Source organism: Gopherus flavomarginatus, chromosome 8, assembly GCF_025201925.1.
Source record: "Gopherus flavomarginatus isolate rGopFla2 chromosome 8, rGopFla2.mat.asm, whole genome shotgun sequence".
In the NCBI taxonomy this organism is placed as follows: Eukaryota; Metazoa; Chordata; order Testudines; family Testudinidae; genus Gopherus; species Gopherus flavomarginatus.
Genome location: NC_066624.1, coordinates 59991413 through 61144845, shown reverse-complemented (window position 1 = coordinate 61144845; position 1153433 = coordinate 59991413). Strand labels below are relative to the sequence as shown.

General features: G+C 46.1%; 6 protein-coding genes and 1 long non-coding RNA gene across 34 annotated transcripts; 5 read left to right on the top strand and 2 right to left on the bottom strand.

The window, feature by feature from the left end:
* Positions 1-223017: 223017 nt before the first annotated feature.
* On the bottom strand, positions 223018-674170 carry EPHB1 (EPH receptor B1). 6 transcript variants are annotated; one of them, XR_007775966.1, is made up of 17 exons: positions 674087-674170; positions 494040-494104; positions 473971-474652; positions 328161-328316; positions 317039-317374; positions 302562-302743; positions 299540-299702; positions 294503-294611; positions 292053-292117; positions 269204-269326; positions 267389-267636; positions 264988-265203; positions 255600-255749; positions 252769-252962; positions 250530-250685; positions 248638-249996; positions 223018-223429 (listed from the first exon to the last, which is right to left on the bottom strand). XR_007775966.1 is itself a non-coding variant. In XM_050965380.1 (16 exons), exons 1-16 carry the CDS (start codon positions 578311-578313, stop codon positions 249888-249890), a joined length of 3027 nt encoding a protein of 1008 aa, XP_050821337.1. In that variant the 5' UTR covers positions 578314-578569; the 3' UTR covers positions 247304-249887. The 6 variants fall into 6 exon arrangements, 1 of the variants encoding a protein (XP_050821337.1); XR_007775962.1 differs by lacking the exon at positions 674087-674170 and adding an exon at positions 578241-578569; XR_007775965.1 differs by lacking the exon at positions 674087-674170 and adding an exon at positions 578241-578569 and having other exon boundaries at positions 302619-302743.
* Positions 659822-740382, top strand: KY (kyphoscoliosis peptidase). 5 transcript variants are annotated; one of them, XM_050965446.1, is made up of 15 exons: positions 659822-659925; positions 696559-696668; positions 697051-697101; positions 698737-698790; positions 709119-709181; positions 712264-712326; positions 715210-715284; positions 715959-716000; positions 716815-716871; positions 719401-719483; positions 720966-721074; positions 725530-725647; positions 733763-733951; positions 735548-735738; positions 738871-740382. In XM_050965446.1, exons 2-15 carry the CDS (start codon positions 696578-696580, stop codon positions 739770-739772), a joined length of 2088 nt encoding a protein of 695 aa, XP_050821403.1. In that variant the 5' UTR covers positions 659822-659925; positions 696559-696577; the 3' UTR covers positions 739773-740382. The 5 variants fall into 5 exon arrangements, with proteins under 5 accessions (XP_050821403.1, XP_050821406.1, XP_050821404.1 ...); XM_050965447.1 differs by lacking the exon at positions 659822-659925 and adding an exon at positions 673001-673043; XM_050965449.1 differs by lacking the exon at positions 709119-709181.
* A 5012-nt stretch (positions 740383-745394) lies between these two features.
* CEP63 (centrosomal protein 63) lies at positions 745395-786933 on the bottom strand. Of its 17 annotated transcripts, none has more exons than XM_050965416.1 (16): positions 786849-786933; positions 779433-779561; positions 778253-778321; positions 773615-773795; positions 771527-771622; positions 767522-767644; positions 766250-766363; positions 763754-763990; positions 763290-763435; positions 762273-762407; positions 761591-761705; positions 755598-755795; positions 752022-752108; positions 749443-749648; positions 748194-748512; positions 745395-745944 (listed from the first exon to the last, which is right to left on the bottom strand). In XM_050965416.1, exons 2-16 carry the CDS (start codon positions 779468-779470, stop codon positions 745786-745788), a joined length of 2223 nt encoding a protein of 740 aa, XP_050821373.1. In that variant the 5' UTR covers positions 779471-779561; positions 786849-786933; the 3' UTR covers positions 745395-745785. The 17 variants fall into 17 exon arrangements, with proteins under 17 accessions (XP_050821373.1, XP_050821388.1, XP_050821384.1 ...); XM_050965431.1 differs by lacking the exon at positions 786849-786933 and adding an exon at positions 786732-786842 and having other exon boundaries at positions 773615-773810; positions 778249-778411; positions 779433-779638; XM_050965427.1 differs by lacking the exon at positions 786849-786933 and adding an exon at positions 786732-786842 and having other exon boundaries at positions 773615-773792; positions 778253-778411; positions 779433-779638.
* ANAPC13 (anaphase promoting complex subunit 13) lies at positions 786907-794083 on the top strand. 2 transcript variants are annotated; one of them, XM_050965745.1, is made up of 3 exons: positions 786907-786981; positions 788365-788490; positions 791909-794083. In XM_050965745.1, exons 2-3 carry the CDS (start codon positions 788392-788394, stop codon positions 792032-792034), a joined length of 225 nt encoding a protein of 74 aa, XP_050821702.1. In that variant the 5' UTR covers positions 786907-786981; positions 788365-788391; the 3' UTR covers positions 792035-794083. The 2 variants fall into 2 exon arrangements, with proteins under 2 accessions (XP_050821702.1, XP_050821701.1); XM_050965744.1 differs by lacking the exon at positions 786907-786981 and adding an exon at positions 786989-787103.
* Positions 794084-872949: 78866 nt separating this feature from the next.
* Positions 872950-889413, top strand: AMOTL2 (angiomotin like 2). 2 transcript variants are annotated; one of them, XM_050965414.1, is made up of 10 exons: positions 872950-873075; positions 875999-876831; positions 880041-880305; positions 882637-882781; positions 883291-883383; positions 884279-884574; positions 884923-885215; positions 885512-885723; positions 886077-886253; positions 887344-889413. In XM_050965414.1, exons 2-10 carry the CDS (start codon positions 876083-876085, stop codon positions 887400-887402), a joined length of 2289 nt encoding a protein of 762 aa, XP_050821371.1. In that variant the 5' UTR covers positions 872950-873075; positions 875999-876082; the 3' UTR covers positions 887403-889413. The 2 variants fall into 2 exon arrangements, with proteins under 2 accessions (XP_050821371.1, XP_050821370.1); XM_050965413.1 differs by having other exon boundaries at positions 872951-873075; positions 886074-886253.
* A 28140-nt stretch (positions 889414-917553) lies between these two features.
* LOC127057108 (uncharacterized) lies at positions 917554-925613 on the top strand. Its single transcript, XR_007776015.1, has 4 exons — positions 917554-918497; positions 919027-919268; positions 919811-919899; positions 925367-925613. It is a non-coding gene; the product is annotated as an uncharacterized LOC127057108 (long non-coding RNA).
* A 78969-nt stretch (positions 925614-1004582) lies between these two features.
* On the top strand, positions 1004583-1151112 carry RYK (receptor like tyrosine kinase). Its single transcript, XM_050965488.1, has 15 exons — positions 1004583-1004893; positions 1048959-1049080; positions 1051349-1051448; positions 1053149-1053283; positions 1054698-1054754; positions 1059398-1059542; positions 1065413-1065513; positions 1071570-1071695; positions 1080087-1080173; positions 1121664-1121733; positions 1125430-1125562; positions 1133075-1133184; positions 1142836-1142995; positions 1149312-1149448; positions 1150077-1151112. Exons 1-15 carry the CDS (start codon positions 1004632-1004634, stop codon positions 1150186-1150188), a joined length of 1857 nt encoding a protein of 618 aa, XP_050821445.1. The 5' UTR covers positions 1004583-1004631; the 3' UTR covers positions 1150189-1151112.
* The last annotated feature ends 2321 nt before the right edge of the window (positions 1151113-1153433 follow it).

Genomic DNA, 1153433 nt, shown 5'->3' with positions numbered 1-1153433 from the left:
AGTCAGACAGGAAGTCCATAGAGGGAGTAGAACCCAGGTCTGTCAGAGCTAGTGCTCTATCCCACAGACCAGCCATTCTCTCTCTGCTGCATGTTGATAGATGGGAGCAAAACCAAGGCGGCCAGTTCTCTGAGATGCCAACAAATGGTCCCAGGATGGATGTCATGGCTGATAGCATAAAGGCAGCACAGAGGTTAGGATGGATGGAGAATGAGAGTCAGATGAGAGGAGCTCATTTAACTCTCAAGGAGTGGCAGGTTCTGCCCCATACTAGAAGCACTTGGAGGAGAGGAAAGTGATCAGGAACAGTCAACATGGATTCACCAAGGGCAAATCATGCCTGAACAACCTGATTGCCTTTTATGATGAAATAACTGGCTCTGTGCATATGGGGAAAGAAGCAGACGTGATATATCTTGACTTTAGCAAAGCTTTTGATAAAGTCTTCCAGAGTATTCTTGCCAGTAAATTTAAAAAGTATGGCTTGGATGAATGGACTATAAGGTGGATAGAAAGCTGCCTAGATTGTCAGGTACTGATCAATAGGTAGTGATCAATGGCTCGATGCCTAGTTAGCAGCTGGTATCAAGCAGGGGACCCCAGGTCCTGGGTCTGGTTTTGTTCAACATCTTTATTAATGATCTGTATGATGGGATGGATTGCATTCTTAGCTGGGGGGAGAGGTAGATATGCTGGAGGGTAGAGATAGGGTCCAGAGTGACCTAGACAAATTGGAGGATTGGGCCAAAAGAAATCTGATGAGGTTCAACAAGAACAAGTGCAGAGTCATGCATTTAGGACAGAAGAATCCCATGCACTGCTACAGGTTGAGGGCCAACTCGCTAAGCAGCAGTTCTGCAGAAAAGGACCTGGGGATTACAGTGGATGATAAATTGAATATGAGTCAGCAGTGTGCCCTTTTTGACAAGAAGGCTAAAGGCATATTGGGCTGCATTAGTAGGAGCACTGCCAGCAGATCAAGGGAAGTGATTGTTCCCCTTTATTTGGCACCGGTGAAGCCAAATCTGGAATATTGAATCCAGTTTTGCCCTCCCCTACCCCCCTGCAAAAGGATGTGGACAATTGGAGAGAGTCCAGCAGAGGGCAACAAAAATGGTCAGGGGGCTGGGGCATATGACTTACGAGGAGAGGCTGAGGGAACTGGGGTTATTTAATCTACAGAAGAGAAGAGCGAGGGGAGATTTGATAGCCGCCTTCAACTATCTGAAGGGGGGTTCCAAAGAGGGTGGAGCTCAGTTATTCTCAGTGTTGGCAGATGACAGAACAAGGAGCAATGGTCTCAAGTTGCAGTTGGAGAGGTCTAGGTTGGATATTAGGAAACACTATTTCACAAGGAGGGTGGTGAATCACTGGAATGCGTTACCTAGGGAAATGGTGGAATCTCCATCTGTAGAGGTTTTTAAGGCCCAGCTTGGCAAAGCCCTGGCTGGGATGATTTTGTTGGTATTGGTCCTGCTTTGAGCAGGGGGTTGGACTAGATGACCTCCTGAGGTCTCTTCCAACCCTAATCTTCTATGATTCGATGATTCCAAGCTTGGTGAACTGCAAAAAAGTGATAGAAAGTAATCTAGATTTTTCTACAATTGTTTCAATTGTTGTATTGAAGAGTTAGTAACAAAGAATATACATTAAAATCTTAAACTTAACCAGTGTTAGGTTTGTGTCTTGATACAAGATGTGAGAACATGTTAGTATTAGAGCTGAGTGGGTCCAATATTTTAAAATCATCTTTATTTTATTGGAATTAGATACAGCACTAATTTCTAAGTTATCTGCAAAAAAAAAACAAACCCTGGAGTTTTTAGGTGCCTAAGTAGTCTTTGGAATCACGGTTAAAGTCCCCCCACCACACACACCTGAAATGGTGCCCCTGGCCTATAAGCCCATGCAGGGGAACACAGGAGCATGGGGGCCCTTTGCTGCTCTGTGGGGGTGGATGGGGAGTGGACAGGTAGGGACACTGAACAGGTAAATCCCATGTGCCACCTCTCTTGTGCCAGCCAGCAGGAGGAAGGAAGCTATGCCAGAATAGGTAGGGGTGCCAGCTCTGAGAACATGACCTTAGCCTGTTCAACCCGACAGCCAGCAGTGCATACTGAGCACCCTCACAAATTTCCCAGCACAGCTCCTCAAACAAGGCATAGTCCTAGGAATCCTCAGAACAGGACTGGCTAAGCTTATTGTCCCCTGGAGCAGGTAGAAGCAGGGACCTGACTGTAACCCCGAGTCACACAATTCACTGCTTGTTCTGCTTCTGGCAGTTCCAGCTGCAGTTCTAGTGAGAAGGAAAACCAGAGCCAATCAGATTGTTTTTTGTGTGGAAATTTTTGAATTTTCATCACAACATTGAAATCCAAATATCTGCACTCTGAATTACCAATATGGTCCTTCATGGGAGTTTTATGTTCAGGTTTCTCATGTTCCTGTTCTCCTCTATTGACTGGGTTTCCGGGTTGGACTACATCTCCCATGATGCACCATGTTTCTCCTCTCTCAGCTTGAGGGTGCTGTGCATCATGGGAGATAAGTCTGGCTGAGGAGCCCAACCCGTAGAGGAGAAGAGAGGCATGAGGCACCCAAATAATATTTCAGACTTGAGATATTTCCATTGTGGAGCACAAAGATTTTTCATTGAAGAAAAATATGTTTTGTTTTGTTTTTTTGTAGAAAGACTCTTTTGCAAAAAGAAGTCATTTAATTGAAAATCCAATTTTCTGTCAAAAAAGAGTGTTGGCAGAACATTTTCAACCAGCCCTAGGAAAAAGCCCATAGGTGTTTTTTGAAAGACATTATTAGGGTGCTATCTCCAGTTTTCAGGCATTCCTGGTTCTTCAATTTAAATAGTGTGCAGAATTTTAAACTGATGTTAACTCTTTCCCTTCTAGGCTTTTTATAAACAGGGCATTGTTACAAACCACTGTATGAGACTTGTCTGCCTGTAGTGAATGACAAGCAAAGCCGAATGAGCGCTATCACTCAGGATGGACAAAGAATGAAGAGAGGATAGGATAAATAAGTAAAGCATCCACTGATCCATTCAAATGGGCACATTTATAGGAAACACAGATTTAGTCTGCAAATACTAGCATATTTTTTATAGCAACCATGCAGGATACTATGCGATTTAAAAATGAAAAAGTGAGAACTTGACTTTTCCAAGATTTTACATCTGCTTTAGTCACTAATAGTCATTGATTTTTGCAAGCACAAGTTAAAAAAAAAAAAAAAGAAGAATCCAAGCCAGTTCTTTACTAAATAACCGTTTCCTACAAGCTTGGATGTAATGCTCCAGTGACTGCTGATTCTATACCTGTCCAGGACCATTGTTACTGGTAGCTAAAGCAGAGCGAAAAAACCTTCCCACCAATGAATCTGGGGACCTATAGGCCTTTTTGCCCAGTTTGCAAACACACTGATCCCCTCCCCCACTCCATGTTCCCAGCAGTTATCAGCAAGAGACAACTGGTAATATTCCATACGTTTTCACAGTATTTTTTCATAAAAGTATTACAACAGGTATAAACACTTAATTTCTGTTAAAGCAACAATGATAGTGATTTCCTGGTTGAAACTCCAAAGTGCCAATGCACGTACAGTTTTGTTGCGGGTTAGGTATTGAATGGGGATCAGGTATTGACTGGCAGTGTATAATGGATTGCAGGCCTGAAATGATTATAGATGTGCAAAGAAGGTGGTTATTTGTGTACTATTTACAATTAATCTTATCAGCCATTCCCATTTAATTTATTACCAGCCCTTGATGGGCAACAATAGACATAGGAGCAACATATCAGATTACAACATGGTCCATCTCCTCCACCATCCAGTCTGTGCCAATAGCTGGCAGAAAAAGGAACAGCAGTTCAATGATTAGAGTATCAGTCAGAGATTTAGGAACTATCAAGGTCAGTTCCTTGCTCTGCCAGATTTCCTGTGTGCCCATGGATACGTCATTTAACCTCTCTGTATCTCAGCTCCCCATCCGTACAATGGGGATAACAGCACTTCCCTACTTTGCAGGGATGTTGTGAGGATAAATACATTGAAGACTGTGAGATGACCCGAAACAAAGGTCGTAAAGTCCAGATAGTACCAAAGTGAGAAGGTGACAACATCCTTCCTCTAACGCACTGCCCAGCTGTTGCTTCCGGACTGCAGCAGCTGATTATGTTTTACCTTTACCCATGCAGCCTGAGTACCCTTGTAGTGCCGCCTACCCGATGTAATCACCATGTCAACACCAATGTTCAGAAGTGTTACCCTTTCTGAATCCTCCTAAACTCTTGGACTAACTAAAATCTTGTGGCAGTGAATCCCACAGGTGAATTATAGAAGAAAGTACTGTGTTGAATTTGCAGCCATTTAATTACATTACATCACTTGTCCCTCTGGTTCTTGTATCGTGGGCCTGTGTAAGCATGTGGAGTCACCCCTGAGGCACCTCCTGCTGGTCATCTCAGGGAATTAGCTCTTTCAGCCTCCAGAGCGCCCTCTGTGGACCAATATCCCACTTGTCACTGGCCCCGTGTCCCTCTCGGATCCCGGTGCCCTTTACTCTGGGGCTGCCCCCTGGCAATACCCCCAGCAGTCTTTATGAGTCTCCCTTCTTTGGGGAACCCCCAATCCTCTAATCCCCACCTTTCCTCAGTCTGGGCTACTGCCAGTCAAAACTAAGCCCCTACTCCCGGAGGCAGACAGCAGTGTAAAAGCCACTCATCATAGGCAAGAGGGTTCAGATCAGCTGCCTTCCTCTGCCTCCCAGTACCTCTATGGGCCTTGGACCAGGCCCTGCAGCCTGGGGAGTCGCCAGCCTGGAGCTCCCCTGCTCCTCTGGCCTTTCTCCAGCCCTGCTTCACTCCCAGTACCCTTTCTGCAGACAGCCAGGCCCTGCTCTCTCCTAGCCTGGAGAGAGACTCCTTTTTGGGCCTCTGGCTCACAGCCTTCTTATAAGGGCCAGCTGGGCCCTCATTAAGCCAGCCACAGCTGTGGCTACTTTCCAATCAGCCCAGCCTTTCCCCTGCCATAGCCTTCTGCCAGGGTCTTCCGGGCAGGAGCGGGAGACCACTCCGCTACAGCCTGAAAGAGTTATTTACGAGGAAAGCATCAAGGAGCTAAATATGGCATTTTCAGTGGAGCCTAGGGGAATTTAGGGCCATGCCTGACCCCATGAAATTCCCAACTGAAATATGCATAGCTTGGCTAAGTAAAGGCTAAGGGAGATTTGATCATTATCTATAATGTTGAAAGAATTTAGTGCCAAGCATAAGGAGGAATTGGCTAAGGCAGGGATCAGCAGAAGGACGTGTAATTAAGATTAATGGTATGAAATTAAGCTAAGGAAAATTTACAATGAATATCTAAGAATTCTGCATGGTGATATCTATTAGTCTGTGGAATGGTCTCTCTCAAGGGAAATGGCTAGAATCCTATAATTGACTGACTTACTTGAATCATACAGGCAGGAATGTTTGGCAACCTATTCTAGGCATGTTCTAGAGGATATCTTAGGAAGTTCACATCTGCAAGAACACACAACTGAAGCCTAGTCCCCTGGTATTAAATGTATCCACTCGGGGAAGAAAAGCATATAGGTACAGTCAACACCAGCTGATATAGCTGGAAACTCAGACACTGAATACGCCTCGTGAGCTTTCATGTATGATCTTCAGTCCGAGAACTATTGCATGAACTATTCAGAAAATTATTGTCCAGGATGAGTGAATTTGAGAAAAGCCTAAACTATTTGTGGGCATTTTACCAACAGAAAAAGAGGCCAAAATCACTGGCTAATTTATTCGCTACCCTTGATACCTCAGCTCTATTCCAGAATGTACTGTAGGGCAGAGAACAATCCAACACTCATAGTGATAGAGCATGATGTGGTCACTTGCAGGTCTTTGCCATGATTACAGTGGTTCTATGTGTCCTAGCAATTCTGCTCTGTAGAGAGAATCCACAAGAGGCAGGAGATGATACCTGAGAAGCCAAAAGCAAACTGAGAGCAGCTGAAGATCTGGGCCAAATTATTTGATACTGATCCTTGAATCCATGGGGATTACAGATGTGCCCTGAACTACAATAATAGGAGATCCCTGACCATATCCCCTAAACAAAGGCTTATGAGATGTCAGAAGCACAGCTGGGTGGGAAAGAGTTTTTCCATCCCACAAGCATAGTTGAGATCTAAAAAAAATCCCATCCCAAATTGAGACAAAATGTCAAAATTTCAAAGATTTTCACAAACCAAAAAAGTGTGTGTGTGGAGGGAGGGGGGGAATGGGATCCGGGCAGCTGTAACATTGTGTTTGATAATTTCATACTGGGATGAAAACTTGAAATATTAACATTTGATGTTATACTGCATCCGCCTGTGTTGCCACAGTGCCCCATGCGCTAGGGCAGGCTTCCTTGCCGTACTACATTTCCCATTGTGCACTTGCAATCATGTGACTTCCATGAAGCCCCATGTGGCTTGGTCAGAGGGAGACCATGGCATATTATAAAAAATGTACCCTCGCTAAGGCATCCAGCCCACAGAGGTGAATGGGAGCACAAAGCACCCAAACTAGAACGACCACAAGTCATATATAATTTAATTCGAACAAACTCAAAATGAAACATTTTGTTCAGTTTAACAAACCAGGACATTTAGATTTGACCCAAAATGAGAGGTAATTTTGATTTTCTTGATGGACAAGCAAAACAATGTCAGTCAATCAGAAACTGAAGTAACTGCATTTTCTGTCAAAAAAGAAAAAAAAAGAAAAAGAATTTGATGACAAATTCCAAGCGGCTCCAGAACTCAACTGACAAAAGACCCTGTTCACACATTCCAAACTGCACATCATAAAAAGTCTACATCCACTTCCTTTACCCTGAGTCCATTATGATAAAGAGCCTTTCAGAGGTGTGAAACACCCTGCAAGCATTCAACAAAAATCCATGCAGTGTGCTGGTTCATTAACATAGGAAGCAGCATTCACCATGCCAGAGAAGACCATTGGTCTCCTCTCAAGCCTGGAATGCTGCCTCTGGATGTGCACAGTGCCCAGGGCTGCCGGGGGGGGGGCGGGCAGCAAGTGGGGCAATTTGCCCCGGGCTCCGGGCCCTGCAGGGGTCCCCATAAAAATATAATATTCAATAGTTTTGTAACTTTTTTTTTATGGAAGCGGCCCCTGAAATTGCTTTGCCCCAGGCCCTCTGAATCCCCTGGGTGGCCCTGACAGTGTCATACGCTTCAAAGGACAGCAAAAAATAATGAAACATCTTAATGCATCTAGCCAATTAAATGCTGTAAATTGGGCGGCAACGATTCCATCCTGACTCCTTCAGCCAGCAGCTTCTGACCTGAAGCTTGAGAATTGATTAGCTTTCATGTCATAAAATTATCCTATCCTTTATAGAATCAAATGTTAGCATATGACTTTGTGATCTCCCGCGGCGTGACGTTTGCAGGCTTAAACATACAGTGGAGATTGCAGGGGGAGGGGCAATATTACTGTGTCTCAGGTATAATACTTTCTGAAAGAGAAAATGCAGTGTAGGGTTTCCAAGAGCAAGTCATACTGCCCTGGTTTGCTTTACACACTATAAATCTTACTGGCATGTGGTGTAAACATTAAAAGAATAATTAAAAAAGATAAAAATAAAGTGAAGAGCTGTGTGGTGCCAGTGTCGTTCTTCATTTTCAATCACTTGGCCTTTACGCTGATGCAGTGGAGAGGAAGAGACTTCAGGCCTGACCTAAATGCCTTTCACTCAATTAATAATACGGCTGTCAGCACAACGACTAAAGGAAACTCGTCAGATTTTCTTCAAACCAGCAAAGGCTAGGGTGTGGTTTAACCTTTGTCATACTGTCCCTGTCCCTGACACGCCTACCTCCCAAAAGCACACTTTCACTCTGAGCCAAGCCCCCAGGGCCAAAGAGACTGCATCACCCCTGAACTGATTGATATATAATTCCTCAGTTTCTTGCAGTGCAGGGTAGCCTCCCAATCAGGGCCGACTCCAGGCACCAGCAAAGGAAGCAGGTGCTTGGGGTGGCCAATATAAAGGGGGGGGCATTCAGTCCGTTATTGGGGCAGCACAGCTGAGTCTTTGGCGGGAATCTGGCGGCAGGTCCCTCAGTCCCACTCTTCCTCTTTCAGCTGCTGCCGAAGTGCCGCCGAAGAGGAAGAGAAAGAGTGAAGGACCCGCCGCCAAATTGCTGCCCAAGAATGGAGCGGTGCGATTGAGCTCCCGCCAAAGTGCCACCTATCAGTTTTGTTGGGGTTTTTTTCGCCGCTTGGGGTGGCAGAAAACCTGGAGTCGGCCCTGCTCTCAATTTGTCATCTCTATCTCTTCTACCTGCCCCTCGCCCTGAATCACAGGTTGGTGTGCTCACTAGAAGCCAGAGGGAATCACAGCAACAACAGAAGCGCCTGGGAGAGGGATTTCAGTAGAGGCCAGGGGGTGTTACTAGGTTTATGGACACAGTGCATGGTGGTAGGAGGAGTCAGGCATTAATAGTCCAATGCCAATGTACTATGGGCCTGACTTAGAGTTGCCAACTTTCTAATTGCACAAAACCAAACACCCTTGCCCTGTTCCCTGCCTGCCCCTTCTCCGAGGCCACACATCTGTCCCACTCCTTCTATGAGGCCCCGGTCCCCACTCACTCCATCCCCCCTGCCTCCGTCGCTTGCTCTCCCCCACCCTCTCACTCACTTTCCCCAGGCTGGGGCAGGGGCATAGGCACCGACTCTGTGGGTGCTCTGGGGCTGGGGCACTCATGGGGAAAAAGCTGCTTTCACCCCCCCACCCCACCTCCTCCTCCTCCTCCCCTGAGCACACCATGTCCCTGCTCCTCTGCCTACTTCCCAGAGTTTCCCGCCCTGCTGATGCCCAACAGCTGTTTGACAGCATTAGCACGCTCTGGGAGGGATGGGGAGGAGCAGGAATGTGGCACACTCAGGGGAAGAGGAGGAGAAGAGGCAGGGCCAGGGCAGGAATTTGGAGAAGGAATTGGAATATTGGCAGGGAGGGGGTGGAGTTGGGGCGGGGACTTTGGGGAAGGGATTGGAATGGAGTCAGGGCATGGATGGGAAGAGATGGGGCAGGGACTGGGCCTCCTGGAAGGGGTAGAATGGAGGTGGGGCCAGGGGCAGAGTGGGGGTTGAGCACCCACGTGAAAGAGGGGAAGTCAGCGCCTATGGACAGGTGGTTGGGGTGTGGGAGAGAGTGTGGTCTCTGACTGGAGGTGTGGGCTCTGGGATGGGGCCAGGGATTAGGGGTTTTGGGTGCAGGAGGACACTCAGGGCTGGGGCAGGGGGTTGGGTTGCTGGAGGGTGTTTGGAGTTTGGGTGTGTCAAAAACCGAATGCCTGGCAACCCTAGTCACACAACCTATAGAATAAGGTTAAGTAGTTTATTCTATTTAGAGACAGATGGCTGCTCAGCTGGTAACTATTCATTTATAGTGTGATACAAACTGAGGCCCTGATCTTGCAAAGAGCTCTTGGTGGGCTCACAGATCTTTCTGCACAGAGCTCAAGGCAGGATCAAGGCTTGATTCTGAAAGGGGCCGAGCATACACCGAAGTGAATGGAGGTAGGGAGTAGACCCTTAGTAAGGAAATTCTAATTAGATTGATGCTGTCCCTTTAACACTCACTAACATGCCTTTTTGCACAATAGCATAAAAGAGAGGGTCAGTGTCCCCTCTTGATGCCCTGAAGAGAGGGACACCTCCCCCTCCCCACCACTGAAAAGAGAAGGATTTAAAACAGAGGGGGAGGAAGACTGCATGGGGCATTCACACTACTCTCAGCCCCTATGGGGATGGGACAGGGAGCAATGTAGTGAGGGGGATGAGGATGTAGGGGGATTGGGATGGGGAGGGATGCAGTGATGGGGATGCAAGACTGGTGGGAGGAGTTGCCCAGAGTCTGGGGCTGCTGGGGCAGCAGCAGACTCAGGAAGACTGTCCCAGGCTGGGGTGGGGAGCGGTGCTGCCTGGGTGGAGGCCGTGCTGGGGTGGTGTTGCTGGGATGGGCCCGCCCCCAACTCTCCAAAGTGGCCAGGCTGGACTGGGCGCTGGGTTCATCTCATTCTCCTCCGCTCCCCTCCAGCAGCCCCATTCGCAGCACATGGGAAACAGGGAAATATACCTCGAACTCCTGGGTGCCAACGATGGGATGACAGACTGCAGTTCGCTGAAGGGCACATGCCACAGCTCGAGCCCAGCCACAGGAAGAGTGTGAGGAGGAGAAGAGAGCCAGCAGCAGTGGGAGAGGCACGTGCCTGGACCCAGCCAATGGGAACTGCGCCTGCAGGTAGGGGGCAGGGCAGCATGCAGACCGCCCTGGCCACCCCTATGTCTAGGAGCTGGACATGCTGGCTGCTCCCTGGGAGCCACGTGGCATGGAGACTAGCAGGGAGCCTCCCAGCCCCACCGAGCAGAGCTGCCAAGTGGACAGTCAACAGCCCAGTCAGCGATGCTGACCAGAACCACCAGAATCCCTTTTCGACCGGGTGTTCTGGCTGAAAACTGGACACCTGGTCACCCTAGCCTGACTCAAAACCTGCTAAGTCACTGGAAAGACTCTCATCAACTTCAATGGGCTTTGGATCAAGGTCATAACAAAAGACACCTCCACAGATGCAATGGGCAGAGGTACCTGAGAAGGGGATCCATCAGTATAAGTGGCAGAGGGCTTCTGGCAGAACATTCTCCATGAAAGGTCTTCAGCTTTGGAATTCACTTCTCCACCCCAATTCCTTGTGATTCACTGGCGCCTGCATTTGTGACACTTCCCAGGGACACTGCAAAACCCAGGCATTTGGAATAGAGGTGGCTTGAAGGTTTGACAGCCTGGAGATGGAGTATGTCTGATCCAGGGACTTTACTATCATGATCATGACAGCAAAGACCTAGCCAGAATTTAACTCAGCTATGGCCCAGGACAGCCCAAGCGAGGGATGAGACCATGGTTAAAAGATGGTTAAATGCCATCTACACCATGAGCCAGAACTGTGTTTGGACTGTACTGAGGCTTCTATACAACCATACTGTAAACAGGCCTCCACAAACAATTAGTTTGGGGTTCTAATATGGATGTGAACTGCCCTTATTCATCTCACAAGGCTATTAGCTTTGAAGCCTAACGCTTTAAGTTCCAATGATAAAATGGGAATGTCGGCAGAACCTGGAATTGCAGCAATATCTGGAATGCACTCCTACAGCTTCTCATCTTCAGGCTGAGCCCTGCTCCATTACAGCTGTAGCCAGCATTTTGTGCACCAGAGAAGGAAGGACTGATGTTTGACCTCACTAGTGTAGAAGGTCAGTGCCCAGGTCTGCTACCTCTTGTAGCCTGAGAAAGAGAATAAATCAAAATGCGTTCCAAGCAGACAGTTTGTGTAACATGTCCCTGGCATACTATTGGAGGTAATCTTCCATTGAGTCCATGGGGGGCATTTCTAGGCCTGAGTATTTCGAGTGGCAGATGGGAAGAAATAATTTTCCAACTCTGCTGAAGTGTAATTTGTGCGTTCTATCCATTTAATAAGTGTATAATGTTAACAGCCCTCTACACTGTGACCATACACAGTGCATTCTGCCAATGCTGCACCTGTAGCTGTCACTGTTACATGATGCTTTAGGCACAGGGCCACAATGGAGCTCTTCCGTGCAGCGTCAACTCTACCTCATTCCATGATAGGATTGTCCATGGCAACAAGGCCTTGGGAAGGGCAATTAGATGCTCCAACTATGCCAGTTTAATGAAGTAACTTGGGAAGAAAAACTGTCTTAAGACTGACACAGCAAATCAATCTGCCTGTGGTACTTACATGGCTCCCATCCGTGTAGTCTGTGAGCGCCTTACAAGCTTTAAGGCAGTGGTCCCCAAACCTTTGTTTTGGCCCAGCCTCATTTTAATGAATTATTTTCTACTGGGACCCCAGACGGCATGTAGGACACCATTCTGAAGAGCAAAATGGCATCCTGCCCACAGTCTGACTTTACACGCATGGTTTCTGTGAGGTCACACCACATGGGGGATACCATTTTGCTCTACAAAATGACATCCTCCACACAGCATGACCAGTACGTATAGTGCGTGCGACGTCATGCTGTGTGGAGCAAAGTGGTGTCCCCATCCACTAGTGATTGCTGCAACCTCGTCAGCTGATACCATGACCCAAGGTGGAGTTGTGACCCACAGTTGGGGAACTGCTGCTTTAAGGTTTTCATCCTCACAACACGCATCAGATGTAGGGCATCGTTGTTAGCCCCGCGTCATCAATGGTGAACTCAGGCCCAGAGAGGCTCAGGGTTCATCTACACAGCAAAAAGTGAGCCTCGGAGCCAGGTCAACCAACTCAGGAACATGGGGCTAAAAGTAGCAGGGTAGACAGTCCGGCCCAGAGTCCATGCTCCAGCCTAAATGTCTACACTATGGTTTTTAGCCCCACAAGCCCAAGACAGTTGACCCAGGCTCTGAGACTTGCTGCCCTGGGTTTGGGTTTTTTTTGCTGTGTAGATTGGGGTGGGCAAACTATGGCTTGCGGGCCATATCTGTCCCGCCAGGCATTTTAATCTAGCCCTCAAGCTCCTGCTGGCTGGGAAGCAGGGTCGAGGGCTGCTCTATGCGGGTCCTGGAAGCAGTGGTGTGGCCACACTCCGGTGCTTCACCTGGGGAGCAGGGTCGGAGGCTGCTCCACGCGGCTCCCAGAAGCAGCAGCATGGACCCCACTCCAGCTCCTACGCAGGGGCAGACAGGAGGCTCCACTCTGCATGCTGCCCTGCCTCAAGCACCGCCCCTGCAGCTCCCATTGGCCAGGAACCTGCGGACAGGGCAGTGCTCAGAGCCACCTGGCCACATCTCTATGTAGGAGCCAGAGGGAGGACATGCCGCTGCCTCTAGGAGCTGCCTGAGGTAAGGGCCACCTGGAGCCTGCACCCCTGAGCCTCTCTCCATGCCCCAACCCTCCGCTCCAGCCCTGATCCCCCTCTCACCCTCCGAACTCCTTAATCCCCACTTGGAGAACCCTCCTGCACCCCAAGCCCCTCATCCCCAGCCCCACCCCAGAGCCTGCACCCCCAGCTGGAGCCTTCACCCTCCCTGCACCCCACTACCCCGTTCCAGCCTGGAGCACCGTCCTGCACCCTGAACTCCTCATTTTTGACTCTACCTCGGAGTCTGCACCCCCAAGCAGAGCTCTAACCCCCTCCCGCACCCCCACCCCAATTTTATGAGCATTCATGGCTCACCAAATATCTATTCCCAGATGTGGCCCCCGGGCCAAAAAGTTTTCCGACCCCTGGTGTAGATGTACACTGAGTGACTTGCCTACTTTGCAGGGTCCTAGAGACCAGGCTTCATCCCGAGCCCAAACGTCTACACCACAGTTAAATAGCCCATTACTCAGAAGCGCCATGGGCCCAAGTCAGCTGGCATGGGGTTTTAAACTGCAGAGGCAATGTGTGAAGAGGCATGCCAGGTAACATGCCCCACCCACCTCCAGATTTGTGGCTTGGCTTGTACTACTGAGCATGCTTACATGGACTGGGCCTGCTCAGTAACACTGCTGAATCCGGCTGCCCTCACCCTCCACACACACACTAGTGGCAGGCACCATTTGTCTCTGCCTAGAGCCCCACCCAAGGCCAGGGTCCTATTATGCTAGGCACTGCACATACATATAGTAAGAGGCAGTAATTTCCAGAGATGCTTACAATCTAAATAGATAAGAGAGACAACAGGAGGGGAAAGAGAGGTACAAAACAACTTGCTCAAGGTCAACACACCAGTAAGTGGTGAGTTAGGAATAGCACCTACGTCACCTTGCAGCAAGGCCACTGGAAGCCAACTGGAATATTCTGAGTGAGTGACCTGGCACTGCAGATAGCCTTCGGAGCAAAGCACCACATTTGGTTACGCTGCCTGCAAAATGGGCTGCTTTTTCTGAAAAGTTACTCAGATACTGAACTTTGTGTCTCCTCTTCTGGAGAACAAATTTCCAGTCACTAACAGAAAAGAATTTAAAAGAGAGCAAAACAGAGGCTGAGTGGAGGGCATGCAAAGAAAGGACAGAAGGGGGAAGAAAACAAAGAGGAAAGGAGCAGGCAGGTGTGCACTTGAGACACAGACCTGACTGATCCTGTCTCGCCTGGAAACTTGTTTCTTTTGACATCCCCAATTAGTGCATGGCTGGCTGGCTATTCAACCAGCAGGGATCTTGTCTCTATGGACAGCTGGGAACAGTGGAAGGAGTATTTAATTCTCCTGCATGGCTGGCAAAAGGCTGCCCTGGCTGAAGGGTTTGGCTAGCAGCCTGGGGCCATATTTAACCTTGTCACATGATTAGACAAGGGAAAGTGACAGGCATCTTGGCTGGAGTCATCACAGACTTCCTGGATCCCAGCAGGCTCTTGTTTCCCTTCTCTTGTTTTCTTTGGTGGTTTGCAGGTGGTCCTGCTCAGAAAGAGTACAAAGACACCTGGGTTTGAATAGCAAAGTATCTGCAACAGACTTCATTCAAGGCAGGATTTACTTGAACAGCTCAGTGGGCTGAGTTGAATTTTTGTAATGTGACTTTGCACCTCCTGTGACTGCTACAGATGAAACGTTTCCCTTAAAGCTTGCACTAATGCCCAGCAGGCAAGGGGCTACTGCCCACCCCCTCAAGTCTTGTGAAGAAGCAGAAGTGGATTTATGCAGCCAGCTTGACTAGTGCAGAACCTAAAATACAATGCTGAACTTCATTCTGCGAGGGGTGTCTGTCATGGGTGTGTCACACTCCACAGTCATCCATTTCTCCATGCCCTGTAGCTGCATTGCACTTCATGCAATTCAAGGAGAGAGAATTCCAAAACACAGCTCCTAAATCCTGCATTGCTCCTCTGCTGTAGGCATCTCAGGGTATGTCTACATCTACAATTTTGCAGCGCTGGTTGTTACAGCTGTATTAGTACAGCTGTATAGGGCCAGCGCTGCAGAGTGGCCACACTTACAGCAACCAGCGCTGCAAGTGGTGTTAGATGTGGCCACACTGCAGCACTGTTGGGCGGCTTCAAGGGGGGTTCGGGGAATGCGAGAGCAAACCGGGGAAGGAGACCAGCTTCGCCGCGGTTTGCTCTCGCGTTCCCCGAACCCCCCTGCAAACCGCAGGGAAGGAGACCTGCTTGCTCGGGGGTTCGGGGAACGCGAGAGCAAACCGGGGAAGGAGACCAGCTTCGCCGCGGTTTGCTCTCGCGTTCCCCGAACCACCCTGCAAACCGCAGGGAAGGAGACCTGCTTGCTCGGGGTTCGGGGAACGCGAGAGCAAACCAGGGAAGGAGACCAGCTTGATTACCAGAGGCTTCCTCAGGTATGCTGGGATACCTGCTTATTCCACGGAGGTCAAGAAAAGCGCTGGTGAGTGTCTACACTTGATTACCAGCGCTGGATCACCAGCGCTGGATCCTCTACACCCGAGACAAAACGGGAGTACGGCCAGCGCTGCAAACAGGGAGTTGCAGCGCTGGTGATGCCCTGCAGATGTGTACACCTCCTAAGTTGCAGCACTGTAACCCCCTCACCAGCGCTGCAACTTTGTGATGTAGACAAGCCCTCAGGGCTTGTAAATCCTCTTTTCAGGTCAGCCAGCAGAGAACGACATAACAACACTTGAGCAGGTCTAACACTGGCCTTCAGAGGGCAGTGGTACCTACATGCCACATTACAAGTTCTTTCTCTGAGATAATCCAAGTATTTTACCCACCTTTATGTGGGAGTCTCAAATAGCATCACTGTAAGACCAAGATGAATTCAAATTGCAGAAACTGGACAGTGGGCACCTACTCTGGAATAGGGACAAAAGAAAAGAGAAAGAGAGAAACAAACAGAAGCACAGAGGAAGGGAGTGAGGGAAGCAAGTGAGACAGAGGGGATAATTAAAGCAATAAATGTAACCTCTTACCACTTGTTTCCTCCTTCACACTAAGCCCCATATAGCTCTGCAGCAATAAATATCCATTGCACTAAGGAGATGATGAAAGTTTAAACAAGTAAAATGCCAGGAATTCCCGAATGGAGAAATGCACTGCACCCCTTTGCTGAGCAGGGCTTTCTGGCTCTTCCTCATCACTACCACCATATCTGTGCTGTGTGAGTACACAGCCTCCATTGTGTGATTTTCACACTTTGCCCTCTTCACTCAGTCCGTTAACACCTCTTTTTAATTAGTGATACACGGGCTTTCTCTCACTGAGTGTTTGCTTTTCCTTCAGCCACCCTCTGCAGTGGGAATTCGGGGGTGGGGAATCTTTACAAATGGAAAGGACATGTGATTACCCTACCCTTTTCAAGGATGCCTCCAAAATTAGCAAACCCAGGCCACTCCAGTGATAATTTTTCAGTGTCCACAGCCCATCAAAGAGCTGATGCAATATGAAAATGTCACAAGGAGCAAATCTTGCTCCCCTGCCTGGAAACATAATCAAGCCCTATCCTCTCCTCTGCAAACACTGTGGCTGCTCATCTCTCCCTGCTCCCTCTCATCTTCCATTGCCCTTGTAGCTTTCATCCAGGACTAAGGCAAGAAACAAAGAGATAGTTGTCTTACTGTTGTGGTAGGATGTCAGGACTGGGGATGGCAGCCAAATGCATTATCTAATTAAATCTTTTTAATTATCTCTACCAACTCCAGGTTTCAGTGGATGTTAATCACACAAGGCTGCACCTGTGGAGGCTTTAACCATTGGCCAGCCAGTCTGGGAGAAAAGGAAAGGAAAATTATTCTGGCCAAGGTGCAGTTAAGCCTGTAGATACCTGTCAATACCCTCAGCGGAACAGTTTCCTTTAAAACACAAGTGGAAGCCAAATGAGTCAAAGTGAAGATTACACTTAAAATAAATAAGCAAACAAAACATTAGATGGAATGGTAAGTCAGAGTTTCCTTATCTCTTCCTTCCTGTCCCAGTCACCCACCAACTCCTGCATATTATGTACCTTCATGCAACCTAGGAAGGAAAGCGGATTTTGTAAAATAGCATCACTGGATCTTTAATGTCTGTGCTACATAGAGTGTAGGAGAGGTTACTCACCTTCCTCGGTCACTGAATTTTTTGAGATGTGTCCCCCCAGGCGTGCTCCGCTTCAGATGTGCTTACACCCCAGGCACCTTTGATTAGAGATTTTTGGTAGTAGTGCCCATTTGGCCCATAAATGCACCCTTGCTCCTCCTTGTACACCACACTGAGGATATATAGGGCTGCATGGGCAAACTTGCCTCAGTTTCTTCTCCACTGCAAAGTCCTGCAAGGAAACTGAAGCAGAGGGGACAAAGAGCAAGTAGTGGAGCACCCACAGGGACACACACCTTGAAGAATTGCAGTTACCGCAAAGCTAGGTGAGCAACCTCTCCTTCAAGTAGTGGCCCTATGGGTACTCCACTTCAGGTGATGTCCAAGCAGTTTCTTTGACAGGAGGAGGGACCTTTGGTGCCAGGTCCAATACTGAAGACACGACTGCATTCTCAAGGGCAACATCTGATCTAGAAGAATGAACACCTATGTAGTGCTTGGAGAATTTATGTACTGAAGACCAAGTTGCCACCCTGCAGATCTCAACTATGGGGACATTTTTGAATAATGCCCTAGAGGTAGAAAAAGACCTTGTGGAACGGGCTGATACCCTAGGAGGAGGTTGTAAATCAGCAAATTCACAGTGTGACAGATCCAAATCAGTGGGCTTCAGGAGTCTGGTAGAGGGCAAATATACTGGTCACTGGATGAGTAGTTCTCTGCTCCCTGAGTGACCAGAGCAGGGGCTGCACTAGAGTAATCAGTAACCTGCTAGAACCAATTAAGGCTGATTAGAACACCTGCAGCCAATCAAGGCAGGCTAATCAGGGCACTTGGGTTTAAAAAGGAGCTCACTCCAGTCAGGGAGGAGAGAGGAGGAAATGTGTGTGAGGAGCTGGGAGCAAGAGGCACAAGGAGCTGAGAATGAGAGGGTGTACTGCTGGAGGACTAAAGAGTAAAGCATTATCAGACACCAGGAGGAAGGTCCTGTGGTGAGGATAAAGAAGGTGTTTGGAGGAGGTCATGGGGAAGTAGCCCTGGGAGGTGTAGCTGTCATGCAGCTGTTACAGGAGGCACTATAGACAGCTGCAATCCACAGGGCCCTGGGCTGGAACCCGGAGTAGAAGGTGGGCCCCGGTTCCTCGCAAACCTCCCAACTCCTGATCAGACTAGGAGAAGTTGACCCAGACTGTGGGGAAGATCACTGAGGTGAGCAAATCTGCCAATAAGCGCAGGACCCACCAAGGTAGAGGAGGAACTTTGTCACAATTGGTGTTAGAAGTGGGATCTGGTGTGCACAGCATGGCAGAAGAAGGACGATGATTTAAAAAAAAAAAAAAGGTAGAAGGTTTATTTTTTTTTCCACCACAATGGATGACTTAGTACAGGCATTGATACAAGCTACAGCAGCCAGCAGGAGGCTACCTGTGTCCAGGCAGCCACCCAACAGGAGACAGTGCGGCTGCAGCAAGAGACTAATCGCCTGCTGATGGACCAGGCTTCTCAAGACCGAGCTATGTTGCGTGAACTGGTAAACCAGATAAAGACCCTTACAGAGCTGAACCGCATCCATGATGGGACACAGATCATATGGGCCAGCCATTGGCTACAGAAAATGACGCAGGAGGATGATGTAGAAGCATACCTCCTGACCTTTGAGAGGACAGCCCTACGGAAGGCCTGGCCTCGAGATCAGTGGTCTGGCATCCTTGCCCCATTCCTGTGTGGGGAGGCCCAGAAGGCCTACTATGATCTGCCTGAAGAGGCTGCAATAGACTACCCCCAGCTGAAAGCCTAGATCCTGGCCAGATGTGGGGTAATGACCGCAGTGCGGTCCCAGCGGCATCATGAGTGGAGGCACCAGGAAAATAAAACCCCGCGGTCCCAACTGTATGACCTCATCCATTTCGCACGAAAGTGGTTGCGAACGGAGTCACGGAGTCCAGAAGAGATACTAGAGTTTCTGGTCATCGACCGATACATGAGGGGACTTCCACCAGACCTTCATGCCTGGGTAAGTCAGAACGAACCCTCCACCTATGATGAGGCTGTTGCACTGGTAGAGAGGCAAAAGACATCTAGGGAGCTGACCCGACCAGTTAAGGAAGAGGCACCCTGGGTTAAACTAGCAGCACCAAGCCCTAGAGCTCGGGTGACTGGGCAACCAGGAGATCACAGGTGGAAAAAGAGAGGGGCTGAAGGCCCACTAGAAGCCACAAAGAGTCGGAGCACTGAGAGAGAAGAGGATCGTGATATTAGACTGCCCAAACCAAGAGATAGGGGAATGCCTAGGGCTCCATACAGATGTTATGCCTGCGGGGAGTGGGGACATATAGCTGCACAGTGTCCCAATGCTGAGGAGCCGATGCAGTGTAACCTGGGGAACTGGGCAGACCCATGCTCCCTAATCCACCTTGTGGAGGTCTCACTAACCCCGCATTTGTACACCAGACCAGTAAAGCTAAATGGGTTAGAGACCACGGCACTGGTTGATTCGGGGAGTGCTATCACGCTTGTCTCGGGGAAGCTCGTGAAGTGTAGTCAGTTGCTACTGGTTGTATGGGGATAACATGTGTCCATGGGACAGTTCGTTATTACCCCACCATCCCAGTAAAAATCGAGATTCAGGATAACACTACTGAGGTAGCAGCAGGTGTAGTCCCTAAACTCTCATACCCGGTGCTCATAGGGAAGGACTTCCCAGGGTTTGGAGACTTACTCCCAGTAGGAGGATTGGAGAAAGAGGGGAACCCTGAAGTTAGTGAGGCATCCACAGTAGACTGTCAACCCCCGGTCTTCTCTGAAATATCCCCAAATTTATTTTCCATACCCAGACAGAGTAAAAAATCAAAAAGGGAAAGGAGGGCAGCTAAGGCCTTGGGAACCCGAATACTGACTCAAAGCCAGAGGGTCGCTCTCGTAGGCAGGCGGACCTGAGCAGCTGAAAAGGAGGCCACCCAGGAGGGAGAAGCACCTGAGTCTCACCCCGACCCTAAGGCTTCTGACCCAGTAGAGGCAACAGAGACTGGGCCCCTAGTTTTTGGGCAGATTAGCCTCGGGAGAGGAATTTTTGGATGAGACCAGGCTGAAGACCCAAGGTATGACAACGTTAGGAAGGAGGTGACTGAAATAGATGGGGTCCCCGTGGAAGGGAAAACCCAGGGACCAGGACCCTACTTCATAATGAAGAAGAATCTCTTATACCGGGTTGCACCAGTACAGGGGCAGAAGGTACAGCAGATCCTAATACCTCAAAAACACCAGAACGCTGTATTAAATCTTGCTCATAATCATCTTTTTGGGGGGCATTTGGGGGTAGAGAAGACCCTGGCAAGAATTCTACGATGGTTCTTCTAGCCCAGAGTACATGAAGAAGTGCGGAGGTACTGTGCGTCCTGCCCGGAGTGTCAGCTGCACGGTCCCCGTCCCCACCTGAGGGCACCTTTAGTACCCCTTCCCATCATAGAGGATCCATTTGAGCGAATAGCCATGGACCTAGTGGGACCCCTGGAGAAGATGGCTCGGGGCCACCAATATATACTTGTTGTTTTGGACTATGTTACTCGCTACCCAGAAGCCGTCCCCCTGCGGAACACAGCCTCTAAAACGATAGCCAAAGAGCTGGTGGGGATCTTTGCCTGAGTGGGGCTACCAAAGGAGATATTAGCAGACCAAGGAACCCCATTTATGTCAAAGCTAATGAAGGACCTCTGTACGCTGTTTCATATACATACCCTGAGAACAACAGTTTGCCATCTGCAGACTGATGGGTTGGTAGAAAGGTTTAACCGAACCCTCAAGGCTATGATACGGAAGGTGGTAAGTCGGGATGGGAATGATTGGGACATCCTACTACCCTATCTTATGTTTGCTATCCAAGAGGTACGTCAGGCCTCAACTGGGTTTTTCTACTTCGAGTTATTATACGGGTGACACCCCTATGGCATACTAGATATCGCCAAAGAGATCTGGGAAGAGAAACCCAATGAGGGGAGAAATATAATAGAACATGTAATACAGATGCGAGACCAGATAGCCTGGGTCACCCCTATTGTACGAGAACATTTGGAAAAGGCACAAGAGGCCCAGAGAACCCTTTACAATCGCCAAGCAAAAGTCCGAGAGTTCCAACCAGGGAATCGGGTGATGGTGTTGGTACCCACGGCAGAAAGCAAGCTTCTGACCCAATGGCAGGGGCCCTATGAGGTGGTTGAACCTGTGGGAGAAGTAACCTACAAGGTACAGCAGCCAGGATGCCGAAAACAAAAACAGATTTATCACATCAACCTTCTGAAACCCTGGCATGCACAAGAGGCATGCATAACTGTCCGAAAAGACCTAACCCAGGAAAACAAGCCTTCCAAACAGGTGAGAGTGTCTCCCAATTTAACACCAGACCAGAAGAATGAAGTGTCTGAGATGATCTTCCGGAACCAAGATGTGTTCTCGACAAAACCAGGTCGAACAACCGAGGCATATCACCACATCGTCACGAACCCTGGGGCCAGAATAACAATGAGGCCCTATTGGGTACCAGCAGCCAAAAGGGAGGAAATAAAAGCAGAAGTAAAAAAAAAGCTGGAGTTAGGGATCATCGAAGAATCCCAGTCTGTGGTCCAGCCCAGTTGTGCTAGTGCCAAAACTTGATGGCACCACAAGGTTTTGCAACCACTTCCGGCGATTAAACAAAGTATCCCAGTTCGACACATGCCCCATACCTCGCATAGATGAGCTAGTGAACCGTCTGGGTAATGCCCGGTACTGGACTACCCTAGACTTGACAAAAGGATACTGGCAGATTCCCCTAGCGGAAGACTCAAAGGAAAAAACTGCATTCTCTACACCAGAGGGTCTTTTCCAATATACTGTCCTCCATTTTGGACTACACGGGGCCCCGGCTACTTTCCAGCTCCTCATGGACAAGCTATTACACCCGCATACCAGTTATGCTGCTGCCTACTTGGACGATAGAACTTAAGAACATAAGAATAGCCGTACCACGTCAAACCAAAGGTCCATCTAGCCCAGTATCTGTCTACCGACAGTGGCCAATGCCAGGTGCCATTCATGTGGTCATTCATACCCCAGACTGGGAAACCCACCTAGAAAAGGTGGAGGCAGTCCTTGATACCTTCAGGCTAGCTGGTCTTATAGCAAACCCTGCCAAGTGCACTGTGGGGTTTACCGAGGCCAAATATCTTGACTACATTGTGGGAAAAAGTCTGGTAAAACCCCAAGTGAACAAATTGGAAGCCATCCAAAATTGGCCAAAAGCAGGTCGCAAGAAACAAGTCCGGGCATTCCTAGGTGTAGTGGGGTATTACCGATGATTTATTCCCCACTTTGCCACAAGGGCAAGCCCCCTGACAGACCTAGTAAAAGCCCGTGGACCTGATCTGGTAAGATGGTCTAACGCAGCAGAGGAAGCATTCACAGACCTAAGGACTGCCCTCTGCAGTAACCCTGTACTGATAGCCCCTGATTTCACCAAGGAATTTATCCTGCAGACAGATGCATCGGAAGTAGGGTTGGGGGCCGTTCTATCACAGATGGTCGGAGAGGAGGAACACTCGATTCTCTACCTCAGTAGGAAACTCCTTCCAAGGGAACAAAAATATGCAGTGGTGGAGAGAGAGTGCCTTGCCGTAAAATGGGCCATGGAAGCATTGCACTACTACTTGCTCGGGTGCAGATTTGTCCTTGTGAAAGACCATGGCCCTCATCAATGGATGCAGCAGAACAAGGAGAAGAATACAAGGGTGACCAGGTGGTTCTTATCCCTCCAACCTTTCCAGTTCCATGTGCAACACAGAGCAGGGAGCCGTCACGGCAATGCTGATGGCTTGTCACGTGTGCACTGTGCGGCATCCCAAGCTGCCCAACCCCTTGGTATTGAGCAGGGGGGAGGGGTATGTGACAGACCCAGACCAGTGGGGTACAGGAGTCTGGTAGAGGGCAAATATACTGGTCACTGAATAAGTAGTTTTCTGTTCCCTGAGTGACCAGAGCAGGGGCTGCACTAGAGTAATCAGTAACCTGCTAGAACCAATTAAGGCAGACAGGCTGATTAGAACACCTGCAGCCAATCAAGGCAGGCTAATCAGGGCACTTGGGTTTAAAAAGGAGCTCACTCCAGTCAGGGAGGGGAGAGCCAGAGGAGAGGAAGTGCGTGTGAGGAGCTGGGAGCAAGAGGCACAAGGAGCTGAGAGTGAGAGGGTGTGCTGCTGGAGGACTAAAGAGTACAAGCATTATCAGACACCAGGAGGAAGGTCCTGTGGTGAGGATAAAGAAGGTGTTTGGAGGAGGCCATGGGGAAGTAGCCCAGGGAGGTGTAGCTGTCATGCAGCTGTTACAGGAGGGACTATAAACAGCTGCAATCCACAGGCCCTGGGCTGGAACCTGGAGTAGAGGGCAGGCCCGGGTTCCCTCCAAACCTCCCAACTCCTGATCAGACACAGGAGAAGTTGACCCAGACTGTGGGGAAGATCACTGAGGTGAGCATATCTGCCAATAAGCGCAGGACCCACCAAGGTAGAGGAGGAACTTTGTCACAATAGCAAGAAATAATATATTTAGGAACCCACCCAAAGACTCTCCAGGTGGAGATTATGGACCCTTTTGACCTATCAACAATTGACACTAACAGTCTTGGACATTTTTTGAAAGATCTGTTTCTATCCAAATAAGAGGCTTGCACCTTCCTGAATCTAGGGTATGGAAGGCAGCATCTTCGCTGATCTGATGTGGGTTTTGAGAAGAAAATTAGGAGATAGACTCATAGACTCTAGGACTGGAAGGGACCTCGAGAGGTCATCGAGTCCAGTCCCCTGCCCTCATGGCAGGACCAAATAAATGGATGGATGACTTGGATACAGTTGGAGTAGCCAGATAACAGTCTTCAAATATGTGAAGGACTGTTATAAAGAGGATGATGATCAGTTTTTCTCCATGTCCTATGAAGGTAGGACAAGAAGTAATGGTCTTAATCTGCAGCAAGGGAAATTTAGGTTAGACATTATGAAAAATGTTCTACCTATAAGGGTAGTTAAGCTCTAGAATAGGCTTCCAATGGAGGGTGTGGAATCCTTATCAATGGAGATTTTTAATATCAGGCTGGACAAATACCTGTTAAGGATGGTCTATGGGGCTGAACTGGATGACTTCTTGTGGTCCCTTCCAGCCACATTTCAATGATTCTATGATGCTATGATGAGAATTTGTCCTTGAAACATCTTATAAAGGGAAGGTCTGCCAATGAAGCTGCCAATTCCCCACCTCTGAGCAGAAGTGATGGCTACCAAAATGGCTATTTTCATGGGCTGGTAAAGAAGGGAACACATGGTCGTGTGTTTGAAAGGGAGTTTCATAAGACATTTGAATACAGAATTGAAATCGCATACAGGGGTAGTGGGTTCTCTAATCTAAAGGAAAAGGTTCCCAAACCCCTTAATGAATCTTGCAATGGTGGAATGAGCAAACACTGAGAATCCCTCTTCCAGGGAATGAATGAAAGGATGTTATAGTTGCCAAGTGAACTCTGATGGAACTCATATATAATCCTGACTTTTTTAATTCCAGCAGATAATTAAGGACAGCAGGGAGTGAAGAATGAATGGATGAAAGACATCACTGGTCACATCAGCTGTGATTTTTTTCCCCATTTCTACACATAAGTATTTTATGTAGAACTTTTTTTACCATTTAATAACACCTGTTGTACATCTGCAGAATAGGAAGGCTCTATTCCCATGAACCATCAAGTAGCCTAGCCTTCAGGCAAATAATTCCCAGGTTAGGATGAAGACTCTGATTGGCATCTTGAAAGAGAAGGTTGTAAATGGATGGAAGACTCTGCATTGGACAAACAGCAAGGCAAATCAGGTAAAGGTACAAAATCTTTCTGGGCCATGTTGGAATTTTTAATATGATCTTGGACTTGTCTTGCTTAATTTTGTTTACCATCTTCATAATCTGGGGCACTGGAGGAAATGCATACAGAAAGCCCCTCATCCCTGGAATGAGGAAAGCATCTCAGAGTGAGAGAGGGCCTTGCAAGCACATCATTTGCACTTACTGTTGGTTAATGTCCAAAGAGATCCACTTCTGGAAATCCTCAAGACAGAAGAATGTGATTGAGATTTTGAGAGTCCAACTCCCATTCATAGTCCTGGGAGAAGTGTAAGTTGCCAAACTTAGGATGCAATTGACTCTGCACCAGATCTATAGCCTCATTGCTTTGGCACAAAGAGAAGGGAACCTGGACCCCTCCTCCCTCTACTAGTTGATGTAGAACATGAAGGCTATCTTGTCTATCATAATCATTATGGCAGGAAGTGGGTATAGGCATTCCTGACTGCCCTCAGCTCCAGGAGGTTGATGTATAACTGTGCTTCTTGGACAGACCATTTGATCTGAATGATGTGAATCCCTAAATGTGCCCCCTCCAAACCACCAGAGATGCCTCTGATTATGGTGATGGTTGGGGAGGGCTGGATGAATGAAACACCTTCACAGATGCTGTTGGGGTCTCTCCACCAATTGGGAGAGTCTCATACTTGACAAGGAACTAACACCAGTTTGTCCAGCTTGTGTTTGTTTTGTATATAAACCATCCTGAGTCAGCTCTGGAAACATCAAAGACGTAACTGATCATCAGAGCCTTGGGCGCATAGGACCTGGTAACAAGCGAGTGTTGAGAGAAGACAGAATCAGTCAGTGTTACACTCGGCTGATGTGGCAACTCGTGGTGTTAGATGCCATTAAGTGGTCGAGGGACATCTACATAGAACACATCATCAGGCATTGGTAATACCAGGAGGGATGAGCTGGTGTACCGATGAGAAGCACAGTCAGGAAAGTAACTGAAATAGTTTCCTCATGGATTGTATTTTCGAAATGGACAACCAACCTAATTCTCAATTACTGACGGACAATCTCCACTCATTGATATATTTTTCTTTCCACATCCAAATCTCTGTACAACTTTTCATGAGTGATGTAGCCGAATATTTGGATTCTAATACCTAAACTGTATTGTTAAATCTATTCACTTAAATTTGGATTATTGCTGATTATGTACTCTATGTATCATACGACTTTTAAAAACAAACTTTGTATTTGTGGATAATCTAAGCACTATACCCAGATGTACAGACATTCTTTTCTCAACCTATGTATTGTATTATATACTTTTTTAACATTAGCTTTAATAAAATGTTTATGGGCACATTCATATGTCAGTGGTATCTTTTCTGGTGTCTGCCCGCTGATCTTGGTCCAATAGTACCTCAGGGCAACTCAAGCAGAGGGTATCTTTGAAGAAAATCCAGGAGCTTATGCTGTAACTCTCTGACCTCTTCCAAGGGATCTGGAAGAAGACTGCAATGCATTTCATTAAGATTTGATTTGACTGAAATCATCAGCCAGAGAAAGTAGAGGGGGCATAACCACCTCAGCCAGAGAAGATGAGGATATAATTGTTTGCAGAGTAGACTCCTCATCTGTTTTGGCCTCCTGTTCTTCAGAAGATTCCTGCACTTGAAGTAATGGAGAAGGAACAGATGGAGCAGGAGAATGTCTCCTTCTGTGGTCCCCCTGAGAAAGACAAGGGTCTCATGAGATTTGCTGTTGATTTGCAGCCCAAGGATCCCAGAATGGCCGCCGAGGGGCCCATAAGGTATGGGATGTGGCATTCAGTGGTGTTTGAACCAGAGCAGAGTGGTACAGGTTAGTCTCGGATGTAACTCCTCCATCCTCCCAAAAGCATCATGAGGGAAGTCCCTTGGTTAGTAAATAGGGGAATTCTGCACTGGGACTTGGGAAGTTGGGAGTCAGAAGAGAATCTCTCCTCATCTAAAAGAGGAGCTCTGCCACTCTCAGAGTGTTCTGTAGAATCGAATGGTACCAGGGAAAGGTCCAATCTCGGTGACTGTGTCACTCTCAGTACTGACAGCCATTCAGTACCCACTAGCAGGGGAGACTCTGGCTCATCTGAAATGAATAAGTCCCTGGAGTATCTGAATTCTTCTGGTATTAGGTGGGCTTGAGATGGCACAGGGCAAGGTTCTGATGATTGCTGCCATGGGTGTAGGATGCTCTGGTAAATCTTGACTGACAGAAGTCAACAGTACTGGCAAAGATGACTTGGGATGAACTGAAATGATGAGAAGCGTGGCATCCCCCCAGTACGCAGGATGTCTTGGTGGTAGGCTCAGTTATGGAGGGTACCAAAAGAGTTGTGGGTACCACCTTTTGAGAAGTGGAGTGCTTAGACTCCTTTCCTGCGGTGTCCTGCTTCTGCGGTACAGAGGGTCTCAGCACCAAGGCATGTTTGGTACCTTTAGTCTTAGAGGAGCCTGGAGCCCTAGATGCCAGGTCAACACTAATGAAGCTTGGAAACTCACTGGTACCAGAACAGGATGTGAGGTCTCTTACTTTGAGGAGACTGAGGCTCTCTCGAAGCAGACTCTTAATGAGGAGAATGAATCATCTTTCTATGTGTCTTCACTGAGATCTCTGAGGATTTCTCCCAAGTGGATCCGGTTGATGGAACACTATACTCACTCAGAGGCTGGTCTCCTGGCCTGGATTGGAGGCCGGTTGGAGTGAATGCTCCATCCAAATAGTACACGTCATACAATTCATTTTATTGATATGGGAAGGATGAAGTGCTGAGCCAGCCATTTCTGGATTTGAACCTATGGGCCCAGGGAGATTATATATTTTAAACCTGAAGTTTAGAACTCTAAAGCATAACTACTTTAGAAACTGTGACTCAACCTAAATAAATTCTCCAAAACTAGGCACAGGTACCAGTCCACACAATTACCAACAGATTAAAATGATTTTGGAGTTGTCAGGCAAGCAGTTTTAAAGATATTATAAGCCATAAACCAAGATAGGAACATTTCCCAGAAATGAAAAACACCCAATTTATTTCTCTCTCTAAAGATACAAGTGGAGAGAAAAAGACCTAAATACTTACATGGGATAAGCAGTTAAAATTGGATACAGTAGATGAGCAAGCTCAATTATGGTCCATTTTTTAAAGTTCTATTCTATATAGGTTCTTATCCCACTCTCATCACTGTAGTATCTGAGCACCTTCCAGTCGTGCATTAAGCAACATGACTAACATCTGTCATGTGTGGTTCATTCTCTCTCCCATCCTCTCGCCAATAGAAGAATTGTGTGTGCAGTGTAATGGGTTTTTTTGGATGGGATTTTGTTTTGAGGGATCATTTTTAGCTGATTTTGTTTGTTGGCCAAATTTAGTATGGTACTTTACTTAATTTAGAAGGGGGGAAATGTTCCTCTCTCATTTTTTAGAAGGAATTGTGACACAACTATCATTTGTCTCTCTCACCGCCCTAGGTTGGACCAATAAAAGATATTTCCTCACTCACCTTGTCTCTCTAATATCCTGGTACTGACTCAGCTCCAACAATACTGCATACTCACTTTGAATGTGTTATTTTGGTTTAGGACAAAGTTCTCTTTTGCTTTCACAAGTGAAAGAGTGAATGCTCCATCCAAATAGTACACTTCATACAATTCATTTATTGTGAAATAGTGAAGAGAATTTTTAAAAATTTATACTGTAAGAAATTGTTAAAACAACTTGTAACAATTTGTTTTTATTAGATCTGGATGACTATCACAAAAAAAAATAAAAAAATCTTTACTTGAATAAAAATGTGACTTTATCGTGTCCTTTGTTTGAATATTCTGCCAGACAAGTTTACTGCCAGGAAGGTTTGTTGAAACAGCAAATATGAAGTGAATGTGAGAGAATATTCTCAGAAAGCAAATTATGATAAATATTTGTACCACTTCTTCGTTAAACTCATCCAACCAGAGAACAGAACAAATGACATTTTGAACAATCAAAACCTAATAATACTGCTCAACTGTCAGATACCAAGCTCTTGTAATGAATTACTCACCGTTCATTTACAGACCATGAATTGTTTGCAGAAATCATTTATATAATAATTTTCATAGATTCCTAGTTTCCAAGGCCAGAAGGGACCATTGTGATCATCTAGTCGGACTTGCTGTATAACATAGGACATAGAATTTCCCCAAAATAATTGCTAGAGCAGCTCTTTTAGAAAAATATCAAATCTTCAAATAACAAATACATTGTAGAAAACTGTAAACTGTTTGAGCACAATTCATGAAGAGAAATAGAAGCTAAATTTGTACGATCTATTAAATGATAGGAATTATTCTCTCAGCTCTAATTTTAGATCTTTGTGCTCTACAGGTTGAAAGAGAGCGCGAGCTTGAAGCCACCATGATATTAAATATATTGTTTATTGATTGGCAGCTAGGGGGTATCATGGATTCAACACAAACTTTCTCCTCCCTAAAGACCAGAAATTGTGAATCCATGATGTTTCTGATGTTCATTGTACCAAAAGTCTCTGTAGGGTTTACCAGGAGACTGGGCCAGTCCATTTTGTGTGCACAGAGGACATTTCAGGCTGAAACACTCTCGTGGAAAAGTGGCAGCTCCAACTGGGAGCTGCCACAGGCTCACGGAAATGCATGTTGGGAGTTGGCCATCAAAACTGGGAACCTTCCTCCAAACAAAGCCTGGCTGCTGTTAGTTCTCTGACTGCAGAGAGACTGCCATCTGGCCATTTTACAGCATCCTTAATCTCTCTAAAAGTGAAACCCAACTGATTCTAAAGAGCAGACATTTTTTAGTTTCCATTAATGACAACAATAAAGTTATCATCTATGAATGAAATGGAAGATACCGTCCCCAAAGTTAACGCAGCCAGAATTCCATCTGAAAGCTTCAACACAGGCATCTTTTAGGATCTGCACTAATTGGAGCATCACACCTAAGGCCCATGCAGTATGAGCATTTGTGTCAACCCAATCTAGCCAGCCAGTCAAACCGGGTTTAGAGCTACTCTGCATTGCTAGAGTGGCATAAATCCATAAGAGTGTACCAGTGAAATCTGTCCCAGGGCTCAGTGACTTCAGATGAGTGAGACGGAGGTATCAAGAGAATGCTATATTCCAGTAAGACAGATGATTTCCAAAGAGGAATCGACAATTCGGCTGTGAATAAGGAGAGATGTATCTTTTAGTAAATGGACATTGAAAAGGGCAAGTTTTAGTGAGGACAAATGAGTAGAAAAGGGATTCACTGAGAGAGGGATGGAAATCAAGCTGCCTGAATTTTCATATCTAAAGGAAGGGAATTTGTATGAGAGACAGAGTTTTAGGCAGAGATTTCCACAGAGATCTACAGGTGTTAGGTGTTCAACTCCCATTAGAAAGCAGGGTAATTCGGATGCCTACTTCTCTTAGGCTTCTTTGAACATCTAAACCTTATTTATTTCTTAAATGCTGTATAGAAAGAAGCTCAGTTTAGTAGTTTTAGAATTTGGCCATAGGGATACAAGCATAGGAATAAACAAATAGGTATAAAGAGAAGAGACCATGTCAAAGGGTTTGGAGAACAAGCAGTTGTTGACAGAAATTGAGATGAACAAGACAAGGAGCTCATAAAGAGCATAAATCAGTTATAGGAAAGTGATGGCCATAAGAGTTTGACCAGAATAAGAAGAAAGCATCTCTGTGAAAATACCGTGGCATCATCAGAATCTTCCTGTTTAATATGACAGAACTGTGGTGTCAAAAGGGAGGAGGAAAGGTTAGGAGAATCTCAGAAGATACAGACATCTGAGGGTGGAGAAAGAGATAGCTGGCTATATGAATGGGTTCAAACCCAGGGTGTCTAATAGCTCTTACACACATCATGCAGAAAATTAAACATTGATGAGTCACAGACATATTACTTTGAAGGGGAAGAGATTATAACTCTGAAGGTGTGAGAAGAAGCAAAGGCTAGCAAGCTGTGTCATGGAAAAGGAAGGGGGAAATCAAAAATGCAGAAAAGCTGTGAATGAGTTTTAATAGTTTATCTTAGCGATGTAGGAAGAACAACATCCACATGAAAAAAAGGGTGCACATTCTTTCATCTCATCTATAAGCCAAAGATCCCTTCCATTCTCCTGGTGGAACCGGGATCTGCAAAACCAAGGGGCATGATCTAACCATCATGTGACGCACAGAGTAGATTCAACAGATTCAGTAGATCTAACTCAGCTCTGATGGAATTGCACTGGCTTCAAAAGTGTTATAACAAGGGATGCCTTTGGCCTGATGGGTCCAGCTGGGAGGTGGCATCCTGTGGAACTCATATCAGATTTAAACAGCTAACTAGCACCAAATCAGACCAGATTCCAGTCTCAGAGGCACTATGAGATACCATAACAAAGAACTAGCCAGACAAATGATAGGACTGGTCAGAATTTTTTTTAATTACAATTTTTGATGAAAACAGTAAATCTTTAATTTTCATTGATATTTTCCATGGGAAATTTCATAGTTTTGGCTAAAAATTGAAATCAAAGTTTTGGACTGAAAATGGGAGCAGTAATTCACAGTCTCACTCTTTAGTGAGGGGAAACTGAACAACGTGGAGTCCTTGGCCATAGATCATTATTGGAAATGTAGTCCAGCGGGGGAATACCTAACCACAGAGGCAAATGGGGACATGAAGCGTAAAGTACAACTCCGATTGTCAGCCAAAACCTTTTGGTTTTCATCTAAAATACTTTGATGGAGGAACAAAATTTTCTGCAGCAAGCAGACATGTCTCATGACAGAAAATTATTTTGTTGACAACCCAAATTTCCATCAAAACGCAGTTTCAGTGAAAATTTTTTGACAAGCATAGATAGATAGATTAGATAGATTAGATTATAACTCCAGAGCAACACCTCTATAGCCATTGGTATTCCTCCAGATTTAGATCTGTGTAATAGACATTAAATGTGTCTCCTCTTGTCTCTTTCAATGATCACCTCCTTTCTCCCCTACCTTATGCTTCATATGACCCCCATATCTGACCCAACCAACAAACTAAGAAACCCACTTTTTCAGTCTTATAATCTTGCATCTATATCTTGAAGAACACAATAAATATACCCTTCCAAACAGCAACCACACAGCCAGGATCTTACATTAAACACCAAGTGCTTGGTATAATGTTACCTCGGAGGAAATTATTAAAAGGATCAGGCTAATTTTGTAACTCACACCTGGGCTGCAAATGTGATGGAGCTTGCAATAATCTTTAATGAAATATTACATTGTTTAAAGAGTTCCCAGTGAAATTTGCCCTTAATTGATTTCTGATCTGTGAAAAAACACTGCAGAGAAAGAGATGAGCTATTAGTCAGGCTCCCGTTTTAACACCCCTGGGAGTATTTTCTTTCCTTTGTTTCTTTTCCCCACAGATATTCCATGTGAAGCTGGAGAAAGCAGCCTGGAAGATATTGCACAACTGGTAAATAGCACTGGTGTAAAATATCCAATACCAAACAGTGATGTATTGTCCATATGCTTCCAATCTGTTTTGTAAATGGTCCTGCACATGTACAGTACGTGAAATGTCCTCTCCTGACAGCAAAATTCAGGAATTATAGTACCCAAGTATGCAGTTGGAGAAAAAATGTGTAGACAGATATAACACAGGCATCACATGGCTCAACAACAGAACATTAGGAGCTCTAGAATTTGTTGATGACATAATTCTTCTAAACAATGTAATATTTCATTAAAGATTATTGCAAGTTGCATCATATTTGCAGCCCAGATATGAATTACAAAATTAGACTGATCATTTTAATAATATCTAAGTGAGAGTTCAACCCACATGCAAGCAAAAACTGTCCAGAATTACATAACAGATGAGGTTAATTAATCAATTATGAAAAAAAATAAATCTAATATGAAACGCAGAAATTTGCAATTCAAGCATTACACTATAAAGCAAAGGAATACAAGATGAATTCACCTACCTTGGCAGGAGTGGAGCAACTGAGTGGAGCTTTCCAGAAGGAAATAATGTCACAAATTAGCATGGTTGAAGTTGCATTTGCCAGCTTACACAAAACTGGATTGTCAAAAATCTACAACTTAAAAACCAAACCTCAAATCTTCAGCTCAAATGTTATTTCTGCCTTAACACAGAGATATAAACACTGTAAATATGCCAAAGATACAGACAGATGTATAAATGCCTTTGAAAGCAAATGCTAGGTATTAAATATAATAAATATATAGCAAACGGCAAGAGACCAACTACCCCTTATCGCCAAAGCAGTACCTGGGATGTGTGGTGTCCTGTATCATGCAATTCTGTACACACTTACACCACGTCAATTAGAGTGTTAAGACAATGGAGCGCCTGCAGTTTCATGCAGTGACACTCAGATCAGACTCTGGCCCCTATGGGAATTCCGAGGAATTTCCACCTTTGAAAAACACAGGTTGATGGGGAAGCACAAGTGAGGGATTGGGTGTTTCAGCCTCTGTTGGAGGAAAGCTTTTCATCCCAGTTCAATAATGATGTGTCTGAACAACACTCATCTGTTATGGCTGAATGACACTCACCGCAGCTGAGTGCTGATAAGCCTGAACACCACTATTTGACATGGGTCCTTAGCTCCCAGTAGAGCCACTGAGATTTCAGCATCAGACATGGAGTTAGAATGCACTTTGGAGACAGAGTCCTTTGGGGGTGCTCACGTAGCTGAAAGCTGAATTTGGTATTTAGCAGCTAGAAGTATTCTGAATCATTCCACCAGCATCCGGAGCAGAATAGAAATATCTTGACTAAACCTCTTTCTGGAAACCATCAATACATGGGGCTTTCGTTGCCTGCACTGATCTGGTTGCTTTCTTCACCTCGTCTCCCTGAAAGGGGTCAGCCCCTGTCATGCTGAGTTTTGGGAAGTTTGGATAACCATCTCAAGAACTGTGACCTTGAGGGCTGAGTGAAGGAGTGACCAGCAGAGCTCTCCACAAATGTGTTTAATTATAAAATGATCTGTGTAGATTCTTCGGATTGAGGACATAGATTTCTTGAGGGCTGGTCCAAAACTGTGGAATGAACTCCCACAGGAAATACCATTAACAACCTCATCACCTTCAGTTTGAAGTGCAAGGTGCATTCCTTCAACCTGGTTTTCCTTAAAGCTGTGATACTCAGACTGAGACTCGGGAGCCGCAAGTGACTCTTTAATGCGTATCCTGCGGCTCTTTGCAGCACATGGTATTAAATCACTGTGTGATTTAATTATTAACCAGTCTAAGTTATTAACCAATCAGGATGCTTTTATTTTGTTATTAACCAATTGTAGAATACTTGGTCAGTCACTTTGCTGTGAAAATAATATATACAGTAAATGAAACAATGAATTCACATTACTGTGGCTCCTTTGGGTAATGCTGATCGCCAGTTTGGCTCCTGAACCAATGAGGTCTGAGTATCACTGCCTTAATATAAACACACAGCTGTACATACAATATATTAAAGAACAAAAACAAAAAAAACCTCACCGAAACAAACTATCGCACTCGCCACACATTTTTCCTGTTAGGGAGAGGATGAGAGAAAGAACAAACCACACGACAGATGTTAGTCATATCACTTAATTCATGACTGAAGGGAGCTCAGATACCATAAGGATGATGGTGATAAAAAAGGCTGTAGAGAACAGCATAATATAATAGCACCTAGCTCTTATCTAGCTCTTTTCATCTGTAGATCTCAAAGTGCTTTATAAAGGAAGGCAGTATCATTATCCCCATGTTATAGATGGGGAAACTGAGGCACGGGGCTGTGATTTGACTTGCCCAAGGTCACCTCACCAAGCCAGCCGCAGAGCTAGGAAAAAAATCCCATGTCTCCAGAGCGTCAGTTCAGTGGTACATCCACTACATCACACTGCACCCCTGGGATATGGACATATGTTTGTCTATTTTAAAATGTTTCTGCTAGGGTTTTTCTGGTCTGATTCCCTTGGGTATAGTATTTTGGTGTACTGCATCTAATTGAGTTTTCTACCTTGGAGGTTTGGAGCATCATTAATTTGCCATCAGCTTTCTTCGGTTTGTTGGGTTTGTTTTAATACAGTTTATCCAACCTCTTCTCCCTTTTATTTGTTGGGTGTGTTCTAAAAGCTTGATTTGCTCTATCAGATAACAGCCACCTTTTGGTTTTGCCTTGAGAAAGTGGTGTGGAAAAATGAACTGCCTTCTGATAAAGGTTTTCAGGATCCCCATTTGAGGGACAGCATATATTCTTCTCTAGAGTGGTGGGGAAAACATCAGCTTGGCTTTTTGTTTTACAGAGCACTATTCTAGATAGCTTCCCAATTATAGTATAGCTTTATAGTATGATAGTCCGCTCTGTACAGGCTTATGTCTAGGAACATAAAGAAGATGACTTTCAGGAAGTGGTTGTCGAGAGAAGTCAGCATATGTTGAAGAAGGAATAAAACCTGGCTGTTGCACTGTCTGGCTTTCTCTCCTTTCATGCCTGAACGCAGATATAGGTGGTGAATAACATAACACGATGTTCCAAATCTAGGGCTTCTTTTGGTGGGGCTGGGATTCTGGTTGTCACATGTTCTTCCTAGCCTAATTCAAGTTATTTTAAATATATGATCACGTTTCATGCCTCTGTTTTTCTGGTATGTGGCTCAGCTCGATTTTCACAATGTGATATATGTTCAGATGAAGCAGTGAACCCTCTTCTGTAGCAGCTGTGCAGGTGGAAATAAAGGGCCTTTGGTTCATGGAAGAAGAGTAGGTGATAAACTCAGGGACCTGGTTGATACACCTGCACATAATCAGACTTCAAAGACCAGCTCCACTGCTGGTGTGATTCAACATAGTTCCAATGGAGCTACACCAATTTACATCCACTGAGACTCAAAGTTATGTGTAAACTATTCCTCAGCATGTACCAGCTGGTGAATTTTCCTACATTTTCACTGCCAAAAGTTGGTGCCTTGATTTGGAAAGCACTCCATGACACTTGGGCATAACAGATGCTGCATTGAAGTAAACTCTTTCTATGTCAGATACTTTTCCAAACAGTTTGAGAGAACCACATTCAGTTACTGAGCCATGGAGTGAGGACTAAATTTTAAAAGCTTATATCCCCTGCACACACGCACACACACAAGCTCTCAAGATCAACGGACTAAATCTTATTTTTTTTTTGTCTTGATAAAGCCTCCTAAAAGCCTTTTTGGACTAACTTGTTCTTCTGTAATGATCTCTGAGCCAGTTCTAAAGGAGTTGGAGCAAAGTCAATCAGTCAGAGAGGCTACTCTGTGTCCCTTTTCAACCTCCACCCACACTCCATTTGTATTTATTTTTTCATTTTTTTTTATTTTCTATAAGCAGAGTCATTAATCTTCCTCACATACACATAGCTCTGACAGCTGGGGTCATGACACCCCCAGTGCCTCTGAAGGAGACTCTCCATAGTCTTTAAAAAAGGGAAAAACCCTTCATAGCTCACCAGCTACAGGGATTTGATTAGAAGGCCAGAGCGGGTGAGGTCATGTGAACAGGAGATGATGGGGAAAGGAAGAGAGGGGAAAATGCCACAATTCCCATAAGAAACTCCAAGACCCACTGAAAAGGTCAACATGCTTTTGAATCTCTGCACTGCTCTCTGATACAAAAATATACTCAGCCTGTGGTAGAGATACTTGATAAAGAGGCTAATGAAGTGGAAATATTGCTGCAAGAACAGAATAGGCCGCTCATCCTGGCATCCCATGATGCTCCATTGGGTTGCTATGGAGATTTGGAAGAGGGTTTTTTTGTTGTTTTGGAGGGCCTTCTCCCTTCCCACTAACCTTGACCTTTTGCAGGTTTTTTTTTTATACTTGATAAGGAATTCCATTTCTTCTTATCTGGTCATGGCTGGCTGGCTGGCTGGCACCGATGTGCAGGGGGGTCGTCAGCTTGTCTCAGAGCATGTAGATTCAGCAAGGATAAGAGAAAGAAAATACAGAGAGGATAGTTAATTAAGGCTGATATTGCAAAGGACATTGTTTGCCGAATAATGAATTCCATATGCTTCAGAAACACAAGTGCAATTAAAGGTGTGAAAGACAGAGAGAAATGAAGAGCAGAGGGGAATGATGAGAAATATGTGCTGGATCCTATGTGATGGTCCAAGAGGCCCTAACGGGCCCTCCAGAACTACAGGTTCAAATGAAAAAGATGCATCTTGCATTATAACAATAAATTACTTCTTATCAAAAGGACATAGGTGTGTGTTGCTTTGGTCCCTCAGGTGAAGGTTACCAGTGGAATTCAGCTAATAGAAAAGTGACAAAGAGTCCTGTGGCACCTTATAGACTAACAGAAGGTGCCACAGGACTCTTTGTCGCTTTTTACAGATCCAGACTAACACGGCTATCCCTCTGATACTTGACAGCTAATAGAAAGTGATTTAGGAGAAATTCTGTGAAGGTTGAAGCCAGTTTGCGTTGGGTGACACCTTGTACAAGATGAATATGGAGTCAATCGGACAGGTTGGAAGTGGTTATTGCTGCATAAAAGATAACAAAAGTTAATTTTCAAGTAACTGTAAGGAATGAAGAAGTACCTAGATACTCCGCACAGCTCGATTCCCCCCACAACAGGCTTCATCCAATCCTAGAGCCAAACTAAACCCAAACCTTTTCAGAAGCAAACTGGATAATGACCCTCCATCTCTCTTATCCCACACTGCCCCCTGGTCCTTCCCACTATCTCCCTCAGCATTCCTTGGCTGCTGTGATAGGTCTGCTGAGAGCAGGTTTGGTGGACTCCTACGCCCTCTCCAGCATCAGAATTTCCTTTTCAGGAGGTGAGCAGGGAGAGGGAGGATTCCTTTGCCCCCAGACAGCTTACTGTTCTGGAAGGTTCTCCCTCTTTACTAGGATGGAAGAGTATTGCTTCTTGCAGTACATTTGGGGCCATAAGCATCATAGTGACTATTACCTTTTAAAGGGGCAGATCAGCAACATCTAGAAGATGGCAGGATAGTGTGTTGGGGGAGCCAACCTCCTGATCACCCTTGAACGCCTCAATGTGAAAACAGGTGAATGGTCCACTTGATTGTGTTCTGAAGAGGAGGTCTCAGCACTGGAGGGGAAAACTGCCTCCAGGCCTTTCTTAAAAATGAACACATCTCAAATAGCAAGAGCGAGAAGGACAGATTCCCCATTGCTCTATGCCATGTGTAGCGATAGCAAATCACAATGGTAGCCTAAAGACATCCACTTTGCACGTGCTTTAAATGATGACACAAAATGTAGGGTCATGGAAAACTAATCCCTGGATAGATGGACTCTGGTCTTTTGCATTTCTCCCATCTCCAATAATTTAGGTGTCACACCCAAGGTTCTCTGTGGTTAATGTCAGTCAGATTTGGCTTTGGGCTTGCTTGCCGATACCTTTGTATTGCAGTAGATACAATAAACTGCTGGATTGCTTTAGGATAGATAGTTGAGTTTTGAGCTTTAATGGGAGTTTTTTCACTGAATTTAATGTCAACAAAATTAGGCCAATGCAGAACACTTTGGAAAATCCCATTCTAAGTTGTTGGAGGGTTTATAAATAGCTCATGCAGATTAGGGTAGGTACAGTTGGGACAGGATAAGGAAATGATGAGGTTTTATGACAGTTTTGGCAAATGAAAGGCACAGGTAGCGGTTAGGGAATAATTATAGGAGGGAAAAGATACAGGTTGTTCTGGTTTACAACTAGCAAATGGCCAACTGTTGGGTTCAACCACTAAAGGGGTTCTGGTGGGAGGTAGTACAGCTCTAAGGTGCATTACCTGCATCTGGGTCTCCATCAGGGCTGCCACTGAGCAGTTGCAGAGTGACTCAGCCAGTGGACAGCATTGCCAGTATGTAAGAGAGACAGTGGACCAGCAGCCGTCTGTGCAGGGATACCCCCTTTTTGTGCTTGTTCTGCAGGGCCAGTAAGGGACCCTGCCTCCAAAATCCATCACCTGCCAAACCCCTCTCTAATAAAAATAGCTCATAAACACGTTCTCTGCCTGGTTTCTCACAAATTCAGAGGCAGTCCGGCTCCAGATTCATTAACATTCCCCACCCCGTACACAACATTTACCTACCTGAAATCTAACCCTCATGTGCCAACGAAGTCCATGGAGCAGCACAAGTGATTTGCAGGGAAGGAATTGCTGCCTACTTTCCCAGGGCAAGATCCTGACATCACTCCTGGCACTAGGTAGCATCTCCTTACACCTCTAGCCCTGTGGCGACCAAGGTGGCTATTGCAGAGTAAGTCAAGATGTCAGAATCTGTCCTGTTTGTGACATGGGCTACATGTGTGTGATGGATCTGACTTTCCACAGATTCTGGGAACAGAGCATCATGGTTCAGGGGTTGAATGGCCTAGTGGCAGGTAGATGGTTTGATGCCCTGGGAGGGAGAGGTTGGGGACAAAGCAATGGAGAAAGAAGCAATAACCCCATGAGTCCAGATGCTGAACTAGTGTAAAGCAGCTCAGCTCCAAAGGGACTATGCTGATTAGTTTAAATTATGCTTGCTCTGCTGCCATACCTCTTCCATAAAGGTACTCCGCGATAGGGAGTCTGCACCCTGAAATTTAGCATTAGTCTCTCCTTAGACTTTCACACACTAAGATTTTGGGAGTGGGAACTTGGCCTGTCTGTGTCTGAAAAACATCTAGCCCAATGGGGCCCTGCTTCTGGTTGCAGCCACTGGGCCCTATTGTAATACATGAAATAATGACAATAATAAAATCCTACCCACCTCCAAAATTAGCTCTATGCATATCTGTGCTCCCCTAATAGAAATGGTGCACAGCTTCCTTAAGTTCTTGCTCACTCATAGAAATCCTCCCTGCCCCTCAGTCACTAACAGGTTGCTACATCTCATCTTCGAGTGCTAGGGAAAAAAAATTCATAAAAGATTTATTGAAACAAATTTCTTTTTCAGCTGAGAGTGCTGTTGATCTGATCGCCTTTTCATTTGGTCTCTCTCGCTCCTCCTGAGCTTACAATCTGAACAATTGCCTGGGCTTGTTTCACCATTCCCAGCCCGCCAAAACATTTTCAATAAAAAAAAATCCATCTCCTTCTGCTCAAGGCTGCATTGTCTTCAGATCCTTGGAGATCAGATGGCTGTTCTCCCGTTTATCACTTCAGCCACACGTGTCGTGATTGCAAACACCCTGATAACGCTCTTGTTAGTCTCTCACCAGTGAAATAATAAAGGATAGATAACATTTCTAGCAGTGATACTCTTGCTGTCATCCTACACTGAGATAACAAGGAGCAGACAGCCCACACACCTGTCTTGTTTTAATAAGGATCTTGTCACCGCAGATACAAGTGAGATAAATTCTCTAAAATAATATCCTTGTTCATGTCACTTTGCTCAGGTTAGGTAAGAGATAGTGCCATTCCTTTTTTACTCTACCCTCCACTTAGAATATGATTTCTATCATCCACATCACTGGTGAGCTATGTGTAAGATATTTTAAAGGGCGGGCTGAGTGCTGCAATAACCTTTGTATTGATCACTCTAATGAAATAACATTTTTCAGCTTAAGATTTCCAACCAGCACCCAATGAGAAAATGGATGTGTGCACAAGTGCATCTTCTTGCACAGGTGAGATAACCTCTAAACTTGTGATGTAAGGTCACCCATCGCACCTTGCACCGACAAAAGTCACCGATACTTTTGGTGTTGCAATGTATCCCATAACAATCAAAGCCAATGAGATCAGTTGTTTCCTATTACAGTAATGTGCATACAATACAATTTTCTGAAGGCAAAACATTTCTATTGTTTATCTCCTGAGAGGTCAACTATACAGAGTGGTAGAGCAGTGTCAGCCAATCAGATTGCAACTCTGAGGGATTAGAGTGAAGCAGTACAGGTGGTGAGCCATGCAGACACTCACCATTACTCCTCTGAAGCCCTAGTTAAAAAAAACATTCACTGGTGCCATATGATTTAGTTGGGAATTGGTCCTGCTTTGAGCAGGGGTTTGGACTAGATGACCTCCTGAGGTCCCTTCCAACCCTGATATTCTATGATTCTATGATCTTTTCTATACAGCTTCAACTCCCAGGAGCCCAGGGGGAAGCCTGTGGGGGGTGAAGCTCCTGGTCATGGTGGATCTAGGAGGGGACATGAGGAGTCAGAATGGGTATGAAGACCAAGGCTTCCGTAAGAACGGCCTCAGCCTCACTCATACTTGATCAGGTATCCCACAGTCTATTCCACAGGGGGCCCATTCCACCCCACACCCAATGGGATGGTTCCTGGGACACCTGGGTGGTGCACCTGACAAGGATCTCTTCTTCCAGAGCCCCCACCCATTGGTCTGGCTGCAGGAGTTGATCCAGTCACCATTTGGAGTCTGTGTTTATCAGTGGTTACCACTAGAAGCGGTCAACATATTTTTTGTTAAACTGTTTTTTCAGTGAAAAATGTTTTTTAAACCAGAAGGTGATTTTTTTCCAGTAATTTTTTTGTGTTTTTATAATTATTCCCAGAAAACCCACAAAAAATTTATTTCTCCTCAAAAAAATTTATTTTTAGAAAAATTATGAAAAAATTGGTTTCTCTTCAAAAGAATGAAAAAAATGTTCACATGAACTTAAAAAAAACCCATAAATATTTTTTTTAAAAAAGAAATCCTGTGGAAAAAACTGGCACTTTTTAACCATCTGTATAACTATAATGTGGTGTGTCTGACTTGGTAGGATTTCCCTATGTTTAGAACAGGAATGTTCTCCAGTATCTCAGATATAGCAGCTGCTAAATGCTTATTTTTTAATGGAGACCACTTTCCAATGGCTTCCCATTTCTGTGAATGTTAAGATTTATTTTCCCTGGAGGTAAATATTAAATTTGGCTTTTGCTTCTTTTACCTCTCCAGTTAATAGATCTTGATTTTCCCCTCAACAAAAGCTAGTATCTGCCTATTATTATATTAACCTTTATAAAGGAGATAACAGCTGTTTTTCCTTTAACAGGATAATGCACCAATTAGATAACAAAGAAAGATTTTTGTATGATAATGTTTTCTCAACACCAACATCCCTGCTGAAAAACTTAACACAAATGAAGGAAAATGCACTTTAGCATTTGTGGGGCTGCCCATCTTTTATAATAGATTCATAGATTCATAGACTCTAGGACTGGAAGGGACCTCAAGAGATTATCGAGTCCAGTCCCCTGCCCTCATGGCAGTACCAAATACTGTCTATACCATCCCTGATAGACATTTATCTAACCTACTCTTAAATATCTCCAGAGATGGAGATTCCACAGCCTCCCTAGGCAATTTATTCCAGTGTTTAACCACTCTGACAGTTAGGAACTTTTTCCTAATGTCCAACCTAAACCTTCTGTCATAAACAGATAAGAAAAGTTAATAGCACAGAAGTACTTTATATCTCTTTAACTATAAAGGGTTAACAAGTTCAGTAAGCCCGGCTGTCACCTGACCACAGGACCAATCAGGAGAAAGGATACTTTCAAATCTTGAGGGAGGGAAGTTTTTGTGCTGTGCTGTTAGCGTTTGGTTGTTGTTCACTCTGGGGGCTCAGAGGGATCAGATGTGCAACCAGGTTTCTCTCCAATCTCCCTGATACAGTTTCTTATAGATCCAGAATAGTGAGTACGAGGTAGATAAAGCGAGTTAGGCTTATGGTTGTTTTCTTTATTTGCAAATGTGTATTTGGTTGGAAGGAGTTCAAATGTGCATTTGGCTGAAAGGAGTTCAAACTGGTATTTTGCTGAAAAGATTTTAATTTGTACTTGTATACTTAGGCTGGGAGAGTATTCCCAGTGTCTATAGCTGAAAGACCCTGTACCTATTCCATTTTTTTTAAATTTACAAAGATAATTTTTACCGTTTTTCTCTCTTTAATTAAAAGTTTCTTGTTTAAGAACCTGATTGGTTTTTTATTCTGGTGAGACCCCAGGGGACTGGGTCTGGATTCACCAGGGAATTGGTGGGGAGAAAGGAGGGAAGAGGGAGAGAGAGGCTGATTTCTCTCTGTGCCAGGATTATTTTCTCTCAGGAAGAGTCTGGGAGGGGGAAAGAGAAGGAGGGAGGAAGGTGAATTGTCCTCTCTGTTTTGTGTTAAGATTCAAGGAGTTTGAATCACAGTGATCTTCCAGGGTAACCCAGGGAGGGGAAGCCTGGGAGAGGCAACAGTGAGGGAAAGGGTTTACTTTCCTTGTGTTAAGATCCAGAGGGTCTGGGTCTTGGGGTTCCCCGGGCAAGGTTTTGGGGGGATCAGAGTGTACCAGGCACTGGAATTCCTGGTTGGTGGCAGCGCCACAGATTCTAAGCTGATAATTAAGCTTAGAGGAATTCATGCTGGTACCCCATCTTTTGGACGCTAAGGTTCAGAGTGGGGATTATACCATGACACCTTCCTTGCTGCAGTTTAAACCCAGTGCTTCTTGTTCTATCTTTAGAGGCTAAGGTGAACAAGTTTTCTCCTTCCTCCTTATGACACCATTTTAGATACCTGAAAACTACTATCATGTCCCCTCTCAGTCTTCTCTTTTCCAAACTAAACAAACCCAATTCTTTCAGCCTTGCTTCATAGGTCATGTTCTCAAGACCTTTAATTATTCTTGTTGCTCTTCTCTGGGTCCCCTCCAATTTCTCCACATCTTTCTTGAAATGCGGTGCTCAGAACTGGACACAATACTCAAGTTGAGGCCTAACCAGCGCAGAGTAGAGTGGAAGAATGACTTCTTTCGTCTTGCTCACAACACACCTGTTAATGCATCCCAGAATCATGTTTGCTTTTTCTGAAACAGCATCACACTGTTGACTCATATTTAGCTTATGGTCCACTATAACCCCTTGGTCCCTTTCTGCCATACTCCTTCCTAGATAGTCTCTTCCCATTCTGTATGTGTGAAACTGATTGTTCCTTCCTAAGTGGAGCACTTTGCATTTGTCTTTGTTAAACTTCATCCTGTTTATCTCAGACCATTTCTCCAATTTTTCCAGATCATTTTGAATTATGACCCTATCCTCCAAAGCAGTTCCCAGTTTGGTATCATCTGCAAACTTAATAAGCGTACTTTCTATGCCAATATGTAAGTCATTGATGAAGATATTGAACAGAGCCGGTACCCAAACAGACCCCTGCAGAACCCCACTTGTTATACCTTTCCAGCAGGATTGAGAACCATTAATAATTACTCTCTGAATACGATTATCCAGCCAGTTATGCACACACCTTATAGTAGCCCCATCTAAGTTGTATTTGCCTAGTTTATTGATAAGAATATCATGCAAGATCGTATCAAATGCCTCACTAAAGCCTAGGTATACCACATCCACCACTTCTTCCTGATCCACAAGACTTGTTATCCTATCAAAGAAAGTTATCAGATTTGTTTGACATGGTTTGTTCTTTACAAATCCATGCTGGCTATTCCCTATCACCTCACCACCTTCCAAGTGTTTGCAGATGATTTCCTTAATTACTTGCTCCATTATCTTCCCTGGCACGGAAGTTAAATTAACTGGTTTGTAGTTTCCTGGGTTGTTTTTATTTCCCTTTTTATAGATGGGCAATATATTTGCCGTTTTCCAGTCTTCTGGAATCTCTCCTGTCTCCCATGATTTTCCAAAGATAATAGCTAGAGGCTCAGATACCTCCTCTGTTAGCTCCTTGAGTACCAGGATGCATTTCATCAGGCCCTGGTGACTTGCAGGCATCTAACTTTTCTAAGTGATTTTTAACTTGTTATTTTTTTATTTTATTTTCTAAACCTACCCCCTTCCCATTAGCATTCACTAAGTTAGGCATAAATTATATTTTTCTAAGCCCTGGTCTACACTTTGAGTTTAGGTCTACCAAAGAACCAGAGGGGCAAATGGCCACTCCAGGTCAGAGCCCCAGACATGCCGCTTCTACGATGAGCTGCATGCCATTCTAGAGGGTGCCCCTACAACTACCCCACCCCTGTGCTTCCCTCCTCCCCCGCCTCTCCTGGGCTACCTTCACAGTTATCCCCCCATTTGTGTGACGAATTAATAAAGAATGCATGAATTTGAAACAACAATGACTTTATTGCCTCTACAAGCGGAGATCAAAGGTGGGATTGGAGGGCAATTGGCTTACAGGGAAGTAGAGTGAACCAAGGGGGCAGGTTTTCATCAAGGAGAAATAAACAGAACTTTCACACCGTAGCCTGGCCAGTCATGAAACTGGTTTTCAAAACTGCTCTGATGAACAGAGTGCCCTGCTGTGCTCTTCTAACTGCCCTCATGTCTGGCTGCACGTAATTAGCAGCCAGGCGATTTGCCTTCAACCTCCCACCCCACCATAAACGTCTCCCCCTTACTCTCACAGATATGGTGGAGCACACAGCAAGCAGTAATAACAATGGGAATATTGGTTTCACTGAGGTCTAACCGAGTCAGTAAACTGCGCCAACGAGCTTTTAAATATCCAGAGGCACATTCTACCACCATTATGGACTTGCTCAGCCTATAGTTGAACTGCTTCTTACTAATGTCCAGGCTTCATGAGCCATGGGAGCAAGGGGTAGGCTGGGGTAGGTGCGACCATGCAGTGCTGCTGATTAGAAGAGCAGCCTGAGGCAGAAGCCTCCAGTTTGCATGATATTCCAGGCAAGACTGAATCTCCATTAGATTAAACTTAAAGAAGAGAATGACCTGGAGTCATTCCCATTTTTGTCTAGGCACCCCTGACTGACCTCCCTGAGGCCAGCCAGGAGCACCCATATCTGCCCAGGCGCCCCAGACCAACCTAACTGAGGTCTGCTGACAACGACGGCTAGCAGTCATATTGTACAGTCTGCAAGGCAAGGCAAGGCAAGGGGATGCTACTTTGCAGCACTGCAGTACCACGTCTGCAAGCACCATTCAGGAGACATATGGTGACAGTGAGCTGAGCAGGCTCCATGATTGTCATGGTATGTCGTCTGCACGGGTAACCCAGGAAAAAAGGCGAGAAATGATTTTTTGCTGTTGCTTTCATGGCTGGAGAGGAGGGAGGAGGGCCTGATGACATGTACCCAGAACTACCTGCAACAATGTTTTTGCCCCATCAGGCATTGGGAGCTCAACCCAGAATTCCAATGGGCGGCGGAGACTGCGGGAACTGTGGGATAGCTACCACAGTGCAACGCTCCGAAAGTCGACGCTAGCCTTGGTACTGTGGACGCACACCACCAACTTAATGCACTTAGTGGGGACACACACAATTGACTGTATCAAATCAATTTCTAAAAAATCAACTTCTATTAAACCGACCTAATTTCATAGTGCAGACATACTCTAAGATAGCTATTGGGACCATTGCAAAAAATTCTCTGCAGTTTTCCAAAAATAATTTAAAAAATTGTGGGAAACTCTCTAAACATGATTCAACACATGCATGATACAAGTTTATAACAGAGAGGAATACAGCTGTTCTTCATTGCATGCAATAGCTGGGTAAGAGAGATACAGGTGACGTGCCACTTTTGGAGACCATATCAATTCAGATCTGATTTTTTTCCCAAGTTGTTTCTTGGGGAAACATATTCATATTTGATGAATTCAAGTCCTGTTGCAGCACCTGAGCTCCAACCCAGAAATATCATTGCAATGAAGCTCTAGGAAAGGGGACATAAAAGCCAGCCTAACTATTGGAGGTTAGAAGGAAACTTTCCTTGGGAACAGCTTATCCCATAACTGACTACTGCAGAGGCATCTTCCTCTGAAGCACCTAATACTGGTCACCATCAGAAGCTAGATCGGAGATTCTCAAACTTTTGTACTGGTGACCCCTTTCACATAGCAAGCCTCTGAATAAGACCCCCCCCTTATCAATTAAAATACTTTTAAATATATTTAACACAATTATAAACGCTGGCGGCAAAGCAGGGTTTAGCATGGAGGCTGACAGCTCGCAACCCCCCATGTAAGAGCCTCACAACCCCCTGAGGGGTCCTGACCCCCAGTTTGAGAACCCCTGGACTAGAAACTGGGCTAGATGGACCTCAGTTCTGATGCAGTTTGGCAATTCCCATGATCGTCAAGGAGCAGTTATTTGACCAACGTCCCTTTCACACACCTCTAGTAACTGACAAGGAGTAAGTTAAAGATCCCATGGCAACACAACAACCACCCAATGGCTATTCCAGATATCCTGATGAATATATCCCCTCAATAAAAACAAATGCTTAATTTCAAGGCTCTGTGAAATATGGCTAAGCATACAATGGCTGTTGCATTTTCCTACACAGTCACTAAGCTACCAATATTTAACTCATTGCTTTGTTTGTAAAGCACTTTGAGATACAGCACATTGGCTATTAAAGCCACAACATAAAATCTAATTCCTCTATATTGTAAAGCTCCAAGGCTCCTTTTAATATGATATACACTCCCTCCCCCCATCTAGACTGTAACTGTGCTTCTTTCTCATGAAAATGCTGTCCATAGACTCTAGCCAGACTTCCTAAAACAGAGCAAAATATATATTACCCATATAGTTGTCACAGTTTCATTAATCTGGTACTCTGAGCATGTCTGCCTGCCTGGGGCAAGTTGTTGGCCTTGGGTAGCAGCTGGGAGCTAGAGAGGATGATTTGAGAGAAAGTGTTAAGAAGAAACGAGTGAATTAGAAGGACATGGAGGCAGAGGGAAGGGACAAAAAGCAGAAAATAAAAGTCATGAGTTAGATTTTCAGCTGGTGTAAATCAGCATCACCCCACTAAGGCCAACAAAGAGAAGTTGTTTTGCATCAGATCAAGATCTGGCCCTTAATATTCTTCTGTTTCCCAGTGCTCATTTCCAAAGGCTTTTTGGCTTTCTAACAAAAAATAAACTAAAGCCATAATATGCAATAAAGTGACAATATGCCAGAGTAAGTTCCACAGTGGGACCAATCTCTGGGATTTTTAAAAAACAGCAAAACAATACAGAGCTACAAAACACGGACAGCATCCAAAACCAATAATAAAACACAGTCTTGTGCCTACCACTGGTAGCATCTGCCAGTGTCAAGAGGCATAAAATTCCACTGTACAGGCCCTTGAAAGAGAAGACCCTGACTCCTATCTTCTCACGATATCATGGTGGTAGTGGGCCAATTAGCTAGTGTTGCCACTTCTGCAACACAAAAACACTCTTGTCAGATCTCTCTACTCAAGGGAGGATCCAAAAGGCTAATTTAAGAAGGCTTCCGCTTCCCTCTACTACCCTTCTATCTTTCTTTAGCCTGGTGAGAGTCTTCCTGCTCCTGGCAGGCCTCTCAGCTACCCAAAGAGGGACTGCAGAGTTCCATCCCCCCATCTCCCTTACTCCTTGTTCTTTCCCCTCTTATCTATGCTTCTTTCCTTTATAGAAACCCCCAGCTCCTTCCCAGCTGAGTTTCATCTTGAATTAGGCCTACTACACCCTGTAGTTGCCACTAGGAGCCCTAACTGAGGTCTCCAGTTGCCCCTATCCCGTTTAGTGCCAGTGTAGGGTATACACCCCATCATAAGGTTTTTATACAGTTTCCATCTCCACAGTACCTGTGTGCTTTCCATCTGTGCATTAAGCAACATGATTTACATCTGACACATATATGCTCTTTCATCCTTTAGGAATAGATGCTTACTTTTCTCCTGGCAGGAGGCTAGCAGTAAAGTGAACTATGATTTGTAGTAGAACCGGAGTTATTTAATATATTTGTTCATTTTCTCTCTGGAAGAGAATGTTAATATTAAGATGCCAACATCTGTGGATTTAAGTTAGTTAAGACTAGTTAGAACTTCACAGGCCCTCTCAGAGATCCAGAAAAGCCTAGGCCACTTCCAGCTTTTCAGGCCCCTAGCCATAATAAAAATAAAAAATGATGACACATGAAAACAAAATAAGACACCAAAAAAGAGTGAGACATAATTTGAATATTTTTTTATTTAACAAATGCTTTTCTAGCCTTTTCCTGTGCAAATGCACTAATTATTGAGGAAAAATCTAGCTTTCATGCAATGTCAGTTGATATTAAGCATGGTGAGTCCATTCAAACACTCTTGTCCCAAGACAAAAGGATGACATATATATATAGTAAACCCAGACATGGATACAGATAGAGAGATAATGTCCAAAAATTTCAAACGTGTGTCCTCACGAAACTCACTGTACAAGATTGCCATCACAAATTTTCATCTTGAATCTGGGCCTATAGACTACGAAAGCCTATGATGATGCCCAAACTACAAAGAAAGGGCTCAGCCAACCAACCAGTCACCTCTTTTAGCTACCATATAATAAGATAATAATGAGGAATTCTCACACATATGTAATTGCTTAGTCAACTAGACATAAAACTATAAAGACACTAAAATGTAACAATTCTCTACCTTTTAATGCTCACTGAATCCAGCACCAGCCACTAGTAGTGGTTTGTTTATATAATCAGCTGATCTGAGAGACACGTTTATCATGGTCTAATCTTGTGCCATCAGAACTGACATATTTTTATTAATATTTATGAACATTTTTAACTCTTTAATATGACAAAATCTATATCAGTTAAAAAAATATGTCTCTAACCAAATCACATCTCTTATTTGCTTAAATCTGAAGCTCTAAGCTGAGAAAGTGTGCCACATTTTGGTCTGACAGGGATGCACATAAAAACAAGTTGTGAAATTTATCAAATGCCAAAAAGTTAACAAGTGTCTAAATTTGAGGCCCCCTTTGAGCTTAAGGGCCAGGCCATATGGCCCGCCACCACCCCCCGCTCCCGATTGGCCCTGGAGCTTCAGAAGGACCTAACAAAGCTTCATGAAGGAGCAACATGATGGCAGATGAAATGCAACATAAACAAAAGTATGATATGCTCAGTTCTGCCAATCCAAAGGCCTAAAAAAGGATGAACTGGGCCTCAAAAAATCATGATATTGGCTTAAAAACACATGAGATTTTTAAAATAAAATAATAATAATAAACAACTTTGGGTTCTTTTCAGTCTTCTGGTTTCTCAGTCTGTAGGCCACACTCAGGTCACATTTTCAGTCTCTTCTCCTCAACCATGAGAACTGTAATGGAAGCTAAGAGTCTCAAATAATCACATGACTCCAGGAGCTCTGGGGTTAAGCTAAACAGCAAGTATCACAAAATTTACAATACAATAGTGAGAGCTGACAACACTGTAAGTTAAAAGGAATAATCTGAAATATTCATACACTTTGATAGGTTCTCAGTCAACTCAAATTATCTGTAGCCATTTGGGAAAAAAGACCTAAGTATGAGTATGAGTAGTTTAATGAAGAAAAGCAAACAAAAACATATTAAGGGTATAGAGAATCATACTGAAAATGTGCTGTGCTCCATATTACTGGTACCTCATCTTGAGTAGTTAGTTCAGTTAATCTTAAAATGGATTAAATAGAAATAGACCAAAGTCTGGGGGCCATTAGATGGCAGCAGCAGCCACTGGAGGACCAGAGCAGTCTCAGAGCTACTTCTTTAGAAGAGGAAACGGACAGGGCTACTTTCAAAAATCATAGAATCATAGAATATCAGGGTTGGAAGGGACTTCAGGAGGTCATCTAGTCTAACTCCCTGCTCAACGCAGGACCAATCCCCAACTAAATCATCCCAGCCAGGGCTTTGTCAAGCCTGACCTTGAAAACCTCTAAGGAAGGAGATTTCACCACCTCCCTAGGTAACCTATTCCAGTGCTTCACCACCCTCCTACTGAAAAATTTTTTCCTAATATCCAACCTAAATCTCCCACACTGCAACTTGAGACCATTACTCCTTGTTCTGTCATCTGCCATCACTGAGAAAAGTCTAGATGCATCCTCTTTGGAACCCCCTTTCAGGTAGTTGAAAGCAGCTATGAAATCCCCGCTCAGTCTTCTCTTCTGCAGGCTAAACAATCTCAGTTCCCTCAGCCTCTCCACATAAGTCATGTGCTTCAGTCACCTAATCATTTTTGTTGCCCTCTGCTGGACTCTTTTGAATTTTTCCACATCCTTCTTGTAGTGTGGGACCCAAAACTTGACACAGCACTCCAGATGGGGCCTCACCAATGCCAAATAGAGGGGAATGATCATGTCCCTCCATCTGCTGGCTATGCTCCTGCTTATACAGCCCAAAATGCTGTTAGCTTTCTTGGCAACAAGGGCACACTAGACTCATATCCAGCTTCTCATCCACTGTAACTCCTAGGTCCTTTTCTGCAGAACTGCTGCCTAGTCACTCAGTCCCTGGTCTGTAGCAATGCATGGGATTCTTCTGTCCTAAGTGCAGGACTCTGCACTTGTCCTTGTCGAACCTCATCAGATTTTTTTTGGCCCAATCCTCTAATTTGTCTAGGTCCCTCTGTATTCTATCCTTACCCTCCAGCATATCTACCACTCCTCCCAGTTTAGTGTCATCTGCAAACTTGCTAAGGGTGCAGTCCACGCCATCCTCCAGATCATTAATGAAGATATTGAACAAAAGCAGCCCCAGAACCGACCCTTGGAGCACTCCGCTTGATACCAGCTGCCAACTAGACATGGAGCCATTGATGACTGCCCACTGAGCCCGATGATCTAGCCAGCTTTCTATCCCCCTTATAGTCCATGTATTTATCTAGTTCTTTTTTATAGTCTTGGCCTTCACAGCATCCTCTGGCAAGGAGTTCCACAGACTGACTGTGTGCTGTGTGAAGAAGTACTTCCTTTTGTTTGTTTTTTTAAAAATGGGCACTGCATTAGCCTTTTTCCAGTCATCCGGGACCTCCTCCGATCTCCATGAGTTTTCAAAGATAATGGCCAATGGCTCTGCAATCAGATCCGCTAACTCCTTTAGCACCCTCGGATGCAGTGCATCTGATCCCATGGACTTGTGCTAGTCCAGCTTTTCTAAATAGACTTGAACCACTTCTTTCTCCACAGAGGGCTGGTCATCTCCTCCCCATGCTGTACTGCCCAGTGCAGTAGTCTGGGAGCTGACCTTGTTCGTGAAGACAGGTAAAAAAAGCATTGAGTACATCAGCTTTTTCCACATCCTCTGTCACTAGGTTACTCTTAACATCTCTTGCGAGCTGCAACTCCAAGTGTGATTTGGCCTTCCTGATTTCACTCCTGCATGCCTGAGCAATATTTTTATACTCCTCTCTGGTCATGTGTCCAATCTTCCACTTCTTGTAAGCTTCCAAGCTTCCACTTCTTGTAAAATACTTTCTCTCTCTCTCCCAGCATCACTGTAGCACCTTCCCTGTCCCCTTCTCCACCACGCTGCTCTGGATTTAAAGAGACAGTACACATATGATCATCCATGGATGGACATCCAGTGCTGCCCATTCCCCAGGCTTTAAATAGCGCACAGCCTGTTCAATCACTACGAAAAGCACTGGATCCTCTAATCTAATTGCATCTTCCTCTGATAGAATTAGCACCTTTCCTTGATTTAAAAGCCATTGTATTTACTCTGGAGGATTTTCAAAGAGTTATGTCTATACATTAGTACATAAACCCTGCAAATCAGATTGAATAGATGTAGGAACCCTGATCTAGGTCTGCTGGAAAGTTTTTGTTGAAATGCTTTTACCATAGAAAATATACTTTTTCATCAAAATGGAGAATTCTGAGAGAAAACTTTTTTTACTAATATTTTGGGGTTTCTGTAAAAAAGAATGAAAACCTGAAAAAACATTGGATTTGGGTTGTTTTTTGGGGGAAGGGTGAGAAAGGAAAGTATGAAAACCAAAACAACCTTTGAAGAAGATTTTCAGTGAAAACGATGAAAACTTTTTTGTTTTCATCAAAATTTATAATGGGAACTAAAAACATTTCTCAAACAACTCTCCCTTAATAGCCCCTTTCAGTTTTACTTCACATACAGTAAAAGGGACTGAGCTCTCTTCTAATCTAAGAAGATAAGCCAGGATATTACAGGTTTTGTTGCCCTCTTTACACATCTTCACCTTCATTTCCCATGCACATGTGCTGTCCTCCACAGTTACCCCTGATCTCAAGATACCATGCTTTCCATTTTGAAGTGGTGATGCTCTGTGAAAACAGTAGTGTATATTAGAATATACCGCATTGCCAAGGAGCTCCAGTGTTGGACCAGGACCCCACTGTGTTAGGTACTGTGCAAACATAGAACAAAAGGACAGTCCCTGCTCAGGAAGATTTACAATCTAAGTATAGGACAAGTGACAACAGATGGATACAGACAAGACGGTGTTACCCAGGGTTCTTTCAACCCAAAGCTCTTGGTAACTTTACTCTGTGCGAGGAAGTGTCAGGAAATAAATCAGGGGAGACATGGCCTTCCGACCAATAGATGGCTGACACAAACAGGACAACACAAGAGTGCTTTCACTTAAAGCTAAACTTTACTTAGTCTCAAGCACTTACACACGTTTGCAACAGATTAGTAAAACACCCCCAACCCTTGATAATTACCAAAGCTGAGTGTGGCTTTCGAGTGATACAGTGACAGCCCGTCTGCCACTGGGGAACACAAGATGCATCCAGAGGGAGAGGTCAGTCCTGAAACAAGTCCCACCTGTCTCAAGCTTTTTCCTCTTATTTATACATTAGTAATTGAAGAAACCTTGTTAAGTAAGCAGTTTTAATGATCGAGCAAGAGGCTCCTTCTGATTATTGATTAACCAGGTGTTGGTCTTTCCAGAGCTTGCAGCCATGACACCTCAATAGACATTCCTGGGGCGTATCCTACTCTTTTAAAACGCATGTATCAGTAACTTCAACCCAATTCTTATCAGGAAGGATGCGGGGTCAAGCTGCCCTTTCAATGGCACCCTAAACCCCCCCTCACCTCCTGCCTTGGTCAGGCTGAGATTTGCTTTTAACAGCTTGCTGACTAGGCTGTCTTTAACAACAAGCCATAGTGGTTTCAGGCACTTTACTGGTTTGCCAAAGTATCCCCATACAATGGGGGAGTACAAGGAAACAGTGACACATTTATCAGTATGATAGGCTGTTCTCTCAGCCCATCAGCATTTTCACTATTGCCAAGTTTTTTGGACGCATCATGGCACGGCAGAGTTTTGATAGAGGATAACGAGGTAGCTTTGCATATTTTTCTGGGGAGTGCTTCCTGTGTGTGAGGGGCAGCAGGGGACAAAGCAGAAAGGAGCTAGTTTGAAAATGTAATAAGTGAGGAAAGGAGGCTGGCATCATGGACCAATTGGGAGTCGTTATCTTGATAGTGAATGAGCGATGATAGGTGGGGTGGAGATAGTCCATAAAGGGCCTTGAAAGTGACAATAACTGGTTTATGTTTGACGTGCAGGATGTAGGATGGAATTTGAGGAAAGGAACTCCAGATAGCAGTTGTAAACAGTGTAATCAAAGAACCTAGAGATGAAAGAGAAGATGGGGAGGTAGCTGGAGAGACGACTGGGACTGAAGGTGTTTGGGGTTTTTTTCAGATGGAAGAGACTGAAGCATGTTTGTATTGTGAGGGGAAAGAGCCAGAGGGAAGTGAGAGGTTAAGGAGAAGAGTAAGGGAGGGTTCAAGGTAAATCAGGAGATCCATGGGGGTCACCGGGGCAAATGGAGGGATCAAAGGAGGAGCGCAGATGAGAAAATAGAGGTACTAACTATAGCTAGAAGGAGAAGAGGAAGAGAAGTTAGAGAAGAAGTCAAACAAGGTATATTAAGTAGAAGGGAACCCAACAGTAGAAAGGAAGGTAGAGCCCTCATAAAAGGTAAAAAAAAATGGGGTGGTAAGTGATGGAATCCACAATAAGATGATCGTCTGGTTACAGGACTATACTAGACTTCAGAGGAGCAGGTTCAGTTGCCAATTCTACTAAAGAACGTATGTGAGACCGTGGCAACTCACTTCATCTATAAATTGAGATGTTGCTTCCTTCCCCCATCTTGTCTGTCTTGTTCATTTAGACTGCAAGAAATCTGGAGCAGGGACTGTCTCTCGCTATAAGTTTGTACAGCATCTAGAACAATCAGATCCCGATCTCAGCTGGGGCCTCCAGGTGCCACTAGAAGAAGAATGTATAAAAAGGCTCTATGAAGCAGGGACATCTGTAAATAGAGTATATTTACATCCTAATCCAGGTTTTCTCTATTTCTCTCATTTTTCCTTTAATTGGTCCCATTCCCCTCTCCTAACTTTATTCTCATCCCAGCAAAGCAGGGCTATTGTGTAAATAAAACATGTAAAACACATTTCAATATGGCAACTATCTGTGTCGGCATTGACATTTGCATTTTACAGCCCTTTAAATAACCGCCACAAGGGAACGGCAAAGAGTTATGACAGCTTTCAGGAGTTCAGCTCTGACTCTCTCATCTGCTTTTCCTTTGCCACAGACATCTGCTGGGAGCACACAGCAGCTGATTTTCCAAGAGATCCAGGAATGACATTGCTTCCTCTAGATTATGGAAAAATTTAATTAGACTCTTGTAAAGGACTTTGACTCTTACAGGAGATTATATTTTCCTTCAAATCGTCCCTTTTATAAACAACATTCTTCTACTCTGAGTGGCTACACATGCATCAGAGAAGAACATTCTCCTTTTCACTTTGTTTCTTATTGAATTCACTTCCCGGGCTAATATTAAGGCCTTTTCTTTGTCTGGGAATTTTAGAATCTCATTATCAATGCCTTTGATGGTTTATTATCAAAAAGTTTTGGGAGAGAGCTATGAATCAAGTTTCAAGTCCTCTATTGTGAAGATCTACTTCTGTGTGAAAGCATATCACTTCTCTGCACTTAGCTTTATTCTAGCTCTGTCCTCCACATATTTATATTTATGCGGTTTCTGAGCAATGTCTTCTTGACTGATTTGAGCTTGAGATGCAGATTCTCTGGCCCAATGTTCAGCTGGTGTAGGTTCCTGTGCCTCCACTGAAATGAATGAGGCTACACTCAGTTATACCAATGGAGGATCTGGCCCTCAGTCTTTACTGTCCCCAGTCTAGAACTCTGCTTGATGCCCTCCACCTCAGTTCTGAGCCCATTGGCTGATTTATACACAGAAGTCATTTGCAAGGAGAATTGTGTTTTTCTACATAGTTTTTAGAATTTTTTCTCTTGCAGCTTCCAGGTTTCCCATGCAGGCCTTTCCTCTCTCTGACTGTGACTTAAGGCAGATTACAAGAGACCAGTTCCACAACCAAACAGTTGCTGAATCCTGATCAAAGTAATTCATTTGGCCTCAGCTTTTCCTTCAAGTTTGTTTGCCTAGGGGATCCAGGATTGAATGGGATTTGGACCCTCCAACTCCTATTGGCTCCTTTGAAAATCTAACCTTAAATTAATCTTGGCTGCAGATTTCTGGTCCCAGCAAGTCGAGATTGCTGCTGTTTTGGGTCACATGACCTCAGCTAAAGTGCATTAATTGCGACTTGTAACACTGGATGCAGGACTTATCTCAGTTCTGGATCTATGCCAGCCATGCCAAGTTGTATGGCTCTTATAGAGAACAAATTCGGAGGAGACTGTGAGGGGTTTGGTCACGGAGACCCCCTTGAGGCTGTCACCTGTTGTGCTGGAATTACCGCTGAGCCTGTTTTCCACTGCCAGCTTCGGATCCCAAAACCCTGCTGCAATGTTGAGCCAGACATGCTAGTCTGCTGCAGCACAGACCCAGGTCTGGTCCACACCTCTAAAGCTGCAGACTTTAACCAAAAACTGCTCAGCAAGTCACCTATCTCCAGCACCCAGACACCCAGCTCCCAATTGGATCCAAAGCACAAATAAATCCATTTTATTCTGTATAAAGCTTATACAGGGTAAATTCATAAATAGTCCGCCCTCTATAACCCTGAGAGATATGCACAGCTGTTTGCTCCCCCCAGATATTAATCACTTACTCTGGGTTAATTGATAAATAAAAGTGATTTTATTAAGTATAAAAAGTAGAATTTAAGTGGTTTCAAGTAATAAAGTAAGTTACCAAGAAAAATAAAACAAAATACACAAGTCTAAGCCTAATGCATTTAAGAAACTGAATACAGGTAAATCTCACCCTCAGAGATGGTCCAATAAGTTTCTTTCACAGATGAGGCGCCTTCTTAATCTGGGTCCAATCCTTTCCCCTGTTACAGTTCTTGTTAGTTCCAGCTCAGGTGGTAACTACGGGATTTCTCATAATTGCAGCCCTCTTTGTTCTGTTCCATCCCATTTTATGGCTTTGGCTCAAGGTGAGAATCTTTTGTCTCTCTGGGTTCCCACTCCTCCTTCTAAGTGGAAAAGTACCAGGTTTAAGATGGATTCCAGTACCAGGTGACATGATCACATGTCACTGTAAGACCTCATTCTCCATTCTTTCAGGGCTGGTCTGCACGTACCCAGGAAGGTTTGTGAGTAAACAGAGTATTTAATCAATTGTCCTAGTTAATGGGAGCCATCAAGATTCTAAACCACCATTAATGGCCCACACTTTGCATATTTACAATAGGACTTCAGAGTAATACTTTATATTTCTAGTGTCAGATAAAAGAATGATACTTTCAGACAAATAGGATGAACACACTCAGTAGATTATAAGATATGTAATGATACCTTACAAGAGAACTTTTGCATAAAGCATATTCCGGTTACATTATATTTACACTCATAAGCATATTTCCATAAACATATTGAGTGCAACGTCTCACCCTCCTCATGAACTTTTCAAAAAATGCTGGAAACCATATGCTTTGTGATTGCTCTCTCTTTACTTATGTGTTTGGTTGCTCACTCTTGTACCAGTCCACAGGGGCCCCTTGTACTAAATCTCTTTGCTTATTTAAAACACAGCAGCCTGAACTCAACCACACTTTGCCACCTGAGACCAGAGACCTGGAGTCCTTGACTTATTAAAAAGCGAGATGCAATTAGAGCCAGCACGGACTGCCTCCTTCTCTTCCATTCAGTGCCCATGTCTGAAGCTCTCTTTCCTTTGTGAGCTCTAATGCGTGTTTAATGTGCATCTTAATTATTTGATTACAATGGCATAATTATATAATTGTAATGTATTGTGCAGGCTGGCTAGAAAGAGACTGGAGATGCTCATTGAGTGACGTTGGGTAAACAGAACAACAACATCAAGAAAAAGAATAAATATAATGAGATGATAATTTGGGAATGTTTAAGGAAATGGGCACTTTGGAAAATGAAACTGGCTGGGTTCCCCTCCCCTTCTTTCTTACCATCAGTGTGAATTTTTTCTCTTATTGCTAGAAAGAGAAAGAGGCTATCCTGTGCTAGATCATTCTGAGTAAAGATGGGCAACATGCAAACATTCTCGCACCTGAGACAACATAACCAGAGTATTTGCTGGTAACAGTACCTTCCATGTGCCTCAGTGCACTGACTATTGTCTCTGGAATTTAAATAAAGTATGGACTAATATGTTAGGATAAGTCCTGAGGGACTCATGACAGAGGTTAGTCACATTGCTTACTGCACAGCCAGAAAGTATTTAGATTCTATGGTGATGAAAGTGGTATAAGAACCTATATAGAATAAAATACCCAATGAAGTCAATGGAAGTCTGTCATTGATAGCACCCCTGTATTCACACCCTGCACATTATTGTAATAATCTTTGTGCAAAATATACCTCATGAGGTATCATTTAAAAACCTACAACATGCTGATCATCAATGTTCTTGCGTAATGTATGTACGAAATGCTTATTAAGCATTATGGACATAAACTGAAATTACGACTAAAATCTGTTTACCAGAAAAGTCTGAGGAATGGGTCAACTGATTTCTCAAAGTCAAAGGACAAGAGGACGCCTCCAGCAAGGTGCCATCGAAGTTGATGGGCAATCACCTGGCAAGTGACCATTCTTTGGCACCAAAGGGGGGCAGGAACAGATCGAACTGCACTTTAGCAAACAACAACATGGAACCTCTTTCACCATGACATGTCCTCACAGCTCAAAAGAACTTTATCTAGGGATAACTTTCAAAAATGCATTTTAAATAGTGATTGGACTGCAAAAATGAGGGGCAAAAACATCCCAGGCTATTTCTCCCTCTCTCTGTTTCATGTAAGAAGACAAAGGAAACAACCCACTTATTTGGGGGGAGGACCCTGATCTGAGAGTTTGGTCAGCAATGTTGCTGGGAACCTGTGATGAGGATTTTACCTTGAACCAAGTCTAGCTTATTTCATTTTAGCTACTAGAAAGCGTGTTATCTTTATTTCTTTTGTAACCATTTCTGACTTTAATACTTGTACTCACTTCAAATCTCAGAGGGGTAGCCGTGTTAGTATGGATCTATAAAAGCAGCAAGGAATCCTGTGGTACCTTATAGACTAACAGAGCAACACATCAGTCTGTTAGTCTATAAGGTGCCACAGGAATCCTTGCTGCTTTCACTTCAAATCTCTCTCTTTGTAGTTAAATAAACTTATTTTATTTTTTAATCAAAACTAATCCAGTGCTGTATTTAAACTGAACTGTTTGAGTAACTCCAGTTAAAATAGCAAACTGTTGCATATTGACCACTTACAGAGGCAACAAACCTCTAATACCTGAACTGCCCAGGAGCAGGCTGGTCAGGGCAGGACACACATTTGGGGGGAAATTTGGGACTGGGAGTGTGCTGGGGTCACTCTGCAGGTAGTAGCTAAGGTTGGTGAAAGCCAGAGTGTGACTGGTGTGTTGCTGACAAGCAGCTGACGTTGGAGCTGTCAGATCAGGGCTGAAGCTATACACCGACACTCAGGGTGGGACCTGTCTGTTGTTTGGCTGTTTGTGAGCAGCCCAGGTTGGGGTGCTACAACAGCAAAGTATTGTGAGGCACCCAGGATCATGGGGCAAGTGGTGACACAACCTCTCACTGGTCTGGATCACATCCTGGAATGTGACAGAGTCTTTCTAACTTACTTAAAAGGTATGGATCAAATCAATAGCATCCAAAATAGGGATACACACTTTCTGAGAGTTAGCACCAGAGAAAAGGAGTTTGTATGCTAGACAAATGCAGGATCTAATGCAACAGTAGCATATAAATTCCCATGAGTGTGTCATATTTATAAATTACACCTTTATACACAACTGTGATGAGACTTCTGGCTTTTGTCTTCTTGAACTCTTGCTAAAATACTTTAGAAAACATTTGCTGAATTTTGCAGGAGTCTCACTGACAGTGTCTGACCCATTTTCATAGAGCTATGTAAACCCCCTGATCTTTCAAAATATGAATGACACCAGGGCCAGCTTTAGGCCGATTCACCCAATTCCCAAAACCGGGCCCCACGCCTAAGATGGCCCTGCGCCAGCGCCTTTTTCATTTTTACTCACCCGGCAGCGCTCCGGGTCTTCAGCGACATTTCGGCAGCGGGCCCTTCACTCGCTCCGGGTATTCGGCAGTATTTCAGCGGTAGGTCCTTAAGTGCCACTGAAGACCCAGAGTGAATGAAGGACCTGCTACCGAAGTGCCGCCGAAGATCCAGAGCGCTGCCAGGTAAGAATGAATCTGGCCCTGCACTTGCTAAAGCCATCCCTGAATGTCACAGCTACTAATACTGTAATTCCTCTAACACTAATAAACTGCACAAATGTAATTAAAAACTACTATATATCTGTCAGCTACTCTAATATGATTAGTCAAGGCGCAAGCTTGTAATCCGAAAGTGGACTCTTGGCTACATAACACCAGTAAAATCAGCCTTTCACAACTGTGTTGACTAAGCACAGTTCATGCACGGTACCTTGTTACATTCATGTAAAAACTTGATTTATCGATATTTGAATTCTCTCCAAACTGTAGTTCTGACCTGATTTTGACCGTAGGCTCCTGATGCTGAATGCCCTATGCCATCTATGTACATTTACAGCAGCCTAGTAACCTGTTTGGAAAAGTGAATTTTTGTCGCTCAGGAAATTCTGGAACTTTGCAATTATTTTCTATTTTGAACTGAAATGAAAAGTCAAAATATCAAAAAAAATTCATGGAATGAAAAATCTGAAGAGTTTCAGACTGGAAGTGATGTAATGAAATATTCCAACATTTTCAGCTGGAAGGAAAAATCAGTGCAATGAATCAACATTTCAAAATCAAATGTTGTTTTTGTGTTAAAAATGACATCTTAAGTCACAATGAAATGAAAACAGTCATTACATTTCTAAATGTCAATTCAAAATGAAAAATTGCTGCAGCAGGCTTTGCTTGTCCAGTAGCACCACCTATGTCCAGGTGTGGGACTGTAGAGGGTTCTTTCCCTCAATTTTCCTAATATGCCATCAACAATTTCAACAAGGCTTTATGTAGGGAACCCACCATCCCTTCTAAGGGGTCTAGTTTATTAACCAAAGACACAATGGGACTAAAGCAAGCCCTTACCCACAATGTCTTAGCTGAGAGACAGAGTCAGTCTTACTTCATCTGTTCCCACATGCTTCCACTGTTCCCCTCCATCCAGACCCTTTACCAATAGGGTTCTTTTGACTTGGGTGCCTTCCTTGGAGTCTGGGGAGAAGTTTTCCCGAGCACCAATAGTCCTCAGTGATCTGACACTGGCAATTCTTATCCAGGGCAGTACATAGTTCCTGGCCAAGCAGGCTTCCTGTCACTGTTTGGGGAATCCCTGTGCTGGGACCAGGCCTTCCTGGAGGCCTGCTGACTGTAGCTCTCCCCTTAAGAATTGCACCTTCCTAGCAGCACACATTCCAGACTGCTTACTCTGATGAGCTCTCCTGGAGCCTGAGAGTATGTCTACGCTACAGTCTAAATGCAAGTTTAATGGGACATGAGTTTGAAAGCCCAAGGCTTGAGCATCTACACCCATTGGTGACCTTAGTTTAAGAATGTCTGAGCCCAGGCCCCACACTGGAGCACCAGTGTCCACAATACAGTTTGCAAACCCATCCAACCCAACCATATCCCAGATTTCCTAGCTCTCTCCCAGCCCTTGGTGTGGGAAAACTTGCCTTCTGTTCTACATATCACAGGGAACTGTCCCAGCCTGCCAACAAATCCTGCTGAGCCATCATTTGAGCCTGCACACTACCAGCAACAGGAATCAGCAACACAGAGGAGTCACCATTTGAAGAACTTCTCTTGCTTGGGCTTTCAAGTGTTTCAGGAAATGGGCAGAGCTTCGGTGAGATGCTGGTGGACATTTTGGCAGCATTTTCTGACCTATCAAAGGCACTGGATGGACCTAATGACTGAGCAGGAAGAGGAGGATGACGATGATACAGATATAAAAGACTCAAACTGGGTGATGTTGCTTATGACTCTTGGTATAGCTGCCAATGCCCCCTACATAGACCAGCATTTCTAGAGCAGGGCCACAGGCACAGATTGGTGGAATCACATCATGATGGGGACCTGGGTTATCTGCAGTGGGTCCAGAACTTTCCCATGAAGAAAGCTACATTTCTGGAGCTTTGTGAGCAGCTTGCCCTGACCATCCAGTGTCATGATACATGCATGAGGGTAGCCATATCCATCCAGAACTAGGTTGCTATAACCATTTTGAAACTGGCTACCCCAGACTGCTAAAGGTTCATTGCTAACCAGTTTGGTGTTGGAAAGTCAACTGTGGTAAAGTAGTGACGGAGGTTTCTCAGGTGATAGGCGTGTGATTTACCAAAAGGTGGTGGGAATAAACAATATTCCTGAAGTCACTGCTGGGTTTGAGAGAATGGAGTTTCCAAACTGTGCCAGGGCCATTGATGGAACTTGTGTGCCCCTAGTTTGTCCTCCTCAGGGAGCAAATGAATACCACAAAGTGCACTGCTCCATTATTATGCAGCCCTTTGTGGACCACAGATGCTGATTTATGGACGCTCACGTGGGCTGCATTGGAAAGGTTCATGATGCAAGGTTTTTCAGCCAGTTGGGAATCTACCTTCACGGACAGGCTGGAACACTATTCCCACCAAATGACACTGGAGTCACTCTCCCCTCTCATATCCTGGGGGATCCTGCATACGTCTTTTGCCTTGGCTTATGAAACTGTATTCTGATCTCAGCAGGCATGGCAAAAGAAGGTTTAATTACGCTCTCAGCCTGTGTTGAATGGCAGCTGAATGTGTGTTTGGCAGATTGAAATCCTTCTGGCACTGTCAGCAGACCTGTTTGGATTCCCATGTCATCAGTGTTGTCCAGATTAGTGTGGCTTGCTGTACCCTTCGTGGTCTTTGTGAAGACAAAGCTAAGCCATTTGCCCCTGAATGGACTTATGATAGTAAAGGATTGCAGAACCAGTACATGAAACCAAAACCTGCTTTGAGCGTTTTTGTACAGCAAGGTTTACAGTAAATGAGGTACTATTACATCATGCAATGAAATGGGGCAGGGATACTGTCACTACACCCAATGGCAGGTATAAATTTTCATTAATTTTATTATGGATGACATGATTGTTAATGTAATGGGTGGGAGGCAGGGTGACTGTGCATTGACATTATTGACTGATGTACACAGAGGTATTTGAGAAATTGTGTTTGGACACACTTTGTCTTTTGTGCCTTAACCTGTGTTTATCTTTATTATTCAAAACACACATCATAGGATGTGATGCAGGGATGTCAACAAGCTTTCTAAATAAAACAAAAGCTTTTATTTGTATTGCAAAAATAATAATATGAAAGCATTGCCAGGGAGGCCAGCTGCCATTAGAATATGGAAGCAAGAATACATCAGCATCACAACCAGTAATAAAACCAAGTGCATAAACCAAACACTGAACAGTGCAAACACTGCTATCAAAATAAAATCAAACAAAAAAACCCCTAATTTTGGGTCTCCCCTGGCACATTCTCCTTTCTCTTTCTTGTGTGCATTTAGCATGCACTTGTCACCACTGCATGGGTGTGGAAGCGGGAAATGGACTGCAAAGGGGGAGGGATCTACACAGAGATATGGGTGCATGCAGTGGGGAAGGGAGCAACAAACTGGGGAAGTATGCCATGGGAAAGGGTCAGAGTGGGATGGAAGCACACTGGGGTAGATTTGCCCTGTCCAGCTGCAGTTAATTCCGGTGACATAAGCCACCCAAACATGGAATCGTCCAAAGTGTTCCTGGTCTGCAGCACATGGTACCATGGGGGGACTCGGGCAATGGTGAAGGCACAACAGGGTCATGCATTCTCATGGTTATTAACCAAAACAGACATTCAAGGAGGTCTTTCTGCCAGGTTCTTTCCGCCTCCCTCACTAGATATTCCTGTTCCAGGAACTGCAATGCAACTCTATGCTCTCACGCTGCAATTCTGGCCTCAAGCACTGCAGCCCACCCGTGCCTTTCTGCTTGCTTCTCTCTTTGGTATTGCACCAGCTTGTTGCCCCTACCCGGAACATCAGCCAAAAGTTCACCATGGAAACCCTTCCTCTTGGACCATTCTGTAAAAGTATGAAGACCCAGGCTTCTGCTAGGGTGTGTGTGAGCAACAATGGCCAGCAAAGTTAGAGGCAGAGGTGATGCGTGGGGGGGGGTATGTGGGTCACATGCCCTCCCCTGATTTGCTACTTGACTTGTACTGAGCATGCTCACATGGACTGAGCATGCTCAATAAGACTGCTGAAGCCAGCTGCCCTCACTCTGCCTCCCCACTATCATCAGACACAGGTCATCTCTGGAGAGGTGCCTGCAAGCAACCATAAAATAGAATGGGATTATCTCAGTGACTCATAAATGGTTCAATGTGTGAGCACAAAAAAAAAATCCTACTGGAATCTCAAGGACAAAAAAAATAATATTTTGTAAAACTGAACTTCCATATATTGTGTGAGAAAAGTTACAGATCCCAGAAGTTCCATGGACACAACCAGGTTAATTGCAGGATTCGTCTTCCATATGGCAGAATAGGGGAATGGTGAAAGCAATAGTGTGACTATGGTTGGATCTGAAAGTCTCTTATCCAGTGCAGAGCAGAGGGGGTAGCCATGTGAATGGATATGATACCCCTAGGATGAGCCTGGATTGGGTGATCATCTGTGATGTGTCCAACAGTTTGCACCATGCCACAGTAGCAGTTCAGGGATTCCCTCACTTTCCATCTGAGTTAATATGTACATCTATTCGGCACTGGTGAGGCCACACCATGACTATTGTGGCCAGTTTTGGTCCCCCCACTACAGAAGGGATGTGGATAAATTAGAAAGAGTCCAGCGGAGGGCAAAGAAAATGATTAGGGGGCTGAGGCATATGACTTATGAGGAGAGGCTGAGGGAACTGGGCTTATTTAGTCTGCAGAAGAGAAGAGTGAGGGGGGATTTGATAGCAACCTTCAACTACCTGAAGGGGGATTCCAAAGAGAATGGAGTTTGGCTGTTCTCAGTATTGGCAGATGATGGAGCAATGGTCTCAAGTTGCAATGGGGGACATCTAGGTTGGATATAAGGAAACACTATTTCACCAGGAGTGTGGTGAAGCACTGGAATGGGTTACTTAGGGAGGTGGTGGAATCTCCATCCTTAGAGGTTTTTAAGACCCGGGTTGACAAAGCGCTGGCTGGTGTGATTTAATTGGTGATGGTCCTGCTTTGAGCAGGGCATTGTACTAGATGACCTCCTGAGGTCTCTTCCAACCCTGATATTCTATGATTCTATTATCTTCCTACTGTTCCACTCTACTCCAAAGCCTCAGTGTAACTTTTGGGAAGCAGTATGACCAAAATATACCACAGACAGAGAAATCTACGAATTAGATCCCTCTGACCCCTGCCAAATATCATCGCTTCATTAGCCTCCTAACAACATCTGCCAAAATCAATATTCCCAGGGATATTGAAAGGCTTTCATCCCCTCCTGGACACTAGAGAGTGAAGAACTCCTTCTGCAGTATAAGGCAAATATACAACTGGATACGGCAAAAGCCTTGCTCCATTCAGTGGACGTGGCAAAAAGTCAAAGATGATGCGACACTGTGGAGGCCCTTGATTTCACAAAGTCAAGCTGAAAGGCCTGACATCTCCTCTGTGCCTTTGGTGGAGCAGCACTTGCAGCCCGCATTTGCAGGTGAGCCCAGATGCCATAGCCAGGCAACTAATTGCCAACTCAAAACTCCCAGTCAACAAAGTAGCAGGTGCAAAGTCCATAAAGAACTCTATAATGCCCTCAAACTATGCCAACCATTTCCCCAATTTTCTGTACCTACTCAGTGGTTTAGGTGGACACAGGCATCACCCAAATCCAACCTGCAAAAAGCAGCATATCTTGATGGTGCATTCCCAGATTTCCTAAAGCATTTGGGCCAAAGGCAAAATGTAACTGCTTTTTCAGAAACAGCTCTTCCTCAGGGAGAATGTCAAAAGGAAGGAAAGCAGCCAAAACTACAGTTAATCTCAAACCAGGAAAAGAGGCACCCAACATGAAAACCTATCAACCTGCAGTGCTTCCTAGTGGCTGCCATAAGCTTCTGGAGTGGCTTCTACTTTGCAGAATGAAACCATTGCTGGAGGAACTGATCCCCAAGAACAAGCTGGCTTCAGACTAGGCAGAAACTGTTGTGACCTAGTCTTTGCATTGAACTTAAAACAGCAACAGTGTTTTTTAACAATCTTAGTTGCGCATACAATACAGTGTGGCAGAAAGGACTTCTACTGAAACTTGCAGTAGCCATGCTCTGTTGCCCTACAATTAGGCTCCTTGCTGAAATGCTGAGCAATGGCAGATTCATCATTAATTGCAGTGAAAAGAATGCAGGTAGAGTGGTAAGTTAAAAATCACAATTTTGTTTAAAAATTGCAGCCCACCTTGGGCTTTGGGGAAAGGGAGGTGGCTGTAGTGTACCACATATGCATTCTCTGTCATTGCAGGCACTCCACATCTTGGAGAACATAAAAATTCTTGTAGTTTCTGAATGGCAAAGTGATTTTAATTCCAAGCTTCTGGTGGCAAGCCAGCCATGTGTGCCACTGAAGTATTCAAACATATGGTGACTGAACAGTACATTTGCAAGTGAAGTGGGTTAGTCAGCTACCAAGGTGGCCCTGGAAAATATACTCTTCCTCTTAATGTGACTACCTAGCCAGAGTTTGTGCTACGTAAAAAATTTGCAGCTATCAGCACCTGGGATTGGGACCAAATTCACGGGGAGCGGGAGGGGGAAATCAACAGAATGCTGTGTTAGTGTCCGCGTGGATTACTGCCTCCCCACAGCTTCCAATCCAGCCTTTTACAACTGCATGCAAATATACACATGCTGATACAGATATGCAAAGTATTCCACAGCCACACCACAACTCCTGGCACGTTTCTGGACTGCGTACAAACCCCAAACTCTATTTTGGACAAATGATTTTGTTAGCCATGGACTACATTTGTAAATGGACTACATTTCAACCTTCCTCCCCGGACAGTTCACTGCTTACAGGCAGCTTGTTGCACTGTTGGATTGGTGCGGAGCAGCATACCAATAGGGAAATATAATGTTCTTATTTTTAACACCCTGGCACATCTTAGCAAGAATGTGAAGGATTCCAGTAAAACTTCATTTTTAAATGCTGGTTTCACTGTTTGTGCTTCCTGGTCTCTATTTTTAATTCCACGGTGTGTGTGTGCTGGAGTGGAAAGGATTGGGAAATGCTGAGGTGCTGGTGTGTGATCTGCCATTAGTGGGTACTCACTGCTGCCCGCAGCTCATAACAACTTTTGCATTCGCTCATAATCCCTCCCATTCCTATATTAATTAAAACAAACATGAAGCCAGAAACGTACTAGGTTCCAGGGCAAGTTCTCTTTTGTTTCTACTGCCAGTTCTGTGGCAGGCTGCTCTTTGGGAGATGGGGGGAGAGGGAGACAGCATCAAAAAAGCTTCCCTGACCAAGGACCCAGGATGTGCTGCATCTGTCCCGGTGGCAAAGCCTCCCCGGGGAGCAGTTGCAGGACCACAGGCATTTTACTAGCTTGATCTGGCGTCTATGGGCTCCCCTGCAGTCCTAAACTGGATTCAGGGGTCAGGAGGTCATCATTCCAGCTGACCAGACCACTGTGAAGTGCTAGTGGCTCCATGGTTGGTGCAGTACACAGCACTCACTTAAACTCCTTGTAGCAGGGCAGCATGACAGTATGTTCCCAGAGGTGTGCTTCTCATCTCTGGCTTTCCAGTTGTCAGTCTGGAGCCACTTAATCCACTCCCCAGTGCTGCCAGTTTCTTCACTCTCTCCTGGTATGCGTGGTCATTCCTGGTTCTCTTACTGAAATTTAACTTTTTGTTCATCTCAAAAAACTAATTTATCAACATCTGGCTGTGCTTCTGAGACCATGAAGCAGCACTCATGGCAACAGTCTATCACTGGCCAGTGGCCACCCAGAGAAATGCAAGAGAAGGTTCATTGCATTTGCAGCTCAGCAACCAGAATAAAATGGAAGGGTCCAATGCCAAGCTGCTGTACTTGGACAAGGAGGAGCTTGCTTCCATTTCCTGGGAATCAACTGGATACTCTTGGGATAGAGAGGACAAAGAATACCAGCCAATTGTGGGATAATGGTGGCAAACTTTCATTGCTTAAGACTGGGGGGCCCAGGCCCAAATTGCAAAATGATGGAGGTTGGGCCCAAGTCCCAGCAGGACTTAGGTGTGTAGAAGGAAGAGGGGTTTGGGTGCAAGCCTGAGTTTGAGCCTGGGTTTCCACTGTAGTGCAAACATATCCTGAAAGAGATCATCACCACCATCCACTGCAGCCTGCACAGCTTCTACTCCCCTCTCTTGCTCAGCTTCCTCTTCCTGTTTAGGTAGCTCAGCCTTAGGGGAGGGCAGGGCCTCTTTGATTACATCCCAAGTTGTCCCAACCATAGGCCAGCCTGTCTTTTAAAGGGGTAGTACACTCCTTCACAATTTCATGTTGACTTTTCCTGCTGGAAAAACAAATTCTTCACCAGAATTGACATTTTCCCACTAAAAGCTGGGGGGTTGATTAAAGTATTTTTTAGCAGGAAAACTTGCCACACTACAAATGTGACTCAGTTGTAATGACTGTGCAAGGGGCAATGCAGCTGCCCCCAAATTAATACAGATTCCCAAACATATAACAAATACATTTGAAGCACTGGCAGCAGTCGCCACTCAAAAATATGTCTTATGCTGCTGCTGTCCTAACGACATGCTAGCGAGACCACACAGATGTTGTTTATTTGGAACTAGATGCCCTCAGCCCTATTTTCCCAGCAGCCCTCCTCCAGCACCCATGCATACCACTTCTAAATTTGTGTCTCAGCTATTAGCATGCAGATATATTTGTGTTTGGGAGTTTTTAGGACATTGTGCATAGGCTTTTCTAATTCTTCAGAGAGGCAGAGCAGACGTACATTCAGTAGACACTCCATAAAAACAATGTAACGCCTTTTGCTCTTCTGTGACTGCACCACTTCTTGCTTGCCGAAGAGCAATATATATTAATAATGTAAAAGTGACAATTCTGATCGGTATCAAATTTGCTGAGCTGTGGAGCGTGCCATTCATTTCACCCCCATGTACCCCACACCACCACATTTTATGAGGGTGACATACAGACCCAGGGAAGAAATCCAGCATCCCCAATCAAGTGGAAATGTGCTTCAGCCACCCTGACGTACTGTGCCAGGATGCAAGGGGGATTGCTGTGGGGAAGCTGCTCTGCTGGGTCTAAATAATGAGGAGGGCCCTCCATACACTTCCCACACCCAAGTAATTGCACTCAGGAGATATTACCAGCAGTTGGCCAGGGCTCTGCAGCAAAACACTGCCTCTGCTGGCAGAGTTTGGAAGATGCTCTCCTATGGGTAACGCATCAGGAGAATCATCCCCATGACCTCAGCAGCCCTATGCTATCTTGTGTTCAAATGTGACAGATTTAGATTTAAAATTACATCACCATTCCAGCATATAAACCTGACCTGCTAACTGACTGGACCATTCTGTGAATCAGGCTGTCCTGGCAGGCACAGATATTTTTCCCCCTCTAAATGTAACCTTGCTAAGCAATCCTGAAGAATTGCTTGTCACTGGGAGAAGAGGAGTTCTCAGAGTCAATTTGCAGGGTTGCAGTAAGACAATGACTATAATCAAATCTCATGCTCCAGGGCTTTTGGGGAGGGAGGGGGGTCACAAAAGAATTCTTCACATCCTTGAGTCATGTAGCTAGGTCTGTCTACATTTTAAGTGTTAACCAAGCCTTAGAAGGAAAACAGGAAAAACTCAAGACTGCAAGAAGCTTTTCCAAGAGAGGATAAAACTGTATCAGCAGAACTTGATTTGCCATCTCCTACAACGAACACCATGTAGTCTCAATTATTCCAACCAACTTTTTCAGGCACCTTTCCCCTTGTTTGTATGGTAGGCCTTAGTCTGTTAGAGGCCTGATACAAAGCCCATTGAATTCAACAGAAAGACTCCCACTGAATTTAACAGCTTTAGATCAGGCACTAAGGGTTTTAAATATATGAGCTCCAGGAACTTGGTCAAGGGAAAACTAGACTGGAATCTTTCCCATCCTGGGGGCAAAGAGAAGAGGTCCTGCTCCCTCTCTTCCGCACCCTGCAATCAAGGGCAGGATTTGGCGTATTCTGTCCCTTTAAGTCAGGGGTTCATACACTGGGGGTTGGGACCCTTCTGGGGGTTGCGAGGCTCTTACATGGGGGATCACAAACTGTCAGCCTCCACCCCAAACCCTGCTTTGCCTTCAGCATTTATAATAGTGTTAAATATACTAAAAAGTGTTTTTAATTGATAAGGGGGAAGGTCACACTCAGAAGCTTGCTATATGAAAGGGGTCACCATTACAAAAGTTTGAGAATCACTGCTTTAAATCAACCACATTAGTTTGTAGCTCCTCCCCTGAATAGAAAGCTATGACTATAGGAAAAGAGCAGTATTAGTTACATGGGAAGGTAAGTAGGAGGCTCTCTCTTCTACAGAGATTCAAGGGTACAAGTGTGGGTGGGCTGGAGTGTTGTTTATGGGTGTGTGAGTAAGATGGTGAAGTATGAAGGCTGAGATTTGACATGTTGACTTTTAGCTTCACACCGTTTGTGCCTGGGCGCTCAACATTCCACCTCTGAGAAGATTCTACATCACAGCCACCCTGTCTCTTAACACAGTCACTTCTGTTCACCTCAGTCCTGAAACATGGACCAAGGGCAATTGATTAATGGATTTTAAGGCCAGAAAAGGATCATTATGATCATCTAGCCTGACCTCCAGCATAACCCAGGTCAGAGATCCTCACTCAGTAATTGCTGCATCAAGCCCATAACTTCTGGTTGAGTGCCAGCATCTCGTTCAGAAAACCATCCAATTCTGATTTGAAGACTTCAAGTGCCAGAGAACTTACCACATCCCTTGGTAAGTTGTTCCCTACTGTTAAAATATGCACGTTATTTCCAGTTTGAAATTGTTTAACTTCTCCTTCCAGCCATTGGATCTTTGTCATGCCTTTAGCTAATAGATCAGTGGTTTTCAACCTTTTTTTCATTTGCAGACCCCTAAAAAGAATTCAAATGGAGGCGTAGACACCTCTGAAATCTTAGATATTGTGGAAGACAGGGTGAAAACGACTGTTCTATGGTAGTGGCAACCTTTTGCAGACCACTTAGACACAGTCCATGGGCCCCAGTGAAAAACCACAGTGCTAGATTAAAGAGCCCTCTCCTATCAGAAATCTTCTCCCCGTTTATGTACCATGTTCAAGCCATCCCTTAACCATCTCCTGGATACAACCAATAGATTGATCTTCTTAAGGGACTTCCTTGGTAACGAACAGTCCATGCTTTGATCATTCTCTCTCTCTTACCTATTCCCTCTGCCTCCTCTCTCTTTAAATGCAAGATGAACCTTTTGGCATCTGAAACACAGTCAACTTACAGGTGAATAATTGAAAAAAAATCAATTTCCTATAGACGACTAGCTTTCCATGAAAGCATTAAATATCAATTATACAAGAAGCCATGTAGTGTTTTAATTATAGCCATGAAAAATTACCTCATTAATCAAGTTTCTAATCAGCTTTTTCCTTGTAATAAGGAAGCAACTGTTATTTTATTGATTAACTCTTAGCAAGCCACCAAGCTAAATCAATCTTATATTTTTCTGCATAATAATATTTTAGAATGGAAGATTTTTCTCTAAGAGGACTCGCCAGAGTGTGAAATCATTATCCCACTGTTGTTTTCTAACAGTGATGCTGCTTCCTTTTTGGACTTGATCATAGTTACCTGAAAATGAGCATCCTCCCTTAAGTCACATGATCCCAAACCCAGGGTCCTGACAAGAGGCCTTTCCATCTTTCAAAGCAATGATTTAGGATATCAGCTCAGTTTCAGAAGGAGTTTTCTAGGATACTCATCCTGGATACCTATGAAGCCAGTTACTTAGTTGTTATTATCTCTAACTTCCTCCCCTAGTTCAGAGTTCACTTGCAAATATTCCAGCTCAGCCCATAACATCTTGCTGAAGACTCAAGACTCTTCTTCATTTGTGTAAGTTGTCTCAGATCACATCCTCAGTACAGATGGAGCTGCCTTCTGTTCTGTGTGAAAACATATGCTGACCATTCAAAAACTGGAATCTGAATGGGTTTTGCAGGCATATGGTGGCACATACATTTATGACATCAGATAGTAGTTATACTCTGAAAGGAAAGAGCAATTAAACCCAGGATTTAATCCTAAATCACCAGGACTCCATAAAAAAAAAGTCATAATGAATGTTTCTACTTTTAACGTAACACCATGAAGCCTTACAATATTCTCAGGATAGGGTTACCAAATGTACTTGGACCTCCAAAACTGAAGTGCAGGTTCAGGGATCAGGAGCAAACATCTCACTTGAAGGAATGTGCAAGGAAGGGTCTTAGATGTTAGGGTTTGGATTTTGCCCTTCTCTAATCTGAGCAAGCAGAACCTTTGTGAAAGTAGCCTTGGCCAGAATCAAATCTACAACTTTCCTAATGACTGCTAGGAGCTCCAGTTTGTGGTGTGTGATTATTATTATTAATTGTATAAATATAAAATTATTATTCTTAATAGCAGCCACAATTTTAAAAATTCCTAAATCCATGAAGTCAAGTCCACCATGGCTTCTGAACCCCAACTTTATGTACACCAGGCCCTGACCTACAGCTGCCACAACAAGTCATTCTTTTGTGAATCCAGCAGAGCAGGCCCTCCTCCCTCTGCTGTTGTGAGGGGTGAGTGTGCCTCCACCCAGTATATCAGCACCCTGCTGCCTGGGTCACATTGCACTATGTGGACCATACTACCTTGGTTGTGAGTAGAACTGGTTGGGAATTTTTCAATAAAATATTTTTTCATCAGAAAATTCTAATTCATCATTCATTCATCTCCAAGGCCAGAAGGGATCATTGTGATCATCTAGTCAGACCTCTGTGTAATGCAGGCCAAAACTATTTCAGAAAAACATCCGGTCCTGATTTTAATATGGTCAGTGATGGAGACTCCACTATAAATCTCGCTAAATTGTTCCAATGGTTAATTACCATCACTGTTAATAAATTATACCTTATTCTCAGTCTAAATTTGTCTAGCTTCATCTTCCAGCTATTGGTTCATGTTCTACCTTTCTCTGCTAGACTGAAGAGCCCATTACTAAATATTTGTTCCCCATATAGGCGTTGTGGCAAAGCTCCGACCTTGTCCCTGTGGGTCCCATGCTTCCAGGTGGTTTATGCTAGCCTCAGAGGCTCACTGCAACCCTCCACATAGCCCTTCTCTCTTTAGGGGCAGGGTTACAGTTTCATCATAAGCCAGCAAGGAGGTTGGTGAGAGAACTCCCACAGTCTCTGTTGTCCCTACGGGGCTATTCCAGAAGAGTTTAGCCTCCTGTCCTGACAAGAGCCTGTCTTCCTCTCCCAGGTGTTTCTGTAGTGTTGGGTTGGGGGGAAACTCAGACCCACCCTCTACTCCAGGTTCTGGCCCAGGGACCCTTATGGTAGCAGCTGTTAGCAGCTAACCTTTCACTGCCAGAGTTGCTACACTTCCCTGGGCCATTCCCCACAGCTCGCTCTCTCGCGCTCTCTCTCAACGTGTTCTTCACCCTTACCTTAGGGCTCCCTTTGCAGTGGCTGGAAAGTGTCTTCATTACCCAGCCCTGCAGCCACACTTCCTCTGCTCTGACTTCCTGGCTCTCTTTGGCCTGATCGGAGTGAACCCTTTTATAGTATCAAAGGGGCCTTAATTAGAGTTAGGTGTTCATATTAGATTAATAGCCTCACCTAACTCTTTGCAGGTTAATTGGAGTCAGGTGTTCTTATTAGCCTAATGGCTTCAACTGACTCTTTGCAGGCTAATTGGAGTCAAATATCCACCCTAGCCTGGAGCGGCTGCTGCTCTGGTCAGTCAGGGAACAGACCCCTGCTTCTCCAGTAGATCGGCCTTCAACGACTCTCCTATGTCCCTCTGGCCTGGAGAGAGAAGTGGGAGGCTGCTGCTACGCTCTGGGCCTTTAGTGCTGCTGCTGCTGCTGCTCCTGCTCCAGCTACTCCCCTGGCTGGGCCAGATAATCCCTCTCCCCTTCTCTGCTACCTGGCTTCTGGATCACGCCCCTCCTACACCCCTGTGGTTGCTGTTCCTGCAGCAGCCCTTTGGGGAGGGGCCTGCTGGCCCGCTCTGCAGAGGAGGAGAGTGAAGGACCCCAGCCCTTGCTACTATTGCTGTGGACACTACCACCACCACCTGAGGGGGTCCTTCCTGCTTGGCCACCCGACCGCCTGTTAAAGCTGCTGTTGCTGCCTGGGAGCTGCTAGAGCCTTGAGGAGGAGGAGGTAGAAGGGGACCATCTGCTGCTGGGGAGCACGCAGCAGCTCTGCAGACCACCGTGGAGGGGTCTGGTCTTCAAGGACTGAGTAACTCTCAGCCTGTATTCTTGTGGTGGGGGCCTTGACTGTGTTTGTGGGGGTGTGATGTGGATCCTGCCCCGGTCCATCTGTGTGTCCCCCTGCCCCCACCACTACCATCGCTGCCCCTCCACCACCCCCAGTGGACACTTACCATCTGCCTCAGCTCCTGCCTCAAGCACTCAGCTGCTTGTTTGGCTTTCCATGCCCTGTTTCCACCATTTGGGCCTGAAGCAGCAGCCAGCAAACATTGACTTTTTGCAAGCACATGTGGGTGCATGTGCCTCCCCCCTTGGACTGAACCCCCCCCCTTCTCTGCAGCAGTTTCTCCCTTTCCCCTTGCAGCCCTTTCCTTCTCCCCACCACTTTGCCCCAGCCCCTCAGCAGCTTCAGTTTGTTTTCCTGCCCCACCCTTTTCTCTTTGCAGTTTTGTTTGCCCCAGCCTCTGAAGGTAGCCCCTTGGTTTCCCTGTGCCACCTCCATCCTGGTCGTTCCCCTCCACCCCCCCCATAGTCCCCCTGCCCTAACTGGCCCTTTGCTCCGTGCGCTCATGCCTCCTCCCATGCGCTTGTGCCCCTCCCATTTTACTTGGCCCGTGTATCACTGCACCCCCCTCATGCTATTATAACCCCCACCCCCGAGTGCAACTAGAGGAGCCCGAATCCCATCCTGAGTCGGTGACTGAACTCCCCCCACACGCACCCAGTCCTTGCCTTCATGGGCCACCCCATCCAGCCCCCCCCTCCAGTGCCCTCCTCCCCTGCCTGCAGCCTAGCTGGGAGGAGTGGTCAATCTGTTTCCCATTTCCCCTTCCCCCCCACCCGGTGTCTGTCCTCCCTCTCTGTTCATTATGGTGGAGGATAATTCGGGTGGGACCTCTCAGGCAGCCCCCACTATCCCTCCTCCACTTGCCCCCCATCATCCCCTGTGGCTTCCACCTCAACTGCCACTGCCAAACCACCTGCTGTCACCCCCACTGGGGCACTGGCAATGGCGGACAATGGAGTGAACTCCACTGCTGCCACGTCCCTTGCACCGTCTGATTCTGGGGGAGCCCCCCCAGCCGGCAGGAAAGGCCAAGGAAAAAAGAAGTGTAAGGGCCCTGCCAAAAAGGCTAGGCCCTCCATGGCAGGGACTGCCCCCTCTACCACTGTCCCGCCACTGGCCGGGGAGTCTCTCCCCTTTGCTTCCTCCACCAGCACTGCGGATGCCCCTCTCTCTGCCTCCAGGGCATACGCCCGTGTGGTGGCATCCCCTCCCTCACCTGCTGCTATGTCATCTCTCCTGGCCACCATCTCTGCTACCATCTCTGGCAGCTGGGGCCCCTTTCCCACCTTGATCAGGAAACACACTGTCCGTTGCCTCCTAGTGCCCCCTCGCCCCACATGGAGACCTTCGTGCAGGTGTTGGCGAGGGTAGTGGGGCCCATGACCATCGTGATGGCCTCCAAAATGTACGGGAAGGTCGTCTTCTTCCTGGCATCAGAGGCTGCTGCCCAGGAGGCAGTGAAGAAGGGCCTGGCGGTGGGGGGCATGTTTATCCCTCTGGAGCCAATGGAGGACCTGGGTGTCCAGATAGTTCTGACCTCCGTTCCTCCGCTCCTCCCTAATGCCGCCCTGTTACCCGCTGTCATAAACAGATAGTTAAGAGTTAATGGAACAGAAGTACTTCATATCTCTTTTGCCTGGAAAGGGTTAACAAGATCAGTGAGCCTGGCTGTCACCTGAACAGAGGACCAATCAGAGGACAGGATACTTTCAAATCTTGAGGGAGGAAAGTCTTTGTGTGTACTGTTAGTGTCTGGTTGTTGTTCACTCTGGGGGCTCAGAGGGACCAGACGTACAACCAGGTTTCTCTCCAATCTCTCCAATACAGGCTCTTATAAGTTCAGAATAGTGAGTACTAGGTAGATAAAGCGAGTTAGGCTTATGGTTGTTTTCTTTATTTGCAAATATGTATTTGGTTGGAAGGAGTTCAAATGTGTATTTGGCTGGAAGGATTTTAATTTGTACTTGTATACTTAGGCTGGGAGGGTATTCCCAGTGTCTATAGCTGAAAGACCCTGTACCTATTCCATTTTAAATTTACAAAGATCCTTTTTACTGTTTTTTCTTTCTTTCATTAAAAGCTTTTCTTGTTTAAGAACCTGATTGTTTTTTTATTCTGGTGAGAACCCAGGGGACTGGGTCTGGATCCACCAGGGAATTGGTGGGGAGAAAGGAGGGAAGGGGGAGAGAAAGGTTAATTTTCTCTCTGTGTTAGGATTACTTTCTCTCTCAGGGAGAATCTGGGAGGGGGAGAAAGAAGGAGGGGGGAAGGTAAATTTTCCTCTCTGTTTAAAGATTCAAGGGGTTTGAATCACAGTGATCTTCCAGGGTAACCCAGGGAGGGGAAGCATGGGAGAGGCAACGGTGAGGGAAAGGGCTTACTTTCCTTGGGTTAAGATCCAGAGGGACTGGGTCTTGGGGGTCCCCGGGCAAGCTTTCGGGGGGGACCAGAGTGTACCAGGCACTGGAATTCCTGGTTGGTGGCAGCGCTACAGGTTCTAAGCTGGTAATTGAGCTTAGAGAAATTCATGCTGGTACCCCATCTTTTGGATGCTAAGGTTCAGAGTGGGGAATTATACCTTGACACCCGCCCTCTCTGCCCTGGGGAAACTGATCTCTGTTGTCAGCCCTTTCCCGCTGGGCTGCAAAGACCCCACCCTCCGGCACATCCTCTTGTTCCACTGGCAGGTGAAGCTTCAACTGCCGCCAGCAGCACCTGACAGAAAGGCGCTCGAGGGGTCCTTTCTAGTCCCTTACCAGGGGGCCTGTTACCGGGTGCATTACTCTATGGGGGAAGCCCAGTGCTACCTCTGCCAGACAATGGGACACGTCCGGAGGGACCGCCCCTTGGCCCAGCACGGAGGAGCATCCAGGACCCCCAAGCCCCAGCATGGCGCTGGCCCAATCAGCGCCGGTGCCCCTGGCTGCCCGGCACCCAGAGCCACCCCTCCTCCTCCCCAGTCCACCACTGCTCCCACTCCGGTGCTGGGGGCACCTCCCACAGCGTGCCCAGATGACTGCGAGAGGCCTGCCCCCGCTGCATGTAGTCTGGTGGGGCCTATGGAGAAGGGTGCGGCAGGATTACCGCCGGGCATGGGAGAGGGCTCACCCCAGGGCGAACCTTCCCTCCCTCATGCAGCCCCACCACTAGCTCCCTGAGCTCCAGTTCCACCGCCCCGCGCCCCGGCCTGCCCCCTGTCCACCAGCCCACAGATGATGTCATGGAGGGCTGGGTCCAAGTACAGGGGAAATGGGGCAAGCAGAAGGCTCGAGCACTACTCCTTCCATCTGATGCAGAGGCCCTCCAAAAGAGCAGGAAGAGGGCAACCGACACCGAGCCTTCTGCCTTGCCCCCGGGTGTATCCCATCTGCTAAAGCCGACTGGGGATGATATGGCAGCAATGGAGGGTAGCACTGCTCCTCCTCCGGAGTCCCTCCCTGAGGGAATCCCCACACAAAACCCCTCCTACCCTCTTGCCACCTGACCTCTCTGCATGCCCCGAGGTGAGACTCCCTTTGGGCGCCGGTGAGGAGGTCCCCCGGAGCGGTGGGTAGTGATTTCCCCTCCATCTTTGAGAAGATCAAGGCCCTGGGTCTGACTCCAGTCACCCAAGGGGAGGATGACCCTCTGCCAGCGGGCCTCGATCTGGGCGACCTCACCCTGGCCCCCCCTTCCCCATGCTCTCTCCCCCTAACTGCTGCTTCTGCTCCCACCGCTGAGGAACCCCTGGACTCTTCCACCAGCCCAGCCATGGATGGCCCCCCACTAATGGCTGCTGAGCTTATTGAGGCAACAGCCAGTGCCATGCGGCCGGGACCTGGGTCATCAGGAACATCCCTCGTTGATGTGGGGCAGCCGACCTCCTTCCTGGGGACGGGCCCCACTGCTGCTTCTCCACTTATCGATGCTGTGACCACAACACTCGCCTTGCAGTGTGAGCCCAGTATTGTCGAGGGCTCCCTTTCCACTCCACAGACCCGTGAGCCTGACCAAGAGGTGCCATCCCCGGTAGCTTGGCTGCCAGGGCCCCTCGTTCCAATTCTGTCCCTCTCTCCAACTCTGCTCCTAACCCCTGCCCTGCCCTGGATGCCGACCCCAGCTCTCTCCTCTCCCCCTCCCGTGCTGCTTTTGCCACCTTGGGACTGTCTCCTTCTCCTTCCCGGAGGATGACCCCCAGGGAGCAGACTTTGTGTTCCCCTGTCCAGACCCCCTAGGGGCTGCTATTTTCCCTCTGCCACCCCACACTAAGCCGGAGTCTGAGGCAGGCTGCGTGGCGCTGGCACATTGGGTGCCATGCCAGGGGTCCATCCCCTGTCTGCCCGTCTCAGTAGGCCCCACTAGAGGACGTCCAGGGGCCTGTAACCCTGCCCTCCGATAGGCAGCAAGAGGAGCTGCAAGAGTTTCTCCAGGATGCTCGTGGGTTCTGGAACAATGTGCAGCTCACTCTCCAGCTCTGGGGGGACTTTTATCAAATCCGCCGGGCCGTAAGGGCCATTCTGTGGGAGGGTAAAGGGACCGGGAGGCAGGCTGCTTTCGCCTACCAGTGGGCCCGCAGCTTCCATGACTCCTTGCTCACCTAAGGGGTAGGTCACAGTTTGCTGTGCAGCCCAACAGGGGCCATGAACGTCCCTGCTGGTGAGGATCCCCCCCAACCCTCCCCATGGCACCTATCATCTTCGCAACATTAAACATCCAGGGCTGTAGGATGGTTCTCCGCAGGTGCCAGGTGCTCTCCTTCCTTCAGGACTGGGGTTACTCTGTGGTTTTCCTGCAGGATACTCATACGGTTCCAGTCGCCAAAGCAAGTTGGCGGCTGGAGTGGAGGGATGGGATCTATTTTAGCCGCCTTACCACCACTTCGGCTGGGGTGGCCAACCCACCTGACATCAGAACTGGACACACTATTCCAGCAGCGGCCACACCAATGCCAAATACGGAGGTAAAAAGCCTCTCTACTCCTACTCAAGATTCCCATTTATGCATCCCAGGACCATATTAGCCCTTTAGGCCACAGCGTCACATAGGGAGCTCATGTTTGACTGATTATCCACTATGACTTCCAAATCTTTTTAAGAACCACTGCTTCCCAGGATAAAGTTCCCGACCCATAAGTAAGTCCTACATTCTTTGTTCCTAGATGTACACATTTACATTTAGCTATATTAGAAGACATATTGTTTACTTGTGCCTAGCTTACCAAGCAATCCAAATCTCCCCTGACCTACAGTCTGAAGTGCTGGGGGGTCGCTGAGGCTGTGCTGGGCCGCCTGCTGCACCTCTGGGTCTGCATGGAGGGGCTAATGGTCAACCTCGTCAACATTTAAGCTCCAACATCGGGCCCAGAGCAGCTGCATTTCTATCAGCAGGCATCCACCTTCCTTGGCTCCCTGGATCCTCGCGAGTGGCTGGTCCCGGCCAGGAACTTTAACACTACCCTCGAGGAGCGGGACCACTTGGAGACGGAGCAGTGCCTGGCTGCTGCAGATGTCCTCCGGGAGATTGTCAACCATCACTCCCTGGTGGACGTCTGGTGCGACCACCACCCGGACGACATCTCGACGTTCACCTTCGTCCAGGTGGAGGCCCATCGGTCGCGCCATTCCCAGTTAGACCACATTTACTTCTCATGCTGCCACCTTTCATGGGCCCACTCCTCCAGCATCAGGCTAGCCCTGTTCTCAGACCACCACCTAGCAACTGTGTTGGCCTCTCTCTGAGCAGAGAGGCCGGGGCTGACCTATTGGCACTTTAATAACAGCTTGTTGGAGGATGTGGGGTTCATGGCATCCTTCCTGGAGTTCTGGCTGGCCTGGTGAGGGCAAAGACATGCCTTACCCTCGGCGTGGCGGTGGTAGGACCTGGGGAAGGTGCACGCCTGGCTCTTCTGCCACGACTACACCCGGGGCGCCAGCTGACGGAAAGATGTGAAGATAGAGCAATTGGAATAGGACGTCTTAGAGCTGGAGAGGCATCTGGCTTCCAGCCCTGAGGATCCATCCCTCTGCAGAGCATGTCAGGAGAAGCGGGAAGAGCTCCGGGCCCTCGAGGACCATCAGGACTGGGGTCCCTTTGTTCGATCCCACATCTGCCTCTTTCGAGAGATGGATCGTGGCTTCTGCTTCTTCGACACCCTGGAGAAAAAGGGGGGGCCAAGAAGCACATCACCTGCCTTCTGATGGAGGATGGCACCCCCTCACGGATCCAGCAGAGATGTGCGGGAGGGCCAGGGTCTTCTACGCAGGCCTTTTCTTCCCAGATTTAACCAATTCTAATGCTTGCAGAATGCTCTGGGACAGACTCCCAATGGTCAGTGGGGGTGACCGAGATAGGCTAGAGCTACCTCTCACTCTGGCCAAGTTCTAGGAAGCCCTCTGTCACATGCCCACCAATAAATCTCCAGGCATGGACGGGCTGACCGTGGAGTTCTACCACGTGTTCTGAGACGTCTTCGGCCCAGACTTAGTCACCATCTGGGCTGAGTCCTTGCAGAGCACAGTCCTCCCTCTTTAATGCAGGCGAGCCATGCTCGCCTTATTGCCGAAGAAGAGGGACCTCCACGACTTATGGAATTGGCATCCCATCTCGCTCCTCAGCATGGACTGCAAAATCGTAGCTGAGGCCATCTCGCTGTGGTGGGGTCCATGCTGTCGGACATGGTCCATCCAGACCAGACCTACACTGTCCAGGGATGTACCATCTTTGAGAATCTCTATTTGGTCAGGGATCTCTTGGAGCTTGGGTGTAGGGATGGTTTGTAATTCGCCCTTCTGTCCCTGGACCAGGAGAAGGCGTTTGACAGGGTGGACCATGAGTATCTCCTGGGCACTCTGCGAGCGTTTGGCTTGGGATCCGAGTTTGTGAGTTATCTCCAGGTGCTGTATGTCTCTGTGGAGTGTCTGGTCAGGCTCAACTAGACCCTGGCCGAGCCGGTCAGCTTCGGGCAGGGAGTATGGCAGGGATACCCCTTCTTGAGCCAGCTGTACGCTCTGATGATCAAGCCCTTCCTCTGTCTCCTCCACTGGAGGCTGAGGGGTTGGTGTTGCAGGAGCCGGAGCTGCAGCTGGTCTTGTCAGCATACGCCAATGACGTGCTCCTCGTGGTCCAGGACCCAGGTGACTTGGTGTGGGTGAAGGCTTGCCAGGATGTCTACTCGGCGGCCTCCTCCACCTGGGTCAACTAGGTCAAGAACTCTGGCCTGGTGGTCGGGGACGGGTGGCAGGCGAGCGCCCTCCCACCCGTGCTTCGGGCCATCTCGTGAAGCCTGGATCAGCTGCTCTATCTTGGCATTTACCTTTCTGCCATGCATCCGTCTCCACCAGAGAACTGGCACGGTTTAGAGGACAGGGTGATAGAGTGGCTCCAGAGATGGACAGGACTGCTCCGGTGTCTCTCCCTTCGAGGAAGGGCAGTGATGCTCAATCAGCTAGTCCTGTCCATGCTCTCGCACCAGCTCAACACCCTGGTCCAGGCTCCAGATTTCCTGACCAACCTCCAGAAGTCAGTTCTGGAATTCTTTTGGCCAGGACTGCACTGGGTCTCTGCAGGGATCCTCTACCTATCCCTGGAGGAGGGAGGACAGGGCCCAAAGTGCCTCTGCATTCAGGTCCATGTCTTCCACCTCCAGGCCCTGTAGAGGCTCCTTTATGGTGCAGTTAGTCTGGCGTGGAGCATACTGGCACACACCTTCCTCCGCTGCCTCTGAGGGCTGCAATACAACTGGCAGCTCCCTTATCTCCACTGGAATAGTCTTCCGCAAGACCTCTCTGGGCTGCCAGTCTTCTACCAGGACCTCCTCCTGACCTGGAAACTGGTTTCAGCCACCAGGTCCATGGTGGCTGCCAAGGGGGCAGATCTCCTTGTGGAGCACTGCTACACAACTCCAGCTCCATGGACAGGTGGTGGAGTCCCCCTTGGTGTGCCAGAGGTTGGTCCTGGCAGAAGTCACCAGAGTCGGAGACCTCCTGGACTACAACTGGAGAGACTGGCTGGATCCCCTGATGCTTGCTCAGCTCATGGGGCTCTCTAGACCTTGTATTCCCCAGCACGTACTTCAGGAGGTGAGGGCCGCTTTACCGCCCACTGCTCGGGTCTTCCTTGACCAGGTCCTGAGAGAGAGCACACACACACCCACCCTCCACCCCAGGCCTTCCTGACCTTTTCATCAGGCCCCTGCCCCGTGGACATACCAGGCCTCCCCACCCCTTTATCATGAGCTGGCTGCACAAGTTACAGCCAGTCTGGTTCCAGATCGCACCACGAAAACATTTTTATACACTCAAGCTCCACTCCCTTCATGTGCTCACCCTTGCGTCCCACCGCAACACTAAGTGGAGGGACCTTCTGCCACCTCTGGAGGGTGAGGAGCCCTGGTTGGCCTGCCTATATTCCACTCTGGTCCCGAGGCCCACTGGGGATGTCAACTGGCGGATCCTTCACGGAGCTGTGAGTACGGGTGTGTACTTGGCACGGTTCACTCCCCTCCCGGACACCTGCCCTTTTTACGGTGTGAGGGAGACCCTTTCACTCATATCTGGGATGCGCAGGTTGCAGCCCCTATTCCGGCTCCTCTTGGATATATTATGATGTTATTGGTTGCATTTTTCCCCTCACCTGTTCATCTATGCGCTCCCCATCCACGTCCCCACAAAGTTGTGGGATCACCTTGTCAACCTCCCCCTAGCCCTGGACAAAATGGCCATCCACAAAACCAGGGAGAGGAGGTTGGCTGATGGGGTTTCCTGTGACTGTGGGGCCTATTTCTGCTTCTCCATCCATTCACACATCCGGGCAGAGTTCCTCTGGGAAGCGTCCACTGGCTCCCTTGAAGCCTTTGAGAAGCAGTGGACACTGTCGGGGTTCTCTGCTGGGTGTCCCCATCAGGTTCCCTTCATTCCGCCCTGTGACCTCACTCCCATTCCTTATCTCATTAGTTGTCCCCTGTTGTGTAGTTGTCCCCTGTGATTATTTGGTATCCTGGAGCTGTGGATCCTCCCTTCCTGGAAACCAGGTGGACTACTCTGCTGTACCCAACTGGCCTGGGTCTATCACAGTACTTATAGACTGGAATCCCTTAACCTTCTCTTTGTGACACTAAATAGATTGAGCTCCTTGAGTCTATCACTATAAGGCAGGTTTCCTAATCTTTTAATCATTCTCAGGGCTCTTCTCTGAGCCCTCTCCAATTTACTAACATCCTTCTTCAATTGTTGACATCAGAACTGGACACACTATTCCAGCAGCGGCCACACCAATGCCAAATACAGAGGTAAAAAGCCTCTCTACTCCTACTCAAGATTCCCATTTATGCATCCCAGGACCATATTAGCCCTTTAGGCCACAGCGTCACATAGGGAGCTCATGTTTGACTGATTATCCACTATGACTTCCAAATCTTTTTAAGAACCACTGCTTCCCAGGATAAAGTTCCCGACCCATAAGTAAGTCCTACATTCTTTGTTCCTAGATGTACACATTTACATTTAGCTATATTAGAAGATATATTGTTTACTTGTGCCTAGCTTACCAAGCAATCCAGATCGCTCTGTATAAGTCCTCCTCATTACTTTTTATATCAGTTGTTGTGCATTTGCAAATTTCATCAGTGACAATTTTATGTTTTCTTCTAGGTCAATCCAGGGTTCTCAAGTCAGGATGGAATTTATGGTCAAAACAAGAAAAGCCAATTACCCAGTGGGTAATAATTTGGAGTAAGGACTTGAACCCAGGTCACCCATGACTCAGAGGAGTGGCCTAACCACCAGACTATTGGCTAATATAGAATGGGTTACTCTCTCCTTCTCTCTTTTTCCTGGGCGGGTCCTGCAAGGGATAAGGAAGGCATTCCCTCCACACAATGTATTCTGGGGTGGGGATTTTTATCTCCTTCTTCTAAAGCATCTGGGATGGTCACAGCAAAAGATGGGACATAGGATGGGATGAGGCAGGGCTCTGACATAGCACTGAGCATTTTTCTCTCTCTCTCAGGTGCTTTGCTGTGCTGGTTCTTGCTCACATGCTCAGAGTCTAACTAATGGTTATATGTGGGGGCAGGAAGGAATTTTTCCCCGAATCAGACTGGCACGAACTTGGGGTTGGGGCACCTTCTTCTACAGCATCTAAGTGCATGTCATTTGCCAGGACTATCAAGGTCTCTCTCATTTAATCATTTGCCTGCCATTGTGTGAGCCTTCGACACTTGTGAGCCTCAGTCCCTCTTATTCTCCACCTTCGCACATAACAGTCTAGTCTCCTAGGGGCTGTAATATTTTGGTCTCATTTCAGTTGTTGGGTTTAGTATGCAGAAGCTGGTATGAGTGGCCTGTGAGATAGAGGAGGTCAGACCAAATGATCTGGTGGTCCCTTCTGATCTTAAACGCTATGATTCACAGCACATTCAGGCATGCTGTTGCTGGGGATGCCAGCTTCCAGCTGAGATGTAGAACCAAGGTTCTGACCCCTCGCTGTTAAAAATCCACTGACACTTTTTGTAAGAACAAGATGTTAAACAGACTGGTTTCTGCAAACTTCCCACTGGGTTGAGCTGGATAAACCTCACTGAACATTACTAATTAATTATATTTACAGCAGCATCTAAATGTCCCACTCATCACTACGGCTCCATCACACTAGGCACAAGACATACCAAGACTCCAGCGTTCTACCTCAAAGACCTACCAGTCTACCTTTGGAATTGTCAATACTAGAAAATGTGGTTGCTTTAACTCAATGGTCCCCAAAATTTTTCGTCTGGCAGACACCAGATGACGAGCCATGGTGGACTGTGGCGGTGGACGAGCATCCACCGAAATGCCGCCGAGAAGTGGCAACGTCAATAGGCATCGCCGTTGAAATACCACCGACAAGCAGCGTCATCCAGAGGTGTTGCCGCTGAAAATCAGCGGCATTTTGGCGGCGACGCCTCTGGATGACACTGCTTGTCGGAGGCATTTTGGCAGATGCTCGTCCTCCGGCCAATACACGGGCACACTTAGACGCCCCGGCGGGTGCCATGGTGCCCCCAGGCACCACGTTGGTGACCCCTGCTTTAACTAGTAAAAAACCATAGTGTAGCCACAATTGTAATGGTGTAGTTAAAGCAACCAAACTCTCTAGTGTTAACATGCCCAAATGTGCACTGGAAGGTCTTTGAGGCAGCTTCCTCTGGTTTGGGAAATGAAATAAGGTATACTGATATATAGATAGATAGATAGATAGATATAGCTATATACACACACACATATATACACACATGTAACATTACCCCTTAGCTGGCACAGTTGCAAAGGAATGTCATTTCCAGTATATACCAAACCTTTGAGTTCATAAGGAAGGAAGGAAGGTGATGGTGTTCCAATTATAACAAAATGTTCAAAACCACATTTTTACAGTTCCCCTCTGGATCATTTTACATATCAGCTGTGTCAAGCCTTGTCACCTTTTTGGCAAAGCAGCCCATCTGTTTTGCATCAACACTCCTAAAAATTCAAATGGGAGCTTCATCCACATGAAATTTAGAAGACTGAAATTTGCAAAAAATGTATACTTTCACTTCAGAACGAAGTGGGTTCCCCTTGTCACTTACAAACAGTTCTGGTTTTGAGCCAGAATCCACAAAATGCCACAGGGATTTTTTGCTCAAAATGGGATTGTGTTCATTCATGTGAAATAAAACATGACACTCTCACATAGCAAGGGTTCAAATAATGTTGCAAATATTTTTCATGGCCCTAAAAGTGGGTTTTATCTGCCCCCCACCCCACGGAACTACTGTCCAGCCCTGGCTGATGCTTACAAACACTCTTTAGGTGTGCGGCCTGGACCCTGGCTCAGAAGAGAGAATTAAACGAAAATAAAGACAATAGCCAAGAACTAAAGAGAAGAATGGTGGAGTGAGGAGGGAAGCACAGACTGTAGTTGCAAACTCTGCCAAGCATCAATCAGAGCTGGATAAAAGGAAAGCAACAAGCTCACTTAAAGTGTCAATTCAGTGAGAGCTAGTTGATTGATTCTCCACAAAGGCAATTATTTATTCATAAATAAAACAAAAAAGGGTGATTATTCAAAGATGTGTTGTGTGCAGAGAGACCAGTAGCAAAGAGCCTGCCCAGGGAGGGCTGTCTGACTCTCCCTCCCTCATCAGCTCCTTTTTTCCCCCATAACCTCTAAATGGGAAAAAAGGCATCAGGAAAAGCAGAGCCTTTGTATTTTTGGTAGAAGGCCTTTTCCTGAGTTCGAGCAGCAATTCCAGACTCAGCAACACCCACCCACCCACCCATGCACACCCCTAAAAAAATGGATCCTCCATAACCAGGATGCACAGTCTCCCAAACTGGAATGGCCTGACATACTATCTACAGTACATATTATAGTAGGAAGATGGTCTGAAACATAAATCTTTGTATCAGAGGCCTGGTCTGAGGCCTGAGGCCTGGGCTGAAGTAGTGGTCAAAGCTTTGCTGACATAAAGCAAAGATGTTTTGATCGAACCAACATGTAAAAGGTGATGGGTGGTAGCTGGGTTTGCCAACCCTCTACGATTGACCTGGAGTCTCCAGGAATAAAAGTTTTTTTTTTAATTATAGATTATGTCATGTGATGAAATCTCCAAGAATACATCCAATCAAAATTGGCAACTCTTGTGGTAGCTAGCCACATCAGGGGGTAATATATAACTTGTTTGTACTGGGATATAAAGAGGTATCTCTCAGGGAGGGTCGGGGTCTGGCCGAGAGGAAAATCAAAAGTCCCACTGTTAATGGAGTCAGTCCATTGTCATGAACATACATATAGTAGTGTACCTGTAACCATTGAGCCAGGGCGTTAGTACTGTGCTTCGTCAAAAATAAACTTGACTGAGTTCCTTCACTGAAAACCAGGTCTGTGGATTTATTGGCCAGTTTGATCAGCGCCTGCTGTAGGGGCAATCTGGCTAGAGTCAGTACAGCCCACAGAGAGAACACCAAACACACACACACGCAGTCAAACATCTAATGACACATCTATGACTCTCACTGCAGTATCAGAGCACTTCATAGTCTTTAATGCAATGAACCTCACAAAAATCGATGAATCTATGAATTCCTCCTCATGAAACAGTGCAGTCCTATTATCCCTAATTTACAGATGGGAAACTGAAGCACAGAGAGACTACACTGGAGCTGAAGGCATAATCTCCAGATCAAGTAGATATACCCATGCTAGCTCTGATTGAGCTAGTACACTAAATATAACCATGTAGCGACAGCTATGCAAGCAGTGGGATAGGCTGCCTCGAGTACAATCCCATCTAAAACCCTAGGTTCACACTTGGGGCGGCTGCCCCTCCTGCTGCCCTCAGTTACACAGCTATTTTTAACATCCTACCTTGAACACATCTAACGCATGTATGTCTACCCAAGCTGGAAATTACACCTCCAGCTCCACCCTAAATGATTGTCCATGGTCACACAGAAACCTGTAACGGATCAGTGAATTAAACCTATATCCTGGGAAATTTCCCAAAATCTGGGAATTTTTGAGTAAAATTTTTCAACTTGGGAAATTGGGAATTTTCATTCAAAACCTAAATAATCTTGGGAAAATTTCATAAAAAGTAAAAGAGTTTCCAAATCTCAAAAATCCTGGGAAGTTTTCATAAAAAGTAAAATATTTGCACTTCTTTTAAATTTTCCTCAAAATGCATTCTTCCATTGGTGAATATTTGTCACATGATTTTCATAATCGGGCTTTGCTGCTCTCCTGTTGGTGGTGCTTCAGCATACTATATCATGACAGCACAAGCGAAGTGACAAGTGCGCACATGCGCTCACAACAAACCAACCTCAGCAACAGCTCGCTGGTGGGTAATGAGGAGATGGTTATCAAATTTATCTTCTAGGTAAGGTTTTTTCCAATAATTAAATATACTGCAATACGGATTATGATGAGTTTCTTGATCTGTCATTAAATCTTTAAAATTTTGTCTTTTGGGCTTGCAGTTGCACAGAGAATGTGGATCAGAACATTCGGCTGTTCATAAATTTGTAACAGCACCTTCCTCCAGGAAAATATTAAATATCTTCGCCTACTGTGTTAGGTAATAATATATAATATGTTCCCTTCTTTGATTTAAATATAAATTGAAATATACATTATACTAATTATCACATTTCATTATTTCAGAGATCTCTTTCTATTTTTTATCTAATGTAAAAAATGAATAAAGAGACCGGTAAGGCTGGTGAGAAGAGGAAGAGGACTGCAGGAGTAGACAAAGATCCATCCACATCGAAACGAAAACAACGGAATAGTACCCCTGACAGAGTAAAACTCAGAGATTATAATAATAAGAAAAATTATATAAAAGTGTTATCTGTTCTTTCTGTTTGCTTTTTTATCTTATTTTATAATCATATGTTTACTTTTTATTTTTCAAAGTAACTTTGATGTACAGTACACTGCAGGGCACATGCTGTACTTATTAATACTTTTGTATTAATACTTCAGTGAAATTTGTGTAAAATACACTGTTTTCTATAATTTCAATCCTACTCTTCATGTGTTAAATATTTTATTTACTGTATAAGTAACAAGTGTAAAATTGAAAAACATATCTATATGCATAAATGTGAAATATCTTGAATGAATAAGAATAATTTGGATATAATATATATTATATAGTTATTAAAAACACACATATTATGTTCCCTTGAGATTTAAAATAAAAAACTTTATCTGGGAATTTTTCACCAGATCTGGGAAATTTTTAGCGCTAGGTTGGGAAAAGTTGGCATCACGATAAGGAAGCACTGATTCAGTCCCGGCCTTTGGGGGACACAGAAGCAGCCTGCACATGTCATAAAAAACTGAGGACAGATGTTCTGTATTGCTGACCTCAGGCAGTTGGAAATCATGAGTGAAACCCCCAAAAAAGTCAAGAAATTGGTTTTAAAATGATATTTTAAAAATAATGCTTATTTTTATTAGCCTTCCATCTTTTGCATCTTCATGGGTCACATCTTCCAGCATTTCCATGCATCCAGGAGGGCTAGAAATGTGCATTTAAAAAAAGAAATGACAGCTGATTCCTGTGACTCTAAGGCCCAGGACTCTAAGAAAACGTCAAAGTTTGCAAGACTCACAATAAAATTGCAAGAGGTTGACAATGCTGGGCTCTTCTGGCCAGGGATCCTCTGACCAGAAGCCTTCATTTCCCCCAGCACATTTGAGACTGTTTATTGCAACCACTTGTGCTGCTGTTTAAGGGTTGGATTGCACCCTTAGATGCAGCCCTAAGCAGCTGCACCAACCCAGGAGTAGGTCTGGGCAGCCCCTGTGCCTCAGAGATGCCCCTCTGTGTCCCAATGTCTTCCCTGAGGGAACTAAATTACTGCAGTCTTTGAAAGTTTACCGTTTAATCATGCCCACCTCGCTCTCTCCCCAACACCACCTGGCCAGCTGCTCCTGCTAGCAAGTGCTGCAGAGGGCAGAGCCAAGGGTCCACAACCCCCTTCGCTTCACCTCCCACTTGTTGGCAGACGGCAGTGTCTGCAGAACAGGGGCTGTGTTCTACCCTGGACCTCAGAGTCAGGAAGGCCTTACTCCAGTGAACAAGTGAGGCCTACTCTCCTGGTTGGCTGAGGAAGACAAGGGCCTAGTGTAGGCCTCACAGCCTGGGTGGGATGCATTCACATGCTTGAGGATGAACACCTGGCACGACAGCCAAGCATACATCTTCTAGGTTGCTTTGTGGTTGCCTAGCACTGCACCACCAGTATGAACTCGGGCTAGGGTTGCCAGCTTTCTACTCACACAAAATCAACCACCCTTTCCCCCTCCCCACCCCACCCCCCCGTCGTGCTTTCTCCCCAACCTCACTCACTCATTTTCACCAGGCTGGCTCAGGCAGTTGGGGTGTGGGAGGGGGTGAGGGCTAATGGGTGGGGCCAGAAATGAGTTTAGGGTGCGGGAGTGGGCTCAGGGGTGGAGCCAAGAGGTTTGGAGTATGGGAGAGGGCTCTGGGCTGAGGCAGGAGGTTGGGGTGTGGGAGGAGGTATGGGCTCTTGGCTGGGGTTGTGGGTTCTGGGATGGGGCCAGGGACGAGGGATTTAGGGTGCAGAAGTGTGCTCTGGGCTGGGGCTGAAGGGTGCAGGCTCTGGGCAGCACTTACCTGAAGCAACTCCTGGAAGCAGCTGCATGTCCCTCCCTTTAGCTCCTCCATGGAGGCATGACCAGGCGGCTCTGTGTGCTGCCCCATCTGTAGGCATTGCACCCACTGGCTGCATTTCCCAGCCAATGGGAGCTGCAGGGATGGCGCTTGGGACAGAGGCAGTGTGCGGAGCCCCCTAGCTTCCCCGATGTGCTGGAACTGGAGGGGGGACACACTGCTGCTTCGGGGAGCCATGCAGAGCCACAGCAGGCAGGGACCCCTACCTTGGCCCCACTGCCCCACCGACCGGACTTTTTAACAGCCTGGTCAGCGGTGCTGAACGGAGCCACCACGATCCCTTTTTGACTTGGCACTCTGGTCCAAAGCTGAACACCTGGCAACCCTACCTCGGGCAGATATATTATTGCTAAACTCAACTAAACCCTAATATACAGTAGCCAGATTCACTATAAACTTGTCTCTCACATTTAAACCTACTTCACTTAACCACATCCTGATCTCCCTGCCAGGTACTCAGCACTTCATGCCTCACCAGCTGGGACTTGCTAGAACAGAGCCCTAACGCTTCATTCATTCAAGAATACGCTGGGGCCCGGGCCTGCCCCAGCAGCAATGAAGGGCTTAACCCACTGACTCTTGTACACGCTCACCTCACAGCCTGTGGCTATGTTGTGTTTTATTGATGTTAACTCTGGGACACCAGAGCCCATCTTACAAACCTTTTGATTTAAAGATTTAACAGGTTTAAATATTAAAGAGTGAATAAATAATAAATAGAATGAAAAATATTATGTATTGCTAAATGAAGACATCCCTTACAAGAATAGAAGTGGCAGGAGAAGCCAGGTCTCTGTGCTGTAAAGAACAACTGCCCAGGAGATGCATTAATAGAGAAAATGTGTATGTTCTCACATCTCTCACCTAGGACAGCACGATGGCAGTTCCCATTGGTGTTCCCTATGCACTGATAGCTGTAGGCTAGGACCCAGTTTACTCTGGGACTTGGGAATTCTGTTGCCCTCTGCCACAAACAGACCCATTTCACTCATCCTTTTGTGATTTATATTTAGGCTTGCAGACTTATAGTTTTATTATTATTATTATTATTATTTTGCAATTTGGACAGACAAAATAAAATGCTTAAAAAATTGATATTGATTTATATTTTCACATGTGCAGGAATTTATGGATGGGTCAAACAATCATTATTTAACAACAGTAGATATTCAGATTTTAAAAGTTAAAGCTTGACAACTGTTAAAAAACCAATTGTGTATTGTGATGTTATGTTGACAAAGTAAAACTCCTTAAATCAAACTCCAGTAAGTTTCAAACAGCATTTTTTTCCTAGCTGGAAATTTCAATCAGTTGTGATGGAAAATTTTTTTTTTAGGTTTCTGACATGTATCGGTATAAATCTGATCCTTCCAAGTCTATATATATTATAATAAGGAGTTCCACATCCCTCGCAACAAGAGGCAAGGGGGTTGGCATGGAGACTGTTAGAGAGATGGACAGATTAGTCATTATTATTTGTATTGCTGTAGGGTGACCTTGGGCAAGTCACATCACCACTCTATGTCTCAGTTTTCCCATCTGTAACATGGGGTTAATGGTACTGACCTTCTGTGTAAAGTGCTTTGAGATCTATGGATGAAAAGTACTAGAAAAGTTCTAGGTATGATTTATTAATTATTAGTGCTCACATCGCAATAGGCACTGATGTAACCCATGCTGGTAGAATGTCTGTCTTTGTTCCCCTTGAGTTTCTGCTCCCCATACAAGAGACATGAGTTTTCTACAGCTGCTAGCTAAGGGACTGAGCTCTTTAGCACAAACATTAGAGATTCATGGATTTTGCTCTGCAGTTCTCCCGGGTTCAAACGCTGCTGGGGACCCAAGTGGGGTCAGTCACAAATCAAAAGAGGACAGACCAGTCCCTATTAAAAGGGCAGCAGGCTCGTTGAGTAGTGTTTCATACAAACTACATTCTTTTCTTAAAGACTGCTCTCCTTGCCTCCCCATGCAGTGCAGGAAGAGGAGAGCAGAGACTTCTGCCAAGGAGGTACCAGCAGAGACCAAAGGAGCTCTCTAATAAAGCAGAGGTCTGTCTGTAAAGAGGGTCACCTTGACACATGCCATGCTGGCCTAAGGTGGCTGGAAAAAACCTCTCTAAAATTGCACACTTGATGAGGCAGAGAGACAATGGACTCACTTCACATGTTGTGTCAGGAGATAACTCCCTCCAGACCTTGCTCTCCCCACTCCCCTTACTCTGTAATCATTGATTTTACACATGTTGTGACGTGGTGAGAAGCTGACCCAGGGTTTGCACTCAGTGTGGCCCAAGAGATGCCTAGCTGGCAGATGAGGGCATGAGGCATTCACACAACTCCCACTTATGGAAGTCAGCAGAGCAGGGCCAATTTATACCAGCTGGGGAATTGGCTCAATATTATTTGTGAAGGGAAATGGTCAGGGCAGGCATTATGTTATGCTCCTGTGACAGTATCTGCTTTCTTCAAGTCAGAGGCTGGAATTTTTAACATAGCCCAAGGGAGTTAGGCACCCAGATGCCACTGAATTCAATGGGAGTGAGGGCCTAATCCCCTTAGGCATCTGAAGATCCCAGGCTTACCCTTTGGTTCCTATATCTTCTACCTCCGTACCACTGCAGAGTAGCAACTCCAGCCTCCTGTGTGCCCACTGCCATTGCACAGCAAGTCTCATGTTATTTGCCTTTCCAAAAGGGAACAGAGAGAATGACCTCCTCTAAAACATCAGCCAGTATTTTCCCCCAGAATAAAAGTCAAATAAAATGTAGATGCAATTTTAAAGTGCAGCACAGAAAGGAGAGAATAAACAGTTTGGAACTGTAGTGCCTTGGAGAATCTCTCTGGAAACAACTCTAAATTATTTCACAAACTTTAGATACAGATTAATTGCCCATTATCTCCAACAATTTCTCTGACAATTTAGGGGATGATGCAAAGAGCAAACTGCTGTAATATTCATGTTGACATTTCCCCAAAATGCCTCCATTCCCAATAAAGCTGTTGCCTTCTGAATATGGAAACTTTGCTTGGAGGCCTTGTTTAACTGCAAAGTATTATTATGAGGAGAGATGAGGCAATAGCAACACCTCTATTAAGATGGCCTAACACTTTTTATTACACACACGACACATTCTCAGTTTGCATGGATACTGTCTGTTAACATACTGCCTAAAAGGCCTTAAAAGACAGAGTTTGCTATAGTAACTGTAATTAGAGTGGGTCATAAAAATAGGACTCCTCCCCACCCCAGAAAATTTCAATGAATGTGAGTGGGGGCGGGGGGAATCCTTGTGTCTGAATTTTGCATGGGAAATTCCAGTTTTTCAGGGGAAATTCAAACAACAAAATATTGTGGCTGAAACCTGTAATATTTAGATTCTAGAATGCTGCCACAGTGCCTCATGCGAGTTGTAGTTGGGTGCCTCATGCTCCTCTAGGCCCGGCTTTCATAAAGGGAAACAAAGACATGAGGCAACAGAACTCTAGCTCCCACAATGCACTGAGGAAGGATATACAATTCAAAATACTTTGGTTTTCAAATTAAATATTTTGGTTTTCAGGGATTCCATTTTTGAGGGAAAAAATTCTCTTTTTGTGTAACTTTTTTATTAGTCAAATCCCCAACCTTCCATGAACAGTTAAAATGGAAAATTTTTGAACAGCCCCCATTAAGGCACAGGGGACGGAAATCTCTACTGCAATGCATTGGCTTTGCTATGCATATCACAAAACAGCAAATTCATTTGAGTTGTATGTCTGCTTCAAATGGGGTTGGTGAATGTCCAACATCTCTAGATTGCACCCTCTCTTATTCTGTTGAGTGAAAGCAAAGGCCAAGGTCACCCCACATCCCCTGCCCCCTTCACCTTGTGCTAAAACCGGAAAGAATCGCTATGGAGTAACCCCTCTAGTGATCCAACAGGGACAGGGCTTACCATCCCACCCTAGAAGAGACTGTGGGTCCCACTGAGCAACCTTTGGAGCTTTGTGCCTCAGCACTTGCTCTGGCCCCTGGTTAGTCCCTCTCACACTTGGAACTGCCCTACCAAAGACACCCCTGGCCCACAGCTGGCCCTGGGTTCCCAGAGGGGGAGTTCCCTGGACAAAAATACAGTGCCAAAGGGGATTATTTTATCCCAGGGATCTTGTTGGGTTGCAAACCTCCAGGTTTGGCCGGGAGTTTCCTGGAATTGGGATCTACTATCTCCTGGAGGCTACTGAAGCCAAACCAGGAGATTTTAAGCCGTTAAAAGTCCGGCGGCACAGCAAGGCGAAGGCAGGCTCTGTGCCTGCCCTGGCTCCATGCCACTCCCAGAAGTGGCGCACATATTCCTGCGGCCTCTGGGGGAGGAAGCCGGGGGGGGGGGCTCTGTGCCCTGCCTCCGCCCCCAGCGCTGACTCCACAGCTCTCATTGGCTCCAACCCAGTGCTCCAGCCCTGAGCCTCTTCCTGCACCCAAACTCCCTCCCAGAGCCTGCATCCTGCACTCCCTCCTGCACCCCAGCCCCAGGGCCAGCGCTTCCATTTAGGCAGACTAGGCAATCGCCTAGGGTGCCAGGATTATTGGAGGGCAGCGTTTTGCCGGAGGGGGTGGCAGGCGGCTCCGGTGGACCTACCGCAGTCATGCCTGTGGAGGGTCCCCTGGTCCGCAGCTCTGGTGGAGCTGCCGCAGTCATGCCTGTGGACGGTCAGCTACTCGCACGGCTCCGGTGGACCTCCCGCAGCCACAACTGCGGCAGCTCCAGCGGAGCCGCGGGACTAGTGCACGGGGAGGTGAAACTGCTGTGCGCCTAGGGCGCTAAAACCCCTAGCGCCGGTCCTGCCCAACCCCTGCCCCAGCCCTGAGCCCCCTCCGAGCCCACACTCCCTCCTGTTCCCCCACCTTGTGAAAGTGAGTGAGGGTGGGGGAGAGTGAGTGATGGAGGAAGGGGGGAATGGAATGAACAGGGTGGGGCCTCATAGAAGGGGCGAGGCAGGAGTGTTTGGGTTCATGTGATTAGTTGCCAACCCTACCAGAGGGCTGGGAAAGGAACTATGTGTGTCCTCCCCTGCCTCTCTCACTCCTGCCCTCTATTCCTCCCACCCCTCCATGTCTCATCCTGTAACCTCAGTACAGCCCCTGGACTCCAGCGGGGCCTCCATGGGCTAGATGAAGCATGCCACAGAGGTAGCTAATGCCCCCTTCATCCCAAGAGAGATCAGGGCATGGAGTGTGACGAACTAATAATTCTGCTTAGCTTCCAGATGCTAAGAAATTCAACACCTTTCATTGGTGACAGCACCATCTGGATTAAGTCAGGTCTGGGTGACACAGGAACCATCAAGATAACACCAGTCCAGTTGGTGACAATAATCACCCTTCAACAAGACCAGGTTCTTTCAGCTTCACAGAACAAATCAGATTGTTAGTTCTCTACCAGTGCTGGATGAAAATTTTCTATTGAGACTGACGGACTGCTACCACAATGCCTTGTGGGAATTGTTTGGGTGCCTCATGCCCTCATCTGACAGCCAGGCATCTCCCATGATGCACTGTGGCTGGGGCCTGATGAACCACAGTGACTCAGCAAGAGGGGAGAACATGGTACATCAAGGCACAATGAGCCCAACCTCTAGTGAAGAAAGGGGCATGAGGCAGCTGCACTACAACTTCATGAGGCAGGATAGCAGCATTTCCAACTTGACCTTTTTTGATTTAGTTGAAATTTTTTGAAGTTTGGCCAAAAAAATATAGTTTCCTTTTTCATCAAAAAGTGAACTTTTCTGTGGAAAAGCTTTCCAGAGTCTGACCAGATCTGTTCTCTATTCTAAGCTTTAAAAAGTGAATCAGTGTCCATATTGAAGAAACAAGTTTCAGATGTAACCAGGATATCTAGGTCTCACAAATGACAGCAGCCACTTGACTATAGAGGGCCCAATCCAACGCCAGTTGGAGTCAGGGCAAGAGACTCTTCTCTGGGAGTGGGAGTGTATCCAAAAAGGGACCACTTAAGCCACTCCCTCCAGTGAAAGAGCCCCACACAAAATGGGTCTGGGCAGATCTAACATGCAAGAATAGCAGCTTAGTCATTAACACTGTAGACAGAGGTCATTGAAAAATAAGAGAACCATGGCAAAGCATTTACAGCAGTTAGAGTGGGAAATGCTGCAAAAATGAGCACCATCTTTTTCTGGTTTCAATGCTATGGTTTGGGTGGAAGAAGAGCTGTGCAAAACAAAGATCTGAGGTGGAGAGTTAGATTTTTGGGATTTCTCCAAAGTCAAGATTTTTTAAAGTGATTTTGAGTGCCACAAGGCTTGGGAGCCCAATTTGAGAATAGAGTTTTGAAAGGGGAGAAGAAGAGGGTATTCAGCAGTGTCTGAAAACCGAGTGCCTTTAAAGTGTCTAAGGTGAGTAACCAAACTTACTAGTCACTCTTTGACAATCTTGGCCCAAACTTTGGAGCGAAATCCTGTCCCCCACTGAGGTCAATGGGACTTGGACATGGCTCCAGTTATAAGAGGGACATGGGGTTGCACTGCTGACAGTTTTAATCTTAAAAAAACACATTGAGAATATTCCACCTTTGCTCAGCTTTTCAGACAACCAGTCCAGCAATCAATTGTTTTTCTTCACTGCTGCTGGAGAAAACCTGATTCTGACAGATTTATATTTAGCCTTGCTTTAGTTTTTTGTTGTTTGTTTTGTTTTAAAAAAAAAAAAAGGATTTCTGTTTACCTTTTGAGTAGAACTCCAAGTTCATCCAGGGAGGCAGCCACTGAACCATGGAAAACAATGAAAAGTAAAGGACGTACTAAGAAAATCCATGGTGTCTGTAATACCTCAATTAAGAGAACGTAGTTACTGAGGCTTGAAGTATCTTGAGACCCCAAGCCATCAATTCCAACAACAGAAAGGGCTGCTAGTGGAGCTGTGAGAGAATCTTGGCTTTTTGGTTCATGAGATGTGAATAGATCCACCCCAGACAAAACATGTAATTTTGTTACTCTGAATTTTGTTGAAATCCACCAATTTGTCTTTGTCATTTCTATCCTATTGTGAGACTCTTTTGCTGGCAAAACTTCCTTTCAAATTATCCCCCAAAGGTTTCCTTTTTACCACCCCCCTCGCCACACCCTCCAACGCTGGTGGAAAGGTCAAAGCCATCTGTTTCACTTTCACGTGCAAAAGGATTTGCGCAGACCCATGTGCTCATAGCTGTAGCAACAAAGGGGGATGGGGCAGAGGTGTTAGAGCAGTTCTGAATTTCAGTGAGTAAGACAGACAATGTCATTAGCAAGGTCACCCATCACCTGGAAAGTGTTTCCCCTTGAGGCTACTGGAACACTTACTCTAGCTAGCTGGTGTGCGCTAATGGGGATTAGGTGGGATAATTGCAGCTCAGGGGGGCGCTCTGGCGTCATGTACCTTTTAGCACTCGTTCTTTTCTCAGGGAGCAAAGAAACGAAATCATAAAGGGCTGCACTGGAATTTGAAAGTTTTTTGTTTCAGGCTCCAGCCCTCTCCTGCACCTTCCACAAGTACCATCACAAGCACTTCCAGGTCACTGATTAATATCTCACATCCCTGGTGTGAACTGGCTTTTTAGGGAGACAGGAAGCTGTAGGGAGGTGCTACTTTAATCTGTGAAACCTTGGAAAAGTGACTGTAATCCCCCAGGCAGTGTCACTCTAAGAAGCAGCTAAAAGCACAGCTTTCTCCTTAACCACCATAATTAAAGTCCCTGTGATTTCATCCACAGACATGCAGGCGGGTTCATTTTCATAAATGGAGCAATGGATATCTGAACACATCTCCCCAGGCTATCTGAGCGTGGTCATTATGAACAACTGGATGGAGAAACCAGTGCACTCCCTCACCACCCTCAGTTTCTCTGTGTATACAGGATCACAGTAGCCAGTGATATAAGAGACCAATATCATCAAGTCCCTTCTGCTGACGACAGGAGGGAGCCTCTAAATCAAGAGGATTGTTAAAACTGATCATTTGGATATGATCAAGTGTTGGGCAGTAGAGGATATATGTAGGGATGTCTTCCTGCCTAAACATCTGGCAGATGTTCACATCACACAGCTGGCAGAATCCACCAATGAATGCACAGCCCAGCCAGGTTCTTCCACAACAAAGGCTTGAACCAAGACCTTTCATCTAAGGCAGTGAGTGAGCTAAAGAAAATGCTCTCAGGGGTCAACCTGTGCTATGGCTCAGAAAAGAGTTTTAAAACAACATGGGACAGGATCCCACACCTTCCATGGCAGGTCTCATGGGACAGGAAACCTCAGCAAGACTCCCACTATGGAGTGTCTCCTACCTGTAGGGCAGTAGGGTTTGCTCCCTGTGGAGCAGGTCAAGTGATTACCCCCAATTGTTATGAATCGTGGGCAGGTAGCAAGAGGCCAGGCTCACCCATGCAGAGACATTATCCCAGCTGGAAGTGTCTGACACCCACAGCTTGTGTCTCCTGCCCATCTGTCAGCAGCAGGAGGGATGCTTTAAAAGGACCAGCCAGGAAGTTGTTACGATCTGTTGAAAAAGTCTTTTGGCTTCTAGGGGCCAGGTTCTCAGCTCGTGTTAATCACCGCATGCCACTGACAACAAGGTGTCACCAGCTGAGAACCTGACCCTAATGATCCCCTTTAAAAATCTTCCTTGCTGTCTGAGAAAGGTGAACAAAATGCAGGCACAGATTGTAACCAAACAAACAGCAGGTATTGACATCAACAGAAGCACAGACTAACATGCATTTCTCCAGCCAAGGAGTAGGGGAGAAGGCATGGAGTTCCACTCCCCCATGCCCCAGCTACCAGAGAGTGGCTGTTATATATTCCCTGATTTTCCTGGGCTTTCTTTATTGCTCCTCCCTCTTTTAGGGGATATCAAAGCAAGGAGTCAGCTCCTGGCCGGCTAGAATTCATCTGGGGCCATCGCACCCTGACTTTGCATGTTCCCTCTAATGACCCTTTCAGCACCTCCAAGACTGTGCTGGCATCCATCAGCTCCAGCTGAACCAATTCAGAGCCAGACTGAGCCCTCCTTTTCTCCCACGGCATAGTCCCCTTTGCCAAGAGAAGTCTCACTTGAAACCAACGGATTTCGGTGCAGAGCAATGTGCTGCTCCACCTGACTGAGCAGGACAGAACCCAGCCCTCAGTAACACAATCCAGCATGTTTAACGGTCAGCGGTGTAGAACTAACTCAAGGAATCCTACACGGTCTCATTGCACAATCTGTTGATGACAACACTCAGGGCTGGGCTGTATACAGAGCTAACGATGGAAGACAAATTGAAATAGGACCCTCTTCTACGTTTCTTCTTTCTCATTCTCTCCCTTTCTTCCACTCTTATCCCCCTTGTGACTCTACATGGAAGGGCCAGACAGCTCTGCTGAAAGATGTCACCCAAATATTAATTCACTAGCTTTTCAGAATGGATGCTTGGCCTTTCAACTAGTCCCTTCCAAAGGCCAATACAATTAATAGCAGTGCATTCACTCCCTCCCACTCCCGCAGTAGTCAGCTATTTGCCTGGTCATTACAGAGGGCCTCGGTCCCTTTGAATTCACCACCTTATCAATAGTGCATTAATGGTCCATGCTGCTTTCCTCTCCACAGTACTCTTTAGTGGTTATTACACTAACTAAAGCACATCTACAATTAAATTAGGTGCTTAAAAAACAGACTTCCTTGAATTGCCTGCCCTGCTGCAGAGACTGGGCTTCAGGCCAGCTTATATGCAAGTTTTGTTTTCTCAAAGCACTATAGAGGGAGACTGTGGAAAGAGGGAGTTTCTTGAGGTGCCTATAGCCTCTCAAGGACTTTTCCAGCAACCCTCATCTGTCATTCATCTCCCTCCCTCTCTGACTCTTAGCTAACAGTTGTTCACACCTGACTGCACCACTCTTTGAAGTAGCTGACCCACTGATTTAAACAAAGCCATATTGGCAGTTCAGGTCAGGCCAGAACTTCTTTACAGCACTCTGTCAAATTACCCACTAACATAACAGTGGACTTTGTTTTATATTTCCTAGCCTTGATCACAATAGTCTCAGATGTGCATGTCGTCTGTTGAAAGGGCTGGTTTCCACTAGTAATCTCAGCTGTTTTCTAACTCTGTGTCTGGTCCCTGGATGAGTGGTAACCTTCTGCAGAACAAAGAATGTCTCAGCAGGGAGGGAAACATGCTTGGAAACACCACAAGAGGGGCATTTCCAGAACACACAATCCAACTCAGCCCTTTAAAAGGGTTTACCCAGGATGCTTCTGGATCCTGAAGCCACAGAAATGACAGTGAGGAAAACTGTCTATTTGAGTGTATTCTGGGTAGCAATAGTACTTGATTTCCACTATGAACTGTATTCTGCTGGGACAACAAGAAAACCATGTCATAAACAGATAGCTAAGGGTTAATGTTCTTTTACCTGTAAAGGGGTAACACCAGTAACCTGAAACACCTGACTAGAGGACCAATCAGGAAACAAGACTTTTTCAAATCTGGGTGGAGGGAAGTTTGTGTGTGAGTTCTTTGTTCTTTGTCTTGTGTCTGACCCTCTCGGCTCTGAGAGTGATCTTTCCGTCTCCTGGCTTTCTAATCTCTGTTTCCAAGCTGTAAGTACAAGAATAGTAAGACAATAATAGGTTTATATTGTTTTCTTTTGTATTTACATGTGTGTAGTTGCTGGAATGTTTAAATTGTATTCTTTTTTGGATAAGGCTGTTTATTCATTTTTTTCTTTTAAGCAAATGACCCTGTATTTGTCACCTTAATACAGAGAGACCATTTTTATGTATTTTTCTTTCTTTTATAAAGCTTTCTTTTTAAGACCTGTTGGAGTTTTTCTTTAGTGGGGACTCCAGGGAATTGAGTCTGCAGCTCACCAGGGAATTGGTGGGAGGAAGAAGTCAGGGGGAAAATCTCTTTGTGTTAGATTCACTAAGCCTGACTTTGCATACCCTCTGGGTAAGGGGGAAGGGAGATTAGCTATCTCGGTACTTGTGTTTTCCAGGACTGGAAACAGGGAGAGTGGAGTCCCTCTATTTAGATTCACGGAGCTTGCTTCTGTATATCTCTCCAGGAACCCAGGGAGGGAACACCTGGAGGGGAGGAGGGAGAAGGGAAATGGTTTATTCCCCTTTGTTGTGAGACTCAAGGAATCTGAGTCTGGGGGTCCCCCAGGGGAGGTTTTGGGGAGACCACAGTGCACCAGGCACTGTATAGATTCCTGGCTGGTGGCAGCTTTACCAGGTCCAAGCTGGTAACTAACCTTGGAGGTTTTCATGCTAACACCCATATTTTGGACGCTAAGGTCCAGATCTGCTAGGCAGACCCCAGGAGGCAACAGAGCCAGCAGTTCAGAAAATAAACACCAGAGGGCACCCCAACACAAGAAAACAGGAACCATGCCTTCCAATACAAAAATGGGGGCCGAAGAACAAATCAAAGAAGCAGAACACAGGCGACAACTGGAAAAAAGACAAACAGAGGTGGAGCTGAAAGAAAAGGAAGAAAACATCAAAATGGCAGCCTACAAAAGAGAACAAGCAGCCAAAGAGGCGGCCCACAAAAGAAAACTAGAAGAAGAGGTGGCCCACAGAAGGAAACAAGAAGAAGAAGAAGAGGTGGCCCACAGAAGGAAACAAGAAGAAGAAGAGGCAGCCTACAGAAGACAGATAGAACTCCAGAGGGAGACCCACCAACAGGCCATGGAATTAGAAAAGGCTAAGCAACATGCTCCAGCCAATCCTAACAACCCTTCACCAATTATGGTTCCACATCCCAAGAAATTTCCCACCTACAAGGCAGGTGATGACACTGAGGCCTTCTTGGAACATTTTGAAAGAGCCTGTCTTGGGTACAGCATCCCTGAAGACCAGTACATGGTAGAATTGAGGCCACAGCTCAGTGGACCTTTAGCAGAGGTGGCGGCTGAAATGCCTAAGGAGAAAATGAATGACTATAAACTTTTTCAAACCAAGGCCAGATACAGAATGGGGATAACCCCGGATCATGCCCGTCGGTGTTTCAGAACCCAAAAGTGGAAACCAGATGTGTCATTTCCCAAACACGCTTACTACGTTGGGAAAAATTATGAGGCCTGGATATCAGGAAACAATGTTAAATCCATAGACGAACTGCACCTCCTCATACAAATGGAGCAGTTCTTGGATGGTGTTCCTGAGGACATAACACGGTACATACAAGATGGAAAACCCAAAAATCTCACCGAGGCGGGGGAGATTGGAGCCAGATGGATGGAAGTGGCAGAAAGCAAGAAAGCTACTGTCAAGGGGAGCGAATACCCCAGAGGGCACACCGACAATAAACCCTACAACCAAGGGCAACCAAAGATCCCACCTACAACCCAAGTAAAGCCACAGACGCCCTATTCTTCTACCTCACCAGTCTCCAGTAACTCACCTCGACCCAGTGACCAGTCAGCTGGAAGATGCTTCAAGTGTAATGAACTGGGACGTATCAAGGCCAACTGCCCAAAGACCGCCAACCGACTGCAGTTCATTACACCACTATCACCCAAAAGATCTCCAGGCCCAGATGCCTCTCAAATACCCTTCGAGCAAAGGGAAATTTTGAGAGTGGGCGGAAAGAAGGTTACTGCGTGGAGAGACACGGGGGCACAAGTGTCAGCTATCCACCAATCCTTCGTAGACCCCAAATTCATCAACCCAAAGGCCCAAGTGACAATTTACCCCTTCATGTCACAAGCTGTAGACTTGCCTACAGCTAAACTGCCTGTCCAGTACAAAGGCTGGTCAGGAATGTGGACTTTTGCAGTCTATGACAATTATTCCATCCCCATGCTACTGGGGGAAGACTTGGCCAACCAGGTGAAGCGGGCCAAGAGAGTGGGAATGGTTACACATAGCCAAACTAGGCAAGCTTCCAGACCCATTCCTGTTCCTGAGCTGTCCACAGACACCCCGTCTGTGTTACCAGAGACCCAGACAGAGGTGGTGGACCCAGATTCCATGCCAACCACTGAAACAGCCACAGCACCTCCAGTCCCAGGCCCGGAACTGGAACAGCAACCAGCACCAGCAATTGCAACCACATCTTCAAACTCAACGCCAGAGAGCGCAAGCGAGCCAGAACTGGCAGAAGCAACAGACAGCCATACCCAAAAGGCTCAGCCAGAGCCTGAAATACCTCAGGTGCACCAGCGGAGAGCGGTTCACCAGCAACGGAAACAACCCCATCACCTACATCGCTTCCAGAGGGACCAAGTCCAAGTCCCCAGTCTGAGGAAGAACTGGTGAACCCAGCCTCAAGGAAATAGTTCCAGACTGAGCAGGAAGCAGATGACAGTCTGCAGAAAGCTTGGGCGGTGGCACGGAGCACCCCACCGCCTCTCAGCTCTTCTAATCGATCCCGGTTTGTTATAGACCAAGGACTTTTATACAAGGAGATTCTTTCTGGTGGACACCGGGAAGAATGGCAGCTGCAAAAACAGTTGGTGGTTCCAACTAAGTACCGGGGGAAGCTCTTAAGCTTAGCCCATGATCATCCCAGTGGCCATGCTGGGGTGAACAGAACCAAGGACCAGTTGGGGAAGTCCTTCCACTGGAAGGGGATGGGCAAGGACGTTGCCAAGTATGTCCGGTCTTGTGAGGTATGCCAAAGAGTGGGAAAACCCCAAGACCAGGTCAAGGCCCCTCTCCAGCCACTCCTCATAATTAAGGTCCCATTTCAGCGAGAAGCTGTGGACATTCTGGGTCCTTTCCCAAAAAAGACGCCCAGAGGAAAGCAGTACGTACTGACTTTAGTGGACTTTGCTACCCGATGGCCAGAAGCAGTAGCTCTAGGCAACACCAGGGCTAACGCTGTGTGTCAGGCCCTAACAGACATTTTTGCCAGGGTAGGTTGGCCCTCTGACATCCTTACAGATTCAGGATCTAATTTCCTGGCAGGGACCATGAAAGAACTGTGGGAAACTCATGGGGTGAACCACTTGGTTGCCACCCCATACCACCATCAAACCAATGGCCTGGTGGAAAGGTTTAATGGAACTTTGGGGGACACGATACGTAAATTTGTCAACGAACACTCCAATAATTGGGACCTAGTGTTGCAGCAGTTGCTGTTTGCCTACAGGGCTCTACCACATCCCAGTTTAGGGTTTTCACCATTTGAGCTTGTGTATGGCCACGAGGTTAAGGGGCCATTACAGTTGGTGAAGCAGCAATGGGAGGGGTTTGCCCCTTCTCCAGGAACTAACATTCTGGACTTTGTAAGCAACCTACAAAGCACCCTCCGACACTCTTTAGCTTTTGCTAAAGAAAACCTAAAGGATGCTCAGGAAGAGCAAAAGGCCTGGTATGACAAACATACCAGAGAATGTTCCTTCAAGGTAGGAGACCAGGTTATGGTCTTGAAGGCGCAACAGGTCCATAAGATGGAAGCATCATGGGAAGGGCCATTCATGGTCCAAGAGCGCCTGGGAACTGTGAACTACCTCATAGCATTTCCCAATTCCTCACTAAAGCCCAGAGTGTATCATGTTAATTCTCTCAAGCCTTTCTATTCCAGAGACTTACAGGTTTGTCAGTTTACAGTCCAGGGAGATGATGCTGAGTGGCCTGAAGGTGTCTACTACGAAGGGAAAAAAGATGGTGGCGTGGAAGAGGTGAACCTCTCAACCACCCTGGAACGTCTGCAGCGGCGACAAATCAAGGAGCTGTGCACTAGCTTCGCCCCATTGTTCTCAGCCACCCCAAGTTGGACTGAACGGGCATACCACTCCATTGACACAGGTAATGCTCATCCCATTAGAACCCCACCCTACCGGGTGTCTCCTCATGCCCAAGCTGCTATAGAACGGGAGATCCAGAACATGCTACAGATGGGTATAATCCGCACATCTACCAGTGCATGGGCATCTCCAGTGGTTCTGGTACCCAAACCAGATGGGGAAATATGCTTTTGCGTGGACTACCATAAGCTAAATGCGGTAACTTGTCCGGACAACTATCCAATGCCACGCACCGATGAGCTATTGGAGAAGTTGGGACGTGTCCAGTTCATCTCTACAATAGACTTAACCAAGGGGTACTGGCAAGTACCGCTAAATGAATCTGCCAAGGAAAGGTCAGCATTCGTCACCCATGCGGGGGTGTATGAATTTAATGTCCTTCCTTTCGGGCTGTGAAATGCACCCGCCACCTTCCAGAGGCTGGTAGATGGTCTATTAGCAGGACTGGGAGAATATGCAGTTGCCTACCTCGATGATGTGGCCATTTTTTCAGACTCCTGGCCCGAACACCTACTACACCTGGAAAAGGTCTTTGAGCGCATCAGGCAGGCCGGACTAACTGTTAAGGCCAAAAAGTGTCAAATAGGCCAAAACAGAGTAACTTACCTGGGACACCAGGTGGGTCGAGGAACCATAAACCCCCTACAGGCCAAGGTGGATGCTATCCAAGAGTGGCCTGTCCCAAGGTCAAAGAAACAGGTCCAATCCTTCTTAGGCTTGGCCGGGTACTACAGGCGATTTGTACCACACTACAGCCAAATCGCTGCCCCACTGACCGACCTGACCAAAAAGACCCAGCCAAATGCAGTTAAATGGATTGATGAGTGTCAAAAGGCCTTTACCCAACTTAAGGCAACGCTCATGTCTGACCCTGTGCTCAGGGCCCCGGACTTTGACAAGCCATTCCTAGTAACCACGGATGCATCTGAGCGTGGTATAGGAGCAGTTCTCATGCAGGAAGCAACGGATCACAACTTCCATCCTGTCGTGTTTCTACGCCCATATGTTTGGGGACGGCGGTTCCAGCTACAAACTGACCATGCTGTGCTAAAGTGGCTTCATACTGCCAAGGGGAACAACAAGAGACTTCTTCGTTGGAGTTTAGCTCTCCAAGTTTTTGATTTTGAAATTCAGCACATCTCAGGAGCTTCTAACAAAGTAGCTGATGCACTCTCCCACGAGAGTTTCCCAGAATCCAGTAGTTAAAAAGTGTTCTTAAAATGTAAAAGTCTGTTAGTTATATACTTAGTGGTATATGTAAAGATGCATGTGTTGTATTAATCTGTTTATTTTAAAGTTCTAGGCGGAAATCGCCGCCAGTGAGGTTCCCCACTGTCTGCAAACCAAAAGACAGTTTTCCTAGGATAGCACAAAGCAGACATCACTACACAGCTATGAATGATCACTGCCTCTCGAATCATCACATTCCCTCAACAAAGGAGGCTACAACCCACTGCATAAAATACAGGAATTAAAATAAATTCACAACTAGATACTAGCGCAAACCAAAACCTCAACTCCCAAATCCCTTAGGCTTGGGGAAAATTCAGATCTGGATCCAGTTCTGAACTGTGTGGCTGACCCCCAGCCTCTATAATGGGCCACACCAAACCCCAGTGCTAGAAAAATCCCCCTCACCCATAGCAACTTGTAGAGGGGTCCACTCACTTCTCATGAGTGCCCCCATATCAAAGCATGTGCCAGCACACTATCTATCTCAGTCTGTGGTGGGTCTTTCATGACTCAGTCCTCCAGCCAAGTCACACACAGTCTGTACATGAAATAAATAAATAAATAATCTTTCAGGGAAACTGTCCAACAGGGGGCCTATCCCAGTACCTCTCAGTTGGCCTTTCTCTCAGCCCTTGTGGGCTCTCTGAAATTGTCTGCTCTTCAAGGAATCCCAGCCTTCTTGCAAGGTCATGTCCCCCAGGGCTCCCTCCCTAGAGACTCTTTGCCTCTCTGGGCCTTTCTGGCCCCCAACTCCTCAGCTGGGCCACTAAAACAGATCAGTGCTCCCTCTGGGGTGTGCCAGAGTCCAGACCACTTTCCCAATGGCTGGGGGAGTACCCAGGCCCACCCTCTACACCATGCCTATGCCCATAGATAGCAGCCATCAACCATGTCCCTTTAACTAAGCTATGGCACTGCTACAGTTCCCTGGGCCACTTCCCAATGGCCCCAGCACAATCTTCACCCTTAACTCAGGGCCTGAGCCTGGTTGAATCCCAGTTTGGTACTTCTTCACGTTCCCCAGGGCCTCTGCCAGCACTGCTCTGTCCAAGGTCCTGTAGTTCCTTTGACAAGCCAGGCATACCATCCACACTCCTCCAACTCTAGCAAGGAACTGAACTCTGCTCTGGCCCTGCAACTCTTCTTATACTAGCTGGCTGGGCCCTGATTGGCTGCTCCATGCAGCCTCAAAGATTGCCTGCTTCCCACCAGGGCTGGCTCCAGGCACCGACAGAGGAAGCACATGCCTGGGGCGGCACATGCTAAGGGGCGGCATTCTGTCCATTCTTCGAGCGGCTTCGGCACGTCGGGTGGCAGTCCAAGCATTTTTTATTTTATTTTTTTGCTAGGGGTGGCAGCCACAAAGCCATTCTAGGCAGCCTGGAGGACCTCTCTACTGCCCTTTTCTGGGGCAGAGTGTGGCAGAGCCACAAGGCCTTCAGCAGGGAACCTCAGGGCCTGGTCAACCTCATCACAAGGATTAACACATGGGTCCATGGGCCCCAGCCAATTTGGGGGCCCCAGACGTGTAGAAGTGGGGAGGAACACCTGCCTTGGCTCCTCCTCTTTCCTCCAGGGCGCTGCCACCCATGTTCCGGCCCCCTAATGGGCACTGCCCAGGGCAGGTGGAGAGTCCAGGGCTCCCCACAGTGGCCCAGGCTCCCTGGGTTGCTCTTAGGGACCTCAGGAGGGAAAGGAAGAGTAGAGGATGGGGCCTTGTGGTGAGGGGGGGCTCAGGCCCACCTCAGTGCCCCACCGGCAAGAGGCTGGCACTGCTAGCAGGGATCACCTTATCAGCTCCCACTCTGCAAAGCGCAGCCCCTGCTGCTGCCACCACTTCACACCAGCCCAAGGCTACACCCATGTGTGAGGGGGCCATGCCCCACCCGTTCTGGTACCCCTGGGCCTCCTGGGTGTGGGGGGCCCAAATGTTCTTTGTGCCCAGGACCCCAATAAATCTTAATCTGCCTCTGCGCCTCGCAGCTGAACCTTGGAAAAGAGCTAGCTGCAAACATGAGCCTGGATGCACAAAAGAAGTTCAGCACCTAAGCAGAGGCAATGTAGGGGAGGGGTGTCATGTGACCCCCAGATTTGCTTCTTGGCTTGTGCTGAGCATGCTCACACAGACAGGGCATGCTCAGTAACACTGCTGAAGATGGATACTCATTCTGCCCTCCCTCCTCACTATCAGCTGGCATGGATCATCTCTCCACCTAAGTTCCTGTTTTAGCCACCTACATCCCTCCAATGCACATAACTGTTGTTGAACCTTGTAGGTGCCTAAATACACCCAGAAGCTAGGTTTTTGCAGTAAAATTTCCCTAAGTGCTTATGTTTCTGCCGTTGCACATGCACTCTGATGCGTCCCTCTAGGCACCCAGTTCCCACCTAAACCCCAGAGATACTCACAAACCAGGGGCAGACAGGTGTTTATCCGTCTAAGTCGAGTGCGGGGCCCCATGTGATAGGCATGCTCGGAGGGCACCTACCAGATCAGGCCCCTTCAGATGAGTTCATACAAAACAGCTGGGAGGAAGCCCATCTCTTAGTTAGGGGATTCCTCTGGGATATGGGAGCCCCTGCCTCCTTGATCTGAAGGGGAGAAGAAATTTGAACAGGGATCTGCCACCTCTCTGGTGAGTGCTTCAACCACTGAGCTACAGGATCAGCTGCTGTGGGGTGCCCTCAGTCTCCTCTGTTGAAGCTGATGCAGGCCAGATAAATAATTATAGCATTATAGAAGCAAGGGAATTGGCTTCTGGCCTTCCACCTTCTGGGCAAGGGTGCTAATCATCAGACGCTAGTGCCTGCTCTCTCTCGCTCTGGTCCGAATGAGGAGCATGAGAGAGATTACACAAGAGAATGACTCTAGCCTGCTGATGCAAGCACTCTCCAAGGTGCGTACCCTAAGCACTGGGCTACAGTGAGGGAGGAGGTCATCCTCTTTCTTCCCTCCCCACACCCCATCCTCCAGCTTCTTGCTAAAATGATGCCTAAGGCCAAGAGAGGGTTCAAAGAGCTGAGATTCACTAGCAGAGATAGGTGCCTATCCCACTGGCTAGCTTAGGCTTCCCCCTGCCTAGCGTGCTGGCTGTGTGCGGTGCATTTGAAGGCATCTCTCTCTCCCCATGCATTGTACAGTAGCTTAGGAGCCTCACTCAGTGAATTGCAGTGATGCCAAGTCGCACAATGTCTAACCCCTTTTGCGCACTTAGACCGCTGAGCTGAGGGTCCCTCTTTGCTTCAAATGGTTGAGGATTTTCTCTTGCTCCTTAAAACCTAATTCTGCCATGATGCCCACACAACCCTTCTGAATGGCCGGGTAGCTGGTGGGCTGTGATCACGGCTTATAGCAGTACTCACACCTCACTGGGACCACGCGCTTCCCCCACCATTACAGTATAAACTCTTGGGGTGGGGGAATGTTTTATTTGTGTGTGTACAGCGCCTTACACCAGTGGCCCTGATTCCAGATTGGGGACCTGCAGGCACTGTCACAATATAAATGATTCATATTTCTGTACAGAAAATAAAATAGTCACTAAAACTCAGGCATGTTTTCAATCTACCCATACCTGCACTGGACAGTGCAGCCTCACTTTACTAACAGAGCACCATCAGAGTCTCAGTCCAGGAGTCCAAGTCCTATGAGAAGAAGGATGGGCCACTGGTTAGGGCAAACTCAAAAGAGCCAGGATCAGTTCCTTGCTCTGCCACAAACTTCCTGGGGGGCCTTGGGCAAGTCAATTAGCCTCTCTATGCCTTGGTTCCATACCTAGAGATTGGGGCAAGCAGTACTTCCCTATGTGTTATGAGGATAAAATATATTAAAGATTGTGAAGGCCTCAGATACTACACTGGTTCAGGCCAGAGAAGTACCTAAAATAGATCTGAGTTTCACCCAGATTGTTCCTAGAAAAACACATTAACAACAAAGGAGACAATCACCATGAGCATTCGTTGATAGCAAAGGATTTTTTTTTCAATCTCAGCATCACATGACAATATTAATTAAATGCATTTCTGACCTGCTGGGCTTCTTTAAATATTTGCAGTTCTCCACAGTGCTGTTTGGTGAATGAAATGAAATTAATGAGCTCATTAGACTGTGCCTTAATCTTTCAGATATAAGCCTGGATCACCGTTCTAGTCGCCACCCTTGCAGTTTAACTCAATGCATTCTGCACCAGGAAGCAAGGGAAAACCATTGAGATTATCAGTTATCAGGGCAGCTAGACAAGAAGGGAAATCTGGGGACAACCTTCTCCAACCTTCCGTAGTGTCCCAGGGGCAGCTAGCCCTTTAAGGGCATTTTGGGTTCAGCCTCACCTGTGACCAGTGTAACCCTTCTGCCAGGCATTGTCAGCAGCAACAAGGGCCGGATTCAAAGGTCTAAGGGGCCCTTCTTAAAATTAACCAAATCCCACCAATACAAACTCCCACCCAGAATTTCTGGGGTCACTGAAACATTTTTTCTGGGACCTCTTAGTAGACAATACTCCCCAACTCTCAAGCACCATGTCTGCATATGAAATAAGGAAAACTGTACTGGGGAAAAGAGAACATAGCATTATCTTGGGAAAACACGGCAACAATCCGTCTATGAAATGATAAATAACTTCGGCAGCCATCCAAGTCCATTAACTCATTTCCCCACCCACCGGTGTGAATGTTCCACAGGAAAAAATGTCCCTTTCAATGTCCTTTACTGCTTCCCCCTCCACTGCACCCCACATGCAGGAACAAGATCTGCTGAGAGAATATCAGGGCAGCCTGAATTCAGTTATGGGTGAGACTCAAATGGCTGGGAGCGCTGTGAGGTGCTCCAGACAGAGAGGTCAGGGTAGAGATGATTTTCCAGTATTCTGAGAGAGCCTGGGAGAAAGATTATGCCAGAATAACCACTTGGTATATGCAATAAGTGAAATAAATATTGTTTTATTTATAGACGGATGGAGGAGGCAAAGTAAGGTATTATGAGATTAAGTTGAAAGGACCGTGCTGTGTGGCCCACAAAATGCTAAGAATCTGCTTAGATTAAATCTAAAACCCTAACATGCCTCCAGGGAGAAGGAGCTAAAAACTTGACACTCTTCATTCCCTTGCATGAAGGGCCAGCTGGCCCTTGTTGGTTATGTGGTTTGCTTTGGAGACAAAGTCCCTGCATATTGAGTGCAGAAGACCTGAGGTGAGGAGGGCCACTGCCCAGCCATGGACTGATGGCGGTACACATGGTCACCCACAATTACCCTGGATGCACCAGATCAGTAATAATGCTGTGAAGCTCCTAGATACCTGAAATAAAGATGTACAGTAGGTCTGGGATATTCAGCGCTACCAATCTCCGCAGTCTAAGTGCGGTTGCTGCTGTTATTCTTGGATTTGTTTGAAGACTCCTACATGTTAACTAAAACACCTCCCACTAGCTACTTCCCACTAACTCTGTGAATTGGTATCAAAATAGACAGCGCTGCAAGGCAAGCACTAAAATACACCTAAATCTTCTTAGGACTCATAAATGCATGGTTCAAGTGTTGGGCACCTGGATTCATTAGGGGTGATCTTACACTATAGCAACCTCATTGTCTTCAGTGACTGAAGATCAATGAATGAATTGCATTGGTGCAGAGCAGAAGGGAATAAGTCCCGTCATTCAGACATAACTTTGAGGGGATGCAATTTATGCTGCCTGATCAGCAGTTTGCACCATGGTCAGAAAGAGTAGAAAAAGCAGGAAGGGAAACTATTATCTTCATCACAATAGAGTCTCAATTCCGCAGTCTGGATCAAGTGCTGGCCCTTAACATCAGCAAAGGTAGACACACAATCTGTGATACCGTTTGAAACAAAGAGCAACATGGGAGTGGGATAACAGAGGGAAGAGGAGGAAGAAGAAAAGGTGGTCACATTGATTAGTGAATGCACACAGCGGTGTTACCTGACATGCCATGTACTTACCCATGGCCAGCTGGTTTTTTTTTGAAGGCATCATCCCGGAGTTGGGTTTGAGGAGGGATTTGAAGAAGGAGCATAGCAGATTTACGGATCAATTCATGGAAAGTGTTCCATGTATAAGGGCAGCATGGAAGAGGATGTCGACATCTGTGGGGGAAGCAGACAAGTGGGTATTCAAGGCATTAGTCGTGGGTGACACAATAAGACATTTCTTAATGTAATGACAAAATTCTTGATCTCCAGTAAGAGTGACTTCTACATTGTCTGTAAATCAAACTGATGTGTGGCATGCTCAGCTGATGGCACACGTGGGACAGGTGACCATGTCCCCGGCACATGAGCATTAGAGTTTGTATTTGAGAAGAAAGAGGCCAGTTTTGAGAGGGAATGCACAGATGCAGTTACCTGTTTCAAAGGAAGGACCTACTATTCGTGTGCAATGGTAGTGTTTATAACAAGGACCCTCCATTAGTTGAGACAGAATTCAGTGGTCTCACATCTTCATTTCCTCTCCTAGTTCTGCATAATCATCAGATTTTTCATATTCCTCCTACTGAGGGTAAGACAGAATTTAGTGCTGGAATTAGGAAAGCTTATGCTACACCCTATGGTGCAAGTCTGGTTCGCCATACAACATATTTTGGTCTCAACAGCAATTTAATTGAATAATATATATGTTAACTCACATATGAACCAACTCCCCAGCTGGTGTAAATCAGAATAGTTTCAATGGAGCTAAATTAATTTACAGCAGCTGAGAATCTGACCCACAGGTATCTAAATGCATGGGTTTGTGACATGCAGACTTTTGTGTGTAGGAGTTTAAATGTGTGTGGATGTGCACATGTGATCACATGGATGTTTCAGTCTTTGTGAGTATCCCCATCAGCAGTCATTGTTATGGGTGTGCACTGCAAACCACTTTTAATGCACACACACAGCATTTAAACATCTAATATGAATGAATCTGCTGTATAAGCACAAACTCATGTACATCTGTCTGCAGGCAACTCCAAACATACGCATAAACACGCTCCTGAATGAATGTATGTTTAGGTGTCTTCTTGTGCAGGGATGTGTATGTGTGTTTGTAGGTATCTGCCGAGATGGGTGTTTGTGCTAGTGCAAAAGATGCATTCATATTTATTGTATAAAAAAGCTGAATGCCAGAGGCGGATTGCTAATGGTTCAGAATATGTTCTTATAAACGCTGCTGAGTTTTCAATGTGCATTTATGTTTTATCTATGCTGTTTACCAATACGTTCAATAAATCATTATTCTTTATCTGATATGCTGCTTGCTCTGCATTCTAAGCGAAGCTTACAGTTAGCAGGGAATGGTACAGGAGGGGAATACTAATGGAATAATAAATGAAGCAGCTGTGTCTAGTGAGACTGCTGTTCTGCCATGGGATTCTCATGACATCACAAACCAGGAGCAAAGCTTAGATCACTAGGGGGATCCCTACGCTGGACAGAACAGGCTAGTGTTATGAAGCTTCTTCTTTTATTAATAACATCATCCTTAAGATGATGAGACATTACAAAACAAATCACACAGCCTCTCCTGCACTGGCTTGCCCCCCGAAATCCCCACCAATCCACAGACAAAGGGTGCCCCCAGAAATTTTTCACAGGGGATGCACACCTGAAGCACTCACTTTACTTTAGCAGGGCATCTACACGGACACATTTTTATCTCACACTTAGCAGCAAAATAGGCAATTAAAACACTAAAATGTCAATGAGTGGTGCTGCAACCCCCCAAATACCACTCATCTTGGGGTCCTCTCAAAGGGAGGGGCAAACTGCCCCTTTCCCCACACACATAACACCCCAGGCAGCCCTGAACCCCCCACACCTGAGTTGCATCCCTGCCAACTGTATGTGCTATGCATAATGTGCATCTGACTGTGGGCATCGCTGCCACAGGCAGTACCACCCTGTGCTCTTCCACGTCCACTGGGTCTCAGCCAGGGCCTACTGAGCTGTGCCTCTCAATGAGGAGGCAAAAGTTTTGGCCTCTCTGGGCTGGAATTTGTCCTGATTCCAGCTGGTGGCCTAGCCTTACTGGGGCAAGCCTCTCATAGAAACCTGGAAAGGTAAAGGTGCTATTTGGACAAGTACAACTTAGTGCTGCAGACAACCCAGGACAAGCCACATCTCCGGCTATGTCTCTAGTACCACATATGGCAGTGTAAGTTATGTCGCAAAGGGGTGTGATGATGCCACCCCCTCAAGTGACGTAAGAATACCGAGCTAAGCACCGGTGTGCACAGCGCTATGTCGATGGGAGAGCTTCTTTTGACAGCATAGCTGCCACCGCTTATTGGGGAGGATTAATTAAATCGACGGGATTGCTCTCTCCCATCATCTTAGAGCAGCTACACTAGAAATCTTACAGTGATGCAGCTGTGCCATTTTAAGTTCTCTAGTGTAGCCACAGCCTCTGTTTCTAGCAGCTCCCCTGACTGTACTGAAGTTATGCCCTGGTCTAGCGACACAAGTGAGTGGCCACCGCTGGCTGTACTGGGACAAATATTCAGCGCACACAAGTCCTCAGTGTGAGAGCAGGCAGCCCTTCAGGAATTGTTCAGTACGTTAAAGATTTCTAAGAATACGGGTGTGTCTACACTATAATTAGACATTCCCAGCTGGCCCGTGCCAGCTGACTCGGGCTTACGGGGCTCAGATTAAGGAGCTGTTTAATTGCAGTGTAGTTGTCGGGTCTCAGGCCTCAGCCTGAGCACTGGGACCCTCCCACAGCGCAGTGTCAAAGATCCTGGGCTCCAGTCCTAGCCTGAATGTCTACACTGCAATTAAACAGTCACTTAGCCTGAGCCCAAGTCAACTGGCATGGGCCAGCCATGGGTGTCTAACTGTAGTGTAGACATACTCTACAGGAATGGGTTGGGCTATATCCCCAGTGATTGTTGGCTCTTTGCATTTCTGTGACCAATGTCTTTCCCTGTAGAGTAACAACATACTCTAGTGGCTAGGGCACTAAACTGGGACCCATTCTTGGCTCTGCTGCTAACCTACAGTGTGACCTTGGGCAAGTGACTGTTTCCTCTCCCATCTCCGTGTCTGTCTTCTCTGCTTAGACTGTAAGATCTCCAGGCGAGAGACTGTCTTTTTACCAAGTATGTTTACAGTGCCTAGCACAACTGGGACCTGACCTTGTCTGAAGCCTTAACACACTAATGAAAATGATCCGCAAAGAAAATTTGACAGCTCCAGCTCACCCCAGTTCTAACTAGGGATCAAGCAGCAAAGAGATCCTGTAGAAAGGCTTATGTCTTTCATCTCCACACTCTGGCACCCCAAAGGCACTAGGAATGAAATCCTGGCCCCACTGAATTAAAAGGGAGTTGTGACACCGATTTCAATGGATTCCACCCCAAGACTCAGTCTGAGTGCTGAAGGCTTAGCAGCACTGGATGGATATTTTTTGGCTGGGGTGAGGGGTTGGGGGAGAGAGTAGGAATCAAGTCACATGAAAATCAGCAACAGCATATCTTAAAGCCTGCTACAAGGAAGTGTGACATCCAATTTCTTGGGAAGGGGAGGCAGAACGGTAATTAAATTTTCTGATCTTGTTAGCCAATTTCTCCAATCACTGCCCCAGAACTGGAGAACGGGAAAGGAGAGGGGACACGCTTGCGTCATAAATGCTTGTGAGGGAAATTAGGTTTTCACGGATTATTGGGTTAGTTCCACTTCTCCCACTTTTTAATTTATTTGTCTGCATGTTTCGTGGAGCTGAAAGGCCGAGAATCCCCCCCCCCTTTTTCTAATTAAATCTGTAGTTTTAGAAGATGAAAACTTGGGGAGGTAGGGGAGGTAGAAGGGGGAGAGTGTTGCAATCAGAGGATGACAGTCAAACTCCAGTTTTATTTCCTGTCTTTCCTAACTTTCTTGTTGTGTCCTCTTCAAAACAGAAGGATTCTAACACAATTTCTGGTTCGAATTCTTACCAAATAATCTCTGGACATTTTTACTAAGAAATACCCACTCACTTGTTTTAAATAAAAAAAAACAGAATTTACTTACAGATTGCTGTCTCTTCCTTGGTTTTTATTAAATTTCCCTTTATAGTTCAAGAGAAATCAAACCAAGAATTAATGTTACAGGCCCTCCAGGGTCTAGCTCAACTGGCAGTAATGTCGCCAGTCTTTCTGATTTCCTTTGAAATACAAAACAGTGACCAAAGCGAACATTACCGCACCTTATAGGTAAATTATCTGCATGATTGCTCATAGACTAACCAGTGAGTGTTCTCTCAGGAACAGTGTCCAGGGCCCGTTCTGTTGAAGACCTCTGAATTTTAGATAGAAAGAGAACCTGACTGTAGTACAAGAAGTGCCTGGAATCATGGATTTTTTTTTTATGAGAGACTTGGAAAGTATGGTAGGGGGATTGTTGCACGGTGACCAATGGGCAAAGGCCTCTGGAAACCTAACAAAATATGATCAGAAACATACCTTAGGAAAAACAAAAAGCAACATGGCTCATGAATAAAGGAGCTGTAGTAGGAACGCTATTGTCCCACTCAACCATGCACTCTAAAATATACCATAGCTCCAAAACAGAGGCGAGGGAAATTGTTAAAGCGACAGAACACTCACTGTACACATGTGAAGTAGCAGGACTAATACCCATGTTCTCCAGGCTGCTCTCTTGGGGAGCAGATACTTCCTAATCAAGGGATGTAGCAAATTCTCCCCAACTTGGGAGTCCTTAAATCCAGACTAGAATGTTGTTCTAAAAAATATGCTCTAGTGCAACCACAAGGTATTGGGGGTAAATGCAGGAATCACTGAGGGTAATTCTGTGGCCTGTCTTATCCAGGAGACCAGGTCAGATGGTCACACTAGTACTTTTGCCTTTAAAACCTATGGAGATTAATACTTATGGCTGTCAAACGATTAAAAAAAAGTAATTGTGATTCATTGCAGTTTTAATTTCACTGTTAAACAATAATAGAATACCATTTAAAATTTATTATAAATATTTTGGATGTTTTTCTTCATTTTCAAATGTATTGATTTTCATTACAATTCAGAATACAAGTATTGTGTGCCCACTTTATATTATTTTTATTACAAATATTTGCACTGTAAAAAAACAAATATTGCCATGCAAATGCCTGTTCTCACTTTCCGGTGACACTGTAAATAACTAGCAGGCAGCAGTATCTCCCTTAAATGTATACAAATGTGTTCATCTTAGCGATTGTTTCAATAAGAAGTAGGACTAAGTGGACTTGTAGGCTCTAAAATTTTACATTGTTTTATTTTTCAGTGCAGTTCTGTAAAAAAATTCTACATTTGTAAGTTGCAGTTTGACAATAAAGAGATTGCACAACATTACTCATATGAGGTGAACTGAAAAATACTGTTTTTGTTTCTTTTTTACAGTGCAAATATTTGTAATAAAAAATAAGATAAGATGAGCACTGTGCACTTTGTATTCTGTGTTGTAATTCAAATCATTATATTTGAAAATGTAGGAAAACATCCAAAAATATTTATAATAAGTTTAAGTTGGTATTCTATTATTGTTTAACAGTGCAATTAAAACTGCTATTAATTGCGAGTAATTTTTTAAATCAAGTTAATTTGTTTTGAATTAATCATTTGAGTTAACTGCGATAAATTGAGAGCCCTATTAATACTATAATGGAGGCACCGTGCCTTAAAGGATGCCACAGAGATACAGTGTATTGGGAAAGACCTTGGTATGGAGGGGTTTAACTCCTGTAAATACAAATTCATACAATGAGGATAGTCTATAGCTCCAGCCAGTCTGATCTCAGTATATGGGCAATCCCTAAGGTTAACTGGGCTGATGTTAATTTTAATAGTCACAACTGTTTGAACATAGAAACATAGGAATTGCCAAAGTAGATCTGAGCCATGGCCCATTTACCCAGTCTCCTGTCTTTGCCAGTGGCCAGCACCAGATGCTTCAGAGGAAGGTATAAGAACCCAGCAGTGGACAGATGGGGCATAAGGTCTCAATCTGGTCTTTAAGAGTTAGAGATTGGTTTAGACCCTGAAGCAGGAGGCTTAACAGCCATCCCAGAATTTATGTTAGCATTAATTAGTACATGTTCAAATGCCCGGCATGCTTCTGTATCACGCTGTGCCTGCTAGGATCTCAAAGCACTTTACAAAGGAAAGTGAGTGTTATTATGCCCACTGTACAGATAGGGAAGCTGACATATGGAGCCAAGTTCAGACTCGGAGACTTTAAGAGGGAGGAGTCTGCATACAGGAGGTCTGAATTTGACCAATAAAGAGGTAAAGGGACTTGCCCAAGATTACAACAGAAGAGAATCCATGTCTTCTCACTGCTTATCCACCACTTGAACATAGTATCACCAGGCTGGCACTATCTCAAAGTGAACTAACTGCAGAATAAGCACTCTCTTGCCTTCACCCATAAGAAGGCCTCCACCATCACATCTGGCAGTGCTTTTGGAGACGCAAACTTTGAAAAGACAAAGGCGAGAATCAAGGGTTATTGCTAGATTATATTTGGGCCCCTTGGCTCTCAATTTAAACCTGCTGGTGATCTGGCTGTGGTACTGGACTAACCACTTTCAGATTCATCTCAAAGACAAGAGTCAATCTAAGTCACCTTCTTTTCTGAACAAAGCAAACAGACACCAAACAGGCTATGGTAAACAAGATTCCTTTTTCACATGGCAGCTGAAATCTCTCAGAATATTGGACTTTCTATAATGGAGCAGAGGAATTGCAAAATAACTGTGGTTATTTCAGTTCTTTGCCCCAGAATGCAGGTTACAGAACAATACCTATGGAAACCATGAAGTGTCATTTAATCTCCAGGAGCTGGTAATTACCATGCAATTTCTATTATTGTACAGGAGGAATCTGTGAAATGGTTAACCTTGTTGCACAGAAATGTTCCTCCTTAAATAGCTCTGGGAGATTTCTGCTGTTTTGACATGCATTTTGGTTCACTGTACAGGAAGTATCGTCATTAAGAGATCTATTGTTGTAGCAGATATGGGTCTATAGTTGCATTTTCTCTTCTGATGAAGTAGGTTACTTTGCTGTTTTTATTCATAGGCTTTTCTCTGATTCTTATTACTGCACAACTTGAATGCCTCTAAAAGGTAATGAGAATTAAGTCTCAAAATTCCCAGTGAAGTAGGGAAGTAATATTATCCCCATTTCACAAAGGGAAAAACTAAGGCATGCAGAGGTTAAGAGACTCAGAGTGGCCCAAGCTCACACAGGAAGTTTGTGTCAGAGCCAGGGACAGAACTAGATGTCCTGGCTCTAACAGCAGATGCTCTCAGTTATGGAGGACATTGTAGAGAAGGCAAAAATCTTCAAAGCACTGCCCTCCGCTTATCAGCATCACCTCAGTCTTCCTCGTGCAGCTTCAGCCAGCTGCTCTTCCTCCAGGTTCTAGGCACTGAAACAGCTGGAGCTGATGTTTGCTGTAGAGAATACGAGTGTTGTCCTCCTGCTTCCAGCACTTCAGTCCACCGCCAGGGGAACTACACAGTGAATAAAAGTGCCATTTGGTGAAGGATTTCAAGATTTCAACATCTGGCTTTGCTCTGAATCAGAGAAAACCCTGAAAATTTGAAATTGTCCAGGCAGGAAAATTCCCCCCCAACATTTCATTTTGAATTCAGGGAACCATTTAGTTTAAACAAAGTCATTTTATTTCACTTTGTTTATAATTTGTATTATAATGTATCATATATATTTATTAAAAAATCATAAAGTTGTTTCAAAATGAAAAATTGAAATGTTGAGTTCCAAAAATGACAAAATAGATAGTCAGATTACCATACACACACCCAATTTTCTTCCAAAACAAAATTCTGGCAAAATCAACCTGATTTCAAGAAGCATTTTGATTTTGACAAAACTGCCTCGTCTGACAGAATGTGGTTCTGCTGAAATTCTTCTGCCTGGCTCTGAGCACCAGCTCTCCCATCAGCTTGTCCTTTGCATATCCACTATACCATAAAACTGCTTTTGTCAATGGCTAGGGAAAATCACATCTCTCTCGAGTTCTTATATTTCCTGTCTCCAACATCCTTTTAACAGCCCGGCCTGCATCCTCAGCTTCAGAAATCCCTCCCTGTCACCATTTTTCTAAGTGGATTGGCTAAAAAGCAAGTGATTTATAAAGGAAAAACAAGTGGAGGCAGTTCTAATTAATTGGGCATAACTGTTACATCTGTACTAGCACATGATGGAAAACATAGGGCAATGATGTTTATACATAGCTGTAGCACAGTTTAAAATTCCTGCCACCTCTGCGTGAAACCGGGAAGAAATCAACATATATTTCCCATATGTTGGCCATATAGATACAGATGTACATACATTATGATCTAGTAATAGCATTTGTTTTAGAAGGAACCAAGCGCGTGTATGTACCAAAACTATCTTGTCACCTCTTGTGGTTGTAACCACTGATCTTCCAGTTCTCTGCTCCTCGCCCTTTGTGGCTCATTCCTTGCTGTGCTCGCTCAGGGCTCTCACAGAGTTACCTTGAGTGATCAGCCCCCAGGGGTGAGCACCCACGGTATCCTAGCCTAGGTGTAAGTAGCCACGCTGCAAAGCTCTGCCTGGATTAGAGGCCTCACTGATATTGTACTCATCCATGTATGTCACTATGGTTTCCGGGGGCACACACCATGGTTCTTAGTACTGCAGTGAGCTGAGACGCTCTATGGTTCTTCCCCAGTAACTTGTGGGAGAAATGGTCAGTCGCCCTGGGCACCCAGGGAATTGTGGGAAGACATTGGAGGACTATCAGCCACGCAAGCGATGTAGCCTGCATCCTCACTGCAAAGTGGGTAGGCACCATCCTGAGTGAAAGCCTCCTTCAGGGTTTAGCCTATAGTCCCAGACAAGTCAGCTAACCCAGGACGAAAGCACCACTGAGTTTGGGTGAGAGGGTTCTGTTTTGTGTGTGGACAGGAGCCAGGTTAGGGCGCCTTCCTGAGGAAGAGCCTGAGTTAACTCTCCAGTGAAGACAGGCTGTAGTGATGCCAAACTGGGCAGAGCCACTGGAGTCTGCACCCGCCCCCCAGAGGTCAAAGCACAGGACAGGAAGTATAAAAGCCCAACCCCAGGGCTCAGAAGGAGCCTGGCCCCTGGAGAAGCCAGACACTGGTGGCTTGGCTCCCGCTGGGGAGACTCCTGCAGCCTGTGATCGACCTGAGGACTGGCCATACCAGTCAAGGCCTGACACCGACCAGACCCCAGAGAATCTGGTAAGCCTACCTGTAAGAAGCGACCCAGAGGAGCTGCCAAGCCTACGGCTCGCTGAGTACCCTGAGGAGCCCATGGTGCTGGATCCCGTGGAGGACACCAACCAGTCGCAGATACGGCTAGACGGGGAGGAAGGAAGTCGCCTGAGGGCAGCCGACCCTAGTCTGGCTGCAGCACACCCAGAGCAGATGTCAGTGTGTTGCGGCCAGGATCCCCACTGACACAGCAGCAGGCCACCTGCCGCTGTTAGGGCCCTGGGCTGGGACACAACGGAGTGGGCGGGCCTGTTACCCTCTGCCACCCTACTCATGGGTGGCAGTCTCCCCCTCACCCCGAAGCTCAGGACCAGGAGCCTGGGCTTTGTTCTTGAACTATTTGCTCAGCCTCTGCCTGAGGACCTGAGCCCTTAATTGTTTGTTTGTTGCCCTGCCCTGACCCAAGGTCTGGGCCTGTGATTGAACTCTTTGCTCATCCCGTCTGAGGCCTTGACTGTTTCCTGCCCCACCAGGCCAACTCCCCGACTCACCGGACCTAAGGATTGGGACCAGGGCCGGCTTTAGGAAGTGCGGGGCCCAATTCGAACATTTTTGGCGGGGCCCTGGCAGGGATGACTTAAAAAAAAAAGTGGAAAAAAAAAAAGCCTCTCATTTCTTTCATGTATTATTTACTTTCCATAACTATATAAATAATAAAATTATAAATTATGTACATTGCATCATATATGCTGTTGATTGGTTATTAATGACTGCTGTTTCACATGTGTGGGTCCCAGCTGCTCCTTGCCCACTTCATTGAAGCAGGTGTGCAGGGTTACTGTCCTGGAACTGCAGGGCAGCAGTGGACATGGGGCTGGCTGGAGGCAGGGCAAGGGATGCGGGGTTGGTTGGAGATAGGGGGTGTGTGGGGTGGGCTGGCTTCAGGCAGGGCTGCGGGGGGATGCAGCAGGGGTTGGCAGGGCTGGAGACAGAGGCAGAGACTGGCTGGCTTTAGGCAGAGGGGTGCAGCAGGGGTTGGCTGGAGACCGGGCAGGATGTGCAGGGCTGGTGCGGGCAGCAGTGTGGGGGAGGCTGGCTGGCTTTGGGCAGGGCCACGGTGTGTGGCAGGGGTTGACTGGAGATACGGCAGGGGGTTTGACAGGGATTGGCTGTGGGCACGGGGTGCAGAGCTGGCTGCAGGCAGGGGGAGCGGGGCTGGTGTGGGCAAGGCAGAGGGTGCAGCAGAGGCAGCTGGAGCCCCAGCCCTTTAAATAGCTCCCAAGCTCCCTGCTATCCCAGGGCTTTGGGGGCTATTTAAAGGGCCCGGGGCTCCCCAGCTTCTGCCCTGCCCTGGACCTTTTAAATAGCCGCGGGAGCCCTGGGGAATGCATGGGGGTGGCGGGGCTCTGGCGGATATTTAAAGGACCGGGGTGGCAGAGGCAGGCAGCCGGAGCCCTGACCCTTTAAATAGCCCCCAGAGCCCCTCACTACCCCAAGGCTCTGGAGGCTATTTAAGGGCCCGGAGCTCCAGCCGAGAGACCGGGGCCTCGGGGCTTGCCGCGTTCCGGCCGGAGCTCCAGCCAGGGCCTCGGGGCTTGCCGCGCTCCGGCCGGGGCTCCAGCCGGGGCCTCGAGGCTTGCCGCGCTCCCACCTGCACTTCGCTCAAGGGAGTGGGACCACGGAAGACCCCTGAGCAGATCGCAGCCAGGGACCCGGAGTAAGTTTAAAAAAAAAATGTCTAAGGTGCGAGGCCCTCTTAGGCGCGGGGCCTGATTCCTGGGAATCGGGCGAATCGGCCTAAAGCCGGCCCTGATTGAGGCAGCCTGGCGCCCAGCCGCCCCAGAGAGGGGCGACCTCCAACCGAATCCGTTTACACAGGCGCTGAGATGCTGATCTGGGATCTCTCCTGGATCGCACTTCTATTCACTAATGTTTGGCTCAGGGTTGGCCGAGCTGTGCCGAGCACTGGATTCAGGGACAGGCAGCTCTAAGCCACCTTCTGGTCCCCCAGCTCTTTGGCTGCTTAAGCTACGCCAACCAGAATGGCTCACTAGGTTCCAGTCCAACAGTTTTATATGGCTGGAGCACAGCATGCTGTAGCAAGCCCCCATCTTGCCCTTGCCCTGCCTGTGTACAGGGCCGGTGCAACCATTTAGGCGGACTAGGCGGTTGCCTAGGGCGCTGAGATTTGGGGGCGCCAAAAAGCGCCCCCAAATGTTTTTTAAATGGTTGAGCAGCCGCTGCTGCTGGGACAGAGAGGGAGTCTGAGCTGCCGGCGGCAGCCGGCAGCACAGGGGGTCCCCTGGGTCAGGGTGCCGCCGCAGCAGCCCAGGGGGTCCCCCGGGTCAGGACGCCGTTGCTGGCAGCCCAGGGGGTCCCCCGGGTCAGTGCACCAGCAGGGCCGCCCAGAGAGGGGGGCAAGAGGGGCAATTAGCCCCAGGCCCCGCAGGGGCCTCCACGAGAGTTTTTCGAGGCCCCTGGAGTGGGGTCCTTCATTCACTCCGGGAGCCCAGGAAAACTCTCGCGGGACCTGGCCCCCTGGAGCTTCTTCTACTCGCGATCCTCGCTGGCGGCGAGTCCTTCCGCTCTGGGGTGGAAGGACCCCCCGCCGGTGAATTACTGCCGAAGAGGGACCTGCTGCCGACATGCAGCCTGGTCTTCGGCGGTAATTCAGCGGCGGGGGGCCCTTCCACTCTGGGACCAGTCGCTGAAGTGCTCTGGAGACCCGCGGCGGGGGCCCTCCGCCACAGAATTACTGCTGAAGACCCGGCTGCACTTCGGCAGCTGGTCCCGCTTTGGCGGCAATTCAGCAATGGAGGGGCCCCGCAGCGGGTCTCCGGGGCACTTCGGCGGCGGGTCCTGGAGCGGAAGGGCCCCCGCCACTGAATTACTGCCAAAGCGGGGGCCCCCCGCCGCCGAACACCCCAGGCCCCCGGAATCCTCTGGGATGCCCTGGCGCGCCTCTGGCAACCCAGGGAGGTCCCCTGGGTCAGCACGCCGCTGCCGGTGTAACGAAGTGAGAACCCCATGGACCAGGCAGCAGCAATTCCTGAGCAGGCGCACAGATGGTTATGTTACGCGGCAGAAACTGCACCTAGTTGCAAAATGGGAGAGTTGCTCAAAGTGTTGTCACACCGGCAGCCGCCAGCCCAGGGGTTCCACTGTGCAGTCCTGCTTGGAGAGGATGCGGAGCAGAGGTGAGCTGGGGTGGGGAGGTACCGCAGGGCTCCTCAGGCCAGGGGGTGGGGAGCTGCCACGGGGGCGGGCGGCACACTTCAGGGCGGCCGGGGGGGGTGGCGGGCTGGGGCTGCTGCAGGGCTGTGGAGGCGCAAGGTGGAAGTTTCGACTAGGGCGCGAAATTTCCTTGCACCAGCCCTGCCTGTGTACACACCTACACCTGGAGAGCCAATGGAGAGCAGGAGACATACAGCTGGCTACAAGTCCCCCAAGCATTCTCCTACAGCAGGGCAACACCACACTTACCTGTTAGGGCAACAGTACATCACCAGAGTGATACAAAGGGATCAGAGACTTCTGCAAAGTACTACATCTCTCCCTCCCCCAGCAGCAATGGGAGAGGAAGCAGAGAGCAACATTATTCATGGGCTGCTAAGCTGTACACTGCCCCCTACACCGGGCTTGTGACAAAGCCACCAAGTAGCCCTTAGCAACTCATATGTCTCTCTGACCATGTTAAAACCATCTTGTCCACAGTGCTTCGAATGCCCCCGTGGCCATGATAACCAAGCACCACACAACTCACGAGAGGCATGGTACCAATATTATCTCCATTTTACAGAGGGGAAATGGAGGTACAGAGAAGCTAAGGAACTTGCCCAGAGTCACACAGGGAATTGAACCCCAGGTCTCTGAAGTTTGCACACTAGCCACTGGACACTCCTTCCTCTCCATGGAAAGATGAATGGGGATGGATTGCAGACTTGAACCATGACCCTGAAATTTAAAGAAATTGGACTCGAATTTAGTGAATGCAAAAGCTGATCCTGTGTATAGAAAGCTGGATTTCACATAGCAGGGGCCCCTCCTTTGTGAGACACTGCGATCTCACAGCTGCGATGGGAGCCAGGGGGTGGTGTGCTGCAGAACAGGAGAGGAAAAAAATAAAAGTCTCATTCTTGTCCAGAAAAAAAAAGTGTTTGTTCTGCTTTCAGCAACATTGTAGCCAGGAGAATGGGTCCCTGGAGAGCAACAGATCACACAATGCAGGTGTCTGGTTTTAGGAAGGGAAAACAGGCCAGTTTTCCTAACCGTGTGTGCCAGAAGCTCTGTAATTGAAGTTCATCTTGACCTCTCGTACTGGCCTGCTCTTTGGGAGGAAACAGAAAGGCTGGACATAATCGGAACAAGTTCATAATTAAAAACTGTTTAGCTTTTATGAGTTCCCAGTTCACAGAGCTGGGGTGGGAGAAGTTGTTTTCATTTTACCTCATTATGTCTGGAGCAATGAAACCATAATGAATCATTGGAGTTTGCCAGGGCCTGTTGCTGGCTGAACAAAGAGGGCGTCAGATATGTGAACAAACATGCCAGAGTACATAGAAATGGGTTTGGGTTTGCTGGCACGGATTAGCTGCCATGAGTCTGCAGTTGGGGGACAAGGGCTGTCAGGGGTAATTACACTCTGAAGAGATGGAGTGACTGTCAGCACTGAATACTAGATCTAGACAGACACTGCCTATAGCTCCACCACATTGTGCTACGTACCCAGCATTTTCCTTTAGTACATTCCTACTGAAATTTCACGGCTCTCTTTCCTTGGAGCTTGGGGGCTACTGAGAATGATGGACTGGCCCTGGTTAATACCTAGCACGGTATACCCACCCGCTTCCAGCCACACATGCTACAAGGACTGAGGAAACAGTGACACAACAGTTCATATATTTACCTGGAGAAAAGCTACCTCTACAATTTGCACAGCCTGCACCAAATTGCAGTTCTCTTCTTCTCTAGTAGGGTGAGGGAGCCGGGAGTCTAATCCAGCAAAACTGGCAAAGACCCTGGAACACAATCCTTGCAGCAGAACTTTCTTGTCCTTGTACTACTCCACCACTGAGTTCTTTGATCTAGCTCCCACCCACTCCTTCTATTTATAAACTCTTCCCCTTCCCATTGAGTTTCTATTGGTTCCACTGTCAGACAGAGACTCTGGGTGTGTCCTGCCAGGCTGCTTGCCCACAAGGGAAATCACCCAGTTATCTTCAAACAGCTAATGAACATGCCCAGTGCTCACCATACTCACTTTCTGAATGATTCTGGCCCATTCAGCAGAGTCATTCCACCAAGCTCCAGCAAGTCTGTGGAGTAGCGTTGTGACCTGTCCAGGTTTTCCCAGGATCATCCCTTTTTTGAGGTAGGAAAATCTGTCCAGAAAAATCTGCTAACTATCAAGTTTTATAGGCTCAGAATCACCCAAGATATCCTGAGATTTTTGTACCTCACCGGTAGCAACACTACTGCAGGCCAGAGTCCTCCAAAACACAAACAAGAGCTAAGTATCCTCTCCCCTGTGTCTTCCTTTATTTACACCACTAAATGCTTCAATGCATGCATGTAGGTTACACTTGCACGGTCAGGATGTGGTGCAACTGCAGTACCACAACCCTTTGTGTATATCGCTGTTCCCAACATGCTGCTAAAACAACGCATTGGGGAGGGGGTGACATGTTTGCATGGGATTTTCATTTTTTATCTGTCTCGTTTCCAGCAATGGCCTGAAACATGCAGTAAGTGTCCATTCAATACAGCAGCTGGGGAGGCATCATCTGCCAAGAATGGAATGAAAACATCACTATGCAGAGAACTCCAGCCCTTGATCCCATGGAGAAATAAGGTTATGCTGTAATGATTATTCATCAACAGTCTGACACTAAGGATCAAGATGTTACATTCTCATCCCTAGCAAGCTCTTTTCTGGTTTTGAACCCAACACCACAAGGCTGGTTTTTAATCACTAGAGCTAAAGCAACTCTACTAGCACAGGCAGCAGATCAGCCATAGATGGGGTCATGTGAACACTTTACCAGTCTGCCACACTAGAAACATTCTTGCTCTTATTTTGCACATAACTGGCATTTAACTGTATTGCTTTGGTTGCCCATAAGGGGTTCTAATGGGTACTAACAAGGAGATGCTCTCAGACCCCTCTCTGACTTACACAATGTGTCCTGAAGCTGCGGAGTCTAAATATGCAAACCCTGAGACTGTCTCTGGGAGAGAAACTGCTCTCTCAGAGTCTTCCTTTGCTGGGCAGGGTTTCAGTAAATGCAGATGCTCAGGGATCAAGATGAAGCAGTAGCTGCTCCAAAAATTAGGCATGTAGGGTGGCATTCACAAGTGTCTAGCTCCCAGGAATTAGGCACCTAAATAACTGTGAAACCCACCCTGGGAGACCTATTGAGGCAAAACTCCGAAGAGTAAAGAATAGATTCTTCTATTGTTACTTACATTAAGTAATACCTTATTCCATGACCTGTTCCATTGAACTCAATGGGCTACTTACAAAGTAAGGTACTACTCAGTATGAGGTAGAAAGGTAGAATTTGGCCCAAAGAAACCAGAATTGGGTCCATAATGGTCTCAAGCCAAACATAGATTTGATTAGAGAGCTAGCATGCCATATATCATTTCCATAGTTTTCCACAATAGTTATGCAGACAGCAGATATATGAAATATTCCCTTGTAAAATTGTGTGGCTTGAGATTTATAAAACTTTTTTTAATCTATCCTGGATCTGTCCTTATTCTGCAAAGCTTGTGGAACTATATGCATTTTCACAACACTAACGTTTTGAGAAGGTGCAGTGACTTTTCAATTTAACTCTTCTTTAGGGACATCAGCCCACAGGTCTAGAATGCCAATCTGATGTCCCAATGAATAATATACATAGTATTAGACGGGGGTGGGGGTATGCGGAGTTTCTCTGCAGCCTGGAAAATACTGATGGTGGGTCCAAAGCAGACAGTGGCAAAGCAATAACACGTTTTCATAGAAAGGAGCAGGGGGAAGCCCAAAGATGATAAAAAGAACACCTGCACACTGATTATGGGATGAAAAAAATATATACGATGGCAAAGATTTGCATTGGCTTCAGGAGCTCCTGCTGCACTAAAGCAAGGCAGAGAATTTACAGCGAATTAATGAAACTAATTTTCTGACTGGAATCATCTTCTGTGAAATATCGAGTCTTTACCCATTAAATAAATTATCTGTGTCTTCCAAGACATTAAGAACGCATTGTAAATTACAGCCCTTCATAAATAATTTGTTACTGCCTGGGTTTAAATATAGAGAGAGAAAAGAGAAGGAAAGGTGAGGAAAAAAGAATGAGAGAATTGAACAACAAAGAGACAGAGGGAATGTAAGAACAAAGAGGGAAAAAGAGAGTGCAACAGAGAGAGAAAGAGAGAAAAGTGGGCAAGCAAAGAAAAACAGGAAGGAAGGAGGGAGTGATGGGATGGAAATGAAGAGAGAAGACAATACCATTGTGTCTCCTTTTGGGTCAGTGCTACTTACTGCTGGCCAAACACTGCAGGGAATGGCTAGGTGTATTTAAATAATATGATGGCTTTTACAAATAAATTCACTTCATCTGAGTTTGGGGTTGCTGTGTGGGACGATTCTCTCTGATGGGGATAGGGGCAGGGAAGTAAATATGGAAACCGCAAATTGTAATGGGAAAGTGGAGAGTATTGGCTGAAAAGGAATGTTGAATTTGCAAAAGAGGTTCTTCACACCAGACACTTCATTACAGGAGCTAGGTCCATCCAGTCAGGGATTGAAACACACCATGTGCTCATGTGTCTAACAAACTAACCAGCACAGCTCAAATTTCAGACCTTGCCCCCTTGCAACAAATTGCTCAAGCAAGATCTACAGACCAGGCCTGAGCCAGTGAGAAGCTGTATATAATGAATACATTGAAGAAAATCAGCAACGTGTCAGTTCACAGATGGCAGTGAAGGTGAAAAATTGGTTCCTTCTCGGTGCATTCCAGCTGACCTCTGCTGTGTCTCTAAACTGGAGCAGAAGCAGTGGTGATGACTGTCACACGGAAATCCAGCATTATGAGACTGGAAGAATGCCCCTTTATACAAAGGAAGTGACCCACCAATGCAGGCTGTGTTCCATGTTCCAGCATGATTCCTGAATGCAAAGGACCCAGGATATCAGTGCTGGGCAGCTGGAATTGGAGTCAACTCTTGCTCACTCCTTACTAAGGGAAGGATAGCAAGGCACTAGTTAGCAAAGTCAGTTGCACTCCGCCATGGTTTCCGAAATACTGGCCAGAACATTATGCATTTTAGTGTGGCTGGAAGAGTTCTTTCCTCAGTAGAGCAGCTGACAATTTCCAGAAGCTGGGCTCCCAAATGTTCTTGCCTCTAGTCACCAGCCAGGAGAGGCAAGGATCAGAGTCACAAGTGGTGACTCAGATTTTCTGCAATGCTTCTAGGATTGCTTGTTGTTTACATGGGCCAGATTCTCTTAAGAAAATGGTGTCATGTCCCTCGGCCTAAGCTTGGTGAGAAGCCATCCCTTGTATAGGACCTTCTCAGGGAAGCAGCTCCTTGCCACGAGGGATTCTGGAGAGAAGCGAGTGCATTCCAGGTCAAGAAAGCAATTTATGAATTAGAATCATGTAGCAAGGCATGGCTTAGCAGCCTTTATGGTGTTGGAGAAGTAAGTTTACTGACTTCATTTAGAAGAGGGAGTGTAGATGTGTGGACTCACCCCCAAGGTGCCTCCTGCTGGTGACTTCAGGGAATTAGCTCATTCCTAGCCTGGAGCACCCTCTGCAGGCCAGTGATCCACCTGTCCGCTGCTGGCCCCCCATGTCCCTCCCTGGACCCCAGTGCCGCTTTAACTGGGTCTCCCCCCCTCCCAGGACCCAGCTCTCACCCCACTACCCCTCTTTGCCTCAGTCGTGGCTACTGCCAATCTCTGTTTAGCCCCCATGCCCTGGGGCAGACTGCAGTGTATCAGCCGATCATCACAGGCAACAAGGGGTTTGGACTGGCTGCCTTTACCCACCCTCCAGCTGCTCCTCTGCAAGCCCAGTACCTAGGAGGCCTAGAACCAGCTCTGCAGCAACTCCTAGGGCTTCCCAGCTCCTGAGGCCTTTCCCCAGCACTGCCTTCCTCTAGGTCCCCTAGGTGAGTTCCCAAGCAGCCAGGCCTGTCTCCCTCTCCAGTCAGAGAGAGACTGCTCACTCTTCGCTTCCCTGGCCTTCTTATTAGGCCCTGTGGCTCAGTTTGGGGCATGGCCCCAGCTGCAGCCACTTCCCCAATCAGCCCAGCCTAAAGACTGCTTTCTCCAGCTCCAGCCCCTTCCCAGGGCTGTTTTTAACCCCTTCAGGGCAGGAGCAGAGGTCCACCCTGCTACAGGGGGATGAGTTAGAAAGAATTGCTGTGCCAAAGTCTATCTCTGTCTGCTTGTGTTTTATGCCACTGAAACTTGAGATTTTGTTCTTATTGCTTCTTCTCCACAGGTTGTCTGAGAATCACAGAGATCTGTGGGAAATGATGGGACACGCAGAATTGATGGCAGTGCTCAGTGACTTGCTGTAGCATCTCATGATCTTGTCTAGTTTTTGTCCTCCGGGTTCAATAGCGCTTTCCTTTAGGAGAGTTTTGGGGATGGCCCATGATGACAGCTTCTTCCCGCCTGGAAACTGGGAGTACTCTGATCTCAGACTGAGTGAGTCAGTGGGTCCGAGCAGCAAAGAAGGGTTATTCTTGTGTTCCTGTCAATCTGAGTCCAGATCTAATGTCAAGTATCAGAGGGGTAGCTGTGTTAGTCTGGATCTGTAAAAGCAGCAAAGAATCCTGTGGCACCTTATAGACTAACAGACGTTTTGGAGCATGAGCTTTCGTGGGTGAATACCCACTTCTTCAGATGCATGTGAAGAAGTGGGTATACACCCACGAAAGCTCATGCTCCAAAACGTCTGTTAGTCTATAAGGTGCCACAGGATTCTTTGCTGCTTTTACAGATCTAATGTGTGACTAGTGGTGTGTGGCAGCCCAAACATTCTGTCAGAGTTCTCGCAGGGACACTGGAGATAGACTTCAAACCATCACATCAGAGCCATTGTCAGAATGTGTACTGAAGCCTCCTAAGACAATAAATCACTATTTCAAACACACCTCAGACCCTGTATGGAATCTCTGCTGGGTTGGAGGTCTATAGATCAGCAGGATATCCATCCTGCTGTTGTCTCTGGACTCACAGTTTAAGTGGATGCAGTTGAGCAATTTTACTTTTAGGGAGTTTACTTGCATTTGGCATTGGCTGGGAATAGAATGGCTGCTCCCTCTCCATATGGAACTTCTCTGAGTGTGGGATCTGAAGGTTAGCACATAGCATGGAGGGATGAGATGACTGAACAGTGATACCAGTTTGTATACTAGCCAGTTCGAAAACAGACAGGCTAAATTCTTTAGCGCAAAAGTGCACTGCTTAATGCAAACATGCTTGAACATATAGGGAGAGTTCACACACATTTATACAGTTTTCACAGTGCTTACTGCTTTTCTGCAACCTAGAGTCTCCTTTAGACTTAAATGTGTGTGTCACTTATGGGCAGTACAGCAGGTCTAAGCAACCTTTGGCATTGTTCTCCACAGTCTACACACTCCCGAGTCTACCTGGTTTAAAGCTGGAAACCAGCTTCCCCAGCTACTTTCATCTCCCATGGGACTACCATAAAGATGCTTTTACCCTCATACCAACCTACAGCCAATTAGACTTAAAGGGTGGTAAAAGTCCTAGCAACTCTAATGGGTTCAGAGTTAGGTTAACATGTAGTGCTATTGAGAATCCCTCTCCAAAAGGTGTCTCTTGTGGCTATACCTCTCTAGGAGCAGTCTAAGGGCATTCAGCAGAGCTCCAATTCAGGAAGACTGCCTCTAAAGGTTTCTCCTCCTTCCCACAGAAAGGAGCCCACAACAGCCAGCGCTTGTCCCTAACCAGAAGGAGATATCACTCCAATTTCAGTTTGGGAGATATCACGCCCACTTTCCATCTCTAATTTCTATGGTTTTTGGTGTCCTCATAAGTTACCTCAGGATTCTAGACATTTCATTTTCCAGCAAACTATCAGATATGCTCAGTATTCGGACAGAAACTGGAATTTCTATAAACTTATGAAGTAGCAAGTCCAACCAAGCGTGAAGTAGATTTCTCTTCTCCTTCACAGCTTCATTGGCTCCTATTTTGTGTCAAGATGGTGACAAGGGCCAGCATGAGGGGAGAGGCTGAGAATTCTCCTGTCAGCCAGTTGCTTGCATGCAGTTCCATTGCATAATTACCTCCTTGGAGCTGGCAGTCTGAGGGTCCGATCACTGAGTATCAATCCAATATGTTGTCTCACAGCAGGTGCACAGCTCCCCAATTATGTTGCAAGAGGATTTGGATACAGAGATTTATGCTCCATGTTTTTGTGCTTTCAAAAAGTCTGTACAAGAAAAGTTAGCTGCTGGTAAAATCCATCCATCTGTGACATTATTTATCCACTTTGCAAGGGCTGTTTATTTTGTTTCAGGCTGGAAACTAGGCTGGGATCATGGCTTAATTGTATGGTTTGTTGAATTAATTGTTCCTTTTGATGCCTTTCTCCCAGAAAGCCCAGAGAAACAAGAGACTTTGTCTAAACTGCTGGGGAGGGGAAAGGCTAGCAAAGGAAAAAATGCACTTGTAACTGTAAATGCCTTTGCAAAAGAGCGTGTGCTGCAGTGTTACACACCATAGGGAAAATATGCAAATCAGTTTAAGGTTAGGGATTGGAATTGGTGGTGGTGGTTGTTGTTTTACAGTTTGAGACAATGTGAGAAATATATCTGTGCTATAATTGCTGCTCTGATCATTAACCCGGATGCAGAGTGTGATTTACTTCCCCCTCTCACCCCCCGCAGACCTGATGAGTAACGTATCTATTGACGCAGAAGGAATAAAGAGCAACAGAAGCTGTTTGAGAGTACGGTAATGAAAGTTGCCATGAGCGACCAGCCAGAACTCCAAATAGACATAGAATCCAGTTCATGTGTGTGCTCCAAGGTCCTTTGTTCCTGCTTTTCCACATGGTCAGCTGGTTAGCCCCATAACTCATAACCCCAAAGGGGTTATCCCAGTAACAGTCAAATTAATACCTTGTTTGTTAGCAAAGCAATAGGAAATCAAAATCATATGTGGTCTAAGGACTGCAGGATAATGGCCTGGCTAGATAGGTTAAAGTCTTTGCACTACAATGAGTTAGGTAAAGCCTATACTCATGCCCCAGCATTCAGAGGGTCTTCATCAGACTGACAGGTTCTGCCTCTCATCTTAGCACCACAGTGTCACAGATGGAGTGGTTGGGACAGTCACAGGAGCACAAGTGACTTAGGCACCTATCATCAATGGGATCTGGTCATCTCAATCCCTTTGCTTCCTTTGAGAACCCAGCCAGAGACGCTTTCTGTAATGGAAACTTCTCGTCTCTCCCATCTTGGCTGGTGACATCTCAGTTGGACTGCTGGGCCACACTGATATTTCAAGAAAGCATCCTGTATCATCTAGGACTTGTAATCAAGCATGGCATGGAGGAGGAACTGGAGTTGGTAAAATTTTTCAACTGAAAAATTTTCCTGCCAAAAATATTTTTTTAGGGGGTAGAGAAATGTCATTTGTGACTATATTCTGTCAATCTGTTGACAAGGAATTGCTAAACAAAACAAAGCTAAAATCTTCTGTTTTGTTTCCAATCTAGATTTTGGCTTTGTTTCTGTGGAGAACATTGTGTTTTATTATTTTAGGTCTGAGGGACATAAAAGCAGTTGGGTGGAAATGGGAGAGTGGTTTGAAACCTCAGGAATCTGGGAGGGCCCACTGGGTTACTAAGAGCCACCCAACATGACTCAGGAGCACTGAATACATATTCCAAAGTCAGCAGTGGGAGGAAAACTGTGCTGCTCCAGACTGGCTGAAGTCGCCACACAGTCTGACTCCAGAGATGGGGCCATCAGGGATGACAGTGGTCGAGGCTGCTGAGAGTGGGGCAGTGAGACCAATGGGGGAACATTGGACTCTGGCTTATGAAAAGGAATCCTGAACTGGGCTGTGAAATAAGATGTCTAGGGCTTGAAAAGGACAATGGGCATTTCCAGATGATCAGTGCCGGAGTTCATTCATAGGTTTCACTGTAAATAATAAAGTACAAGTTGGTTAATTCAGTGTGGTATAGAGGGATTTCTCGGCAGCCCTTCTGAGAACACATTCCATGCTTATTCAGGGACCACCACTCCTGGGGACAAGTGCCTTGCAAGAAGGGAACAGAAGGAGGGCTGCCGTTAGGAACAGTTTCCAAGTGGGAAGCTTGGTGGTGGCTGCTGGGTAACCTGGACCTGGTCGTAGCCAACCCAGCATTGTGACTGTTTCATTTTTCAAAAGACAATTTTTTTTCAAAATGTTTGATTCTCCCCTCCCTTTCTCCTCCATTTTCGCTGCAGAATGCAACAGAATGAACGATATCTATGTTTGTTTTAGGAGGTTCCATTGTTTTCTTTTTTCTCCCAGTTTCCCCTCAGTAACTTTTTAAACCTTTCTCAGATTTGAAAAAGATGCAGAATGGAAGAAGGAAAATGGAAACTGTGACTTTGCAGCTTTGTAACTTTTCCACAATTAAAAATATTCTGAACAGGAAAAAGGAAAAAAAGGGGGAAGAGGGAAGTAAAAAGTTACAAGTGGTGGGGAAAAACACTTAGAAAATTTTTTTTAAAAGTGCAAATAAGTGGATTTTCCCACTTCATGTCCCTTTTACCCCCTTCCTCCCCCCAGTCTAGAAATGGGTAAAAAAAATGTTTAAAACTTTTAACTGGAAAGAAGGTGGGATGGGGTGGGAGAATAAAAGAGTGATAGAAGGGGGGACTGGGTCTCTTTTTGGTGAAATTAAGGGGGTTTTTTTTAGTGAAGCTAAAATGTTTATTTAATTTTGAAAACTGTTGCTTCAATTTTTTCCCCCACAAAGAAAGATTTTAGCAAAATGGAAACAGTTCACTTTCTGTCCAAACTTTTGGAGGAGGGGAGGGATAGTTCAGTGGTTTGAGCATTGGCTTGCTAAACCTAGGGTGTGAGTTCAATCCCTGAGGAGGCCACTTAAGGATCTGAGGCAAAAATCAGTACTTGGTCCTGCTAGTGAAGGCAGGGGGCTGGGCTGGGCTAGGCTGGGCTGGGCTGGACTGGACTCAATGACCTTTCAAGGTCCCTTCCAGTTCTAGGAGACAGGTATATCTCCAATTATCTATCTATCTAAAACCACCTTCACAGACAGGGGTGAAAGTAGAAATACAGGCTGGGTTGGGACCAGCTCTGCCCCCAGCAGGGGTCAGAGCCAGGGCACTTACAGGTACAGAGCAACAGCTGTGGGCTCCAGCAGCAGTTTAAAGGGCCCAAGGTTCAGCTACTGTCCTGGGACCTTTAAACCACTGCCATTGACCCCAGCTGCTGCTACCCCAGGGCTCCAGCAGCTATTTAAAGGGCCTAGGGCAGTAGAGAAATCTTCAAGCCAGTTTCCTCACCTTGTTTTCCTCAACCAAAACAAGGATAAAACACCTTTAAAACATGCTGGGTCCAATCCTGCTCCCTCAACCCCTACACTGAGTAGTACCTCACTCCATGAGCTGTCCTTGACCTCAGTGAGACTATCTACATAATCAAGCCTACTCAGCATGAGAATTGGACCTCAGATAGATATACTGTCATTGCCAAACTGATCATACTCTTAGGGCATCCACTGTAGACTACAGGAGAAGCTAGAAGGTAGCCCCCTGCTACAGCTAACCATGCAAGGAATCTGGGGATGCATGGAGCTGAGGCCTTGGCAAGTTTGCTGGGAGAGTTTCCAGAGTCAGTCCTTCCTGGCCTTATCCCATTCAGCGGTAAGGAGTGAGCTGTCAGCACTAGCAAGTCATTTCAATCAACAGATTCCTCTCTCCGGACACAGACCCATTCTTTGCTGAGGAGGAATGAAGACTGCCCATATCTGTCTCTCTTGCATTGTGGCTTTTCTCCCTCATAAAGCTGTCTAGCCAAATCTACCAGAGGAGTGGAAGAAAGCAATGTCAGGGGTAATACAATAACATAATCAGGGTATGGGGGAGGGTATGCGCCTGTCTGGCTGTGGTACCCGATCACCTCCACCATGGTGACAATCTCTATAGCTGAGCCTGAATTTGATTCTCTTCTTCGCGCCCACCCTTCCAACTGCCCCATGCCCATCATGGGGCCTGACGCGAAACAGAAGCCGCATATGGTTGTTGAGCAGTTGGTTTTCATGTGATGGGGCATGGCTACAATGGTGCAAGTGATGCACGCCCCAGGGCCTATGAGTTTATGGGAGCCAAACCAGCAGATGCCACTCTGGCTCGGGCACCGTTGTGATTATGCCACACTTCGCCTATAGGCAGACCAGGCAGCTGCCTCCCCAGGCACTGCGAAGAGCCTGAAGCACCACCCAGCTGGGATGTGGGGAAGTGTTCCTATCCCTTCCCCACCTTCTCCCTGCCCAGTCATGGGAAAGATCCCAGCCACAGCTCAGTCATTCAGCACTCAGGGCTGCTTTTGGTAGCATCATGAGTGCTCCCAGGCCTCAGTCACAAGTGCAGCAACCCACCTGGCTCCAGATCGCCACCCAGGCTACATCCACCACTCCACACCTGGCGCACATGGGCCCTGTTGGCAAGGCAACCCATAGCTCATCTGGAAAGGTGCGGGGGGGTGGACTGAGGGTGCAGGCTAGGATGGGCTGGGGATGAGGAGTGCAGGGGCTAGGCAGGGGTGCCTGGATCCCACTGTGGTTGAGCTGAGTGGCTTCAGAGGGAGGGTTGATGGGGCAGATGGGGAGAAGGTCCCCAGATCCAGAGGGGAGGAGGTGGCCAGGGAAGGGTAGATGGGGAACAGGTCCTTGGCCACAGGGGTGGAGTATGCCGGGGAAGATTGCAGGGGGCAGATGGAGAGCAGGTCCCCAACCCTGGGGATGGAGAAGGCTGGGGGAATGTTGCAGGGGTGGATGAGGAACAGATATTCTGTCCCCAGGGTTATAGGAGGTCAGGGGAGGATTTCGGGGAGCAATAGGGCACATGTCCCGGACCCTGGGGGGTGTAAGATGAGAAAGTCTGGAGAAGGTTGAGGGGAGTGGGGTGGATGGAGGGTTGTCCCTGATCAGAATTAAACTGTTTACTCTGTTAGAATGTGTTTCTCCTAATTAGGCTGTGTTTATTGTTGCACTCTCTCACCGATGCAACATTTTGACAACGGAAAACCATTGGCAACCCGGTCTGATCTGCCAATTTAAATGGATTCATGGAGTGACCTCGAAGTAGCTGGAGCACCAGTGAACAGTGTGTGTATCTCAGCAGTACCTAAACATGGTACATTTGTAGGTGAGAGCTGGCCTTTTACCTAGGTCCGGGAGCAATTCTATGATATGGAAGCAGACAGACCATAAATGCCAGTTTTAGGGCTTGTCTACTCAAACTGATAGTTTGCAGGAAGCTGAAGTGTGAATCTACCCGTCCGATGTGCATTAAAAAACAGTCCACTAATGTGCATGGAGCTAGTCTGGTTTCAAACAGGACTAGATCAAAGCGCTCCAGCAAACGGCTAATGCATTCTCAAGAGTGGCCTGTAGAGTTGTGAAAACACTTTTTTGCATTTGGTGCCCAGTCATGTGACTGGTGACTTCAAAGCAAATGCTGTTTGTGCTCAAACTGCACATTTTTCCATGAACAAAGGTACAAAGATTAGGGGTTTGATTCCCCATTGCATTTCTCCCTTCTTATAGTGGTATCACTCCATTCATTCAGTTCCAGTAAAGTTGCACCAGCTTGAAACTGGAGTAATACAACAGTGGCCGAACCCATTGGGCTTTATGACTAACTCCATATGTGCTTTGGATGTGCCTTGCTATTTAAAGTTTGACATATAAAAGCTGAGTGTTTTATGTTGATACAACGTGTGTATTTATTACTAGTGTGGGACAGCTCATAAGTGCTGTTGTGCAAATTTTCAATTACATACAATTTACTGGTAAAATGTTAGTTAGGTTTAAATTTGAATAGGGTGCTTCATCACACAAAAGCTAGATTTTAGAGACCATCTCATGCGTGACAGAATTACCAGCTTAAGATCATTTCTGTGTGGCTACTGCAGTATAAAAATTAGCACTACACATGTAGATAGCCTGCCTGTTGTGCTTGCGTATTTATGGAGAAGATGGATAGGTTCTGATGTTCCAAGATGGTAAAGGTAGGCATCATTTTAGAGTTTGGATCAGGAATTGAGGCCTTAACCTATTCTTGCCTCAGAGTTCTCAGGGGACTTGCTACTCCCTTGACAGGAGATCATACACAACCTGTAGGTGCCAGCTAGCAGGTCAAGGGCTGAGGCTTGCCAACCAGTCAGACCTCTGTGAGGCAACATGACTTCACACCTCTGCCAGGAGAGCACTGGGAAACAGTCGCCCTCAGAAAGGCACACTGACTACTAGAGATCCCTGTCAGCCCCCTGGAGGAGAACAAATGAGAAATCTGTGACAGCCTTTCAGCCACTCCACTTCCCTCCCAGGACCTGAAGAAGAGCTCTGTCTACAGGAGTGAAAGTAACATTCAATACTTAGTGGTACAGAGGCCAGCTCCAGCCCCTAGAAGGGGCAGGACCTCGGGTAGAAGTGGTGGGGGTCAGCGTCCCCCAGCCAGCCCATCTGAGCTGACTAGACCATGCCGCCCAGGCCTCCAGCAGCGATTTAAAGTGCCCGGGGCAGCCAGAGCCCTGGGCCCTTCTAAATTGCCAGCCCCAGGGCAGCTGCTCCTTTTGCCTCCCCCTGCCCCCTGGCAACAGCCTAGGGGGGTGTAAAAGGGGCAGTTATGTTAAAGCAGGGTCCTTTGCCGCGGCAGTGCTTTACATCTTTATGGCACCTCTTGCTCCACAGCACACACAGCTGGAGTCTGGTCAGTGATTGCAGTTATAAAATTATTTAATGGGGGGCAATATGCCCTTGTCATAGGTAACATATCCTTTGCCAGGTGGCGACTAAGAGCTAATTAAGAAGATAAAATTGGTGAAGCACACAGAAACTTTATGAGCACTAGTTAATACAGACAAATATAACTGAAATAATATAAAATCAATAAACATAAGTATAACAATAAGATAAGTACAGTAAAGTGGTTTCCTGCATTGTTCGTACTTACAATCTTACATTATAGCAGTAATCTCACTTAATGGTGAGAGTAATTGCCATTGGAACAACTTACAAAGAGTCACGTAGATTCTCTATCACTGACCACTTTAAAATCAAGGTTGGATGTTTTTCTAAAAGATCTGCTCTGGGAATCATTTTGGGACAGTTCTCTGGCCTGTGTTGTACAGGAAGTCATAGTAGATGATCAATCTACAAATCTATGAATTGTGCACACTTATAACCTAATGGAGACCATTAGAAACGAAGATAGAAAGAAAAGTAGGTGGAGATCACCCTGAGAGGAAGGCACTGGGCCAGGCTTCCTACGCATGTGTGACAGGCCAATTTCCCCATTTAATAACTGGATTGGAGGTGGAGGCAGACAGACAGCAGCCAGCCCTGCCCCAGAGAGAAGCCCAGCAGGCAGGAGCTGGGAAACAGCTGTCACAGTTGATCAGCACTGCATGAGACTGGCCTACATTCTCCACTGGACAACACAAAGGGAGAAAACCAGGAATGGGGGCTCTGGTAACCTGAGCAGGACAGGTAACCTGAGCAGGACAGGTAACCTGAGCTGCAGACAGGAAGACCCCATGGAGCCCCTGCTGCAGGGACAGAGAAGGCCCCACTATTAACTACCAGAGCCCAGAGGACCCTGTCTCAACCCCCTATCACCCTGCTGTTTGGGTTACTTTTTGCACACTTTTCTTTCTTATTTGTAAAGACAATAAGCAGAGCCCTGAAGAGAGGGACAGAAAACTAACCTGGGTGTGGCCAACTGACTAGGGCCACCAGCATACACCCTGTCATCCCCCAGTGTCCCAACACCAGGTTGGGTAAACACATCTTTTACACACCTTTTCCTGTTCCACCCATTCACATCCAGGACCATATCTGAGAAGGTTTCAGCCCCTGCCCAAGTATGGTTGTGGAGCCTACCTAGGCAGCCATCTCTCATAGAGGGCAGCCATAGATGTTGGGATTCAGCACAGAATCCACTGTGCCAGCCTTGCCTTTGGCAGACTGCCTCGTCGGGTGTTCAACAACCACAACATCAGAACACACACTAGACTTTTAGTTTGCAAAATGGTGGTAATCCCAGCTCTCATCTAAAGCTGTGAGACTTGGGTGACCTACAGACAACACCTGAAAACCTGGAACACCAGCACCAGCACTTTCTCTGGAAGATCCTCAACATAAAGTGCGAGGATCACCACACTAATGTCAGTGTCCTCACGGAGGCCAACATCTTCAGTGTTGAGGCTCTGATTATTCAGCCCCAGTTGAGGTGGAGCAGGCACTGTGTGCCATGCCTGATGCACACTTGCCAAAACAATTGCTGTACATCCAACTCACCAAAGGAGAAAGCAAATGGGGAGGCCAAAAGAAACACTTCAAAAACATCCTCAAGATAAACATCAAGAGATGTGGCATCGATACCACACAATGGGAGACAGTAGCCCCGGACAGGGCTAACTGGCGAAGACTTGTCAGAGAAGGAATAATTGCTTTGGAGGAAAATTGCCTTGCCCTAGCTGCAGAAAAATGGCAGAAAAGAAAGAGGGAGATGACTGTTATGCAGAAATCGTGGCTCAATCCTGCTTTCCAACACCTGCAATGTCTCCCAGTGAGCCTGTGACTCAAGGATTGGACTCCTCAGTCACCAAAGGTTCCATAAAAAATAAAACCTGCGGATGAGACATTCCCTGACCCTGAGGGATCACCGATGACGATGTGTGGTATTCCAGCTACCCATAGTTAAACTTCCCATCACTGACACAAGCCCTTTGCATCAATATATCAGGCACATTAATGTGGTTATCTCTATAGCTACCATATTGCAAAAATACTCTAAGATGCTACCATAGGTTCATGTGTGGATTTCCTATTTGTCACTTAGCACATTGCTAAACTATCACAAGATACATATTGCTGAATTTTATAAACTTAGGTCAAACACATAATACTCACGCTGGCTTATGCCAACTGCCAACTTTTACTGGGCCTCAATCAATGCCCTTTAACACTTAATGCTTAAGACATATAGTCACGCCTATTTTAATATGTATATTTGGTTCTTCTATTTGCTGTTACAGCTTCAGTAGCATCCACCATTATTTCTATACACACACTTAGCAAATAGATTATATTTACCTCAAAACATATGCCTTCAAGATCAGGTCAGGGGTCAATGGTCAACACAGCACAGCAAGGAGCAGGGCAGCAGGAGTGGGGAATGCAGCCAATGCTACACTGACCCCATGGCCAGGGAGCAGCCAGAGATGGATTGCCAGCACGGGGCATGAGGAATGAGAAGCTCCCACCAGGCCAAGTCTCCAGGACAAACTGTGGCAGCAGCCCTGACACAGCGTTGTCAGAGTAGTGTGGGGTTCAGATTGGGTCAGATCTGAAAACAAACCTCTCAGATTCACAAGGAGGTTCAGGTAGGCTGTGATCTACTTGAGTTTGGGTTGAGCTTTGAAACTGGGCCTGAGCCAGCCTCCGTCGTGCAGGGCAACCAAATGCAGCTTTTGCCCCAGTTGCTGCTCTATCGGGGCATTGAAGCCCCTACACCACCAGAGGAAGATTGCCCTGAATGAGAGGGCTGAGGTTTGGGGCAAGCAGCATGCCCCAAGGATCCCAGGGTGCCAGGTACCACAGGCAGCGCGGGTGGGGGTGGGGGAGGGTGGCAGAGAAGGTACTCAATTTAGCCTTGAAGATGCACAGCAGGGCAGCTGTGGTGGTATGGTGTCCCTGCTCCACCTGGTCACCCCTTTCCCACTCAACCCAGTTCCAGCCCCCACCTCCAAGCACCCCTCTCCCCAGTGCCAGACCTCACAATATTTCCATTGTGGGCACACTAGCTTCCCCCTCTAAACCCCCATCAGTTCCACCACCCCTGTATCCCACACTCCCTTGCCCAGCCCCCAGAACAGATGCATACAGCAGGTATTGGGACGTCCAAAGGAATGAGGCAAACCCATTACATCATTTTCCTTTCTGGTCACGTCACTACATTGCTGTCATTCTGCAACGCATGGCTCCGGTTGTTTTAGTCTGTAGATTGCAGCCTTGCTGGTTCAGTCCCAAGCTGGTTTTGCCCTGATTCAAGATCTGTGCAGGCTGTGCCAGCATACAGCTCCAGGCAGGATGATGGCAGAGGGATGCCAGTGCACGTCTCCTCTCACTCTGGCCTGCTGGCTCTTGTCCTGGCCATCAGGTATCTGCACTGAAAAGCATTGCCAGGCGTGGGTGCCCACATCAGTCCACACATTCCACATGTTTCTGGGGGGGTTAGCTGGACAGCTTCCTTAGGTGGTGTCTCACCCTCCAACCCAGAAAGCCAGGGTTCAGGTGAGCAGCTCCTAACAGGCAACTTCCCCTGCCCTTGTGGTGCAAAGGGGCCAGAAAGCCACCACAGCTTGCCTGTTATAGGGAAATCTCTGAGGTGCCTGGCTGCATGTGACCCCCAGGTAGTTGTGCCTGGCAAAAGAGGACATGGAAGGAGTTCAGCTGTGCCATGACAGTGCCTAGTTATGGGACCAGCCCCCAGAGCTGTAGTACCCGGGCACAGTCTTAGAGAATCTCCTGACATGTGCCAAGCAGTACTGGGGCCAACCCAGAGGAACAAACAAATGCGGTATAAATGCCTGGTCAACACCTCTTGAGTTCTGCACTAAGTGGAGCTCAGCCAGATTCAGTATTCAGGCCCCAGGGTGCAGTGGGAGATGAGCACGGAATCTAGTGTTCTGAGTGGGGCAAATCTGCGGTTTTGATTTGGTTCTCGCACTCTTAATGCTGCCCTTTGGCGTGTTTCCTGTGCTTCGATGTGCATATCTAATGGGAAAGGCGAGCCCGCTTGGGCTATTGGTTTTGTTGCTCATTTGTTGATTTTTTAATAGAACATAACTAGCCGTTGGCAGGCTGCAGTTAAATACAAGGCAGGTTTAGATTGCCGTGAATGAATTCATAGATTCCAAGACAAGAAGGAGCCATTCTGATCATCTAATCTGACCTCCTGCATAAACACAAGCCATAGAACTTCATCATAGTGATTCCTGCGTGTGGCCCAACAACTAGCGAGTGTCTTTTAGCGAGAGTTGTGGCTTGGAAGTCAACACAAAGGGCTAGATCTTTCGCTGGTGCAAATCGGTCTGGGACCACTGCCAGATGATTGATGCTAGCTGAAGAGCTGGCCCTTTCAAGTGTTTGTCAAGCAGTATGGGTGCTGGGGCAGCAGCAGCAATCCCAAATCCCTCCTGGACCAACAGACCCTAAAGGTATGTTTACACTGTGATAAAACACCCGCAGCATGACCATGGCTGGCCCAGGTAACTTGGTTCAGGCTCTGGGGCTAAAAAATGCAGCGTAGACACTTGGGCTCAGGCAGGAGCCTGGGCTCTGAGACCCCACAAGCGGGGAGGGTCACAGATCCCGGGCACCAGTCCAAGCCTGAACATCTACACTGCTATTTATAGCCCTGCAACCTGAGCCCCGCGAGCCCAAGTCAACTGACTCAGGCTTTGAGTCTCTGTGCTGTGGGGTTTTTATTGCAGCATAGACATGCCTTGTGAGAGCAAGAAGGCAGGGCAACAGCATAAAGAAACAGCTCAGAGGGAGAAGACTGTCACAGGATTGTTTGTTTTAATCAAACTTTTCTGTTTCTTAGAGCAAAACACAATTTCTTCCAAAAACCATAAATCTGGGAGAAACAACAACGGAAGAATTGAGCTCTGATTTCTGTTCTTCATTGAAAAATGTAACAATTTTCATGAGAAATTTTGGAAAAAAAAAAAGAATATTTTCCAAAATTTCCCACCAAAAAGAAAGAAAGAAAGAAAGAAAACAGTTGGCCTTTTACAGTCAGCTCTGTCCCTCACCAGTGTAGGCCCCTCCTGAAACCTGACCAAGTTCCACTCATCTTACTTCAGCGAGGACCTCCCAGTATTTCTGCAGTGGAGATTTTTGCACTCTGACTCTCTCTTCCAATCCATTCCTCCCTTCCAGACCACTTTTTTGTGCCACAACTCCATGCCCAACCATGTAAATGCTGCATCCTGGTGAGCAGAGTAAATTCAACATCTTCACTGGTTTCTGATTAAACCCGATGAAGGAAGGACAGGATTAGGCCAGATGCTGAATAGATAGTCTGTACAAATCACTTCCACTCTTTGTCTCTTTAGTACAGCTGCTCTGCATAAAACCTAAGGTGCGTGGCTAAGCAGGGAGCAGGGAAGGTGAGACCAAACCTGTCTTTGCAGGAGCACAGGGGAGTTTGATTTGAACCTCAGCTGTAATTGAATTATCATGATCTAAAGACCACCTTTCCCATTCAGCATCGTGGCTGAGAAGTGAGTGCTAGCATTTTGCTTGCCAGCTATGATGGGAGTGGGCAAAGGACAGAAAAGGGGGGGGCAGGGGAGGAGGCTTATCAAACAGCTGTGTCCGTTATACCCCATTAAATGTGTTTTCTTTTTCCTGGGTTGTCAGAGTTCAGGAGGAAGATGGTGTCATTTGACCCCCTGAACTACTGGCGACCAGTCACCTCTGAGCTCACTTGCTGGCATGAGCACTGCTTGCAGAGGCAGCAGAATGAGGGGAACTGGCAAAGACAAATCCTGACTGAAGCTAGGCTAATGTCACAGGGGACATGGTGTTTGTTATTTTCCATTTCTTTTTAATCTGTGGCAGCAGTTTTCCAAGTTAAGCACAGGGTTCTGCTGGCTTTTCCAGAGGACTGAAAGCCAACATGGCTACCTTTGGTTTATTCCTTTCTTGTGTCATTGATGATGTCAGCAGGATTATGCCCAAGTCTTCTGGTTTAGCACTCTGCTGCTGTTGCCGGCACACCATGCTCTCTTATGATGATGGGGCCACAACCAGCACTACTGCATCCAGAATCACAAGGAAGTCAGAGAGGGATTCTCATGGCCTATGTAGAGCAATGACACATAGCACAGCATATACTACCAGGCAGAGCTGCTTTTACTGGTTTTCTTGTGCCTGCAGGCTCCTTGGCAGCTAATCTCATTCCCAGTGCACAGTGTCTAACTCCAGAGATCAATCGCTGTCTGTAGGCACTGGTTGGAATTGGTGTGAACTAACAGAAGAGAGTGATGTAATAGAAAAGGCAGTTGTGGGTAAGTTGCAGGTAACAGCGGGTGAAACTCAGAATATCTAGAGAGTCATTTCCATTCAGATATTTGACAAAAGTATGAACGCTTACTCAAAAATTATCAGAGAGGCAAAGTATCCTAGAAAGTTACTGAACTAGTTGCCAGGAGACATGGGTACTATTCCCTCCTCTGACTCTGACCTGCTGTGTGACCTTGGGCAAGTCATGTCACCTTTTTGTACTTCAGTTTCCCCTCCCTCCCTCTGGATGCCCTGACTATTGAGACTATAAGTTCTTTAGGGCAGGATCTGTCTCTTACAAGATGTATCTTCATCCCTAAAACAATGGGGCCCTGCTCTCAGCTGGGACCTCAAAGCCCTACCCTTATATAAATAATAATGTAAATTATCAGGATCTGCCATCCCACACGAATCCCCCTGCCCCAAACAGGCCTCAGTTCACTCTATCTGCTGTCAAGTATCAGAGGGGTAGCCATGTTAGTCTGGATCTGTAAAAACCGACAAAGAGTCCTGTGGCACATTATAGACTAACAGACGTATTGGAGCATAAGCTTTTGTGGGTGAATACCCACTTCGTTAGATGAAGTTGTTGTGTTATCTTTTTTGGGAGGGTCCAGCTAACCTGCTACTTTCCTCCAGCCTTATTTATATTTGAAATGTGCACAGGACTCTGAGAGTGCAATGAGGTATTGAGGTATTCTGAGGGAGCCATTGGAATAGTAGTCCCTGTATATTCCATAGCTCCTGTTAATGTGACCATTCCAGAGCTGTGGGCACCTGCAAAGGTTCCTGTGCTGATAGGGCCATAGAAATGGATTAGATTATGACCCGAGTGGGTCTGACTGGGGTAATGGGCTATTGCCACTAGAAAGCAATTCCTGGTTAGACTGGTGAAGTGGGAGCCGTCTCGCCACCTCCCTCACCTCCTCCAAGAGTTGTTCTTGACAGAAAGAAGGAACACTGGATGATAGGAGAGCATAGGAGTCAAAAGGCCAAGCTGGGAGGGAGATATAGGGACTTTAACCAGACTTTTCTGAACCTTCACAAAAGGTTCGGTGCTTGGATTCCATGGGAGAACGGGCAAATTTGGAGCTAGAGGAAGATTTCCTCTTTTAAGCATGCTGGCTGTGGGCAGAGCACTGGGCAATGCGGAGAGCCTGGCTCTGAAGGAGAGAGAGGATATATCGCAGTCCCTGGGCCACACACCTGGCCCGACCAGTTCAATAAAATGTCATAAAAGCAGAGAAATTTCACGATAAACACAAATAGATCAATAGCATTAGAGCTGCTCTTAATAGCTGCCTCAGGCTTTTCATCCAAAATGTCCAGTAGTGAGTAATTAATGACCGAGCCAAGTAATTACTTTCTTGATTTTTCTCAAAACTAGAATTCACGGAAAGAACTTTGAGCATTCCTTGTGCTACACAGCAAATTAATTCAGTAAGTGCTGATATTACAAGTTCAGGCTGCCTTTTAAAAACACCACCATTCAAAATGAGTTAAGATTGCATCTCCCTGGCTCACTAGTGTAACCCTTTACCGCCTTCATGGCTCCCTAAAGGAGAAACCACAGCCATGTTGTTCTAGGTGCTGGATACACATATAGTAAGAGGCCATCTTTGTCTCAAAAAGCTCACGGTCTAAGGAAGAGGAAGAGGAGGACAAATCAGTGAGGTGAGGAGTAGAAAGAAGGAAATGGAAGGGGAGGGCAGGAGGTACAGTGTTATGGCAGAGAGGATGACAAGAAGGGAGGGAAGATAGGATGGACGGGAGAGTCGTCGTTCTGTTCCCAAGAAAGTCTTGTCCACTGTGACAAGTCTGCCATGTCTGGGGGCTACTCCCAGCACCAGTCCAGAGCTCTAGGAGTGGGGAAGGGGGGCAAGTATCCAAGCTATTTTCAACCTTTCTCTTTGTTGCCTTTGATTTCTGTAATGTTATTGGCTGGCATGAGGCTGGAGCTTGCTAGCTCTCCCACTGCTCTGCTCTCTCTCTGTATCTACTGACATACACAGGACCCCCAGGCACAGCTCTGAAATGACTGGCATGACCACACCTGGTTACGATCCAGGGAGTAACACAGCTGGTATGTGGCAGAAAAGACCATTTGCATCACGCCTGCGAGGAAAGCAAACTTTTTGCTCTTTATCTATTTGTGGTACTGGTCTGATCTCCCATCACTACAGTATCTGGGTACCTCACAATCTTTAATGCATCTGCCCAACCCCAGCAGGGCAGAGTTCTTCTCCCCATTGCACAGATAGGGAACTGACTCAATGATTTGCCCCACATTGCACAGGGAGTGGGTGGAGCGGCAAGAAACATGGGTTTCCCAAGACCTAGGCTAGTGCCCATCCTTTCTCACTGCCTCCAAGTTGTTTGGGACACTGTCCTTTCGACCCACCCCAGATTTCATTCAGCCACAGCAGGAGGTAGTTCTAAATAGCTGCATGCTCCGGTCTGTGCGTGCATGTAAGAAAGATAGTAAAAGTCAATAAGCAAATAACTGAAGTAATCTTTCCGTCCTCACCAGTAATGAATTATTTGTCTCCCTGCCCCCAGGAGCATGGCACGGTAAATCTGACACAGACCTCTCATATGCATTTTTAATCCTTTCCACACAGTGCAGAGCAACGAGTGACAACAAACCCTTCCAGCAAAGGAATCACCATGGTTCTTTTACCCCTTCCTATTATCATATTTTTAATTGGCTGGAAACATCCCTGGCTATGTCAAGACAAATCCCGTTAAGTCAGTACTTCAGCTTGGAGCCGAGAAGCCAGGCCCAGTGAGACAAAAGCAGAGGAAATTCATTTGAAAAAGGAGTTTACCCAGAGTGGAAACCCAGCGTGTGAGTGTTGGTGAGTAATGAATGTCTGAATATTTGCTTGGTACATTTCCATTGTGCTTTCTGTTGCAGGAGCTCTGAGAAAAGTGACGTGCAACCATTGCTGAGGCTTGAATGCAGAGCGAATGATTAAGAGGTGCGCATGGAGATGAATCTGCTGACTTGGTCAGACAGAATGCCAGGGAAGACCAGAATGATTGCAGTAGAAAAGATATACGAAGAAAATAAGGTGGCCATAGTCCATCTGGAAGTTCAGAGGCCAGCAGACAGAACCAGAAGTATGGAGAACAAACAACCAGCACTACAGAGAAATCAATTCTAAGAACATCAGCAGCAGGAGGCCAGGGGAGAGTTGGTGTGTTGGGTAGGACAACAGGGAGCACTACAGGATAAGGAGACGGTAGAGAAACTACAAAGTGAGACTGTACAAACTGGACCCACATTATTAAGCATTAGGGCTGGTCAAACATTTCCTGCTGTAACTTTTTTCAGTGGAAAATGGCATTTTGAGAACATGGCATTTCCTGAACATTTGGGGGTTTTGTAAACAATAAAGTTTAATTTTTTGATGATGAAAATGTGATTGCTCCCCCCAGTTTGGGGATTCTGATTAAAAAAAATCAAAAAATTTCTAAGAAAAATGTCAGTAAAAAAAGTCATTTTGATTGACATTTTGCATGGGTGAAAAAGTAATTTCTCACCCAGTTCTTGTAAGCATTTACACAGGGATAGCTCAGTGATTTGAGCTTTGGCCTGCTAAATCCAGGGTTGTGAGCTCAATCCTTGAGGAGGGGCCATTTAGGGACCTAGGGTAAAAATGTGTCTGGGGATTGGTCCTGCTTTGAGCAGCGGGTTGGACTAGATGACCTTCTGAGATCCCTTCCAACCTTATGATTCTATGAAGTCACCCCCTTGAGGCTAGCAATGCACAATCCAGCCTTGACTTCCTTCCCTCAGCCTTCACTTTAGAGCTTGAGCAGGAAATCCCTGCTCACTCTTGCAGGGAGGGAAGCTGAGGCATTGTCAGAGGTAGAGGCAAGGTATTTCAGCATGTGGTCAGCTTTAAGCAGCTGGGGAATCCCACTGAAGTGCCTAGGCAAGGCTATTGCTCCCACTCTGGTGGATGGGGACTGAGTGAGTCTTGGCTCTGTCTCCACCCCCTCAACATATCAGCCAGCACAGCTGAGCAGTGCTGAGGCTCCAACTCGCTGCCTGGATGGAGCAGGCTGGAAGCCTGGACCCAGTTCTGTCTCTCAGAGTCACAATTTCTTGCCTCCCTTCCAGGAGGGGTGGAAGCTCCCTGAGAATGGTGGGGGGAACAGAGAGATAAGCAGGGGAGGTACTGAGATGAAGCACATCCCAGGGGTTTTCTTCCAGCCCCTCTGGCTCCCACTCCCTGCTCCTGAGCCCAATCCCAGGCCGACACTGCAGCCTTTCTGGGCCCCACTCTCACCTCTGGCCTCCATCTACCCAAATTTACATGGGGATGGAGCCCCCACACTCTTTCCACTGCAGGACCACTAGCTGTCATAGTATAATTCCCAAATCTGTACCTTAGCGTCCAGGATATGGGTACTAGCATAAAGTCCTCTAAGCTTAATTACCAGCTTAGATTCTGTAGCGCTGCCACCAATCAGGAATTCCAGGACCTGATACCCTCTGGTCCCCCCAAACCCTTCCCTGGGGACCCCCAAGACCCAGATTCCTTGAGTTTCACAACAAAGGGGAATGAACCATTTCCATTCCCCCTCTCTTCTTCCCCGGAGAGAGATACAGAGATAAACGCAGAGAGCAGGTTTTTCTTCCCTCCTCCCTTTTCTTTCTCCCACCAATTCCCTGGTGAGTGCAGACTCCCTTCCCTGGAGTCTTACAAAAGATAACCAAAAAAATCACTTAGATTCTAAAAAGGAGGAAAACTTTAATAAAGAAGGAAAAACATAAAAATTGTCTCTGTAATTTAGATGGTAAATATACAGGGTTTTTTATAGCTTATAGACAATAGAAAGAAGCTTTCTCCAGCAGAAACACAATTTAAGCTACTTCCAGCAAGTACACATCTGCAAATAAGAAAAACAAGTTAAAAGACTATATCCGCCTTTTTACTTACTAACTATTCTGAATAGATAAGAGACTGTAGCAGGGAGATTGGCAGAAACCTGGTTGCACCTCTAGTCCTGTCCAGGACCCAGAGAGAACAACGCACAAACTCAAAACCCACAAACAAAGGCTTCCCTCCACCTAGATTTGAAAGTATCTTGTTTTCTGATTGGTCCTCTGGTCAGGTGTTTGGGTCCCTGTTTGTTAACCCTTTACAGGTAAGAGAGACATTAACCCTTAATTATCTGTTTATGACACTAGCCTCTCCTGGCCCTGTGGCCTGCTGTGGGCTGGTTCTTATTTCAACCCAGCCTCACAACTGTAGTCTGATGGGGTGACAGTTCCTCAACTCACCTTTCCTATAACATGCCCTGTGAACTAAAACTGCCCTATTCCTGAGGCCTGGAAGTGAAATCTGGAGCTCCGGCAAGCCAACCCCATTCAGGCTAAGAAGAAGTAAAGCACTGGGAGACATTTAAACAGAAGAAATATCTAGCACTGCCCAGAGTTTTGTATGTCGTTACTGGGGTTACTCGGTACCCCAAGCACTTGAGTGCCAGTAGCGTGCCCAGCATACCATGTCTCAGAGGCAAGAACTGGAGGTCCTGCAGCAGCTAGACCCTGCCCCGCTAGCCCTGTTGGGTCCCAGTGACCACTCAGACACATGGCTCAGGGAGAGGTTTGTATTGGGGCTGGCAGGAAAGGGGAAGAAGGCCTCACAAAGCCTACGGACAGAGACTAAGTGAGCAACAGGTTTCTGTTTGGGTCCCTGGAGCAGTCCAGTCAAGAGCCAGGGCTCTGCAGGGTGACTGCTGTGGTGCCTGCTCCAGGCCACTCTCTGTCCCAGCAAATAAGCCTTTGAGGGTTCCCAAGCCAAGCTCCGTTAGTGTCTCTCATTGGGGATCCCTCCACTGTTTCTGTGCCCAACTGCACCTGCTCCTCCAGAAGTCCCACACAGACCTCCCCCAGCTGGAGCATCCAGCAGTCACAGCAGCTCTGTGCACAGTTCCCCCATTCCTGGGGCTTCTTTCCAGCTCCCTGCTGCTCTGCACCTCTCGCTCCCAAACCAGAGCCCAGCCATCTCCACTCAGGACTTTCCCCCTTACCTGGCCAGGGGCAGGGAGTGCGATGCAAAGGGGACTGATGGGAAATGTAGTCCCTGCTTAGCCAAGAGAAAGGGACTGTATAGTGAGGAGGGGGTTCATGGCTGCTGTAGTGACCTGCTATGCAGATCCATCACGCCTCTTTCTAAGCATCTTGGTTTACTAATGAATCAGTTATTTCAATCTAAAGTGAAAGGAGCGGGGAAGAAAGGAGGGCTTAGAATTAGTGTTGACACTTAGCCTTAATTATGGAGTCCTGAGGACCATTGCCTTATTCATAAGCCACAGAAGCAAATGACTTAAGCTATCAAAATCCTGGTTTCATTCATGTAGTTCTACTTACTTAAAGGGGGGAGAAAGAAACCAAAATACAGAAAGGCTATGATAAAAATAGGAAGAATTACCTCTAAGCAAAATTTTCCATAGGGTTCTGTATGCCAGATACTTTAAATCGAGAAAAGGAATTTTTTTTCATGAGAAAACATGTCATCTAGCATTATCTAGTATAAAATAAAGACTAGGTAAATCTGAGATGTACAGGATTCATGTTAACTTACGCACCAGTTGTTTTTAGCAATGGCCTTGGATTGTTCTGTTTTCCTAGGGGAGAAGAGATGCCAATTGTTTACACTGACCTTTTTCTATCATGTTAACTTCTACACCCTTTTATTGAGATAGGCAGCCCATCTGCTTCTCATAAAAATGCTGTACCACTAAAGCTACACACAGTAATGTAGATGTGAAAACACTGACCATCCATATTCTGGAACTAGAAGAGATAATGTAACCATGTGGCAATGAACACAATACAAGAACCAGAGTAGGACAGAACCTTCTACTAGTTCCATCTCACGCCAGTATTGGCAGGAGAGAGCTGTAAAATAAAAACTACATTTTCACAATGTCTTAAGCATTTAAGTCCAGATTATTAATGTTTCTAATTATGGTTGGGTGACATTTTTGGACTGAAACTTTTATTCAGTGAAAATGCAGATTTGGTGACATCAAAATATTTAAGCATTTCAAGAATTCATATAGATTTTGCTGAATTATTTTGTTTGGAAAAACCTGGGGAAAAATTATGAAAAAATTGAAACATTTCCTTTGGATATTTTCAGAATGAGACGTTTCAGTTTTTCAAATTCAGAACAACTTTTTGTTTATAAATTTCTGTTAAAAATAAAATTTTAAATGTTAAAAAATGTTCAAAATTGAAACAAAATGTTTAGTTTGACCTGAGAGAAAATGTTTTTGACATTTGATTCACTGAAAATGTTGAAAAATTTGTTTTTTGGTTCAATCCAAAATAATTCTCCTCCACCTCCAATTTTCTGGAATTGCCAGTGAATCTCTAGTTCTAATACTACTGTTTAGAGGACTAAGGAGGCATAAGTAGAGATCAGTGTTTTTTTGAAATCCAAAATAACACAAAATAAAACAAAAAAAAGAAAATATAAAATGAAGCACTGCTCAGATTTGGCTCAACCACTCCACTATCATGACTGAGGACTGGCCTACATTAGGGGGTTAGGTCGAATTTAGCCGCATTCGGTCAATTTAAAAATGATTGCGTCCACATAACCAACCCCCTTCCGTCGACCTAAAGGGCTCTTAAAATTAACCTCTGCTACTCCCCTTGTGGAGTCAAATTTGGGGTAGTGTGGATGCAAATTGATGGTATTGGCCTCTGGGAGCTAACCCAGAGTGCTCCATTGTGACCGCTCTGGATAGCACTTTGAACTTCGATGCACTAGCCAGGTCACAGGAAAAGCCCCGGGAACATTTGAATTTCCTTTCCTGTTTGGTCAATGTGGCGAACTCAGCAGCACAGGTGACCATGAAGTCCCCCCAGAATCGCAAATGAGCTCCAGCATGGACCAAAAGGGAGATACAGGATCTGATTGCTGTATGGGGAGAAGCGTCTATGCAGATTGAATTCTGATCAAAAAGGAAAGAATGCATGGTTTCAAAACAATAGTTACTTCATTTCGAAAGGAGGAGGATGGTTGGCTTACAGGGAATTAAAATCAACAAAGGGGATGGGTTTGCATCAAGGAAAAACACATACAACTGTCACACCGAAGCCTGGCCAGTCATAAAACAGGTTTTCAAAGCCTCTCTGATGTGCAGCATGCCTTGCTGTGCTCTTCTAATCTCCCTGGTGTCTGGCTGCTCAAAATCGGACGCCAGGCCATTTGCCTCAACCTCCCACCCCGCCATAAACATCTTCCCCTTACTCTCGCAGATATTATGGAACACACAGCAAGCAGCAATAACAATGGGAATGTTGGTTGCGCTGAGGTCTGACCTAGTCAGCAAACAGCACCAGCGAGCTTTTAAACATCCAAAGACACATTCTACCACCATTCTGCACCTGCTCAGCCTATAGTTGAACTGCTCCTTACTATTGTCCAAACTGCTTGTGTAATGCTTCATGAGCCATGGGAGCAAGGGGTAGACTTGGTCCCCAAGGATAACTATTGGCATTTCAACATCCCCAAAGGTGATTTTCTGGTCTGGAAAGTAAGCCCCTTCTTGCAGTTGCTCTAACAGCCCAGAGTTCCTAAATATGCAAGCGTCATGCACCTTTCCCGGCAATCCCATGTTGATGTCAGTGAAACATCCCTTGTGATCCACCAGTGCTTGAAGCACCATTGAGAAGTACCCCTTGCGGTTTATGTACTGGTTGGCAAGGTGGTCCAGTGCCAAGATGGGGATATGCATTCCGTCTATCACCCCACCATAGTTAGAGAGCCCCATTGCAGCAAAGCCATCCAGTATGACCTGCACATTTCCCATAGTCACTACCATTGATAACAGAACGTCAGTGATTACATTGGCTACTTGATCACAGCAGCCCCCACAGTAGACTCGCCCACTCCAAATTGATTCCAGACTGACCAGTAGCAGTCAAGTGATGTAAGCTATTGCCTCTCACTTCTCAACTGTCAGGACAGCTCTCATCTTGGTATTCCTGAGCTTCAGGGTGGGGGAAAGCAACTCACAGAGTTCCAGGAAAGCGGCCTTACGCATGCGAAAGTTTTGCAGCCACTGTGAATCATCCCATACCTGCAACACTATGCAGTCCCACCAGTCTGTACCTGTTTGCCTGGCCCAGAATCAGCATTCCACTGTATCAACCAGCCCCACTGCCGCCATGATGTCCCAGTTGCCACAGCCCATGCTTTCAGGAATGTCTCCGTCCATATCCTCATGAAAATCCTCCTCGTGCTGGCATCTCTTAGCCCAGTTCTGCATATACTCCAGGACTGTGCACAAGGTGTCTACAATGCTCACAACAGCAGCGGTGATGGTGAGCAGAGTGGGCTCCATGCTTACTGTGCTATGATGTCTGCACAGGTAACCCAGGAAAAAAGGTGCAAAACAATTGTCTGCCGTTGCTATCATGTAGGGAGGGGTGACTGATGATATGAACCCAAAACCACCCATGACAATGTTTTTACCCCATCAGGCATTGGGAGCTTAACCCAGCATTCCAATGGGCAGCAGAGACTGTGGGAACTGTGGGATAGCTACCCACAGTGTACCGCTCCATAAGTCAATGCTAGCCATGGTATGGAGGACATACTCCACTGACTTAATGCGCTTAGTGGGGACATACACAATCGATTGTATAAAATCGATTTCTAAAAATCGACTTCTATAAAATTGACCTAATTTCGTAGTGTAGACATACCCTGAGTGGAAGTGGGCCAAACTTGAGTGTGTGCCTTGCAAGCTGGTGCATGGGATTGCAGTGCTACTGATGAAGGACCAGCATGAGGAATTGGGCCCCATCCTGGAGGACAAGCTCTGTTACTGCAGACTATCTCTACAATGCCCACCCCCTCTGGCACTCCCCTCTTCACCAGGCCAGGGCAGGCTTGCTCTGCAGTGCACTCCCAACGCCAGGGGCAGGATCCAACCCCCCACTCCTTAGAGGGGGATAAAACAAAATGACAAAAAAGACAAAATGAGACGAGCTGTGATGGGGCTGAAGCTGAAGACTGCATTAGCAAGAAGTGCTACTGGTCAAGACTGATATGCCAGCAAAGCAGAGGGCAACACTACTGAAATTAAGGGGTCTGTCTAATGCACAATGTATTTCCCTTGCAGTGTATAAGGTGAACGCACACTCTACTACCACAACGTTTGCAAGCGGTTAGAGATTAGCAAGAGGATCCAGTAACACAAAATGAAGTGGGAAACGTACCTTTTACAACCCTCTGACTTTATTGCTTCTGCCAATTGCATTGGACATTTTCATATCCCACATGCTTCCATTTCTGGTACCAATTATAGCTCAAAACAGGGAGGAGAGGACTGCATGGGGAAAGGTGTGTTTTTTTAGTGCTGTTGAAAAGTGCTGGGCTGACAGCTCTGGAGAAGGAAAGTCTGCATTGACAGTAGGGGAGAGCACAGGAATCAGTGCCAGTTTGCCAATGTTACCTAGATCATTCCCTAGAGAAGCCAGCTCTAGGAGTGAGGCCAGCTCCATTTCTGCACCCACCAAGAACTCAGTGTCTCTGCTGACCATACCCACAAAGGTAACAAGGCCAAACCTGAGCTCATGGAGTCATGTGATTATGTGAGATTCTTAGTTTTCACTGAAAAGAAAATAAGTTTCTGGACATCTTGGTGGCAGAGAAAATCTTTAAAAAGTGACCCCTAAAGGTTCAAAAACCAGAAAGCCAAGAAAAAGAACCCAAAATTCCATATGCATTAAAAATCACATTTTTCAAGCCAATACTAAGATTTTTAAATGTTTGCGATGGTAATACTGCAAATCTGTGAATGTGACTTTGAAATTCACTTCTCATGAACATCTTCGCCGCTAATATCTCACTGCTTGAATATTCATGGACAGTGACCAGAGAAGGCATGGGAATATGACCCGAGCAAATTCATTGAACCATTCAGACAAATGTCCTCGTGACAGGGTTTAGTCACCCAGGTCTGAAAAAGGCTGAGCAATTGGGAGGGGAGCATTTGTTTAAACCTGGTGTTTAAACATAAGAACAGCAATATTGTATGCCCTGAATATTTAAACATAAACATTCCTGCATCACCAAAGCAGAGCCCCTGGATGCAACACGGAGTGAGATACGGAACCTGTAAGGCCATTTTAGATTGTTAGTGTTATTGTTTATTTGTGTTGCAACTGTGCATAGGGGAATCAGAGACCATGACCTCGTTGTGCTAGGTGCTGTACAAACACAGAACAAAAAGACAGCCCAGTATAATCAATAGCCAAAGCAAAAGCCAGATGGGGTAACACAAGGGAACAATGAAAATTCTGGTCAGCATGAAAAGCAGTGCTCACAGGACCCCAGCTGGATGCCAGTTGTTTGGCACATTTCTGAGGCCTGTGTGTTTGGAGAGAGATTTTTTAAATGATTCCCAACTCCCCATATGAGGTTTATTTCCAGAATCCTGCACAAGCCTTTAGAATTGGAGGAAGAGGGTGTTATAATCCAATAAGGGTTGGTGTTAAATTTAAATGGAGGGAGAGGGTCTCCCTCAAAATATAGCCTCAGAAAACCCTGCCCTCCCCTCCACACACACACACACACCTCTAGCCCACCTCCCTTGGAAGGTCTCACCTTTCAAAAGTCCCTCGTTTTGGGGGCATTGTTTTAATCTCACCTCCATTCCACATTCCTCACTTCTCCTGTTGAAGATTATTTAAATCAGACAAAGAAAAACGAGGTTATAGAGAGAGTCAGTGACACTAAATGGAAAGATTCTGATGCATTTTAAGTACCCTGCACAAATAATTTTTGATTGTCACTTGTTTCAAGCCTTCATAAAGTCTTAGAGTCCTGCAGTTGAACCTTGGCAGGTTCAGAGTTATAGGAAGTATAGCCTCAGTAAGGTTCCCCCCAATTCTCTGTGCCTGGGAGAAGCATTGCTTTGTTCAGATGGCTACAGTCACAACTGAATGTCCTCTAATCCTTGGCTCTATCCCTGTGTCCTTTACAGAGGACTCCTTAATGGATGGGCTTGCTCAGACTGCTTGCTTTATATCTCTGTAGCTCACTGAGCAGAGCCCAGAGCATGGGCGGTGTGTGACCTGCTGGCTGGAGGAGGCTAGCCCCCAGACCTGCCCATTCTGCCCAAGGACCCGCATGTCCCCATCACCAGACCCAGACTCTCCCCCACTGTAGCCATCAGCTCCTGCCCTAGGCTAGCTTCCCCCTCACCGAGCCCCGGAGCGCCAGGAGGACTGGTGGTGCGGCCCCAGCATCCCCAGCCCCGGAGCGCTGGGAGTGTGGGCTGCACGGCCCCAGCCCAAGCCAGGGCCATCACATAGGGGGAGCTGCAGAGGGGGACCTGGGGGTGGAGCATGGGTGGGGCCATGCCTGCCTGTCTGGGGAGGAAGAGCTTCCTCCTGCCTATGATACCCACCACCTACAGTCCAGAGACAGCACGATTTAGATTTTCGTGCTTGATCTACAGCTTGGGTGGGCAGAAATGTAAACAAGGAAGAACTAGACAATGGTGGAGCAAGAGCATTTGCTTCCTGTGCTTTGGAGCCTCTGTATTCTACACAGGTAATATTTCAAGTTGTCATTATTCATCCCAGACCTTCCTCCCTGAGTGGGCTTCCTTTTGCAAGGAGAAGGGCCAGTGAGATGATTCTCCTTCCTGTGCCGTCTGGAGGCTAGAGAGTCTCCAAAAGCTAGGGCCAGATACTCAGCTGCTGACACTGATGGAGTGACACTGATTTGCACCAGCTGAGGATCTAATCTGTACAACTCCCTCCAGGGGATGAAGCAGAGACCAGGAAAAACTTCTGACCTTAGAGGATGTTAAGAGAGATAGAATGGGAAAGAGGCAAGAAAGCATTAAAGACAAAAAGAACCGTGCTAGGATTCAGCCAACCGGTTCTTACTCCTCAGCTCCTCGCACGTCCCCGTGTTTCATGTAAACAGAGAGAGGAAGCTGAGGGGGAAAACAACAGTTAACAATTAACGTTCCTGATGAATTAATTGCCCATTTTATGTTGGGAAAAGATGTTAGAAATTCATCACTGTTTAGCTTGGAATGTGAAGCTGGCACTTGTTCCAGACATCTCCTCCCCTCTGCCTAAGCGCAGGGATAATTAATACATTATGGGGAAGAACACTGGCTGCCATGCAGCAAAAGAGATCTGTTTCGCTTTGCTTTATTTACCCTCCCCAAAGAGACATTTGAAACATATCGTGTAATAAATGGTTCTTGGATGGAAGGGGACGCATTGTTCTTTTGCCATGGAAACATGTTCCATCAGTGGGGCCAGCCAGTACTTAGCAAGCCCGAATACCTCAATCATCAGCTCTCACAAGATCCTCCATGGCAGGGTGGCCTCCCAAGACCCTGCTTCACAATATCCCCTTTGCAAATCAGCACTGGAAATAGGGCAGGGCAAAACGGCTCATATAAAATGAGAACCATCCTGTTCTTAGCCCTTTGGCCATGGGAAATCAAAGCTCATCATTTACATCATTCTGATGCATTGGGACAAAGATCCCCCTTCCCTGGGTCACAACCCTCTGAGTTCTAACTACCTCGAGAGCCTTTCCTCATTCACTCTCCTCAGGAACAACTTACCAAGGGGTGTGGTGGATTCTTCACCACTGACTTTTTTTAAATCAAAATTGGATATTTTTGTAAAAGCTCTGTTCTAGGAATTATTTTGGGGAAGTTCTATGACCTGTGCTATGCAGGAGGTCAGACTAGATGATCTCAATGGTCCCTTCTGGCCTTGGAGACTATGACCACGAGCACCCAGACCTGAAGAGCATACACTGGAGGTCGCTGGTTTGACAAGCTTGGCCATCATGAGAGTGGGTTCCCCTAACTCTCGTGTTAAGGACTGGAGCCAGACAGCTGTCTTGAACTCCCTCAGAACGGGAAGCCAGAAAGCAAACATGATGTCTGTCTTTTTGTGTATCTGAGAAACATACAAGAGTATCGGAGAGCAGGGTGGCACAGTGAATAGAGCGGTGGACCTATGTTCTAGCCATGGATCTGCAAGTCACTTCCCTTCTTTGTGCCTGTCTTCCTTATCTCTTTAGATTACAAGTTCAATGGTAGAGACCGTCTCTCTTGGTTTGCACAGGCAGGGTTGATATGAACTGAGACCTCCAGGTGCTACTGTGATATCAGTAATAATAATTGGTACCCATTACTTTTGATGGTATTCTTGCAGAACAAATCTTACCATTAGCAAGTAACTCCAGAAAGCCAGATGACTGTCAGCTAGGTTTTCATTTCAAAGCATAAAATCTTTGTTTCAAAATGTTTTCATATCATCCAAAATTTTGCAAGTATGTCTGTAGTTCTGTACCACCTGGGGGGACCCTCATCTCTGTCCCCTAAGCTCTCATTGTCCTTGGTTTCTATAGCAAAAACATTTCTTCTTCTTTCTACTCAATTCCAAATGTCTTCAACATGAAGGAGCCGTCAGCTTTATGCTTCTGTGGAGTGCCTCACATTTCACAAGATTTGTTGGGACAATGGCTGAAGAAGACCAAAGACACACTATGACGTGCCTCCATGATGTGTCTCCCTTACAGTATATCAACCTGGATTCCAGTTGATTCATTTCCTTTAAAAAGTTTTACTCAACTCCCTCTTTAAAGGCTCTTTCAAAGGAACATTTGGCATCATTACAACATTTCCTGTTGTAACTAGAGGTGGCAGAAAAATGCAGATGTTCTGCAAATTTTATTTTTAAAAATGTCCTACCTTTTCTTGTCAACATTTGGAATTTTCTAAAACTGCGGACTGCTCCACAAAGTGGGTAAAGAACTTTTTCACGAAAAATATTTGGCAAAAAATGCTTGTTGAAATGTCAGATACTTGCAACTAGGTCTAATTGCAACAAATTAGGTTTTGAATTTGTGCTTGCACCAGAGGGAGAAAGGGATGTCACACACTATGTATCCATCTTGTGTTTTCACAAGGTTGCCTATCACCGTGGTAGCTAAGTGCCTCACATGACTAATAATAATGCTAAGCTGTCATATAGTACTTTTCATCAGTAGATCTCAAGATGCTTGACAAAGGAAACCACAGCTATCCCCATTTCACAGATGGGGAAACTGAGGCATGGAGAGGTGAAGTGGCTTGCCCAAGATCACCCAGCAGGCTAGTGTCAGATCAGGGTATAGAATCCAGTTCTCCAGAGGATCTATGCTCTAGGCCACACCACCTCCCCCCAAACAGAGGACCAGCTTATGCCTTCAGTACTCACTGTTAAACTCTTATGGGTAGCTGCTTAGGCATTAACTGATGATTAGCTTCCACCCCCACAATCTTGATGTCTCTAGGTGGGTGGGCAGAGCTGGCCCCCACCAGCTTTCCCACAGAGCATCTCCTCCAGCAGAGTTTGTTGATTCACTTCCCCCGCCTGTGCATCATGTTCTGAGTCCCCAGGGAGAGGTTACATTTCATTTAGAATAATAAAAACGCCCTATTCTGACACAAAGGGAGAGGTTTATGCATTGCTCATTTTCTTCCTCCCAGCATTAACACAAACCAAACAATCTCCTTTCTTCCCCTGTACATTTCTCCTCCAGGCTTTTCTTTTTTTCCTTTCTTTTCCATTTCCACTACCTCCAGCAGAAGGCCCTTGGAGGCGCTAACAACTTCAAAGATACCAGGTCCAATGTGCAACAAGTGATAAAAACCTACACAGCATGTGTTGGGTAAATTAATATACCCTCCAGAGCTGTGGACTCCTCAGTCCCAGCAGCACTATAATAAGCTGTTATTCTGAGGGAAGGGGGTGAAGAGGAAGGGGAGCTGTATTTAATGTGTGCAAATTGACTGGCATGCAAATTGCCACTAAGTTAAAAATAACACTTTGCACAAGGAGCCCATATTTTAAAGAGCTTGTTTATTCATAAGTGTAATTTCTATTATCAGTTCTCTTGGTTTTCATTGTGTGAAGTGCTCACTTTTAGAGAAGTTTGGTTCACGCAGGTTCTGGGGCTAACAGAGCCCACACCGCTAGCATGGAAGTCACCCTGTCATGCCACCAGCTTTTCTTTCCCTCTTCTGTTTTTTCAAGATTCTCAAACAAAGGTCACCTCTTGCTCCACAGATGAGATGCGCTGAGACTCTGCAGTGCTTCGAGAACAATGAACGGTATTCCCAAAGGCTGGAAGACACTAGTACGTCTAACACTACACCAAGTCTCTGAGCCTGAGTGAGCTGACCTGGGCCAGCCGCAGATGTGCTGTAGGTCTTTTATTGCAATGCAGTCTGTGGTTGGCCCAGAGCTGCAGTGCATCTTTTCGCTGTAGTTATGAATGACCACAAACCCAAATTGCCCCTAAGAGCCAGTGCCAGGCCCATCTCTTTACCCTAGTTTAGTAATAATTATGATGAAAATAAAGAGGGGAATAGCCTTCACACATGAGGAGACCACTAATCTGGATTGATATACTGTTGCTAGGTGCTCATCTGGATTGATATACTGTTGCTAGGTAAAAAATCCACTGCTATCTACATACTACACAGACCACAGTGAGAGATTATGCCATACTCTATCAAAGAAACTGAGGAACACCTGATCAGCATCCTATACAGCAAACAGGAAAACATAAAAAAAGAGCTCTCCAACCTGGAGACTCTCATTAATAACCAAACTTCCATACAAATGGATTTCACTAAAATAAGACAGGAGATCTACATTACTCACTTCATCTCTCTACAAAGGAAAAAGGACATGGGGCCACAACCTTGGTACCCCTAACCCACCCAGCAATATCGTCAATCTATCCAACTACACACTCTGCCCAGAAGAAAAGTCTGTCCTATCTCGGGGACTCTCTTTCTACCCTGCCACCCCCACCAACATGATACAGTTCTGTGGTGATCTGGAAGCCTACTTTCGATCCATTGTCTACAGCCAAGCACTGAGGTACAACTGCATCTGCTCTAACCCCTCAAACAGAGACAAACACCTACAAAATCTCCACCAAGCATTCTCAAAACTACAATACCCACACGAGGAAATAAGGAAACAGATCAACAGAGCCAGACGTGTACCCAGAAGCCTCCTACTGCAAGACAAACCCAAGAAAGAAAACAACAGGACTCCACTGGCCATCACATACAGTCCCCAGCTAAAACCCCTCCAATGCATCATCAGGGATCTACAACCCATCCTGGACAATGATCCCACACTTTCACAGGCCTTGGGTGGCAGGCCAGTCCTCGTTCACAGACAACCTGCCAACCTGAAACATATTCTCACCAGTAACTGCACACCGCACCATAGTAACTGTAGCTCAGGAACTAATCCATGCAACAAACCTCATTGCCAACTCTGCCCACATATCTACATCAGCGACACCATCACAGGACCTAACCAGATCAGCCACACCATCACCAGTTCATTCACCTGCACGTCCACCAATGTAATACACTCCATCATATGCCAGCAATGCCCCTCTGCTATGTACATCGGCCAAACTGGACAGTCTCTGCGGAAAAGGATAAATGGACACAAATCAGACATTAGGAATGGCAATATACAAAAACCTGTAGGAGAACACTTCAACTTCCCTGGAGACATCATAGCAGACATTAAGGTGGCCATCCTGCAGCAAAAAAACTTCAGGACCAGACTTTCAAAGAGAAACTGCTGAGCTTCAGTTCATCTGCAAATTTGACGCTATCAGCTCAGGATTAAACAAAGATTGTGAATGGCTTGCCAATTACAAAACCAGTTTCTCCTCCCTTGGTTTTCACACCTCAACTTCTAGAACAGGGCCTCATCCTCCCTGATTGAACTAACCTCGCTATCTCTAGCTTGCTTGCATATATATATATATGTATATACACACCTGCCCCTGGAAATTTCCACTACATGCATCTGACGAAGTGGGTACTCACCCACGAAAGCTCATGCTCCAAAATGTCTGTTAGTCTATAAGGTGCCACAGGATTCTTTGCTGCTTTTGCAGATCCAGACTAACACAGCTACCCCTCTGATACTAGGTGCTCAGACACCGTAGTGTTAACTATGGCATAAATATCTAGCTAGGCCAATACTGCAAAACGATCTTTGGTCATAGGACCATGCCTCAGCCAATTGGATTATCTTTGCAAATCCAAAGCTGTAATAGGAATAGAAAAGCACCGTGGAACTGGGTTCTTTTAAATGAAAGACACTTTATAACTGAATGGTATCATTATATCTAGACACGATTATAGCTGCAATAAATTCTATTGGCTGTTATGTACTTCAGAGGATAGAGGCTTTCTACATGTACTGTATTTTACTACTGACGCTCCTTGCTTACAGCATGAATTGGAAAGGGAGATGGTGGGATAACATGCTTTAGATCAGGCAGGGGGTGCTTCTTTCTAGCTCATATCTACCCACCAACAAATGATACTTATCTGGCACCCATTACTGTGAGTGCCGTTGTCACGGACTCACAGGTCATGCCCACTCTTGGCCCCATACGGTCCCTGGGGGGGAACCCCCTTCAGTGTGACAACCCTTCTCAGAGTGACTCTCAGCCAGAGTAAAATAGGAGGGTTTATTGAGCATCTGAATACAGCATAGAAAACTCTCAGGGCCCTCAAGCCTGGCCTCCTTCAGCACAGTACATCTAAGTCTTTCCTGCATCCAGGTAGGCTCTGCCTGCTCTCTCTCTCCAGTCCCAAACCCCCAGCTGGGCATCCAACATCACCTGACTCCAAGCCCTGCCTCTGTCCAGGTAAACAGGGTCGCCTGGGCCTCCTCTCCTCTCATCAATCCTTTGTTCCTGACTGGCTGGAACCAACTGGTCAGGTCACCAGGGTCCTCTCACCACAGTCCATTGTCCTCCCACTGGCCAGAACCCACTGTGACTCTTGAGCTGGGCCTCCCAGTCACCAGGTCATCAGTCACTGGGTTATCCATTTTCCAGACCATTGGCGGGGTCCCAGGTTCTGTCACTGGTCCTCTGTAACAACAAACTCCACCTCCCATCACCTCATTAAACCAGTAACACTTAGGGAAACTGCATCCCACCCCCTCTGCATGCAAACCATTGAAAAAAAACCAAGAAAGAAACAAGAAAATCCTCCATTCCATCACATCTCTCCCTCTTCAAGTCTGAACTGAGCTGGGTCACTTAGCCAGTGACCTAGGGAATTTCAAGGCCACTGCCCCGTGATACAGTATCAGCTATAACATTGGCATTCCCCCTCACATGGACCACCTCCATGTCATAACCCTGGAGGAGCAGACTCCATCTCAGGAGCTTGGCATTAGCCCCTTTCATTTGGTGCAGCCACGTTGGGGCAAATGGTCAGTGTACAAAGTGAGGCGCCGCTCAAATAGATATGGCTGCAGCTTTTTAAGGGCCCACAGCATGGCCAGGCATTCTTTCTCTATGGCTGCATCGTGCTGCTCTTGGAGCAGCAGCTTCTTGATAAGGTACACAATGGGCTGTCTCTCCCTCTTAGCATCAGTTTGCATCAGCACCGCACCCAGGCTTCAGTGAACACCAGGAAGGGTTTGTTAAAATCCAGGTTTACCAGCACTGGACTTTGGATGAGTGCCCCCTTCAGTGCACAGAAAGCCCTTTGGCACTGCGTGGTCCAGACCACCGTGTCCGGCTTTCCCTTCCTACAGAGCTCCATGAGGGGAGCTGCCATGGAGCTAAAGTGTGGCACAAACCAACTGTAGTATCCCATCATCCCAATGAAAGCCTGGAGCTGATTCTTAGTCTGGGGAGCGAGTCAATCGTTGATTGCCTCCACTTTGGCTGGCTCTGGCTTTAGGTGGCTGGTCCCCACCTTGTGGCCCAAGTATGACACCTCTGCCATCCCCACATTGCACTTTCCAGCTTTTTTATAGTTAGTCCTGCATCATGGAGGCAACCCAGCACCCTCTTCACCTGGGACACACATTCCTTCCAGGTCTGGCTAAAGACATAGATATTGTCAATATACACTAGAGCAAAGGCCTCCATCCCCCTTAGTAACTGATCCATCAGGCTCTGGAAGGTGGCAAGTGCCCCCTTGAGGCCAAAAGGCATCATCAGGAACTTGAAGAACCCTATTGAGGTGGTGAAGGTAGACTTCGTCCTGGCCTCTAGATCCAAAGGCACCTGCCAGTAGACTTTGATGAAATCCATAGTAGTGAGGTACCAGGTGCCCCACAACTTGTCTACGATCTCATCGGTCCTACACATAGGGTAAGCATCGGACATGGTTATGGCATTGAGCTTCTGATAGTCCACACAGAATTGGTTTGACTCATCCTTCTTGGGGACCAGCACCACGGGAGAGGCCCATGGGCTGGAGGATGGCTGGATCACCCCTAAAGCCAGCATGTCTCCGACCTATCTCTCCAGGTTCTGGGCTGTTTTCCCAGTGACCCCAAATGGTGAATACCTGATGGGAAGGTTGGCTCCTTTCTGCACCTGGTGAACAGTCCAGTTATTGAGCCGAGGCTGGTTGGAGAACAGCTGCTGGTATGAATGCAGCACTACTCTGATCTCAGCTTGCTGGGTAGAGGTTAGCTGGTCTGAGAGAGGAATTGATTCCAGCGAGGGGTCAGCCCCTGCCTCAGGGAGGAATCCCACCAGGGGATCCTCTCCCTTCTCCTCCCACTGCCCACACACAGCCAGCACCAACTTCTCCCTGTCACAGTATTGCTTTATTATATTGACACTGTGTGCCCGAATGGACAGTTCCACTACATAGTTCACCTCATTTACCTGTCTAATGACCTTGAAGGGGCCGACCCAGGCAGCTTTCAGCTTGTTCTTCCTCATGGGCATGAGAAGCATCACCTGGTTCCCAGTAGCACAGGAACGGGCATGTGCTGAGCGGTTATACCAGACCTTCTGCTTCTTTTGTGCCCTGGCTAGGTTTCCCTTGGCCAAGCCCATGAGCTCTGTGAGCTTTCCCTGGAAGGCCAGTATATACTCCACCAGTGATTCTCCATCACGAGAGGCCTTCTCCTCCCACTTGTCCCTCATCGGTCCAGGGGTCCTCTCACTCTCCTCCCATATAGCAACTCGAAAGGGGAAGACCCTGTGGATTCCAGGGGCACTTCCCTGTATGCAAACAGCAGGTGGGGAAAATACTTTTCCCAGTCCTGTGGGTGCTTGTCCATAAATATTTTCAGCATCAACTTTAGGGTCCCATTGAACCTCTCCACCAGTCCATTGGACTGAGGGTGTTATGCCAAGGCCCAGGTGTGTCGGACCCCACACTTCTCCCACAAGCACTGAAGCAGGGTTGACATAAAGTTGGACTCCTGGTCAGTAAGGATCTCCTTGGGGAGCCCCACTCTGCTGAAAATGGTGAGCAGCACATCTGCCACAGTGTCTACCTTGATAGAGGAGAAGGCTACTGCCTCAGGGTAGCACATAGCAAAATCTATCACCACCAGAATGTATTTCTTCCCCAACCGGGTCGCCCTGCTGAGGGGTCCCACTATGTCCAAAGCCACCTTCTGGAAAGGATCCTCTATGATGGGCAAAAGTCTCAGAGTTGCTTTACACTTATCCCGGGCCTTCCCCACCCTCTGGCAGGAGTCACAGGACATGCAATACTGTTGGACAGCGTCAAAGACCCCGCGCCAGTAAAATTTCTGCAGCAGCCTCTGCCTGGTGCACCAGATGCTCATTAGTGAGCCTCACCATCCTCAGCCCTCTCTTTCTGCCAGGGCCCTCTTACAGAGCTGGTTATAGGCCCATTTCCTCACTGGTTCCTTCAATTCCCTCATTTTATCACTGGCAGCAACAAGCTGCAAAGCACTTGTGTTCGCAACCAACTGTCTACAGGGTGCATCCACAAACCATCCACTCTTACCAGGTTGTCATGGACTCTTAGGTCATGCCCACTTTTGGCCCCGTATGGTCCCTGGGAAGGAACCCCTTTCACTGTGACAGCCCTTCTCGGAGGTCCAATCTCTCTTAGGAGGTAAAGTCCCTCTGCCTCCTGGAACCACATCTCTCTGAGCCTTAGCACACCTGTCTCTTGCTGTGGGCCCCTGCAGAGAGTCCACTCGCTCTGGAGCCCTGGGGTCTCCACTCCCAGAGGGAATAATGCAACCCTGATCTCTAGACCGGAGTGACTCTCAGCTAGTGTAAAACAGGAGGGTTTATTGAGCATCTGAACACGGCATAGGAAACTCTCAGGGCCCTCAGGCCTACCTCCCTCAGCACAGTACGTATAAGTCTCTCCTGCATCCAGGTGGGCTCTGCCTGCTCTCTCTCTCCAGCCCTGAGCCCTCATGCTTTCCAGCTGGGCATCTGATATCACCTGCCCACAAGCCCTGCCTCTGTTCCTTTTCTTCTGTCCAGGTAAACAGGGATACCTGGGCCTCCTCTCCTCTCATTCGTCCTTTGTTCCTTACTGGCTGGAACCAGCTGGTCAGGTCACCGCAGTCCTCTTTCCGCAGCCCATTGTACTCCCACTGGCCAGAATCAGATGTGACTCCGAGCTGGGCCTCCCAGTCACCAGGTCACCAGTCCCTGGCCATTGGCCGGGGTCCCAAGTTCCATCACTGGTCCTCTGTAACAACAAACTCGCTCTCCTATCACCTCGATAAACCAGTAACACCCAGGGAAACTAAGTCCCACCTCCTCTGCATGCAAAGCACTGAAAAAACTAAGAAAATCCCCCACTCTGTCACATCCTTAAAAATCCTTAATGTCTTTATTCTCACAGCAGCCCATGGGGTAGGTCACTGCTATTATCCCTAACTAGGGCACAGAAAGACTAAGGATATGTTCACACTGAAGCTGGGAGTGCACTTCCTAACATTGCTAGATAAACAGCTTAGCTTTGCCTGAAATAGAGAGCTAAGCTGTGTCTACACTACCCCACTGTCAGGGGGTTGGGAAAAAACCCACATCCTGAGAAATGTAAGTTTCACAGGCATAAATGGTAGCGTACACAGTGCTATGTCAGCGGGAGAGCTCTCTTTTGTTGGCATAGAGTGGCTGCACGAGTGATTTTACACCAGCACAGCTGCAGAGGTGGCTTGAGCTAGCCACCCAAGTACATACCCGGGGGATCCCCAGCTACATTGCTATTTTTAACACACTAGCTTGAGTGAACATGTCTGTCCATCCATGTTGGGAAGAACGCTCCCAGCTGCAGTGTAGATCCACTCTAGGCAACTTGCCCAAAGTTACATATGAAGTCTATGCAGAACAGGGACTTTTGCTTCTCTACAGTGGAGAGGGGACAATAGAGGAGATTGGCTGGAAGCAAGAAAGGTACCAAAAAAGTAGATAAATTGCATAATCTATGGCACGTTTGTTCCTCATGACAAACTCTACCTTATTTGTGGCAAACCAGAACCTGCTCTGAGCTGTGCCAATTGGATGCTGTCCAAGATCTACAAGGGAGCATTCTGGGGTTCCATTATTTGATCACCCAGCTACCAGCACATTCCTGCATCCTCCTGCTCAAAAGAAGAGATTTTTATTGCTTGACTAGTTAATTCTCTCTCTTGGAAAAGTCTTGCTCCTGTCCTATGTGTGATAAGAGCTGTAAAATTCATATGGAGACTAAAGAAGTCTAATTACAGCAATTAGCATTACTAATTTTATTTCAGCTATAATCTTAAATCAGCATACAAACAGATATTCACACTATCAATCACTGGGTTCCACGTTTAATGGAGAAAAGGGGAAAATGAGCCTGCATTGGTCTGGCTGGTAGGCAGGGCTGGGCTAATAACTCCCCTTTGGCCTCTGGAGTCATGATTTCAAACCAAAGCCTCACAAGTGCAACAAGTTGTGTCTGCTCAGCTAGTTCCAAGAAGATTAGACATTCTCCCCTCTGTTTGGAGCAACTGGCAATTCCTGTTTGAAAGAGGTCCAGCATTAGAAGACCAGGATATTCCACAATGGGAGTGAGATGCTGTGACATTACACCCCATATTCTTTACGAAATATGCTTTTGATATGGATATGTTTTGTGCAAGATGGGTCACGTGATGTATCATCGAAAAGGTTATGATTTATTTAATGTGATTATCCAATTTGTATGCATATATCATTTCTGTATCTAAAGTTAGGAATATGGACTATGTAACAATTACAACTTTGTGTGTATTGCAAAGACACCCACCAAAAAACAGCCCATCAGATTTGATGGGCTATTAGGAAGAAACAACGAGATTGTGAAGATACTAATCTCACTACTTCCTGAGAGGAGTCCTGGGACATAACTGTGACACTACTAAGTCAGATGGTCTTGTCACCTGATACTAAACATTATCTTGGACTTCTTGTAACTTTCCACTAAAAGGAGAGGGGGGTTAAGTTTGGGAAACAAAAGATTCCCAACATATGTAAATCTTATTTAAGGGTGGGGAGGAAGGCAAACATGATTCTCCAGGAAGAAGGAACTGCTGAAAGAATCTGAAGGGACACAGGAACTAAACTGAAGGGAAAGGCAGGGGTGAGTCCAGAGACAGGGTCCAGACTGTAAGAAGAAATAACTGGAATTATGAGCTACAGAAATTCTGCATCCTGCCTAATTCAACATTTAGGGTTAGAGATTACATTATGTAACCTGGTTCTTTAGTGAATCAAGCTTAGTTTGCGTTTCGTTTTATTTGCTCAGTAATCTGCTTTGTTCTGTTTGCTATCCCTTATAATAACTTATACATCTGTGTTTTATAGTTAATCAAATTTGTTTTGTTTATTAGTAAAGCCCAGTTTGTGCAATTTCTAACTGGGGAGGGTGGGCAAGAAGCTGTGCATCTCTCTCTTCACATTGAGGAAGAGGGCAAATTTTTATGAGCTTGCGCTGTACAGATTTTTCTACACAGCGCAAGACGATATACCTTTGGGTTTATCTCTCAAAAGTGGTGTGCACGTGACTGCTGAGTGAGTTATCTCACAAAGTCTGTGTCTGCAGCTGGGTGTGGCCCTACCTGTGTGTGTCTTGCTGCAAGGGGACAGAGAGCCTAATTCAGCAAAACAGGGGGCAGGAATCCAGGCTGGTGGAGCAGGAGAAGCTCAGTTAAACCCAGTACATCAGGTGGCATTGCGGATGGGGGGCATCCAACCCATCACAGATGTATTGCTGGCTGTGTGGGCACCCTGGACTCAACTAGCAGGCGTTATAGCAAGTCATGAGTGAGGTAGATCTGTGGAGAGCAGGGAGAGCATGCAGAAAGCATCTTTATGCTATGCCTGGTCTGAAGTAGTCTTATTTTCATGAGCCCTCAATTCAACAAAAAAGTCTGAGCAAGATAAGCCATGAAGAAGAAGAAATGAGAAGAGAAAAGAATGCAAAACACTAGGGCAGCTGCTACTCACAGAGCCATGATGGACAACCATGTATAGGATCCACTTCCCCATGCTTGCCTGCTTAGTAGAGATTCTAGGTCTGGTCTTGTAAGAGGGGTGAAGATGCTGACTACTCTGCTATCTCACACTATTCCTCTTAATAGGCAAGAAAAGAAGAGAGGTTAATACTAGTCTGGAACAGACCAGATGTTCAGCCTTCCATTCAGATGATAAAAAAACAACATTAAAATGGCCAGGGTGTTTGATGGCATCAGATTCCAGGGGAAGATGGGGATAAATGAGGATAGAGCTAACGCAATCCAGGCTCAAAGGTCAGACATGACATGATGAGAAGATAATGTATCAACCAGATTTGTAAGCAGGTATTGACTGTTCCATTTTCTTATTGTTGATGAGTCTTATTGCTGAGGTGTCCCTTCGTCTTACTGTTGGGGCTGAAGGGCAGTGGATAGATTGTCTGAAATAATGCTGGTTCAAGCCTGTTGGCAATGAGTTTTTCACCAATAATAACAATGGCTAAACAGTATTAGTTGTCTTGAAGCTCAGTGAAGATGTGGCATTCTAAAGCAGGGGTTCTCAATACTTTCATAGTGTTGACCACATCTAAACAGATTCTCTTGTTGACCACTTCCCTTTGCATCTAAGATCACATTCCTCTGTTCTCGCTCATGATCACAGAACATTCCTGTGGAAGTTCCAGCAATGGTTGTGTCACCCTGGCTGGAGTGGCTCACGACCGTGAGGGCAGACCTCAGGGCGGACTGTCAGAAAGTAGGGCAGACACCCCCAGCAAGTGGCGTGTTCTATAATTAGCTTTCACCCACCCAGTAACAAATGTGAACTCCTGGATCACTGTAACAGTCTCACCATGGAGTCACAAGACTGTCCCCTTGGGCTCTCCAGTCTATCTTGTCACCCAGGCTAGCTGGACTTAGTGATAAATGGTCCTTTACACCAAAAATTGCAAAATGTTCAGGTTGCTTCCAGTCTCAAGAGACCAGTCACTTACCTCAGATTAATTGGTACCCTAGACCTCACACCAGAGACAACGCCTGTAGTCAACCCTGTAATAAACTATCGGAAGGTGTATAAAGCAGGAAAAAGAAGTGAGCGTTATTTACAGGTTAAAGCAAGCAAACATATACACACCAATGAGCTGCCATATATGGTCCCTAAAGGTGAAAGAGATGTAGCAATCTATCCATTCAAAATGTCTTTCAAGGGGGACCCAGACTGGCCCTGGGGACCTTTGCTTTAGTTTTATGTTGTCTCCGGCCCTGGGAGAGTTCAAACAGCAAAGAGATAAAAAATGTTCTTGTGATCCTGTTTAACCTTTTACATTTGGCCTTCCAGTCCACAAGACAAGCTCCTTTGCACATAGTGTTTCCAAGGTGTAACAGGGCCATTCACCAATCCTTTGTATTGTGATGTTCCTTAATGCCCTGTTTGATAGGCCTTCTGAATAGGTGGGGATGACGATTCCCGTGCCCGGGTTCACAAGTTCAGAGCAAACATTTTCAAAGTTATAAAGCAAAACTTGCATATTTCCTTGCAGCATGGAATACAGACATTACAAACGGGACTAATGCATGCAGCAATGTACAAGCATTTCAAAGAGTCTAAACACTAAATATATTCTTATAAAAGACTAATACCTATTTTGAACAAAACTAACATACAGGTGAGTTGGTTTGGTTCCCAGCTATGAGTTTGTCAGTTCTTAACTAACACCTGCAGCCTTGGCTAGAGCTTGCACTTGGTTTACCAGCGTCCCAGGCTGATCTGGAGCAGCAATATTAAGAAAGAGTTTAGGCTAGACAGTCCAACCCTTACTCATGCTGATGAGCACATACTAAACACAAGTTGTCCCGCTGACTTCAGATGGAAGGACCTAGTCAGTGTACTTTAGAGGTCATCTATTGCAGTTTGATAGCTGGATACAAGGATACACTGGCACTGTTTGACCAGCCAGCTCTCTGCAGACCACTAGCAACAGCTCTGAGGATATCAGTTGTCCATGGACCACCGTTTAAACACTACTGGTCTCTCCTAGATTTACTGAACTTCAGACTTTTTCTGTTGGCTAAACCCTGCTTTCTTACCTAGCACATAGTCAGGCAAAAGTTCCAAGCCAAGCAAAGACTGAGGACTCTCAACCTGTTGAATATTTCTTTTTCATGCTAATAGTCCCATTGACTACAATGGGGTTACTGACAAGAGTTCAGATTTACAGGGTCGGACCTTGAGTAAGGATGGCAGGATTAGGTCTTATACATTGCACTTCGCAGCTAGCAAGTTGTGCTATGTGGTTTGAGATTTTCCTCCTTTCTCTTGCTCTAAAACTTCAGCTAGTGTCACTAGAACAATATGCAAATATTCCACAACAAACAGAACAAATTGGAATGCCACACAGACATAATGCCAAAGGTAAAAATCTCCTGTTTCCCTTTAATGAATCCAACTCTTTGTTCCCACAAGAAAGTAGGATGCTTTGAAGGAAGCAGTGAAAGTTTGACACTGTTGCAAGGAAGATAGGACCCTCTCTGTGAAATAGATATTGTCCAGCACACTCAGCTCAGTTTGGTAATCTAGGGCATTGGAGGTGGTTATTTTCATAAGCGGGAGCACACCCTCCCTCCCGCCCAGGGCTGAGCAGCAGGCCCTGGAAATTAGGAGCCTTCACAGCTCAGAGCATAAGGATATGCTCTGTGAAATTCTCATTTTACAATGCAGCAGCAGCAGGCAGTGCTGTCACACAATTGCTGGAGCAAACCCCGACACCTCCATGCCAGCCATTAACTGACCTGGGTGGTTTATTAACTTCCGCATCCTCTTCCTATACTGGAGCGATTAACTCCAGTTCAATACAGTGGTTCTTAAAAGCTGTAGAGGGGAAACAAAATGCATTACCAGTGCTATCACTGGTAGAGGCTTTTTAGGCAAATGCAAGTAAACCCCAAAATCCAGGTAAGACCCAGACAGCCACACTCCTTTTCTTTCCTCACATTGCAAACAAACAAACTGAAAAGAGCAAAATGCTTCTAAGGCTGGTATTTTATTTCTTGCATAATGATTTTGTTTGAGCCACATGCCCAGGCCTTCTGAGTAAACAGTGTCTGTGCTCCCAGGGCCTCTGCACGCTGCACTTGATTGTATGTGCCACATGGCAGGGCTTGGGCACAACAGACGCCTGGCTTGCTCAGATTAGGTGGGAAAGCCAAGCTGTTCAATATGCTGAGATGGCCCAGACATTTCCCACAGAGATTCCCTTTTAGATCTGCATGAATGGAGATCAGGCATCCTGGCAGGAGGGAAGGATGGAGAGGCAACATGTAAATAATGCTGACGAGTTAAACAAGGCTCAATCTGAATATTACCAACGAGGGCCCCAATCCTACAAACTGATCCATGAGACCATGTTTCTGAGAACCCTCCCTGAGAATTTCATAGGACTGGTGGGAGGAACAACACACAGGCCCTGACCCTGAGCCCAGGTCACTTCTCCTTCCCTGGCCCACTCCCTCCCCCCATACAGATCCCAGGACATATCCTTATCTAGTGCAGGGAAAGGGAGCTGACTTCCCTGTCCGTTCAGAGCAGGCAGATACATGCATGAAACCCACCATCTTGGCCAACACTACACTTTGAACCAGGGACCTCAAAAGCTAAATGCAGGAGTCTCTACAGCTTAAACTAGAAAATCAACCTCTCAAACCAAGCAGTACAACAGATTCACATCTTCTATGCATTGGTCACAGAGGGGCTAGGTAATATACCCTGACCAGTGAGTTACACATGCAGGATCATCTCCTCTGTGCAAGAGTTTAAGGGGTACAATCAATCCCAGTAGAATTATTTAGCCTGCAAAGGAGGAGAGTAAGAAGGGAGTTAACTGAAATATAAAACTCAGACAGGATTGCAGTGAAAGCCTAGCCAGTGTTTTGTGTTACTCTGCCCTACAATTTAATGTGTAAACAAAAGGTGCTTGGTCAAAATAGGAGGCCATAAATTAGAAACAAATAAAATAAAAACACACTCTAACACTGCCCAGTCGCCTCTGGAATCCACTGTCACAAGTGAGACACACACCAGCATAACAGGCGTTTTAAAGGACTGGATAATTTTATGAGCATTAATAACATTTGCAGCTATGCAAGCAAATAAAATTTTACAGGAGCAATCAAACTTCATGCTTCACTGTGAAAGCTGATTACCGGTGAGCGTGGGGAAGGAATTTACACTCTGGGGTTGCAGCACTGCACAACTAGCCAATTGTAGTAGTGGGGATTTTTATTGTTGTTGCTATTATTTTTCTCCTTCTAAAGATGAGCTATTGGCCACTACCAGAGACCCTGATCTTGTAACATAGAAGTCAACAGGAGTTTTGACATTAGCTTTATTAGGTCTAATGATTGACTATAGAGATTTCATACTGGAATAAATCTGTACAGAACTTTGTTCTAATCTAGCACGAGAATCACCATGTGTATGTCTACACTTAAAATGCTACAGCGGCATAGCTGCGCCACCACAGTGCTTCAGTGTGAACACTACCTACACCCACGGGGGGGTTGTCCCACTGGCATAGGTAATCCACCTCCCTGAGAAACGGCAGAATTTTTCTGTCAACCTAGCACTGTCTACACCATGGCTTAGGTTGAGTTAACTATGCCACTTAGGGGTGTCGATTTTTCAACCCCTGAGAGATGTAGTTATGCTGACCTAATTTTCAAGTATAGACCAGGTTCGTGCTGAACCCAGACTTTGTTTGTAGAATCATGAGTTCCATATTCAGTCTCTGTCCTTTACTTCCAGATCATATGTACTGACTTGACAAGTGAGAAAATAGCTCTTTGTTGGATTTTTTTAATCTCATGGCCACAACGCAAATGCACCCTGCTATCTAAAAGTCAAGCAAGGTTCCTAACCAATTTGAAGCTACCTAACAGTTTATGTATACTTCAAGGGGAAGATGAGAGCCCATCTAAGTATTTCTGATGCTTGGTCCTGAAGGGCACTAACACCACAGTAACTAATGAGTTAACCCAACAATATACAAACTGCTCTGGAAAACTGTTCAGCAAAAAAAGGTTTTGTTCCTACGTCTACACCTCCAGTAGAGAGAATTCACATACAGTGCAGGCCGCTGGGGAGCAGGTTCAAGGAACCACCAAACACAGCAGAAGAGCTACAATGACCCCATTGTTTCAAAGTAACCAGCATACGGGTTTACAAATCAGAATGCAAAGGGAAGAAAGGGATTTACGTATCTTGCCAGACCCTGGGTGGGAGAACACAAAAGGAGCTATGAGGCTTGAAATCAAGCAGCAGAGACTCTTTCCAAGAGCAACTACTACCCAATAAAGCCAACGCTAATGTACAAACAAAAAGCTGGACTAGGTTAGCTCTTTGCTCAGGTCTTTTCATGGCTTCACTGTGGTTAGAGCCACAGCTGTGTCTAGTATCTCCCAGGGTCTGAAGCCTGAATACAAACCCCAGACCATAGACGCAGGAACTGGGGGTGCGGACGATGCTGTAGCATCCGCAGGTTTTACACGGGACTCTGCTCCTGGTCCTGTGCTTGGAGCTCCGCATCCACCCCTTGCTGCGGCCCCAGCCTCAGCCCCCTTACCATGGTCCCCCTCTCCCAGAGCCATGGTCCTGCTCCCAGCTCCAGCTCTGGGGGGTAGTGGGGCTCACGGACAGGGATAAGGGGGGATGCAGCACCCCCACTCTAAAAAGTGTTCCAGCACCACTGCCCCAGACCTTTCCCATCCGTTCATCCACCAAATTTTACAGCCACACCTATCACCATGGAACTGAATGCCTTAGAAATCAAAATCACCCTAGTGAGTGGTTTTCACTGAGGCCTGAACTGCGGCTATTTCCCTTTCTGTCCACCTGACACCTCTTCACTGACCTCTTCACTGGTCAAGTGGGCCAGGACCTAGCGTACCCACTGGGGCATAACCAGGGGGCTCTTTGGGGATTTCTTGACTCCAATTTTCCCCCAGCCCCATCTCTCTCAGAAGGCAGCTAGGCCCTTTGCTTAGTTCTTGCTGACATGAACAGCATTAGTGGGGGAAACGTTAATCAGCACTAAAATGCTCTGACATTTCATTTGGCTCTTTCCCATATTTGTGTTTCTCATGCCTTCAACTCCACACATTTTCACCCAGTAACTATAACCAAAATTGTTCAGCTCAAAGGACCAGATCCTCAGCTAGTCTAAACTGTGTGTTGCAATGACTGCAATGAAACTGCGCTGATTTACACCAGCCAGGGATTTGACCCATTAACTCCAATGGAGCGATGCCAGTTTACACCAGCTACGGAGCTTGTTCCTCATCTCAATGCCCGGAAGATAATTCTTCTTCACATATGTGCCTGGTCTCCATGTCTGTGATGCTAGGACTCCTGATAGAATAATAAGTTTTTTTGATAATGTACCCCTCGCAAAAGAACTCTGGGTGCTGAACAACCACTCTGGGAACAATTTCCTCTTCATTAATAAGAGGACAGGAGGAAAGAAAAAGTAAAGGGACTAGGTTTTCCAATGCCCCTTTTCTGAAAATGCAGCTGTATTGTAAGAGGAAAGGCTGCTCCCTTCCCCCAACCCCCACATAATATCATGCTTGGAGATCCACTTTGGAACACGTTGCAGCAATACCGTAAACTGCAGCTGAGAACCTCATGGAATTTCAGTCCATTTTTTTCTACTGACCCTCCCCAGTTGAAGTCTGTCTTCAGAAATGGGGAGGCTTTTTGCCTGGAACATTCCACTGAGGCACAGTATGTCCCAGTGAAGCTGTAACTCTCCATGTCAGGAGAGGAAAGTGCCTCATTTGTAGTCATCAGGAAATAAGGGGGCGGGGGAAAGCACGGGAGCGGCAAGACTGTCCACTGGTTAGGAAACTAACCTAGGTTTTAAGAGACCTGGTTCACATCCCTGCTTTGTTTCCTGTGTGACCTTAGGCAAGACCCTTAGTCTCTCTAGCCCAGATCCTCACAGGTACATATGTACCTAACTCTCATTGACTGTAGTGGGAGTTAAGCACCTATATACCTTTGAGGATCTGTGCCTCTGTACCTTAGTTCCCCACCTACAAAACAGAGAGAAAGATAGTCCTGCAATGCAGCAGATTTTAAGGGTTTGCAACAGTCAACATAAAACTGAAGCATAACAATTGTGTTACCAGATTTGCCCATTACTTTGGGGTATGCTCATTTATTAGGATTACTCTTCTGGGGAGCGTGGTGGTTCTGTAATTCTATCAATGTACTACTTGTGTTCTCATACGGAGCTCTACTTCTCCTGCTGCAAGTTCCCTCCCAATGGAGCTACCCTGCAGGTTCCCCAGGGCTGGGTTCTTCCAGCCCCAGAATCAGATGAACCCCCCCCCACACACATTAACAGAGTATGTCTGAGAGGACCAGGTTAATCAGCACTTCCCTTATATGTCTCTGGACTCAGTAGGGTGGGTCGAGCAGCATTTCCAAGCTGTCACCCTCATAGGCCCTTGGATGCAGGAAGATGCATTGAACAGCACCTCCAAGATGTCACCCTCATATGCCATGGGCACCGCACCGGAATAGAGTACGCCTGAGCAGGCTGGGTCAAGCAGCACTTTCAATCTGTCACCCTCATATGTCCCAGGTTTAGCATGTCCCTATCCCCACTTTCACATTACAATTGTTCTGGTAGTAACCCACTTGATGAGCAAACGTCTCAGGATTTTTGGGTGCTACAGGGATCTTTAGCTTAGGTACAAGGAGCGTTGCTTCAGAGCAAATGGGGAAGCCAAAAAACACTCACAGGGGGAGGGGGGGGGGAGAGAGAGAGAGAGAGAAGCAAACAGCTTAACCATGACAGTTATTTATTGCCAGATAATAACCATAGGGGAGCCAAACAAACAAAACAGTTATAATAGTAAATCTAACTTAAATTTGATTATAAAAGTCAGGTTTAGAGAACTATAACTGATCACACAAGTCAGGGTCAGAAGGCTACACCTAGAGAGAGAGAAAGAGAAAGAGAGAGGGAGAGCTGGGTTCTCACCAGTCTGTGAAGCTTGAATCAATTGGGGTTCCCGGATAGTGGTGGTAGCTGGGGGTACAGAGCGCTGCAAACAGGCAGAGCCCCCAGCACGATCAGTCAGGAGAAGATGAAGTCCCAATGGAAATGATTCAGATTTTGGATCCAGGCATCAGGGCACTTACTTGAGCATGAGTAGGGGTTTTTGTAGGGAAAGAACAATGGTTCAAGAGAGAACACTAGATTTGTTTATGTGTAAACTGATGGCTCAAGGGAGTACACTAAAGTTGTTTTGTTCAGGCTAGACAATAGAAACCGATCATTCCTGGCTATGGGCAGTGTTCCTTGGAGGGAGCTCACAATGCAGTTAGGGAATGTAACTATTTTGGATACCAATAAAGGATTTATTATTAGAATTGGTCCGATAACTACTGAGTTGGGTGTGTGCAGATGTGAGTTCATTAACATCTGGAGCAGAGATCCACCATCATGCAGTGCTTCCCTTCTTCTCTGGTCCCAGAGTTCCATATGGTTCTTGCCTTGGAATCTCAATTCTGTATGTTAATGGAGATGCCTCCCTGTCCCATCTTCAATGCAGATAAGGCTAGGGGAGTTTCCTTAATTCTGTCACCCTTGTACCAGGGTTTAGGAGTGTCTCCCACTGTCTTTTCATTCCTTTTTGTATATCTGTCTTCTGATCAGTTTCAGTTCAAGCAGAGGCTATGTGGGGGGTGTCTTTCATGAGTCAGACAGGCTGGGTACTGTATCCTCATTCCCCAAGAACACAGGTAACATTTGTAAGATCAAGATGGGGCATCTAGACTGTTTTGAGTTAGAAAACAAAAAGGGGTGGAGGTTCTATCAACTCTCCTGCTCTGGGAGCCTGAGCTCTAAGGGTTTAATCCCTAGCCCAATGACTTCAGCGACTGTCATCAACTATCTTTGGAGCAGGTCCCAAACAGCTGTTGGGTCTAAGTTTTGATAAGTGAGAAGCTAGGTTCCCACGAAAAAGCATCAGCAGATAATGACCATAGCATGCAATTCTCTCCTTGGTATTCATTCAGGGTAGGATCTGACAGACAGGGTGACTATCAACCTTTATGTCTACCCACTGAGAAGTAAAGATGACCACCTGTGATATTTTTCTATTTCAGCATGGGGCTGCCACATTCCTTTTAATAAACTTAGGGGCATTTTTCCTGGAGTCCATCACACACAGGGTCCTTTCTGCAGTTCGGTTCCTGGGGACTCAGAGAAACAGAATCATAAATAATAAAAGCTAATCAAGGAGGATGGTGCTATTTCCTGATGGTTAAAATCTCCGACTTTTCTGGGAAATAATTGTACGCATAAAAAAAGAAACTATTCCTCCTCCAAAATATTTCATAATTATGTGTCATAAAAATAATTAGGTTATGGTGAATTAGTACAAATGTTTACAACAAAATTGCCATGCAAAACATTATGGGTAATAATATGCTAATTGCTGTAGAAGCAAAAGCTGATTATGTTTCAGCAATATTAAAAGTTGCCAAGTCGGTGCTTCTATCCCAATCTTAATATCTTTCCATGGTATCTAGGGACATGAGGAATAGACTGTGACAAGGGAAGGAGGCAGGAAGTAGATGGACCCAGTAGATCAAGATAGCAGAGAGAGTTTACCAGTCCTAGGGCTGTCATTATCACAGCCTTTCATGTTATGTGGTGATGCAGCATTGCATCATGTTGTAGCGAAGGGACACTGCAAGAGAAAGATAATGGGGACTGTCTGTTACGTCCATGGCAAACACACAGAGAAATTAGAGAAAAACATAAAAAGTGCTCTGGCAGGAAGTTTGCAGTGTAACAGACAGAGACAAAGCAGGCTGCACCTTAAGAGAGACACACAACTCACTCCCACTCCACTTTACTCTAGGCTGGCTGGGTCACATGCTTCCCTATGGTCTCACAGCCTGCATGCAGGACCAAGAAACCCCATAGGAATTAAAGTGATAGTGTTACAGTTTTAACACAGTTTTCAAAGCGCCACAATATCATTCTAGATTTGTATATGGTGCCCATCATCATGGTATCTGACTAGGAAAGGTGTTTCTGTCTCCAAGTAGGCCTATAGCCAGGCAAACAACGGTGAGCAAGTGTGGTGGGGCTGGCATTTCACTGGTATTCCCCCCTCTTCCCATTCCTATCAATGCTACCATTTAGATTTGGTCACTAGACACACTGGAGTGATGTATAAACATCAACTAGAAATGAGAAATCCAGGGCTCAGCCTGTGAGGAACCTGAAATGGCAGGCGCAGGGTTTCTAGAACTCCTGTGCCACCCTTCGTCAGCTTTGGACCCTAACCCCCCTTGCATGATTCTGGGTCCAAAATTCAGTGCTCATGCTCTCTGCACTGCATCCAAATAGCCTCCTGTGAAAACTCCATTATTATTATGCAAAGGCCCCACAGAAATCAGAGTGGGGTTTAAGACAGAGTCTCTCCTCTCTCCAGTGAAGACTGGAGGGAAAGTGGGAAAGACTGGAGGGAAAGGGAAAGTGGAAACCTTTGAAATCAGTTTGTTCTGTGGTAATACAGCATCCAGCTGATCCATGCCCAAGGCGCCTAGACACAGCAGTAATGCAAATGAGACCAGGTCCCATTCTGCTAGGCACTGCAGAAGCACAGAGTTAGAGACAGTCCCTGCTCTGAAGCACTTACCTCTAAACAGACAAGACAGCCAAAGAATGAAGGGAAACTAAGGCACAGAAAGGGATGGTGACTTACAAGTCAGAGCAGAGTTGGGATTAGAACCCAGGTCTCCTTTGAGGCTATGGGCTGCTCGAGCCACTTGCACTGCCTCTGCAAGCAGCCTTTATCATCTCACTGAACTGCGCTTTGACTGAGAAGCGACATGTTCTGTATAAGTGTTGCCATTGTTTCCGTGCAATCTCAATTAGACATAAGGAGAAGCCAGATCGCTCTGCCATTTCTAAAGAAAGCAAACCCAAATCTTTTCAGTTCTGCCAAGGAACAAGCGGGCGGGGGCGGGGTGGTGATGAATTACATGTTCTTATTAAATAGTTCAGAGAGCCGAATTTCTCTCTCATTTCCCTCTCTCCTCTGGGCTTGGTGCCTCCAGCATTCACCATGATCAGTATCTCAGCTTCTCCATGATGGGACCTATAAGTCAGGCCTCAAGCGTTCTCACTCATCAAGCAATTAAAACATGCACTGGAAGAGACAGCGATGCTGTCATCTCCTTCCAGAAGTCCCCATGCTGTTCGTGCAGCAACTCCGGCTTCCCAGCTCAGGGCAGCTTGGATTTCTTGCTACAGTTGAGAGCATGATTTCAAGTCTGCTCTTGAAGTCTGATAAGCAGAGATCCACCTCTGCTTTGCAGCCAGCATTTCGCTTGTGAGCATGAAGGCGGGTGTTAGTTAGGGTGTAGAAATGTCATCCAAGAGCACAAATGCAGTACACCACCTACGTACTTTGGGCTGAAGTCTTAGGGACGTGCCACCCTGGAAGCATAAAGAGTAAAAACAACCCCCAGGCAAAACATTCTCAGCACAGAGGGCCTACTTGGCCAGCATAGAGCCAGTGCAGGCATTCTGCACCCATCCTGCACCCAACATAGAGGTAGATCATGGACATGGCCAAAGCACACTGCACTCCAGCTATTCTCTGCTTCCCAGTGCCCACAGGGGGCTATGAGATCAGCTGTACTCATTTGCAGTAGCCCTGGGGCTGCTCTATCTTACACCAGAGGCTGTGCTGGCCCCTGTACAGAAACACAGTGCACAGGAGTTGACAGACATCTTAAAGCATGACACCTTTCAGAGCACAGGAAAAATAACTGGAAATTAAGCCCGATCTGTCTACTCTAGCTGACACCATGAATACCCCCCCCACCATGTTTTATTTTTTAAACTTAAAGGGCCAGCTCCTCAGCTACTGCAAAGTGGCTCAGCGCCACTAACATCAATGGAATTGAAATTGAAGAGCTCTGGCCTGCCATGCTGCTGACAGGTGCTTTGTAAGAGTCTCCTCTAGGATCCCGCTGATACACCCCATCGACCGTGATTTGCAGCACAGCTTGCAAGCCCAGGCCTAGCCTGCCCTCAATCATTGCCTTGGCTCCTCAGCTTGAAGCTGCAAACCCCTTTAGTTCGCCCCAGCAAGGGCAACAGATGGCCGGGTGTCTTTCTCTAACACGCTCTAGGGATGAGGTTGTGTTCTTGGACAGGGGAGCCTGAGTTTAGAGCCAGTCTCACACTCTAACACTCACTGTGCTACTGAATCTGCCCTTTGGCTTAAGCATTGTCTTTCTGATACCCAGGAGCTAGAGCTGCACACGAGAACAAGCCATGGCGTGAAATCCCCCTTCCACAGAGGCAGCCTGTCTTGCCCTTCCAGGAACAAAACACACCTAAAGCTGGGAGAGTTGAGGCCCTTAGAGAGGCAGTGTCAGCTGCCCCAGCAGAGCGCTCGCCCCTGCAGCAAGCCAGCCAGGGAGGAAAATGGAATGGAAAATGGAGCAAAGAGGAAAATGGAATATTTGGTTAGCGTTCTGACAAGCCATGAATCAAAAGCAAGTGAAATTGTTCCAGGGCCCCTAGGCCTGTCAGTTGACACCTCCCATTGGGTAAGCCGGAAGCCGTGGGATACAGCAGGCCGCTGACTTTCAGCGCACGCCGCCATACTACACTGTGTGAGGGGATGAATGTTTAAGTTGTGCCATCTCCTTGCTGCTGGCCCGGATGGGGACAGGTTATTTTCTTTCCTGGCCAGAAGATACTGACTGAATGCAAACGTTCCTAATGGATTTCTCCAAGCTGTCGTGTTAGCTGAGTCCCCGTTCCTTCCACCAGGCACTCCCCACTCCTCCCCAGCAATGTATCAATTCTCCTGGTCTGAGCTGCTCTTCATTGTTATCAAAGGAGCAGCGGTGCTGAAAATAAACATGACTGAGACCAGCCTTCCCATGGATAATCCTAAAGTGTGTGTGGGGAGGTGACTCCTCTGGGAGCCCCTGGCAGACTTTTACCACCATTATTCCATCAAGTATGGGGAGGGATGTCTGAGGCCCAACCTGGACACCCCCACCCATACAATGCATGAAGGATGGGGGAAGCACCCCTGATCCAAGGCCCATTCAGATTAATGGGAGTGTCTCCACTGACTGCAGCAGATGCTGTATCAGGCTAGCCCTAATGACGGCCACAACCTTCAGTCATTGTTACTCTGGTTTTCAAAGTAGATGCCTTGTAGGATGAATCTGAGTTGAGATCATCTTGTCCTTTCTGTACTTGGCCAGAGGCTTTTCCTTCTCTCTACTTCTTCTTTCAGAGTCACTCTTCCTCACTGTTCCAGGGCTGTGCTGGCTTGAGATGAGACTGACACAGTGAGCTTCATGGGGGGAGATTCCTTATCGTGAATCAGGTGTGATGGGGGTCTGCTGTGGCTGCTCACTCGTGACACAGAGCTTACCATCTAATAGCCTCGCAGCTGTGATGGTGGGAGCCACTCAAGCCAGCCACTGCCTATAGGACATGCTTCACGAGAAGCCCTCATCTCTGCATCATGTCTCTTTGGTCCAGAGCTGGGACTGGCTCATCTTCATGGCAAGCCATCAGGCTCACCAATTGTCTCAGGCATTTCCATGGGGGGCCACAGCGGAGAAACTGGGATGGTTGAGGTGGCGCATTGTTACTTGTGGTTGGGTTTTTACATGTTGCCTAGGCTCTTTATGCTATCAATGGACAAGAGTGTGAAGTGGCTTTTGGGTGGAGATTTCTCTTTGGGTTGTTCATTTAGGCCGGCTTTTTAAAGTTCCTTTTGGGTGCCCTGATTTCTGGGGATCTAAACTGAGACCCTGCAGCTCCCCTTGGCTTCAAGTGGAGTTGTGGAGGCTCAATACTTCTTAAGCTGCACACCCTCAATCCAAGGCCACTTAAGAGAATCTTTTGGCCTGAATATAGACAGAGGTCTTTAATAAATCCAAATAAATCACTGCACGTACCTGGCCTCTTATGGGCCATATACGCCAGACATCATGTGTCTAATTATTCAGTCTCTTCCTCTGGTGGTATTCAAAATTTCAGACTCTTCTGACCTTTTATTTTCAGTGGGTGGCAAGATATTTTCCCACAGGTTGGAATATCTTCAGGGTCCTTAAATGGTGCCTTGCACTGAAGTCACACCACAGATCACTATGGGAGAGGAATACTTTAGGGAAGACTCTAGCTAAGGGAGGATTGGCTCTCCCCTTATATCCTGCTCAAAGATTAGACTTGCTCAGGAATTTTTCAATGAGACATTTTTCCATTAGAAAATGCCAATTCATTGAAATGAAACTTTTTCCACATTTTCAAAAAAAATGTTGAAAAAAAAGTTTTGAAATTGTCAGAATGTTTCAACCTCTTTAAATGAAAAATTCTGGTGTCCTGGATCAAAATGACCTTTTGTTCTGAAATGGTCAAAAAAAATTCAAAACATTTGAATGCTAAGAAAATGGAAATGTTTGAAGTGAGATGCTTTAACAGACCTGATCCAATTTTTTTCAGAATGTGGAATTTGAGATATTGACTTTTTTCTCTTGATTTATCATGGGAAAAATTTTCAGTCTCAAAAGTTTCCCACCCAGCACTTCTAAGACCGTCTAAGTCCCCCGTCTCCCACACAGTTCACCTTGGACCTGATCCAGAGCCCATTATGGTCTTTCCCTTCACTTCAGTAGATGTTGTATCAAGCTTAATCTATTCTCTAAAGTCCCTCCCAAGTTTGCAAATATTGAATGAAAACAGCGAGGAGCAGCCCGCCCATGGAGGTATTTTTCTTTTCTTTTCCTTCTATTTTTTTTAAACAAAGGCTTGTTACAGACATTAATTCCAGGCCTAACAGTTTTGTGGATAATGAGATGCTTTGCTGTGAAGAGACTCGACAAACGGTTCAAAGCCTGGCCTTTCTCCCTCTTTGCTTTGCAGTGTTAAAAGTTTTGTTGTACGGATCTGCCACACTGGTGTGCTACCATCTGCTGCTCCTTCCCCCGCCCCCCTTCATTATGCACCAAGTAATTCTGGTTAGCTCCCGGCAGAAAGTTAAGACAGAAGTAAACGGGTATGTGAAAACAAAGTGGGACTCTCTCCATCCTAATTAGCGGCAGGTTGAGAAGTGCAGAGGAGTGGGTCAAAGGTTGTTTCCCAGAAGGCTTTGCTCAGGCTTCCAAAACACCCATTTAATTCAAGCAGCTCAGTGGGCAAAGGCAGACTAGAGCAATCAATTACACTCCCTGGATTTCCCGAATGAAGGTTTTAATAATGCAACTCTTAGAGAAAGATTACTGCAGGAGCTCTTTATTCTGCCACCTCGAAGCATAAGGAAGTGGAGTATGCTCAGGTACCAACGTCACAACCGCTCCCACTTTGGGATTCTGCATTAGGAAGCAATTGGGGGGGGGTGTAAAAGAAATATATTACAGCAAGTTTTAACAAGCCAGAAACCCCCAAATATTCAGTGGTTCTCTTCGTACAGTGATTACTTCCCTCTGTGCACTGCAGGACTCCTTCTGCTGCTGCAGGTCAGAAGGAACTTTTAAAAGATTGCCTGATTTCTAGGTATTCCCAGGCAATCCAAGCTTTACATCGGACTAGCGTTCACTTCTCTCAGGCAAGAATTTCAACTCTTCTTTGAACTCTGATTTACTGTGCCATCCCCTCCTACCTCAGGAAGCGCCAAAGCATCATTTCAATCTGGACAAATATTTCCTCCTTGTCCCGCAAAGTTATTCAGAATATCTCTCCTCCTCTCACATACATCCCTTTCAACTGCCCCACAGAACAGTGACCCTAACTCCACCCAAGCTTTGCACAGCATTCACTCAACAGCCTTCATCTTTTGAACACAGCAACAGTGGAGGCGATTCCATTGGAATCCCTAAGACACTTCGCTCCTTCCTTCCAAAAGGCTCGGGAGAAGAGGAGCAGGTAGGAACCTGGAAAGGGAAGCCACAGACACCATTTATCTCTCTCCAAGAAGGTCTGAGAGGCTTCAATCGTGCTTCTGAAAGGCCCAAGAGAAGAGCAGAAAGTGCTGTGGGAATTTTCCATCCCACACTCTGCAGGTCCAGGGGATAGAGTCCGGGAACTCTGAGGACGCATGCACTCTCTCTGGATCTGTAGCAGGAAGGAAGCCAGGAAGGAGGGGGCAGGGAAGGGTCTAGGCAGGAAAGGCACAGGCAAACAGAGTAGCTGTAAAGATAACACTGTTTTCCTTAATATTCTAATAAAGTTCCTTGTTCAGTGTTAGAAGAAATTATACGTGACTCTGTCCCATTGTGACATGACAGAATCTGGGGCATGGGCATCCAAAGCAATGGAGTACTCTTTCCCCAGCCCCTGAAAACCGGCGGAGGGTCCTGGACCCATTCTGAAGATCTTCTTCCAAAAGAGGAAGGGGAAAGTTTAGGCTACTGGTTCTGCAGGCAAGGCGGGAGAAGGGTGTCTCTGAGTACATGCAGACTGCACTCTCCAAGTACCAGCATTCCTTCCTGCTTCATCAGTCTCCAGGCCCTGAACCAATATGACCATTCCCCAGGGTGCCATGTGGCCTCATGGTGCTTGCTTCCATGGCACTGGTTCTTTGGAACAACAGAGTTGAGCTCCGGGCAGAAAATAATCCAGAGGCAGTTGTGTTAATCAGGAGACAGAAGTACCTCCCGATCAGAAGCAGGGTCCATTGTTGGACCTGTGCTGAGAATCTCAAAACTGAAGAATGGGAAATTCAATTCTCCTGTTACACAGGAATGGGGAGACCCTTCTGAGATAGAATCAACAGGCCTGATTCTCCATTGCCTCGTGTAGTCACTTCTAGCACTAGCGGGCTCCTTCACATCAAGCTTTGGTAGAGCAGGCTGAGGAATGCTAAGATTAATGAACATAGGCAATAAATCCTTTCTCCCAGTCCAGGAGAAGCAGGTCTCCTAAAATCAGGCATGTTCTGATGGCAGAACTGTTGGAGGAAGCCATAAATACCACCCACTCAAGCTAGAAGGATCTCCCTTCTGCAGAGAGCTGTGATGCACAATGAATGAGGATCCTCTGCCATCCTCGTCTCTCTCCCCACCCACGCTGGCCCACGGGCGCCACCCATTCACCTTCTGCAGTGATTAAAGTTTCATCAGTGTGGCGTGGGAAGATAAATGGCTTTTATTGGGATCGCTGATCAGCATGTGGAACATCAAACAAAAAGCAAATCGATATTGCAGCCTTTCCCCATGGTTTTATTTCCTCCCCCCCCTTTTAATTTTGTTGTGAGCCAGGGCTCTCAGTGGGTTATGTTGCCTTGATAAATCGACAGATCCCCATTAACCTGCAGCCTGTGGGCACCAGCTGAGTTGTTTTTTTTTAATTCTCCCTCTCTCAATATTTGATGAGGGTAATTTCAAAGACTTGTTTAGTATGATCTCCACATAAGGAGTCCTTCGGAGTGTTTATCACGTTCCAGATATAATTACATTCAAATCCTGAGACACTGTTGCTAGGGTTACTGCTGCTTGCAGTTGCTCCAGCTTTTGTGTATTCACAGTTCCAGCTCCCCCTACCCCACACACCCTGCCCTTTTGCTGTGCTCCTTTCAACGTTAGGGGCTGGGTCATGATTAAAATTCCACTTCAAGATCTCTTTAGTGAAGGAGACGGGCACATTCCTGCCATGGCAGAGAGCAGCAGGCCATGGCATAGAGCAGCAGGCCACGGCAGAGACCACTGCTGGACACCCCCAGCAATGCCGTTCAGTGAAGATGACGGGTAGGACAATAACGCTGCTATGGCAGGTTTGGGGAGGCAGGGAAGACAGGGCAGATTACTGCAGCTAAAGGCTCCAGGGACTTAGAAACTCCATGGATGGAATAACAACAAGGTCTTTCCTTCACCCCTGGAACCCCAAGTCAGAATGAAGCGTACAGAGCGGGAGACAAAATGCTACCTCAGAGATCGCAGAGCTGCATTTATAAACAGAGGCCACGGCACAGCCCATGGGAGTAGGTGCAGAGCCAGGAACAACCCGCTGGTCTCCTACCAGACTCACCCCATGACATTCCTGTGCCTCACCCCAATTGTTCATAAAATGAGACTGATCAGAATCTCATTGCGCTAGATGCTGTACATACACATAGCAAGAGACAGAGCCTGCCTCGAAGATCCTGCAAGCAAGTTATTATTCCTGTTTCATGAGGTAAGTGGGCTGAAACCCTCAGACATTGAAGGTCTTATAAACCCATTGAGTCAACAGGAGGCTGAATATTCTTCAGTACGGACCAAGTACTGAGTGACCTGCCCAAGGTTTCAGAGGAGATTGGTAGCAGAGCCAGGAATGTTTTAACCACAAGACCAACTTTCCTCCCCTCTAAATAAAACACTTTGAGATCTATAAGTGGAATAGACTGATATTAGGTTAAATACTGCCCCACAAACAGCCCCAAGAAAAGGCAATGCACACTGCTCTGAAGCTGGGAGATGCAAAGCTAAGGGCAGCCATCCATTTTTCATTCTATCCTTTGGTGGGCTCTTAGAGGGAAAAAATTAAATGGTACAACATTTAGGAGAGAATTTCAGTTTTAGCACTGCATTTCCTCACCGGTGGTGGCAAATGCTATTTTATCCATCAGGTGTGGGAATGGAATTGAATTGCCTTCATTCTACTTCAAATTTTAAATAAGACCCACCATAAAATAGGCAGCATTATCGCTAATCCCCAGGGTCAAGCTCGAAATGAGCTTACAAACCATGCAGCAGTCACTGTGGGAAGAACAATTATTGTAACAAAAAAGCAAACAAACAAACCCAAGCATGGCTCCTCAGGTTACACAGAGAGTGAACATGATCGTTGTCAATTCACAATAGAAAAATCACTGCATGAAGGGATGGTAAAATCCTTACAAATATCCCAGTAAAGAAGCTACCTGCCACAGTCAATGTTCTGGCAAATGAGTTCAGATTGAGTCTGTTGTTTATCCCCTAAATTAGTTCTAAATTAGTTTGCAGATGTGATTAATGGGCATTCTGTTTGGACAGGAAGCAGCAGCATTCATTGCAAGTGTGCCTGGGGACAGCTCTTTTGGTCAAGGATTTGCACTACATTAAAATGCATCTGACACAAAATGTAAATTATTTCCCATTTGATAAATTCCAAAGGGCGTCTCCTGTTACCCTGGAATGTCATCATGGGGGATAGTAAATAACTATGAGGATATCAGGACCAGGACATGGGTCGTCAGACCTAGTGGTCACAGTGGGAAGGGTCATGCCTACTGGTCAGAGCTAAGAGTCCAAGCCAGGGGTCAAAGCTGAAATCAGGAATGAAGGAAGAGTCAGGTCTGGTGCAACAACTAGTCAGGAAGTCTCTCATTTGCTCAGACAACTTCTTCTGCCACCTTCTGGATGAAACAGTGTGGTCGGGCCAATCGGTGGGGCCAGTCGTCATCATCCCCAGTGAGGAGTCTTGTGGCCCGGCCTCTGGCAGGGGACAGAGTCAACGGTGCTGAAACCTTTATAGAAGTGGGGGGCCAAGGTCAAAGTGGTATAGGAATTAACCTACTACTAAAATATCCACAGAGTACAACTGTCAGCTAAATAACCAACATACAAAATGTAGCCACATTATAGTATTTAAGGTATAATTATAGTACTAACAAAAAAAATAAGATAACTAGAGTTTGAAACATTGTTGGAGTGGGTGGGTGAGAAGTCATTTCTAGCCTATTCTGGTCCTGAACTCACAAGCTCAGCAGCAGGTGCCTGTGTAGGGGCTTAGCACCCTCTTCATCCTCTCCCCTGGAACCTGGCCCCAGGGAGTGTGGGGCCTGCTCCATCCCCTAGGCTTTGTGCTGTGGCAGCAGCCATGTGTGGCACTGCATCAGAGGGCTCTCTCCCCTGAGACACTGGCCAGGCTCTGCAGCTGCTGACGCCCCTACAGTCAGGTTCCCTGGTGACTCAGTGCACAATGCCTCCTTAGGACTTAACCCCTTCCTGCCCACACTGCAGCCGGGGTACAGGAGGTGGCTGAGTTATGTTGGTGGCCAGCACCAGGAGCCTGGCATTAGCTGCCTTTTGGTGCTGTGCAAGCAGGAAGGGAGTGGCTGCTAGCCACAGAGGGAGATGGCAGGGAAGGGATGAGCTCTGCAAAGACCAGGGTCTGGTTATTCTTTCTCCCCTTCTGCCCGCTTCAGCTGGCAGCAGCTCCCATTTCCTCCTGCCCTCACAGTGCCAAAAGGCTGCGGCTGGCCATGTTCTGCTGTGAACCCTCCCTGGCAGAAATCTGAGGTGGGAATGTCCCATGTGCCCTACCCTATGTGTCACCTCTGATCATGTTTTTCCGACAGCACATATATTTCTTGTGTTAAAAAGTGTGTGGGGAAGGCATGGCCCCTGGTCCCTCTCCTCCGGTTCCAGAACCAGTGGTCAGAATTCTGCTAGCTCCTCACTTCCAGTAGTTCTGGGTGAGTTGTCCAGTGGCAGCCAGGGCGGGCAGGCTGCTTGGAGACCCCTGGCCTTGGGTTTGAGCTCTCTGGATCCTTACATGGAATAGGTCACTGTTATCAAGCAGTCTGGAACTCATGGTTAGCTGGATGCAAGCTAAGATGCATTTTAATACAGTCATATGCAGTGAATTCTTTATGCCTAGCTGTAGGCCAGACCGGGGGGACTGTACTCTTAGAAGCAGCTATACCAAGCCCTACTTTGGGGTCTTTGTAGTTAACCAACTGAACATGAGCTCCATGTGTGATGCTGTGGAGAGAAGAGCTAACATGATCCCTGGGTGCATAGAGAGATGAATATGCATCTGTGATGGGATGTTAGATGGGATGGGATCTGAGTTACTACAGAGAATTTTTTCCTGCATGCTGGCTGGTGAGTCTTGTCCACATGCTCCGGGTTTACATGATCACCATATTTGGGGTCAGGAAGGAATTTTCCTCCAGGGAAGATTGGCAGAGGCCCTGAAGGTTTTTTGCCTTCCTCTGCAGCAAGGGGCACGGTTCACTGGAGCATTCTCTGCACCTTGAGGTCTTCAAACCACGATCTGAGGACTTCAGTAACTCAGACATAAGTTAGGGGTTTGTTACAGGAGTGCGTGGGTGAGAGTCTGTGTCCTTCATTGTGCAGGAGGTCAGATTAGATGACCATAATGATCCCTTCTGACCTTAAGTCTATGAATCTATGAATGACTATAGAGAAGAAGGGAGATTATATTACCTCTGCACATGGACTGATGAGACCGCAGCTAGGATCAGTGCCCAGTGTTAGAAAGGATGTCAAAAATTTAGCAAAGGTTGAGATAAGAGGCAAAAGATGATCTGTGGCTGGAACACAGGCCTTACAGTGAGCACCTACAGGAGCTCAATCTATTTCAATTTTTGAAAAGAAGGTTAAAAGACAGCTGAAAACATGCACAAGTCTTGTGCAAAAACCTAGTGCAGCTGTGCAACAATTGTTCATTACAGCCAACAGCTCTGGCTAAAACTGACTGCCTCCTACTGTCTTTCAGCTAGAGCATGTTCACTGCACAGCAGAAAGGGGCTACTATATTCTGGATCTGGAAGTTAAGAGATTGAAACATGAGAGATACAAGAGATGATGAAATTTAAGGGCCAGATCCTCAGCTGGTGTAGGCTGACTTAGTTCCATTGACTTCATTAGAGCTAGACCTATTTCTTTCATGTGAAGTCGAGTGACCATAAGACTTTTAGGATTTCCAACAAAGAGGATGAAGACATCAGGGACGATTTTCTTAGTAGTGTGAAGAAAATTGGCTTCTGGTTTTGCTTCAAAGTGTGATGATATGATGGATTCTGTTTATCGACTGAAAAGTGGGAATGAAACAGAAAAGCTTGGCTGATAATTCAATTTATAACAAGGGACTGGATCTGACATTTAGCTCCTCTGTTTGCAAAGTGCTTGACATTCATTATTGTAGAGGAATTGCAGATAGGCTGAGACCTTCTTTTCTTCTGGAAAGCATGTGTACTGCTGAAGGCAACCTGTTGCCTGAGCTTTTAGCTTGTTTCATGAGAGGATAAAGTAGGAGCAACCTTGTATGTAACGTAGCCGTGCATGACTTTGTAGACCTGGGTTCTAATCCCAGCACTGCTATAAATCACCATCTCTGTTTCCTATTTGTGCTGTGCTATGCAGTGTTGTTGGTCCGTGCATGTTAGAGAGATAAGATGGGGGAGGCAATACCTTTTATTGGACCAGTTTCTGGTGTGGAGAGACAAGCTTTTGAGTATCCCCTATTTGTGTTGTTTATTTAGATTATAAGGGCTTCAAGAGAGGGAATGTCTCTTACTACGTGTTTTCACAGTGTCCAGTGAAATATACCCCTCATCTCACCTTGAGGTGCTAGGGCCATAAAAATAATGAAGTCTAGTACATGTTCCTCTCTCTGAAACCTCCGTGGTAAGGAGAGATGGTGTGGTGTTCACCTGGGGAAGAGGGAGGGGGAGTGGGGCAGGTCAGTTTCTTGGGCCTTCGGTTGGGCAAAACACCTGGAGCCTTAAGCAGCTGGTCCTGGGGATGATCTAAGAGACCTTTGAATCATAGGGAGTAATAAAAAATGTCTGGCAGGCTAGGGGAGAAGGAATTATGGACATGAAGTAACTAGGCACCTGGAAGAACCACTGCAGTGGGGCTGGGCCCAGGAGATACCTGCTGACTGTAACACCTGTCCGGGGTGCGGCTGGGCAGTAACATGGCGTGGAACTGAAAGACTGGAGAAGCAAAACTGGTGAGCTGCGTCAGGCCAACTTCTGAGAGAAAAGAGCCTCCCAGGGGTCTGCCACAGAGCCAAGGAGCCCAGCAGCTGCAGTGGAAAGTGAGCGAGTGGAGGAGAGGCTGAGAAGATGCTTCCCCAGAGCCAATGTGCATAAGGAAGAATCTTTCCCCACAGCCAGGTTAACTCATAATTGCCTACTGCAAGATTCCTGCACTCTCCTCAGAAGCAGAGGATGCCGGCCAGTTAGAGACAGGATCCTGGACTAGACGCTGCTCAGGTCAAACCTGATCTGGCAATTCCTGTTCTTACAGTTGACTGTTCCTTACATACCTCCCAGGACAAAATTGCTCTGCGTGGCTCCAAAGCTTCTTTCTCCCCACAGTCGAAGCTAGCACCTCCCCCACCAGGTCTTCCAAGACAGCTGTGAGGTTTGGCTCAGTGTTTGTCACGTGCTTTGAGATTGCAAGTGGAAGGGCAGAGTATAGCTATTATTTACTGTAGAGGCAGCAGCATAGCGAAATCTCCCCCTTTCATTCAAGAATCAAGCAAATGACTGGGTAAGCACCCCAGATAACCCTCTGTGTTGCCAATAAGCTCAGGCTCTGACACCAGTCAGGGGCTGCCAGTGTGCTGTCCTGCAGGCTGGGCTGTCCAAAGGAGTCCAAGGAAGTTAGCTGCATTTCAGTAGGGTTGGATGCCTAGCTGCCATAGGCACTTCGAGCGTTCCAGTCTAAGAGCTCAGCTCTAGGGCCTGTCAACAAGCTTTTCTAGCTGCTCTTACCTGTCCTGGGCAAAGGTATCAAGGGAGTTGCTACAGGCCTGCCTTGTCAGAAGCACAGGGCCCAGTAGATAGGGCACTAGACTCAAGAGGACCAGGGCTCTAGTCCCAGCTCTGCCAAGGGTTTTCTGGGTGACCTTGGGCAAGTCACTTTGCCACTCTGTGCCTCAGTTTCCCCATTTGTAAAAAGAGGAGAATGCCAGTGACCTCTTGCAGCATGGGCAGCTACCTCCCATGCACCCCATTGTGGCCAAAGGCCTCTTTCCAGGGCCCTTTCAGAACTCACAGCTCAAAAGTTCCTTACCAGGGGACCTCTAGGCCCCAAGCAGTTCAGAGTCTCTCCCCTGATTAACTCAAAATAAGCACTAAACAAACTCACAGGCTTCATCCCAGCCGGCCTTTATAGTCTTTCCAATGCTTAGGCAGGGCCTCTGCTAGCCTCCCTGCCTGGAGTGCTATTTCCCACTCTCTTCGGCTTTGTTTCCCTGCTGACTAGTGTTGCCATGTGTCTGTTTTTCAACCAGACCATCCAGTCATAAAGGGACCCTGGCAGCTCCAGTCAGCACCACTGACCGGGCCGTTAAAAGTCCAGCTGGCAGCACAGCAGGACTAAAGCAGGGACCCTGCCTGCCTTGGCTCCGAGCATCTCCTGGAAGCAGAGGCATGTCTTCTCTCTTGCTCCTATGCGTAGGGGCAGCCAGGGGACTCTGCATGCCATCCTCACCCCAAGTGCCGGATCCGCAGCTCCCAATGGCTGGGAACCATGGCCAATGGGAGCTGGGGGCAGTACCTGCAGATGGAGCAGCACGCAGAACTGCCTGGCTGCACCTCTGTGTAGGAACCAGAGGGAGGCCATGCTGCTGCTTCTGGGAGCTGCCTGAGGTAAGTGCTCTTACCCCCTGCCCCAGCCCTAATCCCCCTCCCACTCTCTGAACCCCTCAGTCCCAGCCCGAAGCACCTTTCTAGGCCCCAAACCCCTCATCCCCAGCCCCAGCCCAGAGCCCGCACCCCCAGCCAGAGCCCTAACACCCTCCCGCACCCCAACCCCCTGAGCCAGCCTGATGAAAATGATCAAGTGAGTGAGGGTGGAGAGACCGAGTAACAGAGGGAGGTGGAGTGAGTGAGGGCAGGGCCTCAGAGAAGAGGGGACAGGGGACAGGGCAACAGTATTTGGTTTTGTGTGGGTAGAAAGTTGGCAATTCTATTGCTGACTCAGGCCAGGGCCCAGCAGGTGCCTTCTTGCTCACTGCACTTTCCTGGCCCCCTTTCTTTCCTTTACTGCAACTTCCTGCTCTTTTTATGATTCTGGGAGCACCTCATTCAACCCAACTGTGGCTCATCCTCTAATCAGGGGTGGCTTAGCCCCAAGGCCTCCAGCCCATAGGTAAGCCACCCTGGTACACTCCTTTATGAAATGCTTTGCGATTCACAGGAGAACAGCACTAGAGAAGAGCAGGCTATTATTACTGTCACTAAGTCCCAGACCACGTGGAGTTCTGTAGAGTGAAGGCAGCAGCACAGTGTTAAAGGCTGCAATGGCTTCGTTATTAAAATATCCAGCCTGCCCTTTCCAGGAGGAGATAATGTACAGTCCATTATTTCCCTGCTGTCTGGATGGTATCATTGCAGTAAATACATTATCCTTCCCATGTTCTTATAAATGACAGTCAACCTCCTATTTTATATTATGCTTCCAGCAACAATGCACAGAAGTACCTTGCCATTGTTTTGACAGCATCATACATTTCATAACTCAGTTTGGCTGCATAATGAAACTGCACCGTCTCAAAGAGGAGGAGTGGACTCAGCCTCGGGGAAGGGACCAGGGGATAGGGCCCCCAACAGACAGTCTGTGAGGCCTGAGAGGAAGAACAGCTGAAGTTTGCATTATCATTGAATGTGAGGTTTGGGAAAGGTGCCATGTCACTGGCCTCCAGTGTTTCACCACAGAACAGGTCCAGGAGCATCCCGGCCCTGCTGGGGAGATCCAGAGAGATCATTCCTAGGGGTGAGAAAGCAGTTCACACTCCACTATCAGCTATTATTTACAGTGTGACCTCAACTACCTCAGGCCCCATTGTGCTATTCCCTGGGAACAGACTGTTTAAAACATCTAAGTGGCTTAGGAACACAAACCTCCTTGAAAATAATGACTTGTGCTCCTACCTCACCCACCCTGGAAAAACAAATAGGGGGAGATTTTTAAAGATGCTCAAAGATGGCTCACACTCAAGTCAGTGGTAACTGATTCCTTGACTTCAATGGGAACAGTGTTCGGACAACACTGTGGGCATCTGAAAATCCCCACCCCTGTGAATGATGGTCCTTGGTCCAAAAAGCTCTCACGCTACAAGACAAGATGGAACCAGTGGGTGGAACAAGTGAGTGGGAAGTGGGGAGTTGGGGTAACAATAATAAGGGATTTTAGCATCAGCAGTACTAGTTACAATTCACCACCTGCTTAGCTGCTATTGGACGGCACTTTTCTGCATGCATTGCAGCAGGGATGAGTTCATGGATTCTGCTAAGAATAGTAATTGTGACAGTGTTTTTCTTTTGGTGAGGGGGGTGAGGGTGGTATTTCTGCATGTGGGTGTGATGTGGACAGCTATCCTAGGGGGAGCTGTTCTGAGACCACCAAATTCATATTTCACCTCGACTGACAGCTGGTAACACTTTTACTCATCAACATTAAGAACACAGCCTATCTGGAACATAAGAAGAAGCCAACAGAGTGCACCAAAATGAGACTTTGACATGTAAAAACCAAGATACAGAGAGAAAGTAGATGCTGTGCAAATGATTACTGGACTAAGCTCTATGGAGAGATACAGACAGCCTCAGATACAGGAAACCTTGAAGTCATGTACAACGGCCTAAAGAAAGCTCTAGGCCCCACTGTCAACAAGGTTGCCCATCTCAAATTGCACAGCAGTGAAATCATTAAGATAAAAGCCAGCAGTTGTCTCACTGGGTTGAACACTATTCAGAGCTATACACACAAGAAAGAAACATCTCCAGCAGATCACTGAACCAATTACCAACTCTGCAGGTCATGTCAGAGCTAGATGTGGAGCCCACTAAAGAAGAGCTAAGCAAGGCCATTGATTTGCTATCAAGTGGCAAGGCTCCTGGAAAAGATGGCATCCCAGTGGAAATCCTCAACTGCGGGAAAGACAGCCTATTCCCGTATCTTCAACAGCTGCTACTTAAATGCTGGAAAGAGGGTGAAGTATCACAAGAGATGTGTGAAGCAAACATCATCACTTTGTGTAAAAATAAAGGCGAAAAGTGTGACAACAACAAATTCAGGGGTATCTCGCTACTAAAAGTAGCAGGAAATTTTTTGTGAAAGTCATCTTAGTGTGCCTACAACAGCTGGCAAATCATATCTACCCCAAATCACCGTGCAGATTCAGAGCTGGAAGATCAACTATAGACATATTTTCTCTGCAACAGCTCCAAGAAAAGTGCATAGAGCAAAATCAACCATTGTACATCGCCTTTATGGACATAAGCAAAGCATTTGACACAATCAGCAGAACAGGTCTATTTGCAATACTAGAAAAGATAGGATGCCCACCAACCCTAAGAATTATCCATTCATTCCATGACAACATGAGAGCAACTATCCAGTTTGATGGGTCCACTTCAGAAAGCTTTGAGATGAAAAGTGGAGTGAAGCAAGGATGTGTTCTTGCCTCTACACTCAACACCAAATGGCAAGATAAAGTTACCAGCACAGAGGTTCTTCAAAGGACAAATTTACCAAGTGTGACAGCCCTGCTCAAGCAAAGACTGGACCATCTAAATAGCTTGGAAGACAGATGCATACCCAAGGACATGCTTGGGAGGGGTGGCGGGGATGACCAGAACAACAGGACATCCCAAGCTTCACTATAAACACACATGCAAGTGTGATATGAAGGAATTTGGAATTGCTCTTGACCAACTGGAAACCTTGGCAAGTGACCATAACAAGTGGCGCCATCATCTCCATCAAAGTCTGTGACAGAAGCTGGCTCATACAGCTTGGAGAGAAAAGAGCCTGCAGGAAGCAAGTGGCTCCCAACCAAGATACATAAAATGTATTAACTGCCAAAGATCATGCAAATCTCAGATTGGACTATTCAGTCACATGAGATATTGCAAACCATCTACATCATAGGCTGCAGTGCCCACCGCCTCTCGCAGACAAAAAGATGCCAACAGTTTGTGGGAGAAGCTGTTTGGCCTCTCCCTCATTTCTAATGGACTTTTTCTCTTGTCTGTGCATTACTTAGATTGTTCCACCTCTGAATGCCATGGGTGTGTGGCTTTGAACTGAGGTGTTCTGAGAATATCTTGCCATACAAACAACATTTCCCCTTATTCACACTTGTCACTTGCAAGGCCAGATTCTATGGAGGTTCTGTCTACACTCAAATCACCTCTAAGGATATATCATGGATGTAGAGACCAAAACAACAGCAAAAGGTGAAAACATGATTGTCACCATGTCATCTCTACTACATTAATCCATCAGAGCTAATATTTATTGTTAACAGAACTGTTTATTATTATTTATTGGTATAACAGCAGTACCTAGAGGCTCCAGTCACAGTCAAGGTCTCATTGTGCTAGGGCTGTACACCCAGTAAGAAGCAGTACCTATCCCAAGGACGTTACAATCTAGTTAGACAAGACAGCTAAAGAATGGGAGGGGAAATGGAGGTACAAAGCAATGAAGTGACTAGCCCAAGAGCATATGGCTGTTAAGTGGCAAAGCTGAGTGTGATGGGTTCGACCACAGAAACCCCCTTGGGGCTGCCAACTGATGTGCCAAGACTACTTCTGCCCCCTGCTTTCCCTGCCAGCTTGGGACTCCAGCATCTCTCTTGTTGAGACAGACATGCCAGTCTGCTCCAACACAGACCCAGGGTCTGAACCACATGCCCCAAAGCTGCAGACTTAACTGAAAGCAACTTAAGAAGTGCTCCTGTCTCCAGCACTCAGATATCCAAGTCCTAATGGAATCCAAACCCCAAATAAATCCTTTTTACCCTGTACAAAACTTATACAGAGTAAACTCATAAATTGTTCACCCTCTATAACACTGATACAGAGATATGCACAGCTGTACATACTCTGTGTCAATTAATAAGTAAACAGTTATTTTATTAAACACAGAAAGTAGGATTTAAGTGGTTCCAAGTAGTAACAGACAGAACAAGGTGAATTACTAAGTACAATAAAATAAAACACACAAGCCTAAGTCTAGTACAGTAAGAAAACTGAATACAGACAAAACCTCACCCTGAGTGGTATTCCAGTAAGCTTCCTTTTACAGACTAGTCTCCTTCCAGTCTTGGTTCAGCAATCACTCACACCCCCTGTAGTTACTGACCTTTGGTCCAGTTTCTTTTAGACATCCTTGGAGGTGGAGATGCTATCTCTTGAGCCAGCTGAAGACCAAATGGAGGGGTCTCCCAGAGGTTTAAATAGACTTTCTCTTGTAGGTGGAGACACTCCTCCTCTTTCTTATGCAAAGTCCAGCTCCAAGATGGAGTTTTGGAGTCACATGGGCAAGTCACATGTCCATGCATGACTCAGTTTTTACAGGCAGCAGCCATTGCTTACATGCTACCCTGAAAGTCCTCATGTAGACTTCTTATGTGGATTGGAGCCTTCCAAGATTTATTGTCCTTTAAGTGTTTCTTGACTGGGCACTTAATTTGCACATTCCTTTCTCAAGAAGCTGACCAAATGCTGTACTAAGGCTACTTAGAAATCAAGCAAGTACACAGCCAATATTCATAACTTCAAATACAACGACGCATGCATACAAACAGGATGAATAGATTCAGTAGATCATGACCTTTACAGAGATATGTTACGCCATATGTAGCATAAAACATATTCCAGTTCTGTCATATATATACATTCATACACATATTTCCATAAAGCCTTAAGGGGCGCACTGTCACACTGGGATCAGAACACCAGGGATTTGATGCTCCTTTGTGCTATAACTCAGCAATCCAGATGCATCGCCTCTTCACTTAATTGCATTACAATCCTGGTCTACCAATTCCATTTTTTTTATTAAAGAAAAATATATTTAAAGCTTTTCTCCTCAAATTATGGTTCACCTGAGTAGATAATTAAAAGTCTATAAAGGAGATACATTTTTATGTGTAATTACGCCTACTTTTGCTGCTTCACAAATATTTGCAAAACAGCTCACAATTTTTATTCTGTCAGTGCAATAATTGCTGCTTGTCATGGCTATCTGTACAGGTGCCTCTTATCTAATGGGAGTGCCCTCTTGCCAGCAGCTTTGATGACAGTGTTGCAGAGAAGTGCCAGAACGGTTCTGACACTGACAATGCTCTGTCCAGAGACTAGGCAGCTGCTCTTAGACTCTGCAAAGGAAATGAGCCCTTGGTTTGATCTGGGGCAGGAGGGTTAGTTTTTTGGCCTCTCACAGTCTCTCTCAGAATGGAATGTTCTATTTCATGCCAGAGTTGACAGCAATGCCCGCATAAATAGAATGAGATTATTCAGGAACAGAAGAAACTGACTGGGTAGGTATCTGTGTCAGTGTGGGTCGTGGTCATGCTATGAGTAAATTACCCAAGACATTTTTTCATGGAGGGAAGGGCTTGATTTCATCCTAATTTATTACGAGGGATAGCTCAGTGGTTTGAGCACTGGCCTACTAAACCTAGGGTTATAAATTCAATCCTTAAGGGGGCCGCTTAGGGATCTGGAGCAAAATCAGTACTTGGTCCTGCTACTGAAGGAGGAGGCTGGACTCAATGACCTTTCAGGGTCCCTTCCAGTTCTATGAGATAGGTATATCTCCCTATATTATTAATTAATTATTTGTATTATAGTAGCTTCTAGAGGCCCCAGTCAAAGATCAGGGTCCAATTGTGCTAGGAGGTGCTGCACAGCCAATTCCCTGCTCCCAAGAGCTCAAAATCAAGGATTCTGAGAAGATGCATCAGGCGGAAGAAACAGACCAAAGGGTGGGTTGGGCAGATGGGAGGACAATGTCTAGTTTTCATTACCAGGTGTGGATAGTTTTCTTGCTTGCAGCTAAAAATAAAAGGCATGTCTAAAAATATGACTGTAAGTACAGTAGTGCGGTATGTTCCTCTCCTCTCCTGCGAGCACCCACAGATTCGGTCTTCGCATAAGAGATGGATGGAAAGCAGAATGTGCTGCTCACAGGAAAGTGCTTCATGGCCGAGGGGAAACAGGCTTTGACCTCACAAATGGCCTATCGCTGCAGTGAAGTAACAGCACAAACAAAATGGTAGAAATGCCTCTGAGTGACATAGGCCCATCAAAGCACAAAGGCCAGGCTAGTTTGGAATGTGAACATTTACGCACCACTGTAGTGCCACTGTGCAGTCTTCTCAGCCCCTTTCTTGGAAAGACTAGACTGAGGTGTGCTTACATGCCATATCGTTGGCAGGGCTTGGAGCACTACCTATTAAGAAGTACCACCTCTGTGGTGCCCCCTTGTGGCCCAACAGAGCACTAGTGGTCACATCATTGATATGAACTGTGACCATATAGATCACCGTTGCAACCAGGGTCCTATGGTTGCACCAGGTCTTGTGCAGAGGAGGTCAAGTGAGGTGTCTATGGAAAGGTTGTAGTTTTCTGGTTATGATTATGCTGTCTATATGTGTGTATCATTTTTGTATTTGAAGTTATGAATATTGGCTATGTACTTGTATCTCAATGTGTTTGATTCTAAGTAGTCTCAGTGAAGCATTTGATCAACTTCTTGAGAAAGGACTATTCTCAGTAAGTGCTCAGTCAAGAAATACTTAACTGACAATGGACTTTGAGAGACACCAATCCACATCTGAGCTTTCCTGGGAATGGTCAAACTAATATGTAAACAATGGTTTCGGCCTGCAAAAAGCTGAATCATTCATGGATATGTGACTTGCCCAGGTAGCTACAAACTCCATCTTGTTGCTGTGATTTTGCACAGGAGAACAAAGGGGTTTCTGCCCACAAGAGAAAGAATATAAAAGGCCCTGGAAATCCCTCCATTTTGTCTTCAGCTGGCTCAAGAGATAGCCTCTCCACCCCCAAGAGATGCCTGAAAGAAACTGGCTAAAAGAATCGTAACTACGGGGGTGTGAGTGATTGCTGGACCCAGACTAGGAAGGAGTCCAGTCTGTGAAACAAGCTTATTGGGACATCTCTGAAGGTGAGATTCACCTATATTCAGTTTCCTACTGTATTAGGCTTAGATGTGCGTGTTTTGTTTTACTTTGCTTGGTAACTTACTTTATTCTGTCTGTTATTGCTTGGAACCACTTAAATCCTACTTTCTATATTTAATAAAATAACTTTTGCTTATTAATTAATCCAGAGTAAGTTATTAATACTTGGGGGAGCAAACAGCTGTGCATATCTCTTTATCAGAGGGCGGACAATTTGTAAGTTTACCCTGCATAAGCTTTATGCAGAGTAAAACGGATTTATTTGGGGTTTGGATTCCATTGGGACGTGGGTGTCTGGGTGCTGGAGACAGGAGCACTTCTAAGATGTTTTCAGTTAAGTCTGCAGCTTTGGGGCACATGATTCAGTCCCTGGGTCTGTGTTGGAGCAGACAGACATGTCTAGCTCAATAAGACAGGGTTCTGGAGGCCCAGCTTAGCAAAGAAAACAGGCTCAGAGGTAATCTCAGCACATCAGGTGACAGTCCCAAAGAGGTCCCTGTGACCGAACCCGTCACGTTGTCACAAGGTCTGTCATGGTCAGTTGCTGCCTTTCACAGCATCCAGTGTCACGGTGCTTTAGCCCTCCAACTAAGGCTTGCTTGAGTCCTGCCCCGTCTAGGGGTTAAAGTCCAAAGGCACAGGCATGCTACAAACTCGAAAGCAAGGTCATCCAAGGAGACCTTGGTAGCACCCCATCCTTCTACTCAGGCTTGTCTTCACACAGCTTTGGGTTCATTTCTCTGGGCCTGCTTGTACCATCCATTCTGACACTCATCCAGGCAGGCAGCTGTCTCAGACTCCTGCCTGAAACCAGGCTTCCCTCGCCAAGGGAGAAGCAGAGCTCTGCTCCTGTTCCTGCACAGCCACAAACTAAGCTAGGCCTTCTCCTTTTAAACTCCACACCTGACATCAGCGGGGTGGGGCCATTTAGAGCCACAGGCCCTCATTAACTACCTTCTTTTGGTGTGGGGCCTGTCTGCCCCCTCACAATAAGGTTGTCTGACACTTCCCACTATAAGACCCTGTTTTCTGTTGATTATAACTTTGCCAGACTTTAACTGATGGCACTGAAATTTTTCGCGCTGTGTGTCTGCCTCATTTAAGGCCATATATAGATTCCTGCTTAATGCATAGGCTGCAACTTATAAGGCTTCTGGGTACGTGAGCACGTATTCAAGCAATGTCCATACCTGAGTGAGTAGCCACAGCTCCAATACATCTTGCTCATCTTGGGGTTCCTCCCACTGGCAGCCCTGCACAGCCCTGGGTACAGCATGAGCCCTCTGGAATGCTTTCTGATTTGGAGCATCTTCTCTGCCTTACACATTGGTAGCTAACTTAGTACTCTGGAAGAGTGCCAGGTTGACAGCTTCCATTCAGTCAGGGGCATCATTGCAGAGATTGATAGGCTGGTGGCTAATTAATACCAGTTGGCCAAAGGCCTGTGTCCCCTAGGAACTGGACTGAAACCATCAAGTCATTTGACATGGGGCACTAAATACCTTTCAGCTACCAAGCCTCAGCCACTCCCAGACTAGGCTAGATTTTCACCAGCTACTCAGAGATGAAATGGTCCAAATGCTGTGTTCAGTGGAAAGCCATTCATTGTCCACAGTGCTCCATTCACATGGCTGGTTGAGCTGCATATTAGGCCAGCTTCAGCCACGTCTTAAAAAGGTTTTAGAGTTACAGGTCAGATGCAAGATGTTCAGAAACTAGGTGTTAGAGGCAGGGAAGAGAAAGGAGGGCCTCGTGGTTCAGGCAGTTGAATGCTACACAGGAGATATGGCTTCTGTCTCTGCCTCTGACACAACGTTGGTGGTTTGTCCTGGGTGTACATGCTGGGCAAGACACTGACAGCAACAGTCTCACAGGTAGTCACTGGGTGTTCGTGTTCTGGATACTGTTTGAGACACATAGGTGCCAATACACAGAATAGCTTCACACTCAGGGCTGCACCTGAAGTCCATAGGAGCTATGCTTTGAATGTAGGAAGTGCTATTTAATGTTAAATCACGTTCTAGGCATTTCAAATTGGGCACCCAAAATTAGGGGATACTTTTAACCTTAGTCTCTCCGTGCCTCAGTCCTCCATGTGCACAAAGGGGAATAAAATACATCTCCTCTCTCACAGGGGTGTTGGAAAGTAAATTCATTAATGTTCATAAGAAGCTAAGATACCATGATTAGAGCAGCACAGAAAGGCCCAGGAGGAAATTAATAACTCCGTATTCAGGGAAGCGTTGTGAAGGTGTGCAGTATATAAGGCATGGGGTTACACATTGAATGCTGAGGATAAAAAGAAATGTTGAAGAGCTGCTCATTCAGAGCATGCTGTCTGTATTGTGCATTGACTGAGGCAGGGATCCGGAGGAGAAAATACCATGTGTTCATGTAATTAAAGACGCTATCACAATGCAGACACACAAGAAAGCCCAATTAAGAGTGCACAGGCATTTCCTAACTTTGCAGTGCTTGACTTCACAATCTTACCATTCTATTCATGTAGTTCCTTTGAACATATCGCACTGCCTAGAGCGAGCGAGGGACTGTCTGAGGCACTTGTACCATCTGCAGTTTTGCCAACCCAAAACATTCAAAAATCATAAGCCAGGCCCCCAGAATCATGATTGGCCCCATTTTTGTATTAAAGCCTAAATAATGGTTTGTGAGCTGCCTTCTGACTGTTGACCTCCCCATGCCTGGTCAGGACAGTTAGATTTGTCACATTCTAGTGACAAACACGATTCTAGCCATTGCATCACAGTGTCAATGAACTTTGTGCCCTAGCTCCGCCCCCACCACCATCAGTACTGCACCCACAGCCCCACATCTGTGTCTGTTGTGTCCCCATGTCCAGACGTCACATCTTGTCCAACCCCACAATAATTCTGAGCCACCACCCTGCTCCATCTCTGCTCCTCTGCAGCACTGGAGGTTTGGCACCTCACCACCCCAGTCCTGGGAGGGGGGCAGCTCCAAGGGGGGTTCTGCTAGCCCCCTTCCAGCTCTGCCTGCCCCCTGCTGTACAAACAGAGCAGAAAGGAGGAGCAGGGAGCAGACTGACCCAGCATTGGGTAGGAGGGAGGAGATTGACCCATGACACATGGGGGGAAGCAGGAGGCTGACTAACCATTGCTCACAGGAGAGAGGAGCAGGGACAAACTAGCCCACTATGCAAAGGAGGAGGGAGCAGGTACAGACTAACCCATTGCACATGGGAGGGAGGAATAGGGGTCAGACTAACCCATTATGCACAGGTGTCAACCACAACCTCCCCTACCAGGGGGCTTCTGCCTTCTGTTATTGGCTGCTCTGCCCCAAGAAGTGAGTAGGTGGGGAAGGTAGCCAATCAGCAGGCTGTGCCTGGGCCAGGCTGGCCATAGGGTGCGGACTGGTGCCAGCATCCTGGCTTAGTTCCTGTGACTGGTAGATCCAGCAAGGTCCAGAGCCACTGCCTAGTACTGAACACCTCTCAGCAGGCAGGGACCTGCACTCCATTGAACCCAGAACAGAGGGTCATGGGGGGGTGACCTGCACTCCGTTGAACCCAGAACAGAGGGGCCATGATGGGGCAATCTGCACCCTACTGAGCCCAGAGCAGAGGGATTATGGGGGGGGAGCAACCAGCACCACACTGAGCCCAGAGCAGTGCAGCCATCGGGTGGGGTTGTCAACCAGCACCTCAGTGAGCCCAGAGCACAGGGGCCAGGGAGGATGGGAGGTGATTGCTGCAGAGGCAGCACAGAGGGGGGAAGTCACCCGTAGTTTGCAACACCCCTTGCTCCCCACTCCTCAGCAGTAGAGCGGGTGGGAGCAGTCCAGGAGCAGGTTTCCTGGGTATGGCATAATTAACATGGTAATTCAAAAGCAGCTGAGAGCAATGTGTTTTCCCTCCTTAAATCAAAGCAGAAGTGTCCCTCGTTCCCTGCTCCCATCCCCTGTTCATCTGGTGATATTCTGTTACCATACATCTCTAAAGCGCCGGGAGACATCCTGTCATAAGAAGATGCTTTATAAGTTGAAGCTGTTGCTGTTTTTTTTTCTTCTACTGTTTAATGCCAAGAGGTCTTTGCATGGTATATATTATGGGAAATTCATTCATAGAGATGGGCAAATATCAGCATTGCCAGCCTCCAGCATCAGTATGAGAGAGAGAATAATTGGATCAAGGTGTTCCACCTGAGGCAGTGAAATAAGACCCTTGGGTTTTGATGTTCCTGCATAGTTGTTGACTATGGGGCAGCAGCACAGGAGCAGGTCACCTGGGTATCCTTTAATTAATATGGTAATTGAAAACCAGCTAAAAGCAATTGAGTGGATATAAATCCTACCTCTGCCCAAATCCCTTTAGATAGCGAGAGGAATCTCAGAACGCTACAGAATATTCTGACCGGAGTCACAAACACCTCCGAATTATAAACAATGTCTCCATTCTAGCTTCATCCACCATCTCCATTCTAGCTTCATCCGCTGTGCAGTTGCAATGCAATGGATACAATGCAGTTCTGCAGGTTAGATACTCCATTGATGGGAGCCATATATGAACCTAGAAAGATAGAAAATGCTCTTCCTCTCACAGATTAATTAATGACCTCCCTGCCAAATTCAAGTTAACCTGATCAGACTTCAAAGCCCAGTTCTGGAAATCCCAGTTTCTAATTGGTTGACGACTCAGCCCAGTTCGGTGTATTATTAACAGGTTACACTGTAGTTCGTGACCTCAGGGAAATTTGGAATACTGTAATTTGCTAGGCACACCTAGGTACAATTCAGGAGAAGACATACATTTGTAGCACCTCACTACGTGCACCACAATACAACCTCCTACACCATAGTGCCTGGTGTGCAAATGGGAGATGTTTTAAGACTGAATGTAATATCGATCTCTTTCTACCTCCCCAACCCCAGCCCCCGCAAACTTAGCACAACAGGCACCGAGGCATCAGTGCAGCCCAGATGTCTTATCTGCTAGGAACGAAAGCACTTTTAATTGTTGATGGGACACCTCAAAGAACACAAGCAGATGCTTCCATTTCACACAGACTGGCACATATCTTTGTAATTCAATGATATTGTTCTAATTATAATTTAGTTGATAGCCCTACTGGACAGGTCATTTGTTTTTACGTGTGACATGAGTAGGGAAGTGAGGTGGGGGGAGGGGGGTAGAAGATTTGACTTTGAATGTATCATTCTTCCATCCATAATCTGCTCATTTCTTTTCAACATCAGTGTCCTTAGAGCTGCCCTCTTCTTTCTCAAATGCAAAGGAGCTGGTCAGAGGCCAGGAGGGGTTGAGCAGGGCCAGACTTAGGGAAAATGGCACTTGGGACAAACTTGTATTTTGGCTCTCCTGGCCCCTGCTGCTTCCCTGGGCACCTCACTCATCCTTCCTGGCCCCTGCTGGCTCCCTGGGCTCCCCCACTGCCCCCCATCATCCTAGAGCCCCGCTGACTTCCCCCCCTCATTGCCCTGAGTTCCGTTCTGTGGTCTTGCACCCCAGGCCTACCATGCTCCTTGACTTTTGACGACTGCGACCCCCTGACCATGGCACCCTAGGTGGTTGCCCATGTCGCCCACCTGTAAGTTCAGCCCTGGGGTTGAGTCTAAAACAGCAGGGGAAGTGAGGATGGGTGTTCTACCAAGTTGCCTCAACCCCCATGTATTCCTCTTTTGAACCAACTCTGCTTGTCCATGAAGAGGAAAGTCCTTGCGAAAGCCCCCTCTCTAACTAGACTTGTCCTGTGTGTAGGAATTCCATGGACAGAAGTGTAAAAAAATGAGCCCCAGAAGTAGCTTGAGGTCAGCTTGTCCTGCTGATATCGGTATGCCACATGCATGCTGTCTGACACACACCTCTCTCTGCCTGAGAACCACATGCTCTCACAAAAGTGCTGTTGCAGTGACACCATAAGCATGTTCTCCAGTCATTGCTTGGATGTTAAAAACATTCAAATCAAACTCCCCTCCTTCTAAATAATGTCATGTGAAGGCTCCCACAGTTACTGGTTTCTCTGAAAGGAATCCATACTTTATCTTTTATTTTTAAAAGAGAAGTGTGAAAATGCTCTGTTACAGGGAAATATATCCCCTGCATCCAGCTTGATTAAAGGACATTGTGATTTTTAATATGGCAAAATCTAACTGTATACTTCAAGGAAGAAAGAGTGCAGGCCATATATACAGGATGAAGGACTTTATTCTAGGAAGAGTTTTTGAAAAAAATTGGGGATTGTGGTGGATATCATAATCAGCTATTAGCAAGCTCCCAGTATGACACTATGATCAAAAAATCTACTGCAATCCTGGGATGCATAAACACGGGAATCTCAAGAAGTTATTTTACCTCTATATTTGGCTCTGGTGTGACTACTGCTGGACCCAGTTGTGGTGCTCACCCTTCAAGAAGATTGTTGATAAATTGAGAGGGTTCAGAGATGAGTCACGAGAATGATTAAAGGATTAGAAAACACGCTTTACAGTGATAGCCTCAAGGAGCTTGTCTATTTAGCTTAGCAAAGAGAAGGTTAAGAGGTGACTTGATTACAATCTATAAAGTAGCTACATGGGGATCATATATTTAATAATGGGCTCTTCAGTCTAGCAGACAAGGGTCTAACACAACCCAAAGGCTGGAAGTTGAAGCTTGACAAATTTGGACTGGAAATAAGGAGAAGATTTTTTAAGTGAGGGTAATTAACCATTGGAACAGCTTACCAAGGGTCATGATGGATTCTCCATCAGTGACAATACCTCACTTAGCAGCTCTTACAAGATCCTCCATGGCAGGGTGGCCTACAAAGACCCTGTTTCACTGAATTCCCTTGGGGGAACCAGCCTTATACAACAAAAATGGCCCTGTGTTCTTCTTAGCCCTTTGGCCATGGCAAATCAAAGCTCATCCTTCCCATCATTCTGATGCATTAGGGCAAGAATCTCCCTTCCTTGGGCCATAATCCTCTGAGTTCTAACCACCTCGAGAGCCTTTCCTCAACCACTCTCCTCAGGAACAACTTACCAAAGGATGTGGTTGGAGTCTTCAGCACTGACAATTTTTAAATCAGCATTGGATGTTTCTCCAAGAGATCTGCTCTAGTTCAAATTTGAGTTAATTCAAGGCAGTTCTCTGGCCTGTGTTGTACAGGGGGTCATACTAGATGATCACAGTGGTCCCTTCTGGCCTTGGAATCTATGAATCTGTGACTAATCAGTAGCCTGGGTTAATGCACTAGTGCAGTGGCACATAACCTGGGTCTCTTTGGGTTCCTGCAGCAGCTTTCAGGGTGCGAGTGGTGCTCCTCTCACTGTACAGTGGATGAATAGCCCTGTGGTTAAGGCTCTGGGCTCGAATTCGGGAGATCTGGATCCTGTGACCTTTAGAAAAACAAGGGCAGGCTCTCTTTGCCTCATCTGTTTAAAAGGTGGGGACCTACCCCACAGGGGTGTTGCAAGGATCAGTTCAGTAATGACTGGGAAATGTTCAGATGCAGTGTAGATGTGAGCCATTTAAATACTTAGCGTGAAAGCCAGTGACTATCAGCATATTACCCATGAAGAGCCTCATCCAATGTCCATGGGAGTCTATTGACTTTGGTGGGCTGGGCCCAAAATGCAAGGCAGGGCTTGGACAGCAGGCATAGAAGATGCTGCTGGCTGCTTTCCTTACACTGAGGTAGAAAAACAAACACCAGGCTCCTGCTGGGACCTGAGCAGAAAAAAGAAAGGTGAGAACCCCATCCCCTCAAACAGACATACATGGCCATTGGCCAGCAGCTAGGAAGGGCAATAAGAGGTTTAAACTTCCCCCAGCCAAGAGTGGCAGTGAGAGATACTCACAAAACAATCACTTTGTAATATCTTGCCATTGAGATGCAATGTCTGTATGCGTGTTACAACCATGCTTTGTCACAGCTCGGCACCATCACCTATTGTATCATGATCTCACAAACGCTGCCAGGCAATGCCAAGAGAACATGCCTTACTTAGTTTGTTTCTCTCTGACTTCATTCAGTGATGCTCTCCAGCTCTTCAAAGTTGAGGCCCATTGCAAGAAAAAGACAAACGACAGCGTAGGTCCTCTGCTTAGTGGGGAAAGAGAACTAATAACTGATGACATCCAGAACATTGAGGTGTTTAATGCCTATTTTGCTTCAGTCTGCACTAAAAGGTTAATGGTGACCAGATACTTAGCACAATCAATATTAACAACAAGGGGAAAGGAACACAAGCTGAAATAGAAAAAGAACAAATTAAAGAATACTTAGATAAGTTGGATGTATTCACGCCTGCAGGGGCTGATGATATTCATCGTAGTTCACTTAAAGAACTAGCCAAAGCAATCTTAGAATAGTTAGCAATTATCTTTGAGAACTCATAGAGGACATATGAGGTCCCAGAGCACTAGAGAAAGGCAAACATATTACCTATCTTTAAAAAGGGGAACAAAGAGAAACCAGGGATTTATAGACTAGTCAGACCAACTTTGATATCTGGAAACATACTTGGACAAATTATTAAACAATCAATTTTTTAGCACCTAGAGGAAATAGGGTTATAAAGAATAGCCAACATGAATTTGTCAAGTACAAATCATGCCAAACCCAACTAATTTCCTTCTTTGACAGGGTTACGGGCCTAGTGGATTGGGGGAAGCAGTAGATGTGATATCTCTTAGTTTTAGTTAGGCTTGGGATATAGTCCCACATGACATTCTTTTGCGCAAACTAGGGAAATGTGGTCTAGATGAAATTACTGTAAGGTGGGTTCACAACTGTGGAGAGACCGTTCTCAAAGACAATGAGGAGTCCAGTGGCACCTTAAAGACTAACAGAATTATTTGGGCATAAACTTTTGTGGGTAAAAAACCCACTTCTTCAGATGCATGGAGTGAAAATTACAGATACGGGCATAAATATACTGACACATGAAGAGAAGGGAGTTACCTTACAAGTGGAGAACCAGCGTTGACAGGGCCAATTCAGTCAGGGTGGATGTGGTCCACTCCCAATAATTGATGAGGAGGTGTCAATACCAAGAGAGGGAAAATTGCTTTTGTAGTGAGCCAGCCACTCCCAGTCCCTACTCAAGCCCAAATTAATGGTGTTAAGTTTGCAAATGAATTTTAGCTCTGCAGTTTCTCTTTGAAGTCTGTTTTTGATGTTTTGTAAAAGGATGGCTACTTTTAATTCTGTTATTGAATGCCCAGGGAGATTGAAGTGTTATTCTACTGGCTTTTGTATATTACCATTTCTGATGTCTGATTTGTGTCCATTTATTCTTTTATGTACAGACCGTCTGGTCAGGCCAATGTACATGGCAGAGGGGCATTGCTGCCACATGATAGCATATATCACATTAGGAGATGTGCAGGTAGATCTGTGTGGACTCCTCCTGACGGTCAAAATGACAGATTGGACTTCTACACAGAGTGCTTCCGCAGATGTGCACAGGCTGATATGGTGAACAAACAGCATCACTTGCCCCATAACCTCAGCTATACAGACTGCAACACCATCCACAGCCTCAGAAACAACTCTGACATTATAATCAAATGGGCTGACAAAGAAGGTGGTGTAGTCATCATGAACAGATTGGATTATGAACAGGAGGCTGCCAGGCAACTCTCCAACACCACATTCTACAGGCCACTATCCTCTGATCCCACTGAGGAGTACCAAATGAAACTACACCATCTGCTCAAGAAACTCCCTGCTATAGCACAGGGACAAATCTACACAGACACACCCCTAGAGTCCCAACCAAGGGTATTCCATCTGCTACCCAAGATCCATAAACCTGGAAATCCTGGACACTCCATCATCTCAGGCACTGGCACTCTTACAGCAGGATTTCCTGGCTTTTTGGACTTTCTCCTCAGACCCTATGCTACCAGCACTCTAGCTATCTTCAAGACAACACTGACTTCCTGAGGAAACTACAATGCATTGGTGATCTTCCTGAAAACATCATTCCTGGCCATCATGAATGTAGAAGCTCTTTACACCAATATTCCACATGAGGACAAACAACAAGCTGTCAGGAACCATATCCCTGACGAGGCCACAGCACACCTGGTGCCTGAGCTTTGTGCTCACCCACAAGCATTTCAGATTTGGGGATAATTTATACCTTCAAGTCAGTGGCACTGCTATGGGTACCCACGTGGCCCCACAGCATGCCAACATTTTTATGGCTGACTTAGAACAACACTTCTTCAGCTCTTGTCCCCTAGCACCCCTCCCCTACTTGCACTACATTGATGACATCTTCATAATATGGACGCACAGGAAGAAGGCCCTTGAAGAATTCCACCATGATTTCAACAATTTCCACCCCACCATCAAACTCAGCCTGGACCAGTCCACACAAGAGATCCACTTACTCAACACTACAGTGCAAATAAGTGATAGTCACATAAACACCACCCTATATCGGAAACCTACTGACCTCTATACTTACCTACATGCCTCCAGCTTCCACCTAAGACACATCACACAATCCATTGTCTACAACCAAACCCTAAGATAAAACCATATTTGCTCCAATCCCTCAGACAGAGACAAACACTTTCAAGATTTTTATCAAGTATTCTTAAAACTACAATACCCACCTAGAGAAGTGAGGAAACAGATTGACAGAGCAAGGTGGATACCCAGAAGTCACCTACTACAGGACAGGCTCAACAAGGAAAATAATAGAACATCATTGGCCATCATGTACAGCCCCCAGCTAAAACCTTTTCAGCACATCATCAACGATCTGCCACCTATCCTGGAAAACAAGCCTTCACTTTCACAGACCTTGGGAGGTGGGCCAGTCCTTCCTTACAGACAGCCCCCCCGACCTGAAGCAAATACTCACCAGCAACTACACACCACACCACAGAAACACTAACCCAGGAAACAATCCCTGTAACAAACCCCGTTGCCTACTCTGTCCCCATATTTACTGTAGCGACACCATCAGAGGACCCAGCCACATCAGCCACACCATCAGGGGCTCATTCACCTGCACATCTACTAATGTGATATATGCCATCATGTGTCAGCAATGCCCCTCTGCCATGTACATTGGCCAAATTGGACAGTCTGTACATAAAAGAATAAATGGACACAAATCAGACATCAGAAATGGTAATATACAAAAGCAAGTAGAAGAACACTTCAGTCTCCCTGGATATTCAATAACAGATGTAAGAGTAGCCATTTTTCACAAAAAAACTTCAAAAACAGACTTCAAAGAGAAACTGTGGAGCTACAATTCATTTGCAAACAGCACCATTAATTTGGGCTTGAATAAGGACTGGAAGTGGCTGGCTCACTACAAAAGCAATTTTCCCTCTTGGTATTGACACCCCTTCATCAGTTATTGGGAGTGGACCACATCTACCCTGACTGAATTGGTCTTGTTGACACTGGTTCTCCACTTGTAAGGTAACTCCCTTCTCTTCATGTGCCAGTATATTTACGTCTGTATTTGTAATTTTCACTCCGTGCAACTGAAGAAGTGGGGTTTTTTACCCATGAAAGCTTGTGTCCAAATAAATCTGTTAGTCTTTAAGGTGCCACTGAACTCCTCGTTTTTGTGGATACAGACTAACACAGTTACCCCTCTGATACTTTGTACTCAAAGAGTAGTTATCAATGGTTTGTTGTTAAACTCCCATAGGGTCAGTCCTGAATCTGGTTCTAATCAATATTTTCATTAATAACTCGGATAATGGAATGGAGCATTTGCTTCTAAAATCTGCAGATGACACCAACTTGGGAAGAGTTGCAAGTACTTTGGAGGACAAAACTAGACTTCAAAACAACCTTGATAAACAGGAGAATTGTTCTGAAATCAACAAGATGAAATTCAATAAAGACAAGTTTAAAGTACTTCACTTAGGAAGTAAAAATCAAATGCACAACTACAAAATGGGGAATAATTGGCTAGGTGGTGGAACTGCTTGAAAGGCATCTGGGGTTAGAATGGCTCACAAACTGAATATGACTAAGCAGTGTGATGCAGTTGTGCACAAAACTAATATCTTTCTGGGGTCTGTTAATAGGTTTGTCATATCTAACACATGGGAGGTAATTGTCCTGTTGTACTGGACAGTTGCCCTGATGATGTCTCTGCAGGAGTACTGTGTTCAGTTCTGGGTGCCACGCTTTAGGAAAGATGTGGACAAATTGGAGAGAGCCCAGAGAAGAGCAACAAAAATGATCAAAGGTTAAGAATACCTGACCTGTGAGGAAAGGTTAAAAATACTGGGCATGTTTAGCCTTGAGAAAAGACTGAATGGGGAACCAATAACATTCTTCAAATATGTTAAAGCATTGGGCTGAAGGTAGGGCAGCTAGTTGTAGACATATTCTGCAACAAAGGAGATTTAGGTTAGATATTTGGAAAAGCTTTCAAAGGTAGTTAAGTTCTGGAATAGGCTTCCCAGGGAGATTATAGAATCCTCATCATTGGAGATTTTTAGGAACAGGTTAGACAAACACCTGTCAGTGGTGATCTAGGTTTATTTGACCTCTTGAGGTCCCTTCCAGCCCTACATTTCATGGTGTTATGATTTCTAATCTCTTATTTTTAAAGTACTAGGATTAAATTCTGGAGCACTTTATAAATGAAATAGGTTTGATAGTCCAGCGTCCAAATATATTTTTAATTACAGATAGTAACATACACTGCAAAAGTCAGCACGATTGGAAACCTCTGCTGAGAGAGGTCTTAAACCAATATTAGAATAGTCAGGCATGGGCAGCACCACAGGTGTAGGGTGTCTTTGCAGGGCAGAAGCTAAATGTGGAATGTCAGGCGATTTTGTAGGTCATGCAGCACAAAAAATCATCCTCAAATGAAGATTGCTGCCAATGTCTTGTTTTATAAATAGCTACTTCAAAACGAATGCACCAAAATCTGTAGCAATGGAGTGATGTTATTTCAGATCATTTGGGATTTAATGTGGATTTAAACCATTGGATTTAATGTGTAACTGTTTTATGAGTTCTTAAAGCGGCAGCATTTTTCCAGAGCTGCATTTGCCAAGGAATATAGTAGACTTAATATCTTAAGTACAAATGTGAAAGATTGTAAAGCAGTAAAATATTATTGATGGCAAGAGCCCATGTACAAATGAAAGATTCATACCATTCCTAATTAGCTATGAAATATAACGTGCTCAGCTAGATCTTCTGAGGGCTGTACTGTTCTTGTGTTGTCAGAGCCAATATTTGGCACCTACCAAGTCCTGAGGGTCTTCATCATGGTTCATGATTTCAGGCAGCTGGAGAACTGTTCATTCAAAGTGTTGTCAACTGCAAGGTATTACAGATATTAGCTGCTCTGAAGGTGTGCACCATGGTCCAGGCAGAATGGAGTGCACGTCTGTAGCAAAGGAGGCTACTGGAACTTGGAGATAGCTGTCCCATCTCCCTATCACCAATGTTGTTTGCAAGCAGGGCAAATCTCACCTTGCTCACTGGCTTGTCCCAAATTCTGTTCATTATTTTACAGATACCTCTGGGACTGATTTTCCAGTTCTGCACTGAAGCCAGTGGAGGGACACTGGTTCCAATCTACTGTAACAGTGCAGAGAACCATACTTAGCATCTTTACTGTACACTTAAGGTCAGATCCTCAGCTACTGGGCAGTATACACCCAATAGGGATTTGGTGCTTAACTAGCTTTATTCACAAGGTTTTATTTGGCATCTTCCTGGCCTGATTGTCCCCCCCTTTCTGGTATAAATCAGGAGTGATTCAGTGAAACCCATTGAGTTACACTGGTATCAGGAGCCAGGCATATTGAAATTTCTTGGCCCATCTGGTGAGAAATGGAAAGCATCACTCTGCTGCTAGCTTTTCAAATCTGATAACCATGATGCAAAGATTTGTCATTCTGAGCCTCCTGACTGGTCTGGGGTTTGACAGCTGTATATATTTGTGTTCAGAGGAGCTAGAAAGCTTTTTGGATGCTGTGTGGCTGCAGTACATGACACTGCACTAGAGCAGGGAGGTAAAGAGGGAGACAGTTTTGAATAATTATCTAAAAGTAATTAAAAAAATCAGACCCCGAGCTGGTGTGAATCAGCCAGAGCTTCGGGAAAGTGAGTGGGCCAGAGCCCTAGCTGGTGTGAATTGGCCATAGTTCCTGGGAAGTCAGCAGGCCAGATCCCAATTTGTGTAGCTTCAGTGAAGCCATGCAGATTGATACCAGCTGAGGCTCTAACCCAGCATATCCTAGAAACCCTAGACAGGCACTACCAGAAAACAGGGCAGGGGAAGTTTAAATCTAGGAACCAATTGTCAGGGGAGCTGTATGTATTTTGGCGCCTCAAGCACGGCAGTCAAGCAGCTTTCGGCAGCATGCCTGTGGGAGGTCCGCTGGTACCGCGGATTTGGCGGCTTGCCTGCGGGAGGTCCTCCGGTCCTGCGCCTTCAGCGTACCCGCCGCCGAATTGCCACCTAAGCGGCAGGACCAGCGGACCTCTCGCAGGCAAGCCACCAAAGGCAGCCTGACTGCCGCCCTCACGGCGACCGGTGGGCCACCTCCCATGGCTTGCCGACCTGGGCACGTGCTTGATGCGCCGGTGCCTGGAGCCGCCCCTGCCAATTGTGCTCTGCTAATTGACTCAGACACGTTTTATTAATGCTCCAGCAACACTGCACAGCTGCCCTGAACTATACAGCAAGCTTCAGAGTCCCATGAAGGCCATCAAGCTGTCAGTGGCTGTCATGAGGACCTCTACTCACTGCACAGTAGTGCCTCCTCCTGGCTGCTCTGGGGATTCGCTCTTTCAGCCTGACACCCTCTTCTTGCAGTTGCTTGGCCCATCATCTCACTCTCTCCCTCTGCAGCCTCTCTGCTGCTCCTCAAGAGCTGCAGCACCTCATCATCCAGCCAAGTCACAAGAGACTTCCCCTTCCAGGGTAATATCAACGTCTTCCTTACCATCCCAGGCAGACCTTAAGTCCACTGCCCTGGCTGGGCCACTCATTAGTGGGTAGAGAGCATGGTCCCAGATAGCCTCCAAGCTCACTGCCTAGATTGTGCTTCTCCTTCAGTGGCTGATAAGGGAATCCAGGCTTGCCCCCTACTCTGGGTTCCAGTCCAGGGCCCTATCTCTAGCAGCAAAGGTCTGGGCAATCACAAACTTTCCTGCCACTCCTGTGGACTACTTCCTATATTGCCTATCCCAGGTTCACATTCTCCACGCTTCTAGCCAACCCCTTTCCTATAGGTCTGTTAGACTCACCTTTCCCTTTGGGTCCAAATCCCTTTCTCTCCCTTGTCCCAGGGACAGTGGCTGCAGCCCTCTTCCCTAGAGACCCTTTTTGCTAGCAACAGCCTGGTTTGATAGAAGCTTCCCCCTCTTCCTGCACAAGTGAGCTTCCCTTAATTAGGGTTTTTCTCTCAGCCTAAATATCCCCTGGTTTGCAGCTTAATTGGTTGATTGGCCCATCTGGCCTACATTATCCCCTTCAGGGCGAGTGTGGGGAGCACACCTCATCACAATGGCATTCTTGCAAATTCTGTTAAAGACAAACCACTTTCTGAAGCTGGAGCTCAGGTTGTAAATGTCTTTTGGTTACTCAGAGGGAAAAATCAACAAATGAACACTGTAGATGGTTTTTATTTTCCCCTAAAAAACAAATAAATGGGAAAAGTTGGACAGTCAAAGAGAAGGCTACATTTCAAGAGAGAAATCCAAAAATCAAAAGTTTGGGAATATACAATTAAGACATTATTAGGAGTGTTAATTATGATAATATAGGATTCAGGCCTGTATATTTGCCTGAGATGGGATTTGGGGTATTGTTTATCCATTTGATTTTTGAAGGAGAAAGTAGTTAAGGACATTGAGGTCAATGGTAATTGGGACAAATTACAACATGATTTTACAAAAGGTAGATCGTGCCAAACCAACCTGATCTCCTTCTTTGAGAAGGTAACAGATTTTTTTAGACAAAGGAAATGCAGCTGATCTAATTTACCTCGATTTCAGTAAGGCATTTGATACGGTTCCACATGAGGAATTATTAGCTACATTGGAAAAGATGGGGATCAACATGAAAATTGAAAGGTGGATAAGGAACTAGTTAAAGGGGAGACTACAACGAGTCGTACTGAAAGGTGAACTGTCAGGCTGGAGAAAGGTTACTAGTGGAGACCCTCAGGGATCGGTTTTGGGACCAATCTTATTTAATCTTTTTATTACTGACTTTGGCACAAAACATGAGAATGTGCTAATAAAGTTTGTGGATGACACAAAGCTGGAAGGTATTGCCAATACATAGAAGGACCGGGATATCATACAGGAAGAGCTGGATCATCTCATAAACTGGAGTAATAGTAATAGGATGAAATTTAATAGTGAAAAGTGCAAGGCCATGCATTTAGGGATTAATAACAAGAATTTTGGTTATAAACTGGGGACACATCAGTTGGAAGTAACAGAGGAGGAGAAGGACCTCGAAGTATTGGCTGATCACAGAATGACTATGAGCCGCCAATGTGATATGGCCGTGAAAAAAGCTAATGTGGTGTTGGGATGCATTAGGCAAGGTATTTCCAGTAGAGATAAGGAGGTGTTAGTACTGTTATACAAGGCACTGGTGAGACTTCATCTGGAATACTGCGTGCAGTTCTGGTCTCCCATGTTGAAGAAGGATGAATTGAAACTGGAACAGATTCATAGATTCATAGACTCTAGGACTGGAAGGGACCTCGAGAGGTCATCGAGTCCAGTCCCCTGCCCTCAAAGATGTAGAGAAGGGAGTCAAGGATGATCTGAGAAATGGAAAACCTGTCTTATGAAAGTAGACTCAAAAAGCTTGGCTTGTTTAGCCTAACCAAAAGAAGGCTGAGGGGAGATATGATTGCTCTCTACAAATATATCAGATGAATAAATACCAGGGAGGGAGAGGAATTATTTAAGCTCAGTACCAATGTGGACACAAGTACAAAGGGATATAAACTGGCCATAAGGAAGTTTAGCTTTGAAATTAGACAAAGGTTTCTAACCATCAGAGGAGTGAAGTTCTGGAACAGCCTCCTAAGGGAAGTAGTGGGGGCAAAAGACATATCTGGCTTCAAGACTAAGCTTGATAAGCTTATGGAGGGGATGGTATAATGCGATTGATCTTTGACTATTAGTGGTAAATATACCCAATGGCTTGTGATGGGATGTTAGATGGAGTGGGATCTGAGTTACTACAGAGAATTCTTTCCTGGGTGTCTGGCTGGTGAGTCTTGCCCACATGCTCAGGGTTTAGATGATTGCCATATTTGGGGTCGGGAAGGAATTTTCTTCCAGGGAAGACTGGCAAAAACTCTGGGGTTTTTTCGCCTTCCTCTGCAGCGTGGGGCAGGGGGCACTTGCTGGAAGATTCTCTGCATCTTGAAGTCTTTAAACCATGATTTGAGGACTTCAATGGCTCAGACACAGGTCTGATACAGGAGTGGGTGGGTGAAATTCTGTAGCCTGCGTTGTGTGGGAGGTCAGACTAGATGATCATAATGGTCCCTTCTGATCTTAAAGTCTATGATTCTATGATACACTTATATCCTTACTAATATGTGTGAACACTGTGTGTTGCTTCTGCCTAGCCAGATGGGTTTGTTAGTATAATGGGAACAGATAAGAACAGCTACAGTGTTACTGGGCATGGTGGGAATGTAATATATGAGTGCACACTTGAAAACTGCCTTGACTCCTATCTCAAGGCAAGGTCAAGCAACCAGTTGGGATGGACAGGGAGAATTGTGGGGAAGGTATGAGAAGCACTAAGAGGGCAAAGAAATGCCTGTTCCCGACCGTAGCACCACTTCACTCCTTACCCCTCCCATGGGATACAAAGCCCCCAGTCTCACAACACTCAAAATGGACCATGACCATAAATTGTAAGAGGTGGGACCAAGGGCGTGTACTGCAGGTATAATTATGCCTGCTAAGGAGTGGGTGAACGGAGCACTGGGAACAGGCTCTGCTGTGTTGGAGCTATGGATATGCTTGCTTGAAACTAACCCCAATAAACATTGCCTGCACTTCGGTCTTCTGGCCTTCTGCTTTCTGTCTGTGTGACAAGAACTAGGGAAGGAGGTGAAGGGAATATCCCCTAACAGACACAACATTATTAAACTGGATCATGCAGTCAAGGACACACAAACAACCCTAACTCTGCCCTCAATCTGCCACTGTCCTTCCAACCCCTTTGCACTTTGTATATATGATGGAAATATTTTCATTACGGACTCTGGGGTTTGAGGGAAGGCCCACGGAAGTCTACTGAAAGATTTGCAGAGAGCCTTGTAGTAACCTTTAACTAGAGCTGGGTGAAGAATTTGTGTTTAAATTTGGCCAGCAAACCAAAAAAAAAGAATCTGAAAAAATATTTCATTTCCAAAAATGTTCAGAAATTGTCAGGCAATTGGAAAAGTTCATTTGGGGTCATAAAAGCTTCTTCATTCCAGTCAGCTCCAGAAAACATAGATACATGCATGTGTGAGTTGTCTCCCACACTTTATAACCTTTAGCCAGTGTCAGAGCACTGGCCTGCATTGTGGGAGACCCACTTCTGAATCCCAGCACTGGAGCAGGGACTTGAACAAAGATCTCCCCCATCCCAGGTGAGCAGACTATAGGTTATTCTGTGATTGGCTGCTCTCAATCTCACCTATTGAAGCTGCTCCACTTTGTACAAATACTTAAATATTCATTGGACCAAACAAGTTGACAATGGTTGCCACAGTCACTGGTTGAACGTCAAGGCGCAAGAAGCCTCTCTGATTCAATGCAGTCAAAAGAAGCACATAGAGGCTCTAATGTTTGAACCTATTCTCAAACTCACCCTCCGTACTGCCAAAAAGACTAAGGGCTTGTTTGTAAGGAGAGTTAGTACACTGTGGAACTTCTAATGTGCAGTAGCAGTGTCCACATGGCCCGTTAGCAGGTGGCAGGTGGGTGCACTGCAGACTTCCATTCCACCTTGCCACATACTAACTCTCTGCATAGGCAAGCCTTAAAAGTGACATTTTCTAAAGTATACACTGTTGACTTAAATCTGCTCCCATTGACGTCAATGGTGAATGACCAGTAACATCACCGAGAGCAGAGTCTGGCCAATGCTGAGTGCTTCTGAAAATCCCAACCAAATGCAAAAAGGAAATACATTTTTTACTGCCATTTATTTATTTCTTGGAGATTTAATTATGAGTAAAGCAAAATGAATAACTTATAATGATGAATTTCTCCACTATTTTTACAGTATTTAACCAGTTCTAAGTCGAAGATAAATACCAGTTAGAAATCAAGTCTATGGAAGGGGAAGGAAAAGTGATCAGGCGTATTTCATCATTTTTATTGAGTGCAATTTTCTCTTTAGTACAATATTCTCTGAAAGTTACATTACAAACTCTGACAATTTAAACACAATCAACGAATCAGGGGAAAAAATTACAACTGGGCAAAATCTTGTACAGACATCTCATTGACTATGTACAGGACAGGGCATCTGCTGGCCGGCACAGTGCATGTTGATGAGGTGAGGGCTCTCATCACCTCTGCTCATCAGAACAGAGCAAGACCTTGGCATGACAGCCTGACTTTGCTGTGGAGAGGTCAGCATTCATCCTGCGGTCATGGTGGCAGGGTGCTTTGCCAGAGGAAATGGAGGAGGGCAGTACAGTGGTGAGCATTACTGTCCTGTCTTCATTTCCTTTTGAGATAAATTATTGATGTATTCCCCCTAAAAAAGAAAAGAGGAAGAACAAAATAAGAAAAAATGAGTTCATTTTAATGCAAAAAAACAGCATCCAAATTCTTCACATCACTTGCGCTTCGGCAGCATAAGAGAGAGCAGCAAAGCACAGCTAAGAGATGGCATGCCCTACCTTAATTGGGTATATTGTTGGCACTAGAAGATATAATTTTGTAGGCTACAGTGATCTACAGAAGGCTCCCTGGGCTTCCGGCTTTAACATCACATATAGCACCATGCAGATGTTTAGTGAAAATATGTGCTGACTCCTTAGGAGTAAGTATCCTGGAAAATTCCAACCAGAATGCATGATCATTCCTGACATCTGTCCATAGTCATCATGACAGCTAGTCAGGCATTTCCTGCTGATAAAAGATTTTGGCAAGAATTGAAATTGTCTGTAGGAAAAATATTGATTTTGTGAAAAATGTTCAATTTGCCATTGTAAAAATTGGAATAAAATAGTTCCTTTCAAGATGAACAGATTTGGATCAAAACATTTAAGTTAGTTGAATGAAATCAAAATGTGTCAACTCTGGCTAGCATTAAACTGTGTCAGCCTGAGCTACTGCAGTCCCTCATTGGTGGTGTAATTTGAGTGCCCACTGACCTTATTCTACCCAATGGGCTGTGCTTCCTGGCTGGAGTACATCTCCCAAGATGCACCACAGTCTTCACATTGGCTGATCGGCACACTGATTCAGGGATGTTTCATGATCATGAGGCATCACGGGAAATGTAGTCTAGTCAGGAGTCTAGCCCATAAGGAAGAATAGGGGCATGAAGCACCTTAACTATAACTCCCATGAAGCACCATGGTGGCTCAGGGGGACACAATTTATCAACATTTCTGTGGTTTTTATCAAAAACAGAAAATCCAGAAAAAAATTGTAGCAACCCCCCCCTTTTTCTTTTTTACAAAAATAATACATTTGTTTTCAGCACCATTTTTCACATAGAAAACCCCCATGTTTGAAAGAGTTCTAGCAAATCATCAGTCACACTTACGGTATAAGAAAGTCCTGGTCCCAAAGGGCTCTGACAGCCCAATAGACAAGATGAAATAGGTGGATGAGACAAAGACACAAGCAGGCAGGCAGGGAGGCAGGATGGAGAGACAGTAAAAAGTGGACATCATAAGTAATTCATAAGTGTAATAGGTAGAAGCAGAAGTCACAGGAACTTCATCTCGCCAGCTGCCTAGCCATTCTCCAGTGGCAGTTTTCTGTAGGCATTACAGCACAGGGGAATTTTAAGGTGGAGCTTGGATAAAATGGTGACTTTGTGGGTTTGGATGGGGAGTTTTTCCCGGTGTATGTAAGGGTGACCAGGAGAAAGTGTGGAGATGCTCATGGGGAAAGCTGACAAGCAGGTAATGCAGGTGGAGCAAAGACCAGAGTCAATCTTGGGGTAAGATAATAGAATGCATAGATAGGGTGGGAGTTGGACCATCAAGGACTTCAAATTGTATAATTGTAGAAATGTAGGGTTGGAAGGGACCTTGAGAGATCATCTAATCTACACTCCTCCACACACCTCCATGCTGAGGCAGGCTTAAGTATACCTAGGCCATTCCTGACAGCTAACCTGCTCTTGAAAACTTCCAGTGACAGGGATTCCACAACCTCCTGAGGTAACCTGTTCCAATGCTTAACTATCCTTATGGTTAGAAAGTTTTCCCGAATCTCTAACCTAACTCTCCTTTGCCGCACGTTAAGCCCATTATTTCTTGTCCTTCTCTCTGTGGACATGGAGAACAACTGATCACCATCCTCTTTACAACAACCTTTAACATATTTGAAGACTGTTATCAGATCTCCTCTCAGCCTTATCTTCTCTCAGCTAGACAACTCCGGTTCTTTCAACCTTTCCTCAAAGGTCATTGTTTTCTAACTCTCTTATTTTTGTTGCTCTCCTCTGGACTCTGATTTGTTCACATCTTTCTTAAACTATGGCATCCCAAACTGAGCACAGTACTCCACCTGAAGCCTCCCCAGTTGCTTTTTTTGCAGTGGCTGCACATTATTGGCTCATGTTCAATTTGTGATCCCCTATTATCCCCAGATCCTTTTCGGCAGTACTGTTGCCTAGCCAGCTATTTCCCATTTTGTAGTTGTGCATTTGATTTTTCCTTCCTAAATGTACTTTATTGAATTTTGTCTTACTGATTTCAAACCAATTCTCCAGTTTATCAAGCTCAAGAGCTTGCAACTCCTCCAAGTTTGGTGTCATCCACAAATCTTATAAACATACTCTCCTCTCCACTCCATCAGCCAAGTCATTAATGAAAATAGGACCAGGACTGACCCCTGCAGGACCCCACTAGCTATGTCCTCCCAATTTGGTCCTAGATGATCATATATCTCTATAGCAAAGGAAACAACCTTTTACCACTTTCCTCCACGTTAGAAAATCTTGCAGCAGATTACTTTACTATTTACTTGCAGCAGATTCTGTTACTATTCTTTAGATACTTCCTTTTCTTCCCAAAGAAGCAATACAGCTTTGCCTGGATTCTCCTCCCCTTCCCCTCTGGTTTTTATGCTAGACAGGGGTAATTACCCCTGGCCTTCCCATCTGTGCTTGAGATTAGCGTCAGCTCTTGGCAGTTAGCTGAAATCTGTGCCCCAGGCAGTGGAGTTAGTAACAGGAGAATTGACACCCCTATTGCTCTAACGCCAGCATGAGCCATAACTTTAATAAAACGAGGTTTGCTTAATGCTGCACTGGTAATAAGCTTTGTCCAAATGCTGCCTCTTTTCCCTCTGCCTTTCTTGCACACTGCACGGCTCAATCAGTGTGTATTCTGGCATAAGAACCAAACAATTTCCTTCTCCCCACTCCTTTTCAGACCCTTGCTGAGGCTTCCAGCTCTAAATAAGAAATACTGTCAGCAGAGCCAAGCCAGGCTTTTCTCAATGAGCAGCTTCACTGGCAGGTGTTTAGTGGGGCTAGAGGTGCATTTGCCATGAGTGTAGCAGATAACCAGGTTCTGGTTCTGCCCCGCTTTGAAGTTCAGGGGTGTTTGGATCTAGGCTTTTGCTCTGAACCCGTCATCATTACGCAGTCATGGCAGAAGCACTGGACAAACACCCAGCACGCACCAAACAATATAGAAACAAGACACTACAAGGACTGCCATTGGGGTTAATGGTCTCTCTGGTTTTGACTTCACTGCCACAGAAAAGTGTGTTTTTAACCGCAGGGTAACTAAGGTTCATAAGCTATCCTGAGGTAAAATACACTGAAGGGCTGACACTTTAGTTCTACCATGAGGTAAATTCACCAAGATCAATCCCTAGAGGGGGGATAGGGCTGTTTACCTGGCCATTTACCTCATGATAAAACTAAAGTGCCTGTTGTCTATCAAGTTTTTACTGGCAGTTGCCCTGAAGTAAAAAAAGTCACTTTATTAAGCAGTGACGACAAGGCTTCTGTCCTGGCTGTAGCCAGGAGTTGAATGCAGAGCATAGGCCTGAGACTAAGTTGAAGATACTTGTGCTGTAGAGAGCTCAATTCCAGAGAAAGCTCCTCCTAAGGGGCACAGAACTACAAATCCTATACAGGTCTCTGCTCTGTAAGAAGTCCCTACTATCGGTCACCAGTAAGGACAGAAACAAGACTTCTATTACCAACAGCATAAGCCTCTACCAACTGAGGTAGAGGAACAGATCTGCTAGCTTGTAGCAGAAGGCACTTTTTCTCTAAGTGGGCCAGTCAGTAAAGGGAGAGATGGTCTCCACACATCTAGCCAGCATGGGGCAAGTAGAAAACCCAACATGGCAGCAGGACTGTACCTCACCCATCCCTTGCCTCCAGCAGGCATGCTCTAAGTGGGAGATGGATTATGTACTTAAGAGGCGAAAAAAAATTTGGGGCAGGTTAATTTGAAAAAAATAGAGGATGTTGGACACCACTTTGAAAGAATGAAAGACTAAGTACTAGGGGGATCCTTCCATGGGCAGAGGTCGAGTTAGATGGTCAAAGTTGCATGGTAACTTAATTTCTCAGCAGGACACTTCTGAATGCTAAAAACTAAACACATACTCTGGGCGTTTCAAAGGAGCTAGATGTTCAGTTTTCACTGAAAGTCACTGTGGTTTGGGTGCATGGCTCCTGACCAGGTCTTTGGAAGCATCAGTCATCAACATGGCTCCCCTTACCCAGAACTGCTGATTTGAACAAGACAAAAACTAGCTGTGATGATTGCTCAGATCAACCAGCTGCTGCTAGGCTGTCTCCCTGATGGGCCAGCTCTGCCCAGAGAGCCAGGTTGCAGGAGATAAGGGGGTGGGAACAGGGGGTAGAGAGAGTGCCATGGGCAGTGAGTGGAGTTGTGGTGATCATGCTGAGGGATCCAGTCATAGATTTGTTTGGCATGGCCATGGATAACACTCTTGGGATCAGAATTCTATGCCCGTTTTAATTGACCTCTGGCTATAGCCGCTTGAAAAAAAGAATCTGTGCTGGACAGTTGTGACTACCTAGAATGTACTTTGGGCATAGCCCCAAAGAGGAGAAGAAACAGAATGGGATTTCTGTGCCCATTTGGAATAGGCATTTGGTTCAACTTCCAGGGCTAGGAGAAGAGGAAGCTGAATAGGATTCTGAGACCCACATTCACTGGAATCTGGGCATGAGAACCTGAGATAGATTTCTGAGCAGATTAAGTATGGATTCCAGGTACAGAGGAAGATAATCCCAAAATGGACACTAGCCCGCAACACCCTCCCACCCCCCGCAATGGACCACATTTGCACCCTTAAGGAGAATGGGAAGCTAAATGAGACTTCTGTGCTCACCACAGAGACTGCCTCTCTTCAAGTGAAAAATGGCATTTTTCATGAAAAAGACTAGGAGGATTCCAGCAAAAAAGAGAGCAGTGCTGGGAGCACCTCCTACTCACGCTGTAACCAATAAGTGCAGCATGGAAGCAAAATCCCATTATTTAGCCACTTCAGGGGGGCACAGAAGCTTTTAATATCCAATTTCACCTTGGAAACATAAAGCCGCCACATTAAATAACAAAGCAATTGACCGCTGAGTAGCCTTGTTTGGCTACCAATAACTGGGGACCTTCAGCATAATTATACTAGGGCTTCTGTACTACTATCCTAACTTACTGATGCTTTTGAAACTAATTCCAGCTGTGTCTGACATTTTGCTCCTATTAAAATTCATCATCATACTGAATAAAAATCATTTTAGCCCACCTAGGTAGTAATGAAACTTTTATTTAGTAATGTAGAGTTCAGCAGAAAAAAGGGGAGGAAGCAGAGGTGAGAAAAGAAGAGTTGGGAGAGAGAAACTGAGATTAGCTCAAAAGATAATTTATATGGAAGAAAATATATATTCGTGTATTTCTTACACCAGGGTCCATTTTCAATGCCACGCTCAGATGTTAGGCCTCATGGCTCACATTAACATTAATGGGTGTAGGAAGTCTAAATTGCTGAAGAACTCTGCACTGAAAATGCATCCCAGTTATGTTTTACAAAAGGCATTACATGCCAAATATATCAGTTAAAATGTCACTTAACTGGCAGGGTCTCCCCGGGTCAGAATCTCTGTAGGGGTAAATCAGCATGGTTGCCTTGAAGTTAGTGGGGTGACAGTGATATACTGCAGCTTCAGATTTAGCCATATAAGATTAAACAATATATGTAAAAGACAGACCGCTCTTCAAGGAGAGGAAGAATGTTCTTGTGGTTTAAACCATTGCAGAGCTGTCTTTTCTTCTCAGCCCTGCCACACACTCAGTGTGTGGCCTTTGGCAAAATATTTAGGTTCAGATCCTCAAAGATCTTGAGGATCTGGGTCTTAATGTTTCCATCCCATGTCTGTAAAATGAGCATAACAATCTTGCCTTTGCCTGCCTTGTTTGTTCACACGGCAGGTGCTACAAGGCAGAGAGGGTCTCCCATTATGTGTCTGTACAGTGCCTAGCAGAATGAGAGAGAGAAAATAAAGCACAGATGACAGATGTTAGTCATGCCTGCTAGAAGACTGCTAGAAGGTGCTGAGATGTTATGTTGAGGAGTGAGGTAAAAGCTATAGACTATAATAACAAGGCGCTGAGCTCAACCTATAAGCATTACTGTAATATAAATAGTAATAACTAGGATACACTCATGAGGAAGAAGAGGCACTATACCTGGCAAAGTGCTATTGATATTGATAGAGACAAGCTGGGTGAGGTCGTATCTTCCATTGAACCAACTTCTGCTGCTGGAAGAGAGACGCTTTTGAGCATCACAGAGCTTGTAGAAAGATTGTCCTTTCCACCAGCAGAAGTTGGTCATATAAAAGACATTACCTCACCCACCTTGCCTCTCTGGGACCAACGTGCCCACAACAACACTGCAAACAACGTTTGTGTTGGTATCAATTGTATAATAATGCATCATTCATTATTTTGGGAGCAAACTGCATTCTCCCTCTTAAGGGCCATAAAAACTAGGTTGCTTTGCAGAATTATTAATTATAAATATAGTGACACTTCACAGCTGCATGAAACACATTTGATCAAGTATAACACATGTAACACATTTGACCAGTGCAAAGAAAAGATGTCTATTATTCCTGCAAGAGTTACAGGGGGAAAATGAATAGGAAACACAGGCAGCCCAAAAGCAAGCAGGAGCATACATCAGGGAAGAAATATAGAAGAACATAGAAAGGGATCCCCGGTTTGTGATGAGAGAAGTGAGGAAAGAAAGAGGGCAAAGCAATCACTGTTTCTTTAACGGTTCTCACAAGCTCTCCCCGGGGATCAGCCCTTATAAATGCCATCTCCCTGGGGAATCCCAATTGTCAATGAAGTGCAGTTTCACACTTAACAGGGAGGATAATTTGACAGCCACAATTAATGCAAATGGTGCTTTGATTCCCTGAAGGGAGGCCAGCCAGTAGTTAAGAGTTAAAACATGCTTTCTCTGTGTTAACACCGCTCCCCTGCCAGGTGTATGAGACAGAAAGCTTGTTAATTTCCAAAGGCATTAAAGAGAAAGAGTGAGTGGGAAGCCTGCACAAAGTATAAGGAGTCAATGAGGTGCATGGAAGACAGGTGAAAAGGAAAGAGCTTGTAAGGATTCAGTCTGCTGTTTCCACTGACTTGGCTATAGCAGGGCCCTGATCCTGGATGGTGCTGGACATCCAGGGAGAAGTGTTCATTTTCATTAGGGTGTTCTGCAGTTCTTCCTACGTATCTACACACTCCTTTGGCTAATCTAGACCACTCCAAGAGCAGGATAAGAGTAAAGCCTGTTAATATACTCAGGCTCCCAAATCATGCTTCTCTGAACTAGGCAAATCTCATTTAACACTTTTGCAAAGATGAGCCCCTTACAGACATTTTATGGCTCTATACAATGTGAAAATCCTGCTTAGTATCCACGTATATGTGCTGAGTTGTCCTGGAATCAATAATAAATATCACACTTTGCATTGGTATAGGGCATTGCACCTGAGGATCTCAAAGTGCTTTACAGACAAAAATGAATTCAGTCTTGCAATACCCCTGTGAGATAGGAGAGTATTACATTCCCTGTCCTGAGGCTGGGGAAATTGGGCTGGAGGAAGGTGATGTGACTTGCCCAAAGTCACAAAGGATGTCCATTGCAAAGCTGGGAAAAGGCAGCAAGGAGATAGATTTCATGAACGCAGGTAGTCATGTCCCCTCTTTTCTGTCTCATCTGAAAGGTGGCACCACCAGAAGACCAATGCCTCTTTACCCAACCATTGGGCGAAGGAATGGTTTAGTTTTAACCTTGCTTGTGGCTCCTTCCATTCTCCTTTTGGGGTCAGTGGTCTTGGAGGGCCTGGATGGAAGAGTCTTCCCTAGCCCTTGTGCAGGAGGCATAAGGGAGGAGAAGCCCCCCCATAACCCTTCCCCACCCAGGCAATCCAGGCCTTCAGTGTTGTGATCCATATTGTCCCATTTGGGTTTTCCCTATTTAATACAAAATAAATAATAAACAGATAAGTAATTAAATAAGAGACCAGTGCTCTTTGCACTGAATAAAATCCAACCCAATTAAGAAACGACCGTAGGAGAAATTGTGTATTTAATGATCAACTCTTTGACAACAGGAGCTGGGCTCTCCCAACTCTTCAAACTAATACAATCTCTGGGCCACAGAGGTGAAATCAGGATTAAGTGATTCTGAAATCCAAAGTGTGTTGGGTGGGCTCATTTCTAAATTGTTCAGGGGAAGGAACTAGGAATCCTGTGAAAATGTCTTAGCAAATTGGTGAATGGGGAAAGAACTGACTTGTGCAGGTTGCAAGCCCACATGTCTATGGTTGGCTCTAGAGAGCTCCAGTCTGCTTTTCAGATATGAAACTCCCCAGGCATCTTGCTCCTCAAATATAATACTTGGCATGGTCTGTATTTCATGCTGTCAGTCCCACTCAGTACTAATTAGCATTGATAATTGCACTGATGTAAACCATCATTTTCATGCCTTCTCTCCCCACCTTCAAAACAAGAGTTCAATTGCCTAATGAGACCCTTGAGGATAATCACCAAGATGGAGGGACAAATTCATCCTTAGTGTAACTGAATTGACTTCAATGAAGTAACTCCAGGGATGAAAATGCCCTAAGGAAAGCAAAGATTGTGGGCAAGTGTGTGTGAGAGAAAGACAACTGAAATGGAGACAGACGAGAATGGAAAGTTATGGTGATGAGAGGTAGTGTGTCCTAGTGGATAACGTACAGTACTAGGAGTCAGGAGACCTGGCTTTTGTTCCCACCTCTGCTATGGAGCTGCTGTGTGTCCCCGTGCATGGCACATCACCTGTTTGTGCCACTGTCTTCTCTTCCATCTGCTGTCTTTAAATCCTTCATGGCAGGCGGGGACTGTCCCTCACTATGTGCTCATACAGCATGTTGCAAAGTGGGGCATCAGGTCTGGCCGTTAGGCACTGCTGTAATGCTGATAATAATACAGAGACATCAGAACCAAACAGAAGGAAGAACACGAAGAAGGCACCAGGTCAGTGAGAGGGGAAGGGGAGGCAAACAAAGAACTACTTTTATGCGGCAATGGGCAAATAACAAAGTAGGAAACCTAGCAAATGCAATACCTTTGATGGGGTTAAAGCCAATAGAGAAGGAATTCCTTTGACCTGCTATTCTGCTACTGGACTTTAACCATCATGTGTAAGGAGCTAGATAACTTGATATCAGAGTGAAATTCCATTTCCTAAGCAAGTCACTGCTGGTCACATCTAAACTGCTTCATCAATGAGCCAAGGAACTACTCTGACCTGGGCTGGCAATGAAGTTCAGGCAGTATGCTCATGCAGTCATGGCTCTGCGACTATTCAGCTATTAAGTGACACTCTGCACAGTAAAGCATTATAGTATTTTTCCTGGGATAAAGGATCCTTGGATGGGAATAAACATGGATGCTCTGTCTTCTGCTCTCCCTCTTTGTTCTCTGGCTTCCTCCATCCTCTCTTCCCTCTTCTGCTGCCTTCTAAAAATGGGATGGTTGAGTGGTGAGGTTGTAAGGACAGAAGGAGCTGTTCTTCCTCTTCCTGCTCCATGAAGATGCAGCTGGCCTATGACCTTTGTTGGGTGGTGGTTTTGTGACGTCATGTCCAGTGACATGATGAAGCCAGAGGTGCTCACCAGTAAATCAGTCTCACCTCCCCTTGCTGCAGCACAGAGAGAAGAGGAAAGGTAGCCGCAATGTTTCTCAGGGGGTGTTTGCCAGGAGAGCACAGAAGGAATGACAACTGCCGCATTCAGAGCAGTGAGTAGCTGAAAGTGCTGTTGGTGTCGAGGGCGGTGTGCATTCCTAGGTACCTTGTTTGAGAGCTGCATGTGTGGGCTGGTTGAGAAGTTGGGGCAGTGAGCCAGTGCTGAGAATGAGGGGGATGGAAGTGATAAATGCCAATGCTGAGTGAACACTCTAGACAGCTAGCAGAGGATTTCCATGGGAATTCCCCAGGAAGCTCTTAGAAGAAGCCGCTGAAGCGTGCAGGCCAGGCACTGTGAAGTCCTATCAAACTCTCTGAAGAAAGTACACAGCATAACTGGAATACAGCGTGGATCCAAAGGTGAGCTGATGCACAAGGTGTGTAGTGTTGCTATTGCTGAATGAAAACCAGGAGAACTACATTTACATGAAGTGCAAGTCCATCTGCTTTCTGGAAGAAAACTTACCAGGACCTAACCAGCAGATCAGATCAATGGGAGAAAGCAAGAAAGCAAAACTATTAAGCATCAAAGGATAAATCATCAGAACCATCACAAGTTGGACACAATGGCTGGAATGCTTCTGCAGAAGCAAGTATATAGATAGACAAATATGGTGAATAGAATGAGTAACACTAAAAGCTAGAGAACACCAACTGTGAAGTGTTTCTACTCACCAACAACCTACTCATCAACAACCATATTCTGCACTTGAGAAGGAGTCAGATGAGGAGCATACTGACAAAAGGAAAAGAACACGGGGTAGCCCAACTGATAACCTCAATGAAATAAGTAAAGTGGAGTCACCAGCAAGACAAAGGAGACAAGTAATCCTGATTGGTGACTCCATGATGAGGGAGGGGTAGCTCAGTGGTTTGAGCATTGACCTGTTGTATGCTCAATCCTTGAGGGGGCTATTTAGGGATCTGGGGCAAAAATCTGTACTTGGTCCTGCTGTGAAGGTAGGGGACTGGACTTGATGACCTTTCAAGGTCTCTTCCAGCTCTATTTTTTGGGGGAGGGATAGCTCAGTTGTTTGAGCATTGGCCTGCTAAACCTAGGGTTGTGAGTTCAATCCTTGAGGGGGCCATTTAGGGATCTGGAGCAAAAATCTGTCTAGGGATTGGTCCTGCCCTGAGCAGGGGGTTGGACTAGACAACCTTCTGAGGTCCCTTCCAATCCTGATATTCTATGATAATCTGAGCTGAGATACTGAAGGGTATAAATTCTGACACACTTCCTGGGTAGCACCTTACTGGCCAAGTTGTGCCAGTGAAATCAAGCAGCTATTTGTGGAGTAAGTCACTACTCACTGTGCATAACAGTGGTAGAAGATGGTCCTTAGTGCATTTCACAGGTACATAAGTAGGACTACTGAAATCAAATTAAGAAAGGGAATTTAGGCCAAATATTGGGAAAGCCTTTTATTTATTAATCGTTAGCTATTATAGCATGAGGTTGCAAATTAGACTGGCATGGGAAATAATAACAAGCTCAACTCCTATTAGACAGACCACAAAAAAATGTACTGCACCAATATCAGAACTGAATGGGCCTGATTCTCCTTTCCCTTATATAGATGTCAGTCTAGAGTAACTCTACTGAAGTCATTAGCATTGTACCAGTGTAAAACTGGTGGGAAACTAGCGTCAACCCCAAAGTCTCCTTTTCTCCCCACTCCTGTCACCTTCTTCCATCATCTCTTCCTCTCTCTTTTTCCTCTTTCCAACCTTCATCCTCTTCCCACTTTCCTTAATAGAGTTGGTTAAAATGCTTTTGGAGGCTTCCAATTTGTTTTTTATTAAAGTTCATCTCTTGCTTCCAGTTGCTGGACCTAGCATGCACCTTCACGCACAAAACGCGTGGCTGGAATGGCACTTCCACCTGGTCAGAGCAGGACTGTAAAAGTAGCTCACTCTGCACAGAAGCATAGGAAGATGTAAAGTTAAACACCTGATCAGAGTTCAAGCATCTCAGGTTGTTTTCACATGGGTTGGCACACTTTCATGACAAATCTGCCATAAGAAAAACTTCTTTCAGCCCTGTTTTCGCGTAGAACCTGCCATTATGCTCTATTAGTAGTCATATTTCAGTAGCACCTAGAGGCTCCACTGGGCTATATAAACACATAATGAGAGACCTTCCATTCTCAAATCTGCCTGCTGCAGGGTTCTTAGGCTTTCCGCCAAACCGTAGTACCAGCCACTGTCAAAAACAGGGTTTTGGACTGTATGGATTTGGGTCAGCTCCAATCTGGCAATTTCTATGGCCCTAAATTCAAAGACCTCACAGTCTAAATGCACAATGAGTGGGATGGCAAATAGGCCACAGAGAGGTAAAGAGACTTGCCTAAGGTCAGACAGAATTTCAGTGGAAACTCTGCGATTAGAACTGAGGACATCCACTGGATCCACCCCACGGGCTCATGTTACTCTGTGAATGCAGCAAGTATTTATATATGGGGTATCTATCTGCTACCCAGAATCACCTTGGAAGTTTCTAATACTAAGTTCGTTCTCTTTCTCTCTCTCTCTCTCTCTCTCTCATCCAGGGGAATCTTATTTTGAATTTCACAAGAGGGTCTCCTTGAACTTAAAATAATTTGGAAGGCTCCCAAGTTATAATTAGATCATCATCCATCGTGGCAGGCTCTGATATAAGAGCTGCCAAATCAGATTATGACATGTAAATTGAATAACCTTCTGTAGATCACCTTACTCAATCAGAACTTTGAAGAAGCAAATATAGAACACCTGCTTTAAGTGCAAGAGGCAGATTTAAAACTCTGATCAGAATGGTAAGTCTTTAAATGATAAATTAATCACATATAACCCAAATACAGAGAAATGAAGGCGGGTGAGGAGGAGGAAGTACAAAGAGTTAGAATTTGTTTGGCAGTGTTTGAAAATCTGTTGTGGGGTTTGGAAATCCATTTCTCAAGTTGGAAACCTATTGAATTTTTTAAAGTTAAATTCAATGTTTAAAAATAATGACTTCTAAATGAACATATTGTGTTTCAAATTTATTAGCAGCTTTTCTAGATCAGAAGAAAGAGATGTAAGAAATGCAAATGTGTATACCCTAGTTGTAAATCAGCAACAATGATCATGGTAATTCACTAAAAAATGCTGTAAATGAAGCCTGAGTATTTATTCTGCTCCAGATTCCCTGCCTCTGCCAGCTGGAATACTCTTGCAGCATCCCAATCAGCAGGAGACACCAGGTTCTCTTCTAAATCATCATGTCCCAGATTGCCCCAAGGTCTCTTGGGAAGTCTATTTGTATGCACCTTGTAATAGTGGGGTCTGGGCAGCTTTTGTAACAACACATATGCAAAAAGAATTCCTATGAACCCTTAGTTTAAACTAATTGCACCCACAGAGAAATATTAAATATCTTGGATGGAATTTTCCAAAGTGTTTGTGTTGGCCTAACTCGGCTCCCACTGAAGCTAATGGGAGTTAGGGGGAAGCCATTCCACATGTTGTCAGAAAATAAGGACTCTGACATTTACTTTTACTCCATTCTGGTTCTTTCTACCTTCTCTTCACTTGGAAGGGTCTGTGGTCTAGGAGATAGGGCACTGTGTTGGGAGTCAGGAGACCTAACCTCTGCCACTGACCAGCTGGTTGGTCTTAGGCATCTTACTTCACCTCTCTGTACCTCAGTTATTCCATCTGTAGAAGGGGATAATGAGATGTACCCTTCTTTATACAGTGTGCTGAGATCTCTGGATGAAAATTGCTGCCTACAAGGTAAGGATTATTATTTGTGGCAGAATAAACCTCTCACTATGCTACATCAGTAATCATCAGTTACTAAACTACCTCGAATTGTGAGGTCACCGAATCCTTTGTGCTCCTAGACTGGATATCAATAAACGTGATTACTCTCTCAGTGAGCACAAAGCCAAAAAGAAAAATCAGGAAGTACAACACAGATCTCGAGTCATTACCCACAGAGAGAGAGTGGAGATCTTCAAAGTGCAAAATAACCTACCAATGATTTTCTTGGGGGGAAAATGAATACATTAAAACTCCCCAAAGCTGACAGGCTTAGAAATAATGATCCGAGTTTGCTCTTATTTAAAAACCGGCTTCCTGCTGCTTTCACTGCAATCCTTGTTTTAACTTTCAGCAACATTTACAATTAAATATACATAAGTGCTTTCAAAGAGCCGTTAATTTGAAGGTCATTAACAGTGCAAAATATATTTCCTTTATTTATAAAAAGCCACATAATAATGCTATTAATCTGTCCTCTCTCCCTACTTCTAATGGTGTTATTGTCTCTAATATGAGAGCGATTGACTTTACCTTGGCTTCCAGCTACACTGCAACCCATTTTAATTACTGCTATCAGAAAGCAGTCTAACACTCATGTGCCTTGATTTTCCACAGATGGCGTTTTATAAAGAGAGTGATGAATTCCAGAGAAAAAGGAAACATCTGAGTTTGACTTTGTTGGGCACCAACAAAATAGAGTTATACTTCAGGCCCAGGAGTGATCAACATAATAATCTAGGCTGAGCATCACAGCACAGGCAAGAGAATGTCACCCAGTGTTTTCTCCATGAAGCCCATGTCCTGTGCCATGTTTTGTAGAAGGACATGCAGTCTTGCGTCAAAGATCCCAATGATGCAAGAGCATCTTCCACTCCAGAGGCTGCAGGTTTCGGATGATACAGTCTCAACAATGAGTGTGATGTAGTGCATTTCTCATACACACACCAGCTCCTTCCCCCACCCCCATACCCGCACTCTTGTCTCTGTCACAAAAATCCGAGCTTTCCACACCTCCAACTGCTTCTTGAGCGGGCAGCGAGGGCTTTATACTGCTCAGTGGAATTGTAAACAGCCATTTAACAAACACCACACCATCTGTCCACAGCTGTAAGGGAGATTTAAGCACCTCTCCAAGCCACTCACAGCAAGTTTTATGCCCCTACTCCCACCCCAATCACAAAGCTATCAGCTTGGGGACCCCAGGAGGCCTTCAGTCACTGAATGTCTTCTTCACATCCTAGATCTCAGTCTCTCATGGCCTACCTCCCTCAGCTCTGCCCCCTCTCCCCTACCCACAGCTCTTTGCTTTACGAGATAAATTACTTGAAGTACAGCCTGTCAGCAGTCTCCTAGCAAATCCACTATATGCAAAAAAAAAAAAAAAAAAAAAAAAAAAAAAGATGATGACTAGGCTGAGATTTTGTGGTTGCCATAGAAATGTAGAAATGAAACTGACAATTGAAAAGCATTTCACAGAGTAAAAGGACATGATTTGAGAGTGCGAGAGAACAAGATAGATTCAGTCAAAGAAAATAAAGAGTGAAGCAAGATAGACAAATAGATTGATCAGTAGATAGACATAAGAAATAAACAGGGAGTGAGAAAGATAGACTCACTGCCAGAAAAATGCCAGCCTGTGAAATGGACAGACTTGGCAGCATGGAGAACAGAGAGGGAAAGGAATTAAACAGTGATGCACTCAGATAGCAAGACTCAGAATTAGGGATGTAATACGTGCTGGGCTTAACAAGTCACAAGTAGGAAGGGAACATTCATAGGGAGGGCCTGGATGGGACTGGTCTGCTATCTAAACCTGGTTCCCAGCCCTAGAGTCCACGCCAACCTCCCTAGTTCTATGCTCCCCTCCATCTTTCCAGGTACCACCCTCCCTCCACTTCCATCTCTCCAAGTCCATTCCTGAAGTCAGTGGGAGCTGCAATGGATGATAAGCACCTCTCAGGGCTTGTAGTGGGACATATAAAAAAATCTGATGGTAGAACTGCCAAAGTCATGTGCCCCTGAGAGAAAATGGCAGTACGCTGGTGCCCTTTTACAATGCCATGCTGCCCTCTTGCAAAGCTGCCTGGCCTCACAAGAGAGAACAAAAAAGACATTGATTGCTAAACTGGCTGTCAAAAAGCACATCCCTCAGTGTTACTGGAGGCATCTGCCATTTTAAAAGAAATTGTTTGGGATGGCAAGGGCCATAATCAAATGTCACATCTGGGCAAAGAGAGACCAAGACGGACTGAAGAGACAGCTTGGCAGACTCGTAGTGAGCCTGGTGACAAACAACTCAGAATTAATTTGCGCTAGGGACAGACATATCCAACTTCAGATCTTCCTCTGCCCTGTGAGATGTGACAATGTTGCCTGTTGCCATTTCCAAGGGTGCCAGGTGGGCAAAGCCCTCCCTCCAGAGGCATCAGAACTGGAAGAAGAAAAGATCATAAGCCACACACTCTGGATGCAACTCCTGCCCTGGAATGAAGCAGGAGAGGTGCTATCTCTTAGCTGGCAGGAAGAAGAGATGTCAATAATCTGCCTTGGCATGACTCTAGGAAAGCCCTGATGGCTGAACAAAGTGTAAAAGCAGCAGCATGAAGCGGCCAGCCTAAGGATCCAACAAAAATCAGGACAATTTGGTTCTGATCGATACATTTATCTTCTCCTACACTAGAATCCACAGGTCAGGAAAGAAATGGATGGATTGCAATGCCCACCTGGCAGGCTACCTGGCTACAGGCTTTCACACCTAACACTCTCCTCGTAAAAGGCTCAGTGCTGCACCACCGCTTCTAAAGACTCCATAATCTTATTGACAAAAGAGATGCCTTGGACAATCTGAGTGCAGGAAAGGGGTGCCAATCCTCCCGGGTTGTCCTGGAGTCTCCAGGAAATTAAAATCAATCTCTAATTAAAGATTATGTCAGGTGATGAAACCTCCAGGAACACGTCCAACCAAAACCCTAGTGCAAGGGCAGAACCTCCTTCCTTAAAATAGGACAAATACACAGGCAGGAACAAAACTGTCCTACTCCCACACACCAGATTGACTTGGTCAGAGCAGACACCGCTGGGGCCTTACAAGGCCACAAGGGAGAGCAGAATAACTTGAAGAAATAGAGGAATTGTGAAAGGGAGGAATCTGCAGGGCCCACCCCACTTTGTTTCCTACAGCCAGGAGAAGGGAGGCTGGCCATGCTGGAGGCTTCCCACACCATGGACTCTAGCAGCCTGTCTGAGGCAGAGTTTGGAGCTGGCAATAGCAGATTTCCAGCAAGCTGGGAAAGCCACTCCCTTCATTCCCCAGAGGAGATCTGTTGTTTGGCTGCTTCAAAGCAGATGGATGCATTACTCCTTTGCTGCTGGGGCAAGTAAGAGGCCTTGTGGGACATTATTGCTGATGGGCGGTGTGATGGGGCCTGTGCACTCTACCCTGATGGGGAAGGGGCAAGAGTGGCCTGTGTGGGTGGTGGGAAGGAGGCCTTTAAAAAGGAGGAAGCTGCTGTCTGCAAAGCAGGAAGGACTTCGGAGCTGGAACTAGCTGGAGGGATTCCTGCAACAGCAGGGAGAACTTCCTTATTGGAGACCACCAGCCCTATGGGGCATGTAGTGAACTCCCAGCTGAGCCTGATTTAGCTGCCCAGCCAGAATGACTCTTGTAAAACCACTCTGCAAGCACCCCCAAAGTGAGAGGGTATTGCTGGCTATTTCTCTTTTGGGTTGGCTCCAAGAAAGCTTTATTTTCAGACACACTGGAATGTTTGTTTCCCTTTTCAGTCCGCACTGGGAAGGAAATATAAGGCAGCCCAGAAAGGGCAGAGCCCACTGCAAGAACTAAGAGATGGGGATCAGAGTTGGGTCCACCCAGTATTAACTGTGGCTCCATCCAGGTGGGAGAAACATCTAAGAGGGATTGTTTACAGGCAGGCCTTAGCTGTTCTTCCCATCCTCCCTGGGTCCAGAGGAGGGCATGGAAAGGAGCAGGTGGGCTGTAAAGCTGCAGGTATTGCAGCGAGGACAGGCTGAGACTGTTCAGTGAGAACACTATGCTTTCCAAAGGGAGCAGCACTGAGCTGCCTTCAGCAGGTAGAGGGAAAACACAGGGAGCCATGGTTCAGCTTTGTGCCCATTTCAGACACCATGAGTGCAAAATGGACATGGCTACCCAGAAGCTGTATTCCTGTGTATGGGAAACAGGGCCTTAGAATGGAGCCCTGGAAATCTGGAGGTCACTCTTCCAGCTGGCCAAACCCATTCAGAAATGCAAGTCTGAAGCACTGATGTTTGAATTTCACAGGAGAAAACTCCTTGTATCTCACATGGCGGTGACATTCCATTTCTTGTGAACATGGTCATGAGCTGTTCGTTAAGACAATGGGAGAGAAAGACACTTTGAGACAGAAAACTGGGAGGAAGAATAAGGAAATGAATTCTGGGGTGATGTTATAATCTGAAATTCTTCTTAGAAGGGAGTGACCAAAGATTTTATTATGTGGTCAGTCAACAGTCATGCTGGCTCAACTCAAGAGGTAGGAGAGTTCTCAATTAACACATTCTCTTGTCCACCCAAGAAAAGTCCCATCCAACTGGCCCTAACTGGGTTTTATTCCTGAAAGTACAGCCTGCCCACGTCAATACTGCAGGGGAAGTCAGCACGGTGCCCAGCCAGATAATCTTGGAGGTCATGTCTTTTGAAGGTGATGCTTCTAGAAATAATTTAAAATCACACAATAGTCCTCCTTGCACAGCTGGTCAATCTTATCTTTGCAAAGGACCCTTGGAGACATTGCTACTCACATCCTCAAGTCACCTTTAACCTTTGATCTCTATGTAATGAATCATGTGGGGCCTTCTCTTTGAAAAACAGACAATTGACAGAAGAAGGGCAGGTCACACTTCACTTGTAGAGACAGCTTCAGATTAATGCAGAGGAACAGGAAGAATGTAGTTATGATTTCACTTACACAGCCAGAAATGTAGCTCCACATCTATTGCCATGCACCTAGGTGCCTTATGTTTAGAAAACTAATAACAACATCCCAAGCTTCTATCTTTAAGGCCTACAGCAAACCTGCCCTTTCACTTCTTTCCATAAGATCTCCACTTCTTCAACATTAAGCTAAAGCAAACCTTGTACAAAGCCTTGACTCAATAGGCAAGTATTACATTGTGCCTGGCAGCTCATTAAACTCAGCATCCTGGAACGAGCTACTTCCAGGGACGTGGGCCCTGCACTGAAAATGCTCTGCTGTCCGTGGTGGAGAGTGTAACCTTAGGGGTCAATGGTGACAGCAACTCTGGAGAGCAGAACTCTTGCGATGAGAAACCAGGGGAAGGAATAAAGCCCCTCACTCACACTGGAGTTTGCACAATCCATTGTAGGACTTTTTTTCTTGAGAGTGGGAGTGAGAGTGTGTGTGTCTCAGAGAGAGAGAGACACACAGGAGTTTAAGGGAAATGTTCCACAAAACTTGCAAACAGGGGCTATTACATTTTATTCATTTTTAGAGCTGGACATAAATGCTAATTATTTCTTGCTGGAAAGTATTGGGGGCCAGGGAATCCTGTGGAAATTTTGGGAGGGAGGAGTCAGGGAAGCCAGAAATTTTGGGAGGGAAGGGTCTTTTATTTTCAGTTTTCTATTGAAAAGTCAGAAAATTTCTATCACCACTAAAATTTTTCAACTATATAAACAAATGTTTTGAAGGAAGAATTTCAACCAGCCCCACTCATTTTACCATAAATCCTCTAATCATTCATTTCTAGAAAGCAGCTTTTAAATATGCATAGGTGCAACATTTTGAGTCATTTGCCATGGAACGCAATGACATTATTTAGGTCTGGGAAGACTGCTGCTTTGGTGCTTCTCTCCCACTAAGATGAGGGACCAAAGCCGCTCAAGAAAACCTAGAGAAAGGTTCTGGGCAAACATTGATCACTCTGTTGATGGGATGGTGGGCTATTAGAAAGATATTTTATCCCTGGCTGCTGAGGTAACTTTACCCTCACAGGCCACCAAGTCTGAAAGACGACTTGCAACAGACTAATCAAGAGGGAGATGCTTAAAGAGCTGCTGGTAGAAGTCCCAATCTGAGAATTTTAAAATCCTTATGCTCTGACATGGAGAGGTGTCGCTGAGTCTCCCATAGCATCTGCAAAGTCACAAAACAGCAGAACTGCTTCAGGTTGTGGATAGCCCGATTAATCCCAGCTGCCTCCACTTAGATATGTAGTCCAGTTTTTCACTTTTGTGAGGAGTTTGCTTGTTCCACTGCAATACAAATGGCTGGAATTCAGACAGCATTTGCAGCATCTGTCAGTTTAGGTCAATGTCCTGAGAGCACCAGCACAGAGACTCCCGTTTGAGGTTTAGCCAGTGTTGCTCAAGTTCTGTAAATGGTGGGGATGCTTCTGGCCACTGCCTGTGTATCTGAGCCTTGTCTCTGCTGGCTGGTAAAGACTGGTGATGACACAGTAACAACGGTCAATGCTGAGAGTAGGATTCCAGGTGTTCCCAAGGAGGCTTCTACTTAAGTTATCATCTTGCTAATGACCACTGGACCACTTGCATACCAGTACCAAATCTCCAGTATTTGAGGGTAAGACTATGGAGAAGGTGGTCGTGAATATTTGCAGTCTTCAGATCTCTTTGACCCTGGTCATTGTTGGTTTAGACCTCGGTGTAGGAGAGAAACTGTACTGCTTTTGTTGGTGGATGATTTCCCCCTGAATAATGATAAAGACAATGTATCCATGTGAATTTTATTACACCTCTCCGTGGCTTTTCGTACAGCTGCTCATGAGAGGTTGTTGACTGGATGAAGGTTCTTAGCAGAAGAATAATAATTTTGTAGCAGTTTTGAACTTTTTAATACAGAAGAACCTTGAAGATAATGATGAGCAGCTGTTTATCCACCCTAACTGTCTCTCAGACTGAGTATAGCTGGGCCCTGCTCTGTCCCCACTACTGTCCACTGTGTGTACGAGGCCACCAGGAGGGTTAAGAAGAAGTCCTGGTCTACAGCATCTGCAGTATTCCATTATAGCTGATGCTTTTGGTGCAGTGAAATGATGACCCAGTCTTTGCAGGGGAGATTGGGATTTGGATGAGGACTTGATGACTGAAGGTCAGTCCAGAAAAAGACAGAGATAATATTAGTTGAGTTTGGGGCAGCATCCAGAAGAATTGACAAGAATTATATCAGCACCAATAATTGGTGGCATGCAGCCATTACTTCACAGTCACATTTGTGACTTAGAGGTCTCATTAGACTCAAGGCTACTTCTGGATGCTCTAGTAGCAGCTGTTCCTAGGAGCAGGTTTACTATTTGTCCTTGCAAGGTGAGTGGACACTTTTTATTCAGATGTGGCCCTTGTTGTGCTGATCCATACCTCTTTCACCTTGGGATTCAAATACTGAAATGTACTGTCCTGGGTGGGGGATGTACCTTGAGGCCACTCAGAAGATAAAACTCATCCAGAATGTGACAGCACTTGTATGAAGTGGAGCTTTTAGTTGGGAGCACATAGGTGCATTGTGGGTTGCTGGGAGGAGTTTAGGTTGTTGGTTTTGCCCTTTAGAGGCCTAAGTGATTTGGAAGCTGGTTGCCTCTTTCATGATGCTGCTGCTCAACAGCTGACATCAGCAGATGTGCTCAATCAGCAGATCCCTCCATATGGAAGAGGGGAAGGCATTCTCTGAAAGATCCGCTCAACTGGGACATGCTCGCTGCCTTGGACCTGCTGGGGTCAGATTTGTTGACTTTCTGGACACACCACAAAGCTTGCCTTTCTTCTCAGGCTTCTTGGGAGAGGATGGGGGAGAACTGGATGGGGTTAATTACTGGTATGGTATCATGGTATGTAGTTTTGGAAGCAGGTCTGATCAGGATTGCGGAGGATGTTGCAGTGGGTTTAAACAGTCTCCTGTGACTTTCTCAATACTGTAAATTCCCAGCCTTGGAAAAGGGCACCCAGAGCATCAGATGGGTGCTTCTATTAGCTACTCTTATACAAAGCTATATAAATAAAGCATTGTTCTCAGACGAAATATCCCACTCTACACAAATGGCAGGACTGAAGCTCCTTGTGACCAGATATTTCCCACACTTTCATCTGCAATTTAACACTTTCCTGTTGTAGAAATCAGGGGATTGGTCCTGCTTGGAGTAGCGGGTTGGACTAGATGACCTCCTGAGTTCCCTTCCAACCCTAATAGTCTATGATTCTAACACTGCCCATGCCTACTCCCTGGTCTATGCAAGTTGGAAGAGACAGAGGGGGACCAGGGTCTGTTCCATGGGAAAAAGGAGAGAATAAAACTCTAAATCATCATATCTAGCACTTTTCATTAGTCTATCTCAAAATGCTTTATAAAGTAGGTCAGTGTCATTATCCCCATTGTTCAGATGGGGAAACTGAGGCATGGAGGGGGGAAGTGACATGTCCAAGGTCACCCGGCAGGCCAGTGGCAGAGCCAGGAATAGCACTCATGTCTCCTGAGTCCCAATACAGAGCTCTAGCCACTGGGCCAGAGAGTTAAATTAAACAATAGGAAGATGGTTAATGGATCCTGCGAAAGATACATAGCTAACAAATCTTTACATCTGGGAATCTATGGTACCAGTGGAAGCTGCTGGGTGCACAGCGCTTAGGAAAATGACTTACATTTATGTACATGAAAGTAGAAGTCTCAGTTAGGAGATATTTTGGAAGAGCTTGACCCTTGTTCTCCTTTATGTTTTTATAGCTTTCAGCACACTGCCAGTGCTCAGTGAGTAGTCAAGACCAGTAACATAGGTTTTGCTTCCAGTGACAGAGAATATGAGAGGTGGGGAGGGGAACAAAGGTAATTTGTCACTGGAAATAATCAGAGTTAAACAGCATGGCTTCCTAGAACAACTAAATTACTTAGGAAGCAGAAGGGTCAATTTTATTCTCAGCCAGATGGGTTCAGAGGCCATGGACTTCAATGGCCAGATTTGGACCCGTTGATTTCACGTTAAGAAGGGTTGTAGCTCAGTTCTGTTCTTGCACTACATATAAACCACAGAGACTAGGCAAAGCAAGGCTAGAGGGACAACTTCCTATCCAGAGCATTCCCACCCAGTATAATAAGCAGCAGCAAGGTAGTCATAAATGCAGTTTTTTCTTATTTGATCAGTTTCACTGTCATGCTGCTTTATACCTTTAGTTTTCTTATAATAAAAGAGAAATAATAAAAACACAAAGGATCCCTTACCAATTGTGAATAGAAATGTAGTGACACAGTGTATTAGTATGCAGAATGCATGTTTCATATACATGTTGTATTTGGTGTGACAACATGCTTGAATACAGATTTCAGTGGTGAGTATTCCGAACGGTATTAATGCTTGGCTATCAGACAGGCCTTGGAACAGTCCCTTCTGCTGTCAGACAAGGGGAGTTTTTCTTTGCCTGTTTCTCTGGGGGAAACTCTACGAGTTGAAACAAGATCATTTTTGCATTTGTTAGTATCTATTCCTCATTTGAGCTTTGTGACACTTTCCTAACTCAAGCAAAAACTGCCGATGTAAAGAATATCCAGATGCCAGGGTCCACTTTCCACTGAAATCTGCTGGGAGGCCTATAACTCCTTTGTCTTTGCCCTTGCACATTGGGTATCCTGTTCTCCCCTCTCCACAACTCTTTAGGAAGTGATAGATGTCAGCTCTCCCATCTCACAACTCTGAGCAGCCACAGACCTCCCAATCCATGACGAGGTGTTCTTGGATATTGGATATTGGACATCTTGCAAGAATAGGGTAGTAACTAAAGAGAACTCCCACTACTCCTGCATTCAGCTCTGGAGGAAAGGAACAAACCAGAAGGCCAGGTGTCCTAAAGATAGTGCAAATACTTCTGAAGTGTCTCTAGGTCCCATCACCCAGTGTGCTGGTGCGAACAGGAAGGTACTTGTCACACTGTTTCAGGATGCTGGGCAGCCAACCTCATGCCCCATAGAAAACCTTTCCAGTGATTGGGGGTGCAGTGGTCACAGGAGATGGCCCATATGAAACTTCAGTGTGGGGAAAGAAGACATCTGGTGCCCCTGAAAGAGCACAGAGGAGAGGTACAGGCCACCAGGCAGGATGACTTTTGCTTAGAATATATATCCAGTGATAGAACTACCTTTACTCCACCTCCAATATTAAACCCAGACTGAAGACCAGCTCCAGTGGTGTTTGGCTGTATAAGTGCATCTATGCAGTATGTGGAAGAGAGTAGAACTGTACAATTTCCAGAAATTTTTAAAGTAGGGAACAAACACATTTGTTTCTGCTTTTTTTCCTCCAGAAAAAAAACCCAGAAATTTGTGGAAAACTTCAATATCTGCAGTAGTTACATGCTTATCAAAATGAAATTTTATTTGCTTCTTTAAGAATGAGAAATGTAATGTGTATAATTTAGTTAGCGCATAAAAAGTACTGTTGGCATATTTATGAACTAAGTATAAAGTCTTTAGTTTTGATTCAGAGAATAATGACGAATACACCTAGTATTAGGGAGGGAGCTGCAACTGCACGCTAAGGTACTTAGGTGTATTTTTTGCCTATTGTTGAAAATAGAAAACATTAATACTATTATAAACATAATGGGAGGTTATATCCTTTGGGCTCAGACATAGTACATATATAGACCTGACCCGTCATTATTGTGCAGGAACAGAAGAAACTCATGTTTCTAGAGAAAAAGCTTGGAAAATGAATGTCCCTATAATGTAATTAACAGAGAAGAATATTAAGGACCAACAGTAAATTCAGCTATATATCAAACTTTCTGGTGGCGGAGTTACTATACTCTTTAACAGTGCATTATCATTATATATACAGTAAGTGCTGTAATTGTGGACAAACCTAGCCATCCTATGAACCAGTATAACTTAAACAGTTACTAATGTACTCTTGGAAATGATAGCACAGCTCAAGTTTTTCCTTCTTTCCTTCTTCTTTCACTATTCATTTTGAGAGAAAATATTTCATGTAACAGTTTCTTTTAAATGGTTCCCCAAACTGTTAATTTTTCCATACTGGGCCTCATAAAAAATGGAAAAAAATCTGTTTTTTCCAAAAGTTTCTATTTTTCCCCCCAGATCATCACATCTCTGCATGGTCACAATGATGGATGTGAACTAGTGAGCCACCAAATCATAGATGTGAGATACTGAGCCACTGAAATTCCTTAAGGAGATGAATCTTAGGCACTCATATGCCAGGCTTGGCAGCAACTCAGCTAATTCTGGTCGGACGCTAGGCAGGCTCTTTCAAACGACTGATCAGACCTCTGTGTTTGGAAGAGTGGGCCATGAAATCTATTCCCTATGCCATGAATACACTTTGTTGACAGTTGTGATTTCTGTAATAATGTGGTAATGGAGCATGATAAATCACACAAAATGAGCTAAGTAAAGTCCTTACTAAGAGTTCATTCTTTTTATAAACTCTTTACATATTCCAGAGAGAGGCTAGACTGTCCACTCTTGCAACGTTTTATGTAAACACTGACATACTTCGAGTAATTTTAACTAGACAGATCAAATTTGCAAAGAGACTGACAGATGAACAACAAATCAAACACTGGAAAACATTCAGTGGAGATGCCTCAGTGAAGTGAGCAAAAAGATACAATAGGGAAGGATAGATGGACACAGAGGCACGCAAAACATATGGACCTACCTCTGAAGCCATGAAACCTAAGTGAGTAATTTAATAGCAAAATCTTTAGGTCCACATGATGGAAAAAAAAGTTCTCCATAGCCATCTTTTGCAGATCACAGAGATGCTGGAGGACTAACCGGTCTATTTTCCAGAGTGTCTCTCTCCATCTTCTTTTCCTGTTGCCTCTGCAGTCAACAATCCCGTAACAAACACTGTGCATCTCATAATAATCCCATATGAAACCCATGCAGTATCCAACCTGACTGTTCCTTTGCTTCTTCCTCCAAGTTTGCAAAAACATTGAGAGTTGGGTTTGCTTTATTTTTTTCTTATTTCTCTTTAAACATTCCAGGTGCAATTGATCCAGACAGAAAGCAAAGCCAGTCACTGGTCCCTTCCCCCACACCAGCAGTTCCACTGGAGGTTATGAATTTACCGTCCATTCCACTTGGGTTGGTTTGTTTTCTCTGTTATGGAGAAGCAGTGAATCCACAGTAAGTTGACAAAGTATACATACAAATGTGCGCGCGTGCACATGGGAACACCTTTTTCTTTTTCCATTATGTTTTTTTTTCCTTTTTGCAAAAAAGTGCAAGCAAAAGAAAAACAAGGTTTTCTATTGAAGGTACATCTCTTCTTCAATATGAAGACATTAACTGGATTTATTTGGATCCCCCATGCAGTGGTCAGTGAAGTCCTTTGGTACTTGACAGAACAACATCTTGATATTACAGTAGGTAGCTGTGGATACTTTTGAAGACACTTCCACATAGATCATAAGTAGAAAGGGAATGGGGTGTGGGAGAGAGGGTCAGGTAGGGGAGCAAAAGAAGAAAAGAAAAGGAATGTCGTTGTGAAGATGGTTTCTCTGGGTTGGAAACTCAATTCTTGCACCTCTCCCCACCCCACTGGCCCCTTGTTTCTTATCAGTTTTGACTACTGCTCACTGGTGGTAGGATTGGAGTCTATTTTTTTCCCAACACACATTGGTTTGTCTTCATTGTCTTTTAAATATATGATTTGTACACATTTATATTTATTTATATGCTGTTTCCCCTGGCATTGGTAAATGTGCTTCTGTTAGTGAGAAACGGAAGCTGCCGGTTAGAAACGAGTCCCATGTGTTCTTTGTCTGCAGCTGCTACAGTTCTCAGATGATAATTCAACTCTTCCATATTTTTCACTGCTTTATCAGTCTGTTCCTCCCATTCCACTTCTGACCCTTCATTGCTTCCCCTCCCTTTCCCATCCCCATAAAATGAGAGACGTCATGCCATCGAGGTTGGAGACTGACTCATCTGTACTCTCATAGACTGGACACTGTTCAGAATCTTCTTCTGGTGTCCGGCCAAAGTCACCCCTATTCTCAGGAGATCTCTGTAAAAAAACAACAGGTAGTTCAGTTTATATGTCTTAATTTTACACTCTTTAACATGTTTCAGGGTATTTGTCCCAGAGACATCTTATTTTGTCCTTTAGTGTCACTGATGAGATAGGAGAGAAAAGCAGAATAAAAGATGTCCTGTCTCTAAATCTAAAACAATGGACTTGTATTTGCAAGCTCATAAGCAATCATGTATTGGACAGACCAAAAACCAACCTGGATATTTGCCTCAAACTCAAACCGAACCTATCTGAAGTTCAAAAAAGTTGGTTGATTTGAAGTTATTTATTTTTTCCATTTCCTGGTGTGTATTTTTCCTGGAAGAGAAAGTAGTAAACTACCACAAGAAAGGCAATTATCATATTACTTCTGACCCTGTCTCAACCAAGAAGCACTGACAATCTCAAGAGAAAGCCAGTCTTTTGGAGTCAGATCTTCCTCCCACAGAAGTCAATGGAAGTCTTTCCAATGACTTCAGTGGGAGCTGAGTAAGAGTTTAGGTGAGTACATTGTATGTGCCACTTACTCTGAGGTCATCTGGGCAACAAGCTGGAGGGAGGTGAAGCCAGCAGTCAGGAAGTTGTCTCTGTACTGGCTCATTTTAATGGCGCTTAACCAATCTTCTACTGAGGTAAAGGCAGTGAAATCTGGGATGGAGCGGTCTAACAGTGGCTGAGAAGGCCTGAAACACAACAGAAAGGAGCCTAGGTCAAGCTGGACTGGAAACACAAGCCAACAGATGCTGTAGATCAAAAACAAGGGTGAAACCAGCCAGCTAGAGATGGGGTCATGCTGGGTTGCCAGTACTTTACCTAGTGTATAATCAGTGAAGCATTGCCAGTCTGTGACTGAGAAGTACATTTATTTTGTGCTTATTAAAAATACACCTATCCCAGTCCCCCTACCTCCACATATAAATAAAATCCATCTATTTTGGATTGCTGCCAAAAATCTTAAATCCCTCCAACATTTCCTGAACTCTCAGTCTCTCACTATACCCTCCCACACCCCTTGCTGCTACCCCCAAAATACCTGGGAAGACAGAGAGACCTTGAATCTGAGCTGAAAGGCACTGCAGATAGTGTCTGACTTACTGTGGCTAATGGATTGTAGAACATGTGCAGGATGGGTGGACTGCTAACAACATAACTCTTTCTAAGTGTGGTCTGGACAGGTCCTTTGCAGATGGTTTGGAAGGCCAAGGTCTTTATATGGAGTTGAAAGTGGTCCTGGAGATGGTAACTTATGACAGAGGCAGAATTTGTGAAGGTTTGTGGCACATGGGCACAAACATCTGTTTTCATGAGGTAATGGAACACAGCCTCTTCAGCAAGGAGGCAGAAGTGTACCTGGGAACGCTGAGTCACTATACCATCCTATCCTATCCTATGCATATTGCCCCTGCATACTGCACACTCAGTCTTCACTAACATCTGCACAGCCATTTGATTCTACATTGGCTATTTGATTCTATCTTGCTCATGTCTTTTATTATTCACTGTTTAGGATTATTTTCATGCACAGACATTATACATCTGAAAGTTTGTTGAACTCCTTGTACACCACCACTATTTGCATGGGTATTTGGTACATGGGCACTATCCATTATTTGTCTTTCATTATTCTCCTGTTTAAAAAGTTTCAATATCCAATTAAAGGGCAGAAACAATACCATGTGACTTTCACCATCAATCACATGCCACGAATAACCAATAGCAAAGAGTCCATCCATGAACAACAACAATTGTTCATTGTGGTATGTGGCTGATGGCTATTTAAAGTGGATACATATGCACAAATCTTGATTGGGTCATGAATGATTTGTCAACAAAAAAGAAAAGCAAAATTAATTGGGTAATTGATAGCCTAGCAACAACTCAACCAGATCTATGACCCTACATCAGGGGTGGGCAAACTTTTTGGCCTAAGGCCAAGTCTGGGTGGACAAACTGCATGAAGGGCCATGAATGTAGGGCTGGGACAGCGGGTTGGGGTGCGGAAGGGAGTGCATGGTGTGGGAGGGAATGTGGTGTGCTGGAAGGGACTCAGGGCTAGGAGTTGGGGCAGAGGAGGCATGCAGGGTGCAGCGGGGGCTCAAGGCAGGGAGTTGGGTTGCAGGAGGGGTGTGAGGTATGGCAGGGGACTCGGGGCAGGGTGAAGGAGGGGCGTGGGGTGTGGCGGGGGTTGGGGTGCAGGCAGGAGGTTCAGGGCAGGGAGTTGGGGTGCAGAAGGAGTACAAGGTGCAGGCAGGGGGCTCAGGGCAGGGAGTTGGGTGCGGGGTGTCAGAGGGGGCTCAGGGCAGGGGATTGGGGTATAGTAGGGGGCTCAGGACAGGGAGTTGGGGTGAGGGTGCAGGAGAGGTTCCGGCCTGGCACCGCTTACCTGGAGCAGCTCCAGGGGGGCAGCAGTGCGCACAGGGGCCAAGGCAGGTGGTTCCCCAGTCCTGGCCAACAGGAGCTTCGAGGGAGGTACCCACAGGCAAAAGCAGTGTGCGGAGCCCTCTGCCCCCCTCCCCCAGAGGCCGCAGGGATTGGTGCCGGATGCTTCCTGGAACAGAGTGGGGCCCACGGCACCACAGGGGTGGCAATCCCAGGGACCGGATCCAAAACCCTGAGGGGATGGACCCAGCCCACGGGCTGCAGTTTGCTCACCCCTGCCCCACATCCACGGCTTGGAACATTAAGAGATGAGTTTGCAAAACCTAACCATTGACTCTCCCAGAACTTCCCACTGCACATATAGTATCAGGGCACTTTGAGACTCACACAGCGGTGATGGTAGCCACAGTTTTGAGGCTTGCCGGGTTGCGGATCATTTTATCTAGGGTGTTGACTATCTCAGTGAAGCGAGGGCGGGTGTTGCGGTCTTTCTGCCAGCAGTCTAGCATGAGCTGGTGCAGCGCAGCTGGGCAGTCCATAGGAGGGGGAAGACGGTAATCTTGCTCAATTGCATTGATTACCTGCAGGGAGAAGGAGCATGAAACCATCAGGTAAATAGAGGAACAAAGCTCAGAACAGTCATCAAAGTTAAAAAATCAAACCCAACCCATACCTCCATCAAAGCAACATCCACCCTGGAAAAAATCAACCTTTCCACTGGCCAAAAGATTCACACTAAAGATAAGAGTTCCCAAATTCACTGTGTCAGATTCACTGCTGGCATAAATGGCTGTATCTCTGCTGACTTCAGTGATGCAGCAGAGGCTTTACAAGAGGGATGATCTGACCCAATACCAGAGCAAAGAGCTTTGTGTTCTAAAAGCAAGGTTTTCAGAGAAAGATGGCCTCTGCAGTACACTGGTGCACCTGTGACAGCAATCAACACAGCTGCCTGCACTAGCACAGATACAGGCATCTAAGCACTGAAGGGAAACTACTAAAGTAATCACTTTGCCACCGCTGCCCTCTCCTTTCTCCGAAGCAGAATCCTTGCCACCAGCTACCATGTTCTCCCCGTTAATGATGTGGTTGTGGGAAAGCGGTGTGATCACAGGCAAAAGGAGCCGAGGCGGTGTTGCTGGCTCAGATGGAACCAAGGCACTCAGAGGTTAATTTGAGCTCTAATGAGTCAAGGGTATTGTAGTCCCTCTCTGTGGAGAGCTGCCACTCTCATTATCTCTGCGGATCAAACTGGAGTACAGTAGCTGAACTACCAAGTCTCTCTCCCTGGGTTATAAACCCTCTGAACATTTTCAAAGGCCTTCCGGCTTCCTGAAGTCCAATTATCAGCCTACTGGTTTTTCTTCCCAATTTCCCATCTTAAAACCTTTCATTCATCAGCCTTTTTCATCTTTAAAACCATCCACTGCTGCACAGGTTGGGAGGCTGGGGCTGGAGTAGCTGTGAGCTAACACCTCACAGCAAGAGCTTCTGCACTACTCTCTGCAGTGACTTCCGGAGAGGGACTGCTGCCAAATCTAAAGCGATATTTGTGGTGTGTGTGTCCAGGTGAGCCCCTCATATACTCAAGACTAAGGGCCTGTCATGGTCTTGTGTCACCAAAAGACCCAGAGAGAGATGGAGCCAGGTCTTTCTCTTCCCAAATATATAGGAGAGAATGAAAAACGAGCCCCTCACCCCTGTTCTGTGGCTGTCATACAGTGGGAGGGAGAGGAGTCTCTTATTCCCCATCGTCTGGCGCCCCCAAATGGAAAGGGCTGGGAGGGGTGAGGGAGTAGGCCAGTATCAAGCTGGGGGGCTCAGCACCAGGCAAGCCCAAGTGCGTGGATGTGCCAAATGTGCCTTGGATCCAAATCCAGATGGTCTGAAATCCAAGCACTGAGGCCTGTGTCTGGTTCTGCTCTCAGGCAGGTAGTGCTCTTACACACAGGGAAGGCTAAATTGGGGAGGACTGGTAAGGGAGTGTTTTGGCTGCTGAAGCAGTGGTAGTGCCAGTGAAAATGTGGCCACTCATCCCTCTCCACCTCCTCAACCACTCGCCTCCTCTGCTTGTCTCTTAACCCCATCCTCTTGCCCCGTTCTTTTCCTCTTGCCTCTCCTTCCCATTCTCTCTCTCTTTCACTCACCCTATTCTATCTCCCTACTTCCCCATCACCCCATTCTGCCTCCCCACACCCCCACTTTCTATCTCCTTCTCTTCCTTCACCCTTGAGCCTCTGTCCCGAGGGTGCCAGAATGGGAGGGGGCAGGGGGCCATGGCCCCACCACTTTTTACAGCTGTAAGGATGAACAGTGGGGAGAGGGGTCTTGGGGGGAAGAGGCTGTGTGAAGGCGAGGGCTCAGGGAGAACAGGGGATGTGGGGGAGGGAGGAAGGGACGGCCCAGGGGTGGGGCCAAAGTTTGGGTGCTGGTGCCCAACCCCCAGTGTTAGGAAGCTTCTGCTGTCCTTGCGCCATCTCCATAACCCATATTTTCTCCCCATCATCCCCTTTCTCAGGCTTAACGTACACTGTGTTGCAAAGAAACAGAGACTGTTAAAACTCACTATGGTTGGGAACGGACTGGGGTAGGCTCGCTGCTGGCTAGCAGCCATGATAAATATGTTTGAGCCACCTGTCCCAGCCCTGACTTCCTTATTTGCAATAATGAAATCCCATTGCAGGGCACTGACTGAGCTTGGAGGCCCATTCTTTCTATCTTCACACAGCCTCCTGTACCCCCTGCTTTCCTTCTCACACAACCCCGGGTCGGGCACTGAGGCTGAAGAGGGGCAGCAGGTCAGTGCTGGGAGGAATAGCCTGTTCTCTTCACGCCCCTAGTGTCTCACCTGAATCTCAGTGGAAGCAGAAGTCTTTGATATCACAATGGGTTACTGCAGACCAGCTCAACTTTTAAAGTTTAGACACACACACACACACACACACACACACACACACACACACACTGGTGTGAACCCACCCCAGGAGGCCCTGGAGACCAAAAGACTCCTGGTTTTCCATGATATACGGCTATCCTATTCCCATGGTGACTTCTGCTGGAACAGTCTTGGAGTGTAGTGGCCGTCAGCATTCCTACACCGTTCTTTGCAGTGATTCCTGCTGGGAGAGGCTGGGCGGGGTGGGGAGTTAGAATAGCAGCACTTGGTTCTTCCCCTTGGAGACTGATCCACACATAGAGACAGTGCCCAGAACACTCACATCTTGGTTGGACATGTCCCAGTACGGCCTCTCTCCAAAGGACATCACTTCCCACATGACAATGCCGTAACTCCAGACATCACTGGCAGAGGTGAACTTGCGGTAGGCAATGGCCTCGGGGGCTGTCCACCTCACCGGGATCTTCCCACCCTGAAGAAGAAGGACAAGCAGTTCAATTGTATGCCCTGGACTGTCTATCACCCCATGGGACAAAAGTACTTAGGAATTACCCAGACCTGCCGCCAGCCTTCTCCCTTAGGTGCTAAGTAGCTGTTCACACCTCTAGATGCAGCACAACAATTAAATGTACAAAGCAGAAGAGGAATAAAAATACCTACAACACAAACAAGCTGTCCAATCAGGTGTACTGAGAATTAAAAATTCTGCATCCAAAACAGATCAACACAAATCATAACCCCATGTCATGGCCATTGACCCTTCCCCCTGCTCCTAAGTCAAAGGACTGAGACAACAGATGAGCTTTGTAGCATGTCCACACAGCTAACATATCCAGCCTTTGGTGGACCTAAGCAGGGAAAACGTTCCAGAGTAGAGGGGCTTTTCAGTTGCCACCAGCTCCCCTCTCATCTAGAGCAAGGAAACCACAGCTTGAGAGCCTTCACTTGCTACAACTGTGGAAGTAGGGCAAAAGGGAGAGAGGCAGACTCTGAAATAACTCTGTCCCAAACCACTGAGGACAATATAGGTCAAACCCAACGCTCCTAACTGGGAGCCATGGCAAGCCTTGAAGCACTGCTGTAATGCACTCGCCGCATGACATCCTGCTCTGTAAGGACACCACACCATTGAGCACCAACCTCGGCTTCCAAATGGACCCAAAATGGATCCTGATTACATTACATTGCCTTGAATCAGGAACTGAAGGGCACTGTACATAACATCTTACCTACTATCTAGTAGAGCTAGCGTTGGGGTGAGAGACCACCTGGATCTAAGTTTAGACAATAAAAGCACAGATACAGCACCTCCCCATTTCCCTAATGCTGATGAATATACCCAGCTGAAGAGATCTTCAGCAGCAATGGTTCAGAAGCAACACCCAGCCAGGTCTCAGCTATGCAAAGCTGGGACCTCCTCCTTCATTAAATAATGGCTACCTACCTATCTTGCATTCAGCAACATAAACCAGATTGCCATTTACTAATACCCTAAGTTTCACTACAAGGCAAAGCCTTGCACAACACCCAGTGCTCAGATTTATCTTATCATTCCTGCCTTGCCTACCCTGATCACAACAACATTAATCTACATGCCTGAACCCCAGTAACCAATTCCACCTCCTAAATCTGTCTGTAACCCCCAGTAGATGTCAACATTACTCCACTCCCTTAAACTCTCTGTCATTTTAAGATGGTCCTCAAAAGGATGAAGATGCTGCAGCAGGGTGCCCAACTAAGGATCTGCAGGGCAAGCTGGCAAAAGGTTGTCTGAAGGAAAATCTAATGCCCACCCAAAATACAATATCAAATCCCCCAACTGCTATTACAACTATTCTTCAGAAACACCCCCTTGCTACCGCTGCTACTGAGGACAAGTCAATGCACACAAAGGGGAGAGAGCGGGAAAGGGAGAGGAAACTATATTTATGGAGGAAAACTATTAAAGAAAAAAATGACATCAAGGGCACGTAGATGAAAAGACATGTAAATACCTGAAGAAGAGCTTTGTGTAGCTTGAAAACTTGTCTCTCTCACCCACAGAAGTTGATCCAATAAAAGATATCACCCACTTTTGTCCCTCTAATAAAACTATTTCTTAAATAGAAATGTAGGTGAATAAGGATGAAATAGGCCACTTATTTAGTAACATGTCAAAAGGATTCCTCTAATTTGTCCCTACATTTTCCTTTTCCTTTAGCTGTATGAGTTACTTCTCTACTCTTTTACTATGGTTTTATAATCCAGCGGGTCTAGTCTCACAATAACATTATCTTGAATTTATATAGTATCTTTTTCATCCCAAAAGATAACCATGTGCTTTATGATACAGCTAACCAGCTGAGATATCTTTTATAAACATGCATCACATCATCCACCCCTGAAATGCACTCGCCTAACGAATAAACTGTCCCATAGCACGTAATAACGTTGCATGTATCCTCGTAGGACAGGAGGGGAAGAATTAGATCCAGTGCAGTAGAAAGAATTTGAGATCCAATGCAAGTGCATGAGCTGGCATTTGGCTAGGATGGCAGGGTTATCACCCCAGAGATCACAAAGAGCACTAGGAGATCGATCAGGACTTCCATTTTCAATCTCATCCAGAAGATGTCAATTTCAGCAGCATGCTGCCTCATGCTACGGTGCTAGGCATTACTTTAGAAAAGACTCAGGACCTCATTCATTTCTCAGTGAAGTTGATTGAGTTATGTTGGTGTAAGTGAGATCAGAACCAAACAATCAGCATCAAGGATACATCTCAGGAGTTACTAATGGCATTCCCTTCCAAGCTGCTCGTGAAAGGTCTCTCATACAATTGCTGAGCCAGCCTGACCCTGTAACTTAGCTCATGGCACCTGAAAGCATCATAACACAGGGTGGTCTGGCTGCAGGCCTTGTAGCTGAGATTCCAAACCATGTGTGTAGGCAGGGGCAGCTCTAGCTTTTTTGCCGCCCCAAACACGGCCGTCAGGTGGCTTTCGGCTGCATGCCTGCGGCAGGTCCCTGGTGCCGCGGATTCAGTGGCTTGCCTGTAGGAGGTCTGCCAGTCCCGTGGCTTCGGCATACCCACCGAGAAGTTGCCACCGAATCCGCGGGACTGGCAGACCTCCTGCAGGCACACCGCCAAAGGCTGCCTGACTGCCGCCCTCACAGGGACCAGCAGGGCACTCCCTGCAGCTTGCTGCTCGAGGCACGCACTTGGAGCGCTGGTTCCTGGAGCCGCCACTGTGTGTAGGGTCCTACTAAATTCACGGTCCATTTTGGTAAATTTTACGGTCATAGGATTTATAAAATCTTAAATTTCATGGATTGTAAATGTGGAGGTCCTGACCCAAAAGGAGGTCCAGGGGTTCACAATATTGCCACTCTTCTTTCTGTGACACTGCTGGTTTCTCCGGATTCACACTGGCATAGGTGAGTTTCTAACTTTTGGATAAACTGTTGTTGTCACGTCAGGTTTTTCATGTGAAAAACGTGGCACGGACTGTGAAATCTGGTCTCCTCTGTGAAATCTGGCTATTTTAGGGGGTTGTGGTATTGCCACTTACTTCTGTGCTGCCTTCAGAGCTGGGTGGCCGGATAGCAGCGGCTGCTGGCTGGAAGCCCAGCTCTAAAGGCAGCACCGCTGCTAGCAGCAGCACAGAAGTGAGGGTGGCACAGTATGGCATTGGAACCATTACTTCTGTGCCACCAGAGGAGGTTGGTCTGACCTGGCCCCGGCAGTGGCCCGTGCAGGAAAAGAGAAAGGCCTGTCCCTCCACAGTATGGCCGGGACTAGTAGCTGGAGCCCAGTGCATGGTAGGAGCCCCTGGCCAGGGTGCCCCGAATCTTGCCCCTCTCCAGAGCTGGGATGCAAAAAAGCCTTGGGCTGCCTATGAGAGGGTGACTACAGCACTCTCCCCAACCATAGTGCCATGGGCAGTCACCTATATCACCCACTCGTAAGGCCAGCCCATCTGCCCCCCCCAAAAGTGACAACACCCCCATGTCCTGCCACCCTCACTTCTGGACTGCTGCTGGTAGTGGCAGTGCCTTCAGAGCTGGGTGCACAGCCAGCACTCACTGCTATCTGGCCACCCAGCTCTGAAGGCAGCTCAGAAGTAAGTGTGGCAATACCACAACCCCCTAAAATAGCCAGATTTCATGGGGGAGATCAGATTTCACAGGCTGTGCTGAGTTTTTCACATGAATTTGGTAGGACCCTACCTATGTGACAACAGTTTATCTGAAAGATAGAAACTCACCTATGCCAGTGTGAATCCAGAGAAACTGCAGTAAAATTAATTGAATTACTCCATGTTTGCACTTGTACAACTGAAGTCAAACCCCGGCCCTCCTCCATTCACAAGCAACAGGTAAGAATGAAGTACTTGCCATACTTATTCCTTTCCCACTCCAGTGAGGCTAAAGCCATGAAGGGGACGTGCCCTATGACAGCTTTAGGGTGGGGAAATTTATGTTAATCGAGTGCTACCATATATGGCAAATGCACCTAAACGATGGGAGCACAGATTGCTCTGGCCTTTAGCATTGCTGGCATTTTGTTGACTGACTCCTTCAATGAAAGGGTTAACTCATCCGGCAAACCTGCACTAGGAATACTATGTTAGATGCTTCCATGAATGCTAATGAATGTGTACTCGGGTGTTTAAAAGGACTCTGCATTTCCCACAGAGAACCTGTAGGTGCTCTGGTCTCCCGAAGCCTGAAAGCAGACGTCAAAGGCTGGCAGCAACAGCTGCCTCCTTGCTCCTCCTTGCATGTAAAGTAGAAACCTCAGCCTTCAGAGTTCTACCCTGAGTGACACTTCTACACCCTGGGCTGCTTTGCATCACGAAGCACGTATGCTTCCCTGTCTTCAGGCCCCTTTCCTGGGGACAGTGGCAGGGAAGGGGTGAGGGATGAGAGCAGATGCCCTTGGTGCAGAGATGACAGCTTGCCATGAATAGCACTTGCACCAGCTGAGGGTTAGCAGGTATTTTCATCACTCGGTTTTAAATTAAAAACATGATGTAGGGGCAATGCCGGTTTCATTTAGTTGATGTTCACTCCACATATTGAAATACATCTCTCTGAGCTGCTATGGCAAAGAAAGGGAAGGGAATCATTCCTGCTGCTGGGATGATCAACCGGGATCTAGTCCCAACCAGCAGCCGCGGATATAGGAAATTGCTTGTCACATCAGCATCATTTCCACGGCAAAGCACTTTGGTGTCACAACTAGGACATTACGAGTTAAACTCTTCGCTGGTGTAAATCCACACAGCTCCCTTGTCTTCAGTGGGACTGTGGCAATTTATGCCAGCTGAGAATTTGGCACTCCAACTTCATCTGGGGTGCTGTAAAAGAACAGAGGGATTCTCAAAGTAACAAAAGATCCCGGTTTCGTATAAACGATCATTAGCCATAAAGAACAAAGGAAAGAAAGCCACAGGGATGTGGGACTGACGCTCCACTACCTTCCATCGTGTGTCATCATTTACCCCAGTGCAAAGTGGGCATAAAGGGCTATCAAATCTGGATGGTAGCACTGCACTCCCACTTTGCGCAGGCCTAATAAACACATCAATCACAAGGCACTGGATACTCAGACTCACACTTCTTCATGTTCAGCTACCCTACAGACTGCTCCGTGTCATTCTAGCCACATTTCCAAATTCAGACACCTGTGGACTAAGAAGCAAGAGAAATTTCAGTGCAAAGGGTAATTGTTTTTTTCCAGAAAGTTATTGGCCCCTGAGAGAAGGCTCTCATAATGGCAGTGAATCCTACTTCAATTAGATCATCATTATTGCAACTGTGATTTATAGAGAACAGATTTCCCCTATATATGGGATTTACCATAGAGGCCTTCAGGTCTCTATGCAAAAGATATAGAATGTTGTAGACCAGGGTCTCTTTCCCCTTCAGTGTACATCTGAATAACTCCCATTAAACGTCTATTATGCTCAACCACTAAGGGGAAGCTACACCCAAATCTTATCACTCCTAGTCTCAGAAAATCATTTCAACTATTGCAATAAAATGACCAGAAGAGGTCAAAGCTGCTCCAGGGAAGGATCCCTCCTTTTTCCTGCTGCTGATTTGAACCTATGAGGTTGTGTTAAAAAATCCCATGGGAAAGGTCCTAAACCATCCTGTTTAGAATAGCTCATTTTCATGGGGAAGGAGGTTTAGAACCCTGATTCTTATCAACACATGAAAACAGAATCTCCATTTCTTAAGCATTCATCTACCTTTGGTTATTTTCCACCAGACAATACAATGCAAGATCCTCATCTGATTTAAAGTGTCCCAGCTCCATGGAGAATCTGCCCCATAATTCTGCTTGTGACATCATTTCTTGTTACCTTGGCAAGAATTACGATGTCACATTCAGAGGGTTACAACTTCAGTGGGGAATAAGCAGCAGGAGCATATGAACTGTTGGAGAACAACAATCACATTTCCATGTAAATGACTCCAGTAATAGTTAAAATAATGGGGGAGGTAGGGAAAAGGCAGAATATGTCTGGTATTTACTCTGGGCTGTATCATTTCAGAAATTGTTTCGCACTAATGTTTTCCATAGCCGTCCATGAAGTGTCAGGTGCTCTTTAAAGACGGATGGCAAAAATACTAGTTAAATAACTACAAACTGAGAAAGTGACTGCCAGCTTGTTTTTCCAACCTTTTCCCCAGAGCCTAAAACCTGCTGTGGGAGGCAGTGATGTAATTGCAGACAGAGCATCATTTCCCGGCTGCTGGGAAGGCCTAGTATGGCATAAATTAAATATAAACACAGATGAGAGAATCCATTTTATCTCGAAAGGTGGGAAAGGCCACTTCAAGCCTTTCCCCAGCAGCTAGTGCCGGGCATGTTATCTCAGATGACATTGTTTGACTTAATATGCCACAATCCGTGCTCCTTACTAGGCAGCATTGCCATTTAAGTCAAGAGCAGCAAGATCGGACCCTGGCCCAGACCCAAAGCCTCTGTGAATTGGCTTAGTTCCATTGACATCAATGGGCCACATTCCCAGCTATCTCTGTTTCCCACATTTGGTGTCTCTCCTTATTGTATTTACTTCTATTTGATCACATCCAAAAGGTGCTCATCTCACAAGTGCATGCTGCCACAAATTACATTACACACTATAATTCAGATTCCATGCAGTGGGCCAACCCTCTGGCCCAGTATAACAACAATCCCTCTACCCAGCAGGCATTTCCTCATAGCTCATAAAGACTTGATTTGTGTCCCTATGCAAAAGGGGGTGGGGGGCTCTTTGCAGCATGGCCAGAAAGTTCACAAATCCAGGCTCTGATGCAACCAGGGGAGGTGTGGATTTCAGTGCCAAGAGGCCTTCACAGAGATCACTACATCCTCAGCTCCCTCCTGATTGAATTGAGGGAGCTCCGCTGATCATAATGGCAGCCACGTGAGAAAGGTGGGCTCTTTGAGAGCCACTCCCCAAACCAGTTCAGGCTTCAAAGGTCAAAACTGTCCCTCTGAATTCTACAGCAGCTCCCTAGCCACAAGGAGGTTCAATTCATAGGTTAGTTCCATGCTGGCGCTGAGGAACAACCCGGCACACTGAACAGTCTGAACAGAGACTTGACAAGAAGACAAAGGAGAAATTGTTCAGTTTAGAGTGCTTTTGTCACAGGTCAAGCCTGCATACGTATTTTGTTACTGATTTGAAATCTCAGTGGTTTGGACCAAACCCGTAAGTTCACTGCTCAGGCAAACTCCTTCTGAAGTCGCTTTAATCCTTTATTTTAAAAAATCTTTATATTTTACATTGTACAAAAACAACACGGAGTCCGGTGGCACCTTAAAGACTGATAGATTTATTTGGGCATAAGCTTTCGTGGGTAAAAAGTCCACTTCTTCAGATGCATGGAGTGAAAATTACAAATTACTCCCTTCTCCTCATGTGTCAGTATATTTATGCCTGCATCTGTAATTTTTCACTCCATGTATCTGAAGTGGGGTTTTTACCCATGAAAGCTTATGCCCAAATAAATCTGTCAGTCTCTAAGGTGCCACCAGACTCCTCGTTGTTTTTGTGGATACAGACTAACACAGCTACCCCTCTGATATTTTAAATTGTACTTATTGAGCAACATAGACGTGGCCTGCTTTGTTGCTGATCTACAATCCTCAATCCCTTTATTACTGCTGCCAATAAAAACTGTGTTCCCCTTGTTTTCACTCTCCAAGGCATGTGCGGATCATATTATTACTACTATGGTTTATAAAGGGTTAATAAATGATTAATCAATTCTTACAGATTGTGGTACAGTCCAACAGGTTGCTCGTAACCATGTTTTATAACCAGCTGTTACAGCAACTAATGAGGCACTTATAACCATCTATACATGACTCATGTCTGTAGTATATTATGACATCTATCAATCATTTATTAACCCTTTGTGGGTATTTATAAACTGAATCTTAGCATAACATGTGGTTTATTTATTTCATTCACTCCAAATATGACAATCACCCAAGTATCTTCTTATTCCCCACCCCAACCCCCACATTTCTGACAGAATCCGACAGTATCCAGAGGTCAAGTTCCTGATGGCAGAATGATTCCAAAAGAATGTTCTAGAGGAGACCAGGGTTCTGTTATCTTCCCAACTGCAGGCACCAAGTGGAGAGTGCTAGGCTACCGCAAGTGAACGAGGAGACAATGGGGGAGTAGGGGAGAACTGGGATTACCTACAAATGAGTTAATTAAGCAAGAGAACAGTGACTGGGGAATACTGGAGCTTGGATTAGATTTGTCTCTTTAATTAATGCCTGGAACAATTTCCGGCAGAGAAAGATAGCTCAGGATTAGTACTACAGGTACTGCAGCTGTACTTAAAACACCTCCTATATGCATTCAGTCTTCCTTGTGCTTCCCCTTCTGCACCTCTTCCCAGATCCCCACTGTTCACCCCCTTCCCTGCCCATTTAATGGAAGAGAGAGAAATTCTCATTTGAAAAGTAGCCAAGAGCACAGAAAAACTGAGAGGGAGGGGACAAGAGAGAAAAAACAATGAGAAGGAATAGGAAAGGGAAGGGGAGAAAAAGAGAAAGAAAGGATGATGACGAAAGGAGCACCACAGAGAGAAGGCAGGGAGAGGTACAAAAAGAAAGAAAACAGTTGTCCTTTCAAAGCATGAGAGAAACAAATCACAGGATGCTTTAATGTCATTTGAAGGGCAAGTGGCGAGAAAGGGCCAGATTTACAAGTGTGTTTGAGATGATGATGGGCACCAAACTCACCCACACACTTTGGAAAATGCCACTGAGTTCCTATCTGCATCCTTAGGCACCTAAATATCTTTGCAAATGCAGCCCAAAGAAGCTATTGCCGATTAACACTGGAATCTACAATCCCACCATTCCATCAGCCTGAGTTCTGATGTTGTTCTGCAACGGGCCTACAGCCCTAAATTCCACAGCAGGGTTGTGACTGGGATTTATAAAGACCAGGGCAAGAAATAGAAGAGCCCCCAAGGATCTCCCACTTGCCCACCAAGCTGCTCCTATTTACTTCCCCCTTTCGGTGGGACCTGAGCAACTCACTGCCCTTTGTAACCCTCCCCACAGGATCCAGCTGTAATGAACTGCCCCTGAAGTGGGAAAGGCCCCAGGAAGCAATGCGATTTTGTGGAAGGAAAGTGAGATCGGGAAAGAGGGAGCATGCAGCAGGGCAGAAGGTACATACCAAGGAGCTGGTATAGGTTGGGTCAGAGGTATCATCTTGCAGATAGCGTGAGAGGCCAAAGTCAGACACTTTGCACACCAAGTTACTATTGACCAGGATGTTTCTGGCAGCAAGGTCCCGGTGCACGTAGTTCATCTCTGCAAGGTACTTCATTCCCGAAGCAATTCCCCTGAGCATCCCCACCAGTTGGATGACTGTGAACTGCCCGTCGTTTTGCTGCGGTCATAAAGCAGGTGCCATAATTAGAATGATCCAGCTATTCCTGGGGTAACAGATAACTCCATTATCCAAACAAACCTGTGACTCTGGGCCAATCAGTTCCCCTATGTAGTGAGACTGTAAGCTGCTTGGGGCAGGGACTATCACTAGGTGCATGTACAGCACCTAGCGCTATGGGACTTGAGCATGGCTGAGGCCTCCAGACATTACTGTGATATGAACAACAACCATTGAGCTCCCATTTAGCACATTTTCAGCCTGACAGTCCAGTTTCTGTTGTGTTTGGTGTTATGATAATCAGGTGGTGGTGGTTGTTTGGTGTGGGTTTTTTTTAACTAATTTAGGAAAAAGTCATCTCAAAAAATCTGTGTCTAGCTCCATTGTCTCTTAAAATTTAAAAACCCTTCTGGGAATCTTTTTATTTTTCAGGCCATTTTTTTTTCTCTCTTTTCAATTCTTGCCTCCCCTGACCCCCACCAAAAAAGTGTTAGATTCTGGGCAACCCACATTATGGAACAAGAGAAAGCAAATCAGGCTTCCCTAGGCCTTCCCACGGACACAGGGCTCAGGGGGAGGGAAAGACCATTCAAATTCAGGACTCTCCATAGAGAACATAAAGGTCAATGTTCCCAGAAGACGGAAGTCAGAGTCTATCATGTGGAAAATGTGGCCATCTTATTAGAGGGCACCTCCTCCCTCTCCCTTTTTGGGGCCTCTATGAGGATGATGCCAACAGCAGAGAGCAATCTGTCAGTTCTGGAAAGCATAGGGACTGCAATTGTTCCAGGCACCTGCATGGGGGTGCAAGGCATCTCTCAACAGTGTCTCCCTCCCGACTCTTTGTGCATGCACACAAGGGTCAGTCTGTCTCTGGGGCCCTCAAGTATTTCGCTACTTTGGTCTGGCCCCCATGGAGGGACACTGATGACCTACTTTGCTATCTTTCCAAGCAGCTGATGCACCAATTAGCGATGCTATTTTTACATCAAGACTGAAATTAGACATATAAATTACCTGCTTCTGAGCACTGGAGAGAAGGTGGCATTAACAGGATTTGGATGCTCAGTTCCCATTAATCATTCTTCCAACTCCCTTTGAAAATCTCAGCCTAAATGTTTACCCTTCCCTTCTCCTCTCCTTCCCTCTTCTTTTCCTGTCTCTCCTTCCCTGGCTTCTTTTCCCTCCCTCTCTCCTGCACCTCCTTCCCCTACCTCTCAACCTCTAGAGAGGTGTGCACCAGAGTTCTGGGTCAGATTGCCTTTGAGCTGCCTCCAGACCCCTAGGACACACCACCTAAGATGCCAGTACAAAGAACAATGGATGGTTTCCCTGCTGCGTGAGGATTAATACTGTTGCTGCAGCTGCTTCCTCCAGATGATCTCAGATCCCATAATGAGATGAACACTGTTCACGAAAGAGCAGTGTTTGGAGTCACACAGTGGACCTCTTGTCATGGATGCTCCATGATGCTACAAGTTGATGCTAAAAATACTCAAAGCTGGCTTCAAATATGTAGTGAGAAAATAAAAGGGCATTTCTTTAATTCTGGTCATGCCCCCGCCCCCCCTTCCCTCCAGTTCTAGACCACTTCAAATAGCTGCCCATGCCTCAGTGATTCAGAAGTTCTCAGTTTTGATCTAACATTACCAGTCCCTGCAAAGCCTCTCCTGCTTCCTATACTTGCCTCCCTTCACCTCACCTACCTAGCATGATGATCAGGTCCCCAGGCAGTAGCAAAGTACTTTTATTTGGGGTGGTTCCTGATGGGAGTGGAATCCCCAGCCCTCAGAGTTATGGTAATCTTTTCATTCAAAAACTGGCCTTTCCCCTCATGGATTTCTTCATTTCCCCTTCTGTAGTAGTGGGCACAGCAACCCCTTCCTCTTGTTGAGGCCTCTGGAGGAGATTTTCAGATTGAGGATCATAAGCCTCACTGAAAGACAACAGGATTCATGCTCCGAAATCCCTTAGGCATGTTTGAGAATCTTGCCCTCTCTCGATATTGTTTCTTAGGTCAGTTATTAGGGTTCCCCCTGGAGGTCACGTCCTCCATGAGCCCAGCTGCTAGAGGTTTGACCTCAATGGATCTTCTACAACACAGCATGACTCAATTCCAATGAACGTGACTCCATTCCAGTGCTATTGTAGATGAGCAGCCAATGAGGCCATCATGCTTCCTTACCCTCAGAAAGGAGTCCAGAGCTCCATTCTCCATAAACTCTGTGATGATCATGACTGGCCGGCTTTTGGTCACCACTCCTTCCAGCCGAATGATATTTGGGTGGTCAAACTGTCCCATGATGCTGGCCTCACTCAGGAAATCCCTACGCTGTTTCTCAGAGTAGCCAGCCTTTAATGTCTTAATGGCCACATAGATTTCCTTCTTGCTCGGCAGTTTCAGACGTCCTTTATACACTTCTCCAAACTCCCCTGCAATTGCAAGAATATCAGTTGCAACCACTTCCTCCTTCTCCACCACAACAAAGCATGGTAAAGAACAGCAGCATCATATAGCTGCCAAGGCTCCAATCTGATTGGATGAAATATATGCACACTTAAATAGTGTCCTCTTAATACTATTTGTCATCCTCCTCTTAAAGGGGCAGTGTCAAAAGCATCCACTCCTCTGCTACTAAGAATATTCCTGAGCCTACAAACTGCTCTACCTGGATACAACCCTGCGTCCCCATGCAACTCTTCCAGTGTTAATGGAGCTTTGTGTGGATGCCATGGTTCATCTGTGCAAAAGAACACGCAGGATCAGAGCCTAAGATATCGGTAAAACAAAAGGATTCCTAAATCTAAAATGTTATAATTGACACTGTTTCTTTTTTGCATTTCACTTCTCTTGGAATGTGAAAGTAAGTGGGTCAGTTTCACTTTTTAGAGTCAAGTTTAACGTCCTGTTTTACATGGACGTTAGTGGGACAATGCTGTTTTTTCATAGGGGTTTCAGTTCTACAGGGGAAAGTTTGCATCCAAAATAATGGGGTTTATTTGAAATAGATCCATATCTATCTTATCATTAGGGTTGGTGGAGAAGTCTTCGTCAACATTATTTTTTGTCAGAAAATTGGATTTTCACATTTTTTGTTTCCTTGGAAAGTGTCTGCTGTCTTTGATAATTTCTGATTTTGCATCAGAAATTAAAAAAAAAATACCTTAAAACAGAAACTTTTCAGCTGTTGAAAACTGAAGCCTTTTCAGTTTGGGTTTCTTTGAATGATGAGCCAAAATTTTCCATGCAAAAATCTCCAGTTTACCAAACATCTCAAGTTATGATGTTCTATAACCTCTTGACCCTGTCATGCCTTTTCTTTTTAACGATATATAAATTTTAGGCCTCAAACTAATTGATAGTATCCCTTAAAGTTCTCCAATCCCCAGATGTAAAACTACCTAGCTTGAATGTATTATAGAGCAAATAACGGGTAGCCTAAATTATAGATCTCTTGTGCAGAAGCTAATGACACCTACAGATCACTAGAATGGTTCATGTTTAAGTCAGATTTGCAGCTGCTTTGCATTGACAGAGCAGCATAAAGCAGTGAGATTAACCTGACCTCAAATTTGAAACAATCAATTGGTTCTTTGAATCTTCCTCACAACTTCTCACTTTCTCTATTATTATTCTACTGGCATAAAACAGTAATTTAACAATACTACTACAAATTCTTCAGGTGATAGACAGAGAGCGAGAGAGAGGTCCAACTTTCTCGTTATTTCCTGAAAGTTAAACCAAGAGGTCAAAGAAGCACTAAGATCAATGAATTAGTAAGTTAACCAAACCCTCCCAAACCTCAGAAGAGTATTCAGAACTCAGGCTGTAGGCCAAAGTGTGAACCTTTTTTTATTTTAACTGAATGAGTTAGTTAGTCTGTTCTGAGCTATGAGTGGATGTAAAATGAAAGGGAGGAAGAGAAAGGAAGATGCAGGAGTTGTGGAGAGGGTGGAAGGGGGGGTTGGGAAAGACACCCAATGGTGAAATGAGACACACCTGCTCCAATGACTTCTTCAATCTTCACGAAGGAGACATCAATCTCCTTGGCAAACTCACGGACAGCCTCGTTGGGGTCCTCATAAGTGAAGGGGTCAATGTAGATCTTCATCCCTGGAGAGCCTTATCATGAGAGAGAGAGGAGGGACAGCAAAAGGGAGAAAAAAACAGTTGGTATTTAGGGAAAGGGCTTTGGGAGCATCTTGCACCTCTCTGATACCTTCTCACTTCTCTGCAGGTTAATTACAATGTTATTTTTCTTAGCTCTTCTACTCCACTCTCTCTCACTCTCATTCTCCATCCTTCCAGCCCCAGTCCCACTCATCTGCTCTTATTGTTCTGTCCTTCACTTCTCTCCATTATCTTCCCTCTTACACCTCTCCTGGTAAGTGGAACGTATTACTTATAAATTAACAGATTGAGACCCGTCCACACATAGCACACGGGAACCTGCAGCGTGGCAATTACTTATTTATTGAAGTCATATCAAATGCATTAGCAGTAGAGTCAATGTAGAATTGCAGGTTGAGATCAATATTTATCAATCTGACACCTTTTGGAGGTGTTTTTAAGACAAGCGGAGATTCTCACCAAATAGCACAACTTCAGGATCTGGGGGCTGTAAGATGAACATCAAATACCGGGAGACTTGCGCTAAAATCAGGAGAGTTGGTAACACTGCCAGCACCGTGTTTTTCTGAATGCTGCAGCTATCATTCTAGGAGGTAAAGTCACGCCAAGAGGGTTTTCATTTGGTCCAGACAACCTAAAGCCACAGCTTCTTGAGTTAACCTCCTAGCTATAAGTGTTTTTCCCCAAGTGCTCTCCTGCTTATCTAGCACATTCAGCTCCCAGCAATGAAGTTACAAAACTACAATTAGCTGGTTTTATGGTAAGGAAAGTGGCAATTTTATGATGCTTCCTGCATAATTTGAGAAATATTTATTTACCCAAAAAGGTCTTTGAAAGTTTTGTTGCTGCTACTAAATTGACAGAGTGTAGCAATTATCATCAAAAACCTGAATGGCCTGATAAAAGATGAGTTACGAGCCTCCATAACCAATAGTCAGGCACTAGTTTTGCCTACTAAAAAGCATTCCAAGAGGATGTTCCTCAAGTCAGGGCTGCCCAGGCTCAGCCAGGACTGTGGAATTTCTGTGGCACTCTAGACAGATGAGGAATCTGCCTTTGGGCGTCAAATCAGACTCAGATCTTGTTACCGTACTTGTTAAAATTAAAAACAAAATCCTCATGTCCAGGAATGCAAATGCTGTTAATGGGAGCTACTCAAGTGGCATTTCTTCTCATCTGGTGCACATTAGGCAGTGGAAAAAATGAGTCCAGCAAATGCTATTAAAATACCATAATAAAAACGGTGCTTTTTAGAATTAAACCCTCCACAGCTGGATAAGGGAAGCAGGTAGCACTACCTTCAACACAGATAATAGACATTATTTGCAGCTACTCTCCTCTAATTACACTGCTCTACAGCCAAAATGCTTCTGAAATAAATGTAGTCCAACTTTACTAATTCTGGGTCACTGAGAATGAAAATGATGCTTAAAATTGTTGATTGGCTCGAGTTTTCAAGATATGCTATTGGGTCAGTATATACGACCCTTGACTTGGGAATGGCGGAGGATAAGTGAGTTATAAAGGGAAGGGATCTCAATTTAAACCAGAAATGACTAAAATACATCTTTGACTGGATCTATGAATAAATCTATGACTGGGTTTGGACAGTACTAGCTTTTTAGGCAAAACAATGAACGATGCAATCTGAAGCTGGTATTGCATCATACATTATATGAATTGCATCATGTTATTCCTAGAAGTCATGGATGATGCAATCATAATGAAGCTTACATCACTCTGCTGAACAAATTGCCCTATATCAGCTCTAGAAATCATATAGTGTTGTGCTCTCTTCTTTGTCAGTGTTTGATTTTGCAAAGGGACACATTTCTGTTTAGCCAAAGTGAGCAGAGATGCCTCGTACTTGTGTGAACATGCAGATAACTTCTGCTATGTTTGTGGTGAAGTGACTTTTGCATCACAAAAGCGCAGTATAACCACTATGGTTAAGAAAGCCTATTATCTTTATTTTGGCTGCCAAATTGGAGATCAGGACAAGAGGTGGGCCCCACACATATGCTGCAACACTTGTGCAACAAATCTTCGCCAGTGGTTGAACAGGAAAAGGAAATCTATGCCTTTTGCAGTGCCAGTGATTTGGAGAGAGCCAACAGATCATACCAGCAATTGTTACTTGTGCATGGTGCCTCCAGTTGGGAAAGGTGTGTCAAAGAAGAAAAAGTGGACTGTGCATTATCCAAACATTCCATCAGCCATACGCCCAGTACCCCACGGAGAAGGACTGCCGGTTCCTGATGCACCAGAATCATTCTCACTTGAGTCAGACGAGGAAGAGGAAGAAGATGAAACTTCTGGTCCTGAACCATCAATGTCACAGGACCCACATTTTCTCCCATCCTCCTCCTCTGAACCACACCTCATAACACAAGGTGAACTGAATGACTTTGTTAGGGATTTGGAACTACCCAAGAGTAAGGCAGAGCTGTTGGGCTCCAGACTACAGCAGTGGAATCTCCTGGCAGGCTATCAGGGCAAATGGAGCCCATCAATGCTTGCAGACTATTGCTGGACAGTGACAAGAGATGCTCCATTTAATGAATACAAGAGACAAGCCAAGAAGCGCCAAGTAGACACTGAATAGGACTAAACTATGTACATAATAGTTTTTGCCTTCTGTTTCCTAATAAATTTTATTTATATAACCCTTTTGCTGATTTTTAAAGTGTTACATAAACAGGACAGGTGAAATATCATGTAAAGCAACCATAAACACATGAAAAGACCTAGGTTTACAATTTATGATTAAAACTCTACTATCTACACAATATACATAGACATAAAATGTAAAAACTTAAATATCTTACAAACAGTAGCCAATCAGTTGTTTTAATTGTCATATTTGAATTCGCACATCAAAATACATAATAAATATCACATTTTATCTCTGAAGCAGACAACCTCTCAAAAATTGTATACCAATGTTACACACACTCGTATGGGGCACGTTATGGTTAAACCTACATGGTATGCCCCACACCAGTAACACCACCATTCTGGAATTCTTCTTGACCCGAGCTCCTGGGGAAGGAGGGCACCAACTAGGGAAATACCATACCACTGACCTGCTTTCTGCCCTTCAGCAAGTCACTTCCCCACTCTGTGGTTCTCTTCTCCCTCCCATCTTTGTCGGTTGTGTCTATTTAGACTGTAAGATCACTGGGGTAGAGACTGTTTCCTATGATGTGTCTGCACAGTGCCTAACACAACTCAGCCTTGATTCTAGTTGAGGCCTCTACCTCTGGAAATATCATTAGGAACATAGAGAGGTGAAAGTTCACTGACCCATACTCTGGTGGCATATTTTCTTGATTTTTCTCTCCCTCATTCTTTTTCTTTCCTTCCACCTCCTTTAATTCACTCCATGCCCATCTTCTCCTTTCATTCTCCTCTCTGTTCCATTTCTAGTCCATTCTGTTTTCTCTCTGCCTCTCATTCTTTGAAATTATCACACTTTTCCCCCAGCTCCACAGTTTCTCTTCCCAGGTCCTGTTAGCAGCAGGAGTGGATGTCTTTAATTGGCAAAGAGGTTTGCACATGATGTAGTTGGTAATCCCAGCTAGCTAGTGCTGGAATAACTGGGTTCTTATAACTGTCTCCCAGGAATGGCGACACATCCATTGGAAAAAACAATACTGTCCCTTTTCATTCCAGCCAGCAGCAGCCAGGTCTCCATTCATTTCCTTTCTTTTTTATTGTCACTCCCCAGCCCTGTTCTCCTGCTGAGCCCCTTCAATTTGTTATCCCTCAGCCAGGGGCGGCTCTAGGCACCAGCGCACCAAGCATGAGCCTGGGGTGGCAAGCCACGGGGGGAGGCCTGCTGGTCGCCATGAAGGTGGCAGTCAGGCTGCCTTCGGCGACATGCCTGTGTGAGGTCCGCCGGTCGTGCGGTTTTGGTGGCAATTTGGCGGCGAGTACACTGAAAGTGTGTGACCAGTGGACCTCCCGCAGGCATGCCGCCGAATCTGACCCAGCCAAGTTGGAAGCATTACTAAGCTAGTCACTGCTGGGGGCTGATATAAGGAGAGGTGGTTTGGTTTTCCAGTCTGGGCACAGACTTTGCCATCAAGAGATGATCCCTTTGGACCTTACAATCTATCAACTGAGCAGAGACCCCATGTCAGTGAGGATTTCCAGATGACCATGTCTGGGGTGAGCAGAGAGGGAAAAGTCTCTCCACCCCACTCCATTGGTTTGACCTGTTTTCCCTCGAAGGTTTACGCTACAGGTCAAACCACTATTTTGATATTTATTTTAATTGCTTAGTTCATTGTTCCCATTATTATTAGTATTTATTACTATTATTTGTATCTTTAGGAGCCCCACTCAAGGATCAGGATCCCACGGTGTTAGGTACTGCACAGAAGCTTTTCTAAAGCTGACATCTGAACAATTCGCCTGTTGTCATGTTCTTGTCATGTGACAGACTGTACTTTGGGAATCTGAATGAGTTCATTGCTCCTTTATGATGCCAGTGAGCCACTCTGAATTAGCAATGAAATCCAAGTATCTGAGCAAAGAGTTTATCAGATGTTGCCTGTCAATTATGGAGTGATTGTGAAAAAACAGTTGATGGAAGAATGAGCTCATGATTCTGGTGTCTGAGATTCAAGAAGGATATCAGATGAGCTCCTTGTTTCTAGCAGGGCCAGTTTGGGCAGAAATGCCACATTCCCAATGCTGATGATGAAAACTGCAATGAAGCCATCTGTACATCTCCCACTTCATAAATCCCTTTACAGCTCAGTCTCATACACTTTAACGGCCCCATAAATTTTTTTACAAGAGCAGCTGATGCTCCTGCCAGGATTACAAAGGGATTTACAGGATCATAACCAAGACTGAGTTAGTGATCAAAAAATCTTGTCTCCCTTGCTCTTTCACCATAGAGGGCATGCAGGGCCTCAGCGCAGATTGGGAGAAGGAGCAGCAGCCTGTGGATCCAATGCCACCAGGTTGTTTGCCAGGATGGGAGAGGCACCGAGGAGGGCAAGGCTGCTGGAGGCCTAACTCAATGTGGAGCAGCACAGCCTGCTCCAGTATCAAGGCTTTTCTGAAGCTGAATATCAGGGATACCTCTCACAACACGCCCATGTGCCCCTCTGCCACAACTACACCTCTCAGGAAACCCTTACTCATTCCTTGGCCTCTTCTCACTTGGACTATTGCAACCCCCTCTTCAGCCACCTTCTCACACAGGCAAAGAACTGAGACCACACCCTCCTCCACACTGTATTCCCATTTATTACAGGATCCAGTTCATAACAGCCATATGGCCTTTAAACCATCACTTGCCCCAGCCTAGCATATGCACCTTTTCTCTGTCGATTCCTCTCCCCAATCCCCCCACTCTGTAGGCACTAGGGCCCAGCTCCACAAAGGCATGTAGGCTTCTCACTTCCATTGCTCTCAATGGACCTTTGTGGATCTGGGCTGAACTTCCCCTCTCCCCTTTCACCAAGTCTTGCTGCTGCTGGTGGTGGTGTGCCAGCCTACTCCTCTGCAGCATCTGACATGTGCAATAACTATACTCCAGTGCACCTATGCATTCACTCTTCCTCTGTATTTATTATTACCAACGAGACAGACACTATTCTGATGTATATAGTACCGTAGCTGTGCATGGAGGTAATAGGACAAGCCCATGCATCTTGGCATCTACAGTTTCAAGGTCTGATCCTACTTTGAAATAAATGAAACCCCCCATTGACATTAATGGGAGCAGGACTGGCCCTAAATTAGACAACAAATGCTGACAAGGGACCAGGACAGGCTGTGGTAGGGAAGGCTGGTGGAGAAATAATCAACTCTCACAATCAGGGGAAAGTGCTGTTCCTTGGGAAGCTTGGTAGGAGGCTGGCGGGAAACCAGAGTTCCATTGTCTGAAAAATGTTGAGGTTTTGGAATTTGTTTTAGGTCTCATGCAAAGTGAAAACCAAAACACTTTGGAATTTTTCCAAAAAAAGAGAGACAAGATGAGCCAGTTTCCTGATCTGGAGCAGGAACTGGAACCTGGTTTGCCCAAATCCCAGGTGAGTGCTCAAACCACTGAGCTCTTGGCTATTCTGGGGGCAGTCATGTTCTCTAATTTTGACCAGAAATTCCACCCTGGATCTAAGAAACCTTCCAGATAAAAGTTTCATCGAAACTGATACGTTTCTGCAAGAAGTTGCAGTTTAGGTGAAAAAAGGTTTTGTTGAATAATTCCCGACCAGCTCTATTCAGTAACAATTCTTGCAGAGAGCGAATGATTTAAGTTTACTAGCTTTGTAGGCCTCTTTCTGGTAAATTGCAGTAGGGGATTATTAGAGAATATTTACATTTGTTCAGTTTTATGCAAATTACCCCTGATAGATTTGAGGGAAGATGCGTGCTTTAAAGAGGGATGTGGAGATGGTGGGTGATTGGCACACAAGAGTGTGTATGGTATATCCAAGCATAAGAGGGAGCATGAAAGAAAGCGTGAAGATCAGAGTATTCATTTCTCTCTCCGTCTGCTCATGTTTAGCTCTGTTGCTGTATTATTCAACTGTGGAAAGGATCCTGAGAGATAGTGAGTATGAAAGATGCTACACAAATACCATTGCACTATATTGTAGTTTCTTAAGACGTCAGTGGGTTTTTAAAATACAGAGCAGCCAAATTACAGAGCATGACAGATAGCATAAAGTAGATGGGGCAAGGCTGGCCAATTTACACCGAAAGGTATGGAGGAAATTTATCCTATCACTGCACCCACCGCCAGTTTTAAAGAAGACAATTTCCACTATATGGGTAAAAATCTCTCTGCATTACCTCGCTCTGGGGAGGAGCACAGAGTGGGTGCTCCGGAATATAGCTGATAGGGTGAAAAACACGGGATGGCGCAGAAGGGGAGTAAGGAGGCCAGAGGATTCATGGACAATGAAAGACAAGCATCTTTTTAAAGTGAATATACTGTGTCCCAGCAGACATGGGAGCAGAGATTTCCAAAGCCACCTAAGGAATCTAAATGCCCACATTAATGGAATGAGGGCATCCAAATCTTCCATGGGGGGAGCGGGTTGATCATCTCAGTCTGCAGGACCTTAGCCAGCCATCACTATGAGGAATAAGACTGGGAGTTTCAAAAGGGCTGTGTGCTGGGAGTTTAATCTCTGGAGTGAATGGGAGCAGAGGTAGGCCAACATAGAGGTCTGTTGATAATCCCACTGGTAATACTTCCCTTTCCCTCTTGCTATTGCCCGGATACCTGTCTCAGCTGTATCCGGTTATTAACAACCTTATTAGAGCATGGCAAATGAGTCAGTATTTTGATAACAAAGCCAAACGCTCATTTCTGTAACCGTTAGTAGTTTCATGTTCTACCTGCATGTGAATTCCTTCCTGTGTGTAACCTAGACATCCGTGGGATTGCAAGGGGCATACCTTGGAGCAGACTTTAACTGATTGAATTGCTACGGTTCTAACCTATATAGCACCACTCATACTTAGGTCATCTCCAAGTACTTTGCAGCACAGGGACACAGACCAAGCATGGGAAATTACAGCCCAAAAGGTGATTTTTTCAGAAAATGCTGATCATGTCCAAATCAAAGCTTATTATTAAACTGTTTTACAACTTTATGCATCATCCACTACTAATGGAACTCTATTACTGATCGGGTGTGTGATTACAGATATAAAATCCATTTCACTGATACTTATAATATCCATTTATGGCAATACCTCTCTGATTACACAGACATTCATGCCCAGATACAACAGAGAAACATATGGTCCATATACTACTTACAGGAACACGTGTTCACCACTCTACAACAATAATGAGCCAACAGAACAACTGCCAGGAATCTGTATCTGTGAAAGAAGATGCAGTAGAGAATCTGGCCCTGCTTGAGAAATCTGCCCCAGTACAGGGTTGTACAGAAAAAATAGCTACTTTGGTCTGCCTGCCATTACCTCTCCCTGACCAAGATGGGCAGGACATAGGAAGCTATCAATCCCCCACCTCTGCCTGATTAACGGGAGGTGAAAGAAAACCACAAACCCTTCCGCTCTCACTGCACTTCTTGGGGGAACACAGAGGGAGAAGGAGCTACATAGAGCCCCTCCCAGGAGCCAGGAGGAGTGCTGGCAAGATCAAGAAGCAAAAGAGATGGACTAAGCTTACTATTATTTCCTAGGAGACTCATAGACTTTAAGGTCAGAAGGGACCATCATGATAATGTAGTCAGACTACCTGGACATCTCAGGCCACAGAACCTTGCCCACTCACTCCTGCAATAGACCCCTAACCTCTAGCTGAGTTACTGTAGTCCTCACATCATGGTTTAAAGACTTTAAATTACAAAGAATTCACCATTTAATCTAGTTTAAACCTGCAAGTGACCCATGCTGCAGAGGAAGGTGAAAACCCCCCAGGGTCTCTGCTAATCTGACCTGGGGAAAAATTCCTTCCTGATGCCAAATATGGTGATCAGTGAGACCCTGAGCATGTGGGCGAGACCCACCAGGCAGGCACTGGGGAAAGGTTTCAGAGTAGCAGCCGTGTTTGTCTGTATCCGCAAAACGAACAGAGTATTTGTGGCACCTTAGAGACTAACAAATTTATTTTTAGCATAAGCTTTTGTGGGCTACAGCCCACTTCCTCGGATGCATGCAGTGGAAAATACAGTAGGAAGATATATACATACTGTGACAAAGTTCCTCCTCTACCTTAGTGGGTCCTGCGCTTATTGGCGGATTTGTTCACCTCAGTGATCTTCCCCTGTTGTGGAACCCACAGTCTGGGTCAACTCCTCCTGTGTCTGATCAGGAGTTGGGAGGTTTGGGGGGAACCTGGGCCCACCTTCTACTCCGGGTTCCAGCTCAGGGCCCTGTGGATCTCAGCTGTCTATTGCACCTCCTGTACCAGCTGCATGACAGCTACAACTCCCTAGGCTACTTCCCCATGGCCTCCTCCAAACACCTTCTTTATCTTCACCACAAGACCTTCCTCCTGGTGTCTGATAACGCTTGTCTTCCTCAATCCTCCAGCTGTACACTCTCTCACTCTCAGCTCCTTGCCTTCTTGCTCCCAGCTCCTCTCACACGCTCCTTCTCCTCTGGCTCCTCCCTGTCTGACTGGAGTGAGCTCCTTTTTAAACCCAGGTGCCCTGATTAGCCTGCCTTGATTGGCTGCAGGTGTTCTAATTAAAGTAGCTATCTCTACTGCCTTCTAGAAAGATCTTAATTGGCCCCAGGTGCCTTGATTAACCTGGAGCAACTGCCATTTGGTTACCAGGGTCCTAGGGATTTGTTTAGCCTGGGGCTAACATACCTGTTTCTCAGTACTGTAGCCATCTGGCCTTGCCCCATCACAATACACAGAGAACATGAAACAATGGGTGTTACCATACACACTTTCATGAGAGCGATCAGTTAAGGTGAGCTATTACCAGTAGGAGAGAAAAAAACTTTTTGTAGTGGTAATCAAAATGGTCCATTTGCAGCAGTTGACAAGAAGGTGTGAGAAACTGTGTGTGTGGGGGGGCGGAAATAAACATGGGAAAATGGTTTTACTTTGTGTAATGACCTACCCACTCCCAGTCTTTATTCAAGTCTAATTTAATGGTGTCTATTTTGCAAATTAATTCCAATTCAGCAGTCTCTCGTTGGGCTCTGTTTTTGAAGTTTTTTTGTTGTAATATTGCGACTTTTAGGTCTGTAATCGAGTGACCAGGGAGACTGAAGTGTTCTCCGACTGGTTTTTGAATGTTATAATTCTTGAAGTCTGATTTCTGTCCATTTATTCTTTTATGTAGAGACTGTCCGGTTTGGCCAATGTACATGGCAGAGGGGCATTGCTGCCACATGATGGCATATATCACACTGGTAGATGTGCAGGTGAATGAGCCTCTGGTAGTGTGGCTGATGTGATTAGGTCCTATGACAGTGTCCCCTGAATAGATATGTGGACAGAGTTGGCAACGGGCTTTGTTGCAAGGACAGGTTCCTGGGTTAGTGTTTTTGTTGTGTGGTCAGTGGTTGCTGGTGAGTATTTGCTTCAGGTCGGCGGGCTGTCTATAAGCAAGGACTGGCCTGTCTCCCAAGATCTGTGAGAGTGAGGGATCATCCTTCAGGATAGGTTGTAGATCTTTGATGATGCACTGGAGAGGTTTTAGTTGGGGGCTGAAGGTGATGACTAGTGGTGTTCTGTTACTTTCTTTGTTGGGTCTGTCCTGTAGTAGGTGATTTCTGGGTACTCTTCTGGCTCTGTTAATCTGTTTCTTCACTTCAGCAGGTGGGTATTGTAGTTGTAAGAACACTTGATAGAGATCTTGTAGGTGTTTGTCTCTGTCTGTGGGGTTGGAGAAATGCGATGGTATCTTAGAGCTTGGCTGTAGACAATGGATCATGTGGTGTGGTCTGGATGAAAGCTGGAGGCATGCAGGTAAGAATAGCAGTCAGTAGGTTTCTGGTATAGGGTGGTGTTTATGTGACCATTGCTTATTAGCCCTGTAATGTCCAGGAAGTGGATCTCTTGTGTGGCCTGGTCCAGGCTGAGGTTGATGGTGGGGTGGAAATTGTTGAAATCATGGTGGAATTCCTCAAGGGCTTCTTTTCCATGAGTCTAGATGATGAAGATGTCATCAATGTAGCACAAGTAGAGCAGGGGTGTTAGGGGACGAAAGCTGAGGAAGCATTGTTCTAAATCAGCCACAAAGATGTTGGCATACTGTGGTGCCATGTGGGTACCCATAGCAGTGCCGCTGACTTGAAGGTATACATTGTCCCCAAATATGAAATAGTTATGGGTGAGGACAAAGTCACAAAGTTCTGCCACCAGGTTTGCCGTGACATTATCGGGGATACTGTTCCTGATGGCTTGTAGTCCCTCTTTGTATGGAATGTTGGTGTAGAGGGCTTCTACATCCATAGTGGCCAGCATGGTGTTTTCAGGAAGATCATCAATGGATTGTAGTTTCCTCAGGAAGTCAGTGGTGTCTCGAAGATAGCTGGTAGTGCTGGAAGCATAGGGCCTGAGGAGGGAGTCTACATAGCCAGACAATCCTGCTGTCAGGGTGCCAATGCCTGAGATGATGAGGCATCCAGGATTTCCAGGTTTATGGATCTTGGGTAGCTGACAGAATATCCCTGCTCGGGATTCTAAGGATGTGTCTGTGTGGATTTGCTCTTGTGCTTTTTCAGGAAGTTTCTTGAGCCGATGGTGTAGTTTCTTTTGGTAACCCTCAGTGGGATCAGAAGGTAATGGCTTGTACAATGTGGTTTTGGAAAGCTGCTTAGCAGTCACTTGTTCATATTCTGACCTATTCATGATGACGACAGCACCTCCTTTGTCAGCCTTTTTGATTATGATGTCAGAGTTGTTTCTGAGGCTGTGGATAGCACTGTGTTCTGTACGGGTGAGGCTATGGGGCAAGTGATGCTGCTTTTCCACTGTAGAAAGAATCTCTGTAGTAACTCAGAGCTCTTCCCATCTACTGTCCATCACTGGCCATTGGGGATTTTTGCTACTGTCAGTCGCTGATGGGCCACATGCCACTACGGGCAGTCTCATCATACCATGCTCTCCATAAATTTATCAGACTTAGTCTCAGAATTCCCCATAATCTCTCAGAATGAATGAGAAACTAGCTTCTCCTCCTACTTCTTCCATGAAGGACGGGCTTGTGATTAAGGTACTGGGCTGGGACTGAGGAGATCTGGGTTTCATTCCCAGCTCTGTCACAAACTCCCTGTGTGTCCCTGGGTATTTAAATCACGTGCTCATTCTGAGCTTCACTTCCTCATCTGCGAAATGGGGACAACAACACTTCCTGCCCTCCTGGGTGTATTTGGGGGACATACTCACTAATCTTTCTGAGATGCTCAGTTACTATGATGATGGTGAATACATGATACACAAGCTCCGCAAAGCCATACTCCCCTTGATTTCTGGGTGCTGCACCAGATTGCTTCAGCAAAAAGAAAACTGCAAGCTACATCATTTTCAGCATGGACTATTCAGTGCTGATGTGGAAGAGAAACTAAGTCCTCTTGCTTTGGATAGGAGGGCCATGTCTCTTTGATAACCAGAATCAGGGATTCCCACACATATGCATGTAACTACATATACAAATTATACAAATTCTGCCTGTTGCAATGATGCAGGCATGCATGTACACCAATGGTCCCCAATGCAGTGCCTGCAGGTGCCATGGTGCCTGCTGGGACATTTATGTATGCCCGCCTAGTGTCCAGCAGGGGAGAGAAGCTGCGGCCCTGGGCCTGATAGGGACAGATAACTGAGGCTACAGGCACGGTATTCTCTGTTCCTGGCAGGCGCGGGGACCACCTACTGCCCAGCAGGGGAGAGAAGCCCCGGTCCCGCATCTGCTGGGACAGAGAACTCTGGGGCTGTAGGCTGCGGGCGCTGGTGTTTTCGGTCCCAGGCAGGTGCGGGGCTGTGGCTTAAGCTGGAGACAAGCTGCGGCCCTGCACCTGCCAGGGACAGAGAACTCCAGGGCTCCAGGCTGCAGGCGACACTGTTCTCTGTCCCCGGCAGGCATGGGGCCTGCCTAGTGCCCAGCAGGGGAGAGAAGCCGGGGCCCCGTGCCTGCTGAGGATAGAGTACTCCGGAGTTGCAGGCGCCGGTGTTCTCTGTCCTCATGGCTTCTCTCCAGGTTCTCTCTGCACTGCCCAGAACTGCCGTCAAAAAACCCTCCAACTCTGCCGTCTCAAGAATGTATGGAATGCCGCCCCGTAGTATGTGCTGCCCCAGGCACGTGCTTGCTCCACTGATGCCTGGAGCCAGCCCTGTATGAGTATTCTACTGCACTGATATTGCTGTTTTCTTATGCTTTGCGATTTATTATTCTTTTAACATGAGTCTATGAGTGGTTCAAATAAAATATAATGTACGTATTATTTCAACGCAGAGTGGGAAGAATACTATTGTTTTATTGAAAATAAAGGGAAATGTGTTTGCTTATTGTGCATGGGTGCTGTTGCAGTGCCAAAAAAACATGTTGAATGCCATTTCCAAACTAATCATGGCTCTTTTGACATTAGCCATCCACTTAAATCTGAGTTGAGAAAGAAGAAAATTAATTAGCTCAAATCAAATCTATCTGCCCAGCAATCTGTTTTCACTAGATAAGTGGTAAAGTTTAAAGGTGCTACTATTGCTTCCTTTAAAATTGCTCATCTGCTCGCAAAGAAGAAAAAACCCTTTCAAGATGGTGAATCGTTGAAGGTGCCATATTTGACTGGTGCTGATTGCCTGTTTCAAGGATTTCCTAATAAGGGAGAGATTTTGTCGGCAATATAAGACTTGCAGTTATCAGACAACACAGTTACGAGGAGGACACATGCAATTGCAAGCAACATGCAAACTCAGCTAAAGGATGACTTGGAAATATGTGACTGTTGGCAATTATGGGGAGGATAGTATATAGTGACTTCACCCTTAAAAAAGAGTTACTAAAAGTATTGCCGATGAAAGGGCGAACAAAGGGTGAGCACATCTATAATTTATTCAAATCATACGCAACATCAGTTAGTATGCCATTACACCACTGATGGGGCACAAGCAATGATGGACAGCGCCAATGGATTCATTGCACTCTGTAAGAAGAATGAATCCTTTCCAAACTTTATGTCTTAACACTGCATTATCCACCAAGAAGCTTTCTGCATCAAAGTTCTTTCTTTTCAACACATCATGAATGTCGTAATTAAAATAATTAACTCTATTCGACAAAACCTTTGCAACACCGACTTTTTAAAGGCCCTGCTGGAAGCTGTTGACAATAAACAATCTGATCTTATCTTGCACACAGAAGTACGATGGCTGAGCAAAGCTAAAGTTCTTGCACATCTTTTAAGCCTAATTGAAGAGATCAAAGAATTTCTGAAGTCCACAAATCAGAACTTCGAGGAACCAGAAGACTCCAGCTGGCTAATGGACTTGGCTTTTCTTACCGACATTACTGACAAACTGAACATTTTAAATCTTGAGTTCCAGGGAAAAGACAAACATGTGAATCAAATGATAGGTTCTGTAAAATCATTCAAAGCAAAACTGATCTTGTGGATATCACGTATGAAGACGAAGTCTCTCGTACATTTCCCAAGTATGAAGAAAATGGTATGTGACACTGATTTTAACCCGTCACCATTTGTTATCCACATTCAAACACTTCTGGAACAATTTGAAAAGAGATTTCACCATCATTGCACCTGCAGTTGCCTTTCTTGTGAATCCTTTTACTAGCCAAATAGAGGTAACAGAAATGGCTACATCAATTGAGAGTCTCATTCAAGTAGAACAGAAGACGTGGAACTAGAGATTTTGGACCTTCAAAATGATATTGTTCTAAAACCCTGCGCAACAGATGAAAACTTTTGGAATCTGGTTGACTGAAAAAGGTTTCCTGCCTTAAAAAAATGTAGTATACAAAATAAAATCCTTTTTCGGTTCCACTTATCTAGGTGAAGTTCTCTTTTCAACAATGAACATCATAAAATCAAAATACAAATCTCGGCTTACAGATGCCCATCTTGACAATTGCTTACGAATGGGAATATCATCCTACTCTCCCAAATACAAAAAATTGATTAAAGAAATGCAGTGCCAAAAATCACACTGACTTTATTAGAAAAACCATGAGAATTAATGATACCTATTTTCCATTAAGTGCTGACAAAGGCGTATGATTAACCTGTGCTTAACTTTTTTCATATTTGTTTGCTTGTTTACTGAAATCCAGATACAAGTAACAATACATATAATATTTTAATTAACCATAACTGGCTATCTGTGTTAAAGTCAGAGTAATAAATATATTTGGACCAGCAGTTAAACAATGTTTTACTTTTTTAAAATAAATAAGATGAAAACAGTTTATGATATTTATTTTGTAAAAACACCTTAATTTTTCTGAGAAGTAGATAAAAAAGAGCAAATTCATATGGTAAGATGAAAGAGTATTTGCCAAATAATTTAATTAATACCTTTTACATGTAAAATTACCTTTTTTATCTTATGGATTCATATATTATGTAATATTAAATATCATTTTTTTGTATTATTTAATGTACAAATACAAAATAAGCCTTGAAAAATTGTTGGTGCCCGCCACACTCTTCTGAAAACATGAATGTGCTACTGGCCACAAAAAGGTTGGGGACCACTGATGTACACAAACATGCATCAAAGGAAAAATCTCCCTTCTAGAGTAATCCACAAAGGCCTGTTGTGCACAGAAGATGTTTCACCATGTCTATCAGGTGTAGAGCTGAGCAAAATGTTTGGATGAAACATTTTTTCATCTCAAAATTCAGGTTTGGTTTGGCTGAAACTTTTTGCAAATTCATCAAATAGTTTTGATTGAACACCTCCCCTCCCCTCACAAACAAAAAAAAAATTAGAAAAGCTCAAAAAGTTTCGTTTGACATTTTTGAACTGAAACGTTTCAATTTTTTGAACCAAAATCACTTTTCAGTTCAACCTGTACTTCAGTTTTAAAATGGTAAAAAAAACTCAGGCATGAAACAGCATTTCATTCACCAGGAAACTAAATATTTTCGACTTTTTTGGTTCACTGAAACATTACAACATTCTTCATTTTGGATTGATCTGAAATGAGGTTTCTAAAAATGATTTTTTTGTTTGGCCACTGAAAATCAGATGATAGCACAGTTCTAGTCAAGCATCCCTTTCCCCAGGATCCCACGTCAGACCCTGCCTTGGCTACTCCCCACCCACCACCCACCCAAAGTGGCTCTAACATGAACAGCTGGGCTGGGTGAAGGGAGACTCTAATTGCTGTTCAGTTAAATGAGTGCATTATTTGTTCCAGTTGATGCACTTGTTACTGCATTAGCTGCTCTCCACAAATTTCCCACCTGTTTTCCTTTAGTGTGTGCAATAATAGCATTAGCGTTAGTCGTCTCTCTAACCTTGGCAGTCTCCCTGGCAATCCAAGAGCCTGTTTTCCACTCTTCACAGCAGAGCTTTCAGGTGCAGAACTCACAACACATGGGTTTTATTTGTAATCATTCTGGTGCATCAAGAATTACCTCCTTCAAGGAGGTTGGCAATATTTGCAAACAGATAGGAAAAAAGCCAATTGGCAATGTGACCCCAAGATCACAAATTGCAGGTGGAGCTGCAGAAAGGTTCCTGCAACAAATCCCTTTTCTATCTTTCCTAAGGACTGGTTCAAGAGGGTGTATGCTAGTATTCTTTTGAAATCCTAGTTTGGGCAGGGCTGTCCTGCCTCTTCCAAAGACATCTATTCTCTTACTGCAATATTTTTGCGTTGCTTCATGTGAGCTGTTTCCAGCGATGGAGACAAGTGCTCAGCACCGGGAACAAGTCAGAGTACAGGCTGCAAAGAACACTAGTGACTTGGTGGACAAGGCACTAGCTGGTAGGCTTTCAACAAACCCTTTCTTCCAAGTAGAGATATGCAGCAGAAGAGACTAAAATGGGGACAAAGAAGTGACAGAGGGAAGAGAGAACCCTTGTATTTTATTGGAGTCCAGTAATATTTAGAGAACTGTACAAAACATTTGCTTAAAGATTTGCTGGTCTCAAAGATTACAAGATCATCAAGATTGCAAGGGTTTTCAGTGAGGAGCTAAGAAGATCAAAATCCAGCTAAAATATTTTTTAGTTTTAAGTGGACTTTCTCTGCCCTGACTGACTGGCTCCTTGCTCCAACCCTCCCGCTTCCTCCTCACAGTCTCTCAGCTCAATTTAGCATCACTCCACACCTACCTGCTCATAGCCTCCTTCAGCCCCTCTTCTCACCTACTCCACATCCTCAATCCCTTTGTCTCACCTATCTTTCCATTCAGCTAAGCTCCACCCTCTGAAAAAAATCATGGGACTAACTAGAACTCTCTAGTATCAGAGGGGTAGCCATGTTAGTCTGGATCTGTAAAAAGTGACAAAGTCCTGTGGCACCTTATAGACCAACAGGCGTATTGGAGCATAAGCTTTCGTGAGCAAATACCCACTTCGTCAGACACATGCGGTGCAAATTTCCAGAGGCAGGTATAAATATGCAGGCAAGAATCAGTCTAGAGATAACGTGGTTAGTTTAATCAGGGAGGATGAGGCCCTCTTCTAGCAGTTGTGTTTGTACAGTGCCTAGAACAATGGACCCCGGATCTTAGTCAGCTCTCAGGCACCGCCATAATAATCACGATTAACAATAAAAGCCATGACATTGTAACCTAACTTCCTAAACAGGGATACTATTTAACTCAATTTCAGGGATCTGTACGCTTGGACTCCAAACGAGCAGCAAAAGAATTCCTCAGTCAAAATATATAGAAACTTTTTCAAGAGAATGACACAAATATCTGGCAAATTCTTACTCGAAGGAGTAGATTTATCCACATGAATAAGACCTGTATGCAAAAGAAGCTGCATATCCCAGGTAAAACCATTCTCTAGCTTCCCTGATTCCACAGTATTCCACCACCTCCTCTCCCAGGCATCTCTGTTTTGGCTCTGGGTGTTGCTCGGGTATATTATGTAGGCATATGATACAGGACAACATTTAGCCATGCACTGTTGTTGTAGCCAGGTTGTTCCCACAAAATTAGAGAGACAATGTGGGTGAGGGAATATCTTTTATTGCATCAACTTCTGTCCAATAAAAGACTTTCCCTCACCCAGCTCGTCTCCCTAACATTTAAACATGGCAAGGACAGGGAGTTCTGGTTGAGGTAGGAAAAACAGAAGCAGGGGTCAGCAGCTCCTTCCTCTATAGATATTAGTTGCAGTCACCTGCATTTGAGATGACAATCAGAAGGGCAGCATTCACACTCATTTTGCAGGGGGATGCATGATTACACAGTGCAAGGTGACAGAGAAACAGGTCCTATCGTTTTGAAAACTATTAGTCCGATATTCCAAAGCTTGGCTTGATGTTTAGGCCTCAGCATGACCAAGAATCCCCGATGGGTTTGGGGTTTACAGCTTCAGTAGTTTTTGGAATCCATGGCGGTCAACTATTTGGGTGGCACCTTCCCAAACCAGAGCAAGCAAATTGGACACGCTGTTTAGCGTGACTCATCAGCCCTCAGTAGTATTCTGGCTGGAGCAAAGTCTGCGAACAAGGAGTCTGTTCACTACCTAGTAACTTGGAGGCATAACAATATACCTAAACATTTCTAGATTGTAGCTCTTATTTTCTGGTTTTGCATGCTTTTCTTTAATCTCTTTCTGTTGGTATCTATATTTTTTGTATTCCCTCTGTTTTCTTTATCAAAAAAAAATACAACCTCTCCCCCACCCCAGAAATTCCATACAAAAATGACTAAAAGAACTTTAGGGTTACAAAGTGAACTACTCAGAGTCAGGAAATGCAACATGCAACCTTAACTCTGCCCCTGTGCATCTGCATTCCTGTAGTCCAATTACATGCCTCATGCTATTTCTCAAATAACATAATCTATTCATTACAATTATAATTATTCCCATTTGTTCTACACCTTGGGTCCTTTTTAAAGAAAATGAATGCACCTGGGAGGTTTCTGTGGTAGACTGTAATTTGGATTTCAGCTAGTCCCGATTTTGTATCTCATTTCCTACTCTGCTGCTTTCTTGCCATATTCTGCTTTATGTGGGTACTGAGGCTGTCTGTAATCTGCGAAGCCCTAACGAGAAGTGTGTGTTTGTGAGAGCAGGCCTGCACAACTCATAAAGCAGCGAGGGCCACATTACTCCAAAGAAAATAGCTGAGGGCCGAAACTCCCAGGCCCCGCGGAAACACCCCCCATGCCCCAGGACCTCCCAGCCTGTGGAAACACCCCGCCCCAGCACTGTCCAGCCCTGCAGAAACAAACTTTCCTTCCCCAGCGCCGCCCCACCAAGACAGCTGTGGGCCAAAAAGGAAGGTTGGGTGTGGGGAGGTGATACTTGATTTTAAATCAACCAGGGGCTCCCAGCTGAAGAGGTGGCTGGGAGCTGTCAGGGGCAAATTAAAGGGTCCGGGGCTCTGGCAGCTGGGGGAAACCCAGAGCTTTGCAGGGCTGGGGCAGGGATTCAAAGGGCCCAGAGTGAGCCCTTTAAATCCCAGCCCCAGCCCATCCGCTGGAACCGCGGCCGGGATTCAAAGGGCTCTGGGCTACCTGCAGCCGCGGAGAGCCCTGAGCCCTTTAAATCTCAGCCACGGCCGGGAATCTCTGCGGGCAGCCCAGAGCCCTTTGAATCCCTGCCGCCGCTGAGATTTAAAGAGCTCTGGGCTCCCTGCTGCTGCGGGCAGCTTAGAGCCTTTTGAATCTCTGCTGCGGCTGAGATTTAAAGGGCTCAGGGCTCCCCGCCGCTGCGGGCAGCCCAGAGCCTTTTGAAACCCGGCTGTGGCTGAGATTTAAAGGGCTCTGGGCTGCCCGCGGTTGTGGGCAGCCCAGAGCCCTATGAATCCCTGCCGTGGCAGAGATTTAAAGAGCTCTGGGCTCCCCACTGCTGTGGGCAGCTCAGAGCCTTTTGAATCCAGGCCACGGCTGGGATTTAAAGGGCTCTGGGCTCCTTGCAGCTGCAGACAGCCCAGAGCCCTTTGATTCCCCGCTGCGGGCCGCACAGTGAGCCTCGGCCCACGGGCTGTATGCTGTGCAGGCCTGGTGTAGAGACATTCCTTGAAGCACTTGGGAACTGCAGAATTCAACTCGTTGCATCTGGTTCCATGCATGGCTAGAGCGTGTGAAGTCTGTGGATGGCAGTTACTGGCTGGGGCTGCTGCTTTACTCATTTATCATCTTTTCCCATGCAGGTTACAAAGGCCCATTTGCTGTTTTATCAAGAGCAGAGTTCATGCACTGGAAGAGTATCTGAGTATGAGCTATATTTTCTGCACACAACCAATGCTTAGATTTTATTCAGACTTGTGGATCTACAGACCTTCAAGGGAGCTTTAAAAAAGCTAACCCCTTCGGAAAAACAGAACTTCCTCTTGACTTTCAGGTTCTTGTATTTGTTTACCAACCAGATCAGGAGCATCGAGTCAAGAAGCCTTTCCAGTTATTTGCAACATAGTCTCCTGTTGCCCAGTACGAGATAGAAGCACCACCCTCTTATTGAGCATAAGACTAGTGAAGCTGACAGAAGAGCTGCCACCCCATGGTCTGCATGAAAGATGCTAAAAGGCTTTTTTAGATTCCAGCAAATATTTTCTGTTCAGGCCCTAGGTTAACTCCAACAAACTTTTTAAATATCCATGTAAGGAGGAAACCAGGAGGAGCCCCAGTTAGATGAGGCTGTTGATTTCCTCTAATGCTTCTGCAACAGGTTTTCTTCCTGGCTCCTCTATCCTGGCTACTCCATCCATTCTACTGACCATCTCTGGAGAAAGTCCCACCCACATACATAGACTCCCTCATATTTGTATTGTCCTGCCTCTGTTCTGCTTTGCTCCCTGTCTGCTTCCCCTGCTGTCAACTCACAGCAGCTCTCAATTCCTCTGCTCCACTCCTTAAACCTCCGTCTCCTTCCCTGCCCTTCCTCTGCTGCTCATGGTCTCCTGGGTTTCTTCTAAGACAACATAGACAATCTGCAGCTGCAGGTCTCCTTTGCCACTCGTTCTCTCCCTCCCTGAATCCTCACCGCCTCCACCTGGCTTTCTGAGATTTCCCACTGTCTGGCCCAGGCCCCCATCTTCTTTCCCTCTTCCCAGAGTCCTTCTTCTCTGATTTGAGTATGAGGCTGACTCCCCTGCCCTGAATTCAGCTACTTCTCTCCCTTCAGACCACTCTTATCACACCCACTCACATAGCTGAGCCTTACAGCCTTCTCCCCTCGTTCGTGACCCCTACACCCCCTGCCTGGCTCATGGGCCCTCCCTCTACAGGCTCTTTCTTCCAAGGGGTAGCTCCAGGCCCCAGCACGCCAAGTGCGTGCTTGGGCGGCATGCCGCGGGGGGTGCGGGAGGGCAGCAGGCAGGCAGCCTTTGGTGGCATGCCTGCGGAGGGTCCGCTGGTCTCGCGGCTTTGGTGGAGCCGCGGGACCAGTGGACCCTCCGCAGGCACGCCTGTGGGAGGTCCACCGGAGCCAAGGGACCGGTGACCGGTGACCGGCAGAGCGCTCCCCGCCGCATGCCACCGTGCTTGGGGTGGCAAAATTTCTAGAGCCGCCCCTGTTTCTTCCCAGGGCTTTCTGACCTCTCCATGCTCTTGGTTTTTAGCATTGCTTGAGGAGGCACCTGCACTGTCACTGCCCTCCCTCTCCGCTCCCCACTTTGTCTGTCTTATTCTTGCCCTAGATGCTCTCCTTTGAGCCCATGGGTTAAGCCATCTGTCTGCTCTCTTGACTTTGACATTCATTTCCGGATCAGCCTTGCACCTTTGCTGTCTCCTTGGTACCGCCTTATGGATGCCTGACAGACTGCTCCAGCTCAACATATCTAAACTTCAGGTTATCAGGTCACTCAGGCCCCCCACCGCACCCCCTCTTATCTATCCATTTGAAACTCTACCATCCCCTATAACACCCTGACTTGAAACACAAAGGCCAGTTTCTGTATTGCAAATCTGTTCAAAAACCATGAGTCAGGCCCCCCAAAATCCAAAGTTTACCTTAAAATTGTAAGACTAAAACAATGACAAAGGTTGGGTTCTTTTTACTGGTCTCCTGATCTCTGAGCCTCTAAGATGCACTTGTCACATTTTCAAGATTTTATTGCAGAAATGAGGGCTAGAAACTTAATTTTTTTAAAAAAGAAAGCTGAGAATCTCACTTAATCACCTTCCTCCAGCATTTGGAGCTTTAAAAGAACCCAAATATTGGGAAAGAGATGATAAAAATTGCAAGAGTCAGCCACACTGCATATTTTTCTCTCCTCCTCCCATCATGTTGAGACTCTGATCACTATACCATCTCTAAGATCTGCCCTTTCCCCTCAAGCCCTGCTACAATAAATCCTGATCCATGTCTTACTCAATTTGTGTCTTGTTAGTTTGTGTCTTGCAACCTCCTTTACTTTGGATTGTCTGTAATTAGCTCCAGTATAGCAAAAACTACACTGGGTGACTTTTTTTGGGGGGGCGGGGGGGTGAATAATTTATTTGCTGAAAAATGCAGTTTTGAGCTGACCCCAAACAAAATTTTGGAGGGTTTCTGTTTTAATGAGAAAAACTGAAAAATTGTTGTTTCGGGTAGACCTGAAATGAAATTTCTTTTCAGACTGCTCAGTTCAGCCACCAAACCATAAAGCCAATTATTTGTCCAGCACTAGCTCTCCTGCTAAGATCAGCATCCTTTCCCAGTGTGCTGATCACATCTGCTCTCTTTAGATCCCTTCACTAGCTTCCTCTCTCCCTCAACTTCCAACTCCTTCTCCTCACCTTCAGAGGCATGCAATGCTTCTACCTCACTCATTCCACTCTATAGCCGATGTCGTCTTCTCTCCTTTAGTACTGCATCTTACTGCACAATAGCCTTTGCCCTCTCTCCACCAAACTGCCTCGCTCTCCTTCTTCAAGCCCATGAATGTGTGCTGAGTTCCACTGATCTTATAATTATAAATTCTTTGCTATTGTCCTGTGTATCATCTTCATCTGAGTCAGGCTGCACTGAGAAGTTTATCTTTTGATGTGATTTCTAAAGCTACACAGACACTTGCAGCTCTCTTATAAAAAATTATTAGCGTATAGGAAACACACACGTTACAACTTTCTTTCTTCAACACAAACCTGCTGTACCATTTTTCTCTCCACTCACCTCGGCCAGTGCTGTAGTGTTGTAATTTATCACTGTACACGGCCTCTTTGCTGTAAGCCCGCTTCCTAGGGAAAGGGGAGACAAATTGTTCAGGTAATGTATAAGTGGCTCACTCTTACCCAGACCACTCAGAGCATCTCTGAAAAAGAGTGTGACAATGAATTTACTTGCACTGGCATGGGAAAATGACGCCTATTACACACGCACTAACACATATCTACATCGAGATGATATAGCTGTGCACATTCACATGCAGAAATATCAATAGAGAGACATCCACACGTGCAGCTGTCTACCCATATGTCTGTATGTCAGAGATTTGAAACAGTGAGTGTCCACAGGAGAAGGAAGAGACAGTGACCCAGCATAAACTGTAGCTCTGGAGCCTATTTTTTGTGAACGGAGCAGAAAAGGGTAGGAGACAATAAAACTGGGACCATGTCTGCAAAAATATTGTTGAAGTAAATTCTCTGATTAGACTCCTTTCAATATGTTGCTGTCTCCGTGGCTCATGTTCACTTCAATGAAACGTGCTTACCCTCTGTTTCACGTCTAACTTCTCATTGTGTTTGCAAAAAAACTCACTGAAAAATGTATCACACACTGAGAACTGTCTGGTGTTATATTTGCCTGTGGCAGCGCTGCCTTGGGAATCTCTAGTACAATACTCGCATCATGGTCATTTGTAAATTGCTTTGTGCTAGGTGTCCCCAGCTCATTCAGCTGCCTTCTCCTGGCAAACTTTAATGGGAGCTGGAAGTCTCACATCTCTTGCCCTTCGGTACTGCAAGGATACTTCATCCTTCTCCCCCTCACGTGCCTTCCTTGCACATGCTGTTTACTTTGTACTTCCCACCACCACCAAATCTCAGTGCAGTTCCTGTTACACCTGTATGGCATGGCACATCCAACCAAAAGGAATGGTGAAGGGTTCCCTCCCCAGGCAGTCTGGCCGCTGCTTCTCTCCAGACTGGCCAGCAGGAGGCACTGCAGCCAATGGCCCTGTGACATTATTGACATGAACTGTGAATGTATAGATTATCGTTCAGGGTCCTATGGTTGCACCAGGGCTTGTACAGAGGAGGTCAAGTGGGGTGTTTGTGGAAATGTAGTTTGCTGGGTATGATTGTGCTATCTGTATGCGTGTATCATTTTTGTATTTGAAGTTGTGAGTATTTGCTATGTATTTGTATTTCAATGTGTTTGATTCTAAGTAGCCTCAGTGAAGCATTTGGTCAGCTTCTTGAGAAAGGACTTTTCTCAGTAAGTGCTCAGTCAATAAACCCTTAAGTGACCACGGACTTTGGGAGATGCCAGTCCACATCTGAGCTTTCCTGGCAACATTCAAACTAACATGTAAACAATAGGATCGGCCTGCAAAAAGCTGAATCATTCATAGACATGTGACTTGCCCAGGTGGCTACAAGCTCTATCTTGTTGTTGTGACTTTGCACAGAAGAACAAAGGGGTTTCCACCCACATGAGAGAAAATATAAAAGGCCTTGGAAGCCTCTCCATTTTGTCTTCAGCTGGCTCAAGAGATGGCCTCTCTACCCCAAAGAGATACCTGAAAGAAACTGGAACAAAGGACAGTAACTATGAGGGTGTGTGTGATTGCTGAACTCAGACTAAGAAGGAGTCTAGTCTGTGAAAGAAGCTTATTGGAACATTTCTGAGGGTGAGATTTAATCTGTAATCAGTTTCTTTATGTATTAGGGTTAGACTTGCAAGTTTTGTTTTATTTTGCTTGGTAACTTACTTTGTTCTGTCTGTTATTACTTGGAACCATTTAAATCCTACTTTTTGTACTTAATAAACTCACTTTTGCTTATTATTGAACCCAGAGTTAATGACTAACACCTGGGGGAGCAAACAGCTGTGCATATCTCTCTATCAGTGTTATGGAGGGCGGACAATGTGTGAATTTACATGGAGACAGGAGCACTTCTTAAGCTGTTTTCAGTTAAGCTTTGGGGAGTGTGGTTCAGACCCTGTGTTTGTGTTGGAGCAGACTGGCATGTCTGGCTCGACAAGGCAGGGTTCTGGACGCCCAAACTGGCAGAGAAAACAAGCTCAGAGGTAGTCTCAGCACACCAGGTGACAGTCCCAAGGTGGTCTCTGTAACCGAACCAGCACTTCTCAAGCTGTTTTCAGTTAAGTCTGCAGCTGTTTGGAGACGTGGTTCAGACCTGGGTCTGTGTTTGCAGCAGACAAGCGTGTCTGGCTCAACAAGACAGGGTACTGAAGTCCCAAGCTGACAGAGAAAATGGGCTCAGAGGTAGTCTCAGCACATCAGGTGGCAGTCCCAAGGGGGTTTCTATGACAGAACCCATGACAGGCCCCTCTTTGAAGGCCCTGTCACTGAATCGGAGGCACAGCCACTGCATGCCAGGAAGACTCTTCCTTCTGATCACAAAGGAAAAGCTAAAGACTGTGGGTGAAAATGGTACCTGCTGCAGACGATTGAAATAGCCACCAGCGAGACAATGAAGACCACACCGGCTGCTGCAGACCCTGCGATCAAAGGCAACTGCTCCCTCAGCTCCGACTTGTAGTCATCTGCAAGGGAGAAAGGCATCTTATGCTCTCTCCTACCCAAGAAAGAGCCAAGAACAAACCTCTCCAGGCCAGCTTCTGCTGCCCTTTGGCTGAAAAGTCCCTTACTGCCCAAGTTGGCTTCAATGGAGTAAGGCACTACTCGCTGGGAATAAAGGTGGCAGAATGAGACTGAGGCACCAGATATATTACTCTTCCCACCTCTTGGGCAAGGCCAACCACTTATGGGTTGGGAGCATCACCATAGGCTCGGAAACAGCAGGCGGATGAGACAGTCCCGGGCTTGCATAGCCCTGATGTGGATTGTCACACATGACTCGCATGTGTTTGGGGTTAAAAAATAGAACAGAGAGGTTGGCAGGTTGAGCGAATGTGATGGATTTCTGAACTTTGTGAAAAGTTGAAAACCTCCACCTTTTCCTCAGGTCTGGGTCTGGCAGCCGTGGCACCACGTTAGATTATCATGCTACAGGGCTTTGTTTCAGTGCTCTACAGTACACTGACTCACACAAGGTACCTGCTGAGCACCTGCCACAGCAGATCACAACAGACTTCCTGGTGACTGAGCACTGGGACTGGGGGGAATGTGGGATGGGAGTGGGAAGGGGGTAACTGCACAACCCTCGGCTTTGCACAAGCATCATATGTTACTAAGAGGGAGCTAATCATGAGGAAGACGGAAGGCGTTTTAGAGCCATAAGCATGAGCAGGGGGAGTATTTAGCAATTACGGCTGCGATTTTCAAAGAGAGGTAGGGCTGGGAGCTGGAAATCCCAGCCATCATTTACCCCATAGCTGTGGTTCCCACAATGTGACAGCTTATATGGATTCCCTATTCCCTGCCCTTCCCCTAGACCATCCTGAGGGCGTCAACATGCTGGGAACTAGGAAAAAAAAAGAGTAATTATGAGGAGAACTCTAGCTTCACTGGCTCCTTATATCTACAGAGCTCGGGTGACCATCTTACAAAGAAAGCTTTAGCTGCAACAGCTCTTCAGCTCCATAGAACACAGGGAAGTAGCTGCAGCAACTGAGAAAGTTGATTTCCCAGGTCACACATGAGAAAACACACTTTCTGCTGTTGTGTTCTGTTCATTTGAACAGATCCTTTTGTTACAAAAATGTGACCAAGACACAAACACCGAACTTGCAGCAGCGAAGGAGTTAAAACCAGGAAGGGAGATATGAAAATCCAGAACCTTACAACAGGAGTTCATCCCAAGGAACTGGTTCTCGTTTACATTAAGGCCATTTCAACTGCATGGATGCCTACTTTAAGCCTGTTACACTGTTGGAGCAGTGTACAGGGGCCGTAGAGTAAACAAGAATCAGCCTCTAACTCTTTTTTTTAAGTCTATTTAACAATGACCACCTGGCTAATGTAGATGGTGTAGTTTACCGGATAAGGACACGGCACTGTGACTCAGGACACTTGGGTTCTGATCTGGACTCTGCTGGTGCCCTGCTGCATGACCATCCCATCTTTGTGCTTCTGTTTCCCCTCCCTGCCTTTGTCTGTCTTGTCTATATAAATGAAAAACTACTTAGAGCCAGGGTTGTCTCTCGTCATGTCTGTAGAGCAACTAGCACAACAGGGCCCCACTCACCGTTCCTATTGCAATACATATAGTAATAATTCATTTTCTAGAGAGTAAGACCTGATAACTTGCGCTGGAAGCAGAAACCAAGAGGTTAAAGTAAAAGTCTTTCAAAGGGAAGTATTTAGCACTCCTTTTATCTTCAGTTTTTCTTTTTCACAGTTAGTTGCTAGTAACAAGATTTATCTCCTGCGTGCTACTTAAATCCTGAGAAAGTCTTATTTAACGATCAGTGGTTATTTAATAATCTACAATATCCATTCTTATTAAATTTCAATAAATTGCTTATTGGAGGCAGAGTTTTCTCCTTCCTTCACTAATCCTGAATATTCAAGACATTCATTTTTTGCTTGCATCCTTTCAGTCATTCTGTGTTTTTCCTTTTCCTCATGATGTTAGATGTTTGCCTGACAGAAAAAATACACAAAAGAACCTGCTGAAGCTTAGCTTCTTAAATATGAGAAGGCAAAATAACTTTTCAGAGAGGAAGACTAGTTCTGTGGTCAAGGCATTTCATCAACACTCTAGCAATGTAGGTTCAATTCCTGACTCTCTCAGAACCTCACTGTTTGACCTTGGACAAGTCATTGAATTGCTCTGAATAAATCTCTAACTGTCTCTTCCTGTGTGCCTGCTCTGATATTGTTTGGGGCCCTTAGGTTGCTATAGTAATATAAATAATTAACATTTGCCACAGACAATCACACACATTTTTGTGCTCCTGGGCAACAGTCATAGTGCCATATTTTTCTTTTAATGGCTTCTGCGTCTTTGGGCTGTCTTTTTCTATATATTTGTGTACAAGACTGAACACAATGGGGTCCTGACTGGATCTCCTGCTGCCACCCCAATACAAATTAATATTAATAGGTGAGGATTTTTGTACAGTGCTTACCCAGATTACCCAGCTGCCATTACATTTCAGTGATAGTGGGTTCCTAACTCCCTTAAGCCCCCTTGAAAATCCTAGCTGCTGCTAATCCATTTGTACCCACAATTAAGCACGTGTATTATCCTGCTGGTATATAAATATCTAGCTTGATTCAAACATGTGCAATCTGCATGGGCACATATGGCACTTTGTTGGACGTGCAATATAAAGGCATAGATTTGGAGAAGAGGCTGGTGATCTTTTGCATCTGTGGCACGTTCAGTTCAGTTTATTCCTTTTTTCACTATGACAAAGTCCAAAATAACAGAGCCAAAGGAGAAAGGAAAGACACAGGCTAGGAAGTGACAGAGCTATAGAGTTTCTTCCCTAGCTATAGGCCTCAATTTTAATCCACTTGTGTTCATAGGAGAAAACCTCACATACATGTTTATATCAGACTACTGATCATGTGGTTTCTTGGGAGCAATCTAGGTAACTCGCGTCCATCATGTGATGTCTTGGAAGTTCACAAACAGTAGTAGTAATAGCTATTACAAGCCCAATCCTGAGCTGGCGTAAATCAGCAGAGCTCTGTTGTTTTCAGTGGGGGCTACTCACATGCTTAAATATTTTGCTGGATCAGAGGCAGAATGCTCAGCACCTTGCAGGATTGAGCCTGTGGCATGTTACTCTGGAGGAGGTACAAATGGGCTGGAAATCAGAGCAAACAGACTGCCTTTGGGAGATTTCTGAACTTACGGCTTTTGGACATGTTAGACTACCACAAGAAAAGTCTTTCTTTGCCAATTTCAGCACTTCCCTGAAGGAATGGGGAGTGTTGTGAGAATGAAAAATAATCCCTCCACCTTATGATTTTTTTAAGGTAACCAGCAATTTTTCATGCTAACAAACAAGTTGGAACCAGAGGAATTGATCCAAATATACTTGGCAGTTGTGTAACTTTGGAGAAAGAACTAGACCAGGGTGTGAACTCTGAATTGGACCTTTTGGTATAATGTACTGAACTGAGGAAAGGACCCTGAACACCTCCATTCACTGCTTGGTCTGATTCCTGGACCCATCTGCCCCGAAGAGATTTAGATCAGGTTTTAAATGCTCTGAGATCTGGGGAACGTTTCATGTCACTTCTTAGTTGATTTGAAGCAGTTTGTTCATCTCTTGGAGTGACTTACCAAATATACAACTAATAAACTGTTATACAGAGTAGGAGAGAGCACATACAGAAAGAATAACTTCTTTCTAATCTCCTTATTTTTAGTCTGTTCTTTGCATCTTTTATGGTTGTTACTCAGAGAAGTGCCATACAAATGATTAAAGAACTGGGGGATTGATTTACAGGAGGGAAGAGTCAAAGAGCTAAATGTGTAGAGCTCGTGAAATGAGAGCTAGGGAGCAGACGATGGAGGGACATAATCTATAAGAATCTAGAGGGAGTAAATGCCACAGACGAAGTGGAAAGATTTAGGGCCAAAGAAGGAGAGGCTGGAAGTAGTGGGATGAAACTGAAACACTGGGGCTGAATATTGGGAAAATCTGTCCTGTGAGTGAGGCTTGTTAGAGTGTGAAATAGTCTCTCAAAGAAAAGAGCGGACACTACATTGAGTGAGTGGTTAAAAAAATGCCTGGACCAAGGGTGTGTCTATGCTGCTGTTCAAGGGGTGATTGCAGGTCGGGTAGACATACCACGATAACTTTACTCTTGCCAGCATGCTAACAATAGCAGTGTAGAGATGGTGGTGCCAGCTCTAGCAATGTGAGTAGCTCCCCAGCGGCTGCGTGCAGCCCATGCTGAAGCTCCCTCTGCCACATATACACTGGTATTTTCAGCCATGCTAGCGTGGGTGTGTCTAACTGAGCTGCAGTTGCACCTCAGATTGCAGCTTAGACCTCCCCAGTGAGTGGAGAGCGGAGTGTAGGCAACAACCCTGACTTGACCAGGAGAAGGACTAGAGCAGCTGGCCTGACAATTCTCTTCCATCCTTCATTTCTATGGGCATGTGATTCCAAGGCACTCAGATCACATCCCCACCCCCACCTCTGTGCGTACCCCCATACAGCACACGCACTCTAGCGTGACATATTTCCCAGCTCAGCCAGAACAGGCTCTTGGCAAGCTCTCCTGAGGTGAGTGAGAGGTGCGGGGTCAGGAAAGGGTAAAGGTTCAGGTCCTCCCCTGGCTGGCATGCAAATAATCCAAGCCACATACAGATGCAGGAAATGCAGTTAAATGGTGGAGGAGAAAACAGAGATAAGAGATTTAAAACAGATTACTCCTCCAGCTGGCAATTAATCAAACATCACTATAAATCACCTGGCTCTTGCCACATTGCCCCTCTGGGAGCTGGGGTTTGGAGAGACAGGTTTATGTAATCCAATTACAACTTGAGCTGCAAGTGAGGCTTCTCTCTCTCTCTCACCCCCTCCTTTTGCCACACACTTACCATCTGTCAGTGTTTGGAAGCACATTTTCCCGCTGTATTTCCCATAGCCAGCCACTGTCCGGGCTCGCACCTGCACCACATACACCATGCCTGGCCTCAGCCCCTCAATCCTGGCTGTGTTGGTCTGACTCTTGGCCATAGACGAATTGTACTCATTGTGGTCCTGCAGAGAGGAGTAAAGAAAGGCTGATGTCAATCAACACGAGGGGATGCGATGGTTCCAGAGCAATAGTAGTCCCACCCAATGGCCGCCCCAAGGTTCTACTCAGGCATGAGGCTTCTCCACTGGTGGAATGGGAATATTGGGGTTAAAGCGTTACTGCTCCAATCACTCCACTCCAAGCATTCTGCACTGAAAATATAGAGCACTGAAGGAAGATGATCATGGCCATATTGTCATTCATGAAATGCGTGCCTTAAATTACTATATATATGTCCATATATACAGTGCGGTGGTTAGAAACATTGCACACGGGTGTCACACTGCCAACCTGCCATGGCTGCTTTGAGAGAACACTTGCAGGTACAAGCTGTATCAACCAGAGGTGGCAGATCTAGACAATGAGGTGACCTTTGCTTCCTCTCTCAATGCTATTGCAGCACACACACCCCTGCTTACAATCTGACCTTAGTATGGTTCTTTACATGGGCCAATAATCTGTCCTCAGAGCCAGGGCCAGCCTTTGGGGTGGGTCATCTGGGCCCCTGCCCAGGGCAGCCCACCAAAGAGGGTGTTGTGAGCAGGGTTTGGATTCCCACCTAACCTGACATGGCAGGTAGGTAGGCGGGTGAGCAGTAACACTGGAGAGGGGGCGGGGGGAGAGACCCGAGCTGCAGGGGGCAGTTGGATGACCTCAAGATCAGGGGTGACCCTCATCCCCCCTGTTCCACATGTGCAGCTGCTGCTGTTCCTGCCTCCCACCTCCTCCCGCCTCTGCCCTTCCTTGTCCTCCCAGGAGCCAACCCTGGCCACTCCAGACTGGGAGAACCTTCCTGTTTGCTGGGGGTGGGGTGCATGGGGCAGAGGAACAGCAGACCAGTGGGAGAGCAAGCAGCAATGCAGGCTGCTTTCTGCATCCAAGTGGGTCAGTTTCCCACATGGGTGCAGGAGGGGGATGCAGGGATTAGGGGTACAGGAGGTAGGAGTGAAGCGGGCACAGTGCAGGGATTAGGGGCACAGGAGAGAGGTGCAAGGGTTGGGGTGAAAGTGCACGGTGCAGGGATTAGGGGCACAGAAGGGGAATGCAGGGGTTGGGGTGAGGAGGCCCACATGGCGCAGGGGTTAGGGGTGCAGGAGGGAGGTGCAGGGATTGGGATGAAGGAGGCACAGTGCAGGGATTAGGGGTACAGGAGAGAGGTGCAGGGGATAGGAGTGAAGGGGGTACAGTGCAGGTATTAGGGGCACAGGAGGGGAATGCAGGGGTTGGGGTGAGGGGGCCCACATGGTGCAGGGGTTAGGGGTGCAGGAGGGAGGTGCAGGGATTAGGGGTGCAGGAGAGAGGTGCAGGGATTGGGATGAAGGAGGCACAGTGCAGGGATTAGGGGTACAGGAGAGAGGTGCAGGGGATAGGCGTGAAGGGGGTACAGTACAGGGATTAGGGGCACAGGAGGGGAATGCAGGGGTTGGGGTGAGGGGGACCACATGGTGCAGGGGTTAGGGGTGCAGGAGGGAGGTGCAGGGATTAGGGATGAAGGTGGCACAGTGCAGGGTTTTAGGGGGGAAGGGAGGATGGGGGACCAGGGGCAATGGGGGGCACCATGTCCATGGAGCCCAGCCCCAGGGGTACCAAAATGTAAATTCACCCAGGGTGCCATTTTCCCTAAGGCCGGCCCTGCCCAGAACAACAGTCTGTGGGTTAAATGACACAACTGCCTCCTGCAACAGGCTTTTCCTCTGAGAGATCAGGAAAGACTCTCTGCAGAAGTGAGTAAGGAAAGCAAACATATCAGTTATGGGGACGAAGGCAAGTCTTTCCTTCTCCCCTCCCCACATCTTGTCCTGTTAGATTGCAAGGTCATTGGGGCGTATGTGCATGCACAGCACCTAGCACAACAGGGCCCTGGTCTCAGCTGAGGTCTCGAAGCACTACCACACTACAAACACGAATGCGTTTGTTGGTGCAGTGAGCACTGTTTGTCACCCAGGAGACACAGATTCAAATCTTAGATCAAGTCACTAAGGGAAGGTCGGTATGGCCTGTCTTCTCCTAGCCCTGCTTGTCCATGTGACAGCAGGGGTGCACAGGTCAGCACTTTAGCCGGGGAAGCTGCAGAGCAGAAAGGAAATATGGAGGCCGAACCGTGTGGGGTTGGAATAGCAGGTATGGAGTGGGATTCAGCCAAGGAATAAGCCCCTTGAAGTGGATGGCCGGAGCTGGTGTTGAAGCACTCTATGCCTGGCCCTAACAAGGGTATTGCACTCTATTTTGCACTCATTTTGCACTCAAAGGGGTATTGCTACCTCCCTTTAAAATCACACAGAACATGCACTTGGACTTGGCTCTTCTATGGACATGTCCTCCCGTCCAGCACACTGGGCTTTGTTCAGACTCTCGGGTCATGTTGTAATTCAAGTTAATTCACTGCTTGACCTATGCTGCACCTAGACGAGAAACAAGACGTTTCTGTCCTGGAACAAATGCTGGTCGTGTGTCTGGATTAGCATTTACGATTGTCTTACCGAATTTGAGTTAGTTCACATTCAATTAACTCAACATGACCCAAAACTCTAGTCTAGGCAAAGACGGCAGCAGTGTCACTTATGCCCCCTCGTACCCACACCTCGCACCCAATTTACCTGCCAGGGCTGGGTGTTACCTCTCATGATCACACTTTGTTGAGTTATCCCAGGACCTAATCATAACTCCACTGTGGTCAATGGGTCTTTCCACTGACTTCAGTGAGTGGTGGCTCAGGCCCATAATTAACAATCCACAACAAGGGAAAAAATACAGAAGTGTTTTAGAGCCTTGAGTGTCCGTCCCCACCCCAGCCTTCTTCCCCTGCTTTCATTCAGGCTTACGGTGGCTGGTCGTGAGCCCACAGTGCTGCTGATCTCGGGGTGGCAGATCCGGCTCACCTTCTCATAGTAACGGATCTCATAGTCCAGGATGATGCCGTTGGGCTGCTCTGGCTGAGGCCACGACAGCGTGATGCTCCTCATGGTGGCACTTACCTGGTGCATGATGGGAACTGTGGAAGGAGCTGTGGAGAAAGGAGGAAATGGGAAATAGAAGAGAAGTGAAAGTTAACTCATGGGCAGGGGGAATAACATGATCTGAAGAGAGGGTGAAAATAAAATGTCAGAGAGCCATCCTGGGGGGTGAGGAGGAAAAGAAGAGAACGGAAAAAAAGGAGCAAAGGGCAAGAGGTTGGAAGGAAGGAGAATGAGATATTATACAGCATAATAAGAGCATAAGAACAAGAGAATGGCCTTACAAGTCAGACCAATTGTCCATCTAGCTCAGTATCCTGTCTGTGACAATGGGGCCAGTGCCAGATGCTTCCGAAGGAATGAACAGAACAGGGCAATTTCAAGTGATCCACCCCCTTCATCCAGTCCCAGCTTCTGGAAGGTTAACTCTGTTCTGTGTGAAGAAGTACTTGCTAATCTGTGCTTTAAACAGGCTGCCTATTCATTAATACAACTCATTGCACTAAGACCACATATTTAAAGGGACCAAGAGAAAATGCTTTCAATGTTGTAGAAACCAAATAACACAGAGAATCCAACCTTAAAGAATAGAATATAAAGAAAGAGGCATATGTAATGCAGCTGTAGCAGAGGGGGATAAATAGGTGTATAAAGCAGAATCAGATGGAGAGAGAAAGGCAGATTCAGCATATGGGTAACCAAGAGTTATGATGATGGTTTATTGTTTGTTGAAGGCCAGCGATGCACTTGGTGCAGCAGAGAAAATAAAGGAGAGACCTCAGTCCCTGCTCCATGGGTAATCAAAATCAATCTCTAACAATAATGGAATTGATCTAATCAATCTAGACAATGCTAGAAGACAGACTGACGTATGAAAAGAGAAAGAAACGGAGAACAATATACAAACAAAAAAGGCCATTGATCAAGATTTTCCCTCTACCCTATTTCAGATAGCAGAGCGCTCCCAGCAGGTCCAGCTGCTCTTTGGGCCCAGTTCTGTGAGTCTGAAACATCGTAACACCTTCTTGCAGTAACTGGAGTTCCAATCACTGAGGATGCCAGGATCAGGCCCTCACATTGAGATGTACTGTCATTATTTTAACAGCGAGCTCCCACAAAAATGCACCCATTTGCCTGTCATTGGCTCCACACCCTGGTGTGTAGGGGCTGCTTGCAGGAGGAGTGGTGTGTATGGTTCCCCAGGAAATATTTTGTAAATACCTGTCATCTGGGTCAGTTTGGCCCGTTACAGACGCAAGCCATTTGCTCTTCATCCATGTCTTAAAAAGTCCCAAACACAAGTCCTCTCTGGGAGGGGTGAGTGAGCAGTGTCAGGTGTGTGTGTGCGCATGTGCTGAATTCCACTGGAGACAGAGAACTCACTCCACCCCTACCTTTGCCGTGTTAGCAAGAGGCTTCCATGTTTATTTGCTATTATTGCAACAATATGCGTGAAATGAGAGCAGTGCGTCAATAAAACTGGTTGAATATTTAAACTGCTAATTATTTTTAATTAGAGATTTCGAATTCTGAGCGCTCAGTCTAACCAAGAACAGTCAACAACTCATCAGCGAGTAAAGCAGTGAATTCAGAGGACGTTTCCCAGGGGTGAACAAAACACAGCTCTCCCATTACATTAACTGTGACAGAGGTTAAAGCTACCCAGTCTAAACCTCTGTCAGGTTGCCTCTTGTCTGATACTTGGATTATAAATTGTTTGCACTGGGCTGTCTTTTCTTCAGAGTCTGTACAGCACCTGGCACAGTGGGGTTCTGGGCCATGACTAAGGCTCCCAGGTGCTATTGCAATACAAATAAATTATTACAACAATAAACTTTGATAGGACAATATTTTCACTTAACTATGTATCCAGGCTGCTACGTCCCCCAGTAAGGTTCCAGGACAGGGCTCACTGACCACCCAGAGTATGGGCATAGTTTGGGGGAGGGGGCTAGGGGGTACTGTCCCCCAAACAGGGACAGCCTTATGAGTGGGCATCGTGGGCAACCATCCATGGTGCCGTGGCCAGGAGGCGAGGTTCAGTGCATTTAATTTAATGCACCAGGACAGGCTCCTGCCAGCAGGGGAACTGGCTTCAGTGTGTGTGAGATGTGCCATGTTGTGTGTGTGTGTGTATACTCAGAAACACGTCACTGAGTCTCAGACACACATGTCACTGGGTCAGCCCCTCTCAGACTCCCAGCATTTCATATGCCCTCACAGACAGGGACAGGGACACACAAACACGGGCACATGCGTGTAGACACACACACAGCTCTACTCACTCAGCTTGTTCTGGCATGACAAGCTACACCCACATAACCAAAGGGAAACAGAGCCCTCAGGGTAGGGTGACCAGATGTATAGGGACAGTCCCAATTTTTGGGTCTTTTTCTTATATAGGCTCCTACTACTCCACACGCCCTGTCCCAATTTTTCACACTTGCCGTCTGGTCACCCTACTTCAGGGTCCTTGTTCGAGACCTGAACAAACATCGCAGGGCAGGTGCCCAGCCCCATGGGCCAGCGGTATCCCCACTGCAGGCCCAGCACTGCAAGCCTCAGGTATGCGTGGAATTCCCCTCCCATACCCCCCCTGCCAGGCTGGCACGGCCCCTGCAAATATAGAAGTCACACTGTGTCTCTGTCCCAGAGGAAAACCTCAGAAGCTTTAGCACTTACAGAAGGTAATAGGAACCACAGCTCTGTTAGTCTATGGAGCAGACATCAAACTGAATCAAACCGAGTTGGTTTGTGGGTTCAGGGCATGTTAACAATCACCTCTGTCCCTTTACAACTGGCTCAGGGCTTGCCCTATTAGCTTGGCTGAAGTTACAAAAGGAAAAGGAGGAAAGGCCAACCCTAATGTCAAACAGAAGAAAGAAGCAGATCTCATTAATCCTGAGCCAGCCAAGCAGGATGCAGAATAATCCTCTCAGAGATTCAGGGTCTCAACACTGCTCTCCACTTGAAGTTCAAAGTTAGCCTTTGCTGGGCTATGCAAAGCAAGATGGGCATGATCCAGGAAGAGCGTTTCTGCAGCTAAAATGGCGGGTGATGTGCTGGAAGGCACTTGAAGAGTTAATACTAGGCCTCACCATTCTCTGAAGCAGAGCTAACTGCCTGTCTCATGTCTACATAATTACAACAACACTTCCGTCTGTAGCCGCATAGACCTCTTTGTACTCCTTGCTCCTACCTGCCTCACAGAGAGACACCCTCATCTTTCAGTTCAACCCCTTGGCCACATTCCAAAGTTACTCCTTTGCACTAGCTCAGATTCCCTTGTGCTCCGACTCCCATAGCGCTCCTTACTTCTCCCGGACAGAGCTCTAAGTCTGTCTAACCTGGGGTAACTTGCATGCCAAAGAACTGGTAGAAGGTGGAAGATGGTCTATGTGAAAGTAGGATGACTTTACTGTACATCTTCCTACACTCTCTTCAGGTTCCTTGCCTTGCAAATTACTCCGAACTAGGCTAGTATAGATGTTGTTGGAAGGGCCATACCAGCGGGTTGCTCTATGGGAGTGTACTTGGTGCAAGGGTTTGTTTACACATCACCTCTGAATCTGGCCCTGTGAATCCAAGGGAACCTCAAGGCCAGATTGTGAGTGTGACGTTGCACTCTATATGTTTATGGAAATATGCTTATAAGTGTAAATATAACACAACTGGAAAATGCTTTATGTTGGATATGCCATGTAACATATCTTTGCAAAGGTTATGATCTACTGAATATATTCATCCTATTAGTATGCATGTATCGTTTTTATATCTGAAGTTATGAGCATTGGCTCTATGCTTATATTTGAAGTGTTTGCTCTAGGAAACACATAAGGAAGGTTTAGCCAACATATTGCGAAGGATCTATTCAAGTAATTGGAAGTACTTAACTAACAATGGACTTGGGAGACACCAATCCACATCTGAGCTTTCCTGGGAACATTCAAACTAACATTGGAAATAATGGCGTCGGCCTGCAAAAAGTAGAATCATTCATGGACATGTGACTTTCCCAGGTGGCTACAAACTCCATCTTGTTGCTGTGATTTTGCACAGAAGAACAAAGAGGTTTCTGCCCACAAGAGAGAGAATATAAAAGGCCCTGGAAGCCTTTCCATTTTGTCTTCAAGAGGTAGCCTCTCCACCCCAAAGAGATGCCTGAAAGAAACTGGAACAAAGGACTGTTACTGTGGAGGTGTGAGTGATTGCTAGACCCAGGCCATAAACTACAACGTTGGTCTGAAAAGGATTGTATCTGAGATAACATCTAGGGTGAGAAGTTAGTATTTGTAACTAGATTCTTAGTGTATTAAATTAGCCTTGCATATTTTGATTTATTTTAGTTAGTAACGTACCTTGTTCTGTCTGTTATACGGAGTAAACCAGATTTATTTGGGGTTTTAATCCCACTGGGAGCTGGGTGTCTGGGTGCTGGAGACAGGAGCACTTTTTAAGCTGTTTTCAGTTAAGTCTGCAGCTTTAGGGGCGTGGTTCAGACCCTGGGTCTGTGTTGTGGCAGGCTTGTGTGTCTGGCTCAACAAGGCAGGTTTCTGGAGGGCCAGACTGGCAGAGAAAACGGGCTCAGAGGTAGTCTCAGCACATCAGGTGGCAGTCCCAAGGGAGTCTCTGTGACCAAACTCGCCCTGGTGAGCAGTTCCAGTGAAGTCAGTGGATCTGTGTGAGTAACTGCATGGCCCTAGCCAAGCGGTACATCTGAAGGGAGGCTAAGTTAGCAAAACATGCACAACAAGAGGATGGGAAGAAAGTGCAAATTACATTAACTCTCTTCGTCACTCAGCCTCACCGCTGGATTCGGCTCCCCATATTCATTCTCCAAACATTCTGAATTCCCTGATGGTGAATCTGCACGTCACTCAGGCAACACAACATGCATTTCATAAAACAAGTTAATTTCCTATCTGGTCCTCTGGGGATATCAAAGCCTCATGTGCCCTAGCGCGCTGAAACATGTGGGGAGGGCTCGGGAGAGGATAATCTTCAGAGTCCAAATGCAGAGCTCCCCACTCCCTCATCCTTGGGGAGCTGGGGTGCCGGCAGCTTCATTGACAAGGAGAAACATTCCCATTCCTATAAATCATCAGTGACCTCAGCACTAACCAAGCAGCAGCACAGGGAGTAATTTGCCAAACAGCTCTCAGAGCTCACCAGCACTTGAATTATCATCTAGAGGTGTACGGCTTGGTATGCCAACCTCCTCCCTCAGCTGGGCCCCTTGGATGTTGGTGAATCCTGCTTGGCCGGGGAAGAGATTATTTTTTTCTCCTGGTGGAATGTTTCACTCTGGTAGGGATGTCTCTGTTCAAAACAGATGAGGATATACTAATTCTGGGAGCATCACCTGCTGAGCAAATAAATAGCTGCATATTGATTCTGCCCATCCCTCAGATGAGAGGCAATATTTGTCTGTCAGGTATCACATAGCTTCAGAGACACTGCAGGTAGGATCTTCAATATTACACCCCTCTCTCCTTGTTTATGCAAGGAGTAACATCCCATATTAATCATGGGACTTTGGAAATTGAAGGCCACTTGATTACCTAACATGAAATACATTGGCACTCATTTGTGGAAGTAGATGTACCATACTCTCCTTTACAGAGAAGCTGAATGTAGTCTATGCTCCACCCCGATGGACAGATTGGGGTTCCAAAGCCCTTGCAAAATGCACCCTACCTGCCAAGCCTTCTGTTCTACCTCTGCCCTGGACAGATACTGCCGTCTGTGGAACAGACCTAATGGGCTTCTGCGTTAATCACCTGGGGAAAACAGTGGGTGTTGCTGCTTTTTCCACTTCCATGAACACAGGCCATTCCACAGATGACCCAGTATGATAACTGTGGTCTGACTCCAGCCGCTGACATCAGTTCCCTAACCCATCTCCCCTCCCTAAAGCACATTGGTACATAATATTATCCATATGACTCTCGCAAATTAACACAGAGCACCAGTTTGCTTACAAACAAATGAGCTGATTAAAAGAAGTATCCTTATTGTATAGCAGGTTACACATATTTGTAACCCCCTACAAAAGAGCTATGGAGCAGCATAATGATTTCTTAGCAGTGTCTATGATGTGAGCTTTATGCCTTCTTTCTTTTCCTTCTGAGGGTTGTGTCTATACACACAGTGCAATCTCTATTTGCTCCGAACATCAGACCTTCCAAAAAATGCTTTCTGCAAAATACATGTGCAAATCTATCATACCACATAGGCCAGGTTCTTTATTCCAGCTGAGTCCCACTGTGTGCAATGTGGGGTGAGGGGCAGCAGGGGGTACGTCTTCACTACCCGCCGTATCGGCGGGTAGCAATCGATTGCTCGGGGATCGATATATCGCGTCTCATCTAGATGCGATATATCGATCCCCGAACGCACTTATATCGATTCCGTAACTCCACCAACCCGAACGGAGTTGCGGAATCTACAGGGGGAGCCGTGGACATCGATCCCGTGCCGTGAGGATGGTGAGTAATTCGATCAGATTTTTAAAATCTAAGATCGATTTTCCCCTGTAGTGTAGACTAGCCCAGGGACTCACAACTCTGATTCTTTGCCTGGCTCCGCCTAAATCCCAGTGCAAGTTAAAGCAACCTGGGGGCTCCTCTAACCTGCACCAACTGGAAACAATCTCCAAAAAACTGTCTGACAGCTGACAACAGTTGGAACCCACATACCCCTCCCATCCTCATCAAGCCCCCTAACACCAAGGCTGGAGTGGTGCCTTAGGGGCCAGTGACATCAGCTTTATGTTAGCTGAAAGCTCCCCCGTACAGGACACTGGCCTCCTTGCCAGGGCCGGCGCTTCCATTTAGGAGACCGCCTAGACACTAGGATTTGGGGGGGCGGCATTTTGCCACCCTCGGCGGCAATTCTGCAGCGGGGGGTCCTTCCGCGCTCCGGGTCTTCGGCGGCAATTCTGCGGCGGGTCCTTCACTCGCTCCGGGACCCGCCGCCAAAGTGTCCTGAAGACTGATAGCCGCGGAAGGACCCCCCCACCTCAGAATTGCCGCTAACGACTGGAAGCGCGGAAGGACCTCTGCCTAGGGCGCCAAAAGCCCTGGCATCGCTCCTGCCCATTGCACTACCAGTGTGATTTCAAAGGGCCAGAAATGTAGAGCATATCTGGTCCTAAATAGCCATACATATCCATTTCTACAAAAAAATCTACATGAAGGGAATGTGAACGCTGCATGCTTAATACACCCAAGTCAGGCAATGGCGGTGTGACTCTTTGCATATGCCCTCCCTTTCCTGTGAACCCACATAGGCTGGGACACAACTTGGGAACCCAAGTTTGCATGCACAGCTTAAACACCCATGCTGGAAACACCAGCTCTATCCATGTGCCCTTCTGCATTTTTAAGAGACCATAAAAACAAGCCACGTCAGATTGCCACATTGCACCCCCCATACACAGAATGTAACACCAGCTATAAAACACTTATCCTACAGATGGAAAATATATGTTCTTGCTGCATGGATGAGTGAGTTTAGCCCCTTATTTTATGCTCTTCTTCCTTCTCTTGGGCTCTGAAGCTGGTGCCTCTTAGGGAATTCACTGAATTGCAGACACCCGGCTCTGGGAAGCTGTCAGTGTCTTTCCCTTCCAGCAGGAGATGTTTATGGTCCAGCACTGCCTTTGTTTACCCAGCACATTTAATCCTTCATTTTTTATCTTTCCACATCCGCTCAGAGAAGATGTTAATTTTCTGAAATTAAACACTTAGCTTGATTGCTGTTTTGTTAATTGCCGCATTCGCAACCCCCCTTGGTGCTCCTGCCTGTTTAACATGGAGAATGCTGTGAAAATGATCAGCACCAAATTGGTGCGCAGGTGGATGGATGTCAGCTCCTAAGCTGCTCCATGCTTACTTGTTCCCATGCAGCGACCAGCCTTGATCCAGCCAAGCAGAAGCACTGGACCATGCTAGAGAAGGGCAAATCTTTCAACAGCCATGACAGGTGCAAGGTTATAGAAAGAAGCAGGAGAACTGTTCTCCCCTTTTACTTGTTTTGGGATGCATTTGGATGTGGGGGACTGAGAGTGTAGATTAGAGGCCAAGAAGGTGTGATGCAAGCTTCCCTGAAGCTTGCCAATACTCCATATGATTGACTGCTCCTTGCTATTCTAGGCTCAGTCCTCTCTTAGGCAGTGGCTGCAAAATGTGCCAGACTCCTTGGTGAGTTTCTAATGTTCAGAAATAGCTATTCGGGTTAGAATGACCTCACAAAACTTATTTCACTTGTTACCTGCAATCAATTTGAGGCTAGGCCAGCAGGATCTTAGGCTGTAAGAAGAGAGATTACTGGCAAGACAAAGGAAACCTGGATGCCATTATCCACGCCCCTTCTGAGCATGGAATTCCATAAGAATGTGCACACTTTGTAGAAATTCCTGGAAGTGGGGTTAGATAGAGGTCTGGCAGGTCCTTGCTCTGGTGATAGGCTGAAGCACTCAAGGGCAGGGTTTTCAAAAGAGCTCAGCATGGGCCTTGCTCTGCTCTCACTCAGGTGAATGGCAAAACACTCAGCAACTTCAACAGCAGCAGAGGTAGGCCAGTGCTAGGCCCTTTTGAATGTTCTACCTGAATCAATCTAGTTTGGAAAGCGGAAAGCTTTGGGGAGAGAGGAGTCTTCTTTCAGGGCATACCAAAACCAGGTCTTGGAGAACTGTTTGAACTAAGCCACACCAGGAAATCAGGTAGACATTCCTGGACATTGAAAAATATCATGACATAAAGACTGTAGTTAAACACCTAGGAGATCCTTCCCCACTGCCCCCCAGGTAGGACATCAGCACATTAGGATCTTTCACTCCCAGATGCACTGGTAGAAACCAAATCATTTAGGAGCAATGGAGCGTTACTTGAACATGCAGCCATATTTCAGGCTGGCGATGAGATCCACAGCTTTATGAGGGTAACTCTTTTTCACATGCTGATCACCATATTTGGGGATGGGAAGCAATTTCCCCCCAGGGTGCAGTAGCAGGGACCAGGCAGAAGTTGCCTTTCCTGCAAGCACCAGGGCTGGGTCAGCAAGCCCCCTTCCTAATAGTGCATCAGGCATGTACTGCCCCTTCTGCCCTCTCTGTGTGCAGTGCTCTCCTGGGGGGAGGTGGTGCTGCAGAGCCCCTCCTCTGGGCTGTGCCTAAATGCCACTCTTGAGCCTGAATTGCATAGACGTGTGAGCAGACTGGATGTCTGAGTGACATCTACCCGAGTGACTAGCGCACAAGCCACATTATGTAATATGGAAACTCATTCCCCCCCATGACTGCCCAGTGTGGAGGAAAGAGAGACATGGTTCATGCAAGTCTGACAGTCGGTGCCCAGCTCCCAGAGTCAGAAGAAGAGCCATTATGTCAAAGAGAGCAAGAGTACTCTTTGCAAAAGTGTCTGTGTGACTTAGGAACTTAAGTCCCACTGAAAACCCAGAAGACTTGAGGCCCCTAAGTCATGGTTGTGCTTCTAAAAAAATTACCCTCACTTGCTTCCCTGTACCCACATTTAAATTCAGGTTCTGGAATCAATTATTTCTCTGAGACGTGGAACTTATCCCAGGGAATGGAAGAGCAAAACACGAAACCCACTTCAGCCTCCTTGCTGAGAGACGGCAGCAGAAAATTTAATAACAAAGTACTCTAATTTGCTCTCCCTTGCACTCTGGCAGCCCTATTAGTTTCAATGAGGTTGGCTAGGCAGGTGTAACTCAAGGCAGATTTTGGGTCAGAACGGAAATGTCTAGGAAATTCTCTCTCATTCTTATTCTTTTTCTCTTTTTCCTCTCTTCTTTTTCCCCATTCCCCTCTGGTCTCTTTTTCCTTCTCTCCTTTTAATTGTCCTGCCTTTTCTCCTTTCTTTTTTTCTCTTTCTGCTAGGTTGGTCTGTTTAGCTCCTTCAGCTCTCCCTCTGTTGCAGCAAGTGCTATGGTTTGGGGCTGTCATCGGATATCTCCCTCTTGTGAGGATTAGAAGAATCACAAAGGAAAAGAGTCAAGACCGTAGACAACAAGCACCGTGGGCCCTCAGAAACATTCAAGAAACTTGAGAATGAGGCTCTGCATGAATAAGTATTCGAGAAGATAGACAATGTGCGGCTGAATATTTGGATGGGAGATGGATGGACAGAAGGACAGATGGGTGGATAGTGATTATAGGAGAAAGAGGGGATAGATGATGGAAAGATATACTTATGGGTGAATGGGCAGATAGATGGTTCAGATAAATGTACAGATCTGGATTTCTTATGGACTGGGGAAAGGGATTCAATTTGTTTCTATTAGAAAGATTTAATTGGTCTCGCTGAAGTGAATTGATAACATACTAGACAAATCCACAGCATAACATTTCTTCTGTCATTTCCCCACATTTGGAGTCCATTTCCTTCTGTCTCCTATGCACAGTTTTAAGAGAACCATATGCAGCTTTTGAAAACAGACATTTTCATTGACAGTTTGCAGACATAACTGACTATAATAACATAGCTTTCAATATTTTCTGTCTAGGCAATAATACATCCAGTTTAGGAGTACGCTGTGCTCTTAGGTCAGTAACAAAAAAAGGACTCACTAAAATAAAATGTTAACCAACACTGACTGATCTGCTACAGAAGCTGCGCAATCATCCTGCTTGTGCATTCCCATTAACCTCTTTTTATCCATCCCCCCTACTCAGCACTCCAGTCTCAGCCTGCTTAAACAATTCCTGAATGTTAAAACCTCCTGTGTGGCAGCCAAATATTTATTTCATGTTTGTGGTCCCTCAGATATTGATACCACCTAATGCATCGAAACCTAATGCATTTCAATTAGGTCAGTACGCAGGCCTTCCCAATACAGTAGACATATTTCCATGTTAATATACAGGCTCTGCATGAGAAATAGAGAGAGAAGGAGAAAGAGATGGATGAATAATAGAGTGAGTGACAGGCAGAGACAAAAGAACTATATGAAAGCATAGCTGGAAAAATAACAAAGGCAAGGAGGAAAAGTTCCAGCCGCGAGGGATGGATGGACAAATCAGTGTTTGGACTATGTGAGTCTTGGACAACAGAGTTCAGTGGTGTCCAGCTTGCTTACATCAGGGCTAACATTGGCCCCTCTAGTAGCCTGACCTTGAGCATGGATGGATGAGCAGATGGTCAGGTGGGTGAACTGCAGAATGGATGGAGGGGAAGGCAGGAATAATAGCTAAAAGGCCAAGATACAAGCAGCAGGTTTGACTGCACATGGTTAAAGAGAGAGAAGTGACAGCCAGGCACAAACATAACATGACAGTCTGACAGAATTGTTATTCCCAGGAGCTGGGATACTAAAATATTTACGCCAGGTTTCTGCCTTGCATGCTCCCAGGAGAGAGCAGCTAACAAAGGCTGCCCGTGTTACACGTTCAATACAAAGCAGAAATTACCATCGCCTTTCTGTTCCCAAACCAAACAGATTTCCATCACCGTTGTCTAGTGTTTCCTTCCTTGCACTTAAAGTCAGGGTCACCAACTGGTGGCTGCCCCTCCCCCACCTTCCTTCAGCCCCCCCATACAGTACATACACACTGCACAGACTGGCCATCTGGCCACCTCAGCTCTTCTATATCAGTTCTTTTCCTCACCAGCCAGGCAGTTTGCAGCCAAGAGTCCTCTGTTAAAAACCAATGCCTGGTTCTAACATGAGGAGGGAGAGATGAAAAAAGTCAAAAAGGAGGAAAAGACAGGGGCGGCTCCAGGCACTAGTGCACCAACCACGTGCCTGGGGCAGCAACCCATGGGGGGCAGCCTGCCGGTCGCTGGGAAAGCGGCACTCAGGCTGCCTTCAGTGGCGGACCTGCGGGAGGTCCGCCGGTCCCGCGGTTTTGATGGCAATTCAGCGGCAGGTACACCGAAGACGAGGGACCGACAGACCTCTCACAGGCTGCCGCCGAATCCGCAGGACCGGAGACCTCCCACAGGCATGCCGCTGAAGGCTGCCTGACTGCCGTGCTTGGGGTGGCAAAATGCATTAAAGCTACCCTTGGGAAGAGAGGGCAAGAAGGAGAAGGAAAAACTAGATTAATTGCAAAGGAAGGAAAGAGAAAAAGCAGAGTGGCATCAGAAAAGGAGCAGAGAGGAAAAGAGAAAGAAACAAGAGGAGGAGCAAGTGAAGGGACTGTACATTGTGCTTCCCTCCTGATTTTAGCACAGGGATCACTGCCACATGTAGAAATCCACTCCACAGAACTGCTTCGACTTCATCCACTTTAGTGATATTGGTCATGGTGCCCCATGCCCACACCAGCATGAGCTGGGCACTTCTGGACATGACCTCATTGGAAGAGTGGGGTTTTAATGCCGGTTTCACTCCAGTGTCTGTACCAGCCCCAGAAAACCCCTCCAGTGGACGCTAGTGCAAAGCAGCCACCAGGTCCCTTCCACCTAGTGGCCTGCAAGGTTTCAGCACTGTCCAAAACATGGAGGAATCTGTGCAGGAAATGGAATGGTCAATGCAGCTATGGGATACACTGACTGAGTACATCCCTCCATCAGCAGTGCCCCACTGGAGCCCTGACTGCAACTTTCATCTGCTTCTACCTTAGCAGAAACCCTGAGAGCTGGGGAAAGGTTGTTCCCTTACCTTACTTCCATGCGGGGCTTGAAAGCCCCCTGGACTGCAGGGCCCTGGATAGCACACTGCATTTTAAAGTACACCTCCCTGCATGAGCAAGCATGAACCAACCCCTGGGTGCTTCTTACTGCACTGTTGGCATTGGCTCTGAAGCTGAGCTCTTGCTTCAGTCCCAAATCCACTGTACCTAGTTGTGACACCGCTAATGCAATTCAAGCATTCCATCTTAGTGGGCCCCATTTACTCAACACCTTGCAGCAGGGAAGTCAAACTCCCTCTGTAGAGAAGGCTGAATTCTGGGTGTATTTCTGGCCTTTTGGTGAAGATATAACTGTAGGAATCCATACTCCACTCAGTGCCCAGTGGGGCTCCCACCATCAGTAGCAGGTTTGCACCAAGATCAGGAAAGAGTCTGCCCTTTATGTAGGATTGAACGTTCAGTCGTCAGCGTGGTTCATTATTTGCTCCATGAGTTATGGTCCACTCAGCATCACCCAATGTGAAAATCTGCTCCTCTTGTGTCTGTCTATGCTACAGCTGGGAGCATGCCTCCCAGACACACGCTAGGTCCACTCAAGTATGTGCAATAAAAATAAGAGTGTGGCCATTGTGGCATTGACAGTGGCTCAGGCTAGCCACTCGAGGTCAGAGCCAGGTGGACCTGCACTCGAGTAGCTAGACCTTGCGACAATGTTCACACTGCTACATTTAGCAAACTAGGCTGGCCAGAGCTAGCGTGCGTCTGTCTATCCAGACTGGGAGGCACATTGCCAGTTGCAGTGTAGACATACTTCTTAGGGGCTAGCGCTACTTATTCCCCTTATTTCTCTTCCTTCTCCATTTTCCTTACTCCGCTGCCCGCCTTCCTCTTTTTGTGCCTCTCCTTTCTGCCCTCCGCATTTCCATCCCTGAAGCAAGTCCCAGTTTTCAACCACCTCCCCATTCCACCCACTAAAATGATCAGCAAGGAAACATTGAGAGGGTCATCATTAGACTTCAGATCCCAATGGTAAGTGGGGAGAGTACACTTCTGTCAGGCTGTCTGCAGACCAAAGGCTGGTCTACACTAGGAACTTACACCGGCATACCTGTGTCTCTCAGGGGTGGGAAAAATTCACACCCTGAGAAACATAGCTAGGCTGACCTAACCGCCGGTTTAGACAGTGCTAGGTCAATGCTGCCACGTTTCAAGTGTAGACAAGCCGTCCAGCAGACATGACCGCATTGGTGACACCTAGAACACTTAGGAAGATTTTCTTCACAACAAGGGCTAGAAATGTCCTTTGTTGTTGTAGTAAGAGGCTAGATCCTGCAGAATCTGACTGTGCCATGCAGATCATGGGTGGGTGCTAAACACCAAAGCCCAGACACTGCCTTACATCTAGGTGGGCCTGCACTGATATTTAAAGAATTCTTAAATATGACTTGCAGATGGATATTGTGTGGTATGTTTATGCATGTGTGTGTGTGTATACACGTTAGGTGTGTGGGCATATGCCCGAGTACGTATACATATATGCATGTGAGTGTATATACAGGGTGTGTGTGTTTACACATCTTATATTTATTCTCTTGCATTTCAGTTAATATCTGTAATGCTGTAATACGGGGTTTCACACTCCTAGAATTTTCCATTAGAAGAACCCAGGCCTAGTTTTCCTTTTCCCCGTTAACAACCCCCCACATGGCATATGGTATGTGCACATTGTCTCTATGGAACTCACCAGCTTGGTTTGTGGTGATGTTCACCGAAACATGCTGCGGGGGGAAGGGGCTCTTGCCAGAGACACCATTAACAGCCTGGATCTCGAAGGTGTACGGCATGTGGGCCCAGAGGCTGCTGATGAAGACCCGGGTCTCTGTCAGGCCCAGTTGCCTGGGTACAAACTCCACATTGTCATCGCAGCGGGAGCAGCTGCGGCGGTCAGGCCGGCACTTCTTACAGACGATGTCGTAGGTCACGTCATCACGCCCGCCTGTCTCCCGGGGTGGGTGCCACTCTAGGATAATGGACGTCTCATTGACAATGGAGATAACATTGCGGGGCCCTGACGGGACACCTGTTGAAAAGCAAGTCAGTTGATAAGGTTCCTGTCAGGACAGGACACAACATTGAGCTTTACTGTATACTGATTGGGGAACCAGGATTGGGGAACATGGTAAGATCATAGGGGGCTGATTCAAAGTTCACTGGAGTCAATGAGACTCTTTTCACTGACTTCAAAAGGCTTTGGATTAGGCCCATAATAAGGAAAATGCAGCCTTCAAACTGAAAGGTGAAGAAACAGGGCATTATAATCCCTTTCAACAGGCCAGAAATGTGCTGTTAGACAAGTGTACTGCTTTCTTGGTACAAGCTTCCTGAGGCTGATAAGGGAATCCAGTAATTGTAGCCATTCACTTCTGGGCTTTCCCAATGCTGTTCAGAGCTCAACCCCAACCTCATGGGTCCACCCAGCTCCACTGGGAACAGAGAAATTCAGTCACAATGTTTCATTCAGTCCCACGCTTTCACAGATTACTGCTTTAGTGGCACACCATCTGCCGGGGTTGGTACCAATCTCTTTACAATGGGAGGTAGGATCCAGACTTAAGGTTTATATCATCTTGAACTCTCTCACACTCTTCATCCTCTAGAAATCAGGCAGGTATCACCTTCCAATAGACAACAAATGTAGGACACACAGTACATTGTAAAATAGGTCCTTCACCTACTAGAGGAAGGCTAGATCCTTGGTGTGGATGCTAAACTAGGGTGCCAGTAACCTGGGTTCAAATTCCTGCTCTGCTACAGCATACCCCTGTGATCTAGGGCAAATTGCTTAATCTTCTGCCCATTAGCTCCCCACCCATAAAAGAGGGGTAAAGTACTGCTGTACCTCATGTGGTGTTGTGTGAATAAACACATTGACAAACATTAGGTGCTCAGCTGCTACAGTAATGATGGCCATATAAGTACAATAGCTAGATTATCATAGTTGGAGAAATGTGTTGTAGATGGAACTGCTGTAAAAGGGACACATAATGGGTGACTGAAAAAAGTCAGAAATGACAAGTAGTTATTCATGTGTCAAGTTGATAGGGTGGGTATTTTGTGGGGTCCTGCAAGGGTCTCTTCTGCATTCAGTACTATTCAATGTCTTATTAACTAGGTGGATATTGGAATGGAGAGTATATTTATCAGATCTGCGGACAACACTGAGCTGGGAGTGATCGCAAATGCTTTGGAGGAGAGGAATTAAATATAGCAACGTTGGCATACATTGTAGGAATGAAGAATGTGAGATTAAATATGCACAAATACAGAGAGATTCATGTAGGACAGTGTAATCAAATGCACAAATATATAATTGGGGACTGCTGACCAGACAGCTGTGCCATGGAGAAAGATCTGGGAGTTAGCAGGGAGGCTAAATGGAATGAGTCAACACTGTGAGGCTGCTGCAGAGAAAGCAAACAGAACAGTAGGTTACATTAAACAAGAGAGGTAATTATTCTGCTCCACTCAGCACTAGGGGAGCTCCAACTGGCCCCTGCATTCAGATTTGAGCACCGCATTTTAAAAAAGACAGAGACACAATGGAAGGAGTTCAGAGGAGAAAAATAACAATGATAAACGGTTTGACCTACATGGTAAAGTGGCAGGAGCTGAGCACACTCAGTCTTGAGGAAAGAAGTCTGCGGGGAGGCATGCTCACTGTCAACATGTATGCTGAGGAATGTTATTAACAGGAGATGGGCCAATTACTCTCATTAGTCATCAAGGACAGAACAAGGGGGGATGGCATAGGCTGCAGCAGGTTAAATATTAGAGAAATGATGTAAGTACAAGAACAATTCAGTGATCAAATGAGCAGCCAAGAAGGCTGTGGGCTTAATATCATTGGACGGTTCACGAACAAACCAACACTACCATGATGATGGAGAGAGACTTTCCCACCCAAATGATTCCCTATTTCTTCAGCCCTGAATACCCTGCATCCCCCATGAATGGACCTAGCTATGATCTGAAACTGGAGGAATAACTCCCTGGCTCCATTAGCTTGGAACAGATTTACTTATCAAGAATCAGAGCCGAATCTTGTCAACACTATTACACACATTTTCTGAGCAAAGAAAGCTGCCCAGTGACGGAAGTCAAATGGCACCAAAGGATGCAGGCATGTTCCTAGTAAGATTTATGTAGATTAGGCACCTAACTAACTAATGATGTCTCTGGGAGATAGGTGCCTAATCTGCAGAGCTGTTTTTCAAAATCCCACTAGGCATCTATCTGCAGACGCCTAAATACCTTTAAAATCCTGGCTCTCTGTGCCTAACTCCCCTGTCTGTACAGGGCAGTAATGGTACTTCTCTATCTCACAGGGGAGTTATGTGGATAAACACACTTGACTGTGAGGGCTCAGATACTGCAGTGATGGAACCAAAGCAGAACCTTGAGCAGATGGATTGTGCAAGTAAGCCATTTCTAAAGTACAATCACAAAATGAGCTGTCAAGGCCAGTTAGTTCCCTTTGGACAGCTCTTCTGTGGAACACTGCAACTTGCCCACTGGAAACAGGGAGTATTAACTAGATCTGGGCTTCCCGTAAGCTCTCTCTGAGAGAGTAAATCCAAACAATTTAACAGAGGCTGTCACCCTCACCAACCTACCTCTCCTCAAACCCTTGAGGGGGTGTCAGATGTTCTTCCCCACTCCTGTCACCCCATTTCTCTACCCTCTCCCTCTTCCCGCCTTAATCACATTGGGACAGGCACTCAGGGAGTCTCTCTGACCTATTGCCAAGGTTACAGCAGATGAAAATATTTTATTGAAATGGCTAGAAAAATGCTGTCCTTAAAAAACCCTATTTTGTTTAACTTTTCCTTCAGCGGAGTAAATGTATTTTCCAGGAATTTCCTAGCAATGAGGCTTGCCTGTGTGCTGAGTGGAAAGGACTTGCATGAACTTTCGAGGTGTGGCAGCAGAGTGACCGCGCTAACGTAATACAGCAATGTATTACAAGGTAGCTAGAGTTAGCTAATGTGATTTTGGAGATGACATAATTGGACAACAGGGGGAGAAGAAGGAATGAGCAGTTGGAATGAAACTGGAAAGGTGAGCTATCTTGAATAATCAGGATAACAATCTGGTGGATACCATGATAAGCAGTTAATTACTCACAAAAGCCAATATCTTTAGCAAGAATCTTAATGAAAGAGCTCTGCCCATATATTAAAGAGACAATACCTTTAAAAACTATACTTTAAATGAATTTAGAGGCTCCAATCCAGCAAAGCACTTCTCTTTAAGCATGTGAGCAGCCCAGTTTACTATGTAGGCACATGCTTCAGTGCCTTGCTGGATAGGGGTCAACGTGCTGCTGAACTTTGCAGGAGCAACAGCTTCTGAGACTTAGACTTCATCCTCAGCCTTCCATTGGTTTCAAGAGGCTGTGGCTCAGGTGCTTAAGTCCTTTATTTACGGACAGAAGAGGTCTGGCACAGACAGTGGCAGATTCCTCATGTGCTCTACCAATGTGTTGCAAGGCTGAACTGAAGGGGTGGCACACAGTAGCACTGGTAACAGACTAACCTTGACTTGGTAGCCCCAGTGTTCTGACCTGGTTTAGAGTTAAAATAGGTTATGCCCAGTTAGATGGCACTATCCATTTACTCCACTGCCTCCTGCTATAGGGCCAGATTTTCCTCTAGTGTAACAGCATAGCTCCACCAACTGCAGTGGCACCAGCCCAGCTAAGAATCTGGCCCATCATCTTTAAGGGAGCAGGGAGTTCCATGTCTGCATGTTCAGTCCTTGGCCTGCTAGCCGAGATCTCCAAAGAAGGTGCCAGTTGAACAGAAATAAAGGGAATAAGTTAATTACTTGGAAAAAGTATTACTTTGCGTTATTTGTAATAGCCTGTTAAAGATTTGAAAATACACATTTCCTTCTCAAATACATTCCAAAAAGCATGTCTGTTAGCAAACCTCTGATATTTTATGCTCATGGGCCTGATCCAGTCTTTTAATTGTAAGCTATTCAAGGCAGGGATTGTGTCCTCTTTGTGTTTGTCCAGCACCCCGCACAATCGAGCCCGAGCTCTGAGTGTGGCTTTTGGACACTACCATCATGTAAATATTAATAATAATGATCCTGCTCGCATTAAACGTCAATGGGACAAATTGATACACTAAAGATTAATAAGTCACCATGAGCAGACGGCATTCACCCATGAGTTCTGAAGGAACTCAGATATGAAATTGCAGAACTACTAATTGTGGGATGTAACCTATCACCTAAATCAGCCTCTGTATCACATGACTGGAGGATAGCTAATGTAACACCGATTATTTTAAAAGGCTTCAGAGGTGATCCTGGCAATTACAGGCTGGTAAACCTAATTTCAGTACCAGGCAAATTGGTTGAAACTAGGTTAAAGGACAGAATTATCAGACACATAGATAAACACAAAATGTTGTGGAAGAGTTAACACAGCTTTTGCAAAAGGAAATCATGACTCACTAATAACCTATTAGAATTCTTTGAGGGAGTCAACAAGCATATGGAGAAAGGTGTTCAAAAGCATATGGAGAAAGGTGTTCAAGTGGATAGTGCACTTGGACTTGCAGAAAGCCTTTGACAGGGTCCCTCATCAAAGGCTGATTACCGAAGTAAGCACTCATGGGATAAGAGGGAAGGTCCTCTCAGAGATCAGTAACTGGTTAAAAGACTGGAAACAAAGGGTAGGAATAAACGATGAGTTTTCTTAATGGGCAGAGGTAAATAGTGGGGCCTGTTCTGTTCATTCTCGCTGAAAAATCTGGTGTTGGCCACAGTCAGAAGACAGATACTGGGTTAAATGGACCATTGGTCTGATCCAGTGTGGCCGTTCTTAAAGCTCCTGTTGACTTGCAAAGGTGTCAGATCAGGCCCATATTCCACAACTTAAAGAGAGCCTAGTCAGTTTGTTTTGAAATTCTTTCCTAAGTTTTAAGTTGTTCCCAGCAGGGATGTAACATCCCATTGCAGCTCAAAGCAAATTCTCAAGTTTGAGGTTTAAAAGGCCCCTGAAAAAAATGTGATTTTTAGATGAGATTCTGATAACAACAAACTTGTATAGTGCTGAGGTAGTAGTGCCTGGGAAATTAACGACAGGGGGTTATTTTACCAGGAGGATTTTCTAGCAAACTGCTTTTCTCACTTTCCTAGACCTTTATTTACTGGGCAATCTTGCACAATGCCTGCATTATGCTGAGCTGTAACTAATGTTGTCAGCTCCTCACTCTCCTTGGCATGAAATAAAATGCCACTGATAATAATTTGAAAATAGTAAAAAGAAATAGAGGAAACCAACATAAAGATGATAAGTAGAACAATTCAGGTCTAGCAGATGATGCGGAAAGGTTCATATGGTTAGAAATGTAATAAGGTATGTATTTGCGCACACGTCTTTCAAAACTGTAATTCGCAGACAGCACTTTTGTAAGATATAACTATGTTTTCACCTCCTCTACAGTTGCCCCCACCCACCTTCTTCATTTAAAAAGTCAGAATTAGTGATTTCAGAATTACACATTAACATTTTTTTACATTTACCTTGGTTAAGTTAAGCAGTTGTCCTCTCTCCCAGTTCTTTGCCTTGTCCCCTCCCCACACACCCAATCTTTCCCACTGCAGTAGATACTTTGAAAGAGTACTCAGGCTGAAAAGTAGTGATTAAATAAATAATCATCATTCTGGTACCTAGGGGCCCCAATGTGGCAGGTGTGGTAACAACAAATGTAGTCCCTTCCTGGAGCATCAATGAGTCCCGAAGAGTGGAGCACCTCTAACTCCCCAATTTTTCCTCCCTCCTCTGTCACTCTGGGGCCCATCTGGAGAGTTGGGACCAATGGGCTCAGGGGGTTTTGTGTGCCATCTCTCTTCCTGCAACTGGAGGCCGAGCCATCATAGCCTGGTCCCTTCCTCCTAAACTCTGTTCCTGTCCAACCTCCGCACCCATGTCTGAGTGGTCCCAGCCACATGCTGGATAGCCTGGACCTGCAGTTGGCTGCCCTGGCATGTCAGTCAGTCTCCCAGCCAGGTAAGTCCTCTCTGTCCTCCACACAGGATGTCTGTGCTCAGATCCCTCTGTTAAACAGATATTTGGTGTCTTGGGAGGTCTCTCTCTTCTCTGGAGTCTCCTGATCGGCTCCCTGCTCAGGGTAATCAGGAAAACATGTTTCTTTGTTAGTTTCCTTAGTTGTTGCTTCTGGGATAGTGTCTCTGGGAACTGCCCCCAAACTGCCTTTATAGAAGAGGCAGTAATGAGTAGCCATCATGAAGGGAGAGAGATTAGGGTTCACGCGCCTTCCTCTCTTTCTCTTCTGCAATCCATGGGGGCAGGGAGCTCTGGCTTGAAGAGTTAGAGTGGGAGTGGGGGGAGGATATGGTGAGAAGCCCAAATAGGAAGGCTCATTGGGGTACAGAGAGCTGGTGTCAACATATGACAGACTGATAGGGCTGGTCCCAGAAGCTCACAAGCTCTCTGCCAGCTTGCTTCTGCCAGTGTCAGAAGAATATAAGAATGGCCACACTGGGTCAGACGAATGGTCCATCAGCCCAGTATCCTGTCTCTGACAGCAGCAAAGAGTTCCTGTGGCACCTTATAGACTAACAGACGTATTGGAGCATGAGCTTTCGTAGGTGAATACCCACTTCTGCATCCGACGAAGTGGGTATTCACCCACGAAAGCTCATGCTCCAATACATCTGTTAGTCTATAAGGTGCCACAGGACTTGTTGCTGCTTTTACAGATCCAGACTAACACGGCTACCCCTCTGATACTGTCTCTGACAGTGGCCTGTGCCAGATGCTTCAAAGGAATGAACAGAACAGGGTAATTTCAAGTGATCCATCCCCTGTCATCCAGCACCAGCTTCTGGTAGGGTTGAGGGACACTCAGACTACAGGGTTGAAATCTAAATCTCAGAAGCTGTCGCTCCTGCAAAGTTCAGCAGCACGTTGACCCCTATCCAGCAAAGCACCAAAGCATGTGCCTACATAGTAAACTGGGCTGCTCACATGCTTAAAGAGAAGTGCTTTGCTGGATTGGAGCCTCTAAATTCATTTAAAGTATAGTTTTAAAGATAATGTCCCTTTAATATATGGGTAGAGTTCTTTCATTAAGATTCCTGCTAAAGATATTGGCTTTTGTGAGTAACTAACTGCTTATCATGGTATCCATCAGATTGTTATCCTGATTATTCAAGATAGCTCACCTTTCCAGTTTCATTCCTACTGCTCATTCCCTCTTCTCCCCCTTTCACTTGTCGACTTTCTCAAAGAATCCTAATAGATTGGTGAGGCATGATTTCCCTTTACAAAAATCATGTTAACTCTTCGCCAGCATACCATATTTATCTATATGTCTGATATTGTTCTCCATTATAGCTTCAACCCATTTGTCTGATATTGAAATTAGTTTTGCCAGCCTGTAATTGCCAGAATCTCTTCTGGTGCATTTTAAAATAGTTAGCTATTCTTCAATCATCTTGTACAGAGGTTGATTTGAATCACAGAAGATTAGAGTTGGAAGAGACCTCAGGAGGTCATCTAGTCTGACCCCCTGCTCAAAGCAGGACCAACCCCAACTAAATGATAGTATACCACAGTTAGCAGTTCTGCAATTTCACATTGAAATTCCTTGAGAACTCTTGAGTGAATACTATCTGGTCCTGGTGACTTATTATCATTTAATTTACCTGTTTATTCCAAAACATCCTTTATTGATACCTCAATCTGGGACAGTTTCTCAGATTTATCACCTAAAAGGAACGTTTCAGCTGTGGGGATCTCCTCCACGTCCTCTGCAGTGAAGATTGATACCAAAAATGTATTCAGCTTAATTTCTTTAGCATTTCAGCAAGGGCCTTGTCTTCCTTGAGTGCTCCTTGAGCACTTTCTTTGTCACCCACTGCCTGAGACAGAGAAGCCCATTAAGTTGCAGGTTCAGATGGGTGGAGCACAAACAAACTGGATTAATTTTACTGGGTAAATTAAGTGACATACAAAAAGTGAATAAATAGCAAAGTGAGGAGGAAGTTAGGTCTGAAACATCCTTTCAGTTTCAATAATCCAAAGTGCCATTAATACAAAATCAGGAAAAGGGCACACAGACCCTCAGCTGGGGTCATTTGGCATAACTCCCTAGAAGTCATATAGACAAATCTTCACCGAAGACAATAGATCTTCACCAACTTATAGCATCTGATGGTCTGGCCCTTGATTTTAATCTGAACAGTACCCCTTTCACTAATGAACGTGAGTTAAAAGAAAAACTAAAATAAACAAAGTGCAGGAAAGCTACGTACAACTGCAAAGGATTATCTATGAGGAGATAACAATGGGTGTGTATTTCCAAGGTATTACACCAGCAAACACAAGCATCTACAGATACACTATATTATTTACTTCTATGATATGTAACCACTCTGAAACAGAACAGCTGGTACCTCAAATGAGAACATTTTAAAATTAAGCCTTAATTAGAACAAATAAAAATTTACCAGTGGACTTTTTTATACAGTACTTTTCTCATGTTGCATACTGTAAATCAGCTATGGAACAGGATGAAATAAAAATAGATTTATTTACAATTGTTCTATATGCCTAGCACTTCCTCTGCCACTGACAGCTAGAGTGATCAAGCAAAATATAGAAATTAATCTCTTATTTCAGATGCATACTTTTAGATCTTCCTTAGCCGTGCAGTATATAAGCAAATACAAGCAATACTGCTGGATTCTGTATGGTTATGCAGAACACACACACACACGCTGGGTGCACAGGGAAGCACAAGGATGAACATTAGTTACATCCAATCTCTTTTTTCAAGACATACCGACGTCCAGGATAAACCCACAAAGCAACTGTGCAATTGTTCTTGAAAAATGTATTTTTATGACAATAAACCTCACATTGCACAAACACAGACCAATTGAAAATTCACTTTTATTAAAGAGCACCAGCCTAGAAATAGAATTCAGTGCTCGTGCTGCACTTATTAAATAATAAAATACAAGATGCTAGGGAAGAGGAAAAGCAGGGGCAGCAAGAAATTCCCAGTTTTCACATCTCAATTATTTTTAATGGCAAAAACAATTGTTTTGCAATATAGTCCCTGTGACCTTTCGCTCCACTTGGAAGGAAAGCAAGTCCAGGCCAGGGCTTGTAAATCTCCAAGGCACAGCCACCATCTTGCTTGAGCGATCTCCAGAGCAGAAGCCAAGGGTCTCTGCAGCTTGGGCTAAAGAACCCAGCTCTCCAGCTAAGATCTGAAATGGACTCACATTCTCTGCTGATCAGGCACAGAGGGAGACATGTAACACTGACCAGTGGGTCACACAAGGACATGGTTTTTAAAACTTTTTGGGGAGGAAGTAGAAGGGGGCCTTTGCACACCTTGTCTGCTAATTTGCTCGTTTTTAGGATCCTGGCTAAGGCCTATTACACCCTTATTGCAGGGAGTTTGACCAGAAGTTAAGTTTGACACTAGATTGTCTTTTTGTGCTGTGCAGGTACAGCACCTAGCACAGTGAGGTCTAGTCCACAGCTGGGACTCCTGGGCACTATGCTAATACAAATAAATAATATTCATAAGAATGATACACTTTCAAATACACAGACGCACACAGCAGGTGTTGACTAGCAATGGGCTCTTTCTATATCAAGCTGATTTTTATGGAGCGATAGACTTAAGATAGCTTCTGCCGTCTTATTTACAGTAGACAGCCAAGGAAGACAATTCATTTCAAGCAAAGCAACACAGAATACCAATGCTTAACATACTCCTTGGCCCTGTAAAAGAACATTCCATCAACAAGACTACAAACAAGACAGCAGTGGTAGATAACCTCCAATTCTAATTTATCCCGGGGATTATCTGCCTCCAACTGCAGACATTGCCGCTAAGAAATATACATTTCTGAGAGATCTTCCAGTTTGCACTGATTGATATCTGGGTTGTGGAACTAGGACATTATTGAGAATGTGGTGTACCCTAAACTGCTATCAGAAGAACATGTTACTAGCAAAGAAGCAGAAGTTGATGCACAATCACCTGCTCGTGCCAGTCTAGTGATAAAAGGATTAGTATTGATGTTATGGCACTAGGCACATTTCCATTTCAACAGAAGAAGATGGTGTCATATCATGTGGTAACAGATGGCTCCTGAACACTGTTCATATGGCCTTTGGATGTCTAAAATCTTCAGCAGGTGGGCTCTCCCACCCCTATGGGAATACAGTGAAGATGCATCTCAGAGCTGCAGTTAGAAAACTCTGCAGTCTATCCCTCACTGACTCATCCTGTAGTGTGCAGACTGAAGGGCAGATCCTAGCTGATGTAAATTAACATAGCTCAGTGATTTAATGCAGCAGCATCTGCTGAGTACCTGACCCTGAGCCTTCATAATTAAACCACCTTTCCTCCTGTGGCCTCTGTCTAATGCAGGGGTAGGCAACCTATGGCATATGTGCTGAAGGCGGCACGTGAGCTGATTTTCAGTGGCACTCACACTGCCTGGGTCCTGGCCACTGGCCCAGGGGGCTCTGCATTTTAATTTAATTTTAAATTAGGCTTCTTAAACATTTTAAAAACTTTATTTACTTTATATACAACAATAGTTTAGTTATATATTATAGACTTAGAGAAAGAGACCTTCTAAAAATATTAAAATGTATGACTGGCATGCAAAACCTTAAATTAGAGTGAATAAATGAAAACTCGGCACAGCACTTCTGAAAGGTTGCCGACCCCTGGTCTAATGATACACTGCAGCTCTCTATTCCCCATCTGTATAATTGGGACACTGTTACTTACTGGTGCAGGCAGCCTCTGGTGGGTCAAAATCAGCACGATAGTAGCCATTGCGGCAGGTGCAGATGGGAGAGGCCTCCGATGTAGAGCGACTGTTGGTGGGACACTGGGCACAGGTCCCCACACCCTGGTTGGCCTTAAACATCCCTGCTGGACAAGCTGGAACAGAAAGAGGAGAGAAGGAAACAGGTGAATGCTGAGCTCTGCAGTCTAAAAGGTGCACCAGAGATGTTGACCTCTGAACCCTCTTCTTCACCCACAGGAGGTGAGTCCTGATTTTATTATAAAGCTAAGACAGCAATGACAACAAAAGAGAGTTTGTGTTATTACAGTCACAAAGGGCAGCCTGAATGCAGGGAGCTGGCTAGAAACAAGAATGGAGCAGAGCGGCTCTCCTTAGCCACCAAGTAGATGGTTTAGAAGTGCAACCTTGCAGGAGACAGGTCAGAAGTTAGTCTGCTGGAGGAAAGCTCCTGTAGAAGGGAGGAGAGAGACTCATCGCAGCTCCCAGGAGGGCACCTGGGCAATGAGACCTACAGGAGAACCTGAGCAAGGGGGAAGGGCACTGTTTACACATAGAACTTAGAGTCAGCTGTTGTGTATAAGTAACTTAGTCCCTGAAGAAAGGGACTGAAATCTTGTGGCTACTGAGAGTTTGTTCATGCACTGGCCGGTGAGTTGGTCGACTGGCTTACACCCTCATTGGAGATCTCTCTCATCCATGTAGAAAGCCCATATAATACACTGGGGCTCCGACCACTGACAGCTGTGATTCCCAGCCAGTTCAGCTGATGAAGCAGATCCGTAGCTTGTGTGCCCACAGCCACTCCCCTTCTTCAGATGAGGTAGTCCTCTCAGAAGCATGCCCTCTGACTGACTGCAGTTTCATCACAGAGCGAAATGCCAAGCAGACATGATGGCACCTCCTGGAACCATCTCTCACTCTTACTCACCGCAGCAGAGACAAACAGGGAGAACTTTGTTTCTATTTGGAAACATATCTTCTCTGACTTGTCTCAATCCTACTTCCGACCATGCAGAATACAAGAAGCGTCAAAAAAGCAAAAACTTACTAGCTAGATGCTAAAAGCAGAAAAGCAAGTTCAAGGGATATATTAGCCATGATGCCTTCTTCAGGCTGTTGAGAAAACAATAAACAATAAAATTAGGTCGATACCCTTATTCTAGTGGTTTTCCCAGGAGTTTGAAGACAACAGTGTGTGTATAATGTCATTTTCTGGGCATGAAGTGGCTTTTATTCCATTCTGTTTGAGTTTTTATATTGCCCCCATCAGTATATCATCAGTACACCAGTATTTTTGCATTTGCAGCGTTTTAGGTATGTTGGTCTCAGGATACTGGAAAGACCAGGTGGGTGAGGTGCTCTCTGTTATTGGACCACCTTCTGTTGGTAAAAGAGACAAGCCTTTGACCTACACAGAGCTGAAGAAGAGCTCTGTGTGGCTCAAGAGCTTGTCTCTTATCTTGATTCTTTGGTGGCCTGTGATAAGTCAGTGGTTTCAGTCCAGTCTCTGTTCCCTGAGTGTCCCTATGACAAAAACCATCACCACCAGTTAGTGCTGTAGACATGCCAGCATATTCTCTAGGCAAAAGTGATCAATTCCATTAGGATTTTTGCTAATGCTACATGAATTCTCTCAGGATGCTACTTCCATCAATGAATGCAGGAAGATGCTAATGGAGAACAATTAAAAATGGGCTGAGAGAGCTGTGAGTGGGTCGAGGCAAGGAGAGTTATTAGTCCTAATGAGTTGTGTAGGTTGGGTTGGTACATTCATTGCTCTCATTCCTGTTTGAGTATAAGATAGGCATATTACAGACATCTAAATAGACTGATCCAGTACACAAAGAAGAAACTTAACAAACATTGGACTGAAAGGGAATTGCATTGATCAGTCCGACTCATGGTCTGTCAGGTTCCTTCCCCACTCTGAACTCTAGGGTACAGATGTGGGGACCCACATGAAAGCCACCTAAGCTTATTTTTACCAGCTTAGGTTAAAACCTGGTACTCTGCCACCACCAAGTGATTTAACAAGAAACAGGGAAAGGACCACTTGAAGTTCCTCTTCCTCCAAAATATCCCCCCAAGCCCTTACACTCCCTTTCCCGGGGAAGCTTGAGAATAATATTTTAACCAATTGGTTACAAAGTGATCAAAGACCCAAACCCCTGGATCTTTGGACAATGGAAATATCAGTCAGGTTCTTAAAAGAAGGATTTTATTAAAAAGAAAAGGTAAAAATCATCTCTATAAAATCAGGATGGAAAATAACTTTGCAGGGTAATCAGATTCAAAGAGCCCAGAGGAACCTCCTCTAGCCTTAGGTTCAAAGTTACAGCAAAATAGGGATAAACCTCCCTCTAGTAAAGGAACTTTTACAAGTTGAGAAAAGCAAAGATAAACTAACACATCTTGCCTGGCTGTTACTTACAAGTTTGAAATATGAGAGGCTGGTTCAGAAAGACTTGGAGAGCATGGATTGATGTCTTAGGTTAGTCCCAAGAGCGAACAACACCAAAACAAAGAGCACAAACAAAAGCCTCCCCCACCCCCAAGGTTTGAAAGTATCTTGTCCCCTTATTGGTCCTTTGGGTCAGGTGTCAGCCAGGTTACCTGAGCTTCTTAACCCTTTACAGGTAAAAGGATTTTGGTGTCTCTGGCCAGGAGGGATTTTATAGTATAGTACACACGGTTGTTACCCTTCCCTTTATAGTTCTGACCTGGGCACTGGACAATAATTGATGTGTAACGGTACAGGGTTTTCACAGTTGCACAGTTCCCTGCGTTCTAGATGTTAATGTCTAATTTCCATAATATCTGTATGGTGTTTTCTCAATAACCACATGGTGATTAGACAAGCAGAGTGAAGAAGATGGCAGAATCACTGCATGGGTATATTTCAACACCTGTACTTTGAATATGTAAGTCTTTTAAATCTGACTACTATAGTTCCTCTGCTCTGATTGGCTCCTGTCCTCTGAATTTTCAAGCTGAGTGACAGCAATCAAGATTGCCTCAGATTCCCAATTTGTAGAGATGGAGGTAGGGGCGGGCAGGAGAAATGGGAAGGAAAGGATAGGGGAAATGAATATAGCCAAAAGAATGTTTTCCCTTTTGACTGTTTTTAAGTGTAGCTTTTAGCAGATCAAGCAGCTCATTCAGGTTTTTGTAGATTTTTTCTACTTCAAACTTTAATATTTAATTTAAAATGTCAGTATAATAAGAATAACAACATAAGCCTCCTCCCTGTTATGTCACTACTAACCATCACCTGGGCTAATAAACTTCTTGTCCTTTGGCTTCAGCGTTTATTCAGTCAGTCTGCAGTAATTAATTCATAAACAGAGAGCACCCTCCAGATATCATTATAATAAGACTTTAATCTCTGGCAGGGTGAGGTTTCATTAATCAACAGGCTCTCTCCGGTCTGTGATTATATATCAAGTATAAACGAAATGACAATGATGGGTTTGATCAAATGAATACCAGGACCTATATCCTCAGCTGTTGTAAAGTATGATAGCTCCATGGACTTCAAGTCGAGGATCTGACTCTGGATGGGATATACCCCATAAGCGAATTAGTCCCCTTCCTGCATGAAGAGATCCAAATTAGCTCTTGGAGGAAATGTACAGTGTCTCTCAAACAATAGTCTTAAGAGGCTTCAAGCTACAATGGCAAGAGACTCAGCTATAGGATACAAAATTCACAGGTCAGAAATTTTGCTGTGTATCCTATTTAGACAGAGGCTAATTTCTACTCTGTGGAAATTTCACTTTGTACTGTGTGTTGACCTTCACTCAAGGTGACCTACAAGTATTACTCTTCCATAATATACTAGTCTGCAAAAGTGGAAACACCTTGCATTTCCTTGAGTTCTTGCAAAAAAAACCACTCTCCTTTTAGGTGACCTTGGTAGCATAGCTTTATAGCTAAAATTTCCAGCCAGCTATTGGGCCCAGAGCTTTGCAAGTGGATGCATTTTAAAAACTATCTGATTTTAGTGTATTTTCCTGATATTTATTTTAAACCTGGTGCCTTATAATCTAGTCTGTTAATAAATCTTTAATACTAAGAGATCAAGTAACTACAGTAGCTGGTTGTATAACCTGTTCCGTCTGCCAAGACCTTTTCAAAGGCGTCCTGTTTGTTCAAAGGCTGTCAGAGTCTAGGGTGACCAGATGGTAAGTGTGAAAAATCAGGATGGGAGTGGGGGGTAATAGGCACCTATTTAAGACAAAGCCCCGAATATCGGGACTGTCCCTATAAAATCGGGACATCTGGTCACCCTATCGGAGTCTAAGAGTTCCTTGGGAGAATGCTTGGGGTTCTCTCACTGTTGCTCTCTCTGCTTTTCTGTCCTTGAGTTGCTGTATCCCTCCCTGTAAATCCCGCCTTCCTTTTTTTAAGTAACTTTGGGTTGACGGATGGGTGCTCATTCAGCCTTGACATCCCTGAAACTCACTAAACACAAATGATTTCTACACAACTTCAGGACAGAGACGTGAATGACTGTTTTTGCATATATATTGAAGGCAACGGATCCTTATCAAATCTACCTGAAGAATATAACACATGTGCCTTGGATTGTCCAGGGTATCCAACCCTTTGGGAAGTATGAAATATGGTCAGTGGGAGGTTTCTTGAAGCATCCCTAACTGGCCTGAAACATTTAAGCAAAGAAGGAAGTAAAGCAATAAGCAGTGGAACATTCTCCACTTTGCTTGATATGGGAAAGCTACGAGCTAATAGGGCAGGGTCCCCCCGGGGAACCCCACTCCTGCTGTGCTCACATGCTCAATGTGGAGCAGAGAAGACTGAACATAGGTATTGCAGGAAAGGTCTCAGTGTTGCATTCCTAAACACATGCATAACAGATGGCCCAAAAATAAAGGAGGAGAAATAAAAAGGAAAGCAGATGGCCTTTCAGAAGAGAAGAAAAGGGAACAAGGAGGGACTTAGCAGTGCAGGGGGGAAGGGGAATCCAGGTTTGCTGGTTGCACAGAGACAGGAAGAGCAGAGCCAATGAGGAAGAAGGAACTGGATCACCAGAGCTATGAAGGGGATGGGAATGAGAAACAGAAAGAAAGAGAGAGAAAACGAAGCCATGAAGAGAGATGCTGCTGGGCACAACCTGAAGCACCCCAATATTACCACCCTCCTCACGGGTTCATTCATGACTCAGAGGGTGCTCACTACCCTCATGACATTTCATGCCTGATGGATAGCCAGTAACTGTGGCTGCTCCCACCCAAGCCTCCATGGCTAATGGCTTGCCTCCCTCCTCACCAGCTGAGTCTTCCCACAAACGTTACTAGGAAACCCAAGAGCTCCTGGACTCTGGCCACACAGATATACAGTTCTGACCTTTGGAGCATTTCTTCCAGGTGTAAAACTGAGCACACCAAGGGCCTGATCCAAAGCCCTTTGAAGTCAGTGAGAGTCTTTCCACCAACTTTCCACCAGCTTGACTTGGCTCTGGATCAAGCCCTTTATGCACAGTGAGCCAACAGTGAGGCCAAGCTTATGAGTCCGCATAGGCCTTTGGAATCTCTCTGTGATTCGAAGGAGGGAAAAGTGTTTAACAGCAGAGCTCATAGTAGGAACTAGAACCATCTTCTGTGACAAAAAGAGCTATTGGGCTAAATTAGTCTCTTCAGGGGAAAGAGAGGCCCCTGCGTGGTCTGCCTAGAAGTACCTGGCAACACCTTGCCTAGCTTTACTCTTAAACAAAGGAGGTAAAAGCATCCAGTGGAGTCCTTCACATACCCAGCGTGTCACCCACGCAAAATCCATTGCATCTTGTAGGATTACTTTGCAAAGAAACATATTAAGTGTCTCATAAACAGTGCAGTGATTGAGATAATGGAAAGTGCCTCTTATCCCTTGCCCGCTGCATCAGGATATGAGGCATCTCTGAGAAGCCAAGAAAAGGAAATTAATAAGAGCAAACAGGAGTAACCAATTTTATGCAATTTCCTTGGGAGATAGTGGACCATCTTATCTTTATTTGAGCCCTTTAGCCTGTCAGACAAAACTCACAAATGCCTCTTGCTCTCACAGTATTTCCAGATATTAAAAGAAGATAGAAACGAACATATCCAAACATTTTATGATTTTATTATTTGCAGACTAGGGTTTACAGAGCAATGTAGACACACCCACAGAGGCCCAGGCTTTTAGATCCAGAGGTCAAGAGTTCAAAACCTGCAGGTGATCTGTCCAGAGATATAAAAACACATTTGTGAATCATCTGCAGCTTCTATACCTGGCTAAGAATAGAGATTAAAATCCTGCATAAAGCTGCAGATGTGCTATTGACCATGTGGCACATGTGATCTGTTAACATCACTCTGAATATGAAGTTGGAGAGAGTGAGTTCTGCCAGGGGATGGGATAGAGGAGCTCCAGGAGGGACACCTGGACACATCCAGAATTCAGGAGGAACCTCAGGCTGATATTGAGACATGGTTTTGAGTGAGCACTAAAGCCAAACCCCAGACAGCAGGTGAGTCTGGCCATTAAGCACACTCCACCCATTCACACTCAGGAAGGCAGCTGGAAGAGGTTCCTTCCTAATTCTGCTTTCCCAATGGCATGCACTCTGGCTACCCTGTGTAAGGCACTTGGTGTACTTGGACTGGCTTCAGGTGGTTTGGATGATGCCCACTAGGCAGGGCCGGCTCCAGGCACCAGTGTAGGAAGCAGGTGCTTGGGGCGGTCAATTCAAAGGGGCGGCACTCCATCCGGTATTGGGGTGGCACGTCCAGGTCTTAAGTGGCAATTCGGAGGCGGGTCCCTCATTCCCTCTCTTCCTCTTTGAGCTGCCACCAAATTGCTGCCGAAAAGGGAGGACCCACCGCTGAAGTGCCGCAGCTCATCTTTTTTTTTTCCGCTCTTGTGGGGAGAGAAAAGCTAGAGCCGGCCCTACCACTAGATACTCAGTTTGGATTACTGCCTATAAGACAAAAGTATCCTGGAGAATCAATATAAACAAAGAGACAGTGTGAGCCACTCTGATTAGATAACCAGGAGTTGCCAGATGTTGCAGACACTAGCCATTTGATGGCAATTCAATGAAGGAACATGCAAGAGGAGTAATGAAAGCAACTACTTTGCATAAAACTGCTATTAGCTCACTGTAGATGGGCATTTGTGAGCAACAAAGAATCATATGGCAGCCAAAGTCTTAATCCTGTCCCCTCAGCCTCCGGAATGTTCTTCACTAGTTTTATTGGGTTATTTTTGCTGACTTTCTAATGACAGGATTAAAGCGCTACACAGTAGCTAAAACAGTAACAAATGGCTAGGATCCCTCAAGAAACACTGTAAGAGCTGAAGAGGATATTCCAGCCAATCAATTTTTTAATTGGTCAGATTGTTCCAAGGCCCACCTTCCCAGTCTCTGCTGATACAATTTCCAAAACCATAGAGATTTGAAAAACACACTAACTCAATACTATGGTCAATCACGGGATGACTATGAGCCACCTATGTGGTATGGCTGTGAAAAAGGCTAATGCAACCCTATAATGCATTAGGTGAGGTATTTCCAGTAGAGACAGGGAAGTGTTACTATTGTTGCACAAAAGGCAGAGATGAGACCTCATCTGGAATACTGTGTAATTCTGGCCTCCCATGGTTAAGAAAGATTAATTCAAACTGGACAAAGTGCAGAGAAGGGCTACTCAGATGATGCGAGGAATGGAGAACAAGACTTATAAAGGGAAAACTTAAGGAGTTTGGCTTGTTTAGCCTAATCAAAGGAAGGCTGAGGGGAGAGATGATTGCCCTCTATAAATATATCAGAGATACAGTAACTCCTCACTTAACATTGTAGTTATATTCCTGAAAAATGTGACTTTAAGCAAAATGATGTTAAGCGAATCCAATTTCCCCATAAGAATTAATGTAAATGAGGGGGTTAGGTTCCAGGGGAAAAAAATTCAGCAGACAAAAAAGACTATATTATATTTACATTAATTCTTATGGGGAAATTGGATTCGCTTAACATCATTTCGCTTAAAGTCGCATTTTTCAGGTACATAACTACAATGTTAAGTTAGGAGTTACTGTATCTCCGATATATTTAAGAGACATATATGATGTGTGTGTACACACACACACACACACACATATACACAAACACAGTATAAGTTTTAAACAAAAAAATTAATACTGGTACACAGTGATGATGATTGTGAAGCTTGGTTGAGACGGAGGAGTCAGAGAGTGGGATATTTCCCAGAGAATGCCTTACTGCTAAATGATGAACAAGCAATTGGCTGAGCACTCAAGGGTTAACTCTCACACTCTACAAGAAAGCAGGAATGGAGGGAGGGGAGACAGCATCGCAGAGTGTGTGTGTGTGAGAGAGAGAGAGAGAGAGAGAGAGAGAGATGCGCATTTCCCATTTAGGTACGCTGACTTTATCCTTAAGTACACTGCCTTGTTAATTAGATCAGCTTGCTGAGATCGCAGCTGCTGCCAGCAAGCTCCCTCTGTCCTGAGACCTGTTGTGTGTCCTTCCCTGCTCTTTGGAAGATGGGGTAAGTGGGGTGCAGGAGCAGGGGGGAGGGGGACATGCTGATATTAACCGTTCTCTTCCTCCCCTCCTCCCCGCACAGCAAGCAGGAGTCTCGGGGAGCATCTCCAAGGCAGAAGGCAGGAGCAGAACATGGCAGTAGGGGGAGGGACACATGAACTGCCGGCAATTGCTAACCTACTGGGCAGCTGCTGCACAGGGAACTTAGGGGAGAGGGGAGCTGATGGGGGGCTGCCAGGCCACCCTGGTTCCAAGCCCCCACCAGCTAGCTCCAATGGGCTGGTCTTCCTGCAAGCAGTAGACAAAGCAGGCGGCTGCCAAATGACATTAGAAGGGAGCACTGAGCAACTTTAAATGAGCATGTTCCCTAATTGATCAGCAACGTAACAATAAAACAACTTTAAACAGGATGACTTTAAGTGAAGAGATACTGTATAAACATCAGGGAGGGAGAGGAGTTATTTAAGTTAAAGGCCAATGTTGGCACAAGAACAAATGGGTATAAACTTGCCGTCAACAAGTTTAGGCTCGAAATTAAATGAAGATTTCTAACCATCAGAGGAGTGAAGTTCTGAAACAGCCTTCCAAGGGGAGCAGTTGGGGCAGAAAACCAAACTTGTTTCAGTGCAAAACCTACAGATGCAAAACCTGTAGACAGATCTCCAGTGCCACGAAGATCAACACTGCTCATAATATACCTTTCAAGATTCCTGGATCCCACACATGCCCATCACAACAAGTGGTGTACCTTATCCAGTGTACCTTATCCAATGCCCCAATAACAACTCTGTGGGTGAAGTGGGACAGTCACTACACTCTGGAGTGAACTCACACAGAAAAATGATAACAGACAAAAACACCATATCACCTCTGGGTGAGCATTTGTTACAAAGTGAGCATTCTATATATGACCTCTCAGTCCTCATCTTCAAAGGAAACCTGCATGACACCTTCAAAAGTGAAGCCTCGGTGCTTAAATTCATAATTTTGCTAGACACTAAGAGTCATAGATTGAAAAAAAGACACTGGATTTATGGCTTATTACAACAATCTATAACCCACTCACCCCACCAGCTTTTTTCCTCTCCTTTCCCTGATATGACTGGAGAAGTATTAACAGGCCACTTCACCTTGAATGGTCCACTGAAATATGTGTGCTAACTACTTCTGCTAAATAATCCATTCCACCTTGTATTTAGCTCTGACAGTTTCCGTACCTTTCCCAGACCTGAAGAAGACTTCTGCGTAGCTTGAAAGCTTGACTTTCCCACTTACAGAAGCTGGTTCACTAAAAGATTTTACCTCACTTGCTTGTTTCTCTACCTTGTTTCAAGACTGACTTTGATATGTTTATTGAGGGGATGGTCAGATGGCATTGCCTACAAAGGCATATAACCCCTCCATGACTGCTATTAGCAAATATCTCCAACAGTCAGCAATGAGACACTCACTCTAAGTTACTACAGATAATTGTTTCCCAGGTGTCTGGCTGGTGGGTCTCAACCTCATGTTCAGGATCTAACTGATCACCATGTTTGGAGTCAGAAAAGAATCTTCCCTTGGGGAAACCTTGGGGGGGGGTGTCACCTTCCTCTGCAGCATGGGGCATGGGTCACTTGCTGCTCTGAACTAGAGTAAATGGTGGATTCTCTGAAACTTGAAGTCTTCAAACCATGATTTGAAGACTTCAGTAACTCAGTCAGAGGTTTGGGGTCTATTACGGGAGTGGAGTGGGTGAAGTTCTGTAGCCTGCGATGTGCAGGAGGTCAGACTAGGTGATCATAATGGTCCCTTTTGGCATTAATGGCTAAGAGAACTCAAAGATCACTCACAAGGAATTAGCATTTATGTGTTTGTTCTAAACATGATGTTTTCTGCATCAAATACAAAGCTATTAAATGTAGCATCCAAAAAAGTCACATATATCAAAGGTATTTGCAGAAGAAATATTAATACACACTGAATATCTATATGGGTGTAGACACATTAGCTGCTGTGATTTCAAAATACCTCACACTCTTACTGGCCTAGCACTTGCACAGGAAAGCATCAACAAACATCAAAGTGTGAGTGAATGTGGTGTGAAGGATTCAGTGGGTGACAATCTTCCTTCTGAAACAGTACAGGACTAGTTCCCCAACCTATTATTAGGGGGACTGTGCTGCTGAACGACACAGATTACACCTGAAGTGTCAAACTGAGGTCCTGGCCACTTGTGGTTATTATAGACACCAACGGATTTATTTTGTTAAAAAAAGAATAGGGTGCTACTCCTAATGTCCTGGGAAAATTCCAACTTAGATACAGTATAGTGGAACCCCATTAACTCAGACATTTGATCACTTCTTTCCCTTCCCACAAAAAAGTGGTGTGAGCTCCGTCAAAGTTCAGGGCAACTGCACCAGTATGCTCCCTACATGGTCCAGCAAGGGAGATTTTCTGCTCCTCAGCCCTTGCCTCTCTTGGACAGAGGCACACATCTCACTCCCTCCTGACTGGGGTATTTCCAGGCTGCACAGATCCCTGCCTAAACTCTGAATCCCCAGCAAAGTCAGACTGCCTCAGTGGGCCTGCTTTGCTTTGCTTTTCTCCTCCGAGACGGCAAACAGCATCATTGCCACAGTTAAGTTACCACTCAGCTCTTTCTAATCAAGCACATTTATTCTCAAGAAAACCACTACAGAGAAAACACATTACAAACAATAACAGAACCTACATGCATGCCGATAAGCTTACCAGAGATCGCCTCCTAACTCCAACAAGGGCTCTGGCTGGTGAACACTGCTTCCAGCTCCACCCAGGGGCTTTCCTATCATTACCAGTTCATAACGCCTTTTGCTTAGAACCAGAACGCAGCCAGTCCTTCCAACTCTTCCCAGAAGGGACTGGGGCCCCCTGTGGACAGGAAGTTCTGTTCATTCACTGGAATCGACAGGGGGAGCCGCAGACACCGATACCGCGCGGTGAGGACAGGTGAGTAATCCGATCTTAGATATTCAACTTCAGCTACGTTATTCACATAGCTGAAGTTGCGTATCTAAGATCGATTTCCCCCCGTAGTGTACACCAGCCCTCAGTCTCTCTCGGAGGGAAGGACCAGCCGCCAAAGTGCAGCTGCCGCCGATCACAATCGCAGCTTTTTTTTTCCCCTGCCACTTAAGGCGGCAAAAACTCTGGAGCTGACCCTGCCCATTGCTCTTAGACCCTTAGTTCCCCTTCCCCCATAGATTTACATACAATCCCTGACCCACAATGAGACATAAACTTAATTCAGTAAGGTTTTCCCAGGATATTGCAGGAAATTGCCCAATCTATCACAAGCCCAATTCTCAACAAAGCTGTGATAGCAAAGTGCTGAAGCGAACAATTGTTAAAGCTCAATTACCTATCAAAACTATACCCCAGTTTGTGTGCAAGTATGCTGACAAGTATTTGCATGAAAAGTTAAAGTGTTATGAAAATTTAGAACTGTTCAAGAACCCAAAGAGGTGCCAGGCGCTTTGGAGGACAAACAGAAAGACAAGGTTCCCATCTGAAAGAGCTTGCAATCTCATTTTAGATGGGTACAAGGGAGCTAGGGAGAAGGACCAGATAGTTATATTAATGAGATAGGGGCATCTTTTTAGGCATATGGACATCTTGGTGGTTCATTTAAGAGGTATTGTTTATTTTAACCATAATTAAACTAAACAACATTTGTCAAAATAAATGAACAAAGTGCCTTTGTAATCCGGTGGTTTCTTTCATTACTGAACTTGATCATTTACAAATGTCTGTAATCTGCAAAGCATCTCTTAGTTGTTCTTGTTATTACAAATTAACATTTTTCTATTGTAATTATGTTCTCTCTGCCTAAATCCCCCTGTAATTCCCCTTCACTTCCCGTCCTAAATTGTTTTGTATTGTTGCTGGGTGCACTCAGAGCCCTTAGTCCCAACATCTACAGAAGTCCCTATTCTCTCACTCTAGCAGCTGTGATAAACTCCCAAGGCGGATGAGTGGCTGGCTGCCTTTGGGGGTTGGGGGTTGGGAGACAGGTAAGGGGGTCTTTATATATCCCTGGTCTATAGAACTGCACAGGGGGATTGTGAGACTTGAATGGAAGGTGCTAAAGAAGTGGAGAGTTGCAAGAGAACAGTAATAGTGATACAATGTTTCTTTTGATTTAGAGGCTGCTGTGTGAATGTTTATCTGCGTGGAAAACGCAAGATAACTCCATGCATTATGGGTTTTAATAATATCTCAAGTCAATAATGAGTCCAAGTTCAGTTTGGATCCTAACTGCCAAGCTATAAAATGACTCCTAAGTGCCCAAGAATGTCCTATGTGCAGTGAGGCAATATGCATATCTTTATAAGAATTAATTGAGTGTTTATTATTTATGAAGCATGAGATTAGTGATGGGCTTAGCTATTCATTTCCCTGCTTTAAACTGCCTAGGTTGGATAAACAATGAGACATGTAACCGAGGCTGTCACTTAGCAACCTTAACTTTTTTGGCAGCTTTGGTTGGTTTTCGTTGGTGTTGTTGGGTTTGTTTTGTTGGGTTTGATGTGTGGTTGTTTTGTTTTGATTTGGAGTTTCCCACTTTTTAAAGCCATTCATGTTTTCCATTGCATAGGTAGATGAAGATACAGGCCCTGACCCCCAGCTGCAACCCAGGGGACAGAGCCTCAGCTTGGGTCAATTGTATTAGCTCCATTAGCTCCATTACCAAGAACTGCACAGTGCACTTCAGGGATGGTGTATGCATTGCCTTTATGCTGCTTTTGTTCTCCGCTGACCCTGGGGCTGCTGGGCTCCTATTGTAAGCTACAGCAGGCCGCAGACTGGTATATTAACTTAAAATGTCTTTTTTATAGAGAAATTCCTATAGTATTTTCCTAAAAGAAAAAAGAAATAGCATCATCTGGACGTCCTGAGCTAGATGCCAATAGGATGCCATTTCTAATGGTTCTTGGAAAGTGCAAAGTTACTGAGAAGAGGGATTCCATGGAACCTTTATTCCCCCAGCACCTGACACAGTGTGCATGGTTGTTACACAGGTACATCAGACAGGCATTCATTCTGAATATGGGTGTTAAGGGTCAGGGACCCATTGGGCTGGACACTGGATACATCTCCAATGGAACGGCGGTTCTTTCCCCAAAGGGCTTGCTGTCTAAGTATTGGGGAAAGACAAGCAAGAAATTAGGTGAAAACATGCTAAAAACCATAGCACATTAAGTGTCAGACTCAAGATCAGAATGTAGTTCACCTAGCTTCACTTTCAATGTCTAACCCCCTCCAGTGGCTCCAAACCACTTTCCTCAGCCTCTGTTCCATAGGTACCCACCTGATTAAAAAGGTAGCTGCTAATAATGATTTGTATTTACATACTTCTTATTCACCTCTCAACTGTAAAGGGCTTTACAGAGCACTTGTAGCCTGGTTTGACAGCTGGCCTAACTCACAGAGACTGGAAGCAATCGGCATGAGAGAACCCATAGGCAGCTGGTCAAGACCTGGGTTGCCCACATGAATGAGCACACTCCTAGGCAGTGGGAGAAGTTCCTACTCCAAATCTGGCAGAGCAGGGAATTTAAAAACAGGTCTCCCCTGTCCCAGATGAGTGCCTTAGCCACTGGACTACTGGCTATCCTGAGGCAGGCATCTGTTGGTCTCTGTGACTGTCTTCACGAGAAATGGCTGACCTGGCCTGAGCACCTAAACTGCAGGAAAGGGCTCACAGCTGTGAATACCAATCAGAGACAGGCACAAAAGTCCCATGTGGATCTGGGCTCTAAGCCCCGCCCCTTTCCTCGGCATTTCATTCCTGGCTAATTTAGGCAACTTGTTGCTGGCTCAGCTTGCTGGCTTCTGTGAATCCTTTTCTTAGGCACTTATTCTCTCCACAATGCATGGCGATTCCAGGTGTCCAGCTCAGGGCCTGTGAATCCCACTGGGTGCCCAGGAGTTAGGTGTTGCAATGCTGAGCACAGCAATGCCTAAGTTCCCTTTGTGAATCTAGCCCTTAGGCACTCTTGAAAATCCTACCCTAAAGTTATTTGAGCCCCAAGTGTCCCACTGATAAAATCAGGCTTATGGGAGATGCAATGTTATGTTGTACAACACTCAGCACAACGGGTCCTGGGTTCATGACTAGGGCTCCTTGATGCTACTGCTATGCCCGTTAATAACTACAATATGACGTCTTACTAAATAAGAGTTACGAAGCACAGAGATTCACCAGTGCTCTTTGGTGGGAAAGGCTGGCCTACCACTCAGCACCTATGCACATTTCCCCTATCCAAGTGGGCCTTTTGGAGGGGAACATAGGCAGAAGAGTCAATGTATGCAATCCCAAAGTTTCTTTTCACTCTCTGAAAGTAGCCCAGAATGCTTTGGATGGTGACAATGAAAATACTCAGCCTCTCCATGCTTTATTTCTCCACAATCAGCTTTGATGACCCAGAATTATGTCTGGTTTTCAGCTAATTGCAATTTCTGAACTTTAATTCATGCAAGAGGCCGTTTGCAAGGGCAGGCATGGTAACACTCTCCGAATCTATTGGTTTCTGATTTTGTGCTGTAACGTGATATTATTTGGGAGCTGGAGGGACACGAAGAAGCACCAGGCACTTCAATGACATTTCCAGACAGAGATGTTAAAAAGTCTTTCGATGTCAAAAGTACATAATTTATTCCATGTTTTTGGAGCACATTCTAGTTGCCAGGAAGCCATAACCATGAAGATTTGGAAGCGGGAGCATTTTTTCCTCCCTTTTCAGAGGGACAAAAGTCAGCCTGCATTCTCTGTGCCAAACCGCCCCCATGCAGACTTGGTCCTACAACCCTGCTCCTAAAACTCCAAAAATACAGGCATCAGCTCCCTCAATGTGCTCATGCACAGATACAGTGTGCAACGTGATCTCCTTGGAAACACCCATTAAGAACACAATTAGGGTTGGAACTCTTACATAAATGAAGCAGGGAAGGAATGGGGCTGAAATGCCCCAAAACAGAAATCATTAATAAACATCTTTGAATACAACCTCTCCTCGCTTTGGCCCAATGAATATTTCATTGTTTATATAAAAGGGAACAGCACCATTAAGAGAAGCTGAGTCTGTAGCCCAGTGGTCGGAGCACTCATCTGAAATGTAGGAGACCCAGATTCAAGTCCTTGTTAGTCAGGCAGAATAAAGACTTGAACCCAGGTCTCCCTGAGCCCCAGTGAGTGCTGTGGGTTAGTGGTTATTCTACGGTGTGACGTATGTGCTCTCTCTTCCCCCAGTTACTCAGGAAAATTTTCAAAAGATCTTGGGTTCATCTTGATGCAGAATGGGAAAAAAAAATTAAATCTTAGAAAAAAACGTCATGTGATGGAAATCATAGAATCATAGCATTAGAAGGGTCTGCAAGGGTCATCTAGTCTAACCCCCTGCCAAGATGCAGGATTTGTTGGGTCTGACCCATCCAAGACAGGTGATTATCCAGCCTTCTTTGGAAAACCTCCAGTGAAGGAGCTTCCACAACCTCCCTAGGTGTCTGTTCCATTGCCCTACTGTTCTTACAGTTAGGAAGTTTTTCCTGAGATTTAATCTAAATCTGCTATGCTGTAGTTTGACCCCATTGCCTCTTGTCCTGCCCTCTGTGGCAAGAGAGAACACATCTCTATCTTTTTAATGGCAGCCTTTCAAGTATCTGAAGACCATTCTCATGTCTGCCCCCCCACCCCATCTCCTCTTTTCCAAACTAAACACCCAGTTCCTTCAGCCTTTGCTCATATGGCTCACATTCCATCCCTTTGATCATCTTTGTCACTCGCACCTGGATCCTTTCCAATTTCTCCACATCCTTTCTATACATTGGTGACTAAAATTGGACACAGTACTCCAGCTGAGGCCTAGTAGACTAGAGTAGAGCAGTAAAATCACCTCCTGTGACTTGCATGCTATGCTCTGTTAATGCAACCTAAAATTGCATTTACTGTTTTTGGAACAGCATCTCATTGCTGACTCATGTTGAGGTTGTGATCCACCACAACTCCCAGATCCTCCTCCCAGTGCTGCTGCCAAGCCAATTTTTCCCCCATTCTGTATTTGTACATTTGGTTTTTCTTCCCAAAGTGTAGCACCTTACATTTGTCCTTGTTGAATTTCATTTTGTTGTCTGTTGCCCAGTTCTCCAATTTATCAAGATCCCTGTCCATCTCTATTAGTCACTGTACACATATAATTTAGAGCTCTCTTCTAACCTACAGAGCCCCAAAAGCCATATTCCCCCAAGGCCATCTCCAGAGGAACTGCCATTAAAGTGCATTACGTGGAGAAGGTATTTGTGCCAGGGAGCCAAACTTTTGATTTTTCAAAATAAATCCTCCTGATAACTTCAACAGCTTTACTTTTTAATTACTCTCCTAGGGAAGCTTTGCTGAAAAAGAGACATCACCCTGTCTATATTAACTTGCTCTGAAGTTCTCCAGGGATATGGAGGTGGCATTTTTCTTATCAAATTTGAAAATAGAAGCTTGCTGCAAAAATTTACAAAACTCCAGCTGGTAATTCCCTACTCCCTTCTCCTGGCCCTAGCCCATGCCCCCTGCTGTAATTTTCTTTATTTGAAAGAAATAAAGTCTCTGGCATTTTATAATTTCCATGGATCTAATATCCCCACAGCACCAGTGTTAACCATGTTTGCTTTGGCTCTCTGAATGCTGCAGGAAGAATAACCACATTTGACAGGGTCCCACAAAACACATTTCCCCTCTTCAAATGTGATGAGCTTTATAGAGATGTCATCTTTTTAATATTCTTATTGTTTTGGCTGGCCCCACAGACACAGCCTGCCCCCTCTGTGGGCCCACAAACAACATTAAGATGAAATGAGTGCACTAATGCATGAGACATGCTTTATTGCAGTTCTATCAACAGTCATCTTCTTCATCCTTCTCCTTTCCTTTGACCTTCCTATAGCTGCCTTCTGTTTCTACTTCCTGGGCTTGGAAACTTGCCATATATGTATAGGGAAAGTCAAATTCTGCTAGTGTGTGTCTGTAGGCATGCATGCAGGGGACAGGCATAGTTTTGCACAGTAGGTTTAAGTTTGCACAACAGGTAAGAGCTGACACATACGGATAAGTACGGGTTGCGTGCAACTATTAGAAATGCATGAACTGTTCCTAGTGATTAGTTTATTCTGCTCATTTTGCTCTTCATGAGCTGTTCACAAACACAGTCTGATTTTTACAAGCCTGTTTGCTATTTGTAATTGTCAGGGTGAAACGGTAACTCCCCCTGTGCAGGTGGGTGCAAGGCACTGCTTGCTCCCCTGAGCAGGCTATCTGTATTGCACGCAGCAGTGCAGAGAGACAGCAGCTTGTGTACAGGCAGGTGGACAGCAGCAAGGAAGGGACAGAGCGTTCATTCTACATCCCTGCCCCCAAAGTGCCGGCCAGTACAGCTAAGCTCCAACAGAGGGCGACACAATCTGTAGCCGCTACAGGGCCGATGTAGGTTACTCCTCTTGTGGAACAAGGGGAACCAGGGACCCACTTGTGACAATCAGGCCCTTGATCTGCTCCTGGAGCAGACCACTATACGCTGCCACCTTTCTTGGTGTTTGTGGCAAAGGCACAACTGAGCTCTCAATCCACACGACTGCTGGATCCATGTGTCTTAATCAGTCAGAAGCACACTCAGTTGAGTCAGAAAAAGCTACAGTCCACACAGAAGCTTTTCTGCCATCACCACCAGGGTCTACATTCCAGACCCAGCACACAGCCTCCCTGTAGTATTAAAAGTGCCTTCTGGGCCATGCTGCATGGTGCCGGTCCACAAACGGCCACACTAGCAGTGCCTTATGCCTCAAACAGTTCCATTGACACAGTTGGAAATACTCAAAGAGTAAGGTGCTGCCCAGCATGGGCAAGGGATCAGAAGCTGGGTCAAAGCATCACTGGAAAAGTGTGTTAATTTCTTGTATTCACCATTCAATTTTAGCTGTTGTCGTCCTGTGGCTGGTCAGCATAGTCATATATTGTCACATGGTATTGTTTCTGTCCCTTGATTGGATGTAACAGAGGTGTAACAAGATGCTGGGACTTTAGTTCTCTCAGGGAAAGAGTAGGAGTAGTTTGTAGAGCTGGGCCAAAAGGACTAGGGAACTGTTCGGACATAATACTGGGCCAGATCCCATGCAGGTGTAAATCAGCATGGCTCCATTGAAATTGACAGGACAGGTCCCCACAAGTGTAAATTGACATGGCTCTATTGAAATAGACACTATGTGAGCATCACCATCCTGCTTTCTCCAGTCAGCAGCAGTGTGACAGATCTCAGTTGGCTCAGGGCCTGGCCCACACCCCTCCCCCACAGGTCTGTCCTTCTGCAGTGTGAACAAAGCCTTGCTCTATTGGTAACAGCCGGCCCCCAGCACACACAATGAACAAGAGAGGAGAGAGAAAAGGTCTGCCCAAAAGAAACCCAAGGTCCTGCACAGACTCCAGGGGACAGGCTACTAACATAAGTACCCTGAGATATGACTCTGTCCTCGCAACCTGCTACTGCTTCTGCTGACCAGAATAGAGCAAGGCACACACATATCCATCCACAATGGCTGACAGCAGGATAATGATGGTCACCCGGTGCCAGTTACTGCCAAGGGGAAGGAGACAGAGGAATCAGTTGTCAGATCTCTTCTTCCTTTTTTAGTAATGTCACCTCTCAGGAACAACCGGCAGAGCTGCGGCCACCAACCAGTGAACACTCCTGCCTTCAGTCACCCGGACAACAGCTAGAAAGTCATTCCCTCTGCTGTGTGGTACCTCTTTCAGATCCATGAGTGCCCTGCCTGCCATACCCACAAGGTCTCATGTGCTCATTACAATCTCTGTGGCTCAAGCACATTGTGTAGTGACTGTACATATAGAAACTCAAATTCTCTTCCAGTGCAAATGAGTGAAATGCCACTGATGTCAGTCAGGGCTGCACTTTTACCCCCGCAGAGAATTTGGCCTTAGGATGTTGTCAGGTATCCCACAGTTTGGCCGGTAGCCTGGGATCTGTGAGACTCAGGTTTAAGTCCCTGATCCACCAGAGATTTCCTGTATGATCCAGGGTAATTCATTTAGCCTTTCTCTGCCTTCGTTTCCCCATCTGTACAATGGGTACATAGCCTTGCCCTGCTGCACAGGGTGTTGTGAGGATAAATCCATTAAGACTGTGAGGTGCTCAGACCCTACAATGGGGCGGGAGGACACAGACACGTGACAAGCAACAATAAATACAAGGTTCAGGGTGGAATGCAAGAGGATCTAAGAGTCAGAAGAAATTGAAGATTGGGAAGATGGAGAGTTTGGTACAAAACTTCTTGGAGCACATGCAGTAAATGTCATCAGGATGTCTGCAGGCCAGAACCTTTCAAGGTCCTGAGAAATTCAGAAATGTTACAGCGATAACTAATGGTGTAGTGGGGAAGTTACCCCGCTCCGGTAGAAAAAGGCTATGCTGATTGGAGAAGCAGCCACAGCTGGGGCTATGCCCCAATCGGGCCACACCTGGCCCTGTTATAAGGGTTCATGGAGGAGCTGGGTCAGTCTCTCTCTAGCTGTGGAGAGAGAAGGATCTTGCTGTCTGTGAATAGGGTATCTGGTGCAGAGCAGTGCTGGGGAAGGGAAAGAGGAGGTGGGGAGCTCCAGCCTGGCAACTCCTCAGGCTCAGGCCTTGATAAAAGCTGATGTGGGTACTGGGGCTGGGAGGTGCAGCCTGGGGTTAGGCAGAGGCAGTAGCCACTGAGGCAAAGTGGGTGTAGAGGGTTGGGGGTTCCCCTGGGAGGGGAGACCCAGAGTATGGGAGTACTGCTGGGGCAGAACCCTGAGGTAAAGGGCTACTGGAGTCTGGGAGGGACATGGGGCCTGAGGCAGGCAAGTCACCAGCCACCAGCAGGCACTCCAAGTGCTGGACGAGCTAATTCCCAACTGACCAGCAGGAGGCGCTGCGGCACTGAGTCTTCGCTCTGCTACATGTGGATTAAATACACTTTGTAGCTATGACGCAGATTTCATCACCCCCAAATGCAGACTTGCAGGCTTATTAGTTCTGACCCAATATATACAAAGATCATTTCCTCCCTGACACTGCCATGCAGCTATCATTGGGCACCAGCAACATTGCACTGTGCTTTTATCCAGAAACAGAGAGAATAATTTTTCCAACACACACCATGGTGGAAATCTTAGGTCCAGAGTATGCCTATGACTATGACCAGAAGACAAGGCCTAACAAAAATATCCTTCTAAAAAGCACAAGAGCTTCTTTTGTGACCATGAGTGGGCAGGGCCTCTGTTTTACACCTCATCTGAGCAATGGCACCTGTGGCATCACATTGCCCACTTAACAACTTGCTGGAGCATTTTTCATTCCTGACTCAGAAGGAAGAGTGCTTCTTAAATTGCCACCACCACTTTACCTTCAGCAACTGGGCTTTCCTTACCAGCCTTCACCTAGAGCCTGACCCATGGCCACTGGAAGTCCTTCCATTATGCTCCTTAAGTTGCATTTTCCAGGTCTGATTCTGATTTTGTTTACACAAGTGTAACTCCATTGACCCCTCTGAACAACTCCTAGTTATCCTTATTGAGGTTACCATCTCTCTCTTCTATTCTCCACTATTCCCAATCTCTTTGTTGTCCCTTTTATCCCTTCCATTGACACCTGTCCCTTCCTCCTAACTCATTTTTATTTGGCTGTCTATACTATGGGGCCTATGCCAGTACCATACCAAAGTACAAACTCTATCTCCCCCAGACATAAGACAGGCCAGATTGTGTCAGACCAATGGTTCATCTAGCCCAGTATCTTGTCTTCCAACAGTGACCTCTGCCAGAAGAAAAGAACAGGGCAATTATCGATTGGATGAATCAATCCCAGCTTCTGGCAGTCAGAGGTTTAGGGACACCTTGAACACGGGGTTGTATCCCTGACCATCTTGGCTAATAGCCTATCCTTCAGGAACTTACCTAATTCATGTTTGAACCTAGTTATACTTTTGCTTTTGGATTTATGTAGTGTCATTATGATATTTAATGTCTTACTATCTATCCATTGCCTAAAGGTTCCTAACATTGTTAGCTTTTTTGACTGCCACTGCACATTGAGCAGATGTCTTCAGAGAACTATCCATGATGACTCCAAGATCTTTCTTTAGTGGTAACAGCTAATTTAGATGACATCGTATTGCATGTATAGTTGGGATTATGTTTTTCAATGTGCATTATTTCTGCACTTATCAACATTGAATTTCATTTGCTGTTTTGTCACCCAGACACTCCCTTTAGTGAGATCTTTGTAAATCTTCATAGTCAACTTTGGATTTAACTATTTTAAGTAATTTTGCATTGTCTGCAAATTTTGCTTCCTCACCATTCATTCCCTTTTCCACATCATTTATGAATATGTTGAACAGCACAGGTCACTGTACAGATCCATCAGAAACCCCACTATTTACTTTTCTCCATTATGAAAACTCATCATTTATTCCTACTATTGGTTTCCTGTCTTTTACCCAGTTACCGATCCATGAGAGGACCTTCCCTTTTATTCCATGACAGCTTACTTTGCTGAAGAGCCTTTGGTGAGGGACCTTGTCAAAGGCTTTCTGAAAATTCAAGTGCACTATATATACACTGAAGCACCCTCATCCATACGCTTGTTGATCCCCTCAAAGAATTCTAATAGATTGGTGAGGCATGATTTCCCTTTACAAAAGCCATGTTAACTCTTCCCCAATATATCGTATTTATCTATGTCTGATAATTCTGTTCTTTACTATTGTTTCAACCAATTTGCCTGGTGCTGAAATTAACTTTACCAGGATCGCCTCTGGAGCTTTTTTTTTTTTTTTTTAAAATAGGCATTAGCTATTATCTAGCCATCTGGTACAGAGGCTGATTTAAGGAACAGGTTACATACCATATTTAGTAGATCTGCAATTTCATATTTCACATTCCTTCAGCACTCTTGGGTGAATACCATCCGGTCCTGGCAACTTATTACAGTTTATTTTATCAATTTGGTCCACAACCTTATCTATTAACACCTCCATGTGGAACAGTTCTTTAGATTTGTCACGTTAAAAAGAATGCCATGAGTGTGAGTCTCTCTCCTACATCTTCTTGAAGTGAAGACCAATGCAAAGAATTCTTTTAGCTTTTGTGCAACAGCCTTGTCTTCTTTGAGTGCTCTGTTAGCACCTCGAATGTCTAGTGGCCCCATTAACTGTTTGGCTGGCTTCCTGTTTCTGATGTACTTTTTAAAAAAAATGGCTAGTTTGTGTGTTTTGCTAGTTGCTCTTCAAATTCCTTCTTGGCCTGCCTGGATTTGCCAGAATTTATGCTCTTTTCTATTTTCCTTAAGATTTGACTTCCAATCTTTAAAGTATGCTTTGTAGCCTCTAAATGCCTCTTTTATTCTGTTTCTCCATGGTGCCTTTTTTTTTCTTCTTTAATTTGGAGGTATGCATTTAGTTTTAGCCTCTGTTATGGTGGTTTAAATAGTCTTTGTTCCGTTTGCAGGCATTTTACCCTTGCCACTGTATCTTTTAATTTCTGTTGAAGTAGAGTCCTCATTTTTGTGGGGTTCCCACTGTGGTGGGTTTCTTTGGCCTTTTCCCCCCTACAGTGATGTTAAATTTAATTCCTTTTGGTAGCTGCTACCAAGTGGTTAAGCTATGTGCACCTCTTGGATCAGCTCCTCTGCTTCATTTTTAACTAAATGAAGAATTGCCTCTCCCCTCATGGGTCTCAGGACAAGCTGCTTTAAGAAGCAGGCATTTATAATGTCTAGAAATTTTATCCCTGCATGCCTTCCTGAAGGGACATATACCCAGTCATCATGAAGATAGTTGAAATCCCTCATTATTATTATGTTTTCTGCCTTTGCAGCCTCTCTAATCTCTGAGCATTTCACAATCACTGTCACCATCCTGTTCAGGTGATTGCTAGCATATTCCTGCTGCTATATTCTTATTGTTCAAGCATGGAATTTCTATCCATAGAGATCCTATGATACAGTTTGATTCAGTTAAGATTTTTTATTTATTTGACTCTATGCTTTCTTTCATATGAAGTGCCACTCCCCCACCAGCATGACCTACTCTTTCATTCCCATATATTTTGTACCCTGGTATTACCATCTTCCACTGATTATCCTCATTCCACCAAGCTTCCATAATGCCTATTATATCCTCTTTTAATGCCAGGCACTGTAGTGCATCCATTTTAGTATTTAGACTTCTAGCATTTGTATATAACTGCTCGTACATTTTGTCAATATTCAGTTGCTTTCTTTCTTGTGCCATATATTTAAATGGGACTCTTGTGTTTGATTGTTCCTCACTAGCTTCTACCTGTACTTTAGCAGCTTCTTTCCTATCCTCTTTACTAGGATACAGAGTTTGTTCTTTAATAAATTTGTCCCTAAGGGATGTCTCTCTCTGAACTGTGTGCTCCTCCACACCTGTCAGCTTTCCCCCAGCCCTTAGCTTAAAAAATCCACTTCAACCTTTAATTTTAAATACCAACAGTTTGGTTCCATTTGGATTTAAGTGGAGTCCATCCCTCCTGTATCAGCTCCTCTCCCATAGGTTCCTCAGTTCCTAATAAGCCTAAAACACTCTTCTCTATTCCATCTCATCCACGCATTGAGACTCTGCACTTCTGCCTGTCTACCTGGCCCTGCACATGGAACTGGAAGCATTTCAGAGAATGCTACCATGGAGGTCCTGGACTTCAATCTCTTACCTTGCAGCCTAAAGCCTGCAGAACCTCTCTCCTACTTTTCCCTCTGTCATTGGTACCTACATGTGCCATGACCACTGGCTCCTCCCCAGTGATGCACATACATCTATCTAGATATCTTGTGAAATCCACAACTTTTGCACGCAGCAGGAATTCATCATGCAGTTCTTCTAGTCATCACAACCCAACTATCTATATTTCTAGTAACTGAATCACCCATTACTTCTGCCTAGCTCTTACTAATAAGTGGTGGAGCCCTGCCCTGGAGGGGTATCCTCAGTGTGAGATGATACCATGACGACATCTGGAAGGAAGGTGCAACTATGGGATCGTTTCCTTCTACTCCAGCTTGATGCACTCCTGCTCCTTGACATACAGGAGCTGTCAAATTGGAAGGGGACCGCTCTACAATGTCCCTAAATCTCCTCTATGTACCTCTGTCTCCTTCTCAGGGCCGGCTCCAGGCACCAGCTTATCAAGCAGGTGCTTGGGGAAGCAACTTTGGAGAGGAGCGGTATTTTCAGATATTTGGCGGCAATTCGGAGGAGGGTCCCTCACTCCTGCTCGGAGCAAAGGACCTCCTGCTGAATTGCCGCAGATCGCGATCACGGGTTTTTTTTTTGGGTGCTTGGGGCAGCAAAACCCCTGGAGCTGGCCCTGCTCCTTCTGCTGCTCCAGCTCAGCCACTCTGACCTCCAGAACCCATACTGTGTCTGAGAGGGCCAGGAGTGCACTGGATGCATGCAAATGCCACTGCCCACAAGGCAGGTAATCATGCATGCTGCATTTAGTGCAATAACTTGTATAGCCCCTGCCCTGCTGCTGGACTTCTGCTGCACTAATTTTGCTTTTGCAGAATTTATTATTTGAGGGGTGGGAAGAGATGTTATTGGCCAGTTTAGAGTATGTTTGTTAAGTGTATGTGCCTGTCACACTCCCTCACAAACCTCCCGTTTGCCAGCTACACCACCAGAAGTCCTCTTCCATCAACACAGCTTCAGCTACACTGGGGCTTTTGTTGGCATAGCTGTCAGCTTTTTGCACACCCCGAGTGACTTAGCTCTGCTGGAATAAATGTTAAGTGGATTCCAGGCCTTTATCTCCTTCTCAGGGTTAGTCTGCTGAGCCTGAACTTCCAGTTCACCTCTGGACTCTGTGGGCAGCCTCTTAGATTTCCCCTTGCTCTCTAATTAAACACAATGAGTCATGCTACACACTGGCCAGTCCTGCCTGTGCATTCAGTAACAATTAGGCAGCTATTGTTACATGACATAATGTTCCAGGAAGACTTTTCTTTGTGGTCTCCTCCTCCTCCAAGAGAGAAATCATTACCCCCTGCCCTCTCAGCCCTGCCCTTCCCCCTTACCCCCCACGCCCAAGGGTTGACACGCTGTGCTGCGGATCAACCCCTGTAGGGCAGAGGTAATGCTCTCCATGTCATTTAGTGCAGCCACGGAGGTAGGTAAATCACAGTGGAGGGATGTGAGGGACCGCCCTTCTGCAACAAAACAGTGCAGGAAGGCAAGACAGTGAAGACAAAACCATCCATCTCCCAGCACAGCCATACCTGTGATTAGAGTAAAAGCCTCCTATGACAGTGCCTAGACAGCCCGTTTCTTAACGCTGGTACTCATGATGAAAATGACATTGGCAAGGATTTGTATATGATCAAACCCTTTACAGTTCTGTACCTAGTCACTTTTGTTATGTGACCACTTCCACCGTCTTCCAAACTCTCGTGATCTTCAAGAGTTCAAGATGTTTGTCTCTCCACCAAACCGGTTTATCAAAATACTATAATATTGAAGAGTTGACCTTATATGGACTTCTTTCCCCCGGCCTTACCCTACCTACAAATACTCCTGCTGTGAACTATTGAGCTGACATTTGAGCTGGTTGGAAAATGGGAGTTTTTCTGCAGAAAATTGATTTTTCATTAAAAAACTGAAAACATTCATTTTTAAGTGACCAAAAATTGGAGCTTGTTGAACAAAAACTGAAAATGTTGAGATAAAAGCTGGGGGAAAAAAATAGGTTTTCAATTTTCCAACAAAAAAGAAAATTGTGAAGTGACGATGACTTTCTGCAAAATTTCATTTAGTCAATAACCCAATTTTTGGCTGAAAAAAAGTTTCAAACAGACAATTTCTGACCAGCCCTTTTTACGGTGTATTTTAGTTCCTATGCACTTTTTACTTTGACTTTGCTGTTGCATGTTGCAGATTATAATAAGGCTAAGAAGTTTGTGTGGACTTCTTGTGGATAAAAGACACTAGAAGGAAAATAAACACCCCCACAAAATTGCATTCTATACAGCAATGACACACAGGCGACATTAAGATTACACCACTAAGCACTTCAGTGGAAAATGGGATTTTCAAAGGAGCGTAAATGTACCCATAACCTATTCATTCTCAATGGGTACCTAACCCCTTTAGGTTCTTTCAGCTATCACAGCTGCAAGGATCAGGCACAACTGCAGGCCTGTGCAAGGACTACCCCTCCTCTGCCTCCATCCTTGGCATGCATGGAGGGGGCAGAAAGGAAGTGGGGGCAGGGCTGTGCCCCTTATGCATCAGCAGAGCTGGTCAGCCATACAGTGTGAGGGGGAGAGCAAACTGCACCCCACAAAGGGGTGTGGAAATGGGTACACAGCAGCTGTACCCCTGGGAGCGCTAGGAGGTATTCTTCATCCCTGAGGCCTGCTACAGGTGGTGCCTACGTGGGCTCCCCATCCCGCATGCTGGAGAAAATCAGAACATATTCACTGCAACACATAAAACCCTCTGTGATGGCAGCCTAGCACTTGGCCACTCAGCCTTCCTGCACTCTCTTTGCACCAGTCTATAATCCTGGGTCCATAGAAATGTGTGGCAAACTTGAAGCACATACCATAGACATTACAGAGGCCAGCAGGAAGCTGCCTATTTATCCTGGCTGTGCTCTGGTGGGCAGGGATAGCATTGTAATCCTGTCTAGTTTTTTGGTTTTAACCAGTCTGAATGTTTGCATTGCGAGGCTTGTGTTACATCTTGATGTCAGCTCTGCGAATTACAGCTTCCGGGGCCATCCCGTCTTTGTGAATTATGAATATATATATATATATATAGTGGCAAACCCCAAGAAAAAAAAAAAACCCTTTGTTGTCTCAACAGGGCCACCATACCTAGCCTGCACACCAGGGCCAGCTTAACAAGTGTGGAGCCCGGTTTGTATTCACCCAGCAGCGCTCCGGGTATTTGGTGGCAATTTAGCAGCGGGTCCTTCACTCGCTCCGGGTCTTCTGCAGCACTCAGGGACCTGCTGCCAAAATGCTGCCGAAGACCCCCGGAGCGCCACTGGGTGAGTAAAAGTTAAAAAGGCGCTGGTGTGGGACCCTCTTAGGCGCCGGCGCGAGGCCCTCTTAGGCGTGGGGCTCGATTCGGGGGAATTGGGCGAATCGGCCTAAAGCCGGCCCTGCTGCACACCGGTAATGGTGAGAACAAAATGCACTGGAATCACATTACTGACATGGCCACGGCTGAAAAGGGGTCCCTGCAGCCAGCTGTATCACTCACACCTCTTCCTAGAGCTCCAGGGAAGTGAAAGAGCCTGCAACAGCTGTCACATGAATACAGACTCTCCCAGGCAATGGTTGTGATTTCCCTATCTTCAAAGGGCTGCGGACGGCTGCATTTGCCTGGGCCTCTTTCATCTCTCTCATTATTTTTCTGAGAGAACAGCAGAAATGGGAGTGGGCACTGATTGGCTAAGATTTAATTGGAACTCTGGGAAGCACTTCTGATTCCTCACAATTACCTTCCCTCTCTTCCCCCTCCCCCTTTTTTTAAATTTATACTTTAACGATTTGATTCCCTTTTATTTCAGGCCAACTGTTTCCTCCTCCCCAGAGTCTCTCAATGCTAGCACGACAGCACCACGCGCTGCAGGCAGCTGGGAATGATAACAGGCCTCAGCTGTTAGGCCTTAGTTGGTGTTACAGCTCAAAGTGAGAGCTCCACAAACTAATTCAGAAACATTTCACTTCAGATAGTTATTTCCACACCCTAACAGGGACAGATGGGTCATTGGTCATTGTGCTTTGGATTCCTGGCTCGACCAATAAGGCAGGGAGGGAAAAAACGAACATACACAAGGTTCAGTGACTGTATCAGAGGCACTTGCTAGGTTTGTGATACACACAAGCGTGTTGCACAATCGGGTCAGGCTTGGGTCCAGGAGGTAAGCTGCTTATTTTTTTGGTGAGCAGGCAGCTATCAGCTTCTGATATCCCTAAGCAAGGCCCCTCCCCTTGTAAAATATTTCTGGGCTTGCCTTTGAGAGCCTCACTTGCCAAAGACGTGCTTAGAAGGGGAAACTATTCTGGCATATGCCACTTAAGACTCTTGGGGTACGCCCACACTGCAAGGGAAGCTGCGACCGACATGGGTACACAGACCCATGCTGGCTTTAATTAGCGTAGATGTGGTGGCATGAGCTTCAACACAGGCTAGCATCCTGAGTATGTTCCCAGGCTCCCACTGGGCTCGTCCTGGAGAGGCTAGCCCATGACACCATATCTACACTACTATTACTATCTGTGCTAGCTGGAGTAAAGCTTGCAGGGATACACCTAGCCATGCTACAATCACAGCTTCACTTGCAGTGTAGAAGTACCCTTATAGCTTTCCCTTCTGAGTCCTGCCACAAGTGGGGACACCTGCTTTTTAGAGAAGTGGTAGATATGAAAGCTATGGCCTGTCCCAAGAGTCTTTCTGAATGCCAATTTCCAACGATCAGCTCTGTGTCCAGTCCCTGAAATGCCTAATCAAGGCCATGACCAGCTCCAATTTTCCAGCCAGAATTGAAATCTTTACTGCTACTATACAGCTTTCCATGCCTCATTAGCCTCAACAAGACCTGAGGTTGTAAGAAAAGCCGCCAAATCTGCCTTCATATTTTTCATGCTCCTGCTTAGCTGGTGTGGCAGAGCTGGGAACTCTGAACAAAGAGGGGAAACTTCTGATGTTAAGAGTCTCTAATTCCTTATTCTTATGTTTCCATAGAGTGAAACCTACACCAAAAACTGCTTCAAAACATTCCTGAACATAGCGGGGGAGGGAGGGGTGGCAGGGTTGTGAAAGTACATTGGATTTAAATGGTGCTAGGGTCTCACTGCTTCTCATGGAAAATGTCCAAGAGTGCATGGCAATTTCCAGGTGCATTCCACAGCTACTGGCAAAAAGCGACACAGCCTGCCTCGTTCTCTGCGCAATAAACTTAAGATGCCATGCACAGCAGCCAGCGCACTCACTGCCTTGCACTTATTCCAGCACACACAATCCATATTTGACAACTACACCGCAATGGCGGCCAGCTTTAAGCCTCACCCCACCACTGTCTGTTCTACCCTGCTCCGCAGAGCCCCGCCTCCCAAAATGGAGAAGGACCTGTGGTCATTGCTGTCCCACCCACATCCTAAGTAATGCAGGGTAACAACTGGCCCTGTTTTACTAGCTGGGCAGTAACAGTGAGATGAAGTAACTAGACCACACCCTTTTTCCATTCAGCACACTCTCATTGTCTAACATAGTCAGCTAATGGAGTACAGATCAGTGCATACCCTGGAACTAACAGCAGGTACCAAGACCTCCCCTCCTGCAGAGTCATGGAGTGCTGGTGAGGAAACACTTCGTTCTGCAAATTTCTTGCACCTCTCTTTGCACTGACTTTAGTGGGAGTTTGTCTGAGTGGAACCCAAGTAAAATGCTCAGAATTTGGCACACTCCATTTCCATGGGCTCTTTAGGGCCAAGGCCATGCCTGATTTTGTTTATGCACAGCACACGATGGGCAACACCAGACACTAACAACAAGAGTTGCGGCCTGCTGGTCAGTAGCATAGACTCTCCAAAAATGAAGCTCTCAGCTTGTGATCGAGAAGGTATTTGAAAAGGGCACATCTTAGTGATGGAGGGGTTTCTTCTTTCCTAGCCAGCTCCTTGGTAACAGAAAGCTGTAACAAACCTCTAGGAGGTATTGACACTCTATTATACTACATGGGGAGCTAATCCCTCTTAAATCATCAGGGCTCATTTGATTTTCCAAATGCTCAGTTTCCATCATAATGAAGCATTCACATTAAATAATAGCTGCACCCAGGCTTGGAGAGTAAGGGTATGTCCACACTACCTGCCAGATTGGTGGGCAGCGATCGATCCAGAGGGGAATCAATTTATTGTGTCTAGTCTAGACGAGATAAATCGACCCCCAAGCCCTCTCCCATCGACTCTTGTACGCCAGCTCGGTGAAAGGCGCAGGCAGAGTTGACGAGAGCGGCAGCAGTCTACTCGCCACAGTGAAGATTAGGGTGACAGATGTCCCGATTTTATAGGGACAGTCCCGATTTTTGGGCCTTTTTCTTATATAGGCTCCTATTACCCCCCACCCAGTGTCCTGATTTTTCACACTTGCTGTCTGGTCACCCTAGAAGACACCAAGGTAAGTCGATCTAAGTAAGTTGACTTCAGCTACGTTATTCACGTAGCTGAAGTTGTGTAACTTAGATTGACACCCCCTCCCCCGCCCCCAAGTGTAGACCAGGGCTAAGGATTGTTCCTGCAACATTATTCCTTTTAGAAACAAAGTGCTTCCCTCCAGATCCTGACACTCACTCACAAGCCCATCTAGAGCCAGTGTGTGAGGCCTCATGAAACCTCAGAGAGATAAGCAAGGGTCCTTCCCTCTCCCTCCTGCATAGCTGAGCAAGGGCCCTTCACAATAATATCTCCTGTGCTGCTCACTGTGCATCCCTGGTTGCCTGAATTTTCCATAGTTACATTCCATCATGTGTTATGTTCACAACATACACAGAAATTAGATAAAAACATAAATACTCCTTCTGTAAGGTTATAATGTCACATTACTCTTATTCTTAGAATCCAGAAAGACAACACATAGTAACCCAGTAACCAAAAACAGAAAGAGACAAAGCAGGCTGTTCCCCAAGGCAGTGAGGCACAATTCATCCCATCACATTCTAGGCTGTTTTTTCACTCTGATTGTCAGCTTCCCTGCAGAGCCCTCCAACTTGCAAGCAAGACCAGAAAACCCCTTACAAAATTACTCATAGACTCATAGGTCAGAAGGGACCAATATGATCATCTAGTCTGACCTCCTGCACAAAGCAGGCCACAGAACCCCACCCATCCAATCTTATAACAACCCCTAACCCAGGACCGAGTTATTGAAATCCTCAAAATTGGTTTGAAGACTTCAAGCTGCAGAGAATCCACCAGCAAGCGACCCGTGCCCCACGCTGCAGGGGAAGGTGAAAAACCTCCAGGGCCCCTGCCAATCCGCCCTGGAGGAAAATTCCTTCCCGACCCCAAATATGGCGATCAGCTAAACCCTGAACATGTGGGCAAGACTCACCAGCCAGCACCCAAGAAGGAATTCTCTGCAGTAACTCAGTTCCCATCCCATCCAACATCTCCCCGCAGACCATTGAGAAGACCTATCTGGTGGTAATCCAAGATCAATTGCCCAAATTAACGATCCTATCATAACATCCCCTCCATATACTTATCAAGCTTTGTCTTAAAGCCAGAAAAGTCTTTTGCCCCTACTACTTCCCTCGGAAGGCTGTTCCAGAACTTCACTCCCCTAATGGTTAGAAACCTTCGTCTAATTTCAAGTCTAAACTTCCTAATATCCAGTTTATACCCATTCGTCCTCGTGCCTACATTAGTACTAAACTTAAATAATTCCTCTCCCTCCCTAACGTTAACCCCCCTGATATATTTATATAGAGCAAGCATATCCCCCCGCAGCCTTCTTTTGGCCAGGCTAAACAAGCCAAGCTCTTTGAGTCTCCTTTCATAAGGCAGTTTTTCCATTCCTCGGATCATCCTCGTAGCCCGTCTCTGAACCTGTTCCAGTTTGAATTCATCCTTCTTGAACACGGGACACCAGAACTGCACACAGTATTCCAGATGGGGTCTCACCAACGCCTTATATAACGGTACTAACACCTCCTTATCCTTGCAGGATATACCCCGCCTGATGCATCCCAAAATCGCATTTGCTTTTTTAACAGCCGTATCACATTGGCGACTCATAGTCATCCTATCATCAACCAGTACCCCAAGGTCCTTCTCCTCCTCCGTCGCTTCCAACTGATGCGCCCCCAACGTATATCCAAAATTCTTATTATTAATTCCTAAGTGCATGACCTTGCACTTTTCACTATTGTATTTCATCCTATTTCTATTACTCCAGTTTACAAGGTGGTTCAGATCTTCCTGAATAGTATCCCTGTCCTTCTCCGTGTTAGCAATACCCCCCAGCTTTGTGTCATCCGCAAACTTTATTAGCACATTTCCGTTCTTTGTGCCAAGGTCAGTAATAAAAAGGTTAAATAAGATCGGTCCCAAAACTGATCCTTGAGGGACTCCACTAGTGACCTCCTTCCAGCCTGACAGTTCACCTTTCAATACGACCCACTGGAGTCTCCCCTTTAACCAGTTCCTTATCCACCTTACAACTTTCATATTCATCCCCATCTTTTCCAATTTAACTAACAGTTCCCCATGCGAAACCGTGTCGAACGCCTTACTGAAATCAAGGTAAATTATATCTACCGCATTTCCTTTATCTAAGTAATCCGTCACCTTCTCAAAGAAGGAGATCAGATTGGTTTGACATGATCTACCTTTAGTAAATCCGTGTTGCAATTCGTCCCAATTACCATTGACCTCTATGTCCTTAACTACTTTCTCCCTTAAAATTTTTTCCAAGACCTTACATACTACAGACGTCAAGCTAACAGGCCTATAATTACCCGGATCACTTTTATTCCCTTTCTTAAAAATAGGAACTACATTAGCAATCCTCCAGTCATACGGCACAACCCCCGAGTTTATCGATTGCTTAAAAATTCTCGCTAACGGGCTCGCAATTTCACGCACCAGTTCCTTTAATATCCTCAGATGGAGATTGTCCGGGCCCTCCGACTTCGTCCCATTGAGCTGTTCAAGTACGGCCTCTACCTCAGTTGCGGTAATATCCACTTCCATATCCACATTCCCGTTTATCATCCCTCCATCATCGCTAGATTCCTCACTAGTCTTATTAAAAACTGAGGCAAAGTACTTGTTTAGATGTTGGGCCATGCCTAGGTTATCCTTAACCTCCATTCCATCCTCAGTGTATAGCGGCCCCACTTCTTATTTCTTTGTTTTCTTCTTATTTATGTGGCTGTAGAACCTTTTACTATTGGTTTTGATTCCCTTTGCAAGGTCCAGTTCAATGCGGTTTTTAGCCTTCCTCACTTTATCCCTACATGTTCTGACCTCACCAAGGTAGCTTTCCTTATTGATCCTGCCTTTCTTCCACTCCCTGTAAGCTTTCTGCTTTTGTCTAATCCCCTCTCTGACGTCCTTCAATTCCAACACAGTTTTCAATATACCACAATATGCATATGTAACTCACTGGTGAGCACGTGTTACAGGTCCCCTTCTGTGCTTGATCTGCAGAGAATGTGAGTTTGTTTCAGCCCTCACTAGAGAACCTGGCTCTGTAGTTCAAGTGGCAGCAGCTCATACTTTTAGCTCTGAAGGTGCAATCCCTGGTATGTTGGCCAAGATGGCAGCTATCACACATGCATCAAATCTCACATGCGTTGTGAGGGAAAAGATAAAACCAAGCATTAATTAATTTCTCCAAGTGTGTGTTTTTTGTTTTTTTTAAAAAAAAAAAAAAAAAAAAAAACACAGTGGACCTGCTTTTCCATTGACTTGCATCTTGGGTAGTCGTTTACACCTGCACAAAGGAAGTGCAAAATGGGTATGAAATACTACCACTGGGATCTGACAGCATTTTACACCTTCACTCTTCAATACATGGTGCAGGGCAATGGAGAACAAGGCTCAATGGGTTTTGTTCCATTTTGGTAACTGACAGTCAGTCACTGAGGCCTAACATATGTGGTTCTATTGGATGCCTGCCACCTGGAACCTACAGCAGCCAATCAGCTATCTCTTGTTCCATATACCCACTTACAGATGCATTATAAGATGCTCTAGTTTATTTCATAGAAAACTTGCTATCCCAAACATATAACTTAGCACTACATCCGTGTACTCTGTGATTCACACTATTTTGGGTTATGTTGATTACCAGGAGCTATTTCCACTGGAAAGTTTGGAACTGCGAGCTATTGCTATATAATTGCAAACAGTGCTGGTCTCATGGAATCTTGTTTCCATATTTCAGCAACATATACACAAATGCATAAGATAAACATGAGCTTCTGAGCATCTGGGTTTGTATCCTAGAGGCTATACAGTTTGCATTTATGTGAGATGTATGAAGAGAGGAGGGCCCTTGCTTTTGGTAACGCAGTGAGTTAATTATACCAGTCGTTCACCTCTAGAGAAATAGGTTCAAATCTGCCTTGGGATACAAGGGAATTAAGGGCCTCTCAGCCTGGTCCACAATGGTTTCTTCATGTTAAAAAACAATGTAAAATTAACATGATTTTCCTATTTTGTCCCATTGTATAGTATGTGAAATGAATTTTTCTGGAAAGTCTTTGGCAGAGATGTCAAAAGAGCCTAAGGGAGTTGGGTGACCAAGGCAATTAAAGTCCCTGGGATTTGGGCACCTTCATTCTCTTTAGCTGCTTTTGTAAATTCCATCCTTTACCAACTAACATTTTGTTTCCCTGTGACAGACACAGACCTTCATATGACTAAAAATCTATTGAATGCAAGGTGCCCTTACAATGTGTGAGACAAAAAATGACTAGTGTGACTGCAGCTTTAAAGTTGTGAGATCAAGAACTCAGAGGTAGAGAATTCCAGTAAGTAAGGGTACTCTGACAATGCTGACTCAGCCATGCTGCAAATCCTGCAGATTTGATCAGCTACAGTACTAAAAACATGTCAGATGCCAAGGCCTACGTTAAACAAGGAAAGGGCTGCTAAAGAAATGCTGTGCATTTCCCACATGGCCAAGTTAATGTCAGAGTAATGTTGGCCTTTGGAATCACCTGCCCTTTGAGGACTTAAGCTCATGGCTTTAATGTTGCAGGTTTGATATTTGGGAGATGGGGAATGGGCACGTTTAAGGAAGAGGGCGGGGCTAGGGTGAAAACTCTGGTTCTGATGAGCTGCACAGTTTACAATTTGTAAGCCCCTGGCTTTGCGTCATTTTAGGACACTGCATCTCACTGTGCTGTACATTTATTTTGACAACTGCAGTCTAAGTAATTAATGATAATGCTTCCATAGAGCACTGGCCAAAGAGCTGTACTGTAATTTGCAAGAACCAGGATGTCTTTGAATCAATAGGAAAGCATTTATGGCCTGTCTCCTACAATGTTCTGAGGACCCTCAACTCCCACTGACTTCAATGGGAGTTAAAGGTGCTACATTTTACGTTCACAGAATACACACAGAGAAGTTAGATAAATACATACATATTCTTGCTGGAAGGTTGCTATGTAACACTACTTTATTTCTTACAATTCAAAATAACAACACACAGGAACCAAATAGAGAGAGAAAGCAGGCTGTTCCCTAAAAGAGAGGCACAACTTACCCCACCTTACTTGAGGATGTCTGTTAGGCCCAGATCTCACGCTTTCCTATAGAGCCTCTGGTTCAGCAAGCAGAATCACGAAAGCCCCCTGGTATAATAAACTACATTTTTAACAGAGGTTTGTATGCACAACACTAAGCACCTTGCAGGATTGGGCACTCAACCAGCTGCACACACATACTAAGTGTCTATTAGTTCAGGAATCAGATTTTTAAACACGGGCCTCCCATTGTAATTTCCTGGAGCAATTCATTATGGGCACAAGTGAAGTCATGGTGACATCTATGTGAATGCACCCACAACCCAGGCAGCTGGAAATCTAAATGCCTCAACCCTGTGCCCAGAGAAAAAACAGGAGCAAATCCATGTCACATGAAATACTGATTGCAAGCTGGGTTGACGTGTGTACCTGTAGACTTCAGGGCAGTTCAGTACTGTGCATGCTCAGTATGCAGTTTTCAAATCTTCCTAATTTTGTGAAACCCAAGCAATATCTTTCAGAACAAGCAAAGGCAAAACTCATTAAGAACTGCTTCAAATTTCAAACATCAGCCACTTTTGCTGGAGCCCTGTTTAAGGGGCATTTAGATTTTTTTTTTTTTAACTGAAGAGAAACATTTTTTCCCACACTCTCCCATAACTCAAAGGTGACTTAAAAGAAGTTGCCCAAGCGCCACACACAAATTCTCCTCCATACAGAGACCAAGCATGGAAAATAAAATGTCACCTCTGGAAAGTGAAAGGTTTAGAAAGCTGTGGGTGTTTGGATATGGAGGTGGGGTTCAGTGAAAATGACATTGCAAACATAATTCTAGTGGCATTAAGTTATTTGCTCCTTTTATTGATTTATTTTATTAGGTCACCAAGCACAAGAGCACTTACATCTGTGGGACAAGGTTGTAATATAGACTCTGACATAATTAGATGGCCGTAAGCTGCCCTACGTTGACCTGACCATGTAGTGTAGACCAGGCCTGAGACACTTTCCACGTCTCAAGACAATGACTGGACCTGCCACTTTAAGACACTGAAAATGGGCCCAAAAAAAGAAAATCCGAACTAGTGACAATGGAGAGTAAAATGATCACGAAGGAATTGCCATGAATAGAAAAGCATTGCAATTAGCTTTGAAATCAGCTACAGTGAGACTCTGGTAGACTTGTTAAGAAGAAAATTCCATATATGGGGTCCGTGAACAGAGCAAACTCTATCCCTGGCTCAAACCAGATTGTTCGACAGCAGAGTCTTAGAGCGCCTTATCAATATAAGTCCTGCTTACCTGAGAAGCCTGGATATTCCTGATGCTCATGTCGCCAATTTTACATGGACTGATCTTACAAACATTTGTGAAATGCACAAATTAAACATTCTGGTCTTTGCTTTATTTTTTTATGCCTGGAGGAATTTTGAAGCTGTAAGTAGGAAACCTGCCCCAGATCTGTTTGCAGGGGGGGAGAGAGAGAGGGAGATTATCTGCATCCAAAACCTGCTGCCCATCACACTGAGAGCTTGGGAAGATTATGCTGCTGGGTCTGCCAACTCAGTAGAAACAGGAAAACTAATTTTGTCCTCAAATACATTCAATCAAAAATCATTTCTCAAGGTCATTTTAGCAAAACTGCACATGCTGCTTTTCTTCAGCTTCTTTTTTCTTTTAGAAAAAAATGTTGCCTAGTCTCACTCTGCTACCCCTTCAACACCTGAACAGTAAATGGAAAACACACACTGCAAGACCAGCATGCAGTGAGACCCATAATAAGACCACTGGAATAACTATCAAATCAAAGGTGTAACCTAGAGAGGCATGGACTGTTGTCTATTCCAGGATGGCTCAGCTTCCCAGTGCCAGTTCTTCACTTCAATAGCAAGCTACTTTTAAATTGGTAAAATTCAAACCTATAATTCTCCACCACATTCAACCAGATGGCGGTAGGAACACCTAGCTACACTACAACCCCCTGTAGTACCTACAATACAACCTCCACTGTGCCTATCAGCAGTGGGCCTATGTGACAGGTTCCATCACAGAGATCCCCTTGGGACTGTCACCTGACATGTTGAGATTACCTCTGAGCCTCCCTGCCAACTTGGGACTCCAGAATCCTGCCTTGTTGAGCCAGACATGCTAGCTTGCTGCAACACAGACCCAGGTCTGGTCCATGCCCCCAAAGCTGCAGACTTTAATCAAAAACTGCTCAGCAGGTTGCCTCTCTCTAGCACCCAGCTCCCAGTGGGATCCAAACCCCAAATAAATCCATTTTACTCTGGGTAAACTCATAAATTGTCCCCCCTCTATAACACTGATAGAGAGACACGCACAGCTGTTTGCTCCCCCAGGTATTAATCACTTACTCTGAGTTTGTCAACAAACAAAAGTGATTTTATTAAGAATAAAAAGTAGGATTTAAGTGGTTTCAAGTAATAGACAGAACAAAGTAAGTTACCAAGCAAAACAAAACAAAACACAAGTCTAAGCCTAACACATTTAAGAAACTGAATACAGTTAAATCTCACCCTCAGAAATGTGCCAATAAGCTTCTTTCACAGACTAGATTCCTTAGTCTGGGCCAAATCCTTTCCTCCGGTGCAGTTCTTGTTAGCTCCAGCTCAGGTGGTAACTAGGGGATTTCTCATGACTAGCAGCCTCTTTGTTCTGTTCCACTCCCTTTTATAGCTTTGGCACAAGGCCGGAATCCTTTGTCTCTCTGGGTTCCCACCCTTCCTTCTAAATGGAAAAGCACCAGGTTTAAGAGGGATTCCAGTACTAGGTGACATGGCCACATGTCCTGTGAGACCCCAAGCCTCCATTCTTTCTGGTCTGACTCACATGAACACAGGAAGGCTTACAAGTAAACAGAGTCATTTACAACTAATTTGGAGAATCCCACCCTGGGGCAGGCTGCACTTTGAATAATTACAATAGGACTTTTGGGCAAGGGTTCCTAAACTTGGTTTATGGCTTGTTCAGGGTAAGCCCTGGTGGGCCACAAGATGCTTTGTTTACCTGAGCATCCACAAGTACGGCCGCTCGCAGCTCCCAGTGGCCGTGGTTCGCCGTTCCCGGCCAATGGGAGCTGCGGGAAGCGGCACGGACCAGGCCACCGCTTCCCACAGTTCCCATTGGCTGGGAACGGCAAATCGCGGCCACTGGGAGCTCGGAGCTGCCATACCTGCGGACACTCAGGTAAACAGAGTGTCTTGCGGCCCACCAGGGGCTTACCTTGAGCAAGCCACGAACCAAGTTTGGATACCCTGCTTTAGAGTAATACTTCCTAGTTCTAGCTTCAGATACAAGAGTGATACATTCATACAAATAGGATGAACATTCATTAGATTATAAACTTTGTAATGCTACCTTACAAGAATAAAGCATATTCCAGTTACATTATATTCACATTCATAAGCATATTTCCATAAATATATGAAGTGCAACTTCACAGGCTACATCGACAGGGAATTATACCTCCAGTTTTCCCTACTGTAGAGAAGGCCCAAGAGAACTAGCAAACTAAGGGATGCACTGATATAGACTTTATTAGCCTATAATGTTCACCTGGTACCATTGCAAGGTGCTTTAGGAATGGAGTTTTGCGCTCTTTCATCTTCATGCTGGGAGTTTAGCTCTGTCCCCAGGGAAAGAAGCATCAGAAATAGAAAGTAAAGTATTTTGGGGAAGGAAGAGGACTGCAACTTTTTTTTTTTTTTAAAGCATCCAGTTTCACAGATTAAATACTAGATAATTCAGTGCATTTCTGCAAGCTGTCTTGTGGCAAAATAAATGGCAGTTGCCCAGCAACAGCAGTGATTGGCATCTGGTTTTGCTAGCTGTTCTAATACTGCCCAAGTTTATTAATCTGAGTCAACAAAGGAAAGACGATGAAGTTCTCGGAAATGATTTGAAAATATTTAACCTTCTTATAATCTATTCATTTAAAAAAAATATGTTTAGTCCTTTTAGCCTGGCAGCACAATAATGATCTTCCAAATCACTGTGCCTGAGATTGGTTACACCACGTCCTTCAAGAATGGAGCACATGTGAGGAATGATTTACCTTTTGCCCTTACAAATTGACTGGGACTAGGTTTCCCACAGCTACATTGAACTAACAAGCTGCAAACTTTCAAGTAGGAGGGAAGCTGCCCGCTGTCACCCAGGATACGTATGCAGTATAGCCAATGCTTGCAATTTTATCATGAGTCTTGCGATACTGTACTTGTGTTCTTCTCCAAGTTCCAGCTTCTGGAGTCAGGTGATTAGGTGTGAATCTCAGATTTTTTGTGTTTGTTTTGTTTCTAAATAAGTTTCTCTCTCAAGTTTGTAGAGAAAATCTTTAAAATGTGACTCAAGTGAAGAGGTGACCTAAGGATTCAAAATCCAGAAGACCAAAAAAAAAAACTCCAAATGTATTATTTTAAAAATGAAAATCTCATTATTTTTACACCAATTATTTTTGTGACCCGACTCATGATCTTTGAACTCTCGAGGTTGGCAATACTGTGCATGTGCAATGTGGTGTCTGTTGGGGAGGAGGTTGTGGGAGAGAGAAATGAAGAAAAGATCTGGAAAAACCAGGGCAATAAAAGTTGCGGGGGGGGGGGGGAGGGGGAGGTGTTGAGAGAAAGGAATTGTCCCACATGGAGCACAACAGTGGAGAAAAGGGTAACTTATGCTCCTATATTTGGAAAAACAACGGGGGAATCTGGTGGTACCTTAAAGACTAACAGATTTATTTGGGCATAAGCTTCCGTGGGTAAAAAACTCACTTCTCTATGCATCTGAAGAAGTAGGTTTTTTACCCACGGAAGCTTATGCCCAAATAAATCTGTTAGTCTTTAAGGTGCCACCAGATTCCCCCGCTGTTTTTGTGGACAAACGAATATGGCTACCCCTCTGATACTATATCCCAAGATGTTAGCAGCTCCCCAAGAGAAAGACCACTGATAAGCTCCAACTAGGTCCATGTGCAACTGTATCCAGAAGGTGCCCTCTCAAGGAACAGGGTGGGACCTTTGGGAAAGTAGAGGGCAATTGACATGGCCAGAGCATCAGCCCAATACAGAGATGCTCCTGCAGCACAAAGTCAAAGGGAAGCAAAGAGTATCATCACAGGCAGATTTAGAACATGAGCTACCAGGCTTTATGGAAGATGCTGTTGCATTCCTGCCTTATTCAAGGTTCTGTGCCATAGGGCTGTTGCTTCCTCACCCCCCTTCACATCAGCTGCTTCTTAATGCGCCCGCCCTGATCTTCTGCATTTTGTATTCTATACTGTGGGGATCATTGATTGGTGACATCTCTGCGGAGGGGCAGCAAGCTCCTTAGCTCTCACCAGCCACTCATTCAGAGCACTGCTGGCAGCAGGCCCAGATGGGAAGTGGCACTGCCCTCCAGCCTGCCTGTTGGGAACCTACTTTGCTAGAGATCACAGTCAGTGAGGCAGCGATTGCTAACTCCACCCTAGGCTCCCCAGTGACCAGGATTTCCACAGCACTTAGTCCTTGCACATTTTGCCATCTTTTGTCTTAATTTCCTTCATTCACAACTTCTCCCTCCCCACTGCCCTCAGTGGACAGATGACAAGTAGTTCAGTTCAGCATCTGCCTGCTGACCACTGTGTAGTGCTGTTTGACTAAAGCATGGCTGATAGTACCATCTTTCCATTGCTCCTTGGGCCATGTGAAGGCTTCCTTCTATTAAACTAACCCACTGTGTAGAAAAGATAGGAAGTACAGCAAGAGATCACCCTGTCTTAACCAAGAGATTGTCAATGTCTGAAATGCAAACGTGTCCTACAAAAAGTGGAAACAATGTCAAATTACAAAGGACAAATATTAATAACCTAGGTTTGTATGAACAAAATTAGAAAGGCTAAGGCACAAAATGAGATTAAATTAACTAGAAGCATAAAGGATAACAAGAAAGCATTCTACAAATACCTTAGACGCAAGAGGAAGACCAAGGACAGGGTAGGCCCATTAGTCACGGGGGGATAGGGGGTGGGGGTGGGGGTGGGTGGGAACAATAACAGAAAATGTGGAAATGGCAGAGCTGCTAAATGACTTTTGTTTCAATTTTCACCAAAAGACTAGTAGTGATTGGACGTTAAACATAGTGAATGCCAGTAAGAATGAGGTAGGATCAGAGGCTAAAACAGGGAAAGAACAAGTTAAAAATTACTTAGGGTTTGACTACACTGGAGAGTTGCAGCGCTGGTGGTGGCTTTATAGCGCTGCAACTCACTCACCGTCCACACTTGCAAGGCACATACAGCGCTGTATCTTCCTGGCTGCAGCGTTGACTGTACTCCACCTCGGTCAGGGGAATAACGACTGTAGGGCTGGTGATGCAGTGCTGCTCCACCAGTGTGGCCACCAAAAGTGCTGTTATTGGCCTCCAGAGGTATCCCAGAATGCCTGTTCAGCCACTCTGCTCAAACTCTACTGCCCTGCCCTCATGTGACCCGCCCTTTAAATGCCCTGGGAATTTTAAAAATCCCCTTCCTGTTTGCTCAGCCAGATGTGGAGTGCAATCAGTGAATCTTTCCAGGTGACCATGCCTCTATGTGCCAAACAAGCCCCAGCACAGAGCAATGGCGAGTTGCTGGACCTCAGTGTTTTGGGGGGAAGCTCATAGACTTTAAGGTCAGAAGGGACCATTATGATCCTCTAGTCTGACCTCCTGCACAAAGCAGGCCACAGAACCCTACCCATCCACTTCTATAACAAACCCCTAACCTATGTCTGAGTTATTGAAGTCTTCAAATTGTGGTTTGAAGACCTCAAGCTGCAGAGAATCCTCCAGCAAGTGACCCATGCTGCAGAGGAAGGCGAAAAACCTCTAGGGCCTCTGCCAATCTGCCCCGGAGGAAAATTCCTTCCCGACCCCAAATATGGTGATCAGCTAAACCCTGAGCATGTGGGCAAAACTCACCAACCAGCACTCAGGAAAGAATTCTCTGCAGTAACTCAGATCCCATCCCATATAACATCCCATCACAGACCACTGGGCATACTTACCTGCTGATAATCAAAGATCAATTGCCAAAATTAGGCTATCCCATCATACCATCCCTTCCATAAACTTATCAAGCTTAATCTTAAAGCCAGATATGTCTTTTGCCCCCACTACTCCCCTTGGAAGGCTGTTCCAGAACTTCACCCCTCTAATGGTTAGAAACCTTCGTCTAATTTCAAGTCTAAACTTCCTAGTGTCCAGTTTAAACCCATTTGTTCTTGTGTCCACATTGGTACTAAGCTTAAATAATTCCTCTCCCTCCCTAATATTAATTGCTCTGATATATTTATAAAGAGCAATCATATCCCCCCTCAACCTTCTTTTGGTTAGGCTAAACAAGCCAGGCTCTTTGAGTCTCCTTTCATAGGACAGGTTTTCCATTCCTCGGATCATCCTAGTAGCCCGTTTCTGAATCTGTTCAGTTTGAATTCATCCTTCTTAAACATGGGAGACCAGAACTGCACACAGTATTCCAGATGAGGTCTCACCAGTGCCTTGTATAAAGGTGCTAACACTCCTTATCTTTGCTGGAAATACCTCGCCTGATGCATCCTAAAACTGCATTAGCTTTTTTATTGGCCATATCACATTGGCGGCTCATAGTCATCCTGTGATCAACCAATACTCCAAGGTCCTTCTCCTCCTCTGTTACTTCGAACTGATGTGTCCCCAATTTATAACTAAAATTCTTATTATTAATCCCTAAATGCATGACCTTGCACTTTTCACTATTAAATTTCATCCTATTACTATTACTCCAGTTTACAAGGTCATCCAGCTCTTCCTGTATGATATCCCGGTCCTTCTCTGTGTTAGCAATACCTCCTAGCTTTGTGTCATCTGCAAACTTTATTAGCACATTCCCACTTTTTGTGCCAAGATCAGTAATAAAAAGATTAAATAAGATTGGTCCCAAAACCGATCCCTGAGGAACTCCACTAGTAACCTCCTTCCAGCCTGACAGTTCACCCTTCAGTACAACCCGTTGTAGTCTCCTCTTTAAGCAGTTCCTTATCCACCTTTCAATTTTCATATTGATCCCTATCTTTTCCAATTTAACTAATAATTCCCCATGTGGAACCATGTCAAATGCCTTACTGAAATTGAGGTAAATTAGATCTACTGCATTTCCTTTATCTAAATAATCTGTTACCTTCTCAAAGATCAGTCCCAGCTGAGCTCCAGCCATAGGAATTACAATATCTATGAGCAGATATCAAGGGCCATGCTGGAAAGGAGCCATGACCGGGACGTGCTGCAGTGCAGGGTTAAAGTGAAGGAATTGCGGAGTGCCTATTGCAAAGCCCATGAGGGAAACCACTGCTTCGGTGCTGCCCCCATGACCTGCTGTTTTTACAAAGAGCTGGAAGCGATACTTGGGGGTGACTCTCGCCAATCTGAGGACCACGATGGACACTTCAGAGCGGAGGGGGAGGAGGAAACCGAGAGTGAGGGTACTGGGGTGGGGGGGAGACACCCTGGAGTCCCTGGAGGCATGCAGCCAGGAGCTCTTCTCAAGCCAGGAGGAAGGTAGCCAATTGCAGCAGCCTGTACTTGGTGGAGGACAAATAGAGGAGTGGGTTCCCGGTAAGCGGCTTTTATTTTCAGGATGGAAATGTTTCGGGAGAGGAGGGAGGGTTAGGGCTGCATGCATGCCTAGATGTGGAATAGCGTGGGCAATGCGCTTGTGCAAGTTTATTGGGAGAGCCACTGTGGTCCTTATCCCAGTCAGGCTAACATGTCCACACCACTGTGCCGCGAAGGGTGGGGGGGGACCATTGAAAAACACAGGCAAGCTGCATAGGGGCCAGGGCAGAATCCGCATTGCTGTAGAAGACCCTCCCGCTCTTCCCAGGTGACCCGCAGCAGCGAGATATCTTCCAGGATCAACTCCTGTGGAAAATGTTGGGAGAATGTTCAGTGTAGGAGCCCCCTGCAGCTGTTTGCTTTCCCCAACTCACAGAAATCCCAAGGACAGTATAGCCCTGAAGCAATCAGTCCCCCTTACTCACCATTTCAGGGCTTCTGTGGGTTATGTGCACTGTCTTTGGTATGGGAAAATTATCCTATTGTGAAGACTGTAAACTCCTTCACTGTGTGGGAATAACTGTCTGATATAAACCATGCTGCCTCGGTTAAGTGTTGCCTTTTTTGCCTTTCCACAAGCAACCTTGAGATCTCAGCTGCCTGTTATCAACAGCTCAAAGACTCCAAAACCTCCGGAAGAAGCTGTGAAAAAGCAAAGAAGACATGCTGCAAGCAGTTATGGATCACTCTGTCACAGAGAATCAAAAAGTGCAGGACTAGAGGGAAAGGGAAAGCAGGATCCGCCAGAAAAACACAGTGGCCTGGAAGAAAAGCACAAAGCAGCTGATAAGCATCCTGGCGTGCCAAGCGGACTCTATCCAGGCGCTCGTAACCATGCAGGCAGAGCACTACCGTGCTGCCCCCCCCCCCGCCGTCCCAAAGCTCTTTCCCTTGTGCCCCAATGTCAGCTCCAAACCCCCTTCCTCAGCATCCAGGTTCTTACCTCCACCAGCTGCCTCCAACACCTGCACGTTCACCAACCAGCCCTAAGAACTACGACCCTTACCCTCTGCACTCAACCCCATCACCATGCAATATAGGTATCCTGAAGTGCAGCAGTCATTGCACAGCACTCCAGACAGGACATATTCAAACCTGTGACTGTACAGTTCCCCACCCCACACCCTGCCCTTTTAGGTTCCCAAAATGTTGTGTGTCTGTCAATAAAGTTATTTTCTTTTCAATAAATGAATTCTTGGCTTTGAAAACAGTCTTTATTATTGCAGAAAGTCAAAGATACCTTAGCCCAGGAAAGAAACAGGCACTGCAAATCAGCTTAGGAAAAACAGATTCCTACTAACATTATAACCACTGCACTTCACTCCCGTGCAAGGCACCAAACATTACTGATGGTTTTCAGCCTCAAATTCCTCCCTCAAGGCATCCCTAATCCTTGCAGCCCTGTGCTGAGCCTCTAGTAGTCCTGCTCTCTGGCTGTGCAAATTCAGCCTCTAAGCGTTGAACCTCAGAGGTCCATGCCAGATTGAATCTTTCACCCTTCCCTTCACAAATATTATGGAGGGTACAGCACGTGGATATAACCGTGGGGATGCTGCTTTCCCCCAAGTCTAGCTTCCCATACAGAGAGAGCCAGCGCCCCTTTAAACGGCCAAAAGCACACTCCACAGTCATTCGGCACCAGCTCAGCCTGTAGTTGAACAGGTCCTTGCTCCTGTCAAGCTTCCCTGTATATGGTTTCATGAGCCAAGGCATTAACCGGTAAGCGGGGTCTCCAAGGATCACAATGGGCATTTCGACATCCCCTACTGTGATGTTCTGGTCTAGGAAAAAAGTCCCCGCCTGCAGCTTCCTGAACAGGCCAGTGTTCTGAAAGATGCGTGCATCATGCATCTTTCCAGGCCAGCCTGTGTTAATGTCAATGAAACCCCCACGGTGATCCACAAGCGCCTGGAGAACCATAGAGAAATACCCCTTCCGATTAACGTACTTGGTTGCTAGGTGGGGTGGTGCCAGAATTGGAATATGCGTCCCATCGATCGCCCCTCCACAGTTAGGGAAACCCATTTGTGCAAACCCATCCAGAATGTCCTGCACGTTCCCCAGAATCACGGTTCTTCTTAGCAGGATGCGATTAATGGCCCTGCAAACTTGCATCAACATGATTCCAATGGTCGACTTGCCCACTCCAAACTGGTTCCCGACTAATCGGTAGCTGTCTGGAGTTGCCAGCTTCCAGATTGCAATAGCCACTCGCTTCTCCACTGGCAGGGCAGTTCTCAATCTCATGTCCTTGTGCTGCAGGGTGGGGACGAGCTCCTCACACAGTCCCATGAAAGTGGCTTTTCTCATCCAAAAGTTCTGCAGCCACTGCTCGTCATCCCAGACTTTCATGACGATGTGATCCCACCACTCAGTGTTTGTTTCCCGAGCCCAAATGTGGCGTTCCACGGTGATAAGCATTTCCGTGAATGCCAGAAGCAATTTAGTGTCATACGCGTCAGGCAACTCGCTATCATCGGACTCCTCATCACTTTGGATCTTAAGGAATAGCTCTACTGCCAAACGTGATGTGCTGGCGAGACTCGTCAGCATACTCCTCAGCAGTTCGGGCTCCATTTCCCATAGAAATCACGCTGCACAGAAACTGTTGAGAGAGTCAAGATGGTGCCAAACGTGGATGGAAAAACAGGGATTGCTGGGATGTGAAGCGATGCATCACGGAGCGTTGGGACAGGAAGCAGAATGACCCGCACCCTCTGCCCCCTTCCCACAACCCACAGCGCCAAAATGGGATGAGGTGCTCTGTGGGATAGCTGCCCATAATGCACCACTCCCAACACCACTGCAAATGTGGCCACACTGCAGCGCTGGTAGCTGTTAGTGTGGCCACACTCCAGCACTTTCCCTACACAACTGTACGAAGACAGCTTTAACTCCCAGCGCTGCACACCTGCAAGTATAGCCAACCCCCTAGACAATATTCATTAAGGCCTGATGAAATGCATCCTAGAATACTCAAGGAACTGACTGAGGAGATATCTGAGCCATTAGTGATTATCTTTGAAAAGTCTTGGAAGATGGGAGAGATTCCAGAGGACTGGGAAAGGGCAAATATAGTGTCAATCTATAAAAAGGGAAATAAAGACAACTCGGGGAATTACAGGCCAGTCAGCTTAACTTCAGTACCCGTAAAGATAATGGAGCAAATTAAAACAATCAATTTGCAAACATCTAGAATATAATAAGGTGATAAGTAACAGTCAGCATGGATTTGTCAAGAACAAATCATGTCAAATCAACCTAATAGCTTTCTTTGACAGGGTAACAAGCCTTGTGGACAGGGGAGCAGTATTGGCTGTGGTAATCTTGACTTTAGTAAGGCTTTTAATACTGCTTCACATGACCTTCTCATAAACAAACTAGGGAAATACAAGCTAGATAGAGCTACTATAAGGTGGGTGCATAACTCATTGAAAAACCATTCCCAGAGAGAAGTTATCAGTGGTTCACTGTCAGGCTGGAAGGGTATATTGAATGGGATCCCACAAGGATCAGTTCTGGGTCTAGTTCTGTTCAATATCTTCATCAATGATTCAGATAATGGCACAAAGAGTCCACTTATAAAGTTTGTAGATAACAAGCTGGGAGAGGTGGCAACCTGTATTCTTTCTAAGCTGCGCAGTCGGGCACCCGCCCAGGAGTGATTCAAGTGCCACACACTTGATTAGCAGAGCCCTGTACATCCGGCAGCATCTGTACAGGTGCCCCTCCCCCACTGCTGCTGCTTTGCAGCCACGTTGCTCCTGCAGCTGCTCCTGTGACCCTCCTGCTGGCTGTGCAAAAGGGGGGGAGAGTGCAATGCTGATGTCAGCATGTCCCCCTTCCCCCATCCCTGTACCTTATCTCCACAGAGCAGGGAAGAGGGGACAGAGTTCAAGACTCACAGCAGCTCTGAGGTCTGAATAAACCTTCCCAGCCTTCCAGATGGTGAGTGAGTGCCTGAAAGAGACAGCACACGGTCTCTTGGAGACTTCCCCAGAAGAAACTCCCCCTTCCCCCCCTTAGTCTTTCACACTCACCTCCCAACACATGCTTGTATTATTGTTACCTCTTGGTACTTCCTGCAGTGCACATATATTCTCTTTAATTTTAACTGCATTACATCATTTTTATTTCTCTTACACTTAAATTTAATTCTTTTGAATAGTGAGTTCTAAAGTGCCTAACTTGTCCTGGCTCAAGTAATTATCCCTATGGCAACATTTAAAAAAATATATATTATATCTACGTTTTTTGTTTCAACTGGTGACGCACAACACATTACCTTGGTGCACATAACATTTATTTTGCACATGGATGGAAAAAAAAATAGAGAACATTGCTTGCAAGTGCTTTGCAGGATAGGATTAAACTTCAAAATGAACTGGAGAAATGGTCTGAAGTAAACAGAATAAAATTCCATGAGGACAAGTGCAAAGTACTCCACCAAGGAAGGAACAATCAGTTGCATACATACAAAATGGGAAATGACTGCCTAGGGAGGAGTATAGTGGAATGGGCTTTGGGGGTCACAATGGCTCACAAGCTAAATATGAGTCAACAGTGTAATACTGTTGGGAAAAAAGTGAACATCCTTCTGGGATGTATTAGCAGGAGTGTTGTAAGCAAAACATGAGAAGTAATTCTTCCACTCTACTCTGCACTGATTAGGTCTCAACTGGAATATTGTGTCCAGTTCTGGGCACCACATTTCGGGAAAGATGTCGACAAATTGGAGAAAGTCCAGAGAAGAGCAACAAAAATGATTAAAGGTCTAGAAAGCATGACCTATGAGGGAAGATTGAAAAAAATGAGTTTGTTTAGTCTGGAGAAGAGAAGACTGAGAGGGGACATGATAACAGTTTTAAAATGCATAACAGGTTGTTACAAAGAGGAGGGAAGTTCATTGTTTGTTAACCTCTGAGGATAGGACAAGAAGCAATGGGCTTAAATTGCAGCAGGGGCAGTTCGGGATGGATATTAGGAAAAAATTTCTAAACTGCCAGGGTGGTTAAGCACTGGAACAAATTGCCCAGGGACATTGTGAAATCTTTGTCATTGGAAGTTTTTAAGAGCAGGGTTGACAGACAATAATATTTGATAATATTTTTAGATAATATTTAGTTCTGCACTGGACTAGATGACCTCTCAAGGTCCTTTGCAGTTCTACACGTCTATGATCACACCATTGCCAGATCATCAACTGGTGTAAATCAACACAGGGCCTTTACTTCAGTGTCTCAAAAACAGATAAGGATTAAACTCCAACTTTTTCTCTCAAACTCTCGAATTTTCAATGTTAGCAGCAACCAGTGGATTGGGTTTCATGGAAGGACGGATGAGCAGATAAGGAACAAGCACTGTTGACTCAATTGCTGTGAAAATACCTCCTTTGGAAGCTAGTGGGCTCTCTTGATCCCATTCTTTTTTGGTGCTTGGAGACCCATGGTTCAGCTCACTGCTTGTGATCTCTGTGATCATCTCAGATGGAGAGTCTCTGTCATGGGATGTACAGAGACAGGGCACAGGAGTCATCAGAACCATGCATGCAGAGTGTAGCTGAGTGGGCAATGCCTGCCTCCCCCCAACATCATCACCCTTAAGGTGATCACTTGCAATTCCGAACACAGTTCTCAATACACCACATAAAATCCAAGCACCATCTTCACCCCAATACAGGGGAGGTCGTATGACAGCAGTGGTCAATGAGAATATGATCTAGCCTATGTCTACACCAGTGGTCCCCAAACTATGGGGTGTGCCCCCCTAAAGCACCACAGAGGAACATTCAGGGAGGTGCAGCAGGACCAAAGCCAACCTCCATAGGGGATGGGGAGAGAGCACAATCCAGCCTAGCTCTGCCACCAGCTCCTCTCCAGCCTCAGCTCTGCTCTACCTCCCCCCACCCCCGAGCTATGCCCCAGCCGCGACCCCAGCCAGAGCCACAGCTCTGGCGTTGGCCTATAACTCCTGGTTTTCAGCTGTGGTTCCTGGTTTCCAGTCCCAGACTCTGGCTACAGCACCCTTACCGGTCCTAGTCCTGGTCCCAGTCCCGCTCTGCCCTCATTCCCTCTCCGCCCCCAGGCCAGCTCTGCCTCTAGCCCCAACTCCTCCCTCAACCTCAGTTCTGCCTCCAACTCCGCCTTCAGCCCCACTTCCTCTACTAAGGAGCGGGGCGCAGACCTATTCCACTGCTGGTGAGGCAGGGGTTCAACTGGAAAAATCTGGGCACCACTGCTCTACTCTGAGCTAGAGGTGTCATTCCCCTGCTCGTGTACATGTACGTGCACTAGCTTGCATCAAGATAGAAAGAGTATAAACAGCAGTGTAGCCACAGTAGCATTGAGGTACTAGTTTCAGGTAGCAATACAAACACACTGGTTTCAGGCAGCTGAGTATTCAGCACAGCTCAGCTGCCCCTCTATGCTCTCTCGCATGCTACTGCAGCTCCCCTGCTGTTTACACTGGCACTAGGCCAACAAGAGTTACATGTGCAGGGGAATCATACCCCTAGCTCATAGTTAAAGACAAGATTATGGCACCGAGGTCATGGATTCCATGATTTTCAGAGACCTCAGTGACATTTTCTATACCAGGGGCAGTGGACTGGAGCTGTCAGCCAGCAGAGGCTCTGGACTCCGAGCTGTTGTTGGCAGCCCCTGGAGCAGCTGCTGTGAGAGGGCGGTGCTGGATCCTCCCCCTTCTGAGGTGGGGTTTGGGTTCTCATCATCCTCCCTGCTTGGGCTTCAGTCCTCCTCCCATCAGCCAGATTTTGTCACCATTATTTTTAGTAAAAGTTAGGGACAGGTCACAGTCTTCCTGAATTTTTGTTAATTGCCCGTGACCTGTCCCTGACTTTTACGAAAAATAACCGTGATATAATCTTAACCTTACTCATAGTGTAGATGTAGCCTTACAGAGACAAACACCAAAAGCAAATGCTCCTGTGTGATGTCTAAGAATGTTTCCCCATGAGAGACATGATGGTAGAAGTAAATTTTTATTGCACAAACTTCTGTTGAGGAGAGAGACAAGTCAAGAGACAAGCTTTCGAGTTTACACAGAGCTTTTCTTCAGATTTCTCCAACAGAAGTCAGTCCAATAACAGATACTACCTCACCCACCTTGTCTCTCTAATAACCTGGGACCAACATAGCTACAACAACACTGCATACAAGGCTTCTCATGTCAGTTTTGCTGTATTAGTGCAGGGATAGCCGCTGACTTTTGTTTTTGCCGGTGGGTGCTTTTGAAGAGGTATGTGTGTTGGGCGGTGCACTCTGCCAGTTTTGGGAGGAGGCTATTTTCAGCATATTTATACACTTCTTTCATATTCTAGTTATTGAATGTGTCTATCATTGGTATCTTTACTATTTTAATAATGATTGAATTGTTATGAACTATGTAATTACATTATCATGAATTACAGTATATTAAAATCATTGCAAGCTTTCTGCACTATGTCCCAGTTTAAAGACCTTACGTCTCACTGTAGCTTTCTGGATTAAACTATCAGCAATCTTACTTACATCTAGGTTCCCTGGTATTGTTTTGATACGTTAAGGACAGCTAGTCTGTCCCATTGATAACTAGAGATAATTTGCACGTCTTCTGAAGCTGGAGAATGAGTTCAGGATGATACCGGCATTGTAAGAAAGAATATTATGAATTTGCAGTATTCTGGAAACTACAGTTCAAATAAGTGTTGGTCACATAACACCACCCTATACCAGAAACCTACTGACCACTACACTTACCTACATGCCTCCAGATTCCATCCAGGACACATCACATGATCCATTGTCTACAGCTAAGCCCTAAGATACAACCACATTTGTTCCAATCCCTCAGACAGAGACAAACACTTACAAGATTTTTATCAAGCATTCTTAAAACTACAATATCCACCTGCTGAAGTGAGGAAACAGTTGACAAAGCGAGACGGGTACCCAGAAGTCACCTACTACAGGACAGGCCCAACAAGGAAAATAACAGAACACCACTGGCCATCACATACAGCCTCCAGTTAAAACCTCTCCAGCACATCATCAATGATCTACCTATCCTAGAAAATGATCCCTCACTCACAGACCTTGGGAGGCAGGCCAATCCTCGCTTACAGACAGCCCCCGCAACCTGAAACAAATACTCACCAGCAACTACACACCACACCACAGAAACACTAACCCAGGAACCAAATCCCTGTAACAAACCCCATTACCTACTCAGTCCCCATATCTACTCTAGTGACACCATCAGAGGACCCAATCACATCAGTCACACCATCAGGGGCTCATTCACCTGCACATTTACTAATGTGATATATGCCATCATGTGCTAGCAATGCCCCTCTGCCATGTACATTGGCCAAACCGGATAGTCTCTACGTAAAAGAATAAATGGACACAAATAAGACATCAGGAATGGTAACATACAAAGGCCAGAATGGCCCTGGGTATTCAACAACAGATTTAAAAGTAGGCATCCTTCAACAAAAAAAAAAAACTTCAAAAACAGACTTCAAAGAAAAACTGCAGAGCTACAACTCATTTGCAAACTTAACACCATTAATTTGGGCTTGAATAAGAACTGGGAGTGGCTGGCTCACTACAAAAGCAATTTTCCCTTTCTTAGTATTGACACCTCCTCATCAATTATTGGGAGTGGACCACATCCACCCTGACTGAATTGGCCTTGTCGACACTGGTTCTCCACTTGTAAGGTAACTCCCTTCTCTTCATGTGCCAATATATTTATGCCTGTATCTGTAATTTTCACTCCATGCATCTGAAGAAGTGGGGTTTTTTAGCCACAAAAGCTTATGCCCAAATAAATCTGTCAGTCTCTAAGGTGCCACCAGACTCCTCATTGTTTTTGTGGATACAGACTAACACAGCTACCCCTCTGATACTAGACACTTCAGAGGGAATGAATAGAAGAGGGCAGTTACAGAGTGATCCATTCCTGTTGCTCAGTTCCAGCATCCGACAGTCAGAGTAAAGTTTAAGGGCATCCTGAGCATGAGGTTGTGTCCCTGACCAACTTGGCTAACAGCCATTGACAGACCTGTCCTCCATCTAATTTTTTAATCTAGTTATAGTTATACATTTGGCCTTCACAACATCCCCTGGCAACAAGTTCCATAGGTTGACTGTGCGTTGTATGAAGTAGTGCTTCCTTTTGTTTAGTTTATACCTGCTGTCTACTAATTTCATCAGGTAACCCCTGTTCTTTGTGTTATATGATGGGATAAATAACACTCCCCTCGTCATTTTCTCCACATAATTCATGATTTGATAGAAATTTATCATACCACCCTTAGTCCTCTCTTTTCTAAACTGAGCAGTCCAAGTCTTTTTACTCTCTCCTCATACGAAAGCTATTCCATACCCCTAATAATTTTTTTGTCCTTTTCTGTCTCTATTCCGTTATAGATTTTTTGAGATGGGGTGACCAGAACTGCATGCAGTGTAGTATACCATGGATTTATATAGTGGCATTATGATCTTTTCTGCCTTATTATCAGTCTCTTTTCCAATGAATCCTAACATGGTTAGCTTTTTTGACTGCCGCCGCACACTGAGCAGATGTTTTCAGAGAACTATCCACAATGACTCCAAGATCTCTTTCTTGAGTAGTAACAGCTAATTTAGACCCCATCATGTTGTATGTATAGTTGGGCCTATTTTTTCTAATGTGCATTATTTGCATTTAGTAACACTGAATTTCAGCTACCATTTTGTTGCCTAGTGACTCCTCTTAGTGAGATCCTTTTGTAACTCTTCACAGTCAGCTTTGGACTTAACAAACTGCAGTAATTTTGTATCGTCTTCAAATTTTGCCACCTCACTATTCATACACTTTTCCAATAATTTTTGAATATGCTGAACAGCACATGTCCCTGTACAGATCCTTTGAAGATGCCACTATTTACCTCTCTCCATTATGAAAACTCATAATTTAGTCCTACCCTTTGTTTCCTGTCTTTAACCAGTTACTGATCCATGAGAGGACCTTCCCTTTTATCCCACGACTGCTTACTTTGCTGAAGAGCCTTTGGTGTTGGATATTGTCAAAGAACATAAGAACAAAAGAATGGTCGTACTGGATCAGACCAAAGGTCCATCTAGCCCAGTATCCTGTCTTCTGAGAGTGACCAATGCCAGGTGCAGCAGAGGGAATGAACAGAACAGATCATCATCAAGTGATCCATCTTCCGTCACCCGTTCCCAGCTTCTGGGAAACAGAGGCTTGGGACACCATCCCCGTCCATCTTAATAGCCACTGATGGATCTATCCTCCATGAATTTATCTAGTTTTTTTTTTTGAACCCTGTTATAGTCTTGGCCTTCACAACATCCTCTGGCAAGGAGTTTCACATGTTGACTGTGTGTTATGTGAAGAAATACTTCCTTTTATTTGTTTTAAATCTGCTGCCTATTAATTTCACTTGGTGACCCCTAGTTCTTGTGTTATGAGAAGGAGTAAATAACACCTCCTTATTTACTTTCTCCACATCAGTTATGATTTTATAGACCTCAATCATACCCCCCCTTAGTCCTCTCTTTTCCAAGCTGAAAAATCCCAGTCTTATTAAGCTCTCCTCATATAGAAGCTGTTCCATACCCCCAATCCTTTTTGTTGCCCTTTTCTGAACCTTTTCCAATATATCTTTTTTGAGATGGGGCAACCACATCTGCACACAGTATTCAATGCATACCATTGATTTATATAGAGGCAATGTGATATTTTCTGTCTTATTATCTATCCCTTTCTTAATGATTCCCAACATTCTGTTCACTTTTTTGACTGCTGCTGCACATTGAGTGGATGTTTTCAGAGAACTATCCACAATGACTCCAAGATCTCTTTCTTGAGTGGTAACAGCTAATTTAGACCCCATCATTTTATATTTATAGTTGGGATTATGTTTTCCAATGTGCATTACTTTACATTTATCAACATTGTATTTCATCTGCCATTTTGTTGCCCAGTTAGTTTTGAGATATCCTTTTGTAGCTCTTTGCAGTGTTCCTGGGACTTAACTATCTTGAGTAGTTTTGTATCATCTGCAAATTTTGCTACTTCACTGTTTACCCCTTTTTCCAGATCATTTATGAATATGTTAAATCAGACTGGTCCCAGTACAGACCCCTGGGGGATACTGCTATTTACCTCTCTCCATTCTGAGAACTGACCATTTATTCCTACCCTTTGTTTCCTATCTTTTAACCAGTTACAAATCTATGGAGGAACCTTCTCTCTTATCCCATGGCTGCTTACTTTGTTTAAGGAGCCTTTGATGTGGGACCTTGTCAAAGGCTTTCTGAAAATCTAAATATACTATATTCACTGGATCCCTCTTGTCCACATGCTTGTTGACCCTCTCAAACAATTCTAGTAGATTGGTGAGACATAATTTCCCTTTACAAAAAGCATGTCAATTATTTCATAACAAATTATGTTAATCTACATGCCTGATAATTTTGTTCTTTGCTATGGTTTTAACCAGTTTGCCCAGTACTGAAGTCAGGCTTACTGGCCTGTAATTACCAGGTCACCTCTGGAGCCCTTTTTTAAAAATTGGCATCACATTAGGTATTGTGACAAAGCTCTGTCCTTGTCTCCATGGGTCCCACATTTCCTGGCAGATCTCGCTCATTGTGACCCTCCACGTAGCCCTTCTCTCTCTAGAGGCAAGGGTCACACTCTACTGAGCCATTTTCATCATAAGCCAGTGAGGGAGGTGAGAAGTTATCCTCCCTTGCACAGTCTCTGTTGTCTCTCAGTCTCATGATTAATCAGGAGGGACAAAGAGGGGAACCCAGGCCTGCCCTCTACTCTGGGCTCCAGCCCAGGGACCCTAATAGTATCAGCTATGGTAGCTGACCTTTTAGAAACAGGACACGTACAATACCCTGGGCTACTTCCCCACAGCAGCCCTCACTTCCTCAAGCTCCACTTCACCCTTACCTCAAGGCCTCCTTCCTTGTGCCTGATATGGTGTGTGCTGCTCAGTCTCTCCAACAGCACAACTTCCTCCCACAACTCCTGACATGCACATCTATCTGACTAACTGGGAGGTTTTTAACTAGTTTCAGCCAGCCCCTGATTGGCTGCAGGTATCCCAATCAACCTAGCTGTTTCCACTGCTTTCTGGAAGGATCATAATTGGCCCCAGGTGTCTTAATTAACCTGGATCAACTGCCATTTGGTTACCATGCTAACAGGGATTTGTTTAGCCTGGGGCTAACATACCTGTTTCTCACTACTTTCCTATAGCCATCTGGCCTTGCCCTGTCACACTATCCTCCAGTCATCTGATACAGAAGTGGATTTAAATTATAGGTTACAAACTACAGTTAGTAGTTCTGCAATTTTACATTTGAGTTCCTTCAGAACTCTTGGGTGAATACCATATGGTCCTAGTGACTTAGTACTGTTTAGTTTATCAATTTGTTCCAAAACCTCCTGTAATGACACCTCAATTTGGGACAGATCCACAGATTTGTCACTGAAAAAGAATGGTTCAGATTTGGGAATCTCCCTCACATCCTCAATTGTGAAGACCGATGCAAAGAATTCATCTAGTTTCTCTGCAATGATCCTTGAGCGCTCCTTTAGCATTTCAAACTTTCCACTGGTTGTTTAGCAGGCTTCCTGCTTCTGACGTACTTTAAAAAAAAATTGCTATTACTTTTAGATTCTTTGGCTATCTGTTTTTAAATTCTTTTTTGGCCTTCCTTATTATATTTTTACACTTCATTTGCCAGAGTTTATGCTCCTTTCTATTTTCCTCACCAGGATTTAACTTCTACTTTTTTTTGGTTCTCTTATTATGTTTTTTAATTTGGGGTATACATTTAAGTTGAGCCTCTATTATGGTGTCTTTAAAAAGATTCCATGCCGCTTGCAGGGATTTTACTTTTGATGTTGTACCTTTTAATTTCTGTTTAACTAACCTCTTCATTTTTGTGTAGCTCCCCTTTCTGAAATTAAGTGCTATAATGCTGGGCCACTGTGGTGTTTTCCCCACCACAGGGATATTACATTTAATTATATTATGGTCACTATTGCCTAGGATGACCAGACAGCAAGTGTGAAAAATCAGGACGGGGGTGGGCAGTAATAGGAGATTATATAAGAAAAAGACCCCAAAATGGGGACTGTCCCTATAAAATCGGGACATCTGGTCACCCTACTATTACCAAGCAGTCCAGCTATATTCACCTCTTGGACCTGATCCTGCGCTCCCCTTAGAACTATATCAAGAATGGCTTCTTCTCTTGGGGGTTCCAGGACTAGGTGCTCCAAAAAACAGTCATTTAAGGTGTCAAGAAACTTTATCTCTGCATCCCATCCTGAGATATAGGGATAGTTGAAATCCCGCATTATTAATGAGTTTTTTTTTATTTTAATAGCCTCTCTAATCTCCCTGATCATTTCACAGTCACTATCACCATCTTGGTTAGGTGGTCGGTAATATAGCCCTACTGCTATATTCTTATTTTTAGAGCATGGAATTGCTATCCATAGAGATTCTCTGGTACAGTTTGGTTCATTTCAGATTTTTTCTTTCATTTGATTCTACGCTTTTTTTTACATATAGTGCCATTCCGCCACCAGAACGACCGGTTCTGTCCTTCCAATATATTTTGTATATTTTGTGTCCCATTGATTATCCTCATGGCATCAAATTTCTGTGATGCCTATTATATCCATATCCTCATTTAATACTAGGATCTCTAGTTCACCCATCTTATTATTTAGACTTCTAGTATATAAGCACTTTAAAATCGTGTCACTTTTTAGCAGTCTCCCATTACATGATGTAATTAAATGATACTTTTTTTCATTTGACTGTTTCTCATCAGATCCTATCTGTATTTTATCACCTTCCATACTCTCCTCCTTACTAGGACATAGAGGATCTCTATTAATAGATCCTCCCCCAAGGGATGTCTCTGTCTGAACCACATGCTCCTCTGTATCTGTTTGCTTTCCCCCAGCCCTTAGTTTCAAATCTGCTATACGACCTTTTTAATTTTAAGTGACAGCAATCTAATTCCATTTTGGTTTAAGTGGAGCCCATCCGTACTGCATAGGCTCCCCTTTCCCAAAAGTTTCCCCAGTTCCTAATAAATCTAAACCCCTCCTCCTTACACCATCGTCTTATCCATGCATTGAGACCCTGCAGTTCTGCATGTCTAACTGGCCCTGCACAGAACGCTACCATGGAAGTCCTGGACTTAAATCTCTTACCTAGCATGCTAAATTTGGCCTCCAGGACCTCTCTCCTATCCTTCCCTATGTCATTGGTACCTGCATGTATCACGACCACCGACTCCTCCCCAGCACTACACATAAGTCTATCTAGATGTCTTGAGAGAGTCGCAACCTTCACACCAGGCAGACAAGTCACCATGTGGTTCTCCCAGTCATCGCAAACCCAGCTATCTATGTTTCTAATGATTAAATAGCCTATAACTAATACCTGTCTCTTCCTAATATCTGGAGTTCCCTCCCCCAGGGAGGTATCCTCAGTGCGAGAGGATATCACAACATCAGCTGAAGGAGGGTCCCAACTATGGGATCATTTCCCTCTGTTCCAGTTAGATGCTCTCCTTCCCTGAGGCTTTCATCCTGCTCAACAGCACAGAGGCTGTCAGACTGGGGGTGGGACTATTCTACTGTGTCTCAGAAAGTCTCATCTATGTACGTCTCCATCTCCCATAGATCCTCGAGTTCAGCCACCCTGGTCTCCAAAGCCTGTACATGGTTTCTGAGGGCCAGGAGCTCCTTGCACTGAACGCATACAAATGTCACCTGCCCATAGAGCAGGTAATCATACATACTGCATTGGGTGCAATAAACTGGGTAGCCCCCACTCTGTTGCTGGACTTCTGCCTGCATTCTCTTTTTACTCCTGCAGCTCATTTCGTGGTTGTTGTGTTGTTTTTATCAGGGAGTGATTTTTGGCTTAATTTTTAAAAAGTTTAAGAAATGATAAGTGTATGCAGCACCCCCTCCCCCCCACACACTCCCTCTGTAAACTCCCTTGCAAAACTGCCCTGTTAGTCATTCCTGTTCGCTAGCTCCTCCGGTCACTTAGGAGCTGGCTTTTAAAGTCCTGGTTTTCCTGGGTAGCCCTGCCCCCTGGTTAAGGCTTTCTGAAAGTCCAAGTGCACTATATCCACTGGACACCCTTCTCCACATGCTTGTTGATTCCCTCAAAGAATCCTAATAGATTGGTGAGGCATGATTTCCTTTTTATAAAAGCCACATTAACTCTTCCTCAACATTACTGTGTTCATCTAAGTGGCTGGTAATTCTGTTTTTACTATAGTTTCATCCTATTTGCCTGGTACTGAACTTAGGCTTGCCATCCTGTAATTGCCAGGATCACCCCTGGAGCGTTGTTTTTTTTAAAGTAGGCATTACATTAGCTGTCCTTCAGTCACCTATCACAGAGGCTGATTTAAGCGATAGGCTACTTACCACAGTTAGTAGTTCTGCAATTTCATATCTGAGTTCCTTCAGAACTCTTGGGAAAATGCCATATGGTCCTGCTGACTTATTACTGTTTAATTTATCAATGTGTTCCAAAGCTTCCTTAAGGGTATGTCTATACTACCCACATTTCAACACAGCCGTGGCAGCACTGTGACAAGGGCCATGTAGACATGTTTTATCCCCGGAGGAGAGCTCTCCCAGCAGTAAAAAAAAACAACACCCTGAATGAGCGGTAGCAGCTTTTTCGCCGGGAGCATGCCTCCTGGCAATACAATACTGTCTATACTGGTGTTTTGCAGCACTAAAACTTTTGTCACTCGGTGGGGTGTTTTTTCACACCCTTGAACGACAAAAGTTTTAGCACTCAAAGTGGCAGTGTAGACACAGTCTTAATGACACTTCAATCTGGGACAGATCCTCAGATTTGTCACCTAAAAAGAATGGCTCAGGTGTGCAAATCTCCCTAACATCATCTGCAGTGAAGAGTGATGCAACAAATTCATTTAGCTTCTCTGCAATGGCCTTATCATCCTTGAATGCTCCTTTAGCACTTCAATCATCCAACTAACCCACTGATTGTTTGGCTGGTTTCCTGCTCGACACATTTAAACATTCTTTTGCTGTTAGTGTTTGTTTCTTTTGCTATTTGTTCTTCAAATTCTTTTTTGGTCTGCCTAATTATACTTTTACACTTGATTTAGCAGAGTTTATGCTCCTTTCTATCTTCCTCAGTAGGATTTGACTTTCAGTTTTTACAGGATGCCTTTTTGCCTTTAACCACTAATTTTATTCTTTTGTTTAGCCATAAAGACATTTTTCTTGTCCTCTGTCACAGGGCGCACCACTCACCACTGGTCTGGCGATTCCTTCTGGTCACTCTGGGGATTAGCTCTTGAGGTCAATGCCCCCCTTCCACAGTTTGCATGTAGTTGCTCTGTCTCTCTCTTTCTGTTCTGCAGTCCTTCTCTGTCTCCAGGAACTGCAGCATCTTCTTCGTGATTCAGCCTTCCAGACGGGTCACTCAGTGTTCCCCCCTTCCAGGGTAGCAAATTCCCTTCTTCCTAGCAGTCCTATGCAGTATCCCCTCTCATTGCCCCCTGGTGCCACTCGCTCAGTGGCTGGTAAGGGAACCCAGGCCCGCCCTCTACACTGGGTTCCAGCCCAAAGACCACATGCAGCCAAGGCCTGTACTGTCCTAATCCTTCCTGCTGTTTCCCTAGGCTTCTTCCTAGGTAACTGGGTCCCCTTTCTCTTTGGGTTTGCCAGCCCATTCTCCCTCCTCTCAGAGAGTGACTTCTGCTTCCTGCCGTCCTGTGCCTTTCCCAGCAGCCCCATTTACTGTTCACAATTCCTGGGCTTTATACAGGCCTCCCTGGTTCCTGCATTGCTGAACCAGCTTCCAATTAGTTCCTTGCTCCCTGGCTCCTCTTCCAGGTTATTTTTACAAATTTATTTGGGGGTACACATTTAGTTTGAGCCTCTATTATGGCGTTTTAAAAAAGTTTCCATGCAGCATGCAGGCATTTCTCTCTTGTGACCATTCCTTTTAATTTCCATGTAACTAACTTCCTCATTTTTGTGTAGTGCCCCTTTTAGAAGTTAAATGCTGCTAAGACGAGCTTCTTTGATATTCCCGCCACTCCCCCAAAGATGTTAAACATAATTACATTATGGTTGCTGTTACCAAGCCATTCAGCTATATTCACCTCTTGGATCAGATCCTGTGCTCCACTTAGGACTAAATCAAGAATTGTCTATCCCCTTGTGCATTCCAGGAAGAGCTGCTCAAAGAAGCAGTCATTCATGGTGTCTAGAAATTTTATCTCTGCAGCCAGTCTTGTGGCAATACCCATTGCAGCACATATTGTTTGAAGTACAGCATACAGTAGAGTTACATACAAACACTGTCTGAAAGACAGAAAATAGAATAGAGATCATAGCCATAACATGCATCCAACTCAATCAGAGACAAATCCATCATAGGCACAAGGTGCTCATGCTCCACAACACAAAGCATAACAACAAAACACAGCAGGAAATGCACAGTCCCAGTGTGTCAGACTGTCAGTGGTCAATCCCACATGACAATTGTCCCACAGGAGCTGTGACTCCCTCTTGAATCTGATAACAACTGCTTCCTCAGATGCGGAAAGTTACCCAGATCATGTTTAAATTGTGTACTTTGGCTTCTTTTTTTCCAGAGGTGGTGTGGCAGGTGTGGGATTCGGCCCTGCCCACTTTGTGTTTTTTGAAGGCCGCACCATCTTGCACACCCCTTGCCCCTCCATCCCTTGCAGGGGAAGGGCTTTCACCCACTGGGGCAGAAAGCACCCTTCCACACCTGCAGGATGGGGCTCCAGGGGAGGAAGTCCCTGCCAGAGGTCCTCCCCTAATGTTTGGCCAGAAGGAGGTAGGGTTCAGTCCTGTTTATCTGGGTTCCTATCTGGCCCTCATCCCCACCCTCTCTGAGCACCTCACACAGCCTTGTGTACAGGGACTCTCTCTGTTTTATGGCTGGGGAACGAAGGCACAACCTAGATTAAATGTCTTGGCCAAGCTCACACAGGGATTTTATGGCAGAGCTAGGAATAGAAACCCTGAGTCCCTGTCCAGTGCCCTGGTCACTAGACCATCCTTCCTAATCCCAGATGGCAGAGTAGGCCACAGAACAGAGTCCCAGACCTACAGCATCACCAGCATCCTCCTCTCCAGCAACTCCCTGACTGTGGCTGCCCCAGGACTCCCAGAGATGGATGGAGAGAGGGCTCTCTGGAGATGATCCAAAGGCTGGGGCTGAAATATCTATGGGGCTAAAGGGAGCATCATGTGTATCCCTTGTAGCTCATCTATTCCTGTTCCCAGTCCACCCAGCCTCTGCCCTCTCCGCCAAGAGGGCCCGGCATTCAAAGAGCCCCATTCCCAGGGTCAGGAGGAGATCTCTACAGGGAGGGGACCATCTGCACCCACAGCTGAGGTGGACAAAGTGTGAGAAGTTGCATATCAGATATGCCCATGAGTCAGACCCCAGAGTGTGAGAAGAACAGAAGGGAAAAGGCTAGAAAAGGGAGAGAGAAAGCATGAAGGGAAAGAGTTACAGTGAGAAAAATAGTGCAAAGGGCATGAAAACTGCTCTAGAAAGGAAATGAGGGGAAAGTGCAAAGATGGGGACAGGACAGATGGGGTGGAAAGGTGGGGAGAGAAGGGAGTGGAACTGCAGACAGAAACACCCCTCCAGGGAGCCCTGCTATGACTTCCTTCTCGCTCCTTCAGCCTGACCCCTGGTAGGTATTGACAAGCAGTCTAGTGACAAGTCCTTGCTGCGCAAGGGGCTGGTGGACGGAGGCGATCAGCATTCCAGCTGTGGCCCAGGCTGAGCTGTTAGCCCTTCGATGAAGGATGAGGGTCACCTAACTGACTGCTGAAGAGCAGAGAGGGGAAGAGGCCAGGCAGATGCAGGTGGAATACCGTCATTAGCCACACCCCTGCCTGAATCACATGGATCCTCCCCTTTCACCAGCTTTTGCATTTGAGCCTCATCTTCTTCCCCTCTCCCGTCCATTTTCACCTCCAGTTATTCTTCCTTCCCTTTCCCGTGAGAGGCAGCCCAGGTTCCTGGACCAAGGGCCAGCATCTTCTGGGACCCAATCCTGCCAGCCTGGGCTCACCTGCATTTGCCCCGTTGTAGCCAATAGGTTTCCTCGTGTGAGTCGGAGCTGCAGAATGAGGTGTCTGCTGAGATTTGCTCCTGGTAGTCCTCTAGCCCTGGAGGTAAAGTGGGGAATGACACTGCTCTGCTTCATAGAGGCGTATTGAGCCTTCATGAGCCCTTGCAGGTTCAATGCCTTGGAGGTCTCAAGCCCTAAGTGCTATTTCCTTGTGTGCTGTTCTCTTCCAGTCACCCTTCTGCTCCATGCTTTTCTTTCTCCTTTCACCCACATGGCTCAAATACCCTCTCCTGTCACTACTCCTCTTTCTCTGTAGCTTTGCCATTCCTCCTGCAGGCACATACACACAGGTCTGCAGCGCACACTCACACACAGAGACACACACACGTGTGCACGCACATGCCCAAACGTACATACCAAGGGCCATGCATTCCTCTTTCACATCCAAGTGTGCAGAGGGGAACAAAATAACCAAAGGCCACCGGGGGTTTTGGCATGCAGCCCTCGGCTCCTGTTCTCCCCCTTCTATGAAGGGGCAGTTGACATATGATGCAAGCAGGAGCTGGGGCTGTAAAAGCCAGGAGCCAGATATCTGCAGCAAACACCGGCTTCACTCTCACAGATCCTCAGCCAGAGGTGCAGTGGCTCTTTCTCTGCACGTATTAGCAGCCACGATCCCCAGTGGTTCCGAATCAGCACCTGGAATCTGTCACACACACACCCACCTCCAATGGAGGTCCAAGGGCACAGAGAAGACACAGATGCTATCTATGTTAAGCAAAATGGACAGATCTGTTATTTTTACACTGAACGTTTCCTGCACAGGAAAGGGAATAGGCCAGATGCAGCAGGCCGCTCTCCAACTTCTCTGCTCACTCCTCAGTCATGATGCATGTAGATCTATGGGCGTAAAGGGCTATCTTGCAGAGCCAGCTAGGTCCTGGGCCCCTTCTCCAGACTGAGCAACATGCTGCATGTTCTGGTTGGTAAAGCAGAATTACAGTCCCAACATGTGCCCTCACCGGGGGATAACGGTCTGCGTTAAAAGCTCATCAGCTAATGAGATCACAGCTCACCTGCCACAAAATATTTTCAAAATGGCAACAATGCACTGGTTAGATTTGAGCCACTGGTGAGATTTGAATCACTGTCAGGGACATCGAGCAGGTTTAAAGTTCATCTCACTCTCTCTCAGCCCCACCCTTTCACCCCTCCCAGCCCCTAAAATGAGTTCTAACTCCAGAGACTTTCCCCTCGCACCATATGTGGACGCAGAACTAGGCCAGCTAATCCAGGAAGAACATTTGGAAATGATTCAAAGAGCAGCAGCAGCAGCAGATTAAACAGCATGACTTAATCCATCCTGGCTCCCCTTCAGGTGCAGCTTCCTGCGTGACAAGATATAGGGTATGGAGAAGATTGATTCGCCTGTGAAAAGGCAAGTAAATAGATGGCAGTGTTTAATCCAATAATCCTGATGCTTCTCCCTTCATCACCCACACAATAAAGAAAATACTGTGTCACTGCAGCATCCTGGCCCATTTAAATCTTTTCTGTATATTATTAAAAAGCTGGGGCTGAGGCGAGATGGAGTGGAAGGCGATAAATCAATCTCGGGCCTGTGATTAAAAACAATTTAGGGGAAAAAAAGGCCTAAGAACGCCAGCCAGGCAATTGGCTAAGGGTGAGTCATAGCAGTGTGCCATTAGCAAGGCACTTGAACATGAATGACATCATAAACATAGCTGTCAGGATACAGCCTCCAGGATCCTTGACTGAGTGCCTTTGTCCACCCCTATTTCCTTTTTAGAGCAATCAGGAGCCCGTTTAAAATAGCAAAGGGACGCCTCAGGGCAGTCGCTGTGCTGGCAGCTATGTTCTGTGGCTGGCTGAAGATATCTGGGGCAAAAGCTTGGCTTCACTGCCCGCAGTGGGAATTTTGCTGTCGCCTTCAGCGGAGCCGGGATTTCCCCCCAAGAACAGGCAGTGTTGGCACAATAGGTATGGAGAGCTTCTTTCTCAAATCACCAGCCTAATCAAACACCTTGGTTATTATTATTGTTATGGTGGCAGCCCTAGGAGTCCTAGCCATGGATCAGGCCCCCACTATGCTAGGTGCTGTACAGACAGAGCTAAATGATATTCCCTGCCCCACATCTAATATAATCCAGTGGGATTTTACTGTATGGGACCTACTCCATACATTTTCTTCTGTGCGTTTTGCAGGTACAGGTGTGTGGCAAAGAGGCTGAGGGCACGCTCACCTTTTCCTATTCAGCCTGCTTGATATAGGTGCACACCCACCCACACACCCCTGTATGCCATATGTGCAGAAATCTACCTGTGCGCACACATACACACACTGTGAGAGGGGCTGAGATGACAGATTAAATAAAAAAAGACTTGCTAGGTGTTAACTGAACTGGTGTACTACAGGAGTCACCCAAGACATTGCAACATCCTTATTGCAAAATGTGGCTCTCTCAGACTGTTGTTTTTGTTTGTTTTTTCCCCCATAGATTCCAAGGCCAGAAGGACCCGTTATGATCATCTGGTCTGATCTCCTGTATGACACAGGCCAGAGAACAGCCCCAAAATAATTCCTAGAGTAGATCTGTTAGAAAAACAACATATCCAGTCTTGATTTAAAAGTTGTCACTGGTGAAGAATCCACCATGACACTTGGGAAATTGTTCCAGTGGTTAATTACCCTCTCTGTTAAAAATGTAGGTCTTATTTCTAGTCTGATTTTGTCTAGCTTCAACGTCCAGTCACTGGATCATGTTAGACTTTCCTCTGCTAGACTGAAGAGCCTGCTCTGTCAGACCTTTTCATAAGGGATGACAATACAGTTAACGGGAAGCAAAAGTTTTATTCTGTACTGGGCAAAGAAAAAAAAACAAATATAAGCTAAAGGCTTTATACCTGACTATGAAATCCCATCATGCCTAGCTCCCTTAAAGTAACAGTAACACAGGTAGAGCTTGAATTGATAAACCAGAAGCAAGGTTCTATTCATGCACAAGACCCCTCCTCTAGTGGCAAAAACGTAACTTTGTTTGATGCGTAACTGAAATGAAATATAAAAAGGACTGAACCTGGCTGCCTCCTGAATATAACATAACTCCCGCTCTGTGCCTTTAGGCACCAGACCATATTTGAGGCCTCCATCCCCATAGTCAACCAAAGTTCCCCTCCCCTCCTTTTGGGTGCCCTGTGCCCATGAATCCAGTGGGCATAAGGGGCTATCCTCATCTACTTTTCTTTATGCTCTGCATCATCTTGCTTTTCATAGCTGCTGTCACCTGTTACAGAGCCAGGAATGCAAGCAGCAAAGCACTGAAAGATCCACCACTAAAGCCAGTCTGGAACAGCATCCGTAGTACACAGTATCACTCCTGGGTCTCAACCACACCATTCTCCCAACCAGGGGAACAAAAAACAACTTCGCCTCGAATGCTTGAGAACTTGGACCAACATGTAAAACTCCTGAATGCAAGCCATCGGGAAATGAAAATCAGATCCCAGCACAGAACCAGCACTCTGCCTCACTCCAATGAAATATGAAATGTGCAAACCTCACTAATATACAGAATGAGCTGCAGTGGAAAATGGGAGAGACAGCCCCGTGCAAACAGAGAGAAATGACTATGCAACCAGTGTGACGGAGGACAGAAGGAAACAAGGAGACATTCTTTTTATTCCAGTTTCCCAGATACAGGGGAACACAACAGAGATATCTCCTCAGATTATCAGAAACTATCAAAGCCTTCCCATGAAAAAGCAATGAGGAAAAACTGTGCCTAATTCTGGGGAGAAGAGAGAGATGGCAGGGCTGGCATCTCGCTTTGGGACAGCTTGATGCCAAATCAGATATGGACAATAATGAGAAATAAACAGGAGATCAAACTCCAAAAATTCTGTGAAGCCCATTTCTGAGCAGACTGTACCTACCTCTGGCAGATAACTATGGAGTTGATCTCTTTCTTTTTATGTGCTGCTAATACTTATATAGCTTGTCATGTCAATACAGCGTTAGTGAACTGAAAAATTAAGCTGTGTGAAGACTTAGGAAGTGCTGCAGTGACACCTTTAATTCTTCTGTGAGCCTTGTTGGGAGGAGTGATAGCTAATAAAATCCGTGTTTCAGTTTTTACCAAAGTGTTCTCTCTCTTTTCCTTGAGATCGAGAATTATGGGGCAAAATTTTCTCAAACACCTAAGTGACTAAGTCCCATTTTCAAAAGTGGGTTAGGCACTGAGAGGCATAAATCTTATTGAAAGACAGTGGGGGCTGGGTTCCTAAATCAGTTAGGCACTGTGGCAAATGTTACCCATGATCTGATGGAGGGCACATTCTTGACCCAGACACAGCCATTTTGTGTGCTCAGGTGGCGCAGTGATCAAAGCCTTGTTGGGTGGGATGGGGTGTTTCATGCCCCCGCCTAGGATTTTTTATTATTATTATTATTATTTTACAACAGCTGAGCAACAAGGAAAACTTGGGAATAAAAGGATTCCTGTTTCTCGCTCTCATTTTCACTACAGCTCATGGGAGTACAATCCAACACCCATTATATTCCCATGGAAGTTGAATAAGGATTGAGAACAGCACTGGCTTTTCTAGCCTTTCTTTCTCCTACAAAGATTTTATTTTCTATTCCAGCCTCTCTTGATTGTATCAGCTTTCATCCTTCTGTTTCTCTCTCTCTCTCTCTCTGTTTTTATGGCCCTCATTTAGGTAGGATTTCATTGTTCCTAGCGCTATCGTTAAGCTATTTATTTAATTCTTGTCCTAGTGCTGGACATCCCTGGTATCTGCTTCCAGGAAATGTGTTTGTCCATTTTAGCCAGAGAAATACCATGAACACCACAATGTTCTATTGAGTGACAAACAATGAGGTCAAGTGGTGATTCCATTTTCTGCAAACTCGTGGGTTTTGTCTAGCTTTGGCAGAATGCAATTTTTATTTGTAAGTCATTTTGATGACTAATATCCACATTTATTTTTAAGCTTTTTTTATTTTTATCGATTTAAATTTTCACATTTGCACAAAATTACGGGGCAGGGGTTCAGACAATTATTTACCAACAGTAGATGTTGAGATTCAAAAAATGAACATTTTTCAACTGTTAAAATACAAATTGTCACCATCATGTCAAAATATACAAAGTAAAAAACTTTAAATCACACTAATAAGCTCTCAAGCAGCATTTTTCTTACTTTGCCTATCTGTAAATTTTGAGAAATTACGGATGGAAATATTTTTGTTGGGTTCTGGGTGTTTGATGAAACTGACATTTACCAACATTTACCAATAAAAATCTAATCCTTCCAAGCCTAGTTTTATCACTAACAGAGTTCATGTAACATGCCTGCTGTGTGTAAGTTCATCCTGATCCTACTCGGCATTTCAAGTGGAGAGTGTCATTGAAATGGCTTTTACGCAGGGGTCAGCAGAACAGAAAATCCAAGGATCCAGCCAGTGGGGGTGCAGCTCCTTTGCTTTTCTAGTTGCAAATTTCTCTCTTGACTTGCTTAAACTGGCACCTGAAAATGTGGCCTGCTCTAATTTGCTAAGCAGTCCTGCCTCCTGTCTTTCTCTGTCCATGTGTCATGTTCCCCACCCCTTTAGCACCCCAGACAAACTCTCTGCCCAGTTGCTGTGGGGATGGGCAGATCAGAGCAGGAGTGCGGTGGCAAACAAGGGCACAGTGCTCTACACAAATTTGTGCATATCACTTCCAAGTCTTTGTCCCCTGAGCAGGGCCGGCTCCAGCTTTTTTGCCGCCCCAAGCGGCAAAGTGGCAAAAAAAAAAAAGATAAAGCCGATTGGCGGCACTTCGGCAACAGCTCAATCGCGCTGCTCCATTCTTTGGCGGCAATTTGGTGGCGGGTCCTTCGCTCCTTCTCTTCCTCTTCGGTGGCACTTCAGCGGCAGCTCAAAGAGGAAAAGAGGGACTGAGGGACCCGCTGCCGAATTGCTGTCAAAGACCTGGACATGCTGCCCCTTTCCATTGGTTGCCCCAAGCTCCTGCTTCCTTCGCTGGTGCCTGGAGCTGGCCCGGCCCTTGAGTATTTGGTAATCATGGTAAATTTCAGCAAAGCTTTCTCTCCTCTAGGTTAGAAAGCAGATGGGTAGCCAGCTAGCATGGAGATTTATTTCCCTCTGTTGGGTTCCCCTGTGGCCTCTAGGGGCTTGTCTTCACTGCAAAGTTAATTCAAGTTATCACTTGAGTGTCCTAAATCAAGTCCCATCCACAGACAAAACCCCTTAGCAGGCATGTGGCCTATGCTTTTAACTCAAGTAGGATGGCTGGAGAGGGGATATAGACTGAAATTCGAGTAACTTATCAGCTGCTAACATGATCCCTTTATAGTGTGAACACAGGCTAGTGCCACTCAAGTACCTCTTGTCCTCCAATTCTTCCCCACAATTGCCCCCATGTGCCCTGAAAAGACAGACATGTTCTCCCACAAGTTCATGGAAAAGACTTTATAGCGTTCAAGGCCCAGTGTGGATACACAACTCATGTGTTATTGGTATTTCACAGTATTGCCATTCTTACTCGAGTGAGACTAAATCAGGTGAAATAACTTGAATTAACACTGTACTGAAGATATACCTAAAGGGTTTATTCACTGTGGGTGAAATCCAGGCCTGTACAAGTCCTAGACATTACAGCAGGCCATAACATTTTAATTGTGTCAAGTTTGATTAAATTCCACTATGACAAAAAATTGGAAAAAGTTTCAAAAATATCAAATGAAAAGTTTATATTTATCATTTCAAAACGACTTTTTGATTTGAAATTTATTTTATATAAAAAAAATAAAAACAAAAAGGGTCGCTCTTTAAATGACAAGTTTCAAATTTATCAAAACAAAACATTTCCATTGATCCAAAACAACTTTCTTTTCCATAATTTCATTCCATTAAAAAAATTCAAAATGTTGGCTTTTCACCTGATTTGGCATATACGTTCTTTGTTTGCTTGCTTTTTTTCTTTAATTTCAACATTTTTCATGGGCTGGAAAAACTATTTTCTGATCAGCTCCACTAGGCACCACTTAAGTGACCATTCCTGAATCCCTAGGGTTGATGATTGCGTTATGAAGTAGAGAACAGACAGGGCTTGCTTGTAATGAATATAGAAAGGATTCTTTTCTCTGGCCACTGGACAGGACAGATGGATAACAGCTCCCAGTCCCTGCCCCAAAGTGGTTACAGTCTAAAGGACAACAGAAAACAAACAGTACCAAACAAGAGTCCTATCCTGAGAGAGCGATGGAGTCCAATATAAACAGGGGGACTCCATTGGCCCATTTGTAATTTTTTTTAAAGGATTCATTTGCAACCAGACTCCTTGTTGTTTTTGTGGATACAGACTAACACGGCTACCCCTGATACTTGCAACTTGTGTGTGACATGATCCTACAGGAATATTTCTCCCTTAACATCTTCAGATTTTCACCAAGTGGTCTAAGGAAGTTTTTAGCAGCTCATAAACGTTATTGTTAATTAGTTTACTTGTTCCGTGGTAGCACTCAGGAGCCTGAGTCAGGACTGGGACCTCGTTATGTTAGATGCAGTATAAACACATGGAATGGCCTGGGCCCTGACATTAGGTGTGTTGAGACCATGTGGTGATTTGGCCCATTTGGTTATTTATTTATTCATTTGGACATATCAAACTGGACCTCTGGGTTTTCAATAGGATAGTACCATACAGCATTCATGTACCATATATAACATAGCAACCCCCCCCCCCCACACACACACACCAATGTGTCTAGCTATATAACCCACTTCTAAGCAATCATATACAAAGCAAAACACCCACCTCCTCTGAGGGCTGGTCTACACTACGGGGGAAAATCGATCTTAGATACGCAACTTCAGCTATGTGAATAACGTAGCTGAAGTCGAAGTATCTAAGACCGAATTACTCACCGTCCTCATGGCACAGGATCAATGTCCGCGGCTCCCCCTGTCGATTCCACAACTCCGTTCGGGTTGGTGGAGTTACGGAATCAATATAAGCGCGTTCGGGGATCGGTATATCGCGTCTAGATGAGAAGCGATATATCGATCCTCGAGCAATCGATTGCTACCCACCGATACGGTGGGTAGTGAAGACATACCCTAACTCTCCCCACTCCCATCACTAACCTCGCAACCTTTCCCCACAGGCTTTGCAGCTAGACCAAATCAAGGTGGTTTGGATCAGGACATCACTGAGTTTTAACTTTGGGGGCCCAATGGTGCAATCCTGGGCTAGCACCACTGGACAAATGGCATGAATAGGTGCTGACCCCCCAAAGGACCAGCCCCCTGGGCTGTTACAGCGAAGGTACTAGTCAGTATCATCAGTAGGCAGGATGAGTTCCTGCAGAAGCTATCCCTTGTCCAGAACATCACTCTAGATAGAAATGCTGTGGTCTAACCTCTTCTGTGAGCCGAGAGGAGCCAAGAGGAATTAAAGTGGAGTAGCGAAGATGCTTATGGCCACATTTCCAGGCTGCTCCTGGCTATAGGGTTCTATCCTATGTTTTGGGGAGGTGAAACAGGCATTCTAGAAGGTTCATGCTGGAGGAGGCGAACAGCAGCTATGAAAAGGTTGCTTTTCACGAAAAGCCAGTTGGCAGAGACACAGAAAACAGCTGGGCTCTGGATTTTTCCCCAGAGTGTGACTGTTGAGACTATGCTAGCTCATGGACAAGTGGGATTGCATTGATTCTAATGCCAGAAGGGACCACTGAGCTCCTCTCCAGTATTTCTCAACCTTTTTGTGCTGGAAACCCTCTTTGGACTTAAAAAAAAAAAAAATTGTGAACCCCCTACTCAGACTTGGAAAATTAGAGGGTCCCCTAACTTAAATATCATTAAGTAAATGAGAAATAATACTCAGGACTAGCATTAGGGGGTGGTGAGCAGGGTAATTGCCCAGGACTCCATAAAGCTAAGTTACATGCTTCAGCCCCAGGTGGCAGGGCTCGGGCTTTGGCTTGGGCTTCAGCCACAAGCAGCAGGGCAATTGTTCTACTTGCTACTGCCTAACACTGGCCCTGTACTTGCGATCTCCCTAAACCCATCCTGTGACCCCTCCCAGGTTGTGAAACACTAGTCTGACCTATGGTATAACACAGGCCATAGGACTTCCCTGAAATACTTTGTATCTCCTTTGTCTCATTTCATTCTGGCAGCGAACATAGGGTGAGTGAGCTCAGAGAGACTAGACTTTTGTCTGACTGTAATGATTCATCTACCTACTTAGACACTATCCATAAATCGGTCTCTGCTCACTGGCTTATTACACAATTTCCAAATCAATCTACATTGCCTATCTCCATCAGTCAGTCCATCTGTATCTCTTCACTTCAGTGCTGAGACTGTATGCTGTGACTATGCATCTGTATACTGAACGTGTGTGCTCTGTGACTATTAATCGTTAGCTCTATGCATGCCTATCTGCTGCTTCCATCTTTCAGTTTACTGACTGTATCCACAGCTATTGGTATGCAGGGCTGGAGTAGTTATGTGGGTCTCAGGATATTAGAGAGACAAAGTGAGTGAGGTGATATCTCTTACTAGACCAACTTCTGTTGGTGAGAGAGACAAGATTTTGAGCTACACAGAGCTCTTCTTCAGGTCTGGGAAATTTAATCAGTGTCACAGCTAAATACAAGGTGGAACAGATTGCTTAGCATAAGTAGTTAACACATATTTCAAGGGGTCATTCAAGGTGAAGTGTCCCATTAACACCCTTCCAGTCATAGGAAAGAAAGGGGGGGGAGGAAGCAGCTGGAGTTGTTGATAGTGGGTAGAAGATTGTAATGTGCCATAATTCCAGTATCTTTGTTCAGTCCATGGTTTTTAATGTCTAGCAAACCTATGAATTTAAGCTCCTCGACTCCTCTTTTGAAAGTTGTGCAGGTTTCCTTTGTGGATGAGGGATGAGCGGTCAGACACAGGATGATCACTTTGTGAGAAGTGTTCCCCCACAAGTGATATGGTGATAGGGTGTTTAAGGGTAAGTCTACACTGGAAACTTCAAAGCGCTGCCATGGAAACACTCTCGCAGCAGCGCTTTGAAGTGAGTGTGGTCCTGCCTGAGCGCTGGGAGAGACCTGGTAAAACACCTCCACGAGGGGATTAGCTCCAAGCGCTGGGAGTGCGGCTCCCAGCGCTAGGAGCCTGTCTACACTAGCGCGTTAAAGCACTCAGACTTGCTGTGCTCAGGGGGGTGATTTTTCACAACCCTGAGCCAGCACGTTAGAGTGATATAAAATGTAAGTGGAGACAAGCCCTTAGTCTTTTATCATTTTGCTGCAAGACAGTAATGATTGTCTGGTTTTCCCCACATAGTTGTTTTGGGGGCATACAGTGCCCTGGATGAGGTACACCCCATGTTGTGATAGGCATGTGTAGGACTGATGGATCTTGAAAGGGGTGTTGTGTAGATCATTGTAGCAATGGAGATACGTCTGCAGGTTTTGCATCTGTTCTTATGGCAGGGTCTGGTGACACTTCGAGTTGGTGTGTCCTGATCTGTGGGGAGCTTGCTTCTGATGATGAGCTTGGATAAATGGTTTGTTTGTTTGTTTGTTTTGTTTTTTTGGAAGGCCAGAAAAGATTCCTTTCAGGATAGGTTCCCTACTGACTATGGGTTGTAGTTTTTTGATGAGACCCCATATGGGTTCCAGAGTGGTGTGGTAGGTGACAGCTAGGGGAGTGTGGTCTGAAGAGGTTTTATTTCTGTAGTGAAGCAGGTTCTCTCAGGGTATTTGGGTGGCCTATTCCATGATGTGATCTACTTCTCTGGTGCAAACACAACGATGAGTCCTTAGGGCACCTTAGAGACTAACCAATTTATTTTGGCATAAGCTTTCGTGGGCTATAACCCACTTCATCAGATACATGGAGTGGAAAATACAGAGGCAGGTATAAAGACACATCACATGAAAACATGAGAGTTGCCTTACCAACTGGAAGGTGAGTGCTAACCAGGGGCGGCTCTAGGCCCCAGCATGCCAAGTGCGTGCTTGGGGCAGCAAGCAGTGGGGGGCACTCTGCCAGCGCCGCGGGGGCAGCAGGCAGGCTGCCTCCGGCGGTTTGCCTGTGGAGGGTCTGCTGGTCCCATGGCTTCGAAGTCGCGGGACCAGCAGACCCTCCGCAGGCAAACTGCCTGCCTGCCGTGCTTGGGGCAGCAAAATCCCTAGAGCCGCCCCTGGTGCTAACGAGCCAATTCAGTTAAGGTGGAAGTGGCCTATTCTCAACAGTTGACAAAAAGGGGTGAATACCCAGGGAGGGAAAATCACTTTTGTAGTGCTAAAGAGGCCAATGCAATCAAGGTGGCCCATTTCAAACAGTAGACAAGAAGGTGTGAGTATCAGCAAAGGGAAATTACTTTTTGTCGTGACCCATCCACTCCCAGTCCTTGTTTGGTGAAAGCAGTTTTGAGTTTCCCAGGCCTGAGGACAAGCTCTGTGTCAGCTCAAAAGCTGGTCTCGCTCCTCAACAGAAGTTGGCCCTCACCCACCTTGTCTCTCCATATCTATTTGACTGAGATTGGCTCTTCCATACAGGTACAAAGTCAGTCTCATAAAGCGGCAAAAGCACAAGGGCAACAAAATGTTTAGTGACACATTAACTAAGGGTGACGTTCACACCTAAAGCCCAAGTATCCATAGGGGAGAAGGAAGGAGCAGCTGGGAGATGAAATCCAGCCCTGCAATTTAGGGCTAGGATGTGGGACTACTCTATAGCTACCGCCTCCTCGGCCCTGGCCCCCCCCAGCTGCTACTCCAACCTAAGAGCTGGAATAAAGGCTGAAGCCCCTCCAGTCATGGTTGCACAAGTTACTTGGGCCAACAGATCAATGTAAATGCAGATCCTCTGGCCCTTTCATTCAGGGAAATTAATGGGCCAGGTCACATCCAGCTCCTACAGCGCAGATGAGCAAGTGGGGAGGTTCCTTGCTACCTTTATTCCCTTGTACACCAGATCAAGGCAGGTCTTGCCCAAATTGTGGCCATCCCTTGGCCAAATCACTCATTTCAGAAATTTCCAAGCTTGTGAAAACTGGGGATTGCAATGGATCCTTTGTTTCGGTCTGAAGAGCAGATGCCTATATGGGTGAAGCCTGTAGAGTCTCATTAGTTCTCTCTCATGACTGGAAACCCACGGAGAATCACCATATCTTGCAAAGGATCACATGAGCAAACAAACGCAATCAAACCAATCACAAAACACCCTGTGTTAATTCCCTTACAACTGCTGTAGACATGACTTGCGACGTTTCAGAGCCTGCTAGTGAATGCCCTGAGGTACCACAGTCTCAGGAGCAGGAGACCCCACCACAGCACTCGTCTACTGAATCCTTCCCCAGAAGTGGGGTGAGACCACAAGGCACTTTTGACCACTGGCAGGCATTTGGATGAGTGCAGTGCAAATTAATGAAGTTCTGCTAGGAGGGATAATGATAATGACAGCACACCAATCTTGCTTCTCTGAATTACCATCAACCAACTTAGCCTGCCTATAGCAGCCCATATTGCCCCGTATAGCTGGTTTTAATCTTTGACAGTACTAGTGTTATTCCTATTCCAATCTACTGTATGAGTGTCTAACTCTGGCTCCATCCCTATCTAGCTCACTGGGTCCCACTCTATATCCTTTCATTTTTTAGTCTGGTCCCCAGTGGTTGCTATTTATGCTGGTGCATAACATAGCAGCTTGAAAAACCCCATGCCACAGATGTAAAAGGCAGAACAGATGCAGAATGGGAAGGCTTCTGTAGCTAATGGCACAGCCGCACATCGGAATGCAAGGTTGGGAAGCCATCAGTGCCACCTCTTTGACTAGCAAGATGCATATGTCACCGTGTCTGAGGTGCCCACAGATCATCTGCTCCCCACCCAACCTGCAGCACCCTGAACACAGCTACAGCTCTTGTCAAGGCTGATTCCCCACTCTGGCACTTTGGAGTGCAGAAAGTGGGGGCCTGCAAGGATTTTAAAAATTCATATTGGCCACTCCAGGCTGGTATTAAACTCCCAAGGTCACAGCTTCTCTCTGCCCTTGGATGGGTAGATGTTGTCACCACCCAAGTGCAAACCTCCTCCCCACCCCCCCCTTTTGAGAACCCAGGAAGGAACACTTGGGAATTCCTTCCTGTGGGGTACCCTCAAGCCCTTTCACACTCCTTCTCGGGAAAAGCTGAGAAGAAAACGAAGGAACTCAGCTGTTGCCACCAGCTGATTAAACAACATGTGCACAAACCTCTTAAGGCCACAAAAATCAAATCTTGTTCTTAAAAAAGGTAAATTTTATTCAATCCAAAAAGAAAGGAAATACATTTGGAACTTAGGCTTTTTGCCTAAGATCTTAAAAGAAACAATTACAAAAATTAAGCATCAAGATAGCTCTCTTGAGATTCAGCTTAAAGGTTACAAGCAAAGCAAAACCATCTGGGGTTAGCACAGAGGAGTCCACAAGCCTTACAAAATAAAAGAAATAAACTTAATTGCATCTTTCTAGACATTTCTGTTCTACTTACATACCTGGGTTTCAGAGAAGTAGGTTCGAGGTATGAATTGATGCTTTTTCATACCTGGTTTTAAAGTTACTTACAGCATTGCTGCTCTGTGTCTCTGCTCTCCGGAGAACAACAAAAAACAGACAAAGGGGAAGTTTTTTCCCAATTTTAAAAAGTTCTAGGCCTCCCATTGTCTCTTTTGGTCAGGTGCCCACTCCCTTCCTTTAACCTGTGGGCTTGCTAACCCTTTACAGGTCAAGCAAGTAGAGAACAGCTACTAAGAGGAATTTTATGGCTAACCGGCTGGCTGTGTCCATAAAAGGAAGCTACCTGCCTACCTCCCTCCCACTTCATTTATCACAGCTCTTCTGCCCATTATTAATTAGCGAACGTCTGGAGAGGTGGGGGACACTCGGAATTCATCCCTTTTTGCTGCTGTGGCAAAGATGGGGCTTGAGGCCTTTCCCCTCTCTGTGGAATCAGCTACACACAAACGTGGACCCATTTAATTGAAGCAGTTTAGCTAAACCAGGACAAATCCCCAGGCGGACTCTCTCTTATTTTGATTTAACAGTGGCTTATTTCAGTTCAGCTTAAACCTCTCCCTAATGGACTTAAAACTAAACCAGAAGAAGCCTGGTTTAAAACCAAAGAAATGTCCAGACAGCCTTCTGAAGTGGTTTAATTAAATTGTTTTAAAAATCACTCTGCCTACCAGTAAGCACTGTTTCTCTGGGGGAAATCTCCTTAGCTTAGCTCTTCTCTTGTGGTGTGGAGGTGTTTTGGGGCTTGCCCTATACACCCTCATCGAGATCTCTCCATCTCCCCATGATCGCCAACCTCCCCACGTCCCCATTTCTGTCACTCATCTCACTATCTGACTCCAGTGTCCTTGTGTCCCCCCTCTCTGACTCTTTGTGTCCCTATGGGCGCACACAGACACACACACAGCTACTCACCAAGTTGCACCAGTTTAACTCAGGACGTGATTCTGAACTGATTTTGTTAAACAACTGCAACTTGATTCATGGACACTCTTTACCAGATGAAGAGTATTTTGAATAACTTTAGCATAACTCAGTTTGGAATCAACTTGCACTAAGCCAACGTACATTCTTAACCCAATGGAAGGCTGTCCATACTAAGAGGGTTGCACTGATTTCACTATATCCGTGTCTAAACCAATTCAGTTAAATCGATACACAAACCATTTGCAAACAACGCCTTCGTTTCCTGTCCCCACCCCAGGAGCCTTTGCTTCCCGTATCTTTGTGCCTAATTATACTCATTGTCCTCATGCATCTCCCCAATTGTCCCTGGGCACGTAAACCCATACTTATGCCCTCGGACAAAAGGACTTTATTTCCAGAGGAGCTGGGCACCTACAGCTGGCACTAAAATTAATGTGAGCTGAGGTTGCTCGGCACAGCTGAAAATCTGGCCATCTATTTAGGTGCCTAAATAAGGGTTTGTCTGACTTTAGGCACCCAAGTTTGACAGTCTGGGCCATAGGCATTGCCGTACCAATTACATCAATAGATCTTCTAATCCTGTATCCTGTCTCCAACAGTGTCCAGCACCAGACATCGCTTCAGAGGAAGGTGCAAGAAGCCCCACAACAGACAGTTATGATGTAACCTGCCCAAAGAGGAGGTTTCTTCTTGATCCCAGGGTTGGGTGGTGCTCTGAAGCATGACAGTTTATATTCTGATTATTTCTATCCTGTGTAATGCAGCTGTGGATGTTGGTCAGGCCTGAGCTCTGGGGGCTGGATTTAAAAATCCTGGGCAGCCCAGTCAGACTGGGAGATATGACAAGGAAAAAGGAAGGCTGGTCCAAGAGATGGGGAACCACCCTGGGACTGAGCAGCCACGGGTTCAATTCAGTGCTCTGCCCCAGATTCTATGAGTGACTAAGTTACTTAGTCTCTCTATCCTTCCTTTCCCCATCTGTAAAATGGGGGTAATCACTGCCTGGGTAAAGCCAGTAAGGAGTGTGACATACTCAGACAGAATGGCAGTGAGGGCCACGTAAAAGCCTTAGACAAACGTATGGGTGTTTCTTTGTGATCCCTGGGGCACCTACCCTGCCCAGGCAGCTGCCTTACAGATGGAATGCTTTGTATTTAAAATGCAGTCCTAGTTTGAAAATAACTATGTAAAGCCAGGCATCGTGTTCTCAGCAGATCTGCTCCCTGTGTGCATTCACATCTGCTAACTACAGTCAAAAAACATGAGGTTTGATTAATTTTTACTGCTGTCAGCTTTGCAGAACCAGCACTGCACAGCTCTGGAAGAGGGAGCTGGAGTCCATTCTGCCTTCCAGATCATCCACTGACCAATTAACTAGCTTGCTTTGGCAGGCTCACCTATGTTACCCAATCTTCAAATTCTTCCCCTAGTAATATATTTATGCCTGGCTGGAAGCACAACGGTTGCAGAGGTGCAACTGAGGAGATAATGTACTACAGTGGGGTGTCACTGGCATAGTTAAGAGCAGCATTTGACCCACCTAAGCTTTATTACTGATGAGGATGCACAAGCCTGAAAGGACACAGATTTCTAGTCTGATCCAAGGCTGAGTTTGCAAGACTGGCAGCTAGGAGAAAACATCTTTTTACTTGTAAATTGAGCAAATTTGAAATCCCTGACACACAATAGATGCGGGACAGTCACAATACTCTTTATGCAAAGTCACTTTACAGGGTAGACATGCATTTTAATACACTCTGTTGGCAGTAATAAAATGAGGTGAAGCTGCAAGTTTAGGATTTGATCTGGAAAGCCTTTTGTGCACAGGACTCTCAATGAACAGAAGTAGGAATATGGCATACAACATGATTAGGATCCAAATAACAGAGCACTGCTTTGACATTAGCCACTGTGATCCTCGACATTGACTGTGTTATAAGAAGAGAGTGCTCTGTACATAACAGGGGAGCTGAGCCATATAATTCCACTCCCTTGGGGAAGTAGTTTCCTCAACTAGAAGGTTAAAGATGGGTAAACACCGTGGAAAGCAGACCTTTAACTATGCGCTTGTCTGCACAGGGAAACTGATTAGGACAGTTATTGTGGAATAGCTCCTCATGTGGACAATCTATTGTGGAATAAAAGTAATTATTCCAGAATAATTAGTGTGCTCACAAAGTACACTTTTAAATAAAGTCATTTTTATTCTAGAATAGAGTGTTCGATTTCAGAAGAGCTATTGAAAAATAGCTTATTCTGATCAATTTCCCCATATGGACATGCCCTACAAGCACCACCTCTCTTGCTTCTTGTAAAGATTTGGACGAGGAGTTGGGACTTCCAAGGCTCCTAGCTAGGTGGGACCAGTCACCTGCATAGCAACAAAGTAATATGGCCCAGAACTGTCACATGCAACCCAACTGATGAGAAGCTACTAACAAAGAAACACAGAACTTCAAGCAAAAATTAATCTGTTACTAAGGTGACTAATGTTGCCAATCTACATACTAAAGAAATGCTAACACTCATGTGGGCCTTTTATCAGATGGAGATGTTAAATTTGTTAAGAGCAATGCAGAAAAGGCAGAAACATTTAATAAATATTTTTGTTCTGTATTTGGAAAGCAGCAGGGTGATGTACTTGAATCACATGAGGATGATGAAGTACTTTCCAGTCCATTAGTAACTAAGGAGGATGTAATACAACAACTACTATGGATAAATATTTTAAAATCAGCAGGTCCAGACACATTGCACCCAAGAGCCCCAAAAGAGTTGGCTGAGAAATCTCTGGCCTGCTGATGTTAATTTTTTAATAAATCTTGGAATACTGGAGAAAGTCCAGAAGACTGAAAGAGTGTTAATGTTGTGTGCCAATATTTTAAAAGAGCAAGTGGGATGACCCAAGTAACTATAGGCAGGTTAGCCTGACGTCGTAGCTGTAACAGACTTTTGTAAGGCATTTGACTTAATATTGCATGACATTCTGATTTAAAAATTAGCACTATACACAGGGGTCGGCAACCTTTCAGAAGTGCTGTGCCGAGTCTTCATTTATTCACTCTAATTTAAGGTTTCGCATGCCGGTAATACTTTTTAATGTTTTTAGAAGGTCTCTTTCTACAAGTCTGTCATAAACAGATAAGAAAAGTTAATAGCACAGAAGTACTTTATATCTCTTTGAATGTAAAGGGTTAACAAGTTCAGTAAGCCTGGCTGTCACCTGACCAGAGGACCAATCAGAGGACAGGATACTTTCAAATCTTGAGGGAGGGAAGTTTTTGTGCTGTGCTGTTAGTTTTGGTTGTTGTTCACTCTGGGGGCTCAGAGTGACCAGACGTGCAACGAGGTTTCTCTCCAATCTCCCTGATACAGGCTCTTATAAGTTCAAAATAGTGAGTACTAGATAGATAAAGCGAGTTAGGCTTATGTTTGTTTTCTTTATTTGCAAATGTGCATTTGGCTGAAAGGAGTTCAAATTTGTATTTTTGCTGAAAGGATTTTAATTTGTACTTGTATACTTAGGCTGGGAGGGTGTTCCCAGTGTCTATAGCTGAAAGACCCTGTACCTATTCCATTTTTTTAAAATTTACAAAGATAATTTTTACTGTTTTTTCTTTCTTTAATTAAAAGCTTTTCTTGTTTAAGAACCTGATTGTTTTTTTATTCTGGTGAGACCCCAGGGGACTGGGTCTGGATTCACCAGGGAATTGGTGGGGAGAAAGGAGGGAAGAGGGAGAGAGAGGCTGATTTCTCTCTGTGCCAGGATTACTTTCTCTCAGGAAGAGTCTGGGAGGGGGAAAGAGAAGGAGGGAGGAAGGTGAATTGTCCTCTCTGTTTTGTGATTCAAGGAGTTTGAATCACAGTGATCTTCCAGGATAACCCAGGGAGGGGAAGTCTGGGAGAGGCAATGGTGAGGGAAAGGGTTTACTTTCCTTGTGTTAAGATCCAGAGGGTCTGGGTCTTGGGGGTCCCCGGGCCAGTTTTTTGGGGGACCAGAGTGTACCAGGCACTGGAATTCCTGGTTGGTGGCAGCGCTACAGGTTCTAAGCTGGTAATTGAGCTTAGAGGAATTCATGCTGGTACCCCATCTTTTGGACGCTAAGGTTCAGAGTGGGGAATTGTACCATGACAAAGTCAGTAATATATAACTAAACTATTGTTGTATGTAAAGTAAATAAGGTTTTTAAAATGTTTAAGAAGCTTCATTTAAATTAAATTAAAATGGAGAGTCCCCCGGACTGGTGGCCAGGACCCGGGCAGTGTGAGTGTCACTGAAAATCAGCTCACGTGCCGCCTTCGGCACGTGTGCCATGGGTTGCCTACCTCTGCTATACAGTTTCAACAGAGCACACATTAAATGGATTCAGAACTGGCTAACTGACAGATCTCAAGAAATAACTGTCAGTGGGGAATCAGCACTGAATAAGGGGTGTTTCATAATTTGTGGAGGACAAAAAGAGTGGTAAATAATTGTGAGAAGTGGGCAATCACATAGAGTGACGTGAATTACTTGTTAAGCTGGCTCATTCAAACAAAATATGTTTTCATACAGCCAAAGGCAAGGTCATACCACTAGGAACAAGGAATGCAAACCATGTCTGCAGAATGCGGGGCTGTGTCCTGGAAAGCAGAGAGGCTGAAAAGGAGCTAGGGGTCACAGTGGACAAGTAACTCAACACAAGCTCCCGCTATAACACCGCAGCAAAACGAGTTAATGCAGTCCTTGGCTTTATGACCAGGGAGGCGATTTTACATTTATATATGGCATCAGAGAGACCAGTACTGGAATACTGTATACTGTTCTGGTGTCCACATTTTAAAAAGGATGTCGAAAAACTGGAGAGGGTGAAGAAAAGATCCACAAAAACGACTCAAGAGCTGAAGCTAATGCCCTACAGTGAGAGACTTAAAGAGCTCAATCTGTTTATTTTATCAAAAGACGATTGAGAGGTGACTTGATTACAGTGTGTAAGTACCTTCACCAGGAGAAAATACCAGGCTCTAAAGGGCCCTTTAATCAAGTGGAGAAAGGCAGAACAAGAATCAGTGACTGGAAGGTGAAGCCTGACAAATTCAAAATTAGAAATAAGGCTCAGATTTTTAACAAGAAGGGTTATTAACTGATGGAAGAATCCACCAGTGGGAGTAGTAGATTCTCTGTCTCCCGATGTCTTCAAATCAAGACTGGATGCCTTTTTGGAAAAGTTTTTTTTAGCCAAGCACAAGCTATGGAGCTCAGTACATTAGTAATGGTGAAATTCTATGGCCTGGGTTATACAGGAGGTCAGAATAGATGATCTAATGGTCTGTTCTGGCCTCAAAATCTATAAAGCTAGCCTAGGGATACTGAATGAAATGGCATGTGCTCCCACATTCTGTGTCTTTTACCATTGATACACTAAGCATTTATGGATGAATTTATTTAGTATGAAAGTAAGTTACCTACAAAGAATTCCCCAATATCTTGGGAAAATAGTTCCCTCCTCCCCCAATATCTGCTTAAATTCCCGACTTAATGGGGGTACACTGCTACTCTGATATAATGTGGCCCGATATAACACAAATTTGGATATAACGCGTTAAAGCAGTGCTCTAGGGGGACAGGGCTGGGCACTCTGGCGGATCTAGGCAAGTTCAATATAACACGGTTTCACCTATAACACGGTAAGATTTTTTGGCTCCCAAGCACAGCATTATATCAAGGTAGAGGCGTATCAGTACTAATAACCATCTACCATCTGAGGTCCTTGGTTCAGGAGCAACCTTCTCTGCATTTGATCCTCTAAAGGTTTTTGACCTTCTCCTGCCATTTGGGTTTCAGAGAACAGCACTGGGGATATGCACAAGTGAGCAAAAAGGAACCTGCTAAACCCAGGTGACAGGGAGAGGGCGAAGAAGGTGATAGTGAAGTATTTAAAGACGGTCAAGAGTTCTCTATTTGGCTTTTGCTTTGCAACCAATAAACTCCCCTTTAGGATTTAAAGAAAACTCTATGCAGGTGGCGGATTGATTCTGGCTCTAAAATTCAATCTCTTTACTCAACCTGGGTAACAGGCAGATGTCAGGGGGTCAGAGCCACCCTTCCTTTCTTTATGACTAAATGGAAGGGGAGGCCCAAAAATGTTTTACTTTTGGAACACGGGTTCCCAGTATGGAAAGTGCTGTAAAATCATCCTCAGTTGGCTGTGCAGGGGTCTCACAGCACAACGAGCCAGTCACCACGAGTATGTCTACACTTAAAACGCTACAAGCAGCACACTCATCACAGTTCTCCTGTCCCTCTGTAGGAAATCCACCTCCTCAAGAGGTGGTAGGTTACCATAGCTACGTCACTCAGGAGTGGGGAGTTTTCATACCCCTGAGTGAGGTAGCTGTGCCAATTGAAGTTTTCAGTGTAGACCAGCCAACCTAAGAAAAGTTTTTGTTTTGATATCTAAAATGACTGTCTTTCTGTTCTGTGTTTGTACTGTGCCTAGCTCAATGGGTTTCTGGTGCAGGACTGAGGGCTTGTCTACAGGGCACACTGAGGAATGTTAATCTAAATTAAGAGAACATGTACATTAAAAGTATATTAGTGTAACTGCATTAAACCCCTGTGTGGACACTCTCATTCAGAACTAAAGTGGCCTTAAAGGTAATTTCAATGAACTTTCCTTAGAGACCTCAAGTTACAAGCCCTAAGACTCCTAGGCACTATAATCATACGAATAAAATAACAATAATCAGACAAAGTAATCCAAAAAAGTAACCTGAAAATGCCATGTTTGCAATGGAGTAAAAAGCACTCTCTCTTTCTAACAGGAATTAATAAAGCATCCTTTTTTTTTGTTTTTTGTTTTTGCTAGTCCTGTTTGCTCACTCCCCTTCCATTTAGAAGACATCAAATGCTTGTTAATGATGTCAGAGGAGGAGTGTAGTTAGCACTGGTACTGTAAAGAAAGGTTCCGTTGGAAGTGATGCCACAGGAAATATTCTGTCTGGCTAAAGAGCCATCCCTGAGTTTACAATACCTGCCGACATCTGTACAAACACACACACAGACACACCCAGGTACACAAAGATAGACGAGCACAGACCCTCCCACACAAAAATACACGCAGGCCCATGAATACTCTCAAATGCAGTGAATGGATGTAGACTCACTCTCACATAGTACATATGCTCTAGATACTGACACAGACGGAAGTGCCTCGGGGCAGGGGGCACACAGAAATACGTCCTGACAATTCCACGCCCATCATCAGCCACAAAAACACAGATACATGCACACAGGTGTCTGCATTTTTAGCACTCAGCAGCTCCAGTCTGAATACCAGGGCCTGATGGGGGAAGGTACCACACCCACCCACAGGCTGACATGGTCCCCGCCTCAAAAAGCTGACGGTCTAATTTCAAACAGGATGCTACAAATGAGTGCGATGAACAAGAGGTGGGGACAGAAGAGGAAGGGAGTGGGAGGGAACAGGAGTAAGTTCACATGGTGGCAAAGGATAGCTATAGACTCTGGATCCTGCAAGGTGCTGCATGCTCTGGCCCCATCCAGAGAAGAACTGAAGCACCTGTTTAAGGTTCATCATTTGAGTTGTTGCATTAGGGTATGTCTCCTGCGCAGCTGGGAGCCAGCCTGAAACCCAGGCAGACAGATTGATGCAAGAGAGGCTCAAGGGAGCACACCAAAATTAGCAGTGTGGACGCTGTGGCTCAGGCTGCACCTTAGGCTCTCAAGCCCACTTGACACTCTAGTTAGGTGCTACGTCCCTCTGAGGTCCTGGAACTTCGTGCACAGTGTTAAGCACATGCTTACGTGCTCTCCTGTATCTGGCCAGAGAGCTCAGCATCTTGTGGAATTGAGCCCTCCATGCACACACTGATGGTTTCACATCCTTTAAAGGTTTTTTTTAAATATGTAATTAATAAATATCAGACATGTCTGTATCAATACACAGAGTCATAGCGTCATAGACTTTAAGGTCAGAAGGGACCATTATGATCATCTAGTTTGACCTCCTGCACAACGCAGGCCACAGAATCTCATCTACCCACTCCAGTAGTAAACCCCTAACCTATATCTGAGTTATTGAAGTCCTCAAATCATGGTTTAAAGACTTCAAGGTGCAGAGAATCCTCCAGCAAGTGACCCATGCCCCACGCTGCAGAGGAAGGTGGAAAACCCCCAGGGCCTCTGCCAACCTGCCCCGGAGGAAAATTCTTTCTTGACCGCAAATATAGCAATCAGCTAAACCCTGAGCAGGTGGGCAAGGCTCACCAGCCAGACACCCAGGAAAGAATTCTCTTTAGTAATTCAGATCCCACCTCATCTAGCATCCCATATCTCCCTCTCCACTTGGCCATCAATAGACATACGGTTTCCTGTAAGTGTCACAAGAGAAGTAAATCCAGATGAACACTCAGAAGTAGGAGAGGGAAGTGGCTTTCCCGGCTAGCTAGGGCAGGGATTTGCATGCCTATGGGGTGACGTGGAAGAGGGTGTGAAGACAGCTGTGAGAAAAGCAGATGAATGGGTGACAAAGAGGTTCCAGCAAGGCTGGAGTCTCGTCTTGGATAAAGACCTGTAGAATTGGACTTAAATCACTAAGGACTGAAATGCAATAGCTGATTTTAATGCTATTGTGTTGCTGAGAATTTTGAAAGCAAAATTAATTTACCAAGGCTGGAAATAGTCATTCAGTGTATATTCGCTCTCCCATATATTTATACCCGCCATAAAGGCCCACTATCTGTAATTAATTATAATTAAATTAATTAATTTATAAAGAGAGCTCCCCCATGAATATTAATAATGGAAGAATGGAATAATTATTGTTCCATGAAGCAAAGTGGAGGGGTTGTTGGGGGGGAAGGCGGGGTTTGAAAGTGAATGTTGAGTTAATGAGAGATCAGAGAGTTTGAATGACTACTATCACTTTATTATTTATTTACATGCACATCCCATACTGCCACCTCTCTAGCAGCCTGGTATAGAGATACTATCATGTCATCTAAAGCTGTGCTGGGTCAGATGATAAAATCCCCTGCAGCAGATTATGCTACAGCTCACCCTATCAGCACTGGTGCTGAAAAACAAGTGATATCCTAATATACATCAAGCCTCTGTCTCTCATTTTCTCAGTGGCAAAACCTCCAACACCTATCTCAAGTGAGCCCACAGGTGCTGGATGGCTGCTCCTCAATAGTGATGCTACAGACCACTCTTAGTGTGATTGGTGGAAATAGCACCTTCACAGTGTGGCACTCTGCAGTGTAAGCACCCCTGGCTCCTGTATATCACTTTTCAACCAGTCTATTTCAAAGAGCTTTATGCAAGAGGTCAGTACTGTTATCCCCATTTTACAGATAGGGAAATTGAGGCACAGAGAGGCAAGGTGATTTGCTTAAGGTCACCCAGCAGCTGAGCTGGGACTAGAATGGCAAGCCAAAGTTCTATCCTTTAGGCTGCACTGCTTTCTTCTGCCCTGCTGGTACATCTGGATTTGAGTGCATTCCTGAGTGGTGCTGTGACCTTGTGGGGGTTAGGCCTAGGCCAGCTAGTGTGGAGACCTGAGTTCCAATCCTGGATTTGTCTCTGACCTTTGGCATAATCTACAGCAAGTAGGTCAGTCTCTGTTTATCTACCTGTAAAATGGGATAATAATAATTATCTCCCTCACAGGGATGCTGTGAGCCCTAACTAAATGGTATTTGAAAAATACTACTGTGCAAGTGCAGAGTATTATGAAATGCAGCCAGTGGAAGAAGTGGGAATTATAATCCAGGAACTCTTGGCTTCCAAAGCAGGGCAGTTGTGTCTAGGGAAGCATCCCATCCTCCAGGGAGAATTTCACACTATCCCAGACTTCTTAGTAATGTCTGCCAAGCCTGTAGACTGCTTACACACATTTAGATTCAGGCAGCACATTTCACTGCACGTCCAGTGTCCCAGGCATTTATCAAACTCATCCACAGAGTCAACTGCACCTACGTGGCCCCCTGCATTCAAAGATTTAGGTCAAGCACCAACATCTAATAGAGAATCTTGCATCAGCATGAAAATCTTCCACAACCTCTGAACTAATTTTCTTCCAACACAGCTTATTCCTTTCGATCTTACTGAGATCTGCAAATGCACCATGTTCGGGAAAAAAAAAACATGGTTTAGCCATTGCTGAGTTACTTATGCATGTCTCACTGCTTGATTAGAGCATGAAAAGGCCCATCTCTGGCCACGTCTACACTACAGCATAAAATCGAAATTATTAAAACCGGTTTTATAAAACTGGTTTTATAAAATCGATATTACGCGTCCACACTAGGGCACATTAATTCGGTGGTGTGCGTCCATGGTCCTAGGCTACCATCGATTTCCGGAGTGGTGCACTCTGGGTAGCTCAGTAAAAGAATGAGACCACTAACTTCGATTTCCGTCCACACTAACCCTAAATCAATATAGTAATATTGATTTTAGGGTTACTCCTCTCGTTCGGGAGGAGTACAGAAATCGATTTGAAGAGCCCTTAAAATCGATTTAAAGTGCCTTGTAGTGTGGACGGGTACAGTGTTAAATCGATTTAACGCTGTTTAAATCGATTTAAAGCTGCAGTGTGGACCAGGCCTCTGTTTGGTAATGCAAGTTGTGCATGCACAGTTGCATGGACCACTTCTGATAACAGTGCGCTTGGTGTCTTCAGTTCTTCTGTCAATACTTAAGTCTTACAGACAACAAACTCTTCTAAAATGTAGCCAATATAAGGCATATTTTTAATCTCAGGGGATATGAATAAAGTGCTCCAATTCCACTCTTGGGGTTTATGTCTTCAGCAAAACCTGCAGACAAAAAAAAAGCCGTATTTCATGCAATTGGGTGCAATTTATTCTCTCTCTGCTACTTCTATAGATGAACATCATTTTTATATATTTTGTATAATTTGTCTCTTTATTAATAACACCTCCTATTCTACCCTAAGCAGCTAAGTGGCACTTGCCTGGAGTCCAGTTGCATTGATTTCCCATGCTCCTGTGAAGAAGCTATTATCAGCCCTAATCTCACGAACTGTTAGGAGCCAGAAAAGCCTGGGAACACAAAGAAGCAATTTCTGAAACTTTCATCTTCCTTTTTCAGTTCTTTTTTTCTGCTGTTGTTTGTTCTCACCTTCCCCACACTCTCTTTTTTTAAAACCTGATTTTATTTTCAGATGACCATTATTTTATCGTGTTCAGGAGAACTTTGGTTTCCTCCATCCTTCTTACTGGGACAGATTGATTTTTATCTGCCAGTAACTCATATTTGATATAAAGTAACATTCCTGTGAAGAGAGAGAGAAGAATTAAATGAACCCTTGGCCCTTTAAACTCAGCTATAAGACAGACAGTGGTCCACATCCAAGTTAAAGCCCAAAGTTCACTTCCCCTGATGTTAGCAATATTAGGAACCCCCGGTGCAGCTGAGCCACCAACTTCTTCTCAGGACAGGTCTAACTGCCTTAGTGCTTAAAACACTAGCAGCCTATCTGTACTGATGCTCCCCAGCACTGCTTATACATCTGGAGCTTTTTTATCTGCCAGTAACTCATATTTGATATCTGGAAATTTTTGCAAAAATATAAGAATGGCCATACCAGGTCAGACCAGTGGTCCATCTAGCCCAGTATCCTGTCTTCCAACAGTGGATGGTGCCAGGCACTTCAGAGGGAATGAACAGAACAGGGCAGGGCAATTATTGAATGATCCATCCACTGTTATCCTGTCCCAGCTTCCAGCAGTCAGAGGTTTAGGGACACTGTGACCATGAGGCTGCATCCCTGACTTGGCTAATATCTTTTGATGAACCTGTCCTCCATGAACTTCTCATTCTTTTTTGAACATAGTTATTCTTTTGGCCTTCACAACATCCCCTGGCAATGATATCCACAGATTGACTGTGTGTTATGTGAAGAAATACTTCCTTTTGTTTGTTCCAAACCTGCTGCCTATTAATTTCATCAGGTGACCTCTGGCTCTCGTGTTATGTGAAGGGATAAATAACATTTCCTTTTTCATGCCAGTATTTAGTCTTAGATGGAGTTTACCACCAGCTTTGGGCTGCATTCCAGCAACTCGACTCCAAGAAGACCCGGTACCGGTGGTAAAACTAGTGATAAACTCCATCTAAGGCTAAATACTGGCATGAGACCAATAGTCAACATGTACCATAAGGGAAAGTTGAAAACTTCCTTTTTCACTTGCTCTACACCATTCATGATTTTATAGACCTCTATCATATCCCTCCCTTAGTCGTCTCTTTTCCGAGCTGAACAGTTCTTGCCTTTTTAATCTCTCCTCAAACGTAAACTGTTCCATATCCCTAATCATTTATGTTGTCCTTCTCTGTACTTTTACTAATTCTCATATAACTTTTTTGAGTTAGGGTGACTAGAAATACACACAGTATTCAAGGTGTGGGGATACTATGATTTTATATAGTAGCATTATGATATTTTATGTCTTATTATATTTCCCTTTCCTAATGGTTCATAACATTCCATTAGCTGTTTTGGCCACTGATGCACACTGAGCAGATGTTTTCAGTGAACTATGCATGACAACTCCAAGATCTTTTTCTTGAGTGGTAACAGCTAATTTAGATGTCATCATTTTGTATGTATAGTTGGATTACGTTCTCCAACGTACATTACTTTGCATTTATCAACATTGGATTTCATTTGCTATTTTCTTGCCAGGTCACCCAGTTTTGTGAGATCCGTTTGTAATTCTTCCCAATCAGCTTTGGACTTATCTTGAATAATTTTGTATCATCTGCAAACTGTGCCACCTCACTGTCTATTCCTTTTTCTAGATCATTAATGAATATATTGAACAGCACTAGTCCCAGTACAGATCCTATTTACCTCTCTCTACTGTGAAAATTGGCTATTTATTCCTATCTTTTGTTCCTTGTATCTTAATCAGTTACTGATCCATGCGAGGACCTAGTTCTCCCTAGTGGAGACAAGGCCTGACCTGCTCACTGTTGAAAGATTAGGGAGAAGGGAACAAGTGGGGCACAGAGGATGTTTTCTCCATAGAACTAAGGAGCTTCCTCACTTTATTACTGTTCTTATACATTATTCGCATTGCAGCAACACCTATAGGCCTCAGTCATGAATACGAACTCCCCCTACGTGAGGTGCTAGACAAACAGAGATCATCTCTTCCCCAAAGAGCTTACAAAAGACAACAGATTGATGCAACAGACAGACAGCGGAAGCACAAGGAAACCACATGGCAGGCAGTGCCTCAGGGCACAGGCTGTCTGGCCAGTATCTGTTTTTTTTGGAAGCATCACACGAGGGAAGTTTTAAGGTAGGACAATGAGATGACTTTGCGCATGTTTAGGGAGAGCACCTCACATGTAAGTGCATCAGCTGTACCTAGATCACTTATGCTGACCATTTCTTTTGATTTAGTCTGATGTGTGGTCCATTGTATAGTGCACTAGAGATCTGGCATTCCATTGCAGTCTTCGCTGCTGATCTGCTGGGAACAGAACTCAAGTCTCCCGAGTTCCAATCCAGGACAAGCAAGTCCAATTGCCACACCCCACTGTGTGTGTCTTCAGGGCAGGGACTGTCTCAGACAGATAGCTACTGTAGTGTCTGTGATATTTAGCAGTAGGAGGTGGCAAGTAATTTGCCTGTGGAGAAGACAGCATCAGGCTTTGCCTTCTCTCCTTGTTCAGAGTTCTCCCTTTCTCTCTGCATGGATATTTATTAACGGAGAGTCCTACACAGTGCATGTGCAATTCAATTTGGAGCATTTTTTCAGGTTAGCCCTCCCTGATTTATTACACCAATATGGCTAATGGCTGAATACTTCGCAAGCAGGTGCAAGCCATTCTGTGCCTGCTCCACCTGGAAAGCTCCTGCTGCTACAGGGTTTTCCCCTGGCATCTGACCCCTTCCCCCAGCCCAAGAGTTAGAAGCTGCTCTAGCAGCCAAAGCCTTTTAAGGAAGAAGAAGAAGCAGAAAAAGTACTACAAAGCGCATAGCCCAGTGTCTATAAAGAGAAGAGTTTTAACCAGTTCTTTCAGGAAAAGTTGCCTTAGCAGAAGCCCCAATATAAGACTGTACTTCCAGAGCCTATAGCCAGACTTTAGCATTTGCAGGAAGCTGAACAGGTCTCTATTAAGCTGAGCAAAGCTCTACTCTCAGAGTGATTCCTGGACATTTTCTCAAATTCAGACTCACTTTTCAATTCAGCAGTGTTTTCACCCCCTCCCCCCATCCCGTTTGTTCACTTCACCACAACTATCTAGGCACTAATAAATCTAGTTGCTGTTTGCCATGGAATTGCTCAAGTCCTTTTTTATAAAATTCCAGTCATCTAATCAAAAAGGAGAAACACAACCATGTGACTGAGACAACCAGTCATGCACAGCAGATAATGAATAGTCAAAAGACCATCTGAATGAATAGTTCACGGACATAGGCGTCAATATGTTTGCACAGACTGTTCACCTCTCTGTGGTACTAATCTGGCCTCCATGGCTGTGTATCTGAGCTCCTCACAGTCATTAACTTAGCTATCTACACAATACCCCAGTGAGGGAGGGCAGTGCTGTTATCGCCATTGTACAGATGACAACTGAGGCACAGAGAGATTAGGTGATTTGCCCACGGTCACACAGGAAGGCTGTGGCAGAGCTAGGACTTAAACCCAGGTCTCATCACTGGACCATCCATCTCTCACCCTGCAGCAGTGAATTATGGCTAGCCTTGTAAAAATCAAAGGGTGAAATCCTGACCTCCAATAGAGTCAAGGGGAGTTTTGTCATGGACCTTGATGGAACCAGGATCCCATTCAAACCTTTGCAAGCACAATTCATAAACAGAAAAAAGGAGGAAATGCATCAGGTCACTGGCTTGCTTTGAACAATTTGCCCAGCTCTAATACAGCTGAATACTTGCAGTGCTGGATCTGCACAACTGGATATTATGTGCAGTCATCCTAACCTTTAACACATTCAGAAACGTGGCCCTTCTCCTTGTCTCTCAGAACCAGTTTTTAAGACCGTGTGAGGGAAACAGAGAGAAGGATATGAAAAGCCAGAGGGAGATAACGAAAAGACAACCAGAAAGGGTAAGACAGAGGAACATAAGGCAGGAAGAAAGAGAGAAGCCGGAGGTTTCTCTATGTTAACAGATGATTCTTCCGTTTTAATTAGAACAATACATGTCATCTTTTTTTTGTCCTCTGTCCCTGTCCTTCTAAAGGCTGCAGTTGCATCACCCTGACAGTGAATTAAGTGGTTGCACAGGATTTCATGCCAGGTGAGAAAAATTTCAGTGCTAACTTTGCTGACTCACAGTGATCTTTTCCCATTAAGTTGTTGGCTGAGTCTCCACCTTACTAACTTCTTTTTATAATTATGCTAATGTAAAAGTTTCATGAAGCAGCCAGGGAATTCTTCCTTTAGCTCTTATGTCATTTGGAAGCTTCTTTCAAAGTCTTGTCCAGAAAGGGAAACTAAATGGGACGGGAAGCTTCTGATTTAGGAATATTTAGTTGATGACATAACAGTGCATGGCAAAAAGGCTTTATGGGATGTCAGAGATGATGATAAAGAGGCTTGAATGAGAATTCTTTACAGTGAGAGTCTAGTGTGGGGGCACATAGATAGGTAACTCCTGACACCTGTTCTCAGGGATTTTCATTTGAATCTTGAGATGTCCTATTGTCTAGATGCAAAGCAGGAACTAACCCAGGGGCTTTGGGTCAGTAACCTGTTGTTAGGTAATGTGCTAGATGTGCACCTAGGCCACATTCTGGCTGCCCAGAAACAGAAGTGGTGGGAGGAGCAGAGTGTCAATGAACAGCCAGATCATTTTTCAGCCGTCTCCCTCGCTGCACCATTGATGGCATCACGGGTAGGGGTGTGAACTTAAAACAGTGGGACAATGCAATTCAGATAAACAGACACAGGTTCAGAAACATATCTTAGCACTATTCAAAATTCCTGGGCCTGCCAAACTGGGCTGCAAAAGTTATTCACACTGACTTCCATTACTTCCTGGTTCCAGTTAGGCCAGGAAGGAAATACCTTGAGAAAATGTTTTCTTATGACACTTTGGCTCCACTACCACACGGACATAGGAAACAAAGAGAAACATGAGAATGGAAAATACCAAATGATATCCAAACATTTCCAGACTTGCAAAATATTGTGGTTCAGGTTACAAATGAGTTACGGATGCAGGTTCAAGCTGGCTCTTATTTTATCTGAGAGGTTTGCTTGTCCCTAATTAAGAGTAGGTTAAAAGGCAGGAAGAGAGCCTCGATGTAATGAGCAGAAAAGGATAAATGCCATGCAAACATCATGGTTGTGGGAAGTTTGACATCACGCTTTCTTGGATCCCACTGGAGACTAGGAAGAACAGATCAGTCCCTTTTCCTAGAAGTCTCTGTCCTCATCTGTAACCCTAGTTCTGCTCTATAGGTGCACTGGCTGAAGCACCATGGTGGCCATCACATGAATGGTAGGTGAGCAAGTTTCAGACACCATGAAAAAAAGAGCCAGGTCCATCAGACAACTGTGTTGTCCACAAGAATTCCATGTGAGAGCCAACAATGCTCTGATACTGGTGCTGTCATCCAGACAAAGGCATGGGCCTGTGAGGAGAGCTGGAATGACTAGTGAAAGGCTCAGGGTAGGGCCGTTCTGAAGGCCATCTAGAGCTCAGTGTTCTACGGCATGGCAAAGTGCACATAGAAGGAGGACAATGGTGTGTCTAATTCACTCTCTTCACCCTTTACCGTTCTCAGAAAGTTGATCTTCTCAGGAAGACTCCATTGTTATTTAAAGAGTGTACCAGAGCAAGTGGTACGCCTAGAGGGAGGGATGTGATGCCTAGTCTGTATCCCCAGAACCCCCACCAGCTCTACTATGGTAGGTGCTTCTCCCCACCATGGTCCTGGGAGCTCACAGTGGGTACTACTCCTCCCTGCACTGCCTCTTTTCCCTGACTGAGCTCTTCCACGTGCTCTGGACAGCCCATCCCAGCTGCCTGACCAGTCCCAGCAGGAAATTCTTGGCAGAGGGCCTATGTCTACGTTTGGGGTGGCTATTTATATTTATATTGCTGGCTCATTACGACTGGGCATTGCAGCAAAATAAGTGGGGAGTTACTGGTTGTGTTGGAGACAGTTTGAACCTTTGTTCCCTTGATCATCCTTGATTATCCTCAATCAGCATTGTGATCCCCCTCCCCATCTGTGATTAACGAGGGGGTAGAGCTGACCTAGGAGGGAAGGCTTTAAAAGCCAGAGGCTAAGCGACCTAGGGACCGCAAACAGGGGAGTTTGAGAGAGGGAGTTTGTAGGAGGGAGTCTTAATATAATTGTTATGGTTAAGAAGGGCCGCATCGCCAGCACCAACACTGCCCCTGTCTCCTACAATAGCGCCTTTATCCAGACAGACAACCTAACCATTGATGCCTCTACCTAGATCCTGGTTTGGATTTGCAGAGACTGTGGCCTGCATTTCCCACTCACAGAAAGCCAGGCTGGGCCGACCATCCAGTGTGTCTCAGGCAGCAGGAGGGAGAGCTATAGGAGGAGGTGGCTAGGCTGAGGAGCATCCGTGCACACAAGGAATTCATTGACAGTATTCATATGGAGACTTCCAAGGTTGAGGAAGCTATCCAGCTAGAGAGGACTGCTGTCATGCCACAGGGGGAGGAGGATAAGGCTCTGGTACAGGGAGAACACTGGCTGCTGGTTACTTCTGGCAGCAGGCAGTGCTCCACCCCTACTCCCAACCCACCCCCCAGAGTGATGGAGAACCGTTATGCTGTCCGGGCAACGAGTGATGAGGAATCACCCCCAAAGGTTGAAGAGGAGAAGCCATATACCCCCAAGGCTGGGAGGATCACAGTCACCACTCCCAGGAGGCATCCAGGGAGGTATGCTCCCTGCCAGAGGCCCGTATTCGAGATGTTACAAAGGGACTGTCAAGGATCATCTGGCCCTCTGACTACTACCCCATGCTACTCATCCATGTGGACACTAATGATACTGCAAGGTATGACCCTCAGCAGATCAGAAGTGACCACAGGGCTCTGTGAGTAAGGGTGAGGGAGCTGGGAGCACAGGTGGTGTTCTCTTCGATCCTTCTGCTCAAGGGTAGGGTCCTCGGCAGAGACAGATGCATTCTGGAGGTGAATGCCTGGCTGTGAGGATGGTGTCGCCAGGAGGGCTTTGGCTTCCTTGACCATGGGATGCTGTTCCAGGAAGAAGGACTGCTAAACAGAGATGAGGTCCACCTGTCGAGGAAGGGGAAGAGCATATTTGGCTACAGACTGGCTAACCTAGTGAGGAGGGCTTTAAACTAGGTTAAACAGGGGCAGGTGACCAAAACCCAGAGTTAAATAAAAAACATGGAGACCTGTGAGAAGAGTCGGAATCTGGGGGGAGCATGGCCTGTTATAGCAGAAATAAGAGAGGGACAAGACAGAACTGGGCGGGGGGAAAGGAATCAAACCAGTATCTTAGATGTCTGTATACTAATGCGAGAAGTATGGGGAATAAGCAGGAAGAACCCAAAATGCTAGTACATATGCACAACTATGACATAGTTGGCATCATGGAGACTTGGTGGGATAATACACAAGACTGGAATATTGGTATAGAAGGATACAGGAAGGACTGGCAGGGAAAAAAGGGAGGAAGTGTTGCCTTATATATTAAAAATATACACACTAGGACTGAGATTGAGATAGAAATAAGAGACAGACTTGTTGAAAGTCTCTGGGTAAGGATAAAAGGGATTAAAAACAAGGGTAGTATCATGGTAGGAGTCTACTACAGACCAGCAAACCAGGAAGAAGTGGTAGATGAGGCTTTTTTTAAACACTAACAAAATCATCCAACACACAGGACTTGGTGGTGATGGAGGACTTCAACTACCAAGACATCTGTTGGGAAAATAACACAGCAGGGCACAGATTATCCAACCAGTTCTTGGAATGTATTGGAGACAATTTTTTATTTCAGAAGGTGGAGAAAGCTACTAGTGGGGAGGCTGTTCTAGATTTGATTTTGACAAATAGGGAGGAACTGGTTGAGAATTTGAAAGTGGAAGGCACCTTGGGTGAAAGTGATCATGAAATGGTAGAGTTCATGATTCTAAGGAATGATAGGAGGGAGAACAGCACAATAAAGACAACGGATTTCAGGAAGGCAGACTTTAGCAAACTCAGGGAGCTGGTAGGTAAAATCCCATGGGAAGCAAGTCTATGGTGAAAAAAAATTGAAGACAGTTGGCAGTTTTTCAAAGAGACATTATTAAGGGCATAAGAGCAAATTCTCCCACTTTGTAGGAAAGATAGGGAAGTATGGCAAGGGGCCACGCTGGCTTAACCAAGAGATCTTCAATGATGTAAAACTCAAAAAAGAGTCCTACAAAAAGTGGAAACTAGGTCAAATTACAAAGGATGAATATAAACAAATAACACAAGTACGTAGGGACAAAATTAGAAAAGCCAAGGCACAAAACAAGATCAAATTAGCTAGGGACATAAAAGGAAACAAGAAAACATTCTACAAATATGTTAGAAGCAAGAGGAAGACCAAGGACGGAGTAGGCCTGTTACTCAATGAGGAGGGAAAGACAATAATAGAAAATATGGAAATGGCAGAGGTGCTTAACGACTTCTTTGTTTGGGTTTTCATCAAGAAGGTTGGTGGCAATTAAATGTCTAACATAGTTTGAATGCCAGTGAAAATGAGCTAGGGTCAGAGTTTAAAATAGGGAAAGAACAAATCAAAAATTACTTGGACAAGTTTGATGTCTTCAAATCACCAGGGCCTGATGAAATGCATCCTAGAATACTCAAGGAGCTGACTGAGGAGATATCTGAGCCATTAGCAATTATCTTTGAAAAGTCATGGAAGACAGGAGACATTCCAGAAGACTGGAAAAGGGTTCATCTATAAAAAGGGAAATAAGGACAACCAGGGGAATTACAGACCAGTCAGCTTAACTTCTGTACCCGAAAAGATAAAGAAGCAAATAATTAAGCAATCAATTTGCAAACACTTAGAAGATAATAAGGTGATAAATAACAGTCAGCATGGATTTGTCAACAACAAATCATGTCAAACCAACCTGATAGCTTTCTTTGACAGGGTAACAAGCCTGGTGGATAGGGGAGAAGTGGTAGATGTGGTATATCTTGACTTTAGTAAGACTTTTGATACTGTCTCGCATGACCATCTCATAAACAAACTAGGGAAATACAACCTAGATAGAGCTACTATAAGGTGAGTGTATAATTGGTTGGAAAATTGTTCCCAGAGAGTAATCATCAGTGGTTTACAATCATGCTGGAAGGTCATAACAAGTGGGGTCCCGCAGGGATCAGTTCTGGGTCCGGTTCTGTTCAATATCTTCATCAATGATTTAGATAATGGTATAGAGAGTCCACTGATAAAGTTTGCAGATGATACTAAGCTGGGAGGGGTTGCAGGTGCTTTGGAGGATAGAATTAAAATTCAACATGATCTGGACAAACTGGAGAAAGGGTCTGAAGTAAATAGGATGAAATTCAGTAAGGACAAATGCAAAGTACTCCACTTAGAAGGAAACAGTTGCACACATACAAAATGGGAAATAACTGCCTAGGAAGGAGTACTACAGAAAGGGATTTGGGGGTCATAGTAGATCACAAGCTAAATATGAGCCAACAATGTAACGCTGTTGCAAAAAAAGCAAACATCATTCTGGGATGTATTAGCAGGAGTGTTGTAAGCAAGACACAAGAAGTAATTCTTTGTTCTACTCTGCGCTGATTAGGCCTCAGCTAGAGTATTGCACCCAGTTATGGGCACCACATTTCAGGAAAGATGTGGACAAATTGGAGAAAGTCCAGAGAAGAGCAACAAAAATGATTAAGGGTCTAGGAAACATGACCAATGAGGGAAAATTGAAAAAAAATGGGTTTGTTTAGTCTGGAGAAGAGAAGACCGAGAGGTGACATGATAACAGTTTTCAAGTACATAAAAGGCTGTTACAAGAAGGAGGGAGAAAAATTGTTCTTCTTAACCTCTGAGGATAGGAAAAGCAATAGGCTTTAATTGCAGCAAGGGCGGTTTAGGTTGGACATCAGGAAAAACTTCCCAACTGTCAGGGTGGTTAAGCACTGCAATAAATTGCCTAGGGAAGTGGTGGAATCTTCTCATCTTTCGGGATTTTTAAGAGCAGGTTGGACAAACACCTGTCAGGGATGATCTAAATAATACTTAGTCCTGCCTTGAGTGTAGGGGACTGGACTAGATGACCTATCGAGGTCCCTTCCAGTTCTATCATTCTATGATTTTATTATTAACTCTGACTTTAAAAAATACACTTTGGCTTTTCCTCCTCTACCAGCTTTGACACGAGGCCCTGATTATGCATCTGTCACATCACCACCCTTCTCCTCAGTGGAGACAGTCAGTCCTCCCCCGCCCACCACCCAGGAACATCTCGCTTGCTCGCACCTGCGAGAAATGTCACAATATCTAGACCGCACATGCCTCTCTCCTTCAGAGTCTGCTGGGAGCAGCCCCTCCCTCTCTCTTTGCTAGCTGCTCAACTGGCTCACAGTCAGCCATTCTTACACTCCCTTCCTCTCCTTTGGGGTCCCTCCTTGTCAATCTCACCACCCGCTTTCTCCCCCCCCCAGCACCTCTTCTTCTCCCATTCTCCTTCCCCAAGGCTCCCCCTCCGTTTCTCCATGCCACACTCACCATGAAGCCAGCAGTGGGAGGATTTAAAGCTGCCTCTCATCAGAGGAGTAGCAGGTGCACCTCTCCTTCCTGACCCCAGGTTCTCTGTCGTAGCTCCCCACTCTGCCCCCGCAAGCTTAGGCAGCACCCTGGGAGCTTGCTGCTCCTCTAGCTGCTGGGAGAGGAACCAGTTCTCCCTCCATCAATGTTTTTTAAAAGATACTTCCACCTTGCTGCAGGACAAGCAGGATGCCCGGCTGAGTGGAGCTGCGGCCCGGGAGCCAGGAGCTGAGGGAAAATCGCTGCTCTTGTAGCTATTCAGAGAACAAATCAAGTTCCGGTGTTCCGAGAGAGCCCCATAGTCAAAGGAGAGCCCACCCATTCAGTGGAGATGAAATGGCTGCCAAATCCATCTGAACGTGATTTAACGGTCTCTGCTCTCTTCACAAGATGTTTTGTAACAGCAGAGAGAACAGAGCAGGCATCTTACTCTACTGCTGTAAGGTAGCATCCACGCAAAAGGTTAAAGGAGAAAGAGGCTTAAGTGAAACCAAAAAAACAGGATTCCTATCTCCGAGGTGTTCCAATTCGGGGAAACTGGGGGAAAGCAACACGGTAAGATAATGTAATGTGGCTCATGTCAATATAAATGCCATCTCATTGTTTCAGACGCCACTGTTAGCTTTTGAAACAATTTGCAGACAGTAGTGAAAACACAATGGGAAGGGTCACTGTAATGAAGAATGGCTCAGTGTACATTTTCAAGCAATACTCATTTTAAGCATGCAAGGGAGCATTTACATACCAAATAAAGGATTCATAGGTGTGTATTGATGTTACTGGTGCCATGGGGAACAGGCTGTTTTGGAAGGTCGCTGCAAGTGGCAAACAGCAGCAGCAAATTTACAAAGAAAAAAGCAGGGAAAGTTTTGCTGGGGCTTGTAACTGCAAACTGATCAATTGCTCCTTATTCATTGACAACAGTTGTGCCTTCCTTGCTGCACTTGATATTTTGTGAACAATTTTTGGGAACAGCCTTTTGTGAATGGCATTAAAGATCTAACAGTGCATCTGTGATTCAGAACAAACAACATACCTGCCCTATGTGCAAGGGCTGGGAGATGCCTTATCTGGATATTTCCAGTTATGATCAATCCATCTCTGGTAAAGAGGCTTGGGCAGCAAACATCCAGCTCTGCTTGGCACAGTGTATAGCTCAAAACTTAAACCTTTGCCTGCATGCCCAGTTAGCACTGCAAAATATTATCTTCTCTCTTATTAGCACCTGCTGCACATAAGATAAAACCATATGAGATTGTGGGGATTTACTGTATGTAGGCAGCTCTGGAAGCATTTCTTAGCTGTGAAACATGATTTGCACTTTGTGCTCTCTAAGAATAAGTTATATTAAATAACAACAACATGTGATTAAGAGCTTGTGAGCGAATTAAATATGGAGGCAGCGTGTTTATGATAACTATGGGCCTCATTCTGCCATCCACCCTTGCACCCAGCTGTTCTTATTCACACACACAGTCTCCTTGGGTTCCACAGATTTGCACAAGTGAGTAAGTGCTCCCTAACCTGGGTAAGGATGGCAGAATCAGGGTCTCTGTTTGTCAGATAAGATTTGTCTTCTTCTATCCTACTTTTTCATTTTAATCCTTAATTAGTCCTCTTTTGTGTTCTGTGTCCTCGGTTGGCACAGTCGGTTGTGGTTGCCTTTGGTTGTCTTTGTAAAATGTAATGCAAAGAAAATGAAAATAAAACAAAGGAAACATTTTCAAAGTGATTTCAAAGTTAGATGTATCCTTTGGTAGAGGAAGCAGAGGCAGTGGGCCTTTCAATAGATCTTGCAAATCAAAGTAAGTTTAAATGTGCCTAGGAACATTGTCTGTGCGCTTCCATGCTTAAATAGGTGACCCTGGGAGGAATTTAGAAATGTACGGCTCCCCCTTTACACTGATGTATCCAGAGGAAATATGTAAGCTGCATCAGAAAAGACCCCTGAAAATATCTTTAGCACAGATGGCATCCTCCCTGCATGTCCATAGCCAGAACGTATGCAGTGTTGTTGTAGCCCTGTTGGTCCCGCAGGCTCTCCACTCCTCTCCCATACAACATCCCACAGCAGGAAATGTGTTGGGGGTCAGGCCATGTTATTCCTGTACCCTGGAGATTCCCCAGCTGCCACAATAACCACAGGGTCATTGTAGTTAGGACAGCACCACGATTTTGGAGCAGCAGCACAGTGATGGATTCAGGCCCATGTGTCTAGGTCTCTCCCGCCTAGGGAGGAAAACCCCCACCAAAAAGGAAAACGGGGGAAGCCCCTTGAAGATGCCAGATGGGGGAGTGGGCCTACTGCCTGGCCCTAAAGATGCTGGGGAAGGATGGGGAGCAGGCCACTGCCTGGGCCTCCCCCAAAAATGCCAAGAAAACCACAGCAGGTGGGGAGCACATATAGTGGAGTGACGGAGGTCAGGTGCTGGAGACCTGGTGAAGGGCCCCAGAGATTCAGATACACATGTGTCCAGCTGGGCCCCAAAACGTCGCAGGCCTCACCCATTCAAAATGACCCAGAGTTCACATATAGTCCTACAACAGCTGGAGGCCTGACTCCACGAAGTAGCTTCTTTCTTTGTGCCATGCTATGGTTCTCTGCTATTTTCAGACTCATGTTCCACTGCAAGGAGACACATCATGGTACCCGGTTTGCTTCCCTATTATTTCATTCCGCATGAGTTAAAAAGCGTTTCCCTATGGCACTCATTAAGGCATAGAGTCGAATGATGTTATTTGCTCATACAGCGGCATCCAACAGTGTCACACTGTGCCATCACATTTTACAGGCTACTCCTTCATGTGGATTAAAACACATTTTATCAGGGCAAACTGGATTCAAACAGTTGCAGATTCATCCAAACACCCCGTGTTACAACACATCCCATTGTGCTACATTATAAGCAACCACATTCTGCTGCAACACGGCCAACACTTGCATTTCGACATGTCCTGTTGCAGTGCGTTCCTTCAAGTCGAAACACACTGCATACTCTTGCGGCAAATCCCATCAGATTGCATAGGGATACATCCTATAAGCTGCAGGTGGGACACGCTTATCTGATGCCATTTCATATTGTGTTGCATCTTATTCCACTATGTTGTCATTTGTTACACTTCGTCCTATTGCAAGTGTTACACGGCGAGACACATTATCTAATAAAACTACATTCAGACGTTTATCAACTGTTTCTTTTCCCCCCGATGCGACTGTCACATTGTGCCTGGGAGCAAATACATAAGAAATAAAAAATTATATCAAAAATTAATTGATGAATATCAATCAAGAGTAAAAGGCTCAAACCCACAATCAATTATGAAAGAAGGTGCATCCCATCGTCACCCCTTCAGACAATAGAACCAGACATCAAAAGACTGATAGATTTAAGGTAGAAACTCTAGTCTCTATCCCCTTCTGAAAACACATATTTCCAAGAGTCCCATGCAATTATTCTTTATTTTACAGTAGGGATGAGAGATGGCAGCTAAGAATGGGGCCCTGTTGTGCTAAGTGCTGTACAAAAAAAGAGTAAGAGACATTGGTAGTCTCTGGGTATGTCTACACTACGCGGTTATTCTGATTTTACAGAAACCAGTTTTTGGAAACATTGTATAAAGTTGAGTGCACGCGGCCACACTAAGCACATTAATTCGATGGTGTGCGTCCATGTACTGAGGCTAGCGTCGATTTCCGGAGCATTGCACTGTGGGTAGCTATCCTATAGTTCCTGCAGTCTCCCCCGCCCATTAGAAGTCTGGGTTGAGATCCCAATGCATGATGGGACAAAAACAGTGTCCAGGTGATTCTAGGTAAATGTCGTCAGTCAATCCTCCCTGCAACGGCAGACAATCATTTCACGCCCTTTTCCCTGGATTGCCCGGGCAGACGCCATAGCATGGCAACCATGGAGCCCGTTCAGCCTTCTTTCACTCTCACCGTACGTGTACTGGATGTTGCTAGCAGATGCAGTACAGCAGCGCTACACAGCAGCATCCTCTTGCCGTTTGCAACTTAGCAAAGACGGTTACCAGCCCTACTGTACTGTCTGCTGCTTTGCAAGTTGACAATGATGGTTACCAGTTATGCTGTACTGTCTGCTGCTGTCATGGGTGCTTCTGGCTGGCCTCAGTGAGGTCGGCCAGGGGCACATGGACAAAAATGGGAATGACTCCCAAGGTCATTCTCTTCTTTAAGTTTTGTTTAAAGGGAGAGTGAGTCCTGCCAAGACTATCAGGCAAGCCTACTAAAGAACCAGAGAGGCAAACAGCCGCTCTGGGTCAGAGCCCCAGACATCCTGCAGAAATGATGAGCTGCATGCCATTCTAGGGGGTGCCCCTGCAACAATGCCACCTGTTGCTTCCCTCCCCCCGCCACCCCTCCTGGGCTACCTTGGCAGTTATCCCCTCATTTGTGGGATGAAGTAATAAAGAATGCATGAATCTGAAACAACACTGACTTTATTGCCTCTGCAAGTAGAGATCAAAGGGGGGAGGGGAGGGCAGCCTCTAGTTGCTATGATATTCCAGGCAGGACTGAATCTCCATTAGACAAAGCTTAAAGAAGACAATGACCTGGGAGTCATTCCCATTTTTGCCCAGGCACCTGCAGCCAACCTCACCAAGGCCAGCCAGGAGCGCTCACAGGATGACAATGACGGATATCAGCCATCCTGTACTGTCTGCCATCCACAAGGGAAGGGAAAGGAAGTGGATGCTGCTGTGTAGCGTTGCAGTACCGCGTCTGCCAGCAGCATCCAGTAGACATACGTTGACATTGAAAAAAGTCGAGAAAGGATTTTTTCCCCTTTGCTTTCATGGGGGGGTGGGGTGCGACGACATATATCCTGAATCACCTGCAACAATGTTTTTGACCCTTCAGGCTTTGGAAGCTCAGCCAAGAATTCAAATGGTTTTCGGAGACTGCGGGAACTGTGGGATAGCTACAGTCATCAGTTGTCCCTCCCTCTTTGAGTGTCCATTTCATTCTTTGGCTTTCTGGTATGCATTTCTCAACTCCTTAAGTTTCAGCACTGTGTTGAGTCCCTGTTGTGTCCTCTGTCCATCATGGCCTTGGAGATTTTTTTCAAATGTTTTGGCATTTTGTCTATTGGAATAGAGTTCTGATAGAACAGATTCATCTCCCCATACAAAGATCAGATTCAGTATCTCCCGTATGGTCCATGCTGGAGCTCTTTTTTGATTCTGGGACTGCATGGTCACCTGTGCTGATTAGCGCTCCACGCTGGGCAAACAGGAAATGAAATTCAAAAGTTCACAGGGCTTTTCCTGTTGACCTGGCCAGTGCATCTGAGTTCAGACTGCTGTCCAGAACAGTCACAATGGTGCACTGTGGGATAGATCCCTGAGGCCAATACCATCAAATTGCGGCCACGCTAACCCTAATTCGAAATGGCAATATCAATTTCAGCGCTACTCCCCTCGTCAGGGAGGAGTACAGATATCGATATTAAGAGCCCTTTATATAGAAATAAAGGGCTTCGTTGTGTGGACGGGTGCAGCGTTAATTCGGTTTAACGCTGCTAAATTTGAAATAAACTCATAGTGTAGACCAGGCCTCTGTCTCACAGAGTTTATAATCTCAACAAAACAGGAGTGGGAAGGATACCAGGACCTCTAAGGGTATGTTTACACTGCAATAAGATATCTGCAGGTGGCCATGCCAGCTCACTCAACCTCATGGGGGTCAGACTAAGCAGCTGTTTAACTCCGGTGTAGATGTTCAGCTCAGGCTGCAGCGTGAGCTCTGCGAATTGGGATCCCACAGCCCAGTCTCCAGCCCAAGCCCAAACATCTACACCACAATCAAACAGTCCCTTGGCCAGAGTCAGCTGGCACAAGTAAGGTTGCCAACCCTCCAGGATTTTCCAGGAGTCTCCAGGAATTTAAGATGAACCTTTAATTAAAGATTATGTCATGTGATGAAACCTCCAGGAATACCTACAACCAAAATTTGAAACCCAAGGCACAGGCCAGCCATGAGTGTCTAATTGCACTGTAGACATACTGTAAAGCTACAGGTGCTATTCTCCTGCTCATGTGCACATACTCACACTAATGTCTGTCGAGCTAGCGTAAGTATAATTAGCACTTTAGACAGTAGCAGAGGCCTGGCTGAGTACAGTCCCACCAGTTTTAAGCAGCTCAGCCAGGCCTCCACTGCCACTCCCTGTGATACTGTGAATACACTTGCATTGTAGACACAGCCTAAGGCATGAAGTGACTGGCCCGAGGTCACCCCTCAGGCCAGCCCACTGGATCATAGTGCCTGAGAACTTTGCTAATTAATATTTACAAATAGCAAATGTTACATATACAAGCACAACTGTGATTTTATGGCATCCTCCCCATGTGTGTTTGGATTGGAACTGCAGATGCTCAGCAATTTTGAAAATCAAGCCCCCTTTTTAGGGGCCTCTCTATGGATTTCACAGAATCATAGAATATCAGGGTTGAAAGGGATCTCAGGAGGTCCTCTAGTCCAACTCCCGCTCAAAGCAGGACTTATCACTAGACAGATTTTTGCCTTCGCCCTCTAAAAGGCCCCTCAAGGATTTAACACACAACCCTGGGTTTAGCAGGGCAATGCTCAAACCACTGAGCTATCCTTCCCCACCAATTTCAATGTCTTAGTGTTAGGCACCAGCATTTGAACATTTCTCCGTTTTTATTTTGTGATGGCCAGGACCTAAATTATGCCTTGGACATGAGGGCATTCTCCTTGCTAAAGTCTGAGGAATTTTCTACCATGGCTTCACAGTCTTCCTCCTTCCTGAAGTTACTATTTAATCACAAAAGAGATCATTTCATTAAATTGCTGTGTTCATGTTTCTCCTCAGCACATCCTCTGAGAAACAAAACATTGTGAGTGAAAAATGACTCCTTTTAAAATACTGTGAGCCAATCCCAAAGTATTACTCAGTTTGTCATCATCAGAATGTGATACAAACTGGGTAATGGCTAATATTTTATGGAGTCAGTGCTAATTGTGTCTGGAAAAGTAGAAGTAGAAACTTCAGGAATTTGCCCTAATTTAATAGTTAGTTAGTTAGTTAGTTAGCTAGTTTCTTTCTTTCTTTCTGTGATTCTCTGTGCCTTGTCCTGATCAGTTCCTTTCACTCTTTCTTTGATTACATACACCTACCTTTTAGGGATACAACAACTGTGCCTTCTGTTGCAAAATCAATACATTTGCTGTATGGGTTACAGAGTAAGCAATTCATTCCCTCTGTCTCATCTGCTTCAGGCCATTTCACTCCACTTCTAAAAATTCCCTTAAGTGCATTCCCATCCTCACCTCTCCAATAGTTTTTATTGTGACTAATGTTAGCCTTATATTTCTTACCTTTCCCTCCCACTCCCCGAGATGCTTTTGTCCTGGAGCAGACAAAGGGTATTTTTTCACACAATGCACCCAGTGGCACCTTATAGACTAACAGACGTTTTGGAGCATGATCTTTCGTGGGTGAATATGAAGTGGTTGCATCTGACGAAGTGGGTATTCATCCACGAAAGCTCATGCTCCAAAACGTCTGCTAGTCTATAAGGTGCCACAGGACTCTCTGCTGCTTTTACAGATCCAGACTAACACGGCTACCCCTCTGATACTTTTCACACAATGTCTTTCATTGTATTTAATCATGTTTGTGCAGCATGTTCCAGGCTCCTTTAGCACCATGTAATAATCTCCTGGAGTGTTTCTCTTGCAGAGGTGAGGCAGAAGGAAATTAACCTGCACACTTGGTTAACTGATGTGTGTGAAGGGCAAGGTGAGCTGGATGCCACCACCAATGCTAGTGCAATATGAGCCCCATTGCCAGTCCACCCCCACTAATGCACCAGATCCTTAGAATCCAAATCTGGATGCTCTTACTCCGACAAAACTTCCTTGGACAGCAATGAAAGCAAAGACATGGTAAGAACTCTAGGTTTTCTCTCTCTACTCTATGACTGCTCTAGAGCAGGGGTGGGCAAACTTTTTGGCCTGAAGGCCAGCCACATCTGGGTGTGGAAATTACATGCAGGGCCATGAATGTAGGGCTGGAACAGGGGGTTGGGGTGCGGGAGGCAGGGCCAGCTTTAGGAATTGCAGGGCCCAATTCGAATATTTTTGGTGGGGCCCCAGCAGGGATGACTTAAAAAAAAAATGTAAAAAAAAGCCTTTCATTTCTTAGCACCCAGTTCCCTATAAAAAGTTCTGATTTAAGGGATGTGCCACAGTATGTATTTTTTGTACCAATAGGGTTACCATACGTCCATATTTTCCTCCCGGATGGCGATTTAAGAACCAAAAAGCCTGACATGTCCAGGAAAATACGGATGTATGTTAACCCTACCTAAAGTTCTTTTTTAAAAAGATGGGCCTGAACTAGAAATGAGCTCCGTTTCACATGTGTGGCTCCCCGCCGCTCCCTGGGGGTGTGCTAGGTGACCAGATGTCCGAATTTTATAGGGACAGTCCTGATTTTTGGGTCTTTTTCTTATATAGAATATTATTACCCCCTACCCCCGTCCCAATTTTTAACACTTGCTGTCTGGTCACCCTAGGGTGTGCACATGTGTGGGACCCAGCTGCTCCCTTCCCCTCTCATTGAAGCAGGTGTGCAGGGTTACTGCCCTGGGAACTGCAGGCACCAGTGGACATGGGGCTGGCTGGAGGCAGAGCAGGGGCTGATGAGACAGGGGCTGGTGCGGGGCTGGAGGCAGGGCAGGGGGTGCGGGGCTGGCTGGAGACAGGGACTGGTGTGGGGCTGGAGGCAGGGCAGGGGGTGCGGGGCTGGCTGGAGACAGGGACTGGTGTGGGGCTGGAGGCAGGGCAGGGGTGCAGGGCTGGCTGCAGGCAGAGGCTGATGCGGGCCGGGTAGGGAGTGCGGGGCTGGCTGGAGACGGGCTGGCTGTGGGCAGGGGGTGCAGGGCTGGCTGCAGACAGGAACTGGTGTGGGCAGGACAGGGGGTGCGGGACTGGTGCGGGCAGGGGGTGCAGGTACAGGGAGTACAGTCCACCCTGTATGGTGAGTGCCCGCTCCTCCTCCCTCTCCCACCAGGGTAGCAGCAGCAGCCCAAGGCTCGGGGGCTATTTAAAGGACCGGGTGGCAGAGGCAGCTGGAGCCTCCCCCCCACTACTCCAGGGCTCTGGGGGCTATTTAAAGGGCCTGGGGCTCCCCTGCTTCTACCGACCCAGCCCTTTAAATAGCCGAGGGATCCCTGGGGAAGGGTGGGGCTCCAGCGGCTATTTAAAGGGCTGGGGCGGTAGAAGCAACAGGAGCCCTGAACTTTTTAAATATACCCCAGAGCCCCGCAGCCCTACCCCAGGGCTCCAGCAGTGGGGCTCTGGTGGCAATTTAAAGGGCCTGGGGCTCCAGGCCCTGCTGGGAGCCCCAGACCCTTTAAATTGCCCCCTGGGAAAGCCAGGCCATCCCGGTACAGCGCACCGGCTCTTGCCAGTACGTCGTACTGGGGCTTGGGTGCGGGGCCCTCTTAGGGGCAGGGCCAGATTCAGGGGAATTGGTTGAATTGGCCTAAAGCCAGCCCTGGCAGGAGAAAATGCGGGGTGTAGGAGGGGGTGCAGTGTGCAGGAAGGGGCTCAGGACAAGGGGTTGGGCGCTCAGGGCAGGGGGTTGGGGTGGAGGAGGGTACGGCAGAGGGCTCAGGGCAGGGGGCTGGGGTGAAGGGAGAGATGGGAGTGCAGGAGAGGGTTCAGGAGGGGTACGGGGTGTGGCAGGGGGCTCAGGACAGAGGGTTGGGGTGCAGGAGGGGTGCGGGGTGTAGCAGGGGGCTCAAGGCAGGGAGTTGGAGTGCAGGTACAGGAGGGGTTCAGTGTGCGGACTCTGGCCTGGCACTGCTTACCTTGAGCGGTTCCAGGGTGGCAATGGTGCACAGCAAGGCTAAAGCAGGCTCCCTGCCTGCCCTGGCCCTGCACTGCTCCCGGAAGAGGCGGGCACCACGTCCCTGCAGCCCCTGGGTAGGTGTAGGGGAGCAGAGGGCTCCATATACTGCCCTCACCTGCAGGTACCTCCCCCGAAGCTCCCATTGGCCAGGGTTCCCCGTTCCCTGCCAATGGGAGCTGTAGGGGGTGGTGTCTGCACGCGAGGGCAGCGCGTGGAGCTCTCTGCCCCATGCCACTCCCCGGCGCCACAGGGACATGGTGCTGGCCCCTTCCAGGAGCAGCATGGGGCCAGGGCAGGCAGGGAGCCTGCCTTAGCCCCGCTGCACCACGGCGCTGGCAATCCCGCAGGCCGGATCCAAAGCCCTGACAGGCCAGATCCAGCCGTGGGCCGTAGTTTGCCAGTCCCTGTTCTAGAGTGTCACCAACTCTTGCCATGTTATCATGAGTCTCACAAAATTTGGTGTTTTCCTTAAAGCCCCAGCTCCTGGAGTGAAGTGATTATCTGAGAGGCACAGCTGTTGCTTAAGAAAAATATAGTACATTTCAGCACTTCTGGTTGAAAGAAAAGCTTGAAAATGTGACCCAAGTGTATGCTAAAGGCATAGAAAGCAGAATGCAGGCAAAAAGAACATTAGATTGGTTTGATTTTTTAAATCTTATGATTTTTCAGCCAACTTCATGATTTTGCGTCCCGACTCTTGCTTGTTGGACAGCCAAGGCTGGCAATGCCGCTTTCACTACCATATCAGCTACATCACACATAATGAGCTCAGCATTAGACTGTGATATTTATACTGAGGCCTGAGCCTGGGGTGGGTCTGAGCTGCAGCACCCAGGGCAGCATCAGGAGAGACTGTGACCTAATCCTTCTCAGACTCCACAGTATGCATGGTTGTGGGGTGCAAACTCAGCACAATCTATTATGGTGGTTTACATGGCTCCCCCTGGACAGTGGGCTAGCTGGGGAAGGAAGGCATGAGTAGCCCAGGTTCTGGTAGGGTTGCCAGGTGTTCACTTTTTGACTGGAACGCCCAGTCAAAAGGGGATCCTGGTGGCTCTGGTCAGCAGCACTCACTAGGCCCATAAAAGTCCGGTCAGTGGCACAGCAGGGCTAAGGCAGGCTCTCTGCCTGCCCTGGCTTCGCACAGCTCCTGGAAGTGGCTGGCATGTCTCGGTCCTAGGTGCAGGAGCAGCTATGGGGGCACCCCCTGCCCGCCCCTGCACCTAGGAGCCGGACATGCCGGACACTTCCGGAAGCTGCACGGAGTCAGAGCAGGAAGGGAGACTGCCTTAGCTCCGCTGTGCCACCAACTGAGAGCCACTTGAGGTAAGCGCTGCGCAGAGTTTGCCCTCCAAACCCGCTCCAACACCTCAACCCCATGCCTCAGGTTGGAATCCCCTTCTCCACCCTAACTCCCTCCCAGATCCCACACTCCTCACTCTCTTCTGTACCCCAACCTCCTGCCCCAGCCCTGAGCCCCTTCCTGCACTCAAACTCCCTCAAAGAGCCCACACCCCTCTCGCATCCCAACCCTCTGCCTCAGCCCTGAGCCCCCTCCTGCAGACCAAACCGCTCATCCCTGGTCCCACCCCAGAGCCCACACCCCCAGCCGAAGCTTGCACCCCCTCCTATACCCCAATCCCTTCCCCCAGCCCTGAGCTCCTTTCCGCACTCTGAACCCCTCTGCCCTACTCTGAGCCCCCTCCTGCACCCCAAATTCCTCATCCCCATCCCTACCCAGGTCCACCCCCCAGTCGGAGCTCACTCCCACCCTCCCATACTCCAAACCCGTCCCCTGGCCCTGAGCTCCTTTTCGCACTCCGAACCCCTCAGTCCCAGCCCAGACGCCCCTCCTGCACCCCAAACTCTTCATCACCGGCCCCTCAAGAGTCCGCACCATCAGCCACAGTCTTCATCCCCTCCCACACCCAACCTCCTGTCCCAGCCCTAAGCCCGCTGCCGCACCCTGAATCCCTCATTTTTGGCCCCACTCCAGAAACAGCAACCCCAGCCAGAGCCCTCATCTCCTCCCACACCCCTGCCGCCTACCCCAGCCCAGTGAAAGTGAGTGAGGGTGGGGGAGAATGAGCAATGGAGGGATGGGGGATGGAATGAGTGGGGGGCAGGGCCTCAGAGAAGGGGCGGGACCAGGGGTGGGGCAAGGGTGTGCCGTTTTGTGCGATTAGAAAGTTGGCAAAATTAGGCTCTGGGCCTTCTGGAGTGACTGGCTTTTCTTCAGGCTACACAGTAGGTGGGGAGAGACAGCTTTCTTTGCACCTCCTATCTCACCCAGCCTCACAGAGCTGATGACAATCTGCCCACTCCATTGTACATCTGCACAGATTTTAAGGCTACAAAAGGAGCACTATGATTATCTAATCAGGCCTACAGTGTGTAGGAAAGCTACTGCATGGCCCGTAATCATATGTTGCCAAAAGCTTTGGCAGAGCAATAAGATCACCACTGATGGACAAAAATGAAACATCCAGCCAGACCACCTTCAGGACCTGGCTAGAGATCAGTCAGAGCAGCACTCGATCTGCAGAAAGGCTAGTCCCTTTGGGATGATGACAACCTCAGGCCTGGTCTACACTACGCATTTAAATCGATTTTAGCAGCGTTAAACCGATTTAACGCTGCACCTGTCCACACAACGAGGCCCTTTATATCGATATAAAGGGCTCTTTAAACCGGTTTCTATACTCCTTCCCGAAGAGAAGAGTAGTGCTGAAATCAGTATTACCATATCGGATTAGGGTTAGTGTGGCTGCAAATCGACGGTATTGGCCTCCGGGCGGTATCCCACAGTGCACCATTGTGACTGCTCTGGACAGCAATCCGAACTCGGATGAACTGGCCAAGTAAACAGGAAAAGCCCAGCGAACTTTTGAATTTCATTTCCTGTTTGCCCAGTGTGGAGCTCTGATCAGCACGAGTGGCGATGCAGTCCTAAATCCAAAAAGAGCTCCAGCATGGGCCGTACAGGAGATACTGGATCTGATCGCTGTACGGGGAGACAAATCTGTTCTGTCACAGCTCCATTACAGAAGACGAAATGAGAAAGCATTTAAAAAAATCTCCAGGCTATGATAGACAGAGGCCACAGCACAGTGCTGTGTGACAAGCGTAACGGAAAACTACAGAATCAAATGGACGCTCATGGAGGGAGGAAGAGGGTTCTGAGGACTCCAGCTATCCCACAGTCCCTGCAGTCTCCGAAAAGCATTTGCATTCTTGGCTGAGCTTCCAATCCCTGTAGGGTCAAACACATTATCCGGGGTGTTTATGTCGTCAATTTACTCTCCCTCCCCCCGTGAAAGAAAAGGGAAAAAAAATCGTTTCTTGACTTTTTTATATGTTACCCTATGTCTACTGCATGCTGCTGGTAGACGCGGTGCTGCGGCAATGAATAGCAGCATCCTCTCCCCTCCCCTCCCCGGTGGCAGATGGTACAATATGACTGCTATCCATCGTCAACATCAGCCCGTGAGTGCTCCTGGCTGGCCTCAGGTGAGGTTGGCTGGGGGCGCCTGGGTAAAAATAGGAATGACTACTGGTCATTCCCGGTAGATGGTACAGAACGGCTGGTAACCGTCCTAATCATAGCAACTGGGGGCTGAGTTCCATCAACCCCCCCCTTTCATGTCTAAAGAAAAGATTCTGTACTGCCTGGACTATCATAGCAGCGGGATGCTGGGCTCCTCTCCCCCTCACTGTTTAATGTCCTGCCTGGACTATCATAGCAGCTGGAGACTGCCTCCCCCTCATTTTATCTCACTAAAAAGTCAATGTTTTTTATTCCTGCATTCTTTATTACTTCATCACACAAATGGGGGACACTGCCACGGTAGCCCAGAAAGGTTAGGGGAGAAGGGTGGGGTTGTTGCAGGGGCACCCCCCGTGAATGGGAAGCATCTCAACATTTCTGCGGGATCTGACACGGAGTGGCTGTGCTCTCTGATTCTCTGATACACTGGTTCTCTAGTACACTTGCCTCATATTTTAGGCAGGACTGACTCTGTTTTTAGATAAATCATAAAGGAGGGATTGATTCGGGGAGTCATTCCCATTTTTGTCTTTGAGCCCCCGGCCGACCTCAGCTAAGGCCAGCCAGGAGCACCCATGACAGCAGCAGATGGTACAGAACGACTTATAACAGTCATCTCATCGCCAATTTACAATGGCACAGCAGACGGTACAGAACGACTGGTAACCATCTTTGCTACCTTGCAATGGCAAATGAATGCTGCTGTGTAGCACTGCAGTACCGCCTCTGTCAGCAGAATCCAGTACACATACGGTGACAGTGACAAAAAGCAAAATGGGCTCCATGGTTGCCATGCTATGGAGTCTGCCAGGGCAATCCAGGGAAAAAGGGTGCGAAATGATTGTCTGCCGTTGCTTTCACGGAGGAAGGAATGAGTGATGACATTTACCCAGAATCACCCGCGATACTGCTTTTGCACCATCATGCACTGGGATCTCAACCCAGAATTCCAATGGGCGGGGGAGACTGCGGGAACTATGGGATAGCTATGGGATAGCTACCCACAGTGCAATGCTCTGGAAATCGACGTTAGCCTCGGTACATGGTCACACATCACCGAATTAATGTGCTTAGTGTGGCCGTGTGCCCTCGACTTTATACAATCTGTTTTACAAAACCGGTTTATGTAAAATCGGAATAATCCCGTAGTGTAGACATACCCTCAGAAAGAACCATACAGACCCAATCGTCCTTTGAGAGAGGGCAATGACTAAACCCCATTAATTTCATCAGCTGAAGACCGGGACCCTTTCTTAGCCCATCAGGTAGCTGGAAAGCTGGCTTTTATTCTCTCAAAAATGTTTTATGATATACAGGGTGACCATTTTCATATAAGACTAAAAATGCCTTTAATAATCCCTCTCAAGCAGTCAGACAGGAGGGAACATAAGAACGGCCATACTGGGTCATACCAAAGACCCATCTAGCCCAGTATCCTGTCTTCCGACAGTGGCCAATGCCAGGTGCTACAGAGGGAATGAGCAGAACAGGTCATCATCAAGTGATCCGTCCTGTGTCGTCCTTTCTGGCAAACAGAGGCTATGGACACCACCCCTGCCCATCCTAATAGCCATTGATGGACTATCCTCCATGAATTTATCTAGTAATTTTTTGAACTCTGTTACAATCTTGGCCTTCACAACTTCCTCTGGCAAGGAGTTCCACAGGTTGACTGTGCGTTGTGTGAAAAAACACTTCCTTTAGTTTGTTTTAAAACTGCTGCCTATTAATTTCATTTGGTTCTTATGTTATGAGAAGTAAATAAAACTTCCTTATTTACTTTATAGACTCATAGACTCATAGACTCATAGGTCAGAAGGGACCAATCTGATCATCTAGTCTGACCTCCTGCACAAGGCAGGCCACAGAACCCCACCCATCCAATTTTATAACAACCCCTATCCCAGGACCGAGTTATTGAAATCCTCAAAAATGGTTTGAAGACCTCAAGCTGCAGAGACACCACCAGCAAGCGACCCGTGCCCCACGCTGCAGGGGAAGGCGAAAAACCTGCAGGGCACCTGCCAATCCGCCCTGGAGGAAAATTCCTTCCCGACCCCAAATATGGCGATCAGCTAAACCCTGAGCATGTGGGCAAGAGTCACCAGCTAGCACCCAAGAAGGAATTCTCCGCAGCAACTCAGTACCCATCGCATGCAACATCTCCCCGCAGACCATTGAGCAGACCTGTCTGGTGGTAATTCAAGATCAATTGCCCAAATTAACGATCCTATCATAACATCCCCTCCATATACTTATCAAGCTTTGTCTTAAAGCCAGGAAAGTCTTTTGCCCCTACTACTTCCCTCGGAAGGCTATTCCAGAACTTCACTCCCCTAATGGTCAGAAACCTTCGTCTAATTTCAAGTCTAAACTTCCTAATATCCAGTTTATACCCATTTGTCCTCGTGGCTACATTAGTACTAAACTTAAATAATTCCTCTCCCTCCCTAACGTTAACCCCCTTGATATATTTATATAGGGCGAGCATATCCCCCCTCAGCCTTCTTTTGGCCAGGCTAAACAAGCCAAGCTCTTTGAGTCTCCTTTCATAAGGCAGTTTTTCCATTCCTCGGATCATCCTCGTAGCCCGTCTCTGAACCTGTTCCAGTTTGAATTCATCCTTCTTGAACATGGGACACCAGAACTGCACACAGTATTCCAGATGGGGTCTCACCAACGCCGTATACAACGGTACTAACACATCCTTATCCTTGCAGGAAATACCCCGCCTGATGCATCCCAAAATCGCATTTGCTTTTTTAACAGCCGTATCACATTGGCGACTCATAGTCATCCTGCTATCAACCAGTACCCCAAGGTCCTTCTCTTCCTCCGTCGCTTCCAACTGATGCGTCCCCAACGTATATCCAAAATTCTTATTATTAATTCCTAAATGCATGACCTTGCACTTTTCACTATTGTATTTCATCCTATTTCTATTACTCCAGTTTACAAGGTGGTTCAGATCTTCCTGAATAGTATCCCTGTCCTTCTCCGTGTTAGCAATACCCCCCAGCTTCGTGTCATCCGCAAACTTTATTAGCACATTCCCGCTCTTTGTGCCAAGGTCAGTAATAAAAAGGTTAAATAAGATCGGTCCCAAAACCGATCCTTGAGGGACTCCACTGGTGACCTCCTTCCAGTCCGACAGTTCACCTTTCAATACGACCCTCTGGAGTCTCCCCTTTAACCAGTTCCTTATCCACCTTACAACTTTCATATTCACTCCCAGCTTTTCCAATTTAACTAACAGCTCTGTGTGCGGAACCGTGTCGAACGCCTTACTGAAATCTAGGTAAATTATATCTACCACATTTCCTTTATCTAAGTAATCCGTCACCTTCTCAAAGAAGGAGATCAGATTGGTTTGGCACGATCTACCTTTAGTAAATCCGTGTTGCAATTCGTCACAATTCCCATTGACCTCTATGTCCTTAACTACTTTCTCCCTTAAAATTTTTTCGAAGACCTTACATACTACAGACGTCAAGCTAACAGGCCTATAATTACCCGGATCACTCTTATTCCCTTTCTTAAAAATAGGAACTACATTAGCAATCCTCCAGTCATACGGCACAACCCCCGAGTTTATCGATTGCTTAAAAATTCTCGCTAACGGGCTCGCAATTTCACGCGCCAGTTCCTTTAATATCCTCGGGTGGAGATTGTCCGGGCCCTCCGACTTTGTCCCATCGAGCTGTTCAAGTACGGCCTCTACCTCAGTTGCAGTAATATCCACTTCCATATCCACATTCCCGTTTATCATCCCTCCATCATCGCAAGGTTCCTCACTAGTCTTATTAAAAACCGAGGCAAAGTACTTGTTTAGATGTTGGGCCATGCCTAGGTTATCCTTAACCTCCATTCCATCCTCAGTGTATAGCGGCCCCACTTCTTCTTTCTTTGTTTTCTTCTTATTTATGTGGCTGTAGAACCTTTTACTATTGGTTTTGATTCCCTTTGCATGTTCCAGTTCAATGCGGCTTTTAGCCTTCCTCACTTTATCCCTACATGTTCTGACCTCAGCAAGGTAGCTTTCTTTACTGATCCTGCCTTCCTTCCACTCCCTGTAAGCTTTCTGCTTTTGTCTAATCCCCTCTCTGAGTTGCTTGCTCATCCAGTTTGGCCTACAACTCCTGCCCATGGTTCTTTTCCCCTTTCTCGGGATGCAAGCTTCTGACAGTCTCCGCAGCTGTGACTTAAAGAAATTCCAGGCCTCCTCCACATTTAAATCCACTAATTCCTCCATCCAGTCCACTTCCCTAACTAATTTCCTTAACTCTTTAAAATTAGCCCTGGAGAAGTCAAAAACCCTAATCGCAGATCTACATTTGTTTATCCTTCCATCTAGTTTGAACTGAATCAGCTCATGATCACTCGAACCAAGGTTGTCCCCTACCACCATTTCTTCTACGAGGTCCTCACTGCTCACCAACACCAAGTCTAAAATGGCATCCCCTCTTGTAGGTGCTTCAACTACTTGATGAAGAAATCCATCCGCTATCACATCCAGAAAAATCTGACCCCTATTATTCGTGCAAGTACTCGTCCTCCAGTCTATATCCAGGAAGTTGAAGTCCCCCATAATCACACATTTCCCCTTTGTGTTTACTTCATTAAAGACATTAAAGAGGTCTCTATCCATATCCCAATCCGATCCCGGCGGTCTGTAGCACACCCCAAGCACTATCTCAGGGGAAGCTCTAGTTGCTTTTTTACCCAGCGTGATTTTTGCCCAGACGGACTCTGTCTTATCCATTCCATCGCATCTTATTTCGCTACATTTAATTTCATCATTGATGTACAAGGCTACTCCCCCCACTTTCTCCATACCTGTCATGATTTTATAGACCTGTATTATATCCCCCCTTAGTCATATCTTTTCCAAGCTGAAAAATCCCAGTCTTATTATTCTCTCCTCATACAGAAGCCGTTCCATACTCCCAATCATTTTTGTTGTCCTTTTCTGAACCTTTTCCAATTCCAAAATATCTTTTTTGAGATGGGGTGACCAGATCTGCACACAGTATTCAAGATGTGGGTGTACCATGGATTTATATAGACGCAATATGATATTTTCTGTATTATTATCTATCTCTTTCTTAATGATTCCCAACATTCTGTTAGCTTTTTTGACTGCCACTGCACATTGAGTGGATGTTTTTGCAGAACTATCCACAATAACTCCAAGATCTCTTTCTTGAGCGGTAACAGATAATTTAGACCCCATCATTTTATATATATAGTTGGGATTACGTTTTCCAATGTGCATTACTTTGCATTCATCAACTCTGAATTTCATCTGCCACTTTGTTGCCCAGTCACCCAATTTTGAGAGATCCTTTTGTAGCTCTTTGCAGTCTGCCTGGGACTTAACTATCTTGAGTAGATATGTATCATCTGCAAATTTTGGCACCTCACTTTTTACCACTTTTTCCAGATCATTTATGAATATGTTGAATAGGATTGGTCTCAAAATAGGCCCCTGGCTGACATCATCTCTCCATTCTGAAAATTGACCATTTATTCCTACCCTTTGTTTCCTATTTTTTAACCAGTCATCAATCCATGAGAGGACCCTCCCTCTTAACCCATGACAGCTTACTTTGGTTAGGTGAGGGACTTGTCAAAGGCTTTCTGAAAATCTAGGTATACTATATCCACTGGATACACTCTGTCCACATGCTTGTTAACCCCCTCAAAAAATTCTAGTAGATTGGTGAGGCATGATTTCCCTTTACAAAAAGCATGTGGACTCTTCCCCAAGAAATTATGTTCATCTATGTGTTTGACAATTTTGTTCTTTACTATAGTTTCAATCAGTTTTCCCGATACTGAAGTCAGAATTACAGGCCTGTAAATGCTGGGATCACCTCTGGAACCCTTTTTAAAAATTGGCATGACATTAGCTATCCTCCAGTCATCTGGTACAGAAGCTGATTTAATTATAGGTTACAGACTACAGTTAGTAGTTCTGCAATTTCACATGTGAGTTCCTTCAGAACTGTTGAGTGAATACTATCTAGTCCTGGTGACTTATTACCATTTAATCCAGCAATTTGTTCCAAAACCTCCTCTAATGACACCTAAATCTGGGACAGTTCCTCAGATTTGTCACCTAAAAAGAATGGCTCAGGTTTGGGAAACTCCCTTACATCCTCAGCTGTGAAGACTGATTCAAAAAATTCATTTAATTTCTCCACAATGGCCTTATCATCCTTGAGTGCTCCTGAGTGATCTTGATGGTTCAGTGGCCCCATTGGTTATTTAGCAGGCTTCCTGCTTCTGATGTACTAATTATATTTTTAGAAGTCACTTGCCAGAGTTTATGCTCCTTTCTATTTTCTCACTAGGATTTAACTTCCACTTTTTAAAGGATGCTTTTTTGTCTCTCACTGCTTCTTTTATTTTGTTCTTTTGCCACAGTGGCACTTTTTGACTCACCTACTCTGTTTTTTAATTTGTGGTATACATTTAAGTTGAACCTCCTATTATGGTGTCTTTAAAAAGTTTCCAGTCAGCTTGCATGGATTTCACTTTTGGCACTGTACCTTTTAATTTCTGTTTAACTAACTGCCTCATTTTTGTGTAGTTCCCCTTCTGAAATTAAATGCCACAGTGTTGGATTGCTGTGGTATTTTCCCTGCCACAGGGATATTAAATTTAATTACATTATGGTCACTATGACCAACTGGTTCAACTATATTCACCTCTTGAACCAGATCCTGTGCTCCACTTAGGACTAAATCAAGAATTGCTTCTCCTTTTGTGGGTTCCAGGATCAGCTGCTCCAAGAAGCAGTCATTTAAGGTGTCAAGAAACTTTATCTCTGCATCCCATTCCGAAGCAACATATATTCAGTCAATATGGGGATAGTTGAAATCTCCCAGTATTATTGAGTTTTTTATTTTAATAGCCTCTCTAATCTCCTTGAGCATTTCATAGTCACTATCACCATCCTGGTCAGTGGTCCGCAATATATCCCTACTGCTATATTCTTATAATTAGAGCATGGAATTTCTGCCCATAGAGATTCTATGGTACAGTTTTATTCATTTAAGATTTTTACTTCATTTGATTTTACTCTTTCTGTCACATATAGTGCCACTCCCCCACCAGCATAACCTGTTCTGTCCTTCCAACATATTTTGTACCCTGGTATTACTGTGATCCACTGATTATCCTCATTCCACCAAGTTTCTGTAATGCCTATTATATCAATATCTCATTTAATACGAGGCACCCTAGTTCACCCATCTTATTATTTAGACTTCTAGCATTTGTATATAAGCACTTAAAATATTCTCACTTTTTAGCAGTCTGTCATTATATGATGTAATTGAATGGGATTATTTTTCATTTGACTGTTTCTCATATAATCCTACCTGTATTTTATCATCTTCCATCCTCTCCTCCTTAATAGGACATAGTGAATCTTGATTAATATATCCTCCCCCAAGGGATCTCTCTGTCCGAATCACATGCTCTTCCGCACTTGTGGTCCTAGCAGGTCTCATCTATGTACCTCTCTGTCTCCAGTTCAGCCACTCAGGTCTCTAAGAGCCAGGAGCTCCTTGCACACACATGCCACCTGCCTATAGGGCAGGTAATCATACATGGTGCATTGGGAGCACTAAACTGGATAGCCCCCACTCTGTTGATGGACTTCCGCCTGCATTCTCTTTTTACTCCTGCAGTTCTTTCCTTTGTTGATATTTTGTTTTTATCAGAGAGTGTTTTTGGCCTTAAGTTTAAAGAATGTTACACATATCTAGCCCCCTTCCTCCCACTCCCATCCAAACTCCCTTCAAAACTCCTGTTAGCCGCTCCTGTTCACTACAATACAATAATCTGTCAACGGCCAGTCATCAGACAGCTCCCATCAAGGGTGTATACATCGAACTCCCTCTCAGCCAAGCAGCCAGTGGTGATGCCGTCATTTAGATGGGCAAGTCCAGCTGCAGGATATAAAACCTGGCTGCCTCCTGTTTACTGCTGAAATTACAAATGTATCATGCTCAGAAAGGCATTGGAAAGCCAAAATGAAGCTTTAAACATGTTTAAAATAGGCACAAGAGATTCAGCCATGACCTCCAACATGGAATCCTTTCGAATGAGGAGAAAATCTAGGCAGCTGCTTTAGAAAGTTTAAAGGTTCCATCTCTCCATTGGATTTGATGTAACTGCAATAACGCTAATAAAATGGGAGGTTTTGCTTCAATTATGGTCTGTGACCACATCACAAAAATAAACATCTCTGCTTCAGCTCATCATTGATCTGTCTGCTATAGCAGATACCGTTAGCCAAGCACCAACTTGCATCCCCATAATGTTATTGCTTTAATACAGCCAGGGGGAAAAGTTGATGCATTTGTACAAAGCTGCAGATAGGCTGGATGAGTGAAGAAATGTTGATCAAACTCTAATTAGCAGCCTAGAATGGCCCTGCCTCTCTAGACAAGCAGAAGAGCACTGAATAAAACCTAACAATTCTTGCTGGTAGATCTCAAAGTACAGTCAGTATCATTAGCTCTACCTTATGGGTGCAGAAACTAAGGCACAGAGAGAGGAAGAGACTTGGCCAGGACTACACAGTACATCAGTGGCAGAATAGGGGATGGAACCCAGGTTTCTTGAGTTTCAACCCAGCATTCTAGCCTCTTCTCAGGGGTTCTGAGCTGCCAGCAAGTACAGAAAAAGGCACAGTAGCTGCAACAGTGCTTCTCCACTGACCAAGCATCTTTCTTCACAGGGGTTCTTTCCCAGAGCCGGTTGAGCTGGATTCAGGGGAGCTTTGGCCTCCAGAGAGGTGCGAAGCACCCCTAATTGAAGGATGAATCAGGCCTGGCATTTACAGTAAAAAATACACATCAATGAAAGTAAGAACCCCACCCCAAGATTGCAATTGTCATGTTTTGTTAATTGCTATTTCATGCTAATATGTTATTGACCTATAAGTCACTACTTACCTCTTTGCAAGGGAATATATTTAAGTAAGTGCATTGCTTTAATATTGATATTGACTAAGTTTATTATGGAACTTGTATAAACAAAATAAATGTCAAACAACCGTGATATTGAAATATTAAAACAAATCAGATCATGACCCTTTGGTCGCATAGTATAAGCCACTGCAATCTCCTGGCATTCATTGTTTAAGCCTATTAAAGAGAGGTCAGGAACAATTTTTGCTATTGGAGGCATGTTTGATCCTGGATTTTTCTTGAAAAATGTCCCAGTCCTTTCAAGTATGTCGGAAAAGGAATTGTCGCTATTTACAGGAGAGAAAGAGACTGAAAATACTGTGGGATGATGGCCTTGCAGATTCATTTGCTATGTTCACATAGAGAAAATACATTATAGCTATTATTTCTATTGTGCCACAGGTGTGGCATGGTGCCAGAATGCTATAGGCATAACATAGTCCTATTATGCCACAGCCATGGTGCTACACTGACATGGATCAATAGCCCAGTGATATTAAGGCCCCTACACTTTTAGCAAACCCATGAAGGTTGGCCAGGGCTCATTTAACCCTCTGTCCTAACCATCCCGCACTCAACAACTAACTCGTCCCATGAGTAAGTCACTGCAGGATGTTGCCCCTCGTATGAACCCCGTCACCCGCAGTATTAGACAAAGCAGCAAAGAATCCTGTGGCACCTTATAGACTAACAGACGTTTTGGAGCATGAGCTTTTGTGGGTGAATACCCACTTCTTCAGATGCATGTGGTGGAAATTTCCAGGGGCAGGTATATATATGCTAGCAAGCAAGCTAGAGATAACGAGGTCAGTTCAATCAGGGAGGATGAGGCCCTGTTCTAGCAGTTGAGGTGTGAAAACCAAGAGAGGAGAAACTGGTTCTGCAGTTGGCAAGCCATTCACAGTCTTTGTTCAATCCTGAGCTGATGGTGTCAAATTTGCAGATGAACTGAAGCTCAGCAGTTTCTCTTTGAAGTCTGGTCCTGAAGTTTTTTTGCTGCAGGATGGCCACCTTAAGGTCTGCAATAGTGTGGCCAGGGAGGTTGAAGTGCTCTCCTACAGGTTTTTGTATATTGCCATTCCTAATGTCTGATTTGTGTCCATTTATCCTTTTCCATAGAGACTGTCCAGTTTGGCCGATGTACATAGCAGAGGGGCATTGCTGGCATATGATGGCGTATATTACATTGGTGGATGTGCAGGTGAATGAACCAGTGATGGTGTGGCTGACCTGATTAGGTCCTGTGATGGTGTCGCTGGTGTAGATATGTGGGCAGAGTTGGCATCGAGGTTTGTTGCATGGATTGGTTCCTGAGCTAGAGTTATTATGGTGCGGTGTGCAGTTACTGGTGAGAATATGTTTCAGGTTGGCAGGTTGTCTGTGGGCAAGGATTGGCCTGCCACCCAAGGCCTGTGAAAGTGTGGGATCATTGTCCAGGATGGGTTGTAGATCCTTGATGATGCGTTGGAGGGGTTTTAGCTGGGGGCTGTATGTGATGGCCAGTGGAGTCCTGTTGGTTTCTTTCTTGGGTTTGTCTTGCAGTAGGAGGCTTCTAGGTACACGTCTGGCTCTGTTGATCTGTTTCCTTATTTCCTCGTGCGGGTATTGTAGTTTTGAGAATGCTTGGTGGAGATTTTGTAGGTGTTGGTCTCTGTCTGAGGGGTTAGAGCAGATGCGGTTGTACCTCAGTGCTTGGCTGTAGACAATGGATCGTGTGATGTGTCCGGGATGGAAGCTGGAGGCATGAAGGTAGGCATAGCGGTCGGTAGGTTTTCGATATAGGGTGGTGTTAATGTGACCATCACTTATTTGCACCGTGGTGTCAAGAAAGTGGACCTCCCGTGTAGATTGGTCCAGGCTGAGGTTGATGGTGGGGTGGAAGCTGTTGAAATCGTGGTGGAATTTTTCCAGAGTCTCCTTCCCATGGGTCCAGATGATGAAGATGTCATCAATGTAGCGTAGGTAGAGAAGGGGCATGAGTGGACGAGAGCTGAGGAAGCATTGTTCCAGGTCGGCCATAAAGATATTGGTATATTGTGGGGCCATGCAGGTGCCCATAGCAGTGCCACTGATCTGGAGATATATATTGCCATTAAATTTGAAATAGTTGTGTGTAAGTATAAAGGCACAGAGCTCAGCAGCCAGTTGTGCTGTGGCATCGTCAGGGATAGTGTTCCTGACAGCTTGTATTCCATCTGTGTGTGGGATGTTTGTGTAGAGAGCCTCTACATCCATGGTGGCTAGGATGGTGTTTTCTGGGAGGTGACCAATGCATTGTAGTTTCCTCAGGAAATCAGTGGTGTCACGGAGATAGCTGGGAGTGCTGGTGGCATAGGGTCTGAGTAGAGAGTCCATATATCCAGACAGTCCTTCGGTGAGAGTGCCAATGCCCGAGATGATGGGGTGTCCAGGATTTCCGGGTTTGTGGATCTTGGGTAGTAGATAGAATAACCCTGGTCGGGGCTCTAGGGATATGTTGATTTCTTCTGGTATTAGTGTAGGGAGTGTCCTGAGTAGATGCTGTAGTTTCTTAGTGTATTACTCAGTGGGATCTGAGGGAAGTGGCCTGTAGAATTTGGTATTGGAGAGTTGTCTGGCGGCCTCCTTTTGGTAGTCAGACCTGTTCATGATGACAACGGCACCTCCTTTATCAGCCTCTTTGATGATCATGTCAGGGTGGTTTCTGAGGCTGTGGATGGCATTGCGTTCTGCATGACTTAGGTTGTGAGGCAAGCGATGTTGTTGTTCCACGATTTCTGCCTGTGCACGCCAGCGGAAGCATTCAATGTATAGGTCCAGACTGTCATTTCGACCCTCAGGAGGAGTCCATGTGGAGTTCTTCTTCTTGTGCTGTTGGTGGGAGGGCACCCGTGTATCAGTGCACTGTTCAGTGTTGTCTTGGAAGTATTCTTTGAGTCGGAGACGGCGAAAGTAGGCTTCCAGATCGCCACAGAACTGTATCATGTTGGTGGGGGTGGCAGGGCAGAAAGAGAGTCCCCGAGATAGGACAGACTTTTCTTCTGGGCTGAGGGTGTAGTTGGATAGATTGACAATATTGCTGGGTGGGTTAGGGGTACCACGGTTGTGGCCCCATGTGGCAGGTAGGAGTTAGACAAGGCATCAAAAGTTCCCCAAGCACGTGAACTACCACAGAAAGTTTCCAATATTGACTGTTGGCTCGGTAGAACAAAGTCAACAGTTTTGAAACAGTTCTATTCCTCCACTTTTAAATAAGCTCATGAAAAGTCCCCTGGAAAAATCAATGTGGCCTCTTTTTACGGCGAGAATCAATGTGACACTCAAAAGTTCTCATTAAAAAAGAAAAAAAAAACTGACAGTATCCTTTTAGGATAAGCAGCACACAGGGAAAAGCACCACCACATTTCATGACTTTCAGGACATCTTCTCACCTCTCACAGACCCACAATAAAAATATATGGAATAAATAAATATCTACGTTGAGAATATTTCCCCTGCACAGTCTTTCCATTGATGTTATTAGGTCACAGCTGATTGACACACTTACTGTTAATGGAACAAATATCATGTCTCCTTCTCTTTTGCGTCAAACACCTGCTCTTTGAATTCATTTGCTTCCATGGGTGTATGACTGGGGGCATTTTCTCTTTGAGTTTAGTGACCTGAAAGACTGTTTTCTCACTACATTATTTTTCATCTGTTTTTACCCTCTGCTCAAATGATGGCTTAAAAAAATAGAGGAAGGGAAATGAGGGTCTGCATAAGATCACATGCGAACCTTGCTCCCAGTGCTCAAGACCCCAGCACTACGATAAGAGCTGCAGCCTGGAGGAACATTATGATGATAACACAGCCTTGAGTTTGCACACAGAGCTACAGGGAAATCCCTAGGGAGGGCCTAGGACTTGGAGAACCCTCCAACCAGTGGCAGATGAAGTGCAGCTTCCACTGATATCTCTGTCTCTGAATGCTGGATGCCAGAGGGTTCAGTGCCACCACTTAGACCCACGGGTCCATCATGTGTTGAGATTTAACATGGTACCTGTGGAACACCACAATATGACATCATGAAACAGCAGCGACCCTTCCAAGGTGAGAAAACACTATTCCAAACCCTCTAGAGGGGATAGTGGGTAGATAGAGCTTGAGCCCAGACCACCACCACTAGCCCCTTTCCTCTCCTTTCCCTGAAGGCACTTGCCTTCCCAGTTTGTTGTCATATAAATGACTACACACCAAGCGGCACAGGATGTTGCAGAACGGCCCTGTCTGCTACTTCCTGAACTCCCTTTCTAGTGTGCCAGGAAGTAGGGGATCTGGAAATGAAGCTCTCCCCTCTCCCCCATCACAGTACTACCAGGTCTCTGCCTGCTCTAAATCTTTCAAGCTGTGCTCCATGAATCTGAAGAGGAAGGGACACGGCCTGAATTCACTGGAGCAACGTTTTGGCTAATAATGTCTAATTAAGGCCTCCATTAAAACCCATCGTACTCATTAGAAAACATTTTTAACAAGGTTTTTCTGGACATTTTCCTTGTGAAATTATTGCAAGTGTTAATGGATGTCTTCATTAAGATGTCATTTAAGAAAAATTACATTTTTTTAAGTACAGTGATTCAAAGCCATCTACTCCCTAAAGCTCACTGAAGCACAGCTATCAGTAAACCTGGGCTGCCTGTTCCACCCAGTGGTGGAAACGGGCAAAGATCAAAAGACAATAGTTACAGCCTCTGGGACAAAGGAGACTGTTGTGATGGGGTCTTGTAGTTACAACTGTAAAGCTAAAATATTTGAGGCCAGCAGGGATGGTTGCCATGTTTAAATATAGAACAGCAAATATATGAAGCCAGTGATGAACGGGAATTAAGCTCATATGTTGTACTAATCACAAGGGCTAGACTGCAATGACCACGCCAGGAAAACCATTTAGTATTGACAGAGAATAAGAATGATGGCAAAAAGCTTTTATTGTTTTGAGATTATAAAGAAGAGCAGGGCAATCCAATTTTAAATGATCAGGAAAGCTTCCATGTTGGGTTCTTTTGATCTATGCCCTTGGATTCGCACTTGTTTAACCAAGATCAAGTGTTAAATGGATCTAGTTAAACCAGCACAAACTTCTATGCCCGCTCTTAACTCAGCTGAACTCTCACTCAGATCACTGTAGCATAAGTTGGCAATGAAAACAAAATAGATAAGTCAAGTTTAAATTGAAGTAAGAGCATAAACAGTGAGTTTTGCGCCAGTTTAAATAAACTGATTAACACCCCCCTTTAGGCCTCGTCTACATGGAAGAGTGGCACCAGTTTGAGTTAGGTTGGATTTTTAAACAAGTTTAGTTAAACAAATAAAAAGCTGTAAGTGGGCTTACTTACAATTCTTATTTCAGTCTAAAAGTGGCTTATTGACATTTAGCCTAAACCAATTTGACTTAAACTACAGTGAAAAAAGCCACTCTTCAGATGACAGTAGCATGTCCGCCCAGGGGCTTCCATCAGGTTAATGACATTGGTTTAAATTCACACCTTAATTTAAACCAGGGTAACTTTCTTGTATAGACAAGATCTTAATTCAACTGGAACAACTCTGTGTACTGTCCAGGCATTTCCTTTGAACCCCACACTCTGCATCTCCATGGTTCCTGAGAGCCTGGGATGAATGCACTTGAGGGTCCAATCCAAAGCCCATTAAAGTCAATGGAAAAACTCCCATTCATTTAAGTGGGCTTTGGATCAGGCCCTAAAAACACCATAAGGGTAGAGAACTAGCAGCATTGTTGAATTTCATTCTCCCTGGGCTTTACACCAGCTTGCCTAATTGCAGAGTTTGTTACATCAGTCCAAAGCAATAGCTCATGTTATGTCAGTGAGCAGCATGGCTGTGGGCTCTGCCACTCGAGCCAGTTTGGTTCCTGGCTTGCACCAGGAAATGATTTTAATGTAGCTGTCAGTGGAAAATCACTGCACAGCCTTGAGCTGAGTTGGAACCATTTCAGAAGACCCTTGCATTGTAACCGGCGGGTGTTTAACCCACCCAGTGAAAGGTGAGGGAGGGGAGTTGGTACATAAACCCCCCCCAGGACTGATAGGAGAACAGATCCCTAAATATTTGGTGAGCGTGATAATAGTGGTGTCAGCTTCCAACTGGCTGTGGGGGTGTTGCTTATAGCGCTACAGGTGTGTGCCTGGCACTCAATGCACTCCAAGCTGGAGTGAAACACAGGTGCCTGAAGCTAGAGATTCTGCAGCACAGTGCCACGCTTGCAGAGCTGGCTGCTCCCTAGCTAGCAGGCAATCCCATGGAAGGACGACTCTTCAGTATTTTTCCACCCGTGCAATTGTTTGCTCTTTAATTCTTAGAGACCAGGCAGGGCTGCATTCAGCTATTCAGATGCAAATTGCCCACAAAATGCTCTTTGCAAAAGCAGACCATGAGCATGAATCAATTCTGTCTCTCAGCTTTTCTCAACATCCCTATTTTTCTCAAATTTCTCTCTCCTTCTCTGTGGGTCCCTTCTTCCTGCCTTCCCAAGCTCTCTGTTAAGACTACACCTCTCGCTCTCCAGCATTTCCTACTGCCATCCCTTCCCCTCCAACTCTTCCTCTTGCTTTCTCTTTTCTCCTGCTTTCTGCATGTCTTAACACCCCCCCCCTTTTTTCTCTTGCTCTTTGCCTCACTCTGTCTCTTTCTATTCCTCTGAGCACTATCCTGAAGGCAATGGGAATTTTCAGGAGTTCCAAATCGGGTTCTTAACTTCTTTGTGCTTCTAGGTTCCTAAAGGTGGGTGGGTTTCATGTCTGATGCAGAGAACAGTATTATTACTCTCTATATACTGGGTTTGTCAGAGCTGAGCAGGTGCTTTCCTCCAGGGCACTCAGTGAAGCAACCTGTTGGCGCTATAGCAAGGTTTTCTGCATGTCTCTGCTAGACAAAGGGTTCCTCTATGTGACACCAACTGCACGGGATTAGTAAACATAGCAAGAGAACAGAAGGGTTTGTCAACACCAGGGTCTCTGCAGCAGGGCTGCCCAGAGGATTGAGGGGGCCTGGGGCAAAGCAATTTCGGGGGCCCCTTCCATAAAAAAAAGTTGCAATACTATAGAATACTATATTCTTGGGGGGCCCTGTGGGGCCCGGGGCAAATTGCCCCACTTCCCCCCCCCCCACACACCTCCCCTCTGGGCGGCCCTGCTCTGCAGTAGGCCCAGAGGACATTACAAAAGATGAAAAGCACCTAGAGAAATATCACAGAAAGACAGCTCAGGCCTCTGCTACCCAAAAATGCTGCACCGGGTTAACTGAAAGTCACTTTTTAATCTCTTGATTTAAACTCAGGCAAAAGGTTGTGTGGACACTCTTAAACCAGAGTTAATTCATTTTATCTTAAATTGACTTCTAAGCAAAACTGAAACATGCATAGATTAAACTGAAATCAGAATGTTCACACCACCTTTTGCATTGGTTCAGAATCCTACCCTAAGTTAAACAGGTACAACTCTGCATGTAGGCAAAGCCTCAAAACCATTCAGCTGCTTTCTCCTTCGGGACCCTCTGCCCACTGCTTCCCTGGCCCTTCCAGGCATCTAGCACTTGGAAGCTGCTCTCAGCAGTTCCTCCTTCGCAAAGCCATCAGAGAATCCCCAGTATTCATCCTGGATGCCAGATAGAACAGCAGCAGCAGCAAAAAAACAGGGATCAGTGAAAATGATACACTTCCCAGTCCCTATAATAGAGACAATCACAGAATGGAGCCATTGAGAGAGGAAGAGAGACAGAAAGGGAGATGGGCAGTGGGAGTCTCTCACAAACACTTTCTTTTTACCTCTACCTCCGCCCCCCTCCTCGCCCCCCACCCCCACACTTTTTATGGTGGAAAGTTTAAAAGAAAAGAAAAAAACCTCCTTTCACTTTGGTAGGACCTTTGTCACTTGTTTTGTCAAAACAACCCACTCCCACTCCTTTGGAAGAAAGACCTCTACTTTTAAAGGCTGATTGATTTGCATGGAAGCTAAATTCCTTCCAGCGCCCCTCTTTCTTTTTCCCCTCTCCCTCTTTTCTCGCTCTAATTAGCAATTGCTTTTCCTGTATGGCGGTTCACAAAACCAGAGAGAGAAAGGGAAAGCAGGGAGCTGCGTGAAAGATAGAGGCAGATGGTGTCTTCTTAAGCTTTTCTGTGTGATGGAGCCACCCTGTTGGCAAACAGCGTACAATGTGTCTAAAGATCACAGTGCAGAGAGATGGCAGAGGGACTCTGGTGTGCTACCCGCCATTCACAGAGCAGCAAGTGGGGAAGATGAAAGGAGGTGGTGGGAGGGAATTGAGGGAGAGAACGGTTGTTGGGTCAGTGAAGGAGCCTGGCGCTGGAGATGCTTCCCAGCTGCCATGCAGGAAGTGGGCCACCAGTATGAAAATCAGAGACCACCTCTCTGGGAAGAGTCACACAGGTCCTGGTTGGTTAAAACATTTTGCCTCTTTAGGGTAAGAACTTTACTTATCCAGTAAGTTCACCAGTTGCTACTGTTCACCATCCGAGGTGCGCAACAATGGTGATGTGAGCTAGACAGAAAACAAGCAGGAGTGCCGGGGTTTATAATAGAGCGGGCAGCTGCTCACCCCTAGGTCCTGTAGGTAACCAGACTGCAGGAAGACAAACACTTGCTGACTGCCGGGGCCAGGAGAGCAGCACCCAGCAAAAGGCAAGAAGCAGAGTCAGTGTGGGTCAAAGCCCAGGGAGAAGCATCTAGTCCCAGGGTCCAAGACCCCAGCACCAATGTGGATAAGTAGAGAAACAGGCACAAGCACCGAGAAGGACCAGAGCAACCCCCCTCTTGTCAGCATGGGTTTGGTTTCCTAGTGTGAAGGCACTGTGACTGCTGCCCTTGTCTGTCCTCTCCTTCATGCCATTGTCTCCATCATTGCCACCTCTTCTCTCTTCCCCCATTATCCCCTTGGGCCTGCTCCTCTCCACTCCCCACAGCATGTCCCTATGGCTGCTTGTGCCCCGGAGCATTCTTTAAAGCTGCTTCTTGTTGCTTTCATTTACACTCTTTGGATGCCCGTGCTACACAAGCAGTGCTAGGGGAAGCATTCAACAGTCTGTTGAGAACCACTGTGCTCACCTAGCCACCCTGGGTTACAGCCAAGGGCTGTGTATGGTGGGCTAACAAGGAATGTGTTGGAATTGTAAGCTATTACTTTAAGGGTGAAGGAGGTAGAGCAGAGGGCTCTGTAGGGAAGCGTATGGTCAGAGTCTGTTTGAAAAAAGCCAGCCTAGAGCAAGTGGAGTGAGTTGTGCCATGCTGCCTTTGGGAGCAGCCTGGTTTGTCTCACTCTGTTTTTGGGTACTGTGTGTTATCATCCTGGATTCTAAGAATCAAAGTAGCGTTATGTTGCAGCCTTCAAGCTAGAATATTTTATGGGTGTAGTGAACATAACAACCACCAGAACCACTATTCTGTACCACTTGTTCTTCTTTATAGAGGCACTGGCATCTTTTGTGGCTATTTGCACTGCTGCACAGAGGCAATGGAAATAGAGGATATTCAAGCCCACATAAAATGGAAAAAGAACGACAAATACATAGCTAGAAAGATCAAAACCAAGGAGTCAAGGCCTGCTTCTCAGAATGAGCAATATTTTGACTGGAAACTCTTGATGTTTCCCTCCTTTGAACGTTGGCAAATTATTCTAGTGATAATTACAGAATGTCCATATTTATTTCAAAAGAACCAGCAAACCGTGACTTTATAAATCTCACACAGTACTATTGTTTCCATATGTCTGTGATCTATAAATACAGGAAATCAGTAATTATCACCGAGGCCTGTCTTTCGAATGGGAAAGATACACCGTGAATAGGAATGGGGCCATTCTTTCATTAAAATTCCACCCGCGGAAACCATCTCCCCTATTATCCCTTTCATGAATCTGGCCCGGAGAGTGAAACAGTGACAAGCAGGAGGGAAAGACAAATGCAAAAGGGAGACAAAGAAAGCAAAAAGAGGTAAACAACACACACAAGAAAAGGCACTAGGGGAGAGAAAAGACTAATAGAAGAAGACAGATAAGAAAGGGAGAGACTACAGCCCACAACCAGGACTTTAAAAGGGGGCAAGGAAAGAAGACCCCACCACAGTAATTAATATTCAACCAATGTCTCCAAATCAGCCCTTTGAAATCAATGGAGGTGGGGTCCACAGGGGTGCTTGCCTGTAACAGCTTTGAATAATAGACCTATACAGACACCATAATAAGAAAAGAAAGAGAGAGAGCATGGTGAGTGGAGAAAGGAATGGCTTGTCATCAGGGAGGATGACGGGGGAAGCAGACACAGGCCATGAGGCGTGTTCATCACCAGCCAGCATTGGGCTAGACTGCACGGTGGCCCACCTCATGCACACAGGAGACATCAGTGGTAGAGAGTAGGACCCCAGGTTGAGTACAGACCTCTGGGGGGGCACTAGTCCAATTCTCAGCTCAGCCAAAAATGTGGCACATTTCCAGTCACAAGCCTGTTTATTGAGACCCAGTTGAAAGGTGCCTGGTAAAGTCTTCACGCACATCCAAGCAGAGAAGCTCTCTGTCCAGGGGGGAAGGAAGGGCTAGGCTGTGATCCAAAGGATGGGCACTGTTAGCAGAAGAGACAAAAACATGATTTTCATAACAGCTGATTGTTTGGCTAACGTTTCTCACTTTGGTGCAGCAACTGGCATGACTTTGAACAGCCTACTTCACAGCCGCGAGCTTTTGGCCTGCCCAACATTGATGGCGAAGGAGGGAGGAAGAGTTTTTCAAGGCGCCACTCCTATATTTATTCTTTGAAGGTGTTCCTTATGGCTCATAGGTAGCAAAATCTGCAAAATGGCTGTCCGCACAGAACTGGAGACAATCACTCTGTTTTAAACCTGGGGAAGCAATGACAGGGACCCGTGAGATAAGAGTTTTAATCCCGAGGCAGAGGAATGTAACTGAGTATGAAAGGGGAATTAAAAATGAAACAGACAACAGCCACGGACCTGAGAACCAGAGAGCAGCTGTGATCAAGGTCATTGAGAGGAGAATGGGAGGCTGTGATACAATCACTGAATTAGGCTCCAGGTTTTTCCTACTTGTTTCAGAGCGACTCAGTGGGTTTAAACAGTATGTATTGTTCGACTCTGGGGATTCAGGTTTGTGTCTGGCTTAACCCTTTTTGGGCTGGATCCGGCTCTGGCTGAAGTCAGCAGGAACCAGTGCATTGACATGAATGGGGACTGGCACAGCTCTCGCTGCTGATTATCAGTGGAAGGGTGATGTGGCGATAGCGTCCCATGGAGTGCGCCAGCAGGAGTCGGGGAAGGAGCAACATATCAGGTCTAGTCCTAGCTAGTGCCATCAGTCTCTCATTTTCAGGAGCACTGAAGTTGCCAGGGGGCAGGTAATACAAGCTTCAGGGCACAGTGAGGGAACCCTATCCATCCAGCCTATCCTCTGCTAGCACAATGCATATTACCTATGTGATAGACATTAGCTATGGAGAGTGCATAATGCCATGAGCACAGCTCATGGAGTGGTGTACTGAATCCCTGCAGTCTCAGCTCAGCCCTGGGGCTCCCTGGGAGCAGAACTCCTATCAGATGCGATAGGCAGGAGTTCCTTCTCACAGGTTGCCCAGGCCTATGGACTCAAGGCAGGTTGGCTCTGTTACCTTAATAAGCAAGAATGACGTTCTAACTTTCCAAAGATGTGTTCCAAGATGCCTGATGGAGAGGAATGGACTCCCTCCTCTCTAGTCCCACCGCAGGCAGAGAGATCCAGTGGGTCCCACAAAGTCTGTGCCTCTGCTGGCACAGAAACTGGGTGTGTGCTATGAGCTCCCAGGTCAGAACAGGTCTGCAGGAAGTCCAGATGGACCAGCTCCCAGGTCACCATGTTTGTGCCTAAGGTCAGGTCTGGTCCCAAATCCTGAGAGGGGCCTAGTCAGACAGAAAGGGTTCTCCTGTGTGTCATGCACAATGGGAAAGCATCAGAGGGTCACTTTCTTCTAGCACTGAACAAGGAACTTTATTGTCATAAGAAAAACAGTACACTCCCCACAATGAGGGTGCCTCTCCCTGCCTCACAGCAGAGCTCCTGCAGCTCCTTCCTCAGCCCCTTCCTGCCAGCGTTCCTGCTACTGACTAAAAGAGACAGTGCATGTGCCCTGACACTGCTAAGCAGCCATGGAGTCAGTTAGGAGACTGGAAGGTTTGGGGCTGCTCCACTCTTCATAATTGCCCTTGGTTACTGTTTGCTGTGCGTGGTGGAACAGAGCCTGTGCTTGTATGCAACAGCAGTTCTGTCACCCTGAGTCACAGCGGAAGGAGGAGTATAAACCCAAGCCCGGAGCGGGGTTTTTGTTTCACACAAATCGCCAGACTGCCCCCACCCCCAAAATGGGAGCTAAGGGAGTAAACGGATGTGTACTTCTATAGAAACACTGAAAGCATCCAGCCTTCAGCAGGAAACATTCTGACTCACACTCCCCCTGGAGTGAGAAAGGTATTAGAAAAAGACTCTCCTGTTCTGGCTTGTGAAAGGACCACTGGCATGTATGCTTTAAAAAAGGCCCAGGGGGGCCCCCTCCTCTAGAGCAGGGAAACCATAGTGTTGCCTTCATGGGCAGACTGGAATCGGGCCATTCTGTTTGATCCCAGCTTCCCCAATTTTTAAATTGACTAGCCCCAGTGATTTACATTTCTAGCAGTGCTGGGCAGCTAAATCTGTGTGCTATTCTGGGTGACTCTGGCTACAGCACATCTTCCACAAGTTCTTAACTGCATTACAGCAGGAATTCACCAAGAGAAAAATCAACAGACCCTCTCTCTGCCTTGGGAAACGCAAAATAAAAATTCAGTACAGAGCTCCTTTGGTCTTTATACAGCTCCACTCAGCTTATCAAATGCAGGGTACCTCAGGATAACCCTGTTGCAAAGGTCAGAATGGTATGGAAGGAGCATTTACTGTACCTTGTGGTCTGTGTGAGATGCTAACTACAATGATATTCTCTCAGCAACACAGAACTCTTGCTGTTATAGACTGCCCAGACTACAAGGGAATCATGTCCAGAACCACGTAAAAGCTGCACTTCTGGGATTGTGAAACTGGGCAAAGAATTCACTGGGTACTGTAGAATTATTCCCCAAAGTCTTAGGTTTAATGTCTTTAAAATTATTTTTTTCCCTGCAAAGACCTTCTAAAAGTGAACCCAGTATAAACGGACACCATGTTATCTGCTTAAGTCTGCACAGGGCCTGAAACAACAGCTCAGAGAGAATTATTGAACTGACCATTGATTCCAATGAAGTGTTAACTCTGAAACCTAATTATGACAATCTAAATACTAACATGGCTAACTATTGCATTCACGTTAGCAGAAACATCCAGGTAATGTACTTTTCCCACGATCCCAAATTACATCCCATGTCTGTCCACGTGCCATAGAATTGTAGGATTCAAAGGGACCTCGAGAAGTCATCTATTCCAGTCCCCTGCACTCATTGCAGTACTAAGTATTATCTAGACCATCCCTGACAGGTCTTTGTCTAACCTGCTCTTAAAAACCTACAATGATGGAGATTCCACAATCTCCCTAGGCAATTTATTCCAGTGCTTAACCACCGTCGCAGTTAGGACATTTTTCCTAAGGACCAACCTAAACTGGCATTGCTGCAGTTTAAGCCCATTGCTTCTTGCCCTATCCTCAGAGGTAAACGAGAACAATTTACCTCCCTCCTCCTTGTAACAGCCTTTTATGTACTTGAAAACAGTTATCATGTCCCCTCTCAGTCTTCTTTTCTCCAGACTAAACAAACCCATTTTTTTCAATCTTCCCTCATAGGTCATGTTTTCTAGACCTTTAATCATTTTTGTTGCTCTTCTCTGGACATTCTACAAGTTGTCCACATCTTTCCTGAAAGGTAGCACCCAGAACTGTACACAATACTCCAGCTGAGACCTAATCAATGTGAAGTAGAGCGGAAGAATTACTTCTTGTGTCTTGCTTATAACACTCCTGCTAGTACATCACAGAATCATGTTTGTCTTTTTTGCAACAATGTTACACTGTTGACTCATATTTAGCTTGTGATCTACTATGACCCCCAAATCCCTTTCCGCAGTACTCCTTCCTAGGCAGTCATTTCCCATTTTGTCTGTGTGCAACTATGTGGAGTACTTTGCATTTGTCCTTACTGAATTTCATCCATTTACTTCAGACCATTTCTCCAGTTTGTCCAGATCATATTGAATTATAATCTTATCCTCCAAAGCACTTCCAACCCCTCCCAGATTGGTGTCATCTGCAAACTTTATAAGTGGATTCTCTATACCATTATCAAAATCATTGATGAAGATATTGAATAGAACTGGACCCAGAACTGATCTCTGCATTACCCCACTCAATATGCCCTTCCAGCATAACTGTGAATCACTGATAGCTCAGCAAACCATTCCCAGTGAGTAGTTATGCACCCACCTTATATTAGCTCCATCTAGGTTGTATTTCCCTAGTTTGTTTATGAGAAGGTCATGCGAGACAATATCAAAAGCCTTCATGAAGTCAAGATATACCATATCTACTACTTCCACCCTATCCATAAGGCTTGTTACCCTGTCAAAGAAAGCTATTAGGTTGGTTTGACATGATTTGTTCATGACAAACCCATGCTGACTCTTACTTATCATCTTATTATCTTCTAGGTGTTCACAAATTGATTGCTTTAATTATTTGCTCCATTATCTTTCTGGGTACTGAACTTAAACTGACTGATCTATAATTACCCTCAGCTGTGCTGTACACAGCTACCAAACCTTCCCACTTCTTTCCTGACCTCTCCAATGCACCAGCCTTGACCATACAAAACTCTGCAGGACATTGACAACAGAGAATTATGACGCAGACTAAAATCAATGGAATTCAATACCAAGCTGAATAACGCAAGGGATACCGCACTGAGTATATTATTCATGTTCAGTTCAATAAGAACCTGGAGGTTTTTAATTGACTGGAAGCCTCAGTGGAACCTCCACTCCACTGCAAAGGCACATTGCAAGCACTAGGGAGCGCTATCACAGAGTTTAGGCCCACTCTGCTAGAGAACATGGGCCTGGATCAAGAGTTGCATTTTTTTCATGCTGTATGCCAGTTGTCCATGGGGAACCTATACTAGTCCCTCTACAGCTTGGGATTTCGGACCAGTGCCGCATACTGCACAGCTTGGAAGGAAAGGCTGTGCAGGTGCCTGCCTGCCAAAGCGACACATTACCAAATGAAGTGAAAGCAGAAATCTCCCAGGTGGCCTGCAAGACAAAATCTAAAATAGCCACTAAAATAAATAAATAACCAACCCCACTCCTGTTTTCATCCCAGTGCCACAATGGTAATGACCCAGATCGCACTGACCCGAAAACACACCTCTAATCTCCCAGGGACTGGCAATCCCCCTGATGAAGATTGTGCTGTCTGTGCCTTTCACTTGGGGGCTCTGAGCGAATGGCTAAGTGCTGATAAAAGCTGGTATTAATGGCTCTCTAAGTGCCCCCTGAGCTCGGCTGTCAGCATGAAGCAGCTCTGGTCTAATAGCCCCACGATATCCGCAGCTTTTGTTCTGGGGTGAGGATGAGCGGAGGGGAGGATGGGGAGAGGGACTTAAACAATACAAGCCTATTTCTTCATTGCAGTGGAATTAGGCCCATTTTCTCAGCCTTAACATCCTAGGAATTTTTAGTGACAATTCCCCCATGATTATTAAGTGGCTCATCTCAGCAGCTCAGGTTGACGAAGGCTTTGCACAGATGTCAGAATCCACGGCCCTCCTGGGAGTTTGCAAGGAGGAGAATTCACTGGATATGCAGACGGTTCTGCTGCGTGCAATGGGCTCGATTCTGCTCTCAGTTACACCAGTGTGTATCAGGAACAACTCTGTGGAACTCAGTGGAGCACCCTGATCTAAAACCAGCACATAAGACAGACCAGCATCATAGGGTTGCCAAGTGTCTGAGTTTTATGGCAAATCTCAGTGATAGTTGATGCTTTCCTGAAAGCCCCAGCTCCTGGCATCCTGTGATAACATTAGAACCCAGCTTTCATATCAAACCAGAGCACGTTTCTAGCCCTTAGGGTTGCACAAAACCCATGACCCTTAAAGACTCAAAACCCAGAAAGCAAATAAAAAGACCCAGGGGTTATTATTTTAAAATCCCATGATTTTTAAGCCAATCTCATGATCTGGGGAGGGACGAGGGGTGAGGCTGACTCATGATTTTGACCACTTGAGGTGGTCAAGCTCTTTAACACTGCTGAGGTCAGCAACACTAGAGGCATGACATCGACCACTATGTATCTGGGCTTGACCAATCAGTGAGAAATAAACCAGGATATGTGGAAGTTATACTACACACCTCATACTAAAGGCTTGATGCTTTCAGTTACTATGAATTATTTGTATTACAGCAGCACCTAGGAGCCCCTGTCACAGACAAGGACCCCACTGTGGTAGATGCTGAACAAAATACAGTTCACCTAGGGCAGGATCATCATCTGCCCTTAGAACAGTGTGCCAGGACGTAAGGAACGCAAGACATCCCCTTCGCGCCCTGCACTGACTGCCCACAACAGCTGCAGCACCAGGAGAGCAGCTTTCGCGAGGCAGCCAGTTCCCTCCCTTTCCCCCAACATGCCAGCCAGGGAAGCTGAACTGCTGCAGAGAGAGAAGCAAGTCACACTTGTCTATACCAATAGACATATCTTGTAATTTAACACAGCTGCATTACCCCAGGGGCAGTCCAGGAAACTAACTATAACTCTGAGAGTTACCAATCACTCCCTGGTTGGTTGCCCTCTCCCTGGGTCCAAAGGGTAAGTAATATGCAACTGGTCTATAGCAGAGAAGTCCAATATATGCTTATAATGCAAGTTACATTGCAATCTACCCTATTTGGGTGTCCAAGAAATCGGGTCCATTACTATGCAGTCTAAAAATTATTCAGTAAGTACATCAGCAAAAGCATGTCAGGGCTGACTGGACAAAAGTAGCCTTCAAGCAGGGCAAATGTATCATGGGCTGGACCAGATCCTCCGCTGATGTCAATCAGAAGTGTTGCACTGAACTACAAGGGGCGACGTCCATTTACACCAGCAGAGGATCGGGAGAGGAGCAGGGGAACAAAGGAGTGAGCTGTAACTCTCAGAGTCACAATTAGTTCCCAGCCTTGCCCCTGGGACAGGGCAGCTCAATTAAATTCTGTGTTCTTCTGGCTTCCTCTGGAGGGCCATCTTCAAGGAGATGCAGACTCAATTCACACATACCATTCATTGGCTAAAGCAGCTGAACAGGAAATTATCCATGGCTTGGGAACCCTGGTATTGTCCATCTGCTATGGATGTGTCACACCGCGGTCCCTACCAGCAGAGTGCGTCTACATGACCCACACTATGCCATCTGCTCCGATTTGCCTTGAGTCCTGATGAAACAAAACAATTTAAAGAAACAGACATGGTATATGGTGTAGAGGAGCTGCTAAGACCCTGAAGTCCAACCTGAGACCAGATTGTAATAGTAAGCAGTCAGTGTTCTAAGAGAGCACCCGTTCAATAGAACGCCTGAGTTTGTTTCTGTCTTTTATTTCCCTTTCTACAAATCTTGATTTTTCTGCTCCCCCGCTGACATTTGGGATGGTTCGTTGGTCACTGAAGTGGGGGGTTTGGAGAACTACTTGGGGGGTGCCTAACCACTAAGCTCAAGAATCATTCTCACTCTCTCCCTGTGGCTCAATGACTCTTTTATTATTTATTGACTGAGGGAACCCCCACATTAGAATTTCTCTCAGGCCAGGGCACATCAGAATATCTCCCAGGTCAGGGCACTCTCCTGCAAGGAGTGAGACTCCTGCTCAAATTCTTTCGCTCCTCTGGCAGAGGGAGATTTGAACCTGGGTTTTCCACAACCCTGGGAGCTCTCTAACCACTGGACCAAAAGTTATAAGGCAGCTGCTGCAACCACCTCCTGTTCAATTCTGAATGGGGCCCGATCTGGTAGACATGCTCAGAACATGCCTACCAGATCAGGCCTTGCAAGCAAGATGGGTGGAGGAATGCTGGACTTCCGGATCACACTGGGGCATAAGCAGGAGATAGGTGTCGAGTGAGCAAAGTGAGGCAGCATTGAACCCACTCAAAGTTAGAAACCTAGGCGTGTCTTCACATACAATGTACGCTAATACGCATAATTAATCCACCTCCCCAAGTGGTGGTAGCTGTGTTGATATGGCGCTGTCTACACAAGGGGTTAGGTCAGTACAACTATGTCGATTTCACATCCCTGAGCAACATAATATGTTGATATAGGTCTGTACTGTAGACCTGGCCTTAGGCACTGAGTGAATTTTACCCAGATAATAAAGATGCTGAGAGGGTTTAGGCTCCTACAGGGTAAGGCAACAGCCACGTTGAGTGTCTGTGGATTGCAAACGTGCTTAAATCTTGGGTTAAGGCACCTAAGTCCCTTTGTGGATTTGGGCCTTGGTGTCTCTAGGCTCCAGTTCCTCACATGTAAAACAGGACACTAGCATTTCCCTGCCTCACAGGGGTACTGCGAGCTTCGCCACATTAAAGACTGCGAGGTGCACAGATGCCATGTTGTGGGTGCCAGAGAAGTATTATATATAAGATAGTTAGTTTCATAGTTGTGCTGAACTAATCATCACAGGCACAAATGGAAAAGATAAAGGGAAACCAATATTCGACATCTAGGTGGTTCTTAGTATCGCTAATCTCTTTCAATTAGAGTCTTCATAGCGGTTTGCGAGTAGTAACAGGAGTTACAATGTTTTGCAATGGAAATCTTATTCTCATGCTGACCATGTTCCTTTAACCAACTGGACAAATTGAGCTTGTATATTTAATCCATTGCTCCACACTAAAAAGAGGATTATGCATGGAACAGCGTACATAACTCTAGGTTCACAGAGATGCTAGCCAACCATGCAAACACAGCAAAACTAAAGCATTTTGGGAGAAGTCCCATAGCACTTTACATGGGCAGTATCTCTTCCTGGAGTTCTGAACATACATATTCCTAGAAGCTACCGAGTAGAACTGAGCAAAGAAATTCCCCCCTCACCTCACCATCAATTTAAAACAAAATTATACACATATATGGAAAATCACATTATTTCTTTTTTCAGATCAAACTTTTGCCAAAACGAGAGGTTACTTTTTACAAGTAGAAGAATATCATTTTTCCATGAAAAGAAGTTTTTTTGTTTACAAAAATGGCAAATTTCTAACCAGTCATTTTTTTAAAAGTGTTTCCCCCAGAAGGTGCATCTAAATTCTTTTCACTAAGAAAAACAATTGATGTTCTACATCAATGAGGACAACATTTTGCTCTGAATCAAATCTGTGATCCATGTGTACAGTCACTGTATTTTTTTCACAACTCTACTACTAAGGGCAGTAAAGAAGCTGCTTCCAGGGACTCAATATTCTGAGTCATTCAGAACACCTCCCTGTTTCTTAAGTGAGCATCCTGAGTAAATGTCACAAAGATACCACAAAGATGGATGAGATGCAAGAACATGGACAGACAGACACAAAAATGTAGAGTGTGACCTGGAATATATCTTTACTGTAAGCACTACATCTTCCAATCTTCCCCTTTTCAAAACACAGTTAAATCTTCTATGAAAATTATGCCTTCTTAACACCTCAACCCTTTTCCTTTGATCTGGAGATCTTAAAAACTGTGCCCAAAGGTACAGAATCATATTTACTTTCAGACTGTTTCCACTTGTACTAAAATATATAAGATAACTGCCTCCCTTTTGATAGACTGGAAAGCAGTTTTTTCATGCTGAAAAAATGCACTTTTGCCTAGATGAAAAACTATGAGAGAACCAAGCCTGGTTATATTTTCTGTACCTTTTTAGGATATATGGAATCACAGCTCTTTTAAAATAGGAAGAATTAATCGAGGAAAACAGCTACAACTACAGATACATGCACACGACTCCCTACACTGCTTGAGTCCCAGCTTTGTCCTCCTTGTTTACCCAAGACCACACTCTGGCTGGACCTCTATTCAGCTCATAGAGTCATCTAGTGGCTGAATAATCTACTGCAAGTAAACACACCATTACATACCCAGTACTGCCAACCCCAAAAGTTCAAAAATCATGTCAGCCTTGGCCCTCCTGCCATAAGAGTGGCTCAGAAAGAAGAAGAGTATTTTTTAAAAGATTTTGTCATGGGTTTTGACCTGGCTTTCAATGTTGAACTCTCTCTGCCTCTGCCCCCCCTTGTCCCCCCCACCCCTGAGTGTGTCTGACTATTACAGTGTCACCCATTCTCCCAGTGTTTGCAGAGCAGGAATTCTGCAGGGGCTCGGACTGCTGCCTGATGGCATGGGCCTTCCACCTTCTCCCCAGCCCTCAACATTCCAATTCATTAACTCTGTGACCCCCCACCCTATATCTGCCATTCCCCCAGCCCAACAATTAATTATGCACCACTCCAGGCCCCACATCACATTTTTCTCCGCAGATACACATCTGTCCCTTGTCATTCATCACCTCTCTGCTCCTTCTGCAGGTCCAGGGCTTCTTCTCCCTTCTTAGACTGACCCATTGCTCACAAGAGGGGAGAGCAGAGGAACTGCTGGGCTCTTTCTGCTCTCTGTTCCCTCTTCCCCTCCTATGGAATTCTCCTTCCTCCACTACTTAAAAACTCCTTGGCTACTAGGGTGGGGACGGAGCGTTCTGCCTGCCTTCTTCAGCAGCTCTGATTGTCTGTTCTTCTCCAGGAAGGTGAAAAAGTGGGGAAGGCAGCCAATCAGAGCAGGCTATCCCTTGGAGAGGTCCAAAAATCATGCAAGTGCTGGAGCTTTTAGTATCATTATACAACTAGCACCAGTGATTTCTCACAATGAAATCCCGAGAGTTGGCAATCCTGCATACAGAACATTGAACAGTCCTCAACATCTTCATTAAACACAGCCACAGTCCTCAGAGGCCAAGGTTACACAATTTCTATGCAGAATCTGGATGAGCTTGGTGCATTTCCTGACGGTGCATGTTGTTGGCCTACAACAGGGCGTTGACTGCAGCTTCAAGCCAGTCATGGCTGGCTTTAGCATAAAACAAAGAGATTTAATGTAAACATCTGAATTTCTAGGCTTGAAGGTGTCAGGGTTCCCCAAAGGCCAACACGTGAAAATCCTCCTCTCTCAGCATCCTGAAATGAATTGCTATAAATAACAGTGTAATTTGGGAGGGAAGAATATGAGTAAATCTACAGAAAAAACAGAGTACAATTTTGGAAATATTAATAAAAACCTCAAAAAGAAGACATCAAAAAAAAACAAGCAAGATTTTTGTATTTCTAAAACCAGCCCCGCAGAGGACTCCAGCGGGCGGTATCAAATTGACAGCCTGGATGGCAGAACCCAAAAAAAAGAGAAAAGTTCCAATTAGCAGGAAGAATCAGAGTGCTGTTCCCAAAGTTTCACTTAAATCAGAACCAATCAAGGATTGTTCTGGTTCCTGCAGCTTCACTCAGGAAATAATGAGAGAGATGAAAGAGGCCCAGCCAGCTAATGCAGTCCTGCATAGCCCTTTGAAGCTGGGAAATCACAAACATCACTTCGGAGATTTTCTGTTCATGCGGCAGCTGTTGCACAGGCTTCTTCAAGAGAACGATCTGCTGCTTGATTTCCTTTAGTGCAGCCCCTGCCTGAGCACTAACAAACGATCACCACTCACACGTGCAATGTGTTTTATAACAACAACAAGATGGAGCAATTTGAAGGAAAACCATCAAGTAGGTAGGCATTAAATCTGGCCTGCCTTAACAGTCTGGATCTAAACTGTTATCCATTCTAAATCCTTCATTCTTACTTCATGGGAGAGAATTAAGAAAACAAATGATAGCTGCTATTTTTTGGTCAAACACATCCCGCCAGTCCCACAGGATTTGTAGCAGGATTTTCACCAAAAGACTTTGTTCCCACGATTGTGCTGGCATCACTGATGCTGATGGACAAACAAGGGAGTAAAATCCAAAGGGAGGGGTGCAGATCTGTGCTGACTGATTAAAAGACCATTGCAGTTGACAGGCATCTTTCCAGAGACTCTCTGGGCTTGGGTGCTAATCCCAGAAGCACCCAGGAATGAAACTGGTTTGCCAAATGGAAACTGGTGAATATGGAGAGTGCAAATAACTTTGGTAGCTCTCACAAAAGGTATTAAAAACAGAATAAAAATAAATGCTATTTTTAAAGCCCCTATACAGCTTTAAAATGAAAAGATAAAAATAGCCAACATTCTATTTTGTAGCTGGAATTTTTCTCACTGAATGTCTTGTTCTCAGGTTTTTGTCCACTTTGGAAAAGACTCCATTGAACACCTTCCATGCTCTGGAATAACACATACCCAGGACAGAACTCTGCTAGAAACACAGCATCACTGATTTCAGGTCAGCCGAAGTACACACCTAGAGAAGGGAAAGGCAGTCTTGCACTCGCCATGCACCTAAAGATTCCAAAGGAGTTTGGAGCATTCCACTCAACTACCTAGGTAAACTCTAGATTAAAAACTGATGGTTCTCTGCCTTAGTGAGGGAGGGAGAAAGATATAAGCCAAATTTATTGGATGTCTAGCAGGCTTTTCACTCAATCTCACCTTGTCACATTGCTACCAAGGACTGCACACATATCTAGAATCACCAGTTACGTGTTTCAGACCCCAAAACACTCGTTCATGTGCAAAGGCATTAGCTCACACATTTACACAAACAAAAGCTCCTCCTCAAAACACTGGGGTGAACAAAAGCTGGTCTCACAATTGTTAGAGGAAAGAGAACAAACAAGGGTAAGAACACGATTGACTTGAACTCCACGTCAGATTTAGCTGACAGGGCCCTGAATGCATTTTCCCACTAGATGCTCTCCCAGGACACTACAGTCTCATGCCTGCCCTGAGGTTAGTTAACACTCCTGCATTGTTGGGGTTATTTATGCACTGCATGCCCAGCTGGTCTATAAATGTGCTACATTCATTTTCAACAATTTCATACGGGGTAGGGTGGGAGGGAGAGTCCTGTGATGGCATTTGCCATCTCAGTCAGTTGCAGGCCAATGACCTTAGACCTCCTGATGCCAAGCATGGGCAGAGTTGGGATGGGCAAAGTGGTATCTACTTCACAATGCTCAGATCCCCTGACAATCCCTGAGGGCAGCACTGAAGCCCCTCAATGGTAGAATGGGTGCTGGCCAACCTCAGCTGGCTTTGGGGCATCTGCTTTGTTAGCAAAGCAAAGCATCATGAAACAATACCTAAGCTGAGCAGAGTCTTACCTTTGCAGGCCACATTGTTCTCAGCCTCATAGCCAGCCTTGCAAGTGCAGCGGCCGATGGGAACCATCCACTCCCCATCGCCATTGCAGTACAGCTTAATGGGCACGTCCACCTCCTCAGCATTGGGAATGCAGGTGCCACGTGCAATCACCAGAGAGGTGCTCTCAGCCCCAGTCATGGTCTCTGGGAAGATGGCGAAGTTCTGCACCACGCTCGGACACTTCTTGAAGAAGACCCTGACCGAAAGCAGTGACATGCAAGCACCATAGTCCTGGAAGGCAAGGTAAAAGCCATTGCGGGTGAGGGGTCCGAAGCTCCTCACCTCGGTGTTTACCTTCATCAACCGGCCCCCAAAGTCCACCTGGGAGAAGCTCTCATCAGCAGCAATTGTGTCCACTTTGAGGTAGGGCGCCTCCGTCCAGAAGGCCGACTTCTTGGTGGCAATGATAGAGTCCATCTCATAGTAGTACAGGTTGAAGGTTTCCTTGCAGGAGCCAGGGACATTGGGAAGGCTGCTGCAGTCCCGCACAGTGAAGCGCATCTCGGTGTAGATGCGGTGAGCCCCCCGTCTGTTTATGAACGTGGTGAGGAGCCAGTTGTTCTGATTGGGTTCGAAGACGTTGCACACCTGGTAAGTGCGGATGGTGTTCAGGTTCTCATCATAGCCACTGACTTCTTCCCACTGGACAGAATTAACACAGGAGAGGAAACAGGCAATGAGAAGGGTGCAGCGAAACGGGCACAGAGATGACACTTTTACCTATTGGCCCATTAATCACTGCCGCATGCGGGAGTTAGTGACATAGAGGGTCAGTGTATTTGGCTTTTGCCTCTGGAAAGGTGAGAGAAAATCATGATTAGGGCTCAGGATTTATGGAATCAGCAAATACAAAGCAAAACCACCAGTTCAAAAGCAGAGGAAGAGAAACTGCCCCAGCTACACACACACACACACACACACGCTCAGGTACAGTAACGTTTTTCACATTCATAATAAAAAATAATACTAACTGCACTTTTAATCAGTAGATCTCAAAGCGTTTACAAAGGAGGAGGTCAGTGTCATTATCCCCATTTTACAGATGGGGAAACTGAGGCACACTGAGGTGCTCTGACGTTTCCAAGGTCACCTAGCAGGTCAATGGCAGAGATGGGAATAGCACCCAAACTGCCTGAATCCCGGGCCAGTGCTCTAACCACTGACTCTCATTGTCTCCTATTCACTTCTTGTCCCCATTCTCATCCCCATGCCTCTTCCCAACACTTCAAGATGGTGCAATACTGCATCATCTCATCATTTTGAGACATTGTCACAATGACTGGCAAAGCTTATGAGCAATTTTAACCAGGGAAGGGCAGAGTTATGTGGACGAAGCTTCCAGAAATCTTGCTTGCACTATGTCTCTGAGCCAGGAGTTTTCAGACTGACGACAACTTACTGGTGGGTGGCATGGTGCTGCTCTCTTCCTCATTTCCAGCTGCTAAATTGTACAAAGACATAGCCAAAGACCATACATAAAATGCCTTTTCCATGTGAGTGATTGCTGTCATTGCCACAGGGATGTTACAGGCACATAAATGGGAGGAAAGATGATCCATATACACTCATGAGTGGAAGGGAAAATGGTACATAAGAATATTTCTCTATTTAGATGTAGTCAGCATGTGACTCTGAAAAAGTGTGAGACATCATGCTCTAGGCGGTGCTATCAGATTCTCACTTTCATGAGTAACAAAATCAGCAAAACGGAGACTGAGAAACAGCATCAGTGTAAAACTGCATATGATTTCAAGTAAGGGGCAGCAGCTAACTGTAAATAGCTGTGATGACATGAGAGTCCTACAGACAGATTCATAACCGTATAATCCATTCATTTTAACTAGTCTGTGTTTACAGTCTCTTTGTTAGTAACAGCATTATTCAGGCAGCAGTCTTTATGAGCTATGGTGGATGTGATGCATAATTCCTAGGAGATCCAGTGTTATATGTCTATGTATGGCAAACTTCTTGTGTGTACAATGTAAAATGCTTGAGGGTCCTTATATGTGCTGATGTTAACACACTGACAGGGAAGCAGGAAGTTATAAAACAATATGCTGCCTCTTTGCAACATCAGAATGTTACCACAGATTTTGTTCCCTTGTGCTTCCTTTTAAACAGTCTGATAAATATTTTCTTCCATATTTCCACTAATAAATTGTAGTTCTGGTGTAAGATCTGGAGTACCAGTGTATTCATACAAGATTCTTGTAAGAATACACACATCCGCTGGGCACTTTGGATAATTTTACCCCAGTTCAAACTGTGCTCAAGCTTATAAGAGCAAACAGGATCACAGCTGAAGGTGGCCTGGCTGCATTCTGACTAACTGTTGTTAACCAAACAAGCAACAGGTGGTGGCAAACAACCCCACCTGATTGTGTCTTCTCTCCCGGCATCCTATTCCCGAATATGCCATGAAAGCTGTACAAAGACATTACTTCTCTGCATTCAACAAGATGTCATTTTGACAGAACCCAGTGTCCTCTTGTTATCATTACAGAACACAGCTGAAGGGTACTTGACGTCATTCTGGCTTACTGGTTCGGTAGGTTTATCATTCCATTTTTGGGCTTTGCATGATGGACCAGAATCCAATTAATTTCAGATAATTGTCTGTCTATCTTTTAGGAGTTACCTGGCCATGAAGCATCAGCTCCAGGAGTTTTTCTGACCTATGCAAACTCCCTGAGAAACATCCAGTCCTTCCAGTTTGTCATCACCTACACGCTCGTATGTCACTGCCTGCTTGGTCTGCATGTTAGTCATAGGCCTGTACCAACAGCCTTTCATTCTAGATGCCAAGCTCTGGTTCTAACTCCATTTCCATAGATGACTCCCTACCACACCACTTCCCAGGTTTCTTGGATTCTGAGCAACGCCGCAAAATTCAAATGTGGATTGTGACCTCCCCACAAAGTTCATGGATTTTCGCTAGCCCCAAGGATATTGACTGCAAAAGCAGCTACGAGAGAGCAGGCTAAATACGCCCAGTGCCAGCAATGATCACTCAGACACGCTGCAGGGGCAGGAGCCCACAAGTAAATCCCAAGAGCAGCCTACCATAGGAGGATCTAGGCAACTACAGTTGGGACACACCTCACTGTAACTCTCTCAGGAGCGCTTCCTATTCCAGCATTCCCTCCGCTAGTGAGCTGTCTGTGTGAGGAAGGGAGAGTGGCTGGGAGGTGCAGGGAGAGTGGGGCTGCCAGTGTATTGGGGTGAGGCAGAGAAAACGGGGTGGGTTAGGCCATCTTAAAACTAGCCAAGAGGCAAGATACCAGACTGAGAATCGATCATAGGGAAAAGTTCAAATCAAGGTGTGGGGAGCAGTGGGATCTAGTTGGGACGGATATGCAAGGGCTGCAGATGGATTCTGCAAGGTCTGGGGAAGGGTGTAGAGCAGGTATGTGTAGGGGAGAGGCCTAAAGTAAAGTAAATGTGCAGGGGTTAATTCAAAAGAGAAAATGAGTTCCCTTCACACATTCCTTGGCCTTGATGATAAGCAAGCTTCCCTCCCCTCGCACAGCCACACAGGGGCTGCTCACAACTACTGGGCTCTGGGAAGACTAACTGCTAAGGAGCTGGATGATGCATGGGTCGGGAGTGGGGGGAGGGTGAACGTGACCCTGTCTCCTCCCACCCCTCCAAGTAGCAGCTGCAGTAGAGATTATGAGGCACATTCTCTCAGGTGCTCTTCCTAGTTTAGGTCAGTTCTGCACTGCCCCTATGCAGAGTCATATGCCCTTAGATTGCAAGCTCTTTGGAGCAGCAGGACCCTGTCTCAGCATCTCTGGAAAGGTCTCAGCACATGTTTTAAGCACTGCAGCAATACTAAAGATAAGGATGAGAAAACCACATTCAGGGATCGTTCCACTTGGAATCGGCGCTATTTTCCCAACCCTCAGAAAGCTGAGTCTGGGCTTAGCTCCGCTCCTCAGTGGAAAGCGAAAGAGGCAAGTGGTGAATCAGGGAATGGGGTCTGGGCGGCAGAACCGGGCGTGTGAGAGAATATGAGTCTGCAGAGCACCACGGCGCATGTAGGGAGAGGTGGTCTCTGCAAATTCAGGTGCAGGAAAGAACTTGCTTCTCACATGCAGCCACACGTGCTGCGGAATTTGCTTCTCCAATAGAGCCCCATGTATGAGGTCCAGACCATTGCTGGATCCCATTGACATGAATGGCATCCTGTTCACACTGCTGTCTGGGCTTTGCAGAAGGAGGGAGCAGGTATCTGCGACACAGGCCACACGGTTTAGAAACTCTACCTGGAAGAGGCTCCAGCAGTTCATTGGGCCCACCCTTCCCCTCTGCTCTGCCAGGCCTGTGAGTAGGCACCAAGCAGCACTAGCTCCTGCCTGGGGAGTATCTCTGCGGCCTTTGTAACAGCTGTGTCTGTTGTTGCCACTATAACAGCCACAAATTCATTGTTTCAACAAGATCCCTTTAAATAATTCAGGGCACTGGGGATTAAGTCAGTGCTCTTCCCTGTCTCTGCTGAGCTTTAAAACCCTTCCAGCTGGGAGACCTAAAGAGAGTATAATGGACTGTTCCACCTCCTGGCTCCCCTCCCTGGGCCCTCCTTCTCCCCATTCCAGGAGCCAACTCAACAACAACAACAGCACACAGCAAAGAAAAAAATGGGAAAAGAGCTTGGCTGGTAACCATAGCAGCAAGAGCCGTGCTATTCAGCTGTCATTATCCCGATGGCTCACACATGTGATTATCCAAAGCTGTCAGCTGAATGCAGTCTGTCATTCTTGCCCTGAATGGATCCTGTAGAAACAAGTCAAGGGAGTGGCTAGCGGCTGTTTCTGTGCACTGGAGGCGCTCTTCACAGCACCTTGGTGCCAACATATGCCAGCAAGCTTATTCTAGAGGGATCACGTCGCGTCTGGGGATTTCCCACTTTGAAAATCACTCCATCCTTTGTGCTGCAGGCACCACAACCTATGCTACCAGGGACTCAGGGAGAGTTTTGCAAATTTGGCCCTTATATTTTAGTGGGGATACGTACATGCCTCATGAGCTGAAACATCCTGGCAGCTCCTGCCAGTAGAAATATATTCACCTTCTGGTGTAAAATACAGGTATGGTACTTGTGCCACGTTATCATGTAATGCTGCAAATAACTTGTGGCCATGCATAAAACATCTAAAGAAAAGCTAGAGTAAGGCAGATCTATATTGTACCCATAGTATATCTACACTAGTCTGTCTACCTACAGAAAAATCCTGCTCCATTCAGCTACCTCTTAAACACAACGGGCCAGACCCTCAGCTGGTATAAATCAAAGCAGCCCAAGGCAACAGACTTCAACTTACATCAGCTGAGGATCCGGCCTAAAAATGATAATCATAGATACATTATATAGCTGCTTTGCATAGTAATACCTGCACTGTAGTTTTAAGCCTGTGACAACCTTGTTTCTTATACAACCTGTGTAAAGCCAGTCTTAAGGGCATGTCCAGGAATGAAGACTTGCAGCTAATCGAGTTCATGTGTGCGGCTCTGGTAGTGAGAGTTCGTGGAGTTCTAGGGAAGAGCTGTCGCCAGGCCAGCATCAGAGAACACCAGCGTGATGCAGGGAGAGTAACTCACTTGGTTTGCATGGAAAGGAGGCACAAACAATCCCTGGAGACAGGAAGGAGGAAGAGATGGCAAGAGCTGTTTGGAAGCAGCAGCGAGAGCTTGGGAGCATGAAGAAGGAGCAGGAAAGCGAGGGTTGGGCAGAGCGATGGGCATTCACATCTTAATCTTAGCCATTAGAGATGGAAAGAAACATAAAAAGTCATCCAGTGAATGCATGTCGGTTCCTAGCAGGGAGGAAGCGGTGTGGACAATGGAACTGAAAAGAACTTTTGGGAGAAGAGTTGAGAGTTGGCCAAGCAAATGACTCTGATCTACATACTGCTCTGCTTACCCCTGTGCCACCCAAATGAAACATCCACATCAATGGGCAGCATTTGGCAATATATGTTCTCTGCTCTCTCCACCCTGGCCCCAGCTCTGTTTTCTCTCTCTTCTCTACCCGTCTGTCTATCAGTACCTATATCCCATCTGTCTAGATCAGAAGTTCTCAAACTGGGGGGCAGGCCTCCATGTGGGGGAGGGAGGCCGGAATGTATGTGGGAGGGGCATGAGAAGCTTTAAGAAGGGTGGGGGGAGTCTTACTGTGTCCATTTTACACACAGCAATGAATAACTAGCAAAGCTCATTCCTCCAGACGTATCAGGCCCTCAGATGGTGCTGTGCATTTTGACACATTTCTGTTAAGTCTGCATAGCATTATACAAAACTGTTGCCATCTATATGTTAACCTGTCAGCTACGACACAGTGTGCACATTTAACTGTGAGCCTGGACCAGAGTCACCATTTTGCTTTTGCTCTTATTACAATGGATCATTGGCTCATTTGTGCAACAGGAAAAAAAGCTCAAGTGAAAAACCAAGAAACCGAAACTTATTCAAGTGAAGCACCACCACCGGATGTATAAGTTAATGTATTTGTGCGGTAGGGTGTACACTACTACAGACTCAAAGAAGGAGGAAGCAATGTAATAAATTTGAGAACCACTGGTCTAGTTATCTGGTCTGTTTACTCTCTTTGTCAATTCTCTCTTCTCTATAGCCTCTGTCTGTGTATTGTATCTGTAAGTCTATGGATATGCTTGTCTCTCTATATATGTCATTTTTACCTATCCACTTGTTCTGTCTTTTGTCTGCATGCAAGTATCTGTTTACCATCTACTTAGTTATCTGTCTATATATCTCCTGTCAGTCCATCTGCAGGATTTCAATAACAAACTCTGTTTCATGTCAATAACTTCTTTCCAGTGTTGAGTTGTGCAGGGAAGTTTTGTACAGAGAAGGCAGATCAGGCACTTCTATTAACCCTGTCACAAAAAACAAAGAAAAGAGATATTCCATGGAACCAAAAAGGTGACAAATTAAAAAAGATACAAGGAAACAGCATTTCACACAATGTCAGTTCACCTCTGCAATTCACTGCCACAAAGATAGGTGAGAATCCAGGAGCTTAGCAGGATCCAAAAAGAGGTTTGAACCTCAAATGGCTAAAAACAACATCCAGAGCTAAAACAAATATTAAAAACAAACTCAGGAGTTTTAGAAGGGACATCAGTCTCTATGCTCTGAAGTATACACCAGCCCCTCACGAATGGTGTTAGAAGAAACTTTCCCTGAAGGCAGGTTATTCTCTAATTGCCCTTTGCAGGGTTCTTGCACCTTCCTTTGAAGCAGCTGGTGCTGATCACTGTTGGAGACAGGACATTGGATGACATGCAGGGGGCTGGAACAATTTTTACAGTGTGTGCGCAGGGGTTGAGTGCCATTGAACCAAATTGTAAATCCCATATATGATGGAAACCACTTCAAGCCCAGGGCTGCAGCACCTATGATGACATGGATCTCGGATCTGACCCAGTCTGGCTGCTCCTATGTTCCTGCATCATTTGCCACCCCCACACTCTCTACATTCTTCACCAGCTTTCTTCTGTCTTTTCCAAATACAGAAGGGGCTCAACAGTGTGTGACATGGCTTTGTTAAAGGTGCCAGGTGATGCCCTGCAAGCCTGAAACCCGGAGGTTTAAAGCACACCCCCCACACTCTCCACTGGGCTTAAAGATCCAAGGGAACCACTTTTAAAGGATAACCAGACACCCAAGCTGTGTGTGTCCCACTGGGCTGGTGCTGTGAGAAACATATCAGCAATGCCTCTTCTAGCCATACCAGCTCATGCTCCTTGCCTTTCCTCTTGATTCTCAGCTGGATAGGATAATCGGGAGCCACTTTTGATCCAACTGATCCTTAGCATAGCTGTGAGATAGGGCTGCTTGAATTTGCATTTGCTGTTGAACTTCTTTTTAGATAGAACATTGGGTTCTGACTAAATGCATGTCTTCATGGAAAGTACCTACTTTCCTTGAACGTTTTCATTTTTCCATTTGCAAGCCAAAAATCTGAAAACCAGATGTGATTCTGGTTGGCCAGAATATATTTCTTTTCTACAGGTTTTAGCCATACAATTTAGATTTTCATCCAAAAAGTTTGTTTTCGGTTACCTAACATTGAAAAATTTTGGTTTGGGGGGTTTTAATGAAAACAAAAAAAAAATATTCAATTTTTGTCAAGATTATCTGGCGAAAACCAAACCATTTTCCAACCAATTCCACTGAAGTCATGGGCAAAACTCTCATTGACTTCAAAGGGACAATAATTTCACCCATAGATCTTAGCGGCCCGTCTGTGAGAAAGAGCTGTAGCTGCATGCATGAGTTATGAGGTCATAAGTCGATATAGTTTACAATATTCTGGATAACTCTTATCTGGATACATTTTATTACTGCTGTGCAGATGTCCAGCACCTGGACTGGCCAGGAAATTGCACAAACCTGCTTTAGGCATATTTATTGAGAGCTGTTTAGTTGAACAAAAGACTAAGATTGAGTTGTTACAAGAGAATGCTTAAAGAATATTGCTTAAATGTTCAAGTAGGCATGGGAAGAGGAGGAGAGGCTGTTTAGCATAGACTAGCATCCAAATTGGATTGACCATTTCACCACTCTGGTCTGGTTTTGAGGGAATATACGGATGTTACCTCTCTGTATGACAGTGAGAACTTTATTGGAATACTGGAGCCAGTTTTGGTGTGCACACTTCAAAAAGAATGATGAAAAATTCAAAGGGCTTCAGCAAGGCACTACACAAATAATTGAAGGCCTGGAAAAATACCTTACAGTGAAAGACTAAAGATGCTCTCTCTAGTTATTTTGTCAAAGGAAAGGTTATAATAGTAACTTGAGCTCTGTCTACAAGTACTTCATAGTAAAGGGCTCTTTGATCTAGGATAGGGAGGCATAACACAAGCCGACACTTAGATGTTGAAGCTAGACGAATTCAGACTAGAAATAAGGCAAAAATGTTTAATAGGGAAGGTAGTTAACCACTGGAACAATTTACCTCTTGAGGTGGTTGATTCTCCATCACTGGGAGTCGAAGTAGCATAAGATCTCTTTCTAAAAGACAGGCTCTAGCTCAAGCAGAAACTATGGGCTCAATGCAAAAATTATTGGGTGAAGTTCTGTGGCCTCTTTCATGCTTGAGGTCAGATTAGATCATCATAAGGGGCCCTTATGGCCTTGGAGTCTATGAATTTGAGACATTATGAACTTGAGTCTCCTATGGATCAGGCTGCCTCTAGCCCAAGAAAAAGGATTTGTTCTGCCATGCTGCCTTTCATAATGCACATTTTGCACCTGCCTCCTGAGGGCTTCCAAGTACCTGCTTATGAGGGGTGATTACCAGCTACCTTTCATTTGCTATTCCTGTCAGCATTTTGGTAATTTGTCAATACTGGCTATGGGGGTTGGATTTTCACAAGCACTCAGCTCCTGAATAGGAACGAGGACAAGATGCTCACAAGAGCCCACACTGAGTGCCTCTCACAAAAATCAAAGTCAGGGCTCTTGTTTTGATGCCTCAATAGGAGCTGAGCAGTTTTGAAAGTCTGGGCCTGGGCGCTGGAGGCCTCAGAAAAAATTTACGCTGACTCCAGGGAGGGCAAAATAAGAAGCAGATAGTGATTAGGATGCAAGATCACAGGTTAGAGGATTGTGAAGTTCTAGTGCGGACCACTGTGGCAGGAGGAAGGCTGCAGGAACCCAAATGGTAACCACACTTATGTATGACTCCTGCCTACTTAAGTAGTCTTAGCAGCTAGCTGTAAAACACAACTAGATTCAGTTGGGACTGAAAACTTTCACCAAGATAAAACATAACTATGTGAAGTATATTGGATTTTTCACTATTGCAATGATCTGTCCTCATATATTTTCATTGCTTTAATGTAGACATCCATCTCATCATCCATCCACTGGCCTACCTCTGTACCTCCTCTGTTGTAGTATCTAGCTCACCGTAACCCTCTAGCTATCAATCTGTTATACCCATCTATTAAACTGAAGCGAGTTTTCCTAACTGATTTCTCCCTCCTCCCACCCTCCACTGCCGCCTTTCTGTCCCTGTCTTTGTCTATCACTTTCTCTGTCAGGGGAATGTGAGTCAGGTTATTTTATGCTTCCATTCCTCAAAGACTGGTATTGTATAAGAAAGATGTTTTAAGTGCCTCAGGGTGTTTTGTTCCTCATTACTTCATAAAAGTGACATTAATAGCCAGGGAAGAGCACTGCTGAGTGCAATTATGGATGATGTTCCAGGTATGAAAGCTGTTTTGAGCCTGCTAATGTTTCGTAATTACAAGTCTTTCGGTAGAGAGTGAAAGAGAGAGAGGATGGAGAACAGTGACTTAACTGAGTGGTTTACCTGGAAGGAGGAAAAAGGGGGAAGGGAGTTCAGAGACTTGTCTGTATCTGGAAAATCTTTCTGAAGCCTGGGGGCCAGCTCGAGGACAAGATCTCTCTGAAGGATTACGTCTGTGTGGCTGAGATACAATTCTGTGTATCAAGTCAAATGCATACAGCCAACTGTGCCATAGACCGAGTCCTCTTTCCATGGGCATCCAAGTGGAAATCAGGCAGGAAGAAGCCACTGCATGGCAATCATAGGAGACAGAACAGAATTCACTTGATGTAGCACCCTGTTTGAGTGGCAGTGCCAGCAAGTCCCATGTAAAGTTCTAAGAGCCATTATTAAGAAGCTGTGGCCCTGCACACAGTAATTATATAGGGCTGGGACCCAATTCTCTCTTACTGGCTTTGTACTATTGTAACTCCATTGTCTCCTGACTTACACTGATGTAAGCAGATCAGGTCCACTGTCCTTGCCCCAAAGCAATACGATTAGTTTAGAGACAGCATAATAGCCATTAGGAGATCAGCAATAGCTCATTCATGTTGGTTAGAACACTAAGGTTATATCTTCAACTCTTTCAATCAAATGCCACAGAAACCCAGCCCTGGGCAGCAGGAACCAGATTTTATTTCTCCTCTGGAGGAACAGACATACTCTAGGTTACAGAAGACCAGTCAGTTGACAGGAAGATATTTGCTCAATGGCTGCTAAGGACACTGCAGAAAACAGGCAGGACAGAAGATTATCTGACGGAGGCTAGTATCAATCAATGCTGCTTTCACTAGTGCTGGTAAGAGAGGCCATTAAAATTAGAAGGTTTCTTAGAAGAGAAGTAAACCACTGGGGTAGGGGACAAGTGTGTGTCTCCATTCCCTTAAGTGGGAGGTAGGAAAGAAAACATCCCCCTCCACAATGATCCCCCTATCTATCATGGTTTTGGACCCTGGAAGTGGGGTGACATGCTGCTCTTACAACATGCTATACTGGAAGGATCTCTGATGAGGAGCAGAGGACTCATTCTTTGCCCATGGACCTGGACCTGTAAACATATGATGTTGCCTATGAAGTTTGTAGAGGAGATATGCAGGCCTTGTGTGTTTTTCCATAAGCTGCTGTTAGAATGGAGATATTAATACATTCTCTCTCTCCCCCACACCTACATACCTCCATCCACTCTTGTCTGGGTGAGCCCTTATATTTTGTCAAGAGAGAATGCTCAGGTGCCTGATAAAAGACTCTGCTAGACAGTCAGGCAGCTGAGAGATCACAGGCTCAGATAGAAAGATCAAGGCAGAGGGAAAAACTTTACATGACCCACAATTAGCCACTGATGAAGTATGAACAGGGGTAAAAGGACCCTTATCTCCCTTGGTGAAATCTTGTAATGGTGTCTGCGGCTAGTTTACATCATATCTGTCTTTTGTAACATTAAGGCAGAACAAGTAGGTCAAATGTTTTACAAACTGGGCTCTGGTTTTATGTGGCTCCATTTTTAAGTTTCCCCCACACCCTAGCCCAATTTTCAGAGCTGTTGAATGCCCAGCGCTCCACATGAAGTCACAACATCTGACATCTAGTTGCCAAAAATGATGAGCCACTACTGATATGATGCTTCCATGCCAGTAACAACAGTAGTGGCTGCTTGCGCATCCTTTCTTAGGGCTGAGTCAACAATACTGGTCTGAAGCATCTTTTTAGGAAAACGTTATCTTCTATGCATCTGCTACAAGAGAGAACAAGACAACATCTACCATGGATATCACAACGGCATCCACTTTGCTCCTATGGACAGGATAGGAGCTCTGACCTTGTTTGCTGAGGTTTGGTGGGGCTGCTGGACAATCTCACTCAGCTCTGATGATGTCCTCTGTGGCTGGGTGCAGGGGTATAAGTTTTCTAGACTGAACTGAAATACTTCAGCTTTTAGTGCCCAGCCCACTTAATTCCTGGTGCTTCTCCTTCCTGGGGCGATCATGTGGTCAAGAAGATCTAGTAATGGTACCACCCTCCTATTCTCTCAGGTGTGTTCAGGAAAAAGAACTTCTCCCTATTTTCTCCTGTAAGATTTTGGGCATGGAATCAGACAGTTGTCCATCATCCCAGCAACAGGGCAGTAGTTCTATGTTTTTCTCCTTGTTTTCACTTTTGACTTCCTGGGAACCTTTGGGCTAGAACAGGGGTGGGCAATTTTTTTGGCCCAAGGGCCACATCTGGGTATGGAAATTGTATGGTGGGCCATGAATGCTCACAAAATTGAGGGTTGGGGTGCGGTAGGGGGTGAGGGCTCTGGCCAGAGGTGTGTGCTCTGGGGTAGGGTCAAAAATGAGGAGTTCAGAGTATGGGAGGGGACTCGAGGCAGGGGGTTGGGATGCGGGGGGGTGGGGTGAGGGCTCTGGCTGGGGTGCGGGCTCTGGGGTGGGGCTGGGGATGAAGGGTTGGGGGTGCAGGAGAGTGCTCTGGGCTGTGACTGAAGGGTTTGAAGGGCAGGAGGGGGATCAGGCCTGGGGCAGGGGCATGGGACGGAGGCAGGGTGGGAGGCTCCGGGAGTACGTACCTCAAGCAGCTCCCAGAAGAAGTGGCATGTCATCTCTCTGACTCCCACACAAAGGGGTAGCCAGGTGGCTCTGTGCGCTGCCCTGTCCATAGGCACCGCCCCTGCAGCTCTCATTGGCCACAGGTCCAGGCCAATGGGAGCTGTGGGAACAGTGCTTGGGGCAGGGACAGCATGCAGAGCCCCCTGGTTGCCTCTGTGCATAGGAGCCAGATGGGGGACATGACGCTGCTTCTGGGAGTTACGTGGAGCCATGGCAGGCGCAGAGCAGGACAAACCCTGGACACTGCTCCCCAGCGGGAGTTCAAGGGCTGGATTAAAATGTCTGAAGGGCTGGATGCGGCCCCCGGGCTGTAGTTTTCCCAACCCTGGGCTAGAAGAAAGTGAGAAAACATCCTCTCTTTTTTATTTAAAGCTCTCTCCTCACTACCACGGCCTGCTCTACTAATTGGGCCTATAAGTTTACCCTAACTGTGAGTTCAACTGTAAAAAGTGAGTGACAGTTTATAAAACAGGCCAAAATTACCTATAAAAATGATGAGAAAAAGGTGTACACGGGAAACAATGAGACTGAATTAGACCCAACAAAAAGCCTTGCTGATAACTCAAGGATGATGTTAAGATCATGTCTGGTAAACATGAGTGTGGGACTAGAAATCAATGGACAAAAAGTGAACAAAATAAGAAGGGAATGGGCTAATCTGCCTGTTGCTCCCTTTTGGTGTTCTTAAAGAGAGAAGGCTGGGGCAAGGGAGAGAAATTAGCAGAAGCAGTCAACAACTGCTGGCTGGGTTGGACGAACAGCTGAAGAGGCTACTGCTTCCCTGACTGACCAAAAGATGAGAATACAGCTCCACCATTATGGCAGCTGTCAACCCAACCATCTGCTGGGAGAACCGTGACCTCTGTGGTGTTGGTTGTCCTGACCAGACTGGGCCAGAGAGGGGTCCAAATGACACTGCCATTTTCACCAGCTTAATTCCAGCCACCAGCTAGGATGTGAGAGTGTCACTCCCTCTATCCCATGTGACCTTTTCTTTTCCACCTGACTGCTTCCTCTCCCCCCACTCCTCCCCTACTTTTCCTTCTGTCTAAGAGGAATTTGGCTTAACCAAACAAAACTGTCTTTTCTGCGACACTGATGGTTGCCTGTTACCTGACAGCCAACTAAAAGCAATTTCCTAAGCAGCCTAATGTGCGTACAAGCCTGCCAGGTTTGAAGGGAGAGGAGGCACTGATAAAACCACATCCTATGCTTTTCCAGTACTGAAGTTTCAAGTAAGAAGTAACAGCAGAGACAGAAGCTGGATTTTCTCCCTTTGCTGATCTTTTCCCCCTCTTCTGCATGTTTGTCTTCTAGGGAACAGGATTGGACTTAACAAAAACAGCAACAACTCTCACCCATTTCAATGCACTTATTCTTTTCCCCCAGATAGACAGTTATTACCTACTAAGACACTGCTAAATAAAGGGGGTTTGTTCAAAAAACTCTCCACCCCAAGGGAAAGAGAAAAAGGGATGCTGCTAAGTGACCGTCTTACTTCATACTTTACATTACAAATGTTTTTTTCTTCCTTACTGTTTCCTATCTTTCATAGAATCATAAAATATTAGGGTTGGAAGAGACCTCAGGTTATTAATGGCTCCCAATCCTGCTGGAAAAGTATAACAAGTGGGGTTCCGCAGGGGTCTGTTTTGGGACCGGCTCTGTTCAATATCTTCATCAACGACTTAGATGTTGGCATAGAAAGTACATTTATTAAGTTTGCAGACGATACCAAACTGGAAGGGATTGCAACTGCTTTGGAGGACAGGGTCAAAATTCAAAATGATCTGGACAAATTGGAGAAATGGTCTGAGGTAAACCGGATGAAGTTCAATAAAGACAAATGCAAAGTGCTCCACTTAGGAAGGAACAATCAGTTTCACACATACAGAATGGGAAGAGACTGTCTAGGAAGGAGTATGGCAGAAAGAGATCTAGGGGTCATAATGGACCACAAGCTAAATATGAGTCAACAGTGTGATACTGTTGCAAGAAAAGCAAACGTGATTCTGGGATGCATTAACAGGTGTGTTGTAAACAAGACACGAGAAGTCATTCTTCCTCTCTACTCTGCACTGGTTAGGCCTCAACTGGAGTATTGTGTCCAGTTCTGGGCACCGCATTTCAAGAAAGTTGTGAATAAATTGGAGAGGGTCCAGAGAAGAGCAACAAGAATGATTAAAGGTCTTGAGAACATGACCTATGAAGGAAGGCTGAAAGAATTGGGTTTATTTAGTTTGGAAAAGAGAAGACTGAGAGGGGACATGATAGCAGTTTTCAGGTATCTAAAAGGGTGTCATCAGGAGGAGGGAGAAAACTTGTTCACCTTAGCCTCTAATGATAGAACAAGAAGCAATGGGCTTAAACTGCAGCAAGGGAGATTTAGATTGGACATTAGGAAAAAGTTCCTAACTGTCAGGGTAGTTTAACACTGGAATAAATTGTCTAGAGAGGTTGTGGAATCTCCATCTCTGGAGATATTTAAGAGTAGGTTAGATAAATATCTATCAGGGATGGTCTAGACAGTATTTGGTCCTGCCATGAGGGCAGGGGACTGGACTCGATGACCTTTCGAGGTCCCTTCCAGTCCTAGAGTCTATGAATCTATGAATCTAGTCCAACCCTCTGCTCAAAGCAGGACTAACACCAACTAAATCATCCCAGCCAGGGCTTCGTCAAGTCAAGCCTTAAAAACCTCTAAGGAAGGAGATTCCACCACCTCCCTAGGTAACCCATTCCAGTGCTTCACCACCCTCCTAGTGAAACAATGTTTCCTAATATCCAACCTAGACCTCCCCCATTGCAACTTGAGACCATTGCTTCTTGTTCTGACATCTGCTATCACTGAGTACAGTCTAGATCCAACCTCTTTGGAACCCCCCTTCAGGTAGTTGAAGGCTGCTATCAAATCCCCCCTCACTCTTCTCTTCTGCAGACTAAATAAGCCCAGTTCCCTCAGCCTCACCTCATAAGTCATGTGTCCCAGCCCCCTAATCATTTCCATTGCCAACCGCAGGACTCTTTCCAATTTGTCCACATCCCTTCTGTAGTGGGGGCCCAAAACTGGATGCAATACTCCAGGTATGGCCTCACCAATGCCAAATAGAGGGGAATAATCACTTCCCTCGATCTGCTAGCAATGCTCCTATTAATACAGCCCAATATGCCATTGGCCTTCTTGGCAACAAGAGCACACTGCTGACTCATATCCAGCTTCTTGTCCACTGTAATCCCCAGATCCTTTTCTGAAGAATTGCTGCGTAGCCAGTTAGTCTCCAGCCTGTAGCAGTCATGGGATTCTTTCATCCTAAGTGCAGGACTCTGCGCTTGTCCTTGTTGAACCTCATCGGATTTCTTTTGGCCCAATCCTCCAATTTGTCTAGGTCTCTCTGGACCCTATCCCTATCCTTCAGCATATCTACCTCTCCCCACCATCTTAGTGTCATCTGAGAACTTGCTGAGGGTGCAATTCATCCTATCATCCAGATAATTAATAAAGATGTTGAACAAAATTGGCCCCAGGACCAACCCCTGGGGCACTCCGCTTGATACCAGCTGCTAACTAGACATTGAGCCATTGATCACTACCCATTGAGCCCAACAATCTAGTCAGCTTTCTATCCACCTTCATACAAGGTTAAAAAGGAGTTTAATGGTCTCTTTGCCTTGGTATAAAACAAGCTGAGGTCTCTCTCTACTAAACCCTGTTTAAAATGTTTTGATGTTGATGGTGACATGGTAGGTGAACGCTTTTGGCTCTTTGGGTCCAGATATTCCATCTAAATTAACACAACAAGCCTTAGCCCCGGAAGACTGAGACACCCGGTTCTGAAGTATCTGACAAGGAAACCTGGGAGGCAAAGAAAGAAACAACACTTCTATTTCTTTCCCCCCAAAAAGGAGCTGTCAAGTTTAGTTGCTCCTTGTGGTTTGTTCTCCTGCAAGGCCTTTCTGCGGTTAAGGACTTCTGGAACGGTTAATGCTTTGGTCTTCTAGCCAGAGCTGCTGGTCCCTCACTGCTACTTTCAGCAGAGTCAGGTTTCTCTTTCACTGGATGTGAGCTTGCAGGGAATCCCACACTTCCTTTGCCTCTGATCAAGAGTGTGAGGCTCCAGGGATGCATGGAATAGATCTGGGTAAAACCCACACATAAGAGGTGAGGTTTTAGGGTATGTCTACACTGCACACTCACTTATGGCAGCATGTAGAGTACTTACAATGCACGCATCCCCCAGCCCAAGTATTAATAGCAGTACAGACTGTGAGGCACTGCTTAGGTGAGTAAAGAAACACCAGAACCATATGGTATATACCCTACATAGCTCTCTACACGCCCAAGCAGTGCATCCCCTATTTACACTGATAGTTTTAGCAGTGTAGCGTCCCCTTACCAGAGCCTTTCACTGCTGGGTGTAGCTATACACTGCAGTGGGGACACAGCTTGCTTTTCACAGTGGCACATAGCTACGCATACCCCATACCCCACCTGCCAGTGTAGACAAGGCTTAAGGGTGAACAAACCCCCACTCAGATTATATAACTGTATAACGCCTGGCACAACGAGCCCTTCTCCTTGATCGGGCACCCTAGAGCTACTGCAATACAAACAGGCTCTTGCTTGGGAGGACCTAGACCTACAACCAGAGTCAACAGATTTCTCTCTGCTGCCTTAAACAGCAAGGAAGGCTGGAGACCCAAGCAGAATCTATGGATCTGAGAGAAAGCCTTGTGCATAAAGTCAACAACTGGACACATGATTTTGTTCATGCAAATCCTGCATTTGCTCAGGCAAACCTGCCAGTGCATGCTCAGATTAGCAGCCATGTTGAGGAGCCTTTCAAAACCTTGCCTACATGTAACTACAGAGTGACCAACCCATGCTGAAAAGTATCCCTGCACCAAAGGGTCTACTTATTATTCCTTCCTTGGCAAGTCACCCATATGAAAATGCAGACTCAGATACAAAGGTCTACATGCTTTGCATATACATAAATTAAGGTGAACCGCGTCTTGTGCTAACCAGAGTTATCTATTCAGGAAAAAAAAAAAAGACTGCAATTGCCAGCCTTAAGGAGGTCAAAAAGGGTGATTCAGCTGTCCAAAAAAAAATTCAAGCCAATCATGAAACAGATAATTAAATTGGTTTGCCTTCTAGTTTTCTCCTTTATGGAGGAGGACATCCCCTACACACTGGTGGTGAGGAATGATTTCAGATAGACAAACCCAGCCCGGGACATACACCCAAATAGGCAGTCTTCTTCTTTCTATGGGAGGGTACCTTGTGCCCTTCTCCTAACCAGAGATGGGGAAGCTGTTGTTCTCTCCCAGCACTATCCAACTCCCATTGTGTCCTCTAGTACCTCCCTCCCCAGGCTCCTGCTCCATCTCAGTCTCCTACCCAATATCCCCCTCCCCCTGTCGCCATTTCATCACCTCTTCTACAATCTGCTGCCCCCTAATATCCTCCTTCCCTTTCCCCTCACTCTCCCCCCATTCCCCTGTCTCCAACACATTCTTCATTCCTTCTCCCCAGTTTTCCAGCACCCCCCCCACACACACACACACTTTCCCCAGTTTATGAGTCAACATTCCCTCTCCTAGAAAAACAAGTTCTAATGCTCACGAGTTGTATATGAGCCAGGGCTGAGTACACAACGGTTACTGCTGTGCAATTTTCTACATAGTTAATATACCAACAGACTCTGACTCATTGCATTGCAAAATGTTTTGGAATGCCAGGGCTATGGGCGGAAGGTGGTACCGTACAGAAATCAAAACCCATCTCTTCCACTCTGCAGCTGTTTCTGAAAGCCAGCCCCTTCCCAGCAGCATGCTGTGCCTCATCAGAATGTGAGTTGAGTGGAGGCTGATGCCATCTGAGAGTGAGTAGGCAAAAGAGCCATGCACAGAGTGAATTTACAGCAGAGGGGATAGATCATTGACTGGAAAGATGACAAGTAGTTCCTAACCTGCCCCTGTTGTGCATGTCATGGCTAGGGATTTGTGGTGGGTTTGAAACAGGAGAGGGAGAGTAGGTGGAATGACTTTCTACTGGAGAGTCAGGTTCAGAGAATGGCTTTGCCCAGCCGTCCAAGTATAATTTAACTCTTGCCATATCACACTGAAGTGCCCACTCAATGTTCCTGCTTTTGGAAGGGAGGCTGGTGGTTCACAGATCAGACACTGCTGGGATACAGAAGTACAATTGGCTGCATATATTAAATGAAATGTTAAATTTGGGTTATTCATAGATGCTAAGACTAGAAAGTGTCGCTGTGATTTAGGCTATGTCTACACTAGCACTTTTGTAGGCAAAACTTTTGCCCATCAGGGGTGTGAAAAAACACATCCCTGACTAACATAAGTTTCATCGACAAAAGCACCATTGTGGACAGCTTTCCCACCAACACAGCTACTGCTGCGTCATTTCAAGGTGGTTTAATTATGCCAGCAGGAGAGCTCTCTCCCATACAGTGGCTACACAGAAGATCTTACAGCAGCTCAGCTGCAGCAGCACAGCTGTAAGATCCGTAGTATAGACCAGGGGCGGCTCCAGGCCCCAGCACGCCAAGCGCATGCTTGAGGCAGCATGCCGCGGGGGGTGCTCTGCCAGTCGCTGAGAGGGCGGCAGGCAGCTCTGGTGGACCTCCCGCAGGTGTGCCTGCGGAGGGTCAGCTGGTCCCGCCGTCCACTGGTCCTGTGGCTTTGGTGGATCTCCCACAGGCACGCCTGCAGGAGGTTCACCGGAGTTGCCTGCCGCCCTCCCGGCGACCGGCAGAGCGCCCTCCGTGGCATGCCGCCCTGTTTGGGGCGGCGAAATGTCTAGAGCAGTCCCTGGTATAGACAAAGCATTAATCTGACATCCTGCATAACACAGGCTATAGAACTCCCCCCCAAACACCTCCTGTGTGTGTAAAGATGGTGGTGAGTATTTTTGCTGATGCTGTTTGGTGAGTAATTTTGTCGTGGGTGAAAGGCAGTCTTCACCACATAGAAAGGACTCAGGAGTTTTTAAAATCAGCATTTCTTGAAAATAACTGTGAGGCCTGCAAGACCTAATAAACATGCAAAGAGCCAGCAATTTGACACATCCACTTACCCCTGAAGGAGGGTTTGCAGTCCATCCCAGCTCAGCTGTAGCCGTTCGGGTATCCATCAAGGTTTCTGAGGAGCACACACAAGAGGATCAAAACAAAATGAGTTACTAGGGACTCCAGATAACAGACTGAAATTACAGACACACTGCAAATGTATTTGGTATCTGATTCAGCACTCTCTGTGGCTTTGATGGTGCAGGATCAGGTCCTGGGAGCTCTTCCAAAATAAAGCAGTGGATCCCCTGTTACACTGAACAATTTCTGAAGCCCACATTCTTAATGCAATCTACGCCAGCAGTGAGACTCTCCTGTTTCTCTAGCAAGACTCCCATAGAAATCAATTGGATTTATTTCAGCATAAAGCCTCAAGACCCTGGCCTACAAAGTGAGTGAGTCACAAGTTCCCCCTTAGACTACAAGGATGCATGTGAATCTGCATTGTGACAGCCCTGAAACAGGAAAATAATGTTACCCATAAAAATGGTTGTGTGGAGTTGTAAAAAGGTACCTATATTAAGGCCTGGATAAAAAGCACTAACTCCTAGCTGCAGATTTCATTTTGCTCCTTGAATTGTTACAAAACAGGACAAGTCCAGGGATGGGGAAAGTGAAGGGAGGGGGTCTCGACTTCAGTGACAAATACAATCTCTGCTCCCAGTGATCAAGAGATTGAGCGTGGCCAGTTCTGCAGTCCTGGTGTGAAGTCGCTGACAGCTGGGTGCTTTGATCAACAGCACTGGATGTCCTGTTTTATGGACTGGCAGCTGTTCCATGTACCGAGTTTTTGCATACATTCATTATCCCCGTCACGGGTGTAGGGAGTCAGATCAATGAATAATAAGTAATATCAATGCAGTAGGATTTCTGGTTTGGTTTTTGGGGGGAGGATTATTGCAAAACATTAAGATGCAATACAGCTAATATTTTCCCTGCCCTCCTTTTATAAGAAAAAAAACTACAACATATACAGACAGATGGGGAAAATCTTCCAGGTTTTATTTATTTGTTTTCAGTAAGGCAGACACAGAGATTAATTTGCTTGGCTCCTACATTTCTACCAAATGGGAAAGAAATTTGTCACTCATGTCTGGTCTAGCTGACTGTCTGTCCATCCTCAATCCTATAAATGTTGGTGTTTTCCTTTACAGCCCAGATATCACCTGGGTGCCTAAAAAGGCAGCACTTTTGTCCCAAGAAAGTTACTACTTCAATGTAGTAGGAAAGTGAGGAAATGAATGCTGGGAAGATAAACAGCTGGGAAATAAAATCAGTACAGCTAAAAGAATATAGTAAATGCTGCCAAACTGTTGTGTTTAACTCCTCCATCAATGTTCCAGAAATCACAAGTGAGAAATGAGGAACCCCTATTAGTCTTTCCACCCATCCTTTGCCACCACTCAGGGACATAGGGCTAGAGGACTTCTACCAGGACCCTCCACTCAGTTTCTCTTGATTAATGTTCTACATTCTTTCTTTAATCAGCAGCATTGGCTAGAAGCATTTGACATGGCTCCTTCAGAGACTGAAATGAGGTTTAGCAGTGGAGATGAGGCATTCCACCTCTATTTAGAGTATAAACAGGGTTCAAAAGTTAGTGGGGAAAATCTAAAATTCTCACCAGTATTAGGACTCTCCTTGTAACTATTGCTCTAAGATATTTACATAGCCCTTCACCACAGTATCTGCATGCTTCACACTCTTCGAGTCTTGTTCCTCACAACCACCTGTGAGGTAGGACAGTGCTATTATCCTGACTTCACCGGTGAGGAACTGAGCACAGAGAGGCTAAATGACTTAACCAGGCCACACAGGCAGTCTGTGGAAGAGCAGGGAATAACCTGGGTCTCCTACTAGCGACCTAAACACTGGCCCATCCTTGCTGTCCCTGTGGGAGTATGACATTGGCTGTGGCCCTGCCACTCCCCTTCCATATGTCCTCCATCTACTTAAATAAGGAAAGAAGTGGACACTGTCAAATCACAGAAGTTTCCTCCCTTTGGGCCTTCCCTGGCAAACCCAAGAGCTATAGCTGTTAGCAGCCTTACAAAAAAATCCACCCTTAAAACGGCATGAGTCATGGTGACGTTGTGAGATGTCTGGAAAATGGAAGACACACAACAACTCTGAAGATGTATGTTGTGTGTGGGGAGGGGGAGATGACAATCAGTACCAAGAATGGGGAGTGGGAACCACCACCTCACACAAGCCTATTTGGGGCAGTGATGGGGAGACAAGAATAGGAGGTGTAACAGTGAGGAAGGCAACACCATTAGAGAGAAAGGAGAGTGGGGGAAGAGAGCACTCCGGGAAGCGGGCAATGAGAAACAACGTTGGGAGAGAGACAGAGCGGGGAAGGGAGCCTAGAAAACTGAAGTTAAACGTATGTCTGTACAGCCACATTCAGATCCTCTTCCTCAAGCTGGGAAGCACCTTACTCTATAGTCCCTCTGAAGTCATGAGGCTGCTCAAGTAGCAGAGAGGTGTTTTATATGGGGGCAGGGCGAGAGATGGCTTTGTAGTTAAGGCGCTGCTGTGGGACCCAGGTGACTTGGTTCAGTTCCTGGCTTCTGTAACTGGGCAAGTAATTTCACTGCTGTGACTCAGCTGAGTACCTGTAAAATGAACACTGTTCCCTTCCTCCTCCTCTTTGAACAAGGAAGAGACAAAGAGACTAAGGTATTCAGAGTAGAGCCCATTTGTTTGTGTGTGGGCAATGTTTCGCACAATGGAGTCTTCAGGCATTATTGCAATAGAAACACCACCGTTCAAACGGGGAAGGGTATCGGAATCTGGCCCGTAAGGGGTAACATGAGCCTGAACAGGAAAAAAGGAGAGATTTTTAAGAGGCCGAAGCATTAGGGTTAATAACAACCAACAAAAAGGAATGAAGAAAGACATATCAAGATATAAAAGAAAGAGTGGAAAATAGAAAAGGGAAGAAGAGAAATGCAAGGGGATTTGAGTCATTTGTTTTTAGAAACTCAGCTTCATTCAACATATCTGGGCCATAGCGTAATGTTTGTCACAAACAATAGTGAAGGACTGTGCTGCGATCCCTCTCAGCACACTTCCATTCACTCGCCTCCCCCGAGAAATGCCACTTGCGTATTTGGCAGCTACAGAACCTGGGCTTCCAAGCTCCTTATGTGTATCTGTTAACTCCAATAAATATTCAGTGCCACCAGCCTTAGCCCTTAAACACACTTTGTTATATACACAGCTCATCCTTAAGCCCTTCTACAAAGAGGGTTCTTAGTTGAGGCAGGCCCTCTATTGGGCAATCACCACAAATCTGATTTCCTTCCTTGCACACATACCTCTAGAAGGACTGTCATATACCTTATTAAGGAGCCATTAATCCTTACTGGAGTCCTTCAAAGAAACAGGTTGACATGCCAGTGCATACGTTAACATGCCGAAGTGATAACTCATGATCATAGATTCCTCGGCTTCCAAGCAGAGAACTCTGCTTACCTCGGCACTTCTCACTGTAGTAACCGTGCTTCAGAATTAGGGGCTTTTATCTTCAGAACAGCCCTGTGAGATAAGGAGGTATGAGCCCCATTTTACAGATGGGCAATTTAAGCATAGGCTGGATTAAAATTCCTTGCCCAAGGTCATACAGGAAGTCTGTGGCTGAGCTGTGAATTGAACTCTGGTCTCCTGAGCCTTTATCCACTAGTCCAACCTCCCAACTCTGCAATAACTAAGGAAATGAACAACCACCACCTCATGTCAGCAAAGATTGTTCTAGTTTACCCATAATTCATCTCTTTCTTTAATATATAGGCTTGCTGTGTTCAATTACAGGAAAGGCACTTTTAACAAGTGTTTATTTAGAAAAGATTTTCACTCCATCATCTCTCTTCCTGTACATCAGTTCAGTGCACTTATAACTTGCTTCCCTGGAGTGCTTTTCTTGGCTGTGCTTTGACACCAGGAATGTACTCTTGATAACTTCAGCCAGTAAGGTGCTTCCTTTGCACTGATTTCTGTAGTTCCCTGGCTGTTGTAACTTGGCAGTGTTCTGTGCCGTTCAGAGCAGTTGACTCGTGAAGTTAAGAAAAAAATCCCTGTTAACAAATATGTTTTGCCCATCAAGTCTGCAGTGACAAGGCGGAGGTTTGCATCCTCTTCCTCTGAGCTCAACTTTCTTATCTATGCTGCGGTGCATGACTGCGAGACACGAGGGGATTAGTGTTAGCAGCAGCAGCCGCCTGTCACACAGCTCTGCTCTAACATGACAAATGAGTGTTTGGTTCTATTACTGCAGGGTTCTTTCCTTTAGTCTTCTCAGGCCTATTCATTCATGGCGGATGAAAAGCTCCTGCAGACAGTGGATTAGAGGCTGACCTCTAGCAGGCTTCGCCAAGAGATTTGGGGGTGGGGGGGATGTTACCTGGTCACAGGTCACACATGTGGCGAATTACACAGCTATGAGCTTGAAAAACCCTTGGCTGTGGAATATTTAACTGGGGGAGGGGTGAAGTTTCCAAGTGATGAGGGTTCCCTTGTGGTGACCAAACTCAATTCTGGAGGGGACATCTTTTGTGCCTGTTCCAGGGCATAGCTTGAGGTAGAGAGAGGGCAGAGGCTCCTTAACCCACCCCTTCTTTTGTACATACATAACTCCTAGGACAAGAGCTTCTGCTTACTGAAGAGACATCCAACAGCCCCATGCTCAGTGGATGAGTTGTTCGCTCTCAGCAAGAAGTGATGCAGCAGCTGGGGCTCATTGCCAGGAGGACAATGAGCTGAGAGGCCAAATGTTCCATGTGGACACCCTAGAGTTCGACAAATTGCAGCCCAGCCCTTTCTTCCATTCCTGATCCCAGTGTCACACACATATGATCCTGCCAACTGACCATTTTCAGATCCACTCACCTTGCTAAGATTGCCCATAGTCCAACAGTCTGTCACTTTACCTGGGAGCACAGTAATAGGGGCAGTGCCATTTAGAGGGGAAAGGGCACAGATTCTTTTCACCTGTCAGACTCTTCTCTTCCCCCCTCAGGTGCCACCACCACAACCAGGGGTAGGCTGCCCCCTCAGCCCATGAACCACTACACCTACCCCCTCCAAGTCTGAGTGGCATTGAGACTTAGCACAAACCCGAGCAGCGCGGTGACCCTGCACACCAGGTCACAATACCACTCACTTAGAATTTCGCTTGGCCAGTCCCATTCCCCATTCCTCTCCTCTCTTCCCCAACCCTTCTCCCCCACATCATGAGGAAGGGATGCCTGGCCACTCAGGTTTGGCTCGGTCAAAGCATGCTCAGGCCATGCCCTACAACTAGGGGGTCTATAGAACTGAAGCAGGCCCCCAAAAGGTCATGAGGTTAAAAACACACAACTTTGGAGTTCTTTTTGTCTTCTGGTGTCACATTTTCAAGCTTTTCTCCACAACCACAAGGGCTAGAAACTTACACTTATTTTCAATGAAAGCCGAGATTCTCACATAATAATGCGACACCCAGAGCTAGAGTTTTAGGGAAATGATTATCATGCAATTTGCAATGAAAGTGCAGGAGTGGGAAACACTGGAATTGAGAGCTGAATTCTGTCTCCAGGCCATGTCCAGACTAGGAAAAATGGTCATCTCTGAAGAGGTGTCAGCTAACGTATTTTTACAAACATGGTTTTACACAGAACTCAGCTAGCATAGCCAGGGAAAATCATGGTGTGACGCACCCCATAAGGCTTTATGGAAACATGCTTATGAATGTATATATCACATAGCTGGAATATGTTTTATGCTACATATGCCATGTAACATATCTCTGTAAAGGTTATGATCTATTGAATACGTTCCTCCTGTTTGTATACATGTATCATTTTTTAACTTGAAGTTATGAATATTGGCTGTATACTTGCTTGATTTCTAAGTAGCCTTAGTAGAGCATTTGGTCAGCTTCTTGAGAAAGGAATGTGCAAATTAAGTGCCCAATCAAGAAACACTTAAAGGACAATCGGCAAAGAGTTCTGTGACACCTTATAGACTAACAAACGTATTGGAGCATGAGCTTTCGTGGGTGAATACATGCATCCAACGAAGTGGAACCCTTTGCTGCTTTTACAGATCCAGACTAACATGGCTACCCCTCTGATACTTAAAGGACAATGAATCTTATAAGGATCTAATCCACATAAGATGTCTACCTGAGGACGTTCAAGGTAGCATGTAAGCAATGGCTGCTGCCTGTAAAAACTGAGTCATGCATGGACATGTGACTTGCCCATGTGACTCCAAAACTCTATCTTGGAGCTAGACTTTGCATAGGAGAGAGGAGGGGGTGTCCACTCACAAGAGAAAGTCTATCTAAGCCCGTGGGAGAGCCCTCCATTTTGTCTTCAGCTGGCTAAAGAGATAGCCTCGCCACCCCCAAGGATACCTGAAAGAAACTGGAACAAAGGACAGTAACTACAGGGGGTGTGAGTGATTGCTGGACCCAGACTAGGAGACTAGTCTGTAAAAGGAAGCTTACTGGGTGAGGTTTTTATCTATATTCAGTTTTCTTAGACATAGACTTGCGTGTTCTATTTTATTTTGCTTGGTAATTCACTTTGTTGTGTCTGTTACTACTTGGAACCACTTAAATCCTACTTTCTGTATTTAATAAAATCACTTTTTACTTATTAATTAACCTAGAATATGCATAATTTATATAATACCTAGGGAGGGCGGTAAACAGCTGTGCATATCTCTCTCTATCAGTGTTATAGAGGGTAAACAATTTATGAGTTTACCCTGCATAAGCTTTCTACAGGGTAAAATGGATTTATTTGGGGTTTGGACCCCATTGGGAGTTGGGCATCTGAGTGTTATAGACAGGAACACTTCTCAAGTTGCTTTCAGTTAAGTCTGCAGCTTTGGGGTAAATGGTTCAGACCCGGGGTCTGGGTTGGAGCAGACTGGTGTGTCTGGCTCAACAAGACAGGGTGCTGGAGTCCCAAGCTGGCAGGAAAAGCAGAGGCAAAAGTAGTCTTGGCACATTAGTTGGCAGCCCCCAGGGAGTTTCTGTGATCCAACCCGTCACACATGGTTGACATCTTAGCTGCTAGTGGTTCATTTTACACCCCATATACACATAACATGAAATCATGTTAGTGAACACTATTTCAAAACACACCATTTTTCTAGCATATGCATGGCCTTACCGTCGATAGTGAGATAAACATGTCATTGCATCATGTTGTGAGCAGAAGGCTCCTCAGTTTAAAAGTGGTCCAGTGTGATTCAAAAGGAGAGGATGTATCATTTGGTTTGTGCCACTGAGCATTGTTAAGTACTGAACAATCCTTTCTTGATGGACTTGTTCTTATGTCTAAATAGTCTTTTTGTTGTTACATCATAGTGTCTCTGGTCCGAAATTTAATGGTACAGTCCGCCTCAGATTTTGCTCCTGACTCCCACCTACAAAAAAGTTATTTTAGAGAACTTTCTATTTACTGTATTTTGCAAGAGCACCACAATCCAGGAAAGTGTTTCAAAAGCAGCATTAGCTAAATCTCTCTCAGCTCCATGCCCCCTTGAGCTAACCCAATTCCTCTGACTCAGAAGACCCAGGAGTCTGAAAAGTTCTTTATAGAAGTCATACTGCTATCAAGCATTCTGAAGTCAGTTTGAAATTTGAAAGGATCTCAGGTGTTCGTTCTTGGACTGTGTCACTCTCAGCATTTCAGGGGCTTCTACATAGGCTTCCTGCACCAACAGAAAAATCACGTCATGTGCCTAAACACAGGGGGTAAGGTTCTAACTGCAGTCTGGTTAGTTTAGGGTCACATTTTAAGCACTGGCACTAGATATTCTAAAGAGCTCAGCTCCCATTTATGTACCTGAACAAGGGCAGATTTTCAGAAGTGCTCAGCAGCCAACAACTCCCACTGTAAAACATGGTAAAAATCTGGCCCTCTCTCAGGACCCAGCATGCTGAGCTCCCCCAAGAAGCTGCCCATTTATTTTTGTTGCCTAAATAGGGGCTAAGTTCTTGTGAAAATCAGGCACTATGTTTTAGCCTCAGAGTGACAGGTAGTGCAGAATCCTTTGTAAGCGACCTGATGGCTTGTTGAGCCAAAGAGCTCATTGTTTATCCTTGAATAAGACAGAAACCATCCACCCCTTATGGACATCAGCTAAGGTGACCAGATGGTCCCACTTTATAGAGACAGTCCCAATATTTGGGGCTTTTTTTTATATGGAGTCCTACTACCCATCATCCTGTCCCAATTTTTCACGCTTGCTATCTGGTCATCCTAACACCAGCACACTCCATACTGCCACCTGACAGATATAACGGAGGACATATAACCAAGTAGCCTACATTTTCATCCAGGCTGATGATTGGCCTCCCTCTAAATGAATCCAAATGTCCATTATATCTGTGCCCACATCTGTGGGCTCAAATCAGTGTATTTATACCTCAGACTACGTGAAGAGCCTACATAGTAAGACAGACAAACTCTATACACACCACTCAGATCAGCAAAGTGACAGGCTCTGTATTGCTACAGACTACAAAGAGGCATGGAAGAGTTGTGTACCAAGCCGCTGAGTATGCTGGTCTCTGCAGGAGGCATGAGAGAATTCTCTATCAGCTAAACCACCTCAGTGGTACACCCAGACAATACATACACCACCAGGACAATCAATCACTCAGGAGAAGAGCGGGTGGAAAGGCGGTCGGTCAGCGGCTAGTGTAAAAATTACTTTTCTCAGCTTGCTAATGAAGGGATTACAGTGGATCACAGCCTGAGCATCAATCAGACACAAAGCCTCAAAGTCATCTCCCTTTCCTGTCCAAGTCATTTTAATTCTCCCTTGTTCTTCCATCTTCTCTTTTGTGTTTCTTCCTGTCTTGCAGTACAATTCCACATACGCCTCACCCTCATCTCTCCTACTCTTTTGTCCTCCTTTCCCTTTTGCTCTCCTTAGCCTCAGCTGTTCTCTCTCTCTCTCTCTTTCTCCACAAATTTTTTTCTTTATGCACATCTAGTAACTGTCTGAGTTGTTAACAGCAAACGCAAGTCAGCATATAGTCCCATTAACAGCAAAATTAGTGTCAGAAGACCTACACAGAAGATCTTTAGCTCCCAAATCAAGGAGGAACTGAATCAATCTTCCAGTTCCCCTGGGAGTGACTAGCTATCTCCTGTTTCCAGCCCACGCACAGGACAGCAAGGGCCAACTGCAAGAGACACATTCTCATCCTCCTCCCTACAATATTCTTGCTACTGAGTGAAACTCAGCATCCACTTTGCAGAAAGGGTGGAGCAAAGTGGCAGGCAGGTGTTTGCCTATGCCTCTTCGAATCACAAGGGAAAGGAGGACTGGTTAAAATAAGGGTAGACATTCAAAAAGCAGCAGGCAAGACATTTTGCTTGATTATTCTGTATCAGATATGCAGTTAAGGAGGTGCAATATGTTAATAAAGGAAATATCCAAAGCTTAGATCTTACGGCCTGAACAAAACAGAAACTCCTCAGTCAACTGCTAGAGTGAGTTAACATGCTAAGCAAGTAAGAGCTCTTGCATACCTTGTCCTTCCAGAACATGCATATCTGCAAATTGTAGGAAAGCCGGGGATTATTTTTCTGGTATACCTACCCAAAATGCATTACAATAAAGGCTGAGAAAAAGAATTAAATAAACCAGCAGAAAATAAAGCATGAAAATCAAAGTTTGTCTGGCTATACGCAACCAGTTCTCATCAACCAGACATTTCCTTTGCATGTGGTTTTTCAGGAGATCTTCACAAATCTCTACAGGGCAGATTTACTGGATCTCTCTCTGAGCTGCAGATATATACTCCTTATATGAAGGCTATTAGCATATCCCTTTCCATTGTGTTTAACGGGGCTGAGGTACTAGAAACATCAAGGTAAAATAAAAAGGTAACCAAATCAAGGCAACCCTGAAACATCAAATGCTGTATTATTACGAGTGTGCTCAGTGTGAAGAAATATGTTGGAAGCAACCTTGCCACACCCCCAAAATGTTATTTTGTACTGGCATTACACAGATGACCCAACCAAGATTAGACTCCCATTGTATATACAATGCCTACTACAACAAAAAGTTGGTCCTTAACCCCAAAGAATTTACAATCTAAGCAAACATTAGGCACGTTTATATAGCCATCTGGTTGGATTTCTATTTCCGGTCCATATACTAGAAGACTGAAAAATGACAAACCCTTGACATACATATCAATGTGAAGTTGAGCTATTGTATGTCATTCTATACCTCCTAGAATGGATTCATATGAGACTGATGACGTTCTGAGTCATGTCATACAAGCTACAGCTGCTTTAAGTCAAATGGAACAACCCTCTACAGTAAGGTTTTGCCCCTCACTGTAGGAACTTCAGATTCTAGTGTTTGGTGAGTCTCACTGGATATGTTCTATAAGGTAATTTTCTAGTCCAGGTGAGATGTGTCTCCTGGTGGGCCTGACACACCTAGCTGGATTTTATCCGTGTACAGGCACATTCATTTTCCTACATTTCAGGCTTCGGTTCTCCAGTGAGCCTCATCTAGGGCAAGTGTTTTTGAGGTTTTATTGTGCACCTGGATTCAGCTCTCTGCCCATTGGTGAACCTCAAAGCACTCCAGAGTTTCATTGTAGAGTAGTGTCTAGAAGGCTACTGTGGTTAGTCAAAGCTTCTTGGAATTACTCAAACTTTGAAAGACATGCGCTTCCCCCAACACCACATGCCCTGCCTTTGTTCTAAGCAGACTTTGCTACCCTCAGGGTTCCTGGAGGGTCAAGGGAAGCCTATTTGCTGAGTCCCTCATCACAGAGAGGCTCCACTGCCCTCTCACAGCAGCATGAAGTGGCATCAGAACCAAAACTGTAGACAGCCCATCTGAACTCCACACTCTGTCACCTTCCTATTTGTTGACTCCAGGACAGTGCTAGATGTTGAGAAATGTGCCACTACCTGGGACCTTTCTGTGCTCTGGGGGTGTCACTAACCGGGTTAGCCCAAAGTGCAGAGGCAGCAGGCTAAAGAGATCACTCCAGTAAACAGGGGGAAAGGGAAGGGAAAGAGCTAACTGCAAACCCTGCTCATGCCTCAGGAAAATATTTGGCTTCAGTTTGGCACCAGGGCTGGCTGATGATCTGGGTCAGTTCTTTTGTCTACATTTTCCTGCTTGTCCATCCCTATTCCCCCCTCATTTCTAAACTATTTGTGTGGTGCTGCCTTCTTAGATTAATGCTCTCTAATGATTCCTTTCACATCTACATGTATTTGTGCAGCATGGGTTTGGGACATCCACCGTAAATGCTGGAGACTAGCTGCACCACAGGCACTCATCATTCTGAATATGAAGGCCCTAGAGATATTTCAGCATCTTTACTTAGAAGCAACTGATCCCACTGTTAGTGGGCCTTGAGCTTCTGTCAGAGCAAACTGACCATAATAGCATTACAGGAGCCCTTGGTACAGAGAGAGGAGCTCTGTGAGAGTGAAGAATCTTCAGCTGTATCCAGTAGATTTTCTTTAATGGACACATTACTTTAAACTAAGCCTTCACCATCTGTTCCACTCCCTAATTATCAATACAAAAACAAACGTCTACTCACAATTACACCAGTAACAAGTAAAGATGCCAGCAATTAGAATGCACGAACATACTCTTTGTGGAACAGAATCTCCATCTGTGATGTTATTCTCACATTCCAGACACAAGTCAGTTGGGGAGGAGGTGCTCGCTCCCAATAACTCAGTTGCCTGGCTATGCTTGCATGTCTTCTCATGGCTTGCTTTCTAAGGAAGTTCTGCTGAGCTAGATGGCCCCTCATGGCCAAAAGCAGAGGGGATGTAAAGTGGTGGTGTAAGCTACGTTATTACATGCACACTGAGGGGCAGAACAATGCATTTGTAACAGAAATAGCAACCAAATGGAGGGTGCAAAGCAGTGTAAGATAAAATATACTTTGTTTTTACCAACTGTCTCACAGCCTACTTTATCTTATATCATGTTGATCACTCTTCTAGGACATACATTTTCCTTGGAGGACCACCTCTGAAGCTTTCTGAAATATAGATAAGTCTATTCCGTTGAGATCCATTCCCAGGGCTGTTTATCAAAATCCTTATTCCAGGCTTCCCCTGCGTAGAACGTTCTTGACAGTTGCACAGAAGGAACGTCTATTACACAGAGGGGGGGACCATACTGAATCAAGGGTAGCACAGTCAGGAGGGAGAGTACTTTTGACTTCTTGGCATGCATCTGCTAGACCCAGAGTAAAAGCAAGATCGGGTTGCAATATATTCTGGAAGGAAGGAACATTGTAATGAGGTTTTTCCACTAACAGAGGCTGTGAAGAAACATCTACAACCAAACTGTTTGTCCAGTGGAAACTTGTGGCTCAGATATGGTTCCTCCCCAAGGCAAATAAGCAGAAGCTTGTCACTACAGGAAGAGATGTCATGGGCATTAGTCTACAAGATAAGACAGCTTTCTTGCACATAGTTATATGAATATAAGACATAAGCATCCCTGGGAAGATCAAGAAAAAGAATAGAAATTAAGCAAAATAAGAAAACACGAGAAGCCATCGTAACAGATGGGAAAAGAGAGATTTAGAAAAAATGCCAATGACTGGAAACAATGACAGACACTTCCCAAAAACTCCAGTATGAGACGATAAATCAGCCTCTGAGAGGTCTGCGTTGGTAGCAGAACCTTTGGAGTGAAGAGTGGGGGAAGGAATGCATCTAACAGCTCATGGGTGGAATCTGATCTGGTCACCGTGGTGAGGATGAAGAGGAAACAGATAATGGGATTTAACCTTTTCCCTGTGGGTCCCTAGTTTGAAACAAGCCCAAGTGAGTAAAGTCACTATGTCAAATTATTGTTCTCAGTCCAATTAATAGAAGACAAGTGTCCACATCACATGGGGATGAGGGGAGAAGAGATCACTATTCAGCATCCTTTTTGGCAAGGATAAAAAAGAGAAAGGAGACTGAAGTACCTCCTACCTAAATGATGCAGTCTCTCTGTATTCAGGATGGAAGCACATTGGCAGGCAGTGTGAAGGTACAGTGAGCGTGTGCTCTGAGACACATGCAAGTCTCAGCTTTTTGCAGAAGATGCGTATGAAGGTGCATGGATATTTCCATGATATGCATGAAAAAGCTTGGTGACCCTTATGGCCAGAAGGAACAGTTGCAAAGAAAAACCTCCTCAGGTCCTGCATTCCTGGGATGGAGCATGTTCCTTCTGGTTGGCACACAAGAGCTGGGAGAGTACAGAACATGCTCAGTGTAGATTGTAACTTTGGAGAATAATGCTGACATGCTCTAGCCACCATATACTACCCACTGAGATTCCCAGATGCTAATAACTTTTCCCAAACTTCGGTGGATTTTCAGGAGGTCAACAAAAGGCACATCCTTGACACCAGGGCAACTTATCTGCCAACTTTTGAGTCCCTGTTCCAAAGCATAGAGGCATTAGAGCATTTCAGTGAAACTGCTGAAGACTTTAACATGGTCAAAAAACAATCCTAATCCCATTCTTAAGAGTGTAAGAACAGCCATACTGGGTCAGACCAATGATACGGCTAGCCCAGTATCCTGTCTTCCAACAGTGGCCAATGCTAGGTGCTTCAGAGGGAATGAACAGAACAGGGCAGTTGAGTGATCCATCCCCTGTCTTCTACTCCTAAGTTTCTGGCAGTCAGAGGCTTAGAGATACCGAGATCACGGGGTTGCATCCCTGACCATCTTGGCTAATAGCCATTAGTGAACCTATCCTCCATGAATTTATCTAGTTCTTTTTTTAACCCTGTTATAGTCTTGGCCTTCACAACATCCTCTGGCAAAGAGTTCCACAGGGTGACTGTATGTCGTATGAAATAGTATTTCCCTGTGTTTGTTTTAAACTTGCTGCCTATTAATTCCATTGGGTGACTCCTAGTTCTTGTGTTATGTGAAGGGGTAAATAACATTTCCCTAGTCACTTGCACCACACTGTTCATGATTTTATAGGCCTCCATCATACCTCACCCCAGTCGTCTCTTTTCCAAATTGATCAGTCCCAGTCTTTTTAATCTCTTCTCACACAGCAGCTGTTCCATACCCCTAATCATTTTGTTGCCCTTCTCTGCACCTTCTCCAATTCTAACATATCTTTTCTGAAGTGGGGTGACCAGAGCAGCACACAGTATTCTATGTGTGAGCATGTTATGGATTTATGTAGTGGTATGATGATATTTTCTGCCTTATCTATCCATTTTCTGATGGTTTATAACACTGTTAGCTTTTTTGACTGCTGCTAAACATTGAGTGGATGTTTTTGGAGAACTATCTACAATGATTACAAGATCTCTTTCTTGAGTGGTAACAGCTAATTTAGATCCCATCACTTTGTATGTATAGTTGGGATTATGTTTTCCAATGCACATTACTTTGCATTTATCAACACTGAATTTCATCTGCTATTTGTTGCTTAGTCACTCAGTTTCGTGAGATCCCTTTTTAAGTCCAAAGCAGACTGCAAAGAGTTAACTATCCTAAGTAATTTTGTATGATCTGCAAGTTTTGCCACTTTGCTGTTTAACCGATTTTCCAGATCATTTATGAGTACGTTGAATAGGACTGGCCCCAGTATAGACTCCTGGGGGACACCAATATTTATCTCTCTCAATTCTGAAAACTGACCATTTATTCCTATCCATTGTTTCCTGTCTTTTAACCAGTTACAGATCCATGAGAGACCTTCCTTCTTATCCCATGACAGCTTACTTTCCCTAAGAGCCTTTGGTAGGGTCCTTGTCAAAGGCTTTCTGAAAGTCCAAGTCTTGGAAATGGCTGAATCATTTTAGCTGAAATTTTCAACACACAAAAGATTTCAGCAAAGGGGTTGAATTTTGGTAAAGTTCTGAGAAACTGAAAAAGGGTGTTCATAATGGATCATGTTAGCATCAACTGTAGTTAAGGTTGTCTATCAGCTCTGCCTATGATATGAGTTTTGATAACTGTACTTACATCAGGATTTCCATTACTACACCCTATACTCTCATACTTGTTTTGCATTCTCATATATTTAAGGGTCTAAATGTAAAGCCTATCGATGTCAGAGGTGCCCATTGAAACCAATGAGACCACTGATGGAGTATGGTACTTACAACTCAATATGAGCAAGAGTATCAGAATCTGAGCTTTAGTGTTTAAATGCAACTTAATGTTGTCTTACTTTTGGTCTGTGTTTATGGATAGAGTGCACAGTTCTGATCCACAAAGCTCTAAGGGGCTGAGCGCCTGTGCTGCAATCCAGGTCCACCCCCAATAGATTTTGATGGCTATTAGACCCCTCAAAAAATGTGGATGAGAAAAGCAAGATGACAGACAAGTGGCTTTACCACAGGGATAGAGTCAGCCAGCCATTTGTGGTGCTTCTGACTTGAGGAAAGTTTTCTTCTTCAGGAGAAAGCTCAGTAAATTTTTCATTCTTAATTGGAAGGGAGTGCAGGCTCAACAGAGCTCTGCAGTCTGCCTCTCACACGAGCTGAATGAGCTGGCGTCTTCTGCATTTTGAACACTGACATCTCTCAAAGCTCTCCCACAACTGCCAGACATTTTAATTATGGTGCTGGAGAGGCGGGCAGGGTAAGAGCAGAATCACCCTTTTCCATTTGATAAGCAGTGCTCTTCTTAACAGTCTCCTAAGAGCATCAGCTCCCGAAAGAGCCGCTTACAGTATCTATGCACTTTCAATCAAAAATATTACAGCAACAACTAATTATGGCCCATCATTCCCATGGCTCTTTGCCTTTAATGGTGCATTTTGCTGCTGTAGAATTACAGCAGAACTGCTCTGCAAGTGCATAAACGAGCAATCCCCATCAGTCTCCCGTGGATTCATTATGATCAAGGATTATCCACAGAATAACAAACCAAGTTCAAAACATGGAAAAGGCTTTAAACAACAAAATGATTCATCACTCAGTGTTTTGGTCCATCTTTTTAAATGAAAAACCCTCTAACCTTTGGCATTTATGATGAACCTTCTAGAGGGGGCGGGGGAGAGAAGAGAGAACATGTGCGCTTATGAAGGCAACAGCGGTAGGTTATGCTATGCACGGTTCTTTGTGATTGTAGATAGAGCTACGCATTCAAAAAGTCAATCTTGATTTAGGGGGAAAAAAGACCAGCAGAGGATTAATATACAGTGGCACTTAGTCAAGATATAGTAAGCACTGTGCACACAGCAAACGCCAGAATGCTCTTCGAAGCCAGTATCATTGCCATGATTTCCAGAAGGTGGCCCACAAAGCAGATCACTGTGGAATATAGAATCATGTAGCGAAATACAGAATTAGGTAGATTCACCCATCAGTGGCAACATCCCACTACATACCATGAATGCTGATAATCCTATATGCAAATCAAGGTGTGAATCCTATTAAATGGACAGAAATGTGGGGTTTAATTTCATGCAACACTTGTTGCAGACACTGCATAAAATATCGTTCTAGATTTTATACACGTGCACACAACAAACAGCGACTGTATTGTTAAGTTTGGACCACAGAACACATAGTTAACATAAAACCTAAAAAGCAAGGACTTTAAGAGTAAATGCAGCCAAATTCCACTCCTACCATCATTACCAGATGACCAGATTCCCTCTACCTACTGTCCTTTCCACACAGTCCTGTTAAACTGCATACACTCAGGGCAGGGGACGGGGATGTTGGCATTCCAAATAGGGCAGAGTTAAGTTTGTGACACATTGTCGGTGGCTTATGATGGTTGCGCAATTGCACTAGTGGTGACCTGGCTTTTGGTATCCAAAAGATTTTCCTGTAACCATTTTGATAATGTTTATGATGTTTAAAAAAATTAAAAAAAAATTAAAAAAACAAATGTGGGTCCAGTCTGAACATTTAGAAACAAAAGGAACTGATTTTTTTTTAAACATGAAAATAGACTTTCATTTATTGACCCTTCTCCAATAATACCCATGGTCTTGGACAAAATCTTGAGAGCAGTAGTTCCCCATGAGATTTGTAGCCACACCTTCATCACAGCCCAGTGCCAGATATGGATTTCTCACCAAACCAACATTGAATCTCTTCATCCAAACTGGCACTGCAAAGCTGTCATATTCCCTCTGGTCCCCAGATGTAAAGGAGTTTGGGTTCAAGGTTCTAGTACCTGCACATCTCTAGAGTTAATATATGTTAAATTGCCAACACTGTCTTCTTCTGCAGTTGTTTTTCAATTGTATTTTGTTTTGCTTAGTGGTGATTGCAGGGCTGATCTGCCAAAACCGTTTTTTCAAATGCTTAATCCTCTCTCAGGATCAGGCCTTCACATAAGGCCAGCATATATAACTGCAATTATAAACCAGAGTTACAAATATTGCTTTATGAGCACGTACTGTACCATTCATACAAGCACACGAAGAGCCTGGACACTCATCTGTATGGGCCCAATCCTATGTGATGCTGAGCAGCTTCAAATTCTGCTGAAGGCAATGGGGGCTGAAGGTGCTCAGCATGTTTTAGGACTAGGACCAATGATAGCTATGGAGTGCAGGGTGAGGAGGACTGTGTGTGCATCTGTTCTGCTTTCACTGCTTACAGGGGCTTGACCTAGCGTGGGTAAAAGGTGTTGGACTAGCTCAAGCTGAGCAGAGCAATTCATTTATCATAATCCTATGGAGAAAAGACACAGTAAATCAAAGAGACAACCTGCCTGCAAACAAATTACAGAGAGAGAAGTGCAGTGTGTGAGAGAGAGAGAGATAAGAGAGGCAGGGAAACAGATAGAAAATTAAGAAAAACAGTGCATCAGGGGGAGACAAAGACAAAGAGTGATTCAGAGCGGGTACAAAGGGGAGAGAGACAGGGGTATTTTAAATCCTTCATTTTCCAAACTATAAACTATTGTACAGAGCTATATTCAACTATAATTCTACTGAGCACCAATAAGAAATATTAACAACACACAGAGATTACCACTGGCTCCTAACCTATGTGACTTAGGCATTTTCTGCTCTTAGTAATGGCTAATTTGTTTCCTGAGTTTTTTGTTTGTGTGTTTGTTTTCTGGTATAAAGTATACATGTGTCTTTCCTGAAACTTAGTGTATGATGTTCCTACTGTATGGAAGTGTTCCTTGAAGGCAGAAGCGATGCTTTAGCAAAGCTGCATATCAAAAGGGGCTTCAATGTAACCTATGAATGTGTGGTCAATTTCTCAGATGCACAAAAAGAGATGTTTCCATTGACTTAGGGTTGAGATCATATTTTTAAACAGAGCTCAAAAAATCTAAAAAAAAGAAGTCTAAGCTCTCTACTCATAGGAAGTTTTCTATACAAGTCTCTATAGCTACATCTGTATCTGCACACCCACACCCCTACACATAATATATTCCAAAATGCAGCATAGCAAAAACAAGAACCTGAACAAATGAGTTTCCCTGACACACTCAGGTTCAGTTACACGAATAATTCACCATCCCAACAATAAGATGCCATAAATCAAAACATTAAAAAAAGGAGAGAGACAACAGAACAAGGAGTAATGGTCTCAAGTTGCAGTGGGGGAGATTTACGTTGGATATTAGGAAAAACTTTTTCACTAGGAGGGTGGAGAAGCCCTGGAATGGGTTACCTAGGGAGGTGGTGGAATCTCCTTCCTTAGAGGTTTTTAAGGTCAGGCTTGATGAAGCCCTGGCTGGGATGATTTAGTTGGGGATTGGTCCTGCTTTGAGCAGGGGGTTGGACTAGATGACTTCCTGAGGTCCCTTCCAACCCTTATATTCTATGATTCTATGATTTTGCCTTATCAAAAGTGTCACTGATGCACTTTGAAAAGGTCAAGGGTGAGCATCAATCACCTTCCCTGTAAAAGGAGGTTCAAGAGTGGCTAGCTGGTAGCCACTGGATCAGGGCCGGTGCAAGGATGTTTCACGCCCTAGGCGAAACTTTCACCTTGCACCCTCCGCCCCCCGCGTCCCTGCCCTGAGGCACACCCCCCCCGTGGCAGCTCCCCCCCTGCTCCCTGAGGCGCCTCCCTTGTGGCAGCTCACCACCCTCTGCCGTGAGGCATCCCCCCGCCCCAGCTCACCCCTGCTCCGCACATGAGCATGAGCATCCCGAGCACGCCGTCGCTGCTTCACTTCTCCCGCCTCCCAGGCTTGCGACACCTATGCTGATTGGTGCTGCAAGCCTGGGAGGCGGGAGAAGTGAAGCAGCTCACCCCTGCCCCGCCTCCTCCCCAAGCACGCCGGGGCTGCTTCACTTCTCTCACCTCCCAGGCTTGCAGTGCCAATCAGCTCAGGTGCCGCAAGCCTGGGAGGTGGGAGAAGTGAAGCAGCCACAGCGTGCTCAGGGAGGAGGCGGGGCAGGGATGAGCTGGGATGGGGAGTTCCCCTGCGTGCCGCACCCCCCCTTACTTGCTGCAGGCGGCCCTCCCCATGCTCCCATGCCCCAGTTCCCTCCGCCTAAATGCCGGCAGCGACTGGGGCGGCTGAAGATCCGGCCGCTGCAGTCGCTGCTGAAGAAAATGGCGCCCCCCAAATCCTAGTGCCCCAGACGACTGCCTAGGTCACCTATATGGTGGCACCAGTCCTGCTCTGGATAGACCTTCAATGTCAAGTAGTGGTGTCTGAAGCAAAGATCAGCATCTTTCAGCTTGTTAGTCACTCAGTTTTCCCCCAGGGAGTCATTGTTAACACCTTCCATTGGCTTTCACATCCAAAGATGGCCCTAAAGTTTGCAGTCTGGAACCTCACCCAAGTCTTTCAGGACCTCTGACTATCAAGGATAAACTGTCCAATTTCAGCCTCACCTGGCTGGCCTGAGAAGAGCTGGTTCTGATATAGGATTTTCCCCTCAAGAAATAGATAGGGGTTGCGGTAAAAAGTCATTCAGAGAACCCAGCAGAGAGACAGCTCCACAGAAGAGAGGGTATGTCCCATGTTCTTCACTCCGGACAGATAAGCTCTGCTTGGTGATTATTTGATGTGTCTGTATAGACAAAAGGAATTGTTGCTTCCTTTTAGCACTATGCTATGCACACACCTGAACTCTAGGAAAACCTTCTGCAATCCCCAAATTGTAGTCCTTTCCATCAGTGCTCCACTGTCACTCCCTGCTGTTCCATCATTCCCTGTCCCCTACTACCCATAAGGTCAGCTATGTCCTATTCTGGAATACCAAGACCAGGGGTTTAGGTGAGTATCTTTATGGCAAGGATACCAACAGCCAACAGGAATCTAATATCATAATGCACAAATGAGTTTGGGTCAATAAGATCATGAAAACAACGAAGAGTCCGGTGGCACCTTAAAGAGGTTTTATTACCCACAAAAGCTTATGCCCAAATAAATCTGTTAGTCTTTAAGGTGCCACCAGATTCCTTGTTGTTTTTGTGGATACAGACTAACAAGGCTACCTCCTGATACTTAAGAACATGAGTGATTCCTCACTGGAGACAGAGATAAGCTAGAGGTTTGGGACTGTTTAATCCTATTTTAAAAGGACCACCTTTTCTCCCGCCCTCCCTCAGCCACTATGTTACTTCAGTAGAGAGCAGATCCAGATAACAGAACTCAGGGATTTGAACCCTAGCTCCAAGTCCATTCCAAGTCTACACCATGGCCCCAATCCTTAATTGCATTGTGGTTCAGAAGCCAGATGCATCCTAAAGTCAGTATAGTTAGCCTTGGGAGGGTCACCCTGTCACAGGGGGATCTTTGGGTGTCACAGAGACAATGTAATGGCTTCTATGCCACCCCTTTTCCCCCCTGTAGGGGTAAGGCAAGGGCTTCCTTGTGTTGCCCAGCTACTCTAACAGCCCGAAACAGCTAGTGTAAATCACAGCAGCCTTCAGGCTACTCTAACTTGCATCAGGAAATCATCCCTGCAACCAGGTTTCAGATTCCTCTGTCCAAAGCTTTCTGTGGGTTCTCAGACAGAACAAATCAAATTGTTTCTATTTTACAGTATTAAGTAATAGGTGCCGATATGTTGCCAAATTTGCTGCAATCTGATTTAACAGCAGTGGCTAGTCATGGGCAAAAACAGGATCATTATCAGGATTGAGCTCTTCCAAAAAATAAAAACTTTAGCAGCTCAACCTTCTTTCTGGGCAGGATCGTTTGAATCTTTTCCAAAATCTTTAGTTTGAAATCAAACCTATATGATTCCTGTCCAATAGCTTCATAACTGCTGGCAAGCAAAGGCTATATTCTGGCTTCCACTGCACAGTGTGCCCCTACTGCTTTGAATGGGAGCTCAAGGGGAAATTTGCCCCAAAGTATTGAAATCTACCGAATGAAAGAATTGTCCTTTGTAAGGGTGCACCAGCCTTTAAGGACAGGCCCCAGATCCACTGTTGTCCTCTTACTTTTGCAGCCCAGACCCAAGGCATTCTGGGACTTGGCGTTCAAAGGAGATGTCTGAGAGTTGGAGGCTAGCACAAAGCAAGCTGGGGGGAAAAGGCAGGACTATAAATAGCTCCTTCCCCCCACTGCAAGGGGAGACCTCAAGAAATACTAGCATGGCTTTTGGTGAACCCATGGTATGTTTTCACCACTAAATAGCCACCTCTTCCAGAAAAGAAAAAACTCTACATGATGGTAGAGACAATGGGGTCCAGAAAAAGGCAGATAAGTGTTTTGGAGAATGAGGTCTTCCCAATGACAAAATGAGAAACTATACCTAGAATTTCCAAAAGGTCCCAATCCAGCTACTAACTCTTTTCACAAGCCCAGCATACTGGTCATCAGCTATTGACTCAAGGAGGAGCAGACATGCACATGAATAGCATCTGCAGTTACATTATTAGGAAAAAATTATGGAGACTAATATTCTTCATGCTTCAGGGCATGAAATGTCCATGCACTGGGTCACGTGGAGAGATTTCCCAATTATTTGTTCCAATTGGATGCACACTTCTGTGCACTATGAGTATGTCATAGCCACTTTCAGAAAGAACATCGAGTGGGTAGGGCATAACAATGCTGAGCAAGTGAGCCAGACCAGGGTTCCCCTTGAATATGGCTCTGTTTTTCCAATGGCTCCATTTTGGCTTATTCCAGGATGGCAGGATCTATGAGAAGCACTATAAAGTCTAAACATTTATCTGGAGTTTCCCTATGTGTCAATCTCCATAGAGATGTAAAGTGAGTCATTCCCTTGGACCATCTTCTCCAGAAAAGTTTCACGTTTTCTACAGTCCTACATCTCAAATGCCAAACAAGAGCTGTAAGAGTGTTCGAGGAAAACCAACTCTTATTATGAAAGATACATTTGAAATAATGCAACTCCTAATTACTATATCTTATTTAAAAATCTAAGACGGTCCAGCCTAGCCCATAAACATGACACAGTGCTAGAACTTCAAACAAATCCACAGAGTTGAACAAAATGAGTTAAAAACGTCATACAAAAAAAAATCAGCCCATGGCATTTTCCCTAGATACCATTTCTCTGGGAAAGCTGTCAGTCACCAGATGACCTGCACCTCAACCCACTCCTGGTCTTTTAGAAAGCGTCCTTCCTTCAAGTCTCAGGCCAGGAGTGGTCCCCTGGCTGCAGGTAGAATCACACGATTCTCCCACTCTCAGACTGGGCTTTGGGTTGCTGTCCCCTGGTATGCACCCCAGCTGCCTCAGAAGGTCTGACATAGACTGACTCACTGACGTTCTGTCCCTGCTCCTGGAGGGACCAGTGACCAGAGAGCCTCCTGAAGGCACAGCATTGTTTGTTTAGAACAAAAGCATTTCCAGGAAAACAGGTCAGAAAGCTAAGTAAGCGTCTATGCGTGTCTAGCTTTCCCCTAGGGCTTACCATCTGCTGCATCTAGGGAGGGCAAGCTTCTTTAGACCCTCTCCCAGAGTCTGGGTCAGCCTGTCTCTCAAGACAGCATATGACAAATGCCCCCTCCCCTTTCAAAGGCTAACAAGGCTTAAGAAAAGAGACAGGATCCTTATAGCTAACAGCTTACCCCATTGTTCACCAAGTGTGTGCTGGGTGCTCTTATCTAGGTCTGTTGTGTTGCTTTCCAGTTTCCTCTTCACGCAGTCCCCTATTAAGTTAGATCAATACAATCATATGGGAAATTCTAATAATGCCCCATAGATACAGTAACTATATCTCACTGAGCAGGTCACTTACCATATTCAGACTAGTACATATCAGGATTCAAACATTAACAAACAGTGACAGATGAGGAGATATATTGTCCAACTGTCTAGTTCAGGAGTTCTCAAACTGGGGGTCAGGACCCCTCAGGGGGTCATGAGGTTATTACATGGGGGGTCATGAGCTGTCAGCCTCCTCCCCCAAACCTGCTTTGCCTCCAGCATTTATAATGGTATTCAATATATTTTTTAAAAAGTGTTTTTAATTTATAAGGGGGGTCGCACTCAGAGGCTTGCTATGTGAAAGGGGTCACGAGTACCAAACTTTGAGAATCACTGGTCTAGTTACTATGTGGTCTTCATTGTGGTATCAGAATACCTACCAAGACATTAAAAATAGGCCTCTTACCATCAGTGCCTAACTGTTGTGTGTGAAGGGCTATTGAAGGAAAGCTAAATCAAAGAAGTGGGTCTTGTGTATTTTGTTCTGAGTGCGGTCAGGTCTGTGATCAGTCTGGTCTGTTGCAGGAGAGACTTCAAAATCTAAGTCCAGGACCTGGGAGATCTCTCTGTGATATTCACAGCCTTCCCAAACTGCTTGGCTACCTTTGTTCCAACAGCCTTATTTGTCGAGAGGTGGTCATGCTGCCTGCTGATCAAGGCAGTGCTGTAGCAGCACCTGACACCAAAAGCCAGTTACTCATGGTATAGATCAGCATGGAGAAGAATCAAGCCCCTTTGTTCTAGTTCCTGCTTATAGCCAGAGAAGACTAATACAACACTGGGCTTAATATTTGCAGAACAGAATATTGTTAAAGGACCCCTCCATTGCAAAATCTATCCCACCCAAATTCCTCTGCTGCCCCAGACAAGCCACAAATGGTTACTCCCTCATTTACAATAGGTCAGAAACTTTAAACCCAAATGTCAACTGTACTCCTAACATGAGAGAGTGAGTGAGTTAAAAAACAGGAAAGGTTTGGGGAGAAGCAGTTCCTTTGTGACTTGTCTTACAGGCATTAATAGGAAGGGTCCCGCAGTTTAATTTATGCCCACTGTTATTATTGCTCACTGAAGACAAAGGGCGAGCCAAGCTTTGGAAATGCAGAAAGAAAGAGTCTTCTATTGGGGATAAAGCTGTAATCTAGTCACTTTTGTGGTTGCTGTTTAGGATAAGGCAAATATTACGCTACGGTTGCTTTAAACCAGTATGGCTTCTTACTGAAATGCTGCCAAGAGCTGCTCTGAGAATAGCTTCCATTTCAGAGGCAAGTTCAGCTAAGCGAGGCCATCCCTGCTTTTCCACAGGATCTCACTAAGAAACTTAGGGCCAGATTCTCAGCTGGTGTAAGTCAGCATAACTCCACTGACTTCAGAGGAGATGGTCCATCGCTTCACTGGAGCAATGTTGATTTATATCAGGCAAGGGTCTGGACTGTACACTTCTCAGAGTAAAGCCACTTGTAACCTGCTAAATAGCTGGCAGATCAGAGCCTGGGAAGGCCCGATCCAGCTCCCACCAAGGTCAATGACTTCTGCAGGAGCAAACCCAAGCCCTGGATCAATGAAAGCTGCCTTATCTTCACTCCCAGAACTAGAGTGGCTAACAGACACTCCGGAAGTATGTCAGTTGTCAGCAGATTCTCTGAAGTTCAGCCACCTCCTGAGTTTTAACCAGTCCATGCTATGCGGACTGATGAAGAATCACTGCTCTCTGATCTCATCTTGCCCGCTGCTCTCCTAGGAAGTGCAGCTCACGTCCTCCTCTCAGCACCGCCCTTTTGTTAGATTCTCCCTTTCCTCCGCAGGCCTGGCACAAGCAGCAGTTCTTCCGCTAACGCGGCTTTACCAGGCCATGCAATAGCAATACTGACTCTCCTGTCTCCTGTGCCCAGACTACAGGGTCTGCAGCTATTTCTCTTGCTTCAGCTTTAATTTTATTCTCTTCCCTGCTGTCACCTCTTTTCTTGTTTCCCACGTGGAGACAGAATCATAGAATACCAGGGTTGGAAGGGACCTCAGGAGGTCATCTAGTCAAACCCCCTGCTCAAAGCAGGACCAATCCCCAACTAAATTATTCCAGCCAGGGCTTCATAAAGCCTGACCTTAAAAACCTCTAAGGAAGGAGATTCCACCACTTCCCTAGATAACCCATTCCACTGCTTCACCACCCTCCTAGTGATTTTTTTTCCCTAATATGCCACCTAAACCTCCCCCACTGCAACTTGAGACTGTTACTCCTTGTTCTGTCATCTGGTACCACTGAGAACTGTCTAGATCCAGATAATTCCTCTCCATTCTCAGAATCACTCATAACCTCCAGGCACTGGACTGGATTTGATTCCCTGCTCTGCAAAGACTTCCAGTATGACCTTGGGCATGTCACTTCACCTATCTGTGCCTTGCATCCCCCTCTGTAAAGTGATATTTACTTTTGCTCTGTCTGTCTACTCTATTGGAGACTGTGAGCTCTTCAGGGCAGGTCAATCTCTTGTGTGTACTACAAGCACTTTGCCTGCGTAGTATACTGGTATAGCTACACCAGCAAAAAATTCCAAGTGTAGACCTGGCCTCAGTGCTATGACAGTCACCAGCATCTTAACCATTTGATTATCTAGGGCTGAGCAGGATTAGACGGTGTGATAGCAAAAGATGCTGTCTGGCCTAGTCCTGCCACCACTGTTATGCTAGTGGAGCTGCACAGGTGGGGCAATGCAGAAGGGGAGATTTCCCAATATAAATCTCATGTAGATGCAGTCTAAAAACAGACTCCTCAGACCAAATGCTAAGTGCAGTTACTTCAGGAAGTTTACTGACTGCTTAATACTCACAAAAACAACAGCTTGATTCATTTGGGATGCGCATATTTGATATTTTTACACCCAATTATCTTCCCAAGAGCCAAGACACATTCTTCCCCAGTAAGCACTGTGTAAATGCTCTCTGCCAATATTAAACTGAGTTGTCTTGCCTTTCCCCATGTCATGAGCATATAGCTAAGGGTAGCATAAAATCCCTCCTTTACCTGTAAAGGGCTAAGAAGCTCAAATAATCTGGTTGGCACCTGACCAAAAGGACCAATAAGGAGAGAAGATACTTTCAAATCTGTGGGGGAAGGTTTTGTTTTGTGCTCTGTGTGTTGTTCTCTCTGAGACAAAGAAAGAGACCAAGCAAGTAATCCAGCTCCTACTGCAATGATACATATAATATTACAGAAATAGTAAGTAATAGCAAGGAAATGCATTAGATTATCTTTTGTTTTAGCTTGTGAATATTCTCTATGCTAAGAGGGAGGTTTATTCCTGTTTGTTTTTGTTTTTTTGGTAAATTTAAAATTTTGTCTAGAGGGGAATCCTCATTGTTTTAAATCTTATTATCCTGTAAATTACCTTCTATCCTGATTTTACAGATATGCTTCTTTTACTTTTTTCTTTATAATAAAGTTCTGTTTTTAAGAACCTGATTGGTTTTTAGTGTCCTTAAAACCCAAGGGTTTGTTCTATGCTCACCTTGGTTACCTATTTGGTTGGTATATTATTCTCCAGTCTCCCCAGGAAAGGGGGTAAAGGGGTTTGGGGGGATATCTTGGGGAAACAGGAACTCCAAGTAGTCCTTTTCCTGAATCTTTGGCTAACTCACTTGGTGGAGGCAGCGATACCATCCCAGGGCAAGGAATTTGTGCCCTGGGGAAGTTTTTAACCTAAGCTGGTGGAATATAAGCTTAGGGGATCTTTCATGCGGGTCCCCACATCTGTACCCCAGAGTTCAGAGTGGGGACGGAACCCTGACACCTCACTTCCCTAAGTCTTCTCCTCCTCAGAATGATCACAGGCTAAAGCCAGATATTCAGCAGACCCAGAAGTCAGATCCGTCTCTGAACCACTATTATAACCCAAACTGACAAGACTCAGGAAGAAACACAGCATTAGAGAAAAATCCTCAAGTGATTGACCAGAAGGTGCTGGAACATGTGAGGCCAGATTTTCAATTGAGCTCAGTCTCATTTAGGCACCTAAGTTGCAGCCAGTTTTCAAACTAGCGCACAGGGAGCTGAGCTTTTTGCAAAGTCTGGCTATGATTTAGATGCCTAAACACTTTTAGAAATTCTGCCCCAGTACAATACTCCACTCAGGCTCATGCAATCCCTGGAGAGGGAACACACAAAGAAAGAGGAAACCTGGGGAAAGGCTACAAACATATTCTGCTTTCGGTGAAAGGGGATGAGCCAAGCGCAAGCCATCAAGAGACAAGGCAAAAAAGGGACAGAAATATTAAAATCAAATAAAGGAAACTGCAAAAGCCACATGGTTACAGCAGGCTCCTACTCTCCTGTTATCGGCACAGCTTTCACTTAATCATTCCCTCGGAGCCAGCGAATGGGCTAAACACCATTTCCAATTTCTGCACCATATGGAGCGAGCTTGAAAGTGCAAATGAGGCAAAGAGCCTGAGAGGCAAGGAGAAATAAACCCTGCCTGGTGTGCGGTGATAGCAATGCACAGTGCTGTTCACAGGGTAGGAGAGCCAGCATCAGGATGGAGCAACCTGGGTATGCTCCTCATGGCCTGGCCGATGTCAGGTACACCAGAGAGGTGACATTTTGCTTCTGAGAGAGATCTGCGAGCTCTGCATGCCTTGGACCCCTGTGACTTGGCCGCAGCAGACCATGCACGCTGCCTGGTGTTGTTTTCTCCCCCACTTCATCACAGAAAAGGGGAAAGAGCAGCACATCTTGCCATAAAGGGCTGCATTTGGCTGTCCCTGCTGTGCATCTGAAGAAGTGAGCTGTAGCTCATGAAAGCTCATGCTGAAATAAATTTGTTAGTCTCTAAGGTGCCACAAGTACTCTTGTTCTTCCTGCTGGCAAAGGCATGAAAGAATCCTCTATGGGTTTTTATTTAAAAATAATAATAATAATAATAATAATAATAATAAAGGAGAGATGATTCAAAGCCAAAGTAAATGAAAGAGATAGAAGGGAATATGGCAATGTCTAGAAAGAGCAGAGGGGAGAGAGTGAGTGTAACAGAGTGAAAGAATAAGGGTGTCAGAAAGAAGGTCTGTGTACACAAGCACAGGGAAAAGCATACACTGCAGCAGTTCAAAGTGAAAGAATTCTCTCCAAGGCCTAAGCCCTTGGTTTCTCCCTCTGACAGCCCATGATTGCTGAGCACAAATAAGAACCTGCAGAACAGGGGATTAAAGGAGTGGGAGTGGAGAGAGATGAATGAGGCCCTGCCCAAAGAAAACTAACAGCATCCAGGGACAAAGCAAATGAGGGGCATGGTGTGGGAGGGGGGAGAAGGGGGGAGTAACTCTGCAGTACAATTCCTCTGCAGTGCTCACCCAGAGGAAAGCGTGGGTGTGTGAATGCACTGGATACTACCATGGGACTGGGCTCTGAGGACACCTTCCCTAAATGAGGAAAATTCCATTTCAAGGCAGGCCTGGAGGGGCGCTTCTCCTTGCTCTCCTTTTCCTCTGTCATGTCCAAATCTGGACTGAGATTGCCAAACTGACCTCACATACACACCCTACATTGACTGGTCTATAAAGTCCTATGAGCCAGAGAGAGTGCCAGGTGGTAAATAGAAAGTTCATAAAATGGTGTTTTGGCTGGAAAACATTTTCAGGAGGAGGAAAACTGAATCTGTGTTTTTTCGTTAAACTGAAGCAATAGCCATCCTGACATCCAAGTCCAGAGCAGGAAGTGACTTCCCAAAATGCCTTGAAAAACAAACCAGTTGGCTTTCCAGTTTCTTCAGAATGGCTTGTAAAACCAAAGTGGAATTTAACGTAGCTTTCCGTTTTTTATTATCTTAGTTGAATTGTTGAGGAAGGAGAAATCAGACCACAGCATGTCAAGAGAGATTTGTAGGCACAACAGGAAATTACAATGTCAGACTTGTGTTACCTGGTTCCAGCACTCAGGTCTGATTTAATCTTTGCACTGAATTAAAAACAGCTTGAGGTTGAAAGCAAAGGGAGGAAAATCCTCTGCCAGATATTGTTTTTTAAACTGACCCTTCTCAATTTAAAAAGATTTGCTGTTCTAAAGAGGCACATTCTGACCCATCCTCCATGAGTATGAAGGGCCTGAGAGTCAATGGAACTGTACTGAGGAGCTGGCAGGATTCCCCCACCTCCTGAGATGCACCCACATACAGCTGTGTGCAGCAGACCCTGAAGGTGGAGTTGAATAGGAAAGTGGTGGGCAAGGGGCCAGCAGATACTGAGGCTGGCATAGCAGCCACAGAACAGACCTGCAGCTCCACGACCTGTAATCTCCATCTTCCTGTAGCACAGAGCCTGCAGCCTTCCTTCTTAGATGCTCACTTCCTCATTGGTTTCCAGGGCTTTGTCAATGCCACAGCACACTACTTCAAACGCACTCGTCTAGGGATTATCCTCGAGGAGCAGTCAAGCCATAGCCAGAGTAGAACGTGGCTGCCTACCAAGACAGTAGTGATTCTCACATGGACCATGATTACACATCCTGCATGGGCTTCTAGTTAATTTCCCAAGGTTGATCATTGACCTGGTTAAGCTCCTAATGGTTTGGGTCCTGGCTATCTCTGAAGCAGCCTCTTTCCTCACACTCCATCACGGCAGTTGAAATACTACGAGATGTTCTCATCGGCTAGTGCCTAGACTTGTTTGAGGGCAGAAGGCAGGGCATTATCCCTGGATGGCACTCACCTCACCTGTTTGAACAGGGCACAGCTTAGCTATTGACTCCACTCTTCCTGACTGGGCGGAAGAACAGTGTCGGGGTTTTCCGTGGTTTGGGAATTGCCTATAATTGGTTGACATTAAGTCAGAGTGACATGCTGAATTTGTGTGGCTTTATATTTCTCTTTTTTGTGCTTCTAGGGGTGAAAATAGACATGAAGAAAAAATCAATTTTAAAGGAAAAGAAAGAAAAAGTGGTCAAAATGGCTAGTGGCTGCCATCTGCAATTACTCTATCCCTCTTCAAGGATTTTTACTTCCATCTGAACAGTCTTTATGTATTTGTTTGACAGCTGGTCTATTGAGTAGATAAAGGGTGTTTGCTAGGATTTCTAAATGCTTGTTTACACAGTGTCCTGTATCAGTGCTTCAGGGCTAATAAAGGTGCATTAAAAGCTCATCTGAATATGCCTATTGCTAAGAAAGCCTATCAGCTTCCATGCTTTGCTGGATAGTAATGACTGTTTTGGAAACAGTCCTTAAATCTGGGCTCCAGCAGCTCTGGCAGTGCCTTTAGGATCAGACAGGCCAATAAAGCACAGTTTAAGTTTATTAATTAAGGGTGATATTCACATACACCCTGCACAAAGACTGAGTAAATAAGGTGTGCAAGGGGCACAATGTGGATTCTGGGATAGGGCTGAAGAAATAGTTGCAATATCACAGACTGCTGGGTTGCCTCCTCGGGGTATTAGGCTTTTTGGATGTATGAATCCAGTAGGCCCTTCCCTTATCTTGGACAGCACAGGGTCATTCATAGGACACAGAGTCCTCCTTTCATGGCTCACCCATTGACTTCATTGAGCTTTGAATCCAGGCCTTGCACAGGACCAGACACCACTGGTGAATTTCAATACTATTGAGTCACAGCGACAATGGAAGCAAGATCAGAAACAGCGGCACGCTTGCTACTTATACAGGAGGTATGACCTGGAAGTGGAAGGCAGGTGGTTGCCCTGACCATACCAAGCACTGAAGAGCTGGGACTTGAGGGTTTTCTGTATGTCACAACAAAATCTGGCTTTAAATAGGCACCCTATTTATGCAGAATTTTATGCAAAAGATGTAGAAAAATGCTTGCTCATTATGGGCCCATTCCCAAGTCTATGGAAGTATCCTATTGACTTAGAATCAAGCCCTATCTTTGTGCAATTTTTTCATTTTTTAAATAACGCAAGTCAGAGCAGTGACTTTAAAATTTGGCATGAAAATAAGTCTTAACAGATATTGTTCAAACTCCTTAGCCTTCAAATCAGACTTATTGACTTCTGCTTTTAATTCTCATTGTGTTTCTCTTGCATTCATTGGGCAATGCAGATTGCCCACAGGGCTAATTTCACAGCTGCACATTCCAGTAAAACAACAAAGGTGTTACTTAGTGGATAAAAGATCTTCCTTTCATTTCCATTTCCATTATTATTAAGAATATAGGAGAGAGCATATCACAACTCTGGCCAATGGATTGCTGCATTTTTTCATCCCTAAAAGTAGCGGCTGATGTTCAGAGGTGCTGAGCATTCCCCAGTTTCCTTAACTTTCAATGGAAGCTGAGTGCTCGACAACCCCAAATATCTGACCCACAAAATACACGAATAGCTGTTTTTGCTGTAGAAACAGGCTTGTTTTTCAATAACATTTTGTAGAGGGGAGATTTGTGTCTGTTTTTAAGCACTTTCTTACTGGTGAAGTGTTCTGGGTTGACAGCTGTGGGGCAGATGAACTGTATCCAAAACATGTATGCTGGGATTATCAGGAGCACTCTGACTGGCCTAACCCTAATCCCATTGAAATCAATGGGCATTTTACAGTGACTTGTGTGAGCAAGTTAGGTTAGTGTTGAGCACTTTGGAGAATGATACCCCTACTACCACTCAGCTCTTGCATAGCAGTTTTCATCAGTAGTTCTCAAGAGCACTTTACAAAGACAGTTTATTCATCCCCATTTTACAGCTGGTGAAACTGAGGCATAAAGGCAAAATACCTTGCCCACAGTCACCCAGCAGGCCAGTGGCAGAGTTGGCAATAGAACCCAGTCTGAGTTCCAGTCTAGAGTCCTAGCCAATAGGTCCCCCCACAGTACAAGTAATGGCAGTGTGTCCTAAGCCTCGGCAGGCAAATATCAATAGCGGGGTTAAGAAGGTACTTTTAGCCTTCACTCAGTCCTTCTATTCTATGTCAAGGCTACTAACAAAGATATTAGTGTAAGATATGATTGGTGGTTTTTGCTGGAGCCTTCCCACAAGTAAATCACCAATTCCCAGGTGAACTGGATTCCATTCAGTCATTTAACCTGGCTAACTAAGTGTGAAAGGTTTAGGAACTACAATATCTGATCCCTCATTAACAGTTTATTCGAACTCTGCACTTTTTTCCAGTATACACATTTCCATTGTATCCACTTAACTTAATTAACTGTTGGCATCATTTTCACTGTTGGGGGGTTCTCATGAAGACATCTAGTAGCTTTTTTTTAGATTAACTCTTATCACTATGATAATGCAAAAAAATAAAATGTTTAATAAATAATGAAAGAATAGTGAGAAGCAAGCTACTTCACATGAACTTTCATACTATCTTCCAGGACTAAGCAGCTGCCCAGGGCTGGCCCTACATCCAATTACACCCCAGGCAAGGAGCGTCTTTGGCACCCGCTCCTCTCCATTTGTTAAACTTTTTAATAACGTATTTTTACTGCCTGTGTAGCCCATTTCATGACTTTGATGCATGATTTATGCTTGTCATGTAAAATGATACATTTACACCCTAGTGTCTGTAAATCTGTATTTATTCATGCCATATATAGAAGCAAAATGTAGTTCTCAAAGTCCAGAAGGTTCCACAAGATTCTACCAAGGTCCAGAACATCCTAGGAGGTTAGTATAAAAAAAAAGAATCCACATATGGATAGGGTTGCCAGGTATCCAGTTTTTGACTGGAAAGTCCGGTTGAAAGGGGACCTGTTTAGTATGCAGTCCGTACTGCTGACTGGACACCAAAAGTCCAGTTACAACAGTAATCACCACCAGGAGGATGGTAAGAACAGCTGATGATGATGGAGGAGGAATTCTGACAGCAAGCAGCATTTGAGGAGTGTGGCTAGCAGACGGGCTCACTGCCCAGACACCTCATCCCTAGGGTTGTCAAGCATGTTCTGGTAGAAAAAGAACCCTGGCAGCTCCCGTCAGCACTGCTGACTGGGCCCCTAAAAATCCGGTTGGTGGTGCAGTAGGACTAAGGCAGGCTCCCTGCCTGCCCTGGCTCCCTGCAGCTCCTGGAGGTAGCCGGCATGTCCAGCTCCTAGGCATAGGGGTGGCCATGGGGGCTCCGCGCGCTGCCCCCACTTCCAGTGCCAGCTCTGGCCACAGTTCCCAGCCAATGGGGGCTACAATGGGAGTTGCGGGGGCAGTGCCTGTGGGCAAGGGCAGTACTGAGAGCCCCCTGGCTGCCCCTCGGCCTAGGAACCAGACATGCCGACTGCTTCCAGGTCCCACTTGAGGTAAGCACCACTTGGCAGGACTCCTCACTCTGAACTCACTCCTATACCCCAACCCCCTGCCCCAGCCCTGAGCCCCTTCCGCACTTTGAACCCCTCAGCCCCAGCTGGAGCCCCCTTCTGAACCCCAAACCCCTCATTCCTGGCCCCACCCCAGAGCCCACAACCCCAAATGGAGCCCTCCTTCCTACCACCCCCCAACCCCCTGCCCCAGCCCAGAGAAAATGAGTGAGAGCAAATGATGGAGGGAGGGGAGATGGAGGGAGCGGGCGGGTCCTCAGGAAAGGGGAGGGGCAAGGCAAAGGTTTTGTTTTTGTGCAATTACAAAGTTGGCAACCCTACTCGTCCTACCCTCTCAATCTTCCAGGGCCATGGCTCTCTCTCCAGCCTCTCGCTCCGGAGACTGACCCCTCTGCTATGCCCCACTGTGCCGCAGTTGGGAATTCAGGCAGGCTGTGTGTCAGCTCCTCCCAACCTGGCTCTGCAGGTGGCAGGTGAGTCCCAGGCAGAGCTAGTTCTAGCCCTTTCGCCGCCCCAAGCACGGCGGCACGTTGCGGGGGCACTCTACCACTTGCCGGTCCCGCGGCTCCAGTGGACCTCCCGCAGGCATGCCTGCAGATGCTCCACCGGAGCCGCAGGACCAGTGGACCCTCCGCAGGCATGCCTGCGGGAGGTCCACCGGAGCAGCCTGCCGCCCTTCCAGCAACCAGCAGAGCGCCCCCCGCGGCATGCCACCCCAAGCACGCACTTGGCACACTGGGGCCTGGAGCCGGCCCTGGTCTCAGGGTCGGTGGGAGAGAGCGACAGGGGGGCTTGTAGTGTCCAGTTTTGAAAAATTGGAAAGTTGGCAACCCTACATACGGAATACCTGAAACATTTTACTTCAAACATTCTATTTTCCATTTTGTAGCTAACAACAAAAATAGCACCCCAAGCCCGGCACCCCAGGCGGTCGCCTGGGTCACCTGCCTCTAAATCTGGACCTGCAGCTGCCTCATGACAGTCACATCATGTGCCACTGTTATGCCACATCATCATCCCATTGCAGTGAGGATGTATCAGGTCATCAATGAAGTAGCATGATATAGTGATGTCACACTGCTTCACAAACTATTTTGGAACTGTTTTAACGTTATAAAAAACAGTCCTAAAAAGTCACAGTGCCCTACAGCCTGTGCTGGTGAATTACACTAGCATCTGAACTAGATGCACAGTGAAACTGACTTTAAGATAGTCATAGTGAGTTTCCCATTGCAACCAAATCAACCCAAACCATTCTGGGTCTGCATTGCCAGTATCACCATGTAGTTCACACTAATCTAGTACCTGGTGTAGGAGCATCAAGGTAGCTCAGGTGACCAATTAGTTATTAAGAAGTGTAATGACACAAGGGCAAGAATGCACAGCAGATCCCCAGCACATAAGCCCTTGGGATCATTGCATAAGGTTAGCATGCTAGGGTCACTGTATTAATGCTGAACCCACAGGCAGTCATCCAGATCACAGCCCCCACCACCCACACAACCATTTTCATCAGCCACAACTTTAATCCATGAAGACCTGTCTGTGGGGGTAAAGATTCACCGACGGCCCATGATGTCTGGCTCACGGTTTCCCTGCTAGCTATAGATTCCATCACCCTAGGTCAGACCCCTTTTTAGGGCTGCTGCAGGCTAGTGTTCAGAAAGATTGCAGCCGATCACTTACTGCAGATGCAGGAGGGCTTGAGAGGAGCCCTTCCTTTGTGTAACATTTATAGACTCCAGTCAGCCAGCTCTGCTGCTCCCCATAGTGACTGTAGCTGTGGTGGGCCCAGTGCATGGGAAATGTCCTCCAGAGCCTTTGTCAAGTGAGCCCGAAATCCCAGCACCTTGCAGACAATCAGCCTCCACTTGCCTGGCTGGCAAGAGAACAGACACAAGCAATGAGGGGGTAAAGCATATTGTTTTCCTTCTGCAGGGAAGGGGAAGGACCACTCAGAGCTGGAGAAAAGGCAACACAAACCTCACCAGCCTCTGTGCAGCCAGTTGCTGTTGTAAAAATATGTCACTTTGATGCAGGGTTTAGTTACCCTTTTGTTTAAATAAGCTTTTGGCATGTGACCTGAACAGTGCCTGAAGCCATGAATGTGGCCCCCTCCCCCATTTCGCATCTGCATTTACGAACCACAAAATAGTGCTTGCTCCCCTCTGCCCTTGGGCTGGCTGGTCCTTTCACTGCAGGGGGAGGCAACCTGCAATGAAGCAGGAAGTGCATGGCCATCACATGGCTGGACACATCCTGCTTGGCCATTTCACTGCAAAAGAGGATGCAGATGAGAGCTGGGTGGGTGCAGAGCAGCACTGTGCCCTGTGAATGGAGTGGGAAGAGCAGGTGCTCCACAAGGTACGTTTAAAGAACTCTAGAACTTTGCAATCAAACCTCTACCAGGAGCCCTGGGATTCACATTCCAGAGGATGCTCCATACGTGAAAGCTAGCTCAGGAGACAGGGGACCACAAAGAGCTCTTGTTCAGTAGATTTATGAACCCTACAGTGTGAGCCGCATGGGCATCTCCCTGTACTAGCCTTGCTCACTCCATGCTGCAAATGGCTCTGGCTTCTTGACAACCCTTCTGATCTGTGAACTTCAGGGAGCTGGTGAGAGAAGGTTGGCAGGATACGACGCTTGGCGCCTTTCCTGTCAAGCACACTCCTGCCTCCAGCCCAGACGCCTGTGTGAGTGTAAGCTGGGAAAAGACTCCCAAGGAGCAGGCATGAGGAGAGCCATCTGTGAGCTGGGAATCGGGCCAAAGCCGGTCTTTTATTTGCTGGGACTGTTTCCTTTTTGGCCAGATTCATAAAGCTGCCTTAATGAGCAGCCAACGCCTCGCTGAAAAAAACTGCTCTGTTCAGAAACAAGTCTGCTTCTGCTCTGGGCTTTCACCTCACACCCCAGCAACAGTAAAGACCTGGGTCCAGGCACTCAGGCTGGCTCTAGGAGTCAACTGGGTGGGTCTAGTGCAACAGCTGCACATGGACCAGGAACTCTTTAAATCCTGTTTTATGTTTGACCAAGTATATTGCTGTCAGGTCAGCCACCTACCTCACTATGCCACAGCCCTCACCAAGTTATCAAAGTACCTTACAAGAAGGAAAACAGATACGTTTTAGCTAAGTGGTTCTCTCTGCACCTGTTCCCTGATAGCAAGGGGGTTTTGTCATTTGTTACATTATCGCAGTCATTATTGTAGTAATTGTTGATTATTACTGCGGCTCTTATTGCTGATGGGAAGCAAAAGGGAAAGAGGAATGTCTTGCATTTTGGCTTGCAGGCACCCACGTTCAGCACTGTCCTGACTCACGGTTGCTCCGAAGGGAGTTCTGCCACTGTCAGCCAGCTGCAGAGAGACCACTTGTCTCCAGCTCCCACCGATCTAACTCTTGTTGGGAGCGGTTACTTGGCTACCAGGGAGCCCAGCTGTTGTGGAAGGCCCTAATGATGGAAAGGTGGGTGGTCCCCACCCAGTGAGAACTTTGAAGATTAGGACAATGACCTCAACGCAATACCAATACTCAGCAGCAATCCAGTGGGTAATCTGAGCAGTGGAGTAATGTGTCTGTGTCCACCAGTGTTAAGCACAAGCAGCATACAGCATGTTGGACTAGCTGCAGGTTTTCTCAGAGCTTGCCAGATATAGGGGATTCAGTAATCAAGCTTGTAGATCACAAGAGCATGGATCACCATGGCCAGATCTGTATCCAATGGTATAGGATTCAGGGCTCTGGCTAGCTGAGAGTGAGAGAAGGTCATTCTGACCATTGGAGTCCTTCTGGACTCCTCCTTAACCCGAGGTCCCCAAAGGTATACACCCATTACTTGCACTGGGAGCTGAGTGCACCAGTGGCACCTGATAGCAGAATGCCCAGTAGTTCTCCAAAGCACCTTGCCCCCTGCCAGGATCACTCTTGCCTCGGGCTCAGTTTCAGCCACCTATTCTTCCTCCAGCTGCTGATTTGACTTAGCCATTGGAATAGCTTGGAGATAGCGGCCATGTGAAGATGCATGTCAATATACTGTAGACATTTGAGGGTGTGTGGGGGGGTTACCATTCCCCTAGTGCTTCTACACAAATACAGTAGATGGAGAAGGTAGAGCTTCTGGGGATCCACAGGTGCATACCCGTCTATCTATGCCACCTATTACCATAGTTTCAGTGCTCCAGAGGTGGAGATACAATTGTTCACCCTAACTCTCTGGGTCTCATCCGAGAGGAACATACACTGTTTCCTCTGCATGTTTCTGGTTATCCTCACTACTCTAAGGCACTTTGATGGTATAATCTCTTGCCTCATGGTTGGTCAAATGCTGCTGATCAATCCAAAGTTTGATATCAGTAGCACCTAGGACTCTTAGTCATGGACCAGGACTAAGTGCTGTATATGGACCATGTGCTATACAAACATGTGCCTGCTGTCCACCATGGCTAGGAGATTGTCCGCTGGCACATCCAGAGCTCTCTGTTGTGTCATAGTCTGGTAGGAAGTGTTACTGGGAGAGATCCAGAATACTTGTGGAGGTACTGGAATTGCTCTTTTCACCTTCAAGACTGGGAGATTAGACACTGAGCAGGAGTCAGAAAACTGGCTGTATTATTAAACTATTTCTGAAGCATCTGGTTGATGATGGGAAGCCAAAGGGAAAGAGGAAAGGAGCTATGGAGTAAGGTGGAAAACCTGCGGGGGGAGACAGAGGTGAAAGTAAGCCAGTACAGTCTGGTACAGTGTACCGGCAAGAGTCAGTATGCCTTGCTGGACTGGATCTGCTTCTCCGGTGGTGATTTAAAGGGCCCAGGGCTCCAGCCGCTGCGGGGAGCCTTGGGCCCTTTAAATCACCACCGGAGCTCTGGTAGCCAGGCTTGGGCAGGGATTTAAAGGGCCCGGGGCATCCCGCAGTGGCAGGAGCACCAGGCCCTTTAAATCCTTGCCTGAGCCCTGCCACTCCGGGGTAGTGGCAGCAGGGCTCCCGAGGTGATTTAAAGGGCCCGGAGCCGCGGCCAGAGACTGCAGCTGGGCGCTCCAAGGTGATTTAAAGGCCCTGGGGCTCCCAGCCACAGCCAGAGCCCCAGGGCCTTTAAATCTTGAAAGTCCCGCCTCTTCTGGTTGAGGCCATGCCTCTTCCAGTTGAGGCCACGCCCCCACTCAGGACTCTGGCGTACAGGTAAGTCCTTTAAGTTACTTTCACCCCTGGGGGCAGAGGACCGCCCCCAGCGATTTTAAAGCCACAGACTTAAAAATGTCTCTTCAGAGGCCTAGTCCCAGCCCAGCTTGGGTTTTGTGACTGCGTTAGGCTTTAGTTCACACTGGGTTCTGTCTTGTGCCCATAGAGTTGAATGCAGAATCAAAGCAACCTCTCCTAAACACAGATTTCCTACATTACCCCAAGAACCAGGCCATCGGAGCAGTATCTTCCAGTTCTATTGCAACCTGCAAGCCCAATCACCAGAGCTAACGGCCCCCTGGGTCTGCCTGTCTCTAACATGTCTAGCGAGTGAGAGATGGTTTCAGGAACACACATGATTCTGTTTTGTGCAATGCTAACTCTTCTCATTTTTAAAGTGGTATCAGTTGAAGAGACTAAGCTTCCCGATAGCTTCATTTCCATCTCCCCCTTCTCCTGAGGAGCCTGACCCATCCTCCCTGATTGCAGCTGTCTTACTGACAAAAGTAACTTTAACTGCACATTGTGCTGTATCTTGTTGTGGATCACCAGCTGAACAGTGGGACTGTCACAGCCTCTGAATTCTGTCAGCTGGGCAATCCAATCTGATTTAACAAGAGGGGCTTGGCAGTGACTGAGGACAGCCAATTAGACATGAGCTTACCATGTGATATGGCAGAAAGAATGATCAGTGTAATTTTGGGCTGGATCTGAGGAGGGGAGGGATTTAATAGTCTTCTCTGTTCACAGCACTGCTCCAACTGTGCCTGGGATAGCATTTAGTTCTGAGCCCCTCATTACCAGAAAATCTAATGTCACCAGTTCAGAGAAGAACAGCAGAAGCAGTGAGTGGGATGGAGAAGAAAAAGGGGAAATCTGCACATCTTTGCTAAGAGATGACTAAGGAGTGGAGGCACCTGATAGCAATGTACAAGTATCCAAAGGTTGAAAACCCCAAGAAAGGAGAGGAATTTTGTATAATTTCCCCCACCCTACATTCTACCCATCTGTTCCCCTCAGTGCTGCATAAGGGAAGACAATCTATTGGTTTGTGTTAGAGTACCGCACTATACGATACAAATACACTGAGCAATGTGATGCTACCATAAGATACAGATGAAGAATGCAGTGCTATAGAAATGTTGCATATTAAAAAAAGAGATTCTTATATAACTCAAGTAAATGGACATTTGTCAATTTTAAGGCCAGAAAACATCATCATTTTATCTGACCTCCTGCATAACATAAGCCATAGAATTTCACCTAGTGATTCCTGCACCTTATAGTCAAGCTAGATCATTTATAGAAAGATATCCAACCTTGATTTAAAAAGCAGTCTGAATTAGGGTGACCAGATGTCCTGATTTTATAGGGAAAGTCCCGATTTTTGGTCTTTTTCTTATATAGACTCCTATTACCCCCCAGCCCCTGTCCCAGTTTTTCACACTTGCTGTCTGGTCATTCTAGTCTGAGTAGTCATGTACACGCCAGATTCCCAGCAGCCTACCAAGGGCAGGACTTAAATTCACACTTCTTGGGTGCAGCTCAGGGTCAAAGACAATCCTATGTCAATATGCCACCAAGAGACTGTTAAAACAGGTCTATTCCAAAATACCAGGCATTCTGGGGCCTATCATGAGAAGACACTTTTGTAAACATTTAAGATTGGTTAGTGAAAAGGATTTAGAGAACTGAATGTACACTGCATGCAATTAAAAAAAATCAGAAGAGTAACATGACTATGAGCAAAATCTTGGGAGTCATTGAGAGTTCTTCCATGGACTTAAATAACCAGGATTTCACCTTATATATTTCAGTTCCATATATTGTCATATAGCCACCACAACTTCAGGAATAGAACTGTATCCATCTGTCACTATTCATCAAATAAAAATGGATGTTATGACATGCACATTTTCTATGAGACATGAAAGGAGCAAGAATCCTTTGATTTTTAAAAATCAGGACTATGTTAATTATATTGTGGGTGATACAGTAGGTGGCATTCTGATCTTCAAGTCAGTAATGAATCCATACACCAGGATGGTGTATGGGATGTATTGACAGAGATGGTGTCTTCTGGAGGAGCCAGACTGGGCCCTTCATGGAACAGGGTCCTGTAGGGAGGAAAACTCTGTGGTGACTCTGCAAGGTGAGGTGAACAAAAGGGGGTTCTGCCCCATGCCTGGACTCTGGGGCCCTTTGACACTCCCCCTTCCATCTCCCTGACAGCACAACTCCAGCCAAGCCATTCCACCCAAGTTCCATATGCCCCCAGCTGTCCCTTGAACAAGTCTCTGGTTCCATGAAGGGACGAGGGATTCTATGTGCAGATGGTGGATACTGAAAGTGTTAGCACAGGCTCAAGAAAACATTTAGTTGTAGCTGAAGTGGAAATTCCCAGTCAACCTCTTGGTTAGGAGAGAGTGAAGGCTGAGAACCTGCATAACTTAGAGATTCTTCTCATTCAGGATGTAGCAGGGTAAAATAAAGATTTCAAGTATCTGAAAGTCAGGAAATTTGGAATCAAGGTTCCACAAAACATCTAAATAGTAAGACTGCGGGCCTGACAAGCCTCCACATGTAGTCGTGTATATCCTGCCTCATCTACATTTCCTACACGGGATGCAGACCACCCCCCACCCACACCCATCGTACATAACCACAAGAACTACATGGACATTTGCAACATCAGTCACTCCCCTCATGCCCCTCCCCCTTCCACAATAAGACACCCTAGCCCAAGCAGAGTTCCTGAAGCCAAAATGGGAGAAGAGAGACATGGACTCCCTAAGGGAGCTCATTATTGGCAGTCTCTTGTATGTGGAAGTGGGTCGTAGTATAGTGATAGGCCAGTATTGACATGGGAAACATCCAGCCACGACAAATTGGCCTGAACCTCCTCAAGACACCCACTGATTATGAGCCAGCTCCCTACATTTCATAGGGTGTCTGTGCATATATGCTAGAAACTCAACCATCCCACCTCCCACCTGTCCAGGGCTGCCTTCACCATCTGGCACCCACTCACAGCTGTATAGGGTGTTGCAGTGAGTCAGACTCAGTCCCCTCATGCACCCAAAAATCATCCTATAGCTCCATGATCGGTGGTTTCTAGGCAGGTCATTAACAGCCTCCCTCTCTCCAGGACAATCAATCAGCATTTGTCAATAAAAATCTCATTCTTCCAAGTCTATTTATGCACCCCATTTCTGTGACAGTCCAGAAATCCAGAGTATACAGTCAGCAAGCTGTCCTTTGTACCATTCCACAGGATAATCAACAGTACCTTCAACCCTCTGTGTACAGACTGAAAACCTACTATACCTGATTTATTCACCCTCTCAGTAAGCACATGCCAACTCTGCTGTAGCACAGGGCCCACCTACAACCCCTCTAACCTACTGCCATGACTAGCATCTCTCCTCTGCCTCGTTTCTCATACGAGACCCTGGTTCTGTCCCTTCAGCCATGTCTCCTCTAGTTCTGATTCAAGGTAAGGAGGTCAAATTCATCTTGCTGCTTTCTTCATCTTCTAGTAGGTCATTTAGGGGGAACAGCAGAGGCAACAGATCCTCAAAATAGGTGAAAGAGGACTGCCATACCCTGGAGACAAGCAAGAAAGGCCATGGGTTATTGTGGAAGCTCAGAAGAATGTATGTCTGGACACTAGTCACTGATTGTGAAGGAACCAGATGAGGTCTCACTGGTTTTACACGGGTAAGAGCTCTGTAAAAACAAAGGCCAGCCATACACTCACAGAAATGCTTAGATGTACAAATGCACTGCACACAAAACCTTAGAGTGTTCACACACAGACAAGAGAAAATACTTAGAAATAATACATGCATACAAACAAAAGAGCACAAGCTACTAATCTGGGTGAACTGAAGGAAATGAAATTGTTATGTCTGTAGCTACAACATCTAGAAGAACAAATTTCCTGCCTGGATAATAAATGAATTCTTTTGTTTCATGTTGGCCTCAATCACATGACTGTCTTGGCAGATTCTTCATCCAGAAGATCTTGCTGTATAAATACCCAGATGGGTTTGAATTTCAACTGCTTAAAAAACCACACGCCACTAATTCTCCAGACCCCCTTCTCCTCTCCCTGCCCCCTACCCTTAAATAAACTCAGAAGATATCCTAGCATGCAAGCAAGGAAACAAAAGACCAGTATGGCCTCATTTTAAAGGTTGCCAGTTACATCTGAGTGATACACATGAAATTTTAAAGAAATATCCAGACATCAGAACAACATACCAACGTTAATGTGTGTAATAAATTACCACTGACAAAAAGAGAAACAATTCATGTATAAAGCATTTTAAATATTTATAGCCCAATTGTGCCTTCAAGGCACCTAATCGTGCTGCGAGCAGCGTGGTGCTGCGATATGCCAGCACAGTGCTTCCCGCACGTGGGTAGGACATCCACTTCTACAACCTTTTAAGAGGTGCTGAGTTGGTTAACCTCCACAGCTAGCCGGCTCCCCTGGCCTGGGCCTTAAACCTGTTTCCTCCTTGCTCCTTTTGGAGGTGACTAATACCATTGCACCCAGGGGACCATAAGGTTCCATCTGGCCTATCCTCCTGAGCTGCAAGGAGAAAGACTTCTGGGCATCCTCTTCCTTCTCTCATGTTCCTGCTCTCATGTTAGGCAAGTACTTGAACAAAATTATTCAGTGCCATATACAAACTGCAATAACAACACACGGTATTTGCATAGCATTATGCTGACGTTACCTGATTAATTCTCAAGTATCCCCATTTTACAGGTAGAAAGGTGATGTGACTTGTCCAAGGCCACACAGCATCTCAGTGGCAGCTCACCATCCCCACCCCTCTGCTCATTCCTCCAGAGCACATGTCCCGTCTCCCCCCACCCCTGCGCTCTTCTGTTCCCACACTCATGTGGACACGATTCACTGGCTGCAGCACAGACTCTACTTGTCAGAACTCTAGTTTATGGGGTTTTAAGTGAAACAGGCTTTGGAATTTCATGTTCTTTCCTACACTTGATACGTCACAAAGCCAGCATGCAGACCTGCGGTGAACTGACAGAGGTCTGTCTAGGACAAAGTCATGGAACTGGGACCAAATAGCGTTTTATCACTACCAGTGGTGGGCCTTTGTTACAAATGACCTGCAAAAGAGCTGGGTCTGTGCCTGTCCGCCTTTTCTTATGGTGCATAAATAAGGCCCAGCATTTATGTTTTCTCTTTTTTTTTTTTTTTAATTTTCCTCAGCTATCAGGAATGTCAAATAGGCCTTCCATGGTGCTGCTGGAGGGTCTATTGATGTCTCAGAGGATGCACATTGTTAGTTCTTACACCTAAATTACAGAGAAGGGACAGCAGTCCCAAGTCTGGGTTCTGTCATAGACCCCGTACATACACACCATAATCAGATGTGTGGGTAGGGTTGCAAGGTATCTGGTTTTCAGCTGGAACGCCCGGTTGAAAAGGAACCCTGGTGGCTCTGGTCAGCACTGCAGTCAGCAGTGCAGCGGGGCTAAGACAGGCTTCCTCCCTGCCCTGGCTCCGCACAACTCCTGGAAGTGGCCAGCATGCCTGGCTCCTAGGTGCAGGGTCTAGGGGCCGGACATGCTGGCTGCTTGTGGGAGCTGCCTGAGGTAAGTGCTGCCTGGCCAGAGCTCACACCATGAACCCCCTCCTGCACCCCAACTCCCTGCCCCAGCCCTGAGCCCCCTCCCATACCCTGAACCCCTCACTTCTGGCCCCACCCTGGAACTCACACCCCCAGCTGGAGCCCTCACCCCCTCCCACACCCTAACCCCCTGCCACTGAAAGTGAGTGAGGGTGGAGGAGAGCGAGCGATGGAAGGAGGAGGGATGAGTGAACTCTGAGGCGAGGCCTCAGAGAAAGGGCAGAGCAGGTGGCAGGGCAAAAGTGTTCTGTTTTGTGGGATTAGAAAGTTGGCAACCCTAGGTGGGGAGGGGAAGCAACCAACACCCTGGAAAGCCCCGTAATGAATTCATGGTTATCTTATAGGCAGCAGAATGGTCCTGCCATCCAAGCCCTGGTGCAGTAAGAGTATGGCTGAGGATGTGTCCTTAGAGGGGGATCAAAAATGGTCCCTCACACTCTGCAGAATCTGCTTGTCTGGAAAGGAGGTACACAGCCCCATTTGTCCTCTCCCATCCTGGGCTTGGCCCATCTCCAAATCACAGCCATCCTGTCTCCAAAACACTCAGTAGTCAGCAAATTTAAATAGTTTAATAAAAAATACAAAGAGTCTGGCTATAAATCCACCCCCCCTTTCAAATGCTCAGCTTTCACTCTTAGCTCTCATGAGGACATGATTTCACACCTTCTCTCCGGTCGGCACAGAGAGTCTTCCAGCCTCAACTGGACCTGCATTTCTAATGTAAAAACAAGCAGAAGAAAAGACATATGTTGAGAAATCTCTTAGAAGTCTTCTTTATACACCATAAAGAAGCCAAAGAGAGCACAAGTCCAATTATTTTCCTCTGTGAGTCACCTTTAAAGTGACACAAATAAGGCATTATGGGGAATATCTGATCACAGCAGCAGCCCAGTTTCAGTTTTCTATCACTGCTGTTTCTTTGTGTAAATATTTCGTTTCCAATTAATTTCTTGCTTGTCTCAATAGACCCAAGAGTGCAGTATATTTTTTAAATCTTAATTTACCTTTTTTTAAAAAAGGAATCATCTGGTAATTAGTTAAAACACCATAGCCAGATAAATTAATATTTGCTAAGAGGGTGTGAACATACATGGGGTGGGTATTTTAAATACGGATTGTTTGTGTGTGTAAAAATAAAAATCTGCGCATTTAAAGAACAGGCTGGACCATGTCTGCACAAAGCGAGTTAACTCACTGTGAGTAATCACTAACTGGTGGAAGTCTTTAAAGAGCAAGAGTTAGGGCCAGATTCACCCTCCCTCTAAATGCTGCCCTAAATTGCCATTTGAGGTTTACACCACTGTGGGAGAAGCCTGGCCTGGCATAACTAGTTTTACACCAGCTCCTCCATATCAGGGCTGGCTGGGCAGGGCCAAAGCACAATGTGCTCCGACAATTCCCAGCCAGCAGAACAGACCTTAGGGGATCAGTGTAGCTGGCATGTGCTAGAGCAGTTCTGTGACTCCTCTGACTTGCACCAGGAGGCAGTTTGGCCCCTGGCCAGCCCAAGACTTGGGGCGGCTATAAAGTTGGTTTAGAGACACCTTTTGCCTCCAGCTTCTGAGCTTACACCAGTGCAGCGCAAGGAAGAAGACCGCATTCAGCACTTCACTTTGGTCCAAGATGTTTGTCAGTATTTGGAAAAACGCAGCTTGGCTTTCAGATCCCAGACTGGGCTTGCAGGACTGGCCACTGGGGCCAGGGGGGGCAGGAAATAAACAAACCAGAAAGTTTCTAAGGGCTTGTCTACACTGGCACTCTACAGCTCTGCAACTTTCTCGCTCAGGGGTGTGAAAAAACAAAAAGGCAGGCATTGGTCTTGTTCTGGGTAAGTACAGCACCAAGCATAGCAAGGTCCTGGTCCATGACCAGGGCCCTGAAGTGCAATGGTAATGATAAACACCCTTGATGCAATTCTGACATGCAAATCCTGAATTACAATCCATTAGAGCCCTCGAACTGACAGTTTTTACAAAGCCACTTTTCAGAGCAGAACTGCCCTTGAAGCAAAAAAGTTTTAAATATATGGCACTAGAAATTAAACACATACACCAGGTGTAACCAGCACTGTGCTCTACCACACCAACTAGTGTCCATGTGGTCCCACAGCTCAGACTAGGCACCACAACTAGCAATGCACACCAAAGTGCAACGCTGTGATGTGCCCATGTGGACACAAACCTTTAACTTTAATCCAGCCCTAGGTCTCCTGGGTTTAGGACCTTCTCCTCCAAACAACTGCTGGCTGAAGTAGGTAAGGGAACTCAGGGCCACCCACCCCACTGGGTTCCAGCTGAGGACCCTTGCTGTTCCCTGAGCTACATCCTCTCTCTTCTCCTCTGTAGGCTTCCCCAGCTTCTTGCACTGCTCCTCCCTCTTGGGAGGATTGGCTTCTCAGACACCATCTCTCCAGACTGCTGGAGTAATCCTCTCTGTGACAGCTGCTTTTCTCCCCAGGTTCTCGCACTCTAGCTGAGGTCCTTAAACTTTTATTATGCCCAGATGCTTCCCTGCCTAATTAACTACCTTCCAGTTGCTCAGTGAGTTAACTACTCCCAAGTGAACCTGAGCTGCCTCATTCCACTTTGTGGAGCCTGGCAGAGGTAAATTGGGCCCCTGACCTCTTCAGAGGGCCAGCTACCCTCTGACATTGTCCCAGAGAGTTTACAATCTCACCAGCTATTAGTGCATTTGGTCCCTGTAGCTACTGATCCTCCAGCTGAAAGCAATAGTGACCTGTACAAATCAACATAAACCAGTAGAAGGAATTTCCATGAGGGCTGGCATCACAATGTGTTTTTAGCCCACACAGGCAAAGCAGATAATAGGTATTTGCCAATAATCAACAGCTCTTGGGTTTCTCAGTAAAAGAAATCATTGGAGCCTTATGGACAGGTGAATGTTTTATTACGAAACACTAACTGCTGGTCATTTAGAAAGCTAAAACTCTCTTGTTTGCTCTGCTGAAGTGAACTATTAAAAGTGGGAAATGTTACCTCATGTAATAAAGAACAAGACCTGAGGACCAGTCTGGGAATTCAAATTTACAACTTGAATCAATTTCATATGCTGTAAAACTTCACCTAGTTTATAAGTTTCTCACCAACTTCATAAAAAATGTTTTATTATCATTATTTTTCTGACTCACCTAAACTTAATAAAATTCTTTCCCCAGTTTGTGTGGCTGCTGTGTTATAAACCTCTTGATGCACTCAAGATTTAAGGTGGTATTCAAGGTGAACTATTAAGGATTTTTTAAAAGGATTTTTTACTTTAGGACCCCAAGTTTTTAAATGAATGCATGAAGAATTAGAAAATAAAATTGCTGTAAGTCTAAAAGCAATCTACTTCCAAATGGAAATACTCTTCAACTACCTGTCATGCCTTTAGTTCCAGGTAACATTCAGAAACTGAGAGCATCTCAAACATTCAGAAGTCACATAGGGACTGCAGGATTATGTCCTGCTTTAGATGTTTGTGGTGTCATTAGTTATTTGTGATGTCACCAGGTGCTTTAGAAGATAACCAAACCACCAAACTCAGGATTTGGCAAATATACCGCTACCTCAATATAATGCCACCCAACATAACACACATTTGGATATAATGCGGTAAAGCAGTGCTCCAGGTGGGGGCGGGGCTACACACTCCAGTGGATCAAAGCAAGTTCAATATAACACGGTTTCACCTATAATGCGGTAAGAATTTTTGGCGCCCAAGGTCAGCACTATATCGAGGTAGAGGTGTACTGTAAGAAGATTGGATTTTCTAAAATGTCTTTGTTTTTAAGTGCCTTTGTAAGCTTTTTACATTGTTTTGAACAGGAGAACTATAACTCATGCTTTATATGAAATGATGATGATCACACATAACCGTGGAAACTGGGAGCTTCCTCATGTATATGTTCATACGTAATTGACTATGAGTCTCCATTTAACATCTCCCCTTTTCCATAAGCCTGGAGTTAACCATTACATGCGTTACCATTTCCCGAACAATGTCAAGTCAGTGGGTGGCAGAGTTCTCAGCAGTCAATGTGCAATAAGAACACTGACTGCTAAGTCGTTACATAGTGTAAGAAATAAATTGTGTCACCTGCAGTCTATAAAATCCTTTTCAACTTCCACTTTCATTATTAATATAGCTTCACATTCTTCTGCGAGCTCAATCGCATCGCAGGCTGCATGCTCACGACAGAACAAAAATGGAAGTGACACTCTTCCCTCGCACTCCTGCATGAGCTATCAAAACCCTGGATCCAGGTGCACAGAGGTAAGTCGGCATTTTGCACCTGCTATGACATTCTCAGAGCACAGGGTTGCAAATTAGGAAGCAGTTGGACCAGTAGCAAATTACTTTCCCCCTTTGCCTTTTAACTGTTTTGTTCATGCACTGAACAGAAAATGAATCACAGAGTTCAAAGACAAAGGAGGAGGTAATTTGCTACAGGTTCAATTGCTTCCCTCTGAAACAAGAGGGGAGCAGGGAGGAAAGTCATTTCCCACCCCAGAGACAGGACCTGTGGCAAGGGCACCATCTGCTCCTATGTATATATTGGAAGTTTGAGATCATGACTAGAGCTAGGTGACATTTTTCAGACAAACCTATTTTTTTTCCCCAAAAAATATTGATTGAAATGTTTTGCTAAGTTATATCAAAATTTGCTGAAAGGTTTCAGTCAGAAAAACAAAATTCCAAAAATATCTATTAGATTCTAAATGACTTTTCCTTTCAAATTTTTCTTCAATTTTGTTTCTTTGAAAACTCAAAAATGAAACAAAATATTTTGTTCGACCCAAAACAGTTAGTTTTTTTTCAAATCAGCCAATGAACGGAGAAATTGGTTGTTCGCACTGCTCTGGCATGAGAGACCTTTTTTTATTTATTTGTTTAAACAGTAGGCAACCTGAGAGCTTAGCAAGCTCCAGAGTGTTCCTTTTAACTCTACAGTTCGTGTGCTGTTCAGTACAACAGACCTAGGTTCTCAACCTCTTCCATTTTGTGACCCCAAATTACAGAAGAAATGGACAAACGTTTTTGAGACTCTCTAGGGTTGCAGCCCTCCGGGATTGTCCTGGAGTCTCCAAGAATTAAAGATTAATCTTTAATTAAAGATTATGTCACGTGATGAAACTTCCAGAAAAACATCCAGCCAAAATTGACAACCTCCTGCCAGCTAGCCATAAAGGGGAGGTGGTCCTGACCCCCTGAGCCCAGAATGTGATTCTCCGGGGAATTGGGAAGCCACGTTCGATAGCACGTCACCTTTTGACACACTAGAAACGTACTCACTTTAAGCAGTTTTTTACTCTATGCAAAAAGGGCCTCACTGGCCATTTGACTGGCTCATGGGCACAGATTTTGTTCAATTACTATCTACTCATTGTGCCGTCAAGTGAAGTTGCTGCCAGAGTGCCTTCATCGATCTTCACAGAAGGGGAGACCTTTAAAAATGCTTTCCATGTGGCCAACTTCCATGAGGATTCCCATTTCTGCAGCAGGACCATTAATCCTGAATAGAACCAGGCAAACTAGCTGCAATGAACAATTTATGACTCTGAATCTATAACCTTTCCCGGTTTGCCAATTATCCCTGAATCCAGCTTGGCTATTGGAATTGTTCATTATTAAAATGCATTTGCTGAGGGATTTACGCAAGCAGTTTTCATTATCTGCAAACTGATCACGGAGGTTGTTCTTTTGGGTGTTCACTATTCTTAATTTATTACTGGCCCGGGCTGATTGAGTTCCTAAATCACAAACTACCTAATTATATGTCTCCCAAGTGCACAAAGAGTTTTCAGGATGATCTCCTGAACATCCTAGTGCAGGGGTAGGCAACTTATGGCACGTGTGTCAAAGGCAGTACGTGAGCTGATTTTCAGTGGCACTTACACTGCCCAGGTCCTGGCCACTGGTCCAGGGGGCTCTGCATTTTAATTTAATTTTAAATTAAGCTTCTTAAACATTTTTAAAACCTTATTTACTTTAGACACAACTATAGTTTAGTGATATATTATAGACTTCTAGAAAGAGACCTTCTAAAAATGTTAAAATGTATTACTGGCACGCTAAACCTTAAATTAGAGTGAATAAATGAAGACTCAGCACACCACTTCTGAAAGGTTGCAGACCCCTGAGCTAGTGGATAGAGTAGCAGATTGGAAATCAGGAGATCTGACTTTTATTCCTGGCTCTGCGTGATCTTTGACAAGTCAGTTCACTCCTCTGTGCCTCAGTTTTCCCCATCTCTACAATGGGGATAATGATAGCGCCCTCATTTGTAAAACCCTTTCAGATCTACAGATGGAAAGCACTTAGAAGAGCATTATTACATTCAACTCTTATTATAAGATTATTATTAATTGCCAGGATGAATGTTCAGACAAATCCACATTCACATGCACATTCAGTATTTCTATGAAGATTCCTGAAGCCAAAATTTTTCTTGCATTATTCATTATTATTATTCTCTACTACAGCAGCCCCATTATGCTAGGTGCTGTCCAAATACCTATTGAGAGACAATCCTGTGATGGGTTGGATCACAGAAATCCCCTTGGGAACTGCCAACTGATGTGCCAAGACTACTTCTGCCCCTGCTTTCCCTGCCAGCTTAGGACTCCAGCACCCTGTCTTGTTGAGCCAGACACACCAGTCTGCTCCAACACAGACCCAGGGTCTGAACCACGTGCTCGAAAGCTGCAGACTTAACTGAAAGCAGCTTAAGAAGTGTTCCTGCCTTTAACACTCAGATGCCAAACTCCCCATGAGGTCCAAACCCCAAATAAATCCATTTTACCCTGTATAAAGCTCATACAGGGTAAACCCATAAATTGCGTGCCCTCTATAACACTGATAGAGAGATATGCACAGCTGTCTGCCTCTCCCCCCATCCCTCCCCAGGTATTAATACATATTCTGAGTTAATTAATAAGTAAAAAAAAGATTTTATTAAATACAGAAAGTAGGATTTAAGTGGTTCCAAGCAATAACAGACAGAACAAAGTGAATTACCAAGTAAAATAAAATAAAACACACCAGTCTAAAACTGAATACAGATAAAATCTCACCCTCAGAGATATTTCAATAAGTTTCTTTCACAGACTGGACACCTTCCTAGTCTGGGAACAATCCTTTCCCCTGGTACAGCTGTTGTTCCAGCTCAGGTGGGAGCTAGGGGATTTCTCATGATGGCCACTCCTTTTGTTCTGTTGCACCCACTTATGTATCTTTTGCATAAGGCGGGAATCCTTTGTCCCTCTCTGAGCTCCCACCCCCTCTTTCTCAATGGAAAAGCACCAGGTTAAAGATGGATTCCAGTTCAGATGACATGATCACATGTCACTGTAAGACTTCATTACCCACTTGCCAGGTATACAGGAAGACTGACAAGTAAAACAGAGCCATTCACAGTCAATTGTCCTGGTTCATGGGAGCCATCAAGATTCCAAAACACCATTAATGGCCCACACTTTGCATAATTACAATAGGCCCTCACAATTATATTTCATATTTCTAGTTTCTGATACAAGAGTGAAACATTTATACAAATAAGATGACCACACTCAGTAGATTATAAGCTTTGTAATGATACCTTACAAGAGACCTTTCACATGAAGCATATTTTAGTTACATTGTCTTCACACATCAGCATACTTTCATAAAATCATATGGATTGCAACGTCACAAGTCCCTGCCCTGCAGAGCTTACAATTTAAAGAGATTAGACAGGCACAGGGTGGGAGAAAGGAATGATTACAATTCTCACTTTTACAGATGAGGAACTGAAGTACAGCAAGATTAAATGGTTTGTCTCATGTCATGCAAGAAGTTTGGACCAGAGCTATGCAGTGAGGATACTTTGTCAAAAGCTGAGCTAAGAAAATGGGTTTCTTCCAATGAGTATCAAAGATATGCACCATGTTAAGTTACTACCAGCTGATGCCAGGATCAAGCAGGCACTGGAGGCCACCAGCCCCAAGGGTTTAAGAGACGCCTGTCTAAGATGGCTAACTTTACAAAAATCAGAAACATTAGTTTTTAACTGAACCTCCTAACTTGCACACTGTCTTGTCTTCCCTAGGATTTCATCTTGAGATGGTTGAGTTGAGTTAGCTAACTCTAGTTAAGAGCACACCTTTCTTTCCTAGCGAAGACAAGGTCTAGAAGTTCAGAACATGAAAACCCTTCAGTTGGGATCCTTAGGCCTTCTTAGGTCTCATCCAAAGCCCACTAAAGTTTGTAGGTATCTTTCAATTGACTTCAACAGGCTTCAGACCAGGCTCTTTAAGCACAAGAGATTCCTCCATACATGCAGTTCTACTAGCATTTCGAAAATGACCAGAATAAGACATCAGGATGGAAAACAAAAGCTGATTCTCAGAAAGTGTAAAACACACCTAATCTGCGACCTTTCTGATTCTGCAAACCACTCCCGATCTCCTTTCCCACAATGTAGCTTTTGTATTGGAGTCAGAAAGAAGTGCAAAAGAAAAGTATTGGTGTAGTGCTACCCAGCTCCATTCAAATGGTTAAGGGATCAGTTCCATTAATTGCTTTGCAACTAATGCTTCTTTCAGTTTTGCTGAGGCAGGCAGGCAGCCACTTAACAGAACAGAAACAAAAGTAGAGATCAGTTCATGCACTTTTAACTCAAACTGGTTAAAGGAGCTTTGGGTACTTCCCTAGGAAGATCTGGAATGGAATTAATTCACCTGAATTTGATTACACCAGAAATTACTTCTTCAGTAGTTATTGGTTTATTAATATCTGCTCCAAATGACATCCTTAGTGTCAGTGTGCGATAGGGTGACCAGATGTTCTGATTTTATAGGGACAATCCCGATTTTGGGGTCTTTTTCTTATATAGACTCCTATTACCCCCCGCCCCGTCCCAATTTTTCACACTTGCTGTCTGGTCACCCTAGTGTGCAAGACCAAACTGCTCATTGGAGAACACACTAGTGTGAAGGTACAGGGATGCCTAATAGAAGGGTGTCAATAATATCTTACCTACCACCACTGCATATGATTTCTTTTGCATCTTTGGTTAAACAAACATACCTTGGCCTGATTCTATTGGCCTCACAACAGTGCAAAGGGGTCTTATTATAAATGAGAATCAGGCTCATGTTTATATCACATTTTACACATATCCTGTGAATTTCATATCTATGAAAATGAGGCACTGCCTGGAATCAGGCTCCAGCAGAGCAGGTGTTGTGCAAGCTTTTGTGCACTGTTCTGCCAATGCACCTTAATAGTCACTCCTGGCAGGCAACAGTTCTTGCTACGAAATTCCAGTTCTGGGTCTTTCCTAAGCACAGCCTGCCAAGAATGCCACATCATGTGGTGTTTTTCTCATGTTTGTGTACCACTGTTTACTAGTCCAGGTGTCATCCATTGCAAATTTCACAGATGGTCCTAGTTCTTGCCAGTCTGTCCTGCATCCTACAAGGCTAGCTGAGAGGAGACAAATGCCTGAATGAATTCTGGGGATGGGAAAAAAGCACCATTTTTTCATCTCAGCACATTCATGTGTCATGCTGAGACATCAAAAGCCTCTACCAACCGTAGTTAACACTATACTGCCAACCACCAAAGGTGCTAAGCACCATCACTTGGTGACACTTCCAAAGATGGTACCTCATGCCACCAGGATGACTCCACGAGCCCCTTCTCAGCTGTGGCCTATTCCTGGATTTTAACCTCAGGGCCGGCGCTTGCATTTAGGCGACTTAGGCAGTCGCCTAGGGCGCCAGGATTATGGAGGGGGTGACATTTTGCCGGGGGGGCAGCAGGCAGCTCTGGTGGAGCTGCCGCAGCCATGCCTGTGGAGGGTCCCCTGGTCTGCGGCTCTGGTGGAGCTGCCGCAGGCAGGACTGCGGCAGGTCCATCGGAGCCGCAGGAGCAGCGGACCGTCCGCAGAAATGCCTGCAGCAGCTCCACTGGAACCATGGGACCAGTGCGGAGGGCAGCGAAATGGCAGTGTGCCTAGGGTGCTAAAAATACTAGCGCCGGTCCTGTTTAACCTACAGTAAATCTCAAGAGGTGAAAGTCCTCCGAGAGCCTTAAGCCCTTCTACACGTCTCTCTCTCCCCGCCAACACAACAGAACAGTGCGCTGGGCAAAGAGGCATTGACATGATGGGAGAGGGAGATTTCACTGTAGTTAGCAGCCTCTCTGCTGAAGTCCTAGTGAATTCAGAATAACTTTGAAGCTCCACAGCATTCTTATCTAACAGTGAAAGGCACATGATACCACTGCATTCCTATCTAATACAGAAAGCCCACATATATCATTACAACAAAGTTTGGCCTCACTAACATATGTAACTTGTTGATGGATTTTTGCCAGAAATATGAACTTTTTAAAAAGCACTTGTCCCAAAATGTTTTTCTTCCTCTGATAGTTAGAAGACTGTTTTAACAGAGACAGCTCAATAATTGCATGTATTACACCTTGCACATCATAAGTTTATACAAAATTTCTGAAAATGAACCAACAGGTCTACACTAATTTATGTTTCACATTTGCATTCCCAAAACATCCACAGACCAACTTTCTTTGCAGAATATTTATTTTTGCTTCATCAGCCCTTGAAATGGGATTCCCAGGCACTTTGATAACTGAATTGTAAGGTCATCTGCTTTCACTGTAGCTTCTAAACTGTGTCTCAGTATCATTTATTAAAAGGCTAGCTTAGTGAGAGACAACAGATATACTGACACCCCCCAACATCAGTACATTTGGGGAACTATCTCAAAAGCCAAGTCTCAAAAGGTCATGATACACTAAGACTTCTCGATATTGATACCCATTGGCAGACTTTAAAAGGTGATTAAATTACACTGCACACTCACACTTGAGACTCGGTGTCATATTTTCAACAGCAGTGCAATCAGAAAGTTCTTTAACAAGTTGAAAATATTCAGTCAAATACCTAGAGTGATATATCTATTTCTGCTATTTTGTCATTTCAAAAACCTAAACTTTATTTGTTTAAAATATGCTGGTGTTTTAATTTAGAGAACAGCTGATACCGTGTGGAAAACTCTGGAAACACAAGCCAAAATAGAGAAAGAACAAGTTAAAGAATATTTAGTCAAGTTAGATATATTCAAGGATACAGGGCCTGATGAAATTCATCCTAGGGTACTTAAGGAGCTAGCTGAAGAATTTCGGTACCGTTATCAATTATCTTATAAAATTTGCAGGTGACACCAAGCTGGGAGGGGTTGCAAGCACTTTGAAGTGCAGGATTAGAATTCAAAACAACCTTGACAAACTGGAGAATTGGTCTGAAATCAACAAGATGAAATTGAAGACAAAGACAAATTCAAAGTACTTCACTAAAGAAGGAAAAATCAAATGCACAACTACAAAACAGGGACTAACTGGCTGGTGGTAGTACTGCTGAAGAGAATGTTGGGGGTTAGAGTGGGTTACAAATTGAATGAGAGTCAACAATGTGATACAGTTGCAAAAAAGGCTAATCTCATACTGGGTTATATTAATATGCATGTCATAAGTAAGATGCAGGACGTAATTGTCCCACTCTATGCAGCACTGGTGAGGCCTCAGTTGGAGTCCTGTGTCCAATTCTGGGTGCCACATTTTAGAAAAGATGTGGAGAAACTGGAGAGAATCCAGAGGAAAGCAATGGAAATTATAACATTTTTGGAAAACCTGATCTGTGAGAAAAGGTTAAAGAAACAGGCATGTTTAGTCATGAGAAAAGAAAACTGAGTGTGGAGGACGGACCTGACAACAGTCTTCAAATATGTCAAGGGTCACTATAAAGAGGGCAGTGATCAACTGCTCTCTATGTCCACTGAAGGTAGGACAAGCAGTAAGGGGCTTAATCTGCAGCAAGGGAGATATAGGTTAGATATCAGGGAAAAGTTTCAACCTATAAGGGTACTTAAGTTCTGGAATGGGCTTCCACAGGAGGTTGTGAAATCCCCACACTGGAGGTTTTTCATAGGATGGACAAACATCCGTCTGGGACGGTCTGTCAGTGGTGGGCAACCTGCGGCCCACAGACCGCAGGCAGCCCATCAGGGTAATCTGATTGTGGGCCGCAAGACATTTTGCTGACATTGAGCCTCCGCAGGCATGGCCCCCTGCAGCTCCCAGTGGCCATGGTTCGCTGTTCCCAGCCAATGAGAGCTGCGGGAAACAGCAGGCTGCAGGGACGTGCTGGCTGCCACTTCCCGCAGGTCCCATTAGCCAGGAACTGCGGCCACTGGGAGCTACGGGGGGCCATGCTTGTGGACAGTCATCAGCAAAATGTCTCACGGCCCACAATCAGATTACCCTGATGAGCCACATGCAGTCCGTGGGCCACAGATTTGCCACCACTGGTCTATGTTTACTTGGCCCTGCCTCAGTGAAGGGTGATTGACTTGATGACCTGTCAAGGTCACTTCCAGCCCTTCCTTTCTGTGATTTTATGAAATGGTTCATTTTAAACCACTTCTGCTAATGTGCCATCATGCAATATGCACCCACCACACATGCAGTACGTGCCCAGTCCTTTGCTAAGTTCAGCATTCAGTTACAATAGTCTGCATAACTTTTCCATTGAGTTTTTTTCATTTTTCAGGTGGAAGAAGATGTGAGTAATTTATACTGTTTCAACTCTTCCACAATGATTTAATGTCTTTTGAGCAAAAGCAATTATCCTCATAACAACAGGACCCTTGTGAGGCCGATAATGAGTTGTTTCAGACCCTGCGGCTAAGCGTTTCGAGAGAGTGGTTTAACCAAGTGAAGGCCGCCGGTAATCAAAAGGATTGTCTCCTGCATCTGATTGTATGGAAAAGCTCCACTCATGACTTTCTATGACCTCCATGACTTCTGCAGCAGCTTGTGCTGGCTCAGGGGCTGCATGAGCTGGGTAGCCCCTGGGCCAGCAGCAGCAGTTTGCATGTGTGAGAGGGGGCTCTGGGCTAGGGGCAGGGGGTTGGTGAGTGCAGGAGGTGCTTACCTCTGGGTGTGGGACTCCCCAGCTCCAACAGCCATGCAGCTCCTAGGTGGCAGGGGGGCCAGGGGGTTCCAGGTGCCGTCTATGTCTGCAGGCCTCACCCCCACAGCTCCCACTGGCTGCGGTTCCTGGCCAATGGGAGCTGTGGAAGCTGGCACTTGTGGCAGGAGCAGAACACAGAGTCCCCTTGGCTCATCCACCGCCTAGGCCCTGCAGGACCATGGGAGCTGGGTAGGGAGTCCCTGCCAGCCTCGTCAATCCTCCCCCCCACAGCACCAGCAGGGCCACCTCCCCCAGCACCCCCGGCATCCCCAGACCATCCCCCTCCAGAGCACCCATGGCCCCCCGCCCAAGTGTTATTCAAGGGTATTTTTAGTAAAAGTCAAGGACTGGTCACAGGCCATGCATTTCTGTTTACTGCCCATAACCTGTTTATGACTTTTACTAAAAATACCCGTGACTAAAATGTAGCCTTACTCATAATCTCTGAGCGCTGGTGCAGGGCAGAGGCCATGTCCTGGCACTAAGGAAGCCCTTGGAAGACCCACCTGGGAGAAAATGTGACAGTCTAATATACCTGAATTCTTTGAGCATGTCCATAAAGGAAAACTTATGGATACAGTTTATTTGGACTTTCAGAAAGCCTTGGACCAAGCCCCTCAAAAGAGACTGCTAAGAAGCAGACTTCAAAAACTGGTGAAGAGTCAGAAAACAGGGCATGGTCAGTTTCCAGTATGCCAGAAGGTTAGCAGTGAGGAGTCTTGCAGTTCTGTAATAAGACCAGTATTATAGAATATACTTAATGATCCAGACAAGGTGATGAACAGCATTGTGGCAAAATATGCAGATAGAACAACATCATGTAGGTTAACCAAAACCAGAGAGGGCTGCACGGAATATCAGAGGGACCTAACGAAGCTAGGGAGATGCACAGCATGATGGCAGCTTGCACACAGCACTGACAACCACAAGGTAATATATACGGAACGATTCCTCCACCCTCCTGGCTGCTGAACTACCTGTAACTTCTCAGGCAGAAATACACCCCCAGGGATGGCAGTCAAAAAAGCAAACAAAATGGTAGGATGGATAAAGAATGTGATGGAAAAATCATACTAAAAATATTCTAATGCCATTATATACAGCTGGGGTGCACTCTCACCCGGACCATTATGTGCATTACTGGTCACTGCATCTCCAAGAAGAGATAGATAACAGAAATAGAAAAAGTCTAGAGAAGGGACATGAAAATGACCCAAGGCATGGAAAGATTTCTATATGAAGAGATGTATAAGATTAGCAGTGTTTACTTTATAGAGTAAGAAGGGTACAGTGTGTAGTAACACCTGGCACTTATCTAGTGGTTTTCATTAGTAGATCTCTTTTCAAAGGGGGTCAGTACCATTATCCCATTTCACAGGCAGGGAAACTGAAGCACAGACTGGTGAACCAACTTGCCCAAGGTCATCCAGCAGGCCAGTGGCAGAGATGAGCAAAGAGCCCAGGTCTTCTGAGTCCCAGGCCAGTGCTCTATCCATTAGGCCACACTGCAAACAATGAAGGGAGGAGTGCAGGTAAACTGGGAGCTCCTATTTACCCTCTCTCACAATAAAAGAACAAGGAGGTTGTGAACTGGTGCCCCAGTGTGTCAGCGCCAACCCCTTTTGGTCAGGCAGGGTGCTGGGCAAAGTATGCTCAGATCAGTGGGGCAGTCAGCTCGCCCTCCTTGTATGAACCCCTATACTCCTATTCTGGAGGTGAAGAAGTTAATTCCTGCCCCACTGGGGTGTACAGGATTCCTCTCATGTTTGGCGGCAGTATCTGCTCCTGGCCTGGAATCTCCTTTGACTCTTAAGTCCCTGTTAATGGTATGTTGGGGAACCCAGGCCCACCCGCTCCAGTGTGTTCAGCTCAGAGACCCTAACCCAGGCAGGCAGAATCGGTCCTCAGCAAATCTCCTGCTGTCTCCTGGGCTCCTTCCTATCTCCCTTGGTTCTGTAGGCTTCTGCAGATAGTGGCTCTGCTTATCCCTTTTCTGAGTCGTTGTCACTTTGAGGCGGCTTGCTGGCAGGGCCTTCCTTCTCTGGCCTGCTGGCTCCTCTGGCAACTGCCTCGCCCCTCTGCTTTTCAGCTCTTTTATTCCCCCAGCTGCTGTGAGGCCATAGGTGCAGTTTGACTTCTATATTTGGGGGGCAGTTCCAATCAGACCAATGGGGCCACGCGTTGGGGGGGCAAATTCCATGCCTGCCTGAGGCTTGCAGTTTGGGGGACAACACTCCTACTGCCTCCCACCCTATGCCTCAACATTGGCCAGCAGTTCCTGCATTAACTCCTTGGCTGCTAGGGGTCTACACACCCCAGGACAGATCTCCTCACTTTGCATGGAAGCGGGAGATTTCTCTGAAGAGATGGTGATTCCTCCTTCTTGAGAGAAGAAACCCGTATTCTTATTTTGGTGGCCAGGGCAATGCTCTGCTGAGAAGGAGTGTGGCTGTAGGCTAAGGTACCACCTCATTGCTCTTGTGTTTGTCTCATGGGCAGTCACCAGCTTCAAGCGGCTGCCCAGTAGATAGTACCATGATGTCTCACCTGCCCACTTCACCACCAGGCACCCCCTTTTTATTATTGCATGTGCTTTGTGATGGTGGAATCACTTCCGGCTTAAGTACAATAACGGGTGTTCTGCACCATCATATCTTTGGGAAGCACTATGCCTACGGCAACTTCAGAGGCATCAGTCAGGGATAAAGGGTCTCTTGAAGTCTGGGGTCCATCGTTCTGGTTGGCTGCACAGAACCTCTTTAATCTTTTGGAAGGCCGCCTGGCCCTCAGTAGTCCATCACACTTTTTGGAGGCCAGAGGCTCTGGCTAGTTCAGTCAGGGATGCTACTAGCATTGTGAACATGGGCACAAATTTTCTGCAGCAGCCTGCCCTGAAAATCACCACATTGTCCAAATAAGTGGCCATGTAATCATTATGTGGCCACAAGACTTTGTCCATTCAGCATTGAAAAGGGACTGCTGCATCGTATAAACCAAAGGGATGGCTCAGAACTCGAAGACTCCTCATGGTGTGGAGACAGCTTCTTACCAGCTTGCTGGCAGGACCTTCCTTTTCCAGCCTGCTGGCTCCTCTGGCAGCTCTTTTATTCTCCTAGCTTCTGTGAAACTGCCAATCAGCACTGGCCTGCAGTTCCTGCATTAATACCTTGGATGCCAGACCTGTCTGGGGTCTATACACTCCATGATAGGGGTATATGACAACATCAGAAGAAACCAATTTAAAATTGATCAAAGGAAGTATTTTGTTTACAGAGTGCATAATTTGCCTATGAAACTCATTGACACTCAGCACCGTTCAGGCCAAAAGCTTAGCAGGGTGCAGAAAAGAACTAGACACTTGTCTGGGAACATCCAGTGTTACATGAGATAGGGTTTTTCTCAAAATAGGGATATAAACTCTCATGCTCAGAATAAAGTAAATGATCTAGAAGTGAACATGTCCATAGCCTGCTACCAGTCCCCAAAGCTGTATTTTTAGCTACTGTATAATACATTGTAACTTAATCAGCTTTCAAGGACCAGTAATACCAATTGGATGTTTCCCAGCTATTAAACACCCTTCTCACTACCCTAGCTAGCACATAGTTGAGGCCTATGCTAATCTCAATTCATTTGGAATTGCTATTTCCCAATTTTAAAAAAAGCAAAATACATATAATACTATATTTTCTCCAAGTGCAAAAACCTTGAAAGGAAGCCACCTGCTTATTAAGGGATAGAATTGTGAAGGAAAACAAGCAAATTACAATCATTATCTGAAACTATTCCTAATCTTCTTCCCTTCCAAAAGTCTTTTTTCCCCCCTAGCTCTCCACCTGTGTTCAAAGGAGAAGCTGGTTTAAGAACTGCAGAGAAGGGAAATGATTTTGGTTGCTGGGGAGTTTTGTCAGGAGTTTGGTACTAGGGATGCTAGACTGTCACAAACTGTTCTTCTTCCCCAGTGCCCAGATCCACTTGAGATCAGTGGGAATTAGATACCTAAGTACCTTTGAGGATCTGGGCCGTGGGTCCCCAAATTCACACAGTTCCTTCCCTTCAACTTAACTCCAAGCAGGCACCACCAAATGAAGATATCACAGTCGAGAAGGCAGCCTCAGTCCGACTCAAAGTCCCCTCATTATGTCATCAACTTTTGAAACCACCCACTCTGCGATTTTTCAATAAAGGGTTTTCTCAAGGAAGTTATTAAAAACAGAACAGAACACACATATTTTAATAGCAATTAGGTGACCCAGGGTTATGGGCTCAGAAGACAAAGCTATAATTATTTAGCAACATTGAGTTTAAATGCCAATGAGTCTTAATGAAGCCAAGCTAATTAACCAATTTCAGCGGAATAACTGATTAATAACAAAAATCAATGGTCGTATATTTTTTTCACAGGTCATTTCCTTGCAGCTATTCTCCCGAGTAGACTCTATTGTATGAAATAAGGTCAGGAGGCTGTGCTAACTAAATATTATTGTAATTAAATATTCAATGGAACGGCTTCTCAATTATTCAAAGCAGGGCTAATGATTTTGTTTATCACCAGTATGTTCTATCGTTTACGACAATCTTTTCCCTCTGTGTTTTATTGCAAAGCTCAAAATTCCTGCTAACTACACCTCTACCCCGATATAATGCGACCCGATATTACACGAATTCGAATATAACATGGTAAAGCAGTGCTCCAGGGGGGCAGGACTGCACACTCCAGTGGATCAAAGCAAGTTTGATATAACGTGGTTTCATCTACAACACAGTAAGATTTTTTGGCTCCCAAGGACAGCATTATATCGGGGTAGAGGTGTACCATGCTTTCATTATGATACACTGAGATTTAGCCTCAAGACTCCCATGAATAACATGTGCAGCAGAACAGACCTTCGAAGCAGTGAGGTGCTATGAGTAGCAGGTCTCTATAGCACTTCTGAAACCACAGCAGACGGGCACTGCAGCCAACCACCACAGATGATTGCATATGAGTGATTGCAACACACCAAATATCCTTAGCTCAGCAGAGCGAGCTCTCTGCAAAGTCATTTACCTTCCAACAAACCCATTTGCTAAAGCAGCCCCCTTTCATTCTGCTTCGGACACTTCTTGGTGCAGGCCACATGCTCATAACTACTTGGCTGTGAAATTGGCTTAGAGCTTTTCTTTACTCTGCCTTTTCCCTCAGGGATGCAGCCTGGACGGACAGATTTCTGATGGGCACTGATTTTGAAAGACCTGGTTATCAGGCTCTGATTCCAGTGGCAAGCTTTAGTGTGGAAACATATGCAGGATTATAGGTTACAGCAATGAAGTGCTATCGTGCCACCTGCCACATTATGGGTTTTACAACAAAAGAAATATGGCTGCTGTTAATCCACCCATCCTGAAGAAACATATTTCAGGGAGGTGGAAACTTTCCAAACCAGAAGTGAAAAAATGGACCATATGGTCCACACACTTTCTGGAGTTTTCTTATTAGATTGACAATTTAAAAGCAGGACTAATGGCCAGTTTCCAGATTTCGCACAATTTTCTGATGGCAGCGTTCTTCCACTACTGAAGAACTAGGAGGAAAAGCAGACCTTGCATCATTACAATTCACTAAGCAGCATTACCACAGGAAATTAAAAATCAGCTTTTCAGCAAAAGATACAGAGATATTTAGATTAGTTATAGAGAAACTACAGAACCTTTCAACCCATTTATCAAAGTTCTTGCAATTCCCAGTTCCAGGGAAATGAAACAATAATAAGGGCTGGGCACAAAAAGTTAATCTCTATCCAGTGCACTTAAATAATTTAAACTTTTTTTAAACAAAAAAGCACAGATCCTTTGGCTCTTGCTAACACTTGTCCAATTTTTCTTACCATTTCTCATTATGTGCATCCTAGGAAAACTGATGGTGATGAAAATCATTCATGGTTGGGGGATATCAAATTTACCATGCAAGATGGGCAGGCCTTCTGTGTTTGTCACCTGTCTGAAGAATGATGGACCTACTGCAATAATTAATATTCTCCTAGTGCTGGGAATAAAAGAATGGCTTGTCAGAAGCACCACCTCGTACTGGATGGTATTTGTATCAGACCTGCTCAGATTCTCTCCCCTACATGATCTAAAGAAGCAACTCAGGCAGCTCGCTCTGAAGACGCCTGTATTTTTAGAGTCAAAAGGCCAGAATGTGTAATATCAATCAGATTAGCATTCCAGCGCCCTCCAGGAGCAGCACACAGAGAGAGTCGTACTCTCTGATTCCATCCCTGCTTCCTATTTACTCTGAGGAATACTAATAGGCCACTGAGCTCGTACTGCTCCGACCACACATCAGCTCAGCTTCCCATTCACCCAGGATCCATTATCCACCTCTGGTCACCCAGACCCCCGGTGTGGGAAGGCTGGACAATAAACGCTCATAAACAAATCAGGACATTCCTGAACGCAATTGTTACTCAGTGTCATTTGGGAATTTCATCCCAATTTTCCCCTTTCTGAATAGCTCACAAAGAGTCACTTGTGAATATTTCATACGTGAATGTCAAAATTCACATGGCGTTGGCTATTTGAATTAACCCTGCTGCACTGCTTCTGTTTCCTGACTGAGTGATTTCTGTAAATGACTGACACAACAGGACTCCCACATTTCTAACATTACAAGTGAGAATATGCATTGCAAATTGCTGTGCAGCAAATATCCATGCTTACCGTTTGCCTTTTGCAAGTATTCATGCATATAGAGCTTGATGGCTCAACTGTTTGCAGAAAGCGAACACGGTCAAATCGATGTGTGTCTTCAAACTAATGAATATTCAGGGCAATATTTTCCCCAATATTTATTCAGCTCTGCTATGCAGTTAAGTGACCAGTTACTGTGTGTGTGTACATTTAGGGAGATGGAGCATTGCAACATCTTTTTGATGGTATCTGGGAAGCTTGAGTATTTTACTCCAAATAAGTAGATCCATAAACTTTTATTGCTTGTGGACCAGACTGTGATTGGCTGTTGCTCAGGTACACAAGAGACAGGGCTGTGATAGGAACTTCCCTACTCTTTACATCCTTGCTCAGGAGGCAGGTGCAATGTGGCCATTTGTCCTCTCAACTTGAACTGGCCAGCTGCAGACAGGAGTGCACACTGCACACGCTCAAGGGTTGTAGCAGCAGTTGGGCTACCTCTGCACTCACCAGGCCTTATTTCACATTGCCCATGATGCCTCTGCTGTACCAATACAACTCCACGCCACCCCTAATGCGGGTCAGTGCCTCAGAGACATGATAGCACCCTAGATGACTAGGGTGATTTACCTGTGATTCCAGGTGCATGCCTGATCCCTTGCAGTAGACATACAACTGAACTTCAGATGTATACTTGTGCAGGTTGTAATGCATTGTTCTGCAGAATGTGGCTAGCTATTTATTCAGAACCATGAACCAGATCCAGTGCAAGTCAGAGAGAGCCTCGAGAGACTGCGCTGTCATTAGTAAGTCTGTGACTATCGAAGGCAGAGTTAGAAAATCAGGCAAAGACCCTTGCTCTGCTCTGTCCTCTCCTGTTTTGTCAGGAGCCAAATGCCAGCACTGGTCTGTATCTGCACCGGTATCACAATGACACGCCTGCCTGGCTCGCACATTTCTACTCTCAGCACTTCCAGAGCTTCAGCCTCAGAGCCTTCCTCCTGCTGCAGGATGGTCCCTCCACTGAAAGCATGGAGACCGCTCTCGTGAGTAACAGGGCCAACAGGAGGAAGGGCTACACAATCTAGCCCTGAGGGCTACACAAATGGAGTGCAACATGCTCCCAACCTGGCTTGTCCTGGCGTCCATTGCTGCACAGGGTGCAGGACAATGGCGAATGGTCTCACCCTGTTAGCCAGCCCAGCCCAGGCCTAGCTCAGAACCTTCCTCAGCCCCACACAGCTTCTGGTAAACCAAACCCATCAGCTCAGAAACATCCTCCTATCTCTGCCCCACAGACTCACCTCCTCCCCTGCTCGACCCAACTAAGCTCAGAAACCTCTGGTACCTTCGCTCAAAATCTCTACCCCCACCAAAAGCTCAGAGGCACTTTCTGCCCCACTGAATCCTCCCGCCTCCACAAACACACAGTTGAGAACCCTCTGCTCTGAGCTCAGGCACTCCCAGCTAGGTTCAGAAAACTCCCCCCTTAAACCCTACAGCCTCAGGAACTCCCATCAGAGGCTCAGTTCAAAACCCTTCCCCCTCCTGCCTGCATCGCCAGCCTAAGAAAGACCCCTCCCACCAGCTCAGGAATCCCCTTATCCACTTCTGGGCATGGAGGAGCCGAAGCTGGGGCAGCAGGGAGAGATCGTGGTTACAGCGAGCCCCATACTCACCTCTGTGGGACTAACCTGAATTAGCACTGCATGACCCTCGCAGTGGCCACAGTATCTCCTGACCCATTAGGGACCTCTCCAGTGGCAGCAGGTGCCACTTCCACCCATAGGAGCCACCTGGGAGCAACAGCCCCTCTCAGGAGTTTCCCCAGTAACGGCAAGTGGTACTGAAACCTGCAATAACAGCCTTTCTGGAGATGCTGCAGTGTTCATAGTGTGACTGACAGCTACGACTTTATTGATACAGATACAAAACCTGAGGTCTAAGTTCTAACTACTGATTGGCTAGCGGTGAGTAGATGTCCTCTCCACCCCAACATTAAGGAGAGTGTGTGCAAGAGCAAATAGGGCTTGGGCCCCCACACTGGGACTGAGGGAGACATATAAAAGAAGGCACTTAGCTTATCAACCCCTGGGGCAGAGACTGTCTTTTTATTCTGTTTGTACAGCATCTAGCACAATGGGGTTCTGATCTATGACTGTGGCTCTAAAATGCTACAATAATACAAATAAATAATAATAGCAATCAGCAATGGGCTGTAATACTTTGGTCTAATTTCAGGTGGTGGGTTTAGCATGCGAGGGGTGGGTGGTGCTGGTGGTCTGCAATGTATAGGAGGTTAGAATGGGTGATCTGGTGGTTCCTTCGGGCCTTAAACTCTCTGACTCTCACAATAATACTCTAAATCAGTAACTCCTTCGTATCTTCCAAGGCTTCTCATCTTGTTTGTGTCTGTCTTTCGGGATACTCCTCACAGCAGGGACCATGTTGATTTGCATCTCGTACGGTGCCAAGCAAATGACTAGCCCTTAATAGATATTAACAATGATAGCCAGGTACTAAGCAATTCATTTTCACCAGTTCTAGCTGATTTCTCAGGGATCACCAGCCTTTGGTTTTATCTGGAAGGGGCCAGGGCAACGAGAGTACTGTACGTGATTCAACTTTGAGCCAGCTGCATGGCAGAGGGGGAAATGTATTTTTCGGGCTGCAGATCAACAGTACACTCACCCAGGAGTGCTGAGGGAGGGGGAGCTGGACCAGGATCCATCTGCGCTAGACCTGGTGCTAGCCAGTGGTGTCATTCCCTGACAGCACAATTCATGCTGCTGAAGATCTGCATATGAATTCAGTACTCTTTCAGGGACAGCTGTATCAAGGCCATCTCGGCTGCGAGTTGAGTCTTGTTTACGTAGCAGAGGAACAAAAATTCCCCATTCAGTCTTTTCAGCATTTAATAACAATGTACAGTGTGAGTCACTGGGGTCATCTGTAGCCTGGGAAGAGCCTCGTTCTTATTGTTCCTCTTTAATGCCACAGCATATAGGCCACGGCTATTGTACATGAATGTGACTTTGTGCCAGCTATTCTATAATGTCCCAGGTGAGGCAGTCCTGACAATCTCCATCCCCCCCGGCCAAACATGGAATATTTGAAACTGCTAAACACCACCAGGTGCCATCATTCCTTCCCCTTTATGTGTCCAGCCCAACCCTCTACCCCCCCTCCTCAGCTTCTCCAATATTCAAGGATGTGAGATTGGAAATGGAAACAATATAAATAGCATGGCTCGATATACAATAGCAGCTTGACTGTGTTTTTAGATGGGGAATTGTTCAAGATGCCAGCTGTGTTGTTTCCTCCAGCTCTGGATGTGTTGCCTAGAATTTGCAATATGAGTTCCTCTTGGATTGGCTACAAAGCCCTTGCAGAGGTAGAGAGATCTGTTTCCCTCTTACTAAGCTGGGGGGCTGCCAAAAATGGGCAACTGAAGGGAGTCCACTGATAGTTTCAGGTCACACACACACTAGAGAAAGGGGATTCGTAGGAGGAAGAGAGCCACGTGTGGAGGCCCAGGGTCAAAAGGACAGAGAGGAATCATTGGTTAGAAGGAAGAGGCATTGACAGAGACTGCCTAGCCCCTTCCTGTGATGTCCCTCTCACTTGCATGAACGCTAATCCAGAAGACATGGTTTCTAATTCTGGCTCTGCCCCTGGTTTACTAGATGAATGTGGACGATTCTGTGCCTCAGTTTCCCCATCTGTAGAATGGGGATGATGATACTTATGTCCTTTGTAAAGCACTTTGAGATCTACTGATGAAAAGCACTGTGTGAGAGCTAGGTGCTATTACCAGCCCACACAGACCATTTAAGGACACCAGAGATTTCAAGCCTGTAACAGAAAGGTTTCCTCTGAAACCCTTTACACCCCAGTCCTGGATGTGGGAGCTAGGGACCAACCCTGAGAGGTACAAAGCACCTATTATGAAATGATAAGTATCCTTAACACCCACTGATATCCACAGGCAATTAGGGTGTTCAGCACCTGGCAGGATTAGCCCTTCATAGCTCCTGACCCTTAGGGTACGTCTATACTCCGGCGGGTAGTGTTTGATATATCGGGGATCAATTTATCGCGTCTCCTCTGAACACGATAAATCGATCTGCGAATCGATGCCCATACTCCACCTCGGCAGGAGGAGTAAGCGGAATCAACGGGGGAGCCGCGGCAGTTGACTCACCGCCGTGAGGACAGCCAGGTAAGTCGAACTAAGATACTTCAACTTCAGCTACGTGAATAGCTGAAGTTGCGTATCTTAGTTCGAACCCCCCCGCTACTGTAGCCCAGGCCTTAGACTTTTTACCCATGTCTCTAGGTGTAAAGTGCCCGGGGGAAGGAAAATTAACAATAATTATAGTGGGAACCATAACAAAAGCTGTTGTAGTCAAAGTTGCACAAGCGTTTACGTTCGAAGCCCTGTTTTCAGTTGCTTTATGAAACTTTTGCCCTTAGGGCTGGTATTGTGCAGGCCAGCTCTCTATCCACTGATGGTATTTTGGGAGACAGTGTGCAGAAATGGCTCCGCTCTTATGGCATATCAGGAAAGTTGGGGAAGGGGAATATACAACTTCTCCATTATATAAAATCCTTTCACTCTATCTGTGAATAGCTCTCGATCTGCAACAGAGAAGAGACAGCAAGATGAAATTTGGCAGGGAAAATGCCTTCAATGACCAACTGCCTTGTAGTGTGAAAATTGGTTTGGATGTAACCAAGTGTTGATCGTATCTGGTGCAGGCTCAGTTTAAGAGGTATGATTTTTAGCAGTAGTGTAGAGGGCTGATCCAGGTCCCATTGTGCTAGGCACTGTCCATGCACATTATAACAAACAGTGCTTGCCCTCTTCTAAACAGACAAGAGGTGGGAGAGGAAACCGAGAGGGGAAGTCACACAGCAGCTCAGCAGCAAATAGAAATAGCAAGCAGGAGATGGGTCTCCTGACTCCTAAACCAATGACCTCAGTGCTGCAGCATCCTGCTTTTCAGAAAGGTCAGAGAGAAGGAGGCTGAGCAGATCCCGCATGCACGGCTAACTCAGCTCTGTAGTGACAAATGCCGGATGCAAGCAGTGAACAAGGCATGGCTTGGTAGGTACTCTTGGGCTAGAGCCACAAGGGGGATTCAGGTCCAGCGCTGCGGTGCCCAACTTCAGGTGATGTGCTGCCCCGAATCCACTGCCCCGAATCCACTGCCCCGAATTAGGCACCCAGGTTACCTGTACGATGCGCAGGGAGTGTGAGGAGCCTACAAATGGGATTCCCAAAGACAGCTTGCTGAGCCACCAAAACTAGCCAATGGGCGATGCCAAGGAGGGGTGTGGCCTATGCCCCCCCTCAAAGGGACTTGGGTACATAACTCAGGGTTAGAAGGAGGCACCTCTCCCCACACAGGCTCTTCAGCTGTGAGCCTCCCCTGGAGTTAGGTACTGAAGGCAGATCAGGCCCTTCTCACCTGTGACTGAGATTGAAGTGCCTCCCTTCTACCCTACACCTAACTCAGAATGTGGCAGACCCAAGTCCTCTCTGCTTGATGTGGAGGATGGACTTGAACCCAGGTCTGCTCCCTTACCACTAAGCTAAACTGGCAATCAGGCACTTATATCCCTTTGTGCATCTAGTCCCTGACTCTCTCTGAAGGAACATCCCCTCTGTGTGGGGGGGAAGCACAAGATCTATGCAGCCACTCATGCTGCACTTAATCCACCTAAGTAGGGCTTCTGTGAGATTTGGGGTGTGCATAAACCTTGGGCTGGCCCAATGCACAGGAGTGAGTGTCACTCTCAGTGCTCAATACAGGATACTCAGGGAGTCTGCAGGAGACAAATCTCTGCTCTCAAACATGTAGTTCGGCAGATGCTGGCTCCCACAGTCTGAGAAAGCTGACATTAGTATTGCCCTGTGTACAAAGAGATGGCCAGATAGGAGAGAAGCCAGGCAGAGCAGGAGGAAGGAACCAGCTGGCCCTGATATCTCCTGCTGCAGAGCAAGATCCCAGAGTTTTTGCTTGTACCTCTCCAGAACTCAGCTACTGTGCTGGGGTGAGGATGATCAACGGCTTCCGGAGAAGGTCTCAAAGCTTGTCCTGAGCCACAAGAGCTGCCCGCTGCTTAGTGGTCTTCTCCACAAATTTGCTCCTCTGCTGGGGAGTAGATCCAGAAGTTGTGTCTTCTCCCCCAAAGACTAGGCCTGAGAAAGAGAGAGCCTTCTCCCAACAGGTGAACGCCGGGGGAAGGAGCACCGCTATGGAAGGCTGAGCAGTAGAACACACCTGGCCTTGGACCTGAGTTCTCTCAAGGTTCAATTCCTGGCTGAGCCAGAGCCTTCCTGTGTGGCCTTAGGCCAGTCACTGAATTTCTGGGCCTCCATTTGTCAAATGAGGATAAGGCTTCTCTACCTCACGGGGCGTGAGGGAATAAAATCCATTAATGAACATGAGGTGCTCAGACACTATGGTGACAAGGACCACAGAAGTAGACAGCTGGAATTGCAAGAGCTACTTTTTTCCTATGAACAATGTTATACTGCTGCTGTCCACTGAGATAGCCAATGTTTGCTTGTACAACAAGGCAGACCAGGTAGTGATGATGCACACACACAGCTGTAAAAGATAAAAAGAAAACCTGATTTTTAAAAGAGGAGATGTGGGATGGAATCTCCTCATAAACTCAACCCTTAGTGTTGAACAAAGGAGATGTTGACAATGACAATGAAGATGATGATGATGATGTGGGATGGGATAGATAGAAACTGCATTGACAGACACTGTGTCCTATGAGAAGACAGTAATAGGCAAATCTGATTCTCATCTGACTTACTGACATCTTGGGAACTCCTACAAAATACTGGGTTAAAATGTATAACACCAGCCCATTTCAATCCTTTATCTAGATACTAAATGTGGTTAAATTTAGTTCAACTAACATCAGAGAACAAGAGAAACAGCATTTTCTGAGTGACTGCAGAGTGTGGGGAAAGCTGAGTATTCATGCTCATTATCATCTTTTTATGTCTGTCTTTTCCCGTCACAAACTGCAAAAATATTAGTACAGCCAGTAGTCCAAAAATAAAAGTAATTGGTTCAACAAAACCATAAAATAAAAATCAAGTGGCTATATGAAAAGTACCACAGAGACATTCAACCACTTGTAGTAAGGCTAGTCTTCTATATGCCATAAGAGTAGTTACTAGTGTTTTATTGACGATAAACAGAATTGTTTGCAGTGCGAATTATTGTTTTATACCATAAGTAATGAAAGGGCTTCAGATATACAAGGGAATATAGCAGGGGAGGCAGTATAGACTGAGATACAGTAAGTCCTGTGTACATACTGTTATTATAAAAGTTATAGACCTAAGCCCTACCATTTGATAAGAAAATGAGGAAAGCAATATTCATTTTGCAGGTGACTGAGAAATCAATGTGATATTTACATGACCTTCCATGTTCAGATATAAGTACACTCACAGACATACCCCAGTAAAGGGCAGAACATTTTATCTTCCTGCTCTGTAGATGCTCTAAATGTTGTCCGATGGAATTTTGGGTGGTAGACTCGTGGCTGGCATTCTCAAAGGAATCTAAAGGAGTTCAGCACTCAACTCTCAATTCTGTGGAATCTGGGCAACTCTCCCCCCATTAGAATCAGTTGGAAACCACTGGGCCAGCCCTACTGTGGCAAACTATATTTTGAGAGGCAGCTTGATTAGTGGATAGCTCACTGTTTGTGATTCAGGGAGAGCAGGGTTCTATTTCTGACACAAACTTCCTACGTGACCTTGAATAAGTCACTTCATCTCTCTGTGTTTCAGTTCCCCACCTGTAACACGGGGTTAAAAATCCTCCCTTTGTCTGTCTTGTCTATTTAGATGGTTAAGTTCTTTCAGGCAGGAACTAGCTGGCTGGAGCCTACATTTGTCTATCCTAGCAGCACAGGAACAGATGTTTCTACCCTGAGCTAGCAGAGTCTATGGGAGAACAACCTCCGAGACAGCTAAAGGAACCAGTGTTCTGCATCTTTAATCTAGTAAGTAAAAAACTCTTACACTAAGCGAATTTATAAGACATATAAGCTCCATAAAACGGTGTTTTCTTTATATGACCATACCAGGGGACATTCTTTTTAACTTCAAATCCGGTTCAATCAATTGCTGTGCTATACTTCAGAAATTCTCCATCCCAAATTTTCTTTTAAACCTGAAATCTCTCCCAGGGTATTACTTTACTATCAAAGTAATTTCCTAGTAGAGTAGAAATAATAATGTTCTTCTTCGACAGGTTTGGTTAAGAGGGGATTATGATTAAAGTTGTCAAGAGTCTAACAAGGACCGCACGGTGCAGGGAGTCATAAAGAAGCACTTTGAACTAATTTTAAAGCCCCATTACTCTGGAACCCAGACAGAGGCAGCAGCAGGTGAAGAGTGCTTATAGGAAGGTAACACTTCACATGGAGCTCAGTGAATTGTGACTTGCCTCATGCTCAGAAAAGGAGCCATTTCGATACCATTTTCAAGAAAGGACTAGTCAGGTACCATATGATGAATGAAGCAGCCTTTTCTAGTTCTGGAACCCCCTTTGATTGTATCACAGAGCAGCTGCAGCACTGCTGAACATTATTCATTAGGAGCAGCGCTGCAGTGCCCAAGGACACCAATGGAGAATGGAAAGTCATTGTGTTCGATCCTCACACTAAGAGGCAGACTCTGCCCTCAGCTGCTTACAGGCTAAGTAGACCCAGCAGACAAAGGTGTGGGGGATCAGAGACTAGCAGCACCGCAGAGCTGGGATTAGAACAAAGGTCTCCTGACTCCTGGCCTGTGCCCAATCCACTATAGCGGTGGTTTTCAACCTGTGGTGTGTGGACCCTGTGGGTCTGCACACTATGTCTAAGATGTCCAAAGGGATCCGCCCCTCTCCCCACAATTTGAAATATTTTAGGGGTCCATAACTGAAAAAAGGTTGAAAACCACTGCAGTAGAGAACACTCTGGATGCATCACCTTAATGGAACACAACTAAGAAACGCAGCCTGCTGCAGTCACTGGGTAAGTATATGAACTGCATTTATCCATGTCACAATGGCACAGGGTGAGACATCACTGAAGCCTCCTACCAACCTTATCGCTGAGAGTTTAAGTAGTAGCTAGGCCTTGTGCTGGCCCCCATAAGGACAATTTTGCGTGATTGATGGAGCTTGCTGCATGCTATAACTCAGAGGGGAAGAATGCCTTGGTCTGGATAGAGAAGTGAGTGATGCTTGGATTGGCTGCTTTTCTCACTTTCCCTGGATCAATCTATTTCCTCTTCTGTTTCAATTCTCATCTCTCCCTCTAAGAACTTCCTTGTAAAAAACAATCCCCCATGGAGTCCAGGATTTAACATTGTGGTTTTGTCCCTGACTTGGGCTGGGCTGTAACCATGAAATCCAGCCAGAGTAAGGGGGTCTGCAGAGGGGAGGAATCTGTGCTAGCCCTGTGGCTTTTGCAGCTTACTTCCCTTTCTATAGTGCACAGATTGGCACATGCCCTGCCTCTGCTCACCTACTCTCTGCCCACCTCCTCCAAGTAGGAGGCAGCAGCCTGACAGCTGTTGCTTTCCCCTCCTGCGCAGTCTCTGGTGATGCAGGTAGCTCAACCCAGGGGGTCAGGAAGCTCCTTCCATCCCCTTACTCCCCTGCACATGCACACAGCAGGGCTCACAAGCCAGCCCCTTGTGCATGACTCTGCCAACAGAACATGAGCGCCTAGAGTTGATTTAGGGCAAGATAATGAAGCCCCAGGATGACAAAAGGAATCACTATATTACAACACAGGGACAGAGGTAAACTCTTGCTGCTGATCACAATCAACCTTCCTCTGAAAGAAAACACCCCAGCCAATGAATCCACGTTTATAAACACAAAGACAGCCCTGCCCTAATACAAGTGACTTCCGCTGACTCTAAAAAAGAACCATTTGGGAGCTTAATTCTGTTAAAAATCAATAGCAGACAATGAGTCTGACAACGCTGCTCACTAAGCCGCAGCATTGTCTCTTCTGACTATAAATACATTTCCCAGAGGCCTGAAAGGACTCCCCATCTGTCCGCCTGCCACCTCCAGAGATGGCTGGGTAGGGGCTGAATACAGCAAAAGAGGCAGGGTACCGCAGACAGCAGCCTCATTCTCTGCACATTCCTGATCTGTCCCCAGAGAAGCTCCATCCCGTGTACTAAATGAAGCAGGGATCCAGTGCAAAAAATTGTACAGGATCATGGAATTTAAGGCTATATCATAATACCTACATTATATATATATAGACTGGGTTTATATGAAGGATAAATGAGGCATTGGCTTACTGTGTGATTTCTTATATAACTCTGCAATGAGAAGCCTGATTTGTAGAGTGTTTTGTATGTTTACCTAGCCCTATATCTACACAAAGAGAGAGAGGTACGTTCTGTACTCAGAGTCTAAGGGCTATCCTCCCCAAAATTACATGATGTATTTTTCATACACAACAGAGTTTAACTTCTGCTGTTGGTGAAAAATTCAGCCAGTAACCAGCATATATCACAGCCAGTACCACTCATGTGGTCATGCCTGTCAGCACACACATAAACTAGTTTACAAGTTGACTTCACATTTGGAGGTTGTCATGAATCTAAACACATACAAATAATGTCATTTTTTTCTTAGGGCAATCCTTAGTATGTTGGCACTAATTGGCATAATTAACATGAGTAGTTCCATTGATTTCAGTGGGATTCCTCATGTCAATTAGGGGCATGCCAACAGTCATAAGAGTAGCTCAGTCTACCCCAGAATAATTCATATATTATAAAGGGCGGAAATGGAGAGAGACTAAATTTAAAAAATACAATAAATGGCATCAACAGAATACATGATGGCCAGGGGTGCTACAAAACTGTTGTTGGCACAACCTGTATGTTTGTGTCTCTGCCACACATGGCAACCCAAAGTAATGCTCATAAAATATGCATAGCTCACGTCTATAAGCTATACACTGTGTACTGACACCATCTTATATTGGTGTTCTCTACACACAAAGGCCAGCGTTGAATTTTATGGTCTCAGGGTTAAAAGAAAAGTGTGTCCAAAAATCAAGGCTGAGATCATCATCTTTGCCCTGTCAAGGTCACTTTGACAACTCAACGGGCAATTGTTTTTCCCTTAGAACTATCCTATTGCCCGAAGTGTGTTACAGCATCAGTTCAGTGTGAACATGTGCAGTAAGCATGTTAGAGAGACATCCACACGTCAGCTCACAGATTCTGCGGCTGAGCCTTAGTGCCCACCGCACATATAACAAGAAAACACCACAAATTTCAGCCCATGGAATTTCCTCATCATCATTTGACTGAGCTGGGTGACTTTGGGATGGATATTTGTTTCGGGATGGACTTTGTTTCAGTTTTTACCAAGAAGGTTGGTGGCAATTGGACGTCTAACATAGTGAATGCCAGTGAAAATCAGGTAGGATCAGAGTCTAAAATAGGGAAAGAACATGTCAAAAAATGACTTAGACAAGTTATATGTCTTCAAATCACCAGGGCCAGATGAAATGCATCCTAGAATACTCAAGGAGCTGACTGAGGAGAAATCTGAGCCATTAGCAATTATCCTTGAAAAGTCATGGAAGACAGGAGACATTCCAGAAGACTGGAAAAGAGCAAATATAGTCCCCATCTATAAAAAGGGAAATAAGGACAACCCAGGGAATTACAGACCAGTCAGCTTAACTTCTGTACCCAAAAAGATAATGGAGTAAATAATTAACAATCAATTTGCAAACACCTAGAAGATAATAAGGTGATAGATAACAGTCAGCATGGATTTGTCAAGAACAAATTGTGTCAAACCAACCTGATAGTTTTCTTTGACAGGGTAACAAGCCTTGTGGATAGGGGGGAAGTGGTAGATGTGATATATCTTGACTTTAGTAAGACTTTTGATACTGTCTCGCATGACCATCTCATAAACAAACTAGGGAAATACAACCTAGATGGAGCTATTATAAGGTGAGTGCATAACTGGTTGGAAAATCATTCCCAGGGAGTAGTTATCAGTGGTTCACAGTCATGCTGGAAGGGCATAACAAATGGGGTCCCACAGGGATAGGTTCTGGGTCCGGTTCTGTTCAATATCTTCATCAATGATTTATATAATGGCATAGAGAGTCCATTTATAAAGTTTGTAGACGATACCAAGCTGGGAGGTACTGCAAGTGCTTTGGAGGATAGGATTCAAATTGAAAATGATCTAGACAAACTGGAGAAATGGAGAAGTAAATAGGATGAAATTCAATAAGGACAAATGCAAAGTACTCCACTTAGGCAGAAACAATCAGTTGCACACATACAAAATGGGAAATGACTGCCTAGGAAGGAGTACTGCAGAAAGGGGCCTGGGGGTCATAGTGGTTCACAAGCTAAATATGAGTCAACAGGGTAACGTTGTTGCAAAAAAAGCAAACTTTATTCTGGGATGTATTAGCAGGTGTGTTGTGAACAAGATATGAGAAGTAATTCTTCTGCTCTACTCTGCACTGATTAGGCCTCAACTAGAATATTGTGTCCAGTTCTAGGTGCCACATTTCAGGAAAGATGTGGACAAATTGGAGAAAATCCAAAGAAGAGCAACAAAAATGATTAAAGGTCTAGAAAACATGACCTATGAGGGAAAATTGAAAAAATTGGGTTTGTTTAGTCTGGAGAAGAGAAAACTGAGAGGGGACATGATAACAGTTTTCAAGTACATAAAAGGTCGTTACAAGGAGGAGGAAGAAAAATTGTTCTTAACCTCTGAGGATAGGACAAGAAGCAATGGACTTAAATTGCAGCAAGGGTGGTTTAGGTTAGACATTAGAAAAAACTTCCTAACTGTCAGAGTGGTTAAGCACTGGAATAAATTGCCTAGGGAAGTTGTGGAATCTCCATCATTGAGGATTTTTAAGAGAAGGTTTATGTATCACTGTTGTAGCCTACAGGTATTTGCTAGGTAAGATATAGGCATAGATTAAGACCCTAATGCAAAAGCCTACAGGCCTCAGGTTTGCAAGATATTTAGCTTAGCCAAACAAGTCCTCAGGCCCAAAGAAAGATTTGACATAAGGAACTAACCAGTAAGTAATGCTATAATCACAAGACATTAGAAGATAAAATGCTGCATGAGGGAAGGAAGTTAAAACTGCTGATATTTAGTAAATGTATGCTGCAATGTACCAGTTAGAGCATTTTGGGGATTTTGCAGATATAGGGTGTCAGCAATGTGCTAACCACAAGTTGTCATGGTGACTGAGTGATGTAAATGTTAATTAATATAAGGGGAACTATTGAGCTGACCTATGAAAAACAGGGCACCCCAAAGTCATAGGGCGAACCAATACAAATAAGGAAAAGCGATTAAGCAGATGCAACCCCTATTGAACATGCATTAGGCAAAGTGGCATCACTGTCACACATTATAGAAGTTGTATACGGGCCTAGCTGCCTTGGGAGAAGCTAGGATGATAGCCATTGATGATACTGAGCCTGATAAGGAGGATGACTAACACTTCAGCTCCTTTGAGAAGGGATGGTATGAGTTTCAGGTTGCTCAGAGCACATCCTGTATTATCTCTCTCTACCTTGCTGGGCTGAAGTGTTTTTAGCTTTGCTCACTGTGTTAATAAAACCACTACAAATCCAGAATGGTCTTCCTAAGTGTGCGTGTTACAACCAGGCACGTCAGGACTCCCAGATGATAATACTGGACCTGATCTTGGGACGAGAACCTACCAAAGGTCAGTGTTAATTGGGAATTCTTAAGTGATCAATATAATTAATGTGCAATCACTAGATCAGGCAACACTGTGGGCCAGGGTTTGTGTTCAACTGTGACCATAGCCGTCCAGGAACTAAGAACATTGCAGGGTGATTAGACAAATTCACTCAGGTTGTAACACCTCCAGAGAGGCATGGCCTTTGGAGAGGCTCACCTAGGTTGGTTCACATTCTGAATTCTCCAGAGACCAACAAGCAAAGACAGGACTTTTGGACAAGTGGCCTGAGTTTATACTGTCTTCTTTCTGATCTAGCAAATGGGCAGGCTCTTCTGTCCCAGGATAACCCCACTCCTTCCTGGGAAAGGCTGGAAGGACTTTGGCATATTGAGGCCCCATAAGACTAATGAGTGACCTCAGGTAAGCTTTAAGCAGGCACATAGCTTCTTTTGTTGTTTTAATAGGTTTTATCTATAATGCTTTTACCTTAAGAATCAGTGTATTTGCTTAGAAAGAGCTGTGCACTGACTTATAACTGCTGGCAATTGCACTGTTCATAGCCAATGAAAGGTAAGTCAAATGCAGATGCTGACCTGTTTAGGTAGCATGGCTTGCTGAGGATAACAGTATAGGCAGGGAATGGGGCAGCCTGGAAATACCCTGCTCAGGAGGGAGAGAAACATGGGTCTCCGCCCAAGGGAGGTGACGGCTCTGCAGGGAGCCTAGAGCGGGTGTTCTTGATGGTCCACAGCGGGGGAATACAGATGCAGTTGCCCTGAATGGGACATACTTACCCCACTCCACACTCAAGGAAGAGAAATTAAGTTCATCTCATAATACTGTTGATCTCCTGAGAGCCATACAGATCCTGGCATCCCAACGTGGTGGCCCAGGGCTTCCCAACTGCCCCAGTTTCTTATCGCACCCAGGGCAGCCAGCTGCTGAGGGTGCCTTTCCACTGACTGCCCCCAAATCTCCTGGTCTTGTGTCTCTGACTCCAGTCTGGCTCTGGCTCCTGACTGCAGCCTGGTAGCTGCTGCTGGTCTCTAGTCTCTGACCCTGGCCTGAATCTGACCCTGGCTCTTGCCTGTTGATCCTGGCTCCAGCAATTGCTGTGATCCCTGTGTGCTGACTGTTGTCTCCTGACTGTCTGTGGCTTGGTAATCCCAGCCCGGCTGTGCTGCTAGGCCAGACTGCTTATGCTTCAGTCCCATACAGTCTCACTGTTCTCATCAACTCAAGCTTAACAAACAGTACAGGATGGGCAAGACTCTGGGTACGTGGCATGCGGTAGGGGCTCTCGCATTATGCAATAGCCAGGTTTGTTGGCTTCCACCCTTGTGATCAGGCAGATTTCTAATCCTGGAATGTGCCTGGAAGTTACTGCTGAAGGAAACAGCAATAACACCTGCCTTTTCATCACAGCAGGCCAGAAGTCTGCATGGCTGCCCAGACAATTTCCTGGGCTACTGTCTAGGGTTAAATACTAAGCATGGGGGCAATCAGAAGGCGACCGGATGCTGTCAGTCTGGACCTGCTGGGTAGTACATCCTGTGGTGCCTATTCTCCAGCATGCTCCTTGGAGGTAACTTTATGCAGGCTCCCAGTGGTGATGTGAGAACATAACTGCCTAAAGCTTCGCAGACCTGGGTTTTCGTTCCATGGAGCCTTCCAGGGGTTATGGATGGAGGTAAAGCTGGAGCTTTAAAAATACATCCACTCTCCTCTAATGCCTGTTGCCTATCCTAGGGTTAGATGTTGCACTAGGAGGCAATGAGCTCTGCTATATGATGCCAGCTGGCTGTGCTGTTAGGATTCCAGCTTTGCTACTGCTTCAATAGTCTATTTTAGCAGAAAACACATGTATTGTTGGTACATTGACTTGTATTTCTGCCTTATTACATTTGTTTTTCAGTGAACAGTGGGTTGTATGTGCCCCATCAGTCTGCTTCTCAATATCTATAGTGCTCGTATCTATTTCTCTTTGGGGTTAACGCTAAAATATTTGGACTCTGTTCTTCCTTGACTGAGATGTCAGAAGATGAATCATCTCACAGGCCAGTGAAAATAGCAGCACAATGCCCTTTAAAGCACATGGATGATATCTTATTGCATGATGTGATTCTACGGGCACAACATGAGCCTTCAGCCGCTGTAGCTGCTGTCCTGATTTTGGTAGAGTACAGTCAGTGGCAGTCAATAGTCAGCATGTTATTTTACGTGTCCCATAGAGCACAGTGTGAGTGATCTCCCCATGGATCACAATGTGAATCTATACAGTATATACAGAAAGTGGGATTCCATGGTCAAAGCAGCAGAGCACAATAAGATGTGTGTCAGTTCCCAGAACAGCACAATAAAAATCATACTGTGCAATATAGAAGAAAGTCACATATACAGTGATCTGAGCAGGACATGCAGCAGCTGTCCCTTACCCTAACCTGTCAACAGAAATCATAGTAGCTGTTACCCAAACTGACTTTAAGGGAGAGCCAGGGCCGGCTCCAGGCACCAGCTCAGCAAGCAGGTGCTTGGGGCTGCCAAGGGGAAGTGGCAGCACGTCGGGCTCTTTGGCGGCAATTTGGTGGCGGGTCCCTCGGTCCCTCTCGGAGGGAAGAACCTGCTGTCGAATTGCCTCAGAAAAAGAATGCGGCGCGGTGGAGCTGCCACCGATCATGATCGCGGCTTTTTTAAATTATTATTATTATTTTTATTTATTTTTCCGCCGCTTGGGGTGGCAAAAACCCTGTAGCCAGCCCTGGGGAGAGCATATCTACCATAACACTACAGACTAAGGGACCCAACCTGCAGAAATTGGTCCACAGATTTCCATATGAGTTGGATCTGTCTCTAACGTCTTGCATATTAATTACAACATCCCAAAAGAAAAGGAGCAGTGAGTTTGCCAGCTCCTTTCTGACACTTCAGTAAACGCAAAAATTCCTTAAGAAAGGCTACAGAAATGAAATCTCATTCACCAAGGCAGAAAGCCCCCGGTATGGAACCAGTAGGGATATAGAAGACAAGCAAAACATTAAAAGAGTCGATTAGCAGAGAGGCACCACAGTTTGGTTTGAGAAGGTATCATTCCTCCATGGTATGGAATAGCAGACGCTCATCTGCCGGCAACTCAGACTCCTGTCACTGGAATATTGTACAAGCATCAGAGCTCTGTTTTTTTACCAATAACGTTCAAATTGATCTCATAGTCCTTTCACAGCCACATCCCAATCAACTGTACAGTCATGGCACAATACTCTCTCCACTTACAACACGTGTCCCAGCCATTACCATTAATGCAATGCCTTTGCTTTGGATTGCTTTCTCTTTGGTTACAGAGGAATTAGGCTGGTAAGCAGAGCTGTTTGCCCAGGGGTTATCTCCTAAACTCCAGAGAACTTCCAGAATAAAACAAGAAGCAGTTAGGCAGATGGGAGAACAACGAGCCTCCCAGACCACAGACACAAACCATTCACCCAGGAGAGAGAGATTTGATGTCTTATTGATTCACCTTTCTGATCATTACACACTCATAACAAATCAAATAGCCAAGCCACAAGGCTGGGGTCAGTTTTACCTATGGTTAGATGCCCATATGTAGAGTATGAGGAGGAAAGGATAGGCTGGAGGGGTGTGGGAATAAGTGAATGATTGTACTACCTGGAGAGCGGGTTGCTTTAATATTCTGCTGAATAAGTTGTATTTTTTAACCCTTGGCAGTCAGCTTTTGGCACACAGACTGCTCTGGCTAGGGCTTTCCTGAGGCTTACTGGTGACAGTCATTAGCTCATTTTGCCACGTTTCAAAATGCAATTTCAGGAGCAGTTATATCTACAGGTATGTACCTTCAAACCATACAGACCATCATTGTCGGGGGCTGTTTTATACAAAGGGGGAAAGAAAAGGAGCACACAAATAAGGTAACAAAGGATCACCAGGGTTGGAAGGGGGAAAACAGAATATTTAGTAAATTGAAGAATGATTCTAACATTTTTTCCCAAACATTTTCCTTCTCTCTCTTAGTTCCCTAAACAAGTATCCAAGACTGATTTTTTTCAAAACCTCTTCTCACCCAGAAAATTATTTTTCCTCCTAAGGCTTAAACAAAAACAATGGAAGTCCATTAAAATAAAAAAAGATACATGTCATCTTGAGGGGTGCCACATTACACATGTACTTTGCCCCACCACAGCACACACAGAATTCAAAAGAGCAATCCAGAGAGTGGAAGGCTAGAGACAAATAAATTAAACAGTTTCCTGGGCTGCAAAATAAATACAAATATGTTTTGTTTCCCCAAAATGCAGAATTTGGGGGCTGGGGTGGGCAAAACACTTGATCGTGTGATTGCTTGGAATCGGTTTTGTTGATATGAATAACTACAGCTTAACTTTTTTTGTTTTAACTTTTTAAATCAGTTTATTTCTGCAACCTTCCAATTTCAAGGAGGAAGAATTCAGCGGCTTTCAACCAGCTCCCCCTCTGCTTTCTGAAGGCAACATATGCCTCCCTAGCATCTAACAAATATTAATAAAGAACCCCTGCAAAGATCACCAGCTGGGAGAAGAGTGGAATGACAAAAAATCACCTTTTGGGGGGAAAAAAAATCTGTCTGCACTAATCTTTTCCTTGAGCTACAGTCTGGATAAAGCAGAGATTCAAAGGAAGATTCCTGCAGTCGCCAACAAAAAGAAGGGGGATTTTGACTGTTACTACATCACCTAAAGAAAATATCACAAAAAGCAAGTACTGTTCTGGTTTTAAAAGATGACATTTCAATTTTTTTTAACTTTCTCTACCCTGTTGCACATTGAAGAATGCAGGTTTTAGATTCCGTTTAGTATTATTAACCAACAATCATTTCAGACTTATAAATCAGATTTGTTATTCACTATGTAAGCCGCAACTATTGGAATTGTTTCCCTTTTGTTGCTGGATCACAAACATGAGTGTTTTCAAATTACAATAGATGGGCTACAAGGATACTGAAGCTGCAATCCTGACTCCAAATGCAAAATGACCCAAGAGCCCACAGTTGATTCCAAAAATGGATTATACCCAAAAGTTGATCATGAATGTACTCCCACTTCATTCTTTTTGGTAAAATGAACATTCTCCTTTGTATTAGTGGGAAAGTTTCTTTTCCTTCACTGAATTCTCTTGAGCCTCCTTGCTTTGCGAAATAAACTCAGACCCGCCAGACAGCAGGAAACAGAAAGCCAGGTTTTGATTTAAGGCATGTTTCATTCATTGGAAAAGGCTGTGGCACATTTTTTTTTCCCAGGGACATGGGAAGGAGGAGGAGCAGAGGGAAAGATATGGGGACTCCAGCTCTGAAGGATACAGCTGATATAATGGATAGTATAGTTATAATATAGAATGATATTCAATGCAGAAGGCACTGGAATTATAGCTAGACTAAATGTTAGTATAGAGACAATATGGATACAGATAGCTAAGGCTAAATGCACCCCACCTAGTCCCTTTACTCTCCTTAGCGCTATGGGTTTTCAGGGACAGAGCTAGCAAAAACTGTCTTTAGCTAGAATACGATTTTTCAAGCAGCCTGCAGGCTTGGTTATCTATGTGCAGACAAATTACACCTCCTTTGCTAGAGAATGTTGACTTTACAATTCAGAAGCCTGTCATCTCCAGACCGTGGGTAAAAAGCAGCAAATTGCCTGGCTGCTCCCTGTATAATCCGCCCTTCAGTATGTAATGCAAAGCACCCCTGCTCGGTCTCCCCGCAGGGGTAAACCCGCAGCCCTGGGCATCAGCTAAACCCAGGCTGCTCCTGCTGCCTCTAGCGACAAGCACAGCCACACATAGGCGCGTGCACAAAGAGCAGCGATTGCCTGCCGTGAAAGCCGGGATCTCTGCTAGCTATTGCCCCGCGCTCTGCCCAGCCCAAGGGATCCAGCCACAGGAGGAAGGCGAGAGAGAGACCCGGAAAGTGAGAGAGACAAGCAGGGCAAGAGAGTGACAGGGGTATAGGAAGGAGCGAGGGGCAGAGTTATTGCAACGGCAAATCAAAGATCCTGTCTGAACACAATCTCCTGGACCAAGCCTGGGCTCCACGATCCCCCCATCTTCCTTGGAATCACTGACCGCTGCTTCAGCCCCAAGCTGCCAGTTTGTAGTATGTTAAACAAGCCCTGCAATGCAGCTCAGCATCTTCCCTGGCCAAGGAGGGAATGGGGGTTAGCCTAGGGCAAACCGCTAGTCCATCTGCCTTGCTGTCTGGGGGAGGGAGGGGGCGGAAGGAGTCCTTCCCATTCCGAGAGCCAGATCATGGGAAATCCACTTGGTTGGCTCTGCTCCGGGCAACAGTGAAAAAAGTATCGCAGATTCCTTACATGTCGCATGTGGCAACCCCTTAGCTCTGCCAGCCCTTCACCAGACCAGCTGCCTTTTGCACAAGGGGAGGGAGAAACAACATGCATTTTAAAACATCTCACAGAGCAACCCAGGTACAAAAGTTTTTTTCCCCCGTTATTGTTTGTATTTTACCTTCCACTGCTGCAATTGCAGATGCCAAGCAGAAAACCACTACAAAATCCAGTGCCATGGTAGACCCAAACATGTTTCAGAAGAAATAAGAGTTATAAAAAAATAGTTCCTTGTTTTGCAAGATTGGTTTCCCTTCTTGTTGCTTTTTGTTATATGTATCTCCTTTAGTATTCCACTTTGGATACCCCAGTACTCTGTGTGTGTGTGTAGGTATGTGTGAACGTGTGTGTGTCTGTGTGCGTGCATGGGGGTGTGTGTGTATGTGGTGTGTGTGTGTGTGTGTGAGAGAGAGAGAGAGTATATATTTTAGTGTCACATTGCAAGCAATAGTAAAGTGTACAGTGAGAACAAAATCAGCCACTGAGGCTGGAGACAGGGGGAGGGAAAGGGTTCCCCCCCCCCGCCATCAACTCTCTTCCCACCCCCAACACCTCCTGTCCAATCAAGGAATCAAACCTACAAAAATCCCCTATCCAATCAGCGCAGAGCACCTCCTTACACTGGTATTGTTAGTTTAAGAAAAACTTTTGCAGCGAGGCGTGGGGAGAGAATGAGGGAGAGAAAGCCATAAGGAAGTGAAAGAGCTCCTCCTAATGGTCGTTCCCAGTATTGCACATATATTTCCACTGATGCAGCACTAAATTAAGGTCACTATTCACAACCCAGTCCTGCCTGTCGGTAAATAATCTATTTTTATTTTCAGCAGCGACCTGCTTCTTATTGACTATAGGTTTCATTATCTTCTAACATGTTGATGGTGTGCTGATGTCACCTAGCCCTTTCCAAGAAGAGATCCTGGAGTTTAGGCCAAATAATATGATTTTGAATGCTAAAAGAATGATTTTCCCCTACAGGGCTCTGACAAATCTTGTCTACAGCCCCTTTTCTAATATGTCCTGGGTCTCTCCTGGTCCTGAACGGCCACCCATAATTGCCTTGTATTGTGTAAATGTGAGAAGAGGAGAGGCACTATGGCCGTGTCAGAAAAAGAAGAATTCAAAATAATGTAGAACACGACCAAACCTGACTCTAAACCCAGATCTCTGTAAGTGCAAGACAGAGAGGCTGATGACAAAGAGCTCACTGGCTCTGGATATTTGTTAGCCCCAGTGATAACTCTGGGGAGGGATCTTTTATCTTTTAACAATTTAGGTTGTAATCTGGCTGCATCAGTCAGTGCCATGGATTGTGAGTTCTAAATGACAATGAAAATGAGCCCCTGGCATATCCAGTTTTGATTCCACTCTCCTTTTACCTTTATCCACCAGTTTGCCTCATTTGTTCTCTCAATAATGCTGCATCTTCTTGCCCATTTCTCCTAGCATGTCAGATGAATGGTGGGGTTCTCTTGCTAAATCATGATTCTGATGTCAGGGCTAATGCCCATACATCACTTGAGCCTTCCAAATAGGGCTTATGTGATGCCAAGACTGTATGCTATCTCTCTTCCCCGTGGATGAATTTCACCCAACCATGGGACTAACTACAGGTGCACATATAGATATCTGACTACCATCTAGTGTCTAGAACCCTGCCTTTCTTCTACTCCAGTGGAAGTATCTGCATGTCCTTGGAAGGAATCCTATTACTTTTGCTTATCTTAAGCTATACAAAGCAACAAAGTCACAGAGCTAATCATTGCCTTCTCTGCGTATGTCTACACTGCATATGAAGCCTAGGCTTTGGCTCAGGTTTGAGCCCAAGCCCCCATTCTGTCTATACACAAATCAGCATGACTTAGGTTAGCAAGCACTCAGAACCCAAGCTTAGGACCCTGTCAGAGCCTGAGTCTTGCTGTGACTTGGGTCCAAGCCCTATCATTTTGCAGTGTGGATGCAGCTCAAGCCAGAGGCCCGGGTCCAGCAACAATATATCTAGGTTTATGATGCAGTGTGAATGCTCACACATGGGCTTGGAAACACCAAGTCCAAAAGCCCAGGTCCCAAAGACCTGGGTCTACAATGAAGTGTAGACATACCCTAAGTGTCAGACCTTTGTGATGATGCCAATAGACAAGTACTTTACTTCTTTCTTTACTTCCCAACTGGGGGAATAAGAAAACTACGATGAGCTTTTTTTTTTCTTGGAAAGAAAAAGAAAGAAAAAGTTATTTGTCTGCAATGCCTGGCATAACATTGCCTGCCTTTGTAACTTCAGAAGGCTCTGATCCTGAAAACAGGTGCTTGCTCACTTATCTTTATTCACAAGAATAGCCCCATTGAAGGGTCAGCATGTGACAGAGTGGATGCAGAAATGGGGCCTACTGTTTGAGAAAGACACTTCAGCTTCTTTTTCTGTCCACCCGTGATCATCATTGTCCTCCAATTTCAACTAGCACCCATATTTGTCATTGGTTGGACCAATGTATTTGCACTGTAGAATGCAATAGCTGCCATAGTTCCAAATGTTACAGTTCCGCATACTTGTCCCATCTACCTGAAACATCCAGTGAAAAGCAATGCCTCCATCTGATCACAGCTAGTCATTTTTCTATTTCATTAGGACTTTGGTGGGCCTCTGAGGCCCTGGCCCACATTGGGGGTAGGGATGATACACACCACCTCCTAAAAATGTCAGAGAAGGTGTGCTACCTGCTTGCACTGTGTGCAGATGCAGGGTACTCTCCATGCAGTCAATCAGTATCATTCTTCAAGCCCCTCTCCCCATAGCCTTTGCTAATGTAAGACGAGCCTGGAGAGAGGGTTCTCTTTTCCCTTGGCAGGATGCTGCTTTGACTGGCACTGAGAGACAGTGCCGTGAGGCAACCTGGACCTGCACTGCTGAGTAAAGATGGGGGCTCACTCCCATTCACCCTTCAGGCAATTTCTTCCAGTCAGGACTGCGGCCCATTGGTGGAGCCGTATGACAAAGCCCAGGCCTGAATGAGTACAGAGACCACTGAGGAAGCAGCGGGTCCATGTCTAGAACTGACTAAACAGAGATATAGAATTGCGACTTCACCACAGGTGAGTTCGGCTCAGCCATGTGATTCATCAGGGCCTGCTTGCTGGGAAAGGTCCAAACCTCAATCTATGTACGTGCAAGTGTATATTCGTATGAATTTCCATATGTCCCAAGAGATGAGGGAAGGGAACTGTTACTGCCGTACACTGCTGTGTTATTTTTGTCATGGTGTCTATATGTGCTTTATATAACATGGAGAGCCAAGAATGGAGAGAGAGACTGTTTAGTCAATCAAAATAAACAAACACAATGATACATGCATCAGGTATCTGCATGTTTAGCTATGGTACTTATCTGTCCCTGACCACAGCAGCTGAGTACCTCACCACTTGTAATACACATCACCTCCCAACAGCCCTGGGAGGTGGGTCAGTGCTCTCATTACCCACCTACAGACAATGAGTGAGCTGAGTTGCACCACCTTACTCAAGATCAGCCAAGCAAAGCAGGGAACTGAACCCAGGTTGGCCTAGGTCCAGGCCCTAAGCACTAGGCCACACTTACTCTTCCCAGGACCCAAGTCTTCTGAGGAAACACAAGGTGCCATCATGTCACAGGGCCACCTCAAGGCCATCGAGCTTCTCACAGTTGGACCATAAAGAAAAGGGACTCCTTCCCCTCGCTCCCCTGTCCTCTCACACAAGTGCTGTGGTCCCTCTGAATCTTCCTCATCCTCTCACCGTGAAGCTCACACTGTGTGTAGACGGTGCTTCATGTTTCATTGCATGCGTGGGCCTGGATCCTGAAGTACCTAAAGCTTGGCGGAGTAGATCTTCCTGATATAAAATGTGAGATGAAGGAGAGCTGATAAGAAAGGCTGATCTTTGTAACCCAGAGCCAAGTTCATGGCTGGGTCAAGGATACATTATACACCTCTTACAAGGCAGGGGTTGGTAGCCATTTTCTCCTTCCTTTTCATTTAATCAGACGCAATTTAAGCAAAACATCCACCCAAAACAGCAAGCTTAGACAGCCAGTTAATGACACACAGGAATAGTCACATCTAGGTTGCAGGTCAGCACAACAACTTCACTTCCTGACAAACAGGAACATCATTCAGTCTCTTATCAGACAGTGACTACCTTGCATCCACAATGGCTTTCGGAGAGCATGGCCACGCCTTGCTCCCATAACACCTCCTGCTGCCGTGGCCTGCATATGCTGAAGTGGATCCTACCCCTGGAGCCTATATTTGCTGCTCTTCATGTTTTTCATTGTTACTGTTCATTGGGCAGATGTGCACTGTATTTAGCAGCCCATCAGCACTGGCAGTAGCCATCAAGGTGTCCTCAAACAACATAGAGCTGGTCTCTTCCTTGTTTTCTTTATAGGTCCTCTGTTTCTCCTGTAGCACTGACTTTCAGGGGTGATTCTGATTTATGGTCTTGGTCAAGCTTATTACCTTGTCATAGTTTCCTTCTTTTCTAGTTTCCTACCATATGGCTCTTTTATAACTCCTTCAGGGTTAATTATTTTTGACTCAAGACGCTTGTTAGATGTAGGTACAAAGGTTTTTGTCCTTCAAACTATGTTTCTGGACTTTGGTGGTACTAAAAAAGCACTGTAGAATATGTTAACAGTGCTAATTATGGGTCCCTTCAATCTCCCTTGACTTTTCTCAATCAACATCTTTGCTCTTCATACTGACTCTTCAGGTAACTCATGTCTCTGGGCGTAACAAGGACTTGATATGCTGTGCTTGAACTGATATATTAGAGAATTGCTGTAACAAGACACTCCTGAATTGTGGGCCATTATCTGTTATTAACTCATCTGGAATCCCATGGAAAACAAATGGTGATTTACAATGATTACATTGCTACTTGATGTGTTGTGCAACAGCTTCATTTAAAAAAAAAAGCAAAAAAAAAAACCCCTCCCCCCCGCCCCAGGAACCTCTACTGATAAGAAGCAGTCTTTTCTGTTTCATAGCTCTGTACCAAATTTGGACTAATGGAAACAAAAAATGCAGGTCGTTCTTCTGCATTCTGTGTCTTTTATTTGTTGCAGGTTTCACACCTTATCATCAATAGCACCACCCTGCAGGGCTGTGGCATAAAAAGCACAATCTAGCTCTTTGTTTTTAAACCCTGCTAGCTTCTTAGGGCTAGATTAGGGAGGTGCACATTGTCTTTCCCCACTCCTCTGCCTCTGGAAGGGCAGGAAGTGAAGGGAGCATAGGGATTGCTGCGGGCACTGTGGGAAGGTGGACAGAACATTGCAACAGTGTGGATAAGAATCCAGCCTTTCAGATTTTTTCCTACCTTTATAAAACTTTTTCATTCCTAGTTATGGGTGAGGATGGAGATGCACTGGTGGAATTGAGTGGAAGTTCAGGAGAAGAATAGCAAGAGGTGTTTCAGGCAGGCTAATGACTATAGTGGTGATGAGAGAGTGAGAGTGAGGTACTGAACAAGTCAATCCCTTGCTCTTTTACCATAAGAGGCACAAAGTCATTATCTCCTATATACTTTTTGTATAGAAGGACAATTCATTCATAGAATTTAAGGCCGGAAGTGACCATTAGATCATCTAGTCTGACCTCCTGTATTTCAAAGGTCATCAAATTTCACCATTACCCCTGTATTGAGCCAAACAACTTGTGTTTGATGAAAGCATATCTTCTGGAACAACAAAGTTGTCCTAGTAATACCCAGACAGCATCACTCCTGAAATGCAGGTCTCCATTTTATCCTCACATCACTTGGCCTAACAAACACACAGATTTTACATGGGCTTCTGCTCACCATTAGCTCTGCACTTACACAAGCCTTACGCAAGAAATCCTAATGATCTCAGATCATTCTCAGGTTTCATTCTCTCTCTGCCCCGCCAGCCTGCCAAAGTACAGCCAGTAAGAAGTGAGGAGTCTCGTGTTGTTGACTCTCTTGAAGTGCCATACTCTGCAGTGGTCAAGTAATACAATTCAGAAGTGAACCAACAAAGCCACGCAGCAGCAGCTGTACAAAAAGTCTTGCTTCCCTGCCTTTTTAAAATGATTATTCCTATCCCCGGCATGAGCAGCAGCTTTTCTGAATGACCACTTACAGTTTTTAAATCCAGAAGAACTTCATTAGAATGTCTCTTTTTACTGGTGGCTGGAAAAATAGCTCCTGGATGTGATCATTTTAAAATGTGGTCCAAGGGGCTGCCTTTGATAATGCTTTCATCCCTCAGAGTTAAAATGCTGATAGTATTTAGCAAGAGGAAAATCAAACACTTTAAAGATCAGTGTGAGCCCTTCAATAAGCAATGGCATGCAAATCAGAGTCTGTGCATCTCATCATCTAAAGTCACTGAAAGAAATGCTTCATAATGAGATTCCATCGTGTCCCCTTCAGCCTCTAACATGCTGAGCAAGAAAATACAAAGGGTTCCACCCACACTGTGGAGTTTATGGGAGATAAATCCAGGCTGCAGGGGTACAGAGAATGGGGCTGTCATAAACAGATAGCTAAGGGTTAACGTCTCTTTCACCTGGAAAGAAGTAATCTGAAACACCTGACCAGAGGACCAATCAGGAAACCAGACTTTTTCAGGTCTGGGTGGAGGGAAGTTTGTGTCTCAGTTCTTTGTCTTCTGCCTGTACTCTCTCGGCTATGAGAAGTGATTTTTTCTGTCTCCTGCCTTTCTAATCTTCTGTTTCCCAGTTGTAAGTACAAAAGATCAGATAGTGATTTATATGTTTTTTTTTTGTATTTACATGTTTGTAGTTGCTGGAATGTGTTAAATTGTATTCTTTTTGAATAAGGCTGTTTATTCATATTTCTTTTAAGAAATTGACCCTGTATTTGTCACCTTAATACAGAGAGACCATTTTTATGTATTTTTCTTTCTTTTTACATAAAGCTTTCTTTTTAAGACCTGTTGGAGTTTTTCTTTAGTGGGGAACTCCAGGGAATTGAGTCTGTGCTCACCAGGGAATTGGTGGGAGGAAGAAGTCAGGGGGAAATCTGTGTGTGTTAGATTTACTAGCCTGACTTTGCATTCCCTCTGGGTGAGGGGGGAAGAGAGATTAGCTCTCGGTACTTCTGTTTTCCAAGGCTGGAAACGGGAAGGGTGGAATCCCTCTGTTTAGATTCACAGAGCTTGTTTCTGTGTATCTCTCCAGGAACACCTGGAGGGGGGAAGGGAAAAGGTTTATTTCCCTTTGTTGTGAGACTCAAGGGATTTGGGTCTTGGGGTCCCCAGGGAAGGTTTGGGGGGGACCAGAGTGCCCCAAAACACTCTAATTTTTTGGGTGGTGGCAGCTTTACCAGGTCCAAGCTGGTAACTAAGCTTGGAGGTTTTCATGCTAACCCCCATATTTTGGACGCTAAGGTCCAAATCTGGGACTAGGTTATGATATGGTGGCAGCGTTTGTGGGAAAGATAGAATCCAGAAGCCAGTAGAAATATTATATTTTTCTTTTCTCTGCTAGGGGCTTTTAAGCAGAGAGAAACAGTTTGGTTTTAAAAGTAACCAGAGAGAATTTTTTTTCCCTGCTCTCTCTTGCAGTTTCTGGCTTGCATATTAAGCAAGCAACCATTAAGTAACTATTACGGGTCTTTTGTCACACAATAGCACTCCCATTAGGAGTCAAATACCAGCACTATATACATGCAAATAAAGTGGTTTTTCTGGTTTACTTTACATTGAAGAGATTAGCTAGAGGAAGAAAGGGAAAAAGGCACTGTTGCTAGGCAGACCCAAGGAGGCAACAGAGCCTGCAGTTCAGACAATAAACACCAGAGGTCACCTCAACACAAGAAAACAGGAACCATGCCTTCCAATACAAAAGTGGGGGCCGAAGAACAAATCAAAGAAGAAGAACACAGGCGACAACTGGAAAAAAGACAAAAAGAGGTGGAGCTGAAAGAAAAGGAAGAAAGCATCAAACTGGCAGCCTACAAAAGAGAACAAGCAGCCAAAGAGGCAGCCCACAAAAGAAAACTAGAAGAAGAGGTGGCCCACCGAAGGAAACAAGAAGACGAAGAGGAGGCCCACCGCCGAGACATGGAAAAACAACAAAAAGAGATGGAACTCCAGACTGGGCCATGGAATTAGAAAAGGCTAAGCAACAGGCTCCAGCCAATCCTAACAACCCTTCGCCAATTATGGTTCCACATCCCAGGAAATTTCCCACCTACAAGGCAGGTGATGACACCGAGGCCTTCTTGGAAAATTTTGAAAGAGCCTGTCTTGGGTACAGCATCCCTGAAAACCAGTACATGGTAGAATTGAGGCCACAGCTCAGTGGACCTTTAGCAGAGGTGGCAGCTGAAATGCCTAAGGAGAACATGAACGACTATAAACTTTTTCAAACCAACGTCAGATACAGAATGGGGATAACCCTGGATCATGCCCGTCGGCGTTTCAGAACCCAAAAGTGGAAACCAGATGTGTCATTTCCCAAACACGCCTACTACATTGGGAAAAATTATGAGGCCTGGATATCAGGACACAATGTTAAATCCTTGGAAGAACTGCACCTCCTCATACAAATGGAGCAGTTCTTGGATGGTGTTCCTGAGGACATAACACGGTACATACAAGATGGAAAACCCAGAAATCTCACCAAGGCGGGGGAGATTGGAGCCAGATGGATGGAAGTGGCAGAAAGCAAGAAAGCTACTGTGAAGGGGAACGAATACCCCAGAGGGCACACCGACCATAAACCCTACAACCGAGGGCAGCCAAAAACCCCACCTACAACCCAAGTAAAGCCACAGACACACTATTCTTCCACCTCACCAGTCTCCAGTAACTCACCTCAACCCAGTGACCCATCAGATGGAAGATGCTTTAGGTGTAATGAACTGGGACATATCAAGGCCAACTGTCCAAAGAACGCCATCCGAGTGCAGTTCATTACACCACCATCACCCAAAAGATCCCCAGGCCCAGATGCCTCTCAAATACCCTTGGAGCGAAGGGAAAATTTGAGAGTGGGCGGAAAGAAGGTTACTGCGTGGAGAGACACGGGGGCACAAGTGTCAGCTATCCACCAATCCTTCGTAGACCCCAAATTCATCAACCCAAAGGCCCAAGTGACAATTTACCCCTTCATGTCACAAGCTGTAGACTTGCCTACAGCTGAACTGCCTGTCCAGTACAAAGGCTGGTCAGGAATGTGGACTTTTGCAGTCTATGACAATTATCCTATCCTCATGCTACTGGGGGAAGACTTGGCCAACCAGGTGAAGCGGGCCAAGAGAGTGGGAATGGTTACACGTAGCCAAACCAGGCAAGCTTCCAGACCCGTTCCTGTTCCTGAGCCATCCACAGACGCCCTGTCTGTGTTACCAGAGACCCAGACAGAGGTAGTGGACCCGGATTCCATGCCAACCACTGAAACAGCCACAGCGCCTCCAGTCCCAGGCCCGGAACTGGAACAGCAACCAGCACCAGCAATTGCAACCACATCTTCAAACTCAACGCCAGAGGGCACCAGCGAGCCAGAACTGGCAGAAACAACAGACAGCCATACCCAAAAGGCTCAGCCAGAGCCTGAAATACCCTCAGGTGCACCAGCGGAGAGCGGTTCACCAGCAACGGAAACAACCTCATCACCTACATCGCTTCCAGAGGGACCAAGCCCAAGTCCACAGTCTGAGGAAGAACTGGTGACTCCAGCCTCAAGGGAACAGTTCCAGACTGAGCAGGAAGCAGATGACAGCCTTCAGAAAGCTTGGGCGGCGGCACGGAGCACCCCACCGCCTCTCAGCTCTTCTAATCGATCCCGGTTTATTATAGACCAAGGACTTTTATACAAGGAGATTCTTTCTGGTGGACACCGGGAAGAATGGCAGCCGCAAAAACAGTTGGTGGTTCCAACTAAGTACCGGGGGAAGCTCTTAAGCTTAGCCCATGATCATCCCAGTGGCCATGCTGGGGTGAACAGAACCAAGGACCGGTTGGGGAAGTCCTTCCACTGGGAGGGGATGGGCAAGGACGTTGCCAAGTATGTCCGGTCTTGTGAGGTATGCCAAAGAGTGGGAAAGCCTCAAGACCAGGTCAAGGCCCCTCTCCAGCCACTCCCCATAATTGAGGTCCCATTTCAGCGAGTAGCTGTGGATATTCTGGGTCCTTTCCCAAAAAAGACACCCAGAGGAAACCAGTACGTACTGACTTTCGTGGACTTTGCTACCCGATGGCCGGAAGCAGTAGCTCTAGGCAACACCAGGGCTAACACTGTGTGCCTGGCCCTAACAGACATTTTTGCCAGAGTAGGTTGGCCCTCCGACATCCTTACTCATTCAGGATCTAATTTCCTGGCAGGGACCATGCAAAAACTGTGGGAAACGCATGGGGTGAACCACTTGGTTGCCACCCCGTACCACCATCAAACCAATGGCCTGGTGGAAAGGTTTAATGGAACTTTGGGGGCCATGATACGTAAATTCATCAACGAACACTCCAATAATTGGGACCTAGTGTTGCAGCAGTTGCTGTTTGCCTACAGGGCTGTACCACATCCCAGTTTAGGGTTTTCACCGTTTGAACTTGTGTATGGTCACGAGGTTAAGGGGCCATTACAGTTGGTGAAGCAGCAATGGGAGGGGTTTACGCCTTCTCCAGGAACTAACATTCTGGACTTTGTAAGCAACCTACAAAGCACCCTCCGACACTCCTTAGCCCTTGCTAAAGAGAACCTAAAGGATGCTCAGGAAGAGCAAAAGGGCTGGTATGACAAACATGCCAGAGAACGTTCCTTCAAGGTAGGAGACCAGGTTATGGTCTTGAAGGCGCAACAGGCCCATAAGATGGAAGCATCATGGGAAGGGCCATTCACGGTCCAAGAGCGCCTGGGAACTGTGAACTACCTCATAGCATTTCCCAATTCCTCACTAAAGCCCAGAGTGTACCATGTTAATTCTCTCAAGCCTTTCTATTCCAGAGACTTACAGGTTTGTCAGTTTACAGTCCAGGGAGATGATGCTGAGTGGCCTGACGGTGTCTACTATGAAGGGAAAAAAAGACGGTGGCGTGGAAGAGGTGAACCTCTCAACCACCCTGGAACGTCTGCAGCGGCGACAAATCAAGGAGCTGTGCACTAGCTTCACCCCATTGTTCTCAGCCACCCCAGGACGGACTGAATGGGCATACCACTCCATTGACACAGGTAATGCTCACCCAATCAGAACCCCACCCTACCGGGTGTCTCCTCATGCCCAAGCTGCTATAGAACGGGAGATCCAGAACATGCTACAGATGGGTATAATCCGCTTATCTACCAGTGCATGGGCATCTCCAGTGGTTCTGGTACCCAAACCAGATGGGGAAATACGCTTTTGTGTGGACTACCGTAAGCTAAATGCGGTAACTCGTCCGGACAACTATCCAATGCCACGGACCGAGGAGCTATTGGAGAAGTTGGGACGTGCCCAGTTCATCTCTACAATAGACTTAACCAAGGGGTACTGGCAAGTACCGCTAGATGAACCTGCCAAGGAGAGGTCAGCATTCGTCACCCATGCGGGGGTGTATGAATTCAATGTCCTTCCTTTCGGCCTTTGAAATGCACCCGCCACCTTCCAGAGGCTGGTAGATGGTCTACTAGCAGGACTGGGAGAATATGCAGTGGCCTACCTCGATGATGTGGCCATTTTTTCGGACTCCTGGCCTGAACACCTACTACACCTGGAAAAGGTCTTTGAGCGCATCAGGCAGGCCGGACTGACTGTTAAGGCCAAAAAGTGTCAAATAGGCCAAAACAGAGTGACTTACCTGGGGCACCAGGTGGGTCGAGGAACCATAAACCCCCTACAGGCCAAGGTGGATGCTATCCAAAAGTGGCCTGTCCCAAGGTCAAAGAAACAGGTCCAATCCTTCTTAGGCTTGGCCGGGTACTACAGGGGATTTGTATCACACTACAGCCAAATCGCTGCCCCACTGACCGACCTGACCAAAAAGACCCAGCCAAATGCAGTTAAGTGGACTGATGAGTGTCAAAAGGCCTTTACCCAACTTAAGGCAACGCTCATGTCTGACCCTGTGCTCAGAGCCCTGGACTTTGACAAGCCATGCCTAGTAACCACGGATGCATCTGAGCGTGGTATAGGAGCAGTGCTCATGCAGGAAGCAACAGATCACAACTTCCATCCTGTCGTGTTTCTCAGCAAGAAACTGTCTGAGAGGGAAAGTCACTGGTCAGTCAGTGAAAAGGAATGCTATGCCATTGTGTACGCCCTGGAAAAGCTACGCCCATATGTTTGGGGACGGCGGTTCCAGCTACAAACTGACCATGCTGCACTAAAGTGGTTTCATACTGCCAAGGGGAACAACAAGAAACTTCTTCGTTGGAGTTTAGCTCTCCAAGATTTTGATTTTGAAATTCAGCACATCTCAGGAGCTTCTAACAAAGTAGCGGATGCACTCTCCCGTGAGAGTTTCCCAGAATCCAGTAGTTAAAAAGTGTTCTTAAAATGTAGAAGTCTGTTAGTTATATACTTAGTGGTATATGTAAAGGTGCATGTGTTGTATTAATCTGTTTATTTTAAAGTTCTAGGAGGAAATCGCCGCCAGTGAGCTTCCGCACTGTCTGCAATTTGGGGGGCATGTCATAAACAGATAGCTAAGGGTTAACGTCTCTTTCACCTGGAAAGAAGTAATCTGAAACACCTGACCAGAGGACCAATCAGGAAACCAGACTTTTTCAGGTCTGGGTGGAGGGAAGTTTGTGTCTCAGTTCTTTGTCTTCTGCCTGTACTCTCTCGGCTATGAGAAGTGATTTTTTCTTCTCCTGCCTTTCTAATCTTCTGTTTCCCAGCTGTAAGTACAAAAGATCAGATAGTGATTTATATGTTTTTTTTGTATTTACATGTGTGTAGTTGCTGGAATGTGTTAAATTGTATTCTTTTTGAATAAGGCTGTTTATTCATATTTCTTTTAAGAAATTGACCCTGTATTTGTCACCTTAATACAGAGAGACCATTTTTATGTATTTTTCTTTCTTTTTACATAAAGCTTTCTTTTTAAGACCTGTTGGAGTTTTTCTTTAGTGGGGAACTCCAGGGAATTGAGTCTGTGCTCACCAGGGAATTGGTGGGAGGAAGAAGTCAGGGGGAAATCTGTGTGTGTTAGATTTACTAGCCTGACTTTGCATTCCCTCTGGGTGAGGGGGGAAGAGAGATTAGCTCTCGGTACTTCTGTTTTCCAAGGCTGGAAACGGGGAGAGTGGAATCCCTCTGTTTAGATTCACAGAGCTTGTTTCTGTGTATCTCTCCAGGAACACCTGGAGGGGGGAAGGGAAAAGGTTTATTTCCCTTTGTTGTGAGACTCAAGGGATTTGGGTCTTGGGGTCCCCAGGGAAGGTTTGGGGGGACCAGAGTGCCCCAAAACACTCTAATTTTTTGGGTGGTGGCAGCTTTACCAGGTCCAAGCTGGTAACTAAGCTTGGAGGTTTTCATGCTAACCCCCATATTTTGGATGCTAAGGTCCAAATCTGGAACTAGGTTATGATAGGGGCATGCAGTTCTTCTTACTCTCCCCAGTTAGTGAGGGGGTAAAGTGAGTGCAACATGGTTGTAGGTGCCCACAGGTCTCAAACCAAGGTTTTCAGGCAATACTCACAGTCTGGCCGCCATAGGACAGCCCACCCAGAACAAATGGAAGTGAGGTGCTAGCAGAACTCTGAACCCTCCAGGTGGTACTGCCTATGAAGACCTTGATTGGGGATGATAAATGGCCCCACCAATTGGCCCAACCATACTATTTATGACAGTAGGAGGCACAGGAAGTTGTCTGAGCAACTTTGTGATTGGCTGCTCATGGAGCCTGATTCTTGTGCAACCTTTGGCCGTGGCTTAGGTCTAGTTCCTGATTCTGGCTTTGACTCTGGCTCTGACCACTGGGTCTGGCCAGTAGGTCAGACTGCCCACGTCCTAGTCCTGACATGGTGGGGCAGCAGTACCTTTTTTGCATGTTTTGCCATCTGCACAACCTTCACTTGCCCTGCTCATTTAGGATTCTGCAAGAATTTGGGGCTGAGCCCTGGTGGGGAGCAGCTGCTCTCAGTTATGACTATTCAGCTATCTGGACAAAGCTTCATGGTCCAGAAGCCTCTATACCTGCCAAACCCAGTGATGGGGTGCAGGAGGGAGCAGACAGTCATGGCAACAAGACTCCCCGTTTGGAGCTATGCCTCAATGTATGAGTGGGGCAGGGGGTGACCTTGCAACCAGCCTGGAGGATGCATGTATTCATGGATTTTGTGTACTGCTTTACTGCAGGATTGGTGGAGTCTTCAGACCTTGTTCGCTTAATGGAAAGGGAACAGCTGGCTCAACTGATACATATTAGAGCTGGTCAAAAAAAAAATTTTCAAATCCTTTTTTCCCCTGACAAAAGTCAGACTTTTGAGGAAATGAACATCATCATCAGTTTCTCCTTCTTGGTTTTCACACCTCAACTGCTAGAAGAGGGCCTCATCCTCCCTGATTGAACTAACCTCATTATCTCCAGCCTGCTTCTTGCTTGCATATATATACCTGCCCCTGGAAATTTCCACTACATGCATCCGACGAAGTAGGTATTCACCCACGAAAGCTCATGCTCCAAATGTCTGCTAGTCTATAAGGTGCCACTCTTTGCTGCTTTTACAGAAGATTTTTGCTTTTTTAAATGTTCTGATTTTTTCAACAACAAAAAAATATCACTGGATTTTTTTTTGTGACGATAACTGCTCTCCCCCTCACTCCATTGTGGGTTTTTCAGTTTGGGGGCATTTGGCCTGATTCAGTGACAGAATAGAAAATAAGGGGAAAATGAAAAAAGGGGTAAAAAGGAAAAAGTATGTCTGGGGAAAGGAAAGGGGAGAAAAATTGTTCTACCACAATACTAACTAATAATAAAGTAAAAATACCAAACACTGAAAAGCCAAAAACAAAGCACTGGACAATGATCAGTTTTTGTTTGATATTTTCAATTTTTTCACAAAAAATGGAGACACTATTTTTTAATTTTTGCAGAACATACCATATTGCACCCAGTTCCAATAGAGCAACATAAATAACCCACTTTGCAGAGCACATTGTTAAATTTCCATAGAAATTTGACACTTTCCATGAATATTTCAGCAATCCAGTTTACTCACTCAGATGTTTACAGAAAGCAAATTCTGACATTAATTTCAATATTTGTTCCACAAGTGGTTGCATCCTTCTCCAATAGGACACAGAAAAAATACCACGTTACGTATTTGACCAATCACAACCTAGCAACGCAGCTTGAATTTAGAATATTCGTGATCAAATATGAACAGTACCATTAAAGGGTTATGACAGGGTATGAGCAATCTTAGCTGACTTAACCACTCTGATCCTTTGGTAAGTGCCCCCACAGGGGGCAGATCAGGGTGATAAGTGGTTAAGGATTGATTGATTAATTATCCAATAAACATGGTAGTTCAGCTCATTGGCTGAGGACAGTTAAAAGATAGATGGGAAGAGGAAGAGGGGTAGTCTGGAAGGATGGGCCAGAGAAGCCCAAGATCTCAGGGAGGAGAGATCTCTTCCCCATCTCACTCTGTGAAGACTGTAAGACCTTCAAACTGTAGGGAATTTGTTCTGTTATATTCATGCTGTAAAGAAAGTAATTGGTGTTGAACTTGCCACAAGTTCCGTGTGAGGACTGTTAGCTGCAAAGAATACTGGGTAAAGGCATGCTGTGACCCGTGCAGATAAGGGAACACACATTGTGAATGCATCTGGATAATATTTTTAAAATTTTGATTTTTCACCTAAATTTTCTAACAAAAATTCAAATTTTGACCAAATCCCCCTGATTTTTTTAAGGAAAGCTTCCATAGAATTGTAGGGTTTTTTCCAAACTGGAGTTGGTTGAAATTTCTAAAAAACAATCCCATCCAAAAAAATCAGCTCTAGTTGTCTCTCTTTACATCCATGGCAGGAAGCCAAGCAGGAGAGGCTAGGGGAAAGTTAAAGACAGAGCTCCATACTTCTCCTTAGCATGTGCGCAACAGGTTCCACATGACCAGAATTCGTCACTGAATTTGGTCCGCTGGTGCGATCATTAATTTACCTGGCCCAGGCCAGATACTGATGGGGAGTGCGACATGAACGTTGATTCATGTCCTCCAGCTCCCTAGTGAAGCAGTTAGACTGCATAGCTTTAGGGATAATATTGTTTTTTCTTATTCTACAACTTTGTTGAGTGTTAGAAGCATGTGACTTTTGGTAATTTTGTTCTGTTGTCACATGTCTTTAACAATGACCCATCTAGGGACCAAGATTAAAAGAACATCAAAATAGTTGTTAGAAATAAAGATAGCGGTATTTCTACCCTTCTTCCCCTCCTCCCTCACAAAGTAGGATAGGTGGGTTAACAATAGAAATAATTTGTATTTGCACTAACTTTCATCTGTGCAACACACAGTGCTTTGCAAATATTAATGCAATATCTATTCTCAACCCTACAATTTTCAAATCAGCTTGTAAGGATGCTGCAATGGGTGGCTATTAGACTTTATACACTTAGAAATAGACAGTCACATTGCTATGTTTAATCTAAACTAATGTGTATCTATTTTTGTTCAAAAAACTTCTCTCTATGTAGAAGTTTTCCCAAGCATTTGAAGCAATGCTCTGGATAACCACTGAATCAAGTGGACAATTCCTCCAACTGTCCTTCAAACATAGATCCAGTCTATACACAAATTCGCACCAATTTAACTGAAGGTGTGTTTTTAAATTGATTTAGTTAAACCAGTGCAAACTCCAATGTGAACACTCTTAAACTGGTGTATATTGATTTATCTCAATATAAGTCACTTCTAAACAGTTTTAAGAGTGTCCACACACTTTATGTGCATACAAAACCTAAGTTAACTTTCTTGTTATCCTATTGCATTATCACTCTGAAAAGTGGGAGCAGATGGTGGTGCCTTGCAGGTTAGCTTCCCATTGGAGGGCGGGGGGGAAATCAGTGACATGGAATTTAGGTATTTTGTTAGTGTGACTTGTATGACAAAGTTCCTCCACTACCTTGGTGAGTCCGGGGCTTATTGGCAGATTTGCTCACTTCACAGATTCACCCTGTGAGTCAGGAAACTGCCCAGAGACCTACCCTTCTGATAGAAGCCACAGTCCAGGTCCATTCCTCTTGTGTTTGATCAGGAGTTGGGCGGTTTGGAGAGAACCCAGGCCCACTCTCTACTCCAGGTTCCAGCCCAGAGCCCTGTAGACTGCAGCTGTCTAGAGCACCTCCTGTGTACAGCTGCACAACAGCTACAACTCCCTGGACTACTTCCCCATGGCCTCCTCTCAACACCTTCTTTATCCTCACCACAGGACCTTTCCTCTGGTGTCTGATAATGCTTGTACTTAGCAATCCTCCAGCAGTATGCCTTCTCACTCTCAGCTTCTTGTGCCTCTTGCTCCTAGCTCCTCACATGCACTTCCTCTAGCCTGACTGGAGTGTCCCCTTTTATAGCATCAGAGGGGCCTTAATTAGAGCCAGGTGCTTAACTGCCTCACCTGACTCTTAGCAGGTTAATTGGAGTCAGGCGTTCTCATTAGCCTGGAGCAGCCCCTGCTCTGGTCACTCAGGGAACAGAAAACTGCTTATCCAGTGGCCAGTATATCTCCCTTCAAGTACTCTGCTGTTCCCAACTGGCCTGGGCCTGTCACACTTGTTTGAACTAGTCCTTGAACAGAGATGATCAACCAGCCTGCAGACAAGCTTTTTATCTGAACTCACAGCCAGAATACCACTGTCCAGTTAGTTCCCAGGGAGCAACTCTGCCCCAAGAACTGACTCTAGTTAGAAAGATTAAGGCAGAAAGCCAACTCCCCTGTTGTTTACAACAGCGTCCCATCAAAAGAAACTGCATAACTATACTGCAACTCAGTGTTTCTTCAAAGACTGAATGTTGCTCACTTGCTTAAAAAAACTTCCCAAAGCTATGCACTGCCTGGCGACTCCTTCCAGAACAGTGTAGGAAAGACAACCATTGCCCTGCTCCCTTTCAAGTCAACATTTCACTGAATGCAAATGCCTTGACTCCAGGCAATGTCACATCCTGGGAGAGGAGGAAACGTGCTGGAAAGACAGTTAGCAAAACCAAACACTGCAGTGCAGACAGTGCAAACTTCTTCCAGGAATTTATTTCAGCGGTCCCATTCCAGGCGCAGTTCCCTCTGGTAATGCTCTACAGAGGTGATTGATACAATTGTTACACCACACAACAGTCAGTACATGAGGCCAGCCAAGATCTGTTGCCAGAATCAACTGTCTTAATTAATAGCTTTGCTTTTGTTTTCTGATGATGCTTTAAGAGATGCCAAAACATTTCTCAAGGATTAAATCCAGCCACCTGATGAAAGAAAATGGTAAGTGTTATCATATGTTGCAGTCTGAATTTTCCCCTTAAAGCCTTTAGAAATTGCTTAGAAGCCAAAGGAAGTCACAGTCTGAGATACCAGCACACACTCTTCAGCTGTCACCTGCCCCTTGTCTACACTAGAGAATTGAAGCCATTGTAACTGAACCAGTTGAAGCACAAACAGTTCTATGCATCTAAGTGGACATGCTGAATTGTATTAAGAACACATTCAGAATTCTTCTGTGCTTTATTAACCCATTTTGGTTGCAATGCCCCCTGAATAGATATCCCACAATTCCCAACCCAGTTTGCAGAAGCAGTGGATTCTGGAAGATTTCACAAAACCATCAGGGCCCTGTGGAGTTACAGAGGGAGGACTAATTGAACCAACTTGCCTAGTCCACTACAACATCTTTGGGGGTCGCAAACAGATCCAGAGGATCGGAATCACTGACTAGAAGGAAGCGAGATCTTGAAACTTTGTTTCTGTTGTAAAATGGGGTCACAATTTGGAAAAATCTGAGAACCACTGAGCTAGTCGGTGTCCTCATTGGCATTAAAACTTACTGAGGATGGAGTGAGTGAGTCTCAGACTGTATGTAACCCTGATGAGAACTAGTGCATTTTGAACAGTACCCACTGCTGTTTCACGTATCGTATGCTAAGTAAGAACATGAGAGGACTCCATGTTTCTAAAACTAAACTGTCTCTTTATTAAGAGAACTGTTTACTCATGTGCTGCAACTGCAGTTAGCATTCAAGCCATGTGCACACGGATGCCTTCCAGGTTCCTCTTCCAAATTCCTCCCTCTTGTAACCTGTGACTTTCCTCCAAGTTCCCTGCAGGCTGCTACAATTACAGCTGAAGCAATTCTTTGTGCAGACATGGGAGTGGGCTACTGCTGATCACAGGGACAGTGGTTGTTGTCCATCATGAGCAAAGAGGGTGCTGGTAACAGTTTTATGTTTTGTGAGTATGACTGTGGCTAAAAAGGCTGATGTGCAAGTGGCAGTTCTTTCTGCATTGAGAGCTCGATGTTGAGGAAGGGATTACAGCCCTGTGCCTGCTGAGTCTGTCACTGTTCTTAACTCAGCCTCTGTGCCTCAGGGTCCTTACAGCAGTTAATCTGGAACAGTGACTTCTGCTCACCAGTATGATCTGTTACTGATGACTCCCAGCTGTCAACATCAGTGTTGCACTGTTTCAAATAGTGCTTTGATGTGTCCTTGAAGTGCTTCTTCTGGCCACCTCATATCTGGTTGCCCACTTTCAGTTTGCTGTACAACAACTGCTTTGGCATTCTGGTGTCTTCCACCTCACTGGGGTACTTAGCATGCTGTATTTCCCTCATGTAGCCAGTCTTGGGAGTGGAAAATGTAGAGTGAGCCAATACGCAATCTGGTGCAATGGATGCACTGAGCCCAAAAGTGGATCTCGCAGATACCATGCCAGTTCAAGTGAGCATGAACATGAAACAGACCTAATTGCGTCCTACCCCTTTGGTGACAGTACCTGCTGAGAGGCAGTGTGAACACCTCACAAATGGCCTGTATACTTGATTTTTAAAATAAAAATCTACCAAAATAAATGTAGTCCATATTCACTGGACATTTTCCTGCCGTGGAGCCTTCCCCCATGTTGTTCCTTTCTTCCTGATGAGGACAGTTGCTGCAGTCTGCCTCAGGATATTGTCTACAGTACAAGATCCCAAGTAAGTTGAAACAGTCATTGGGGGATACATGATTGGTGGGTGGGGTGGATGGGTGTGCGCAGGAAGGGTGGAAAGGATTACACACAGGCACTGGGCAGCAGGAAGTGTTGATTGTAACTGCTCTCATAGTTATCTCTCAGAAAGGAGATGGAAGGGATGTTCTCCCTGGCAGAAGAGACTTTGACCTGAGCAGTCAGACAGACCTTTGAGCTCCTCCTCACCTATCTAGGGAGAGGCATTCCCTGCCAATGATCTGTCCCAGTGAGGTCTGGGCTGACATGAGCCAGCCCTGTGACGTGTCTGCCAGTTAAGATTGGGCAGCACTAAGCTGCCTATTATCAATTTCCTTTTGGTCAAAATTAACTTGAAAGGGGCCTGACTTTGCTTCTTAAAGGGTGTTACATCCACAGCAGCTCTAGTCTACAGCACCTACTGCATCGTTAAATCACACAGTAGCTTTCACTGCTCGTTACTGCGCTGGGGGGAAAAATAAGCCAGCATGTCCAGGCTTACATTTCTTGACACTTCTGCAGCAGAAATTAGAATAGCCCAGTGAATGCCTCTGTTATGTCAGGCCTGCTGGAAAGGAGATGGGCAATGTCTGAGCAGAGCCATGTCTAACTGAATATTAACAGAGGAAATCCCAGTCAGACCGAACACCATGGCATGTGGTTGGGACTCAAGGAATCAGAGTAGAAGGATGGTGTGACAGATATGGCAAGTGCCTGTAATACACTTGAAAGACCTTACTGTATTAAGTTTATATATTATTGTGGGCCGGGATTGTATGAAACCTCTCTGGGGGAGATGAGAGAGACGTGAGACCTGGGCGTTCAAAAGACTATACTGAGATGTGCCAGACAAGTATGGACTTTTGGGACAATGAAAGTGAGAAGTGGGTTTCTTGGGGAATCCTGAGTGAGAGGTTAATGCAAATTCCCCAACTCCAGTTATGCAAAAACCCAGCCTTTGAAGTTCCACCCTGAGGAGAGGGTAACTATCTGCTGATTACTCTTTACACAAGGTTGAGTTCAAAGGCCTGAGCTGTACAAAGAAATGGCTGATCTGCCCAGTCTGGGTTCTCATTCTGGAACTAAGATGGATGGGGAACCATAGGGTAAACCCAGCTGTGAGTTTCACAGGACTAAAATCTATGAGATCCCTAGGTGGGTGTTGGGGGTGATCTCTGATAAGCTTTCTAGCATGTGAGTAGGTTCTTTTATTGTTTTTACATGTTTTCTCTACAATGCTTTTACTTTAAGAATAAATGTGCTTGCTTAGAAGGCACTGTGCACTGGTTGTAGCCCTCAAACGGAAATCAAGGTGCAATTTCTAGCCTTTAGGCAGTCTGGCTTGCTGGGGATATCCCAGTGTAAGGCAGGGAGTTATGCAGCCTTAAAACCTCCGGTCTGGAGGGAGTGAGAAGTGGATCTCTGCACAAGCAAGGTGACATCTGGGAGCTGGAGGTCTAAAGTGGGGGCCTTTGGTGGACCACGGAGAGGGAAACAAGTACAGTTGCCCTCAAGCCATGACAGATGGCCCAGTGGTTTGGGTCCTGGTCTAGGACTCAGCACATCTGGGATCAATTCCCTGCTCTAACAAAGACTCCCTGAGTGACTGGGGTCTCAGTCTACCTCAGACTCCCATCTGTACAGGGGGGATAACAGCCCTACTCTGCCTCACCACAGGGTGGTTATGAGGATAAACAAATGACAGCTTGTGAGGCACCGCTGATGAGGATCACATCAGCACTTCAGCTAGAACGGCCAAGTGTATTCGGAGTGGGGAGTAGAGGCACCATTAAAGCATAAATCCAAAACAGGGCAGGCATAATGGTCACAATGAGACCTCTGCTGTATTAGCTCCCAAACTGTCCATGGTAGATAGATGTGAGGTTTTACCAAGAAACCATAAACATACTCAGCAAAGCAGTTGTGACACCACTCTTATTTTCTGAGGCAGGGATAAGCACCCTGCAGAACAGGTCACAAAACCCATCCACAACAGTGGCTTTGCCTCATCACAGTGTGCTGCTCCCAACAGTTTGATTGAGGGCTGTTCAAGTGCAGAGTACCCTGCTTCCCTCTCCGCGTTAGGGTCGAAAGGCCGGGGCCCATCAGCCCCCCCTCCGCATGAAAAAATATGCACTGATAACATTATCCCAGGGTGGCATTTGGCTTGGGAGGATGGAGAAGGTGAGGCTGAGAATTCTTTCCCTGACCAGTGAAGGACTTTTGCAAACAAAGCTGTTAAACTTACCCATTGTGCTGCAGCCAGGAGTCACTAAGGGGTTGAGGCAAATGAGGTTCATCTCTGAGGAGAACATTAAGATTCTGCATCAGTGCAGCATCCTAGCAGATAGCAACCCCAAATCTACATTTCCATCTCCATGCAATGTGCTTTGAGATGGCACGTACTGTGTCCTCAGTAACTTCCTGCAACCCAATTTGAAAATTAGTCCAAGAGATTATAATAGTAGTAATTAGGACTAGTATGGGATTCAATATATTTCCAACATAGTTCAGTCATTCTACAAGCTACTGTCTGACCTGCTCATGATATTCCCAAGAGAAATAACCTCAGAGTGACTTATAAACTTGGAATAACAGGTGGAAGCTAAATATATATTAGTTTCTTCCTAAGCAATTTAAGAGAATTGAGGTATCTTATCACAGCAGAAGTAGAGGCTGTAGGAAGGATGATTATTTTGTCATGTGAACAATTTGAAGACTAAAATGAAAGGAGATGAGAAGGAAAACTAGGTGAGATAAAGGTTAATTTGGCAACTACACTGAGAGGAGAGGGAGCTGGGACATGGAAGAGACTATTAATTCCCTGGACAAAAGAAAAATTCAGTTAGAGCAGGGACTCGGGGACTCAACTCCTTTCATAGCAAAAAAAACGATAAATGGTGAGCCCTTTAAGTGTAATATTCTGTTTATTGAGTACAGAAATAGGAGAGAGACAAGAGACAGGAGCCTTGAGTTTCTCTCCATGCCTGAAAATATATTAATCACTATAATGATTGAACAAAAGAGAAGAACAGTATTAAGATGTACTCTGGTCCGACACCAGTCACCATATTGTGTAATGGCCCTAAAGATTTTCACACTTCATATAACTACCAATTTGCTGCAGATGCAAAGACTATGTCAGTTACTCTAATGATGAAGTGTAGGCAGACCTATCTCCTCGACAAAATATAAGGATCAAGTAGCTTGTAGTTAAGGGAAAAGAAATTCAGCTCAATTTCAGAAATTCTACAATTTTGACTTTGGTTTTTCACCTTTAATTGGCTACTAGTGGGTTGTTTTGTTTTTTTTCCAGAATGATTAAAGGTTCCAAATGGACATGTGGTCACATGACAGTGGCAGCATTGTGCAAGTGCATCATTTGCTGCCTGCTTTTCCTTTCTTTCTAACCCAAAAGATATTATGATCTGTGTGGTCCCTTTGAAGAAAAAGGATTAACAAAGGCAGATGTAAAAATCACTTTGAAGACAGATGTTTGTTTCTAAATCTGGCTTCAACTTTCATTTCCTTAGCATACAAAAATTCTTAAGATTAAATTTTATGGCAGTGCTAGGAGGAACAAGAGACAGAAGCATTCAGGCTAGGAGACTTTGTTGGTTCTGTGAAGTCAGAGTTTCAAAATGAAGCAAGTAAAAGATAGACAGAGGAACACTTTCAATGAAAATAAAAAAAAAAACCCTTCTTCATGTTCTGAATGCAGAGGCCACAGCGAAATATGTTTTCCTTCAAGGAAATTTCATTATCTAGCAGCAAAATGCAATTTATCTCCCAAAGCCAGAAAAAAACATGAAGAAAAAAAACACCCCAAACAACAGAAGTGTTGCTTATCACATGAAGAATTCCTCTTGGTTCCCTCTGGTTTTGTTTCTACTTCTCTTGCAGAGTCTTTTCAAAGGAGAGATAAGAAGTTTTTAAGATGCAAGTCTAGTCAAGGAAGTAGGGAGGAGGGAATACTCCACAGCACATGCAGAGATCAACCAATCTCCTCCTTCGGTGATCCTTTCAGGCAGCTCTGTAGCTAGGACACCTATTACAGAGCAAGAAAGCTAGCTGCCATTGGCTGGTTTCTGATACAACTCCTACACTCGATTCAAAGGAAAGTTCCCATCTTTCCTATTACATTGTGATTAATTTCCAATTGTCAGCATGATCAATGGCCTCTTGTATGCTATCAAAAGGATAATATGGTATTTTTTCCTGTCTAACACCCACAAGATAATTACATGGATGTTTGCATCCAAGGGCAAAAGCTCACTTCTTGCAAACTTCTCCATAACACACAGACGCAGAGTCAATCCTGAAGGTTTTACTAAGGCAAAACAATGAGATTTTCCCTGAGTAATAACAGCAAGTTCTGACTTACGTAGTGTAGAATCCTCTGAACTACAAACCTGTGCTCAGCGGCATACACACAAACATGCATGAGCACAGATGAATAGATGTCACTTGGGATACCTGTTATGCTATATTGTTGCTTGAGGGTTTCACAGATTCCAAGGCAACAAGAGACCATTGTGATCATCTCATCTGACCTCCTGTCTAACACAAGCCAGGGGACCTTGCCTAGTGATTCCTGCATCTAGCCCAACACCTTTTGCTTGAGGGTTATGGGTGAAAAAAGTCTGCTAAAGAAACCGCATTCTTGTATCACCCAAATGCACATATTCATTCATTATAAACCTTTCCACCAGCACAAGCAAATCAGCAGTCATGCTGCTATTGGCCCTGGGCCACAGTTCCAGTCGGCTCGATCTCAGGGGAGTCCTGGGCAGTATATGGTGAGTTCTCAGCCAGAACCCAGTTCAGCCACAAGTTGTTAGGCTCACTGCAGGAGGAACGGGGTGAAATTCTATGGCCTGTGCTGTACAAGAGGTCAGAATAAGTGACTGTAAGGGTCCCTCTGACCATGTCATCTATGAATTTATGAGACTGTCATGTAACAACCCTTTTTTTGTTAGAGGTCCCAGGTTGAAACTGATCCATTGCTAACATCTGTCACCCCTCAGCTGAAGCTGAAAGTGGTTTAACCACAAGTGCAACATTACTACTTTGTAACATCTATATTGCAGCAGTGCTACCAACATCAACCAGTCGATGCCTCATTGTGCAGGAGACTGTCCAGACATCTAGTGGAGACTATATACCACCCACTCTCGGCCATGCTTTCTGTAGCAGTCCTGAAAATGGCTTGGTCCCAATACAGCAGCATTAGAAAGTAAGCAGTTTTCAACAGTAGTTGAGGGGTGCTGGAGGGGAATCGTGCTTGACAGCCATTGCTAGTGATAGGTCATTTTCCTAATACAGATGGAGTCATTAGTCCAGTTCTTTTTATATGGATATTCATTCTCATTAGAAGAGGAAGCTACCAGTTAGAACAGCTGCCCTATGCCTCTCCACAACTAGGAGCGCCCTCATTATTCCCCCATTGGCACATGTGGACATCTTTCCAGAGGGGACAGTAGCACCCATGAAGGAAGGGAACACCCTGCAATGTCCTCCCTGGCAGCTCCCTGCTCCCATATTGGTGGAATGAAGGCAGTCTTTGCTCCTTCCACACTGTGCAGCAGAGGGGAGTGTGCGGGTCAGGTGCTTGAGGGAATTCTGCCTAATGAACAGCCAGCCAGGGCTTACCATGTGCATGCAGTCCAGAGGCGGGACAAACTCACCTTTTATGATATAGATATTCAGGCCTGTCTGCAAAGGCCTATACTTTAAGAATGTAGGTGTATTCTTATCACTTAGCTAGTTATAGAGGTATAAAAGAAAGAATCAAAATCACTGTCTGTCTGTATAGGGCCTTTTCTCACTGTGACAGTCTAAGGCCCTGTTCTTAGACTAAGTAAGGCCTTTGGCTGAGCAGCAGAGGCAGCCATAAACTGGGAAGCGAATGGTCACATCCTCACATTCCAAACTAGTCACCTTGAAATAAGGCAATCTGGGGCTGTTAGAAAGGTGATCTGATCTAGAGAGAGATCCAGAGAAAGGGAAGAGCCTAAAAGATTTAAAGAAAACTTAGTTTGATAGCATCCTGTCTGGCAAGAACTCACTTATCAATAGCTGGGATGTGAAATCCTAATTTCTTTGTTGTTCTATCATTGTAGTCTCCACTTTCTTATTGTTTGTCTGTGTAATCTCTGTCTGGTTCTGTGATTGTTTCTGTCTGCTGTATAATTAATTTTGTTGGGTGTAAACTAATTAAGCTGGTGGGATATACTTGGTTAGATAATCATGTTACACTATGTTAGGATTGGTTAGTTAAATTTCAGTAAAAAGCTTAAGGTATAGCTAAGCAGAACTCAAGTTTTACTATATAGTCTACAATCAATCAGGAAGTAAGGGGGGAATGGGAACAGGGAATGGGGGTGGGGGAATTGGACTCATGTTTCACTAAGAGGGGGGAATGGGAACAGAGAATGGGAACAGGGACACAGGCAAGGCTCTGTGGTGTCAGAGCTGGGAAGGGGGATGCTGAGGAAGGAAACTTGAATCATGCTTGCTGGAAATTCACCCCAATAAACATCAAATTGTTTGCGCCTTTGGACTTCGGGTATTGCTGCTCTCTGTTCATGCAAGAAGGACCAGGGAAGTGAGCGGGTGAAGGAATAAGCCCTCTAACATCACCCATCAAATTCTGAAATCCAATGAACTTCAAAGAAAGTTCAGCTAATGGAAGCTAATCTTGGAACAAAATTCCCATTTCCACTTCTTGCCAAATCATTGCAAGAAAGGGCACCTTTGTGTCATTGCATTGACAGATGGATGTGAGATGAGATGGCAGAATGCAGGAGAGGAACATGCTGGTACAGCCAATGTTCTGCGATCCCATCCCTAGTGGCTGCTGTCCTGCCTTGCACATAGCAGTACAAGGAGGAGGCATTGGCAGTTTTAAAAAGCCACACTAACACTAGACGTTCAAAGGACTGTGAACTGGAAAGAGGGTGGGACTGTAACAAAATCCTGCAGATCTGGCTGGCAGGAGACATCAAGAACCTGGGAAGAGGAGATTCTGGGACGTTTTACATTTCAAACAGAGGCCTAGGTTAAGTAAAGAGGAGGATGTGTAAGGAAGAAATGGAGACTCTACAGTTTCATCAGTTACATCTGGCAGCTGCGAAGCTCAGAGATAATTCTGCCTCCATCCTCAAGGGAGACTAGCTCTGGGAGAACTGCCAGGGAAGCAACTACCAAAACTGGATGAAATTCCTCCACAGCATCCAAAACAGGCGTAAAAGCAACACATCAGTTCTACTCTCTCTCCTCTTATATAAATGGCAGTGGGTTGCTCATAGAATCAGTTGAAGTTTCTTTATCTAAACATTTTTGATAAAAGATGGTTTTGGACCAGAACAACATTTTGCATTTTTTGTTTTCTTTTGGTCAACATTTTACAATATTTCCCATACAAAAAGCACTGAAAATAAAAATTTTGGTAAAAAATTATAATGTGGGGTTTGGTTTTTGAAAGCCAGCTTTTTTATTACATTTTTTTAAACTAATGTATTTATTTTTTGGTTTTTCATCCAAAATTGAATTCTTTTAGGGGTTTTTCTAAAAATGTCAAAATTTCCCACGTGGATAGTTGGCATTTTTCAGCCAGTTCCTGGATTTCATCCTCACGTGCAGATCACACTCTTCCTGGTTCACTCTGCTAGTATGACAAAGCCACTGAGGTGCTGTTCACTTTGTGCTGTCTTAAAATGGGTAACAACCAGGCATTTGCAGACTGATTTGCAAGAAGAAAGAGAAATGGAGCAATGGGAATAGAGAAAGGGGAAGTGTGACAATCAGGGTCTAGACACTCCAGGGGGAGAACAAGGGGTCTGAACCCCAATGCATAAGCAACTGAATATTGTATATAATATTATTGTACCATAACACTGTCTTGTAAATGTCTTGCATATAAAAACATGCTGGTAATGAATCTCATTGTGTGATGTACATATGGCTTGTGTACAAAGAATTATGTATGCGTGCTGGAAATATGTTCTTAAATATGTTTTGGAGGCAAGCCTGCCTTAGACAGAGTAATGTGGATTTCTCTGTCCGGGTCAAGCTTTGTAAGTCAGAGCCAATGAAAGTACATTTACATATAAGATGAACAAAATAATCAAGCTAACAAGCAGTAGAAGAAATAGGGCACAAGGGAGGACACACTGGAGTCTGAATCTCCAGGAGGTTGTCCTGGCCCTTGAGGAAAAGGCTACTCACTTTGGGGAATATAAGGGCCCACAGGACCGTCCTGTCCTCCCTTGATCTCCTGACTGGGGGGCTAGCCCCCAGCCCCTCCCCCGCTGTCCCCCTCCTCCGCAGCCATGCCGCTGCGGGAGTAGCACTCTGGGCAGTGAGGCTGCGCACTCCTGCAGGGCAGTGTAGCAGTGTGTTTGGCTACAGCTGGGTGCAACGGCTGCCAGACATGCTGCTCTGAGCGGCATGGTAAGAGGGCCAGGGAAGATAACGGGCGGGGATACCAGGGGCAGTCAGGGGACAGGGAGTGGGGCGGTTGGATGGGGCAGAGGTTCTGGGGGGTGTTGGAGAAGTGTGGGAGTCCTGGGTGGCCTGTCAGGGGGCAGGGGTGTGGACAAGGGTCATGGCAGTCAGGGAGTGTTGGTGTTGGATAGGTGTGGGAATCCCAGCTGGCCTGTCAGGGGGTGGGGGTGTGGATAGGGGTTGGGTCAGTCAGGGGATGCGGAATGGGGGGGTTGGTAGGGGTGAGGTCCCGGGGGGCAGTTAGGGGTGGGGGTCCCAGGAGGGAGGGGGCAGGGGACAAGGAGAAGGTGGGGTTGGATGGGTCAGGGGTTCTGAGGGAGGCAGTCAGGGGGCGGGAAGTGGGAGGGGTTGGATGGGGGCGGGGGCAGGCTGTCTGAGGAGGCACTGCCTTCCCTACCTGGCCCTCCATATAGTTTTGCAACTCTGATGTGGCCCTTGGGCCAAAAAGTTTGTCCACCCCTGACCTATAGGATCCTCTGGCCTGGAGAGCTATAGAATCTGGTAACCAGATGTAAGTGAGAAAAGGGCTTAGGCAATGATTATCACTTCCTAAAATTAAGTTTTAATCACTAGAAGGCATGTTTTGTTTGTAACTAGACCTGTCTCTTTTTCCCTTGCTTACTATCACTTAAATCTCTGTTCTGTATTAATAAACATTCTCAGTTTTATGATAAACCATTTTAGTGCTTTCAGACTGAAGCAAAGAGGACTGAAGTTCTGGAACAGCCTTCCAAGGGGAGCAGTGGGGGCAAAAAACCTAACTGGCTTCAAGACTGAGCTTGATAAGTTTATGAAGGCGATGGATGATGAGATTGCCTACAATGGCATGTGGCCCATCAGCAACTGCCAGTAGCAAAAATCCCCAACTGCTGGAGATGGGACTGTAGCTAGGGAGGGCTCTGAGTTACTACAGAGAATTCTTTCCCAGGTATCTGTCTGATGGGTCTTGCCCACATGCTCAGGGTCTCACTGATCACCATATTTGGATCAGGAGGAATTTTTCCTCCAGTCAGATTGGCAGAGACCCTGGGTTTTTTTGTTTTGTTTTGTTTTTTGGGGGTTTTTTGCCTTCAGCATGGGGCATGGTTCACTTGCAGGTATAAACTAGTGTAAATGGTGGATTCTCTGTAACTTGAAGTCTTTAAGGCATGATTTGAGGACTTCAGTAATTCAGCCAGAGGTTAGAGGTCTATTTCAGGAGTGGGTGGGTGAGGTTCTGTGGCCTGCAATGTACAAGAGGTCAGACTAGATGATCACAATGGTCTCTTCTGACATTAAAATCTATGAGTGAGTCCTCAGCTAACCTAACAGATTGGTGGGTGCACTGTCTCTTTGGAGGCAACAAACTTAATCATTTCTGAGTTTCCAGTAAGAGGGACTAGACAGTACAGACAGATGTCTCTGAGGAACCTGAGAACTGGAGTGTACTGACTGTGACTTGTGTAACCCTTTCACCAGGTGGAGCCAGCAGCAACAAGGGCCGGGTTCAGTATCTAGGGGTTCCTTTTCAACAATATAACGCAAAACCAGCTCGAGACCCCACCCAGTGACCTGGGACAATTACACAACACCCGCTGGACGTCTCTAAGAGGCAATACTTCCCCTCTCGCAAGCACAGAGTCTGAGTCTAGCAAAAACTTTTAATAAAAGGAGGGAATTAACTCAGCATTAATTTGGGAAAACACCGCAACTAGGGTTCACAAACACAAACCATGAGCAAAAGGCTACTCCCAAGTAAGTTGGGCAATGTCCTTTTCCCCTCAGGGTCTTAAGTCCAGCAACCCAAAAGTCCCCTTAACATGCCCGTCCCTTCTCTGTGCCCCACTCACAGTTGTTGTCCTTGGGGCAAGGAGGCACCTTACATGCTGCACAACTCGGACACTTGCTTGTGGCCCCAATGGCTGATTGCCACACCTTAGCAGGGCTCTGCTCTGGCCATCTCCACCAGCTTCTCTGTGGCTACTTGCCACACCTCTCTGCCAGCTGCCTGCTCATCTAGATGTCTTCAGGGCCTCCCCTACAATTAACATAACTTCCAGTAATTTCTGCGGTTAGTGGGGGAGCCTCACTGCTAGTGAACTCTGGGCAGTCTCATACAATAGAAACACTGTCTCAAAATATCAGTGATTTCAATTCTGCAGTGTATAATAAGACTCTCAGTTGAATCTAAAGCAGCTCTTTGATTACACCATGGAGGAATAGCACATTAAAAGGTATCTAGTATCTTTAAACAACGCCCATGTTGCCTGCCTAGGGAGTGCCAGTCAGTTGAGGGTGAATCCCTCCATTGGAGTATGCCAGGTACAGCTCTGGAGTATGCCAGGTACAGCTCTGCTGCCCTCGGTCCACACAAGGATAACAACCTTTTATTACTCCTGCCCCAATAACAAGGAGACAGGGGATCCAACACCAGCCACAAGTGATCATTTGGGCAAGCAATCCCACCATGCTGAGCACCTAGGCAGGGTGTGTGTGTCCACAAGATCAGCTTCTGAAGTCTGTTTCCACAGATCACCACTAGATGTCAGGGGAGAGCTCATCCAGACTCTGCTTACACTTGCAAGGTAAGGTTAAGACCAGCAGAGTTTTGTGGAGTTGGCTGGTGAGGTGCACAGTCAGGTGTGGCAGAGAGCTGACACACACTCTAAATGCCAGCAGAGATCTCCCTTGCTGAGGCAGAAAACTTCATGGTTTGGGATACCCTGAGCATAGCATCACAGGAAAAGATCCTCAGAAAGACTGAACAGACTATTTCTGGGCTTTTATACAGAATGCATCAGTGGATTATCCAAACCCCATGCAGAATTGCATTACTGCAGGGAATACATGGGATCCCTTTGGTATTTCCTTCCCTTCTTGCTTCAGAGGGGGAGGACTTTTAAAATGATTACTATCACGATAACTGTCATGACTCATCATCACTGTGGGAAATCTGTTGCATAGTGATGGCTCTTGCATTTTGTCCTGCAGTTGGCACATTTGTGGCCATTCTTAGTTCTTGTAGATGGAAGTTCTACAGCTGTGGAGCAGCCACCAAGAAGTTCTGTCTGCCTTTCTTACAGATGATTTCTATAATCCCCGTGGAACACAACCGGCCTGGGAAGCTTTTTTCTCCAAGGGAGAGGAACTCCCTGACTCAGCCTGGGCCGAACCCGTTAAAGGATTTCCAGATCAAGACCAGGGGTCAGAGTCTCTGCTGATATAAATTGGCACAGTTCCACTGACTTAAATGAAGCGGCACTAATTTATACTAGCTGATGTTAAGCCCCAGAACTTTAAAATTAACTCAGCATTCAGTGGCAAAACAGAGTATTGGATTGATGTGATCGTGACTAGAGGTGGTAGAGTTGCCAGGCATCCAGTTTTCAACCAGAATGTCCAGTCAAAAAGGGATCCTGGCGGCTCTGGTTGCTGGCACAGTGGCACTAAGGCAGGCCCCAGCCCTGAGCCCCGAGCCCATTCCCTCATTCCAAATCCCTTGGTCCCAGCCCACAGCTCCCTCCTGCACCCCAAACCCCTCATCTCCAGCCCCTCCCCAGAGCCCACACCCCCAGCTGGAGCCTTCACCCCTCCCACATCCCAACCCCATTCCCCAGCCCGATGAAAGTAAGTGAGGGTGGAGGAGAGTGATTGATGGAGGGAGGGGGGCTGGAATGAGTGGAGGCAGGCCTCAGAGAAAGGGTGGGGCAAGGGAGGGGCCTTGGGGAAGGAGCAGCAGTGGGGACAGGGTGCTCAGTTTTATGTAATTAGAAAGTTGGCAACCATAAGAGGTGGTGGGAAATTTTAGAGGGTGGGAGAAGGAAGGGAATGTGAGGGAGGACTTGGGGCGGGGGGGGGATGAACTTCAAACTGAAATTCTTTGGGTTTCTAAAAATACAAAATGAAATGAAGTTTTGCAGTTGTTGAAAACGGAAAAATCAAAAATGTTCCCCAAAATGTTCAATTTTGGCTTTCCATAAAAAAAAACTTGGAAAAAATGTGGTTTTTTTTCTCTAAATTTCCTATAAATAAGACTTTTTCCAGCCAGCCCTACTCATGATACCCTGGCTGCTCAGCAGGGGGGCTGTTTCATGGTGTTTTCAGTGTCTGGAGTTCTGTTTCCAGAAATAGTGCAATGAATCAGAGAGGCAACCTGTCATCTGTCAGGATGGGATTTAGTCTCCTGACCTGCAATAGGTGGGTTTTGCCACTGAAGCTATTTCAGGCTCTGGAATTAATAAGGCTTCCAGTAGGACCCAGAGATCTTCAAAGCATTTTTACAGTATGGAGGGATAGTCAGGAATAGGCACCTTTAACTGAGGCTAATATTAAGGGGTTGGCTAGTTCCTCAAAACTGTTCCCTCTTCCCACCAGCATCCATTCTGCCATGTCTGCATTTAGCTGCAGCCAGTGTCTCTTCAGCAGGAGATGGTCTCACTCCGTCTCTGGGACATTAGGGGAATGGGGCTGTTTGCACTGATGTACATGAGGGGTAGAGTTGGATGCCCTCTGAGTACTGCTAGTAGTCAAGGCCTTTGAGCCTTATGCTCTCCTCCTGTGCCTGAAATTCAGAACCTCATTCAACCCCAGCCCCAGAGCTAGTACCCTGAGCTAAGTGCTTAGCACACAGTTTGTAGCGGTTTCACATAAGATAGTGTTTTCATTGTAAATTAAAAGTGCTGCTCTTTTTGCATTTGCATTTTGTCTGGACCTGGTCTTTCCCATTTCTAAATTACTCACAGAACAATGAGTCTTGGGGTTAGCATGCACCTCCAGTGCTTTGATAAACCTTTGCCAGGCAATTTTGCTCACGTGCTTATTGTAGCATTTCCATCCCTATTCAAAAGGCATAACTGTCCCAAGCAGATAAGACAATGTGGTTCTTGTCTGCTAGTTGAGATGGAGTGTGTTCTCAGGTCAACTCCTGGAGGTCATCAATTTTTAGTGTTTTGCAGAGAATTTCAACCAGAAATACAATTTCTACACTATCTGGTTGTGATGAAGCTTACTTCATAGTGCAAAAATTGTCAAATGCTCCGAAAGGTCTGGTCCATATAGCTCCCTTTGCTGAACAGTACTGTTAGCATGTTTGCTCTGCAGACAAAGCAACTCAATATGTTATAAAGAAAGGTCTGGACTTCTCACATTCTTAGGAAATGATTAATTTCAAAGTCTACTTTGACCATTTTAAATCTAAGACTCTCCTGTCAAAAACTCACACGCACATTTCTGGTACCATGAATGTGCCTACGTGCCTGCATAGCATTTAAGCATTGCCAACCTGCAGTGGCTTTTTCTTGTTTAATATCTGAAGGGCACTTATTGTACCTTCCACAGCTAAGTCACTACTAAATGTACAGCACTTAGCACTGCTAGCAGGATGTAAGCAGGGTCACAGGCACCAACTTTTTTCTGCACTGGTGGGTGCTCGCAACCCCACCCCCATCCCAACTCCACCCCTGCCCCAAAGTCCCTGCCCTAACTCCACCCCCCCGCCCCTACTGGCCCCTTCCCCAAATCCCGGTCCCGCTTCCTTCCCCAAGCACACTGCGTTTCCCCTCCTCCTCGGCTTGCCGTGCAAAACAGCTGTTTTGCAGCACAAGCTCTGGGAGGGAGGGGGAGAAGTAGGATGCAGCAGCACACTCAAGGGAGGAGGCAGAGCAGAGGCAGAGATGAGCTGGGGCAGGGGGCAGGGAGCTGCCAGTGCGTGCAGGGCACCCACCAATTTTTCGCCGTGGAGCTCCTGGGCTGGAGCACCCATGGAGTTGGTGCCTATGAGCAAGGTCTAAATGAACAGAATAAATTCTCCCCTGCCAGCTAGCTGGGAGGGGGAGAGAATTCATTTGGAGCTAACTGTATTTACATGAACACACCTGCTCTGCTTACATAACCAGCAGATAGAGCGGAGTTGCTCAAAATAATCAGCTTTGGCTGGTGTTGGGTTACAACTCACTTTAGTACTGAATGCAGAGGTAGTGAAATGTGATTATCAATTTTGCTGGCATTATTGTATGAATTCAGGGAAGCAGGACTGTGCTTAACCTGCCCCAAATGAGGGGGTCGCTCTCAGCTGAAAGGACCTTGTTAAGCCAGGGGCTTGAATGCCAAAGTCCTATGAAAGTAAATTGGGGGGTGGAGGGAGATAGCTGTCCTAGCGAGGAAATGTGAGCCCTTTGTAAAAGCTTCCCCCTGGTCTGGTTTAACCTGTTCCTCCCCCTGTTTAAAGAAAAAGCTAAATGGGCTACATTAGGAGTCTCTGTTATTTTAAATGTTCTATCAGAGCTGAAATCAGTGTGATGGGACCATGTTTCTGCCCAGCCTCCTAACAGTAGAAATCACAGAGAGCTGAAATCACTTGTGGTAGGATCATGTTTCTGCCTAGCCTGCTAAGAGCTGGAAATCACATGTGGTAGGACGGTATTTCTGCTCAGCCTGCTAAGAGCAAAAAATCACTAAAAGACTGACCTGCAGAGATCACAGCAGAAAGGCATCAGGCACTTTGTTAGAGGTTCCTGCAATGTGTTGTATTTCAGAATCAAAATCTTGAAGAGCTAAACTCCACCAAAGAAGCTTTTTTGTTAGTCTCTTTGCCTGTGTGAAGCCACTTCAGTGCAGCACGGTCAGTCTGCAGGTGGAAACACCATCCCCAAATGTATGGGCGTAGCTTTTTCAGAGCAGACACAATGACGTAACATTCTGTTTCTGAGACTGGTCAGTGGCTTTCCCTCTCAGAAAGTCTTTTGCTAAGGAACACAACCAGATGGAAATATTGATCTGGTCCTTCCTGCATTAAAACTGCGCCTACACCGCGCTCAGACGCATGTGTGGTTACAATGAAAGGTTGGTCACAGTTTGGGGCTTTTAGTACATGGTCAGACGTAAGGGCTGCCTTAAGCTGGTTAAAGGCTTTCTGACACTTTTCAGACGACAGAACTGCATTTGGCTGTTTTTTCCTGGTTTGGTCGGTCAGTGAGGTGGCAACTTGTCTGTAGTGTGGTACAAATCATCAGTAATACTTGGCCAAGCCCACTTTGTTAGAGGTTCCTGCAATGGTCCTCCTTTGAGCAGGGGGTTGGACTAGATGACTGCCTGAGGTCCCTTCCAACACTGATATTCTATGATTCTATGATTCCTTTACATGAAGTTTGCAGTGTGGTAAAATTGTTGGGGAGAAGCAGGGGAGACAAAAAAATTAGCTAATTTGTAAATGTTAAAAGGTGCCATTAAAGCTTTTGAAGTCAAAATTTCCTACTCCTAATTTCTGACTAATCATGATTTTCAGGTCTCATACTAGTTGCCATTGAAACTACCGATTAACTCTAATGATTTGAAAGCATTATAGTTTTTTGGTTTGGGCTTACCTAGGGACCCTAGTACAACCTTAACTAGAGAGAGTCTATAGTTGCCTCTCCAAAATACAGTGTAGAAAGAAAAACAGATAGATAACTGTCCTTGAAGAGACTGTAACTTTGTCATGTCATTAGTAGCATCCATTTGAAGCAGCGTCTGACAGTGTTACACTTTATCACCCCAAAGTATGGACACTTAGATCTTCAAGAGCAGTCTGGAAACACCACAGTAAAAACCTTTCAACACTGCTGCTTCCCGTCAGATCCAGGAAGGGCAGGAGTGCAAAGAATGAAAAACACTGGGGGGAACATTATATATTTTTACACCTCAAAAAAAGCCTATTTCCAGTCAGCTCTCATTTTACAGGAGGACTCTTAGTGAAATAATGTCTAAGTTAGGAGCGAGTACCACTAATCTAGTGAGATATCACACAACTATATCTCTTGTACATCCTGTGTACTATCCAAGCTCTGCCTCTGCTCTGGGGAGATGTTTAGTAGAATATTGCTAGCTGGATGCATGGAAACTCCTCCATCCTGTGCACTGGGAAAGAAGAAATCTTCCTTTTGGGTAAAGATAACCCTCGCTGTTATTTCTGTTTCTTAAAATCCATTTACAGGCGCTGTAAAAACCCAGGGCACTGGGCAATTATTCCATATACTAAAAATAACAGCATAAATCAAGACAAAAGGACTGCCCCTAAATATACCCATCTCCACCCACCCCCTTCTCAAGCACCAGAACGAAAAGAGGGAAATGATACGTGGAAGATAATGGAAGGTGAACAAACCTGGGTTCCGGCTGATCAAGCAGGAGGAGTAAATTCCAAAAAGGAGGCCCCCTCACAGAGGATGCCCTGCCAGCAGCTCCTTCCCATTCAGACTGCTGATCACAACGGTGCTGTGTATCACGAGGAGAGAGGCAAGCTCTGAGCCAACCAGGTCCCAAACCAGAAAGTGCTTTGTACAGTGAAACTAACATTCATAGATTCAAATAACTGAATTTCCTTCAAAGGTCGTTGGAAGCCAGTGCAGACTATGTAGCTCTGGTCTAATCTACTCCCGGTACACAACTCTACTTAATAAGCTGGCAGCCACATTCTGTGCTAGCTTCAGGACCTGATGTTTTCCAAGGCATAGCCCAGGGGTCAGCAACCTTTCAGAAGTGATGTGCCGAGTCTTCATTTAGTCACTCTAATTTAAGGTTTCATGTGCCAGTAAAACATTTTAACGTTTTTAGAAGGTCTCTTTCTAGAAGTCTATAATATATAACTAAACTATTATTGTATGCAAAGTAAATAAAGTTTTTAAAACGTTTAAGAAGCTTCATTTAAAATTAAATTAAAATGCAGAGTCCCCCGGACCGGTGGCCAGGACCCGGGCAGTGTGAATGCCACTGAAAATCAGCTTGCGTGCCGCCTTCGGCACACATGCCATATGTTGCCTACCCCTGGCATAGCCCATGCAGAGTGTGGTGACAAAGGCATGGCAATGTCCCTGCATTGCAGAAGAAAGGTTGCACTTGTCTTGTCAGGTGCAGACAGAAAGAAGCACTCTTGGCAAGAGCCCCTGCCTGGGAACCCAGGCATAGCCCAGAGGCACTCCCAGGATTCACACCTGCTTTGCAAATGGCTGCTACACTCCCCCTTGGAGGGATGCTGTTGCTGATACAAGTTCCATCAGCTCTTCTGACAGCTTCCCCCAGCCCATCAACATTACTTCAGTCTTGTCTGGATTGACTTGCAGCCAGCTAGGGCTCATCCAAACCCCACACTCATCTAAGCACTGAGTAATTCCATTGCTCTGGCTGGGCCAGACGGGATGGAAACATAGAACATGTACAATCACTAGCCCTCCTTGCAGTCACATACACTGAGCAAAGAGGTGACAATATCACCCTGGACACTCTTGGGCAGAAGAACAGTTGCCCATCATCACCATTTGGTCTTAACAAAATAAGAATGGAGCCATGGAAGAACAGGTCCGTCCACTCCTGCTAGTGTCTTCAAGGGAGACAACAAAATCTCATGATCAACTGTATCAAAGACTGCAGACTGGTTAAAAGAATCAGCATAAACACTTTGTCTTCATCCATTGCTAGGAGGAGATCCTCAGCTTACACAACCAGTGCAGTTTCTACACCATACTAGTTTGATCATATCAAGTCCAGCCTGTGTTCCTTACTGTGCTTGCCTTTAAAGTAGCACATTCCTATTAGATTAATACTGTCAGGTTTTAAAGTCCTTGAAGTCAATGAGGCTCCATATGGGTCTGTGACAGGATATACCAACCCCACATTGGGCCAACGGGGACAGACCAATAACTGTGGTCCCAGGAGGACACACCCCCTTTCCCCTGCTGCACATGCTGCAGGTGGAAAAGCCAGATAAAAGGAGGCAGCCCAGCTTAGTCGGGGCTGGCTACAGAGTAGGAAGGATGTGCATTGCAGGCTTCTCCTGAGGGGCCGGTGATGCTCCGAGTGGCAGAACCCATGGACCCAAACTACACTATGGGGAAGTTGCCAACTGCAGAGACAGACAGAGATGCCAGGCCACTGCCAACTGAGGAGATGCCTGGGACACAACTTGTAACAGGAAGTGATCCAGGGGATGTAGTAGAAGCCAATGGCTAAACCCTTAGTGGGGAAGTCCCCAGCTTCATAGGGCCCTGGGTTGGACCCCGGTGGAGCGGGAGAGGCTGGGTTCCCCTACGCACCCCAGGCCACTAGGTATGGCTGCTGTTTGCTCTCAGTTTCAGCCCCTGGGGCTCAAGGGCTGTTTGTTTGTTCTGCCCCACCCAGGGGCTACAGACTGATTACTGTTCTGCTCTGCACAAGGGCTACAGACCCAGTGCAGTTCTGCCCCGTCCCGGGGCTACAGAGGCTACAGATTGATTACTGTTCTGCCCCGCCCAGGGGCTACAGACTGATTACTGTTCTGCTCTACACAAGGGGCTGATTCCCCAACTGCTACTATCTGCTCCATCCAGGAGGCTTAGGGGCTATAGACCGTTTGTTTGTTCTGCCCCACCCAGGGGCTATATATTGATTGCTGTTCTGCCCCACCCCAGAGGCTGGTTCCCCAATTGCTACTGTCTGCCCCAGCCAGGAGGCTCAGTGGCTACAGACTAATTGTTTGCCCTGCCACACCCGGGGGCCATAGACTGACTGTTGTTCTGTCTCACTCAGACAGCCAGATCCCCAATTGCTACTGCCTGCCCAAGCCAGGATGCTCGGGGGGCCATAGACTATTTGTTTGCCTAGCCCTGCCCGGGGGCTACAGCTGACCATTGTTCCGTCCTACCCAGATGGCCAGAACTCCATCGGTTGTTGTTGGCCCCAGCCCGGAGATTCAGGGGCTACTGACTGTTTGCTTGGCCCTGCCAGGGGTCCAGAGCCCACTGTACGCCAATTACCTGATCTAACAGGGAATCCTGATGTCGTCAGACGCTACTGGTGTGGTGCTCTGCTCTGTTCAATGTTGATATCAATCGGCTGCATGTGTGTGCTCTCTCTGTGTGCTGCCCCAGCTCTGTGCAGATAGATGACACAGCAGACCCCGAGAGAACCCCCAGTGACCACAGACTCTAGTAAGATATGAAGGCACGTCGGCCAGGTTTATTGTCAAACGAAGCACAATGATAGTTCCCTCTAGACTTAACTCTACAGGACATACTACGAATATGTGCCCCCTGGCAATGGACTCAGCTCAGTCAGTGGCGGGACTTTCCATTGCCCCCTAGGCTGGACAAAGACACTGCCCCAGGGATGCGTTCTTATACACAGGTACAAATAAGTTACACATCACTCCTGACATACTGAGGTGCGACCCTTCTACGTAGCAAGGTACAACCCCTCTACGCAGTAAAGTGCCACCTCTCACCTTGTACATGTTGATTCGAACAAAACAACTCTATCCATCATATTACCCTTTTGGCCCTGTCATTGGGATAGGTCAGCTTGTTCCTTGTTATCTATGTAGAGTGTACAAGTATGCAAATGTTCTGATATCTGGTGTCCAGTACCTTTTAGGTATGTCTCTTTTTGCAGCAACAGCCCTTTCCTTGCCAGTTTCTGTGAGCAGGGCCTGCCTCTGGCTCACAGCTTAACTTTGCTTTATGTTAGCAAAGTCTTGACCATTACTTTAGTTCAGGCCTCAGGCCTCAGGCCTCATACTGGGCCTCTGATACCAAGGTTTATATCTTAGGGCCTCCTCTTACTACACCTGGGTGACAGGGTGTACCAACCCCACACTGGGACAACAGGGGCAGCCCAGCCAGACAACAGGGCCCCCCATCACAGTGTCCATCAACACAGATCCAGTTGCAGGATCTGAGCCAAAGATGATACACTACACAAGGTCTATGGTGGATGTTCTGAGACCAAAAGCCTTTGATAAGTTGACATGACAAAGGGGAAATGCAAGAAACCATAGATAGGAGAGCACAGACAGGGGCAGTGTCTTACCATACTTTAAAGATACTATATCTGGTCAGATTAAGCAGCTGACCCTGACCACTGTCAGACACAGACACTGGATCAGATGGACCTTGGGTCTGATCCAGTCTGGCAATTCCTGTGTCCACGCAAACAGGACTTTTTCTTTATTTTGTTCTTTTAAACTTTGCCATTGACCCTATTTTCCTCACTACCTGCCCCTCGTTAGCGACTCATTTCACTTTGCTTTCTGTGCTACTACTTCAGAGAGGTCTCTTGACAGCAGTTCAAGGAGCAGGTAGGTGAAACCACATGTGAACAGAGCATGTCACAGACAGAATCAGATGGCAGCATAAGTAGCTTCAAGACAGCAGCTTCAAAGGACAAAACCAGGAGTATAATCTATAGGCAATTACTTAAAAACCTTCTACATTTTAATAGTACTAATGAGGGTCTGTGCAATTCTCTCTGAATTTTATTCCCACCTCCTTTTATGACTGTAAGGAATATTTTATTAAGGGACTCTGCTGCATGACTGTTCACATGGGAGGCTTGGTTCTAATCCTGACTGAGTCACAAATGGATGGAGCTGGGTGGGCTCAGCTGAATCCATGATGGACGTTTGTTCACATCACAAAACCACCACCACATTACACATTTGTTGATCACTGCTCAGGAGAAGCCAAGGAACCAGAGTTCTGTGCACTAGCTGACATGGGCAGGACGTTTGCAAAGTGCTTATCATGCTATGCTTTTTTTTTTTTAAATGTCATGTATTTTTTGCTGTAGAAAAACTATTAGCAGTATAAACCTTTCCCAGCAAGGGTGATAGGACCTCATATCTACTCCATCCCCAGAAGAAATTGCTGGCTTGGAGGAGCTTCCTGCTTTCCAGCCTCCATCCCTAGGCTACGTCTACACTACAGGATAAATTCAAATTAACTTAAACCGATTTTATAAAACAAATATTATAAAGTCAATTGTGCCCGTCCACACTAGGCACATTAATTCGGCGGTGTGTGTCTTGGTCCGAGGCTAGCGTCGATTTCTGGAGCGGTGCACTGTGGGTAGCTACTGTAAAATAATGAGGCCAATAACGTCGATTTGCATCCACACTAACTCTAATCCGATATAGTAATATCGATTTTAGTGTTACTCCTCTCGTTTTGTAGGAGTACAGAAACTGATTTAAAGAGCCCTTTAAATCGAAATAAAGAGCAGTGTAGTGTGGACGGGTGCAGCGTTAAATCGATTTAACGCTGTTAAAATCGGTTTAACAGCGTAGTGTAGACCAGGCCCTACAGAATTCAGGCAAATGGTTTTAAAGTAAAGCACGTGAAACTGCAAAGGGTTGATAGGGTGTGAAATGCACCTGCTTACAATTCCAACCCTAACTACTACACCACCTGCTGCTGACAACAGGGTGCTTTGATTAACCAACAATGCAGCCATCACTGATCACAGTAACAGTAACTGCTCCAATCCATCTATGTCTCTTTAACACAGCAGCTTCTATCCAACCATAGTTCTGCTCCATTCCCATTTTCTCTCAGCGAGCTTTCGACTTTTGCTCGATGCAATGTATTATCCTCCCTCCCTCTCTTTTTACCCTGCTCTTTCTGTCCCTTCATTGTTCTCATGCTGGATGTCACTCCCACAATACATGGATTTATGATTTGTGTCACAGTAGCACTGAGACACTAAACATTTAAGGGCTTCATTTTAAGAAAACAGAGAAAACAATCCCTGCCCCAATGAGGTTTATTTCCTCTCTGCACTCTTTTTTTCTCTCCCAGGGTTCTGACCACTAGATTGGTTTGACATGTAACCTGAGTTAGTGGTAAAGTCTATGCAAATGCAGCTGATAACCCTTATAACAATCAAGTATCAGAGGGGTAGCTGTGTTAGTCTGGATCTGTAAAAATTGACAGAGTCCTCTGGTACCTTATAGACTAACAGACGTATTGGAGCATAAGCTTTTGTGGGTGAATACCCACTTCGTCACATGCATCTGACAAAGTGGGTATTCACCCATGAAAGCTTATGCTCCAATATGTTTGTTAGTCTATAAGGTGCCACAGGATTCTCTGTCCCTTATAATAATATCAGTGTCACATAATAATAAATAAAATAAATCAAACAATTGCTGCAGTGACACAACTGTAAGATGCAGAGTTTTGGACCAGTGCTACAAAATACTGGAGTACTTTGATTTGTATGTACATATACATACACACGCATAAGGAAACGTAACCTTGAAATCACTAACATATAGAACGAGGAGCCTGTGAAGGTTAAAACTAAGATGATGGCCCATCACATTGTGGAATATAGAGAACTCTGGGGTTGGAAGCATGAAAATAGCCCCTTCCCTAGGTGCTGGCATGAAGGTAACTGGGTATTAGAGATATACCTTTCAATCTCTCAAGACCCAGATGTGGGACAAAGTCCAAAAGGGGGACTGAAAACCAACTAACCTTCTTGAAACTTCATGACTCAGCTAGTAGGATGTTAGTTTCTTGTAATAAATATATTATTTTCTACACAGATTCACAGAGTTTAAGGCCAGAAGGGATCATGATATCATATAGTCTGACTTCCTGCATAACACAGGCCAGAAAAGTTCACCCAGTTATACTCCTAAAGGACCCAGAGATCTCAGGTAGGATGAGGGCCCCATTGTGCTGGGTGCTGTACAAACACAAAATAAAATAAAGGGAAGATAAAAGTTGTGTGTGGTATGCCGGTGAGTCTAACACAAGGGAGAAAAGGGAGAGACGATTAGCTGTCTGGAAATGTAATGCTGACAGAACCTGGCCATCGATGGGCAGGATCAAACCTGGGAACCTCTGGAGCTAAATGCATGAGCCTCTACTCCATGAGTTAAAAGACATATGACCCTTTACTAAGGCTGTTGAGCAGACTCATTAATCTCTGTCTCTAAGTGGTCTTGGTGCCACTAGATGGGACAGAACACCACACCCTGGAGGTGTGTGGGTTACAGAAACACACTCCTTTCAGTGGTAGCTAAGATTTTTAACAAGAACACTGCCTCAAAGTCAGTTGCAGTCAGGGTGTGTGACTATAGGGACTGACCCATTTTCAAGGCATGTCCCAAGTCCGTATTAGTTTTGTAAAGAACTGTGACACTGCAGACTGATCATCGGATCAAGTTATCCCGCAGATGAGCTGATGAAATTGACAGCAGGGTGCCCAAGCACTATGCTACAGCAATGTAAGGGGCACACACGAGGTGTGTGCGCGGAGGAGGAAAATGTGTCAAAAAAACAAATTGCCCCCCCCTTCCTGAATTTTGGGATTTTGTCAAAATTCAAAAAATGTCACCAGTCTCTAGAGCTGGTTAGAAAATGTTGAAAGTTGAGACATGCCAACCTTTCCTACTGGGCACACACACTTTATAGTTGATTCAGCTTCTTATTCTGCACTCATCACCATGGTGTCTGAGCACTTCCCAGGAGCGCATAAAGCACTGCTTCGTCCAACATTCAAAGTCCAACCTAGGGCTGGGCAGAAAACACTTGTCCCGTGTAGTGTTGCCACCTAACTGGGTTTTACCCAGACAGTCCAGTTTTTAGCTCAAACAAGATGGTTCAACAATTCTAAACATATTTTCCAAATTTTTTGAGTTGAGAAATTCATCCAAACTGATTCTTCCCCATAAAGTTTTGGTTTCAACCAATCTGCATTTTTTTTGACAAAAAAAATATAGTTTAGTAGAAAAATTCCCAACCAGCTTTAGTCCAGCCACTACTACGCCTGTCCTGTGTTGCCTTCCAGGCTTCCCCCACTGCATGAGACCTCCTGGCAAACCCTGTGTCTACATGAGTCCGTAAGCCAGCCCTGCCATGCACCAGGATCTCTCTGGCCACATAAATTTCTGTAAGTGACAAAACAAATGGCATCTCAGCCCCATCTATCACCACACGCAGGCAGCTAGTGACCTGGCCTTCATCAGTACTCAGGCATCTTTTCACATCCCCTGCAGCAGTGGTGAGAACTAGCTTGTGGAACTGGATGGAGGCACAACCGGGATCTGATTTTGGTGGTAGCAAGGTTGTGGGAGGTAACTGAGATTTAATGATTGACGGATGAGTGAGTGGGAAACAGAAGAGGGAGAGTTAAGGAGGGGAAAAGACTGGGTGGGAGGATTAGACTGAAGAATGGGAGGGAGAGGGAAGTCTAGTAAGTGTCCGACCCATAGCAGGGCTGGTAACAGACTGGTGTTTGTTTCCTGGCCTTATTCATCGGAAATGGCTCAGGTTACTACGAGTTTGTGTCCCTGTCACATGACACAAGTTGGAATCAAGGGACCTCAGTAACTGCAGGTGCATCTTCGCTCTTATAAAAACCAAACAATTAAATTGAAAAACTCCCCATGACACAGACCAGCCAATTGAGGGTTTTCAGACCCTCCTACAGAGAAAATACATCCATCAACAGGGAAAATCACCTCTGTGGATGGGGCGATGAGGAAGGGCAGCCAATCAGAGCTGTTGTATGAGGCAGGCAGAGATCTCTCTGGAGTAGGGGCAGTCTCCCCAGCTTTCTGCCCCTCAACTGGAACAATGATCCAGATCCACAGGGCTGGCTTTCTGGGATCTGGCCCCTTTGTCAAAGGCACAGGAGCACATTACACTTCTATAGCTTTTTACTGCTTCTCCTGCTCTGTCCCTTAATCAGAACTCCCTTCTTAGGTGAGGAATCCTAAGGCCTACTCTCCCCCTGAACCTCCTAGGTCTCTCCCCTTCACTGCTCTGGGTACCTCTTTCTGAAGACCATCTCCTCCCCAGCTCAGTCTACTAAAGAATTGTGCCAAACACACCCTCCATGTCCCTCCAGGTGTGCTAATCAAGCCCTTAAGCTCCTGTTAACCCTATCACTGCCAGGTTTGTACACCCCATCACAAGCAGTGTATAATTTTCACAAAACACATTAAGGGAGCTGCTGTGTGATATGTATTTATGAAAATTGGGCCTGAGTTCTTTGGAAAGTCTGGCTCACACGTTGTAGAGCTATATAGTTGTCTATTATATACAGCGGAACGTGTCTTATTCGTACAGTTTTTGCAAACGTAACAATCATACATAGCAAATGTTATAAAAAAGAATCAAGGAACTGAAAATCACAGTGCAGCACCCAACCTTAACCTTGACCTTTAAGATATTATGCTTATTCTAATTAAATGACTCGGTGGTGTCAATTTCAATAACATTGGCATATAGTTTGTTTAGTAGCCTGTGTGCACTGCTGATCTGATTTTTAGAAAGTCAGTGCTAATATAGAGTAGTTTGTTTGTATGTAATCAACTTCCACAGAGCAAGTAATCAACTTGACATCATTCTTCCCTCTGCTGTATGTGAAGATACTGAGATGGTAATTTCACCGACTGAAAATGTCATTAGATTATTAACACTAGTGTTGGAAGGCTGGAGTTCAGGTTCTGTATTGCAATCTTCTCAGAATGTGACGGCCAAAGGCAGGGACAGAGGTAGCCTCACAATTCAATGGGTGCCCTGACCTATATTAAACTGTCCCAGGGACACCGACCACCTGCAGCAGCACCCTCCACTCTAGCACAGCATCCGTTATCCTGCCCCAGACTAGCCCAGTCACAATGCCCAGAGCAGGGAGCCAGGCCCTGCCCTGTGGGACAGGTGCTGCCACTGTGGGGTGAGTGTGGGGCAAATTCACTCTCCAACACACACACTGCTCGAGGCCCCTCCTCCACACTGAGCCAGGAGCAGTGACTGTTTGCCTCTAGTGGCACCCATGGTTTCATGATTTCTCTGGCTGCAGCTGAATCCATGAAACCCTGCAAAAGCCACCCCGACCGAGCATGATAGATTATTGAATGGGAAGTGAATGCTGCAGAAAGGACATTGATGTCATTGAACGTCATGATGATAGAGGACTAGTACTTTGAGACAGGTATTGATTTAGCTCTAAATGTTGCCTCAACTTAGTGCACTGTTTGTTAGCTTTCACATTGCAGCAAAGAAATGCACTCAAGTAATTAACTCCATGACAATGATTTAGGCCCCAGTTCAGCAAAGCTCTTAAGCATGTGTTTTACTCCCACTGATGTAAATTACACTCAGGGACAGATTATTGAAAGGTATTTAGGTGCCCAACTCCCACTGAAATCAATGAGTGTTAGGCACCTACATATCGAAAAATCTGGCTCTTAAACACATGCTTACTTGCTTTGCTGAACTGGGGCCTTGGGGCAGGGATTGAGAGTACAAAAAAACCCAGAAGTAATTTGATGAGGCAAAAGAGTGTAATCTGACTGCCTTCAAAAGCACCTTACTCAGTGTGTAAGCAGATAATTCTGAATTCTGGCAAATGTAAAGAATTAAATTAAGGGCTAAAATGTTATATTAATAGATTTGAGACATAAATTAAGGATTAGTTTGATGGTAGCACAAGCCTAATTTATTTCACAAGCTGTCCTGGAAATCACAATGTGTGACCTGCTGTTCAGACAGAGGTCAAAGGTCATCACACATACCAGTGAATTACACATATCCAGTGTAGAAATGCGAACTCACCCAGCGACACCTCCTGCTGGTTGTCCTTGGGAATTAGCTCACTTCCAGCCAGGAGCACCCTCTGCAGGCCGGTGATCCACCTGTCCTCTTGGCCCCCGTGTCCCCCCCTGGACTCTGGTACCCTTTTACCTGGGGTGCTGCCCCCTGGCAGTAACCCCTTTCTGTCAGGGTCTCCCCTCCCTGGGAAACCCCTACCCTCTATCCCCACCTCACCTCAGTATAAGGCTACTGCCGGTCATTGTCTAGCCCCATACCCTGGGGCACACTGCAGTATCAGCCTACTCATCACTAGCAAGGAGGGTTTGGACCTGCTGCCTTAGCCTACCCCGGGCTGCCCTCTGCAACCCCCAGTACCTTTTAGCCCAATGCTAGACCACAGCCTGGGGCTTTCTAGGCTGGAGCTCCCCAGCTCCTCTGCCTTTCCCCAGCCCTGCTTCACTCAGGTACCTTGTGTCTTTATAGGGGCCAGCTGGGCCTGATTAGAGCATGACCATAGCTGAGCCTACCCTCCCTAATCAGCCCAGGCTTCTTGCCCCAGCCACAGCCCTCTCCTGTGCTGTTTCAAGCCCTTCAGGGCAGGAGCAGGGTCAGCATTCTGCTACCGGGAGTGCTCTCTCTGCTTGGGCTGCTCTGCTGGCTGGAGTGCTCCCCCTTCTCTGGCTGCCTTGCTGGCTAGAGCCCCTTCTCCCTTCCTGGGCTGCTGCTGCTGCTGCTGCTGCTGGCTGGAGTGCTCCTTTGCTGGACTGCTGCTGCTGCTGCTGGGCGAGGCGGGGTGGGGTGGGGGGGCCTTGCTGGCCAGCCCCCACTCCTCCACCTCCGGGGGGAGAAGCCAGGATCCCATCACCACCACCACTGCTGCTACCACCTACGTGGGGTCCTTCCTGCCTGGCCACCAGGGTTGCTGGAGAAGGAGCTGCTGCTGCTGCTGGAGCTGTGTTTGCCTGGGGAGCTGCTGGAGTCTGGAGGAAGGTGAGGACTGAGAAGACCACCAGCTGCTGGGGGAGCACACAGGAAGACTCTGGAGACCACTGTGGAGGGGGCCTTCAGGAACTGAGTAACTCTTTGACTGTGCTCTCGTGGTGGGGGTGTAGACTGTGTTTGTGGGGGCACAGGGGGTGTGGCGTGGAGCCTGCCCCTTGGTCCATCTGTGTCCCCCCTCAACCCCTCCCACCACCGCTGCCCCCTCCACCACCCGCACAGACTGCTTGCCATCAGTCTTGGTCCCCACCTCTGGGACTCAGCTGCTTGCCTGGCTTGCCACGCCCTACTGCCACCATTTGGGCCTCCAACAGCAGCCAGCCCCCATATTGACTTTGCACAAGTGCTCGTGGGTGCACACACCCTCCCTCCCCTGGACTGACTCCTTCCCCTCTGCAACCGGCCCCCTAGCTTTGCCCCTTGTTGCTTGCCCCATTGCCCTTGTAGCATTTCCGCCCCCCCCAGCTTCAGTTTGTTTGCCTGCCCCGCCCGTCTCCCTTTGCAGCTTTGTTTGTCCTGCCCCAGCCCTGCAGCTAGCCCCTTGGTCCCTCTGCCCCACTCCCAGCCTGGTTGCTCCCCTTCCTACAGCCCCTTCGTCCTGATCGGCCCCCCCCTCGTGCGCCCATGCCCCTTTAGTGCGCTTGTGCTTCCCCCCGTTTGAGTTTGTCCCTCTTGCACTGCACCCCCCAATTGCTGTTGTATCCCTCCCTCCCCTAGTGCAGCTAGAGGAGCCGGATTTCGATCTTGTGTCGGTGCCTGACCCCCCCCCCCAAGTCCTTGATAGTCCCCTTCTCTGCCCTCTCCCCCATTTTGGCACCCTCCTCCCCTGCCTACAGCCTAGCAGGGAAGAGTGGTTGACCTGCTTTCCCTCCCCTCCCCTTCTCGGGTATTTCCCCTCCCTCCCTACTCACCATGGCGGGAGACGCAGCGGGTGGGACTTCTGGGACAACCCCTGTCCCCCCTCCCCCACCTGCTCTCCCCCAAAAACCCCCAGTCTCAGCCTCAACCGCTGCTGCCGGACCGCTTGCCACCTCTCCCGCTAAAGCGCCGGCAGCGCCAGGCACTGGGGTGATCACCACTGCTGCCACGTCCCTCGCCCCCTCCGATTTTGGGGGATCCCCCCCAGCTGGCAGAAAGGGCCAGGGCAAGAAGAAGGGGAAGGGCCCCGCTTGGAAGACTAAGCCCTCCATGGCAGTGGCAGCCACCGCTGCCGCGGCTCCGCCATCGGCCGCGGCGCCCCTCCCCTCTGTTCCCTCCACCAGCTCTGCGGGTGCCTCTCCCCCGGCCCCCAGGGCATACGCCCAGGTGGCGGCGGCCCCCCAGCCCGCCGCTACGTCATCTCCCCTGACCGCCGCCTCCAGTACCACCTACGGCGGCCGGGGCCCGTTCCCCACCTTGACCAGGAAGCACAGCGTCCGTTGCCTCTTGGTGCCCGCCTCGCCCCACGTGGAGACCTACGTGCAGGCGTTGGCAAGGGTGGTGGGGCCCACGGCCATTGTGGCGGCCTCCAAGATGTATGGCAAGGTGGTCTTCTTCCTTGCCTCGGAGGCTGCCGCCCAGGAGGCGGTGGAGAAGGGCCTGGCGGTGGGGGGCGTGTTCGTCCCCCTGGAGCCGCTGGAGGACCTGGGTGTCCGTGTTGTTCTGATGTCCGTCCCTCCCTTCCTTCCCAATGCCGCCCTGCTACCCGCCCTCTTGACTCTGGGGAAGCCCATCTCTATAGTGAGCCCTCTCTCCTTGGGCTGCAAGGACCCCGCTCTCCGTCACGTCCTCTCATTCCGCCGGCAGGTGCACCTTCAACTGCCACCGGCGGCGCGTGGCAGAGAGGCGCTCGAAGGGGACCAGGAAGGACCCCATCAGGGGGCCCATTACCGGGTGCACTATTCTACGGGGGAGGCCCGGTGTTACCTCTGCCAGGCGACGGGGCACGTCCGGAGGGACTGCCCCTTGGCCCAGCTCGGAGGAGCACCCGGGACCCCCGAGCCCCAGCAGAGTGCCGGCCCCGTCATCGCCGGCGCGCCTGGACGCCCGATGCCCAGGGCCGCCCCTCCTCCTCCTCAATCCATCACTGCTCCCGCTCGGGCTGCAGGGGTACCTCCCTCGGCATGCCCAGACGAGCGGGAGAGCCCCGCCTGCGCCCTGGCGGGGCCTGTGGAGGAGGGTGTGGCAGGGGTACTGCCGGGCGTGGGAGAGGGCCCTCCCCAGGGGGTATCTTCCCTTCCTCCGGCTGTCCCACCAGTGCCCCTCCAAGTCCACGAACCAACATCCCTGCCCTCCGACCCAACCCCTGTCGACCAGCCCACAGGTGACGCCATGGAGGGCTGGACCCTAGTACAGGGCAGGCGGGACAAGCGGAAGGCTCGGGCTCCGCTCGCGCCATCTGATGTGGAAGCCCCCCGTAAGACCAGGAAGGGGGCCGCAGACCCCGAGCCTTCCGCCATGCCCACGGGATCGGACCATATGCCAGTCCCAGCTGGGGAAGACGTGGCAGCACTGGAGAGTACCACCATCCCTCCTCCGGAGTCCCTCCTGGCAGAGGCCCCTGATGAGTCCCCTCCTATCCCCGTGCTGCCTGTGCCCCCACAACACCCGTGGTGAGCGTCACCTCGGGTGCGAGTGGGGACGACCCCGGGGTGGTGGGCGGTGATCTCCCCTCCCTCTTTGAGGAGATCGAGGCCCTGGGTCTGACCCCAGTTACCCTGGGGGAGAACGACCCTCTGGCAGCAGGCCCCGACTTAGCCAACCTCACCCCGGATTCCCCCTCCCTGTGTCCCATCGCCCTGACTGCTGCGTCCACTCCCGCCTCCGGGGGCCCCCTGGACTCTTCTGCCTGCCCGGCCGCGGAGGGCACTCCGCTGACAGCCACTGAGCCTGTTGAGGCGAGGGCTGGTGCCTCACGGCCGGGAGGCGAGCCACCAGGGGTATCCCTCGGTGGCGCAGGGCAACCGGTTTCCTTCCTGGGCAGGGGCCCCACTGAGGGTTCTGCATCCCTCACCGCTGCGGCTGCCCTGCCAGCGGTTGAGCCTGAACCCGGTGTCCCCGGGGACCACCTCCCTGCCCATCAAACCCCTGTGCCTGGCTGCGAGGGGCCGCCTCCTGACGTTTCAGCTCCTGCGGCCAGAGTCCCATGTCTGTCCCTCCTCCCGACCCTGCTCCTGACCCCAGCCCTGCCCTTACTCCTGAGTCCGTCCCTGTCCCCTCCACCTCCCACGCTGTTATTGCCGCCCCTGGGGCTGTCTCCTTCCCTTTCCCGGAGGGATACCCCCAGGGAGCGGCCTTTACGTTTCACAGTCCTGACCCCCTCGGGGCTGCACTCTTCCCTCCGCCGCCCCCCATCGAGCCGGGGTCTGAGGTGGAGCGCGTGGCGCTGGCCCATCGGGCGCCACGTCACGGGTCCGCCCCTTGCCTGCCCGTCTCAGTAGGCCATGGGGCTGTCCCAGAGGCCCCGTCGGTGGATCGCTGGAGGCCAGTGACCCCACCCCCCCATACGCTACGAGAGGAGCTGCGGGAGTTCCTAGAAGACGTCAGGGGCTCCCGCAACAAGGTAGCGCTTGCTCTTCAGCGCTGGGGGGATTTCCACCAGTTCCTCCGGGCCGCGAGGGCCCTCATGGGGGAGGGCGGGAGGACTGGGAAGCAGAGTGCTGCGGCTTACCACCGGGTCCGCAGCTTCCGTGACTCCTTGCTCACCTTCGGGATGGGTAACGGTTTGCTGCACGGCCCAACGGGGGCCGTGAGCGCCCCTGCTGGCTAGGATCCCCCCCAGCCCTCCTCATGGCACTTGTCACCTTTGCCACCTTGAATACCCGGAGCTGTAAGATGGGTTTCCGCAGGAGCCAGGTGCTCTCCTTCCTTCGGGAGGGGGGGGGGTACTCTGTGGTTTTCCTGCAGGAGACCCACACGGATCCGGCCGCCGAAGCCAGCTGGCGGCTGGAGTGGGGGGACGAGGTCTACTTCAGCCATCTCACAACCCATCGGGCTGGAGTAGCTACCCTGTTCTCCCCCGACCTACGGCCCGAGGTGCTGGGGGTCACCGAGGCTGTGCTGGGCCGCCTGCTGCACCTCCGGGTCCGCATGGAGGGGCTCGTGGTCAACCTCGTGAACATCTATGCCCCGTCATCGACCCTGGAGCATCTGCCATTCTATCAGCAGGCATCCGCCTTCCTCGGCTTCTTGGATCCTCGTGAGTGCCTGGTCTTGGGCGGGGACTTCAACATCGTCCTAGAGGAGCGGGACCGCTCGGGGACCGAGCGGAGCCCGGCCGCCGCGGATGTCCTCCAGGAGATCGTCGACCATCACTCCCTGGTGGACGTCTGGCGCGACCACCACCCGGACGATGTCTCCACGTTCACCTATGTCCGGGTGGGGGCCCACCGGTCGTGTCATTCCCGGTTGGACCGCATCTACATGTCACGCTTCCACCTTTCACGGGCCCAGTCCTCCAGCGTCCGGCCGGCTCCTTTTTCCGATCACCACCTCGTCACCATAATGGCCTCCCTCAGTGCGGAGAGACCGGGGCCGGCCTATTGGCACTTCAACAACAGCTTGCTGGAGGATGCGGGCTTCGTGGCATCCTTCCGGGAGTTCTGGCTGGCCTGGCGAGGGCAGCGGCGCGCCTTTCCCTCGGCACGGCGCTGGTGGGATGTGGGGAAGGTGCGCGCCCGGCTCTTCTGCCGTGACTACACCCGGGGCGTCAGCCGACGGAGGGATGCGGCGATAGGACAGTTGGAACGGGAGGTCTTAGAGCTGGAGAGGCGTCTGGCCGCCAGCCCCGAGGATCCATCCCTTTGCGGAGCGTGCCAGGAGAAGCAGGAGGAGCTCCGGGTCCTCGAGGACCATCGGGCTCAGGGCGCCTTTGTTCGCTCCCGCATCCGCCTCCTTCGGGAGATGGATTGCGGCTCCCGCTTCTTCTACGCCCTGGAGAAACGGAGGGGGGCCAAGAAGCACGTCACCTGCCTTCTGGCGAAGGACAGCACCCCCCTCACGAATCCGGCAGAGATGTGCAAGAGGGCCCGGACCTTCTACGCACACCTTTTCTCCCTGGATCCGACCGATCCTGCCGCTCGCAGAGTGCTTTGGGACGGGCTCCCGATGCTCAGCGCGGGCGCCCGGGACCGGCTAGAGCTGCCTCTCTCTCTGGCCAAGTTCTCAGACGCCCTCCGTCGCATGCCCACCAACGAAGTCTCCGGGCATGGACGGGCTGACCGTGGAGTTCTACCGCGTGTTCTGGGACGTCCTCGGCCCAGACTTGGCCAGCGTCTGGGCCGAGTCCTTGCAGGGCGGGGTCCTCCCTCTCTCGTGCAGGCGAGCTGTGCTCGCCTTATTGCCGAAGAAGGGGGACCTCCGCAATTTACGGAATTGGCGTCCCGTCTCGCTCCTCAGCATGGACTACAAAATCATCACCAAGGCCATCTTGCTGCGGCTGGGGTCCGTGCTGGAGGACGTGATCCACCCAGACCAGACCTACACCGTCCCGGGCTGTAGCATCTTCGATAACCTCTATCTGGTCCGGGATCTCTTGGAGCTTGGGTGCAGGGATGGTCTGTCGTTCGCTCTCCTGTCCCTGGATCAGGAGAAGGCGTTCAACAGGGTGGACCACGGGTATCTCCTGGGCACTCTGTGAGCGTTGGGCTTCGGGTCCCAGTTTGTGGGTTTTCTCCAGGTGCTGTACGCTTCCGCAGAGTGTCTGGTCAGGCTCAACTGGACCCTGACCGAGCCGGTCAGCTTCAGGCGGGGAGTGCGGCAGGGGTGCCCCCTCTCGGGCCAGCTGTACGCTCTGGCCATCGAACCCTTCCTCTGTCTCCTCCGCAGGAGGTTGATGGGGTTGGTGCTTCGGGAGCCGGAGCTGCGGCTGGTCCTGTCGGCGTAGGCCAACGATGTGCTCCTTGTGGTCCAGGACCCGGGCGACTTGGTGCGGGTGGAGGCTTGCCAGGCGGTGTACTCGGTGGCCTCCTCCGCCCGGGTCAACTGGGTCAAGAGCTCTGGCCTGGTGGTCGGGGAAGGGTGGCAGGCAGGCTCCCTCCCACCCGCGCTTCAGGCCATCCGGTGGAGCGCGGGTCCGCTGCTCTATCTCGGCGTTTACCTTTCCGCCACGCATCCGTCTCCGCCGGAGAACTAGCAAGGTTTGCAGGGCAGGGTGGCGGAGCAGCTCTGGAAATGGACAGGACTCCTCCGGTGCCTTTCCCTTCGAGGGAGGGCACTGGTGCTCAACCAACTTGTCCTGTCCATGCTCTGGTACCGGCTCAACACCCTGGCCCCGGCCCCGGGTTTCCTGGCCGACCTCCGGAAGGTGGTTCTGGAGTTCTTTTGGCCAGGACTGCACTGGGTCCCTGCAGGGGTACTCCACCTGCCCCTGGAGGAGGGAGGGCAGGGCCTGAAGTGCCTGCGCACTCAGGTCCACGTCTTCCGCCTCCAGGCACTGCAGAGGCTCTTTTATGGTGCGGGTAGTCCAGCATGGAGAGCTCTGGCGCACTCCTTCCTGCGCCGCTTCCGAGGGCTCCGATATGAATGGCAGCTCCTTTATCTTGAACCGAGGGGTCTTCCGCGAGATCTCTCCAGGCTGCCGGTCTTCTACCAGGACCTCCTCTGGACCTGGAAGCTGTTCTCTGCGACCAGGTCCGTGGCGGCCACCGAGGGGGCCGACCTCCTTGCGGAGCCCCTGCTACACAATCCCCAGCTTCGTGTGCAGGTGGCGGAGTCCCCCGCGGTGCGCCAGAGGTTGGTCCTGGCAGAAGCTACCAGGGTCGGAGATCTCCTGGACTATGACCAGGGAGGCTGGCTGGATCCCCTGACGCTCGCTCAATGCATGGGGCTCTCCAGACCTTGTACTCCCTGGCGCGTACTCCAGGAGGTGGAGGCCGCTTTGCCGCCCGCTGCTCGGGCCTACCTCGACTGGGTCCTGCGGGAGGGCACGCCCCGCCCACCCCTTACCCCAAGCCCTCCGTACCTTTTCATCGGGCCTCTGCCCCATAGGCCCGACCGGCCCCCCCCCCCCGCCCCTTCTCCGCAAGCCGGCTGCACGACCTGCAGCTGGTCCGTTTCCAAACCGCGCCAAGGAAACAACTCTACACGCTCGTGCTCCACACCCTTCACTTCCTCACCCTCGTGTCCCGCCCCGATATGAAGTGGCGGGACCTCCTGCCACCTCTGGAGGGTGAGGAGCCCCGGTGGGTCAGCCTCTACTCCACCCTGGTCCCAAGGCCCACTGGGGATATCAGTTGGCGGCTCCTTCATGGGGCCATGAGCACGGGCGTGTACTTGGCGCGGTTTACCCCTGTCCCGGACACCTGCCCCTTCTGCGGCATGAGGGACACCCTGGCGCACGTTTACTTAGAGTGCGCCAGGTTGCAGCCCCTACACCGGCTCCTCATTAACATCCTCTTACGTTTCTGGCTGCACTTTTCCCCTCACCTCCTTCTCTACGCACTCCCTATCCGTGGCCCCACGAAGTCCCGGGACCTCCTGGTCAACCTCCTCCTCGCCCTGGCTAAAAAGGCCATCTACACGACCAGGGAGAGGAGGTTGGCCGATGGAGACCCCGGTGACTGTGGGGCTTGTTTCCGATCCATGGTCCGTTCACGCATCCGGGCGGAGTTCCTCTGGGCGGGGTCCACTGGCTCCCTTGATGCCTTCGAGGAGCAGTGGGCGCTGTCCGGGGTTCTCTGCTCGGTGTCCCCGTCAGGTTCCCTTCTTATGACCCTTTGACCTCACTCCTGTCCCTGTTCTTTTATTAGTTGTCCCCCGAACTCAGTGGGTTCTGTGGTCCTGTGGGTCCTCCCCTTAGGCTGGGGGGGATCCTTTAGCAGTGGGCGGGCTTCACCCGCCCACTTCCCAGACACCCAATAGATACATCCAGGCTGTGATGCCTTCTTCCCATATTCAGCCTGGCGATTAACTGGATAGTCTTGTCTACTATGACAAGCATGTAAGTTGGCCATGGGAAAAGATCGATTTGTTATTTTTCTCTCAAAAACTCTGATAGTAACACTTTCTTGTGAGGTCCCACAAGAAAACATGGCAGTACTGAGAGGAGTATGTCTCCTTTGGCCATGGTGAGAAGGTTCTGTTTTAGATGGTTGCTTTTTATTTTAGTTTTTTTAAGGTCCTGCTAATTATTACATCATGTGCATCTGGCTATCTAAGACTAAGTGACAGAACTTCGGGAGCCAACAAAGAAAACAGGTCATTTGGATTTAGGGCCAGATCCTCAATGTGAGTTAGGTGCCCAAATATCTTTAAGAATCTGAACCTTAGAGTTCTTCTCAGTGGTGGAGAATAAAAGTAGCTTTTGCCCTTCCAAAGAGTAGACTCCCAGTCCGGTAGGTAAAACAGGTAGGCAGGTGGCATGGTTTGAAATCAGTCATGTATCTTCTTAAAGATACTGAATTTAACATTCAGTCATGTTCATATAAATATACTGATAACTATCCTATTTTAAGAGGGAAAGGATTTTCTGGAAATTTTTCAGTGTTTTGAGTATACAGTATCTTTTTTATGAGGAATTCTCTAGGTCAGAACCTTTGGTAGTATAAACTGGCATAGCTCAACTGAAATCAATAGAGCTACCTTGATATATACTATCTGAGGATCTGGCCCAGAGTCTTTGTTTTGGTTTTTCCATCATGTATCTTTACTTGCTTGGTTCCTGCTGTGATTATTGTATCTGAAATGTCTTCATAAAGAAAAACAAACAGTTATCTTGGGGAAAAGGAAGTATATAGGTACTACAACAGGCCAGTGCATTAGCCTTTTAGATTTGGGACTCAAATTCAATGTTGCTTTTAGAAACAAGTGAAATTAATTGAGTAGTCTCCATCTGTTCTCTATTGGATGTTTGTCCATCATACAAAACCACTTAAGAGTTTGAGACAATTAGGCATGATGAGCTTATAGCAGGGGCGGGCAAACCACGGCCCGGGGGCCGCATCTGGCCCTCCAGAAGTTTTAATCTGGCCCTCAAGCTCCTGCCGGAGAAAGGGGTTGGGGGCTTGCCCTGCTCTGCACAGCTCCTGGAAGCAGCGGCATGTCCCTGCTCCAGCTCCTATGCAGAGGTTCCTTACCAATGGAAACTGCGGGGGCGACGCCTGTGGATGGGGCAGCGCACAGAACTGACTGGCCATGCCTCTGCGTAGGAATTGGAGGGGGGACATGCCCCTGCTTCTGGGAGCTGCTTGAGTGAAGCACCGCCCAGAGCCTGCACCCCTTACCCCTTCCTGCGCCCCAACCCCCTGCCCCAGCCCTGATCCCCCTCCCGCCCTCTGAACCCGTCGGTCCCAGCCTGGGTCACCCTCCTGTACCCCCAACCCCTCATCTACAGCCCCACCCCCGAGCCCGCACCCCCAGCTGGAGCTCTCACCCCCTCCCACACCTCAGCCCCCAATTTTGTGATCATTCATGGCCCATTATGCAATTTTCATACCCAGATGTAGCCCTCAGGCCAAAAAGTTTGCCCACCCCTGGCTTATAGGGTAATAGGACAGGACTGCAGTGCAAAGCTATCTAGGTAGGTTCAGTAGGCTCGGTGCCAGCCTAAGCCATGTCTTGTTCTGTTTGTTAGTCCCTATGACAGCATAATATTTTTTGAGCACTACAATTTTCCTAAAGATTAAAAACAAAATAAACAAAAACAACTCCTCCCCATAGTTTTCCCGTATGCCTGGAATTCCGGTCCAAAGGAAAAGCTAGATTAATTCTTCTTTAAATATTCAAAGACATTTGATGTTCTTACATTTTAGTACATCTTATTTAAATCTTGTTCACAAAGTCTTTGAAAGAAGAACTAACATTACAAGCAAAGAAACTAAGTGGGATATATTTATTCATAAAATCTTTTCTCTTAGAAGTTCAGTTGCTCTTACTTTCTCTCAGATTTCTCACTTTCTTTAGGTCTTTCCTAATTTTTGGAAATTATTATTCAGTGTTCTGAAGACACTTGAGTCACGTTTTAAACATCTTTTCATCTCATATAAATAATTGTTCAGTTTCAAGGTTTTGAATAAAGTAGGATTAAAATTAGCGCAGACTAAGCGACAGAGAGAGGATTTTGCTGCCATTTTGTATTTGGGTGGAAGGACATCTATAAAAATAAGAGGAGCTTGTTTATTAGAATAGACCCTTCTAGCAAAGCAAACATTGTATTAAAAATGCACTGCTTGCAGATTTAATTGCAGCCAGAGTGGTAAGAGAGAAGGCCACGCTAAAGCTCCACAGTATGATTGAACCAGTTTATGTGGTAATCCCAGTGTGAGAAATTGTAGCTCAGATGAATCTGAGACATTTGTATGACTTCAGCACTTGGCAGGCAGGATGAATGAATGAAAACATGTAGCATTGGTTATGGGTTTTCAAAGCATGACATGGGTTGGTCACTGTCAATAAACTGAATCACAAAAAATAATTTCTTGTATTTTTAACATAATTCCTGTTTGATTTAATAATTCATCCACATAATATTTTATTGTTTACAGTACCAAAGAGTGCGCTGATGCTGTAAAGAACAAAGAGAAAGCAACGTCCCTGTTGCAAAAAGTTTAGTCTAAGACCCTACCCCTGCTAACACTTATATATTGCTATACATTGTTAGACTCTGTTGAGACATGCTCCTTTTTTATTGGCTCAATAACAAGCACAGAGATTTAAAAATGTAATAGTTAATGACACTGTTGGGGCACTGCAGAAGTGAGCCTTAAGAGGTATTAGAATGAAACAGTGGTGATGTCTTGAAAGAAAGAAACTGAGAGGGCAGTAAAGGAGTGTGCAGTTACTAAAGCAACTAAGGGAACCCAGCTCCCTGATATGCTTCTGAAAACCCACACATACAATTACAGGGGCAGTGCATAAAAACAACACAAAGACCATTGTGAAAGAAGTGGCATTAAGACTGGTATCTCTGTGGGTACAGAAGAAATAGGGCTGATATAATGAGAGCCTAGGGTTGGATGTGGAGGTGGAGTACAGACTTTGGTGAGGACAGAATCATTTCAAGTTACATTTTAATTTATACAACATGGGGGGGAAATATTCCCCATGTACAAATAGCAAGGCATATATTTTTTTTTATCTAGATGACTTGATATTAAGGAGAACAGACAAGAATGAACAAATATTGGTCCTTCCTGATCCACCTCTCATTCACACCATTGTAAGTGAGAAGTTGCTCCTCTAAAATCAATGGAAAGCCACGGGAAAAGAGCAGATGTGGGTCCATGAAGACTTCCTAAGAAGGAGATGAAGAGAGACCAAGCCACAAGAAACAATAGGCGCATAAGACACCCAAATGACAACCCCCATGAAGCACAGTGTGCCATTTTGAACTTTAAATTTTTAGCCAAAATATTTGGCTTTCAGATGAAGTATTTCAGTTTTCAGCTGAAAGCCAAAAGCTTTGAGTTTTTTAACAAGAGATCAAAAGTTTCCTCAGAAAGCAGACACTTTCACAAAAAATGTGTTTGCTCAATAATCAGTTCTCTATGGGAAAAAAGTTTTAACAAAAAATGTTCAGCCTGCCTAAACAGGACCCATTTGTGACAGCTTTCAAAAAAATTTATGGCTGACTTCATCCAAACGAACAGCACTCCAGATGTAGGCCCTGGTAGTCTACTGAAGGTGGTGTGTGGGGTAAACTTATTTCCATATGTGTTTAAGCTGATTGGTTTAAAAAGAGGTTCTTAGTCATTTAGATAGAGCTGAGAAAATAATTTATACCAAATTAGTGATCTGATGAATTTATCCTATTAGGAAGGTGCTAGTGGAATGACCATGAGCAGATCCATTTCCTCTTATTTATTCAGTATTCGAAATGTTTTTCATGGTGTGGAATGATTGCAACCCTCTCATTAAGTGCTCAGTAATCTCTGAAAGCAGCAAAGAGTCCTGTGACACCTTGTAGACTAACAGACGTTTTGGAGCATGAGCTTTCGTGGGTGAATACCCACTTCGTCGGATGCAGAGGATTGAGGTGCAGAGAGTGAGGTCTCTGGGGTGGGGCTGGGGATGAGAGGTTTGAGGTGCAGGAGGATGCTCAGGGGCTATGGTGGGGAGAGGACTCTGCCCAGCTCTCTCTCCCCGCAGCAGCAACACCTGGGCTGGGGGGGAGAGATGCCTCTCACTGCCACAGCAGCTCTGGGGTTGGGGATGCAGAATAGACCCCCCTCCTTCCCTGGTCCCAGGAGATCTGGCCTGGGGGAGGGCTGCCCCAGCCACACCTGGGGCCAGGCTGCTTCAGCTACGCCTGGGGCCGGCCCAAGCCACGCTGCGCCACTCCAGCAGGTCCAGGTGACCCATCTGCCACTGGGGCTGGGTCGCTGTGGCTGCACTTGGGGCTGACCCGCTGCAGAGTTAGGGCTGGAGGAGGGGCACCCCAGCCATGGAAGGTTGGGGGACAGGCTACATGGGGGCTGGGGAAGGGATACCCCTTCCCCAGCCATGGCAGGTCCCCGGGCGGGTTCCTTGAGCACCTGCATGGTGCTAAATAGGCTGCTGCTCAGCCATGTGGCTGCGCAGTTCACAGGGAACTTAGATCATGACTGATGTGGAGAAAGTGCATAAGAAAGTGTTATTTACTCCTTCTGATAACACAAGAACTAGGGCTCACCAAATGAAATTAATAGGCAGAAGGTTTAAAACAAATAAAAGGAAGTATTTTCTTCACACAACACGCAGTCAAACTGTGAAATGCTTTGCTAGAGGATGTTGTGAAGGCCAAGAGTAAAACAGAGCTCAAAGAAGAACTAGATACATTCATGGAGGATAGATCCATCAATGGCTATTAGCCAGGATGAGCAGAGATGGTGTCCCTAGCCTCTGTTTGCCAGAAGCTGGGAATGGGCGACATGACAAGGGATGGATCACTTGATCATTACCTGCTCTGTTTACTCCCTCTGAGGCACCTGGCATTGGCCACTGTTGGAAGACAGGATACTGGGCTAGATGGATCTTTGGTCTGACCCAGTATGGCCATTCTTATGTTCAAACAGCACCTGGCAGACTCTGCCCTTACTGCAAACTTTATTAAATTCTGAGAGAAAGTTGACGCTATTGAGATAAATAGGAATGAACATAAATGTAGCCAATTTTTAAAAGGCAATAAATCTGATGAGGTACTTGCCCAGAATTTACACAAAATATCTGATCCCAAACATTTAAAATCAAGAAGGAGATTTTTTTTAAATTCGCTCAGATTAGGGAAGAATTTTCCAACCTTTACTGTCTTGTGTGACTCTGAAATTGCTAGTAGACTTCAGAATACCTAGCTACCCAGAGCCGACAAGGTCTATCTGGCCAAACCAACTCACTCCCTAATTTAGCAAGACACTTAAGCATATATCCAATTTTAAGCATGCAGGTAGTACTTTTGTCTTCTGTTAGGCACATGCTTAAGTAACCAGCTCAGTCAGAACCTAAAGACCTTAGGGCAACTCTAAGCTGCATTGGCCACTTAGGGACTGTTTGCCAGCAGAAATCACCACATCACAGGACATTCCAACAATGTCCCCTTCCCCCCGACACACACATCATGTTGGGACTGCTGCCCTAGACATACCTATGGCCTGTTCACATCCTCAGCTCCTCACTTAGGGCCTTTAATTCCCCTTTGCACCATCAGACTAGCACAAATTGGATTTTCAGGGGGGAAAAAAAGGCTGTGTTTCCCTTTTAAAAGATTATTAAAGCAGGAGCTGGAAGCTCAGTAGCAATCTCTCTTACCTCTGTGGAGGGCAGTATTTTAAAATAATTTAGTAGAGATTAAATTGTCCCTGCTACTTATGTTTCACATTTTACAGAGGTAACAAGAGACAACAGTACAACTTGCCTAGCCCAAAGCTGAGAGTACATACCATTGCCTTAGGAGCACAGGCACAAGTAAAGGGGAGGTACATCAGATGCCTGATCTATAGCCAATTAAAATAAATGGGAGTCCAGCCATTTATTTCAGCTGGTTTTGGATTAGGCCCATAATGACAGTTTGCTAAAAACACTGATGAGAGACAGCTCAGCAATTAGAAAACCCCACCAAATCAATGTCTTCAGGTTGATTCAGGATTTCTGTGTAGGCTGGACAAGAATGATTTAACCAGACATAAGCAGAATAACAACAAGTAAAATAAAAAAAAACATAGGAAATCTCCTTTTTTGAGAGTCCACAGAATAACTTCACTTAGTTACTGTACATATCTGAGGATGTGTCTACACTACAAAATTAGGTCAATTTAATAGAAGTCAATATTTTAGAAATTGATTTGATACAGTCATTTGTGTGTGTCTCCACTAAGTGCATTAAGTCGGCGGAGTGCATGCACAGTACCAAGGCTAGCATCGACTTTCGGAGCATTGCATTGTGGTAACTATCCCATGGTTCCCACATCTCTGCCGCCCACTGGAATGCTGGGTTGAGCTCCCAATGCCTGATGGGGCAAAAACATTATCGTGGGTGGTTCTGGGTACATGTTGTCAGGCCCCCCCCCCCCAGCCATGAAAGCAACAGCAAAATAATCATTTCTTGCCTTTTTTTCCTGGGTTACCCTTGCAGACAACATACCATGGCAAGCATGGAGCCCGCTCAGCTCACTGTCACCGTATATCTCCTGGGTGCTGCTGGCAGACTCAGTACTGCAGTGCTACACAGCAGCAACCCCTTGCCTTGCCTTGCAGATGGCAGATGGTACAATAGGACTGCTAGCCGTCATCATCGTCCCATGGGTGCTCCTGGCCAACCTCGGTTAGGTTGGTCGGGGGCACCTGGGCAGACGTGGGTGCTCCTGACCGGCCTCAGTGGGGTCAGTCAGGGGTGCCTGGACAAAAACAGGAATAACTCCAGGTCATTCTCTTCTTTAAGTTTTGTCTAATGGAGATTCAGTCCTGCCTGGTATCAGAGGGGTAGCCGTGTTAGTCTGGATCTGTAAAAGCAGCAAAGAATCCTACGGCACCTTATAGACTAACAGATGTTTTGGAGCATTGAGCTTTCGTGGGTGAATACCCACTTTGTCAGATGCATGTTCATGCTCCAAAACGTCTGTTAGTCTATAAGGTGCCACAGGATTCTTTGCTGCTTTTACAGTCCTGCCTGGAATATCATGTCAGCTGGAGGCTTCTGCCTCAGGCTGCTCTCCCAGCCAGCAGCACCGCACGGTCGCACCTACTCCAGCCTATTCCTTGCTCCCATGGCTCATGAAGCCTGGGCAGTAGTAAGGAGCAGTTCAACTATAGGCTGAGCAAGTGCATAATGGTGGTAGAATTTGCCTTTGGATGTTTAAAAGCTCGCTGGTGCAGTTTACTGACTCGGTTAGACCTCAGCGAAACCAATATTCCCATCATTATTACTGCTTGCTGCGTGCTCCACAATATCTGTGAGAGTAAGGGGGAGACATTTATGGCAGGATGGGAGGTTGAGGCAAATCGCCTGGCCACGGATTACGCACAGCCAGACACCAGGGCAGTTAGAAGAGCACAGCAGGGCGCGCTGCGTATCAGAGAAGCTTTGAAAACCAATTTCATGACTGGCCAGGCTACGGTGTGAAAGTTCTGTTTGTTTCTCCTTGATGAAAACCTGCCCCCTTGGTTCACTCTACTTCCCTGTAAGCCAACCACCCTCCCCTCCCACCCTTTGATCTCTGCTTGCAGAGGCAATAAAGTCGTTGTTTCAAATTCATGCATTCTTTATTAATTCGTCACACAAATGGGGGGATAACTGCCAAAGTAGCCCAGGAGGGGTGGGGGAGGAAGGAAGCACAGGGGTGGGGTAGTTGTAGGGGCACCCCCTAGAATGGCATGCAGCTCATCATAGAAGTGGCATGTCTGGGGCTCTGACCTGGAGCAGCTGTTGCCTCTCTGGTTCTTTGGTAGGCTTCACGTGGCGCTGCTGCGGTTCCCTGTTATAACCTCTGTCCTTCATGCCCTTGGAGATTTTTTCAAATATTCCAGCATTTCGTTTTTTGGAACGGAGTTCAGATAAAACAAATTCATCTACCCATACAGTGATTAGATGCAGTACCTCCCGTTTGGTCCATGCTGGAGTTCTTTTGCGATCCTGGGACTCCATGGTCACCTGTGCTGATCAGCTTGCTATGCTGGCCAAACAGGAAATGAAATTCAAAAGTTCACTGGGCTTTTCCTGTCTACCTGGCCAGTGCAACTGAGTTGAGAGTGCTGTCCAGAGCGGTCACAATGGAGCACTCTTGGGATAGCTCCCGGAGGCCAATACCATCGAATTGTGTCCACACCACCCCAAATTCGACCCAGCAGGGTTGATTTCAGTGCTAATCCCCTCGTCAGGGAGGAGTACAGAAATCGATTTTAAGAGCCCTTTAAATCGACAAAAATGGCTTCGTCGTGTGGACGGGTGCAGGGTTAAATCAGTCTAACACTGCTAAATTCAACCTAAACTTGTAGCGTAGACCAGGGCTGAGATATTCATTATTCCTACACAGATGCAATGTTTATTACCATTAACCGCCTGGTGCATTGAGCCGGATCATCCACAGAGAGGAGAAGAGGGCCAGGTTTCTATTTCCATGTGATTCATTTGTTGACGGCCATTTTTAAATGCCCACATACACCATGATATTGGCCAACAGGGGAATGTTCAAGAGAGGAAACTTTTGATGGGGCACAGATAAATTCACATATGATACCTAGGTATTGCAGTGATAGCTACCTCAGCAATGTGATACAGCTCAAAAGACAGATATCGGCCCTAACGTTCATACTAGTATTTAGGAGGAGTCTCTGTGTAAATGTGATCAAGGGAGCTTCAGAGTTCAAAACACAGAGGGAAATCTGGATTAACAGCATGAATTTTAGCAGGGATGAAGTGTATGCTCTACAACAGGGGTGGCCAACCTGAGCCTGAGAAGGAGCCAGAGTTTAACAATGTACATTGCCAAAGAGCCACAGTAATACATCAGCAGCTCCCCACCAGCTGCCCCACCCCACTCCCAGCTCCTCCCACCCACCGGCAGCCACGCTGATCAGCGCCTCTCCCTCCCTCCTTGCACCTCCCGATCAGCTGTTTCATGGTGTGCAGGAGGCTTTGAAAGGAAGGAGAAGCAAGAGCACTGCAACCTCAGGGGAGGGGTTGGAAGGGGTAGAGTGGGGGCAGAGCCTAGCTTGTGGCAGATCCAGGGGTTGAGCAGTGAGCACACCCTGGCACACTGGAAAGTTGGCACCTATAGCTCCAGCCCCGGAGTCAGTGCGTACACAAGGAGCCGTATATTAACTTCTGAAGAGCCACATGTGGCTCTGGAGCAACAGATTGGCCACTCCTGCTCTACAAGGATTTAGAGGCAGAGCCCTATCCCTGGATCTGCTAAATACCATTTATTTGATAATGATATCTAGCTCTTATATAGTGCTTCTCATCCATAGAGATGAAAACACTTTGCAAAGGAGGTTGAGTATCATTATTCCCACTTTACACATAGTGAAACTAAGGCCTGGTCTACACTACGCGTTTATATCTATTTTAGCAGCGTTAAACCGATTTAACGCTGCACCCGTTCACACAACAAGGCCCTTTATATCGATATAAAGGGTTCTTTAAACCGGTTTCTGTACTCCTCCCCGACGAGAGGAGTAGCGCTGAAATCATTATTACCATATCGGATTAGGGTTAGTGTGGCCGCAAATCGACGGTATTGGCCTCTGGGTGGTATCCCACAGTGCACCATTGTGACCGCTCTGGACAGCAATCTGAACTCAGATGTACTGGCCAGGTAGACAGGAAAAGCCCCGCAAACTTTTGAATTTCATTTCCTGTTTGGCCAGTGTGGAAAGCTCACCAGCACAGGTGACCACGCAGAGCTCATCAGCACAGGTAACAATACAGTCTCCTGAGAATTGAAAAAGAGCTCCAGCATGGACCGCATGGGAGGTACTGGATCTGATCGCTATATGGGGAGAGGATTCTGTACTAACAGAACTCCGTTCCAAAAGACGAAATGAAAAAACATTTGAAAAAATTTCCAAGGCCATGATGGAGAAAGAAAGGCCACGCCAGGGACTCAGTGCAGTGCAGAGTGAAAGTTAAGGAGCTCAGACAAGTCTACCAGAAAACCAAAGAAGAAAACGGAAGGTCCGGGACAGGGCTGAAAACGTGCCACTTCTACGCTGAGCTGCATGCAATTCTAGGGGGGTCCGCCACCACTACACCACCCCTGTCCGTGGATTCCGAGGTGGGGGTGGTAATCTCAGCCATGGCTGAGGATTCTGCGGATGGAGAAGATGAAGAGGAGGAAGAGGAGGACGAGCTTGCAGAGAGCACACAGCACTCCATTCTCCCCAACAGCCAGGAGCTTTTTCTCATCCAGATGGAATTACCCTCCCAGCCCTCCCAAGCCAGTAGCCTAGACAATGAAGCCACGGAAGCGACCTCTGGTGAGTGTACCTTTGTAAATATAAAACATGGTTTAAAAGCAAGTTTTTTTTAATGATTGATTTGCCCTGAGGACTTGGGATGCATTCGCGGCCAGTACAGTTATTGGAAAAGTTTGTTAACATGTCTGGGGATGGAGCGGAAATCCTCCAGGGACATCTCCATGAAGCTCTCCTGGAGGTACTCCAAAAGCCTTTGCAGAAGGTTTCTGGGCAAGGCAGCCTTATTCCGTCCACCATGGTAGGACAGTTGACCACGCCATGCATGTAGCAAGTGTGATACAGCATGGCCAGAGGGCAGCAGGAGAGTGTTAGCAGGAAGCCTTATTCCCTGCAAGGGGAGGAAGGTTTGCTATAGATTAACTAGAGCACCTGAAGCCAATTAGAGCACCAGCAGTCAGTCATGTGATAAAAACCGCTGCTTTAGTCAGACAGTGTGGGAGTTGGAGCAGGAAGGTTTGGTTGGAGCAAAGAGCAGTTTGAAGGAGTTGGAGAAGAGAACACTTTTGAAGGACAAAAGGACAAAAGGAAAGTTTGGAGGAGTGCTGCGGTGGGCTGAGAAATCCAAAAGAAACCCTAGGTAAGGGGCACCTGGCTTGTGTAGAAGGAGGGCAAGAAGCCCCTTCACAAGCTGAAGGGCAGGAGAGGGAAGTAGCCCAGGGGAAGGAACCGCTAGTTCAAGTGGTTCACCACAAAACTCAGGGCCCCTGGGTTGGGACCTGGAGAAGAGGGCGGGCCCAGGTCCCTCCCTCTCCACTCCCCTCCTCAAGGACACTAGTGGGGTAATTAAAATACTGGTTCAGAGGCAAGCAATGGTGCCCTGAACCTTCCCCAAAGAAGAGAAAGAGCGAGACCCAGCATGACAGTACCGGCAATTTGCCACACAAGTAATCTGGTATCATTGCATGACAAAGCCTAGCTGCGTATGGTCCCGGTGATTGCTGGCATTCAAGCAACATCCGTGCTTTATCTCGCTGTGTTATCCTCAGGAGAGTGATATCGTTCATGGTAACCTGATTGAAATTCAGGAATTTAATTAAGGGGACAGAAATGGCCATTCCTACTGGCCTGTTTGCCTGTTGCTTAAAAGAAATCCTTCCTTGCAGGTAGCCAAGTGGGGGGAGGGGAGGGGAGGGGGCGTTAATGGCGCTGAGCTTTTTTGCATTTGGCTAGCAGGAATCTTCCCTGCTACCAGCCACGCGGTGGGGGGGGGAAGGGGGGTGATTAGCAGTGATATTCCATGATACCAGCCACTCGGTGGAGGGAGGGGTAAAGCGATCATCCCAGAGAATTGAATGGGGGGTGGTTTCTGCTGCTGCATGTTAACAGGAAAGAAGCAGCACTGAACGGGCTTTGCTTGGTATTTGGGAAAGGAGGGCACTGTGTATATGAAGGCTGCAGAAGCCAAAAGACAATGGCTTACCATGGCCGCATGCGTGCTGAATTCTGCTGCCCAGACCTGCGTCTGTGAGATCTCTAACACCAGAGCCGCAGGCACTCAATATTAAGATGCAAAATGCGACCTTGTAGTGAAATCACATGTGCTATGTAAGGTGAATAGTGTTGTTCACTGTGAAAGAGTATAACCATTGTTCTGTAAAATGTATCTTTTTAAATACTTGTCTCCCTTTTTTACCTCCCTCATGCAGCTGCAAATTTTTCGAGCCTCCCTACTCCATCCCGAAGGCTATCTCAGATAAGGCGGAGGAAAAAAAAGACGCGAGACGACATGTTCTCGGAAATCATGGAAGTGACCCACAATGAAAGAGCTCATCTGAATGAGTGGAAGGACGTGGTATCAAATTACAGGAAAGATGCCAGTGAACGTGAGGACAGGAGGGACGCTTGAGATGAGAGGTGGCGCCAGAAAGATCAGAAGTGTAGGCAGGAAGATATGCGGTGGCGGGATGCAACGCTGGGGCTGCTGCGTGGTCAAACTGACATCCTCTGATGTCTGGTAGAGCTTCAGGAACAGCAGCAGGGTCACAGAGTGCCGCTGCAGCCCCTGTGTAACCACCCTCACCACTCACCATGTTCCATATCTTCCTCACCCAGAAGTGTAAGAAAGCGTGGGGGAAGGCTTCGTGCACCCACACACTCCACCCCCGTGGACAGCCCAACCAAAAGGCTGTCATTACTTTGAAATATTTTGTGGCCTTTTCCTTCCCTCCTATCCTCCTCCCAAACCACACCCGGGATATCTTGTCAGTTCTCTCCCTCTTTTTATAATGACTTTTTAATAAAGAATACATGATTTTTAAACAATAGTGACTTTATTTCCTTAAGCAAGTTGTAATCGAAGGGGGCGGGTGGGTTGCTTACAGGAAATGAGTCAATCAAGGGGGGGTTCATCAAGGGAAAACAAACACAACAGTCACACTGTACCCTGGCCAGTGATGAAACTCATTTTCAAAGCTTCTTTGATGCGCACTGCTTCGTGGTGTGCTCTTTTAATCGCCCTGGTGTCTGGCTGCGCGTAATCAGCGGCCAGGTGATTTGCCTCAACCTTCCACTCCACCATAAAGGTCTCCCCCTTACTCTCACAGAGATTGTGGAGCACACAGCAAGCAGCAATAACAATGGGGACATTGGTTTGACTGAGGTCTGAGCGAGTCAGTAATGTGCACCAGCGCGCCTTTAAACAGCCAAATGCACATTCTACCCCATTCTGCACTTGCTCAGCCTGTAGTTGAACAGCTCCTGACTACTGTCCAGGCTGCCTGTGTATGGCTTCATGAGCCATGGCATCAAGGGGTAGGCTGGGTCACCCAGGATAACCACAGGCATTTCAATATCCCCAACTGTTATTTTCTGGTCTGGGAAGTAATTCCCTTGCTGCAGCCATTTAAACAGAGTAGTGTTCCTGAAGACGCGAGCGTCATGAATCCTTCTTGGCCATCCCACTTGGATGTTGGTGAAACGTCCCTTGTGATTCACCAGTGCCTGCAGCACCATTGAAAAGTACCCCTTGCGGTTTACGTACTGCATGCCCTGGTGCTCCAGTGCCAAGATAGGGATATGGATTCCATCTATCGCTCCCCCACAGTTAGGGAATCCCTTTGCAGCAAAGCCATCCACAATGACCTGCACGTTTCCCAGAGTCACAACCTTTCGTAGCAGCAGCTTAATGATTGCTTTGGCTACTTGCATCACAGCAGCCCCCACAGTAGATTTTCCCACTCCAAATTGACTCCCGACTGACCAGTGGCTGTCTGGCGTTGCAAGCTTCCAGAAGGCTATTGCCACTCACTTCTCAACAGTGAGGGCTGCTCTCATCTTGGTATTATGGTGTTTCAGGGCAGGGGAAAGCAAGTCACAAAGTTCCATGAAAGTGCCCTTACGAATGCGAAAGTTTCGCAGCCACTGCAAATCATCCCATACCTGCAAAACTATGCGATCCCACCAGTCTGTGCTTGTTTCCCTGGCCCAAAATCAGCATTCAATGGCTAGAACCTGCCCCATTACCAGCAGGAACTCCAAAGCGCAGAGGCCCGCGGTTGAGAGAATTCTGTGCCCATGTCCTCATCACTCTCGTGGCCGCTCTGCCATAGCCGCCTCCTCCTCGCCTGGCTTTGCAGGTCCCGGTTCAGCATAGACTGCACGAGAATGCACGAGGTGTGTACAAAGTCCACGATTGCGGTCTTGATCTGAGCAGGGTCCATGCTTGCTGTGCTATGGCGTTTGCACAGTTCACCCAGGAAAAAAGGCGTGAAACGGTTGTCTGCTGCTTTCACGGAGGGAGGGGTGAAACTGTACCCAGAACCACCTGCGACAATGTTTTTTGCCCCATCAGGCACTGGGATCTCAACCCAGAATTCCAAGGGGCAGGGGAGACTGAGGGAACTATAGGATAGCTACTGGATAGCTACCCACAGTGCAACGCTCTGGAAATCGATGCTAGCCTCGGACCATGGACGCACACCGCCGAATTAATGTGCTTAGTGTGGCCGCGTGCACTCAACTTTATACAATCTGTTTTACAGAACCGGTTTATGTAAAATCGGAATAATCCCATAGTGTAGACGTACCCAAAGGTAGAAAGAGCAAGTAACTAGCCCAAGATCAGACAGCAGGAAAGAGCCAAGCTGCAAAGAGAGCCCAGGTCTCTCAAGGCCCAAGCACTGGGCCACACCACCTCTCTTCTTTCTTCTTGTCATTTAGCCATCTGAATTACCAGAACTATTAGGTCCTCAGTTCTTTCTTTGTGGAAGGACCATGCCAAGATCTGGAGAGTCTCCTCAGTGATACCACACAAAGTTCTGTCTTGAGCTACAGCTCTCTGTCCCTCCTAATGAGTGGGAAGGGGATTCTCAATCTCAGTCTAAAAATTAGCATCCCCCTGCCCTTTCAGCTGGGGGGAGGGTGAGCTCCAGCTTGTGTTTACAGACTTGTGGAACATTTTTCAGGTTCAAAGAACCTGTCAAGTACCTCTGTCAAGAGCAAGAAGCTGGGGTCGAGTGAGGCAAAGATGGCTTCCTGTATTCTAGTCCTGAATTTACTCCAGGTGAAAGTTACCAAAACCACAAAGCTGCTCTGACTTACACCAGATGGCATGATCCCCAGAGGGATTTTATTGCAAGTGCCTATGCCTGCTCCTCCTGCACTGAGGGTCAAAAGGATAAGAGTTTACGTTGAAAGATGATAGAGGTATTTAGCCACATGGCTCCCACTGAGACTAATGGGAGTGGTGTGATTGAACCCCATAGCCAGTTGGAAGATCTCCAACCTAAGGGAGATCTGCAGCTGGCATAAATTACCTAGGCTCCCTTGACATTAATGGAGCTATGACCATTTATACCCAATGGGGATCTGCTCCCATAGGGGCACAGGTAGGCACTTCAGTTTGAAAATGTTGGCCTCACTCATCAGAACATGCATCTACTAAAAGTACAACTAGAAATCACAGTATTTAAAACCTGGTGGACTAGGGGTAAGTGTTATCCTCAGTACTTTTAACTGTTCAAATGCCTCTCTAGCTCTCTCTTCCCAGTGACAGCCAATCTCAATTTCTGGCAGTTCTCTTAAAGCCAAATTGCTCACAAATAGATTGTCATCCTTATACAGCTATGCAGTGGTGTTGGGACAGTTTTTATAGTGGGGGCGCTGAAAGCCATTGAACCAAACTGTAAAACCTGTAAATGATGGAAACCACTTCAAGCCAGGGGGTGTTGCTGCACCCCAGCATCCCTAGTTGCTGCACCCCTGTATCTATGTACACTCCTTTACATTATAAAATGATCATTTCCATTATTGCTTTGGGGATTAGAAATTAAACCATCTTTACTCAATTTACATCCAACGTAGATAACTTGTCTTTAACTCGTTTTTGACTCATTTAAGTTACCTGTTAGGTGTCTCTTTCATGCTCCCTTCAATTAAAACATCATCCATTATAACTTCCACATAATATGTGAAATTACTCTGACATATTTTTAAACAAACATTAACTATACTGAAAATTACCAAATTAGAGTTTGACTCATCCAACTTTACTTTCCAAACTAATAATAGTAATAATACCACCGACCTGTAGTAGCTTGATTTTTACTGGTAGATCTCAAAGACCTGAACATTCTTTAATGTATTTATCCTCACAACATTCATATAAGGTTAGAAACTATTGTCCCTGTTTTACAGATGTAGATCTGAGCATAGGCGCTGACTCCATGGGTGCTCTGGGGCTGGAGCACCCAAGTGGAAAAAATGATGGATGCTTAGCACCCACTGGTAGCTCCCCTATCAACACCATCCCCTTCCCCCAGTGCCAGCCGCCTGCCAGCAGGCCCTGCGGGTCAGCACCTCCTCCTTCCTCCCTTCCCACATCTCCCACTCGTCATGAACAACTGTTTTGTGGCATGCAGGAGGCTGCGAGGGAAAGGGTAGGAGGCAGGACATGGCATGCTTGGGGAAGGAGGACAAACTGGGCAGGAAGAGGCAAGGTGGGGTGCAGTGGGAGCAGGGTGGGCCTTTGGAGGAAGGGGTGGACTAGTGGCAGGGCCTGGTGTGGAGTCAGGGGTTGAGCACTCCCTGACACTTAGAAAAGTCAGCACCTGTGGATCTGAGGTGCCGAGAGGCTAAGTTACTTGCCCAAGCTCACACAGGAAGTTTGTGGCAAAGGGGAGATTTGAAGCTAAAATTCCCAACTCAAAGTCCAATGCTTTAACCACAAGACCAACCTTCCTGAATCCATGGCCCACCTCAAGTCCTCAACATACTTTTACTTCCCAGAGTTTAGTTACATTTTCAGTGGATAATATTCACATTGTATTTAAATCACATGGATTGATACATAGATGTACTTTACTAGTCTTTCTAGCTACAGTCATAGAATTAATCCAGTTTGTAGGCAGTTCTAACTTTTCAATAACCCCCAACTTGTTCATATTATCATGTTTTCATTATCTGTTAGAGCAAATGGAATTTTTCTTGATTGATGAATCACTGGAATTACTACTGATTTATCTACGGTATTCTCCTTCCAGACACTGCACTCTTTGAGAGTCCTTTGAGAATTCTCCTATATGCCATCTGTGCTTTCTGGCTGAGATTCTGTGGTATTTAAAGAAAATCTCTTTTTAACTAACTTCATGTCTATGCAGGACTTTAGCACTAACACAGGTGGTATGTTGGCATTTACTGCTTGGAAAGCTATTATGTGATATTTCTTTTTTAAAACAAAGTTGTAACAGTTCTTGCCCTTGTACTAATAATTAATAAGATGGATATGAAACAGGCTTTGTTTTACATTTCTTCAGGTATGCTCTTATATATTTGATTTAGTTGGTGTTGATCCTGCTTTGAGCAGGGGGTTGGACTAGATGATCTCCTGAGGTCCCTTCCAACCCTGATATTCTATGATTCTATGTTTTAGAACAATACTGCTGGGTGCTTTAAAAAGATGTAGCCGTAAATTACTGGTAGAGTTGTATTTAGCAATCTGAAGTTCAGGGGTTGCTATACATGGAAAGAGATTCACATCTCTGCAATCCCAGGAATGTGCAGGGTTTTAACAGTGTGACATAGCTCTGAAAAGTTATAAGAACATAAGAATGGCCATAGTGTGTCAGACCAAAGTTCCATCTAGCCCAGTATCCTGTCTTCCAACAGTGGCCAATGCCAGGTGCCCCAGAGGGAATAAACAGAACAGGTAATGATCAAGTGATCCATCCCTTGTCATGTCACCCTTTCCCAGCTTCTGGCAAACAGAGGCTAAGGACACCATCCCTGACCATCCTGGCTAATAGCCATTGATAGACCTTTCCTCCATGAATTTATCCAGTTCTTTTTGAACTGTGTTATAGTCTCGGCCTTCACAACATCCTCTGGCAAGGAATTCCACAGGTTGACTGTAAAATGTGTGGAAAAGTACTTCTTTTTGTTTATTTTAAACCTGCAGCCTATTAATTTAATTTGGTGACCCCCTAGTTCTTGTGTTATCAGGAATAAATAACCCTTATTTACTTTCTCCATACCAGTCATGATTTTATAGACCTCTATCATATTCCCCCTTAGTCATCTCTTTTCCAAGCTGAAAAGTCCCAGTCTTATTTATCTCTCCTCATAGGTCAGTTGTTCCATACCCCTAATCATTTTGTTGACCTTTTCTGAACCTTTTCCAATTCCAATATATCTTTTTTGAGATGGGGAGACCACATCTGCACACAGTATGCAAGATGTGGGCGTACCATGGATTTATATAGAAGCAATAGGGTATTTTCTGTCTTATTATATATCCGTTTCTTAATGATTCCCAACATTCTGTTTGCTTTTTTGAATGCTGCTGCACATTGAATGGATGTTTTCAGAGAACTATCCACAATGACTCCAAGATCTTTCTTGAGTGGTAACAGTCAATTTAGACCCCATCATTTTATATGTATAGTTGGGATTATGTTTTCCAATGTGCATTACTTTGTATTTATCAACACTGAATTTCATCTACGATTTTGTTGCCCAGTCACCTGATTTTGTGAGATCACTTTATAAGTCTTCACAGTCTACTTTGTACTTAACTATCTTAAGTAGTTTTGTATCATCTGCAAATTTTGCCACTTCACTGTTTACCCCTTTTTCCAGATCATTTATGAATATATTGAATAGGACTGGGTCAAGTACAGACCCCTGGGGGACACCACTATTTACCTCTCTCCATTCTGAAAACTGATCATTTATTTCTACCCTTTGTTTCCTATCTTTTAACCAGTTACTAATCCATGAGAGGACCTTCCCTCTTATCCCATGACAGCTTACTTTGCTTAGGAGCCTTTGAAGGACCTTGTCAAAGGCTTTCTGAAAATCTAAGTACACTATATCCACTGGATACCCTTTGTCCACATGCTTGTTGACCCCCTCAAAGAATTCTAGTAGATTGATGAGGCATAATTTCCCTTTCAAAAAACATGTTGACTCTTCCCCAACAAATTATGTTCATCTATGTGTCTGACAATTTTGTTCTCTACTGTAGTTTCAACCAGTTTGCCCAGTACTGAAGTCAAACTTACTGGCCTGTAATTGCCGGGATCACCACTGGAGCTCTTTTTAAAAATTGGCATCACATTAGCTATTGTCCAGTCATTTGGTACAGAAGCTGATTTAAATGATAGGTTACAGACTACAGTTAGTAGTTCTGCAGTTTCACATGTGAGTTCCTTCAGAACTAATACTATCTGGTCCCGGTGACTTATTACTGCTTAGTTTACCAGTTTGTTCCAAAACCTTTTCTAATGACACCTCAATCTGGGACGGTTCCTCAGATTTGTCACCTAAAAAGAATGGCTCAGGTCTGGGAATCTCCCTCACTTCCTCAGCCGTGAAGACAAATGCAAATAATTCATTTAGCTTCTCCGCAATGGCCTTATTGTCCTTTAGTGCTCCTTTAGGATCTCAACTGTACAGTGGCCCCTCTGCTTGTTTAGCAGGTTTCCTGCTTCTGACGTACTTAAAAAAATGCTATTACTCTTTAAGTCTTTGGCTATCCTTTTTTTTTTAAGTGAATTTGACCAAATGTTAGGCAGTTTCATGGTTCATGTTTCTGGAGGCAGCTGGTAGATTTCCAAACTATAGTCTGCAGAGAACTTCCTGGAGGTCTGCAGAGACCTGGTGGGTCACATGGTGCTGGTTCGCTATCTCATTTTCCAGCTGCTTGCTTACATTAAAAGCCAAAGGCTTAGTCTACACTACAACATTTTGGTGGCATCAATAAGTTAGGTAGGAGTATGGGGAAAAAAATCACACCCCAGCCTATATAGCTATGCCAGCAAAACCCCAGTATTGACACAACTATGCCGACAGAAGAGTGCTTCTGGCAACTTAGCTAAACTTGTTCGGGGAGGTGGTCTTACTATGCCAACAGGAAGAACTCCTTTTGTCTGCTTACACACTATGTCTACACTAGGGGGCTAGGCCCATGTAGCTATGCCAGTATAACTATGCCATCAAATCATTTGTAGTGTGGACAAGCATTAAGACAAGGTTTGCAAACAGCAGGTATGCACCCATATGCCATACCAGCACTTCTCCAAAACTACTATCTTGTTCTCCAGAATCTCAGCTGTCATTGAAAAAGTCAGTTGGTCTCTAGTTGAGGAAAAACACTCTACAAGAGCTAGGTATTATTATTAGTTATTATAGTTGCTGAGAAAGCCTCAAAAATGTAACAGGGTGCCACCACTGCAGAGATGGGTCTGCAGAGAACCTTTAGGAGAACAATGGCCCCATTCTTCTCAATGAGTGGTTAAATCAAATGCCTAGTAAGGATAATGTAAGTGTCCCTGTTGTTAATTATTTCTTTCCTATTCACCAAAGAACACTCCAGCAATGGGATCCCAGGCCCTTTTCTTCAGAGAATTGTGTGACCCCTGGTGCCTAGGGTAGCCCTCACTGGAAATGCAAAGGTCAGGGCAGGCTGCAAAAGGGAGAGCAGATATTCTCAAGACTGGTGGGTAACACTGAAGTTAAACTCCACAACCTGTCACAAACTGTGCTGCTGATTCCCCACACTGGTTATCAAGAAGGGGGGGGAAAAGAAATTACACAGCCCCCTTTATTGCATTCCAGTTCTCTGGCTCCCAATCAGCATGTAGGTCCAGTACAGTGAGAAATTATGTTAAAAAGCTCTGCTCACATATATAAAATATTCTTCTGACCCCAAAGGGTCAACCACATTCCCAGGTCAGTATAGGTTTGGATCTTACCCAAAATACCACGCTGCCAGCCAATCCTTAAGTGTCTAAAACTAAAGGTTTATTATAAAGAAAAAAGAAAGAACAAGAAGAGAGATGTTAAATGATAAAACAGTCACATACATACGAAGACTTAGAAGTCCATATATCAGGTTCCTAGCAGTACTGGTGAGTTTGCTGGCTTGAAAGTCCCTCTGGAACACATCCATAGCTTGGGTGTGTCATTCAGAGCTTCAGTTTATAGCAAAGTTCCTCCAGAGGTAAGAAACAGGATTGAAGACAAAATGGAGAAGATGCAGCTCCCTTTAATAGTCTTTTGCCATGTGGCTTGTGATTCCTTTGTTTCAAATACAAGCTGCCCAGCTCATGGCTTGGAAGTCTTTTCTGTCCATAGGCAGGTCCCTGCATGCCTTGCTGAGTCATGAGGTGTATCCTCTGCCTTCTCTCAATGGGTCAGTTGTATAGCTGATGGTCCTTCATGGGCCATCAAGCAGGCTAGGCAATGCTGATGACAAACTGTCTGGGGGTGTCCCCAGAAGCATAGAACAAGTTTGAAATACAGACAGACATACATATCTATAATGCATAATACAAAAGTGATACAAAATATAAGTGAGATTATCATATTTGGCAAATCATAACATTTGTGCAGATATTTTACATGGCATATCTGGCACAACTCATTGCAGTTTTCCAATATTAATATTCATAATATCTTCAAGTGTCCCCCAGATTCCATACAGTGTCACAACTTGGTTTTATTTCTCCAAAATCAAACTATTCAGCACATCAATCACGTTCTTTCCTCTAGGGCAGGGTTTTCTGCTGAGCCCATCTATTCCCTAGAAGATGACACTCTGCACACAATCCCTCTGTGAATCATATATAAACTATGACCTCTGCCCACCCCCCTGGATTCAGACAGAAGGCCACCTATTCCCTGCAGCTCTTATATTTAACTGGGTTATTTGCTGGTTTTCATGAGGCCTAGGTGATCTTCAAGCTGTCATTTGATCTCTGGCCCTGCAGCATCAGCTTGGAGGCAGCTGATTAGTCACAGGTGGGCTGGGCCTAATTCCACTTAAACGGTCAGCCAAGCTGTGACAAAAGGTCACAGCTCTGCGTGATTTATTGAGAAGGGTGTCTCATTTTGGTGTCACAAGTAGGTGGCATTTGGGAAGTGTCACCACTCATTTTAGAAGGAAGCAAGCCCAAAGAGCTGTATGATCTGATATTCAAAACACTCATCTCATTTTGGCTGTTTACCTGGTAGAACTTTTTGTAGGTAAATTTGGAAGACTACAACCACCTTCTCCCCCACCCTCTGCCGCACCACCCAAATCTGAGCTCTGTTTACAAATATATTAAATAGATCCCTAATGACTAGTTTGCCATGTAGCCTATTGCTGGAGTTGCCACCAGGATGTTATGAATTCCCAACCAGGAGGAGAGATGACCCATGCAATAATAGAGTTGCCAAGCCTCCAGGATTGTCCTGGAGACTCCTGAAATTAAAGATTAATCTTTAATTAAAGATTATGTCATGTGATTCAATCTCCAGGAATTCATGCAACCAAAAGTTGGCAACCCAATGCAATCCTGAACAAGGAGCAGATGATCTCCAAGGCAACCTTGCCATTAAAATATTGGCCCACCATATTAAAAAGGTTGAGAACTCTTGTGCCAAGGCATGGGGATTTTTGTCTTTCAAAAAAACTTTAGAACTGTTTTGATTGTTGCTTTGGTTTCCTTTGTGGTATTGCACGGACTATTATCTGTATTGCCAATCCCACACACTCAAAAAGCATGAGTCAGGGCCCCACAATCATGCCATTGGCTTAAAAATCATGTGCTTTAAAAACTAAATACATTGTGGGTTCTCATTATTTGACTTCTGAATTTTGTGTCTTCATGGTTCATGTTTTCAAGCTTTTCTCTTCAATCATGAGGGCTAGAAGTGCCTTTTGGAAATGAAAGCCAAGATTCTCAAATAATAACCTGATCACAACAGGGGGAGTTTTAAGAAAAAAGGGCAAATATTGTGAGAACTGTTAACATTGTCTATATGCACCAAATTTTCCATAAGCAGCCCCTGATTTGAGGTGCTTGGGAATCCAAAAATATTGACACTCCAAATCAATGGTCATTAAAAAAAAGTTAGCCCAGTCCACCAAAGACACTGGCCCTTCAAATACCAGTGGCTTGTTAAGATAAAACCAGCTTCCTGCCTCACCCTGAACCTGACCTGGTTATTTTATATTTCACACATTTTCAAAGCTCCCAAAACTCATGTGTGTAAATTCAAAGATTTCAGCTACAGATTTAATCTTTTAAAATAGTTTCTAGCCCTCATGGCTGGAGAAAAGTCATATGGACGCTAAAGGCACAGAGCCCAAAAGGCAAATTGAATACGCCTTACCCCCCCCCAAATTGTTATTTAAAAAGCTCCTGATTTTTAAGCCTGTCTCGTGATTTTGGGGAATCCGTCTCAGGGTCTTTGAACACTGGTGGCTGGTGCTGCTGTTTTACTGACTGGGTAAGCACTCACCTCTGAGTCTGGCCCTGACTTCACACTGGGCATACTCAGAAGCTTAACATGTGTCACTGCACAATCATCCATAGACAAGCAACATGACACTGTAATCTCCTTATCCTGTGTTCTTGTCCTACCCCTCCACAGAGGCAGGAGGGGAAATCATCTCACCCCTTGTCCTCGGTGCTGCTCTTTGCATCAGCGAAAACCATGTTCTGCTTCAGCAGCTCAGCATCATGGGAGTTTTATAACCAGGATAGACTTGCATGTGTGTGAGTACATTAACAAGGACTGCACCAGCCATGGGCACATACAAATACTTAACACTGTTCATTAGTGTATAGGACCAAAAATGTTGATGTGCACTGCAAACAGTTTCCTAGTGGCTCAGGGACTGTCTGGGCCCAAACACTGGATGGCGCACAGAGCCCTGAAGGGAGGCAGCTGACCAAACAATCCTGGCTGCATGTAGGGATGGAGAGGTTGGGGTGGGGTGGGGAGAGAGGTCTGTTTTGCCAATAAGCAGAAACACTGGATCCATTGTCCTGGGCAAGAGAATGATAGAAACTTCAGCTAGCTGTAGGGCAGAGACTAATTGGGGGACAAATGAGAACTGGACCAGTGGAGCTGGCCAAGCTTGAGAAAGACATGGAGAGAATGGCTAGTCTAAGAGGATCAAAGAGAGGTACAACATATGCTCACCACTGATGTGGTACCTGATTTCAGTGAGATGGTGTGGGTTTGTTAGCAGCTCAGCCAGTTCTTTCTTAAGCGCCTGCAGAACTCTTGGGTGTGCACTATTTGACCCCGGTGAAATGTTGTTCTAATTTAATACATTGCTCCAGCAATTTTTCTTTTGAAGCCTCAATTTCCAACCAGGGGATAAGCACCTAGAAAGAGTAGGTCTAAGTTAAGTATCACCCCAGCAGCTTACCTGATGTTGTAAGAGGAGGGCCTGAGATATAAACCTTAGTATCAGAGGCCCGGTATGAAGCCTAAGGCCTGAACTAAATTAATAGTCAAGACTTTGCTAACATAAAGCAAAGTTAAGCTGTGAGCCAGAGGCAGGCCCTGCTCACAGAAGCTGGCAAGGAAAGGGCTGATACTGCAAAAAGAGACATACCTAAAAGGTACTGGACACCAGATATCAGAACATCTGCATACTTGTATGCGCCACATGGATAACAAGGAACTGGCTGACCCATCCTAGTGACAGGGCCAAAAGGGTAATATGATGGATAGAGTTGTTTTTTTCAAACCAACATGTACAAGGTGAGAGGCAGTACCTTACTACGTAGAGGAGTTGCACCTTGCTACGTAGAGGGGTTGGACCTCAATACATCAGAAGTGATGTGTAACTTGTTTGTACCTGTGTATAAGAATGCATCCCTGGGGTAGTATCTTTGTCCGGCCTAGGGGGCAGTGGAAAGTCCTGCCACTGACTGAGCCGAGTCCATTGTCAGGGAGCACATAAGTACTAGCTAGCCGCACCTCAGCAGCACCTTGGACTTCTTTGCCGGGGAGCTGGAGACTGTGTTCTCTTCGACAATAAACCTGGCCGACGTGCCTTCGTACCTTACTAGAGTCTGTGGTCATTGGGGGTTCTCTCGGGGTCTGCTGTGTCAGATATCTGCGCAGAGCTGGGACAGTACACAGAGGGAGCACACGCACGCAGCCGATTGATATCAACATTGAACAGAGCAGAGCACCACACTGGGAGAATCTGACAACACCCGATAACAGTTTATTCTATCCAGACAATTCTGTTTGTGCTACCTGCATGTAACCACATTTCTCTAAATCTCCTCTGCCCTTGAACAATGGAATGCATTCCTATACCTGATGAACTGATGACATTTGTGGTTGCCCTACAAGAATGATGCCAGAGTTCACTTAGCTACACGCATGCTACACTGTGTTTGGTGATAACCCAAGCTCACTCATAGCTGCACTACAGTACATGAAGACAGAAAATGTTTCCATTTATTGCTTTTCTGTAGGCATATGGCACTAGTGGCGTAGAAAGGCTCTAAATATAGCCCTCCTATCAGTGGGTGTGATTTCTGTAGAAGAAAAGTTATAAATTGCATACTAGCCCTTCTAAACTTTGATTGCCTCTTGTATCTGCATTTCCTGATAGAAGAGAGAGTAGTTTGTGCTGTGATTTTGTCTCTCAGCATTTAAGAATAGCACAGGCTCAAGGGTGTCTGAACAAACAAGATAAGACCACATTGCCTTGCATCTAACAATGCTTAAAGCCGCCAGAGCCCATACATAGCAGTGCCCCATCTCCCAGGAAGCTGGCTACGGACAATATGATGTGTACAGCCACTTTCTCTTTCATTTCCTCATCACTGTAGCATATACACCTGATATTGTACTGAACCCTGTGTGTGTTAGTATTTTGCTCTTTTTGTGTTCCACTTGCAAACAAGAAGTCCGAGTTCAATGAGTTTACCTGCATAAACAATCCTTTGTATTCAAGTTAATTCATCTATTTGTGCATTTGTACACACCTGTCCAGATAAACTGACTCATTCCATTTAGAGCCTGTCTAAATGCTACTGCTGACGTAACTTGGGTCACAGGTACAAAGATCAATTACTATTGGATACTAAGTACACTAAGAACTTATTTCCTTCTTGTGATAAGGCACAGCATTTAGCACAAGAAGGTGAAGCCCTGAGGCATTCCACGGGAGTTCTAGAACTAGAATCCTTCTTGCATCTTTACGGGGAAGAGAGTAATCAACAGAAAGACCAGCATCCTGGCAAAGAGGTAATCATAGCACTGAGAGAACACCTCACCTGAGTGGTTCTTGAGATCTCAATGCTCACTAGTTCTTAGAAAAGACTACATTACACATTTGCCTGGCAATAAAGCAGGGGTGAGATTTGCGGAGTAAGACTCAGGATAGCTAGCAGCCATGCTGCAAGCCACATCAGTTCTTGCAGATCAGAGATTACTTTGAATTCTTAACTCAGCACTGAACTGGAAAATATATCACTTTAAGGATTTGGTTTCTTTTTCTTTGAATGGTGACTTCAGGCCAACCCACGTCCATTTCAAAGGGCTTGGCAGCAAAGTAGGAGTGATTCCTGTTAAAGGGGCTGGCTCGAGGTTGCTGCTGGAGGCTCTGAAATATGAAAATCCCAGTACAGCCAGTCTACTTGTTCAAATGTGTATTTATTTATATTGTGGATGCCAGGGCAAATGAGCAGGATCAAGGTCCTGTTGACGATGAGATTGCTGCCCTGAAAAGCCTACCATCTAAGAGGAATAACAACTAGGGAGCGGATACAATGAAACAGAAATGGTCCTATAATATACAGCACCTTTTTTTTTATGTCACACTGTGCCCCCCCCACCCCCTGCTTATCCTCCAGCCTTGGGCTACGTGTTTATCTGTAACTATCCTGGCAGAAGGGGATTGAGGAGTGATTTGAAGGAGAACAGGGTAAACAGTGCCAGGGTTACTATGGTGCCAGTGGCTCCATGGAGCCGGGCCCATGCTGAGAAGAGGCCCCAGCCTACTCCACTTGCACCGCATCTTTAGACCTCACGCCTCCCCCCACCCATCACTTGCTCCTCTTGGCCTGCCTGCCAGCTGGCCAAGGGCTCCTCTATGCCCCTTGACCCCACACCCCTGCTCCTCTCTGCCCCCTGGCAGGACCCCAGTGCACCTCTGGCTCCAGGACTGTGGGGTCCCGCCTGTCTCCCCAGAGCTGAGCTGACTGGGACTGGTGCAGAAGCCTGGCCAGTCTCAGCCTGGGGGGGGGGTCAGACTGTGGGGGTGGGGGGCTTGGCTGTGCCCTTCCAGGCTCTTGAGAGAGTCCAGCCAGGGCAGGCCTTGGCCTGGCTGATCACTCCTTTCCTGAAGGGATAGAGCAATTCCTGGCCTGGGGACCAGCCCTGGCTACACTGCTGGTTCAGCCCAGCAGACGCGGTCACCTCCCAGCAGGGCTGGTGAGTGCGGCCAGAAGGCAGGACATGGGGGAGTGGGTCTCTGGGGAGTCTGTGTGTGGGGCGGGGGAGTGCTGGACTGGAAGGGGGTGGGGAAGATGTGTGTGTTGGGGCAATAGGGAGTGGGGGTTCTGTGGGGGGGGTGCTGGGCAGTTGTGGTGGGACTGTGAGCAGGGGAGTGCTGGCAGGGGTGGTGTTGCGCAGGGTGCCGAGCATTTCTGGTGAAGGTCTCGGGGAAGTGCTGGTCATAGGGAATCGGGGGAGGTGTTGGATGGGGCGGGTCTCTGTGGCATGGCAGGGGCCATCCCCCTGAGGGGAAGGGGCATGCTGGCATCACAGGGCCACTGTGCATCTGGCAACTGGCAGATTGTAAATAGTGCCCTCGCAGGCTCGCTCCTGATATGCCACGCCCCTGGCTGGCTCCTTGGTCTAGGGACTGACCTCCCTGCACCATGCTCCATTGCCTCAATGGGGGCCCACAAATATGTTTGGTTCCAGGCCCACAAAAGTTTAATCTGGCCCTGACTACCAGCCTTATGAATCAGTTCCACAGCACTGTCCCTTATACATGGAAAGCACACACACTTGTGGGAAGAGAGAACAAGCAAGTGATACAGTATGCCGACCTTAGCAAAGCAGGAGGAATGGGGGTGATCTGGTAAGAGACAAGAGCTGAGAGCAGGGAGAGAAACAGATGCTCAGATTTGACAGTGAAAGAGAGGGAGCCAGGGGAGGGATTACAGGGGGCCAGGAAATTTGGAGAGAAAAAAAATCCACAGAAAAATAGCTTTTTAAAAACAAAAAATCAGTTCTTAAATTACTATTCATATGTTAATTATAACGATGCTGGAGCACACCCTCCATTGCCCTGCAGTCACTCACACAGATACAAAGGGAGTGGTAAAATGCTAGCCAAGCAACATGGCAGTGTTTTATACCCACTCTTCCCTGATGGCACTTTCTCATGGATTGAGGGTACAGCTAACTGTGTGATATAGTATCTATGGAATAACATACCAGAAAACCCTTCATAACAGCCTGTGTCGTTTACACTTTAGTCGGTGACTTGCTCTGTTCAGTGTTTATGGATGTCGATCAAGAGAAGGAACACAATTCTGTACCCTGACCTGGGGTGTGTTAGTACTATTGATTTAATTTATCAATGTAATTTAATTTTCATTAATTTGCAATTAATGATAATATTAATACTTAGTTATAAACATTAATTAGTATGGGTTTAGGCTCACCAATCTGTTTGATCAGAAGATAAAAGTTCTTGTCCCAAATCAGGCTCCACAGAATTTATAAGTGACCTTGGGGGATATGACAGGAAACTCACACTGAGATAGATATCGTCATAAAGACTTTATTAAAATCAATGAAATAGTAAGCAAATGGTAAAATAGTCAGAGTTACAAAATCACAATTGCATTACTGTTATTCAAGAGATACATATGAGAATACAATATTATGTGCTGTAAAACTTTGGTTAATACTCACACCCTGTTTTGATAACCTGGTGTTGAAAGACGCAGGACCTCGTCTTTCCAGTTTCTCACCTCTTGCAGAGGTGTGGAAAGGAAACTAATGCAAAGAGCTGTCAAAGCTGCTTTAGAATTTACTCTCTAACTTAACTGAAAGAAAACCTAATACACACACTGAAAATAAAATTTAGAGAAACTGAGTAGATGGATAGCATCAATACGTAGTTGAAGAGTGAGATAGTGAGGTGGGTCATCTATTTTATAGGGCATAAGTGCTGGAAATCCTTCCTCTTATGCCCAAATTTTATTCCTCCCCACAGAAATGTTAGGGTACATTTATCCCATAGGCTAGTATGTATGTGCGTATGGATGATAGGTATGTACGCACTTGTGGTGTACTTGTTAAGTCTGTGGATACAACTTTGAAAAATCCCCTATGCCATTCTTCATTGTCTATTGGTCTAGCTAAAAGTCTTTTAGACAGGCGTGGGAACTTTATCTATTTAGGTAACAAGATAAAGGTCAACTTTACTTTCTGGGTAAAAGGACCCACTATAGGTATGCTAACTTTTCTTTAACTTAACATACAGGTTTTTGGCCTGTGGGTCTCTTGCATTACAGCCAAACTTATTTTTAATATAAATCTATAAACCTATTACAATACATCAAATACTTAAACTTATAAGAAAAGATATATCGATGTAAGCAAGCAGATTAATCCTTAGGGCTACAATTCCTAAACTTTTCATTTTGTCCAGGGGAATTTCTGGTAACTCTGACAGTAGAGCCTGAGTCACCTGAACCTGTAGATGAAGTTACAGGTTTATGTGCATGAGTAGTTGCATGCTGGTATGATACATGATGAAAACAAAAGAAAGACTTCCTGACTTTTCTCTTTGTACCACACTGGCTATTGTCTGATTGTTAATGCAGCAACTAGGCATAGGATGACATTGTGATTTGACCAAACAGTGCCAATTTCATTTCGGGGGGAAAACACACCATCCTAACCATGAACAGAGGCATCTGACAAGAGAGTTTCAAAGGGTGTCACTGTGGAGTATGCTTGGAGGTAGCAGGTCTTGGCGAATGGTGTGTTTGGTCCATCTGTGGGTTGTTTGCCTGTTTGCTCTGCATACGGGCTGCACAGGTGCGCTGGGGGCCCACGCATAAGCAGCTGAGACAGGTCTATTTGTTGGTGCATTGCCTTGGGACAGCCACACAGCTCCAGTCCTTGGAGCTTTAATCAGTTCTGCTGCTTGAAATCAGCAGTTAATTGCTCTCTGGTGGTGAGGGGTAGAGCTGAGTTAAGCAGGGAGACTGGTACAAGAAATCACTTGCGAGGTGAACTTGAGAGATGCAAAGAGAGGCAGTTAAGAGGAGAGTTTATGAGGCAGCATAGAGGCTCTCCTTCCAGCGCAACATGCTATTTCAAGATTGTCAGTGATGGAGCAGGGGTGGTGATCTACCACAGAGGTGCCATTTTTGCTTTCCTGCCTGAAGGGACTTCCCGTGCATGAAGTGCACGCTGGTGGCTGTGCTGGAAGAAAAGATTGTTGAGTTGGAAGGGCAAGTAGTGGCACTACAGAGAATCAGAGAAGCTGAAGAGTTCCTAGACAGGCAGATCCAGAAAACACCAGAACCCCAGGTTCAAGGAAGAAAGGAGCTGGACACCAAGAAGTCAGAGAGGATACTTGGCAGTTTGTAACTACCAGAGGCAAGAGGTCAAGGCAGCATTCTACAAGGCTGGAGCCTGATGAGGATGGGCAGGCGCATTGGCCACCAGGCAGAAGGGGACCATAAGGAATGCCACACAGCTAGAAGTTTCCAATTGATACCATGTTCTTGATGTGGAAACTGAGGAACCTCTCTCTCAAGATCCAGCTTGTCCAAGGCAATGGAGAGATGTCCAGGACATACCTGTGGATGGCAGCTTAGCCCAACCTGTAAGAAAAACAAGCTTGCCCACAAAAGGCCTCTAACAGTTCAAGGCAGATGGACAATCTTTCTTGGGGATTCAGTTCTCAAAAGAATTAAAAGAACATTCTGCAAGGCACAAGCAGACAATAGGATATTGTGCTGTCTTCCTGGAGCAAAGACCTCATTCTAAGACTGGACAGGTTTCTGAAATCAACAAAGATCCATTAGTAATGTTTCATATAAGTACTAATGACACTGCATCAGTGAGCTGTGCTGCAATAATAGATTACATCAGGGATCTTGGAAATCTGCTGAAGAATGTCAAAGCAATCTTTTCAGGGATCCTTCCTGTACCATGAGCAAGGGAAAACAGGAGGCAGAAGATTCTGGAAGTGAATCACAGAGGAGGTAAGTGGAGGAGGATTTTGGTTTTGTGAAATTACAGCCCCATCTCTTCACTGGTGGTGAACCATAGTTTAGATGGCCTCTATCTCAGTAGAAAGGCAACCAATAGTCTACCTGTCCCCAGGTTGAGAGTAGCCAGTAAGATGTTAGTTTAACAAATGGGGGAGGATAAAAAAAGAGGGAAGATATGAGTGCTCAGCACAAAAAAAAAATCAAGATATTGAGAACAAAACAAGGAACCAAAGAACCTGAAGGGAAGAAATTCTAGAATATGACTTTTTATATAATTTTGATGGATAGTATTAGTTTATTTTCTTCAATTATAGATTTTTAATATACTCAGTTGCAGGAAATTAGAGGTCAGTCAATTATTTAATGACAATAGAGCTTGAGTTGCAAAAAGTTAAACTTCACAACTGTTAAAACACAACTTGTCAAAAATCACGTCAAAATATACAAAGTAAATATCCTTAAATCAAACTTTAAGTTCTCAAGCATCACTTTTCTTACTTTTCCCACCTGTAATTTTCAATGGAAATATTTATCAGTGTGTATGTGTATAGTGAAATTGACATTTACCAACATTTACTGGTACACATTTAATCTTTCTAAGCCTACCTATACACCAGTACTAGGAGCATGGGTATTAAAAAAGAGGAATTGGAATTCTCATTTTGAGCATAAATTTGATCTAGTTGGCATTACTAAAATTTGGTGAGATGATTCCCATGAGTGGAATAAGAAGAGTCAGTCAATGGTTATAACATATTTAGGAAGGATTGAGTGGGTGGGGGGGTGGCACACTGTCAAAAATGGTATTACTAGCTTACGAGTCACTGATTGTTTGAAAGAAAGTGATCTTGAATGCGTGTGGATCAATGTCCTGACACTGAAGGCACACAGTAAGGTATGAGTTGGTGTCTGCTGCAGACCACCACATTGCACTGGGCAACAGGATGACCTGCTCCTGAAGCCCCTATCTACGATGTTGTAGCGAGGGGACCCCACTCCCCCACGCTCCTGAGGAGAACAGGCCAGAAAGGGCGTGGCCATGGGCGGAGCCCCCGCCGCCTGTCCCCGCCTCCCGGAAGTCAAGGGGCGGGACAGGAAGTCCAAGGCCACCGCTGCCTATCCCCGCCCCCAGGAAGTCAAGGGGCAGGACAGGAAGTACAAAAGCCCGGCCCCAGGGCTCAGTTAGAGGGAGGTGGCCAGAGAGAGCAGACGCTAGGGCCCGAGCTCCCGCTGGGCCCGGCCTACCCTGTGCCCGGTACCCGGAAGGGTACTGGCCTGACCTCCCCTGGGGCCAGCACTCAGAGGAGCCGATTGAGCGGTCCGACGCTCGGCCTATGGAGGAGCTGCCTGGACCTCCCGACGCCCAGTACCCCGAGGAGTGGATCGGACCTCCCGATGCCCAGTACCCCGAGGAGTGGACTGGACCTCCCAATGGCGGACACCCTGAGGAACCCATGGTCTGGGACGCCCCGGACGATGCTGGCAGAGGCAGGTACCCAGCGAGGGGGAGGTTGGAAGTGGCCCGGGGGCAGCCGACCCCAGTCAGGCTGCAGGCTCACCTGAGCCAATGGCAGTGTGTTTCGGTCAGGATTCCCCACTGACTGTCAGCAGCGTTAACAGCTGCTAGGGCCCCGGGCTGGAACGCAGTGGAGTGGGAGGGCCTGCGTTCCCGCTGCCACCCTTCCAAGGGTGACACACTCCCCCTCCCCTGACCTGAGGAGGCCATCTCAGCTACCTTGTTGCTCAGCCCCTGCTGAAAGGCCTGAGCATAGACTCTGTGCTGCCCTGCCCTGCCTAAGGGCCTGGGCTTATATATATACTGTTACCTTGTTGCTCAGCCCCTGCTGAAAGGCCTGAGCACAGACTGTATGTGTTGCCCCGCCCCGCCCAAGGGCCGGGGCGTACCTATGTACTATTCTCTCATGCCCAACCCCGCAGCAAGGGACGGGCCCGAGGCAGAAGGAGTGAGGCGAGCTGGTGTGGCTCCCCTCCCACCTCAAGGAGGGTCGAGTCCCAGCCGCGCTCTACTACACGTGGTACCAGAAGTGGGGACTCCCTGCCCAGGATGTGGGCACGAGCCCTTGACCCCTGCGAGAAGGGGGCAGGGGGAGACCGCTCTCCCCCTGGTGACATGGACTTTACCAAAGTTCCTCACAGCTCTGATGGAGACCCAGGAACGACAGCAGGCAGCCCTGCTGCAGCAGCAGTAGCGACAGGAGGCCGCCCAACTACAGCAGCAACAACTCCTCATCGAACAACTGGGGGTCCAGCAGCACCAGCTGATGTAGGACCTGACAACTCAGACTCAGGAGTTTCAGCGACAGTGCCTGCAACAACTTGGAGGCGCGCTCCCCCGCGGCCCCGACCCCCAGGCGGGAGGGCCGGACGGACCCCACGACCCCCTCCGCCAGTCCGGCTGACCAAGATGGGCCCCCATGACGACCCGGAGGCATTCCGGGTAACCTTCGAGCGTGTGGCCCAGGTTGCCATGTGGGCCCCGGATCAGTGGGCCACCCTGCTTGCCCCGTATCTAATGGGAACGGCCCAGGCCTTATACCAAGGCCTCTCCACTGAGGATGCCAAGGACTACCCCCGAGTCAAGGCGGCGATCCTGGACACGCTAGACATCACCCCTGAGACCTTTCGGCAGTTGTTTAGGGGCCTGACCTTCGGCGCGAGCGCCCGACCCCGACTGATAGCTCAGGAACTGAGAGACCTGTGTACGCGGTGGCTCCAGCCCGACGGACGAAGTCCTGAGGAACTGCTTGAGCAGATCATCTTGGAGCAGTTTCTCCACATCCTCCCGACCCAGGAAAGAGCCTGGGTCCTCCGGCATCGGCCCCCGACAGTGGGGGACACCGTAACCCTGATGGAAAACTTCCTAGCGGCCGAAACCTCGGGCGGGTCGACACCACGAAATCATCCGGCCGGGTCCGTATTCCCCCAGTCGGAGAAAAGGGGGGACGGCCATGACGAAGTTCGAACCGTGTCCCGGGACCAGGAACCCCACCTGCAGCGGCCGGCAGGCCTTACCCATCAAAGTCTTCCAGGTCCCGAGGCCCGACCAGAACACCCGCCCCGAAGTCCCCCCGGGAGCCAGCTGAGGGGGTCGGCCCGCTCTGAGCGGCCCGAGGTCGGCCCTTGCTTTTCCTGCGGCAAGCGTGGACACCTCCAACGGGACTGCCCAGCGATGGAGTGTGACTTTGGACAGGTCTGCGCCGGAGAAAATCGGGCCCAACCCCCGCAACCACCCCAGGTCACCGTGCCCGTAATTGTTGATGGCTGCCAGACGCGGGCCCTGGTTGATTCAGGCTGCGGACAGACCTTAGTCCGCCAAAGCCTCGGCGTCACTAAAGACCCGCGGCTCGGGACAATCCACCTGCAGTGCATCCATGGTGACATACGGCCATATGCCAGTGCCCGAGTCTCCCTTTCAGTGGCTGGGGTCACGTGGACTCTTGTGGTCGGCCTGGCCCCGCGGCTCGCCTACCCGGTGATCTTGGGGCGGGACTGGCCCGAATTCGTGGATGTTCTGCAGACCCATCAGCTCAAAGAACCAGAGGATATCCCTGCCTGCGAGGGAGACCGCGTCCCAGAACGCACCACAGATGGGCCTGACGGGACGGAACCTGACCGTCCGGCTGAGGTGGTGGAGGAATCCCTACTGCGAGTAACCGAAAGGCCTGAGGCTACCACGGATTTCTGCCGTGACCAGAGGGAGGACCCCACCTTAAACCAGATGTACGACCAGCTTGCCGCAGTTGACGGTGTCCCAGTCGACCTGGGCCGAGCACAAAGCTGGCCCCGCTGGGAGTTACAGCGAGACCGTTTCTACCGCGTGGACTGGGATTCCCGTACGGGGGAGGTCCGGACGCAGCTGGTAGTCCCACACCGCCATCGACGGGCCGTTATGAGTCTGGCACACGATGTCTCTGCGGTGGGACATTTAGGCCAGGAGAAGACCCTGGCCTGAATCCTATCTCGCTTTTTCTGGTCCGGGATGCACGCCGAGGTGCGGAGCTACTGTGCCTCCTGCCCCGAGTGCCAACTGGCCGCCCCTGCACAAACAGCCCCGGCCCCCCTGATTCCCATGCCCCTCGTGGAAACTCCGTTTGAACGGGTGGCCATGGACTTAGTGGGACCCCTCCCGAGAAGCCAGGCCGGGTTCCGTTATATTCTGGTCATTATGGACTATGCCACCTGCTTCCCCAAGGCCATTCCGCTCCGGAGCATTACCACCCGAGCCATCGCGGATGAACTGATCAAGGTCTTCGCCTGGGTCGGCCTGCCTCGGGAGCTACTCACTGACCAGGGAACTAACTTCACCTTCCGACTATTGCAGCAGGTCTGCACGCTCCTCGGGGTCAAACAGTTGCGTACCTCGGTTTACCACCCACAAACCAACGGCCTTGTGGAGCAGTTCAATCAGACTCTAAAGGACATGTTGCGCAAATTCACCCCCGAGGACCTGCACCGGTGGGACCAGTTAATCCTGCCCCTGCTCTTGGCTATCCGTGAAGTGCCCCAGGCGTCCACCAAGTTCTCCCCCTTCAAGTTGTTATATGGCCACCGCCCAAGGGGGCTCCTGGACCTGGTGCGGGAGACCTGGGAACAGACCCCTTCTCCCACGCAGGGACTTTTTCAGTACGTCTCCCAGCTTCAGGAACGGCTCAACCAAGCCGGGACGCTCACTCGCGCGAACTTGAAAGTGGCCCAGGAAGCCCAAGCCCAAACATATAACCAGGGAGCGCAGGTCCGCGAGTTTCAACCTGGAGACTGGGTGCTGTTGCTCTTGCCCTCTACGGAGTCCAAGCTACTGGCCCGCTGGCAGGGGCCCTACAAGGTGATTCGGAAAGTCGGACCAGTCACCTACGAGGTACACCAGCCTGACCGCCAGAAAAGGACCCAGAAGTACCATGTGAACCTCCTGAAGCCTTGGCAGGAGCGAGAGGGGCTCTTGATCGATCCCCCGAACCAGAACTGGGGCACCGGGCTAGTCCTCCCAATGACCCCACAACACCTCAACTCGGGGAATCCCTCATGGAGGCGCAGCGAAAGCAGACGGGCTGTCTCCTACAGGCATTTCGTAAAACCTTCACCGCCCAGCCGGGCTGCACGACCCTCGAACAGCATACCATCCAGACAGAACTGGGGGTGGTAATCCGGGAGGCGACAAGGCCTCTCCCCCATCGAATGCGACATGTCATAGAGGAGGAGGTACGGGCGATGCTAGAACTGGGTGTCATAGAACAGTCGCAGAGTGAGTGGCGGAGCCCCATGGTCTTGGTCCCCAAACCCGACGGTACCCAGCGCTTTTGCATTGACTTTCGGCGTGTCAACTCCGTGTCGAAGTTTTGATGCGTACCCAATGCCGCAGGTGGACGAGCTGCTGGACCGCTTGGGCAAGGCCCGTTTCCTCACCACCCTCGACCTTAGCAAGGGGTACTGGCAGATCCCGCTTGACCGTGCCTCTCGGGAGAAAACCGCGTTCGCTGCACCCTCCGGCCTCTATCACTTCACCCAGATGCCCTTCGGCCTCCATGGGGCCCCGGCGACATTCCAGCGACTCATGGACCGTCTCCTCCACCCCCACCGGGAATACGTCGCTGCGTACCTGGACGACGTAGTTATCTACAGCACATCCTGGGACAACCACCTAGAACGGGTGGCCACAGTCCTACGGGCCCTGCGAGATGCTGGACTAACTGCCAACCCGAAGAAATGCCGGATTGGCTGGCAGGAGACCACCTACCTCGGGTACACTATCGGCGGGGGACAGGTACGGCCGTTTGTAGGGAAGGTCCAAGCTCTAGCTGCCTGTCCACCCCCCACCACGAAACGACAGGTACGCCGCTTCCTAGGGTTGGCAGGTTATTATCGGAGGTTCATCCCTAGCTTTGCGTCCATTGCGGCCCCGCTAATGGACTTCCTCACTAAGGACAGCTCCCGACGGATAGAATGGACCCCTGCCTGTGACCGGGCCTTCCAGACCCTCAAAGATTGCCTCTGCCAGGAACCCGTCCTGTACAGTCCGGACTTCTCACGAGGGTTCATCCTACAGACCGACGCCTCCAAGGTAGGATTAGGCGTGGTTCTGTCTCAAGAGGTGCAGGGCGAGGAGCACCCCGTTGTCTACCTGAGCCGGAAATTGTTTCCACGGGCATGGCACTATGCCGTAATCGAGAAGGAAGCCCTGGCCGTGAAGTGGGCTTGTGATGCCCTCTGATATTACCTCCTAGGGGGCACCTTCCTACTAGTCAAAGACCATGCCGCGCTCCGCTGGTTGGCGCAGATGAAAAACAACAACATGCGGCTCACACGGTGGTACCTAGCGCTGCAGCAATATGCCTTCACCGTCCGCCACCAGGCCGGCAAAGACCATCTTAATGCCGACTTCTTGTCCCACCTTGCGGAGATGGGGGGGCCTGACCCCGATGGACCGCGGTCAGCTTTGGGGGGGGCTGTAGTGAGGGGGCCCCACCCCCCACGCTCCTGAGGAGAACAGGCCAGAAAGGGCACGGCCGTAGGCGGAGCCCCCGCCGCCTGTCCCCGCCTCCCGGAAGTCAAGGGGCGGGACAGGAAGTCCAAGGCCACCGCCGCCTGTCCCCACCCCCGGAAGTCAAGGGGCGGGACAGGAAGTACAAAAGCCAGGCCCCAGGGCTCAGTTAGAGGGAGGCGGCCAGAGAGAGCAGACGCTAGGGCCCGAGCTCCCGCTGGGTCTGGCCTACCCCATGCCCGTTACCCGGAGGGGTACTGGCCTGACCTCCCCTGGGGCCAGCACTCAGAGGAGCCGACTGAGCGGTCCGATGCTCGGCCTGTGGAGGAGCTTCCTGGACCTCCCGACGCCCGGTACCCCAAGGAGTGGATCGGACTTCCCGATGCCCGGTACCCCGAGGAGTGGACTGGACCTCCCGATGGCGGACACCCTGAGGAACCCATGGTCTGGGACGCCCCAGACGATGTTGGCAGAGGGTAGGTACCCAGCAAGGGGGAGGTTGGAAGTGGCCCGGGGGCAGCCGACCCCAGTCAGGCTGCAGGCTCGCCTGAGCCAATGGCAGAGTGTTTCGGTCAGGATTCCCCACTGACCGTCAGCAGCGTTAACAGCTGCTAGGGCCCCGGGCTGGAACGCAGTGGAGTGGGAGGGCCTGCGTTCCCGCTGCCACCCTTCCGAGGGTGGCACACTCCCCCTCCCCTGACCTGAGGAGGCCATCTCAGCTACCTTGTTGCTCAGCCCCTGCTGAAAGGCCTGAGCATAGACTGTGTGTGTTGCCCCGCCCCGTCCAAGGGCCGGGGAGTACTTATGTACTATTCTCTCATGCCCAACCCCGCAGCAAGGGACGGGCCCGAGGCAGAAGGAGTGAGGCGAGCTGGTGTGGCTCCCCTCCCCCCTCGAGGAGGGTCGAGCCCCGGCCGCGCTCTACTACAGATGTGTAGGAAAAGAAGCTGCATGATCATGGGGAACTTCAACCTGAGTGACATATACTGGAAGTCTCATGCTGCCAGTATAAAACATCCTCAGAATTTCTTATTCTAGAAGACAACTTCCCAACTCAAGTAGTGCTTTATCCAACAAGGGGAATTCTGTATAAGAGCCTGTAGTGACAGATAAATAGGATGATCGAGCTGCCAAATTTCAAGTCCCTGCTCCAAAGCATGGAGCTAGAAACGCTCAACAAAATAGTGGTTAAAAAAGACTTGAACATTAATAAAGTTTTTTCTCTAACCTAATCCTGAGGAATGGCTGAACTATTTTTGCTGCAATTTAGCCAAAAAAATTCACCCAGCATGGAAACTTTCAGCTCAAACCCTTACGGTTTGACAGTGGTATAAGTAAATGAAATCAGGATCCTGTGATGGAAAGTATCAGCCTCTCTTAACTCTAGGTGCTATCACCTGTGCCATCTGTAGGCATAGCTTGTTAACAAGAGGCACCAAAAGAATTTGAATTAGAGGATTACTTCCTGGCATGGAAACTGAGGAGTCATACAGATTCTCTTCCCCCAGGAACCAGGACTGGATGGAATCACAAGAGGTCTCCTTGCCCACCCTGTTGGAAAAGGCATCCCAAAGGGGAGCGAAAGCAACTTACTGGATGAGAGGGAGAGGAGCATTGTAGGGTCTGTGCAGCAGAGTACAAGGGGGTTGGATCATAGGCTATAGTCTGGTCCTACCCCTCATTTCAGTGAAGAACTTGTTTCTATTCCAGACAGAAGTGTTCGTTTCTGAGGAGAGGTGCATCTCGCTGTGTTACTTTTCAGGAATGCAGCTCTCTTTTCAAACCACTTAACTCCTTAGCACAATCAATCCTAGGCTGCATTGTTGTCCTCAAAGCCAAATGCACTGAAAATCCTCAAGCGTGCTTCCCACCAAACATGGAAGGACACACACCAAATGGGCATGGCAAAAGAAACATCTGTCTATATTCAGTGGGCCAGACCCCACCGAACCTTCCTCCCACCCCTCCTTTTTTGATTGTTTCGTGCAGCTCTGGGATTGCAAAGCAGCTGGAGAACCTCCAGGTATGGTGTGTGTGGGAGGTGGGACTTCAGATGCCATAAGGCCACTTTCAACAGCTCTGTCACCCACTGCTGTCCCCGCCTTCCCATTGAGCGGTTGTATTAGTTGTGGGCTGGGGACACAAGGGCACTGTCAGAGCAACATTTGCTCCAGAAATTTATAGCCAGAATAACTTAGAAGTGGTCTCAAAACTTTTTTGATCGCACACCCCTATAAGTAAAAAATGTTGAGCATGCACCCCCCAATGTAAGTATTATTTATATATAAATGTACTACTATACTAATATTATGTACATTATAAAACATACAAAAAATAGAAATTAAAAAGGATGAGAGAGGAAATAAAATACAATAAATTACTTTAAAAATATTATTTATTAACAGTAAAAAAACTTTTGCTCAAAAATTAATATTTTTAGTGAGAGCAATGTGATTGAATATGCTTCATAATTTCTGAAAATCTTGGTTTAACAGTTTGTGATACAGAGATTTGAAGGTTTGGATTAGGGTTAGTATGCGGGAGGGGGCTCAGGGTGGGGTGCGGGTCTGGGAGGGAGTTAGGGTGTGGGAGGGCACTCTGGGTGGGGGTAAGGGAGGAGGCTCAGAGTTGGGGCAAGCCGGAGGTGCAGAGCACTTACCTGGTACAGATCCTGTTCGGTGCAGGGGGTGTGCAGCGCGGCACTGCCCCCATGGCCACGACTCTGGGAGCCACGATTCTGGGAGCTCCCCCCACCCCTCTCAGGCAGGCCACCATGAACGCAGGGGCTTTAGGGGATGCAGGGCCCTGGGCTAAGGGGGCCCCAGGGCCCTGGGCTGCAGCTCTAAAGCCCCTTTTGGAATGCAGCCCTGCGCGCATGGACTGGATGTTGTGTATTTGGTTGTCATGGTTTTTATTCCCATGGCAACTGAGTTAAATTATTAGGGGTTAGCCTAGCCAGCTTCGGCCGGTTAGGTGAGCTCTGTCTGTAAATAAATGGTAGTTTTGTTAGCTGTCTGGCCTCAAGTAACTTCTTCCTAAACCGGCTGCCCCCAAGGATATAACACCAGAGGACTCAGGAGGTTCAGGGGCAGCCAGTGGACAGAGAGAAGCGCTGCTTTCCCCTTTTGTCAGTAACCTAGTCCCAGATTTGGACCTTAGCGTCCAAAATATGGGGGTTAGCATGAAAACCTCCAAGCTTAGTTACCAGCTTGGACCTGGTACTGCTGCCACCACCCAAAAAATTTAGAGTGTTTTGGGGCACTCTGGTCCCCCCAAATACCTTCCCTGGGGACCCCAAGACCCAAATCCCTTGAGTCTCACAACAAAGGGAAATAAATCTTTTCCCTTCTCCCCTCCAGGTGCTCCTGGAGAGATCCACAGAAGCAACCTCCGTGAATCTAAGCAGAGGGAGTCCACCCTCTCTAATTCCAGTCCTGGAAACAAAAGCACTTCCCTCTTCACCCAGAGGGAATGCAAAGTCAGGCTAGTACATCTAACACACACAGGTCTCCCCTGACTTCTTCCTCCCACCTGGTGAGCTGCAGACTCAATTCCCTGGAGTTCCTCACTAAAGAAAAAACTCCAACAGGTCTTAAAAGAAAGCTTTATATAAAAAGGAAAGAAAAATACATACAAATGGTCTCTCTGTATTAAGGTGACAAATACAGGGTCAATTGCTTAAAAGAAATATGAATAAACAGCCTTATGCAAAAAGAATAAAATGTAAAGCACTCCAGCAACTATAGACATGTAAATACAAAACAAACAAACCATTTTTGTACTCACAACTTGGAAACAGAAGATTAGAAAGCAGGAAATAGAAAAAATCCTTCTCTAGCTGAGAGAGATTCAGGCAGAAGACAAAGAACTCAGACACAAACTTCCCTCCACCCAGAGTTGAAAAAAGTCTGGTTTCCTGATTGGTCCTCTGGTCAGGTGTTTCAGGATACATTTTTTTTCCGGTGAAAGAGACATTAACCCTTAGCTATCTGTTTGAGACGCCCCCCCAAATTGCAGACAGTGGGGAAGCTCACTGGCGGCGATTTCCTTCTAGAATTTTAAAACAAACAGATTACTACAACACATGCACCTTTACATATACCACTAAGTATATAACAAACTTCTACATTTTAAGAACACTTTTTAACTACTAGATTCTGGGAAACTCTCACGGGAGAGTGCATCAGCTGCTTTGTTAGAAGCTCCTGTGATGTGCTGAATTTCAAAATCAAAATCTTAGAGCTAAACTCCAACGAAGAAGTTTCTTGTTGTTCCCCTTGGCAGTATGAAGCCACTTTAGTGCAGCATGGTCAGTTTGTAGTTGGAACCGCCGTCCCCAAACATATGGGCGTAGCTTTTCCAGGGCGTACACAATGGCATAGCATTCCTTTTCGTTGACTGACCAGTGACTTTTCCTCTCAGACAGTTTCTTGCTGAGAAACACGACAGGATGGAAGTTGTGATCTGTTGCTTCCTGCATGAGCACTGCTCCTATACCAGGCTCAGATGCATCCGTGGTTACTAGGAATGGCTTGTCAAAGTCCGGGGCCCTGAGCACAGGGTCAGACATGAGCGTTGCCTTAATTTGGGTAAAGGCCTTTTGACACTCATCAGTCCAGTTAACTGCATTTGGCTGGGTCTTTTTGGTCAGGTCGGTCAGTGGGGCAGCGATTTGGCTGTAGTGTGGTACAAATCGCCTGTAGTACCCGGCCAAGCCTAAGAAGGATTGGACCTGTTTCTTTGACCTTGGGACAGGCCACTTTTGGATAGCATCCACCTTGGCCTGTAGGGGGTTTATGGTTCCTCGACCCACCTGGTGCCCCAGGTAAGTCACTCTGTTTTGGCCTATTTGACACTTTTTGGCCTTAACAGTTAGTCCGGCCTGCCTGATGCGCTCAAAGACCTATTCCAGGTGTAGTAGGTGTTCGGGCCAGGAGTCTGAAAAAATGGCCACATCATCGAGGTAGGCAACTGCAAATTCTCCCAGTCCTGCTAGTAGACCATCTACCAGCCTCTGGAAAGTGGCGGGCGCATTTCGAAGGCCGAAAGGAAGGACATTGAATTCATACACCCCCGCATGGGTGACGAATGCTGACCTTTCCTTGGCAGGTTCATCTAGTGGTACTTGCCAGTACCCCTTGGTTAAGTCTATTGTAGAGATGAATTGAGCACGTCCCAATTTCTCCAATAGCTCATCGGTGTGTGGCATTGGATAGTTGTCCGGACGAGTTACCGCATTTAGCTTACGGTAGTTCACGCAAAAGCGTATTTCCCCATCTGGTTTGGGTACCAGAACCACTGGAGATGCCCATGCACTGGTAGATGAGCGGATTATACCCATCTGTAGCATGTTCTGGATCTCCCGTTCTATAGCAGCTTGGGCATGAGGAGACACCCGGTAGGGTGGGGTTCTAATGGGGTGAGCATTACCTGTGTCAATGGAGTGGTATGCCCGTTCAGTCCGTCCTGGGGTGGCTGAGAACAATGGGGCGAAGCTAGTGCTCAGCTCCTTGATTTGTCGCCACTGCAGACGTTCCAGGGTGGTTGAGAGGTTCACCTCTTGCACGCCACCGTCTTTTTTCCCGTCGTAGTAGACACCGTCAGGCCACTCAGCATCATCTCCCTGGACTGTAAACTGACAAACCTGTAAGTCTCTGGAATAGAAAGGCTTGAGAGAATTAACATGGTACACTCTAGGCTTTAGTGAGGAATTGGGAAATGCTATGAGGTAGTTCACAGTTCCCAGGCGCTCTTGGACCATGAATGGCCCTTCCCATGATGCTTCCATCTTATGGGCCTGTTGCGCCTTCAAGACCATAACCTAGTCTCCTACCTTGAAGGAACGTTCTCTGGTATGTTTGTCATACCAGGCCTTTTGCTCTTCCTGAGCATCCTTTAGGTTTTCTCTAGCAAGGGCTAAAGAGTGTCGGAGGGTGCTTTGTAGGTTGCTTACAAAGTCCAGAATGTTAGTTCCTGGAGAAGGCGTAAACCCCTCCCATTGCTGCTTCACCAACTGTAATGGCCCCTTAACCTCGTGACAAGTTCAAACGGTGAAAACCCTAAACTGGGATATGGTACAGCCCTGTAGGCAAACAGCAACTGCTGCAACACTAGATCCCAATTATTGGAGTATTCGTTGACGAATTTACGTATCATGGCCCCCAAAGTTTCATTAAACCTTTCCACCAGGCCATTGGTTTGATGATGGTACGGGGTGGCAACCAAGTGATTCACCCCATGAGTTTCCCACAGTTTTTGCATGGTCCCTGCCAGGAAATTAGATCCTGAATCTGTAAGGATGTCGGAGGGCCAACCTACCCTGGCAAAGATGTCTGTTAGGGCCAGGCACACAGTGTTAGCCCTGGTGTTGCCTAGAGCTACTGCTTCCGGCCATCCGGTAGCAAAGTCCACTAAAGTCAGTACGTACTGCTTTCCTCTGGGTGTCTTTTTTGGGAAAAGACCCAGAACATCCACAGCTACTCGCTGAAATGGGACCTCAATTATGGGGAGTGGCTGGAGAGGGGCCTTGACCTGGTCTTGGGGTTTTCCCCCTCTTTGGCATACCTCACAAGACCGGACATACTTGGCATGTCCTTGCCCATCCCCTCCCAGTGGAAGGACTTCCCCAACCGGTCCTTGGTTCTGTTCACCCCAGCATGGCCACTGGGATGATCATGGGCTAAGCTTAAGAGCTTCCCTCGGTACTTAGTTGGAACCACCAACTGTTTTTGCAGCTGCCATTCTTCCCGGTGTCCACCAGAAAGAATCTCCTTGTATAAAAGTCCTTGGTCTATAACAAACCGGGATCGATTAGAAGAGCTGAGAGGCGGTGGGGTGCTCCGTGCCGCTGCCCAAGCTTTTTGAAGGCTGTCATCTGCTTCCTGCTCAGTCTGGAACTGTTCCCTTGAGGCTGAGGTTACCAGTTCTTCCTCAGACTGTGGACTTGGGCTTGGTCCCTCTGGAAGCGATGTAGGTGATGGGGTTGTTTCCGTTGCTGGTGAACCGCTCTCCGCTGGCGCACCTGAGGGTATCCCAGGCTCTGGCTGAGCCTTTTGGGTATGGCTGTTTGTTGCTTCTGCCAGTTCTGGCTTGCTAGCACCCTCTGGGGTTGAGTTTGAAGATGTGGTTGCACTTGCTGGTGCTAGTTGCTGTTCCAGTTCCGGGCCTGGGACTGGAGGTGCTGTGGCTGTTTCAGTGGTTGGCATGGAATCCGGGTCCATTACCTCTGTCTGGGTCTCTGGTAACACAGACGGGGCGTCTGTGGACGGCTCATGAACAGGAACGGGTCTGGAAGCTTGCCTGGTTTGGCTACGTGTAACCATTCCCACTCGCTTGGCCCGCTTCACCTGGTTGGCCAAGTCTTCCCCCAGTAGCATGGGGATAGGATAATTGTCATAGACTGCAAAAGTCCACCTTCCTGACCAGCCTTTGTACTGGACAGGCAGTTGAGCTGTAGGCAAGTCTACAGATTGTGACATGAAGGGGTAAATTGTCACTTGGGCCTTTGGGTTGATGAATTTGGGGTCTACGAAGGATTGGTGGATAGCTGACACTTGTGCCCCCGTGTCTCTCCACGCAGTAACCTTCTTTCCGCCCACTCTCAAATTTTCCCTTCGCTCCAAGGGTATTTGAGAGGCATCTGGGCCTGGGGATCTTGTGTGATGGTGGTGTAATGAACTGCACTCGGATGGTGTTTTTTGGACAGTTGGCCTTGATATGTCCCAGTTCATTACACTTAAAGCATCTTCCATCTGATGGATCACTGGGCCGAGGTGAGTTACTGGAGACTGGTGAGGTGGAAGAATACTGTGTCTGTGGCTTTACTTGGGTTGTAGGTGGGGTTTTTGGCTGCCCTCGGTTGTAGGGTTTATGGTCGGTGTGCCCCCTGGGGTATTCGTTCCCCTTGACAGTAGCTTTCTTGCTGTCTGCCAGTTCCATCCATCTGGCTCCAATCTCCCCCGCCTCAGCGAGATTTTTGGGTTTTCCATCTTGTATGTACCATGTTATGTCCTCAGGAACACCATCCAAGAACTGCTCCATTTGTATGAGGAGGTGCAGTTCTTCCAAGGTTTTAACATTGTGTCCTGATATCCAGGCCTCAATTTTTCCCAACATAGTAGGCTTGTTTGGGAAATGACACATCTGGTTTCCACTTCTGGGTTCTGAAACGCCGACGGGCATGATCCGGGGTTATCCCCATTCTGTATCTGGCCTTGGTTTGAAAAAGTTTATAGTCGTTCATTTGCTGCTTAGGCATTTCAGCTGTCACCTCTGCTAAAGGTCCACTGAGCTGTGGCCTCAATTCTACCATGTACTGGTCTTCAGGGATGCGGTACCCAAGACAGGCTCTTTCAAAATTTTCCAAGAAGGCCTCGGTGTCATCACCAGCCTTGTAGGTGGGAAATTTCCTGTGCTGTGGAACAATTATTGGCGCAGGGTTGTTAGGGTTGGCTGTGTTTTGCTTAGCCTTTTCTAATTCCATGGCCTGTCGGTGGGCTTCCCTCTGGAGTTCCAGCTGTTTTTGGTGGTCTGCATCTTTGGCTGCTTGCTCTCTTTTGTAGGTTGCCTCTCTTTCTCTTTCTCTCAGCTCCATCTCTTGTAGTCTTGTTTCCAGTTCTCGCCTGTGTTCAGCTTCTTTGATTTGTTCTTCGGCCTCCATTTTTGTATTGGAAGGCATGGTTCCTGTTTTCTTGTGTTGGGGTGCCCTCCGGTGTTTATTGTCTGAACTGCAGGCTCTGTTGCCTCCTGGGGTCTGCCTAGCAACAGTGCCTTTTTCCCTGTCTTCCTAGCTAATTTTTTCAATGTAAAGTAAACCAGAAAAACCACTTTATTTGCATGAGTATAGTGCTGGCAGTATATCTGCCTCCTAATGGGAGTCCTATTGTGACAAAAGACCCTTAACAGTCTCTTAATGGTTGCTTGCTTAATATGCAAGCCACAGCTGCCAGAGAGAGCAGAGAAAAAAAAATTCTCTCTGGTTCCCTTTTAAAACCAAACTGTTTCTCTCTGCTAAAAAGCCCCTAGCAGAGAAAAGAAAAATATAATATTCCTACTGGCTTCTGGATTCTGTCTCACCACTGCCACTCATGTCAGTAACCTAGTCCCAGATTTGGACCTTAGCGTCCAAAATATGGGGGTTAGCATGAAAACCTCCAAGCTTAGTTACCAGCTTGGACCTGGTACTGCTGCCACCACCCAAAAAATTTAGAGTGTTTTGGGGCACTCTGGTCCCCCCAAAAACCTTCCCTGGGGACCCCAAGACCCAAATCCCTTGAGTCTCACAACAAAGGGAAATAAATCTTTTCCCTTCCCCCCTCCAGGTGCTCCTGGAGAGATCCACAGAAGCAACCTCCGTGAATCTAAGCAGAGGGAGTCCACCCTCTCTAATTCCAGTCCTGGAAACAAAAGCACTTCCCTCTTCACCCAGAGGGAATGCAAAGTCAGGCTAGTACATCTAACACACACAGGTCTCCCCGACTTCTTCCTCCCACCAATTCCCTGGTGAGCTGCAGACTCAGTTCCCTGGAGTTCCTCACTAAAGAAAAAACTCCAACAGGTCTTAAAAGAAAGCTTTATATAAAAAAGAAAGAAAAATACATACAAATGGTCTCTCTGTATTAAGGTGACAAATACAGGGTCAATTGCTTAAAAGAAATATAAATAAACAGCCTTATTCAAAAAGAATACAATTTAAAGCACTCCAGCAACTATAGACATGTAAATACAAAACAACAAACCAACTTCGTACTCACAACTTGGAAACAGAAGATTAGAAAGCAGGAAATAGAAAAAATCCTTCTCTAGCTGAGAGAGATTCAGGCAGAAGACAAAGAACTCAGACACAAACTTCCCTCCACCCAGAGTTGAAAAAAGTCTGGTTTCCTGATTGGTCCTCTGGTCAGGTGTTTCAGGATACTTTTTTTTTCAGGTGAAAGAGACATTAACCCTTAGCTATCTGTTTGACACCTTCAAAGTGCCGCTTCTCTCCAGTCAGCTTTGAAGGGGAAAGCCCCGCTTCTTTCCAGCCGCTGGCTGTGCGGCTGCTCCTGCTCCTCCACGGGCCGGAAGACTCAGAGCCGCATTCTGAAATTGGCTTTAGGGGTGCAGGCCAGGGCCCCGGGGCCCCTAATGCCCCTGCGTTTCAGGTGGCCTTACCTGCGGGGGGGGGCAGCTTCCCTGCTCGCTAGTTCCCTCCCTCTCCCGGCCACCCTTTCCCCCCCCCCGGTGGTGCTCCTCCTGCCGCGCCCTCCAATGGATCGTCTTGAGCACCCTCTGGGGTGCACGTACCCCACTTTGGAGACCACTGACTTAGAGCTCTCCCCTGAGGCCGCCCTAAATTACAGAAGGGGTCAAACCAGCCCAAGGACCAGGGGGATTGAAAAATGGCTTAGAGCTATTGTCCCCCTCCTCCCTTGGCTCTTGCACCATACTCAGCTCAGCCAGACCCAAGCATCTGGCTCAATACATCTAGCACAGGGGAGGGAAAACTACGGCATGTGAGCCAGATCTGGCTCATCAGGATTTTCAAGCCATCCTGCAGGATTGCCAGCCCCATGGTGCAGCGGGGGCTAAGACAGGCTCCCTGCCTGCCATGGCCCTGCGCCACTCCTGAAAGCCACCGGCACCATGTCCCTGTGGCCCCAGAGGTGAGGGGGGCACTGCCCCCCTACAGCTCCCATTGACTGGGAACAGGGAACTGTGGCCAATGGGAGCTTTGGGGGTAGTACCCACAGGTGAGGGCAGCACATGGCAGGGCCCCTTCCCCTACCCCACCCCACCCCCAGGAGCCACTGCCTGACATGCTGGCCACTTCTGGCAGCAGTGCGGGGCCAGGGCAGGCAGGGAGGCTGCCTTAGCCCTTCTGCGTGCCACTGCCACCCTGGAGCTGCTCGAGGTAAGCAGTGCTTACCAGAGCCCAAACCCTGAACTCCTCCTGTACCCCACACCCCTGCCCTGATCCCATTAACCCCCTGCCTTGAGCCTCCTGCCACACCCCTTCTGCACCCCAACTCCCTCCCTGAGCCCCCTGCACCCCTCCTGCACCCCAGCCCCTTGCCCTGAGCCCCTTCCTGCACACTGCACTCCCTCTCACACCCCAACCTCCTGCCCCAGCCCCACATTCATGGCCCTGCGTACAATTTCCCCACCCAGATGTGGCCCTCAGGCCAAAATGTTTGCCCACCCCTGATCTAGCAGCACATATAGCTAGAGGTACATGAGTAGCTGAAAAGAGAGTCAGCTCCTCTCCAAAGCCCTTCAGATAGTTACTGCCAGATCTGACATCCTGTGGCATGCTCACTCTTTACAGAAGCCATCATCCCAGCACAGCAGAGAGCAGATGGCTGTAATGATGTGTCTGAGAGAAGCTGTCAGCACCCAGCTCCCTGCCTTGCATGATTTTAGGCCTACCACCTGGGGATCGCAAGGAATTCTACATGCATGTAGAAGGCCATTGTCAATATCATGCTCCACGACTGCCATAAGCCAGCCTGTATGGAACAAGCATCGTGCAGTGCCTAAAGGTTATGCTACATTCTGGCCTTGGCACAATTATGAGGAGGAGCCAGGAGTCGAGGCAAAAATTTCACCTTGCTTGACCAGAGTTTAATTAGGACTCACTGAAATTATCTCAACCTAGTCTCAATGGACATTGGTCCACATTTGAAACCACAACATCTGCTAGAGTGCTCAAGAGAGGCCCTGGTCTGGAATAGCAGGGGTGGGGTGAGAAATCAGACCAGAGAGTATTGAGAGAGCTGTGGGAAGCCTAAATAGCCCCTGGACTCAGCCTGACTCCAATCAGCACACTTTTCTGTGTCCTAGCATGTATTCTGTTCACCCCAAGAGAAATAGCCACCTGTTATCCAAACCATTGAGGGGTGTTCTGATCCAGGGACTGACGAAGAACCCTGCACATATAAAGCAAACATAAGAGACTGGCAGTGAAGCTGTAGTCTGACAGGGACCAAGGGGCTTAGAGGTAACAGGCTAACCACTGAAATGGAGAGGCACTCTCCTGCACTCGCAGCTTCCAGGCTATTTTGAGCTGCTATCAGAAGCTCAGAGGAAAGGCTACCTACTCTTGCTTGTGTCACTGCTTAAGAAGGCTGGTACCCAGAAGGCCCAGGAGGCATCTATTGCTACCATTTTGCTATTAACGCCTAGGCCATTTGTTTCTGTTATGAAGCCAGCGCAAAAGGAGAAATTAATTGGAGTGAGTGGCTGGGAAGAACCAAGGAAGCTAGGTAGCCCCTACATATAAGGTACAGAACAGGCAAGGAAGGTGCACTTAGCCAGCTAACGGCCGTTACTGTAGGAGAGCACCACCCAAAAGTGAGAAACACGCATAAGTGTGGATAGACACAAACTGCAGGCCTGGCAATAGGCAGCATACCCACGTGGCCCTGGCTTCATCTGAGGGAAAAGACTGCTGAGATGAGAAGCTGAGGCTGGAGCATCTGGTCTCACCTCTGGCAGACAGCAGCCATTCAGAAGCAGGGAGCCACCCTACAATCAGTAGGTCAGATTTAAGCATGCTAAGAAGGAAGCTGGATACATGTCTCATTCAAATGTGTCCTCCAAGCCCCCAATGGCTGACAATGAGGAGGTTGTGCCCACATGGGTGGGTGGCACAGCTGAGAGCAGGAATTATTCTGCAGAGGCTTTGTTATCAGAGCACAACAGCTGCTGTCTTGGCCCACACACCAGAAATTGAACCAGGGACTTTCAGAGCTAAAAGCACAAACTAAACAGGCAAGCCGCTCTAGCGAGGGCAAAAACAAACCCATAGCTTTGGGAGTTTGTAACATATTCACTAGTGGATTACAGTGGCACAAATACAAAGAGCTGTGGGTGCCCAGGAAACTAAAACTCTTCTCTAGGGTTTAATCAAAGATATTATGTGTGAGTCCCTGGAAAAGCCAGTCTCTCACAGACACCCAAGAGACGTGTCCTGGGGAGAGAGCACATACAGCAGGCTCTGAACTGCTCCCACATCCATAAAGAGGAATGAAAGTACAGCCAGTCAGAAGAGAGCAGCTTTAACTTCCTGGCACTCATAGAATCTTCCTAGCTCATGTTACGTTCATGTGTCCTTGGCTCGTCTTTGTACAGTTGAAAAAACACAGTAATGGGATACAGTTAATTGAGGCAGCGGCATTAGCAGGGCAAAAAGCAGGGAAACAATTCTTTCCCATTACCTTTAATTGGTGACCTGTGGCTTTAACGGGACAATCCTACTTGCACAATCTGTTTTATTGAGATGCTTTTCAGCTTTGATAGGCCTGTCAATCACAATTAGAGGGGTTACATTGCCCATGAAATGCTACAAATTGCTCATGGGCTGCTTTACAAGATGGCCACCAGGAGCAATGAGCTCTCCCTTGCTGAGCATGTTAAAGTGCATGCTTGCTGCTCCTTAGACATCTGCTATTATTACTTAATCCACTGCTGCTAATTATGTTGAGTTCTCAAAAAGATGAACTAGTCAAATTAGCCACAATAAAGGAAGATATTAGCAGTGATGACTGAATGCTAATCCAAATTTGGACTGGAAACATGATGGGTAATGAAAGCAAGGGAAGTCTGTTGTTAATTATTACGTATCCATTTCACCAGTGCTGATTCATATCATATCTTGTACTGTGTTTATTCAGCACCTAGCACCACTGGGACCTGGTCCATGACTGAGACTCCTACTGGGACACCACAACAAATAACAAAAATGTGGTTTTGGTAGCAAACAGAGTCATCAGGTCTGATGCTAAAGCAAAGAGCACAGAGTTGGCTTTCCAACATTGCTATGAAAGATTTGAACTCACTGACAGCTGGCTGTCAATTGGGAAATTGTATGGTAGTTCTAAGAGAGCACAGTCTTACACTTTAGACAGGAGTAGAGATCCAGATCCAAAGGTATTTAGGCACCAAAACCCCAGACAGGCAGGTAGGTCTGGGATTTAGGTGCTTAAGTCCCAGTTTTGGCTCCACTGTGATCCACAGAATGCTGACTGAACCTAGGGTTGCCAACTTTCTACTCACACAAAACCGAACACCAATGCCCCGCCCCTCCTTTCCTCTGAGACCTCTCCCATGCCCCACTCCTTCTCTGAGGCCCTGCCCACCTCTCACTTCTCCCCCCCTCCCGTCGCTTGCTCTCCCCACCCTCACTCAGTTGCTTATTTTCAACGGGCTGGCTCAGGGGGTTGGGGTGCAGGAGGAGTTGAGGGCTCTGGCTGGGGATGTGGGATCTGGGGTGGGGCCCAGGGATGAGAGGTTTGGGGTGCAGGAGGGGGCTCTGGGCTGGAGGGTGGGACCAAGGAGTTCGGAGTATGAGAAGGGGCTCCAGTCTGAGGCAGGGGGTTGGTGTGTGGGAGGAGGAACTGACTCTGGGCTGGGGGTGCGGGTTCTGGAATGGGGCCAGAAATGAGAGGTTATGGGTGAGGGAGGGAGCTCTGGGCCAGGGCAGGGAGTAGGGATGCGGGAGGTGTGGGCTCCAGCTGAGGGGCTGTGAATGAGAGATTTGGGGTGCAGGAGGGGGCTCTGGGCTGGGGCTGAGAGGTTCAGAGGTCAGGGAGGGGGATCAGGGCAGGGGCAGGGGGTTAGTGCCCGGGAGGGGGTCAAGGTGCAGGATCTGGGTGGTGCTTACCTCAAACAACTCCCAGAAGCAGCAGCATGTCCTCTCTCCAGCTCCTACGCGGAGGCGCAGCCAGGCGGCTCTGTGTGCTGCCCCATCCGCAGGCATCACCCCTGCAGCTCCCAGTGGCTGTGGTTCCCAGCCAGTGGGAGCTGTGGGGGCAGCACTTGCATTGGGGCAGCCAGGGGGTTCCTCACACTGCCCCTGCCCCATAGGAGCCGGAAAGGGGACATGCCGGCTGCTTCCCAGGAGACGCACAGTGCACAGGCTAGCAAGAAGCCTGCCAGCCCCTCTGTGTGGAGCCATCAACCAGACAGTCAATAGTCCAGGCAGCAGTGCTGACTGGAGCCGCCAAGATCCCTTTTTTACCAGGTGTTCTGGTTGTAAACCGGACACCTGGTCACCCTAGCTGAACCTTGTAGGCACTCTCACTCACTCAGTACCTAAGTTTTCAGATAAAATTTCACTCAGTGACTGTAGGCCCCAGTAGTAACTAATAGAAGAGTGAATGGAATAGGGGGACTGGACCCATATCTCTCAGCTCCCAGATGGATGCCCCAATTCTTGGACTGCTGAGTCATATTTTCCTCTCTATCCCTCAATGAGAATTTTATTTATCAACAAGCATTGGGCCAGAGTGTTAGAATGACTGTAGACCAGGGGTTGGGGCACCCATGTGAGAGTCCCAGGGTCCTATCCCCTTGCGCCAGTCACTTGCTCATGATTTAACTCACAGGAGAGATTGAGGGAACCCCCATGGAATATCTCACCGCTCAGTGGGTAGAGCACTCAGATGAGCAATCCCTGTTCAAAGCCTTTCTCCCACTCTAGCAGGGAGGGAGAGACTTGAACCCAGGAGGGTGCTCTGAGCACTGGGGTAAGAGTTATAAGATGAGCAGCGGGGGGATGACATCATTACCATTACCTTCTCCTCCCACCATTGTGTCTGGCGCGAGGCAGGCGCCTAACCCATTCCCACAAGGAATGACTGAGGTGCCTATGGGGGCTCCACAAACAGGGAGGACAAGCCCCCTCTCCCTCACACAGAGTAAAATCTTGTCTCATAGCTGTTAGTGCTGCTGCTGTGGCTTCAGAGGCGATGTGGTGCCGAGCTGGCAGATCTCCTCCCCCTGCCCATATGAGAATGGCAGCAGGAGGGGAGCTCCCTGCCCATGTGGGGAGGGATGGAGGCTGAAGAGCTGGCTCTGGGGGTGCCACAGGGGAGGCCTGGGGAACAGCATTGCCACTGCCAGGCCTTTATTACTGTGCAGACTGGAATGGGCACACTCCACTCAGTCGTCCAAACTCCATCACCATCTTTTAGTAACACCAGCGGGGCCCTGGGGCAGTGCTGGCTCAGGCCCAGCCTGGCCACCACAGGGCATTAGCGCAGCATGGGACAGGAGGGATGACAGAAAAGTACTAACTCCACCCAGCAATTCAACTGCGTGGCTCAGGATCAAATCTGCCAAGCCCTGTCCCCTGCCCCCACCTGACTCCAGCCCCTTAACCCTTCCCATCTCAGTGTGTCTACCTCAATCTCCTCTCTCCAAACCCTTCAACCCCACTCCACCCACCCAGATCCTCAGCCCCTAAACTCCATCTCCCATGCCCCCCACAGCCTCCATGCCAGTGGTGCTCAGTAACAGAATGCCTAAGTTCCTTTGAGAATCCCATCCAGAGTGACCTGTTGCCAATGTGTGCTGCCATACTGCTGTTTACACAGGTATATTTTTAATAAGACAGACTTTTCAAATTATGGTTACTCTGACAGAGGATATATGCATCAATGGGACTCCAATTCTTTACTGCTCAGAACAGTCAGAGAAAAGCCCGTACAGCATCAGCAAGGAAGGATTCATTTGAAATAGACAACTTCCAGAAGCTGATAGAAATGCTAGAATGCCTTCGGGATATGACCAACCACTGAGACTTGTTTTGATGATGTTTTCAGTTTGGTGTCTCACTGGTTGAGTGGTCCCCCACAGGAAGCAGGTAGGGGTGTGTGTGTGTGTTCGTTCCATTGGTTCGAAAATGATTTGGATTCTGGAGTGACTCTGAAGTCTAAAGCGTGATGCACATGCTCGTGAGCAGATTGGGCAGACAAAGTCATAGATGAGCATCTTGGTAGCTATAGCAGTAGTATGGTGCTTTTCCCTTGCAGCTAACAATTGTTTATTTCTGTCCTCTTCAAAGGCTTGGAAAGCTCTGAGTGCTGTGTGTTGCCATGCTGATCTATTTAACACAGCCTTCTCAAGATCATCCAGTTTTATTGCACTACAGTGTGTACTGTTCTTGATGCTGTTCTTATAGTACTTTCTGGGGCAGCCTTGATTCCAATGTCCTTGTGCCAATTCCCCATAGAAAATTTTTCTGGGGAGTCGATATTCAGGCATTCTAATGATGTGCCCAAGCCAGTGTAGTTGGGCTTTTATCAGCATGGCCTCAATGCTTATGGCATTTGACTTTTGGAGAACCTCCAGGTTGGTAATTTTGTCCTGTCAGCAGATCCCCATAATGGTGCACAGAAACTGCATATGGAAGGCCTCTAGCTGTTTGATATGCCATTTGTATGGCATACAGGTTGCACAGCCACAGAGGAGAGATGTGAGCACAAAAGCATTATAAAAGTTTTATTTTTGCTGAGAGGGTTATGTTGTGGGATTTCAGGACTTTGTTATGTAGCTTTCCTAGTGACAGAGAAGCTTTCCATATCCTGTCCTGCCACCCCCACCAACATGATACAGTTCTGTGGCAATCTGGAAGCCTACTTTCGCCGTCTCCGACTCAAAGAATACTTCCAGGACAACACTGAACAGTGCATTGATACACAGGTGCCCTCCCACCAACAGCACAAGAAGAACTCCACATGGACTCCTCCTGAGGGTCAAAATGACAGTCTGGACCTATACATTGAATGCTTCCGCCGGCATGCACAGGCAGAAATTGTGGAACAACAACATCGCTTGCCTCACAACCTAAGTCGTGCAGAACGCAATGCCATCCACAGCCTCAGAAACCACCCTGACATTATCATCAAAGAGGCTGATAAAGGAGGTGCCGTTGTCATCATGAACAGGTCTGACTACCAAAAGGAGGCCGCCAGACAACTCTCCAATACCAAATTCTACAGGCCACTTCCCTCAGATCCCACTGAGGAATACACTAAGAATCTACAGCATCTACTCAGGACACTCCCTACACTAATACCAGAAGAAATCAACATACCCCTAGAGCCCCGACCAGGGTTATTCTATCTACTACTCAAGATTCACAAACCCGGAAATCCTGGACGCCCCATCATCTTGGGCATTGGCACTCTCACTGAAGGACTGTCTGGATATATGGACTCTCTACTCAGACCCTGTGCCACCAGCACTCCCAGCTATCTCCGTGACACCACTGATTTTCTGAGGAAACTACAATGCATTGGTCACCTCCCAGAAAACACCATCCTAGCCACCATGGATGTAGAGGCTCTCTACACAAACATCCCACACACAGATGGAATACAAGCTGTCAGGAACACTATCCCTGATGATGCCACAGCACAACTGGCTGCTGAGCTCTGTGTCTTTATACTCACACACAACTATTTCAAATTTGATGACAATATATATCTCCAGATCAGTGGCACTGCTATGGGCACCCGCATGGCCCCACAATATGCCAATATCTTTATGGCCGACCTGGAACAACACTTCTTCAGCTCTCATCCACTCACGCCCCTTCTCTACCTACGCTACACTGATGACATCTTCATCATCTGGACCCATGAGAAGGAGACTCTGGAAAAATTCCACCATGATTTCAACAGCTTCCACCCCACCATCAGCCTCAGCCTGGACCAATCTACATGGGAGGTCCACTTTCTTGACACCACGGTGCAAATAAGTGATGGTCACATTAACACCACCCTATATCGAAAACCTACCAACCGCTATGCCTATGTTCATGCCTCCAGCTTCCATCCCGGACACATCACACGATCCATTGTCTACAGCCAAGCACTGAGGTACAACCGCATCTGCTCTAACCCCTCAGACAGAGACCAACACCTACAAAATCTCCACCAAGCATTCTCAAAACTACAATACCCGTATGAGGAAATAAGGAAACAGATCAACAGAGCCAGACGTGTACCCAGAAGCCTCCTACTGCAAGACAAACCCAAGAAAGAAACCAACAGGACTCCACTGGCCATCACATACAGCCCCCAGCTAAAACCCCTCCAACGCATCATCAAGGATCTACAACCCATCCTGGACAATGATCCCACACTTTCACAGGCCTTGGGTGGCAGGCCAGTCCTTGCCCACAGACAACCTGAAACATATTCTCACCAGTAACTGCACACCGCACCATAATAACTCTAGCTCAGGAACCAATCCATGCAACAAACCTCGATGCCAACTCTGCCCACATATCTACACCAGCGACACCATCACAGGACCTAACCAGACCAGCCACACCATCACTGGTTCATTCACCTGCACATCCACCAATGTAATATACGCCATCACATGTCAGCAATGCCCCTCTGCTATGTACATCGGCCAAACTGGACAGTCTCTACGGAAAAGGATAAATGGACACAAATCAGACATTAGGAATGGCAATATACAAAAACCTGTAGGAGAGCACTTCAACCTCCCTGGCCACACTATAGCAGACCTTAAGGTGGCCATCCTGGTCCTGAAGTTTTTTTGCTGCAGACTTCAAAGAGAAATTGCTGAGCTTCAGTTCATCTGCAAATTTGACACCATCAGCTCAGGATTGAACAAAGACTGAATGGCTTGCCAACTACAGAACCAGTTTCTCCTCTCTTGGTTTTCACACCTCAACTGCTAGAACAGGGCCTCATCCTCCCTGATTGTACTGACCTCGTTATCTCTAGCTTGCTTGCTAGCATATATATACCTGCCCCTGGAAATTTCCACTACATGCATCTGAGGAAGTGGGTATTCACTCATGAAAGCTCATGCTCCAAAACATCTGTTAGTCTATAAGGTGCCACAGGATTCTTTGCTGCTTTTCCATATCCTGTTCATGATCTCTTTGTCAAAAGATCAATTGTTTGATATGTTGCTGCTAAGATAGGTAAAACTGTCAACTTGCTTTAGCTGGATTCCACTAATGGATATACTAGGGGATATGGCATGGAGCGGTGAAGATGATTGGTGCACACAGTTTTCTCCAGGCAGATTGTTAAGTCTTGTAGTAACTCCTCAGTAAATCCTAGTCCTACTGAAGTTCATATCAGAACTCCCATTAAGATCAATGGGGCCAAGATTTCGCCAAAGAAATCTTCCTCCTGCTCATGTAGTTCAGTTATTGCCAATGCCAAATGTTCGAAAAACATGAATTTAAAAAACAGAGTTTGCATTTTTTTCAGTTGCCTTTTGCTGTTGGAGTGTTTGCTTCACGCTTTCTAGCTTTTCTCTGCAACCATAAGAACTGGAAACTTTCACTTAAAAAGGAAAAAAAAGCTGAGCTCTCAGGTAATGATCATATTGCAGCAGCTGTGACTAAGAAAGTCACCAGAAATTGCAAGAGTTGGCAACCCTGATCTGAGATGCAGCCAGCAGCCACTAGTTGCAATCTGGCGATCACAGGGCAGAAGTAATGCCAAATTTAGAGAACCATTACCAGAAAGGAATATTCTGGGGGGGGGAGGGAAGTTCTTATAAGAGGGTTACCCTGATCAAGGGAGGGATAGCGAGGGCTTGGAGTTTTTGGAGGTACCGATTCTTATTATATTGTATCATATCTCAAAGAATCACTACTAGGCGCTAGCGCTGTCAGGTTTACAGCAGCAGAAGACTTTACCACTAAAATCATGAAGCAATAAGTTTCAATGCTACTGTAAGAGCTACATATCATTTATTTACTTTCAGTATCACGCATAGGGCTCAGGGAAAGAATACACATTACCGATCCGGTTTTAAAACTTTGGATGAAAAAGAAATCTGAATTTTATATATTGCAGGACAGTCCCCAGAATGCAAGGTGCTTTCCAGACAGACGAACACCATTTCCATCCTAAAGTGGATATTGATTAAGGACTATGACCTGAACGCTACATTGTCTTGTTTTTACTAAGCTAACTGGAATGAGTATTTTCCGTGTTAAGGATGTAAAATAATAAGTGAATTTCCATGTTTAATTAAATTGATAATACAAGACATTTTAAAAGTAGCTTTGTTTTAGTGGAAGACTGACTAATACTGGTAGCATTTTGGTATGTGTCACAGGATCAGTATACTTTTAGGGCCAGATCCACTGATATACTGGCTGCTTTGTGCTGCTCTGGCAATGGAATGCTGCCATCAATCCTGTATAGTTGTCCAGTTAATCTGGGTTTACAGCTGCTTTGTGGTGTTGTAAAGCAGCAGTTCTCAAACTGTGGGTCAGGACCCCAAAGTGTGGTCACCAGGGCCGGCATTTGACTTGCTGGGACCTGTGGTTGAAGCTGAAGCCCAAGCTCTCCCTCCACACGGGACAGCGGGGCTCAGGCTCTGGCCCACTCTCTCCCAGGGTCATGTAGTAATTTTGTTGTCAGAACTAAGGGGGTCACCGTGCAATGAAGTTTGCGAACAGTTGCTGTAAAGGGTTTTTCACTCACCACAGAAGCATCTCCTTGTGGCCAGGAGTGGCATAGCAGCTGTCTCTCCATATGGTGTCCCTTGCCGATGGTCACTTCATTGCTATGGTGGTCTCTTTTCCTGCAACTTGGTCTTCCAGCCAAGTCAGGCTTTAGTCCGCCCCTTCCAGGGTAACAGAGTCTAACCAGGCTGCAGTCCAGTGACCTTACAGCAGATCTTCTGTCTGTCTTTAGGCTCTATAGTTCTTACACTTCTTACCCCAGCATGTTTCATCCCACTTTCCTTGGAACCTCCCACTACTCTGGGTTCCAGACCAGGAGCTGGCAGTCAAGATCTATGGCCTGCTGCCTCCCTGGACCACTTCCTACCTCATCTAGCCCTAAGAGAGTGACCACAAGACTCCCTCCATTCAACCCTTTCTGCTCTTTTTTAAATGACAAAAAGAGACTTGACTGAATAGTCTATAGCTGCCACCAAACATACTTCCTAAGTAGTTAGTGCTGCATATTCTCTCACTCTGTCCTGCATCTCTCAGGTAATGTAAGAACACCTTCCTAATCCTACCCCATTTCCCCAACATTTTTCACTAAATAACACAATGTAACTTTTGTTACACCTGACAATGTTTGAATTCCTCACAAAGTTTTTCCCTTTCTTTATCAAAGCCCTTATATAACCATACAAAGTGATGAGTTTTCTTCCACCTTACCAAGCACACGTAGTCTACTTTTGTGCCTATTTATTCAAAAGACTTTAATTTATACCACAACAGCCAGTTCATACCCTAAACAAAATAACTTCATTTTTCTTATCCAAGCCCTGAAGCATGTCATTATCCTCAACTCTAGCAGCCCCTTTCTGCTACAACCTTCCTGGATCTATAATCACCAGCCAGCCCCACCCCAGCTGGGCTTCATCATCAATTAAGCCTGGTTTTCACTCTCTAGCAGGTGCTGCCAAGTTTGTTAATTGACTCCTCAGTCCCACATTAACCTCTTCAGAGTCTGCATGGGGCATAAAGCAGCTGGAGCCTACTAGTTCACCTAGTGCATATACTCTATAGCTATATACTCTATAGCAGTTAACTAAAAACTATCCGCACGTCATTCAGTATGGGCCTGATGCTCCGCACACTTAGATGGTTTTATACTGGTGTAACTCCACAGGCTTCAACGGAGTTAGCCTTTATCTACCCCAGTTTGAGAGGCGAATCAGGCCCAGTGTGTGAGAGATGAAACCCAGATCACTCTTAGCTTTTTTCTCTAGTACTGTTGTAGCAGAATGAGTGGAACTGGAGAAAGCTAGTCAGTTTTCAGGAGGGATCTTTTTTGGTGTGACATCAGAGGCTGAGGAGTGGAAGCCAGCATGCAGCTGCTACATCATAAACCTTAGTCTCAGCATGTAATGCTGGCCTCTTAGCATGCTTAGCAAAGATCTCTTCCCTATAAAGCAGATTGCCAAATTGCTCTATGCTAGTGAAACAGCCATACCCTGTTTGCGAATCTTCCATGCACTCTAAAAGGCCAGTGAGCCACACGTCTCATTTCTCAGGTAGGTCTACCTGCGGGAAGCAGTTCCGCAGACACAAAGCAGCTGAGAAACTGAAACTGCCTGCTGAGCCTGTGTATGGGCAGGACTAGCACATGCTGAGAAAAGAGAAGACCCCAGCAGCTAAAGGAGATGCCCCCCAGTTGCTCACTGCAGGCTAGTTGAGAGGGAAGTCCATTTTGCTAATGAGCCAAAGGTAGGGTGACCAGATATCCTGATTTTATCGGGACCGTCCTGATATTCAAGGCTTTGTCTTACATAAGTGCCTATTACCCATCAACCCCTGTCCTGATTTTTCACACTTGCTGTCTGGTCACCCTAGCCCAAGGAGTTCTGCCAACCATGCTGAGGGAGTCTTCCAAAGACCACAGTGACAGAGGGCATTGGGCAGGAGAGAAGCCAGCTTCCTTCTCCCAAAGAGTTATCGGCCACAAGCCAGAACCAGAAGGGAGAGAGGAGAGCCAGACAGCCTATGTCTGGTGCAAGAGAGAGGAAGGTTGCTCCAGAACTCCACTGTCCAAGCAGAGAGGTCTGTCTGGCAGCCTTCATTAGGCCTCCCTTCTGCGGGCAGCCAAGGGAAGGGTTTAAGCAACCTAAGGGCCTGCTCCAGTCCAGAGAGTGATCTGCCTGCCTTGGGTGGGACATCACTATTGTGAGTACAGTCTGCTACATGAAGGTAGCTAGGAAAAGGCTCAGGGTGCATTAAGACCCAGCTGGTGTGTGCACAGACAGAGGAAGTCTCACTCAAAGGGTATCAGCACCAGACCTTGCACAAGCAACAGTCAGGCCTCTAACACTCTTTGATGATTCACTGTAAACCTGCCTTTCTTCAGTCATCCCCACAGAGCTCCAATGTGGCCTGGACCACCCCTAGATTCTGGGGCTGCACTCCTCTTACTCCTCTCTGCTGCTCCTGGGATTCTGAGTGCACTGCATTCAGGGGTGAAAGTAAGTACTTACCGGTATAGGGGCTGGCTCTGGCCCGCAGAAGGAGCAGAGCTGAGGGGTCAGCGTCCCCCAGCCAGCCCATCTGCACTGCCTGGCCTACACCGCGCGGGGCTCCAGTGGCGATTTAAAGGGCCCAGGGCTCCAGCCACTGCCGTGGTAGCAACAGCGGCAGCCGGAGCCCCACGTCCTTTTAAATCACCAGCTCTGGGGAAGCTGCTCCTTTTGCCCCCCTCCACCTCCCACCCCTGGTAATGGCAGCTGCTTTGGCTTACTTTCACCCCTGACTGCATTGCAACATCCTTTCATCCCTGGTTCCTGTCTATGCTTCTTTTAAGTTTGCCCTTTTCTTTACCTTAATCATGTGTTTTTCCTTCTTAAACTTTTTGGTCCTTGATTCTTCTGCAGTATAGAAATGGTTAATGTAGCAGGGGGGTTGTGCATTCATTTATTCAGCCCCCTGTGGGTGGAGGCACCACATGTTCAGAAGACCAGCAACAAAAGGCTGAAACCTGTCATTGACCTGCAGAGCACCACGCACATGAGGTTCATTCATCCTAAGCCTTTGAGTCACTTTGCAGGGAGGATCAAAGGGACTCTGTCAGTTTTGCTCTTGGGGTGGCTCAGAAGGGAGCTAGCCAGGATGGCACATGTTAAGAACAAACTGGAATCTGTGTAGGCATCCTAATTACAGTGCTGACATCTCTGGTGATTTGATCAGGAGTCTTGCAAGATTTGGTGCTACTGGAATCCAGTTATTACCTGAGACTGTCAGCTTTTACAGTATTTTAAAAAAAAATGTCTAACCATCCTGCTTGAAGAGAATCTTAAATCATTGTACATGCCCCAATGGCAGAACTAAAATAAAAACAACCCAGCAATTTTTATTTGTTAAACCTCATTGTTTGTAAGCCAGTCTCATGATTTTTCGATGCTTGCGCTGTCAACACTGCAGAGGCTTCAACTGTCTTTAACCATCTTGTCAAGTATTAGAGGGGTAGCCGTATTAGTCTGGATCTGTAAAAAGCAACAGAGAATCCTGTGGCACCTTTAAGACTAACAGATGTATTGGAGGATAAGCTTTCGTGGGTGAATACCCGCTTCATCAGATGCATGCATGTATGCGTGGTATTCACCCACGAAAGCTTATGCTCCAATACATCTGTTTGTCTTAAAGGTGCCACAGGACTCTCTGTTGCCTTTAACCATCTTGTGACCCATCCAAATCAGATTCTTTGACTGAACTTTCCATACTTCTGTTGTGGCTTCCCCTCCAAGTAAGTGGGAAATGATGTGTAAAGACTGGTTGCCTTAGGCAGCAGAGAGGAACATTTCAGATGATGAAAATAATGCTGAGTTGCAAAAAATGGACCATGATTTAATGTTGGTTGTTCATTCCAGGTGAACATTAATAAAGGAAATGGCATTTCATGACCGTCTGTCCAACACACAGAGGATTCTGCTGGCCATCTTCTGCTTCCCTCTGCTGCCCTTCTACCTCTGTGCTCTCTGTGAGTAGCAGATCCATTTGACCATACATGCCTTCTGTATTTCACCTTCCTTTATGGGCAATCACTGCCAGAGTGATAATAAAGAGCTCTACAAAAGGGGATGGTAATTTTATTAATGCTGTGACTAGGTGGGAGGAGGTTGTTCAGAGATGAGACCCATTTTGAGGTAAATTGGGTCAAACAAGTGAAATATGCATCTTTAAAGATAGAACCTGTCACTCACACATTTGTGTCTTGGCAAACTGAGAGCTCTAAAAACAACCAGTGACACTGGAAGTCTCCTAAACCCACAGTCAGAGTGTTTTTGAATATGGGTAAAGGAAATTCGTGGTAAGAATAACAGCATATCTATGGATTTGTGATAGCTATGATATCCCTATAGGCTATGCAAGGAGTCATGAGGAACAAGAGGAAGGAAAACCCACTGAACTTGGTAAGTGAACACTGGGACCTCTTTCTGCTGTCTATTAGGCAATGTGAACACACAAAAAATTGAATCTCACCTAGAGCATTATGGGAAGTTTTGGGGGTGGAGGAAAGTACTTTCACCTTCTGCCTCTTGACCTTCTGGGGCTCTTGAAAAAAATTGACTAGGGATGACTCATCTTGAGTGGAAATGACAAACTCAGAATGAAAGGAACAGCTGTTACTATTCTGAATGGAGGGATAAAAGAATAACAAATCCTATGCTCCCAGGCTTGGTGGCCTCGGGCATCTGACAAATAGCACTAAATATAGGTGGCATGGAAAACTTAAAAAAAAAAATCCCATTTGATTCAGCCACCATTTTAGGGTTTGCCAAAATGTTGACAATGTAGCAACATAAACATTATATAATTATTGTCCTGTATTTCTGAATGTTATGACCCCTCCTCTTCCCTTTTACTTACCCTGGTAAAAATAAATACTGATTAAATTGCAAAACAAACAAAGCTGCTTCTGGAACATAAGGCCCAATCCTGCTCGCATTGATGTCAAAAGCAAAACTCCCATTGGCTTGAGTGATGTGAGAGCCAGCCACGTTTTCTCTTGCCTTGAAAAACATAACTATGTTTGGTTGGATTAGCGCAGTGGTGGGCAACCTGTGGCACGTGACCTCTTAGGGTAATCGGCTGGTGAGCCGCTGGCGTTCCCAGCCAATGGGAGCTGCAGGAAGCAGTGGCCAGCACGTCCCAGTGGCCAGCGCCGCTTCCCACAGCTCCCGTTGGCTGGGAACGGTGAACCATGGCCACTGGGAGCTGCGGGTAGCCATGCCTGCGGACAGTCAATATAAACAAACTGTCTTGCGGCCGGCCAATGGATTACCCTGACGGGCCGCGTGCAGGCCGCAGGTTGCCCACCACTGGATTAACATGTGCAAAGTGCTGCTGAGCAGGGAAGGAGTTAAAATAGGTGTTGTGTTTAAGCATCACAAGCCAGTCCATTATAATCAGTGTGATCTCTAATCAGTGTAATCTCTAGTCATCAGCAATGCTCAAGAAAACCATGCTGAGGACCTTATATGAGAGCTGCGCACTGAGGTGGGATTGGAAAAGAATCACTCTGTCCCAGGGAGAGGACCAGGGTTGGAAAGCAAAGCAGAAGAACATTCTTTGGATAACAATCCAAACAAAGTTCTTTTCCCCTGGTGCTCAGGAGCTCGCAGGAAAAGAGCCCCATCACATTTCCAGTAGGTGATGCTGACTGTTTCAATGACACAGGATACTGTGCCACAGAGATGAGAGGTGTGAATGGAAATTCTCCAGCTGAGAACAATGATGATGAGAATAGAGATGTGACAATTAATTACTTGGACTGCTCAGGACCTGTCCTGAGGGCTCGCTAACCTTTTCTGGGTTGCTTTAACCCTTTATGCCCAGCCCAGAACTCAGCTTCACATTCTAGCATTGAATACACTTCCCCAACCTATCAGAACCACATCTTTCTCATGCAGACATGCAGTGTTATACCAGTCATCACTCGGGGGCTTGAAACCATGAGTCTGAGACAGCAGAAGGCAGAGCGTAATGTGACAATGATCATCTGCTTTAAGAGTGATATCAATAATAGTTGCTCATGTTTCCAACAGCTCACATGGAGGCAGGAAAGTCAGTTGAAACACAGAGAGACTCCAGCTTCACAGGTGAGACTTTTCTATCCTAAACTGGAGACTCTCTCATGCATTTCACTCTCCTGGGTGCCCAGGCCCCTGTGCAGAGGAGTATATTTCTGCATTGTAAAAGTATTGTTCGCTGTGATGCAACAGTATCTTGCTGGTCTGTGAGAAGTTGGAGATGCCCACCTGTCATCCCCATGGCAACCCAGGGATGCACATTCCAGGCAAGCTCTGGATGGAATTTAGTGGCTTGCTGAGTTCATTCTGGAGCTGGAAATCTATGTGGTTGCACGTTAATTGGCTGTTCAGAGCTGAAGTCTGAATCAAGATGTCTGATTACTCTGATTCACAGGCTGTAAGTGTATAGGTGGAATTAGCACCAAAAGGGTGAGTGGTTGTTCTGACACGTTGGCTGCTGAACCGACTGACTGGGTGGTCCAATGTGGCAGCAACATGTCTAAGAATATGCACAGGTTTGGTTGGAGCAAAATGCTTCTGAGTTTTGAACTAAGCCCATGAACCATGACAAACACCACTGATGTAGGCAGAGTTAGATACACCATGTTTGGCAGGTAGGGATTGTTTGGTTATTTGTTAGTATCTCTAGTGCACCAGCAGTGTTCCACCTGAGGGTAGCAGAGGTGTTGGAAGGAATTTATGATGCTACAAGTTCTGATGATGATGATGTGGTCTGAAGTGAAACCTGAGAGTATCATGCTGTTAGTCTATGAGAGGTGACTGGCACTAGAAAAGAGTTTGAAATGTAATACGGAAAAATGCTGTCAAGGCTAATTCCCCACTCTGGCACTTTGAGTGCAGAAGGTGGGGCCCACAAGGATTCTAAAAATTAATACTGGCCACTCTCGAAGAGACCATGCTGTGCATTGCCACGAGCTATGTGTTAGTGACTGTGACAGTACCTGAGAGCTCCCTCTACTGGGGCTAAGGAGGCACTGACAACATGCCTCAGGAAAATCTCCATTTTGGAGATCTGCAGGGCTGCTTTCTCGAGTTCTGTTCGCACAGCACTCCTCTCTCAGCTTGGCATCCAGATCTTATGTTTGCCCTGGGAGAATGTTTAGTTGGAAATGCTCAACCCACATTCCTGGGTTTGTATTTCTCACTGTACTCCAGTAAATGGGGGCTATGCAAAGGGCAGCTCAAAGAAGAAAGTCAGGCTCCTCGCTGGTCACTAGTGCTTCCAGAATGTTGCTTCTGCAGGTCACAAAGTGTGCTCAAAGAGCAGCCCATCCAATGGTCTGGGTGCCCTGGACCATCTTACAAAGATACCCTGAAATAAGCAGATCTGTCTTCACACTATCCACCCTTCCCCTCAGATTTCTGTTCTCACAGGAATCTTGGCTCAGTTCTACTAAACCCAAACTGACTCCACAAAGCCCTTTCATAACCTGAGCATTCAGTGCCATGGCAGAGCACTTGGGCAATCTCAGCAGCCACTGCTCTTCCTGATAGTCTGGCCTGGGAGAGCACCTCTGATGAGTGTGAATGGCCAGAGGCAGTGCTCTTAAAGAATGACAGTTGTTGGGGAGTAACCTTCTCTTGGTGCCCAAGCTGCATTGTAGGGATAAGTTCCCTTCCTCGGTGATTATAAAGGATTAATAACATAGGCCAACGAGACAAGGAAAGCTTTGTAGAGTGTCCTGAAGGTCAACAAATCCACTCTTTGGCAGACCAGGGGGAAGAAAATCCAAATGCTGACAACCGTTCATGGCAAATGTCCTGCCAACAGACCCCTCTCTTGCTTTTATAGAAAGAGGTCTTGAGTTGCAGCCACCTGAGTATGAGCTCTGGAGAAAAGAGGTCCCTCGTGTGGGAACCGCTGACTCTGTGCTAGTCATCCTGCTGGCTAAGTAACCAGCTGCTCCTGCACAAAGAGGAGAAATAACATCTATCATAAAGCAACAAAAATGGCAAGGGGGGCGGGTAGAAGGGATGTGTTTTAAAAGAAAAATCACATGGCCCATATCCCAGGTCTTTGCCTCAGGTAGGTTCCTCTACTGATGCTGTAATTTGAATTCTCCCTTTGTCAAGACACATAGGATTTGCCCTAGCAGATCAAACAACACCACAGTGAAGTCAGTGAGTTAGGTGCCTTCATAACTTTGAGGATCTGAGCCCCTGTCACTAGCGATTTTCATTGTCCTTCCTTGGGCCTTCTCAGTCTTGACTGTACGTCCCTAGAGGTGACAGCTGAGGGCATTACCAGCACTTTGTATAATGTCATGTTATGTTCGATTTTGGTAAAGTCTGTGCCCATCGCTGTGTTTATTTGTGGTGTTTCGGACATTTCATTTAGCTCAGTGTAAATGAACAATCCTCATTGTCTTTCTGCAACCTAAATATGGCCTGATCACTTTTCACAATAATATCTCAGCCATCAATTAGATCCCTGGTTGTGTGGATACCAGGAAACTGAATATAGTTCAGTGGAAAGTTCTGCTGCGTCTTAAATCATAAAGCACAGCTGCTGACACAGCAGAAGCTGCAGAATGAATGGAGCATTTGAGCAATGCATGGAGTGGTAGCTTATGAAAGAGGAATAAATTCACTGTGTTGCAGTTGAGTTAGAGGGAGAAAGAAAGGACAGGCAAACCAAAGGACTCCATTACAGCACACTGCAGTATCATTAGAATGTTCAGTGCCGTGGGAACACACTTGGAAGCTTTAAATGCTCAAAATCAGACAGCTACCACAATTTGAATGAGCTGCTGAATGCAGCAGCTAAGAGGGGAATTCAAGATCCAGAGCTTAGATTTTCAAATGTGAGTAGTGATTGCTGGTGCTTTGATTTTGAGGTCTGACTTTTCAGATGGCAGGTACACACCAGCACTTTCTGAAAGTCAAGCCCCTCTAAGGTGTCTCACAGTGGGCCCCCAAAAACTGAGGGGCCCAAGGTCATCAGGGTCAGATTTTAAAAAGTATTCAGATGCCTTAAGGTTCAGATAGGCACCTAGTGGGATTTTCAAAAACATGGCAGCACTGAACTCCCACTGATTTCAGTCTTTTATCAGTGTCTCAGATCTGTGGCAGAATGGATCTTCCCACCACGTGTAATGCCATTGTCATCACATATTTGCTAGAGCCAGAAGACTTGTAGAGGGCCCAGATTATTTTGTATTTTCTTCAAAAACTCTGGTCTGTAGTTTTATATTATATTCAGTAGGATTTAATAATATAATTCTCACTATGTACATATTCTCTCTCTCTCATGGTACAGCCTCACTTGTACTCTGGCCACTAATCCATCTCCCTGAGATTTATTCTAACATTTCAAACCCTTGATCAATTTCAAAGAGTTGCTTTATTTTTAAATCAACCTGGCAGTAACCTCCTCCTCCCCAAGATGTGAAATTTCTGCCTCCAGATAACACCTGCCTGTGGCCCAAGATAAGGGGCAGGAATCAGTCCTGGGACACTTTAAACCAATGGGAAAAGGAAAAGATGTGGTTCTTAACTTAGTTAAATTGCCACATGCTCATACATTAGGAAGCCAGAAGGAACCGTCATGATCTTCCAGTCTGCCCTCCTGCATAGCACAGGCCAGAGAACTTCACACAGGGATTACTACCTCAAGCCCATCTCTGGTGACTGAGCCATAACATCTGTTTTAGACAGACCTCCCATCCTGATTTAAAGATTTCAGGAGATGAAGAAGCCAACACATCTCTTGGTAAGTTGTTCCACGGAGCATGGGCTGCTGCCCCAGTGCTGTATGCACAAAGTATAGGGGATGGACAGGGAGGCACAAATATGTTTAGCTGCCTGGATGCACAAGGAGAGGTAAGCGACTCTGCCCTATGAGAGGGGAGGGTTCCATGGACCTTTTCACTGGCAAGCCTGACAACCAACATTTTTTTGTCTAAAAACTGAAAGATTTGAATTTGACCATTTCCAAGGAATGTAGACCCTTCCCATGAATATATTCATTTAGTCAAAAGCCCAAATTTTCTGTTGAAAATACATTTGAATGGAAACATTTAGAGTATCCTACTCAAGATGTCAGAGAGGCGCTGTGGTGATAATTCTGCCGGCTGATAGGAGGAGGTTAGTGACAATGGAAGCCGACAGCAGCCACCCCAGGTGTATCAAACTCACTGCTTGAAGGAATAAAAACTACCAGTAACCTTGCCATGCTCAGAGCCAAATACACAGCTCTTCTCCTAGGCTTCCCCACAATCGAGTTCTCATTGTTCTCATTCCTATAGACTCATTCATTAAAACGAGAAAATCCTGAACCCCATTCTGCTGGCAAGGAAGGAATGGAGAAAGAGAACACTTGTTTTTCCAGAGATGGGAGGTGCCTACATACTACGGTGAGGAGGGCCTTGTAGGAACCTAGATAGATGAGTATAGAATTCCCCTTGGGACAGTGCAACTCCAGTGCCCACTTCTGAAGCCCGAGTCTGACTCTCGCAATCTAGCCCTAAGAAGACAACAGCAACTGAAAAACAAAAAGCACTAGGACACCCAGGTGGTGGAGGCTTTTAGGAAGGATGCATGGGGTTTAACTTAAATTTGTATTGAAAGTTAGCTGTCCCCAATCAACTTAAACTATACTGAAAAAAAGCAACTCCGTAACCAAAATAGGTGCCACACAGGGGTTCGCACCAGATTTACTAGATCGGTTTAAATCCATACCTTAGTTTAAATCAGTGAACGTTCTCACATAGACAAAGGCTTAATCTGATACCACAAGGGGTTTCCCCTCTAATTATTCATGAATCATTGCCCATTGAGTTGCTGAGGTCTGTCTAATGGGATTGCCAGAAGAAGGGTGTTTGGAGGAGAGATATGAAGGAGGAGAGGTTTGTGTCACTGGAATATGGAGGTCCGAGCGTAAGGTGCAGTGTGGAAGAAAGCATGGAGATAAGAATGGGAGAGAGTGAGGAGGCTTGAGATGCTGATGGAGTGAAGGGAGCTGTTGGGGAGGAGTATAGGCTGGAGCCAAGTTTTATGCGGTATAGAAGGCATGTATGAAGAGTGTCAATCTGATGTGGAGAGCCAGGGGATGCAAGAATGGGGGTGAGATGTGCCTAGTAGATGGTGAGGAAGATGATGATGTTACCAGGAGTATTTTGGCTGGGCAGTAGGGGGACATGGTGATGTTCAAGAAGGTCAGAGAGAAGAAGTCTAGAGGAGAAAGAACCAAGGCTTGGGTGAGGGATTTAGACAGCAAAATAGAGAAGAAAAGGTACCTGTAGGGATGTTGTGCAGGAAAAAAGCACTGGGATTGACAGCCTAGATGTGGTGGCAGAGGAGAGAGTAGAAGAGGGCTCCAAGTGGAGACACCAGCTGAGAGGAGGACAGTGGAGCTGCTAGAATGATGGACACAGGAGAGTTTCATTAACTCAGGGGTCCTGACAGTCAGATGGGTGAGCCCCCGAAGGCCTGGAGGCTATGTTTGCCTGAGCCCGCAGAATTTTGAGTGCTTTTCTGAATCTCCCATGCCCTTCTTTTCCTTCCTTTCACCGAAATGCCTCACTGGATGGGTCATCAGCAGGAACCTCTAAATCTAAAGGCACATGCTGCTGCTGCTTAAGCTAAAGAGCTGATTCCCCCTAGATGGAAACATTAGCATACTTATGTGGTCCAGACACCAGGGTAGGCAAAGACCCACCTACCATACTGTGTGAAGTGGGTTACAAAGCAATAGCCCTAAAACCATCTATTCCTTCCTGTGAGACCCCTTGCCCTGACCCGTGACTGCTCCTCTGCTAGCAGGATGGCTCCAAATTGGAACTGAAGTATTGAGCAGGGGAGTGTGGGCATTAGAACATCCCAGGAATATTGAGTGCATTGTACACGTGGATTACTAAGGGGGCAGTGGCAAAGCTGGGCAGAGGCAGCATGCACAGCCACACATGCTATTTCTGGATCTGCTGAGTAGAGGCATCCTGCTGGGTTTGCAGGGAAGGTTGGCTGCCCGTTGGCTACCTGTGCCTTGGCAGCAGCTCACAGTAGGGGCTGTAGATTGGGGGTGGGAGGTGTACCTGTGTGAACTCTGCCAACATCAGTCAACAGTACTAGCTCCTTGTCTATAGATTAAGGAGCAGCAAATTTATCCCAGAATCACTGGAGGGGAAAAAACCTCCACTTGCCAAAAATTCCAACAGCGATTAGAGCTCGTGGCACCAAAAAGTAAACACCATTAGACATAGCTTTATCCCCTGTGTCAGTACCATGGGCTGGCATCAGCATGATAAATGAGAACTGCAAGTGTGCAAAATTGTGTAACTGCCGGAGAGAGCCCATCAAACCACAGGTGTTAAAATTCCCCTGAGGCCACCAGCCAAACATCCCTCAGCTAGCAGCTCTGACAGGATGGAGGCCCAAGATAAAATTAGAAAGGGTTTCTAATCCAGCACCTTGTACAAATGGTAGGGGCCAGCTAAACAGGGTTGCTGCTAATTGCTAAACCAGACCGCTGTACTCCCTCTCCTACCCTGGTTGTGGGTATGAGACTTTCAGCTGAGGCAGGATTTTTGCTGCTAGTGTTTTCTGGCACCTACAGATTTCAGAGATCATGTCCTTCATGCCAATTGGTGGGAAGATCCATTTGTTGCTTGTAAAGGAGGGTCTGTTTTTTTCAGGACAGACATCTCTTTATTTATTTATTTATTAGGGTTATTTATTAATTTGTTAGGGTTATTTATTAATCAGTTTTGGAAGTGCTGTTCCCCCTGAAAATGGCTGTTACACCCCACTTTACACCAACCTTCACCCCAGGACACAAAGTCACAGGCTTTTTTTCACAGCTGCATGCCTTCCTCATCACTCCTTTTGTTATTTTTTATTTTTAAGCCATTGATTTTTTTTTTAACCCGTGTTTTACAGTTTCCACTTTGGGTGTGGCAGAGAAGAATCAGAGAGGCATCCTTTTAAAGAACTGCAAGCGTTGCAGAATGAATTCCCTCTAGCGTAACAGTGCTGGTAGGGGGATTTGAGGGTAGATGAGTGCTTAAATCTGAAAGGGCAGAGAGAGGGGAAGGGGGACAGGAGGGCTTGTCCTGAAACTAGAACTCTCCCTCTGAAATGTGGCTCCTTCCTCAGATTTAGGAAGTGGATCCTCACTGGGATTTCCTTTCAAAGGTGACTTGTAACCTATTCATTAGGGTAGATTTTGGCAGGGCAGTAATGGTGCATTTGAGCAGGGTCGGGCACGCGTTATTTGTGTGTGTGCAGAGTTCGTTTTGGGTGAGGGGGAGCATTTGCCTTTCCAAGAGTGGAAAATAAACACTGCCGGTTCTGCAGCAGCAGCAGGAGGTCTGAGGAAGGAAGCGGTGGCAATGCTCTGATGGGTACCATGGAGTTTAAAAAAGACGCCAATGCAGTAACAATTGAGATGCTTCTCATAGTTCGCCCTCAGAAGAGGAAGACAGTGCAAAGGGTGCAGACAGACAGACAGACGGAAATCAGTGCCTCGCACCACAGCCAAGGTAAAGCAATATTTGCAGTTGTTCAAGTGGAGGGTGCAGTTGCAATGCATGCAGAGCCAAGCTGCAGGTGAGTTGTAGAATGAGAGGTGAACCATCAGCTCTCAGGAAAGAACACTAGGTTTTTTGGTTTTCTTTTTTGCCCCTGTAATTTAAAGACATGCAATGAAAACCCAAACCTGCAAACTCCCCTCTAAAATCATCCACTTTTAACTTAGTTTTATTGATCTTGTTTAACAAACAAGAGCCTCTGCATGTTGCATACCACACACTGCACGTGACTCAGGGTGCAGCACCTGTGTGGCACACCCATGGAGCGGCATGTGGCTATTATTCCGAGAACCGTGTTTACATTTGCCCTGTTACAACGGAACATTTTATATAGTGTGAGACACTGCCAAAGGATTTCTGAAAATGCATTAGATTTACAAGGCAACGCAGTGAGCAGGTTGAACTGACTGTGCTTCAGTTATTTAATCCCAAATTGATGACTATCACAAATGATGCATAGGGCAACATGGTTTTATTTTAGTGTGTGTGTGCGCGCGAGTGTGTGCATACTTCGTCTGCAAAGAATATCACCATGAGCCATTTATAGTTACAGTTTGTGACAATCCCCTTGGCCTATCTCCTATCCCTTCAGGGGATCTTCCATGCTCTTTTTGGAACCTTGGAAATCATGGGCTATTTGCAGACAACAGAGAAAACCTCCCCTCCCAGCAAAACTGGAAAGAGCAAACACTCCATTGCTGCAATCTGGTTTAATCCCAACCTCTTTTAACTGTATTTCAGACTCTGGTGATTAGGGCTATATAGATACTGAAGAAAAGACAGGAAAAGGTGGATGATCTGGCTAATCTAATTTTTAGCTACAGTTGATTTCTGTCTACTTCATGGCCACACTAGCACCAATGTTTTCAACTGCTTTGCAGCCTTCTCCTACAGAGCTGGTGGGGGTGAGATGAGCTTGGAAATTTTGAAAACATTTTCATTTAAATGTTTTCAAAAAAGACCAAATTTTTAAATAACGTACAGCTTTTTTTACTGTGAAGTCTCGATTTTCCAAAAAATGTTTGGTTCTGAAATTGCGTTCCCAGTTTGCTTTCTTCTTTCTTCCCCCTTTTTTTCCTCACTGACAAGTGAGGAAACCTGAAACGATAACTGAAAATGTTTTCAGTTTTCGTTGGGGGGAGATGGAAGGTATTGAAAAATGAAACCATTTCATTGTATTAAAAAGGGCCATTTTTGACTAAAACATTTTCCAGCAACTACAATTACCCCTGAATTGTCTGCCCACCTCAAGCAGCAATGATATGCCCCAGAAGGATTCACTCTGCAAAATTACAGCAAAATCAGCTCTCCGAGCCATTTTGGCTTGAACCATTGTAGGCAGGCAAAGGGTAAGGCTCAGGAGCTCTGGGGACACAAACAGGAGGGGAGGGGAGACTGAGCATGGAAAGCAGTTTTATATGGAGGAACGGGGATCAGTGGATAGGTGGCAGGGCAGAGGGGGAAGGGATGGGTAGCAACTGTTCAGGCTAAGAGTCCAGGAACTAATTACTCCTGGCACTATCTCACCCCCATGAGAGGGTAATAGCTGGATAACTTCCTTCTGTGAACTCTCTTGTATTTAGATTAATGGCACTACTAGAGGGAATATTTGGGTAGTGGGTAGACCTGGTAGAAAATGCCAATTTATTTTTCGAGGACTATTTAAAAATTGAGTGTGATTTATTTCTCCAAATAACCCTAAAAATGAAAAAAAAATCAATGAAAACTTGCCATAGAAAGCTGAAAAGTTTCAGGGCTTTGAAAATTCATTTAGATAAAATTTTTGTTTTTGAAAACTGCACATTTTTACTGGAGTCAAAACATTTACCAAAATTATTTCAGTTTTCAATTTCCATTTTTTGTTGATAAACTGTAAAATTTTGATCCAAATGAAAATCTCTTTTTGTTGAAAATATCTATTCAGAAATGTTGACCAACTCTAATGGTATATCTCTCCTTCATAAACAATGTCATAGCCTCTAAGAAGACAGTGTTGCCTAACAGATACAGCTTGGGGCTGCAACTCAAGAGACCTAGATTCCATTCCTGGCCTGCTAGGTGACCTTGGGCAAGTTGCTTCATCGCCCGTGACTCAGTTTCCCCAATCGCTAAAATAGGAATAATGACACTGACCTCATTTGTAAAGTACTTTGGGGTCTATGGATGAAGAGCTAGTTAGTATCAATAGTAGTGTTCCCCTGCTGCTGATCTCTAAAGTGCTTTAGAACTTACTTTCAACCATCATGATTTTCAAACTTTTCCAGTGAGAGATTCTCCTTGAATAGCCCTGCAACATGTTACTCTGGTAGGGAATTTGTCTAACATTTAAATGAACACACAGCGTAATCAGGAAGAGTTTGGGAACTAAAACAGGGCCATGGCTGAGAAAAATAAAGACATCCTCTTGAAGTCAGTGGATTTACATCAGGGATGAATATAGTCCATAATATTAAACATGTGATATATTCACCATTCCCATTGCAATTGACTGTAATGTCTTAAATTAATCTGATTGCAGGAGTAAGTAGAAAAGGAGTCTGAGTTTGGACGACAAGAACAGAAATAGCAAGGAAAATATTGGACTGGCATTTTTCAAAGAAATTTTTTCCATTCTCACAGGTCAACAGTTCTTCTATGAGTCCTCTTGGGTAACTAATGCCTAGCTGAGTGATGTCTCCTCGTCATGGAGTTGGTCTCGTCTCAGCTAAATCAACAGAAATTTTATTTCTGTCTTGAGTGGGAACAGGAGTGGGCCTGATGTGATCTTCCCACCAGCTGGTAGTAGACACGCTGCCCAGCACCCGTGAATGATATTGTCTGACTCTCATGCCCATGCTTGTCATTATGTAGGTTTTCAAAGCGATGGAAATGGAAATGACAGATCACAGCAACCCAGAGGGAATGGCCTTCCTGGTACGTTGTGTTCTCTGCCCTCTCATTTTGTATGTGAGAACGTAGGGCAAGTGATAGTGAGGGCATCGTAGAGCTGGCTGGAGCCAGGCAGACTGCGTGGAGATGCTTCGCAGGCTGCCTCTCCACACTAACAATGTGCTTGTCACAGCCCTTTCCATTCCAGGCCCTACTGAGTCTGGGTGATGTGCACAGGGAGGCTCCATTCAGACATGGATCTCCCTGTGCTTGTGCATAATGGGAGAGGGGGGGAGAGTGTCACCTTCCTATCTCTAGCTATCAGCAGGAGCCGCTGGAGGTCAGGATGTGTGTGTGTGCGCACTGGGAATATGGTGGGATGGCTAGGTGCTGGGCACACTATTGCATACATGCATCATAATTATCAAATACATAACCCTGCCTCAGCATGGGGGATGGACAAGGTAAGCCCTGGAGGTCCTCTCCAGTCCTACATTTCTCTGATTCTATATCATAACCAATAAAGAATCCTCCTGAAAGCTAACATAGCCTGAGGCAGTATTAACAGTCGCACAGAGCTCTTAGCTTTCCCAGGCCCCGTGGAGTTCATGGTGTGTGGAGACAGGAAACCCTGTCCTTTTGAGAAGGTGAATCTCTCATCACTTCAACCACTAATGGAAAAGTTGGATGCAAATTGCCTGGGAGGATCCTCCCAAACTTTCCAGTCCTCTGCACAGTTGTTTTTGACATGAGGAACAATCTATGCCCCAGTCCTGAGCTTCCATATAGCTCAGCCAATCCACTTCTTATCTGACCTATAACCCCTCCCACTAGTCCCACTCAAAGCCTCTCTTAAGGGCTGTACAAAACTGTGCCCTGGATTTGTTATGGAACATAAGCAGCCCCTAGGGAATGAGCTCAGGCCACCAACCAACCTCATTTTTGCCTGTATGAAAACATAATTTGGTCTCTAGTGAGGAAAGGCAAGTGAAAAAAAACAGAGTTTTGCTTCCACAGAACTACTAATAACCCCTATATGAAAACCCTGTCTGTTACTGATGCATTGCTTAATGTGAGTTCTGATCCAGCTCCCACTGCAATCAATGGGAGCAGATTCAGCCCATAGACAGTAAGCAAGCAAGTAGTATCTTGTGGCAAGGTACTGTCAGTAATTGTCTTTGACCAAATCAGACAGACAGGTGACAAATAAGAAAAACAGATAAATATTAATAGCTTTAGAGCCTTAACATGCTCTTCCTTTGTGCTTGAGAGGGTTTTCAATGACAGCTACATAGTGGAGATCAGGAAATTCACCAGGACTAGAAGGGACAGAATTACCCATCACACAGAGTTAACTGAAGTACCTCGAGTAGTTCAATGCAAATCTGAGTATCAATACATTTTCCTCTAGCCTGCCTTCAGGACACAAGAGGAGTCCTCTTGAGGATAATTAAGACTTTCTGATTCAAAAAGGAATAGCCAGCTCTTAATGCACCAGCACCAAATGGGTTAATAAATTCACTTTAATCAGCCGCATTCCTGTCTTTATGAGGACTTGACACCATGGAGCAGCTGGTGCTGCTGCAATATTTACAAACGGTATGACATTAACTGAGATTGAACCACATTAAAAAAAAAAACACACTGCTGCCACATACAGTGCATCAAAGTCTCATAAGTCACAGACCTGATCCATGTCAGCTGTGAATTATGAAAAGTATCTGGCCTTTCAGATGAGCTGTTAAAGTGAAGTTCCTTCTGCTGTTGGGACACAGATCCCATGACACTTTCTGAAAAACAGTAAAGGATAACCCCAGTGTCATGGCCAATGTTCATCCTCGGTGAATCAGGTTCTAATGTCCAAAGCCATATGCAAGATATTGCTCAGTGTTAAATGGCATTGGCTGACTGTGCTAGCTTAATGTCATTGCAATCCTGTGGGATAAATTAATGTTATTTAGTACCATGTGTATTACCACATCACGTAGGGGCTGCAACTGAGATCAGGGTCTATTCTGCTGAGTGCTGTACACACATGGTGAGAGACAGTCCCTGCCCCACAGAACTTACAATCTACACAAACAAAAAGAGAGGAGGTTACTCAAAGTTATGCAGCTGGGAACAGAATGCAGGTCTCCTGACACCCAGTCCAGGTCCTTACCACTAGACTAGTGTTTTTCAAGAGACGGGGTGTGGCCCCTGGAGAGCTCATGAAAGGCAGTCAGGGGGTCACAAGACATTCAAAACTTTATTACAGTCTGAAGCAAAGAAAATCTCACTCCCCACTCCCAGTGCACCTCTTCCATTTCAAGGTCATGTATTCTCTGTCAGCCTACTGAAACACACACATACTAATTATTGATACGTGTTTTACTCATATAGTAAATGTAAGAGGGGAGTGCAAATTTTTGACTTCAAATATGAAGTTGCCAATCTGAAAAGGTTGAGAAACACTGAACTAGACTACTTATGCAAGTGTGATCAGAGGCGGCTCAAGGTATTTTGCCGCCCCAAGCACGGCAGACATGCTGCCTTCGGCAGCTTGCCTGCAGGAGGTCCCTGGTCCCGCGGATTCGGCGGCATGCCTGTGGGAGGTCTGCCGAAGCCGTGGAACCAGTGGACCCTCCGCAGGCATGCCTCCGAAGGTAACCTGCCTGCCGTCCTCACGACAACCGGCAGAGCGCCCCCATGGCTTGCTGTCCCAGGCACATGCTTGGCGTGCTGGTGCCTGGAGCCGCCCCTGAGTGATACATTTCAATAAAACAGAATTCAGTTGATGCCAGTCATGCCTCTCCAGAGAGTTCTCCTTCCTTCCCTACTTCCTCAGCCAGGGTCTTGCTCCCAATGCCTGAATTGCATGCATTATTCCCAACTATCACTCTCTTGTTCACTCCACTTGCATTTGAGGCCCAGGAATTGGTTCACACAGCACATAGAATATTGAGCTCTGCTGTATCAATTTGCCTTACAAGCTATAAAAGCTATAGAATGGAATCTCAGTGCCATTTAGCTCATTGGTGCACCACATTTATAGATTTAACCTGGTTCTGCAGTTGGTGCCCATTGCTGTAGGATGAGAAAATTCCATTTTATTCTAGTCACGGAGATGTTTTCTTCATATAAACAGGCCAGCCAGTTCAGATGCAGCCTGACGAGCAGGCACCAGTCATTACTTCCTACACCAACGAAGGTAGGTGGTAACCCAGTGAACACTGATTTTCTGTAGCAATGCAGCATTCATCTCTTATTTATGCTCGTTATGAGAGAAAACTTGCCCAGAACATGACCACAGCAAGAGACACAGATGAGAATTTTTTATAATCGGACTGCAAAAGATGAAGAATTTGAAGAGTCACTGAACAATTCTTTCAAGAATCTTGAGCCTGGTCTACAATTAAAAGTTTTACCAGTATTGCGGTTGGTTAAGGATATGCTTTTTTTTTTTAACCTGACATAGCTAAGCTGGTGTAGATGGCTTTTTATTGACATAACTGCACTTATACCAATATGGCTAAAGCTATAAGCTATACTGGTATAAGCCCTTTCATACCACTTTAACTGCATCCCCACTAGAGGCTTTTGTTGGCAGAACTATATTGGCATAACTCCACCAGCAAAACCCTCCTAGTGTAGAGCAGACATTAAGAGAACAAGAAAAGTAACAAGAGTTTGTCCGTTGGTTCAAATTATTTCTTTACATTTTATAATCGGGCCGTCTTGGGTTTGATTCATCCTGTACATCTGTTCTATACTAAAATTGATATTTAAAGCTTTCTTGGTCCTTAAAAAAGTGGGTCTTGATTAGGGACAAAGAAGTTAATAAATAATACATAAAATAAATAATAATAATAATAATAATTCACAAAAACTTCAGAGACTTTTATTCCATTGGTTTTCAAAACTGATTTTTTGCTTTTTAAAACTTTCTGTGGAAATTTTGTATCAACTTTGTTTTGTTTTCCAAAGTGGGTTATTTTTGCAAATAAGCATTTCTAGTATAACTATGCCAGCACAGCACTCCTAGTGAGGACACTGCTCAGACCAACCGAGTGCAGCTTTGTTGGTAGAACTCATTCCAGCACATGCCACCTTCTGAGCAAAATAAGCTATACCAGCAAAAGTACAGCTGTCTACACTATGGGCTTTTGTTGCCACACCTCTTCACACGCCTAACGGACAAAATAAGCTATGTCAGTAACGTTTATAATGTAACTCTGGCCTAAATCTTGAGTTTTGAGCCCTGAGGTCACAATACTGCATGATCAGTACAGCGTAATGCTTAGGTTGCAGATAAATGCTTTCCTGCAAGGTCATTATTGTACCATTATTGATCTTCATAGATCCCAAGGCCAGAGGGGACCATTGTGATCATCTAGTCTGACCTGTACAGCACAGGCCAGAGAACTTCCCCCAAATAATTCCTAGAACAGAGCTTTTAGAAAAACATCCAATCTTGATATAAAAATTGGCAGTGATGGAAAGGCCACCATGACCTTGGTAAATTGTTCCAGTGGTTAATTACTCTCATCGTTAAACATTTACACCATATTTCCAGTCTGAATTTGTCTAGCTTCAACTTCCAGCTGTTGGATCATCTTAGACCTTTCTCTGCTAGATAGAAGATTCTATTATTAAAATATTTGTTCCCCATATAGTTACTTACAGAGGATGATCCAGTTACCCCTAAATCTTCTCTTTGGTAAGCTAAATAGATTGAGCTCCTTGAGTCTATCACTATAAGGCATGTTTTCTAATCCTGTCGTCATTCTCATGGCTCCTCTCTGAAGCCTCTCCAGTTTATCAATATCCTTCTTGGATAGTAGGCACCAGAACTGGGCACAGTATTTCAGCAGCGGTCACGCCAGTGCGAAATACAGATGTAAAATCAGCTCTCCGCTCCCAATCAAGATTCCTGTTTATGCATCCCAAGATTGCATTAGCTTTTTTGGCCATAGTCTCATATTGGTGGCTCATATCCTTTTCAGTCACTGCTTCCCAGACAGAGTCCCCCACCCTGTAAGTATGGCCTATGTTCTTTTTTCCCAGATTTATACTTTTGCATTTAGCTGTACGGAAACATATATTGTTAGCTTTCACCCAGTTTACCAAGCGTGCCAGATCGCTCTAAGTCAGTTACCCGCCCTCTTCATTATTTACCACTCCCCCAATTTTTGTGTCATCTGCAAATGTTATCAGCGAAGATTTTAATATTTTCTTCCAGGCCATTGGTGAAAATGTTAAACAGAGTAGGGCCATGACCTAATCCTTGTGAGACCCTACTAGAAACACACCCACTTGATGATGATTCCCCTTTTACAACTACATTTTGAGTCCTTAGTTAGCCAGTTTTTAATCCATTTAATCCTGAAGAAGAGCTCTGTGTAGCTCAAAAGTTTTTCTCTTTCACCACCAGAAGACAGTCCAATAAAAGATATTCCCTCACCCACTTTGTCTTTCTAATATCCTGGGACCAACATGGCTACAAAAACACTGCAAATGTTATTTTTATATAATTCTAGTTTTTTAATCAAAATGTTGTGTGGTATCAAGTCAAACACACAACACCATCTTCAAACCAAGATATGCGCTCCTAGAATTCTGACTCAGTTTCCAATTCATTGTTAAAGTGAGAGAGGCTGGGGAATGTTTTAATATCTGTTACACCAGGAATCTGAAGTGCATAGGATCATTTTTTATCTGCTTATTTCACTGTTTTGTTTCTTCTTCTGTCCATAGTGCTGCAAACCTGTTCACTTCATTAAAAAATAACAGAACAAATATATCTTCATGGTAGGCATGTGGACAAATCATTTGCACTGAGGCACCAGCCCAGTAAGGACATTCTGGTTTTCAGATAGAGAAGAAACAGGCAGGGGAGGGGAGGTTGGACAAGAGGGATGTTAACATAGAAAGGCAGAAGTGGAGGCCCTATGAGTTAGTTTAATATTGGTACAATATTAATGAATGTGGTTTGCACTTGGAAGAGTAATCTTTGATATTTTCAATCTTATATGTTTTCACTTGCTAGTTGCTTTTTCATTCTTTGCCACTTCTGACTCTTTGTTCCTTGCAGGAACTCATGTGACTGTCGAGGTACATCCTAGAAATACCACCCCACAGCTGTTCAAGAAATTCTCCCTTGGGAAAGGTACATCACTGTTTTAAAACATTTGGGCCAGCTAAAATATGGCATATCAGCTGCACTAGAAAGCAGGGAGTAGAGGAGCTCATTTGGTTACCACAGTGTTAAACGTGTTAGCTTGTTGTCTGTGCATATCAATGATGAAAGTAACAGAAAGGTGACACTGCTCAAAGTGTGATTTTCTAAAGTTCATAACTCAGTCAAATCCAAACTAATGGTCACAGGAACACCCACTGCCAGTTCCCCTCAGTAACCACTACTTCCATGCCACATTTAAGCTTCCAACCACCAGCTGCTTTATAACTTAAATAATTTAAAAAAAAGATATTATAAGTGTATGGTTCCCTTTTCAAATCCCTCATACTTAAAAATGGATTAATCTAAACTAGGGTGACTAGATGAAAGGAAGAAAATATCAGGACACGTGGGGGATGGAGGGGGTGTCACCAGCACAGTAACAACAAAAAAAAAGCCTCCATGAAGAAAGAAGAAAATGCTCAGTGCATCTGGGGCTTGAGCCAACGGAGGGAAAATTAAGACATTCCATGGGCTTTAATAGGAATGGGATGGAGCCTGTGGTGCTCACAGAGGTGTTTAGGCACTCTGTGAGTGCTGGGATGGCTGGTGGAGTTTTCTTCCACTGGTAACTCTTGACTAATTCTGTCGGGGGGTTATTGCAGGAGTCCGCAAGCTGCCAAGTCTGACAGGCCTGGATAACAAAGGTGAGGCTGCTTGGTTACTGCGTATTTTGTGAGTGGAAACACTAGTCCAGCTTCAGTGGAGTTGCTCCAGCCATAAGTTTAGCCCAACATCTCTCATTATGGGGCCTGCCTTCTTGGGGCACTGGAGAGGCTGCCAGCAGCTGAGTTCAGATGATGACTGTGCTACTTAGAGGTGGACATGTGCCCAGACTCCCCGCTGGGCAGATGCTGGTTGTGCTCTGCCAGCTCTTGGGTCTTGTATGAAGAGGAGCAGTTGGTAGTGAGAACAAAATCCTTTTCTTTGTGGGGGTGGGGCCTCCTCCAGAACTACAGCTATCTCACATTTGGTGACCTTCTGGTGGCTGAATCACCCCTAAAACATGCTCCAGCTGATCTGTAGCTCACTCTGGGAAAGTATCATTTAAAAACCTGTGCTGCAGGTGTTAACACAAGCTAAGATCTCGCTGAAACACACACTTGAATTTCTTTCATACAGTAAGCCATATGTCTGGCTCGCTGGCAAGATGGAGCACAATGTTCCCAGCCTTCAGCCTACAACAGAAGACATCTGACTGTTTGTGAATGTGCTGTCTGGTACCTTCATGGTCACAGGACTGGTGGGAGGGGAAGCACTCTCTACTTATCTCTGTCTTGTGCTGCTTCCATCTCTCCCTCATGGGCTGTATGCAACATGATATGAACCATAGGGTTAAAGACAAGGAAGTAAAAGCCTGTCTTTCAACCTTCCATGTACTCCACATAGACACACTAACTTTCCTCTACCCTTTTCTACTTTTCTACTGTTTATCTCACCTCAGTTTTGGCAACCTTCTAGGTTTTCAAGAGAACGGGGAGGGCAGAGTGCCCCTGCCTGGTGGAAAAGACCTGCATGGTAACTATCTGCTGTATTGTAGCTTTCTGTGATTAGCACGGCATAATTTCTACACTGCAGTGAGCACCCCCAATGGGACTCACATTCGGTTTTAGAAATAGGACTCACGATGATCACAAAAATGATGCGGAACTGGCCAAAAACAACTCTATCGAAGTACAGTGACAGCAAATGAATGATTTCATTTCTGTCTCTCTAACTGTACTTTGCTTTGCACGCTGTATTGTCTGGGATTCGAAGTCAGGATGGTTCGGTGAATGTCATGTGTGTTTTAGACAGACTGCATGTGCAACATAACTGAGAAGTCTGCTTTGCAAATGGGTCTGCTACACATTTCTAACTGCCAAGGTAATAGTGTCGGACTGCATGAGTTATTTTGGATTCGGTGTCTGTGGGGAGCCTTTGCAGCTGTAACCTGACAAAGACGAAAACTGATAACCAATTTTAAAAACCCATTTGGCTCCCAAAAGGCAAGAAGTAATTTTCAGAGCTGAATAGAATAAGAACCTTTCAAATGTGTAAATCTGCTTTCTCTCTTTAGGTCACTGTAATAGCCCCTTTTCAGTGAAAAGCTAGATAAACAAACAAGCCTGTTAGAGAAACAGAAGCTGTGTGCTCCCACACTGTTTTAGGCAAATTTGGCCCAATAGGTAACAGGAGATGCCATTGCTTGTGATTGAATTAACTGGCTGGCTCTCCCATTACAATGAACTAAGTCTGGGGGAATATTGAAGAATCCAGGCTCAGAGATTTCTGCTCACGTAATTGGCCAGTGGGGGCTGGGGACTTCTGAGAAGAGAGATGCTTCCATTAACTAGATCCAGGTTGGGAGCATACTTTCCACGAAGGATGAGGAAACCAGTTTACTTCTTAGCCTTAAACCACAGCCAAAGAGAATCCCCCCCCCCCAAAAAAAAGACTAGACACTAGTCCACTAAGACGTCTCACTGTGTTCTACTTGCGGCAATCCATCCTGAAGGGTGGTCTTATGGCCTCCACTTGCAGGAGTCAAAGGTTGCAGCAAACAAGCCAATGTCTGAGATAGCAGCTGTCCCAGCGTTAGGAGTGTCGATGCTAGAACCTGAACTGAGCACTTTAGCAGCAGATGAAGCTATCTCCTAATGCAGGAGGGGTTGTATTTACACATCACCTCACAGAAGGCAGCCTGTTCTGGCAGCCCCTGCCTGACTGGGATGGCCTGGGGACCAGTCATTCCTGCCTCCCATTGATGGTGCTCCTACAGATGGGAGCTACACTATGTAACCACTCATGTCTGCTCAATGTGGTGCTCCATCCCCCTCTAGTGGTGCCTAGGCCACAGATAAAGATTGATCAGACTAATACAGGCAGGTTGTAAGAGCTGTGTATTCCAGCTCAGGCAGTAAAGGTTCATGCTTCTGTGATCTTGAAGTCACCAGTTCAGTTCTTGCTCTTGACAGATGACCCTCACTTCCAGTGGCAAACAGTACATATAGAGTAACAGTTCTACACCCATTTGGTAACATAACCTAGTCTTTCTTCATGCCACCACAGCTGGGTTGCTGAGGTTACCAACTCTTACACTTTAAGCTGTTCCCTTGCTATTTATTGGCACTCAGAATTCACACAATAAAAATTTGAACTCTAATTATCTTTTTTATTCCCCCTTCCCTCTTGCCTCCCTGCAATTTAACAGCCATAAAGCAATATCTGGAAGAATCTCTTAATCCCAGCATCGCAGAGGGCAGGATTCTTGTAGCTTTGACTTGCTAGAATGGCCTGCTTAGTGATGGTTGCAGAAAAAAAAAAAAAAGATTTTTGTTCACTATTCAAATGAATTTTGGGGTGCTATCCATTGAGTAAGTGATGTGTGGAACATTCAATCAGCTGTATATACTTGGTGAAAAAAGGGGGAAGATATTAGAATAATTCATTTGAATATATTACAGTATTCATAAATTTAGGGCTAATTTCTTTTTCCCTTTCCCCTGCTGAGTAGAACCTTAAATCCCAATCCTGCAAAGGCTTATATGTATCAGTGAATTTACTCACAGCAGTAACCTCATTGATTTCACTGGCACTACTTCCATGAGTAAAGTTACTTCTGTGCTTTGCAGGATTGGAGCCTTTATCAGGCAAATAGTGCCATATATTTTACTGAGACTATTTGAGGACTATAGATATCAGAAGTCAGCTCTTGATGAATACTATTTGACTCCTCCAGGCCTGATATTCTAACGTTATCAGTTTGGGCACCTGTTGGACATCATACCCTATTTTTACTGTCAGATTTTACTGTGCAGTTTATGTTGTGCAAAATATGCAAAGGAGGAACTCCCAGCTTAGACATGCACAGCGCAGATCTGACTGGCTTGGATGGGAGGAACTGATAAAGCAGATACCTACAATCTGGGAGGGTCTCATTCAAGTGTCATCCTAGGCACACACTTGAAGTTCAGTCAGTGGGTGGGAGACTCTTCTGATTGCCTGATGATTGGCCAGTTACAAAGCTTCTCTTTTCTGGAGTGATTGTTCCTTGTTTGTTCCCAGCATATCCATGGGACAAATCCAGTCTGAAATCCATGACATTAGATTTGCAGCAGTTTGAGAAACTGGATGCCTATGCATCAAAGGTACGTCTCATCTAACTCAGTCTTCCTACAAGACCACACTGTCTTCAGCCATTCAGGAACTCGCTCCCTGGGAGACCGAGGTGCTCCATAGGGGAATGAGGTGATGTTGTCCTTTAGTCTGACCTAGGCTTTCAGAACTTCTGCCCAAAAACTACACTGAAAATATCTTTCCCTGGCCCTTTCAACTGTGGAATAGCCTACTCAGGAAAAAGTACGACCAAAAATATCAATCACTCTCAATGTGGACTTACAGTTTTGAATTTCCACTGATGACTCATCTGAAGTGATGAGTCATCAGCAGCATTTTGGGCTGTATAAGTAGGGGCATTGCCAGCAGATTGAGGGATGTGATCATTCCCTCTATTCGGCATTGGTGAGGCCTCATCTGGAGTACTGTATCCACTTTTGGGCCAAACACCACAAGAAGGATGTGGAAAAATTGGAAAGAGTCCAGTAGAGGGCAACAAAAATGATTAGGGGGCTGCAGCACATGACCTATGAGGTGAGGCTGAGGGAACTGGACTTATTTAGTCTGCAGAAGAGAAGAATGAGGGGAGATCTGGTAGCTGTTTTCAACTACCTGATAGGGGGTTCCAAAGAGGATGGATCTAGACTGTTCTCAGTGGTAGCAGATGACAGAAGACGGAGTAATAGTTTCAAGTTGCAGTGGGGGAAGTTTAGGTTGGATACTAGGAAAAAATTATTTACTAGGAGGGTGGTTAAGCACTGGAATGGGTTACCTAGAGAGGTGGTGAAATCTCCTTCCTTAGAGATTTTTAAGGTCAGGCTTGACAAAGCCCTGACTGGGATGATTTAGTTGGGGATTGGCCCTGCTTTGAGCAGGGGGTTGGACTAGATGACCTCCTGAGGTCCCTTCCAACCCTGATATTCTATGGAACTATGAAGCTGATAGCTGCTTTGTTAAGAGACAACAGAAATCAGAGTGTGTGCAGGGGAGGATGGGGAATACCAGTGATGATATATGACTATTGGCTCTTACAACAAGCGGTGACATTGATGAAGATTTTGTGTGTGGGGATCTAAAAGCAAAATATGCTTTGCAAGGGCGGTGATAAGCATAGATGCATCAATAATGTCCTTTGAATGTTTGGTAAGGGTGGCTACTCTGTGATGAAAAATTGAGCTTTGCCATGAAGGTTAAACATGTCTGGCCCACAATAATCCTAATCTGCATTGCCTTTACAAGGAACTAGTCTCATGAGCATTGGGGTCTCTCACCAAGAGAGCTTCCAGGAAGCTGGGGAATGAGCAAACTCAAAGGGCAGTTGCTACAGAGTAGGTGCTGGTACTGCCCAGCGAGAGCTTTGCAGAAATGATCAGAGGCGCTGCCAGACATGCAAAAACAAATGGAATGTCATAGAGGGGCCTCTATGACTTCAACAGGAAGGTAGAAAAGGGGGACATCCTACCTCCTAGTATTTTCTCACTTGAACCCTCTAATCTTATCCCATACAAAAACAGGTGAGTGTCAAGAACAGCATAGAGGAACTGGTGAAAGCCCTGCTCCGGGAAGCCCGAAATGATCTGGAGAAGGTCAGAGCCATTTGGATGTGGATATGTCATCACATAGGTAGGCCGAGATCCTGGACTCCCACAGATTTGGCAGACAATGCTGCTGCTGTCACTCTCATTATATTGTGATTGCATGTTGTAAGTAGGTTGGTAGGGGGCACATGAGGGAGAGGAGAAGGGGAGCCCACAATTCATTCTGGATAAAGTCTGCTGTCAGTATCCAGAACTCTACTGAGAGGTTCTTGTGCTATCTATATTTCTGTACTTCCTCTCCCATCCCTGCCAGTTTCCACCAGGGTGATGTGTCAATGATTTCCTCCTACGTGACAAGCCTGAGTTTCCCATCTGAGTTATTCAGAGATGCCACAGAACAAGTCACCATCATGCCAGTGACTGCAGCATCAAAAATGCTAGGTTGTAACATCAGTAAGACCATGATTGTGACATGTAGCCTGGTGCTGGCCAGCTCTGCTAGCTCGCACACATTTATTTTGAGGGGCAGAGGGAGAAGGGAAGAGAGAAAAGCCATGATCTCACACTGTGCCTGCCCCTCCCCACCCTACTAGGGGCTGCAGTTCTGCCTGACCTTTACATGGACCACACAAGTGGGTTTGTGCGGGGGTGGAGCCTCGTTACACACCGCATCGCCGGGTATGGGCTGGGCTGACTCTGACCTTGAATAAATAAGGCAGAGGACAGCCATTTACAAACCATGGGCTCCTCTGTTTTTTCATATGCACAAGCATTTCACGAGTGGCTAGGGACATGCAGAAGAGAGCGTGCATGCTCAGCAAAGTGTGATAAACACTCTTTTTCAGCTACTTTCTGTAACGTGTGTGATTCTTTAAGTGTTTAATTTGCCAGGAAGCTAAGTCCTGTGTCTGCAACCCATCTCTGACCCTGCAAAGCACATGAGCAATCCTTAACTGCACAACTTCATTGAAGTCAGTGGCACTAGCTGCCTGCAAGATTACTCCCGTGCAGAATCAGGGCCCAAGAGAAGGGCATGTTTAACTCCCTCTCTCTCACCCAGATTTATAGACCCAATGTATTCTTCTACCAAAAACATGTAACTAAAAACCTCAGCATGAAGCCTGTTCATATTGGAACACAGAATTTCCAGTAAAGGTCTGTTTCTGGCAACAAATGCACTGCAGCCACCCATGCCAAGAAGTAAACACCACCACAGCAGGAGTTTCCCAGTACTAGGTGGTGCAAAGTAGATTTACCACTGGTACAAAATCTGCACAATACAGTGGAACCTCAGAGTTACAAACACCAGAGTTACAAGCCGACCAGTCAACCACATACCTCATTTTGAACTGGAAGTACACAGTCAGGTAGCAGGATATATACACACACAAAAGCAAATACAGTATTCTATTAAACATAAGCTACTAAAAAAAAATAAAGGGAAAGCAGCATTTTCCTTCTACATAGTAGAGTTTCAAAGCTGTATTAAGTCAATGTTCAGTTGTAAACTTTTGGAAAACAACCATAACATTTTGTTCAGAGTTACGAACAACCTTCGTTCCCAAGGTGTTCGTAACTCTGAGGTTCTACTGTACTGAACCTGCCTTAAAACAAAGAAAAACGTTTTCCTCAACTCCACCTGAATTACATTTTAAAATATATATTGTAGATTTGTGCAGTCAACTGGCACCATAAAAAATACTGTAGCTCCCAACCCCACTTGTTCAAAACATTATGAGTCAAACCCCAGAAAGACATGAGATTGGCTTACAAATCAAGACATTTCAAGTAGAGTCGGGGAAGCCCTTCTGGTTTGTGAAGTTTTAGAGGGCCAGCTCTTCTGGCATCTATTACGTAGAGAGGCACTACACGGTTCCTTTTCATCTCTCTCTGCAGCCTCTCAAACTTCAATCCAAGTGGCTTTATGTTTTATCATTACTGCCTCTGGGGCTTCAACTGCCTCTGGCTTCCTCCTGGTTGAGGACAACCTAGCTCTGGCCCCAGGCTTCCTCCTGGCTCAGAACCCTCTGGTTCTGGCTCAAGGCCTCCCAGATTTCTTGCTGCCTTTAGTCCAGAAGATAAAACTTCCAGATACCTCTCCCAGGTCTCATCCCTGGCCTTTTTCCCACTGCCCTTTGCTCCTCCCCAGGTGCATTTGATCAGCAATTATGCTTAACTCCCTCCAGCTGTCACCCCTTTGCCTAACTGGGCTCAGGCTCCTAGAGACCCTAGTGAAGCAGTTTGGGGTTCATACACCCCTCTTATATTCACTCTTAGATGACATGCCTGTTATTTATACATTGCTTATTTTTAAGCATTTCATGAAACAGAGAAACTGAGTCATGATACCACCATGCATTCCAGTGAGCTGCTAATAATTCAGGCACCTATTTAATTGACATGTTTATGTTTGTACATAGCTATGCCAATTAGAATCATACAGTGTGGAGATGGAATAGTTGTATTTGATCATAGAGTCCATCCCCTAAAAGTGTAGGAGAACATATCACATGTTAATCAAATACTATAATTTAGCAAAAGATGAGGATTCTTCTGTAATAACAAGGAGGAGGCTGGGAAGAGATGGATTATAAGGTTTTTAATCAATCTCTCTGTTCTGAGGTTCATTCTAGGACAAAACTAACAAATGCTCTTATAACTGAAGATCCCATCAGAACAATTTGCTTGATTTATAGTACCTGGGAATCCATTTATTCCCATTCATATTCTTAGGATATCTCTGATGCACTGTTATGTGCTATTCCCACCACCCTGTTTCGCAGCTCTTTGTTCCAGGTCCCTGTCCACCCTCCCTGGTGATGGGCATGCAAGAGGGTAGACTCTCCGACTTCCCCTGCGCACACAATGCATCCGACGAAGTCGGTATTCACCCACGAAAGCTCATGCTCCAATATGTCTGTTAGTCTATAAGGTGCCACAGGACTCTCTGCTCCAATTTGGAACCAGGAATTTAAATCAGTGTCAAGTTCTGGCTAGTAGATGACCTTTGGATTGGCACATTTCAGTCTTCCTATGGGGATCCTGTAGAGCAGCAGTTATGAACTGTGTCATGGTTTGGCCCACATTTTAAAAAAGAAAGCATCTCCTGAACACCTTGCCTCCCATCCATCACTGCATGGGCCATCTCCATTCCTGTCCATGATCGTGTATCATCCCTCTAGGAAAAAGCACTACATGTATTTTCAGCTGTGTTGTCTCATGCACTTTAGCAGCTGGAAACAAGGAGCCAGCACCATGTGACCAGCTCTCTCTCTGTATCCCAAGAGCCAGTGCTCCACAGATCACTAAGGAGCCTTTGGAAATCACTGCTGTAGAGCTTTCCTTCTCTCATGCCCTCAGGAGCAGACTTAAAGGCACTTATATTAATGGAATCTTTCAGATGAAAGTCAAGTTGCAGCATTTCATCAGTCTATGCAGCATTCGCAGGCTCTCTTCTCCTGAACAGCATTCAAGGAAGGAGGAATGTTACAAGCGTGCTGATGGCACTCCTTAGCCCTTTGTCAGAAAAATATGTTACTATTTTATAAAGACTTATGGCCATAGTCAAGGTTACTAGGTATTAAAATTAACTTTCCTGGGCCACTTGCTCTAGCTCTGCCTATAAACCCTCCTTTGTTTCTCTTTTTGTATTTATTTTGAAAATATTATTTCCTCCAGCTCAAACTATAAATTCCCTGCCCATGTTTAGTTCTGAGCAAATCATTGATTTTACAGTTTGGTGGCTCAACCAAAAAAACCCCAAAATTAACATTTTTCAGGCTGAAAACAAACAAAAACACAAACACCCAAAATGAAACAAACGGATAAAAAAAATGTTGGGTGGAGGGATTAGTTCATTTTCAGATGTTTTTCGATCCAGAACTAATTGGTTTCAGTGTTTCATGTAATTTGAATGTTTTTCATGTTATATATATAAATTTCTAAACAAAACATCTTTCAAACAGATTTGTTTCACAATGATTCAAATGAACTATTTTGACTTTTTAAAAAAATCTATTTTGGGAGGGCAAACGTTTGCCAAATTTGATCCAAATTCATGAATAGTTTTGGTGCCATGGAAAGGTTGACAATTACCCAGCTCTACTCACATTGATGTGTGATACACTTACAACAAACTGTTCCATGTTTTTCATTGATTATATACTTTCAAGGATTTTTCTCTGATACTGAGGACTTTATATTTTACCCTTTACTGCCATTATCCTGCAACTGGAGCTGTATGGAGATGGATCCTTAAAGGAGACACATTGGCTCTGCACAGAAATAAGTATCTGCCCATTTGGATCTGACTGCAGAATCAGAGCCTAGGTTTGCAACTTTAGTTCCTTAGGAGATGCATGCGGAGAGAACCCAAAACAGACATTTACAGAGGAAACATCTTTGTACAGCTCCTACTACAGATCATTTCTCTTTGTTTATGATTCTTGGAGATGAAAATAATCCAAACATTTTCTATTACTCGTCAATCCCTTTGTTTCCAGGCTTTTGGAGGAACTTTACTTTGTCTTCATTTCTCCAGAATACGATGTTGCGGGCTTTCATAACAAAGGCCAGCGTTCTTGTGAGCCAAAGGATGTCCTTCACACTGGGAAGAGCGTTTGTGCGGGATATGCTGGGCTCTTTCAACAAATGTGCAGGTAAATAAGATCACAAACATTTAACCCCGAGGAGCATTAATATTGTCATCTCTGTGCCTACTTTGTCTCCCTTTATATCACCTAAAATGTCTTTAAACAGGACTTGAAACTTTCTCTTTCAAACTATGCTGTGGAATAACAGCAAGTCCTCAAAAGGTCAATTTTGCTTTCCCTTCCTCCCCCCACCCCCCCACATAATTTACTTTGTGCCATCAGCTGAGTTTCACATTGCATTAACATAATGGCAGATGAATACATGGAGATAATTTAGTTAGAAGAGGCTGTGGTTTTTTTTTTTCTTTGAGTAGCTCTGTATCTGAAGGTTAAAAGAATGGCAAGACTGAAATACTGAAGAACATTATCTGCAACCAACTCGCATACAAGAGATAGTCATTGAAGCCCAAGTGTAAGCTTTTCCAATATTCTCTGCAAAAACCCTCACACCTAAGCCATAATAATAATACACCTCTACCCCAATATAACGTGACCCGATAGATCATGAATTCAGATATAACACAGTAAAGGAATGCTCTGGGAGGGGCAGATCAAAGCAAGTTTGATGTAACGCGGTTTCACCTATAACACGGTAAGATGTTTTGGCTCCCGAGGACTGCATTATATCGGGGTAGAGGTGTAACCAGTTCTCATATAATGCGTTTCATCAGTAGATCTCAGAGCACTTTACAAAGGAGGTCAGTATCATTATTCCTATTTTGCAGATGTGTTGTAATTTCAGGACCACATCTGTTCACCTTCTGCAAGCCAGTAGCCCTGCTGACTTCAATGAGTGAACAGGGTTTGGCCCTTAAGGGATTTAGAGTAGGGCCTGACAACCAATTATATATCCAGCTCATGTAAACGGAGGGTTGTTTCATTGCAGAAACTATAAATTCCTTTAGTATGAATCAACAGAGTCCTGTGGCACCTTATAGATTAACAGATGTATTGGAGCATAAGCTTTCATGGGTGCATACCCACTTTGTCAGACACATGCTCCAATGCATCTGTTAGTCTATAAGGTGCTTTTTACAGATCCAGACTAACACGGCTACCCCTCTGATACTTTGGTATGAATGTAGCACAAATTGCTTCTCCAGTGCATTTCTCCATCCCCAGTAGAGAAAGGATACAGCTCTTGTTTAAGGCAAACCCTGGGAATCACGGCTGATGCCCCAAATGTTTGTAATAATTTAGTTTTATGAACTAGTGATGGTGATAAGAAATTAATTTTGAACTTAGTTGAAACCTGGGTTTCCACAGGATCCCTTTCCAAATGGAGCCCTTCCATCAACTTCTTGGCACACTGACTCCCATTTTAGGTAGGCCTGGGAAAATCAGATTTTAATTGGCACATGTCAGTAATCACTGACTTCTCTTCCCACCCAAGAACCACTGGAAGCATATTCCTCACTAATAACTTAAGTTTACTGTGAGGGAAACTGATGTTTTAAAACTGTTCTGCAAGATGCTAATGTGGAGAATGCCTCTAGCCAACAACTCAGTGTTCCAGGTATCGGTTGTGCTTTTTTAAAATAAAATATTAAAATTATGAATTAATAATCAACTATGATTTTATAATTGAATTTTATATAAGTTATTGCTAGCTATTCCAAATGTAATTAGAAAAATATACTGAGAAACAAACACTTATTAAAAATTAATATTCCTAAGGGTATTTGTATTATTCACAAGCTCCACTCATCTACTCACTACTGAAACATTTCCACACTGATTCCTCATTCTATGATTTTACAAAACCCCCAGGCATTCAGTCTGATTTGTCTTTATCGAATACTAACCGGGTATTGGCCCAGTACACTCTCCTCCTGTCAGACAATTCAAAGAATCATAGAATATCAGGGTTGGAAGGAACCTCAGGAGGTCATCTAGTCCAACCCCCTGCTCAAAGCAGGACCAATTCCCAACTAAATCATCCCAGCCAGGGCTTTGTCAAGCCTGACCTTAAAAACCTCTAAGGAAGGAGATTCCACCACCTCCCTAGGTAACTCATTCCAGCGCTTCACCGCTCTCCTAGTGAAAAAGTTTTTCCTAATATCCAACCTAAACCTCTCCCACTGCAACTTGAGACCATTACTCCTTGTTCTGTCATCAGGTATCACTGAGAACTGTCTAGATCCATCCTCTTTGGAACCCCCTTTCAGGTAGTTGAAAGCAGCTATCAAATCCCCCCTCATTCTTCTCTTCTGCAGACTAAACAATCCCACTTCCCTCAGCCTCTCCTCATAAGTCATGTGCTCCAGCCCCTAATCATTTTTGTTGCCCTCTGCTGGACTCTTTCCCATTTTTCCACATCCTCCTTGTAGTGTGGGGCCCAAAACTGGACACAGTACTCCAGATGAGGCCTCACCAATGTCGAATAGGGGGGAATGATCACGTCCCTCGATCTGCTGGCAATGCCCCTACTAATACAGCCCAAAATGCCGTGAGCCTTCTTGGCAACAAGGGTACATTCACTCAAGTATCTAGCCAAAAATTTGGTGTTTTATAGATTGTTCCAGTTAGAAGGAGAAATTGGTAATAATCAGATATTTTTGATGCAATTTTGTTTATTTACAAAGACTATGCAAAGTTCCATTTCCTGGAATACAGACTGGGGGAAGGAAAACAAAATAAAACAAAACCAGGTTCTTTGCTGGCTGTTCCGAGCCTATAAGCTTTTTCTCTTAGGTTTTTCAGGGTCACATTACCAACCTTCTATGCCTGTCTGCTTGACTTTCTCTCACTGCTTCAGCTTGTCCCACTATGCTTCAGCTTGTGCCCTCACACACAGACCAAAACATATTCTTGGGGGATTTCTGCACTACTGCCCATGTGCATAATTAATGAGCCACACATATTTTTAATTTTTTGCACAGAAAAAAGGTTCTGCTGAAATGTTGCTGCAGTTCCACCTTTTGCCCACCAGAGGGCACTGCGGCGATAGAACAAAGCAGCCTGTCCCAGCCAGCCAGGGAAGAGAAAGAGCCTACCTTCTTTGCAGCCCCTGTCAGCTAGGTCAGGAGATGGGGCTATGGGGAGACAGACAACATGGGGTTGCTGGGGGAGGGAGGTCAGACAAGGGCTCATAAGGGCTAGTGGGGGCGGACAGACTGGGGCAGGTGATGAATGAGAGGGGAGGTGCAGGGCCACATGGTGATGGGGGAAGGGATGCAGAGCTACATAGGGACAAGGGAGTGGTTGGGTGGGGCTTAGACACATGGGGACAGGAGGAAGGGGTACAGGGACACATAGGGACAGGGGAAGGGGTCAGAGCCACATAGGGATGAGGGGAGTGGATGTCTGGGTGAGGGTGAAGGGACACATGTAGAAACGGGGTGCAAGGACACATGGGGGTGCAGAAACACATGGGGATGGGGCAGATGTGCCTGACTGAATGGGCAAGGCTAGGGGTCAGCCAGGGTCTGCATCCCTAACAATCCCTCCCCGCCCCTGAAAAAACCCTGTTCCATACTTTTCCCACCCAGACCCAACAAACCTCCAAGTTCACACCCAGGCTCCTTCCCAGTAATTTACTTCTCTCTCCCTCAGCTCCTCTGTTACCCTGGAATTCCCCAAACCTTTGCGCTGCTTCTGAGGGGCATGGGAAATACAGCTCTGTATTGTAGTTGAAATGAATTATTACTCCGAGCTCTGTATTAATAGGACTAGTAAGGAATCTGTTTGTCAAAAAAACATTCCCTGAATCTTTGTATTGTTACAGACATACTTGCTGATAGGTATTTTGAAATACCAAAAAGAATTGAAACTGGTATGATAATATTGTTATTTTGACAAATAAAATATGCAGAATTTTTATTTTTTTGGTGCAGAATTCCCCCAGGAGTAAAAACAGCTCCACCAATCAAAGCCCTAACCCCTATATTTGAAACCTGTTGGGCCACATGATTCAGCTTCTATTCAGCTTTTGCATGTGTCTGTGTTTTGCGTGCTACTGCTATTGTTTCAGCCACCTGATCATAATGGTTTCTTTACATTTATCCTGAATGTAAGACAGAGGTCATACCCAACCCACAACAAGGATTAACTCAACCCATAGCACATTTCTTCTGTTTATGTTGCCAGATAAAGGCACTCCATTCTAGCAAGAGGACCTCATTGCCTTTTCTTACCATCCTTGTACACAATTTAGATAAGTCTTTAACTATGAAGGCAGTAGGAAAAGAGCAGAACTCCTGATTTCAGATGCTTCAAGGGCCACATTTTTAAAAAATGAGGGCCTAAAATTAGGCTCTTAAATCCACATTGAGGCAACTGTAATGAATGAACTGATTCGCCAAAAGTCATGAGCACCACGCAATTGCCATTCACGTCCCTGATTGAGCTTCAGTCGCTTCAGTGCCAGTGTGGACAAGAGTCCAAAGCACAAATGATGGGTGGATACCTCTTCAGCTGGCAAACCTCCTATGGTTGACCAGATGAGAGCCCCGTGGCAGGGGAAGGTGGGGCATTAATGAAGACCAGGGCATTTTTAGGAGGTCGGTACTGGGAGGTCGGTACTGGGAGGTCAGCACCCAAAGCCAATTTTTAAAAATCAAACATTTCTGGAAATGAATGAAAACATGAATTTTTACAAATACTTCAGCAATATTTAATTGTCCAAAATTGGCTTCTCAGGTGGCAGTCAGCAAAATGCAGGTGGCTTGTTTGCCGGGACCACAGTGAACCCATTGTTTGTGATGGTGACATAAATCAGCTTAGGACAACCTTAGCATGGACATGGGACCTGACTCAACATGACTAGTATGAATGCACACTAGTATTTGCATTTCCCAGGTTTCAATACAATAAATTTTCAACAGAACTGACTACAGTCTCCAGTGTAAACCTGACCATAGACTTCCCTTATGCAGGCATTATGGGAATGAGTACACGCAGGCACTCAACTGGCCTTCTCCTTTTGCTTTCTACCTTTTCCATATTCAATTGTCCTACCCTTTTACTCTCTAATATGAAATCCCCTTCCCCCTATATGCCATGTACCATTTCTGTTGTCCTTCTCTGGAACATTTCTTCCCCTCTTGCCCCCCCCACCCCCTCATCCTCCCTCTTTTTTTTAGATGAGTTCACCAAAATTGAGCCCAGAATTGAAGGGAAGGATGTGCCATTCAGATATATAAAGGCAGTGTAACATTCTCCATATTAGTCTGCATGGTCTTTATCTTTTTTTTGAAACACAGGCCAGCATCTTCTATTGCTTTTAATTATCTCTGTGCACTAAGAAAATGTTTTCACTAAAGTGTTTACAATGATGGCATCACCACATGCAATCAGCTTAATCATGTCTTCCAATCCAGATTACATTGCACTTAATGTCATAATCTACCATCATGTGGTCCCGTCTTCTGGCTTTGTTGGGTATTTCTTGAGTTCCTCACACTTCTCCCTAATCCTGAACAATTTATTTATATAACATCTAAATGACAAATGTAAGAAACCTGTTTAGTCCATCTTCCTGCCAGTACAGGGTCGTTCCTATATTTTACGTTCAGCCAGCCCAGTCTATTGTTAAATGACTCTAGCAGTAGTGCATGTACCACCTCCCTTGGGAATTGCAAACATATTCTGGTTTCTCTCATCCCTGGGATAGTTTTACTAATTTCATCCTAAATGGGATTGCAGAGGTGGTAATTTTGGGCAGAATATGACCCTTGGCATTCTGTTTAAACATGTTTAATGTGGGGATTTTCAGAGGGTTTATGGGAATTAGATACCCAGGTCACCTAGATTACTTGGCAATGCCTACCTACAATTTTCCTTCAAGTCAATGGGCCAGCTCCTGATCTCAATTACATCAGTGTAAATCCAAGCTATTTCCATTCACATCAACAGAGCTACTCCAGATTTACTGCCGTGAAACAGAGCAGAATTTGGTTCACAAGTGATCAAGGACTGGCAAAGACATTGTAGGTCACCTTTTTTGGCCTTCTGCACCATAAATAAGGTTTCCCAATGCAATTCTCCCTCCAGTCTTGACCAGCCTGTTGATCAATATTTCCAGTGACAGGCCATCCCTCATTACCTCTATGTTATGGTCTATCCTATGCCCGGCTTAAGCATGGGTTAAAGAAATGCTTACTCATGTGTACCCTGAATTTTCTTTTAGTTTTTTCTTTGAAGGCCTCTAATTCTGATTGCCCTACTTCCCAGATAATATAAAGAAGTCTCTGCCCTTGAATGTGTTTATACAGTGGTAGTAGATCCCACCTCACCTCTCCTTTCTCCTCACACTACTTAATTTGAACTCCTTCACTGGCTCTCAATTCATCACAGTCCCGTTTTAGTACCACTGCAGTCTCTGATCTTTCCCTAAAACAATATCTTCCCCATAGGGCCTGATACAAAGCCTACTGAAGTTGATAGGAGCCCCACTTGTGGACCCCTGGATGCTATGCACAAACACAAGTAATACATAATAATCCAGATTAAGGTTTTAATAGACCTATATATAAAACTGCCTTATTACCACTCTAACTTTACATGAGATTTCTTAATAGATCAACGAATACCTTGCTTTGTTGTGGAGCAGCATCACGCTGTGAACTCACAGCCAGTGCATCAGTTGTCTACCTTAAATTTCTTTATATCACCCGCTACTATCCAAATATCCATCCATCAATTTGTAGCTCTCCTTATTTATGTCATATGAATCCCTTTGCATCTCACGGAGTTAAATTTCATTCCACAGATAATCTGGTTTCTAAAGTACACATCATTTATTGTGTTAAGTATCTGCCCCATTTAATACAAGGTTTTTCAACGAACCAGAAAAATTTCAGTTCCAGCCTATTCAGAGGACAATCTTCTGCTTAAATGAAGCAAATCTGGACAAACAGTCCACAGGATTCCAATGTGTTTAGATCCCATTTGTTCTCCCATTGCACAGACACTGATTCATGCAAAATCTATTTTAATTTTATTTACATAACAATGTCTAGTCCAGTGGATGGGTTCGCTTTCATTCTGTATAAAAATAATATGGACTGATCTTCCCCACTACCCCTTAATGCATTTTCAGAGAAAAACTCAAACTTTTTTTTTTAAACCAATTTCCCTCAGTTTAGGAAAATTTAGGACATTTACTGCAGCATTAAAAATCTGGGATCACTTATTTCAGAGACTGATAGCCATCAATTTTCAGGATAGTGGCTCTCTCTAATATTGGGTAACCTTGGAAGTGACTCTAATGAGTAACAAGATGGAGGAAATCAAGTGTGCTCTGTTTCATAATGGTTGTAACACTAAACTAGAGTATCAGAGGGTAGCCGTGTTAGTCTGGATCTGTAAAAGCAGCAAAGAATCCTGTGGCACCTTATAGACTAACAGACGTTTTGGAGCATGAGCTTTCGTGGGTGAATAGCCACTTCCTCAGATGCATGTAATGGAAATATCCAGGGGCAGGTATATATATATGTGTGCTAGCAAGCAAGCTAGAGATAACGAGGTCAGTTCAATCAGGGAGGAGGAGGCCCTGTTCTAGCAGTTGAGGTGTGAAAACCAAGAGAGGAGAAACTGAGGAATCATACAAGGAATGGAAAAAAAAGATACCCTCTCCTAAAATAGAACACACTGCCCAAGCCCTCAGGAAAAGGCGTGGTCAGAGATCAATCTTACTCTATATCAGGAAGGTGTCAACAGACTTTAGCACAGTTGGATCAATGCTGGTACCCAGCCTCCTGTGGGGAGGCATTATCCATCACAGCCCAGTAAAGACAGTATCTGCTTGAGTCCACTAGCCATGCAGGGTTCAACCAGAATGCATGTTTCATGACTGGAAGAAACAGAATGTATCTCTTATAGGGAGATAGCTGATGGAACACTGTCCAACCTGGGCTGGTAGAATTATAACTGCAGTTCAGACAAGCCCAAAGAAAATAGACACTGCACATGAAATCAGTATTTCGTCTGTGAGCAATGAAGACATATGGTCTAGCAATCAGAGGAAAGAACTAGGTGACTACAGGATTCTGGGATCTAATGCTGATGGAAACACTAATTTTCATGGTCACCCCTGTGCAGCTCCATGATTTCAACTGTATAAAAATGAAAAGCTCCCTATGAATAAGATATTGCTTTGTAATACCCTCCTTCCCTCAGTGTTGCAGGTGTACAGTGCATGAAGTTATCAGGATACTCTAAAGGGTACAGTTACAGACGTGGACAGTCCTTTACAGGGGATAGTGACCATGCCTGGAATGCAGTTTACCTTGATGGAAGGTGGCATCTGCTGGACAGCACCTGGGGAAGTGGCTCAGTCAATGATTCGTGCAGCAAGTTCACCTTTCAGTATGGTACCATTTGTTATTTTAACACCCAGACCTAGAACAACCTGGGGCATGAAGAGGGCCAATGTGTGTGGCAATGGGGCAATGTTTGGTCTCAGCTTTAATAAAATTTTCTGGTTTGGGGACGGGGGAGAAGCAGCTGCTGGTAGTTCAGTCTTTTTATAATCTCTACTTTTAATTTATGACAAAGGCACTGAGGTAACATTTTCAAAGGCACCTTAGTGATTTAGGAGCCTAAGTCTCAATGACAGTCATGGGATCTCACTTCTAAGGGCCAAATCCTCAAAGATATTTAGGAGCTGAAATCAATGGGAGTTAAAGGTATTTAGACACTTGAGGATCTGGGCCTAAGTCACTTTTGACAACGGGACTGAGGTTGCAGGAGTAAAATTTTCAAGAGCACCTACAACTGAGCCGTTGAATAAATAAAACTCCAGAAGTCAACAACTCACCACAGGATTATACTTGGAACTGAAGAGAATCTTGCTCTCTATTGTCGTTACATGAAGCAGACCTTTTGACCACCTTTTAAAAAGATGGGGTAACGTGAGCAACCAGCCAATCCAGGCACCTGCTAATAGATTTCCCAGACACTTGCATTAAAATATTTGGGCTTTCAAAAATGTTCAAAACTCTGCTTTCATTGTGGATTAAAACTGAAGTATATGCATGTGGTTATTTCTTAGTTATTTCATAGACTTGATTGAATTTTCAAAGCAAACACTATAAAACGAGGTCTTTCTGTATTATAAGCCTAATGGGAAAGCTTTAAGATGTGCCCTGTATATTAAATCACTCAACTGGCTAAAATTCCTAAATCCTCCATTTCTTTATTAAAACAGGAAATTCCAATACAATTACCCAGAGGCAGAAAGAAGAAAATGAAAAATTGGGGGCTTTTTTTTAAGAAAGGACAATTTCTTTTCTACCAAACATTTATAGGTGCTGCTGGGAGGTGGGGAGAAATCAGACCACATACTTCTAAGAGCACTTTGTCATTAGTTTTAAAACTGGGGTAAGGTTCACCCCAAATGCAATTAAAAGGGACATCATTCTCAGACCTTGTATTTTGATTGAATGGTTTTAGTCTGCGTCTGAATCCTGTAGCCGATATCCCAGAGGGCCATATGAGGCCACATTTTCATATATAAGAGAGAGGCCTTGGAGTATGTTACAAAATTTGCATAAGAGCATCTACAAATTAAGGCTCCAATCCTGCAAATGCTCATGCACACGCTTAACTTTAAGCATGAAAACTTTTCCCCTAAAGTCAATGGGGCCACTCGTGTTTAAAGATAAGCATGCGCATAAGTGTTTGAATAAAGAGACACTGCCTTGTGGACTGAAAATAGGACTTGGTTGGGAGTTTGGGGTTACACAGGCAATATAGGAATGGGCCCCTGTCCTCTCCCCTACCATTCACATGGCAGCACCCTATTAAAAGAGATAACAGCAGTTGGGCATATTGTCAACATTCCACACACTGCTTTCACTTCTAGAATACTGTTACATTTAATTTTTGAAATGTATAGTTGAAAGATTCTACAACTAATTAAATACTTTCCATTTTTTGCTAACCTCTTCCCTCTTGTTTCAGATACAAGGAGTTTTATTTTCTTACGCACCCGGCCCTATTTATTAATAATCATTTCCCAGACAACAGCAACTGGCAGCTCCTGAAGCCAGCTCTGACACTGAAAGAGTTTGAGAGCAATATGTTATACAACAGTCAGTTTTACAACCTGGGAATGCTGGCCGCACATCCAGAAACGCCCATCATCCAAACAGGTAACATCACCCAACGGGAGACATTACAGAGCACTCGTGTCTCGTACAGATCTGGATGAGTTACATTTCCCACTCACTGCTGATAAATGGGTAGCATGAGAGGCTCTCTTCCCTCACTGACACAATTTTTGTCTATTTGGGGTAAACCATGGTTGCATGCGGCCTGAAGGCCTACAGAAATCGCAAGTAAATATCATCTGCTTGTGGTTTCAATCCCAAAGGTGTGAAATCAGAAGTGTTATTGCATATTAGATTGGGCTACTTAAACTAGCCCCTGTATTAGCAGCTTTTCATGGAGTGGAGTCACCACTGGCATGCTCCCTCATGGCCTGGGGTGGTGTAGTAGGCCTTCTTCCTCCAGCATCCCCTCAGCCTCTTTGCCTTTGCAATGGTCTGCCTCTTCTTATGACTTGACCCTCCAGTCAGGTCACAGAGTCCTAATCCTTCTACAGCACACAGAGTCCAATAAACTCAACTGAACATAAAACTCTTTGTCCCTACCTAAGCTCATTCCTCCTCAGACTCTTCACCCCTTCCTAGGCGTTGCATGGTATCCTCCCACTTTTGTGTGGAGAAACACCTTCTAGGGCTTTCTCTCTGGAGGCCCAGCTCCAAAGGCTCAACAGGTCTGGTCCCTCAGATTCCTTGCTGCCTCCTTGGACTTCTTCCTAGCTTGGCCCTCCTTCAGTACCTTTCCCTCACCTGGTTCACTGTACATCTGCCTCTTTCTAGGCCTTTCCTTCAATTTCCAGCTGCCAGAAATGGACTACAAAGTTCTTCCCCTCTCTCTCTGCACCTTTCTTCTCAGCTGGGCTTCCTCCCTTTATGCTCATGACCCAACCTTCCGCCAGCCAGCTTCATCTTCATTTGTACCTGGCTCATCCTCCAGGTGTTATTAAGTCTTTTGTTATTTCTGTTGGGTACATAACCCATCACACAGCTGTAAACATTGAACTCCACCTAGAAAACAAGGGCAAGAGTTTTTACCTGGGTGTCCTATTGGGTTTCTGGGAACTGGGCGGGCGGAAGCCTGCCCAATGCTAAAGGATCCCCCCCAGCCTAAGGGGAAGATCTACAGGACTTCAAAAACCCAACTGATTTTGGGGGACAACTAATAAAAGAACAGCGCCAGCAGTGTGGTCAAAGGGTCATAAGAAGGGAGCCTGATGGGGAGACCAAGCAGAGAACCCCAGACAGCGACCACTGCTCCTCGAAGGCATCAAGGGAGCCAGTGGATGCTGCCCAGAGGAACTCTGCCTGGATGGGTGAACGGACAGAGAGTCGGAAACAAGCCCCACAGTCACAGGAGTCTCCATTTGCCAACCTCCTCTCCCTGGTTGCGTAGATGGTCATTTTAGCCAGGGCAAGGAGAAGGTTGACCAGGAGGTCCTGCGACTTTGTGGGGCCACGGATAGGGAGTGCATAAAGAAGGAAGTGAAGGGAAAAGTGCAGCCAGAAACGTAACAGTATATTGTTGAGGAGCCGGTATATGGGCTGCAACCTGGCGCACTCTAAGTAAACATGCACCAGGGTCTCCCTCACGCCGCAGAGGGGGCAGGTGTCTGGGGCAGGGGTAAACCACGCCAAATACACGCCCGTGCTCATGGCCACATGAAGGAGCCACCAGCTGATATCCCCAACAGGCCTCGGAACCAGGGTAGAGTATAGGGTGGCCCACCAGGGCTCCTCACCCTCGAGAGGTGGCAGGAGGTCCCGCCACTTTGTGTTGGGGCGGGACGAGGGTGAGGAAGTGAAAGGTGTGGAGCACGAGTGTGTAGAGATGTTTCCTTGGCACAGTTTGGAAGTGGACCGGCTGCAGATCGTGCAGCTGGCTTGTGGAGAAGGGGCGGGGGGGCCGGTCGGGTCTGCAGGACAGTGCCTGATGAAAAGGTCCGGAGGGATGGGGTGGAGGGTGGGTGGGACGTGCCCTCTTGCAGGACCCGGTCGAGGTAGGCCCGAGCAGCGGGTGGCAAAGCGGCCTTCACCTCCTGTAGTACGCGCTGGGGAGTACAAGGTCTGGAGAGCCCCATACGCCGAGCGAGCGTCAGGGGATCCATCCAGTCTCCCCGCTTGTAATCCAGGAGGTCTCCGACCCTGGTAGCTTCTGCCAGGACCAACCTCTGGCACACCGCGGGGGACTCCGCCACCTACACACAGAGCTGGGGGTTGTGTAGCAGGGACTCCGCGAGGAGATCTGCCCCCTTGGTGGCCGCCATGGACCTGGTCGCAGAGAACAGCTTCCAGGTCCGGAGGAGGTCCTGGCAGAAGACTGGCAGCCCGGAATGTCTGCAGTCAAACTTCTAAGTTTTTATTTACTATAGGTGTCTAAATAAGCACCCTGATTTTCAGGACTGGGCACCAGCAGCTCCCTTTGGCATACGTCATTTATTCAGGTGCTAGCTATGAATTTAGGAGCCTAATTTTAGCACTCCCTCCCCTTTTCATTTTTTTTTTTACTTTAAATCTTGGCCTTATTGTAAGGTTGCAAAAACAACTGGCTCAAGCTGTTAAGGGGCTTCAACCAAGAGGCCAAGGACTTAACAAGCTTAAAAAAGGGATTGGATTGTTATACGAACGATAAAAATATCCAGAGTTCCCAATAATGAATATTAATCGTCATGCTTCAGGCCTTGAGCCAATCTTGAGCTACTGGAGATCAGGATGAGACCCAACACAGGGAGCAGATTATCCTCTCTCTTCCTACAGTAGAGCTCTCAGACCTTCCTCTGCAGCAGCTGATGCTGGCCTCTGTTGTATATTGGACTAGATTTTGGGTCTGATCCAGCCTGGCAATTCCTGTGTCCCTAGGAGTGTGGGCAGCTTGAGATGTAACACAAGAGCTCACACAGGCCTCCATCTTCTGCAGAATCCAAGAGCACTGACCAGCTCCATCTCATTCAATATAAAATAAGATAAACAAGTGTTCCAAAGCAACCACCCCCATCTTGTTCCTTGGGAGGGACACTGATTGGCTGGTGGTTGACAAGTTAGAACCAGCCAACTGCAACCCTTTCATTTCACTGACTGGTGAGCCTTTGGGTCACTCAGTCCTCCATGTCATTCTCTGCAGGGGTTTTACATAAACAAACTGGAGGAAACTCCTGAACAGTTTCTTTTCTTTGTATTTCACAGTAAACGGAAAAGCAACTATTTCTATCGAGAGCCGGGCTCCACTATTATTTATGTTTAAGCTGCAGGGAACTGAGGACCATGGTTTAATGACATTAAAGAAGAATGGGATGAAGCTGGAGATCTATCCCCAGAAGATTGGAAATCACAAGCTGCAGGTCTTTGCCAAGCCCTCCAAAGGCTCAGAGGATCACTACAATGAGGTGTTAGAATACACCATAGAGTGCAGCTCTGTGGACAAGAACATGTGCTTCCCAAAGGACCTACGTCAACCTGTTGGACCCAGCTGGTTCACGGAGCGAAAAGGATTCCTGAGACCATCACACCCTGACCCCATTATTCACACCAATGACGGGCGGTGTTCCATCACTTTCACGCTGGGTAAAGATATAAGTATCCTACCCTCACTGCATTCTGATAATACTAGCTTGACTGAGGATATGAGAAGAAGGCACATCATGGAAATCCATCGAGGAAACCAAATTGAGTTTAAGATCCATCTCCCCCATGCAGGAAAGTTTGTTCTTAGACTGTTTGCCAAGAAGAAGTCAGACCCAGGCAATTACAATTACATCTTCAACTACCTCATCTCCTGCCCAAACACCGAAGTGAAGTGGCCAGTTTTTCCAGAGTATTATAGAAACTGGGCAGAAAGCTATGAACTACTGGAGCCACTTGCTGGGCTGCTGCCAGCCAATCGCAATGTTCAGTTTAAGCTCAAGCTGCATAGTATAGCAAAGGCATTTGTTAAGGGTAAAGACACTTCTCCTCTGACCCTGAGTAAAGATGGTTTCTGGGAAGGAACATGTAATACTTCTGGCTGCACAGAGGTGTGTGTCATGGTGCAAGAGAATGCCAATCTCAAGTTCTCATACCTCCTGAAATATGAAGTAGAGACCCAGTAAACCCCCTCTCATTCTTTTCGTCATCTTGCACAAACTAACAACATTTCAACATGTCTAAAACTCACATCATTTTATTGTTCCCATTAGCTTCCTCCATCAAATCTACAAATATAGAACAACATTCAGGTATCTTTGGAAGAGCCAGTGCAAGATGAAAATGAGCAAAAATCAGTAATTGTTGTAAAGTGAGCAGCTGTGTAGGGAATTCAAATTAATTATAGACACTGTTAGGAGATACCTTCCAGAGAAATGGTTTGAAGGAAGCAATTGACTTTTTATGTCCATAGTTCATTAACATTTCAGCGGTAGCTATTGGGTTCTGAATTATCGTGCATTATCAAAAAGGTTTATCAGGGCTATTGCAAGAAGAATTTGATTAGTCATGGGGTAGGGAAAAGAAAGCACCTTATAGTTTTGCAACATGACTCTGTGTATCTCTAGCATAACAACAAAATACATCCCAGTGAAGCGATGTTCTACTGAAAGAATATATACTAAGTGAAGGCTTTCTTGTGCACTTCATTGTCTTACAAATTTAAAATGATACTGCAAAATGACTGTTTTACACTAGATCTTCAATTCAATAAAAAAAACATTAATTTTTACCTTATTACTTGGATGTTTGAGTTGTAAACACTTTTGCTGTAAGGGGTAACTCAATTTCATCTAGCACACTACAATTCTTTTATCTCAACCACAAAAGGAACTTTCTGCCATATGTAAGGTCACAGTTAAACTGAGAATAATGTTAGTTCTCAAACCAACATGTAAAAAGAACCCAACCTGTCTGTCCAAGATAGAACTGCTGAGTGTGATGGGATATCTGGGGGATTGCTCTGACAGGCGTAATCAGTGGAACTTTGGGTCTCTACAGTAATACATTATTGCTAATATCCCATAGGAAACCATAATTTTGATAGATGCCCTGTTCATAGAGAAATTTCCATGCAGAAGGCAAGAGAAGTAGTCTGAGTGGTCTTACTTTTAATAGTTGATGAAAAATTAAAAAAACAAAACACAAAAAAAAACCCCACCACAAAATACACTTCATTTTCATGAAAATGTCAATGTGCATATTTTTCAGTATGTTCCAAGCGGTAGCATTTTGTTTTAACTTGATTTTTTTTCCCAAAACAGAAAAGTTATAATTTCTCATTCTAGTTATTGCACTCACGGAACAATCTGAGCTCCTTCTGTTGGCAAAAATACTGTCTGGCAATACATTCTCCAGAATGCCAGCGAAAGCAGTGCTTGGGGGACTGTGTGCACTGTGCTGTTCTGAAGGGACTCCATGCAGCATCTAAAAGCAAGGTAAAGCCCCCCTCAGGCAGCCCACTGTCTCTGGACTATGACGGGGCTGGGTAGACTGGCAGCTGCTCCCCCAGAAATGCTAATCCCAGCAGCAGGGAGCTGATTCCCTGGAGAGCAGAATACATAACACAGCAGGGATGCAGAGAGAAGAAAGGGAAACCCTTTCTGACAAGCTCTGTGAAGATTAAGCCAAGATTGCTATGACAACATTATTGTGGGCCTTACTTGAAGCATGTCCTGCTTTATTTTGGCCTCTAGCAGAGGAATGCCTTTTCCCTTGGACCACAGCTTTCAGCTGGAGAAGGCCACGAGGTTTGACAGAGCTCTCTGATTTCATACAAGTGGATCTTACAGTGTTTCAGCTCCACCCAGGCATACACAGCCCATTTGGTGAACTGTTACCTCTCTGGATGGCCTTTAGCCACTGGGAATTTCAATATCTGAAATGACTAGTTTGGCATGTTCACTTACACCAGTTCCATCGAATCACTGTGGCATCAGAATCCAATGTGGCCAGAGCTGGGACTGCCAGTAGTCTACCTTGAGTGTGATTCCAAGGAGCAGTCCTACAGCCTGCCCTCATTCCCAGCAAGTATTCCTGCTCAGGGTCCAGCAGCCAGCCCCATGCCTCTACAGACCAGGCTAACACATAGATACAGGCTGCTCCCAGAAGCCTATGCTTGCTCCCAAAGTCTGACCATAGTAAAGCCCCTGCAAATGGCTAGACCAGGGGCAGGCAACCTATGGCACGCGTGCTGCAGGCGGCACGTGAGCTGATTTTTCGTGGTACTCACACTGTCCGGGTCCTGGCCACTGGTCTGGGGGGCTCTGCATTTTAATTTAATTTTAAATGAAGCTTCTTAAACATTTTAAAAACCTTATTTACTTTACATACAACAATAGTTTAGTTATATATTATAGACTTCTAGAAAGAGACCTTCTAAAAACATTAGAATGTATTACCGGCACGCGAAAACCTTAAATTAGAGTGAATAAATGAAGACTCGGCACACCACTTCTGAAAGGCTGCTGACCAAAACTCTGCTTGTCACAAGAAAGTCCCTAGACCTTCACCCAGCAGGTAAAGTGGCAGGGAGAAGGAAGTTGGAATTGGGGCCGGAGAATCCCAAACTACTCATGTAACAGATGCTCAGAGAGCAACAGCCATAAAAATAGTTTCTTTGTACAGATTTCCTGTCACCTATCACAATAACAGTCTCCAGGACTCATTTTCTCCCCTGGGGCTATAGGATACTGTTATTACCCTCAATACAAGCAGCCAATTTGTTTTAGTCTCTCTCTCTGTACACCCTCACCCCTTGGATTAACTAGACACATGACCTAGATGCAATATCACATATTGATAAGGAACAATCTACTGTACATCTGATGCCCTGTCACATATCTGGTGAGACCAGCATTAAAAGTCTTGCCAAGACGGCAGCCTTTCCCTTACATTTGGTGCGGACTAGAAATCAAGGCACAACTCACTATAAGTTGGTTTCCACATATTTTTTTAAATGAAACAGAAGACAAACGTTTGGTGTTATTAAAAGGATGAGTTCAAAGACAAAAAAAAAATTTCCAGCTTCATTAATTATAAAACTGCTAGAACCAAGTAATTATTCCGAGGGATGTTCAACATTCAGAAGGCATAAATGAATGCACGGAAACCCTGAAGACCCAGATAAAAGTGCCATAAAGCCTGGACTCACTTTGCCATCTCCCTCCAGGATAAACAACCCTATTCCTCTTCCTCACAAAACGACTGGTACACTTTACAGTTTTATAGCGCACATTTTTGATGTCAACCCTCCCCACCAATTCAAATGGACTATTATCCTTCAGTCTGAAAGGGGACTGGGAGAGTTTCTGTAACCCTGTGCCATGCAGAGAAGTAATTACTCTGAGCTAAGAATTTACATTGTCGGCTGTGATTTGCTAATGTCAGAGGTCTCATCCTTTTTGACATTGGAAAATTATCGTACACACATACAAGTGAAGAACTTTGATAACTGCCTCTCAGCTCCTCTATCTATCAATTATAGCTAATTTCTTCAATAATGGCCCAAATGTAATAGTGTATTTAAGTGCATGGGATGGTGATGGAATAGTATTTTCATGCACTATAATAAAATGCAAGCAAATGGCTTCATATCTCAGAGTGTGGCTGTACAACCCAGCCTGATGCAACTGGGGTAATGCTCCTTTCATGGCACAGTCTGTCTGTTAAGTTTCTTTCCTCTCTAGTCATCCATGCACAGGCTCTATACAAATGAGAACCTTTAGTGTTGCTCATCTGCAACCATCATCTACTTCAGGATTTACCAGATTTTGCTAATCATAGAGCAAACTCCTGGCCCCTACTGGAGTCAATGGAAGTTTTGCCACTGACTAGATAATGGCCAGGATTCCACCACCTTAATGTTTATATACTTCAGCTCATGGAAGCCTTGAGATCCTTTGCTATTGTTGCCCCTTTGGCCCAAGTGATTACCCTATATACAGGGCCTTGCTGAGTTGTTTTCATTGACCTGCCTCTGTTCCAAGTGAAATCGGAGTCAGAGGAGAATCAGACCATCACTATGCATGCTAGAAAATCCTGCCACCACAGTGTGATTTCAGGCCCTATATGTTACATGGGAAAAGAAGTGTCTATAATAAATATCACATTGCAAAAGGGCACTAGGTCCCATTGTATGACACAAGTCTCTGGAATGGCTCTAGAACCATCATTTACATTTATCAAAGACAGCTGGTGGGATCCACAAATCTTCCACATTTTTAAATTCCCCAGGCAATGTAGGAGAGCTTTCAAACATACACTGACTCATAATTGTTGAGAGGGGAGGGAATGAGGCAAAAGCTTCCAACAACAGAATATAACGCCTTTGTTTTGACAGGCACTACTTACCTCCTTCACTGGATGGTCTGGATCGATGGAGCTGATTATCGCTTATGGCAAGTCTTCACATGGTCTGTGATTTCAGGTCTTCTTAGTGTGTGAAACTGATGAAAATGGAAAACTAATAAGGAGAGAGAAACAGGGAGTGGCAAATGTGGGGATGGAGACGCCAATACTGCACAGTGTACATTTTAAATCAAGCTGCATTTATGAGTCAAGCTAATGCAGCAGGGTGCTGAGTAGTGCAGATCAATGCCCACCTGGACCACGCTCAGGGAACCCACAGCCTTGCCAAGGAGGGGCAGATGAGCCTGAGGGAGATGGAATGGGAGGGTGGAGTCTGAGCAAGAAAAGGAAGCGCAACAAAGGAGCAGGAGGAAAGACAATGGCTGGCACCTACGGAGTTAGGTGTGCAACTTCCATTGATTTTCAATGGCCATTAGGAACCTAACTCCCCTAGGGATCTTTGAATCTCTCACCTAATACAGAACAGGGGCATAAAACCCTTTCTGATTTGTCAGCTGACAAAATTATTACAATAACTTTGGCTCAGTGGCCTATTCATTGTGAGGACTCTTACTGGAGCTACGTGGCAGCATTAGCTCACCACTTTGCCACGTGACTGGGTTAGCCAATCCAGTCCACTTTATAAATGAGGCTAGTACATAAAGCAAAAGAGCTGGTGAGGGTGGATTAGGAATTCATTATCAACAAAAAAAGCATCAGGCTTGGTCTCCAATGTGTTCCCTTAGATGTGACAGAACACACACTGAAAACAGTGAAGGACAAGTGCCTTAAGATGTACTCCTGTCAGAATGAAACAACTTCTCAGAAGCTATTTGGCACACTGACCTGACTCCTAAAGCCACTCTTACAATTCCCACCAGCTGCTCAGTGCTCTGTAATACAGCTGTTGTACAAATATAGTGGCTTTCATTTACGTGTGTTTATCCCTTACACTTCACTTCACCTTCTGTTCCAACTGCGCCTTTTATATCACCATAGTGAGAATTCTGCCACCTTTGTTTTCTGCTTGAGTATTTTGCTGCCTCGGTATCTGTGAAAGCAATATAAGAGCAAGATGGAAGCGGATGGAAATGAACAGCACAGCACGCAAGCAGCCGGGTGTAGGAGTTGCAGGAAGCTGTAGGAAATATTTACCAACAGTACAGTAGGAGAGGAGAGCTTCATTTGGAAAGTGTTTCCTCCCCCACTTAGGCTTGCTGTATACCTTGTTTGTTTGTTTGTTTTTTAAAGAGCGTAACAACTCTTGGAAGCAGATGGTCAGATTAATTCCCTGGAGATGGGATACAAATGAAAACTCACTAGCTGAAAATGATTTACTTTGTGCCTTGGGGGGTGGGGGTGGGGAGAAGAGGAGTAGAAATGAGAACAGGGAGAAAGGATTTTTCCGCTTTTGCTTTTATTTATCCTTTTTACAGATAAAAAATAATTTTCAATAAATAGTTTATAATGAAATTTACTCCAGGAAGACATCACAATCTCCATGGCAGTGAACACAAACATACTGTCCTAGAACAGAGACCTCTAGCCTCCTGGGCCAGTGTTTCAGATGGAGATGTACTTTCACCAGCACAATCACTCCCGCCAGGCAAAGTGTTTTGCTCCAGAGATGAGCATGATTTCCTTGTTTTCCACACTGCTAATTCAGCTTGTGGAATAAGGGGACATCTCTCCTGCAAGCTCTGAGTTATATTAGGTTCATGAGTACCTTCCCCCTCAGTTTGATGTGGTTTAGTTAAATCAGTCTTCAAATCCACAGACCTTGAAGAACTGTTACTTCTGGCGTGTGAACTGTTTCACTGTCCTTTCGCTCTCCCTTTTCAGTTCCTCAATGTGAGCATCTAAGCGTTCCAGGATATGCTGAGATCTTACTTCCTCCTCCTCCAAAAACCTTGCTGCTATTGAGCCAATCGGAGCTGTAGGCAGGGGGCACTAAAGGAAAACAGAGATGTTAACGGGGTCATGGGCACACAAATAAACTGCAGCAGGAGGCTTCAACAGATGCAATATTCTGGCATTCGACTGTGGGGGGAAAAACTGTGCATTTAATTCAAGTGAAACTGTACTGAACCACAAGCAGTTTCACCATGTTCAGGGAACCTAGAATCTAAGTTATGTCATTATGGAACTTATTGAGGTGGCAGATTAGGAACCTTAAAAGGTCAGCTGGAAACAGTAACATTCTAAAAGTAAGGTCCCAAGTGGCTAAGTTAACAAATGACTTAGGAGCAGAAGCCTGACTGGAAGAACCATAGCTGGGACATCTGCTCCTAAGTCCCTTGCCACTCAGCAAGGAGCTAGATTTTGAATGAGCAAGGCCCTCAGGATGCCACAAAAAGCCTGAAGTAATATGAAATCAATAATGCAGAGATTGGGCGTGCTTCCAGCCTGTCGGTCACAGTAAAAAGAGTGCCAGCCTGAAGGTCATCAAAAACAGGATTCCAGTCATACTTTCAAAAAGTACAGCACTACATGAGTTGTGTTGACACTCCTCCCTCTGGGCCAAGTCAGGCACTGGGGTCTCATGCTTAGACAACTCACTGATACAACAATTCAGTCCTAGTTGCTAGTTGTAGGGCACACAGGGAGAGATACTGACTCTCCAGGTAGCTTCAGCCAGTCTCCAACAGCAGAGAAAAATCCCATAACATTATCGTGGCACATGTAACTGCTTTCCATAACAAGGACTTCACACGTCCAGGACTGAGTGGGAGCTACTATTGCATGGAAAATGACTTCCACAGTTACCTACCCGACCACCACACTTCTAGGGGGAATCCTGGCCCTGGGGAAGTTGGTGGTAAAATTCCTGTTGACTTCAATGGGGCGAGGATTTCATACTCAGTGTTGAACTTTCCACACAGCTTTAGGGTAACTCAAAACTATGAAAGAGGTTGTATAAAACCATTGTCTAATGCAAGTTTAAATCATTACAATGGTTTTATTACCTGAGTCTAGCCACCTTTTCCTGTGCATGTTACTCACGCACCTGCTGCCGCCTGTCTCTCCCCACTGCGGGAATGAGTTTCTGAGCAGACTATGAAGTCCCTGCTTTCTTTTATGTACTGCCTCCTTGAACATTACAGGTTTCTGAGGCATGAGTCCCATGCAGCTGGCAGGAATGCACTGAGCTCCCATCACAGTCCTCTTCAGTCAGCTCTTGTCATGTATTCTTTCAAATAAAAACAGAATCTGGTTCTGCCACTCACTTGCCTCCCCTAGACATGTCCCCCTTTCATGGGGCAAGCTTTGGAAGCTAAGTTTTAAACTACATTAAAAATGAGAGGAGACTTTCAGAGAAGGGAATGTGGGGGGAGGGGAGATAAAATATGAGATCAGGAAGGAGCTGCTGTCCATCAAGGAAAGCCTGCCTCCAATTTCTTGGCAAGAGAAGGCAATTGGTGATTTCCACATCCAGAGAGAGCCTCCTGGATTTCACCCAAAACAGAAAATCCTGGCCTTTCATAGATATGCAGCGGCTAGTTTCATCCAGTTTACTACCACTTCTCCAATCACCTCTTTTTTTTGTGACAAATGCTGCCTGCTGGCAAGCTCCCTTTCTCTACTAATGCTGTAGGAGAGTGATCTACCAGTGGCAGCCCTTTAAGAGCCACAAAATAGTGACAAAGTACAGTGTATGGTGTGGGGAGAACCAAAAACCTCCAAGTGTCCTCCAATCAGTACTAGGAAAATGTGTGAACTAATTTCCTACCTCAGAAACTTAATTTCATCCTCCCTATCCACAATATTTTCAGCATAGCAGTTTTCCCTCTCCTACAAAATATTTAATGCCTGAGCCAAGTTTCACCAGATAATGATACAGAATATTTAATAACTGAAGCGGGTTGCTCACGTCAGTTGGCATCAAGGAGCAGTTCACTATAAGCTGAACCAACTTGGAGTTTAGAATTTGTATTTCAGCAGAAAGTCTTGACCCAAAGTGTTCTGGGAAATAATCTTATTCCAAACCGTCGTTCTAGTTCTTAGAGTATTCAGTATCTCTGTACTATTTGCTTTCCTGGCTCTGGGTTACAATGTACCTATACGTGCACACACAGTATGGTGGTGTTTAAAAGGTAGTCTCTGAAACCTGCTTATATTTGTCACATAAGAGAATGGAGAATCCTGACTATATCCCTTCTCCCTGAACAGTGATCAACAGCTCCTATATTACTACTTACCAAGGGCACAATTTCTCTCTGTTGACTAGAGACTGACTCCCTGGATGCATCATCAGTGAAATCTTGTTTTCCATCCAGCACAGGGGGCAAAGGTTCTGCTCCCAGCAGCGAGTCAGAGGACAGGGATTCCTTAGAGCTGCTCCTGCTGATGTGGGGGCTCCGTCCACCTGCTGCACAAGACACAGCACCCATCCCAGGCGACACATGCTGGGCTTTCAGAGTCTGGATCACCCCTTTGTAGTGCTGAATGGTCTTTTCAAGCCTGGCCTGCAGTTTCCTTCTTTCTTCCTCGTGTTTGTGCTGCAGCTCCTGGGTTCTTCTGGAGAGCAGGACAGAAAGCACAAATCTAAAGTCAGGACAGTTTGGCTCTGTTTTACAGATCTTATGCAAGGGCCTTTTCTTGGAAAAGTTCAGAGAGGTTACTCTTCACTTTCCTGATAGGCTTGGCAATTCAAACTGGTTGCTATCACTTGTTTTCACAAGACCCCAGAAGTATATCCAGTCTCCAGGGAATTCACAACACCATTTATTCTATTGTTCTGGTCATTTTAAGTATTACAATCTGTGGAACATCCTATTACAACCACAGCTTCCTGTGCCACAGCTAATTCCTCTACAAAAACCAGTAAGTACAAGTTAACTGAGGAGAATGCATGCATGCTTCATATACGTGCTCATTTTGCCAATTCTGCTACACAAAAGCAGCTAAGCATAGCAGCAACAAAGAAGAGCACCAGTAAGGGCATGTCTACACAGCCTGCAGCAGTGAGTTGTCCAGCCCGATTTGACAGACTTAGGTTAGCAGGCCTCACACTAGTGGTCTAAAAGTAGCTGTGTAGACTGTACTTCGTAGATCCAGCTTGGGCTCTGAAGTCCAGCCCCCGCTCCCTAGACTTCAGAGCCCGAGGAGCACAGTCAAAGTGCTGTCTGAACAGCTACTTTTAGACTGCTAGTGCAAGTCCCACTAACCAAACTCTGTCAACCCAGGCTGGGAGCCCCACTGTCAAATCCAAAATGCTATGTAGACGTAGCCTAAGAGGCCAGCCAGCACTGCAGAACAAAGATAACAGGGACTAACAGCTATTGCTCCATTTAAAGCACAATGGCAAATTCCAGAATGGCCTTGTGTAAGAGTTTTGGGGTAGATATTCTGTACAGAATGTGTCATCAGGCACCTATTCGTTTGCCTTCTACTTTCCTTTGTAATAATAATAATAAAAAAACCTCTGTCTCCATGTCATGCTCTTACCTGTTTTCTGTATCCTTGATCTCAGCCACTTTGCTTTGCATTTGCTGCACGATGCTCTCATACTTGTCCCGGCAGACCTGAGTGGAGAACTCTAACTTAGCTTTAGTCTCTGCCAGATCCTTCTGCAGTTGCTGATTCTCAGCCTCTAATTTATTTAGTGCTGTGGTGTAGCTTTCTTGGATGTCTGTTACAGGGACATCTTTTGCCTAACAAAGGGAGAGATGTTGAAGTCAATCCAAACTTCTGTTTTTCAGGATTTTGACAGAGATAATCTAGATCCAGAGCACAGATGGACCACGTTCTTCCTAGAACGTATTCTAGGAGTGTCATTTTAAGGAGTGAATTTTCCAGGCTTTTTACTAGCAATGATACCTCCAGAGGGTAAATCAATTGCTGCTCTCTTATTGAGTCTGCAACCAGACAGAATGAGCTAATCAAATAAGCAGAGATGTGAATTCCCTTCATTCATCTCAGCTGGGTGTAAACTTTGAAGCCAAATTTGGGAGTCACTTAACTGCTAAACGACTCCTCAGGTATACCCAAAACACATGTGTTTGCACTGGTGTGGCTAGATGTACTAAGCACCTTCTATTTATTTGAATGGGCTTTACACAGGGAATGACTTCTTTCCTGCTGCAGCAAAGTGGTAAAGTAATGACCTGGGACTGACAAATCTAGAATTCTGCCTCCAAGAACCCTTTATAGACAAAAGAAACTCCCTCTCCCCTCCTCCTCCAGCCAATGCCAGGTCTGTGGCCATGAGCAGAAATGTATCTAGTTCTGAAATGCCACTTCCAATCTTTTCTCCAAATTTCACACATTACTTACTTACATTGTTAAGTCTTTCAAAAGCAGGAATGGGTTGTTTGTACATAACTACAGTGATTCAGTTTTTGGCATCTAGTTCCCTCCCTGCCCCCTTTTCTAACTGGGGAAAGGAAATTTCTATTTCCCAACTGTTTTTCCTCTATAAATTTTCCTCCTCTTTCTTTTTGTCCATTCACAGACAATCCCAAAGCTGTACTTTGGAAAAAGTTCAGAGCCCACTAGTTAGTCTTCAACTTGCTGATAGGCTTGGCAATTCAAACTGGCTGCTATCACAGTCTATTCCATTTTGTTCACGTTCTTACCATGCCCTTATGGCCACAGTATCTCAGCACTATCTAGTTGTGCATTAAGCAATGAGACTAACATCTGCCACATGGTGCTTTGTTCTCTTTCTCAACCTCTACCCAGAGAGGAGAATTGTGTATGCAGCATGCAACTGTGTTTTGGTGGGGTTGTCAGGAGGAGTTGGGTTTTTTTTTTAAGAGGTCTGTGTGATTCGCTGTTTACATTAAAGAAAGCAGGTTGGACATGTGTGCCTAGCACTTCAACAGGAAGATGGGGAGGTTTGGGATGGTCCTTAGTTCCTGGGAGTCTCCCGACAGATTAGTACGCAACTGTTGAAAACGAGCTGGTTGAAAAACATGAGCAAAAACTGAATGTTTGTATTTTCCCCTATTTTCCCCAGAAAAAAGTTTGGATAAAATATTCCCAACCAGTTCTAATAGGTTTTCTGTTGCCTGAATCCAGCTCTCTCTCCCCCACGACATATTGATTTTGGTTACGTAAAATGCTGCCTACAAAGCAGACATCGTTAATTCCATCCTACACCCACTAAAATAAAATGCCACCGAAATATCTTCCTTCAGAATGTTGCTGCTACTTCATTTTAGTGTCACCGATTTTACTTTCCCGTGCATTGCACAGGTGGGGAGTAACCCAGGCTGAAAGGATGATTTGCTCTGAGAAATCTCTGCAGTAGTGACCAGTATATTCCAGCCTTTATGCTAAGCCCCATCCTTCTCTCCCTCCCTATTATTCAGAACTACCACCCAAAGCGACATCTAGTGGTAGCAGCAAGTCCAACAGATTTTCTGTAGATTTACATGATGTTTTTCAACACCACATCTCTGCCATTGCCTACTGACTAAAGAGAGGGGGGAAAGTCTATCAAATTCCCTCTCACCAGGAAGTAAAATGTATTTTCAGTGCAGTAACTGCAAGAGCCAGAATACTTATAGCCCTCAAACTTGTGGAGGAGGCATCCGGGATTTATACTCAGACTCTTGAATCAGCTCAAAGCTAGAAGACAAGCTGATAAAAACATGGCATTTACTACAATGTGATGACAGGAGGCAGCAGCACTGTGGCTAGGGACTAAACGAGTGATTGGGAGTCCTGGGTTCTATCCCCAGCTCTGCCACTGGTCTTGTGGGTGGCCTTAAGCAAGTCACCTCCCCCTTTCTGTGCCTCAGTTTCTCCACCTGTGAAATAGGGATAATGATATCAACGTCCTTTCTCAAGTCCTTTGAAATCTACTGATGAAAAGCGCTATATAAGAGCAAGCTATCATCATAATCTCTGGGTCTCACTTTCCTCAACTGTACAACAGGAGAAATGATGCTTATCCAACTTTATCAAGCACTTGGCAGCCTAGGTGTGGAAGGCATTATATACAAGTGCTAATACTATTGCTACCACACAGCCCACAACCACGATGCTAGGTCTTCTAATTGCTGTTCCAAATTCCATACCCCCAACACACTAGACTCCACCTTCTGCAACATCTCAAAGAGGTGACGGTTCTCCAGCCTCAGGGTTTCCAGCTGAACCAGAATCACCTGAGAAGACAGGATGAACACAAATAACTAATCAAAGACCTACATGCTATCTTTTCCCACTTTTAGCTCAAATGCTAATGTAGCTTATGAAGCAAGTTCTGTGTTGTAGTCCCCACTAAGTTTGCAATGGCACCTGTACAACTTATTTAGTTGTACACAGTCCAAGCCAGCCTATTTTCACATTGGTTTATAGGATTTTATTGCCAAAGTCTAATTAATGTAAGACATCTCAAATTGAATTCACAGAATCATAGAAATGAAGGACTGGAAGGACTTGAAAAGTCATCACCTCCAACCCCCTGAACTGAGGCAGGACCAATTAAACCTTGACCACCTTGACCAGGTGTTTGTCCAGCCTGTTCTTATAAATCTCCAATAATGAGGATGCTACAGCTTCCTTTGGAAGTCTATTCCAGAGTTTAATTAATAGTTAGAAAGTTATTCCTAATATCTAACCTAAATGTCCCTGGCTGCAGATTAAGCCTATTACTTCTCATCCTACCTTCAGAGGACATAGAGAACAATCAATCACCATCCTCTTTATAAAAGCCCTTAACATATTAAGGCTGTTACCAGGTCCCCCTCAGTCTTCTTTTCTCAAGAATAAACATGCCCAGTTTTGTTGACTTTTCCTCATAGTCCAGATTTTCTAAACCTTTTTATCACATTTGGAGAGAGTTCAAAGGAGAACAACAATTTGTCCACATGTTTCCTAAAGTTTGGCACCCTGTTTTGGACACTACTCCAGCTGAGGCCTCACCAATACAAGCAGAGTTGGACAATTACCTGCCATGTCTTACATTATGACATTCCTGTTAATACACCCCAGAATGACATTAGCTTTTTTTGCAACTGCATCACACTGTTGACTCATTCAGTTTGTGATCCCCTATAATCCCCTGATCTTTTCAGCAGTATTACCACCTAGCCAGTTGTTCCCCTTGCAGTAATTTCATCTGGACCACAATTCCCTGGTTTGCTTATGAAAATAGCATATGGAACTGTGTCAAACGCCTTACGAAAATCAAGAGATATCACTTCTACTGCTTCTGCCCTATCCACCAGGCTAGTAACCCAGTCAAAAAGGGAAATTAGGTTGGTTTGGCATAATCTGTTCTTGACAAATCCACACTGACTATTCCTTATAACCCTGTTATCCTCCAGCTGCTTGCAAACTGATTGTTTAATAATTTGTTCCAGTATCTTGCAAGGTGTCAAAGTTCCTTGGGTCCTCTTTATTCCTCCTTTTAAAGACAGGTACTATGTTTTCCCTTCTCCAGTCCTCTGGGACCTCACCTGTCCGTCAGGAGTTCTCAAAAGATAATTTCTAACTGTTCTGAGATTCTTCAGCTAGCTCCTTAAATGACCCTAGAATGAATTTAATCAGGCCCTCCCAATTTGAATATATCTGTGTAGCGAGGCAGTGGGATACCCCACAGCCCCGTAGAGGGATGAGCCTCCTCTAGGACCAATGTGGGCGGACCCAGTGGATCCTGCACCTGCCCCCCAGAGGGAACGGTGCAGGACAGGAAGTAGAAAAACTCAACTGCAGAGCTCACTTGAAGGCCAGCCGCCGGAGAGGCCAGATGCCTGTGGCCTAGCTCCGGGTTGGGAAACGCCGGCAGGTTGCGGCCGACACGAGGACTGGCCAGGCCAGCCAAGCCCACCCCTGGCCAGCTACCCCTAGGAGCAGCCAAGCCTACCCCTTGCAAGCTACCCTGAGGAGCCGCCGAGCCTACCCCTGGCCAGCTACCCAGAGGAGCTACCAAGCCTACCCCTTGCAAGCTACCCTGAGGAGCCGCCGAGTGTACCCCATGCCAGTTACCCAGAGGAGCAGCCAAGCCTACCCCTTGCAAGCTACCCTGAGAAGCAGATAAGCCTACCCCTCGCCAGTTACCTGGAGGAACCAACAGTGCTGGAAACCTCCGAGGACGCCGACTTAACCCAGGTACCTTACAAGGGGGAGTCCAGAAGAAACCCGGGGCAGTCAACTCTGGTCTGGCTACAGCTCTGCCCAAACCAATGTCAGTGTGTTGTGGTCAGGATCCCCACTGACACAGCAGCAAGTCTTCTGCCGCTGCTAGGGCCCCGGGCTGGGAAGCAGTGGAGTGGGTGGGCCTGTGTCCCCCCTGCCACCCCACTCACGGGTGGCAGTCTCCCCCTCACCCCAGACGCTCAGAAGCCTGAGCTCCAAACTATGTGTTTGCTGCCCCGCCCTAACCCAGGGCCTGGGTTTCTATTGAACTATTGGCTCAGCCCCTGCCTGAGGGCCTGAGCTCCAGCCTGTTTGTTTGCTGCCCCGCCCTGACCCAGGGCCTGGGCCCATATTGCGAGGTGGTGGGATACCCCACAGCCCTGCAGAGGGATGAGCCTCAGCTAAGCCCTTCTACAATCTACCTTATCTAAGTATTCTTTAACCTGCTCTCTCCCTATTTTGGCTTGTGTTCCTTCCTTCCCCCTTGTTAATATTAATTGTGCTGAGTATCTGAAGCAAAATAGTTATTAAACACCTCAACTTTCTTGATGTTGCTTCTTAGCTCTCCTTCCCCTCTAAGTAAAGGACCTAGTTTCCTTCATCTTTGTTTTGGTCCTAATGTATTTAAAGAACCTCTTCTTATTGCCTATTATGTCCCTTACAAGGTGCAAATCATTCTGTGCTTTAGCCTGATTTTGTACCTCCTTGCTCGTGATATTCTTTTGCACTTCTCCTTAGCAACTCATCCACATTTCCACTTTGCGTGGGATTCTCTGTAGATTTTCAGGACATTATGGAGCTCCTGATGGAGCCATATTGGCCTCTTACTATTCTTCCTATCATTCCTTCACACTGAGATAATTTGCATGGAGACCAAAATATGGATAGTTACCGAGAGGGGCTCCAGTTTGGATAGGATCATGAAGCTTTCCTTTGGCAATCCTCATTTGCTCATAATCTCCAGATCTACTTCAGTGAACAGACTGACTTTCCAGAGACAGCAGCACCATTCTGCTCTTGTTTTAAGAGTCTCTAAACTGAGCTGAAAGCTGCTGCTACTTTGGTACCACATGGAACAATGAGTTGATTCACCTTGATCAAGTAGAGATTGTCAAGAGTTCCTCTTTGCTCAAGGAAAGCTTCTCTACCCCTTTCCTTCCACACAACTGACAGCCTAAGATAATGCCAGAGCTCTATAGGCAGCTACAACAGGATTCTCCTCATCCAAACCATGCTCAGAAATTCTTTTCCACACCCCTTTCAGCAGGAAAGACAAGTAATGGTTACAAGTTTGGTCAGGAAAGCAAGAGGCTGCGGGGAACATAACAGGGTTAGAGAGCTTCCTGGGAGGCTCTCCAGTCCCTTGCTCTGATCATGCCAGTCTCTGGATCCCAAGGCTAAAAACACAAGAGAGAAGGAAAGCATTAGCTTAGCTGAAATGCAGGACCCAGTGCTGCAACCCTCAGGGTCCCAAAGGCCATGGAGACAGAGAAAGAGCCTTCAGTCATTTTTACCCTGTGCTCCACAGCTTTCCTCTCTATTCTTTCAATCTCCATTCTCATTCGTTGCTCCATGTCAGAAGTGGATCCGCTGGCCGAGGCGATAGCAATGTCACGCTGGTGCAGTGCCTGCGTCAGCTGGGAGATCTCCTTTTTCATCCCTTCTAGCTCACTGTTATGAGTTTGTTCAGCCTGAGACAGCTGCTCCTTCAGCTAGAGAGAGACATGCATGAACCACCCATGAATTTTTAAAGGACAATCAGTGAGAAAGCAGATGTGCTGACACATGGGTTACGTGTAATTTTAGCATTGGCTAATGCAGAGCTATACGTAAGCTTTCTTGGACTCTTCTGTTAACATACTTCAATCCTGACTTATAACAAGCTATCGCATCCCTTTAGTGGTCTTCTGCTTCCCCAGCTATCCGTTGGGACAAGAAGTGAGTTCTGACTAAGTATCCACTGCACAGCAGAAGCCTGTCAAAAGGGCTGAACACCCACATCCCTCATTGATAGCTCCTGTGAACACTTAAACCCTCTGAAAATCAGCCCGCAGATCTCAGCTTATCTATAAAGCACCATATCTGTAGCAGGGATGTAAATATCCATTAAAGTTAACCATTTAAACAATTAAAATCATGTCGTGTAATCGGCCCCAGAGCTGGGGGTTAATGGTTAGCGTCAGTTAACCAGTAAGACTAATGCTTACCAGTTAACTGCTTAGTATTTTACATCCCTAATCTATAGACCTATTTCTACAGCACCACAGAGTCTGTCTATCTAGATACTCCACAGCACTCATCACTGTAGTACCTCAGGGCCTCCCAAGTATTTAAAAATAGAAATAATAGGACCACCTCTTTCCTCTGCCCCAGCCTGTGGAGCTGTTTGTGCGTGTAAGTAAATGGGCATGTCTAGGGTGAGGTGTCTGTGTATGTGAAGAGCTTAGCGATGGAAAGCTACATTGAAGAAATGAGGTGTCCAGTATGTTCTAAAAGGGGTGGGGTGACAATTTCTTATCTCTTGGCGGGAACAATGTCTGTAGGCTAGCTCCTGCTCCTGGGAAAGCTCTGTTTGTCACATTGACAAGCCTAACCCCAGTGGTGTACTGTTTCACCATTCCAGCAGGATGTTGCTGTTAAGGTCATAGTTGCGAGGAGGAGGGTGGCAGGGGGGAGGGGGTTACTAGGACCTATCCCATGGAGGGGAAATGTGAATATGGGCTGTATATTCCATGGGGAGCCAGTGCAAAGGGCAGAGCACTAGGGCGATGTCTTCACTGCAGACGGCTGCTGTTTTCTGTGCCAGCATATGGCTGCATGCCTAGATATCTAGACTGATACAAACTCTCTCATTACACTTACAACCCTAAAACATGTTCAGATCCAGATCTCGAGAAGTACTGTGCTTCCCATTTCATACTACTGGGCCAGGTAGAGATCACCTCCTCGTCTCAATTCCTTCTACTATTGCAAATCTGCTGTCATGACCAGGGTCAGAATTGCTCTAAACACACCCCCTCTCAGGAAGGAATCTACAACCCCACATATATGGACAAGGTATATGTCAGTTACCCTCGCACAAATATACAAAAACAACCAGTCCTCTGGGTGTTACTTTCTGGACAGAACTATCTCACATTTTCCTACCCACAGTATAATGGAGAAAGTGGTTACCTCGCTCTTGTAACTGTTGCTCTTCGAGATGTGTTGCTCATGTCCATTCCAATAGGTGTGTGCGCGCTGCATGCACGATCGTCAGAAGGTTTTCCCTCTAGCAGTACCTGTCGGGTGGGCTGTGGAGACCTCTGGAGTGGCACCTTCATGGCGATATAGATCCCTGCCGACCCGCCGCCTGTTCAGTTCCTTATTGCTGGAATATTCTGACAGAGGGGAGGCAGGTGGGATTTGGAATGGACATGAGCAACACATCTCGAAGAACAACAGTTACAAGAGGTAGGTAACCATTTTTTATTCTTCGAGTGATTGTTCATGTGCATTCCAATAGGTGACTTCCAAGCAATTTCCCTGGAGGAGGGGTCGGAGTTCACCTGGACGCTGAATGCAGGACTGCCCTGTCAAAGGCTGCATCGTCCCTCGCCTCTTGGGTAATGGCATAGTGTGATGTGAAGGTGTGGATGGAAGACCACGTTGCTGTCTTGCATATGTCATGGATAGGGACCTGCACAAGGAGTGCTGCGGATGAAGCCTGTGCTCTTGTGGAGTGCGCTGTGAGCGGAGGGGCTAGAATCTTAGCCAGGTTGTTACACGTCCTGATACAGGTCGTGATCCACAATGAAATGCACCGGGATGAGATGGGAAGCCCCTTCATTCTCTCTGTGACTGCAATAAAGAGCTGTGGTGACTGACGAAATAGCTCTGTGCACTCAATGTAGAATGCGAGGGCATGCCTGACATCCAGGGAATGGCGCATTCGCTCTCTGTTACTGGCAGGTAAAAATGTCCTGGTCCACATGAAACTGGGAGACAACCTTTGGTAGAAACGCGGGGTGAGGGCGTAACAGCACCTTGTCTTTACAAAAGTTGGTATAAGGAGGCTTGGAAGTCAGCACTCTGAGCTCAGAGACCCTTCTGGCCGAAGTTATGGCCACCAGAAGGGCAGCCTTCCAGGAAAGGTAGGACAGAGGGCAGGTCACCATGGGCTCGAAAGGGAGCCTCATGAGCACGGACAGAGCCAAGTTGAGGTCCCACCGGGGAATGGGATATCGCACCTGGGGATAAAGTCTGTCCAAGCCCTTGAGAACCCAGCCCACCATGGCCGAAGACTGACCTACCAGCTGCCCCCAGGCAGAAGGCCAAATTGGCAGACAGATGTACCCTGAGCGATTATATTGCCAACCCCTGCTGCTTGTGGTATAGTAGGTTGTCCAAAACAAGGAGAATTGGTGCTTGCTGTGGAGGGCTGCCCCTCTGCAGAGACCAGATGGAAATGTGTTTCCACTCTGCCAGGTACGTGACACAAGTGGAGGGTTTCCTACTTCCCAGCAGGACCTCCCTCACTGGGTCCGAACACTGAAGCTTAAGTGGATTCAGCCATGGAGTTTCCATGCCATGAGGTAGAGGGACTCCCGGCTGGGATGTTGCAGACAACCACGGTCCTGGATAATGAGGGTCGGGCACACGGGAAGGGCTAGCAGTCTGTCCACTGAGATATTCAACAGCATAGTGAATCAGTGCTGGTAGGGCACGCTGGCGCTATGAGGATCAAGGAGGCCCCATCCCGGTGAATCTAGAGAAGGACTTTAGAGTCACCCACAAGCCCTTAAGACTGTGCAAGCAAGAGTCCGTATTTTGGGCAAACAAGCCTGCACAGTCAAAGGGCAGGTCCTAGATTGTATTCTGGACCGCCTATGGTATACTGGACACCTGCAGCCACGTGCTGCATTTCATTGTAATGGCGCAGGCTATAGTCCAAGCCACCAAGTCTGCCACATCTAATGCTGTCTGGAGGGAGCATCTTGAGACCATCCTGCCCTCTTCGAGAAGCACAGTAAACTCCTTGCATGAGTCAGCCAGGAGCGACTCCTGAAACTTTGCTAATGTGCCCCAGGAATTAAAAGCATAGCAGTTGAGTATCGCTTGCTAGTTGGCCACTCGAAGCTGGGGCCCACCAGTTGAGCTGAAAAGGTCCAGCTTCTTAGCATCCTGTGACTTTGGAGAGGGACCTGGCTGCCCCTGTCACTCCGTATGGTTTGCTGCATTGACCACTAGAGTCCCCGTGTTGGGGGTGGGTGAAAAGGTGTTCATACCCTTTCTGTGGCACAAAATAACGTCTCACCACCCCTTTAGTGGTGGGTGGCATTGAGGCCGGAGTCTGCCAGGGCACCCTAGTAGTGTTCTGCATCGTTCTTATCAGGGGCAAGGCCAACCTAGATGGACCCTCTAGGGCATGGATGTCCACCATCAGGTCCAACTCCTCCGTGACCTCCTCCACCTGGAGGTTTAGGTTTAGGGTCACTCTCCTAAGAAGGTCCTGGTATCCTCTGGTGTCCATTGCCAGCAGGGTGGTGGTGATGCCTGCCACTGCCTCATCCAGCAAGGACAAGGCCCGTGGGACCAGGTCTTCCTGCCCTTCTGGCTCCCTGGAAGCTGGGTCGGGTGAATTGCTCCTCCCGTGACTGGAGGTGGCTCCAGTACAACTGGTGGCACTGGTTTGGGTGCTGCACCTGAGTGTGACGACCTAGAGTCCTTGTCTCGTGCGGGGTCCTCCAGAGCCCTGGGGGTGTGGTGAGACACCAATGTTGCTGGGGAGAGTGTTGGGGGGGCACAGTGTGCGGATGCCACTGATGCGGCCCTGGAGCCCTGACCCTGATGATAGGCCCAAGGAGTCCAAAAGGGCCATCATACTGGGCCCTGCCACTGGGGTAGCAAGGATACCACTGGTGCCAACAAGTCCACAACTCTGTGGTGCCGGGACCGCCAGCAGTACCAGCTGCGTCAGGAGACAGAAGACTCAGCCTCCGACTCGGAAGAGTACTCTGAACCCAACCCCGGGGGAGGGCAGAGCCTGATGGTGCTGGGGAACGGTACTGGGGTGATGGGGGGCAGCGCTGTAACATCATGGGCTTGCCGTGATGACGAACAGGGGACAGTGCTGCCATCGCTGCTGTGAAGGGTTTTCGAGATGATGCCGCATGTGGCACCGTCATAGATGCTTCATACGGTGCTGTCGTCAGTGCCGCTGACAGTGCCTGAACTTGGACCGTCATCTGCAGCAGTGCCAGAGCTCACATCTGTGGGGCCAGGGACTGCGCCGTCATGGCAATAAGGTCCCATGTTGCCTCACAGGTATCTGGCATGTCGGGGAGTCAGCGAGTCCACCAGCACCAGACTTGACAGACCTCTGGTCAGGGCCGGAATCAATGATGCTGGGTCTTGAGGACGGCTGTGGGTGTCCCACCGTGGGACACCGCCCTGCTGGAATCCCTTTACAGCTTCTTAACAGGAGAACAACCCCTGTCTGCCTTCTTTTTCTTATGTGGTACTGGGGACTGTAAGTGATGCCGCCTGCTAGATCTGGCCTTATGAGCCAGGAAGTGGTGCTGATGCTCTTTCCTTGGTGCCGGGGCAACCTGCACCGAGGCCAGGGAGCTGCGCACCAATGGTGCCGTTTCTGGTACCAGCTGAGGGCAGAGGGATGACTCCATCAGGAGGAGCTTTCAACGATAGTCCTGCTCTCTCTTAGTCCTGGGTCTAAACCTCCTGCAAACTGGGCACTTGTCTGTCTGATGATCTTCTCCTAGGCACTTAAGACAAGCAGCATGCGGATTGCCTCTGGGCATAGGTTTTGCACACCTTTCGCACAGCTTAAAATCCTGCGACTGAGGCATGCCCCTTTGCCTGGGGAATACTAAGGTGGGGGAGAGCCCCTCAAAGTAATCTTAACTAACTATAAACTACTATACAACTATCAGTTAACTATTTAAAAATAAGAAAAGGGAACCACTAGGTAGCCACTTGCAAATGCAAGAGACTGAGCTGCTCCAACGACTGTCACTGGCAGTAAGAAGGAACTGCGCAGGCAGCGGGTTGGCAGGGGCCTATATACATCCCCATGAAGGTGCCACTCCAGGGCTCTCCACAGCCAACCCGAGGGGTACCACTAGGGGAAAAGCCTTCTGATGATTGTGCACGCAGAGCCCACACACCTATTGGAATGCACATGAGCAATCACTCGAACTGCTATTTCAGTGAGGCCTTTCCCTTGCTTATTTCTGTCAGCCATCCACTGCCACTTTTAAAAGCAGAGACCAAGACCACTCTCTTCCACTCAAGGTAAACAGAGAGACATATACATAAGAGTCAGTTGCGTGTGGGTCAGTTCTCTCCCATCCCTTCATTCTGGGCAACCATTTCCCGCACAACACACACTGTTCTTTGATCTCTTTCTTAGCTTTGCTAATACAGAGCGCACTGAGAGGTGTTGTGGGCAGCTGTGCTAGCTAGTCCTCAAGCTCGCTCCGCTTCCTCCAATAGTCAGGGGTCTTACCTTTTTAATTTCAGCCTTGGACTGGCAGTGGTGTTCTTCCATCACCCGCAGCTCTTTGCACTTCTCCATCAGTTCCTTGCTCAGCTGTATACACCTGGCATTTATGGCTCCCAGGCTGGGGGCAAAAACAAAATCACAATTTAAAAACACCACTATGAGCCACAATGCAGGTGGTCTCAGGAAACCAGCATTCACACATCTATCTTCTCTACCAAAATAATTTTGACAGACCAAGACTGCTGCAATCTTTTCTGATTAGATACAGGCATTTCTCTTTTCCTTACCCAAGGAAAGTTACCCCCTTCCCTTGTAAACCTGAGGTCATCTCTACAGATCCATCAATGAAGAAATCCCATCACAGTTTTTACTCAGAATAGGAAAGGTGAGATGTAGCTCCCAGCAGCTGTCTGTTTAGTTTAACAAAGATTTCCCTCTCCATTACAAATGAAAATGCCTTGTCTAAGCAGGCTAAAGAAAATATTTTTAAAAACCTAGAAGGTATATTTAAAAAACAAAACAAATCCTAATGTCCCACTGTGGTAAAATTTTAGACTCAGACTTCTATGGACTCTTAAAATACTAGTGGTTTGAACGATTTTACTGTGGTTAACAGCACTGGTGAATAAGACATTATACATGCTATATTGTCTGTGTGCTACTGGATTTTGAAGTAGTCCTCTACCTGCCCTCAAGACGAGCCACCTCTGACTGTAGGTTCTTTTCATTCTTCTGTGCAAGATCCAACTGCAGGAGTACATGCTCCAGCTCTGGGAACTCTTGTGACAGCTGTTTCTCATGCAGGTGTTCTTCCAGTGATCTATGCACAAACACAGGACCATCGCAGAAGGACCTTAGTCTCTTGACACACCTCACCCCCTTGTGTGTTGATATAAGAACAGTGATATTTTCTATTCTCTGACAACAGAAGGCAGTCCAATAAAAGACATTACCTCACCCATCTTGTGTCTACTCTAGCTCTACAAAATCCACCAAAATGTAGTGCTATAATATGGCACCACTGGACATTCTGGATGCCGCAAGTGTCTCATCCAGGCCCATGTTTGAATTCAGTCAGATTATGACAGGCCGCCACCAAATTAGTAAAAAACCAACACAACTCGGCAATTTCAATCCCACTGGCAGATGCTCAGTAATCCTTGCCGCAGGGAAAGGCATAGCTTCTAGGTCTCCTGTGTATACTTCGGTGTCTCTCTCCACCAGTAGCAAGGCAAAAAGGTGCTGAAGCCTTCGCCTCAATCATTATCACCTTGCTGAAACCTTGATCCTATGCCCTTAAAGTTAATGGGACCTTTTCACTGACTTCAATGAGCACATTTAGTGGTCAAAGGATGATTTCTCTCTCCACTGCTCACCTGAAATGCACAGAAAGGGAATCAAACACAACGCACTGTCTCAGGAAACCTACCAAAAGGCAAGGCTGAATCCCTCTCTATTTACAATACTACTTTACTGTTCAAATGCCCGTTGCTTTTAAAGCAAATACAATTTAACACATGCGGCGAATGAAATGAAGAACGGGCACCCTTACCTTACCGTGTCTTCCTATCGCATACAACAGCCATGAACTCAGACTCCAAGCACAGAGAAAGGGCTCCACAGACCGAGAGGACTCAGTGTCACAGATCTATATTATTTAGTGGGGTAATGGCCAACCACGTTTAGATGCTAAGGATCTGACCTGATAAGGAGCTCTTTGCTGTGCAGGGTTTCAGTTATGCTGGCCAGCTCCTTCTGTAACTGCTCCTGATGCATCTTTGAGCTCTTAATGAAATCCTCCTGGGACTGCAGAGTGACTCTCAGCTCCAACTTTTCCTCCTGTAATACCTACAAGACAGGAAATGGAAGTGACTGTCGCAGGGATGGACAGAATCAGTTTAGTATCGCTGATCTGGAAATGAATTTTCAGATGCCAAAAGCAGCTCTCAGTGTTAGACAGGCAATAGAATCACAATGCCACATGGGTACAAAGCCGGCCTCGTGGCCAGCTTGGAGCCTGACACAAAGGCACCGATGGAAGGGTGGGGGAATCTCCAGGGTGACTGTACCTCTTAGGTGATAATCTCAGCTCGAGATGGTAAGAGAATGCACTGAACTACCCCCAACACCCTCCATGGACAGCTCTCACTGCTACTTCTCACAAACCTCCAGCATTTTCTTAGAATGCCCCAGCTCTTCTTGGACTCTTTGGTGATCCTCCAGAATCTTCTGACTGGCTCCAGTCAAGTCATCTACTCTCATGTTAAGCCTCTCCACCTCCAGCTCATTGGCACAGATGGTATCATTGGCTCGCTCCAGTTTGCTGGTTAAATGCTGGATTTCCGATTGGCTGGCCAGTTGCACAGATTCCAGCACCTGCTTCCGATTGGTAAGCTGAGTCTGCTGACAGAGGATGTTGCTGTGTTAAAGCTAAATTACATATAAAGAGAGGTGAAATAAACAGATCTGAAGCTTCGTGAAGGCTCCACACTGATACTTCTTGACGCAACATACCATTTTCTCTGAAAGCAGCGCTGCCCCTCAGGGAACAACAGGAGGTGCTGCCTCAGGACTGTACATAGGTACAGCCTTTGAGGTGGGGAGAAGAAAAGGATCCCGTCAAATCCTATGATTCCAAAAGAGGTTCTGAGGGCATCTAAGGAAAGAGAATCTCTAAAGCAGACAACCCACACTGCCCAACAGACTGAACAAGCAGTAAAGCGACCTAATTTCCCTGTCCATCAACCCAGGGGTTAGATCTAGCCAGAGGACAAAGTAGAAGCAGATTTGGAAAACCATATATGAGCTAGAAAGCCAGGAGAATCTGGTAATCCCATGTGGAGACAGGTAGCAACTCCTAATAGATGGAAAAGGAATCAAATAGAATTAGAAATTGGAGTGATGGCAACTGCTAGTCATGTTCTGTTTCATGCAGTGATTCTCTGGTACTAGAAGCTAGAAGGCTCACTTTCTTGAGATTTGAAGGTTTTGTTGTTTTAAATGTAAATTAGAGAAAGGAAAAGAATAGAATAGTTATATTAAACATACCACTGGCAAACAATACCTTCCCTATTATTTGAAGACTGATGTAATTTAACAAATAAGCCACGTCATATTCACTTTCTGAACACCTTTTTAATGTAGTGCCCAATATACGCAGTGTTGTCGTTACCCTAGCAATCAATACACAAACCTGGATCACAGGGAGCAATGGCTACAAAAGTAAACACATATGGTTGCCCATGATGGCTCAAGAAACCAACGTGCCAGACTGGCTGAATTCATGGATAGTTTCTGCAATAAGGGAAAGCCTGAAAGTAAAAGTCAAGACCCACAAAGGAAAGGACTGGCCATAATGTCCTGTGGTGCCACGTAGGAGACCCAGTTTCGGTTGCTGGCCTTTAGTTTATTAGGCTGGCAGGGGTGCAGGGAAGGCACTCCTCACTGGACAAGAGAAAGCCAAGGTCTACTCCAGAGTAACCTATGCAGTTACAGTGACAAAAGGGAATCCAGTAGTCCTTAGCTGGAAAAATGGCACCCCTGACAATTGGGTTGGGTAGGGGCAAGATTGTGCGTGGGTCTGCAGATCTCATTCAACCTCGTTTCAGGAAAAAACAAACAGAATATGCTGTAAGGATGTGTTTGTGACAGGTTTTATTTTTTTAGGTTGAGATTTCCAAAGCAGTCATGAGGATTTAGGCACACATCTTCCATCACTTTAATGGCAAGCATGAGCCTAAGCCTCCGAGACTGCTTTGGAAATTTCAACCTAAATGTCTCGTTTTTCTGCTACACTGTGATCTAACACACTGGCCAGTGCTCCAAGGAAACGTCTCTCCTCAGAAGACTGAAATATCAAGGACAAAGACAGCAGCGGTGAGACCTTCTGCTCAAAGGCCCACTCAGCATTTGTGGATCGGCTAGTGTTGGCCCCTCCCAAAGCACCATCAGTGACAGCTCCAAGCCTGTCAATGCAAACTGCAAAATTCCTCCTTGCCAGAGCTTCCACTCAGCAGCAATTCAGGAGCCCCTTAAGTGCAAAGCTCCCAACAAGAGCTTCTTATCAGCATTTGCTATGATTGTGTCAGTGTAAGCTTCTTCACAGCTAGGGTCTGGCTCAGCTCATCAGACCACTGCAGCAGCACTAGCTCGGAGAATGGATTAATTTTTCAGGAACAACAGCACCATTCTGCTCCTGTTTTAAGAGCCTCAAAAACAGAGCTAGAAACTGCTGTCACTTTGCTACCATGTGGCAAGTGCCTTTTGTAAGACAAGACTATTTTCAAAGAGCAACTTCTTTATAGCTGCAGCTACACAGCTGAGGATTGGCAGGTACATAGCTTTGAACGTAACATGTCAGAAAAGTTATTTGAAAAAAAAAAGAGTCATGGCCTGTAATCCTCCCCCACTCCCAGAAACCATCATCTTACTATCTTCCCCCTGCTAATATTTCTGAGTGGGATTGAGTGTACGGAAGCCATGCGGAAGGTTCAGCCAGCTTCCGTTAACAGACTTCAGATCTTTCATGGCTTGTACTGTATAGACAAGTTCATTCCATTAGGACCGATAAAGTCATTTCAGTTGCGATCTGAAGTAGATTCACATTTGAGGGATTTCATTAGCTTGTCACTGCAAACAACTTTCAGTACTGATTAATTGTACCTGAATGAGCTCGGACTGCTCAGCCAAAGCTTTCCTCTGGGCCTCCAGTGATGCCACCTGCTGCTGGTAAAGCAGCCGCTGCTTCTCCCAGTCTAGAGATTTCTGACGGAATTCCTGCAAGGACGATTGGGATGACCTGGCATTTACCACCCATTTGGTTGTCAAAATTATCTCCTCCCAGCTCTCACTGATGTTCTCTGTCCCCCACAGCATACACTCGTGGGCCTTCCTCCACAGCAGGGAAACCATTAGCCAGGCATTTAATGCACTGACTCAGCAGCAAAAAAACCCTTACACTGTGCTGTGGCATTGCTTTCTCCGAGTTAAAACCTTAATGTCAATTACTGCTACTTACAGATGTTGAGTGCTGATTCATGACCAGCTTTACAGATTTGCTGTCACAGCAGTAACAGTTCTACTGCCCTGTAACTTTACAAGAAAAGGCTGCCACTGAACTCACTAAGTTTATTAATACATTTGTTAGTCTCTAAGGTGCCACAAGTACTCCTGTTCTTTTTGCGGATACAGACTAACACGGCTGCTACTCTAAAACTAAGTTTATTGTTACTTCATACTTGCAATTCTTAACTCAGAAATCAGACACTGCCTCATAGAGCTGTTTTGGGGAGATTTGTTACCACGTTCTCAGTGGTGCTATTAAAGATGAGAGAATGTGGCTGGTCTCATCATGGTAGTAAGATTAAAGACAAGCTGGACTTGGAAAACACTCATGCAGAGAATTTCCTCCAAAACCTGTGGCAGCAACACCAACGCGCTTGAATTTTCTACCTTTACATACTGTCTTGTCCTTAAAACATCCACTCACCTTTGATTTAATCCATGATAATAATATCATTTATTAACTGTATTAAAATAGCAGCAAGCCCCAACAGAGATTGGGCACCATTGTCCTAGGTGCAGTACAAATGTTTACCAGTAACCATATGTTTCTTTTTACATTTTCAAACAGTTCTCCCCTACTCTCCACACACACTTGTGACAGCTTGCCCCGCTCCTTTATAAAATCTTGGTGGACACCATGTTCATGAACTCACATGGGATTCCAATTAAATTGGGCAACATCATGACAGGAGCAGTGCAGAAACAGCCTTTGCCTCATAAGAGCAGAAGGGCAGCGAATGCAGTGATGAGTGGACTGAGTATTTACACTCACAGTCCACTTGCCTATTAAACATTCAGAGTTGCTACTGAACCTGAAACAGTCAGTTTGATTTGTATGAACTATGCCCATGGCTGCTATAATCCACACACCTCTATCTTCTTAGTCAATCTGCTCACTTCGGACCGGTCGTCCCCTTGGCGCTTGGGACCCTCCCTAGCTTCTTTCAGTTGTTTCTTCTGCAGCTTCTCATAGCTTCTCTTCAGCCTGCCTAGCTGCAAGGAAATCAGTGCAATTTTTGATAATGCTGGTTAAGATCACAGTGCATTAAATTAATGAAGCATTCTGAAGGAAGGGACAAAGTCATTTTATAGAGACACTCTCTCAAACCAAGACCATCTGGCTGGCAGAAGAAGATTTCTAGCTGTATAATAAACAAAAAGTACTATATGTACTCCATAAAGTATCAAAATATGCTGGATTGTGCCACAGTGTTGCCCCGCTGGGGGAGGGATCAGCAGCAGCAGGAACTGAACCTGGATCCTATGGATTTAGCCTCTACTGCCTAAACTAAAATATCCAATACCCAACTCTGTCAGCCAAGGCTGTACCGGCTCATAAACTTCATAGAATCATAGAATATCAGGATTGGAAGGAACCTCAGGAGGTCATATAGTCCAATCCCCTGCTCAAAGCAGGTCCAATTCCCAACTAAATCATCCCAGCCAGGGCTTTGTCAAGCCTGACCTTAAAAACCTCTAAGGAAGGGGATTCCATCACCTCCCTAGGTAAGTTTTTCCTAATATCCAACCTAAACCTCCCCCACTGCAACTTGAGACCATTATTCCTTGTTCTGTCATCTGCTACCACTGAGAACAGTCTAGATCCATCCCCTTTGGAACCCCCTTTCAGGTAGTTGAAAACAGCTATCAAATTCTCCCTCATTCTTCTTTTCCGCAGACTAAACAATCCAAGTTCCCTCAGCCTCTCCTCATAAGTCATGTGCTCCAGCCCCCTAATCATGACAGAGCACCTTGCTGGGCAGATATGGGTTACACAAACATGGAATGACAGCACCCAAACAGAAATAGAATGCAGTGAGGCTTGACTACAAACTTATCAAGAATGTGGGTGAAAGACATTAATGAAATCCCAATGTATGTAATACAATAGCCACTCATCTTGTCATATTAGTTACTTAGCTAGGTCATAAATTTCCCCACTGACTGGAGAAAGTTAAGAAAGAATGTCACCCAAGTCTACTGCTAGAATTCTAATTTTATTTAAAAACCTGAATAATACTTTGCATTTAAATAGCACCTTTGATCAAATATTTTGAACTTAAACAAACAGAGCATTTGCCACCTGATTATCTAATTTCTTTACAAACATTGATGAAATAAAACTCTTAACATCCTGTGAGTTGGGGAAATATCTCCATTTTACAGATGGATAAAATGAAGCACAGAGTGGGTTCGTGACTTGCCCATTGTTATAAAAGAAACACGTGAACAGAGCCAGGAAGTGAACCTAAATCTCATGATTCCCAGTCCTATGCTTTACCCACAAAGCCATGCTTCCTTTCAGAAGATCTCCTGATTCAGCAAAGTGCTTAAATATGTGCTTAAATGCTTTGCTGAACAGGGATGGACTTACACGCACGTTTAAAATTAAGCACACACTTATGTGCTTTGCTGAGTGGGAGCCGGAGCTTTATAAATGTTGATTTAGCCTTGCAACATCCCTGTGATTTATAGAATATATAGTATCAACTGTCCCATTTATAATGATGGGTGACTTGGGGTATGGGAAAGGTTGTAAGGCTTTCCTACAGACACAAAACAAGCAGTTCGGGAATTAGACCCCAGGATTCCTCAGCCTCCTGTTCTAACCCCATCACATTATCCCTTTTTGAGTTCAATACTAACGCACCTCAGTCTTGACCACAACACAGTTGCGATTCCAATCCTGAGCTTTAAGATGGATCTGCTAACACACTTCAATCTGGCCTAGCAGCATCTCTACTATTCCAGTGGGGACATTTCCTGAACAAAGACTGTTCATCATGTTGAAATGTAAGGGGGTTTTAAATGAGGGTAGATGTCTTCTGCACACTAAATTGAAACTACTAAATTAATTATACTTATGACTTATGGTAAGCAGGAATTGAGCCCAATCCTCCCTAGATAAGAGGTCAATGCACTGCTACCCTCTCCTGGCATTTAGCTCCACACTACTGACAAGCCAATGGAAACAGAACTAATCACTAAGGCACTTACATGAAATGCTGTCAGCCCACCTGCAGAAAATCTCAGCATCCGTTGCATTACAGTGGGCAGGACGTCCTTTGTGGAATGAGGAGTGTGGAACTCTTTTAAAAAGTCTTTGTCAAGTAAATTTAATGATATTAAACATGCCTGGGAGAATGCAGTCATCTTCAAAGAACAAGAATACAGGCAGAACCAGTATAAAACTCCATCCCCTGCCAATGTCCTTCAGCCTTTGCCTGGAGGGTCAGGATCTATGCTGATTCAACAGCTAGAATTTCCGCTGAGATATCAACAAGAACATCAATGGGCATGCTGGTCTCTGGAACATGGACACCCATCCACTGGTAAAAGGACCGAAATCAACTGACTTCACACTAGCCTCTGAAAAGCCACCAGAATAATGATATTCTTTCACTACCAAATTGAACCTATTTTACATGGCAGGTACTCACAGACTACCATAATGGGCGGCAGGATAAAACCTGAAGATAAGGAGATACTGAGATTTTGTAGGAGACCATAAAACAGAGTATTTCTGATCTACAGGGACATGACAAACTCCATAGCAATTTTCAGGAGGAGGTTGGTACCCTTGGCCCAGTTCAAATCCCTCGACACATGTCCATGCACTGGTGGAGTTAGTATACCACATGGTGGATGGCTGTCACTTTCTCTCCCGGCCACCATGACTCTACTTCTTGAGGGAGGTATATATCTGCTGTAGGAAAAGTCATCATCTCATGTTTATTTCACATGAAACAGGCCAGCTGCAGAGCTGTGCTTTCTTTAAATTTCATGTTATGCTGGGAAAGCAACTGCTTGTACACATAGCAACACAAGCACAAGCATAGGAGTAGCTGGGGTGAGGGAAAACAGGAAACCTTGGCTGTAAACTTCTGCAGCTTTTTAAACACACCTGAAAGTAGCCACAATAAGGGCTGCGCGGCTATAGTGCTTCAGTGTAGCCACTCACTACAACGATGGGAGAGACTCGCCCATCGCCATAGTTAATCCACCTCGCCAAGAGGCAATAGTAAGGGGGATGGAAGAATTCTTCCATCCGCCTAACACTGTCAATGGCAGGGGTTAGGTCAGTTTAACTATGTTGCTCAGGGGTGTGGATTTTTCCACACTCCTATGCAACATAGCTGGGTTAACTCAACTTTAGAGTGTGGACCTAACTTCAGTTTACAGCAGGGGTGGGCAAACTTTTTGGCCTGAAGGACGCATCGGGTTTCAGAAATTGTATGGAGGGCCGGTTAGGGGAGGGGGTCGTGGCCCAGCCTCCACCCCCTATCCACCCTCTCCCCAGGACTCCTGCCCCATCCAACACCCCTGTTCCCTGACTGCCCTCCCGGGACTCCTGCCCCATCCACCCCTGGCCTGCTCCCTGTCCCCTGACCACCCCCAAAACACCCACCCTGACTGCCTCCCACTGCGCCATCCAACCCCCCTCTCATTTCTGACTGCCCCCCGGGACCCCTGCCCCATCCAACCACCCCTTCTCCCTGTCCCCTGAATGCCCCAGGAACCCCTGCCCCTGACTGCCCCCCACCTCCACATCCAAACCCTCCTCTCCTTCCTGACTGCCCCTGAAACCCCTGTCCTCTTTCAACCCCCGTTCCCCACCCCGACCACCACCCCCGAACTCTCCAGCCCTCTATCCAACACCCTCTCCGCCCCTAAGATCCTCTGGAATGAGATGAAGAGGAGTGCTATATAAATGTAAAATATTATCCTGTTGCTTGTTTTGGCACCCAGTGAGGAAGGGAGGATTAAGAAAATCACAGCAGTCAAAGGACAGTGATGAAATGAAACACTTAATCTGTCAGACCACAAGGCATAGGCTGGCGTTTCGACACCAAATCTCATCTTTCTGAAACCCACCTCTTCTTGAAACTTCTTCAGCTGCTGTTCGTACTCTACAGCCACGCCTTGTCTGTCTTGCTCCGTGTGTTCTAACTGCTGGCGCAACCTACCCACCTAAAGTTAAAAACACAACACAGTGACTATCAGCACAGAAGCAGCAGACTCCAACACAGCTGGCTGTCTTGCCAGTAGATGAGGAAATTGAAGGATGTCTGTATTTATATTTCATAGTATATATTACATACATAAACACATATTATAGTATAAGTAGTGGCAACTGTTACAGATAAGGTCCTGGCCCAAGAAATGCTATTGTCCTACTGGTTTCAATGGGGTTACTCACCATGGATCAGTTTAAGCATGGGCTTAACTCTTTGTGGATTGGGACCTAAATTTGCAGAATTGCTTCCATTTCAACCCTTTGTTTTCAGCCAATCAGTTTTCTGAAATTTGCATCTTTTGGGCTGAAATTTGCCAAACTCAGTTTATGCCAAAAGGTGACTGGGGGTGTGGAGAGGGGCACTTTGATCAGAAATACGGATTATCATTTCAAGCTATTTGGCAACAACAAAGATAGCCACCTCTGCTGATTCATCTGCAGAGAGTGAGAAGAAATTCTTCAAATTCTATATGTGAAAGCAATAAAGAAAACAGGCTTTGAAACAGGTGAATGTGGGATTATTCCTCCTTATTTTCCTCACGTCCTTTCCCCTTCCCAGAACTCCAGGGCAGAGACCCGTCTAAGAAATATATAGTTTGTCTCTGGTGATAGGGAATCTCTCAAAAGTTTTCAATGAAATATAACTGGTAAAAGTGTGATCATGATCCATACAAAGAAACTTAATTCAAACTGGTTGTGAATACTGGTTGTGGCCTGATACAAATAACTGCATTCTGGACATGCTAATCCTAATACTTACCTTGTCAACCATTAATATCTGGAGAAGAGGATAGGGCATTAAAAAATAAATTCCCAGCATGGTACCAATATAAGCTACTTGAATCTCTTACTTTTCCTGCTCATTGTCTTGTTAACTACTAGTAGATCTGTGTAGAATTTAGGTTATGTACGTACTTACATGTCGTTTAGGGACCCTTGAAATACCTGCAGTTCCACGGTGATAAAGGCCCTCAAAAACACAATTTATATACTCAATCACCAACAAGTTTTGTGATGAAGGTGCAAATTCCAGTCCCAAGGTGTTAAAACTTGAATGCCTTCCCCACATCCCTGGAGTGCAGCTAACATGCTACTTATGGAGAGGGCAATGCGCTGACAAGGAACAAACAGGACAAAGCTGTACAATGGGAGGCAAGATTTTTAAAATATTCTAAAATAAATGAAGTACAGCTAAAGGTCAGAGACAGTCCCACAGTCCATCACAGTTCTCTTGATCTCCTAGCACTCAAGAGAAGGTGCAATGAGTTAAGTTTAATATCATTATAAACACAAACCACAGAAGCTTTGCTACTTGATCTATCTGTATAGTACTGACACAGGAATTTGTTACATATATTTCTGAAACCCCACAAAACCAATGCCTCAGCTCTCAAAAACAAATCAGTTTGGAAAACACTGGATCAGCACTTGGTGCAGTTTTGCAACTAACTTTCTCACTACCCTTGTGATTGGAAGTATTCAGTCTGCTTTTGACTTCTGTGACCAGAACAAGTGTTTCTGGGATCTCACCAGGGGCTTTGAGAGTCCAGGCTGGTTTCTTCAAACACCCAGTTTCCATTAGTTAGGCACCCAGTTTCCATTAAATAACACTGGGTGTTAGGCAACTCATTCCTTTGCCAATGACAGGCAGTCTGCAGTTGTGAAGCAGGTTCCTGCTTCCCCTGACGCAGGGTTAACAGACCTGACATGTTACACATTTACATTTTTTCACTGAAGTTTTCACCACTTGATCTCTGAGCTTTAATCAATAAAACACCAACAAAAAACAAGATGCTTCTGACAAAACAGTGACTGACAGGGATACATTTTTGTGCAGAGATAATGCACGTTATGAAAATTTATGCTGGCTCTGCATATTCTATACTGAAGGACAATGTGCACAGGAATATCACTGAATGGTAGACAGCGTGAGCCTGGGGCTGTACCTCCTTGCGTTTCTCATCCAACAGAGTCTTGACAGAGGAAAGCTCGTGATCTCGGATCTGCAAGCAAGTCTCCAGAGCCTGGGTCTGCCCTTCCCATTCAGCCTTCTTATGAGCCACCATGATATCGATCTGCTTCATCAGCTCCTGCAGCTCTGCCTCGCAGGATGTCAAGAACCCTCTGCTGGCAGGAAGACAGCTTGTTAAAACCGCACAGTAGACAAAAGAGCTACTGAACCTAGCGCAACAAGAGTACTTCTTCCCTCCACTCTTATAAACCCCCCCTCACCCATGATGATGGGCACCTTCACCAAAACAGACTAACTGAACTCCTTGACTAGAGTGGGAGTAGGGGCAGGCACAGTAATTAGGGCAATATTAAAATGTGTAACATTCTCCTCCTCAAGGAAAGCCATAAGCAGAGAATTATTTAACATGGTGGCAGCTAACCAGGCAATTTAGTAAAGCTCAGGATCACTGGGGGTTCCTCACCTATGTGCTAGAACTACCGTGTTGACATATGCTTTCTTTGTGTGCTAACCTAAAAAGAGCATTCGAACATTAGAGGCCAGAACCCTAGCTGGTGTAAATCAACCACAGCTCCAACTGAAACCAGTGGACACACTGATTTGCATTAGCTGCAGATCCTACCATAAACGCACATGTAGTACTTCGCACTTCTAAACAAAATAACTTATTTATTTTCCCCCTATCTCTTCAAGTCAAGACACTAGCCAAGGGGTGGAATTTTCAAAAGCACTTAGCATGGCCTGACTCTGATCCACTGAAATCAAAAGGAGTTTTACCACGGACTTCAATGAGAGCAGAATTAGGCCAATGCTAAGCACTTACAAAAATCTCAGCCAGGACAAATAGCCTGTACAATTTAAATTAAAGGCAAAACCTCTCTTTATTTAATCACAGGAGCATTTCTTTACTCACGGAGTACAAAAAGCATCTACAAATACAGTAATTCCTCTCTTAAAGTTGTCCCAGTTGATGTTTCATTGTTACGTTGCTGATCAATCAGAGAACATGCTCATTTAAAGCTGCGCAATGCTCCCTCATAACGTTGTTTGGCAACTGCCTGCTTTGTCCACTGCTTGCAGAAAGAGCAGCCCGTTGGAGCTAGCTGGTGGGGGCTTGGAACCAGGGTGGATCAGCAGCCCCCCTTTCAGCTCCCCACTCCCCTAAGTTCCCTGTGGGGCAGCCACCCAGCAGGCTATCAATTGCCTGGCAGTTCAGGTGTCCCTCCCCCCACTGCCATGTGCTGCTCCCACCCTCAGCCTTGGAGCTGCTCCCGGGAGCCTTCTGCTTGCTGTGCAAGGGGTGGGGTAGAGGGGTGCTGATGTCAGGGTGTCCCCCTCCCACTCTGCTCCTTTACCCCGTTTCCATAGAGCAGGGGTGGGGAGGGACATGACAGGGCTCAGGACAGAGGGAGATTGCTGGCAGCAGCTGCTGTCTCAACTTGCTGATCTTCTTAAGAGGGCAATGTACTTAGACTGAAGTCAGCGTACTTAAAGGGGCAATGCACGTTTCTCTCTCACACACATGGTGTGTGTCTCCGTCTCTTTCTGTCATGCTGTCTCCCCTCCCTCCATTTGTGCTGCCCTGTAGAGTGTGAGGCTACATTAACAACTTGTTAACCCTTGAGGACTCAGCTGAGTGCTAGTTCATCATTTAGCAGTAAGGCATTCCCTGGGAAATATCCCACCCTCTGACTTCACCACCGGAGCTAATGCAAGCTTCACAATCATCATTGCTGTGTGCAGTATTAAACTGTTTGTTTAAATCTTATAGGGTGTGTGTGTCTGTGTGTGTATGTGTAGATATAACCCCATTTACATTAATTCTTATGGGGAAATTGGATTCACTTAACATCGTTTAGCTTAAAGTAACATTTTTCAGGAACATAACTACAACGTTCAGCAAGGAGTTACTGTACAAGTGTTTTGACACTTGGATAATGCACAGTTAACTGAATGGGATTTTCATATTTTGTAATTAAAAAAACCACACATACAACTTTGTTCCTATGACACTATCTCAAAATAGCACCCTGGAACCCCCATATTCATCACTGTGATATGGTTATAATATGTTTTGTGAAAAGTATGCCTTGTGAGGTATCATTTAAGAAGTCTTGATCTGCTGAACATTAACGTCCTGTTGAATTGTGTGTACTATCATTGTATCTGAAGTTATGAAGTTTTGATATGTGTGTTACTGAAACATGTGAGGTTGGAAGACATACACAGCCAGCCCTTCAGTGGCAAAGAAGCAGCAGCTATCACTGGCTAGACAGGTACTGATGGCCCATCAAGACGAATCCACTCTGCCAAAGACTTCTCAGAAAAGGAACCTATGCAATAAGGGCTGCCTAACGCCCATGTCACTGCAAGGATCTTTCTAGCAGTTGGAAGAAAGTATAAAAGAGGGACAAAGACATCATCACCTGGCCTCTCTCCTCTCCCATCTCAACACCTGGAAGATTGTCTGGAAGACAAAGATTTTGAACTGGGGAGACTGGTCCTAGGCTGGGAAGGGAATTAAGAACTGTAACCTGCCTAGAACATCTAGTGGAGTGAGAAACTGCTTGATTCCAATCTCGCAAAGTTTGTAGAATTTAGACTGCAAATTTATTTTTATTTCTTATGTAACCAACTTTAGTCTCTATGCCTGCTACTTATAATCACTTACAATCTATCTTCCTGTAGTTAATAAATCTGTTTTACATTTTATCTAAAACAGTGTGTTTTCAGTTGAAGTGCTTGGGGAATCTCAGTTCAGGTTAACAATGGCTGTTGCACATCTACTACCCTTTGTAGGAGTGGTGAACTAATTAATGAGTTTGCACCATCCAGGGGAGTCTTGAACACTGTAAGACAATATATTTCTGGGGTGCAAGGATGGGGGCTGGGGTGCTTGGCTGGTGCCTCTCTGTGTATGATTCATGAGTGGCTTGGAGAGCATTCATGTAATTTAGCTGGGGTGTGTGTCTCCACAAGCTGATAGCTGAGTGATCACAGCACCTGTAGGGACTGGCTACTTGTCACTGGTATAACATTGCAAGAGATAGTCCAGGCTAGAGAGTTAAGGGGCACAACGGTCCCACGGGATGCGCAGGAAACAGCCTGGACAGTCCACAGTCCTCAAGGAAAAAATTTTTTGAACCGAGTTCCAATCACCAGATAAATCTTACAGCCAACTTATCAGCTCCTGAAAACAGAGGTTTATCACATAAATGCTGACAAACACCTAAGTGAAGCAGGGTGGATAACAACACTGTAATGAAGAATAAAACATCTCCAGTATACTGTTGAGAGTTTGCTCCCTAGATATGATGAAATTTCAATTTTCGTGCAGTAATCACTGAAGCCAAATCAACTAACTTCTCTGAAACCTTACAAGCTGCTAAGCTTGGGACAATATTAAAGCTTGCAAGATGGAGCCCAAGAGAGAGGTGAACTCCATACTGATCTTTACCCCTTTAATTTGCTTGTCAAATAGGAAGGACTGAAAAGAAATGGAAATCAATAGGTCAAGGGATTGAAATTCCTCTGTCTCCCTGGAGTGTCCGTACACTTCAAAACTTGACAGCTTTTCTATAGGGAATGCCAATTGTTCTTAAAGGAGCCAGCCTCACAGTTCAGTTTGAAGTTCACCCTGTCCTCTGAGTTGACGAAACATTAAGCAGTAATTATGGTCCTTAAGGACATTTCCCACTCAGTGACAGTAGTTGTACAATTCATATCCAAGTTCTGAAACCATTACTTGGCAAAGAAATAGTCTTTACTATCTTCAGAGCTGGGGCAAATTCTGGAAAAAGGAATATAAAAGTGGCATGCCATTGAGACAAATGGAACAACTACTTTTATGTCCTATTTCCTCCACTGACAAGAAAAAAGATGCTTTTTCAAATGCCAGCACCACTGACTCAACCTAGAATCTGAAGTGGGTGAGGTTCTGCAGCCTGCAACATGCAGGAGGTCAGACTAGATGATCACGATGGTCCCTTCTGACCTTAAAGTCTAGGAGACATCATGTTTTTATCCTGGCTGCAGCAAGAGTCTGCAACTGGAACTTAGTTAAGATCTGTTGATGTTGTGCGAGCCAGGAGAGAATCCAGCTCACTCTCCTATAGCTGCATGCAGTGCTAGCCGTATTTCCATCAGTAAAACAAGCAGATTGGAATAGATCCACAGAGTAAGGTGGTGCCATTTTTACATATTCACTTTTATGGCCATAACTGCACTTGGCAGTAGAATAACTTGCAAGAAGGCTGAAAAATATAACAGAGATTTTGCAGAAAGATAATAGTACAGAAATGCCAGCTATTAGTACAACAAAGGCTTGTAGCCAGGGACTATTTGGAAAAGCAATTCACTATGGCCCTGCGCCTGCTCCAACTGAAGTTAATGATACATAGTCAGGCCCTACTAGCCAAATCCTGAAGAACTTACCCAAACATAACACCCTTTACAGCTCCTAGTACAACGGGTCCTGGTCCCTACTTGTGGCTCCTAGTTGTCACAATAAGCAAAGGACTAAGGAGCGAACCAAAGGATTGTAGGATTTGAACTGATATAAAAGTGAAGCTGCATGCGTCTGAGAGAGCATTGTAAATGGTGGTATACATACCCTCCATGCCCTTGTTTTTGCATTCTCTCCAGCAAAGCCTCCATCACCAAGTCACGTCCTCTTTGGCAGCTGGAAAAGCGAACAAAGCAGAGATCATGCCATGGCAATTCATCAGCCAGTGTAGTCCCTCCACAGCTGACTGGAGATCATGATAGAACTCTAGGAGGCAGGGAAGGTGAAGAATTACACAATTTACAGTGCGCGCATGGGAATAACAGGGAGAGCAGTTATCATTTCAATGAGTTTACAGGCAAAATGTTGGCCAGATAAAGCATCAAAACAAACCTCATTACAATAAGAGTCAGAATTACTTCTCACTCATCACCATTGGTTAGATGATACAATAGTTTGATCCAGTGAATACAATGCTTCAAGAGTGAGGTGAAATACATATTCAGTATGTGAACATTAGTAGTCTGGTTAATTCAACTGGTAAGGATATACTGGACTTTGAGGGATTATCACTCTCTAGGGCAGAGAAGTGATAAGACATAAGAATTACCTGACTGGATCAGCACCAAGGTCCATGCAGTCTACTGTCCAGACTCTGACAGTGGCCAATACCAGCTACTTCAGGTGAAGGGTATAAAAACCCCACAGTAGGCAGATGTGGGATAACCTGTCCCCACATTAGCTCTTACCCTGCTGTTGGAGGCCAGGTCTACACGTAGACCTAGCTGAAACACTCAGAGCTGTGGAAAATGTTTGCATCCTGAGCACTGTTGCGAGGTCAACCTAGCTTTCTGTGTAGATGCAGCTGGGTTACAGGAGTCTATCAACCTCACTACTGCCTCTCAGAGAGCTGGACTACCTACAGCAATAGAAAAAACTCTTCCATCAATGTAGAAGGAGTCTACACTACTGCACTACAGCTGCAGCACGATAGTTGTTGCCACTGTAGCAGCTGTAGTGTAGACATACGCCAATAGAAATTGGATTAAATCCTCAAGCATGAGGCTTCATTTCCCTTCCAGATTGCACTGCTACTTGTCAATCCCGTAACATTGTCCAAAATAAACAAACAAAAACAACTGATATTGCTTATACCAATGATTTTTAAGAGAGTCTTCTGGTGTCTCAAAGCTATGAAAATAAGCATTCTTGATTTGCATTTGCAGTACATTACTTTAGTCAATCATGCCATCATTTCAACTAGTACCACCAAAAAGACTCAACTCACACTTTCCTCAAGCAACTTGCAGTGTTGCCAACTCTCATGATTTTGTCAGGAGCCTCATGATAATTATTGTTTTCCTTACAGCCCTAGCTCCTGGAGTCAAGTGGATGTGTGATGATTTCAGCCTTCATTCTTAAAGGAAAAGAAAGTTTCTATCCCTCATGGCTGTGGAGAAAGCTTCAAAATGTGACCCCAGTGCATCCTAAAGGCTCAAAAAGCAGAAAGCAAATAAAAAGAACGCAAAATCTATTATTTTCAATAATCTCATGATTTTAAAGATTTTAAATCTCATGATTTTGGTGATCCTGACTCAGGACTTTTGAAGATTTGGGGTTGGCAATACTGCAATTACAGATAACTTACTTAAATTACTCTCATTATCACTTCAAAAGTTATTTTGCCTCCCTTGGTATCCTGCTGTTAATTGAATTGTCTCGTTAGACTGACCTTACATTTGGTAAGGCAAGTCACATCTGTTCATGTATTTATACCTGCTCCTTATTTTCCACTCCATGCATCTGATAAAGAGGGTTCTAGCCCACGAAAGCTTATGCTCAAATAAATGTGTTAGTATCTAAGGTGCCACAAGGACTCCTTGTTATTTTTACTTAAATTCAGATGCTGAACCTGGAGAACAATCTGAGTTCCCACACAGTAGCTCCTGTCAGGAAAGTTTGAAGAAGGAGTTAATGTTCAGCACACAGCACTAAGATGTTTTACTGTCATCGGAAACTGGGAAACATCCACCTCCGCTTCCACTTTGCTCCCTAGATTATATCACATAAGGCAAGTGCCTCATCTGCCAGCTTCACATACCTGCCCTGATTTGGATGGAACAACCATAGATATAGAGTCTTGGCCAATGCCCCAGGCCTGTTGATTGCGGCTGCATGAAGTTTGTTTATTTAATACTGGATTCTCATCATTAAGCCTGCTGCGCTGATCTTGTAGGAGGCAGACAGCTGACTGCTTGCCCCCCTGCTGACTCCAGGTGCAAAGCAGACAGTGAGATAGGGAAAGCAGCCAAGAGTAATCATTCACCAGCCTCCCACCCTGACCCATCTGAGCTATGCAATGGCAGCATCAACTCCCTCCCCACTCATTAAAACGGCAGTGAAGAGGGCTGGCCCATCACTCTGAGGAACAGGGGGTCCAATCAACTGGTGGTGGAAGGAAAAAAATGGGACAGGAAAAAGATCAAAGTGCAGACATGGAAAGAAACAAGGAATCCATAGGGGAGAAAGAGAAGGAGATACACCCCAGTTGCCAAGGAACGTGTCTACTGGCCTTCACTACAGGTGCCAGTACAGACCACCTGCCCCTAGAAAGAGGGAGTGAGTGTGTCTGTGCAAGAGGAACAGGCTGCTGCCCCCTTTCTCCCCTGCCAAGAAAATAACTACGGTTTGGATCCGTTGGGGAGGAAGGTCACAGGGCCTCGGTTGGTACGTTTTCTAAATACTAGATCTCTTGCAGTTCTCTGATCGCTAGTCTCTAGGTATTTTTGCAATGTCAGTCTGGCATCCAGTGAGGATAATGCAGAGGCACCAGTTTTGAATCCCCAATAACTAAGATATTCCTATTAAAATTAACAATGGATTCAATGCACATCTATTCCTCCGCAAGATTTTATTTTCTGACTTTCCCTTCACATTCTTCCTCAAACATTGGCAGCTGTGTCAGTATGATGTGAGCCTGGCTTGTGCTCTGATGTGACCAGTACTCTGGCAACAACTCTCGTTGGGAGCTCTGCTAGAGGAGTTTAACGTCCCCTTTCACCCCATATCAGTAGGTGAGCAGCAGAGAGCTCACCTACTGAATGCTGGGAGAGGCATTGGTAATGTGGAAGTCTTTAGATGGCCCCATTTGTCCCAGGATAGGGTTGCTTGAGGCGTTCAACTAAAACTGAATGAGGCTGATGATAGTGGTGATGATGACTCTAGCTCTTCAGCTCTGAATGTATGCATATAGAAGAAAAGGGCATAGACAGTGATTAGCCACAAGGGTTTTTGTTCCATTGTGAAGATAAATTAAAACTTTGTAAGTGTAATCTTTGGACTAATTCAGAGATATTACCCAGACCTGTGCTAAGCCAAGTGCCACTCTTTTCTTAACCTATGTATTATATAATTTTAACATTAGCTTTAATAATTTTTTTATATCTCCTTTGAAGTAATGGTACATCAAAAGAATTCATCATAGGGTCCTCACAGTCAGCAAGGAAGGGGTCAAAGTAAGCAAGCTTTTGAGAATCACATACTCTTCCCAATAAATCTTAATTTTAGACTGCCTATGGGCCTACTTCATTGTTTCCACAGCCTGATAAAGAGAGTACTATGCTTATCATTGCCTAGAAAGGTCATTGTCAGCTTCAGAACTATTTGCTCACCTTTAACATTTGTCTGCAGTTAGAATTGGGCTTTTGCCAATTCTGAGGTTGAGGTTTTTTTGCTAGTTGTCATGAATAAAAGAGGTGACATGCTCAACACAACAGTGCCTTTTTTGCTGGTTTGTGTACCCCAGCAAAATGACATAGTTGTGCTCATGCATTTCATTGGAAATATTTCTGATCCTTACAGGAAATGTGACACCATCAGCATTGAGACCTTCTGCTGTGTATTCATATTATGTATTGCAAGTGTAAGTGAACTATGCTTTTTAAAAAGTATCTCCTGTTTTTCTGTGTTATATATGTAAGGATGCTTGCCTTCTCACGCCACCACACTGCAAGCAATCCCTTCTCATCCAGCTCCATGAGGGCTCCCAGAGACAGCTCTTTAGCTCTTGAGGCTTTGAAGTGGAGAAGGAAACCAGTGCCAAAGCATTACTCTTGAGCTACTAGTACATCAGCTTGTACATCAGTTTCCTCCCCACATCAAAGCCTCAAGTCACTGCTCCTCCAGCTTCTTTAACACACACCCATGCAAACTTCTGGTATAGCCTACCCCCACCCCATCCCCTCACTTCTCATTGCTATTCTTCCCCCACATCCCCAATCCACGTCCATCCTATTACCTTACACTTTAAGCTACAAACTCCCATACACACCCTGATACACTGCTTGTCACAATGCCAGACTTCCAAACATATAGGCTCAAAACAACTTTTTTTAAGTGACACTCTAGATTCTGGAGAGCAATTCCACAGCAAGCAGTGGATTCATAGATTCCAAGGTCACAGTGGACCATTGTGATCATCTGCTCTCACCTCCTGTATAACACAGACCAGAGAACTGCCCCAAAATAATTTTTAGATTCTGCAATCACACATGAGGCACTGACTTATAACAACAGGTAGCTATCAAAGTTGCTGTTGGTTCAAAAAATGTCAGGTGGCCTCCCCTCCATTCCCATTAGCTTGAAAAGTCCATTAGTTTTATCTTCAAAATAAATGGAAAATACATATTTCTTAAAAACAAAACAAAATTCCAGCTCCATAACTAAGGAGCCCATAATAACAAAACTAGTGTGTTTCAATAACAGATGGAAAAGAACCTTCAAGCGTCTTCTCCCCACCCTCTCAGCAGCGGTCCTGGATTTTTCATTAGAAAAGTTTATTGATGCTGAAAGCATTTGTATTGACCTGTCACAGGTGTTTTCAGCCTTGACAGGTAACAAGATACTGGACATTATAATTACATCACCATATCACATTGCTTGGGTTTTTTTCTGTTCTAACACTTGATATAGTTCTAGTAGCAGATATTTTACAAACACTACAGAGTGCAATTCCAAGCTTGCAGATGGTATAAAGCTAGAAATTAAATCTTTAACAATGCAAGACGGCAGCTGCTAAAATAGTGCCAGACTCTAAGGCCTTAACATGCAGCAAAATGCTTAAGCACAAGCCCAACTGTAAGTGCAAGTAGTCCCATTGAAGTGAAATTTAGACCTATGCTCAAATACCTTGCTGCATTGTGGCCTATTTGATGAAAAACTCCAAATGACATTCAGAATGATATGATCTTAAATTGTAATATTTCCAGTGATACATTTGGGGGAAAAGCAGGGGGCGGGAGAGGGAGTAGCTCCCTTTGATGGACAGCCAGCCAGCCAGCTGTAAAATCCCTCTTGGTCTGTTCTCTGCTTGCTTTACCTGTAAAGGGTTAGCAAGCCCATAGGTAAAAAGAAAGGAGTGGGCACCTGACCAAAAGAGACAATGGGAAGGTAGAACTTTTTAAAATTGAGGAAAAAACTTTCCCTTTGTCTGTTGTTCTCTGGGCTGCAGGGACAGAGCAGCAATTCTATAAGCAGGAATGCTGTGTAAAGTTTGAACCAGGTATGAGAAATTATCTTCCATACCTAGAAGGAATCATTTGGATAGGGAACGTTTAGATAAATGCGATCAGGTTTATTCTTTGTTTTGGCTTGTGGATCTCCTCTGTGCTAACCCCAGATGCTTTTGTTTGCTTGTAACCTTGAAGTTGAACCCCAGGATGCTATTTTGGGTGCTTAATTCTTGGAAATTGCTCTTTTAAAATCTAGCAAAAGCTTAAGTTCCAGATGTATTTTCTTTCTTTTTGTTTTAATAAAACTTACTTTTTTAAAGAAGGATTTGGATTTTTGTGTCCTAATAGGTTTGTGCACATGCTGTTTGATTATCTGGTGGCCACAGCTAATTTCCTTTGTTTTCTTTTTCAGCTCTTCCCCAGGGCGTGGGGGAGGAGGGAAAGGAGAAAGAGTTTGAAGGTACCCTACAGGGAGGAATTCCCAAGTGTTCCTTCCTGGATCCATGGGGTTTTTTTTTTGCATTTGGGTGGTGCCAGCATTTACCAAGACAAGGTCAGAGAGAAGCTGTAACCTTGGGAATTTAATACAAGCCTGGGTGACAAGTATTAATTTTTAGAATCCTTGCGGGCCCCCACTTTCTGCACTCAGAGTGACAGAGTGGGGATTCAGCCTTGACATCTCCTGACTTGAATGGACTAGAAATGAAAGATTTTTACCACTAAAGAGAGGGGAGGTTTTCTACAGCTTTCCAATGGCATAAAATAGTCTTAGTTTTTAGACCTCCCGAGTTGTAAGACATCAGACCTTAAAATGGTATTTATTAAATCAGGTTCTGCAATGTGTCCTGACATTCAGCCAGCTGGGGAAAGCATGAGGAAGCCTACAGCTGCTCCACTGAGAATCCTCAGCCCCTAGTACCCAAATTAACAAAATCAATCTCAACTTTCAGGTAAAACCCAAGGACAGAAAGTAAGTCTTTAGAAGTCCAATCTACCACTGGGATATTGAACTGTTATTTGGAACCACTGCCTACACTGAGTCTCCATGAATCAGAACTGAAAATGGTTTAAGTGCTGGTGTAAAACTCCACAGTGTACCAAGTTGTGTAACATCTGCCTCTGAAGCATCTGTTATCAGACACCGTCAGAAACCAGACTAGATGGAAGATTGGCTGAAAAGATGTTTCTGTTAAGGGACTTCTCAGATTCCTCAGAGTTTGATATAAATAGTAATAAAAAATATAGAATAAGAATGATTAAAAGCAACTAGTTTTCATTTCTGAAAAGTGCCCCTTCCCTACAGTACTGATTACTGGGGGAGAAGTGGGATTCTGACAGTGGTAAAGGGGAGATGTGGTGCTGACAGACCAAGTCTCTCACACCCCATCATTCCCAGAGACACTCAGAAAATCATAAAAGATTTCTACTTGCTAAGGATCTGACACTTGAAGGCTTGAAACAACAGACGCGTGCATGGCTATCTGTGACTGTCACTGTGGGTACATCTCCACTGTAATCAGGTGTGTGACTACAGCACCCGTAAACATATCCAAACTAAATTTGATCTAGATAAAAGAGGTACCAATAGCAGTGATGCTGGAGAAGCATGGACTAGCTACCCTGCATCCCGTGAGAGCATATACAGTAGGGGTAGGCAACCTATGGCACATGTGTCAAAGGCCGCACATGAGCTGATTTTCAGTGGCACTCACACTGTCTGGGTCCTGGTCGCTGGTCCGGGGGGCTCTGCATTTTCATTTAATTTTAAATTAAGCTTCTTAAACATTTTTAAAACCTTATTTACTTTACATACAACAATAGTTTAGTTATATATTATAGACTTATAGAATGAGACCTTCTAAAAACGTTAACATGTATTACTGGCATGCGAAACCTTAAATTAGAGTGAATAAATGAAGACTCGGCACACCACTTCTGAAAGTTGCCGACCCCTGATGTATAGTTTGTGTGGCTGTTGTGAGGATAAAAGTCATGCCTCTGCTAGGCTCCAGCTAATCCAGAAGCCGAGAACTGGTCTGGTGGTTCTCAGGCAGATATACAACCTCACAGGACGAAAATCAACTCAGTTAGCTCAATGTCACTCCAGGGCTTAGAACTTTCTCCTGCCTGATGGTGGCAACAGACTCCCAAGTCTCAGCATGCTCCAGCCTTGCTCCAACCCCGCTGCAGACTTCTGATACTGTCTCTGACTAGCACAGCTCTGACTGCTAAGCCTAACCATCCTCATCATGGTTTCTGACAGCTGTGGATTCACTGCCATTGGTACCTATGCTAGCCAGAATAAAGCTAAACTGGGTATACCTACACGTGCTGCAATTACAAACACAGCTGCAGTGTAGACATGCATTATGACTGACAAGAGTAAGTGAATGTGCCCAAGTGTCTCCCCAGCTCTTCGCTCTCCTCTAACATCACAATCCCATCACTTAGCAGGAAGTAGTTCTAGTGACAGGGCACCAGCTCCAAGGATGGGAGTGCCCCATCTGCTATCCCTACCCCAAACTCTTCCCACCAGCAGCTACTGCTTGGAACTCAGCTCCAACTCCAGATCCAGAAACTGTGTGGTTGGGCGGGTACCAACTCCTAAAACTAATCCAAACTCACCAGTGAGTCCCAGCAAAGACAGGGCCACAGCCACCAGGGCACACGTTTTGTCTGCACTGCTGAAGCAGCACATTTGCACACTGAGGTAGCCAACTTGTAATTCAGGTCAACTAACAGAAAGATGCTGTAAACTGTTACTTCGCCTGGCTCCCCCGAGGGGAGAGAGACCCATGACACATCCCCACTAGGCTCTCACAGCGAGAGAACCATCTTACTTTGATCTCACGTCGGCGCTTTCGATACACAACCACAGGATTTCTGCAGTGAAGACTAAGCCCCAATGGGGTCAGGGGACAGAGCCCTAGAGGAACAGTCCCAGCTGGACACCAGGGTACAATCACCCTAGCACACAGAGACACCCAGCCTCACAGCCTGACAAAAAGCTACAGCCACCTGGTCACGCAGGGACAGTCAGACTGTCACAGCCACACTGGACACCAGGCTACAATTACCTCGCCACACAGCCCGGTACAATCAGACCCGGGTCCACAGGGACAGTCAGACCCAGAACTGCAGAGCCAATCACGACCACACACGCTCGCCACAGCCTAGCCCGCTCGAGCCGTTACCTCCGGGGCCGGCCTCTCTCTCCTCGGCGGACTCGCACCCTCCCACTCTCTATGGTTCGCGCGACCTAGCGCCGCCGGTCACGTGATTTCCTCCTAGGGCCGCTGGCAGGAGAGGGCGCGCGCCGGGTGTCAGGTGCGGGGGCTGGGCCTGACGTCGGAGGGGACGGTGGGGTAGAAGGTTGGGCCCCGCCACCGCTGCGGCCCCTCAGCCCCGGGGGAGCCGAGGCTGCTAACACAAGCCGGGACCGGAGGCGGGTGAGCATGCGCACTGACTGCGCTGAGGCCGCTGCCTGGGGAGCGCGAACCCCCTCCCTGAGTCGGGGGGGCGGGTCCTGTGTGGAGGCTGCTCCCCTCCCCCCCGTCACTGCGTCTCCATGGGAGCTGTGGGGTGAAGCCCATTCCCCGGGCATCCGGGCTGCGCGCCCCTGCGCACCGCTGCCCCAGGCCTGAATCTGGCAGTCTGACCCCCTCCAGCCACCGCCCTGCCTAGGCTCGTGCCTCGCCTGACGCCCGCTGCAAGGAACAGGGCTGTTTCGTGTGTCCGCTGTGGAAAAGCGGCAGCCGGGCCGCTACGTGCATCCGCTCTGGCACAAACCTAGTTCCACCTGTGCTTTGGTTTTAAATAAAAAATGTCAGCTATGCCCGGCTGTCACACTGCCCGACCTGGTATCCTCTGGCTGATTGCTTGTAGGCATTGCAGCGGGGGGGTCTGCAGATAGTATTTGAAGGCGAGTGTAGTAATGCGGGTGTCACACACAACCCCTGAGATTACTATGACTGATCAGGCTTGGAGAAGATTCTCCTTTTTCCTCTATTTTATTAGTCTCCTTCTTTTGTGCCACTGCCTTTGACAGTATTTTGAGAAGGGTCACTTTCATTGTCTTGATGGTGCACACCTCTCCCCACACTCTGGCAGAGGGTGTTTGCCAGTAATGGCAGCAGATCCATGACCAAAAGTAAACAGACAACAAGCAGTAGGCAGGTATTTGCATGCAGGGTAGGAGTGGTCTGAGCTCTCAGGCCCATCCTAAAGATGTTTCTAAGTATTTAAATTCTGTGAGGACCGTCATTATACCTGAAGCTGGATAAACATAAACACAAGAGCAGAAATATCCTTAACCTTTTGTTTTTTATAAAGGAATTTTAAATAAATATGAGACACAATTTTAGATGGTACTGTATCAGGAAATAAAATTTGTTTACAATAAGATTTGACAGTGACACTTTAAGGATGAGATGGCTGTAGTGCAATTTTAAACCCCTTTTTGGATAGGGAGGGGAACTAAATTTGTTACATGGACAAAAACTGAATTGGTAGAGAAAGAACTGTTGTATTCAAGCTTCTCATAGGACAATACAAACAATAACTGTGAAAACCAACTTGGCCATGCTGTATGGACTGTAAAAAAAACATTAAACTATTTAATTATGGAATCCAGGCCAGAGCAAGCATAGAGTTAAGTTTCATCTTTTTGGGGGTCTGGATATCACAAATAATTTCTGCTTTGTATCACAGATCTATCCGTATGCAAATTGCACAAAGATGGACAGTGAGGTGCAGAGGGATGGAAGAATCCTGGATTTGATTGATGATGCATGGAGAGAAGATAAATTACCCTATGAGGATGTAGCAATACCATTGGTAGGTGAAAACTATAGGCTGCTTATAAGCCTGAATTACATTTCTACCATCTTTAACCTCTTAACAGAGACGTGGCATACCAAATGTGCCTTACAGCTCTGCTAGTTGTACAAATGATGCTCCCACACCCCAGGGGCCAGCTTCCCATTTATTTTGTGGGGGATTTCTTCCTGTTCTCTCATATCTCTCCGTGGTTAGAAGAAAAATTGCTTCTCTACCTGCAGTCAACTGCCTCTTTTTGGAAGAAGAAAATGCTTTCCCTTATTCCTGACCTGTTATCTATTTCTTTGGATGGTGGAATGCTTCTTCCCATAATCCCCTCGTTCTTTGTGTGGAGTAAGGGCAGACATAAGTGATGCTTTTCCCCCTGCTACACTTCAGTTTTGCACTGCTTGTGTTTGAAGCAGTTTGCCAAACTCTGGTTTGCCGGCCACCGGTGATCAGCCAGGTGATAGCAGTATGCAGAGAGCTGGCTAGTCACATGATGCTGGCTACTCTTCATTTCCAGCTGCTAAAATGCCATTAAAATAAGACAAAAATAGGTTAAATATTTTCCTACTATTACTTTTGCACGAAAGTAATTGCTGTGTTTGGTACAAGGATGGTATGTAATCATGAAGGTGTCTGTGATATGATCTCCATTAAAATGTATCCATACCAGGGGTACACTCTAACCTGTGTGCATGGACATACCCATTATTGGCAGGTCTCTGCTCACAGAGGTACTGCTACACAGGGCAGATTTTCTTAGAGTTTGCACCCCCACACACCATCCCTTATGCCAGGATTTCTCAAACAGGGGTCGCCGCTTGTGTAGAGAGAGCCCCTGGTGGGCCAGGCCAGTGTGTTTACCTGCCCCGTCTGCAGGTCTGGCTGCTCGCTGCTCCCACTGGCCGTGGATCGCTGCTCCGAGGCCAATGGGAGCTGCTGGAAGCAGTGCAGGCCGAGGGACGTACTGGGCACTACTTCCAGCAACTCCCATTGGCCCAGAGCGCAATCCATGGCCAGTGGGAGCCGCGATCGGCCGGACCTGCGGACGGGGCAAGTAAACACACCAGCCCGGCCTGCCAGAGGCTTTCCTCACACAAGTGGCAACCCCTGTTTGAGAAACCCTGCCCTATGCTTCTACTGCCACTAGTTCAGAGATAGGTGAAGGGGTCCCAATCTTCCCCAGCTACATCTGGTATCACCGGTTTGTGGGGAGGGGTTCCAGGAATCCCCTCTCCCTCAGTTCTTTCAAGTACTGTGCAGCTAGCTGTAGGGGAGGGGGAGGACTCACAGACTTCCCCTTCCCTCATTCACTTTTGCTACTGCAAGCCAAGGCAGGAAAAGGGACAACTCCTCCTCGGCTCATTCAGCAACTATTTTTAGTCTGTCATAGGCTACTTGATGGTACACCAGGATCTTCACAGCCCCTTGTCCTTAGGCACAGACACAGCCTTGTCATTCATGGAGACCCCTCATTTAAACCCAGTAAGCCTTGAGATTATAGTCCTTAATTAACTGATTAAAGGCCTTCCTGAACCACTCTATTTTAATAGGCTCGAGGTTGCCTTTCATGTTGACACACTTCCCAACCAGCAGTGATTTAGCTCACTGAGTAAGTGTACTTCAGGCTTTTGTACCTACTCTACCTTTTGCCAAGATCCTGTCTTAAGGTAGTGATGGGCTCCCAAATTGTAGGCCTCTCATGCTAGACTTCTTCCCTCCCACATCCATGTACCCCAAACCTGCAAGGCCTCTCTTCAGCCTTTCAGTCCAACTGATTTTCTGGATTTGTTTGACGTCACTGCTCCAGAGGGTATTGTCACTAAAGGACCATGCTAGGATAGCTGTCTGATTACATTTTACATTACTTTGAAGTGTGAAGCCCAAAGGCCCAACTCAGGGTCAGCTGGGTCACAGGTGAGGCAACCTATCCTGCCTGCCTTAGGACAGTCACTGGTGTCTGTTGCAGACATATGTATAGCAATTCACTATCTTCACTTAGCTCTGCTGTTTGTATTCAGGCTTTAGGAAACAATCTTACCTCTATCTTGCTGACCTATGATTATGTTTTTGAGACATGGAAGCCCAGACTCTCCAACCTGTTGGAGTTTATTGGGATGTGCCTCATTAAACTGACTAAATATAGAAACAACTTCTGTGCTGGCGTTTTCTTTCATTTTATGATTGGTTCAGTAGATAGTCACTTTTTGTGGGGGGCAGGGGTGGAAGAGATTCAATGAGCTATGTACTGACTCTTGATGGCTGAGAATTGTGCACACAAACGGTATTGCAGAGGAGGAAGTGTTACTTGCAGCATACTTCTGAGGTGTCCTGGCCCTGTGGGCACTCTTACTTAACAGCAGAGGCAGGCCTGGGTGTGGACCTAAAGGCCCTCTGAGACCTCAGGAGGACTGAGCCATTGACACAGATTGGATATTAGCAGGCTATAAAATCAGCATGGCTGCTGTAGGATATTCCTTCGTTCAACAAAGTCAAGCAGAAGCTGACTGGAAAGTTGGTGTTTAGAGTGATGGGCAGTAGGTGACCCCACTTGAGCCCTGACCCACTACTTCTGCCTTCAGTGTCTGATCCAAAGTCAATTGAAAAGAATGAAAAGACTCCCACTGATTTCAATAGGCTTTGGATCAGGTCCTTACTGAACAAAATCCTAGAGTTTGAGGAATTGTGTTTGTCTCAAGCTAGGGGTCCCACGACACAGGAGTGAGAACCCTGACCAGATGATATTCTGGGGAATAACACATTCTCTAGCAATTGCACAGTTATGACAACCCTTGGAGAATAATGTTTAAAAGAAAAACAAAACAGTTAAACCATTGCTTTTCCTGACAGCTTGTCTGTTCATCAGTTTTCTGTTACTAAGGCAAACTTTAGAAATGCTTTCCAGTTTTCTATATGGCACTAGCACAGCCTCACCTCTTAGGTCACTGACCTCAACTTCGAGACAGAGTGCTTACTTTGCTATTTCATTATCTTCTATAGGACAGTAAAAAGATGTTTGTTAGAATGCCTTGTTTTAAATTCTGAAATGGAATACCTATATTTGGACTTCATTGCTGGAGAAAGATTGTAAACAAGCAATAGAATATTTGCACTGATATTTATCTGATATTTACCAGACATTACAATCATTTATTTTGCCATGTGTGCACTATTTGGGTCCACCAGCCACCAAGATAGGAAACGAATTCACTTCTAAAACTTAGCACGGAATTCTTGTGGAAAATAGAATGCCCATATTTGGGCTTGTTGATATTTTTAATGGGAGCAGTATGTACAGTACATGTCCTTCTGATGCTCCATCCAGTCTTAGTTGTGGATGTGTGTATTTATCAGTATGAAATGTTACTAACTTGCTCCTGTTAGGATGCTTTGTAAGTATAGAATGCATTGTACCATTTTGTTTTCTCAGAATGAGCTTCCTGAACCAGAACAAGATAATGGCGGCACAACAGAGTCAGTAAAAGAACAAGAAATGAAATGGACAGACTTGGCTTTGCAATATTTGCATGAAAATGTTCCCCCAATAGGAAACTAGAGAATCAGTGTTATTTCATGGAATGATTTCAATACAAGAAGATGTTTTCCAGCATATCTTCACCGTCTCCTGTCCAACTGCTTAAGAAGGAGTCAAATCCTTTAAAACCCTTCTAGTCTCAAACAGCTGCTCTACTCCACAAAAGCAAAATATAGTTTAAAAGGCCCCATATCACCAGTGTAAAATAACTGACATCCTAAAGCTGCGGGGAGATAGAGTGCTTTTTCATTTACACAAAAATATTTGGAGTCCTGTTGTGTTGACATCTTCTTTATAAGTTCATCTTAATTGTCTTTTGCATATGCTCAGAGAGGTAGTTATCACTACCTGAAAGCTGATCATTGATCTCAGAAGTGATTTGGTGAATATTTGTGGTTGCTTTGATGTTTTATAGACCCAAAGCTATTCTTTTATGTTTTGATGTTACTGTTAGTTGCTCGGGTTTTGCACCATGATCTCTATGAACCAACTTTTACTGCCTTTAACTTGCCTGTGACACAGGAAGAGAGACAGAGAGAAAGGTTAATGAACAGGATTAAGGAACTGAAATTTTGTCTGTAAACACAAATGAGACTGGGAAAGAAGTTCTTTATAAAGTAAGCAGTCTTGGAATTTGCCTATTCTGGTTAGAGCACATTCCCAACACGGACATCCTGTTGTCTGTTTGCTAACCAGCATACTGTAAAAGAACAGTTTATATTAAAAGGCTTTGTTAGTGGTGACTCAAAATAATTGCCCTTTTATATATGTTTGTGAATTACGTGGAAGGTATTGCTGACCTCAATCCAATGTCTGTGAATGGGTGTCCACACCATTCTTGGAACTCTTATTAACAGTCTCAGATAGGAGACAGAGTAAATTGTCATCTCAGCCATGGAGATGGTGCCTGCAGCAAAGGATGGAGACATGTTTATTTTAAAATGTGGTCATTGAGATAAAGAGATGAAATGCCCATTGAAATCAAAAAGAATTGCAACTGCTTACTCCAGGGTTTAATTTGGCTTATGAGAGCCATCATCTTGCTTGCATGAGAATACCAGTCAACAATAGGCATACATTTAACATTATCAGAAGTATGCCTAGCAATAGATGCATACACAATTAAAGCTGATACACCTCTACCACGATATAACGCGACCCGGTATAACACGAATTCGGATATAACACGGTAAAGCAGCACTCTGGGGGGAGGGAGGGCGGGGCTGCACTCCGGTGGATCAAAGCAAGTTTGCTATAACGCAGTAAGATCTTTTGGCTCTCAAGGACAGGATTATATCGAGGTAGAGGTGTATTACATACAAAAACAACATTAAGAGAACTTTATAGTTGCAAAGTCAAACATGAAAATTAGGAAATGCCAGAATAAAGGTTCCCTGTGTAACTCTAATTCTATCCCCCTTTGTATACTTATTATGAATGTTCTCATACGACTTTTTCTACAGGTCCCTGCCTCGTTCAGTGCACAGAATCGACAGAGCACCAGGATTGAATTAGGTTTGTGCAGCTTGCCCCAAATGCAGTGATTCATAGGAGTCCTCAAGACTAATGTTGCTCAGGAACTGTAGCAATGCATGCATTGGCTACTCTGACAATACAGGTTTCAGAGTAGCAGCCATGTTAGTCTGTAGCCACAAAACGAACAGGAGTACTTGTGGCACCTTAGAGACTAACACATTTATTTCAGCATAAGCTTTCGTGGGCTACAGCTCACTACAGCTGTAGCCCACGAAAGCCTATGCTGAAATAAATGTGTTAGTCTCTAAGGTGACAGAAGTACTCCTGTTCTTTCTGACAGTACAGTACTCTCTTCCCAGCCACTGTTTATCCACCAGTGGGGCTATGCTGGCAGGCCCCCTGGTGGAGGGGAATTTGTAGGTAACGTGCCATTGCAACTACCTTCTAGACAGATTTTCCACTTCTGGGCACAATCTGTACCTGTGTAACCTAGATTTACTCTATCCCATAATGTAATTTCTTCATATTCTGCTGTAGCAAATACACTCAGAGTCTTGGCCCTGCTGAAATTAAATATTTTCTCTTGGCTAGAAACTTTAACCTAATTTAAATATGAAGATGTAAGAAAGCAGAAATTTTTTAGAAACGGCAGAATAATATGTAAAGATCAGGAAAACAAGAGCAACCACTTGGGGCGTGGGCCCCAATTGTGTGATGGCTCTAGGCACTACTGCAGTACACATGATAATAGAAAAGTTTGATTAAAACAGTGTTGACAGCTACTGTAGACATATTATTCATTAGCTGTCCTTTCAATATCAATGATTATGATTTAAGTACATCAGTGTGATTTAAGAAACAAGTTCAATCAAGCTACATTTAAACCAAGCTAGCCTCTTGAAATCCAGTAGGGGGGGTAGAAGGACCTTCCCTTGTAATGTCTGGACAGCATTCAACATGCTGTTCAGCGGATGCACTGGTTAACAGACTACAACCAGTAGAGGGCACAGAAGTAGTGCTTTGCTTAGTTATCTCAAGACCTGGCACTTAACTTAGACTCTATGCGGAGTTGGGCAAACTGCAGCCCACGGGCTGGCCCAGGGGACCCTCCTGCCTGGGGAGGCTAGCCCCCGGCCCCTCCCGTTCGGTTCCCCCTCCCCTTCAGCCTCAGCTCGCTCCACTGCTGGTGCAATGCTCTGGGCAGCAGAGCTGCAAGCTCCTGGGGCAGCACAGCTGCAAAGCCCAGCCTGATCTGGTGATCTGTGCTGCACGGTGGCGTGGCTAGCTTCAGCTGGGCGGTGCAGCATCACTCCCCAAACTGCAGCATCCTCTTCTGGGCACAGCTGTCCACTTGTTCCCCACTCCACTTCCTCCCCCTCCCCCCCGGGGGGGGGACTAGCTGTCTCTAGTCCATCTATTTGCTGCTGTGGCCTACTGCAGCTTTCAGTCTAGCCCCTCACCTTAAGGGGTAAACTGCAGTTTGAATATTGGCCACCCTCTGTTGCAAGTGTGGGGAAAAGAGAAGGCAGGCCTACCCGCTGTTCCAGGCCCTAACCCATATGCTGCCCCTCCTCCAAATCCCACCACCTACTTTCCTGGGCCACATTCCCATAGGCCTAGCACCTTCCCAGTCCTTTGTATCAGGGGCCTCAGTGTGGCAGTCAGTCTGGAGCTCTCTATTGCTCTCCTGACCCTGCCCAGCACTGCTCTATCTAAGCTACTCCTCTAAGGCAGCCAGTCCTCCCTTGTACTCCAGGGAGAGACTGCCCCTGCTCTATTTGAGCAGTCCTTCTTATATGGCCCTCCCTGGCCCTAACTGGCTGCTCCAACAAACCTCCTGATATTGTCTCTGGAAGCCCTCAACCTTCCTGAGGGCTGCTTTAACCCTCTATCTACCTGTAGGGGCCAGCCACCTCATCACATGCACCACTGGAGTTTGACCAAGGATTTTGTCAGAATCAGGCAGAATATCCCCTTATGCTTGTTTTATAAATTGGGAATAAATACGGGTGCCCAGCTTCCATACTCTATGGCCTTCATTAATTTAAATAGCTTAATCATATCTTCTGTTATTCATCTCCATTCTAAACTTAACCATCTCACTCTTTTCAGTCTCTCCTCATATGGAAGTTTTCCTATGCCTCTAATCATCTTGATATCCCTTCCATTTCTGCTACATACTTTATTTAAAGAAAAGTAATAACTATAAATATATTCAAAATGGACTATACTTTTGTAATACAGTGACTGTAGTTGCATTGCACTTATAGTATAATTGCACATTGGTTATGCTTTTTAGTCCCTGTAATTAACATAACTGAAGGTTAACTTCATAACTTGATCTTTTATTATCCTTTTTTAGTTCCATACTTAATACATTATACTGTAATTTCTCTGAAGTTCTCCCTTTTGATACATGTAACTACTACAGGATCCTATAACCAGACAGTAAAATATATGACTGAACTACCGCAAGAACTTCATAGTTAATACATGTATTTTTAGAATCCAGGTATATAATCTGTATTTCACAACCAAAATTATACCTTCAGACCAATTTCAATGTAAATGCAATGTACTTAATGTACGTGGATTTTAAAGCTACATGTTTTAAACTAACGGGGTATTGAATAATTCCATTGTGTATTTAGACTGAGATATATGAATGATTTTTAGTTACAGATATCAGAAAGTGCAACTATATTGTAATTACTCTAATTAAAATCACTGTATTATAAAGTACATCCAAATGACCTGTGTTCCAAACTCTCCACCACAGTGACAAAAAAAAAAAACTGTTAGCCAAAAATAATTAATATTTCAAGCAAGCCACAACAAGGCATGGATTAGTATGCTATTGATGTTTCTGTGTGGATGAAATCATTTGGCCTATGGCATTATGCCTTACAAAGTATCCATGGTGCACACCATTAGCCAACTAATATATACCTTGTTGTGGCCTTACAGTCCATCTATTGCTATCTTGGCCAGCAGTGCCAGTCTCAGCAACATACTTTTCTGATAGATTCACATTGCTCAGTTATGAATCTTCAGAATTTTGGAGGGAGGTGGGTAAATCTACCATTAAGTCCTACCACCTGATTAAATTTGGCAACAGTGCAACCTCCTATTTAGCATCTGGCTAGCTTGTCTGCCCATCTTATACATTCTTTTTTGGGTAACATATGAACTACATCAAATTGGATATTGCGTTATAAAATAAACTGGAAGAAAAGGTATCTTATTTTTAAACCTAGATGAGTCTGGAGCGAAATCCTGTCTGCTTGACTTCCATGGCCTTAATTGAGTACAGCACTTAAATTACAGTGGCTTAACTTTGAGAACACAAGTAAGCACAACCTTACTCTAGCAAAGCAGTTAAGCACATGCTTAAGTCTCATTGAAGCCAATGGAACTTAAGCATGCTGAATTAAGCATGTGTTTCATTAATGTGTGTATGCCTCTAACATGCCTGGTGGTATAATCTCTCAGTGCTGGCAGTTGTGCTTTACTGCAGCGACATGCAAATACAAACCATGACAACATATTACAAGAGCTGGGATGACATTCTTTTGAGAAGGCTCTGCTTTCTCTTGTAATAGTCCTGCTGCCCTTGTCCTCTAGTGAGTGTTCCAGACAGCAGGCTACAGTTCGTGACCAAGTGTCGCTCCAGGGAAAGTGTAAAGAAACTGTTACTGAAGAACCAGATTCTATTTTCTCTGGATCTAAATCTACATAATATTGATTTAATTCACATCTCAACTGGGGAAGGCCAATATAAGTTCATGCCCATGTCCTTACCTTGCCACTAATAATCCCTTTTGTATTTCCCCTTCCATTAGGTCCATTTTTGTGTCATTTTGCATCCAGGTCAGAGGGCAAGATGTACCACAACCACCTCTATGGGTCAATACCAACTTATAGACTAACCCAGAAGGTGAAATGTAAAAGAGCAAGGGGCTGGACCACCTATAAGATCTTAACAGTACTATTCCCTAGATTTAGTAGTAGCAGGTGCTGTAGAGAGAGAGATTCATTAATTGGTTGGAAGTCACACTTCTAGGACCCACGGAACCAGGGCCTGGAATTCTGTCTCAGACATTGTTTTCCTTCAAGTGCATCACGTTGCACAGTTGCCATATGATAGTAGCACTTTTCTTAGCCATCTCCATTCCAGCTGGAGAGCCTCATGGGGGGGAAAGTGATCATCAGCCCCAGCAGATATCCAGTTAAACAGCATGCTGTTTAGTGGGGCACCTACAGAGCAAAAAGGGCTAGGCTAGGCTCCTCTAAGCAAGAGTAAAAGCAAAGCACGCAGCCCGATTCCCCAATCCAATTTTGAGAACAGAAGGGGAAGTTCCAGCTGCACTAATTTTCCCAAAAACATCTCCAGTTCACCCACACAGACACAGTGTCATCAGCAAGGAAACCACCAGCCTCTGTGGCGATGCAGCAAACCACAATCACTGCAACAATGAAATATATGGGGAAAGCCTAATGTTAAGCAGGGAGATGGGGAAAGGGAATAGTTGTCCCTGTCTTTTCTCCCTTCCTCATCTAACTTTCATTCCCTTCTCTGTCTTTACCCAGTGCTTAGATTTGGTTTGTATTTCTGGAGATAATTTAGGGAGCAAGCTGTCATTGGCGAATCAGAAATCTCGGAATTTTAATGCGTACCATCTGGAGTGCTTGCTTGTGTTGAAATGTTAGCATGATGTGGTAATTCCTGAGTGTACGCGGGGGAGACGGGAAGGGGGAGGTGTGCTGTGGATTCCTGACACCCTAAAACAACACTCACAATCCAAACAACTACACTGCTCCCAACAAAGGAGCCAAATTGATGCTGGAGTGTGGGTGTGCTGGGTTTGGGGAAGGGCAGGGATGTATTCCTGCTCTTCTTTTGGAGGGGGGAGGTTCTTTTCCAAGGAGACCTTGAGGTATGGGGTTGTGCTAGGCCCTCCGCCAGCTCGCATGGAATCTGCGTCGCCATGGAAACTGGCTGCCAGAATAGCAACAAACAGAGGCAGAGGAATTTCAGCATCGCCAGCCAGGCCTCACTGGAACAAGAATGGCTCTCATTTAAAAGGAGGAAAATAAAGGCTTGTCTAAGGAGCACACAGGGGGCAGCAGCGCTCCTCATAAACATCACTGACTCCTGGAGCCTAAAGCAGCCATGAAAATGGCGAGAAAATTCTTGCCCTATTTACTCTCTCCCCAGCTTAATGAACCTATGTATCTTCTATAAAGGTTGACACAAGGACATCTGCAAAGAGAAATGGTTAAAGCAGGACTTTCATCTTGAGTCAAAAATCTCTCTTGTCTCTAGATTGTCTCTAAAACCTTACCAAAGATACCTATGTATTACTACCATCTGTCAGAACTCATCCTAAGCACCCTTTTTCATTACCTCATTTATTCCCACAGCAGCAGATTATGATGTCAGAACCAAAGGTTCCTGAAACATAGGTAGAGAGAGCAGGAAAGAAAAAGAACAATAATTAGTGGAGGAATTAGTGCTTGCACTGATCTTTGAACTCATGAATCGTTATAAACGGTAAGTGCTATGCATTGTTCTACGGTTACATTTTCCATCATTAGTGCCTCGTTGTGGAGTCGGCCCCATACAGAGGGAAGACACAGTTCCAGAGACCTTGGATGTAAGAACGTAAGTTTGTTCTTCATGACCATGTTATTCCAGTGCGGGGCCTCACATAGCTCAGCCAGTTCTCTTCAGTCCTCCTTGCAACTGCCATGCTATTTCATATGCAGTTTCTTCCCAATCAGGTGATGTAATGTGCCAGGTGATGTAATGGATTTAGGGTATGGACAAAAGCAAAGGATGGATGAGGCCGAGAGACTAGCTAGCTCCCTTCACTTGTACGTGAAAGACAGAACGGGGGTCTTCAGAGTTGAAAGGGGAGTGCATATAGCCACTAAGTATGCCTTGCATCTCCTTTCCTACCAATTGCTTTGGCAGATAATCATGGCATAATCAAATTGATCCAGCCATTTCATGGGAGAGGCATGATTATTCATTGACTTCTTGATACAGTCTGGCTGCTGTGTCATGCACTGGGAAATCCTGACATTTGATATCAAAGTTGCATGAAATAAATACATATTAAAAGGAACAAGAAATCGAGATATCAAGGTTCCTAATTCATGTGAAAACTTGACATGAAAATACCCTAATTACTCATGATCTGTGCCTATATAAGGCCTTTTGTGATTGAGAGTGGTCACTGTTCCAACAATGAACTTCCTCACCATGCAGCTCTCCTGGGTTTCTATCCCTGACCACTTCGTATATATGTATACCATTAAATTTAACCACCTGCCAAGGGCGGCTCTATGTATTTTGCTGCCCCAAGCACAGCAGTCAGGCGGCTTTCGGCAGCATGCCTGCGGGAGGTCAGCTAGTAATGCGGATTCGGCTGCATGCCTGCAAGAGGTCCACCGGTCCTGCGCCTTCGGAGTACCACCGCTGAATTGCCGCTGAAGCCACAGGACCAGTGGACCTCCCGCAGACATGCCGCTGAAGGCAGTCTGACTGCTGCCCTAATGGCGACCGGCAGGCCGCCCCCCGCGGCTTGCCACCCCAGGCACCCACTTGGTGCACTGGTGCCTGGAGCCGCCCCTGCCACCTGCTTCCTGGTTTCAACTTTATCACTTCTCACCAGTGATACCTATATTTATACCTTCTTCACTAGTTCATCCCTTTTCTTCGTTTTCCGCCTGTCTCAGCCTCTTCGTTTCCTAGCCCCCAGCGAGTCCGAATCAGATATTTAGTGGAGTTAGTGTTGTTCTATCAATGCCCTGGTAAACTGTTATGACCATCTGTTGTTCAGTGCCATGGAGAGAACAGCTCTTAAACACTTTCTGCTTGTGCATCATAATTACAGTTCACCTTGGTGTACAGATCACCTGTGACAGATGAAATATCTGGGGAATGCGGGTTGCATTTATTGTGGTCCAAAGACAATTGTGCAGGAGAGAGCATATTTAAAATTGCATGTCATGGCTGTTTGCTCAGCAGACTGGCCGTGAGGGTGTTTTGTTTTCCAGTAATGAGTTGGGGATGTTACCATTGTCTCTGTTTTTATTATGGCAGAGGGTAGCTGTACATTTAATTCTTTCATGTGTTATTGCAAAAAAATACCAACGTGGGGAATCTGCTCTGAGCACGACTTTTCAGCGGTTCCAGATCAAATTTGCTAAGTGCAAAGAAACAATGTTTTTTCTGACTGCCAGTCCTGGAAATTCAACATGCGATCTGCAAAACAAGCTTGGCTTCTTTCCTTTTCAAACATGATCATCACCAATACAGGTTCCACAGGCCAAATTAGGCTCTCACTTACACCTGTGCAACCCAAATGTTTTCAAATGATCACCTCTGAGATAGCTGTGCAATTCCATTGCCATCAGTTGGACTGACTGGAGTTTAGGAAACTATTCTCTTGATGATGCATGGGAAGGAATTGAATCCAGTCCACTCTCTTGCAGCTGTATTGGCTCTGCAAAGCTAGCAGGAGTAAAAAAAAACAATCAAAACTGATTGGTCTAATTAAAATTAGCCAATGTGACTGAATATACCCAAGGAGCGCTAGAAGGAGTAAGAAAATGCACGTTTACAGTCATTTCTCAGGCCAGAAGTGCACTTTAAGGGCACAGGCTTATAAATTGCTGAGCATTGATCTGGCAATGCATTTGAGCACATGTTTAACATTAAGCACATGAATATCCCCACTGAAGTCAATGGGACTGAGGCTTGAGACTGAAAGAGAGCAAGATACATTGTCACAAGGCCAGCATGTGGCAGGTTCCCAAGAAAGGTGCACAGGTTGTGGCTTGCTCCATCTGCAGACTGTGCACTCAGTAATGTTTGAACTAAATCATTATGCTTCAACTTAGCTCTTAAATTAACTTACTGGGAAAGCTGAAATGAAATTTAATGCTCATCAAAACCTATGCATACGCAGCAAGCCCAGATTACTGATATGCACAGTAGCAGATAGTGTGGTGTGAGGGAATATACTGGCAGTAGAAACTAAAACTAAATTGTATTCATTGGGACAAATTTATAATGAAAGCATTAATTTCCAAACAATTTGCCAGAATGTCAAGAGATCTTTTGTAGTGCAGCCATCAGTAGCTGCTGACAAGTGAAGATACGAAAGAGATATAATAATGAAAAGCATTTGATTTAGAGGCAAACACTGTTGATAATTTAGGCCCCCGTTCTGCAAACAAATCCATGCAGGCAGGCCCCATTGAATTCACTTGCAGGGGTTCCACTGCAGGAGAAGTGTCAAACTCCTTCAGAAGAGAGAGCCAGATTCCATTTTTAGTTACAGCCTGGGGGCCGAGAGATAAATGCAGGGTGATATATTCCCCGCAGTGCATGCGTGGCAGAACATGTGCTGATGACAGTGGGAGGTTTACACAAATGTGAACGTGAGACTATAATCTTTATGTAGCAACTAAACTTTGCAACATTTATGGCAGCATCCCCGGACCCCATTCCATATTGGGGCCTCATTGTGCTGGGCGCTGTAGGAGAGAGAGAATCCTTGTCCTGTCCTCCTGCCCTGAAGGGCTGAGATCAGGCATTGTGTGGACTCACACAACAGTGACCCTTCTCTGACTTGTTAAAGAACCAGGCTGATAGCTTCCAAAGAGATTCCCATCCAAAACTTAGTCAAAGGGTAGGGTGACCATACATTCCATTTTGGCTGGGACGGTCCATTTGATCAATTGGCAAGAGCAAACAGGACAAATACTGACTTTTGTCAAAAAAGTGGGGTGCAGAGGAATGTGTGGGGGTGCAAGCAGCGATGCCAGCCCAGTGTGGGGGGGAGGCAGGGCTCGTGCAGGGGAGGGCAGAGTTTGAGTGACTAGCGGCAGCCACACATGGGGGGCAAGAACAGTTTGAGCTACCAGTGACCTCAGCCTCGTGGGTGGTGGAGCAGACAGGTTTCCAGCGAGCAGTGACCCCAGCCTCACACGGGAGCAGGCAGGGCTCGGGCAAGCAGCTTGGGCCAGCCTCGTGCAGTGTCCCATTTTCCCTTTGGGAAATATGGTCACACTACCAAAGGGATGCTGGCCACCATATGGGGAGGAGATGGGAGTGGCCTTTAGGATTCCCCAGGGGCTGTGGGTGACACTCTCCCCAAGAATGACTTTTCATGTATGGTTCAGGTTCTCCTTACCAGCACTCAGTGCTGACCGCTAATAAGACAGTTAAATCCTTGAGTTCAGGTTTCAATCCTTCCATGTGCTTCAAGTGTCTTAATCTTGGCTGCTTGGGGAATTTTTATCCCATGGATCCTTTGGTATGTTTGGAATGTTTGCTTTTCCTACTGTGTGCAAGACACTCCTGTAAAAACAGGAGCTTCCTGCTTGCCTCGTAAAGCTTTTCTTTGATTGGCAGAGCCCCCTTCAATGATTAATAATAGGGGAAGACGAAGCCTGACACAACAGCGAAACCTGCTCCATGAAAATACCCAACACACTGGGGCAACAGTCCTGAGAGAGAGGCAAAGATATTTGCTTAGTAAACTGGCACTCCTCCAGCTTCTGTCAGGGGTACACATGGATTGACACTGTCCTTCAACCAGTATCTGAGAGGGGAAGAAATAGATGGAAATTCCAGCAAGCTAAGGAAATATAGCAGAGAACCAGGATATCAGAGGCCTGTTCTTTCACACCCTCAGAATCATGACTAAAAGACACCACTACACATGACATGTTCACTCTTTGGAGAGTCTAGTTGTTTAATGTTTTGGGTGTTGGGTGAGAGTGACATATGTTAGATATGAAAGCCTGAGCAATTCAAAAAGAAGAAATTTCTAGAATTTACTGTGCCCCATAAATTCCTGATTTATGTCCATGTATTCTGGTCTTCTTGCTCCATTTCCATATTCCCATACACAACTTCCAGATGTTCCAGCCTCTTCTAGGGCCTGATCTGCAATCCTCTGATGTCAGTGGAAAGACTCCAATTGGCTTTGTGTCAAGTCCCTGCTGATTTCATCACTGCTGCTTCATTTCTGCTTCCAGAGCCTTTCCCCACGGCCTTCCCTTGCCAGCACCTCCCCACTCCATAGGGAAAGGCTCAGGCAGTGGGGAGCTGCTGGAGCTTTTCCCTGCTGTCTCCTCTCTGCCAGAGCCTTTCACTGCCATGCTACACATACCCTACACACCACCGCCAGTATAGACAAAGCCATAGACAGTTCTGCTCTGCAACACAAGGGTTAATAGTCACAAGGATGCTGAGACTTCTTAGGGGAGAGGGGTCAGGCATTACCAACTAGTCAGAGTTTAAACTATGAACCCATAGTCCGTGAACTCAGCTAGTTAATTCTGCTAAAACTCAGGCAGGTGGGGCATGATCCGTTACCAATGAATTCAATTGAAAGAGTCTCACTCTCACTTCAGCGGGTGTTGGAACAGACCTACACACACACACACACACACACACACACTCTCTCTCTCTCTCTCTCTCTCTCTGTGGTGGATATACCAGAAATCTAATCTGCAGGCAGATAATAATAGGGTGAAATTCTGACCCTGTTGAAGTCAATAGGAGTTTTGCCATTTTCTTCAATTATTTCACTCATAGTCTCTTTTCTCTGCCACTCCAATTTCTCTTTTCCTGGTTGTTCTGCCGTTCCTTCATTTGACTCACAGCCCTCGTCCAGACTAACCCGCGGCATCGGCGGGTTAAAATCGATTGCTCGGGGATCGATATATCGCGTCTAGTCTGGACGCGGTGTATCGATCCTCGAGCGCGCTTACATCGATTCCGGAACTCCATCAATCCGAACGGAGTTCCGGAATCGACACGGAGAGCCGCGGACATCGATGCCGCGCCGTCCAGAGTGGTGAGTACCTCGATTTTAGAAATTCGACTTCAGCTACGTTATTCACGTAGCTGAAGTTGCGTATCTAAAATCGATTTTAATTCCTAGTCTGGACGTGGCCACAGAAATGTGCAATTAAATCCTTGGGGGAGTAAATGGGGATTCTCTCTGAATAAAACTGGGGCTTTCCCACTGCAATCAAACAGTTTGAGGTTACTCATTGTTTTCTAATGATACACTTCCATGACCTCTTGTCCTTACTGTAGATCAGTGGTTCTCAATCAGGCGTATGCGTACCCCTGGGGGTATGCAGAGGTTTCCCAGGGGTTACATCAACTCATCTAGATATTTGCCTACATGGCTACATGAAAAGCACTAGTGAAGTCAGTGCAAACTAAAATTTCATACAGACAATGACTTGTTTATGCTGGTGAATATACTATGTCAATGGGGACCGTGATTCATTTTATAATTATATGGTAAAAATGAGAAAGTAAGTTATGATACTTTTGTATTTTTATGTCTGATTTTGTAAGCAAGTAGTTTTTAAGTGAGGTGAAACTGAGGGGATATACAAGACAAATCAGCCTCCTGAAAGGGGTACAACAGTCTGGAAAGGTTGAGAATTACTGCTGTAGATGGACGTGACTCCAGAGGGGGCCCTTTCTGAATGGAGAGGTATCCTCTTTTGTCCACCTCAGAAGGTGTAATGGAATGTGGCTACTCTCCTGAGTTGGGCAGCAGACTCCCTGGAGTTTCCCCTCTAGTTTCCATCTCCTAGCTTCAGTGGGAATCTCCACATTAGGTGCCCCAGCATTTTTTGCTTCACATTGGGTCATTTATACCTGCTTTAAGACACTTTTGCACTGCCAGCATGGTGTAAAGGGGCCTTAGTGCAAATGAGAATTGGGTCCATTATTTACTGAACCCTGTTCTCAACACGCCAATGTTGCATGTTTTCCCAGTACTACAAATGATACTATCATGCATGCAAATGTAACGCTCATGCCACATGTCTTTGTGTCTCACTCCATGACAGCCTGTAAGTCATTGTGGAGTATTCTGGTTTCTGTTCTCCCTGGGTTGCCGTGCAGAAGGTAGAAAGCATTTGTCACGGAGTGTGGGGGAGACAAAGCCCTGCACCCCCGGCTTCCTATGATTCACCGGGACTCTCAGCCACCCAGTAAAACAGAAGGTTTATTAGACGATAGGAACACAATCCAAAACAGAGCTTGCAGGTACAGACAACAGGACTCCCTCAGTCGGGTTCATATTGGAGCCAGGGATCCCAGACACTGGTCTGGGCTTTCAGCCCCTCCTCTCGCCTTTGTCTCTTTCCCAGACCAGGAGGTCACCTGATCCCTTTGTTCTCCAACATCTTCAGTTGGCACCTCGCGGAGGAGGGTCCCAGGCCACCAGTTGCCAGGAGACAGGATGTGGGCCATTCTTTGTGCAGATACCATCACACCGGCCCCCTAGGGCTCTGCAACAATTACTCACCCCTAGATACTCAAGAAATGCATAGGGGAAACTGAGGCACCCACACAGCACTCAGAGAAAACATTAAGAATATTCCCACTTCGTCACAACATTGTTATGCTGCATTGCTATAATGCAGTCCCAACAGAGTGAAAGGTTCTTTCCAGCATATAAAAAAAACCTTGTGGTCAAATAAAGATGTTCCCATTCAGCACTGGCAGGCCATCTCCTTATGTAGCCCCTTATGTCCATTCCAGGAATGCAGATGGCAGGGAATGAGGTTAGAAAGCTCTGAGGGTTTGAGTCATTTTTTCCTTCTAGGAAACAGAGCCTGCAATTTGCTTTCAAGAACTAAAAGAGCCTGAGATTGCTGCCATGGCTCTGCTGACCAGCCCAGTCAGCATTATTAGGAGAAGGAGCAGCAGCAGCCCTGCAGATAGGAAGGGAACAAAGCAAGCCAGCACTGCTGATATAAAAGGGTTAAAAAAAATCCCAATTTCAAAAAGAAGCAGGCATCTGGAGGAGGGATCCCAAGTGCCTAACAAGCCCTGGGAAAGCAATGCTCCAGAACAAACTGCCTCCTATGCCTTGCCATTGTTTGTCCTCTCAGCTAACAAATAGGTGCTAACAAATGAGTACACCTATCTGTCCAGACCCACTCCCTTGTCATACATGTCCTGGCAATTGATGAGCAACTGGGAAAAGCTTTAGGGGAGGGGTTATCCCCTTACATGTTTTTTCTGTAATGCTGGGATGACTGGCCAGGGCACCACCAGTTTACAGTCTATCATGGGCCCATTGCCTGACCATGTCCCTTCTGGCTGGAGTCTCCTGCCCTTAACCCCTGGCTTGCCCTTCGATATTCGTCAGGGTTGGCGAGAGGAATGTGTATTTTTCAGACACCTGTGTTAGTTGGCGGGAAGGGGCTGCAAAGAACTGCAGACAGCTCTCACCTCTCTGCCCCCCACCCCATCATCTCAACACCCACCAGCACTGGATCAAAGCCATTCCTGGCACTGATGGAGCTCAAAGAAGCTGTAGTTGGGTGCTCAGTGGATGTTCACCTGCACAGTTTCACCCTCTGCATGCACATGCGCGCACGCGTACACACACACACACACACACACACACAGGTTTGGCTGGCAATGGACTTGCTTGGGGACATGAATCTTTGTGCAATACATTTATTCTTTTGTCCCTATAATCTTCCATGTCCCATCATACAAGATGATGCGATGCCACTTCACCACATGCCATCAGCACCGATGATGACACACAAGCACCAGACCTGGTGAACTTTCCTTTTGGTCTGATCTCTAACTACTGAGGCTGAGCCAGTACCTCCCAGAGACTTGCACTTTCACATCAGCCCTATATGATAGGACTGCTAAGCCAGGAACTTCACAAAGGCCTTTTCTTGTCACCATCCTAGCAAATCCTATCAACTCACAGACACCTGCTCCCTAAGATAAGCCCAGCGAACTAGAGGTACTGATCTAGTAACACTTACAAAGGCTTGTGCCTTAGTTTTGGCCCAGCAAGCTGTAGGTGGTGTGTTAGTGACCTCGCAGCAGCCTGCTCCTGGACATTAGACCAGCCAACAAGGGCAGCTAACCATTAGAGCAGAGAACTTCAGAGAGTCTTCTACATTGACATCAGACCAATGACCCAAGAACTGAACCTGTGCCTTGACATCAGCCCAGTCAGCTAAAATTGCTTATCCAGAGACCTAACAAAACAATGTAAATCTTCCCATCAGCCCAGCAAGCTAGAAGTGTTGAGCCGGTGAGCTCACGCAGGCCTGGACCTTTATGTCAGCCTAGAAATCCAGCGATGGCGAGGCAATACTCTGCGAAGGGCCTATGTCTTACAGCCTCATCCCAGTAAGCTACAAGCCCTGAGCCTCTCATCTCCAGGGACCCAAGCTCTGACATCAGCCCCGCAGGCTAGATAGCAGAACCATACATCTCAGAGAAATGTATGACCTGAAATGGGCTCATCAAGCTCGAGTGGCTGAGCCAGTGATCTCTCAGCAGCCTGTCCCTTGACTTCAAACTAGCCAATTAGATGTGCTGATCCACAGACCTCACAGAGACCTCGACCTTCACATAAAACCAGCAAGCTCAAGGAGCTGCTCCAACCGTCTCACCAAGACTTTGACTTTGATGTAAGCCCAGAAGAGGTGCAGAGCCAATAACCTTCACAAAGGCCTGTGCCCAGAGCTAGTAACTTTAACAGAGCCCTGAGTCTTGGCATCAGCCCAGCAAGCTAAATTACTGATCTGTGACCAGAGGCGTGTGTCTTGGCATCAGCCCAGCAAGTTAGAGGTGTTGATACAATGACCTCACCAAGGCTTGTCCCCAGCAGTCTAGAAATGCTAAGCCAGTTACCTCTCCAAAGCCTGTCCCTTGACATCAGCCTGGCACAACAGAGAAGCTGAGTTATGTACTTCCATGAAGCCTGCGTCTGGCCATTATCACTGCCAAGTGGAAGGGCTCAGCCAGTAACCTCCCTGAGGGATCTGTGACTGATCATCAGCACTCCAAAGTGAAGAGCTGGGGCAGGGGTTGCAGTGAGGGGAAGGGAATGGGAGCTCAGATCCTCCTCCTCTACTGTCTTGGGCTTGACAGAGTCAGATGTCCTGGAGCTCTGTCTCCTTCTCCTCCTCCCACCTCTTCATTGACTGAGGAAATGATTTATCAGGAGAGAATATGAAGAGAGAGCAGGAGGGGGAGCTGGCACCTGGCTGGGGAAATTCAGGTTGGGCTAGCTTTTCCCAAGGGTGAGTGAGGGGAGAAGAACTGACTCAGCTGGGGGTCTCCTTTCTCCCTCCTGCCTCCTACTAGATGGTGGGGGGGGAAACTGGGAGCACAAGGCATATTTCCCTACATTGCTCCTCACTGTGTGTGTCTGGGCATGTGCTACGCTCCATCACACAAGAAGATACAATGACACATCACCACGTGGCATCAACCCCCATGATGACACTAGAAATTATGAGCTACTCCCCTACTTTGATCTCCGTTGCCCACTGCTGAGATAGTGCTCCCTTCCCTCCGCCAGCTGAGGACAACCCAAAGAATTAAAATAATGGAGGGCCACCGGTCAGCACCCATGCCAACACCTCTCCTATCGCATGAGTTCAAAGATAAGTCAGGGGGGCAGCTGCTCCTCCATATCACATTGAGTTAGGTTTAAACCTGATTATTAATTTCAATAGCCTGTGTTTTCTCTCTCTCCTAGCATAGCTGTGGCCCCAAAATGCTGTGTTTGACTATAAAGGTTGCCCAAAGTCTGTCTTTGTTTTCAATGAAAGAAGGGGTGGTAGGAAGGGATTTTTGACAGGGGATCTTGGCTGCTTGGGGATATCATGGAAGATATTAGTGAAAAAGGAGTGGTTAAACTTAGAGAGACAGGGGTTGAAAACAAGAGAATATAGCCAATGCAGGATGCCCTTTTATTGGAAGAAAGGATGTTGTTTGAGACAGTGTCAGGAGATCAAAGGGAGAGCAGAAAGGGGCAGGGAAAATGAGGATTTAATGGTAGAGGATATTAGAGGTGGCAAAATTGGCAGGTGTGATGTCCTTGTGGGGTAGTAGAGATCTTTTCAACAAATTCTTCTTGCTTGGAGATGGCAAGGGAGATAGATGTGAGGAATGAGGGGGGAGCAGGGCATCTGCATTAAAGCTGGAGTAAGTGTCATCAGTGCTCATTCTTGGCCTCTCCAAAGGGCTAAACTTGTTAAAGAAATACACTGATTGCATACCACTGCCATGGGAGAGAGAGGCAGTCGCTGGCCTGCCCCTCATCCTCCCCCTTCTGTTTTTCAGACATGGTCTGGTGCACTCCAAGAACTGTACCTTTGATGCATTGCTTAACCTCTCCCCTATCTAAACTTCATCTAAATGACTCTTTGTTGGCACTTATCTCTTTTTTTTCGCAAGAAGCACTTACTTCTGCCTAGGCCAACCACAAAAGGAAGTGCTCAGTGGCTGAGCGGGTTATAAAGCACTGTAAGTGTCATCAGGGCTTTGAAGAATTCTTCCCTATAATGAGCAAAGTGATAAGACACCATTTATAATACCGCCTTTACAATCAGGGTTTCAGGCTGGGGGAATTTTTTTCCTTCCTTTTCATCTTCCTTAGCCAAAGATTAGCTCAGAACCTAAGTCACACGTTATACATTCCCCATCTGCTCAATCTCTCTGAATTGTCTTTATGATTTGACAGGGAGTTAAACATCTGTTGCCACCTAAAACTATCAGGTCAAATGCATCCTTAGTGTAACTCCAGTGGAGTATGAATTTGGCCTATTTTAATGAGAACTCCTCTGATACATCTGTCCGGTCTTTGTCTTCCCCACAATGTTTATTAGTCAGACATTGCAAGAAAACTAGTTCCCTATTTTTAAGAATTCATTGGCTGTTGCAGCTTATTCTGCCCCCAAAGTTGATCTTCTGTTTGAGACCACACAACTCGTTTCTGTGAAGCTGTTTATGAAATTGCAGAGAGGGATATGACTTCAGATGGGGAATGACCAGGGGGAGTTAACGACACCTTGGCAATAAAATCCTATTTTCATGCAAATGTCCCAAATAATAAAAGTACAGAGAGATGGAATATAAGGAATATACGATGCATCAACCAAATTATTTCCATAGCACTCCAGCTCCTCTGGGGTCGTGCAGCTCAGCTGCTTTGTGCCAGCAGATTATGGCCATAAAGACAGTTTAGCTGGCCAGGGGAGTGTCATATCACCCCAGTGGAGGGGAAGACCCTATGAAGTAGAGGCAGTTTTGCAACTCTTAAACCACCACACTCCAGCTGCTGTGATCTGGGGTGTACCAGTGTAAAGAGGGAATGACACCATGGACCCCTGGCTGCCTTAGTCCCTTGGGGGCCAGTGTCAGGCTGCTCTAACTAACACAGGGGCAGTGGATGAGTCCTTTGAGCTGCACTCCCTATCTATAGCCAAGGGTCCAGGCCCAGGAGGTTATTAAGGGGTTTGTGGCAGCATCAGTGGATCTTTAAGTGCAACATCACATGTTATGCATGTAACTCATGAGCCTTTCACAGAGGAAATCTGGAGAACACACTTCACTTCCAAGCGCACGCACAGGGGTGCAGTACCAGCCCAGTCCTTATTCCAGATTCCAGCTCCCCGCAATTACAGAGCCGCTTCAGAGCCAAGGACAGCAAGGAGACTGACACTGGGGACCTGCAGACAGAACCCACAGTGAGAAGGCCCTAATTCTATATCATGCTCATTGTAACAATATCAGTGCTTTTGATAGCAATCGCTGCAGACTGATGAGAGGATGCCGCCTCGTCCATATATTTTAATTCACACTTTTAACCACTTGCTAATATGACTGTATTTTTAAGTGCTTGTGGCAGACCAGAGGGCAGCCAGAGAGTTACCCCAGGCTGTCCAAGCTACACTCCATCTTAAAGCCACCCTTGCTGCTTCTTGCTCTGGGCTCAAGTTGTGTGCTGTGCCTCTTAGAAGCAAAGCACAGAATTTCACCTAAAAGCTTAAATGTCTAGAAAAGGAAGGTCTTAGAAACACAATGTAAATAAATGATCAGAGACCCCAGTGTGCCACCACAGATTGGCTATTGCTACGGCAGTCACAAGAATCATTCAGTCACCTGCCTGCGTATGAACTCTGTCCCAATCCCCACCCCGATGAATGCTGAGACTCAGACCCTGTCTGCTGCGCGCGCGCACGCGCGCACACACGTGCACACACACACACACCCCTTTTAAAGTGCCACAGTCCTAGAAGGGGCTCCAGCAGTGTAGGCTCATGATCCCAGCATTGTGGGGAACGCTGCTTTGCTGCTGCTGTACATACAAGCTCCTTCCCCAGGGTTATCAGTTTGATGCTCAGAATACCAGGAAAGCCCTTGTAAATAGGAAGTGAGTTAGTTCCTTTTGTCTTGTTTTGAAGGCATACACTCCAAGTTACAATTTCCAAAGATCTCCCCATGCAGAAACAAACAATTAACTCCTCAAAATCAGAACATTAAAGGCTGGATTTTCAGACAAGATCAGCTCCCATTTGGACACCAAAATCAGTGGCCAGAGTTTAGGAGAGCTCAGCATGTCAGGTGTGTAGGGAGCCAGTGTGGTCTTCCTCCGAACCAGAGGGTGATGAGCCACTCTCTCAGCCTGAGTGGGCAGAGCCAGGCCAAGTTACTCCACCCCTCGGAAGTGGAGGGGTGGAACAAGAAGTACAAAAGGTGGGGCCCTTAGCGCAGTGAGGGCAGCCCCAGGGAAGGAGACAGACCCAGGCTACCCTCTGTGGACCCTGCTGCTGAGCCAGGGGACACCCTAGACTGAGGGAAATCTGACCAGAGGAAGGACTCAGGCTACCAGGACTGCCAGCTGCAGAGTACCCTGAGGAACTGGAGGAGTTGGGCAGTGACTCGAGCCTGATGCTGAGGGCGAGCTGAAGCTACCGGGGCTACCGGCGGCTGAATATCACTACAAGTTGGAGGAACCAGAGGGACCCCCTCGAGAGACTGTGTAGGAAGTAGATCAGGGGCAGAACTGGACAGTGCGATGAGATGGTGTTTGGTTAGCATGTTGCGGGTGGATCCCTGCTGACCCAGTGGTGGGACCCCTCTCCCTGCCACCACCACATCAGGGCCCTAGGCTGGAATGCAGTGGAGTCAGGTGGACCTGTGTTCCCTACCCCTGCCGTGGGGAGGCAGAACCCCGATAAAGTGCTAAGGACTCTTGCCGATGCTCCCCTGCCTGAAGGGTGTGCCATGAACTCTTGCTGGTGCTCCTGTGACTGAGGGGTGTGCCATGGACTCTTGCTGGTGCTCCCGTGTTGCGCCAGCTGTGATGGCACATCTCTCTCTGCTAATTCCCTGTTGAGAGAGGTGTGACCAGGGCCTTTTGGCGAGGCAGTAGCTCCCTGCTGCCGCCAGCGACTTGGCAGACCAACTGAGACCATGCTACAAGGTGCATGTTGAGTTCTGAACTCTCCTGAAAATCTGGCCATAGATGTCACAAAGGGAGCTCCTGGGTTCTGAGCCCTTGTAAATCTGGTTCCAAGAGCTCAGATTTATTTATGTCTTCATATTATGTGAACACAGCACAACTCAAGCATTTGCCTAACCGCTTGCCAGTGGAACCAGAGTGGCACCATTTCTATTTGAAAGAACTTTGGAAATTAGCCCCAGTACATAGAATGTTGGAACTATCTTTAAAGACCAGCATCTCAGCTGGTGTAAATCATTAGAGCTCTACAGAGTTCACCAGAGCTGCTTCTCTTTACATTAGCTGAAGATCTGCTCCCAAGTCTACATATATATGAACCTAGGAATTTCCATACTGGATCAGATCAGTGGTATCCACTATATCCTTCTACTTTCGTAACTTCTGTCTGACAGTGGCCAGTACTAGGCACTGCCAAGGAAGGTACAAGAATTCCTGTAATGGACAATCACACAATAAAACAGCTGATAGAGAACATTTTTTCCAACCCCCACACAGTTAAAGTATGATTTATGCCCTAAACCAGTGGCAGGCAATCTGAGGCCCATCAGGGTAATCCACTGGTGGGCCGTGAGACAGTTTGTTTACATTGACTGTCGGCAGGCATGGCTACCCACAGCTACCTGTGGCTATGGTTCGTTGTTCCCAGCCACTGGGAGCTGTGGGGAAGTGGCGGCCAGCATGTCCCTGCAGCCCACGCTGCTTCCCGCAGCTGCCATTGGTCGGGAACAGCGAACTGCTGCCACTGGGAGCTGCGGGCAGCCATGCTTGCGGAGTGTCAATGTAAACAAACTCTCTCACAGCCCACCAGTAGATTGTCCTAACGGGCCGCAGATTGCCCACCACTGGTTTAGGGCATAAATCATACTTTAACTGCAGACTACCCTGGTGGGCCATGTGCGGCCTGCAGGCCACAGGTTGCCCACCACTGCCCTTAACTGTGAGGGTTTATATATCCCTTACATGTTTTTGTCCTTTCTAATGTAACTATGGATGTTCTCATTATCTATATAAATACCAAATCCATTTTTCTATCCACTCAGCTCCCACCCTCCACGATCTCAAGATTAGCAAGCATCACAGGTGAAGTATTTGTTGTGCTGAAAAAGTATCTTTTGATCAGTTTTACAGGTGTCACTTGTGTGACCACTTGTTCTTGTGTTACAAGTCAGAATAAATGGAAACATCTGATTTTTCTCTATGCCTTTCATAGAATCATAGAAATGTAGAGGTGGAAGGGAATTTCAGAGGTCAGCTAGTCCAGCTCCCTGCACTGAAGCAGAACCAAATAGATTTAGACCATCCCTGACAGGGATTTGTCCAATCTGATCTTAAAAAGCTCCAGTGACTGGGATTCCACAGCCTCCCTTGGAAGCCTATTCCAGAGTTTAACTATCTTGAGAGTTAGAAAGATTTTCCTAATATCTAACCTAAATCTCCCTTGCTGCAGATTAAGCGCATTATTTCATGCCCTACCTTCAGAGGACGTGGAGAAAGAACATTTGATTCCCATCCTCTTTATAATAGCCCTTAACATTCTGAAAACTGTCCTTCTCAGGTCCCCCACCCTCAGTCTTCTTTTCTCAAGACTAAACATGCCGAGTTTTGTTAACCTTTCCTCACAGGGCAGGTTTTCTAAACCTTTGATCATTTTTGTCGCTCTCCTTGGGACTCTCTCCAATTTGCTGAATTTTTTCTAAAGCTGAGGCCTGTTCTCACTTTCAGGTGATATTGTAAATAAGAAGCAGGCAGCAATATCTCCCGTCAATGTAAACAAACTTGTTTGTCTTAGCGATTGACAGAATAAGAAATAGGACTGAGCGGACTTGTAGGCTCTAAAGTTTTACACTGTTTTGATTTTGAGTGCAGTTTTGTCACCAAAAAATCTGCATTTGTAAGTTACACTTTCACAATAAAGAAATTGCACTTCAGTACTTGTATGAGGTGAATTGAAAAACACTATTTATTTTATCATTTTTACAGTGCATATATTTGTAATAAAAAATAATATAAAGTGAGCACTGTGCACTTTGTATTCTGTGTTGTAACTGAAATCAATATTGAAAATGTAGAGAAACATCCAAAAGTATTTAATAAATTTCAGTTGATATTCTATTGTTATAAGTGCAATTAATTGTGATTAAGTTTTTTGAGTTAATTGTGTGATTTAACTGTGATTAATTGACAGCTCTATTAATAATTTGTTCCTATCTTTCCAAGTATCAAAGTTAGAATGACTGGTTTATAATTTCCCAGGTCCTCTTTGTTTCCTTTTTAAAGATAGATACTATGTTTGCCCTTCTCCCATCCTCTAGGACCTCACCCTCCTCCATACTTTCTCAAAGGTAATTGCTAATAGTTCTAGGATAGCTTCAGCTGACTTGAGTACATTCATTAGTTTCTGAATTTCTCATGTGTCCTGTTTAGTTCAACTCCTCTCTGAGCAAAAGAGACAGTCTTTCCACATGTGCAAGTCTTTCTGTCATATCTACATTCAGTTCATAGATTTGTAAATTCCAAGGCCAGAAGGCACCATAATGAACATCCATCTGACCTCCTGTATAGCACAGGCCAGAGAACTTCCCCAAAATACTTCCTAGAGCAGAGCTTTTAGAAAAACATCCAGTCTTGATTTTAAAATGGTCAGTGATTGAGAATCCACCACAACCCTTGGTTAAGTTGTTAATTATCCTCACTGTTAAAAATGTATGCCTTATTTCAAGTCTGAATTTGTCTAGCTTCAACTTCCAGCCACTGGATCATGTTAGACCTTTCCCTGCTTGATTGATTAGTTATTAATTAATAAATAATTGAGGTTTTAGTTTTCCTTTAAAGCTGGATGGGCCCTAATTAGGATTTCTTGAGCTCCCTTCATGCAGGAGTATTAGATTCATCCCAGTGAGTGGGCCAAATTCCATTTTTAGCGCAGGGCTGAGGGCTGGAACTATAGAGTTACCCAGTTCCTTCTGATAACAAATGGAGAGTGTGGGTGGGGAGAGGGGTATACAAAGATTGAGAGTGGAATGGGGCTCCTATACAGTAACTTGAATTTTTGATGATTATCATTATTATTTAGTTGTAGTAGTGCCTAGAAGCCCCAGTCATGGACTAGGACCCTATTGTGTTAGGCACTGTACAAACAGAAAAAAAATACAGTCCTTGCCTAAAAGAGCTTACAACCTTAGGAAAATTATTGTTGCATTCTGTATCACTTTGTAGGGAAAAAAATTATACCAGGGACTTTTAGTGCAACTGCTCTTTCTTCTGTTGTTTATTTGGCTGTTTATACATGTGAGATCCAATTTATGCTGGTCATTATGCAATTATATATGTAACAGTTGCAAACATAAAATGATTTGACAATCTGACTTTTAAAGTGTCACCGTTAGGCATAAGAGTTAACACATCATTGAGATGAGTAGAGCAGTGATCACCTATCAGAGCTAGTATTTCAGGCTGTCAGCAAACTCAGGAAGATGGCACGGCATTGGTTTTGCATCAGTTGCACTCAGTTTGTTGGTGGAAGGCAATCTTCACAACCAGGAGGCCTTGGAGCTTGCTTTGGGGTTTAAATGGAAGAGTGGTTTCTGCAGAATCTGAATCTGTACTGTGCACAAGCGGTTTGACATCCCTGTGCTGGCATCACAAATGACTGCACTTCTCCATAAGGAGGAGGGCATTAGCAAGAATCAGAGATGAGCCCATCTGTGCACTGCTGTGTGTGTTTAGCTGGGTTTCAGTGGCTACTCAGTACATCTGACTCTGTGTTACTGAGTGACTCTGTGTGTGCCTCGCTGCTTGGTATTTAGGCAGGCATGTTTTTCAAACACAGTGTGGTGCTGTCCAGAAGAGGTAAACAGCCTCCTTGGACACATTCCCTGCATCTCTAACATTCAGGTTACTGTTCTGGAATGTGACCCAGACAAAGAGGAGCTTATTCTTATCACAAAGCAGAGAAGGGGGTGTTTTTACTGCTCGACCCCCTGCTGTTGTGACCCTCAAGCTGCTCCCGCTTGAGCCTGCAGCAGATCAAGAGTAAGGGTGTGCATGCACCTGAGAGCCCACTTAGTGCTCGCAGTTAGGAGTGTGGGTACAAAGAAACCCCTTGTTAGTGCCCTACTTAAGGGCTCCTGTCCTGTCAGGGAGCTGGGTGAAGGGAGGCGCAGTGTCTTTGGTGTGGGGAGAGGGGACACCTGCAATCAGCTGTGACTTTCACACTGCACAGCCAATCCATGAGGCCTGATCAAACACGCATTAAAGTCAATGGAACGATTCCTACTGACTTAATTGGCTTTGGATCAGGCTCTGAGCGACAAATTCTATTCATAGCCATTTCTGAGGAAGGAATAGACTGATAGACTTTAAGGTCAGAAGGGACCATTATGATCTTCTAGTCTGACCTCCCACACAAAGCAGGCCACAGAATCTCACTTACTCACTCCTATAACAAACCCCTGACCTATGTCTGAGGTATTATTGAAGTCCTCAGCTTATGGTTTAAAGACTTCAAGGTGCAGACAATCCTCCAGCAAGTGACCCAGGCCCCACATTACAGAGGAAGGCGAAAAAACCTCAGGGCCTCTGCCAATCTGCCCTGGAGAAAAATTCCTTCCCGACCCCAAATATGGTGATCAGCTAAACCCTGAGCATGAGGGCAAGATTCACCAGCCAGACACCCAGGAAAGAATTCTCTGTAGTAACTCAGATCCCACCCTATCTAGTGTCCCATCACAGGCCATTGGGCATATTTAGCGCTAATAGTCAAAGATCAATTAATTGCCAGAATTAGGCTATCACTTCATACCATCCCCTCCATAGACTTATCGAGCTTAGTCTTGAAGCCAGATATGTCTTTTGCCTCCACTACTCCCCTTGGAAGGCTGTTCCAGAGCTTCACTCCCCTAATGGTTAGAAACCTTTGTCTAATTTCAAGTCTAAACTTCCTGATGGCCAGTTTATATCCATTAGTCCACATTGGTACTGAGCTTAAATAATTCCTCTCCCTCCTTGGTATTTATCCCTCTGATATATTTATAGAGAGCAATCATATCTCCCCTCCACCGCCTTTTGGTTAGGCTAAACAAGCCAAGCTCTTTCAGTCTCCTTTCATAAGACAGGTTTTCCATTTCTCGGATCATCCTAGTAGCCCTTCTCTGTACCTGTTCCAGTTTGAATTCATCCTTCTTAAACATGGGAGACCAGAACTGCACACAATATTCCAGATGAGGTCTCACAAGTGCCTTGTATAATGGTACTAACACCTCCTTATCTCTACTGGAAATACCTCACCTGTTGCATCCCAAGACTGCATTAGCTTTTTTCACAGCCATATCACATTGGCAGCTCATAGTCCTGTGATCAACCAATATTCTGAGGTCCCTCTCCCCCTCTATTACTTCCAAATGAAGCATCCCCAGTTTATAACAAAAATTCTTGTTATTAATCCCTAAATGCATGATCTTGCACTTTTCACTATTAAATTTCATCCTATTACTATTAATCCAGTTTACAAGGTCATCCAGATCTTCCTGTAGGATATCCTGATACCTCTCTGTATTGGCAATACCTCCCAGCTTCGTGTCATCCACAAACTTTATTAGCACATTCCCACGTTTTGTGCCAAAGTCAGTAATAAAACTATTAAATAAGATTGGTCCCAAAACCGATCCCTGAGGAACTCCACTAGTAACCTCCTTCCAGCCTGACAGTTCAACCTTCAGTATGACCTGTTGTAGTCTCCCCTTTAACCGTTTCTTTATCCACAGTTCAATTTTCATACTGAGCCCCATCTTTTCCAGTTTAGCTAATAATTCCCCATGTGGAACCGTATCAAATGCCTTACTGAAATTGAGATAAATTAGATCCACTGCGTTTCCTTTGTCTAAAAGATCTGTTACCTTCTCAAAGAAGGAGATCAGGTTGGTTTAGTACAATTTACCTTTTGTAAAATCATGTTGTATTTTGTCCCATTTGCCATTGACATCGATGTCCTTAACTACTTTCTCCTTCAAATTTTTTTCCAAGACCTTACATACCACAGATGTCAAACTAAGAAGTCTGTAGTTACCTGGAACACTTTTTTTTCCTTTCTTAAAAATAAGAATTATGTTAGCAATTCTCCAGTTGCACAGTATAACCCCTCAGTTTACAGATTCATTAAAAATTCTTGCTAATGAGCTTGCAATTTCATGTGCCAGTTCCTTGAATATTCTCGGATGAAGATTATCTGGGCCCCCCGATTTAGTCCCATTAAACTGTTCGAGTTTGGCTTCTACCTCAGATGTGTTAATATCTACCTCCATATCCTCATTCCCATTTGTCATCCTATCATTAACCCTAAGCTCCTCATTAGCCTCATTAAAGACTGAGGCAAAGTATTTGTTTAGATATTGGGCCATGCCTAAATAATCCTTAACCTCCACTCCATCCTCAGTGTTTAGCGGTCTCACTTCGTATTTCTTTGTTTTCTTCTCATTTATATGGCTCTAGAACCTTTTACTATTGGTTTTAATTCCCTTTGCCAGGTCCAACTCTACGTGGCTTTTGGCCTTTCTCACTTTATCCCTACATGTTCTGACCTCAACAAGGTAGCTTTCCTTGCTGATCCCTTATCTGGTGGCTAGAGAGGCTGGGAACCAGGACTCCAGGGTGCTCTGCTTGGCTCTCTTACTGATTTACATGGTAATCGTTTGGCAAAGTTGGACCTCCATTACCTCATCTGTAAAAGGGAATAATAAACCATACTCCAAAACATCATGCACCACCTCGAGGCTTCAAAAGCATGACATACTTTTCTTAATAAGTCAAATGTAAATGAAAACGGTTTGCATTGATCGAGGTAACTCTGTGTTGTCTGTTCTGATTCACCTGGAAGCCCTGCCAATTCTGAGTTTGACTTAGGAGTCCTGGGGTCAAGCCAGAATTGATGAAAAAACGGATTTTTCCATGAAAAATTTCAATAACATTTTTTAGCAATTTTATCTTCATTTAAAATGGCTGTGGATTCTTTCAGGGAAAAACCCGTGTTTGGGTGTCAAAACCAGAAAGGAAAAGATCTATTTTCAGCTTTTCAGTGAAAATGGAAGTTGGTTTCATGAAAATGGCTATGCTAGAGCCATTTTTCATCAAATAAAAGCCTCCTTGAAAATCTTGCAGTCACACGCAGGTCAAAGCACTACCTGAGCTATTCGCTTATAACCCAGGCTGACGCTGCGGAGCACGTGGAAGCAGAAACGTATTGTCTTTCGTAAGAGACTTCAAATCAAAGTCCCACTGCTATCTGGAGAGAGGGTGAAGATCTTATGGCTCATTCTGAAGAGGAACAGGGAATAATCCCAATGTCCTCCCAAGGCTTCCTCTCCCAGTAACTTAAGCTCCCATGTCTGATGCTGTGTCTCTGCTACTACTGAACATAGAGCAGGTGCTCTTTCCTTACACTGCCAGAACCTGATTCTCTGTCACAGCCTGCCTGTCCCTCTATGCATCTCCAGTATACTGACTGAAGAAGCATCACTGGCAGGTTCTGCGGGGGGATCACCTTCAGCCTAGGCAGTGTCACCACCACATTGGAATTTGTCCCCATTTTCCCTGCAATCGCCAAGGGACTGAGGCGCCCTATGACATGCACAAAACTAAGGGCAAATGAATGTGCAAGGCAGATCAGGAAATAATCTTCTTTGTGCTTTGTAACCTTTCTAAAAGTGATTTTTCCATCTCATGGGAACTCCTAGGGGGATGGGCATCCAGTCTTTAAGAACTAGGAATCTGTCCTTGCTTGGCTTAACATTACAGCTAGCTAGGAAATTATTTTTCTTTTCCCCTCTCCCCCTTCCTCCCAAAAATGTTGACAAACAATTTTTCCCAACTTTTGTCAGTAATGTTCAGGTTTTCACTGAAAAAATGAAAACCAAAAACCATTGCAGAAAACCATTCAGGTTTCAGAGGAAGGTCAGGTTGGTTGAAAAGCCATTTCCTGCTTCTGAACAACTTGTGGCCCTGATCTTGCAAACACTTAATGGTAACTATAGTCATGTGAGGAAAGTTATGCATGTGCTCACATTAGCAGGGTTAGAAACTGTAGTGGGGTGACCACCCGCTCCAGCCTGGAAGGGATTGGAAAAGCCCTGCAGAGGGCAAAGTTAAACCCTGGCTGATTGGGGGAAGTGGCTGCAGCTGGGGCCATGCCCCAAACTGAGCAACAGGGCTTTATAAGAAGGCCAGGGAAGCCAGGAGCAAGCAGTCTCTCTCTGTTTGTAGAGGGAGAAGGACCTGGCTGCAGGGAGCTAGAGACAAATAACGTAGCTGAAGTCGAAGTATCTAAGATCGAATTACTCACCGTCCTCACGGCGCAGGATCGATGTCTGCGGCTCCCCCTGTCGATTCCGCAACTCCATGCGGGTTGGTGGAGTTACGGAATCGATATAAGCGCGTTCGGGGATAGATATATCGCGTCTAGATGAGACGCGATATATCGATCCCCGAGCAATCGATTGCTACCCGCCGATATGGCGGGTAGTGAAGATGTATCCTGAGTGGAGCAGGGCTGGGGAGCTCCAGCCTGGAAAGCCCCAGGCTGCGGCCTAGCATTGGGCTAAACAGTACTGGGGGTTGCAGAGGGCAGCCCAGGGGTAGGCCAAGTCAGCAGATCCAAATCCCACCTTTGCCAGTGATGAGTAGGCTGATATTGCAGTCTGCCCCAGGGTGTGGGGGCTAGATGATGACTGGCAGTAGCCTGATACCGAGGCAAGGTGGGGATAGTGCGTGGGGGTTCCCTGGGGTGGGGAGACCCTGAAAGCAAGGGGTTACTGCCAGGGAGCAGCACCCCAGATAACAGGGCACCGGGTCCAGGGAGGGACACGGGGCCAGAGGACAGGCGGATCACCAGCCTGAAGAGGGCACTCCAGAGCTGGAATGAGCTAATTCCTGAAGTCACCAGCGGGAGGCGCTGCATGGGTGAGTCCGCATGTCTACAGAAATCTTATTCTATGCAATTGGTTTAGCTACTGGGTAGCAGATAGTATGAACCTCAGAAAGAACTGTTGATGACTTTGAGTGGCAATTGGATCACAGTAATGTGGCAAAAAATGCAGTAGAGGATTGGTATATCCTGCACCCTCAAAGTTTACTTATTTTCCCTCTCTGAGGTTGAGGCTTGTAAGTATTGTGCATTTGTAATGTTGTGTGCAGGTGTTGCTGTATGCCAAATTTTGTTATCTGGCTGTGTGCTGCATTGCCTGTACAGATTTGCCTTTCAAAAGCAGGATATGAAGCAAATGTATTGGAATGGCAAATTGTGGAAATAAGCAGGAAATAACTGTGCATTTCTTTGCTAGGAATGATTTCCTGGGCTGGGAGGTACCTCCAGTCCTGTTCATTGTTTCAGCATCCAGGAGGATGGAGGAGTGGGAGCAGGTCTGGGGATGGGCTAACAGCAGCCAGGGATCACAGCTTGTGTAACTAATAATCCTGTTTCTCATGTTGTCTCTTTATCAGCACCAAGACATGAGGCAGGCGTCTAGCAAGGAGCCTGAAGGGGATCCTGCGTCAGCTAAATAGAGGGCCTGACCTTTGTCCATTTATCACCCTGATGTGTAACAGTAGAGACGAAAAGCTGACAAGCGGCTAAGCCCGCGGGAAGCGGAGGGAAAGGAGCAGGAGTCCAGTGGACTCTGACAATCAGTAGACTATTGCTGCTTTGACAGAGGAGAAATAACCGAATGATTGAGGGGCTAATTAAGGGAAACTTCTGACTCCAGACCCAAAACTAGGGAGCAGCCCTAGCAAAATAACATATCACATATGGGCTGCATGAAGGATCTATATAGCATTTACCCACTACTACAGCAGTGCAGTGTGGTCAAAAAAGCACAGGTAAGATCCATCCATGCTGAGGTTTGCAGCTTAGATCTGATGAAATGAACTAGGTCAGGGCTTTTATAGGTCACTAGAAAGGGAGAGGGGGCATGGGAAGCCCCTTTGCCCCAACCTAGTGCATCCACACAGGAGGCAGCCGTAGACTGAATGGATGATGGCAGGACACAGGAGTACTAGCTCTGCGAGCAGTATTAGCAGTGCCATAGGAAACCAAGGCCCCTTCCCCCGTTCCTGGCTGCCAGACAGCACCAACATGAGAGCACAGGGCAGCAAAGGCTGTGGAAATCCCACTGCTTACAACACTCCCCATAGTGATGCTGGAGTCACTTTGCCTTACATGGGAGTAGTGCCTCCAGGCACCACAGCTCAGACACTGCCCATCCTCTATGTGGTGGGGTATATAAACCCTCACTGTAGCAGCCATGGAGGGGACCTTCCCCAGGTGTGATTAAGTGCCACTGTCTGCACTGGAGCCAGGATTTCTCTTTATGAATTCTGTATTTCCCAGGTGTGAGTGGAAATAGCCCAAAGGTGAAAGTATGGCCACATTATAACCAACAGAATAGGGCCCTTTGCTATGGAAATGCTTAGGTAACTTTACAGTGGTTTTGATGTGCTCCAGCTTTTATCTATTATTTAACTATTAAAACATATACAAAGATCACTGACCTCTTTCCTGTCTAACACTTCAGTCATGGGACAGGCTTCCAGAAAAACACAATTCTTTGTCCCGTGCCACCTCAAACTGGCTCTGCTAGAGAGGATGAAGTAGAGGTCCACAGACAATGAACATGTTTCAGGAAACACAATAGCTAAAGGTAAAGGACAGAAAAGAACAGCTGAACATCCAGGAATGGAAATGACTCATTTCAGGGGCAGCCATTTTAACAAGACAAAGAAAAGGACTCCAGCAGTTAGCCATGTGGCTTTGGCAGCAGGTCAGTACTTTGTTCACTGCCAAGACTTCCAAAGCTGGCTTTGTGTCGTGGTTTGGCCTGCTATCACTAACCAGTGGGTCTGGTGCCCAGTGGCTGTTTTGTACTGGGCATGTTCATTTTACTACAGCAACTTGAAATTTCATGTGGACTTTCAAAGTTAACGCCTATCCTGATGGGTCATAGCATTGGCAGAAGAAAGCAGAAGGGGACATACTGGCTGATCCCCTCCTTTTTGGAGACTATTCCCCTTCCACAAACACTCCGCCAAAGAGCTTTCTAGAGCAAAGTGAAGCTTGTAAAGCTAGTGATGGGTGGACCTCAGAAGGACTGAAGAACCTGCTCAGTGGTCAGGCAGACTAGATGCTTATCTAAATGTAGACACGCTTTCTGATGCCACCTTTCCTTACTTTCCTCTCCAGAATGCTCAGCTCTCCTCATCCCACAACTGTCAAGAAGGCTGTCCCTCCTTCCACCCCTGACACCTTTGAAGGTCTCATCCTGAAGGTCCAGCAGATCTGGCAGCCTCTCTACTAGGCCCTTTCTGCTGCAGAGGAGAAGTTTTGCCAACTCATCCCAGAACATATTGTGCACCCCACAACAAGTGAGATTTTAACTCCACAGTGAGGGCTTGATCTGAAGCCAATGAAGAGCCTTTTCACTGAGTTCTATATGTTTTGGATCAGTGCCCAACAGAGAGGTTGCCAGAGCTCGGCCCTGGGAACTCTAAGCATAATAGAATTGCTGTCTGGAAGCTGTGGTCACAGAGGAAGGTCCTCATCCAACAGTAAAATGGTTCTGAATGAGTGTAGGTCTGTGGACCGGCCAAAGTTAGTGTCCATTCTTAGGGCTTGCCTACATGGAGAAATTGACCAGAATAGCTATTGCTGAATAGGAACATTCCTAGTCTGGAACAGTCATTGCACTTTAAATTCACTCCCTACCTTAGTCCGGAATAACTTCCTCATGTAGACGAGCCCTTTGCTTTTTTCCAGGCCTTATGCTCATCCTTAATAAATTCCTTCCTCTTCAGCAATATGCAGTGATAAAACAGCCTTCCTGGGAGTATGCTATCTCCTGAAGAAAGTGCTTCTCAGAATGTACTGATGAGGGCATGGCATTGCTTCTGGGTGTATTTAATGAGTAATGTGCTGCAACACAATACCCTTGCAGTCCATCTCTCAACAACATCCTCATGTGGAGGGCAGCATGGATTGTCATAGAGATTCCCCACCACTGTAATTCTTGTAAATCCCAGAGTTCCTGGAAGTCCTTATCTCCCCTGAAACAGGAGCACTGAAGAAAGCACCAGGTGCGTGCCATGAGAGCTTTGTCATGGGAGGACACATTGTAAAAACATACTTGGTAGGAGGTGACTGTAATTAAACCCTGGGGAATGATGAATCCCAGACTTCTCGCCAGCAAAGGAATCAGCTGAGAGGTTATGAGATACCATTGCCACATTTGTAATATATTTGGGGGTATACTAGGTAGATAGAACAAGAGTTGTATATCAGAAGTAGAGCTGGCTGGAAACTGGAATTCCTATTCTATGGGAATTTCCAAAATTAAAAAAAAAAACTACTGAATGAAAAATTGACATTTCAGAGTTCCCTGTGGATCAGGAACTCCAAAATTTAATTTAAAAAATGGCATTTAATTCTGACCTTTCTAAATGTTTCAGAGGCTCCAGGAGCTGCCCAGCCCCTCAAATGGGGAGTGGAGCATCTCTCGGAGCTCAGGAGCCTTGACTCCAGGGCAATCTGCCTGGCAAGCTGGCCTGGAGCGGGAGAGCACAAGTTCACCATAGAATCATAGAAAATTAGGTTTGAAAGAGACCTCAGGAGGTCATCTAGTCCAATCCCCTGCTCAAAGCAGGACCAACCTCAACTAATTCATCCCAGCCAGGGCTTTGTCAAGCCGGGCCTTAAAAACCTCTAAGGATGGAGATTCTACCACCTCCCTAGGTAACCCATTCCAGTGCTTCATCACCTTCCTAGTGAGAGAGTTTTTCCTAGTATCCAACCTAGACCTCCCCCACTGCAGCTTGAGACCATTGCTTCTTGTTCACTCATCTGCCACTACTGAGAACAGCCGAGCTCCACCCTCTTTGGAGCCCCCATTCCAGGCAGGCTGCCAAGGAGCTGCAGAGCAGGGAATGATTTTCTCACAAAAGTACCATTTTCCCACAGAAAAAATTGATTTTGCATAAATTTAAATTTCCACCAGAAAATCATTTGATTGGAAAATTCCTGATGAGCTCTAATCAGACGCGGGGTCAGTATATATGTGTCTACGTGGAGATAGTTAATATCTCTAAAGCTTGCCATCTAATGAAATGCATCTGCTGTGTTCTTCATAAGTTTGTAGGGTCAATAAAGTTGTTGCTGTTATTCACTGAGAACGGTTTTCTGTGGGCAGCTGTTAGCAGTAGTCTCATAGACTTTAAGGCCAGAAAGGACCATCATGATAACCTAGTCCAACCTCGTTTCACATTGCAGGCCACAGAACCTCACCCACCCACTCCTGTAACAGACCTCTAACCTCTGGCATAGGTGCTGACTCTGAGCACACATGGGGGAAAAATTGGTGGGTGCTCTGCACTCACCGGCAGGCAAGATCCCCTTCCCGCCCCACCTCATCTTTTCCTCTGCCTCCTCCCCTGAGCGCGCCATGTCCCCACTTCTCTGCCTAGCTCCCAGCACTTGTCGCCACAAAACAGCTGTTTCGCAGCATAACAAGTTCTGGGAGGGAGGAGGGAGAAATGAGAATGTGGTGTGCTCAGGGGAGGAGGCTAGGAAGAGGCAAGGCTGGGGCAGAGATTTGGGTAAGGGGTTGAAATAGAGGCAGATAGGGGGCAGAGTTGGAGCGGGGATTTTGGGGAAGGGGTTGGAATGGGGGCGGAGCAGGGGTGAAGTCGGGGCAGGGCCGGGCAGAGGGGGGTTGAGCACCCACCGGCGCCAGCTGAAGTCAGCTCCTGTAACCTCTTGCTGAGTTACTAAAGTCCTCAAATCTTGATTTAAAGACTTAAAGTTACAGAGAATCCACCATTTACACTAGTTTAAACATGCAAGTGACCAGTTTCCCCCCTGCAGAGGCAGGTGAAAAAACTCCCAGAGTCTCCGACAATCTGACCAAGGGAAAAATTCCTTCCTGATGCCAAATATGGTGACCAGTGAGACCCTGAGCATGTGGGCAAGACCCATCTGCGAGACACATGGGAAAGAATTATCTGTAGTAACTCAGAGCCCTCCCTGTCTAGTGTCCCATCTCTGACCATTGGAGATGTTTGCTAATAGCAGTCGAGGATAGGCCGTATGCTATTACAGACAATCTCATTCAGACAGTTCCATCACTGAACAAACAAACAGAAAAATTAATCTTACGGCCTATGCTTTGGGTCATTCACCCTATTTGGAAAACAATAAGGGACCCTGTTTTCCTTCACTGTCAATAAGTGAAATCCCTTCATCTCAGGAGCATGAACTGTGAAAGCTGAGAGTTTTCGCACAGCCTCTGCTCCTTGCCTGTAGGTGTCTTCACTCTTATCTGATTATTGATCCCCAGGAGGGGACTAGCTGCAGGAGGTGATATGGCAGTGGTTCTCAAACTTTTGTAGTGGTGACCCCTTTCACATAGATAGCCTCTGAGTGCGACCCCCCTTGTAAATGAAAAACACATGTGTATATATATATTTAAAACCATTAAAAATGCTGGATGCAAAGTGGGGTTTAGAGTGGAGGCTGACAGCTTGCGACCTCCCCTGTAATAACCTTGTGAACACTTGAGGGGTCCCACCCCCCAGTTTGAGAACCCCTGTGATATGGCCTAGCATTTTTGATACATTCTGTCTGGCATCCTGGGAAGGAAATTTCCTCCCCTATGTCTCTTGTCTGGAAGACGGACCCTGCAGGTCACCATTTGGTACCCATAATTCTAGCGGAGCAGTGGAAGGAAAGAGCCCTGCTAGATGAAAATGAAGAAAAAAAAGGCCACTTAAGAGAATGAAATATAAGGCAGAAAGAGAGATTGAGACAGACAGGAAAAGGAGTTCCATGGGCAGCCTTTTGTGACTCTCACCAGGGACCAGATCCCAAGCCCAGTGAAGTGAATGGGAGTCTTTCCATTGACCTCAATGTGTTGTGCATCACTCGGCAATCGTCAGAGCTGGGAACTGGAAATGGGTTATTCCACAGAGAACTTTGACAGAAACAAGAAAAGTTCACTTTCATCAACACTTTCAGTGGCAATTGTAGACTTTTCATCCAACACGTTTTTCTGACTAAAAGTTGACATTTCGCACTGAAATGATCATTTTTTCATCTCTACTCTGTTGCTGCCTTCCATCCCCCGTTTTCTGACCAAAAATTGAGGAAAGCAGGAACTTTCCATGAAATTTTTTCATTTCTTTGACAACCCCAGTTTTCCGTCCACAAAAGCTTTCCATGGAAATTTTTCAATCAGCCCTAATACTAACACTTCTCCCAAGTTCACCTATATTGCAGTGCTCCTGAGACTTTTTGAAGACCTTTGTGTTCCATGTAGAGACAGTTTTGCTTCTAGCTCACATATAGTGTCCTCCATATTTCTCAACCCCTGTCATAAATTAAGGGGAATTTGTGTGAATATAAAAGCGTAATACCTAAAATCTCAACAGCTCCTGATGCTTATACACTACATGAAGTCACAATCCCTTGGAGAGCATAGATCACAGAAACTTTGGGCTGGAAGGGACCTCAACAAAGCATCAAGTTCAGCCCCCTGCACTGAGGCAGGACCAAGTAAACCTAGACCATGCCTGATAGGTTTTTGTTCAAGCTACTCTTGAAAACCTCCAATGATGGCGATCCCACAACCTCCCTCAGAAACCTATTCCACAACTTAACTGTCCTTATAGTTCGAAAGTTTTTCTTAATATCTAACCTACAATCTCCTGGCTGCAGATTAAACCCATTATTTCTTATCCTACTGTAACCCTTCTGCCCCTCTGAGTTGGCAGCAACAAGGGCCGGGTTCAGTATCCAGGGGTTCCGTTTCAGTAACACAATGCTTAACCGGCTCGAGCCCCCACCCAGTGACCTGGGACACTCAGATATCACACCCCCCTGGGCGCCTCTAGGAGGCAATACTTCCCCTCTCGCAAGCACGGAGTCTGAGTGTAGCAAAATCTTTTTTAATAAAGGAAGGAATCAATGCGGCATCCCATTGGAGAAACACCACAAACAGGGTTATAACACAAACCATAAACAAAAACCCACCTCCAAGTACATTTGGCACTGTCCTTTTTCCGCTTAGGGTTTTAAGTCCAATCACCCCAAAGTCCAACAACCCAAAAGTCTCTGGTCAATGCCACCCCAGAGTTCGAGAGTCTATCTGTAGAGGTCCCTCCCCCCAGCCTGGGTAGAAAGGGGCACCTTACGTGGTCCGGGGCCAACTGCCCTGCCTCTCCGTGGGTTCTGCTTCCGCCTTCTCCACGAACTGCTCCGCTTTACCAGCTGCTCCACTCTGCTCCTCCAGCCGTCCTCAGGAACTGCTCCACTCCACCAGCTGCTCTGCTCCATGAGCTGCTCTGCAAAACTGCTCGGCTCCGCTCACTCTGTGGGCCGCGCCACCCGTCCCACAGCTACTCCGCTCTGCCTGCCACCAGCTGTCCCGTGATCCGCTCCAGCCGTCGCCGCAACTGCTCCACTCCGCCAGCTGCTCTGTTCCACAGTATATCTTCAGGCTCCCCGACTAGTTAGCACAGTACTCCGTGCTCTCAGCTCAGTCATTTCAGCTCTTTTGTGATTTCAACTCTTAGTGAGGAAGCCCCAGTGCTTGTGCACCATTAGCCCAAAGTGCGTTCAGCTCAGTAACCTGTATTTAGATTCTTGGGGGAATAACAAAATCAACTCTGACATTCCACAGTGGAGAGAGGAGGGGGTGCAACTGGTGCTTCTGGCTCCATAAGGAGACTGCACCACCAGGCACAGATACCTGTCCCCAGCCTCTCTACTTCACTGGGTTTTGGAACCCATGTCCCTTGTCTAGCAAGTACCACCCAACTGAGGGTGAGTCATTTGTCACCAAGCAGTCCCACCGCTCAGCAGTCTGGTATAGGATAGGCGTGCCTATGCAAATACACTCTCTGACATTCTTTCCACCAGATGTCAGGGTAGAGCTTATCCTGACTCTGCTTACATCACCTTCAGTGGACATGGAGAACAATTGATCACTGTCCTCTGTATAACAGCCCTTAATATATTTGAAGACTATCAGGTCCCCCTTTCAGTTTTCTTTTCTCAACACTAAACATGCCCAGTTGTTTTAACCTTTCCTCATAGATCAGGTTTCTAAACTTTTTACATTTTGTTGCTCTCTTCTGGACTGTCTCCGATTTTTCCGCATCAAGTGTGGCACCAGGATTTAGACACAGGAGTCCAGCTGAGGACTCACCTGTGCTGAGTAGAGCTGCATAATGACTTCCCATGTCTGACATACAACACTCCTGTTAACGCATTCCAGGCCCTGGTCTACACTATGAGTTTAGGTCAAATTTAGCAACATTAGATCAATTTAACCCTGCACCCGTCCACACGACGAAACCATTTTTGTCGATTTAAAGGACTCTTAAAATTGATTTATGTACTCCTTCCCGACGAGGGGATTAGTGCTGAAATCGACATCGCTGGGTCGAATTTGGGCTAGTGTGGATGCAATTCGACGGTATTGGCCTCCGGGAGCTATCCCAGAGTGCTCCATTGTGACCACTCTGGACAGCACTCTCAGCTCAGATGTGCTGGCCAGGTAGACAGGAAAAGCCCCAAGAACTTTTGAATTTCATTTTCTGTTTGACCAGTGTGGTGAGCTGATCAGCACAGGTGACCATGCAGTCCCAGAACTGCAAAAGAGCTCCAGCATGGACCGAACGGGAGGTACTGGATCTGATCGCTGTTTGGGGAGATGAATCTGTGCTATCAGAACTCTGTTCCAAAGACAAAATACCAAAAGATTTGAAAAAATCTCCAAGGGCATGATGGACAGAGGCTACAATAGGGACAAGCAGCAGTGCTGCGTGAAAATTAAGGAACTCAGGAAAGCCTACCAAAAAACCAGAAAGGCAAATAGCCACTCCGGGTCAGAGCCCCAGACATGCCACTTCTATGATGAGCTGCATGCAATTCTGGGGTGGGGGGCTACCACTACCCCACCCCTGTCCATGGACACCTGCAAGGAAGGAGTCTCATGCAACAAAGATGAGGATTTGGGGGATGAGGAAGATGAGGAGGTGGAGGAGGATGAGCAGAGGCATAGCGAGCGCCTTCTGAACCCTCCGAAAGGAGGGGGCCCCGCAAGGAAGGGGGCCCCTAAAAGTGGCAAAAAAAATGTAAGGGATAACTAGGTAAGTGACATTTACTGACGCTATTGCACAATCCATGCCGGTTTTACTGACAAAACCGTGAAGTCATTATGATACATCATAATGCCATTGGCTACATCAGTTGTCCGTCAGTCAGTTTCAAATTTTAGTTGGACTCATTCAAAGAATGTGTATTTGCGTTCATAATGGCGGTCGGCGGATAAATGTTATTAATTTAGTTGTTTAGTTTTTTATCGTTTCCAACGCAGAAGCGTGCTTTGTCATGTCTAAGAGAATGTATAAGAGCGGAGCTAGTAAACATAAGGCAGCAAAAGATGCCGAGAAGGAACTTGAGAAAATTCCAAAGTTGTCAACGTATTTTGCGCTGCAATCCAACGTACAGGTACAGGCACATGAAACGGACAGCGCTAGCAGCGACAGATCGTATCCAGAAATATCCAGAAGTGCTTCAAGTGAGGTCGAAGGTGAAGCCAGTTGTTCTACCAAACAAACTGTGACAGATATTCCAGCTGCTGCTGGGAAAGAAGTATCTGAATCTGAACCACTGACTGATGATCCAGGAGATTGGCCATCTATAATATAGGACACGCAAGTGTGTGACATTGTTGCACGTGGCCCACCGCAGCAGAATGAAAGTTACGAATTTCCATTTAACGAGGAAGGACGGAGGTTCACAAGTACTCATTTCTATCGAACCATGGCAAATGGCGAGAAAATAAGACGTTCATGGTTAATGTACTCAGTTCAGAAAGATGCCATTTTTTGTTTTTGTTGTAAATTATTTGGCACTGGCGACATACCGCTACGTCGTGGAACATCTGCCTGGAAAGCACTGTCAAAAAGACTTCAGCAGCATGAAACAGGCAAAGGTCATCAAGACTGTATGGTGAAATGGTTTGACCTTTGGTCAGGCATAGTAAACCGTACATCTATTGACCAACTCGAATTGCAGGCTTTTCTGAAAGAAAGAGATTTCTGGAGAAATGTTGTCAAACGCATGGTTGATGTCATTATTTTCTTGTCCGAAAGAAACTTGGCATTTCGAGGAAGTAATGAAAAGCTCAGCGATCCTTCGAATGGCAACTTTTTGGGACTGTTTGAATTGCTTGCAAAGTATGATACTGTCCTCAGCGAACTTTTACAGAGGATTAAGAAGGCAGAGACACATGTTCAGTACCTCAGTCCACAGATCCAAAACGAGCTGATTCAACTTGTTGCCAGTAACATTCAAGAGGCCAACATAGCGCAGCTTAAAAAAGCAAAATATTATTCAGTAATTTTGGACTGTACTCCTGACGTGTCACATGAAGAACAGATGTCTGTGGTGTTACGCTTTGTTGAATGCAACGGTGAAGATGGTGTCAATATTCATGAAGCGTTTGTTGGTTTTCTTAATGTTCATGATACAACTGGCGAGGGCTTATTGGAAGCCTTTCTTGAAAAGGCAAACAACTTAGGAATAGACATTGCTGACATGAGAGGCCAAGCTTATGATAATGGCGCAAATATGAGAGGAAAGAATAAAGGAGTTCAAGCTCGCATGCTAGAAAGAAATGCCCGTGCCTTGTATGTACCATGTGGAGCTCACACTTGGAATCTTGTGATCTCAGACTCGGCAAAGTCATCGAAATACGCTGTTGACTTTTTCAGTCTGATTAACAGAATATACGTTATCTTTTCTTCTTCACCTTCATGTTGGGATATATTTCAAGAACATATGCCAATATCTGTTAAAGGGTTATCAGACACTCATTGGGAGTCGAGAATTGATGCTGTTATGCCATTGCATTATCACCTTGAAGAACCTTGTGCAACGCTTTGTCATCTTTGCGAGAATATGTGCTCGAAAAGAAAGATGGCAATACAGCAATAGAAGCCGGTGCGCTTTTAGACCATGTTACAACGTGGCCTTTTGTTCTGACTGTGTACACGTGGTACGATATACTATTTCACGTCAATAAAACCAGCAAATTAATTCAGTCACCAGATGTGTCAATTGATGTACTGCAGGCAGAAGTCGGTGCTACAATGAAGTTTTTGGAAGACTATCGAAATACAGGATATAACTCTGTGGTCACAAATGCACATGAAATAGCAGAGCATATGGGTATTGAGCAGGTGTTTCCAGAAACCAGGGTGCGACGTAAGAAGAGAATGTTTGATTACGAATGTGCTGATGATTCGAGTCGTCTTTCTGCCGAAGAAAAATTCAAATCGCAGTTCTTTCTTGTTCTCACTGATCAGGCCATATCTTCTGTTTCGTTGCGATTTGACCAACTCGTGGAGTGGTATAAGTTGTTTGGATTTCTGTACAACGCTAACAGCCTGAAGCAGTGTCACAGAGAAAATGAACTGGAGAACCACAGCAAAAATTTTGAAAGAAAAATGGAAGACATTGATGCCAACGAACTCGTAATGGAATTGAATCGTTTTATTTATGTCATCAAGAAAGAGAGAGGACTTGTCACGGCAAACAATTTTTTAACGTACATATACAAGAACAGCCTTCAGGAGATATATCCGAATCTTTGCATTTGCATCAGAATTCTTCTGACCACACCAGTTACTGTCGCTGGTGCTGAAAGGAGCTTCAGCAGAATGAAACTGATCAAGAATATCCTGCGCTCAACCATGACAGATGACACGCTTTCTGCGCTTGCAGTTATCTCAATCAAAAACAAGATTGCCAGATCTCTGGACTATGACGCATTGATTAACCAATTTGCGGAGAACAAGGCTCGAAAGAAGCGCTTTGCGTAAATACGGAATACATGTACACTGTAGGCCTATGTATACATAATATGAACCCTGTATATTGTATAAAATAAAGACCGCATTCAAGTTTCTGCATTGTAAGGGGCCCAGGACATATGTTCGGAGGGGGCCATGTTCTTTTTTGCTACGGCCCTGAGGATGAGGATAGTGCACAGCACACAAGCAGAGAAACCATTCTCCCAGACAGCCAGGAACTGTTTATCACCCTGGAGCCAATACCCTCCCAACCCTCCCAAGGCAGGCTCATGGACTCTGAAGCCAGAGAAGGCACCTCTGGTGAGTGTACCTTTGTAAATATAATGCATGGTTTAAAAGCAAGCGTGTTCAATGATTAATTTGCCCTGAAGACTTGGGATGCATTCACAGCCAGTACAGCCCCTCCTTTAAAATGGCCAACCCAACAGGTGCTTGGTATGGGAAAGGAAGGCGCTGCTTTTTGAAACCATTCCCACATGTTATGAAGGTTGAAGAAGCTGAAAGATTATGGCTTACCATGGCTGCCTGCAAGCCGAATTCTGTTGTCTGGCCCTGCGTGTGTGATCTCTCACACCAAACAGGCAGGCCCTCAATGTAAGAAGCAAAATGCAACCTTGTACCAAAAGCACATGTGCTATGTAATGTTAACATCTTGGTTCACCATGAAAGAGTCTACCCATTGTTTTCTAAAATGTGTCTTTTTAAATACTAGTCTCCTTTTTTATCTCCCACAGCTGCAAATGTTTCAACGCTATCCCTATCATCTCCATCCCAGAGGCTAGTGCAGATAAGGTAAAAAAAAATGCACTCACAATGAAATGTTCTCTGAGCTCATGCAGTCATCCTGCACTGAAAGAGCTCAGCAAATGTGCGGAGGCAAACAATGTCAGAGTCCAGGAAAGCAGAAGATGAACACGAGGACAGGAGGGATGAATGCAATGAAAGGTGGTGGGAACAAGAAGAGAGGCGGCGGGAGCAAGAAGATAGATGGCAGCAGTGCGATGAGTGGAGGCAGAATGCAATGCTGAGGCTACTGGGGGATCAAACTGATATGCTCCGGCATCTGGTGGAGCTGCAGGAAAGGCAGCAGTAGCACATACCGGAACAACATGAAGAAATTCTCTATCGAGACACAAGCAGGAGAGCAGAGTTGCAGTGGAAGCAGTGGATCATGATGGGATGCCACAAGAATAAATATTTATAAAGAACAATGAGAGGACCGTCAGGGTGGATTCATGGCACCAGGAGAGCAGAGTAGCAGTGTAAGCGGTGGTTGGATGATGATGGTTAGCAGTCCTACTGCACCATCTGCTGAAAGCAGTATGGCATCTGCATGGAAAAAGGCGCAAAATGATTGTCTGCCTTTGCTTTCACGGAGGGAGGGGTGACTGATGACATGTACCCCAAACTACCCGCAACAATGTTTTTGTCCCATCAGGCATTGGGAGCTCAACCCAGAATTCCAATGTGCAGCGGAGACTGTGGGAACTGTGGGATAGCTACTCACAGTGCATAGCTCCGAAGGGTGACGCTACCAACGGTACTGTGGACGCACTCCGCCGACTAAATGCACTTATCAGGGACACACACAATCGACTGTATAAAATCGCTTCTTAAAAATCGACGTCTATAAATTTGACCTAAATCGTAGTGTAGACATACCCCAGAATGATAAGAGCCTTTTTCACAACTGCATCACTGTGACAAAGTGGGGTTTCATTCATCTTGTTATGTTGCATGTGAGTCTTACTGTCCTATACTAATACTCTGTGTACTGCTGTTTCCCTGTGTACTACTGTGACAGGTTCGGTCACAAAGACCCCCTTGGGACTGTCACTTGATGTGCTGGAATTACCTCTGAGCCAATTTTCCCTGCCAGCTTGGGACTCGAGAACCCTGCCTTGTTGAGTCAGACATGCTAGCCTGCTGCAACACAGACCCAGGTCTGGTCCACACCCCCAAAGCGCAGACTTTAACCAAAAACTGCTCAGAAGGTCACCTATCTCAAGCACCCAGACACCCAGTTCTCAATGGGCTCCAAACCCCAAATAAATCCGTTTTACTCTGTATAAAGCTAATACAGGGTAAACTCATAAATTATCCACCCTCTATAACACTGATAGAGAGATATGCACTGCTGTTTGCTCCCCCCAGGTATTAATCACTTACTCTGGGTTTAATAATAAACAGAAGTGATTTTATTAAGAATTAAAAGTAGGATTTAAGTGGTTTCAAGTAATAACAGACCAAAGTCAGTTACCAAGTAAAATAAAACAAAACACACAAGTCTAAGCCTAATACATTAAGAAACTGAATACAAGTAAATCTCACCCTCAGAGATGTTCGAATAAGCTTCTTTAGGTCTAGACTCCTTCTTAGTCTGGGCCCAATCCTTTCCCCTGGTACAGTCCTTGATAGTTCCAGCTCAGGTGGTAACTCTGGGATTTCTCATGACTGGCAGCCCCCTTTGTTCTCTTCCACCCCCTTTTATAACTTTGGCACAAGGCAGGAATCCTTTGTCTCTCTCTGGGTTCCCACCCGTCCTTCTAAATGGAAAAGCACCAGGTTTAACATGGATTCCAGTACCAGGTGACATGATCACATGTCACTGTAAGACCTCATTCTCCATTCTTTCAGGGCTGGCCTGAACGTACCCAGGAAGGTTTGCAAGTAAATATAGCCATTCACAACCAATTGTCCTAGTTAATGGGAGCCATCAAGATTCCAAGCCATCATTACTGGCCCACACTTTACTTAGTTACAATAGGACTTCAGAGTAATACTTCATATTTTCCTGTTCTATGATTTTTCCAGGAACTGAGGTGAGGCTGACCAGTCTGTAGTTCCCCAAATTCCCCTTCTTTCCTTTTTTAAAGATGAGCACTATATTTGCCTTTTCCCAATTGTCCAGGACCTCCCCAAATTGTCACGAGTTTTCTAAGATAATGGCCAATGGCTATGCAATCACATCCGCCAACTTCCTCAGCACCCATGAATGAATTGCATACGGCCCCATGGACTTATGCATGTCCAGCTTTTCTGAATAGTCCTTAACCTGTTCTTTCACCACTGGGGGCTGCTTACCTCCTCCTCATACTGTGCTGCCCAGGACAGCAGTCTCGGAGCTATCTGTGAAGACAGACAAAAAAAGCACCGACTACTTCAGGTTTTTCCACATCATCTGTCATTAGATTGCCTCCCCCATTCAGTAAGGGTCCCATCCTTTCCCTGACCTTTTTCTTGTTGTTAACATACCTGTAGAAACCATTCTTATCACCCTTCACATCCCTTGCTAGCTGCAACTCCAATAGTGCTTTGGCCTTCCTGATTACACTTCTGCATGCTCAAGCAATATTTTTGTATTCCTCCCTACTAAACTGTCCAAGTTTCCACTTCTTGTAAGCTTCCTTTTTGTGTTTAAGCTCACCGAAGATTTCTCTGTTAAGCCAAGTTGGTTGCCTGCCATATTTGCTGTTCTTTCCACACATTGGGATGGTTTGTTCCTGCGCCCTCAATAAGTCTTCTTTTGAATACAGCCAGCTCTCCTGGAATCCTTTCCTCCTCATGTTATTCTCCTAGGCGATCCTGCCAATCAGTTCCCTGAGGGAGTCAAAGTCTACTTTTCTGAAGTCCAAGGTCCGTATTCTTCTGCTCTCCTTTCTTCCTTTTGTCAGGATCCTGAACTCAACCATCCCATGGTCACTGCTGCCCAGGTTGCCACCCACTTCTATTTCCTCTACCAATTCTTCCCTGTTTGTGAGCAGCAGGTCAACAGGCGCACAGCCTTTAGTTGGTTCCTCCAGCACACCTCCAGGAAGTTGTCCCCAATACTCTCCAAAAAACTTTCTGGATTGTCTGTGCGCGGCTGTATTGCTCTCCCAGCAGATGTCAGGATGATTGAAGTCCCCCATGAGAACCGGGGCCTGTGATCTGGAAATTTCTGTTAGTTGTGTGAAGAAAGCCTCATCTACCTCATCCTCTTGGTCTGGTGGTCTATAGCAGATGCCCACCACGACATCACCCTTGTTGCTCTCGCTTCTAAACTTAACCCCGAGACTCTCAACAAGCGTTTCTCCAGTTTCATAATGCTCTCTTACATACAGTGCAACTCCTTCACCTTTTCTCCCTGGCCTGCCCTTCCTGAACAGTTTATACCCATCCATGACAGTGCTCCAGTCATGTGAGTTATCCCACCAAGTCTCCATTATTCCAATTACATCACAGTTCCTTGACTGTGCCAGGACTTCCAATTCTTCCTGCTTGTTTCCCAGGCTTCCTGCGTTCAAGTACAGGCACCTAAGATAACTAGCTGACTGCCCTACTTTCTCAGTACGAATCAGAAGGCTTCCTCTGCTGCAGCCTCCTCCCTGTGTTTCCTCCTGGTATCCCACATCCCTACTTACCTCAGGGCTTAGGTCTCCATCCCCCGATGAACCTAGTGTAAAGCTCTCCTCACTAGGTCAGCCAGCCTGCCTGCAAAAATGCGCTTCCCTCTCTTCATTAGTTGGATCCCATCTCTTCCTAGCAATCCTTCCTAGAACAACATCCAATGGTCGAAGAATCCAAAGCCTGCTCTTCCAACACCACCTGCGTAACCATTCATTTACCTCCACAATTCAATGGTCCCTACTGGGGCCTTTTCCTTCAACAGGAAGGATGGATGGGATCATGACTTGCTCCTCAAACTCCTTTATCCTTCTTCTCAGTGCCACATAGTCTACAATGACTCGCTCAAGGTCATCCTTGGCATTATCATTGATGCCCACGTGGAGAAGTAGGAAGAGGTAGCGGTCTGAGGGTTTGATCAATCTTGGCAGACACTCCGTCACATCCTGAATTCTAGCTCCAGGCAAGCAGCACACTTCTCAGGTTTCCCAGTCTGGATGACAGATGGATGACTCCATCCCCCTTAGGAGTTTCCCATGAGTTTCCAGCAGCAATATAAGGTTGTACCTTATTGCACAGGAATTTATAGGGCTAGTTAGACACTTGTGATGTGTTAGCGATCAGCATGCTATATAAACTTTCCCTCTAAATACTTATCTAATTTAAGATAGTTTATATTAGTTGCTCCTATTGCTGTCATTGATACTTTAGTCTGTGTATTAACTATTCTGTTTGGACAAATTCCTTCTTAATATCTTTAAGTTTATACCTTCTCTAGTTCATATTTTCTGTCTTTTTTAACAATCTCCAATAGCCTGTCCATTACCTTCCCTTCAGAACGTTTATTATTAATTACTAATTATTACTGCTATTATCTGAATTGCAGTAGCAGCTAGGAGCCCAGCCATGGTCCTGTTGTGCTAGGTGCTGTATAGACACAGAACACAAAGTCAGTCCCTGCCCCGAAGGAATTTACAATCTGAGTAACTAACTGTGTATGCTGCTGTGAAATGCCCTCATAATTACTCCTTTTGGAATAATACACTATTCAAAATGTGTTGTCTTTCTCTGCCTATATAAATATGATTGTCTCTATGACATACCAAATACATCAGACCAAGAGCTGCTTCTTGATCTCATTGCTGATTTAGCTTTATAGCGCACAGTATTCCCCGACAGTGCTCTTGAGCAGTTGTTTGAAGAGTGGGTTTTCCTTTAACGGGGGTCACATGGTAGGGAAGCTGGTTTATAGTGTGGGTTTTGCCATGCTGTGGTTCCATCCAAGGTGGACAGTGGCAGGAAGTGCTGTGAGCCAGAGAGATCACGCAAATCAATCACACAGAGCCCCTTTGCAAAGGACATTCCCAACAGGGTGGTTTCACTTAAAGCAAAAACTTAGCTACTTAATGGTTGGGATCAAGTGCCTAGTGGAGAGATCTAGATGCAGCCTGGCACAGTAGTCCAGGGGACACAGCATGAGGTCAAACTGCCTTAATTCTCCATGCTCCCAGTCATGCAGGTTCAGCTTGTCTGATAAGGTGTCTGTGAAAAACTGAAAGCGTAACAATTTGATAATAGTAACAAGAACTTGGCATTCACCTTTCGAGGAGGACACAGACTGGCTAACCTAGTGAGGAGGGCTTTAAACTAGGTTCGATGGGGACAGGTGAGCAAAGCCCACAGGTAAGTGGAGAACATGGAGACCTGGGAGATGGGTTGGAAATGGGAGGGAGCATGGGTTATAATGGCAGAGAGAAAGGAGGATCAGGGCAAAACTGGGAGGCAAGATCAAATCAGTATCTTAGATTCCTATATACAAATGCGAGAAGTATGGGTAATAAGCAGGAAGAACTGGAAGTGCTAATAAATAAATAAATACAACTATGACATTTTTGGCATCATCAAAACTTGGTGGGATAATATACATGATTGGAATGTTGGTATGGATGGGTACAGCTTGCTCAGGAAGGTTAGACAGGGGAAAAAGGGAGAAGGTGTTGCCTTATATATTAAAATATACACACTTGGACTGAGGTGGAGATGGACATAGGAGACAAAAGTGTTGAGAGTCTCTGGGTTAGGCTAAAAGGTGTAAAAAACAAGGGTGATGTCATGCTAGGAGTCTACTACAGGCCACCTAACCAGGCAGCAGGTTTAAAACAAATAAAAGGAAGTTCTTCACACAGTGCACAGTCAACTTGTGGAATTTCTTGCCTGAGGAGGTTGTGAAGGCTAGGACTATAACAGTGTTTGAAAGAGAACTGGATAAATTCTTGGAGGTTAAGTCCATTAATGGCTATGAGCCAGGATGGGTAAGAAATGGTGTCCCTAGCCTCTGTTCGTCAGAGGATGGAGATGGATGGCAGGAGATCACTTGATCATTACCTGTTCACTCCCTCTGAGGCACCTGGCATTGGCCACTGTCGGTAGACAGGATACTGGGCTAGATGGACCTTTGGTCTGACCCAGTATGGCTGTTCTTATGTTCTTATGTGGAAGAGGTGGATGAGGCTTTTTTTAAACAACTAACAAAACCATCCAAAGCCCAAGATTTCGTGGTGATGGGGGATTTCAACTATGCAGATATATGTTGGGAAAATAACACAGTGGGGCACAGACTATCCAATATGTTCTTGGACTGCATTGCAGGCAACTTTTTTATTTCAGGTTGAAAAAGCTACTGGGGGGAAGCTGTTCTAGATTTTATTTTAACAAATAGGGAGGAACTCGTTGAGAATTTGAAAGTGGAAGGCAGCTTGGGCGAAAGTGATCATGAAATAATAGAGTTCATAATTCTAAGGAAGGGTAGAAGGGAGTATAGCAAAATAGAGACAATGGATTTCAGGAAGGCGGATTTTGGTAAGCTCAGAGAGTTGATGGGTAATATCCCATGGGAATCAAGACTGAGGGGAAAAACAACTGAGGAGAGTTGGCAGTTTTTCAAAGAGACTCTATGAAGGGCCCAAAAGCAAGCCATTCCTCTGTGTAGGAAAGATAGAAAATGTGGCAAAAGACCACCTTGGCTTAACCATGAGATCTTGCATGATCTAAAAAATAAAAAGGAGTCATATAAAAAATGGAAACTAGGACAAATTACAAAGGATGAATATAGGCAAACAACACCGGAATGCAGGGGCAAGATTAGAAAGGCAAAGGCACAAAATGAGCTCAAACTAGCTACAGGAATAAAGGGAAACATGAAGATTTTTTATCAATACATTAGAAGCAAGAGGAGGACCAAGGACAGAGTAGGCCCACTGCTCAGTGAGGAGGGAGAAACAGTAACAGGAAACTTGGAAATGGCAGAGATGCTCAATGACTTCTTTGTTTCGGTCTTCACCGAGAAGTCTGAAGGAATGCCTAACATAGTGAATGCTAATGGGAAGGGGGTGGGTTTAGAAGATAAAATAAAAAAGAACAAGTTAAAAATCACTTAGAAAAGTTAGATGCCTGCAAGTCACCAGGGCCTGATGAAATGCATCCTAGAATACTCAAGGAGTTAGTAGAGGATGTATTTGAGATTCTAGCTATTATCTTTGGAAAATCATGGGAGATAGGAGAGATTCCAGAAGACTGGAAAAAGACAAATATAGTGCCCATCAATAAAAAGGGAAGTAAAAACAACCTGGAAAACTACAGACCAGTTAGTTTAACTTCTGTGCCAGGGAAGATAATGGAGCAAGTAATTAAGGAAATCATCTGCAAACACTTGGAAGGCGGTAAGGTGATAGGGAATAGCCAGCATGGATTTGTAAAGAACAAATCATGTCAAACCAATCTGATCGCTCTCTTTGATAGGATAACGAGTCTTGTGGATAAGGGAGAAGCAGTGGATGTGGTATACCTAGACTTTAGAAAGGCATTTGATACGGTCTCGCATGATATCCTTATCGATAAACTAGGCAAATACAATTTAGATGGGGCTACTATAAGGTGGGTGCATAACTGTCTGGATAACCATACTCAGAGAGTAATTTTTAATGATTTCCAATCCTGCTGGAAAGGTATAACAAGTGGGGTTCCGCAGAGATCTGTTTTGCGACCGGCTCTGTTCAATATCTTCATCAATGACTTAGATATTGGCATAGAAAGCATGCTTATTAAGTTTGCAGATGATACCAAACTGGGAGGGATTGCAATTGCTTTGGAGGATAGGGCCATAATTCAAAATGATCTGGACAAATTGGAGAAATGGTCTGAGGTAAACCGGATGAAGTTCAATAAAGACAAATGCAAAGTGCTCCACTTAGGAAGGAACAATCAGTTTCACACATACAGAATGAGAACAGACTGTCTAGGAAGGAGTACGGCAGAAAGGGATCTAGGGGTTATAGTGGACCACAAGCTAAATATGAGTCAACAGTGTGATACTGTTGCAAAAAAAGCAAACGTGATTCTGGGATGCATTAACAGGTGTGTTGTGAGCAAGACACGAGAAGTCATTCTTCTGCTCTACTCGGAGCTGGTTAGGCCTCAGCTGGACTATTGTGTCCAGTTCTGGGCACTGCATTTCAAGAAAGATGTGGAGAAATTGGAGAGAGTCCAGAGAAGAGCAGCAAGAATGATTAAAGATCTGGAGAACATGACCTATGAAGGAAGGCTGAAAGAATTGAGTTTGTTTAGTCTGGAAAAGAGAAGACTGAGAGGGGACATGATAGCAGTTTTCAGGTATCTAAAAGGGTGTCATATGGAGGAGGGAGAAAACTTGTTCACATTAGCCTCTAAGGATAGAACAAGAAGCAATGGGCTTAAACTGCAGCAATGGAGGTTTAGGCTGGACATTAGGAAAAAGTTCCTAACTGTCAGGGTGGTTAAACACTGAAATAAATTGCCTAGGGAGGTTGTGGAATCTCCATCTCTGGAGATATTTAAGAGTAGGTTAGATAAATGTCTATCAGGGATGATCTAGACAGTATTTAGTCCTGCTATAAGGGCAGAAGACTGGACTCGATGACCTCTCAAGGTCCCTTCCAGTCCTAGAATCTATGAATCTATAAACTTTTTTTCCAGTTTCCTGGGCTCCTCACATCCTTCATCCCAAAAACAAGATACCGAGGTCAGGGTACAACACCTGTTTTATGTGAGAGAGGGCAGTAAACATTGCCCTTTCCAGTGTGATGCCACCTGACTGGTTGTTGCCTTACCTCAGTGCATATACTTGTCAGACTGAGCAAAAGATATGTAGTGCCCAGCTGGTCAAAAGGGAGAAGATATTTTTCAGAAATAAATATATTTCAGAATCTTGGCTTGGCATTAAAACCTTGGGACCAGAACCAGAGCTGGTATTAGTCTTGACTACACCAATTTCCACCAGCTGAAGATCTGGTCCAGAATGTCATAGGGCTTGTCTACATACAAACTTTTTTCCAGTTTTCCCACTATAATTATATTGATATAGTTAAGCCACTATAGTTATACCAGTATAATGCTATTCTTGCTCCCAAGATCAGAGCTTGGGTAGAAGAATCTATAAGCTTAGGCTGTAGTTTTTCAAACCTGCCCAACGGGTGTAGATGTCTACTTCCCAACAAAGCTAATGGGAACTGGCCATCCAAATCCCTGTGGTGCCTCTTCAAATCTCAGCTTTAGCTCATTCTTATTTCTAAGGGTGGTTCTTTCTTAGCTATCTTACATTAGGACAGGAAGGGAGCGTGACTTCTCCCTCCCGCTGCTGCTGTCTCATGGAACGGTATTAGCAATAACATGTCATAGTGCAGTGAGAAAAGAAACAAGCATTGTGGAAAACACAAGGATGTGAAGGGTTAAATCATTCACGCCTGCCTCATTAATTACTTTGAGGAGTAGCTTCCTGTTTGTTTTATAAAACTTCCCTGTCTGCATGAGTATGGCAGGGAGGGGCCAGGAGGCCTAGGAACATGATTAAGCCAACCCCTTCGAAAAATGTTTTTTCAATTCAAATGTTCAGGTTTCAAATTCAGAACACAGTCTCCCTGGAAACACAGTCATTTCTGCCAAGTCAGAAATATTAATACAATGTCTTGACTCATGTTTAATTATGTGAGAGAGGAGTATGCATCACATTTGAAACAAAAATGATTGAACAGTGTGTGCCCTTTCCTGATACATGGGTTTGTGCCAAACTCAGGGATGACTTTAGCTGGAGGTGGGAAAGAACGCAAAGCGTTGTGGATAAAATATTTGGTGCTCATCACTTTGTGTACTCATTTACACCACTGTCAAATGCGACTGTATCAGAATGGAAGTTTGTAACCCACATTGCATTCACTTTGCAATGATGTAAAAGACAACCCAAGGCCTCAGGAGATGGTTTAAACATGCCCTCAAGTGCCCTTACAAATGTGGGCCATTGGAGTGGCACTGCAGTTCCAGTGTGAATGCAGCGCTGATATTTTTCAGTCTTTCTATCTCATTCCACCAAACATCTAAGAATCTGGGTTCAAATTAGACTTAGCGCAAAAGTGAAATGTGTGTGGAAGTGACTAGTTGAGATGTTTCCACATTACAAAATATCTAGGTAATTTGTCATAATTAAACTTATTTTGCAGCCTGTGTTCAAGAGAAACCCAAGGCTGAGACAGCAGGTCAGGACCCAGGGGCTTTGATTCAACTGTCCGGAGGAAGCTGACACAATGTTTGCTTGTATTCTGTTCCAGATAGGTTCTTGTATTACGGTTGTCTCTGACCAATGTTTGTCTCTTGCCTTCTTTCCCCCCTGAGGATTAGAAAACAGTGATAAATTCATAGAGCTCAATCTATTTAGAGTAACAAAGAGAAAGTTAAGGAGTGATTTGTTCACAATCTGTAAGTAGCTATATGGGGAACAGATATTTAATACTGGGCTCTTCAGTCTAGCAGAGAAAGATTTAACATAATCCAATAATTCGAAGTTGCAGCTAGATAAATTTGTATTGGAAATAAGGTTTAAATTTTTAACACTGAGAGTAATTAACCATTGGAACAATTTACAAGGGTCATGGTGGATTCTCCATCACTGACAATTTTTTAATTGAGATTGGGTGTTTCTCTAAAAGCTCTGCTCTGGGAATTATTGCAGGGCTGTTCTCTGATCTGTGTTACGCAGAAGATGAGACTTGATCACAATGATCCCTTTTGGCTTTGGAACCTATGAATCTATGAATTTTCTGAGCACTGAAATTCACCCAGTTTGCTTTAAGGAAAGAAAAGCAGGACAAAAAATGCCTGTGACATACAGATGCCATTCAGTGATCTTTCTCCCCATATGGTGTAAGTGGGTGGTAAAAGGTATGGCATCAGAGATAACTAAGGGTATGTCTACACTACGCACTGGATCGGTGGGCAGCGATTGATCCAGTGGGGGTCAATTTATTGTATTTTGTCGTGAGAGGCGCTGGCAGAGTCGACGGGGGAGCAGCAGCAGTCGACTCACCGCAGTTAAGACACCGCGGTGAGTGGGTGTCTTCACTGTCGAATTCAGCTACATTATTGACGTAGCTGAAGTTGCATAACTTAGATCGATCCCCCTCCCAGTGTAGACCAGGCTTGAGTCTGGAAGATGGTGATGTCAGAGGAGGTTTCTTTCCCGGACAATTTCCATTTCTTTGCAAGATCTGTTGAGGAGTTAATGCTGCTGCTGCAGCTGGTATTACTTCTGTAGGGCTGCAGTGTCCTCCTAGTGCTACTGCTTCACGGCAGGACTCCCACAGTGCTACTGTTCCTTGTCTCCTGTCATGGCAAAACTCTTTTGTGTCTCCTGGGGCCTCGCAGTTCTGTGCCTCTAGCAATGCTCCTTCACTGTGGCTCTGGCCAATCTGCATGCCACGGTTCCCTTCCCTTGGCACACAAAATGGCTCTGCTATGGAAATCGGGACACTCGTGTCCCTATGCTCCTGGTTCTAACATCTCATGCATTAAGGATTCAAAGCAAACTGCTCCTGCTTTGTCACCTTGCATGTACTGCGGAGTCTGAGATGGATGTTGGGAAGTATCAGCAAGCCTAATCATATGCCCTGATCTGCCTGGAAAGGGACTCACCATTCCTAGATCATAGCCCTACCATATGGAAGGGTAGCTCAGCTGCATCCATGCCAGCATCCCCCCAGGGACACTCCACAGGCGTAGGTATCAGCAAAGGGCATTGGGAGAAAGGGGTGAGGTCATCACAACCCCCCACCAACCCTAGGCTGTGCAGTCCAATAACCCAGTACCGCGTATGTCTGTATCAGTTTTTCCCCTGGGCCTGCTGGGTGGGAATCTTTTGGCTGTTGAAGCCTGACAGCCCTGAGGTGGCAAACAGCCTGTGAGAGGGCCTCTGCACCCATGGCATTGGCCTCTCATGGATCTCCTTCTCAGATTCAGAGAGATCCCAGAGATCTGGGGGTTGGGACAAACCTGCATCCTCTTGTATTATTGGCTCTCCATGCCCCCAGGATGGAAGAATCAGGGCACACATCTCAGAGGAGAGCATCATGGAGATTGCCTCCCCATCCCCCCCCGGGGGGTGTCCCGCACAAAGGGGTGATTGGGCCCAGTGTTATTAGCATTGTAGTGTGGATTTTCCCACAGACCCATGGCCAGTAAAGATTCTCAGTTGAGGTAAATCCATACAGCCTCACTGACTGGCTTCAGTGGTGCTGGAACAATTGATACCAGCTGGGAATCTGGCCATGGGATTTTTTATAAAAGCCCAATTAACTCACCCAAATGTAATGCTAAAAAGCATCTAGGGCCATAATATCTTGGAAGCTGTGTACCCCCAAACAGAGACTGGAAAGCCTTGTTTGTTGCCAATCTCTGAATCCCATCCATGCTTTGATTTTGCTCAGCAGTTCTGGGGCTGTGCTGCATTCTTCTGAGACATGAATAACACCAGTATATTGTATCTGAGAAATGTAAGCTATCCCACAAAGTCTTCAATCTGCTGTGGTCACATTGTTTAAAAGCAGAAAAGCTCGCAGATAGAGGAAGTTTTCACCCAGGAACAATTAAGATCTTGTCTCTCTTGGCCTATGTCTCATCTAACGGCTATGTCAGTGGAGGTGCATTGTAGCCCTGTTGTTCTCAGGGACCTGAGAACTCGTCTTATGTTGCCATTGTGAGAGAAGGAATGTGCAGTTGACCTAAGTGAAAAGATTAAAAGTGTTAAATGTGTGTAACTTAGCAAAGCGATACTGGGATGGGGCAAGGGGGCATCCTAAGATAAGAAGTAAATAATGGACGAGTGAAAAGACCAAGGAGGAAAGAGAATTATTTAGGATGGCGTGTGGGGATGGAGGTGGGAGGAGGAAATATAGGAAGATCACTTTGTAGTTCTATGGTGCCTTTTATTTAAAAATCTCAGAGCACAAGCAATTAAGGCAGAGATTTTCAAAGGGTGGTTAGGTGCTCAAATCCCAGTTACCTGGGTGCCTAACTCCCTGAGGATCTGTTGACAATTCCAGCCTAAAGAATTACAAAAGCAAGGGCCAGTTCTATGGAGCTATGCTGGTTTATCCCAGCAAAAGACCAGGCCAAAGAATAGCTGGGAAAACATCCTGAGAATAAAATATATTTGGGTGTGAATTGAGTAATACAGGCCTTATCACTGGGACACTTAACACAGTACAAAGCTGCAGAAAAAGTACTACAGGGAAACATCTTCCATTAGTCCCCAAGGCGTAGACTAGACAACTTGAGCAGTCTTTTTTTCCCTCTGATGCCTAGGATTTTCAGACACAGAGGAATAAGCACAAGCACACACACTTGCTCTCTTCTGTTCCCCTCTCCTTCTCACTTCAAAGGAATGTACCTGGTGGTAGTGTTGTCTATTCCCTGCAGCCTCAGGGAAAATTAGTCATTAGTTTCCCTGTCTGGTCTGACCTGCTCTCTGCTCCCAGAAATAGCCAACACAAAACTCTCATTCTTTCCCTGTTGCACTGTGCACCTGTGGAGAAACAGCGACTCTTGTGTCCTCCACCAGTGGACCTCAGCCAAGATTTAGGGGGGGTACCTGCTTTAGGGGTGAGAATCAATTCAGCATCGGTGTTCTGACAGTCTATGCTGCTCCTAAAATGGAGGCCAAAACCAGACAGAGGTAGGTCATCCACAGCTGTAGTTGGTCTCACCATTCAGGCATTCATTCCTGGGTTTCTCCACACTGGTTCATCAAGGGATCCCAATACTGGCCAGCAGGCATCCCCCTCCTGGGGCTGAGATGGAAGTTGAGTCTGCATGCTCCTTTCTGACAGTCATTTGACATGCTCTGATATTCTTCTGCTTTTGTCTATGTTTCTGATACAACAGGACAAAGCTTGAGGGGAAATTGAATGACAGCACGAACTTGCTAGGGAAATGCACTATGAAGAGCCTTGGTGACCTCATTATTATGTGATGTTTTCTGGTTCAACACGGTGTTAGTGACTTGGTTTCATTAGCAGGATTGTTGGTAACCAGGGAAAATATTTATTATGGAGTAACACCATTGGGGAGGTTGAAGCAAGTCTAAGCCTGGAATTTAAACCCCTGCCCCTTTTAGCTTACTGTGACAGGCCGGTTGCCCCTCACTGGCACAAAAGGAGTTAAAAGCAGCCCTAGGGAGGCTGCACCAGAGGGAGTGACATGGGTCCAGGAGCAGAGGTGATGGTGGGTGAGACACCACCAGTAGAGGCTGCAGAGCTAATTCCCAAGATAGCCAGTAGGCGGCGCCGCAGTGGTGAGTCACACCCTGTCATACTTACCCAAAACAAAGCCAATCTGTCTGAAGTTTCACAGCTGTGATTTTATGCCAGGGGACAAGTATTCTTGAAAAACTGAGGTAAATGGAACACAGCCTTTGGGAAACATGAGAGTGCCAGCATCCCCCCCCAGGGCCACTCCACAGTCCTGGGGGTCAGCATGGAGGAAGGGGGTGAGGAAGTCACAATTCCCCCACCAGCCCTGTGGTGATCAGGGTGGAGAGATGATACAGCAATAGGCAGTGCAGTCCGATAACCCAGTGCCACTCATGTCTGTATTGCCTTTCCACTGGACCCTCCTGTGGTGGGACTCTCCTTCTGGCTGTTGAAGGCCTGACAGCCCTGCTATGAGAGGGCCTCTGCACCCATGGCCGTGGCCTCTCATGGATCTCCCTCCCAGATTCAGAGGGATCCCAAGGATCTCGGGGTTGGGACAGACCCGCATCCTCTTGTATTATTGGCTCACAATGCCCCCATGATGAAAGAATCAGGACACGTCTCTGAGAGGAGAGCATCATGGAGATGTCCTCCCCATCATCCCCTGGGGGTGTCCCGCACAATTCAAACATTCCAAAAGATGCAAACATTTTAATACCGGTCAGGTGGGAGACTTGTCTGGATTATGAACCAATATGCCATCCAGGGAGCTCATGTTGCCTGTGCTGTGTGATCTGCACATTGCACTGGCTCCGTTTTGACCCCAAAAGTCCTAAATGGTCTGAGATCTGGTTACCTTAATCCCTCTGCCCCTCTTCTCAAACACTGTGACAATTTCCCAGAGGTCAGAGATCCCTTCAGATAGTATAAATTAGCACTCTCTATATGGGAAAGAGTAAGAGTTGGTCTTTAGTTGGTCCTCATCAGCGGAAGATTTTATAGGTACTTATAAGACATGGTTATCACCTGTTGAACTCTACAACAGTTTATAAAAATTGATTTGTCATTTATTAAAACAGCTAATATTTATTAACCCTTTATAAATGGAACTTAATATATAGTGTGGCTGAGATACCTTGTTTTGCCTTTAGTGGGAGTATCCAAAGGTGGTGAAACTGTAGATGTGTCCCCCAGAATTAATTTTTGAATCTCTGAAACCACACTTGTCATGGTATAATTTCCCACTCTGAACCTTAGCATCCAAAAGATGGGGTACCAGCATGAATTCCTCTAAGCTCAATTACTAGCTTAGTACTTGTAGCGCTGCCACCAACCAGGAATTCCAGTGCCTGGTACACTCTGGTCCCCCCAAAACCTTGCCCGGGGACCCCCAAGACCCAGTCCCTCTGGATCTTAACACAAGGAAAGTAAACCCTTTCCTTCACCGTTGCCTCTCCCAGGTTTCCCCTCCCTAGGTTACCCTGGAAGATTACTGTGATTCAAACTCCTTGAATCTTAAAACAGAGAGGAAAATTCACCTTCCCCCCTCCTTCTCTCTCCCCCTCCCAGACTCTCCCTGAGAAAGAAAGTAATCCTAACACCAAGATAAATTAACCTTTCTCTCCCCCTTCCCTCCTTTCTTCCCACCAATTCCCTGATGGATCCAGACCCAGTCCCCTGGGTTCTCACCAGAATAAAAAAACAATCAGGTTCTAAAACAAGAAAAGCTTTTAATTAAAGAAAGAAAAAACAGAAAAAATTACCTTTGTAAATTTAAGTTGGAATCTGTTACAGGGTCTTTCAGCTATAGACACTGGGAATACCCTCCCAGCCTAAGTATACAAGTAGAAATTAAAATCCTTTCAGCCAAATACACATTTAAACTCCTCCCAGCCAAATACACATTTGCAAATAAAGAAAACAAACATAAGCCTAACTCGCCTTATCACCTAGTACTTACTGTTTTAAATCTATAAGAACCTGTATCAGGGAGATTGGAGAGAAACCTAGTTGCACATCTGGTCACTCTCAGAACCCAGAGAGAACAACAACCAAAAACTAACAGCACACACAAAAACTTCCCTCCTTCAAGATTTGAAAGTATCCTGTCCCCTGATTGGTCCTCTGGTCAGGTGACAGCCAGGCTCACTGATCTTGTTAACCCTTTACAGGCAAAAGAGACATGAAGTACTTCTGTTCTATTAACTCTTAACTATCCTTTTATGACAAGACTGCTTTGGAATCCCTTAGCCCTGCCTTAGATCTCCCTGTGAAAGGGAAATATCCATTAAAGAATTCACAGTGTATTGCATCTCTTGGTAGCAACAAGCTGCAAGAGGAAAGACACTTCAGGTGCAATTACTTGATTTGCATCACTGTATCTGTGTGGTTTCTATGCTATTTGGCTTCCCCTCTTGGGGTCTGATTAAAATAATCCTTCCAACTCCACCAGGACACTCGAGCTGACTGAAAAATGGGGAGTGGGAGGAATCATGAACATTTCCCCACAAAAAAATTCTTATTTTTTTTCCTTTAAAAAAAAAAGTGAGTTTTGAGAAGCTATAGAGCTGGTTGGAAATGGGATGATTTTTTCATGGAAATGCTTGTGAAAAATTGGTCCCATTTTGGGGGGAGAGGGTGGAAAATTCTGAAATTGAACCATGTTAATTCCAGTTCTGCAGGACACCATATACATTCAATTATTTTCTTTATGATGATATAGGTGCAGCCACCTCCAGACTAACGAGAATACCACCTGCCTCTCTCATAATTTCCTCTTTTCCCATCCTTTTTTGTCAGAGCCATATCTATTTCCCATGCTGTTCCCATCTTGGATATTTCAGAAACTAATTAAAGTTTCTGAATTGGAGAGGGCTAGCTCAGTGGTTTGAGCATTGCTTGTTACATCCAGGGTTGTGAGTTCAATTCTTCAGGGGGCCACTTAGAGATCTGAGGCAAAAATCTGTCTGGGGAGTAGTCCTGCTTTGAGCAGTAGGTTGGACTAGATGGCCTCCTGAGGTCTCTTCCAACTCTGATATTCTATGTCATATTGCTTATGTCCTTTAAAAGAAACCAAAACATGCAATAAAATGATCTCCTGAGGTCCCTTCCAATCCTAACATTCTATGAATAGCGTGGCCATGATTCACTGTGGTATTTAAGCACCTGCCTAATTTTAAGCATGCAAGTAAGCCCATTGACATACTGTGTTTAAAGTTAGGCATGTGCTCTGTACACTGCTGAATCAAGGCCTATATTAATATGCTAGAACTATAGTAATTATATGGTGATCAAGTGGAGTTGCTGCCTTTTATCTGAGTAGTCTCCACACACTGAGTAAGGTCACGATTATAAGAAGTTGACTAAAGGTTAAAGAGATGGATAAAGCAGTGGACTGGAACTCAGGAGAGATGAGTGCTATTCCCAGCTCTTCCACATGCCATTGGTCAAATCAAGTCCCTGTGCCTCAGTTTCTCCACCTACCTTTTGTCTGTCTTGTCTATTGTAAGCTCTTTGGGGCAGTGACTTTCTCTTACTATGTGTACATCCACTGCCTAACACAATTAGTCAGTGCCTCAACGTGTTCCCTTACTTCTAACACAATTAATAATACAAGAAAGTGTTTTCAATGGTTTAATTTGCTATACAGCAAAATGAGAATTTTGAAGTTATCCCTGGTTTTTGGAGGGAAAAAAACGGCAATAGGGGAAGGGGAGATTTTTCTTTAGCACATTTTCCAAAGGCTTTTATCACTGGAAAAAGAGGGTTCCAGCTGCTGAAAGCAGAACAGCTTTACCATTGCAGGAGAAAGAAAACAGAATGACAACAGCATAGATAAGACTGGTGGATCGGCTGGGAGAGGCAGAGCAGCTAAGTGGCTGAGAGAGGGGTCTGCTGTATAGAGATCTGTGTTCTTGTAGTGTATTGAAGGCTTTGGTATATATGTATGTAGTTAGTAAACCAGGTTATTTGGAACCCAGCTGTACCCCTGTGGGTTTCCTCACATTCTTACCATGGCATAAAGAGCAAAGTGAGACTAGGAAGGAGGGGGAAAGCACACATTAGGTTATTAACCTAGGTCTTAGAAGCCCAGGGTTCCGTTCCATGATCTCCTACAAACTGTCTCTCTCCGTTGGGCAATCACTTAAGGCTTGATTTTTAAAGGATATTTTGGCACCTAACTCCCAATGAGATTTGGACATCTAAATAGCTTTAAAAACTCTAGTCCTTAATGTCTCTGTGCCTCGATTTCTTATCTATAAAATGAGGATATTAGTATTTCCCTTCCTCACAGGGGTGTTTTGAGGGCCTCAGATATGTGGTAACAAGGACCACAAAAGTACCAGAGATAGAGACAGGCTAATTCCACTCAGGAAAAAAAATCAAGGTTTTGTGAACCATTTTCAGTTGCTGGACAAAACCTTTCTAAAACAACCCACAACATGGCAGCAAGGAAGAATGCAGGCCAGGGTGTTCTGGGAAACCCACCGCCAGGCTCAGGTGGTTTCTTGCAAAGGGAAGAAGGGTGTCTTTGTGACAAACACAGAGGAAAAAGAAGCTACTGCGGCACTGAAGGGCTCTCATAAACTCAAGCTGCTGACTCTCTCACCAGCTGATCACTTTGGGCTGGAAAAACAAGGTGACTTGTTTGTGCTGCTGCTGCCAGAATTTCACAGATTAATACAGATGAGAATCAAAAGGACATTTGAAGTCTCAGTGCGAGGCAGAAGGGACAAAAGGCTAAAGTTCACAAGTTAATCCAACAGCATTTCCTTTGTTAGAGGGGCGGCTGGTGCATGTATGTCAGTTTGGAAAGACAATCATGCCAGAAGAGCAACAGGCACTTTAGGGTGTGTAATTGTCTGTTTTCCTACAGCGTCAGAAAACAATATTTGCCTAATAACAAAAGCACAGACCCTGAGCTGGCATAACTGAGCATTGCTCTGCTGACTTCAATGCCGCTACGTTGAGTTATACCAGCTGAAGTATTTGACTTCTTTTCAAGGAACATGTACTGGGGACCTTGTTCCCTTCACAATTTTATTGTTAGATGTTTGATTAAAACCAAACGTTCTAGCTCAGTCACAAAATATAGGCTACGTGCAGGAATCACTAGTTGACCTCTGGCCTGTGTTGTGCATGATACTAAGAATCCCTTCTCGCCTTATTTAAACAACTTCTCATTTTTCAGACATCACAGATCTCACAAGGAAAGATTGGATCAGCCTTGTTCAATTGGAATGTTTTCATGTTTTTAAATCAGTGCTGTCAATTTGTCACTCCCTGAATGCTCTGGGATTTTTTATTTTATTTTTTGGACAAGTGAATAGGGTCATTTGAGACCCAGAGAGCTACAGAAACCTCTGCAAAATCGGAGTTGTGACTCCATGAACTTCAGGGAACTGCAGCTGCTTAAACCAGGTGATTTACTTGCTTTTCATTTTCTTTTTAAAATTTTCATGTGTCTCCTCCAACAAAAGAGACCACAATGCTGTCAGGCTGATGGACTACACTCTGAGACCCGACTGAAAGGGGATCACACACCACCTAGCGGAGTTAATGTCTCTGCCAGCTGCATTCCCTTTCCACCCCTTCTCCGGCAGCTCTGAGGCTAGGTCTACACTGCGGGGGTGGAGGGTCGACCTAAGATATGCAACTTCAGCTACACAAATAGCATAGCTGAAGTTGGCATATCTTAGGTCGATTTACCTGGCTGTGAGGACAGTGGCGAGTTGACTGCTGCCGCTGCCCCGTCGACTCCGCTTCTGCCTCTTGCCGCAGTGGAGTTCCAGAGTCGACTGCAGAGTGATCGAGGATTGATTTTATCGCATCTACACTAGACACGATAAATCGATCCCCTATAGATAGATCACAACCTGCCGATCCGGTGGGTAGTGTAGACGTACCCTGAGGTAGGAAGCACAGTGCTAAGTATGGAAAGGTGGCTTCACTTCCCTGCCTCCTGTCCACACCTCCTTTTTGTGCTGCATGGATTTTTTTGCAGAGGGCAGCACAGGGTGAACCCTACAGACTCACTTGTCCCATTGTGAGTTTTTCTACGGTTTTGCACCCCTCTGCCTGGCATAGTGGGGGAAGACAGGGTGCAGAGACACAGATGATTTTAAGGAGAGCTGTAGAGTGAATTCCCAAGTTCACCCCAGTGCATGATGCATCCCTATGTGAGACTAATGATAGGAGAGGCACAAGGATCTGCAGGCCATGCTGCTGGGTAATGTGCCTTTGCACTTTGCCTGTGTATCCTGGCAAGGGTCTCCATGCAGGCCCTGGACAGGCCACAACTAGTGGGCCAGAAAAGGGGTCACAGATTCATGTTTAAATAGTTCCATTGGTCCCAGTGCCCCATGCAACTGGTACAGAGGGGCTTTGACCACTACTCCAGCTCACAGAATGGAACAGTACCCTGGCCTTGGCCTCTTGGGGTTGGTTTCACCTTCCAAGCTGCCACCATGAAGGAGGACTCCTGGGCTTTCAGCAAATGGTCTGACCCATTGCCCCCAGGAGGGAGCCAAGCCACCACCAGGAGCTGGGTTGTTTGTTTTCTCTTCCCCCGCCTTGGCCCTTCTCCAGAAATTCCTCATGGCTCTCAAGGGGAGTGAGGAAAGCTCTACCTGTCTCTTGCAGCAAACGTGAATGGCTGCCCTTCCCCAGAAGGAGGCAGGGCAGTGGAGAAGGCGGCCAATCAGAAGGGGGCTTCCCCCCCCCCACCTCCAGCAGGGCTGAAATTCACATGAAGGCTGGAGCTTCTTTTCTTGCAAGTTGCTTCTTCTGAAAGTGGAGTGGCTGGTGAGAGCTGGTGCACTGCATTCCCTGGTGCAGACGAGGCCTAAGATGAGCAGGAACGAGAGGAAGACAGTGAAGAGCAGCCTTTGAGAGGGCAATGGAGAGAGCACACAGCGAGCTGGTGTCTTGTGCCAGCGCTGACTGAGTGCTCTGGCTTTGGAGTCAGTGCTGCTGCTGCACAGCATTATTATTGTTCCTTTTATAGAGTGGTCGCGGTACTTTCAAACAAGAAGCACCCTGTCCTGCCATTTTCCCTGGTTCCCAGGGATTGGCTACTAATCACACAATCCCATTGTTCTGCAGAAATAGCACCGGCATTATTTGGGGGAGTAGTTGGGGGGCGGGGAGAGGCTCATTATTAATGTATTAATCAGAAATGATTTATTCCACCAAAATGTTCTGCCTTGGATTTTCAGAGTCCTTGGCATTTTCAGGGGCTGCCGCTCACTTTACTGGCCTGCATTTGTCACTCCAACATGACATTTCATAACTGAATCATTTTTCTCTCTTAAAGGACCTGATCCAAAGTCAATGGAAAAACGCCATAGGTCTTTGGATCAGGGCCAAAGTGCCCCACAAGTGAAGAAGTTTCTCGAGTGCTAAAAACCCTTTCTTCCCTCAGACAAAGCTCGGTGTGGGAAGCCGCAGCCTCTAGGGGAGAATGTGGCTTATTGAGAAGTCACCAGCCAAACTCCCAGGCCTAGATTGGGGGAGGGGGGTTTGGTGCTGAATTCCAGCTTTCTAGAATGGAAGTTTAATGTTCCGTATCTAATTAGCAATTTTCCCTGCACCTGCCCTCCTCTCTCTGTAGCCCTTCTGACCATCTGCTGTCTCAGAGCCAATGCAGACGGCAGCAGCTACATGTCTGAGGGGCCCTTGTGCACGTGTGTCTGGGGGGAGCCAGTAGAAGACAAGAAGGGACTTATTTCAGATTCATTTATCAGTGCCCTGGAGAACAGCACAAGGGCTGAGGGCCAAGTATGCTCTTCCCCACCCACACTGAGCTTTATGGTTTGAAATGCTCTGGGATGTAGCCTGAGCAGTTGCTTGGCATCTTTGTCTGGCCAGTATGCGGGTTGCACTATAAAGGAAGTTCTTGATGGTGGAGATTCATTTCCAAGGTTGAAAATGCTGGGATGCTGATTCTGGCCTTAGAAATATAGTCCAGTGAACGGGAATCTGATTCTGTGGGGGCAAATGTCAGCACCCCTTCATTTTAGCTACAAGCCACATGTATTTGACGGCTGACTAAACAAAACAGCTGATGCCCCCAAACCAGGAATTAGATATGAAACCGGTGTTTAGACCCTCTTCTAAGGATGTAGGCTTAGAGCACTGTTCTGCGTTTGTACAGCACCTGACATAGAAAGGTCCTGGCACACGACTGGGGCTCCCAGATGCTACCACCGACCAATCAAATAATAAACAATATATTCTGCAGGACTGCACATCCAGGCAAAAGACTTTGCACACATTCAGCTGCACTTCTTAATACAGCTGCAGCCAGTGAGCAGAATTGCTGTCTATCCAGAGAGGTGCAAATGGAACTTTCTAGGAAAGACCATGTATACAAGGGCCATTCTGGTGAAACTACTTCAGACAGCCGGAACCAACCACCAGGACAGTCTTGACCTGGCTAAAAGCCACATGGTCCCTTGGTGCACAGTTCAGAAGCCACTTTTAGGAATATAAGGAACAGCCCTGATGATCAGATCAGGCATTTGTTGAGTAGAGTATCCTGGCTCCGACTGGGGGCAGAGCCAAATGCTTCACAGGACAGTGGATGAAGAATTATTGAATAATCTGCTAACAGTTAGTGGTTGACTTATATCATGATGCAGGATGAGTTGATCTGCTGGGTGAGCTTGGACTAGTCACTTCACTTCTATATGCCTCAGTTTCCTCATCTTTATAATGAGGATAACAATATTGATGTCCTTTGTGAAGTGCTTTGAGATCTACTTAGGCAAAGCACCATATAACAGCAAAGTATTAATAATTTTTACTAAATTTTATTATATCCCTTCATATAAATTATTGTCCTGTCTGTTGTAACTATGGCCATGTCTACATCTAAAATTTTGCAGCGCTGGTTGTTACAGCTGTATTAGTACAGCTGTATAGGGCCAGCGCTGCAGAGTGGCCACACTTACAGCAACCAGCGCTGCAAGTGGTGTTAGATGTGGCCACACTGCAGCGCTGTTGGGCGGCTTCAAGGGAGGTTCGGGGAACGCGAGAGCAAACCGCGGCGAAGCTGGTCTCCTTTCCCGGTTTGCTCTCTCGTTCCCCGAACCCCGAGCAAGCAGGTCTCCTTCCCTGCGGTTTGCAGGGTGGTTCGGGGAACGCGAGAGCAAACCGCGGCGAAGCTGGTCTCCTTTCCCGGTTTGCTCTCGCGTTCCCGAACCACCCTGCAAACCGCAGGGAAGAAGACCTGCTTGTTCGGGGAACACGAGAGCAAACCGCAGCGAAGCTGGTCTCCTTTCCTGGTTTGCTCTCGCGTTCCCGAACCACCCTGCAAACCGCAGCGAAGGAGACCTGCTTGCTCGGGGTTCGGGGAACGCGAGAGCAAACCGAGAAAGGAGACCAGCTTCGCCGCGGTTTGCTCTCGCGTTCCCAGAACCACCCAGCAAACCGCGGGGAAGGAGACCTGCTTGCTCGGGGGTTCGGGGAACGCGAGAGCAAACCGGGGAAGGAGACCAGCTTCGCCGCGGTTTGCTCTCGCGTTTCCCGGAACCACCCTGCAAACCGCAGGGAAGAAGACCTGCTTGTTCGGGGAACGCGAGAGCAAACCGGGGAAGGAGACCAGCTTGATTACCAGAGGCTTCCTCAGGTATGCTGGGATACCTGCTTATTCCACGGAGGTCAAGAAAAGCGCTGGTAAGTGTCTATATTTGATTACCAGCGCTGGATCACCAGCGCTGGATCCTCTACACCCGAGACAAAACGGGAGTACGGCCAGCGCTGCAAACAGGGAGTTGCAGCGCTGGTGGTGCCCTGCAGATGTGTACACCTCCTAAGTTGCAGCGCTGTAACTCCCTCACCAGCGCTGCAACTTTCTGATGTAGACAAGCCCTATGGATGTTCTCATTATCCACATTATTGTCTAATCCTTCTATATTCTTGACCTTAGTGACCTCTTGTGCTGAGTTCCCCATGCTAATTACGTGTGTTTAAAGGGGGAAAAAGGGAATTTCCTTGTACCAGTTTTCAATTTGTCACCTTTAATTTTCCTTGACTGTCCCCTTGTTTTTGTATGATGGGGGGGAGAGGTGAATGGGAGCACTTGATTTACCTTCTCTTTAGCAATCATTATTTTGTAAACCTTTATTGTATCCCTTCTTATTCACCTCCACTCTAGTTAAGGTATGTCTTTACTGCACATATAACACTGGTGATTTGCACTAGAGTAGGCCCAGCTCAGATGCGAGCATCCCCACAGCAACACCCTACCCATTTTAATGTATTTTCATTGATTCTGCACTTGCCTGTGTGGATCTGGGACAGAAACCATGGTCCTTTGTGCGAGAGGTTCTGGGATTCTTTCCCAGTCAGCTGTGCCAACTGTGGGAGAACTCGGCTGTCCTTTGGGGATGAACTGTGGGAAGAACACTGGAGGACTGCCAGCACTCAGGTGACTGCCTGCATCCTCACTCCAGCCTGGGCTCTAACCCCCCTGCTCATCCCCAGCCCAGCCAGTTAGCCCTGGGCTTATAGCTTCCCCAGGTTCACGGCACTTCTGTGTGGATGGGTGGGGAGTTCGAGCTGACACTAAGGTAAGATCTCAGGTTAATTGTGCAGTGATGACTTACCCTAAGGTAAACAATCCTGGGGAGTGCCAGACCTGCTCAGGCCTCAAGGTGGATGTCAGAGCAGGGTGTTGGAAGAAGGGCAGTTTATTAATGTTTATTCATCTGAAAAGTTGGTCCGGATTGTAGCCATTGAGATATGAGCTGTGGTTCCGGCTGGCTCTTGATCTGAACTAGCTTCCAACAGACTTGGGAGAGACTGAAAGGAGATTTCTCTCGCACTAGGTGATGTTTCTTCAATGGCTCTCTGTACCACTTGCGTTTTTGGTTGGATACAATGACTTTCCAGATTTCTCCAGGCACCATCCTACTTTCCTGGCTGGGGTGGGAATCAATTAGCAGACTGATATCTTTCCCTTCCAAAATACCTTTCTTCCAGAAACTTCAGCCAGGTCAGTAAATTTCCATGGCAGCTGTGCCTATGACCCCTGGAACTGTTCCTAAACCTGCTTTCCAATAGTCCCTTCTGCACTGGCCAGAAAACCATGTCAGACTGTAACCTCTTTGGGGTGGGGATGGGACCATCATTTTGTTCTGGGTTTGTTTGTACAGCACCTGGCACAATGTTGTCCTGGCTCATTACCAGGGCTCCTGGGTGCTACTGCAGTACAAACAAATAATAAAAAATTAGCAACTTTCTAGCCAGGGAAGTAGTTGAACCCTTCAATCATGTTCAGCAAGATACTTGCTCCATAGTCAGCACCCCACCACCATGGGCGTACACGCACGGGCAGAAGTGGGCCCCTCAGAAGTGCGAGGACAGTTTCTCTTACAGTATGCCCACTGAGATGCCATCCTTTGCTTCTCAAGGTCCCCAGCTGAGCTAGGGCAGGGATTTCCTGGAACCCTGGGGCTGGGGGTGGGGTGTGACTCTGCATTTCCCTGCTGAGATAATGCTGGGAAGGGGGGCACTATGCAGGGGCTGCTTGGAGGTGAGGGGAGGGGGCTAATCTTTGACCTGAGGTGAGCAAATTGCTGCCTCTTGTCCCTCTTTGCATTGTATGGGGAGGGGAAGAGGAAATAGCTGCATTCCAGGCATTACCGTGTCAATGTAAACAGCACACGGAAGCAGCTGCTGGGGGAGGACCCCATGCAGACAAAGGGCTGCCTCTCTTCTCCTGCCTTGTCTACACTTCATTCTCCCTCTCCAATTATTGTTATGAGCTGCATTACAGCAGGACCCAGAGGCTGAGATCAGGGCCCACAATGCTAGGGGGTGTACGCATACATAGTGAGAGTGGGGTCAGGGAAACTGAGGCACGGAGAGGGGACGTGATGCCCAAAGATACCCAGCAGGTCAGTGGCAGAGCTAGGAGCAGAACCCAGCTCTCGTGAGTCTCAGTCCAGCCCCCTGAACATTGGCCCACATTGCCTGCTGTTGATAGTACACATAGAAGCTACAGGTGAGTCCTAGTATAGACAGGTGATGACATTGTTGAAGCAAGTCTGACTCTGAGCAGGGTTGGATGACACTGTGATTAGAACCCCAGCAGGCCCTGTCTACACTAGCACTCCCACCATTGATACCATCAGTGGGACAGTGGTGGTACATTTCTGGCAACAAAGCCAAGTGTAGATTTCCCTCTGAACTGCAGACCTGGCAAAGCAATGGCCCCTTCTCTGATCTACCAGCTCTTACCAGAAAGGAGGACTAGCAGCCCTCTCGGTAGAGCCAAAGGATACCGTGTTTCTTCTCTCATCAGAGTCCTGCATGCTCTTCTCAACAGGGCCCCAAGGTTGCTGGCTGCTGTCTGACCATGTCCCGCCCGTCCCTCAAGGCCCCAGAGGCCTGAAGCACTCCAGACAGGGTGTGTTGGAGTATGTGGGGTGGGGGGATCAGAATCAGCCCTGGAGGGGTAAGGTTTCCATTTTAGACACATCTCTGATTTGCAAATGGGTCAGCATTTGGGAGACCCTGAACTGGGGCCTGTCTTTGAGCCCCATTGGGCCAGGAAAGTTCTTGGATGTGACAGAGTAGAAAGCCAGCACTCAAGTCCAGGCGCTCCGAAGCAGGGACAGGTGGGGTGCAGGACTTGGCATGCCACACTGGCGCAGGAAGCTCTGTCACATACGGCTCAATGGACTATTCTGTGTAAGGAGAGACTGGAGCACAGCAGCCCCTGCCCCCTACCCCCTCCATGAATGACCTGAGCAGGTTGTGTAATTATGTAGTTACAAATCATCCTGCACCTCTCTGCCTGGCTTTAATTATGGCCTTATTATGTAATATTTGCTCTGATCCACCAAGATAAGCCCCTTCCATCTCTGCTTCCAGCCCCATGAAAATCTAATTCCCCCCCATTCTGCATGGTACAAGCCCTGCTCCACGTATCCCTGCATGGCACTGGGAGCGGGGCGACGTTCCTGTCATCCCTGGTCACGTCCGCTGCAGAGCACTCACTCCATTGCTCCTCTTACCTTTTGGCCAGAGAGTCTCTGAAAAATTAACTTTGCTCTCGGCTGTGCCCTAACTTGTGGCCTGGCTGCTTGCAAACTGGGCAAGGCCTCTCTGGTTTTGAACCTTCCATTAGTAGGGTGACCAGATGTCCTGTTTTTAAAGGGACAGTCCCGTATTTAAGCCAGCCTGCAGGTGTCCCAACTTTTTCTTAAAAATGGACAAATTCTCCTGTATTTTCTGTCCCCCACCCCACCCCACCACCACAAGTACTAGCGGGTCCTGCTGCTGGCTGGATCCCTGATCACCAGACGCCTGCCCACCAGCAGTGAGTGGGGGCATCCAGTGACTGATGATGGGGGTGGGTGTGCAAGGCTGGTGGTGGGGTCGGCTACTCCCCCTGCTGGTCCATCAGTGCAGCCCCCGCTGCATGCCAGCTCTCCGCAGCAGGGCCCTGCTCCGTTTCCAGCCAGCACTGGCTGTGCACTGAGAGTTGTGGTAGCTGGTGAGTACGGACAGGAGTCAGGCAGCAGCTGGTTACGTGCCATCTCTACTGCCCACCCATTGGCCTGTTATGTGCTCCCTCTCTCGCTGTACTCTCCCTGCTTTGCCTCTTCATCCCTCCAACCCTGCTGCTCCTCCAAATCCCCCTCGGCAGCGTGCATCCCACTCCCAGCGCTGTGCGGAGAACCAGCCCATGGTCAGAGTGCTCAGCTCACCAACCGCCTGGCCAGCAGGCTTCTTCCTTCCCCCACTGCTCCTGGAAAGCCCAAGACCATCTGGCCTTGGGCGCTGGCCAGGAGAAGCCAAGCCCTGTGTGGGCCAAAGCCCCACACACTGGTGACATGGGCAGCCTCTCCGCCCCTCAGCTAAGCTCTGCAGTGCGGGAGAAGGAAGCAATTTCCAGCCTGTTCATGCCCTGATCCTGCTGGCTCCACAACATCCACATCCCCCCTTCTTCACACACACACCCCACCCTGAGTCCTGCCCCCAGGGAGCCTGAGGCTGCAGCCCCTGCAGTCAGGTTCCCTGGGTCCTGCTGCACAATGTATGGTTTCGGGCTTAACCCCTTCCTGCCCACACTGTAGCCAGGGGACAGGAGGCAGCTGGGTTACATCGGTGGCCAGCAGCAGTCTGGAGGTGTTAGCTTTCTTTCAACACTGTGCAAGCAGGAAGGGACAAGCTGCTTCCAGCCACAGGGGAGCGGGGTGGTGGTGAGCGAGGGGAGGAGAGATGAGCTCTGCAAAGATACAGGCCAGCCCCTCCCCCGCATCCCCTGCGGTTGGAGGCAGCTCCCCTCCCTTCCCTTCTGCACAACACCGAAAGGCTACTGCTGGCCACATTCTGTTGTGAACCCTGTCAGAAATCTGGGGAGGGGGGCATGTGACCATACGTGCCCCCTCCCCCATGTGTTGCCTCGGGAAGATGCAGCGCTAGGTACCAGGAGAGGCATCTCAGGGGCCCAGCCAGAAATCGAGGGCAGAGAGCACAGAGCAGGGAGGGTCAGTTCAGTCGGTCACCCCCTCCATGTGACAGAAGTGTATGGGAGTGTGGTTGTGTCACCTCTCCTCATGTGAACCCTAAAGACTTAAAGATATAGTAAATTAAAAGAATCCAACTACGCAGTATTTCTTTTTACCGGGAGCTCAGTCAACTTGATGTTAATTTGAATGTTTGTACTGCATAGTTCTGATTGACTGCCGTTGAGCTCACTTGAACACTAGTTATTTTACTAGGTGTCCCATATTCAGCACAGGGAAAGATGGTCACCCTAGCCATTACTGAGCATATTGATACCTCAGTGCTGTGGAGGCAGCCAGAAGTGTGCGCTGATGGCACAGGATTCCCCAGCCACACCTTGCCACACCTTCTGGAGCTATGTTCGACACTTTTCTTTTTCTTTCTTGGACACAACTGACTAGCAGCACATCTGCAGTCAGTCCTGGCTGCCCTTCCTAATACTGGGGCCTCATGAAAAGCTCAACATTGCTGCCAGAGGCAACCTGCATTTCTGCATAGAATAATGCAGGGGAGGGACGATCTGCCAGCTGCACAATCTTCAGCAAGCTTTCTACATTGATCCATATCACCTACTGTTAGTCTAGTGCTCCTCAAACTCCTCCAGAGAACAGACTGCTGGGCTAGAAGTCCTCCCCTGGCCATCACCCCTCCCAACGTCCCAGTCCCAATTTCAGACCTCCCTTGAAGCAAATACAGCTTAGCTTATTTGCATGAATAGGCCATGCACAGGACAGCAGGGAAACCAGAAAAATAAACTCACTTCTTGAATGTTGTTGGGCTGGCTATCTGACTATGTCTCCCAAAATGCATCTCCCTTACCCAGTGGCCAGGACATGGAAATGGAAGTCAGGAGGCCTGCGTGTTATTTTTGATGATGTTATGTGATCCTTAGCCAGCCATTTAACAGCACTGTGCCTCATTGTGCCCATCTGTAAAATGAGGACAATGATCTCTTCGGAAAGGCCTTGGAGATCTGGAAGAAGTGTGCTGTGGGGACCTGCTAAGGATTCATTTGTATCTGAGCTGTTTATTTCTTCCTGGTGGGAGTAGGAATTTATTCAACCCCAGCATGAGGAAATGCATCTTTATTATTAGTCCCAAATCTCTCCTTGTTACCGGCAGTTCCTGCTCCCATAACATCTCCAGGTCATTTTGGATTCCGGTTCCAACTTCCTAAGTGCTCACTATCCCTGTGGTGCTGCCCTCAGATCCGATCATACTGAAGCAACTGACAAACAAAGACATGAAGGATCCACTCATGTTGCAGAGAGGGACTTCTCGGCTGCTTTGACGATGAGCTGGCCAGAAACACACACAGCCTCTGGAAATCCGGAAGGAGTCCAGGACTGAATTGCAAATAACAAGATCACCGCTCAGCAACTGACAGACACTGCACCATTGGGCTGCCCAAGGCCATTGCACAGAGCTGAAAATCTAATCAATCTACTTCCTAGGGCATTTGATCTTGCCAGTCCATTGGCATTTTTGCTGGGAATCTGTTGTCCCTTTATACCTGTTGCTGTCCAGGGCTACCTGAATGTGTGTCGTAGCTAATTTGAGGAGACCCATTCCCTCAACTTTTATACTGGAGCCTGCATTGCTTTCTGCAGTACTCCCTGGGTCTGACCCACAATTGCGCAGTATCTTGTATTGTCACTGACCCCAGAGCAAAGTGCTTTGTGATACCGGACAATTTGGGAGCATTTTACACCTCTTTGCCCAACTGTGAATGATTTCACAAGGAGCGGGGCAGCAGGGGGTATTTCCACTGCATAGCATCAAGCACCAACCTAGTGGATTTACCTTCTAGAGTCTCCTCACAGAGGTTAGTTTCTGGTGGACCCCTGTTGAGAAAAGCAGGCAGGCAGTGAAATTCTGGTAAGATCCCAGCAACTTGGATCATGGGCCTGGCTACACTTGCGAGTTACAGTGCATTAAAGCAGTCCAGTGCGCTCCCTTGTGCCCCCATGTCACCTTCAACCCACTTTCCCCAGCATCCGGGTTCTTATTGCTACTAGCTGCCTCCAAAACCTGTAGCTTCACCATCCAGCCCTGAAAACTACGACCCTTACCCACTGTACTCAACCCCCATCACCATGCAGTATAGCCATCCTGAAGTGCAGCACTCATTGCACAGCTCTCCAAACAGGAAAGCCGAGTCTGATAACAGGACATACACAAATCTGTGATTGTACCATTCCCCACCGCACCCCCTTGCCCTTTCTGTTTCCCAAGCAGTTGTGTTTCTTTTCAGTAAATGCATTTTCTTTTCAATAAATGGATATTTTGCTTTGAAAACTTTCTTTATTATTGCATAAAGTAAAAGATACCTTAGCCCAGAAAAGCAACAGGCACTGCAAGTCAGTGTATCATACGTAGCAAACACAGATTACTACTCACATTGGAGCCACTGCACTTCACTCCCGTGCAGGGCACCAGAGATTACTGGTGGCTTTCAGCCTTAGAGTGCTGCTTCAAGGCATCCCTAATCCTTGCAGCCTCGTGCTGGGCCCCTCTAATAGACCTGCTCTCTGGCTGTTCAAACTCAGCCTCCAGGTGTTGAACCTGCAAGTTCCTTGCCTGAGTGAATCTTTCACCCTTCCCTTCACAAATGTTATGGAGGGTACAGCATGCAGATATAACCGTGGGGATGCTGTTATTGGCCAGGTCCAGCTTCCCATATGGACAGTGCTAGCGGCCCTTTAAACGGCCAAAAGTACACTCCACAGTCATTCTGCACCCGCTCAGCCTGTTGTTGAACTGCTCCTTGCCGCTGTCAAGGCTCCCTGTGTAGGGTTTCATGAGCTACAGCATTAAAGGGTAAGCAGGGTCTCCAAGAATCACAATGGGCATTTCGACTTCCCCTACGGTGATCTTCTGGTCTGGGAAAAAAGTCCCAGCTTGCAGCTTCCTGAACAGGCCAGTGTCCTGAAAGATGTGTGTGTCATGCACCTTTCCGGGCCAACCTGTGTTAATATCAATGAAACGCTCACGGTGATCCACAAGCGCCTGGAGAACCATAGAGAAATAGCCCTTTCAATTAATGTACTCAGAGACTAGGTGGGCTGATGCCAGAATTGGAATGTGCATCCCATCTATCGCCCCTCCGCAGTTAGGGAAACCCATTTGTTCAAAGCTGGCCACAATGTCATGCACGTTACCCAGAGTCACAGTTCTTCTGAGCAGGATGTGATTAATGGCCCTGCAAACTTGCATCAACACGATTCCAACAGTCGACTTCCCCACTCCAAACTGGTTAGCAACTGATCGGTAGCTATCTGGAATTGCCAGCTTCGAGACTGCAATAGCAACCCACTTCTCCACCGTCAGGGCAGCTCTCACTCTTGTGTCCTTGAGCCGCAGGTTGGGGGCGAGCTCCTCACACAGTCCGATGAAAGTGGCTTTTCTCATGCGAAAGTTCTGCAGCCACTGCTTGTCATCCCAGACTTGCATGAGGATGTTATCCCATCATTCAGTGTTTGTTTCACGAGCCCAAAGCACTGTTCCATGGTGGTGAGCGTGTCCGTGAATGCCACAAGCAATCTCGTGTCGTACGCGTTACTTAAGTTGATATCATCATTGGAGTCCTCGCTGTCACTTTGGATCTTAAGGAATAACTCGACTGCCAAACGTGATGTTCTGGTGAGACTTGTCAGCATATTCCCAAGCAGTTTGGGCTCCATTCCCACAGACTGAAAGGGAAGACAGAGCGCACAGTACAAAAAATGTTAAAAGATGGCACCAATTGTGGACGGAAGCAGAGGGATGGCTGGGATGTGAACCGATGCATCACGGGGCATTGGGACAGTACTCAGAATGCCCTGCCTCCCCAGCCCCCTTCCCACAACCCACAGCGCCAGAATGGGAAGAGGTGCTGTATGGGATAGCTGCCCACAATTCACCACTCCCAATGCCACTGCAAGTGCCGCAAATGTGACCACGTCAGTGCGCTTGCAGCTGTCAGTGTAGACAGACTGCAGCGCTTTCCCTACTGCGCTCTACGAAGGCTGGTTTAATGCAAAGCACTCTACATTTGCAAGTGTAGCTATACCTTTGACTAATGTTGTCAGCCTATTCCAAACCCCCTTAGTGACTGCCCGGTGGTGGAACCCCTGACAAGATTACAACTATTCAGCTCTCTCATTTCCTTAGGAAACAATGGAAAGCTCAAAGGAGAAAGGGTCCTATTACCAAGCTGAGAGGTTATTGTGCTGAAGCTGGGCTCTTTTAAGAGAACATGTGGCCTTCTATACAATCAATATTGCACATTGTCCTCAGCGCACCTGCGGCTCTTGCAGTCCTGCCCATAATAGCACAGAGCCCGAGGCCAAACAGATGGAAAGAAATGGAAACCCAGTCTACAGAGCACAGGTCAAAGGATGCACTCCTTCCCCCTTCTTCTGCCTTCTGGCCTCTGCTCTATCATGCCACCCAGCTGGTCCCATTGCAGAAAGGACTGAAGCTAGAAAACAGTTTATAAAGTGGCTTGCAGCAGCATCTGGGGACAGCAAACATGATGAACTGATCTGGAGTACAGTGCATCCAGCTTGGTTCAAGGCCAGATCCTCAGCTAGTGTCAAACCTTCTGAGTCAGTTTCAGCTACATTGATTTACATCCACTATGGATTTGATTCCTACTCAAGAGAGGATTTCAATTCTCTTTGTGGTTTCTCTTCTCTGGAGGAAATCAAGGTGCTGCTGCGCTACAGCTGCACAGCTCTAGCACTGCACCAGAGTGTGGCCAGCTCCTACATCAGTAGAAGGGGGTTTTCCATTAATGCAACTAATGCATCTCTCTGAGAGGAGGTAGCTAGGTTGACAGAAGAATTCTTCCAGCAACCTAGATGCAGCTATGCTGTGGGTTAGGGCAATCTAACTACAGCCCTCAGGGTGCAAAATTTTAGGTTGATCTAGTGTAGACCAAGCCTCAGATTGGACGGTACAAGAGCAGGTGTATAAGGAAACTCCACTTCAGCCATGTGGTTAGTATCATCGCAGAGTGTTTGAGCAGTTTAGCTGGCCTGGCTCTGCCCTTTGGAAACTATCTCACAGCTAATAGTTTGTAGACACTTAGCCCTACAAACATTAGCCAGAGCCGTGCTGGACAGCTGTCCCACTGACATGATTGCAGCCTCTCTGTGCATGGGCTTTACATGCACGTTCCAAAGGGACTATACAGCAAGATAATAGCTTGTGCAGGTGTGTGACCCTCCTCGCACCTTCTCTTAGGGGTTCTGTCCCCAGACATGAAGAAACCTTAGGGTCCTCAGTTATGTGAAGGGAGCTATGGGGCCAAAATGAGAAGAGGAAAATCTCACCTTTAGGCCTTGGCTACACTGGCGCTTTACAGCGCTGCAACTTTCTCGCTCAGGGGTGTGAAAAAACACCCCCCTGAGCGCAGCAAGTTACAGCGCTGCAAAGCGCCAGTGTAAACAGTGCCCCAACGCTGGGAGTGTGGCTCCCAGTGCTGCAAGCTAATCCCCATGGGGAGGTGGAATACGTGCAGAGCTGGGAGAGCTCTCTCTCAGCGCTGGCGCCGCAACCACACTCGCACTTCAAAGCGCTGAGGCAGTGCTGTACAGCTGCAAGTGTAGCCATACCCTTAGTCTGGTTTCTTCTCTCTCTTACATCTGTGCTTGCTGCCCTTCCTCCACCCTCCTTTTTCTCTCTCTGCCCACAATCCCTTCAAGTTCCATGCGGTGCCTCCGCTGTGATCTAAGACCCTTTCTTGTGGTGGAGCAAAAAATAGCCCTGATGGGGAAGTCATCCCATACGAAGGAGAGGGGAGAATTCCCAAACCAGCCCCGGGAATGGTTCTCAAAGGAAGACAAGGTGGGGGAGGGGATGTTTTTTACGGGACCAGCTTCTATTGGTGAGAGAGACAAGCTGCCGGGCCGCCCAGAGCTCTCAAAGGACGGGCAGTTTGTGCCTCTGCTGCTTGTGACAGATGGGCAGCACCTGTCAGACGGGGCAAGGCAGGAGGGAGAAGCCAAGTGCCCTGGGCGTGGGGGTGAAGGAGGAGCAGATGGTAAGGCAGCTTTTAGCAGAGCTGTATGGTATAAAGACAATGGAGTGTCTCTCCTATCTTTGATTAAACAAGAAGATTTATTCCCCTGGACAGCTGGCAAGCAGCCTGTATACCCCCTCAACACCAGCCGCCACAGCCAGCTGCACGCTTCTCACAGACTCACAACATGCACCCCACAGCCAGCCACACGCTCCCTGCAATCTCCTCTGTCACACACAGCACACGCACAGCCAGCCACACTCTCCCTGCAATCTCCTGTGTCACACACAGCACCCCACAGCCAGCCGCATGCTCCCTGCAATCTCCTCTGTCACACATAGCACATGCACAGCCAGCTGCACGCTCCCTGCAATCTCCTCTGTCATACACACACACACACAACTTCCCTCCATATGCAGCCAGCTTCTAACTCTCCGCAATGTCCTCACACACAAGGTTGCTGCCTGCAGTTTCCCACACACTACCTCCAGTAGCAAACTCCTTGCATCCACATAGATCAGTGGTTCTCAATTGGGGGTCCATGGCCCTTGAAGGTCTGCGAGCCCTTTCAGGGGGTCTGTGGAGCCCCGCCACTGAAACCTGGTTCCCTGAGACCCGGCACCCCCCAGTGGGGCTGAAGCAGGGAGCAGCACGCGGATGACATCCTGAGCTCCCTCTTACCCCACTGAAGCTGGGAGGGGGGGTGGAGGATTGAAACCCTGACAAGGGCAGAAACCTTGAGCCCATGGGCAAAGTTGAGGAGGCATGATGATGTTACCCGCCCCAAACTGCAGTACCTTACCCAGAGTGGGGCAATCCTGGGGGCAGCTCCATCCCCCCCACCTCCTCCTTTCCCTGAGCTGCCCTCTGGCTAGGTTCTAGGCAAGAAGTTGGAGCCAGGCAGAGCGGGGCAGCTGCTCCTCTGGCTGGTGGTGCCATGGATGGGGGAGGGCAGCCATTGCATTTCCCCATTTGCTGCTGATGCCCAGGGTTGTGGCTGCTCCTCAGCTCCCAGCCCCCTTTGACTGCTCACACAGCCAGTCAGAGCTGCCCAGGCGGGGACCCAGCTCTGGAGTCAGCAGACCTCTCAGGGAGCAGCCACCGGCACACAGCCCCAGACAGGTGGGTGGCCTGCTGAGGTAAGTCAGGGAGTGGAGGTGGCACTCCCTCCTTGGACCCTGCTGTGCCCGAGCTCTGCTGACCCTCCCCCCCGCCCCTAAAATAAAGGTCAAACTACACCTATGCCCAAGGATTCTCTGGTCCATAGCCCCCCTCACCACCCTCCCCCACTGGGCCCCAGAGTTTTTCTTGCATTTTGAGGGGGGCCTCAGAAAGAAAAAGGTTGAGAACCCCTGACCTAGCTGATCCCAATGGTTCCTTCTGACCTTAAAGTCTATGAGTCACCTCACACTTCCAGGAACAAATCTCCATGTGAATCACACATAAGGTGTATTTATCCTTCCTCCTGTCAACCCTGTGGAGCAGGGCAGGGCTATTATCCCCATTTTATAGATGGGGAACTGAGGCACAGAGAGGCCAAGTGACTTACCCCAGGAGTCTGTGGGAGAACAGGGAATTAGATCCTGGCCTGCCCAGGCTAGCACCTTCGCCACTGGACCATCCTTCCCCAGCCAGAAGACTGGGGCTTCAATTCTGAAGACAATCATGTTAGTAACAAACTCACAGTAATAGTAACATGGGCTGTGAATAGGGGACACTGTGCCTCCCCAAACAGCCAAGTGTGACCCCGCTTTGGTGGTGCCACTGAGTTCCAGGGACTGAGGCCACACCACCTGCCTTCTCAGGGCTGCGGCAGTGCCATGCACTCCCCCTCCTGGGGCTCTGGGGCTGGTGGGGACTAGCCAGCCTGGGGAGGGGGCTCTGGATTTGGGGGCAGGGAATGGGTGGGGCTTCAGTGGAAGGGGCAAGGCTCAGGGCTAGCCTTCCCCAACTAGCAGTTCACGTGCCGCCCATGAATAGCAGTCATGGCAGAGGTGACTGCTCTAATGAAGGTTGCAAAATAGTTTCCATTCCAAGCTTCCCTTTTTATATTGTGATTATGTTTCACAGAATTCCCCCTTGCTGATTTCCTAGGTGCATTTCTGAGTCATGAGGGGCTTTGAGGAACACATGCAGCTGGGTTGGGCACGTCTCAGTGGTGTAACTCACGTGAGGTGAATGTGGCTCTTTTTTTTATCGTCTAGTGGCTGTCCCAAACAGTTACTTCACTGAGGCAGAAGCATGTTCTAATGGAGAGGGTGCTGGTCAGAAGCCATAAGGCTACAGGCCCCCAGCCCTTCCACCACCCTGCTGTGTTACCTCGGACAAGTCTTTGTGCTTCTGTTTCCCTTCCCAACTTTTTGTCCGTCTTGTCTTTTTAAATTATCGGTACTTTGGAGCAGGAACTGTCTCTAAGTATCTGTGCAGTACCAGCACAATAGGGGGGCATGGATGCTACAGCTGTCTGCACACACCCTATTGCAAGTAAATAACCCAGTTTGTAGGCAAGAGAAGGGTCCCAAATCCACCAAGTCTGAGGTGTTTCTAGAGTTGCCAACCCTCCAGGACTGGCCTGGAATCTCTGGATTATGTCACAAAACCTCCAGGAATAAATCCAACACAAATTGGCAGCTAGAGTGACCAGTCAGCAAATGTGAAAAATCAGGACAGGGGGTAGGGGGGTAATAGGAGCTTATATAAGAAAAAGACCCAAAAATTGGGACTGTCACTATAAAATCAGGACATCTGGTCACCCTATTGGCAACTCTCCCTGGTTCAGATCCTACAGATCCCCCTGCTGTACAAGGGTCAGCTCCAGAAAGCCTGGGAAAACTCTTCTTATCCCTGGCTGAGACGGTTCCTTGCCTAGGGCAGCCCTGGTGGTTCTAGGCAGGGCCAGCTCCAGGCCCCAGCGCGCCAAGTGTGTGCTTGGGGCGGCATGCAGCGGGGGGCGCTCTGTTGGTTGCCGGGAGGGCGGCGGGCGGCTCCGGTGGACCTCCCGCAGGCTTCCCTGCGGAGGGTCTGCTGGTCCTGCGGCTCCGGTGGAGCATCCGCAGGCACGCCTGCGGGAGGTCCACCGGAGCCGCGGGACCAGCGGACCCTCTGCAAGGATGCCTGCGGGAGGTCCACCGGAGCCACGGGACCAGCAGACCCTCCACAGCCACGTCTGCGGGAGATCCACTGGAGCCGCGGGACCCGCGAGCGGCAGAGCGTCCCCCGTGGCATGCCGCCGTGCTTGGGGCAGCGAAATGGCTAGAGCCGGCCCTGGTTCTAAGGTGACCAGACAGCAAGTGTGAAGAATCGGGATGGGGCTGGGGGATAATAGGCACCTATATGAGAAAAAGCCCCAAATATCAGGACGGTCCCTATAAAATCAGGACATCTGGTCACCCCAGGTGGCGCCGAAGGGTTGGGAACTTGGGCCCAGGCTGCCTGCGGACTCAGCTGCTTCGGCCTAGCAACGCTGCAAGGCTCCCGATCTGCGGGGCTTTAAACCAGCGCGAGCCAGCAGGCTGCAGCCCTATCCGCACTCGCGCGTGTGACAGAGAGACGCGGCCGCGCCCCCTGCAGGCCGCGCCGCGCAGCTGCTGCCTAGGCGGAGAGGTTATTTGTGGTTAGGTTTGTTCCCGGGGGAACCTGAAACTCTCGCATTCCTGGCATAGCAGCCACTCGCGCAGCCCGGCCTCCTTGGCTCTCATTACAGCTGGCGGGGGCCGGCGAGGCGCTCAGTGCCTGCCAGCAGCCGCGGGGGCAGGATCTCTGCGAGCTGCACGCACACACACAGCGAGCCGGCCGGGCGCGGAGCGAGCCTCTCCTCCCCGGGCTCTGCAGCGAGGCTGCTCTGCTTCGGTGAGTTCCGCTCCGGGCTCCCATCCCCGCGGTGTCTGGGGCCAGAGGGGAGATCTCCGACTCCCCTTCCCTGGCTCGCTATTGTCACTCATTTGTGCCGCATCGGGTTGTGAACGCTGCGCTCCCTGCGCGTCAGCCCGCGGGGTCCCCCCTTTCCCCTGCAGCGTGTGACCCGGGATTCCTGCAAGCCCCCGGGAGCGCCGGGGTTGTGACCCATAAAAAACAAAGTGGGGGTGAGCAGGACTTTGCTGGGCTGGTTTGCAGTCACAGGTGCTTGTGCCCCCAGCTAGCTGAAGAATTCTCTTTGTCCTGCTCGGAAAATGCTTTCCGCAGCCATGAGCTCGTTCTCACTTACAAGGAATGTTAATTGCAATCCAAACCCGGGTGATGTCAGTGCCGAACGATGTGGAAAACAAAGCGGCTGCAAGGCAGGGCCCTAGCACTGCTCTGCAGATGGCAATTGCTGAACGCGCGCTAGGTGCGTTAGTTATATCCAGTGGGTTTTGTAAAGGCGAGAAAGGGAGGTTTTCCATGAGGGGCTGCCACAGAAATGTCTCGCTGTTTAACGTCAACCCTGTTGTAACCTCCCAGCCAGTTAGAGTTTTCCAGGGAGATCTGGGTTGCAAACCCTTGTTCTTTCACTGGATATCCTTTGAATTTGCTAGAATATGTCAACTGGAGTTTGAATTGTCTTTTCTTTTTTCTTTTATTTTTAAATGATCCTCTCTTATTTGATGCCGCTCACTCAAGTTATGCTGAATGCTATTAAAGGGAATTTCTTGTGACTGCAAAATTAAAGAAATGTATAAAAATAGGGGAGGGGAATAAAGGCAGGCAACCACATTAAAAAACAGTTGGGGCTGGAGATCTAGGAGTGAAAATAATCCGATAGTAAAAGGTTGAAGAGCACATATGGTAGGGGTGGAGTGAGGAATGTTCTCTCTACCTTCCTAGCTATCTAGTCATGCTTCCTGACCCAGTATTTCAGACTTCCTCCTTGTGAGAACGCACCAGGGCTTGTGAAACTGAAGGGGATGTGTGGTTCTTTTATTTTGATTCACCAAAGGCAGTCTGGGGTTCGCTTTAAATCTCAGAGGTCTGAGTCAGCGTTGAAATGAGGCTCGGGAAAGGTAGTCTGGTTAGAGTTTCCTAATTTCACCTTCAGAGAAAACCTGGTCAAGAACTTTTTGTGTTGGGAGCCAATATTTGAGGTATGTTTGCATGAAGCAATATGAGATTAGCAATCTCTCTGCCAACCCACATGCATTAGCATGAGACTAGAAACAGGTGATCAAATGTCTACTTAGGAATTCACTTTAAAGTTTGAGTGCAGAGGAGGACATGCAACTTAAAAACAGTGATAGAACTTCCCTGGCTAGCATCCCTCTTCAATAAACTACTAGCCATTCACAAACCTGGGCTACAGCTGCAGTTTCTGATTGCCAGGGACAGCAAAAAGGTTATGAGAATGTTTTTAAAGTCGACTCCCATAGTGGTATCTCCAGGCATGGCTGATTCATTAAGATCAGGGTTTTATATTTAAAATGTCAGTAGATGTATGAAAGGCATGTGTGCATACATACTTAAAACACCATAACAATGTAGATGATTAAAACTGAAATAATCTTGAAAATCAGGATTATTTTATGTGACTTTTCACTATGAAGCTTTTATTATATTTTGCGATCCGCTGGGGCAATGGCAGTAGATGAGCCCTTTGCACTTTTGAGTCAATTTCACTCTCATTCAGGATCGTAATGTTGCAATGTTTGCAAATGGGGGGGTGATTATTTGTTTAAAACAATTAGATCCTATGGGAATTGTTCAAGATTGTATCCACAAAATATTTCTTGTTGATTTTAGGTTTTGTAGGAGCTTCCATTTACAAATTCTACGTGTTGGCCCAAATTTGACAAGTCTCTCTTCTTTAAGGAGACGGAAAGTACTGGAAACTGAAATCCTCTTGCTTTATAGACTCCAGCTGTTGTTCTGCAGGTTACACAGGAACTGGAACATTCTCTGCCAGTGTAACTTGGGCTCGCCAAATCTAGGATATTTTGTTGTAATGGTGGATTGAGCTCAAAGCACAGTCTTCGTTACACTTAACAGAACTTCTTCCCTGCCCCCACAATCAAAGCTAGACTAACAGGAGTCTCGCTTAATAAAAGTTCTGCATTGGCCTACTATTTTGGGTAATGAGTTTGGCTCTGTTCAGTGAACTGAATGAATTTCTTAGACAGCAGTCCCAGCCTTTCCCTTGGCTACCTTGCCTGGCACATGTAGAGAGACACGCGCACTAAGTGAACCAAATAAAGGGGTTCTGACTGCACAAGTTGCTAAGATCCTGTGACCTGTCTTTCCAGAGCAGTATATCGTGTTATGCAGAACAATCACCCTGACTCTCAAATGCACTCATGCTAAGCTCAGGTGCTGAGGCTGTTCACCCCACTGGGAAGCCAGCAGAGATCCCCAGGCTTGACATTCCTCACTCCCCACCAAGAGCTGCTCCCTTTAGGATACTTAAGATGAGATGGGGATTCAGGGGCTCACTGAAGCTCTGGGCAGGGAGGCTTGTTGTATGAGAGCTGAGTTCCCTGCAACTGAGCCTGCCAGGACTGGTTCACTTCCAGCCTCTGCAGGGTTGCCAAGGGCCTAGTTCTCAGTGGCCTCCCATGGAATTAGCTTTCAGCCTGGGTCTGGTTCTGCCTTTCCTAATGGCGGCAAAGGGATAGGATGTTGCTCAGAGTCCCCCTCTCCTCCCCCGCTCTGCTAGGCTATGAGTATTGTGACTAAAGGGTCAATTGAGTCTTTCCTGGCAGAGTGCCACAGTGGGACTCCTGGCAAACTAAATCTTTTGAAAATATGTAATGAGCAAACCCCTGACTGAGAGCTACCTCCTGATTCCTGTGTTCATCTCTTGTAGGCTCCTTGGGTGCTGCTAGATCCTTGGAATTGTACTGCGTCTGCTGTTCCTGGTGGCAGCCCCTTGCCAATTGACTAGCCAAGGATGAGGACGGCAGAAGATTCCTCTGGGACAGTCCTGCACCGGCTCATCCAGGAGCAGCTGAGATACGGGAACCTCACCGAGAACCGCACGCTGCTGGCTATTCAGCAGCAGGCGCTGCGCGGAGGTGGGAGCATGGGCAGCCCTCGCTCCTCACTGGAGAGTCTCACCCAAGAAGAGAGCCAGATGGTCCAGCAGTCCACACGGCAGGAGCCCCAGGGCCAGGAGCATCACTGTGACCACGTTTACCTGGAGAACAACATGTATCGACTCTACCAGCCTCAGCCCAAGGGCGAGGAGCTGCCCACCTACGAGGAGGCCAAAGCACATTCCCAGTATTATGCCTCACAGCAGGGACAGCAGGCTGGGGTGCCCTGTCCAGGCGCCCCTGCTGAGTCTGGCCAACGAAGGGCCTATGCCCCTGACAGCAGCAGCAAGCGCCAGGATGAGTCACTAAAGGAGCTGAAGCATGGGCATGTGAGGTCACTGAGCGAACGCCTCATGCAGATGTCGCTGGAGAGGAATGGAGCCAAGTCCCAGAACCACATGAGCTCCTCCCACAGTTATCCCCAACTATCGAGGCACTTCCAGCTGTCAGCCCCAAGAGGGCAGCATGCCGAGGGGGTGGAGCCTCGGGGCCCCCCTCCAGAGTACCCCTACATCATCCCCCCCCAGGAGCCTGCAGTTGGTTACCTGGCAGATCCCAGGCACTGCTCCAGGGAAGGGCCAGGATTTCAGCACCCTGAAGTCAGGTAACCAAAACATTTGTCTAGCACCTCGCACTTCACAGCGGTGTAGCATGCATTGCCAGTCTCTTCCTTCCTGGTGTGCACTCAGTTCCTGAGACTTCCACCGTCATGTGGGAAGGGGATTGGGTATGTTGATGCAACACCGTCTGGCTCACAGACAAGCTGTGGTTGGGGACCCTCTATGGGTTCGGAATGCCAAGGCTGGTTGCATACGCAGAGAAACCTGCATGTTGCAGAATAAGGAGATGAGCTGTAGGGACCCTACAATGTTCATTCTCTAGCTGCATGAATCCTTACAACTTTGAAAGTGCTGCCCTGTTCTGGGGGCAGAAATGGGTGGGGAAGGGACTTGCAGTCTGACTTTTGAAGCTCATGGGCTGTATTTGTCTCTGGGGTGGCTAGCCAGGGCTAAATTAGACCCATTGTTTTGCAGATGATGTTGTCTTCACAGCCGCTTTCCCCTTGTGTTCTGAGTTGAATTTCTGGTTAATTGAGGAGTTGGAATTGAATCAGGAAGTAGCTAAATTTGGAAGGGAGAAAGGAAGCAGGCCCAGCTATATGGAAAACTACCAGTGCTGTCCCCAGAGGGAATGCAGACTCTGAGGGCTGAGTAGCACCTGGGCACTGGGAACTCGCCTTTCTGCACTGAGAGGAAGGTGAAAGTGATGAGTTCTTATCGAACAGTCCCAGGGGGAATCCTGCTAAATACAAATCTGCCTAGCCACGTACCACCCCCTTGATACTGGGTTTTGTTCTCATCCACTGTGCAAATGCCAAAGCCCAGAGTCTGCCCCCCAGCTTGCACCCAGTGCAATCCTAAGGGTGAATTGTGCTTTCCGTTACACTGTCAGTTGAGGTCCCTCTTCTCTTGGCTGCAGCATAGGGTTGGTAAGTGGACTGTCAGTGGTGGGTGAAAAGTGCCTATTTCTCTTCAGCAGATACTCTAACTGCACACAGAGCCTTGCTAGCTTTATGACCTGTGTCACTAACAGTGGAAGCCTACATCTGGTGTTGTGGGTCCTAGCCACTTTAGGGCATTCCGCTTTTCCTGGCAATTTGAGCACATCAGAAAGCGCTGTTTGGTTGCTTATAACAAGGGAAATACAGAGTAGCAGAGGAGAAACTAAACCTCGAGTGTTCCCCCTGGGTGTCCTCTCCCTTCTCCACCACCCACCATTTCCCAGCTGCCCACTCTCCCCGGGTCTTCTCAGCTAGCTGCATGATTGGGAAAGGTGGCGAGGCTGAGTAGCAGTGTGTGCTGTTGGGCAAGCCATAGTGAATGCTGACAGGAAGAGATAATATCTCTGACAGGAAGGCCTCTCTTTTGGAGGGAACAAAGAGGGGAGGGGGTGCAGGCAGAAAGGAAGATGTATTTGCCAAATCGTCTTCCAGGAATGCAGCCCCACATTTACAGCCAACCCTCGCTCATGTGTAGCCATAGCACCCTCTGGGAAGCACCTGATGGTCAGGCTCTCATAGGGTGGCCAAGTTGTCATTGGGGCTATGGTATCTTTGCCCTCTTAGCAGTTGCCCTAAAGATTTGTTAAGCAGAGGTCCCTGTAACAGTATTGGTCTGCTTAGCACCCCTTTCCCACAAAGTACAGAACATGTTTATTCATGGTATGCTTTTAGTAAGGGACCACCTTGGGGCAGTGGTGCCAATTCAGATATTTCTTATTGGGCAGAACAAGCTCTGGTCTCCACTCATCTCCCTTAGCTGGTGGGGAGTCTCCCCTCTGACCCACACGGTGCATGAGCCAATGCCAAAAGTTGTGATCTCGGCAGACTCCCCTGTTCTCCATCATTTGGCCCAGCCACCCGTGTGGCTGGACAGAAGGGTGGCCAGGTCAAATTTCAGTGGTGGTGTGACCAAGCTTTGCACTTAGTACAGGCTCACTGATTAAAAGTGGTCATGCCCTTCTTTATCCTCCTCCCCCCCCTCCCCCAGTTCTGTGGCCTATGGAACTTGGAGCAGTGGAAAAGCTTTGGGGTAGGGGGATGTTTCTCCCTTGTAATTGGCACCGCTGCGTAGGGGACTAGGCATTTCCTTCAACTTCCGGGAGCTTGATAAGTGAGGGGGCAGTTCTGTTGTGACATTTCACTCTGCTTGGCTGTCTCTGATAAGTGTATTCTTATTGTGTTCTTAAGCACTGGCGTGATGGTGTTGGGTGGTATAAAGTTTCTTTTTAAACATGGATTAGAAATAAAAAAGGAGCTAGATGACTAAATCTCATTTTCAAAAGTGGCTTTGGCACTAAAAGCCACTGGTTCTTGAATGGGAGTTAGGCACCTAGATGCTATTGAAAATCTCACTGGGCACTACTCTGCATCTTTAGGTGCCTAAATCCCTTTAAAATCTGGTCCTAGTGCCTAGATCATTTTTGAAAACAGGACTTAGGCTCCTCAGTGATTTAAGTGCTTTTGAAAATTTGACATAAGCTCTCTGACAGGCAAGTGAAGTGCAAGGGTGCATCTTACCACATATACTGTAGGTGGGATCTGTAAAAGCATTCAGCACTGACCTAGATCTGCTCCCATTGAAGCGGATGGCAGTTTTCCCACTGATTTCAGTGACAGCAGAGTTAGGCCGATGCTGAGTGGTTTTGAAATCATATTCTGTAGCCAAGAAGTGGTGCTAATAATTGCCATGGAATCTATACTTTGAAAAACAGGCATGCCTTGATCTCTGTCTGAAAGGTGCATTGGGAAAGATTGCCCTATCAACCTGATATTGTAAGGGTTCCGTAGATGCATGGCTGCATGTGCTACAGCCCTAAATGAGATGGTGCCACTCATCCCAGTGCAGGGGGGGAGCCTCAAAGATTTCTGACATTCCTGGGTTACATTGTCCCCCTTTAGGTTCAAGTAAATATTTAAAATGGTGAGATGAAAACTCCCTCCTGGAAGCTCTGTCGACAGATGTATTATTTGTTTGTGTTACCATAGAGCGCATGAGCCCTGATTATGGTACCAGGTGCTGGTACCATGGCACTAGGTGCTGTACAAACGCAGAACAAAAAGACAATCCCTGTCCCAGGGGTTCAAGGAGAGAGAAATAATGGTGTGAGGTCTGCTGGGGATTGGCTATTGCCAGAAGCCACTCAGTGGCACATCATCCCAGCCACGCCCGTCACTCCTTGTTTTACCGTGTGTCCTGGCGGGCACAGAACAATACTATTGAGTGTCTCTGTTGAATTTTTGTGACCTCTCAGGGTGATGCAGGCCCATATGCCCCAGGCTTTCCTGCCCCAGCAAGCTTCCCTGTGCCACGGCCCACTGGGCTCCCTTACTCCAGCTGGAATGGAGGTTCTGATGACAGCCCAGGCCGCATCAGCCAGCAGCCACTTAGCCCAGATGGAGACGGTGCTGAGGGAGAATGAAAAGCTGCTGAGGGAGAGTGAGAAGCTCCAGAGGGAAAACGAAAAGCTGCGGCGGGAGCTTGAGAGCTGCAGTGAAAAAGCAAGCCGGATTCAGAAGGTAAATGTGTGGAGCCAGCACCCCACCAGTCTTTCCAGCCAAAGCTCTAGGGCCCAGCTCCTCAAAGGTATGCAGGCCATTAACTCCCATTAGATACCTGTGAACATCTGGGCCTTGGGGCAACGTACAGGCAGGCTCAGGACCCCAACATGGGGCAGGACTGCCAGGAGCAGTAGGTTTGCATGTCACCTCTTAACTTTGATTCCAACATGTCATTTGAAATGAGACTTGGATGCTTTCATTTCACTGGCTGCTTTTTGTCTGAGATAACACAGCCTGCAGGCAGTCTGTCCATGACAGACTGGGTTTGTGTCCGGGAACTGTAGGATTGCTTTCTGCGAATGCTGGACAAGGAGCTTTATCTCAGTGTTAGCCCTGAAGTCACTCTGTCTGCTTCACTACAGAGCTTCTCCCTAGAACCTCCACCAGCCCCCTCCTGCCTAGCTCTGGGTGGATTTAGAGACTTTGCACATGTCATCCCGCTTTTGTCAGGTTTGAGGTGCATTGGCAGAGTTTTGAAGGAGGAGGCCAGGAACTGGACAGCAAGATAATTACACAGGTCAGGATAGAAGAGTCTGGAGAGGGCTATAGAGGAAGCTTGCTCCGTGCCTGCCTGTCCTTCACTTGCATTTGCACTACACCTCACTCTTTGTCAGCCAAGCTCCTCGTGTTCCTAGCTTCGTTCTCTGGATGGGGTTTGGTTTTGTTTCTTGCCTAGAGAAAGAACAGACAGCTGCTGAGAAATTTCATTCCCTTTCATATGTTTAATCTCTTCCCCCTGCCATCCCTCTGAACAGCTGTGGCTCAGAAGCACACAGCACAACAAGTCCTTAGCCAAGGCAGTTGTTGGGTGGATAAAAAAGAGTCCATTCACCATCTCTCTTAACAGTTGGGCCCTCTCTGGCTGTCCCTCCCCTTGGGGTCTGTGCTGGGCCGCCACAGAAAGCCCTTTGTGCAGAGGCATACAAGGGGAGGCCTGTTCCAGCACAGCCACAGCCATTGGGAAAGCCTCTCCCCTTAGAACAAACGGGCCATTGGGAGGGGCACGTGCCAGGCCTGCAGAGGTGGAGAGGCAGGGGCATGTGCTGGAGCTGGGGAGGAGGCCAGGAACCCACTAGGCGGGATGGAGCAGCAGCTAGAGGAAGAGTGGAGACAGTGTGGAGAGAGATGATAGAACTTCTCCATTACAGCTTGTTTCATAATCCAGTTAGGTGCACGCACAGCTTGTATCTCCCTTCAGATTCATGGCAGCAAGACAGACCCATGAGGAGGGTCTCTGATCCCTTTAGTGTTACAGACGTAAGGGCCTGATCTTTCCACATGGCCAAAGGGAAAGGCGCACTAAGGAGCCAGAGCCAGCCAGGAATAGGAAGGACTGTGTACCAAGAAGCTTTATCGGAGTGATTCAGCCCCCTATGGCACACCTTCCACTCTCATGCAGCCATCCCATCATGGAAAACGGAAGTGTTGGTCCTGCAAGAGGAGCCACTTCAAGAGGGCAACCTCAGGGTGTGGAGGGACAGCAGAACTATCTCCTTACCTGGGAAGGGGTGGGACATCCAAGGGTCCCAGGAAGGAAAAGGCAAATGCTTCTCTTTGGGAAGCTGGGAAGGGAGGAGAAGCTTGAGGAGTTTTATCACTGAAGATGGCTGGTGCCTTCTAAAAAGAACAGGCTTAAATTAAACCCAGGCCCAAAGTCTCCAGAGGGCCTGGTGTCGTTGCAGTGGGCTTATAATAAATGGGCCTTTCGAGTGGCTGCTCAGGAGGCAGATGGGAAAGCAGCACTGCATGGTGGGTACAGTTATGCAAATCATTGTGCAGGGCACTACTAGACTCCAAAGCCGTTTGTAGGTGGCACCTGTTGGTGTGGGGTTGTTTGCAGTTTGAGTGAGGTGGCGAGAAAGCGTATGTTGTTCTCCTATTGGTGTGCGTAATGCTTATGGACTGAGAGCATTGGCATGGGGCAGGCAAGTACAGGTGGGCAGAGAGCAAGCTGCTTCTTTGCACCTCAGTCCTGACCTGTAAGGCTCCTGCCATTCATTCCAGTGCTTAGACCTTGGCTGAGCAGGGTCCACGAGTCACGTGTTGTGCACAAGTAAGGGGCAGGATAAGACCACCAGACTCATGTCACTAGTCTTGTAGTTTGGGACTTAAACCCAGCCCTTTACTGGTGACAGACGCTGCAGCCATGTTGGTTTGTGGTACTGCTTTTGCAATGCACCTCACATTGAAACGTCCGCTGGTGCCATCCAGCTATCTTCTCCTCTGGTCTTTTCCCCATCCCAAGAATGTTTAACTTCAGCCTATTGTTTCTTCCTTCCCCCCCTACAGCTGGAAACAGAGATTCAGCGAATCTCCGAGGACTATGAAAACCTGATGAAGGCATCTTCCAAGCGAGAAGCATTGGAGAAAACCATGAGGAACAAGAAGGATGGGGAGATGCGGCGGCTTCAGGATTTCAACCGGGATCTGAAAGGTAAGAAACTGTAGACAGCACTAGACAGGGGCTAGGGAGAGTGAAAAGGGCAGTTCGTGGGTGCACTCCTTTTTGGGCTGTGTCATTCATTTTGAGAGAAGATAATTGTTATTAGAAACGTGCTGTGCCTTGGGCTGAGCCTCCCCACGTTGGTGCTTCCTCCATAAGCCACTCGAGCAGTTGTCCATCTCCACTATGTGGACCCTTTTTCAGTGCAGACACTTGGCCTCATGTTGTCGGACCTGGTTCTATTCTGATCCCATTGTTGAGACCACATCCAGTACCAGTTTGTGACTCCTCCTTGTTGGTCCCAATCTTGTGACCCTCATCTCTAGTGACAGATCCCCAGCAAACTGTCTCCTGACATGTTTCCTGGTACATCAGGAGCATTTCAGGGAGATTAGGTTTCAAGATGGGTGTCTAATACCACCAGTGTCTTCCAAGAAGCAGGCTGTTCCCAGTCAATTAAATTCTAAAAATTCTATCTCTGTCTATTTAATCTAAAACAGAACGGTTGGAATCTGCAAACAAACAGCTGGCCAGCAAGCAGCAGGAGAACCCAGAAGGCAGCCAGGGGACCGTGGCGAAACTGCTTGCACAAAGTAAGTCCTGGGGGAATGCTTGGTCACAGTGGAGGTGCTATGCAGAGCTGTGCAGTTGTGTCTGCACGGCTCGCTGCATGGCCAGCCCTGCTGCGCATTGCCCTGTCGCTCTGTGGCCTGGTGGATCAGAGCAGGTTGGCATGCTTTCAGGGTGGGTGTGTTAGGAAGGAAGGGTAAGGTCCCTTTAAGATAGGAGAGGAGGTGGATCCTCTCTTGGAAGCTTTTGCCATTCCCCAGGGAGAGCTAAGCTGTTCTTGGCACTCAAACCAGAGCCATTAATCATAGCAGCCATCAGTGTGACCTGGATTCTTTGCATTCCAGCGGCTGTTCTGGCTGTTCCAGCACACAGTCAGCACTCCTGCCGCTCTGAATCCCAGACCTAGGCTAGAACCCTTTTTCTCTCATGCATTGGGATTTTTTTTTTTTTTTAAGGAGAAAACGTTTTTGCCAGAGATTGGGATAGGCCTGACAGTCTCTTCCTGGCTTGATTCCACTTCCATGGCTGGCAGCAAAATGCCCATGAAAACCCAAGGGAGGGGAAAGGGGGCACAGCCCCAGGCTGTCATTGTTCCCACCCACAGCACATTGGACCCCCTATTGGTACCTGCTCTCCAGCACAGCACAGACTTCTAGGTGTGAGAGAGACTGGGAGCCTATTAGTGTCGGTGGGGTGGAACAAGTGACTCCTCCCTGGGCAGATATTTTCAGGGCAGATATTTAGATTTTCTCATGGCAATTGCCCATCATATCTGATGCCAGAATCCTAATGCAATAGCTCTGAGCTGGAGTCCCTCCGATATGCACTGGAATGAAATGACTGCAGCTGGGAACGTCCTGAGTGGATGGAGCAGCTACAACCATTAGCTAATGTATTTGCTCCTTGTGCCGTTTCCAGGCTACGAACACCAGCAGGAGAAAGAGAAGCTGGAACGAGAGATTTCACGACTGCACAGCGCCAATGAGGACCAGCGCCGGCGGGCGGAGCTGCTGGAGCAGGCACTAAGCAACGCCCAGACACGGGCAGCTAAGACCGAGGACGAGCTGAGGAGGAAGCGGGCGTACGTGGAGAAGGTGGAGAGGCTGCAGCAGGCCCTTGGCCAGCTCCAGGCCGCCTGTGAAAAGCGTGAGCAGCTGGAACTGCGTCTCCGCACCCGCCTGGAGCAGGAGCTGAAGATGCTGCGGGCTCAGCAGGTGAGGAGTTCATGGAACCAGGGTGGAGGCCAGCAGCAAAGCAGGGCTAGTGAGACGGTTGCTCAAAACCCTGGTGGCACCAGTCCCCTTGTGAACACTGCCAGCTGTGGTGCTGCAATGGGGGCCGGTTACATGGAAGGCCTCGTGCAGGCAAGGCCCAGGTGTGCCAGACTCCTGAGGATGAGACACAGCGTAATGGTTAGGGAGGAGTTCAATTCAAGTATCCCCACACTTTGGAGAAACCTGGATCTGTGCAGGTTGGGCCCATCTCTGATCGTTGTGCTCAAGGGACCTTTCTCTTCATGATTCAGTCTCATGCTGTGTGTCATTTTTCCTGTGTCAATACAGAGACAGGTGGGAGCCCCGACCGGAGGATCCCCAGAGCTGAGTGCCCACATGCTGGCTGAACAGTTGAGAGAGAGGGAAGAAAAGATCCTAGCCCTGGAGGCGGACATGACCAAGTGGGAGCAGAAGTATCTGGAGGAATGCACCATGAGACAGTTTGCCATGGATGCAGCTGCCACCGCTGCTGCGCAGCGAGACACGACTATCATCAACCACTCCCCGCGTCACTCCCCCAATAACAGCTTTGATGAGGATCTCCTCTTAGCCAATCACAAGCACCAGGAGATGGAGAACAGGTAGGTCCTGCATGTGGCTTCACAGGGCATATTTTTTGTTGGCCTTCCTTATCATCAGTCTTGGGATTTTTATGTCACTCGCTTCACTGAGCATTTAGAAACTGGCTTCCCAGTTCGTCAACCAGCAGCCATGGGAAATAAGTGGCCTTGTCATGTGCATTGATGGAACGAAATTTCCTTGGCCATGATGCTATGGGAACACCGCATGATGAAGGAGTTGGTGAAGCGTCACATACCCTCTGGAATAAAATCACCAGCATCTCTCTCACTTTGTGCCTTGCTCTTGCATACCCCAGGTTAAAAGCACTTCATGCCCAAATATTGGAGAAGGATGCAGTCATCAAAATTCTGCAGCAGCGCTCGCGGAAGGATCCCAGCAAGAGTCTGCAGGGCTCTCTTCGGCCGGCCAAGTCTGTGCCGTCCATCTTTGCTGCCTCGGGGGCCCAGAATTGGCAGGGGGCTGCCCACGGTGAACGGTTGGTCGAGGGCCCTTCCAGAGGGAGTCCAGGTAAGAGGAGTCTCACCTGTGGGGAGGGAATCACAGGCTACTTGCCCCTTCAGTTAGCATTAAAGCCCTGCTTGAAAGCTCCCTTTGCTGTGTTTCCTCCAGCGCTTCCTTCCACTGGTATTCAGGTGCACTGAGCTAGGGTGTTTCCTGATGGGAGGGGGCTCTCCCTGACCTGCACCCTGATCACAATGGCCATCAGAGAGAGCCTTGGAACACAGCACAGAAATGTAGTTCTCTGATTGTCTGTCAGTCAGGTCAGGCCTGGCTCACTAAAAGCCAGTAAGAGCCCAGAGCCAATCAAGTTCACCTCAGTATTTAAAATCTGAAGGTGACTGCTCCTCTCCCTCCAGCAGGCAAAGTCCCAGTGGAGGAAACGCCCAGTCCATCTCCTTGCGGCCCTCTCGCCTTCCACTCCAAACGTGGCAGCAAAGATGGGAGCACCCAGACAGATGGTATATCTGAGAGCGGCCTCGGCAGTCTGGACGAGGGGCCTGGTGCCCAGCTCAGCAGCAGCCTGGCGCACTCTGTGGGTAAGTCCTGCCTGCCCCGCTGCCCTAGGAAATACATGCTTGTGGAATCCCTGCAAGGCTGTGCCCGGGGTGAATCCAGAGACCTCCCTTCCCTCTGCCAGGGGTGCCATACAAGCCCTGCATAGCTGAGGAGTGAGCAAGGAGCTGGGTACTCCACCCTGGCTGCCAGGGCTCAGCCTCCTGCCAGTGACTAATCCTGAGTGCAAGATACACAGTGGGGATGAAATGCTACAGGACTAGTGGGGTGTGGACCAGGAAAGAGTGTGGGAAAGACCAGAGGAAAGAGAAGAAGGAAGGGAGAGGAGAGTGTCTCTAAAGTTTTCTCTCTTACTGATTCCTTTGGGCTTTGATCTGGGCCTGCAGATCTGAACTAAAGCCCAGCTTATCAGCACACCACAGGCTAGCACACCCGCCCTGACCTTCGGTGGGAGAATCCGGTTTTTCTGCTAATGGTTTTAAGAGTCATTAGGGAGGAATCGGAGAGGCTCCATCTCCTCCCCCCTCCCCCCCAGCTAATTGTGCAGCGTTCTGCCTGGGCTTTACCATCTGTAGAGAAAACCACAAACACGAGAAGAATCCCCCTGCTCCTCTCTCCACCCTCTGCCCCAGGCCCTGCAGCCAGTGGAAAGCCAGGAGCCAAGCACTCTCCCCCTTGACAGTTCGAGGGAGTGGGGTTCGAGTGAGTGCAGGGAGCTGGGTTGTCTCTTACATGCCATTTGGTTTGCATTAACCGCTGGTAATGATTGTCCCATCAGAGAGGCTGATGGGAGAGGGCTAGGGTTATACAAGTGATTTGGGGAGCCTAGCCGAAGACACCTTAAAAGGGTCTGATTCTCAGAGGGTGGGTTCTCAGTGCTGTCTGAAACAAGGTGGGCCCCCAAAATCACTTGTCATGTTTTAGGGGCTGGGCCCAAGCTGTCATATTTATCCATTAGGGATTCAAGTAAATCTAATGGCCCTGTTGTAAATGTTTGAATTTCCATGAGGCGCATCAGGGCTCCATTGTGCTAGGTGCTGCACAGACATAAAAGCAGGAGCCAATCCTAGCTAGAGAGAGTTCACTATCTGAAGATGGTTTGTTTCCTTGCAGAGACCATGTCTGCTGCCAGGACCATCAGCCTGTCAGACATGGTGGAAATTCTGATTTGAGGAAGGGCAGGTGCCCACCATCCTCTCTGTCCCTGCACGCTGGCCTGATCAGAGGAGAGATCTGCTGGGGAAAATGCTGATTCAGGAGCCATTCAGTTACCGGGAGCCTGGCTGGGCTTGTGGCCTAGAGAGTTCCTGGACAAAAGGAGTTTGGGGGCAGGACTGCAGGAGAGCATGCAGCAGAGCCACACAGCAAGGGCTGGGAGGGAAGCTGCCGCTGCGGTTTGCATCCATCAGTTGCCATTTATCTCGCCCGCTTTCCATCACAACAGAGCTCATTTGCTACCTGCTCCAACCACCCCATTGGGCCAGCCCTTGTGCAATGCACCTGTGCTTGGGAAGGACAGCCTCAAGTTCTCTTTGCCACTGGTATGTCGCAGGAAACAAGGAAGTGAAGAGGCACGGAGCTCTCCCCTGCTCTCCATCTGTGACCTGGGGGAGGGCGGCACGCTGTGCACTGCTAGAAATTGATCCTGGAAGGACTGGCCTGCCTGTTTCATTGGACGCCCTGTTGGTACCCGCTCTCCAAGGTCACGCTGCCAGGAGTAGCTCTTGTATTGTGCTGGCATGGCCAGAATTCCTGCCTCTCCCTGTGCCTCCCAACCCCCTTCCCCTCCTGTTGAAAGGACTGGAAATGCTTTGGGTGAGGGTGATTTTGAGTAGCCAGCTGGTGCCCAGTGGCTGGTCCCCAGAGGCCTGGGGAGGCTGCAGTGCTGGCAGGCTGCAGCCCATCAAGGGGTGTGAGGAAGTGAGGGAGGGGGCAGGACAGGCTCTGTAAATAACTCCGTTTTGTAAACAAAAGCAAACCCTGTATTTATCATTTCAAATTCCTCCCTGCCATGGCCTTTGTCCCTCCTGCCCCCTTTCCTGCTCTCTGTGGAACCTTCTCGCCCCTTAGCCATTCACCTTCCCTCGCTTGTCTCTCCTTTGGCTCTCTAGTCCTGTGCTCATTTTCTTTCTCCATTTCATATCCTGTTTGTCTCCAGAGTTAAATACCCCTCATTGGCATCCATCAGATTCAGTTTCCTTTTGGGCACTTTCCCGTGATTCCTCCAACTGGAATTTCCCTTCTGTTTGTTTCAATACCAGCCGCGTGCCAAATGGTGATGGGTGGCTGGGTATATGTTTGAGCTCCTGGGCTCTCAGTTGGGGAAGCGGCAGATCCTCAGATGATGTAAGTCAAAATAGCTCCATAAAATCAGAAGCGCTAAGTGAGGCTGCCCAAGCACCGGACTCTGACTCTCATGACTTATATGCAGCAGTAGCACCATCACAGCCACGTGCAAACACAATGCTTGAGAGGGTAAAGGATCGCAGGATGGAAGCCTTTGTACGTACCAGATGCTATGTGTATGTTTCAGCAGAAGGGAGCTTGTGTTTATGCAAAAAAAAAAAATAATGGAGAGAGGGGAATGAAACCGGAGATGAAAAAACACTCCCAACATGAAACAAGCATGTCTGATTCTGTTGTGGAGGAGTTGATTTCCCCCATCTCTGGAACTGCACCAAGATATATTCACTCACTTATTCACAGTTCTCATTCACCCTCTTGTCTACTGACAGCTGGCTTTTGACAGTAGCCAATTCTGATTTTAATTGAGAGTTTCTCAATCCATTGAACTCCAGTGCTTTCTTCCCTTGGCCTTCATATATAAATATCTGTGCATTTGCTGGACAACTGCATTTTTTATTTTCTCCCCCAGACATGTAAAAAATGTGTTTTGGTTCTGGTGCATTGTTTACAAAGTGCAAAACAAAACAAAAACTATGAAAGAGAAAAAAACAACTTAATATATTTTATATTAATATTGGTATTTCTTTAAGTATTTTTGTGCTGTGAACTTTTTTTCTGCCAAAGACAATGAGGTTTTTTTGTTTGTGTGTTTTAAGTTATCTTTAAGTATTTAAATGTAAACCTGGCTGTTTTTGTTATGCTGCCCTATACCGAGATTGCTGTAGCATTCCACTTGGTATAACAATATTTTAATAAAAAAAATAAATACTGACGAAGGGGTACTCTGTGTGTGTCTGTAAGTTAGTGGGAAATGGATATTGAGAGATCTGAATCCCTATGCACTCATTAAAAAAGGATATGTTTTTCCCTTCTCCCAATTATCAGAATCTTTTATGTATTTTTGGAAGTGTATTAGGTACAGCCTTTTTAGACAGAAAGGTGGCACTGTCAGTTTCAAGTAAACTGACACTCATGAGAATGACACTTTAAGAGACAACTGATGTTTGTTCAAGCAACTGAAGAATAACCTCCACAGTGGAGGGACTACATTAAGGCTGTTAGGCTTCTCCATACTCAACGAGAAAACTAACAACCTGAATATAGTTGATTTTTAGATGTGAGGGAAAGAACAATGCATGAAAGAACAAGAATAAAATGTGAGAGAGAGGTGTGTGTATCTTCTGTAACATGCTGCATCAATTCTGCCCAGGGGCGGCTCTAGCTTTTTTGCCGCCCCGAGCACGGCAATCAGGCAGCCGGTCCCGCAGATTCGGCGGCTTGCCTGCGGGAGGTCGGCCAGGTCCGCGGCTCTGGCATACTCACCGCCAAATTGCCACCGAATCCGCGGAACTGACGGACCTCCCACAGGCAGGCTGCCTGACTGCTTCCCTCGCAGGGACCGGCAGGGCACTCCCCGCAGCTTGCTACCCCAGGCACATGCTTGGAGTGCTGGTGCCTAGGGCTGCTGCTGGTTCTTCCCCACTAAACAGCAGCTGCCCCCACAAACAGGTAGCCATGTTGGAATTTTAGAGGTATGGACTAGGGAAAAAACACATGTTGCAGCTGGAAGGCCCAACATGAACCTCTTTCCCCACCCCACAATCTTTGTTTTGGCTTACAAGCCTGGGTACCTCCTGGTTTGTCTGAAGTCCACTGAGGTTTTTTGGGAGCTGGCCCATGAGAGCACAGACACTCCTCTCAACCTGCTAGTTTCATTTGTATGAGCAGGCAGGGAACTAAAAGAGACTTGTAACTAACACAAACCCCTGCTTTCTAAAGACAGCATTTAAACATGAGTAATCCCACTGAAGTCAATCAGACTACTCACATGCTTACAGTTATGCACTTGTTTAATCGCCATCATAAATCTGGGCCTAATTGCTTCAGTACATAGGATTCTTCTACAGTGTATCTAAATGGCCTGTCTTGCAAGTATGGAGTGCTTGCCCAGAGGTCTCACTGCAAAGATATCCAGGGCTGCATTGGCTGTTGGAGGTTCTCCCACCAAACAAGTTGAATGATATCCTTGTTGCAGCTTGTATTTGGGGGCAAGGCAGGGATTGGCTGGTTTTCATTCTCAGCTTTGGGGGAAGGAAGGGGAAATATTTAAAAATACCATTTTTTTCGAGGGATGATAAATAACAAAACCATGGAGCCTGTCCATAAGAGAGGGATGGTGACAAAACCTGAGAGGAGAAAGATCTTATAACTGACTAGCTGCCCATTACATCCCTGATTTGGAGATATAGCCTGTTTTGCAATAAATGTCTGTTTCATTTCATGGCATAGGCTGGTGGCCCTGGAGCACTGGCCCCCTTTACCTGTGACTAGCCCACCTGCAAGCAATGAACTGCTCAGGTGGCTGGTTGGGAGCTCACTGACTGTTGAGCACCTGGGCTGGGATGAAAGGGAAGCTGCTCCTAACAAGAGGAGTCTCTTATGGAGAGGTGCTCCAGGGGACAGAGCAGGGGAACTCCTAGGGGGAAAAAAGAGTCTCTAGGAAGGAAATCCCAGCTAGCTGCAGGAAGCGCAGCCTGCAAGGTGCTGTGTGCAGCCAGGAGAAGAGGTGCAGTCAGCAGGAAGGCTCTCGCTCTGGTGAAGGACCCAAAATTGGGAGTGCATTGCGGGTAAAGGGATGGTGCATGGGACAGATGCACTCAGATGGTGGAGGCTGCACCCCTGTTAAGCAGCCTGGATGAAGGACTTCCTTATGTTTTTGTGAACTTCCTGTTACTAAATTAGCCCCTCAGCCCAGGGGACTGGTGAGGATGCTGTTTGATACATAAAAGGCTTGGAGAACTTGTTCACCTCTCCACTGGGGAAATCAAGGCAGAATGAATCTGTAGTGCTGCATTTGGCTTGAAGGGGGTGCATGGGGATGGCACATGCCTTTCACAGTGGTGTTAGAAGCACAAGCTCCTTATGCATCAAGCTGGGAATATAAAGTAGGGGTATGTCTACACTATGAAATTAGGTTGATTTTATAGAAGTCAATTTTTAGAAATCGATTTTATACAGTTGATTGCGTATGTCCACACTAAGCTCATTAAGTCAGCAGAGTGCGTCCTCACTACCCGGGCTAGTATCGACTTATGGAGTGGTGCACTGTGGGTAGCTATCCCACAGTTCCTGCAGTCTTCGCTGCCCATTGGAATTCTGGGTTAAGCTCCCAGTGCCTGATGGGGCAAAAACATTGTCGCAGGTGGTTTTGGGTACATGTCAGTCAGGGTATATGTGAAAAAAATGGCAGACAGTCGTTTCGTGCCAGACACTAGGGCGATTAGAAGAGCACAGGAAGATGCACTATGCATCAGAGAGGCTTTGAAAACCAGTTTCATGATTGTCCAGGCTTCAGTATGACAGTTGTGTGTGTTTCTCCTTAATGCAAACCCACCTCCTTTGTTGATTTTAATTCCCTGTAAACCAACCACCCTCCCCTCTTTGAAATAAAGCAACTATTGTTTTGAAACTATGTATTCTTTCTTTATTAATTAAAAAAAAATGAGATAATGGACAAGGTAGCCCGGATGCTGGGAAGGACAAGGCCACATTGCCTATTGTAGCCACACTAAAAATCAAACTGTTTGAATGACAGCCTTCTGTTGCTTGGGCCATCCTCTGGAGTGGAGTGGAGTGGCTGGGTGCCCAGAGCTTCCCCCTCCCCCACGTTCTTGGGCATCTGAGTGAGGAGGCTATGGAACATGGGGAGGAAGGGAGGCGGTTATACAGTAGATGCGGGGGGGGGGGGGTCTGTGCTCTCGTGGCTTTCCTGCAGCTCCAACAGATGCTTCATCATGTCTGTTTGTTCCCCCATTAACCTCAGCATCACATCCTGCCTCCGCTCTTCGCACTCACTTACTTCTTTACTGCCCTCTGCCGCTGAATGCTTCAATGCATTAAGCTGTGCCCTATCAGTGTGGGAGAACTGCATGAGCTCGGAAAACATGTCATCGTGAGTGCGGTTTTTTTGCCTTCTAATCTGCAATAACCTCAGGGACAGAGATGATAGGGGGAGCGTAGAAACATTCTACGCTCTACGATTCGGAGGGGACTGCATGGTCACCTGTGCTGCTGAGTTCGCCCCGCTGACCAAACAGGAAATGAAATTAAAAAGTTCCTGGGGCTTTTCCTGTGTACCTGGCTAGTGCAACAAAGGTCAAAGTGCTGTCCAGAGCAGTCACAATGGAGCACTCTGGGATAGCTCCCAGAATCCAATACTCTCAATTTGCGTCTGCAAATTTGACCCAGCAAAGTCAATTTTAGTGCTACTCCCCTCACCGGGGAGGAGTAGAGAAGTCAATTTTAAGAGCCTTTTAAGTAGACGGAACGGGGTTGGTTGTGTGGGTGCATTCATTTTTAAATCTACCTAACGTGGCTAAATTTGATCTAACCCCGTAGTGTAGACCAGGCCTAGGAAAACTCCTTTCAGCAGGGGAATTATAGCTGAAATACTCCCCACTCTGCAAGCCTCACACCTACGATGAGAAAATTTCCCACTAATTGTGTGTGTGTTGGACTGGGATTTGCAGAGAGATTTAAGGGAGTGAGGTGTCCAACTGTCCTGGGATTTGAAAGCAGTTTGGGCACCTAACTCCTTTGAAAACCTCAACTGTGATGTCCTGATATGACCCCTGAGCTATAACAGTTCAAACCACCTGAAAGGTACATCTGTACTGGGATTAAAACCCCACAGCATGGAGTCTCAGAGCCTGGGGCAGCTGGCGTGGGCTCACGAGGCTCGGCATGCTGCTCTAAAAATTGTGGTGTAGCCATTCTGGCTCGAACTGGCGCCCTAGCTCTGAAGCCCTCCCCGCACGCAAGGTCTCAGAGCCCATCCTTCAGCCCAAGCCTGATAATCTGTGCTACAATCGTATAGCACCACAGCCTAAGCCCTGTGAAGCCAAGTCAGGGTCTGAGATTCTGTGCCCCAGGTTTTTTATTGCAATGTAGACAGACCCTTATAGACTTTGGAGCACAACTCTCATTGCAAGTCATTGGAGCCTGTTCTCCTAAGTCACTCTGAAAACTTCACCCAAGATGCCTTCAAATATGTGATCCAAAACCAAAGGCAGCCAGAACTAGTGGAGACTTCTGAAACTTTCTGTCTTGATCTCTCTGCTCTCTTGGATCGGCTGTGCTGCCTTTTCCCATGGTCCTTAAATGAGTGGACCCACCAAGAATGTTCAGCAGCAGGGCAGTTGCCCCCACCTGGGCAGCTCAGCAGTGCTCAGCAGTACTCTAGTGCTTATATGGCCAAATAGCCATTTGTCTCTTATGTGGAGCAGCTCAGGCAATTTTCTTTGTACAAGGACACATGCTATCGAGTAGCTTTAGCTCTAGCAGATCTAAGGCTGTAGGTGGATTGAAGTTCTTGGGGTTTGTTCCAATGCTCCATCACTGCAGATCAATGCTTCGGAATGTCCCCTTATTCTTCCCTGAAAGAGCCAGTAGCAGGGGAGGTGAGAAAAACAGCACCTGAGCCTGCAGTTTATTTTAAATCTCTTTTGGGTGTTTATCGGAGCCCTGTTCCTGCAGCATTGGAGCCCAGGAAATGGGCAGTGTGTTATCCCCATGGTAGCAGTGGAGAACTGAGGGATTTAGAGACCTGCTCCAGGACACATGGGAAGTCTGTGCCACATACTGGGCAAGCCCTCTGATGATTCCATCAGGCTTGTTTTAAACAGTGCCAACAGTTTTAAAGGAAACGCTGGGGGGTTTCAAGGTGTCTGAATAAAACAGAGCATTGCCGAAGGGCCAGGGAATCACCCCTGGTGACAACAGGGCATGGCGGCTCCTGTGAACATAGGGAACAGAGCTAGGAGCAGCTCTGACCTGCACTGCCCAGCACACCAGCTTGTTCCAAACCTAGCACTGGCAGGAGGTGGGGCTGGGAACCATACACAAGCTGGAGAGCTGAGGGAATGTGGGACAAGGCCTAACCCTCACAAATGCTGCCTAGGGCAGCAGACTGAGACTAAGTGGGAGAGTCAGGCACTGAACACTTGTAATCCCCACTTGGCTACTGACTCCCTGCATGAGTCACTCAATCTCTCTGGCCCTGATTCCCGGCTGCTGTCCTCAGGGAAAGGCATGCAGGAGCTTACTCAGTTGGCAGAGGTGTAAATAACGAGCTGCTAGAGGGGTATGGAAATCCAGTTTTGCCTCGGTTTCCCCATCTGTGAAATGACAATGAAGAGCTAAGCCCTGCTAGTGAGAGAAGCCACAGCTACTCGTGGTCATTGTGATACAAAACCAGTGCCAGGTATGGCAGCATCTTTAAAATATTGGGCATATTCAGTTCTTGGGCAATCTTTTGGTAGTAAATGTTTGCTATTATTTACAGGACAACAGTACCTAGAGATTTGTTCTGAGACCACACGCCCTTTGTGCTAAACCCCATAGGCATGCAGGGAGAGACAGTCCTGCTCCAAACTGCTGATAACCTAAGTAGACAAGACCATCAAAGGGCAGGAGAGGAAACTGAGGCATGTGCCTGGCCCCATGTCTACACCCATGTCTGTGGTAGAGACAGGAATGGGGACCTCCAGACTCCCAAATTGGTGCCGGCCCACTGCGCTACTCTGCCTCCCTTGTCTAGGTGTTTCAGGTATTTGAACCAGTCACTGTAGTTTTTCTTTAACCAGGGCAAGTCATGAAAGTAAATAAATAAGTTCTGCAGTGTCACAGTGGGGCGTGTGCCTGCATGTGGACATAGGCAGGAAGTGATCTTTATTTTGACATCCCTCTCTTCTCCGCCCCTACCATTGCCAGGCTCGCTGGGTACACAGTTTGCATGCTTGCTGGGATCAAGCTTTCTTCAGCACTGGCTCACGAGAGGGGTGGATGGGTGGGTGTAAACCACAAAAAGCTACTAGCAATGCCCAGCCACTCAGCTTGTTCCACTGACAACATTCAGACACCTCCTTCCACTCCCTGGCCCTATTATGGACTTTCCTCTGTGATCCTCAGCAGCTCATGCCACCGGACTCCACATCCGAGACCTGTGCTGCCAGCATGTGGCAGGTGGGCTTCTGCTCTGAGCGATCTGGAGCTTTCCCTTTGCATGGCCAGGCAGGCTTCTTTCCTGAACCCCTCATTTCTAACCCCACCCTTGAGCCCACACCCCCAGCTGGAGCCCTCACCCCCTCCCACACCCCAGACCCGTGAGCCGGCCCATTGAAAACTAGCAAGTGAGTGAGGGTGAGGAGAATGAGTGACAGGGAGGAGGAGATGGAGTGAGCGGAGGGTGGGGCCTCAGAGAAGAGGTGGGGCATGGGCAGGGCCTTGGAGGAGGGGAAGGGTGGGGGTGGGGCAAGGGTGTTCGGTTTTGTGCGAGTAGAAAGTTGGCAATCCTAAGCCAAGAAAAAGGAGGTCCCACTATTTAAGGCACTAATCTTTCAGGCTGGAGACCTGGCTTCAAGTCCCTGGACTGTCACAGCCTCCCTGTGCGACTATAACAAGTCACTCAGTCTGTCTCAGCCTCAGTCCTTCATCTGTGCACTGGGGCGAATGGCATTGCCTGGCCCCTGGGGTGTGAGGGTAACTACACTGTATGTACTTTGCATGGAGCTTTGTTACTGGAGGAGTGAACGAGGTTGGGGGTGGGAGCTAGGAGATTTAAGTGTAAGCAGAGTCAGGATGAGCTCTACCCTGACATCTGGTGTTGAATTATGGCGAGTGTGGAAAAGAATTTCAGAGGCTGATCGTGTTTGTATAGGCACATCCACCCCGCCTAACATAGCCCACGGTAGCCTAAAATGGTTACTTTCACAGCTGTGGGATCCCCAATTTCTTTGTTATTAGGGCAGGAGGAATAAAGTGTTGTCACTTTGAATAAGTAAATGAGGAACTATGAAACTGTTTTATGACAAAGGGTTTCACCATCAACTAAATAGCACTTGCTAGACAAGGGACATGCGTTCCAAAACTCAGTGAATTGAGAGAGGCTGGGGGTAGGTATCTGTACCTGGTGATGTGAGTGTCTTGTGTGAGCCAGAAGCACCAATTGCACCTACTCCTCTCTTCACTGTTGAATATCAGAGCTGATTTTTGATTTCCTTAAGAATCTAGGTACAGGTTACTGAGCTAAACTCACTTTGGGTTAATAGTGCACCAGCAGTGGGGCTCCCCTACTATAAGCTGAAATCACTAAAAAGCTAAAATTTCTGAGCTGAGAGTGTTGAGTACTGTGCTAACTAGTGGGGGAGCCTGAAGCTATACTGCAGAGCAGAGCAGAGCAGTTTGTGAGGATGGCTGGAGTGGATCACGGGACGGCTGGTGGAGCAGAGCAGCTGGCAGAGCGAGGCAGTTGTGGGACTATTGGAGTGGCCCATGGAGCGAGCAGAGCCGAGCAGTTTGCGGGGACGGGCTGAAGCGGATCACGGGACGGCTGGTAGAGCAGAGCAGCTGGAGGAGCGGAGCGGAGCGGTTTGTAAGGACTGCTGGAGGAGCAGAGTGGAGTGGCTGGTAGAGCGGAGCAGTTCATGGAGAAGACGGAAGCAGAACCCCAAGGAGAGACAGGGCAGTTGGCTCTGGACCATGTAAGGTGCCCCTTTCTACCCAGACTGGGATGGGGGGAACCTCTGCAGATAGACTCTTGAACCCTGGGGCTGCACTGACCTGGGACAGAGACTTTTGGGTTGCAGGACTTTTGGGACTGGGGGTGATCTTTGGGTTGCTGGACTGTAGGGACATTTGGGGTATTGGACTTTGGAATCTTGGGGTGATTTTGGGGTTGCTGGACTCAAGAGATCTGGGAAAAGGACACGGCCCAATTTCCTGGGGTGGGCCTTTGCTCATGGTTTGGTCTATGAACTCTAGTTGAGGTGTTTTCCCAATTTAACGCTTGTTGTTTATCTCATGTTATTAAACATTTTCTGCTACACCGAGACTCTGTGCTTGCGAGAGGGGAAGTATTGCCTCTTCGAGGCACTCAGGGGTGTGTGTAAGATTTTCCCAGGTCACTGAGTGGGGGCTCGAGCTGGTTTTGCATTACGTTGTAGGGAAGGGACCCCTATGTATTGAACCCGGCCATTGCTGCTATCAATTAGGCCTGGCAGAAGGGTTACATAAGTTTTGCTGAGCTGGGGTCTCTGTTAGCAGACACTTACTGTGTTCCCTGAGGCTCCTGGGAGAAGAACAAGCAAGTCTGTAGCTGTGAAATACACAATTACACTGTCAAGTCTTTGGAGGCCGCTTTACTTATCCAACCCCTCCCAGCTACATGCAGTTCCTGATTCTGGGCCCCAGTGCAGCCTGTTCTCCTGTGAATGTGTCAATGGTGTCCTCAAGCCCCAGATATGGGGTCATTTTGCCTGGATGGTTTATGCCTCTAGCTGCTGCTTGGGGAGGGAACCTGCTCCTCAGCCAGAGGATTTATGTCACTAGTGACCAGGGAGAGGTATTTTAGGGAAAGCCCATCTGTCCCTTCCCTCCATCTCATTTCTACGCCTCTTTTCAGAGACCAGGGAATACCTAGAAAGCTGTGGTTTGCCCCAGAGTTGGCACAAATCCCAGCTACCCAGCGACGGCACCCAGGGAGCATGGTCCCACTGTGTTCATGGAGGTATTAACTTCTCACTAGCCATGCTGGCAACGTGGTGATCCCATCCCCAGCAGCATTCTGGGCAGGGAATGTTATTGTTCCAAAAAGGCATGTTAAGGTCTATTAAGATTTTCTGCATCAGCAGTACAGTTTGTGTCCTGCAGCCGCTGACCTCGCTAGTTAATCTGTAACCATTAACAATGCATTCAGTCCTGGTATGTGCCGAGATTAACCCGAGGAATTCGGCTAAAGAGCCAACAGGATGATTATGCTGAAGAAAGGAACGCTAAAAACAAACTTGCTGCTGGCTCTTCCTACTCAGCAGTAATCCCAGTGAGCTAGGCCCATGCAATTTACTTCAATAAAAATCCCAGCTGAAGCCGTTTGCAGGATCTAAGTGAAATGGGCATGATGCTTTCAGCCTCTTCCCTAGAGGCTCTTTATCGACACCGATGAAAGATCAGTGCACAGCCCAGTAAGTAGCCCCAGTAGCCAGGGGGAACCAGGAATGGGGTATCAGCGGTCCAAGAGCAAACCATGGGGAAAGTGGGGCTTTTGGGGTCAGGAGAGCAGTGTATGGGCAGAGCTGTGGAGGGGGGGTTAGCAGGACTGCTGCAGGCCACAAGTAAGCAGCAGTGGGAGAGCTGTAGAACAAATACCCCAAAATGTTCAGCATTAGCTGCACTTCTGGGGACTTCCATTATCCCCTTCAGTAAAGTACTTTCTGCCATCTTGCAGCAGCTGGGCAGGTCTCCCCTCCCAGACCACCAGAGGTACTGAAGGGCAAACTGCAGGAGCCTTTATTCAGTCTGTGTTCTGAATCAGTGACTCCTTCACCAGGCCTTGGATAGCGTCTGCCCTCTAGCCCTCCTCCACCTGTCCCTTGCATTCCCAGCCCCTCTGGGATGCTGCAGAATGCTGTGCTGCACAACATGTACAGATACATGGCTGAGACCTGGGAGAAGGGCAAGGTGTTCCAGTGGAGAGGTGCTGACTTGGGACATCGGGCTGCTGGCCCTAGTTCTGCCACAGATCGGGTGTAACCTTGAGCAAGTCACCACATCTCTCTCTTTTTTCTTCTTTCTTCCAGATTGTAAACTCTTCAGAGCAGTGCCCGTCTCCTTTTCCAGAGATGAGGTGGGGGAGGGAATATATTGTACTGGACCAACTTCTGGGGGTGAGAGAGACAAGCTTTCCAGCCACATAGAGCTCTTCTTCAGGTCTGGGACAGGTACTTGAAGTGTCACAACTACATGCAAGGTGGACCAGATTGGTTAGCGTAAGAGGTTAGCACAGGGGTAGGGAACCTATGGCACGCATGCCAAAGGCTGCACACAAACTGATTTTCAGTGGCATTCACACTGCCCGGGTCCTGGCCACTGGTCCAGGGGGCTCTGCATTTTAATTTAATTTTAAAGCTTCTTAAACATTTTAAAAACCTTATTTACTTTACATACAACAATAGTTTAGTTATATATTAGAGACTTATAGAAAGAGTCCTTCTAAAAACGTTAAAATGTATGACTGGCACGTGAAACCTTAAATTAGAATGAATAAATGAAGACTCAGCAAACCACTTCTGAAAAGTTGCCGACCGCTGGGTTAGCACATATTTCTTCTTCAAGTGATTGCTCATGTGTATTCCACCGTAGGTGTGCATGCTTGCCACGTACACCGGTGCCAGAAGTTTTTCCCCTCGCAGTACGTGATGAGAAGGAGCGCTCCCCCAGGACCCCTGGAGTGGTGCCTGTCTGGTGCGGTATATGGGGAGCTGCATGCTGCCCCCACCCTCAGTTTGTTTTTGCTGCCAGTGAAGGTGCATCAGAACTGCTGTGCTCCAGCTTTGCTGCAGCTCGTTCCCAGAACTCTTCATTCGTTCATTAGTACCTGTAGCCAGTTAGCTGTTTTCAGTTAGTTTAGTTAGTTAGGGAGCCCGGGCTAGGGCATGCCCCACGCCCCAGGATTTAAGTCGTGCTACACTTGTAGGCATTCTGTGCCAAGGAGTGACCCGCACGTGGACTGGCTGCGTTGTTTGGGAGAAACCCATATCAGCGAAAGGTGCAAGATCTACAAGTCGTTCAAGACCCGGACCAAAAAAGAAAGGGACACTAGGCTCTGGGCCATCCTGATGGATTCGGCGCTGGCCTCAACCCCAGCACACCGCTCCTAACTGGTACCCAGCACTGCGGCATCGGTACGCGGAGATCCTCTGGTACCATTGACCAGTCAGCACCGCTCCCCTTCCATGGGGCATGCCAAGAGGACCGGAAAGACCTCCTTTTCACAGTGGCACAGAGGGAAGTCTGGGACAGAGGCAGGGGCAGCTCTAGACATTTTGCTGCTCCAAGCAGGGCGGCATGCCGCGGGGGGAGCTCTGCTGGTCCCGCGGCTCCGGTGGACCTCCCGCGGGGGTCCCTGCGGAGGGTCCGCTGGTCCCGCAGCTCCACCGGCAGAGCGCCCCCCGTGGCAAGCCGCCCCAAGCACGCTCTTGGTGTGCTGGGGTCTGGAGCCACCCCTGGACAGAGGCTAGGCCCATGTCGGTTAGACCTCGATCCCCACTGGGCCCTAGGCCTCCAACTCACGTTGAGCAGAGTAGCCCCGCCCCTGCGGAGCAGGCCTCTCCGGATGTCTGGATGCCATCTAAGCCCGTGGCCAGGGACGTCATGTCCATGCCAGCTCCCAGAGCTCTGCCGATGTTGGCCCAAAGCTCCAGGGGCAAGCCACCGCTGGGATCGCTGCAGTCGCCGCCAGTACCGGTCATGGCTGAGGGAACGTTCCTGACCCCGCTTACCGCCCAGTGACTGTTCAGGGCTCCGTCCATGTGGATTGCCCTCGACACCGGCCAGACTGTCTGGATGGGTGCCGTCTAACCAGGATTCCCAGCACCGCTCATCTTTGCAGAGCGAACATTGATGGGATTGTGGTGGATATCGCCAACGGTCCTCGTCTTGAAGGAGGTACCGCAGTTGGTGACGGCACGACCGTTGACGCCGTTCCCGCTCGGACTCCCGCTCCAAGTCTCTGCCAAGGCACCGCAGCCCCGGGCGTCGATCACTGGCATCTCGCCATCACGGGTCCACCCGTTGAGGCCGTTTGCGGAGCAGGGACTGCCATCTGTGCCATTCCTCCACATTGAGACTGCGGTCCCGTGGCCGATGTAGATCCCAGCACCACTTCTACTCCTGGTTCAGAGGCAGCAGCAGCTCGTACGCCAGCCCGGCCTCCGCTCATAGCCGCCTGTCAACGGGCCAGGCTAGCCAGCCTGAACAGCCAGCCCCACTGGTGCCTCAGCAAGTGCAATGGCACCAAGCATCATGGCCAGCCCAGTGGTACCAGTGGGCAGCATGGCCTCTGGTGCAGCCCCCGGTGGGTGCTCGCTCGGTGGCCGGAGCATCAGAAGCATCATCAGCCTCCCTCCCTAGATCATCGAGGAAGGAGTCGATGGGACCTGTATCCTTGGTACCGTGCCTGGAGTCCGACCAAGTGGTGGATCCTTCGGTGCCGGCCAACACCCAAAGCACCCAGTCAACCTCCTCGCCCCGCCCGGAGGTGATTGCAGCCCCACCCTCCTCCATTCCTCAAGAGGACTACAGGGCCCATCAAGACCTCTTAAAAAGGATGGGAGCAAGCCTCCACTTCCAGGCAGAGGAAATGGAGGAGCCCTCGGACTCCTTGTTCAATATGCTGTCCCCCCTGGCACTGGGCCTTGCTGCTCCACAAAGGGGTGGCAAGAATTTCAAATGCCCTGTGGTAAACACCAGCCTCGTTGGCTCCCACTTCTTAGAAGGCAGAATGCAAATACTTTGTACCCACTAGGGGACATGAATACTTGTATACCCACTCAGTGCCCAACTCCTTGGTGGTCAAGTCGGTCAACCACAGGGACCAACAGGGGCAGCCAGCCCCAACCCCAAAGAACAAAGACTCTAAGAGGCTGGATGCTTTTGGGAGAAAAGTTTATTCGTCTTCAAGCTTCCATCTAAGAGTAGCAAACCATCGGGCTCTCCTGGGTCGCTATGAGTTTAATCTCTGGGGCTCCCTCCCCCAAGTTTGAGTACTCCCTCTGGAAGTGCAATAAGAAGGAGTTTAAGGCGCTCATGGAGGAAGAGGCAGCAGCCGCTAGGGCATCCCTGCAGGCTGCCTCAGATACAGAGGACACGGCCTCACGGTCCCTAGCCTCGGCAGCGTCCATGAGATGGGCATCATGGCTCCTGCTCTCTGGGCTGGCCAGCGAAGCGCAGTCTTCAATGCAGAGTCTCCCTTTTGATGGGAAGACTCACTACCAATTCATAGTCCTCTCATTTGGTCTGTCCACTGCCCCCAGTATCTTTACAAAATGCATATGGGTGGTAGTGGCCTACCTTAGGTGCCAGGGGGATCCAGATATTCCCCTATCTGGACGACTGGCTGGTCAAGGGCACCTCCTGGTCACAGATGAGGGATCATGTGACGCTCCTCCTGTCCACGTGCATCGCCATGGGCCTTTAGGTAACAGGGAAACACACACAAGGCTGCACGGCATGAAAGTCTCCTGCACAACCCTCCAGACCCTGGGCCTCTATGGCCCTGCTCCAGAAAAACCCAAGTTTAAGCCGCAGCAGGCTCCCGCCCAGGCTGTCCTCCCAAAGTATGAGACTGCCCATAGGAAGCAGCAGGACTATAGAAAACGACTGCAAAGGCAGTCTCAGCCTGCCCCCCCAGCCTAGGTCCTCTAAGGGCAAGCAGGTGGGTAAAAGGCAGTTTTGATGGGATGCTTGGGGTACCCCACCAATTCTCAGCAGGGATCCACCCCCAATAAAGCTCCCTTTCTCCAACAGATCGTGTGCTTTCCTCCCAGAATGGTCGTGGCTCACCTCGGACCAATGGGTCCTCAACACCATCTCCCGAGGTTACATCCTACAGTTTACCTCCTCCCTACCCAACCAACCCCTGCCCCTGTCCCTCTTGGGGGACCCATCGCACGAGGCTCTGCTCGAACAGGAGGTTGGGTGGCTCCTGGAACTGGGAGCGATAGAGGTGGTGCCCAAGGAGTTCCTGGGCAAAGGGTATTACTCCCGGTATTTCCTTATCCCGAAGGCCAAAGGGGGGCTCAGGCCCATCATAGACCTATGAGGCCTGAACCAGTACATGGTGAAACTCAAGTTCCACATAGTTTCTTTGGCCTCCATCATCCCCTCCCTGGATCCCGGGGACTGGTACGCTGCCCTCATTCTGCAGAACGCGTACTTCCACATCCACATATTCAAGGGGCACAGGTTCTTCCTCCATTTCGTGGTGGGACAGAATCACTACCAATTCATGGTCCTCTCATTTGGTCTGTCCACTGCCCCCAGGGTCTTTACAAAATGCATATGGGTGGTAGCGGCCTACCTTAGGCACCAGGGGATCCAGATATTCCCCTATCTGAACGACTGGCTGGTCAAGGGCACCTCCTGGTCACAGATGAGGGATCATGTGACGCTCCTCCTGTCTGCGTGCATCGCCATGGGCCTTTTGGTAAACAACACCAAGTCCACATTAGTCCCGGCCCAACACATACAGTTTATTGGGGCGCTTCTGGATGCAACGTTGGCCAGGGCCTCTTTCAGCCCAGACAGGTTCGAGACCCTGAAAGGTCTCATCAACTCAGTTACAAGATTCCCGGCAACGACAGCCAGGACTTGCCTGCTGCTGCTGGGTCACGTGTCGATGTGCACGTATGTGGTCCATCACACCAGACTCAGGATGAGGCCCCTCCAGCTGTGGCTGGTCTCAAAGTTCTCCCAGGCCATGGACTGGATGGACATGGTCCTAACTATGCCAAACGCGGCAATCACCTCCCTGCAGTGGTCCACCCCAAGCAATATGCTCCAAGAGGTCCCATTCAGGGACAGGACCCCATCAGTGGAGCTGGTGTCTGATGCGTCACACCTGGGTTGGGGGGCCCATGTGGGGAATTTTCAGACCCACGGCCTATGGTCTCTGCAAGACCTGACCCTTCATATAAACATCAAGGAACTCGAGGTGGTACAAGTGGTGTGTATGGCCTTCCACTCGCACATGGAGGGCAAGGTAGTCAGGGTCCTCATAGACAACACAGCCTCAGTGTTCTATATCAACAGGCAAGGTGGGGCCCGATCATCTGCCCTCTGCCACAAAGCCCTCAGTCTGTGGGACTTTTGTATAGCCCACGACATCCACCTGAAGGCCTTCCACCTGCCAGGTGCCCAGAATGTTAGGGCGGATCGTTTGAGCAGGGATTTTTCCTCTCAACACAAGTGGTCTCTCCACCCAGAAGTGGCCCACCAACTCTTCCAGAGGTGGGGAACTGCCCAGGTGGACTTATTCACAACCCGGAAGAACAGGCAATGCCCCTGGTTCTGCTCCAGAATGGGTCTGGGGATGGGGTGCTATCTCCGATGCCTTTCTTCTCTCCTGTTTGGGCCAGCTTCTCTACGGCTTTCCTCCATTCCATCTAATCATTAGGGTCCTGGAAAAGATAAAGACAGACAAGGCCCAGGTCCTTCTCATAGCCCCAGCGTGGCCCAGGCAACATTGGTACGGGACCTTTTCAGGCCTGGCAGTGGCTCTGCCGTGGCCATTGCCGCTCTGCCTGGATCTGCTCTCTCAGGACCAAGGCCGCCTTCTCCATCCCAACCTAGCAGCTCTTCGCCTCACGGCATGGCTGCTCAGTGGCTAGGTAGCGAGGACAGGACATGCTCGGAAAAAATTCAGTGAGTTCTCCTCGAAAGTAGACTGCCCTCCACTCCACTCACCGCTCCTATTTGTCAAAGTGGTTTCATTTTTCTAGGTAGGCAGCGGACCAGGATGTCTCCCCTATGGCTGCCCCCATCCAATTTATCCTTGATTACCTCCTCCAACTGAGGGCCCAGGGCCTGGCACCCTCATCAGTCAGGGTGCACCTGGCAGCCATTTCGGCCTTCCAGCCCCTGGTGCAAGGACACACAGTGTTTTCTCATGCTATGACTGGCCAAATTCTAAGCCCCATGTCCCATTGTGGGACCTGAACCTGGTGCTTGCTCATCTTACGGGGCCCGTTTGAACTGTTGGCCACGTGCTCATGGTCTCATCTCTCATGGAAGGTGGCCTCCTTGGTTGCTATCATGTCAGCCAGGTGGGTCTCGGAGCTCAGGGTCCTGACCTTCGAGCTGCCGTAGACAGTTTTTCATAAGGACAAGGTCCATCTTCACCCACACCCCAAGTTCCTCCTGAAGGTGGTCTCCGCCTACCACATGGGTCAGGACATTTTTCTACCAGTTCTCTGCCCCAAGCCTCATGCGACCAGTGAGGAGTGCTGTCTCCACACACTCGATGTGAGGTGGGCTCTGGCTTTCTACCTCGAGCGGACCAAGCTGTTCAGAAAGTCCTAGCAACTGTTCGTCGCCTCGGCCAAGTGCACGAGGTGCCAGCCAATTTCCACACAGCGGCTTTCTAATTGGATCACTTTGTGCATCTGGTCCTGTTATGAGCTGGCAGGTGACCCCCCGCCGCCCATAGTGAGGGCACACTCGGCCGGGGCACAGGCCTCATCGGCTGTCTTCGTGGCATCCCTATACAGGACATTTGTAGGGCTGCCACATGGTCTTCGGTTCAGATTCAGTGTGATTAAAGGTGGTATAGACCTCTTCTATGTAGACTGCAAAGGACCTTAAAAGGAGCCGCTATCTGCCTTCCTTCAGCTGGGACAGAGTTGATTGGAAAAGATATTTGGATGGACAGGTTGAAGCAGGATGAAGCAGCCAATCAGAAACCAAGAAAGAGTAGGAAAATGCCTTCTTGTCTGCATGGGTCTGTTCCTTTGTCTCTCTGCCCGATGAAGAGCAAAGGTTTCTTGTTTTTACTCTCTGTTTAGCTAACAGGTAGTAAGAAGCATCTTATGATATTCCCTGCTCCAGAGGGGAGTTGTGAGCATTAGAAATGGTCAGGAACTTTTTGACAAAAAAAAAAAAAGAAGTCCACTAAAAGATGACACGACATCAAAACAGAAACTGTTTGCTGGACAGGGTCAGCTTGGAAGAATTTCCCGACTTAAAAACATCCCAATGTCCCAATGTCCAGTTCAGAACACATGTTTTGCTATTTTGGGTTCAAACTCTTTTGTTTTTAAATTTTATGCAAAAAAAAAGTTTTAAAATATGAAAAGGTCAAAATCAAAAGGAAACATTTCCAAATTATTGAAACTCAGCACTTCGATTGCCCTGGACTGAAACTTTTTCATTTTCACAGTTCAGGAAATTTTTTGAGATTTTGCCTTTTTGTCCCTATTCAGCACAAGATTTTTTGTCAAAATCTCAAATACCCTTACAGAATGGTAAGACCCTTTCCTGCCCAGCTGTAGTAAGCATTAAGCCAGTAATGTTTCTGGGGCAATGAGTCCCAAAGAGGAGCCACAAAAATAAAAGCAACATGCACATGCATTGTGCATCCAGATATAGTGACTGCAGACAGACTTCACACAGCTCACAAATGTGCCTCTATTTACAGAAAAGCTATAGACACAGCCAGGGACATGAGGACATGTTTCCAAAGCAGAGCACAGGAATTTTGATTTGTCTTGCATTTTCTGCTGCAGCAGATTTGCTTGTTGAGTCTATGACTGTCAAACAGAGGACGCCATGGATAATTCAATCGTTAAAGTCTTTCCTCTTTCCCAAACACTAGATTTCCATGCATGGACTTCTGTTAAGACTCCTCTCATGAACGCTTAGGTTCACACCCCACCTTGGGAGAATACTCGCAGGGGAGCGTTGCGGGCTGGCTGGACCTTTGAGGTATGCTGGGCTGAGTCTGGCCCATAGAATCATAGAATGTCAGGATTGCAAGGGACCTCAGGAGGTCATCTAGTCCAGCCCCTTGCTCAAAAGCAGGATTAACCCCACCTAACCCCAACCATGACTTGGCAGCTCACTGATGAGCTGGCAATGTAAGGGCTAATTAGTAGGGCTGTCAAGTGATTTAAAAAAATTCATCGTGATTAATCACGTGATTAAACAATAACAGAATACCATTTATTTACATATTTTTGGATGTTTTCTACATTTTAAAATGTATTGATTTCAATTACAACACAGAATGCAAAGTGTACAGTGCTCACGTTATATTTATTTTTATTATAAATATTTGCACTGTAAAACACAAAAGAAATACTATTTTTCTATTCACTAATACAAGTACTCCAGTGCAATCTCTTTATCATGAAAGCTGAATTTACAAATGTACAATTATGTACAAAAAATAATTGCATTAAAAATAAAACAATGTAAAACCTACTTAATTAATTATTAAAAAAGATTAATTTTTTAAATCATGATTAATTTTTCTGAGTTAATCGCATGAGTTAACTGTGATTAATCGACAGCCCTACTAATTAGTGACTTCAGCTGGGTCTAATGGGGCTTAATTAGACTGCCCTCAGCTGTTGTGGGGAGGCAGAGCGAGCACTGACTAGAGCTGGGACCAGAGTTTGTGGAGCAAGGCCCTGGAGTGAGGAACAGGGGGAGGCTCCTCTGGTAAGAGCCTGGGGAAGCCAGGCCGAGTCATAGAATCACAGAATCATAGAAGATTAGGGTTGGAAGAGACCTCAGGAGGTCATCTAGCCCAATCCCTTGCTCAAAGCAGGACCAACACCAACTAAATCATCCCAGCCAGGGCTTTGTCAAGCCTGACCTTAAAAACCTCTAAGGATGGAGATTCCACCACCTCCCTAGGTAACCCGTTCCACTGCTTCACCACCCTCCTAGTGAAAAAGTTTTTCCTAATATCCAACCTAGACTTCCCCCACTGCAACTTGAGACCATTGCTCCTTGTTCTGTCAACTGCCACCACTGAGAACAGCCTAGCTCCATCCTCTTTGGAACCCCCCTTCAGGTAGTTGAAGGCTGCTATCAAATCCCCTCTCCTTCTTCTCTTCTGCAGACTAAATAAGCCCAATTCCCTCAGCCTCTCCTCATAAGTCATGTGTCCCAGCCCCCGAATCATTTTCGTTGCTCTCCACTGGACTCTCTCCAATTTGTCCACATCCTTTCTGTAGTGGGAAGCCCCACACTGGACGTAATACTTCAGATGTGGCCTCACCAGTGCCGAATGGGGGGGAATAATCACTTCCCTTGATCTGCTGGCAGTGCTCCTACTAATGCAGCCCAATGAGCCATTAGCCTTCTTGGCAACAAGGGCACACTGTTGACTCATATCCAGCTTCTCGTGCATTGTAATTCCCAGGTCCTTTTCTGCAGAACTGCCACTTAGCCAGTCGGACCCCAGCCTGTAGCAGTGCATGAAAGTCTTCCTTCCTAAGTGCAGGACTCTGAACTTGTTGAGCCTCATCAGATTTCTTTTGGCACAATCCTCTAATTTGTCTAGGTCACTCTGGACCCTAACCCTACGCTCCAAAGCATCTACCTCTCCTCCAAGCTTAGTGTCATATGCAAACTTGCTGAGGGTGCAATCTATCCTATCATCCAGATCATTAATGAAGATGTTGAACAAAACTGCCCACAGGACAGACCCCAGGGCATTCTGCTTGATACTGGCTCCCAACTAGACATGGAGCTGTTGATCACTACCTGTTATGTCCGATGATCTAGCCAGCTTTCTATCCACCTTATAGGCCTTTCATCTAATCCATACTTCTTAACTTGCTGGCAAGAATGCTGTGGGAGACCGTATCAAAAGCTTTGCTAAAGTCAAGCTATATCATGTCCACCGCTTTCCCGATATCCACAGAGCCAATTATCTCATCATAGAAGGCAATTAGGTTGATTAGGCATGACTTGCCCTTTGTGAATCCATGTTGACTATTCCTGATTACCTTCCTCTCCTCCAAGTGCTTCCAAATGGATTCCTTGAGGACCTGCTCCATGATTTTTCCAGGGACTAAGTCACCCACAGGGAACACAGTAAATGCCTGTGGGAGCCCTGAGCCAGGGTCTACAAGGAGCAGGGAGCTCTCCAGAGGCAAGCAACTGGAGTCTGTGGTGAAGGGAAGCAGTAAGGGAATCCTGCTGAGGAAGAAGCAAGCTGAGTGAAGATCTATAGTGGCCAGGAAGCAAAGGATATCAGTCAAGGCAGAGTGGAACATTCGATTTGGACTTTCAGTTGTGCCTTTTGTCACCCCATCAGGGGCCTGAAGTGTGGAGTGACTTGGCCGGAGGTCGAGCTGGAGAGGATGCCAGCTGGGACTTGCCATTGCAGGGTTAAGGTATTGGCCAAGGTGGAGCAAGAAGCGAAGTCGCCTGCAATGCTATGTCCAGGCACAAAGGGGTTCCCTAGAGGTGAAGATGGGTGCCTACAGGGAGGGAGCTCACCAATCAGTCTCAGATGGGAAGGGGGCTGGGAGATGGCCACATTCATAGTGGTACAGTCCCATCTCTGATGATGATAAGTCAAGGGAGGGGGTTATGTGCTATAGCAGGAGATGGATTTGAGAGGCAGTGTGGCCAAGCAGTTAGAGTGCTGGACTAAGTAACTATAAACTTGTGTTCTACTCTTGGCTCTGCTACTGATCTGTGAGGTGTCCTTGGGCAAGTCTGTTCCCTTACCACCCTTCCTTTGTCTTGCTCTTTAGAGCAAGGACTCTCACAACATGCTTGTACAGTGCCTAACAAAATGGGGCCCTGACCTCAGTTGAAGGTGCTACTGTAACATAAATGATGATAAAGTGTTTTCCTCATGCTTCATGAATTGTGATGGGGACTCAAGATACCTGGCTTCTGCTCCCAGCTGCATCACTTGATTGCTGGGTGTCTCAGTTTCCCCATGTGTAAAATGGTGATAATGATGTGTATTGCCTTACTAAAGTGCTTTGAGATCTATGGACAAAAAGCAAGATATCAGAGTACTAATAATTATATTATTGTTCGTACTCGGCTGAGAAAACATTGCCTAAACTGGCAACTTAGGTGGGTGTGGTGGAGACCATGTCCTCACCTTTGGGCTGCCTTACTCCCCTGCCATTTTGATGGTAATAGCCACATTACTCTGTATTTCTTTTCAGCTCTTGTCCTCCAGTAGCCAAGTGGGTTTTGAAATCGTTCAATAAAACTGGGTCAAGGTGCCTCAAACTGGGTCTGCATGACACCTGAACAGTAAACTTCATCAATATATTCTAGGCATTGAAACACATGAATTTATTATGAAGCAAAAAAGCAATTGATCAAATGCAATGAGAGGCTGCTCTAGGCAACTCCACAGCCTGTTGCGGCTGTACCTTCACGCTCTCCCGGGGTTCCCAAAACAACTACACTGAAATACACTAGCTGCTGCGAGTAGAGTGCTCTGTTCTGGGCTACTGTGAAGATAGCAGCCTCCCTCCCGCACAGCATTTAACACACCTAGGTTTTACAGTTCTGGGGTAAAATTCTGACCCTGCTGAAACCAATGGAAATTTTGCCAGTGCCTTGAGTAAGTCAGGGATTGTACCTCAGTCTGTATACAGGTGCAGTGTGATGGCCAGCCAGAGCCCCGCTGCCTTTCTTCAGCACAGCAGGTGGTGTAGCAGCTTTAGGGGTGGGGCAGGGAGGTTAGCTGCTCAGCTCTCAGAGGGAGAACAATGTGTTCCCAAGGGCAAGAAGAACTGAAGCCCAGATCCTCCCAATCCATGGCAGTTAGGTGCCTAAATACCTCTGAGAATCTGGCCTCAATCCCAAAGCCATCCACCCTGGATTAATAAAACAGCAGTGCACTGCGCCCGGCACAGGGGTAGCTGAGGGCAGCCGGTATGCACGCAGTCTGGTGCATGCCTGGCAGTGGACACGGCAGCCGGCCTGCTTCTCCCCGCCCAGCTCATAAACTCCAGGCCACTGCCTGGGAAGGGTTTTGTTGCATTCCGGGCATACTACTCCTCTCACATACTAGCAGCTTATTGATTTGTAGTCCCAGCAGCAACTCTTCCTACACATATGCCCAGTCACTGCTGCAAGCCATTTCCCAGCAAGTTGCCAGGCTCTGGGACCTGGCTTAGAGGAGAGAATACAGCTGCTCTTTGCCCCCTTTTCTGCAGTTAGTTCAGTCTCGTCTGCTTGTCAGTTTCATGGTACAAAGATTTGTTGTTTACCCCAGTGTCTGGCTTCACCCTGTGCTGGAGACAGCTCCCCCGAGTGGTGAAGGAGGGGTGCGCCAATCAGGCTGAATGCCACTCTGTGCGCCAAACGCTAGGTAGATTAACAAACAAGTGGAAGTGAAATTTCACACCCCGTTTTTCAGCCCTTCATTCCATGCAGGTTTTCAAGCTTTCAAAATTTCACCAAGTGTCCAAAAGCGTTGGGCAGAATTGGCTTGTGGAATCCGCTCTCCGGCTGGAGTGTCAGCATGCCCTTTGTCAGGCAGCCATAAATCCAGAACTCAGCAGAGATGGGATGATATGCTGCAGCTCAGACACAAGCTTTGGGGCTAGACACTGTCACTTACATAGCAGGGGAGGATGGGTAGGAATCCCTGAGAGATGTCTACGGCTCGTGTCACACAGCAGGTCAGACTAGATCAGGGGTTGGCAACCTTTCAGAAGCGCTTTGCAGCGTCTTCATTTATTCACTCTAATTAATTTAAGGTTTCACGTGCCAGTAATACATTGTAACCTTTTTAGAAGGTCTCTTTCTATAAGTCTCTAATATATAACTAAACTATTGTTGTATGTAAAGTAAATAAGGTTTTTAAAATGTTTAAGAAGCTTCATTTAAAATTAAATTAAAATGCAGAGCCCCCCGGACCAGCAGCCAGGACCCGGGCAGTGTGAGTGCCACTAAAAATCAGCTCCTGTGTCGTCTTTGGCACGCATGCCATAGGTTGCCTACTCCTGGACTAGATGATCATAATACTCCCATCTGGCCTCACCATCTATGCATCTGCCATCAGTAAGAGAGTCAAGTATTTCCTCTCTGTGAGTAGTTACTTGGTTTCAGAACAAGAGTTCAACATCTGTAGATACAGACCCATTTCTGGAGAGGACAAATGAGGAGTCCAGCCAATGCTGCTCAGTGAGATTCTGGAGTTTGACCCACCAGCCCTTTGGCTGATGAAATCTACTGAGGAAAGCTGGCATCCATTGTCAGTGAGGAGACTGGCCATTCCTCCTCTCTGGACCACTCTGACACAGTTGAACTCTGGGAGCAGAGTACTGGGGTCATGGTAACGTCATACACTTGGCTCTCAGATGTTGTGGATATAATGAAAAGGTTTGATTCTGGATATGTTCAGAGAGGTTCCAGGATTCCTCGTTTTATTGTTACCCCAGTTACCTACTACTAAGCACATTGAACCATTTTCTCTTTTAATTTCCCAGGAATCCAACCGTCCATGAACCTTCGGGGTATCCTCCCCACATTATTGCAGGGGTCAAGCCTAGCCTGGAGAGAGTGTACAGAAAAGTCACGTGATAGGATTTAACTGGCCTTCTCTGCCCTTGCTGGAAGCATTACCACCCTGACACACTCATTCGAAGAAAAAGTATTACCTGGCAAAGAGGGGCAGGGAGTTTAGTCATCTGAGAACAGCCTAGAGAGGCCACTCTGGTTCTGGTTCTGGCACTGGCTGAACAAACAAGACTTGGTCTCTCAGTGGCTAAAAAGGCCTGGAGGAGGCAGTAGCCAATCAGGACCCATCAGGTGGGATAAGAGGGCTTACTTGCTTCTTCTGAGGATGACTGCTGGAGAAGCTGGACTAGGGGAGGAGCTCTCTGTTCTTGACCAATACTCCTCAGCCTGGGCTTGACAAACTGACTGCACCTTCAGTTAAAGTAAGGAACAAACTGCCTGTTTGTTGTGGAGTTAAAGGCCATTTTTGGGGCTGACTTTCAATTAACAGTTACAGGATGAGCCAGGACATAACCCTTTGCTCCTGGCAAGCTGTGACAATTCACCAAAAGGAGTCAAGGGCTTGAAAAGATGCCTTGCAATGAGACACTTAACAAGCTCAATCTATTCAGCTTACCAAAAAGATCCACCCTGTAATCAAATCACCTCCTGACGTACCTTCACTGAGAGAAAATTCCAGGTGGCAAAGGGTTCTGTACTCTAGCAGAGAAAGACAGACCCAGATCCAGACCCAGACCCAGTGGCTAGAAGTTAAAGCCAGACACATTCAGAAGCAAGGCACATATTTTTAAACAGTGAGGGTGAGTAACCAGTAGAAGAAGCTACCAAGGGAAGTAGTGGATTCTCCATATCTTAGTGGCTTCTGACCAAGATTGGAGGCCTTTCTGAAAGAGATGCTTTAGCCAAGCAGATGTGATAGAGCTAATGCAGGAGTAACTGAGTGAAATGTGATGGCCTGTGCTAGACAAGAGGTCAGACTGGATGAGCTAATGATCCCTTAAACTCTATGAATCTCCCATGGCAAGAAAAGTTAGAGGCCCCAAACCCCAGCTGGCATTAGGCTGTGGCTGTCCCAGGAGAAAAGTACATATTTAAGAAAAAGGCGTCCAGATACCACAGTAATGGGCAGTATTTCCCACTGTCTGGATAGTATTCGTATTAGCTATTAATATTCCTTAGGACTCAGGGGACTGGGGGATTCTGCTCTCCCTGTTTGATACCAACACAGACTTCACAGCAAACACATTTCGCTTGGCACAGTCTCAGGAAACCGTATGATGGACTCTCATCTACTGACCTCAGATGGCTTGTGTCAAGATCCACTGGCCTGCACACTGACCTCTCCCATCCCTCATGTACGGTATCATTACACACCCAAGATATGCTGCACCAACCCCTTTCACCAGACAATGCCAGGCGGATGAAGGATGTGCAACTGGAAGGCACCAGCATGGTGTGCAATGTGCTCCAGTCCATGCATCAGAGAGACAGCAGGAATTTCAGCCACCCGGTGCCAAGAAGGGAGAGGCAGTCTTGCATTCCAGAGATGGCTGCAGTTCCTTCTGTCCAGAGGGGAACTAGGCTGGCTAATCTCTCCAGGAGGAAGATTCCTCAGGTGAGAAATGCTTTTCATGCTTTATTGATAAGGCTGCCTCGGCAGCAAGGCTGAAAGGCAGCAGGGAGGGAAAGAGAACTAGAAAGGGCCAACATCCCCTTTCTCAGAGGGCATCTTTGGAGAGTGACCAGTTGGTCTTTATCTTTTATTCCGTCATTTGTTTCAAGGTCATGGAATTTTCCTCCACAATCTCTGCTTTATTTCTGCACTGGTCTTCTCTTTCGCACTCAGTCTGTCTCACTGGAGCCCCTTGCCTTTGGATGGGACCCCCACACATGCCCCTCTCTTTCAATTGGAGTCCATCTGGGTTCAGGTGTTCAGTGTCATTTGGGTCAAGAGTCTCACATTGTGATTCAAGAGCACTGTCTATCATGATAGAAAAGACCAGTGAGTGGAGTTTCAATGTGATGGAAAGGACTCAGGAGATCGGGGCTTGGTTCCTGGTCCTGCCACAGTCTCACTGTGAGGGTCTGGGAGATTCACTTAATCTCCCTGGGCCTCCGTTCCCTGTCTGTAAAATGGAGACAATTCTTTGTCCATTTAGACTGTAAGCTCTCCAGGAGAGGAGCTGTCATTTGTATGGGGCCCTGAACTCAGCTGGGGCCTCTAGAGCTATCAGAATATGAAGAATGATATTGAGGAACCTTCTACTTCTTCTTGAAGTGACTATTGCATTGGCATTTTGGTGGCCATTCTCTGTCAAGTTGTATTTCACTTGCCTTCAAAAGTTTAGTTTAATAGCTCTGTTGCAATTTCTCCTCTTCAGCTGTCAAGAGCATTCTCTGTTTATTTGGCCTGCATTCCCCAGCACTGACTCAACAGACTGAGAGCTTCCTCTCTTTTCTGACAGCACCTCTCATTATAGACAGGAGTCAAGGTTTGCACCAGCATCTCAGGAAGCGTAAGAGCTAAGGGCTTACAAATAGAGGGGAAGTTAGTTGGCATAGAGGTTGGGGACCAGATTCCCAGCTGGTGTAAACTGGTCTAGCTCCGTTGGAATCAATGAGCCAAGTCCCCAATGGTGAAAGTTGGCATCACTCAGTTAAAATCAGCAGAACTGACTTACACCACAATCAAGCCTCAGAGTGTTCAGAGTTGTGTTCTCTCTCTCTCTCCCATTTCCTTATTCTTTCCCTTTCTCTTTTTGCTTAGCTGTTTGAATACTTTGCAGCTCATTCTTGTCAGTTTTGTGTTTCCTCTTTCTCTCCCTTCCTCACTTTTTTCTTGTGTTTCTATACCATCTCATTTCTACAAATCTGGTTCTTGTTTTCCTTCACATCCTTGAACCACTTCCGTCAAAACAATTCCTTGATCATGTCTTGTCCCACTTCCAACTCTTCTACAGAGGTGAAGCTGCCTTTCTGCATGGTCTTTTTTGAAAATCTGAAATTCTGCAGAAAACAAATAGATGAAAATGAAAAAAAAAGTGTTTTTATGATGATGATGATGATGATTTTTTGCAGCAAGTCAAATGCAGCTCTATGACATGCTGTTAATGTTCCCTGATCTTCCATATCCGGGTGGTATGTCTTTCTCCCACGCTTTCCTCATCATCTGGAATGCCCTGATTGCCACACTTTACCTATTTGCCTGCCCTTCTATTTAAATCCCATATCAAGCCTATCTCTTTTCCCTGACTTCTGATGACTTATAACCTACTACCTAATACAACAGACAAATCCTACTAATCATAGCTCGTGTACATGCTCTTTAATCTGTGTCAGTTCTTTCGGAATGATGGAATCAGGTGTGACATACAGATGATCAGGCAAGAAAAATCCAGATTTCCATTTTCAGTGGGCTCAGAGCCATTGTTTTGGGCTCCCCCGCCCCCTGGCCTGTTGTCTTATTCCTGGGGCTGGGGGGAGTGTATGCTAAGTGAGAGGACATATTCCAGACTGAAGCATCTGGAGCAGCAGTTGTGACATATTTCAGAGTAGCAGCCGTGTTAGTCTGTATTCGCATAAAGAACAGGAGAACTTGTGGCACCTTAGAGACTAACAAATTTATCTGAGCATAAGCTTTCGTGGGCTACAGCTCACTTCTTCAGATGCATAGAATGGAACATATAGTAAGGAGATATATATATACATACAGAACATGAAAAGGTGCAAGTAGCCATATCAACTCTAAGAGGCTAATTAATTAAGATGAGCTATAATCAGCAGGAGAAAAACAACTTTTGTAGTGATAATCAAGATGGTCCATTTCAGACAGTTGGCAAGAGGTGTGAGGATACTTAACATGGGGAAATAGATTCAATCCATGTAATGACTCAGCCATCCCCAGTCTCTATTCAAGCCTAAATTAATGGTATCTAGTTGTATATAAATTCAGGTTCAGCAGTTTCTCACTGGAGTCCATTTTTTGAAGCTTTTCTGTTACCAAATTGCCACCTTTAAGTGTGTTACTGAGTGACCAGAGAAGTTGAAGTGTTCTCCTACTGGTTTTTGAATGTTACGATTCCTGATGTCAGATTTGTGTCCATTTATTCATTTATTCTTTTGCATAGTGACTGTCCGGTTTGGTCAATGTACTATATATTCCATTCTATGCATCCGATGAAGTGGGCTGTAGCCCATGAAAGCTTATACTCAAACAAATTTGTTAGTCTCTAAGGTGCCACAAGTACTCCTGTTCTAGTTATGACATGGTCACTCTCTCCACTATTCCGCCCGTCTTCCTCCCAGGGAACAGATTCACTGTGTCTATCCCAAGGTCTGAGCTCCAGGCCTTCATTTTCTCCCCCTGTGTTATGAGTAAGACCAGGGCTGGTGCAACCTATTAGGCGACCTACGCGGTCGCCTAGGGCACTAGGATTTGGGGGGCGGCAGTTTCTTCGGCGGAGACCATGGTGGCCGGATCTTCGGCAGCCCCAGTCGCCGCTGGCATTTAGGGGGAGGGAGCTGGGGCAGGGGGCGTGGGGAGGGCCACCTGCAGCAAGTAAGGGGGGGGTGGCACACAGGGGAACTCCCCGCCCCAGCTCATCCCTGCTCTGCCTCCTCCCTGAGCATGCTGTGGCTGTTTCTCTTCTCCCACCTCACAGGCTTGCAGCACCAATCAGCTTAGGTGCTGCAAGCCTGGAAGGCGGGAGAAGTGAAACAGTGATGGCGTGCTCAGGGAGGAGGCAGAGCAGGAGTGAGTTGGGGCGGGGAGCTGCTGCATGGCTCCCTGGGCTGGGGGGAGGGAGCTGCCACAGGGGGGTGCCTCAGGGCAGAGGGGAGGGTGGGGAGCTGCCGCAGGGCTCGGGGAGGGGGTGGAGCAGAGGTGAGCTGGAGTGGGAAGCTGCCACATGGCTCCCCGGGGGGGGGGGAACTGCTGCAGGGGGATTCCTCAGGGCAGAGAGAGGGAGCTGCCATGTGGGGTAGTACCTCACGGCAGGGGGGGCAGGGAGCTGCTGCAGGGCTCAGGGACAGGGGAGGGCGCAAGGTGGAAGTTTCACCTAGGGCGTGAACCTTCCTTGCACTGACCCTGAGTAAGAGCATTTTATAGCAATCAAACAAGAGTCAGTTTGCTTCGTGAATGCTCCTTACAACTTGACACTACATTCTGCCACTGGTTTTGACTCCCCAGGAAGCTGGTCCTGCCTCTGAGAGTACACCACCACTCCAGGGCTGTGTGTGCATGTGAGCACTTGGGAACAATGCAACAGTCAGACCCCTCCCCCACAGGCAAAACACATTGCTAGTGCATGGGATACACCTTGTGGTCAAAAGTTCCCAGGGAAATCCGGGACTCTGGTCCCCATTTCTCAAGAAGATGGGCATATACAGATCCCCAGGACAGCCTAGAGTAGCCTAGGGAGTGGCTCTGAAGGAGACGACCCTGACTGGAATCTATAGGTGTCTGCTATTGGCCATGTGCAGAATGGCAAGTGCCTGTGCAATATAATGACCCATATCAGGCTTGTCTCTCTCACTCAGGGCAGGTCGCAGATGTGTCCACCTAATCTTCTGTTAGCACGTTGTCAAGCATCTCATCTGTGTACATGTCATTCTCCATGTGGGGCTCAGGAACAATGGGAGGTTCCCACAAGTCCTGGGGCTGAGGGTGATGTCTGCTAGCTTCCAGCTGATTCAGTCCTGCCCTAGGCTGCCTTTGCAGGAAGCTTACTGGCAAGCCAGTCTCCTTTCTCCCACTTCCAGCTGATTGTTGCCGCTGTCTGATCAGTGTCTCCAGTACCAACTTGCTGTCCGGGGGGCTGGCAGGAACCAATGATACTCTCCTTGCCATGGCCCCATGGTTGCTGAGCGTGACCTTATTTGTATTGCATCACTTACTCATCCAGCTTATCTATTTTCATTTATAAATGTATTGCATTGGTCTCGAGCGTTTCCTGCCTGGCAAGAGGAGTGACCTCGCTGGGAATTTTCTGAAGCTGAGCTGCATCTGACAGGTGAGTCAGTAACTTTCCTACCAGCTCAGACAGCCGACACACCCCAGTAGCACTCCATGTATTATGCCGGGCTCTTTAGAAATCCTCTCACTTGAGCAAGAGGCTACCAGCCTGACACCCTTTCCCTACTATGAGTTTGAGACAGGCAATTTTCTCTGGTTGGGTAACACCCCGATGGGTGGTTATTATTTGGATCCACTTGACAACATTCAGTTCATACCATCAGTAGTGAGCTCACTGGGAAATTATTGGTGGCTCAGCAAGTCAGGTTGCTCAGATGGCCAAACACGCCAAACAACATTTAGAGCCGAATAGTGGCCACAGGAGCCAGTGGAGCCCTGTGGGAGAGGAGCGGGGTGGGGGAGAGACCTGGCTGCTGGAGCAGTGTGCAGGGAGCCCTTATGCCTGAGATGTAATGCCGGCAGGGGGAGCTGGATTTCAGTGATGATCAGTCTTGTGACTTTGGCGCTTCCAGCAGTGTGGCCCAGCAAGCTCTGGGTCGGTGACCCTCCCTTCTCTGTGCTCCCAGCTCTTGCAGCTAATTCATGGCTGCCTGCTACGTGGGAGCGCTGGCGCAGAAGAGGATCTCGTTGATGAACCCCCAGCAGGCCTGCCTTAATTTGGCCCATTGGATGTAATGTACATGAATCAACACAGCTGAGACACTCCTGGGGTGAGCTGCTCAGCCAGGCTCAGTGGCAGCAAAGCATTTGAGAAAGTGGGAGCTGGCTGGCCCTACCCATCCACTGGAGACAGCAGGATGTAGCCAAGGTACTTCTAATGCACCTATGACTTTGGCATGTAAGTTCCAGATGGAAGATGTCTGTAGGGGCCCAATCCTTTCCCCCTGCCCAGGAACATTCCCTCCCCAGTGAGAGTTACTGAGTCCCCAAGCAAGAGCAGACCCCCTCCTCCCAAGTTAGCAATGCTGCAATCTCCCCACAAAAGCAGCTTCCTCCCAATGTTATACATGAAGAACCCTCCCCTGAGAGCATCTCCACATCTCAGTTCAAGACACAAAGAGAATTTCCACTCCGTCCAAGACTCCAAAACCCTCTACAAAGAATACCTATTCTTGGGAGAGCCCTTGTCCCCTCCACCCCCATTCCCCAGGACCGTGAATTCATTTAATTAACCACCTCACTCTCCTCAAGATCCATGACTCATCTGGGAGAGAACCCGAGCTGTCTCCTTGGTTTCCTCTGCTAAAGACAATCAATTTTCTCCAGGTGGTCTTCTATTGAGGCATTGATGTAATGTAAGCTGAAAAATAAAGGTCCAATACTGAAGTCTTTTCTCTGTCCCTTACTCAGGCAGAAGTCCTGCTGAAGCTGAGGACTGGCCCCAATATAGATTTGTTGTGTGTAAGAAGAAGATCTTAGTGGCATTTATGCCCCTGAGGGTAAGAGAAAAGTAAGAACCAAAGATAGGCACAGGGTTTTGAATGTATTTTATTTTCTTGAATGCATGGAGAGACGCAGAGATGAAAAAGTTCTTAAAACCAAATGTTCAAAAGAGGCCAGGTCCCATGTAGGCACCTCAAGAAAGCCTGGATTTTCCAAAGTGTTCATGCTGAGCTCTTTTGGAAGTCTGGCCCTTAATAACCCAGGGCCAAGCTCCATTGCCTTCAGTGCATTTATACCAGGGATAAGCATGGCCTGTGGGGCTTACCTTGCTGTATCTGAGAGCCAAAGACTAGCAGAGCAGAGGGAATCATAGACTGTCCCAAGAAGTCATTGATGGCAAGGCAGCTTTGCTCTGTACAGCTGGGTGGATATTATTTCTTATAGAAGGTTTGGAATGTTCAGTCTATTAAGCAATTGGGTTGTCTGAACACCCAAGGGGACTTCTGAATGAGCTTGGAGACAATGGTATGAACAGAATGTGGGACAGATTTAAACAGGCCATTAAGTTACTAAATGTTCATGAAGGGAGTACATTATTAATGGGATGCATATTAAGGAGAAGAAAAAATCTTTCTTTTATCTTGTCCTCTCTTCCCCTTTCTGGGCCAGCTTGCCATTTCCCTGCTTAGTGTTCCACTAAATGACTCTCCTGCTATTCATTGTTTAGCTATTTTAAAAATGTACCAAACAGTTCTAGTAAAATTCCTGATAATGTCTCTGGTTGTGAGGAGCTGGCAACACTGGAGATGCCGCTGCAGTTTGGAAGTTATGAAACAGCAGCTTCTCTAGAAGTCCAACGTCCTGCAATTATCACTAGAATTATTTATGTCACTTTGAAAGGAGATAAGTAAACAGACAAATGTAGCTTTGCATTTCTTCTTTGATTAGTCTGGCCTGCTGTCTCCCTCTGTCTTCTTTTCTTTGTTTTGTGTGACATCCGTCCTGGTGTCTTCTGTCTTCCATTTCTTTCAGTGTTCCTCTTCAATCATTTTTTCCAATATTAGTCTGAATTTCTAATGATCTTTTCCCCCTGTGACTGGAGATAGTAAGCTAGATTTTATAGATTCCCAGATTCATTCTTAGATTTTAAGGCCAGAAGGAACCACTCTGGTCCTCTAGGCTACTTGCTTGCATAATACAGGCCAAAGAATCTCTCCCTGCATGGAGACCAATTTTCTGGAGGCATTACGTCTTTTAGGGACACATCCACTCTTGATAGAAAAACTTGAAGTGATGGAGAATCCACCACATCTCTCAGTAATTTGTTCCAGTGGCTAATTATACTGTTAAAAGCTTGGCACCTTGTTTCCAATGGCGTGTCACTGGAGTTCACCAACCCATCAACCTTCAGTCCACCCACCCAACCACTGGCTGTCTCTGCAAATAGGAGCATGCATGTGTATGTATGTGACAGAGGAGAAACTGTGACAGAGAGGCACTTCCTACTCTGATGTCTGACGTGTATGCATGAGAGAGGCGCCCCAAGCTTGCAGGACACCTAAAAGCCATCTAATAAAAAAGCAATGAGGACAAACTAGGCCTGGTGCTGGGGAAAGGCAGCAGAGGTGACCTTGCACGACACATCCAGAGGAATGCACACAGTGGCTCAAACCCCAAGCACTGTGAAGCCCCAGCAAGGACAAATCTAACTCGCCTTTCACAGATACCTTAGGGATCTAGCTGGCATGCCTGTTTGAGGTACTTTCTGGGCCCCGTCACCATGGTATCTAAGCACCTCACAATCTTTGGAGCCTGTTTATCCTCCCAGTGCCGTGCTGAGGCAGGGTAGTACCACTCGCCCCATTTCACAGAGCAGGAACTGAGGCCCATAGACTTGCCCACAGTCACACACAGTCATCCATAGAAGAACAGGGAAGTGAAGCCAGGTGTCCTGAGCCTCAAGCTAGCACTCTACCCTCTAGGCCAACCTTCCTTTCATACCATCGCTCACTGTCATGCCAAAAAATCCTTATAAACTGAACTGAAGTGGGTGTGTGCTTGCAGCACAGAGAGAGGGTTAACTCCCTTATCTAGTTTGCAGGTGGAGCAGAGCTAGGATATTTTCCCTGCACTTTGCTTAGATAAGCAGAAGCCTTTGTGTGTCTGAACAAGTCTGACAAATTCCTCATCCCTCTTTCCTGCTTTGGACTGGCTGCTTGACATTCTTTGCATATAAACAATAAACAGCCTGCTATTATCCTGGCATGCCTGGAATAACTGTGGCTATTTTCTCTCTTCCCAGAATTCTGGAAAGGCAACAAATTCCATGTGGTTTCTGAGTCAACTTTTTTTTCTCTTGCTCTTTTCTTTCTTTCCCACCACCTCGGTGACCTTGGAGAACAGGCAGCAGCACTCTATTCCTCAGCACTGCCCGGTACGTGACTGCAATCGCACTGTGCCAGGAGGCTGCCAGTGGGACTATTTAGGGCCAAATCTTGGCCTCACTGACATCAACAGTCTAACTTCCATTGACTTCAGTCAGACAAGCCCTTAATGTGTGTGGGAGGGGGAAGAGGGGTCGCATTCTATAGCGCTGATGAGCTAGCAAGCTTGTGGGGATCCCATTGTACTCAGACCTCTAGGTGGGACGGTCTTTTTCTGAACAAATGTACTGTTCTCACAGCACTATGGCCTTGGTTCCAGATAATATCGCCACCCAGCACTTGCTTAAGTGCTTTGCTGCATCAGGGTTTTAGTGGGTTGGCAAACCAATGTTCCCAGGGGTGTAACCCAGGCCTCTAGCATTTCCAGCACAATGCCATGACAGCTGCAGATTCAAGTGCACTGTCATTACATAATGATCGGAAGTGCCTAGGCTTTGCCTCCAATAGTAATTGCTGGGAAATGGGTACAAAGATTTCCAGTATGGATGCCGCCTTGGTTCATACAAGGTCTGCCACGGCAGAGTATTTTTAAAAGAGAGTTATGCTTGGTCGATGCTGGCTGGGTGAGCCATGTTCAAAGCAAGTGATAATGAGCCCTCTTTAAACCATTTTAGTATGAGCCATGTTAGGATGGCTGACATGATGTCCATGAGCTGGAGCCATGACACTGAAAGGCTATGCTGGGTGACTCTGTTTGCTCTGCAGGTGTGAACATAGAATCATAGACACGTAGTGCTGGGAGGGACCTTGAGCGGTCAAGTCCAGCCTCCTGCGCTGAGGCAGGACCAAGTAAACCTAGACCATCCCTGACACGTTTGTCCAACCTGTTCTTAAAAACCACCTATGATGAGGATCCCACAACCTCCCTTGGATGCCCATTCCAGAACTTCACCACTCCTACAGTTAGAAACTTTTTCCAAATATCTAATCTACATCTCTCTTGCTGCAGATTAAGCCCCTTAGTGCTTGTTCTACCTCCAGTGGACATGGAGAACAATCGATTACCATCCTCTTTACAACAACCCTCATAGGTGCAGGAACTAGGGGTGCAGGGGGTGCTTCAGCACCCCCAGGTTTTAACCGGGGCTCTGCTGCAGCTCCCCATGCTCTGGACCCTGCATCCCAGCCCGCCAGCCCTGCTCGCCCTGTCTGCGAGCCTGCTGGCTCGGGGGGGATGGATGACGGACATGGGTAAGGCAAGGGGGCTGGCTTCCAGCACCCCCAGTATTCAAAGTGTTCCCATGCCACTAACAGCCCTTAGCATCTTTGAAAACTGCTCTCTGGTCCCCACCCCACTTCAGTCGTCTTTTCTCAAGACTAAACATGCCCAGTTTTTTGAACCTTCCCTCACAGGGCAGGTTTTCTAAATCTTTGATACCCTTACTCGCATTCAGTCCTTTATACCATGAATAGACCCTCTGAACTCAATGCGAGGAAGGGCCACACAGCCTGGCTCTGTTAGGAAATAGCAAAGTCTATAGGAATATGTCTACTACTATTCACTTCCATTGTTAAGTATATTCACCTCTGCCTCTCTGGTGCCCCTTTTATATTCCTTTTTCAGGAACACTCATGCAGTCACATGTTACTGGCATGCGCAATCGCAGAAGGCAAATTTCAGAATCTCCCCTGGCTGTATTTATGGAAACCAAATTTCAGATTCGCATGTGCAGCTATTTACACAAGCAGTGCCTGTGAGCTCAGCTAATTGGGGAACAGACAGCAATATCATGTGACTTACTTGACCAATCACACGCAGCACATGTGGCAATTAAAACAAGGGTTGGTTAACTTTAAAACCAGCTCATGGACACTCCACGAGGAGAACAAGATAGTGGATCCATTCCCTATTGTGAATAATACACTCAGTTGTAGGCGAGCATCCATGAGTTAGGAACCCAATTCTATGCAATGTGAGTGTCTGACTCCTCTGGCTTCCTTTGAAAATCCCAGTCACAATGTCTATATCAGGCATGGCCAAACCGTGGTTCGTGAGCCACATGCAGCTTTTTTACAGTTAAAGTGCTGCTTGCAGAGGCCCTCCCCTCCCGTTCTCCACCTATCAGACGCGGTGTGGAGTAGGAAGCTTGGGGCTGCTCTGCGGCTAGCTGGTGGGGTTAGCTTTGCAGGGAGAGGGGTCTTGGGGATTTAGGCCTGCGGAGGGGGGGCATCAGGGAAGAAGCCCTGCACCCTGGCAGGCGCAGCCCCATGGGGCAGATTGTGTGCGTCTTGCAGATCTCAAACTTCTGAAAATGATTGTAACCGGCTTGGAGGGTCAGTAAGTTTGGCCTTCCTTGGTCTATACATTTGCTGAGAATTTCATGGTCTTCCATTTATCCCCTTCCCATTCCTCCGGCAAGTGGTCCCTCCCCTTTGTGCTCTTTCATTTCTCAACAATACACACTCATTGGAAGACACACACCCTTATTGGGCAAAGATATTTCCTGACACTTGATTTCAACACAAAAATGTCCTTGCAGAAATCCACATCCACAGCCCAAGTCCCTGCTGATGGTATCTATATTCTGCTTTTCAGCACAGCATGCAGATTGTGTGCATCCGAGATCCTTCATGCAGCCTGCATGTATCGGGGTCCCTGCATGCAGATCCGATGGGTCAGGTATCCCATAGGTTGCTTATAGTCAGAGAACTGTATCTGTCTAGGTGCCTGCATGTGGCTTGCATCTATCAGAGGTCCTTCATTCTGCTTGCATAGATTGTGGATTCTGCCTGCACTCTATGCCCTGGTCTACACTACGAGTTTAGGTCAAATTTAGCAGCGTTAGATGGCTTTAACCCTGCACCCATCCACACGGCAAAGCCATTTTTGTCAACTTAAAGGGCTCTTAAAATCGATTTCTGTACTCCTCCCCGACAAGGGGATTAGCACTGAAATCAACCCTGCTGGATCGAATTGGAGGTAGAGTGGACATGATTCGATGGTATTGGCCTCAGGGAGCTATCCCAGAGTGCTCCATTGTGACTGCTCCGGACAGCACTCTCAACTCAGATGCACTGGCCAGGTAGACAGGAAAAGCCCTGCGAACTTTTGAATTTCATTTCCTGTTTGGCCATGCAGAGCTCATCAACACAGGTGACCATGGAGTCCCAGAACTGCAAAAGAGCTCCAGCACGGACCGAATGGGAGGTACTGCATCTGATCGCTGTAAGGGGAGACGAATCCGTGCTATCCGAACTCTGTTCCAGAAGGTGAAATGCTGGAATATTTGAAAAAATCTCCAAGGGCATGAAGAACAGAGGTTATAACAGGGACCCGCAGCAGTGCCGCTTGAAACTTAAGGAGCTCAGGCAAGCCTACCAAAGAACCAGAGAGGCAAACGGCCACTCCAGGTCAGAGCCCCAGACATGCCGCTTCTATAATGAGTTGCATGCCATTGTAGGGGGTACCCCTACAACTACCCCACCCCTGTGCTTCCCTCTTCCCCCACCTCTCCTGGGCTACCTTGGCAATTATCCCCACATTTGTGTGACGAATTAATAAAGAATGCATGAATTTCAAACAACAATGACTTTATTGCCTTTGCAAGCAGAGATCAAAGGGGGGAGGGGAAGGTGTTGGCTTACAGGAAAGTAGAGTGAACCAAGGGGGCGAGTTTTCATCAAGGAGAAACAAACAGAACTTTCACACCATAGCCTGGCCAGTCATGACACTGGTTTTCAAAGCTTCTCTGATACACAGCGCGCCCTGCTGTGGTCTTCTAACTGCTCTGGTGTCTGGCTGCGCGTAATCAGCGGCAGATGATTTGCCTCAACCTCCCACCCCGCTATAAATGTCTCCCCCTTACTCTCACAGAAATTGTGGAGCACACAGCAAGCGGTAATAACAATGGGAATATTGGTGTCACTGAGATCTAACTGAGTCAGTAAACTGCACTGGTGAGCTTTTAAATGTCCAAAGGCACATTCTACCACCATTCTGCACTTGCTCAGCCTATAGTTGAACAGCTTCTTACTACTGTCCAGGGTGCCTGTGTACGGCTTCATGAGCCATAGGAGCAAGGGGTAGGCTGGGGTAGGTGCGACTGCGTGGTGCTGACTGGGAGAGCAGCCTAAGGCAGAAGCCTCCAGCTGGCATGATATTCCAGGCAGGACTGAATCTCCATTAGACAAAACTCAAAAAGAATGACCTGGAGTCATTCCCATTTTTGTCCAGGTGCCCCTAACTGACCCCACCAAGGCCGGTCAGGAGCACCTATGTCTGTCCAGGCGCCCCCGACCAACCTAACTGAGGTTGGCCAGGAGCACCCACGGGACAACAATGACAGTTAGCAGTCATATTGCACCATCTGCCATCCGCAATGCAGTACCATGTCTGTCAGCAGCACCCAGGAGACGTACAGTGACAGTGAGCTGAGCGGGCTCCATGCTGGCTGTGTATGTCGTCTGCACGGGTAACCCAGGAAAAAAAGGTGAGGAATGATTTTTTGCCATTGTTTTCACGGAGGGACGGAGGGAGGGGGGGCCTAATGACATGTACCCTAATGACATGCAACAATGTTTTTGCCCCATCAGGCATAGGGAGCTCAACCCAGAATTCCAGTGGGCGGCGGAGACTGGGGGAACTGTGGGATAGCTATCACAGTACAACACTCCGAAAGTCGACACTAGAGTCTGTACTGTGGATGCATTCCGGCTACTTAATGGTCTTAATGGTCTTAAGTGGGGACACACACAATCGACTGTATCAAATCGATTTCTAAAAAATCGACTTCTATTAAATTGACCTAATTTCGTAGTGTAGACATACTCTATATGTGTACAAATTGCTTGTGGCAGGAATCTGGCATGCTACTTGTGAATGTCCTGGCTTGTGCTTGCTAGCTCTGGATCCTGCATACATCTCACCTTTGCCCAGCTCCCTACATCCCCGCTAGTCCCATCCTTGAGACAAATGACATCTGCCCACTGCATACATATTTTTTTTCCAGTAAATTAGTTCACATGGAAAATGATTCAGTCCCCCCTTGACTGAGCAATGATATGTGGGTCACCCTGGGCCGAATCAGACATTCCTCATAGCTGCGAGTCATTAGTCAGTCACTGCTGAGGTGAAGAGATCTATTATAGAAAGACTCTCTCTGCCTCCTCATCCACATTTTCAGTGATACGAAACAGGTTCCACCCCATGTGCATGGGATAGCGAAGGCTGGCTGTGCTGTGTCTGATACATAACTAGGTAGAACCGACAGCTTGGCCTTGCTACCTAACTAGCTGCAGTGGTGCTGCCTACTTACTAACTTATCATTAATGTCAGTATTTGCCTCTCCCTCATTCAGCTTTGTCATTAGCTGCTGCTGAATATTTGACCATCCGCGCATGTCTGAATTAGTATGGAGAAGTACAGGAAGTAATGTACTTCCCGCTCACCCCCCACTTGCAGGAAACTAAAAAATAATATTCATAACTATTTCTCAGAGGTACAGTCCATCATTGGATAGCTAGTTCATTAGCTGGATTGCTCAGATATTTAAAACGTATGTGGCAATAGCCATTTTTAAATGCTGGCAAACGTAGCCCAGGTTATGTTTAGTTCTTTCTATGCTAAACACACAGTGGCCCAGATCCTGAGCTGATGTAAATTGGGATAGCTCTGTTGAAATCAAAGGAGCAAAACTGATGTACACCTGCTGAGAATCTGGCCCACTGTTCTTATATACCTTTGTGATAAATGCAGAGGGGAGGGGGTTAGCTTCCTTTTATGGACACCCAGTCAGCCAGTAGCTATAAAAGCCCTCTTAGTAGCTGTTCTCTAATTGCTCTACCTGTAAAGGATTAAAAAGTCTCACTGTGATGCATAGGTAAAAGGAAGGGAGTGGGCACCTGGCCAAACGAGCCAATGGCAAGGCTAGAACTTTTTAAAATTGAAACAAGACTCCCATTTTGTCTGTCTGTTATTGTTCTCCCAGGGAGAGGCAGACAGGGAGTAGTTATGCTGTGAAAAGCTTGGGCCAGGTATGAAAAATCATTAGTATCATACCTAGAAACTACTCATCTAAAATTCCAGATATGTAAGTAGATCAGGAAATGTCTAGGAAGTCGCTATTAGGTTTATCTCTTTTATTTCTTTATGGCTTGTGGATTCCTCTGTGCTAACCCCAGGTGCTTTTGTTTTGCTTGTAACCTTTAAACTGGACCTCAAGAAAACTATTCTTGATGCTTAATCCTTGTAGTTGTTGTTTTTAAGTCTAGCAAAAGCCTAAATTCCCAGATGTATTTTCTTCTTTTTTTTTAGTAATAAAATTTACCTTTTTTAAGAACAGAATTAGATTTTTGTGTCTTAAGAGGTTTGTACACATGTTGTTTAATTAGCTGGTGGCAACAGCTGATTTCCTCTTTTTTTTTTTTTCTTTCTCAGCTCTTCCCCGGAGGTGGGGGTGAAAGGGCTTGAGAGTATCCCACAGGAAGGAATTCCCAAGTGCTCCTTCCTGGGTTCTCAGAGGGGTTCTTCACTTGGGTGGTGGCAGCATCTACTCATCCAAGATCAGATAAAAGCTGTAATCTTGGGAGTTTAATACAAGCCTGGAGTGGCAAGTATTAATTTTTAGAGTTCTTGCAGGCAGGGCCAGCTCTACACACCAGCGTTCCAAGCATGTGCTTGGGGTGGCATTTCTAAAGGGGCAGCATTCCAGCTCTTTGGGGTGGCACTTTTCAAGGGGTGGCACTCCGTTTTTTTTTTTTTTGCTTGGGGCGGCAAAAAACCTGGAGCCAGCCCTGCTTGTGGGCCCCCACCTCCTGTACTTAAAGTGGCAGAGTGGGGAATCAGACTTGACAACACTGGGCCAAATTCATCCCTTGTGTCATTCCACTGTCTGCAGTGGAGTTCCATCAGGCATGGGTTTGGCCCATTGGGTTTTACTATTTATATAGTCCCAGATATATAGAATGCGTGCTCTCTCCCTCTCTTGGAAATGGTTTAATATATTTTGCATAATGTGTTCTCTTTGCACTGATGTTTTTATAAGTACCAGTCCCAGTGTCTTCTGCTCTTCCTGTCTCCTGGAGAATGGGAAGCAAACTCCTCGACACCTGGTGCCAGGTTGGTAAACTGGGGTTGGGCTGTGAAAACACTGTCAGGATTCTCTGCTTTTTTCTTTCTATTTTTTCAAGCAGATGTTTGTAGAGGCTGGGTCAAGGTTCATCCCTTAGTTGTTTAACCCCTGGAAAATTGTTGGAATATTTTAAATGCTCTGATAGCCATTGAGCAATATAAATTACTGGCTCATTTTCTGTGGCCCCACCTAGTCCAGGGGGAAGATGAGCCAGTTTTACTTTGGCATTTTCACAGATGTGGAGGTTCATCTTGAAGGGACAGTTCAGACAGACATTTCTCAGCTATTTTTAGAGACCCTCTGGCTCTTCCCAAAGGTACCAAACTTCCTGATGCTGGAGGAGTCTAACACTTTCAGAGAATCAGCTGAGCTTTTTCCAACAGAGAGGATTTGGCCAAAATTGCATTTTTCTATGGGGAAAAAAATGTTCTTGACCAAATATGTTGATTTTCTAAAAGGTTTTGTTTTCAAAAGTTTTTGGTTTTAAAAAAAAATCATTTCAAACTTGTGGCTTTCTTCCAACTTGCTTTATAACTCTTTTCCAACTAGCAAAAGTTGGAAATGGGCTAGAAAGTGGGGAGAGGGGAAAGTAGATTTTGCAAGTTGGAAAACAGTATGGAAGTGTTAGAAAGTGGAGGGGAAAGCTACTCTTTCACACCTTTTCACTGTTTTAGTTACACATTGAGAAGGTGTGAAATGTGGGGCATTCTCCACACTTTCCAACTGGCAAAAGCTGGAAAAGAGTCTAAAAGTATGTGAAGTGGAGGGAGAAACTACTTTTTAACACATTTTCTTACTTTTTGATTCAACAGCAAAAAACAGGAAAAGTTGAGTTCCCCACCCCCACATTTTTACCTATTCTCTCACTTCTATCCAGTAAGGATAAAGGGGGAATTTAAAAAGGGGAAAGGAAGAGAGAGCCAGGCCAGGAAGAAAGAATGAGGAAAAGAAAGAAGAGACATGGCAAAAAGCCTTCTTGCAGCTCACAAATCTCTGCAGAGCTGTCTGCTCGAGGCTTTTGCATCCTTGCTGAAAATGACAGAAATTGCATCAAAGAAAAAATATGGGACTGGCTGATGTTTGAGAAGCTGAATCTAACATGGTGCAAGTCAAGCCCCCAAAATCCCTTATGGAACCCAGAGGAAGTAAACGAGGTCAGGATGGAGAGATGTTGTCTCAGTAAAACACCCTTTGAGTAGAATTGAAGGGCTGGAGGAGAGAAGCCAAATGAAGTGTGTGCTTGTGTGTCCATCTACAGACCCTTTGGACACTTCCAAGAGGCAGCAGGCCAAGCAGTCTAAGCATGGAACTCAATCCAGACTATATGTGGCCTCTAAAAGTCACTTATCCATGTTGTACTCGTGTCCACACTGATAATGTTGAAGTAGAATGAGACTGTTTCTGATTTGATTTATCCTGGTGTCACTCAGGAGTGAATCCACAGAGCTAATGGAATCACCAGTGTAGAACATCAATTATGCCTTAAAAAGGCCCCACGTTTCTTTCTAAGGAGCCACGCCTCTTTTACCTCCTCCATTTAGGCCTTAATTCAGGAAAGTGCTTATTCACCTAGTGAAGCTCATCACTCTTCACAATGGCACTTGAGTATGTCCTTAACTTTAAGCACATGCTTAACGACTGTCCTGAACAGGGATACTTTCCTGAATTAGGCCCTGAAGTTTGAGCTCCTTGCTCATCTATTAATTTCAGAAACACCAAGTTTTAATTTCCCCGGGGGATGTGAAAGGATTCAGAGAGAGAGAGAGAGAGAGAATTAGCTCTTTTTATAATTAGCTACTTTAATCTGAAACATTAATGGCAACTATAATTGAAGAAAAATCAATTGTAAGGGTCACAAATCATTACAAGATTTTTTTTTTCAGTTCACACTTCCTCAAAATTCTTCGTTCCCAATTAATTTCACAGAAGCCAGAAGTAAACACTGAAGCCTACGGGACAAAACCAAAGCCATGTAGTGAGAGCTGTTCTCCAGCTCTGCCCCAAATCCGGAGTAGCTGATACAATAAGTAGTGAAACAATCAGTGCAAAGATGTACTGGGGGGAGTCACCATGGGTTACAGACCCAGCAAAACATTTTTTGTAGCAACTGAGCCCAGGAACTAGGGGATGCTGTTTAAGCCGCTGCTCTCAGATTATGATATAGTGGCGACCGCAGCCATATGCATGTTAAAAGTGGTGCGTATCATTGGTAGGGGTGCCGAGTCATCAGTGTTAGGCATCCCAATGGAGGAGTGAGGAAAAGCAGCACTGGCCATCGCGCTATCCATTCAGGTTGGGGCCCACATGCCCTCTCCCCGCCCATGACAGAGGGTCCATGGTGCTCAACCTGAGTGACGCTGCGACACTGTGCACCAAGTCACAATGCCACTTGCTCAGTATCAGCCCTGCTGCCACCCCATCATGACAGAGGAGCCATGGGGCCAAACCTGAGCAGTGCTGCCCCTCCTCGCCTCTGCTGTGGGGCCAGCTGCTGCACCAGTGCTCTCCCGAGGGGGCCTGCTCAGCCTTGCCCACTTCCAGCAGTAAATGTGCCCTCTACCTGCAGGACTCACACACGACACCCTTAAGAGCTGTGGAGAGTGCCCGCATGAGGAAGCCAGCTGGCCCGGGGTGGCTGGAAACCCTGGGGTGTACTCTGGGAACAATTCCTTGGGGTGCTCCTTTTAGACTCACACACACACACTTTGTTCAGACCGCATGAGCCACTAGCAATAGTAGGTGATGTTCCAATTTAAACTGTCAGCATTAGGCTTCAGAGTGAACTGCACAGTTCTCAGAGCTATTTTCTCAGGCTGTCTCAGGGAAAAGAGTGAAGAAAAACGGCAAAAATTAAGATGTCTGTACACCAATGCGAGGAGCCTAGGGAACAAAATGGAGGAACTAGAGCTACTGGTGCAGGAAGTGAAACCAGATATTATAGGGATAACAGAAACATGGCGGAATAGTAGTCATGACTGGAGTACAGGTATTGAAGGCTATGTGCTGTTTAGGAAAGATAGAAATAAAGGCAAAGGTGTTGGAGTAGCATTGTACATCAATGAGGAGGTTAACTGTAAAGAAATAAGAAGTGATGGAATGGACAAGACAGAGTCTGTCTGGGCAAAAATCACACTGGGAAAGAAAGCTACTAGAGACTCCCCTGAGATAGTGTTTGGGGTGTGCTACAGACCACCGGGATCTGATTTGGATATGGATAGAGACCTCTTTAATGTTTTTAAAGAAGTAAACACTAATGGGAAATGTGTGATCATGGGAGACTTTAACTTCCCAGATATAGACTGGAGTACAAGTGCTAGCAAGAATAGTAGGGATCAGATTTTTCTGGATGTGATAGCTGATGGATTCCTTCACCAAGTAGTTGAAGAACCGACAAGAGGGGATGCCAATTTAGATTTGGTTTTGGTGAGCAGTGAGGACCTTATAGAAGAAATCGTTGTACGGGACAACCTTGGTTCGACTGATCATGAGCTAATTCAGTTCAAACTAGATGGAAGGATAAACAAAAATAGATCTGGGACTAGGGTTTTTGATTTCAAAAGGGCTAACTTTAAAGAATTAAGGAAATTAGTTAGGGAAGTGGATTGGACTGAAGAACTTGTGGATCTAAATGCGGAAGAGGCCTGGAATTACTTTAAGTCGCAGCTGCAGAAACTATCGGAAGCCTGCATCCCAAGAAAGGGGAAAAAAAACATAGGCAGGAGTTGTAGACCAAGCTGGATGAGCAAGCATCTCAGAGAGGTGATTAAGAAAAAAGCAGAAAGCCTACAAGGAGTGGAAGAAGGGTGGGATTAGCAAGGAAAGCTATCTTAGTGAGGTCAGAACATGTAGGGATAAAGTGAGAAAGACTAAAAGCCAAGTAGAGTTGAACCTTGCAAAGGGAATTAAAACCAATAGTAAAAGGTTCTATAGCCATATAAATAAGAAGAAAACAAAGAAAGAAGTGGGACCGCTACACACTGAGGATGGAAAGGAGGTTAAGGATAACCTAGGCATGGCCCAATATCTAAATAAGTACTTTGCCTCAGTCTTTAATAAGGCTAATGGGGAGCTTAGGGGTAATGCAAGGATGACAAACAGGAATGAGGATATGGAGGTGGATATTACCACATCTGAGGTAGAAGCCATACTTGAACAGCTTAATGGAACAACATCGGAGGGCCCGGACAATCTTCATCCTAGAATATTAAAGGAACTGGCGCATGAAATTGCAAGCCCGTTAGCGAGAATTTTTAATGAATCAGTAAACTCAGGGGTTGTACCGTACGACTGGAGAATTGCTAACGTAGTTCCTATCTTTAAGAAAGGGAGAAAGAGTGATCTGAGTAACTATAGGCCTGTTAGTTTGACATCTGTAGTATGTAAGGTCTTGGAAAAAATTTTGAAGGAGAAAGTAGTTAAGGACATTGAGGTCAATGGTAATTGGGATAAAGTACAACATGGTTTTACTAAAGGTAGATCATGCCAAACCAACCTGATCTCCTTCTTTGAGAAGGTGATAGACTATTTAGACAAAGGATGTGGTAGACCTAATTTACCTCGATTTCAGTAAGGCATTTGACACGGTTCCACATGTGGAATTATTAGTCAAATTGGAAAAGATGGGGATCGATATGAGAATTGAAAGGTGGATAAGGAACTGGTTAAAGAGGAGACTACAACGGGTCATACTGAAGGTTGAACTATCAGGCTGGAAGGAGGTTACTAGTGGAGTTCCTCAAGGATAGGTTTTGGGACCAATCTTATTTAACCTTTTTATTACCGACCTTGGCACAAAAAGCGGGAATGTGCTAATAAAGTTCGCGGATGACACGAAGCTGGGGGGTTTGCTAACATGGAGAAGGACCGGGATATCATACAGGACGATCTGGACGACCTTGTAAACTAGAGTAATAGTAATAGGATGAAATTTAATAGTGAAAAGTGCAAGGTCATGCACTTAGGGATTAATAATAAGAACTTTAGATATAGATTGGGGATGCATCAGTTGGAAGCAACAGAGGAGGAGAAGAACCTTGAGGTATTGGTAGATCACAGGATGACTATGAGCCGCCAATGTGATATGGCCGTTAAAAAAGCTAATGCGGTTTTAGGATGCATTAGGCGAGGTATTTCCAGCGAAGATAAGGAGGTGTTAGTACCGTTATATAAGGCGCTGGTGAGACCCCACCTGGAATACTGTGTGCAGTTCTGGTCTCCCATGTTTAAGAAGGATGAATTCAAACTGGAACAGGTTCAGAGACGGGCTACTAGGATGATCCGAGGAATGGAAAACCTGTCATATGAAAGGAGACTCAAAGAGCTTGGCTTGTTTAGTCTAGCCAAAAGAAGGCTGAGGGGGGATATGCTTGCTCTTTATAAATATATCAGAGGGATTAATATTAGGGAGGGAGAGGAATTATTTAAGCTTAGTACCAATGTAGACACAAGAACTAATGGGTATAAACTGGACACTAGGAAGTTTAGACTTGAAATTAGATGAAGGTTTCTAGAGGAGTGAAGTTCTGGAACAGCCTTCCAAGGGGAGTAGTGGGGGCAAAAGACATATCTGGCTTTAAGATTAAGCTTGATAAGTTTATGGAAGGGATGGTATGATGGGAGAGCCTAATTTTGGCAATTGATCTTTGATTATCGCCAGATAAGTATGCCCAGTGGTTGGTGATGGGATGTTGGATGGGATGGGATCTGAGTTACTGCAGAGAATTCTTTCCTGAGTACTGGCTGGTGAGTCATGCCCACATGCTCAGAGTTTAGCTGATCACCATATTTGGGGTCGGGAAGGAATTTTCCTCCAGGGCAGATTGGCAGAGGCCCTGGAGGTTTTTCGCCTTCCCCTGCAGTGTGAGGCATGGGTCACTTGCTGGTGGATTCTCTGCAGCTTGAGGTCTTCAGACCACAATTTGAAGACTTCAATAACTCAGGCATAGGTTAGGGGTTTGTTATAGAAGTGAATGGGTAGGGTTCTGTGGCCTGCTTTGTGCAGGGGGTCAGACTAGATGATCACATTGGTTCCTTCTGACCCTAGAATCTATGAATCTATGAATCTGTGCATTCGTGCTTGAGAGATGATTTTTTTCCTCAGTTAAAAGGGATAAAGTCTGACTTGGATTTTTTAAAATGGAAACTTAAATTCTGCAGAAACAAATATGGCTGCCAGAAAAATGGTAGTAATGCACATCCTTGTGAACCAGCGTAACACCGTACCATCCCTGACTCCTTTCCTGACATAGTCTGGGTTAGCTTTCTGCCAGAAAACTCCCTCAACAGACCCAAAAGGAAAACTTTCCTTATGCAGAAATCTGGTTCTCTGCAGGCGTATCGCTGCACTAGGTTACCTCATTGGAGATGCAAGAGAGCCAAATTTGGAATAGTTTAAAGGTTGATTCCATTAGTCCAACCCAACCCATCAGCTGTAGACATGCTGTGGCAACAACAGCCAGGAACTGCCTAGGGTTACCATATTTCCCAAAAGAGAACACAGGACACAGCCTTGGACTAGCCAAAGGCCACCCTCTCTCCATCATTTGGGGTTGGCCTGTGCTTCTTGCACCCCCCGCTTCAGCCCACACCACTCACCCCCCATCCCATGCTACAGCTCCCCGTCCCCCTGGGCCAGGCTGACCTGTGCTGCTCACCCCCATCGGCCCATGCACTGTCAGCCTGAGCTGCCTGCTAACTCACCTGTGCAGGTCTGGCCTAGCGCAAGCCACTCACCTGAGCCCTCTCTCCCCTTACACGGGGATGGCGTTCAGGGCTGGCTCCAGACACCGGCTGACCAAGCACGTGCTTGGGGTGGTACCTTGGGGTGGGGGGGTGCTCGGGTTTTGGGTTTTTTTGGTTCGGCCGGGCGGCGCTGGAGGGTTTTTTTTGTTTTTTTGGTTCGGCCAGGTGGTGCTGGGGAGGGCGAGGCTTGGGTGGCGCTGCACTCAGGGGAGGGGGCACGGCGTGCAGGGCCGGCTCCAGGCCACAGCGCACCAAGCGCGTGCTTGGGGCAGCACTCCATGGGGGGCGCTCTGCCGGTTGCCGGGAGGGCGGCAGGCTGCTCCGGTGAACCTCCCGCAGGCGTGCCTGCGGAGGATCCGCTGGTACCGCAGCTCTGGTGGAGCATCTGCAGGCACGCCTGCGGGAGGTCCACCGGAGCTGCTGGACCGGCGAGTGGCAGAGCACCCCCCGCGGCGTGCCGCCATGCTTGGGGCGGCGAAATTGCTAGAGCCGGCCCTGGCGGCCCTGGCGGTGTGGCGCTCGGGGGGCTGGGGGCTTGGGCGGCATGGCATGGCGCTGGGAGGGCGAGGACTTAGGCAGCTTGGCGGGGGAGGGCTTCGGCAGCATGGCGCGCGAGGGGGTGGGGGCTTGGGCGGCGTGACGCTCGGGGGGACAGGGACTTGGGCAGCAAAGTGTGGTGCTTGGGGGGGCGGGGACTTGGGCGGTGCAATGCAATGCTCGGGGGGGTTCAGTGGCATGGGTCTCGCGGGGGGGGGTGTTAGGGCGGGACAGTGCTCTTTTTTTTGCTTGGAGAGGCAAAAATGTTAGAGCCGGCCCTGATGACGTTGCCCCTGCATATTCCTCTGGGCCCCACTAGAGGTCGCACCCCACTTTTTTTTGGCAAAACTGGCCATTTGTCAAGAGCAAACAGGATAAATGCCCAGTTTTGCCAAAAAAGTCAGGACGGCCGGGACAAGGCTTAAAAAAGGGAGTGGCCCAACCAAAACGTGATGTATGGTCACTCTAGAACTGCCTCCCCTCTATTCTTCTTGAAATGCTTAAATATCTAAGTTAAGAACAATAACTAGGCTTGGCAGAAATCAGTTTTAATTTTTGTATAATATCAATGTTTATTTTTAGATTTGTATCAATTGACATGTTCACAGGTGCCAAAATTATGGGGTTTAAGCATTTTTTTTATCAATTTATATTTTCACAGTTGTGGGAAATTATGGGTGAGTCAGACAATAAGGGGGTCAGACAATCATTATTTGTTGACAGGAGACAGAGATTCAAAAAGTTAAAGGTTTATAACCATTAAACGCAAATTGTTAACATCACACGTCAAAATATATAACCCCTAATATGCGGTCAGGCTTCATTTTTCTTACTTTGCCTATCAGTAAATTTTGATGATTATTGCTGGACATATGTTTTTGTTGGTTTGTGTGTGTAGGGTGAAATCTATGTTTACTGACACTCACTAGTAAAAGTCAAATACATCCAAGCCTAACAAAAACTAACCATCCCCAGCTGAGAACAAAAGGTGTTAGGGCAAGTGGCGGTCTGTTACAAACTTGTATCATCAGAGAACAAGAATTTCAGGTAATTTTATCTGATGTAAAAACCTCTCCTGTAATAAATCCCCAGGCTGCAGAGACAAAAACAGGAATGTTTTCAGAAAAATTACTAACTAACTAGTAGTAGCAATTACAACAAAGGATGAACAAACATGAACTAACCATGGTAGGATCCACAAAATAATTAGAACATCTGTGCAGCATCAAGTTGTCAAATATGTATATGGAAAGCTAAAAACTCACCTTCGCAAAGAGAAATACGATACTTCTGCACAGATTACACATACTAAGATATACTGAAAAAAATAGAACCTAGTGGCTGGGAGAGTTGAGGAACTTGTGAGCAGGTGCTGCAAGAGGAATAGGCCAAGGTCTGTAACTATGGGCCCAAGGAGAAGAGATCTGATTTTAGAGGGCTCATTAATCTAGCAGAGTAGGCCATAATGAGACCCAGTAGCTGGAATTTGAAGTTGGAAAAGTTCAGACAGGAAATATGATGCAGCTTTTTAACAGTGAGGATAATGTGGGTGTAAGGTCATTCCATTGAATAGCAGATTTTGATATTTCAAAAATTGGTTTTGTCCTGATTCAGAAAGAAAATTAACAATCTCAGAATTCCTACAATGGGCACTGGTGCCCTGGCTCCAGGGCAGTCTGCCTGGGACTGCAACCCTGGGCACCCAGGGGTTCCCAACTCAGCGGCAATCCAGCAGGCAGGCTCCTGAGGTGATGGGTGCGTGAGCTGGTAGGAAACAGGGCAGGTTTGGAGTGAAAACCTGGCCCCATTGCTGAGCCAGGCATTTTGGAAAGATGAGAGTTGGAGAAATTGGTACTTTTCACTTAGTGAAAAGTCTTTTATCTTTTTTTGTTGGAACATCACATGTTTCATTAATTTGTCCTCAGTGTGGTCTAGTGTCTGTGGGTATGTTTTGGATGGCTGGATGATGCAGTATGGAAAAAATAACTATGGCCCTGATCCAGCAAAGCACTTACTCACATACTTAATTTTGAGTTTGTGAGTAGTTTCTTTGAAGCCTAAGGATCTACTCACATGCCTAAAGTTAAGCATGTGATTCAGTGCTTTGCAGCTCAGAGCTTATGTCTGAGCCTGGGCACAGTCTAAAGCAGGGGTCGGCAACCTTTCAGAAGTGTCGTGCCAAGTCTTCATTTATTCACTCTAATTTAAGCTTTTGTGTGCCGGTAATACATTTTAACATTTTAGAAGGTCTCTTTCTCTAAGTCTAAAATATATAACTAAACTATTGTTGTATGTAAAATAAATAAGGTTTTAAAAATGTTTAAGAAGCTTCATTTAAAATTAAATTAAAATGCAGAGCCCTCCGGACCTGTGACCAGGACCCCGGCAGAGTGAGTGCCACTGAAAATCAGCTCGTGTGTCGCGTTCGGCACACATGCCATAGGTTACCTACTCCTGGTCTAAAGGGTCTTTATAAAATCCTCAGGGTTCTGGCTATTTTAAATTGTATTCACTGGATTCCAGTGTAATCTGCTGATAGATTGAAGGCAGTAACCCAGCTGCTGATTAAATCTCACAGACACATGACCCATCTCTGGAGTTGCTGGAACACAGATTTGATAGCATCTCTGTTTCCAGCTGATCACAAATTCAGTGGATGCTGAACTGCAGTGCCTGACCAAGTCCTGAATTTCTAAAAAGAGTGTGTAACGCAGTCTGGCTGTTTCTCCTCATCTGTTGGATTTGTATTTAGCTACTACAAATACGCAACTGTTGTCACTTTCTGGAGTTCAAGTGCACACCCAAAATGAGCATTATCCTGCCATTAAAACACTCAAGAATCGGAAGACATTCGCCATGAATATTTTTTGTAGCTATCCTACTACGGTTGTCACTTACATGAGGCAAGGAGGCGAGCAGTCACACCAAGCACTTCTGATCTCTCCCAAATCAAGAACTACAGGCCTTGTGAAGGGCATGGATGCAAGAGACTGAGCCACAAGGGGAGTGCTAGGTGCCCTGACCTCAGGGAGTAGTTACAGGGGAATGAAGGGAAGAGAAGAATTTACAGTCTCAACTAGAAAAGTATTTTGGAGGCAGGCTGTCATAAACAGATAGCTAAGGGTTAATGTCTCTTACACCTGGAAAGAGGTAACCTGAAGCACCTGATCAGAGGACCAATCAGGAAACCAGACTTTTTCAGGTCTGGGTGGAGGGAAGTTTGTGTCTCAGTTCTTTGTCTTCTGCCTGTCTCTCTCTCGGCTATGGGAGGATTTCTGTCTCTTGCTTTCTAATCTTCTGTTTCCCAGTTGTAAGTACAAAAGATCAGATAGTGATTTATATGGTTTTTTTGTATTTTACATGTGTGTAGTTGCTGGAGTGCTTTGAATTGTATTCTTTTTGAATAAGGCTGTTTATTCATATTTCTTTTAAGCAATTGACCCTGTATTTGTCACCTTGATACAGAGAGACCATTTTTATGTATTTTTCTTTCTTTTTACATAAAGCTTTCTTTTTAAGACCTGTTGGAGTTTTCTTTAGTGGGGAACTCCAGGGAATTGAGTCTGTGCTCACCAGGGAATTGGTGGGAGGAAGAAGTCAGGGGGAAATCTGTGTGTGTTAGATTTACTAGCCTGACTTTGCATTCCCTCTGGGTGAGGGGGGAAGAGAGGTTAGCTCTCGGTACTTCTGTTTTCCAAGCCTGGAAACGGGGAGGGTGGAATCCCTCTGTTTAGATTCACGGAGCTTGCTTCTGTGTATCTCTCCAGGAACACCTGGAGGGGGGAAGGGAAAAGGTTTATTTCCCTTTGTTGTGAGACTCAAGGGATTTGGGTCTTGGGGTCCCCAGGGAAGGTTTGGGGGACCAGAGTGCCCCAAAACACTCTAATTTTTTGGGTGGTGGCAGCTTTACCAGGTCCAAGCTGGTAACTAAGCTTGGAGGTTTTCATGCTAACCCCCATATTTTGGACGCTAAGGTCCAAATCTGGGACTAGGTTATGATACAAGCGTCTCCCAGAATCACTTTCAGGAGAGCCCGGAAAGAGGCTCTATGAGAAGGGGAGACAATAATACTAAATGAATGTTAGTGCACCATAGCTAATGCCTAGAGGTTCTCAGGTGTTAAAGGCCAGCTACCGTAAGACCTGGACACCTTCCTGAAGGTGCTAGGAAGTTTCTTGGGGCTTGGGAGACCCACCAGGGGAACATAATGATGGAACCCTTTTCCCACATGGAGAGTGAAGTGCCCCGCAGCTGCAAAAGCACAGTAGCTGATATCAGGGGATGTCTTTCAGCAGCTACCTATACTCACTTCTAAGTGAGAGGTGGCATTGAGCCACTGGCTCAGGAATGGACATTGCTGCCAAATCGACACAGCGGATCAAGCCCCAGCACAATGGGTAGCCCTGGCCTGGGCAGACCTGAGTGCTAGCAGAGATCTGAGGGCTCTGTGTGTCTCTCAAACTCTGGCAACCCTTGTGGAGTTTATGTCCATAAAGTCTCCATGAATTGAACATAAGTGTATTTGAGACTAGTAGCCCCAAAGCATCTGTGGGGTTGCTCCTCAAGCCATTAGGCTGTCAAATTCCCTCCATATCAAGAATGGAGCCATTTTCAATTAAGGTTTCACAGTTGCATTTTAAAGCCAAACTCTAGCCCTGGAAACCTGCATGCAACTCCCACTCCTTAGCGTATGTGCAATGTGCCGCAGGTGGCACACGACCAGGATTCATCAGTCAATTTGGTCTGCTGCTTGGATCATTAGCTTCCCTAGGCCAGGTAGTGATGTGGAGCGTGGCATGAATGCTGATCCATGCTCCCCAGTTCCCACTGGAATCCATGGAGGTCGCACAGATGCATTTGAAGGCAGAAACTGCTTTTTTTTTTTAGAGCAAATGCAAAATGAAGATGTTGGCAATACATTAAAAAGCACAGATCATTACTAAGACCCCAGTCCAACAAAGCAATTAAGCACATGGTTATTTTTAAGCTTGTGTATAGTTCCAGTGACTTCCTGGCTTTATAATTGGTGACTGTATGAATCAGTTGTGGATTTGTTACCCTATGCACAGTAGCCTTGGTGCTTGCCCTGCAGATCTCCTAGATGAGTCAGATCTCAGGCTAACAGTCCTTGCAGACTTGCATCAGACAAAATGTGTGTTAATGAGATCTTGGAACCATGGAATAGTTTGAGATTAGCCGTGAGACTGCTCACGTGCTCCAAGTTAAGCACGTACTTAAGTACTCTGCTGGACCAGGGCCTCAACCTTGAATGACATACAAATAATGAAAACCTCTCAAAACCAGTATTTTTCATTGTGTAATAACTGCCAGAGTCACAGGCCAGAGTGAAACTTTGATCCTATGTCAGTTAAAGGGAATGCTGGCCAGGAAAGAACTGCCCAGACTTTACCAAGGGCTGGATCTTACACTTATTGAAGTCAATGGCAAAGCGCCCATTGATGTTAATGGTACAGGGCCAGGGCCAAAGATAGTGAACTGAAAAATTCTCAGGCAAATATGTTAAGCTAGCTGAGGTTTGAAATTCAGCTCAATCAATTGAAAACACTATTATTAGCATGTCATGGTCTTAAAAAAAATAACATTTGAAAGTAAGGGAATTCAGAGTTAGGATTCCTCAAAGAACTTCATCTCTGATCTTCAGTCAGAGGGAGAGGGATAGCTCAGAGTTCAATCTTTGAGGGGACCATTTGGGGATTTAGTTGGAGATTGGTCCTGCTTTGAGCAGGGGATTGGACTAGATGACCTCCTGAGGTCCTTTCCAACCCTGATATTCTATGATTCTATGATGCCTGTCCACTGATATATGGCTATCTGGGTTTCATAAATATTACCACAACCTGGCATGTTAAAGACCACTGGAAGAGTTCTCATTGGCTTGGATGGGCATTGGAATGGGCTCCAGAGCACATCAGTAGCCTTGTAGAAGCCCAGCTGGTTGGAAAATGCCAATTGTTTTTTGTAGGACATTTCCAAAAAAATTCTTTTTCTTTAAATTTCCCAGGGATATAGTCGGTTTCTTGACAAAAAATCAAAACCTGACAACTTTTCTGTTTTTGAAAAGCAAAAACCGATTTTTTTTTCTAAATGGATATTTTCATGGAACATTTTTGTTTCCTTCCAAATTTGTCCTTTTTTTCTGACAAAAAGCCCATTTAAAAAAGATCAGTTTTTAAAAACTTAATTTTTTATGGGGATTGCTCCTTTTTCTCACTTAGTTCCTTTTATTTCCTCCCTTTTCCATGGTAAAAAGGAAAACGGGGAGAAAAAATAAGAAAAAGAGACAAAAAGCAGTTTTCAAAATATGAAAAATTATTTGTTTTCTTTTCATTTTTTTTTGTCAAAAAACTGACAAATTTGAAAAGGAATAGTTTTTGGAAATAGGCTATTTTCTGATGAAACAACATTTCAAATGGATCATTTTTTGGCCAGCTCTACACAGAATTCAGTGAGACTCCTCTACGTGCTTAAAGTAAAGCCCATTCTTAAGAGTTTGGACTATAGAGTAAAATGTAATACATTCTACACACATGCCACAGTGTGATAAGGTGATTGTGCCCTTCTGACATCTGCAGTCAATCAGTGTAGCGTGAATGGGGCAGGGATGTATATATTGGCAATTTCTGGAGAGTCCTGTTGCTAGGGAAGCCACTGGACCACAGAGCAAGGTTCCTTGAGGAGGAGAATCCACCACAACATGTCCTTCTGGTGTGTGCAGATGAAGAGATCAGCTGCTAGGAGCACAAACTTGAGGTAGGAATTCTGGTGGCTGGTCACTGATGTGTAGGAGGAGAGGGGTAAAAAGAACAGGTTGAGAGGGGGTGCATGGGAGCTTTGAATGAAAATTTTTGAGATAAACTTTGAACCTCAGTGATCAGTTTACATTTTCAAGCCTGTCTTTGCACAAAAATGTCTAGAATTCAATTTTTCTAAAGAAAGAAAGATCAGATAAGTGCAGATCACTAGAGGGTTAACTGTCTAAGTCTACATATTCTGCCAGGACAGGATGAACTAGATTTTCAACGGTCCATTGCAGAGAATTTAAAATTAACCACCCATCCTTCCTAAAAATATGCAAAGTTCACATTTAGGACAGCTGACTAAAACAAACCTGGAACTAAAACAAACCTGCAGCCAAAGATATTTGTGACATGGTGTTCTAAAATAAAGTGCTAGGACTTTTCCAAAAGCAAAAGCCCCTCATATTTCACACTCTCCTATCTCCAAGGGAACCAGGATAATTCATACCAAACTTTAAAAAACTAATTGTCCTCTGGACAGAGAAATGCCTGAGAAATTCCAGGCAAAAAACCCAACTTCTTGAGTAATCTCAGGGGTGAAGTAAGGCCTTGGCTACACTTGCCAGTTACAGCTCAATAAAGCCTCCCAGAGCGCTGTACCTCACTCCCTGTCCACACTGGCAAGGCACGTACAGCGCTGTGTCTCCGCAGCTACAGCGCTGCTGGTTCTCCACCTCCCCGAGAGGATAAAAGGTGTTGCGTATTGGCTGAGACGCTGCTGCTCCAGTGTAGACGGGGAATAACGTTATTACTCACTGACTGACCTCCAGAAACTCCCCATAATCCTTTTAACTGAAGTGTCCTCTCTTGTTTTGTTGTGAACTCCGTAGGAGGAAGTGCCCTTTCAAAGCTCTGTGTGGGGGCTGCTTATCAAAAAAACAAACACAGCTACTGTTTGCTTTGAATGAGTGAGAGGCAGGCGGGGGTGGGCCCTGTTTGGAGTACCCACAGCTAATGTTTGCTTGAAGAAAGAGGCGGCGTGGGGGGATGGGGGGGTTGGGGTCCTTTTTGGTGAGTGGCTGCTTATCTGGTCTATGAGAAAAAAAGAAACAGCTGCTGTTTGCTTTCAGTGAGTGAAAAGGGGTGGAGGAGGGAAGGAGGTCTGAACTTACAAGACAGCGTGGTGACACACTCTCAGCACTCCAAAAACCCACTCCCTCTTCCCCCACGCTCCCTGTCACACACCACTCCATCCCACCCCATTTGAAAAGCACGTTGAAGCCACTTGCATGCTGAGATAGCTGCCCATAATGCACCGCTCCCAATGCAGCTTCAAATGCTGCAAATGTGGCCACGACCGTGCACTGGCAGTTGTCAGTGTGGACAGACTGCAGCGCTTTCCCTACTCAGCTATACAAAGGCGGGTTTAACTCACAGTGCTGTACAACTGCAAGTGTAGCCATACCCCGGCTCCAGGCACCAGCATAGGAAGCAGGTGCCTGGGGTGGCCAATTCAAAGGGGCAGCACTCCATCCAGTATTGGGGTGGCACATCCCGGTCTTCGGTGGCAATTCGGCAATGGCTCATGTTAAGATATAGATATTCAAGCCTGTCTGGCCTATACTTTAAGAATTTAGGTGTATTCTTATCACTTAGCTAGTTATAGAGGTATAAAAGAAAGAATCAAAATCACTGTCTATCTGTGTAAGCGCCTTCTCTCACTGTGATAGTCTAAGGCCCTGTTTAGTCATATTGAAATAAGGCAATCTGTTAGTAAGGTGATTCAATCTATCACCTCTAGAGAAAGGGAAGAGCCTAAAACATGTAAAAGGAAATTTAGTTTGATAGTTTCTGTCTGGTAAGAACTCACTTATCAATAGACACAGCTGGAGAATCCTTATGTCTGTATAGATGTAGTTGTGAAATCCTCACTTCTGAATTGTTTTGTATGTTTATTTGCTTGGTCTGTGTCTGGGTCTGTGATTGTTTCTGTCTGCTCTATAATTAATTTTGCTGAGTGTAAACTAATTAAGGTGGTGGGATATAATTGGTTAGCTAATCATGTTACAGTACGTTAGGATTGGTCAGGTAAATTTCAGTAGAATGATTGGTTAAGGTATAGCTAAGAATATTACTATATAAATTAGCGGTAAACAGGAAGTAAGTTGGGATTCGAAAATAAGGAAAAAGGAACTTGAATTTAAGATTTCTGGAATTCACCCCAATAAACATCGAATTGTTTGCACCTTTGGACTTCAGGTATTGGGTTTCTTTTTTCAAAGATTCATAGACTCTAGGACTGGAAGGGACCTTGAGAGGTCATCGAGTCCAGTCCCCTGCCCTCATGGCAGGACCAAATACTGTCTAGACCATCCCTGATAGACATTTATCTAACCTACTCTTAAATATCTCCACAGATGGAGATTCCACAACCTCCCTAGGCAGTTTATTCCAGTGTTTAACCACCCTGACAGTTAGGAACTTTTTCCTAATGTCCAAACTAACCTTCTGTTGCTCTTTGTTCATGCGAGAAGGACCAGGGAAGTTTGAGAGCGAAGGAATAAGCTCTCTAACTGCTCATTCCCTCTCTTCCTCTTTGAGCTGCTGCTGAATTGCTGCCGAAGAGGAAGAGAGGGAGGACCCGCTGCCGAACTGCCACCAAAGATGCGGCTCAATTTAGCTGCTGCCGAAGTGCCGCCGCTTGTTTTCTTCTTCTTCTTCTTTTTTTTTTTGGCCACTTGGGGCAGCAGAAAAGCTAGAGCTGGCCCTGAGTAAGTCTCAGGGTATGTCTACACTATGGGATTATTCCAATTTTACATAAACCGGTTTTGTAAAACAGATTGTATAAAGTCGAGTGCACGCGGCCACACTAAGCACATTAATTAGGCAGTGTGCATCCATGTACCGAGGCTACCGTCGATTTCTGGAGCGTTGCACTGTGAGTAGCTATTCCGTAGCTACCCATAGTTCCCGCAGTCTCCTCCACCCCTTGGAATTCTGGGTTGAGATCCCAGTGCTGATGGGGCAAAAAACATTGTCGCAGGTGTTTCTGGGTACAGCCTCACCCCTCCCTCTGTGAAAGCAGCAGACAACCGTTTCACGCCTTTTTTCCTGGGTGAACTGTGCAAATGCCATAGCACAGTAAGCATGGACCCTGCTCAGATCAAGGCCGCAATAGTGGATGTTGTAAACACCTCATGCATTCTCGTGCAGTCTACGCTGAACCAGGACCTGCAATGCCAGGCGAGGAGGAGGCGGCTACGGCAGAGCGGCCACGAGAGTGATGAGGACACGGACACAGAATTCTCTCAAACCACAGGCCCCTGCACTTTGGAGATCCTGCTGGTAATGGGGCAGGTCCTAGCCATTGAACACCGATTTTGGGCCAGGGAAACAAGCACAGACTGGTGGGACCGCATAGTTTTGCAGATGTGGGACGATTGGCAGTGGCTGCGAAACTTTCGCATGCGTAAGGGCACTTTCATGGAACTTTGTGACTTGCTTTCCCCTGCCCTGAAATGCCATAATACCAAGATGAGAGCAGCCCTCACAGTTGAGAAGCGAGTGGCAATAGCCCTCTGGAAGCTTGCAATGCCAGACAGCTACCGGTCAGTCGGGAATCAATTTGGAGTGGGAAAATCTACTGTGCGGGCTGCTGTGATGCAAGTAGCCAAAGCAATCATTCAGCTGCTGCTACGAAAGGTTGTGAGTCTGGGAAATGTGCAGGTCATAGTGGATGGCTTTGCTGCAATGGGATTCCCTAACTGTGGGAGGGCGATAGATGGAAACCATATCCCTATCTTGGCACCGGAGCACCAGAGCACCCAGTACGTAAACCGCAAGGGGTACTTTTCAATGGTGCTGCAAGTACTGGTGCATCACAAGGGACGTTTCACCAACATCCACGTGGGATGGCCAGGAAGGGTTCATGACGCTCGCGTCTTCAGGAACACTACTCTGTTTAAATGGCTGCAGCAAGGGAATTACTTCCCAGACCAGAAAATAACAGTTGGGGATGTTGAAATGCCTGTAGTTATCCTGGGTGACCCAGCCTACCCCTTGATGCCATGGCTCATGAAGCCATACACAGGCAGCCTGGACAGTAGCCAGGAGCTGTTCAACTACAGGCTGAGCAAGAGCAGAATGGTGGTAGAATGTGCATTTGGCCATTTAAAGGCACGCTGGCGCACATTACTGACTCGCTCAGACCTCAGTCAAACCAATGTCCCCATTGTTATTGCTGCTTGCTGTGTGCTCCACAATCTCTGTGAGAGTAAGGGGGAGACCTTCATGGCGGGGTGGGAGGCTGAGGCAAATCACTTGGCCGCTGTGGCCCCTCACAGCTTGGCTGGTATCATGGAAGATCACTGCTAATCACCCCCTCCCCCCCCACCGCATGGCTGGTAGCAGGGAAGATCCCTGCTGCCAAACGCGAAAAAGCTCAGCGCCATTACCCCTCCTTCCCTCCCCCCACTTGGCTACCTGCAAGGAAGGATTTCTTTTAAGCAACAGGCAAACAGCCCAGTAGGAATGGCCATCTCTGTCCCCTTAATTAAATTCCTGAATTTCAACCAGGTTACCATGAATGATATCACTCCCCTGAGGATAACACAGCGAGATAAAGAACGGATGTTGCTTGAATGCCAGCAATTACCGGGACCATGCGCAGCTGGGCTTTGTCATGCAATGATACCAGATTACTTGCTACATGCATGGCGTGGTAGTGTCCTACCATGGTGGACGGAATAAGGCTGCCTTGCCCAGAAACCTTCTACAAAGGCTTTTGGAGTACCTCCAGGAAAGCTTCATGGAGATGTCCTTGAGGATTTCCGCTCCATCTCCAGACATGTTAACAAACTTTTCCAATAACTGTACTGGCAGTGAATGCATCCCAAGTCCTCAGGGCAAATTAATCATTAAAAAACGCTTGCTTTTAAACCATGTTTTATATTTACAAAGGTACACTCACCAGAGGTCGCTTCCATGGCTTCATTGTCTGGACTAGTGGCTTGGGAGGGCTGAGAGGGTAATTCCGTCTCGGTGAGAAAAAGCTCCTGGCTGTTGGGGAGAATGGAGTGCTGTGTGCTCTCTGCAAGCTCGTCCTCCTCTTTCTCCTCCTCATCTTCCCCATCCGCAGAATCCTCAGCCATGGCTGAGATTATCACCCCCACCTCGGAATCCATGGACAGGGGTGGTGTAGTGGTGGCGGACCCCCCTAGAATTGCATGCAGCCCAGCGTAGAAGTGGCTTGTTTTCAGCCCTGCCCCGGACCTTCCATTTGCTTCTTTGGTTTTCTGGTAGGCTTGTCTGGACTCCTTAACTTTCACACTGCACTGTACTGAGTCCCTGGTGTGGCCTTTCTCCATCATAGCCTTGGAAATTTTTTCAAATGTTTTTTCATTTTGTCTTTTGGAACGGAGTTCTGTTAGCACAGAATCCTCTCCCCATATAGCGATCAGATCCAGTACCTCTCATGCGGTCCATGCTGGAGCTCTTTTTCAATTTTCAGAAGACTGCATTGTTACCTGTGCTGATGAGCTCTGCGTGGTCACCTGTGCTGGTGAGCTCTCCACGCTGGCCAAACAGAAAATGAAATTCAAAAGTTCGCGGGGCTTTTCCTGTCTACCTGGCCAGTGCATCCGAGGTCAGATAGCTGTCCAGAGCGGTCACAGTGCTGCACTGTGGGATACCGCCCGGAGGCCAATACCGTCGATTTGCGGCCGCACTAACCCTAATCCGATATGATAATACCGATTTCAGCGCTACTCCTCTCATCGGGGAGGAGTACAGAAACCGGTTTAAAGAGCCCTTTATATCGATATAAAGGGCCTTGTTGTGTGGACGAGTGCAGCGTTAAATCGGTTTAACTCTGCTAAAATCAGTATAAACGCGTAGTGTAGATCAGGCCTCAGACTTATATGATTGTCAGGTGGTTAAAGCCTTAATAATGGAGTCTGTGGTATGGCTCCATGCTATGTATGAATTGTCCAGTCTGAAAGGGACAGAGAGCATCCACGATGGATTTGAATGAACATGACTGTGTATTCTGAGACCAGGAGAAAGGGAATAGTCCTTGCAGTTATTTCTATTATTTAAAAAGTCTTTTAACCTAAAGAATATGCCATTAAAAATATGTTAAAACAACACTAGGGTTGAGTCATCAAGCACTAGGGCAGGTCAAGAAATTCCAGATGAAACATTTTCCAGTTTGAAAGTGGGCTTTTTAAAAAATGAAATTTTCTGCTGGGAAAGATTGATTTTGGCTGAAATTTCCATTGCAAAAATTGCAATATTTCATTTTGGCTTGTCAAACTAAACAGATCTTTTCAAGCCATTTGACTTTAATCTCTAAACTGCAGATGATCTTTGTGGGCCCTTAAATTCTGAAGGTTAAATTCTGCAAACACTTTTGGAGCCATCAATCTAGCATTAGTTGGGCATATCGCTGAGCAGTAGCTCATTGTATCTTTTGTTGCTAGCAGGCGTGTGCTTCCCAGAGCTTTCTGCGCCAGAGCCTAATCTCAGTTACACTGAAATCAATCCAGAATAATTCCACTTCAGTGTGAGTGCTGTTACCCGAGATGACAGTGATGCAATGAGGGTAAAAGAAGTATCCATTTTATCCTAAAATAAGGCATATGCTTTTAACTGGGAGTCAGTTAACAGGGGTCCTCTGCTTAGCTGGAAATAAAAATTACGACTGCAAACATTGTTGAGGTTTTCACAGAGTCAAAGATTCCAGTGGCAGAAGGGACCATTATAATCCTCTAGTCTGACCTGTCTAACACAGGCCAGAGAACTTCTCCACAATAATTCCTAGAGCAGAGTTTTGAGAAAAACACCCCATCTTGATTTTAAAAATTGTCAGTGATGGAGGATCCACCACCACCCTTGATAAATTGTTCCAATTATTGTCCCCACTTAAATTTTATGCCTTATTTCCAGTCTGAATTTGTAACTTCCAGCCACTGGATCATCTTATACCTTTCTCTGATAGATTGGAGAGCCCATCATTAAATATTTGTTCCCCATATAGGTATTTATAGACTGTAATCAAATTACCCCTTAACTTTCTCTTTGTTGAGCTAAATAGATTAAACTCTTTGTGTCAGACACTATAAGTCATGCTGACAAGCTCCCCTCTGGACTTGACATTCAATACAGAAGGGAGGGCAAGCTCTTCAACTTCAGTCAGCTCCAATCCAAGAAGATCACCCAGAAGAAGATCTTCAAAAAATATTAGCTATTTTCTCTGAGAAAACAAAAGTATGCAGCAGCAGACTCCTAATAACCAGGATCCTGCTCCCATAAGGCAGATCAGTAAAGAGACCCTGGAGAACGTGAAGCATTTCCTTAACCATTGGCAGCTATCTGTCACAGAAACCTGACATTGATGAGGAAATTTAACACCATCTTTAATGCACCAGTGCAATTTTCGAATGCTTGAGAAAATGTACCTTTGAAGATCGTGACATCAAGAATCAAACCAAGCTTCTCGTGTACCCAGATGTTGTTGTCCCTGCTTTCTTACATGGTGCAAAACCTGGGTCACGTACAGTAGCACCTCAAGATTCTTGAACGATACCATCAATGGTGCCTCTGCGAGATCTTCCAAAACAAGTGGGATGACCCAACACAACAACATCAGTATTCTGTCCGAAGCCAAAACCTCCAGCATTGAAGCTACAATCACCCACCACCAACTCTTTTGGGCTGGTCATGTTCTTTGAATGCCAGAAAATCGAGTCCTGAAGCAGGTCATGTTCTCACAACTGAGCCAGGGCCAATGGAAGACAGGCAGGCAAAATAAGCACTTCAAAGTCATCCTCAAAGCCAACATGAAGAAGTGCAATGTTAACATAAACTCATGGGAAACCCAAGCCCTCGACCAATCAAAATGGAAAGGGACCTTGTGGCAAGGATCTCAGTATTTTGAGATCCAATGGAGAAATGGAAAAGGAAGACAAATGTGCCACAGCCCAACTGAACAATCCAGATCCACCCCTTCCAGTGGATCTCTGCCCCATCTGTGACAAGATCTGCAAATCCTGGATCAGTATCATTAACCACCTGTGGATCCACCAGCGCTAACTGGCTATCATTTTATGAAAGACAATCATCCTTGAACTCAGGAATCGCCAACGATAAGGCAGGTTTTTTAATTCTTTAAACATTCTCATAGTTCTTCTCTCCAATTTATCAACATCTTTCTTGAATACTGGGCACCAGAACTGGACACAGTATTCAAGAAGCGGTCACACCAATGCCAGAAACAGAGGTAAAACTACCTCCCTACTCCTACTCAAAATTCCCCTGTGTTTGTATCCCAGGATTATTTTAATGCTTTTGGCCACAGCTTCCCACTGGATGCTCATGTTTAGCTGATGTTCCACTATGACCCCCAAATCTTTTTCAGATTCACTGCTTCCTAGGATAGAGTCCTCATCCCTTAAGTAAGGTCTACATTCTTTGTTCCTAGCTGTATAGACATTTACATGTAAGTTAGCTGCCTGCATTTGTTTTTGGTTTTTTTCTTCATAGCTGTGTATAAATATGGGTAGTCTGTTGGTTTCTGAGTCTCCTATCTCTCTATTTTCCATATGGAAGTTGTTGGCTTGATGGATTCTGTTGTGAATGATTTGTACAAGCATGACTGTTTCTGGAAAAAGCATGGCTGGTTTTTCAGGAAAAAACCATCAGGCACTTCCCAAAATAAGATCTAGTTGCACAAGAGTATCATGAGTGCTAGTTTGTTGTGCAGCTGAATATTTTGGACGTTTTCTCATTCTATACATTTATAGGAAGGACACTTCTCTGGACAGGAAGGTTGAACAAAAAAAAATAGTGGTAGTTGTCTAGAAGCAGTTTTGTGATGCACCAGCATGGATGCTGCAGATGTGCAGGAGAAATGTCCACCTTTTTAATTTGTATATGTGTGTAAAAACTGGGGAATGAATAAGGAGGTGCATATGTAGATACTCAAGCACGGACCAGACATACAAGGCATTTAAGAGGAAAATATGTACATCAGTCCAACTTCCTGCCAAATCCAAAAGATGGCAGAGTTGAGATTACAGCCAAGCATTTGTCATTTTCAAAGGAAAACTGTGTGGACAACTTCTGCTCAGCACAGTCCAGTTCAGACAGATCAATGCATTCGTTTAGTAATTTGTTTGCTTGATGGGTGAAATCCTGGGTCCACATGGCAAAACTCTCATTCATTTCAACAGGGCCTGAATTTCCCCCTGTATAAAAATGACAGCAGGAAAGCCTCTGTTCAATTCTTGTAGTTCCTAAAAAGCCTTAAGATCTTTAGGATTTGAAGCATGAGGAACCTTAAAAGCAAAGTAATCACAAAAGCAAAGCAGGAGATTTTCAAAGGCATAAAAGGCAGGGAGGCACCCAACTCCTCTTTGTGATCTTGAACATCTCCCTCAAAATGAAAATTGACTTAAGCAAAGATGCCCAGCCTGAGCATTAGCTCCTCTTTGGTTGCATCATAATGTGTCAAATTTTCAATGCTACCTTTCTAAAAGGAACTAAATGTCTCTTCTGTAGGACATGTTGCAGTAGAAATATTGTTTCATTTGCATGTGGTATCTTGTCTTAAACCATTAGGTGCCATTCCTGTTCCCTCTTTTCATTAGAGGCCAGATGGTGACATCCTTACTCAAGGTGAGTACTACCTTACTTCTCCAATAGTCCCACTGATTTCAGGGAGACTCCTTGGGTATCACTGTTGAAGTTTATTTTCATTTGACTGTATTTTATTCCTCTCTCTGGATTTTGTAGCTAAACTTAGACTTGATTCTCCAGGTGGCTGTATGTAGGTAGACACACCCGAGTGATTTCCGTGGGGCTCTGCATGGGTGACAGGATGGCATCATTTGCAGGATTGGGCCCTAGAGTGTAATTATTCTTCCCAGAGGAAAGTTTAGTGTTGTCTCACTAGCTCCAGAAATTACATGGCACATATGCCAACACCACCAACTGCACATTTCAAAAGTGTTTCAGGGATCATAGATCAATGGACAGCCTCTTTGTTTACTATTAAATGGTAGGTGGAGAATGAAATGGGAAATCCACCTATCATGGTACATGTTGGCAGGACCCATTGGAACAAGCCATTGGACTGATGCCTTTGAAGCTATTCAGCTGGATCTCATTAGTCTGCTGGTCCAAAACCCACAGAGGTAATGCATTGCAGTTCCAATTCTCCTCCATTCCAATTCTCCAGGGTGCATTAAAAACTAGGGGTGGTGAGAAAGAGTTACAAATTCCTAAATCCGAGATGGGTGTCAGGGACAAAACCACAAACAGACGATGCAGAATGTGTGTGTCAGATTTAATGGAAAGTGACACATGCTGGAAAATCTTCCCACCCACACTTTTATAGCCTTAAAGTGCAATATTTATTTATCATTTCTTTTGCGTAAGATTCATTATGAAGAAATACCATGCTGATGAGAGCCTAGTCTTGTGATTCCATGGAATGCACAAGAAGAACAGTAGCCAATGCTCCGCGGTCAGTGCCGTATTGTGCAGAGTAAACATGGGTATGACACTAGCATCAGTGTCCGTATACAAAGCTATGCACATGCACAGTTAGGAATGGCCAGATTGTGCATGGTACTTTCTGGAAACTACGTGAATTTCCCCTTGAACATTATTGGCTGTCCTGGAGCTCTTGGCATTCCTTACAACCCATCTAAAGTTTGGAAGTCCATTGCCATGGCAACCAAAACATATTATTTTTTCCAGCTGTCAAAAAATGTTGATTTTTTTTTTTTAAAAAAAAGAAGAAACCAAGAGAGGAAATTCTAAGAAAGTGAAATAATCTGGAAAAATAGCTGGCAGCTGCCTTCCCCCTGCTTCTGCTGCAACTTTCTCCTAACAAACACTGGTTGGGGGCAGACAGGAAACTTTTGAATGGGGTTAGAAGGAGCTTGTCTACAAGGGGAAATTGACCAGAATAGCTCTTGCAGAATAAGCTCACAAAGGGCCCCAATTATTCTGGAACAGAGTTAAGACCTGGGGATCTATTCCACAATAGCTCTTCTGGTCAATTTTCCTGTGTGGACAAGCTCTTAGTTAAACCCATACCTGTTGCTTTAATTCAGCACACCAAGAAGGATCTGGCTCCTGGAGTTCTATCTTCTCTCACTTGGTTTGACGCATAATTTTGTGCATCTGTCTAGGTATTCCCTATAACTCTCACCAACTTTGTTTCTCCTCCTGCTTGGCTTTATTTTGATCCCTTTAGAAGCCTGAAACTGATCTTTTTCCCTATTGTACATTGGCACCCACGAGTGTTTGTTATTGTAGGGCCACTTCCATGGGCTGAGATGTGTGCATGGATTTTTTCCTTGGTCTTAAAGAATTGGTTTTGGAAGGGAGGAAGATGCAGTGTACATCTAATATTGTGCTGACTTTGGGCTCAATTGTTTGAGTGGTGTCTCAGCCTGGTGTTGGCCTGATGCACCCATTACTTAGATTGGCAGCCCTGTGGGGCAGGAACTGTCTTTTTGGTTATTTGTTTGTATAGTGCCTAGTACAGTGGCGTACTGGTCCATAATGAAGGCTCCTAGGAAAATAATACAAAATAATTGTGAACACTTATTGAACAACCTAGGAGGGCAATGTATGAGTTTGCCAGCCTGGGGAAAAGCAATATGAGCGCTGAACTACCCCGTGTTCATGGAGAAACACCACATCCCTTGGCTGGACTGCTGCTTTCATGGAGCGGGTTTTGCTGCCCCTGGAAGCAGGGCAGATGGCCCTAGCACCTACAGAAACACCATAGCTCTCCAATGACTCTCCAGGCACCTGGCAGCAGCCTGTCAGGTCCCCAAAAACATGGGTTGCCCTTTACCAATTTAAACTCAACACTGGCTAATAGCTGTTTAGCTGAAGAAGCTCTTGGAGCCCCATGGGGATGACTCAGGGAGTGTCTGTCGTCAGGCTGAGCCCTCATCTCCCCAGGGCAATGCTTAGGCAAGAGGGGGAGGTGCAGGGTCCTCACCTACCCCAGGCCATGGTTTAATCAATGAAGACTTGGTGCACTAGGGATCATCCTTCTCTATTATTCTGCACTGCACATAATTTTCCCACCAAAGCCTCAGTTCTTTGTAGCTGACTAGGAAACGCTACTAATACAATGCAAGGGCCACTGCAACCTCTGGGAAGAGAGTAACTGCTGCCAGCCCTCCCATGCCCTTGTTTCTTGTACAGAGGCAACCAGAGCAAGAAGTATTGCCCACTCTCATGATTTGATTCGGAGTCTTGCAAGAAATGGTGTTTTTCTTAAAGTTCCAGCTCCTGGAGTCAGGTGATTCCATCAGAAGTTCAGCTCTCATTTAAAAAAAGTTAATTTCTATCCTTCATGACTGTGAGGGAAAGCATTAAAATGTGAACTTGAAAGGCTTGAAATCTCATTCTTTTTTTAGCCAGTTTTATGTTTATGGGGGCCCAGCACTTGGGTTTGTCACTTCTGGGTAAGTTGCTGACTGGCCATTTCCCAAGGTTTTGCTATTTTGATTTTGCTCACTTTTTCAGCTGTCGCTGCTTATTGAATGTAAGCGGTGACACCCTTCTTCATCTCCTGTGCATGGCAGTTACCAGCAGCATGGCAGTGCAGATTGCAAACTGTTGACAGATCCTTGACCCCTGCCCATCCACCAGAGAAATAAAACCAACGGACAGAAAACTGGGTGGATCAGAGATAAGTGCCAACCTTTGTGTTGCCAAACCACACAGGTAGGGGAGAGGAATGGAAACCTGGGATTGAGCTGCTGAAGCTGACCTTAGGGAATGCAGGAGTCAGCAAAGGGCCTTTGGGATGTCTGTGCTGTCCTGCAGGGTGCTGAGAGAGGGTGACCCTGGTTCTAGAGAGCACCTGGACTCCATTCCACAAAAGCACTGGGATAGTGAGTTGCTGACATCTCAGATGCTGAATCAGGAGGCTGATGGGACAGAAAATATGCTTTCTAGTAAAGAAATCAAACTCCCCAGATTTCCATTGCTATCCAGAGGCAAAAGACTCCATGGAGCAGGAGAGCCTTTAGCATACAGTTTCACATTAATATTGTTGCCTCTCCTTCCAATCTAGGGTCCTCTTCCGACACCAGTGCCTCCCCTCTGCCAAGTGGTAGCAGATGTTTGGGGCCTTCTAGGTCAGCGTCCCAGGGAGGAGAAATGAGTTTATTCTAAGTTTCACTTACTTTATCTGCACATGCACACCAGTCATGGAAGAAAGGGGGTCAAACAGCATGCAGGACTGTCTCTTCTTCTCGGAATTTGAGCCCAGCACCAAAGCCTGGATCCCAGGGAGCAATTCTATCTCGAGAGCTAACTCTGGTCAGAGTCCAAGGCAGACAGAAAACTCTCCTGCTGTTTCTGTACCTCCTTATCACCTGAAATGCCCCTACAAAAAATTACCACCGCTGCCACATGTCTTCCCAATTATCAAAACTTGCTTGCATGCTGTGATAACTGAAGCGGGGAGGGGGTGTGGATCTCCCTTTTATGGACACCCAGCCAGCCAGCCAGCTATAAAATCCCTGTTAGTAGCTGTTCTCTAGTTGCTTTACCTGTAAAGGGTTAAAAAATCCACAGGTAAAGGAAAGGAGTGGGCACCTGACCAAAAGAGCCAATGGAAAGGCTAGAACTTTTTAAAATGGGGGGAAAAAACTTTCCCTTTGTGTCTGTTGTTGTTCTCCGAGAAAGAGGGGAACAGGGCAGCAGTTGTGCTGTGAGAAGCTGAAGGCCAAGTATGAAAATCATCAGAAAATATGTAGAAATTGCTTATTTGGAAACCTAGATATGTAAGTAGATCAGAAATGTCTAGAAAGATGCGATTAGGTTTATAACTTTTATTTTGTAAGGCTTGTGGATTCCTCTGTGCTAACCCCAAAAGCTTTTGTTTTACTTGTAAACTTCAAGATGGACCTCATTCTTGATGTTTAATTTTTGTTAGTGGAATTTTTTAAATCTAGTAAAAGCCTAAGAGCCAGATGTATTTTCTTTCTTTTTGTTTTTAATAACATTTACGCTTTTTTAAGAATGAGATTTGGATTTCTGGGACTTAAGAGGTTTGTGCACCTTTTTTTATTAGCTGGTGACAACGCCTGATTTCATTGTTTTCCTTTCTCAGCTCTTCCCTGGAGGTGGAGTGAAAGGGCTTGAGGGTACTCCACAGGAAGGAATTCCCAAGTGAGCCTTCCTGGGTTTCAAGCAGTTTTGCATTTGGGTGGTGGCAGCATCTACCCAGCCAAGGTCAGAGTGCCAGAGTGGGTAATCAGCCTAGACAAATGCTAAGAAAAAGGACTAGGAAAACTATGTGTAACAGCACTGCCTGGTGCTGCCTGCCATTACACTATAACCTAGAGTGCTCACCCCCTGTTCTCACACAGTCAGAAGGGTCTCAACATTTTCCTTTGGGATTGAAACTCACACACTTGGCTAAGCCTAGTGGTGTTCTTTTCTGGAGAGTCTGGGGCCAATCCCTTTAGCATGGGTGGAGTTTGGGGCAGATGGGATCACTCTAGAACCTGTTCGTTTCCTTCCTTTGTGACAGATTCAAGGCAGAGCAGTTTGGGGAATGGCTCTTTGCTGCCAACGGCTCTGTCATAGGTGTTAGCACTAGGTTCGATCCTGTCATCCTCCTGCTCCAGGTGCATAGGAGGCCTTGGGCAGCCTGGGCTGGGAGCTCTCTAGCAGGCAGGTGGTTCTCACTCTCTGTCTTTGTCACAAGATGGCACTGGCCTTTTAAGAAGGAAGAAGCCAGGGCACCTATGATTCATCAGCTGCTTCCCAGCTGGGCTTTAGGAGAAGGCATGTGGGTCCTAAAGGGGGCAGCCTGACAACAGACTGGGTCAGCCAAGGGAAGGGCAAGTAAGAGCTGCCCAGGAGCAAGAGATTAGCAGGTGAGAACTGCTAGGAGCTCCCCAAAGGAAGCTGTAGGTGGTCCCTGGGGGAAGAATGAAGGCAGGAGAGCAGCAAGAGCGGTTTGCTGGCTGAGCACCCCCAGCCAGAGGGCTGGAAAGGGCTGCAGGCTGAGAGGGATGTATTCCCCACAGAGAGGCTGAGGGGGTTCCTGCTGGGAAGATCTGGGCTGACTGACCTGGCAGATGGACAGAAGAGGACTGACTAAGAGACCAAGTGTGGCAGAAATGTAGCATGAGGGGCAATGGGGGCCTAGGTGTCCTGTGATTTGAAGGGCTACTCGTTCTGTGGGTGATAACTGGGTTATGTTTCGGGCTTTTATTATCAACTTTTTGCACTCTGCTTTTATAATAAACCAGCCCCAAGAAGAGGATTACTGAGGTAAGTAAGCATGTGTGGAATTACTGAGGCCTCTGAAGGAGGGAAATTGAGGCATGCATGACTGTTCTGCCACAGCCTGCCACAGGAGGGCGCCCTGGGCAAGGCCACTCTATGACAGTCTCAATCTCCACTGGCCCACTGGGTGGAGTGGAATGAAGGTCCTGGGATTTAGCTGATGGAGTGCGGGCACCAGCTCTGTCAGAAAAGGCTGTGATTGGAGGCAGGCTGGGTTTCTGTGAGCAGCCTAGAGAGAAGGCATGTGGCCTCAGGTTTGCACCAGTGCAAGCTCTGTCTTTTTAGTTGATATTTGTACAGCACCTGGCACAATGGAGTCTGGTCCATGACGGGGCACCAGTGCTGCTGCTATGCAAAGAAATAACAAGACAGTGGTCATTTGATGGCTGATTCCTAGGCTGCTCTTGGGTGCAGTGATAGCAGCTGAAATCCAGAGCAACGAAGGTCCCAGTCTAGGAACCTGAACAGATGAGCTGGAAAGAGCCACAACTGCTTGTGCCTGGCAAGCCTTTCCGTTTGGGTGCAGCCTTGCCACAGCAGTCCTTGCTTTGCCCCCCCAACTGACGGCCGTGCTGTTCTTTATGCTGTCTGGGACCCTGTAGGCGCAGGGCACAGTGCAGCTACCTGCTTGCTAAGGAGCACTGGTTGCCAGTTAGTGGAGCTAACGGTGTTGCTTTAGCCTATAAAATCTTGGTGGTTTAGGATCAAGCGGCTGGAGGCCCCCCCCACTCCTGGTGTGACATCGTGGCAGGTGCAAAGAGCAGAGACACATGAGCCATTGGATTTAATGGCCCGACGCTGTTGGCAATATGCTGTCCATGAGGGGGTCCCTCTCTGCGCACACTTGGATTGGCAAAGGCTGCCTTGTCTCCTGGGCATTTGGCGATGAAGGGAGAGGGCACTACTGAGGGACGTCACACTTGGTGATGGGGTGACGAGAGGCCAGTGGCACAGGAGTGATTAACATTTGCAGATGGACCCGGAGGAGAGGATCAAGCTGAATAATGGTTGTAAAGTGCAGAAACTGATTCAGGCCTTGTGCTTATTCCCATTGGCTAAGGGGGATGCAGAGAGAGAAGACAGTTCCCTCCAGCCCCTTTGCAAGATCTGGGAGCAGAGTCAGAGGCCATTGGGATCACCTAGTCTGACCCCCTGTATAGCACAGGCTGGAAAACGGCCCCAGAATAATTTCCAGAGCAGATCGATAGGAAACACGCCCAGTCTTGATTTAAAATGGTTGCTGATGGAGAATCCACCATGACTCTAGGTAAATTGTTCCAGTGGTTAATTATTCTCAATGTTAAAAATTTGCTCCTTATTCCCAATCCAAATTTATCTAGCTGCAACTTCCAGCCATTAGATTGTGTTCCACTTTTTTCTGCTACACAGAAGAGCCCAGTATTAAATATTTGTTCCTTGTGCAGGTGCTTTTAGACTGAGATCAAGTCACTCCTTAATCTTCTCTTGGTTAAAGTAAATAGACTGAGCTCCTGGAGTCTATCACTACAGGGCAGGATTTCTAATCCTTTAATCAGTCTCATGACTCTTCTCTGACCCTCTCCAGTTTACCAACATCCTTCTTGAACTGTGGGCAACAGAACTGGGCACAGGATACCAGCAGCAGTCACACCAGTGCCAACTACAGAGGTCAAATAACTTCTGCTCCTACTTGAAATCCCCCTGTTTATGCATCCCAGGATCGCGTTAGCCCTTCTGGCCACGGTTCACACTGGGAGCTCATGTTCAGCTGATTCTCCATCACAACCCACAAATCTTTTTCCAAGTCATGGCTTCCCAGGATAGAGTCCCCAACATGTAAGTTTGGCAGATATTCTTTGTTCCTAGCTCTGTACATCTATATTGAGCCATGTTAAAATGCATATTGTTCACTTGTACCTATTTTACCAAGCAATGCAAACCACTCTGACTCAGTGACCTTTCCTCTTCATTATACACCACTCCTCCAATCTTTGCATCATCTGCAAACTTTATCAGGGATGATTTTATGTCTTCATCATGGTCACTGAGAACAATGTTCAATAGTGTAGGGCCAAGAACCCATCCCTGCTGGACCCCGCTGGAAATGTACCCGCTCGCTTTTTGACCCCAGCTGCGGGGGGAAAGGAGGACTCACTCTAGGGCTCTGTTTCCCAAACATTGTCATTAGAGTGGGACATTTTTTCCTCAGAAATTGTTTTTCCAACTAAAAAATTTTTTTTTGTGGGAAATAGTGGGTTCAAATCTCTGGCTGGTGTTCTGCAGGACGTTGTGCAGACAACATGATCACAGGGGTCCCTCTGCCCTTAAAATCTATTAATTAGATAAACCTCCAGACTTTCCCATGCTGATTTTACACCTCTCCTTTTGCCATCTACATGAACTGGCTAAAAACAGGGTGATTATAAATATTCTTGAATGTGATGGGTGCAGCTATTTGGTTACAAAACTCCAATGTGTATCTCTCCTCTCATTTCCTCTCCCTGAGTGTAGAGCTTTACACTGACTAGTGCGCAATCTCTTCTCATTGCCTTCTGCACTCACTCCTCTAATCTTTCCTGGTCTCTTGACCTGTAGGTTCTGTCCCTTGAATATGCCCTCTCTCCAACTTTGGCATCTTCTACAAATTTGATCACAATTTAAGTTCACACCAAAGTAGCACCCAACCAAGATAGCCACAAATCAACTGCACAGGGTGTGACCTGGAACTTGTTTCCTGGGGAGTCAGTAAAACAATATCTGGAAACTCTAGGAAAGTCCTGGACTGGGCTTCCACTGGCAACAATTGGCAGTGCTTGAATACTGACCTAGACTATTTGAAAGTAGTCCATAGTCCACAGTGTGAGAACCACTGCTCATGTGATCCATGACATGCAAGACTTTGATGCCCACTGTTATAGTGTTCAGTCTGAAATATGCCCCAAACCCTGTGCTAAGTGTGAAATGAGTTTAAATCTCAAATACATGGGGCTTGCTTCTCCTCTCTGTTGTGCTAGTTTAACAGCATTGACATTAATGGATTACCGCTTGTATAGAATTGGTGTAATGGAGCAGTGAATCTGGTCAGGGGTCTTTTTGCCCTAAATATGCTGTAGCATCAGAACTGCCTGATGCTGAAGTTTTGCTATTTTAGGTTATGAAATCTTATGATCGTGTCTCAGCAAACAGTTAGCCAGGGAATAATTCTCTAGTGTCAGTTTCCAAAAGCTATTCAGCAACTATTAATGCATTTATGCAAAATTATTTTGATTCCCAAGCCCCTGTCTCAACAGATTGGTGTGATTTGGTAATCCAAGTTGTCTGGAATATTATTAAATGTTTATATAATATATATAAAAATAAATAAAATAAACACTGGCCTGCCTTCTGATGGATGTGTTACAGAGATGGTAGTTATTGAATGTTGGCACAGTGCCCTTGCAAAGGTATGCTACTATCTATGAGCTAAGTATTGGGGATGAGCTGAGGGTTTGCATTTGGCTCTGAATTTGGTTTAAGCAAGGGTTCAAATGCCAAACCAATGCAAGGCTTTGGCTGTGTAGAACCTTCATCATGAGACCTTTGTCCCTGACTTGCCAGTTGCATGTCTCCATGTGGTACACATTGAACTAGAAAGCTTTGGTTCCCAAACTGTGGTCTCTGTTCCACAGAACTCTTGCTACTCTACAGAGAGCTGGCTGATCATGTGCTGCCGACTTCTCCTCTGCACATCCAGCTGCTACATTGCATTAAAAGAAACAAAACCCACTAAACTTTTCCCCAGTACTACAGTTCCATGAAAGCATTGGCTGTGGTTGCAATTGAGATGTTATGTAACCATGGAAGGAAGGGGAGGTGGTCAGTAAGCCACCAATAGAAAGAGAGGTGGTTCCTGAGACAATTTCTCTGTTAAGATGTACTCCATGCTACGAGGTAGTTGAGAGCCCCTGCCCCTGGGAAAGCATCTGGCAGATGCTTGCTGAGCACTAATACCTGAATTAAATCAGGCAACTCTCTGAAGGTTTGCAGATTGTTTGGATTCTGACCGCCGTGAGGGTGAATGAACTCATGTGCCTGTCATTTGGAGTGAACAGTCTGTCCACATTCTTGAGCTTCAAACTGGAATGTCAGCTCCTGTCCCAATGCCAATGGCTGCATTCCTCCAAGAGGCTGCTCCCAAGAATGCCATCCCAGAGCATTTTCAGGGAGAAGGCCAGGGTGTCACCTGGTTTTGGGATGGAGAACCAATTAAACCCTCAGGAGTGGTTTATTAACATATTTGTGTTTTCCTCCCATGCCTGGAAGTGGACTCATGGCTGCAGTGTGTGTGTGTTTAATAAACACCACTCACCAGTGAGGGTGAATTGTTGGAATTCTCTCCTCCACTAGATCACCCCTCTTCTGCTCCCCTCCAAACCCCAAGGACATATCGTCTATAGCTCGGAATTCTGTCATCAATCTCTCTGGCACCATCATATATTTCAGAAGGAAAATCAACCATGAGTCAATTAACAAAGGTGCCAAGCAGCATGGAGATAAAAATTGGAAGAAGGAGAAGAAAAATAACAGGAGGAAAAGAAATAGAGAGGATGGGGAAAAGGAGCAGCAAGTCAAAAATGTATCAGATCACCCTAAGAAACCAGTAACTGAGAAGTTCTCTCCTTTTTAAAAATAGGGTCTTACACAGCACATCCATTACTCATTATTTTCATTATGTGTTGTTTGTACTGTGATAACAGCTACATAAGAACAGCCACACTGGGTCAGACAAATGGTCCATCTAACCCAGTATCCTGTCTTCTGACAGTGGCTAGTGCCAGATGCTTCAGAGGGAATGAACAGAACAGGGCAATTATCAAGTGATCCATCCCTCTGTTGTCCAGTCCCAGCTTCTGGGATGTTGGGACACCCAGAGCATGGGGTTGCATCCCTGAACATCTTGGCTAATAGCCACTGAAGGACCTATCCTCCAAGAGGAGGATCCCAATCATAGACATGAGACCCCAATAATAGATCAGGGCCCCACTGCTCTAGGAGCTGTACAGACACATTACAAAAAAGACATTCTGTCCCCAGGAGCTTATAATCAAAACATATGTCAAGAGACACTGGATGAACATCTATCTATGTCCCAGCCACAGAACAAGGGCTGCTTTGTTATAACAATGTGTAGGATCATTGGACCAACTATTACTTTCAGACTATTAGACTTTCCTGTTTGCAGATATAAATGCCTACAAGGGTACCTCCAACAAGGTTTGGTGACTAGGTCAGAAGGCCTCACACTTTTCCTAGTATGAACCACATCTTAATAAACAGAGTCATCACCTTCCATTCAGGATTGTGCAGACCACCTCCCCCGCCACTGGGGTTCCATTAACATCCCTTTGGCTACTATAGAGATTTCATATGTGAAAAACCAATATCAGGATAGTAGTTAATTTATTTGTAGTTTCTCTTAATTAGAGATGACCGAAACTCAGAATTTCCAGTTTGCAGGAAATTTGTTTCATTCTGATCTGCATGGCAGGGCTGCCCCAGACATCTGGAAGGGCAGAGGGTCCCGGACCCAGGAGAGTATGCATTGTGGGGATGCTGCAGAATGATAGATCCTGAAAGCCAGGCTGCTCAGCAGCCTGCTAGGAGACCAAGTCAGTTTCCATCAGAACCTTGCCTGTGATTCAACAAATGTTTGCTGAACCTTCATGCACCAACTCCGCTAGGCTGGACATTGTATGCAGATGCCAGACTCTCACCTCCCAAAATAAGTCCTCTAGTCTCAGCTCACTCATGGTCAGAGATCCTGTGATGGTCAGAGAAAACACTACAGAGACACACTGAAAGCGTATCTCAAGAAAACTGATGTGGACAGCACAAGCTGGGAGGAGGAAGCCAACAACTGATCTCAATGGCACCCCATCCTCCAACAGGAAGTGGCCCGTTTCGAGGAGAAGTGCCTTGCCCTCAAAGCTGAAAAGAGAGAGAGAGGAGGAAGGAAGGTGTCATGATATAACCCCCCACTCTGAACCTTAGCGTCCAAAAGATGGGGTACCAGCATGAATTCCTCTAAGCTCAATTACCAGCTTAGTACTTGTAGCGCTGCCACCAACCAGGAATTTCAGTGCCTGGTACACTCTGGTCCCCCCCAAAACCTTGCCCGGGGACCCCCAAGACCCAGTCCCTCTGGATCTTGCACAAGGAAAGTAAACCCTTTCCCTTACCATTGTCTCTCCCAGGCTTCCCCTCCCTGGGTACCCTGGAAGATTACTGTGATTCAAACTCCTTGAATCTTAAGCAGGGAGGAAAATGCACCTTCCTTCCTCCTTCTCTCTCCCCCTCCCAGACTCTCCCCGAGAGAGAAAGTACTCCTAACACAGAGAGAAAATAACCTCTCTCTCTCCCTTCCCTCCTTTCTCCCCACCAATTCCCTGGTAGACCAAGACCCAGTCCCCTGGGGTCTCACCAGAATAAAAAAAACCAATCAGATTCTTAAACAAGAAAAGCTTTTAATTAAAGAAAAACAGTAAAAATTATCTTTGTAAATTTAAAATGGAATAGGTACAGGGTCTTTCAGCTATAGACACTGGGAATACCCTCAAAGTACAAGTTTTGTACAAGTACAAATTAAAGTACAAGTACAAATTAAAATCCTTTCAGCCAAATACACATTTGCAAATAAAGAAAACAACCATAAGCCTAACTCTCTTTATCTACCTAGTACTCACTATTCTGAACTTATAAGAGCCTGTATTGGAGAGATTGGAGAGAAACCTGGTTGCACGTCTGGTCCCTCTGAGCCCCCAGAGTGAACAACAACCAAATTCTAACAGCACCCACAAAAACTTCCCTTCCTCAAGATTTGAAAGTATCCTGTCCCCTGATTGGTCCTCTGGTCAGGTGATAGCCAGGCTCACAGATCTTGTTAACCCTTTACAGGCAAAAGAGATATGAAGTACTTCTGTTCCATTAACTCTTACTTATCTGTTTATGACAGAAGGAAAAAAAAAAAAGAACTTTCTTCCAGCAAGCAGCTGGCCCGCCAGGAAATATCTGTACCCACTGCAGGCGGATCTGTGGTTCCAGGATCGAACTCCTGAGTCACCTCAGGACCCATATATAAATCTGTGGTAGAGATCATCCTCGAATTGAGGGATCACTGATGATGATACTGAACCCAAGATGTTTTCATGGAACAGTTCCAGTTTGACAAATTGGCACTTTCTGATAAAACAGAGCCGTTCCTGACTAGCTCTTCTCTTTACCTGATCTAGCAGCTGGAAACAAGGAGAGTCAGCACCATGTGAGCATCCAGCTCTTTACAGACCGCAGGCAAGTGTCCTGGGCAGTATTGGTGATTCATGGCCCACAGTCAGAGAATCACTGATCTCAGGCTGTCTGCACTGTTCAGCGTGGGTGCCTACTGCAGTGACAGGAGAGGTTCTCCCATTGCTGGAGTTAATACATCACCCCAAGAAGTGTTAACTAGCTTGATCGAAGAATTCTTCTGTCGACTGTGCTGTCTACGCGGGACTTAGGTCAGCTTTGCTATGTTGCTTCAGGACGTGTCCCCTGAGCAATGTATCTGGGTCGATCTAATTTTCTACTGTAGACCAGCCCTCTGTGTCAGCATGTAAATCAAATATATCAAAGTTCCTTCAAGAGAGGACAATTCTCCTCCATGTGACTGTTTTTTGAAGATGCTTATTTATAAAAGTACGTATTTGCAACCAGCAAGTATTTCCAAACAATTTAGCCCCTTTTTCTTTTCTCAGACTATGTATCAATGGGTTTCAATTTTTTTTTTTTTACCAGTCCATTGATTTGAAATCACTCAATGGAAACTTTATGTGAACAGATTTTGATGGCTGGATTGCTGGCAAACCATTGTTTTCAGTATTTGCTATTCATAACTCTTTATGGGCAAAATCTGTCTCTGTGCACAGATGCAGCATTAGACCTAGGCAGCACTTAAGTCAGCGTAAAGCTAAATTAATTTAAGCATGGCTTAACTGATCCACATTAGAGGTGTGCATTGGGCTAACCCGATCAATATTAAATTGTTTTAGTGACACCAATGCAACATTTCTCACATCAGTGAGCCCTTTGCCCTGTCGAGAGATGCTAGAAGATTCTGAACCTGAAGCAATCTGTTATATCAGGGGTTTCCCCATTCCTGTTGTTAATTTTAAAACAGGGAGGAGTGGAATCAGTTGGCCAGAGTTTCCATTTAGAGTCAGAAGGGAAATGCTGGGGTCAGTTTATTGAATCTTCGTGACCTGTGTGGTCACTGGCTAACCAGATAAGTGTCCCTGGGAGAGATGCACTCAGAGTAATAGATGGCTTTCCAAGAGAAAGCTGAGGTTGTGCCACTTAACACTCTGTGGAGAATTCATCCCTAGGCACATGGGAAAACACATCCCATAATGCAAAGTCCTGGAACAGACTTCTTCAGAATTAACAGGACACCAGCTATACACATGGTCCTCTGCTTGCCAAGACTGTAATTCCTACACCAGGTGCACCAAATACTTGGCTGCTTGATGTATTCCTGTGGCTCCCAGGGCATTTTCAGATCCTGGTTTCATTTAAGAACAAAGAGCAACTTTCTAGAACTCATGGGTAGGAAGAAAACTTCCCAAATGTGACTGTAGCCTAACCAATGGAGAGCTATCTTCCTGAGTCTGCAAACAGCCTGAAACACTGGCTTGGACTGGTGTGACCTCCACTGACTCTCATTCACCCCAGTGTGGACTGTGTAATGTCAACATTAACTCTTGCCTTGCTGATTGTTTTTCTCAGATGGATTGAGGAAGGGGATGGAGGTGAAGCCCTCAGGAGATGGGTGACTGGAGTTGCTGCAGTCAGTGAAAGCCCCACACGTACGTCCCAGGACAGAATATCACTCAAAAGCAATGGCACCACAGGTGGAATCTTCATAGAGTTCAAGGTCTCAGGCCTGTGACTCCTCCCACATAACTGCATGCCAGCAATGGATTACTTGATCCTTTCCCAGTCAGGAGTTATCGAACAAGCTCCTTCAGTACTCCCTTTCAGATACACTGCCTTGGAAGGATCCGCCAGTGTCACTGATAAACTAGAACAGAGGGCACAATTCTCAACATATGCCCTCACCCTCTTATCCTGGCACCTGCTGTGGAAACAATTCCCCTGCAGGCTGTTTTTTCCCTTTCAAAATGTGGGAACAAAATGATATGCTGGTTCACGCTACCGTTAGCATGGCTCTGTTAGGAGATTCCTTTATTCTTAGATTTTATTGTCCCATTTTTCTACAGGCAAAGGTACATGGCACATTTACCACTAATAAAATATTGGTAGCAAATACCTAATTCAGCCATCATGTAAGCACCTTGACTTTGCTGGGCAGTGGATCAGGCCCTAAACGTGGCTACATGCTATTTGGTTCCTCACTCACTACCCAAACTGCCATCTATCCAAATCATACAGCAGAGTATGATATCTGAGGTGCACGTGAAGCAAACAGATCCACTGACATTCTTCAGAGTGAAATGCCAGCTCTGAAAATATTTAGTAGTGTCTGAGAGAGATGGACAAACCAATGCTAACTTCAGGCTCTGCTCAAGGGATATTCCCTTGAATCTTGGGGGACACTGACATCTAGTGGCACCAAAGCAAAACATCAGAGGGATAGCCGTGTTAGTTTGGATCTGTAAATGCAGCAAAGAATTCTTTAGCACCTTATAGACTAACAGACGTTTTGGAGCATGAGCTTTCGTGAGCGAATACCCACTTCGTCAGATGCATCTGAAAATGTGGGTATTCACCCATGAAAGCTCATGCTCCAAAACATCTGTTAGTCTATAAGGTGCCAAAGGATTCTTTGCTGCTCTTACAAAGCAAAACACTGCCCTGTTCTTTCATTACTACCCCCCGCTAGGCACTCTGCCAGGGAAGGTTGAGAGCCGATTAGCTGGGATATCCTCCACAGCCAGTATCCCATGCGGTTCTCTGCAGTGCCTCCTGCTGGCTAGATCCAGCTTTAGAATAATATTTTATATTCATTCTCATTCTTGGAGTTGGGGGACTCGAGGTTTGGTAAAGCTATTCAGAGTTACAGGTGGGCTGAAAATGTGGTGGGAGGGGGAAGCTGCAAAAAATTCTTATAATTTTTGTGCTGGTTGAAATATTTCATGATTTTTTTTATTCCACTTGAAACTGGGACCTAACTTTTTCCATTTTGAAAATAAAAATGTGTAAATATGAACACATTTCATTTGATGATTCAATTTCAAAAATTTATTTCAAAGCAGAGAACAATAAGGAATAAATGTAATTTCAAAATAACCCCCACCACTGCTAATGGGCAGAGCTCTTGCTTGAATCTAGGCTAAAAGTCCATAAAGGAACCACAGCACGTTGTATGGCTTCAGAACACAGTAATTAAAAGGACACCATTGTAGGCTGGTCTATGGGCTTGTAACAGGGGCTAGCACCGTGAGCTGGAGAGCCTTGGGCTGAGCCCCTTCCCTCTGCCCCCCACCTAGGGTGACCAGACAGCAAATGTGAAAAATCGGGACGGGGAAGGTGGGTAATAGGATCCTATATAAGAAAAAGACCCAAAATTGGGACTGTCCTTATAAAATCGGAACATTTGGTCACCCTACCCCCACCTCTGAGAGATCAGCATAGCAGGAGGCTTCAAGGAAGTGGGGGATGCTCAGGGAGGGCAGAGGCTTGGATGAGATAGCTCCAGCAGAGTCCTTGGATTCAGGACTCAGGATTCATCTACGCTGCAAAATACCCTACAGCAGCGAGTCTCAGAGCCTGGGTCAACTGGTCAAGTTTTGTATCCACGCAGAGCTCTATCAATGTCCTCGCTTGGACTGGAGCCTGGCTCTGAGACCTGGAGTAGGGGGTGAGGCTCAGAGCCCAAGTGAGGATGTTGACATGGCTATGTTTAGCTCCTCAGTGCGAGCCCCACGACGCCCAGCCAAACGATCCAGGTCCTGAGACTTACTGGCATGGAGGGGTCAGTTCCTGCAGCACAAATGTACCCCAAGACTCCAACCAGAAAGATGGGGATACTGAGGAATGGGGAAACTAGTCTGGCTCTAGGCCACGAGAGGGCACATAGGAGGCAGCTGCCCACATTACAGAGCTAGGAGTTCTGTTTCTTTGGCTGGTCAGTGACCCAGATGATGCAAACTGATTGGCTCAGTGCAAATCCAATGAACAGGTGTCCAGAACCAACAGTCACAACTGCCACATTCTAATACAGCCAAGAACTGAATGAGCCCTGGAGACTGACCAACCCCCTCTCCTTCCTTTTTTGCTAGCTCTTCCAAGCTGGGGTACATAGAGAGAGAGCCTGAGAGAGAGAAACTGCACAAAGCTGTGCACCCCCAGCTCCAGGACCTCATGCTACCTCTCCCTGAACCCATGTCCCTTCCAAACCTCTTCAATCTAGGGACTAGTGACCAGCGCTTAATTTGTAATGAAAGAAGTGCAAGGGCTCAAGCTATTAGGTGCAGGGGATTCTAGTGACGTGGAGTGGCCTCTCTGAGTCAGAGGGGGAGGGATATTCTCTGAACCCAGCTGGGAAAAGCTAGGCCATGCTCACCCCTTCTACCAGAAGTCAGGAGGCGGGACAGGAAGAATAAAGGGTGGAAGCTGGAGCTCAGTTGTCTGCCAGAGGAGACAGATCCCACCAGCCTGCTCCCAAGCTGGTAGACTGTAGCAGAGCCTCATCAAGCTGAGGACTGGCCAGAGCTGCGGGAGCCACACACTGACTCAGGCACTGAGGAGTTGCTGGGACTGCCACTGGCCGCCTATTCCAAGGCAACAGAGGACCACCACAGATCCAGGTACACCCTGAGGGGAGGAAGTGGCCCAGTGACTCCAGTCTGGCTGCATTGCTACCAGAGACCTGGTCAGCATGTTGTGGCTGGATTCCCTGCTGACCCAGTGGTGGAACACTCCACTTCTGTCAGGGCCTGGTGAAGTTGGGTGGGCCTGGGTCCCCCTGCCACCCCACCCCTGGAGTGGCAGTCTCCCCTCTGTAGGCCAAGAGGCCTGTAGTTGTCAGCCATCTGCCGAAACTAGGACACCCAACCCTTGTGCTGCTCTGTTCTGATTGAAGGCCTGGGCTCAGAGACTCATTTGCAGCTCTGCCTGGACTGCAGGCCAGAGCGATCATCTGTGTAGTGCTCTGCTAATTTCCTGACGGTGAGCGACGCCCAGTGACGTAGTTAGGCAGAGTGGCCTCCCACTGACCCAGAGGAGGAGGAACCACTGCTGACCCACTACAGGGACCAAGCAATTATTTTACGTTCATAACTGATGCAGCAATCCCAGACGTGCCAGAGCTATGAACTGTCAAGCCTAAAAGGTGCTAGAGATCAGCTCTGGCATAAGTTTAGGACTGCTAGTGACCCTTATATAGTACAACAGATATTTCCAGGATTGAAGCTATTCAGCAGGAGGAATTTTTAGCATAAAATATTAGATGCCAAAAAGATTAGGAAAATTTTGAAACTGAACACAGTGATTTTAATACCCTTCTAGCTGTAATATCGCTTTATGAATTTCACCCAAACTTATGAGAGAAAAAATTCCCTGTGGAATTTCAGGAGGATTACTTTGGTTTTAGTGAATTTAGAGGGAGATGAAAAATTGGGCTCCTCACAGAAAGTTAGCTTCTAATGGAGGGGTGCTGGAACAATTTGTATAGTGGTGGTGCAGCAAGCCATTGAACCAAACTGTAAACCCTATATATAATGGAACCCCCTTGATGTCAGGGGGTGCTGCAGCACCCCTCTGTACCCCTGCTTCCAGAATGTAACTCTGGAGAGACTAGTGCTACATTCCAGGGACATGTCATATAGGAGTAGAGCAGTGGTATTACCTTTGTATGCAGCACCGGTGACACCGTTACTAGATGCTGTATCCAATTCTGGGGTCCACACTTCAAAAAGGATGTTGAAAACCTGGAAAAGGTTCTAAAAAGAACTACAAAAATGACTGACAGTCAGGAAAACTGTCCTTACAGGGAAAGATTTACAAAGTTCTATCTATTTAGCTTATGCAAGAGAAGGGTTAAGATGTGACTGGTTCCAGTCAATAAGAAGAACGTTTTTGCTAACAGAGAGCTCTTTAATATAGCAGATAAAAACCTAACAAAGTCCAATGGCTGGAAGCTGAAGCTGTTGTGACAAAGTTCCTCCTCTACCTTGGTGGGTCCTGCACCTATTGGTGGATTTGCTCACCTCAGTGATCTTCCCCTCTGGTGGAACCCACAGTCTGGGTCAACTTCTCTTGTGTCTGATCAGGAGTTGGGAGGTTTGGGGGAACCCAGGCCCACCCTCTACTCCGGGTTCCAGGCCAGGGCCCTGTGGATCGCAGCTGTCTATATTGCTTCCTGTAACAGCTGCATGACAGCTACAACAACCTGGGCTACCTCCCCATGGCCTCCTCCAAACACCTTCTTTATCCTCACCACAGAACCTTCCTCCTGGTGTCTGATAATGCTTGTACTCCTCAATCCTCCAGCAGCACACCCTCTCACTCTCAGCTCTTTGTGCCTCTTGCTCCTAGCTCCTCACACACAAATCTCACTGACTAACTGGGAGGCTTTTAACTAGTTCCAGCCAGTCCTTGATTGGCTTCAGGTGTCCCATTCAATGTAGCTATCTCCACTGCCTTCTAGAAAGATCTTAATTGGCCCCAGGTGTCTTGATTAACCTGGAGCAACTGCCGTTTTGTTACCATGGTCCTAGGGATTTGCTTAGCCTGGTGCTAACATACCTGTTCCTCAATACTTTACTGCAGCCATTTGGCCTTACCCCATCACATAATATAAATTCTGGGTAGAAATAAAGCACAAGAGCAATTAACCATTGGAAAAAATTATGTAGGGATCTCTTGTGTATGTGGTGAAAAAATGTTTTCGAAAGAGATCCAATCTGGATTTAAAGACTTCAAGTGATGAAGAATCCAACACTTCCTTTGGTAAGCTGGTCCTACAGTTAATTTCCCTCTCTGTTAAAATCAGTCGACCTTGAATATGCTCTAGCTCAACCTACAAGTTATGGATTAATGCAGGAATTACTGGGTGAAATTCAGTGGAAGTCAGGCTATCTGATCTAATCCCTTCTGGCCTTAAAATCCATCACTCTATGGATCTATAAAGTCTTGGAAGACACAGGGAGTGCTGTGGGGAAAACAAAATTTGTTTTTTTACAGTCTTCTGACGATAACACCAGTTTAAAGAGCCTGGCTCTGTTATTGGCTTTGCTAAATGCACGTATATGCGGGAGTAATAGAGCTGATCAAAAGGTGTTTTATTTTCCATAATTTAAATAAAGATAACTTTTATTTTGCGGGCATAGAAGGATTTCAGTGTTTTCCATGGGGTGGGGGGGGTGAGAGAGAGAGAGAGAGAAACGTGGGCAAAAATTATATTTAGTCAAACAGCCAATTTTAGTTTAAAAAAAATAAAAAGCACTGACAAAGTTATCAAGCAGCTTGAGGTAGTAAAGCAGAGGTGGTCAATAGGTGGACCATGGACCAAATCTGGACCATTAGATACTTTTGAACAGACTCTGAAATCTTTTTATTTACTTATTATCATTATTGTTATTTTTGTATTATTTTATCTGGAGTCTGGACCTTGACTGTACCTTGACCAAGAAATTTTGATCTTGACAAAAAATAATTGACTACCCCTGGAGTAAAGGTTTTGGCTTAACTCTTCCCTCTGTTTCAGTGATACTCCAACCACATTGCTTCAGGAGCCAAATAAGCAATCACATTACCCAAAAGAGTTACAGAACCATGAATTCATTGTTTCATTTACTACAGTACTATACATTCATATGTAAAGAGTATTACAGGAGAAATATTTAGTCATTTATTTATATATATATATATATATATATATATATATATATAAAAATAAATAAATTCCCACAGCAAATAAGTTAATAACTTAGTGCACGTTGATAACCTAATTGGTTAATGACATAATAAAAGCATCATGATTGGTTAATAACTTAGACTGGTTAATAATTAAATCACACAGTGTTTTAACATCATGTGTTGCAAAGAGCGGCAGGAGACACATTAAAGAGCTTCTTGAGGCTCATGAGCCTCAGTCTGAGGATCTCACAGCTCTATTTCTTCTTCCTAAGGAGCCCCAGCAGATGCATCCCCCTGCTGGGGTTCATTAGAAAATCTTCTTAAAGGCAGGAGAGACAGGTTAGGGTCTCAGAATGTAGGAAATGGGGGCCTTACTGGGGCTGTGGTAAGAACGGGAGCGACGGTTAGACAAAAGTAGCTATAGGAGTTATGGAGTTCGGACTAGCACAATATTTTCCCAGCTACTACAGCTCAACATCTTTCACTTCTCTTTTAAGACTCTTGTATGACTATATGTTATCTTTTCTGCCAGCATTCAATTACCGCTTTCTAACAGCAGGGGCTGCACAGTAAAGTTATATATTTTCTAGGGCTATTAATTAATCAGAGTAAATTCACACAACTAACTCAAAAAAAAATTAATTGCAATCAAAAAAATTAATTGTGATTAATTACACTTATAACAATAGCATACCAATTGAAATGTATTAAATATTTTTGGATTTTTTTCTACATTTTCCAACATTTATTTCAATTACAACACAGAATAAAAAGTGCACAGTGCTCACTTTGTATTATTATTTTTTATTACAAATATATGCACTGAAAAATGATAAACAAAAGAAATAGTATTTTTCAATTCACCTCACACAAGTACCAAAGTGCAATCTCTTTATTGTGAAAGTGTAACTTACAAATGCAGATTTTTTTTTGGTTACATAACTGCATTCAAAAACAAAACAGTGTAAAACTTTAGAGCCTACAAGTCCACTTAGTCCTATTTCTTATTCTGCCAATCACTAAGACAAACAAGTTTGTTTACATTGACAGGCAATACTGCTGCCTGCTTCTTATTTACAATGTCACCTGAAAGTGAGAACAGGCATGTAGCCGGCGTTGCAAGGTATGTACATGCCACATATGCTAAACATTCATATGCCCCTTCCATGCTTCGGCCACCGTTCCAGAGGACATGCTTCCATGTTTATGATGCTCGTTAAAAAAATAATGTGTCAATTAAATTTATGACTGTACTCCCTGGGGAGAGAATTGTATGTCTCCTGGTCTGTTTTACCCACATTCTGCATATATTTCATGTTATAGCAGTCTCCGATGATGACCCAGCACATGTTCATTTTAAGAACACTTTCACAGCAGATTTGACAAAATGCAAAGAAGGTACCCATATGAGATTTCTAAAAATAGCTCCAGCACTCAACCCAAGGTTTAAGAATCTGAAGTGCCATCTAAAATCTGAGAGGGACGAGGTGTGGAGCATGCTTTTAGAAGTCTTAAAGGAGCAACACTCTGATGCAGAAACTACAGAATCCAAACCACCAAAAAAGAAAATCAACCTTCAGCTGGTGGCATCTGACTCAGATGATGAAAATGAACATGCGTCAGTCCGCACTGCTTTGGATCGTTATCAAGCAGAACCCATCATCAGCATGGAAGCATGTCCTCTGGAATGGTAGTTGAAGCATGAAGATATGAATCTTTAGCACATCCGGCACGTAAATATCTTGCAACGCCAGCTACAACAGTGCCATGCGAACGCCTGTTCTCACTTTCAGGTGACATTGTAAACAAGAAGCAGGCAACAGTATATCCTGCAAATTGTAACTAACCTTGTTTGGCTGCTTAATTGGCTGACCAAGAAGTGGGACTGAGTGGACTTGTAGGCGTTAATGTTTTACATTGTTTTATTTTTGAATATAGTTTTTTTACACATAATTCTACATTTGTAAGTTCAACTTTCATGATAAAGATATTGCACTACAGTACTGGTATGAAGTGAATTGAAAAATACAATATTTTTGTTTTTTACAGAGCAAATATTTGTAATAAAAATAAAGTGAGTACTATACACTTTGTATTGTGTCGTAACTGAAATCAATATATTTGAAAATGAAGTAAACATCCAAAAATATTTTAAATAAATGGTATTCTATTGTTGTGTAACAGCGTGATTAATTTTTTTAATCGTGTGATTAATTGCAATTAACTTTTTAAATTGCTTGACAGCCCTAACATTTTCCAATTAATGCAACACTTGATGGGTTCTTTTTAATGGACTAACTAAAAAATCACAGAGTTCTAAATTCAACAGCAACAGAAAAACACATATGCCTGGTCCACACTAGCCTGTTATTTCGGAATTAGCCGAGTTATTTCGAAAAAAAAAATGATTCCGTCTACATGATTAAATGTTTTTTTTTTTCGATTTAAAGGGCTCTTTAATTTGATATCTGTACTCCACCTCAGCAAGTGGAGTAGTGCTTAAATCGAGATCGCAATCCCGGGTTAAAGGTATTGCGGACGTAATTTGACGTTATGGCTCCAGGAGCTATTCCAGGATGCTCCCTTGTCAACACTCTCAACTCCAATGCACTAGCCAAGTGGGCAGGAAAAGCCCCAGGAACTTTTGAATTTCATTTCCTGTTTGGTCACCATCAGCACAGGTGACCATCAGCACAGTCCACCATCACAGGCAACCATGCAGAGTTCCACCATCACAGGAGATCACACAGTCCCACATTTGCAGACGAGCCCCAGCACGGTCCGAATGAGAGGTACTGGATCTCATCGCATGCTGGGGAGATGAGTCTGTTATGGCAGAACTACGTTCCAAAAAAAGAAAGGCAAATACCTATGCTAAAGTCTCCAGGGCCATGATGGAAAGAGGCTACTCCAGGAACACAGAGCACTGTCGTACAAAAATCAAGGAGCTCAGGGAGGCAAAAGGGCGCTCTGTGTCACAGCCCCATACATTCTGCTTTTACCGTGAGCTCCATGCAATTATAGGGGGTGAAGCCACCACTACCCCACCACTATCCATGGACACCTGCAAGGGGGAAGTTGCACAGAGCGAGGAGGAAAAGGCATTGGAGGATGAGGAGGAGGAGGACAGTGCACAGGCAGCAAGTGGGGAATCCATTTCCCCCGCCTAGCCAGGAACTAACCTTAATGCTGGATCCAATAGCCTCCCCTCACTCCCAAGGCAGGCTCCTGTTCCATGACCCTGGAGAAGTTACTTCTGGTGAGTAAGAGCCTGATCGGAGCCATGCGGTGGGGGTAGGGGTAGGGGAACCCAGATACCCTGGGTTGTTCGGGTTTAGAGTAAATGGCTCATCCCTGCTCTGAGCCTGACCGAAGCCACACGGTGGGGGGCAGAGGGAAGTGATTGTTGTGTACAGTGATCAACCCAGAGAGCCCGCAGACCGTCCTTTTATATGGCAAGCCCACCAGGCATTGCTTGCTGTGGGAAAGGGGGCCCAGCAGTTTGAAAACATTGAAATGAATGTCGAAGAAGCAGAACCCCGAGTGCCCCTAGGGGCTGCCTGCAAGATGAATTCTGTTGCCCAGCCGTGTGTGATGGTTTTCTCATACCAAAGTGTCCCCTTTGTTCTCTGCAACATATTTTTTTAAAATACTACCCTCCTCTTTTCTCTTCCCACAGGTGCAAATGTTTCAATGCGGCCCCTATCTACTCCATCCCAGAGGCTGGTCCAGATTAGAAGGGGGAAAAAACGAACTCAGGATGACATGTTCGCCGAGCTCATGCAGTCCTCCCGCACTGATAGGGCCCAGCTGAATCCATGGAGGCAAACAACTGTGGAGTCCTGTAAAGCATTATAGGAACACGAAGAGAGGAGGGAGGCGCACTATGAGAGCAGGCAGGACGCTATGGTCAAGCTCATAGGGGAGCAAACTTACATGCTCCGCTGTATGGTGGATCTACTGTAGGAAAGGCAGCAAGACTTCTGCTGCAGCCCCTGTATAATCAAACTCCCTCCTCCCCAAGTTCCATAGTCTCCTCACTCAGATGCCCAAGAATGCGAGGTGGGAGGCTACAGGCACCCACACACTCAACCCCAGAGGATCGCCCAAGCACGAGAAAGCTGGCATATGTGAACTTTCATATCCCTCAATGCGTTGTGCATGAAATAATAAAGAATAGTTTTCAAACAATTTTGACTTTATTTCCTTTCATAAATATAGGGTGCGGGTAACTTCAAAAGAAACAAACACAACTGTTACACCGTACCCTGGCCAGTCATGAAACTGGCTTTCAGAGCTTTTCTGAAGTGCAGCGCACCCTGCTGCACTCTTCTAATCTCCCTGTTGTCTGGCTGTGTGAAATTCGAATTCCTACCACCCCGCCATAAAAGTCTCCCCCTTACTCTCACAGGTATTGTGGAGCACATAACAAGCAGCAATTACAATTGGAATATTGGTTGTGCTGAGATCTAACTAAGCCAGTAAACTGCACCAGTGCCCTTTCAAACGTCCAAAAGCACACTCCACCATCATTCTGAACTTGCTCAGCCTATAGTTGAACTGCTCCAGGATGCCTGTGTACAACTTCATAAGCCATGGCATAAAGGTGTAGGCGGGGTCCCCGAGGATAACTATAGGCATTTCAAAATCCTCAACAGTAATTTTCTGGTCTGGGAGGTAAGTCCCTTCCTACAGCTGTTCAAACAGGCCAGAGTTCCTGAAGATACGAGCATCATGCACCTTTCCCGGTCATGCCACATTGATGTCGGTGAAACATCCCTTGTGATCCACCAGTGCTTGCAGTACCATGGAAAAGTACCCCTTGCGGTTTATGTACTGACCTCCACGGTGTGCCAGGGCCAAGATGGGGATATGCGTTCCGTCTCTGGCCCCGCTGCAGTTAGGGAACCCCAGCGCATTAAAGCCATCCACAGTGGTCTGCACATTTCCCATAGTCACTACCCTTGATAGCAGCTGCTCAATGATTGCGTTGGCTACTTGCAGCACAGCAGCCTCTACAGTAGATTTGCCCACTCCAAACTGATTCCCGACTGAACGGTAGCTGTCGGGCATTGCAAGCTTCCACAGTGCTATGGCCACCCGCTTCTCAACTGTGAGGGCTGCTCTCATTTTGGTATCTTTGCGCTTCAGGGCAAGGGACAGCAAGTCACAAAGTTCCATGAAAGTGGCCCTACGCATACGAAAGTTTTGCAGCCACTGGGAATCATCCCAGACCTGCAACGCTATGTGATCCCACCTGTCTGTGCTTGTTTCCCGGGCCCAAAATCGGCATTCCATGGCATGAACCTGGCCCAACGCCACCATGATCTCCCAATTGCCACATGCCATGGCGCATCTAGGAACATTTGTGCCCATGTTCTCATCAGTATAGTAATGGCATTGTTGTCGCTTCCTCGCCCGGTTTTGCAGGTACTGAACATACTGCTGGATAATGCGCAAGGTATTTACAATGGTCAAAACTGCAGCAGAGATCTGAGCAGGCTCCATGTTTGCTGTGCAATGGCACCTGCATAGGTAATCCTTGAAAAAGGGCTCAAATGAGCTGTTTGGTTCAAGATGGCCGATAAAAGGCAGTAAATGGTTGTCTTCTGTAGCTTCCACAGGAGCCCACGACAGCTTCTGCCACTTTCTCCAGATTGCCTGTGTGGCTCTGTTCATGATGGCTGAGAAACAGCAGGGAATTGTTGCCTTCTGTGGCTTCCACAGGAGCCTAGGGCAGACAAGATGGAAAAAGTGGCAGAAGCTGTGTGGCTCTGTTCATGATGGCCGAGAAACGGTGGGGAATTGTTGCCTTCTACGGCTTCCATGGGAGCCCAGCACAGACAATCTGGAGAAAGCGGCGGAAGCTATGCAGCTCTGTTCACGATGCCCGAGAAATTGCGGGAAATGGTTAGCTGAAAGAGTAGATAGAAAGAGGAGAGGACATTTGAAATGGATTCAACATACCAGGAGACAGGCGGTGCACCGTGCTGCACCATCTGCTGGTAGCATGGCATCTGCTTTCACAGAGGGAGGAGCGAGTGATGGCACACACCCAGAAAAACCTGCGAGAATGTTTTTGCCCCATCATGCACTGGAGCTTAATCCACAATTCCAATGGGCAACAGAGACTGCGGGAACTGTGGGATAGCTACCACAGTGTAATGCTCCACCATTTGATGCTAGCCTCCACCGAATCCATGCTCTTTAGTGGGGACACATGATATCGAATGTCTGAACTCAATTCAGGAAATTCAAATAAAATAACTTTGAATTAATTTCATACTGTAGATGTACTCTTAGACATGCCTAGAAATTAACAAATGGTTAAGGTAATACATGGGAGATCTGTTTTTCCCAAGAGATTGCTCAACATTAGGAATGCTCTGTGCCTAGAGCTCCTGGAAGTATCCACATCACGAAGCTGACCAAAGAGTAGTTCACACAGAAATGTCTGTGCATGCTCAAGCAGCACCAGCCCGCCCCCGACACCCTATACTGCAGGCTGTTAAATACAACAGGGTCTGTTTTTCTGCCTCAGCAATGGACCGGAGCATAGCATTCCCTCAGTGGTGGAGGCAGAGTGTAGACTGAAAGTGGGGCAGGCACCATGTGGATTCTAGGATATGGCAGGGTGGTCAAGGGAGTTCCTCTGGCCCAGGGCTGGTGCTACCATTAAGGCGAACTAGGTGGTTGCCTAGGGCGCCAAGTTTTGGGGGCACTAAAAAGAGGTGGCCCCAATTTTTTTTTTACAGCACTTCCTCCCCGAGCGTGCGGTCACTGCTCCACTTCTCTCACCTCCCAGGCTTGCAGTGCCAATCAGCCATTTGGCGCCGCAAGCCTGGGAGGAGAATTAGAGTGGGGGCAGCGTGCTCAGGGAGGACGCGGAGCAGAGGTGAGCTGGGGTGGGGAGGTGCAGCACGGCTCCCCAAGGGGGGAGTTGCCGTGGGGAGAGGTCGCCTCAGGGTGGAGGGGGAGCGGAGAGTGCAAGGTGGAAGTTTTGCCTAGGACGTGAAACTTCCTTGCACCGGCCCTGCTCTGGCCTCTAGGAGGTATACCCTGATCATCTGCAAAAATCCCCCAGAATGCTGCGAGCCTGTGAGCAATGCAAGGCATCTGGGAATCCTTACTCACCCAACAATGCGCTTCCATTTATGCAGCACAGTGACACGTGGCTCAAAGGTGGTGTGGCTTACACCGCTGGGAGTGCAACCTGGCTGAATTTCTTCTGCAGCGCTAGCAAGAATAAAAACCAACAGTAAAAATAATAAAGGAGTAATAAGTAGTAAACCTCAAATCACAGCTGCCCCGTACTGTGTGTGGTCATTTACCCCTGCACAGTGACTGTAAACTGCTGCCAAAGCAGCATGGTAGTATTTTATACCGTGATGGGGTATATACCCTGGTATAACTGGCATTAAAGGGTTAACTGGAGCTGGAGAGCTCAATTACTGTACCTGGTTGCACCTGCCAGGCCCAAGTGAAGATGAAGCCCAGGTGGCGGGAGGAAGAGACAGCCAAGCTGAGAAGGGAACTGCAGGCAAAGAAGGAAGAGCTCTGCAGTCCTTCCCTGGTGGCTAGGGCATGGTGGATGCACAGTGACCCCAGGGAGGGTCTGTAGGAAGGCTAAGGTATGAAGCCCAGGGAGGCACCAAGAGGTCTGAGAGAGCAGAAGTTAGCTGCCTGCCACAGGGGCCCTGGACTGGAGCCCAGAGGGGTGGGGGTTCTGGGTTCCCCTACCACTCACCAGAAAAAGTGGAGTAGAAACCCCTGGACATAATTGGGAGAAGGACTGTTGAGTCTGGAGCCAGGCCTCCAGAGAGAAAGCTCTGGGAGGCATTGCTCTGCATAACAGCAGGAGGACAAGCCTGCAGAGCCCGGGAAGGAGGAGGTCTGTGTGGGAGTTAGCCTGGGCAGGGACACTGACTTATATTTACTTTGGAAGGGGGATGAGGGCTAAATGTGACCTGCTGGAGGGTTGAGCCTCGAGGGGAGGCAGACTGCTCTGGGGCCAGCCTAGTTTTCAAAAGGAGGTGCTGGAGAAGGAGAACCTGCTATGCAACTGCCAGCCAGGAGGAGGCCTGTCAGTGGTGAGCCCACTCCTCAACACACTCACTTCCCCCTCACCTGACACAGGTGAGAATAAGTGTGCATGGAGTAAAGCAGTGGAGAATTAACCCCCCAATTCTGTTAGTAAATTCTGACTACGCACAGCCAGCTGCTCTGGGGAGTTAGAGAGTGCTCTCTTTCCGTAATCACTTCTCAGACCACAGTCTTATTTTAAATGTCAGACTCTGTGAAGACACATCAGCCTAAGGAGAATAGAATAAAACCCAAGACACAAATCATTTTAATGAAGTGAAACATCCTGTTAAGTCTATAGCTGTATTGGTATTGAGGATGTTCAGAGCCCAAGAGAAAGCTATTGAAACAGTAAACTTATAGGGTCTCCAATGAAAGAATGATTAAAATTGAACTGTGTGACTGAGGAATGGGACTTGACTGCATTTCCCCCTATATAATAGGAACATGTCTGCCATGCCCGTGCGGTAATGCACTTTTTCTCAATTAAAAGTGCCTAGTTGAATGGTCTATGAAGGGTGTAGCAAAATTCTCATATGGTAGAGAAAGAGGTGGAGACCCTAGTTTTGCCATAGCAATGAGTTGGATCTGACTCAGTTGGAGAAGCCAATGCTAATAAACTACTCCTTTCATATGAGCATTTTATAGTGAATTTTAATGCTGTTTGGGCCTAATCCAAGGTCCACTGAAATCAATGGTAAAACTCCCATTGACTATTTCTATAAGAAATAGAGAGCCATGGGTAACGCAGGCACTGCCCAGTTGTTTAGGAATTAGGGAAGAAGGTTAGAAAGCTGAGCAAATATATTACCTCTCATCTTTGTCCCCAACGTGTTTCTTTTTGGCATCTCCCTATAACAGCAGAGTTATGCTCTAATTGTCTGAATGCAAAATAAAATGTAACTGCCTGTAATTGGAAACGTATTGTCTTCTCTCTCAGTCACATAATGGTCAAAGGTTCTGGCATACATTGACCACGTAAATGCTTCTGAAATGTAGAACCAATTAATAGCCAGACCCTATCATAGTCTGGCCAGCATTCCATGAGTGCATAGAAAAGGAAAGAGAGGTGATGGTTAGCCTCCAGACCTGAGCAATTTCTTTCATGTTCAGCATTATTACACCAGATGCCACTCCCCTTATAAGGCAAACAAAAGAATGGTATGTATCCTACAGACCACAGGCTATAATAATATTCAGATGCTCTGCTCCGCTCCAACCTCAGCTTGTTTAATGTTCTCATAGCTATAGTTAGCTTATTAGGTTCATGTTCTCGGAATGCTTTTGCGTCTGATGCTACATCTACAGTAACTAGCATACGAGAATTTCCCTTTGCCTTTGGTGTGTTATGTTTCCCTCTCTCCATGACCAGGATCCTACAGTATTTGCCAACTGCTCTGGTTTTGCTGGGACTCCCCTGGCCTTTTTTAAAGTCTCATGCTCCTCTCACTCTGGTGGCCAAAGTTTTAGGGCTCATTTAAAAATAAATCTAAAACCATGCTCTCCTGTCACTAGTGCAGGAAGGAGGACTGAGGCTGCCTGGCATCCTCTTTCCTTGCCTCGGCTGTGCTTGGCCCAGCCTCTTAAAGCGGACGTGGAAAGAGAATATTGGGCTTGTTCCTGTGCCTCTTCCCAATGAATACAGAAGGCCTGGGAGGGAGGCTGGTTTCTGTTTCTGAGGGAGGAAAAACAGTTTGTTTTTTCCTGCTTGTTTTTAACTTTAGAAATTCAGGTCTTCTCTACCCTGGATCTCACTGGCAGACTCTATGGATGACTGGAGATCTAGTAAATGTACAGCATCAAGATCCCAAGGAAGTAGAACCGAATGATCTGAGAAGGAATGCTGTGGTATTTTCCCCCCAGTTAGTTTTGGTTGAAACCCATTTAACTAAAACCCCTGGGAAATAGGATAAAATTTGTTTTTTGTTAAAGATTCAGTGCTTCTGCTCCTTAGTTAAAGGCTGAGAAAGCTCTCAACCCACTTCTCTGGGTCTTTGGACTGAGCCCTCCCAGCCATAAAGGGAAGACAAAATTTGATATGCCTGATACTTCTAGGGTTTGTTTTTTTGGAGGCATAATCATTTTCAGGCTGTATTTCAACAGCCTACAAGAGCAAAACAAGGCACAAACCTAGTTGTTCTTTGCCCTTTGCAGATCCCGTTTACTGCTGCTGGTGTGTGTCTGCCTGTATGTGTAAGCACAAAGTCTTTTGTCGCAGCTACCCTGGATTCCCTCTTAGGGCTGAGGGAAAACTAAGATACGGGCCACTGGGATTCTCCCCCTTCCTCTGATTAGAGTGGAAATGATTTGGGGCTTTGACTATTTTTCTGTGCCCCTCCCCACCCCCCCCATGTGCTTGAAAGAGAGAAGCAAGAGAACAGCACAGAGAAGTAAGTGGGAGGAGGGCTTGTCAGGTGGGTTTTGCGACTGCCAAGAAGGCATGTGTGGTGCATCTACTGGGGGAGAGGGATTGCTTGGGGACAGACAGGGGCAGCTCCAGGCACCAGAATGCCAAGCACGTGCCTGGGGCAGCAAGCCACCGGGGGCACTCTGCCAGTCGCTGTGAGGGCGGCAGGCAGGTTGCCTTCGGCGGCATGCCTGCCTAGGGTCCGCTGGTCCCACAGCTTCAGCAGACCTCCCACAGGCATGCCTCCAACTCAACGGGACTGGGGATCTCCCGCAAGCAAGCCGCTGAAGGCAGTCTGCCTGCCATGCTTGGAGCGGCAAAATAGCTAGAGCTGCCCCTGGGGACAGAAGATTGTGGGCATGTGCAAGGGGTGGAGGGCAGGTGCGCTCCAGAGGTCTGGCTAAGCATCCCACCTTCTGGAGGCTTATAAAGCCCCCAGCCTTTACAGAGCCTGATGCTCATGTTGAAGCAGATCACCCCTTCTTGTGGAAATACCTTGCAGGTGGGGTGCCCTTGGGTCTGTGCCAATGGCAGCCAGATGCCTCTATCGCTGTGGTGCTAGAAATATTTTTGGTGCTGTGTGTTAACCCCTCTTGAAAACCCACCAAGCTATAGCTGCTGACTCTGCTTTGGGACTGGTGCTATTTTGTCTAGACTGAAATACCCCATGAAGCATCATCAGCCTCATCACTAGATCCCTTCCTTCCACTAAGGAGTCCCCTGACAGCAAGCTGCAAACCAGAGGTGGGAAAAACAGTAGTGTAAACAACGCTCAAATCACATGCATTGCATTGGGTTTGTAGAGCAAATAGCTGCCTGCTGGAGAAGGAGGAGGTACATCCTGCAGCTTGAGTCACCTTGCTTGCCAAAAGCCCCACTCTTTCTCCAGCCTCACTCCAGACTTGGCCTGCTCAGACTTCAGTCCAATACGGGTGCCCAGGTGCATTCATTGCATTATTTATTCCTGTCAGAAAAGCTACGTTTGGAGCCCTACTAGAGCATGGAGGTCTTGGCGGGGCTGTTGCATGGCCCACTTGTGCACTGGTGGACAACGAATACAAATAAAAGAACAACCCCGGGACTGAAATGTCCTAACACGTATTGACTATGGCATCAGGAGTGGCTTTGTGGAGGGGTTTTTGTTTTGTTTTTGAACATTACAGGCCTATTTCCCCTGCCTTGTTCCTTGTGATGTCATTTACCCTTAGACAAAGCATGCCAGATCCTGAGCTGCACCAGAACTCTGCTTTTGGGAGCTCTAAGTTACCTTTGCATGCTCCAACTCACAGTATAATTTAGAGCAACCTCCAATCTGCTGTTACTTACACCTGGCTGCATTGGCACCCAAGGGCGGCCGTGGATTGCTGAGTACTCTGTCCACATGCCTTCCGCTTGTGGATCCTCTACATTAGGGACTAGAGCCAGCCCCATACCAGCTGGGGCTATCCCATCAGCAGGGCAATCCTCATGTTACTGGCTTGTCTGTGCTAGCCCTGTACAGTGTAGATGCAATATAAGCCAGCAGAAGGGGTTATTCTGCCGGCATAGCTACAGCACCTCCCGGAATTACATTACCTACATCAACAGATGCACTCTACACCGGGGGGGAGTGGGAGAGGGGGAGTGAGGTGTTTTCTAAGGAGTGTGGCTTCCCCCCCGACACACATCTAACCAGCAAAACTTTGTAGGGTAGACTAGACCTAAACCAGGTTCAAAGTGGCACTAGGCAGCCTTCTTGGGGCCAGGGTCTGTCGAGTGTGTGTGAACTGCTAGCAGGCTGATCTGGTAGCATTTTATACTCGCTCTGGATTGGTCTAAGTGATTGCACAATCTGCAAGGCAACGAAGAATCAGGCCCCACATTTGCAGATGCAAAGAGAACAGGTAGCGCTGCGTGGTAGTAAGTGCTGTGGAGGTGAAGCAGAAGGCCTAGGAACATCCTATAGCATCCAAAGGAGGACATCCAAGAGTGTCACGCCCCACTGGATTGAAGCATGGGGATTAGGAAACCAAGCTCCTCCCTTAGCTCAGGTCCCTTGATCACCAAGCCATCCCCTTACATGACTGTGGATAGGGGTAGGGCACATTCCCAGAGCTCACTTGAAATCTCCCGTACAGACTCCTGTGCTCCTGGCAGACTTTACAACATCTGAACCTTCAGCAGGAAACCCTGGGGGTCTCTGATCTGGGACTGAGACAAGGTTTGTCACAGTCGTCCAAACCTTCTGCATTCTCTGTCTCAGCATGTGTGGGGTGATTCAAGTGTTTGGCTGGTGAAAAGTGACTGATTCCTTGTATCAACTTGTATCTCCCAAAATCACAGCTTATGGAGCACTGAGCAGATCACACAGATTCACATGAGCTGCTGCTGGGAGTCAAATGATACTGAAGATTCTGTTGGGTGTCATGGCGATGTGTGAGCACATCCTCAGTTTCTGTTACTTTACAGAGATCAGCCTAGGCAGCTTGTTGAGCTAGTTCAGTACTATCAGTGGAACCTTCATATTAAAATGAAGGACGCTATGTTGCTACTGCAACCTGTTCCACTGATCTTTTGATCCCTTCTGCTGTATCGTGAATGGATCTTCTTCCGTTTCCATTGCCACATACATACAAATGAATGTGTGCTGGGAACATCAAGTTGTTCTAGAGCTAGTTTCTTGGAGATGCCAGGGATCTCCATCTGCAATACAGGAATATCCAGAGCAAAGTTGCTCTGGTTGAACAAACGACACTGTTTCCCTACTCAACTTCTAAATTAGTTCTCTCTCCAGCTGCTCCAGGCATGTCATGCTATCCCAAGGTACATCTTCCAAGTGCAGCATCCTACCCCATAGGATGTGCCTTCCTTCTCCTTGTGTTATATACAGTAGGCTTTTTTGGGGAAATCCGCCACCATTGAACTTGGTGGGAGCACTATGGTAGACAGGGCTCAGGCATTCAGCACTGGTACTACAATATCTATACCTGCTGTGAGGGCCAGCCATCATTGCTGCCATGCAGGAGCTTCACCAGGAGAAGTGTAACAGCAGGAGATTTCCTGAAAGGATCTGGTGTAGACACAGCCTTGGAGAGGTGGCATCTTTTACCAGGTCTCTCTAATTTGCAGGCTCTTCTGACCATTTCTGGTGACTGTCCAGGTGTAAATTAAAAATCCCCTGGAATTTTATTAAAGCATAGAGATTGCCTTTCAAGGCCTATAGCCAACCACCTTCAAGCATCCTTTTGTCAGTTCTCACACTTAAGCAGATGTAGGCTGGATCAGAAGCTGAAAAGGGGAAGTTTTAAGAGAACTCTCAGTTAATACAGGATGTAGTGTTCATGATACAGTAAGTAACACTCTTCCTTTGAGTCTGTATCGAACCTAGGTCCCAGCCTGGTGTTAAGGAGCAATGTGCTGCTAGAAGCTCTGTCCTTTGGAGATATAGAACAGAATCTGATCCCTTGGGCCATATCAGCAGTTCCACAGTGATTGCTGATATTTGTGCCATTTGAATGATCAATATTAAGGGACTCACCAATCCCCAATGAAGATAGTGGGTCAGATTAATAGGTGCATTCCAGCTGTGTTGTGCTCCTATGGGAGAAAAGCAAACTGTTTTTAGACAGCACCAGAAATGTCTGAAGAATGATTGTGAGACACCTGAGTGACATCTGCTGAATATCTAACATTAAGGGTCTCATTCTGCACTGCTGTGCACTGTGTGCAGTTATTTACAACTGGGCAACTTGAGAGTAGGATGCTACCATTCTGACTTAGTAATCTTTGTACCTTCTTTACCCATGTATAATGAATATACAGGGTACAGGGTAGTGGATGATGAGACCCCGATTTCATACGCTCATATTAATGTCCATGTATTTTAGATGTTGTCCATTGACCAGGACAAAATGTTCTAATGCATCAAATTTTCATCAGTGACAAGATCCATGTGCTTTTGTATATTGATTTCTACTGTTGGAAAATAATCTTAATTCTTCCAGTTCTTGTAGGACAAAATAGTGGAAAGAGATTCTCAACATAATATTGACAAAGTAAGAAACAATATATCTTCCTGACTGGTTCAGCAAATTTCCTCTGTAAGAGCTTTATTAATTTACAGCTGTTGCTAGAAGCTTCCTATATATGGACTTCATACATTCCCTTGCAATTTACCCTTAGCTAGATCAGCTTTAAAAGAACAGAATCAGAGAAACTTGACTTGGCCAAAAACCTATACAACCAAAGAAATCAACCGAATCAACAGGTCGTCTGAAAGGGCCAAGTGAATTGTGTTTTTCACCTTTTTCAAATTGTATGTTGCTTGACATCAAGAAACCTACTTTTGGCTTCTGTATAATACCATCAATAATCCTTTGCAGTCTGTTGGTTAAAATCTTAATTATAACTTCAATATCAGAGCTCAGTACAGCAATCAGCTTATCCTTATCTTGCTGTCTAGTCTGTGTAAGTATTCACTTCAGTGAAAATACCCCAGGAATGAGTTTGACCTTCATGTATGTCTAGCGTATACATCTCAAATATGTATTTATTTGTATTTGGTTTGTATGTATTTGGTGGCTTTATATTTTAATGACAAATTATATATTCACAAGAAATGCAAGGAAATATCTAAGATTGATCTTGTGTCTGAGTATGTTATTTCTTAAAGGAGGAAATGTTTTGAGAAACATATTAGTTGCAATCAAATTTGCTAACATGCTTGCAAGAAGACTTACAGGGAGTTTGTCCATCCTCTGTGTATGCGTGCGCGTACTCTCTCTCTCTCGCTCTCAAATAACCATTGATGCCACAATTTTTAAATGGGTAAAATCAAATATAGTCCTAATCCAGCAATGGTGTTCTCACAGAGTGGCTTGCCTGGGCTGGAGAGTCTGAGGTCAGCGCGAGCCCCACCTGAGGGAAATCAACAGCATTTCCTAGAAAGAGCAGAAGGTGCCCAGGAGTCACAGGGAAGCTCAGGTGGCTGAAGTGAGCCTAGAGAGGGTGAGAGAGGCTGCTGAGAGTGGGGGAATTTCTCAGCTAGGAAGGGCTGGGAGTAGCCTGTTAAGGCAGGAAGTACACTCACAAGACCAGAGTTGGTCTGTACGCTGCTGGAGGGAAGACTTTTGTGTTTAGTTTTGAACTTGAAGTTAAGAAATCAGGCCCTAAGGAGGGATGTTGTGATTGGACTGGAAAACCTCTGTGTGGAGTTTATTGGGGGTGGGGTCCAGGAGGGGAAACTGAGGTGTGGGGCTGTGTGTGGGGCTGCCTTGAAACCACCAGACGACACCATGAGTCAGCCACTCATTTACAGATATTGTACTCTTGATGTAAACAAGCTTCAATATTAATTTAGATGTAAATTTGGACCTGTGTGCTTAAGGGGCTAACATATAAGTACTGATTCTCCGCTCCCTTGCACCTTGTCTCCTCTCTCAAGTGAGTGTGAAATGCTCACCACAGGTGTGAGTGAAGGATTCTGATCTGGCCTTGTGTGGCCACTCATTTCATACACACAGGGCTGGCTTTAGGTCGATTCAGCCGATTCCCAGGAATCGGGGCCCCGCGCCAAGAGCCGGAGCCCCAACTGGTGCCGGAGCACAGCAAGCCACCCCGCAGCCCCGCTCTCCCGGCTGGAGCCCTGGACGGAGCGCAACAAGTAGCCCCGCTCTCCCGGCTGGAGCCCCGGCCGAAGCGCGGCAAGCCGCCCTGCAGCCCCGCTCTCCTGGCTGGAGCCTCTACTGGAGCGCAGCAAGCCGCCCCACAGCCCTGCTCTCCCGGCTAGAGCCCCGGCCGGAGCGCAGCAAGCAGCCCCGCTCTCCCTGCTGGAGCTCCAGGCCCTTTAAATAGCCCCCATAGCCTTGGGATAGCGGGGGGCTCCGGGGGCTATTTAAAGGGTTGGGGCTCCAGCTGCCTCTGCCACCCCATCCTTTAAATAGCCGCCGGAGCCCCGCCGCCCCCATGTATTCTCCAGGGCTCTCGCCACTATTTAAAAGGTCCGGGGAGGGGTAGAAGCAGGGGAGCTCCGGGCCCTTTAAATAACCCCGAGAGCCCTGGGATAGGGGGAGGCTTGGGGGCTATTTAAAGGGCCGGGCTCCAGCTGCCTCTGCTGCACCCCCTGCCCTGCCCCCAGCCAGCTCTGCCCCCAGCCAGCTCTTCACTCCGTGCCCACAGCCAGCCCCTGCCAAACCCCCTGCCTTGTCTCCAGCCACCCCCTGCCACACACCCCTGTGGCCCTGCCCAAAGCCAGCCAGCTCCCACACACCCCTGCCCGCACCACCCCTGCACACCCTGCCCTGTCTCCAGCCAACCCCGCTGCACTCCCCCGCCTGAAGCCAGCCAGTTCTGCACTCCTCTGTCTCCAGCCCTCCCAACCCCTGCTGCATCCCTCTGCGGCCCTGCCTGAAGCCAGCCCACCCCACACCCCCCTGTCTCCAGCCAGCCCTGCACCCTTTTCCTTGCCTGCAGCTAGACCCTACCTCCAGTCAGCCCCTACCCTGCCTCCAACCAGCTCCATGTCCACTGCTGCCCTGCAGTTTCCAGGGCAGTAACCCTGCACACCTGCTTCAATGAGGGGGGCAGGGAGCAGCTGGGACTCACACATGTGCACATCCGCAGGGAGTGGCAGGGACCCACACATGTTAAATAGCGGTCATTAATAAGCAATCAACAGCATATATGATGCAATGTACATAATATATAATTGTATTATTTATATAGTTATGGAAAGTAAATAATACATGGAAGAAATGAAAAGTTTTTTTTACACTTTTTTTTTTTTTTTTTAGTCATCCCTGCCAGGGCCCCGCGGAAAATGTTCAAACTGGGCCCCGCACTTCCTAAAGCCGGCCCTGCATACACATGTAAACGACAAGAAAAGGTGCAAGACCGTGAGGAATTAGGCTACTGATTGCACACTAGTGGGAAGCAGGACAAATAGGTGAAAGTTCCTTTTCCTTTGTGGCTATGTGCCAGAGCCCAGCTCTACCACAACCCTTTCCCCAAGCAAGTACTTTACAAGGGGGAACCCACCCTCCTTTACTCAAGAGCCCTGCTGCTGATCTATTTCCAGCCAGTCAGCCCATCAAAATTCAAAATGAGGTCTGCAGCTTGGGGCTGTTTAGGCAGAGTCTGTCCACAGTTCCTGACACAATCTTCTCGGTGGAGAACTGCTTTCACAGGAACAGCCACCTTTCACCATGCTGGCTGCCGTATATGAGACTCCGCTAGTTTCTGTTCCAAAGGATCTGTATCATTCCCCACCCCTCCGTCTGCTTGTTCCCTTTTGCAGGCCAATATCCCAGGAGTATTTGGATTGGATTTATTTGGCTCATTTAAATACTGTAGTGCTATGGTCTTAACATGCTTCCCTAAGCTGTTTGGTTCTTCCAGGTACACAGACTACCAGAAAGAGACGGGTGCTTGGCTCCTCTGCCATGCCTGCCACCCTCTCTTGGTCATGCTCGGGATAGCTGATCCTAGCCCACTGATAGCTGCTTTCTCTATTTGGACTGACTGAAAGGGATGTTTCCTTCCACTTCCTAACATCGATGAAGAGAGCACCTTTGCGATTAGGGTTTCATGTGGTGGTAAAGACACAATTGTTCTTTCTCCCACAGGTTAACTCTCCATGCCGTCATTTCCGTGGAGTGCTGCCAAATCTGTATCTTCCATTTGGAGGCAGATTAAGATTTATTGGGGCCCTGGGCACAAAGAATATTGGGGCTGTCCACATCCTCCCCCCATCACCATTGGGCCTCGCCCCCTGCTCCTCTCCTTGCCACAAGACTCTGCCCCCCTGACCTGGCCAGAAGCCGGGGCTGGGATAAAAGCTGCCCAGGGATCCCAGGCCACTGTGGGGAGCTCTGGATCCTCCATCTGTCCTGGGAGGCACGGCCTGGGAGGGCAGGGACACAGGCCAGGGGCTGCTCTCAGGCACCCTGGTCCCCCACTCAGGGCAGGTGGAGGGCCATGGGCTCCACACAGCTGCCCAGACTCCCTGCGTGGCTTTTAGCATAGCCTAGGACAGGGGTCCCCCAACTGTGCGATGCATCCCTCTTGGGGAGCATGAAGGAACATTTGTGGTGGGTATGATGGGGCTTGGGTGAGTCCCATGGAGGTGGGAAGGGAGCACCACTCATCCCTGCTCTGCCATCAAGGTCTGTTCTGGCCCCATTCCAGCCCTACCGCCAGCCCCAGCCATTGCTCTGCTCCTGGCCACACCTCAGATGCACCTCTGGCTGTGCTCCCGGCCACAGCCCCCTACTGCAGCCACCGGCCCCACTGTGACCTCCACTCCCAGCTCAGGCCCTGGCTTCCAGGAGGGTGCGGACCAAGTAAGGAGGGACACAAACGATGAAGTTTGGGGACCTCTGGCCAAGGGTAACCATATGTCCTGTATTGGCCCTGGATGTCCCAACTTCTTTGACAAAACTGGGCATTTGTCTCATTTGCTCTTGCTAACTGATCACCAGTTGGCAAAACCAAAAGGTACAAATGCCCAGTTTTTCCAACAAGAGGCTCAGGAGAGGAGAGAGGCGTGGCTCAGGCCTGCCCTGCACAGGGGAGGAGGGGGCTTGGACAAGTGGCTTGGGTCAGCTTCATGCGGGGATAAGGGGGGGAAGGGAGAGGGGGCTTAGTCAGTTCCATGGGGGGTGATGTTGGGAGGTGAATATACTCATTCACTCTATACAGGCTATGTCTGTCTTCCAGCTTTCCCGCGTGCGGAACCTCAGGGAAGAGGCATGGGGCAGAGGAGTAGGGTTGAGGGATGGGGGTGGGGAACAAGGAGTTGGATGGCGCCAGAGTGCCTGTGCTCCTGTGGGGCCCCCAAATCTTCCAGGGCTGCTGGGCACAGGCCCCGTCAACCCATACAGTAATCCGCCACTGCTTCCATTGAGGATAACCAAATCTGGGCATGGTGGATGATCTGGCTCAGAGAAGCCTGTTGAATACATAGGTCACTGGATTGCTCAAATGACCATAGGAAACATATCACTGCCTTTAAGATTCCCCACTGATTTCAAGAGAGAATAGCATTATGTTCAATAGTTGTTGCCTGGAGAACCCTGTGTGCTAAAGTGATCATTTCAATATATATCCAGTGAGTGACATAGAATCACAGAAGACTTGGGTTGGAAGAGATCTCCAGTGGTGATCTAATCCAATCCCCTGCTCAAAGCAGGACCAACACCAACTAAATCATCCCAGCCAGGGCTTTGTCAAGTCGGGCTTTAAAAACCTCTAAGGATGGAGATTCCACCACCTCCTTAGGTAACCCATTCCAGTGCTTCACCACCCTCCTAGTGAAATAGTTTTTTCCTAATATCCAAGCTAGACCTCCCTAACTGCAACTTGATACCTTGCTCCTTGTTCTGTCATCTGCCACCATAGGCGCCGACTCCGTGGGTGCTTTGGGGCTGGAGCACCCACAGGGAAAAATTAGTAGGTACTCTGCACCCACTGGCAGCCAAGATTCCCTCCCCACCTTCTTCTCTGCCTGCCCCACCCCAAGCATGCCACATCCCCACTCCTCCACCTACCTCCCAGCGCTTCCCACCAGGCTGCCGCCAAACAGCTGTTTGGTGGTGCAGCAAGCTCCGGGAGGAACGGAAATGTGGCATGCTCGGGGAGGAGGCAGGGAAGAGGCGTGGCCAGGGTAGGGATTTGGGGAAGGAGTCGGAATAGGGGCAGGGAGGGGGCGGAGTTGGGGCGAGGACTTTGGGGAAGGAGTTGGAATGGGGGTGGGGAGGGGTGGGATGGGGTGGGGCCTCATGGAAGGGGTAGGGTCAGGGCGGGGCCGGGGGCAGATGTGGGTCAAGCACCCACTAGCTGGAGCAGAAGTCAGTGCCTATGTTTGCCACCACTGAGAACAGCCTAGCTCCATCCTCTTTGGAACCCCCCCTTCAGGTTGTTGAAGGCTACTATCAAATCCCCCCTTACTCTTCTCTTCTGCAGAATAAATAACCCCAGTTCCCTCAGCCTCTCCTTGTAAATCATGTGCCCCACCCCCCTAATCACTTTTGTTGCCCTCCACTGGACTCTCTCCAATTTGTCCACATCCTTTTTGTAGTGAGAGGACCAAAACTGGACACAGTATTCCAAGTGTGGCCTCACCAGTGCTGAATAGAGGGGAATAATCACTTCCCTCAATTTGCTGTCAATGCTCCTACTAATACAGCCCAATATGCCATTGGCCTTCTTGGCAACAAGGGCACAGTGCTGACTCATATCCAGCTTCTCATTCACTGTAATCCCAGGGTCCCTTTCTCCAGAACTGCTGCTTAGCCAGTCGGTCCACAGCTTGTAGCGGTACATGGGATTCTTCCATCCTAAGTGCAAGACTCTGCACTTGTTCTTGTTGAACCTCATCAGATTTCTTTTGGCCCAATCCTCTAATTTGTCTAGGTCACTCTGGACCCTATCCCTACCCTCCAGCATATCTACCTCTCCCTCCAGCTTAGTGTCATCTGCTAACTTGCTGAGAGTGCAATTCATCCCATTATCCAGATCATTAATAAAGATATAGAACAAAACCAGCCCCAGGACCGACCCCTGAGGCACTTCACTTGATACCAGCTGCCAACTTGACATTGAGCCATTGATCACTGACCATTGAGCCCAACAATCTAGCCAGCTTTCTATCTACCTTATATTCCAGTCATCCAATCCATACGTTTTTAACTTGCTAGCAAGAATACTGTGGGAGACTGTATCAAAAGCTTTGCTAAAGTCAAGATATATCACATCCACTGCTTTCCCCATATGCACAGAGCCAGTTATCTCATCATAGAAGGCAATCAGGTTGGTCAGGCATGACTTGCCTTTGCTTCAAAATGGATTCCTTGAGAACCTGCTCCATGATTTTGCTGGGGGCTGAAGTGAGGCTGACTGGTCTGTAGTTCCCCAGGTTTTCTTTCTTCTCTTTTTAAAATATGGGCACTATATTTGCCTTTTTCTAATTGTCCAGGACCTCCCCCGATCACCACGAATTTTCAAAGATAATGGCCAATGGCTCTGCAATCACATCAGCCAACTCCCTCAGCAGCCTTGGATACACTAGATCTGGACCCATGGACTTGTGCATGTTCAGCTTTTCTAAATAGTCCTTAATCTGTTCTTTCACCACTGAGGGCTGCTCACCTCCTCCCCATACTGTGGGAGGATTCATAATCCAGAATCTGGTGCTGCTGGTGTACATTTGTTGTTTGCAGTGTTGTAATCTTGCTTGTTCCAGGATATTAGTGAGATAAAGTGGGTGAGATAATACCTTTTATTGGACCAACTGCCATTGGTGAAAGAGACAATCTTTAGAGCTACACAGAGCTCTTCTGTACCTCTGTGTAGCTCGAAAGCCTGTCTCTTTCACCAAAAGAAGTTGGTGATAAATAAAAGATATGAGCAAAAGCCATCAATCATTCAAGACTGCCCCAATTGTACTGGCCCATTGTGATGGGACGGACTGGCCCGCACTGGGACTGAGAGAGTTAACCCTTCCCTGCTGGCAGAGGAAGCCACCACCCTGAGGCTCTGCTAGGCATGCTCCAACGGGGAGTCAAGCATAAAAGCCTGCAGAACTGCTCAGTCAGAGCTGGTGGCTGGGGAAGGAGGATGCCCAGCAGAAGCTCCAGCCCAGGAGCAGTTGCAACCCTTACAGGAGGGAGCTGAGGAGCCAGGAAGCAGGCCCAGACACTGGCAGCTGTGGGAACCCCAAGGAGCATCAGGTGCTGGTGAACCTGGAGACCCTGATGCCAAAAGGACTGCTACGTATGGAGGACTGGTAGGAAGTGACCCAGGGAAGGGAAGGGAAGGGAAGGAAAGGGAAGGGAGTGGTATCTCCCACCACTCTATGGGCAGCGTGTTGTGGTAGGATTCCGTGCTGACCCATGGCAGATCACGCTGTCACTGACAGGGCCCTGGGTCAGAGCCCAGTGAAGGCAGGTAGGCCTGGGTTCCCCTACCGAGGGGTCTCTAACACCCCCCTTTTGGGGATGACATAGTTCACTGACCCCTCTCTCTTGCCCCAAAGGCAGTAGATGAACTCTGGCCACTAGGCTACACTATCCCCCGAGGGAAGAAGAATTTAGAGAGACTCTGGCCATTAGGCCACGCTGCCTTAGGAGCGCACTATAGAGACTCCGGCCGCTAGGCCGTGCTATTCCTCCAGGCGAAGAGAGTGTAGAGGGACTCTGGCCACTGGGCCACGCTACCCTACCCGGGGAGGTGCATTTGGGACTCTGGCCATTGGGCCATACACCCCTGACTACCGAGGAGGTAGTAAGACTGACATAGACTCAGGGAGGTGGGGTTAACCTTGAATCAAAGGGGTAACGAGGTACAAAACCCGCCGCACCCATTTGTTGTAGTAGGATTTATGTTTGTATTTTTTATAATTTAGAATGAAGGATAAAGAATAAAAAGATAATAATGTAGCATGTATTTAATGTATGATTTGACCATATCCTGCCATCCACCCTTTTTGAATAGCAGAAAGGAATGGACTATTGGTAGAGATGCATCAGCCAGAATCTCTTTGGGTCTGGACTGATTTCAAGGCAGTGACAGACCTTTGAGGTGGTCACCACTGTGTTATAGGTTTAGCATTTTAAAATAAGTAAAAGAATGCCATGACTATTTTTCTTCTGCACTGCAATTTGATGTTCCTGTTCAAAATGTTCTGTGTACATTAATTCTGTTTTGTGTGTGTAAGCAGAGTCAGGATAAGCTCTACCCTGACATCTGGTGGAAAGAATGTCAGAGAGTGTATTTGCATAGGCACGCCTACCCTATCCCAGACTGCTGAGCGGTGGGACTGCTTGGTGACAAATGACTCACCCTCAGTTGGGTGGTACTTGCTAGACAAGGGACATGGGTTCCAAAACCCAGTGAAGTAGAGAGGCTGGGGACAGGTATCTGTGCCTGGTGGTGCAGTCTCCTTGTGGAGCCAGAAGCACCAGTTGCACCCCCTCCTCTCTCCACTGTGGAATGTCAGAGTTGATTTTTTTATTCTCTCAAGAATCTAAATACAGGTTACTGAGCTGAATGCACTTTGGGCTAATGGTGCACTAGCGCTGGGGCTCCCCCACTAAGAGCTGAGATCACTAAGAGTTGAAATCACAAAAAAGCTGAAATGACTGAGCTGAGAGCACTGAGCATTGTGCTAACTAGTGGGGGAGCCTGAAGATATGCTGTGGAACAGAGCAGCTGGCGGAGTGGAGCAGTTGCGGGGACGGCTGGAGCGGATCACGGGACAGCTGGTGGCAGCAGAGCGGCTGGCAGAGCGGAGTAGCTGTGGGACAGGTGGAGCGGCCCACAGAGTGAGCAGAGCCGAGCAGTTTTGCAGAGCAGCTCATGGAGCAGAGCAGCTGGTGGAGCGGAGCAGTTCCTGAGGACGGCTGGAGGAGCAGAGTGGAGCAGCTGGTAAAGTGGAGCAGTTCGTGGAGAAGGCGGAAGCAGAACCCACGGAGAGGCAGGGCAGTTGGCCCTGGACCACGTAAGGTGCCCCTTTCTACCCAGGCTGGGGGGAGGGACCTCTACAGATAGACTCTCGAACTCTGGGGTGGCATTGACCAGAGACTTTTGGGTTGTTGGACTTTGGAGTGATTGGACTTAAAACCCTAAGCGGAAAAAGGACAGTGCCAAACGTACTTGGAGGTGGGTTTTTGTTTATGGTTTGTGTTATAACCCTGTTTGTGGTGTTTCTCCAATGGGATGCCGCATTGATTCCTTCCTTTATTAAAAAAGATTTTGCTACACTCAGACTCCGTGCTTGCGAGAGGGGAAGTATTGCCTCCTAGAGGCGCCCAGGGGGGTGTGGTATGTGAGTGTCCCAGGTCACTGGGTGGGGGCTCGAGCCGGTTATGCATTGTGTTACTGAAACGGAACCCCTGGATACTGAACCCGGCCCTTGTTGCTGCCAACTAGAGGGGCAGAAGGGTTACATGTGTGAATGCGGAATGGGTGTTAAGAGATAAGCGTGAAGGCCATCGCTGAACTAGATGTTCTAGGGAGCACCAGAGACAGACGCAGGGGCGTCAGGAGGCTGCAACATGCCCCTATTGAAATGTCAGAGGAGGGCAGATTGACAACTCTAAAGATGAGACAGGCACCTATCAATGGGGACAAGATAGCTGTGATCAAAACCAGCATGGGGTAACTCCCTGAGAAACTTGATGAAAGAACGAGATAAAGGATGAGAAGGACAATTTAAGAAAACAAGCATTCGTCAAACAACAATTGATTACAGCAGGAGTGGCCAACTTGAACCTGAGAAGGAGCCAGAATTTACCAATGTACATTGCCAAAGAGCCACAGTAACATGTCAGCAGTCCCCCATCAGCTTCCTCCCTTCAACCCCCCCGTCTCCCACCTGCCAGCAGCACCACCAATCAACACCTAACCTTTCATCCCTATGCCTCCCGCCCGCTGCAATCAGCTGTTTTGTGGTGTACATGAGGCTTCGGGGTGGGAGTGGGAAGGAGGGGAAGCAAGGGCATGGCAGACTCTAGGAAGGGGCGGGGGCCTTGGAGGAAGCAGTGGAGTGGGGCGATGGCCTGTGGCAGAGCCAGGGGTTGAGCAGTGAGCACCCTGTAGCACATTGGAAAATTGGCACCTGTAGCTCCAGCCCCAGAGTTGGCACCTATGCAAAGAGCCGCATATTAACCTCTGAAGAGCCACAAAGCCCTGGATTACAGCGTACCTTGCCATGAAACTTTGGGATTCGTCCTGCCAAGACTTCCCCAGAGCATTGTGTTGCGACAGACGGAACCTGGCTTCTGCCTACCTAGCTGGCCACTAGATTGATCTGGACTCCGTAATGGTAGCTATAACATTGACTGGCAGGACTGTGTGTGTGTGTGAGATGTGATGTGATTGAATGCATATGCTAATTGTTGTATCTTCAATAAACGCAGCATTTTGCCTTTTCCCCTGAAAAAGATCCTGTGTGCTTCTTATAAGCATAACCACTGTTCTCACCACCTAGTTCCATCTTTAAAAAAACCCAACAAGGAGTCCTTGTGGCACCTTAGAGATTAACAAATTTATCTGGGCATAAGCTTTTGTGGGCTAAAACCCACTTTATCAGATGCATGCAGTGGAAAATACGTGGGTTTTAGCCCATGAAAGCTTATACCCAAATAAATTTGTTAGTCTCTAAGGTGCCACAAGGACTCCTCGTTGGTTTTGCTGATACAGACTAACACAGCTATCACTCTGAAACCTAGTTCCATCTGTGTCCAATGTGCTATCGAAGATACATAGAGGCATGTTTTGCACTGGTGCTGATCTAAATAGCTTGGTGAAGCAAATCACACACAAGGCTTTGCTATATTTTGCTTGGCCAATAATTTCTTTGCTATCCTATGAAGAGATAGTACAACAGGACCAACAGAAGCTGTCCATGATGAAATTATAAGATTCCAGGCATTAAAGCAGAAGTCGAAAGGACCTGTATTCCATTAGAGAAAGTGGCAGAACTTCAAGAGATAGTTTCATACATTTTATAGTGATCTCTTGCGCAACAGAATGATGAGGCAGTGAAGACCTTTTACTTTCAGCAGCCTGAAGAATGGTCTGTTGCAATTTTGCTACTGTAAAATGATTCTAGGGTTTAGGAGAATAAGTAATGGCATGTTGATTTTTGCATTATCTAACTTGCAGGTAATGGGGGATTGCACAGTTTCATATTCAGTTGGAACCCAATGCAATTCATGATCATTTTGTGCATTAGCTTCACAAATGCCTTTTTGGACAGTTTTTCAGAAGTCTTGAAATGGATGAGTCTCAGTGTCGTCCTGGATAGTTCTAGACTTGCAAATACCCTATCTGTCCATAGGTCTCCACAGAGGTGCAGTAGAAAATTCCTGGAGTCTGATTCCTTTTTTGCACATGTCTGAGCTGAAAATATAGATATACACCCAAGTCTGTGTTTAGAAGGGTGAGACAATTGTCTCTGTGGGTGAACCTGTGGCATAGAGGGCTCTTTTGCAGACTGGTTTTGTGCTGTGTCTGAATGCATCAGCAACTACCATTGCTCAGTCCTCTCGATATCCACCAAAGTGAAGTGTAACATTTAATTTTCCTTTCTGTTTCCAGCGTTCATCTGTTTTGTTTTCCCCTATAGCTCAACCTGTTAAATAAATGATGTTGTGGGGAGGGATGTGGGCAAGGCCTCCTTCACTAGAGCAATTTCAAGAGCAGAATTTGCTATATTCTGTGCATAGATATGTTCAGGGGTTGAAAAGATTTGCCACACTGTCTTGTACTGATTATAAATCGTCACTAGTCAGTATCCACCATTACACATCAGTATGAAGCTCTCTTGGTTTGCCATGGTTCATAACTGAGAGAAAGCTATGGAATGCTTCTTGGCAAGTCAGAAATAAGCAGAAAATGCATTATTATTTTAACTGCAATGTAGCAGATTGAGGTAACTTAATGATAAATGAATGCTGTGGTGAATTGGCTCAGTGGGCGTAAATCAGCAGTGGGCAGCGTGATGGATCTGCGAGGGGTGAATCTCTGGATCCAGAATGATGGTGGTAAGGCAGCCAGGTTCCAATGCAGTTGGGTGGACAGTGTCTGGTGGCTGCCCTGAGTGACTAAGCAGGGGTTTCCAGAGCTGTCTGTGTGTGCTTGGGTCAATCTTGGTTTAAGAATAACAGGATTCATGTACATTCTCAAACAACAAATTACACAAGACCTGTGTGACCAATCAATGAGCAAAGGGCAGCATGGTGAACTTGTTGTTCTCTCTCTCCAGCTGGCAAGGGTGAGAAGTCAGTGGGCCTTTGTGGCACTTGGGAGGAGGGGTCACAGAGGCAGGGTGTCTCGGGCCCAGGGAGGAGTGTAGTGTTAAAGACTGTGAGGGAATATGTATTGGAACCTAGCCAGCGTTAGGGCCTACAGAGCCTCAGCAGCTGAAGTGCTTATAATGTTTGTCTTGGATTTGGCAATCAGAGTTGATCCCTGGGATTATTCCAAGACAAAGACTGGTGTACCACAGCACTCCAGAGCCTCATGAGGGTGCACTTTACACCTGACTCTGAGACATCTAATGTGACCCCACAGCAGGTCATTTTCCAAAAACTGACCATCACACAGACATGATTCAATGCTGGTGTCAGCAGTGGAAGCAAGTTTCTAAAGACAGAATTTGCAATTTATTCCTTTTGAACCAAGATGTAACAAATAGCTGAGGCACCTGAAGAAATCAAAGCTGCCTAAGATGCAATTAAAGCAGCCCAGAAGGAACTAAAACAGGATCTGGAGGTTTTTCAGAAAGAACAGAGAAATGGCCTGAAGGCAGAAATCAAATCTTCTAAGTATTCTATACCTGTGTGCAGTCTGGATTCAGGCCAGAATATGGAACTGAAACTGCTTTAGTGGCACTGGTGGATGATCTCCTGTCAGTGAAGAGAGGGCAGACCTCCATTCTTATTTTCCTGGACCTCTCTGTAGCATTTCACACTGTTGATCATGAGTTACTACTATGGTGCCTAAGAGAGGCGATAGATCCTTCCTTCCTCAATGATGCACCCAGCAAGTAGTGATGGGAAACTGAACCTCCACCATCAGAGCCCTCCTTTGAGGGGTTTCCACAATGATCAATTCTCTCACCAGCCCTTTTTAACATCTATGTGCAGCCACTGGTTAGATGACATGGATGCAAGTGCCATCAATATGCAGATGACACAAATCTCTACCAATCTTTCACCATAGCTCAGTGGTTTGCACATTGGCCTCCTAAACCCAGGGTTGTGAATTCAATCCTCGAAGAGTCCACTTCAGGATCTGGGGCAAAATCAGTACTTGGTCCTGCTGGTGAAGGTAGGGGGTGGGACTTGATGACCTTTTGGGGTCCCTTCCAGTTCTATGAGATAGATATATCTCCATATATTCTATATTCATAATGCTACTACCATGATGGCCCAGTGCTTGGACGAGATCAGCTCCTGAATGAGGAACAGCTGGTTGAAACAGAGCTGAGCAAGACAGAGGTGATGCTGGTGGGCAGCAGAAAACATGTTGAAAGAGTTTGAAGCCATAGTGTAGACTCCTTTGGTTGGAAGTACACCATCACAATTGGTCAGTTCAGTCCATAGGTTGAAGACCATGGCTGACAACTTCTCTCCTTTAGCTGACTGAAACTTTGTATGATAGGGGTAAAGCTCATGTGTGCTGAAACCAGAACTTCTGTGGGGCTGTTCTGAGACTGTGGAATGAAGTCACCCAGGGCCTAAAGGCCATCACAAAGCTCACCACCTTTTCTTCCAACTGCTTTGACCTTGCTTTGTCTAACGTAAATACATGGGCAAAGTCTGCAGGCATGAGATGGGAGTCAAAAGTCAAATGGGTCAAGATACCAGCATGGCAGAAGCAGGAGATCAGACCCACGAGGCGGGAACAAGAGTGAGACTGGGCCAGGTACCAGAGGGTCAAGGTCAGGAGACAAACTGGAGATTAGGAGCCATGAGTCAGATGTTGGAGTCAGACCAGGTTGGAATGCCAGGTGATCAAGCCGGGGAAGCAAGAGTGTGTAGCGGGTAGCAGGAAGCACAAGGCACACAGGCTGGAGCAGGGTAGAGCCCAGTTGTTCAGACAGTCTCCTGCTGCCAGCTTTAGTAGGGCTAGCAAGCCAATCAGTTGCTCTGGAACTCCACCAATCAGACCTCAAGGGCAGAGTGTCACACGGGGACAGGGCTTTGTGGGTTTCAGGTATGCTATTGCCAGCAGGCTGCTAAATGGAGAACTGGAACATGCCTGCTCCCATAAACCTTGCGTGTCTGGGTTTGAGACCCCCTGTGGGTTGGGATGTATGAAAGGAAACCAACAACCCTATCAACCAAGAGACTCCACTGTGTGCACTTCTCCCCTGCGGTGAGGATGAGAGAACAAACACCACTGGACAGATGTTAGTCATCTTGCTTAATGTATGATAGGCAGGTGCTCAGAAACAAGGGTGGTGAATGTAGTGTGAGAATCTATATAGGACTCATGTGCAGGAGACATAAGCTCTTAAGAGGAAGGTTGGTACAAGTGTCCCAAGAATGGGATGTACCAACCATTTCATGGAGGCTATAGGTAGAGCAGGACTGTGCCAACAGCAGTGCCCAAGGAAAAGAAAGGAAGAGGCAAAGTTGACTTAAGGCAAGTAGGAACCCATGGGCCTGGTCCTATGGTTTCACCCCTACCCTGTTGCCATGTTCCACATACAGAGTGACAATGATGGGAAGGCTCCCCTTCTGTCAAGAACAGCAGAGGTCCCTTCCCCCCTTCAGAGCTGGTAGAAAAGGAATCCCCCCAGTACTTACTCCAGCAGCCAGTGTGATCCACATAGGTGGGCTGAGCTGGGCCTGCTGCATCCTTCCTCTCCCATACCATACTGAGTTCCCTGCCAGGCACCCCTAGAACAGTGGGTTCTGGAGTTAACACACTAAGTGGATTATGCATGGGGCAGTTCCTCTCTCTGAGTTATTGTTCTACTCTCTTTGCAGAATCAAGCAGATATGTATGACTGTATCAGTTACACTTTGGTCCCATTTTCAAGCTTTTTTATCCACCCGCGAAGGCTAAAGACTTTTTTTTTACATGAAAGCTGAGATTCTGGTATGACTATATGACTCCAAGAGCTGACACCCTAGCCATGGGCCTATAGTGCCTATGCCTTAGTGGGGCTCTGGGAAAAGATAAAGGGAATTGAGCAGGAAGGGAAGAGGGTATGCTGATAGGAAAGATAGAAAGGCGTATTATGAAGGAAATTGTGTGGAGAAGAGGGGGAGGGGAGGGAGTATGGGCTAATGTGGTTAGGGTGACCAGATAGCACAGTGGCTCTCAAACTTTTTTACTGGTGACCCCTTTCACATAGCAAGTCTCTGAGTGCACCCCCCCTTATAAATTAATAATATATTTAACACCATTATAAATGCTGGAGGCAAAGCCGGTTTTGGGGTGGAGGTTGACAGTTCACAACCCCCCATGTAATAACTTCATGATCCCTTGATGGGTCCCAACCTCCAGTTTGAGAACCCCTGAGATAGCAAGTGTGAAAAATCAGGATAGGTGGGGGAGTAGCCCCCCAGACAAGACAAATTCCCTATAAAATCAACATATCTGATCACCCTAAATGGGGTGAATATGGATTGAGGCACAACGCTCGGACACGGTGGGACATATTAATGGATAATGGGGGGGGGGTCAGTTGAGGAGGGACCAGGGGGCGGGGCCAAGAGGTGGTAGAAGGGGCGTGGCCTCTGATAATAGAGGGAAGGGATGGGCGTGGCTAATGCGCATGCCCGGCGCGGTGTGACGCATGCGCGGGATTCGGGGGGGGGTGTTGTGAGCGGGCCCTCAGGAGCGGAGGGGGTGGCGCGCGGGCGCTAGGCTGCGCGAGCTGGTGGGCGGTGCGTCGGTCAGTCGGTCGGTCAGTCAGAGCCCGGCCCCGGGGGCGGGGCCTGCGGCGGGAGCGGAGCGAGCGGCCCGGCGGGAGCTCGAGCATGAGCGGCGGGGTGGGCTGCGGCGTGTGAGGGGCCGGGCGGGGTCCGCTCCCCGAGGAGCGATGGGGCCGGACAGTCGGGGCAGGGGCCGCGGGGCAGAGGTTGCGGGGCAGCCCTGGAGCGGCGGGGGCCGTGCACTGCCCGGCGGTCCCGCGGCTCGGCGGAGGGCCCCGAGTCGCCATCTCCTGCCGCTGCTATTGCTGCTGCTGGCCGCGGGGGCCGAGAGCCAGGCGGGCCCCAGCTCCGACCTGCTCGGCGCGGGCTCCCCCGCAGGCCCCGGCCTCAGCGTCTACATGAGCGAAGAGGAGTTGCGGCGACTGATCGGTAAGTGCGCCGGGGCGGCCGGGCCGAGAGGCCCCGCTCGCGGAGAGGGCGAGTGGGGGTGGCCCGACGTCGAGGAGGAGGCAGGTGTCGAGGTCAGCGGACGGGGGGCTCCCCCAGCCCCCGCGCTGTGTGTGGGTAGGTGCGCGCAGAGGTAGGGTCTTGCTGTGTGTAGGGGGCGGCGGGGCCCCGCTGCGTGCGCGCGCCGGTGTGTGTGTGTGGGGGGGCTCCCGGGCCCTTCTGTGTGGGGAGTCAGGAGAGAGGGGTTGCCGTATGCTTAGCTGCCCAGGGTCTGTCGGGAGGGGCACAGGGCCCATTGTGGTGGTGGAAGGTTCCCAGCTTCAGCGGTGCAGGGTGTAATGTTGCTGGAGCGGGGTAAAACTAGAAACAGCGAGTTGAGGCCCAAGGTTTTATTAGTGGGATGAGCGGCATTCAGAGGGCACTGAGGAGACCTGACAGTAATTGGGAAAGTGTGTGAAAGGAATCTCAACGTCCAGGCAGTTTCATAATCACTGCACAATTAAGTAGGAGGATTTCTGCACCATGATACAACTTGCTTCCCTCTGATAGGGCATATCACAAATTATTTTACCACATTTTTATGCTTGGCGGTCCTCTGTGTGAGGTAGAGGTTTGGTTTTAGTAAGGGCTCCTCTTAAATTTTGTCATTTCAGACCTTGGTTTGATTGATTTTTATGGTTGGAGCCTAACAAAAGAAATGTATAAGCTGCTAAAATGGTTTGGGTTTTTTAGGAGGTGGCTGGCCTGTGGCTTAATGGAAAAAGCTTTTTACAGTGCAAGCTTTAAAACAGTGATTCTCAAACTTTTGTACTGATGACCCCTTTCAGATAGAAAGTCTCTGAGAGTGACCCCCCCATAAATTAAAAACACTTTTAAATATATTTAACACCATTATAAATGCTGGAAGCAAAGCGGGGTTTGGGGTGGAGGATGACAGCTCGTGACCTCCCGCCCCCCACAGTAACCTCACAACCCCCTAAAGGGTCCTGATTCCCAGTTGAGAACTTCTGCTTTAAAACATTATTTGCATAGACGGTATAAAATAGCAGTGACTCCAGTTAATCAAGCACTGGGAGTGCATAGTTAATTTTGGAGCTGATGAGCCCTTTGGGTGAATAGCTATGTAAACATTTTTTCCCCTGCGGCGTGCTCCGCAGTTATTTTTTTTTTGTTGTCTTAACATATTTACATTGGTTGTACTTATTACTGTATGGCTGCTTTATTAAATATACAAGATTAAAAGGGTCAGATGACTCTTGTATATTTTGTCAGCCTCCTTGTATAATTTTTCTTGCTTATAAGCCATACTAATCACGGACATGTGAGTCTAGCACTGCAGGAGTGGGCAAACCACAGCCGTGGGGCCCGCATCTGGCCCTTCTGACATTTTAATCCAGCCCTGAAGCTCCTGCTGGGGAGCGGGGTCCGGGACTCGCCCCACTCCTGATGGGGAGCAGAATCGGGGATTTGCCCCACTCCATGCGGCTCCCAGAAGCAGCGGCACTTCCCCCTTCTAGCTCCTACACGAAGGGGAGCCAAGGGGCTCTGCACGCTGCTCCCAATGGCCAGCAGCCGTGGCCACTGGGAGCTGCAGGGACAGTGCCTGCGGACAGGGCAGTGTGCAGAGCTGCCTGGCTACACCTCCACATAGGAGCTGGAGGGGGGCATGCCACTGCTTCTGGGAGCTGTTTGAAGTAACCGCCACCCCCTGCCCCAGCCCTGATCCCCCTCCTGCTCTCTGAACCCCTCTGTCCGAGCCGAGAGCAACTTCCTGCACCCCCAATGCCTCATTCCCAGCCCAGAGCCCACACCCCCAGCCAGAGCCGTCACTATTTGTCCCATACTCCAACCCAGAGCCCCCTCCGCACCCTGAACTCCTCATTTCTGGCCCCACTCCAGAGCCCGCACCCCAACCCCAATTTCGTGAGCATTCATGACCCGCCATACAATTTCCATATCTAGATGTGGCCCCTTTGGCCAAAAAGTTTGCCCACTCCTGGTCAAGCATTTGAAATGTGTATTAGGGCTTGTATACACTGGCATTTTACAACGCTGCAACTTTCTCGGGGGTGTGAAAAAACACCCTCCTGAGCGCAGCAAGTTTCAGCACTGTAAAGTGCCAGTGTAGACAGTGTACCAGTGTTGGGAGCTATGCCCTGTGTGGAGGTGGTTTTTTGGTGCTCTAGCGTTGCCAGTGTAGACTAGCCCTTAGAAACCTGCTCAAACTATCATGGACTAAACACAATTCTCCCCTCACCCCCAATGAAACTACATGCAGGTGTACTCCGTAGGTAAATCAGAATTGGAAATGTATCTATTATGAGTGATGTTTTGCCAGTATGGCTAAGTAATTTATTATTCAAGGCCAGTCAAACTTCATTGCACTGCAACCCTTTTTTGACAACAAAAATTACTATGTAACCCCAGGAGGTGGGCCCAAAGCCTGAACCCACCCGAGTCCCACTGCTCCGGGTGGGGGGAAAAGCCCAAGCCTCACCGTTCCAGGCAGGAGGTGGAGGTGGTGGTGCACAAAGCTAAAGCCCAAGGGCTTCAATCCCAAGCAGGGAGCCTGTAACCTGAGCCCCGCCACCCAGGGATGAAGCTCTGGAGCTTTGGCCCTGAGCGGTGAGGCTCTGTCTTCAGCCTGGGCCCCAGCAAGCCTAAGCCAGCCCTGGTAACCCCATTTAAATGGGGTCGTGACCAGCATTGGAGTTCTGACCCACAGTTTGAAAACCGCTGCTCAAGACAGTATCTCTAGCTGTTTTGCTTCTGTAACTTTGATGAATCCAAAAGATCTGAATAGCTTCAGTGACACCATATGTTCGGGTAATTGCGAGTCAGTAAACCTGGAGACAGGCAGACAGTTCTCTCTGGTAGAGTTTCCTCTAGTTCCAGAAAGCTCATTTTATGTGTTTGGAGTTAGATATTGTGTAAACAGTTTGTGATTTTAAAGAAGGTTACTATGTGATGTAATTATTCCTTTTGATGTTGCCTACTTCCAAAATGAAATTATGGCATGTACAGCTGAGATTTGAGCTAAGATGTGAAAAAATTATATAGGCATACCTAAACCTGGCATATTAAACCTTTGACTACACTGGCATTTTTGTTAAAACTTTTGTTGCCCCCGAGTGTGAAAAAACACCTCCCTGATTGACAGAAGTTTTAATAATGAAAAGTGCCAGTGTGGACAGCGTTTCATCAGCGAGAGCCACGCTCCTGGTGACGAAGCTATCACCCCTCGTTGGAGAAGGTTTTATTTTGTCGCTGGAACAGAGTGGTTACACTGCTTACTTTACAACAGTGCAGCTGCAGGAGCACAGCCGCGCCATCGTAAGGTGTACAGTGTAGACATAGTCTAAGTCATATCTTTCCTACAAAAGAATATTGGAAGGAATGTAAAGAATGTGAACAAAACTAGTGACTACTTAGCTGTTCAGTGTTGCAGTGCCTGAATTGTCATTTTAACTATAAATGTTGGTCGATACAAGATTTTTACATGACTGGCGGCGTGCATAAAGCATAAAATAAAGCACTCCAGGTTCCTTACATTTCTTTAAGTTTCTACATGTGGAAAAAATGATTCAGTTGATAGTTAGAACTGTCATTCAGTGTAGCTAGGAAAATTAACTCATTTGCTAGGGTAAGTAGATTTGCCAAATATTGCTGTATTGATGAATCTGCCATTATAACCAAGGAACGCTGTCTTATTTTACCGTTAGCCTTATTACTGAATTGTTTTTAGAAACTGTCTTGCTATGAATAGATGTTTCTCCTGATAACTTGAAGGGCTTTAGGGAAATGTTACTAGCCTCAGATATAGTACATGGTTCTTACAGACTGAGTTTTCATCGATTTCAAAGTTATTTACAGAGGAAGGCAAGTATCATTATTCCCAATTTAAAAAGTGGGAAAAGTGAGGCATAGAATTGAAGCGACTAGCCCAGGGTCACTTTGCGTCTATCTACATTCTCTGACTATATGCTAGGTGGGGGCTAGTAGCACCACCTCTTAAATTTGCTTGACCAATTCCATTCTAAAACCATGCTCCAGAGAAAAATTGGATGAAGGGAGAAATGAGATGGGCTAGGCAAGGAGAGGGGATATTAATCACCCCTCTTTTACACATGAGAAACTGAGACATAGAGCGATTAGGGCAAAAAAGCCACTGATTTGGAGTACCCAAACTGAGATACCTAGTACCTGATTTTTCAGAGTACTTAGCATTATATAACACTATATGTTCAAAGCACAGCTCCCACTGACTTCAGTTGCAGATGTCAGAGTGCTTGGCATTTCTGCAAATCAGATGCAGATCTGAAATCAAGCACCCAAAAAAACGAAGAACACACAATTAATGACCACCTACGAAAAGTTTGGTTCAACTGACTTGCCCAGCATATAGGAACTCTGTGGCAGAGGCAGGGAGAGAATCCAAATTCCCAGGGCCACATTTAATTACATTAACTACCAGACCATCCTTTCTCTTCATGCAGTCCCTTGCCTCATTGTGTCAATTGAATTCCGTCCAAATAAAGCGTAATTGCATAAAAACAGCATTTTAAAATTATTTCTGTTAAATAAAATTCCCTTAAATATGATGGATACATACAAAAGTTTATCAATATTTTATCAAAACATGTTTTGTATTTAAAACTGATTTATTTAATGCAGATGCAGTGAGTGAGGTAATATCTTTTACTGGAAATGTTGTCTGTAGTGAGTGACCTTGTCCTTTAAGATTTTAGAACTAGTGTATCTCCTCTTCTAGTTAAGGGGTAGGCAACCTATGGCACGCATGCCAAAGGTGGCACACAAGCTGTTTTTCAGTGGCACTCACACTGCCTGGGTCCTGGCCACTGGTCTGGGGGGCTCTGCATTTTAATTTAATTTTAAATGAAGCTTCTTAAACATTTTAAAAACTTTTTTTATTTTACATACAACAATAGTTTAGTTATATATTATGGACTTATAGAAAGAGACCTAAAAATGTTAAAATGTATTACTGGCATGTGAAACCTTAAATTAATTAGAGTGAATAAATGAAGACTTGGCACACCACTTCTGAAAGGTTGCCAACCCCTGTTCTAGTTCTTTTTCATGGATTGGAAGAAGAAAACAAACTTCCTTGCTTTTTTAATGCCCAGTTGGTTTCTTAACTTTGAACTAATTGAAAAAAGTGAAATGAAGAAAATATTCTCTTTACCTACAGAAGAGGCTACTGCTGTCAAAAACTAGCCAGCTCCCTCCTCCCCACAGCGCCTCCCATCTGCCGGGGGCCCTGCTGATCTACTCCTTACCCTCCCTCCCAGCACCTTCTGCCCCCTGCATTCAGCTGTTTCATGGTGTGCAGGAAGCTCTGGGAGGAAGGGGGAGGAGTTGATCAGTGTGGCTCCCGGTGGACTATTATGACAATGAGATGACCGTGCCGATGTTTAAGATGTGCAATAAGACACGTGTGCTGACATACCAACATTGGATGAAATGACACGAGCTATTTGCAGTCGATAAATGGATGCGCAGCCGGCACTGATGACATACTGCTGGAGCTGCTGAAATGCACTATTGACGCAGTAGTGGAATCACTTCTGGCCACTTTTTTGCCTGGTGTGGAGAACTGGAACCTTGCAAACCAAGAATGGTATTGTGATCTTACTTTATAAGGGTAAGGGACCGCGCAGCGAATGTAAGACCTACAGGTCAATCTCCTTGCTGTTTGTGCCAGGGAAGGTGTTTGCGTATGTTCTGCTGGTGCGTTTGGAGCCACTGCTATATCAGAAGCATCGCCTCTAACAGTCAGGCGTTACAAGGAACAGGTCCTGATTAGACGCCATTTTGGATCTTCGCTTGTTGTTGGAGATACACATACATTACATATAGGGGATTCTTGAACTTGCGGTGTATCCTATCTTCATTTTTCAATACTCTTCCGGAACCATGGCACTTGTAGAGTAAAGCAGCAAAGTAGCCCGAGGCATTGTTAGCCCTTCTTTTTTGTGGAATCCTATTAAATTTATATTTTAATCTTAAATAAAATCTTTTTTAATTTGAAAATTGTTCTCAGGAGCAGAGTTTACTTGCATCTTACAGTGAGACACAAGATTCCTTACATTTTCTAAATGGGAATTATTATCTGACCGTCTCCTCAGCCAGCCATGCACCTTCCTAACTTGAAAGTTCGTCACTCTCCCTGCAGACCCAGGGAAGGAGAATTAGCAAGTAGGCAGGGGAAGGGGCTGTTCACTCACATTTATTACAGAGCCACGAAACAGAGGAAGCAATTGGAAACTGGTGAACAACTAGTCTTCATTTCTGTGAGGGTCACGAGGCCTTTTGGATCCCTGCAGTCTGTTCCTCCACAGAGAGGCCTGCTGTGGAGTGGCAGAGCTCTGTTCTGTGACCGCAGCAAACACTCGCTGGTGTGGAAAGTCCCATTTCCAGTGGTGAGTGGAACTTTCGAGCTCTGTCTAGTAGAGACATTGTTGATTAAGGGGAGCCTGTTAGTGAGAATTCACGACCAGCTCCCTATTGAGAATCCCCTTCCGAAGCTGCTAGGAAGCTGGGTTTCCTACCAGAGCATATTATTTGATCTTTGAGGCTGTGTTCCATAGGAAATGAAAATTTATCCAACAGTTAATCCAGAAGCTAAAAGCATAAAGCCAGCAACTTGCACATTTGCATTCCTTTGTCCTGATGTTGATGTTAATGATTACAGTCATTGTCCACAGTAAACATTCTTTTTAGATGTATAGCAGATCTTCTTCAGAGGCTCTCAGTATTACTTATATAGGACGAAACACTTAGGCTTTTAACACCAAACTTATTACGAATCTCTTCACCACTGGCACTAGGGCACATTCCACCAAATCTGTGGCAGCATCCTTGCATGTTTTAATAACTCTAGTTTGGTGATATGTAAAGCGGTACCTGGCACTCTGTTCCCATTCTTATCTGATGCTGTTTCCTTATCTGACTGGGAGAATTGTTATTATTTGGCTGAGATTCTTCAGACCCACCCCTCTCTGGCAAGGCTAGGGAAGAGGCTTGGTGGAAAGAGCTGGGGATGAAGCATATAGGCTAGTGGTTCTCAAACTGCGGGTCAGGACCCCAGAATGGGTCTCAACCCTGTTCTAATGGGGTTGCGAGGGCTGGCTTAGACTTGCTGGGACCTGGGGCCAAAGCTGGAGCCTTCTGAGGGCGTCAGCCCTGGGTGATGAGGCTGAGGTTACAAGCCCCCTGCCTGGGGCTGAAGCCCTTGGGCTTCGGTTTTGGTCCCCCCACCCAGGGCGGTGGGGCTCAGGCTTTGGTCCCCTGTCCTGGGGCCATGTAGTAATTTTTGTTGTCAGAAGTGGGTCATGGTCAATGAAGTTTGAGAACCGCTGATATAGGCAGATAGGGGAATAAGAAACTTCAGGAAGGTGTGTGTAAGATTCCTTACATTTTGGGTAAGGGACTGTTTGGGCCCTGGAGTTGATGGTGATTGTCAGTGTGGGAGATTTCCACTGAGGAGGGAAGATCTTGAACTGATTTGGTGAAAGCAGTTCAAAAAGTTGCCTAGTAAAAATGAAAGTGTGGGCTTGAAGCCTGGCTTATTGTTTACTTTGTCCAAAACTAGGTCTTCCATGGAGGATAAGAGCAAGTGTTGTTCCTCCCCTTCCTCCCCTCCCCCCGAGTCCTTTGCATCTAAGGGAGGAGGTTGCATAGAGCTGGGAAAAAGATTGTGGTCCAGGGAATTTTTTTCATTTGAACATTTGTTTACCCTGGAGAAGGTACTTTAAGATTTGGCCACAGTGCCAACCCAAACTAACTACCCAACTGTTGAAGGGAAGCTGAGGTATGGCCAGCAGGGAAACTGTGACATGATTCTCTTGACCAGGTAAAACACTGACAAAGGGCAGCATATTTGTTAGTCGCTATTGTAATCTTTATAGTTGGTATTCTCACTGAGATGTAAAATTTCATCTTACACATTTCACAGACAGCCTTAACTCTGCCCCCACAAGACAATATATGAACAAGAATTCATAATATCTTGTGGGGACAGAATCGTTGTGTTGAAATGGGTAAGGAGAAGTTTTAAAACTGAGTGTGCATTATCTGAATGTGCAAACTGTATTATATTCCTGATTTTGAAGTATTACCAGATTACTTTGAAAGTGAATATTGAAACTGTACTTTAATTATTGCAATATAAATAGCTTCTATAACAGGAACATGAGACCCTCATCTGAACTGATACATTCTATTTAAATGTACTTAAATTTAAAGGTAAAAATAGCATCTTCTGATAATTGCCGTGATTTGAAGCCTGTTCTTTGTTTAGGGAATGAAATTCACCTGTTTGTCAATTTTTCTTTTAGAGCAGATTTTTCTTATTCCTGTTGCAGAGCAGAGCGCCTTTTTTAATGACTAAAAAAGTCTCATTTTCTCATGTTAACTGAAGCATTTTTTTAATAGTTTTTTAAAAAACTTTTTAAGTAGTTGAAGCTAGACTGCATTTACACAAGAGGCACTTTAAAAGAGGTGTTTTGTTACTCTTGTAGAGTAACGTGATCCAGTTTTGTAGTGAACACAAGGCTCTCCAGCATCCTCCATGATTGGGAATGAAAACCTTGCCTCCCCTTCTTGTCGGAGTTTCTTCAGAATGTTTTGTTATGTTAAAACTTTGAAGAATGATCTTGTTTCTATGATGCTGCCTAAATTTACCTTTTTATTTGCTCTTGATTTAATTTATTCTTACTGGCATACGTCCAACAGTGGGGCACAAAGATATGTACCATGTTAATGTGATTTAGGGGTTGCCTGGGCTAGGGAGAGGTTTCTTTTGCTTAAAATGAAAAGCAAAAAAAGTAGGCCTTACTGTTTGTGTGGGTCGTTTTAGATTAGTCAGGTCCAAGTAATGAGAAACTAGATCCTGCAGCCTTGAGCACTCTCTGCATATGGACTTGTTTAAGGATCTTTGCCAAAGCAAAACTACAGCTTAATTTTTAGAATTCGTTTGTTTTAGTTGATATCTAATATACTATTTAAAACAATTGAAACATTTCCACAGCTCTTCTTGCATTTGCTCATCTGACGTTTGTGCGCTATAACATTTTTTGGATATTGCACTTAGGTTTTGCTGCTTTGCATGCAGAATTCAGTGTTGGACTTCTCATTTTCCCATGTTTTAAATGCTGCTCTGTCCACCTGCCTCACCTAAAACCATCTGTTTCCTTTCTTTTCTTCATTCCACATATAATATGCACTGTTGTTTGCTAACTTAGGGCCTGATTATTGAAGTTCTAAGCATCCTCACATTCCCTTGACTTAAAGGTGAAGTTCAGTGCTCAGCATATTAGGAGGAATGTGGCACCTTGCAGAATCAGGTTTCCAAATGACTTTTGTAATGTTGGTTAACATCACCTACTGTAGCAGTGCTTATTTGGTAAGTTTTCTGGTTGAAAATCGAATAAAACCATATTCAAGTTAAAACTTGGTTATGCCTGTTAGTATTACTGAAAAAGCATAATGCTTGTTTCCTGTTATCCACTCAGTCTACTTTGCTTGATTGGTTTATTACTGTTGCTGGAGTTATGTTTGAACAAAGATCTGTAAATTTAAGAAATTCTGTAATTTGAGATTCAGAGGATAGGTTGAGCAAGTTTGCTGTGGTTTGCTTAAACTGGTAGCTGCATCTACTTGAGACCTAGTCTCCGCATGGAAATTGTACTGATTTGACTAAATTGTTTTCTAAATTCATTTAAACCAATTTGTGTTCACAATAGAGGGAGTTATTGAAGTAACAAAATCACTTTGGAAACTGAGGTAGTTATATTGGTGTGTGTACATAAGCTCTGTGTCTACATACAACTTCAAAAAGTATCTGAGACATGAACTGTTCCCATTCAGTTAGCTATTAACACTGAAGCCAAATGACACATTGTAATAACCTTAGTCCCAGATTTGGACCTTAGCGTCCAAAATATGGGGGTTAGCATGAAAACCTCCAAGCTTAGTTACCAGCTTGGACCTGGTACCTGCTGCCACCACCCAAAATTTAGAGTGTTTTGGGGCACTCTGGTCCCCCTGAAAAACCTTCCCTGGGGACCCCAAGACCCAAATCCCTTGAGTCTCACAACAAAGGGAAATAATCCTTTTTCCCTTCCCCCCTCCAGGTGCTCCTGGAGAGATACACAGACACAAGCTCTGTGAATCCAAACAGAGTGAATCTCCCTCTCTGTTCCCAATCCTGGAAACAAAAAGTACTTTCCTATTCCCCCAGAGGGAATGCAAAATCAGGCTAGCGATCCAACACACAAATCTCCCCTTGATTTCTTCCTCCCACCAATTCCCTGGTGAGTACAGACTCAATTTCCCTGAAGTAAAGAAAAACTCCAACAGGTCTTAAAAGAAAGCTTTATATAAAAAGAAAGAAAAATAAGTACAAATGTTCTCTCTGTATTAAGATGATACAACACAGGGTCAATTGCTTAAAAGAATATTGAATAAACAGCCTTATTCAAAAAGAATACAAATCAAAGCACTCCAGCACTTATATTCATGCAAATACCAAAGAAAAGAAACCATATAACTTACTATCTGATCTCTTTGTCCTTACACTTGGAAACAGAAGACTAGAAAAAAGAAACTACTTCTCCAAAGCTCAGAGAAAGCAGGCAGCCAGAAACACAAAGACAAAGACACTCAAATCCCTCCACCCAAAGTTGAAAAAATCCGGTTTCCTGATTGGTCCTCTGGTCAGGTGCTTCAGGTGAAAGAGACATTAACCCTTAGCTATCTGTTTATGACACGCCCCCCAAATTGCAGACAGTGGGGAAGCTCACTGGCGGCGATTTCCTTCTAGAACTTGAAAATAAACAGATTAATACAACACATACACCTTTACATATACTCCTAAGTATATAACTAACAGACTTCTACATTTTAAGAACACTTTTTAACTACTGAATTTTGGGAAACTCTCACGGGAGAGTGCATCAGCTACTTTGTTAGAAGCTCCTGTGATGTGTTGAATTTCAAAATCAAAATCTTGGAGAGCCAAACTCCAACGAAGAAGTTTCTTGTTGTTCCCCTTGGCAGTATGAAGCCACTGTAGTGCAGCATGGTCAGTTTGTAGTTGGAACCGCCGTTCCCAAACATATGGGCGTAGCTTTTCCAGGGCGTACACAATGGCATAGCATTCCTTTTCACTGACTGACCAGTGACTTTCCCTCTCAGACAGTTTCTTGCTGAGAAACACGACAGGATGGAAGTTGTGATCTGTTGCTTCCTGCATGAGCACTGCTCCTATACCACGCTCAGATGCATCGGTGGTTACTAGGAATGGCTTGTCAAAATCCGGGGCCCTGAGCACAGGGTCAGACATGAGCGTTGCCTTAAGTTGGGTAAAGGCCTTTTGACACTCATCAGTCCACTTAACTGCATTTGGCTGGGTCTTTTTGGTCAGGTCGGTCAGTGGGGCAGCGATTTGGCTGTAGTGGGGTACAAATCGCCTGTAGTATCCGGCCAAGCCTAAGAAGGATTGGACCTGCTTCTTTGACTTTGGGACAGGCCACTTTTGGATAGCATCCACCTTGGCCTGTAGGGGGTTTATGGTTCCTCGACCCACCTGGTGCCCCAGGTAAGTCACTCTGTTTTGGCCTATTTGACACTTTTTGGCCTTAACAGTTAGTCCTGCCTGCCTGATGCGCTCAAAGACCTTTTCCAGGTGTAGTAGGTGTTCGGGCCAGGAGTCTGAAAAAATGGCCACATCATCGAGGTAGGCAACTGCAAATTCTCCCAGTCCAGCTAGTAGACCATCTACCAGCCTCTGGAAGGTGGCGGGTGCATTTCGAAGGCCGAAAGGAAGGACATTGAATTCATACACCCCCGCATGGGTGACGAATGCTGACCTCTCCTTGGCAGGTTCATCTAGCGGTACTTGCCAGTACCCCTTGGTTAAGTCTATTGTAGAGATGAACTGGGCACGTCCCAACTTTTCCAATAGCTCATCGGTACGTGGCATTGGATAGTTGTCCGGACGAGTTACCGCATTTAGCTTACGGTAGTCCACGCAAAAGCGTATTTCCCCATCTGGTTTGGGTACCAGAACCACTGGAGATGCCCATGCACTGGTAGATGGGCGGATTATACCCATTTGTAGCATGTTCTGGATCTTCCGTTCTATAGCAGCTTGGGCATGAGGAGACACTCGGTAGGGTGGGGTTGTGATTGGGTGAGCATTACCTGTATCAATGGAGTGGTATGCCCGTTCAGTCCGTCCTGGGGTGGCTGAGAACAATGGGGCGAAGCTAGTGCACAGCTCCTTGATTTGTTGCCGCTGCAGACGTTCCAGGGTGGTTGAGAGGTTCACCTCTTCCACGCCACCGTCTTTTTTCCGTCGTAGTAGACACCGTCAGGCCACTCAGCATCATCTCCCTGGACTGTAAACTGACAAACCTGTAAGTCTCTGGAATAGAAAGGCTTGAGAGAATTAACATGGTACACTTTAGGCTTTAGTGAGGAATTGGGAAATGCTATGAGGTAGTTTACAGCTCCCAGGCGCTCTTGGACCGTGAAGGGCCCTTCCCATGATGCTTCCATCTTATGGGCCTGTTGCGCCTTCAAGACCATAACCTGGTCTCCTACCTTGAAGGACCGATCTCTGGCATGTTTGTTATACCAGGCCTTTTGCTCTTCTTGAGCATTCTTTAGGTTCTCTTTAGCAAGGGCTAAAGAGTGTCGGAGGGTGCTTTGTAGGTTGCTTACAAAGTCCAGAATGTTAGTTTCTGGAGAAGGCGTAAACCCCTCCCATTGCTGCTTCACCAACTGTAATGGCCCCTTAACCTTGTGACCATACACAAGTTTAAATGGTGAAAACCCTAAACTGGGATGTAGTACAGCCCTGTAGGCAAACAGCAACTGCTGCAACACTAGGTCCCAATTATTGGAGAATTCGTTGATGAATTTTCGTATCATGGCCCCCAAAGTTTCATTGAACCTTTCAACCAGGCCATTGGTTTGATGGTGGTACGGGGTGGCAACCAAGTGATTCACCCCATGAGTTTTCCACAGTTTTTTCATGGTCCCTGCCAGGAAATTAGACCCTGAATCTGTAAGGATGTCAGAGGGCCAACCTACCCTGGCAAAGATGTCTGTTAGGGCCAGGCACACAGTGTTAGCCCGGGTGTTGCCTAGAGCTACTGCTTCTGGCCATCGGGTAGCAAAGTCCACTAAAGTCAGTACGTACTGCTTTTCTCTGGGCGTCTTTTTTGGGAAAGGGCCCAGAATATCCACAGCTACTCGCTGAAATGGGACCTCAATTATGGGGAGTGGCTGGAGAGGGGCCTTGACCTGGTCTTGAGGCTTACCCACTCTTTGGCATACCTCACAAGACCGGACATACTTGGCAACGTCCTTGCCCATCCCCTCCCAGTGGAAGGACTTCCCCAACCGGTCCTTGGTTCGGTTCACCCCAGCATGGCCACTGGGATGATCATGGGCTAAGCTTAAGAGCTTCCCCCGGTACTTAGTTGGAACCACCAACTGTTTTTGCGGCTGCCATTCTTCCCGGTGTCCACCAGAAAGAATTTCCTTGTATAAAAGTCCTTGGTCTATAACAAACCGGGATCGATTAGAAGAGCTGAGAGGCGGTGGGGTGCTCCGTGCCGCCGCCCACGCTTTCTGAAGGCTGTCATCTGCTTCCTGCTCAGCCTGGAACTGTTCCCTTGAGGCTGGGGTCACCAGTTCTTCCTCAGACTGTGGACTTGGGCTTGGTCCCTCTGGAAGCGATGTAGGTGATGGGGTTGTTTCCGTTGCTGGTGAACCGCTCTCCGCTGGTGCACCTGAGGGTATTTCAGGCTCTGGCTGAGCCTTTTGGGTATGGCTGTCTTTTGCTTCTGCCAGTTCTGGCTTGCTGGCGCCCTCTGGCGTTGAGTTTGAAGATGTGGTTGCACTTGCTGGTGCTGGTTGCTGTTCCAGTTCCGGGCCTGGGACTGGAGATGCTGTGGAATCCGGGTCCACTGCCTCTGTCTGGGTCTCTGGTAACACAGACGGGGCCTCTGTGGACGGCTCAGGAACAGGAATGGGTCTGGAAGCTTGCCTGGTTTGGCTACGTGTAACCATTCCCACTCTCTTGGCCCGCCTCACCTGGTTGGCCAAGTCTTCCCCCAGTAGCATGGGGATAGGATAATTGTCATAGACTGCAAAAGTCCACATTCCTGACCAGCCTTTGTACTGGACAGGCAGTTGAGCTGTAGGCAAGTCTACAGCTTGTGACATGAAGGGGTAAATTGTAACTTTGGCCTTTGGATTGATGAATTTGGGGTCAACGAAGGATTGGTGGATAGCTGACACTTGTGCCCCCGTGTCTCTCCACGCAGTAACCTTCTTTCCGCCCACTCTCAAATTTTCCCTTCGCTCCAAGGGTATTTGAGAGGCATCCGGGCCTGGGGATCTTTGGGGTGATGGTGGTGTAATGAATTGCACTCGCATGGTGTTTTTGGGACAGTTGGCCTTGATATGTCCCGGTTCATTACACTTAAAGCATCTTCCATCTGATGGGTCACTGGGCCGAGGTGAGTTACTGGAGACTGGTGAGGTTGAAGGGTAGGGTATCTGTGGCTTTACTTGGGTGGTATGTGGGGTCTTTGGCTGTCCTCGGTGGTAGGGTTTATGGTCTGTGTGCCCCCTGGGGTAATCGTTCCCCTTGACAGTAGCTTTCTTGCTTTCTGCCAGTTCCATCCATTTGGCTCCAATCTCCCCCGCCTCAGCGATATCTTTGGGTTTTCCATCTTGTATGTACCGTGTGATGTCTTCAGGAACACCATCCAAGAACTGCTCCATTTGTATGAGGAGGTTCAGTTCTTCCAAGGTTTGAATGTTGTTTCCTGTTAGCCAGGCCTCATAGTTTTTTGCAATGTAGTAGGCGTGTTTGGGAAATGACACCTCTGGTTTCCACTTTTGGGTTCTGAAACGCCGACGGGCATGATCTGGGGTTATCCCCATCCTGTATCTGGCCTTGGTTAGAAAAAGTTTATAGTCATTCATTTGGTGCTTAGGCATTTTAGCTGCCACCTCTGCTAAAGGTCCACTGAGCTGTGACCTCAATTCTACCATGTACTGGTCTTCGGGAATGCTGTACCCAAGACAGGCTCTTTCAAAATTTTCCAAGAAGGCCTCGGTGTCATCACCTGCCTTGTAGGTGGGAAATTTCCTGTGCTGTGGAGCAATATTTGGCGCCGGGTTGTTAGGGTTGGCTGGCACAGGCAGCCCAGCTTTTGCCAACTCCAGTTCATGTTTTCTCTGTTTTTCCTTCTCTTCATTCTCTTTTTGTTGTTTTTTCATTTCTCGGTGGTGGGCCGACTCTTCTTCTGCTTGTTTCCTTCGGTAGGCCACCTCTTCTTCTTCTTGCTTCCTTCTGTGGGCCAACTCTTCTTCTGCTTGTTTCCTTCGGTAGGCCACCTCTTCTTCTTCTAGTTTTCTTTTGTGTGCTGCCTCTTTGGCTGCCTGTTCTCTTTGGTAGGCTGCCTGTTCTCTTTGGTAGGCTGCCTGTTCTCTTTGGTAGGCTGCCTCTTTGATCTGTTCTTCTCTTTCTTTCATCTCCATCTTTTTTTGTTTTATTTCCAGTTGTCGCCTGTGTTCAGCTTCTTTGATTTGTTCTTCGGCGTCAATTTTTGCCTTAGAAGTCATGGTTCCTGTTTTCTTGTGTTGGGGTGCCCTCCGGTGTTTATCTTCTGAACTGCAGGCTCTGTTCCCTCCTGGAGTCTGCCTAGCAACAGTGCTTTTTTCCTTTTCTCTCTCTAGCTAATGTTCAATGAAGGGAAACCAGAAAAACCACTTTATTTGCATGCCTATAAGTGCTGGTACTTGCCTCCTAATGGGAGGGCTATTGCATGACAAAAGACCCTTAACATGCAAGCCACAAACTGCGAGAGAGAGCAAAAAAAAAAATTCTCTCTGGTTCCCTTTTAAAACCAACTGCTTCTCTCTGCTAAAAAGCCCTTAGCAGAGAAAAGAAAAATATAATATTCCTACTGGCTTCTGGATTCTGTCTATCTCCCACCCTCTGCCACCATGTAATAACCTTAGTCCCAGATTTGGACCTTAGCGTCCAAAATATGGGGGTTAGCATGAAAACCTCCAAGCTTAGTTACCAGCTTGGACCTGGTACCTGCTGCCACCACCCAAAATTTAGAGTGTTTTGGGGCACTCTGGTCCCCCTGAAAAACCTTCCCTGGGGACCCCAAGACCCAAATCCCTTGAGTCTCACAACAAAGGGAAATAATCCTTTTTCCCTTCCCCCCTCCAGGTGCTCCTGGAGAGATACACAGACACAAGCTCTGTGAATCCAAACAGAGTGAATCTCCCTCTCTGTTCCCAATCCTGGAAACAAAAAGTACTTTCCTATTCCCCCAGAGGGAATGCAAAATCAGGCTAGCGATCCAACACACAAATCTCCCCTTGATTTCTTCCTCCCACCAATTCCCTGGTGAGTACAGACTCAATTTCCCTGAAGTAAAGAAAAACTCCAACAGGTCTTAAAAGAAAGCTTTATATAAAAAGAAAGAAAAATAAGTACAAATGTTCTCTCTGTATTAAGATGATACAACACAGGGTCAATTGCTTAAAAGAATATTGAATAAACAGCCTTATTCAAAAAGAATACAAATCAAAGCACTCCAGCACTTATATTCATGCAAATACCAAAGAAAAGAAACCATATAACTTACTATCTGATCTCTTTGTCCTTACACTTGGAAACAGAAGACTAGAAAAAAGAAACTACTTCTCCAAAGCTCAGAGAAAGCAGGCAGCCAGAAACACAAAGACAAAGACACTCAAATCCCTCCACCCAAAGTTGAAAAAATCCGGTTTCCTGATTGGTCCTCTGGTCAGGTGCTTCAGGTGAAAGAGACATTAACCCTTAGCTATCTGTTTATGACACACATTAAACCTCAAGAATTGTTAATCTCATTGTCTGTCAAAGCTCACAGGAAAAGGACATTTATGTTAAAATCTGCACAAATCACTGTGTATTTCCTGTTGCTATCACAAAGATTGGGTTATGAGTGGAGCTTGGGAGAGTACCACCTCCTTTTTTTCCAGTTTCATCCCTGAATCGAATTATAACTTGATCAACCCATGTAGAAACAGTAAGATCATTCAGTGTACAACTTCAAATTTATTCTTTTCCTGATGCTGGTTGTATTGAACACAGACGTCTTCTGGAGGATGGAGCTAACAAATGGGGGATGAAGTGTGCTCTTTGTTTTGGTATAGTTTGTGGCTTATTTTCTACTCTATATAATAGAAAATTATTCTAAGCAAGTTGCAAATGTGTAATAATGTTGTATAGCTGAAATATCACTTGGCCATAATGATCCAGTGGCAACCTCAAAAAAACTTGCCTCGTTAAAGCGGTATAACATTGCATTAAAGGATTATTTATGGTCAACGGGAAATTGGTCAATTTTTAAAGAAGAGTTAAAAGTAACTTCAGAGTATGTCGTTTGCTCCAGTGTTCCCCTACCAATTTTTGTGGGCATAGTCATTCTCAATTTTCTTTTAAATGAAACACCCACAGAAGAGGAAACCAGTTGCTGTGCTGATGAGAGCCTACGTAGACAAAACATTGAAATTGACAATATGCAAATTAGTGCTAAATATGCAAAGTAAATCAAAAAATCTATTTTTTTCTCTTAACACTTAAGTGTAACAAATGATTATATCCAGAAAAGATTTTTCAGAGGTATTTTGCCGGCTGTGTCCTTTAAAATATTTAGGGCATAATTCTTATCTTACATTTTATTTTGTGATTGATTTTTATTTAAGTGCCTCAAATTGTTTAATTTTTTCCATAATTCAAATTCATATCTATAAAATAAATTAGAAATTGGCTATCATGTAGCTTTATATGGGTAGGTAACACAAGTTACAAATGCTAAAGTATTGCTGAATCCTGTCCTTGAAATGGAGAGGAGGAAGAGGCAAATTGACCAACCATTCAAGCTAATGTGATTTCTGCAGTCTGATCTCTTAGATGTAGCTCTGTATTTTGACTTCTCTTTAAATATGCCAATGCTGAGTTCACAACAGTGGGTTGGAAGAAAATGGGAGAGACTGAATTGTGTAATTCATTTACATTATTGAGAGGAGATAACTAGTAAGCAGATCAATGTCAAACACATTTCAGAGGCAAAATATTAAAAATATACTTCTGAAAGCTTAACTGATTAAAGGGAAGAGCCTTTTAAATGTGTTTTTAAACATCTTCTACATACCTGGAAAATAATTAGTTTCCTTTTAAAAATTATTTTAGATGCTAAAACAATACTGTAATACTAGTTAATGCAGTCAAAAGAGCACAGAACTAACAGTATTAACATTAGTATACTTGTGCAGAAAAATAAGCAGTCCTTTGAATTTCAGAATAAGTGCCTTCTCGCATTAAGTACAAGAGATATATAATGTGAAGTCCATATGTGATATGACAGGTACATCATTTGAGTAAAGAGTGAACAAAGTCCACTGTGTACACAATATATTTTATATGCCTGGTTTCCATAGGTGCAGGCTGAGGTTGGCCTTTCTTGGCAGTTTCCCAGTTTTTGATGCTGTGGTATGCTGCTCATCCTTAAATCAAGTGTAAAATGTAACGTGTGTGTTCGGTTTCGATATTTCGTGGCTTGGATTTGTTTTTAATGGTTTTGTTGACTCTTCAATATTCACCAGGCCCTCCTAGGATAGATGTAAAAAGATTCATATAAACCGAATTATATGTATTCCTTTTTGGGGAATAATCTCCTCAATTTTGGGGCTCGTAAGAATGCAAGAACATAACTGTCATGCTGGGGTCAAACCAATGGTCCATTTAGCCCTGTATCCTGTCTTTTGACGGTGGCCAAGGCCAGGTGTTTCAGAGGGCATGAACAGAACGGGCAACCTTTAAGTGATCCATCCCCTGTCATCCACTCCCAGCTTCTGGCAATCAGAGATTGGGCAAATCCAGGTCATGGGGTTGCATCCCTGATGATCTTGGCCAATAGCCATTGATGAACCTATCTTTCATGACCTTATCTAATTCTTTTTTGAACCCACGTTATAGTTTTGGCCTTCACAACATCTCCTGGCAATGAGTTCACAAGTTGACTGTGAATTGTGTGAGGTATTACTTCCTTTTATTTGTTTTAAACCTGCTGCCTATTAATTTCATTGGGGGATCCCTGGTTTTCATGTTATGTGAAGGAGTCTGTAGCCTTATCTTATTCATTTTCTTCACACCTGTCATGAATTATAGACCTCTGTCATATACCCTCTTAGTCTTCTTTTCCAAGCTGAACAGCCCCAAACTAGTACTGTCAGACAAATCTCTATCACTGGTACCAACCTTGGCGGGTTCCTCACTAACAAATCTAAGCATCCACCTCTGTTCGTGCCCCATTGGAGCATTCTAAATCCTTGGTTCTGTCCACTTCTAGGAAGACCGTGATGGTGCCAACACTGCACTTAGTACTTCAAGAATTCAGGTACTTAAGACTTAACTGTGTCAGAGGAATCAGAGTCTCTACTGATTGTGTTGAAAGAGTCCCTAGGCCGGTGGAAAGATCACCACAACATCGGCGCAGACGTTCCATTTTTCTGACCAGTGCCAACGGTCACCACAGTGACAGATGCATCGCTGTTCGGATGGGGGCATATCTTGATCTTCTTATAATCCAGGGCAGATGATCATCTTGAGACGAGTCTCTTCATCAGCCTGCTCGAACTAAGGGCAATCAGGAATGCTTGTCTCCATTTTCTACCTCTCAGCAAAGGACAGTGTACCAAGGTCATGATTGACAGTGTAGCCTGCATGTTTTATATCGACCAAACAGTGGAGTGCAAGATCCACCTCTCTGCATGCTGAAGCAATACAGTTAAGGAATTGGTGCATAGTCCATCACATTCACATTTGGGCAGTGTACCTTCCTGGTGTTCAAAACACTATGACTGATGTCACAGCAGGCACTTTCCCCAGGACTATGAATGGAAATTGGACCCACGGATCCTAAATGACATGTTTTGAATGTGGGGATGTCTGGAAGTAGACCTCTTCACAACTGCCACAAACAAGTATCTTCTTTTCTGTTCAAGAGAGTGTCTAGGCACCCATTTCCTGGGAGATGCCTTCCTTCTATCTTGGACAAAGGGCCTATATTATTCATTTTCCCCAGTGCCTCTAATTCTAACGATGATGAACAGGATCACATAGAACAAAGCCAGGGCTATCCTAATAGTCCCAATGTGGCCAAGACAAGCATGGTGCTCTCACTTGTTTGTCTTGTCCAGTTATCAGTCTTCCATGCAGCCCTCATCTCTCCCAAGATGTGGGGAGAATGCTTCATCCCAACCTGGAAGTTCACTATCTCAAGGGGCGTGGCTCCTCAATGGTTGGCAGAGAGAGTCTACCTCAGTAGAGGTATAGCAGGCATTATTAAACAGCAGGAAAAAAATCTACCCATAGTATATCTCTTCAGAAATGGAAAAGATGAGCTATTGGTGTAACACCAGTGACTCATTCCTCAATCTTCCTCACTTTCACTTATCCTGGATTACCTCCTACAACTGAAGAAAATGGGTTTATCTCAGCTAGCTTGATCAAGGTTCATTTGGCTGCAATAACAGATTTCATTCTCTGTTGGAAAGGTTCTCAGTGTTTCTCACCCTACAACTATAAGATTCATTAAAGGACCGGGGAATCTCTCCCTCAGATAAAAGCCCCTACTCTGGTTTGGGATCTTAATCTAGTTCAGAAGTCTCACAAGACATTTGTTATGAATCTGTGGCGGGGTGGCTAACTTGAGCCTGAGAAGGAGCCAGAATTTACCAATGTACATTGCCAAAGAGCCACAGTAATATGTCGTCAGCCTCCCAGCAGCTTCCACCACTCACTCCCATCAACAGCCCTGCCAATCAGCGGCTCCCCGCACCTCCTGATCAGCTGTTTCATGGCATGCAGGAGGCTCTGGGGGGAAGGGAGTAGGAGCGAGGGCATGGCAGGCTTGGGGTGGGTGGGAAAGGGTGGAGTGGGGGTAGGGTCTGTGGCAGAACCAGGGGTTGAGCAGTGAACACCTCGTGACACATTGGAAAGTTGGTGCCTGTAGCTTCAGTCTTGGAGTTGGTGCCTATTCAAGGAGCCGCATATTAACTTCTGAAGAGCCGCACGTGACTCTGGAGCCACAGGTTGGCCCCTCGATCTATGGCAATCTGTTCCTTATTGAATCTGTCTATAAAGATGACTTTTTAAGGGCCATTACATCGACTCAAAGAGTTGGAGAGATCAGGGCCTTGATCGCATATCTTTCTATTATAGTTTTCTTTAAGGACAAAGTTTTCCTATGTCCACACCATAAATTCCTGCCTCAGGTGTCAAAGTTTCATCTGAACCAGACTATCTATTTATGAGTGGTTCTCTCGCCCCCCCCCTCCCAAAAAAAAAAAAAAAAAAGAAAGAAAAACCCACAAAACAACATCGCTCACGACAGGAAGCTTCTTTCTGTACCTTAGACATCAGAAGAGCATTGGCCTTCTATCTAGATAGGACCAAACCATTTTGGAAATCTCCAGTTCTCAATGACTGGTCTGTGGACCAGCATTGGTCCCTGATATCTCTCTGACACAGTCTAGGAAGGCAGCAAGCCAGTCCTGGGTAAAGTGAAGAAATATTGTCTTAGAATAGACTATTCACTTTCCTTGCAGACAGATCTAAGGGATCCACTATTTTTACCCCAGTACTATCAAGGTGGATTTCAGGGTGTATTATTGCTTGCTGTAATGCTGCCAATATTCTGCTTCCTGCGAGGGTTCTGACGTACTTTACAAGGTCAAGGTCACAGCGTCTGTGGCCCTCTTTAAGGACGTTCCGGTACTTGCAGTCTTGCAGAGCCACTACAGTACATACATTTGCCAAACACCATACCTTGATACGTGCCTCTAGATCTGATATCTATGCAGTTGGCAGTGGAGTTCTCTCTTCTGTACTGGACTCTATTCTGAAGTTCCCTCATCCATCTAGGGGTACCGGAAGTGGAGCCCCCATTGGGATGCACATCTCGAAGAACTGCAGCTCCTTTACAGGTTCTGTAATCTTTCCTTTCGCCATGTGCGATAAGGAGGCCTAATCTGCCACTTTATTGGTCAGCCAGCAGTTCTGAAAACAATGTAGCAGAGTGGTAGTGTAGCTCATATCATCTGCCTGCAAGCTCCTGGTACCATACTGATACTTGAATGGTCACATATAGAGCATGAGTATTCCTAAGAGCTAATGGATTTCCTTTTCAAAGTTGAAGTCTTTTCCCACAGCCAGGCAGGGATGTCAGAGAGATGACAAATTTATTGAATCTGTCAACTCAGACTATCTTGGAATTTTGTTTAGATTTTCACAAATGTCAATTTCTTAGCTCTGCCCTGTTTCTAAAAGTAGTATTCCTACCAAGATTTTCAGGTTGACAGCCCTTCAAGCAATGGAATCTGTCTGATGCCACAGGTTTCTTTTGTACCTTGAGTTCCTTCTGAATTCTGATGGAGACAGTATTGTTTCTATTTGCTTTCTTATCAGCAGGACATGTTAGCAAGGTGGAAGCTTTCTCCTTTAACCAGTCTTATATGCTATAAAAGTGATTCAGACAAACTCCTCCTAATTTTGTTCCAGAGAGGATTTCAGCATTTCACGGAGTTAGGCCTTGGCTACACTCACACTTTACAGCGCTGCAACTGGGGTGTGAAAAAACACCCCCCTGAGCGCTGCAAAATACAGCGCTGTAAAGCGTCAGTGTAATCAGGGCAGCAGCGCTGGGAGCACGGCTCCCAGCGCTGCACGCTACACCCGTAAGGGATGTGGTTTACATGCAGCGCTGGGAGAGCTCTCTCCCAGCGCTGCCGCTGTGACTACACTCACACTTCAAAGTGCTGCCGCGGCAGCGCTCCTGCAACGCTGCCGGGGCATCGCTTTGAAATTCCAAATGTAGCCATACCCTTAGTCAACTTCTTTACTCTCATGCTCCTCAAACCAACATTGTTTAGAAAATAGTTGCATTAATTAGATTGGTATAGCTCAAAAAATTTACTTTACGTTTTGAGAATATGTTTCAATTATTTTTTTTTAATATGAGGGACATAAAAACTGGTTGGAGAAGGATCTAAATGAGAAATTCTTAGGTGAATAAAGTTGACTTGTTTTTAAGCTTGTGGATCAGCCAGTAAAGGAACTTATGTTTGACATCACTGCAGTACCTAAACAGTACATCTTACAGTATTTATTAGGGCACTGTTTGTTCTTCCATATCTTTCTTCACCAAACATTATCAAATAGACAGATTTTACTTCATCTCATGTAGTTCTCAGTTGTAGTGTTCTCCAGTTATTCCTCTAACCTGCTTCAGTGAAGTTTTTAAGCTCTGTCCTAAAGAGAGAGTTCATACATACAATCTGCATTGAACATTTTGAAAGTGTTCTCTTGATGTATGGCTTGAAAGTAGTAATCTGGCTTAAGCAATTTTCTAGTCACTGTTTTGTTTTTCCCTCTCTTCTGCTTGCTACTTTCTATCATGTCTAGAATGGAATAGCAGACACCATGCTGCTGAAAGGTTCATTAGTTTTCTTACCTGTATGTGATGGGTCAGATCACAGAAACCCTCTTGGGAGCTGTCACCCGATGTGCCAAGACTACTTTTACCCCTGCTTTCCCTGCCAGCTCGGGACCCCAGCACCCTGTCTTGCTGAGTCAGACATTCCCGTCTGCTCCAACACAGACCTAGGGTCTGAATTACTTGCCCCAAAGCTGCAGATTTACATGAAAGCAGCTAACAGAAGTGTTCCTATCTTTAACACTCAGATGCCCAACTTCCAATGGGGTCTAAACCCAAATAAATCCGTTTTACCCTGTATAAAGCTTATACAGGGTAAACTCATAAATTGTTCAGCTTCTATAACACTGATAAAGAGAGATGCACCGTTGTTTGCACCCCTAGGTATTAATACATACTTTGAGTTAATAAGTAAAATGTGATTTTATTAAATACAGAAAGTAAGATTTAAGTGACTCCAAGTAGTAACAGACAGAACAAAGTAAGTCATCAAGCAAAATAAAATAAATGCACAAATCTATGTCGAATCAAACTGAATACAAATAAGATCCTCACCAGTTCCAGAATGCTCCCTTTTACAGACTAATCTCCTTTTGGCTTGGGTCCAGCAGTTACTCACACCCCTTGCAGTCACTGTCCTTTCTTCAAATTTCTTTCAGGTAGCCTGGGAGGGTGGAGAGGCTCTCTTTAGCCAGCTGAAAACAAAATGGAGGGGTCTCCCAGGGGTTTAAATAGACTTTCTCTTGTGGGTGGAGACCTCCCTCCTCACTCCTATGCAAAGTCCAGCTCCAAGACCGAGTTTAGGAATCACCTGGGCAAGTCATATGTCCATACATGACTCACAGTTTTTACAGGTAGCGTCCATTGTTCACATGCTACCTTGAACATCCTCAAGTAGACTTCTTATGTGGATTGGAGCATTCCAAGGTCTGTTGTCCTCTAAGTGCCTTTTGATTAGGTACTTAACTTCAACATTCCTTTTTCCAGAAACTGACCAAACGCTGTACTAAGGTTATTTAGAAATCAAGTCAGCACCCAGCCAATATTCATAACTTCAAATACAAAAATGATACATGCATACAAATAGAATTAATAGATTCAGTATATCATAACCTTTGAGATATATTACATGGCATATGTAGCATAAAAGACATTCTAAGCATATTTCCATAAAGCCTTATGGGAGGTACCATCACACTGTATTTTTTCTTCTCTAATTGGGGGCCTACTACTGTCCATCAGATTCTTCCCAGTGATTACCTTTGCGATATTTAAAATATGCTTGTGCCCTGCAATAGTGAGGTATTTTAGTTAAGCTGTTTATTTCTTTGGGATCTGGTTTGAAAGAGAATTTCTCATCAGGGCTAATCTGAATTAGTCAGTGCTTCATTTAGTTCATTTCATAAATTTAATCCAGTCTCCAGATTTCTCCACAGCAGTGACACTGTGCCTTGGGGTTTCAACTTGGGTGCAGTATCCTAATGAGCCAGGAGGGATTTAGTGAGAATCAACAACAACAAGAAAAAAAAATCATCAAGAGGAATCTCATTATCTCCATGTGGTATGGGAATAAGATACATATATCTGTTATGCCTGGAATGACAGAGCTGCATTCACCTATTTAAGAATGGTCTATGATCAGTTTTTGCACTGGTTGAACTAAATCAGTAGAAAAGTTGATTTAACCAAATATGGTTTTCTACTGATTTTGCACAAGTTTAACTAAAACTGTGTAGGCAAGTCTTTTAGAGGGAAAAATTAAAGATACGAACTAATATTACTGTTATGCTTCCTTGTACTGTTGGAGTAACTTCCATATTAATATGTATCAAATTCTATCCCTCTCGTCTTTCTAGAAACTTAAAATAATACTTGGTTTGTCACTTTCCAGCCACAAGCATACCTCATCCTGAGTGTTGTCTAGTGTACTGTAAAGATTTGAACTAAAATGTAAATCTTCTTATCATGGGGTTCAGGATGCACTTCAGACAAGTGAGGGGTTAAAGCACCATCTGCCTTGTAACCCTGGGGGCTTGTCTACATCACAAAGTTGCAGCGCTGGTGAGGAGGTTACAGCGCTGCAACTTAGGAGGTGTACACATCTGCAGGGCATCACCAGCGCTGCAACTCCCTGTTTGCAGCGCTGGCCGTACTCCCGTTTTGTCTCGGGTGTAGAGGATCCAGCGCTGGTGATCCAGCGCTGGTAATCAAGTGTAGACACTTACCAGCGCTTTTCTTGACCTCCGTGGAATAAGCAGGTATCCCAGCATACCTGAGGAAGCCTCTCTGGTAATCAAGCAGGTCTCCTTCCCTGGTTTGCTCTCGCGTTCCTCGAACCCCCGAGCAAGCAGGTCTCCTTCCCTGCGGTTTGCAGGGGGGTTCGGGGAACGCGAGAGCAAACCGCGGGGAAGCTGGTCTCTTTCCCCGGTTTGCTCTCGCGTTCCCCGAACCCCCGTGCAAGCAGGTCTCCTTCCCTGCGGTTTGCTCTCGCGTTCCCCGAACCCCCGAGCAAGCAGGTCTCCTTCCCTGCGGTTTGCTCTCGCGTTCCCCGAACCCCCGTGCAAGCAGGTCTCCTTCCCTGCGGTTTGCAGGGGGGTTCGGGGAACGCGAGAGCAAACCGCGGGGAAGCTGGTCTCCTTCCCCGGTTTGCTCTCGCGTTCCCCGAACCCCCCTTGAAGCCGCCCAACAGCGCTGCAGTGTGGCCACATCTAACACCACTTGCAGCGCTGGTTGCTGTAAGTGTGGCCACTCTGCAGCGCTGGCCCTATACAGCTGTACTAATACAGCTGTAACAACCAGCGCCGCAAAATTGTAGATGTAGACATACCCTGGGTGTCTTGCATGCTTTTCTATTGTAACTCCCTGTCTGGGATGTTCATGGCCAGCAACAAGCATACACTGAGTGTCTGTATAATTGTATAATGGTCAGCAACTCTGACTCCAACAGCTTGCCTTCAGCACACCAGTCATGCTCCCTGGTCTCTACCAGCTTTGATCATGTCTTGCAGAGTGACCCCAACACCCTCCCAGTCCTGAATTTTCCCAGAACCATATGCTATGTAATGTTCAGCTCTTTCCTGGACAGTTCAGAGAGAGAATAAGATTTGTTTGTTCCTCTAAGGATTCAAAAGTGCATCACAGCTTATTAACTTACCTGATGCAAATACACCCTTCCATTTAAACACTGGGTTGGTTTACAGTAAAAACACAAAAACAAATTAACGTGACATAGGTTAAATGATACCAAGTAAAAGGAATAAAGATAGAGAGGGTGACAAGAAAAAAATATTGAAAATATGCATATAAGTCTATAACAGAGATACTCAAACTGAGGCTCACGAGTCAGAGTGGCTCTTTAATGTGTCTCCTGCAGCTCTTTTCAGCACATGATATTAAAACATGGTGTGATTTTAATATAATTAACCAACCAGGATGCTTTTACTATGTTAACCAATTGCAGCTGATAAAATAGTAATAATATATGTATATATTAAAAACTAAATATTTTACCTGCTATGCTGTTTAAATATGAATGTATAGTACTGAAGTAAATGAAATAGTGAATTCACACTACTATGCTCTTTTGGGTAATGTTGATTGCTTATTTGGCTCCTGAACCACTGAGATCTCAGTATCACTGGTCTAAAAGTTAATCTAGCGAGGTACTGAATTTGTTCAGGATGATTTCTCTCACCAATCATTCTTCTTCACACCGATAACTCACTTTCCCTCAGTCAGGACCTTCCACAGAAGTACAAGATGCTGGCTTCCTTTGTCTTTCTAGGCAAAAGATCTTTTCCCAAGGTGGTTTTCACTTATATTTAGTTGCCAGAGACTTCAGTGCTTCTCTCCCCTCCCACCCCACCCCCCTTTGGTTGAACAACGCATATTCCTCAGCCTAGAAGAGCTGCGTTCCCTTGTGTGTCTTCTAATGATGGATGGATTCTGTCTTTGTTCATATATTTCAAAGTTCAATAACTTTGGCCCTGTCTACACTGGCAAGTTTCCATGCAGTAAAGCAACTTTCTGTGCTGTAACTCCTGAGGTGTACACGCTGCCAAGCCACTTAGTGTGCAGAAACTGCGCATTTGTAGCACTTTAAAAGAACTATCCCAATGAGAGCTGTACAGCTGTCTGCCCTCGGACTACAGCACTGCGGTGCCAGTGTAGACACCGTTGCAATTACAGCACTGCAATTGGCCTCTGGGAGGTGTCCCACAATGCCTGTTCTCACCTCTCTGGTCATCGGTTTGAACTCCACTGCCCTGTCCTCAGGTGACCAAACATCAGCCTCACCCCATAAATTCCTTTGGAATTTTGAATGTCCCTTTCCTGTTGTTCCGTGATGTGTGCAGTGGTCTCAGTGCATCTTTCCAGGTGGCCATGCCTGCTCCATATATCAGGCGATTTCCCCCACTTGGAGCAGTGCCGAGCTGCTGAACCTCATGAGCATTTGGAGAGAGGCATGCAGTCCCAGCTGTGCCTCAGCCGTAGAAATTATGATACCTATGGATGGATTTCATGATGCATGACAGGAAGGGGCCATGACCGGAACACATTGCAGTGCAGGGTCAAAGCAAAGGAGCTGCAGAACACCTATCACAGAGTGCAGGAGGCAAACCGCCACTCCGGTGCTGTACCCATGAGCTGCCAGTTCTACAAAGAGCTGGACGTAATAGTGGTGACCTCACCTCCACTGCGAAGATTGCTGTGGATACTTTGATGGCTTTCATGCCAGTGGAGAGTGGACTGAGCCAGGAGGAGGAAATCTTGGATGAGGATGTGGAGCGGGAGGAGGAACCCAGAGGCAGAAGATGATTCGGAGGTCAGAGATGCATGCAGCCAGAAGCTTTTTTCTACCCCCGAGGAGGCCAGCCACTCACAGCAGTTGGATCTTGGCAAAGCACAAGCAGGAGAGGAGGCCCCTGGTAAGTGGATCTCATTTTTGAAATTGCTGAGGCAAGTTGTTGGGGGCAGGAGGGTTGCAGAAAGCAGGCTTGTCTCCCACTGCATACCTAGTCTGAGCAGTGGAACAGACTGTTGATTGACTCCTTCACTTCACAGGAATCTCCCTCAGAGCTCTCCAGGAAACTCTTGTGGAGATACTGGGCAGTCCGCTGCTGCCGGCTCTTTGGCAGAGCTGCTTTTTTGCGTGATAACGGTAACTTTCCTGCGCCACTGTGCCGTGATGGGGGAGGGGTGGGGAAGGAGGAAAGAACCATTGCTTCACACAGACGAGCCTCATAGAGGCCAGGGCAGAAGTTGCAGTCTTGGAGAAGACCCTCCTTTGATTCCCTGCTTGCCCTCAGCAGTGAGATATCTTCAATAATAATCACGTCCTGTGGAAAGTGTGGGGACAGGAATGATTCAGGCCCCCTCTACAGTGCTGGCTCTCCCCAAGAGCCATGTGCCCAGTGTATTGCAGGGTCCGGGAATAGTGATTTACCCTGCCCCTGCGGCTACTCACCATTTTGGGGGTCTTGTGGCTCATGTGTGCTTGCCTGGGCTCAGCCAGTTAGTGACAGGTGAGAGAGTACTGGCTGTGGTTTAAATCACTGAATTAAGTGTTGTGTGTTGCAAACAATACTGCTTCTGTAAAATGTTTCATTTAAATTTCACCGAGATGACCTTAGGAGCGCAGCTGAATGACTGCGCAGAATTAAAAAGCGGCCAGAAGAACTAAGGAGGACTTTGTGCATGATGTTATGATGCACTCCGCTGCCAAGAAACAGGAACTGAAGGAGTGGCAGGACAGTGAGAAGGGGGACCGAAAGGAAAATGCAGCATGCCAGAATGAAGCCACGAAGTGGCTCTTTAAGGTTATGGAGCAGCAAGCAGACACACTCCAGGCGACACCAGCTCTCCAAACCAAGCACCTCCGTGCCCACCCTCCCCTGCAGCCACTGTCACAGAACGCTTTCCTGTGTGCCCACTAGACACTGCCAACAGACCTATCAACCTCCTGGCTCCAGTCTACACCTGTGGCATTCCACTCCTCCCCCCCTCACAGTCCAGCACTGCAGAGTCCCACTACCCACTGCACTCAACACCCATCCCTCAGCAGTTTGGCCCTGCTGAAGTCCAGCACCCACTGCATTGTATTCCAAAGGAGAAGATTAGATATAATCCCTGGACATATGCAAATCTTTAGCCGTCCTGGGACCCCTCCTCTTCCTGGGACCTTCCCTATCCCCATCCCCCTCACTGCTGCTGGGATTTTTTTTTGATTCTCTCCGATTGTTGTCTTTTTAATAAAAGGATTGTGTTGGTGTGAAAGCAGTCTTTATTCTATTAACTGAAAGCAAAAAGAAGTCCAGCAAAGCAACTGTCAGAGAAAAACTTAGTTCTAACTTTTTGGTTGGGTGCAGCAGAGTCAGATACTTTATTTTCTCTTTACAATTGTATAGAGGGAGGGAGTGCCCTAGAACACAGGGTTGCCCTAGTCCTAGGCAGGTCTCTCCACTGGTAAACAATCACAGCAAGCATTTATACCTTTTGTTACAAACAATAATAAGCAGCAGCTGCATTTTGTTTATATATAGGCCATTTTGATATTTTATTTTTTAAATTTTCATTTAGATGCTAGTCTTACATATTATTTGCACAAGGTCAAAACAACTTTTTATACAGTTTTTTTTATTTGCTTTATGCAATTTTTGCTTTTACAAATTTTGCACTCTTAGGGTTACAGCTAGCCTAACTTTTGCTAACAGAGACTGTCTTGCATTAAGATCCCCTACAAATCCCTGTCAGTTCTTTTTTTACTTCCATACAACATACAATTATATTAAACCCACATATTGCCTCGTGTGCACCAATCACCTAGCATTACAAGCACTACACTCCTCAGCATATCAACAAATATTACTGGCTTTTAGTTTCAAATTGCTGCCTCAAGGCATCCTGTTCCTTATGGTCCCGCCTTGTGCCCCTCTAATAGCCCTGGTCTCTGGATGTTCAAACTCAGCATCCAGGTGCTGAGCCTGTGCGGTCGAGCCCTGAGTGAAGCTTTCACTCTTCCCTTCACGATATTATGGAGCGTACAGCACATGGCTGTAAGCATAGGAATATTGTAATCGGCCAGATCCAGCTTCCCATAGAGGCAGCGCCAGCAAGCTTTTAAATGGCCAAAAGCACACTCAACAGTCATTTTGCACTTGCTCAGCCTGTTGAACCGCTCCTTACTGCTGTCTAGTTGCCCTGTGTAAGGCTTCATAAGCCACAGCATTAAGGGGATAGGCAGGGTCTCCCAGGAGCACAATGAGCATTTCGGCCTCCCCTACGATGATCTTCTGGTCTGGCAAGAAAGTCCCTGCTTGCAGCTTCTTAAACAGGCCAGTGTTCCGAAAGACGCGTGCATCATGCACCTTTCTGGACCAGCCTGCGTTAATGTCTGTGAAATGCCCACTGTGATCCACAAGCACCAGGAGAACCATTGAGAAATACCCCTTCTGATATATGGACTCGGTGGCTAGGTGGTCCGGTGCCAGAATTGGAATATGCATCCCATCTATCGCCCCCCTGCAGTTAGGGAAGCGCATTTGTGCAAAGCCATCCACAATGTCACGCACGTTGCCCAGTGTCACAGTCTTTTGGATCAGGATGCAATTAATGGCCCAGCACACTTCTGGTAGATTTTCCCACTCAAAACTGATTAGCAACCAATCGGTAGCAGTCTGGAGTAGCTAGCTTCCACTGTGCAATCACTACGAGCTTCTCCAACAGGACAGCTCTGATTCTTGTGTCCTTGTGCCGCAGGGCTGGGGCGAGCTCATCACACAATCCCATGAATGTGGCTTTCCTCGTCCAAAAGTTCTGCAGCCACTGGTCATCATTCCAGTGTGCATCATGATGTAGTCCCACCACTCTGTGCTTATTTCCAGAGCCCAAAAGCGGTGTTCCACTGTGGTCACCACCTCTGTGAATACCACAAGCAATCTCGTGTCGTAGCTACTACGTGTGGTGAGATCAATGTTGCACTCCTCTTGCCTTTTGTAGTTTAAGGAATAACCCCGTTGCCACTCTTGATATGTTGGTCAGAGCCTGCAGCATACTGGTCAACAGTTTGGGATCCATTCCTGCAGCCCGGAGAGTCAGAGTGTGCAGTATATAAACCGTTGAAAGATGGTGCCAAATGCGGATGGAAGCACAGTGATTGCTGGGATGTGAAGCAATGCATCACTGGTCATTGGGACAGGATCCAGGATGCCCCACGACCCCCTCTTGTCTTCCTACAAGTCTTAGCAGCAGAAGAGAAAGAGGTGCACTCTGGGATAGCTGCCCAGAGTGCACTGTTCCAAATACCGCTGCAAGTGTGAACATGCTGTTATGCAGGCAGCTGATAGTGAACACACAACAGCGGTTTCTCTTCAGTGCTCTCTGAGCGGTGCTGTAACTGCTGGTGCTATAACACTGCTAGTGTAGACCTGCTCTTTGTTTCAATTGGCAGGATGACCTCATGCTGTTTTTCCCTTCTTGTGGGCTTCCCCACCCCTCTGCTGATTTCTGATTTCTGGGCTTCTATTGCTTTTGATCACACCTTGCTTAATTGGATTGGAGACAGGTAGATAGTTGCCTTCTCTCCTATCTGGGACAGAACCTGTTTCTTCCTGTTTAGCCACAGACTTTAAAGCATAATATCATTAAATATCTATATTATTAACACTATGTACAAAAAATATATTTCACAATTATATTAATCACCAGTGTGCATTAACTTTCAGAAAAGACCTTAATCTGTACACCTTTATAATACTGTTATACTGTTATAATACTTATAATACAGTTATATTGTATACAGTCTCTTGGTTCAGTTGCTTATCATAGGTTCAGCTCCCTTGTTTTTGTGGAAGAGTAAACCCTTGCAATGTAGTCTTGAAAAGTAAAACACAAACCAAGTCCTCTTTCCTCCTGGGTGTAGATGCTATGCGGTCTCCTCCCCTACTTGTTTCATAGCTTTGTTTGCCTGATATGTAAAAATGGACCTTCATTGTCTCTGTGTGATGATTGGGCTGGTCAGAGAAGCAAATACACATTCCTTTGTCTAAGGAAGACCTGTTTACCAACTCCACCTGATATGCCTGGTTTAAACACACTTTAATCCCAGCATGCATCCATAACTCTTAATACATATCACATACTTACATCATGTAAGAATCTGACTTCTTAGCTTCCAAATGATACCTCACAAAGTATATTTTGTACCAAGATTATTTCAGTAGAGTGTAGGGTGGGAACACAGAGGCCATGGCTACACTGGTGCTTTACAGCGCTGCAACTTTCGCGCTCGGGGGTATGAAAAAACACCCCGCTGAGCGCTGCAAGATAGAGCGCTGTAAAGCCTCAGTGTAATCAGCGCTGCAAGCTACACCCATAAAGGATGTGGTTTACGTGCAGCGCTGGGAGAACTCTCTCCCAGCACTGGCGCTCTGACCACACTCACACTTCAAAGCGCTGCCATGGCAGCGCTCCGAAATTTCAAGTGTAGCCATACCCAGAGGTGCTTGGGGTCAAATCTCCCCCTTTACAAAATTGCAGGAGCTTTAGACACTGACTGACACAGAGCGAGCAGATCAGTCATCTTTCCTGCCCTGTGCATTTGCTATCATTTTCTTTCCCCTTGATATCAAAGAAATCTTTTGTCACCTTTTTGTCTGTGTGTGGTCGCCGGGACATAATACACTGGGCTACAATTTTTGAGACGTCGTCTGCTTCAGAGACAAAATGTGCTATTTATTATGTATTTTGATGTGTTGAATTCAAATATGACAATTAAAACAACTGATTGGCTACAGTTTCTAAGATATTTAAGTTTTTACATTTTATGTCTTTGTATATTGTGTAGATAGTAGAGTTTTAATCATAAATTGTAAACCTAGGTCTTTTCATGTGTTTATGGTTGCTTTACTTGATAATATTTCACCTGTCCTGTTTATGTAACACTTTTATTTATATAACCCTTTTGCTGATTTTTAAATTTATGATGAAACAAAAGGCAAAAAACTGTTATGTATATAGTTTAGTCCTATTCAGTGTCTACTCGGCTCTTCTTGACTTGTCTCTTGTATTCATTAAATGGAGCATCTCTTGTCACTGTCCAGCAATAGTCTGCAAGCATTGATGAGCTCCATTTGCCCTGATAGCCTGCCAGGAGATTCCACTGCTGTAGTCTGGAGCCCAACAGCTCTGCCTTATTCTTGAGTAGTTCCAAATCCCTGACAAGGTCATTCAGTTCACCTTGTGTTATGAGGTGTGGTTCAGAGGAGGAGGATGGGAGAAAATGTGGGTCCTGTGACATTGATGGTTCAGGACCAGAAGTTTCATCCTCTTCTTCTTCCTCGTCTGACTCAAGTGAGAGTGATTCTGGTGCATCAGGAACCAGCAGTCCTCCTCCGTGGGGTACTGGGCGTATAGCTGATGGAATGTTTGGATGATGCACAGTCCACTTTTTCTTCTTTGACACACGTTTCCCAACTGGAGGCACCATGCAGAAGTAACAATTGCTGGTATGATCTGTTGGCTCTCTCCAAATCATTGGCACTGCAAAAGGCATAGATTTCCTTTTCCTGTTCAACCACTGGCGAAGATTTGTTGCCCAAGTGTTGCAGCATACGTGTGGGGCCCACCTCTTGTCCTGATCTCCAGTTTTGCAGCCAAAAGAAAGGTGATAGGCTTTCTTAACCATAGTGGTTATACTGCGCTTTTGTGATGCAAAAGTCACTTCATCACAAACATAGAAAAGTTATCTGCAGTGTTCACACAAGTAGGAGGCATCTCTGCTCACTTTGGCTAAACAGAAATGTGTCCCTTTGCAAAATCAAACACTGACAAATAAGAGAGCACGACACTGTATGATTTCTAGAGCTGATATAGGGCAATTTGTTCAGCAGAGTGATGTAAGCTTCGTTATGACTGCATCATCCATGACTTCTAGGAATAACATGATGCAATTCATATCATGTATGACGCAATACCAGCTTCAGATTGCATCAGTCATTGTTTTGCCTCAAAAGCAAGTACTGTCCAAACCCAGTCATAGATTTATTCATAGATCCAGTCAAAGATGTATTTTAGTCATTTCTGGTTTAAATTGAGATCCCTTCCCTTTATAACTCATTTATCCTCCGCCATTCCCAAGTCAAGGGTCGTATATACTGACCCAATAGCATATCTTGAAAACTAGAGCCAATCAACAATTTTAAGCATCATTTTCGTTCTCAGTGACCCAGAATTAGTAAAGTTGGACTACATTTATTTCAGAAGCATTTTGGCTGTAGAGCAGTGATATCAGAGGGTATCCGTAATTTCACCTACAGAGTTATGACCATGTCACAGTAACACTAATGACCAATGTGGTGTTAGATTTCAAACAATACACTATTACTCCTGGGGGAATTCTGCACCCTACAGGGGTACAGAATTCATATCTTCCACAGATTGCTTGGTTCCTCCCCTTAAAAATGGGGGAGCAAAGAAATTGGTGGGCAACACACGCCTCTTCCCTGTCAGCCTAGGCTTGTCTGGGAGCAGCTGGCAGCAGAGAGCAGATCACCAGGGAAGAGGAAGGCTGGGCATGCATGTGTGCATTGGTGGAGAGATGTTAAGTGGGTGGGGGCTGGGCGCATGTCTGCATGCAAGTGAGAGACTCAGCCTCTCATGCTTGCTGTTGCTGCACCCCGTGAAGCAGGCTCTGTCCCAGAGGCAGAGCAGAAATATAACAACTAAGTACGCAGGCAGCTAATGTTCCCATTGTTAATTGTTCCCATTCTTAGTCAATTAAGACTGCTTTACCTTGCCAGAGTGGTGTAAAGGAGCCTTATTGTAAATGAGAAGTAATGGAATCCTCTGCTAGGAAGGTCTGTGCTCTCCCACTTTTTTTTCCTGTGCCAGAGGCGCACAATGAGGTTTGTCATATACATATAGCTAAGGGTAGCATAAAGTCCCTCCTTTACCTGTAAGGGGTTAAGAAGCTCAAATAACCTGGTTGGCACCTGACCAAAAGGACCAATAAGGGAAGAAGATACTTTAAAATATGGGAGTGTTTGTGCTCTCTTTCGTGTTCTCTCCGGGACAGAGAGGGACCAGCGCAGGAAAAATCATCTCCTAAAACCCTACCTGAAATAAGTGTCCAAGATTACAAAAATTGTAAGTAATAGCAAGGAAATGCATTAGCTTATCTTTTTGTTTTAGCTTGTGAATTTTCCGTATGCTAAGAGGGAGGTTTATTCCTGTTTTTTGTAACTTTGAATTGTTCTTCGAGTGCTTTTTCACATCCATTCCACATTAGGTGCGTGCGTGCCGTGTGCACGGATGTTGGAAACTTTTTCCCTTAGTGGCTCCTGTTGGAATGGCAGGGGAGCCCCCTAGAGTGGCACCTCCATGCTGGTGCATATATACCCCTGCTGACCTGACTCCCCTTCAGTTCTCTCTTACCGTCCGTGGCGGTGTTGGAATAACAATCTCTCACTTGCGAGGGATCCCTTAGCACAGTTGTAGCAGTTAACAGTAGCTAGCAGTTTTCAGTAATTAGCACTTCTTAGTTGTTAGATAGTGAAGACTCCTTTGTTAGAGGTGTCTGGAAGTTGCTTCCATTACCAGCCCTGGGCTACGAGGCATGCCACAGGCCGAGAGGTTTAAGGCTTGTGCCATGTGCCGCAAGCCTATGCTGGTTAGTGATCCCCACGACTCATGTCTCCGTTGTTGGAGGGAATCATACCAGACTGAGCACTGCAAGGTTTATAAAGTTTTTCAAGCCCAGGACTAAGAAAGAAAGGGACTGTCACCTCAAGCAGCTGCTCATGGAGGCTGTGCTGCAACCTTCAGCCTTGGACTGTCTGGCTTGGGTGCTGATTTCCTCGGTGTGTAGTGCCCCGGCGTCAGTCCGTGATCTGGCGCTGGTGGGGCACTATAAGCCTGCAGCACCGAAGCAGCAGGACAGACCCTGACACTGCTTGACCTCTCTGGTGCTGCAGGGCCCATCAAGCCCCGAGCTAAGTGGTTTGAGGGTCAATGAAGGGCTGGAGGAGATCCTAGAACAGCCCTCCATGTGGGGGAATCGGGGTGTTTGGTGTTCTTTAAACTCATAGTGGTGCGGTTCCTCAAGGGACTTGAGAGGTTGTTCCCTTATTCGATTCCACTGGTCCCACCCTGGAACCTAAATCTGGTACTCGCCAAGCTCATGGGCCCTCTGTTCGAGCCCCTTGCCTCTTGATCTCTCCTCCACCTCTCCTGGAAGACAGTGTTCTTGGTGGCCATTACGTCCGCAAGGAGGGTGTCCGAGTTGAGGGCCCTCACCTTGGAACCGCCTTATACAGTCTTTTATAAGGACAAGGTGCAACTCAAGCTGCACCCTAAATTCCTCCCTAAAGTAGTTGTGCAATTTCATATGGGCCAGAACATTTGTTTGCCAGTGTTCTTTTCTAAACCACACATGGACTTGAGTCACCGTAGTCTGCACGCTCTGGATGTCCAAAGGGCCCTGGCATTCCATTTGGAGTGGACTAGGCCTTTCCGCAAGTCGACACAGTGGTTTGTCGCCATAGCCGACAGAATGAAACGTCTTCCGGTGTCGGCACAGCATATATTGTAAAGGATTGTGCACTGCATTTGTGCATGCTATGAGCTCGCCAAGGTTCCCACCCCGGCGATCACGACCCACTCGACCAGGGCACAGGCATCTTCAACAGCTTTCCTGGCGCAGGTCCTGATCCAGGAGATCTGTAAAGCAGCTGCCTAGTCCTTGATGCACACGTTCACAGCCCACTACGCGGTCAATCAACAGGCCAGAGATGGCGCGGCAGTCGGCAGGACTGTTTTCCAATCAATTGTTCCATGACTCCTACCCTCCTCCTAAGATTGTGAGCCATCTAATGTGGAATGGATGTGAACAAGCACTCGAAGAAAAGATGGATACCTACCTTTTTGTAACTGTTCTTCGAGATGTGATGTTCACGTCCATTACACTTCTCAGCCTCCTTCCCCTCTGTCGGTGTCACTGGCAAGACGGAGCTGAGTGGGGGGTTGGGTCAGCAAGCGAATATAAGCACCGGCATGGAGGCGCCACTCTAGGGGGCTCCACTGCCGACGCGATGGGAGCTGTTAAGGGGAAAGGTTTCTGATGTGTGCACACCTAATGTGGAATGGACATGAACAACACATCTCCAAGAACAACAGTTACGAAAAGGTAGGTAACTATCATGTTTTGCCTAGAGGGGAATCCTCTGTGTGTTAAATCTTATTACCCTGTAAAATTACCTTACATCCTGATTTTACAGAGGTGCTTCTTTTACTTTATTATAAAAAAAAAAAGTTCTGTTTTTAAAAACCTGATTGGTTTTTAGTGTCCTAAAAACCCAAGAGTCTGGTCTGTGCTCATCTTGTTTACCTATTTGGTTGGTATATTATTCTCAAGTCTCCCCAGGAAAGGGGGTGAAGGGACTTTGGGGATATTTTGGGGAAACAGGAACTCCAAGTGGTCCTTTTCCTGAATCTTCGTCTAACTCACTTGGTGGTGGCAGCGATACCGTCCAAGGACAAGGAAGAATTTGCTCCTTGGGGTAGTTTTTAACCTAAGCTGGCAGAATTAAGCTTAGGGGATTTTTCATGCAGGTCCCCACCTCTGTACCACAGAGTTCAGAGTGGGGAGGGAGCCCTGACAGGGTTAGATTACAGCTAAGGATCTGTTTTACTTATCCATTTAAAAAAAAAATGCAGGACAATGATTAGCAAAACTCTGACTTTCATCAGTACCGGTGACACCATGGCGCCGGGCCCAGGCTCCAAAGGGGCCCCAGCCCGGCCTGCTCTTCGCCGCCCACTGCTCTCTCCTGCGGGGGCAGAAGCTTGGTCCTGCTGGCTCCTGGGGCTCCTGCTGCAGGGCAGGCTCTGTCGTCCCCCTCGCGCCCCCCAAAACTGGCAGCTAAGCTCCCTCCTTTTCCCCTGAGTGTGCCGTGTTCCTGCCCCTTCCCCTCCCCCCCCCATGCTTCTCCTGCTGTGCGAGGGAGAGGGAGATGTGGGGCCACAGCGTGCTCAGGAGGAGGCAGGGACCGGGCCTTGGGGAAGGGATGGAATCGGGGAAGGGCAGAGCAAAGGTGGGGTCCCCACACTTCCCCTGCTGTGAGTCACTCAGGGCAGGGGGCTGGGAGCACCCCCACCTGCACCCGCTCACACCTCACCGCCACCCTCAGCACCAAATGGGAGCTCCTGCACCACCACCCTACATTCCCACCTGCACCCCTTGCACCAAATGGGAGCTGCCCACGCCAGGTAACCACTCCACACCCCAACCTCCTGCCCCAACCCTGAGCCCCCTCCCTCACCCTAACTCCTGACTAGATCCGGCACTCCAACATTTATTTACCTTTATTGACATTTTTTGTATAAAGCGCCGTTATCCAAAGTGTTTTACAATAGTTAACTAACTGTACAAACAATATTTGGAAAGATCATTAAGTGGTCTGCTGAGACCCCAGCAATTTTCAAGTGGTCTGTGGAAAAATAAGTCAGACTACAAGAACAATTAAGGTACCTCACCTTATTTTCATTTACTTGCTATTACTTATAGGAGGAGAATGAAGGAAAAAAGAATGAAAAACGCAGATGGAGGAGATAAAAGAATGTTCTTAGCACTGGGGCTGACCCCCTATTCCCTGAGCTCTGCATGCTGTTTCCAGGACAGGGGCTGACCCCTCCCTTGCCCTAGCTCCCCACACTGCAGCCAGGGGTTGGGGCTGGCTCCTAACCCCTCCCCCCAGCTCCATTTGGGCTGGGGCTGACCCCCAAACCCTGTTGCCTGACACTTCACCTCGCCCTCCCTCCCCCACATACACAGGTTCTTCCATGCCCTGCTAGGGGGGAGCACTGGACTTCTTTGGTAAACTGGGCATTTATTCATTTGCTTTTGCCAACTCATCAGTTGGCAAGAGCAAACAGGATAAATGTCCGTTTTTGTCACAAAGGTCAGGATGGCCGGGACAGAGCTTAAAAAGGGAACTGTCCCGGCCAAACGGGGACATATGGTCACTCTATCTCCAGGCAAGTGGGTCCTGAGGGAGTCCGGCCAGGGTGGGGGCACACCCTGGCCTGAGTAATCGCACCACTCTCGAGAGGCCAGAGTGTTTCCCCGCCCTGGCACTGGACCGGCTCTGGACGTGCTGCCAGCTCAGCCTGGCAGATGCTGTCACCTTCCAACAGGGCCGGTGAGTGTGGCCAGGGGACAGAGTGTAAGGGAGTTGGTCCCTGGAGGTGTGTGTGGGGCAGCTGGCCAGTGGGGGAGTCTCTTGGGGGGCGATTGGGAGGTCTGTGTTGGGATGCTTGGCAGTGGGAGGTGTGTAGGTCTGAGTGAGGTGCTGTGTAGTTGTGGTGGTGGGCTGTGGGGAAGTGAATTGGACAGTAGTGGTGTGGCTGTGTATGGGGATTCTGGGCAGGGGTGGTGATGAGCAGGCTGCTGTGCATTTGTGGTGGAGGGTCGGGGGGGAGGGTCTGCTGGGCATAGCAGGTCCAGAGGATGTGGGCATAGGCAGTAGAGAGCTGTGTGGCATGGCATGGGCCTACCCCCGAGGGGAAGGGGCATGCTGGCAGCACAGGGCTGGGCGGGCCAGCATGCATCTGGCAACTACCAGTTTGTATACAGTGCCCTTGCAATGGGCTGGGTGGAGTGGGGCTGGCCCCACAATGCTATGCCCCATTGCCCCTGGCTGGCCCCTTGCTCTGGGGACTGACCTCCCCACACCATGCTCCTTTGCCCCTATGGGGGCCCATAAATATGTTTGGTGGCAGGCCCACAAAAGGTTCATCCGGCCCTGACTTTCACATGTAAAAGTCTGAGTAATTTAAAGTAACATTCTACTTTATAGAACATAAAAATAAAAGTAATATAATTTAAATGAAAGTCCAGGATTATAACTGGAATGCAAAGTATTGGTTACCTAGTGTTTGTAACTTAATTTTCATGTATTTAGGAAATGCTGAACAGTTGTTGTGATTTTTTTTTTCTGTATGATAGTTTAAATAAATTACTAAAATAAGTGAAACTGGTGTGATTATATTACATTATTTTGACAAAATATGCAGAAATTTATGGGGTGTTTTGGTGCAGAAATTTGGAGGTGTTTTAGTGCAGAATTCCCCCAGGAGTACACTGTCACCTTTTAAATAAATATCATGACACTAGGATGTGTGGTGTAATGATTGTCAGGCCTGAGAAGAGTTGCTGATACAGAATGGTGAACTACAAATTGGCATCTGTCACACTTCTACCCTTAGACTGAGCTCCTTAGAGCACCTTATTCTCAACCTTTCCAGACTACTGTACTGCTTTTAGGAGTCTGATTTGTCTTGCATACCAAGCTTGGCCACGGCTTCCCACAGCTCCCGTTGGCTGGGAACGGCGAACTGCAGCCACTGGGAGCTGCAAGCGGCTGTACCTGAGGATGCTCAGGTAAACACAACATCTCGCGGCCCGTAAGGGGCTTACCCTGAACAAGCCGCGAACCAAGTTTGGGAAACCCTGATTTAGAGGTACGTATTGTATGAGGCAGGCATCTGCAGTATCCCTTGCATCAGAATATGCATCTTGGGTGGGAAACTGCATTTTGGCGTTCTTTAGCAAATAATTTGAATGTTATGGATTTTTTTTAAAGAAAAAAATAGGAAATTTCCTTAAAAAAAAAATTTATGAAGTGAATCAAACAGGAAATGCTAACCTTAAGGTTGCCTATGGAATCTTAACTCTCTCCTCTTGTGCATATGCAATACCATGGTCTAATTATATGCTCTAAATACTAGAGCTGAAAGAATGATGGTTTTTTTGGTTTGCTGGCAATTCCAAAAAAACCCAAAAATTTGGTTTGGGTTCAAATGATACTATTAAAAATTTAAAATAAAACTTGTTGGTTCAGATCAAATGAAATGTTTTGTTTTCCCAAAACATTTTTGATTTGAGTCCTTTTAAAATGTTTTTAATTCTTTTAAATAAAATTAAAGGAAAGTTTGAAATGAAGATATGTCAAATCAAAACATTAGGTTCTGAAAATGTCAAATTGAAATGTTTTCTCTGAAATTTGTTTTTTAATTAAACAATTTTGTGAAATGGAGAACAGTTTATGAAATCTTCATTTTTGGCTGAAATTTTCCACAGCTCTGCTTAATTCCACAGAGCCTTTGCCTCACTCATTAAACAGTTTTGAACTGTGCTTAAAAAATGAGATATCCTGGGACAAATTGTTTGCATTCACAACATTGTAAATGCATTACAGTGCATTCTGAATTTATATTGTCAAGCTGTCTGGAGTGGCTCATGAACATGGGTATAAACCACAGGGCAGACTGTTACAAACCAGGGCACAAGTCCCAAACTGGTTGTGTTCTATAATTAGATTTTACCAATGAAATATCAAGTGTGAACTCCTCAAGCACTATAATAGCCTTAACGTGGAGTCATAGACAGTCCCATTGGGCATCTGTTTTGCCACCCAGGCAAGCCTGCATTTGAAAAATCACAATAATATTCAGGTTACTCCCAGTCCCAAAGGACCAGTTGCTTACCCTGAGTCACTTGTATCTTTGATCTCTCACTAAAGACAATGCTTTTAGAATCGTAGAATATCAGGATTGGAAGGGACCTCAGGAGGCCATCTAGTCCAACCCCCTGCTCAACGCAAGACCAATTCCCAACTAAATCATCGCAGCAAGGGCTTTGTCAAGCCTGACCTTAAAAACCTCTAAGGAAGGAGATTCCACCACCTCCCTAGGTAACCCATTCCAGTGCTTCACCACCCTGCTAGTGAAAAAGTCTGTCCTGATATCCAACCTAAACTCCCCCACTGCAACTTGAGACCATTACTCCTTGTTCTGTCATCTGCTGCCATTGAGAACAGTCTAGATCCATCCTCTTTGGAACCCCCTTTCAGATAGTTGAAAGCAGCTATCAAATCCCCCCTCATTTTCTCTTCTGCAGACTAAACAATCCCAGTTCCCTCAGCCTCTCTTCATGCATCATGTGCTCCAGCCCCCTAATCATTTTTGTTGCCCTCCACTGGACTCTTTCCAGTTTTTCCACATCCTCCTTGTAGTGTGGGGCTCAAAACTGGACACAGTACTCCAGATGAGGCCTCGCCAATGCTGAATAGAGGGGAATAATCATATCCCTTGATCTGCTGGCAATACCCTACTTATACAGCCCAAAATGCCATTAGCCTTCTTGACAACAAGGGCACACTGTTGACTCATATCCAACTTCTCATCCACTGTAACACTTCGGTCCTTTTCTGCAGAACTGTTGCCTAGCCATTCAGTCCCTAGTCTGTAACAATGCATGGGATTCTTCTGTCCTAAGTGCAGGACTCGGTACTTGTCCTTGTTGAACCTCATCTGATTGCTTTTGGCCTAATCCTCTAATTTGTAGCCAATTCTGTATTAAACTAACCAAAGTTTAATGTAGTTTAGGACTAAGCAGCTTGGGGATCCCTTGCTTATGCTTAGAAATATTGCCGTCTCCAAATTCCAGACAGCATAGTAATACAGATCCTTCTGGTCAGGAATTTGTATTCCCTTCCCTCAGTGTTCAAGCTGTGGTGGGATGAGGGCTCATGTGGTTCCCCCGCATCCATGAAGAGGGTACATAATCAGCCAAGTATTTTGTCCACTGATATTCTATTGGTTTGTCTGGTATCTGCAGGCCACCTTTCTTGGAGAGAAAATGACTTCTTTTGTGGTAAACTAGTATTTCACACCTGGTAATGCTTTTCTCCTGACTAGGGGGTGGGGGGTGAGGGGATTATATTCTTAGCAAACGTTTTTATCATTAGAGAGCAAACACTTAAATATTACCTTGTAATGTGGGATACAGATATTAGTAAGATTAATACAAGCAGCATCCTACATGCATTTCATAAAATCTAAACACATTCTCATAACTCTATCTATTTAACAATACTAACACACAGGTGACCAAGACTGGTTTCCAGCTATGCATTTGTCAGTATTCAGTGAGGACCAGGGCTTTTGGCCTGAGTTGGCACCTGATCTGCCAGCTCTGCATATGTCATTGTAAATGTGAGCAGAATTCTGCCCTTGATGCACAGGAATAAGCAGTATGTGGTACATGAGATATGGGATCCATTCATTACTGCCTGTAGTGATTTTTGTTAGTTTGTAGAGAAAATCCCGTTTCTTTCCCCTTCCTTGACCTAGTCTAGCTCCTCTTATGAAGTAATATTTTGTAAGAAATTTGCAGTACTTCTCAACACTGGCAAAAATAATGGTATATCTCCACTATGCATCTAAAAATAGAATTTATGAATTGTGTGTACCACATATATAAACAGAGCTGCTAGTACAAAGAGTCAAGAATACCTCAGATAAGAGAGACTGTAGTTGTACTTCAGTTACTAGTGGCTTTTACTTTCCTCACCTAAATTTGTTCTAAATATTCTGGTTTCTAGGTCTTGATGCAGAGCTATATTATGTGAGGAATGATCTTATTAATCACTACGCATTGTCCTTCAATCTGTTAATACCCAGTGAGACCAACAGTCTTCATTTCAGTTGGCATGCTAAATCCAAGGTAAGCATAAACAGAATTTGCATTACATACCATAATATATGAATATCTTGCCTAGATTTTTAACAAAAGGTCAGTGTCAATAGTTGGACCACGTTTTTGCTCTTTCCTCTGCACAAATTAGGATAGGCTAGTGCATAAAAAGATATACCGTTGAGTTTTTGTTTTGTTTTGTTTTGTTTTGTTTATGTAGCCAAAGGGAACCAACTAATTGTGCTCAAGAAGAAATTTGAAGACTGAGAAGAAAAGGGCATGGCTTGTTGGATGCATAACATTTCTAAAGTGTTCAGAATATTTTTAAATAAGCGTTCTTTGGGGCATCATCTTTTTTACTTCAAAATACAGTTACAGGTTACCTGTCTATCAGTTGTGATACTGGCAGTGAATTAAACATGAAACAGGCACTTGTGAATTAAGGCCTTTGAAAACTTGGAATCTTGTGTTCTGTGGATTCCTAGAAAAGACATTGCTTGAGGGAAGAGAGGGATCTATTTGAGTAGTATTTAGAGATCATTATTAAGTCCCAATAAGACGGAAGGGAAGTCATCTTTTATTTCACATATCCATTATAATTGGAGTGTGCAGCAACACCTGTGGTAAAGTTTGTCTATGCGTTTCCATTTTAAAGGATTTTGATTTACTTATTACTTCAACTTTGTGGCTGAAGTTTTCGCAGCTGAAATTGTCTAGTCTGCCTGAGGGTAAATATTTTTGTAAAATTTGAACCACAGGCATTTTGCTGGGTTTGAGTAAATCAATAATACAAACATTTAACATCATATAAATGAAACCTGAAGCAGCTGTTCTCAAACTTCAGCAACCCAAGGACCCCCTTTTTGATTTGAAATTTTTTGGGAACTCTCAATCCCCCCCTGTTCAAATCCAGCCCCCCCCCCAATCGCTTGCTCGCTCTCCCCCACCCTCACTCACTTTCACCAGGCTGGGGCAAGGAGTTGGGGTGAAGGAGGGTGCAGGAAGGGATGTGGGCGCAGAGTGGGAGTATGGGTGTGGGAGAGATTGCGGGCTCTGGGAGGGAGTTTGGGTGCGGGAGGGGGTGCAGGCTCCAGCAGGCTATTGCTTACCTCAGGCAGCTCCTGAAAGCGACTGGCACATCTCTCTGGCACTGTCCCTGCAGCTCCCATTGGCCGCAGTTCCCAGCCAGTGGGAGCTGCGAAGTCAGCCTAAAGGTAGGGGCAGCATGCAGAGACCCCCTCCTCGCTCTGCCCCTCCCCCAGGGGCTTCAGAGATGGGCTGGCCGCTTCTGGGAGTGATGGGGAGCCAGGGCAGGCAGGGAGCCTGCCTTAGCCCCGCTGCACTTCTGGAGGGGGACGAGTTGATCAGCGGGGCCCACGGACTCCCTACCCTTGGAGACCCACAGACATGAATTTTTAGTAGGATTTTTTCTGAGCTCCTGGGACACCATGTTTAATTCCCTGCAAATGCATAGCCCAGCCCACCTCCAGTGAGAACTTTGACAAAAAGTGCTTCTTAAAAGTACTAATTGAGCGGTATGTGCACAAAGTGTAATTTTCAAAGGTTCATAGATTGAACAAATCAAAACCAATTTTTGTTGGATCAGACACTCCTCAATGAAGACTTCTCCCTTCTACATTTTACTTTGCATCCAGGCATTTTGCCTGTAGAGCTAGCTGTCTAATAAAAAAAAAAACCATCTTTGCTTTAAAACAAAGCAGGGAAATAATTTTTACTTGTCTTATAGTCAGTTACAACTTTTGGAAGGCATGGGCCTTGATCCTACTCCTGTGTGCAAGCATTTGCAGAATCAGGGTCTTAAAATGGAAAAGAACCTTAACTGTAGTTGAACAAGTTTTTACCTGTATAGCCAGCCGCCTTATACTCAAACTTACTAGGTGAGTGGTAATGTCTTTTTTCATTTCTTAATTCCCATAGATTGAGTGTTTGCTTTTGAGCAAATGAACTTAATATACTGGAGTTAGCCTTATCTTAAGCATTTTTAAAGGATTATTTAAAAAACAACAACTCTGGCCTAAATTTTCAAACATGTAACTAGTGATTTAGAGTGCTCTTGGATGTCCAATTTGAAATATTTGAATAGAGCCTGATATTCAAATTCCTGAACCGCATGCCCTGTGAAAATCAGGTTAGGTGATGAACTTGAGGTACTTTAAATCCAAAAAAATTGATTAGTGATTTTAATTTTATCTCTCTCATAAAAATTGCTTGAGAAGGTGTTAATATTAATTGTTTTATCATTGGAGTTTCTTAACCTTCTCCCACGTATTGTTACAGGTTGAATATAAACTGGGATTTCAGGTAGATAATGCTATGGCTATAGATATGCCTCAGACTAATATTTCTGTACAAGGAGAAGTCCCTCGTGCTTTATCAGGTGAGTAAACAGGCTTTCAGCTTTGAAGGCACATGCAAAGTACTACCATGAATACTGGTTTTCTGGTACTCAGTAACATTTCCTGATTTCCCCAGAAATGCATATAGTATAATTTTGTGTAATTTTGTTGTGCATAACATATAAGAGACAACAATTGTGACATATCTAGATAATTCTGTATATAGATAATCTTAACACTTGTCTCATTTGATTTAGATGCACTGAACTATGTGATAAACAAATTCTATTTTCTGAAACATGCGAAACAGAGGAAAATCAGATAGTGAGAATTCCAAGCCTTTCTGATTGTATACAATTTTTTTAACTTTATTTAGCTAGTAGTTTAGCAGTTTGTTTCTATCAAACAAACATTTTCTCAGTGATTGTTCTGCATAGGTCTAGCTGTGCATAAGTATTCAGAGTGAATGATGATGGCTCCTTGTTTGAAGGCAATTATAAGTTGAAGTCATAAGAATAAATTCCCCTCTCCCCTTTTTTGGGGAAAAACGGTACACATTTTCCTGAGAAGGGAAGCACCACATTCCAAGAATATATAGAAGATTCTTATTCTAGTTTGGCCAACAGTTGTGCAGATTTTAATCTCCAGTGTATAGATAAGTAACTTAATGATTGCCTTTTTTAAAGAAAAGTAGTAGAATAAATTTAACATGTTAAGGACATTGATGCATTGTAAAAAATCAAATAAAAACAACCATTTGGTGTGTATTCATTCCTCTCTTGAACGTGTTTTAGAAATAAAACTGCATGGTGTGGGATTTTCACAAATGCATTCATTTGCTGCTGTAGCAGCAAAGTAACAGTTACTGGGCTTAATTCTGCACGGTCTTGTACCCTTTTGAGTTACTTGTACCTGTGAGCAATGGATGTAAAATGCTACTGTTTTGCTTTTTGTATCTTTTTGTTCTTTTTGTACAGGTAAGCGCTAGAGTCAAGCCTATTATTTCTGCGGTTGCGCTGATATCAGTGATGCTGGTACATAGCCTTGAAAACAAACGTAGTCATAGCAGCAAAGAGTCTTGTGGCTCCTTATAGACTAACAGACGTATTGGAGCGTGAGTTTTCGTGGGTGAATACCCACTTCGTCGGATGCATGTATTCACCCACGAAAGCTCATGCTCCAATATGTCTATTAGTCTATAAGGTGCCACAGGACTCTGGTGCTTTTACAGATCCAGACTAACACCGCTGTCCCTCTGATACTTGAAACCTAGTCATGTTAATTTAAAATAGATTCCCAGACAAATTTGCTCAGACCACTTTGGGTGCTGTCAAAAAGGCCATCTTGATGGTTTTAAAAAATAAGAGGAAGTTAAGCACTTCTGTGTGTGTTCCAAAGATAGTGAGGACCGCACTGAGCCTTTGCATGTGATTCATTAATATTTGGTAACTGCAATGTAGAGTGCATGGCTAACAGTTGTTTACCCCCAGATACTATTGGGTTTTTGAGATCTGCACACTTCAATTTCAGTTGTTGGATTAAATGTATTTGACAGCTGCTCCCTAAAATGCCATAAGTGTTACCAGAAATTACCCGGTTTGAACACCAAAATGAAATTCTAAGAAAATGCTTGAATTTAAAACAAAAAGTGCAACAAAATCCTGCATGATTTGAAGATTGTTTTAAAAAATTGTTGAAATGTATTGTAAACAAATGTCTGACTCTTGTTTTTTATTTGCAGTGTTTCGTGTTGAACTATCATGCTCAGGCAGACTAGACTCTGAGGTTACAATATTAATGCAGCTCAACTTAACAATAAATTCCTCAAAAAATATCACAGTCTTAAATTTCAAACGAAGGAAAATGTGCTACAAAAGTAAGACATCAAGCTTCCAAGATTCACCAACTTTTAGTGTTAAAGTAGAGGAAAAAGGAGTGAGGGGACAGAGACTACGGTGATGGGTGTGGAATAAGAATCTCTCAGATGAATGAAACGTTTTCCAGGAACGTGAGAGTAGAGGGAGGGTTGAGGGAGATCTCTTACCTTAGAGATAAATAAGGGAAATTTGGATGAAGTAAGATGATGAGGGAACAAATAAATGTTCTAAATTTACGCATAATTGGGAAGACAGGGCAGTTGATGGGCTTTAATTGAATAACTGGCTTTGTATTATGGAGATAGTGACTGCAGCTTCATAGTTATGACTGAGTTTTGCATTTAAAGCAGGGATACCGCCACTTATGTCTGGAAAATAGTCTCCCCAAAATTACAGCATTTTTAATAGACTTTTTTCTGATAATTTAAAAGTAAATCTTATAAAGTAAGTTAGAATGATCTTAAAATGGGTCACTTAAACTTGGCACCTTGTGTCTTTTTTGTTCTTTATGATCTCAGTAAAAAAATGATGCAGACATTTCAAACTCCCCATATAGTTAAAACACTGAAACTTGGAGAACAAAGCTACATTTGAATATGTTTTTGTGAGGATTAATGCTTTCTTTTTGTTTTTTGGCCACTTTTCGTAACTGAACACTTCTTTTAGTTGAGTCTGCAGTCATTTTGAAAGAAGTTTTGGAGTACTGTAAAGAATGTTTTTCTTTAATCTCTTATTCTCAATAGACTGCTCTTAGCAAGGATGGTCACTACTTCGGTTTGCTTGCTCCTCATAATTCTTCAGTCTCCTGATAGCATTTGGTGGTGGTGGTGGTGGTGGTGGTGGTGGAGGGGGTGTCTGTCAGTCACCATCTACCCTGAGGGCAGACTGACTTCACTTCCGTTTGGTTCTGAATTTCCAATTGAAAGTTTTTAGAAAATGTGAGCAAAAAGCAATTAAGCCGCTTCTTATACAACATAATTAGTGTAAGGAGATTGAAAGCTAATATTTTGCAGGAAAGTAGTTCTTACTGAAAAATGCTTTTGTGGTGAAAATTGGTTTTGATTACTTAGGATAGTTTGAAAAATAGCCATTTGTGTATCAGTAGTCCTTAGATTTTGAGAATTTGTGGACAAAGATTATATTTTTCCCACCCATTGTAGATAAGTACTGGATTGAGAGACTCAGCTGAGACCAAACACGGCAAATTCAGCTGGGAAGGAGAATTTTTGAGAGTTGGGAGCATGGGAAAACATGGTTATAATGAAAATCTGAAATTAACCTTAACGATAGGTTTTAATTCAGTCTGGCAAGTTAGGAAAACACTTTTATAGAATTGGACCAGGTGATTCAGTGTAAAGGAATTAAAATACAAAATGTGTACTAAAACTTCACATTTTTCTCTTATTGATTTAGAATTTGAACAAGAAGTAAAAACTCCAACATCTGACAAAAACAGCAGCAAAGCTATTTGTAAGTAATATTAAGAGCACTTATTCCTCTTGGCATACCTTAACAGCAACCTTTTGATGCATCTTCTTTATGAAGGGAATGATGTGAAAACAGTAACTTCCATCAAGTTCAGATTTTAGAGAGAGGCTTTTTACAGTTTTGTTAACTCAATTCTTCTGTTCAGTCAGCAATATATAATGGGGGTGAGAAGGTGTTCTGGGATAATCACAACTTTTGCCTGATACATGACTCCAGAAGTTTTAATTGCTCAAAATCAATCTGTTTCTGACCTTTAGATTTAGAATCTGTTGTGTGTGCCATTTAACTTGCTGAAGTAAATGTGCAGTGTGAAGTGGCTTTGGCCCTTTTTATCTTCCTAACCATGTCCCGAGTTGGAAATGCCAACCACAGCATACTAGCACCTGTTGTGGAACCCAAAATACAAGCTGCTGTAAAAATTCTTTTGGAACTCAATGAGAAGCTTTATTCCATTTCCTGTGGTGCTAATTCTTTACTTAATTATCCCTTGCACTTTTTTTGCCTAATATAGGTGATGTTTAAAAACCCTGGGGTGTGGGTAGGGCCCTCTTCCTAAAATAGGAGTAGGTCTTGCCTCCTTTTGGTGCATGCACATGACAGCTTCTTAACACCGTAGAGGGCAGGCATGATAGGTAGCCCAGTGGCTGCTAATTTGTGCTGGCCTCCAGGAATCAGTGCAGTTGAGGTTGGTTGGTTGAAAAGGCAGGCTTAACCACCTCTAAATGCTACTGCATTAAACAGGGAGTAGGACAGGCACCAGGGATCCCACTCATGAGGCTTGTTAAAGGCAGAGCGTGAGGTACCCTTGAGCTACAGGCTAGGGAGCCTTTAAGCTTCAGGTCAGTTCTGGGGGGTAGCATATAACTTCTGGGCACTAACCCCATACTGCTCTCCAATATGAGTTCTTGAGTGTGATTCTCCATGCTGGATATGGCTGAATTGGATTTCTCCTTGCTGCAAAGTTCTGCCTCTTTACAACTCCCCTTCTCTAGTGCAGTTTCTACCAAAATCTGCAAGAATGAGTGAAGAGCATCAGAAGCAAGTGGCTGGTTTGACTGCAGCTCTCCCAGTTTCCTCATATGTGCTTGGGTAGCGATAGCATTTTTTGTGGGGAAAGGATTGTTAGTTTCCAGTAAGCAGCCTCCCAAGACCAGCAGTTTGGAGGTCCCCTGGCCCCTTTACATTTAGCCTGGAGGAAATGAGGGGGGTGTTGGTGACTATATGATGGCACTGATTGGGTTGTTGGTTCCTGGGCTTGTCTACACTGGCAGGTTTTGTCGATGAAACTAATGTTGACATGAAAAAATTGACAAAAGCAAAATCGCCACAATGAGTCTACATTTGCGCCCTCTGTTGACAGATTGTCCCCACATTCGGGGTGCCATTGTCAACGGTGTGAGCAATGCACTGTGGGTATATATCCCACAGTGCCTGGCGACACCATCTTTCGCTAGATGTTGTGGGAAGGCGGAAACGGAGCATGGCGCATCCTAAGACATGCAAAATGTCCTGTCATGCACCGCTTTGTGTCCCAGCCCTTCAGTAGTTTCTGGCTTCCTTTCGTATCATTTTTACAACTGCCAGTCTTTGTAGTGTGCGCCAGCATCTGCAGTGAGAGAGGATGGATCCCGCACTTCTTTCCTGTGCGCTGTTAACTGTCGTGAGGACATCGCGCATGGCAGCAGAGTTATTCGCAAAGTTACTGACAGAGGATGAATCACAGGCACCCGAGTGTGATATAGACAGCAGCAACTTATCAGTGCTCTTGGTTTTCACAGAGCACCTGCGTACAGTAGACGGTCGCTTTTGGGCTAGGGAAACAAGCACTGATTGGTGGGATCGCATTGTCATACAGGTGTGGGATGAAGACCAGTGGGTACAAAACTTTAGGATGTATAAAGCAGCCTTCCTGAAGCTATGTGCTGAGGTGGCCCCCGACTTGCGGCGCAAGGACACCAGAATGAGAGCTGCTCTTTCGGTAGAGAAGTGTGTTGCAATCGCTGTCTGGAAGCTGGCGAATCCACACTGCTACTGGTCAGTTGCAAATCAGTTTGGAGTGGAGAAGTCCACTGTTGGGTCTGTATTACTCCAAGTGTGCAGGGCAATAAATCTCATTCTGCTGCGGAGGACTGTAACTCTGGGAAATGTGCATGAAATAGTGGATGGTTGTCCCTAACTGTGGCGGGACGATTGATGGCATACACATTACAATTTTAGTACCAGACCATCTTGCCTCAGAATACATCAATAGGAAGGGATACTTCTCCATAGTGTTGCAGGTGCTTGTGGCTCACCGGGGGCATTTCATGGACATCAATGCAGGCTGGTCTGGAAAGGTGCATGACACACACATCTTCAGGAACAATGGCCTATATAGAAAGCTGCAGGCGGAGACTTTCTTTCCAGACCACAGGATCACAATGGGGGATGTGGAAATGCCCATAGTAATCCTGGAAGATCCAGCTTACTCCTTCTAGCCTTGGCTCATGAAATCTTACACAAGGCACCTGGACAGAAGCAAGGAGCATTTTAACAGGCTGAACAGGTGCTGCATGGTAGTTCAATGTGCCTTTGACTGTTTGAAAGCTTGCTGGAGGTGTTTAAATGGTGGGCTAGACCTTACTGAGGATAATATTCCTGTGGTCATAGCTGCGTGCTGCACTTTGCATAATCTGTGTGAATCTTAGGGTGAAATGTTTGCTCAGATGTGGAGCACTGAGGCAGAGCACTTGGCTGCACAGTTTGAACTAGCGCTGTCAGAAGAGCCCAGAGTTTAATATCAGAGAGGCTTTGACAATGAGGGGCAATAACATGTCTGCTTTGGAGTTGCTTCCCTGGTGCATCCATGAATGATTTTGGGGCCCAAGATCCATGCAACAAAATGCTTTATAAGCTTGTTGAGAATGAATTGATTGCTATACCGTTTTGTAGAACACAGAATAAAAACACTGTACCATTTAAATACCTTAGCCTTCATTTATTGTTAAAAAGGGTCAAACCTCACAACTGTGTGTAGCTCCAGCTATCATTGTCCAAGCTGTGAGAGGGGGTGGAGTGATGGGGAAACTCAGGAGTGCTGAGAGGTAAAAGAAATGTATGGGCATAGAGGAGGGGTGGGGTTGGCAAAGAATTGTGACTGTGCTGCAGTGGAGGTCGACCATGGATCTGCTCTGTCTGCAGCTGTATCAAAGACTTGAGCATCTCTGTCTGATCCTCCATAACTTTTAATCATCCGCTCTGTCACTTGCCTAGCAAATGCTGCATTCTCTTTTCTGTCCTAACTTTCGGCTTCTCAGCACCCCTGGTCTCTCTCTCATTGCGCTGCCGCACCTCCCTGAACATGTCGTCTTTGCTGCATCTTAACTTTTTCCTATCTGCTGAAGCTGGTTGGCAGGTGTGCGTGATGTGTTCCCCAAGGTCTTGGCTGCTGTGGACAATGCACAGAAGAGAGATTGTTACATTCCAGCAAACGATTGAAACATTTCAGTAACAAGGGCCTTTTGCAACTAGTAGCAATCATTTTCTCACTGACTCTAGGCAGGCACAGAGTTCTGTGAGCACCTCAATCATGGTGAGTGTCGAGAATGGGTAGAAGGTGGCTGTGGGTACGGACAAAACGGACACAACTTGCAGGGCAGATTTGCAGGGAACTTATTCTAAAATTATCACACACTTTTTCACAGGCAGCCAACCTGCTGGCTGACATCTCACCATGGCACAACTACTACACGTTTGCAGCTTTCACCTTGGTCTGTATGCAGCTCAGCCATATGCTGCTTTAGTCCCAGTTCCAGTGATTGCTAAATGGTATGGTACAGTTTCCTGCAGTGGGAGAACTAACAAGGCTGCAATCCCTTGCAACCTGCGGCAGAGGATTAACAAGTACCTCTTGGGAATGTTTCCGAGCCTCTCTCTGGAGGATTCCCTGCAGGTCTTAATGTCCATCAACACACTGCTTAGCCATGCAGATTAGCTACATCGGGCAATGTCCAGCTTGCATAAAAAACTACCTGCCTTCCACTTTTCGATTCCCTACACAAGCCACAGCAACTTACCCAGCATCTCATCTGCTTCCTGGTCCCATAGAGCACTTCTGGAGTGGAGAAAAGTTCCTAGCAGGCTGCCCCACCAGGCGACCCCGTTGGTCGCTCCACATACTCTTCTAGCTCCACTTCTTCATCCAGAATTTGAGCTTCCAGGTTACCCGCTCTTTCTGCTGCCTCCAAAGTATCCACGGGGCTATCAGCGATGGAGATGGGGTCATGACCGAGGATAGCATTCAGCTCCTTATAGAAGTGTCAGGTCTTAAGTGCACCACTGGAGCGATGGTTTGCCTCCCCCACATTTTATGGTACATGTGCCTCAGCTCCTTTATCTTTGCTCTGCCTGCTGTGTGTTCTGATCATAGCCCTTTTTACACAAGCCTCGAGAAATTTGCCCATATGTGTCCCGATTCCTATGGGTCAATCGCAGCTGCGACTGAACAGACTCCTCTCCCCATATAGTGATCAGATCTAACAGCTCAGCGGTAGTCCATATATGAACTCATTTTAAATGGATAAATGTAATTTCTCTCTCTTGTCGAAAAGTACATTTCAGTGACATGTTTTACCCTTCTATTTCAGTTGATCCTGTAAATGCCGCTCCCACCACTTCTACCCGTGTGTTTTATATCAGTGTAGGGGTTTGCTGTGCTGTTATATTCCTGGTGGCAATAATATTAGCTGTCTTGCATCTTCATAGTATGAAAAGAATAGAGTTGGATGACAGGTAAAGTATACAATCTTCTTTTCATATGCAATTGTTTGACATTTGTGAAGGTGTCTATGTGTTGTGTAAAAAGAGACACCGAGAATCACTTGTAAAAACTGAGAAACTAATTGTCACTGTTTGCCTGTCATAATGTTTTCCTTCCTTTCCTGTACTTAGACAGTTTTGTCTTCTGACCTCTGATCTGTGCAGCAGCAACAGTCCATAGCACGGGATAAGTAAAAAGGCAATAACCTGGAATGCTGGCAGTTTGGGTGCCCTCCAGTCAATTAAAATCCAGTGGCAGCTCCTCTCTGGCTTGTGTTTTTTGCAGAAGCTGATCATGCTTTGGCACTTCTCTTCAGACTTGTTTAATTTGAAGCTGTCCATTTTTTTCCTCCAAATGGTCAAAACAGAAATGCTGGGCCCAGCTATGTAAAGTGGCAGCCTAGTTCAACAGCAATGGCAGTGCACCCATTTGTTAGAGGGCTAGTCAGAATCTGGGAATCTCGCGGGTATGAAATGTGGTATAGGAGATTGGTAAAGAAAAGGACCATACACTGCAACCACTATCTTGACACAGCCAGTAATTGAGATAGGAGGGTCTTTTAATACTTATGATTATATTCAGATCCTTTTCTCTGTCCTGCCTTCAAGCCTTATTGGAATACTTAAACTTCTTCTTTGTGGCCAGGAAGTTTCTTATCTCATAAGAACCCCGTATGACTCTTTTTTTCCTAATAGATGGAAAAGGACAAGGAAGGGAATGTGCCTCAAAGTGAACTCTTTAAGATGGTTTTGCACCTATTATTTCACTTTCAGGCTGAAACTGTGTGGCGGTTAAACATAAAGCCCTGTCAGGGGCAGCAATTGCAGACATGGTTCAAAATCCCAGATCCTTTTGTGCAATACAGTTGACTAGGGGCAATGGGATAGGAGCTTTGGGGAGCCAAAAATTCAGAGCTACTCAGGCTGTCGTGGCTGAAGAAAGAGGCTTTAGTATATCTGAGTACATTGAAAATAATCACTTTTTCCTACTTTTGAGAGAACTTGGATGCTCAAAAATTGTCTTCATTGTAGTCAGTTATTTGGTGCGTCATTGGTATTATACTAGGGCCTTGGGATGCCAGCTGAGATCACAGACCCTTTCTGCTGTGCTCTGTACAAACCGCAAGTTCCTTTGTAGAGGATCTTACAATTTAAATAAGACAAGCACGGGCTCGGGAGGGGTTATAACATTGAACAATGTGGTGGTCTGTAAAAGTCCACTTTCTCTTTAGTTGTTTTTTAAAGTCTTGGTAAGGGGTTAGCTAACCTAAGTAAGGAGGGTATAGAAGGCTGGTGAGCTGAGCAAACAGCAGTGGGAAAAGAGGCCCCCAAATCACTTGTGATCTAACCTGAGTATGATCTTTGTGATAGTTTACTACTGTAGCTATTAACTTTTGAAAGCCAGTTTGGCAGTCTCCTAAGAGTCCCATAGGCTTACAGTACAGACCCGTTTACGCACGGATGTCGGGAGTCAAGCTGTTACAACCACATGTTAACGGACTGCAGGTTAAGAGGGCCATGCTGAAATATCTTAAGATATCTATATATACACATGTATAATTATCTAGGATTACATACGTATTCACAGTGTTCCAAATACTGCAGGCCCATCTATTAACATCACTTTGTAAGAATATAAATTCAAATGTGTAATCTAATAAAAAAAATTACTACTACTGCTACACAGGAGTGCAAGTAATTCAGGACTCTTACTGGTACCGGGCAGGGGCAGCTCTGGCCCGTGGAAGGGCCGGGGTTAAGGGGTCTGCGTTGCCCAGCCAGGCTGCCTGGTCCACACTGCCCGGGGTTCCCGTGTCGATTTAAAGGGTCCAGGCCCTTTTAAATAGTCGGTCCCTTTCAAATAGCCATTGGCGGCCGAGGTGGAGCAAAAGGGGCAGGGACCTTAAAGCAATGCAGGGTCCTTTGCCGCAGCAGCGCTTAAACATTGCTGCGCCCCACTCTTGTCGGCAGCCCAGCACTGCTGTGGCAAAGGACCATCCTTAAAGTGCAGCTGTGGCAGCATTTTAATGTCCCTGATCTTTTTGCTTTCCCCGTCAGCGGCCCTGCTGGTAGGGTCCCTACCGGTAGGGCCGCCGGGGGAGAGAGGGGAGGGGCAGCAACGTTAAAGCGCTGCTGCAGCAGTGTTTCAAGGACAGTCCTTTGCCGCGGCAGCACTTTGAGAATCCTTAAAGCGCTACCGCAGCGTGGCTGCCCCCCCGGCTGGCGGTAAAGACATACAACACGTTTCTGTTCCGCACTTCCTGTCAATTTCTGTGTCAGTGAGTACATAGCAAGTTCCTGTACTGCGCGTTAACGAGACTTGCATGTTAAATAGGTAGCACTGGAAGGCATGGCGCTACCGCATGTTAAGCGGATGTGTGTGTAAATGGGTCTGTACTGTATATACTGGCATTTTTCATACGTGTGTGCTTTCCGCTTGGTGTGTGTGTGTGCCAGTGCACTGAAGCCACAGAACTTTTTTCCATAGATTTAACTTGTGGGGGCAGCACATGCAACCTCCGCCCATGATATAAAGGGGCGAAGCTGCCCCAATCCTCAGTTCCTTCTTACTGCCTGTGATCAGTAGTCAAAGCATGTGTGTGCTAGTCACGCTTTCCCTTAACTTTCTCTAAGAAAATAATTTCCATTATGTACATAACAGTTTATACTGATGGCTAGTGGTACTTGTTTTAGTAACCGGTTTAGTTTCTTACATTCTCTGGGCTTTAAACTCAGTAGCAAGGCATGTCTAGGTCTGTGGGAGTGAAGTGCTGTTACTGCTGTTAAAAACCCATGCCAGTCAGTGACCCTTATGTTAGTTTAAAGTGTTTAGGACAGGGTCGTGTATGACATAAGTCCCCTAGGTGTATGGGTTTTAAGACCAGGACTAAAGTTGAGTGGAGTTTGACTTCGACATATCTTACTGGAGGGGGCAAATCTGTATCCATTAAGAACCCAGCTGCTCAGTACTTAGCGATTTGGTCTCAACTCCATCTTGGCATGCACTGCGAGACTTGGCAGTTCCCTTTGTCACAGGGAATGCGTTCTCCTTCCCTGGTACCACATAAACACCAGAAGGAGTTGGATGCTTTCAGTTCCTCTAGCTAGAAGACATTCTCTTCCACTTTGAGAGCTAAGGCCCCCGTGGAGACTCATAAGAAGTAGTCTGGTACCAAGCTTAGAGCTCAGCCTAATCCAATTAGGTATTCCTTGATACGACATCATCTAGCAATATATCTGTTGACTCTGGCATTACTTTTAGTGCCATCAAGACAGATTCCATTGCCAGTCCCTTGTACATCGACTTCGTTTGTGATACACCCCAAGCTCTTGGAACTGACAATACCTGAGGTTTATGCAGTTGTCAGGGACCGTCTTTGCCCCAACCCTGCGTTCCGTGACCCTAGTGACAGATGCTTAACCTTTCCTTTGGGGAGCTCATTTAGGGGACTTCCAGGCTCAGTGTCTCTGGTCCGATCTGGATCTCTCTATCCATATCAATATTTGGGAGCTTTGAGCTATCTGCCTGGCTTCCCAAGTGTTCCTTCCCCACATCAAAGGTTGTTTGGTGCAGGTGCTCAGACAACACAACTGCGATATCCTATCTAAATAAGCAGGGAAGTGCCACCTCAAAGCCACCTTTGCCAAGAGGTAATGAATCTCTGGTCTTTCTGCATCAGGAAGGAGATTATGTTCAAAGCATCTCACCTTTCCAGGTCTTAAAACCGTCTAGTAATCTCAGCAGATTGTTAACAGAGATCATGAATAGTTCCTCAGACCCGAAATAGCGAAGTCTATTTTTCAGATTTGGGGAATGCCAAAAATAGATCTGTTCACCACCTGGCAGAACAGGAAGTGTCACCGTTTCTGTTTGAGGGCAGGTCACAGCCTGGAGTCTGTGTCAGACTCCTTCCTACTATCCTGGAAGGGGAAATTCCTATACATTCTCCACCCCCCACATCCTAATGGCTCCAAGAGTTTTGAGCAAGCTCAGACAGGATCATGCCCATTCAATTTTGATAGCGCCAGCCTGGCCCCATCAGATTGAAAGGCTCAGTAGATCCAAGAATCAGTTTGGTATCCTAGAACCTTCCCTCAAGTTTTGGTCATAGTTTTGCAGGACTCTGCATCCTGGCCCTTTTGGCATATGCTGGTATCTTAGATGCCTAGTGGTTAACACTCCTGGAAGCAGTCTATTCACTTGGAGTTCAAAATGTTTTTTTTAAATAGCAGGAAACCTTTCACCAGAATACATACCTCAAGAAACCGAAGAGATTTTCAGTGTGGTCCCAGCAGAAAGATCTCTCTTCTTCATGTGCTCCCATTCACTTAACTGGATTACCTGCTTCACCTGAAAGAAAGGACCGTCTGTCAGTTCTGAGAGTTCATCTGGCAGCTATCTCTGCATTCCATCCTCCTATAGAAGGAAACATCTCTTTTTCCCCCCAGTCCTCTGAGTGTTAGTGGCCTGAATATAAAGATATTTATTTTAATAAAAATGGACCTCAATTTTTTTACCAAAGTGGTATTGGATTTTAATCTCTGAATGTATACGCATCAATCTTTTTTCTGAACCCTCACTCTCAAAGATAAGGAAAAACTTCAGACTGTGTATGTTGGTAGGACGCTAGTCTTTTACCTGAACAGGATTAAAGAGTTTAGAATGTCTCGAGTTGTTTATCTCCTCTGAAAGGAAGAAAGGGCAACCTGTCACTTTGCTGAAGATTTCTTCTTGGATCTCCTCCTGTATGTCTGTGCTATATTACTAATATTCCACTGCTTCAAAGAGTTGAGCACACTCTACGGGAGCACAAAACTGTATCAGCTGTTTTCTTCAGTCATGTTCCCATCAGTGACATTTGCTAGGTTGAGAATTGGTCATTGGATAATACCTTCAGTACTCATTATGCTCTTTCCAAGACCTCGACAAAGGTAGATTTAGGAGAGTGGTATTGCAGTCTTTGTTTAGGTAGACTCTGTTACCCTCTTCCATCTGGAATTTCTAGTGAGTCACCTAAAGTGGAATGGACATGTGCAAGCACTTGAGGAATTAAAAACTGTTACATACCTGTTTGGTAACTCCTTTGAGATGTCCATTCCATGACCCAGCCTCCTCCCTCTCTTCATTGGAGTTGCAACTGATGTTGACTTTCAGTTTGAAGGAACTGAGGAATCAGGGCAACTCTGCCCCTTTATACCCTAGCTAGCAACATGAGCACGTGGAGTATCTGATAGAGGTACTGCTTTGGAAAAAGTTCTGTCTTCAATTCACTGTTGTGCACACTCCTAAAATGGAATGGATATGTGCAGCACACCTGGAAGAACAAAAGTTACCTAACAGGTATGTAACCATCTTTACAGGTCTGAACCAAGGTGCATGTGTGTGTATGGAAGCATGAACTGTACCCATCGGCTGTATGCTTGGCTCAGACTGGTGCTGTGGGTCTATTTCTTGAATGTTATTCAACCACAATAGATGGCTAGTATCAACAAAATAAGGAAGGTATATGAAACTTCCTGGAGATAAGTAATGCTTTTTGTCTGTCATGTCTTATCTGTACATGTATCTTAATATTTCAACGAGGATTGAGAAAACTTAATAGAAAATAGATCAGTATGCAAATCAATTAATGAAAAGCATTAAATGTTAAAAAAGTAGTGATAGAGTTGTGGAGAATCAAACTGTGTACTATGGGAAATCACACTGCTTCCCTTAGTCTCAGTACTGGGGATAATCTTCTAAATTTAATTCTGATATGCTGTAATTTCTCTGACAAGATCTTAAGAATTTTATGTTACAGAAGCAAGTTTGATGTTTTGTCAATTTTTTTGGTTTAAAACAGCATTAGTGACAGCAGCAGCTCACAAGGTTTATCTCAGCCCTCTACACAGACGACACAGTACCTGAGAGCTGACACCCCTAACAATGCCACACCAGTAACCAGTAAGTATTAATCTAATTACAGAAACGTACAACAGATGACTCTGGGCTGGCCTAGTGTCCCAATGATTAGAAGTGCCCTATTGATGACATTCATATTGACCAAGAGGGAGGAGCATGAACAACATCTGGGCTTGGCATCTGTTTAGCCTGTGCTTCCTGGGTCTCTGATACCAATTTGCCAGCCAAAATTTTTCTTTGAGGTCACAAGCATGGGTCAGTCCTGGGTCTACTACTATTCAAGGATTGAACTCACAAACCTGGGTTTAGCAGGCCAATGCTCAAACCACTGAGCTATCCGTCCCCCTGTGATAAGCTCTGCTATGTCATTTTGCCAGTTTAGGCAAACTACATGTTGCTGTTCTGTCCAAGGCATCACCACATCTATATGAATCTGTGGTTTTGCTTATCCTTAAATTAGATATTTTTGCATTTGGGGAGAAATCTCTCTACTCCTCTGCTTTATCAAATGCATCTATTACAGCTGTCTCTGGCCATGTCTGTGCTACAAACTTGAGTTGACACCAGAACTGACTGGACTGCAGTGGAGTCTCAAATAGATTCTGGCTTGCGGCATCACTTGCCTCCCCTCATCCTCCTCACCCTTGCTGTTCACACTGGGGGCCTGTGACTTGGGCTCCTCGGAGGTATCCAGAGTGGTCTGTGGGGTGGCAGTAAGGTGTCTACCAAGTATGGCATGCAGCTCTTTGTAGAAGAGACCATTGGCCCCCCAGCCTTCTGATATGCCTCATGCTGTTCCTTCGCTTTCACGCAGCACTACTCCTGATCCCTTTCGTACACCTTTTCCTGCATCCCCTGTGCAATCTACTTATAGATGTTGATGTTCCTATGATTGCAAAGCCTCTTCTCCCAGTAGGCCCAGGAGATCAATATCTCCTATCTTTTCCAGGACAGAGTGCATCTGGATGTGTAGCCGACATGGTCAGCTGGGTAAGAGGCAGCGGAAAGCTGCTAGGTGTGCTCTGAGCTGTATGGCCAGGAAAAGGCATTTCAGAAATTTTCAGGGCTTTAAAGGGGTGGGAGGCCTCTTGGTTTCCATGACCCCTGGGCAGTGGAGTTCACAATTATGACCAGAGTGGTCAATGATGGACATTGTGGGACAGCTGCTGAAGGACTGTTAGGGTCAAAATAAGTAACCCAGTGTCTACACTTGCGCTGCATCAACTTCAATACCTTGACTATGGCTCAGTGTCACTTGGGAAAGTGGTAGTACTGCTTTGCTGTATTTGGATGCTTATATTCGTTGGAAATAATTTAAGTGTAGACACTTTCATAGCTAGGTCCACGCAAGGCAGCTTACTTCGGTCTAACTCTGTAGTGTAGGCCAGGCCTGTGTGTATCCACTGATGTCTTGCCTAATCCTTCCGAGAAGCTTTCTTATGCAGTGCTTTAGGATTTCTTGAAAACAGCAAATAGCAGTATGTAGGAGAAAAAGATCTGCAGGAAATGGATGAGATAGGGTCAAGCATCTTCATTTAGGGCTCAGGCTTGGACATCAGTATGAAATACTAATGCTTATTTCTGGGTGCTGTTGCTCTGCATGTTGCTGCTCCAGGCAGAGCAGAAAATCCATTTAAAAGCTTCAGCATTTAGTTATCTTCTGCTTTATCTGGAACAACATAGTGGAGGTAAAGATGAGGAAATAGAGTTGTGAAGCATATGAGGGAAAATATAAGAACAGCCATGCTGTGTCAGACCAATAGTCCATCTAGTCTAGTATCCTGTCTTCTGACAGTGGCCAATGCCAGGTGCTTCAGAGGGAATGAACAGAACAGGGCAGTCATTGAGTGATCCATACCCTGTTGTTGAGTCCCAGCTTCTGACAGTCAGAGGCTTCGGGACACCCGGAGCATGCAGCTGCATCTCTGACGATTTTGGCTAATAGCCACTGATGGACTTATCTTACATGAACATATCTCATTCTTTTTTGAACCCTGTTATAGTTTTGGCCTTCACAACATCCCCTGGCAAGGAGTTCCACAGGTTAACTGTGCGTTGTGTGAAGTCCTTCCTTTTGTTTGTTTTTCTTTCCATTGGGTGACCCCTAGTTCTAGTGTTTATGTGAAAGAGTAAATAATACTTCCTTATTCACTTTCTCCACACCATATGGGGAAGCAACAAAGGATTAAGAGGGGAAACCAGGAAGTACTGAGGGAGCTGTAGATACAGGTTAGGAGAAGAGAAACCACTAGTGAAAAAGGCCCTGATCCTATATCCACTGAAGTCAGTGGGAGATTAGCCATTGATTTCAATGTTTGCAAGATAAGGGTTTGGGAGAGGAAGGAAACATCTTAAAAAGTCAAACAAAATAATACCTAAATGAAAATTGGGAAAGGTTGAGGAAAGAGAATGGAAGAAAAGAGAACACAGATTCAGAGATGACTTGTTAACTGAGCTGTGGAAGATGTGGGAGACCGGATGCTTGTGATGAGAGAATAGCAAGTAGATATTGTGCAGAGGTGGGTGCATGAGAAGCATCCATGAAAGGAAAAGGAGCAGACAGTGTGAAAGCCTATCACACAATCAATGCTCATTAGATGTTTAAACCATTAACTTTCTAGTAAGACTATATGTCTCCGCCATCTTATTTTTCTCCGGTACCAAAAATCAGCCCATTCCGTTTCTCCTTAACCTCTCCCATCTCTTTTCCTCTTTTGATGTTTTATCTATTGTCACCTTTGTTGGAAGTCTCTTGAGAAACCTGGGAAAGGAATTGGACTGAGCTTTATAGTGGAGATGACTGACTGATCAACTTCACCTCTGGTAGGAGAGTTCCTGAGTAAGAAATTCATTTATAAAACCACAACAGTAAGGAGGAATTGCCTTTCTCCCCATGCCATACTGCCAAAGCAGTCAAAGGAGGACTCTGTTGGCAATGGAGTCTCTGGCACGGCTTGAGGGTTCTGGGACTTGCTCCCTCTGTGATCATAAAGAGCCCACATTTGGAGACCTTCTGAGCAGGCTGTAAAAGACATCTGTTGATAGGGTTTTTGAAGAGGGCTAAACGCATGATTAGACTATGGAAAGGTGCTTTTCTCATAGGTGACTGGCTTGCAGAGTTCCTTTTAAATGAGTTTAATGTTGCTGGGGTTTTGTTGTAATATGTCCAGAGCTTTGTGCAGGCTTCTTTTTTATTTAAATTGAAATAAATAGATGAGAAATAGCTTCACTTTGGCTTGTAATATCCAAATTTAGACCTGGCTACTCCACTTCTTGTATTAAATCATATAATTATGACTAATATTTTCTCCTAAATGATCAACTTAATTGCATATAGGTTTTTTTTACAGAAACATCTTTAATGGCTGATCTAACTCACTTTTTCTATCTAATCTATGAAGCACTGAGTTAATATTTTGATGCTATATTTAAAATAAAAATTGTGTTCTTTAAGTCTACGTCCACTAGAACATCTCTCTCAAAAGCTTTAGTGCCATCATTGTGCTTGATGCTTTACAGTACACCCAATTAAAGACAGTCTCTCCCGCAATGAGCTCATAATCTAGGAGGTAGACACACACAAAAACAAGAGGATGAGGCAGAATTCAGGGATAGTGGTAATGTTCTAGTTTGTAATTAATTGTTGCTTGTATGGTAGATATCAGTTGGGTTTTAAGTGGGGACTTGAATGAGGAAGGATGGTGGTTTGAATGGGAACAGATGGTGTAAAAAAATCCCGTAGAAAATGTGTTTTTGGTGGAAATTGAAAACACAAAAACTTGGGCTGAAATTTCAGTTTTTGCTGAAAAATCAAAATTTGCCATGCAGTGTGCACGTCTCACAAAAAAAGTTATTTTATTCAAAAACATTTTTTTTTCTCAGAAGTTTTGACTGATTTGACTGGGCATCAGCAGTGTGGGAGAAAAAGCATAGAGTCAGGAGTATTGAGAGTGTAAAGAAAGGAAAGAGTTTCTAGGGCTGGAGAAAATGTGCTAAAGCATGAGGTCAGAGATGTAGGGTAAGGTAGGGCTGTGAAGGCTTTCCAAGCCAATTGTGAGAAATGTGAACTTGATATGTTTCAGAGAGCCTGTTTTGAGAGATCCAAAGAGGAGGTGACATGACTGGGCTAGCAGGTGAGGAATATGACTTTGCAGCTGCCTTTCACATTCACAAGGAGGGTGTGAACTGTCAGTGAAGCCAGAGAGGAGGAACTAACTCCACCTTCCTGTTAACCCCAGCTGCATATAGAAATGTATCTCCAGTGGGAAGTTTAGAAAGAGTAAAACTGTAAATCAAGTCTCTTTTTTGTTCTTTCTTGACAAAGCTCAGCTGTTTGCCTCAGCACATGGCAGTTCTGTGTATACTGGCTGAGTTTTGTTTAGCAGTGGGATAAGTTGAGGTTTTAATCATATTTCACTATTCTGCTACCTAGAATAGGATGAATGTGTTAAAGTAAAAATATTAAAACATTCATTTTTTAAAAAATGCTCATATAACCAAAAACTTTCCCGTTTGTTCTTCTCACTGTGATGTTACTTACGCCACCAGTGCAGTATATCAGGAGAAATTTCAGCGAACCTCCTTCGCCTTCAGAAATAGACTTAATCTCAAATAAATTTTCCCGATGCCTCCAACTGGAGGAAGTTATGTATTTATAATCTCCAGTAACAGTCCTTGAAATTGCATACACTTGTCTTCCCTAACAAAATGAATTCTGAAGTCTGAGTTCACTCTCTAACAAAAAAGCTCCTGAAAAGATGATTTACAAATAGAATTAAGAAACTCTTAATTAAGAAACTATTTCAAAATTATGATGAATGCCCACAAGAGGTCAGAAAAAGATATTAGCATATAGTGATTTTAGATCTACCTTTTTCCCAAGCCCTCTTCCCCTTTCTTACATGCTATGCTGGTGATGTCATATCAAATATAGGAGCAACCGTGTGGGGTTTCAGTTAAGTTACACTTTAGTTACTTTGGCAAGATCTTGAGCCCCTGGAAACCTATTAATGAGCCTAAAAAGAAGACACTCACACAATCCTTGTTAGACAGAGCCCTACTCCAGCAGGCTCCCTTGATTGCTGGAGTGTGGTTTGTGCTACCTGTGAATTCATATGCAATAGTTAACTCTCCTAGGAGGTGGGTTTGAGGCTTAACATTTGTTTTGCTATCTTTGGATGAAAGATGCTGTGTAAATTAAATGATTGCACTGCACTGGTGATGTCAAATAATCCAAGTTTCTTTAGGTTTTACAAAGGATCCTACTCTCAGTACACCTACTGTTTGTATGAAACCAGTTTTACTTCTGTGCTTTATGACAATAAACATCAAACCAGATTTACAGGGGCAATTCTGTGCATCAGCATTACCATGGTGAGACTTCTTGCTGAGTGGAGTTCAACCTACATTTTTCTATTTCTAAAGGTCTTTTACCTGTTGTCTGAGACCCATACTGATGGGGAAACAGTAGAAATGACTAAACAAAAAATATATGTATAAAGTAAACAAAAAATCATTTTTCTCTCTGGTTTTAGTAATCTTAAATGTTAATTTGTAACATTTTGGATAAATAAGACTTTCAAGTTGTTCCTTTAGATGTTTATCCATGGACTCCATTACTACAATATTAAAACTTTCCTGAATATAGTCACCTCTTTAGAAGTCTCAGATGTCCAGAAGAGGGCACTGATGTGCCTGTGCTTTTCAGATTGCTGTTGTAATCCATAGTCGGAAGTTGGCTTCATTGTAGCCATGTACTGCACAGTTCTGAGCATGATTATTTGTTGCCTGCTAATCTTGCATTTGGTTAAGGCAATAACTGGCTTAAGTATATAACAAGGTAAACAAAAACTGAATGAGTTGGTTATATAGAATGACTGACTGAGCATATGCTCACTGCAGAGGCATTTATATTCATGTTGCCTTTCTCAGTATATTTTCCTGCTTGTATTTTATGCTGAAACCTAATCTCGATTACTTACAACTGGGCATTAATTTGTGTTCTTTCCATCTGTAGGTGGTATTGAGGGAAGTGATGTGCTTGGATTCACATTATAAGGGTATTTATATTAGTTTGTTTGGCTCTGCTGGCTCCTCAGGTTATCCTACATTACGGATAGAGAAGAATGATCTTAAAAGCGTCACTATGATGGAGGCAAAAGCTAAAGTGAAGGACATAGCAATCTCCAGAGAGAGGATAACTCTAAAAGATGTACTCCAAGAAGGTATTTACAAGACTTTCCTTCAACACTTGTTAGGTACCATGAGTGATATATTCTTTTGTCCTCACATGATTTTCTCTGTAGAGGTGCAGACTCACCCCTGCGGTGCCTCCTGCTGGTCTCTCAGGGAATTAACTTGATTCAGCTCCGGAGCGCCCTCTGCAGGCTGATGATCTGCCTGTCCTCTGGCCCCTGTGTCCTTCCCAGGACCCTAGTGCCCTGTTAGCTGGGGTGCTGCCCCTGAGCAGCAACCCCTTTCTCTTTGGATCTTCTCCTCCCAGGGGAACCCCCACCCACTAGTCCCACCTCACCTCAGTATAAGGTTACTGCTAGTCATCATCTAGCCCCACGCCCTGAGGCAGACTGCAGTATCAGCCTACTCATCACTGGCAAGGTTGGGTTTGGACCTGTTGTCTTGGCCTACCCCTGGGCTGCCCTCCGCAACCCCCAATACCTCTTGGCCTTCTGCTAGGCTGCAGCCTGGGGCTTTCCAGGCTGGTGCTCCCCAGCCTTCCCCAGCCCTGCTCCACTCAGATACTCTGTCTCTAGCTCCCTGCAGCCAGGCCCTTCTCTCTCTACAGGCAGAGGAAGACTGCCTGGGCCTCTGGCTCACAGCCTTTTATAGGGGCCAGCTGGGCCTGATTGGGGCATGGCCCAGCTGTGGCTAGTTCCTCAATCAGCTTAGCTTTTCCCTGCCACAGCCCTGTTCCTGGCTGCTTTAAGCCCTTCAGGGCAGGAGCGGGTGTCCACCCCGCTACACTCCCCAAGAATGTTACACACGGACAATAGATGTTACTTCTGTTTCTTGTGTGATTTTTGTTGAAGATGTAAGGAAATGATTAGAAACTTGAAATATGCATACCATTTGTCCAACAATTTACTTCTTTAAACATGCTTTTCTCTTATTTTCTGGTCTCCTGAATTCCTCAAACTAAATTATTGTGAAAGGTGGCATTTCAATTAGTGTCTGTCTTGATAATATATTATATTTAAATAAATCTTAGCATTTGATCAGGCTTTACCATAAAATGTTGGCTGACTAACTGCAACTCAAAGTTATGGCAAAATAACTCATTTTCCACTGGTAGAGAAAGCACTTCACTTCACTGAAAAATTCAGTCAGCCTTTAAAATTTGTCTTAGCAGTCTCCCTTTCAACTCAGCCAAATTAGAGGATGCTAAAGGAAGACTCAGGTGACTACCACAATGTGAGTAATGGGTGCAGAGTAAATAGATTGTGGATGTGAAAGTTCACAAGAGAGATCATTTGATTCTTTTCTGTCTAGCTCAGTGTTTTTCATTTTGAAAGTACACTTGTAGATTTATGTTGACCTCAGTTTTGTATCTGGTAATGTAGAAGTCAAAAGAATCTGATTTTAAAAATATCTGTTTTCATGTTCTCTCAGTAATCTGTACAATTACGGTAGATCTATGCTTTTGTGTATCTTCTCCAAAACATGACTGGAGTTAGAGCACTCAAAGCTAGAGGTCTGAGCTATTAAATCACCTCGTGAGAGCTTATGCTGAATCTTTGAGGAGATATAAACTAACTGCCTCTGTTCTTTTTCTTGAAGTGAACTTAGCCACTTGAGTGTTCACATTACACTTATCTAAAACTTTTTTTAAACCTTACTGAACTTTGTTCTTCTGTCTCAACTAGTTGATTCCACAAAAAAGAGCTGGTTTTAAGGGCTCTTGAACCATTAATTTGCTTCCTTTGTGTGTAGGGGAAAATCTTCTAATTTTCTACTTCCAGCCATTAACTCTAATGCAGAGAGACATGTAAAGAATTGAAAAAGCAAGCATCCTCAAATGCCGCCCCAGGTATGCTCATAATGTCCACAACAAAGAGAAATAGGGTTGCTTGTCTTGCCTTGGAAAGGATCCAAGTGCTTCTGAAGGCAAGATATGCACAAATACTGCCTTGTAGCTGGATTGTAAGAGACACTTCAGATTTATATTTGGCATGCCTGAAGCTTTCTCACTTTATTTGAAGTGTGTCATAAACTTTGAAGTGTGTCATATAGGCTCAAGTGAGTGCCCCACTTCAAGTCAAGTTTCTAAGCCAGAATCATCCATTTCAATTCAGAATTGTAGCAGTGCTTTGGCTGTAAGTGATCAAGAAAAAGAAATTTTCAGTCAAAGGGGTCCATCAGTAGAAGTATTAGTAAACTTTTCAGAAGTGCTTAACTCCTATTAAAAGTCAATGGAATCTGAAGTTAGTTATCCCACATCTGAAAATCTTGTCCAGAACTTATTGCAGCACACACTTTCAGTTGTTTCAATATTGTATCACAGGCATTACTGTGGACAATAGTGTATTATGGAAGCTCTCACCACTTGACCCTATGCTCTGCACACTATTTCCAGTAGAACAGGGGACGTACAAGGCCAGGGAGAGGTCCTGATCATGGATGCAAACCTCACTTTCTCCGTTAGACATCTAAATAAGTGGCATGACTTTCAAATGTGCTGAACCACCCATCTCCTGTTGGTGAGGTGAGAGGAATATTATAGCAAGAATAGGTCAGGAGAGGTTGTACCATCGTTCTAAAACATTGGGGTGTGCCCCGCAGCACAGTTGTCGTGGTTTTGGCATAGTGTCATGACACCCAAACATTGGCACAGTGCTGGGTTACTGCACTGCGACATGACTAGGTTCTGCGAAATCCTGCAAAACTAACTGATATGAGTCCCCAAAAGTTGGTTCTAACAAAGCTTTTAATTTGGCTAAATTTAGATGGGATAGATGATAATGGTAGGTAGAAGTCAAAAGAATCTGACATGCCAGTTTCTGGTAAGCTAGATTAGTGGCCCAAAGCTTCAATTTTGGAGGACTGCAAATTTGGAGTTTTCAAGGAGCACCAACTGAAGAGCATAGCGCAATTGTAATTATTACTTCAGGAAACAAGCATGCTGTCTGTATAGTTTTTGTACATTTTCATAAGGATTTTATATTAATATTGTGACTGTTCTGATGTATTATAAAAATGCTACATGAAATTGTGTGTGAAGTGAGACAGAGTATATCACTGATGTGCTTAAATACTGGAGAATATGAAAGATTAACTTGTATTAATGCCTTCATCCCAACAGTTCATGATTACAAGATAGGTAGATACCAGCTGCAGTACTGAAGATGGAAAGAATAATGCTAAAGTCATATTATAGTATAAAATGTCCTTGCTTTTGTGGGATTCTTCAAGCCTTTGTAGAATTATAGCATAGATCTAAAGTACCTTCAGCAATGCTCTTTTCAAGTCTTTAATGGAGGGAGGAAGACTGGCTTGCTTTGCTTTTAAAACAATCCAGGCTGTGTATTTGTGATTGATTCCATGTATCAAGGCTGATTCTCCACTCTGGCACTTTGAGTGCTGAAGGTGGGGGCCTGCAAGGATTCTAAAAATTAATATTGACCACTCCAGGCTCGTATTAAACTCTCATGGTTACAGCTTTTCGCTGATCTTGGATGGATAGATGCTGCCACCACCCAAGTGCATTAAAAAACCCTGTGAGACCCCAAGAAGGTGCATTTTGGAATTCCTTCCTATGACGTACCCTCAAGCCCTTTCACCCCACCCTCTGGGAAAGATCTGAGGGAAAAAAAAAAAGGAAATCAGCTGTTGCCACCAGCTAATTAAACAACATATGCACAAACCTCTTAGGGCACAAAAATCCAATCCTGTTCTTTATTTTAAAAAAGTAAACTTTTATTAAAAACAAAACAGAGAAGTACATTTGGAACTTAGGCTTTTTGCTAGATAAAAAAAAATTACAAAAATTAAGCGTTAAGGTAGCTCTCTTGAGGTTCAGCTTAGAGGTTACAAGCAAAACAAAGCACCTGTGATTAGCACAGAGGGGTCCACAAGCCATAAAGAAATAAGAGATAAACCTAATTGCATCTTCCTAGACATTCCTGATCTACTTGCATATCTGGAGTTTCAAATAAGTAGTTTCTAGGTAAGACCTGGTAACTTTCATACCTCGCCCACAACTTTTTACAGCATAGCTGCTCTATCTCTCCTCTCTGGAGAGAACAGACAGACAAAGGGAAAGTTTTTTCCCAATTTTAAAAAGTTCTATGCCTCCCTCTTTTGGTCAGGTGCCCACTCCCTTCCTTTAACCTGTGGGCTTTTTTAATCTTTTACAGGTAAAACAAGTAGAGAACAGCTACTAACAGGGATTTTATAGCAAACTGGCTGGCCAAGGGTCCTTAAAAGGGAGCTGCTCCCACCCCCTCCCCCTTTATTTATCACAGCATGTTAGCTCTCTTTAGAGCTAACTGCTTTTTACATGGACTACAAGAACGTGTCTGTTCAGATAATCTGTTTTTCTTGTAGTTAGGATATAGAAATTTGCGTCTTACTACAGTAGCATATGGTGCTAGCCGCTGTACAATCACAGTTCCTATTCTGAAGAGTGGACAATCTAAGGGCATATCTACGCTACAAAATTAAGTCGATTTTTATGTAAGTTAACATCAAGCCTTCAATTTAAGCAAGTCAATCTTGCGTGTCCCAACTATGCTCATTGTGTTGTTGGAGTGCATCCTCACTAGCAGGGCTTGTATCAATACACGGAGCGCTGCACTGTGGGTAGCTATCCCACAGTGCATGTAGCCGAGTGGAATTTTGGTTTGGACTTGCAATCCCCTATGGGACCAAAACATTTGTGCAGGTGGTTATGGGAATGTGGTGTTTGCCTCCCATGATGCGCTTACCTCTCTCCCTGAAATCAGTGGCAAAGAAATCAAGCCTTTTTTGCACCTTGGTTTGTAAACCTTGGGTTACCTGCACAGACGCCATAGCATGGTAAGCATGGATCCTGCTCAGCTGTACACTGTTGTGAGCATTACAAACACCTTGTACCTTGTCCTGCAGTATTTACTTATCCAAAGCAGGTGCTGCCACGCAAAACAGTGTGATACCACGCAAGCAGTCCTGCTGGAAGGCACAGAGCGGAGCAATTTGCAGTTGCTGGTGACAGTCGCGACATGGTGGAATGCTGCTTCTGGGCCCAGGAAACAATCACTGACTGGTGGAACCACATTGTTCTATGATGAGCCGTGGCTGCAGAAGTTTCGCATGTGTAGGGCCACTTTCATGGAACTATGTGAAGAGCTTTTCCCAGCCCTGAAGTGCAGTACTAAAATTAGAGCTGCTCTGACAGTTGAGAAGTGAGTGGCGATAGCTCTGTGCGACATTGCAACGCCAGACGACCAGTCAGTGCAGAATCCATTCGGAGAGGGTAAATCTACCATGGGGTCTGTTGTGATCCAAGTTTGCAGGGCAATCAATAGACTTCTGCTAAGAAGGGTAGTGACTCTGGGCAATGTGCAGGACAAACTGGATGTTTTTGCCACGATGGGGTTCCCTAACTGCGGTAGGGCTATAGATGGAATTCATATCCCTATCTTGGCACCAAACAACCTTGCCAAAGAGTACATAAACCAAATGGGATACTTCTCAATGATGTTGCAAGTACTTGTGGATCACAAGGGCTGTTTCACTGACATCAACGTGTGATGGTCGGGAAAGGTGCATGACACAGCATCTTTAGAAAGTCTGGTCTTTCCAGACTGCAAAATAACCATTGGTGATGTTGAAATGCCAATTGTGATCCTGTGAGACCCAGCCTACCCATGGCTCATGAAGCCATACACAGGCAGCCTGGACAGCAGTAAGGACCGCTTCAGCCATAGGCTGAGCAAGTGCAGAATGGTGGTGGAATGTGCCTTTGAGTGTTTAAAAGGCCACTGGCATTGTTTGCTTACTAAGTTAGACCTCAGTGAAAGCAATATCCCCATTGTTGTTTTTCCTTCTGTGTGCTCCATAATATCTATGAAACAAAGGAAGAAAAGTTTCTGGCAGCGCAGAGGTTGAGGTAGATTGCCTGCCTGGCTGCCAGTTTTGAGCAGCCAGGCACCAGGGCAGTAAGAGCACATCAAGGGGCTCTGCGTCTCTGAGGCTTTGCTAAAACTGGTTTTCAATGACTCTCAGTAATGTGACACTTCAGTGTTGTTCCTTACCAACCTGTCTCCTTCATTGCATTTTCTCCCCTATAAACTCCACCCCCACTAACCAGAGTGTGCTGAATGAATAAAGATTCCTTTCTCCTCAGTCCATTAAGTTTTATTATGCTCACGAACACACAGAGACAGCAAAGAAAAGTAAGTTAACCTGGGGCAAAAGGGCTCATCACACGGGGGTGCGGGGACACAAGGAAAGCTTGCTTACAATTGCACTGCAGTAACAATCAAAGATGTGAGTATGGGCGCGTTCTGGTCCTTGTACCCTCCCCTTTGACATTTGGGAGAGGAGGATGTGGAACTTGGCGATGATGGCAGCAGGTTCAGCATAGGCTGCAGAGGGACTCTAGCATCCAGCTGCCTTTCTTAAACCTCAACCAGACACCTCAACATGTTTGCTCCTTCATAATCTGCAGCATCTCATCCTATGTGGCATGCTCTTTTTCCCTGCATGCTCTCTTGTCCTCCCTATTCTTGTGCAGGTTGTCGGACAGTGTAATCCTCGATGCGCTGAGCTCCGTCTTCTCATTCTTAGAGGCACGCATTAACTCATTGAACATATTCTTCCTAGATGTCTTTTTCCACCTTCTGATCTGGGAAAGTCTCTGTCCTGGTGTGAGGGATGCACTGACGAACAAGGTTTCAGCTGCAGGGAATGCAAAGGTTTGCAGAGTACCTCAGTGAAAGCTTCATAGAGATCTCCATGGACGATTCCAGGGCCATCCCCATGCACACAAACAGTCTTTTTCTGAGAGCACCTTCTGCACAGCTGCAGTGGCCACCAATAACCACTACACCTACTTTTTTGTTCAGATTAAACATTAAAAATAATAGCATGTAACCCCTACAGTGTGATTGGAAAGGTGCCTTCCCTGGCATCACCCTCCACCGACAATTGGTCCTGTGAGGCTCCAGGCTTAAAAACAGTTCCTCCCCTCACCTGCCTCACATTCTCCTCCTCCTCCTCTTCCTAGTCAACAGTGTTCTGCTTGCTGTTGCTCGAGGTCACCAGGGCTGCTAGGAGGTATCCACGGAGCATTTTGGGGGTAATGGTGGCGTCCCCACCGAGAATCACATGCAGCTTCTCATAGAAGTGGCATATCTGTGGTGTAGAACCAGAACAACTGTTCACCTCGCTTGTCTTCTGGTATGCTTGCCAAAGCTCTTTTATTTTCATGTGGCACTACTCCGTGTCCCTGGTGTAGCCTTTCTCCCTCATGCTCTGTGTGATTTTGGTACTGATGTCAGCATTTCTTCTGCTGGATCGGAGCTCTGCCTGCACAGACTCTTCTCACCACACAGCAGTAAAATCCAGCACCTCCTGTGTACTCCATGCTGGAGCACATTTGCAGCCTTGAGTCTCCATGGTCAGCTGTGCTGGTGAGCTCTCCAAACTGATCAAACAGGAAATGAAAATTCAAAAGTTCCTGGGGCTTTAACAGGGGAGTGGCTGTTTCCCATGTACCTCGCTGTCATGCAGTGGCGCTGAAAGCGCTCTCCAGAGCGGTCACAGTGGAGCACTGTGGGACACCATCTGGAAGTCAATTCCTTTGAATTATACAACTCAATGTCTACACTATCCCCATGTCGATCCGTGGACGACGAATCAAATGCTACGCCTCTTGCGGAGGTGGAGTACAGAAGTGTACTTTACAGGTCACTTAGGTCAGCGGAAGGGACTTGGTAGTGTAGACACATACATTGTTAAATCAACCTAATGCGTCTTATGTTGACCTAACTTTGTAGTGTAGACTGGGCCTAAATAGATGAGACAGACAAAGGGTAGGGAAAGGGATATCACAGTAGAGTGAACAATGCAATGGTGACAAAAGTCCTGTTCTGTGAATTTTGTTTAAATCCTTTCAGTGAGGTTATGTTAAATGGAATTGGAGATTAGCTAGATAAAAGACAAAGGAAGGGGGGATGAGTGTTGGGGGGTATTGGAGCAAACAGCACAGGAGAGAATGTTGGTCTTTGCTTTAAATGCTGTCTGCAGCTACTGTACTGTTTCACTCTGTCTTGGTTGATCCCTACACTTTGTCCCAAAGGTCTCATGACTCTTTTGGGGAGGGAGGGGGAATCATAACACAAAAGTCCTAGTGCCCCTCATAGGGGACGTAGGGGTGTCTTTTGAGTCTGGTAGTATGTGGACATGGATTGACAGTTTTGTTCTGATAAGGTATTCAGAGTCTGTCTTAAGTATATTTTTGCCTTCCAAATCTCACTGCAAAAGCATCCAAACTTTCTGCTGCATCCTACAAGAACATAATTTATAATAACCCATCAAAGTGTGTTTATATTAAAATTTTTCTAATATCTTAATATATTAGCTATACAGTAGAATAATTTTGCGTGGTCTTTCCATAGGCACCTTTGGACGCATTTTCCATGGAATTTTAATAGAGGAAAAAGACCCCAGTAAAGAGAAACAAGTTTTTGTCAAAACAGTCAAAGGTAAGTTTTATTGTAGTGTTTCTCCCTCATGTTATTCAAGTAGACTATGGCATGTTCACTGTATCAAATTTGCTTTTTAAAATGGTAAGTAAAGTACACAGGTATATGTACACTCTCTTCCCAGTGGCTGCCTTCTCCATAAAAGCATAAGCTTGGTAATGCTGCTATCAGAAAAGGTCAGGAATAGAAATCGACTGTGCAAGAAAGATTGAATGTACCCTCCACCAGAGGTGCCAGTTACTGCACCCTTAATCTCCTTGTTCTCCAGGGCTTTAGTCTTATGCTAGTTAGAAATGTCAGTTAAAATTTTTGTTCTTCAGATGTTAATACTACAGAAAAATAATTGAAATATAAACTCTTTAATCTGTTCTGGGCCCCCTCTATGAACTCCGTTTTAGAAAGAATGGGTAATTACACATGCCGTAATCCTCAATTTTTTTTATTTATTAAGCAGCATGAGTTTACAGGTGTCTGTACTAAACATAGAGGAAGAAGAGATGGCTGCTGCCCAAGATGCATCCATTCTAAAGTAGATAGTGGTTCAGATATACAAAGCATTAGATGGTCTCATTTTAAAACCATGCAAACTCGTTTAACCCATTTTCCCTTTTGTTGTAAGGTTAATAAGTTTTTGTAGAAGCGTATTTTAAGGAGACTTTAGATGCTGATGGATGGGCACACCATGAAAGCGGAGGAAGATCTAAGTGCATACTAAAGTTATATGAAGGCCATGTTTCCACAGTGCAGCAATGGAGCTGCACTATGGAGGTATGATTTCTAAAGCACACAATGAATCGCGCACCAGTTGGTCTATGTAGACCCTGCTGGTATAGATTGAGTTCCTTAGTGCATTTTAAGACAGTACCTTTCAAACACATTAATACAAGATATTAAATTGCATTAGGGAACTGTAGTGGGGTGCCTGCCCCGCTCCTGGAGAACAGGGGTTAAAAGTAGCCAGGCTAGGCTGATTGGGGAAACAGCCACAGCTGGGGCCATGCCAATCAGGGCCCAGCTGTCCCTGATAAGAGGGCTGTGGGGCCAGGAGACAGAGGAGTTTCTCTCCGGCCATGGAGGAAGAAGAGAGAGCTACCTGAGAGGAAGGTACCTGAACTGGAGCAGTGCTGGGGACTAGGGCAAGGGAACTGGGGAGCTCCAACCTGGTAAAACCCCAGTCTGCAGACCTTGTTGAAGGCCTACAGAGGTACTCGGGCTTCAGAGATACAGCCTGGGAATAAGCAAAGGCAGCAGATCTTAACCCCTTGCCAATGATGAGTGGCCATTACAGACTGCAGTCTGCCTCAGTGAGTGGGGGCTAGATGACTTGCAGTAGCCACTGAGGCAAGATGGGTTTAGAGGGCTGGGGGTTCCCTTGAGAGTAGAGACCCAGAGTTAAGGGGGTACTTCTGGGTGAAGAACCCCAAGGAAAAGGGGCACTGGGTCCAGGAGAGACACAGGGGCCCTAAGGCAGGCGAGACACCAGCCTGCAGAGGGCGCTCCGGGCTGCACAAGAGCTAATTCCCAAGACGGCCAGCAGGAGTTGCTGCAGCGGTGAGTCTTTGCTTTTCTACAGGAATTCTTAATGTTCACCAGCAGCAAATCAATTAGTGCACTTTAGAAATCACACACTGGCAGTGGCCCTTGCTCACCATGTAGACGTAACCTAACTGTACTCTAGGATGTCAGTATCATAAACGAAAAAAAACTCATCCAGATCTTCCCTTCACAACTCTTAGTTATCATTGCTCTTTTTGGTAAAATACTCAGCACAATGAGACAAATTAAGTATTACGTTGTAAAGGTTTGTGTGTTTGACCTTTTGTGCCATTGTTACTTTAATTATGATATTCTTACATCATTTTGATTGAGTTAACTGGTGTTGTTATAGTTTGTCATTTTCCATTTGCAAATTTGAGCTTCAGTGAATAGGTTTCCTTTTCCATCTTGGCTTAGATAGCAAATTAAATCTTTCCTGGATTAATTTTTGACTGGTGGCCAGCAAGGTTTTAAAATTTAAGCAACCAGTTTTCTTGTAGTCTGTTACTCTTTTTTTCATATTACTATTTATAGAGGATGATTCTTTTTTAAAAAAATAAAAAAAATTAAAGCTTCTCTAGCCAAACCTTCCAGTCTGTGCATTTCTTCCCTTTGAATATAAAATAGGAATTAACAAGGTTGGTAGGTGCAGAACATAAGTGGATTTTCATTAAGTCAGACAATAATCTTTATTATTATTTTTTTTCAAACAAATGCTTCATGACTTGTTTGAAAAAAGAAATCACCAGTCATCAATGTGCAGCTGGAGTCAAAACTAACAATGTTAGGAACCATTAGGAAAAGGATAGCTAATAAAACAGTAAATATAATGCCACTTTATAAATCGATGGTATGCCCACACCTTGAATACTGCATGCAATTCTGGTCGATGCATCTTAAAAAAGATATATTAGAAATGGAAAAGGAATGGAGAAGGGCAGCAAAAAGGTATGAAACAGCTTCCATATGAGGAGAGATTAAAAGGACAGGGACCATTTAGCTAGGAAACGTGATGACTAGGGGGGATATGATAGAGGTCTATAAAATCATGAATGGTGTCAAGAAAGTGAATAAGGAAGTGATATTTACCCCTTCAAATAACACTGGAACCCCAGGTCACCCAGTGAAATTAATAGGCAGCAACTTTAAAGTAAAAGGAAGTACTTCACACAAGGCATGGTAAAGCTGTGGAACTCATTGTCAGGGGATGCTGTGAAGGCCAAAAGTGTAACTGGGTTTAAAAAAAGAACTAGATAAGTTCATGGAGGTTAGATCAGTCAGTGGTTGTTTAGGGATGCAACCCTGTGCTCTGGAAGTTCCCATGCTTCACTACCAGATACTGGGACTAGATGACGAGATGGATCAGTTGGTTGCTGCCCTGTTCTGTTAATTCCCCATGAAGCATCTGTCAGAGGCCCCTATTAGAAGACAAGATACTGAGCTAGATAGACCAATGGTCTGACCCAATATAGCCTTTCTTACGTGCTTATGTTATGTTCAGGCCATGAGTATTCCAACAATAACTAGCTAGTGTGTGCATGTGGTAGTGGAGGAAATACCTTGGTAGAGAAACAGATTTCAGAATGAACATACGATCTGATGCAAAAGTAGAAACTGACAATAGAACTTTTTTAAAAAGGGCATGCATGGATAAAAGTGATTTATTTAAAAAAATACTCATTAGATAAGAAATCTCACTTGCCCTATCACTGGAGTGGGGGGGGGACCCGCGAAGCTTATTTTGAGAAACCCAAGGCAGATCTGGTTGAGAGGGATGCTGTTCCAATTCCTAGCCACTTTGCCCCTTCATTAAGTAGGCCTAGAGGTGGTGAGCCAGGAGAGGAACTGGATGGATCAGTGCTAAACATAATACCTTTTCAGAGGTTGACTAGGGCTTTCCTGTCCCAAAGGTAGGTTTGGATCGGTCCCCATAGAACCAATGACCTATTGAGTCACGAATGTGACAAGTTAATTGTTCCCTCTACAAAGACTGTAAAATCATAGCTCTGTCCTTCTCTATCACCATCCATTTCTCTTTTCGGTTAATTTTGAGAAATATTGTTCATTGTGCAAAGACGATGTGGCTCTTCAGCAATTTGAGATGATCTCGGAGGTTGCAGCTTTTAGTGTGACATGAGTAGCCAATGCTATGACTACTTCTAATTTCTCTAGTTTTATTCTTGGAATAACAGAGGCCAACTATAGAATTTAAGCTAGTTATAGGGTCTCCTGGTTTTTTTTGTTTGTTTTTTTGTTTTAAAAAGGGGTGGGAGTGGGGAGGAATTGTTTGGGGTGGGTCTCCACAACAAACAAAAGAATTTTCTGAATCCAGTTCTCCTTATCCCAGATCCTGCTCCTTTCTGCTTCACCCTTTCAGACCCAGTTCCTCCTCACAGGCAGCCCTTCTGAAAGAGTTCCAGCCCTCACTTTGCTTCTCTGATACCAGTTGGAAGAAGATTTATCCCACTTCATGAAGGCTAAGTCCAGATCTGTGGATGTCCCAGTTCATAGAATTAGTTCAAGGGAGATCATTCACCCATAGTTTTATCTTGGTCTGACTGCCCTTTTTCAGGTTCACTCAGTATTGTCAAGCAAGCAAAAAGGCTGCAAACGTTATGTTTTATATGCGTTTTCAAGATTGTTATACATGATTACTTCAGGGCAGATCAGCATCTATTCAGCAATATTCAAAGATATTCAATCAGAGTAGCACAGGCTGCTTTGGTCGGAAAGGCTGTTCTTTCAAGATTACATCTGCAAAACCACAATGGGGGTTATCATTGTCTCCCATTACCAGTCACTCCTGATTACTTATGAGGCTAAGTGAAGTGTTCTGTCTTTAATTTAAACCCACCTTCTCTATTGACAGTTTGTATTTTCAGTATGTCAGTTTTCTTCTCTTAGACATCTTAGCCCCTGTTGTCTTTCCCACTTGCAACGTGGTTCCTTGGGAAGTTTTGCTGACTGAGGTGGGAAAGGAGCATAGTCTTCTATTAGAAGTGATTGGTGCTTTGTCACCTCCTTCTTTTTGTTGAATGGAGTTGGATGAGCATCATGTAAGTATATCTTCAGAAGGAAGAAAAGACTGGCAAGTCAGATCACCAGTAAGGGCAAGTCTCCTTAGTTAACAGCCCCTTCGCTTTCTGCTTTTTGTAATGTGACTCAGGTTTCTTCAGTTGCTTTAGTGGTTTTAGGGGTTTGCAGCTTAGATGCAGAAATATCACTTGGTGTATCTGCCAGCTTGAAATCAGTCCTGGGGATGCACATAGATTGTTTAACAGCACAGAAACAACACCTAGTGTATCCATTACAATAGTCTGGGGCTTGGGTTCTGGGTACTTAAAATTTCATCTTAATGGAAACTTTTCTTGGATTTTTTTCCCCCCTCATTTGTTCTGGGCTTCACTACTGAAGCTATTTCTTATATCAGTTATCACAGTTTCCCTCATCTCTTTAATAACAATGATAAGAGTATTGACAAGAATTTAAAGGATTTTCTCTGCAATAGTTAGAAATTTTTGTGTCCAGATTCTAGGGTCCCCTAAAAATTTACTTGTTTGTAAAGAAGAGGGCACATAAAACAGTTCTATTCTGCCATGATATCAATAATGAAAGTGCCCGGAGGTTTCAGTTAAGATCAAGGCCCTTTTGTGCTAGATGCCATATAAACAGAGGTAGACATGTGCCTGCTCCAGTGGTCCTCTTAAAATCTTTAGGGAAGAAGACTATTGTGTTTGAAATAGAGAAAAATCAAAGAGGACTTTGTGGGGTTTTTTACATATAATAGGAGGCTGGTGGAATTGCTGGGAAAAGAAGCCTGGTTTCTGAAGTGGGTGGTAGATCTGTATCCTATGCCTCTCATACAGTTGGTTGAAATCTCTGTAGTTAGGCCTGTGAGGTGGTTTTACCATTGTTCCAAAGATAGTCCATACTGCATGTGTTTATGACACTAACATTGCCACAGTCCTGGAATCTTAAAATTCCACCTGCCGCAGAAAAGGGATATTCTTATTCATAACAGGGTCCAGAGGTTCATCTCTTCTCAATGCATCTTGCCCCCTGAGAAACTTAGTAATTTTTCATGTGCCTTTTCAGCTTCAGACAGGCAGACCAGCTCTTCCCTGCTGAAAAGCAAATAAAATAAACTACAATTGGCTTAATATCTCCAGGCTCTTCGGTCTGCCATTATTGGCAGGGGGGATTCCTCTCCTCCCTCTGGTTACTACAACTCTGCTCCCCTGCTCACGCATAATGAAGTGCACCATGGTAGAGAACTGTAAGAGAGGGAAAGCCAGAAGCTGGCTCATCCACCTCCCTGCTAACTTAGTGCCTGGGTGGAGATCTGTGCCTGTTCTGTGGTGACCCAGGACCCTTGCAACTGCTCAGGCTGAAGCAGGGTTTCCTGCAGCTTCCTTCCCTCAAGCAGGAGAGCTATTGGGAGGAGGTGGCAGCAGCAGCACTTGAGCAGTAAAATCCTTCAGGCCCAGCCAGTTGCTTCCTCACCATGCCATGGATGTTGGCCGAGAATGAAGGAAACCTTCAGAGGCTCAGGGAAACTCTCTGCTCGTGCAGCCCTGACTGACCATAGCTGCTGCAGTAGCACAGAAGTACTGACAGAGATACAGAGCAAGGAGATCCTAGTATGGAGCCCTTCCTTCATTGTGTAGCATGCCCCTCTGCCCATTGTTGCAGTGACCCAGAAGTGTCAACAAAGGAGACTTCGTGACATCAGGAGACTTGAAGGATACCTGTCCCCATTCAGTAGTCTTTCAGATGCTCCCTTCGCTTTGCTTTTGGAGTACAAAACGAGTACAGGTCCTTGCACTTCGATTTAGCAACAGTACCATTAGCGTTTACAAAAATGCTTTTGTGTAAATAGTACCTCTGACAGGACAGGGTCTGTATCTTTTCTTTCCTGGGTGACAACCTCATCCAGAGTCAGCATCATAGATGATGACACCCAGCTGACAAGGATACTGCAGAGCCATAGTTTTGTGATAAATTGAGAAATCAATTACCACCACTTCATTAGATTCCCCATCTCAGAGTGGAGATAAACACAGTTCTGCAGACAGTTTTCTTATTACAGGGAAGAAAAGAGAAGCTGAGGAATCGCATCAAAACAGTCAACCTCTCAAGGGAAATTACCCCATTTATATGCCTCAGTCTCTTCTGGGATCAGTTTTCTCCCATGTAGATATTTCTGGGTGGGCCTGTGCTCATATGAGGTTAATACAAAGCTTCTTCTTATCCTTCCCTCCACTATCTCTGATCCACTCCTCAATGTAAGTCTCTCTCCTCAGGAGGTTTCTGAGGCATTGAGATGATGGATGAGCCCAAACAGATTCAAATCTGGGTTCCCAACAGGCAAATCTATCTGGAACGTTATCACCACATATGTCAGGATGGAGGGATGTGTCCTCTCACGGAATCAAGGATTGTCCAATACATCTGATCCAGATATAAACTGGAGAGAGCTCAGGGCACTCAGTGATATGGTTTCAAGGTTCTGCTCCCTTATCTGGACTCCCCTCAAGCTGATCATAACAGATAATACGTAAACCAAGTCATACCTCAACAGGCAAGGGCTGCAGTACTCTAAAGAGCTCATCTCCTGATGACTTTGGCAGAGGTGAATCTGTGGTCAGTTCATGAATATGACTGACTGGCTTAGCTGCAGAAAGTGAGGTCATTCAGAATAGAAAATGGACCCAGAGGCATTTCATCTCCTGGTAAAGGAACTTAGTCTCCCAGTGATGCATCTGTTTGCCTACAGTGTGAATTACAAGGTTTCAGTGGAGTTCGCTCTTTCCTAGAGGAGTGCTTTTCCTCTAGAAGGGATCTGATAAGGGTCAGTTATGCATTATATTCCAGATGGTCTGTGTCTAGCTGCTGTGCTCTTGAACAGAGAGCCTGTTAAAATAGAGGTAATCCAGAATCATAGAATATCAGGGTTGGAAGGGACCTCAGGAGGTCATCTAGTCCAACCCCCTGCTCAAAGCAGGACCAATCACCAGACAGATTTTTGCCTCAGATCTCTAAATGGTCCCCTCAAGGACTGAACTTACAATCCTGGGTTTAGCAGGCCAATACGCAAACCACTGAGCTATCTCTCCCTCCAAAAAAGTGTAATCTACACTTTTAGCTCTCAGAATTACATCTACTTACTCAGCATACTCAAGGGCCTATTTGAGACTGACCCACTGGTTCCAGGACAAGTGTTTCACCCCTCACATTTGTATTAGTGTCACAGATTCTCAAATTTCTTCAAGATGGACGTAGGCTAGGCCTGGTGATTTGGAGGTTCAAAAGTTACATTGCTGCTTTATCTATTATCCTTGGGGCACCAGGTAAGAGGTAAATTTAATCTTAACCCAGATATACGGCTTTTTTTGAGAGCAATATATTTTCTACCTCCTCTTGAAGTGTGCAGAATTCCTTCATGGGAACTTATGCTGGTTTTCAGTGTCATTACTGGCTCTCCATTTTGACCCATTCATGAAAGTATTTCATTACTTTCCAACCTTTAAAGTGGCCTATTTGATAGACACACTCTGCAAGCTGAAGTGATTGCTGATTTGGAAGCTCTTTCCCTAGGACAGGGGTGGGCAGACTTTTTGGCCTGAGGGCCACCTGCGGGTTCTCAAACTGTAGGAAGGGCCAGGTAGGGAAGGCAGTGCCTTACCAAACAACCTGGCCCCTGCCACCTGACTGCCCCCCTCAACCCCCCACCCAAACACCCCCCCTTGCTACTTGTCCCCTGACCACCGCCTACCAGGAACCCCCACCCCTGACCGCCCCCTCCCTGGACTCCACCCCCTATTCAACCCCTTCTGCTCCCTGTCCCCTGACTGCCCTGACCCCTATTCACACCCTCGCTCCCTGACAGGCCCTCTGGGACTCCCATGCCTATCCAACCCCCCCTGTTCCTCGTCCCCTTACCACTCCCCACTCACAACCTCTGTCCCCTGACTGCCCTCTGGGACCTCCTGCCCCTTATCCAACCCCCCTTCTCCCTGCCCTATTTCCATACCGCTCAGAGCAGCAGGACTGGCAGCCATGCTGCCCAGCAGGAGATTGCAGCACTGCCTCCCAGAGTGCTGGCGGCACAGCGAGCTGAGGCTGTGGAGGAGACGGGACAGCAGAGGGAGGGGTCAGGGACTAGCCTCCCTAGCCAGGAGCTCAAGGGCCGGGCAGGATAGTCCCCCAAGCCGGATGTGACCCATGGGCCATAGTTTGCCCACCTCTGCCCTAGAACCTCAGTGCTGCACCTTCTAAAAATATAAAGTGGTACTCAGAACCAACCGTGTCTTAATACCAAAGATTAACTCCAGGTTCCATAGAGCACTGGAAATTACCCTTTCATCCTCCTTCCCGGCTCAGTTTCTCTCCAGAGAGAGCTTGGCACTTTGGATGTCTGCAGAGCTCTCAAGGTATGTATGCACTGCACAGCTCAGTTAAAAAAAGCAAATGCTTTCTTTGTGCTTCATCACCTAGTGTCATAAGGAAAGAAGTCCTCAATCTCTCATTCTCAGATGACTAAGGTTGTATCCTAGGAAGTGTACAAGTCAAAAGTGTATGAGTAACTCCATTTCCAAAAATGAGAGCTCCTTCCTTCAGAACTGTGTCAGCTTCATGAGCAGAAATATCATGTGTCTTTTTTATAAGACAGATCTCTAAAGCAATCACCTGTTCATACCATATCCAAATTCTACAAGCTGAGCATCCAGTCATCATCTGATGCTGCCTTCAGTAGACGGGTGCCTACACGCTGTAGTGTACCCGTAACTATTAAGAAAAGGTTACCTTCTTTCGCATCTGTAGGTAACTTTATAAGTTCTCCCTCCTCTTTTCCCAGTGGACACTGCTATGAAAATCCCATTGTCATGGATCTGTGGCCTTCATAAATAAAAATAGGAACATTTATCTCAACTGAATACATTCTTTCGAGCAATGAGATTCACAGGTACAGCTGACCCTGAAAGTGCTGTTCATTAGAGAAGGATACGGGATTGTTAGGGGCAAACTGAGTACCAATTATAACAAGAAGCCATACAGATATAGGAATGGGCAGAGTCCTAGAAGAAATGTAGGTTCCCCTTATCTAGTACTGGGAAGAACACTTTTCACAGGCAGCCTTAGCCAGTTGGTGCTGAGTCTTCACAACTGGCCCCTGACCAGAAAGTGGTGTTTAGGTCTTCTTCCAGTGGAGACCTGCAGAATTGGATCTTTGCCACTATCTGAACAAGAAACTGCCAATCCTCTGCTCACAACACTAAAAGAGGACAGCCCTGGCAAGAGGCACATACATTCTCCATCCACTGTGGATGGAGGCTTAAGTCTTATCCACCAGTGCTTCTGGTAACAAGAGTCCTCACTAAGCTCCAAAAAGAGAATTTGTTATCTTAGTTGCCCTCTCTATACTGGTCAAGGATTCTCAAATCTGCTGCAGATGTTTGTGACCGGCCTATTTGCTGGAATTGGCCCTGGATCATTGTCCAACCTAACTGCATGTCCACACGGAGTCTGTCTCATCAGCATAGTTGCTGACCAAGTAGAACTTAAGAACCATAATGTGTTGTGCCAGATGTTTCAGGCTCCTTCAGAGAAACCAGGGTACATCCAGAGGACCTATAAGTGAAAGATTTCCAGCCTGACGCAGACAGGCCATATTGGATAGCTGACAACTCACAAACATATAAACTCTGACTTCCTTCTTAACTTATCTGTTTGGCTTCAACAAGTAGTACCTGTGTTCATTTACATCTATTTCAGCTGTCACAAATCAGTTGAAGGCAGTCTAGTGTTTTGGCTCTTCTCAGATTCATGCAGGGCTTGTTAGAGGGGAGAACATCTTGAGAAGAGTTAAAGACTTGTGGCACATGAAGTAGCAAGAGGGCAGGAGCTTGTTAAGGTTATATGGTTCTTCGAGTGATTGCTCATATGCATTCCAGTTAGGTGTGCGCGCGCCGCGTGCACGTTCGTTGGAGAAACTTTTACCCTAGCAACACTCGGCTGGTCGGCTGGGCGCCCCCTGGAGTGGCGCCGCTATGGCGCTGGATATATACCCCAGCCGACTCGGCCACTCTTCAGTTCCTTCTTACTGCCCGTGTCGGTCGTTGGAACAATGGAGTGCGGCTTAGCTGACCTCCACCTTCCCTAGCTACTCGTAGTCTCTTCTAGTTGTTGTATTCGTAGTGTAGTTAACTGTTATTGTGTATATATATAGTTCGTTAGATTTACTTATAGTTCATAGTTATAGTTGTTAGTAAGTGTTGCGGGGTTCGGGGGGTAGCCCCTTCCCCGCACCCGGAGCTGGAGCTCATGCTTGGCTTACCGGGTTTCAAGCAGTGCTCGGCCTGTCATAGGCCGATGCCAACAGGAGATCCCCACGACTCCTGTTTGAAGTGCCTAGGGGAATCGCACTTATCGGCTAAGTGCCCAATTTGCAAGGCTTTTAAGCCGAGAACTAAAAAGGAGCGGGATATTAGGTTAAAGCAGCTCCTAATGGAAGTGGCCCTGACACCGTCGCCCTCGGCACCGAGCACGAGCCAGTCGGTGAGCAGAGGCACCTCTACGGCACCGGGCGTCGCCGGTACACCTAAGGATTCCCAGCACCGGCCATTGCCGGCACCGAAATCGACTCCGCGCCGCTCCCTCTCCCCGAGGTTGAAGACGGCGAAGGGTCAGATGGCAACACCCGTGTTGCAGCCAGAGACTGCGCCTAGGTCTGACCGCCCAGCACCAATACCTGCCACGGCGCAGCCGAAACTGGTACCATCGACTCCAGCTCCACGAGAGCCGTTGAGTCCGGCACCTGACAGCTCCCCGGCACCAGCTGTGGTAGAGCTCACTTTGCCATCTACCCCGGAGACTTTCTCCGTGGCGAAGGACTTGATAGCCATCACCGAGGCGGCACCGCCCCTACCGCCGGTGCGGGTATTGCAGTCCATGGGCAAACCGACCCTGACCAGACGGCCATCTGTCAGCATAGCGGACTGGCACCGCTCAAGATCATGATCCCGCAGGCTCTCTTGAGTCGAGACGTCGCTCCCGCTCTCGACGTCGCTCTCAGTCCCGGCGCTGTTCCTCGCCACGGCACCGGTCGGACTCTCACTCCCCAACCTGCTACTCGCGGTACCGCTCCAGTTCCCGGCACCGTCCCAGGCTCCGTACCTCCAGGAGCAGTCAAGGCATAGAGACTCAAGATCCCGGTCAACCTCCCGGCACCGGTCCGGTCGCAGGTCCCGGTCTCGCTCTCAGTACCACTCTGTGTACCGGCACCGGTCCCCACGATCGAGGGGTGCGAGATCCGTCGGGACTTCGGATCCAGGCTTTTCTGCTCCACTATGGCCGTCCAGACACACGTCCGTATCCTCCCAGGCGAACAGCTATTAGGACCGGGATACGGAGGTACCTACGGGAGTTTTCCAGGACTCTCGACCGCAGGACATAGGCCCTCAACAGTGATCCTTCTGGACAAGCCCAGGGTGCTCCCCTAGTCCAGACCTGCTCTGTTGCCTCAGAACATTGGGCACCAGAGGCCACCATTTCCCGCCCCCCTGCGGTTGAGTCTGAAGAGCACGCGACACATCCTCTGGACTCCCCGGGGCAGCTGGAGCAGGAACCGTCCCAGGAGCAGGATGCCGTCCAGGACCCTCTCATTCCCGGGGTATCCTCCTCCTCCTCACCGGATGAGGCTGTGGCAGGGACCTCATCATCAGGGTCCCCGCCGATAGACCTCAGGGCCCATCAGGACCTCCTTCGCAGGGTGGCCCTCAATATCAGCCTCCCAGTGGAGGAAGTCCCGGAAGTCGAGGACCCCGTAGTGAGCATCCTCACCACTGATGCTCCCACCCGGGTCGCACTGCCGTTCATTAAAACTATCCAGGCCACTGCCAACACCCTCTGGCAGTCTCCAGCCTCCATTCTACCGACGGCAAAGGGAGTTGAGAGAAAGTACATGGTACCCTCTCGGGGGTATGATACTTGTACGTTCATCCTCCTCCCTCCTCCTTAGTTGTCCAGTCGGTCAACGAAAGGGAGCGACATGGCCAGCAGGCGCCGGCCCCAAAGTCCAAAGAGGCCAGACGGATGGATCTCCTGGGTCGTAAGGTGAACTCAGCGGGGGCCCTACAGCTCCGAGTGGCCAACCAACAGGCTCTACTGAGCCGATATAATTATAACACTTGGGCAGAAGTGGGTAGGTTCGCCGAGCTGCTACCTCCGGACTCACGCCAGGAATTTAACACGTTCCTGGAAGAAGGAAAGAAAGTGGCCAGGACCTCTCTCCAGGCCTCCTTAGACGCGGCTGACTCAGCGGCCAGAAATTTGGCCTCGGGCATCACCATGAGGCGTATCTCCTGGCTCCAGGTCTCTAACCTGCCTCCTGAGCTGCAGTATACCATCCAGGACCTACCCTGGCAAGGGTTTGTTCTCGGAGAAGACTGATCCCAGGCTGCAGAGCCTGAAGGATAATAGAGTCATCATGCACTCGTTGGGAATGCATACCCCCGTAACCCAGTGTAGACCCTTTAGGCCTCAAACACACCGCCCGTACTTTACACCTCAGCAGAGGCAGGACCTCAGTAGAAGGCGCGGGCGGGGTGGCCACAGACGCCAGTCCGGTCCCCAGGGGGGCCAAAACCACGGGCTCTCTCAGGCACCACCGGGCCCTAAGTCCAACTTTTGAAGGTGCGCCCGGGGACGGCGTACCAGTCTCAAGACAAGATCCTTTACCTCTCTTCTCCAGCCGTCTCTCCTACTTCCTCCCGGCGTGGTCCCAATTGACGTCGGATTTTTGGGTTCTGCGCACAGTGAAGCAAGGATACCACCTCCAATTTGCTTCATCACCACCCTCCCGCCCCCCATCCCGGTCCCTCTTCAGGGACCCCTCTTACGAGCAAGTCCTCCTGCAGGAGATCCAATCTCTCCTCGCTGCGGGAGCTATAGAGGAGGTACCTTTAGAGGAGAGGGGAAAGGGGTTTTACTCCCGCTATTTTCTGATTCCCAAGTCCAAGGGAGGCCTCAGACCTATCCTAGACCTGTGCGGACTCAACAAATGGATGCGCAAGTTGAAGTTCCGCATGGTCTCCCTGGGAATGATTATCCCGTCCCTGGATCCTGGAGACTGGTATGCCGCCCTCGACATGAAGGATGCGTATTTCCACATTGCCATCTTTCCACCACACAGGAAGTACCTTCGCATTATGGCCAACCACCAGCACTTCCAATTCACAGTCCTCCCCTTCGGCCTCCCCACGGCCCCAAGGGTGTTCACGAAGTGCATGGCCGTCGTCGCCGCCCATCTCCGCCGGCAACAGATACATGTGTTCCCGTATCTGGACGACTGGCTCATCAAGGGGACCTCTCAATCTCAGGTCCGGCAACATGTTGGTATAATCACGGACCTGTTCTCCCGGTTGAGCCTACTCCTCAATACCGAGAAATCCACCCTGGGCCCCACACAAAGGCTGGAGTTCATAGGGGCAACGCTGGACTCCACTCAAGCCAGGGCCTACTTGCCTCAGCCCCGCTTCCAAGCGATTGTATCAATCATACGAGGTTTACAGGCCTCCCCAATCACCTCAGCTCGCACCTGCCTCGGCCTCCTGGGGCATATGGCCGCATGTACTTATGTGACCAGATATGCCAGACTCCGCATGAGACCCTTTCAAACATAGCTCCAGTCTGTCTTCCGCCCGGGCAGGGACCCTATAGACGTTCTGGTGACAGTTCCCCCCACCCCTTCCGCTCCCTCGATTGGTGGCTAACTCCATCCCTGGTATGCGCAGGGATGCCGTTCCATCCACATCCGCTATTGATGACCTTAACGACCGATGCGTCATCTTTCTGTTGGGGGGCCCATCTAGGTCACGTGCGTACGCAGGGCCTTTGGTTGTCCCAGGAGCTGACACGCCACATAAATGTCTGGGAGTTGAGAGCAGTCCGCCTTGCGTGCCAGGCGTTCCAGCAACATCTTCACGGCCGTTGTGTTTTGGTATTCACGGACAGCACAACGGCCATGTACTACATCAGCAAACGGGGGGACCCGCTCTTCTCCCCTGTGTCAAGAGGCCATTCGACTCTGGGACTTCTGTATAGCCCACTCGATAGACCTAGTGGCATCCTTTCTTCCAAGGGTCCGGAACGCTCTGGCGGATCAGCTCAGCCGGTCCTTTCTATGTCACGAGTGGTCAATAAGACCGGACGTCATCCATTCGATCTTCCAGAGGTGGGGATCTCCCCTCATAGACCTGTTCGCCTCCCGCTCGAACAGGAAGTGCCAGGAGTTCTGCTCCTTTCAAGGTCTCTCTCCGGGGTCGATCACAGACGCATTCCTCCTGTCGTGGAGGCACCACCTGCTGTATACCTTCCCTCCATCTCCCCTGGTGCAAAAGGTCCTGTTAAAGCTCCGCGGGGACAAAGTGCATCTGATCCTGATCGCGCCTGCGTGGCCCAGACAGCACTGGTACACCACCCTGGTAGATCTGTCAATGGACACCCCAGTTCCCCTCCCTCTCCTCCCAGACCTAAGCACGCAAGACCACGGCAGGCTTCATCACCCAGACCTGCGAGCCCTCCACCTCATGGCGTGGCTCCTGCATGGCTAAACACAGCGGAGTTGCGCTGTTCCGCTCCGGTTCAGCATATTCTCCTCAGCAGCAGGAAGCCTTCCACCTGCTCCACGTATTTGGCAAAGTGGAAACGCTTCTCTTGCTGGTGCGCAACTCAGGGCGTTACTCCTTCGGAGGCCTCGATTCCCACGGTCCTAGACTACCTCTGGTACCTTAAGCAACAGGGCCTGGCGACATCCTCTCTGAAGGTGCACTTAGCGGCTATATCCACTTTCCGGCCAGGTGAGGGTGGCCACTCCGTGTTCTCCAACCCCTTGGTCTCTCGGTTCATTAAGGGCCTAGAGCGTCTCTGTCCCCCCCGTATGTCACCCTGCCCCTACCTGGGATCTCAATTTGGTCCTAAACAGACTAATGCTCCCACCCTTTGAGCCGCTAGCGACTTGCTCGCTCCTGTACCTATCATGGAAAACAGTCTTCCTGGTGGCCATTACATTGGCCAGGCGGGTCTCCAAGCTGAGAGCACTCACGGTGGACCCGCCCTACACTGTTTTTCATAAAGACAAGGTACAACTGCGCCCTCATCCGGCATTCCTCCCTAAGGTTGTATCTGCCTTCCATACCAACCAGAACATCTTGCTCCCGAGCTTCTTTCCGAAGCCCCACTCTTCTCGGCGGGAGCAGCAGCTACACTCCTTAGATGTACGCAGGGCACTCGCTTTCTATATTGAGCGAACAAAGCCGTTCCGAAAGTCTCCCCAACTGTTCGTGGCAGTCGCGGAACGGATGAAAGGTCTGCCAGTCTCCTCCCAGGGAATCTCCTCCTGGGTGACTGCATGCATCCGCACATGCTATGACCTAGCTCATGTCCCTTCGGGCCACCTCACAGCGCACTCTACTAGAGCTCAAGCGTCATCAGCCGCCTTCCTGGCGTCCGTGCCTATCCAGGAGATATGCCGTGCAGCGACCTGGTCATCGGTCGACACCTTCACCTCGCACTACGCGCTGGTCCAGCAATCTAGAGATGATGCAACCTTTGGCGCAGCGGTTCTGCATACTGCCACATCTCACTCTGACCCCTCCGCCTAGGTAAGGCTTGGGAATCCCCTAACTGGAATGCATATGAGCAATCACTTGAAGAAGAAAAAATGGTTACTCACCTTTGTAACTGTTGTCCTTCGAGATGTGTTGCTCATATCCATTCCAAACCCACCCTCCTTCCCCACTGTCGGAGTAGCCGGCAAGAAGGAACTGAAGGGTGGCCGGGTTGGCTGGGGTATATAGCGGCACCACTCCAGGGGACGCCCAGCCGACCCGCCGAGTGTTGCTAGGGTAAAAGTTTCTCCGAACGTGCACGCGGCGCACACATACCTAACTGGAATGGATATGAGTAACACATCTCGAAGAACAACAGTTACAAAGGTGAGTAACCTTTTTTTTCAGTGCACGTGGTGCTTTGCAACCCTTAATTCCCAGTGCGCCACTAAAATGATTTGAGTTTATAGGGTAGTACTTTCAAAAGTGAACGGATTTTTTTAATGCAAAAATGTTTGAGCTTAAGTCAATATCTTTGTAGTCTTAAAAGTACACATAGCTACATTATAAAAAAGTAAACTGAAAAGTGTTCTTTCCTTCCCAGGTACCTGTTTCTCCAGTATTTGTTCATGACATCTGACAGGTCCCAGTTGAACATCCCCTCTGGTGTCCTCACTAGACTGCTATGAAGGAAACCAGACGCTGATCCTCAGGTGTTTTTAAGTCTTGAACCTGAATGGCGCTCAGCCACTTGCCCCAGTTTGGGGCATCCTAAGCACATTCTTGAAGTACAGATCCACTTTCTAGCACCCCCTCTTTGGAGCTGGAACCTGCTGTCCAGCTGCCTGGCCCCAGGGATCAGGGCTGACTCATCAGACTACCCCATAGTGTAAACACTCCCTCTCCCAGAACTCCACCCCAAGGTGTGAACCTTTTGGGTTACCTTATACTACAAGTCTCCTGAGAGAGTTAAGTGCAAAGCATAAATCACAGACATTTAGCACAAGATTCTAACACCGTTGCTTTCTTTCTTAACAGATAAAGCACAAGATAGTACAGATCACATAGCACACAACAAACATCCTAAACACAGTGCCCCTCACTAGCTCACCCTTCCCTTGGAAGTCATCGGAGGACCATCTGTGTTCAGGTAGGTATGCAGAGTCCCCTACCTCATCAGGCTGCTTCGTGTTCAGTTGCTTCTCCTTTGTCCGCAGCTGGAGAAAAATGGCAGAGTACGCCAGATTGATCCCTTTTCATAATTTTCCAGTTTCCTCTGTCAGATGACTTTCTTGACAGCCTTGAAAGGTGACCAGAGACCCTGCCAGTTGACTTCATTGCCAAGGCGACCAATCCCCTGAGAAACTAGTTCTTCTGAGTAGGAACTGTCTTACTGTCTCAGCTATTTCTTTTCAATGGGAGAGCCCTTTAAGCAATGAACCTCTTGTTCCTTTGACACTAGCCTTTGGAATTTCAGTCTAACATGGAGGCAAGCCAACAATGGAGAAGGCAAAAGGGCTGCACATTGAAAATGGAGTTTGCAGCTTGGTAAAAATACATACATAGTTCATAAATTCTATGTGAGATCATAAATTGTTCAGACAGATTCCCTAAACTGTCACATCATTAAACACTTGAAGTAGGGAAAAGAATGCATCTTCCAGCCTGCATTAGATGTTTGAACTTCTCAGAAGAAACAGATTCCCAAACTCTCATCTTGGACATTAAGCAAATGAGGAATTTTCAAAATTTGTTTTCAGATATAATGTATTTGGTGTTCTCTAAGATGTTAAGTGATTCAGAAAATATACAAATATAAGTTTCGTTACTAAAAAGCACTTCAGTTCGTCTTAAGCCTTGTCTACACTATAGAGTTTTGTCAATAAAAATTATGCCACTTCAATTAAAGCTATGTTGCATGTCCACACTAAATTCCTTGTGTTGACACAGCGCATCCACAGAAGCAGCTCTTGTATCGAGGCAAAGCAGTGCACTGTGGGTAGTCATCACACTGTGCAACTTGCCTCAGGGCCTTTTGGAAAGGGTTTGCAATGCCTCGTGGCAGGGCAGTCCTTAGGATTTATGGGGCCCTACGCAGTATTATTAAACAGGTGCCCCTATGCCTGACGGCAGCCCGGGGGCAGGAAGGGACGAGGCAGCAAAGGATACTGAGATGCCCAGCCCGCCTCACGGCAGTGAAGAGTCACAGTTCCCTGCAGAGACCCCCATACCCTCTCCCTCATGCAGAAAGTTCTGCGCTGGCACATTCGGCTCTGTGAATACAGCCCCTGTCAAAGGACACTGCAGCCTGTGCCGGGTTTGCGGGAGCCGACCCACTCTTACCTGCTGTAATGGGCAGTAGGTGAAACTGCCGCTTGGGTAGGCTAGCTTCCCAGCCCACCTCTTCTGCCTGTGGCCCCACCCATACTCCACTCCTGCTCCACCTCAGGCCCTGCCCTCTTCCCACTGTCTCCTTCCTCTATTCCCTCCCTCACCCTGCTTACCTCCTTCCATCCAAAACCCTGAACCCAAATGAAAAAAATGACATTTGAAAAACCACTCTTCTGCAATTTCTTTCTAAAGAAAATGAAGCAGGTTTTCCACTGCATGCCAGATGGTGAAGACTGGACATGCAGAAGGTACCTAATTAAAAGCACTAAATTTGGGAATAAAAAATGTCAGTCACAGGGTTTTTTATATGTCCTGAAGTTTGTCAGAGATTTATTTGAAAAAAAACTTTGTTGTAAGGGCAAGAGAGCTGTCTTGCTTAATACAACATTAAATATTATGGAATACATGATGCAGCTCTTCTGTTTTACATTTTCTTAGTCAGTATTTCTGAGATGATTTTATATTTAAATGTACTCTTGAATCTTCATAATGTAATCATTCCAGATTACTACGTATTTAACTCACTGAAAGAAAGACATTATTTTAAATTAATCAGTCAGAGGTTTAGTATGTTCATAACGATGTTCATTGCTTTTAGAAAAAGGAGGACTAATTTACTTTGTGTGAGCTCCATAACAATAGACATGTTTATGAAATTTCACCAACTTTAAAAATATGTTTCCAAAGATTTTAGGCATAACAAAAGATTTTATATTTTACTGGATACTGATTTTGCTGGAGGGTTCTCTTAAGGGTATGGCTACACTTACAGTTGTACAGCGCTGGGAGTTACAGCTGTCTTCGTACAGCTGTGTAGGGAAAGCGCTGCAGTGTGGCCACACTGGCAGCTAGCAGCGCTGCAGTGTGGTAAAATTTGCAGCATTTGCAGCGCTGTTGGGAGTGGTGCATTGTGGGCAGCTGTCCCAGCATTCAAGTGGCTGCAATGTGCTTTTCAAAACAGGGGTGGGGTGGAGTGCGACAGGGAGCGTGGGGGAGACAGAGTGAGTGGATTTTTGGAGCTGACACTGTTCTCAGCTCCCTGCCTTGCAAGTTCTAAGGACTGGAAGATACACAGCACCTACCTTCAATCATTTAAAAAGTTTTGACCCGTTCCCCCACCCTTCTCCTATTCACTAAATGCAAATTATGCACTCCTATTAGCTTTCAGACCACATAAGCAGCTGCTCAACACGGACTCCCCTCTCTCCTCAAGCAAACAGCTGTGAACATTCCAAAGCAATTCCCCTGCCTCCGCTCGTCGCTGGCTGGAGCAAAGAGCAGTTGTGTTTGTTTTTTAAATAAGTAGCTCGAGGGAGCTCGGAGTTCAGCCATTCTTCCGGTTTGTTGTGGACAGGAATTCTGGGATACCTCCTAATACCCTGGAGGCCAATAATAGCACTTTTGGTGGCCACACTTGATGAGCAGCGCTGCATCACCAGCGCTGCAATCGTTATACCCCAAGCAGACCAGGTGTACAGCCAGCACTGCAGCCAGGGAGTTGCAGCGCTGGATGTGCCTTGCAGGTGTGGACAGTTACTAAGTTGCAGTGCTGTAAACCCACCACCAGCGCTGCAACTCTCCAGTGTAGCCAAGCCCTGAAACTAGTTCATCAGATGGTTAGAAGTAAAGAAAAGGAAACTCTTTGGCCAGCTCCCTTCAGCAGGGGTGGGGCACCTGAAGGGAGAAAGGGATAGACAGAAAGGACAGGAAGACAAGTTTTTTTTTTTTACTAGAGTAATTAAAATGTGTATTTTAGATAAGGATGGTCTTTTGAAGGATTTATTCAAACTCTGACGATCCAAGCATTTAAGGCTAAAGATGATTGTGCATCTAAAAATCTATGCAAGGATTTTTTAGAGATGTGATTTTATAATCTTCACCAACTCACTAATGAAATATTTTTAAAGCAAATTTTAAACTAAGGTCCTGTAGTAGACTAACATGTTCTGAATAAATAATATTACAGTAATGCACAACTGTTTTTGTCAGTAAATTTAGAAACTGACAGTATATACCTAGGAGTTGGCAAATGCCTGTTAAATGGCTTCATTACCACTTGAATGGTTCTTTAACAGTTTCAGTGTTGTGCTAATAGGTATGTCAGGCTAGAATGCTTTTTCACTTATAAGTTATTAAATTTCCTCAGAAGGAAGACTCACCAGGCTGCAGCAGCCAGCTGTGGTGGGAGACTGCAGGAAGGGTCAGAACCAGGGATAGGAAGAGGTGGGAGGGTAGACACTAAGACCCAGTGTCGCCCCAAATTTTCAGGTGCCCTACACAGCCTCCTATGCTGCACATGCCTAAGGATGGTCCTGCCTCATGGCACAGGTCCAGCATCACATGATGCAGGTTTCTCAGTTCCATCATTCCATTTGCATCTCAGTAGGTTGCCAGCTGCTTTTCGACTGAAATGTATGCGGGGGAGGGGAAGTGTGTGTGATGGGGAGGTGGGAGGGAGCGACAGAAACTATGTTGGGGAAGTGTGTGCGTGTGTGTTGGGAGAAGTGTGTCGGCATGCTGTCTCTAAGTTCAGACAGCAGCCTGAGCAACCGAGCCTGAGGGAGGGGGAACCCCCCATATCAACCCATGGCTCAGCACAGCAGTCTCTCCTCCCCCCCCCCCCCCCCAATCTCTGCAGCAGCAGCTGGATCTGCCTGCCCACTTATTCCGCACTGATGGTTCTGTGATTCCCTCTGAGTTCTCCCACAGCCTCTTCAGCAACTCTGTCAGCTCTCCACGCTGAGAAAGAAATGTCAAAGGTTCTTCGAGTGATTGCTCATGTGTATTTAACAATAGTTGTGTGTGCTCGCCATGGGCACTGTTGTGGGAAGTTTTTCTCCTAGCCCTACCTGTAGGGGAGCACCCCTAGTGATCCCTGGAGTGGCACCTCCATGGTGCGTTATAAGAAGTGCTGTGTGCTTCCCCCACCCTCAGTTCCTTCTTGCCGCCACCGAAGGTGCTTTGGAACTGCTCTGCCCCAGCTTTGCTATAGCTTGTCCCCAGAACTCTTGTTCATTCAGTGTATGTGACCGGTAGTTACTACTCAATTAGGTTTAGTTTAGTTTCGGTAGTGCACCTGGGCCGGGGTATGCCCCGCGCCCCAGGTTTTAAGTTGTGAGACACTTGTAGCTGCCCGATGCCAGTGAGTGATCCACATGTGGACTATCTACGCTGTTTGGGTGAAACTCATCTGAGTGATTGCTGTAAGATTTGCAAGTTGTTTAAGCCTCGGACTGAGAGAGAGAGAGACATTAGGCTCCAGGCTATCCTCATGGAGTCAGCGTTGACCCTGATCCCGAGTCGGCAGCGGGCACCATGATGTCAGTGCACGGCAACCCCCAATCGCCATCTATTAGTCGGAACCACTCCCCATCCACAAGGCATGCCAAGAAGGCTTAGAAGAGGCCTTCTCCACTGTGGCACTGGAGTAAATCTGGGGCAGAGACTAGACAGGTGTTAGGCAGTCCTTGATCCACATCGGCCTCTAGGCCTCCTACTCAAAATCGAGCAGAGCAGGCTTCCCCGGATGTCCGGATGCCCTCTATACTGAAGGCGACCCGGGACATTATGTCAGTGCTGGTACCAGGAGCACTGCCAATGTTGGCCCCTTGCTCCAGAGACAAGCCGCTGCTGGGATTTCGGCAGTCACCCCCAAGTCAGTACCGTTCTTGGTCGAGGGAACATTCCCAGTAATGTTTGCCACTCAGCGACTGTTCCGTGGTAGTCCACCTGGGTCGCTGTTGACTCCCACCAGGTTGTCTGGCTGGGTTCCGTCTGACCGAGACTCTAGGCACAGCTCCGCCTCAAGGAGCGAACACCGATAGGACCAAGGCAGACGCCGTTGAAGGTCCTCGTTTCGGAGGAGCTATTGTAGCCGGTCATGACACAAATGTCAACGCTGTTCCCGTTCGTAGTCCCGCTCCAGCATCTCGCCGTGGCACTGCTCCTGCAGGCCCAGGAGTCAATCACTGGCGAGTCATCATCACGGAGCCGCCCGTTGGAGCTGATCACCAAGCAACTGTTACCGATGGTACTGGTCTCCCACATCAAGGTCACGGTCTTGGGGTCGGCACCACTCCTCCCAGTCCAGGGACAGTGGTAGGTCATCAGCCCAGCCTCCCTTCATAGCCATCCATCTATGGGTCAGGCCAGCCAGGCCGAACAGCCCACTCCCTTGGTGCCAGAGCAGGTGCAGTGGCATCCGATCCTATGGCTGGAGCAATGTACCAGTGGGCACTGTGGCCCCCAGCGCAGCCCTCAGTGGGGGTTCGCTTGGTGGCCGGTGCCTCAGAAAGGCTGTCGGCCTCCCTCTCCCGGCCTCTGAGGAAGGAGTCAGTGGGACATACATCCTTGGCACCGTGCCCAGAGACCGACCAGGTGGTGGATTCTCCAGTGCTAGTGGACACACAAAGTACGGCACCAGCCTCTTTCCCCTCACCTGATGAGGCAATTGCGGCACCTCCTCCTTCCGTCCCTCGGGAGGACTCTAAGGCCCACCAAGAACTATTAAAAAGGGTGGCATCAAGCCTCAACCTCCAGGCAGAGGAGGTGGAGCAGCCCTTGGACTCCCTGTTTAACATACTGTCCGCTTCTGTACTGGGCAGGGTGGTCTTGCCTCTCCACAGAGGGGTGGCTAAAATTTCAAATGCCCTATGGCAAACCCTGGCCTCATTTGGCCCCCATCTCTAAGAGATCGGAACGTAAATATTTTTTGCCTGCTACAGGGTATGAATACCTATACACCCACCGTGCCCCTAACTCTCTGGTGGTCAAGCTGGTCAACCACAGGGAGTGGCAGTGCCAACCAACCCCTACTCTGAAAAATAAAGATTTGAGGCTAGGCTCATTTGAAAGGAAAAGTTATTTGTCCTCAAGCTTCCGGTTACGGGTGGTGAACCATCAGGCTTTCCTGGACAGGTATGAGTTCAACCTGTGGTGCTCTTTGCCCAAGTTCAGGGACTCCCTCCAGGAATGTGACAGGAAGAAGTTCAAAGCACTGGTGGAGGAGGGTACAGCAGCTGTCAGGGCAACTCTGCAGGCAGCATCAGATGCAGCAGACGTGGCCTCTGCAGTGTCCATGAGAAGGGCATAGTGGCTCCTGCTCTCTGGGCTGTCCAGTGAGGCACAGACCTCCTTGCAGGACCTCCCGTTTGACGGCAAAGCTCTGTTTGCGGAACAAATGGATATAAAACTGCATGGCCTGAAAGATTTCCATATGATGCTTCAGACTCTGGGCGTTTGTTCCGGCTCTGCCTAAACCTAAGATTAAGCTGCAGCAGGCTTCCACCCAGGCTGCCCACTCTAAATACAAGCCCACTTATAAAAAGTTGCGGGACTGTAAAACGCCTGCAGAAGCAGTCTCGGCCTGCCTCCCAGCCTGGGGGGTCCTCCAAGGGCAAACAGGCAGGGAAATGGCAGTTTTGATAGGATGCCTGGGGGCACCCTGCCAGTTCTAATCAGGGATCCACTCACAATAGAGCTTCCCTTCTCTAACCGGTTGTGTGCTTTCCTCACGGAGCTGACTTCAGACCAATTACTCCTCAACACCATCTCCTGGGGTTACACCCTCCAGTTTACCTCCACCCCACCTAACCACCTGCCCTGTCCCTCCCTCTTATGAGGCTCTGATTGAGCAGGAGGTAGGGCATCTCCTTGGCCTAGGAGCGGTGAAAGTGGTTCCAGTGGAGTACAAACGCAAGGGGTATTACCTTCGCTATTTCCTTATCCCTAAGGCCAAAGGGGCTCAGGCCATTCCTGGGCCTGTGAGGCCTGAACCGGTACATGGTAACGCTCAAGTTCTGCATGGTCTCCTTGGCCTCCATCATTCCTTCCCTAGATCCCGAGGACTGCTATGCAGCCCTCAGTCTGCAGGCTGCGTACTTCCACATCCATATATTCGAGGGGCACAGACGCTTACTCCGTTTCAGAGTTGGGCAGGAGCACTACCAATTTATGTCCTCCCATTTGGCCTCTCCACTGCCCCCAGGGTATTTACAAAGTGTGTGTTGGTGGCTGCTGACCTCAGGCGCTGTGGGATCCAGATCTTCGAGTGCTGTCCCTGTGAGTGCTCCACTCTAGGTGATGGTGCGTCCCGGGGCTGTCGATCGGAGATTTTTGGTAGCAGTGCCTGGTTGGGGCGTACGCACCCAGATGGTATCTCCCGTCTAGTTGGAATCTTCCTGAATGCGTGTGCCCCACACCCTCCTTAGTTCCTTCTCAACCGTCCTCGGCTGAAGACGGGACTCAGGGCAGTGCTGCCTTTCTTCTCTGGCCTCTATAGGAAATAGAAACAAAAAACATAGAAATAATTAGTAATTACTTCCCAGTTGTATCCCTTCCTTTTAGTATTGTTAGTTACTTAGTTTAAAAAAAATAAAAATAAAGAGCCCCTCAGGCTTCTCTCCCGGTGAGACACTCTCCTCGCCCATCTCTAATTCATAATGCCAGGAGCTTCAGGATTGAAAAGATTACATCTCCTGTCAGGAATCCATGCCAAAGTCAGATAGGCACTCACACTGTGTGAAGTGCCTCGGGGACACCCCCATCCCCGCCAAGTGCCTCCATTGCACGAATCTCAAATCAAGAGCTTGTCGTGACGGATCTGCGGCTCGAAATCATCATGATGGAAAAATCCCTGCAGCTGGTGTCGGAGACAGGAAAGGTTGAACCCGCTCCCACACACTCCCCAGCCAGATCGGAACTGGTGGGGAGCGTTGCTTCACCCTCCCTGGAGCGGAGGCAAGAAGCACAGCAGTCTCACAGAAGAGGCTCTAACAAGGGTTGGGGGTCTCCCGCGAGGTCCCTACCCTCTGTGCTGACAGCATGAAAGGCAGGTGCCTCAGCCTCCTCTAATGCCTCAGCAACGGCTCTGACAGAGCACAGAGGCAGGGACCCGACCTCCCATGCCGGGAAGGTACTTGTTGATTCGGTCCCCTCAGCACCGCAAACGACCGCGGCGCGGACACCTCACTCTTCCTCAGCACCGCCAACGGCCACAGCACCGGCACCGCGTTTCTCCTCGGCACCGACAATGGCCATGGTACGGGCAGCGCATTCAGCACCACCAACAAAAACGGTCGCGGTACCCACAGCATGATCAGTTTTGATGCCAAAAGTAGCCGCGGTCCTGACAGCGCGCTCTGCCTCAGCAGCGAAAACAGCTACGGTGTTGAGAGTGTGCTCAACTTTGGCACCGAGAAGAGCGTCTGCACCCAGCCACTCTTCTACCCGCACACCAGCAGCAGACCTCCTGCAGGGCATCTCTAGGCTCAATACAACAGTACACTCTTTGTCACTCTCTCCTACTAATGAGCTAGAGCAGAGAGCAGGCTTAGCTCAGCCCAGGGAGCAGGAGCAACAGTTTCTCACTCAGTGACCTTTTAGTGCCACCTGAGCCTCACTCTCCGCTCCTAGATACAGAGATACTTTTCTTGAACCGCCACTCTCTCCACCTGAACTGACTTTCACTGACGGTGACCTTGAGTTACAGCAGCAAGCAGAGTTCTCCCCTCCTGCTTCTCCTCCATAGATGCCTTTATCACCTCAGGTCATGGCTCAAGCTCAGCATCCTCAGTTTCCCTACTTTGCCCCCCTGTGGGCGGCACGTGGGTTCTCCTACCCTATGCCTTGGCCTCAGTGGTACCCGTGGCAACATCCTCCTACCAATCATCCTCCTTCTGTGCCTCAATCTCCTGCTCCATCCACTTCTAGGGTGTCTGAGCCCCTTCCTGAGACTGGGAGCTGCACACTATACCCTGACTCACCTAACCCTAACTCTCTGCTAGCCTCGGAAGAAGTCCTCCTCCCTTCACCTCCACAGACCTTGGACGACTGCAAACAATTTCAAGAACTTTTTAGGAGGGTTGCATTCAGTCAGGATATTCTCTTAGAAGAGGTTCAAGAGACGCAACACAAACTCCTCAAAATCCTTCAACCGTCAGCACCCTTGAAAATCACGCTCCCTATAAACGAAGCACTCATGGAGTCAGCTGACACACTCTGGCAAACTCCAGCTTCTCTAGTACCAACTTGCAAGAAGGCTGAACGTAAATACTACGTTCCTGCAAAGGATGCAGACTTCCTATTTTCTCATCCACCACCGAACTCTCTTGTCATGGATGCAGTTGTACAGAGGACCAAACAGTCACTATATTGACCCACCCCGCAAGACAAGGACCTTAGATGCCTTGATGTCCTGGGCCGCAAGGTTTATACATCTTCTACACTACAATTCAGGATTGCAAACTATTCTGCTCTCCTTGCCAGTTATGATTTTGATAACTACAATAAGCTTTTCAAATTTGCCTCCTACATTCCAGAGGACAGAAGAGCAGACTTCAAATCAGTCCTGACTGAGGGACAACTAATCTCCAGAACGGCCCTACAAGCATCTTCAGACACGGTAGACACAGCATCCCGTGCCACTGCAACTGCTGTGGTTATGCGCAGATCCTCATGGCTCTCTGCGTCAGGCATTCCTAAAGAACTCCCAACCAAAGTGGAGGATTTCCCCTTTGATAAGGACAAACTCTTTTCCAAAAAAACTGCTGAACTCCTTAACACCATGAAAGATTCGAGAGCGACACTGCGCACCCTGGGCATCCACCCCTCTCTTCCCAGGAGACAACGATACCAACTCTACCAAAGACCACACACACATCAGTACTATCGCCCTCAACCCAGACTATACGACACAACTAGGAATCGTACTAGACCCCCCCAAACGCAGACAAAATCAAAATCAAGCCACCACCTTCTGTCCACCGGGCAATAAACAACAGTTTTGAAACGTTGGTCGAGGGTCCACATGACCACCCCTTGATTTCACTGCTTACTTGCCCATTTGGCCACCGCCTCCAGAATTTCCAACATGCTTGGCAGCGGATTACACAGGACCACTGGGTCCTCGAAATAGTTCAGACTAGTTACTCCATCCCTTTTATATCCTGTCTTCCTACCCTTCCCCGTCCCTCTTCAGGGACCCTTCTCACGAGCAATTACTTCGCACAGAAGTGGCACATCTTCTGCAACTAGGCGCAGTGGAACGTGTGCCGACGCAACACCAAGGGACAGGTTTCTACTTCCGTTACTTTCTAACACAGAAAAAGACTAGTGGATGGAGGCCTATACTAGACCTACGCTAACTGAATAAATTCGTGAGAACACAAAGATTCAAGATGGTCACACTGGGCACAATAATACCTGCATTGGATCAAGGAGACTGGTTCACAGCCCTCGACCTACAAGATGCTTACTTCCATATATCAATTCATCCAGCTCACAGATGCTTCCTACGGTTCACAATCGGTCAGGATCACTTTCAATACAGAGTTCTTCCTTTCGGACTCTCCACAGCTCCAAGAGTGTTTTCCAAGACCCTAGCCGTGGTTGTGGCTCACCTTCGCAAACATGGGGTCACACTGTTCCCCTACCTGGACGATTGCCTCATCAAAGGCGACTCCTATGGCGAGACACTTAAAACCACGCGTTTCGCCATCTCCCTCTTTTACAACCTAGGCCTCCAAATATACATCCAAAAATCCACCCTGAGACCTACGCAACAGATTGAGTTCATCGGAGCTCATCTCGACTCAACCCAGAGCAGGGCCTTGCTCCTATACAACAGATTCCTTGCTGTCACGCAGCTCATATGCACACTCTCTATTCGTCCCAGGACACAAACAAGAATCTGCCTACAGCTCCTTGGTCACATGGCAGCCACCACCTTCGTGGTTCAACACGCCAGGCTACACATGAGATGCCTCCAGGGCTGGCTCAACTCCAGTTTCAAACCCAGCAGACATCCCTTAGGGATGCTGCTAACTCCTCTTCCCAATGTTATAACTTCCCTACAATGGTGGACAAGTCCAGAAAACCTCTGCACAGGGGTTCCCTTCCAGCAACGATCCCCAGCGCTCATGCTCACCATGAACGCTTCCCTGATTGGTTGGGGAGCGCATCTAGGGGAACACAGGGCACAAGGCCAGTGGTCCACATCAGACACACATCTGCACATAAATCTCTTAGAGCTCAGAGCAGTGAGGAGAGCATGCCTTCACTTTCTTCCCCTCATAAAGAACAAATACCTGCTGTTCTTAACAGACAACATAGCATGTATGTGCTACATAAACAGACAAGGAGGAGCCCGATCACATTCCCTTTGCGTGGAAGCCATTCGACTATGGAATTGGTGCATACAACATCGAATACAGAACTTCGCTTCCTGCCTACCAGGCTGCCACAACACTACTGCCGACACACTCAGCAGAACACGAATGGGAACTGCACCCCGCAATATTCCAATAGCTTTTCTCCCACTGAGGCACCCCGTCAATAGATCTCTTCGCCACGACCCAAAACCGAAAATGCCCCCTGTTTTGCTCCAGGGCAGGACTCGGGACTGCATCCCTAGGGAATGCATTCCTCATTCCTTGGAACAACTACCTCCTGTACGCCTGCCCACCTATCCTTCTGCTACACAGGGTTCTTCGGAAGATCACGGACGACAAGGCCCAGGTCATCCTTATTGCCCCGGCTTGGCCAAGACAGACGTGGTATCCCTACCTTCTCCGCATGTCCTCCCATCACCCATGGGCTCTCCCCAACAGGTCAGATCTCCTTTACCAGGACAATGGACGAGTTCTTCACCCCCAGCTCCAAAAGCTCCACCTCACAGCCTGGTTCCTTCATGGTTCCAAACCCATGAACTAGGCTGTTCCAAGTGAGTCCAATATGTCCTCCTGCACAGTAGGAAAGACTCCACTCGTAAAATCTACCTGCAGAAGTGGAAGCGTTTCGCTCTTTGGTGCTCACATAAACTTTTAGCACCCAATAATGTGACACTCCGTAACATTCTAGACTACCTCCTGAAACTAAAACAGGACGGACTTTCGCTTAGCTCCATCAAAGAGCACCAGGCGGCGCTTACCACCATCCATGACCTATTGGATGGGTACTCACTCTTTACACACCCCACCATTAAACGCTTTCTCACCGGCCTACAAAATCTCTATTCTGAAATTCACCCAACAGTGGCTACATGGAATCTTAACCTCATTCTTCATGCTCTCATGAAACTTCCATTTGAGCTCTTGGCTACCTCCTCTCATCTCCATATGGCCATGAAGGTGGCTTTCCTTGTTGCCTTAACATCAGCGAGGAGAGCTGGTGAAATGAGTGCCCTCATGGCGCACCCTCCCTGCACAATCTTCTCCAAAGATAAAGTCACTTTGAGACCACATCCTAAATTTCTTCCTAAGGTGGTGTCGGCCTTCCACCTCAACCAACCTATATATTTACCTACTTTCTATCCCAAACCTCACAAAACTCTGCAAGACGCAACCCTGCATACTCTCGACATCAAGCGAGCAATTGCCTTTTATTTAGAATGGACTAAACCATTTTGCAAGTCTCCACGACTTTGTTTCCATTGCCTAAAGATTGAAAGGCACGACTGTCTCTGAACATCGTCTATCCAAGTGGATCTCTGACTGCATCAGATCCTGTTATCATGCGAAGAATCTTCAACCACCTGACGACATTAGAACTCATTCCACTAGAGCCATGTCAGCATCCATTGCCTTCCTACACAACATTCCCATTCCTGATATCTGCAAAGCGGCTACATGGTCATCTGAACACACGTTTGCAAAACACTGTTCTCTGATGCAAGACACCACGGCAGACACAATAGTAGGCCATAGAATACTATCTTCAATACTCCCTGCCGCATCTCCAAAGTCCCATCAACCATAGTGGGTACTGGTACACATCCACCTAGAGTGGAGCACCCACAGGGACAGCACTCGAAGAAGAGAAAGTTACTCACCTTTCAGTAACTGAGGTTCTTCGAGATGTGTGTCTCTGTGAGTGCTCCACTCCCTGCCCTCCTCCCCTCTACTTTGGAGTACTAGTATGACTGTCCACGGTAGAGAAGGAACTGAGGAGGGTGTGGGGCGCACGCACTCAGGAAGATTCCAGCTAGACGGGAGATACCATCTGGGTGCATGGCCCCAACCAGGCACTGCTACCGAAAATCTCCAATTGACAGTGCTGGGATGCACCGTCACCTAGAGTGGAACACCCACAGGGACAGCTAGAGTGGAGCACCACAGGTACACACATCTCAAGAACCTCAGTTACTGCAAGGGGAGTAACTTTCACTTCCCCTATCTGGATGACTGACTACTCAAGGGCAACTCCTGGTCACAGGTATGGGATCACGTGGCATTTCTTCTGTCCACGTGCGCCACTTTGGGCCAGTTGGTAAAGGACACCAAGCCCACATTTGTCCCAGTACAACACACGGAGTTTATTGGGGCGGTCCTGGACAGCACATCGGCCACCACTTCCCTCCCACAGGACAGGTTCACAATCCTGAAAGGGCTCCTCGACACGGTCACAAGGTTTCCAGTGACAACAGCCAGAGCGTGCCTCCAGCTCTTCGGTCACATGTCGGTGTGCACATATGTGGTCTGCCACGTCAGACTCAGGATGAGGGCCCTCCAGCTCTGGTTGGCCTGGGTGTTCTCCCAGGCCAGAGACAGGATGGACAAAGTCCTCACTGTGCCCGTGGTCGCCTCCCTATGATGGTGGTCCTCCCTGGGGAACATCTTCCATGGGTTACCATTCAGAGGGAGGCCCCCATCGATGAAACTGGTGTCTTATGCATCGGACCTGGGGTGGAGAGCCCATGTGTGGAACGTTCAGACCCAAGGTCTGTGGTCTGCGCAGGACCTGGCCCTCCACATAAATTTCCAGGCATGCATGGCCTTCTGCTTGCACCTGGAGGGCCAGGTGGTCAGGGTTCTCACAGACAGCACAGTCTCGATGTTTTACATCAACGGGCAAGGCAGGGCCTGATCCTTGCCAGGAAGCCCTCAGGCTGTGGGACTTCTGTATAGCCCACAATATTTGCCTACAGGCCTGCCATCTACCGGGCAACTAGAACTCACAGATGGATCGGTTGAGCAGGGATTTCTTCTCTCAGCATGAGTGGTCCCTTCACCCAGAGATGGTGTACAGACTTTTCCAAGAGCGAGGAACTCCCCAGGTGGACCTGTTTGCAACCTGGCAGAACCGTCACTGTACCCAGTTCTGCTCCGGCAGGGGGGCTGGGGCGGGATGCTATCTCCGATGCCTTCCTCCTGTCCTGGTTGGGCTGGTTTCTCTATGCCTCTCTCTTCCCCCCGTCCCTTCCCTTCCCTTATTCCCACTGATAGGCAAGATCCTGGAAAAGATAAAGACTGCAGGGCCTGGGTCCTACTAATTACCCTGGCATGGCCCAGGCAGCCTTGTTACGGGACCTTCACGGGCCTGGTAGTCGTCTCATTGTGGCCATTGCCGTCTTGCCCAGACCTGCTCTCCCAGGACCAGAGCCACTTCCTCCATCCCAACCTAGCATGGCTGCTCAATGGTTAGGCTGGGAGGAGAAGACGTTCTTGGAAGGGGTTCAGCATGTCCTCTTGGAAAGCAGGCGACCCTCCACGCGCTGAGTCTACTTCGCAAAGTGGTCTCAGTTCTCCTGATGGGTGGCTGAGTGGGATGTTTCTCCCGTGGCTGCCCCGATCCAGCTCATTTTGGACTACCTCCTTCACCTTAGAGCCCAGGGCCTGGTGCTCTCATCCATCAAGGTGCACTTGGTTGCCATATCGGCCTTCCACTTTCCGGTGCAGGGCCACATGGTATTCTCCCGTGCTATAACTGGATGATTACTTAAGGGATTGGATCGTCAGTTCCCTCATCCCCCAGTGGGACCTGAACCTGGTACTGGCCTGCTTCACGGGCCCCCCATTTGAGCTGCTAGCTATGTGCTCCTGGTCCATCATGCTAGGTACCAGTACAAACATATTAAGAGCTAGGTGATAAGCTTTTGTTCTATGTCTGGAAGTAACAGGTTGTTCTTATGCTGCTCCACATGATAGTCTTTGGTGCTCAACACCTTTACACAAGAGACATTGGGCTAAGATTTTCAAAAGCAACTAGTCATCTTCCATTATTTGTGTCCATCTTGTCTGAAAAGACTTTTTTAAGAGTTCCTCGGCACTCTCTGTAAAACAGACCCCTTTACGGTGTCTCAAGTTGGACATCCAGAATTATAGGTTGCTTGAAAATCTTGGTCTTGATCTCTGCTATTACTCCATTCTTGGGATATTGAGCTATTGTGGAATATTGACACAAAGCAGTCTCATGAAATGGAATGTTGGGTGCTTTGATCCTAGAAGTAGTGATCATGCCACATACTGCAACTCAATGCTTTAGAGTTTGTAATGGTGTGAAGTGTTGGATGTTGGCACATATCTATCAGCATTTAGAGGCCAGCAGCTTTTACAAATTAACATCTCAAAAGGTGATTAGGGTAGCTCTTTAAAGTCTTCAAGATGTCAAGACTTGTGGCTCTGTTACTTTGTGGGAACCCTGGAGTGTTTGGCTTAGGTCTTTCGTGGCAATGTTAAGGGCCACGCAGCACTCTAAAAAACCCGTCTCCACGAGGGGTGCAACTACCAGCGCTCGTGAACTATCTATACTGGCATGTTACAGCGCTGAAACTTGCAGCGCTTGGGGGGTGTTTTTTCACACTCCTGAGCGAGAAAGTTGTAGCGCTGTAAAGTGCCAGTGTAGACAAGCCCTTAAACTCAAAGTTGCATCTTGACACATGAATTCAGTGTCATAGTCTTGGGGAACGTGGCCTCTTAATAGCACTGCCCATAAACAGAGGTTTTGATACAAGAGATTTGTCATATGGTTTCAATCACAGAATTGCCCTATGGCCCAAGTAGAGGACGTTAAGACCACTGTAAGGAGTTACCATAGTTTAGCCTCAGTGCAAAGATTCCCACAATGCTAGCACTACAGGTGCTGGGCTGTATATTGCCAAATGTTATAAGGACATAATACCCTCTGCCAAAGGAAGTAGGTGCTGAAGAGTTCTGTGTGTGCTGTTGTGAGTTCTTTCCAAAGTACAGCACAATTGATGCAAGACAATTGTAGAACTTCACTATATATAATTCTAGATCTTCCAGGGGCACAAATAGACACTATCAAAATCATTCCTTGTTACATGAATGTCAGGACATTCAAAGATGGATGGCTGTGGGAACTTCTGTGTGCTTGGAATTCTTGAAAATTAGGCTATTTATTTTGGTTCCTAAATATGGACTTACAACCCCAATTATATCACCATTTTTTAATGTCTTGGCCAGTATAACTAATGAAAAAATAGTTATTAAAATGAATTAAAACAACTGCAACAGGGCAATTGCATTATTTCTATTCATTTATCCTTTTCAGCATGAGTCATTCTTCCAAAGAAACTTTGGAAGTAGTGGGCCAGATTCTTTAGAACTACAACTGGTGTAAATCCAGAATAATTACATTGACTCTCATGTGGTTCCTCTACATCATCATTGGTGTAACTCAGAGCAGGATTTGGCTTTGTGCTCCTATTGTTTTTTCCTGAATGCATTGCATTTATATAATTTTGTTTTCCTGCAGAAACAGGTTGACTTATAGAAAACAAGGAAATAATATTGATAAGAATACACAATACGGATGCTAGAACTGTTTCACAAGATAAGATTTGAATTTCCGTATATACTTGAATGGGAGTCAATCATCCTTTGGGAGCCCGGCCCCAAAAATATAGTGTTCTTTCTGAGCTGAAAGGAAACAATGGAACATACTGTAGTTTTTCGGTGAGCCATTGTTGGATTTCATGACGGAGAGAGGAAGGGCATTGACAAAGCAATATACTGTCTGCAACAGTATTACTATGAAGAGATGGATGAATTCATTGTCACTGTAGGAGTTTTTTCTAAACAAGCTTAACTTGTTCTATAGACTTTACAGCCAATTTAAACTACCTTCTGACCCTGGAACACTAGATTATTGCAACATAACTTCTAATTTTAAAATACTAAAAAGTAGTTACATGAGTGCAGGGTCGGTTCCTCTTTCTGAGAGGTATACAAGCCAAGCGTACAGGCTTTAAAATAAAACATAAATTAAATAACCTCTTTTCTCACAATGTAGTAGTTCTGGGCTCATCTGTAGCGGGAGTGAAACTGGTAATTAAAGTTGCCTATGCATTATTCTGAGATCTCATTTCCAGTGGCTTATAACTTCTTGTAACTTAAGTTTTGGCCTGGAATTTTCCAAGCCTAGTTTCTCCTGGAGGGTGCATTTTTTCTGGAAAGTTTGAGCAAAAAGAAAGGTTCAGCTATTCATAAGAACAAATTTTAACAATCTCAGTCTGGTAAGTGAGGGCTCTATTACTTGTGTAACTCCGGCCATGTCTGTGCTACAGAGTTTAGTCGACTTAAGCTGCTTTAATTACATCAGTTGTGCACGTCCATACAACTCCTTGTGTCAGTAGAGTGTCCACAGTCTGTGCCCTTACATCAAAAAAGAGAGCATTCCATAGTGGGTAGCTATCCCACTGTGCAACTCACCACCTTCTGCCACTGGGAGATCTGGGAACAGATTGCAGTGCATCATGGGGGCATGCTCACTGTCCCATGATGCAGTTCTTTCTGTCCCATCATTCCATGGGCTTCTGACCTTGTTTTGTTCTCTTTTTGAACAGCCCCTGTCAACTATATGCCCACCATCTCTGCCTGAAAGCATGGGTCCTGAACTGCTGACCAGTCTGGTGATCAGTGTTATGAACACAATGCAGCTGATCCTGCAGTGTTTCATGAGCTGTGGAACAAAGTGAAGCTGTGGTGCCTGCCCTGCTGTGGGCAATGGAAATAAATATTTCAAAATTGCTGCTGGCATTCACAAAGTAGCTACACACAGTGGACTGTCAATATTGGGCTCAGGAAATGAGCACTGAGGGGTGGGATCAGATTGTGATGCAGGTATGAGATGACGAGTGGTGGCTGCAGAAGTTTTGGATACATAAAGCCACCTTCCTGGACCGGTGTGCGCCACTTGCCCCAGCAATGCAGTGCAAGGACACGAGAATGAGGGCTGCCCTCACAGTGGAAAAGTGAGTGACGATCACTGTGTGGAAGCTGGCAACTCCAGCCTGCTACCGATCAGTTGCAAATCAGTTTGGAGTTGGAAAGTCCACCGTAGGGGTTGTGGTGGTGCAAGTGTGTAGGGCCATTAGTCGCCTCGTGCTATGAAAGACTGTGACTTTGAGTAATGTGCAGGAAATACTTGATAGCTTTGCAGCAATGGGATTCCCTAACTGTAGCGGGGCAATAGATGGCACGCATATCCCAGTTTTACCCCCAGACCATCTTGTGATGCCATCAATCATAAGAGCTACTTCTCCATGGTTTTGCAGGCACTGGTGGATCAGTGGGGTGTTTCAGTAACATCAATGTGGATTGGTCAGGGAAGAGTCATGATGCATGAATCTTGAGGAACACTGAACTGTATAGAAAGCTGCATGCTGAGACTCTTTCAAGACCAGAGCTTCTAATGGGGGATGTGGAAATGCAATAGTGATCCTGGGAGACCTCACCTACCCCTTGCTCCCCTGGCTCACAAAACCTTACACTGGGAACCTAGACAGCAGAAAGAGGTGCTTCAACAACAGCCTCAGCTGGTGCTGAATGACCATTGAATGTGTCTTTGACAGATTAAAAAGTCACTGGTGCTGCCTTTTTGGCAGATTAGACCTCAGTGAGGCTAATATTTGGATGGTTTTAGCAGCCTGCTTTGCTCTGCATAATATTTGTGGAGTGAAGGGGGAAAAGCTTCCCTAGGGGGTGGAGTGCTAATGTGGATCATCTGGTTGCTGATTTTGAGCATCCAGATACCAGGGCAATTAGAGGGGCTCAGCAGGGGGCTGTTCAAATCAGGGAGGCTTTGAAGGAGCATTTTGACAATGAACCAGAACAATGTTCCCTATAATTTTTTCCATCCATGTTCAGAATACATAGGTATGTGCCTATGTGCGCCACCAGTAGAAACAAAAACCTATATATAATATATATTTTTAAAAAGTTTCTATAGGGTTTATTACTCCAGCCAGGTTAGGCATTTTAGACTCACTACTCAAAGAATTAAATTTTAAGTGTAAGAGAAATAAAAATTATGAAATGCATAGACCAGTCAAAACACTAAAATAACACTTTGAAAGAATAAAATTACAGAGAATATGTGTGCATTGCAGGAAGTAACAAGAAGGAAGCAACAAGTATATGTTGGGAGGTGATTGTGAAAGATACTGTGTGAGAGAGAGATACAGAGACTGTTTGTGTGCTGGCTAGTGGGGAAAGCTGTACACTGTCTCTCTAAAATGCCTACTGAAAGCTCTCCTGCGCTGTCCTGAGTCCTGTTGTCTCTCTTCCCTCCACCCCCTGCTCTGTGAGGATGGGGTACATGGGGTGGGGGAGAGAGAGAGAGAGTCAGTGTGTTTTGTGCTGGGTGGGGGGAGAGAGTGACTGAGCTAGCTGCTGGGGAAATCTCAGAAAAAGTGCACTGTCTCTTTAAGAAAGGCACTTGTTCAGACCACAGCAGCTCCAAGTCCTCCTGAGCCAGGCTGTCCCCTCTGCCCTGCTCTGCGGAGATAGGGTGTCCCCCGCCCCTGTACCCCATCAGCACCCTCTCTCACACTCTGCACAGCCAGCAGGAGGGTCCTGGGAGCAGCTGCAGGATGGAGCAACATGGTGGAAACAGCACCTGAACACATCCTACTGGCTGTACATGCTCTGCTACCAGCTGGGTGCCACTTACATCTCTCCTGCACAGCTGCCCAAGCATGCAGCTTACAGGGAACACAGAGTCCCAGTAATGTGTCTTTGTAATGCATTTGGCCATGTTTACTTGCTGCCTTAAATGCCCCTCGTAATGCTTTCTTCCTGAGCTTTAATTGTAGTGAGCTAATGTTCCTGCCGATAGCCACTGTTTGAATTTTAGCAGCAAATACTGTGTGCATGACAGACAGACTCACTTTGTTTCAAAAACTATACTTTTAATTAAAAGGATAGAGTGCTTTTTTTGTGTTTGTTTGCAAACAGGACATACCAGTGAAGAACAGTCTCTCAGTTAAGGCTTTCACAGCTGTAACTCCAGCTTTCATCATGAAACCTGTCTCTAGGGAGGGAGTGCAAGGGGTACGTGCGAGGAATGTGTTGAGGGAGTTTGGGGAGGGCATAGAATAGTGTTCTGTGTTGGCTGCAGGGGAAGTCATGTACAGATGTGCTCACACTGCAGCACTATAAGGGACTTGAGCGTCTCTGTCTGGCCCTCCCAGTAGCTTTATCATCCTCTCCTGCTCCAGTCTCCTTTCCAAGCTATCCAGTCTGAATTTGTCATTAACTGTCTCCCTCCATGCTCCTGTTTTGCTATCTGCTGTATCTGTTGACTGCAGCACTTTGTGAAACATATTGTCCTTACTCCTGCTGGTTTACCTCCTTATCTGATGGAGGTGCTCCACTGCTGTGTAGGAGTTGGTCCTCCAAGGACGCATCTGCAGAAACCAAAGAAACAATGAACGGAAACAGTATTGTGAATGCACACACAGCTGTGAAGCACAAAAGTCACGCACACTTCTCTCTCATTGTTCCTTGGCTAGCACACAGCTTGGCGAGAGCCCCAAATATGGTGAGTTCGTTGGGGGAAGAGGGAATAGGCAAAAAGGGACAAAAGGTCTGGAGGTTTGCGAAGAGGGTCACTACATGCGCTTAGGGAAAGTATTCTAAATTATTGCACTCTTTTCCGTATGCTGCGGTAATTGAACCTGATATCTCACTCCTGAGGGTAACCTAGGATGCAAGGGTGCAGCTCCTGCATGTGTGCCGCTTCAGACAGGGTCCGTATGTTCACCTGTGTGCTGCTTTGGTTCCTGCAGAAATAATTTGCCGGTTAGCATGGCAGAGTTTCCTACAGCATGGGGGATAAACAAGGCAGCTCTGCCAAGGAACCTTCGGCAGAGGATTGCAGAGTACCTACAGGAAAGTTTCCTAGCAATCATTATAGAGCATTCCTGGAACCAACTTTTCCACTGGTCCCTCACTGCATAGCTGTGTAGCCTCTCTTGTTAATTTCTATCCTTTATCCCTCCTCTGTCATATAACAAACTAAATGAGACCTCAGTCTCCTATCACTGTGCATATCAAAGCAAAAAGTGTGCTTACCAGAGCTTGCCCCTCCTGCTTCAGGCACACCAGAGCCAGCATGCTGGGATTGGCAGACCCCTCCAGAGTCAAAATTAGGTCCTGGCTTGCCACATCACCAGATGACCCTATCGCCTGTCCCATGTCCCCCCTCTAACTATTTCCTCATCCACCACTTGGTCTTCGGGGTTGACTACTGGCTGTTGCCTCCAGTCCCCTGAAGTATCCACGAGGCTCACGGTGGTGGCAGTGGGGTCGCCACTGAGTATGGCTTGCAGCTTCTCATAGGAGTGGCATATCTTTGTTGCCGCACCAGAGAGATGGTTGGCATCCCTTGCCTTCTGGTGTGCCTGCCTGAGCTCCTTGATCTCAGCATGGCACTGCTGCATGTCCCTTTTGTGTCCCTTGTCCTGCATGCCATGAGAAATCAGCACATAGATATCAAAATTCCCACGGCTTGAGTGAAGCTGCAACTATATAGCCTCCTCTCCTCACAGATCCAACAGGTCTGATGTACTCCAAGCAGGACCATGTCTGTTGAGGAAAGCCAGCATCGTCAGCTGGGTACATGCTGTGTGAACAGTCCCTGCCAAGCAAAGAGGAAGAGGAATTTCAGAAATTCCTGGGCCTAAATTCCATGGGTGCATGTCTGTGTAACTGTAGGGCAGTGGAGTTCAAACTGCTGACCAGAACGGTCATGATGGACACCATGGGACACCTCCTGGAGGCCAGTTAGGGCGGCATAAATAAGCTCAGTGTCTCCACTGACACTGCATCGCTCTACGTCCCAAAAAGCTCTGTTGCTCGTTGACGTGGTTTTATTTTGCTGGCATAACAGAGGAGTTGCTTCAGCAGAAGGAGCATTTCAGGGTATACACCCCCACTGTTTTGTTGACAAAAGCTAACTTTTGTCAACAAAACTCTGTAGTGTAGACAAGATCTCCATCTTAATAAAATGTTGAGGTTTCTCTCATTTGGTGCACAAGACTACATAGGAATTTTTGTCTCCTTCACTGCATATTTAAATCGCTTACCAGAAAGTTCACCATATCTTTTCATAACATGAGATGTCAAGCCTTAAAAAACCAGGAAATGCTCAGTTAAGGCCTCAGCAGCATATATCCCCCCAAAAGTCTCTTGTTGCAAGAAATACTACATAGATTTCTATACTCTGCGAAATGCAGTTAAGGTGCAGCTTCTCCCACAAGATAACCTTAATTCTGCCCTGTAGGAATGGCAGTAGGAAATGTGATCGGAGTACCTTACTCGTCTCCATTTCCTCTCTGCTACCAATGCTCCAAATTAAGACTCCTGTTCAAACAGTCCAGTGGGATCTTCAGTGTGGCCTGTGTACCAGCATTGATGTGGGGAGTAATAGCTGATGATTAACAGATATCATATTGAGCACAGTAAGCTGCTTCAGGTCTTTGCTTCCAGCAGCATAACCACAAATAGAGGCTAACAATCCACTAGGGGATTTTGTACAGTGACTGTCCTGCCGTAAATGGTGCCAGGTAGGGAGAAAATGATATATATTCCTGAAGAAGAGCTCTGTGTAGCTCAAGAGCTTGTCTTTCACCAATAGAAGTTGATCCAAGAAAAGATATTACCTCACCCACTCTCTCTCTAATATCCTGGGACCAACACAGCAACATGTATCCTTGTGATACTTGTCCCAAGCACCTTCCCTTCCCTCTCTCCTCTCCTCAGCACCTCTTTACATATACACATTCACCAGTTGACACTATTCCCTCTTTCGCTTAACCAAACCAATTCTCACTGCTCCATCCCAGCTCAGAACAGCTTCAAACACCTGTCTCCCTGCTCAGAAACACCCCTTCTTGCCTCACTGGGGGAAACTAACTCTTCCACGCAGGAAACGCTACAGGTGAGGGTTTCTAGTAATCAAACATAGGATTGCTACTAACATGAAATTGCCATATCAGATTAAACCATGTGGTTCACTATCCTGGTCAAATGGCAATCAATACCAGATGTTACAGATTGAGGTGTGGCCCCCTCATAACAGACATTAATAAAGTAATATGCCCTTATAGAAAACTCTTCGCTCACACCAATCAGTTGCCTTACCTCATAGGTACAAGGGTGTATGCATTTCACATTTGTATCGTATCTAATGTAACTGAATATTAGGCATCTATGTGAACAAGATGACATTTTGAATCCTACCAAGGTTGGACTCAGTATTTTGTCGAAGTGAATTCCATAGGTTGGCTATGCCTATGTGAAGGTAGGAAGGATTCTGGAGCAGTTGTAAGAAAGTTTCAATAACGGATTTTCCTGAATATGTTTGTGTAATCCTTGTTTTGTTTTTGAAAAGACATTTAAAAAAATTAGGAGAGGAAATGTATAAACTTTTTAAAAAATAAGCCTTCATTTTGAAATGGTCAGTTTTTTCTTCACTGTAATATGTGATTGTTGTAGATCGCTCGCTGTAAGTGCGTGGGTTATTTTTTGTGGGTGGTGGTGAAAGAAGGGAGAAGTGTTACAAAAATGGCCATCAGAACTCACCTACCTTACTTTATATTGAATTAAAATTAGTAAATCTAGTAATAAATCAAATTGGGTATTCTTTAATGTGCAGCTGAAGCGTGAAAAAATATCTAGTATATCCACAGTTGGTTACAAGTTGAAAATAAAGAATATTTAATGTAGATAACTACTTTTGCATTCACTTTAGAAGGATCTTGAGTCAGTTCACTTGATTTATTTAAACTGGCCTGTTGAAAATCAGTTTTAGTCACTTGCGCATGTGCCTATTTAACCAGTTTTGTAAAAAAATGACACTTTAGTTTGTTTCCAGAATGAATAACGGTCACAGTTCCTTCTTGTCATGTCTTTTTTTTTTTCTTTTTTTTCAGATCAAGCCTCAGAAGTGCAAGTGACAATGATGCTGACAGAAAGCTGTAAACTGCGAGGCCTTCATCACAGGTGAGTACTGCTACTTTCATTCTTACCATAAGAGGCTTTAAATTAAATTTATGTTTATGTGTATTGAAAATAATATTTAAGTGTCTTTTCAGTGCTAAAAATTTCAGAAATAAATCACTTCCGAACTTAAATGTACAATACTTCAGCCAAAAGTTTGGCAAAGTTATAAAAATCTGAGAAGACCCTTTAAGAATGAACACTAAAGTAAAGCGCATTTAGCATGCACCTTTTATCACCTCACAGTCCCATGAGGTGCTGCAAGCACTTGCTCCAGAGACCATATAAATCTGTCTTGCTGAAGAAGGCAGCATATGTGCTGTCAGACTTGCATCCCATCCACAGCCCAGTTATTTTCCAACCATAGCCAGTAACACAGTCAACACAAAACCCTGCCAATAATTCCTGTACACCACTGTGACATACCCAGGGTAGACTCCGGACTATCTGTATCACCTCTGCTCTCTAACCTGGGGTGCCCTTTACACTGCTTTGCTACTCCAGCCTCTAGTCTGAATTGCTCACCAAGAACCTCCAGCATGCAGGTCAGTCCCAGCTGTGTCTGTGTGTGCTGCAGCTAACTAGCCATTGTTTGGCTCTTGCTAGCCTTGATTATATTGTGGGGTGATCCCAACACACCCCTCGTCCTAATTTCCCTCCAGAAATGTATGTCCTGTACTGGCCAGCCCTATCCTGGACAGTACAAGCTTATTTAAAGACTGTCATTTTATTAATAGAAATTATATGCACAAATCTTATCTGAAAGAGAGTTTCCCGAACACTTGAGTTCAAACACACCTGAGTTAGATAAAACAAGTTTATTAACTTCAGAGAGCGATTTTAAATGAATACAGGTAGTGAGCCCTAAAACATCAGAATTGGTTGGTTACAAGAAAAATAAAGATAAAATGGAACTAGTGCCTAACTTAACAGACTGTGTTAAATTGAAAGCAAAGTTTTTTACCACATGTTCTCAACAGTCTCACTGGACAAACTTCTTAGACAAGGATCATTTCTGTTTAATGGCTGCTTCATTTGTCCATATTCATACAGTGTATCAATGAATGATGGGGGAAGGCGGAGGTGCCTGGGGGTGTCTGCATCTTCTTTCTAGTCCTGTCCTTCCTTTGGGAAGTATTTCCAGCTGGGAGCAAGGAGAACAGGCAGTCTGAAAGGGGACTTTCCATGCTGTTTCTTTACTAAGATGTAGATGATTTTTTTGGTCCCTTTCCTGCCAAAGAATGACCACTTAGTGAGTAGTTGGCCCATCAGCCTTGTTTACATCTGTCTGAGGCATCAGCTTGCCCTTTGTCTCCGAGAAACTGGTTTGGCCATTTCCCAGACATCTCCGGAAAACTTACTGGCCATGTCTACACTGCAAAATTTAAGTCAATTTGATGTATGTCAGCATACCACTGCCACAGTAATTACATTTCTTGTGCATTGTTTACACTTTGCTCCTGGTATTGATGGTGCACATCCTCACCAGGAGCGCTTGTATCAGTTGTACTGTCAGTGTGTGCACTTGTGGGACAGCTCCTGAAAGCCAGTAACAGTCGATGTAAACAATGCCAAACTAAATCGACCTTGACTACACTGCTCATGGAGGTGGAGTTAAGTCAATGTATTAGGGCAGTTCCATTGGTGAGAGTGAAATTAAGTGTAGACACTTCATAAATCAACATAAGTTGCCTTGCGTTGACCAAACTCTGTAGAGTAGACCAAACCTTAGGGCTGGTCTACACTACCACAGTAAATAGATCTAAGTTACGTGAATAACGTAACTGAAGTCTACGTAGCTACATCCACTTACCAGGGTGTCTACACTGAGCTGTGTGAGTGGGAGATGCTCTCCCATTGATTTAGCATGTCTTCACCAGACCCATTAAATCAACACCTCTGCATTGATCACAGCAGTACCAATTTAGCTGGTAGTGTAGATGTGGCCCTAGTCATAATCTCAATTTATGTTTATAACTTCGCATATAATGCTGCTACATGCATATTCCCATGATATTATTGATCAGAAAATTCATTTTTTAAATATCTCAGAAGGCATGCCTAATACTAAGTTTATTACAGTAGCATATATAGGGTGTGGACTCAGGTATATTCTGTCACCACCTTACGTCATGCTATTAAGTATTCTTGCGTATCAAGAGAAATTCTGCCAATAGTGTTATGACAGTGATCAACAAGGAGTGGAATGGATGCAAAAAAAAGATAAGCCTCCAAGCAGTACTATGTGTTGCTAATTAGGAAGCATCTAGGATGTAAGAATGCTTAATAGCATGGGTGTAGTGTACATGAATTATTGTCATGATTTGGTGGAGTCTGTATTTAAGAGAGTTATGTACCTCATCCAAGACAATCTCCATTCACTGGGATTTGAGATGTCACTGAGGGCTTTGTTTGCTCTTCAGAATCTTTAACTGGTAATGGCAAGTGTGCAGGAAGGAACCCAGCTTCACATTCAAATCCAGCTTGACATTCAAGTCTCACATATTGGCAATTGAGCAGTCTTGTAATCTGAAGGAGTTTGATATGGAAATCATTGAAACACAAACAAGATCCACACTGCCTTTTTAAGTCACTTTTCTTTGCAGAGTCATGCTTAATTTCAAGTTCTAGATTATGGCTAAAAAGAGAGATTGGATTAAAGGAAATAAAATAGTAATGCTTCCCATGAAAATGCTCAAATGTATCAGTGTAAAAGTATATTTGCTTTCTTCTCTCCTCTTCCCCCAATCAGATTTCTGTTTAGATTGTAAACTCTTTCGGGAGTGTTAGAGTCCATAGGCATAACTGAAATACAAGTACTGATGGTAGTGAAGATGTGGGATGCTGAAACAGATTTTAAAAAGAGGGCTTTGGAATTTGCATCAAAAGTACTACATAAAGAAATTACTAGCACTGGTTGAGAATTTTGTAAATGACTTTTCCATAGTAAATTAAGGAAAACTGAAACAAAATAATATGTGGGTAGCTTTGACCAAGATTAAAATTGTTGAACAGAACCAAAACGCTTTCTTTAAATCCATTCAACATTAAACATTTTGTGTGGTGCATCTTAAGAGATTCAGCCAGCCCGTAATAACACAGTAGCTTCAGCACCCATAAATCCCTGCAGCACCACAGGCAGATGAGTTTAAAATTAAGCTTACTAAATGAAACATTTTGATTTGGCACTTCCAACTCAGTGTTTTTCAGACTTTTGTTCCATGAAAATATTCAAATGTTGACTTTCCTTCCTTGTGTTGGACAAATGTCAAACTATCATTTTCCAGCAAAATGGAAATGCCAAATTTTTGCTCAGTTCTATAAACCATGCTTACTGTAATATAATGGAATCTGTAACATGTATAGGTGCATTTTAAAGAGATGGATACATTTCCAAACTGAAAATACACTCATAGTTTGTGGAAAGAATAATCTTCAGTGGGATTTTATCTTTAATCAGTTTTGGAGCACGCAAAAGTTTTTCTTGATGGAAAATTACTCAGATGTTTGGACACGTTCCTAAACACGTAGCTTCAAGTTATTTGGAGACCTTGTTACTTTATTTTGTTAAATAATCTATTGCCTTTTCTACTGTACTTCTATTTATCATTTATAGTGAGATCTTTTGTTTAGGTGACTTGCTAATTTTGATCAGATATCACCTTTCTAAAATTTAAGTGCATCTGATCTATCTTTCAGGAACTTGCTCCCTATCACCCATGTCAGTATAGAAGATGGGGAGAAACCCATGGTGCTGCTGCCTTTCATGAACTGGGGGAACCTTAAGCTGTTCCTGCGCCAGTGCAAGTTAGTAGAGGCCAACAATCCTCAGGTAAGAAACGGCTAATTTAAAAACTCAGTGTTTTAGTTGGTCAAACTTTGTTCAGACTGTAAGATCCAGCTGTGGAGACAGTATAAGGATGACTTTTCAAGAGCTGAATGAATTGGAAAGCCTATTACGTAGTTGAAACTTAAAAGCAGACACGGGAAATGTATATTTTGTGGTTCACAAGAAAAAGTAATTTTTCTGTGAATTTATCACAGACATTTGTTGACTCCAATGTCTTAATTACAGCAACTCCCTATTTTTACTGTAAATTGGGAGTGTTACATTAAGCATTTGTTTCACTTCGCATTCTGTCTGTTTTCAGATTAATATTTTACTGCTGAACCTCACAGGTTCTTTTAAAATGTTATGATAGTTTACTTGCCTAAGGACCTGTGGTGTTAGTGAAGTACTGTTAAAATGTGTAGATCGAGAACAAGAATTTCAAATATAGGAGTCTAAAATTAGGTTCCTAAATCGGTAGTTAACTATCTGCCTGGTTTTCAAAAATTCTGAAGACCAAACAGCTTCCTTCCATTACCTTATGCATCATCTTGGCTACATGGTATCCGCAGGTCATGTGCATCTTGGAAGTGAGGCAGCACTGTGTTGTAACTCAATCTGTCAGTGTGACCCCATCTCCTAAGGTGTGTCTTGAAAGCAGCAGTTCTTTGCAGGAGCCTTGCCTCATTCACTGTGCTCTGTTAGATGACTCCATAGGCAACATTTACCTCCCTGAGTGCACTCCTTACATGCTGTATGCATTGTGGTTGTCTAGCCAAATAGCTTGAGTATGGGGTATTTCCTCCTTTTTCTCAGAAAAACTTCTTGGAAACTTTGTTAAGAAAATGTTAACGTTGCAGTTTCTCACTCCACCCAGAAATGCCAAAGTTAAGAATATACTGCAACCTGAACTCCACTTCCTAGTGTGTGAGCACTGCTGTAATCTTTGATTACACAACTGTGTACTATTTCTGACATAATTCAGTATCACACTTCTTTTCATGCATATATTGTACATCAGTGGTAGGCACCCTATGGCACCCGTGACAAAGGTGGCACGCAAGTTGATTTTCAGTGGCACTTACACTGCCTGGGTCCTGGCCATTGCTCTGGGGGGGCTCTGCATTTTAATTTAATTTTAAATGAAGCTTCTTAAACATTTTAAAAACCTTATTTACTTTACATACAATAGTTTAGTTATATATTATAGACTTAAAGAAAGAGACCTTCTAAAAAGGTTAAAATGTATTACTGGCATGCGAAACCTTTAATCAGAGTGAATAAATGAAGACTCGGTATGCCACTGCTGAAAGGTTACCGACCCCTGTTATACATTAATATCTGTAATAGGCTATGTGTCTAACATACACAGAACTGCGCAGTGCAAGATGCTACAGAGTTATATCATTCTTAACTTTAAAAAAAAAATGGTTTGAGAAAACAAAACAGACCGTAGAATTAAATTATAATGTGTGCACACAAAGGCGGGGGGTTAGTTGCACACAACTTTAACTTTTGACATTTCTTTAATTTTGGTTACTTAACTGTGCATGCTTAATGTTTTATTGATATTTAATGCACTTGTTATAAGCTAATCATAACACTTCCATTAATAGTCTTAATTTTTGAAGTTCTTTGTTAATGTTTTTAAAAGAAAATCTTAAGGAAACTTCAGCAAATTGGAAGTGACTTAATCTTTTTATCTCTATTTCCTTTGACCTATATCATATAGTTGGGGGGAAGGGGGAGAGGAGAGTGTGTGGAACCTGTACCATTTACCAAAATACTTGCTTAATGTTACTACATTGATTATAATGATTTATTAGCAAGTGTCATGTTTTTTTTTGAGATGAGCAGTGGGGACTGATTGTATTAAGAGAAACGCAAATGAGAAGTATACAAGTTAATTTGAGGTTGGGGACCTTTTCTACACAAGAACTTACTTTCGTCCAAGATGGAACATTTTAATAGTATTTGTGCTAATGAGATTTATAGTAAATGTTAAGGCTGTCGATTAATCACACTTAACACACGCAGTTAACTTAAAAATTAATTGTGATGAATCACAGTTTTAATCACACTGTGAAACAATAGAATACCAATTTAAATTTATTAAATATTTTGGATGTTTTTCTACATTTTCATATACAGTAACTCCTCACTTAAAGTCGTCCCGGTTAACGTTGTTTTGTTGCTGATCAATTAGGGAACATGATCGTTTAAAGTGTGTAATGCTCCCTTCTAACTTCTTTGGCAGCCACCTGCTTTGTCTACTGCTTGCAGGAAGAGCAGCCCCTTGCAGCTAGCTGGTGGGGGCTTGGAACCAGGGTGGACTGGCAGCCCCCATCAACTCCCCCATCAGCTCTCTGCTCCCCTAAGTTCCCTGTGCAGCTGCTGCCTGCAGTTCAGCTGTGTCCCTTCCCCCACTGCCATGTGTTGCTCCTGCCCTCTGCCTTGGAGCTGCTCCCTGTGCCGAGGGGGAAGGGAAGGAAGAGGGGGGGCTAATGTCAGGGTGTCCCCCTCCTCCCTGCTTCTGCACCCCGCTTACCCCATCTTCTGTAGAGCAAGGCTCAGGGTGGAGGGAGCTTGCAGCAGCTGTGGTCTCAGCAATCTGATCTAATTAACAAGGTAGTGTACTTAAGGGAAATGCGCATATCTCCCTCCATTCCTTCTGCCTTCCAGAGTGAGAGAGTTAACCCTTGAGGGCTCAGCCAATTACTAGTTCATCATTTAGCAGTAAGGGAAATATCCCACCCTCTGACTCCTCCACCTTAACCAAGCTTCACAATCATCACTGTGTACCAGTATTAAATTGTTTGTTTAAAACTTATGTGTGTGTGTGTGTGTGTGTATGTGTGTGTGTGTATATATATATATATGTCTTTTGTCTGGTGAAAAAAAATTCCCTGGAACCTGACCCCATCATTTACCTTAATTCTTATGGGGAAATTGGATTTTCTTAACATCGTTTCTCTTAAAGTCACATTTTTCAGGAACATAACTACAACATTAAGTGAGGAGTTACTGTATATTGTATTCTGTGTTGTAATTGAAATCAAAGTGTATATTTTTGTTATAAATATTTGCAGTGTAAAAGATAAACAAAAGAAATAGTATTTTTCAGTTCACCTCATACAAGAACTGTAGTGCAATCTTTGTTGTGAAAGTACAACTTACAAGTGTAGATTTTTGTTGTTATTTAACTGCACTCAAACAAAACAATGTAAAACTTCAGAGCTTACGTGTCCGCTCAGTCCTACTTCTTGTTCAGCCAATCGCTAAGACAAGCAAGTTTATTTACGTTTACGGGAGATAATGTTACCCTCTTCTTATTTACAGTATCACCAGAAAGTGAGAATAGGCATTCTTCTTCGAGTGATTGCTCATATGCATATCGGTTAGGTGTGCGCGCGCTGCATGCACGTTCGTCAGAAGACTTTTTTACCTGAGCAACACTCGGCGGGTCGGCTGGGCGCCCTCTGGAGTGGCGCCGCTATGGCGCCGGATATATACCCCAGCCGACCCGGCCACCCTTCAGTTCCTTCTTACCACCCTTGTCGGTCGTTGGAACAGTGGAATGCGGCTTAGCTGACCTCCACCTTCCCTAGCTACTCGCAGTTTCTCGTTATTGTGTACATAGTTATTGTTCTTGTGTATATATACACATAGATAGATTTAGTTGTAAGTTCTTACATTAATAGTAGTTAGTTTAGTGCTACTTAGTAGGGTTCGGGGAGTAGCCCCTTCCCCACACCCGGCGCCGGAGCTCATGCACGGCTCACCGGGTTTCAGACCGTGCTCGGCCTGTCACAGGCCGATGCCAACAGGAGACCCACACGACTCCTGTTTAAAGTGCCTCGGGGAATCGCACTTAACAGCTAAGTGTCCTATTTGCAAAGCTTTCAAGCCGCGAACTAAAAAGGAGCGGGACATCAGACTAAAACAGCTCGTCATGGAGGCGGCCTTGACACTGCCACCTTCGGCACCGAGCACCGGTCAGTCGGTGAACAGAGGCACCCCTACAGCACCGGATCGCACCGGCACGCCTAAGGACTCTCGGCACTGGCTGACACCGGCACCGAAATCGACTCTGTGTCTCTCCCTCTCCCCGAGGTCGAAGAAGGCCAAGACTTCCACTGCCTTGGCTCTAGCTACACCACAGCCAGAGAGCGCGCCCACTTCAGACCGCCCGGCACCGATACCAGCCGCGGCACCAACTAAATCGGCACCTTTGATTCCGGTCTCACAAGGGCCATCGAGTCCGGCACCTCATAGCTCCCCGGCACGTGCCGCGGTAGAGCTCACCGTGCCATCCACGCCAGAGGCATATTCGGCGGAGAGAGACTTAATCGCCTTGACGGACTCGGCACTGCCTCTACCCCCGGCACCGCCGATGCGGGTAGTCCAATCTCGGGGCAAGCCAACCCTGCCTAGACCACCGTGCGTCGGCACTGTGGACCGGCACCGCTCAAGATCGCGGTCCCATAGATGCTCCAGGTCGAGACGACGCTCCCGCTCTCGACGTCGCTCACAGTCCCGGCACCATTCTCCTACACGGCACTGGTCAGACTTGCGGTACCGGTCGGACTCCCGCTCTCCACCTCACTATCCACGGCACCACTCCAGTTCTCGGCGCCCATCCAGGCACCGTACCTCTCGGAGCCGTTCACACTGCAGAGACTCGAGATCTCGGTCAACCTCCCGGCACCGGTCTGGTCGCAGGTCCCGATCTCGATCCCGGTACCGCTACGAATACCAGCACCGGTCCCCGTTAAAGAAGGGAGCGAGGTCCGTCGGAACCTCAGCCCACGGTTTCTCTGCTCCTCCATGGCCATCCAAACAGTTGTCAGTGTCCTCTCACGCAAACAGTTATTACGACCAGGAGCGAGATACGGAGGTGCCTTCCAGGGTCTTCCAGGAGGTCCGGTCTCAGAATCCGGGCCCTCACCAGTGGTCCTTTTGGACACCCTGGGCGTACCATCAGGCCTAGGATGCCCCATTGCTCCAGACCCGCTCCGCTTCCTCAGAGCATCGAGCTCCAGAAACCACCATTAGCCATCCCCCTCCAGCTGGGACGGAGGAGCTGATAACCCATCCACCAGGTTCCCCGGTACCACTGGAGCAGGAGCCGACCCAGGAGCAAGAGACCATCCAGGACCCCCTCATCCCTGGTGTATCGTCCTCTTCCTCCCCAGACGAGAGGGTGGCAGGGACCTCATCATCAGGGCCCCCGCCGATAGACCCCAGAGCCCATCAGGACCTCCTTAAGAAGGTGGCGCTCAACATCAATCTTCCCGTAGAGGAAGTCCCGGAGGTTGAGGACCCAGTTGTCAGCATCCTGTCGGCAGACACCCCCACTAGGGTGGCTTTGCCTTTCATCAAAACCATCCAGGCCATTGCTGACACCTTATGGCAGTCCCCAGCCTCCATTCCCCCTACGGATTTGAGAGAAAATACCTGGTGCCCTCTCGGGGTTACGAATACCTATATGTCCATCCTCCTCCCTCCTCATTAGTTGTCCAATCGGTCAACGGGAGGGAACGCCACAGCCAACAGGCGCCAGCCCCCAAATCAAAGGAGGCTAGGCGGATGGACCTTCTGGGCCGCAAGGTATGTTCGGCAGGTGCCCTACAGTTCCGGGTGGCCATCCAGCAGGCTCTCCTGAGCCATTACAATTACAACACCTGGGCGGAGGTGGGTAGATTCACAGATCTTCTACCCCCAGACTCTTGCCTGGAATTTACCGCACTCCTTGAAGAAGGAAAGAAGGTGGCTAGAACCTCCCTCCAGGCTTCTCTCGATGCAGCCGACTCGGCAGCCAGAACTCTGGCATCAGGTATCTGGCGTCAGTAAATGTTGATCGTCTAAAACAGAAATGAAATGGAACAAAACACTTGTAAGAGGAAAATCTGAATGAAAAAGGATTTATCAAACCACAGCAGACACATGTCTGTGTATTTTGTTAAGATAATTTTCCATCATGCTCTTCTTAATCTTTCTCTCCCAATACTGCCTGGCTTTCTCTAGATGATTGACTTGTCACTTACTTTATTTTTATGGGCTATCTGGCTCACTGAGGTCAATAAGTCATCCCTGCTTTATACACTAAGTAGCAAGCAGTCAAGGGCTTTCTTCCTGTTAATTTGCGAGATACTGTTCTGTGAGCAACTGTGGGACTATGATTGTGTCTGCCTTTGCTTTGTGGCTTGATCTCTAAGTTGCAAATGTGTACAGACTGATACTATCTCCTTCCCAGGCATCCAGATATTAGCCCATCTGATGGAGTTTGTATTCTGAATATTCACGTAGGACTCACTGTCAGTGTGCCAAAGAAAGTCTGTAGAAAGACACTATTCCAGTTTGATAACAGTTTATGTACTATTGCTTTAAGGTCCTGTTAATCCAAACAGTGTTTTCACAACTGGCTTTTATTAACTAGCTCTGACCATATTTTCTTTTAATGAATAATTAAGAAAGTGGGAAATACTCAACATCATAAAACCTGAGTCATTCGTTGAGAGTGCCATTCCTCCTTCACTCATTCAAATACTTTAAAACAGTTAATTTAGCAAACTCCAGTTTAACTGGCATACTTCTGTTTTCTCATCATTATCTGTGACTTATTGAATTAAATATGACCAGTACAATATTGCTTATGTCATTTGATATTAGATTCAATTTATTTTATTCTGCCTCAGATTTTCAGTGTTACCACAGAACTTTGTATAGAAATTGCATAACTTTTGCAGAAGTTGTGAACTGAACACCTGAAGCACACATCTGTGGGAAGCGGTGGATTCTGCAGTGAATTCTGCAGAATACATAAGGCCCTGGCAATGATACAATACTAAATCAGTGTCAGTGTCCCAAAGCAGGCTACAGGAAGTAGTAAATGTCTCAAAGCGCAGACAACATGCAGTAACATAATGTTTGCACATTATATATTACATTTTAAACTTAAACACTTTCACTACAAAGCTCCCCATTAATTAACACTGACAAAATTGAAAAAGGATATGGAGCAAAGGTGTTGAGACTTACAGTCTTCAGCATTGGATAGGAATTATAAGTTTGAGGCTGCTGCACCTTTTATATACTTGGTTGTGGTCTGTTCCTTGAAAATGAGTGCTGCTTTTGTGAGTATTTATGCAGAGAAGTGTGTAGCAGGGTGGCTGAAATTTTGGTGGATCCAGATACCATTTCGTCTCAGTCCATCCCTGATTTATGTGAAAAACTGGTGACAAGGAAAATGAAAGCTAGGAAACATTTCAAAGCCAATTTAGAGCTAAAAATAAGGCATTTTCAGAAATTAAGGGTTAAGTATTTGAAATAAGTATCAAAAAATACTAGGGAGCTGTGATGTTGTGTCCTGAAGAACAAGTGGTTGCAAATAGTTTTTATAAATGAGGAGATAAAATATGGAAATGAAGGAATATTAAAATTGAGAAAAAATACTGGCAGACACTGAACTCTCTGGGATTTTGTGGTGATAATAATTTTTCTGTGCTGTTGCAGGCAATTTCCCAGCAGGATCTTGTTCATATGGCTATTCAGATTGCCTGTGGAATGAGTTACTTAGCCAGAAGGGAGGTCATTCACAAAGACCTGGCTGCTAGAAACTGTGTGTAAGTACTGTGTTTTACAGGACAGTTATGGAGCCAGATTGTACCCTGTCTATGGTTATGGATGAGATGTGCTTTCCATTATAAATCTGATCTTTCCCACCCCAAACCATATCCTCAGACGTTTCAAATGCTGCACATGTGGTCTGTGGCCAGCAGATAGGTTTGTGAATCAGATGAACTGTTTTTGAGATGGGATGCAAAAAAATAAGTTTTAGTTAATGGGGGGTTTTTTTTTGGTTTTTTTTTTGGCCTGATCGTGTCTCAAAATGTTTCTTACACTTCAAGTTTAAATGGACTTGGTGAAATCTAGTACACTGTTTAGATTGAGGCCTGGTCTACACGGGGAGTGGGGGAGGGCCATTTAAAAAGTGAAGCAGCTTTTGTCTATCCATAACTGACAGCTTCACCCCTTACAGACCACAAAACCTAATGCCTTAGTCTTAACTGAATGGTGTTTGCACTGACTCCAGCTTTCTTTATGGTGATACATGGTTCACAGAGAGCCACTTCAAAAATTCCTGATAAAGCAGTCATTCCTCAGTCTTCATTGAAATTCCAGTTTCTGTAAATAAGTAGCTTTAGACGCAGAGCTAGTATAGGCGTGGATTATGAAATTATATCACTTGGATAAAAAGATGTCAGTGTAGTAACTAAGCACCATGCCAAGAATCCAAGATGTATGTGAAAGTGATTATGAAACTAATGCTTTGTGGTTCACATTTTGATACTCTATCCACAAGCTATACAAACACATATCCAGACTTGAAATGTTTGAAATCTATCTGCAGAAATCTCAAGAGCCCTTATGAGTATAAATTGGAGAAGATGGTAGCATGTGATCACTATTATACAGTATTTTTCCAGATTCAGGAAGTCTAAGCCTTTAAAACAATTGAAGGAATAACACTGGACTGGACTACCAGAAAGATCTATTAACGTTCGAAAAAATACAGGAAGGACAACCAAAATTAATAGCGTTTTGGAACAGTTTCAATATGAGGAGACAGGACCAGCTCTAGGCACCAGCAAAGCAAGCATGGGCTTGGGGCAGCACATTTCCAGGGGCAGCATTCCAGCCATCTTTTTTGGGGGGCAGGGCAGTTGCGCTCTCAGAGCTGCACCACTTAGATGGGGCAAGAGCGCCACGCTCCCAGCCGCAGCAGGAAGGGGAAGCCCCAGCCCCGGGATGCTGAGCTGCCAGGGCCCAGCCACTACCTGGGGAGGAGAGGGCGAGTCCTGCTGGGGAGCCGGGGTTGCGCCGCCTCATCTGCACACTGGCTGCTGTGCTGCCTTGTGCCACCCCTTATATCGAGGCTTCTCTGCGCGGCCGGGCAGGGGAGGGGGTAAAGCCACTGCAGGCACTGGGAGAAGGTGACATCACTTCCTCCGTTTCCAGCACCACCTGTGAGCCCCAGCCCCACCTGAGCTGGGTGCAGCAAATTTTTTGCTTGGGGCAGCAAAAAACCTGGAGCTAGTCCTGTGAGGAGAGATTAAAAAGACAGATTGTTCATCTTGGAAATTAGACAACTAAGGGAATATATGGTAGAGGTCTATAAAATCATGAATGGTATGGAGAAAGTGAATAGAGAAGTGCTGTTTACCTCTTCACATAACACAAGAACCAGGGGTCACCCGATGAAATTAATAGGCAGCAGGTTTAAAACAAACATAAGGAAGTACTTCTTCACATAACTCACAGTCACCGTATAAAACTTGTTGTCAGGAGATGTTGTGAAGCCCAAAAGTATAACTGAGTTCAAAAAAGAATGTTAAATTCTTCGAATGCTTGCTCATATCGATTCCAATTACGTGTGTGCGCGCTGCGTGCACGTTTGTCGGAAGATTTTTACCCTAGCAACACTTGGTGGGTCGGCTTGGCGCCCCCTGGCGTGGCGCCGCTATGGCACCGAATATATGCCCCTGCCGACCCATCCGCTCCTCAGTTCCTTCTTATCGCCTGTGTCGGTCGTTGGAACAGTGGAGCGCGGCTTAGCTGATCTCCACCTCCCTATCTATTTACTCGTTCTAAACTTATTGTGTATATAGTTATTCTATATAGTTCTAGTTAATACTTTTAATAATTTTTCCTAAATGTAGTTAGTGTATATAGTTCAGAGGGTTGGGGATTAGCCCTTTCCCTCACCCGGTGCCCAGGCCCATGCCTGGCTCACCGGGTTTCAAACCATGCTCGGCTTGCCGCAGGCCGATGCCCACAGGAGACCCTCACGACTCCTGCCTCAAGTGCTTGGGGGAATCCCACCTCACAGACAAGTGCCAGATCTGCAAATCCTTCAAGCCACGGACGAAAAAGGAGCGGGACTTTCGCCTCAAGCAGCTCCTAATGGAGGCAGCCGTCACTCCTCCACCTTCGGCACAGGGTGCCGGACTGTCCACCCCAGGGAGAAGTGCCTCATCAGCACCAGAGTGCGCCGGCACCACGAAGACATCTCGGCAACCGGCACCGGCCCAGAAACCTGCCCGGCACCACTCCCTCTCCCCGCGAGCCAAGAAGCTCAACGCTCCTGCAGCTTCACTATCTACACCGCAGTCTGAGCAACAGCCTAAGTCAGCCACCCGGCACGAGTAACTGCCGCGGCACCAACAATCTCAGCACCGTTGATTCCGGCCTCGCAAGGGCCGTCGAGTCCGGTGCCTGACAGCTCCCCGGCGCATGCCTCGTTAGAGCTCATCGTTCCCACCACGCCAGAGACATTTTCTACGACGAGGGAACTGATTGCATTAACAGAGCTCACCCTGCCTCAACTCCCAGCACCGCCGGTGTGGGTTATTCAGTCGACAGGCAAGCCTGCCATGGTAAGACCGTCCTCGATCGGCACTGCCGAGAGGCACCACTCAAGATTGAGGTCCCGCCAGCATTCTCAATCTCGTCACTGATCCCGATCCCTACGCCGCTTGCAGTCCCGGTACCAATCTCCTTCTCGGTACCGCTCGTACTCGCGGCACCACTCAAGATCCCGGTCGCCGACCTGATACTCCAGACACCGATCCAGCTCCCGGCACCGTTCGCGCTGCAGCCGATCTCATCATAGAGCTTCAAGATCCCGGTCGCAGATCCCGGTCCCACTCCCGGTACCGGTACGGAACCCGGTACCACTCTCCGGTGCAGCACGGAGAACAGTTCGCTGGACGCAGGGCTCCTCCTCAAGCGGTCTCCGCTCCGCCACGGCCATTGCGGCATGTGTCTGTGTCATCGCACGCCGATAGTGCCTCCTACGGGGATTCGGAGGTACACAGCCGAGTTCTACATGAGGCTCAAGGTCCAGACCAAGGTCCTCAACAGTGGTCCTTTTGGACGCCTTGGGCATATCACCAGGCCCAAGGCGAACCCACGGTACCATCCCGCTCCGCCCCATCGGAACATCGCGCACCAGAGGCCACTGTTAGCCGCTCCCCTCCAGCGGGTACAGACGAATCTCCTTTGGCACCAGACCCTCAGGTCCTCCCAGACCCTGACGTGCCTCCTGACCACGAGTCCATACATGAGCCACTCATCCCAGGTCTGTCGTTGCCTCATCTGGGGAAGAGGAAGGTAGCCGGGACATCCTCATCAGGCCTGCCCCCTATTGACCTCCGAGCTCATCAGGACCTCCTGAGGCTAGTCGCTTTAAATATCAATCTACAGGTAGAGGAAGTCCCAGAGGTTGAAGATATACTGTCGGCAGATGCGCCAACTTGTGTGGCTTTACCATTCATCCGCTCCATTCAAGCCAAAGCGGACACCATCTGGCAATCCCCAGCATCTATCTCTCCCACAGCCAGAGAGGTGGAACGAAAGTACATGGTGCCCTCCAGGGGTTTCAAGTACTTATATACCCACCCTCCTCCATGCTCTCTGGTGATCCAATCCGAATGAGCGGGAGCCCCATGGCCAGCAAGCCCCCGCACCAAAATCAAGGGAGGCTAGATGTATGGACCTGTTGGGACGTAAAGTCTACTCTGCGGGGGGCCTCCAACTCAGGGTGGCGAACCAACAGGCCCTGCTTAGCAGATATAATTATAATACCTGGCAGGTGGTGGGCAAGTTCACTGAACTGGTCCCACAGGACTCCCACCAGGAATTCCAGGCCCTTCTGGAGGAAGGAAAGAAAGTTGCACGGACCTCCCTCCAGGCCTCACTCGATGCTGCCAATTATGCAGCCAGAACCGTGGCCTCTGGAATCACGATGAAATGGATATCGTAGTTGCAAGTGTCAGGCCTACCTCCTGAACTGCAGCACACCATCCAAGACCTGCCATTTGAAGGCCAGGGCCTCTTCTCTCAGAAAACAGACCCTAGGTTGCAGAGTCTCAAGGACAATCGGGTGATTATGTATTCCCTCGGGATGCATACCCCACAGATCCAACGAAGGTCCTTCCATAGCCAGCCTTGTCACCCTTACCCCCCACCCAGGCCACGACAAGACTTTTTGACAGAAGGCATGGTCACGGTAACTGCAGGCGGCAGTCTGGACCCCAAGGGGGCCACAATAACGGTCCTGCCAAACCTATGACGGGCTCTAAACCAAACTTTTGAAGGTGTGCCCGAGAGCAGAACACCAGTCCTTCCCCAGGATCCCCTTCAGTTTTCCAACCGCCTTTCCTCCTTCCTCCCTGTGTGGACCCAATTAACCTCAAATCGTTGGGTCCTAAGCACGGTAGAATTTGGATACCACCTCCAATTTATTTCACCCCCTCCCTCTCACCCTCCTTCCCCGTCCCTCTTCAGGGACCCCTCTCACAAGCAATTCCTCTGGCAAGAGGTTCGTACGCTCCTCTCGATCGGGGCTATAGAGGAGGTACTGGAGGAATTAAGGGGCAAGGGATTTTATTCCCGATATTTCCTAATCCCCAAGGCAAAAGGAGGTCTCCGACATATCCTGGACCTGCGAGGACTCAACATGTTCTTGAAAAAGTTGAAGTTCCGCGTGGTATTCCTGGGGACCACCATCCCATCCCTGGATCCCAGAGACTGGTACGCTGCTCTCGACATGAAGGACGCATATTTCCACATTGCCATTTATCCCCTGCACAGATGGTACGTACGGTTTATGGTGCACCACCAACATTTTCAATTTGCAGTCCTTCCGTTTGGCCTCTCTACAGCCCCTCGCATGTTCACAAAGTGTATGGCTGTAGTGGCCGCCTTCCTCTGTCGTCGGCGAATACATGTCTTTCCTTACCTAGATGACTGGCTTATTCGAGGGACCTCCGAGGCCCAAGTCACCGGACACGTGTGCATCGTCACGGACCTATTCAGGCGATTGAGCCTGATGATCAATCTAGAGAAATCTACTCTAGTGCCCACACAAAGAATAGAGTTCATTGGGGCCATTCTAGACTCCAAACTCACAAGCGCCTGCTTGCCACTACCCCAGTTTCAGGCATTAGTTTCAATTATAAAAAGCCTCCAAAACTTTCCAACGACCTCAGCTCGCACCTGTCTCAGCCTCCTCGGTCACATGGCCGCATGCATCTTTGTAACCAAGCACGCCAAGCTACGCCTGCATCCCCTTCAAACCTAGCTCGCCTCAGTTTACCACTCAGGCAGAGATACCATAGACATGGTGGTCACCATTCCTCAGAGCATTTTAGGCTGCCTCGACTGGTGGCTAACACCCTCCCTGGTGTGTGCAGGACTGCCGTTCCATCCGATGCAGCCTTCAGTGTCCCTAACGACAGACGCATCATCTCTCGGCTGGGGGGCTCACCTGGGCCATCTTCGCACGCAAGGCCTCTGGTCATTTTCAAGAGCTAGCTTTGCACATAAATGTCCGAGAACTGAGATCAGTCCACCTGGCATGCCAGACATTCCAGCAACATCTGCAGGGTCGTTGTGTTTTAGTGCTTACGGACAACACAACGACCATGCACTACATAAACAAGCAAGGAGGAACTCGATCCTTCCCCCCTTTGTCAGGAGGCGATCCAACTGTGGGAATTTTGCATAGCCCACTCAATAGACCTTGTAGCATCCTTTCTTCCGGGAATCCAGAACACTCTGGCAGACCAACTCAGCAGATCTTTTCTGTATCACGAGTGGTCAATTCGCCCGGACATTATACATTCTGTCTTCCGGAAGTGGGTCTTTCCCCACATAGACCTATTTGCTTCTCGCAAGAACAGGAAATGCCAGAGGTTCTGCTCCTTCCAAGGTCTCACCCCGGGCTCGATATCGGATGCCTTCCTAATCCCATGGAAGAGCCAGCTGCTTTACGCCTTTCCACCCTTCCCACTGGTGCACAAGGTTCTCCTAAAGTTCCGCAGGGGCAGGGCTCACCTGATCCTGGTCGTCCCTGCGTGGCCCCGACAACACTGGTACACCATGTTGTTGGACCTCTCGATAGCCGACCCAATCTCCCTGCCTCTTCATCAAGATCTTATAACTCAGGACCACGGCAGGCTTCACCACCCAGACCTGCAATCCCTTCATCTCACAGCGTGGCTCCTGTATAGTTAACCCAATCGGAGTTACGCTGCTCTACCCCAGTGCAAGAAGTACTCCTGGGTAGCAGAAAACCTTCCACTCGGTCTACATACTTGGCCAAGTGGAAGCGATTTTCCTGCTGGTGTCAAACACTGAAAACCACACCCACGGAGGTTCCCATCCCCACTATACTGGACTACCTCTGGTATCTTAAACAGCAAGGCCTCGCTAGCTCATCATTGCGAGTACACTTGGCGGCTATTTCTACTTTCCACCCAGGAGAAGGTAGTCACTCTGTCTTCTCCCACCCTATGGTTTCAAGGTTCCTCAAGGGTTTGGAGCATTTATACCCCCTAGTACGCCGCCCCACCCCTTCCTGGGACCTCAACCTGGTCCTGACGAGGCTTACGTTTCCTTCATTCGAGCCATTGGCAACCTGCTCACTCCTATATCTGTCATGGAAAACAGCCTTCCTTGTAGCCATCACGTCGGCTAGAAGAGTCTCTGAGCTTTGAGCTCTGATGGTGGACCCACCATATACGGTGTTCCACAAAGACAAGGTGTAGTTGCGTCCACATCCAGTTTTCCTCCCCAAAATAGTATCGGCCTTCCATCTCAATCAAGACATATTCCTCCTGGTCTTCTTTCCCAAACCGCATGCATCTCATCAGGAGCAGCAGTTACATTCCCTCAACGTCCGGAGGGTGCTCGCCTTTTATATTGACCGGACGAAGCCCTTCCGCAAAACGCCCCAACTCTTCATTGCAGTGGCAGTCTGGATGGAAGGCCTACCCATCTCTTCTCAGAGGATTTCGTCCTGGGTAACAGCGTGCATCCGTACTTGCTATGATCTAGCTCATGTTTCTCCAGGACATATTACCGCACATTCTACTAGGGCTCAGGCTTCGTCAGCCACCTTCTTACCTCGAGTACCTATCCAGGAGATATGTCGAGCAGCTACTTGGTCTTCAGTACACACCTTTGCTTCCCATTATGCCCTGGTGCAACAATCCAGAGACGATTCAGCCTTTGGCTCAGCAGTTTCGCATTCTGCAGTATCTCACTCCGACCCCACCACCTAGGTAAGGCTTGGGATTCACCTAATTGGAATCGATATGAGCAAGCACTCAAAGAAGAAAAGACTGTTACTCACTTTTGTAACTGTTGTTCTTCGAGATGTGTTGCTCATATCCATTCCAAACCCTCCCTCCTTCCCCACTGTCGGAGTAGCCGGCAAGAAGGAACTGAGGAGCGGATGGGTTGGCAGGGATATGTATTTGGTGCCATTACGCGGGGCCATGCCAGGGGGCGCCCAGCCGACCCACCGAGTGTTGCTAGGGTAAAAATCTTCCGACGAACGTGCATGTGGCGCAGGCACACCTAATTGGAATGGATATGAGCAACACATCTCGAAGAACAACAGTTACAAAGGTGAGTAACCGTCTTTTCATGGAGGATAAGTTCATTATTAGCCAAGATGGTCAGGGATGCAACCCCATGCCCTAGGTGTCCCTAAATAGCTGACTGCTAGAAGCCGAGACTGGATATTGGGGTGGATCACTTGATAAAGTTTTGTTCTGTTCATTCTCTTTGAAGCATCTGGCACCATCTGCTGTCAGAAGAGAGGATACTGGGCTTTGGGGACCATTGGTCTGACCTAGTATGGCCATTCCTATGTTCTTATAAAGTAAAGCAAGTCATTAAGGAAGATAAATAACACTCTCTAGAAAAAAGACATGATTTCTTTGCATTGATCTCTACCAGAGGATATTGAAAAGAGTAGGTGTCTCCTCAGGTACTATTAGTGTGAGATGTCAAAAGAGGAGGAGCTGAAGTAACTTTAGAATGAAGCGGCTGAAATGTTAACAAATATGTACAATCTTGACCTTGATATAATCTATTATACTGGAGGGTAGCACATGTTGCAGTATCTTTAGATAGGCATAAAAGGTGATCCTCGTAGTGCCTCACTTAATTACCAAGATAATTGATTGACACAAGAATTAAAAATAGAATTATAAAACAAAACATGAAGTCACTTGTTTGCAACTCCATAGTTAGTCTTCAGTTCTAAAGTGGATTTAATTCCTGATTTTTCTCTAAAAGTAAGTTTTCAACCTGTGGGAAGTTTAGGTTTTTGTTCTTTGAATTGAGGTGCAAAAAATCAAGTCACTTCTGAAAATTTAGGTCGATGTGTTCAGTTCTGGTCACTATATCTCAAAAAGGATAAAACAGAAATAGATGGAGTTCAGCGGCATGTGACATGATATTAAAGGCATTGAATATCTCCCATATGAAGAGAGATTGAAAAGATTGGGACCGCTTCTGTTAGAGCAGAGATGAATAAGAGGCTGTGTGACAGAGATATGCTCAGTAATAAATGGTGTAGAGAAGATAAAGCAAGAATTTTTACTTACCCTTCCTCATAAGAACAAGAGAATATTCAATTAAATTGAAAGGCAAATTTAAAATTGATAAAAGGAAATTTAAACAAAGCATAGTTAGTTTGTGGCTCTCATTTCCACAAGATGTCGAGTTTAGCAGGATTTGCAGAAGGATTAGACACGTAGGTGGATTATCAGAATATCCACAGTTACAGAGGATTTTAAAAAAGTTTGGAAGGGAAACAAACTCTCATGTTGAAGAGTGTAAATTACCCTGCAAGTGAAGACACTTTGGCTCTGTAAGTAGGTTATTCCATAACCGCCTGCTTCAGGCTTTCTTGCACTTTTTCTGAAGCATCTGATACAGACAATGGCCAGAGGCAGAATACCCATTAGATGGAACCTTTGTTTCATCAGATATGAGAAATCCTAAATTACTATCCTGTAAAATCGGTCTGCAAGGAAACAAGAAGGGAATTGGGAAAGTTGGTTTTTACAGGGACAGATAAAGTTGTTTGAGTATTTTAACTGGACATTTCACCATTTTAAAACAATTGGTTTTATTTTATGTCTGAGACTTCTGGCTTTCTATTGCTCATCTTTTCATAGCCAAAAATAATTTTGAAATTGCTTTATCCTGAAGTTAACTGATATGTATTTAGTGGTAATGGCAGCATATCAGTGTCATGATCTGGGAAAATATTAGGCTTTAAAACGTTGGTAACAAATGATCAAGCTCATCTGTGAAGTCCTATATATACAATATTTTTAAAAGATGCAATAACACAACTGTAAATAGTATATATTTTGCAGAACTAAATGCTCTTATTGTCTTTTAATTAGCATTGATGATGCACTTCAGGTCAAGATTACAGACAATGCGCTATCTCGAGACCTATTCCCCATGGACTATCATTGTCTGGGAGATAATGAAAACAGGCCAGTGCGATGGATGGCTCTTGAAAGCTTGGTTAACAATGAATTTTCCAGTGCTAGTGATGTGGTAAGTTATATTTACATTTTCTAAAACAATATATAGTTATATGGATTTATTCCTTCTAAACATTTTTTTCACACAATTTATTCATGAAAAAAGGAGTTGAATTGACAGTGCTGAAGACTGAAGTCCTTTGTGCATAACATATATATCCAGAACCAACACCAGATTTACACTGGTGCCAGGCCCATGGCCGAAAGGGGCCCTGGCCCGCTCTTCTCCACCCTCTCCTGTGGGGTCAGAGAAGCTTGATGCTGCCGTCAGCAGCCTGTCTCCTCCCCTGCCTCTTTCCCCAGAGTGCTATGTTCCCTCTCCCATTCCCTGCTGCGTATCAGCTGCTTGCCGGCAGGAGAAGGGGAGGAGGAGGGAGCCTCAGCACACTCACAGCTTCTGAGAGGAGGAGGAGGAGAAGAAAAGGCAGGGGTGAGGCCTTGGGGAAGGGGCTGAAATTGGAGCGTACCCCCTCCAGCCCCCTGCGTGAGCACTCCTATGACCCCAGCCCACACCTCCCAGCCACCCGCCCACCCTGACTGCTGCACCCGCCACACACCACCTCACATGCCCCGAGCCCCCTGCCCTGAGTCCCACACCCCCCTACACACACACAGCCCCCTGCACCCCCTCACACACTTCCAGCCCCGTCCTAACCGCTGCACTCCCCTCACACCTCCCCAGCACTGACCCCTGCATTCTCCCCCTTGCACCTCCCCAGCCCCTGACATGAAACCTGCGGCCCCCCCACCACATCCCCACCCCCACTCTGAGAACCAAACAGGAGCTGCCCCACGTAAGCGCTCCACACCCCAACCTCCTACCTCAACCCTGAGCCCCCTCTGTCACCCTAGCTCCTGGCCAGACCCTGCACCCAAACATTTTTTGACAATATTTGGAAAGATCATTAAGTAGTCTGTCGAGACCCTCCGTGATTTTCAAGTGGTCTGTGGAAAAATAAGTTAGACAACAAGAACAATCAAGGTACCTCACTTTATTTTCATTTACTTGCTATTACTTATAGGAGGAGGATGAAGAGAAAAAGAATGAAAAACATGGGCAGGGGGAGATAAGAAAGAATGTTCTTTTTCTTGGCTGAATCTCAAGGAGGAGCCCCAAAAATGAAGCTGAGCACAGGGCTACTGGGCCCCACTAACTCTAAATCCATCACTGGCTGTCACGTCACCTGGGCTGGAGATACTGTCAGGGCCAGTGTAACAACTAGGCGACCGCCTAGGGTGCCAAGATTTGGGGATGCCCAAACGCAGTGCCCAAAAAATTTTTTTACACTACAGTGGAGTCACAGCCCACACGGGGGTTAGCTTCTAAAGTCACCGCGTAAGAGGAAAATTGTGTATAGTGAAAACTACCATAAAGTACAGTATACACTAAAACATGGGTCCTCAACCTATGGCACATATGCCAAAGGCAGCACAACACGCAAGCTGTTTTTTTAATGGCAGGCTGCAGGTCCCAGCTGCCGCTGAGCCTGCTGCCTACCTGGGGTTCAGTTCACTTAGCCGGCAGTGGGCTGAGCAGGGCCAGCAGTGGGTTGGCTCCTGCCAGCTGGGGTCCCAGCTGCCAGCCCTGCTCAGCTCACTGACGATCTGGGGTTCTGGCTGCCAGCCCCTTGCCAGCCAGGGTCTCAGCTGCTGGCCCCGCTCAGCCTCCTACCAGCCTGGGTGAACGCAGGGCCGACTCCAGGCACCAGCCCAGCAAGCAGCTGCTTGGGGTGGCGTGTCCGGATCTTCAGCAGCAATTCGGCGGCAGGTCCTCACTCCCTATCGGAGCAAAGGACCAGTCACCGAATTGCTGCCGAAGACTGAAGTGGCAGCAGTAGAGCTGCAGATCATGATCGCGGCTTTTGGTTTTTCTACCCCCTCTTCTTTCTTTCTGCTGCTTGGGGCGGCAAAAACCCTGGAGCTGGCCCTGTGTGAATGGCAGGAGGCTGAGCAGAGTCGCCGGTTGGGACCCCGCTGGCAGCTGAGTGAACGGAACCCCAGGCCGAAAGCAGGCTCAGCGGTGGCTGGGACCCGCAGCCTGTCATAAAAAAAAGAAAAAAAAAATCAGCTTGCGTGCCACTTTTAGGTTGAGGATCCCTGTTCTAGTACATACTGTAGTTTATGGTAATTTTCACTATACGCAATTTTCCTCTTACGCTCTGACCTTGGAACCTAACCCCCGCGTAAGATGTGACTCCACTGTATTCATTTTTGAAAGTTTATAATAAGCAATGCTCCGAGGGGGCAAGGTGGAAGTTTTGCCTAGGGTGCAAAATATCCTTGCACCGGCTCTGGATACTGTCAGCTGATACCCACAGTCTCCAACCTACCTGGGCTGTACAGCAGACATGGCCCTGCCCACTGGCTTCTCTCCACTCCCTCGTCCACCCACCATTTACCCTAACCCTTAAGGCTTAGCCCTCTTACTTTTAAAAATGATTGCTTGCTCCTCTCCCCGCCTCTGGCTTTTCTGGCAGCCCTGTTGCCAGGTATCCTGTTTTAGACTGGAAAACAGGACCTGAGTGTCCGGTTAGCAGTGCTGACTGGAAACTATGGTATGCAGCCCTAACATAGAGGGATCACCTCTTGAACGACAGGATTGTTCACTCCTTTCCCATTGTGGTTTGGCACCTCTGAAATTGCCAGCAAGGGTATCAAGTGTAGTAGTGTGTTTGACGCAGACACTTGTCCCCTAAAGTAGAGGAGGGAACACATTCTGTATATACCACTAAACAATTATGAAATGTTACTGACATGTAGTCACTGCTACCCTTTAATAGCCTGGCTTCTATCTAGAGACCTACAGCTGAGCAGAGGACTTACTGGTTAAATCCTGAAACTTTCTAAACAGTTCACCCAATTTCAAGAACTGGCATTTTCATGTTTTCTGTGTTTTCTGTGAATCTAAGATGTACTGTCCCTTCCAACCCTGATTGTAGTGTCCAGTGGTAATTGTGACACTGCTCTTCTTGGGTTGTCTTCTCAGAATGGAAGTGTGTGACTGAGCTACAACAGAATAATTTGGCATACTTTTCAGTACTGCTCCTGTGTGCTGAGAGTGGTTTCCTGAGCAATTACCCTGATGGCCTTCAGCTTGTTATACAGCTGTTTGTAATCTTAATGGTTCAAAATTTATATACTGTACAAACCCTTACATTTTGCATTCCCACTTCCTTGAGACACATTACTTGTAAATTTAATGCGCAGGGCATTTAATGTGTAATATATTAGTATTCTTTTTACACTAAGCATCTTCAATACATTCATTATATGGAGCAAGCTATTAAATTGTTGCCCTTATCCCCCAACACAACTGTCCAGTCTGTAAATCATTGACATATAGACCATACCATGCATTTAAAAAAATTCTCCTTTCCAGTGTGAGATCACATTGCTCTTTTCCGTCTGCCCTAAGTTTCTTATTGAAGGCCCTGTTCTGAGAAGTGAAAAGAAGCTCTTGTCCAATACTAAGTACCATTCACTCCTGTTGGTATCAGTGGTTGCCATGTGCTGATCAGCTTGCAGGATAAATGCCTTACACCTTTTCCTTCATTAAGACTTTCAACAACCAGAGATTGGAAACTGGAAAACTGTTTTCAACAATCAATAGTAAGAGTGACTGTGGAGAATCTTGGTTAAGATTGTGCAGTAGTTTGAGCGCTAGCCAGTGATAAACAACACAGCCATGTGGTCTGGTTTTCCTGCCCTAGGGTAATTTCCATTTAATGATGTTACCTTTACAATTTTGATGCAGTGAGGTGTTGTGCATTTTTTGAAACCTCATGTTCTATTTTAGAAGTCTTCTCAAATTTTCTAACTGTGTGTGTACATAACTCATATTCCACTGAAGTTTCCTGTTCTCTTGCATGTTGCCATAGTTCCTATGTTAGTAATCAAGACTTTGAAAAAGGGTCAGCTTTACCTCAGAGTTATTTCTGTATTAGCATAAAAAGTTCTAGGTATTTCCTGTTCTTCTAAAGTCTTGTTGTTTTGTAAATTGAGTAGATTATTATCTGAAATAGCCTGCATTAGCCGGATTTACTATATTCAGTGGAATGAGTACAATGTATCCATTTCATCTCCAATATTAAACCTTCACTAGTGTGAACATATCCTGTGAAGATCTGACTAGAGGTAAAATTTTCAAGTGTAAGTGACTTCAGCATCTGTGTCCTAAACTTACAATGGGACATGGGCACTTAAATCGCTTAAGCACTCTTGAAATTTTACCCCGGACCAGTGAAGTACTCTTGGTTAGGAGATACCATGAGCCATGGTGAACATAAAATAGTGCATGTCTTGCCACTTTTGTGTCACAGATGTGTATCGTTTCTAATATAAAAAATAGAAGCTGCATGGTTTATACACACCCCTAGCCACTTGAACACTGTACTTATCAGCTCCATTTCTTCTGTTGAGCCCCTTCCCTGGAACTCCCCAGTCTACAAACACTCGTTTTTATCACTGCTGAAAAATAACACGGTAGCTAATGAATTTCCTGGCATTGACAGAATTAGAGGCTTATTCTCAGGGGGTGTGAAGAATAATTATAACGGCGCCTTCTCGGCTGAAGTCTGTCCAACAAAATCTGTCAATAGAGCAAGGGGGTCAGAATGTAGTAGGATCTCTTAGAGATCCTACAGATTTAAATGTGCCCCTTTAACATGCAATACATAAATGTTTTGCATTATACAGAATAAATGCAGCTACCTTTAACATATCGTAGATCATGTTGTTAATAAATTGATAGTACCATAGCTAACTACTAGAATACTGTAATGTGCCCAAATTAACATTCCTTCATCATTTTAGGAACATGAAAAGAAAGGCCTATCCACCCTAACTAACTTCCGTCTTAACGTTTACCTTAGTCCTATTTCACAGATCTATACCCTTCTGTCAGCTCCTCCAAAAACAAATGTTATGTATCAACTGCATGTAATACATTTATGCATAGTGGTGTCTGTTGTGCACATTTAGGTTTTGTCTGCACTGAGAAAAAGGAATCAGTGCTTTAACAGTTTAAATATGATTCAGACACATTATGCTGAACCCGCTTTACCTGTTTTTCTTTCATATGGCTTAGCTGATTTTTTTAAATGGTTCCAGCAAGTTTTTTTTCCCATCCACAGCAGTCAGCCAAAGTGTTGGAAAAAAAATAATAGTTCAGCAGGAGCCATGTTTTTATGCTGTTTTCTTTCCAGGATAGATGGGGCCTTTTTCCTTCTTTGTGAATTTTCTGAGACAATATAGTTATAAAATGGGAAACAACTACATTGTCACTATATAAAGTAGTTTTACTTGAATTATCTGTTTATCCAGTTGCCTAAATTTTACTTTCCTGCTTATTTCAAAACTCTCACCAGTGTCCATTGACAATCAACCCTTTTGTATTTTTTAAAAACCTGTGTTTACATCCCTGAGCAGTTTTTTGGGCTAATGGGCTCAAGCTGCAGAACTATTTCATTGCTGTTTAGACTTCTGGGCTAAGGCTGGAGCCCTGGGCACTAGGACTCTGTGAGGTGGGAGGATCCCAGAGCTCAGGCTCCAGGCTCAGCCCAGAAGTCTACATGGCAGTGAAACAGCCCCATGAGCCCCGGATGCTGAAGGCTGAGTTGTGTGAACCCCTGAGAGAGAGACAACCTGGTTAGAGAAAATTGAGGCAGGAAGTGCCTGCAGTGCCGTATGGTCAGAAGGGGGCACTTCAGGGCTGGCATGCCCTGTGATACATCTGCTGAACAAAATACAAAGTTAGTAACTAACTCACCAAACCCGTTGTGGGGATTGATTTGCACAGTGTTGTGAAGATCTGAAGTCCTGTGTAAATATAATTTTATTACATTCTCTACAAAGTGAACTGTACTGTACATTGTTATTTAAACTTAGTGTTTTTAAGGGTTGTGTAATCTTCAGATCAAACACTTTATAGAAAAGCAGCATTTTATTATTCTATATGCATTTTGTGATTTTATTTGTGTGTTTAAAAGCTTCATGCTGTCAGAGCTTTTGTTACTGTTGCAAGTTAGATCCAGTTCTTATTTCGAAGGTTGTTATTCCCATTTAAATGTTCAGTGATGCAAATGAGAAAAGTCACTTTCCTGTCTTGGGAGAAAAATTATAGCAGCACCGCATTTAACGTGAAAGGACAGGAGTTGCCACATTTATAAAGCTCTTTTATCTTCCTTATCAAAAATACGAGGATCACACATTAAGTTTAAATAGTTGTTTAGTGTGCATGACTAATCTTATGAGAGAACTGAAGCTGACAGAGGCCCCAAGCCCTACTGTACTGCTAACTTGCTGCTGTATAAAACACTTTTTTTTTCTAGTGGGCATTTGGAGTAACACTGTGGGAGCTGATGACTTTGGGGCAGACTCCGTATGTGGATATTGACCCTTTTGAGATGGCTGCATATCTAAAGGATGGATACAGAATAGCTCAGCCAATCAACTGCCCTGATGAACTGTAAGTGTGGACTTATTATGAGGGGGGAGGAAGAGTGGTTTTTAGTCTACTTTCCAGGAAACCTTTTTTAAATTCAGAGCAAGCAGCGAATGCTACTTCTATAGACAGAGGAGGTCTCAATTCAGTCATCCTGACCTGGTTGTGTTAAATGTTCATGTAAATGATGCATTGTTGTTTTTTTTTTTAAAGGTCATACTCAGAAATTTTTCAAGGAAATAAGTAAAAGGAATTAGTATTTTTCTTCCATTCTACCTTCCTTTTCTCAGCCTGTCTTCCCAAAATTCCCTTTCTCTGTACGCGCCTACAGAAATTCTTTAAGTAGTGTTTTCAAAACATTTTAAGTGCCACTGTCAGATTATCCTAATATTGCTACTGGACTGCCTTTGATTTGTCTGTCTCTTGCCAAACCAGATCAGCACTTCCAGTAGTAGTACTTTTGCTGGTCACTCCTGATATGCTACTTCTGAAAAAACAATTTGGCACATTGCCATGAGATAAAAAAAATTGATGGTCAAAGGGAAAAAAGAAACTTGCTTGTGATTGGATCTCTTTACTCAAGTTCTTGACACTTGTGTGTGTCATGATTAGCTGTCGTCTTCTGATGTCTCCCCTTTGTTTTTGTCTTCAGGTTTGCTGTGATGGCCTGTTGTTGGGCCCTAGATCCTGAGGAAAGACCCAAATTCCAGCAGCTAGTGCAATGTCTAACGGAATTCCATGCAGCTCTGGGAGCCTATGTCTGAAGCTTCAGACATGGATTTCATACGCTACTGGGGAAGGGACAGTGCATACACGTCCAGCGCCATGCATCACTTGGACCTACTCATGCACTGCGTGTATAAAGCAACGCCAATGGGAGAAAGCACTTCTTCCAAAACACTGTGCCTTAGAATGCTTTTGTAGCCTGACTTTTTTGTAAGACCTCTTGATGTTGAGTATTTTCTAGTTATCACTTTTGCTAAGTTAAATTGAGACAGTTTTATTTGCCACCTGGTTTTCTAAAGTATAGTGATAGTGAACTTGAACACAAGAGTTGGATGGACTTTTGCACTGTTACAACAGACACAAAGTTGGTTTTTTAATGGTTATTTTAGAGCTGGTAGGAAAAGGGAGAAATTATGCAAACAACATTGCAGAGACTTTTCCGATTTAGAAACTGAAATTTTCTGACCGGCTCTAGTGCTTGATCTTGTATGTATCTGGAATAGCTTTTTAGTATCAACTGCTTTTCTTTTGAGACGATGGCACAAAAACATTGGGTCCATAAGTGGCATCTTATTTTTTAACTCATTCTTCATCAACAGTTCTTGGAAAAGCGTCTTCAAGATGCAATATCACCTTTCTAAGACGATAAGCAATTATGTAAAAGAGATTCCAGTTTACCTCATACAGAGTGGTAAGGATTGGACTGAATGGAACCTGTTCTTGCAAATGAAAGGTTAACATGATTTAAGATAGTTCAAAATGCTAAGTAGAGGCCTTCAGAGAAGCATCAAAATAGCCCTTATTTGGGTGCCTTTCACCTCAGATTTCTACATTGCAGTTTCTCTTGCTGAAAAGGTACTGGTTGTTTTTAGGGTTTTTATGGCCTGAAATGGGCTTAAATACATAAATATATATTTGTAAAGACACACACTTGCAGAGTAAAGAATGTTTTTCTTTTATAATGATTGTGGAAATTTAATCCCTAACATTGGCTAGTGTATCAAGCTTGCAGGTTCAGAAATATATCTTTATTAGGACCAGTTTAAGTAGTTACGTAGCCCACTGTGAAGGCATTAGATTGCACCTCCCTTAACTGCAAAGCCCAAAGATTCAACGTGTATTGTTATCTTACCCACCCTCATCTGCCCCAGACTTCTATACCATCTCTCCGAGGGAGGGGATGGGAATGTTCCATCCTGTCCGTGAGCTGTAAGTAACATTCAGAGTATAGGTCTGGCTTGTAGGGAAATGGAGGATGGAGGTTTCCATTGATTCAACTTGAGGCTAAGAGGAGAATTTTCACATTTTCATGAGATTTCAAGCTGCCTCCGTTAAAGCTCTCAGGCAGTATGGAGCAGCCTATACTTCAGATCATATGGCACATAAGCACAACCAGCAAGCATCCCACACTAGTTTCACTCAATCTTTAGGATGAGAGCCCCATACCCTGAAGCTCCCTGCAGCTGTGTGGCCATTGCTGTCAGAACAGGCCCTGTACCTGACGGTTATTGACACCAAGGTTTAGAAATCTGACTTACAAGGACAAGACATTAGACTTGGCTATGATATGTGCAAATTAAAAATTAGAGCAGCCTTTCTCAAACTTCAGAAATCTGAGCCCCCTTTCAGGAAAATAAAACCAGTCTCTCCCCAACCACATTAAGGCAGTATCTGGGAAGAGTTTGTGATGCCACTGTATGTGTACGCCTTTCCTCCCCGAGTTGTGCCTTCATACTTTCTATAGCACGTACCCTGTAATTTGGGAAACACAGAACTAGAAAATTTTAAGTTCCTCAAATAGAAAAGCTGTCTTTATCCTTACGTGGAGAGGTCCTCAGCCTGTGATCGGAGAAACAAGTCATGTTTCATTCCAAACAACTTTTCCTGATCATTGTCATGAGCTATAATAATAAATGCTGGCACACCCATTGAGCATTCTGTCCAAGAGATGCTGTAAAAGGTGTGTTGGTTTGAATTGGTTGGAACACATTTCATACGACTGATTTTGCAGTGATATATTTAAGTGCTGGGGGGTAGCTTTAAAAACCTTGCCATCCAGACACTTTTGGCGCTTTCAATATCGGAGATTTTTTTAAAAAATCAGTATTTGTTTTATGCTGACTCACTTGGTAAGATTATCCAGGGCTGGGCCATTTTTCTACAGATTTCTTTATGAAGAGTTCCACAAAGACACTGCTGTTGTAATGCTCATTTGCGATTCTTAAGGGGAGAAAACAGCATTATTTGAAAATGGTATACTACTTAGAGTATTGTTTAAAAACAACACATTCTAACCACTTTCTGCAGTCGTCATTGCTGAGGAATCATTTTATGGATCACTGTCTTGAAACAGATTCTAGCACAGACCACGTTTCTGGATTCTCATAATATATTTAAGAAAATTACTTCATTGAGTGCACTGTTCTGATCATGTACTTCTTGGTGTGCCTCTCTGTGTACACAAAATCCATTCACCTGCAGCAATTAGACATTTAATTGGGTGAGAGCCATCAACTCTGGGAAATCTATAAAAATAAAATAATAATTGGAGATATACCTATCTCCTAGAACTGGAAGGGACCTTGAAAGGTCATTGAGTCCAGCCCCCTGCCTTCACTAGCAGGACCAAGTACTGATTTTTGCCCCAGATCCCTAAGTGGCCTCCTCAAGGATTGAACACTCAACCCTGGGTTTAGCAGGCCAATGTGCAAACCACTGAGCTATCCCTCCCCCCTCTCTGATGTCATTCTAAAAAATAAAAGAAATCTGGCTGCACAAGTGAAGTAAACCTTTAAAAAGGAACTAGAGTTAATTGATGGCAGAGCTGTTGTCTTGAGTTTGCAAACAGTTCTTCTGCCTAAGCAGTAGCAGAGTGAAATCTGACTAATATTCCCTGCTACTGTTGGGAACTGGTGTAGGGCAGTGAAACTGCCAAAAATTGGATCAGTTTTACTCTACTACATCTTAGGAAAGCTCTGAGCAACAGTAAGGACTGGCACTGAAGCAGAAGGTCCAAAATATGCTCAAGAATGGGTAAATGATCAGAAGACCTATACCCACACAGCAGCCTGGACTTGGGGGTTGGACCAGAGACACAAATGTTTGCCCTGGTCCACACTACTCAGTTAAATCGATTTTAACAGTGTTAAATCGATTTAACACTGTACCCGTCCACACTACAATACACTTTATATCTATTTAAAGGGCTCTTTAAATCGATTTTTGTACTCCTCCCCGACGAGAGGAGTAACGCTAAAATCGATATTAACATATCGATTTAGGG

What these genes read in the sequence shown, in the direction of transcription:
- ANAPC13 (XM_050965745.1), top strand. Translation starts at nt 788,392, where the DNA reads ATGGACAGTGAGGTGCAGAGGGATGGAAGAATCCTGGATTTGATTGAT. An exon ending in AGGATGTAGCAATACCATTG is followed by an intron (nt 788,491 to 791,908) that starts GTAGGTGAAAAC and finishes TTGTTTTCTCAG; the next exon opens with AATGAGCTTCCTGAACCAGA.
- CEP63 (XM_050965416.1), bottom strand. Translation starts at nt 779,470, where the DNA reads ATGAGAGTTGGCAACACTGCAAGTTGCTTGAGGAAAGT. An exon ending in AGCAGTCCGAGCTCATTCAG is followed by an intron (nt 763,991 to 766,249) that starts GTACAATTAATC and finishes ATCCTCTGTCAG; the next exon opens with CAGACTCAGCTTACCAATCG. An exon ending in CCAAGGCTGAAATTAAAAAG is followed by an intron (nt 755,796 to 761,590) that starts GTAAGACCCCTG and finishes GTCTCTCTCTAG; the next exon opens with CTGAAGGAGCAGCTGTCTCA.
- KY (XM_050965446.1), top strand. Translation starts at nt 696,578, where the DNA reads ATGGCATTTCATGACCGTCTGTCCAACACACAGAGGATTCTGCTGGCC. An exon ending in TACTTCCTACACCAACGAAG is followed by an intron (nt 712,327 to 715,209) that starts GTAGGTGGTAAC and finishes TGTTCCTTGCAG; the next exon opens with GAACTCATGTGACTGTCGAG. An exon ending in GACAGGCCTGGATAACAAAG is followed by an intron (nt 716,001 to 716,814) that starts GTGAGGCTGCTT and finishes GCAACCTTCTAG; the next exon opens with GTTTTCAAGAGAACGGGGAG.
- EPHB1 (XM_050965380.1), bottom strand. Translation starts at nt 578,313, where the DNA reads ATGTTTGGGTCTACCATGGCACTGGATTTTGTAGTGGTTTTCTGCTTG. An exon ending in CTGCAAACCCTCCTTCAGGG is followed by an intron (nt 474,653 to 494,039) that starts GTAAGTGGATGT and finishes AATTCTGTCCAG; the next exon opens with TGGGAAGAAGTCAGTGGCTA. An exon ending in GTGGCTACCATCACCGCTGT is followed by an intron (nt 250,686 to 252,768) that starts GTGAGTCTCAAA and finishes GTTGTGTTTCAG; the next exon opens with GCCTTCTCAGCCACTGTTAG.
- AMOTL2 (XM_050965413.1), top strand. Translation starts at nt 876,083, where the DNA reads ATGAGGACGGCAGAAGATTCCTCTGGGACAGTCCTGCACCGGCTCATC. An exon ending in TTTCAGCACCCTGAAGTCAG is followed by an intron (nt 876,832 to 880,040) that starts GTAACCAAAACA and finishes GTGACCTCTCAG; the next exon opens with GGTGATGCAGGCCCATATGC. An exon ending in CCCTTCCAGAGGGAGTCCAG is followed by an intron (nt 885,724 to 886,073) that starts GTAAGAGGAGTC and finishes CTCTCCCTCCAG; the next exon opens with CAGGCAAAGTCCCAGTGGAG.
- RYK (XM_050965488.1), top strand. Translation starts at nt 1,004,632, where the DNA reads ATGGGGCCGGACAGTCGGGGCAGGGGCCGCGGGGCAGAGGTTGCGGGG. An exon ending in AAGGAAAATGTGCTACAAAA is followed by an intron (nt 1,053,284 to 1,054,697) that starts GTAAGACATCAA and finishes TTATTGATTTAG; the next exon opens with AATTTGAACAAGAAGTAAAA. An exon ending in TTTCCAGTGCTAGTGATGTG is followed by an intron (nt 1,142,996 to 1,149,311) that starts GTAAGTTATATT and finishes TTTTTTTTCTAG; the next exon opens with TGGGCATTTGGAGTAACACT.